At 44.9% G+C, this 1,153,433-nt stretch overlaps 1 protein-coding gene across 4 annotated transcripts; it reads right to left on the reverse strand.

Annotated features, from left to right (window-relative positions):
* Positions 1-152,061: 152,061 nt before the first annotated feature.
* LOC138566346 (uncharacterized) lies at positions 152,062-651,575 on the reverse strand. 4 transcript variants are annotated; one of them, XM_069643490.1, is made up of 6 exons: positions 651,339-651,575; positions 576,191-576,355; positions 460,531-460,698; positions 285,922-285,985; positions 284,276-284,433; positions 152,062-152,450 (listed from the first exon to the last, which is right to left on the reverse strand). In XM_069643490.1, the coding sequence occupies exons 1-6, from the start codon at positions 651,387-651,389 to the stop codon at positions 152,421-152,423; spliced, it is 636 nt and encodes a 211-aa protein (XP_069499591.1). In that variant the 5' UTR covers positions 651,390-651,575; the 3' UTR covers positions 152,062-152,420. The 4 variants fall into 4 exon arrangements, with proteins under 4 accessions (XP_069499591.1, XP_069499593.1, XP_069499594.1 ...); XM_069643489.1 differs by lacking the exon at positions 152,062-152,450 and having other exon boundaries at positions 283,366-284,433; XM_069643492.1 differs by lacking the exons at positions 152,062-152,450; positions 576,191-576,355 and having other exon boundaries at positions 283,347-284,433.
* Positions 651,576-1,153,433: the final 501,858 nt, after the last annotated feature.

Below are 1,153,433 nucleotides of genomic sequence, written 5' to 3' on the forward strand. Positions count from 1 at the left end.
TTAGCCAAGGATTCTATTTAGTGGTTGTTAATGGTACAGAAGCAATATGCATTTAAATGGCACTAAACTCGACTTCAGTTTGAATTCTTGCTCTGAATACAAAAATGCATTGGGCTATAAGGAAATTGCTTCTCACTTTGTACTCCATGGTTTTGTCTTGTGACTTTCAATAACACAGGTTGAAACAGGATTGAAGTAGAACAATCTTCCATGAACACAATAACCAAGCCTAGCTCATGGACAGAATTCTCATGACTGCACTAGGGAACTTGAAGAGACATGAACTCTAGGACAGTTTACATTTCACCCAACATCCAACCTTGATATTCGAACAAGACATATAAATCAGAGCGTTTTTTGAAGTGAAGTAAAATATGGTAAAATCAAAGGGTATTCCAAATGTACAGTTGCATACCACTTTTCTCCCTTTTTAATAGGCCTGAAACAATGTTCTTGAGGCCTTTCCTGTGCATTTTTCTCCATATCCTGATATATTGATTTTTTGACAATGGAATCCTTTTCATCAAGGGAGTATGGCATAATCAAGTGTGCTTCTCTCACTCTTTCAGAAAATCCTTTCTCAGTTAACTTTATTTATGGCATTTATCCTTTTTGCGGTATTTACCCCGGACAGGTACCACCTCCCAGAAAATGAAGTCTCCAGTTGAGGATCTGATTAACAGCATTTCAATGGTAGCAGCCTGCTCCCCTTTTGGAATGCATCTTTTGTAGATACTGGGAGCAAATTTATCAATGATCTCATATGATCCCTTCCAACTTTTAAGCACCTTACATTCCTTGGACTGGTTTTCATTGGAAATTGTAAAGATACACTCTATCAACTAACTCATACTCCTTTTTAGAAATCTGCTGGTTTTGGCACTTAGCACAGCTTTTCCAACATAAGCAAAGCATGTTGGATGTGCTTTTGCAGGTTATCCACAAATTCATGAGATGGCGAGGTATTGATCATTGTCTGTTCTTGTGCTTGGTATACAGATGTTGAGGCAAGTTTCCTGCCAGTCATGAGTACAAATGGGGACATTTTGGTTGCAGAATTGGGTGTAGAGCGATCAGGACTGGTGTTAATCGTAAGTCCCGATTTTTTGCACAATCTACTAAGAACTTCTTTAAGGTTCATCCTATTGTCTTGCTATTTTTTGTATTTTTTTATTACTGGCATATGGTTTGTTACAAACCTTTGCCAACAATTAAATACAACTGGTGCTTTAAAATGTTGCAATGTGCAGTTATAGCATTTACAGTACATCTTTACCAATGTCAAAATGTCTCTCGCGATCTCTTTCACATAGTTTAAAAGAAGAAAAAAAAAGAAATGTAAGTGAATTGTGCATCTGTCGCTTTCTCACCCATTAACATTAATTTGGAAATCATTGTGTCCCATGTATCATTATGGAAAACGTTGTGCAGCATTTTACCCAGGGCAAAGATTATTTTGTGGTTTACGGTTTCGCCCAAATTAAGCCACCACATGGCTACATCTTTTAAACAATATTCCTTTACAACCTGTCCAAGACACTTTTTCCTCATGGGTTCCAGCTTATTGCACGATAGAATAACGTGTTTGAGAGATTCTCTTTGCCTCTTACATAATCAACATAGTTGGTTCTTTGCATGAATCTGCTTCCTTGAAGCTAGTATTTCTTTTGTTCTAAACAAGTTCAAACTAAAGCACATACATGTCGCTCTATAGACTGCACTAGGGAACTTGGTAGTTTATTCAAGGCTTTTACTTCTTTAGTAGCAGAGGAATGTAGTGTATATTTTGTTCTAGCATCTTCTGTTCAAATCCATTCGTAATTCCAGCATGTTTTCTTTGCTGCATCTGGGTTATTAATAAGTAGTTCTTCTGTGATGCTTGCATTTATCATGAGAGTGGTGTAACATTTGGACCAAGTTTGTATGACATGGTCAGTTTGTATACCAGCGTCACATTTTAGGATTTGATATTGTATGGTCGAGTCGTTGAGTAAAGTTTTCCAAAACAGAGACAAAACATTACATTCGACTGCTGCTAAAAGAGATTGTAAGCCCAATTCATGACAAATGAGTTCACTGGGACACACTCGGCAGATTTAAGATTCTTTTCCAACAATAACCCTCTATTTTTGGCCAGATTTCATGCGTTAAACAGAGAGCGGTTTCTACACCATAGATGACCATCGGACAAACCTTCTACTTATAAAAGCTGAGTACTGGTATTAGAGAAAATTTGCCAGATTTACGATGTATTATTTGACCTTGGGTTGTTAAAGTCCGGATCTTTGCTTTAATCATCGTGTACTGGTAGACATCATTTTTACTTGAGTTAATAACAACGCCTCAATATTTGTCTATTGGAGTTAGCAGCAAGGGTTGTTTTGTGAGGTGCCATTTAAAATGTCTCTTTTCAGATCTTCCTTTCATGGATTCAAAGACTAGGATTGTTGTCTTATCAGTATTGATTTTAAGCCCATTCTGTTCTGTATAGATGTTTAATAGATTTAGTTTCCTTTGCAGGCCAATTTTTGTTTGGTCTAATAGAATTAGATTGTCTGCATAAAGTAGTCTTCTGATTCTTTGCTCATTGATCTTTGGTGAGAATGTTGTTTCTTCTCGTAATTGTGAGTGGCATATCCGATATTAACAGATTGGAGAGTTTGGAGGCCAGGGGGCAACCTTGCTTAATGCCTTCAGTTGTTTTTGTATGTTTTGTCACCTTTATAAAGGGCTCTTATCTTCAAGATGTTGAAGATGAACAGATTTAAGGCACATCCCACTCCTCTTACCAATCTACATTGTCGCACGTCAGTGTGGCCTGAGGTTTTACTCCAACCTTTAAAGCGATCTAGTAACACTGAAGCATATATTTTGACTAGCATGTCTAAAAGTTCGATATGACGATAGTTCTTTGGGTTGTCTCTGGATCCTTTTTTAAAGATTGGGATTATTACTAAATTTTTCCAAGATGGAGGAAGATCTTTAGATGTTGTTTTATATTGAAAAGAGCATGACAGAAGGTTGACCCCTCTTCGGCTGTCTTTTTTAATATGAAATTATTGAGCACATCCAGGCCAGGAGCTTGTGATGTACTTTATTTCATGATGAGGGCCAAAATTACGGTTTTAGTTGTTTTTAGATCCCAGGCTTGCGTCATGGTCTCTGTTTCTTTTCTTCCTTTTTCTTTCATTGTTTTGCTCCACTGATGTGTTATGTTGTTGTGCATTAATGCCATTGTATAAAACTAAATAGAACCCAATCCAGACCTTTTCTGAAATTGGATTGATTGTGAATGCTTGGTTGGCAGTGGTGGTCTCATTTAATATCAACCATAGATTCTTTGTGTTTTTGTTTACAATTACTTTCATCATTTTCTCAGCATCTTGTTGAAATTGAACGTTTTTGCGTGATTTTAACCAATTTTTTGAATTTATGCTTTTTCCTTTGAGATGAAGATGTATTTTAAACTGGTGTTTTTTTCCTGTATCTTTCGAATTTTGTGTCTTAAAGTATGTTTCTTTTGTTGAACAAGTGTATATGCAACCTATTTATGTTTGTAAGTAGAATGTATGTGCTTATTCACTTTTTGTTTAAACATTTGTAGAAGTGGTATGTAGTTGCATCTGACACTCTTGTCTGTTACTTTGCACACAATTGGTTTAGTCCTTCACGTGTGATGGATAGTCGATTCCTGCCGGCATTGAGATCCAACTGATATTGATAGCTCTTCTTTGAATTAATATGGGTCTAATTCAATGTGAGTGTGTATATGTTGTGATCACTCTTGGTTGTTTTAGAGATTTCCAGATGTTCTACCCGATCTGCTAGGTTGCTCATTGTAAAAAAGTAATCAATTGTAGAGGTTGCCAGGCCATGTGGTCGCCGCTGGGGGATATCCCCCCACACTATCATTTAACATGTGCTGTTCCATAAAAGGGAGCCAACTGAAGAAAGAGATTGGTCACCGGCACTCTCTTTAGCGAAACGCTTTACATAAAGATAGTTGGTGCCAGAGGAGCATAGATGTCTAGAGGAAGAGTATTTAGTAAGAGAAAGTTGCAGATAGCGTGGTCCCTGGCCCCAGACAGCCTTGTGGATGAAGCAGAGGGATTTGAACTTAATCCATCCAGCAACCGGGAGACAATGAAGGGGTTTTAGGACAGGAGAGATGCAGTCTCTGGGCTTGAGGCCAATGATAAGTCTTGTTGTCCTGTTCTGGTTTAGCTGGAGGGGTTTTAAATTGGAAGAGGGTAGATTCAGGAGAATGCTATTGCAGAAATCAAGCCTAGGTAGGACATGGGCTTGAGTAGCATTGAGCTTCTGGGGGAAAGTAAGAAAAGGGATAATTCCTTTGAGAAGGAACAGTTGAAAGGGGGACTTCAGGGCAACACCCTGAGTGTGAGGGAGGAAGGGGAGAGAGGAGTTGAAGATGACTCCAATGTTTCTGGCCTCAAATAAAGGAACAGGGCTAGAGCCCATAGAGTATGGCCAGAGTGAGGGGAAGAAAGAGGGAGCAGGGGTCCCAATAGGAAGTATTTCAGTCTTGTTGGCACTGAGGCATAGATTGTTGGTAGTACACCACGACTGGATGACAGATAGGCACTGCAGGATGATGGAAGATGCAAGAGGATCAGCAAGAAGTTTGAAAAAGAGTTGTGTGTCATCTGCGTAACATTGGAAGTTGGGGGAGAAGGAGGAAATGAGAAGTGCCAGCTGAGCAAGGTAAGTGTTAAAGAGCTAGGGGGAGAGGTTAGAGCCATGGGGAACACCACAAGTGGAGAAGGAGGTAGGTGAGGAAAAGGTGTCCAGAATGACCTGGGATGAATGGTCAGTTAGGAAGGAGGTCAGCCAGTTTAGTGCCTGCTTCGAGATACCACTGGTATCATGGAGACAATTTATGAGGGAGTGGTTGACTGTGTCAAAGGCAGAGGAGAGATTGAGTAAGATGAGGACCACTGGAGAGTTAGAGTCCAGAGATGTAGCAGTTTTTCATAGGTGTTCAGAAGAGCAGTTTCCATGCCTCTGGATGGTAGGAATCCAGATTGATGGTCGTGGAGACCGCAAACAAGTTCAGTGTGTGAGGAAAGTTGTGGAAAGGCCAGCTTCTCCAGCAGTTTCCCAAGAAAGGGGTGATAGAGATAGGGCGGTAGTTGGCTGGCCAGGTATGGTCTGCTGAAGGTTTTTTCAGAAGCGGGCACACATGGGAGTGCTTGAGGGAGGAGCAGAAAGATCCAGTAGCAAAAGGCTGGTTTAAAAAATCAGCGAGTGCAGGGGCAAGAGAGCCAATGTTGCCCTTGATGGTTCTGGAGGAGCAAGGGGAAACATTTTTGGATGAAACCTTCAAGGAGAGGACCACTCTGGTGACTTAATCAGGTGTGACTGGGGAGAAGGAAGAGAGAGAGAAAGAAGGAGGGTGGGTGACCATAGGAGGCAAGGGAGTGAGGGAGGTGTTGTGGGAGATGGTAGCAAGGGTGATCAGGATGTCCAGGGTTTTAGTGGGAAGTGTGTGGCCAGTGCATTGCAGAGGGCCTGTGATGGAAGAGAGGAGGAGACTGCGGAAGGGTTGGCTAGTTCCCTGCAGATTTGAACGAGTTCAGCCGTGTTGTTGGATGCACCTTTCCCCTTTAATATTACACACACATCTGTCAGTGCATGCTTTCATGTGCATTTTGTCCCATATCCTGCTATACTGATCAGGCAATCAGGCATTAACTTTTGAAAGGAAAGGAACCCATTTTCTATAGGAAACAACTGCACTCCAAAGTTTTGGGCATTGCTTTTTTAAAATATTTGTCACAGTTTCAACTTTTCTGCCTCGTTCTGCATGTACTTAGCATCATCTAGACAACACCTAAGTTCAATGCAACATCCTTGGAAATGGTTGCACAAGTTTGTACACTGTTAAAGAATGTTCTTAAGCTCTTAATCACATGCTCATTTGCATTACACATGTTGTGGCAGAGGCGTCCTTTTCTTCATGATAGCAAGCACAAGGCAGACATGTGCACCAAATGCCATAATTTGCTAATGGGGCCTCTTCCACTCTTCCAGAAAGGCTTTCTCAGTCCATTATATTTCTGGCCATTATCCTTTGCCGTATTTTCCCCACACAGTCCAATTCCCTTCTGCCAAACTTAGGTCAAAGTCTCACGGAAGCCTCACTTGGACATGGTCTCATTCCATCAGCAGCCTCATTTCAAACAAACATTGTAATTCTGTGTATTTATTTATTTATTTTTATTTGTTTGTTTGTAGGGCGCTGGATCCCACAGGCATCAGGACGCTGTGACATGAACACTGCGGACAACAAGGGAAAATGGGACAGAGCCTCTAGAAAAGACACGAATCCTAGAGTGACCTATTTAAATAGTCGAGTTTTTAATTGCTTACGGCATTTTTTGCAGTCATTTTGTTGTCGTAGCCCTAGTGGTAAGGTGTTCCACAACGTAGCCAATGCGATCCGGAATCCCCTCATCCTATCACTGATTTTGAGGGTTGCATCTGCCTTTGCAGGTACAGAAAACTGAGTACAGTCTTTGAAAATGATAAAGGGCAGAATATAAGGCCTCATTATGACTATGGCAGTGCAGCAAACAGTAGCAGTAAAGTTGTTGTAATCTGTTAGTTCCACTTTGACACTTTATTACTGCCCCGCCATACTGTGAGCTTAAGTATTGGTTATGTGGTGCATATGTAGTTATTTGGAACTATGAGATACCAATGGATGCCTGATAACAAAGCTTTAACTTTATTTTCATCTCCGTTATCACTCTGATTGTGAGCAATAGTAGAATTCATGTCTGTCCACTGCTGTTTGCACAATGTTAAACAAAGAAACTCTGTTGATGTACACACTAGTTCATATATTCAATCACAACCACCAAATCTCATATACCCACAAGAAATAAGGACAGTGCATGAAATCCATTGTTCGTATTTTCAGGTTGTCAGAAACACTGCTTCAGATTTGTAAATGTTAATAGGTGATAAATATTGGTAAATTAAGAAGTGACAGGTGGGATAAGAACATCTTTATTGATGATGCCAATACTAATACTACTACTACTACTAATAATAAAAATAATATTAATGATGATGATAGTAATAATAATAATAATAATAATAATGAGAATAATAATAATACAGTATTATGTAGTGCTCTATGCCAGATTAGTATTGCTTCTAATATAAACACTGTAATGATAGGTGTTCTTTTAACCCAATTTACCGGTGCTCATAAAGAGAATACAGGGGGTGACTTCTGAACACATATCTGGTCACCTAAATGTTATCAGGTACAATTGCCTCTACGCTTGTGGCTAACACAACAATTTGCTTAAACTACTCCAATGCGTTTTTAGAGACCACTATGCTTACTCCCTTCTGTAGGATCACATTGATTTGCTTTGGCTATTAGGTGTGTGCTTGAGTGCCAACTACATGCAAAACTATTGCACTGCTTTACAGGCAGGATAGAGATGGGCTACGAGTAGGGACACATAGGATGCGGTTGATATGTGATATGTTTACACATAAACTAATCACCTAATGCCTTGATAATGCCTGTGGCCATTCTCACCCACTACCGGCCAACCCCTCACCCACAAAACATCTTCCAGGGATCACTTTGAACTATTTCTATCATGCAGCAACATGAACCCTTGCACTGTATGGTGACCTGTTTAACAAAATGACTATTGCTCTGCAGGCATACGGGCTAAGTCATGGTTTCATTTTGTTCTCAGCCCCACACTACTGCTAAACCAGCAGCCATTCAGGTAGACCTCCTTTGTCTTCTATGGTGATGTAGCCCGAGGGCAGGCTTTGCGCTCATGAGTGGACAAATGTGATAATAGTAGCAACCCAAACAGTAATAGTTCAAAGATTCCACTATAATAGAACTTTCAATAAAGGTTCTATAACAATATATGCTCTGATTCAGGGAATTATTTGCATGTAAAACGGTGATTTGTGTGCTATTCTGTCTGCAAATCCCCATTCGTCAAACTGGGATTTGCAGGCAGAATAGCACGCAAATCTGTGTTTTACACGCAAATAATTTCATGAATCGGGGCCATAGACTTTGAATTAAACAATCAAAAATACCCACTTCTGTAGAGCAAATGCAGAAAATACAGAACTAGTGTAAAAAAGCACTCTGGTTATTTGAGCTTGGGTGATCAGGCAAACAACTGGTCCCAAAAGTGGACGTGGGGAAAGCACCTTGTTCATCTTCCTGGCCATAGGGAATTTAACAGCATCAAACTTTGCTTCTTGGTGGTTTACTTGTGGTTAAACCGGGTTCAAGATGCATCAAGTCACGTTGATCCACGTAGCAAGTCGGTGTCAGCATGAGATTTTGTGCGGTTTAAGTCAGCATGCAGTGCACCATGGTTTGAAGGGTCCAACAGGTTCAGATCAGTGGTTGAGTTGGTTTGAGACAATGTACATCGGTGTTCTTGTTTTGTCCAGATGAGGTTCTGTTCATTTGATGTGATGCCTCTGAATGGAGTTAGTCGAAGGCTTCCCCTGCGTGGAGCCTATGTACAGAGTTTCAATGAGTCCTGTCCACTCAAAGGGCATCAAATGTTGTCCGAAACTGTTCAAACAGGATTCCATCTGCTCTTGTACTTTTTGTTGCTAGTAGTGCAAATCCAAGGGCATCAGGACAAGCTGGGGCTTTCTTGCTCTGCTCGCCACATCCAGAGAGCCAGGCTGGCACCTGCAGGGATTTCTTCTCCAACATTGAGGATCCTGGTTCCAGAACAGCTGGCAGAGTGGCAGTCCTTGTTCCAAGAGTTTGTCTCCACTACCTTTCCCTGGGGATGGTTAGTTTACAGAGCTGTACTCTGTCTTAGATGAATTCACTCACAACATAGTCGTCTTGAAAGTCAACAAGGAATCAATAAATAAGTGGGAAAACCCTTTCTGTGTAAAGGAAAATTGTCGCTGGGGATTGAACAAACGGAAGTATAGAGTTGGTGTTTTTTAATGAATGGGGAATCTGTTTAGCAAACTCCGAATTATCTGCATAATTTTAACTATTGAAAATGCCAGTGATTTCACACCACCACCAGATGGCATTCTTTCACAGCCTGCCAGTTTTATTTCTAAGTGGCTTTGTGGGAGTTAATGACTTAATTTGGCTGTATAAGAGCCCCAGTGGTAATACACATTTTCTTACAAAGTGTGCCGTTAAACATTTGATTTTTAAGCAATATGATTGTACTGACATCTGTTATTTGCACTGGAGTCCTGTTAAAAAGAAACATCAGCAAGGCTATCAGTTCTGGTGCTTATAGATTTTGCATTGGCATTTGACAGACACTGGCATCATTATGCCCAGGTCCTCAAATTGCTGCTATTTTATGGCCAGGCAGTTTGCTTGTATCAGTGCCTGGTGAATGTCTACCCCATGCCTAGACAAAAGCCAAAACCTTTGCCAATCCTCCTTTTTATAGATATGTATCATCATAAAATGTTCCATGAAGATACATGCATGGTTCACCAGAGAACAACAATCACTCTCAATAACTTTCAGTGCAACACATGACAATACAAGAACACATTATTTTAGATAATTGCAGGCCTATCAATACAATCCAGATCACGGACAAAGAAAGAATATCAACATTAAAAAAAAACACACACATTCTGGTAAAATATTAGCAAACACAATCAATATCTATTAAACAACAAAGTGCAATTTACTCAATAAATACCATCAAAGTTAAGAACTAAAATTAATAAATGAACATCTAATCAGTTATAAATTGGGTCTAAAAACATCAGAGAGCTCAAAATAAGCGATCTGTTATTGAAATTAAATTTCTCTCTGGATTAAAGTTTTCGTGAGAAATGTAGATGCTGCCTGTTGGACATCTTAATCTAAGACCCCAAGTAAACATAAGAAGGCCATGTGGCATTGTCTTAGGTTTCGTTTTCACAACACTGGACATAAAACGTTCTTTTGCAAGTGCCTGTACATCAGACAAAAAAAAAAAAGCAAAAGGTGGAAGGGGTTTTCTGATTACACAGACAAAATGGACACGTCCAGGGCCATGTCCAGTACTGTCACTCTAAACTGGAAAACATTTAAGAGCAGATAGTTGAAGAGAAGCCTCATGATAAAAGGTCTGTTTTTTTTATTAAAAAAAAGGGCATTGTGTCAAATACTATTGAGCACCTTTCGCAGGTCAAACAAATACAATAGCAAAATGTAGTGGTTTATTCAGCTCGAAAGCTTTCCACACCATATCAAGCATACTCGCAAATTCAAAATGACTTTGATTAATATCGAATCCATATTGTAGCTGATTACTGACTCGCTGTAAACTTGTGCTTAGGCTGGCTTAAGGTGGCCGAATCTGAACCAGGGTATTTCCAGCCCATTTTCCATGTTGAGTATATTTGTTACGAGTAGTTTAGACAGCTTAGCTTGGGTATTTGATACCTCTCTGTGCATAGCAAATGTTGGAGCAGATTTCGGTAAAGATAGCAACTATTTCCAAAAACAGCTTTGTGTTTGCTGTAGCTCATCAGCCCTTTGGTGTCCTCAAACTCCCAAGCCATATAATGTTACGGATCTTGCCTTGGCTTCATAAAATCAAAACATCAACTTCAGGCGTTGTGCTTTGTATGTTTTGCAAAAGAAAAGATCACTCCTATGGCTTGCTGCATTTTGATATTTTGTTTCTCTACATGGGAGAAATTAGTCAGGATTTCTGAGAAACGTTCCCTCAGGTGCTTTCACTCTCTCCATCATGATTCCATTAACGTTAAACCTTCAGATGTTATCTAGTATTTTCCTCCCAAAAACCAGTACAAAGTTTAAAATTACAGGTTACAAATCTTGCAAAATGCAGCTTCCTGCTTACGGGATGGGCTACCAAAGTTTGACCAAGTCACCCCCATGCTGCATAGACTTCATTGGGTTCTACTTGAGAGTAGGATTACGCTGAAAGCTCTCCACCTGATACATCAAGCTTTTTATCGACAGGTGGATGACTTTCTTAGCAATAAGATCACCCTTTACACACCCACAAGGAATCTCCAGTCCTCAAGTCTTCATCTTTTGTGTATCTGCCAGTTTTGGAAGGTAACTGTAGGTGGCAAAACGCCTTCGGTTCCTTTTTCTATAATTCAGAATACCCTTCCTTTATCTTTGAGGTGGACTGAAAATCACTCCAAGTCCTGGAAAGTTCTGGAACGTTTTAAAGATCTTCCTTTAACCTGGATAACTGAAATTCTTCTGGTATTGTTCTATGATGTGCATGCCCTCCCTTTTTCCTTTCAATGCTGGGGGTCCCAAAAAATAATGCCAGGCTACCTCTGGGTCACAGTGCACTCTACAAGTACTCATTTATATAACATAGCAATACTTCTTATTTTGCAGGATTTACTGCCAGGCGCCCCTCCTTCATGTATATGACATATGCATTAATCAATTTTCCGAGTGCGTTGGGGTTTTGCGTCGGAAGGTGTTGTCCTCTGCAGATACTACTGGGATTTTTGTGTCTCTAAAATGTGGGACGGCAGTGTTTGTCCAGCTTAATATTGAGTATAACGAGTTAGTGAATTGATTAAAAAGTGGGGGGGGGGGGTAAGGCACAACCTTGTCTTACCCCATTCGTCACTTGTATAGGGTTAGTCAGACTGCCGTCTCTACTATACCTGACTACCCCACTGCTTTGATCATGGTGAACCCACGGACCTGGGTCCTTTAAGACGAAGTAGCAATACTTAGAGATGGACAGGGATGCAGAACTTACTCATACATCAATAATCAAACTGACTCAGGAAGATGGCAAAACTTAGTACTGTTTTATTAGTAGTTGTCTAAAACAGGGAGTTAAAACGGACATCAACAGACGTTGCAAAGATTGATCTCAGTGAATTTCATAAAAAAACACAACTCTTATAGTCAAAATTGATCATCACTGATATCACAATATGTGGCAAACTACAAAAACTTACTTGGGGATGTGATAGGCTTACAGGGAACATCTAGGTACACGTTCCGTACTGACGGGATTGCGATTGGGTCTCTAACATCAGGTGGACAACTAAGCCCTCATCTATTGCAAGTCATCTTCATCATCATAAAATACATGATGATCCATTGGTTACACAGACTATAGGGATCTCTGTTACATGGCCCTCTATAATTGGTTGGCACGCTTGCACCCTTCTGGAATATTCCAAATGCTAGGCTGGTTTTGACCATACCTTCCCATCCAATTAGCCTGACATCTATTATCACTCTTGCGGTCTTCCATTCAATTAAGGCTTTGAACTTGGCCTTGCTGAAGCTCTCTGTGCCTGAGAATAAAAGGGAGTGTGGCATGGTTTCATCTTCTGGTTTTGGTGTAGCTCGACCCAAAGTCTATTTCAATCCGACCATGTGACTGGAGACCACGTTTTCGAGCTCTTTGCTGCATATAATACTATTAAATGAGGAACTTGTGATGCCTTCAGTGTTTTTTCATTCCACCTCAAACATAAATTAGTTTCTTTCTCACTTTCATGTAGCTACTTGACAGACAACCAGACTCACAGTGGCCTCAACTCTTGGTGCTGTGCTAGCTAGACTTTCTAGGATTCTCCTTCGCCATTAGCTGTTATCCACTGCGCCACATTGAAACCCATTCCATTGATGGGGTTCAAGCTTCGCCAAAGTGCATCGTGGGACATACTGGTTCTATACATTCCTATGTATAAAAAATGGTGCATCGCCGCAATCTATTCACTATGTAGCCAGCCTCAAGATTACTTTGCCTACTTGCGTTACAGCATCTGTACACGTGTACAATTACTTTGCATTTTCTTCAGTGTTTCTTTACATGAGCATCTTCATTTCGAGCCCGAAATGTTGTGCATCGTCTTTAACTCCTCATGTTCTTTTGTCTTGTGCATCTTGTCAGGGTGCGTCAGTTCCGCTCTGCATGACGTCACCAGTCTTCTTTCTCGCTCACTTTCACACTTCTTTCGGGACCCTGTCCAGAAGACCATCACATCATTGTGAATGCATACAGGTTTTTCTCAGTGGATACCTTCTTTCAAGAATCCTTATTGGTACAGGCATCCTCACTGGTACTGCATGTGTCGCAATTTCCAGTTTCCAACATATAGGCAACATTGGGGCGTAACTTTTGGTAGGGCTTTCGACTCTTCTTCTAAAATGGGATTTATTAACATGTGTAGAAAGTCATCAGGTCACACCCATTTCTGCCAGTGTCGTCTGCAGACAGGCCTGATCTATACTAGCTAGTGTTGTGGCCAGGTCAATGAAATCTACATACAGGTTCTCCCCTTTTATTAATATTGAGTTTGCTGCCAATAAATATAAATGAAGTGTGAGTAATGGTCAGAATGTAATTTGTGTCAACACAATTTTGTAATCTTTCCAGAAAGACTTTACCAAAGATTTTAAACACATTATACCATCACTTTTCAGGACTGGCAGAGAACATGTTTGTCAGTGGGGGTTACCTCCAGCCAAGAGCTGTAAGGAAATCAGGCCTCCACCATCAAAAAATAGACAGTATTTCTGGCACCGGGTTTACTGGTGCCGGAAATACTGGCAATTACCCCCATGGAGTCCTAGAGGACTCCTTGGAATGGGGAATGACCACCATTGCTGGCACCTGTAATGTCCCAGTAATAAAGGAGTATCAGGCCCTGGTAACGGTAGGTCTATTTCCCAGTATTCTGCCAGAATTAACGGCTCAATACCGGGACACTTCGAGTGACCCCCATTATCTAGTAAAGATATGGGCCTATTGTTAGGAAAGATTTAATATTTGAATGTAATTTTCCCTCCATGTGTCAATCCCCAAACTTTTTGCTGCTGTTTTTACACCCTGATCTAACCTTTGCCAGAGAAGCGCAGCCCTCAGCCGCACTCCTCTGAGCTTTCGCTCACTTCTTATGGGGAAAATGACATGCCCTTAAGACAGTCAGTACTGGGAGACTTTGTTTCCCTTAGACCTTTCCTCAAGTTGCAGCTTTTGTGCAACATGTAACAAGAGTGCAATGTAACTTACTTTAACGCACCCTTGGGTCTCTAGTCATTCCAAAGGCCCTAGAAACTCTCGCTGGACTTATTATGAACTGTGCAGGTGTGTCATGGACAGGACTGGTGGCAGCTATCGTTTATCTTATGTTTTGAACCCTTTTTTGCCATGTTATCTGCGCTTACCGCGTTTGGCACAAATGGGTGGCCTGGCTCCAAAATGGCCATCCCGCGAGGTTCTTTGTCCTGTCCTTTGGCCATCTTGCCCCTTCACCTTCCCCAGGTCGAGTCGACCCGGGTAAATCCTTATTTGGTCAAGTACTTTTCCACAAAACCCCATGCTTTCGCGGGCTTCTGCATGCCTGGTGTGTGTGCCTCCAGGATGTGGGCTGGGATGTCTGTTCCCAATACACATCCTGGGTGCCAGAGAGTCTAGAGTGTCTTGAATGCCTGGGACCACTGTGGTCTGTGATTGGTCCACATATGGAGTGAGTGTTTGTGAGCAGATCTCCCATTGGGTCCTCTCCGTTTTGGCGCGAAGGGAACTTTGGATAAGAGGAGGCCGAAAACACCACTACCATGTCGATCTCATGAGTTCACACGAACAAAGGATAAGGAGCCAAGTATCCTGCAACAAGAAGCCTAGTCGAGGAACTGCTGGTGACCCGCTGGAAGTTTTGTCACCCTGAGCCCGCTGTCGTCCTGCGAGACCCCTCTGCATCTGATCATCCTAGAAGGTCTGCGACGGCGCTTCCACCCATTGGAATAGTGGGACCAACTATTCTCGGCACCTTCATCAAACCCTGCAAGTAAGCCTCTTCAGAAGTGTCCCTGGGCCAACCAGTGGACTGACCAGCTTAAGCAGGATGTTTGCTCTGTCATCGCTGCGGTTTCGAGGAAGGCCCTCGAAATTTGATATACTGCTTGCTCTGTGTCCACGGCACTCTCACAACGAATTTCGTACACTCGGCATTCCCAGGTCTGAAGTGAGACGAGTGCGCACGGACCGGAGTAATCACGGTTACCGTGTTGCCCTGCTGTGGCAACGACCTGTGCAAGTTCGCTGCAATTGTGACCCTCTTGACCCTGAAGCCTGCTACCGCGGAAACTACACAGTGTCGAGATGTCCTGATTGTCGCATTCGAACCTGCCAGCGAAGTGGACTGAACTGGCAAAGTCTGGGTCTGCCTGCGTCGGGGACGGGTGAGTAGTCCATACCCCAACCGGTGGCCCCTAGTGCAGGACCCCATTTCTTTTCTACCGCTGTTGCGAAATAGCAACTCTTTCCCGCACTCTCAACCTGCCTCTTCCCGCAAGTGGAGGTCCTGCTTGAACAGTGGGGACTTGTTCTTCATCGACGGCATCCACCTTCCTGAGCTGCTAGTGACCCTTGAAGAGACCCTATTTTGTCCAGTGGCACAAGCGTGTGCATGTACTATTGAGTATAAGGCCCCTCTCTTCGTAGGGCTTGGACTGCCTCTTGGTTAGGTGTATTCTTGATGTGGAACTGGGTCTAAAGATTAATTGCACTGCCTGTTTTCCTCCCCATCTAGGTGGTCTACATATTTTGTGCTTCTTAATCCGTTAGACCCCTCTGGTCTTGTATATATATTGGGCCTCATTACACAGAAGCTGCCCCTCTGACTGCTCTCACTACTCCAAAGAAACCCAAGAAGGTAACTTGGACTGAAGAGTGTGAGAAGGCCTTCAATGGCTTAAATTTCATCAGGAGTGCACGCCCATTCGCGCACGCGCATTCGAGCAAGGGCTTCGATAAAGGGCTGTTATTGCTGTTGCTGGATGTGATTCTTTGTTGCTGTTTGCTTCGTTTGCTACTTTTGGACCAGGATCACCGTATTGACTTTGTCACTTTGAACTCCTGAAGACTGTTACAACTGCTAAATATTAGTGGACTTTAAACACCTAAACATCTAGATGTTGGCTTATTTGTTCCCTTTCTTTCATTTTGTAGTGACGCTAAGTGACTCCACCTCCCCCATCCAGCAGCCCTATTTCATCAGGAGCGCATGCGCATTCGCGCACGTGCCTTCGAGCAAGGGCTTCGATAAAGGGCTGTTATTGCTGTTGTGGCTGGAGGGCGTGGAGGTGGAGACCAGGTTATTTATCGTTTTGTGTGAAAGAAATGTATGTTTACTTCTAGTGAACAAGTTAAAAGACAAAGATTTACATTTTACATCTTGTATTTGTCAATTATACTTTGTTAGTGCTAATTTCCTGCTCATTTAAGTTTATTATCTGCAAAACCGTATGGTAAAGTTATACACCCTCATGTCTGGCATGCCGCCACCTGAGAAGGTTGCTACAGCTTTATTTTCAAATAAGGACATATTAAAACATCTGGCTTGACCACATTTAACCATATCAACAGGACGTGCTAAATCAACATCCTGCCTAACTGATATACGTAAGTTCTATCCAGATAAAACACAAGTAAAAGCAAAAAAATGTGCCTGAAAATGCTGCATCTGCCACTGTGTCTTTACCAATTTCAACTCTGCTTCCCACGGAAATAGCAGAAACTCCTCAGATTGATCTATGTACCCCGTCGGATTCCTTGCTAGCAGCGTTCTCTGAAACAAATCTATTGGGAGATTTTGCACTGCCATCTACGTGCAGACCCGTAACGCTACCTCGAATTCATGAAAAATCCATCAATGAACAAATAAATTTAATGACGCCGGACGACCACCACACAAGTACTGCCGCAGATGAACCAATGGAAATTCCTATCAGCACCCCAGTCACAGCCAATGCTACTGAATTACCTCCAACCCCACCTAAAGTAATAAGTGAGACGCAAGATTATGAGCATTTATCTCAATCGCCTGTAATGTTCACTCATTCACCTAATGAGTCTTCTGTTTTGTCTATCTCTTATACTCAACCTACTCCTAGACAATCCAAAACCTTTCCGTCACATTTTCAACCTACGGTTTCTCCAAGTGCCGTCTTTTCTTCTGAATTAACATTACAAGCCCTGAATACTGCTCTTTTTTCCTTGGCAAACTTTATGAAACCTTGGACTCACGTCTTACTGATCAGAACTATCTCCTCAAGGAGATACTTGATACTAAAAGACATACTCCTGTTTCGACAGAAGCAACCACAATGACGCAACAGCCGTCATCATCTGTGCAAGTAAATGGAATTTGTGAGAATGCACTCGATTTGCATATGAAACAACTCACTAAGCAAAGCAAAGAGAATCTTGAAGATACTCATTTGGGTGAAACAAAGAGTGAAACTGTATTAAAGTCAGTGGACATTCATAACTCACGCAGAGTCAACTCATCAAATAAACCAATGAATACAGGCTGTGTCTATAATAAAGAAATAGAAGTTGAAGTAACTCAATCACTTGAGTTCACATCTCCCAAGGACAATGAAAAACAATTATCAACTTTTTTAGATCAAAAAACAATGAACAAGTTCCCTTTCAATATTTTTGTTCCCCAAGGTGAATGCAAATGCACCTTGACGAGTGAAAAACAGCTTAAAAAAACAAAAATCAAAAAATCATGAAGGCCCAGAAGAAAAATAGCACTCGCCAATTTATCAAATCAATCTCTAACCCTGACAGAAGAGTCAAGGAAAGAGGAGCTGCTATAACAAGAAAATATGCGGCAATATCTAAACTTAAAGCTTCCTTATCGAAATTGAACTCAAATAGTACGATCATCAGTGCTATGACTGACGTGGACCTCACATACTCTCCACTAGACAATCTGATTACTGAAGCACGACAACAGAACCTCTCATCAGGTGTGCCTATGCATGTAAACACATCCAATTCTCATCATATATTGGAACTGCCGCAAACCTTGACTATGAAACAATCTGATGATACACCTTTAACAACACTAGAAAAAAGAAGAGAAGAAATTCAGAAATCTCTCAATATAATCATGTCATGTCCAGTACAACCTATCAAACATCACATACAGTCGACAGATGATTTACATCCCTCTCGACTTAATGTGAACATGAATAAACGTGTGTGTGTCTTTTCAACAGAATTCCAATGAAAACTTGTCAAAAAACACAGTGACTAGTTTGGGCAAAAATCCACCTCAAGCAAATCATACAAATAATACCAAGATGAATGCCTCACGAAGCAGAAATGAAAATGTAGCTTGCTTCAGCCTAATACTTCAGAGATGCAGAAGCGATTACAAAAGATATGATCTTAACAGGGCAACAGTTCTAAATCTCATGAATAACATAACCAGTCTACAAGATGTCACCTCAACTGATATATCCCAAGTAGAGTTCATTCATCCTCACGACACGTCTGTAGTTAAATTATGGATGTCATCAGGCCTGGTCAGAAACACCATATGGCAGGTATACATTTTATCAATTGGGTTTTCAGTGACTGAATACAAATGACAAATCTTCAGAGATTCTCCAGACCTCATTCAAGACCAGCGATCAAAACTTAGAAAAGCCCTGGCAATCCACAGCCATGATGATATCGTGTTCCTCCACAAATCAGAATGAAATGCGAACAGTATCTTTTTCAAATAAACAGCCAATGAAGGAACAAAAATAACAATCCGAACATAATTTCCAACATGTTTTGATCTTGGCTTCATGGAACACTCATGGAAACAAGCATCTCGCAACATCTTCGATGAGCTTATTGGCGAAATATGACATTGTGTTCCTTCGAGAAGTATGGTTAACCACTCCTCCAGAGTGGAATGGGTATCAGTTAGTGTTAAATCCAGCCACCAATCTGCTGAAAGGAAGACCCATGGCTGGGCTCTTAATAGCAATAAAGACCAATAACAATTCAGCAGTCACACCCTGGGCAACTCTGAACTCGTACATACAGCTAGTTCGCATTACTATCCCTCCCTTTGTTTACATTTTTACTGGAAGCATGTGGCCATAGAAGACAAATAGTTCTTTCAAGAGATGCAGACATGCCTGAACATCATTGTGGCAGACCCTCAAATAGATCATACTATTGTTGTAGGTGACTTAAACATGAATTGTGTTGGAAAAACAGGAAATAAACATCAAAATTCAATAAGAACCTGGAAGCATCTAATGAAAGAAAGAGGCCTGTTCATGGTAAACGGATCCCTATCATTTCCATTTCCCAAGCCCACCTGGAAAAGAGGCAATCAAACCTCTTTAATATATTATATATATGTTGACTCCAATCTCCATACATGTGTGAGTTCATTCAATATAATTGAACAAGATATTAGTGACCATGACGTTCCGGAGATGACTTGGTCTTGGCGACTCACTCCCTCAACATCCATAAGTGAAACGTACAACACTCAGCTAGCCGTCGCACCCACAAGTACTAAATATAAATGGACTTCGGCAAAACTTGAAGTCATATCGTATCCTTCTGATGTTCTGTGTCTGGATATTCCTATCAGAGATGGAATGTACGTTCCAGTTTTACAAACTTTTGAACAAAAGAAAAACACACGTTTTATCTCTAATAATAAAAAAGTAGATCACAAGCATGTTTCGGATGACCTAGTCAAACACGCCAAAGCCACCATGAAGAGACAAATTTAAGGCCTACAACATCTGCCCCTCATGCAAAGAATACTCCTAGCAAAGTCACTTAAGAATAGATATGCGAACTGGCTGAAACAACATAAAGCTAGCATGCAACTGAAAGATGCTCAATTTATGTTGCGAACAATAGCCTCCAAAAGCTCAGCCATGGTTTGGGGCCTAATTAAAACTATATATACCCCCCAGAAATCTGTTATCCAACTTAATGCGGTATCCGAAGAAACATGGGTGGCATATTATAGTTCCTTCTATGCAGACTTTCCCTGGGCTAATCAACCTGTACAAATGCCATCAAATAACTTACCTGCTCTGAAAATGGACCCCATTGACATTCTAGAAAAAATAAAAAAAACTGAGTGTCTCCAGAGCTCTGGGTCCGGACGGCCTATCTAACATCATGGTAAAGGCCCATCCGGAAGCCTTGAACAACATACTAAATGTCATATTCCAGCAAGTAATTGTATCTCAACAAATTCCACATTCCTGGCAGAAATCCATAATCCTTCCTATTTACATGAAACACAACAGACAAGATCCCAAAAGCTACAGACCGATAGCTTTATTGGACTTCCCCAGGAAATTATTTGCCCGCCTCATCTTGGCTGAATGTGTAGACGCGTTGAATACATTTAACATCAATGATCCCTACCAGACAGGGTTCACTGCTGGGTTGGGAACCTCCATCAATTTACATATTTTACATGCTATAAAGCACAAAGAGTGGCAATTAAAACAACCTGTCTTCATGGCCATTATTGATCTAGAAACAGCTTTTGATTCAATATCCAGGGGATTGCTGTTTTATAAGTTAAAAAGGAGTAATTTCCCAATTCATCTTCAACATTGGATTTGTGAATTCCATACTAACAACTCAATACAAATAAGATTGTCGATGGATGGCAAACTAACCAAATGCATATATACATAACTGATATAGTAAATCATTGTATGAATATAACATCTGATTCACCTTGTTTACTTAATCACACAATCCCATACCTGCTCTATGCTGATGACCTTGTGCTATTAGGAAGACCGGCCAGGGGTCTTCAACTGTTACTAGATCAGCTAAACAACTATGTTACCATCAATAAGTTGACCATAAATTTGAAGAATTCAAAGGTCATGATCACAGCTAGCAATAGTGCTAAAAGAAGGACTTGCCAATCATGGTGCTTGCAACACATTCCATTAGAGATTGTGTCCGAGTACAAATATCTAGGTCTAAATGTTAATAATGTCATTTCTGATTAACTATATTACAATGAAATCCGAGCCAAAATGTGCACCGCCACTTCACAAGCAAGAATTTTGAATTCTAAATATGGCAAATTCACGTTAAAACCGGCGATGATTTTCTATTGTTAAAAAGTTATACCAACAATTCTATATGGTTCAGAATCAAGAGCATGGTGTGACTATTCTTTCTGGTCAGTGATAGAAGGGTCGTTTTGGAAAAAAATGTTGAATTTACCAAAATCTTTACCCATGTGTTTATTGCGGTATGAATTAGGATTAACATCTTTGCATGCCATGTATATGTGGAAAGTTTGTAGTTTCTATCGGAAATGTCTCATAAGCCCTAAAGAAGGCTCTTTACTTGATATTTTGTCTAAACATAAGGAAAAAACTGACCACAACAATGTCAAAAAATGGTGTCTTGAGACTAGGAAGTATTTACTGGAATCAGATGTTACCGAAACATTATTAATTAACAACCCTGATAAAGCTAAAGAAAAAATGATGTTATCCGATTGGATTCAGAAAGATCTCAATGTCTTAAAAATAAACATTCCGAAGTTTTTTGCACCTTGATTAAAAAACTCAGAACACCAGAGTCATATATATTGCAATTCCCAGATGCAAAGTATCGAGACCTGTTTGTAAGATTCAGGTTGAATGTTTGGCATACGAGAGCCATCAGAGCAAAATGGAAACTCATTTCTCCATCACAAAACTTCTGTTGCTTCTGCAAAAACCCTAATGAACCGGAGACTTTACCCCACCTGATCACCAACTGTCCTATTTTGTTAAATCATCATATCAAACACCTTAAAAATCATTTTGAGAGTTTTTCAATCACAACTGCTGAACAACTATGGCACATTTTGTATAATACTTCTTTGAATGCAATCAGAATTGCACTTATACATTTTCTATTAGCTCTTGACTTAGAAAACACCAACCGAGATGAATGAATAAATCACAGAGCCACAAACATACAAATGGCTCTCCTTTAAGTCACTTTGTTTGGTTGGATGTCTCTAAACTATGCTAATAATGATTATAGGTTATGTTCATTGAATGTGCTTCTCTCATTTGTAAAAATAATGTCATCATCTTGCTTCACTCAGTCTAAGTTTTGTGTTGTCTATGTTGTTTTTTCTATGATTTCTTTTTAAAGTTTATTTTTATACTGCATATTATCAAATATGAATTGTTAAAATCTGTATAATTGTATATAATACAATTGTGTGTTTTTATATTTTGAACTAAAAAAATATTGAAAAGTTTTTTTCAACTATATCAATAAAAAATAAAAAAACAGTTGCCCACACAGCCTATCAAGGACCACCACTTGTCCCCCCATGAGATAGTGACTGGTAGACATATGCAGATGCCACTGTCACCAGTGAGGAGAGGAGACTGTCTGATGCACACAGAAAGGCGACAGTGTTGGGTGAGGAATTCAAGGAGTACCTCACACAGCTCACAAGATCAGTAAGGAGCATTGCAAAACAAATTGACCCAAAATTTACAAGGGAGAGTGACACAGACACCACCACTGCTGCAGCAGACAGCCCAGCTAAGCCTTTGATGCCTGGCAAGCTAGTGTGTGTTCGCAGTTTGGTAAGCAGGTGGAACTCACCAAGATTCCACGATCCCTATGAGGTAGTATACTGTACACCTCTAGCGGTAAAGGTAAAGGGGTTAAAGTATTGGGTGCACTTATCCGATATAAGAAAAGCACACAACAGTGCAACGTCAGAGACAATGCAAGAAAATGAAAGAGATCCAGCAGTGCCTGAGAGAGAAAAGCAATAAACAGAAAAATAAACAGTACAAATGCAAATGCAAATAAACAAAGTGACATGTGTAATCAGTAATATATGATGTCATGAAGTGAAAAGTGTTCTATTTCTCTCTTATATCCCTGTCTCCATGCTTTATTCTGTTTCTCTAATACTCTCATATCTTATTCAGTCTCCAACTTTATTAACCCTGGTCCTCGTTATGTTCCTATCTATAGGTGCTACGATGTTGGAGAGAATGCCACTTACAACTCTTAGAACACAGATAGATAGCAGTAGAAATGAAATAAGTGCCTCTAGGGCATACAGTTATGAATGTTGGTTGTATTTTACAGCTGTTGTTTTCTCGACAATAATGTTAGGCTTAGGAATATATTGGAGTGTTTCTTTTATCATGGGAGACATAAAAGAAGGGGGATAAGGGGGAAAACTAATACAGGAAGGGGGACATCTCAGATGGGATGGGGTAAAACTAATATGGGATCTCAATGCAGCACCAAACCTCACTACCTTACACAAGAATTACACAAAAATAATCCCACGACCTGCGTTAGTGGTAAATAATGGAAATAAGAAAGTGACTCATGTACAGAATTATGGATTGTCCACTCCAACAATGTTTAAAATGCCACAAAATTCCCTCCCAGCCAACCGAGAAAGCGACCTCAACTGTTGATAATGTGTATATGTTTCCCACAGTTACGCCAAATGCCCTCCTAGGTTACCAATACTGGCAGCTTAACATTGACAAAAATGTAAAATATGAATGCTGGTATTTTCCCAATTTACTGCTTAAACACCATGAATGCACACAGACTCCCAGGTATTGCAGATAGACGGTACAAAAGGTCACTTGATAATGATAAATATTGACTAGTCAATAGAAGGAAAAGGCAAGTGCAACAGTACAAGTATGATGTGTAACACCGATTGGGGTTGGATAAGGTAGAATGCCTCCACCATCCGGACCAGTCTAACAAATGGTACTCTGACATGAGCTCCACTGGGAGACAGGCCACGATTGGTAGCTGTTATGTGTGCTCATTAATACATCATGTGTTAGGGATGCCTAAGGTTTTAGTGCCTCAAGAAACTCCCATAGTAGTAGCCCAATGTCTCATTCATCTCGCACTATGTAGAATCAGGAGCACCTTCCAGGCGCACACAGTAAACTACAACTGCTTCCTCCAGATGAGAAAATATGCAAGAACAAGCCTGAAAGTGCAACTTGTTTCAAGTATCAATTTTTCGCAATAAAAGGGACAATGTTCACAGAAAATAAATGGCAAGATAAACAGTCATGTCCAAAGCTGAAGCACTGTGTGGCCTATTGGATGAGGGACTGAAATGGATGCAAAACACATGTGCCCAGACCTGGACTCAACAAATCACAAAGCTGACATGGGTCACCGCACTCGAAAAGCCAATAAAGATCCAACACGAAGAAAAATATGAACTGTGCTTTCACAGGGAAGGAACAGTACCCATGGGGTCAAACACCCGGTGCAACAGAACCCTCGTCATCCCTGACATGCAAAAGGGAACTGCCGCCCAGAGGCCAGATTACAGAAACTTTGCACCAGTACAAGTGCAAAGTTGCACGATATTAGCACTAGGGCAAAGTTTGCCCTATTTTTAAAAACACTGGGACATATAAGAAAACTATTGCACCATGACAAGTACAGTTTGGCATGATATAAGCACTAGGGCAAAAATTGTCATAGTGCAAAAAAGATGCAGTATAAATGTTGTTGTTTTGCGCAAGTGCAATTTTTGCCCTGCCAAACTGTACTTTTCATGGTGCAATAGTTTTCCAATATGTCCCAGTATTTTATAAATATCAGGCAAACTTTGCCCTAGTGCTAATACCATGCAAATTTGCACTTGTACTGGTGCAAAGTTTCTGTAATCTGTCCCCTGATGGACCATTACTGGGTGTGTGGCAAACAGGCATGCTTGCACCTCCCGTCATCATAGAGGGGTTACTGTGCTCTGGCAGCGCTGCACTCTGCACAGCTGGTGATACCGGAAAAACATGTATGGGGAAAAGGTGTGCCCAACAGACAGCAATTAGCACCCCAACCAACGAATGATGGACCCCCCAGCTATGACATTCTGTCGGAAGACAAGCTGCAGGATCGAGTGTCACGCAAAAAAAAACAACATCCAACTATCTCTCTAAGGACTCTTCTGACCTCCTGGCGCAGATCCCTGACAAATATAAACAACACTGAGGAGGGATTCAACGTCACCAAGGTAGAACTTAGAGCACTGAGACTAATGACAATGCAAAACAGATATGTGATCTCCTCACAGCTATGGAGGGCAGTGTTTGCCAAAAAATCGGGAGTGCATGTTCCACCTTTATACATTCTTCAGATGCTGATAACGGAACACTTTCACACGTAATTGCAGCTGTGCACGCACTTGGAGTAAGAATGAGCCAAGTGACATTCAGCATAACGTTGATGTTCAAAGGCGATTCCTAGTAGTGCGATGATGATAGTAACATTGGTAATAAAAATAGTAATGGTAAGATGCCTCATGAGACTAGCAAAGCTCAAGTACAAACTGGTGAAAGTGCTGAGCCCAAATACCGAATGGTGGCAATATATAATACAGGGGGAGTAGTAGACAACTACTGTTACACTACTATTAAACAACCAAGAGATCTCAAGAATTATAAAGAGGTGTGGGTTGACCTAGATGGGGATGGGGACTGTATTTACATGACATGCACTCCAGAAGAGTATGCACAACATGGGGAATGTTTGTGGAACGTGTGCAGGGCATGGATGCCTTTGAAGGGTACCCCTGCCTGGGCTGAAGCAATAAGGAGGGCCTAGTTTGGTTCAGTTTATTTATTTGTAGAGCGCACCAAGCCCTGAGGCATCTGGACGATTACCTTTCATGTTACATAATTGCACACTTATTTTACAATTTACAAAGTTGCATCCATGTGGTTTAGTTTCATACAGAGACGTAGAAAAGGTATAGTAGTATTGCCCAAGCGGGCTTAACTTACATAATTACAAATTTACAAGTAGTTGGTTGTATGCGGGTCTATGAGTACCATAGTTATTGTGCCAGTGCAAGCAGATCAATGGTAGGCTGTGTTAGACAGATCTGTTACTTTCTTGCTCGAGAAGCCACAGCTTTACATTTTTCCTAAACAGATGGTAGGAAGGTTCGGATCTTAGTGCTATAGGAAGAGTGTTCCAGTTTTAGACTGTTAGTACCGGGAAGCTAATCCCTCCTGCTCTTTGTAACTTGTACCTAGGGATGTTGAGGCAATGTGCCTGAGCAGTTCTAGTAGGACGGATGGTATGCTGCTTGAGAGATTGTTTTTGAGTGTGATTCTTTGCTAGATGGATAACAAGTTCAGATTGCATCTGGTTTCAGAGATGTGTTGTGATCTCGGGATGTTAATCGCGGATCTGATGGCATTAATTTGTATAACTTGGCTCTTTTTTATGTTCCGTTGGATGGTTCCTAGATAAAAAGCGCTGCAATAGTCAAGTTTTGACAGGACTAGGGCTCTGGCTATTGTGATGCAGTTTGGTGTAAAGACAAAAGGTCTGCAGGCAGTGATTAATGTGTAGGTATATGCCGAGGAGGAGGCCTTTGTATTGGTTTGTCTTGTTAGCTAGAGAGCAGACTCGATGCAAATGCCTAACGTTTTTACATCCTTAGAGATTTTGATTATGTTCCCATCAATGTTAAAGGAGGTACATTGTTCATCTAGTTTCTTGAGGTTTGCTGGGGAGCCTAGGACAAGCAACTCTGTCTTATTATCGTTAAGAGAGAGTCCATGCTTAGCCATCCTGGCTTGTATGATGAGGTATATGACGTTAAGTGTTTTGCTGTCTGTAGCATAGTCTCCGGTGCTAGAGATGAGTATTTGGGTGTCATTGGCGTAATTACTGTAGGTGACACCCAAATAGTCAATCATCAAACAGAGGCTTTGTGAACACATTATATAGTGTTGGGGACACGCTAGATCCTTGGGAAACTCCACAGGTGACAGGTGTTAGTTCTGTGGAAGCTGATGGTCCGAAGACCCTCATAGATCTGTTGTTCAGGAAAGACTGGATCCATTTGTTAGCTTTAATGCTAGAAATGCACAGTAGATGTTAGATGGTTACAAATGATTTTGTGCTTTACTAGGTCGAACGCTGCTGACAAATGTAGAAGGAGGAGAAGGGCAAGTTTGCCTTTGTCTTTTAGGGCTTGAATTTGTGTCTTAAGGTCAATCAGAGCTGTTTCAGTCCTGTGTCTTGGTCTGAACACCGATTGTCTAAGACCAAGGAGGTTATTTGATTCTAGATGTTGTTGAATCTGCAGGTAAACTGATCAATCCAGTATTTTTTGTACAAACGTTACTGTGGTAATGGATCTATAATTGGAGGGGTTATTTGAATCTAGAGTTTGCTTTTTCAGTAGTGGAAGTACCCAGGCATCCTTTAGGTTATTGGGTATAATTCTAGATTTGAATGAAGCATTGATAAAGGATGTAATGAAGGGGCCATGTTCCTAAACTGCATCTTTTATGATAGGAGCAGGGCAGATATCACCCTGGCCTTTAGAGGGTTTTACTTTCAAGATGATGTCCTCTACTTCTTTAATAAAAAGAAGGGGCCAAGTTGAATTAGTTGTAGGTATTCCGGCCTAGTGTAGGGGGAGTTGGTGTGGAGTTTGCATTGGAGATGTGGAGTTGTTTGGATTCTATTTTATTTTGAAGCATTGAGATCTTATCTTGTAATCTTCTCTGAATATTAGTGCACCATGAGATATCTTTGGTGCAGGTTTCTGGTGGTGGGACGAGGGATTATAATTCTTTGATAATGCTGAACAGTTCCTTAGTGCTAGTTTTGGCTTTATTGATGCAGTTGTTGTAATTGTCTTTTTTGGCTTGGACAATAGCTTCTTTATAATTGAGAGATGCTAGTAAGAAGTTGTCCTTGTTGGCTGTTGAGGGGAGATTTTTCCAAAGGCCTTCTGCATTACTTTGAGTTTCCGTAGGTCTAAGGACCCTCCATAGCAGGAAGGAAGCTTCATTAAGCTCCATAGAGTTAACAATTCACTTTCAAGCCCAAAACATCAATATCATTGTCCTTTAAGGTCCATCTGCAGATGGCAAACATTTCCCATGTTCCTTATACCTCTTCTGTACCTGTTACTCTCCTTCCTGACATTGGGTAATGTTAGCTCTGTATTAAAGATACAAACAAAGCAAGCACCAGAGATGTCACCTTCCTCAGTGATTTGCTATACTTCAAAATATTCAGCAAAGCCGCCACCTATATCAAGGGCCATTGTCCCAACCTCATCTCTAGAAACAGCACTGATCTGTAAAGGGCTTTTTCTCTACCTTTTAATGGACTGCTATTGTTTAATGTACTTTGTATTTTAGTTAGTCTTATATAGCGCTTTTGTCCAAAGCGCTGCACAAAGTTAAAACCAACGGTACAAAAATAATGAACTGTAAAGTAAATCAATGATCAATTCTAAAAGCAAACAATGTATGTATGTATGTATGTATGTAATGTATGTTGAAATTAACTTCCTTTAATCACTCCTCCATCACATATGTACATGAACTCCTATCTCCACGCCAAAAGAAAAATCATTTGATGTTCTCAAAACTCCCCACTGAGTTCTGCACTAAACCTGCATCTGGGCCACTCTCAGCGACCTCGGTCCAGGGCCCAGCCACTCTCCACTTGCACTGCCTCCCTGGCTCCCCCTGCACTGTGGGACTGTCACTGTATCCCTACAGCCCCCCTTCCCAGCACTTCTCAGCACTTGCTCTGCACTTACCTTGCACTTGCCACCAGCTGGCCCTTTTTATTTATTATTTTATTACGCTACTTACCTTGTACTGCACTTCCCCCCCACCTCCTCCCCCTGCACTTTCTCCTTTTCCCCTTACCTCTGCACTTGCGCGATCTGAATGACACCTGGCCTAGTAGGATCGTTTGTCTGTTCTTCCCCTTGTTTCCCTCCCTCCCTGCCTCGTCGCGCCTTGAAACACTTGTGTATAGGCGCGTTACAAATACCATATCATATCATATCATATTACTCTCCAAAACACCTTAGATACCAAATGACTATCCATCTTCAAATCTAACACTTTGGCTCTTGTGAATACATTCGACCAGGCACAGAATCACGTGAAATTTCATGGTATGATGTGGTAGTCTTATTCGGGTACACCTTATGAAAATTCATGGTGATGAAATATTTTTGTAAAGATTGAATGGAAGACAGACCTTTCCCTGGCAGTGATATTCAAAGCAAACACAGTACAAAGTTCATGGAATAATTAGTTCAGTATCTGTCCTGCAAGGGATGCTCACAGATGTGTTTAAATGACAAATGGTTTGCAACCGGATGAATCTTTAATATAGAAATATAATTTAATCTGTTTCAAGATGACACAAAATTGTAATTTATTTTTAAAACATAATGCTAAATTCACAAAAAGTAATATAAAAATAAAAAGCATTTTTTATTTCCACTATTTTCAAAAATGTGCAACTCAACTTACTCTCTATGGTAGCCTGCAATTGCTCTTGTGGATGTGTTGCAGACAGCCACATCCACACATCCGTGTCAAGAGCAGGAGTGACACTACTTACACCCAAAGGCATCTTACTGTAGATGTATGTTGTGTGTTTTTCCATGTACAGGGCACATAAAATTGCAAATCTACAGAAATACATGATATTTCTTTACGGAACGTCAGAGACTGTGGGCCTCATTACACGGTAGGCGGTAACCATGGCGCTATTAGCGCCATGGTTGCCGCCGGTATTTTACCGTGTCCGCCTTGGTGGATGGCGGAATTACCGCCCTACTCCAAGGTGAGCGGGGACGGTAATTCCCCATTAACCAAGGCCCTTCCCCATTCCCATTTTTGCCCCCATAGGGCATAATGTGAATGGGGAAGGTGCTAATTACGGTACCGCAAATTGCGGTACCGTAATTAGCACCAAGGTCCCTTTGCGGCACCCTACTTTAACGGCTGGTAAAACCAGCCGTTAAAGTCAGGTCCCGCAAAGGGAACTCGTAGTAAGGCGGTAAGGGTTAACTGTCACCGGTAGCATTACTGGTGACCGTTAACCCTTACCGCCTTCCGTGTAATGAGGCCCTATGTCTTGAATCTATTGGCCTTTCTGAGGTCATTGACCTGAAGCCATGGACTCTCCCTATTATTAGATAAATAGACTCAGTAGCCCTCGTGGAAGCAAACTCAGCAGGAACATCGCCATGCATCCCTAATCCATGACTGACTCTTCCCTAACCTGAACATTTTTCGGAAGTCTGTCTGTTATAAATTCCCTATATTGTAATATGAAATACCTCTATTATACACAATGTTATATCCCGAACGATGATAAGCAATGAAAAGCAGAACCAGGCATACCTGCCTGGCACGTGACTGACTCTGGTGGTTTGACATCGAATCTAACAATTCACACTTTCTACTTTACTAAATTGATCAGCTTCACAAAAATGCAAGGATTGCATGTGGTCATCTCACATGAGTCATTTCATATTCAGTAATGCTTTTCTGAGGAGATACTTATTTCCATTCAAAAGGAACCAGATCGTTCTTAGAGTTGTTTTCGGAACTTGTGCATGTTTTACCATTTGCAGACTGCTTGCAATGAGACAGTGGGCCTCATTACGACCCTGGCGGAACGGGTTAACGGGTGCCGCAAAAGGATGCGGACGCGTTAAACCCGTTCCGCCACATTGCGAGGTCCCCTCGCGGGACACGGTAAGCACGCCTGGTAAACCCAGGTAGGCTAAAACCCAGGCATGCTTACCGGTCCTGCTAGGGGAAGAGGGAGCAAAGAATGTGCCACTCGTAATCGGCCCGTTGTTTGCACCCTCTCCCATTCCCATTCAGACCTATGGGGGCTGAAATGGGAATGGGGAAGGTCCGGGTCTTTGGAGGGAGGAATTACCGGGCCCTCCGAACTCGGAATGGCCCGGTAATTCCTCATTCTGGGAACCCAGACCCGGACGCGATTTCGGCGGCAGCCATGCCGCCAAAAGTGGCATGGCTATCGCCGAGGTCGTAATGAGGCCCAGTAAGTGAGAAAAGCATATGGACAATGCGAAAGAGTGAACGCATATTATTCAGTATCTGGCTTGAAAAAAACGGGCTGATTGTTTGCCGTCCACACAAGGAGAGTCCAGTGACTGTGTGCCAGGAGTTATGGAGTGCCATGCAGAGAGCGGTAATAAAGCAGGAGGGGGCAGGCTGTCAGCGGCTGCATAACTTGTTAGCACCAGTTTTATTGCTCCCTGAATCAAAGGCACACAGGACTCACAGGGGAGCCAGAGCATAGTTAATCGCTCATCCCTTGAGGGGACGAGTGGAGCAGGCGGGAAGAGGTGATAGGGCCGATTACAGACACAAGGCACGCATGACCTACAGCTAGTATCATTATTATTATCATTACATGTGGCCGCCACAGAGTGCACTATCTTTCCACTGAATCCCCTCCAGTTAAAGTCTGTGTTTCCACCATGGAGTACTATCTGTATTTTCCAGTATCATTGCATTTGCTACTGTAAACGGGTAACATCTAGTTTCCCATCAGAGGGAGGCAGAATGTGAGTGGGTAGTCATTTAATTTATAATGGACATTTTTCCCGCCAGTATTGCTGGCCAATGAATTAGAAAAGCCACGCATTCAAATTAAATAATTACATGCATACATCCTGAAGTGCTGTATTTGAAAAACATCTGTGCATTTAGCAGGTTGGCACGTCTCTCTCATGAAGGCGATCTGCCTTTGGACTGAACCCTTTAGCAAATGTTTTGCATATGTTTCTTTATAAGAACCCCCACACACATATGGGGCATAAATCACTTGACCCATCTCGGAATCCCCCTGTCCTATTAAAGGAACTGGGCCATCATACCATTGGCATAAATCTGAAAAGGAAAGACCAGGAAAGACCATGTTACTGAAGAGAGGCGTGCTTTGCACTGGCTCAGGATTCAAAACTCTCTGCCTGGTTCACAAGTGCCTTTATGGCACAGCGCCTGCCTACTTGAAAACACACATAGTGCCCTACAACCCCAGCAGAAACCTACGCTCGGGTGGAAAATGCCTCCTGCATGTGCCCAGGTTTAAGCTAAAAACAGGGCTGGGCAGATCCTTTCTTGTGCTGGCTCCTAAACTGTGGAACAACGTTCCCGAATCCCTTAGGTCCGAAGTTAATCACTCTGCTTTTAGGAAGATGCTGAAGACACACCTTTTTAGATGAGATCTAGGACGTATGACTTTTCTTGGAGACCTCGTTGTGCAATAGTATTCGTACCCATCGTCCGTATCTTACGTGTTGTTCGTCTTGTAGTACCAGTGTTTTATGTACTAGCGCCCTGATGCCCTCGGGCTACCGGCGCTATATAAAAATTAAATACATACATACATACATACATAAGGGGAGGCGGAAGTCCAAACTGTAACAAGAAAGGGTATGACTCGGAGTAATGAGAATGATCAGTAAGTAATTAAAGTATTACCTCCATGTCCCTCATTTTCATCACGGTACTTACTCATGAAGTATACAGTAGCCTGTGGCCCAAATAGGGCGTGGCCAGGGAGAGCCACAGGCATTTCCCCTAAGACACAGACACCAGTGTGTGTAAATACCAGTATAATATTTAATGCAGTGTGTGTATTTAATGTATGTATACTGTACTTTTTAAAAAATTGTTTTATTGTTCATTTATAATGTGCTTAATACCAGGAAATGCTAAGTGCGGGATCAGGATTCAAAAATGTGTTGCGGCGCATTGTCTTGTTTCCAAGACAAACACGTTACCCCTGAGCTATCCTTCCTCCCATCCTATCCTACCTATCTGGCCTGGTTCATCCAGCCCAACCTGGGGCTGGATGGAATGGTAGAGAAAAAAATTAAGAATGTGCTGGGCAGAGAGAAGAGATTCAAAACAGAAAAATCAGAAGGAAAAAGAAATGGTTGGAAAAAGAAATTGAGAGAAGGAGAAGTGAATAAGAGCACCCTGGGGGCCGGGTCCTCAAGCGGCCCACCCATGGCTAAGTGACCTTTTTTTTGGCATGGCTGTGTTTACCATGTACTGTTGTCCAGACAGACCCAATCCATAAAATCCCCCTCACAAGTCTGTGTCCGTAGGCAGCTGGGGGTAAGAAGAATGCACCACCCCACCCAAACTTTGTGGTCCGGGAAGCATGAGCCGAGCATCACGTCTGTGCCCAGTGTCAGCCAGCCTTGTGCAGAGAAATCCTCATATGCTGTTTATGCCCAGTTGTACAGGAGATGAAATGGCAGCAAAGTGATTTGGGTAATGAAGGCAAGTCTCTTTTTACACACACTCGAGAATAACGAGAACCCGCAAGGGAAATAAGCCAGGCGATAGTCTTGCAAGGATAACAAGGTTTATTTTCACAGATTGCAAGTATCAGCAAAGGACTCTGCTGCTCGAGAGCTCCCTGGCGCTTACATTCACAAACATGGGTTTATAAACACAAAAATCATCACTCATATGCAGTACAATTTGGTGCCACTGATTGGAAGCACCCTACACATGGGCCTGCTCAATAGGGGATGCCAGGCGGTAATTGGTTGGTTCTTTCCGGTCAATCTTGATCCACGTGGTTCAGCTGGGCTTATCCTCGCGGTGAAGGTCAGTGAATGCAAAGTACATTGTTCCTATCTAAACTAAACAAGCTAAGACAGAATATTCACTCATCGTGGCAGGCACATGGGCCACACCGGAAATGATGCCAGGGAGAAGGGATGGTGAAATACAGTTGTGCTGACCCATACACTCAGGGGCTTCATTGATACTGCAGCTCCCGCACCCAAGATCTCCCCCCTGGGGTTTTATCTTTGATTTACCCCTCCAGGTACCTCTTGCTACAAGGGATGTGTGCTGGTGCTAGAAAGAAATACAGTCGCGTAGGCTTAGATCTTTGATCAACACTTTATGGAGGTTAGGACCTGAGAGTCTCGAGCTTATCAAGCACGCAACGATGTGGGGTTGAGTCAGTGGTCTGAGGTCGGGTCTGGCCTGGCCTGGCTGTGTGTGGGTTAGAAGCCTGATGGCAGTTTAGTGGAGATGAATGAATTCAGCGCAGAGCCTGGTACTGTCTCTTGCTCTTTGCAGGGCGCATTCTTTGAGAAGATACTAAATATTCACAACACTGGAGGGACGAAGGTAAATCGACTTCCGTGGGAACAAGACTTGTGCGAAGCCAGGGTTTGGGCATGGGAACAGGGCCTTTGAGACCAGGGGCACAAACAATGTTATTCCTTCTGGGCCTGATACAAAATGGAGGTGCAGGCTATGAGATTTTCCAGCATCAGGCATCTACTTCTAAGCGCTGCCGGGCCTCTACATGTTAACTAGTGGTGCAGACTGCTCTCCTCATGTGCATTATGTTGCCTTATATGGGGTCCGCTTTATTTGGAAGCATCTAACACCACAAGTAGACCAGGCTCACGGAGCAGTCCACATTTCATACAGGGACAGTCTCCCACGATCTACCAAAGACAGCACTAGACATGGGCCCTCATTACGACCCTGGCGGAATTCGCGGTGCTAAATGCACCGCGGAGCACGGTTGAAAGCCGCCGATAGCGCCATGGGGGTTGGCGGATTTACCACCCCATGCCGACCTTGGCGGAGCGGTAAATCCCCAATCCCCATTTTGCCCTTCCCCATTCCCATTCTTGCCCCATAGGGTATAATGGGAGTGGGGAAGGCGTTAATTACGCCACCGTAAAGTACGGTGGCGTAATTAACAACGAGGTCCCTTAGCGCCATGGATTTCTCCGCCCGGTAAAACCAGGCGGAGAAAGGCTCCATGGCGCTACGGGAACTCGTAGTAGGGCGGACGGGTCCGCCGCGAATAACGCTGGCGGAAACCCACTCCGCCAGGGTCCTAATGAGGGCCATGGTCTGGAAAGAGGGGCTGACTGCAGCAGTCACCCCTATGTGAAATAATGTATTATATATTAGTTATGTCATTGAATGTTGTGTGTATATGTATAGATGTATTTCTTAAGCCCATGTTTATAGTTATGTTATGTTATGTTATGTTATTTTGCATTTATATAGCGCCTTATATTCCATTGGTATGGTCTGAAGGCGCTGGTAGGTTGAACGCCCTTGGGAACCGAAGTTCAGATCAGTAGAGAGAGTAGAGAGAGTCAAAAGGTTTGTGTGAGCACCGGGTATGTGTGCAGCTTGTGCGATATCCGTGTAGTAGCTGCTTCTTAGCGTTAGGTGTGGTGATTGAGGGATCAGGATAATGTGTTAATTCAGGCAGGTTTTATCCAGAACGGCTGCGGCTGCGTTAGGCCTGAGGAGAATGCCTGGCTGGGGGGTGTGAGACCTGCAGTGTCAACTTAGAGTGATGTGGAGTGAGCGGCGGTTGTTGCTATGAGAACAGTTATACCGAATGGTGTCATAGTATCTCTGTGTTCTAGTTGAGTGGTGATGTAAGGGAGAGGGTAAGCATGGTGGTGTGATATGATGAGTTATATGCTCTTTCAAGCGTTCTTTGCATTTTAAACCATACTATATACGTCACGCAGTTCTATGCGTTCCAGTCCGTACCGAGGATGGACACCTATCCGTTCTATGTATTCTAGTCTGGTTTGATGCACTCTGGTTCGCGGTCTAGTCAACTCAGCGCATGTGCTCTTGTCTGCCAACCGACTGTCCACATGTCCACCCCACGCATGCACTCTTGACAGCGCCAGGCTGCACTCTTGACAGCGCCAGGCATGCCCTCTTGACTGCTTCAGCCTCTCCATACACACAACCAATGCATACATTGATCCGTTCCATACGCCCATCCATTCCATACGCCTGTCCGCTCCATCCACTCCATCCGCTCCATACGCTCCATACGCTCCATTGCTCAATACGCTCATCTGCTCCATACACTCATCCGCTCCATACACTCATCCGAACCATACACCCACGTGCTCCATACCCCCTGCGCTCTATAAACCCCTGCGTTCCATTCCACGGTCAGCTCCAGGCACTCATCCGCTCCAGGCACTCATCCGCTCCAAGCACTCATCCACTCCCTGCACTCATCCACTCCCTGCACTCATCCACTCACTGCACTCATCCACTCCTTGCACTCATCCAATTCCTACACTCATCCACTCCCTACACTCATCCACTCATCCACTCCCTACCCTCATCCAGTCCATACCCTCATCTAGTCCATATCCTCATCCGGACCATATCTTCATCCGGACCATGCCCTAATCCGCTTCCTACACACCTTTACACCATACATTTGCCCGGTCAATACAATCGTCCGCTCAGGCGGTAAACATACTCTCCAGACTTCTGCATTTATTAGTTATCCAGACTCGTTGGCTCTACTTACTCATCTGCTCCACATACTCATCTGTTTTACATATTTATCCTGTTTTCGCTTATCTGTTTGTGCACATTCATCCGGCTTGCGCATTCTTGCCTTTTATTCGCTTCTCTGAAATTTAAGCGGCTGATCTGCGTTACGCAATCATCTCTTCTACATACTCACCTCTCTATGCACTCACCCACTCTGCGCACACCCCCATCTGCGCACATTCGCCATGACTGTAGAATCGTCCGTTCAGGCAATAAACACACTCTCCGTACTTCCGCATTCATCAGCTGTCCAGACTTGTTGGCTCTACTTTACTCATCTGGGATTTACGCGCTCATCCGTGTTACGCACTCAGCCCCTCTGCGCACACACCCCCTCTGCGCACATACCCCCTCCAACGTACTCATCCGCTCCACTAATTCATCCCTTCTCCCTACTCATCTGCTTTCATTGGGCTGTTGTTGGTCTGTTTTGGGACAGTATGGTGCGGGTTGGTTTTATGGGAAGAGCCAGGTTTTCAGCAGTTTGCGGAAATACGTTAAGTCCTCAGTTAGGCGGATGTGGGGTGGGAGTGAATTCCATAGCGTGGGGGAGAATGATGCTCTGCCTAGCCTGACTGAGTTTCTCTTTGGTATGATTAGGAGGCCTGCTGAACTCGATCTTAGGGTGCGTGGGGGGTGATAGGGTTTTAGTTTTTCTTGAAGAAATTCAGGTCCGGTTTTATGCTGTGCTCGATGGTAGATGCATAAGGTTTTGAAAGTCACCCTTCGGGCTACTGGAAGCCAGTGCAGCGTCTTAAGGGCTGGGGAGACGTGATCTCTTGGGCCAAGCGCAAGTAGTAATTTGGCTGCCGCGTTTTGTGTCCTTTGGAGTTTATTCAGTTGGTATGCGTGGATTCCAAGGTATAGGGGGTTTGCGTAGTCCAGTCTTGATATAACGATTGATTGGACGGCGGAGAGTCTGTTGGGAAAGAAGAGATATGGAAAGATGCGTCGAAGGGTTTTAAGGTGGTAGTGGCACGACTTTGAGACGTTGTTGACTTGGTGCAAGAGAGTTAGGTCGGAGTGAAGGGTGCACCCAAGATTTTTCACTGATTTGGAAACGGTCGGAGAGTTGCCCATGGCGGATGGCCATGGTAGTGGGTGCGGAAGAAGTTCGGAGGATGCCACATACCATGATTTCCATTTGGAGGGGTTTAATAGGAGGTGGCTTTGGGTCATCCAGAGTTCTATGTCGAGGAGGCAGGAGGCGCGGTCAGGTCAGAGATTGAGATTTGAGTTCATGAGTTTTAGAATGATCTGGGTGTCGTCGGCGTAGTTGCAGCACAGGATATTGTGCGAATGGATTATCGGTGGGAGGGTGGTCAGGTAGAGGTTGAACAGGAGGGTGGATACGCATGCTCCTTGTGGGACTCACGTGTCGACTGGTCAGGCTTGAGAGGTATAGGTGGAGAGTATCATTATTTGGTACCTATCTTTGAGTAATGAAGCAATCCATTTAAGGGCAGTTCCACGAATTCCTAGGGAGTGGAGGCGGTCAAGGAGGATTGAGTGATTGATTGTGTCAAAGGCGGCAGATAGGTCGAGAAGGATTGGCGCAGCGCATCCCGCGGAGTCTGCCGTCATTTTAAGGTCATCCCAGATTGAGGTTAGGGTGGTTTTGGTTCCATGACGGGCTCTGAAACCTGATTGGGCAGGGTGTAGGAGATTGTTGTCTTCGACAAAGGCATTTAGTTGGGAGTAGGCAGTTCGGTCAATGAGTTTGGCAAGGAACCTGGTGTTTGATATGATATGATATGATATGGTATTTGTAACGCGCCTATACACAAGTGTTTCAAGGCGCGACGAGGCAGGGAGGGAGGGAAACAAGGGGAAGACGGACAAACGATCCTACTAGGCCAGGTGTCATTCAGATCGTGCAAGTGCAGAGGTAAGGGGAAAAGGAGAAAGTGCAGGGGGAGGAGGTGGGGGGAAAAGTGCAGTACAAGGTAAGTGGCGTAATAAAATAATAAATGATAATAAATAAAAAGGGCCAGCTGGTGGCAAGTGCGAGGTAAGTGCAGAGCAAGTGCTGGGTAGGGGGCTGTAGGGATACAGTGACAGTCCCACAGTGCAGGGGGAGCCAGGGGGGCAGTGCAAGTGGAGAGTGGCTGGGCCCTGGACCGAGGTCGCTGAGAGTGGCCCAGATGCAGGTTAAGTGTAGAATTTAGTGGGGAGTTAAGCAGGTTTAGCAGGGGAGAGGGAGAGAGAAGGCAGAAGCGAAGAGGAAGGTTTTGAGGTGCTTCCGGAACCGGAGATGGTTCTCCTCAAGTTTCAGGGAGGCAGGCAGGCTGTTCCAGAGGGAGGCCCCTGCTGCGGAGAGAGATCTACCCCCAGCACGTTGCTTCGAGAAGCGGCTGACCATGAGGGAGTTAGAGATGGATGAGCGAAGGGCTCGTGAAGGAAGATATTTAGGAAGAGAGAGTTGAAGGTATTTAGGCCCCAGGCCCCAGAAGGCCTTGTGGACAATGCAGAGGGTTTTGAACTTAATCCTCGCAGCCACTGGGAGCCAGTGAAGAGATTTCAGTCCTGGAGAGATACGGTCCCTGGGCTTGAGGCCAAGGACAAGTCTCGCAGTTCTGTTCTGGATAAGTTGCAGAGGGCGGAGAGTGGAGGCAGGGAGATTAAGATAGAGGCTGTTACAGTAGTCCAGCCTTGAGAGAACCAGGGCTCGGGAGACAGTGAGCTTCTGGGGGAAGGAGAGGAAGGGAAGAATACCTCTGAGGAGGTGCAGCTGGTAGTGTGATTTCTTAGAGACATCAGATATATGAGGAGAGAAGGAGAGTGTGGAGTCGAAGATGACCCCGAGGTTTTTAGCCTTGCAGGTAGGGGCAGGAAGGGGGCCAAGGGAGGCCGGCCAGAGAGCTGCAGGGAAGGAGGGAGTGGGTGCGCCGATGAGTAGAATCTCAGTCTTACTGGCGTTAAGGCAGAGGTCATTGGCGGCACACCATTCCTGGATAGCAGACAGACAGTCGGAGATGAGGGAAGGAGAGGAGGAGGCCGAGGGTAGCCTGAAAATGAGCTGGGTATTGTCCGCATAGCACTGGAAGTGGGGGCAGAGGGCGGCGATGCGGTGGGCAAGGAGTGCCAGATACTGGTTGAAAAGCCAGGGAGAGAGGTTGGATCCCTGGGGGACTCCACAGGTGGAGAAAAAGATGTCAGAGAGGAAGGAGCCCATTTGGACCTGGGAGGGTCGACCGGAGAGGAAAGAGGTCAGCCATGCCAGAGCCTGACCAGTGATACCCAGGTTATCACGGAGACGGTTGAGCAGGATGGCATGGTTGACAGTGTCAAAGGCAGAGGAGAGATCGAGCAGAATGAGAACACAGGGAGTGTTGGAATCGAGGTTCAGGAGCAGGTCCTCACGGATGTTCAGGAGAGCAGTTTCCGTGCTTCTGGCCGCTCTGAAGCCGGATTGATGGTCATGAAGATTACCAACAGATTCAGCATGGAGGTTAAGCTGGGAGATGGCCAGTTTCTCCAGGAGCTTGCCCAGGAAGGGAGTAATGGAGATTGGGCGATAGTTGGCCGGGCAGGAGGGGTCGGAAGAGGGTTTCTTGAGGAGGGGGTGCACAAGGGAGTGCTTGAGGGGGGATGGGAAGACTCCAGAGGCGAATGAGTGGTTGCAAAAGTCAGCCAGGGCAGGAGCCAGGGAGACGATGTGGTCCTTGATGGTTTTGGAGGAACAGGGGTGAGATGGGGCAATAGTTTTGGGCTTGAGGGGGTCGAGCGAGGGTTTTTTAATTAGAGGTTTGACGTGAACCGTTTTGAATGCGTCGGGAAAGATACCAGAGGAAAGGGAGGCATTTATGATGGATCTTGCGTGTTCCCCTGCGCAGGTGGATGTGAACATTTCTTTGAGGGTTGTGGCTGGCCAAGTGTCGAGCGGCGATCCAGAAGGTTTGCGGGCAGATAGAAGTTTGAGAAATTGCTCTGGTGATATTGGGCTAAAGGATTCCAAAGTTGCTTGTGTAGATGTCGGAGCTGGTGGGTTGGCCATTGTGGGCGGGGAAATGCCTGGTGGATGTAAGAGAGCCAGTTTGGTGGTTAGGGTTTTTGTTCTTTCGAGAGCCGTCGTGTAAAAGTGGAGGGAGAGTGAGTCGCACAGTGATTGTGAGGCGGTCGGGACGGTTGTGGATCAGGCCGGATTGGTGAATTTGGAGATGATTTTGTGGAGTTCTTTGCTCGGGTTTTTGCAGTTTACGATTTGTGAGTTGTAGTGGGCTTTTTTTGCTTTCCGGATTTCGGCCTTGTACAGATAGAGGTGGCGGGCCAAGGTGGCCCTGTTCTCCTGGGTTTTGTCTTTCTGCCATTTGCGTTCTAGGTATTTATATAGTTGTTTAGTGATCTTCAACTCAGGAGTGAACCATTTGGGGAAGAGGCCACGGCGGGCTGATGATTTGCACAGAGGTGTGAGGCGCATTAGAGATTGGTTGAGCCATGAGTCGAAGACGTCAGGAGTAAGTTGTTTGGTGAGAGGGTTGGTAGGTGATGGAGACACCAGCTTTAGCAGTGGGGCACAGCTGTCCTGATGTTGATCCTGCTCTTTATGTCCCCCTGGATTGTGGTGAGCAGCTCACCTATGGTCTCCCAGTTGAGACGGTACACAGTAACCAACTGACTCTCAGTGAGGGACCAGTGTGCTGGCCTGACCTTGGGTATTGGTGCACTCCTTGCTTGCCCTCTCCTCCTCTTCCCCCTCTCTGCACCCTCTGCCCTTGGCTGGTTGACCTGCCTCTGTAGGTCCAGGTGCAGCATGAGCAGCTATATGTCCCATCTCACAATGTGTACTGGCAGCATGGTGTTGGGAACTGTGTTTGGGGAAGGTATGCGCCCTGTGCAGCCCTCTTGAGTGTATTGAGTACACCTGTGGCTTAATTTGTGCCACCTGTATGCATTTACCTCCGTCTGGAGGCTGGAGGAAATTGCGCCGTGTTTTTGGTGGTATTAGTGGCGTATTTCGATGCTAATTCTGCCATTCTGCCATGTTGGGATTTATGATGCACCGGGAATTGTGCTTCTTTGTACCAGTGCAGGTTCCGCCAGCTGTAATTGCGGCAAGTGCAATACAGTCGGAGGTATATGTGCCAACTAATGATCCGGCGGAGCGTTAATTGTGACAGAAAATCCATTAAAGCCAGTTTTAAGGCTTACTGCTGGGGTCGTGATGAGTCCCTATATACTTTATTTTCATTGGACAAGCTTTTCACATGACACAATCTACATAATCTTCCTCTTCTTTGTCACAGAACCTAGTTATTAATCCTACCTGCACTCCTATACCCATCTCCTCGTCCCTGTACTGAATAGTAATCTTGCCTAAATAACCCCACTAACTCTTCCTCCCTCTTCTTCATCACAGTTACCGAGTACAACCACATCACTCTTCCTCCTCAAAGTACCCCACTACCACCAACTCACATTTCCTCATCACAGTACCCCAATACAACAAACACACTCTTCCTCATCACAGTCCCACACTGCCCACACCTCATTCTTCCACATCACTGTCCTGTGCTAACACCACCTCGCTCTTCCTCATCACAGACCCCAAATGCCACCACATCACGCTTACTCGTCACAATACCCGACTACCACCAACTCACTGTTCCTCTTCACAGGTCTCCATTACCAACACATCACTCTTCTTGGTCACAGTCCCCCACCATCATCACCACAAACTCACTCTTCCTCATCACAATCCCCTACTAACATCATCTCTCTAATCCTCTTCACAGTTCCCCACTGCCACCTGGTCAATCTCCCCCATCACAGTCCACCATTACCACCAATTAACTCTTCCTCTTCACAGCCCACACTACCAACACCTCACTCTTCCTCATCACAGTCCCCAACTGCCACCACATTAGTCTTTCTCTTCACAGTACCTCACAATAAACGCATGATATGAAAGTGATGTCATATGTAATATCATCAGTGATGTCAGTTGTGACATCATCAAGGTGCATACAGGTTGCGGAATGCGGGCCTAATAGTTAAGGTAAATATAACAGAAGGAGTCCCAACAGGAAAGAACCAAAACTTGCTAGCAGTGTATAGAACCACTGTGTATGCAGAGAAATGTATATATAAAGTAATATTATTTTCCACATATTATAAGTCCCTGTGTTTGTTCTGTTTTTTATTAGAACACAGCACTTGTTGTGCTTAGTCTCCAAAATATGTATACACTTCACATTATTCAATAAAATGCAAGGTAATCTCATAGAGAACACGTACAAAAAATGGTGGTACATATAGAAATATGCTAGATGCATATGTGGCCAAAAACAACGAGAAACATCAAGGTTTAAACATGATACAAAAATCCATACAATAGATTATCACCCTTTCCTATGGGTGACATTCAGACTAAAAACATCTTCAGAAATGGCATACAAAAATGTTTACCAATAGGTTATACTTCAAGCACACATAGGCCCTCATTACGAGGTTGATGGTAGTCATGGCGCTATTTGCGCAATGACTACCACCAACAACGGTACCGTGTCCGGATTGGTGAAATGGGGACTTACCGGTCCAGTCCGACCTTGGCGAGACCGGTAAGTCCCCATTCACCAAACCATTCCCCATTCAAACCCCCATAGGGCTCAATGGGAATGGGGAGGGCGCAAATAACGGGCCGTCAGACCAGGCATTAAGGAAGGGACCCGCTAAGGGACTTCGTAGTAGGGCGGTAAGGGATTACCGGCACCAGTCTCCTCACCGGTGCCCGGTATCCCTTACTGCCCTACTCGTAATGAGGCCCATAGTTTTGTAGGTGTGTTATTTCCAAGGCACTATAAATGGACCAGCCAGTTTGAATATGCGTGTAGAATAGTTAGTGATTCTTTAGTTCAGGAGTCCACGTAGTGTCCCACTGTGCATCTTGCGTATATAAATCAGGTAAACCAGGATGCAAGGGTAATACGTTTCAGCAGTTGAAGTGATGAACCGCCTTCCTCAGGACCAATGTACTGAACTTGTGTGTTGACCCCTAAGGAGAGTAAAAACAAAGGAACGGAAAAACCTACTATTAGATAAGAGGGACCCGCCATTGAATTTTAATGCACGTGAGAGAGAAAATGACAATTAAACCTGCCCAACTGTGAGCATGGTGAATACAGTACTTGTTTGTGGGAGGTTAGAGCCCAAAAATCTTCTATACCTGTGCACTGTGTAGTGGTGAGTGTATAACGGGGTAAGGTGAAGGCACTCAGTGAGACACAGGGTTGGCAGAGATGGTGTGTGCACATACATTGAGCACGTGCTGGCATGGAAGTTAGTCGGTGCATGTGGCAGTACTAAAGTGCAGAGGCATATTGTTCTCTGTGCTAGCTAGGGCTGGCTGTAGCAAAGGCAGTGACAGAGCTGATTGTGGAAGAAGGCGTATCCATGGTTAATTCATTTATTGACATACAATAGCATGGAGAGAGATGGGCTAAAGCCAGACAGGAAGAAGGTGAAGACAAAAGGCATGCTTTTGTAAGGGTACCTCAATCCTTGCTGTAGGTATCTTTTTGGTTACAAGCATGGAAAACAGCTTTATTCAGTGCAGCCTCACCTAGGGGTCATGCCGCCCCTCGGGGTAACTATTAGCAGATGCCTGCACAGGAGAAACTGAGGTACATACGTTCAGTAAAAGAAAATAAATAAATGTATGCAGCACACGGTACAGCTGATCTAAGTGCTGCAACATGGTCTTACCTGGTGGACGCCTCGTAGCTTTGCATTGTTAATCCTGTCTGATGAATAAGCTAATCTCGGGGACGTATGTATAGGAACTTGATGAACTGCACTGTGCCTTAGGGGATCGATAAGCGAGGCGCCTGAAAATAGATAGACAGATGGTGGGGGCTAGCATTTGGATATGGCGTAGGTATCTATGCAGCACGAGCAGGTTAGGGATTGTAACCATTCAGATCCACGGTGCCATACCTTGTGGAGGGGTGGGCTGCAGCGTGAATCCAGCGGGCTATTGTGTCCGTATGGCGTGTCAGGCAGATTGTTACCAGCGTTGCCATAGGTGGCGACTGTAATGCGAGCCTCGAGTCATGCTTCGCTAGAGGTCTGGGTAAATGAATTAAGCATTACAACTTAAACAAGCGCCACAGTGGTGTCTCAGTGGTGAAAATGGGAAATGCACCTGAAATTGCTGAAGTAATATGGTGCATATGTGAGAGGCCAAGGATTGTATGGCTACGAAGGCACCATGGAGCTTGAGCCGAGTGGGGTTGTGAGGACATTCAGTATGAGCAATGCCGCTCTGCGGCACCAGGCGATGCCATGTAACTGCTGCCCCATGGCAACAGGCCCAGGAGAGGGGCAGCAGCCGTCCCCCAGGTCCCAGCTCCCCTCTCCTCCAGCAGGCAGCAGACACGCAGTCTCAGCACTACAAAAGCGCAGGAAGGGTGAGGTGTGAAAGAACACCTCACCCTTCCACAATAACAAATGGGTGCAATGCACCCAGGGGAAGCAAGGGCAGCCAGGCAGGGGATCTACAAACCCCCCCTCCCCCCAGGGGCTCAGACAGTCGGCTGCAAGGCTGGCCTGGGGGCTGGCCTCACAGCCCCCACAGATGTATGTACAACAAAGACGCAGGGGCTACTCTGGGACCTATATAATGGACTGCTTCCAGCCCAGAAGAGCACAAACTGTTTGTGGACCCTGCACCGGTACCCAAACACCTTAAGGTAGTTTGCTGTGTACTCAGCATCTTCCTACTCTCTTTTTCTTTCTTTTTCTTTCACGTTTCGCTGTGCACTCAGCGTCGTTTTCTTATCTCAGGCATTCGCTGTGCACTCAGCGTCATCTTGCTACTACAAGTGTTCATTGTACATGCAGTGTCGTTTTTTTCATGTCCGCATTTACCTGAACATTGGCCTGTTCAAGGGAACACCAGCGGGACGGCCGACAAGTTGGCATTTGTGATCGAGAAGAGCCCAGCGGGACTGCAAAACTCTTTCTGCAGCTGGGACAGGACCCGAGTGAGTCGAACGAGCGGCGTGGAGACATCTGCAAGAGGACAGCTACAGAGAGGGAACTAGGCACAGGCAGCGACTTTGCAACCTTGTTTCAAGTAAGTCAGCCACGGCGCCGGGCATTTCCCAGCCACGAGGCTCTTCAAAAGCTCCCTGGTGACGGGAAGCTGACGCTTCCTACTGAAACAAGCCGACACAAAGCACCAGTGTTTAGCCACACCACGGGGGGACGGAGAGTGACATTAAGCATTTGAAAGCATTATTATTATATAAATGAAATCAAGGGAAAACAAGTTTCCAAGAACACAAGGGTTTTATTATTAACCTACAACACACAAATGAACATGGGGGAAAAAGTTACGTTTTAAATATAACGGATAGTCGCATTTCGCGGTAAATCATTTGAAAGCAAGCCAACGCAAAGCAGTGGCTTTTAGCCACGCCGCTGGGAGAAGGAGAGTGAAATTAAGCATTTTTAAAGCAAATTGTGTTACATAAACAAATTCAAGGGAAAGCAAGTTCCCAGGAGCACGAGGTTTGTTTGAGCACAGGCACACAAGTCATGATTGCATCTACACATTACCAAGGGGATTTTAAGTCAAGCTGGCAAAAATACACTGGCATAAGCAGAATCTGGGCACAGGACACAACACAGCAGCTACCTAACGCGGGTAGCGTCAATCATTTAATATTGTGGTGTACTCACCATAGGGGACACCCAGTATTTAGGCAGCCACAACTGCAAAAGTGCCTGAAAAACAGGCCTCGCCACAGAACACAGCTAATAGGTAACAAACTTTATGTATCTTTCTCCAGAAGCATGGCACCCAAGAGAAAACCGTAGGAGCCAATAATATTGTCACAAACAAAAAGCTGCAGAAGAGGCAGCTGAGCATTTCGGATGGGACTGGGTCAGAGAACATTTGCATGGGCTACCGAAGGAGGGGTTGCCACCACCACCAGGGTTTGAGGACACCCTCCCCCCAGCTAAGTAAGCCAAGGCACCACAAGGCCCTAGAAAAGGTAACAAAAACAGCATATTGTCAAAATTATGTGAAAATGTTAAAGAGATGCAACAGATGATGCTAGAAATTAGGGACAAGCAACAGACTCCCAAAGAGCCAGAAGTGGCAACAGGCCAAAACATACCTTTAGAACCCACAATAATTATAAATCCCGGGACACCCACAGTGCCACCAACTCCAGTGGCTACACCCAAATTACCACCAACAACAGTGGCTACACCCACAGTACCAACAGCACCGGGGGTGGCTCCAACAGGGTCTGAAACAGTAGGGCCTCTGAAAGCATGGGCGACGCCCACACCAAACATCGCAGGGCCAACAGACATAAACAACAGCAGCACTACAGATATTATGATATTCAGTAGTGGCCAACTAGAGTTAAAACTGAGATCTTTTGAAACAGTAATACTTAACAGGCACAAAAAGTCCCTGGCATGGAACATAGTTATAACAATTAAAGAAGCCATTGTAACGCTCACATGATATCCACGGGGACGCCACTCATCCCTGGTTGGACCACTCGCACTCTCGAACCCTTCCCTTGGAATTTGTTCGAGGGCCTGCAATACAGGAATATCGGATTAAAACCCCAGTGTATCTTGTTGCTTGGCTCCCACCTTCCTTGAGGACCAAACCTTCCCCTTAAGCCTTCTCCTCACCTTGCTTTTTGTATGATGCGCTCTCCGTCCTGCTTCTCGGTGCAGGGGCACACAGCTGGTGTGGATGCGTCGCGACCTAGTTGCTTCACTGGGGCAGGACCTATTCTAGTCCAGACCTGCTGTGGTCTGGACTCAAATCGGACTCGAATTAAACCTTTCTGATAATACTCCACTTCCTTCAAAACTATATGGTTATCCAGTTGTTTCTCCCCCCTTTTGTGAAGGATTTCTAGATTATTTATGAGTAGTTAAAATAAACACAGGTTCGTAGTAATCATTGTGGTGATGACCTCTCAAACTCTGCTTTAATGCACCTTGACATTGAGAGCTGACCCCCTCCTGTAGACTCCATAAATGGATAAAATAAATAGATAACCCTCTGTTTTGGGTCGCTCGAGTAAAGTTTCAGCTGGAAGTGCATTTTTAGTTCAATATTTTATGTCAATTTCGATAAGTATTGGGTTGGTTACAGTAACACATTTACAGCTGGTAAAGTTATTCCCATGAATGATACCTGTACAACAGCACACAGATTAGAAAACATGGTGAGCCAGTTTATGAGGTTGTAAAAAACTCATTCATTTTATTTAGTTATTTTATTAATTCTTTATTTGTAATACACACTATATAGCACAATTGTGTTTCGATGCACATCAAGACAAGGAGGGGGGAGAAGGAAGAGGGGAAAAGAACGTACAAAATAAAAACAAAACATTCGTAAAAGTTATTGAAGCATTCTGAACATGCAAGGTAACTTAAAGGGGCGAGGTCCTCAATATTAAGCATCACTGGAGGAAGTGGTTGGGTCAGCGAGGGAAGATTGGAAAGAGGGGAGAGGGCGCTACCTCATTATCAAGTAAGTGAAGTTTGAACTTGAATTTGAAGAGATCCACAAGCTGGCTTTGATTGTTATGGGCAGCGGGTTGCAGTGGAGCGGGGAAAGTAGGGTGAAAGAGCAGAAGACGAGAGGACACACAGCAAGTTTCCAAGATGGTGTGTTAACTGAGATACAATCAGAAATGTACTGAGGAGCTGGACCATTGATAGATTTGCAGACTAGGAGAAAGAAACAACACCTAACCAAGAACTAATCTCAATAGATGCACACATTAAATCACAGACCACAGAGATAGCAGCCAAAATGCTGTCTACACACACACACACACACACACACACTACAGTGTTCAGTGTTCACCCAGCATGTTGCCAATACCTAGAAGTGGGGGATGTTCTGCTTAGCTTGTAGAAAGTTTAGGACATTGTCTAGAGGGAGGAAGGAGTAGAGAGGAAGGCCAAGGAGTAGGATTGAGAAGTAGGCAAGTTTGCTGGGTGTGAGAATGGAGATTGGAGTTTTTAAAGGGTGATTCATGAGAAAAGGATGACATTTCTGAATGTTGAGGATGTCTATACGAGAAACAGAGGCAGTGGCAGTGATGCATTGTTGCAGTCATAGGCCAATATAAAAGGGACCTCAAGATTGGGTGCCTTGGGTGAGGTAGTAAGAAGGTTAGGCACAAAGGAGAGGGGTGTTGGTTAGGAATGGCAATGGATGCTGAGACAAAGACAACTTCCTTTTTTGATTCATCATGAGGCAGTGGCGAGTCATCCAATGGGGAATTGCAGTGAGACAGTTTGTAATCTTTTCCAAAATGGCTGGGACGAAGGAGGGAAAGTGAAAGCCAAAGGATGAAATACGTATTACTAGGGGTTATGTGCAGAGGTCCATGGACTGATCTTTGAGGGATACCAAAAGGGAGATTGGTGAGGAAAGTGGTTCTTAAGTGTTTATGGCATTTTAAAGGCTCATTCTTCCTCAAATGTGTTAAACCAAAGGTCCTGGAAATTGAGGAAAAGAGATGAATGGTCAACAGTGTCAGAGGTGGCAGTTCCTGAAGATTAGAATAGAAGAGTTTGGAGTGGTGTGCATTAGGGAGAAAGTTGGAGGCATGCATTAGTGCTGTCTCATTGGAGTATTTACTATAGAATCCAGATTGAAGTAAATCTCTGTTAGGGAGAATTCTCAAAAATGTGCTAATTCCCTTCACCTTAGAGACTCCCAGCAACGTTGCTGGATTTTGAAGACTTGATTTTTTTACCTGGAGAGAGTGTGACCCTTTTTCCGACTCTCTCATGTGTTTTGCAATGTGTTTTACTCTTGTGTTTCCTTTGGCTATGGAGTCTAACCAACTACATAGGCATCATATTTTCATTTGTGTAACACAGTACCCTCAGTGCAGTGACACAGGGACACCTTTTCAGGCTTTCCCAAGGTTTAAATACCTTCTCTGGGATAAACTACTGTTTCCCAGAGTAAGTAAAGTGAAATTGACTTTACTAGTCTCTTTAAATTCCTAGATCCAGCACACCCTATCTTACAAAAGTGTGCTGGAGGGGTTACTCAGTATCCCCTGTGTCTAGATACTCATGTAGCACTGAAATGCTACCCTTTCCTCTCGAAATGGCTGGTGGCAGTGGTTTTACAACAAACTACCATGATTTTTCCCGACAGCAAACAACGGTAGCGTTAAATCACGGGAGCCATGCTTTTCAAAATGGCGTCTGAGTCCCCTTTGTTTAAACAGGTCCCGGTCTTCTTTTATTCCATTTCTTTGTGGAAAGGTTCTTCTAGAGTTTTGCACTGCGCGCCAAACCAGGTTTTGTTCCTTTGTTCATTCGCCTCTGGCGCCCCACTGTCTGGGGTGGGCAGGAAGTGACCGAGGTGCCCGAAACACCCTGTGCTTATTCTCCTAAGAGACCCAAATGCACTCTGGTATGATTGGCTGGCTGACTGTCCGGCAAGGACAGCAACCCTGCTGGGTGAGAGACAGCTAGGCTGGAATGAATGGGAGAGAACTGAATAAAAGGTGAGTCTCTTGGCTTGGAAGGCAGAGTCAACCACCAGAACGAAAGAACCAAAGACGATCTTGAAGAGGACAGCTGCTGCAACTCCTGGACCGTTGATTTTGCCCAGTGAAGCCCTGCTGCAGGTCTGAATCGCCAAGTTCAGCTCGACAGAGAAGCCCCTTCAAGGACGACATCTCCCTTTGAATTGTAAGCCAGTTGAAGATTTGAAGGGGAAAGGGGAGAGTCCTGCAGAGAGAGAGAGGATAATGACCTCCGAGAGATACAGGAAACTGATTGAGAGTAAGGATTAGATTCACAAAACATATTTTGGCACATATGAAGAGATGCAATATTGCATCTCTTCACATGCAACATAAAATGGGAGCCCAATTCATAAAGGTAATCTCAAAAAAATGTATCTTAGATGTGCTCATTGAGATGCCTGTGTTGTCCCCCTTCGTGCATTTTCACAGAGAAGGGTTAGGTTCTGCACATTGTATAGTGCAGTCTGAATTCTCAAATGGGATATGCTTTAAATGTGAAAAAACGAGGTACATCCCCCTGTACCTATTCAGAACAGGTGCAGGGGAGGCACTCACACTAGCATTTTGTCCCCCAAATGGGGATGAAAATGCTTCATTTGTTTTGTCATTTCAGTGAAATGTGCTCCCAGCACCCACGTGGTTGCTAGGAGCCTGTCATACTAGCTTCTGACACCAATGTATGCAAATGGGCTGGAAACCACATCTTTGTGCCACAGTCCAGCACCTACTGAAAAATGCAGGGTGCCTTTGAGGATAAGGTATCATGTGCCTTTCTAAATATAGCACAAATAAAATGAGCAAATGGTTTGCACACCTTTCATTTACGCTATTTGTGTGAATCTGACCCTATGTCTTTCACCATTTGAGGTGGAAACACCTGCGCTTGATGGGTTTGCAACCCAGGATGTGTGCAAATTAAATAGGAGAGGTAGGGGAGAAATAGTCAAGAGTCCAATCAGTAGGAGGGGGGTGGTAGGCAGAAGGAGGGTCCGTCCCCAACCCTCCTTCTGCCTACCACCCCCTCCTAACTATGTAACTATGAAAGTGTTACACATTTTAGAGATTTTAGAAGAAAAGTAGTGAGCAAAGGCATTAGCAGACAGCTAGTAGGCAATGGATATGGGTTGGGAGGGGTGCCAGAGGAGGATTTGTGAAATTTGGAAAAGTGCTGTCCGATGCTGAGGTTTAGGGTAGCAACAGAACTTTTGTAGGCTAGGATTAGTCTGTCATGTGTGACAAATTCAGAGTTTGTGGCACATATTTGTTTTGAGGGTCTGAATTTCAGATTTGATCCAAGGATTAGGATGAGGACAGGAAGGTGTAAGAAGAATAGTGTTCATTACATGTAGTCATAAATACTTAATGAAAATCAGAGAAAGCATGGTTAATGTAAAAGTCATGTATAGGGGAAAGAGACAGAGAGGTCCTCACTCCATCAGTGTAAGGGGCAAGCGACTCCTGTCTGTTTTTCTTTTAGTCATTGAAGAGGGTATATGATGTGGGGATGGACTGAGATAATAAACTGAACAATGGAGTGTTCTGAGGGGGAGAGGTCAATAGAGTGGTCAGAGGAGGAAAGTGAATTTGTCAGAAAGACAAGGCCAAGAGAGTTCTCACCAGAGCAGGAAGGCTGGTCATTGAGGGGGTGGCGGTAGTGGTCAGATAGCAGGGAGTTAAGTTCACGGCCTGTGCCTGGAGAGTACTTGGGGAGGTTAAAGTCCAGCGGCATGACAATGGACGTGATGCGACAAATCTGGTTTTGGTAGGATGTGACTCAAGCAGAAGTGCCAGAGCAGTGAAGAGTTAATAGGATCATCAGGTTGATAGAGATCCAGAACATCTAGGGGAGTAGGAGGCTGGAGTTGAATAGTGTTGTATTTAAAAGAGAAAGAGTTGATGTTAGATCTGGATAGAGGGGCAGTGCTGAGGGCTTTATTGATTATGAAGCCCACACTGCTGCACTTAACTGGTTGGGGGAATGGTATCAAAGTCTGCAGCCCTAGAGGGAGAGAGAGTAGGTGGGTGAGCGGAAAGAGAAGGGCTGGATGGGTGGCTGAGAAGAAGGTAGAATTATGAATTGGGGAAGAATGTGACTTTTTGTAACTAAAAGGCAGCTAAGTGCTGATGACTTTTGCTTCACTCCTTCAATGGGAAAATAGAATCTCAACTTCTTCACGATGTCCAATATCCAAGTTCTCTGAATGACATGAATGCCCTCTATCAGGTTTTTCGACAATTCCTTCAGCAGAAAAATGCAAAGCTACAGAACTCAGCTTTGATGCTTTTGTTTAAGCCACATGCCAGACCTATGTGAGCCCCCCAACTGTCCTCTCTGCACCTCCTCTGCTTGATATAAAACACCTGCACCCAATGGTTCTTCATGCTAGACACAACCCCTCCCTGTGCCCACTTGGGTGTCCTGCTCCCATGTTCTTCTGCTTGCAGTTTCTTATTTGTCTTGACTCCGCAGATGTGTAATTCACCATCTTTTAACATGTGGGCTGCCAAACCCTCTAGAGTCTGCTTAAAACTTAGATTTCCCATTAGTCCAAACGTTCTTTGTCGAATTAGTATTTTTGGTATCTTTGATATTGTGACACAATTGCATTACATAATACTTATTGGCATTTTCAATAAGAGTACATGACTTATTGCAATAAATCATACACAGTGAGTGATCAAAGACATTGCGCGTCATTCCGAGTTGTGCAGTAAGGGTTTACGGGCACCGGTAAGGATGCCGGTGCCGGTAAACCCTTACCGCCCTATTCTGAGATCCCTTCGCGGGTCCCAGCAGGAACGGCTGGTCTGACCAGCCGTTCTCTGCGGGTCCCATTAAGGGACCTTGGAGCTAATAATAATTATTATAAGCGCATTCCCCATTCCCATTGAGCCCTATGGGGGCTCAAATGGGAATGGGAAATGGTTTACTGAATGGGGACTTACCGGGTCCTCCAAGATCGGAATGACCAGGTAAGTTCCCATTCAGTCAGACCGGACCTTGTTTGGAGGCAGCCATGGTGCTAATAGCGCCATGGCTACCTCCAAACTCGTAATGACCCCCATTGTTATTGTGCAGGCTGGCCACGGAGTGCAACTAAATAAATGAGCACAGGTTAGGCTCCACAATTACCATCCTTGTGTTATAGCGACCAATGTCCGACTTTCTGTGTGCCAGCGGCATTGCTAGGAGTCAGCATGGCAGTACCATTCATGAGTCGATCAAAGCGAAAGGGCTTATCCTGAAGCAATGAGTTTAAATGTGACACATTTCATGAATGGTGTGTGGATACATTCCCAGCGTCCATAAAATCACCATGAAACTCAAATTCCGTTTGTGTTAATGATGTTTTAAAAAAATATTCAACATTTTCAAAAGTGTGAGCAGACCGAGAGGTCTCAATGCACGGGCAACCACTTGAGATGGTGGTTAGTGAAGCCCAGAAAATAACCAAATCCTAATACAGGGAAAGTCTGATTATTCTCTTAATTTCCATCTTTGCAGATGTTCCATCATTGGAGGGTTGAAGGTTATGGTTACGAGATGACTCATGCCACCAAGCACACCATGCTCCAGTCCTGGAGTTTGCCTATACTTTAGTACACAACTTTCCTTAGAAGGGATCCCATACTGCGTCTTCCAAAATGCAAATAATAGTTAAATGAAAGCACATAATTGGGACTTAATCTACCCGGTGAGATGGTGCTATCTGATAACCTTACAAAGGAGACAAACCAGAAATCCCTTGGAATCACAAAACCACAAAAAGTTTTAATACACAAAGTGGCACTGATTTCTGTGCAGGCTGAAGAAACAGCGTGATCAGAATATTTCAAGGCCTTATTTTCAGATTATCACACAAACGTTATAATGAGGTTCTCTGATGGTTTAAAGGGACACTAAGATAAACAGATCTCTTAACTTCTGAATTTCATTTCTGAGTAAATGTAGATTCCTCCAAGTAATTGAAGATTCACAGTCATTCCTGCAGAGTTATTCTTAATTGGTCCCATTCGCCGAAGCAAATTAGGTGTAGCGTCTTCTTCACTGCATGATGTATGCATCTGTACAAATAGGACACAGAATGTACAATTCTGAAAACCACTGCCATGGAAAAGCAGCGAATAACAGATGAATGCAATTAATGTGCAAACCAGGCACGGCAATATTAATGACACATGCACAGTCTCTGATTAGGGGTGAATGTTTTCCATCAAGGTCGACAGAATAATGTCCAATTAATTAGCAGCTGCTCAAAAAGGGGTTGATGATCACGAGATATTGACTGAAGAAAGGGCGAACCTGAGCGAGCGCAGGGGCATAGTCTGGGAGCTCCCCAACCCCCTCTTATTCAATTGATTCAGCAACTTCTCTAATTTGGGGAAAATGCCCCATTGATCAGCAGGTATGAGCGTCTGTGCCAGCATATTCCTGCGCATAGCAGCATATTACCCAAAGGCTAATAGTGTCCAGCCTAACAATCCCAATCTCCAGCAATGCAGAGAAGGAACAAAAGAGTACATTGGTATTAACAATGTACATGTCATGGGAGGCAGGGTTTATAACCCTAAATATTCTCAAGCAACGCATGTCGACTCAACAGATCGCGTGGCATTGCATAACTAAAGCTTAAACGTTTTATTTCGATCTGTTTGAGATAAAACATTTGCAAAGATTATTAATGAGGGTGCATCAATGGATTAACTGGGATACATCCGTATGCTAGGTTTGCAGCTGAGATCTGATTGGCAGCCACCATAATTGAGAAGGAGCAGCATCCATATGCCCAGGATCACTCATCATAAATTAGCTGCATCCTAACATTCCTGGCGATGCTAAGGTACCTGTGGCTAAGCCACATATGGCAGGTACAGGAAGGCACCTCGTAACAACCCCTAACACTGTGCAAAGACTGCCTATTCTTTTTCAGAATCACAATATTAATGGTCGACGATGAAATCCTGCCAAATCTCTAACTTGCCACCACTCCAAGGCCCACCTGAATCCCAAAGGCTCAAATGAGTGAACATACATCCACCTACCAGATTTAAAATGATACACTTCCAAGTGCCCAACACAATCTTGTCCAGCCCTGCCTTCCCTTTCATCCTTCTAGCCCCACCCTCACAGTCTGCCCTCACTTTCAGGCGAAATGCCCACGCGTGGAGGCGTCATTAGACGATAAGTCACTTGTCAGCTGACTCGAGGTCTGTGCACTATGCAGCCTTGGCTGGAAGATAGCCTCAAGGCACATGGCAGCAGTAAGGTACAACGACCAAAGACAAGGCCACTCAGTGATCTGGTGCAACCCTCTCATAAGAAACCGGTTTTCTCTGCACTTGGAGACTGTGGCGTCAGCAGCAGCAGCGCCCCCGCGTCCCTAGTCCCCCCAGCTCATGAATAACGTCAAGCCTCCAAGCTATTGTTACAGAAGGTTCTCATGAAACATGACTTTAGCATCTCCTCGTACATCTGCATCTGTAGCCTGGGTGGATGTTGAACGCCCGGTTCCGATGTTACCTCGTGCACAATAAAAGAAAATCTTATACACCATAATTACATTTCTATCCAGGTGTGGAATGCATCAAGAGCTGTTGATGCAACAGAATAGAGTTCACACTTTATTTATAAACCCTTCATAATGAAAGAAGCCCTGCTACCATTATCTCACTTTTAAATAGCATTTCATAATAGAGCAATTACATTATCCTTTCGTTTTAGCAAGCGTTCAGTACTATGCATGGATAAATTGTCTTCTTGCCGTTTGTTTTCTTTTTAATGTCTATTTCAGCAGCAGAATCTCTACACGTTGGACTAATGACGCAGTTCCTATGCCATATCAATGGATGCAGTCCCAAGGCTACCACAAGATTTATGAAATGCTCAGAGCTACATACAGTTTCCATGTCCTGAAAACGAACACACCCTGGCCCATCTATTGGAGACAGGGAAAAACACAAGCACACTAATGTGTCAAGTCTAATGAGAATTATGACCACATTGCAAGAACCAACTTCAATCCCATGCCAAACAGTAAGCAATATCCTGCCATTCTCCTATCTTTAGCAAATTCTATAACAGAGCACCTAAATTCCATGCTGTGCTCTATTGGTCTAGCTGCACTGCCCAAGGTGATCAATCAGTTAATTCAAATTTGGTTCCTCTCAGCCAGAGGTCACTTCCATGGGCCCAATGTTCACTATGAACAGTGTGTCTTTGTCAAAAGGGTTCCATAGCACTTCACAAACTATGTGTTGCATTTGTGATGTGTGTATTTGAAGACAGGACAGAGTAATACACGATACAGGGCATGTTCTGAGTTTCTGAGCTTTGAAGTGGCATCCTTTCAGCTATCAACAGATGGACAGTTCACTAACACTGCCACCCATAGGAATTGAAGACTGAGGCATTGCTGCGGGGGGCAGGGGAGAGGTGCCCGAAGGGTTTATAGCCCCTTTGGTTGTAGTCCCAGATAGTACCTCAGGGGCTACAACCAAAAGGCTAGCTAGCCCCGAGTCCTGACAGTTCAACATTAGCTTAGCCCCAGATCTTTTCCAGACCTTGCAACACCCCAGGTTGAAGATATGGGCCTCATTACAAGGTTGGAGGTGGCCTTGCCAGTATGAAAATCCAGCACCCGCAAATGGGCAATTACTGGGGTATTCCGGCCCATAGGGAATGGGAATGGGGTTGCCTGTAGCACCGGCACCATTCATAACGGTGCCGGTGCTACAGGCTTGCTGTGCTTGTGGGTGCCTTTCATTCGCCAGGGCAGACCTGGCGAAATGAAAGGCGCCCGCGGCACAACTCGGAGTTTGCCGGTCCGGATTCAATGGTACCGGTAAGCTTACTGGTACCGTTGTATCTGGACCGGCAACCTTGTAATGAGGCCTATGAGGTGCTACAGGCTTGCTGTGCTTGCGGGTGCCTTTCATTCCGCCAGGGCAGACCTGGCGAAATTAAAGGCACCTGCGGCACAACTCAGAGTTTGCCGGTCCGGATTCAACGGTACCGGTAAGCTTACCGATACCGTTGTATCCGGACCGGCAACCTTGTAATGAGGCCCAGTGTTTTTTATTAACTGTCCATGAATTCCTGATCTCCCATCATTCCCATCAAGTTAGAGGAGTCTGCACCATATTTTATAGGGAATCTCAAGGAACCCCCCCTGAAACCACTGCTGATACTGTCCCTGTCAGGAACAATAAGTGTTCTGATCTATTAAGTACACTTATTGTATGCTTTTTGAGGAGTTAAGATAAACTAAATTCATGTGCACAAATACGTTGGCAGTACAAGCTCAGGTCACATCACTTACTTGATGATCTATAGCAGGTACCATTTAAGTCTGAACATCAGAAGTTCTAACATCAGTATGATTTAACCACAATAGAAAGGTGCTTATCCATCACATTCCAAACCCTAAATAGCACCATATGGACTGAATGTGTAGGGGAGTTTAGACAATATATCGAGACCGCATTTGACTTGATAGAATCATAGTTGTGAAGCATATGTTCATAGGTGCACATATACAGAGTACTCAAACTCGAACATTTGGTGAAAAGATGTTTAGATGTTTCCACCATACCATTACACCTGCATATGCGACACACTCACTGATCCACTGATAAGTTCATCCGAGCACCCAGATCTGAAAATATGGGAAACTGGTTAATATGTAAACATTGCATCACTCTACATACTTCTGGTCTAGGACTTAATGTTTTGTACCGCTGAGGCTTCTTATACTGTTAAATGGGAAGTCATATCATGCCTCCTTTTTCATATATATTGGCCTAAACCCAGTCGCTCTGCGAAGAAAACCGCATTGCAAAGTTCCGATTTTAGATCGACTTCGCCACCATTTTAGGTTCATCCGCCATTTTGATTTCTGTTTAAAAGTAACTCTGTTTTTAAAATGGTGGACAGTGTTTCCCGCGTGTAACAGAGCCTTCCTGAACTTTGTACCGAAGTTAAGGGTTAGACTGTCCGTTGGCCGAATGTTTAGGTTGAGTAAAGAGACCTTGTCCCATGTCTGACTTTTAGTCTAAGGATTAACTGTGCCAATAAGTCTGATCCACAGACATACATCGAACGAAATGTTAAGCAAATATCGAACGTGGACACTGGCTGAACTGCATTGTAAGGGACATGTGTTAAGGCTTATTGTTAAATCTCAGAATACACTGTTGCCATTGTAACTTGTTTGCATGTAAACAGAAGATGATCCATGTGCATATTGTCGTACAAGCCATAAGTGAACTCGGCACACACTCTAGACCATGGATTATTAACTTGCATTGGGGCTGGACATTATTAAAATGTATAAAATGCACGACTGTTTGGATGTCCAGTACCTCTCACTTCTCACACCGAAAGGGCTGGTATTCGCTGTGATGTACTGAGGGCCAGATAGCTATCTGTATCTGTTTTGTTTCTTTGTAACTGCGCAGTAATAGAATAAAGATCTGTGAATCTTTATAAGCCTGTGTTTGGTGTATTTCCTTTTGGGGTACTCAGCCTCGATGTTTCCTTGCTTTTACAGATGGCACCCGAATAGGGACCCTCAAGATTGATGCCATCTCGTTGAAAGTTGATGGGGCTATCGGACCGGGATCGGACGGTCAAAAAGGGGGCCCCTTTCTTGGATGAGACGCGATACAGCAGCAGGACTGCACAACCCGATCCCTGGATGGTGAGCCTGCGGTCCGAGACGGCATCTTGACGAGGGTCCATATATCGAGGCGGGCAGATTTGCCGAAATCACCAACCACGTGGGTCCTTTGAGTCCTTAGAAATCCGATCGGACCTCCCTTAGTACTTTGATCAGGTGAGTCGTGACCTAACTCTTAAGTATCCTGATAATTTGTTTTGGCATATTGCCCTTGCAAGTACAATTATTGACCAGGTAACACCAGTAATCTGATATGCCTGGGAAATTGTCTGCCCGCTTCAGGGCGTTATTCCGCAGTGACAGACAATCTTTGGAATTTGGCCAACCGGCGCCAATGGAGGGGTCGCCGGCATGTACTATGTACTGTAAGCACGGCATTGGTAGTATAGTGTTTAATGATATTTGGCACAGACAAACTAGACATGCTTCTGAACTTCAGTGGCCAATCAATGGTAGTTTTGAAATTCCTTGCATAGAATACTTAGAATCTATATAATTAAAGAAAAAGGCTAGACCTGCAGCATTTGATGTAATACAGAATTGGAAGAAAGATGCTATGCAGCAACTTAAAAGTAGGGAAAACATGCGCGACGTCATATGACTAACTCCAAAAAAGCGTTGTTGTATGACCAAAATAAACAGTCTGAGTCAGTTAGGAGTATGGATAGGGCTTTTTCACTTGGTATCCAGAAAATGTATGCTTCTAAAGACTTTAATGTATCTGATGAGCTGATTGATACATTTCTAAATGAACAAAGGCCTGGTGCCACTGCGCCACCTCCGTATGTTCCTCTCCCTGCTGTTTTTCCTCCTCCCATAGTTGTTCCTGCTCCTCCTATCGCTCCTCTTGTTGTTCCTCTTCTTCCGGCTGTTGTTCCTCCTCCTATCGTTGCTCCTCCATTTGCTCCTACACCTTTGCCTGCTGTTACGGGTTTGATAGATTTGCCCGCTACGCCAGTGATAGCACCTTTGTTACCGAATGTACAAGATTTGCCTACTCTTCCTCTTCCATGTGGTTCTGTACCACTTGTAGTTGATCGGGGAACAGGATCAAGGATTGTAACTCGTAATACTGTATCTCCAGAGAGAAAGCATGAATTGACTGCATGCGCTAGACATTGTATGGAGAAGCTGATGTTTTTGCCATATTATCTAACTTAGTCAATTTTCCAGAGAAAAACGTTTTTATAGAAGGATTGGGAATTCATTTACGTATAATGTGAAACAGACCAGATGATATAGCTCTCCCACAAGGGTTGGGGGATCTGAATGTTTTAGCATATTCAAGAGATACTGCGGAGAAAGTACATGAGCACGTTGAGAAGGTTTTTGAGTGTACAAGGGAGTTGAAAAGGTTACGGAATGAGGATATTGATGGTGATAGTTTGGACGCTATGTTTGTACAGAAACGGTTCCTTCCTTGTCGTAAATCAATAAATGAGGAAACGCGAATTTGCACAAAGGATGCGATTAGGTGGATTTCAGACATGTCGATATCTCCCGTAGAAGTATATGACACATATAGTCAGTATACACCAGAAATGCAGAGGAAAGTGATACAGGTAATGGTAGAATACCTGCAGGATTAATGCATAAAAAGAAAGATTTGTTGTCCACAGGATTATTGAATATCTATAAGAGAGCTTTTTCGTCTAACACTCCTTCAGCTGCTTTAGTGCTCGATTTAGCTCTGCTGCTCAGTAAGCATTCAGAGTTTCCTATCTCTCAGTTGGCTATGAGAGAGATTCCACCGACATTTGTCCCAAAAGTTGAGATTCCAGCTAATGTTGCAGCAGGTACTGCTGCTCAAGAAATCCCTGCACATTATGTGTCGCAGTTTGTTAACGTCCCGTTCTCGAGACAGGAAGTGAACACCATTAAACAATCCATTCCCGATATTAGGAAGAATCCGACAGGGTTCTACAAAGAGATAGAATCTGTCTTGCAGTCATCAGTATTTACCTTGAGCGATATTGATTTGTTATTTCCCGTGCTCCTACCTATCGATTTGCGGAAACAAATTAGGACTGTAGACGATGTACAAGGGTTGGGCGATACATGAGTAAATATAGTTTGATTGGATAGAGAAAGGCCAGCTGGCAAGAGACCACCACAGGTAATACTGACTTTGCCTGATAGAATAGTCACAAAATTAAAAGCTATAATTACTGAAAGAATGATTATTTGGGACAAACTTACTGCTTGTGTCCAAGGGAAATCTGAGGGTGCTACCGAATTCTTTAATCGGTTCGAACAAGTGTTTTTGGATTACAGTGGACAAGATTTGAGCACAGAGTCTGGGAAACAATTATTCATAGACAAGTTTGTGCATGGATTGTTGCCTGACATCCAGTCGCAAATTATGTCTTCGGAGAGCGCTTGGCAAGCTAAGTCTTAGTCAGAAGTATTGCCTATGGCTCAGTACTATGAGAACCGTGTCAATAACGAAAAAGAAAGAATTGAAAGAGAAAGGGAGACCTAAAAACAAAAGTTCTAATACAACAAATTGTCAGAGGCCCTAAAGGGGGTACTTCACAATTTAGGGGTCAGTATGCTCCACAGGGAAATGCACCATTGGGTCCTGTAAACGTGAACCAATGTGCTTATTGCAGACACGAGGGTCATTGGCGTGAACAAAGCCCGATCCTCCAGCAGAGGTCGAATAACGCATTTGGTGCCATGGGTAGACGATCGAGAGGCCGCCCTGGGGCAGAAGGTCCTGGTAGAAGTCAGTTTTCACAAGATTCGCAACCTTTTTCACAGGATAATCAGGCATCGAGTGTGGATAATAGGAACATTTTTGATCATCCTTCTGCTGCTTACCTCTCTGATGAACTTCTTTTTGATGACATTCTGTTTCGTTAGGATTGCCCGAAGCAGGGTTTGGAACCAATGCCTATTCCTGTTAATCAGAAAGGTCCCTAGGTTGAGATGATAGTGGGAAATAGGAAACATCTATTCTTGATAGATACAGGAGCACAGAAGTGTTCCATTGATCATTCACGGGTTCCAAACATTCCAGTGTCAGGGCAAAGCAATGTTTCTGTAGGGTTTTCTAGTACACCAGTAGTCTGTCCGGTTTCTTCACCGGTACCGATTACATTGGGTCCATTCACGGACCACTGTCCATTTCTTTTGACTACTGTGGAGAGAATTTGTTGGGGTTGAATCTGTTGAAGGAATTAAATGCGGTAATTCATTGTTCTTCGGATGGAGTGTGTTTGACGATTTCACCACAGCAACTTTCTGTCTCTTAGTTCCTGACCAGACCTTTGCCACCAGAATTTAGTGATTGTGGGCAATTGATGATAATGATGTTGGTGTTCTACAGATTGAGCCTGTTAAGATCATTTTGAAACATGGAGTAAAGTTGCCACATATTCCTCAGTACAAGATTTCGGTCGATGGTGAGTAAGCTTTGAAATGCATAGTCTCCGATTTTGTGCATTGTGGGGTAACTGAGGAAATTGCATGTAGTTTCTGCAATAGTACGATTTTGCCCATGTACAAAAAAGGCAATAATGCGATTCCTTTTCGTTTCATTATTGATTTGCGTGCAATCAATAAGATTGTTGCTCCACAATTTCCTATTGTGCCTGATGTGACGACAATATTAACTATGATTCCGGCTTCTGCTACTCACTTTAGTGTTGTGGATCTTAAGAACGCTTTCTTTAGTATTCCCATATACAAAGATAGTAGATATCTGTTCGCGTTCACCTTAGGGGGACGCTCGTTTCCCTTTATCCGTGCGCCGCAAGGTTACATGGAGTGTCCTAGCATCTACACTAGGGCCTTGAAAGAGCAGCTTGATACACTCGAGCTGCCCACCACTTGTACACTACTTCAGTATGTAGACAATCTACTTTTAGTTGCTGACTCAGAGAGCACCTGTAGGGAGGGCACCATGTTGTTGCTTATTCACCTAGCACAACATGGACACAAAGCTTCTCTTAAAAAGTGTCAGTATTGTCAATGGAGGGAAGAAGGCTGACGCCTGAGCGATTAAAAATCATTTCTAGCATGTCTGTCCCAAATACACAGAAGGAAGTCAGAGCCTTGATAGGAATGGCTTCTTATTGTAGACAGTGGATTCCAAACATCTCGTTAACGATTAAACCAATGTTGGCTTTGACGAAGAAATCTCAGTATCTGACCTCATGGTGATTAATATCTCCGATAGTGATTCCGGATGTATGGACATTGAGACGTGGAGTTACTCGTAAAGTGACTAGAAGTAGTTTAGCGCTTGGTTTAGGCCAAAACGAGGGTTTGTTAAACGGGAAGTCATATCGTGTCTCCTTTTTCATATATATTGGCCTAAACCCAGTCACTCTGCGTAGAAAACCGCGTTGCAAAGTTCCGATTTTAGATCGACTTTGCTGCCATTTTAGGTTCCTCCGCCATTTTGATTTCTGTTTAAAAGTAACTCTGTCTTTGAAATGGTGGACAGTGTTTCCCGCGTGTAACTGAGCCTTCCCGAACTTTGTACCAAAGTTAATGATTAGACTGTCCGTTGGCCAAATGTTTAGGTTGAGTAAAGAGACATTGGGCCTCATTACAGGTCGGGCGGTCCGGAAATAACACTGGCGGTAAACCCACCGCCACTGTTAATTCCGGACCGCCCGATCCTGATTCCTGCAGGCGGGAGGTGATGTTGCCGCCAGGTCTGACCTGGCGGGTTTAACACCTCCCTCCTGCAGCTGGACGTGGAAACACCGGCACCATCACAAGATGGTGCCGGTGTTTCCACTATCCCATTCCCATTGAGTCCTATGGGATTGAATGGGAATGGGGAATTACCGAATTCCGCCTCCGGAATTCCCGGAACACCAGGGTCGTAATGCCCTGATATTTGCGGGAGTCACCGAGGCGGAATGGTAATACGAGCCTGGTAGTAACCAGGCGGTTTTACCGCCTCGGTTACCGCCGGCCTCGTAATGAGGCCCATTGTCCCATGTCTGACTTGTAGTCTAAGTAATGACTGCACCAATAAGTCTGATCCACGGACATACATCGAACACAATGTTAAGCAAAGATAACGTGGACACTGGCTGCAGTGCATTGTAAGGGACATGTATTAAGGCTTATTGTTAAATCTAAGAATACACTGTTGACTTGTTTGCATGTAAACAGAAGATGATCCATGTGCATATTGTTGTACAAGCCATAAGTGAACCCGGCACGAACTCTGGAACATGGATTATTTACTTGACGAGGGGCTGGACATTATTACCGAAAATGTATAAAATGCACGACTGTTTCAATGTCCATTACCTCTCACTTCTCACACCGAAAGATCTGGTATTTGCTGTGATGTACTGAGGGCCAGATAGCTATCTGTATCTGTTTTGTTTCTTTGTAACTGTGCAGTAATAGAATAAAGATCTGTGAATCTTTATAAGCCCGTGTTTGGTGTATTTCATTTTGGGGTACTAAGCCTTGATATTTCCTAGCTTTTACAATACTTGTGAGAAACACATGCTATGCATTTTAGACATTTTAGTGTGGAAATGTGCTCATCATTTCTGTTCCAGTCAACCAGCTCAGATTTGATTTTAAATAGGGATTTCAAAGTTGAGTACCCCGCCCCTCCCCCTTTTCCCACTTTCAGGACTTTGTTTGAGTTGATTTTAGCCTAATTACTTTGTCCACAATTGGCACCTAATATTTGGAGTATCAGACAAAGAGGCATCGTTTTGGCCTTTAGATATAATTCAACCCTTTTCCATTCCACCTGGGAAGTCAATGATATAAGACCCAGCTCCAGGCACTGAGTTTTCCATGGACACAGAAGGTATACGTTTCAGAAGCTTCCTCAAAAAGCACCCTCTATGTGGTTCAACCATCTTAGGTCTTTCATAGTCAATGCCTCTAGGCCATGTAAAATTGCTGGGCAGAAACACTGTCTACAGAGTATTAGTACCCATTCCAGTGAATAACCTGCCATTTGATGTGCAAAGCGGCTGAACAAGTGGTTCAGCAAAACCACCTTCCTCTTTTTAGTAGAGACAATCTGAGGGTAGCTATTATTTACACTCATCTCCAACCCGAGATAAGCGTAGTGATCAACATACTGAATATCCCCCAGGCTGTTGAAAACTTTCACCCAACATGACCCTCATTTAGGACAGTGCCTGTGATCCCATCCTGTTGGTGAGGAGTGAGAGGAGAATGTGGTGGTTGATGGTGTTGAATGACGCTGAGAGGTCAAGGAGGAAGAGGAGACATGATTTACCCTTATCCATGATTTGGAGGGAGTCAACCACATCTGTCTTGATGATAACCCAAATGATAGTCATTTAGGAGGTGCTTGATTCTGGCAAGGAGTTGTGTAGCAACTACATTTTTCAAGATTTTGCCAATACATAGGAGGTGTGTAATGGGCCAAAGATTGGCCAGGCCATCTGGGTTCAGGCACTAGGGTCATTATTTTCAGGTCGAATGATACCATTCTTGAGGGTGTCTGGGAATTACCCTTCTGTGATGGAGGCAATATTGATGCTGAGTAGTTAGTTGAGTACCGAGCCAATGCATTGTTTATTGATGGAGGCTTGTATGAAATTGCTGGAATGGGAAGTAGGTTTGTGGGAGTTGATTGTTTTTATTAATTCTGGGAGAGAGGGAGGAGAGAAATAAGTACACAGGGGCAGTTTATGTTCTGAGTGCACAGCGTGGTAATCCTGTGGGAGTCATTTTTGATGATTTGCCGGATTGTGTATATTATTTCAATACACATTTTGATAATTCTGTATAGATGTTTCTAAGTTGCTGGAGCCTCAGGGTCTGGTGTTGGTTTGGTACAATGCTTTACTACTTCATAGAGGGATTTGCTCCTGTTACAGGCTGCAGTGATAATGGTGGTGTAGTAAGCAGCGTTGGCCTCAATAATCAGAATCCTGTGGTTGTAAATTGAGATATGAGGTTGGAAAGATTTCCAGGTTTACAGTTGTCTGACACGATTTCTTGCCCTCAGCACACCCTCAAGCTCACCTCCAAAAAAACATTCAATCAGAATGGTTTGGTCTTACTGTGGCTGAGTTTTAAGGGGGCATGGGTTTCCACCAGTTTCATAGTAGAGTTGAATAATTCTAGGAGGAGCAAGGCCTTCGCTGTGTTAAGTAAGACAAGGCGAGTGGGACAGGGTCTGGTCAGGGGATGAGTGGGGATGATGTAAATACTAACTCTAGTGAGTTGCCTTTGTTGTTCATGGGAGAGAGCACAATTTACTTAAGATCCATAGATTCAGTCTGTGCAAAAAGAATGCTTTAAGAGTGGTTGTTGGCATGAGACTCAGGGATATAAAAATACATCTCCAAGAAAGGCGTAGTGTGTGCTAATTTGGCAATAAGTTGGAGATATCGGCAATGAAAGTGTCACTCTGATGAAGTGGTCTGCAGATGAGGAGGGAAGTGGCAGATTCCTTGTGAGATAAAGGGAACCGGCAGGCGAGTGTCTCAAATGAAATTGTCCCGGGAGAAGGGGTGATGGAGTATGGCCAATCCCTCCTTTGGATGATTGCTACTCCGCCGCCTGGAACTGCCTTGCGGTCCTTAAGTAGATGCCTGGAAGGTTTGAGGTCCTGTGGTGGGCTGAGCAGCTGATTGGTGGGGCTTTCCCCCCCCCTGCATCACTGTTGCATAGTACCAGAATGTGTTGGGAATCAAATGAATGCTAAACCATTGTTCTCTGCATTAAGGTAATTTTAAAAAGATATCGACATATTTAAGCAGATGCTATAGATATGTGTTAGAAACTTTGGACAAATTTGAAAGAAGACTTAAACAAGCCTAATACTGAGTTGGTTTGGATGATAGTAAATATTAAATTGAATTAATGATTTTCATGAAACAAGGTCTATTTTGAATGTCTATACCTTGAAAAATTGGCTCTATGCAATATGACTGTTTCCGCAAATACTGAAAAAACCCAAAACAGTGGTGAAATAACTGAGGTATCATTTTGAAAGCGTCCATATGCATACAATGAAGTAGGCAATTACATTGTTGAATAAATAAATACTGCTGCCACCTGCACAAAAGGAATTTGAACATGTTTGCAATTTCTAATGTAGAAAACGAGACAGAGCACATCCACTTACAAAATGCATCCAAAATAGAAATTAAAAAGAAAATAGCAAAAAAAAAACCTATGTCAGTGGGGGTATCATCAGGTGGAACTGTATTTAAACAAAAATGGCCAAACATGTCATTTAACATTGCAGAGTTTTGCGTTTAACTGAAAATACCACACATTGACCATTAATAGTCGTTGCAAAATTCAGCAACTACAGGTGTTCAAGAATAAAAAGTTAAAATATTAAACCAAACTTGTAAATATCCATCCAAGTGTTGCTCCATTTAGAAAAGTTACATTTTTTTCTGATTTGCAAGAAGAAATACAACAATCCAAGAACCATATCATGTAAAATCATTCAAAGATCCTGAATAAATGGACATCTAAACTGGTGTGATGTAATCCAAGTTCCCAAAAGTAATTCAATGATACAAACACAGTATCCACAGAAAATATTCCAAACTCCAAACGATTCAGGATCAAAATCTCTGAAAACGTAGTGTAATCCAATTTGCCAAAAGTAATGAAATTAAATGATATTTTATTCATATTGCACTCGTACGCAAGTGTTTCAGAGTGCGACCAGGCAAAAAGGGAGGGGAACAAGGGAGAAAAAAAAAGAAAACAGCGATCTTACTAGGACCAGTGACATTAAGAAAGCGCAAGTGCATGGAAAAGCAGAAACGGGGAAAGTGCATGGAAGGGGGGTAGTGGAAAGTGCAGAACAGAGGAGAGAACAGAATAAATATTTTTAAAAATAAATAAATAAATAAATAAATAAATAAATAAGGGTGATAAACCATGGTAGTGAAGCCTGCAAGTGGCAGGTGAAAGTTAGTCAGATAAGGTATATCCGATAAGTGCAGAGGAAAAGTGGGTGGGGACTGTATGGGTACAGATACAGAACCTTAGTGCAGGGGGTGGCCTGGAGGCAGTGCAGGAGGGTGGCAGGGTGAGCAGGTACCTGGGCCCGAATGACAGAGGGTGGCCAGGTGCACGATGCCAAGAGAAGAAACAGATCAATAGGAGAGAAAGTGGGCAAAGGCAGAGGCAAAGAGGAAGGTCTTGAGGTTTTTCTGGAACCAGAGATGGGTTTCCTCAAGTTTCAAGGTGGCAGGAGGCTGTTCCAAAGGGAGGAACCGGCTGAAGACAGAGATCTACCCCCAGCTTGTTTCTTTGAAAAACGACTAACCCTGAGGGAGTTAGAAGTACAACAGTGAAGGGCTTGAGAAGGGAGATATTTACGGAGGGATAGTTGAAGGTATTTTGGCCCCAGTCCCCTTGTGGACAATGCAGAGGGTTTTAAATGTAATCCTTGCATCCACTGGGAGCCAATGAAGCGATCAAAACCCAGTAGCCAGAAGAAGCAATCCAGAAACCTATACATCCAGGAAATAAAATCCGAAAATGTGATCTAATCCAAAAACTCTAAAAGTCACAATTGCACACCTCACCAGCCTTTTTTTTTATTGTACAGTCTCCTTTTGTTGTACAAACCTTTGTCATAAAAGTGCTTTATAAATAGAGATACATACCAACTAACTATACAAACTCTGCACATAGCTTTCAAATTACAAATCTTATGCACAAGAGATCTGTGTCCAGGATGTGTGAGGAAGAACGGAGCATGCTGGGGGAAAACATGGCCATTGAAGCAATGGAGATGTTGCTCACTCTGGGGCGATAGGTGGAGTGCATTCACATTCTTGCAGTCAGTAGGCATGCCTAAGTAAACACGTTACAAACTCCTCCACATGGTATTTGCCTGCTCCTTTCTGGAGTCCTAAAAGAAATGTGCATGCTGTCTGCTAATTATATAACAAGGTGAATAATGTACGGAAGTCTGAAGCTCTCCAAAGTGTGTAATTTTGGACTAAGGAATCATATGTTATATTACGTGCGTTCCTGACTAACCTTTGTGAATCTAACCCTTGGTGTGCACATCTCGATGAGTAAAGAATACAATTCTGAGCAGAAAATGTAACCGTAATCAACATTACTTGATGTGCCATGGAATTGACACAGTCAATATAACTCTGAAGGTCAGACTGACACTTTTCAAAGTGGAATGCTTGTGTGATGTTTTGGTCACATAATGCATTTTGGAGTGTCTCTCCAAAGCAGAAACGACAATCCTCACAGCGGGCTGCTTTTGTGATAGGTGCTGCCGCTAGGCACACACTGAAGCCGCACTATGGCCAACATTGCTTGCAGGATGTGCAGCATTTCCTCTTTGTGATGAGTGTGCTGCCTACCGATGTATTATTTACTACATCATCCTCATAAAATGAGACCTGCCCTTGCCTTTCTTGCCAAAACTTACACTTGCCTTATCACTGCCCCCGTCCCTGTCCTCTCCTCGTCCCTAAGTGTGCACCCATCTTCGACTCCTGACACCCTTAAGTGATAGTCACTTGCAAATAAATATATCCTAGCCAATGGGTTTCTGGGATCACTCTGTGCCTCTTCTATATCAATGCCAGTCTATACCTTTCTTGAATTGCAATGATTTTCAAAATGCATATATACATTGAACATTATTTTCTATATTAATAGTGCAGTTCCTCTTTTTCTAGCAAAATGCACATTCCCCATTGACTGATGCTCTTATTCACTGCACTATTTATCACTCAGGTATTATTTGTTTTGAATCCAGCTAATGATGGTTTCGATTAGAGGAATTAGCATAAAAAGAGAACAATTGTACATAAACTATATTGCAATTTATCTCAAACGTTATTTCATTTGTTTTCTTTGAAGGCTGAATCATACTTGCTAGAATGTATAATTACAATAATTCCTTTGCAATTCATGACGTCGCTGGACAAAAGCACATGACTTTGGCTGCTCATGGAGGACGCATTGAGTGATTTAGTAGGGAACGGAAATAAGAATTGTCAAAGCCAGCAGTTTTTGGCTTTTATGTGAACATGGAAAATGCATTTGACAGGGCTAGCCATATGGGTATTACCGGACAAAAGCTGGAACCTGCTGTGTGTACTTAACTATAGGCCTCACTACTTGTCGTAACTGCTGCTTTTGTCAGTGCTTTCTTAACTGGACATCAGTGCAAGGAACAGATGTGACAAATACAGCCATGGAATTAAGACACTGAAGTCACACTTCGTCAAAACATTTTATTAAGCCAGTAGCAAGCACATTTACACTTGCAACTAACTCTCATAAGACTGTTTTGAAATAGCGCTGACAGACCAGAGACAGCAGATAGTTGGATGTTACTGCTTGATAGATCTAGCTCAATTATGTGTTTTTGAAAGAGAGGGGCAGGTAGTGGGTGTGAATGGCCATATGGTTTAGTATAGGCTTGGGCAGTTAATGGGTGGGCAAATAATCATATGGGAAACCCACCAGTTGTGTGCTCCTCTTCACATAACATCTCTCTCCTCTGTGTACTCTGATGCCTTCGTTCAGTTAATAACTACATCTAAAAGGTGGTAGGTGTTTACCAGGAATCAACAGATTTTAAAAAGGCATTTGAACTGTAGTAATCATCCTACATCTTGGACGACCTAGTAACTCATAGCTAGGGATTAAAGTAAAGGAGCAGGGAGATGTATTCATGTATTCTTTGTAATTGAAAATGATATGGAAAGCAATGCATTTATGCTTACAAAACATTTGAACATTGATTTACACAGTGGAGGACCAGTGTCCTTAGCAATGGGTCAGTTGATGTGAATATTAACCCAGGTGATGCAGGGGAGGTTGAGCCATGATCCAGGGGTAAGGACAGTAGAGCATGCAATAGGAATGGGATAGTGGAGGATGTCCTAAGTTTGAGAATGAAGATGTAAGGGATGTGTGTAGTGGGTGTGTTGTAGAGAGATAGGGGCAGAGGAGAACATGGTGATGTGGTGGTGTAGAATGCTATGCAAGTGGTTCTATAGAGATGAGGAGAGCTAGCAGTTCAGATAGAGTGGGAGTTGTTAAGAGAGGGAGAGGAAGAGCATTCCAGAGTAGATTGCAAAGAGCGAGGCAGAAGAGTATGGAGTGATATGGGCTGATAGGTGGGGTTGAGCAAGCAAGCCTGTGTATAGTTTTGAAGATGATGAGAATGAGTTTATACTTTGCCTTTTGTCTCATAGATACCCAGCCTAACTGACGATGTGCTGAGGGGCGAAGGCAGGTGAAGCGGTGAACATTAAAGAGTGTATGACAGCAAACTAGAGGACTTTGTCGAGAGGTGAAAAGCCATACTTTGGAAAACAATAGAATAGCCTAGCACAGTAGTCAGATGGAGAGAGTACTAAAGAGGAGATTAGGTGCTTAGCAGTGTTGAAGGGAATATAATGTCTTATTTGTTTGATGTTGAGGAGATTAAGTCTAGCCAAAGTGGCACATTTTGAGATGAAAACCAATCCGTTGTGGGATGGGTCTAAGACAACACCATGGTTGTGAGCAGAGTACGGAAGGAAGTTAGGAGAGAATTAAAAAAGAGGTGGAGAGGAAGAGATAGCTTGTGTGGATGTGAAGAAGAGAACTTAAGTTTTGGTTGAGCATTAGTGAGTTAGATGCCATTCAGTATATGTTTGCAGAGAGACAGACCTTTTTTTTTTTTTTTTTACAACAGCTCATCATATAAGGATGGAAAGGAGAAGATGATCTGAGTGTCCTCAGAAAAGAGTTCATATGAGAAGCCATAGGAGAAGATCACGGCGCTAAGAGCAGAGGTATAGATAGTGAAGGGAAATGGTCCCAGGATTGACTCTTGGGTAATTCTAATGGTAAGGGGGTTAGCAAAGTGGTACGGCTGGCCCAGGTTAACTGGATGTGTCTGGGGATGAGATGTGAAGCAAATCAACAAGGGCCTGGTCCCTGATGCCTCAGAATCTTGAGAGAAGGCTTGAGTGGCTGATAGTATTGAGGGTAGAGGAGAGGTTGAGAAGAAGAAGAATAGAAGAACGGTTATCAAGAGGAGCGGAAGAGATTTAAATTCTGACATTGAGTAGAGCTGACTCAGTAGAGTGCAGAGGTCGTAAGACATATTGAAGAGGATCCCATAGGTTGTGTGTCAAGAAACTCAGTTAGATGAAAAATACATGCCCTAGGATTTTGGAATAGTTAGGTAGAAGAGATACAGGGCAAAGTGTTCAGGGCAGTTAAGATCTAGGTCAGGTTCCTAAGGACATGGATGCAATTTGCTTACTTGTAGGAAGATGGAAAATGGCATTGTCAAGAGAGGAGTTGAAGAGGGAAGAAAGAGATTCCATGAGCTACCAAATTCTCAAAGAGTTTTCTTAAAGGAAAATACAGTTCATGGCCAATAAATTGAAGACATTTCTAACAGTGAGTGATGCTCACTGAGGTGTTTGTCGGGAATGCCACTGTTAATTCCCAGCTAGAAGAATGGTGATTCATATCCCTTTTGTCAATAGCACAGTACCAAGTGTTACAAATGATTGTGCTATCACCATCTCCATTCAGGAGGCTCCAATGAACAATACCTAGAGGAGAAGGAAGCTATACAGTACATGGGGTAGGCATCTTGGAAAGGGTTGCTTTATAGAATGCTGTATTCCATAATGAAATGAACAGCCAGCCAAAATTACCAAAGTCAGTGCTGATCAGGATTATCATTGGCAACACTTGACACCCAGATCCATCACCATGGACCGATGTATAAAGCCATCAGTACATCCATGTTAGGGAGAGTTCTCCAGAATGTCTGATTTCCCTTACCTACTGAGTCCCTCAGCAGCTTTGCTGGATTTCTAGGATTTATTTGTCTTCACCTGGTAAGAGTGTGAGCTTTATTTCCCACTCTTACATGTGTTTTGCTGTGTGCTTCACATTTTATGTGTTCATAGACTGTAGCGCCTCACCTACTCCATAGGCATCATCGTTTTAGTGTGTGTCACACAGCACCTTTAGTGCAGTGACACAGGTTATCTTTTTCAGACTTCCCACTTTAAAATCCATTTTCTGGAACTGACTCCCAGAACATGTTAAGTTTCCATTGACTTTATTAGTCTTTTTAAATTCACAGACGCAGTACAATCTATCTTACATAGAGTACTGGAAAGGGTTAATAATTATCCATTTTTGTCTCTCTCGCATGGAACATTATTTCGTTCCCCTTTCTTTAAGATTTGCCTGGTGGCAGTGGTATCTACTATATCTTTCCTACCGCGGTCTATGAAAATAACTTGGTAGTGTTTTAGGCTATGTTAGTAGCATCAAACCTTAAACCTCTGGACCCAATTTACTTTTATTCGGTTCCGGCTGGGTTTATTCACCATTTATTTTGGTAAAGGTCTTTTTTGTGTTTTACTCTGTGCGCCAAACCAGGTTTGGTTCCTTTGTTTGCCGTCCTTTGGCAGGATTCTGCACAGAAGCCCTGCTTAGGTGCCTGAGAGTCTAGGTAGATAGGGTGTGAGGGACGGGTTTTAGGCCCCCCTCTCAGGGTCTCCTTGGAGACCCAAGTTGCACTCTTGTTTGATTGGCTAGGTGACTGTCTTGCCAGGAGAGCTACCCTTCTGGGTGATTGACAGCCCGGTTGTGTGAATGGGGGAAAACTGCATACAAAGCAGGTCTCTGTGACTTGGAAGGCAGAGTCGCCACTGGATCGAGAGAACCAAAGAGAAGCTGAAGGAAGAGGACGACTGCAACTACTGAACCTCCAGTGAAGCCCTGCTGCAGGTCCGAATCTCCTAAACTTCGAAGACAGAGAAGATCTGCAAGGAATCCTCTTCCCTTGAGCTAGTGGGACCAACCAGTTTGCCAAACTCCAAGCAAGGTCTGCCTCCCCTGGTCGAATTTGCTGTGCACTGCTGCAGTGAACCGCATAGCCAGGAGGACCGGACCCTGTTTGGGTTTTAAAGATTGCACCTTTTATTTGTTGCTTTGCTCTGCTGCTGGTTTCTTCCCTGGGCAGTGCAGGACCCTCCAGTCTTCCTCCTTCTTGTCAGTCTGACAGTCGCTTCAGGAACCCGTGAGCCTGCAGGACCTGCCAGGAACTTCTGCCTCAGCTACAGCATTCTTCTTCTTCTAAGGTACTGTTCAAACCCGGTTGTTCGTTCGTCTGACCGTGGTGAAAGTGTTTTAAATCTTTTGCTAAACCAAGGGCTTATCCTTCTCTACTCGTTTAAATAACTTTTCCTCCAACCAACTTCATTTCCATCTCTTGGCAAAGACTTAACCGTGAACTACCCTGAACTGTGTGATCCTCTGCAAAGACTCAGAACCATTAACATTGGTCCAGGCCTATTGATTTGAATCCTAGTTGTAGTAAGCCTTTTCTAGATTGCCCTGCCTACTTACTTGTTGGTGCTGTTTGATTTTGAATTACCTTGTCTTTCCCTCCCTTTTTAAATTGCTGGAGTGGCATTTTGCTCACACTTCATTTTGAGCTTAACTTGTTCAGAATTGATTTGGTGTTGTGTAGTATATTACGATTGTGATTTTCTGCTGCTTTATATTAGTCAACTGTTTTACAAATGATGGTGTAAATAAATGTATATTCTTTTACTCAGAAACCTTGAGTCAGTGCTTGTTTGCTATCCTTTGTGTCACTTCTGATACTGCTCACTTTACTCTTCAGATATGTCTGGCTGCTCAGCCATCGCTACCACTTTACTGCATAGTACAGGCGTGTACCAAAGGTGAATTTGTACTTACACTTGTAGTCTTAATTCATTGTATGTGGTGTTCCCAAAGGGTATCACATATGATTCTACCTAACAGTCCATGATGTCATGTGCCACCATGAGAAACGTGATATGTAGCAAAACCTCTTACAGAGAGAATAACTAGGTGATGCATGCATTTAGTGGAAAGTACCTGTGTAAGAGACTCCTCGCACCAGAACGTCCCGTGACAGTCAGAACTAGAGAATCAATGTGTGAAACAGTGTCTAATTGAGTGAATGCCAGTGGGAGAGTGCATGCGTTAGAACGGACATGTATGATATAATTCATGTTTTAGAGAAGGACTGCTTGAGAAGGTGAGCAACTAGTAGGGCAGGGATGTCATTTCAAGAAAATGAAGGGGTAGCGGAAGTAATATGACATGACCATTGACCTCTGATGATATCACAGGAAGTGATTCCATTTGACCCTACCACGAAGTCACCTCACAGGAAGTGATGGAACATAACCTTTCACCCCTTAACAAAACAGGAAGTGGCATCACATAACATTTTTTCTGAATACACTATGACAAATATGATTACGATATCACTGTAAAGTTTCATACAAGAATGAATGAAATACATTTCATACAAGAATGGATCACCATATGTATCATTAATATCAATGCATATAGGCCCATATTACGAAATCACTGTGAATGCAAGCAGACGTCTAAGGCCAAACGATAATAATGTATTATTATATAGCACTTACGTTTCAGCGCTTCATATAAAACAAATATACATAAACTAACACCCAACCTGTGTTGGTACTCATGTATTAACCCCAGCAGGATGACAAGCTAAGTTGACCTTGATGGGAGTCGAACCTGCAACCTGCAGATCACACACACATTGCAGCAGCCAGCACTCAACCCACTGAGCTATCTCACCGGTTATAGCCATCAGAAAATCAGCCACTCCAGAAACAAAGAGGCACATGCTGCTGGCCACATCCCATGAGCCTCAATGTAAAAAATAAATTTAAAAAAAGATGTATTTGTATTATTTTAGGGGTAGCAAGGGAGACCGCAGGGGTAGCAAGATGTTAAATGTTCAAAGACAACCAGCAGGTGTGTTGACCACTTCCTGGTCTTCCTCAGAGCAGTTCCTATTCATGTACCATTATGTCATTCAAACACCTTCACAAAGCTGTTCCAAAGTCACTCACTCGCTGTGTCTTTGCAAACTTGCTCAAATGCTTATTCATGCTTCACAATGTTACAACACTACACTGTTGTGGACTAGCTGCCTAGTTGGCTGTCTTTGAACATTAAAAAGAAAATCATTTGCTTGAATCATTTGGATATTTAAACTTTTTTATTGAAATTAACCACATTTGTGACTTTGTGAGGGAATCTGGGCGAAGGTGACCAGGCCACCATGTGATTTATTCCTGTTTGAGAAGGTGCCTATAGAAAAGAATTACTGTGATGGAGACAATTGTCTTTGTTAGGAATAAAAGTGTCTTTGGTAGAAAGTGCTTTTCAATAGTTCAGGCCTGACTCATAGATGTTGGTAGTGTTTGCTAAATAATGTGACAGATAAGAACACGTTGAACGGAATTGTAAATTGTTTTGTAATTAGGAGACGTTCAAATAGCATGTAATTATTTATTTATTTAATCATGTATATTGCACATTAGGCCCATAGGCAAACGCGGGTAGATATACACCATGCTGACCAACAAAGAAATAACCACACCAATATCAACACTCAACAAAGAAAAACACAAATCATAAGCAGAAATTGAGACTAGGAAGAGTAAGGTAGATAATGCAATAATACACAACAACAAAGCAATGATTGGAAAAAATGAGAAACACATCATTCCATAAAATTAAATAAGTCAGTTACAAGGTCAAATTGTAGGAAAGAGATGAATCCCCTGCCTCCACTAACCTTCATTGTGCAAACTGGATATAGTGCACCACACAGTTTCCAATAAAATAATATACCTGCCTCGCCAAATTAAGCTTCTGATTCATCGGCAATTACAAACCACAGAAACTTACACCATTTATGACAAAACAACATAAAAACTGTGAAACATATGAATTGGTCCCAAAGTCATTTTTCTCATAATAACATCCTCACCTAAAATTAAGGAAGCATATACCCAGTGTCAAATGTTACTGGTTCATTAACTGTTAACCAACTCTCCCTGTTTTCCCTTTGTATTTATCCTCTGCATAGTCAATCATGATTTTCAGATTAGAATGCACATTCAACAGGCTTTTGCATACGCTCAGAAAGAGGGGAAGATTACTTTTGCCACATTCCACTATTATTCAATCTCCAAGGGGTAGTGCCTTTGTCACTATTGCGCTGAGCAATTTCACAATGTGTGTTTAACTGTTACACTTGCATCGTGTGTGTCATAGGGAAGCGTGCTGTAGACTTGACATATGCAAAAGTGGCACTCATTTGTCCATCACTTTAAATGCAGGAGTGCTCTTTCTTAAACATGTGTGAACTTTTGGTCAATTTGAAAAAACGTATGTTTTCATTTGCAAACACAAAATATGTATAGGTAGGATACTTGGTTTCTTAATTCTGCTCTTTCAAATCCACAAGCAATTAACGATGCTTACCACATTCTCGATGTTTGATTTTTAAAGATCTATCCCTCTTCATATCATTACCGCTCCTACACTATTTAAATGGTTGATTTTACTACCTTCTATAGAGGCCAGAATGATGACCAAACATGTGATATTTTGTTGAACTAAAGTTTGTAAGAGAAGGGCTTTGCCAGACAGAAGTATGTGACTGCGCCTGTAATAGTCTCTGCCGAGGAATGCCTATCTGAGACAGTAGCTGTGGTAGAATGTGCTTGTTTGAGACATACAAGAACCAAGTGCATTTGGTAGAGGTTGCCAAAGCAGAAGAAAGCAGTCCCTTTGTATACCTACTGAGCATAGTGCCTGAGTACCCGAGTGCCTGATTTGGTGCATTTGTGATATCTTCAATGTGATTCCGACCTGCATGAACACTGGAGACATGGCCTTTCCTTCCACTTTGCAGGCCGAGACCTCTCATGATAATTTATGTTGTAAATCTTGTATAATGTGCCTGATTGCACACTAGTGCTCTTACAGTGCTGGTAATGTATCCAAGAATCTGGCCATGAACCAGACCCAGTCTGAGGAGGAAGGAGAACGAAACAGCGAAAAGGTGCAGAGAGGAGAGATAAGCAAGAATAGGAAAGTATCAAACAGAAACCGGACATTGGGGGGGGTGGGGTCTGATGGGGTAAAGAGATTGTAGGAGTGGGTAAAATGGTAGGAAGCAGATCATAAGTGTTCTTATCTAGGAAGCAAATTTAGACATCTTCTGCTAGTAAGCATTTTCCAGTAATCTTGGTTCTAGTACCCGGAGGAAGCGCTAGAATTGGTGAAAATATGGCTGTGTGATGTTCCTAACATGTGCTTTGGAAGCCCTTAAAATGTAGAGGTCAGACAGGCCAGGCAGAATATGCATTTGTTTATTCTAAACACCCTCTGCAAATTTGATGAATCGAATGTGGGACTTTCATGCCAACCACCAGAAGTAAGAGTTAAAGATAGGCTGCGTAAAAAAGTTGAATGCACGGTCCACAGTGGGAGAGAGGGAATGGGGCTGAGGAAGTGAAAAACATCCTGCAAGAGCTAAGTCGCCATTTAAAATATCCTTTTTTTGTTAATCTAGATATAAAACATTCCAATAGTTCCAATCATTAGATGGCAAAAAGCTCAAGTATAAAGATAATGAATTATGAAATGGCCTACCTTTTCCACAGAGTTAAATACATATTCCCCTCTCGACCATAGGATTACATTCACCAAGCTCCCTGCATAGGGTGAAACCTTTCCTTTTTGTATCTCGAAGCACACAGTCAGCCCCAGTGGAGTGTGATCCCTCCCTCCACAAACCCTAGTGTTTTCATGAGTAGCCCAATGTCTTAGTTGTGCATATTGGAATTGTTCACTTGTGTTGACATGGCATTGAGTTTTACATTCCTCAAACGTTAGAGGCCTTCCTCAGTGAGCCAGGCTACTCTCCCTCCAAACACCGAATCTTGCCCTATCCGTATCTGGCAGAAAAACCGGATTATTCCATACCAGAGTGGGTGCACCCATATGTGTTCTGATCGGCGATTTCCTAATAGCCCTTCTCTAATAGTAAACGGTTGTCACTGTTGAGGCCAGCTGTGGAAAGTCTGCTTTATATTGCTTTACATTTACATAGGGCAGATGACAAAGGGCGATCAAAGACCAAGCCTCCTCAATCTTCTTCCCCTGATGCGATCCCTCCTTCCTCCTCCAAGCATACATGTGCGAGAGTTGCACAGTGTATTATATCTGTGAACATCTGGGACCACCCAACCTTCCGGATTTTGTCCCTCTTAGCTTCACCTTCCTCGTTAGCTGGATCCTTGTGTTCCCCCAGACAAATTTCCTAATGTTTCCCTTGAGTTCCTTCAGCTTGCTATCAGGGAGCCTAACCGACAAAGCCAAGCACTGATATAATAATCAAGTGATAAAATTAATCTTGACTGCAGTTACTCTGCCGAACCATGATCTTTCTTGTTCATACCATCTATCCAGTTCATCACCCAGTTCCTTAAATAGTTGAGGGAAATGACTACAATAAACAAGCAAAATATTATTAGGGATTAATACCCACAGATAATTAATAAGCAAATGTACCCATTGAATCAGACTAAGGTTGACCCACTCCATTCAGCATTGTTTTGGAATTGATACACACATGAAGCTGGATTTGGCATAATTCACAAAGAAGCCTGATGCTCAACCAAGTTCCTTGATTTCCATCATCAGTGCCCCTAACAATGCCTCTACCTCCAATATTGTAACCATCACACCATCTGCATAGAGGGATATCTTGTACTTGGGTCCTTTATTACTCTTACTTTAACATATTTGTGCACCCTTGAACTGAAAGGTTCCATAGACAAGGCAAAGATCAGGGGCCACATGGGAGAGACCTTTCTTGTTCCCCTCAAATTCGATATCTTCGGTGTTATTACTTCATTTACCGTGAGCACTGTGGAAGGGTGCTAATAGTTTGCTAATATCAGTTTGCTAAACTGTGGCCCAAACATGTAGTTCCCGAGCACCAAATTAATGTATCATTAGTCCACCATATCAAATGCTTGATGCGTGTCTACTGATTTAACCCCCCAGTTCAATGTTTCTGCTAGTGGCAACTTCGATGATGTCCAGTAACCAAGTACATTATCTAGTGTGTTTCTATTGCTTATGAACCCCATTTGATCAGGATCAATCATGACAGTTAATGCTCCCAACAGTTTTGGGGCCAATATTTTGCAGTAGATCTTTGCGTCATTGTTCATGATCATCGTAATTGGCATGTAGGACTCGCATTGCATGAGATCTTTACCCGATTTTATTAGTATCATAACATATTCTTCCATCGATTGAGTTATAATACCCATAGCCTGAAATTGAATAAATAAGTTTGTCTTATGGTATACCATATGGGAAACTAGTCGATGTCTAAACATTTTATAAAATGGTGCCAAAAGCCCATCGGAACCAGTTGTTTCATTCTTAAGGCGTTTTATATCCCATTCTACCTCCTTAGGTATTATTGGGTCTTCTAGAGACTCCATTAACCCTGCTGGTAAACGAGAAAGGGAAACCTTGGCCATATAATCCACTTGCTGTTCTATTATATCTGGATCTCTTGGCATCAAGTTCTGAAAGTAAGTCTATATTTGATTTCGCTTTTCATCATCATCATCATACCAATGTATCCTATCCTCCCCTTTAAGTGCCTGGATATTATTCCGGGAATTAATTTTCATTAGCTCGTAAAGCAACAGTCAATTGGCTTTACTTCGATTAACATAGTAATGCTCTTTTGTCTTGGGCAATGTCTATGCCGATCTTTCTTCAATTGTGTGCCTTCAATTGAGCTCTAGCCAATTTTAATTTCCGCCATAGCATATTAGATCTAGTGGTTTCATGCCCTTCCTCTATTTCCCAATCCGAGTCTTCCAGCTGGGTTCAGTATTATTTATTAGCTCTAGTGAACGCAGTGGTGTGGGTCATAATCTGAACCCTAACTACTGCTTTCATTGCATCCCAAATAGTAGCCATGAGGCAATGCAAATCAGTTTTCTCTGCAAAGTAGTACACAATCACATCCGAGATCTCTGCATCGCTCAGGATGGTGTTGTATATTTTCAAAGAACCCTTCTGAGGGATACACTATGTATCTACCCTCAAGTGTGCCACCACTGAGATCAAACGAGGTGCAATAAATGCCCCTTCGAGGCAAATAATAACAGTATATTTATCTTAGAGTACAATTAGTATTCACATATATCTCCACATATCCACCACTCCTAACTCACACAATAAGCATGCTAACTCGAAGGAATTCTTATAGATCCTGGAAGGGGACATGGTTTTATCTTTATCCAGATCAGGAACCAGATTACAATCTTCCCCTATCTGAATGTAGCCCTCACTAAAGGAAATAGCCTGCAGGATGATTATTTTTAAAAACTGATCCTGGTTGCTTTTGGGTGCATAAACATACATACATTGTATACACGTGCCTAAACAGTAAGCCATCACAAAAATGAACCTACCCTGGAGATCCCTCCTAACTTTGATTTCAGAAATCAGAACCTCCCAACTGAGTAATATTGCCACTCTTTTTTTCTCCTGACTAGATGCAAAGTATCTCCTATCATGCAACCTATGTGATAGACGACATTCATCCTTTCTCCATAGGTGCATCACTTGTAAACACACCCTGCAGATAGATCTATCAACCTCTGAAAAATTGAATTTTTCTTCATGGGCGAGTTCAAGCCCTGTACATCCCATGTAACCATTGGAATCTCCTTTAAGCTACCCCTATCATCCCCCTTATGTTGTATTGTATTGTATTGTATTGTATTGTATTGTATGGTATTTGGTTATTTATATAGCACTCTTACCCCATTTGTATGGCCTCAATGCGTTTTTTCCAGTTGGAATGCCCTCTGTAACCGTGTTCAATGTGCTGGAAACTTCTAAGAAGTTTGGATTAGGTGATACATGTTTGAATTTTTGCTGGTCTAGGCCTTGGGTGGCTGGCTAGGCACAACTATTCAGCCCAGAAAGAGGCTAGTCACATGGGTGGGCACTGTTGGTGGTTGCAATAGAGTTCTATTGTTGAGAGAGTCGATGTGTGGCACAGCTATACCAAATTTCTTTTCGTAGATAGTAGCTCTATGCTAGTGGCCGAGGTGTTGAGGTGCGTCAGGTGTTTCAGTGTGAACAGCTATATGTGCTGCTAGACCAGAAAGCATAGCCATAGCTGCATTCTGTGGAGCATGGATGCTTGGCAAAGCCTGTGGCCTCTGTCCATAGACATTGTGTAAGGTATACATTCCGTAGTCTTCAAAGTAATACGTACCGTTGTCCTCTGAGTTGTTCGGCAGGAGTGATGTTTATCCAGTGCGGATGGCATTGTCATGTTATTCATGGTCTCTCTAGTGAAAGGGTCTGAGCATACGGTGAGCATGGGTGAGTTTTTTGTGGTGTGCCTCAGTGAAGGCTCCAGGCTTCCATGGTCTATTTGTCTCATTATACATGGTCTCTCTCGTGCAAGGGTCTGAGAGGCGGAGAGCGCGGGTGAGTTTATTGCGGTGTGCCACAGCGAAGGCTGCTGGCTTCACTGGTGTATTTGTCAGGAGGCAATGTTGTTGTGCATGGGGTGGTAGTGTGTGAGATGCGCCGCTGCAAAAGCTGGTGGCCACTATGTTATAGTTTATTTAAGGGATATTAGTTTCAACAGTTTTGTCTCAAGGTACAGGGGTTCAAGAGAATATTGGGAAAAAACAGGATTTTAGGGCATTTGTGAATTTCAGGTGGCTTTCAGTGTTGCAAATGTGTAGTGGTAGGGTATTCCAGGTGATTGGCACTTGGACAGAGATGGAGGAACCGCCGAGGCTGGAGGAGTTGTGAGATGGGATCACTAGGCAAAATGCTGTGCAAGATCTGAGATTCCTAGTGGGTTGGTAGGGAACAATTTTGTCTCAGAGGAATTCCGGTCCAGTGTTGTGGACTGTGAGGTGGGTGGTGCACATGGCTTTAAAGGTAGTGCATTGACCAATCGGGAGCAAATGGAGGATTCTTAGAGTAGGGGTGATGTGTTCTCTGGCGAGTAGGTAAATGAGCAGGCATGCTGCTATGTTTTGGATTCTTTGGAGTTTCCTTAGTTGAGATGCCGGGGCTCCTAGGTAGAGGCAGTTTGCATAGTCTAGGTGGAACAGGGTGATAGAGTTGATGGCTGAAAAACAGTGGGGATAGGTGGGGTAAGGGAACATACGCCTGAGAATCCGTAGATGGAAGAAGCAGGTTTTGGATATGATAGTTGTGTGTTGTGTGAGGGATAACTTTGAGTCCAATGTGCATCCAAGGTTTTTTACCATGTTAGAGATTGCTGGTGCTTGTCCTAGAGGATTGGGCCACATGATTGGTTTGGGGAAGAGGGCTGTTTTCCCATAAACTCGGATTTCAGTTTTCCCAGGGTTGAGGATGAGGTGGTTGGTTGTCATACAGTGGTCAATATCTGAGAGCATGACGACAGATCTGGGCGGCCAGAGCCTTGAGATTTTGGGAATTTGATGACGAACTGGGTGTCGTCTGCATAGTTGTAGCAGGTAAAATTGTACGAGCGGCTGATCGCTGTAAGAGGTTTTAGGTAGAAGTTGAAAATTTGGGGTGAAAGGGATGCTCCTTCTGGGACACCTGTACTTACTGGTCATGATGTTGATGTGAACTGGTGGAGGTGCACAATTTGTGATCGATTTGAGATAAAGGAGGAGATCCATGAGATGGCTGTGCTTCTGATTCCTAATGATTGTAGCCTGTCTAGTAAGATGGTGTGATTGATGTTATCAAAGGGTGCGGAGACGTCCACCAGGATGAGAACAGCGCAGCCCTCTGTGTTGGCTGTTCTTTTTAGGTCATTGCAGATAGACACTAGGGAATATTCTGATCCCCATAGTCGTCTGAAGCCCGATTGTGCAGGGACTAGTAGGTTGTTGGCTTTGGCAAAATGGCCAAGCTGTATGTATGCCACACAGTTCATGAGTTTGGTGATGAAACAGGTGTTGGAGAGAGGGCGGTAGCTCCGGGGGAGGAGTGGGTCGAGTGTCGGTTGTTTTTTGAGGATAGGTTTGATGTAGGATGATTTGAGTAAATATCCTAATGTGAGTGAGTGGTTAAGGAGTGTGCGTGCGACACTTCCTGCACAGGTGGAGGCTAGGATGATTTTGAGGAGTGAGGAGTGAGGGTGTGCAGAGGTCTTCAGGGGTCAATTGAGGCATATCAACAGTATCTCAATTGGGATACCACAGGACTGGACCCTTGTGCTGAAGCTGTTCATTGTATAAATGTCACTCCTGGTCAAAAGCACTGGTAGAGACAAACTGGGCATTCGTATGAAAGTCAATAAAACTCTGCCCCATCTGAAGCCCCAGTAGGCATATGCAAATCGACTGGAAGGTGCACATTTTTTGATGCAGCTCTAGAAATGGATGCATCAGAAACCGCTGAGACTAAACATGGCAAGGACTGAGATCTTGATCTTGGCTCTGGCCAGATAAACAACACTCTGACAAGGCTTGCCCCCCAACATTGTCCTTCTCCTTTCCTTACAACTAGTTTGGAACGTTGCTGTCACGTATGATGCAGATCTGTCATTGGCACCCCTAGCGAACACTGTGGCAAACAGAGCATTCCATCACCTGCGTTTGATCCAGGTGATCCTCTCCCTCTGGTTTGTCTCTAGACAGTTACACTCTTATGAACTTACTGTGTACCTCCATTCATTTAAAAAAACAATATTTCTTTACAACGAAGGATACTTTTCTACTGCCTCAACCTGGTGATGGTAGTTGTGTGACAGATACTTGTTATAGATCTGCACCCTGTGCATGTACATGCTTTCTAGAGGTTGGATTATAAAGCTACAAATTGTTTTCTTAAATTGAAAACTGAAATTGTTTTCTCAAATTGAAAACTGTGGGTGGCAACCATGGGTGTGGTATGAATGCCTCCCAATGAGGTCAACATGACTGCAAGAGGAATATCCATTAATGAAAAAAGGAAATCCCTACAGGCCAGAAGAGGAGGCATTGCACTCCCTACACTGTTATCTTTCTCTGACCTACCTTAAAAACAAAGGACAAGCCAGCAGAGTATTTCCTTATTCCAGCAGAGGGCATAATCGACGTACTGTAACATCACAGCCCCCAGACTATAATACAGTATCCTGTGAGGAAGAGAATCTCCCGCATACAAAGAGTTTTACTCGGCACATGTCCTTTTGCCAGTCCTCCGTTAAGACAACCACACAGTCAGCACCCACTCCTATTTTAGTAAAACAACAGCTCAACACTGCTTGTCTGGTCTCAAGTCACCATTACCATTAAGTGAATTGGTGGGCATTTTACAGCCCTCCATACGTGTTGGCCCACATTTCCCATCAGTCCAATACAGCTTAGTCAATGGGGAGGGATCGTGGGATTTTTGATCCAAAACCTCTAGAGGGCTGCAGCTTGCCCACAATTGATGTAGGGGAATACTTTGCATTTTGGCAGTGGATACCCTACATGGATCATACAAATGCTAGTAATGTATCATACAGAACTTAAAAAGCCCAAGCCCTTGTTCCTTGATCACAGAAGGAACAGTGTACCCAGTCTCTATACAAATTCAAGCAGCCTTCCAACATCTGCCATACAAACTAGTACAGTTTTGAGAATAAAATGTCTTTTCCACCAAATGTAAAATGCAGATGAAGACAAGACTACTCCCAAAGGCCAAAGGCCATCCGTGTTGTACCCCAAGGAGGGATTCACTGAACCCCCAGTGTTCTGAAACTCTCCCTTAATCAGAGCACAGTCTGCCACAGACAAAGGACGTGTATTACTCACCCGGGCATCTGTTACTTTGAACTCTTGTAGGATGTACTGGGGCATGTTGTATTCTGCCATGGGATTCACAACACAGTACTGATATCTTGCCGACCGCTCAGCAGGTCAGTACTAGTGACGTTTTTCTCTTCCCATATTGCCCACTCTTCTATTTCCCATCCCCATCTCAGTTCCAACGATATGCATCCATGAGACAACATAATTTCCCCAGTAGCAGTGAAATAAACGCGCAACATAACTTCTCCCTCCCTTTCCAACCCCCAGCCTTGCCCCCCGTGTTCCCCAACTCCCTCCAACAAAAGTAGGAGTCCCATTCATTAGGACTTCCCAACACGGATGAATCAGGACTGTGGTGCTGCCCCCTTAAGGGACGTGCACGCAGCAGCGTGATGTTGCATGCTGCCGCGTGCATTATAAATAAATGGGGCGTTCCTGGCCGCGACCGTGTGACCGAGGAGCCCGAACTGAACAGACGTGTGCACCTGTGTCTGTGGGGTTGGGGGCTCACGAGGAACGCTGCATGGGTCACTGAGGGACCCCCAATAGTGGCGACAAAGTTGGTGCGTTGCCCGGGTCCGGCAGTGAAGATTCTTTCAATTTTTGACATGAAACGGATAATTTTGAAGATTCGTTTCACGCTGTAGGCCATGCAGACACCACGCCGCAGGCGGCTATTTTGGATTCCTGGCAGAGGATACTCGCTGTAGGGCATGTGAGGGGCATCCATGCCTAATTTCTGAAAAATATTTTTAGCAGGCAGTTATACCTGCACACACATGCCCACATTTTTAATTTTTGTTGATTTTTGGACGAATTACATTAAGTGAATGAGAGGAAAGGGGGAAAGATGGCAAGGCCTGCTTAGCCCTTATGCCTCCCTGGCTCCATCTTTGGGACATCCACGCTGGGACACAGCACTTTGCAGCTGAGGACTCCCATTTCCATTGTCTTCTTCATCATCATGCCTAGCTGCTGTGCATGTGTGTAAGGCACACTGTTGGTCTGAAATTCTGTCAACCATCATCATCATCATCATCAGGTCTGGACCTGTGTGTTCCTGTGTGTGTCTGGACTGGTGTTAGTCAAGATCCTTGGTGGGGACTGGACTGTGGTGGTGGGTTGAGTTGCGGTCCCCAGTTTACGCTGGGGGTGCCTATGCGCTCTTACCCATGAATGTGCCTGATGACCAGGACGGTGGGCAGCCTGCGGACCTGCAGCAGCCTCAAGCCCAGCCACAGCATCAAGCTCAGCCCCAGCCTGTGGCGCTGCCTCAAGCCCAGCAGCTGCCTCAAGCTCCACCTGTAGTACAGCCCCAGCCTGTAGCGCAGTCTCAAGCACAGCTACTACCTCAAGCTCCACCTGTGGCACAACCGGTCATGCAGCAGCCCCCTCCAGTCATGGCGCAGATGCGGGCCCCGGCGGCGCTGCAGCCTATCCCGGAGTTCGATGTCTCGGGCCCGCCATCCAGCCTGGGGCCCACGTGGAAGAGGTGGGTGGACCACTTAGACATGTATTTCAGTCGACTATGGAAACGGATGATGACAGCAAGCTTGCGACCCTGCTGTATGTGGCTGGACCTGCGGTGCAAGAAATGTTTGAGTCCCTCCAACCAGCCAACGCCTCCTATGCGGCGGCAAAGACTGCTCTTCAAGATCACTTCCTGCCCCTTGCCAATGATGATTACGAGAGGTTTGTGATGCTGTCGGCACGGCAAAAGGAGGACGAGGCACTGGACACCTTCTATAGCCACCTCAGACGCCTGTCATTGGCATGTGCCTGGGATGATGCAGAGGACATGATCAGGACTATGCTTATTCAAGTTTGCTTGTCCGGTAAACTGAGACGGCAGGTGTTGAGGGAACCAGGTACCACACTTGCCTGCATCCTTGAGCTCGGGTGTTGCCATGAAGTGTCGGAGGCACGGGCGTCCAGGATGGAAGCTGGTTCGCGCCCGGTAAAGACTGAGGAGGTATGTGCCATGTGGTGGGGTGGCAGAGGTGTCAGAAGACCCGGAACCAGCCTCCGTGACAGGAGCGAGAGAGCCGGTGAGTTGTGCCAGAAGTGTGGGTATGACTTACCCCACCCTGCTGAGTGCCCCGGGGTGGGAACAACCTGCGGAAGGTGCAGTCCTGTGGATCATTACTCCCCTGTGTGCAAGGCAGCCATGCCAGTGATGGTGCCGAGAGGCCCGGTACGGTCGGGGTTCCTCCGTCAAAATCACCCCCGGAATGTGGCCCAGGTCAACTAGGGCGAGGAGGGTGCCCCCGCGGAAGAAGAGGAAGAGGTAGAGGAAGAGAACATCTTCTTCGTGTCAAGTGTGGGGGCCCTCAAGTCAAAGAACAGACGCCATCCGAGGTGTGTCGTAGAAGTGAACAAGTCACCGGTCCCGGTGCTCGTGGACACAGGGGCCTCGGTCAACGTGATGGCCCGTGGACATTATGATGCAATGAACACACCTTCCAGGCTGGTCAGTCCGAAGGCCAGGATCTTTGCCTTCGGTGGGTCGGAACCCATTCCTTTGGATGGTGCTTTTGTGGCAAAGGTGGAGCACGATGGCTCGCAGATCATGGCCCGTTTCTATGTCACACCGGTGAGCACAAACACCCTCCTGAGTTGTGCTGCGGCAGAGGCCCTAGGCATTGTCAGTTTTGCCTACTCAGTATATCTCGAGGACATTCATGATCTGCTGGACAAATATTCTGCTTTCACGCAATTCCACGGAATTGGCCAAATGGCTGGTGACCCGGTGAGGCTGCACATTGATGAATCTGTGCAGACCATTGCCCTGAAACATCAGAGGGTGCCGTTTCATTTCCGGGAGCAGGTGGACAAGGAATTGGACAATCTAGTGAATCTAGACATTATCAAGAAGGTGGAAGGTCTGACGCCTTGGGTTTCACCGATTGTGCTTGTAAGGAAACCAAAGCAACCTGACTCGTCTGCAAATGCGTCGACATGAGGCTACCTAACAAGGCCATCAAAAGGGAGAGACACCTGACCCCAACCATCAATGATATCATTGCGGAGGTACAAGGTGCTCGCTTCTTTTCGAAGTTGGACCTCCGGGCCGGCTATCACCAAGTCGTCCTGCACACAGAGTCAAGATAAATAACCACGTTCACCACTCATCGTGGACTTTACCGATACAAGAGACTCAGTGTTGGCGTGTCATCGGCAGAAGAAGTGTTTCAAAACATCATGGAGAGGCCCTCTCTGACCTGGATGGCGTCTTAAACATTAGTGACGACATCCTTGTGTTTGCCAAGACTGAGGTAGACCATCTGCGTAAACTGGCCAGGACCTTTGAGAGACTGCAATCCCTGGGCCTTACACTCCACAGGGAGAAATGTGAGTTTCTATGCCTGACCATCGAATTCTTTGGATTTGTGTTCAAGGAAGGAGGTGTGTCGCCAGATCCGAGGAAAGTGCAGGACATTAAGAAGGCCCAACCGCCTGAGTCGGTTTCGGACGTGAGTAGTTTTCTCGGGATGGTAACGTACTGCTGTCGATTCATTCAAAACCTCGCGTCGAGGTCTGAGCCCCTGAGGGCCCTCACGCAGAAGGAAACAACCTGGCATTGTGGCCCTCTCGAACAGGCCGCGTTCGAAGACATTAAGAGCGCCCTCACGGCTGAAGACACCATGGAATTTTCGACCCCACCCTGCCATCAGAAATCATCGTGGACGCCATCCCTTTTGGCCTAGGGGCCATGTTGACACAGGGTGATCGGGATGGCGGCGTCTGTCCTGTGGCTTATGCCAGTAAGGCGCTGTCCGACACTGATCAGCGATATTCAGAGACTGAGCGTGAGGCCCTAGCAGTGCTCAGGGGTTGCAGGCACTTCCGGCTCTATGTCCTGGGCCGCCCATTGACTGTCGTGATGGACCATAAACCCTTGCTGCCCATATTGGCGGGTTCCTCGTCCAAACCACCGGCGAGAATAGAACGATTGATGCTTGCCCTCCTAGAGAATGGTGTCACCCTAGTTTACAGGCCTGGTGTGAACAATGCGGCGGACTATTTGTCCAGACATCCCGGTTTGGACAGCAGAGAGGAGCAGGACACGTGTGACGAGGAAGCAGACGACCACGTTTGCATGGTGGTGGAAGCGGCAACCCCAATGCCATGCCTCTTGAAGATCTGGAGGCAGCTCAGGATGAGTGCTTCTAAATACCGAAACATGCCATGCAACAGGTCTCATGGAAGACTGTGCTAGAGTCCCTGGACGGGTGCACACAAGAAGCCAAGGTGGGGCTAGAACAACTGTGGAAGGTGAGGGAGGAGTTATCGTTCTCGCCATCCGGCCTCCTATGAAGGGGTGACCGGATAATTGTTCCCCAATCGAAGACCAAGGAGGTGATCATTCTGGCCCACCATAGACACCAAGGCACCGCCAAGACCAAGGCCCGGCTATGCCTCAAGGTGTGGTTCCGGAAGCTGGAGCGGAGGGTCGACGACTTTGTTGCTGCCTGTGCGGTGCCAGGCAGCATCCCCACTGCAAAGAGAGCCGGCCATCGAAGCAATGCCTTGGGAGACGCGGCCCTGGGAGGTGGTGCATGCAGACTTTGGATCCACCACACGGGGCACGCATTTCCTGGTGATCGTGGACGAGTACTCCTGCTATCCGGAGGTCGAGTTTGTGGACTTGGTGGCTTTTGAGCACGTGGTGGTGGCCATCGAGAAAGTGTTTGCCTCCCACGGTTTTCCCCACACCCTGATCAGACAACGGGGCACAGTTTCAAATCAAGCGTTTCTCAGAACTGATGGAGGGGTATGGGGTCCAACACAGGAAGATCACCCCACTATGGCCGCGGGCCATCGGGCAAGGCCAGGGACAGCACCTGCAGAGGGCTCTCTACCAGTTCTTGTTGGTCTATCGCACCACCCCATGCCTCCACGGGTGTTGCGCCAGCAGAGGCCCTGTTTAAACGGTGCCCCCGTGGGCTCTTGCCCGAGGTGGGGGAGAAGGAGCCCGGAGTGATCGATGATCAGCAGGTGGAACTGGATCGCAGGCTGCAGACGGAACAAGAGAACACAAGGAGAGGACTCCGCCCACAACGACTTGAGCACTTCACGTGGTGGCCGTCAAGGGGTCCGTGGTGACGGCCTTGGATGGGAGGTCGGCCGTTGTTAGGGAGAATTCTCATTTTATGTCTAATTTCCCTTGCCTAAAGAGTCCCCCAGCAGCTTTTCTGGATTTGAAGGGTTTGTTTCTTTTTACCTGCTAAGAGTGAGACTCTTTTTCCCACTCTTAGGCATTTTTGCTATGTGTGTTCTAGGCTATTTTTGCGTTTAATGCTTATGGGATCTTGTCAGCCCCATAGGAACCATCTTTATTCACATGTGTTACACAGCACCCTCAGTGCAGTGACACAGGGGTGTTGTAGCGACCTCCAAACATAGACTCCATACCCTGGGACTGACTACTGTCTCCCTGGGCAGCTAAAGTCCCCATTGACTTTACTAGTCAAATCCTATGAACTAAACCAGTACAACCCATCTTACTATGGAGGTACTGGAAGGGGTTAATAGTTTTTCCCCTATGTTCATTTTCGAGAGTGTACCCTACAGTACCTCTCTCAAACGTTTCTGGCTGGTGGCAGTGGTTACTACCATAAATATTTGACCGCAAATATTTCTCTATGGAATTTTCCCATTGTTCGAGGCTACCACTTTTTATGACAGCCTCTAACATACCGCTGGTGCATTTTAATATTAACTTTGCTCCGGTAGGTTTTATTTGCCAGAACTTTAATATAACTTCTTTCTTGGGTCTTTCTCTACAATCCTAACCCAGGTCGGGGATCCTTTGTTCGTCCGTTTGGCAGTCTTCTGCCCAGAAGCCCTCCTTCCGGTGCCTCTGAGTCTGGGGTGGGTCCATTGTGTGGGAGGGGGAGTAGGACCCCTGGACAGGGTTACCTCAGCAACCCATGTCGCACTCTATCCTGATAGGCTGGAGGGTCTCCCGCCAAGATGACCACTCCACTGTGTGAGTGACAGCTGGGCTGTATGAATGGGAATTTTTTGCATAAAAGCAGGGTCCTGAGGACTGGAAGAGCAAGACATCGCCACTAGAACTAAGAAGCCGAAGAGGAGAGAAGCCAAAGACATCTGCAAGGACTGAACCTCGGTGAAGCCCTGCTGCAGCGTCTCACCACTTCTTCTCCACACGACGAGAGAAGATCTTCATCTGCAAGAGCCTTCTTCCCTTGAGCTGGTGGGGCCAACCAGTTTGCCAATCGCCTTCCTGGACCTGCCTTGGTCAAATCTCCCGTACCTGGTACTCGGAGGACGGATAACCAGGCACCAGTCCACCCAGACCGCGATTTAATGGAGCGTACCTTTTATTCGTCGGGCAGCACCACAGCTGGTTTCATCCCTGTGTAGTGCAGTAACTCAAACCTTCCTCCACGACGAGAGCATCTCTTCCTCTGCGCGATCACCCGAACTGTCGAAACTACCAGGAACAACTGCCACAGCAGGAGCCACTTCTTCTTTTTAAGGTACATTGTTCCGACAGGCCGCTCCTTCTTCGCGGTAGTGCTAAAGGTGTTTTAAATCCTTTACCTACCTGTTGGGTTGGCCGCGCCTCTCTCTTAACATTGTCTTTTCAACCTTTGCAACCACATTTTCAATATTGTTAACCAAAGACTTGACTGCAGCTACAAGAACATTTTGCTCCTGGGCCCTTGACCTGTGTTAGGGAGAATTCTATGTTTAGGCTGAATTTCCTAACCTAGTGAGTCCCCCAGCAGCTTTGCTGGATTTCTGGAGTTTGTTTTTTTCCATCCTGCCAAGAGTGAGACTCTTTTCTCCCACTCTTGGACATGTATGTGTGTGCAATTCCTTTGAAATGTCAATGTGTTCGATGGGCTATGGGGTCTTTTACTCCATAGGGTCTCATATGTTTTTCTATGTGTGTTACACCGCACCCTACGTGCCGTAACACTGGGGCGTCCTAGCAGACCCCCACCATAGACTCCATACCCGGGGACTGACTACTGTCTCCCCGGGCATGTAAAGTCACCATTGGCTTTGCTAGACCTAAATTTAGTAACAGGACTAGTACAAACCATCTTATTGTGGACGTACCAGTAGGGGTAATTCGATTACTCCTAGACCTGTTACTCGAGGGGGCACTGTCCCGTCCCCCCTCGTCGAGTTTTGGCTGGTGGCAGTGGAAACTACTTGTTATGTTCGACCCCGAGCATAACCCTATGGGATTCGTCCCATTGTTGGAGATTGATACTTTTTCTCGTTAATCTCTAACGTACCACCAATCTACTTATCTTAAATAAGTTTATCGGATGGTATTTTCTGCCAGAACTCGGTTTATAAAATGGCGTCTGTGTTCGTCTCTGTGACTCCTAAACCAGAGGTTGAGCCCTTTGTTCCACTTTTGGCGGGCCTCTGTACAGAGACCCTCCAAAGTGGTGCCATTCTGTCTGGGTTACCTCAGGGGTGTGGGAGGGGGTTTAGGCACCCTGGACCGAGTTGCCTTGCCAACTCCGGTTGCACTCTGGAGTGATTGGCCCAGGTGGTGAGCCTTCCCACTCACCACTTAGCATGTGTTGATTGACAGCTAGGCTGAACGAATGGGGGTTTTCTGCATAAAAGCAGGGCTTTTGGGACTGGATCTTCAGAAGTCGCCACAGGACCTAAGAATCCGACGAGGGTAACGCTGAGCCGACCTACACGACGACACCTCCGGTGGAGCCCTGCGGAACCGACTCACCACTTCCCGACGACAGAGGAGATCTCCCTGCCGGAGAGTCTCTTCCCCTGGCTGGTGGGAACAACCAGTCCCCTTTGCTTTTTATTCGCCTCAGGACGCAGTGGTCGAATTGCCCGTGCAGAGCACCCCGGCAACCGGATAGCCACTACCCCTGAACCGCGACCAAAAGGTGGTGCCTTGTGACGGAGCACTCCGCGGCTGGTTTCTTCCCTGGTGGTGCACCGGACTTCATTTTCTTCGATGACGAGATCATCTCTACTCTTGGCAAAGACCCGACGTGCATCCACCACCAGGAACAACTGCCCCCGCCGGAGCTGCCCTCCACAACAAGGTACTGTGTCCGCCTGGCTTCCCTTTCGAACGGTTCGAGTGAGGTGTCTTAATCCTCTCCGTTCCGTTGGGTCGCCTCCAAGCTTTTCTCATCCTTTGTTCTAAACTGGTTCAACCTGCCGATAACAATTTGCTATACAGACTTGAATGCATCTCCACTAGAGACTTTTTGGGACATCGCGCCTTGCCTCTCTCCGAGTGGGCCTGGCCTCTGAACTTTACGATCTATTGTGATTCTTGCCTTCCTGCCTTGCATTTTATCCGCTAGGATTGAACTGTGTTGATTTCATGACCTGCCTATCTTTTGCTCTCCCGTCCTAACTAATATTCGAGTGTCATCTGGGTTGAGGTATACACCTCTGTCTGAAAATAAGTGGTACCGGTAGAACCTAGAGTTGTCAATATTGCTAGGGGGATTGATCGTCTACTTCGTAGAGTAATTGTGTTTGATTTGTTTGCCGTGATTTGCCTTAGTGTTTTTTCATAGATGTTCTGTTATAAATAAATGCCTTAATATCTTTACACTAAGCTTCGTTGCGTGTTTGCTTGTCTTGCTGTGAAGAATTGTCCTATTTTGTATACTCCACATACTGCTCAACTTTTCTTGAGAGAAGTCTGACTGCTCAGCCACAGCTACCACGTGAATCTGTGTGGTGCAGACTGCTACCAAGTGGGTTCACCGCCAACGCCTGTAGTCCTAAATCTTTTGCAGTGGTCTCAGAGGGAACTGCACAGGTTTCCGCCTAACACCCTGTAGCACTAACTCTGACACAGGCCTACTGACTCTGGTCACATTTGTTAGATCTGCCTTCTCGAGATTGATTCTCCATTCGAACTGTGTGGTGCACCCCTTTCTTATAACTCCCCTTTCTTCCCACTGCATAATCATTGTGAAATGCCATTTTGCACAGTTTTCATTTTAAGTATTGCTTACACTGATGCACTGTCTTGCTGAACTGGTTCACAACTGATGGAAATTGTTGTTAGGGTGTATAAGAACCTATTCCTGAATAACTTGTGCTTTTCCACCCTTGTGAGGAATTGTTAGAGGATCCCTCGTGTGTAGTTTTCACTGTGCCGTTTTGCTGTGTTTTCACTCTGGTTCACTTGGTCTACAATTCATATAGGGAGTGTCTATATTTTTCCTTGACTTAATTTAACTTGCTTGATACTTGTGATACATGTGTTTTATTAGAAGTGGATACAATAAATATATATCTACTTTTTAACTACAAAGCTTTGTTCAGTGTTTCCTTGTTCCCTAGTCTAATAGGCCTAATGTGTAAACCCTGAATACTGCTCATCTCCCTCTTGAGATAAGTCTGACTGCCCAGCCACAGCTACCAACTAAATCTTTGTGGTACAGACTGATACCAAAGGGGATTTATTGCTCTCACCTGTAGTCCTAATCTGGTGTAGTGCTCCCTAAGGGAACTGCACTGGATTCTGCCTAACAGCCGTCACTGAAATGTGATCTTCTTTAAGAAGCTAGGTGACCGTTGGACTGAGCCTCCCCTTGAACCGGACCGGATGGAAGTACCAGATGAGGGTGGAGGCCACTCCCCCATGCCCGCCTCCCCAGCCCGCGGAATGCCAACAGATGGACTGCCCATGCCGGCGGTAAGCGGGAGGTACCCCCAGAGGGGTGGGCGAGGGAAACCCGCTTACCTCTCAGCGATTATGTGCTGGGACATGTTTCATGATTGGCCCGTTGGCCTGTGTGGTAGTTATGCGGATCCAGGGTGGTTGTGAATAAAGGGGTGTGTGGGGAGTTGATGTTAATACGGTGTTGGTGAATGTTGTTGTTAGAAATTATTAAAAGATTGTTGTTTGTCCTCATGGAAAAGGAGAAGTGTGGTGCTGCCCCCTTAAGGGACGCGCACACGGCCGCCGCGTGCATTATAAATAAAGGGGGCTTTCCCTGCTGCAACAGTGCGACCGGGGAGCCTGAACTGAACAGACGTATGCGCCTGTGTCTGTGGGGTTGGGGGCTCACGGAGAACGCTACATGGGTCACTGAGGGACCCCCAACAAGGACCCCCATGCTATTTTACCATAGAACAATCATGTATGATAATCACAGCATGACTATAACATCCCCAAAATAAAGAACCCTTCACACCAACCAATAACTCACCCCCTCCCCAGGTACCCTACCGAGGAAGCATCAGAACCATAAGAAAAGAGGACTTGTCAATCTTACGGCGGCACATGAGTCTTGCATTGCTGCGCAAAATCTGCAATTTCACTGGAAAAACAACCTGTTCGTAGACTTAATTCACATATCGTGTGCAGCTAATACTCTGCTATTAGGGTCCTGTAAAGATCAGATCGCAATTTCAGGATTATCTACTAAAATGCAGTTTTATTACAGAGTTCAGAATTAGTCACCAGACACATACAGCAGCAAATTGCATTCGCACAGCACTAACCTCTCACGCCCATGCTGTGCTTCCATCTTGCTCTTGTACAGAAGGTTGTTTGTCTTGAATCCTGAGCAACCATTGGCCACTCCGCTGAGGCTGTCAGATAGGCTGTCAATCAGCAGTGCCATTTTTGACGGCCGTGTTTTAGATTGCTCAGAACCACACTTATAACTGGAATTGCTTTAATAATGAGTACTGAGCAAACAGCATGTTCTGATCACAGCTGGGGTCTGGCAATTTGTAAATGCTGCATGGACAGGAAAAATGTGTACGGTCACACTTTAGCACATGAGCAAAACATTAGTCAAAGTGACATTTTTTTCTTTAAAATGGGAATAATCGAAGTCGTGAAACAATTTTAAACAATATTCGGTTAATCACAGAAGAGTGATGTTTTTCTAGTTCCCGGCTATTTGTGCATTGAGACACTGAAGGTGAGGTCCTAATATTAGCACCTTTTACTTCTGACAACTATTTTAACACACATTCTCAAAGACCATGATGCATTGCGCCAGGTGTTGATGAAGAGAAACAGGCAAACAGGAGCGTCCAGGTTCTTCATCCTTCATCTCTTTCACCTGACACCCCCAAACCAAAGAATTAGACAAAAGAGAAAAATTGTCAGTGGAATGTTGTGTTTTTTTTAAAGCTTTCGGGGCGAATCCGCTGTTCATATTTTACGCTCGGTCCCCATGCAGGATAATCACTCTGGTCGCTCTATTCCTCTCCCCTGCTCCAGTGACATTGCTGAATTACCAGGCAACACACAGCTTGGGCGCATACAGCAAATCCAAACGTCCCGTAATGATTTCCATCGATCATACATCCGTGGCTATTACTGGTCCTTCCTGACGGATTCAGGGGGCCGTTGCCTGAGCCAGATGGAACACGGCATGCAGGAATGCGTGGGCTTGACAGGGCCTTGCTTCATTCATATCGCGAGGGTGCAGGTGAATTCCTTGCGCCCTTCAACTTCTCAAGGCCCAGTTTGGATCATCATCAGAATTATCACGGGAAAAGTAGGTGAAGACATTCATTATGTCCGGAAAAAAAGCCAGTTTGTGGGTAAGGGCTGAAAACTACCGGCAGGCCTGACCTGCGGAAGTTCAGGCCTTCATCGGCAAATATATGCTGAAATCACTGGCACCAGTACTACCAGTGCCAGTAATTCCGGTGGGATAGCGGAAAAACTGTAGTGAGGTCCATGCTCACTCACTTTCTTCTGCTTACAGCCTTTGTGAAATGCTTTGCAACTCTTCTGATGTCATCAAGCGGAATACTGATCATTACATAATGGATTTAGTGTCTTCTGTATTTAGTAGCTGTTGCTTGTGCCTGTTATCAATCTTTGCTTATTGTATGCAGGAGGCATGCATGGTAAATAGAGCTGTCATTATTTAATGTATTTATTACTTTGGGTATTTATTGAGTGTGGCTCTAGGTTTGAGAAGCTGTGAATCAATGAACAAATAGTGTGTTAATGGGAATGCAGGGAAAGGGGCACAGGCTAGTGTTGGGCTGTGTTACATCATAGTTCATCAATAGGACCACTATTTAGGAGTGAGGAGGCGTTGGCTGGAGGGTGGGATAAAGAGTGTCTATGGTGTGCAAGGAACTAGAAGGCTGAAGTGAGCCATAGAGCCATGTCGGTGGAATCGAAGTTGTGGAATCCCTGGCAACTCTTTACATAAATCTGCATTAAATGGCACAATTTGGGTATTTACTTTATTTTTTTATACACATAAAATTGTTGTTCTTTCCAAACTATGAGTCAAGGCACTTTTTATACCTAGTTACACTATTGATAATCCAACTCCAGAGCCAATGCTTGATTCTGCATGATGCATAGTTGAGGGTCCCAAAATTATACTATGCCTTACTTATAAAAAACACAATCAATAAATACAAATAGCTATTTTGTTAACACTTTATTTAAAATGTTTGCAAAATAGACAGATTAGAGTAAAAGAATAACCTGACCATTACAGACATTAAAGACTATACTATTGGTTAGTGCATCGTAAGTGGACAGTATGTCTGGTGCGCCTTGACGTGGCAGTCTTTTTCTCAGCAAAGCTCTGTGGGTGTGGGTACAGGCTGTTCCACCGCCCACGGTGTCGCATCAGTGCAGGCAGCCGTGCTGTGCCATGCAATGCTGGAGTACACAAGGATTTTATGCCAATTGCCCTTGTCTTTTGTATGGATGCACCAGCTCGACGCTGATACAGAAGCAGAGGGGCATAGAGTTGAGCGGAGCCTGAGTGCCACAACTGACGGAATTAAAAAGAGGCGCAGGTGAGCAAGAGAACAGGAGAACAGAGTGAGTTGTTTGCCCAGGGCACTGTCTACACATGATTCTGTACGCGGTTTTTCACACGGTTGTACTACATCATACATTGTACAAAATTGCACCCCCACCCATTAGCCTTGAGCCTTGTTATACCCTTTTCTACCAGTGTCCCTGCAGCCATCATTCAGCCAGCCTCTGTTACCCTCTCGCTAGGTGGGTGGATGACCAGAGGAGTTATCCTTAATGACCTTGTGTCATCCCCTCAAGTCTTCTTCGTGCCTTCTTGCTAAACTCTGTCCTCCTGCTCTATTAACCAAGATCTGCAGACAGCTGTTGACAGTCGTCCATTTGCTCTCACAGTGGCCAAAAGGAAAGCTACTAAATGACACCCTCTTAAGTATATCCCCCAAAAATTATTGAATCTGGGACCATTGACATTTCCTTAAACAGGTTGTAGGTGAACTCAAAGCGTGAACCCCAGCAGCAGAGATCGCTCTGTGCCGTGATATGGATGTTGACTCTCATTGAATGAAATAGAGCTCCTGGGACGCAAACAAGCCATAAGGTTGGTGGAGGAAAAAACAACAGTGATTTTAAAGCGCCTGACTGATTGTCCCAGTGCTATCGACAATAGAGTTGCAGCTGACCCAAAGGAGAACCCTACTGCAGCCAGGACCCCTGCACTTGAATCTCTATGTATGCAAAATTATCAATTTGCTCTAACAAGGTGAAGAAGCAGGCCAACGCAACTCGTCCCATTACTGGAACTATGCATCTTGGGTTAACTGAAGCTGGGTTAGTGGTAGGAAAGAAAAACACCCAGGTCAAGGATTGTGGTACACAAAGTAACACAGAATGCATGAACGTTTGTGTCCCCAGGAAAGTAAATAACCAAAACCCAAATGGCTACAAAGGAGATTTCGGAGCATCTGTGCTAGCCACCCAAAGATCTTCTTGCAGCCCTGTGATGACTGAAATCATGAGAGACGACCAAACTAACTACAAAGTATGAGGATAGTCTCAAGAAGGGAAACTTTTACTAAACCTGAAGATTGGTGGTTGTTCAAATAACCTAGTAACAACACCAGCAGAGCTATTAGCGTTGTGTAACACAGTAGGAGGCGACAACCAGGCTAATGCTATAAACAATAAACAGTAAATCTAAATCTAAACAACCAGATTCTCAGTCGAAATGAGACAGCAAGGCTGTCAAGCTTGACTTTCTTCGAGAGACAGCTTCGTTAACAATGATTACTGACCGAAATACCAGTGATCTAAATCTCTTCCAAAGAATCATCTGTTTCTCTAATAAGCAAGGTAACACAATGGATTAACACCAGTGTTAACGGTCCACTTCTGTAAATCCTCATTTAGTCCTGATGGTTAGGTGAGTGGATTGGATTGGTAAAAGTTACAAACACTTGAGGGCCATTGTATAGCTGTGTACTGAGAAACCCAGACATAACTAGTTACTTGCTTAAGTCTAATCTATCATTCGATTCTCCAGGCACTCCTTTTATTCTATCCCATTTCCTTTATCCAAGATGAGAAACTTGCTCTAGAGTTTTCAATTTTAAATGTCTTAAATGACACACTACGCACTCATCTATTTGACGAACCCACCCCACCCCATTCCAGTCACTTGAAGACCATGAGGACATGGATTGGATACCCATTGCTACGAAAGACATAATGGGCCTCATTACGACCCAGGCAGTAAGGGGTTTACGGCAGCGTAAACAGCGCCGACCCTTACCGCCTGAGTACGAGGTCCCTTAGCGCCATAGTGGATTTAACACCTGCTTTTAGCAGGTGTTAAAATCCATGGCGCTAAGGGACCATGGAGTTAATTACGCCACCATAATTTACGGTGGCGTAATTAACGCCTTCCCCACTCCCATTATGCCCTATGGGGCAAAAATGGGAATGGGGAAGGGTAAATGGGGATTGGGGACTTACTGCCCCGCCAAGGTCGGAATGGGGCGGTAAGTCCGCCAACCACCATGGCGTAAATGTAGTTTACGCCATGGTGGTAAAGTCACGGCCCAGGCGGTAACTTACCGCCTGGGTCGTAATGAGGCCCATAATGACTACTGAACTGGCTAGGTTAGAGGCATTCACCAAACTTTGATTGACCCTAGAATAGACTCAGCAGGCTTTTCTACATACAAATTAGTGTGAGAAAAAGCGTATCCTGCATTAATCACAGAGCATCTTCCTGATTCTCCAGAAAATGTGTTATTTTTTGGCAGATGTGGATCATCTACCATATATTATTTTATCATTAGTGCTGATCATTGGCATTTAATACTTATGCCCTAACCTAGTAATTCTGGCAAGATACCAGCAAATCTGCCTTACGTCTCCACCATCCGATAGCTCGGCATTACCGCAATATGACGGGTGGTGGAGACCCGATAAGTTCCCATTCCCATGGAGTCTGATAGGACTGGAGTGCCTGAATCATTGGCACATGGTCAGTACTGACGCTAGATCACTAGCAAATTGAAGTGTGCTGATCCTCGAAAAATGCTGAATCTGGAATTACTGCAATTGTTTCCAGACCGGACCACTTATAATGAGGCCTTATCTCAAGATTATACCAAGGGTGAGCAGTGACCATGCTTCTCTTCACTTGTCACTGTATAATCTCTTTGCCAATTGACTTAAGAATACCAACTGCATTATTCCAGAGAACAAGTTAACCGAGGATAAGGGGACTGCAACCCTACAGTTCTCTTATGTGGACTTATTTGACAGCACTTCGCACTCCTCCCCCGCCCCTTGCCCTTTCCCCCTTCCCTCTCCCCTGCTGTTGCGTGTTCTCAATTTCACTCGGCCTAGTAAGATCATTGTTTTGTTCTTGCAACCCTCCCTTGCCTTGTTGCGCCTTGAAACACTTGTGTATGGGTGCGGTATGAATAAAATATCATATCAAACCAACGTGGAATTTGCAGGGATAAGGTGAAAGGTGATCTCATAATGGAATGATTTATAGCTGACAATTTAACGAGAATATAGAAAGGTCTTGTAGAATCTTTCATCCTTGACAAAACGGTTCCCACTTACAATGCTCTTGAACACCATTTGGGAGAAACTTTCTCCTAAAAAAAATCACCAAAGTCACAAACCTGTGGATGATTTAATAAAGTGTGTATATTATGTACAAACAAATCTATTACAGGCAATCATGGCTTGCAATAAGAATTCAGGCACCATCCCTTTACATAGGAAACAGTATAAATCAGCGCTGAAGCACTGCAAACTAGAATAACTTGTAGGCTGGAGAAAGGCTATACTCTGTCCCATCTTCACAAAAAGGAACAAACCTGAACATCTATATGCCAATATCTTTATTAGATAATGGCCCTCATTACAAGCTGGGCGCAAAGGGATACCGGGCACCGGTAATGACACTGGTGCCGGTAATCCCTTTGCGCCCTATTCCGAGGTCCCTTTGCGGGTCCTTCCTTAACGCCTGGTTTTAGCAGGCTTTAAGGAAGGGACCCGCAAAGGGATACCGGGGTCAATAACGGTTCCGTAATTTACGGTACCTTTTTTGCCACCTTCTCCCTTCCCATTGAGCATGGGAATGGGGAATGGCTTTTCAAATGGGGACTTGCCGGTCCTGCAATGGTCAGAATAGACCGGTAAATCCCCATACCACCAAGTCGGTGGCGGTACCAGTATTGGTGCTAGTCATGGCGCTAATAGCGCCATGACTAGCACCAACCTCGGAATGAGGCCCAATGTGTTTAACATCTTTGACAAAGTCATTCACGACAGATTACAAAAGTGTGTTGTCACAAATGATATTTTGGCAATGACACTGTTATGTTTTAGGGCAGAAATGCGGACTGACTTCCAGAACCTAAATGTACACAAACTGGCAGCCAGCTCAATATGCATCAGAGGAAAGAACCTGTACGTGGCTTTTATGAACCTGGCAGCAGCATTTGCTAGTATGGACCAGGTCTGTCTGTGGAAGACACTGGCATCCTCTGCAGGTCAACAAATCTTCATGTCAACAATAGTGCAGTAGTCAGGTATAGGAAATATTGTAGCACGACTATCCCTGCATCTATGACAAGGGGGTAAGACAGGGTTGTGTCTTAGTCTCACTTTTGTTTAACTAGTTGTTTGTGTTGAACACTATGCAGGCCAAATACCAATGTCCCTCATTTTAAGGAAACAACATTCCTGATACTTTCTTATGTGGATGACAGTGTACTCCTTTCGAGGACGTCCAACTCACTCCATAAAATAATTTATATATATGCTTCATACATGAAAGAGAGGGGCTTGGCAGTAAATCCTACAAAATCAGCAGTACTAGCATTTGGGAGTAAAGGTTCGGCCAACAAATAAAGGGTTAATGTTCATGGGAATTTAATGGAGATAGGTAAAACATATGTCTACCCAGTGGTGGAAATGGAAATAATGTGGTGGGGGATCCCACAACACAAGGGCCGGGATCGGGGAGGAGCGGTGCCCGAGGGCGCGTGGTCTAGAGGGGGCGGGGCTCGTAATCTAAATAAATAAATAAAAAAGCTCCCGCGACGGCAGCATTGCCTTTTACTACCAACTTTGGCACTGGTGTGTAATGCACAATGCTCGCTGCAGGTACAACTGAAAGGAATCAGTTGTACATGTAGTGAGCATTGTGCATTACACAACAGTGCCAAAACCGCGGTAAAAGGCAATGCTGCTGTTGCGGGCGTTTTTTTGCTGTTGTTTTTTTTAAGTATTGCAGCGCGGTTCATGGGCTTGGGAGGCTGACTCTGGCCGGATCCTGAGATCCGGCTCCATATCTGGTGCCGGATCTCAGATCCGCCGAGAGCCGGCCCAATGACCAGCACTGTGTCTACCTGAGATACACATTTCAGAAAATCTCACCATTACTGCACATGTTGAAAAACAAAACATTAAAATGCAACAAGCCATTGGGGGGATCTTTTCTTTTGCAGGTAAACACAAAGCAGAGCCCTTGAAGATGCTGCTTCGAGCTTACGGTGCTAAGGAAAGAGCCGTAGCATTATATGGCATGGGAGCACTCCCACCCCCAGCAGTCAGGGGCACCTTCCAGCAGGCCCCCACTCATATCCCCCAGCACCCCACCCCCCAGCAGTCAGGGGCACCTGCCAGCAGGCCCCCACTCATGTCCCACACATGTCCTCGAGCACCCCCAGCCTCCAGCCGTCAGGGGCACCTGCCAGCAGGCCCCCACACATGTCCCACACATGTCCCCCAGCACCCCCAACCCCCAAGCAGTCAGGGGCACCTGCCAGCAGGCCCCCACTCATGTCCCACTCATGTCCCCCAGTACCCACGTCATGACAATCCTCAATCATGGGCCTCATGGCCACCCACATCACATCCCACGGCACCCCAGCCCAAAGACCCAAACAAGTATTGCATCCACCCACAGAGAAATGGCCATTACATGATACAACCCGTATGGCAAGTATGTACATGAACACATGTCTGTCACACACACACAATGGGTGCAAGTGAATGTGAAAACCCATATCATGACATGCATAAAACCAATGAGAGAATACCACACATCGAAGCATGAAACAAAAATGTATTGAACACAACATGAATGTAATGAAAAAAAAACTCAATAATGGGAATAAGAAATAAAATGCAGCATGTCCGGAAAAGAATAAACAATATGAAATCAGAATCCAAAGAAATCCAAATGAAAATTTGTCCAAAGTCTCAGTCCAACAAAGCAAATCCAAGGGAAAAAAAATATATGAAATCCATTGCGCCATGGTGAAATTAAAATAAAAACGAGAAACATCCACTGTTCAACTATATAAAAATCACCAATTCAGGGTCCATGAGCCCAACAAATTAAATTAAACCTACAAAAAACACTACCCAATAAAGAACTATATACAAAAATGTGGTGCATTGTCCAAGCGGCCCAAAATAAACAAAAACAGAAAGGAAACCTAACACTAACTAACTATTTACAAAGTCCGATGGCTCACTTTTTGATGTCCCGGGCCAGGGCATCATCAAACTCCCGCTCAATGTCCTGGGGGCGGTCCTCTTCCATGGCCCCGAGGGTTCGCAGGGACGACGACATGTTCACCTCCAACTCCCTGCGAATTGCCTCAAGGCACTCGGCCCGCCTCAGGGCCCTCCGCATGAAGTTCTTCGCCCTGACCATTGTGAGCCGTGCCTCTTCCGCCCGCTGCCGCTCCGCATCTATGGCGTGGCCCAAGCGCTGCCACACAGAAGACACTTGAAATCCGGGGTCCTCTTGCCCTATGGCCGATGCCTGCCCCTCCGATGTTAAAGGCCCAGAGCCATCATTGCTCCCACCATGTTGCTGCTGCTGTGCCTGTGCCCTGGCTCTTGCTGCCTGCATGTCCTCCTCCAGCTGGGGTGCAGTTGTCGTGGTGGCAACCCCTGCTGGACGTCCGACTCCCGACTGTGGCAGGGATGTGTCCTCCACCAGCCTGGCCGCTGGGTCAGGGGCAGCTCCACAGGGTACCCAGGTGATACATGGGTGGGAAGATGGCATGGATGACTGCATGCCATCTTCCTCCGTTGGACCCTGTGGGGTCTCAGCTGCCCCTTCTGCTGCCGAGGAGTCCACCTCCGACCTCTGCCTCTTGGACATACCCTCGGCAGCTGCGGCCTGGGATGCTGCACCAGACTCCTCACTCCCCGACGAGATGACAATCTGGGAGGGGAGCCGGGCCTTGCGTCTCCAGCTGGTGGTGCGATCCCTGCCGCTGTGCTCCACAGCACCCTCTCCACCCTCTTCATCAGTTGACGCTGCAGACAGGGAGAGATAAAACACAGACATCAGGGCACTGTACAAATGATACACACATGACAGTGAAGTGGGAGAATGGAAGACCAGGCTCCCGGCCTTCCCCTCTCGCGCTTGGCCTAAAGGATCACGGCCCAGGCACCCGCCACGAGAAGAGTTTGCCCATCTACCAGACGACCAAATACCCTGGTACAGGAACATACGGATGTGTCCATCTGCCTGCCCAGCAGCCCGCCAGGTCCATGCCGACACCTGCGGCACGGATCAACTAGACTAAAATCTACACGTCGTTAGAGATGTCATGACGACCTAGCCAACGGTCAGCACACCTGTGCAAATATACACACCGGACACTCCCGCACCAATCTACACGAAGAATATACTCAGTGCTATGACGCAGGCGACAGACATACTCACGGACGTGCATCTTTATTATTTTCCACATAGGCTCTCAAAATGCAGAAACGCAAGACGCATCATGAACCCATCTAAAGAGCTTGCTTACGCTTCTCCTAAAACCAGGTGCCATAATGAGAAATATAACGAAGACACGATACTGGTGATAAGACAATATGATACTATAACCTAAAGCGCCTGTGCACCAAACGGTTCCACCTATACACCAGGCCTAAGTAGGCCGCAAGCAAGAGCTTCCATGGACGTTAAAAGAACAAGAGTCAGGTTGCTGATCCTGCAGAATGAGCCCGGCGAAAGCAGACAGCCAAGGTCGCAATGTTGCAAACCCATATTCCGAGAGCAGACAATCAAGGGCTCGATGTTGCAACCTCGCACGCCGCACACCAACGTCAAAGTCACACCTGCAAATTAAACCAGGCACACAGTGGAAAAACAATATTAATTGTGCAGAATTCTGCCTCAAACACGGTCCCACCTCACGTGACCAAGCCGAACCTGACAGGATGCCAAGGCCAGAAAAGGCGTCTGGATCCCTTGTTACAAGACACAGGCAGATACAATTAAAAGGCTCAATGGACATCTGCGACAGTGGGAGTAGTCGGCCTTCCAGCTTATGAATAAGTCCTCACATTGTCTGCACGTACTCATAGTGAAACATTGTTACAATACAGGTGCACCGAGAGCTGGGAACAGCGATGGTCCCAGACTGGGAGGCTCTCGAGCGCACCAATCAGAGCATGGGGCTCTTATCACTGACGCCATTAACATTAACCAATCATCAGGGGTCTTCATGTAACAATTCTCATGTATCTAATTGTAGGGACAACCCAGATATATCACCTGACTAACCCTTGACCACTAACACTGTTCTCTATACGTATGCTATACTAACCCTACCACTCGAGCAACCAATTAAGAGTGGCGATAGGTTTTTTGCTAACTTTCCAAGGTGACGCAAGTAGAGCGTCATACTAAGGTAAAAAGGGCCTGTGAGCCCCACGATTGTGTGTGTGTCAGGACGGACGCGTACGATCCTTGACCCATCCCTGCCGTTTTTGTTTAATAAACAGCAGAGTCACCTTGCTTCTTGCGTGTGTCTCATATCTATCTCTTTTGGGATATACGGGAGGAGTTGGGGCCTCCCTGTCCGGAGGTCTGCGGACGGCCCGGCCGACCCCGGCAGAACTTCCCCCCGACAAGTTGGAGGCACTGCTGAGATCTGTTTAAGATCCGCATTTTTATTTTTACTTTTTCCAGGTACTCCCGTTGCGAGGAGGCCCGGCGGCGCGGCCCCCTCTGCCGTTGCCCCCTTCTGAGGACTACAGGACCATCGCGGAGCTGCGAGAAGACCGGACAGCGCAATCCGGATATTGGCCCTCGGGAGCCGGTTGAGAAGTATCCCGCCCGCGGTTGGCGAGTGTCCAGACGTGGTCCAGACGAGGGGAGGTGGCGAGCCGCTTGGAGGGGTGCACGCAGTCGAGCGGCCCCGCATCAAGAGAACTTGGTGAGCATGCCATGCACAACAAGCAATGTGAGATTGTGAGGGAGGCGGGAGGAATTAAATACGGGAGGTGGGAGGTGTTGCACAGGTGCGCGGCGAAGGTTCGGCAATTTAGTATTGGCAATGGAATGAATGGTAGCCGAACAAGTGCGAGAGCAGTCGGCTACGTTACGTGAGGGGGGGGTGGAGCACGAAAACATCACGTGCGGCCGCTCGTAGAAACTGATTGGCCTAGGTCGCGACTACGTGTAAGGGTGGGTGTGTGTGGTTTCCTACGATTTGGCATTTATTGATCAATGAGTAGATGAGGATCCCTATTGTTCGAGCAAGAAACTCAATAGGTAGATGACGTTTCCCTGTAGGCGGTAGCTAGTTAGTTGCCAAATACGGAAGATAATTGGCTGGTTAAGCCCTCCTGTCGAGGAGCGTATCACACGCGAGGCGACGCAGTGTGCGCAGTCCGATTATATTATTGATTACCTTGTTCCAGGAGTGACAGGAAGACAGCTGTAAGGTTAACGGGGGTAAATTGCAAGTGTATTTTGAACTTAAAGAATATATGAAGAACTTACCAGTAGCTCGAAGAGATCGGTGACGTCACCAGTAGGGCTTTCATAGGATATCCCGAGCACAAGGCATCTTCGTTTTTGAGAATGGTGGGGAAGAGGACTGTGGTAAGGGAGTGGAAACGGAGATAAACGGTAAATGAGTTGATCGGGGAAAGGTGAAACGGGGGAAGTGGCTGCGCACGGAGAACGCCGGCCACGGCAAGTGTAGAAGAAGGAGGAGGAGCAAGTGAAAATAGGACGACTGTATAAGAACGTCACAAGGGGTACGCAGCCGCAGGGGGCTACGTGCGCCTCGGCCACAGGGGGCCGTAAGGGTGTCGTGTAAAGGAAGAAAGACAGAAGAAAATATACAAATGTAAATACTATATTTTAATAATTTTCCTCAGCGGACTATCGCAAGTCCCCAAACTTACGGGGCCAGGTAAAGACATAAGGCTGTATATTGTAAACTGTTAGTGAGATAACCACTACCAAATAGGGGAAGGTTAACAAGTGGAGCGCTACTATGTCACACGGGACAGGATCGGGAGGGTGGGGGAACACCCTCACTACCCCACTACAACACATATGTACAACACTGTCACCCCATAGGGAGAAACTGATCAAGTATAGCATAGAATGGACACAGGGAACGTACAACAAAATGATAACACCATGGCCGCCTAATGGTAGCTTTGATCCATATGCCCAACATTCACTATTAAACCATCTGCATAATACATACAAAGGGAAGAAGTTGGCAAACCACGTGGAGGTGTTTAACTTATGGAGGATGTTCCAAGGGTCCCGACCAGGACCAAATGGAATGTTCACTGTGGGGGAAATACCGGAAGAAAAAGAGATAAAGGAGGAAGGAGAGGATGGGAAAAAGGGGAGTGAAGACCCTAAGAACACGGGGAACGGACGAGAGGGAGGAGAAAAGAATAATACATCAGATGAAATAAAAAAGGAATCGAGCAACGATATACCCCTAGCAAAGGGAGTGAAAACAGAGGGAGGGGGGTTGTACCCTTTAAGAGAATTAGGAGAAATAGAAAGAGGACAGTTAAGGGCGGCTGAGGGGTACTCGAACCCGGCATACAGCCCCCCACCATATGTGGCTCATAGGAAGATGCCAGCAGGGGAGGGGAGGACTGGAGAAGAACAAACTGTGGAAATAGGAAATGATGAGTGGGTAGCTGCACAGATACTACTAAAATTACGAGGTTCATTAACAAGAGAAGAGAAGGAGGTAGTAAGGAAAACAGGCGAGGATAATACCAGGGAGAGTGAACTGAGGGGGGAAGAGCTGTTACGACAAAAGGAAGAGATTTTGGAGAAACGACTAGCAAAGTTAAGGGATGAGCAGAATGAATTGATCAAACAGCTCGAGAGGGAAGAGAGAGAGACAGCGAGGAAAAGGAAAGAAGGTAAGGACGAATTGGAAAAAATAAGGGAACGAACTGAGGAGCAAAGGAGAGAAGCTGAAAGGGTAAAAGCAGCAGCAGAAAGGGTATCAAGAGCAGTGCTGCGAGAAAAGAAAAGGGAAGAAGAAGAAAAAGAAAGAGAAACGGCAATGTGGAAGAGGAGATTACTATCAGAAACGACTAAGAAATACGAAGAAGGGAGGGTGATAGAGAGTATAGTAGAAAGGGAAAGGGTGAAATGGGAAAGGAAGAAAGAGGATGAAAGAATATTGGAACAAATGAGTAGTGAAGTGATGGAGGAATTAAAAAGGAAAAGGGAGGAAAATAGTAGGGAGATGGAGGAGAGAAATGAAGGAGAAAGAGAAGATAGGAGGAGGGAGAGTGAAGTATGGGGGGATGTATATAGAGACACAGAAGTAGCAACAACATCAGCACAAAGGGGAGAGGTTGATAAAGGAGAAAAAGGAGAACTGGACCTAATAGACTTACAAACAGTAACAATCAAGGGGAAAAAGACCGAGTGGGGGGTGCCGTTTATGACTGACTTTTGTAGTGAGGAAGAAGAAGGAGTAGAGAAGGAAGGAAGAAAAAGTGAAAGGGAAAGCCTAGATAAACTATACATCACCCGGACCAACACAGACTCACCATGGATCCGTAGGAGAAAGGATGAGCTGGAGAGAAGTGAGCAGGGAGAGCAAGGAATAGCGGAAAGACAGACACATGAGGCCGCACCGTCCCCATCACGCCCTCCCCCATCGCACCCTACATGCTCAACCACCTCACGCTCGTTACGCACCATAAAACTCGCGCCCTTCACAGACGAACTGACACCCTATGCATGTCGGCTTAGGGACCTCCCTAGACGCAGGCAGGAAAGACGAATAGAAATGCCCACATTAAATAAAGGAAATGATGGAAGAAGGGGAAAAGATGGAGCAGAAAGGGTTACGAGCAGGGGAAATACAGACGAAATTGACGATGTAGAAGAAAGGGAAGAGGAGGAAGGGTGTGAGGACTCGATATTATGGAACACAAAGGGTAAAACGAGACATAACTTAATGCCACTTCTGGAGAGAGGAGGGGTTAGACCACAGTATGTCCCTTGGAAGCATACAGACAAAGAAAATATAAAATGCAGGCTCCCATCATTAATTGGAGGTGCGGGCAAGTGGATATATGAAATGGAAAAACACACCGCAGGACAGAAACTGGCAGTAGGAGATGTAAAGGGCCTTCTAATATCGATATTAGGGGATACAGCGGATGACATTTGGAAGAGAGCAGGATTCCCTGGGGTAACAATAACAAACACATCGCATGATGGGGCACCATTCGCAAACTGCAGACATGCACTATGGCAGGCACTGAGGGTACAGTACCCAGACACATCAGACATAGGAGCAATTACCTCCCGCAAGATGCGTGAGAACGAAGATCCTGTTGATTATATCCAGGAAATCTAAGAGAAGTGGCGCATGGAAACTAGAGAGCAATGGGATAAAACACCAGCAATATTTTATCATATACTAGTACACGGGCTCCCAGAAGGAGTTCAGAAACAACTAAAGAAAGTAGTGGGAATGGAAGCAAAACCATGGCCAGAAATACAACTGACTATAGTGCATCATTGCAGGCCTTGGCAAGGAAAAATGAAACAAAAGGAAGAGGACAGAAAAACGGAAGAGGCTAAACTAGTACAAAAAAAGCTTACTAAATACACAATGGAAGGGGCACTAATAACTACGCCTACAACAATGACCCAAAGCCCCACACAAGTAGTGGCTGCACAAGATTCCTCCCAAATACCACCTTCACAGACTATAACACAACAGGTGCCGCCACCCCAACCATACACGACCAACATGGGAGGAGGATACCGAATGCCAGGAGCTGGGTATTATAATTATAACAGGGGGAGAGGAGGAATTATGAGAGGGAGAGGATAAGGATATAACACCCAACAGCAGGTGGGAGGATTTAGAGATTCCTACCCCACAGGGCAACCAGTATACCAGGACAACACAGGGAGTTTTCCATGGCAGAGTAGGGAACCACCGGTGTGTTGGAGTTGTGGATTATTAGGGCACATGTCACGCACGTGTAGAGTTAGACCAGGAACACCATCATGGAGTGAACAGGGACAACTAAGGCCCTCACAGGAACAGCAGGGCATACAGCAACAGCAGACGTTGCAACAGGGAAATGAACAACAACAACTAATAACACAACAACAGCCACAGACATATTCACTGCCACAACAACAGGTAGCGATAACACAACAACCCCAAACACAACAAACACAACTGGGTAGGGTGACGGTCGTGGGACACAACCCTTACACAGGAAATGGCCAATCGTTGTACCCTCAATAGGACAGCCCACAGACGGCCTTGGTGTGTCCCATCCTGTCAGTAACACCTAATAGTGCGGAGGAACCACGCATAGAGGTAACGATAGGTGACAAAAAATGATCATTCCTTGTTGACACCGGGGCGACCCGGTCTTGCATAAGGGAAGGTAAATTTAAGATGTCAGGCGAAGCCATGAACACCCAAGGATTCTCTGGGGCTAGAGGGTTGGTTCCCTTTACTGATAACATTCCCTTATCTATTGGAGATTATGACCTGTCAGTTCCACTTCTATATTATAGTGCCTCACCAGTAAATATACTGGGGAGACACATAATGAACAGGTTGAATATGACGATCTCCTTTACTGAGGACGGCATAATTTGCTCTACTCCAGGGATTACCATGCTCACAGCACGACAGATTATGCAAGCATACTGCGGACAGACAGCGATTAGGGCGGAGCCAGTAGATGGCGAACTATTCCAGTACGGAACAGATATGGCATTTGCATGGATGCCAGGGATAGAAGGGAAATATGGAGGAAGCCAGCAGCCTATCTGTTCAGACCAGAAACACCTGTTAATGAACCAGAAGGAAAGGTGGTTCCAGTGGACATTGAGAGCATTATTGCAACAGCCGATTACATTGCTGTACATGCCCAAGACAGAGAAGGAAGAGCATGGAGGGCAGTACACTTCCTGCTACTAGCAAGCTGGGCAGCTACACAGAGACCCCACTACACTTACTTGCACCTCTATTACATATATCACCAGATACTATGACTAACACGCATGCATATACTGACTCCAAACACCAAGCTCTGCCAGAACCTCTAGCTTACACTTCCAAGCCTAGCTCCACCCGCGATAGAAATAGCAAACTACGCGCTAGACTTAACAAACTCCATGATACACCTAGACGACTCCTCCTTCTTACAAATTCTGATATGAAACACCAAATTGGCAATACAGGCTACGCCTCCAACCGCACCCGAGCTTCAACGCTCACCCAAATACCTGTGCCCAAGACTAAATCCAGTGCTAAAAACACTCCTAATCCTACACTTACCAAAGAGGAAACTAAGGACCATTCCTATAAAGGAGCACTTCTCAATGCCAGGTCACTAGTTGCACATGCCCTTGAGATAGCTGATTTAATCACTGAGAATAACCTGGACTTCATTGCTATAACTGAAACCTGGCTACACCAGGCAGCAGGCCCATCACTTATGTTAGCCATACCTGACGGCTACACTATATGCAGACAAGACCGAGAGGGCACCCGCGGAGGCGGAATTGCCATTATCTCTAAATCAAGCCTCTCACTAAGACTAGCCCCTGCACTAACGCTACAATCCTGTGAAGCCCTCACTGCTAAACTCCTTATAAATAATAATCAATCCCTAACTATTCACCTAATCTATAGACCTCCAGGCCCGCTTGGGACCTTCGAAGAGGATCTACACAAGTTACTAACCCTCAATACTAAAACCACCTCTCAATTGCTGGTATTAGGGGATTTTAACTTAGGATTTAACGACAAAACAGATGTGCATGCCGCGACCATCGCCCAAGCTATTAATTCCCTAGGCTTCTCCCAAAAAGTCAACAACCCTACCCATACGAAAGGTAGAATATTAGACTGGATCGCTGACTCTAACTGTACTACAGTCATCTCCTCTATCTCGCCTTTATCATGGTCTGACCACTCATTAGTGTCCTTTGACCTCCTAACCTCCCAACCATCCTCTACAGTCGTCCCCATGGCACCTTCATGCCCCACAAGAAATAAAAAGATTATGACAATACATAATGTCATACCCGCTATTCTTCCAACCTTAAACGCCTTGCCTGACAATCTAGACCCCGGCACCTTAGTTCACGAGTATAACAAAATTATGACTGATACCTTGGACAAAATTGCCCCACTTAAAATGCGCACAAGTAAACCCAAAGCCCACCTAAATAAATAGTTCACGCCCGAACTCAAGGCCTTACGCCTCACCAAGAGAAAATATGAATCCAACTGGAAAATATGTGCAACTGCTGAGAACAAGGCTAACCTAATATCTATCTCCCGTCAATACAAAAACGCAGTCTGTCTGGCTAAGAAAAACTCATACAACGATCGTATCGCCAATTCTAAATCAAGCATGAAGGAACTCTTCTCCATCCTAAAGGAACTTGAGTCACCTATTGCCATACCAGACACTTGCACTAAAGATCAGACCTGGTGTTCTGACATCCAATATGCTCTATCTAATAAAATCACTACCCTCCAAAACAAAATTCAACTGAAAAAAGACTCGCTTAAACTCCCCACACTGTCACCACCTAAGGCGATCCACATGCCTCAACATACCAAATTTTCCTTCACCAAAACTTCCACACTTGAGATTGAAAAAATTATCCTCACCCTCAAACCATCTAACTGCAAAGGTGACATCTGCCCAGCACAGCTAATAAAAGACGCTGCCAGAGACCTATCACCATTTATCTCCAAACTGGTCAATGCATCCTTCTCTACAGGCATCATCCCAGCTAATCTAAAACAATCCTGGGTGCTCCCGTTGCTTAAAAAGCAAACTCTAGATCCTCTTATCCCCACCAATTACCGCCCAATCACTACAGTTCCGTTTCTGCTAAAGATCCTGGACAAAGTGGCCTATATACAGATTCAAAACTACCTTGAACTGCACAAACTACTAGGAACTAGACAATCTGGCTTCCGCCCACTACACGGAACGGAAACAGCTCTGATTGACTTAAAGGCCCAAATAGACGAACTGAGAGATCAGGGCAAGACAGCCCTCCTCCTCCTACTAGATCTCTCAGCTGCGTTTGATCTTGTGGACCACAAAGTCCTCTGCAAACACCTGGACGTTGCCGCTCACTTCTCCACCCAAGCCATCAGTTGGATAGAATCCTTTCTAAGTGAGAGAACTATGAGAGTCTTTTCCCCTTCGGCAGCAGCTGACCCTATACCTATTACTTGTGGAGTCCCTCAGGGATCCTGCGTCTCTCCGACCCTCTACAATATATTCACCAAACCTCTGTTCGACGATCTGGACAATCTCGGTATCACCTACACTAACTATGCAGATGATACACAGATTCTCTTCCCACTTTCTGGGGATCACAGCAGGGATGGGGAGTTGGTGAATAGAGTGTATCTCATCATTCAGGCATGGATGGCCACTCACGGTCTTTGCCTGAATGATGATAAGACAGAGTTGATCATTCTGGGCACACAAGCTAATATTAACAAATTGGGCCCGGATTACTCAGCCTTCAGCATAGACGGAAATGCCATTAAAGTCTCGAGGGAAGTAAAAACACTTGGTTTCTATCTCGACTCTACCCTGTCCTTCACTAAACAGGTAAACTCCCTAGCCTCCACTACTGCCTACACTTGTAAATTGATCAGAGCAGGCAAGCCCTTCCTGTCCAATACCAGCTGCCTAATCCTGGCTAGAGCCTTAATTCTTTCCCGACTAGACTACTGTAATGCCCTATACAGTAGCGCTAATAAAGCCACCACCCTAAGACTTCAAATTCTACAAAATAATGCTCTCAGAGCTGCATTAGGAATAAAAAAGAGGGAGCATATCTCCTCGACTAGACGGCAACATAAATGGCTCTCTACGGAGAATAAAATCCAGCTAAAAATGATCTCATTAACCCATAAGGCCTTAAATAATGCAGCTCCCAGCTACTTAATGGACAAAATAAAAAGAAAAACTTCTAATAGACCCATGAGAGTCGCCAATTCCAATTGTTTGGCAGTACCTAGATTCAGACTCGCCAAAATTGGTGGCGCCTGCTTCCCTGTGAAAGCCGCTAACCTGTGGAACGCCCTGCCACCTAACCTAAGAGCTGACCAACCCTTCCCCCATTTCAGAAGGAACCTTATCAAACACATTATCGCCAACAACGACTTAACACCCGAACACTCACAAGTGTAGTTCGACCCAATGCACCCTGACGTGACATCAACCTTTATGCTTATTACCGCAAATCCTGTATATTGCTAACTGTACATTCATGTAAATACGGCAAATCTTTATCTGTACATTCTTGTAATTTGTGCAATATGGTGTAATATTGTAAATTCATTTATATAACATTGTAACATTGTAAGCTTCGCATATACTTGTTGCTGCGCCCGGTAACCTAAGGGTCTGGTGCGCAATATAAATAAATAAACAAACAACAAACAAACAGTGATAGCACTAGCAGAAGGATGTAGGCTCACCCAGGTGTCAGATGAGGAGCTGGTCTCAGAAGAAAAGGAGGAAGGTGAAATGGTGTTTATGATGAGTGTGGAAATATGGCTAAGAGTGGCTTACAAACAAGTAGCACAGAAAATTGCAATGGCACTTGAGGCACCCGCATGCACCCCAGTCCCCTTCTTTAAGGAGAATATGTCAAAGGTACCCACATCATTGTGGACTACTAGCCCCTATGACGTGGGGTGCATAAAAAGTATAGGGGAGTGAGGATAAAATTGAAAAAGGTGCAATACTCCCCAGAGTGAAACAGTACCCACTATCAAAAGAGGCAGATGAGGGCATATATGAAACCATAACGGCCCTTATAAATAATGGCATATTGGTCCCCTCAGAATCACCATGTAACACGGCTGTATACCCAGTGCGCAAGGCTAAAGGGGGGTCTTGGCGCTTCATACAGGATCTCAGGCCCTTGAACAACATAGTAGAAGCAGAATATCCCATAGCAGCAAACCCGGCCACAATATTGTGTGGCATTCCAGCAGAAGCATCACGATTTACAGTGATCGACCTTAAAAATGCTTTTTTCTCAATACCATTACACCCAGACTCACAAGATCTGACAAGCTTCACTTACAGAAACACAAAGTGGAAGCACACCATATTGCCACAAGGGTATTGCGAATCACCCTCAATTTTCAACAGAGTAATACAGATGGATTTGGGTAACATTGAAGTGGAAAGCACAGTGTTGCAGTATGTGGATGACATAATAATTTGCAGTACAAACGAAACAACATGCAGAGAGGACTCCTTAAAGATGTTGACAATATTGGCTGAGAAAGGTTACAAGGTAGACATGGAAAAGCTACAGTACTGTCAAGAACAGGTACTTTACATTGGTCAGCTTATATCCCAACATGGAAGAAAGATTGCACCACAAAGAGCACAGGCCATTTCAAACACTCCAATGCCACAAACAGTGTGGGAACTGCAGCAGTTCCTGGGGCTGTGCAACTACTGTAGAGCATGGGTATTTGATTACAGTTCGTACATAGGACCCCTGCTTGAGGCGTTAAGGGAAGCTAATAAAGGGGAGAAAAAGCTGGGGTGGACGATGGAAATGAAAGAGGCTTTTGATGAATTGAAAGATGCGATATCAACTGCTCCGGTACTGGCATCCCCACACTATGAGCGACAATTTTTTATATTTTCACATTGCGATTCAGCAGTAATGAAAGTGGTGTTGGCTCAAAAAACAAGCATGGGCTACAAACCAGTAGCATTTTACAGTGGCCACTTGGATCCTGTGATGTTAGGTCATTTCCCTTGCGAACAAGGTCTCGCCGCAGCTGCTTTTGCGGTAGAAAAAGCATCAGCAATAACCATGGGGTGCCCAACTACACTGTTTGTGGAGCATGCACTATTTGCAATATTGAATAAACCTAAGTCCACCCTAACCACGCAGAGGGCATCAGGTTATGAGATCATCCTATCCAGAGCTGAACTATCAATTGTTAGATGTAGCACGGTCAACCCTGCAAGGTTCCTGGCAGAAGTACTTGAGGAAGGAGGTTATGCCCACGATTGTACGCAAATAACTGAAATGTACTCATGTACTAGAAAGGTTGAAGAAAACGCACTAGAGGGAGGTGAGCTCCTGTTTATTGATGGGTCATCAACTATCGACCAACGGGATGGTATAAGGAGGACTGGGGCAGCAGTGGTAAAAATGATGGAATTACCGGTGTGTGTGGCAATGAAATGTGTACAATTACCACAGCATTACTCCGCTCAAGCAGCAGAATTAGTTGCACTGATCTTGGCGTTGAAGGAAAGCTTTGACAAACGAGTGACCATATACTCCGACAGCGCGTATGTTACATCCGCTGTCCACTCAGGGGTGTCGAAATGGAGAAGAAGAGGGTTTAGGAGAGCTGATGGCACTCCAGTGCAACATGCCCTCTTATTGGCTGAACTAATTGAAGTAATAAATGACCCCCAAGAATTAGCTTTAGTAAAATGCACTGCACACACCAATGGTGAAGACCACATCTCAAAGGGGAATGCAGCAGCAGACGCACATGCGAAGTATGCTGCATACTTTGGTGAGATATGGAACCTCCCAGAGTCACAGAGAGGGAGAGGGAGGGGAATGGCTAAGGAGATGTTGATAAGAGAAGGGTACACCCATCTCCCAGCCACACAGATTATGGAGCTACAAGCGGCTGCACCAATGGCCGAAAAAGAAATATGGGTAACTAAGGCGCCACAGTGACATAGGAAAGGTTGTAATACCATTGGCACTTTTGAACACCGCCCTGAGCCAACTACATTATCCAGCCCACACAGGCAAGGAAGTAATTGCAGCACGAATTAGGGAAGACTGGTTCTGCCCCGAGTTAAATTCTCATGTGTCAAATTTTATCAGCAATTGTCTCACATGTCAACAGTTTACGGCCGGCCATACTCTAAAGGTGATAAGAGGTACTATACCCCGGCCAGAGGGACCTTTCCGGCATCTCCATATTGACTATGTTGATATGATCAACATATGTCAAGGAAATAGGTATATGATTGTAGTAGTATGCCCATTCTCGAGGTGGATTGAAGCAGGGCCCTGTTCACACCCAGATGCATTTAGAGCAGCTAAATTCCTAGTGAGGGAGGTCTTCCCAAGGTGGGGAGTGTGCGAGGTGTTAAGGTCAGACAATGGCCCACATTTCGCAAACGAAATGTTCCAGCACATCACATCCTTGCTGAACATCAAGCATAAATTTGCATGTGCATACCACCCACAGGCCAACGGTGTATGTGAACGCCTGAATGGCCTATTAAAGGAGGCAATTGCAAAGATACAGCAAACAACAAAGAAGAGTTGGTTATATTGCCTTCCATTAGCCCTATTTGAGCTAAGGAATAGACCAGGGTCCGACCACCACCTCACCCCTCACGAGGTGGTTACCGGACGTCAAATGCGCCTTCCCCTAACGCCAACATCAAGAGCATTTACCGACCACGAGAGTACTGCGAGTGTTCTTGGTGATGAAATGTACCAATATGTGTCTTCTTTGATTACTAGTGTAGTGTTTGTGTCTCAACAGCTCGAGCGCACGCGGGGCGGGTCTAACAGCAATCAACAAGAAGACGTGGATAAAGAATTGGAAAAGGAAAGACTGTGTAAAGTTGCTAAAGGTGACCACGTACTACTTCGCAATTTCAACAGGCAGTGGAACAGTCCATGATTCACTGGCCCCCATCTGGTAGAGGAGGTATCAACGAGAGCAGTAAAGCTACAGGACAAGCGTGCCTGGAACCACCTACACGATGTAAAGATCTACAAACTCCAGGCCCGCCCCAGCGCCACCGACAGGTCCATTGGGAGAACAACAACAACATCACCAACGGAGGAAGAGAGTTCTACCACGGCTAACGGCCTAAGTGTTCCCATACCCTGTCACTCCCCAGATTCCCCAGAGACAATAACTGAAGAAGAAAAGGGTGATCCCCATACTGCCCACCCCATGGTCACACGCTCAAAGAGTAAATATACTTCCGCCAGTTGAGCCCCAAACCCCCTGCCCATTGACCCCTACCCCCACTGCAGTAATAACTGAACTGAAGGACATTGTCTTGCACACGTACACATGTAAACATGTGAATGCTCTCTTTTCTTTTCTCTCGCACATGCAGGAACTGCGTATTATTGTACTGCTAAGAAAATAGATAACTAACAAATTCACTGCCCAGGAGTAGATGGTACCCTCAGACGATAACTACCCAGAAGAATTGTCACACCAATTTGTATATGAAATAAAAAGGCCAACGTACCTGAAAAGAAGAAGGGTACGTGTCTACTACACAGCATTCCTCTTGGCCATAGAATATTCAATGCCCCACCTCCACCCATACTTGCCTGTCCTAAGAGATAGATCGCTTAGATTAGCGTGGGAACAGCTCTTCGCCTGGGCACTGAATGACTATTTGATAGGGAGAGCTTAAAAAACAACAACTAACATTTAATAACCAGCATATTGAGAATTTTCAGGCGGGCAACTTTAACGTCGCAAGAATACGCTGCCGGACTGCAGCAAGGTAAGAGCAAAATGCCGGTGAAATTAGCATTTGTAATAAAAATAATAGGGATTTTGATGATCATCGGGTTCTTAGCTGCCTCTGTATGGCAGTACAGCTATGCTATCAATCTTATTGCTGTACCCAAACCTAATACACCCCCATCCCCAGCTGCAACAGGTGTTACGTCAGGTGATACTAGTAAAATTGCACACAAGCAAAATAGAGTTCAACGCAGCACATACTCAGATAATAAAGGTATTGACAATTATATACAAGATTCAGCACACATCTCAAACAACATATGGTACCAACACATGACCCGCATCGGTAAGCAGACAACAGAAGACAGCTGCTACGTTTGCTCATTAATACCATACGCCATGAGCGCTTCTCGAACATTCGTTGCCACAGAAATAGATGAAAAGACAGCACGATGCATAATATACTTGGCACTGTTCCAAACGAAAGGAAGATTTCAAGGGACAGTGGTGCAACTGGTGTGGAAAACACGAGACTCATACCCATATGAAAACAACTTCCTCAAGACTTATTTGAGTTACCACAAGAGCAGTTTACATGCTGAAGCATTCAGATACATAACAAGTGGTCCTGAAAAAGGGGAAACAAAGAAAGTAACACTGCAGTATTTACCATGTGATTGGTACGCCACTGAAGTTCCTGGTAAACCAGGATGTTGGGAGAGGCCACTGGTGACGATAACGGGGAAGGTGTACATGGACAACAAATGGGAGATAGGAGTGATTGGCAGCAACATGGTAACAAAAGAAACTATTTCAACTATCGATGCACACAACCACAGATGTTGGACGACTTGGATCAAGTACGTACCCATGCTCACGTGGATAGAGACGGATGAAGACCCAATAACAATACTGCTGCTGACTGCGCCTAAAGTATGCTACCAACATAAAGGAGAGGTGGACGTAGGATACAACACCAACTGTGCAAGCGTGATGGAGTTACCTGAGGGGGGAGCAGGAACAGCAGTGATAATGGACCATTACTGGGCCTGTGGAGAAAAGGCATACCACACACTGCCCCCTCTGTGGAATGGTGTATGCACGATGGTGCACGTCAATGTACCATCACTAGTGGTACCCCAGAAACATGTGAATGTGGCGAACTTCCCCAAAATGGATGAAGGGGACAAGAGGAAGAAGAGATCTGCACAACCTCAGAAGGGGCCAGGGAACAGGAACAACGGCAATAATACTGTCCTAAATAGAAGGAAAAGACAAGGAGAACCTCTGACAGGAAATTACCTATGGGGAAGGTCGGAAACGGCACTCACTTCAATTCCGCCAGAACACAGACTATTCAGCAGAGCAGCAATGTTCTTCTCCTCAATAATCCATCCGGGACTGCAGGCTTACGCAAACGCAAAATGGCTCCAGATAACTAGATGGGAACTAATGATGACCATCAATTCTACAGTAAATGGATTTAACGCAATAAAAGAGGAGCTGCGAGCTATAAGGATGGTAGCACTTCAGAACAGATATGTATTGGACCTCCTCACAGCCATGGAAGGAGGAGTCTGCGCAAAGATAGGACAATCATGCTGCACGTTCATTCCTGCCAATGATGCTGACAATGGTACACTGACAGAAGCAGTTTCACAATTGGCCCAGATGCACTCCAAAATGATGGATGAAAGTAAAGGTGTGAAAAAGGATGAGAGTTGGTTTTCAATATTATGGTCATGGATGCCATCTTGGCTGTCAGATGGACTGAAAATTATAGTTGGTTGTACTATTTTGGCTGGAGCTACACTGATCATAATAAGATTTTGGAAGGCCCGGAAGGCACGCACCACAGACGAGTTGCTTGAAATGGCCGGTATGCACCCCTTGATGCCAGCAGATGACGGCCAACACACAGGCACGATCATACAAGAGAGAGAGAAGTTGCGCAACCAGATCATCACCAACCACCTGGACCCACCATCTGTGAAGATCGAGAACCCAAGAAACCCCAGGAGCTACATAGGAAAATGGGTATACTGTACTCCTGGCGGAACGTGTGAATATATGTATTGGTCATTTGAAGATCATGTTAACCACTATGGACATTTAGGAGGAATAACTAAAATATGGAGAGTAAGAGGAGATAACGAAAAGGATATGTTTGTGGTCGACAAGTCGACCAGAGGGGGGACTGAAGTGGGAGAATGGAAGACCAGGCTCCCGCCCTTCCCCTCTCGCGCTTGGCCTAAAGGATCACGGCCCAGGCACCCGCCACGAGAAGAGTTTGCCCATCTACCAGACGACCAAATACCCTGGTACAGGAACATACGGATGTGTCCATCTGCCTGCCCAGCAGCCCGCCCGGTCCATGCCGACACCTGCGGCACGGATCAACTAGACTAAAATCTACACGTCGTTAGAGATGTCATGACGACCTAGCCAACGGTCAGCACACCTGTGCAAATATACACACTGGACACTCCCGCACCAATCTACACGAAGAATATACTCAGTGCTATGACGTAGGCGACAGACATACTCACGGACGTGCATCTTTATTATTTTCCACATAGGCTCTCAAAATGCAGAAACGCAAGACGCATCATGAACCAATCTAAGGAGCTTGCTTACGCTTCTCCTAAAACCAGGTGCCATAATGAGAAATATAACGAAGACACGATACTGGGGATAAGACAATATGATACTATAACCTAAAGCGCCTGTGCACCAAACGGTTCCACCTATACACCAGGCCTAAGTAGGCCGCAAGCAAGAGCTTCCATGGACGTTAAAAGAACAAGAGTCAGGTTGCTGATCCTGCAGAATGAGCCCGGCGAAAGCAGACAGCCAAGCTCGCAATGTTGCAAACCCACATTCCGAGAGCAGACAATCAAGGGCTCGATGTTGCAACCTCGCACGCCGCACACCAACGTCAAAGTCACACCTGCAAATTAAACCAGGCACACAGTGGAAAAACAATATTAATTGTGCAGAATTCTGCCTCAAACACGGTCCCACCTCAAGTGACCAAGCCGAACCTGACAGGATGCCAAGGCCAGAAAAGGCGTCTGGATCCCTCGTTACAAGACACAGGCAGATACAATTAAAAGGCTCATTGGACATCTGCGACAGTGGGAGTAGTCGGCCTTCCAGCTTATGAATAAGTCCTCACATTGTCTGCACGTACTCATAGTGAAACATTGTTGCAATACAGGTGCACCGAGAGCTGGGAACAGCGATGGTCCCAGACTGGGAGGCTCGCGAGCGCACCAATCAGAGCATGGGGCTCTTATCACTGACGCCATTAACATTAACCAATCATCAGGGGTCTTCATGTAACAATTCTCATGTATCTAATTGTAGGGACAACCCAGATATATCACCTGACTAACCCTTGACCACTAACACTGTTCTCTATACGTATGCTATACTAACCCTACCACTCGAGCAACCAATTAAGAGTGGCGATAGGTTTTTTGCTAACTTTCCAAGGTGACGCAAGTAGCGCGTCATACTAAGGTAAAAAGGGCCTGTGAGCCCCACGATTGTGTGTGTGTCAGGACGGACGCGTACGATCCTTGACCCATCCCTGCCATTTTTGTTTAATAAACAGCAGAGTCACCTTGCTTCTTGCGTGTGTCTCATACTCTATCTCTTTTGGGATATACGGGAGGAGTTGGGGCCTCCCTGCCCGGAGGTCTGCGGATGGCCCGGCCGACCCCGGCAGAACTTCCCCCCGACAACAGTTGCACATGAGTGGCAGTGTCAACCTTCAGACATGGCATCACACTCCACAACACACATGTAATTTCAACTCACACACATGAGCATTTCCACAGCAATATTGCACCAGGCAGCAACATCCATACACATACAACAGCATGAACAGCCGAAGGTGAGCCTGACATCACATGAAACACAGGGAGTGCACTAGACATGCACACACGCCACCACACTTACATGCATGTCTACATCTCCTCCAACTGTCGCAGTGATGCGATCGCCATACATGTCACATCTGGCATTCAGCCTTCTACATATCAGTGTCACGTGCATCCATGTTGCATCACAGCTGCACACTTGTCAAATACACACACATGCACATATACGCAGTTCAGAAACATGCAACAGGAACCACCATGCATGTGTGACACCACAACCATGCCAACTTACATACACAGAAATTCAAACATGTGTGCTACCACACCTGCATTTGCACAGCATGCTTACCAACACATACACCATCGATGTGTCTCACACCTAAGAGGACTCACATGTGGCAGCCTCACGCCCCTGTTCATACACAGCCCTACATGACCCTACGAAAACACATGTGCAACCTGCACACTACTGGCACACGACCACATGCACAGCATCCAATCAGTATGCATGTACACTTACCGCTCGACTCCAGATGGGTCTGCCTCTCAAGGACCTGGATGTGGAGCACTTGATATATGTGTTCCAGGACCCTCATCTGGTGGTCAGACAGGTGGCCCTGGCGCCCCTTGGCATCTGCTGCCTTCAAGAGGCACCGGGCCTTGTTGAGGGTCCTGGACCTGAAGTCCTCCCAGCGCTTCTTGACATGTTATACGTCGCAGACTGCCACCCCCTCCGCGTTGATGGCAGTCATGATGTCCATCCAGATCCTGGTCCGTCCTTCATTGTCGGCGCGCGATCTTCCAAAGAAGGCATCATACTGCCCCAGGACTTGCTCCACCAGGACACCAACTTCCCTGGCACTGAAGCTGATGGCCCTCTGCCTCTCTGGCTGGGGGTTGCCAGTGGTGCCAGATGGTGTTGTGCCTGACATGGCTACCCCAGAGGTAGGAGTGGGTGGGCAACTGGGTCCTGGGGCTGGGCTGTGGAGTAATGGTATCCCAGTCGGGAGTCTTCGGTTCCAGCAGGGGTGGTCACAGCAACTGCACCCCTGGCTGACGTGCAGGCAGCAAATAGCAGGTCATGTGGGCAGCAGGCAGTCAGGCAGCAGCAGATGGCAGGTGGGAGCGTGCTCGGGGCTCTAGGGGGGCAGTAATTCGGCCTTCTGGGCAGGAGCGTGGTCTTCCGTGTGTTGTTGCGTGGCCAGCTTGATATGGAGTGATTTGTCACGTGAAAATCTTGCACGTCAGTGTGTAATTCGAGGAAAGGCCCTTCGCGTGTAAGCGCGTCAGCACACGTACACGGTTTCAGTGGACCAAAGGCCCTTAGCACGTAAGCGCTTCAGTGACGTGATTCGCGCGGGCGTTTCCCTCATGACGTGGGAATAGTGGTTCAGCGCGCGTGAAAAAACTACACATCCGCGTGTGGATGCATGTAATCCGAGCACGGGTGCATGTTCATCGTACAAGTCCAAAAACTGCACGTCCGAGTGTCAGCTCGTGTAATTGAAGGAAAGGGCCTTAGCGCGTCCACGTGTAAGTGACGCTGTACGTGTGGGCCGCTTAAAAGGTATGTGTAGGACCCCATTCCCTTGTACGTGCTTTTCGTGGAGAGCGAGTGGGTGAATTCTGTACTTCTTGTCGGTTCACACGCGATTACTTTACAGCGTTTCAAGTTCGTACTCCCTGTTGCCTCTGACAGCGTTCTTTATTTTTTTTGGGCCTGTTTCCTCAAACAGCGTTCACTTCTTCTTTTGTCCTGTCTTCTCAGACAGCGTACAGTTCTTCTTTTGGCGGGGGTGTTGCCTACGCGCAAAGCGCATTATTTTCACGTTCTTTTTCCAGGCAGACGGTGAGACGCGCAATGCATATACCAACTGTGCTTGCCCCGTGTGTTGCGTACCCCTTCAGAGGTCATTGTAGGATGCATGTAACACGCATACGCTTGTTTTTGTGTTTCTGGGTGCCACAGTGTAGTGCGGGTTCATTTTTCCACGCACATGGTCTACGAGGGGTTGCGTGCACGTTACTTTTTGTTTTTGGGGTGCCTGTGCATTACGTGACCAGTCATCTTCCCCCAGGGGTCACAGACAGCCTTGCTAGAGCACTAGGGTACGAATTCCATCTAGTACGCTACCCCTTTCACCTCCAATTGCCCAGGACAATTGTTTACTGCAACTCCCATACGCACAACAACATCAGTGCCATGGTTGGGAGGCGACCAAGCGCTAAGGGAGGCAAAGGTAGTTGACCTCCAAAAGGTGGGCGTGGTGGGTGTGGTAGGGGACGTGGCCAGGATTTGCAGGGTGCCCCTAGACCCCCATGTGTGGAGGACCAATCAGGGACACCCATGCCCCCCCCATGGTTGAGGGAAACGTGGCTGACACCATCCCAGCTCAACCCTTTTTGGACCAGCCCATTGTGGCACCTGAGCCGGCACAGGATGACTCCCAGGCTGACTCCCAGGTCAGCAAGTCTAAGCCACGTGTGCCGGTGCAAGTTGGTGTCACCAGGCCACATGGATCTGCGGCAGCGATGTCATCTGCTGCCCCAAGTAGGCAGGGTGGGGAGGCTGCAGGGGCAGCTGCAGCTCTATCCACCCCAGCTCTGAGTCTCCCAGCCGGGACAGTGTTGGGCTTGGTCCATCAAACTGACATTGCCCCTGCCAACATCACACTTCAGCCAATACCTGCACCAAGACCTATGGTCATTGTGCATTTTCACACTCCCAGTACCCAGTCCACCTGCACTTCTGCCCCTACTGACCAGAGTGGTGCAAGCCACTCAGGCTCTGCTCCACCTTTGAAGAAGAGGAAGAAGGGTACTCTGGCACTACAGGCTGAGACCCCAGACACGGCTACACAGTCCGGCACGTCAAGTAAGACTAGCTTTAATGACCCTTAACTTGATGCACGTGTGAGCCATGAGCACATAGCCTCGAAATGTTGGTGACTGCAGGGTGCAAGACCACACCTGGTCAACGTAGAGCACACTGGCAGACCATCGCGGACCGCATAAGTGCCCTTGGATTTGTGAGGCGCACAGCTGATGATTCCTACAAGCGGTGGAATGACCTGAAACGCAGAGCAAAGAACAAGCTGGCCTCAAATCATGCCGCTACTTTGGTGACTGGCGGTAGGTCTCCACAAGAGGATAACAAACTCACTGAACATGAGTCTGTTGCTGGGACCTTCGTCACAGAGGAACAGATCCCAGGTATGGGAGATCTACCTGATTACGACGCATTGCCCGGTGAGTGCCCATGCGTGTGTGTGTAATCCATGTGTATGTTGTTTGGGGGATGGGTTCTGATTGAGTGCCAGGTGAAGGTGTGTACTCCTGAGTGTTATGGGTCACCCATTTGCTTCCTCCCATACATTCACGTGCTTTGGATTTGGGTATGACTGTATCCCTTCTGCCCACACTTGGTAATTAGGGTCACAATAGTGCACTTTAACTTCAACTGTCATCTTGCAACTACATTGTTCAGATTTTGTAAGTGTTCATTCAGGCTGATTGTTTCCACTCTCCCATTTTTACTATGCATTTTTCTGCCCTATTGCAACATATGTGATATGCTTCGGTCATTGTTTACAGCCCACACTGGGCCACTATTTTTGCCTGGTTATGTTAATAATTACAACATTCAGGCCGATGGAGTATTGGGCTGCAACATTTTTTTATTAGGGCCTGTTTGCATCTGGAACATGACAGATGTTTCCTGTAATGTTAAAGTGACCAACCATTGATCAGCCCACAATGACTGCATTATTGGACACTGGATGTGTTTCAGTGTGTGGCACATGCATATTTAGCAACACTATTCAGCATTAATCTTCGCATCATGTCGATGTGACATGGATGTATGACAGTACTCATTCACTGACATATTGCTGTAGTTTTGTAATTTAACGTGGCTATGCTACATGACATCTGTGTGGTGGCATGTGTCATGTATGTGTATTGGACATGCCACTAACAGCCTGATGTGTGATGCCAGTGCTACCCAACATGCTGCAAATGTGTTGCTTTTCCATCTTGCTCTCCCCAGTGTCTGCCTTTTTGACTCCACTTCCAACTCTTTGACAGTGCATGCATGGCAGGGTTATAGTCATGTGGGACATGTGTAAATCATGTACTGGATCTTTGGCTTGTCACGGCATATGTGTGTGCTATGGTGCTCATGCCTGTTTCCATTTGTTGTCTTTCATGTTTTTGCAGGTGATGACGCATTTGATGTTGTTGAGGTTGAGGAGATGGTGCAGACCCAGGAGGAATCTCAGGCACGACCGGGCACCAGTGGGCGATGTGGTGTGGTGGTGGGTGAAAACCCAATGTTACTGCAGACCATACTGTCCAGGGGTGTCTCTGGGTGCACCTCCCCAGACCTCTATTCAGGTGCTGAATCGGATGATGAGACTTATGTGCAGTCGCAGGTAAGTGTTTCTGGCAGGGATTCTGTTCTGTCCCACTCACCTGCACCAGGGATAGAACCCTCTATGGGGATGTCAGTGTTGGTAGATCCGCCTTTGGTGGTTATGGATGCAGGGTCACACTCCAGAGCATCTGATCCTGTTCCTGGGCCAGCAGATCAGAGGGTGAATGCAGTCCTGCAGCCTCAGGCAGTGCCAGCACAGCAAGGTGCAGATCGCCTTGCCCCAAACATGTGTGGTGCCCGTTGGCGCAGCGGCCGTGTGCCACCAGGCAATACTACATGGGAAAACTCCATGTACGGTATGGCAACCCAACAGGCAGCATCAGTAGAAATGATGGCTCAGGCAATGGAGAGGATGGCCACTTTCATTATCCCCCCTGAAAGGCAGATGGAGCAACAACAGCAGGCAACAGACTCCATTTGCCAATCCCACAGGTAAGACATGTTGGCGTCCAACAGGGACCGACGGGCGGCACTGGAGACTCTGCGCAAATCCATATCAATAGAGTCCCAGGGCCACAGGGAAGCCCTGAGGGTAGAACTACATAACCTCAGGCTGACTCTGGTTGAACTCGAGGCTTCCAGTAATTTGAGGGCAGAACAGCAGCTGGAGCAGCTCACACGTTTGCTCTCAGCTGAGCTGCATGCAACACGTGAGGAGATCCGGGCATCATGCGAGGCCATGCGTGCAGAAATGCAGGCAACCCGTGAGGTGCTGCATGGGGATCTCCACACTTTAATCCTCCAGAATCAGACCTTCCAGACCCGCATGCTTGCTGCCATGGAGGACCATACCAGGGCCTTGCGTGGACTGCCTCCCATAGTGCCACAACCTCCTGATGCAGCAGCAGAGGATGAGCAGAGCGATAGCAGTTCTCCAACAATGGCATAGCCGGTCAGGCCATGAGCCCAAGGAGGTCTTTTTTTTTTCCGCAACATCCACGCAGGTGGGTGTTGGTGTGCACACTGTCTTCAAACCACTTGGGTGGCCTCCCCCACCCCCCTGTCCCCCACATGGCCATTTTGATTTTTTACGGTGTGTTGCCTTGTGTGGATCCCGTGAGCATCCACTGTATTCCGGATGGGCACATGCAGGCTTGACCTGAGTTTGGGTTAGGTGCTTGGGTTCGTAAGACACACACCCCTCCTGCTTCCCGTTTCCATGGGCTTGCAAAGGGTGTGACCAAGTGACAGTGAATTACATAGTGACATTGGGCTCCCATGAGCTGTGTGGGCAGTCTGTAGTCAATACTGTGTAGACATCCCTAGTGGGTATTGTTGTTGTATTGTACACTGCATGGTGTATTGATATGTCTTCCTCCTAATTTGCAGATTCCTTCCTCATGTCTTCACAAGGCTGTCTACTTTGCAGATGCAGTTCATGTTGTATGCAGTACATTATGACATTTGCGTGGCAGCAACGCTCTACAGTTGGAAGGGGTCGATGTGCTGGTGTATTCAGGTTGTAAGACTACCACTACTTGAACTTAGTACTGTCATGTTTTTGCATTTTTCCATGGTGTGTTGCAGCATTGTGTTTGTGGTAAGTATTTGGTAATGTGTGCTGTACATTACTGGGAGCATATTGTGTGTGGGCAGTTTCCATTAGGGACGGTGTACTTTGTGACACTTGTGTCAGGTCTTGTGCATTGCTTTGTCTGCTTTCACATTGCATGACATGCCATGGTGTGTTTGGTGGTGGAGCTGGGGAGGGGTTGGGTGACATGGCGCTGTTCTCATGTTGTATTTAGCAAGGGGTTAATGAATTTAGCAGCATAGATGTATGTCTTTTGATGACACAGCATTGGTGGTGTTTGGGTAGGTAGGGATGCACACAATGTAACACTTCTAGGTGACCAATCTCAGGCTGTTATGGTTGTGACAGTTGAGTGTCCCTTATGTCATCATCATTGATTGTCAGCTGGTATGTGCCAGGGCTGTGTGCACTCCACAGGGGTGTGATTTTATGTGAAGTAATTAGCCACCAACTGCATACGGGCTGCCTCACCATGTGCCCTTTCCCCTCCAATGCGCAGCAGGCGTGCATGTGGTTGGGGATGTGGGGGCACCACCATGTCCACCGGCAGGCCCCGGCGTGTTGCAACGTTGTGCAGGGCACATGCTGCCACTATGATCCTGCACACTACTGGGGGAGCGTATAACAGCTGCCCACCAGAATGGTCAAGGGAGCGAAAGCGTGACTTGAGTACTCCCAATGTGCGCTCCACTATGCCCCGGGTTGCAATATGGGCTGTTTAGTATCTTACCTCGGGTGGCGTGGTGGGGTTCCGAATTGGCATCATCATGTGGGTGCTCAGAGGGTAGGCACTGTCCCCTGGGGAGGTGGTGATGGGTATCATTAGTGGGGTTGTGACATTACTCAGTATCTGACATGCATGCATGTGCAGTGGCATTTATACTCACCAAGCAGCCATGTATCGCCATGCCGCCCAGCTTCTAGGTCCCGGTTTAGGGTTGACATTCTGTAAATGAAACTGTCGTGGGTGGACCCTGGATAGTTGGCATATACTGAGGTGATGATTTCCTTGGCATCACATACTACCTGCACGTTGATGGAATGCCAGTGCTTGCGGTTTCTATGGATGTGCTCAGATGCCCTGGGGGGACGTAGAGCCACATGGGTGCAATCAATGGCACCTAGAACTTTGGGGAACTGTGCCACCCCGTAGAAATCCTGGACGGCAGCCTGCCTTTCTGCAGGTGTTCTGGGCAGGTATATGTGCCTGCGGACTGATGGGCGTGCAGTCATGATGGCCAACACCTGGTGTAGGCAGCGTGACTGCGTGGCCTTTGACACCCCCCCACTATAGCACTTCTCTGCTGAAATGATCCAGTGGCCAAGAAGTGCAGTACATTGAGGACCTTCTCCAGGGGACTGAGTGCTTGGGAGCACAGGGTGGGTGATGTGAGGTCATCCTCCCACTCACTCACCAGGTCGAGTATTATGTGAGGTGGAAACCTGTACCTCCCATACACCTGGTCATCAGGCATCCCAAAAAGGCTGGTTCTGGGTGTAAAAATTCTGGGCTTAACTATCCTCCTCCTCCTCCTGCGGTATCCCACGACCACTGCTGCTAGGAACGGTATATCATCTTGGCGTCTGAGTTTGTTTGTTTTTTGTGCGCACTTTTATGCTGCGCGGGTCCACCTACGCCTGCTTCCTGCTGGCGTACGTGTTTCCGGATTAGCGCATCTTTTTTGGCGCACGCATTAGCCCCGTTCGATTCCATGAATACATGTTGTAGATGCGCGTGTGGGCGTTCTGTGTATTTGCCTCCTGTACTTCCCCCGTGACGCCCATATTTTTACGCATTGTTCCCCATTCCACGTGTTACGCCCCCTGTTCTGCCTACTTTAGTTGTGTGTGTTGCGCTATGTGCACTTTCGCTGTGCGCTTAGCGCACGCTGTTTGGAGACGTGTGCACCAGCGTGCGCCACGCAGAATTTTAGCGCACATCCAGGGATTTACACGCGCACTGACTTCCATGAATCGCTGTGCACAGATTTTGCTGCGATTTTCGCACTTGCACTGCGATTCGCACGCTTGCGCCGAAAATTTCAGCGCACATTAATTCCATGAATCGGCCTGAAAATGTGAACTTGCTCAACAGAGAGAGAAAACATATTGGTGGACAAACCACTAATTCTCACCATATTATCTGTCTCATTCCCGAAAAGGGCTCTAAGAGTATTTGAGAGATTTTTAGAAAATGAAGATTTTATCACCAGACTTCGTTTTAACTACGTGCCTCTAAATACATGCTATCCTTAACCAATAGGTACGGACAATGGCTCAACATTGAGGTTGTGCCTATTTTGTTTGGGCACACCATAACATCCTTTCCACCTCTTTTCTTTTGCAAAATGTACACGCACTTGAGAAAGGACATAGTATTCCCATTGCTGGAAAAACAAAATTTAAGAAAATGCTATCCTGCACTTTTGTGTTTCCTCTAGACCCAAGATTTCCAACGGGCAGTGTATACCATTCTCGTGAAAGTACTAACCTTAAGAGATAATGCATTACAAATACAGATTGGGTAGCTTCAGCGTAAACCGCTGTTTTTAATAATTTTTTTTTAGTTGTTTTAGCTAAAAGCTGTTGATCAAGTTGCTGCACTTTTTAGATATTAACTGATTAATGTGTACCATATAGGGTTTGCAGCATGATTTTTGGGATATTGACTACTGTTAATGTTATTTTGTACTTGTGTGTTCTTGTTTCTTGTGTGTTTTTACCTTTTTCTGTATTTCATTTGGAACTGAAGCTGCCAACAGCTCACCAAAGCGCTTTTGTTCTTCTCCTGCTGAATCCCACTACCCCCCTCAATCTCCTTTCCATTGTAGATCTGCCAGAGCATCATGAGACCACACAAGTGGCAACAGTGCACAGTAAAAGACCCATTAACATTAACGTTGTATTGATATGCTTGCAACTATCCAAGGTACAACTCTTTTGATTGATTAACTATACCGATGTAACCAACATTGCGGGAAGGTAGCCAAGAGAAAAAAGGAAAAAAACACCAAAGAAAATATCAACCACAGTGAGATTCCGTGTCAGTCTAGAAAATGTAATACATTCTTGACTGCAAGCAAGTCACACAACATAATACATTCTTTGTACTATGATTGTTTTCTATGGGTTACCCTGCAAGTGTATCTCCTTGCATTCTATAATATATGGGGTACCCAACGTTGCCTGTGTCCTGATGGAGTGGTGTCTCATGTGCCCTGGAGGATGTTGCTCTTGTCATCATGTCAGCAAGTCTTGCTTCAGTTTGATCTGGCATCTCATGTGCCTGGACAAAGTTTCTCTTGTCTTCTGGTTGGCAAGTCATGCTGCTGTTTGTTGTGTTTCGGAAGCTCTTGATATTGATTTTTGCTTTGCATCAGATGGAGCTTTTCCAAGTGGTGTTCGAAGTTTGTGCTGCATTGTTCAGTCACTCAATGACTTCATCACATTTGAGAAAATGTCCAAGAAAGATTGATTGATTGTGCTCTCTTATTGTGAATGAACTTAAGTAAACTGTATCCTTGCCATTTCCCATATATGTAGTGGTGTGATAACATTTATTTAAAATGTTTTTTTTTTAGTTCCCTTTAAAATCTGCTTTAATAAACAATTTCGAACTATGTACAGTAATAATACATTTCAAAGGAATAACCAACACATTGAACATTTTGCTTCAGACACTTCCAGTACCTACTATAGTGAATTGGGGTGAGCATCAGTAAATGAGGGTGCATACTTAGTGAACTTTTTGCATCCAAACATAAACTACAATCTTGCCCCAGACAAATGAGGAATCCATGTGAAATTTGGTAGCAGTGGGTTCAACAGTGTGGATTTGTATAGTCGGACAAACATACACACATCCCAAAAATGTTTTGCATATAAGATTTTTGCAGCCAAATATAGACTACAATCTTTCCCCAGACAAAAGAGGATTCCATGCAAAATTTGTTAGACGTGGGTTCAACGGTGTGGATTTGTATAGCCAAACAAACATACACCCATACATACATTCAGCGTTATATATAAAGGGTTCTATGCCATTTCATTGTCAGGCATTTCAAAGCCTGCAATTTAAATGTGTTTTACATTTCATCAAATTATTTTTTTTGTTGGGGGGAGGTCCCCCCACCCAATATCTCCCTTCCTGCACCTCCTGCACCTAATTGTACCGATACCCAACAGCCCCAAACACTTATCTGCCCTTTCCCAGCCCCTCCCCAAAAATTCAATGAACTGTCAAACACGTTTAAACTGCAGGTTTTGAAATGCCTGACAATGAAAGAACGTCGTACCATATAAAGACACCATGAAATGTGATCACAGTCAAGCAACAGGTTATCTTTCCGATCTGTTAATCCTGCCTCTCCAACGGCTCGGGGTTTATTGCTCGCCACAGAGGAATGTTCTAAATATGGACCAGTAATAATTATGTTGAGCTGGAGTTGTGTACTTAAGCAATATGCCCTGAGCAGCGGGGGCATTACCGACTTAACGAAGACCCCGGGGCATTACCTGAGTCGGTAATGCCCCCACCGCAATTAGTACCCTGGCCCGCAATATCTGCGTGACCGGGGCACTAAAAGCATTTGTTTCTGTCCCGAAATGCTGCAGCGTTTCAGGACAGAAAAAAAAAAGAAAGGACCAAGAAAATGGCTGCCGGGAAAGTGGCGGCTATCGGAAGCAGACGCGCTGGGAACAGAAGCATCACGCATCATGAAGTAACACCAGAAATAAACCAGACAACATGGTGCCCACATTCCTGATTATGCAGAGCGTGTTAGAGTCCTTCATTGACACTGGGACTCAAGACACTGGGCAGGAGAATATCCAGCTATGTTTCATTTAACCTGGACCAGGTCTTTCAGCATCTTGACTGTACATTAGTGTTTAGTTTTTTAGTTGTTTCATTGCTTGACCTAGGACAATGTGCTTAAGAACATTGGAGAACATTAAATGCATTTGAAAGAAGGACATGATTTTCCGGTGAGAACTCGGTCATTAAAATCACTCTGTTTTTTATCACTATGGTGAGGGACAATATTCCATGTGGTGATAACACCATGCTCTGGCATGGATATATGCATAGACACAACTGAAAAGGTGAATGAAGCAACATTTTCTACATATAACTGTACATTTTATGATGATCCTAACTATTATTAAGCTCCTTGTGTAATGATTACTTATGGCCCAGTGGCATGATGCCATATACATGTGGAAAACATCAATGACTCTATAATTAATCAATTGCATTGAAATGGTGGAGTACGTACGATCATAGGTGAGACAACCAGAGAATGCACTATTGATCTAAAACGTTGATGGATTGTAACTTGGTTTAAAACACATAAAGGATAAGATACTAATATGAATAATGTCTTAACAAGCTCTTTGGAAATGAAACATGACAATTGTTTTTTCCTTGTTTTTTTTTACATTCTTTTCTCTACTTTTACTCGTTATTAGTACCCGGTGTACGTGCGTCAATGGGATACACTTAATGTGATTGGCTCGTTTCCGAGCCATACCAAAGTGTAATCCTGTGGACACACGTACGTGCCTGCGTTTGTTCCCCGCAAGGGGCTTGGCAGCCCCTTAGCCAATGAGGAGGCTCGAAACGGGGCAATCCCCACTACAAGCCTCTCTATGGGTGGAGGCTGCCTTCGTCCCCCGCTGGGGACTCAGGTATGTTTTTTCCCTCAACCCCCCTCCCCTGCAAACTGTCCCCTCCCTGCCCTCCCAACACCAACCTTCTTTTTTCTTCTTTTCGTGGGAGCGAATGCGCGCTGGGCACAGTTCTGGTCCCAGCACGTCCGATCCTGATGGCCACCCTGGAAAGGGAAAACAGACTACATTTTCCCTTTTCCGGCCGCCATTTTATTTTACTTTTTTTTTTTTTAAACGCGCCAGCGTTTTGGAACAGAAAAAAATGCAATCAGTACCCCGGTCTAACAGGCCGGAGTACTAATGGCACTAAGCCCCTTGACAGCGGGCCAATACAGCCCGCAGTAATGCCCCTGGGGCCTCGTTAAGGCCCTTACTGCGCTTTCCCCGCAACTATGGGCCCTGGGGGAATTACCTGGGGTGTTATTGGCCCGCCGTCTCGGGGCCTTTTGCCACAATAGTCCTTCCAATGCCAGCCCTCTTTATTCCTCTGTCGATTTTTGACAACACATTGTGTTGATTTGATTTGTTTAAATATGTAATTACTAATTGTGTTCTTGTTAATACATACAACACGTGATGGACTATTAATTAAACAATGACATAAACTGCATGATATTGACTCCAGCCTAGAGAAAGACCAAGTATTGGTTAAAACACGTGCCTGCATAATGGGCAGGTGCAAATTGGCAAATTTGAACGAGGAATGCAATCACTAAATAAGCGAATTGGGAAGTAACTAATTGTTAGGGAGAATTCTCTGTTTAGGCTGAATTTCCTAACCTAGTGAGTCCCCCAGCAGCTTTGCTGGATTTCTGGAGTTTGTTTTTTCCATCCTGCCAAGAGTGAGACTCTTTTTCTCCCACTCTTGGACATGAATGTGTGTAATTCCTTTAAATGTCAATGTGTTCTATGGGCTGTGGGGTCTTTTACTCCATAGGGTCTCATATGTTTTGCTATGTGTGTTTCACCGCACCCTCCGTGCCGTAGCACTGGGGCGTCCTAGCGGACCTCCATCATAGACTCCATACCCGGGGACTGACTACTGTCTCCCCGGGCATGTAAAGTCACCATTGGCTTTACTAGACCTAAATTTACTAACAGAACTAGTACAAACCATCCTATTGTGGACGCACTAGTAGGGGTAATTCGATTACTCCTAGGTCTGTTATTCGAGGGGGCACTGTCCCGTCCCCCCTCGTCGAGTTTTGGCTGGTGGCAGTGGAAACTACTTGTTATATTCGACCCCGAATATAACCCTATGGGATTCTTCCCATTTTTGGAGATTGATACTTTTTCTCGTTAATCTCTAACATACCACCGGTCTACTTATCTTAAATAAGTCTATCAGATGGTATTTTCTGCCAGAACTCGGCTTTTTAAAATGGCGTCTGTTTTCGTCTCTGTGACTCCTAAACCAAAGGTTGAGCCCTTTGTTCCACTTTTGGCGGGATTCTGCACAGAGACCCTCCAAAGTGGTGCCATTCTGTCTGGGTTACCACAGGGGTGTGGGAGGGGATTTAGGCACCCTGGACCGAGTTGCCTTGCCAACTCCGGTCGCACTCTGGTGTGATTGGCCCAAGTGGTGAGCCTCCCCGCTCACCACTTAGCGTGTTTTGATTGACAGCTAGGCTGAATGAATGGGGGTTTTCTGCATAAAAGCAGGGCTTTTGGGACTGGATCTTCAGAAGTCGCCACAGGACCTAAGAATCCGACTAGGGTAAAGCTGAGCCGACCTGCAATGATGACACCTCCGGTGGACCCCTGCGGAATCGACTCACCACTTGCCGGAGAGTCTCTTCCCCTGACTGGTGGGAGCAACCAGTCCCCTTTGCTTTTTCTTCACTTCAGGACGCAGTGGTCGAATTTCCCGTGCAGAGCACCTCAGCAACCGGATAGCCACTACCCCTGTACCGCAACCAAAAGGTGGTACCTTGTGACGGAGCACTCCGCGGCTGGTCTCTTCCCTGGTGGTGCACCGATCTTCAGCTTTCCTTCGACGACGAGATCATCTCTTCTCTTGGCAAGACCGGACGTGCATCCACCACCAGGAACAACTGCCCCCGCCGGAGCTGTCACAATCAAGGTACTGTGTCCGCCTGGCTTCCCTTGTTGCCGGATAGAGTGAGGTGTCTTAATCCTCGCCTCTCCATAGGGTCGCCTCAAAGCTTTCTCTAGCGTGTTGTTCTGAACTGGTCCAATCTGCCGATAACAATTTGCCACAAAGACTCGAACGCATTTCCACTAAGATACTTTATTGGATTGCCCTATTTTGTATACTCCACATACTGCCTGACTCTTCTTGAGGGAAGTCTGACTGCTCAGCCACAGCTACCAAGTGAATCTGTGTGGTACAGACTGCTACCAAGTGGGTTTACTGCCAAACACCTGTAGTCCTAAATCTTTTGCAGTGGTCCCAGAGGGAACTATTTATCAGAATATGCTCCAGCTAAAAGTGCCAGCTCATTTGTTATTCGGTTATGGTATTCAACTCTCTTGAGTGATTAGAATAGTGTGACACTTTCAATGTGAGAATATAACAGATTGTATTGGCGGCATAGGCTCTACCTCATGTAGGCTTTTGTAGCGCACATTGGTCACTTCTTCTACAGCTTTAGGCTGACTTTCTCCCTCTATTTTGAGTAACATTTTCCACTCAAGGGCACTTTCTTCATTAAGTTAGCACTTACATTAAAAAAGGATGGGTAAAGTGCAGTGTGTCTTTGTTAATGAATTAATAACAAGACATTGAATCAAATATGCAGAACAAAGACATTATAAGAAGAGTGCATGAGCGTCCTGATAAAAACCCAGGTCAGGATAAAGTACACTGGTCTTTAGGTAACTGTATTAATTGTATTTTTTCTTTTTTATACCGCACATAACTCTACACTTGGTTTTAAAAAGAGTGAGAGACATCAAGGACCAAATAGACGGAGGGTATTCCAGTGACAGAAGTCAGGCTTCAAAATTCAGCCACCAAAGAGAATGCAAGGCAGAGGAAAGAGAGTCAGAAGGGGAAAGGGTGCAGCAGACATGGATTGAAGAATGGCAAATAGAGTGGAGCAAGACGATAGGCATGAAGACCAAGTAATAGGCAAGAACAATAGAATAAGTGGGAGAACACTATGTAGGAAATACATTGTTTATAATCATGAACAGTTAAGATCCGGCGAGCATTACGGATGTAGAAAAGTTGAAATCCACAAGAACAGGAGCTATAGGAAATATGGCATCAAAATGAGAGCGAGGCGTCAGAAATGTGATAAGATTGCAGGTTCGAGGCAGAGAGAGAGAGTAGAAAAGGGAGGAAAAGGGACAAAGGCTGGAGGGAGAGGGGCAGGAATAGTAGTGTCAGGAGAGAACAGTACTTATATTTTTGAATGATTAAGATGTAGATAGTGAGAAGGCATGCAAGATTGGATAGATAACATATATACTAAGAGAGAGTAGTGGATAGAGTCTGACAAGGACGAGAAAGAAATATCTGAGAATCATCTGCAAAGAGTTTGTAAGAAAAGCCAAAGGAAAAGATAACAGACCAATGGGAGCAGTGTAGAGAGAGAAGAGAAGAGGAACACGAACAGACCCTGGCGGCAAATCTAAAAAAAAGAGGGTGAAAATGGGAGCACAGACCAGCCCAAGAGAACGAAAAGGTGCAGTTAGAGAGTTAGAATTGAAATCAATTCAGAACAGAGCACCTAAACCAAGATGACAAAGATGAGAGAGCAGAATAGAGTGATCTAAAGTATCAAAGGCCACAGAGCGGACAACGAGTACCAGGAGAGAGGAACGTTTAGCATAGCATGAAGATAGATAGGAGAAACTCCAAGACCACCTGATAGGATGACAAGGATAAAACACAGATTGAAAGGGAGCCAGAAGAGAGTATTGATTGACACATGAGGAGAATTAGTAATAGATAACTTATTTCAATAGTTTAGATAAGAAGGGCAATAGTGAGACAGGGCAAAAGGTATAGGGAAGTGAAGGATCAAGTGTGTTTTAATGTGGATGGGGAGAACTGAAGTGTGTTTAAAAGAAGCAGAAAAAGAAGCAGAGGAAAGTGACAGATTGAAGAGAGCATTGAGATAGGAAAGAAGGGAAGAGTGCACTGTGGGAATGCAACAAGAATATAATAGGTCACCAGGGGCAGCAGTGAGCTGCGCCGTAGTGAGGAAGGTGAAGATATTGAAGTTAGAACGTGTTTGGGACGAATCACATCAGTATGTGGAGAAGGAAGTGGAGAAGGGGAAGATGGTGAAGAATGATTAGTGGAAGTGAGTTTGAAGACCGGAGGATGATGATTTTGGAAGAGAAATAGTTAGCAAAATCTGAAGCTGACAGTGAAGAAAGAGTGGCAAGATCCGGGGAGAAGTAGCAAGGATCCGTATTAGTTTTAGAAAAAGATGATGGGGATGAGAAGAGAGCAAGTCAAAGAGAGTATTACAGTATTGTTGTTTAGCAGAGAATAGAAAAGTATTGTAGGTTGAGTGAAGAGTAGACATGAGGTCTGCCCATTGAAGAAGTTGACGAGCAGAACAAAGGCATGAATCATCCAGGGGCTCTGATGGCCTATTAGAAGTACACAAGGGCGCAGAAGGATAAAGGAGATCAAGGGTGTTTATCAAGCTAGTAGAGAGGAGGGGTGAAGGAGAGTCGATTGAAAGGGAAGCAAATACATCAGAAGAGCAAGAAGGGAAGTAAAGGCAGTAGATAAGGATGAGCTACTAAATGTTTTAAAGTGGCAACAAAAAAAATCCATGGGAGAAGGGTGAGGAGGAGAGCGAGGAGAACGAGTGAGTGGAAAAGAAAAGGATAAGAGGAAGTTATCAGACAAAGTGAAACGTAAAGTAGAGACTGTGGAGTGGGCAGGGGTCATTGAAAAAATGTGGTGCAATAAGGATCCTGAAATGTAGGAGCAGGATGCGGGAATTGGAGATAGAAAGATTCAAGAATATGTACTAAAGGAACAGATGCATAGGTTGAGGAGAGATTAAGGTTAAATCACCTACGAGGATTGGGTCATGTTTGTCACACAAGGTGGTGACAGGGCCAGGAAGGACAGGGGTATAGGTAGGAACGGCTTCGATGGACAAGAAGTGGTAGGAATAGAAGATAGGACACCAACACCATCACCATAACCAGAAGATTAAGTGAAAAAGAGTGTTGGGAAGACAGTGCAGCAAAGTGAGCTTTATTGTTGAGTGAGCGAATACTCCAAGGCCAACATTGAAGATTTTGTGCAAGAGAGAGCAGAAAGCAGATATTGTTTGTGGAGAGGCTGATATGAGGATGCCAGCGTGTAAACTAAAAGGGACTTCCACTGAAACCAGGAGGGGGGACTTCCAAGCAGGTGGCTGTGGCTGGGGCTACTGGTTGCATAAAATTGAGTAAATCACTGAAGTAGCATTAGAAGAGGATACATGGTAAGACATAGTAATGTAATGTTATGTAACTGGAATTTATATGGTGCTTAGGCCCAAAGGCATTTAGGCACTAGAGAAGTCAAGTCGGTAGAAGAGAGTGAGAAGAAGAGAGTCATTAAGCTACCAACAGTGAACAGCAGCAACAGCTGGGACTTTGCTGGTACTTGGCCATTTTTTTTTTTGCATCTCGGGGGCAGGAGGAGGAATGAGGGCATGGTGAAACTGGAGAAAGGGGCAGAAGGAGGCAGAATGTAGTCTGACATCCATCGCCAAGCCGCACATCCATCGCCAAGCCGCACAGCAAGGCAGTTCATTAGGCCAGCTTCAGCACTCGGGAGGATAGCTAAGGGGGCAACGCGCTCGTCTTGGAAGCAAGATGATGCAGAGCAACACATGTTCGATCTCGGGTCCGTGCTTAGAAACCTCTGGGTATTAAGCCAGGAACCACAGCAGGGACAAGCACCTGCAGAGCCACCACACACCCAACACTATAGGTAGTGACTGGTCATCTTTTGTTGTGAAAAGTAAATGCAGTTCACTATTTCAACTGTTATTCTTAATTAAACTACTCATCTGGGTTATTATCCTACCAGGGGGAAATCCTACCTGGTGCCTCATTAGTAGAGTGGGAGATTAGCATGAGCATAATTAGAAAGATGACTGCCTCCTGAACTGGGTGATGCCACAACCAAACCATGTCCAGGATGTGTTGCACACCACCGCTGTTATTGTCAATGCCTTCAGTATTTCATACATGTTATACATTTACATTTAACAACTGAGACGTGCATTTAGGAGCTATTACTATGCTTTTGGATTATCCCTTACCTCTATTATTATTATTTGTATATACTCTCATTGTTTGGTTGTGGAAGTGGAAATCAGCAGTGGAATGTCTAAAATGTTACTTGTTTATTTTGTATTATTTTTCCCAGTCCTGTTTTCAAAGTACACATTGAGTGCATGCTGCATACTCTGTTGGTATATACTAAATACAATACAACACAAAATGAACAATGTACAGTCTACTTTTCAAAGCATCTTCCGGTCACTACATTATTCAAAAGCATTTTGCAGGTCAAGCTCTCCTTGCCCCCCTACACTTACCCCACCGTCCTAGCCATTGAACTGAAAGCCACCTTGCAAATAGATTGTGTAATGCACTCTGAAGGAGGCTACAATATGTGCTTGAGTGTGGCACCTTTACTGCACAGCCAGCTACAGTGAAATGTAAAAGTTCTCTTCGAAAACAAGGACATGAAAAAACCGGTCTAAGCCATAGCGCACATTTCAATAAATATGTAATTATAAATAGACCTCACTGTGATTATTACTATTTTACCCAGAAGAATAGAACAATGTTTGCTGTCAAGCTCTCCTCGCACACTTCAATACATGGTGAGACCATCCCATACTCGAAAGCCATTGCAAGGAACCCCCTCAGTCATCAAAACTGTGTTGTTCTCACAGGAGGTTGAACGTTTAGGTTTAGCTGTCTATGTTAACTTCTATGCTTAATACCACTTCCCTTCTCAATTTACATATTTTCACATTGGACCCAGCTGTTGTCGGTTGCGAACGGCTATGGGGTGGTGGAGTGGAGGGAGGGCAAAGTACAATTGTTTATGCTTTGAATTTACGAAAACAACAAAATAAAACAAAACAAATAAAATAAAAAATATCCATTAACCCAGACCATCATAGGTGAACATGATGGACAGAATGTCATACTGTAAAAATATAAAAAATACAAGGTGCATTTGATCGCAACGTGAATCTAGCACAGCCCTCGCTATGTCTTTCCATTTATCTGCATAATTAGATGCACAATGCATTCCTAACAACAACGTCTCCATGTAACAAAGTAATTTATAAATAAATAAAATAAAAATACACCGCCAATTCCAATAAGGCAGTGGGGCAGATGGGCTTTAACATGTTCCCTAGAGGCCACCAAGCATGTAGTCGGCTTGAGAAACACATTGCTTATGGGCGACATGTTTTCCAGCTAATGCCAGGCTAAGGGGAGAGTCCAGAGATGTCATCACTTTCTCGTTTGGCATAATAATGATGGAAAAAAGTACAGAAGTTCAATTACTATTTCGTTTGGGATTTTAGCAATGGAAAAAGAAAGACATTCACCAGATGCCACTTGTGTAGACAATGAGACTCACATGATTTGGCCTACATTACAAGTGTCAAGGGCATGCACTGGGGAGCAGATTCACAGTGCAGCACCTGGGAGCAAATAAACAGTGCCAATTCATCTTCAGCACCGTTTTGACTGACATCGAATACCTTTGCGACGTTTGCTCCTGCGTGCACCTTTTAAATGCCTGCTGTTTAATTTTCGTTGGTACGGCAGGTGTGATATCATTGGGGGTTGGCAGATGTGGTGTGCATTTCATGAAAAGTATCCCAATGTGCACGTATGTGCCTATAGACTGATGCCTGTGCCCTAGTCTACATGTCCATTATCATAGGTGGCTTACATAGAGGTCGTCATCAGTGCTTTTCTGATTGTCACTAAAAGTGTCTTATGAAGGTCAGGCACTGCAGCATTGGAAAATGATGTGGGTCAGAGTACCTGATATTTGGACACGTGGCTTTGACACCTACCAAAGATAATGGCAGTAGTTGATCTGCCATCGTCGTTGCTTCCCAAATGCAATAATGGATGACGTCTGGGGTACTCTGAGGTCCATTTGAAAAGTCTTGATAGAGGCTCATTTAATAAAGTCTAAAGGTGCACTGGAGGGGAGCCTAGAATACTAAGTGATGACCACGGATGGGATATAGGGTAACAGCTCAGTGCCACTTAGAGGGTGCACAGGCCATTGGGCTATGTACTGCTCACATCTAAATCAGGATGTAGTGTGACATCTACTGTCCAGCACTTCTAGGTGGACTGGGCCGGGGGGAGGTGGGATGGTACCCTGTTCAACTCAGAAGGAACAAGGATGATGCAGAGGTTCTTGGACTTGATCCTAGCAGCAAACAGGAGCCAGTAAAATGATTTTAGGACTGGAGAGATGAAGTTCCTGGGCTTGAGGCCAAGGATCCGTCTTGCAGTCCTATTCTGGATTGGTTGAAGGGGGCAACGGGAGGATACAAGGAGTTTGAGTAAGAGACAGTTGCAGTAGTCCAGCCTAGAGAGGACCAGAGCGCTGGAGACATTGGGCCTCATTCTGAATAGGGCGCAAAGGGATACCGGGCACCGTTAAGGACATTGGTGCCGGTAATCCCTTTGCGCTCTACCATGAGGTCCCTTAGCGGGTCCCGCAATGGGCACCTGGTTTTACCAGGCACCCTTAGCGGGAGCCGCTAAGGGATCAGAGAGCTAATGTCGGTACTGCAAATTGTGGTACCGTTATTAGCTACTTCCCCATTCCCATTGAGCCTTATGGGGGCTGAAATGGGAATGGGGAATGGTTTGTTCAATGGGGACTTACCGGCCCCTCCAAGATCGGAATGGACCGGTAAATCCCCATTGAACCAGGGCGGACTTGGTACCGGTATGGGAGGTAGTCATGGCGCAAATAGCGCCATGATTACCTCCATACTCAGAATGAGGCCCATTGTGTTTCTGGGGGAAGGTGAGGAAAGGGAGAATGCCTCTGAGAAATTGTAGCTGATAGTGAGCCTTATTGGCATGGTCTGTGATGGGAGGAGAAAAGGAGAGAGAGGAGTCAAAGGTGACAACAGGTTTCATGCCTCTCAAGACTGTGAGGGGAGCAGACCCATAAAGGGCAGCCAGATGTGTACATGATTTCAGTCCGGCACATACCCAAGTCACACCTAGCATGTAGTGTGCAAATGAAACCCTTATTTATTTTTATCTATAAGTATAATATTCTGAACGATATACCACTCATATCACACCCTTCTCCTGAGACCTCCCGGGTCACACTGAACCAGGAATCAGGCTAGATTGCAAAGGTAAATATTTATTTATGTATTTCGAATTGATCACAATATATTTGAATAGGAATACAACAACCGCCAATGGGGTGACAGAACACTAAGCAATGAATTTAATACACTAGGAATCAAGTTCTGAACACAAAAACAAATGCAGCACAGAAAAGAATACTTTTGTGTTGGTTTGGACAGATGGCACTATGGTTAGGGGTTCCCCCTGCAACACCCCTCAACCCACCAATAGGCAATTAAATAGATATGAGGAGAGAGCAGGTAGTCAGGAATAACACAAGTCAAACAGAATATCACTCCCACCTTCCCCCTTCAAACACAAGAGAAAAACCGAATTAACTTTGCAACTGTCAGAATGGCTTTGAAATTGTCTTTGGAATTGGCTGAGCAAAAACACCAAATGTGGTCAAAAATACTTAAATTGTTATAAATTCCTATGGGAGCCGCTTTGAACAAATGCAAACAATCACCAGCAATGATTTAGTCAGAAGAGAACATTTGAAATCTCAAAGTCCAAGTGGGAAATAATCTAAAGCTAATTCACACGTGTAAAGAATTTTCAGAATGACAAATAGCAGCAAACTTTTCCTTGTGTGCTATAATCGTTTAGGGTTCTATGGATAGCTAAGGATGTTAGGTACGAGTAGGAGTTGAAATTTCACTTCTATCATGAAAACTGAGAGAGTTATAGAGGGTTTAGTAAAAGATGTTTTTGTAAAATAGGCACGAGAATGGATAACAGAAATGTGGGTTTAAAACTCCAGATAGTTTTTCTTATACTATGTTAAGATTAAGGACTACAAAAAGAGAATGCCACAGAGGAATCAGTCATTCACGGCCTCTCATACCCATTCATGTTCGATACTCTAGTTTCAGTTGGTTTGGGAATTACTTTTCTTAATCAAATTAATAAGAAGTTAGTACCACAGATGAGAGAAAGGTCAGCACAAGGATAGTTCTAGCAATACTATGGTTCTGAATTAAAGAGGGGATGGGTTTGAGATTGTGATCATACAATGCAGATATATTTTGAGTCACTGTTTTTCTATTAATACTTACAGAATAAGTTATCAAATTGAACCATCAGTTCTGGTCATGGATTGGGTCTGTCACGGAAGGAAAGAACATCAGTTGCGGGACTGAATCAGCGAGGCCGGTCACCAGATTTGCCCAGGATCTGCCCTTCTTGTTTGTGGGTATTTCAAATCAGCTGGATAGTGAGTTCCTCAGGAAAGCCGTATGGTACCAAGCCAGAGATTCTCAGGATACTAGTTCAGAAGGCCTTCCCACACCACAGCGCTTCAGTGGGTTGTGAGAATAAGTTTGAAGATTAGGCCTTGATGAAAGTCAATAGGTCTCTCCTTCTTGGCAAGAGTCTTGGCATCTGGATCTGGAAGGATGTTAAAGGCTGGATGTAGAATGCTGGATCAGAGTGCTTCGCCGGAATCAGGAAAGTGAGTGAATCAGTGAATACCTATGTGTTGTCAGCTGTCTCTATTTATCCTTTCAAATGACATCACAAAATGGGTATATGGGCTGGCTTAACTAAGCTTGCTCCTTTGAGCTGGGATTGGATCAAGACCTCATCTCCGCCTTGCATCTGAGTGATTGGATCAAGGCCGGATGATGTCACATTTATGGTTTAGCTTTACAGTCCTTAGAAACCTCCCCTTAGCCATTAGTACCAAAAACAGATTTTATCTTATATACATATTTCTACATTGGTCACCTACACAAATCACACACAAAGATTCCATATTTTATGTAGCATCTGTTCATCAAAATCCCACAGCTGTGGGATCACCTTTCTACAGAATTTTGTCCTTTTTGCCATGAACACAATTTCCAAACTTTCTGCAAATGTTCACAAATGTGCGTGTTTAAAATAGGGATGTGTGTGTACATTGTCACAATTCTAGTATTAATACAGTTCCCATAAAACCACATATATTGCCATTGCTGTCCAGAATATGTTACACAGTTCTACTGCCTCTTAAAACGTGCAGACAAAAATTAGATTAACAACTATGTCCTTTTTATATTTTTCACCACTTTGAATCCCAAGTTATGAGTCTCTAAAAATTGTTCATTGTTCATTCTTAACAGCAAATGGTCAGTCTTTTGTCTATCTCTGGAGGCAAGGAGCAGCCCCCACCTTTTGGATTTCCTTCTGCAAGCCTAGTTTACGACCCTTTCCCACCTCCGTTTCCTGGGCTGAAGGATCCGCCATTGTTCATTCTCTTTCTGTAGACAAGAGTCTGGACTAACCCACAATTATCATCTATCAGTGAGTTTCTGCTGAGAGGATTTCCCTCCCCTTGGGAGAAACCTGTTTTTCCACTCCTTGCAGCTCAGCCAGGCTAATTTATTCTTAATTCCTTAAAGTCCCGCTGAAACCAAACTTGTTGCATCAAACATAAATACATTACTTTCTTAGCTTTACATCTGTGGGATCAAAAACACAACTGAGATCTGTATTGCTTTTAGCAACAATCCTTTTATGTTTGCTAATTTGGCAGACATTTAGTTTAGATAATTTGAAGTTTCATCAGCAGCTCATCTGACAGCTGTCATCCACAGGTGGCCCAGTGTACTGTACACCGATTTTGACAGGAGCTGTCAGTTTACAGACAATCCAGTTTGTCTGAGGAAAGGTTTTGCTCTTTACACTTTAGGACTTTGTATATTTGCCATGATTCATTAGATTACATGCATTTTAGCCGCAGGTAAGATTTTGAATGTTGAGAAGTTTTGTATATAGGCATTTTGTAGTTTTTAGCAACAAAGCAATGCCATTTATAGGCACATTTTGGGGATTTATTTGCAAAGCGCTGCTTCTCTCTCTCTCTGCGCTCTGTTTGCTGGTCCTGGAGCCCAGTGGCACATCTTCTGCAGTGTGTGCTATATCCCGCCACATATGCACCATGGGTGGCAGGTTGTGCATCCATCTTTTTGTGCGTTCACACACGCGGTTTTGGTTTTGGCGCTCACATGAGTTTTGCCACCATTGTTGCTGTTTCTTGCACCATAACTATCAGAGTGATGCCGCATAAGATAGCGGAGTGGATCAATACATCCCACAGATGGTAGGACGGAAAGAGGGATCAGGGGCCCCAATGAGCATTAAGGTAGAGAACAATGACAGTACACCATGCCTGAAGGGCAGTCAGACAGTCAGGGATGAGAGAGGAGGAAGAGGAGGCATTAGAGGGAAGCTGGAAGGAGAGCTGCATATCATCTGCATAACACTGGAAGTGAGGAGAGAAGGAAGAGATCAGGTGGGCCAGAGATGTTGAGGCGCCACGGCGAGAGGATAGAGTTGAACATGGGAAGGTCTCTGAAGCTGACATCACTATTCCTAGCGATATTCTCCGCCTATATCCATGACGCTAGTGTGTAGCATAGCCAAACACAGCCAAAACGCAGCCAACCCCTTCCTATGTTGGAGCAGGAGCTCCCCACCGTTGTCGCCGTTGTGTGCTGCACACCCAACTCAGAAGCACTGTGCAGAGGAGGTAAGCTCCAGGCATTTTAACCCACTGCCTTGAAGGCCCTCACTGTACCCCCAATCTGCACTACCAGCTTTTAGGTTTTCCCTGACATCCACAATCTTCTAGTGTTTAACAAGCTACCTTCATTGAACTGAATGCATATAACGTGTCTGTGATCCAAATCCATTAGAATCTACAAAGCAAAAAGCTTCCAAGATGGCCGCCGCCCAGATTTGAACTTTTGTTTGATCTTGTAGCACTGTGTGCCCGCCCCCCCTTGCATTGGATTGGCTGCCGCATTTCTTATTACTTTTACCCAATAGCCAGCAGGCTACTAGCCGGCCTATGAAGTAAGGCCTATGATGACAGAGCTGACAGAACGCCACAGGAGCCAGGTGCCATTATGCTGCTGTAATTCTTAGACATGGAATTACTGTCAGGTGAGCATGCTCAAACCCCCTACTAGACTCTCATACACACTATAACATTACTGTCCTGAAGCTGCAGATCACATCCTCCTAAGGCAGCCATTACCAAAGACTGTACAAACTGCCTTCCTTTGCCAAATGAGTACACCTGTTATGTTGTGGCTATTGTTTATACCCCATGCTTGGTATGGGAGAGTACCTGTATCCCATTAGCAACTAGTATTGTCTGCATTGCCCATTAAGTGTACCAACATTTTTTCACTATCACTATTGTAATACAAATGTCTGAATACACATGATTCACTTACAAATGCTATTGCTGACCATGATCCACATTGACTGCACATGTATGTGAGTGCCCAATATTGCGAGCCTGTCACTTTTTTTTAAAATCACATTTCTTGGTAGAACAAATATTAAGGATATTTTAAGTGTACTATGACTGTGATTTAAAGATTCTCTGACAGAACCATACCTAACCCATTTTATTCTTATCAATACTATACTATGCAAATGCCTTGCCTACGCCCTGTTTAGCTTGACCTCCCATTGCCTTATCCTACCTAGCATCACCAATTGCTTCTGAGATACTTACACAGTACCAGTTTATAATCCTCACTATTCTCCTTTACCTGACTGCTCTTGGGCCTACAATGTCATCTATGAGCCTACCCCTTCAAGAGATGACTACTACTAAAAGCGCCAACTGCATTTACAGACTGGATATGCTCACCCTAGGAAAAACACCTTATCCTAACCCCATTATAACCGACATTCCTTGCGACCTCAGACAAAGAAATTCCAAAATACGTGCGAGACTACCTAAAATCCACGGATTGCTAGCCAGGCACCTCAATGCCTTTAGCAGAAGTCTTCAGAAGGACAATACAAAAGAAAACCACTCCTCGCTGAATAACTCTACTAATCACAACTACAAAAGAGATAATGATCCTAAATCACAAACTAAGCCAGCCAAACAAAACAGACCTGCCACCACAACATTACCCACACCCAGTCCTACCCTTACAGGAGCACCGATTAATGCCAGGTCATTAATAGCCCATGCCACGGAAATTGCCGACATTATTCAGTCAGGCAATTTTGACTTCCTAGCCATTACTGAAACAAGGCTACACCAAGCGGCTGGCCCAGCCTTGATGCTTGCGGTACCGACCGATTACACCATTCTCAGGGAAGACAGGACTAACTCCCGGGGAGGAGGCCTAGCCATCCTCACCAAAACTAATATATCAATTCAAATAGAAACACCTATGCACACAAAATCCTGTGAGTCCCTAACCGTCAAGCTCCTAATAGCTAACTCACAATCAACTTACACCTCATCTATAGACCACCAGGACCCCTTGGGACTTTCAAGGAGACCATCTCCACTATCCTTTCAGATAACCTGAAAAACTCCTCACAAGCCCTCTTACTAGGAGATCTGAACCTAGGCTTTAACAATCAAAAAGATGTACAAGCATCAAATATCGCCAATGTCCTGTCATAGCTGGGCTTCACCCAAAGAGTGACACACCCGACCCATGAGAAAGGCCGGACACTTGACTGGGCGGCTGACCACAATTGTAACACTACCATCACCTCCGTCTGGCCACAAGCCTGGACAGACCATGCCCTTATATCCTTTACTGTAGATGTAAAAATCTTACAACCTCAAAATAATACTTTAGCACCCCCTACGCTAACAAGGAACAAAAAAAATATAACAACAGACAGGCTATTACCACTAATTCTCCCAACCCTAAACTCACTGCCGGACTCACTAGATCCCTTATCTCTAGTCAACGAATTTAACACTGTCATGACCAATGCCCTGGACACTATCGCCCCATTAAAACTAAGAAACAGCAAACCTAGTGCACACTTAAATGCCTGGTTTACCCCTTATCTAAAATCACTAAGACTACTTCCATCAGAAATGAATAAAGCCTCCATCATTAACATCTACACAAAATACAAAACAGAAATAAAGCGAGCCAAAAAAGAAAGTTTCGACAACAGAATAATGGAAGCCAAATCAGGAACTAAGGAGCTTTTCACAATCCTGAAGGAACTAGAGAACCCTATCCCAGTCCAAGATAACTGTGACAAAAATAAAACATGGTGCTCTAACATCCAGAAGGCCCTAAGTGACAAAATTGCCACACTCCAAATCAAAGTTGACAAGAAGAAACTAAACATACCCGCGACAACCATCCAAACTAACAACTCACATACCAATGCCAAACCAGAACATAACTTTAACTTCACTAAAGTCTCCATACTGGAAGTCGAAAAAATAATCCAATCTCTGAAACCATCAAATTGTTGAGGCGATAACTGCCCAGATCAAATAATAAAAGGCGCTGCTAGAGACCTATCCCCATTCATTACTAAACTTATCAACTCTTCATTCTCTTCAGGCAATATACCAAGTAACCTTAAGGCATCTTGGGTCCTGCCTCTCCTTAAGAAGCAAACACTAGACCCAGCGATACCAACAAATTACAGGCCCATCACTACGATTGCCTTTCTACTAATGATTCTAGATAGAGTGGCCTATTTACAGATCAACAAAGTCTTGGAGATGCACCATCTAATAGGCACTAGGCAATCTCGATTCAGACACCAACACAGTACTGAAACAGTACTTATCAATCTCAGAGCGTAGGCTGACGAGCAGAGAGACCAAGGAAAAACTGTCTTACTCCTCCTCTTGGATCTCTCAGCAGCATTCGACCTGGTGGATTCCAAAGTGCTCTGCAACCATCTAAAATCAGCAGCTCACTTCTCGCCACAAGCCATAGCTTGGATTAAATCATTCTTAAGTGAGAGAACAATGAGGGTCTTCTCCACCTCAGCAGTTGCTGACCCTGTGCCCATTAAATGTGGTGTGCCCCAGAGATCTTGCGTCTCCCCCACCATGTATAACATTTTTACTAAGCACCTGTTTGATGATTTATACCATCTGGGCGTCACCTACACTAACTATGCAGATGACATCCAGATTCTCATCCCACTTTCTGGGGATTACAAGCGGGATTTGGCCTTGGTGAACAAGATACACCTCATCATCCAGGCATGGATGGCATGTCATGGTCTATGCCTGAATGATGACAAAAAGTAACTCATCTTACTGGGGTCTACCCACAACATCAAGAAACTCAGTCAAGACTACACAACCTTCATCATAGGCGGCCACATAATCAAAGTTGCCAAGGAAGTAAAAACACTAGGTTTTTACCTCAACGCCAGTTTAACTTTAGCAAAAGAAGTGAACGATATGGCCTCATCGACAGCCTACACTTGTAAGTTAATCCGGTCAGCTAAAGCCTACCTCTCTACAACTAGATGCACCACACTGGCACAAGCACTTGTGCTGTCCAAACTGGATTACTTCAACGCTCTCTATCTAGGTGCGAAAAAATACATCACGCTGAAAATCCAAATACTGCAAAACAATGCCCTCAGAGCGGCACTAGGAATCTCCAAAAGAGAACAATAATCAGCAGAGAATCTAATTGGCTATCCACGACAAACAAAATTAAACTTAAAACAGCATCCCTAACATTCAAATGTCTCAATAATTTAGCACCCAGCTACTTCTCAGAGAGGTTCATAGAAAAATCACCTCTAGACCCATGATAACTGCCTACACGAACTGCCTCACAGTTCCCCCTTTCAAAATGACTACAATTGGAGGGAACAACTTCCCGGTCAAAGCTGCTCAATTGTGGAACTCCCTCCACCGACCTTAAGACTTGATCAAACATACCCACACATCAGATCAAACTGCATCAAGTGGCTCAAAGAAAACGAGCCATAGATGAGCCCACCAACCAACTGACCAATAGCCAAACCGACCTTTCCACTGTATCTATCTGCTATGTAAATGTATTACCTGCTATATTGTCATTGATCTGTACGTTTTTGTGATTGTGTAACCTTGTAATTGTAAGCCTAAAGTATTCTTATCTTCGTGCCCTGATACCTTAGGGTCCGGTGCGCATTAGAAATAAAGAAACAAACAAACACAACAAACAATCATCACCTACATCCAGACGTCAGTTGACGCAGAACCCAGAATACCAACATACATCCTTTCACAGCACATCGCGTCCCAATTCTGACAACAAAACACTATCTTTAAACGAAACTGCAACACTTTGCAATTTAGAATGTGATTTTATTTCACAATAAATGCTCCGAGAACATCCGCTGTTTTCCATATTCAAGCAAATGTTTTGTTTCTTTCTTTGTTCTTGATACACAAATGTTTATCGTGAGTCACACAGTGTTGCTTTGGGTATAAGCTCATTGGATGGAGGCACTGTCATTCACAAGTCTTCGGCATCAGCTTGTTGCTACACCACCATAAACAATGTCAAAGTACTCTTTATTGCCGGTACCACAAAAGGGCATATGGGCCCGGAGCGATCATCCCAAAACAGCATCACTGTCCTCCACCCATTGAGGTATATCATCAACTTCCGGCTGAAGAAGCCATCAATTGGTATCTGGAAATTATGACATTTGCAGTAGGGCAGGATGTGGCTGTGTAGAAAACATAACAGAAATGTGTCTCAGTAGCCGTTCTTAATTCTATTCTAATCGATCCATTACTTATGCACCGTGTGAAAAGTAACGATGAACACAAACAAGAAACAGTGCAAACACAGCGAAAATAACGTGCAATGTTGGAGTCAACAATGTGATTGAGAGGTTAGTGCTATGCAGTCTGTTTAGCTCGCAATGGGAAGCCGATGCTGAAGTTGACTGAAGAATTTGAATAACACATAGACAGCATTTTAATGTAACAGTAGCTTATAATTGGGCGTTGGTGGAACCTAGGCGAACACAGACGTGGACTCCATACATTTCGGTGCGGGACTGCCCACGTGCCATGGGACAAATACAAGTACACACCGGTTGTTTCTGAGTCTCCTCACCAATTGGCAAAACCAACAAGCCATTGCAATGTTAGCCAGGCATCCATACTGGTCATAAAATGAAACCTTGACTACTTTGTCTACAAATGTGTCTACAGTAAAACTAACATAATAATCAGCATTTCCATTCTCTTGGCGTAACACGGAGTGTCTGTTCATCATCAAATGAAATAAAATGTTACTTTGTCCAGTTTTCGAATGCTGACCCTTATCATGTATGACGTTTTTACATAACTCACGCCATTCCTTTCCTTTCCTTCCAAGGACAAAAAACAATAGGGGCTTATGCCTAGCTTGCTTTTGGTAAATGGAAGCGACACATTAGCTCAGCAGGACGCAAGGGAGTAGGCAGCTCAAGGAATTGACCTTGAGGCCCACGACATCGATTCCCGTGTGCACCACTGTAGCATTAGGAATATTTAGGGAAAACAAACAAATTGTTTGCTTGCATACAGCTATGCTACGTGAAATATCCAGAGATTTACGCATTTTATGAAGACACTCGGAATTCATAATCCATCTGTGAGAATTTTGTATTTTGGGGATCTTGTGCCTTCAGGCCCTACCCCTGTACCACCTAAAAATCACCTCCCATATGCCTAATATGGAGTGCTGAAACGGGCAACTCAAGAGGGGGCAAAGTTATAGAGGCGGCCCCAATTTTTTTTTTCCATTCTCACACCTACAGCACATACCGCTGGATGGATTTTCACCAAATTTGCGGCAGGAGCAGCAGCTTGGTCCCAAAAGCATGCTTTTGTGAATTTAGTGCATATCCGTTAAGTATTTTTTTTTTTAAAACAGGCAAAATGTAGGTCCCTAAAGAATCTGTGGTCACATTTCCTTGTTCGCTCCACCGGACAGGACTCTGATTGGGTAAAATGGTAGCGTAAAGTCTATGGACATATGACTTGCCCGCTGATTGGCTGGAGGGAAACGTGATGTGCTTCACATTTTCCTGAGGCACCCGGCATGTTGGATCCGTGGATCTCCATGGATAGCGCAGCGGCGAACAGGGCTGAAAGCCTATTTTAGGGAATCTGCTGGGGGGGAAGAGAGGCTGGAAAGGGTGGGGTAGTGAAAGATGGGTCATATGTTTAGGTGGAAGAAGACCGTGATGTGGTCACGGTGTCTACGGACACCGCAGCAGTTCACTGATAAATCCTCGGGTGACCAGCTTACGTGGTAACTGCTGGAAGGATTCATTGGGGTGGGAAGTAGAATTTAGATGATATGAGGAAGTGTATAGAAGTTTACATGGCTTCAGGTGGCTGGATTATGTGTTTGATTTGTGGCCAGTGTATAGATTGTTGGGTGCAAGAGTGTGGTATGCTGTGTTGATTGTGACAAGCTATTACAGTTTTGGGTGCATGGCTGGAGGTGATGCACCGAAGAGTCCAGTAGTGTGGCCACTCATTAAAGTACTGTATTGGTATGTGTAGAAAAGAGTGGAAGGCCTCAGTTGGCTGGCTTGTTGGACTGAAGAGTGTTCTGACTAGTTGCACGTACTGGAATGCTATGTGTACTGTAGTAGACAGGGCTTTAAGTGGCTGCCTTATGTGTTTGAGTTGTGGGCACTGGGCAGATTGTTGGGTATGTTATTATATTATGATGTATTGCTTTTGGGTAGTTAGTACAGTATTGGGTGGAGAGGCCATGCATTTAAGAGTTTGTCCATTGGCTGGAAGTACTGTGATAGTATGTCAAGTGAAGTGGAGAGGGCCTGAGGTGGCTGCGCTATGTTTGTGGGTTATGGTAAGTGGGCAGATGTTTGAATGCATGGCTGTATTATGCTGGGGTGGTTGTGGCCAGGACCTAGAGTCTTGGGTGCATGGCCGGATACAGCCTTGCATGCAAACATTTTGACAGTGGCATGTGGATCGCATAGGAGACCATGTCCGAAGAGTTTGTCCACTGGCTGCAGGTAGTGTAATAGTATTTGCACAAAAGTGGACAGGGTGTGTGGCAGGTGGTTTGTTGGACTGTCTTCATATTGTTGGGTGTATGATATTCCATGCAGTGGGAGGTGATTGTGGCCAGTTACTATAGTGTTTGGTGTATGTACCCAAGAGTCATGGAGTCTGAACACCGATTGAAGCATTGTAATGGTATGTCTAGAAAAGTGATCAGGGCCTTAGGTGGCTGGTTTATTGGAATTAAGAGTCTCTTGTGTGCTTGTCCTTGAATACTATGTGTACAGAAGTGGAGAGGTCCTCAGGTGGTTGGCTTATGTGTGTGGTTGTGGCAGTGTATAGATTGTTGAGTGCATGGCTGTGTTATGCTGTGGTGATTCTGACCAGCTACTAGACTCTTGTGTGTCTGGGTGGAGGGCATACACCTAATAGTCTGACACTGGTTGTAACTATTGTAATAGTATGTGTATAAACATGGACAGTGTGTGTGTCAGGTGGTTTGTTGGATTGTTTCAAGATTTTTGGGTGTATGATATAGTATATAGTGGGAGGTAATTGTGGCCAGCTACTATATTCTTGGGTGCATGGCTGGAGGTGATGCACTGAAGAGTTCAAGAGTGTGCCCACTGGTTGAAGTACTGTAATGGTATGTGTCAAAGAGTGTAGAGGACATCGGGTGGTTTGCTTACTGCACCCAATAGTGTGGTGCTTGGTTGCATGTATTGTAATACTATGTTTATAGAAGTGGATAGGGCCTCAGGCTGTTGCCTTATGTGTGTGGGTTGGGGCAAGTGTACAGATTGTTGGGTGCATGGCCCTATTATGGTGTGATGATTGTGTCAGCTAGTAGACCCTTGGGTGCATGGCCAGAGGCCCAAGAGTCTTTTCAGTGGCTGCAAGTAGTGTAATAGTATGTGTCCAGAAGTGGATAGGTTATGTGGCAAGTAGTTTTTTGGAGTGGCCTGCGTTTTTTGGGTGTATCATAGACTGTGCAGTGGGTGGGAGTAATGTTATAGGATGTGAAGTGAAGTTTATTTTATTTATTTATTTAATGTGATACAGTCTATTTAATAAACTTTACACATATTAATAAGTAAGCACCATATATAGATTAAACTTCCGTGAACAGAATAATAACAATATTACAATAATATAACAATATAATGATAATAAACTATTTACACATATAAAATCAGTCTCAAAGCTCAAAGCTCAGATAGCATGTGAAATAAAAAAGGTGCTAAGAGGAAGAAGAACAAAGGGCCGGGGCAGTGACAGTTATAGGTTACGAGTACTGATTTCAGATCTGAATATTCAATATTTCTTCTATCTTAATCCAGATATTAAAGAGAGCTATCATTTCTCGCATGCTCTCAGAGTTCATGCAGTGATGCCAGAATAATGACGTTCCAATTGATGCTGGATTATGGGAAAACTTTCTCAGATGACAATGGATTACATCAATCATAGTGCCACATTATGTCAAAACATGTCTTGCTGACTCTAATACTTTGTTTCCTTCACACAACCGACAGGTGCGTTGTTCCAATGGCAACTGCTGTCTTCTGCCCGTGACCAACAGAATAGGCAGTTGGTCCATCCTTAATAAAAGGATAAATCGTCGCAGTTTTTTTGAGGGGCATAGATTGAGATACTCTTGGGGTTGCAAAAATGAATACAACCTATATTGTACAAATGCGTAGCTTTTCAACGCGCTAAGGTGAGCGAAATTCTCTAGCCAGTCCCACATTTCTACCCTCTTATCAAGTGCATTTTGAACTTGCTTGGTATATGGGCCAGCTCGCCAGGTCCATCCAATGGTAGCAAGAAATTTTATCATCGTCGCAAATGGAGACTGAGGGTTTTGTTTCTTGCACAATTCTTGAAAGATGGTAAGCAGGAGAGGGTTAGCTGTTGTACTGCGCATTTTCAAAAAGTACCCCAATCTCCTTTTCATGACGATAGCCTTCATAGAGGGTAGCCCTAGTTCTAATCGGATAATTGCCATCGGGACTCCCGGGCCCAGGCCAAGTATGCAACGCCAGAACTTCCCCTCGATGATTTGAAGCCAGCTAAGATCTAAGTCTAGAAGTGAATCTAGACCATAAGTCATCATAGGGATAAATACCTGCATGTATAATTGGCGTGTACCCCAGAGCGAAAATCCTCCTTGCTGATTGGTAAAGTTGGCTATTAAAGATGTTACTTGTGCTGCTCGCATTGTACGTGAGAGCTTGAGAGCCACATAGTCCCCATTGGGCTCAAAATCAATACCTAAATAACGGTAGAGTGGGGCGTATGAAATCAAGTTGTTATTCACCCTGAGGTTCACACGGGAACCCTTTTTTGCTAGTAAATCTCAATACCTTAGTTTTGTCTAGGTTAATAATGAGACCATTAGATTCAGCGTACTCCCATAATGCAGTGGCTGATCTACGTAAGCCACTAATAGTGTGGTCAAAAATGACCAAATCATCAGCATATGCCATGACGGTACAGGCGGAGTCCCCGATTTTGGGGGGGCAATTATGAGTAGAAGTTAGAGCAAACGGGATATCATGCACATAAAGATTGTACACTAGGGGGGCAGTCACACAGCCCTGTTTGACCCCGCTATTTTGATGTACCTTGCCGGTCAGATGTCCCTCCTGGTCCAATTTTAACCTGACTGAGGTATTCTGATGTAACAATCTGAGAAAATATAGTACGCCAGCAGGGCAGCCTAGGGCAGCCAGTTTAGACCATAGGCGCTCTCTAGGTACCAGATCAAAAGCTGCTTTAAAGTCGATGTATAGTGCATACAACGGTGGCTCATCTCTTTTACGGCTCTTGATCTTAGTAGGTTCATTACCATCAAATTGTACCCGGTGGAGTAGCCTTTTCTGAAACCACATTGGAATTTGGATAATATATGGGCCTCATCTACCCATGTCTGAAGGTCCTTGAGCAACAGAGCGGCAAACAGTTTGTCTGTCGTGTCCAGCATAGAGAGGAGTCTGTAATTATTCGGGTCTAGCCGGTTTCCCTTTTTAAATACCGGGATCAACACGGCTGTTTGCCACGATTTAGGTATCACCCCTTGGCTCAGAATTTTCTCAAACATAATTGTCAACAATCCTGCCCAAAACTCAGGTTGGGCTTCGATGACTATGTTGGCTAGGCCATTAGGACCCGGAGCTCTAGAGGATTTTAGATTTTTTATCTTACAGAGTATCGCTGTGTATGACATATCAAATGATATACTAGATCTTGGAGGAAGCAAAGGAAGACTCTCCTCTGGCTGCACGATGGCGTTACGATTCAACAGGAAATCCTCCCATTCCTTTGCACCGATAGGGTTTACAAGTTGCCCCTTAGTAGTTTCTCTAGCTTCACGCAGAAGTGCCCAGATGCTACGAGTGTTTTTCGAGCAGATGGTGTGAATCAGTTTCTGATATGCCAAAGTTCTTTCGGTAAGCCGTAGCTTTTTGATATTGGTTCTGTATTTATTCTTGCATTTCCTAAGAGCCACCCTGAGATTTTCTAAAGGTTCGCTCCTTTGTTTGATCGTGCGCAGCTCCCTTCTATATTCCCTCTTAGTGTCTCTGATCTTTTTGTTAAAGGGGGGTATCCCACCCTCTGGTTTAATCATACTCCGATTAGGGGTTGAGGCATGAGTGTTAGAAAAACGACTGATCCAAGTTTCTATGGATTCTATAGACATATCGTTGAAGATGGGTAGTAGGGGCCAGTTCTCAATGTTTAATGCTTCTGAAGCCAAGTGTATGTTCTGGGCTGTCCACCTGATGCTAGAGCCCGCTTTATTTACCTGAATTGTACCCAGATTACTCTTTTCTGATTTAGTGTGGACAATATTTAATACACACTGAAGTGCAGCATGGTCACTCCATTAATTTAAAGATACCATTAGGTCCACAACACATAGCAACATTTTAGGGCACATAAATATATAGTCAATTGTACTGGAAGAAGAACCGTTAGCCCACGTTTGTTTTCCTGGATGGTCACTAACAGTGTAACCGTTCACCATCTCAAGATCCCAGTCATCAAACAAGAGACGCCATTGCGGGCCTTCAGTGTCTTTTTTGCTATGCGTAAGTAACCGCTTGTTTCTTAGCCTAGAGTTTTGTGGGTGTAGCCCTCCCTCCCCCGGTATTCGGCAATTGAAATCGCCAACTACCATTACCGCACCATTTCCCTGAGTTGCTGACCAGGATGCCAACAATTCTTGAAGGGCTGCTTGAAGTGGTTCACTTATACGGGCATAAGGAGGATTATATATATTTATCAACAGTACCTTTTCTCCTTTACCCTTAGGCCCGTATTTAACTTCCACTGCCAACAGATTATTGTCTAGGCTACAGAGTATCTGTTTCGAGATCAAACAGCTTGCCACCCCAGTAAGCAACCCGCCAAATGGTCTACCCTTCTCTCCCCTTTTCGCGAAAGACTGATAAGTCACAAAACCATCCAGTAATAATGGGTCCATCGCCCAGGTCTCTTGTAAACATATTAGCTCATGTTTGGCGACAAAGTTTGCTGACCCCTCCGAGGACAGCAGATGCGCAAAGCCTCTGCAATTCCACGAAAGTAATGACCAGGTTCAATGATTGGATAGAGCTTCATGAAGCGCTTCAGCCAACCATTTTAGCACGTGTTGTATTTCTGCCACTTCTACTTTCTTTCCCTTAGGTACAATCGGGCATACATCTAAATCAGCTGAACCACTTGTTTCGCCGTTATCAACACAGGGATCAGTTTCATCCAAGTCAGCATCTATCTCCACGTCAACTGCCCAAAGTTCGTCTCGATACTTCCTGATCAGCTGTGCGGTTGAAAGAAACTTGCAATGCAGGGCAGATACACACGAATTCCGCCCCTTCAATGGCTCCACAAACTGGAAGTCATCAGATTGCAATACCCGCAATTCCGGAACGGAGTATAATCGGGTTAAGAGTTCTGACCGAGACAGCCATCTGCGCCCGCCGTTATTATAAAGGTTCTTGATCCGACATATCCTACTGAACGGAGTGCTCGAACCCTCCTCCGTTGGTTTGCTAGGAGGATGGATGATTTTAGCCTGAGGCAGCAGAGGATGGGATGGTTTCTCCGGGGGCCCACATAACCTTTCCTCTGGCAGCTGAGTATCGACTTCAAGTTGTTCCCACTCTTCGTCCAGTGCTTCTAGGTCATCCAAAGTCAATGTACCTTTAGCCTCAATATCCTCATCCTCCCTTGCAGGCATTTGCGGCTTCTTCGACTGTTCCTTGTTCTGATCTTGGTCTGTAATCAGCCAGCTAGTCAGGCAGCCACCTCCAATGTTGTTCCTTTTCTTAGCTCGGGCAGCCCTTTTCTTTGCTTTTTTTGAGCGGCCCCCGGTTTTCACAAATTCTTCTACTGAGGGGCACTCTGACAATTTTTTCCTGTTTTGTTGAGCCTTCTTAGCCAGTTTGTGCTGTTTGCGGGAGTAAAAAACCATCTCGCTCTGGTCCATATTTGCAGATGCTTCTTTAATGGGCATAGCATTTATCTCTTCAGCTATATCAATGGCCTCCGCTAAGTTGATTTCTGCCTCATCTTCCACAGGGTTTTCATAAGTCCGGGGAGTGATCGGTGCGGAGGAATTGGCTAAGATGCGTCCGGTCATTTGGAGCAGAATTTTTAGGGCGAACTGGATAGAAGTTACAGAGGATTGTATCTCTGCTATTTCGTTTGCTCCAGGAAACGGGATAGAAGGGTCCACATCCTCATTGTCCGGGACGTCCTCCATTGATACCATTACTAGGTTGGGGGAGGCTGATAATCTGCCCCCCTGCTCAGAGTAGCCCGAAATAATGACAGGAGAAGCCGCAGGATGCGTTCCCTGTGTCAGATCTTTATCATCCTGCCTCTTGGGTATCAGGGGGGTCATCCCACGTTGTATGTTCAAGCATAGATCAAGTAGAGAATTATTATCGATGTCATCGAAGTTAGTGGTACTCATACAGTCCCCCCCACCCCCTCCAATGTATGTTGGTTCCTCTATGATCGTTGAATTACTTTCAGGTATAGAATTTGTAGGGAAGAAACCAGTGATCTTCCCTTGACCTGGGAGGGTGGTCTTTTTAAGTTTCTTCATGGAAATTTCCTTGGGACTGCCCTTCTCCTCACTCCGCAATGCCTCTGCTTCTCGGGCTTTCGGCGTCTTTCGTAGATTATATTTGTTTTGTGCTGTCTTTTGCCCCGGAGGCATTTTAAGTTGTTCAAATAAATAAATAATTAGAGGGAGGGTAGTAATACTGTTTTTTATGGAGCCACCTGTTTGTCACACCCCCAGGTAAAGTGCAAACATAAAAAGGAGGGGTTAAGTAAAGCAGGGGGGGGGTCCAATGGGCCTCTTCCACTGGGGCTACAGGGAGTACTTCCCACCCCTCTTCCAGTTCCAGCACCACCCCAACAAAGTCTTAGTGTGTCCCCTGCACCACAGGTGCAGCTTGTTGTAATGTGCCAGTGAAGTGAAGTGAAGTGGACAGGGGTTTAGGTGGATGAGTTATGTGTTTGGGTTGTGGCCATTGGGCAGATGTTTGGGTATTTCATTATATTATGCTGTACTGGTTATGGGCAGTTAGTGGAGTCTTGGGTGTGGAGCCAACAGTCTGTCCACTGGCTCGAAGTATTGTAACAGTATGTGAACTGAAGTGGATAGGGTCTCAGGTGGTTGTGTTATGTGTGTTGGTAGTGGTTAGTGGGCAGATTTTTGCATGCATAACTGCATTATGCTGTGGTAGTTTGGTGCATGGCTGGAGACTGTAGGCTGTATGCCTTACACCCAAGAGTGTAGGGCCTGGCTTCACTATCGCAGTATAACACAGGTATGTACTGAACGTTCTGATACTAGTATATGGTTTGTACAAATATGTGTACAGAATAAAATGTGTACATTAAAAAGAAGTATGACACCAATCATGGTGTACATACTGTTTGCATTGTTGAGGCTCTATGCAGTTCTTTTCAAGGTATGTGGAAATGTAGCAGAAATTGTTCTTTCATTTTCTATGATAAAAGAAAGCATAACATGATACTCATAATTAGTATTTCACAAGTGCTATGCTTCAAACAAGTGTACTGTGAAATATGCTCAGTTCCTGTGTTGGTTCGAATAATCATTGGTTCAGTTGGAAAAACAAAATCCATACAGGATTAAAAAAAACTCTCTACATGTATTTGTTGTTATGTGCAACATTCTGTTTTGGTGACATGTGCACTAATTATAGCAATGTTTAAGGTGGTCTATTGTAGTAAGAGGAATTAAAAAGGTGTATTACATTCCTTTTGGAAGTGGTGTTACTATGGTTGCAATTAGATACCATTTAGCGTATTCTAACTGTGTTTGTTTCTGCCTTTGGCCAGTATTTCATTATGCATTTGGTTGTCGTTGATGTTTTGTAAGTACTGTGGTATTGTACGGTAATGTTGCAGAATTGTGGGGGCAGTTAGGCACCTGTTGGCACATTCTGTTGATAGTTTCAAAGTTGTTGAGGGTATGTTTATATGTAGTGCTGAAGGGTTTCCTCAGAAGAACTTTCATTTTTGCTGGGGATTTCACTTTTTTGTAGAAATGGGAAGTTATGTTGTACTATTATGGTTGCAGTCAGACCCAAGTTGGTGTATTCTAACTGTTTACAGTTTTTCACTTTTGCAGGGTATGTATTCAAGCATGTTCAATCTTGTTGGCGGATGTAAATTGTTCGCTCTTGCGAAGTGCTTTTGCAGCAGTATGTGTGTAGTTAGAGTAGATATGTATTTCTTGTATTGGTATGGGCATTGTTAGATAGCTGTTGCCTTATTCTACCAGTTGGTGGTTTCAAAGGTTATTGAGGACACTTTGTAGATGCTCATACTCAGATCAGTGAGCACATTTTGGTTTCAAGAATATTAAGTACATTTGCAAGATTTGCTGGTAATCTCTGCTGTAGAGTAATGGAAGTATCATTGCATTCAAACCACCCACATTTCTTTTTAATTTATGCACTATAGTGACTTGCACTGGTTGTGGCACCCGTGTGGTAGTTTATGCCTACTGTTGTGAAGGTTTTCTTGCCAAGTGATACTTGTCCATGTGTGAAGCCAGTAAGCTTGCAGTTGTTTTTGGTACCTCCTGAATTGTATTGTAAAAGCATTACTATTACGTATTGGCTATGTGATTGTATATGTAAGGCAGATTGCTTAACGGAATTGCAAGTAGTACATAATATTCCATGGTCTGCATTGTGTATGAGCTACTGAAATGGAGTAGTTTGATAGGTATAGATACATATACAAAGTGTTCCTTAGGGATTTGGTCATGCATGACATGGCTGCACAGCGTGCATATATGTCTCCACGTGTATGAAATCTGGAAGAAATCATTTATAGGTATATTTTTGTTTTCCAGTACTTGAAGCAAGTGCATTAGAAATTCTTGTGGATCTTCTTGTGTGTTTATAGTGAATCTCACCATTCCTGCACAGTAGTCCAAATCCTGCCTTTTTCCAGAAACACTGTAAGTGTATTCAGGATTGTTTGTTGTATTTCTGTGAAGGAGTAACATTTGCAAAAACAATTGTTCTGTGCCGTTTAAGTAAATATTTTCAACAATTGGTGGCAATTGGAATGGAATATTAATTGCTACATTTGCATGGCAATATACACCAGTTGTATTGGAAAATTTGAATGGACCAGACAGTTCTGGTCTGACTCATTTGATGAAGTGCAAGTAGTTTCTTTGAAGGGGTAGTTGTCTTTGTGCAGTTGGATATGCATTTGTCTTTTCAATACATCCTTCTTTGGTTGTGGTAATTGATGAGGTACCAGCTGCTTTCAATTTCTTTGCTGGTATTGTTGTGAGATCATGTATAACTTGAGTTTGCACTAGTTTTCCGTTACAGAGGTTGCCTTTTTGAGGACCAGGGTACATCTTGAGATCGGGTGTGTAGAGTGCACATAGTCTATTGTACTCTACAATAGACCTCCTTTTAAAAAAAAGCCATACAAACCTACCTTTTTAACATGGATTCATCCTTATGACCCGTTTCTGATCCTGCTTGCTCTCTCTTGTTGTCTTGTCTATGTCTCTGTTGTTTGTGCACCCTGAGGCCTACGGGTATGCGGCGCGTTATAAGAATTAAAATAAATAAATAATATAAATGCAAGTAATGTCAGCAGTGACTTTGCGTCAAAATTGGATAGGAAAAGTCCTTCAAGTCTGCATAGGCGTGACATTGCTACGTAACCAATGCCTTCTTTAAAGACTGTGCGCCAATATCAATCAATGCTTGATCTAGGGTTAGACCTTGTGATTTATGGATGGTGATTGCATATGCTAGAGACAGAGAAAACTGTTCTCTTCGTACATACATGTCTTTGAAAAGAAGGAATCAGGATGTTGAGCATTATAATATTCTCATACAATTAAAGCTGTTAGTGACAGCATGTGATGGCATTTGGTTATTGCCAAGCTGTGTATTGTAGTACGTGCAAGCTATTGAGGGGTCTGTTGTTTTATATTTATTTTCTACTGTTAGATATAAAGCTAATTGGGACCATTGGGGTTCCTCATTGTCCTCTATTTTGTAGGCCATATGTACTATTTTTGTGCTCTTCTTTTAACTTTTGCAACATCAGACACATACTTGATCTGGTATTTCAGCAGGCGTGTTTTGAAATGTAGCTATTTATTTTTTGTATGTGCTTTCTAGTAGGTTGTTTGTGAGGCTTTCGCTAATGTTTTCTGAAGTTACAGAATTTTCTAAGTTAACTTCAGTTCCAAAATATTAACTTTGGGTGTGCTCTATTTCTCAAAGGAATTTGTTGACTGTTTCATGTAGGAGAATGTTATTTAAATGTTGCAGTTCTGGAGCAGGACATGTTGCATAGTATATAGTCTATGCACAAGATTCTGTATAGCGGAATGGTGTGTTGATAAAATGTTGATGTGGTGGAAGGTGCTTTTGCAAGCAGTTCCTGAAATGCCAGCTGATGAATGTCCTTGCAGTTCCATGTGGCTGTGCACTGGACAGGAGACTATGGCTTGAAAAGTTTTCATTCTACTTTTGTCTTTTAGTTTCACATAGTGATTGAGGAATTGTCGTAAAGATTAGAAGGATTGTTGGCATACTTTATGCATTGAGCTGCATTTTCACACTGGACGGTTTGTTTGGGTGAAAAGAAACATTTGGTTGAACATTTTTTGGGAAAGATTTTTCTATAAGAGTTTCTTTAGCCATAATGGTCTCTCCTACCATTCCATACCCTTGGCCATTACTGTTTATGGAAATCGTTTTTTTTTGTTCTTGTTTGTAAGCATCTTCATTGAAATATGGTTTTGTGCTGCTTGTGTGAATCCATTTACCTTCACAGAAGTTTGAAAAAGTTATCTATATTGACATGGGGCATGTTTAGAAGAATATTTTTTAATGTATTGATTCATTTAGTTGATGGTTTCATTCTGTTTAAAATCAATATAAAAACATTTCTTTTTAGTAGAAAGTAGAAACGTGCAGACAATTAGAGATTTGATAATTGGTCTTCTGCTGTAGTTTTAAGGGTAGATTGTGACTTTGCAGTAGTCTTTATAAGATTGTGTAGAACATGTTTTGTAAAATGTATTTTTTGGAATACTTTACTGTGTCTATCTTAACATTGATAGCTAGAATGTTAGGTTTTTTAGTAGGTTGCTTTTGTTTATACATCTTTTTTTACTTTTAGTTTTTGGAAGAGGGTCCTTACTTTGTTAAGTGGTCCTCCTTGGTTTAGTTTTGTTGAGTCAGATAACTAGCTGTTTTGTATTACTGTTTTCTATAACTTATTTGAGAGGTGGATGACTATATGGTTTGCTTTTATTCGTATCTGCTCTATTTTTCTTTGTTTTCTAAAGAGTTCTTTTTTAGAAGGCATTCTGTTCTGTCTGTTGGAAACAAAGTTTGGGTTTCAAATTTGTGGATGTTTATGTATGTATTGTGGATGCATGTGTGGGTGTAATTTTAGAGGAGAAAAGAGTGTTGTGTGATTGTGCAGTGGGATGATAGGTCAAGTTGTCAAGTTTGTACAGTGTTATGCGCATGGGTTAGTGAGTAAGGGAGTGGTGGTGTGATTGAACAAGTCGTGACATTGTGATGTTTAACCCAATTGATAACTGATTTAAAATGTTGTACCATGGATCAGACTTCAAATAGCAAGTGCTGCATTGTTAAAATATGTCCCATATAATGTTCTGCTATGAGTTCTGGAATAATCTGGGATGGTATTGGGAAGCTCATGTACCATAAATAAGATGAGGGAAATAGACTTTCAGTGGGTGTGCACTGAGTTTGTCCGGTTGCAATGTTTGTGTGATTGGTACAGTACATTTCTGGGACAGTAATTTTGAATAGAAAATTGAGCTGATCTTTTGGCCACAGTCAACATTGTTTTCACAATTTAAGAATACATTTCAAAGCATGCACATATGAAGTGAGACATATGCACAATTGACGGGACTTTAACTATCATACCTATCCAAAATGTATTACTGCTGAAAAGCCCAAATGCAATTTATGATGCATTAGCCACTATATTTTCATGCCCTTCATTTTGCTGACATGTTCTTAGATGCCATTTACCCAGTGCACTTGGCCTGGAACCCCAAAAGACTTTTGAAATACCTGGCATAGTGTCGCCATAACCTAAGTGTATAATTGCCAAACGACCCTGTAAACTGACAGGTGCAATGCATCATGGGACTAGTCATATTAAAAGCCATATTCAAACACTTCCACAACTCTGACATAATAGGCAGTTCGTAATATAGGGTCAGAGGGAAGTGTTTGATACACAGGTACAATATGTTTCAATGGTAGAGGTATGCTGCTTGTTTGATGGAAGGAGTTCCTATGCACCCTCAATCATTTGACGTCTTCCTAAGTTTGTGCATTCTGTAACAACATATGTGATCACATAGTATGGTGGTCAAGTGGGTCACTGCAATTTCAAAGCTCACAATTCCCAAGCAGATTTTGAAAGTGTCAGATATGGTTGCTCTTTATTAATTATGAATTAGTATGAACACTTTGTTGTGTCTAGCATGCAGTTTGTCTCATGTGCATGCAATGGTGCTGAAAATGATACTACTCATAGTGTTCTGCATGCAATGCATTGATGGAATATACTTTCAAATCTTTGAACGAAAGGCTAGACTCAATTTCATGTATATTGTTGGGGAAGAAAATGTGCATAGCTGAGGTACATAATACAATGATTAGATTAGAGAGCAAGTGCTGCACTTTATCAATAAGCACCTAGCCGCGGGGAATTGTCTGACTCGGTAATGCCGCTGCAGCTAGGGGATTATTGCTATTAGTACCCCAGCCCGCAAGACCAGGGTACTACTAGCATTATTTTTCTGATCCGAAAAGCAGCGTTCCAGAACAGAAAAAAAATAAATAAATGAATGCCGGGAAAGGGAAAACAGAGTCTGTTTTCCCTTTCCATGGCGGCCATCGGGAGCGCATGCACTGGGGACAGAGCGTTCTCTCCCAAAAAAGGAGAAAAAAGAAGGTAAGTGGGGTTGGGAGGTCAGGGAGGGGGGAAGAATGAAAGACTTACCTGAGTCTCCGGCAGGGGTGGATGGCAGCCTCCAGCCGTGTGGAGGCTCGGAGCAGGGATTTCCCTGTTTCAAACCTCCTCATTGGCTACGGGTCTGCCACATCCCCTTGCCCCCCGCCGGGGATGAAGATTCGAGGGATTCTGCGTGGGGTATGGCAAGGGCCAACAATCTGATTGTCTTGCAAAGCAAATGTCCAGCCTGTCAATAGGTAGGGATCAGGTTCAACTCTTTTTAAACATTCTATGAGAGACACATTGTAGAGATAGGGATAGTCCCTCTATTTGCTGTTCTTTTAGATAGGTGGCGCACCAGTTTTGACCTAGGGACAGCATCACCCTACAGGGATAGGGTGTGCTTCTGACTAGGGATAGTGTTAAAGGACTCATTTAGTGTCTTTTTGAAATACTCATGCTTGAACTGATGCATGCACCATACATGTTTGTGTGTGATATTATACTATAGTCACCAACCAGCCACTAGACATGGATTTCAACAACATACTAGCCACTGTCCATGGCCTTTGGCCACACTGACGGTATATTCTAACATATTAATGGGCCCAAGCTATGGCCCTTAGCCAGGGCCTCTGACTCCAGCTTTCACTGCTGCTCACTGTATATTTTAAAACAGTGATGGTGTACTAGGCATGGCTTTTAACCATGCACATTGGTATTTTGAAACATTAACCGACCACTAGCCATGGCCTTTGATGATAGCCAGTGACCCCAGCCTTTGTCATGGCCAAGTCCACAGCCTAAATTGTTACTAAACCAATCAATTCTTTTATGAGCTAACTTATAAATGATGTTATGTCTAATCCCATTACTGATGTAATCAGTTGTATACAATGTAATTATAATTGTCACCAGTGATGGCATCAGTGTTGTGATTTGTAATGTCATTAGTGTTCTCATACAACATGTAATTAGTGATGTCATCATTGATGTCATTTGTGATGTCATCATTGTGGTCATAGGCCGTGCAACAGGGGGTGCGAAGTTAAGGTGGCTTTAGCTGAATTTTCAGGGTTTTTTTCTGTTATGTTCTCACCTTACCGTCCCTGCAACTAATGTTCTTTCCTTGAATATATGTATATATATATACATATATATATATATATATATATATATATATATATATATATATATATATATATATATATATATATATATATATATATATTAAAAACTGAAATAAATTTAGGTAAAGGGATGTTTTGGTAAATTTGCACTATTAAATCCTATGAAATTCAATGAAAAAACATTATGGTTGCAAGTAAAACCGAACACCCCCAGACATGTGCAAGTTATGGTGAGCTAAAAAAACATAACTCATGCCACCACCGTGCACTGCTAAGACAAACACCCAGGATATGAAAGATGACATCACAAATGTCATTGATGCTAATTTTCTACAAGTTACTAATATCATACTTACCCCAATATAGCAAAATGTTTATTTGATTTAAAAAGCTTCACCTTAAAACTCTACCATTCCCACCTGGTAGCATAGTTTATAACACTTTTAGACACTTTTTGCAACTTTTTCCGCTGTTTCTGTGTTCGTCGACGTACACGAACGTCTGACAACATTGCAGACGTTCCTGACAGTGTCATGTGACTATGTGCGTGACATGATAACGTGTCCAGTAAGCGTCCACACTTCGCGAACAGGTCTGTGCTTCGTAAACAGTTCAGAACTGCATGTTCTGCTGATCTAGGAACTTTCAAGCTCAGAATGTACTCTTGCACAGCTCCTACACCTATTCTTACTCATTATACATCTACAATATAGCACACAGCACATACATGGAAGAATATGAGCTAAACTGCTATTTATCTTTAAAATGGCATCCCTCCTCCCCAAGAGCCACACCACCAACTGGAGGAACTACACAACAAAAGAAGTGCAGTACTTCAAAAAACTATGAGGACCACCAAGAAGATGAGGAAGAGAATCATGGGTGTGGCAGTTATTCACCACTGTTGCGAATATACCAAAGGCTAAAGCTACCAAAGTGAAATGCAATGAGTGCAAAGTTGTATTCAGTCGTGGAATACATGGATAGTAATCCTACGGGACCACCTCCATGCACCACCACACCAAATCCAACTACTGCAATGCTCTCAGAAATGTTGTTCCTTCTTTACGAAGTAGTAGGCTACTTCTGTGGGACATAACATTCCATCAGCTACCTTGCAAGCGATAAATGAGGCTGTTGATCCTTATTTTTCAAAGACAACAGTACTTTGTATATACTGCAACACACCAGTCTGTACAGGGGGCAATTTCGAAGTGCTTTTGAAGCTGTAATCAAGGAGCATGAGAAACACTGCTCTCTACCTTAGATGTAACACGGGCGCAACATCTTTCCCTGTCCGCCTGTCCCTCCATATTTGTGGTTGGTGCCTCTTCCCTCATGTCCCTCCCCATCTTACTTTCTGACATCTCCTGCAAACATTTAAAAAAAAAGAAAAAAAAGGTTTCCTTTAGGAACAACCTTTCACAGTAAAAAATAGAACTAAAAAAAGTATCTTATAGACTTCATATACTTTGCATTTCTCAGTAAAATAGTTTGAATCAAAATCAATAAGATTCTCCAAAATTCCCTTTAGCATTTTGTGTTATGCTAATGGGAATAATGGACAATTGGATACAATTGTATACTAGAGAAATAGATGATTAGCTGGCTCCCAGGCCCAGGGTACTAATGGATATTTGGATATTAGAGACAAATATAAAAGAACAGTAGCATACAATAAGGACCATCATCGATGGACTTTTGCAACTATCTGCAGTGTCCACAGTCCACTTTCTAGGCCATGGATCATTAAAAGACCCGGATGGCACATGCACTGCATCGCACAGGGCAGCCAATCTACCCTCAATTCCAGCTTTCAAACAGTCACACATCCAACCAGCATTCATTTAAAAAAAACGGTAATCCTATGACCATGTTAAGTGTCCACACACCATCTGCCACTTAACAATCTTTTACAAATATTTTGCATCTGCATTTCCCTTCCTTGTGCACAACAATTGTACACAGTGCTCCTATACACGGACATATGCATTGTGCAGTGATAGAAGTGCATACGTAGAAGGGGAAGTACGGATGGGCAAATGCTCCTGAGAACCCAGGAGGGGAATTCCAATTGATGCCAAGGTGGGAAGCCACTGGCTAACTACTGGAGCAGAGGAGTCTTTAACTTTGTTAAATGGATGTTATGTTTAAGATGGGATGCATCTTAAACATAACATCCATTTAACAAAGTGTTTTCTATCAAGTTAATAGGCTTTTATAAGGGAACATTTTTCATGGTGTTACATCATTGTATATTAGTTAATAATTCCTCTTTTCATATGTATTAAAGAACTATAAACCTCCTTTAAGAAATATATTTTTTGCAACACATACCTAGGTCTGTCGTTACCAGCAGTGCATGCTGGAGATTCAAATCATTGTTCAATTGCATGTGGCATAAGGCTCAACCATAACCCAGCCCAACCTAGCCACCCCTATTATTCACTGCATCTATCCTTCATCCTAGCTCAGTGTCCAGTATACCCGAACAATGTAACCAATGGCCAGTTCTCATGGCTTGCAGCTATGGCCAGTCTCCAAATCCAAGGGCTTCGGCCATGCCTCATTCCCCAATAGGTAAATCAGAGTACCCATGGCTGTTTGCCGTGGGCCAGGTCCACTACCCTGATACCAAATGTATATCACTACTTTTTCTACTTACATTCTTACACTTTGTATTTGTATGTATGATGTTTATATAGTGCTTTACTCCAAAACGCTGTAAAATTTTAACAACTGGATACATATAGCATTATAACAGTAGAAGCAATTTACAATATGAATCGGACCAACAAAATAGTAAGTAGAGCAATTAAACTGAAGATAACAGGGAAGGTAGGGCAGTAGAACTGAGAGGGAGGAGGGAGGGGTGAGGAGGAGAAGGAGGAGGGAAACAGAAGGGTGGTATAAGGGCGAGAATGGGGTGGGAGGGGGAGAAGAGGAGGGAGATGATCATGGGAAAAGATAAAAGGAGGAGATCAGGAAGGGGGAAGAGTTTCATGGTGGGGGATGGAGAAAGAGAGATTTAAGGGAGGTGCGGAAGGAGGAGAAGGTAGGTATAGAGCGGATTGAGAGAGGTAAGGAGTTCCAGTGCAGGGGGGCTAGGAGCTGGTAGGATCTGAAACGGGAGGGGGCACAAGGGGAAGGAGGAACGGTGAGAAGGAAGTGGTCAGCAGAACAAAGGGAGCAGGAGGAGTGTAGAAAGAGAAGAGGGAGGAGAGATAAGGGGGAGCAAGACCATGGAGAGATTTAAAGACTAAGCAGAGGAAATGAAATTTAAGTTGAGAGTGAAAGGGGAGCCAGTCAAGGGAAGAAAGGGAAGCGGAAATGGAGTCACGGGAGGTAAGGAGACATAGGGTACGTAGGGCAGAATGGTAGATAGATTTGAGGGGGGCGAGATAAGAAGTAGGTAGTTCAAAGAGTAAGGAGGAGCAGTAGAAGAGGCGAGAGAAGATAAGGGAGGAGATTAAAAGTTTAGTAGAATGGAAAGTGAAAGAGGGGTGGACTTTGCGAATATTAAAGAGGTGGTAGGGACAGGCATGAAAGGTGAGAGAGATATGATGGGAAAAGGAGAGAGAGGAGTCAAAGTGAATGTCTAAGTTGCGAGCGTGGGCAGAGATAGGGAGATTAGAGGGAGGAAAGTGAATGAATGGTGGAGTAGAGGGATGGGGAAGAGAGTTGGAGGGGAAGAATAAGACTTCAGTCTTATCAGTATTGAGGGAAGGAAAGCGGGAATACATCCAATTTTTAATGGCAATAAGACAGGAAGAGAGTTTAAGGTGGAGGTTGGTAGAGAAGGAAGAGAAGGAAAGGAAGAGCTGAGTGTCATCAGCATAGAAATGGCGAGAAATACCGAATTTCCAATACTTTGGAAATTAAAACACGAGACATATTTCCAAAAACATGCTTTAAGGCCCTCGCTAATGCTCATCGCGCAAGTTTGTTCTAATGAAGTCCACCACCGCAGGCTGTAACCGCAAGCAGAATATTTTTTCACATTCGAACCTACTGCTTCGCCCATGCCGCATGCCCCGAAAAGCAAATTACAGTACATATTTCTCCTTGCTGACGGCCAGGCCCATTGCCCAGACACCAATGTTATATCACTGTTTTGTATGCTTAAATGTTCACATCTTCCAAAAAATAAAATACAGGACATATTTGCAGTACCATGCTTTCAAGTTCCTGCTGACCCTCCTCGTGCATATTTCTGCAATCCCAGCCAGCATTTCAACCTGACCCACAAGCAGAGTTTTGTTTTCCCATTTAAACTTATCCCAAATTTGAAAAACTTTACCACATAGCCGGTCCCCGGCAGCAATGCCCACTTTAGCCCCACTACTAGTCCCTCGTGGTCATGTCTAGTAGAACCAAACAATATGGCACTGCCCATGGCCACAGGCTATATCCCTCAGTCACGAAAGGTAAATCAATTTTTCTCGTACCTACATTATTACACTTTTTAAAAAAAAACATGCACACATTTGCAAAACCATGCTTTCCGGACCTTGGCAATGCTACTTGCATGAGTTTGCTGCAAATCCGCCCATGTTTTATTTATCGAAAAGTGTCAACATGTACGTACATAAAGCCCCCACTTTCAAGGTAGCATCTATAATCTTTCTGAAAACGTTTCTCCAAATTTGTCAAATGGCAACAAAGTTATAAGCCATCTAAAGAATTTTGAGACCCCACCTTGACAAAATGCCACAAAACTTTGCAAAAGCATTTATATTTAGGTCTAAAATCTGTTTGCACACTTTTATCAAGATTTGTCAAATCTGGAAAGGGATGTTATAAATGTCACATCATATCATATCATATATGAAATGGCACCATATGTATAAGCCTTTAAAATATTTCTGCACCCCTCCCGTCTAATTGTGTTCTCTCTTGGCAAAACAGCACCTCACCTTGCATAACCATTCAGAGTGAGTTCTAGAATGAAATTACAACGTTTCGAGCAGTTTAATTGAGTGGCGCCAAATTTATAAGCCATCCAAAAACTACTTTTCACCAACCCTGTAGTGCATAAATAGGCATAGATGTCCTCGAACATCTCAGATGTTTGCGAACCTCACAGGACTTCCCTGGACAACAGGACTGTTCCGGATGTCGGAGTTGACAAAGCACCTGTTTTTTGGGCTTTTTAAGGCCATATCCCCTGCCGTCCTCATCACCCCTTACCTTCCCATAGATTGTTTAATTAGTTTGACAAGTGCAATGTTGTTTTTTTAATATGTTTCTACAGTGATTTTCGGGGACACTGGTGGCTGTCCACGAATCCAACATAGCGTGCGTTTACCAAAATCTGACACACCTCAGGTTTTTTTATTCACCTATCGGTGAGTGTGTCGGATGTCCTCAAACATCACGCTGCCCTCTGGGCCAATCGGAGGCCAGTCCATGGACCGAACAGGCAAGTGTGTCCACAGGCCGCACCCAGATATCACACAGTTTTTGTGACCAAAAAAAAAGATAACCAACGGGTTTACTCCAAATTTACAAAAGCATGCTTTCGGGACCAAGCCTCCACTCCTGCCACAAATTTGGTGAAAATCTGTCCAGCAGTTTGGGCTATAGGCGTGAGCAACATTTTCTTCCATTGCGTCTATGGGAAATCTACACATTTTGGGACCCCTCTATAACTTTGCCGCCCATTGAGAAAACCTCACCAGCTTTGCCGCCCATTGAAGAAACAACTCCAACTTTGCAGGGTCAATCTGACAGAGACATATACTTTTGTTGCAAAGATTTGTGAGGATTCCTCCAGGGGGGGCGAAGTTATAAGCCACCCAAAAAGCGCTCTTCCTATGGGTTGAGCAAGGTAACCATAACTAACGCAGGACCTGTAATATTGAAGAAACAGTAAAAGCACATAGACCCACATTTGGGATTGCACTCAAGGGAGCCCCACGGAATGCCTGGAATAAGGATTGCCAACAAATGAAAAAGTGGGTAAACAAATCCAGTTTATTAGTGTCACACGGACAAAAAAAAACATGATACAATGTGTTTCATAGCTTACTGGCTACTTGTTCACATGCCATATATATATACAGTGAAACACCTTTGTTAACAGGACGTTATGGTTACAAGTAAAACCAAAACACACCAGAAATTCGCCAAAACTAAATAAATAAACTAAGCAACCATAACTCGTGACATCACAAATGTCATTGATGACATCACTGATGCCATCACATATCTAGGCCACTTATTTTTGGTCACTGACATATCTAGGCCAGGTGTTTTTCTTCTCTGGCAGGCAGAATATTAAAATTGAAAAGGTGCTATATATCTAGACTTTAACCTTGTTGTTGTTTCTAAAGTACTTTCCTTAGGGTTTTGTCTCAGCTCATGGGACACATACATAGGGCAATAAGAACACCTCAAACACATAATTCATGTGTATACATAAAGATGAACTTTAATGTTATTGACATTTTCTGGTGATGTTGTTTCTTTCTTCCTTACTTTAGTTTCACTGTATGTGCCTATGATCTGCATGCATTGTGGGTCTTCACATGTATTGTTTGTACTAACACAAGTGTGTAGCAAGTCTTGAGTTGACAGGTATTTCTTTTTTTAAATTTAATTAAGTGCTTCTGGTTGCAACAGACAACCTTTTATACTTATCCATAAAATACATGTACAGAGAATTAACAATAAAGAATCATAAACACCCATCATCCACAATATATCAGGTTACAATAATTAGCCTTCCACCATGTTAAAAGAAGCCTAAAATCTCTACTAAAAAGCAAAATTCTCTAAATTCATTTCATAGTTCAAAGAAACCTAAAGTTCATTATAAAAAGCACCATTTACTGAATTAATTTCATAATTTAAAACCAATCACACCTCATCCTTCCCTTACAGCCTCAAGTCTAATCTTGACCCGCTGCCATATGTGAAAAGGCACTGCTAAATACACTAGCAACTCAGCTCCAAAGAGCATACTCCAGAACTGGTCCATGTTGGTCATCTCAACATGGAGTAGCCTTTTTCGTAATTTTCCCTGTGTGAGTCTGTGTCGAGTGGTTTCTACCTCTGCTCCATACAGGCTGCAGACCCCACCCATGCTCCTGTATTGGGTAAAACTGGCAAAATATTAAGCTGCAAATATTAAATAAAACAAATCAATGCAGGTTCAAACCGCTTGATCAAATAACTCCTGGGAATGGCTTCAAACATTCCCTGCAGTGAATAAACCACATACTTAGGGAGTTTGGCCAAGCATACAAGAGACTACACACGATCCTGGTCCCTGCTTTTTTTGCCTAACGTGTGCAGAAACAATGGCACTTTTTGTTTAGAGGAGCATCCCAAGCCAACCTCCATACAATGAGATTTGACCATTCAATAAAGGCCCTTAAACGACGTACTCCACAAGCAATGTCTGACATTAGCCTGTGTCTAACTCAAAACTGTACTCCCAACAGGGCCCCCATATTTAAGTTTTACCCAGTATTTACAAACCGAGACCACCCAAAGTGACCTCAGTGACTGCAGACCTAACTCTAATCGTCTCTAGAGGGACAGACATGGGGAGACTCAAGAGGGATCATAGGATTGTGGCTTCAATTTTAGACAGCCATTTCTCTGCAGTCTCAGGCTAAACCACCAAGGCAAATAGAATTCCTGGTATAACATATTTTATACACCATAGTTTTGGCCTCTATGGAGCGGACACTATTAGTATCAATAATCTTATGAATTGCCAACCATCTGTTCCAGGCCCATGGTGGTATAACCTCAGCCAGATAAGAAAAGGAAGCAGATGGTTTATCAAGAATGCCTCGATATGTATAACTAGAGGTCTGATCCACTTCCTAGCCACCAAATATAATAAGAAGCACCATAAGACCCTTTACCCACCGTCATTATTTTTGCCTTCATAATATTTATACTTAAATAATTTAATTCAGCATACTGGCAGATTGCACTAAGGAAGCGCTGTAATCCTATTGCAGTCCTATCTAGGATGACCATACCATCTGCATAGGTGAAACACACAATATCTTCCCTGCTAAAGTGTGGCGGGTCATTGTGTGCCCCACTGAAAAACTGTGCAAAATCAGCAGTGTACAGATTGCACAGCAGGGATGCCAGAATGCACCCCTGTTGCAGAACTACCTTTGTTGGAAAATAGGCAGGCAACCCCCCCCCCTGTGATGTTCTTACTCTCACACTTGTGTCACTATATAACATTTTTATACAATATAGAAAAGACGGGTCGATCCCCTATTTCTTTAATTTCTCCGACAATTTCATCCGATTAACACTGTCAAAAGCAGCACAGTATTCCACAAAACACAAGTACAAAGAGGACCCTGTGCAGCGATAAGTGTCCGGAATTAAAGTGAGGACAACCCAGATGGGGTGAGAGACACTAAGGGCCTTTCTAAAGCCTGTTTGGTGAATGTGCAATACATGCTTAGAGGTATACCACTCAGTGAGCATTTCTAAAAGAGGCTTGGCAAATACTTTAGCACTGCAATCAAGAATTGGCAACAATATAAAGCATTCAGGGTCAGCGTGAGATCCCTGTTTATGAACAGGGATTAAAACAGATTATTTCCATGACTCTGGGAATCTGCTGTTATTACAGATTTCCAGTTGTAGTTCTTTCAATAGGGCCGCCCTAAAATTGTGATCTTTCTTGATCAATGCAGTGCATAACCCATCCGGGCACACCGCTGTGGATGCTTTCGGATTTATAATGATACCCTCCAAATCTGCCTCTCTAAGGTGCCTCCATAATGCTGTACCCACCAGAGCCATACACCCAGAACTCAAAGGGTTTGCCTTAGGGAGCCATAATCGATCCTTTATGAAGGCTTCCCACTTTGCTTCAGGGATGGTTGATACTTCATTTGACACATGGCCGGCTGTATGGTGCTGCACCAACTTCCAACATGTGTTCATGTCATGGGTTCTAATTAAGATGTTAATACATTTTCAACTGCCTGAGCAGTCTTGCCACTTGTCTACTCTCAACCATTGTTTATATTGCTTTTTGATCTTATCAATACAGACCTTTTCTCAATAATGTCCACTGCATGACTTCTCCTAATTCTATGTAGACAACTACTTACTTCTTTTTTCCTCTTCGCAATTCCCAAGTCAAAAGCAGAACCCTGATTGCCACTATGTTTACTAACTACAAGGTGTCTGGACCCTCTGGGCTAGTATAAATCCATAATTCGCCTTAAATCCCAATGCTTTGCCCTCATTATTTCCAAGTTATTGTGACCACTAAGGACTAAAGCGAACTAAAGCTGTCAATTATAGATGTTGTCCAATTTAGCCTATTTCCTTGGGGATTTACCGTAGGATTTCACGACAAAGAAGGGGGAGCCCTCACTCTCTCAACCAAGCATCTCAATTGAAGCAAGGCATGAAAAGTAATATCAGTATCATTCAATTTAAATTCAGATGCCAATTTCCCGATAATAGAATTAACAAAATGAAATCTATAGTACTATGCTGAGCACCATTAGACCAAGTCGGTTTGCTTACAGTCGGTCCAAGTGTCAAAGCACAGAGATTGAATTTGGCCAATACTGCTACCCATTTCCATCCCTTTTTTTTGGCTAAGTTGTTGGACCCTCTACTGCTCAAGGGCCTACACACTGGAGAATAGTCTGCATTAAAATCTAGCATGAGGATTAGGCCTTTTTTCTGGGGTTATTCATACCATGGCCTTAAGGTATCCGTTACAACAGTCTTTTAACTCCTAAGAAATGGTATCCCCTGGCGGATCATATAGGGTGGCCAACGACGTGCCGCCTGTGTCCAAGGGAAAACCCGAGATCACAACAGACAAGAAATTACTATGAACCCTCACACCAGGCATGGTTAATGTAGAGGACTTTCATCTAACTCCAATGCATTGTCCCCCCTTGGGGTGACCGGCTACAGGCATTGGAGTTACGCGAAAATACAACAAGAAACCATACATGATGAAGGGCGCAGTATGCCAGGTTTCCTGTAATAGGACACATTGTGCCTGGCATAATTGCTCTGGACCCCAGCGTTCAACAAAAAAGACTGGTGGCTCCTTGAATTCCAGGAGATGAAATGCACAGATGTAAGCTGGTCCCCATTAGGGAGTCAATCCACTTAATTGCCCATTTTAGACCAATTGCCCAGTATTTTGGGTTTCTCAAAGGTGTCCCCTCGCTTTGTACCCAGCCAGCGGGGGTATGTTTTATTGTTAGCAAACTTCCATGGCCATGTTCCCCCATTGCCCCAGGCTCTGGGATGAGCCCTTCCGCCTAAACCAAAACCTATGGAGGGCAACATTGATGGCTGAAAAATACATACTTCAAATACAATCTAAGCCAAAGATTACATTGCACGTTTTTCCCAATTAATTCCGCTAACATAGGAGAAGTGCAAGTTACCAAAGCCAAATTGGTAGTGCAATGCACTGAAGGCAATTCCAATCTCACAATATAGTCAGTGGAAATAATAGAAAGATCGGGAGTATGATGAAAAAGGTCAAGCAACCTAGAGCGATTTAAAAAAGTACTAGCTGACGTAGTATTCATCTCCACAATTTTGACATATTTTGTGCAAACAGAACCATGCAAATCTCCTGCATAGCTCATCCTTGTGAAAATAGTTACTTGAGCTCGGTATGGGCAATTGTCCCACATCAGTCCATTTGGGTTTAGTATTTCTCTCGAGAAATGGGCTGGTGGAAACTTAAGGTAAGATTGGTGGGCATTTCGGAATAGTTGACGCAGCCGGATTTAAGTAAGTTCTGGAATTCACCTCCGTCCTGGGTGTATGTCGTAAATCGCTACTGGATACCAATGCTGACATGGATCCTAATTGGCGAGGCTTCTCCAATTCCAATACACCTTTAGCCTCAGTCTGAGTAGATGTAGACCGTAATTTAAGTAGAAACCCGTGCCAGCCCACACCCATTTGTCCAAAGGGCCCTGAAGAATCACCTGCCGAGAGGAACCATTTCTTAACTCATTGTTTACTGTATATTGGCCTGGCTTCACATATCGCACTGAGGGACCAGACAGATACAGTGCTTTCTTTAGATGTGATTATTTAACAGAAGCAGGCTGCTTGGCTTGATTATGCAGTTGATCTTTTCATTGGGTAGTCCTATGCTTCATCTTGCTCCTGCATTCTGGTGAGGCACGCATAGATTGTTCCATACGTAAAGCCTCCAGAGCATGCTCCTCTGAATCCGTTGTTATTTTAAGGCAAGCTTGGGAGCAGATTTCTTTCTCACATTCTGCATCCCCTACTGGTCTTCAGGAGCCACCACATTGTACATACAGGCTCATAATAGTCAACGTGCAGGGCCGCTTTGTTTGCTCACTAGAATGGGGCCTCACAGGTGAAGAGACCCTCCTGGGACCCATGTCAGCACTGTGAAATGAACTTGGTGCCGAGCCACATGTAATAACAAAATGGACCACCAGAGTCATAATGCGTTTGGTCTCCAATTGCTATTCTGCCAATTTTGTGCACAATAATAACGAAGAGTCTGTTTTTGGAGAAATTGTATCCAAAGAAGAGGCAATGGCCAACATTTCAGCACATTGGACCTACAAACAACCATTATACTGTAGTGAGGCATATTCAGGGCTGAAGCTATTATAAATGGGAAAAACTCAAAATGGGATACAAGATTTTCCAGGTCTGGCCTGGCCGATAAATTTGTTCCAATTATGTTGCTGTAAACAGGGTCAGTGGGACACAAATAATTTTGCTGCAAGTTTAAGCACAATTTAAGCAGGCAGTCATTGTTAATTACTGGAGATCCAGATAAAAGGCTTGTATCCCATTCCCTGTTGTTTCCCACCAAGGGTCCCGGAATCAAACCACAATTTCCAATGCCCGCTAGAGGTGGTGAAGGGACAGGCCAGTTATCAAAGAAACTCACACTTTTCAGATGGGTGGTGTCAGCCCGCCCTTTCTTCTCGTTTTTACTTTTTTTTTGTTTTTGTCTTGCTGTTAGAGCACATTCGACCATGAGAGGGGCTCCAAGTACATTTCCTCGAAGCGGCAGACATACTCCTCAGCCCATATTTTTAATCTGTATTTGCTTTCATTTTGTACGTCGTTCAAAAATAAAGAGCACAGCTTGGGGTAAAGCTTCAGAACGGTGCTTAGTCCTACAGAAAATTCCTCTACCTGGAGAAGGAGCGCTGCACAGGCCCTAGTAAGCAAAACCTGTGCTTACACCCTCTCCTCCCTTCAGGATATACAAGGACTCATTCCACTCTGCGTGGTCTGTCGAGACCGCACCATCAAAGATAACAGCAACAGCACGTTGCAACACGGAAAACAGAAACCACAGTATTTACAAGCACATTCACACAATCTTACCCTCACCAAGGCATCCAAGCTTCCCGTTCACTCCTGTTCCAGACTGCCCACGACTGCAGCTAACTCAGCAGAAAACTCTACTTTGCTCTGATGTACTCTGTGCCTCGTGGGTGCTTTTGTATACAACTCTTCTCCAGTCAATAAGCACCAAAGAAAGACGTCTGCTGGCCAAGACTGAAGCTAACTCTGCAAAGAACTCTGCTGTACTTCACGCCACGCTTTTGGATACAGCTCCTCTCCCTCAATATGTAGCAAAGAAAAACATCTGCTGCCCACGACTACAGCAACTCTGCAGCGTACTCCGCTGTTAGATATTTATTGAATGTTTAACATTACTCAACACTCTGATAAGTTAGCATTCATTATTGTACTATTCAGAATTACCAGATTAAAAATATTGAACTTTTATGGTGCATGCTGCAACCATTGCTCATGAGTGTGAATGAGTTGGTTCCTGTATTCACAACAACATTCCCATATAATGCTTTATTTAGATGAGTGCATTCTTTAATACATGAAGTACTTCATGATGGCTCTCCTAATCACTTCTGACATCTTGCTACCAGCACTGTAAACACAACCCCTTGTAGGAACTTTGTACCACAATTCATTTAATATGTGATGGCATCAGTGATGTCATCAATGACATTCATGTCACCCCTGCCACTCTAAAACTTGAGGAGAACCATCTCTGGTTCCGGAAGCACCTCAAGACCTTCCTATTTTCGTCTGCCTTCGCTCCCCTTTTCCCTTGCTGACCTGTTCTCTCTTGGCACCGTGCACCTGGCCACCCTCTGTCCTCCGGGCCCAGCTACCTGCTCACCCTGTCACCCTCCTGCACTGCCTGCGGCCCACCACTTGCACTGGGGTCTCTATCTGTACCCATGCAGCCCCCCCTTTTCTTTCTCCACTTATCAGACCTACCCTGTCTGCTGCCTTAAACCTAGCACTTCACAAATTGCTGGCTGCACTAAAACTGTTTGTTGGCTTTATTTTTTATTTATCGTTATTTATCTGTTTCTCCTCTGCTTCACACTTTCCACTTCTCCCCCCTCCCATGCACTTTTCCCCTCCCCCTCTCCCATGCACTTGCACGTTCTCAATGTCACTGGGCCTAGTAAGATCACTGTTTTGTTCTCCCCTGTTCCCCTCCCTTGCCTTGTCATGCTTGAAACACTTGTGTACGATGAGTGCGATAGAAATAAAATATCAAATATCAAAATATCAAATATGATGTCATCTTTGACGTCCTGTATGTTAGTGTTAGTGTTAGCAGTGCACAGAGGTGGCATGAGTTATGGTTGCTTAGCTTACCATAACTGGCAAATTTCTGGGATTTTCGTTTTTTCTAGTAACCGTAACGTCCCTTTAACAAGGTTTTTTCACTGAATTCCATAGGTTTTTATTAGTGCAACTTAACCATGACGTCCCTTTAACACAGTTTTTCCCTGAATTTCATAGGTTTTTACCAATGCACCCTGATTTGCTACAACTTTCTAATCTAATATTATACTTACCGCCCATATAGCAGCATTTTTGGGCCAATCTAGAAAGTGTCACCTTAAAACTGTGCCATTTCCCACCTTCTAGAAACATTGTTAACACCTCTATAAACTTTCTGCAACTTTTTTCACCTTTTTTTTGTTCGCAGATGTGCACGAACACGTGACTTCATGGCAGACTTTCCGGACAGTGTCACGTGATCATGCGTGCATTGTGATGACGTGTTCGCAAACGGGTACAAGCTTCGTGAACAGTTTGAAACTGCATTTTCCGCTGATCTAGGACGTTTCAAGCTGACAGTTTATCGTAGCACAACCCCTAGACCTATTCTTACTGATTTTCCATCTGAAATCCAGGAAAGAACACATGCTTCGAAAAATATTAGCACAACTGCTATTTTACTTCAAAAATCGCATCAGCCATGGCCATTCCTCCTCCCCAGGAGCCACAGCACTAACATCACCACCACCAGCTGGAGGTCCTGGATAATGGAAAAAGTGCAATGATGCAGAAAAGAATCAAGAGGTCCAGGAAGATGAGAAAATGGAAATGCCTATCTCCAGCACCCGGAGAGAATCATGGGTGTGGCAGTTATTTTTCACTTAGGGAGGTGTAACGAAGGCTAGGGCTACCAAGGTGAAATGCACTGAGTTCAACTCAGTCGTGGACAACATGGGCAGTACTCCTATGGGACCACCTCCATGCACCACCACACCAAATCCAACCACTGGTATCTTCTGAGAAAGGCTGTTCCTTTCTCAGGAAGTAGTAGGCTATCTTACTCTACGTCATCTTCCTCAATCAATAATGCCACCACAGGCTACACCTGTGGGGCACAGCATCCCACAGGCTACCTTGCAAGCCATAAAAGAGGCTGTTGATCCATATCTTTCAAAGGCAATAGTACTCTGTATATATTGCAACCCACCACTTTGCAGAGGGGAGCAGGCTTAAAGTGCTTTCGAGGCTGTATTAAAGGAGCATCAGAAACACTGCCCCTACATTAGGCTTAACACACGCCCGACATCTTCCCCTGTCAACCTGCACCTCCATGCCCATGGTTGTGCCCCTTCCGTCATATCCCTCCCCACCTTACTTCCAGGCCTCTCCTGCAAAAAATAAACCAAAATAAAAAAACACCAAAAAAAGATCTGTTTAGGAACCACCTTTCACAGAAAGAAATAGAAGTAAATTAACATAAGCTTATGCACTCCATCTAATTTACATTTTTCAGTAAAGTATTTAGACTCAATAAGATTATCCAACATTTCCTAAGCATGGTAATGGAAATAATGGACAATTGTATACTAGAGAAAAAGAAAAAAAGAAAAGTAACACGTTTCTGTCCCAAATAGTTTTCTCGAATATACAATAAGGACCATAATATATTGGTCCTCCATGACTATCTGTGGTTTCCACAGTCCCCTCTCCTGGTCATCAGTCATTACAAAACCCGGATTGCATGTGCACACCATTGCACAGCACAGCCCTTCCCCCCTTTTTACTGTTATGTTTGTAACACTCCCTCATTGCCGGCTTTAAAACAGTCACACATCTAATCTACATGAAACCCTATCAACATATTAAACTTCCACACACCAACTGCCACTTAAGAATGTTCTAGAAATCGTTTGCATCCTCATTTCCCTTGCTTATCCAAAACAATTGTAAACACTGCTGCAATAAATTTGCATATGCATTGTGCAGTAAGAGAAGTGCATGAATGGAAAGGGGAGCAGGGATTGCCAAGTGCTCATTGGCACCCAGAAGGAAAGTGCCAAAGTGGGAGGCCACTGGCTAACTTCTGGAGCAGAGGAGCCCCATGGGTGGGGAAGCTGCCAGGCGGTAGACCTGCAAGCACAGTGCTGAAGGGGGGGGGGGTGCACTGGTGTCCACTAGATATAGGGCCTGGAGCCAGTGCGGTTCATGAGGGACCAGGCACCAGTCTCAGTGGCAGTGGTTTGAGTTAGCAGGGTAGGGATTAAGTAAAACAGGAAGAGCAAAGCTGACTTTTCAGACATTTCCGGGACTTAAGGAAGACCAGCTGAAGTATAAGAGGAGCAGGAAGGCTATTCCAAAGAGATTCACCGGCTGAAGAGAGACACATGTCTCATGCTCTCAGTTTCAAAATGTGTCATCCGTGCAACCACCAGGAGCCAATATACACATTTTAGGGCTGCGGAAATATGATCCCTGGGCTTGAGGCCAAGAATAAGTCTTGCAGCTCTATTGTAGATTAGCCTAAGGGAGTGTAGACAACATAGGGGGAGGTTAAGGAAGAGGCTGTTGCAATTGTCTCGCCTAAGGAGGACTGGGGCTCTAGAGACATTGAGCTTCTGGTGGAAGGTGTGGAATGGGAGAATGCCTGTAAGGAGGAGAAGCTGAAAGTTGGCTTCATTTAGAAGTTCCAAAATATAAGGAGTAAAGGAGAGAGTATTAAAGATGACCCCAAGGTTTTTGGCCTCACAGGATGGTGAGAGTACAGGGCCCAAAGAGGGCGTCCAGACAGTAAATAAGAAATAAAGAAGATATCTCTTTTACTGGCATTGAGACAGATTACTAGCCACACAAAATGCCTCAAGTGCGGTTAAACAATTAGGGTTAAAAGTGAGAAGAAACTAGTTGTGAGAAGTTTAAAGAAAGCTGTGTGTCATGAACATAACACTGGATATGATAAAAGAAGAAGGACATCAGGTGAGACAGAGGGACGGAATATATATTTAAGAGCCACAATGATGGGATAGAACCCTGGGGTACTCTACAGGTAGACAGTGGGTGGTGGAGTAGAAATGGCCCAGTCGAAGCTGGTAGGGGCGGTAAGTGTGGAAATCAGGTCAGCCAATCCAGTGCCCGACCCATGATACTAAAGGCATAATGTAACCGTTTAATGAGGATAGAATGGTTGACCATGTGAAAGGCGGAGGAGACATCAAGGAGCACTATCCTCAATTGTCCTACTATCGTAAATACCATATACACTATAATTATATCAATTTACCATATTACAAATACTGTATACTCCCCCTACAGTACCTATAATTAATATACACATATTACTATACTATGTTTTGCCAGTGGCTAGATTATTGGGGCTATGACCCCAGGAATCTGGCCACTGGCCACAACCACCACAATATAATTAAACCATATAACAAGGATGTACAATAGGTTCAATGTCATATCATTGACACCCGTTTTTTCGACAGGTTTTTTCCCAAACAATTTGTATTGAAATAACTCATTGAAAATGTGTATTTGTTTTATTTTTTGGGGGGGTCCCCACCAGCACCACCTCCACCCCCTATATTTTACGGTTTCGGAGCACCCCAAACCTTTATATGCTATTTCCGCCCCCCCCTAAAATGTCAATGTGTTTTTTCAGCAGAAATTGTTCGGAAAAACCCCCATAAAAAATAAGATGATAGGGCGTTGTACCCTACAATACACCTTCAAATAACAGCACTCACCCAGACACTCTGCCATCCAAATGATGTCCGCAGACACTAAAATTGACTGCAGACTCAGCGGCACCTGCACACCTTTTTTCCACCTTTAAACACAACTGCATGTCATCTTTATTCCACTCCCCCATCCTTTCCAGGCTCTATTTCAGTAAGCAAATAACTCTAAATGTGTTTTCCAGGCTTTTCTCTCACTGCACTGCCCGCAAACCACTTTTTCACCTATAAAAACAGTTCCATATCAACTTTATTCCACTCCTCTAACCTTTCCACCCTCTTTGGGACACCAAATAAACCCAAATGTCTTTTACAGACTTTTGCCCCACTGCACTATACGCTGTTGTCAATGGATCTAACATGAAAACCGTTTCAAAGAATCTGACACACTTGTGCTTTTCAGCATCCAATCAGCGGACACATAAGAAGTCACACCATCCACTGATTGGCTTAGACATGTCTGTAGACTCTAAATCAGGAAACTAGTCTGTGGACTGGCCCCAGATATCACTCATTTATTTTTACCTACATTTTGGCCATTTGTAAAGAGAATACTGGACAGATTTACACCAGATTTACAAAAGCACACTTTCAGGAACAAGCCGCTGGTCCTAGCACAGATTTGGTGAAAATCCATGCAGTGGTTTGGGCTGTAGGTGCAAGCAAAAACACATTTCCATTGCATCTACCAGGATTTCTACACATTTTGGGACCCCCCTATAACTTTGCCCCCTGCACGAAACTGCACCAAACTTCGAAGAACCATTCCTAGTGGGCCAGGCCATATACATTTTTTGCAGAGTTTGGTGAGCATTTATCCATGGGGGGCAAAGTTATAAGCTGCCCAAAAAGGGTTCTTTCTATGAATTGAGCAACTTAACAAAAACTACAGGGCAGCTAATACTCTCCTAGACCGACCTTGATGCAAGTTTATAGCACTATGCACTTTTTTCAGTACTGATGCAGCCAATTGGTATCGTCCTGTAGGCCCCATACCTAAAAGCAAGAGGCAATGCCTTGCGCTTCACACTGCTTGATTTGCACGTAGAAATAAAATAGTTTACAGCTCACACACTTTGTAATTCTAACCGAACATGCAAATAACTTTTTGCAGTTTTAAATGTAAGTTTGTAAGTGATTATCTGCACCTTATATTGCTTGACTTGCACATACATTAGAGAGTAAATGATAACCGCACCATGCATTGCATGTAGAATAGCCTCAAACCAAATCACAATTGCACTAAGCAGTTTACACCTTTTTTCCACACTTAACAGTTAATAATACGCAGGTTCGAGGAACACATCCCACACTTTGGTTAGCACGTTATATCCAGACCAGAACAATGTAGCGGGTAGATAAGTAAGGCTACACAAAATCTATCACACTGCCTTTGCCGGATCATTATGCAGCATTACTATGAACTGCAGAGTTGCATGCTGCGCTGCCTTCAATTGTTCTAAATATGGCACATCGCATATTCATGATCAATATATATGCTCTCAGTGGATTGCGTTTGAAAGAATATTTTAGCCAATATTATTCATGCACCTTTCAAAATTACATTTGTTTTGAACAAGCTGTTTGACAATTCTGTGGAATTACAATAGTATGTCCCTATATATGTTTAAAAGCATACACATTCAATATGGCGGTCACACTGGGCAACACTTCAAAATTGACTAATAGTCCCAGTGTTTCCGAATGGGGAAAGTGAACGTGTGGGTGGAATCTCTGAAGCAAATGAAAACTGACATTATTTTACAATCTGACGAAGCCCTTTGGGTGAAATGCATTGTTGTGTCTTTCTCTGCTAGCAGTTGTCCACCATGTTCACAATAAAGGACGTCTGACAGAGACTTTTCTGAAATTCAGCCAAGTTGTTAGATGCCGCAGAGACGCTGGCTTGGATATGAGCTCTCTTCTTGGTGAAGACAGAGAGCCGGTATTGCCTTTGCAGCAGGCGGCAGGCCAGTTTGTCAGAGGATGAACTTTCCTCTCCGCCACATTACACCTGCGTTTTAGGGTGACGAAGTCTGAGTCATACCAGGAGTTATACCAGGAGTTACACTTGGCTTTGGGCTTCAGGCGGATTCTCATGACAGGGGCAAGGATATCAAGAGTATCAGATATAGAAGAGTGGAGCGTGGAGAGGTCTGTGTCAGGGTGAGAGTCAGCCAGAGGGGGAGGAGGTGGCAACGAAAGCCTCAACTGACACGCGTTTCATGGGTCGGATGACAGAGAAGGTGGTTGGCAGTGACAGAGGTGGCTTGGCCTGCGGGGTAGGGAGGGTGAGGTGGGAGGAAAGGAGAAAGTGATCACTCCAGGAGAGAGGAGTAGAGAGAGGGACAGAGAGGGGAAGGTCAGAAGAGATCAGAACATCAAGAGTGTGTCCTGCAGAATGAGTTGGGCCAGAGGGGACAATGGTGAGTGAGAGAGAGTCGCATAGGTCGCAAAAGAGTCCAGAGGGGGGACAGGAGACATCCAGGTGGATATTGAAGTCTCCAAGAAGGAGGAGTTGAGTGGTTGAGGCCTGGAGTGAGGAGGACAGGTCTGCCCACTCCGAGAGGAAGGAAGAAATCTGACCAGGTGGCCGATAGATAGTAGCCACGGTAAGGGAATGGCTCGGGGAGAGAGAGAGCCTGCAAACGAGGCATTCAAAAGAGGAGTAGGCCTGCGTAGGATTAACAGAGGCAGGAATCCACTCAGGGAAGATAAGGGCTACTCCCCCACCAGAGCGGTTGGGCCTGGGAACGGAGAGGATCTTGTAGCCATCAAGTAGGAGCGTGTCAAAGGAGATGAAGCTGATGACACAAAGTACAGTGTTGCAATTGAAGCACAATTATGTATCACCTCTGTACTAACGTACGAGTGCTCAAGCAGCACAATAAACAGTACAACATTGAAATTGACTGTAATATAAGAATTTACAATGTCGCAACAGGCACACATGTTAAAGTCCTCTTTCTATTATCATTCGTTGTCAAAGTACTCCAGGTGTAGGGCACCCGGGCGAACACGAAGACGCCTGCGGATTTTCATCAAACGAGGGCGCACACCTTTGAAGGTGAGTTTTCAGTCATGCTGTTGCATGAGGAAATTACAAAATGACATGTTTATTGTTTTACAACTGTGACAAGATGACCTAATACGTAGTCATAAATGAATAGAGAGTCCTGTTACACATATAAGTATAATGAATGTCACGGCAATCCGTAGAAGCACAAAGTGATAACGAATATGTTGCCTATGGCATATGTCGCGCTCTGAAACACTTGTGTATGAGCGCGATAGAAATAAAATATCAATATCAAGATATGCAAATAACTAATATGCACACCCTTGAGCATGTAAGTTACACAGAAGGACCTAGACTGTGCAAAAATATGATAATGGAACTCTAGAAAAATAGCATTTACAAAGAATTGCATGTTTCAGATTGCACTCGTGGTAGTGCTGCACATGCAACAGATTGAGAAAGTGGCATGGTCGCTATTGACAGTGAGGCGCGTGGAACAACATCTTACATCATTTTAGATACACCAAAACCTCAATAAGGTAGGTCAGGTGTGAGTCCCCCATGTCGTCCCGTCAAAAAGGATACATTTTTTGCATCTGTGTTGTGGCATTTGATTTCATTTTGAGTCAAAAATACTTTGGGAGACACCATGTACTCATGGCAGAATATTTGTATGTTCCATCACATAGGGAGCCGACGAGGAGGATGACGGTCCTGTCCTTCTGAGTTGAGATATCAACACTTTGTTTGGATACTGGAATATTCGACAAAGGCAATTCCATATTACAAAAGCTGTTGGTAGACATACTAGTAAGTATTATATATATGCATACAACTAACAACTAATTGTGATCAAGGTTAAGATGCATTGGGTAGGGTTTTAACCCATTGATCTCCCATTGTTACCGGCTCGCAGTCTGAATATCTGACAATTGATTGAGTCTGCATGGGACTATACCCATTTTGGTTGAAGTTACTCCACAAGTCATACAATGGAGGTAAGCCCAACTTTGTGAGAACATTGAAAGTTACGTATACACATAAATTGTGGTTTATAAATAAGCGAGGATGACACAGATATTTTTGAAACACGTGTCAACTTATTTTGTACACTATCTGTGGTATTCACAGAATAGTCAATCTTGTACTCAAGAAGAGGTGTTAGAACTTTGTGTTAGACGGGTTGTTTCGAGAGAGGTATATGTGTGTCAATGCCAGGTTTTGACTTAGAAAGTGAAAGCTGTGGTTGATTGTATGAATGCGTATGAGCGGTGGGGAAATTGATTGTGAGAGTGTTTAATATATACATGTAAACTGATGTGTTTTAATTTTGTGATAAAATATTGTTTGTACTTGATAAAAATAAAATTATCTGTATGAAGATTTAATTGAAGGATATTTGTTGTCATCCTTGATCAACTGGTCGATTTCTCTTTGTTCATTTTATATATACCTGGAGGATCATAGATTATTGCCAGGTACCTGTCATACTTTTGTTCATGATACTTCATATCTTTGCACAAGAAGGCCATGTGGGATGAGTATTGAGTAACGTATACGTTTTCTCCAGCCTTTCAACCACTGACAAAGGGGGCTTGTTGAGTGGTTAAAAATACCCAAAACGGCATAGTAGGTTGCTTCAAAGAGCATCTGATGAGAAAGTAGGATATTCTCATATCATGCCTTCTGTTCTCCTACCGGGATGGTACACAAAACAATGTGGGGTTTAGTCACTTCGAGCTTCTGTTTGGCCATCTTATCAGGGGTGCTCTAAGTCTGGTACGTGAAAGATGGGAGAATAATTCCAAACATTTCCCATGACACATATTGGACTATGTACTTGGCCTCAGATCCAGAATAGACAAGTACAGAGAACAGAGTACCTAGAACTTGAACGTATGTCAGAAGCTTGTGAGGTACTTTTAAGACCAGAAGCTCATTATTACTGAGTACATGCCAGGCAAAATCACCTGGATAATGGAACCAGGCATATCCAGCACCCTTTATGACAAGTGGACTGGGCCCTGTGTGGTACTGGAAAACATCAGTGGTACCAAATCCCTGAGGCAGATGATTCGGGTCTTTCATGTCAACTAGCTGAAAACCCAATTACAGCTGGGATGACTTAGTTATGGCTTTGGCCATGACTATGACCTTGAGGAGGAGACAGATTCCCTCCTAAACTTGTTGTGCACTGACTCAACTGACAGGGCTCTAGAGGGAGTACAAATCTCCCCAGACCTTATTGAGCAGCCATTGTGAGACTGCTATCAGTTGCTAGGCCAGTTCACATGTCTGTTCTTGCTGACTTCTAGGAATGAATGATTGGTGTATCCATTATATTGATGCTGGAGTCAGGAAGCTGCTGAAGACTAGAATTCATTGAATGTCGGCCAAGTCAAAGGACACTATCAAGGAGGCAGTCTATAAGATGTTGGATTTGTGGGTTATTGGGTCATCTCGCAGTCTCTGGGTAGCTGACTCCCTAAAACATCCACTAGCGGGAAAAAATTAAGTCTGATTTTGAGTGGACGGTAGAGGGCTCAATTCTGTCACCAAGACTGATTCACACCCCATACCTAGGGCACACAAACTAATTGACTGATTACATTGACAGATGCAGTCAAATTCAAGAGTACCTTTGACCTCACAGCAGGGCAAGACCAGGTCCGCCCAACTCATTAAGCTAGGACAGCATTTTCCACTCCGGAAGGACACTATAACTTCACTGTTATGCATTTTGAGTTAAATAATGACCCCAACACCTTTCCGAGAATGATAAACCAGGTACTTTCAGGACTAGATGACTTCAGCATTGCCTACTTTGATGATATTACAGTATTTAGTCATACCTGGGCAGACAGTATATTTCATCTGAAATAAGAGTTTGAAGCCATTCAGAAGGATGGCTTAACTATCAAGGCCTTCAAGTGCCGGATAGTGCAGGGAACTGTTGCTAACGTATGACACCAAGTGGGTGGCAGTAATAAACTGCCTTTCCAGCCAAAGTCCAGGCCATGATGGATTGATCAGAGCCTTCCTAGGCCTGATGGGTTACTACAGACCTTTTCAAGGGTTATGGAACACCTGCACTTCCCCTTAATGGTGCTACTTTAAAAAAGTTGCAGAAGAAGGTCTGCGGGACCCATGCCTGTCAGACATCATTTCAGAGCTTGAAGGATGGTGTGTGCAAGGCCCCAGTTCCAAAAATCCAAGAATATTGGTAGGAATTCATAATATAGACAGGCAACTGTGCTATGAATTTGCAATTGGATCAGTGCCAGTACAACTAAACTCTGAGGGGGTTAAACAACTTTGTGTACCGCTAAGTAGCTGTTTGACCAGGTTAGAGCACAAATGGGCCATAATAGCAATGTAAGCATTGGTGATGTTTTCGTTGCAATGCAATCTGAAAACTACATTTGTGTGCCTCACTTACTTTCCAAACACACCACAGACCCCTTAGGTTGCTTACGACCATGCTGCGAGAGAATACTAATATATTTCATAGGGCCAGGTCTCTACAGGAATTGTACATGGTCATCCAACACAAGCCTGGGTTGCAGCACTCCACGCGCAGTTAGATGGATTTAGTAGGTATTTTCACCAGGAGGATGAGCCACACACATAGAAGGGTGTGCCTCAAATGCTTTGGCTGCTTAAGGGAGGGAGGTGAATGTGAAGGATTTCCATCCCTAAAGGGTGTGTTTCTTTAATTTGTTCTTAATAATAAAATTATGCAGGTAATCCTGTCTCAGAAAGGTTGACCTGGTAATCAGAACCCTGTTTCATTAAATGTCATCTAGAAAGCATACTGTACACCAATCATCTGCTGTTATGTAGCCTGAACTGAATTCCCTGCTCGCTTGTGGCAACAATCAGGCTCAAAGGTCACAGTTGTTTTCTTTGACAGCTTTTGATGACCACCAAGGTACCGAAGTTCAGAGTTTGCATTTAAATGTCCAATGTCCTTATAATTATGATAAACTACCCACTTGGCATTAAACCATATCTGATTTGTAGTATACCTGAGCCATCCCTGTAGGCTCAGACAGCTTTGGCATGCTATGTAGATTTCAGGCACCTGTCTAACTGTATACCAGTGAATGGGACAAAAGGCAGGATGTATGCCTCTGTTTGACTATCTGGGAACGAAGATAACACCCCCTTGCCATTCCTTGCCTCTGTTAACGGTATATTGAGGGTGATACTGCAGAGGACTAAGTCCTTCCACTCTGAATGCAAACCTACCTATGCTGTAGCAGCAGAGATGGAAACGAGCCACCTTAGAGCCCCTGCAGTGGGTCTCACATGGGTCTCACATGATCTTGAGAGCCAGAACAGAATCCTGGTTTTCTCTGCATCAAACCGACCAAACAACATTTGAGGCTTTTTTTTATCCCAAACAAACCCGAGTGACCGGCTAGTGCTGCTTTTGTCAATCACTCGAACTTTAAACCATCAAATAATTAGTATTGGGGGAAATGACTTGCTGCTGCCTGAAACCAAGCAGAGCAAATCAACTGTTCAGCTTGAACAACCATCTTGCTTCTCCAGATGACTTCCAGCCATCTCCTCTTAGACATTACATCGGACCACTAGGATCACCACTTTGATCCACTGGACCTGGACTCAAGCTGCTGGACTCTCACGTTACTCGTCAATGCGAACTATCAGGTTACCAGCATCTGGAAGAGACTTGCGCTTCTACATGAACCTTGTCGGTCATCTGCACTGCATCACTCGAACGCTGCATCTGAATGGTACTGAGGGCCTGCTGTGGCTCAACTCACTGCAGCTCACCGGTTGAACAAGTGAGTTTGCTGCATCCGAACCTGGTTCTACCCTGATCTACAGAACCTCAAAGCCTGGTCTGAAACCGTTGAACTGCCTAACGTATGGTACTTTCAGTGATCATTTCCTCCTGGTCTACCTTTTGTGACCATCAAAACAGGCTAAGTCTCTTTTTTCCAGCAATTAAAATCCGTTTTTTATCCTTTTTTGCACACTATTGCATTTCTTGCCTGTTTGCCTCCCTGACAAAGTATATACAGAGTGCTTAGAGAGTTATGATCCACGTCTGATGTCTTCTTTTAAAGGGGTGGCTTTTTGATAGTGTTTTTAGTAGTTTATGGTATGAGTGATATGTTATATTAAAGTATATCGTTTTTTTCTTAACCTTTGATTGGACATTCCTTTATTTTGGAAATGTTAAACTATTGCTGTTTGTTTTGCTACTGTCTCACATTCACACCCCTTCTGAGAATGGTATGAAGTCCTTTCGTCGTGGGATGTTTTTTCATTGGATTTTTTACCGCAAAAAATTCGATGGGTTTTTTTGAAAAAAATCACGGTAAAAAACTCTGCGAAAAAACATCCCGCAATGAAATGACATGGAACCCTGAGAATATACTCTTCACTCAGACACACAAAAGTAGAAGGAGGTATATCTATTAGAAGTGCCTGTTTTCTATTTATTGTTGAGCTGACTGTTGGTTTGTAGGAGTGCAGAGGCTGCATAGGCGTATCAGCCACTACTCAAACTTGTACTTCTGCAGAGAAGAAATCAGTGAGTCAAGTAATCACAATTAAAAAAGTTCAAATAAAAAATAGTAATAAATAAAGCAAACATTTTCAAACAGAATAAACATATTAATCAACATTAAAAAAGTGTAAATATAGAAACAGTACAGCATTAAATATGAATATAATAATGCAGTTTTAACCCGATTTGATAATCAGTTAATATGTTTATGTTTTATTTTCTTTATTCGTGCATTTACTTTATTTACAAAAAATTTAAGCACATGCATGCAGAACAGCATTTAAAAACATTAAAATACATTTAAAATTCACATTTTCACCCTATGCAATAGAAAAATAAGCATAGATAATTAAAAAAAGTTAATTGCAGAAAAATAAAAATCAATCTACAAGTCCTGTACATTTGAAAAGTTCCTTCTTTGGTCCTTCCATACATAAATCATGCAATTAATATATATAAAACTAATTTACAAACATTTTAAAAATAGTACAATATGGTACTATTTAATGACAAAAGATAAATATGTATATACAATTACATTCATTTTTATTAGAATTAATAATCAAATTTGCTAATCAATAACAAAATAGCTATCATTAAAACTACAGACTATATAAATACAATGTCATTTTTTAAATTAAGGCAGAGGAATTAATTGAAAATTACAATGAAATATTTACAAGGTGTAAAGCTTAACAAGTATTATATATTTTGTATATTTTTAGAAACATTTACATAATTTACAGGTAACTTATTTACAGATTGTATTTATTTTATTGTGATTCAGGAAAGTTCTACATAAAAATCTACATAATATAATATTTTATAAATGATGCACAATACTCTTAAAAGTAGTTCCAAAAAAGAGCCCATCTCTATCAGCGAAGTATACTGCTGAGAAGTAACAACTTCAAAAGTTAATTTGCTGAAGTTTGAAATTTGCACTCAGAGCTGAGCAACATGGAAAAGTTTAGAAACCTCTATACGATTTTATTTTAGAGGTCCAAAGTGTGTCCCTCACTATTAGTGAAGTGGTATTGTACTGTAACATTGTGATTTAGAGAGGTTCAACATTAGTGTAAAAGCTGATTAACGTGACATGACACATGTAACTCTATAATATGACATTCTAGATGTCCAAATTTAGTCTCACGCTATCAGAGAAATGTACCACTGATGACTGAACCATTGAAATTGTAATGCAGTAATGTTCAAAATTCAAATTAAAAGCTGATTCTTGAAATTAATGTAACACAACATTTTTGAGATGTCATTATGGAGGTACAAAAGTAGTTCCCCTAATTCTCAGTAAAAATTGCCATTAAAAAACCATGGCACCATGGTCCAATGGTATTTCAACGCTACCCTCCAAAAATGTCTGGACAAATTGTTCCTGATATTGTTTAAGATCTATGAATAAAGGAACAGGACACAGAGATTTCCAGCTTCATGGAAACAATCCATTATCTTACCAGTGTTTAAAAAGGAGAAAGGCTAAATACTGTGCACTACAGACCATTGGCCTTATTAGACCCGGCAGGTAAGATCTATACGAGATTCATCTCGGGAGGATAGCTCAGCAGCAATGTGCTCCTTTGGAAGCAAGACGACACGGAGCAACACAGGTTCGATCCCCAGGTCTGCGCTTCTGGGTATTAAGCGTGTTATAAATAACCTATCATATCATATCATATTGGCCACTTTCGACAAATGGCTTAATGAAACAACCTGAGAGACCATGAACAAGCTGGTTTGATAGCAGGAGTGGGAACCACTCTGGACATTTTGATCATGCAAGCCCTTAAACATAAAGTAATTAAAGCAAAAAAGAACATATATGCAGCCTTTATTGACTACAAACAGGCTTTTGATTCTGTATCACGTACTAGACTATGGGAACAGTTGCAAGCAGCAGGATGTCCTACTTACCTAGTGAACTTAATAAAGCAGTTTGACACATTAACATCCATAAGAGTTAAATTAAACAGAGAAGGCCATCTACCTAGATCTATACCAACAAAAACTGTCCTGAAACAAGATTGTTTGCTAGCATCAACGCTTTTAAAATTTTATATTAGTGATGTGCAGCAGAATCTTGGCAAAGTAACCTTTGGGTAAGAGCTTTGGCAAGAGCTGTTTGGGCTAAGCTGGGCGGCTGTCGGCTGAACTCTTTGTTCACTTTGTGTAAGCTTTATTGCCTATTTCGTTTCTAGCTTCCATGATAACTCTGTGATAACTCAAGCTGTACCATCATGGAAGTCTGATTGTTCTTGTCACAAGCATTCTAACTATTTGAGTTTTAATGGGTTAATTTGCTTCCTTGATGCATTGTATGCAGAATAATCCTTGGTACATCTCGTACACTCTAAAGACGAATATGCCGTCGGAACTGGAAACGTTAAAACGTGTTGAACGGCTGAAACAAATTCCTTTTAAAGCCACTCAAGAATCTCACCTTCATAAAGATAGCCCCCCTCTGACCTGATCAAGAGCACACTCTACGTCAGCGGACATACGTTTGTTCTATGCATTCGAAGTATGCAACTCACGGTAAAATGATGTGTCTTGCAGTGTGTTGCCCATTCACACGTCAGGTAACACAACTATTCCAATTGTCAGTGACAGCACCATAGAATCCATTCCTGTAATGGCAAGTTTACCACAAGCAAATTGTGAAGTGGAACCTTTAAGAACTACTGGCCTTTAATCAAATCAATCATGCAGTTCTTTAACCACTGCCTTGATACATAAAATTGATTTGTCCACTGCTGTCACCAATTATGTGATTATTATCGATTCACCCACCAAAGCAAAACATTTTGACCCCTTGGCTGAGAATTCAACTTTTTAGAACATGTCAATGCAGATACTTACATCCCCCCTGTACTGACACACAGTCCTTCTGCATCCTGGCATGCCCAACACAGTCGAAATCACCACTTGAATCTGTCACAGTCTCCGATAATGTTTGGAAAAACTGCACATAATTTGTCTGCTCTATCTCTGTCCTTCTCTGGCCCCTCGCCCTTGAAGGACCCAATTCCCACTTAACTCCACCTCGCAATCTTTGTTTCTTCTACTTCAATCTACTTTAACTGCTATGAATTTGGCTCTGTCCTTTCTTTCTAAACTTTATGAAACTCTTGATGCCAGACTAAAATCCCAAACTGGTTTACTGGAAAACATACCCCAGAACAAAATGAACACAAGTTCTGTTTTGGCGACTCACCGAATGGTGATCCCAAAGCTCCCTTGTGAATGCTCACAGTGTCTGTCGGCAACCTTTGCAACTTGTACTTTGAAAAAGCCCATTATTAAAACATGCACCCTCGAGAGCTTTCACCACTTGGTGATGATTTCTGTCCCTGGTATATTCATGGTAGCCCCCAGTGTTGTGATCGATCCCGTACTAGTAGCAGGTTCTACTTCCACGGCTGTTAATGGAGCTGGTGCACTTAATCCAACAAAGGCTGGTGCAACCTCTCCTGTAAATAAGTCTAAGGCGATGCCCAAAAGAAAAATAAGCACACGCAAAAATAAGGAGGGAGAAGACATCACCATCTTCTGCAAGCCCATTTGAACTCCTGCTAGAACATTAGCTCTTCCATCACAGGCAAAGAAAAGCAAAAATATAACGACTACTTCTTTATCAGAACAAGCAGCTTCCAAAAGTTTTTAAAAAATGAACTAAACCAAAAAATCAAATGACTGACGTGATGCAATCACCAAAAAGTACAAAAATTTGGCCAGGCTCAATGTTTCCTCTAATCAGGTCAAAAGCCAATTGCTTGTCGCTCAAACTACACAAGAACCTTTAGATGAGCTCCTAAATGAGATCGAAAGTCAAAAAGCTCAATCTGCAGAACTTCCAAAGAATACATGTTTGATAGCAGTGTGCAATCACACCTCCAAACAATTTAGGTTTTGGAACATGGAATAAGTCGGTGCATCATTATTTTCCTGCTCATAAATTCTCTAGTTTAAAATCTGTACTGACTTCACAGCTGTCCAGCCATGTATAGATACAATCTTTGTAATCAATAAGATAAAGGAAAACTTAAGGAAGAAAATACAGCTACTAAAGATATCAGTGGACCTAATTGTGGCCCAAATGTTCACACAATTATAATGCAGTGTAGACTGGGACCCTATGATGTTTACGATCTTAACTGAACTTCCATACTTAACATCTTCTCTGATATACTGAGCCTGAAGGACTTATCATCCTCTGATATAGATCATGTAGAATTTATCCATGGGTCAAATCTCTCTTGCGCTAGATTTTGGATTCAGTCTGGTGTCGTCCTTAATCTAATATGGCAGGCCAGACAATATCTTTTTGATAAGGATTCAGCCACTCTTATGAATCATTTCAGAAAAGGAAGGTCGCTATGAAGAAACAAACTGTATACCAAAAATCTCCATCCTGTAGGTCAAATCTTGGATTCTAGAATAGCTTGTACTTTAAATCCTGCTTATGAAGGCTCTGAAATGAACGCTATTGCTAATAGAAGAGATCACTGCAGATGATTCACCTCTGCCTCATAACCATTACAAACTGATCTCTCTTGTAGATTGAAACTAATTAGCTGGAATACTCGTGGCCATGGCCGTTTAATTAACAACGAACTTCATGACCTTGGTCAATTTAACATCATAGATTTGCAGAAAACTTGGTTAGTGGACATCCCAGTTTGAAATGATTACAGCATTCTAACCATACCAACAGTACACCAATCCAAGGGAAGACCAATGGTACGCCTACTTGTGGCTTCTAAAATCTCATCCGGCCTACGGTTGGCCAGATGGGCCGGACCTAACCATTACGTCCACCTAGTTTGAATCTCTATTAATTTGCCTAGTATAGCTTTAGTAAATATTTATTGGAATCACATGGCCATTTCTGATGATACCTTCATTGCGGATATTGAATTATTGCTTGATTTAATCACTTCTGATACATAGGTGACAGACATTTCTGTTGTAGGCGTTTGGAACATACACTGCCTATCTAATAAAGATCAACATGACATGAATCCACCATTTCGTCACAACGCGGGACGCGGCAACGCTATTTTCAGTTGGGATTGATCCCAGTTATTACATCTTCAGTAATGGTCACAAGAAACATTGTTGGGTATGCCCTGATTTGAGAAAGGCACCACGCCGGAACACGTGTAATCAACCCTATTTGGATTCAGCCTTATTTTTTCTCGCACAGTAATATGGTGTTGTCACAGCAGCTTCTTTTTCATGACATGATTCTAGTTCGCAGATCGACCAAGCTTATGGCGAACAGACAGTTATTAATGCTTAATGGATCATTAGAGGGGGATTTTCCTGCCAAACAGACCTGGTGTCGCCAAAACCAGTAGGCCACCATTGACTATATATGCACGTTCTTTAGCATTCAAGAACAAAGTGCCAGTGATCATGATCAATTATCCTTATCCCGGTGTTGGAACGTATCTACCTGCCTTCACCCAGATGAATGCCTGTGACTAGTGGCCGCAATCGGTTGCAGTGGTCTGCTGATCAACTCCATGATCTTTATTATTGTCTAAGATCCAAGGAACCTGAGTAGTCAGTGGTGACTGCTTCTGACGGGCTTTATGTAGTATCTCTTCAACTTTTTACTGAGGTTCAGGCAAGTTCAAACAAACTGATGTTTAAGCATAAACATCTATTTGATCAAGATCTTAAATGATAAATAACCCTCCTTTGTAAAGCGATTAGGTGCATAATAAACCTACATCCATTAGACCAACATATACGATAAGAGGATTGAAGTCTGAATACAGAAATTGGGTACAGTATAGGAAATCCTACATGTACCAACAAGACCGAGAGAATACTGTGAATAGAGTGCTGTGAGCACTTGCATCCAAGAACTCGGGAGCCAAATGGCAACTACACAATCAGACCACACCTACGTCTCAGCCCTCATTGCAAATAAATGCTGTTACTGAACAGTCCTGGATGGAGCACTTTTCAAAACTCTATCCCTGCCAGGACCAGGGTGCTGTGAAAGCTGTTGGTACATCATTGACTAAGCTTTCCCTTGATTTTGATCACAAAGACATTGAACATTACATCTCTAAATTAAGACGATCGAGAGCCCTGGGCCCCGATGGCCTCATTAATTACATCCTTAAGGCTGAATCCAAATCTTGGGAGCAGTTATTACATCTCATTTTTAGCAACGTCATTGACTCCCGGCACATCTCAGCCTCCAGGCGTAAATGAACGATAGTTCCTATATTCATTAAGGGTAATCGGCAACTTCCTGGCAGCTACCGCCCAATTGCACTGCTAGATGTTCCGGGGAAACTTTTTTCTAGACTGATCTTGAAAGATCTCAATCAGTGGATCATCCAGAACAAATTATATGTTCCGCATCAGACAGGCTTCATTCCTGGTATTGGCACAGCAATCAACTTAACCATAATAACAGAAATTCAGCAACATGTCAAAAGTTCTAATTAACCCATTTATATGGTGTATGTGGACTTTAAGTCCACCTTTGACTCTGGGACACATTTTTGCCTCGATTCCAGCAGAACCTCCCTGACTAGGTTCATATTTGGTGGCTTGGCTTCTATACAGAGATGATCTGTTCTACTGTCAAAGACACCCAAAGGTTTCCAGAGATTGCTGTCACCAAAAAAAGTTGGGGAAAACATCTAGTGTTAAATGACTTTTGGGTGGAAGAACTTTAGAAGTCATAGACGAATATAAATACTTGGGAATTGATATCAGCACCCGTCCAGCTGATCAACCATATTTAATGGAATTAGGAGCACAGATTTGTTCAACCTCATTTCAAGCTTCAATAATACAAACAAGGTTTGTGAAATTCTCCTGTTGAACTGTGATTACATTTTACATGAAAAAAGTCACAGCTATCATTTTGTATGGCACTGAAACTAAACCATTAAGAAACAAACAGTTCTGGACAAAAATAGAGGGCTACTATTGGAAGCAAGTTCTGGGCCTTCCAAAGAGTCAGCCCATGTGCATTCTAAGGTTTGAAATAGGCCTCCCGTCTCTATATGCTATGTGTACCTGGAAAGTTCTTGTTTTGAATAGAAAGCTTTGCATGGCAAGTGAGCCCAATAAGCTTGTGACTAAAATATCAAAATATATGCATGACTCTGAGCATGAATATCCACAAAAATTGAGGAATCATGTAATCTCTGTAATGGTTGCAGCTGACATCACAGAAGACTTCCTAATTTCTAATCTGACCAGAGCAAAGAGTAACCTATGGCAATCCGATTGGATAAGTACCACAGAACAGTGCAAGACCTACCAGTTATTTAAAGACAACCCATTCACAGAAAAGAGGCTTCAAATTGTTGAACTCTATTTGCTTAAATTCCCCAATCCTACATTTTGAAATATTTTATTGCAATATCACTTAAACCTGTTTAAAACCAAAGAGATGTCTCTCCAAAGGCCTCCTCAACGAGCAGACCTCAAACTCGCCATAAGACTCTTCAGCAACGTCGTATGCTGAACCCCTGGACTGCCATCCCTCAAAAGAGCACTGCAGGCAATAAGGTAAGCAAGCAGGTAGTTACCTTAATGCCACCTGCTGCCCCAATTCAGATCACTGCTCAAGTGCACCAAGCTGTCCCCCATGCCACCCCCAACCCTCTCAGCTTATATCTTTAAATGCAGCTGACCCTTCAACCAGCACCCAGTGTGTCGCGCTACCTGAAAATCCAACGAGACCGCTTGCGCTGCTTTCACTTGCTAATCTAACTCTGGTGCTGCCAGTGGAGAACGACACGGCAGAAGTTCCATTGCCAAGGCAAACTGCCTCTCCTGATATTTACTTTTTCGCCGTTTGATTTAACTGATGCGGAAATTATTAGCGCCGACTGCAGTACAGGAGAAATGTACTGTAGTTCTGTCCGTTTCAGCTGAAAAAATCTATGATAATGCATGTGTGGGTGAATGCTCAGCTAACACAGTGCCTGCATGTATTAGTTTGATCTCCCTGTCAAAATCCAGCTGCCAACCTGAAAGCGACCACGACTTGCTTAGCCTGACACCTCAAATACCTGTCAGTAGGTCGCCAACAACGCCGAAAATCTTTCTGCCATCGTCGCCGCATACGTCCATTCATGACTTGCGGCTACCATTGAACTCTCTGTTAAACTGCACGCCGTGGACAGCAGAGCCCTCACCTTAAAAAAGGCATGCATTTTACAACTTGACTCTGTCCCTGCACCTGGCGTTCGGAAGATTGTCTGTGTTCCTCCTAAGTTAGCAAATGGCTCCTCGACTTCCACCTTTGAGGCGCCTTTGCAACCACAATTACAAAATGACATATTCAATGTACCAACGCAGCAGCCATTCCAGAATAATGAGAGGCCGCAATTAAAACGACCCCAATTCACTTTGAATCAGCGGAACTCGGACTTATCTAATATCACATTGATGGCCCCATTAACTTTGACGCCTCAGCCTTTGCTGCAATGTGGACAACAAGACAGATCATCAAAAACGTTGTCTGCAGCCAAACATTCGGAAGGTCGCTTCAGTTCGAAAAGAACAAATGTATCTGCGACCTCAGCGACTCCGCCGAAGTTCCCTACCTCTAACAAGGAGCCAGCAAGCACCCTAAGCCCAGGAAATGAATGCTTGAAGATGCCAAACTCAAAATCCAGTCTTTCAGTTGCCACTGCAATTCAGATACACAATAATGTGCTTGCGACATCGTCCCAAGCAATGATTCCTTTCGTGAAATTGTACGAGGCAATGAACGAAACTATTCGTGATCAAGGGGCACTGCTAATGAATCTATCCACAAAATTGGAAAAAATTGACAATTTTACCAAGTTCATACACCAACACATGCAAGCAGAAACAGACACAAGCTTTGTTAGGCGGAAACCTGTGCAGTTCCCTCTGGGACCACTGCAAAAGATTTAGGACTACAGGTGTTTGGCGGTGAACCCACTTGGTAGCAGTCCGTACCACACAGATTCACTTGGTAGCTGTGGCTGAGCAGTCAGACTTCCCTCAAGAAGAGTTGAGCAGTATGTGGAGTATACAAAATAGGGCAATTCTTCACAGCAAGACAAGCAAACACGCAACGAGGCTTAGTGTAAAGATATTAAGGTATTTATTTATAACAAAACATCTATCAAAAACACTATGGCACTTTCACGGCAAACAAATAAAACACAATTACTCTACTAAGAAGAAACGATCAATCCCCCTAGCAATATTTCGACAAGTCTAGGTTCTACCGGCACCACTTATTTACAGACAGAGGTGTATACCTCAACCTAGATGGCACTCTAATATTAGTTAGGACGGGAGAGAAAAAGATAGGCAGGTTACGAAATCAACACAGTTCAATACTTCACGGATAAAATGCAAGGCAGGAAGGCAAGAATCACAATAGATCGTAAAGTTCAGAGGCCAGGCCCACTCGGAGAGAGGCAAGGCGATATGTCCCAAAAAGTCTCTAGTGGAGATGCATTCAAGTCCTTGTAGCAAATTGTTATTGGCAGATTGAACCAGTTCAGAACAATAAATGAGAAAAGCTTGGAGGCGACCCAACGGAAAGGAGAGGATTAAGACACCTCACTCGAACCGATCGAAAGGGAAGCTAGGCGGACACGGTACCTTGTTGTGGAGGGCAGCTCTGGTGGGGGCAGTTGACCCTGGTGGTGGATGCACGTCGGGTCTTTGCCAAGAGTAGAGATGATCTCGTCGTCGAAGAAAAGTGAAGTCCGGTGCACCACCAAGGAAGAGACCAGCCGCGGAGTGCTCCGTCACAAGGCACCACCTTTTGGTCGCGGTACAGGGGTAGTGGCTATCCGGTTGCCGAGGTGCCCTGCATAGGCAATTCGACCACTGCGTCCTGAGGTGATTAAAAAGCAAAGGGGACTGGTTGTTCCCACCAGTCAGGGGAAGAGACTCTCCGGCAGGGAGATCTCCTCTGTCGTCGGGAAGTGGTGAGTCGGTTCCGCAGGGCTCCACCGGAGGTGTCGTCGTTGCAGGTCGGCTCAGCGTTACCCTTGTAGGATTCTTAGGTCCTGTGGCGACTTCTGAAGATCCAGTCCCAAAAGCCCTGCTTTTATGCAGAAAAACCCCATTCATTCAGCCTAGTTGTCAATCAACACATGCTAAGTGGTGAGCGGGAAGGCTCACTACTTGGGCCAATCACTCCAGAGTGCGACCGGAGTTGGCAAGGCAACTCGGTCCAGGGTGCCTAAACCCCCTTCCACACCCCTGTGGTAACCCAGACAGAATGGCACCACTTTGGAGGGTCTCTGTACGTACAGAGCCCGCCAAAAGTGGAACAAAGGGCTCCACCTTTGGTTTAGGAGTCACAGAGACTAACACAGACGCCATTTTACAAACCGAGTTCTGGCAGAAAATACCATCCGATAAACTTATTTAAGATAAGTAGATCGGTGGTACGTTAGAGATAAACGAGAAAAAGTATCAATCTCCAACAATGGGACGAATCCCATAGGGTTATGTTCGGGGTCGAACATAACAAGTAGTTTCCACTGCCACCAGCCAAAACTCGACGAGGGGGGACGGGACAGTGCCCCCTCGAGTAACAGATCCAGGAGTAATCGAATTACCCCTACTAGTACGTCCACAATAAGATGGTTTGTACTAGTTCTGTTAGTAAATTTAGGTCCAGTAAAGCCAATGGTGACTTTACATGCCCGGGGAGACAGTAGTCAGTCCCCGGGTATGGAGTCTATGGTGGAGGTCCGCTAGGACGCCCCAGTGTTACGGCACATAGGGTGCGGTGTAACACACATAGAAAAACATATGAGACCCTATGGAGTAAAAGACCCCATAGCCCATAGAACACATTGCCATTCAAAGGAATTACACACATTCATGTCCAAGAGTGGGAGGAAAAGAGTCTCACTCTTGGCAGGATGGCAAAACAAACTCCAGAAATCCAGCAAAGCTGCTGGGGGACTCACTAGGTTAGGAAATTCAGCCTAAACAGAGAATTCTCCCTAACACTCGCCCCCCCCCCCCAGACTAAGGGACAGGAGGATTTAATCCACTCCTGGATGAATCTCATACCTCTAGTCGATGACATACATCCTAGAGAGACCATCAGCATTTTGGTGGTGACACCCTGACCTGTGCTCAATGGTGAAATCAAACCCTTGCAGGCAGAGCGACCATCTCAATAATTTTGGGTTTTCCCCTTTCATTTGCATTAACCATCTGAAGGGTTGGTGGTCAGTCTGAATGACAAAAGTAGAACCATACAAGTATGGCCTAAACTTCTTCAGAGCCCACACGATAGCAAAGCACTCTCTTTCGATTGTTGCCCACCTTGTTTCAGGATCCTTCAGCTTGCGGCTGATGAAGCAAACGGGGTCCTCCCTACCTTTCCCATCCAGTTGACTGAATACGGCACCTATTCCTACATTTGAAGCATCTGTCTGCACAATAAAGTGTTGGCGGTAATCAGGAGCTCTGAGTACTGGGGCTTGGCAAAGAGCCTTTTTCAGGTTTTCAAAAGCCTGATTGCACTCCTCGTTCCATTTAACCTTTTTAGGAAATGTGGGCGAGGAGATGACATTCAGTGGATAAGCTATGGTCCCATAGTTCTCTATGAAATTCCTGTAATACCCAGTGAGGCCTAGGAAGGCTCTCACCTGGGTTTGAGTAGTCGGTGTTGTCCAATTGTGCACAGCTTCAATTTTAATGAGCAAAGGCCTTATTTCTCCACCTCCTACCTCCTGTCCAAGATAGACTACCTTACTCTGTCCAATTTGGCATTTGCTCGCCTTTATGGTCAGATTGGCTCGTCCAAGAGCCTGCAAATCATCTCTCAGGTGGGTTACATGTTCTTCCCAGGAATTGCTGAACACTGCGATGTCATCCAAGTATGCCATGCAGAAGTCCTCCATCCCATTCAGAACCTGGTTTACCATCCGTTGAAACGTAGCAGGTGCATTCTTCAGTCCGAAAGGCATTACCTTAAACTGGTATAAGCCAACAGGGGTAGAAAATGCAGTTTTCTCCTTGGCATGGTCTGTCAGGGCTATTTGCCAATAGCCTGACGTGAAGTCAAATGTGCTGAGGAACTTGGCGGCGCCAAGTTTATCCACGAACTCATCTGTTCTTGGCAAAGGGTGGGCATCAGTCTTGGTGACTGCATTAAGAGCTCTATAATCCACGCAGAATCTAAGTTCTTTAGATCCGGCCTTTGGTACTAACACAACTGGGCTAGACCATGGACTAGTAGAGGGCTCTATTACCCCGAGATCGAGCATCTTGCTGACCTCACCTTTGATGTGGGTTTGTACGTTTTCTGACATTCTGTATCCTCTGCTTTTGACCGGCAGACAGTCACCAGTGAGTATGTCGTGCTGGCCCCAAGGGGTCAAGCCTGGTGAAAGCGAGAACAGAGAGGCAAACTGATTCAACATAGATTTGCACTCTTCTTGTTGCTCGGGTGTCAGATTGGAGGAGAGATTTACTCCTTCAATTTTTTCGTCTAAAGGTAAGCCTCTGAGGAGATCCGGAAGAGCTTCACTCTCTTCTTCTTCCTCGGATGACGCTAGAAGCAACGCTCCTACATCAGGTCGTGAGACATACACTTTAAGTCGGTTGGTGTGAAAGACTGTCGGAGCCTCCTTGGGATTGCCCAAGTCCACCAGATAGTTAACCTCTCCGAGTTTACCCACAACTCGGAAGGGTCCCATTCACTTATCCTGCAAGGCCCTCTGCCTTGTTGGGATCATAACGAGAACGAGCTGGTCTTGAGCGAACTCAACCATGTTAGCCTTTTGATCGTGCCAGTGCTTGACCAATGCTTGTCCAGCTTTCAAGTTATCGCTTGCTTCCGTCATCATGTGTGACATTCTCCTCCGGAGACCTATCACGTAGTCAGTCACTCTGACTGGCTTGGGGGAAGGAGCACTCTCCAACCCCTCCTTAATCAGGGCCAATGGACCTCTGACGGGATGACCATAGAGTAGTTTGAAGGGCGAGTAACCTACTCCCTCCTGAGGGACTTCTCTATAAGCGAAGAGAAGGCATGGCAATAGAAGGTCCCACTTACGCTTAAGGGGTTCCTCTAAAGCACCTATCATGCTCTTCATGGTTCAGTTGAACCGTTGTACCAACCCATTGGTTTGGGGGTGGTACGCTGTTGAGAACTTGTAAGTAACTCCACAGGTTTTCCACATGGCTTTCATGTAGTTGGACATAAAGTTTGACCCCCTGTCAGAGATGACTTCCTTAGGAAACACGACCCAAGTAAAAATACCAAGGAGCCGGGGCTGTAACAGCCCTCATAGGAATTGCCTCAGGATACCTAGTAGCATGGTGTACTACAACAAGTATAAACCTGTTGCCTGAGGAGGTTGGAGGATCAAGGGGACCAATGATGTCAATCCCTACTCTCTCAAATGGGACTCCCACAACTGGGAGAGGCACTAAAGGTGCCACATTCTTGGAGCCAACCTTACCAGAGGTCTGGCAGGTGTGGCAGCTCCTGCAGTGTTTTTCTACTTCGGCCCCCATCTTTGGCCAATAGAAGTAGAGAGAGAGCCTTTCCTTAGTCTTCTTGAAACTCAAGTGGCCAGCCAAAGGAATCTCATGGGCTAACTGCAAGAACTGTGGTCTGTTCTCTTGGGGCACTACAAGTCGTTTGTAGTCTCCAGGTGCAGACTCGGTCGGTTCACTGTAGAAGAGGCCATCTTCCCAGTGCAACCTGTATTTCCCAGGCTCTTGCCCTTCAGCCTAGGCTTCGGCCTGGTGGCGAAGACCTTCCAGAGTTGGACATTCCCTCTGTCCCTTATTGAAGTCTGCCCTGCTGGGTCCACCTTCTGCCAGTAAAGACTGCAGCTCAGGATGGTCAACAGGATCCAGATCTCCAATGAGTTCCTGGCCTTCCATTGGCTCTTCCTGAGAGTCTAATTCTACCACACAGGGTTGTACCTCCCTCTCAGCCTCGGCTGGAGGTGGAGTTACGGGTGTACTTTTGGACAACCGCGGGGAAGTCCGTGTTGACTGCACTGGAATGCTGGCTGCGGGTTTCGGGATAGAAGTCTTAGGTTTCCCTTTCGCTTCTGATTTCTTGGAGACAGCGGCCGACAATCCCAGTGGAGCAGGAGTGATTTCTTTCTTCACCATCTCCTGGAGAGTACCGCGCATGGTCCTCTCTCTTGCAGGTCTGGTTAGCTCCTGTAACCGTTTACTCCGAGAGTTTTCAAATTGTTACCCAACAGTACGCGTCCTTGTACCTCACTCTGTATGCTGACAGGTATCTTCACAGTCATGTCGTTACACTGGATGAGAACTGGTAATTGGGGAAGCATCTGCACAGGCCCTCCAGCTAACTTGGTGAGGCGTTTGGGTGCCTTAGCAACATCCTCAGCCTGAAAAAATGATTTATCCACCACAGTTATGCTGGCCCCAGTGTCCCTAATGGCAGGAGTCTCCTGACCATTCACCTGGACACTGTCCTTATAATACTCTTTAGTATTATCGGGGAAAGAATTATAGACATCTAAATTCTGTTGTTCCCACAACCCCAGAGATACTAAAGAAACGCTGGCTGAGACTCCAATGGGTTCGTCAGCTAGCAGTAGAATGTTTCCACTTGCCATTTGGACTTCCTCCTCTGGAGTGAAGGCTAAGGAGACAAGCTGGACCCCTGAAGGTTTACCCTTACATCTGGGATCTCCTTTCACGTGGTCAGTCGAGCCACAAACAAAGCATTTTCCGAATGCTTTCTGGAATGGTGGCTTGTTCTGACCTTCTTCCGGTTTGGCACCACAAGACGCACTATTCTGCTGTGGTTTTCCTTGTGGCTTACCCTTCTGATTTTGTTTGGGGCCCTCTTTGGAATGTGAGTTATTAGATTTCTCTTTTGAGTCTTTTTTAGGCTGTTTTCCCTCATCCTTTTTCTGAGTTGCCCCAGAATCCTTATGAGTAGCCCGGTTGGCAACCCATAAGTCAGCAGCCTTAGCTAGCTTCCGGGAATCCAATTCCTTCGAATCAGCCAAGTGCTGTCTGAGCTCAGGAGAACAGGCATCATAAATAGACTCCAACATAAAAAGATTCCTCATACCCTCATAAGTGTTCACGTTCTAACCCTTAATCCATCCCTCTAAGTTTTTCAACCCTTCACTCACCCAGGTAGCCCAAGGGGTACCATCATGCTTTTTGAGGGTTGTAAACCTGTTAAGATACTGGGAAGGGGTCTTCCCGAATCTAGCTATTAAAGCTAGTTTCACACTTTCGTAATCCGTCTTATCCGCCTCCCCCAACTCCATTACCACATCAGTCGCAACAGGAGGGAGCCTAGAGAACAACCAGGGAAGCAAAGCATTCCTGGTGATGTCCTGGAGCCCATGATTGTATTCAAACAGTTTCAACCAATCCAACACATCCAATCTCGGTTCATACGTACCCACTAATTCCTTCGGCATCCGGGGTCTTTTGGGACTGGAGCTCCTAGAGGAACCAGAGGAGAGAGAAGCATTTTCCATAGACAACTTTGTCATCTCTAACTCGTGATTAAGTTCTATTTCCCTGAGTCTTAACTCAGCTTGCTTCTGCTCAGCCTGGGCATTCATCCGTCTGAACTCAAGCTCTTGGTTTCGTTCGGATTGAGCCAAGAACCGTTTGTATTCTAATTCGAGCTTCATTTTTTCAAGTTCAAAATAAGCAGGGTTACTTGTGGGACCGGTATGGGCCCCGTAGGCACAGCTGGTAAGGCAGGTAGAGGAGCAGGGGAGACAGTTTTGTTAGCCTCTCCGTCCTCATCAGCCTCTTCATCGCTATCATCAGAATTACGATTCAGATCAACACCATCACTGTTATCTACATTTGCTGGAGAGATTGGTTCCTCTGAACCAGTACCCAGACTTTGGTTCGCCAGCAATCTCTCTATTAGTTCTAACTTCTTGCCTCTTACAGAAAGATTCTCTTGCCTACAGAGAGCTCGCAAACTCTCAGTATTTTCACCTGACAAGGACTATTGACTGTAAGTTTCCATCGTAGACATGTTTTTTTTTTAAAGTTGCTTTTTGTGCTAAGTTTTGTGGTTAGTTATCCCACAGTGTAGAAAAGCACTCTAAACTGTATACTCGATACAAATCCCACCACTGTACACCAGTGTTAGGCGGAAACCTATGCAGTTCCCTCTGGGACCACTGCAAAAGATTTAGGACTACAGGTGTTTGGCGGTGAACCCACTTGGTAGAAGTCTGTACCACACAGATTCACTTGGTAGCTGTGGCTGAGCAGTCAGACTTCCCTCAAGAAGAGTTGAGCAGTATGTGGAGTATACAAAATAGGGCAATTCTTCACAGCAAGACAAGCAAACACGCAACAAGGCTTAGTGTAAAGATATTAAGGTATTTATTTATAACGAAACATCTATCAAAAACACTATGGCACTTTCTCGGCAAACAAATCATACACAATTACCTTACGAAGAAGAAACGATCAATCCCCCTAGCAATATTTCGACAAGTCTAGGTTCTACCGGCACCACTTATTTACAGACAGAGGTGTATACCTCAACCTAGATGGCACTCTAATATTAGTTAGGACGGGAGAGAAAAAGATACGCAGGTTACGAAATCAACACAGTTCAACACTTCACGGATAAAATGCAAGGCAGGAAGGCAAGAATCACAATAGATCGTAAAGTTCAGAGGCCAGGCCCACTCGGAGAGAGGCAAGGCGATATGTCCCAAAAAGTCTCTAGTGGAGATGCATTCAAGTCCTTGTAGCAAATTGTTATCGGCAGATTGAACCAGTACAGAACAATAAATGAGAAAAGCTTGGAGGCGACCCAACGGAAAGGAGAGGATTAAGACACCTCACTCAAACCGATCGAGAGGGAAGCCAGGCGGACACAGTAACTTGTTGTGGAGGGCAGCTCCGGCGGGGGCAGTTGTTCCTGGTGGTGGATGCACGTTGGGTCTTTGCCAAGAGTAGAGATGATCTCGTCGTCGAAGAAAAGTGAAGTCCGGTGCACCACCAGGGAAGAGACCAGCCGCAGAGTGCTCCGTCACAAGGCACCACCTTTTGGTCACGGTACAGGGGTAGTGGCTATCCGGTTGCCGAGGTGCCAAAGGGGATTGGTTGTTCCCACCAGTCAGGGGAAGAGACTCTCCGGCAGGGAGATCTCCTCTGTCGTGGGGAAGTGGTGAGTCGGTTCCGCAGGGCTCCACCGGAGGTGTCGTCGTTGCAGGTCGGCTCAGCGTTACCCTCATCGGATTCTTAGGTCCTGTGGCGACTTCTGAAGATCCAGTCCCAAAAGCCCTGCTTTTATGCAGAAAACCCCCATTCATTCAGCATAGCTGTCAATCAACACATGCTAAGTGGTGAGCGGGAAGGCTCACCACTTGGGTCAATCACTCCAGAGTGCGACCGGAGTTGGCAAGGCAACTCAGTCCAGGGTGCCTAAACCCCCTCCCACACCCCTGTGGTAACCCAGACAGAATGGCACCACTTTGGAGGGTCTCTGTACAGAGCCCGCCAAAAGTGGAACAAAGGGCTGGACCTTTGGTTTAGGAGTCACAGAGACGAACACAGACGGCATTTTACAAACCGAGTTCTGGCAGAAAATACCATCCGATAAACTTATTTAAGATAAGTAGATCGGTGTTACGTTAGAGATAAACAAGAAAAAGTATCAATCTCCAACAATGGGACGAATCCCATAGGGTTATGTTCGGGGTCGAACATAACAAGTAGTTTCCACTGCCACCAGCCATAACTCGACGAGGGGGGACGGGACAGTGCCCCCTCGAGTAACAGATCCAGGATTAATCAAATTACCCCTACTAGTCTGTCCACAATAAGATGGTTTGTACTAGTTCTGTTAGTAAATTTAGGTCCAGTAAAGCCAATGGTGACTTTACATGCCCGGGGAGACAGTAGTCAGTCCCCGGGCATGGAGTCTATGGTGGAGGTCCGCTAGGACGCCCCAGTGTTACGGCACGTAGGGTGCGGTGTAACACACATAGAAAAACATATGAGACCCTATGGAGTTAAAGACCCCATAGCCCATAGAACACATTGCCATTCAAAGGAATTACACACATTCATGTCCAAGAGTGGGAGGAAAAGAGTCTCACTCTTGGCAGGATTGAAAATCAAACTCCAGAAATCCAGCAAAGCTGCTGGCGGACTCACTAGGTTAGGAAATTCAGCCTAAACAGAGAATTCTCCCTAACAAGCTTGCATTGGCAATCACGCCTAAGTGACTCCATCACAATCCAGCAGGGGAGACATGAGCACCTGATAAAAGGTCTCCTGGATGTGTTAAAAGAGCTGGCGCAAAAGTCTAATTCAGCCTGCAGCCCAAAAAACTCTAATGCGGCCAAGTCAATCTCTGCTACATTGCCAAGCTCAATATCCACGCCTCCTGCCATAAACTCAAGAGCAGAGATCTCTGACCTAAAATACACGCACAAAGGTTGCTTAGCAGATCCATCCCATGCAACCTCAAGCGCCAAGAATCTGCAGAGGCATCTTCACAATCTTCATCTGATGCTGCCCATTTGCAAGCCTCTTCAGAAAATAATCTGTCTGCTGCGTCTGATGATGCCCCTACAAATGATGAGGGGTCAATACCACAAGCCGCACCACAAATTGATTTACCGGGAAATCCATTTTCCTCATTTGGCATCTTTTCAGGCCCATACTTGGTGGATCTTCCCATCCATCTTGAGCAGGCTCATTGTTTTCCGCCTAAAATAAACCAGATCTCTGTAAGATACATTGCTTACGCGGATGATCTGGTTTTGATGGACAGAACTCAAATCGGCCTACAACGTATAACTGAAGTCCTCAAGGTTAGCTCTTCAAGCTGCAAAACTAAATAAAAGTTTTGGTAAATTTTCTCTAGCACCAATCCTAATGTTCTACTTTCAAAATGTAGTGTTAATATTAACGTTTGGCGCAGAAGCAAGCTGGAACATTAATGAGCAAACATGGCACCAACTTGAAGGCTACTTTTGGAGACGTGCCCTCAACCTTCTGCAATGTGTCTCAATTATATCTATACGCCATGAATTATCATTGAACTCTCTGTTTAGTCACGTGATCTGGAAATCCAACTTGCTCATGCGAAAGATGAGAGTGGATAGCAGAGCATCAGCCTACCACATATTCACAAACAATCACAAGTTAAAAAACGGCTGCCTGCTGGATCAATGGCGGTCAAGAGTGCAAGAATGGGTCGATGCTGCAGCATTTAGTAATTTCGACCTGTTCTCTTGGCCACAACATGCTAAAAGAAAATTTGAAGTCTGGGCATGGATTGTCAACCTAGAAAAATGTGAAAAGCTGGCCTCATCCAACTGGCTACGCAATGAACAAAAAATAAAAAATGTTCAGCCTTTTTATCTGACACAATGTTATTCTCGACACTATCGTGAGCAATTCCTTAAACATCCTGAAATCTAAGGAAATTCTATGGCAAAGAAAAAATTCTTTGACAATTAACAATCAATGCCGCTTTTGCTTTGATTCAGTTGAATCATTGAAACATTTAATTTTGGACTGCCAGGCAATTTATGACTTACGCTCTTTACATCTGGGTCAATTTGCACCCCTAGATGGGGACATGGCGGCCTGGTGGTGTATGATTTCCTCTGGCAACAACATCAAACATGTTTGTGCCATTGTAAATTATTTGAATGCGCTTTTGAAATTCCCTCTCTAATTTGATTCCCACAAAGTAGATAACTTGTGGGCTCACCAAGTGGGTGGAATTAATTCTACACCCACTTGTTGTGTCAATGTTGGCTATCTGGATAACTGTTTGATATTCTTTTCTTTTCTTTCTTCCTTCTGTCTTGTTTCTTTTGTTTGGGTTTTCTTCTTTCTTTTTCCCTTCCTCCGCTCTCAGAAGTATGTTTGGTTTGATTGCCCTCCGGACATCAGATCGATGAAAGTCTGAGACAAGGTCCTAATTACCTATTTCGTCCTTTGTGATGCTTCAGAAGTGTGAATTGTATGCTAACTATTGTATATGTAATGAAGGAATGGAGATTTGAAACAAAAGCTTTTTCTTTATGTAAAAACTGTAGTCTTTTTCAAATAATAATTAAAAAAATTCAAGCTTGGTATCATCAAATTACTGAGCGTGAGAACTTCTGTAGGTTTTGCTGCAACCTAGACCAACATGAAACCTTACAGCATTTGTTAACTGAGTGCCCCCACTCTATCAAACCAGCGAAACATGCTATTTAAGGCTAATTTTGAACATGTTAAGACTCTAACTTCCGAAGAACTGTGGAAGATTCTCTTTCAGACTAAGCTACTGATAGGACAAGTTGCAATGGTGAAATGTATAATCCTCTTAAAATTAGAAATTTGATGACTATTAGAAACACTGAATTGCAATATATACACATTGATCTAATTTTATATTTTTTTTGTATTATTGTTGTATAGGATATTATATTTTATAATGAAGGAAGCATTTTTTATTGAAAGGTTGATTTTCAACTATAACAATAAATTAAAAAAATAAAATAAATTAAAAAAAATAAATTGCTAAATGCCCAATCTTTGTAGTGTGTCCCTAATTAGAGAACACGGTGTTAAAAAAGTAGAAAAACACAAGTAATTCATACATGGCCCAGAGTATCCTAAAAGGCAAAGAAAAACATGTGTTACTCAAGGAAAGTCCACCACCACACCTACATTGCATGGCAAGCAAATGAAAGTACCTGGATACTAGTAGTAATTAAATTACTGTATAAGGGTTTCAGGCTGATCACCACTAGTGAAGATCCACAACAGATTCAAATAATCAGCCAATTGCAGAGCATTAAAGGCTATGCACACAAAGAAAGATATAGCGTCCATTAATTTATTTATTTGTTTAATGTGATTTAGTCTGAGAAAAACTCAAACTTTTCCTTTACACATATTATAGAGAAAGATACAAAAAGACTATTCAATATATTTTGCAATTACATAAACAAATATGATAAAACAATAATTCACATAATATTTAAAACAATTACATTGAATCAGTGATTCACATAATACTTAAAAAAAGGAACAAAAGATTAATATCCTACATCTGCTAAGTGGCCACTTATCTTCACACTCGACCACCTACCTATAAACACAAAGCAGCTCACACAACTTCCCAATTCCAACTCACTTCCCCTAGACTAATCAAATTTGTCTCCTTCTTATCAATAGCCAAGTTTAATTCCTTCTTTTCAATACCTCATTTAGCATTTCTACCTTGAGTTCCACCTTTAGCCATACATTATAAAGGGCAATTAATAGACTCATATTCCCCGAGTCTGTACAATAACACCAAAAGGGCAGATCTTTCAAGGATTCCAGATTATGGGCATATTTCCCAAGTAACAAATGAATAGTATTGACCATTTCTTGGCAATCGGTTAATACATGTCTGGCTTTCTCCAATTTGTCTATTTGTTTGCAGAGGCGGCAGAAACGATCCTTAGTAGGGATCTTGAATCTACCTCCCAAGATCATCATGGTTGGTAACTTTTCCATTCTAAGAAGAATGATAAATCGTCTGAGACTTTTAGCTGGGCAAAGGTTCAAATAGGTCTGTGGTAGCATAAAAGTATAATTTCTATTTTGGACAAATTGGTATCTCTTTAATGAGCTTAAATGGGCAAAATTCTCAAGCCAATCCCACAAGGCAATTTTCTTTCCAAGAGTATTAATAACTGGCTTTGAGAAATTGGCTCATCTATGGTTCCAGCCTATCTCTGCTAAGAATTTCATCATGGGTTTAAATAATTTACCAATGATATAACTTTTGTTTAACTCCTGATGGACTGCAATTAGTAGGGAATTAGAGGTAGAGCTCATCATTCTTAGGAAGAACACAGCACGCTTTTTTAGCACAACTGCTTTTAAAGAGGGAAGTCCTAGTTCTAACCTTATAAGAGCCATTGGCACTCCCAGAGGCAATCCCAACATCCGTCGCCAGAATTTACCTTCAATGACTTGTAACCAAGTCAAATCGAAGGTTATCAGAGACTCCAGTCCATAAGTAATCATAGGAATGAACACTTGAACCTACAATTGTCGTGTTGCCCACAGCGTAAAGCTTTCCTGCTTATGAGTGAAATTGGTCATAAGGGCCGTAACTTGGGCAGCTCTGGTGGTACGTGTTTGCCTGCATATTTTGTAGTCCCAGTGAGGTTCAAATTCTACCCCTAGATAACAGTACGAAGGAGTGTACAAAATGGTGGTATTGCCCACCACGAGTTTGATCCGAGTGGCTCTCTTATGGGTATATCTCAGTACTTTAGATTTCTCTAAATTAATGGTCAGGCCATTGTTGCTGACATATTCCCATAATGCCATGGCCGACATTCGTAGTCCGCCTATGGTGTTATCTAATATAACCAGGTCGTCTGCATAGGCTAAGACCACACAGGGGGATTCTCCAACTTTAGGGGGACAGTTTTCCACAGTAGTTAGGACAATAGGTATGTCGTAAACGTACACATTGTAAACTAATGGTGCCGTGACGCACCCCTGCTTCACCCCCCTGTTCTGCATCACCCTATTGGTCAGATGTCCTTCCTGATCTAATTTAAGTTGGACTGAAGTATTTAGGTGCAACAGTCTAAGGTAGTAAAGTAGACATTCAGGGCAGCCCATGGTTTCAAGTTTTGCCCATAAACGATCTCTAGGAATAGAGTCAAATGCCGCCTTAAAGTAAATATATAATGCATAAAGTGGCGGCTGCCCCTTGATACTTGCTCTAGTGCGTAGGATGTCCTTAACTAACAGATTGTGAGTAGTGGAATAGTCCCATCGGAATCCACTCTGGAATTTACATAAGATGTTAGTTTCATCTACCCACTTCTGGATTTCGCTGAGTAATAATGAAACAAATAGTTTACCAGTAATATCTAGCATAGACAGTAACCTATAGTTACTAGGGTCTAGTCGATTTCTCTTTTTGAAAATAGGGATCAGGATCGCTGATTGCCAAGAGTGGGGTATTTTCCCTATAGCCAAGATCTTCTTGAATAAAATGGTGAACGGCCTAGCCCAAAAGTCAGAATGGTTCTTAATAACAGCATTTGACAAACCATTAGGGCCAGGAGCTCAATAGACTTTCGACTCTTTGATTTTACTAAGTATCATCTCATGCGATACCTCAAAAGGAGATTCAGATGGGATCCTTCTTACTGGCATGCATTCGTCTTCCTGATTTTTTAAATTACGGGTTTCCAATAATTTTACCCATACTGCTGCACTTATAGGAGTAATTAGTTGGCATTTACTCTTAGCCTTGGTCTTGCTTAAAAGCGCCCAAATGCTACGCGAGTGTCTGCACCCAATCGTCTGAATCATTCGTTGGTATGCGCAAATGTTCTCAGCCTTTTTGATGTTCTTAATAGTTATCCTGTATCTGTTTTTTAATTTTCCTAGACAATTCACCATATTGTGGTTTAGGTAATTTCATGGCCTTGGTTCTTCAAAGCTCAGCTCTGAGCTCCCTCTTAGCGTCCCTTATTTCCTTATTGAAGGGTCGCGTGTTACCTTCTGTTCTTAACATTACTCCCATGTGGCTATTAGCATATATACCGGAAAAGGCCACAATCCAATTTTCAATAGCATTGATGGACAAGTCCAAGGAATTCAGGGTGTTAAGGTGGATTAGAGATTCAGTTGCTAGTCTTATGTTCTTATCTGACCAGCTAATTCGTGTTCCAGCATTATTTACCTTAATTTTTCACATATTGGCCTTTGTAATAGTATCCCTAGGTATGATGAGTACGCACCGGAGGATTGCATGATCGCTCCAATTATTGTTGATCACTTCCATATCTATCACCTGTTCTAACAGCATTGGGCTCATAAAAATGTAGTCCAACATGCTCTTTGAAGCACCATTGGACCAAGTGTGTTTACCTGGTGAGTCGCTGACCATACGACCACTAATCATTTCTAGTTCCCAACAGTCAGACAGGCGAGCCCAACAATCTCCCTCGGCACACTTTTTCGCATGTATCATATTACATTTCTCCTTTAATTTGGGATACTGCCTTACACCTCCCTCGCCCTTCACATGGCAATTAAAGTCACCCAAGACAATTACCGCTAAGTTCCCTGCTTTTAGCGTCCAGGTTGTCATCAGCTCATTGAGCGCATCTTGTATTTGATCCCTAAATGCGGCACCCGGAGGGTTATAAAGACTTATGAGTAGAAATCTTTCAAGGCTACTCTCTTTCCCCAACTCAATTTCGACTGCCATAAGGTACTCATCTAAGTGCCCATAGAGCCGTTTGGAAACCAATGCATTTGCCACCCCTATAAGTAGTCCACCATAAGGACGACCTCGTATGCCCCTTTTTGCGAAAGCTTGGTAAACAACAAAACCATCTAGTACCAAATGGTCAACTGCCCATGTCTCTTGTAGGCAAAAACAGCTATAATTAGCCAGTATAGCAGTAGATCCCTCAGGTCTTAATAGATGCGTAAAGCTGCGAAAATTCCAAGACAAAACAGTAAAATCTCAATGGTTCACTAAAACCTCCGGCAGGGACTCCAACAGCCATTTTAAAACTTGCTGTGCATCGGCAAGATCACGTTTTTTTCGTTCCATGTCCTTAGCGCTACCTATTTCTCATTCTATGAGCATAGGTTTTTCTTGAACAGCATTCGGGTCTCTATCATTCAAGTCCACATCAATATCGATGTCCACTGTTCTCAAATCTTCTTTATATTGTCTAATAAGCTTTGCTGTTGCTAAAAATGTACAGTGTAGTGCAGAGACATTGGGGTTAGGGCCATTTAATGGCTCGACAAACAGGACGTCTTTAGATGTAAGCACTCGAAGTTGGGGGACATAATTGAGCCTTGTTAATAGTTCCAAGCGTATTAACCATTTATTTTCACCACTTTGGTATAAGTTCTTTATCAGGCACACCCTGTTGCCTGAAAGATCTTCCGGATCATCAGCCGACTTTGGCGGTGTTCTCATTGCTTTTCCATTCTCATGTGAAGGTTTCACGGATTGATCAAGCGACTCCATTTCCCCAATTTCTTCTTCCTGTTCAGCAATCACCAAGACTTCCTCTCCTTCATCCTCCGCTTTCGTCATTTCTTGGTCTTTAAGTAGCCAACTAGTTAGTTGACCTTTAGCTTGTAAGTTCTTATTCCTGGCTTTAGCTGCTCTTTTCCTAGCTTTTTTGAGCGCATCTCGGAGATAGACGAGTCTTCTACCAGAACAGGTTGATTATTTAATTTAATGAGCTTTTGGGCTTTCTTTGCCAATCTCCGCTGTTTCCGTGAATAAAAGACATGCAGGCTGTAGTCAAGGTGTGACTCCATCTCTTTATCTAGGTGTTCCTCCTGCTCTTCAGGAATTATTATCTCCATCTCTTTGTCTGGTTGTTCTTCATGTTCTTTGGCAATCTGTATTGCTTCCGTAAGGTTGGCTTCGATCTCTTCTCTTTCTTTTACATTAAGCTCTTGTGTCGCAATCAGAGTGTTAGTATTAGCCAAAATATGACCCGACATTTGTAAAAGAATCTTTGAGTGCAAATTGCAGTGCCGCTACTGAGGACTGAAGCTCAGCAATTTCATTTGTCATATTTATATGGCAGTTTAGATCTTCTGTCTCTTTATCTGGCGCATCTTCCATGTAGGTCATCACGAGATTCAGGGAAGCGGATAGTCTCCCTGAACTCTCTGTGAGTATAGGTAGGCCCGGTGACAAGCACGAGGAGCTTGCTGGCTGATGTAGGCCTCCATTTTCTGCTGTCAATCGGGTTTGTGAGGACATCTCCTTTTGTATGCTTAAGCACAATATCCTCACAGTTAAATGAACTCATTAGCATGCTGCTTCTTGATTCAGACACCACATCTTCCTCAATTATAGTTAGATTGATATCAACTGGAGGATTAGGAGGAAAAAAGCCTGTTATTGTGCCTTGACCTGCTACCACAGGATTCCTATTTTTCTTTTTAGTCTTAGGCTTGTTTACCATGTTTGTCTGTTCCACTCTCTCCTTCACAAGCTGAGTTCTTGGGTTACGGAGACAGTATCTGTTCTTAGCATCCCCTCTACCCAGTGGCATTTCAATCCCGACTGCTGTCAAATGGACTAGATAAGGTTTGGCTTTCCACCGATGCTTATGGTAACAGCCGCCGCTCACCACTGCTCCAGTTGCTATCCCAAATTAGATGTTCACAAGGTAATAAAATGTAGAGCAGCAAAAGCCACTCCTAGTAGTTATCTCTGATTAGTTAATGAGTAAAAACAATGGGTCGCACGCACGGGATCAAAGGCACCTAGCCCACAGTCTCCCGGTCTCCCAAACGATTTCCCAAATATTTCCTTAACTCCATCAATGCAAATCCGCCTGGCTGGTGCTTAATACACCAACACAAGCTTGCTTCTGTTTACTTCAGCTCTAAAATATCTCTGAGATAGCTAAAGGTCAGTAATGGACAATTCCTATTAGCTAGCTCTTTTCTGAGCATTAGAGGTGCTCACCCTAGTGCTTCCTTGGCAGCACGTAACTGAGCCACTAAATGGTGGAGGAGGAGGGGCAGTTAGCTGACACGGCTGGCACAGGTGGATATGCTGTCAGCTATTCACCAATTTTATTATTTATAGTGCCCCAGGCCACCACTCATACCTTCCTCATATGCGACGGTCTCTCACCTTAGGCGTATGCAATCCGCCCGCTCTCCCCGGCTAACAGTCGCAGAGGCGTCCCAGCCTCACCCAGCACCACTCTGGGGTCAAAAAGCTGCTAGGCTCAGAGGCCTCATAGCCCGGTCAGCGAGCCGCAACAGCGCCCGTCGCACACCCGCTCCTACGGGCTCCTACGAGCGTGCCCTTGCTCCACACGGCGTCCGAGGCAAGGCTAGCTCTCTCTCCTTCGGCGTTCCGAGCCTCCGTACCTTCTGAGGAAAGGACTCAGCATCATCTGCATCTGGTCGTCAAGCCGCACCAGCCCTGAGTTGCGTGATGACACGCTCCGTACTGGACGCCTCCGACAACCGCCTGGACAATAGCGTCCATTAAGTAATCCTGTTCTAAAGCAAAATGTCATAGTAACAACTTGTAGTGTGCCGCTTTTCTTACTTCTCTGACTGCAAAGTGCAATTGTTCTAAAAAACGCCACAACATTGATTGCCAGGCAGAATTTTTGTAAAAGCACGGCTCGGAAACCAGGAAGTGGTGATTACGTCCGGTGCGTGAAGTAAGCAAAGCTTATGGAGACAGGCCTGTCATATTGGAGAAGTGGGCACTGCCTATGTTTGAAGGCAAGTAGTTTACTATTGCAATAGGAGTAAAAGAGAGTATTGATATTGATATTTTATTTCTAGCGCGCTCTTACACAAGTGTTTCAGAGCGTGACAAGGCAAGGGAGGGGAACAGGGGAGAACAAAACAACAATCTTACTAGGCCCAGTAACATTGAGAATGCGCAAGTGTGAGGGGGAGGGGAAAAGTGCATAGAATGGGGAGAAGTGGAGAGTGCGGAGCAAAGGAGAAACAGATAAATAATAATACATTAATAAATAATAAAGGCAACAAACAGTGGTAGTGAAGCCAGCAATTGGCAAGTGCTGGGTTTAAGGCAGCAGGCAGGGTAGGTCTGATAAGTGCAGGAAGAAAAAGGGGGGACTGTATGGGTACAGATACAGACCCCAATTCAAGGGAGGGCCAGGAGGCAGTGCGGGAGAGTGGCAGGGTGAGCAGGTACATGGGCCTGGAGGACAGACGGTGGCCAGGTGCACAGTGCCAAGAGAGTAAGATTTTAGGAAAGGATACGTGTGGGGAGATCTAGTAAATGATAGGGGATGTCCCCTTGTGAAAGTCTGTACAGCAAAAGGTAATGAACAAAGACATTCAAGATAAAGATAACAACAACAAAAAACGAATAATGTTACTTGTGCTTGTGTGCACAAATTATCAGGATCACAAGTAAATAAAGAAAATAAGTAAACTGATAGAGATAGTAAGAAAAAGACAATTAGTAATAGAAAAGGTGTGCTATGAATGCTAGGCCCTCAGGCGTCCATACGGTGTAAGGCCTTGGCCACACCGATAATGGAAAGCCTACATTTCTGTGTGTAGAAGTAAGCCCCTCATGGAGAGGAGAGACACTGTTAGGAGAAGGGTTTCACTGAACAGGAATACTATTGTTAAGGATGTCAGGGGGCTGGAAGGGCTAAAGTAATCTATAAAGGACCAAGTCACAAGGGAAAAGATCTTTTCTAATTTCGAAATAATAAAGATAAAGGACCCTGCCAAAGCAATGTAAGTAATCTCTGTGGCTTAAAGAGTATCTCCAGGAAGGTAAATCTAACAAGCAAAATAAAAATACCCAGTTAGCACAGTGAAGGGGTCATTAGAAATAGGTTAATAGAGGAGGGTGACACGCAATGACCCATGTAGCTCGATAAGGTGAAGTGATATTATGGTGAAGAGGTCTCCCCAGTGAAGTGAGGGAAAGTTGGAGTGCTGGAAGTAGAGCCTAGGAACTGTCAGGGCAGTGAAACACTAAGATTAAGTAAGACAGGAACTTAATGGTGATTTATATAAAGCAATTAGAACCCACCACGAACCGTACAAAGGGGAAAATTGACCCAAAATATGTCCACCAACACCAACATCGTCTCACGAAAAGCGTCAAAGACACCGGAAGACGGAAAGAGCCCACAAACCCAACTGTCCAGAAAGATCCTCCGAAACTACCCATTAAACAAACTGGCTACTTGCTTCCATCAGGCGACCATCCCCAGAAAACAAAGCTCTCCTCAGCACCCCAAAGAAATAACCAGGAACAACGGCAAACGACAGACTCAAGGAAAATTCAAAGGAAGGTTCAAAACGAGACCTACTCAAACGTGGTCAAAACCACGCCAGCCTCCACCCTTGAGATTATGTGGTCATGGCTGGCTAAGGCCTTGAAGTCCCAGCGTCAAAAATAGCCATCAACGTACCATACCAACTGCGACATGTCCAAGGACCCACACAGTCGGACTCACAACCGAATAAAACTATGCTCATGGAACACTAGAGGCTTCCACCACCTAACCACCCCGAGCTCTATTGACTGGAACGAATACGACATCATTTGCCTCCAAGAGACCTGGCTCCTTCAACCTCCGATCATCGATGGGTACGTGACCAACATAGTCGCAGCCAAAAAAGGCTTAACAGGTAGACCAACTGCCGGCCTACTTGTTGCGATTCGAAGCGGTCGAGGTCTAACGAACATAGAAAAACTGAAAGAGACCCACGACACGCTGATGATAAAGCTAAACTAGTCGTTTGCCACAGAGAACACCTTAGTCCACTCAAAGTCGATGGTTATCATCACTATATACTGGAACCCGGCCACGACAAACACTTCAAAATTCATCAAAGAAATGGAACAAGACATCGACTGGATTCACTTAAACCATCAAGTCGACCACATACTCATATGTGGGGACCTCAACATCAAGTGTCACAACCCTGACAACCCTCCTCCTGCCAAATCGAAAGACCTTCCTACTGATCAAAGGGCATCTAGATGGCTAAAGCTAATGGAATCTAGAGCATTCCTTAACCTCGACCATACCTTCCTCGACTCAAAGAGGCTCCCAACTTGGGAAAGAGCTAACTCCAAATCCACAATAGATCACATCTTCGTCTCTCGGCCACTACTAAACTTGGTAACTTCATTTAATGTGAAAAGAACAGAGGAGAGTGACCATAACCTCCTAGAAACCACCCGGATCTCGGTGGTGCCAAACAAGATCACGATGCCAAACAACATCGACCTAACATCGCAAGGCACAAGGTTGAAAATGACGGAAAAAGCTGTAAACTCATTAACAACAGCTTACAAAGACCTTACCTCACGAAACCAGCTGTCACCGGCTGATTACACTCCTCTGTTGACAGCCTTCAGAATCCCACGTGGAAGAACAGGGAAAACCGTCCACAGCGGACGCACACATTCGATAAACTAATCCAAGAGAAAAAGAGAGAGTTAAGGAGAACTAAAAGACTCGCTCTGACACTGAATCAACCTTCAGCAGCATCTGCCGTCTCAACAGCAGTAAAAACTTACAAAAACTGGCTGAGAGGCTATCGACATAACCTTCTCCAACAAGATGCCGAAAACATCCTCAGGGCAATAAACGGCAATCACGTCAGAGACTTCTGGACTCTCATTCATTCGGCTACTCCAGGAGCCCCTCCTGACCAACTAAACGGAATCGCGGCCGCAGTATGGGAGGCCCACTTTGAAAACTTATTCAAAGAACCGAAGTTCACCGAGAGTAAAACACTCGAAACCACCTCCGCATGGATTAACATCACCGACCAGGATGACATTCTAACACAGATAAGAAAACTAAAACCGTCCCGCGCACCAGGCCCGGATGGGATAACAAACGTCAATCTCAAAACCCACCCTGAAGCGTGGTCCCATCTTTTGAGTATTATTTTTGCTCGCTGCGCAGCTTCCAGATCAATACCGCCATCATGGACCCGTGCGAACATAGTTCCAATTTACAAAAAGGGTAACAGAGCCGACCCAACAAACTTTCGCCCTATAGCCCTTTTGGACTCAATAGGCAAACTATTTGGATCCCTCCTCCTGCAACATTTCCTTAGGTGGGCAACCAACGCCCCCTGTCAAGATAACCTCCAAACAGGATTCAAGAAGAACCTGGGTACGAACGCTAATATCCTGATATTGAACACACTGAAAAACAAGATCCTCGAAGGCAAACCTAACCTATATATCACGTTCATTGACCTAACACAGGCCTTCGATAAAGTGAACCGTACTAGACTATGGCAGAAACTAACAAACTGGAAATGCCCAGCCGAGATCTTGAACCCGATCAAAGCCTTATACTCAGGCACGTCAATGAGAGTAAGGTTAAATCAGCAAGGGTCCCTTTCGGGAGAGATAAAAACATCCAGAGGTGTCAAGCAAGGCTGTCCACTCGCCCCCGCGCTGTTCTGGACTTACCTTGGGGACTTCCAAGACTCCGAAAAACTAATCCGCTCTTTCCCACCAAAACTGGGAGGAGCCCAGATCAGCCGCCTATTGTACGCCGACGACTTGATCCTACTGGACCATACTCCCATTGGACTCCAACAACAACTAAATAACCTCCAAAGGTACATGGACGAAAACAACTTAGAAATCAATGAGTTCAAAACCAAAACGATGAGGCTCCAAAAAACATCAAAGAGAGCGGAAAAGATCAATCTTCGTCTCGGCGCCACTCAAATTGAAACAGTCAACAGTTTTAAGTACCTGGGAGTCACGCTAGACAGCTCTGCGAAAGACAAAGCAATGCAAGAAACCCTCATCGACAAAGTTAAGAACCTATCGATCCATGGAAAGGCAATCGACCTTAAATTTGGCCGTTACTCTTTAATCCCAGTAAGGGACTTTTACAAAAAGAAGGTGATCCCCGCGGTAACCTACGGAGCAGACGCCATGCCCAACCTTCCGGCAGAGCTATGGCCTAAATTGGAAGCTCTATTCTGGAGGAAAATCCTTGGCCTCCCGAAATCGACACCGATAGCACCGCTTAGGAGAGAACTCGGTCTTTTATCTCTGGGAACCTTGGTCGCGTTGAACAGTGTCCTACTTTACAGGAAATGCATTATGCCAGGGACCCCATATGCCTATCGCCTGATAAACCAGGAACTCGAATTGAAATCATGCAACTCACTCTTGAAATGGGAATCAAACATGCTTGCCCTCCTACATTCAGCCGAAAGCTGTAAGGAAGAGCTGATAATCAACCCAGTAAAAACTTCCAAAAAAATTAAAGAGTGGGATTGGATTCAAACCACAGAAACAGCAAACAAATACAAACTTACCAGTCACCTTCCGCCTTTCTTTAAGAAACAGGATACATTGCAAACATACCTCAAACTTTTCCCAAGTAGAGCAGCCCGTCTCTACTTTCTGAAAATTCGCCTAAATCTCTTAGAGACAAACGAAATCCTGGCAATTAGAGGACTATCGAATACAAATCAATGACGTTACTGCAAATCCCCTACTGAAAAAGAAACGATTCGCCATCTTCTGCTGAACTGCCCCAAGACACGAGAAATCCGTCGTACCTACTTGAAGAACAACATCTCCGACTTCTCATCGTTAGACGAGGAAAATTGTTGGAACAAGTTGATTGCAGGCGGCAAGCCTGGCTGGGCCCTAGCCACGGTAAACATTATGCAACACATCATCAACTTGAAGCGTCCCTTAGAGGCATAGCCGACCGTTGCTCTCCTGTCGATCTTTCCAACAAAGGGCCGATACAAGTTAGGCCTCTTTACACCCGGTTCTCTTGCCGGCCCAGAGCCGCTCGCCGGGACGCCATACGCTCCAACAGCAGTCGTTTTTTTTTTTTCGAGAACCTGCACCTACTTGAACCAGACACTGAATTTGAAATTATTCAAACAGGATCTTCAGTCATTTTCGCTTTGTAAAAAAATCCGAAGTGATTAAACACAAAAAAAAAAAAAAAAAAAAAAAAGCAATTCTAATCAAAATCCATGTTCATTCCTTTAGGGTGAAGGGTGGAGAGTTTATCAATTCCATTTGACAACATCATACCATGTGTTAAATTTGCAGGGCATTGACGTCTGATTTGGGGTGTCATGCTCAGCACTTATGAGGTTGAATAATGCCCTCTCCCAAGAAGTTACTATTGCTCTAGTCTAGTAACACTCTTGATTGCAGGGACTACCATGACTATTACTTGAACCTCTTACATTTACAAGGTGTAGCAGAGGTAAGCACTTGCTCCCTGCTAAAATGCTGCATCTGTCAAGTTACTCAAGGACAAGCGGGTAGCCAATTAGGCCAGCAAAACTAGGGCTCTTCTCCTAGGCTACCACCTTTGATCCTCTTTGCTTTTATGGGGGCCCATCAAAATCAGTCCCTTGTGCATGATACGCTTTCACATTAGATCTGAAATTAGGTTTGCAAACCAAAAACTAATGCTCTGCTCAAAACAAAATCCACCTTCCTGTCAATATGAATCTGTCCTTGCAATCATCGCTTTCTACCAAAGATCTGGTGATTACCAATAAAATCATGATGTGATAACGAAAAGAGCTGCAGTAGCAAGAAGGGTTTCTAAAGAAAGTTTGGCAACTAGTATGTTTCTTGCAGTATACATGGCTTGTCCAGGATTTGAGGAGGATAAGCCGAGCAATCTGGCGTTATTCTAGTGCTTATTTTTCAGATTTCGATAATATGGGTCGAGATGATTCACAGCTCAGTGAATTCTGTAATTTGTATGCAATTGGTTTATCCTCTGTAAACCAGTGATGCAAGGCAGGGGAGAGGATGCAGCGTTATGGATTGTTATATGCATATCAGACAGAGCGGGTGCCAAAGCAGAGGCTATCTTCATACACTGATCGCATGAATGTTGATTTTTTTTTGCACCGGTCTTGGTTGGAGGGTACAGAAAGTCTATCCCGCAACCCCATCCATACCACCCAGTTCACCCAGGTTTCTGAATACAGAGCCTCCCAGGCCTCTGCAAAGACCTGAAGCCTGCGCCCTACAGGCCTGACATCAGGACATCTACACACGCACGGGGGAAGGTGCTCTACCTGGTTTCTGCTGTTTTGCTTTTCCACAGCTTTTCCAAAAACCTAGACTAGACCGATGGGTTCTGCCTTATCTCTTCAACTCCCCTCAAGACCTAGATTTGACCTCAGGTTCCTTGGTCAATTTGCACTCCTGCTTACTGGCCTTGAAGATCTTATGGACATTGTCCTCCAACTCGTCTCCAAACAACATTTTCCCCTTGAGAGACATCATTGTTGCCATAGAGTTTTGAGGTGACTCGCTATACCAGTCCCAAACATGCATGTGGCACCGACATGCAACAACTGCCCCCATGGAGATGGCAGATTCCTTCACTTTGTTATATCCCATTTCCAAAAGAAACTCGATTTGCCCTCTTAAGTCCTGCAAAATTGGAGCATAATCTGTGCCTTCCTCCCAGCTGTGTTCCAGGGTCCACACCGATCCCAAGGCTGTTTCTGTTGTGTAGGAGGTACAGGAGGCCAAACAGATATTCGTCAAACAGGAGAGCAACTCTCTATCCATTTCTGGAGGGATGGATAATTTTCCCAGCAGACTTTGAATGATGTTATCCACAGTCATGACCTGTGGGAGCGCCTTTTCCTCTCCATGCAGAGGGTAAAGCTTTTACAGGAACTGGGGAAACAGGCTTTTTCCGGGACCTTCCATTCCCTTAAGATGTCTTCCTTCACTTCCATCAAGAGAGGGATGCATGTCTTCAATGTGTGTTTGAAACTGCGGATGGGGAGTGGGTTTCACAGGTCTACCACCCTCCCAAGAACTGGGAATCCCCTGTGCTCAGCCACCGGACCATGACCACAGTCACAGATTCCTTGACCAGGTACTTTCCCCTGTGATCCTTCTACTACGGATGAGATTCCGAAGAGAACAAGGACCATGGGGATGAAGAAGATATGAATGAAGTAGAGGCTTTCTGTCTTCCTCTTCCTGTTACCCTCTGCTTGCAGAGCACTCTTAAAAATACGGATCATCCACTTTTCAGAAATGTCCGTAGAGGCCTTCTTGTGATGACTTCTTGACAGGGGAGGATGAGCTGCAGGAGGAGTATTGTTCCACATGCTTACCATTCTCCTTTCGCTTGCTGCTCACCTAGTCGAGCACTGAGCAGTTTCTTCAGTATATAACACATGCCAGGACAGCCACAAGTTTAGAGCCACAGTAAGTGCCTCTTAGCAACAATGGGGTGTGCCACAACACCTCGCACACTGGCCGCCCTGTACCGCAGTACATGACATGCTGGGACCGGCAGCACTCAGCGTCCGGTGCGTATCCAGGCAACCAGACAGTGTGACTACATCCTTGCGCTACAGCTATCGCCCAGCACAACATGGCCTCCACGTCACGCCATTGCCCTCCTTAGCTACCATGTCCTAGATGCAGGGATTACAGGCCATGGGCCAGGCGAAAAAGCTGCAGACTACTAGGTTTGCACCGCAGAAGTGCACACAACCTCTTGGCGCCCTCTGCCCAGCAAGGTCCCTTTGGGAAACTCCAACATCAATGGTCCTGCCCAGCACGGACCCTCCGCACCAACCAGGGCCCCTCAACCAGCATGGGCCCCTAGAACTGCTCAACCCATATACATAATTACTTATATTTTCTTTTAAAAGCAGTCACTGTATGTACTTCCTTTTTGACGAGGCCTGTGCCCCTTCTGGACAACCTTGGGACCCACTAGGTGGTCTGCCCAAAGTTTGAAGATCACGCCTTTAAGTCCAGAAGAGAGAGGATCGTTATGGTAAGCAGCACAACTACCCACCAGAATCCCACCAGGATCCCTTCCTTCAGGTCGGAACTTTAAAACACGAGGGCAAGGAAAGAAAGAAGACAAGAAGCAATGGTTGCTGTCATGGAGGCTGGTGCCTCATAAGTAAGTCCTGAGACGATGATAACTAAAATGGCCACTAAATTAAATGTTTAATGATCCCCACATAAATGAGAAATGTATGACCACATTTCAAAAATAGAGTCGCCAATCATCACTGGATATTGTTGTGACCAAAAATAGCACAATTTTCCGTAGAAAAATCGGGAGTCTCACGCCCAAATCGTGAGGGTTGGCATGCATTTTATCTATTTAATTGATTTTTTATAATGCGCCTAATACCGGACCAATAAACTCGGTTATTAAGCGCAGATTCGGGGATTCAAACCTCCGCTGTTCTGCGTCCTCTTGCTTGCACTGCCCCTGTGCCATCCTCCGTCCACCAGTATATAGGGCATACATTTTATTACCACAACTCATCATGTACCATTCATTTGTGGATATGAGTTCAGAGAAGCCGGGAAATCCCCTCCACTAACTGCACGAGGAATGAGCAGGGAATCCCAGACGTGCAGAGCCCAGTTTATAACCTACCCCAAGTCGTACGTCGTCAGATTCCAGCACGCCGCCTGGACAGAGCAGGGAGCTATGGTCGCTGCGTCTCAGACTCTAGGGAAATATTTTATAAGGCCCAGCTCGCCTGCGGCTCCTCAGCAGCCGTTTTCAGCAGCTGCAGCCGCAGTCCCGCGGCAGACAAGCGACAGAGATGTATCGTAAATAAAGGGGCCTAAATAATTAACCCCATTAGCGAGTCGCAGACGGCAACTTAATAAAGTGTTTCCCGGGGCCGTACTGACATTGAATAATGCCGACTGTCACCAGGGCCTACGTGGCCCACAGACATATTCTCCCGCCATTTCGTAGGCGCACTTAACCCGCGCTTTGCCGTACTCTATGCGCATACTCTGAAATTCCATGCAGTTTCCCACATGGCAGAGCCAATATCGTGTCCCTTTCCAAAGAAGAAAACCGCAGTACGGTATTTACTCAGTTAAATCATATTGCGCCAGAGTTACACCGTCTGCAAATAGTATGCAACTGAAATACATCTGCATTTAAAAAGAACTAGGTTACAGTTTAGGCTAGAGCTTGTCAAATCACTGTAGTGTAAAATACCAAATACTGTCGGGTTTTCGGAATGATCAAAAAAATGCAAATAATCTGCTCTGGAATTAATTATATTTAAATTGTTCCCATACATATTCATTGCGCTCATTCACAATATCGGATTCAATTGTGTTGTTCAGAAGGGAGATAAGTCAGTAGGGGATGGGGAGCAAATATCTTAATATTCACTGAAAAATAACATAGTTAAGGTGCAGTAAAGTTGTGTGGATTGAACGCAACAAAACCCTTGAAAATCAGTGAATATGTCATGGCCAGCCTAACTCGGCACGCTGCAGTTGATGGCCCCCATAATGCCATTCCCTTCTCTTATAATATGTTGGTGCTCATGGGCTTGGCTGCGGGAAGGCCCCGAGTTAAACTGGCCATGACTTCCCACATCTGCTGAATTTCAAGGGTTTTGTTGTGTTAAATCTGCACAACTTAACTGCACCTTAACTAAGGTTTATTCAGTGAATTTCAAGGGTTTTGTGTTGTCTCTTGTGTTCCTTGCCTTGGTCCTACATGAAAGCTTGCTTCAGAGAATGCCTGGTGGAATGTATGCCTGTGAAATATTGTGGTGTGAGTGCCCCTGTAAGTTCCATGATTGTCAGTTGGAGTGAAGCAGCCTGTGAGAGTGGAGGCCAGTGGATGTCTCCTGTGTATGTTCCTACTTACTTACCCTTGGACTCACATGATGCCACACTTTGTCACTGGGACTTAGTAAAGAAGTTCACTTTCCTCACCTGCAGTATCAAACTTTAATTAATTTCACCCTGTAACACTGGCGACGAGCTGGCTTGAGGGACGTGCCTGGTTCCTGCAGCTGTCCAGAGTGAGCAACGCCTCGAATCAAGGAAGGAAGCCATTGAGACCATAGAAGGCGACATCAACCGGCTTCTTGGCCCCCAAGGATGAGCTGACCCCTGTCACTTAGCCCAACAGCCATTGCACGGCAGGAAGGGGGCAAATGGGGGCGGGAGTTAACTTCTAATAACACAGCACCAGTTACCAGTAACCAGAGGGGCCACCTAGCAGTATTTGCAAGGTACCTCACGCTTTGGGGTGCAGGCAGCTAGCATAAGCAGATCATGTGGGCCTTGCAGCGGCTTGCTTGGAGAGTCTCTGCACCAGGTATTCAGGTGCTGTGTTGTCGAGGCAGTGGTGGGTGATGGTAAGGATTTTAAACCTGATTTGTTCTTGGACTGGGAGCCAGTGTTCATCTCTCCTTGCTGCAGTGATGTGGTCCTGCTTACTTAGCCCAAGGGGAGCTCTCAAAGCATTTTTCTGGATGGTTTGTAACTTGTTCAGGTTACGTTCTGAGGTGCATCCAAGGAGGGCATTGCAGTAGTCTAATATTGAGCCAATTGTACTATTTTTCTGGTTTTGTATGTGGCATCGATTTTTGGGAGTCCAGGAGGTAATCACCAGTGACGGGTATGAGGATCTGGGTATTGTCGGTATAATGTGTATATTTAATGTTGAGAGAGCCAAAGAGGTCCAAGAGGGGTCAGTGTATACATTGCAGAGGGTAGGGGAAATTCAGGATCCTTTGGGCAGACCACAGGTGATTGCTGTGGAGGTGGAACAGTGGTTGTCCACAAAGACTCTCAAGGTGTGGTCCGCCAAGAAGGATGCACTCTATTTTGTAGCATCTGGAGAAAAGGAAACGGTGGTGGTTAGATGGTGGCAGATGATGGCATGATCGACCAGGTCAAAAGCTGCAGAAAGGTCCAACAGCATGAGGAGTGAAATATTTCCTGAGTCTCTGGCATTGTCCAGCTGGTTCTTGAGGTCAAGTGGCGTGGATTCTGTACCATGGCCAGGGAGGATGCCAGATTGATATGGTTTAAGGATGTGATGCTGTTCCAGGTCTTGCTGCATCTGGAGGTACGATGTTCAAAAGAAAAGGAACTGTGTGGATAGGGCTGGTAGTTGGTGGGGATGGAGAGGTTGAGTGATGGATTCTTGAGTATGGCTGATATCCAAGATTCTTTTAGTGAAATGGGGATCGAGCAGGAGGCAAATGAGGCATTGTTGATGTCCATGATTTGTAGCAATAGAAAGTCTGTGCTCTCTTTGATAAGGGGCACAAGGCAATTGTCTGCTTTATAAGGTTTAAGGCACTTTAGGATGTCAGGGACTTGTTGGACAGTGTAAGGAAGGCATGTTATCAAAGCAAGACAGACATGAATGATCACAGTTAAAGGCTCTTTATTAAACAGTAAAGTGGGTGAGATAAACGCCTAATCTAAACCTAAATCTAAGATGGGAGCAAGCTCTGACCATCAAATAATAATAATACAGTCCTAATGGAGTCTAGTTAAATAAAAAGTGCCTGTACTAAGAACACCTAGCCAATCCTTACCGCTATGCTACAATATAGTGTGGGATAATGCTCACATGAAAAGAAAGAAGTGTTCACAAAATGATAAGTCAGGATGTTATGGCTAGGGTCCCCCTTCCCTACTTTTTTAAGCAGGGGACAAGGCGGGACTCTCTGTTTGTTTGTTTGTTTGTTTATTTATTTGATAATGCGCACCAAGCCCTTGGGCAGCTGGGTGCAACAGTACAAGTAGACTCAAAGCTTAGTTACAATGATTGACACAGGCTATTACATACAAGATAAATTCAATAAATAGTACAGTACAGAACAGTTGCCAAGGTTAGCAATAGTGGGCGAACTTAACATATTCATAGCAGGATCAGGGGAAGTTACAAATCGTTAGTGTGAAGCCATTTTCAAGCATTACTTCTGAATCTGGTATAGGGTAATGGGCGTCTGAGGTCAAGTGGGAGAGTATTCCATGATTGTGCAGCTTTGACCGGGAAGCTAGATCCTCCCGCCGTGGTTAGTTTAAATCTGGGGATTTTGAGTAAGAAGGTGTTGGCGGATCTTGTAGGTCAGTCAGGTTGTGGATCTCCTGTTGATTTTTTCAGATAGGTGCGGAGGTGCTAGATTATTTAGACATTTAGCTGTGAGAGAGATGGTTTTAAGGAGGATTCTGTCTTTTATCTTTAGCCAGTGGGCCTCAGTCCGGTATTTAGAGATATGCTCTCTGCGTGGGATATTTAACGCTGCTCTTAGTGCATTATTTTGCAGTCTCTGTAGTTTGTCAATGACTGACTTGTTGGCTCCTGAGTATAGGGCATTACAATAGTCTAGTCTAGCCAAGGTGAGACAGCTGGCACTGGAAAGGAATGGTCTGGCAGCTCAGATAAGTTTGCAGGTGTAGGTTGTTGTGGAGGCGAGGGAGTTCACTTGCTTTTTGAGGGTGAGAGCAGAGTCGAGGTAGAATCCTAGCGTTTTAACCTCTGGCATAGCCTTGATAATATTGTTGTCAATATTAAAGGATGCATAGTCCGGGGTATGTTTTTTTAGGTTATGGTCTGATCCGTGGAGCCCGATTTCACTTTTATCTCTTGAGCACAGCACACTCCTGGCCTTCTCTGGCACATGCTTACAGTTCCTTTTCTCTATATCATGGCCTTCTGTGCCCAAGTGTCTTCTCGTGCAATGTGTGCTCCTTCAGTGGGCCTGATATGTCAAAACAAACCAAACAAATGTTCCTTCTATCAAACTTCACGTCGGGTGATTACTCTTCACCCTTGGGTCCCCCTCAGCCGGGTTCCAATCCTTCTCTCAGTCGTCAGCCTCCCTTAGTCGGGCTCAGATCAACCACTCACAGTGGACATCACTCAGTCGGGTTCATACTTGTCGTCACAATGTAGTTCACTTAGCTTCTTCACAGTTGGGATTCACTTCCCTATCCTTTTCTCTGCATGTCCCTCCTTCGAGTTCACTACCACCTTTAAATCATCTCTTCATTTGTAATATTCAAACATTCTTAATATCTTTTTAAACAATCGCGCACTGTTCACGTTAGATCTCCCTCATCCGGGCTCAGACCTCCCAAAGCATTTGTCAATTTTAAACAGAGACTTCCGAAAGGCAATCACGTCTCGCGCGGTCACGCTATTAGCCCATGGCAAATGCAAGCTTTACAGAATCACAGTTCAATCGGAGTTGCCCTCAGCTGGGTCCAACTATCTGTTTACAATTACCCCTATCAGGTTCACAATTTCACTGTCATTCAAACTTCTGCAATGTGTCAAGGACTTTCGATTGAACAAGGGGTTTGGCGTGACCCTTGTGTGACCACCTTGACACCTCACACTGGCCTTCCCTATGGCCTCTTGAAAGTTGTGGTTTTCAATATTTTTATATTTCAACATATTCTTTGTATTCAGGAGAGGAGTATCAGCCAGAGACCTTCCGATGAGCACCCATGAGGAACCGAGTCACTCTTTCTCTGGTAACAAGTCTGTCACAGCACAAACCTCTGTCTACTTATTTTCTTAATGTTGCCACTGCAACCTTGAGCCCAACACAGTCCGGTCCACTATCTCGTTCTTCCTACTCACCCGCTGTGCTAAACTCGTCAGTGTTTCTTTTGCTGAGGGAGTCAAGGACGGTACCTTGATGGCCACTGCATCTCCCCGCCCAGCCTATCAGTGCGGGAGTGTTCGATGTACCACTGAGATCTGTCACACCATTCACCAGCTGCAATTCTTGGTGTTATGTTTCCTTTGCTGGAGGCTTCGCGGGTCTGGGTAGAAAAGGGCAAGGGCAACTTCCTCCTTGACATCCTATCTGGTCTCACCAACTTTCTCCTCCGTTTGAACTGTCATCCTGAAATAGATGCTTCCTCGTCTATTCGGCCTTGCTTAGAGTGTGCTCTTGTGCTTCGCCTTTTATCCCTAACGGGAAGGGAAAGGCAGTCAGGTGTCTATATCTGTCAATAATTGCCTGACTTTGCCTGACCCTTGTGTTGGGACATGTCAGGTTAACGACTCTGGTATTAGTCCGTTGTTGCTCAGAGTGAGAGAACCTGTTTGTGTAGGAAAAGGAGGAGGGGTAGAGTTTCTATATAACCTATTTGGCAGGATGGGGAAAAGGTGTTATAAGGAAGGGGATTTTTTCAAAATGTCCAGCCTATGGAGGCCCATGACAAACATTCTGTTTGTAAAGTATCAGCCACATCTGTCATGCGAATCAAACGTTATTAGCAATTACATTTTCAGGTTCCCTATGGAACTACTCAACTTAACTATAGAGAGCCGAATGCTGCACTATACTATTTTTCTGCATTTACTGCAAATCCATGTATACACCAAAGCAGAGCACAACATTCTGAACAAAACCATTGTAAACTGCAACAATTCAGTTTAATATCAAAAGATGAATTCAAAACAGGAAATACTATACAAAGAACAAGCATTGGCAAATCCAACAGTTTTGGCTTTAAATGTAGACGTATTCCAGGCACTACCATGATGGTGCTATCGGGCCATAAAATGGCAACAGCTAGCAAATTGTGTTAGTGCCTGTGTATATTATGACAGTGTCATGAAAATGCCTATCTAACACCACTACATGACCTACAACTATTGGATTGCAGGTGTAAATAAGACATGTTGATATTCTATCGGTTATGGCTTATTTATTGAGAAACAAAGAGATGATTGCTTAATAAATACATACATACACTCAATTAAATGTAACAAAAAGCTACTCATGAGCATTTAAAAATGAAAACATGTTCTTTTGCCCAGAAAGCATGCATGGTTCAGAACAGTTTAATGTGTAGAATACACCTTATATTTGAGTCAAATTAAATCACATTGACTTTGAGCAGAGAGCTTGGAAACAATACAAGCAGACCAATGTTTGATGTTACTGATCAGGAAAGCTGAAAGAGATTCCAGGGGCATGTATTATTTTTTTTTTTTGCTTTGGGCGGGGAAGGGAAGGTACTGGTGCTGAAATAGCCATAGAAATTAGTAAGGGCATGTGCAGTCAATGAGTGGGTGAATAACCAGACAACAATAACAAGCTGTTTGTCCCACCTCTCATTCCATGTCCCTCCTAGCTGTGCTAAAATGCAGTAGCTTTGGCTTATCCATGATGCTGACGAGCAGTCTATTAACCAAAACTAAAATGTTAGGCATATTAGAGGCTAAGTGAAGACAAGAGTACCAGTAGGAGAATTGAATGAAGGGAGAGACTATACTCTCGCAATGGTGATACTCGAGGCACTTGTTCCAAACCAAGGGTGAGAGCACAACATGTATTTGTATTTATTTTGAAGAACAAGGATGCCAAGTTTGATCAGAAATGACTTGCATTAGCACATTTACAGATGGCAATGTAATTCCCAGAAAGGGTACCGAAACAATAGCACACAGATGAGAACAAGTGTTGAGTCTGTAAGTAAAGGGGTAAACAAACTGTGACACGACAAATAGACACAAAAAAGTGTGTTAGGACTATGAGATCCGGTTACCTAATCAGGTATTCAGGATATAGACATGCGGTTTGCAACATTTGGCACTACAGAATTTAGGACTACAGCTAGCATCAGCTCTTCCTAGTATAGGCAGTGGTGAAGGTTCATGGAGTGGTACTCCCAAACATCTGGATAATCAGGTTGCTGACACCTGATGAAGATCATGTATGAAGACAATTGACCTATGATGGTCTTCCAGGGTGATATTCAGGTGCAATGTCTTGGTGATTCTGAATACCCATGTGTATGTGACAATTCCCTGTGTTGACAACCCCTGCTGTATCTATGTACAATACATTTGTGGAGCAATATGGTACTGTATACATATAAATAGCCCCATTGTTGGGTGTGTCATCCAATCAGGTTGCTCCAAGCCTTGCTGAATCTTACAATTCAAGCTTGTGTTTGGAGCAACCTCAGTGCTTGGCACACCCACCCTACACACAGCGCCTCTTTCCCCCATTCCTTACCTGCCTCTCACCCTAACTCAATCACCTCAACATCCCTCACCCTCTATCCTTAATTTAATACGGCCTCCGCCAGGACCACACCATTCAGCTTCCTCCTTCAGTCATGAAGATGGAAGAGGCCTGTGAGCGAAGCCTCGCTTTCCATTTCCATGACAACCATCTCCCCGGCCAGGATGAACGAAACAGCACCGTTGTTTTAAAAAAAATGTGTTATTGCTTTTAGAATTCGAGGGATTGCCTTAGGCTGCTAATAGCATTACTCACCCAATTTGTGGGCTTCACCTGCCAAGTAACAGCACTGTATGGTAGTGACATGCAGCTAAGACTGGAATGGAAAAATAGGGTTCTGTAAATTGACCACTTCTCACCTATTGATAGTTAAGGTTAAAGAATAGGCAACACTCTCAGGAGTAGACTGAAGTGCAGCAACATCATTCTTAAGCATTTGTATTGATGCAATGGAAAAAAGTACTTTACCATACAGTATTGTACAAAGGGCATAGTGAAATCAGGAGCAGTGCCATTAATGAGTTATTTATAACAATTTAAAAAAGTCATGACATAGTAGTTCATGCATTAAGCGGAATAGTCGTGGGAACAGAGCTGCAAAGAATTGCAGAATAAACAATACACATATTAGATGCATTGTCAGTCTTTACAGAATGTACAGATGCAGATATCCAATCTAGTGATGGAGATGGTTGGTTAGTTTCCTTGGAGAGATGTTGGTTCTTAAGGGCAATTTTGAAGCTAGATCTAGTGAAATATCCTTTATTTCACATAGTTGAGAGCCTCACTGGGGGGTGGTTGGACAAAGAAGGAGCCAAAATAGAAAAGAGTACTGGATGGGTGAGGAATGGTTGAGGAAAGCTTGAACATGTATATACAGAGGGTTGAGAGGTAGATCGGGGAGACTGGCAGGGGGTGGCTAGCTGATGATTGATATAGAGCAGATCAAACAGAATGCAGAGCAATTGTGCATGATCAGCAACACCACATGAAGGAATTGAATAAAATATTAAGTTGTGAGAGGACTGTGCAAGGTTGCAGAGAGTATAGGACACACATTTGAATAACGTTTTGGGAGAACCACAAGGAGGCTGGAACAGTAATGCATACTGCTGTGTATTTATGTCTATGTATGTATGTATGTATGTATCTAGATATTTGTTACCTGCCAAAAGTCTGGAGGCATCATATTGCGGATGGAAAAACAAACAGAACAAAAAAACGGCATGGAGAGCCTTAACAAGAAAGTAACGTTTTCAGTTTTTTCCTAAAGATGGATAGGTTTTCCTCAAGACAAAGGCTTGTTGGAAGCTTATTCCATGCCAAATCGACCATCACAGGAAAGGAGCTATCCTTGCCCCTCCTGCATTTGCTTCTTCACCATATCAACACCATCAAATCCATTGATCTAGTAACTTTTGCCAGGCATTGGATAGCAATTCGATATTGCAAATACCTGTGACCTGTGTGCATGTCCGTACAGACGATTGTGCATCATGATGTTGACCTTCAAATGTAGTGTAGCCTCTATAGGAAGCCAGTGCAACTCTTTTCTGTAGAAAGAAATGGGGTTGCAAATGGGGATGTTTTTTAGCATCATTGTGCAGAATCAGCAATTTCCTGATACAGGCCTTACTTGCAATGCACATCCGGACATTAGAGTAATGTAATCTTGGTAGAATCAGAGCTCTAACAAGGCAACACAATTCTCCTCAGAGATATAAGGCTTAACTAATCATATTAGCCTCATATAATACTGGGAATATTTGACTACACTCATAGGGCCTCATTACAAATCAGGCGGTCCGGAAATAACGGTGGCGGTAAACCTGCCGCCACCGTTGTTTCCGGTCCGCCTGATCCCGACTCCTGCAGGCGGTAGGTGATGTTCCCGCCAGGTTTGACCTGGCGGGTTTAACACCGCCCGCCTGCAGGCTGACGAAGCTGTTTCCATGATCCCTATTCCCATTGAGTCCCATAGGACTCAATGGGAATGCGGATTAACACCATTCCGCCTCCGTGATTCTCTGGAAACCGGGGTTGTAAGCCTCGGTTACCGCCGGACTCGTAATGGGGCCCGTAGTCTGCGGTGCGCGTTCAATGAAGCTTCAAAAATTGCTCCCGGAATGTTGACCGTTTTGTAGCTGCTTTTATGATGTGTTTATCTATACAGACATTTGAGTATGAGGCATTTAGTTTCCTTGTACTTGGGCTTACCCAAACACCAGAAACTGTCTTTTAACAATTAAGATACAAACCAATAAGCCATCCAAATTTGAATTGCTTGATATATAAGTGAAATGTACTCAGCATCTTTATGATAGTTACCACTCAGCTCAAGGATGAGCTGAGTATCATCTGCATAATAGGTGAAATACATACCCAGAGAATCCAAAAGATCACATAGCGCACAAGAACAAAACATTAAAAAGAGTGGGGGACAAACAAGCTACTTGCGGTACTCCGCATGTAATAGCTTCTGGTCTAGATGAAGCACTTCCCCAAACAATCTTTGCCACCCTGTTACTAAGAAAAGCCTTGAACCAATCAGCCGCTCCAGAAGAACATGAGCCGATTTCTAGCAGCTATCCACCAATTTCTCATGTTCCACAAGGTCTAATGCTGCCGAGAGGTTCAAAAGCATCAGCAGGCCTGACTTGCTTTCAGCCATTATGTTTAACATTTCTGTCTGGAAGTCGAGCAGCGCAGTCTCTGCACCATGAAATAACCTAAAGCCGGATTGTCAAGGATGTACAATATTCTCAAAGTGTTTTTTTAAACTGAATAGTAGCAACCTTGTCCAAGAATTTCAGCAAAAAAGGGATGTTTGTAAATGGGTCTAAGGTTTGAATAAACTCTAGGATCTAAGTTTAGTTTTTTAATTAAGGGGTTAACCGTCACTCTTTTGTAAGATCTGGTATAGTGTTATCGGAAAAGGATTCATTAAGAAAGAAAGGGTTAAGAAAGGAACAAACATTTCTGGATGTTCCAAAACAATGCTTGACGGAATGATATCTGTCTGGAACATGCATTTTCTTCAAGGTTTTTAAGATAAAGTCCACAGAGATAGTTTCAAAGAAGAAGAATGTCTTTGTGTGACCCATTTGCTCATCCACCTTAGTTTGGGCGCCAGTTAGACTGTTATCAATACTGTGGACTAAGTCACTGTGAATTAATTTGTTCAAACCCTGAATCATCAGGATTTTAATTGTATTTGGCCAATTTGGTTTCAGATTAACTTTTAAGGGGCTCGGTTGACAAGAGTTGGGTTAAGCTTATGACAAATCATGCTGATTAATTGTTTTGGGAAACATCTGGTTGAAGAAGTTATGCCTTTTTCTGCAAGCACATTTTCATAGCAAATAAGGTTTGAAGGTAATAGAACAGGTCATAATAGTTCAGCAACCTTCCGCCAGGGAGGCTTAAACAAAGTGTACACAAGGTTAATGGTTTGCACCTAAGAATTTCTTTAATATTGAAATCAAAATTAACTATTTGTTTACTTTGATGCTGGCAAAAAAAAGCAACACAAAACAGTGAAGAGGATTCTTTTCTGATTGTGTTACTATGAAAAATTTACATGTCCACTGACGAGGGATCGGCACATTCACACCTTCTTACCCCTCCTATAAGATACATGATGCCAAAGAAGACTAGGAGACATTGTTAATGCCTATACTATTTTGGACCAATTCCCAGTGCTACAATGATCGATAAGTATGTTGATAGATACCCACTCAGCCAGACCTACAGACCCGGTGCAGTAAAAGCCTTACCCAGAGTGGGCAAGGAGTCTCAGGATGCAACTAAAGAGACCTCAATTGATTAAAGCACCAAGAAGCCAAAGCCACTGACATTGTTAGAGACACCACAACTTAGCAGCATTACACAGGACGCACACATGCCATCTGCACAACGGGACACACACCTCGAATACATACATTACAGGAGTGTACAGTTATATAGTTAGAGGGGAGATACATATAAATACTGTTTTTGATTTAATTATTTTGTCATTAGCTTAATGAAGCAACACAGAAACTGCAAGAAGCAAGAGATCCTGAACAACGCTTGCAGATGTTGACATGCAATTATCCTTATGGAACTGCAGGAGCACCTGTGGGACCTGCAGAGCCAGGTGTCTCTAACATATGGAGACTATAGAATAGCACAAACATGTAGAAGCCATATTATTGCTTAGGAAAATTACAGCAGGCCACAAGCCTCTCATCAAGAGATTCAGGCTGAACAGAGAGCAAATGTGTGAGACAGGACCCGCTGCCAAGGCCACTTCATACAAACAGCATTCCATTCCCTGAATGACAGTAACACCAGCTGTAATAAATGTGAATAATTCCTCATAATTCGGAGCTGCAGAAGCTGACTCAGATGATGAATCGAAACCAGAGCTGGGAAAGAGAGTCAACCTCACACTGCCAGACAGAGGCTTGCAACAAAGATGTTGCAACGCAAGACAAGTGTTGCTTGAGATGAACTAGCACTATCATAGTCTAAGGTGAGGCTCATAAGTTAAAATGTAGACACATAGTTATGAGATGATATGATATGAGATGGCATTTATAACGTGTCTATACACAAGTGTTTCAAGACGCGACGAGGCAGGAAGGGGGGACAAAGAGAAGACAGACAGCGATCTTACTAGGCCAGGTGTCATTCAGATTGCGCAAGTGCATGGGAAGAGAGGAAGGGAAAGTGCAAGGGGAAAGAGAGAGGGGAAAGTGCAGTACAGGGGTAGTAGAATAATAAGATAAATAATAAGGGCCAGCTGGTGGCAAGAGCAAGGTAAGTGCAGACAAGTGCTGGGAGGGGGGCTGTAGGGATACAGAGACAGCCCTGCAGTGCAGGAGTTGCCAAGGTGGCTGAGCAGGGGGCAAGTGGCTGGGCCAGGGACCGAGAACAGTGAGAGTGGACCAGTGCAGATTCAATGCAGTTTCAATCAGGAATTTAGCAGGGGAGATCGGGAGAGAAAGCAGAAGCAAAGAGGAAGGTTTTGAGGTGCTTCTGCAACCGGTGATGGTTCTCCTCAAGTTTCAGGGAGGCAGGAAGGCTGTTCCAGAGGGAGGCCCCAGCCGAGGAGAGAGATCTACCCCCAACTCGTTGCTTGGAGAAGTGGCTGACCCTGAGGGAGTTGGAGGCGGATGAGTGAAGAGCTCGAGGAGGAAGATATTTAGGAAGAGAGAGTTGAAGGTATTTCGGCCCCAGAAGGCCTTGTGGACAATGCAGAGGGCTTTGAACTTAATCCTCGTAGCCACTGGGAGCCAGTGCAGAGATTTCAGTCCTGGAGAGATACGGTCCCTGGTTTTGAGGCCAAGGACAAGTCTAGCAGTCCTATTCTGGATGAGTTGCAGAGGGCGGAGAGTAGAGGCAGGCAGATTCAGATAGAGGCTGTTACAGTAGTCCAGCTTAGAGAGAACCAGGGCTCTGGAGACAGTGAGCTTCTGGGGGAAGCAGAGGAAAGGAAGGATACCTCTGAGGAGGTGCAGCTTGTAGTGTGACTTCTTTGAGACGTCAGAAATATGAGGAGAAAAGGAGAGTGTGGAGTCGAAGATGACCCTGAGGTTTTTTGCCTTGCAGGTAGGAGCAGGAAGAGGGCCAAGAGAGGCCGGCCAGAGAGCTGCAGGGAAGGAGGGAGTTGGTGTGCCGATGAGTAGAATCTCGGTCTTACTGGCATTAAGGCAGAGGTCATTGGCGGCACACCACTCCTGGATAGCAGACAGACAGTCAGAGATCAGGGAGGGAGAGGAGGAGGCCGAGGGTAGCCTGAAAATTAGCTGGGTATCATCCGCATAGCACTGAAAGTTGGGACAGAGAGCGGCAATGCGGTGGGCAAGGAGTGCCATATATTGGTTGAACAGCCTGGGAGAGAGGTTAGATCCCTTGGGACACCACAGGTAGAGAAAACAATGTCAGAGTGGAAGGACCCAAGTTGGACCTGGGAGGGTCGATTGGAGAGGAAAGAAGTTAGCCATGCCAGAGCCAGACCAGTGATACCCAGGTTATCACGGAGACGGTTGAGCAGGATGGCATGGTTGACAGTATCAAAGGCAGAAGAGAGAGCAAGCAAGATGAAAACACATGGAATGTTAGAGTCAATGTTGGAGAGCAGGTCATCACGTATGTTCAGGATAGCAGTTTCTGTGCTTCTGGCAGCTTGAAGCCAGACTGATGGTCATGAAGTCAACCCACTGATTCAGCACAGAGATTAAGCTGGAAGATGGCTATTAGGAAGAATTCTTGTTTATGGCTAATTTCCCTCACTTAATGAGTCCCCCAGCAGCTTTGCTGGACTTCTGGAGTTTATTTTTTCCACTTGGTAAGAGTGAGAGCTTTTCCCCCACTCTTGCCTGTGTTTTGCTATGTGTTTCTACCTGTTTTTGTGATTGTAAACACTGAAGTACACCACTTCAGTAGACCCCTTCTTTGTGTGTGTCTCACAGCACCTTCAGTGCCGTGGCACAGGGTTGTCTTTGAGACTTCCCTCAACTCCATTTCTGAGGTGACTACCGTCCCCAGAAAAGTGTAAAGTTACCATTAACTTTACTTAGTCAATCTACCACAGATCCAGTACACCCCATCTTCCATGGAGTACTGGAAAGGGTTAATTTGTTTCCCTTTTTATCTGTACCTTCTAGAGCATTGTTTTGCTCTTTTAACATTTAGACTTGGCTGGTGGCAGTGGTATCTACCCTAACTTTTTCTAGCGCGATTATATTAGATAAACGTGGTACTGTTCTTGGCTATTATATTAGGCTCGAACATAAACCCGCTTGACCAAATAGTCTTTCTTTTGGCTCTGGTTGGGTTTATTCGCCATTTCTTTTTGTTAAAGTCCTTCCTGTGTTTTACAAACTAGGTTCGCCTTCTTTGTTCACTGTCTTTTGGCGGGCTTCTGCTCAGAAACCCTCCTCAAGGCACCTGGGTGTCTAGGTGGGCTGAATGTGAGGAGGGGTGTAGTCACCCCCTGCACAGGGTATCCTAGGAAACCCAAGTCGCACTTTGTCATGATTGGCCAGGGTAGTTGTCCGGGCTGCGCAACCCCCCTGCTGGGTGATTGACATCCAGGCTGTGTGAATGGGGGTTTTTCGCATAAAAGGCAGGTCTCTTGGGCTAGAAGTCAGAGAGTCGCCACTGGAACTACAAGGAATCGAAGAGAAGCGGAGAGAATGACGGGTGCTGCAACTACCCTGTCCCGATGAAGCCCTGTTGCAGTCCTGAGCTATCTGCCCTTCAACGACTTAGAGAAGATCCAGTCCGGAGTCTTCTTCCCTTGAGCTTGGTGGGGATAACCAGCTCATCTTCTCCAGCCAGAGGATACTCTTCCTTGGTCGAAATCGCTGCGCGCTGCTTTAGTGGTCCGGATAGCCACCTGAAGAGCCTCTTCTGTTTTTAAGGAGCGCACCTTCTTTTTTCCTTGTCGCTGCTGCCGGCTTCATCCCTGTGTTGTGCAGACCCCCTTCACACGTCCTCCTTCACAACGAAGCTCCAGGAATTGTGGGTCTGCGGGAAACCAACAGGAACAACTGCCAGGGCACCAGCTACACCGTTGAAACAAGGTACTGTGTTCTGCTGAGGAAACTGGGTGAATCCCTTTTTCTTCATTTCCAAGGCTTGCCCTTGTCTTCCCTCCTTCTTATAACTTTTGCTTCCGAACATTGACAATATTGAAGTACTTTTGGCTATGTTGAATCGTGAACTGTCTGACTGTGTGATCTTCGGCAACAGGCCCTTTGACTTTTGAACTCCTGTCTCTGAGTGTTTCTCGATTCTGTCTGCCTAACCAAAATATTATTTGTGATTTTTGCCTCCAACTCCCTCTGGGTATCTCAGGTGCTAAGTGTGTTTTTGCCCCGGTAGCATTTCATGTCACGGATACGTGTTTATTTAGTAGACCGAACTGTCAAAAAGTGATCGCAATTGTGTTTGTGGTAACATGTTTTGTGCCTAACACTAGTTCATTCAAACACAGGGTACTTACCTTGAGACATACTGTACAAAGTGAATTGGTTAGTTGTAGTATATTTATCGTGTGGTTTTTGTTTGAGTTTAATAGAAGTGTTGTGTTTATAACGAATGGTTTAAAAATAAATGTACTTATATGTTCGTACCTGAAATCTTGAGTCAGTGTTTGCTTGAGTCACAGTAATTGTGGTCCCTTTCTGTAATCTCTGCTACTGCTCATAAACTCTTGAGATAAGCCTGGCTGCTTTGCCACTGCTACCACTCTGACATAGTAGTACAGGCTTGTACCAAAGGTAAAACTTGTATTGCCACCTCTAGTCTTAATTGTGTGTAGTGGTCCCTAGGGACACTGCACAGGATTCTGCCTAACAATGGCCAGTTTCTCCAGGAGCTTGCCCAGGAAGGGAGTGATGGAGATAGGGTGATAGTTAGCCGGGCAGGAGGGGTCGGGAGAGGGTTTCTTAAGAAGAGCGTGCACATGGGAGTGCTTAGGGGGGGAAGGGAAGACTCCAGTGGCGAAGGAGTGATTGCAGAAGTCAGCAGGGGCAAGGAGCCAGGGAGTCGATGTGGTTCTTGATAGTTTTGGAGGAACAGGGGGGAACCTGTTTCGACGAGACTTTCATAGATCGGACTTGTCTGGAAACCTTGTCAGCAGAGAAAAGGGTAAAGTTACCATTAACTTTACTTAGTCAATCTACCACAGATCCAGTACACCCCATCTTCCATGGAGTACTGGAAAGGGTTAATTTGTATCCCTTTTTATCTGTACCTCCTAGAGCATTGTTTTGCTCTTTTAACATTTAGACTTGACTGGTGGCAGTGGTATCTACCCTAACTTTTCTAGCACGATTATATAAGCTAAACGTGGTACTGTTCTTGGCTATTATATTAGCCTCGAACATAAACCCGCTTGACCAAATAGTCTTTCTTTTGGCTCTGGTTGGGTTTATTCGCCATTTCTTTTTGTTAAAGTCCTTCTTGTGTTTTACTTTGCGCGGCAAACTAGGTTTGCCTTCTTTGTTCACTGTCTTTTGGCGGGATTCTGCTCAGAAACCCTCCTCAAGGCACCTGGGTGTCTAGGTGGGCTGAATGTGAGGAGGGGTGTAGTCACCCCCTGCACAGGGTATCCTAGGAAACCCAAGTCGCACTTTGTCATGATTGGCCAGGGTAGTTGTCCAGGCTGCGCAACCCCCCTGCTGGGTGATTGACATCCAGGCTGTGTGAATGGGGATTTTTCGCATAAAAGGCAGGTCTCTTGGGCTAGAAGTCAGAGAGTCGCCACTGGAACTACAAGGAATCGAAGGGAAGCGGAGAGAATGACAGCTGCTGCAACTACCCCGTCCCGATGAAGCCCTGCTGCAGTCCTGAGCTATCTGCCCTTCAACGACTTAGAGAAGATCCAGTCCGGAGTCTTCTTCCCTTGAGCTTGGTGGGGATAACCAGCTCATCTTCTCCAGCCAGAGGATCCTCTTCCTTGTTCGAAATCGCTGCGCGCTGCTTTAGTGGTCCGGATAGCCACCTGAAGAGCCTCTTCTGTTTTTAAGGAGCGCACCTTCTTTTTTCCTTGTCGCTGCTGCCGGCTTCATCCCTGTGTTGTGCAGACCCCCTTCACACGTCCTCCTTCACAACGAAGCTCCAGAAATTGTGGGTCTGCGGGAAACCAACAGGAACAACTGCCAGGGCACCAGCTACACCATTGGAACAAGGTACTGTGTTCTGCTGAGGAAACTGGGTGAATCCCTTTTTCTTCATTTCCAAGGCTTGCCCTTGTCTTCCCTCCTTCTTATAACTTTTGCTTCCGAACATTGACAATATTGAAGTACTTTTGGCTACGTTGAATCGTGAAATGTCTGACTGTGTGATCTTCGGCAACAGGCCCTTTGACTTTTGAACTCCTGTCTCTGAGTGTTTCTCGATTCTGTCTGCCTAACCAAAATATTATTTGTGATTTTTGCCTCCAACTCCCTCTGGGTATCTCAGGTGCTAAGTGTGTTTTTGCCCCGGTAGCATTTCATGTCACGGATACGCGTTTATTTAGTAGACCGAACTGTCAAAAAGTGATCGCAATTGTGTTTGTGGTAACATGTTTTGTGCCTAACACTGGTTCATTCAAACACAGGGTACTTACCTTGAGACATACTGTACAAAGTGAATTGGTTAGTTGTAGTATATTTATCGTGTGGTTTTTGTTTGAGTTTAATAGAAGTGTTGTGTTTATAACGAATGGTTTAAAAATAAATGTACTTATATGTTCGTACCTGAAATCTTGAGTCAGTGTTTGCTTGAGTCACAGTAATTGTGGTCCCTTTTTGTAATCTCTGCTACTGCTCATATACTCTTGAGATAAGCCTGGCTGCTTTGCCACTGCTACCACTCTGACATAGTAGTACAGGCTTGTACCAAAGGTAAAACTTGTATTGCCACCTCTAGTCTTAATTGTGTGTAGTGGTCCCTAGGGAAACTGCACAGGATTCTGCCTAACAATGGCCAGTTTCTCCAGGAGCTTTCCCAGGAAGGGAGTGATGGAGATAGGGCGATAGTTAGCCGGGCAGGAGGGGTCGGGAGAGGGTTTCTTAAGAAGAGCGTGCACATGGGAGTGCTTAGGGGGGGAAGGGAAGACTCCAGTGGCGAAGGAGTGATTGCAGAAGTCAGCAGGGGCAAGGAGCCAGGGAGTCGATGTGGTTCTTGATAGTTTTGGAGGAACAGGGGGGAACCTGTTTCGACGAGACTTTCATAGATCGGACTTGTCTGGAAACCTTGTCAGCAGAGAAAAGAGGAAAGGCAGAGAAGGAGGGAGGAGGGGTGGCTGTAGAAGGGCCAGAGGAAGAGCAGGGAATGGAAGGAGGGAGGTGATAGGAGGAGAGTGAGGACAGGATGTCCTGAGTTTTTGAATTGATGTGAGAAGCCAGTGCCGTGCATAGGGCCTTGGAGGGGACAGGAGAGGTAGAGACTGCGGCAGGATTGGCCAGTTCCTTCCAGATTTTAAAGAGTTCAGCCGAGTTGTTAGATGCCGCAGAGATGCAGACTTGGATATGGGCTCTCTTCTTGGTGAGAACAGAGAGCCGGTATTGCCTTTGCAGCAGGCGGCAGGCCAGTTTGTTGGAGGATGAACATGAAGCACGCCATTTCCTCTCAGCCACCATGCACTTGCGTTTTAGGGTGACGAGATCTGAGTCATACCAGGAGTTACACTTGGCCTTGGGCTTCAGGCGGATTCTCATGACAGGGGCAACGATATCAAGAGTATCAGATATAGCAGAGTGGAGAGTGGAGAGGGCTCTGTCAGGGTGAGAGTCAGCCGAAGGGGGAGGGGGGGAGGAGAGGTGGCGGCGAAAGCCTCAACTGACACGCGCTTCATGGGTCGGATGACCGAGAAGGAGGGTGGTAGTGATGAAGGTGGCTTGGCCTGAGGGGTAGGGAGGGTGAGGTGGGAGGATAGGAGAAAGTGATCACTCCAGGAGAGAGGAGTGGAGAGAGGGACAGATAGGGGAAGGTCAGAGGAGATCAGAGCATTGGGAGTGTGCCCTTCAGAATGAGTCGGGCCAGACGGGAGAATGGAGAGTGAGAGAGAGTCACAGAGGTCGCAAAAGTGTCTGGAGTGGGTACAGGAGGCATCCAGGTGGATGTTGAAGTCTCCAAAAAAGAGGAGTTGAGTGGTTGAGGCCAAGAGTGAGGAGGAGAGGTCCGCCCACTCGGAGAGGAAGGAAAAAATCTGACCAGGTGGCCGATAGATAGTAGCCACAGTAAGGGAATGGCTGGGAGAGAGAGAGAGAGTCGGCAGACAAGGCATTCAAAAGAGGAGTAGGTCTGCGTAGGAGTGACAGAGGCAGGAATTCACTCAGGGAAGATAAGGGCAACACCCCCACCAGAGCGGTTGCGCCTGGTTACAGAGAGGATCTTGTAGTCGTCCGGTAGGAGTATGTCAAAGCTGGTGATAGAGTTGGCCGTGAACCATGTCTCAGTGAGACCGAGGACATCGAGGTCCAGTTCCTCAAGAAGGCGGCAGATATCAGAGGAATGTTTGACAGCAGAGCGAGAGTTAAGAGTGGCAATGTGAAGAAGGTAGCCGTCCTTGAAGGACTTCCGTGGAGGGGTACAGTTCAGGGATATGCCCTGCAGAGGTGTAGAAGGAGCATGAGAGTTGGCAGAGATGGAGGGAGGAGGCAAGGTAGCTGAGGACAGAGGAGGGGGGACAGCAGGAGAAGAAAGAAAGTTGATGAGGCACGGGAAGCGTCTATCAAAGAGGTGAAGGTTGGCCTGAGGGCCTTGGACCAAGACAGTCCCATTAGAGTAGACATTAATGATGGCCTTATAGGATTGGAAGGAGGCCAAGAGGAAATCCCAGTGAATGCCACCATTAATGGGAGAAGAGGAGTAAGGAGCGAGCACAGAGACCATATGAAGAGTCCATAGGTCAGGTGAAGCCACGACAAAGAGGATGTCAGTGAGAGTTTCTTTGGAGGAGGCACTGGTGTACGTGTCAACGATAGGGAGGCCTGGGTTGGAGACCAGGATGTCCTTTTTAAACTTTTTCCTACCAGAATTAGTGAGGAGAGCAGGATAGTCAATGTAGAAGCAGTTAGAGAAGATAGTGGAGATAGAGAGCACCATGGAATAGGTAGGAGAGGAGGGGAGAAGGGAGGGAGGGGGGAAGACAGAAGAGAGCAAACGGACAAGATAGCAATCAGCAATCCAGTTGTGCAATAGGACAGAGTCTCAGGGAATAAGTTGTTCTTATTACCTTGAGAAGGTACACCAAGAACTGAGAACCACTTCAGATCCCAGGCCTGGGGACATCCGTTCTAGCCAACCACATTTCAATATCATAGGGTTGGGTAGCAACGGTCAAGAACCAATGGTAAGACCCTCACACGGCAACATTGTTTAGAGATAGTAATTATTGGATGGTTCACGCCAGCCACCTGATATGCAAGAGTCAGTAGAGTAACTCATATATAGGATTATATAGGTTATTAGGCTCCCGACGACCAATCTAGTAGGCCTTGTAGAAGGGCCCAGGTTGTGACGCCACTATGATGCAATCAGGATACAAAACTGGCCTGTGAGTCAGGTGACGTTGAGATGTCTGTGGATTTCTTTGATCCTGGTACTGATCCCTGTTGGTATTGGCTGTAATAAACCACAGTTTGAACTTGCTGTCTGACTGCGCCTACCTTCGTTCTGGGGGAAGGTGTTGTGCCATCCGAGTGTCTGAAAACTACTAATAGCCCCTCAAACCTACCTGAGAGTTTGTCCCCATCAAGTTGGTAACAGAGGATCATTGGCTGCACAAGCTTGGCACCAAGTTGACTCTTTCGTCGCCGAACCTGAGAGGCTGCGGGACCCTCGCATATTTCTAGAGAGACAGGAACATGCGTGCCGATTTATTGGTTATCAGGAGCCGTTTGGAGATGATCTTGCCTGAGATCAGTGAGTTGTCCAGGCATACTAGGATGGGGAGGCGAGTGCTTTGAAGGGGAGCCGGCAACCGAGCAGTGCCAGCACAACAAGGAACGTAAGTATTTTTCCAGACCGGCAGCAACTGTGGGTGTGAGGGAGGGTATTGAGTATTGTGGAGTATCGTTTAGTATTGTTGAGTATTGTTTAAGTAGTGTCATAGCATTGTCTAACACTGTTGCAGGGAGTAGGGACAGGAGCAGAGTACCTTTTCTATGTTTAGGGCACATTCGGCTTTCGAGGTAAAAGGTGCTGGTGAATAACCTAGACTACTGACTTAAAGGCTTGGATGACAAATGTTTTGTAAATAAGGTATTCCTGTGGGCTGGGCGTTTTAGCTCAGGTTATAGATGATGGTATGCCCATAAGGTTTTGTAAGGGAGTTAGCCTAGATTGTGGAAGGTGAGTCAACTGGTTAAGTTTCCTGGAAAGAGGCATTTCACCCATTAGGCAATGCAGTGGGTGCAGTTTGATCACAAAAGAATATTGGTATACTCTGCCTGGACAGCAGGAAGACAGCTGTGGGGTTTTGTGTGGGGTAGGGAGTAACAGGCTATTATTGGGTGCGTGCGATATTCAATTTACCTATATTGTGTTGATAGCTTGGTGAGTCAACTTAGGTTTGCATATAGGACACAGAGAGCTTGAGACAGTGAGGAGTTAGTATTGAGAACTTGGGACGGGCAGAGAAGATGAACAAGTGGCAGTGTGCGGAAGGTGCATGTACAGGATTGTGGTTGTGTGCCTGAATGATTGTGAAGGAGGGGCGGTGCACAGAGCACGGTTGATAAGGTGTAGAGCCAGAGAGGCTCATAGAAACTGGAAAGTATTATGATTGTATTATGACTTTTATACCTGAACACCGGATTATCGAAAGCCTTGACTCGAGGTCAGTTATGAGGTATTGAAATGTATCAAGGTAATGGTGGGGGGTGGGGTTACCTCCCTTAAGCATTTGTGTAAGACACTTCCACCTTACAAGGAGAAAATATGCAAATATAGCATAGAATGGTGCAAAAATACAGAGCGCGAAGGAGAGGGGAGAGACAGGGAGCGGAGAAGCGAAGAAGAGAAAAACATTTGGAAAGGGAATGAGAAGAAAGGATAGAAAGGGATCTGAATGAAAAGGAAGAGAGTGGAAAGTGAGATGAGGGAGAAAAGAGAGAGAGAACTGGAGAAGGCAGAGAGGCAAGGAGATATAGCAGAGCAAGTAAACCACAAGTTAGCAGGGAGGGGACTGAGGAAGTTGCAGTTGGACAGACTACCAAGAGAACGAGCGCGTAGCGAGGAAGACAAACTAGCAATAAGGGCAGTGAGGATGCAGGCAGTGATGGATAGGGAAGATAATTGGTATTAGGAGGATAGACTAGCTGGGAAGATAGCACAAATTGACAAGCAGGAGCATGGCAGAAGGATGTGGAGCATGCCTAGGGGCATGGGCAGGGGGCAGCATGTATGATTTAGTACACATCGATTTTAGCATGAAACCTGACACAGACTTCACATCGAGGAGACTACATTTTGCTGATTATTTCTGTAGCAACATGGACACAGGATTTGACAAGGATGACAAACACAGTGGAGACGAGAGGGGGGAGCACAGCCGGTCACAGTCCATGGGGACAGACAAGTGGGCGTCATAGGAATTTAGGTTCCATGGACAAGGAGACAGAGGGGACGATGCAGAAGAGCAAGCACAGCAGACCAACGACATGTGCACCTCACACAACACATAAGGTCACAGACTAAGGGATCTCCAAGGACGTAGGAGGGAGGAGACTGTGATAGCTCGTTCGAGAGGACAATTGTCTAGAGCTTACGATGATGACAGAAGAGTACCCATATTCGAACTAGCATATATACACAAAGATATTGAGGCCTAGAGAGGGCCTCTACAAATTAGATTGTACCAAAGGATACTGGAAGAGAGAATGGCATATTTACAGATGCCTTTATTAGAGAGAGGAGGGGCGAGACTTCAGTATGTGCCATGGAAGCACGCAGACAAGGAGAATGTGAAAAGTGGTTTACCATCATTGAGTGCAAGAGCGGGGAAATGGATTTATGAGATGAAGAAAATGACAGCCGGTCACAGATTAGCAGTAGCTGATGTAAAGGGACTATTAGTATCGATACTAGGCGGCAGCCGGGCCAGCCGCAATGTGAGGCGGTGGAGATCTTTGAGAGTTCCCTGCATGATTTGGTATAATGGAATCCTGTACAAGACAGAGTGATCTGCCCGAGGCGGTATATATTTCTAAAGAATCTAGAACTTCTGAGGTGTCTGTTGCGCTGACTATTGCAAAAAAAGAAGATGCATATCCAAAGAATGCTACCGCAACGGCTGCAGAAGTGGAGCCCCGAAAATGGAATCTAAACTTCCTGAGCAGTAGTGAATACGCACAAGCTCTGGTCTGCTGCTGGGAGAACCTGACAACCCCATGATAGGTCTCTGAGTGTCGGGGAGTGATGCCTGCAGACGCGAAGGCAAGCAGTCAGGCTTACATAGCCACAGCGGCTAAAGTGAAGAATTTAAAAAAGACAAAGCTGGAAATACAGGGAGACCGGGGGCAGAAAGGCAACATAGAACATAGCAGTCCCAGTGAGCCATGAGACACAGAGAAGCAGGAGTCAGTAGCGGAAGGGATCCGGGAAGCAGATATCCCCCCACACATGCATTTAAGCGAAGCGAGCCCAAAAAGAATACGGAGACCAGCAGCTCCACAAATGCAACAAAACACATGGCAGCCTGATACTGGACCAGCATTGGGACACAGTGGCTCCCTCAGACCCCCCAGAAGCACACACTGTGAGGAAGAGCCCAGATCATGCAGGGGAAACCCCACAATATACTTCATACTCTGCTTACAGAAAAGTGGGAGGAAGGTCTGACAGGACACAGAACCCCAGAGATCCCGGGAAGGACAGAGAAAAGGAAAAAGACTGAGAACCACAGAGAGCAGTTGGCCAGCATTGACTGCGATGCAAAGAAGTCAGAACCCTGCGCAGCTCGATGGACACTGGGCAATAGTGCCCACGGGGCACCCCAGGAGCACACGCAGCAAGGAGAAAAGAGCCTGAAGCATGCGTGGGTAACCCCCACAATATACTTCATACTTCACCCACTGAAGGGTGGGAAGAAGATCTAACAGGGCACAGAACCCAAGATATTGCAGGCAGGTCAGAGAAAGAGAACCAGACCAAGAGTCAAGCGGGAACATGAACCAGCAATGACTGCGCTATGAGGAAGCCAGAACCCTCTGAATCCCAGTGAGCACCAGTAACAGGGGGTAATAAACACTGCACCCATGGTGGCACCATTACACCCACCTACATGACCACCAGAAAGGGATGACACAGTGAAAGTACACACCAAGGGACTCCAGGTGGAAAGAGATGAGAGGAGGAGGCAATCAACACCAGATGACACACAAAAGCACATAGGTGTCCCACAAGGATACTGAACCATGACTGGAAATAAAAGCTGTAGAGTCGCCTGGTCTCAAGCCAAAAATCTAATAGGGCACAAGTGGGGCAATCTAATCCCAGCACCTCCTGAATTACTAAGGGATACACAACCCACCACCAACTGACCAACAAGGAACTCCTCCAGCAGAGGACCAACCAAGAACAGAGACTCGATAATCATGTGACAGCCATAGGGAGCTTAGACACCCCTCAGGAGAAACCACAGCTGGAACAAGTAGACTCAAGTAGCTCAAAGACAAAATGGCACAGGCAACTATCCCAAATGTCGGATGGGAGGACAGCCTAAGCCAGCGACAATTGATATGTATGCAAAGAAAAATGAATCAAAGATGGATTCCACGCACCCGGGAGAGCATCCAGGCAGCAGCGAACCAGACCCCCAACACATGGCTGATAGAAACAAGATCCTGGAACCAATAGCGGCCATTCGCTCATCCATGGAGACCCACATAGGAGAGATAAAATGCGATGTGAGTCTATTATGCCAGGACGTGCAGATCCTCGCCAGGAGAGTGGGTGAAACAGAGCAGTAGCTGGATGAGACGGCATCCACGACCAAAGAACTGCAAGTGACGGTCAAGGAATTAACAATAAGAGTTTGTAGGCTGCAGGAGAGAGCAGAAGATGCAGAAGGAAGGGGTGCGGAGGAATAATATAAGGATCCTGGGATTTCCTGAAGGCAAAGAAGATAGAGACGCCCACAAACTTCATTGAAAACCTACTCCTCCGAGAGATAGGACCTGTTATCTTGTTACAGGGATTCACAGTTGAAAGAGCCCACCAGGCCATCAGAAAGAAACCCCCCCAGAACCCTCCCCACGACCAGTCATTGCAAAAATCCTCAACTATAGAGACAAAGAGAAATCTTAGCCCACTCAAGAACAAGTGGAGTGATCCAGAGAGACTCAGCAACTCTGGCAATATATCCAGATTGCACAATTCAGGTCTAAAGAAGAAGAGCTCAATATGTACCCACCAAAGAATGGCTCAGGCATCAAAACATCAAATACATGCTTCTCCATACTGCTAAACTAAAAATACTGTAAACAGGGAAATCACTGTTCTTTGAGATGCCGGAAGCATTCAATGAATGGAAGGACGAACGGAACCTGGGACAGACACCAGAATCACAGTAGGATACAACCCGCCACAGCAAATGATACAATCAAATAAAATTACCATAATCATGACACTGTCGACACAATGGAAAGGAGGACACATAAGCAGGAACTCCATACCCCAGGTCTACAGCACTCACAAGGAAAAACCCCAGGCCGGCGCCAGGACCACAAACACAGGAAACATACTCCAACCCTTCCTTTTTGATTCCCCAGGTCATCTGGCCCAGCCACCCAACCCCACACCCACACTCAAATAGACATAGAGTAGTACTCAGCACCAACCTTTTGAGATGTATCGGGAAACACTGGTGGTAACGCCTCTATGGAACTACACCGGTGGGCATCAAGATGACTGTTATATTAGAGTTCAGTTGTTAACAACACAGTTAAAAACACACCACGACTGGAGCAGTCGTAGGAAACACAACCTACAAAAAGTCCAAGGGTCAAGGTCACAATGGAGGACAATTGGGAAGATTTCAGAACGAATAAGGAACACAAGATAAAGAGAATAGAGTAAACATAAGGAATTGCAAGGAGATCAGGAATGCAGACTGGAGAAGACAACAATGGTCCAAATGAATGCAAAGCCAAATGGAGAGAAACCCATCCTTTTGGAACGAAGACATAGAGCCAATAATACATCCCAGATGCAGGCAACCCTGAAAATTGCCATGTGGAATCTACATGGCCTCAACAACTACATCAAAAGGATGAGAGTGATGACATATTTATGTCTAAAAGCCATCCACATAGCCCTGCTCCAAGAAACACACTTTACACCTAACATGCAGACATGTGTGTTTAATAGATGGAAAGGTAGAGGATACATCTCAGCATATTCTAATTATGCCAGAGGGGTACTCATATGGATTGGCCCAAGAATACTGCTCCAAATTTGAACACACACTCAGACCTAGAGGGGAGAGTATATTAATGCACAGATACTTAGCTAGGAAAGACATTTGCATAATCAATACAAATGTGCCCAATCAGAATGCTGCAAAATTCTTCCGCTCACTACACGTCATCCTGACCCCCTTTAAAGGTATTGTGATGCAAAGCAATTAGAGCTGTGGAGTCCACTTTTTTAGGGGGCTGTGTGGCTGAGGACTACTACAAACACATGGGTGAAGAGAATGCCACAAAAACAGCTACCCGCCTACGCACGTACTAGGTGTGACTGGTTGCAGACTGTGCTAACTTTCATGCCGGTTGAATAATTACAACAGAAGTAATACAGATATCCATCTTTTAATTTATAGAAAACACTCAATAAGATTTATATTAAAAATTAGACAAAAATGCATTTTGTTTGTACATAACTTCACGTAAAAAACATTTAGTGGAAATCAATATTGTTAAGCAAAAACAATTTTTTTGAACTTGACACAATCATTGTGTACTGGTGATGTTGTGAGGTTAGTAAAATTGTGAGGTGAACATTTTGTTGTTAAATGAAACCTCGAAAAACAATTTGTTTGTCCTTGACTCTGTCGACACCAGAGAGTGTGTTTCTGGGTCCTAGCAGAAATTAATTAGACAAAAGAACAGGCTCTGTAGCTGGTTTTTAAAGATACTATCAGGCGTGTGCTGGACCCGTCTTCAGGACTTTATATGCAAATGTTCAAAATTGGATGTCAAAAATGGTCCATTGGTTGATTCCCTTCACAAATGGCAATCTAAAAACCAAAACGAAAACAGCCGTATTGGTAACAGGATAAAGGTACAACAGGAGTGTATTATCTCTATTGGTGTGCACAAGCAACTGGTTCCACTAACCTTTTAACAGCTTGGTTAACATGTGTGGCCTTGAATTAGATATAAATATGGACGAAATTCAATGGTCCAAACTGTGATTCTTCACAATCATTAGAACTGAAAGAAACAAATAAACTTTGAAGATATTTGTTTCCAATTTTTTAACTAAATTCATTTTATGCAGAATGTTGATTTATCTATACATTCTCTATTTGTCATATGGAAAACCTCAACAGAGGGGCACAGAAAACATATTTGATTTGAACAAAATATCGATTGTCTCAAGTGGCACAACTGCTGTCTGAAACTGCATCATCTAGAGTACATTTTATCCGTGTTGTTTTTTAAGTGAATGCATACCTTTCAAACCGAGCAAAATGTGCTAGTATTCAGCTTCAGTGGACTGCAGGCACGGTTTTACGTGTCCTGTCCCATCGTGTCTGAGTATGGTGGTCGCCTGATCTGTTAATGTAAATACAGAGGTATAACAACCCGTAGTTGTAAAAAAGGGGCTGCCTATCAAAGTTTACACTGTAAATACCTTTGCGCAGGGCAAAGCGCTCTCACTCTTAAACGCTGTTCGTGCTTGGCTGGAGTCCCATCCGGTGACTGCCGAGTATCTGTGCGCTCGCGTGTCGTTATACTAGACCCACGTTGTTCATGAAAAAAAAAAAGGTTAAGAGCCTCCGCCATCTTGGAATAAAAAATGGTGGGCGCAACCAACCAAACAAAGGCTGGCCAGCAGAGAAGCTGATACATTATGTCTGCCATATTAAGACAAACAAAAATGTGTTCAAGGTACGAAGGAAAAGGTGATTTAATTGTCATCTGTAGTTTGTTATAATTTGCCAATTTACTGAATAGATGGTGAAAGGCTGACTAACATCTATGCATCTTTTGTTCAAATGGACGATTAAATTCACTGTTGCAAACATATCGCAACATTTCCATATAGCAAGTGAAGTTGTTAAAAAAGCGAAAATATTCAGACATATGCCGAATGTGTATTTTTTCTTTGCTTAACATGTAGTTCTAAATACAAATATGTTAAGCCCGACACTCCTGTTGTACCTTTATCCTTTTAACAGTACGGCTGTTTTCGTTATGGTTTTTAGATTGCCACTTGTGAAGGGAATCAACCAATGGAACATTTTTGACATCCAATTTTGAACATTTGCATATAAAGTCCTGAAGACGGGTCCAGCACACGCCTGATAGCATCTTTAAAAACCAGCTACAGAGCCTGTTCTTTTGTCTAATTAATTTCCGCTAGGACCCAGAAACACACTCTCTGGTGTCGACAGAGTCAAGGACAAACAAATTGTTTTTCGAGGTTTCATTTAACAACAAAATGTTCACCTCATAGTTTTACTAACCTCACAACATCACCAGTACACGATGATTGTGTCAAGTTCAAAAAAATTGTTTTTGGTTAAAAATATTTATTTCCACTATATGTTTTTTATGTGAAGTTATGTACAAACAAAATGCATTTTTGTCTAATTTTTAATATAAATCTTATTGAGTGTTTTCTATAAATTAAAAGATGTATATCTCTATTACTTCTGTCGTAATTATTCAACCGACATGAAAGGTAGCACAGTTTGCAACCAGTCACACCTAGTATGTGTGTAGGCGGGTAGCTGTTTTTGTGGCATTCTCTTCACCCCTTTAAAGGTATGCAACGGATCTGGGGAGGGGATTTTAATTGTGTATTAGATCCAATCCTGGATAGATCAAAGAGCTCAACTCCACCACTCCCCCCTCCGTCCCGAGCACTGGAAACATTAGTATGAGATATTGTATGTGATTTCAATCCGGCACACACCCAAGTCAACGCCTAGCATGTAGTGCACAACTGAAATCCTTATTTATTTTTTTTATCTAAAAGTTTGTTATTCTGAACGATATACCACTCATATCACAACCTTCTCCTGGAACCCCCCGGTCACACTGCACTAGGAATCAGGCTGGTTTGCAAAGGTAAATATTTATTTATGCATTTAAACTGTAATCACAATATGTCTTAAGAGGTACACAACAATCACCAATGGGGTGAGGTAACACTGAATAATCTCTTTAATACACAAGGAGTAAGTAGTGAGCAAAACACTTCAGCACAGAAATACTTTTGTGTGGGTTCAGATTAGATACCACTGTGGTTAGAGGTTCCCCATGCACACCCCTCAACCCTCAATAGGCAATGTAAAGAGATAGGAGGAGAGAGCAGGTATTCAGGAATGGCAGAATTCAAATAGAATATCAATCCCACGTCCCCCCTTTCAAACACAAGAGAAAACGGAATTGACTGTCAAGCTGTCAGAATGGTTTTTAAAGTTATCTTTAGGATGGACTGGTCTAAAACACCAAATATGGTCAAAATTGCAGAAATTATTATTATTATTATTATTATTATTTTTTGATTGATGATTTAGTTTATTTGTAAACTTTTTCATCATTTTCTTTGTGATCTGTGAATGGTAAGAGCTAATGATTTAGAATTGATCTCACGATAATATTTTCTTCAGTTCCAAGATGGTGCATAGGAAAAGAGTGATTGTGTAAGTGTTTTTATTGTTATGTCCACTAAGTAGGGCGGTCCATCTTTCTTGAGTGTTCATTTGTTGTTCTGAGAGTTGGAAGAACGCTCCAAATTGTTTACGTTGAGAAGAAAGTGCTTGACATTCCATAACGAGATGGAATATAGTTTCTGGGATGGCTTGATCCTTGCAAAATCGACAGTAGTTGTTTGTGACATTGATCTGTCTTGTTGTTGATAGGTATGAGTTTGTGGGTAGAATGTTCAGGCGCACTCTTCAGAATGTTGTTCTAATGCTCTGGTCTGGAAAGATTTGAAGGTATTGTGGTAGTTCATGGATTTTCCTGTTGTCTTTTGTGCATTGAAGATTCTGTTTGTAGGCGTTCTTCTTTTGAATAGTTCTTATCCAGTCGTTCTGAAGAACTTTTATTTTTGCATGTTGTGGGCGGAGAGTTAGCTGTTCTTCTGTGATGTCTTCATTTTCCATTTCCTTCCTAATTGAATGTTTCCATTTTTGTAATACCTTGTTGTTGAAGGTATTAGCCTGGGCTCGGAGGATTTGGATAGCTGAGGTTTTTTGGTCGGTGAGTTTTTTTCGGAAGATATCTAATCTTTTCCATAGTACAATGGATTCAATTGACTGCGTTGCCATTTCATAGCGGATTCTTGGCATAGGATATGACTGTGGTAAGTGGAGAATTTTACGCCAGAAAATTGTTTCAAATTTCATCCAGTTTATTGTGTGAGCGTTCAGCATTGATTCTGTTCCATATGTTAGTATCGGCATGTACTTCTGTCTGTAGTAGGCAATGATAGGTTTGAATGAAAACTGGCAGTATTTCCTGTGAAGTATACATCCTTGTCTTGCTAGAGTTTGTGCGGTTTGTTCGATTTTGTCAATCCATTGCTCCTCCGATTTTGATTGGTTAATTAGGACACCAAGATATTTCAAAGTTGCCACATTTTCTATTTGGTTCCCATTGATGCTGAATCTCGACTTGTGTGGTTTTTTTGTGAATTATTTGGTTAAGGTCATTGTCTTGGTTTTCCCGATGTTGATCGTTAGTTTGTTTTTGTCCATATAGCTACTCAGGGCTTTCAGAGGTGCTTGTAGTCCAGTTTGTGTTTTGTCCAACAAAACAATATCATCTGCATATGCCATCGCAGAGACTGGTGTAGAGTTTATTTTTGGTGGATTAGTTTTGTTGGATCTTAGGTGTTCCTCAATGTCCGCCGTGAACAGGTTGTAGAGAGTTGCTGCCAAGGGGCAGCCTTGCTTTAGGCCATTTACTGTTGAAATTGCGTTGGTGGTGGCTCCTTGTTTTGATAATCTCACTTTTATGGTGGTTTCTGAATAGAGGAGAATGATTCGTTCAAGGATGTTCGATGGACAGTTCCATGCTCTGAGTTTTGACCATAGTTTTTGGCATGAAATCGCATTGAAGGCCATCTTTAAATCAATGAATGCTGCGTGTAATGTAGTGTGAGAGTTGATGGCTTCATGCTTTATTAGTTGGAGTAGTATGAGATTAAGATTTTTTTCCGACATTGGCTGTGAAACCCGTTTGCCTTACTGAGAATTTGTTGTTTTCGAGTGCCCACGCAGTTAGTTGTTTCAGAAGTATTGAGGCCAATAGCTTCCCAAGCGGGTCTAGTAAGGCAATTGGGTGGAAATTTTGTGGTTCTTCTCTTGGTCCTTGCTTATGAATTGGAACAATTATTGCCGACCTCCAAGAGTTTGGTATTCGGTTGAGTGTGTTTACCAAAGTTGTGATATGGTACATGAAGTTCACCCAGGCAGGCGGGTCTTGCTTAATGACAGCATTAGACAGTCCGTCAGGGCCAGGCGCTCTAGACGTGTTCAGGTTTTTGATGAGCTGCATGAAGTCTTCAAATTCTGCATTTACATGCCATTTCAGTTCGTTTGTGGGCATTTGGATTTGGGGTTGCGTTGTAGAGTGATCAGTTTTAAGTTCTTTGTTGAAGGATCTGGCGTATAGTAGGAGTCGTCTGAATCGTATTTGAAGCGTGTTGGGAAGGTTTGTTTGTCAGTATAGTCGGATTGAGGTTCTGTTTTCACAGGTAATGTTTGGGTATCGTGTGTGATACACGGAGTCGATGTTACTTGGAGTTGATGTATTTCTGGTCGGTTGCCAAAAATGTCCTTTCTTTTTTCAATGCTTGTCAGTATTGACTCAATTTCAGTAATGTCCATTGATAATCTTGCTGCTTTGGTTTTTATTTTGATACCAGCAGCGTCTGAAGGTTGTGCGAGTTTGATGGAGTTGTGAGTTTGTAGCCACGCCAATTTTGCTAGCCTTGCTTTTTATTTCTTTGTTTTTTGGGGTGACGTCCATGGTGGTTTTTGAGGATGTAGGTCGTCTCTGAGTTCACTTGGTTGGTGTATTGGGGTGTCTTTGCCAGGAATGTGGTTTGATTGGTCTTTTGTTGTCGAATTGTTGGTGGTTTCTTGTGTTACGGGGCTAGGTGTGGAGAGTAGAGTGTTTTTTTGATCACTTGTTGTTTGAACTTCTTTTTTTGCTGTCTTGGTGTTGCCGCTAGAGCAGTTCAGGTTGTTATTTGGAGGTTCAATGTGATCAGATGTCGTTGTTCTGGGTTGCTGAGTGTAGGTATTGATGTTGTGACTTGTGTTTTGTTACACTGAGGACTGATCTTTGTAGGTCGATCGTTTGCGGTAGATTGGGCGAGAATATCAATTTCCTGGTTGCTGTGGGGTGACACAGGAGTGTAAATGATTGGGGATGATGAGTCTTCCTGTTGATTTACAGTACAAGGATTGTGGACTTGTGCTTTGATTTGAGCAAGTATTAGTTCTTCAGCAGGTTGGTTCTCAAATTCAGATTGAATGTTTTCGTGGAGAGTAGTGCCAATGTTGGGAGGGTCTTCTATTACGAGATAGGCTTCTTGTTTAGCTTCAGAGTTCTTTGATAAGGTTTTTTGGTTTCCTTTGGGATTTGGTGCTCTTTGAAAAGATTGTTCCATGGTTAGTTATGACGAGTCTTGATCAGACGAGCCAACAGTGACAAGTTTAGTTCTTTGTCTAGTCTTTGGCCGTTGGATGCTTTGTTGTTTAGTGATTCGATTTGTAGACATTTTTCGTGGATTGGTGCGTTTCCTGTTAGGATCCAAGGGACGAGCCCTTTCGGTCTCCTAGCAGTACTTAAGGGTAAGTTGTGCTTGGTATTGTGTTCAGGATCCAAGGGTCGTGCCCTTTCGGTCTCCTGAGCGGTGGTAGATCCAAGTCTCTAATATAACTAGAACATTGATTGATGTGTCTTTCTTGTTGAGATCTGGAGGACTAGTCTTTTCAGTGTCTTGTTGATGTTGAGCTTTCTGTTGCGGTGGATGTGTGGCGTAGGATCCAAGGGGCGGGCCCTTTCGGTCTCCTGTAGGTAGCCGGCACAGATCTCCTGTATGTTGCTGGCCCTAGTGTCTGCCAGAGGAGTCGGGTATGCTGTTAGACTTCTTTACTGGGATCCAAGGGTCAAGTCCTTTCGGTCTCCCAAAACGCTAGTGTCTGCCAGAGGAGTCAGGTATGGTGTTAGAATTCTTTGTTGGGATCCAAGGATCAAGTCCTTTCAGTCTCCCAGTCCGGGGATGTTTCGTTGATTTATGCCTGTTTTGCAGAGATAGATGCAGTGAGCCAAAGATGGAGGGGGACAAAAGAATGCTTCTTGATTCCGTTGTGGGTTGATATCTTTTGGGCTTGTTTTTAACTTTGTTTTGTGCTGTGGAGGGATGTGTAGGTGTGATTGTGAGGAAAAAGCAGGATTTAGAGGAGAGTTCCTTTGGTGTCGTGATAGGAGTCCAGTAATTTTCTTCACAGGTGGTATGGATTCCTGTAGCTATGGGGGTAGGGAAAAGGCAGGATTTTGAGAGAAGAGTTCCTTTGGTGTTTTAATGGAAATCCAATGAGGGTGTGTCAGTGAGCAGTGCTGGGATGCGACTCCTGTGTCGTTTCTTAGATGTCGGTGTGGTGTGGCTACTGGTCGCTCGTGCCATGACTGAAGTGTGTACCTGCTCAACGTCTTTCAAACTATTCAGGACTCTGCGGGAGACCACAGGCTGTTCATGCAGTTTCCTCGTGGTCTGTAATTGGCTGGCAGGGTGAAGGGGGGCGCTGTGCTGGTTTCGAGATCCTAAGTCTCGTAGGTATCCTGGCAGTGGTGACGTCGGGGGTTGCGGGCTCCTCCAGGAAGTGAACGAGCCGTTCTGCAAGGAAACGGCTGCCTGCTGGAAAATGTGCTTCTATGCGAGGGCGCTGGCGTGGGAAGCCGCTGACCTCTCTGTGTGGCGAGAAAGCTTCCGTGAGATCTGGAGACGATCGCTGGTGTCTCGGGGGCGATGATGCCGCGAGCTGCAGGCTAGTACAAGGAGCGAGGGAGGCGCCATCGGAGGCTCGCGTTTCTCTGCTGGAAGTATGTAGTCTGGTCTGCAAGCGCCGCCGAGTAGAGTCGCGGCCTCCCTTGGGGATGAGGTCGGCGCGGAGACCCACGTTGAACCGGTGTCATGGGAGTCATGGGAGAGCAGGCGGGTCAGAGCCCGCAGAGCCAGAAGACCCAAAGGCCCTCATTACGAGTTCGGCGGTAACCATGCCGCTATTGCCGGCATGGCTGCCGCCGAAATCGCTTTGGGGTCCGGGTCCTCGGAATGAGGATTTACTGGGCCATTCCGAGTTCGGAAGGCCCGGTAATTCCTCCCTCCAAGGACCCGGACACGGTCCTTCCCCATTCCCATTTCAGCCCCTTTAGGGCTGAATGGGAATGAGAGAGGGAGCAAACAACAGGCCATTACTAGATGGCCCGTTGTTTGCTCCCTCTTCCCCTCGCGGGACCCGGTAAGTACGCCTAGTTTTCCCAGGTTTGCATATCAAGCATTGTGGTTACCAAGACCTAAATACACACCCCCTCCCAAACCCTGGGGTACTATGCCTAGGGAATCCCTTCCAGGTTCACCAAGATCTTTAAGACTGGGTTCATCGGGAAGGTAAAAAGTGTACTTGTTCACAAAAGGGATAGGACCTAGAAGCAGTTGAAGAAAGTCCAAGAGAAAGGCATACCCATTTACCTAGTTCACTCATAATCGTTGGTGCAAGCATGGTTGTATCAGAAACATGCGAAAAGCCCTCCTGAGCTTCCATCGGTCTGCAATTACAGTCATGTACCTGGGGGTAATCATAAGCTATCTGCCCGTCATTCTCGTTGGCATCTTGTTTGCTTGTTTGTTTGTTTATTTTATTTATATAGCGCTCCGGACCCGGGAGTAAATGGGCGCTGGTACAGGTTACAAAGCACAATACATGGATATTGACATATTATATACATTATATACAGAGAGTACGGGCAATGGCAATGAAGATATAGGGTGTTGGAAGATCTAGTAGTTCTGATGGACTGCTTCCAGGTGAATTTATTGGTAAGGTAGGGGGGGGCTAAGTGGTTGAGAGCTTTGTATGTGAGGCACAGAGCTTTTAGGTCAATTTTTTGTTGGTGGTGAGCCATTTGCATCTAATTCTAGTGTCAGAGATATGCTCTCGCCTAGGAATGTTTAGTGCTACTCGTAGCGCATTATTTTGAATGACTTGGAGTTTACTAATTATAGCTTGGTTAGCACCTAGGTAGAGGCTGTTGCAGTAGTCTAGCTTTGACTGTATGAGGGCTCTCGCTAGTGTAAGGCAACTATTAGTAGAGAGAAAAGGTCTACAGGCCCGAATTAGTTTTCCTGTATAGGCGGTTGAGTTGACTTGCTTAGTGAGATTGATATTGGCATCAAGATAGAAGTCAAGAGTTTTCACATTTTTGGCGACAGGGATGGTGTTGCCATCGATGATGATTTTGGAGTAGTTCGGCCTCAGCTTTTGTAGGTTGTTAGGTGAACCCACAATGAGCAACTCGGTCTTCTCGTCATTCAGGCAGAGGCCATGTGTGGCCATCCATGCCTGAATGACAGAGAAAATGTCATTGATCCTGGTGACATCAGTGTTGTAATTGCCAGATATGGTGAGGAGTATCTGGGTGTCATCCGGATAATTTGTATAGGTGACACCCAGACGATCCAATTTATCAAAGAGAGGCTTTGTAAAGATATTATAAAGGGTGGGGGAAACACATGAGCCTTGTGGGACACCACAAGTAATGGGGATGGGGTCTGCTGCTGCCACAGGGGAAAAGACCCTCATGGTTCTGTTGGCCAGGAAGGACTGTATCCACGTGACAGCAGAAGGGGAGAAATGAGCGGCGGAAGAGAGGTGGTTACAGAGTATTTTATGGTCGACCAAGTCGAAGGCTGCTGAGAGGTCTAGGAGGAGTAGGATAGCAGCCTTGCCCTTGTCTTTAATATCATCAATCTGACTTTTGAGATCAACAAGGGCAGTTTCTGTTCCATGCTGAGGTCGAAAGCCAGATTGACGTAGTTCCAGTAATTGGTTGGACTCTAGATAATTCTGGATTTGCAAGTAAGCAACTCTATCCAGGATTTTTAGCAGGAAGGGAACGGTGGTGATAGGCCTATAATTAGTAGGTATGGCTGGGTCCAAGGTCTGTTTTTTTAGAAGAGGGAGGACCCATGACTGTTTCAAATTGTTGGGTACTGAGTTAGTAGAGAATGATACGTTTATAAGTTTAGAGATAAATAGGGAGAGGTCTCTTGCTGCATCTTTTATAATCTGTGCGGAACAGCTGTCCCCTTTACAGTTTGATGGTTTGAGAGAAGTTATAATTTTTTGCACTTCTAGTACTGTTACCTTTTTGAAGGTGAAGCCGGTGATTTTATTCGCAAGGGTGTTTTGGATGCTGGTGCACCATAATTGGTCCTTCACGGACATGTCCATAGGTGGATTGGGGTTTTCTAGCTCCTTCAAGATAGTAAATAATTCTTTAGTACTGGAACTAGCATTGTTTATTCTTACATTGTAAGCTTCCTTTTTGGTGCAAAATATTTCTTTTTTATAGAGGGAGGATGCATTGGTGAGATTGATTTTGTGTTCCTCAGAAGGATTCATTTTCCAAAGGATTTCCATTTTGGTTTTCTTATTTGTTAGTATTTTAAGTTCCGGTGTGTACCAAGAGTTAAGATGGGCTCTAGGTTTGCCTTTACGTATTAAGGGGGCAATGATGTCAATGGCTCTGGACATGGTGTCATTGTAAGTATCTACAAGTAGTTTGAGGTCCGATGTGTCAGGGATCGTGTTAAGGGTAGGTAGAACCAGTGGAATGAGGGTTGTCTACGGTAATGTTACGCTTATTTCTAGTCAGACATGCTGGTGCCGGGGGGCACTGTATGTGGTTCGGGTTGTTGGTGCTAATGTCGAATGGAAGAAGGAGATGGTCAGTCCATATGAGAGGTAGGGGGTCCTTACAGGTGATGTTGCAATTGTGGGCAGCGAGCCAGTCTAAGTTTCTGCCCTTCTGATGTGTGGCTAAGGTGATAAGTTGAGTGTAGTTGTGTTCACAGAGGGCATTGGCAAGGGAGGATGCAGAGGTATCGTGAGGATCATTGTAACCCAGGTTAAAGTCACCTAGGATAATATTCTGTGAGTGAGGTTTAGATTTCTCTGCTATGAGGGAAGTTATATCTTCCTCAAAGGTCCCTGTTGGGCCAGGGGGCCTGTATATTAGTTCCAAGGTGATAGTGGTCTTAGGTGTAGTTTGTATTTTAATGGAGAGGTGTTCACATGAATTTAGTATAGGGGCGGTGACAGATCTAATATCGAGCGAGGATTTGAATATGAACATGATGAGGATAAGCCAGGCTGGCATAATTCAAGGCGATGGAAGGGCGTGAGTACAGTAGCTAGATACGAATTATGTGTAAACTGGCAGAGTCACTAGTAAATGGAGCAAACACCAAGCTGGTTAGGGTAGCAGAGAAAGAGAATGATGGTTGGTTCTGGAATAGAGGTACCACCTTTACCAGAACCTCCATTCCAGGAGCCGGACATGTCAGTGAGGGTAAACAGGAGCCCCCTCTTGGTCACGGGTACCTCAGATGTAGATATAGACATTGAAAGTAATAATTTTTTACTGGGAGGTAACAGGGGTAAAGTGCTGTGAAGCAGTTTGTTCACTGAGCTCTTCACGGAGGCCTTAGATGAATTGCCAGCCTTGTTACCACTTCTTAGTGCACGGCTCATGATCTGCTTCAAGACAGCAAGTGTTACCAAAGAGGTTTACACAAAGACAACCGCCAACCCACAAAGGCTGACACAAGTAAAGCTGTGCACTAGTACTGCATAAGCAAAGACAGCCACCCTTCAACAAATGCAACCACAAGCCAGCTTTCCAAGTTTCAAAAAATCCCCACCCCAACAACCTCACTCCCAATTTCTGTGGACTATAAGTAGTAGCAAGGAAACAGCACAAAGTGCAACAGTCACAGCAAGGGGGTTAATCTGTGCATATCAAAAAGGCTCAATAACCCCCATTCTTCTTTTGACTCATTTGTGATTATAGGAGTGAAGGCAATCAACGCATGTATACCTTAATAACATGCGCCCACACATCTCGTTTTCAAGACAAATAGACTTTGTTAGATATGTGCATGATGGTAGCACTCCAGGGTTCAAAGGTCTAAAGGGCCCGCAGTCACCCTCTATGCAGAATGTCAATTCCAGCACTCAGCAGTTCCTATGCATCAATCATGCGTATGGTGGCCTACCCCCTAGTGTTCAAAGGCGTAAGGCCCACAGTCACCCTAAATAACGGAGCTCTAAGTCACATGCTCATAACAACACCTGGCTTGTCGGCACACAACCCAACCGTCACCCACTGCCCGAAGTACTTAATTCAAGCACATGAGGACAAGTAAGCACCAGTCAGGGTTCAAAGGCCTAGGGCCTGCAGTCACCCTTTGTGAGAAGTCTTTAATTCTCACACTGTTCCAGAACCCAGGGTTCAAAGGCTCAACGCCCACAGTCACCCTCTATCTGGAATATGCAATCAAGCGCTTGGAGAAAGATATGTACTAGCCATGTGAGCCCAAGCTACCCTTCCGGGTTCAAAGACCTATCGGCCCGCAGTCACCCTCTGGGCAGTTCTAATTCATACATACTGTGAGCCAAGTTGGCTGAGGCGAGAACTCAATATCAATGTTCGTGGGTTCAAAATCCCGATTTTCCCACAGACATTCTATTCGGGGGTGGGCTGGATAAACACCAGAAACACAGGTTCATTAACCACCAGAATAAACCCTGCCTTCCGTGATACCAGGGCTCAATTGCCTGGTGTCACCCTCAAGACACAAGAAGGAATCAAAATGTGCACTGGGGTGTGATTGATTAGGTCAGGTCGTAGTGCATGGGAGTTCAGGAGAGCCTGCTCCAACGGCTACCTTGACCCAAAGTGGCAACCCAGCACAGTGAGTGGTGACCCCTGTGTGTCCTCCTGCATACTACAACCTCAAGTACTAGTACCCCGATATACACAGAGACAACTTCAAAACAGAGTGCACAGAGCACAAAGCAGAAACATAATAAAAAAGCGTCTTTTAGGCACGACAAAGATACTAGTCCAGGATGACGCCTCATGTAAAAGTACACTCAGTTCCCAGGGCTCCAAAAGGGTCAACAGCATTCGAGAAAGAAAAAGAGAAAGAATTAAAGCGAACTGTGTTGTGCCAGTACTGGCTCCAATCCTAGTAGTTCCTCAGCTTGGAGCAACAGATTAGTTCCATTAACAATTGGTTTAAAACATAGCAAAACACAGGAGACAGCAAATTGCAACGTTCGTAGTAGAGGACAAATGAGAAGAAGCCAGGTCAGTTTTCCATCTTAAGTCAGCATGTGTCTTACTGATGATCCAAGAGAGGCCTCATAGCACCACTGCTCCACCAAACACCTAACACACTGCTGGGCACACCGCACAGTGCTCCGCGCATGCGCAGTGATTATGTAGGTTGTGACACAAGACTGGAGGCGGGCTGCAGGCAGTTCACAGTAACAACGAAAGGACAAGCAAAATGCTCCCCCAGGTCCACGGAGCACGGAGCAAGTTGGGGCAGCACCTTCACCAAGTAACACCTAACACACTGCTGGGAATTCTGCGCATGCGCAGTGATTATGTAGGTTGTGACACAAGTCTGGAGGCAGTCTGGAGGCGGGCTGCAGGCAGTTCACAGTAACACAGAAAGGACAAACAAAATGCTCTCCCAGGTCCACGGAGCATGGAGCAAGTTGGGGCAGCACCATCACCAAGTAATACCTAACACACTGCTGGGCACACCGCGCAGCGCTCCGCGCATGCGCAGTGATTATGTAGGTCATGACACAAGTCTGGATGCGGGCTGGAGGCGGACTGCCGGCAGTTCACAGTAATAAAGAAGGGACAAGCAAAATGCTCTCCCAGGTCCACAGAGCACGGAGCAAGTTGGCGCAGCACCTTCACCAAGTAACACCTAAGACACTGCTGGGCACACCGCAGTGTGTTGGGTGTTATTGCCCTCTTGTAGAATGCAAACATAGTCAAACAATACATTGCAGACAATTCCACTGCTGTTCCAAGATATGTCACAGCCTATCTCACCAAAGCTGAGAAAACAGACATAAAAGACCTCGGGATGACATATCATCTGACATAACACTATCATAAATAATGTACAACTTTGGTATAAACATTTTCTCCCTTAGAGAATGAGGGTGCTACGAAGCTGCAGACCATTTAACAGGTACAGCCTTATATGGCAAATCTGAACACATTGTCTGGTTGAACCTTGGACCAGTTTCATCCTGAAAAAGAGTACTAAAATCCTACCAAGAGATAGAAAACATAGCCACAAATTATCCCAACAGCCATGACAGTTTAAAAAACAATGTAATTGACACATACTACCCAAACAGACATATTGCTTTGTAAAACGTGTCTTTACGACTTTGCCCAAAAGCATACCTACAAAAACAATGTCACACAAAATGACAGAACTGGCAAATATTCAAACTCTACTTGTGAAGGAAGCCTAGTGAAACTCAGCAAACCCAGTCTGATTAATCATATAAAGTTATAATTTAAATCGCCACAAAATAGATAGCTGTATTATATTGCCCTACTCCAACCTTTTAAACCTTTGAGTAAAGAAAATAATTTTTAGGTGACTATGACTCATTTGAAGCTGAATTCAAAGCAAATGCAAGCAGTAAAACAAATGACAATTTCAAACAATACGAACACATTTTGGACAATGAACACCAACAAGAGTAAGAAATTGAAGCTCAACTAGACAAAGACACTCCTGAGGGCAGTCAACCTTACCTTACAGGAAGCCAAGAACCACTTGGAGAACCACTCATTCTAAATGAAGCAGAAATAGCCATGACTGAGGTAGAAAATACCATATATCAACATAAACAATCTGAGGAAGACTTGTCAGTACTCGAATCAAAGCTAAATGATGAACAACTCACCATTTATCTAGAAGTCACTCAAGAAATGAAACATGGTTTTAAGCATGACACTAAAACCTGTAGCTGTATAAATGATAAACCTCTGCTTCTGTGTATAAGTGGTGAAGCTGGTTCTGGCAAAACAATCTTAATTAAAATGATCAGCACATTTCTACAAAACCTAACAAACAAAAACCTTTCGGCTGTAGTAACAGCCCCCACAGGTTTAGCTTCCTACAACATACGAGGTGTAACTTTACATCGACTACTGCTCCTCCACGTAGAACACCAAAACAAATTAAAATACTGCACATTTTCAACAGAAGCTGCTACCAAATTATGCCGAATTCTAAAACAAATGAAAGTGCTCCTGATAGATGACGTAAGCATGGTTTCCAACCTTATGTTGACTTTAATTAATCTCTGTATGCAAGAAGTCCTAAAAAATAACTACAAGGTACTGTATGACGGAAAACATGTTATTGTTTTTGGAGACCTCCTACAGTTAACACCAGTGAAAGGTCAACATATTTTCAAAACATTGGGACACAAACAATGCTGCAATACCCTCGGCAGCATTGGAAATGTAAATCTCTGTCAACATTTTCACAACAGAGAACTAACTCAAAACATGTGTCAGTCTGTAGATCTCACATATGCTAAAATTATTAGAACGCATTAGAACTGGTCTGCTTAGTAAAGATTCAAAATCTGTCATAAATAGTAGACAAATCCATGAGGTACTTGGACTAAACACATCTGCTCCTGATGTCATGGAACAATTAACTCATCAACATCTCAAATGTATTTCTTTAATGCCAACCCTTGCAAGCGTCAATTCAACGATACAATGTTGAAAAAAATAAAATGCACCCCATACTGCATATCAGCTCCACAGACAAACAAGAAGTGCATGGCATGATTAAATAGCTTAGAAAAATGTATCTCCAACTCAACTGGATTGTACAAAACATTGACTTTGTGTCTAAAATGCAGAGTCATTCTAAAACATAACCTTGACGTAGAACAAGGTTCAGTCAATGGAGCAATTGGTACAGTTGTTGGCTTCCAAACATATCGACATGACAATAACATTCAGTTTGTCAACATCCACTTTGAAAATGTTGCAGAAGTTAAATGAATAGGCTGGACAATAGCATGTTTCCTTCCTTTGAAAGACATGCACATACAGAGACAATGCTTTTCTCTATTTCTTGCATATGCTGCCACTATTAACAAATCACAAGGTCTAGCCCTCGTTAACTTTGATGCAAACAAAGTCAATGTTGACATTCCTTGCGTCCTGGAATACAACAGGCGATGGGCACTATACACCCACATCTAGATATGTACCCTGTACCTCAAAAAAAGAAACATTTTAAAACACAAGAAAAACAAACAGAAGCTATAGCAGATCTCCCAACAATACAGCTAAAAAAACACAACCAACTCCAATACAACCACAAAACTGTCTTGTACAAAGTCAACTGCACGTTCATCAGAAAAGAAATACACAAATGTTTCTTCGCCAGAAAGATCTGCAGGCCCTTAAAATGATCCAACACAACTGGGGTAAATTGTTATGCCGATGTGACATTGAATCTTCTCTTTCAATTGCCACCAATTCTTCACAACATTTACTTAAACATCTCGGACCAGTTGTGTTTGAGAATGCTCCTCCTTCATAAAAATCCCACAAATAATCCTTATAGCACTTATATTGTCTCAGGTATAAAGCAAGAATTGGATTACTGTGCAGGAATGGTAACATTTACCATAAACATCAGGAAAATCCACAATAATTCCTCATGTACTTACTACATGTACTGAACACAAAAAACATTCCTATCAATGAAATATTCCTGATTTCATACATGTGGAAACAAATGCACTCTCTGCAAGCATGTTTCACAAGACCACATCCCTACTGAATGATTTGTATATGGATCCATACCAAATTCTGCATCCATTCCATTTCACCAGCTTCTGCAGAATGCACATCATGGCATATTATGCCCTTTTTGCAATTCATATAATCATTCTACCATACAAATAAACTCACATAGCCAATTTGTCATACTAATGTGTCTCAGGTACAATGTAGATGGCACCAAAATTAACTGTAAGCATACATGCTTCACGCACGGCCAAGTGTCTCTTGAAAAGAAAACCTTTACTATAGTGGGCCTAGTGGTTCCCATCTCCGATTAACCATAAAAGAGGAAGAGATGGCTATTACCAAGCAACTCCCTAATCGAGCCCCTGGACCAGACGGCATCCCTGCGGATATTTTCTGTAATGATCTGGACCTAAGGGCCCGAATGTTGACCAAGTGTTTCAATGCATTTCTGGAGCTTGGCACCTAACCGGTAACATGGAGGCAGGCAATAATTTTACCTATTTTTAAGAAGGGTGACCCTAGTAGCCCCCTTTCTTATAGACCTATCTCTTTGCTTGACACCTCCTTTGAAATCTTCGGCAGTGCTGTTTTCGCACGGCTGGAACAATGGATCTCTGACTCTGGGTTTCTCACAGAGACTCAATATGGTTTTCGCCCGGGCCTAGGAACTAGGGACCAGGCTTTGAACCTGTATTTGGTGGGAGCTATGTCCATATATGTGAGGGGTGAGCCTTTGTACCTAGCATTCATGGACCTGAGCACAACAAAGTAGACAGGGCTATGCTCTGGGCGGTGCTCAGGACCATGGGTTGCCCGGAGGATTTGGTCAAGGTCCTCCAGATAATCCACGAACATACATCAGCTTTTGTCAGATTTGGGGAACAGGGACAGTGCAGAGCTTTTTTTTTTAGACCTTTTTGGGCGTCCACCATGGCTGTGTTGTGGCCCCGTTATTGTTTGCTCTTTACATAAATGGTGTTTTCCTGGCATTAGTCAACTCATGCACCGACTTCATTACAGTGGGCGGCATTCCCCTCAAAGTCTTAGGCTATGCTAAAGCACTGTGGCGTATGGAAAGGATTCCAAAAATCGAAAATGTAGAGAATTCCTTTCTTAAAAAACTGCTTGGGCTACCACAGTATGCTCCAAATGATGGGATACATTTGGAATTGGGATGTCCCCATATTGCCGACGAGTGGTTATTGACCACAGTCTCACACTGGTTGGCACTATGGGCTAACCAGAATGCCACTCTCTCACATAAGATCATAAGAGCCCTGGTGAGTGGCTCAGCTGTAAAGAAAATTCCTTGGCTTATGTACATCCAGAAATACATTAGACAGTTAAACTCTGCTAATATTGTTTGCCCATCAATCTTCTTGACCCCGTGTGCAGTCGGGGCATCAAGCAAATGTTTAAATCCATTTTGGTGGCAAATAGGGAGTCCGCCGCCCTGGGCATTCTTGCAAATATAAGATATATTGTGTTAACATCTGCGTACGCTATTCAGCCGTACCTGCTCCACAGTGATAATCATGCAGATCGCTGGGCCTTGACTCGAGCCCGGTTTGATTGCTTATGGCTAGGGGCTCGAACAAAAAGCTGAACTCATAATGTGCAACCTATAGCCTGCTCCTGCTGTCAGTTGCTGGTGGAGGACCTTCTACATTTTGTGTTGTTCTGCACACACTACACAGACCGAAGACGGAAAACACTTTTGCCCCTACTTAGGTCCGCTGGCATGTCTCAGGCTAGGCCTGCTTTATGTTATCTGCTTTCAGCTGCTACGATGCCAGGAGCCTGGGGCACAGTGGATTACTTGAGAAGGGTCTGGTATCGGAGAACTAAATCCACTGCCCAAAATATGATTGAACTCTGAAATCTTATCGAACTGTCTGGACGCCCCAGTGGATTTTATCTTGATCTACACATATGCACATTTTTAATCCTTTTATACGTAATGTTTGTAAGTTTATACCATGGATTTTTTTAAGCCATGCTGAATTGGATTGTGTACTACTATGTAGTTTTATTTGGTTTATGTTTTATGAATAATCTATTTCCGAATAAACTTAATATGAATGAAAACCTTTACAAGGGTAGGTGTAGTATACCACACTGGTGCCACTACTACTTCAGGGCACTACAGTGCATATATGTCAAAAAAAGAAATGGTTGGTTTGAATGTAACAATACCTCCATTACTCCAAAACATAGGTTACCAGCAAATTTAACAAATGCCTTCTTAATAATCCTTCAACGCAAATGGAGTCACTAAATTATAGAACAACTAACAGTTAGAATACACCAGCAGGCATATAACTACATCCATGATACTACAATAGTACCTTTTAAAGTCAATCTAGTTAGAATACACCAATAGGTACCTAATTGCTTGAAAGATACCTGTCATTCCAAAACACTTCAAATATGTCATCTCAATTCTTATACGACAAAACATCTTCTAACTTCTAATGTAGTTAGAATATGCCAAAAGGTATCAAACTACTTCAAGCATTCCCTTAATCACAACATACTTCAAACAAACATTCCATTACCCTTACACTCACATAACTGTATTCTGGGTTTTTTCATCCAGTACAGATTTTTTTTTTTCCACAATGACCGAATGATTATTTAATGTGAAAACAACAGCAGTTTGTCATACACTAATGTTGTACCAAACATAATTATACAACATAAAGTACTGTTTATGAGGATCTAAAAAAATGTATATGGAAAAGTGTATACAACTACAGCTTTTAAACTATCCTGCTTAACATATTGTACTGTTTTTTTCCAGCTTCATAACGCTATAAAACTAAGTAACCATAGCAATTATAATCAAATACATATTCTTTGAGCACTATCCTCAATTGTACTACACTCATAAGTACCATATAGAGTTCAATTAGTTAATTCCTACATATTACAAACACGTTGTACTCCCACTACATTAACTATAATTACTATACACCATTATTGTTGGGGTCATGGCCTGCAGGCATGCCCCACAGGATCTGGCCACTAGTCTCAACCATCACAATACAATTAACTATGCAAGAAGTAGATACCATACACCATCAAACTCACTCTGAGCCCCTGCAAAAAAAAGATGTCCCCGACACCGAAATTGACCGCAGTCTCGGCAGCATTTCCAAACCCTTTTTTCACCATTAAAAACAGTGCCACAGTACCTTCATTCCACTTCCCTACCATTTCTATGCCCTCTTTAAGCAATTAAATAATGGCAAATGTCTTTCCAAAGCTGTCCGTTCATAGCACTGGCCGCAAACTACAGCGTTGTCCGGTGGTCTGCAGACAGCTACACCTGCCCGGCCTTTTCACACCTACAAAAATTGCCCCATATCATCTTTTCTCCACTCCTCCACCCTTCCCAGCCCCTCTTTCCACCACCAAATAACCCAAAATATGTTTTATAGACTATTTCACAAGCACCATGTCCGCGGACACCGGCGACTGTCCATGCATCTAACATGGCAGGCATTTCCAAAAATATAATGCACCTTGCGCTTTTTACCATCCAATCAGTGGGTGAATCTGATGTCTGCGGACATCACTACATCCTATGGACCAATCGGAGGCCAGTCTGCAGGCCGAACAGGGAAATGAGCCTGCAGATTGAACACAGATATGAATAACTTATTTTTACCTATTTTTTGGTTGTTTTAACAATAAAATACTGGACGGATTAACCCCAACTTTACAAAAACACACTTTCTGGACCAAGCTGCCACTCCTGCTGCATATTTGGTGAAAATCCATCCAGTCGTAGGCAAGAGCAAAATAATTTTTCCATTGCATCTATGGGAAAAACTACACAATTTGGGACCACCTATAACTTTGCCCCCCTGCACAAACCCTCACCAAACTTCGCAGAATCAATCTGACATGGCCATATATGTTTTTGCAAAGTTCCATGAGGATTCATCACTGGCAGGCGAATGTACATGGCCTGCAGTTGCAGCTGTGTAGTTATGGTTAAGTTGCTCCACTCATAGGAATTTTTGGTTAGCTTAAAACATTTACCCCCCTGGACAAATCCTCCCGAAACGTTGCATAAAATAGGTGGTTTTTCATCTCTGATGTCTTCAACCTATTTGGGAACAGCCCTGTAATGTTCACAAACTCAGATGTTGGGGGGCATCCATACATATTTTTGTATTACAGGGTAGTTTTTGACTGGTGTATAATTTTGGCGCCATTCATTGAAGCTACATGACATTTTTTGATATTATTCTAGATAAACCCTTGAATGGCGCGGTTTGGTGCTGTTTTGCAATGAGGGAACAAACTAGAGAGTGGTTCCAAAAATATTTGAAAGGCTTATACATTTGTTGCCTTTTCACGAATCTGCACAACATTTTGCTAAAAGATTTAAGACCCAGATTTTAATGTGTTTGAAGAGGGAGCAATATTAGAGGGGGGGGTTAACATTTTTAGATGGGTTATACCTTTGTTGCCATTGGACAAATGTGCACACAAGATTTTAGAAAAATCATAGAACAAACCTTGAATTTTGCTGCAAAGTCTGAATGGATTTTGTCAACTGGGAGCTAAATTATATGATTATTTTATGTGCGTATATTTTTACACTTTTCAAAAAATAAAACATGGGTGGACTTTCACAAAAGTTGTCCAAGGAGCAATGGCAGGGACTTGAAAGCATGGTTTTACAAATGTGTCTGTCTCTTATTTTTTGAAAAAGTGTCATAATGTAGGTAAAAATAGAGATATACCATGGAGACTGAGGTATAGCCTGTGGCCATGGGCAGTGGCTAGATTGTCCTAGTCATGGCCAGAAGCAAGATTATTCATGGCCAGAAGCCGGATACTCTGGCTGCAGGCCAAGACCACAAGAGATTGGCAATATGGTTAATGTGGGCATGGCCACCAGCGGCTTGCTATGTGGTGAAGTATTTCAAAATAGGGATAGGTTTGAATGGGAAAATAAATTCTGCTAGTGGCAAACATTTGGTCTGTGGCTACAGCCCGAAGTGCTGCACAGGATTGCATCAAAAGATTGCTGTGACTATCACTGCATAGGCTCTGAGACAATGCTAATCAGCAGATAATTACCAAGCAAGCCGAACCATGTACCCACATGGTCACCAGGCCACCCTTTGAAATCATTAGCCTCCCTTATTTGAGAACATAGTGGAACAAGATATTGGGATTGGATGCTGGACTCATTTCCAAAACCTCACAGCAATGAATGGCCTGCAATCCAAATTTGTTGAGAAAGACTCTAGAGAGTTCAATTATAAATAATGAGATAACTTTTCTGCAGTGGGCAGTGGCAAGAAAATAGTGCATGGACAATGGGCCTACCTTGATTTAATTATTGGTGCATGCAGCATGGCCAGATCTGTAGGTTTAAATGGGGAAACAAAATCAGCTTGCGACTGCAGCCCGGATGCTGGACAGGATTGCAACAAGGTTGTGGGCATGCAGCATAGCCAAAGCTGTAGGTATGAAATGGAAAACCAAATCTGCTTGTGGCTGCAGCCCAGAGTGCTGGATGGGATTGCAGCAAAGTTGTGCAAGGACCATCAGCAAGGACCTGAAAGTATGCTAAGGGGCTGGCCTTCGGCAAGGACAAATCTCTACTCTGATTTGCCTATTGGGGTATGTTCTGCTGGTAATAACTCACATAAGAATGCTTTGCAAAAAATATGTTTGTTAAGAAGGTTTATAGTTCTTTCGTATATGTTAAAAGAGAAATTATGAATAACTTATATACCGTGATGTAACATTTTTAAACATTTTCCCTTATAGAAACCTCTTCAATTGACAGAATAAACTCTATTAACGGGATGTTATGGTTGAGATGTACCCCACCCTTGGGACTCCTCTACCCCAGCAGTTGGCCAGTGACCTCCCACCTTGGGATCCTTTGGCACTGCCCTCCTGGGCTCCCATGATCACTTGTCCATCCGTACGGCCCCTCTTATTTATGCACTCTGTCACTGCACAATGCATATGTGGATTTATAGAAGCAATATGTATAATTTGTTGGTATACATATGGAAATATAGATGCAAAAGATTTGTAGAACATTGTCAAGTGGCAGTTGGTGGGCGGAAGTTTAATATGTTGATAGGCTCTATGTTGCGATTTTTTAAGTGATTGGTGGATATATTTATTAATGGCTTAAAGCATGTAATGAGCGAGTGTTACAAACATAACAGTAAAAAGAGTAGAAGGGCTGGTTTGTGTGATGGTGCTCATGTGCAATTTGGGTTTTCTAATAAGGCATGGGCTAGACAGGGTAATGCAGAGTCTTTGGATAGTTATAAACGGCAATGGATTATGGTGTTTATTGTTTACTAGAGAGAAGAATTTCAGACAGAAATGTGTGTCTGTGCTTTTTTCTTTTTCTCTAGTATATCATTGTCTATTATTGTCATTAGCATATTAGAACATGCTAATGGGAATGTTGGAGAATCTTATTGAATCGAACTACTTTACTAAAAAATGTAAAGTAGATGGAGCCTATAAGCTTATTTTTTAGTGCTATTTTTCACTTGTGAAATGGGGTTTTTATGTTTTTTTTTTAAATATGTTGTTTTGCAGGTAATGCCAGAAAGTAAGTTGGCGGGGGATGGGTGAGGCAAGGGGCACCAATCACACCTTTGGAGGGCAGGTGGACAGGGAACGATGTTGTGCATGTGTTAAATCTAACGTAGAGTGCTCCTTGATTACAGCTTCAAAAGCACTTAGAAAGTGTTCCCCCCTGCAGAGTGGTGTGTTGCAGTATATACAGAGTACTTGGTTTTGAAACATATGAATCAACATCTTCTTTTATTGCTTGCAAGGTAGCTGGTGGAAGTTTGTATCCCACAGACGTAGGCTATGTGGTTACAGCATTGGTTGAGGAAGATGAGGTAGAGAAACACAGCCTACTACTTTCTAAGAAAGGGACAGCCTTTCTCAGAGAATTGTGGTGGTTGGATTTGGTGTGGCACCGCATGGAGGTGGTCCTGTAGGAGTACTGCCTAGTTTTTCCATAACTGAGTAGAACATTACACCCAGTGCATTTCACTTTAACAACGTTAGCCTTTGGTACATTTCCAACAGTGGTAAAAAACTACCACACCCATGATTCTCTCTGGGTGTTAGAAGTAGGTACTTCTTGTACCTCAGCTTCCTGGTCTTCTTGATTTTCTTTTGAAGTATTGTGCTTCTTTCATTGTGTGGCTTCTCCAGCCGGTGGTGGTGGCTCTTGGGGAGGAAGGATGGCAATAGATGATGCCATTTTTAGGATAAATAGCAGTTTTCCTAATAATGTTCCGAGAATAAAGGGCGGTGCTTGTTCACTTTCCTCAGCTGGGTCCCTCCTACGGAACAGCCTACCCCTCCCTCTGCGGCTTGAGCAAGATCTTCTTAAATTCCATAAGCTTCTTAAGACTCTCCTCTTTACCTCCTCCTTCCCTTATTCTCTCCCCAGCTAATCCTACAGTTGCTGCGATTGGTGTCCTGGGCTCTGATGAATCCTCGGGGCCCTCACCTCTCGCACCTAAATGGCCCATCTCCTGTCTATTTGCACTTGAACTTACACCCTATGCCTGATTTGGCTCACATTTACACCCCTCATTGTTCCATGCCATGTAGCACTCAACAATCCTAGCACTTCATCTGTGGCTCGCCCATGAGCTCAGACTCCACAGCACTGACCCCCTGCCTTCTTCCTTGTTGCACTTGCATGTTCTGAATACTCACAAGACATAGTAGGTTTGTCATCTTCCCCCACTGCACTTATGTAATGTACTTTAAGGTATTTCCCACTCCTGCTCCCTCCCTTGCCCCGTGGGCGCTTTGCAACATTATTTTTTTACTGTACAAGCGCCAAATAAGCAAACAATAAAAAAAAGAAAAATAAAACAAATAAATGTGCTATGTACTAAACTATTGATGTATAATGAGTAAAAATAGGTGTAGGGGCTTCAACGTTTCTAGATCAGCTGAAAATGCAGTACCAAACTGTTCACAAAGTCAGACATGTTTGCGAAGTGCGGATGCATTTGCAGACACGTCATCATGCCGCGAGCGAGCACTTTTTTCCCGTGACACTTTCAGAAAAGTCAGCGATGACGTCACACATTTGCAAATGTCAACAAATACAAAAACAATGGAAAAAGTTGCAAAAAGTGTATAGAAGTGGTAAAAATGATGATAGAAGGTGGGGAATGGCAGAGTATTAAGGTGAAAAGTTATACATTGGAGAAAAATGTTGCTATATTGGGGTAAGTATATCAGTAAGTTGTAGAAATTTAGGGTGCACTGATAAAAAATCATTGAAAATACTTTGTTAAAGGGATGTTATGGTTAAGCTGCACTAATTAAAAGCTATGAAATTCAATGAAAAAACTTTGTTAACGGGATGTTATGGTTACATGGAAAACCGAAACCCCCCAGAAATTCGCCAGTTATGGTAGGTAAGAGCAACGAAAACTCACGGCACCACCATGAACTGCTAAGACCCCAGTACGTGAAAGATGACATCACAAGTGTCATTGATGACAGATCTGTTGAGCTCCCTTAGCAGATCTAGAGATGGTGCAGCTTCAATATGGACTTGGCAAACATTACAACCATCACTGCACAGTCATTCTCTTTACCGTGCTGATTACAGCAACCCTCTACAATGTGGCCGGTTCCGTTGCTCCCCAAAAGGTTTGGGGCTCTTCCCAGAAAATTGTGAATTTCTTTTATCAGATTGTAAGCATCACCCATTAGTATAGTAGGGCTACGAGCCTTCGTCTCAATGCCACCTGGGTCGGATTTTAGAGTCGACAATTCCTGCAGTCTTCCTTTAACCGTATGCATTTTTCTCCTAGGTGTGAAGGACAACGGGGGGGTGGGGGGAGGGCTTGTTGGTGGTAGTAATGAGCAGAGATTGACTACCTGCTCCATATCGGCTGTTGCCATTGCCATGTGCATGCGAATGAAAGGAGGGGGAAGAAAAGTAGGGGGAGAATGCAGCCAGTAGACATGCAGGGGCAAGTAAAAGAATCAAATAAGCCCTAACCCCTTTTCAGAATCCTCACCTTCCTGATGCACAATGTTTCCTTTTGGATAGCAGAGGGTTACAGTGACAAGGTGGCCCCTTCGGTCACTGAACACCCCTGCAGCAGCTCAACACCCATGCCCTTTTGTCAGTGGCAAGCTTCGGCCCTGGTGGGGTCTGCAACTGGTGAAGTAGGGGAGGAGACGGGCCTGTAGCCTGGTGCAGCAAGGTATGGAGGCCTTCCTGAGCCAAAAAGAAGCTGGAGCTTGGCATCCTGCACCCTTGGTCCCAGCAGGCTTATTGAAATGTAAACAGGTGATTTGGTTTTAGCTGAAAGAAGAATTTATAAAATGAACAATATGTTGTTTACAATTAATCCAATTACTGGGGAACACTGACGTGTTCCTATGAGATCAGTTGAAAAGGGGAATCTGATTTGGATAGATGTGAAAGTCCCTCATCTCTATAACAAATTGGCGGTTGTAGATTGAATTGCCTTTATTTGGAATTTTCAAATAATTTATTTTCATGAAATGAGGGCAATGTACCCTATTATTCTTCAAGGTTACCTGAACTGCTGTAATTCTGTGATGCTAAAGTGCCCAATCAGCTGTCACACTCCTACAAATCAAGAGTCAGCACAATCATAGAGGTATAACAGGTACAGTTAAGAGATATAGGGCCTCATCACGATTTGGGTGGTAGCCCTTAACTGCGGCAGTAACAGGGTCCGGCGCAACACACTGGACAAATTTCCATTTTCGGTGCAATTCCCGCCGGCTGTATTACCACACTGTAATTGCACCGAAAATGGGGAATGGGGAGTAATGTTTAGTGCCCAACCCGTGATCCATCGGTAATACCACTAGACTTGTGGGAGCTAATACAATAAAGTCAGGATACCACCCAACTCACGATGAAGCCAATACCTTCTTCACCTTTTGTCTTGTTGTGGGTCAAGGGAAGACTATACTCTCAAAAGTGTTGTCAATTTGTTTCAATTGCAACAGAAACAACAATGTATAACACTCCAAAATAAATGTTCAAAGAAGGTGCTATAAAAATATATATACTTTAATCAAATACACTATGGACAGTATTAACTAACTAGAAACCACTACAAAAAACCCACCCCTGCAGAATGAACCAAGAATAGCACATACAACATTTTGGGTAATGAGACAGGGGGTTGAAAGCCAATTTAAGACCACAATGTTCAAAAAGGATATTTTCTTGGTTGCTAAAGGAATACATATGACCTAACCAATCTCAGGGAACCACACATTGACCAAGGGAGGCAGTTATTACTCAATAGTACCTTTTTACGAGTCTTGGTGGTCTTGCAGCGCTGAATTAGACTTCTTGGTGTTATGCAAGCAATGCAAAGATTGGAAGAGTGCACTAGGGGGTCCTGCTGATTTAAATGTGTCAATAGGTTATTGAAACATGGCTCCAAGCAGTATAACAGCAAAGAACACCAGTCTGCAGGCTGTCTTGGCACACAGGGACCTGTTAGTCCCAATATTCAGGGACACAGGAACAACATTAGCACTTTTCTTGTGCTCCCAAACACGCAGAGTCTGGCACACAACTGAAGGGGTCCTTCAACATGGTGAGGTCCTGGCTACCGCTGTGGCTAGCTGAGAGGCATGCCTTGCTCCAGCAAAGGGTCACTTCTGAAGGCATGCCCACAAACGCTTAAACCAGAAAAAAATAGAACCCGCTAGGGAAAAAAGGCCAAGAGATTCTTGCAAGTTCTAATCACACAAAAAATAAGTATGCCAGTAAATAACTCTGTGGCTCAAGGTGTCTTATGCCATGGATGGCCCCTATGATGCATCACCCGGTCCCACTGCTGTTGAAGAGTCCACTGCCAGCCCCACATCCTTGGACTTACAGGCACACGCGATGGTACATACACCACCTCAGCCATATCACTCGCCGAAGATGAGCTGTCACGGGGAAGTGGCTGGGTCTGGTGCTTATGTCTGGTGGAGTGATCCCTTCTTCCCTGCTCCACAGCACCGCTTCCGCCCTCTTCATCAGCTACAGCATCTTTGGTAAAGGAGACACAGAACAACAACATCAGTGTACTGCAGGCAGTCCACACCACATAGGACCCCCCGTCACCCGTGACCAGACCCCAGAGGCAGCCCACACCACATGGGAGCCCCCATCACCCGTGACCACAGCCCGCAGGCTGCCCACACTTCATGGGTCCCCCATTACCTGTGATCACACCCCGCAGGCAGCCCACACCACATGGGACACCCCCAGCCCCTGTCACCCATGACCACACCCGCAGGCAGTCCACATCACATAGGCCCCCCTAAAACCCGTCACCCGTGATCACACCCCACAGGCAGCCTACACTACATGGGACCCCCCCGTGACCCGTGACCACAACCCGCAGGCAGCCCACACCACATGGGACCCCCCTTTTGGGACCCCCCCAATCATCCATCACGGTAACCTGCTGGCAGGCCCTGTGTCATGGGACAGCCCCACCCCCATCAGCCATTACGGCAACCTACAGGTAGGCCCTGTGTCATGGAACACCCCAACCCCCATCAGCTGTCACAGCAACCTGCAGGCAAGCCCCCAGTGTCATGAGACACCCCCCATCAGCCTGACAGCCTGTTGCTAGCCATCTTTCCTCTCTGTGTTGTGACAGGAGGGGTTCTTGTCAATTAATATATCACATGTTTGCATCAATACACCCCCCCATCAGCCTGACAGCCTGTTGCTAGCCATCTTTCCTCTTTTTGTTGAGACAGGAGAGGTTCTTGTCAATGAATATATCACATGTTTGCATCAATACGCCATCACTGACACACAATTATAGCCGATGGTCACCTGGTTTGATAACATTCCAGCAGGGAGAGTTTGATATTCCAGGCCAGAAGGCAATAAGAAAGCACAATGATCTCGCACCTTATTCACACCCATACTGGACACCATCTGCATGCCGGATGATGACATAGTGACACACGTTCACTCCATCTATGGCATGCTCACAACCTTGCATGCAGTGTAGTGGCACCCTTACCCCCATGCACACAAAACACACAGCAAACAACTAAAAAACCTTACACTTGGCCCACAAGCTACAGCGTCACAGCTGATCACACGCAATTGCTGACTGCAACCATATCCCAAAATACACATTCCAAAAGTGTATGGCAAAGCGAGGCTCTGCATGCCATGTGACCAAGTAATGTCAAAATACCACATGTACAAATACTCACAGCATGAGAAAAATGAAAAGCACCCTCAATTTGTGTCACATAAAGAGAGATTGGCCTGGTGTATCACAGCATGAGCCTCAATGAGCACAAAACACCTGAACATATCACCCCATAAACACACGATTGACCCTCCCATGTGTGAAGGACATGACATGACATGCTGTCAAATCCCATGATATTCAGAATGCACATGTACACAAGTGTACAAAGGTCCAAAACTCCCGGGAGGGGGAACTGAGTGAAGACAGAAACAAGAAACTTGTCAGGGCAGCTGACATTGAGATGGTGTACATGCCTGGGAAGTGGTGATAGATGAAATGTGGTTGTGGAGGTGGCAGTCCTGCACATGTGAAGGATATCTGAAGAAAAAAACACAAAACGACAACAAAGATAATATGCCCATCTGGTGTCAATTCAAAGCCTTAGTGCAGATAGGAGTTGCAAACTGTCGGTAGGTGTCTGTTGGCATACATAAACACAGTCTACAGATGGTTAATGCCAAATAGTCAGTGCAGGTGTGCAACCGGCGTTTGAGAGGACCTCATGACAAGTACATAGCTGGCCATAGCAGAATTGCACAGGACGTCATCAGGGCAGAGGAGTACCAGAAGCACAAGCACAGAGGAATGACTCAAGTCATGATTGTGTACATGGCAATCATACCGTTCCTAAACAACAAATAGTGCAGCATTGGACTGTCCATGTGTAAAACCATAGCAATTGAAATATATGAATTGCGAAGCAGGATGTCAAAGAACATGAGAGACAAATACATTATCACAAATACATGGCTGCAAAGGCCCTTACACTGCATCAAGGTAATCCTGTGACAAAATTGAAAACATTTCACACTACCATCACTCACCAAACCCCCCACACCCCAACACACTGAGGACCAATACACAATTATACTGCACATGTGAAATGAAATGCACCTTACCATCCATCCATTGGTCATGCAAACTGTTAGGAAAGATTCTCTTTACTGCACCTTTCCTTCCATCTTTATGGAACCCCCAAACTTTTTGCTTTTATTTTTAAATCTGACCTGTACTTTTTGCAGTACAGTGAAGCACTAAGCTTTACTGTACTGGCCTTTGCTCACATGTTATGAGGAAACTGATATGTCCTTAAGCCTATCAGTACTGGGAAACAGTGTTTCCCTTAGTCGTGTTACTATGTTGCTACTTGTGGTTACCTTTGTATCACTTGTGGTATCTTTTTATCATTGCACAAAACAGCTTAAACTTCAGTGCAATGGGGTGCATTTTTGTTTTGGCCTAGACTAACACTCAAAGGATTTTTTGGTTCTTCTAGATGTGCTTAAAAGATGGGCTTGTGGCAGCAGTGACTTTTCCCCACTTTTTGGGGAATTTCGTTTTAGCTTTACCACGCTTACTGCGTTTGGCTACTGACTGTGGCTACTGGTAAAACCATGGCCGTTCCGTGAGGTTTTTCACCCATTCTTTGTTGTTGAGCCTTCTTCCTGGCACCAGAGTCCAGGTAGATCCTTATAAGGACTTCCAGTGCCCGGGAAAGCAGGACCTTTTGGCGGGCTACTGGAGGGCTTTGTGTGTTTGACAGGCAGGATGTGGGCTGGGTTGTCTGACCCTACTCCACATACTGGTTTCTGTGTGTCTAAGTGGTATGCATGAGTGTACCCGCCAGTGGTCCTGAATGGACCACTGTGGGGTGTGTGTGTGGGCTAGTTATGCTATTGGCTAGTGGGCGTTTCGACTCCTACCTGGCTTTTAGGATAAGAGGAACCCTGTATGCATTTTTGACAGATCCTGGAAGAACCTGAAGGAGCCAAGTATCCTGTCCAGCGGAGAAGACCCGCAAAGAAACCTGAAACTTGACTGAAGGAGGCCTGGCAACCAACTTCCATTGCAATCCCAGAGGAGCCCTGTCTGTCTCGTAATCTTCAGTAGGCCTGCGAAGGTGCTACAACCCCAGGAGTGGAGGGACCAGCCAGTCCCGAAGCCTACTCAGTGCCCAGCACAAAAACCACCTTGGGAAGTGCCCATGAATTGTCCTATGGCGGACCAGCTTCGTTTTAGGTCTACAGGGATAACTTTGATGCCGTTCGGAATTTCCACGTGAAACTTGGCACACCCTCAGCTGCCGCTGCAGCAGCACCATCTGCATAATTCTGGCATCCTAGCACCAAGGGGACCTGAGAAAGACCCGGAAAGTCTGACCACAGCTACTGAGTTCTGCTGCATCGCTGTGCGGAGCATGTACTGTCTGAAATCTGCTTTTCCCACGCAAGTCCAGTCTCGAGAGGAGTGCTGCATCATTGGTTTTTGCATTTCTTCACCGAGAGTCCTTGCACCAGCAAAAGATCCCAACCGGAGAATCACTCAAACCTGCAACCCCATAAAATCGAGGACCGCAGATTTTAGCAGGAAAAGCAAGCCAGGTCACCCTTCCTTTGTTCCACAAAGGCTTGGGAAGATTCAGAGTAAGGGGGGGGGGTAAGTTACAGAGATTTTAACTTACCCCTATAGTCCGATTAGAGGTCAAAGGGCTTATAATAATCCTATTACTTACACTATTGGCTTTGCCATTACTTGCCTAGGCAAGACTTTTGACTGTTGGGGGTAATTTTGGGCACTCGTCTACATTGAACCCTGACTCTAATAATCCATCACTTGACCCCAGAGACCCTACCTACATTTCTTTCTGCATCCTAAGTTCTGTGCAACAGTACCCAGACAATTTAGGGTTGGACAATTTTAGCTGGGGATCATCTCGGTGGACCTTTTTGTGTATGATACTGTGATGCTGGTTAGGCGTCGGAGGGACAGGGCCTCCATATCCTTGTCCTTTACTGCCTTTTATCATGTGTTCTGTCATGTTTTCCACGCAGGAGTTCAGATGGGACTCTTGGTGGTGCAGCTCTCTCTTTTGGTTTTGGTGAACGGACCCCTTGGGATACCCTTATGGCACCCATGGGTGGCCATAGAGCAGGGTACGGGCTGGTGGTAGCTCCGTGCTGAATTGACCGGTGCCCTGAACGTCCTCCATTTTGGATGCCAAGGCCCTGTCATTGGAATCGGTAGATTCCTGATGGAGACAAGATGGCACCCATGGCCTCTTGCCCTCCATCGCCTGTTACCTTGATCTTCCCGAAGTCCCGGGAAGCCCTGACTCTGTCCCTTACCCCTGACTGGCTGTTGGGTGGAAGTTCCATATATGGTAGCGTGGGGAAGTGCTGACCAGACTGGCTGGAGCCTTCTCAATGACCGTATGTTGTGGGTACACCTGTGGGTGGGACCTGGGTGAATGGAGTGTGTGACGAATACCCATTCTGTGTTGTGGGTATTTAGTATCTGGTGTTTGACACAATGAATGAGACAGTCCTGCCCGAAACTGGCATGAATGCAGTGTGGAGTGTTGAATGGCTGGGTACTTGCCCCAATACACATAACTTGTTGTGAGTGTCTGGAGAGAAGTGAATAACCTGAATGCACAGCATGCCTGATTGGCTGCCTGCCTGCATGAATGCCCTTCGCCGTGATTGGATGCTTGAGTATGACCAAGCAGAATGAATGGGAGATCAATAGTATATCTGGGGACCTCTCACTGCTAGGAATCATGTTCAGAAGCTGAAGTCCACTACGACAAGTTACTGGAGTGAAACTGAAGCTTGACCTTGAAGCCCTGCTGGACGAGAAGAATTTCTGTTGCTCTCCTTCACAATCTGGCAGCTGCTCTGTCTCCAAGGACTGACCCAGAGAGGACCTGGTAAGGCACCCTCTTTCCGAGCTACGAGGGACCATCGTGCACCAGCTGGTCTTTGCCAAAGCTCCCTGTTAGACAGACCTTCGACAGGCTGCCGACCCGAGACGGGGACTGCCGCAGAATCCCAAGGAGAAGCACGCATCCGCTGGTGGGTTTCTTGCCACCCAAAGACCACAGAGGCGCCGACGACTCAACGCCCTTGCCGGGCCACAGTTCATGAAACTCTTTGCGGTCCAGAACTGTCAACACCGAGGTGCCCCGCACACCTCTTCCTTGCAGGACGTTTACGCATCCCCAGCTATGAGCACCGCTAGGAACGAAGCTGCCACTTCATCGCCGTAGTTCACCCGGTTCTCCATCGGACGTTCAATGACCCGTGACTCCTGCCTTAAAGGGAGGACACTGAAGAAGGGCCGTCGATTCCCCGACGAGGAACGCTACAACGCCAGGTACTTTGGGGTTGCAGAACTATTGGGAAGTCTCTTGTGAACAATATATGGACTGGGCTTGTATCTTTATTCTACAGGTTGCCCAGGTGGGGGGATCTCCACACAGAACTGTGTTTAACGGTAGTGACCAGCATTTCTGCCAATTGTTCTTACCAACTGCTTTCCTCTTACCTCTATGGTTGGTCTCCTTTACCAACTGATTTGTGTGCCATTTAACCGTACAGTTGATGCACTTTAAAGAGATCTAATAGTAACTGTGGTACCACGTAGAACTGTATATATTTGCCAGTATTGATAACCGAGTAGAAAGAGAGTTATCGTGATATTGTACATAACCTTGAATATTAATTATATAAAGACTGCGTTGTACGTGTTTCAGTGTGTGGACATTCCTTTGTGGGTGTTTGGAGACTACAATGTACCTAAGAACCAGCCTGCATCACCTCCTGAGAATCTAGGCCTTGTTTGCTCGACCACGTACCAATAATAGAGAATCTTGGCTGGGGTCCTCTGTGCCTCTCCTCTACCATATAGAGAGCAGAAGTACAGACACCCCCCTCCGGTCTTTACAGATAATTACCTATTCATTCCTTTGCAGGAGTATTTTGATTTGTATTGTGCACTTGAACCTGTGACTGTATATATGTATTTTAGTTTGATGGTATTGGTTGCTAAGTCTACCTGCTTGTATTCATTTTCTTGTAGTGTGTTTTGGCCATAATTAAATAACTGTATTTTTATACATCCTGTCTAATTTGTGAGTCCCATTGTGTGACCTCATTGTGGAACCTTTACACTCTCACCCCTCTGAAGAACTTAGCCTAGACCGCCTGTTACTGCTACAGCTTCCCAGAGTTTTCCCTGTCACAATATAGGTTGGCCTTCTATACATCTGTCCACCAGGCCACAGTATAGAAAATCAGTCCTAACACACACCAGAACATGCCCATGAACATGGATGTCAAACATGACACATGCATGCATGTGAGCACACACATGAACAGCATTGGTGATCAACAGGGACACAGAACAGAGTAAGGAAGAGTCAAACTTGAAAAAAAACAATTAGACCAAACATCCTTTTGAGTAACAATTTAAAAAATATATTAAAAACCAGTATTGAAGTCATACTTATTCAAGTAAAAGTGCATGAAATAAAAGATTTGCAAAATGAAAAAACATTGTACAACAATTTAAAAAATAAAAGTGAAAAATGAGGTCCATGTGCATAAATGGTTATCCAAATGAAAACAAACATTTCAAGAAAACCATTCCTTCATGTTGAACACAAAAGGATCCAAAAAAATGTAAACTATTCACTAATATGAGAGGTTCACTGTCCCAAACGTATGATGAAAACATGAAAAATCAATCCTGAAAAATTGATTAAAACAACGATATACAAAAAATGGAGCACAGTTTAAAAACTCCCAAAAAAAGGGACAAACAAATGAAATGCATACCTAAATAACTATATACAATGGCAGCGGGCTAGTCCTTCTCCTCAGCATGCTCCCCCGTAATCTCAGCCAGGGCATCATCGAATACTGTATCCACTTCCACTAGGTGGGCTTCTGCTTCCCCCTGAAGGGCTTGCAGGGACTCCAACATGCTCCTCTCAAACTCTCTGCAAGTCTCCTCGAGGACCTCAGCCCACCTCTCTGCCCGACGCAGTGAAATCTCCACCCTGGCCATCGTGAGTTTAGCCTCCCGTGCCCGCTGCCACTCTGCCCCGATCTGCTGGCCCAAATGCTCCAACACGGAAAACATCTTTGTTGTAAGGTCCACGGTTGCCTCCTGCCTGATGGCCGATACCTGCCTCTCTGCCATTGAAAGCCCTGAGTCCTGTAGCCTCCTACTCCGAGCCTGCTGCTGCCAAATAGCCCAGTGTCTGTGCCTCAAGGACAGCCTCCGGGATGTTGTCAACCCCCGGGGCTGTCATGCACATGCCCTGCTCCTTGGGGCCTGCTCTTCCTCCATTGCCAAAGCTCCTGATGCTGGCTGGATCTGCATGGTGACCACCTCGGCTGATCCAACTTCGACTCCCAACTCTGGCAGGGATGTGATCTCCACCAGACTGGAAGCCGGTGTTGGGACAGGTACACAGGGGGCCATGGTGGTATCTGGGCAGGAAGAAGGCAGGGTGGACAACGGTGCACAGAGGTGGTAGACGAGGAGGGGGTCACATAAGAGATGGCAGACCTCATCGCGATGACATGCAAGGCCCTGATTGGCAGCCTGCACATTGTCACGAATGGTGCCTGTCCGCCTCATGACACCGGCTAGCACAGGATCCACCCTGTCCCGAGTGGCGACATCCGCAGGTATTGGTGTTTCCATTTGCGTGGAAACATCCGCCACCTGCGGATGGGTCCAGCATGAGGCATGCCCGCAAGTGCATACTGATGCAGTCGCAGTCCCAGGGGCAGGAATAGGCACAGGCCCCTCCACGGTGACCTGCACTGCCTCCTGAGCCTGGACCTCAGCAGTCACACCCACATCATCACCTACGCCGGGCCCCATGGGCTGGGCTGATGCAGCCTCCTCCTCCTCGCCAGCCAACCTGGATGCCTCTCCACCGTCTTCCGCAGTGTCTTTCCCCTGTGCGGGCTCACCTGTCCCTCCCACTGCCGAGGCGTCCCCGACCACTTTCGCCCTCTTGGATCTACCCTCAGCAGCTGGGAACATTGGCTCGAATGTGGCACAAGTCTCCTCGCTCCCTGAAGATGGCAGTACATGGTAGCATGACTGGGCCTTGCGTCTGTGCCTGGTGGAGGCATCCCTGCTGCCTTGCTCAACAGCGCCTTCTCTGCCCTCTTCTTCCATCGTTGTTGTGAATAGGGAGACATTGAACACAAGCATCAGGGTACTGAACATATGTCTGTTTGTCACAAAGCAAATGTACATGAGTGGCACCGTTAAAGTTCTCAACCATCATCACCCTGCATGACACACAGGTCAGTGTAATCAACACACATGCACAATCATGCCTGTCATTCACAAAAGAGTATCGTATCCTCGCACAAGCCACCATTTGCACCTCAAAATTGTGTGTTCACCTCACATGCCTCATGGCACATACCCATCTCACTCACAGACATCAGCTGACAGTCATGACACAGGCCATGGAGCTAGCATGTCAGAGTGCACAAGAGGTCAATTTGGCAGCATGACTCAATCACACTATCTAATGCTCAAGCGACATCCATCCTGGAGTGTTGGCCAGTCTCACACTCAATCTTCAGACACATGCACCTTTACACTATGCATGTCCATGGTGTTGCCAAAAGCACACGTGTGACACATCTCACATGGCTAAGTCCAGACACATGAAATCAACCATGTGCATGTTGTTACATGCTGCCGCATTTCACACATTGCTACTCAATCACTGTTGTTGTCACACATGCTTGAATGGACTCACATGCAGCACTGTCTGGGACATGCACATAGACATCTGTACAAGAGACATACTAGACATAAGGCCAAGGTGCAAACTCCAACCATACATCAATATGCACATGCACTATGGTGGACAAGTACACATGGACACTTACCAGTCGACTCCAGATGGAGTTCCAATTCCCTGACCTGGGCATACAGCAATGGGTAGAACTGCTCCAGGACCTGCTTGTTGTCGGTGATCAACCAGCCCTGGTGCCCCTCTTGGTCCATGCCAGCCTTGGCGAGGCACCGGGACTTGTTGCGGGTCCTGGCTTTGAGTGACTCTGCATATGCGGAAACAGCGTGTTAGCGTGGATTAAGAGGAAAGGGCTTACGTGCGTAAGTTACCTGACACATGCTGGACGTTGGGCGTTAGCGTACAGTATCGGGATAAATCAGTGCTTAGGATACCATCACACGCTTGTGCTAACGATAGCAGAAGGACGTGTGGACTTCTACGGTTCTAGCTTTTCCAAGCGATCTCTACCCTACAGTGAGAGTGCGAGAGATTCTATCGTTTCCATGCAATCTCTACCCTACATCGAGAGTGCAAGCTTTTTCTTTTGGGCAGGGATTTGCCTCTGCGCACATGCGCGTGCATTTTGATTTTAGTTTTTGAGGCTGACGGTGTGTCGCGTACGCATTTTGCATACTGTGGGTTCCCCTGTCTCACATACCCCCATTTTCAAGGTCATACTACCCTACGTGTCCTTCGCGTATGTGATTTTTTGTGTTGGTGGGTGCCACAGCGTACTGTGTTAGGTTTTTACTTCACACTTGAGTTAACGAGGTTTTGCATACATGTAATTTTCGTTTGCCTGTGTGTTACGCGGCCTGTTTATTTTTCCCAAACAGTTACATTGAGCATTGCACTGGTACGCTTAACATCAAGTAGACTGCTCCCTCACTAAAATTTCCCAGGACAATTGATATCTGCACCTCCCATTGCCATTTCCATCAGTGTCATGAGTTGGAAGGCAACAAGTGGGAAGGATGGCCAAGGCGGACATGGCCAACGTGGCCAATGTGGCCTGGGACATTCAGGGAGAGCTGTGCCCACCACCCAACAGGCTCAGGGAGATGCAGCTGATGCTGACGTCCCCAGCACCCAGGGTCCTGGGGCAGCTGTGTCATCTGCTGTCCCTTCCAGCCAGGGTCAGGAAGCTGCAGGGGCATCTGCAGCACCCGCCACCCAGGCTCAGGGTCGCACAGCGAGCCCTGTTGTGGTCCAGGCACAGGTCCACACAGACCCAGGTGCAGTAGTCCCTGTCTCCAAGGGGAAGGGACGTGTTGGGAAAGTGGCAGCCACCAGCACCAGGGGTACCAGAGCAGCAAGTTCATCTGCTGTCCCTACAAGCCAGGGTCAGGAAACTGCAGGGGCAGCTGCAGCACCCGCCACCCAGGCTCAGGGTCACACACAGGGATGTCATTCAGGGGTCGCTAGAGGTCGCAACTGCAACCTCTGAGGTCTCCTTTGCGACCTCTGTGGTCTCCCCTGCGACCTCTAAATAAAAAAGCAAAAACTTTTTTTTTTTACATTTTTTTTGTAATGCAAGCTCCTGGGCATTGCCAGAACCATGTGGCTCTTTAGTTCTGGGGTGGCTAGATTTCTTGTTTAGGCCCCTTAAAAAAAAACGTAGGGCCACATGGGTGCAATCAATGGCACCAAGCACTTTTTGGAAGTGCGCCACCAAGTAAAAGTCCTGCACCACAGCCTGCCTTTCTGCAGGTGTTCTTAGTATGTATATGTGCCTGTGGACTGAGGGTTGTGCAGTCATGATAGCCAACACCTGCTGTAGGTAGCGTGACTGTGTGGCCTGGCTTGAGAGATGCCCCCGACAATGGTAGTTGTCAGCTGAAATGACCCAGTGGCCAAAAAAAAACAGTACCTTCTCCAAGGGGCTTAGTGCTTGGAAGCACAGGGTGGGTGATGTGATGTCATCTTCCCACTCCGTGACCAGGTCTACTATGATATGAGGTGGAAACCTACACCTGGCATAGACCTGGTCATCAGGCATCCCAAATAGGCTGGTCCTTGGTAAAAATGTGCATGCCATGGCAATGCTCCTGCGATGTCCCACGATCACAGCTGCGAATAATAGTACATTCATTGTAGCTATATACGCGCATTGGCTTTTGCGGACAATTTTTATCCATTGTTTTAGTGCGCAGTGACTCTTATGCCAGCTTTCGTGTGGCGGACGTGTTTTGGATTAGCATGTCTTTTTCCACACGTCAGAGAGTGCTGTTCGATTCCATGAATACTTATTGTTAGCGCGCATGTGAGTGTTGTAAGTATTTTACTGTGGTACTTCCCAAGTAACGCCCACATTTACGCTTGTTGTTCCCCATTCCACATGTTCTTCCCCCTTTTAGGTGACTGCGCTAGACGGTATGCGCCTTCGCTGGCCGGCACACGCAAGGCGTTCATGGTATCGCAGTGACGTGTTGAACCCGCGTGGATTCAGCACAACTCTCGGATAAGCCACGCGTCATGTGTTCCATGAATCAACAAACGGGCGCTTGTGTGCAAGCGCACATTTTTCTATGCAATTTTATTCCATGAAACAGGTCAATAATATAGCTTTATAGAACTGCAGCAAGGCCCGTACCGGGCGTTATGGGCCCTAAAGACCGAGTTAATGAAGTATGAGGGACCATAACGCCAGGAACGGCCCGAGCTACTGGTCTATAAAGCTATTAGAACACCCTCAGTGTTTAATTAAAGTACAATAAATTGGAAAATGGTACATAAATGTTGCAGACATTAAGTATTTATTTGGAAAAGGGTTACAAGTTGGAAAGTGCAGGTTCCAAAATAAATGTTTCTATTCATGTTTAAGTGTGTGGTGTCATAGAAAATAAGGATGCAATTGATACATTGATACATTGTCCATGTGGAACAAGACTGGAGACTCCACTTTTGCTTATATTTGGGGTTGGAGTGGTAGACAGGAAATTATTGCCAGATGATGTGCTTGGTAGTACATCTGGAACATTTTGTTCTGCCTCTTTGCTTCTTTTCTGGGATAGTTTAAGATATGTATCATTGTTGTTGCCTGCAGCAGTGCATATGATGGTACCAATTACAGTATTCGCCTTTGATGATGTTCTTGGACATTGATCTGATAATGTTATTGCAGTTGGTTTTTCACTGTTTTCCGTCACTGCGGCATATTGTCATTTTATGCTTGTTGTCGAAGTGTCAGTGTCCATTTTTATTGTAGAATTGGCAGTTGCAGTTTTGTCGTTTTTCTTTCCTACATTGTGTATAAGTCCTGACCAGTCTGTTCTCTCACAGTACTGCAGGGTCCAGTAGCTTTTAATTGAGGACTAATTTCTGTGGCCAGTTACCAACATTATTTGCTGTGTTTCCAACCTCAAGTCTGTACAGTTGTAACACACAAAGAGTGGTTTGTGTAAATGGTACTTAACTTTGCTTTTTTTGCTGATTGTCTGCATCATTTAGCCCAGTGTGTTTCTTTCCAAGTGGTCGAGAGGTATACCAAGTAGGGTTCAGTTTGTTTTCAGCAATTGTCATTTGTTTTGGGTAGGACAAAAATACATGGTGCATTCTGGGGAATTTTTGTATATACAATGCCAATGATTTAATCGGACTGTCCTCCTCATTAGGAACTTCATACATTGCTCCTTGTAGGCTATCTCAGTTTTTCTCATTTACGGACTGGTGATTTTTAGTGGTTTCATTAAATGATAATGTTGCATACTTCCGCCCACTCTCGTCTGTGCAAATACAAAAAGCATCACTTGGTAGAGCACGCTGTCCTTCCCTTCCTCGTTATGCCAAGTGAAGTTGTACTTTACTTTATATTGTAGCGTTACTCGATGGCCTACAATGCAAATTCCACTTTTCTTCAGTATGTGCAGATTGTTCCCGCTAATGCATGGTTTGTGTGTTGTATGATCTTGGTACTCACGCCTTGCTTTTTTAATAATGGCAGTAAAAATATTGTTGGCCCTCTGGAACATGCATCAAGTTCACATTTTGCGAAAATGGCGGGTTGTTTAGATATCTATTGAGGCCAGCACAGATTGAAATTATGCTTGCTGGCTGATATTTACCACCAGATGAAGTATGTACCTCTGTGTAGAATTTTACACAGCGAAGAAGGTTTGCACAGCGCAAGCCAGGTTTTAAGAATGTCAGTTGCCCACTTAGTAGCATTTTGGGTGTTGGCTTCACACCTATTAATCTCCAGGGTATTCAAATCTGCATCAGACACACAATTGTGTTTTTTACGCTTTTCCGCAATTTCTTCGCTATCTTCTTTCAGCCACTCTTCAAGGGTTTTGTTTTCCAAGAGGCTAACTGATATCACTGCCATTGCTATGAAACAGCACGGTGAAGCACACCAAATTACCAGTTACTATACTGCAGCCATTCACTTGGATGAGGGTGGGAGGAGTATGATTCTAAAGTGGAATCAGGTGTGGGTAAGCCTGCCCCATGTTCTAAGTACATTTATTTAAGGTGTACTTTGCCCCCCGCCCACTACACAAATGTTAGGTACTAATTACTCCACACAAACAAGCTGCATCTGTACATACATTCAATTAACAGGCAATTCACTTACCTTTCTGTGCCCTTCATCTCCATTGCCATTTGAATGCTCCACTGAAAATCTGCAGGTGTGCACAAAATTGAATCCCATTTTTTTGCCAAAAACAAACTTTTCACATGTTCCCCGTAACGCTGCAGTGCAGCTCATGTCAGCCCTTTTTTACTCATGGAAACGCTAGGAAAGCGTTTCCTTCCCTTTGTTTTCCTGGTTCCACTCCGTGGGCTCGCCTACATGGACACGTTGGTCTTGCAATGTGTATTCTGGAACGGAAAGTTAACTCTTTCTGTTCCGAACGTACACGCAGACCAACGTGTCCACTTTTGCAGGCTTCCCTACCCACCAACAGTTCTGCGGGATAATGTGAGTAATTGAAGCCCGAACTACGGGCTGTAATCAATCTGTGGGCTGTAATCAATCTGCGGGCTATACCAGTGTGTATAGCCCACTGATTGACCAATCTGCATCGCGTAACACCCACTAGGGTGTTTTAATATCACTTATCGTGTTTGCTTAACTATTGATGCACAGTAAAAAAATAAATGCCATGCCACATTAAGAAAGGGCCTGAAATGCCAGTCTGGCAAAGTTTATTTATTGGGTATTTATAATGTGCTTATGCACAATGAGTTTGGAGGTGCAACAGGACAAGAGGCTAGGGCAACAGAGAGAACAATAAAAAACGATCCTACTAGGGCTACTAGGGCTTTTGACATTTGGATCATGCAAGTACAGTAACAATAAGTGCAGGGGAGAGGGGAAGGAATTGCCGGTCATGGCGGAAGGGCCAGTGAGAAAAAGCAAGTGCCAATAGAGGCCAGGTGGACGGAGCCAGGGAAAGCAGATAGAGCAAGGGAAGGTAGGTCCACAAGCTAATTGCGAGGTAAGGGGTTGGAAGGAATATGAGGTTTCAGGCCTGATGCCCTGTAATACTCTGAAGGAACCAAGCAGCCAGTCAAGAGGCAGACAGGGACATTAGCAGGGGAGGGGGAGAGGGAAGGAAGACAAAGAAGGAAGGTCTTGAGAAGATTCCAGAACTTAAGGAGATCTGGCTCAAGGGTGAGAGGAGCAGGGAGGCCATTCCAGAGAGAGGCACTAGCAGAGAAGAGAGATCTACTCCCCACGCTCTGCTTGGAAAAGCAGCTGATCTGAAGACAGTTAGAGCTAAATGACCAAAGGTCTTTAGCAGGGAGGTATTTAGGGAGAGAGAGTTGAATGTAGTTTAGAGGGAACCCAGTCCAAATAAGGCCTTGTGGATGCAAAGGGTTTTGAACTTGATCCTCGCAGCAACCGGGAGCCAGTGGATAGATTATAGGGCTGGAAAGATGCAGTCTCTGGGCTTGAGGCCAAGGATAAGTCTTGCAGTCCTGTTCTTGATTATTTGAAGGGGGCAAAGTGAGGAGTTAGGCAGATTGAGGAAGAGGCTGTTGCAGTAGTCCAGCCTGGATAGGTTCAGAGCCCTGGAGACATTGAGTTTCTGGGGGAAGTTGAGGAAAGGGGGAATGCCTCTGAGGGTGTGCAGCTGAAAATGTGCCTTTTGGGCAAGATCCATGATGTGAGGAGAGAAGGAGCAAGAGGAGTCAAAGATGACACCAATATGTTTTGCCTCACAAGAGGGTGAAGGGAGAAGGCCCATGGAGAGCAGCCAGAGTGTGGGAGGGAAAGAGGGGGAAGGGGTCCCAGTGAGAAGGACTCTGTCTTACTGTCATTAGCAGTGCACCATAGCTGAATAGCAGACAGGCAGTCAGGAATGAGAGAGGTGGAGGAGGAGGTAGCTGATGTGCTTCCTATCTTTGTTTGTACATGCAGGGAGGTGCAGGTGCACAGCACCCCCTTGAACATTAGAATGTGCCGTACCCCAACCTGCATTCCTAATTTGGCCACGCAAGGCTGGGGAAGTGAAACACCCTGGCCTTGCATGGCCCTTTGGACATGTGCAGCTTGGTTACAAATGGCCCAAGGGAAACTGTGCTTCCCTTCGACAGTACCAGCTAGCCCAGGCGGGCTGACTCAGCTTCAATAAGGAGCTGCGGGAAAGTCCTGGGCTGGCATGGCTCCTGCATAATGGATGAAAGTTCTGGTGTGTTGGCGCCCCCACACTGATTCCGGAAACGCCAGCCCAAGCCTCAACCTATCTATGCCACAAATGGTCACTTTAAATCATATGCATGATGGCTGCAGCACTTCATGCATATGACTTAACGTGAACGTTGCTGGCATAAATGGGACCGTTATTGGCATAGATGGGAACATCTAACTACGACACTAATGGTCATTTTAAATAAAATACAAGAAGGCTGAAGTGTTTCATGCATAGGATTTAAAGTGATCATTAGTGGCATAGATAGGACAACCTATCTGTGTCAGTCATGGTCACTTTAAATCATATGCATGAAGCTGGTGCCACACCTAATCTATGCCAGTGATGGTTACTTTAAACCACATGCATGAATGCTGAAGCACTTCATGCATGTGAATTAAATCGGCCATTACTGGCATGGATAGGTTGTGGCAACAGCTTCATGCAAGTGATTTACTTAGAGTGACAATTACTGGCACAGAAAGTTTGTCAAAACCTATCTATGTGAAACGTGTGTGAGGTAGGAGAGACATTATGTGAGCAGCTAGACCGAATTTGATTGTTGGGGATAGCAGAATTCAAATGGTTGAGGTGATTACCATGGTGCAATATAGTATAACACAGCAACAGTGCACTGGGGTTTGGAGGAAGATGTAACAGCACCTTTCCTGGTTGACAGAGAATTCCAGCAATGATGTGTTTTAGCCCCCCTGTTGTTTTGCATTTTCATCAACGCAGTGACAGATGAACTAACCCACCAAAACGTTGATGCTCCGCAACTGGGAATGACAAATTCCAGGCATTACTATTTGCAGACGGTGCAATCCTTTTATCCACAACACCTTCAGGATGGAGAGGATGCCAAGCATGTTTTGCAAAGAAATGCATCAAAATGGGTTTAGACCTAAATGTTGAAAAAACAAAATCCATGATCTTTTCCCCCAAGAATACAATATCTAAACCCCTGCATCTGGAAGTGGGTATCTTAAAAGTAGAGCAAGTCACATGGTATGACTACGTGGGTATCCATTTCACCAGTGACTTTGGATGGGCCCCACAGTTAATTAAATCCAACATTATCCGTGGCAAATATCGCAAAGCTGTGATTTCCATATTGAACATGGAAGGGGAGGAATTTAATGTAGTTTTCATATGTCAAAAATCTCCTAACCACAGTGGATCTTACATCTTATTGGACCACTCTGAACACCATCTTAAAAGATAGACTTACCAGAGCAAAGAAAACATGGGCAGAGCTCAGGTCATGAAAGATGCATGTCTTGTTCTACCTCATGGCATGGATTTTGTGTTTTCCAAAATGTAATTTGGTTACGAACCCCACATGGATATAATGAATCCAAACTATTGCAACCACAGCTCAGACTAGCTAGCCAGAGAACCACTGCCCCACTGATTACACATCACCGGACCCTTGACCGCCACTTCAATGACCGCCACCCGCTGTCTCGAAACACTGCAGCGTCACTTGCCGACCTACTGGACGGTTCCTTTTTCACCTGTGGGGGTGGCTTTTGGACAGTGTGACTGACGCAAAGGAAGTCCAGGCGAGAATTTTCAGAATGTCTCTTTTGGCCTTAAAAGATCCCTGAGGAACTGAGGGCATTTTGCTGAAGGTGTGCAAGACTCCTTCTTTTAAAGGCACAAGTCCCCAGGTGATTGGTCTAAATCTAGCCTGTTTTAGGGGACTAATCCCTGTTCCTGGCTGGGGTGGACTTCACCCTATTGATCTTGCACCCAAAGTGCTTTGCTCCAGAGGAAGTGGAAGAGAAAGGAAAGGGAAAAAGAGACAGTGAGAAACAAGAGGGTGGAAGGTTTCTTCCAGTGCCCAGAACACTCCCGCCTATCCCACCCCAACCCTTTCCTTCCTACTGACTCCAAAAACCCCTGGATATGCAGCAACCTGGTGTGTGGGTACTGCTCCTGAAGGGGTGTGCTCCTTTGATAGCAGGGCCAGGACTGCTGCCTACTGTGCAGCTGTCTCTGGAGGAGGGGGTTACCGGCCCTCTCAAAGAGAATCAAAGATAGGCTTTGTCCACTGGGCTTCTGTCCTGCCGTGTGTCAGTATCGACCCATGTAACCCAGATATACATTCCCTTCCACAGCAGAGCTGACTCGCAATAGCTGGCACATGTTCAATATCAAATGAGATGTAGGGCATGATCATAGGTACCACCATGCAATATGCCTAGACTCAGGCATACCGTATTCTTAGAGATTACCCTGCCACAAGCATGGGGTACCCATGATGATCATAGTTTGGGCACAGGCGGCATATCGTAAATTTCACCTCTGTGCTGCAGGGACTTTGCTGTTGCTGTTGCGATCGAGTGGGCATTGTGTGACTTTTGAACCTGCTATGCGCCACAGGCAGAGCGGGTGCTGCAGATCAGCCTATTGATGCATCAGGGCACAAGGGCACTATGCTTTTGGCATGCAGTTGCAGCAAAGGGGGATCTGGTTGGAAGACTACCCCTTTGGGGAAGGAATCACCATCATCCTTTTATAAACTCACAAAAATTAAAAAAAAGCCATGGCCTCACCTTTGCCAGATGGCAATTACTCATCGTGGGCCTTACACTTAGAAGGGTAATTCTCAACTTTATGGGCTGTGGAGCATGTAACGGATTGTCATTTGGCAAGGGTGTGCAAGCACAGGATTTTTTATTTCTATTAATACATAAAATGATGCAGGTAATTCCATCTCCAAAGGGCCCAGGCAGGCTAGCTGTAGGCCAATCACCTGGAAGACTTTTGCCTTAAAAGAGGGGTCTTCCACCCCTTCAGGAGATGTGCCATCCAAATTCTCCTTTTCGTTAACTCCATGCCAAAAGCATAGTGCACTTTTGTCCTGCCATGTCAACAGCCTGATCAGCGGTACCCGCTTTTCTCATGGCACAAGGCCTGTTCAAAGTTCACAAGGTACCCACTTGACAGCCACAGAGACATCCAAGTCCAGACAGAACAGGGGTGGCATTAAGATATGCCCCTCTTTGCCCAAAGCTGTGATGATCAAGAGTCGCCCATGCTGGGGACAGGGTAAACTCTCATTAAAAGCTATGCCTACAGTTATGTATAGTTCATGGTGCTGCATATGATTACATCTGGCACAATCACTTTGATAGTGCACATGTGTCAGCTCCTGTGACAAGACAAAAGTCAGCAATGGAAAGTGATGTGTATTCTGGTCAGCCTGGTGTAGCTATCAAATGGCAGGACTGGAACCTGAAAAGCCGGGCCTTGTCTTATATCTCATTCTGAGTGCTGGTAAAAACCACCACCCGAGACAGCCACACAGCAGGCAGCTGTACCAGGCCCGGGCATCAATGAGTACACCCATTTCAAAGAAGTAGCCTCACACCAGGGTGCTGCATATCTAAAGGCCTTTGTTCCCAGTGAGCTGGTCAAGGTGTAGGAACATGATAGGCAGAAGGGCTGTGATCAAGGGAAGAAGGCTTCCACCATATTCAATCTTGCTGTCTCACATTCTCTTTCTCTTTCGGTTTCTCTTTCACTTTCTGTTTCTGTTTCTCTTTCTATTTCTCTTTCTCTTTCTCTTTCTCTCTTTCCTGACCCCTCCACTTCCTCAGGAACAAAGTACTTTGGGTGTGACATCAACAGGGAAAAGTCCACTCCATCTCGTAGCAGGGATTGGGCCACCAAGGCAGGCTAGCTGAAGGCCAATCACCTGGAGGACTTTTGCCTTAAAAAGGGGGATTTCCACCCCTTCCGAAGATTTGCTCAGTTACTCGAGGATCCCTTGTTGGGCAGAATTATATGCAGTATCCTTTGGGAACACCACACACAATTAGGACTACAAGTGACAGTACAAATTCACCTTTGGTACACGTCTGTCCTACACAATAAAATGGTAGCGATGGCTGAGCAGCCAGACTTATCTCAAGAGTAAAGTGAGCAGTATCAATAGTTACACAAAGGACAGCAATTACTATGATTCAAACAAACACTGACTCAATGCTTCTGAGTAAAAGAATTTACATTTATTTACACATCAGTTATTAAACATTTCACTATTATCAAGCAGTTGAAAAATCACGTTACTAATACACTACACCGCACCCAATAAATTCTGGACAAGTAAGGCTCAAAATGAAGCGTGAGCAAAATGGCACTTCAGCAATTTAAAAGGGAGGGAAAGACAAAGTTAGACACAAATTGAGCAGCACCAACAAGTAAGTAAGCAGGGCAATCTAGTAAAAGAACTACAGTGTGGAAATCAAATTAAAAGGGCCTGGCTTAAAGTCAATGGAACAAATCTTTGCAGAGGATCACACAGTTCAGAGTAGTTTGTGGTTCAGTCTTTGCCAAGAGTTCAGAATAAAGTTGGTGAGACGAAAAGTTACTTTAAAGAATGGAGAAGGACAAGCCCTCGGATTGGTGAAAGATTTCACGCATGTTCACCGCGGCTGGACGAAACAAATAACCGGGTTAGCACAGTACCTTTAAAGCAGAAGAATGCTGTAGCTGAGGCAGAAGTTCCTGGCAGGTCCTGCAGGCTCACGGTTCCTGAAGCGACTGTCGTACTGTTCAGAAGGAGGAAGACTGCAGGGTCCTGCACTGTCCAGGGAAGAAACCAGCAGCAGAGCAAAGCAACAAATAAATGGTGCGCTCCTTAAAACGCAAGCAGGGTCCGTTCCTCCTGGCAATCCGGTTCTCTGTAGCTCTGTAGAACAAATTCGACCAGAGAAGGGAAGCCTGACGAGCAGTTTGGTGAACTGGTTGTTCCCACCAGCTCAAGGGGAGAAGATTCCTTGCAGATCTTCCCTGTCGTCGAAGTTTGAACCCGCAGCAGGGCTTCACCGGGAGGTTCAGTCATGGTAGAGGTCCTCTTCTGTAAGCTTCTCGTCGGCTCTCTTTCTCCAGTGATGACTCTGCCTTTCAGCCCCAGAGACCAGCTTTTTATGCAGTTTTCCCCCATTCACACAGCCTGGCTGTCAATCACACAGCAGGGTGGCTGTCCCGCCGGGACAGTCACCACAGCCAATCAGATCAGAGTGTGACATGGGTATCCAAGGAGACCATGTGCAGGGAGTCCTAAATCCCTCCCTCACATCCTGTCCCCCTCAGACATACAGGCGCCTAAGGAGGGCTTCTGTGCAGAAGCCTACGAAAGGACAGTGAACAAAGGAACCAAACCTGGTTTGGCACGCAGAGTAAAACACAGGAAGACTTTTATAAAAAGAAATGGCAAATAAACCCAGCCGGAACTGTATAAAAACATATATGGTCCAGCAGGTTTGAGTTTGAGGCTACCAAGATAGCCTAAAACAATACCAGGGCTATTTAAGATAACCGCAGTAGGAAAAATAGGGTAGTTACCACTGCCACCAGCCAAGTCTTAATGAAAAGGGAACAAAACAATGTTCCAAGAGAAACCAACAAAAAGGGATACGTATTAACCCTTTCCAGAACTCCATGTAAAATGGTTTGTACTGGGTCTGTGGTTTTATAGAAGCTAATAAAGTTAATTCAACTTTATAAGAAATACTTTAACAAAATGAAATGCCAAAAAAACCCAGCCGGAACAGTATAAAAAAACGTAATGGTCCAACGGGTTTAAGTTCAAGGCTACCAAGATAGCCGAAAACAATACCAGGGATATTTAACATAACTGTGGTAGGCAAAATAGGGTAGTTACCAGTGCCACCAGCCAAGTCTGAAAAGGGAATGAAACAATGTTCCAAGAGAAACAGACAAAAAGGGATACGTATTAACCCTTTCCAGAACTCTACGTAAGATAGTTTGTACAGGGTATGTGAGTTTTAAAAGAGACTAATAAAGTCAATGGCAACTTTTCATGCTCTGGGAGACAGTAGTAAGTCCCAGAGAAATGGAGTCAGAGTTGGGACGTCTGAAAAAGACAACCCTGTGTCACTGCACTGAAGGTGCTTTGTAAAACACAGTAAACATATGATGCCTTTGGACTAGGTGAGGCTCCACAGTCTATGAACACAAAAATGTTAAACACACACAGCAAAACACATGTAAGAGTGGGAAAAAAGGCTCACACTCTTACCAGGTGAAAAAAAATAATCCTAGAAATCCAGCAAAGCTGCTGAGGGACTCAGAGGGTAAGGGAAATAAGCCATTCTGGAGATTTATCCCTAACACTCGTGCCCCCATACTAAGGGACAGGAGGATTTAATCCACTCTTGGATGAATCTCTTCCACTAGTCGGTTAAAAGCATCCTAGAGAGACCATCAACATTTTGGTAGTGACATCCTGCTCTAGGCTCAATGGTGAAATCAAACCCTTGCAGGCAGATTGGCCATCTTAGAAGTTTTGGTTTCTACCCTTTCATTTGCATTAACCATCTCAAGGGTTGGTGGTCAGTTTGAATCACAAAAGTAGATCCATACAAGTATGGTATGAACTTCTTCAAAGACCACACAATCGCAAAACATTCACGCTCTATGGTTGCCCACCTTGTTTCTGGTTCCTTCAGTTTTCTACTGATGAAGCAAATGGGGGTCTCCCTACCTTTCTCATCCAGTTGACTAAGGACTGCACCTATACCTGTATTGGATGCATCTGTCTGCACAATGAAAGGTTGGTGATAATCAGGAGATCTAAGGACTAAAGCTTGACAAAGGTCTTTCTTCAGGTTTCCAAAGGCTTGAGTGCACTCCTCATTCCATCTAACCTTTTTAGGGCATTTTGGAGAGGAGATCAAATTCAAGGGAGCAGCTATGGTCCCATAGTTCTCTATGAAATTCCTGTAGTACCCAGTGAGACCTAGGAAGGATCTCACTTGGGTTTGAGTAGTAGGGGTGGTCCAGTTTTGTACAGCTTGTACATTGCTAGGCAATGGCCTTATTTTACCTCCTCCTACCTCATGACCAAGGTAGACCACTTTGCTCTGACCAATTTGACATTTGCTTGCCTTTATCGTCAGATGGGCCTGCTCAAGAACCTGAAAAATATATCCTAAGTGATCAACATGTTCTTTCCATGTAGGGCTGAACACTGCAATGCCATCCAGGTATATCATGCAGAAGTCCTCCATCCCATTGAGAACTTGATTGACCATCCTTTGGAATGTAGCAGGTGCATTCTTTAGTCCAAAAGGCATAACCTTAAACAGGTAGAGGCCCACTGGAGTGGAGAATGCAGTTTTCTCCTTGGCATGGTCTCTCAGGTCTATTTGCCAATAGCCTGATGTCAGATCAAATGTACTGAGGTACTTGGCTGAACCAAGTCTATCCACCAGTTCATCTGTCCTTTGCAAAGGATGAGCATCAGTCTTTGTGACTGCATTTAGAGCTCTGTAGTCCACACATAATCTCAACTCCTTGGATCCTGCCTTTGGTACTAGAACAACTGGACAAGACCATGGACTTGTAGATGGCTCTATAATCCCAAGAACAAGCATCTTGTTGACCTATCCTTTGATGTGGTATCTCACATGTTCTGACATTCTGTAACCTCTGCTTTTCACAGGTAGACAGTCACCAGTGAGAATATCATGCTGGCCCCAAGGGGTCAAGCCTGGTGAAAGTGAAAACAGGGAGGCAAACTGATTTAACAGAACTTTGCACTCTTCCTGTTGTTCAGATGTCAGTTGAGAAGAGAGATTGACTCTTTCTATGTTCTCATCCAAAGGTTGGCTTCTGAGGAGGTCAGGTAGAGGTTCACTCTCCTCCTCCTCTTGAGCTGAAGCTAGAAGCAAAGCTCCCATTTCTGGTCTCGAGGCATGTTTTCAAACGGTTGGTGTGAAAGACTCTGGGAGACTCCTTAGGTCTGCCTAAGTCCACCAAATAGTATGCCCACAACCTTGAAGGGTCCTATCCATTTGTCCTGGAAGGCCCTCTACCTTGTTGGCACCATAACTAATACAAGCTGGTCTTGAATAAACTCAACCATGCTGGCCTTCTGGTCATGCCAATGTTTGACCAAAGCATGACCTGCTTTTAAGTTATCACTAGCTTCTGCCATTGTGTGTGACATTCTACTTCAGAGACCTATCACATAATCAGTCACTATGACTGGCTTGGGAAAAGTAGCACTCTCTAACCCCTCATTAATCAGGGCCAATGGACCTCGGACTGGATGGCCATAGAGAAGTTCAAAGGGACTGTAACCAACTCCCTCCTGAGGGACTTCTCTATAATCAAAGAGAAGGCATGGCAGTAGAAGGTCCCACTTTCTTTTAAGGGGTTCCTCTAAAGCACCTATCATGCTCTTCATAGTTCGATAAAACCTCTCTGCCAGTCCATTTGTCTGTGTATGGTAGGCTGTAGAGAACTTGTAAGTGACACCACAGTTTTTCCACATGGCTTACTTGTAGTGGGACATAAAATTAGATCCCATGTCGGATATCACTTCCTTAGGAAACCCTACTCTGCTAAAAATACCAGGTAGGGCCTTAGCCACAGCCTGAGCCGTAACAGTTCGCATAGGTATTGCTTCTGGGTATCTTGTAGCATGGTCTACTACAACCAGGATAAATCTGCTCCCTGAAGATGTGGGAGGGTCAAAGGGATCAATAATGTCGATGCCCACCCTCTCAAAAGGAACTCCCACCACTGGGAGAGGCACCAGGGGTGACACATTCTTGGCTCCACTCTTGCCAGAGGTTTGGCAAGTGTGTAAGCTCCTACAGAATGTGTCACTTCTGAATCCATTTTAGGCCCGTAGAAGTATAAGGCGAGCCTTTCCTTGGTCTTTATGAAACTCAAATGACCAGCCAAAGGTATCTCATGGGCCAACTGTAGAAACTGGAGTCTGTTTGCTAGAGGCACTACAATTCCTTTGTAGTCACCAGGGATACACTCAGTCGGTTCACTGTAGAAGAGGCCATCTTCACAGCTCAATCTTTGCTTTCCAACTTACTTCCCATCAAGTTGAGAAGCAGCCTGTTGTAGAAGACCTTCGAGAGTAGGACACGCTCTTTGTCCTCTGCTGAAGTCTGCCCTGTTGGGTCCACCTGCCAGTAAAGACCGCAGCTCAGAATGGTCAACAGGGTCAAGATCTCCAACCAAAACAGTGTCTTCCTCCAGATCTGACTCTTCAGAAACTGGATCAACCACACATGGTTGTACCTCACACTCTGCCTCAGCAGGTGGAGGAGTCACAGGTGTGACTTTAGACATTCTTGGGGATGTACTTGTTGGTAGCACAGGAGTGCTGTCTTTTTCTTTCTATGAGGTCTTGGGTTTCCCCTTTGCCTCTTTCTTTCCAGAAATAGCAGTGAGCAATTCCTGTGGAGTGGGAGTGATAGTTTCCTCTATCAACCCCTCTGGAGAGACTCTTAAGGTCCTCTCCCTTTCAGGCCTAGTGAGCTCCTGATTCCTTTTACTGGGAGGCCTGGGTGTACTAGACACAACTCCAAGAGTTTTCAGGTCATTACTGAGGACTCTCTCAGACACTTCACTCTACACACTAACAGGTATCTCGACAGTAATATCATTACACTGGATGAGAGCTGGTAACTGGGGAAGCATTTGCACAGTGCCTCCAGCTAACTTGGTGAGGTGTTTGGGTGCCTTAACAACATCCTCCACCTTGAAAAAGTATTCATCCACCACAGTTATGCTGGCTCCAGTGTCTCTGATGGCAGGAGTCTCCTGGCCATTCACAAGAACACTATTTTTTATAATAATCGTTAGGATTATCTGGGATGGAATTATAGACATCTAAATTCTGTTGTTCCCTCAAGCCCAGGGACACTAAAGAAACACTGGCTGAGACTCTAAGCGGTTAATCGGCCAGTAGGTGAAAGTTTCCACTTGCCAAAGGCACTTTTTCCTCTGGGTAGAAGGCTAAGGAGACAGTGTGGATCCCTGAAGGTTTACCCTTACATCTGGGATCCCCTTTTGCATGGTCAGTTGACCCACACACATAACATTTCCCAAATGTCTTGATGAATGGGGGTTTGTTCTGACCTCCATCTGGTTTGGGGCCAGATGGTGCACTAGCCTGATTCGGTTTCCCTTGTGGTTTACCCTTATGTTTCCGTTTGTGTCCCTCTTTTGGATTGGAGGTATTAGAATTCTCCTTGTTATCTTTCTTTGGCTGCTTTTCCCCATCCTTCTTCTGAGCGGCCCAGAATCCTTGTGAGTAGCCCTGTTGGTCACCCACAAGTCAGCAGCCTTAGATAACTTCTTTGGATCTATCTCCTTAGAATCAGCCAAGTGCTGTCTGAGCTCAGGAGAGCAGGCATCATAAATTAACTCCATCATAACAAGATTTTTCTACCTTCATAAGTGTTTACTCCTTAACCCTTAACCCAACCATCAAAGTTTTGCGAACATTCACATACCCAGGTAGCCCAAGGGAAACCATCATGTTTTTGAGGGTCCTAAACCTCTTAAGGTACTGGGAAGGGGTCTTCCCAAATCTAGCAATTAAAGCTAGCTTCACACACTCATAATCCAGCCTATCCACCTCCCTCAACTCCATCCCAACATCAGATGCAACAGCGGGTAGCCTAGAGAAGAGCCAAGGAAGCAACTGATTCCCTGTAATGGCTTTAATCCCATGGTTATATTCAAACATTGCCAACCAATCCAAAATATCAAGCTTAACTCATACATACCCATAATTTAATTAGGCATACAGGGTCTCTTAGGACTGGAAGACCTAGAAGACTCTGGGAGAGAAGCATTTTCAATAGATATCTTTATCATTCTAAGGCATGATTCATCTCCATTCTCTGAGGTTAAGTTCTTGATGCTTGTGTTCAGTTTGAGAATTTAAACGTTTAAATTCCAATTCAAGCCTCATCTTTACTAGAGCAATGAATTCAGGACTGAGTGTGGGACCTGTAGGGGACCCAGTGGACAGAGGCTGAGGCTGCTGAGCAGTTAAGGGAGCAGTGAGACCTACATTATGAGAAACCAGTGAATCTTCTAACTCATCAATAATAGACACATTATCATCCTCATTATTTTCGACATTTGCTGAGGGGTCAGGTATTTCAGACCCACCCTCCAGACTTTGTTTCTCTAACAACCTTTCAATCATTTCAGACGTTTTGCCTTTAACAGAGAGATTCCTTTCTCTACACAGATTTTTCAAATAATCCACAATGTAACTAAGGAGGGTCTCCTGACTGTAGCTTTACATATCAGACATGATCAATATTGCTTTTTAGCGATGTTTAGCCTTGTGGTTAGTTGATCCAAGGTAATAGCAGCACTCTAAGTGTAATCACTATACTTGATCCTCACCGCTGTAAACAGGTGTCAGGCAGAATTATATGCAGTACCCTTTGGGAACACCACACACAATTAGGACTACACATGACAGTACACATTCACCTTTGGTACAAGCCTGTACTACACAGTAAAGTGGTAGCGATGGCTGAGCCGCCAGACTTATCTCAAGAGTAAAGTGAGCAGTATCAATAGTTACACAAAGGACAGCAATTACTATGATTCGAACAAACACTGACTCAAGGTTTCTGAGTAAAAGAATATACATTTATTTACACATCAGTTATTAAACATTTCACTATTATCAAGCAGTTGAAAAATCACATTACTAATAAACTACACCGCACCCAATAGATTCTGGACAAGTAAGGCTCAAAATGACGCATGAGCAAAATGGCACTCCAGCAATTTAAAAAGGGAGGGAAAGATAAAGTTAGACAGAAATTGAGCAGCACCAACAAGTAAATAAGCAGGGCAATCTAGAAAAAGGAACTGCAGAGAGCAAATCAAATTAAAGGGGCCTAGCCCAAAGTCAATGGACCAAAGTCTTTGCAGAGGATCACACAGTTCAGTGTAGTTTGCGGTTAAGTCCTTGCCAAGAATTCAGAACGAAGTTGGTCGGAAGAAAAGTTACTTTCAAGAACAGAGAAGGACAAGCCCTCGGATTGGCAAAAGATTTCAAACACTTTCACCGCAGTCGTACAGAACGAACAACCGGGTTAGCACAGTACCTTTAAAGCAGAAGAAGGCTGTAGCTGAGGCAGAAGTTCCTGGCAGGTCCTGCAGGCTCACAGTTCCTGAAGCGACTGTCGGACTGATAAGAAGGAGGAAAACTGGAGGGTACTGCACTGCCCAGGGAAGAAACCAGTAGCAGAGCAAAGCGACAAATAAAAGGTGCGCTCCTTAAAATACAAGCAGGGTCCGTTCCTCCTGGCTATTCGGTTCACTGTGGCTCAGTACAGCAAATTCGACCAAAGAAGGGAGGCCTGACGAGCAGTTTGGTGAACTGGTTGTTCCCACCAGCTCAAGGGGAGAAGATTCCTTGCAGATCTTCCCTGTCGTTGAAGTTTGAAGATTCATTCCTGCAGCAGGCCTTCACCGGAGGTTCAGTCATGGTAGAGGTCCTCTTCTGTCAGCTTCTCGTCAGTTCCTTCGATACAGTGGCGACTCTGCCTTTCCAACCCCATACATCTGCTTTTTATGCAGTTTTCCCCCATTCACACGGACTGGTTGTCAATCACACAGCAGGGTGGCTGTTCTGCCGGGACAGTCACCACAGCCAATCAGATGAGAGTGTGACATGGGTCTCCAAGGAGACCCTGTGCAGGGAGTCTTAAACCCCTCCCTCACATCCTGTGCCCCTCAGACATATAGGCGCCTAAGGGAGGTTTCTGTGCACCTGGTTTGGTGCACAGATTAAAACACGAGAAAGACTTTTACAAAAAGAAATGGCCAATAAACCCAGCTGGAACTGTATAAAAATGTAATGGTCCAGCGGGATTAAGTTCAAGGCTACACGATAGCCTAAAACAATACCAGCATTATTTAAGATAACCGTGGTAGGAAAAATAGGGTAGTTACCACTGCCACCAGCCAAGTCTTAATGAAAAGGGCATGGAACAATGTTCCAAAAGAAACAGACAAAAATGGATAAGTATTAACCCTTTCCAGAAGTCTACGTAAGATAGTTTATACTGGGTCTTTGAGTTTTAAAAGAGACTAATAAAGTCAATGGCAATTTAACATGCTCTGGGAGACAGTAGTCAGTCCCAGAGAAATGGAGTCGGAGTTGGGAAGTCTGAAAAAGACAACCCTGTGTCACTGCACTGAAGGTCCTGTGTAACGCACCGTACAAAGATGATCCCTATGGAGTAGGCGAGGCTCCACAATCTCTGAACACAAACATGTTAAACACACACAGCAAAACACATGTAAGAGTGGGAAAAAAGGCTCATACTCTTACCAGGTTTAAAAAAGAAATCCTCGAAATCCAGCAAAGCTGCTGAGAGAATCAGTTTGTGAGGGAAATTAGCAATTCTGGAGAATTCTCCCTAACATCCCTTAAGGCTGAATAGTTGCTCTGAAGAACTCACTGGACTTCCTTTGGGTGGGTCATACCCTCCAAAGCCCTCAGCCTGAGGTGAAGAACGTTCATCCAAGACAGAAGGAAGATCTGTCTCCTAATCTCTCGCAGGGCGCATCAGCAGTGACTTGTGATGTGGACCACGACCAACCACTCTGCAAGTATCCTATCCTCTGGTCCTCTGTGAAGGCCTCACAGCAACTTGACGGCCAGACCAGCCAAAGGTCCCTGTTCTCCAGCTTTGAACTGGTCACTCCATGTTCACTGCATCTTGAACAAGAGGGCCTGGTGTCTGTGTTCCTCCAACCAGCTAAACCGTTGCTTTCTTTTCCATGAGAAACAGACGAAAAGGGATGACTATTAACCCTTACCAGAACTCTATGTTAGATAGTTTGTACTGGGTTTGTGAATTTAAAAAGACTAATAAAGTCAAGGGCAACTTTACATTTTCTGGGAGACAGTGGTCAGTCCCAGAAAATGGAGTTTAAAGTGGGAAGTGTGAAAAAGACAACCCTGTGTCACTGCACTAAAGGTGCTGTGTAAAACACAGTGGGCCTCATTACGACCCTGGCGGAGTGGGTTTACGCCAGCGGTATTCGCGGCGGACCCGTCCGCCCTACTACGAGTTCCCGTAGCGCCATGGAGCGTTTTCCGCCTGGTTTTTCCGGGCGGAGAAATCCATGGCGCTACGGGACCTTGTTGTTAATTACGCCACCGTATTTTACGGTGGCGTAATTAACGCCTTCCCCACTCCCATTATACCCTATGGGGCAAAAATGGGAATGGGGAAGGGTAAAATGGGGAATGGGGATTTACCGCCCCGCCAAGGTCGGAATGGGGCGGTAAATCCGCCAACCCCCATGGCGCTATCGGCAGCTTTCCGCCGTGCTCCATGGTGCATTTTGCGCCACGATTTCCGCCAGGGTCGTAATGAGGGCCAGTAAAAAGATGATGCCTTTGGAGTAGGTGACTCTCCACAGTTTATGAACACAAAAATGTTAAACACACAGCAAAACACATGTAAGAGTGGGAAAGAAAGGCTCACATACTTACGGGTGGAAAAAAAAAATCCTAGAAATACAACAAAGCTGCTGAGGGACTCAGTAGGTAAGGGAAATTAGCCATTATGGAGAGTTCTCCTAACAGGGTCCGCATAAACAAGTTTGGCAAATTCTGCCCTAGCATGTTTGGTCCTAACCTCTGTGGAGGGCATCACATACACTTTACTTTAATCATGTAATGAACTTCTGCTGAACACTTTACAAAAACACTCACTCTGGATTTCCTTTGCATCCTGTGTTATTCACTGTGATTTACAGCACAGGGAGCCGTTGAGCCTGATTCCTCTATTTACGCTCTGAGGATTTTCTGAAAGCAGGGGTAACCACTTTGTACTTTTTTTTATCGAGGCTCGGGCTGAGCGGTATTGAGAGGAAATGGGGGACAGCTACAGTCTGGCGTGACAAGCGCTCTCCAAAGACTTTATGTCTTCCTTCAGGAAGGATGAGGTGTTGAAGTACCTTATCCCGCTCTGAATATGCTGCAGCGGTTGCTATGGTAACCAGAACAGCACCTTGTTCAGAATGATGTGAAGTAAAATGCTACATGAAGCTGCAGGTTTTGCAATGGCGCTTACAGCGTCTGACTACATGTATTGCCTACGTGCTTCCTACTTTTCTATCACTCATTTCAAACCAGTTTTGCATCACAGAAGAGAGATATGAGATGCACAGTAAATGTGGTCAGGATTTGACTAATACTTGGAGTCTGTAGTACAAGGTGGGAACTCTGTCCATATGGAAGCATTAAACACAACGTGTGACGAGAAAGGCGCATTGTCAACGCAAACAGTGTTAGATTTTCTGCAGTGAAAGATGATCAGCGTCTGACTACATGTATTGCCTACGTGCTTCCTACTTTTCTATCACTCATTTCAAACCAGTTTTGCATCACAGAAGAGAGATATGAGATGCACAGTAAATGTGGTCAGGATTTGACTAATACTTGGAGTCTGTAGTACAAGGTGGGAACTCTGTCCATATGGAAGCATTAAACACAACGTGTGACGAGAAAGGCGCATTGTCAACGCAAACAGTGTTAGATTTTCTGCAGTGAAAGATGATCTGTGTTAGTACTGAGGAATGAGGCGCAGAGGGACAGAGATATTAAACGTGGATTTTGGGATGTGGCAATAGTAAAATAATGGTAGGACAAAATGAGATCAGTTTGATTGGCAAAGACAGAGTAACGGGGGCTGTTGGCTCAGGGACGCAGAGTAATGAAAAGGAAAAAGGCAAGACTGAGAGAGAAAATTATGGGGAGGGGAGAAATGGGGCAAAGAATACACATTTGCCTAATATATGTTGGGGTCCTCTGAGGGTCCATTGACAGATACCTTTGTAGTATGTGTGAATCCTGTCTCAGGGGCCATCGGCTGACAGACTGGGGAGGAGGAGAGGACATTTATGTTTAGAATGATTTTCTGAACATAAATCCGAATAAGTGCACTAAAGAAATAGGAGACAAGACAAGACATAGCTTTTGCTAAGCAGTAGCAGCTCAGGCAACCTGGAGTTGTTGTATTACAATGCAGCAAATTGATCTGTCAGCAAGACCCATTTCTTGCATCCCCAGTTTAAGGTTATATCATTACTTTCATTTGGTATCAGGGAGAGCCGAGCCATGTTGGAAATGCTGAATTGTTATGGAAGGATTCACACTGAGGCCATGGCTTGCTTTCTTTAATTACCAGGCACAGGATAGTCATCTTGTGCTACTAATGACTTGCTTGAGGCAGCAAGGAGACCTCTGCCAACTTTGAACAATTGGATTGGGGAAATGGGATGCGCCCTCTCACCTGGACTTGCTACTTGATTTCTCTGAGTTTAAAGGGAATCCTTATGAGCAACTGCTTAGCATTGCATTGACAGTCTGGGTAGAGCAGATGCACGTTGTGGTTCAAAAATGTTGCTTGAAGGAGTAGCAAGGAAGATACTGGTTACTGAATACAGTGTTCAATGATCGGTGTCCAAAGGTGTCCTCAGGGTTTCTTTGATGTAAATTGGAAACAATGATGGCGGTTCGACGACAGTCGCTTGTGTTGGCTACAATGAATATATTCTGGTTGTAGTTTAGGCAACAACAAGGTCAGCTGGTGCCGTGTGGCAGCGTACTTTTTCAAATATGTGGTAATGTGGTTCAAGTAACTAGAGTGCCATAAGCAGCTCTGGAGGTGCCTGTAGGTTTGAAGGCATCAAAAGGGATTGAATCATGGCTCAAGGTAGTTGGACTGGAGAGCAAAGGTTTGAAATAGCTAAGATGAAATATTCTCCAGTAAGAGGTACATAGTTGGAGAGTCCTCCTATTCCGTATTACACTTGACTCTGACTATTGAAAGACAAGGCAATGCAGTGGATGGCACTTTGCACAGTTATTAATAAATACGCTTGTTTCAGTATGCATGTCTTTGCTCAAACATCTGGTGTATTACTATGGCTTCCACAGGCTGCATTACATGCGTGATATCTCTCTATATGACGGTATGTTGCAACACTATCATGACCAAAAGGACCCTATGCCCATTTAAACCAATACTTGTAATTCAAATAATATGTAACTCTTCAATGGCGATTCCACATTATGGTGACACCAAAATGTATTCAGTTTTCGATTTCGTTTTTTATACACAGTGTGTTATTCTTTAGTGAGATGTGGTGATTCCGTAATATTTATTACATTCCAAAAGTTATTATCTTGTTATATAGTCAACATTCTCAACATTGCTTCTGAGTCCTGTTGAATCACCAAGTCAATCATCATGAATCACCAAGTCAATCATCATGAATCACCAAGTCAGTCATCATGAATCACCAAGTCAATCATCATGAATCACCAAGTCAGTCAAAAATCATATAATCATATGATTTCAGCCACTTTTTTTTAAATGCTTGTTTAAACTTGGCTTTCCTTTTCTGGGACACTATATCCACCTTTTTAGTCAGTATACATACACTACTACACAGATCGTTTTATTTCTTATGGATTGTCTGGTCAAAATATGTTAATGAGGTGTGGGAGTAATTTTATATTGGAATTAATTTGTGTCGCCGTTGAAGTGACAAATTGCACCAGGGATTCAGAAAAACCTGCAAGGTTACATACTACCTGCTTTAGTTTATAATCCAGTTTAGCATTACATGTTACTACCACATCATTGGACCAACCCAATGCATTAAGAACTTTATTAACTATTACAACATTAGATATTTCACCCAATATATTGATTTGTATTTTCCATTCAATAGTTAACTGTAGTATTACTTGATTACTTAGAGATGTAATATCACTCAAACATGATTTACATTTATTAAAGGTAATCGCCTGCAAAAAAATGTAGTCCAGTGCTGGAAAGGGAAAAGCTCACTTTCATTACAGCCGAGAATGTATGTCCCATTCAACATTATCGTTAACTTCCTGTACAAAAGATGTAGTAAACGTTTACATCGAACTAGGACCTATGTTGATGTTTTCTATAGATTGTTAAGATTACCCAAATTCAAACCATTACTTGTACAATGGAAATCTCCAGCTGACAGCATATTCCTTGAAAGATACTCTTCATACCAATATATTAAAATCTTCATACAAATAAAAAAAAAAAATCAAATTCGAGTCTTTTTATAGGGAAAACATGTATTAACAATGACATTCATATTCAGAGTCATCATAATGATATCACCAAAATATTGTTAACTATAGTTGGCCATTTTTCACAAGTCATTTGCATATCAATTCTGACAACTGTCCAAAGAGCCCCATAAGGGTGTTTTTTATTTTTTACTTTTAAAGCCGGTTCGGGGAAAACCTCATATGCATCAAATAGAGATTTTCCTTGCAACCATATTTCTGAGAACAACACAATATTAGAGAAGCGGAGAAGGGCCCCAGGAGGCAAACTAAGGGAGAGCTTGAACTTGGGGTAAACAACACTATGGAACTGAAGGAGCGCAGTTGCGCTTCTCATAACATTCTGTTGAGAAGTTTGACCTGCCCAACTGCAGGAAGGGATGGGGCCCCTGTGAGTTATTGATTATTGTAATCTATGTTCCACCCTATGAAGTAAATGTTGGAAAGACCACTGGGCCAATTCTCCTCTATGGGGACTTTAATGCTACCATACCGCTTATTGACATCATTCCAGAGGGAGACTTGCAGGCAGGATAGCAGGTTTTTTATTTTTATTTTATTTGCATTTATAAAGCGCACAAAACGGCCCTGGGGCATTGTGGCGCTGTTACAGCGAGCCTGAACTTCGTATAGGTAATATGAAACAGAGTCGGTTGCAGTAATGTACACAAGATTAAATACTTTGAGTGCAGTAGTAGAGACAGGAATGACATGTTGTAGGAGAAAGATACAAGTCAAGTATTATGCTTTTGCTATGGTTACAGTGCAATAGCATAACTATGCAGGCTAGTTTTATACATTAGCAGAACAGTAAGGTTTTTATGTTTTTGCGTGAGGTGGTGTATGATTTTTCATTCCTTAATGAGGTTGGCAAGGCATTCCAGTTTTTGGGTGCGAGGTGTTGCAAGCTAGATCCTCCAGCTTTGGTTCTTTTGAATGTAGGTACATAGATCTGTTTTGTGCGGTGGGATCTAGTGGGTCTGTTAGAGGAATTGAGGGTGATTCTTTCAGGACGGTAGGGTGGGGCATCTGATGATAGACATCTGTGTGTGATGGCCATGGCTCTAAAGAGTATATGTTCCTTTACCGGTAGCCAATGGGCTTCTTTCCTTGCTTGAGAGATGTGATCCCTTTTGGCAATGGTGAGTGCTGACCGGAGTGCGTTGTTTTGTGTGACATGGAGCTTTTTTATTTTTGGCAGAGGTGCTTAGGAATAAGGCATTGCAGTAATCTAATTTAGTGCCTACTGTGGCTCTGGCGATGGATAGGCAGCTTTTGGTGGAGAGAAAGGGCTTGACTACGTTCATCACCTTGGTGGTGAGCGCTGCAGAGGAGGCTATGGCGTTGACCTGGCGGGACATGAATAATGATGCGTGTAAGTATACAACTAGGGTTTTGACAGTCTTGGAAACTGTGATGGTGGAGTTGTTGATGTTGAAGGTTTTATATTGCGGGGGGAGTTTATTGAGTGTTTCGCTAGTACCTACTAGGAGGATCTCTGCTTTGTCCCTGTTTAGGCAGAAGCCATTGGCAGCCATCCAGGATTGGATAGCTGTGTAGATTTTGGTTAGGGCTGTCGCAACGACTTCATAGTTAGTGGGTGTAGTACCTGCGTGTTGTCAGCACAGTTGGTGTACGCTATGTTGCGACAGTCGAGATCATTGAAGAGCGGAAGGGTGAATATATTGTAGAGTGTGGGGGCAGTGCAGGAGCCCTGAGGAACGCCGCAGTGGATGATGGTAGGGGATGCAGATGCTGTGTCAGAGAAGACTTTCATAAGTCTTCCATTTAGGAAGGAGGCCACCCAGGCGATAGCTTCAGGGGAAAAGTGAGCTTCATTTTTTAGGTGCATGCCTAAAATATCATGGTTGACAGGGTCAAAGGCGGCAGACAGATCCAGTAGGAGAAGAAGTGCCGGTTTGCCTCTATCCTTGAATTCCCCAAGTTGTATTTTTAAGTCGAGTAGGGCTGACTCAGTCCTATGTCCTGGTCGGAAGCCTGGCAGTCTTTTGCCTAGGATGTGGTAGTTTACCCATGTTGAGAACGCATCGTTGGGGTCTAAGATTGGCTAACCTGCTATCTAGATATGGATTTGTAGTACAAAATGTAGTTTGCCCATCTGATAACCCATTTACATTGTATGTGGTTGGGCAATGGTAGCAGCAGGATTTTAGACTATATGTTCATAGCTAGTAGGCCCTCACTAATACTTGACCTGTGTGTTCATCCATGTAGAGAAAGCAATCATTAACCGTTCATTGCTCACCTGGGACCAACAGAGGGAGCTACAGGAGTATTAAACATCAATAGGGCCCAGAACCGTATTTCCTGGAAGGATGTTAATCTAACCTGGGCCATTCCTGTGGCCCATAATTATCTGCTTGAGTTCATTAAAGCAGAAGGAAATAATTCCTTATCGCTGGCGTCTCTGTTTGAGAAAACCTTGAGCAATATTCGGGAGTGTTCCTTAACTAAAAATAGAACTCTGGGGAGGGAACGCTTTGGGAGGACAGCTATCCACACTAATAAATTTGACAGTGCCATACCAAAAAGAAAAAGGGAGCTGAGAGGAGAATTGTGGCTAATTGCAAAATCTGTAACCTCCCCGGCCTCACACATTGTAGAGCCCAAAGCCGCTAAAACAAGGTACCTAAAATGGATAAAGAGTCACAAATACTCCAAAGATTGTCAACTATGACGTGCATTAGTTCTGTCCTCGTTAACAAATGACACAAAAAACGTTTGGCAAATAGTAAATGCCAGAGATCATAGTCGGGAAGTACTCAATGCTGTATCTAAGCAGGTGTGGATAGGCCAAATTATTCAGGTTCTGGGCTCAGATTTCTCTGCCGATGTAGGGTGGAAAACACTGGCAGTCCATGGTCATATGGCGTGGAACCCTATGACATATTGAGGTTGATTATGAACAGTAAGGCCTCCAGAGCGCGCGGTCCTGACTGGATGTGCAGTTTCCTGGCAAAATCTGATCCAGACCCCTGGTCCCTTTCATTGCACTGCCTGCTCAAAAGCATAGAGATGCTCCTGATGACACCCAGTTCATGGCATGACAGTATAATTGTCCCCATATTAAAAAAGGGAAGGCATGAGGATCCTCAAAATTATCGCCTCCTTACAATGCTTTATGTGTGTGTGCAGATACTATTAAAATAACTCGATGTATGGGCAGAGTGGGCTAACATCATACCCCTAAATCAAACTGGTTTACGTAAAAAATTGAATATGAATATTTACATTCCTGCCTTAACTACCATTATTCAGCAGGCGGAAATCAGATAACCCACGGTTTATACGGCGTTCATTGATTTTTTGGGCCTGAAACAGGGATGCAATTTGGCCCTCATGTGCTTCAACTTATATCTGTCCGATATAAGGAATGCATTAAGCAATCTGTTCGCAATCCCACCCAAATTAGGATCTGTTCTGATCCGGTGGTTGGGATATGCAGACAACCTGGTAATCTTATAAGTGACACCAGGTGGCATAAAAGCCTCATTGAATAAACTAGCAGTCTATGCAGAAGAAAATTCCCTGGTGATAAACATCTCAAAAACCAAAATAATGATAATTGATTCAGGGAAAAGGAAACGAAAATCACATACTTGGGAGCTTAAGAAAGCCGCTGAGTGTGGTTGATTCTTAAAAATAGTTAGGACTGCATTTGAATAGTAGGTTAAGTAGTACCATCCATTTTGAGGAAATCAGACTTAAAAGTAATGCCACATTGGGGCCCTTTGTTCTTTTGCACAGATGGGTGGGGGTACTCGATTGGTACACTGATTTAGTTGTACTACTCCCAGATCACTTTACTGGTACTGTATGGTGCTGAAGTTTGGGCACCCTCCATGCTAGAATTGTTCGGCACATTGGAAAGATTTCTGATAAAAAGCATATTGTGGCTCCCAAGGTACATCTCTCACTAAGCCACCAGGGTAATAATCAGCTGTGTAACAAATTGGTGGAAACTCTACAATTCACCATCAGATACTCTATTGGCAATGCCGGATGATGCCTTTTTCACGTGCAACTCTGATTAAAACCAGCAATGTGGGAAGAATTTGCTATTTGGCCAAGAAGTGGTTAATTTGGGGACCAGAACATTCATTAAACATGCCCCAGCACTTATTAAAAAAAAAAAAAAAAAACATGAATGGCATACTAGTAAGGCATGACCTTGAACAGGCCATGGTCAACCTGTACGTAAAAAATACTGTCAAATAATTTCTGAGGTACATATTCCTTAGGAGGGAAATAGGTACTCAAGTTGATTCATTTGTCGGAAAATATTGATCCTCCTGGAAATTAACATCTCTCACTAAGCCACCAGGGTAATAATCAGCTGTTAACAAATTGGTGGAAACTCTACAATTCACCATCAGATACTCTATTGGCAATGCCGGATGATGCCTTTTTCACGTGCAAATCTGATTAAAACCAGCAATAATTTCTGAGGTACATATTCCTTAGGAGGGAAATAGGCACTTAAGTTGATTCATTTGTCAGAAAATATTTAATCTGATACTATTTGCAACAAAAAATATAATTTTGCCAAAACTGGGGAAATCCAGGGTGCCTGGCATCAGTCCTCCTGGGCTAATAGGGACTGCCAATCATGTGGGACAAGACTTGAAATGGTCAGGCATTTGCTATGCGAATGTTATTTACTGAATAATCTAAAGTGGAAGCGACGAAAGCAGCCAGGATGGCGGGCAATATGTTGGGAAATATACTTTGGAATGAATTTATGAGAGGCAATAATATAGCTTTACAGACCTGCAGTGATGGCCGTACAGGGCCTTATGGGCCCTGAAGAGCATGTTAGTTTAACGAGGTATAAGGGACAGCGGGGTTAGCAAACAGAGGGGGCAAAGGAGGGGTACAAATATACCCGGTGGCGGGGAGGAGACGAGCGGGCGGCATCTCGCGAGTCAGGTGGTGCGAGGGTCGATGTGATGGCCTAGGTGCTGAGGAAAAGAGACTGCTTGAAGAGGTGGATCTTGAATTCTTGTCTGAATTGTAGGAGTGTGGGTATACATAGATGCATGACCTATGCCAGCAGGCTGATCAGATGAATCCAGAATGCGGCATGATTTTATAAGTATAGGTGTAGGCTGATAGGAGAAAGCTGAAAGGGTAGAAGGAGGCAAACTTTAATTTAAAAACAATGAAGGTGACTTGTAAAGCGAGTTATTAGAATCTCAAGACACAAAAGAAGGATCTCGACATAGATCTTTATCTGATAATTTTGCCATTTGTACTTGCACATTTCCACTTTAAGAAACATAATATAACTCTGTTTTCTTACTTGTCAAAGAGGTTATATGGTAAATTGGAGGGTTTCAACCCCAGATGGAATTGCTCAGTTCTAAAAATGTCTGTTCAGCAACATGGATGTGAATTTTTTGTTCCTCCTGGCAATATCAACACTCTCCACAGTTTGGGGCTCCATCCCCAGCTGGGCAATAAAACCCCAGATGCTATTGGTCAGTTCAAAAAATGTCCATGCAGCAACAAGGAAGTGGAGGTTTTGTATCTCCTGCCAGTACTTGCACTCTCCACTGCATGCCCCACATCGCACAGTGTGTGGTAGTCAGCTGCCGGCTGTGCTTTTAAACCTCAGATGTAATTGTTCTCCTGCCAATAACTACACTCTCTGCTGCACTCTCGCTTACTTTCCACGTATATCCCTTCCACAAAAAGCATTAAAAACAGTGTATCAAATCTGTAGCTCCAGTCCTGGATATCCTGCATTTTCCCAATGTTAAGGAATGGTGGATCATGATTTTTAAAATGAACATCTATCCAAGAAGACAATCACATCAGTTGAATGATTTTACAAAGGTAGCGGGCGCCCCTCTCTCGCAAGAACAGACATGATAACCTGTTCAGTGGTTATTAACCACTTGAGAGTTCGCAGCCACTGCTTTTACTCACTGTGCCTTTCACAGATGGAAAATATCCATTTGCATATCAGTCTTTGTCCTGCCCAGGGGCAGTCCAGCACCGAAATACAATGGCAATTCCAATCTGAACGAGAGTACCACCAGCAACCCCATACACGTGTTTCACCCTTGTTGGGGATCATCAGTGAGGTGAAGCTGATGCCTCTCTAAGCACAGTGAGAGGGAGACCACGTCTGGTTGCCCCCAGGAGACCTAGGGTTACCAATCCCAGGTTCCTTAAAAATAATTTTACAAAGGTAGCGGGCGCCCCTCTCTCGCAAGAACAGACATGATAACCTGTTCAGTGGTTATTAACCACTTGAGAGTTCGCAGCCACTGCTTTTACTCACTGTGCCTTTCACAGATGGAAAATATCCATTTGCATATCAGTCTTTGTCCTGCCCAGGGGCAGTCCAGCACCGAAATACAATGGCAATTCCAATCTGAACGAGAGTACCACCAGCAACCCCATACACGTGTTTCACCCTTGTTGGGGATCATCAGTGAGGTGAAGCTGATGCCTCTCTAAGCACAGTGAGAGGGAGACCACGTCTGGTTGCCCCCAGGAGACCTAGGGTTACCAATCCCAGGTTCCTTAAAAATAATTTTACAAAGGTAGCGGGCGCCCCTCTCTCGCAAGAACAGACATGATAACCTGTTCAGTGGTTATTAACCACTTGAGAGTTCGCAGCCACTGCTTTTACTCACTGTGCCTTTCACAGATGGAAAATATCCATTTGCATATCAGTCTTTGTCCTGCCCAGGGGGAAGTCCAGCACCGAAATACAATGGCAATTCCAATCTGAACGAGAGTACCACCAGCAACCCCATACACGTGTTTCACCCTTGTTGGGGATCATCAGTGAGGTGAAGCTGATGCCTCTCTAAGCACAGTGAGAGGGAGACCACATCTGGTTGCCCCCAGGAGACCTAGCGTTACCAATCCCAGGTTCCTTAAAAATAATTTTACAAAGGTAGCGGGCGCCCCTCTCTCGCAAGAACAGACATGATAACCTGTTCAGTGGTTATTAACCACTTGAGAGTTCGCAGCCACTGCTTTTACTCACTGTGCCTTTCACAGATGGAAAATATCCATTTGCATATCAGTCTTTGTCCTGCCCAGGGGCAGTCCAGCACCGAAATACAATGGCAATTCCAATCTGAACGAGAGTACCACCAGCAACCCCATACACGTGTTTCACCCTTGTTGGGGATCATCAGTGAGGTGAAGCTGATGCCTCTCTAAGCACAGTGGAATTGTCATTGTATTTCGGTGCTGGACTGCCCCTGGGCAGGACAAAGACTGATGTGCAAATGGATATTTCCCATCTGTGAAAGGCACAGTGAGTAAAAGCAGTGGCTGCGAACTCTCAAGTGGTTAATAACCACTGAACAGGTTATCATGTCTGTTCTTGCGAGAGAGGGGCGCCCGCTACCTTTGTAAAACTATTTTTTAAGGAACCTGGGATTGGTAACCCTAGGTCTCCTGGGGGCAACCAGACGTGGTCTCCCTCTCACTGTGCTTAGAGAGGCATCAGCTTCACCTCACTGATGATCCCCAACAAGGGTGAAACACGTGTATGGGGTTGCTGGTGGTACTCTCGTTCAGATTGGAATTGTCATTGTATTTCGGTGCTGGACTGCCCCTGGGCAGGACAAAGACTGATGTGCAAATGGATATTTCCCATCTGTGAAAGGCACAGTGAGTAAAAGCAGTGGCTGCGAACTCTCAAGTGGTTAATAACCACTGAACAGGTTATCATGTCTGTTCTTGCGAGAGAGGGGCGCCCGCTACCTTTGTAAAACTATTTTTTAAGGAACCTGGGATTGGTAACCCTAGGTCTCCTGGGGGCAACCAGACGTGGTCTCCCTCTCACTGTGCTTAGAGAGGCATCAGCTTCACCTCACTGATGATCCCCAACAAGGGTGAAACACGTGTATGGGGTTGCTGGTGGTACTCTCGTTCAGATTGGAATTGTCATTGTATTTCGGTGCTGGACTGCCCCTGGGCAGGACAAAGACTGATGTGCAAATGGATATTTCCCATCTGTGAAAGGCACAGTGAGTAAAAGCAGTGGCTGCGAACTCTCAAGTGGTTAATAACCACTGAACAGGTTATCATGTCTGTTCTTGCGAGAGAGGGGCGCCCGCTACCTTTGTAAAACTATTTTTTAAGGAACCTGGGATTGGTAACCCTAGGTCTCCTGGGGGCAACCAGACGTGGTCTCCCTCTCACTGTGCTTAGAGAGGCATCAGCTTCACCTCACTGATGATCCCCAACAAGGGTGAAACACGTGTATGGGGTTGCTGGTGGTACTCTCGTTCAGATTGGAATTGTCATTGTATTTCGGTGCTGGACTGCCCCTGGGCAGGACAAAGACTGATGTGCAAATGGATATTTCCCATCTGTGAAAGGCACAGTGAGTAAAAGCAGTGGCTGCGAACTCTCAAGTGGTTAATAACCACTGAACAGGTTATCATGTCTGTTCTTGCGAGAGAGGGGCGCCCGCTACCTTTGTAAAACTATTTTTTAAGGAACCTGGGATTGGTAACCCTAGGTCTCCTGGGGGCAACCAGACGTGGTCTCCCTCTCACTGTGCTTAGAGAGGCATCAGCTTCACCTCACTGATGATCCCCAACAAGGGTGAAACACGTGTATGGGGTTGCTGGTGGTACTCTCGTTCAGATTGGAATTGTCATTGTATTTCGGTGCTGGACTGCCCCTGGGCAGGACAAAGACTGATGTGCAAATGGATATTTCCCATCTGTGAAAGGCACAGTGAGTAAAAGCAGTGGCTGCGAACTCTCAAGTGGTTAATAACCACTGAACAGGTTATCATGTCTGTTCTTGCGAGAGAGGGGCGCCCGCTACCTTTGTAAAACTATTTTTTAAGGAACCTGGGATTGGTAACCCTAGGTCTCCTGGGGGCAACCAGACGTGGTCTCCCTCTCACTGTGCTTAGAGAGGCATCAGCTTCACCTCACTGATGATCCCCAACAAGGGTGAAACACGTGTATGGGGTTGCTGGTGGTACTCTCGTTCAGATTGGAATTGTCATTGTATTTCGGTGCTGGACTGCCCCTGGGCAGGACAAAGACTGATGTGCAAATGGATATTTCCCATCTGTGAAAGGCACAGTGAGTAAAAGCAGTGGCTGCGAACTCTCAAGTGGTTAATAACCACTGAACAGGTTATCATGTCTGTTCTTGCGAGAGAGGGGCGCCCGCTACCTTTGTAAAACACATCAGTTGAATGATTGACTGTCATAGGAAAGGCAAAAAAAATATGCATTCTCATTTTCAGTTTTTATATTAGCGGATATTATTCAATCTGGATTAACTTGGCTCTATCGATTCAGGAATCTGTTCCCCAAAAACAGAACAATACACACTGACTGCTTAAACATTAGGTCCTCCCCCAACAATTAGCACAGCAGGCTACAAATAGATCTTCTCCTAATTTACAACTTTTGAATATAAGGACCATATGGCAAAGCAAACAGAAAGTGTCCGTCCAAGAGCAATATTTTACCGCCTTTCCTGGATGCATCAATGATTGTGATGTTTGTGCCAAACTAACCCCCCTTTCTACCCCCTCTTCTCCCTGCTCAATTCTCAAATGGAAAAGTTAAATTTTTTAGATAACCTCTCGAGGGCAAACCCAGATGGTGATGATCCAAAAAAGCGCATACTACCGAATTTTCAGAGCAAGACCAAGACACCTAACACCATGCTATCAGTGTTATGTTACCATATATTAAACCATAATCAACATCTTCAAGATGATTCACGAGAAGAATCTTGTCATGCTAGGGGTATCTGAGACATGGGTCTTTACCCACTATAACACAATATTAGATAGTATACTCACACAGGATACAGAATCTTCAAAATAAATATGGAAAGCATAACAGATTGATGGTCAGATATCAGAAACAGTTAGCTGCATCATAGTTGAGACAGCCCAACCTAATCATTTGATTCTGTCAACAACACATTCCACCTAACTGCTAACACACATATAACATTCCATGCATATCTCATTTATGGTCAGGCTATAAACTGATGATACCAACTTTCCTTCTTTCTCCCCATAACTAGAAAATCTCCAAAGTATTGAACTGGCATCTGTTATACCTCAGAGATTTATAATAAACATCACTTTGGAAGTTTTCTCAAGACACCATTAAAGAACCCTCACTTCCCCAATTAATACGGCTTGCCAGTGCATCAGAACTTAATTCCTTTAAGAATGAAATTGTGAGAATACTAAATATCTTGACATTGACAACATTGAAGAAACACAACATCTAACCAACAATGTGTACAATAAATTGGTACAATAAAGCTTGAGCTCTAATGAAAAGAAAAGGCAAGCGATTTGAGTATCAATCGTTAAAAAACAACTCCCCTCCCCCATATCCATGTTACAGCCTACAAAAGCCAAGGTTGAGGTGTAATGACTGGGAAATCATTAAAGATAGAAACTTTCTATGCCAAATGTGTTTTGAGACTCCAAAAATCGAACTATGTCAAGAGAGCTCAATAGCCAAGAAAACATTATATGTCTGTGATCCTTCCTTCCAATGTACTCATTGCTAATTTGAAGTTGAACTTGTTCTTTGCCGGGAAAATCCCCCCCCCCAAAACATAGAATTGAATAAGGCTACCGTCGTATAATACCCACCTATAAACGCAGCTACACGTACATTTTATCAGATATGCTGAAAAACACATATTACAAATAATTGAAAATAAACTCACACTACCCTTCAGTTAAACAGAAACAAATCTATGCAAAAACATCCATAATATAATATAATCACTACACCAAAATACAGCAGGTGTAGCCGCTGGCACAACCGATGGGCTCATGTCCACTACTAACAAAGCCCGCCACAAAGTATGATATACGATTGGCAAATTTGAAGCCGCGGGTCTAGTAAACCGTCTGTAGTCGTGGCTACCAGTAACATTATGACATGTTCAATAAGACCTATTCCTCAATGTATTAATTGAAACAACACAAAGCTGCACATAAGGAGAATCATAAACACATTTGAAACTGTCTGCTGCAAAATCAATGCAACAACATGATCAATGCACAGTAATTAGAATCGCTATACCCGCGGCTACAGCGATAGTCATAGGCGTGGCTACACCTACCAAAATTGCACAACGTCCCATTGCCTTTCTCACGGCGCGGGCTATAACCCATCATACGATTGGTACCCACGGGTACAAAACACCTGACAGGATACAATGCTATTATTTAAAAACAGACTTCAAAAGGTATTTTCTTTTTCCAAAATACTTAAAAAGTATCTAGGTGGCTCTTAAAAGAGCTTTGTGTTATTTTACCAACATATCACGAAAAAATATATTTCCAATCAGAAAAAATACTCTCTATGATGATGCTAATAATTTCAAATAACTTCTTTATGTTTTTAAGATGATTAATCAATGTCCTTTTCCCAAAGAGAAAAAAAAATCCTGTGCTCCCTATCAAAAAGATTTCTCTACAATGACAGTATATACCTCTCATTTCAAACACTCCATCTAAAACAATATTGTAAATCCAAAAAACCTTGTAAACCAATTTTTAGAACAACTCTTAATATAATAATACAATATAATCTACAGTTGTATTGGCATATATAATCAATCACTCAATAAAACACATACAACATTCAACAATATCTCATGTACTTGACATCCTATTGGCAACCACCCACCACAAGACAAACAACCAATCAGAGAGTGAAAACAAGAAAGTCCACCTTCTCCCCTAATGTAATCTTCCTCAATTGCTAATTCTAATATCTGAGGTGACAATAAGTATTTTTCTCTATCACTGTGCAATGGAAAATTACATAGAAAGTGCTTGAGGAAAACTATCCAACAGAGGAAGAATAAAAAAAAAGATGCTCTAGAAAAGGAAGCAGAATACAATTAATCACATTCAGGATACTGTGAATACATTTTTTATTTGTATGTACAATTAGAGAAGCAGCAATATGTTATTGAAAAAACATCAGTCACCAAACAGATATAGAGTATCTATAAACATTTAAATGTCTATGTAACCAACACAAATATCTTTAAAGTGTATTATATCTTCAATTGTTTAAAAGTATTGCAAATATCTTCAAACCGATGAAGAAGTCATTCAAGTATCAAGAATACGTACTAGGAGAACAAGTGAATATAGGCTAGAATAAATAAACTTGGAGAACCAGCCATCAAACAAGCATAGTCTATCAAACTACTTTTTTAAAACTTTTTCATTTTTGGCAGCATTGGCTTTTTCATGTTGTCATTTTCAAGGTTGTAATTGTTGCTCCCTGCTATAACATTCCAAGGTGTCTGCACATAGGCGCACAAGTACTTACAACATCATCATTGGACCTACAATCCACATGAATGAAAAAAAACAGCAGACGGTTGGCGCTTCTTCAAAGTCAAGAAAAACTGGGCAAAAAACAATGCAGGTGAGGTACTCTCCACCTTCTACAAGAAAACTCTGCACCGTGGACCTTCTAATGTTCCATCGCAAAGTCTAGGAACATTGATATTAATTAATACATCAACAAAGAAAATGCATGGGTCCCGTTCTTTACATAGGCAGAGATCAGCACCACCTGCAGCCCCTCCATCCAAAAATCTGACAACGTCAACACTGGTATCAAATGCACAAACTCCTCTTTTACCAGCTTCCCTCCTCACTGGAGCTGTGAGCAGTGGTTGTACAAAATCAACCACCACACTTTGAAGGTACTGCCACCAAAATCCAGAGTCTTAAAATATCTGAACCACTGCATTTAAAGAATCATCCAAAATGCTAGAAAGGTCACAAAGGAGGCTTTTCATGAACAGTCTACAGATGTGCTGCTCGCATCTCTGACAGTATCAAGTTTTGAACATAGATTGATCTTTCATGGGAGTTAACTGTATGACTTCTAGTGCACATCCGCTGGGATGCTGATATAATAATGCAGCTACAAGAACATACAAAAATGAACACATTACAAAAATGAACTTGCACAACAACACCCATTAAATTACCTCATAAAACACTTGAAAGACCAACAAGTATTGTATCGCTCAAATAGATTACAATTTCAAGAGGTACAATCAAAGAAACCATCAGCCGTAATAACAAATACAAAAGCCACATTTCCACTTTTTTAAAACACGGCAAATTAATATAATAATAATGAATGTCTGATAGCAATGGTCACTACAACTAACACACAGAACACTGCAAATAAACCTTCAAATAAGTAAATACACAGTAACGCTTACTTTCACATGAGCCACGCTCCTGCCATGTGCACAGTCAAAATTTAGGAATCAAAAAGACAAAACTGCAGAAAATAGTGGCTTTTATACTTTCCAAAAAGAAACACCAAAAAAAGAGGACTATGTACCAATAAAAGTAATAACATGTCTGACAGATTTTCAGCACAACCTATCACTAAACCCTACACAAATGCAAAAGTAACAAAAAACTAAATTAAACAATGAAACTGACAGAACGCTTTTTTTCTCAACACCTACCTTCTTTCTTAGCTGCAACTATTCGATGCGGCTAAATATCTTGGTTTATACTCGCGGCTACACAAACATTCTTCTGCAAACTCAAAATCAAAACAGCCTTCAAACCTTCAAATGAAATAAGTGAACAACTGAGTACATAAAATAACCTATAAAATGAAACATCTATACTGTATTATCCACAGTAACATATGATTATTGCGCACAAAATGTATGTTTATAAATGCGGCCACAAATATAGCCATGGCTACCACTAGTCCACAAAGCACAAGAATCAAGCCAGCGGATATACAAGCAAGTACACTGAAAGGAGCACAATCCCACCAGCGGTGTCGGGAACGGACCCTCAAACAACCCCTCAGATCACTGCACATGAATCACAACAGTATTTTTTAAATAAATTTCTTTATTAGATTAGAAAGATTAAAATAATTATTAAATAAGTTAGAGTTCATACATGAATAAGAGTAAATATATGACATACAATTATAAACACAAATAAAGTGCATAATGTGAAGCAAATACTAATTTCCAAAAAAGACTGCTAAGAACCCAATGCCAAATCACAAATTGGAGAGCGATCACAATCATCCCCAAATATATCTGGATCAGTACCAGTGAATTGGACACACTCGGGAGAAGGGACTCTCTCGAGTGAGAAAGTCCTGGTCAACTGAACAAGACTGAATGATTTAGAAATACATTTGTAGGCTGGTTAAATCCTAAAAATGGCAGGAAGTCCACATAAACGTGCCATTTGTCCTAATATAGACGCAGCTACAGAGGGGCGCTGTGGATGTCTACCAGCGAATAGCAATGTGGCAAATAATAATAACAGCACCATCAACCAATTAGAAACTACAACACACACACACTCATCATATATAACCCACTCATACAAACTACTTGAAATTCAATGTGGAAATCTTTTTCCTGGAAACAGAGAAACACTGCAGATATCATGACTGGTTTGAAAACTATGTGACTGATTGGAGATCAAGGTATAGTACAGCAGTTCATGGGGGACTGTTTTCGCAATGGTATAGGACCAAGTAATTTATTCACCCTCCATGAGTTGTGCTGAACTGTACCATAGATATGGATTTCTTTTTTTTTAAAAGAGAGATGAAACAACAGAACCTCTCTCGAGTGGGTGTTTACCATTGCTGCTTGATGTATCGATTGTACTTTTTACATCAGCCTCATAAAATCACAATAACCAATATTGCATTTCTCAAGTGGTGTTTCAAATGGGCATGCTCAATGCACCTAAGACCTTCTATCGTGTCATATAGGTACTGGTCAATAATGGTAATGTATTTAGTATGTGTGTGTCTCTCACGGAGGGAGAATAAATTACTTGGTCCTATACCCTGCAAAAAAGTCCCACGTGAACTGCTGTAGTATAACGTGATCTAATGTGTGGGAATAGTTATCCCACACTGTATTTTGACTAACAACAACACCCTCATTGTAGTCTTAGGGTAAGACTCTCCTTCCTACCCCTTTTAGATAGGCGGCGCAACAGCATAACCTAAGGTGAGAACATCACGTAGGGACAGAGTGCTCTTCCGACCAGGGTGACATGCCGGGAACACAATAACAGTTGTAACAAAATTGTGAAAATTTTGCTCCGTACCTGTCCTGTTTAGCATAGATTTGTACATGTGTTTCTGTTTGGATGCTCTCACCTGAAGGCTAATGTGAATTGATTTTGAAATCTTTGTAATATGTATTTTTGAGTGTGTTTGAAAAATGTATGTGTAACTGTGTCTATAGGTGGGTTTTCATTGTGTAACCAGGGTTATAATCACAGTTTTGTTATTTGGAAAAATTTGGAAAAAATACAAGATGTATTTTAATGTAGTGTGTACATATTGTATGAAGTATTCTTTGACGGATTGTGTTGGGGTTTATTGATTGATATAGCTTGATATAAAAATGTGTTTGCCATTTTACTGTTTGCTTTCTACAGTCCTCTTTTTGTGCTATTGAATTGTGAAAGCTATCAAAGTGACATTTATTTGAACTTTTGACTGATCTGATCGAGAACTCAGAGTATGCACATGTTCTGTGTTTGGATATGGTAACGATCTATTAATTATTTGGAACAGCTTAAGGTGGGTGATGTGTTTTTATATATTTTTTGTACAGTTTGAAGTATTGTTTGCAAAGTAGGGTTTTCTATATTTTACTTCAGTGTTTTTAGGAGAGTGATGATGCAGTATGACATGGTATGCTATGCTTATGTGTGACAGAAAATATATTTGCAAACACAGGTTTCTCAGTGACATTGGAGGATTTGATATGAATAAGGGCGCATAAGAAAATCCTAATGTGAACCAAGCAGTATAACTCTACCTTTGACAAATATTGTGGCTGTGTGCGTGCTTTGTAGTTGGATATTACGCTGTTTTTTGTTACCCTATATTGGTGATGTTCTACAGTCTTAGAATTGTGGAAGTGTGAAATTACGAAGTGAAGAAGGTGAATTTATAGTGGCTAAGTGTGTAAGGTTTGATTGTGTAAGGGATATTTAGTTATCTATCAGGATTTCCTCTGTCATGTAATTGTTCGTAGTAATTTAGAAATAATAATGAACAATCATATTTGGCATTTTTCCAATTTTCTTGCAAATGGTGTGCTTTGGAAGAACAGGAATCTCCTTGGGTTCCATGCTATTGAAGGCGGCCATTCCCCAAAAGGACAATTATAAATTCATAATAAAAGGACCCACCCCATTAGAGAATGATTTATAGAAATAATGAATGCAAAGGACTCTGCTGCCTTCGAGAGCACTCTGCCCAACAATACAAAAACAGTACATTATACGCTTTAGAAACCTCACTAGTGACATTTCCCTATAGGTACATCAACTTAAGTTGGGATCGGTGAAATACATTGATATTTTATAGTAGTGTAGGGACCGGCTCCACAGGATTGGCTGTCAGCTTGGAGGTCCTGTAGGCATCACATGGGCCATTTGAGCTCATCCTTGTGAGATGAAGGTCAGGCCGGGTCATCAAGAGGAGAATGTTCTGTCTAAACAAAGCTATACAACATCTCCTGACATGCAGTGAATAATGCAAAACATAAACCATATACTAGAATGTGGGGATACCTATAAATTGCAGACACTTATTTACATATTCCCACCTTGTGCCTTTGTTGAAGTAAAGGGTACAAGGGTCTTGCACTACAGGTGCTTTATCAGTGGGCTTGATCTAGGATTGCTTTGCCATGGTGCTCCAGAGCTTGAGGGAAAGGATTGATAGGTGTTCCTTTTAGGCGGAATACATGATGACATGAAACTAGTTATATTGGAGACACTCTAGGGTGGTCAGTGGGGAAGGGTCACACTTCTGCTACATCAAAGAACGAATGGAGCGGCAAAAGGTTGTGCAGGCAATAACTCCCAAAGGAGGGGGTGAGAGGAGCACGAGTAGGTTTGTGGAGACGGATGGGCCACAAGTTGAGATTTGTCCCGGTCACACACAGGGCAGTGATCTTAGAGGAAGGAAAAAGAATACACTGTTTACTTGTAACAATTCCCACCAGAGAATCTGTGAGAAATGAGCTTAGGTGGCACAGACACAGGAAGAGGAGGTGGGGGCTGTCAGTGTTCACTGTGGATGGCGCTGCAAATGGGAGAGAACACTTCTTAGTTATCAGGATGCAGCCTAGTCAAAAAATGGAGCCTGGAGGTGCACAACATGGAGTCTGAATGTGTCTTGCAATAGCCCCTCGTCCGCTGTTGTCAGTGAAGGGCAATGCACGACAATACCCCACTATTGCACAAGCATCAGGTTTCATTTGTGCCGAATGTACGGGGGCAAAACAACCCTTCCTCTCTTACATTCCCCCCTTCCGTTACATCTAAAGTAACTAATTGCTTTTATTATTATTACCACTCCTGCGGTGCTCAGCCTCTTTTACCGCTTCATCCCAGGCAGGGGTTCCTTTTATGGGCATCCAGCTCTGCATATACCTCTTAAACTCTGATCCAGTCTGGCGTACTCATCAGGACAATACATCATATATATACCCCCATCCCCATCTAGGTCCACCCACACCTCCCTGTACCATTGTAGTTCCTGAGGTTCCTTGATAGTTCTGTGGCATAAGTTGTCCACTCTATCCCCTGTATTGCGATATACTGCTGTCATGTGAAATGTGGTTTCTGTGTTATCTCCTATCTGTATTTGCGTGTCTTTCTTTGTCTGCACCTTTACTGGACTGCCCATTGTAACCATCATCATTGCATTACTAGGCATGGATTTTGCAAATCATCGAACGCCTACATAGCACACACAAAAAATCAGCAACAAAAACACTATAGCAGGGACGAGTTTTTTCATAGTGGTTCCCAACCAGGAAGGGATCCAGTCAAAAAATGGTGTCGGACCAGTCTCTTGTATGTACCCCACCTTCTTTCTTCATTCTTTCTCTGAGGTTGTGGACTGCAGTTATCACGTGTGATAGGGTCCCATTGTCGGTGTCAGCAGAAGGCACGAATGTGCAACATGCACTACCGATTTTTCAGCAAACACCACCATCCATTGCTGTGAGGGGTTCCAGGACGTAGCGGTTTTGCATGGTCATCAACCGCAGGGCTCCAAGTTCCACTTTGATGATGTTGAACCCCTCTTCAGTGTTGTTTGCCAACTGGATTATCTCTCACCTTACTATTTGGAGCCATTTGGCATTTGCTCGTGCCTGGATGCTTGGTATGAGTGATGCAAAACATTTCTCTGCTGTATTGAAGAGTTTATACTGGTCAGATATTTGTGCAAAAAGTCCTGAGGATTCTCTGGAAATGTAATTCCATGCTCTGTTTTTGCGAGACACTTTGTCCTGCAGTTCATCCTCCGTCAGCATGTCATATGTGGGGGGTTCTTCGGATGTTGACTGGTGTGCAGGAAGAGTTCTGGCAATTCTTGATTTCATGTGCGCCCCCAAATCTCCTATACTGATCTCCACTCCCTGCCCTCTTGCCTGGTCTGATCATTTCCTTATTCAGTTTTCCCTCTCTCACCATTCTCCTATTTCCCTGGTATGCAAACCTGCTTCTTTTAGTTGCAACTGGCGCAAAGTATCCAAACCTGTGCATACTACTGCCCTTTTGGAACAGCTCTCTTCTGCCAGTTCCCTTACCCTGACCTCAATGGAAAATATTTTTGCTGAAGTGGCCAATGACAGGGCTCCTCTTAGACTGTGCAAAGGAACTAAACATCGCTCTGAGCCATGGTTCTCTTAAGAACTCAAGCTCAAGAAGCTGTACTGTACAGGCCAAAAGGAGTTGGAGAACACACTATCTGCCATCAGATAAGCTTAGTTTCCGTAATCTGCTGTCTGACTACCATAAGGCCATTATTCTACCAAAGAAGTCCTTTTTTGGCTCTAAGGTAGGAGCGGCCATTAACAAACCTAAGATCCTCTTTGAATTAGTCAGCTCTCTCTCGGCGCCCACACAAACAGGCTTGGCGGTGACTCCATCCCAAGCCCTGTGTGATTCACTATCCTCCTTTGTTTCCGCAAAAATTGAAGCTATCCGTGCTGACATTGCTAAAGTAACCCTGGCTACGGACGACTGTTCCTGGCTCCCCAGGATGCCTGCGCCCACTGATCAGTGGTCCTCTTTTCCTGTGTTTTCTAATCTTGAGGCACATAAGGCCTTTCAGGGTCTTAAATCCGCTTCTCCTGCTGATGCGATTCCGCTTGCTTGAGTAAAGATACTACCAATGAACTACTTCCCTATATTACCGCTGCCATTAATGACTCTTTTCAAACTGGCCCTATCCCCAAGCCAACTGAAACATGCTTTTGTGCTTCCTTTGCTGAAACAGCCATCTCTGGATCCTGAAGTAATGACTAATTTTTGGCATATTTCTCTGCTCCCTTTTTATATGAATGTTCTTGAGGCTCTGATCTCCCCTGCCCTTTCGTCGTTTCTGGAGTCTTCCAGGTTTTTCGACCCTTTTCAATCTGGTTTCTGCCCCGGAAGAACAACCAAAACTGTCCTTAACTCTGTGATGGACAATCTCTCTTGGCTAGATGATCACGGTGGGGTTGGAGCTGTGTTGGTGTTAGATTTGTCAGCCGTGTTTGACACGGTTGACCACCCCACCCTCCTGACCCGTCTGTCTGATGGCATTTCAGGCCAAATCCTTGATTGCTTTGAAGCCTTTCTCTCCAACCAGACTCAGTCAGTATCTCTGCCCCCGTTCTGTTCCTTCCTGGCTCAATCTCCTGTGCAGTTCCTCAGGGATCTGCTCTTTCCCCCATCCTACTTAGTATATATATCTGTCCCTTCCTGCTTCTTATTCTGTCGCATGGGTTCAGATTTTATTCCTACGCCGACGACACCCAGATTCTTGTCAGACTCGACCTCATCAGAGCAGACACTGTGACTCGGTTAAGGAGCTGCCTGGAAGATCTTGGCGCTTGGATGGCTGCTAACTGGCTGAAGCTCAACGGGTCCAAGATGGAGGTGTTAGTGGTTGTTACCTCCTGCTCCCTCTGAAACCTGAGTTCTGGCCTATTTCTCTAGGCACCTGCCCTTCACTTGCAGCAACAGTAAAAAATCTGGGTGTGATATTGTCATCTTCTTTATCCGTGGCACCCCAGGTGGGGGCCGTATTCAAGTCTGGTCACTTCAAACTGTGTATACTGCGCAAAGTGCTCCCCTTTGTGCCAACTGAATACCATGCACCAGTGGTAGCTGCTTTAGTGCTGAGCACTTCGTACTATTGCAACTCCCTATACTTGGATCAGCCAGGCTACCTTATCAACAGCCTCCAGCTGCTGCAAAATGCAGCTATTCGAGAGATCACTCGACTCCTTTTGGATCTCACATTATCCTGCTCCTCAGGCAACTGCACTGGCTGCGCATCGAGAAGCGCATCCTCTTTAAGTCAATGTGCATTGTGCACCCTGATTTTTATAAGCAGGGCGCTGAATACATCCAATCAAAATTTCCCTGCTATGTGCCATCCCGTCCTTTGCGCTCCCAGTCTGCTCTTCTGATTTTCATTCCTCAAGTCAGACTCTCTCCTGTTGGGGGCCGGGCTTTCTCTGTCACTGCCGCAAAAACCTGGAACAGTCTCCCACTGCCTCTTCGCTTTGAATTGTTGATAACAATCAGTTTTTTCGTTGTGCTCTTAAGACCTATCTGTATTAGGCTCCTCTGTACTTCTGCTGTCTCTGTATGACTTAGCATCAAGATACCTTCGGGTGTGTGTGCGCTTTAGAAATGTATATAACATAACATAACACCCTCTCCCCCATTAAATGAATCACAATTAGGGCCGAATGCAATGTGGCCAGGGCACATGTACCTCACCATGACGGTGGGAGGTGCAGGTGCTCTTGTTTACCGCATACCCATTAAGTGTCCATTAACGCTGCTGTGCCTTTCTTCATGTCAGGGAGCATAAGTGTTTTATTGTAGTGTTTGTTTGATCCCATGGGCACTTTTCCTTCTCCGTGACAGCAAAGTTCATATTGTACTTCTCATTGGATCTTGATGGGTTTTTCAAGAGCTTTTACCCATGTCAGTTTGGCGATGTGCTGAGACCAAGTTGTAGTGCATGTTTTTTCGACCCATTGACATTTTTCCTCGGACAGTCCTTGCAGTGCTTCTGCTTTGCACATTACTGGTTCTTCTCGCCACTGATTCTCTGCAAACATTGTCCCTTTTATAACAAAAATTGTCTCCTTCACACAGAATACCCCTTGAGGCTTGCTATGACAAGTTTTGTCATTCTGCAGCAGTTGTACCGTATTGTGTATGCCTGGAAGGTACTTCGAATTCTACAAAGTGCTAGATGAACAAAACATTGGGCAATCGCCAAAGGCATTTCCTAGGGATTGAGGACATTTGGCGTTCCAGATGCGTGTGGTATTAAAGAACAGACATAGCAAATTTAGTTTGTTGCCTGTTTAGGCAAGGTACTCATATCAGAGTACCATTTATTAGACTGATCAGGGTGGTCTTCTACTGCTTCTAATCACAGGCCATGATAACCCCCTTTTTCCGCCTTCTGTTCCCCATAAAATCATTGTGTAACTTCAATAACCATTGATAACGTGTGGGAAAAATGCCTGACCATGTTTCATCATTATGTTCAATAGTGCTCTGCCAAGGCAGTGGGATTGAATACATTTGCAGGGTTTGGGACATAAAGTGCTTGTACTCACCATTTGAGTTAAGTTCATCGGGTGTTTGCATGTGTACATGTGGCGGTACTGATACATCAAAAATGTAATTGTCAACATTGTAATCATTCAAGACAATGGGCCTCATTAGAAGTTTGACGGTAGCCTTGTCGGTAAAACCAGCAGGCTGCAGCCAAATGTCTGAAAATTTACGGCACCCGTGATTGGGAAATTACGGGTCAATACGGCCCTGCCGGACCCAGTAATTGCCCATTTGCGGGCGCTGGAAAAAAGATGCTTCCCTTTCCCATTCAGCCCTATGGGTCGGACCTGGCGGACAGAAAGGCACCCGCGAGCACAGCATGTCGGATGCACCGGCACCATTATAAACGGTGCAGATGCATCCATCTCTCCATTCCCATTCAGGGAAGCAAAAGAGAAAGGGAGAGACAGAGAGAGAGAGAGAGAGAGAGAGCGAGAGAGAGAGAGAGAGAGAGAGAAAAAAGAGAGAAAGAGAGAGAGGTCTGTATTTTATCACTCTTCTACTTTGTATACTTAAGAATCTGTACATTGTAATCATATTTACATGTTTCTTCTATTACTGATATTCACATCTATGCCTATTTTGTTAGCATTGTCTCATCATGGTACAGCCATTTCTTGCTCTTGTGGCTGTTCAGTTGCGGGCACTGTGCTGCCATGTGCTTTCGTGACATCAGAGAGGTATATCCAATATTTCAGGCCCTTAAAATTTTAACGCAGAAGGTGTACAGTATATAACTTCATAAGGGCCATGAAATCTTGGAGAGTTCCATCTCCGCACATAGCTGCGCACATACACACATTCCCTGGGCATTTACTGAGAGGTGGGACTGTCTGTTGCTGGGGTGTTCGTGTCTGTCTCTCCTTCCCATGTGAATGCAGGGACTATCTGTTTAGCTATACTTCTCACTGCTCTTGTGAGTTGTGTCAGATATTCCTTAAACTTGTCCCGCAGCACTGTGGCAGCTCGGTGAGCATCAGATGCTCTTCTTACTGAATAAATCTCCCTGTTACGATTTTGTGCAAGGACAAATGAAGGTCCTTGCTGGGCTGAGTTCTCAGGTGGAACAGAGCTAGGGGCAGGCAATACACACAATTCTTTTTCAGGGTGTGACATAGTTTGGACAGTCTTCTTTTGAGGAGGCCGTTCATTTTCTCAACCAAATCCGTTCGCTTGCAAGTGGTAAATCAAACATAATTTGTGTTTTACCACTTACAAGGATGTTACTTCTTTGAACAGATCATATACAAAATGGGTCCCATTATCCAACCGTGTAATCACAAATGCCCCACCATGGGAACACTTCTCTGACTAAACATTTTGTGGCATATTTTGCGTCTGGGTATGCACAAGGACCTGCTTCCACCCATTGAATGTGATGCAAGGGCATTTCGCTTGCGAACATGCTCACGCAGAAGCCACCTTTGCGATTGAAAAAAGCCCTACCAGTCCGAATGGTTGCTGTTTAAATCATGTCTTTTATTGTGTAAAATGCTGTGATCATCTCTTGGGTCCATGCTATTCCTGTATTCTTCTTTTGTGCCTCTTTGAGTGCCTTCAGTAGGGGGCGTATGTAGGCTGAATAATCGGCTATCCATGCTCGGCAATAATTACAAATGCCAAGAGATTTGTGCATGTCCTTTACTGTTTTGTGCATTATTGTTGTACATATTGCAGCTGTTCTGTCTGGAATTATTTGTTTACCATTCTTTGATATGAATGGCCCCAAATATAGTACTTCTGCTAGGCAGTACAGCAATTTTCCTTTGTCCACCTTGTATACCTTTTGTGCCAATAAGTTCAACAATGTTATAGAGTCTGCTCTACAGTGCTCTTCAGTCTCACTGCAAATCAGAAGTTCATTTACATATTGAATTACTGTGCTTTTTACATCAATGTTGCCAAGATCTTCGTGCAAAATTCTGTTGAATATTGCTTCAACTTTTGCAATATCGCTGGGGCAATCTGCAATGTTCGTATCTGTTCTCCACTAGGGTACATGCTGTCAGATATTGGGAACTGGGGTCAAGTGGTACTGAGAAAAAAACATTTTTCAAGTCCACCACTTTGATGTACATGGCTGCTTTTGGAATACTGCATAAGATGGATGCAGGGTTTGGGACAAGGGGCAACTCCTTCTGTATGACGTCATTAAGTGGGCATAGGTCCTGTATCATCCTCCAAGCCCCGCCCCTCACTTTTCTAATCAGATAAATCGCCGTATTACAGGGTGAGTTTGATGGTACAATGATACCTTGCTGCAGTAGTGCATGTATGTTTTCTTTTATTCCTTCCTCGGCTTTCCTGGACAGGTGGTATTGTTTTACCTGGGGCAATATTACACCTGGTTTGAGTTTTATTTTTACTGGTGTTACTTCCTGAAGGAGATTTACAGGCTTATGGGTACCTGTTGCATATCTACATCAAAGATTGATGGTGGTGCACTGACAATGGCCATGAGGGGGATTGTCACTCGTCTATTTTTAAACATTATGTCACATGGCATACAAATGTCCATTATGATCTCCCCATCATTGACATTGTCAGTGAACAGCTCCTCATCAGTTAAATTGTGCAGCGCTACTTTTGGGTCTATGCATAACACTGTTCTCCATTCACATCCATGTGTGTCCAGTCCTATTGCCACAATGCGTTCAGCTGATACTTGCACCCCCTGTAGATCCAAAGAGAGGAAGGTACCTGGTACAATCTATGGGCCCGCAACTGGGAGGAAAACAAAATCAGAGGGTATTCTCCATTCTTTCTGTGTTATTTCTGGCACAACTCTGCTAGAACCTGTATTCCATAGACAAACATGTCTGCATTCGTGGGCACCCCCCTTACCGCTACTTCATTTGTTATCATGTTAATCATTAGCATTCCCCTCAGTCAGCTTACCCCCGGAGTTGAGCATACCACACCCCTTTCGGTAAAAGAAATGGTCATATTGAGCTTACTAGTGAGGTCCCTCCTTAGCAGATTTATCAGCGAGTCTTCATGATATACTAGCAGTGCTTGCACTGTTTTCACTCCTACTGTTAATCCAAATCTTTAGTGTAGGGAACCTTTAAAATTGCCCCAGATAATCCCTGCATTTCCAAATGTTTGCCTGACAGCGGAAACAATCCTTCCATGAGGCACCGTTTTTCGGCCCTGAGTCCACCATAAAGATGAACTGCTTGTTTCCTATCTCCGCCCCCACCAGCAGTTCCTCGTCTGGACGTAGGGTAGTTTATATGACTGGACACCCAAGTGTTCTCTGTGGGCTGTCCTAATCTGCATGGGTATTAGTACCTGGAATGGAGAAAATGCTTTCCCCGACCATGGCTGTTCTGTGAAACGGAGCTGGTACGCCATTTGCTATAGTGGCTAAAGGATTTGTTTGTGTGTTCCCCATTATTTTTTGGCACGTTAACCGCTGTTGTATCCCTGGTTGTGGTGCTTGGGGTCCTTGCTGTGATGTTTGAGTCCCTTGTTGATAATTGTTATCATATTGCTCCCCCAGCCGTAGCCTCCCATTTGCAATCTATACCGGCTGCCTGAGTGGGGGTGACGAAATGCTACTCATTGCCAAAGTGTTGTGCATTTTGGTAGTACCCCATGGGTCGAGTGCGACATTCCCTTGAAAAATTGCCACACTTCCCACAGGTCCAACATGTGCCTTGTCCCCCACCTCCAGGCCCTTGTCCTCCATATCCTTCTCTCTGTCCCCTGTACCCATCTCTTCCTCTCCCAGGCCTTCCCTGCCAGTGGGGCCCCTCATACTGTTCCTCTCCAGCCCATTGCTCCTGTCTGTTTGCTGACCATGTTGCTGTAAAACTGCTGACCCCTCCTCCCTGTCCCCCTGCCCCTTAGAGGGGAGGGTGGCAGTTACTTATTCTGCACTAGCTTTGCTTCATCCGCCAACCTACTCTGTGCAATATTTTTTCCCTTTCTTTGATCCTCCTACAGTGGTGTACTATGATACTCTGTATTTCAGGTTAGCCCTTGGCATCTATCCAGGCAATTCTATCAAGGGCCTACTGTATCTCCTTCGGGAGGACTCTTTTGATAATGAAGTAAAAAAGGGAAGTTGACTGGTCCCACACGGTGCCTATCTCCGCTCTCCACATATCCTGCACCCGAAGAATGTACTGTGCAGTATCTTCCTCGCCCCACATTGTGCATTGAGTGTAAATCAGGAGTGTCAGGGAAGGTCCTCCACAGCACATCCCATACTTTGGGCCTTATGTTATTAAAGGATGGTCCATCATGAAGGTCACAATCAAGCATCACTCCGGGGAACCCAGCCTTCACCCAGACCCCGTCTGCTTGGTCACCCACGGCGGACACTAGCAGGCTTTTAACATCCCCTATGGGCAGTGGGACTCCTGCATTGTTTTTCTCAAAGACATATATCCACTTCCCCACTCCTCGCAAAAGCAGAGGCAATGCTTTTAACAAATTAGTTTCGTCCATCAGCACCCAACGTACATAGTGAGGCCTTCCTCCTCCTTTGTGAATGAGGGGCTTCTGTGACTTTGTTTTCCGCTTTGTCTTACTTACCTTTACTCCTTTCTTTTTTGTCAGTGCCATGTTCCCTAGCCTGCTCCTGAGCATTCCCTGCCAACTTTCCCTCATCAGCTCCCCTTCTTCTGGTGTTATTTGCTGCTGCAGTGGTAGGCCTGCTGCCGATGCTCCTTCTTCATATACATCTAAATTGCTCCAACATTCTTCTATTTACCTGTCCGATGCTACACTGCCTTGTTCATCACTTGCTTGGTCACTCCCTTGCTCTACTCAAAGTACTTTTATTTGGGTGTTATTAAGGTGAAAGAAAATTATCCAGACTTCCACTCATTCTCTGTTAAACTGGAGGGGTTCTTTGATGGAGACGTTGATGGGGTCTGCCCGCCCACTGGCAACATTTGGCTCCTATCACACAGTGTTCTCAGCCGGGTTAATTTTGCTTGTGTGGTGGTCAGTTTTGCTTCTAAATCATTAGTTAGGCGTGCTAAGTTTACTGGTGATGCGTATGTGGGAGTGTCCAAACCTCTGGGAATGTAAGGGGGTGGGGGTGACATGAAACCTGTTATATTGCAAGCACTCGATGGTAGTCAGTGGGGAAGGGTCACACTTCTGCTACATCAAAGAACAAATGGTCGGGCAAAAGGTTGTGCAGGCAATAACTCCAAAGGAGGGGATGAGAGGAGCAGGAGCAGGTTTGTAGAGACGGATGGGCCACAAGTCGAGATTTGCCCCGGTCACACACAGGGCAGTGATCTCAGAGGAAGGAAAAGAATACACTTTTTACTTGTAACAATTTGCGCCAGAGCATCTGTGAGAAATTAGCTTGGGCGGCACAGACATGGGAAGAGGCGGTGGGGGCTGTCAGTGTTCACTGTACGCAGTGCTGCAAAGGGGAGAAAAGGCTTCTTAGTAAGCAGGATGCGACCAATGGGGGGCATAGTGGGTTGGGGAAAAAGTACTATGGATGAGGTTTGCTAACATGGTCTTCTGGGTCTGCTTAGGTCACATGCCCATTGCAAGTTTAGTGGAGCGGGGATGGGCATTGAAGGGAGGACATACATGTTGATTTGTTTTGGTGATTAGTAGTAGTAATGATTAGTTTGTAGGAGAATTGTAGGATAGTGGGTCTGGCTGTTGGGCCAATGATAGTTGAATAGATAGAAACAGGTGAGACGTTTGACTTTACATGTCATTGATTGAGGATGACTAAGAAGGACTGATTATGGGTGAAATGGGTGTTATGAGGATGAAGGTTCTGACAGAGCACAGTTATGTGAGTAGCAGTAGACTGAATGCTATTTATCTGGAGTTAACCTACAGTCCTTAAGGAGAGGGTTGTGAGGTGTGAAAACTGGAGCTGGGTGGAGTAACTCAGTGCCAGTACATTGTTTTGCAGCTTTTGTCTCTTGATACCTTTGCCATAAATGATTTATGTATATATTATGTGTATTATGTGTATGCTTTATTAAGAATTGTTATATTATGTAAGAGATGAGTAGTGTGGTGTATACAAATAGCTCACTTTTCATTTAGGTTTAATCTTGAAAATGTATGGTCCCAAGCAAAGATATATTAGAAGTTGGAAAACTTAATGGCCAGTTAATGATAGTCTACTTTTTGTAAGTTGTGTATGGTATATGTGCTATTCAGTTGTATTCCATATTATTTAAGCAGTTCCAGGTGAGGTGTAGATGGGGCATTTCTTTGTACTGCAGGATTGTTGGCAGGAGTGATGGCTGATGACTTTGTAAAGGTGTGGGGAAAAAGTGTGAATCTCTGAATTTGTGAGCATGTACATCCTCCACAATGGGGTCCGAAGGTTCTCCCTAGGAGAACAGTGTAGAAAAATCAAGTCTAATGTGTGTAATATGTAGCATCATTTCACAAAAGAAGTACCATAAGAGCATTTGGTTTTTGATGCAATAGAGTATTTTAAAGTAAAGCAAGTTGCACTGCATATAGTTTTTAACAAACCTCTTTATACTGTACTTGTCAATGTGGAACATGGGTGCGTTCGATGGGCATAGAGGCTTTAACCATGTCATCCTAAATAGAGCTTGTTTAATGCACACTTGCTAATCACAGACACCTAAGCAGTGCATCCTGAAAAATGGATGCCTTTCCCTGGCTGGTATTATTGATGGATTGAATTCCTATTCTGGCTCCCCTCTGAGGTGTTTACTTCAGCATATGTGCTGGTTCTGCTGGTAAGAGCATTACTGGAAGCAACAATACATTACTGGTTTTCCCAGATGCAATTTTGTTGTGTTTTTACATCCAGTATTTACTGTTAATGCATGTGTGGCAGCAAAGGTCTAATCATCCAGTATAACTCTCTTTACCACACATGGTATCAGAATTTACCACATTGATTTTCTCTACACATTTTATCACCATCATCTTCGAATAAAGCACTGACTACATTATTTTCACCTGTCTTCATGAACAGTTGACACAATTCCTGAGAATAATACCACCATAGATGAATGAGGATAAGCAGTCAGAAGTCTCCTTGCACTACCCAGAGCTGTGCTGCCCTAGCTGCACTTACTCAGAGCATATGTGCCCTGTTTTTCCCTCCCCTCTCCCTTGCACTTCCTCCTTCCCTTTCCCTTTTCACTTCTCATTCTTTATGAATGACACAGGCCTAGTAAGATCGATGGTCTTGTACATCCCTCGGTCTTCTCTCCCTTGTCTTGTCACGCCTAGAAACACCTGTGTATCGGCGCATTATAAATGACATCATATATCATTTGGTATTTTTTGGGGATATATTTTATATTTGTAGGTCATATGATAACTCTCCACCTCCTATCAGACTCGCCCAATCAGCCCCGGTCTCACAGGCACTCCCACTTCAACTCCTTTACCTCAGGTGGGCACTCACTCTTTGATCCCTCAGTCACTCCCTTGTCAAATTACATGTTTCACTTTCCAAGGAGACATGCCAGTTGTCCCATGTGTGTGGCCATTAATACATCCAGGATACTGTTTCACAGTACCATGAAGTCATCTGTGGACATAGGGATCCTGGTGAAACAGCATGTGGATGTCATGTCTGCATCACATGTCATCTGCACATTTAGTGTTTGCTATTGTTTACAGTTGTGGAAGACATGCTTCCTCCCAATGGGTGACGCACATGGCATATCACACATGCATGCAGTTCAGGAAACCTTGGTGTTTGGGAACTGGTCAATTATGTAAAATCATCTTTTTATATCAACTGTTGCCCCAGGGATTTTGGTAGACATGTGTGCTGTTGCATGGTGAACGGGAGCTATTAACATCTTTGTGAGTATGTGTGGAACTGTTGGCTGTATCAGGTCATGAACCATGCCAAATGTGCATTGGGAGGAGCCTGTTTCAAAACAATGGCATGTAGCTACTAACGTCAAATGGTGTGACATTGCAGTCTGTATGTTTCCTTTGCATTCAATGTATCTCTCAATGAGCTGATGTATGTAGATGATGGTGGGCTGGTGCAGCTAATACGGTCTCCTGATTTTTTACTTTGGCCCAATGGCGACAGTCTGACCATGGGTAAGTGTGGACATCATGTTCTCCACTTTACTTGCAGGACCATCTGTTGCATGAATGTTATCATGCCTTTAATCAGTAAGGACAGCTCTGCAAGATACAGTAGGAGGGTTCCACCAGATTGCCTGGTACTCTGAGTCTTGTCTGAGGTGCAAGTAAGCTTGTCATGTCCACAGCGAGTCAAGTGGATGCACCTCTGCTTCCTTTCAGAACATGTGGCAGTCATGACTACCTCATTTGTGTTAGAGGGTATTTTGGTGGTTTAATGTGCTATATTTGGCATTGCAGGTAGACCGAATGGCTGATTTTGCAGCATCTGTTATGTCAGGTTATCTACATCCTTTTTTCCAAATCATGTTTCCTCTGTTATGGCATGTATTGGGTTTCAACATATCACACCATTTTTTACGGATGTGGTGTGGATGTCGAATTATTATGGTATGTATGAAAGGCATGAAATGGGGAATGTGGTGTATAAGATGTCAAATCAATGGGGGTGCATAGTGGGTTGGGGAAAACAGTATTATTGATGAAGTTTGTTAAGAAAGTTTTCTGGGGCTGCTTATGGTCCACGGCCATTGAAACTTTAGTAAAGTGGGGATGGACAGTGAAGGGAGGACATATATGCTGATATATTTTTGTGTATTAGCAGTAGTAGTTATTATTTTGTAGGTGAAAGGCAGGATGGTGGATTAGGCTATTGTGTTATTATGTTGACATGGGTGGAATCAGGTAAGGTAGTTAATTGTGCATGCTTTTTGTTGAGGATGGCTAAGGAGGAGTAATTAAATGTGTGCTGGGAGACGCAAGTGTGTGGTAGTGCCTAGGCATGTGAACACAAATATACATAATGCTGTGTCTCTGGAATTGTTATTTAGCTGTTAAGCAGAATCTTTTGAGGTGTGAAAACAGGAGCCGGGTGGACCAACTAAGTGGCAGTGCATTATCTTGGTGCTATGATCTCTTATCATGTTATTTCTGAATTGACAACATAACATAGATGAATTAATAGTTGGCTGGTATATGAAAGCAAATATGTGTTACATATTATTTTGGAACACTTTTATGAATGCAGATGAAGAAATGTCATTTTGTTCCGAATTAATGTTTCTTCTATTTGGAATTTGTTTGTGAATTGTATTCTGAAGTTATGTGCAGAGTATGTGAACTATTATTTCAGAAGTGTATAGTGATATGGGGATTACAGTGTGCTTGATACGGTTTGGTAGGGTAGTTTTATGATGCTGTTAGGGGACTTAGCCATGCAAACTGTAGTGATAGAGGGTATGGGTAATGGAGGGATGATGGACATGCTGACATGCTGATATGGGTTTCTGAGTAGTAGTAGTCATTTTAGTTTAAAGGCTCCTTTTTTAATTATGGTGGCCAATTTGGAATAGTGTTTTTATGTTTGCTGTCATCTGAAAAGGGAACACGTCTCTTTTTGATTTTAATCATTGTGGTATATATTTGTTTCTTATGAGACACATACTCTGCTTCAGAATATATCTCGTTAGCAATAAAAAACAAGAACATTATCTGCACCCAGGAAAATCCCAGGGTGTGAATAACTATTACACTTGGGCGGCTGGGCAGAAACAGGCTTTTATGTTCTTCAGGTTTGAGTGAGTTACTTGCTTCACTTGGCCCTACAAACTCTTGGTTGGAGGACCGTTAAACTCCATCTCCACATCTCAGCCTGGGCTTGAAAGTGATATTTTATATTGAAAATATAAAGAAACACAATGCATGAACTTAATCATTTCATTTATTTTTTTTATACAGGTTTTTTGTAAGATGCCACCAAGCAAACAACAACGAGATATAAGAAAGGGTCATCTGCAGGTAAGTAGACCTAAGCAGTATCATTTTTTTAAAGTAGTTTTTTTAAAATCTATAGATTCAAATTCAGTAGATAATGCAACAATTGCTAGTGTTAAGGATAGTTTTAAAAATGTTGAAGTTGAAATAAGAGACATGCCAACACACAGTAAAAAAAAGAATGGTTTTTAGAACAAATGTAGAAAATGTGCTATCAATTTGAAACAGAGTTATACAGATATATATAGTACAATGTATCCTTCCTGAGTTTCTAAAAATATGTGTAAAACCAAAATCTAGATATGTGATAAAAAACGATTTTTGCAAAAGAAAAAAGTAGAAGTAATCATTAAGAAAGTTTTTGATATGAAAAGAAAATTGTTCATTTTCGTATAAAATAAACTTAAGAAATTGCTTAAGGTGACTACAACACTCTATACAAATATAGAAACTGTTCATTTGCTTACATGTGACAACTATTGTGACGTCTTTGGTGGAGAGTGGAAACACACTTCTCATACTAAAGATTTTTTTACGAAGAGAGTTACATTCAAGGAAAGAATGTTGCACCAGCTTTGATGAGCGTGGACGTAGCTATGAAGTCTGAAATGGCGTAATTTATACAAAAGAAGAAATTATACAGTGTAATAATATGGAAATGGAAACTTTAGGTCAGTCAAAAATTAAACGAAAGAAGGATTGTGAGGCATGGAGTTGCAATATTTTGTGCAATATTGATTCTTTTTCTTGAGATTTTTGAACGTTTTACACCAGAATGATAATGTTCAAAGACAGATCAAGATGCTACAAAGAATGACTGTGAAAAAAAACAGGACTTTTGGGTCACTCTATGGCTTGTCTTGATAAAAGTAGATGTAAGAGTCGGTTTCATCATATACAGATGCTGGCTGCACCTCGTACTAAAATGAGATACCTTTTAGTTAAACTATATGAGTGCAAAATACCAAGAATGTCTCTTGCAGTTTCAAATGAAATACTTTAGACTAAAACTATAGAACGTTTAGTTTTGACAATGCATATGGAAAATATGATTCTATGCTTTCAAAGGAGCAGATTTTCAACAGTATAAAAGAAGTATGGCAAGGTTTAAGTTGTCTTCTACAGAAGGACCTGACATTGCGTGTGTATCTTGTCGACACACTTTTTATAAGTCTCAAGTGCAACTAGTGTATGTGGAGAACACAATTAAACACACATTGTTTACAAAACCGTATCTGTATTTGTAGAAGAATAATTTGACACAAGTTAGGTACTTTATGTTTGTAGACACTGTATTGGATTTTATAATCAAACAAGTATTCTGCCAAGAAGTGTCTTAAACAACATGGTAGTGCCTTATTTTCCTGTTGTTCTTTAGAGATGTTACATGTTTGAAGCGATTGCATTGCAAACTGTTCTTCCTTTCCAAGTTATTGTTAGATTGCAAACAAAAATGTAAAATCTGCCGAAGAAGTCATTAGTGCAAGGTGTGAGAGGCAAAGTTGTGTATTTACCCAATAATTTGGAAAAACATGTTAATACTCTAGGAGTGACATTGCAGGTTCTTTGTTTTAGTAAATGGCGTTGCAATTAAAGATAAGAGCATTTAGCAACAGCTTATCGATACTGGAAAGGGAAAAATACATTGGTGTTTCTATTAGAGCGCAAAGATTTATACAATAGCAGTCTGACTGGACCAGACGTGTCAATGCTTGATGTTGAATGAACAAACAAAAGCAGAGAAGGTCAATTTCAGCGTCTATCTGTTACAGAAGGAAATAGTGTCTATGAACATAACACTATTCATCCTCTGCACTCTGAAGTTATGGGTGACAGTTTAGAATTGTATTAAATGAAAGGTGCACCAATTTGTATCTGGCAAAATACATTAGTAGACCATTGTTACCCTATGCTTTTTCCAACTGGTAATGGAGGGAGATTGGGTGATCGGATGGTGCAAATCTCTGCTTCAGAATATCGTTGTACAAGAATGTATTCAGAAGATTCACGACTCAGCACCAATGTTGAATATTTTTTTTCACTTATTGTAGGAAAGTGAAGTTTCAACATTATGTTATGCTGTTGCTCATACACTTCAAACCGGAATTAGATTTCAAAATCTTTCTGCATGTGAGCTGCTGCAATAGGTGAAAGCAAAACATTAGGGTTTAGAGGGCACCCACATGAATATTCTTGCTACAATGAGAAGAACTAAAGAATGTTGGTATAGAAGAAACTCCAAGGTGAGATGCATAATCAGAAACTGTGCATTTCCAATCTGATTTGTGACTTTATGTTGTGCCGGGTTGTGCCGAGTGTGGTTGCGATGATTTGCAGAGTGGATTTGGGAAACTAATCCAGATAAAGCAACATAGAACACATGACACACGGAGACTTGTGTTCTATGGACCTCGTAAATGTATAGCAGTTTTTCCTTCACCAATTTTTAGCCATGTTACTCATTATATGTAATAAAGGAAATGGTCCCCTAGGCTCTGTGGAACATTTCTTTTAGAGAAAAGAGTTCCAAGCACATGGGGCTCCACATATACATATGCTGTTGTGGATTAAAGATGCCACTTAGTATGGTAAGGAAAGTGATGGCTGTGTGATGAAGTCAATTGAAAAATATGTTACTGTTCTATTCCAGCTCAGCACGTGAATGCTGATCTACAGAACAAGGTGGAAAGGTTTCAAAAGCATTTATATGGAAAGTACTATCAAAGAAAATACAAAAGTAAAGACAAATACTACACTCAGTGCAGATTTGACTTTCCAAACCCTGTTACAGCAGTTGGTCGAGTGAATAGTTTAATGTCATCTGTTCGACACCAAGTTACTGGTAAGTCACAAAAAATACCTATAATTTAAAAAGAAATAAGGAATGTCAATTAATTAATGATTACAGTACTGTCATTGCTCAGCTACGGAATGCAAATACTAATGTGCAGTTTATTGCTGATGATTCAACAGCTGTTGCTCGTTATGTTACAGCATATATGACAAAAGCAGAAAAGAGCAATGCAGCTGAAGTAGGGGCAGATTTATGATCAGATAAAAGTCTCAGACAGAAACTAAGCTTTGGTTTGAAGATGCTTTCACATAGAGAGAGTGGTAGCTGTAAAGCTGCAGATTGGCTAACTAGTTTGCCTCTGTATGGACGTAGCATTAATGCAGTTTGGTTAAGTCTTTGACCAGCTAGTACTAGAAAATGGGTATTAAAGACTTTGACTGAAATTGAGCAGTTAGCTGAAGCAGCACCTGACAGTACAGAGATTTTGAGAACCAACTTGATTGATACATATTATCCAAATTGTTCTGAAATTTTAGAGGATCTTTGTTATATGAAGTAGCACAACGCTACTTATATCGAAATATTGAAGCAAACAGTGACAGAGGATGGTGTAAAGTAAATGGATGTAGTGGTTGTCTAGTGAGACATGAAATGGCAATTCTCATTAACTAGATGAAACTGTCATGCCAAACTGCAGAGAAAAAGGAATTATTGTATTTTTGCGTTTTGCAGTTGTTCTTCCCATAGCGTGAAGAGAGTGATTTAATTGGAAGTTTTGAAACTTTTGAAAAATCCTTTGTTTGCAAGAAAATGCTTAAGTACATATCCAAAATTTGAGCAGTAATTGTAGTTACTGGAGAAAGGAAAAAAAACAAGAAGAACTTTCAGGCAGCTGGAATTGCAAAAGAGACTCTGGAGGGGATTCAAGAATCTGCAGCAGCAGTCAAAATGTTCTTGGTGAGACAATTATTCAAATTGATGTTGAGCTTGCTATGAAGGAAGTAGAAATTGCAATACAACAAAGTAAAGTTGGAGATGTGAATTGTGATGAAATTGTTAGTAAACATAATATAGAGCAAAAATAAATTCACTATAAAATTAAAGATAGGGACTTACATGGTTTACTGCATGACAAGCATACATGCTCTTGTGTGCAATACAAACCTGTATTGTTGTATGTCAATGTACGAGCAGGAAGAGGTACATCTATTTTAATAAATGCAATACGAGCTTTGATTCAAAATGTAACAGATTCCTCTTTGTCATATATTTTAGCTGTTCCAACAGGTTCAACAGCATTTAATATAAAATGTGAGTGTCAGAAACTTGTATCAAGTGCAGCATATGAAGTAGGAAGTATTCTTAGAAAATGAAATACTGTGTTTGTAGATGAAGGAAGTATGGTGTCTAACTTGATGCAAGCTTTCATTCACTTGCAAATGCAAGAGGTTTTGAAGACTTACTACAATATGTTTGAAGGTAAACATGTACTTGTTTTTGCATACTTATTACAATTAACTCCTGTGAAAGTTCAACCAGTTTTCAGAATGCTGAACAAGGTATAGGAAGCATTGGTCATTTTAACCTTTGGATATGTTTTGAATTCCAAGAATTTACCATTTATATGATGCAAACTGGTATGAAGAAATGCTTAATAAGATTTGTGTAGGTGTTCTTGAGGAAAATGTGAAAGCAGTCTGAAAGTGAAGACTGATTTCTAACATGTTTCATGCAGATTGCAGTCCTTCTGATGTGATGTTGACTCTTAAGGAAAGAAAACAATGTTATGGCGCTTTGATGTGCACACTTGCAGAGTGTAACAAGTTTAACTCTACAATCGTACTGTCAGAGGAGCAAAATATTGTAGAGATTAAATCATATGATGTTTTAGATGGTCATGTTATGCCTTTAGAGTTGGATAGGAGAACAAAAACTTGATTAGGTGAACGAGCAAATTCCATTTCTAAAACAGCAGGTCTGGAACGAGTTTCAAAACTGTGCATCAATGCAAAAGTAATGTTAAAGAGGAACGTGAATGTAGAAATCAGTCTAGTCAATGGAGCGATGGGAAGAGTGATTGCATTTCATACTTTTCCTCACAGTACAAATATGGAACATGTTTAAGTTAAGTTTTGATAGGGAACCTATTTGATTTCTCGGAGCTCTGCACGTGTCATGCTTTTTAAGGATACCTTTGTGAAAAGAGCACAGTTTCCATTGTATTCTGCTTATGCAATAACTATTCACAAATCACAGGGGTTTACTTTAGAAGCAACACTTATTGACATTGGTCATACATTGTTCAAAGAAGGAATGTCATATGTATCTTTGTCACATGTAAAAATTATGATTTTTAATAAACTTTGATGAAAGGAAAGTGACAGCTGACATTTCTTGCGTTGAACAATATAATAGGGTGTGTGTACTGCATGCTCCTCACATGACCTTTAGACCTGTACCTGTGACTCACTCATCCAGGAAACGTAAGTTTTCAGTGAAAGCACATTCAAATTAAATCAGTCCTTGTAAAACTAAAAAAAAACAATGGTATTTAATAGAGTTGGAAAGCCGTACAACTATAACATACTCTTAATGCAGCTTTAGTAATGAAACTGGAGTTAAAGGATATTGTAATGCAGCTTTATGTATGTTGTTTCAAATTAATCCATCGATGCAAGAAATAGCTTCTACAGCAGAGAACAAGCTATGTGTTGAACTTTCATTTCTTAAAAATATCTGTAGATGAAAAATCAAACAGTCCACATTCAGCATTGTCAATCTGAAAATGTAGTAGCTGTTGCAAGTGGAAAACAACAATTTTCTCAAAATACACAGGAAGATAGTCAAGATTTTTGTGAAGGAAACTGTTATCATATATTGGTATGTAGGAATTAGTTACGACTGGTATTATGTGTCCAACATGTAAGAAAGGTTATTCTATTCCAGAGCTATATGAAAGATTTGTGTATCTGCATCAGCTTTATCAGAAAAGTGTAACATTTTCTGATCGTGTAACTATAGCATTCCATGAGATGCAGTGCAGTGACTGTGGTTGTAATTTACAATCAACACTGCAAAATCTAGTTTTTAATGAATTATAAAAAAACACATGAATAATGCATGTTGTAAATAGTCAAGTTTCTGTTAGTAAGAAAACTTTAAAAACATGCAAAATTATTTTTCATGAGGGAGTATCCATTGAATCTGGACATTTCATGACATTGGTGCGTACAGAAGACGATTAGCTTGTTTGTAATTACTCTATAGTCACACACCAAGGTAGATTGCAAAGGGTTTAAATAATGCTTACTTAATGTTGTTAGAATCACAATTCTCATATATTTGTGTAATATTCTTTTTGAATATAACCATGCAAAATACACATTTTAAATATAAAAAATAGGCTAATAAGTGTTCTATGTAAAGTAGGACATGGATTGTTACTATGATGTTTTTTAAAAACAGTACTAAATAAATGTTCAGATAGTATTGTGAAGGTTATATAATTTAGAAGACAAAAATAGCATTCTACAATCTTTTACTTCTTTTTCATTGTGTAAAACACTGTATATTTTAATTTGTACAAGTGGTTGCTATAAGTGTGAGGTTACACAAATGATTCCATGGACATTATTTTGAGGGTGAGAGCGTGCAGTAGCTCATGACTGTTTACATATGAAACAAGTAAACAGTAGGTTGTAGATACAAAACCATTCAGTTGAAATAAAATACAAAATCAAAATAACTTACTGAAAAGGTTAGTTTGTTAAATGTAGAAAGATGTTTTTATGTGCAATGTGGAGTTTTTAGAAAAGTCAGAGAATCTATTCAGTCAGTAAACTTTCATTTTGTATTGTAGGTTTAAGATAATTGTGATTAGGGTCTAAAGTCTGCAGGTGGCCAGAAAAAGGACACAGACCAAATTATGAAAGAAGTTCTGAAACAGCAATGTAGATAGAAGTTTTATAATTTAGAATACATTTTGATATAGTAAAAAAAGGTATTCCACATTGTGTAGCAGTATCAGTGCTAACAGAAGTTTTTATAATAATATGTCGTTTTTTTTTTATATGATGTGTATAATATGAAATGTCATTATGAACTTCTCATGTGTGTCGGTGGCCGAACAAAGGATGCACACAGATTGTATAAGAAGTAGGGAAATTATATTTTTTATGTTATTAGTGTTGTTTTTATGTTGTTTAATATGCTTATTCACAGCATGTCTACCTATTATTTATAATATAGATATGACTATAGTTTAAAAAGATCATTACTGAAAATAATATTACAGTGTTGCCATGCCTTTATGTAAAACTGAATGCATAGTTCTGTTATATGTCTTGATTTCCTGGTGAAGGTTGCATACAGTAATCTGTAAATGAGTTATCATGTAGCATAAAGTAATCTTTGTATAGTATTGTAACATCTGTGCATTGTAGTGAAATGCATTTATTGGTGTACGAACTATGAATGTTGTAAGCAATTATTTTATGACTTTGCTGATGCACAAACTAGTTTGTAATGTTCATTCTTCCTCTCACCACCCGGAGTCAAGTGGATAAGGGCGTCCTGCCTCCTGATCATCCCTGATGCCTCGATGCCTGCCTGCCTGCCTTTTACTCCATCCATTTATCACATGCGGTAGCAGCGTACTTTTAGAAAAAAGACAAATCACGGAAATTCGGATTTGTAATAAAGCACTTTTCATTTTTTACAAAAGCCCATTCATAAGCGCGGACCACAGCATGCATCTTATGTGCACTTCACTGCCCATCAGCACTCTTTGGCAGTGTGCACTGGGGTAGAGGGTTGATATTGCAATTGTGTGCCTCTTGTTACCTGCACCTTGTGGCATTTCCAAGATGGCAGCCACCTTCTTCACAGTATAGAAGGCCCCTTGGAGTCCTCCTCACTTGAGACCACTCATCCTGATTGGCTGTCTCCATTTATTTTTAACCTATTGGGGAACCGGCAGGCCCCCTCTTCAAAGGCTGACATCTGTCTGTTCCTGTCAGTGCCTGGCCATGCTCTGGGCCTCCTTTCTGACACTGACAGTCAAAAATAAAAACAATGCTCCTTAATGATGGATATACATTCAACGGTCCTCTTGACTGTGACTTCCCTATTCGTGCCTTCATCTGAGTACTGTTACTTAGTGGCTGCCTCAGCTCCACTGAACTCACTTCCTCTGCTTCTCAGTCATCCACCTTACAGATGCCCCATGCACTACAGTGACTCTTCACTCTGCCTTCACTCACTGTGACTCATTCTCACTGACACCAACTACAGTATTGCCGTGCTGCATTTCCTGTGCCATTACACTTGTTTGTGTGAAAATAATTTTAGCTCTGCCTCCATCCTACAGTGAAACTGCGTGGTTGTGTGAGTATCATGTTTAGCTGTGCCTACATCCTGCGTTGAAACTGCCTGTTTGTGTGAAAAATATTTTTAGCTGTGCCTCGATCCTGTGTTGAAACTGCCTGTTTGTGTGAAATTCATTTTTAGCTGTGCCTCCATCCTGCGTTGAAATTACCTGTTTGTGTGAAAATTGTTTTTAGCTGTGCCACCATCCTGCATTGAAACTGTGTGTTTGTGTGAAATTCGTTTTTTAGCTGTGCCTATATCCTGCTTTGTAACTTCCTGTTTGTGTGAAATTTGTTTTAGATGCGTCTCCATCCTACTTGTTTATTTTATACACCTAATACCCATTTGGCCTACTGTGCAAAGTGGATCAGGTTCAGAATTGTGCTCTCTCTGTCTCCCCTATCTATTCCAACTGCTGCACCATCACCTATCCTCCCCCTCTCACTAAATCTGCTCAGAAAAAGCATTGCTGCTAACCCTGGCCTCCCAATTACAGACACCTATGCCAGTGCATCCTCACTGTCCCATCTCCTGACCTCACCTTACTGCCACTCTCCCACTTTATTCTTCAACTTCCATTAATGGCGGCACCAAGTTGGAAGTCGACCTTGCGGGCTTCTTCTCATCTCGCTGCTGTATTAAGGTTTACACCACGGGCACAGTCCCGGTTCAAGGCCCTCAGACCAACCTCCTCCTATTTGACCGGCTCCTGCCTTCTCTCATCAATTTCCTTCCTTCCCCGGCCTATTCCCCTTCTAGCCCCTCTACGCCACCACTCCAGACGGATGCCTCATGTCCCAACACTCTGCCTCAAAAAACCTTCAATGGAAGCAATGGTCTCCATCAACCCTCAACTCATGCTCAGCCATCAAACACTCTGCTGACATCTGTCTTCCCTTGAAGACACTGACCTGGGCATACTTCCACTCAGGGAAACTTGGTTCAATTCCAGCTCAGTTACTTCCTTTGACTCACTCCTCCCGGATGGCTTTAATATCACCTCTAAACCTCGACCCCACTGTGCTGGTGGTGGAGTTGCCTTAATCTTCCCAGAGTGGATTCCTTCTACCATCCTTCCCACTCAGCACTATTTGTCCTTTGAGAGCATATTGTGCAAATTGGTGTTCTCTTTTTCCTCCACCTACCAGCCCCCTGGCACTTCCTCTCTATTCCTATCTGAGTGGGCAGACTTCTGTTCCTCTCTTCTCTCTAACACCTCCAACCTGCTACTACTAGGTGACTTCAACATCCACCTAGACTCCCCTTGCACAACAACCTCACTCTTCACTGACCTCTGCTCCTCCCTACCCTCTCCATTCTTCCCTCTGACCCTACCCACTCTGCTGGAAACACATTAGATGCCATCATAAACCTCACTCTATCATCCCCCCTGGTTACCCCTCTCTCTTGATCAGACCACTCTCTCATTACCTCCCTCTTGGGTCCTTTTGGCCCTGCCAACCTCGTTCATGAACATCTGCCCCATGAAATGAGTGTATGCTGCCACCTTCTCTTCCACCTTCATTCCCCTCTGCCTACTCAACTCAAATGCTACAGCTGATTTTGCCCTCAGTAACCTCTATCTGTCCATTGCCAACACTCTTGACATCCTTGCCTCAGTCATGAGGATCCACCTGAAACCTGCCTCCAAGCGTAACACCTGGTACGACACAGATCTTGCAGACCTAAAACATAAGTGCAGGGCTTCTGAATGGAAATGGCATACTTCAGGCTCACCTTCTGACAAAATGGCCTGCCGCCTGATCCAGAGACACTATAGACTCTCCATCCACATTCAGGTGCAGGTGTCCAATTCATCCAACAATCCCGCTGAGCTCTTCAAAATCTGCAGAAAACTTGCCAACCCATCCACAGTATCTTCTGCCCTACTCCCTCCCAGGCCCTCTGCAATCTACTCACCCTCTTCCTTCATCCTTCTCATCCTTCATTCCTGTCTCTCCTGAAGAAGTAATCGAGTTGTCAATGCCATCAAAGTCTCTTCCAAACAGGTCGCCCCTTGCTCTTCCAGAACCATCAAGTACAATATTACCTCTCTGGCCCCTGCCCATGCTGACCTATGCAACCACTCCTTTGCAACTGGCTCTTTTCCATATTCCCTCAAGCACTTCCTTGTGCGCCCCCTCCTTAAAAGTATCTCTGCAGACCCTTCCTGCCCAGACAACTACCGCCCCACTTCCATCACTCCCTTCCTGGGAAAACTGCTTGAGAAGCTAGCCCTCTCCCAACTCAACTCTCATACCAAAACATCAGTCTGGATTCCAAGCATCCAGAGGTTCAGAAACTGCTCTTCTGAAGAACTGCTTGAATTGATTGACTCCAACTCCTGCGCTGTCCTCATCCTTATTGATCTCCCTTCTGCATTTGACACAGTGAACCATTCCATCAATAAAATGGCTCCATGAAATCCTTGGCATCTTGGAGTGGGCACTGGACTGGCTTACCTCCTTCCTAACTAACAGTTCCTACAAAACCATTCTATGCCATTTCTCTTCCCCTACTTCCTCCTCCTCCTGTCGTGTCCAACATGGCTCCATTCTTTCACCCTGGCTCTTTAACATATACATTTCTCTGCTGGCATGACTCATTTCCTCCTTTTCATCCAACTTCCAGTGTTATGTTGACAAATCTCAACTCTTCTTCAAACTTCCCACTGATGCCATGCACCCTCCTTCATCCGGGACTGCCTCTGTGCCATCCAGGCCTGGTGCACTGCTAATCACCTCTGCCTCAATGCCAGCAAAATATGGATTCTCCCTATTGGGTCCCCTGCATGCTACTTCATCCCTGATCTCTTTCCTTCCTCCATGGCCTCACTCTATCCCCTCCTCTGAAGTCACGAAACTCAGAGTAATCTTCGATTCTTCCCTTTCCTTCATCCCTCATATTCAGGACATTGTCAAGAAGTCCCACTTTCAACTCTTCCTTCTCTATCTAATTTAGCTGCTACTCAAAACTAGGTGCAACGCATCGCCTCCAAACCACACTGCTCTACCTTTAACCTAGGTGTCACTCACTGCATTTGTAGCTACATCGTAGCTAATTGGGGTTAACCAAGTCTATACCCCGGCCTCCCACCACTCCTGCCACAGCTATTTAGTATGTGTCCATTCACTACCAACCTACTTGCATGCCTCTTGATCATCTTAAACACTGCAACACAGCTCAAGATGGCTCCACACTTACCCAACACACCATCCCTAACTGGACCTAACAACCAGGAACCACACAGAGACATAAACATCCTTCAGCCACTGCCACCCACTAGCCTCCCTCGTGCTACCATAGAAAGGAACCTAGGACTCAGGGCCAGACTAGCCAAAATTTATGAGCCCTTTGCCCGCTCACTGCCCACCATACAGAATTCCAGAGCGCCGCCGCCTAAACCTTATTCCTCTACAAAAACCACCAACTCACCTCAAAGCCTCAACCCTAGACCATCTCACAACTCCCCCATTCATGCCACTCATGAATCAATACATGACAAGCGCCATACTAGTACTCCTAAAAACACAGATAGCCCCAAAATTAAGGGAGCCTTGATCAACGCCAGGTCGCTAGTAGCTCATGCTACAGAAATAGCAGACTTAATCCTTAAAGAAGACCTTGACTTCTCGCTGTTACTGAGACCTGGCTACACCCAGCAGCAGGCCCCATGCTTATGCTGGCGGTCCCAGATAACTACTCTATCCTGAGACAAGATCGCCCCAATTCCAGAGGAGGGGGTGTCACCATTATCCATAAGTGCAGTCTTACCATGAGACTAGCAACTTCTTCCAGTGTCCCCTCGTGCGAAACACTATCAGTCAAACTTCCACTTACCAATACCCAAACTCTTAATATCTATCTGATCTACCGGCCGCCAGGTCCCATCGGCACCTTTGATGAAGATCTCAACTCTATTCTATCCAGCAATCTTAAAAGCTCTACTCAAGTTCTCACCCTGGGAGACTTTAATCTGGGCTATAATGACCCGGAAGACCATACCACCAGTACTATAGTTAACACCCTCACTGAGCTAGGCTTTGCGCAAAGATGCACGGCACTCACTCATTGAAAAGGTAGAATACTTGACTGGGTAACCGATCACAACTGCCAAGTGAATATCACAAATATCTCACCCCTAGCTTGGACTGATCACCATCTGGTATCATTCACGCTTTCTACTGACAGACCTCCACCTCCGCCTACCATCATGACCCCACCTACTCTCACTAGAAACAAGAAGAATATGACAGTAGAAAGACTCTTCCCAAACCTACTCCCCACACTCAACATACTCCCTGACAACCTTGACCCCGACACCTTAGTCGAAGAATACAACAAGATAATGTCCACCTCGCTAGACCTTATCGCCCCCATTAAACTAGACCAAGCAAACCACCAAAAACACACCTCAACAAATGGTACACACTATTCCTTCAAAACCTTAGGCAGCAGAAAAGAAACTGCGAGGCCACTAGGAAAAAAAAACCCTCAGTCGCAAACAAACTCAAACTTTCCAAACTAACCGCACTCTACAAAAAAAAATGTATATGGCTAAACGAACCTCCTTTGACTCTCGCATATCCCAAGCAAAATCCAACATGAAAGAACTCTTCTCTATCCTCAAAGAAGTAGAAACTCCCATAGTATCCCCTGACACCTGTACTAAAGATAAAAACTAGTGTTCAGAAATTCAAAGTGCCCTAGCGAATAAGATCACAACCTCCAAAGTAAAATCTTCAGCAAAAAAGCCTCCCTCAATGTCACTCTCCCTCCGAAAATTCCGGACAAGCTCACGCCTACAGATATCACCCGCTTCAAGTTCTCCAAAGTCAACACACTTGAAGTTGAAAAAATCATCCTGTCCTTGAAACCATCCAATTGCCAGGGAGACCTGTGCCCAGCACAGGTCATCAAAGATGCTGCCCGTGACCTCTCCCCTTTCATAACGAAACTGATCAACGCCTCCTTCGCCACTGGCTCCATCCCCACCAATCTAAAACAATCTTGGGTATGTCCACTACTGAAGAAACCCACACTTGACCCAGCCATACCCACAAATTACCGACCCATAACGACCGTTCCCTTCCTACTAAAAATGTTGGACAAGGTTGCCTATGTACAAATACAGAAGCACCTGGAAGATCACCACCTCTTAGGATCCAGACAATCAGGGTTCCGTCCTCAACACGGGACTGAAACCGCACTCATTGACTTAAAAGCCCAGATCGACACGCTCAGAGACAATGGACAAACTGCCCTACTCCTCCTCGACTTATCTGCAGCTTTCGATTTGGTCGATCACTCTGTCCTATGTAAACACCTCCACTCTTCAGCACACTTCTCTACTGAGGCCATCACCTGGATCACATCATTCCTTAATGGCAGAACCATGAGGGTTTTCTCTCCCACTGCTGCAGCAGACCCTGTACCGATCACCTGTGGGGTACCACAGGACTCATGTGTCTCCCCCACATTGTATAACATATTTACCAAGCTCCTTTTCGATGATTTGGATCATCTCGGTATCACCTACACTAACTATGCAGATGATACCCAGATCCTCCTTCCACTTTCTGGAGATTATGGAAAGGATTTGGCCTTGCTAAATAGGGTATACAGGCATGGATGGCCACTCATGGACTATGCCTGAATGATGATAAAACAGAGCTCATCATCCTAGGTACCTCATCCAGCCTAAGGAAACTGGGCCTGGCCTACAATTCTTTTATCATTGACGGGAACAACATCACAGTCGGACAGAAGGTCAAAACACTGGGATTCTACTTAGATTCCAACTTTTCCTTCAAAAGACAAGTGAGCTCCCTAGCATCCTCCACGGCATACACATGCTAATTAATCCGAGCAGCCAAACCATTTCTGTCAGACACTAGTTGCCTTACACTCGCTAGAGCCCTCATACTGTCCCGCCTTGACTACTGCAACACCCTTTACCTGGGACCGTACAAGGCCACCACCAGCAAGATACAAACCCTCCAGAACAGTGCTCTCAGAGCAGCCTTGGGCATCTCTAGAAGAGAACATATCACAGGAATCAGCCAACAGAACAACTGGCTCTCCACTAAAGATAAAATTCTCTTAAAAACGGCATCACTCACCCACAAATCTCTTAACAATGCCGCCCCAACATACCTTATCAATAGATTCCACAGACAGACCTCTCTAAGACCCGTTACAACAGCATATAAAGACTGCCTATCCATCCCCAACTACAAACGCGCCACCATAGGAGGAAACAGCTTCCCGGTGAAAGCAGCCAAACTATGGAACTCCTTGCCTCCAAACCTTAGAATGGACTTACCCTACCAGAACTTCCGCTCCAAGGTAGTCTCATGGCTTCAATCGGAGGCCCACTAGGGTTACTAAATGCCGCGCTACCCGCACACACTGTAACCACGTGTGCTTACCTGTTTACATGTATATAATTCCTATCTGACTCACTGCTGCTTTGTATATAACATTGGTTTACCTCATTGTCTGTATGTATATTTTATGATGACTGCAACTAAGCTTCGAAAATTCTTGTAAATGCTGCGCCCTGATACCCTTGGGTATTCTCGCACATTATAAATAATAAACATAACATAACATATCCTTCCTCACCTTCTCTCAGAGACTCAATGTTACCCGTGCTCTGGTTCTCTCCAGGCTAGACTACTACAATAGCCTCCTCCTTAATCTTCCTGTGTCCACCCTGTGAACCCTCCAGCTAACTCAGAATAGGGTAGCAAGACTTATCCTTGGCTTCAAGCCCAGTGACCACATCTCTCCTGCCCTTCAAAGCCTTCATTGGCTCCTGGTCTCAGCACAGATTAAATTCAAATACCTCAGTATCATCCACAAGGCTATCTGGGGCTGGAGACCCCTCTATCTTCAATGCTTCCTGACCAAATACTCCCCTCTAGACGCCTTCATTCCTCTGGCCCCAATTCCCAGCGTGTTAAGCAAAGCAGTTTGCTAAACAGAGAGCTGGTGGGTGATCTCTGCCCTTGGCTGGCTCCCTCCTGTAGAATAGACTCTTCTCCCTCTGCATCTTGAGACTCCTCAAGTTCCGAAAAAGCCTCAAACTTTCCTCTTTGCATCTTCATTCTCCTCCTCCCTTCCCTGCTAATCTAACAGTAGTGTGACTGATGTACATGGCCATTATGTGTCCTCGGGCGCTGACCACCCACATCTGTCATCCCAGCTGCTATCGTTATACAGCACTTACTTAGGCTCACCCTACCCATGGGTAGTTGCACTTACGTTCATCTCCTCTTAGCACTTATCCTTTACACTTCTCCATGAGCACCATATCACCTATTCCTCAGCCCCTTCCCCTGAGCACTTCTCCATGAGTGTCATAGCACCTATCCCTCACCCCCCCCACCTGCACCTGCACGTTCTGAACACTCACAATGCACAGTAGGTTTGTCTGCCCTCCATTTTTACAGTCATTACTGTGTATGTATTATTAATTATTCCTTCTCCTGTCCCCACCCTGTTTTACCTGTGTGCGCTTTGAAACAGTTTTGCTAATTCTATAAGCGCCTGACAAGTGACCAATAAATAAATGACTTAAATGTTAAATATTTAAATAACAGAACAAAGTTTTTTTTCTTTCCAATGAGAAGTTTTTTCCTCTATAGCATGATTAATGAACACAACTTGGTAATGGTTGTGTATTGGGAATGCTATCCATATTCTTTTAGTATCATTATGAGAAAAAACATGAATCATTTTGTATTTATGTTGTTATGATGTACACCATAGGACCAATCCGGTGGTGATAGTGCGAGGTATAAATGGCCTTTTAGCATTAATATTAAGTACATTTTATGGAAGAATGAAGCTTGCATGTATAACAGTATTTGATAAACTATATATTTGTAATGTATATATGCACATGCAATTAATAGTTTTTTTTTAAATAATATTATTTTTAGCCATGGTTACATTATTAGCCAATGAATAGTGGGATTGTGTTTGCACAGCTAAGGTAAGCAACGACTGGAGTGCTTTTATTTGTGGCTAAACGCCTCTGTTAACCACAGCTACAGTCAACAATTGGGAATTGTGAGTACTGAAACTGCATAAAATAAATTACAATGGAAATTGTGATATATTTTTGCAGTCTGTGTTTAATTTTAATTGTATCTGTTTTTGTAACATAAAAGGTGGCCCTTAAAAGGGCCATTTTCGGGCATGGAAAGAGGGGGGAGGAATAGGGGAGGTAAATACATAATGATGAAACATATAACAAAGGGTATTAAAATGAAATCCAACATATGTTTTTTTTTAGTATTATTATTATTTTTTTATAATGGGGAGAATTGACACTTAAAAAAAAAATGCCCAGCATAATAGATAATCTGATGTTCAGCGATTAACTTCAGCCATTGCTCAGTTGCAGCATCTCCCTTGACTACCCATTGGCAGCATCCTTACACATAATTTGCATCCTGGAAAGGTTGAGAGTCAGTTTAGTTGATACCACTGCTGATGTGGAGGCTTCATTTTCACTTCAATTGCGCCTATCTGGTGAGTAGATCTCGGATTTATGACCATCCGACCTCCATTTTCAGCTTTTTAGCCCTAAGGACTCTTTCATCTTCCCTCAAACAGCCCCTGCTCCCCTCCAGGCTTCCTGGTTACTCCTAGTCCTGCCCACCCGCCCCCTGATTGGCCAAGCACTCGTATGTGTTTTGTTGCCATCCACAGCACCTCAAGGGTTTTTCCCACTTCCATTGCGCCTGTCTGGTGAGTAGATCTCGTGTTTCTGACCATCCGACCTCCATTTTCAGCTTTTTTGGCCTAAGGACTGCCTCATCTTCCCTCCCGCAGCCCCTGCTCCCCTCCATGCTTCCTGGTTCCTCCTAGTAGCATCCACCCACCCACCCCCTGTTTGACCCAGCACTTGTGTGTGTTTTGTTGCCATCCACAGCACCTCAAGCGTTTATCCCACTTCCATTGCACCCATCTGTTGAGTAGATCTCGGATTTCTGACCATCCAACCTCCATTTTCAGCTTTTTGGCCTAAAGACTTCTTCATCTTCCCTCAAACAGCCCCTGCTCCCCTCCAGGCTTCCTGGTTACTCCTAGTCCTGCCCACCCGCCCCCTAATTGGCCCAGCACTCGTATGTGTTTTGTTGCCATCCACAGCACCTCGAGCATTTTTCCCACTTCCATTGCGCCCATCTGGTGAGTAGATCTCAGATTTCTGACCATCCAACCTCCATTTTCAGCTTTTTTGGCCTAAGGACTCCTTCATCTGCCCTCCTACAGCCCCTGCTCCCCTCCAGGCTTCCTGGTTCCTCCTACTCCTGCCCAGCCGCCCCCTGATTGGCCCAGCACTCGTGTGTGTTTGTTGCCATTCACAGCACCTCGAGCATTTTTCCCACTTCCATTGCGCCCATCTGGAGTAGATCTCGGATTTCTGACCATGCAATCTCCATTTTCAGCTTTTTTGGCCTAAGGACTCCTTCATCTTCCCTCCCGCAGCCCCTGCCCCCCTCCAGGCATCCTGGTTCCTCCTAGTCCTGCCCACCCGACCCCTGTTTGGCCCAGCACTCGTGTGTGTTTTGTTGCCATCCACCGCACCTGGAGCGTTTTTCCCACTTCTATTGCGCCCATCTGGTGAGTAGATCTCGGCCTCGTCCCGCCCACCCCCATCCCATTGGCTTTCCCTACTGGTCTTAACTGGCCCTTCAAGGGCAGCCCTCTGCCTGGCAGCCTCTCGGCCAAGGACCCCAAGGCAAAGGACGAATCCAAAGAGACGGCTCCTGATCGTATCTGCAGGTATCGGCAGGAGAAGCAGGAAGCCAACACCCACCAAAAAGTAAGTGTAGCATGGGTGTGGACTGAAGCAATTACTTAATTCCTGCCAACCCTACCACTCAAACCTACAAGCCCTACTTTTGTAATTTCCTGCACCTAGACTGTACTCCCAACAACATGGAGCACACCTGACTAGTTCATGCGAGCTGATTCTCACACCTATATTGTCTGCACAAATCTCACAAACTCAGAAGTATCCCTAATAGCCTAACTGTGGTCTAGTTCAACTTAGAAAGTGCATCTATTAACCTCACTGTGTCAAAGTGAATTTAGAAGTGTTCCTAATAGAGTAACTGTGTCTAGCTCAATTTAGAAAGTGTTTCTAATAACATCACTGTGTCAAAGTGAATTTAGAAGTGTCCCTAATAGAGTAACTGTATCTAGTTCAATTTAGAAAGTGTGTCTAATAACCTCATTGTGCCAAAGCGGAATTAGGAATGTGTGCCAGTAGCATAGCTATGGGCTGGTTCAATTTAGAAAGTGTGTCTAATAACCTCATTGTGCCAAAGTTGAATTTAGAAAGTGTGTCTAATAACCTCATAGTATCAACATTGAATTTAGAAAGTGTGCCAGTAGCATAGCTGTGGGCTAGTTCAATTTAGAAAGTGTGTCTAATAACCTCACTGTGTCAAAATTGAATTCAGAAATGTCCCTAATAGCATAACTGTGGTCTACTTCAAGTCTGTGTCAAAGTTGAATTTAGAAAGTGTGCCAGTAGCATAGCTGTGGGCTAGTTCAATTTAGAAAGTGTTTCTAATAACCTCACTGTGTCAAAACTGAATTTAGAAGTGTACCTAATAGCGTAATTGTGGTCTAGTTCATGTTTGGCCAAAGTTGAATTTAGAAAGTGTGCCAGTAGCATAGATGTGGGCTTGTTCAATTTAGGAAAGTGTGTCTAATTGCCTCACTGTGTCAAAACTCAATTTAGAAGTGTTCCTAATAGCGTAACTGTGGTCTACTTCAATTTAGAGAGTACACCTAATTGCATAACTGTGATCTAGTTCAATTTAGAGAGTGTACCTAAAGCATAACTGTGGACTAGCTCAATTTAGAAAGTGAGTCTAATAACCTCACTGTGTCAAAGTTGAATTTAGAAGTGTTCCTAATAGCGTAACTGTGGTCTAGTTCAATTTAGAGAATGTACCCAACAGCATAACTATAGTCTAGTTTTATTTAGAGACTGTTATAAATAGCATAACTATGGTCTAGCTCATTTAGAAACTACATTGTGCCTAAGTTGATTCTAGAAGTATATCTAAAATAGCTTAACTGTGGTCAATCTGAATTAGAGAGTGTGTCTAACAACCTCATTATGTCAAAGTTGAATTTAGAAGTATGCCAGTAGCGTAACTGTGGTCTAGGTCAATTTAGAGAGTGTACCCAAAGGCATAACTGTGGTCTAGATCAATTCATAAAGTGTCACTAATAACCTCAGTGTATCAAAGTTGAATTTAGAATTCTGCCTAATAGCGTAACTGTGATCTAGTTCAATTTAGAAAGTGTACCTAATAACGTAACAATGGTCTAATTCAATTTAGAATGTGTGAATAACCTGTGGTCCAGTTCAATTTAGAGAGTGTACCTAACAGCATAACTGTGGTCTAGTTCAATTTCTAAAGTGTGACTAAAAACCTCAATATATCAAAGTTGAATTTAGAATTCTGTCCAATAGCATAACTGTGGTCTAGTTTGATTTAGAAAGTGTACCTAATAGAACAATTGTACTCTAATTCAATTCAGAACGTGTGAATAAAGTGTGAACAACCCTACTGTTATGCACCAACCCTGGAAGATATGGTATCGATGGAAATACACCTAACATGGATGCCATTATTTGTGCTACGGTCTAGTCTTCTACCAAGATGGTGTCCAAAACGTATATGCATCACACGCACCGTAACATCGGTGCGTTGTATCATCATTTACTCAGACCTTTGGTCACTCCCTTGTTGCTCGTATTTGCTGTTTAACAGAAGCCTTATCTTCTACCTTGCCCTTCGCTTTTTCCTTCTGCAGTCACTCGTGGTGCTGTATTCTTACAGGTTTTTTCTTTTTGTTTAGCGGTGTCTATCTGGTAAGATCACAGAGGTATTCTACTAACTCCTCATTTGGTACCTTTCCATCTTCTTTCTGTTCTACTAGTGTCTTTTTCCTGTCTTTCGAGTCTACGCCTTTCATTCTTCTTCTCGTTTCTAATTTCTGACTGACCTATTCCTTCTCTATCATTTTTACGTTTCTTTTTCTATCTTCCGTGTCTCTGTAGCACTTACCTTCTGTTCAGGCTCTCTGACCAGTATTTCTTCTGGTTGCCTCCTGCCGAACCTTCGGTACCGAATTCCCTCGGTGCCGCCAGCCTTACGGTGTCGCAGAACCTACCATACCGACTGTTCCTCCGGTGCATGCTGTATCCTGCAGTCCCCGCCAATACCATTAACACTGTTCTTCCTTCTGGTTCTCATCCTGCCGAGCCTTCGGTATCGACTTCCTTCGGTGCCATCAGCCTTACGGTGTCACAGAACCTGGATTCTGCAGTTCCACCAATACCACTAAGACTGTTCTAGTCTTCACATATCCATCATACCCTTCCAGCAGAACTACAAGCTCCCAGAATCCTTTTCATCTCAAGCTGGAACTATTCATTCACAAGCAGAGCTACGTTTATTAGATCGATTCCTACTGGTACTTACTCTCAAGGTACCATTCGGCTAAATCAAGATACACAGGGTTTTTTCAGCCTACGGCTTTTTCCCTGGAGTTTGGGACTGGCTCCTGGGAGATCCCCGGATTTGGTACCCATCCGGTCACGGTGGCCTCCGAGGAGCCACGTCCTTATTTACGTCAAAAGAAGTCCAAAAAGAAGAAGTAATCAATGAAATACAGAAGGAGACAAGATTGGGCCACTTCTACAAGCTGAACAGGAGATTCAAATGAGGAGGAGTTGGGTGAAGTTAAAGGGGAAGTTGGGAGTTTTGACACCCACTCTATGGTATAGTTTAACCTAGAAAGTGTGAATAATATCATCCTGTGGTACAAGCTGATCCTTAATGTGTGAATAATATCTTCAAGTGCTACTGACGAATTAGAATGTGCACCTAACTGTGGTATAGGTAAACTCAGAAAGTGTGAATAATATCTTTCTGGAGTTCAGTTGAACTTAGAAACTGTCCCTAACTATGGTATAGATAAATCTAGAGAGTGTGGATAATATCTTCCGGTAGCTCAGTTGAACTTAGAAACTGTCCAAAACTGTGGTACAGGTAAACTTACAAATAGTGAATAATATCTTGCTGTGGTTTACATTGAACCTAGAATCTATCCCTAAACTGTAGTACAGGTAACCATAGAAAGTGTGAACAATTAACATCCGATGGTATAGTTGAACTTGGAATGTGTGAACAAAATCATCCTATGCCAACTGTAACACAGTTCAAACTTACCAACGCCATGAGTCCAACCAACCCACCAAGGTCCGCTGAAAGAGAACTGCTTGTACCCACCGCCTTTCCCTCTCGTCATCCTTCCCATCCCCCCTCCCCAAACCATCCCGTCCTCCACCACATCCTCAGGCCACTCCCATTCCAACTCCCAAGACAGAAGAACCAACTCATCTCAAATCAGCCCACCCACCACCACAATCTCAGCCCACTCACCGCCCAACCCTCAAGCCAGAAGAACCATCCCATCCCAATCCAGCCCAGCCTCCCCCTAACCCCCACCCCATCCCGTATCCAAACACCAAGCCAGAGGAGCCCGATGGTGAGCTGACCACCCTAAGACCCCTGTTCCTCGCATCCCCTCCACCCAACCGCCCTCCATCATCATACCCACACCCCCGGCCCCTTCAACTATCGGCCTGCACAGCCTCCCAGGAACACCCAGCCCCGCAACCACCCCCCAGCCCTTCCCCTCATCAACTCCCACCAACATCCTCCTCTGACACCACTCTTTCCCCTCCCTAAAAACTGCACGTCTTGCCCTGGCAAGAACAGTAGCCGCATCCCTTTCACCATCCGACCCCCCTACCCTCTCTCACATACCAACTGCAACAAAAGCCCTGAAGAGAAAATGTACCTGGTATCCCTCAATTGCTCAGTACTCCTCACCACTCCTGCCATGCCCCACCACCTCATTCTCTCAGCCTCGATCAGCACCACCCTCCCCCCTGCCTCACCTTGCCTGAAACCCCTCTCACTTGAATTCTCACCAACCACAACTGAAACCCCTAACCCCCTACACCCCACCTTCAAGTCACCTGACTCAAATCCAACCAACCCCACACACCAACAGCCCCCCCACACCCACCACCTCATCCGCCCTCCTACTCTTCCCATTGACCACTGACCACTGACCACCTCCTCCTACCCCAGCTTCCACTCTCTCCCCTCACTCACCTCCACCCACCGCCCCCACCACCCCTCCCACCCACTGCCTCTCCCCTCCCATCCTCCAGCTCCACAAAACCCACATCACCCTCCTGCACTGAAGTAAGATGCATCCTTTTTAATGCCCAATCTGTAGCAAAAAACAGACACAGCATCTTTGACCTCCTCGCCTCTGACAAACCAGACCTGGTTTTCATCATGGAAACCTGGTTCTCCGACGACTTTGCCCCAATCGCGATTGAAGCCTACCCCCTAGACTACTCCCTCATCCCAGTAAACCGACCATCTAGAGGAGGAGGAGTAGCAATCGCCTTCAAGTCACACTCTCCACCTTAATCATCAACAGCCAACCAACCATCCCTTCCTGCGAATCGCTTCTTGTAAAACTATCCCTCCCCCCTTCGTTCTCCCACAGCTTCCTAATCATCTACAGACCTCCTGGCCACGACAGACAATTCTCAGACAACCTCTGCGGCTCGATAGCCACCATCCAACTAAACCATCCACACCCTCACCCTTCTAGGAGATTTCAATATCTGGCTTGACATCCCCACCAACTCTATGACCCACTCTCTGGTCGACTGCCTAGACGCGATTAACCTCCATACCCACATAAACGGGCCAACTCACTATAAAGGACACACCCTTGATGCCATCTTCAGCTACCACGACCAGCTACATCTAAACCCCCCAACCCCTATCATCTGGTCCAACCTGCACGTACCTGAACCAGAACCTTCACATCTACGCAAATATTGGAAGAAACTGAAAATCCTTAACGACCTAGCTGACAAGCTCTTTCAGTCTCCTCCCCCTACCTGCCCATGCAATGAACCCTTAACCTCCGACGCCTTTGACTCATGGCTCAATACCTCATAAATCCTGCTCACCCGCACTTGCAAATCATCTGCTTGCCATGGCCCTTTTCCTAGATGGTTTACACCAGAACTGAAAACCGCAAAACAACTATATAAATCTCTTGAACGCAAATGGCGAAAACACAGAACCACCCTGAGCAGATCCACCATGGCCCAGCACCATCGCCACTACAAAGCCGAAAGCTGGAAAGCAAAAAAAGCCCATTACAACGGCCGAATCCTGAACTGTGAAAACCCCAGCAAAGAACTCCACAAAATCATCTATGAATTCACCAAACCATCATGTACCGCCACCCAATTGAGCCCCTCTCAATCACTGTGCGACTCAGTCTCTCTCCACCTCCACACCACTGCTCTCGAAAAAACAAATTCTCTAATCAACAAACTGTTCCTCTTGCACCCACCACACAATCCACCCACTCCACCTGTCAACCCACCACCTGCAACTGCAACCCACCCGACTTTCGACTCTTTTACACCAATATCAACTGACCAATTTCTCAAACGTCTCTCCGCCCACAAACCATCCGGCTCCCCTCTAGACCCCTGCCCAGCTACAACCCTCAAAGAAATATTTGCATCTACCTGTGCAGTAGAACACGCAAGAACCATCATAAATGACTCCCTTTCCACAGGAATTTTTCCCAACGCGTTCAAAACCGCTGATGTCAAGCCTCTCCTAAAAAAAACTTCCCTCGACCCTCACGATCCAAAAAACTACTGCCCCATCTCAAACACCAGGTTCCGAACCGCTTACTCCCAACTAAATGTCTTTGTCGAAGCCAACAATCTCCTAGACCCTGCTCAATCTGGTTTCAGACCCTGACACGGAACCGAAACCAACCTCGCTTCAATCTGGGATGACCTTAAAAACGCTGCAGACTCTGCAATATGTGCTGCACTAATCCTTCTTGACCTATCCGCCGCATTTGACACAATCAACCACTCAATCCTCCTCGACCGCCTCCACTCCCTTGGAATCCGTGGAAACGCACTCAAGTGGATAGCATCCTTCCTCAACAATAGGAACCATATAACCCTACTCTCCTCCTTTACTTCCACTGCCCGACCAGTCAATACCAGAGTTCCACAAGGAGCTTGCCTATCAGCCCTCCTTTTCAACCTCTATATGTCCACTCTCCCACGAATAATCCGCTCGCACAATATCCTGTGCTACAACTACGCTGACGACACCCAACTAATCCTAAAACTCCTTAACTCAAAATCCAGCTGCCAAACCGACATTGCTGCCTGCCTCCTTGACATTGACTACTGGATGACCACAAACCGTCTCCTTTTAAACCCCTCAAAAACCAAAATCATGGTGTGTGGCAACACCAAACTTCTTCCGCACCCTCTACCCTGGTCACCCACCATGGGCAATTCCCCGACAACCTCAGTAAAAAACCTTGGCTGCACTCTCGACTCTGACCTAACCCTCTCGCTCCAAGTCAACAACATCTCTAAGGCCTGCCACTACCACCCCAAAATTCATAGACGCATTTTTCCATACCTCTCCTTTCCCAACAGACTCAATGCAGTCCAATCGACTGTAGTGTGAAGAGTAGACTATGCTAACTCCCTCTACCTTGGTGTCCATGCGTACCACCTGACTTAACTACAAAGAGCACAAAATGCTGCAGCCAAACTCCTACTAGCACTTGGCCCAAGCGATCACACCTGCCCAGCTCTCAAAACTCTGCACTGGCTTCTGGTCGGCTGAAGGGTGACCTTCAAAACCTTATGCATCTTGCACGAGCAATGCATAAAACCGGAACACAATATCTACAGGACAAACTAAGACCCTACCATCCACCACGCACTTTAAGATCAAGCTCTGCCCGCCTCCTAAAGATCCCAAAAACCAACTCAGTTAGGTTAGGTGGATCATCATTCTCAGCCCTGGCCCCCACTCTGTGGAACTCACTTCCACCCCACATCTGACTCACCGAAGACCTCATGTCTTTCTGTGAATTACTGAAAACGTGGCTCTTCCCCTAAAACTCAACTCTTAACACAAACAGTATAAACAGCAACAATAAACAGTAACCAGAAGTTGCTGAATCAAAAAAGCATTGAGACCCGATGGAAAACTAAAACTGCCAGTGTAAATTAAAACGGATAAACTAAACAGAATCAAATGAAGTGGATGAAAGAAATGAAATGGATGAAACTAATAAAACGGATGCAATGGGTGAAACAGATGCAGTGGATGAAACGGATGAAATGGATGCAGTGGATGAAACGGGTGAAGCGGATTAATCAGATGCAGCAGGTATAATGGAAGAAGCAGTTGAAAGGGACGAAGTGGATGAAACGGATGAAATGAATGGAACGGATGAAGTAGATGGAATGGATGAAGTGGGTGGAATGGATGGAGAGGATGGAACGGATAGAGTGGATGGAACAGATAGAGCAAATGGAATGGATAGAGCGGATGGAACGGACAGAGCAGATGGAACCTACAGAGTGGATGGAACGGATGAAGTGGATGGAACGGATGAAGGGGACGTCACGGATGAAGGGGACGGAATGGATGAAGTGGACGGAACCGATGAAGTTAATGGAATGGATGCAATGGATGGAACGGATGGAACGGATGGAATGGATGAAGTGGATGGAACGGGTAGACGGAACAGATGAAACAAATGAAGTGGATGGAAGCGATGAAGTGGATGGAAGGGATGGAGTGGATGGAAGGGATGAACTGGATGGAAGGGATGAAGTGGATGGAAGGGGATGGAAGTTGATGGAAGGAATGGAACGGGTGGATGATGTCCTTGGAACAGATGAAGCAGATAGAGCGAACAAACCAAATGGATAAAACGGATGCAATGGATATAACAGATACAGTAGACATTGCGGTTGGAGTTGATGAAACAAATTGGGCGGGGGGAACAGATGAGTGGATCTATCTGATAGAGTAGATGGAACAGATGAAGTGAGTGGAACAGGGAGAGTGGATGAAACAGGTAGAGTGGAAGAAACAGGTAGAGTGGACGAAACAGGTAGAATGGACGGAACAGATGGAGTGAATGGAACTGGCGGAGTGGATGGAACTGATCGAGTAGATGGAACTGATGGAGTGGATCAAACAGATGGAGTGGATGGAACGGATGGAGTGGGTAGAACTGATGTAGAGGATGGAACGGATGAAGTGGATGGAACGGATGAAGTGCATGAGATGGATGGAAGGGATGAAGTGGATGGAAGGGATGGAGTGGACGGAAGGGATGGAGTGGACGGAAGTGATGGAGTGGACGGAAGGGATGAAGTGGATGGAAGGGATCAAGTGGATGGAAGGGATGAAGTAGATAGAAGTGGATAGAAGTGGATGGAAGGATAGAAGTGATGGAATGGGTGGATGAAGTGGGTGGAAAGGATGAAGCAGATGGAACGAACAAACCAAATGGATAGAATGGATGCAATGGATATTAAAAATACAGTAGACAGTACAGTTGGAGTTGATGAAATAAATGGGGCGGAGGGAACAGATGGAGTAGATCTATCTGATGGACTAGTAGGAACAGATTAAGTGGCTGGAACAAGTAGAGTGAAGGAAACAGGTGGAGTGGATGGAACAGATGGTGTGGATTGAACAGATGGAGTGGATGAACAGATGGAGTGGATGAATATATGGAATGGATGAACTGATCGAGTGGATGGAACCGATGGTGGGGATGGAACTGATGGAGTGGATGGAACTGATGGAGTGGATGGAACTGCTAGAGTGGATGGAACTGATGGAGTGGATGGAATCTGATGGTGTGGATGGAACTGATGGAGTGGATGGAACTGATGGGGTGGATAGAAGTGATGGAGTGGATGGAACTGAATGAGTGGATGGAACTGATGGAGTGGAAGAACAGATGGAGTGGAGGAACAGACGGAGTGGATGAACAGATGGAATGGATGGAACCGAAGGAGTGGATGGAACCGAAGGAGTAGATGGAACAGAAGGAGTGGATGGAACAGAACAAGTTGAACGAAAAATTTAAATGATAGAACGGATAGAGCAGATGGAACAAATGCAGCAGATTGAAATAGATGGAACAGATATAGTAGATGGAGTAAATGGATCAGGTGAAGTGGATAAGAACAGATGGAACAAATGTCATCTTTGATGTCCTGGGTGTTAGTTTTAGCAGTGCACGGCGGTGGTGCGAGTTATGGTTGCTTAGCTTACCACAACTGGCGGTTTCAGGGGTTTTTCAATTATACTTGTAACCATAACATCCTTTTAACAACATTTTTTTACTGAATTTCATAGGTTTTTAGTAGCGCAACTTAATCATAACGTCCCTTTAACAAAGTTTTTTTCATTGAATTTCATAGGTTTTTATTACTGCAACTTAAGGATAACATCCCTTTAACAAAGATTTTTCAGTGAATTTCAAAGGTTTTTATTTTGCAACTTAACCATAACGTCCCTTTATCAAAGTTTTTTCATTTTATTTCATAGGTTTTTATGAGTGCAACTTAACCATCAAGTCCCTTTAACAAAGTTTTTTCATTGAATTTCATGGGTTTTTACCAGTGCATGCTATTTTTCTACAATTTACTAATATCATACTTACCCAATATAGCAATATTTGTGTCCAATTTACAAAGTGTCACCTTAAAACTCTGCCATTTTCCACCTTCTAGAATCATTTTTAACACTTCTATACACTTTTTGCAACTATTTCAACTAGTTTTGCATCCGGGGACGTCTATGAAGATCTGACTTCATTGCAGACCTTCCAGACAGTGCCATATGACCATATGCTGGCGCGCGGCATGATGACGTGTCCAAGAACCCGTCCGCACTTCACGATAAGATACGTACTACGCGGAGAGTTCAGAACTGTATTTTCTACTGATCTAGGAACTTTCAACTTCAAATTTTCCCTTGCACAGCTCCAATACCTATTCCTACTCATTATCCGTTAACAATCTAGTATACAGTACATACCTTTAGCAAAACTGCTATTTATCTTAAAATGGCTTCAGCTTTTGCCATCCCTCCTCCCCAAGAGCCACCACCACTGCTTTAATCAAGGAGCATGAGAAACACTGCCCCCTACCTTAGAAATAATACACACCCAACATTTTCCCCTGTCCACGTACCCCTCCATATTAGAGTTTGGTGCCTCTTCCCTCTTCCCCCCCCCCACATTTCTTTCTTAGCTCTCCTGCCAAAAAAACATACATCCAAAAACAACAAAAGAAATCTTCCTTTGGGAACCACCTTTCACAGTTAAAAAATAGAACTAAAAAAATACATATAGACTCCATCTACTTTATATTTCTCAGTAAAGTACATAGACTCAATAATATTTTCCAACATTTCCATTTGCATTTTGTGTTATGCTAATGCAATAGTGTGGCGTTCATTCTCCGTTCCAGGGCGGCAACGGTGGATACCGGCCAGGCAGCCCAAATTATCAGCCCAAGCCAAGCAAGGGTATGTAAAGAGGTCTCGGGAGCATTATCCCCCCATTCCAGCCCCTATAATGGGGGATGAAGGCCATTAGCACCCTAGGTTCCCAAAGTGGGAACCCGGTGTGCTGAAAAAAAGGATTTTTCTTCCTACACCTGTGGCGTCCCAGTGTAGGAAGGAAAATCCTTATCCAAGATGGCCACCATTGAAAGGGAAGGCGGGGTTCCATAAAGGACCCCTCTTCGCTTTCCATGGAAGCCTGTTTCCAAGATGGCCACCATGGAAATTGAAGGCAGGGTTCCATACAGGGCTCCTCTTCGCTAACCATGGAAGCCTGTAGAAGGTGAAAAGAGAACCCTATGACCTTATTACCACGAGCACATTTTTCTTCCCTTTCAAATCTATCCCAATTTCGATAACTTCACCACAAAGCGAGTCCTAGGTGGACATGGCCACTTTAACCCCATATGTTGTCCCTCGTGATCATCGCCAGTAGTCAGATTGTCCGGATCATGACCTTATTCCATGACCTGGACAATCTGGCCACTGCCCATGGCCACAGGCTACAACTCAGTCACCAAAGATATATCACTATTTTTTGTTCCTACATTATGACACTTGTCAAAAAATAAAACACGGGCACATTTGCAAAACCATGCTTTCAGGTCCTTGCCAATGCTCCTTACACACGTTTGCTGGAAATCCATCCAGGTTTTATTTTTTCAAAAGTGTCAAATGTATGCACATACAATCTTCTTATAACCTAGCCCCCACTTGACAAAATCCATTCAGACTTTACAAAAACATTTAAATCTAGATCTATAATCTGTTTGCAAACCTTTATATAGATTTGTGAAATGGTACCACATTTATAAGCCTTTACAATATTTTGCGACCCCCCCTCTAATTCTGCTAGCTCTTGACAAAATACTACCAAACTACGCAAAAACATTTATATCTAGATCTATTATCAGTTTGCCAAATTAAGTGCAGATTCAGCAAATGACAGCTCATTTATAAGCCTTTACATTATTTTGGGTAACCACAGTTGTCCGCGGACATACTAAACACTGGGCAAACTACTGGCTATTTTACTTTACTATGATGTTGGTTTTGGGTTGTTAGTAGAGCATTGGGTGAAGAGGGTATGTAATGAAGAGTTTGTGCCTTGGTTGTAATTATTGTTTTAGAATGTTAATTGAAGTGGATAGGTTTTGAGGTGGTTGTATTATGTTTTAGGGTTGTGGTCATTTGGCAGGTGTTTGCCTGCACGGGTGTGCTATGCTGCGGTGGTTGTGGCCAGGGCCTAGAATCTTGGGTGCATGGCCGAAGAAAGGCCTTCAGCCATGCACCCAAGACTCTAGGCCCTGGCCACTTTCACTGCAGCATAACACACCCATGCTAGCAAACATTTTGACTGTGGTATGTTGGCAGCTTAGGGGATTTGTTTTCAAAAGCTTGTGTACTAATTGGTAGTAGTTTAGTAGTGTTTATAGGATAGTGAGATGATGTGTGCTATTTTGCTTGTTGGATTGGGTTGTATTTATTGGTTAGGTGTTCGTTTGCATGGGTGTGTTATGTTGCGGTGTTTGTGAGTCTAATCATTACATACTTACTGTTTCCTTTGTTTAGGTTGTATGTAGAGTTGTGGCCAGGGCCTGCAGTCAAGATTGTAGGGTTTGGCAACTAGCACTGCAGCATAAGATACCAATGAAAGGAAACATATTTGATTGTGGTCTAAGGTCAGGTGTTTGCTTGAATGGGTGTGTTATGCTCTGGTGTTTGTGAGTCCAATCATTAAATACTTACTGGTTGACTTGTTGTGGTTTTAAGCAGTTTTTTCATGACATCAGTAATTGGAGCAGACTTTCTTTTTCAATCTCTGTGATAAAAGAAAAGACCTCAATACCTATAGGTAGCTACCTATAGGTAGTTTAAAATGAGTTATTGCATTGCATAGTAGACATGTCTGTATTTTGTCGACCCTCATAGTTAGTACTTTAGAAGTACTATAGTTCAAACCAGTGTACTGTGCAATTTGCTCAGTTCCTGTATTTGTTCATTAAATCATTTGGCCTGTGGGAAAAAAATCCATGCTGGATTAAAAAAAAACCTTTCTTTATTATGGTACAATATATTTCTTTGGTTGATTTCAATAAGAGGAATTGAATAGGTGTATGGTCTATGATTTGGTATTGGTGGTAGTATTGTTGCAATTAGATACCAGTTGGTATATTCTAATTATTTCTTGTTCCATTTTAGTGGTATTCATCTATCTGTTTGCTTGTTGCAGAATTTTGGGGCAGTTAGGTACCTTCTGGTGTCTTCTGTTTCTTTTTTGTTGCTTTTTAGCAGTGTTCTTTTATGTGTTTGCTTGTTGCAGAATTTTGGGGCAATTAGATACCTACTGGCGTATTCTAACTGTTTATTTCTTGTTTCATGTTAGTGGTAGTCATTTATCTGTTTGCTTGTTGCAAAAATCTTGAAGCAGTTAGATACCTGTTGCCGTATTCTAACTGTTCATAGTTTTGAAGTTGAAGTTTTTTTGATGTTCATACACAGATTAGTTATTACATTTTGGTTTTAAGAATATTTACTAAGCGTTTACAAGATTTGCTGCTAATAGGTTTTTGGAGTAATGGTAGTATCATTAAATTCGAACCATCCACAATTCTTTTTTATATTTGCAGTGTAGTGACCTGCATTGGTTGTGGCATTGGTTGTGGCTCCTGGATGGTTGATTAAACCTATTGTTGTGAAGGTTTTCTTAGCAAGTGATACTTGACTATTTGTGAATCCAGTCAGCTTGCAGTTGTTTTTGGTACCATTTGCATTGTAATGTAAAAGCATTACTATTATGTATTTACTATGTGTCTGTATTTGTAAGGTGGTGCGATTAGCTGAATTGCGGGTAGTACATAATCTGCCATGGTTTGCATTTTGTACAGGTTGCTCAAATGGAATGGATTCACAGTGAGGTATGGATACATACACAACGCGTTCATTAGGGACTTGTTCTTGTGCCACATGGCTGCAAAGAGTGCATGTTTGTTTCCACATGTATGAAATCTGGAAGATTTCATTTATAGGTATGTTTATGTTTATGTTTGTTTTGTGTGGATTGTCTTTTGTGTTTATAGTGAATTTGACTATTCCAACAGTAGTCCAATTCCTGCCTTATTCCAGAAACACTGTCCCTTGTAAGTAAATGTTGTCAATAATTGGTGGCAATTGGAATAGAATATTGATTGCTACATTTGCATAGCAATTTACACTAGTTGTTTTTGAAAATTTGAATGGACCTGACAGTTCTGTGTCAATGTCATTTGTTCATAGTGCGTGTTGTTTCTTTAAAGAGGTAGTTGACTTTGTTTTTGTACTAGATCCTTCTTTGGTTGTGGTCCTTGATGAAGTATTAGCTTCTTTAAATTTCTTTGGAGGAATTGCTGTGAGATCCTGCATAATTTGAGTCTGAAGTAGTATTCTTTTACAAACTTTTGCTTTTTGAGGAACAGGACAGATTTTTAGATGAGGGCATAGAGTGAACACAGTCTTTTGTATATTCTAGAATGCAAGGAATATCAGCGTTTACTTTACTTGCATCAAAGTTGATTAGAAATAGTCCATCAAGTGTACGCAAGCGTGATAGTCCTACATAGCTCATGCCTTCTTTAAACACTGTGCTACCAATATCTATCAATGCTTTATCTAGGGTAAGACCATGTGATTTGTGAATGGTGACTTTGTATGCTAGAGTTAAGAAATTGTTCTGTGCGTATATACATGTGTTTGAAAAGAAGGAAGTGGGTTGTTGGCCGTCCTATCCTTTTAACTTCTGACAGTTTGTCAAAGAGAATATTGACAAACTGAATGTTGTTGTCACGTGGGTATGTTCAAAAGCCAATAACTGTACCAAGTGCTCCATTATCTAGTCCATGGTCAACGTCAAGGTTACGTTTAAGCATTACTCTACAGTTTAATGATAATTTTAATATTTTTTCCAAACCAACTGTGTTAGAGATAGAGTTTTCTAAGGTTTTTAGCCTTGTTGTTGCTTGTTGACACATGGGTAGTATCATACCATGCACGCCCAGTTTGTCTGTGGAGCACATTTGAACTATTGTTTGCATTTCTTTTTTTAACATTGTTTCATTGAATTGTGAACAGCTTGCAAGAGTTGGAATCAAGAACATACAGTTTATATTTTTTTGTGCTTATTGTTCCATGACATCAGTAGCAGATACCTTATGGCCATAGAGTGCATGGATGTGCCTGGTTGTTAATATAGATTGTGCTTCTTGAGATAGTAGACCAATTCTAATACTTTTTAAAATGTTGGCGTGTGTGAGGTTTGCACATTGAAGCATGTTTTCAGTTAATTCTTTGTATTGGAAATGTCGCCAAAGGTTGACATATCCTATGCTGCCAATAGTATTACGGCATAGTTTGTGCCATAAGGTTTTAAAAATAGGTTCACCTTTAACTAGTGTTTATTGAAGAAGATCTCCGAAAACCATAATGTGTTTTCCTCCAAAGAGTTCTTCTTAGTCTGTTTTCAGGACCTCTTGTAATCTGAGGTGAATGAAGGCTTTTATTAGATTGGGAACCATGCTTAACTCATCTATTAGCAGCATTTTCATTTGTTTGAAAACTCTACGTAGTTCCAATGCAGCTTCTGGAGAAAGTTTGTAATAGTCTAACTTGTTTTGGTGTTCTACTGGAAGGAGTAGTAATCAGTGTAAAGTGACACTGCCTATGTTGTAGGCAGCTAAAACTGTGGGGGCAGTTACAACAGCTGACAGTTTGTTGTTTGTCAGTTGTTGGAGGAACTTGCTGATGATTTTGATTAAGAATGTTTTGCCTGAACGAGCTTGACCATTCACGTATACCAGGATAGGTTTGTAGTTTTGGCAGGTACAATTTTTAGTTTCATGCTGCACAGCATATTCAATTTATTTTGTTATTTCTTGGAAAATGCTACACTGCTCATTGTTTAATTGTGATTTTAGTAGAGCAAAGTCTTCTGTAGATTGTTCATACTGACACATGGTGTTTTCTACTTCAGTCATGGCTAATTCTGCCTCATTTGCTATTAGTGGCTGTCCAAGTGATTCTTACCTTCCTCTTACAGAAGGTTGACTACTGTCAGGAGTGTCCACAAATCGTTGCGCCTGGAGTTCTTCTTCTAGTTGCTGTTCATTGTTCAACATTGTTTTGTACTGTGTAAAGTTTACGTCTGTTATAGTGCTTTCATTTGCTTTGAAAGCGTCTTCATAGGAGTCATTGATATCTAGTAAATCTTCTTTTCTCCATGGTTTAAAAAGTTGTAGCAGGGACATGTAATACGGTTGTTTATGTTGAGGAGTTTTTAATGACAATTTGATATGACTAATTAAGCTTCGTTTGGTAAGTTTCACTAAGCTGCCCTCACAATTTTCCACTCTGTATCTACCTTTCTTCTCATCTGGTTTAATATTATTTTTGTATGTGAAGGTTTGGGCTATGTGGTATAGACACATGGGCCCTCATTACAACACCGGCGCTAAACCATGGTGCTATTAGCACCATGGTTGGTGCCGGTGTTGTAACGGGTCCGCCATGGTTCAATGGGGAATTACCACCCCGTTCAAAGGTTGGCGGGGCGGTAATTCCCCATTGAACCATGGCCCTTCCCCATTCCCATTTTCGCCCCATAGGGCTCTATGGGAATGGGGAAGACGCTAAGTACGGTACCGCAAATTGCGGTACTGTACTTAGCACCAAGGTCCCTTTGCGGGTCCCTACTTTAACGGCTGGTGTAGACCAGCCGTTAAGGTCAGGTCCCGCAAAGGGACCTCGTAATCAGGCGCTAATGGGTTAACAGCGCTGCAGCCTTTTACGGCGCCGTAAACCCATTAGCGCCAGGGTCGTAATGAGTCCCATGGTTTTGAAAGTGGTACTTCTGTTTGGGTAGTATGTGTCTAGTAAGTCATTTTTCAAAATGTCTTGGCTGTTGGGATCATTTTTGGCTATTGTTTCTGTGGGGGTCATTACGAGGTAGGAGGTAACCATGCTGCTATTAGCAGCATGGCTACCCCCTTATCGGGTTCCGGGTCCGGGTTCCATGAATAAGGAATTACCGGGCCATTCCGACCTTGGAGGGCCTGTTAATTCCTCATTCAAGGAACCCAGACCCTGAACATCCCCATTCCCATTCGAGCCCCATTAGGGCTCAATGGGAATTGGGAGCATGCTAACAACGGGCCCGTTAATAACGTGCCCATTGTTAGCATACTGGGCTGCTCACTGGTAAAACCAGGCATCCTTAGCGGGTCCCGCGAGCAGAACTCGTAATGAGGCGGTATGGGGTTGACAGCTCTGCACCTTTACTGGTGCCTACCAGCCCCTCCGCGCTCTTCTACCCACGTGACAGCAACCTGATGTGTAAAAGCATATTGGCTTGATTATATTAGCTAATCTGCCTCAAATCTGTTTGTTGCCAATAACCTGTGTCTCGAGTGCATTTCAATCATGATCCCAGTGCCTAAACATGGGATTCACTGCCTTAAGATGTCTGCCACCTCGAGTGCACCCTGTGCCTGACCCTATCCACATTGGCTACCTGACTTCCCTGCCTGCACCTACCTGCTGATTGGTCCCCTACGCCTATCTAAACTAATCACAGTCACCGGCAGGCGAGAGCCGGCCCTTCAAAGTAAGGCCATTGAAAGAAGGCTCCCTGTTGACTGATGGAGCTGACCGAGTGCAACCGGCGCCTTGGCGACGTCCTTTTTTTATTTCTTTTTTAAACAATTTTATAAATTTTGTTCAAACAATAACAAACCCGACTCAACTTACAGTGGTTACATATCTTGCTCATAAATGCACATACATTGTTACTTTTCCACCCACTGTATTTCCCGTCCCACCCCCCTCCCAAGCCTACTTTCTCTCATTGTCAGTCTCCACCTCTTGTGGTGGGGAGACCACTTCAGCCACACTTATTGGATCATCATCACTTGGTCCATCATACGAGGGCCCGAATAGCTCTGCTATTAATTGTCCCCAACCCACTAGGGCTCCGGGTTCACCCTCTATGTCCCCTTTACACATTTCCTGCCATGCCGCTGTTTCTGCCTCCGCCCATTTCTGCAAGTCCCTCCACCACGTCTCCACCTTGGGCTTGTGGCACGCTTTCCATCCCATTGCAATCCTTCTCTTCGCCAGTACATATGCCAGATCTTTCAATTTACTCACATGTTTAAGCTTCTGCGGTCTGGGGAACTCTCCCAACAGGCAAGCCCACACCGTATCCACCTTCATGCGGATTCCCTTGTCCTCCATTTTCTGTGCTATATCTCTCCAATATTTCGCTATCAGTGGACATGCCCAGAACATATGCACCATCCCTGCATTTTCCTCATTGCATTTGGGACACACTTGGTTTCCCACGTTCTTAAACTTGGCTATCTTAAGTGGCGTCAGATATGCTCTATGAGTTATATACAACTGTATTTGTTGCAGCCTAGCATTTCTCGATACTTTTTTATGATACCCCTGAGCCCTTTCCCACATCCCATCACTCATCATATCCCCTACTTCCTCCTCCCAGTCCAGTCTAAGTTGCACCACTTGCTTGCCTACTTGAGTCATCATCATCTCGTACACTCTAGACGTTTCATGCCCTCCTTCTGCTATATCATATATCACATCTCGTGTGGTGTCCGGTTCCTCTGCAAGTTCCACCTCAGACCAGGTATCTTTAATTTGTTGCACCATCCCATGATACGTAATATATTGCCCAGCACTCAACCCCGTTTGTTCCACCAGCTCCTCAAATTTGAATATTTTCCCCTCTTGCTACACATCTCCCAATGTTGCTATTCCTACCGGTTCCCAATACTTCCTAATCATTAACCTTAGTTGCTTTTCTGTCCCCATCATTGCCACCAGTGGGATTTGCGGAGAGCACAGGGCAGGCTTGTCCATCAACCGGCACGGCCTCTGCCACATCCCCCACCCCAGACCCAACATCCCCGGACGACATCTTAGCTCCAGTTTGGGTAACCATATCATTTCTCTCAAAAAGTAGGGGGCGCCATCACCTTCATGCAGCCTATGTTCTAAGGTAGGCTCCGCAGAGTGTTGCAACTGGCTCGCTACATAATATACTTCCCAGTTATATCATCTAATGCCCCCTTTCTCATGCAGGTTTTGGAGTTTCCACAGGGCTAACCTGTTCCTCATCCCGTGCTATAGGAATTCCCTGCATATTCTGTCGAACTTAAGAATTGCCGGGGTATAGAGTATGGGATGTTCACGAAGCAGTGCAACAGTCTAGGCAATGACACCATCTTGAACATCGCCCCACGTCCCATCATTGCTAAGGGGAGTTTCGCCCAGAACTTCATGCTGTTCTCCAGTTTCCGAACCGTTCTTTCTGTTTTATGCCTATGTTCGGCTTCTGCTGTATGATATATGTCTATCCCAAGATACCTAAAGGTTGTGGCCTTCCACGGTATCTGGAGTACCGGCAAGTTCTCTTCCAAGAGCGCTCTATATCTGCCCAGCGGGAACATACAGGATTTACTTGGGTTCACGGATATACCTGAGAGTTCCGCAAACATCCCCACCACTTCCAACACATACTGCAGATTCTCCTCTGGGTAGCGCAGATACAATAGCATATCGTCTGCGTATAGTGAAATTAAATGTGATGTTTCCCCAACGACAATGCCTATTGCATCATATTGCTGCCTTAAATAAATCGCCAGAGGCTCCAAGGCCAGAATGTACAACATGGGGGACCAGGGGCACCCCTGTCTAGTCCCTCTCCCAAGTTGCCACCTTTCAGGGATCACAGATCCTGTCTTCACTCTCGCTAATGGCTCACCATATAGGAGTTCTACCCAGTGAAGATATCCTGGTCCCATACCGTAGTTGGCTACGACCGCCTTCAGCCAGGGCCATCTGACGGAGTCAAATGCCTTGACCGCATCCAGCGACACTATTGCCATTTCCCTAGTGTCCCCTTCAGTATGTTCAATCACTCGATGGAGTTGCCTCAAATTATTCGAAATATTCCTATTTGGGAAATATCCTGTTTGATCAGGATGAATCAGTTTGTTTATGACCTTCTTTAATCTGTTTTCTAGAACCGCTGTTAAAATCTTACTATCTTGGTTTAACATCGATAGGGGCCTATAGGAACCGCAGTCACTACCAGGCCTGTTGGGCTTGGGGAGTGGTATAATAACCGCTTCGCGCAGTGATTCCGGTAATCTCCCAACTTCATATGCTTTGTTAAGCATTTCCAGCAGTGGGGGGAGAATCTCTGCTTTATATGCCTTATAAAATTTGCTTGGGAGTCCATCAGTTCCCGGGGTTTCACACGTGGGGAGCTGCCTCACCACTTCTTCTAGCTCTTCTAGAGTGATCGGGGCGTCTAGCTCCTCCCTTTCTTCCACACTAATTTGGGGTAGCCCAATGTCTTCCAGTATGTCTCCTATCTCCCCTCTTCTGCTTCCCGTCTCGTCTCCGTACAAGCGTCTATAATAGTCTGCAAATTCTTGATTAACCCCCTCTGGTGTATCCACTACGTCGCCATTGTCTTTCACTATTGTTCTAATTGGGGGCCTTGGAGTCTCATTTTTGTAAAGCCACGCAAGGAGTCTTCCTGGTTTGTCGCCTCCAGCATGTTGCCTTTCTATGTACTTTTTATAATTAAGATTACATAATCTCTCCCAGTATCCTGCACATTTCTGCTGCAGGCCCAGTGCCATTTCTGTATCTGCCTTAGTGTTGCTGCCCCGTACCAATACCCTCTCCAATTCCTTTTCAGAGTCCTGTAATGCAGTCAGGATTTTTCCTGCAGTCCTTTAGACTTGGCTATGGCAATTCCTCTCACTACCACTTTAAAGGCTTCCCAAAGTGTGCCTGCTGTCTTGACACTGCCAGTATTTACCTCGAAATAACATATTATTTCCTCTCGCATATCCTCCCTGAATACACTGTCTTTAAGCGCTTCTGCGCGCAATCACCATGTGGATACCCTTCCCCTAGGGGGGCGGTATTGCCATGTTAGCAGCAGTGGCGAGTGGTCTGAGAGGACTCTAGCTTTGTACTCCGCCTGCAGTATTTCGGTCAGTAACTCCTGCGTGACAAATACATAGTCCAGTCTTGTGTATAGGCCCTGTGGGGCTGCATAGTGTGAATATTGTCTATCCTGCGGGTGACGTGTTCTCCATGCATCTGTCAGCCCAAAAACCGCCAATAGAGCATGTAGTGCCTTTGCAGCCAGGGCGGGTCTAACTATTTTATCATCTGATCTATCTATGATGGGGTTCAACACACAATTGAAGTCTCCCCCCCACAATATAGCTCCCCCCACACTGCCACTGAGTGTACTATACAGGGTCCTAAAATACGCAGCTATATCTTGGTTCGGGGCATAAGTATTTACGATGCAAATCTCTCTATTTTCCACCATCCATCTCATGATCACGATCCTGCCATCCGCCTCTACCTGCGGGCTCAGCAACTGAAACGGAACATGTGGGGCCACCCATGTGATTACCCCTCTTGCATAGGCAGAGTATGTTTCCCCCACCACTGTCCCTCTCCATTTCTTCCGTACCACTTCTAGTTTGTCTTTCGTTAAATGAGTTTCTTGTAACAGGGCTATATCCACGTTCTGTCTGCGTAGGTACATCATTACCTTGTTCCGCTTCAGATAACTATTGAACCCCCTAACGTTCCAAGTGACTATCTTAAGGTCTCCCATGGTTCATCTCGTCTCAGTCTACCTAGGCTAGCTCCCCAGTTCAAGTTTTCTAAAACTACAAAAACTACCAACTTTCCATCCCTCCTCCCCCCCGCTACCCTTTCCCCAACTTCAACAAACCACAGCACACAACCCTCTCCCTCCCCCTCCTCGCCCTACCCCAAGAAATGCCCAGCTCCATCCCTGTATCTCAGGCTCCGCCACGTTTGGGCCTACCCTGGAACCCCAGGCCAAGACCCCAGCAGGGTGTCACCACACTATTGGCAACCTATAGTCAAGTCCCATAGTCCCAAACCACACCTCCATCTAGCGTTCCCGCTGCACATTACTTATCTCTTCCATCTCCTCCTTTCGTCTGGGTGTCCGACTCCTGGGGGCAGCCCTGCGTGTCGAGCCATCCCATGGCATCCTCCGGAGTTTCAAAAAAGAAGGTTTTGTTTTTGTGTAGGACTTTCAATTTCACCGGATAGAGCAACATATACTTATGACCCGCTTCCCTCAATCTCCTCTTGACAGCCCCAAAGTTCATACGGCTCCGCTGCACCATCAGGGTATAGTACGGGTAGGCTGTTATGTGTGCCACCCCCTTTGAATTGTTCCTCCTTTACGGAAGTACTCCAGTATCCTTTCTCGATCTCGGTAGTTAAGGATTTTAGCCATCACCGGCCTAGGTGGGCCACCCGGCGGCGGCTTCCTCATCAAGGCCCTATGCGCCCTTTCTACCGCGAACCCTTGAGACAAGGCCCCTCTGGGTATCTCATGCAGCAGCATGGATTCAATAAATTCCGTGAGGTTGTGGCCCTCTGCACCCTCCGGCAGGCCCACAATGCGGATGGTATTTCGTCGGGCACGTCCTTCCGCTTTGTTCTCCAGATTGCCCACTCGCTGCACTAGGGCGTGTAGTTCTGATTTATGTGAAGAGCAATCCGCCGTATTCGGGCTCACCTCTTTCTCGAGGTTCTCAGTGCGCTCGGCCAGCGACCTTACGTCCTGCCGTAGAAGGTTCACCTCTTCCTGCACCTCTCCGACCTTACGGTCCAGTGCCGTTTTCAGATCAGCCACGGCCAGTTCAAGCTTGGTCTCCCACGCCAGCTTCAGATCTGCGATTGCGGCTAGGACCTCTTGGTTCGTGCCCATGACAGCAATGCTGCCTGCTTGGCGCCTGTCCTTGCTCCTGGCACCTTCCGGATTGGGCGGTGTCCTGGCGCATTCATCTAACGTAAGCTGCTTCCCTTTGAGCCTCGGAGGTTTGTTGAACATGGCTCCACAGTTATAGGTCGTGGATCAGGGTTCACCCCTTGTGACTTGCAGTTCTTGCGGGGGCGACCCGTAGCAGTCTTTGCCTTCAAGGGGGCTGCCTCAGAAGTGTTCCAGGTCCAGTCTTTATTCACTGCAGTGGTTCCTGTGCTTACACGTGATCATATGGGTCCTCACTTTGCTCCCTCTATGCGTTTGCTGTGGTGGCCTATGGTTCTCGTCCGGAGCACCGGTGAGTGACCGCCACCATTTAAGGCTCTGATTTCAGCTGCTAGGCCACACCCTTGGGCCCCGCCGTCTCCAGCGGCACCCTGGATCCACATAGCACTCGGCCTGCTGGTCGACCAGCCCGCCTCTCTTTATTTCGGGCGGGGGGGACTCACTCCTTGTCCCAGTGTCGTCGGTGTCTTCCAGGTTTGGGAGCCCCCACACTGCAGCGGCTTGACCGGCCTCCTCCTCAACCAGTCATGGGAGGCTTACGGTGATCTATCAGTCTGCTCCTTCCCTTCTTTACTGCTTTTGGGGCAGTGCTAGTATGCAAGTGGTGGTCATGTACTTTATCAGATCGCTTCTGGAAGTGCCTTGGTTATGCTGGGAAATGTCATGCCTCAATGTTGTGTGCTGTCTAGGTCCCCTTTGGAATCTGTCATGCACATTGCTGTCACTTTTACAATATTTGGCGTGGCTCGGGCATCTCGCTCCTCGTCTGGGGGTTGCCTCGCATCAGCATCAGCTGTTCGAGGAGCCGATGCACTTCTTTTGGCCTCTGAACTTTTACCCTAGTATCCTGTGGCTCCAATGCAGTAGAGCCTCTTTGTTACAACATGTGTGCGCGCAGAACACCAGCTGTTCGCCTTCTCTTTTGGGCTCCCTCTCAGCACCGCCACTCGGGTCGCGGCTGGCAAGTATGTAGCCTGGCTGCCTCTCTCGTAATCCTACTGATGAACACTGCTGGGTAGGAATCACTTTTTTTTTTTTTCCCTCGCATGCATGGATTTCACTGTCTTTGTTGTTTCCATGGGCTACGCGCCCATCGGAAACATAGTATCCTCTGGGCACCTCTCTGGTTTCCCGATTATCGTTCCGCTTCGTGGTAGCTCTGTCACCATCCAGTTTGTGCGAGCTGGTGCCGTGGTCTCCACTCGCCGCTGTCGCAGCGGCTCGCAGGCTGCTGCTGCCGCACGCCAGGGGAACTTCTGCTCGTATGCCAGCTCCCCACCCAGCTTACTCTTGAAGTTCGGGCGTGCTAATTATTTCAAGGGGCTCTGCATATAGCACAACCAGAATTCGTTTCGAGTCCTTGCGGCCATCTCGCTGTCCCGCGGCCGTCTGGGTTCTTTGTCTTGGTCTTCAGTCGGCCATTTTGCTTCCTCCTTTCGTCCAGCTCTGGCACACTTATTGCATGGATAACTCTGTCACGGCTCTTCTGTTGGACTTATAAAGTATAGCGGGCACGGCCGCCCAATTCATACGCCTGCATGTAAAATTTCAGCGATCGTGGGCATCCGTTAACGCACTATTTAACAGGATTGTTGCAGGATCTCCGGAGCCTCGTCAGAACACGTCCTCCTACATGGCCCTCTTGGCCACGCCCCCCGCCTTGGCGACATCCTTATGTCCATTTTGCTTCAGGCCATTACGATCACTATTGCCCCGTCCCGCCTACTGAACCAGTGGTGCAACTCTCCTGCGCAAGGTAACCTATGCTATCCTGATCCCAGCCTCAAGGTACATTACCACCATTCTGACCCCTACCGCATACCACCCCACCATCCGCCTCCTTCAAAGACCCAAGGACTTACTTCACTGGTCTTGCATTGCACGGCATTACCCACTGCACTATCCAATGTGTCCTGCACCTGCATCTGAATTCACTCTGTGTGCCTTGCATTGCTTAGCCTAGTGGCACCAGGCACCTACATTCGAATTTAGCCTGTGTGCCTGCATTGACTAGCCTTATGTGCCATGCACCAACTCTTGAATTTAACCTGTGGCCCTGCATTGACTAACCTATGTGCCCTGCACCAACTCTTGAATTTAGCCTGTGTGCCCTGCATTGACTAGCCTTATGTGCCCTTCACCAACTCTTGAATTTAGCCTGTGTGCCCTGCATTGACTAGCCTTTATGTGCCCCACATCTACATTCAAATTTAGCCTGCGTGCCTGCATTGTCTAGCCTTTGTGTGCCCTGCACCAAATCTTGAATTTAGCCTCTGTACCTGCATTGACTAGCCTTATGTGCCCTGCACCAACTCTTGAATGTAGCCTGTGTGCCCTGCATTGACTAGCCTGTATGTGCTCCACATCTACATTCAAATTTTAAATGACGTGCGTGCTTCCTGGAGCGACCACGCACATCATCACAAAGAGATGTGTGCCAACGTGACCCAGTTGGGAGTGTCATTAATATAACTGCCTTTTCTTCTTATGTCATATTATATAATATATCAGTTGTTCCATTGATCGTTTTTTCTAACACTCTGGACAATTTTTGTATATTCCATGAATTTATTGCTTATCCCCAAAATGGTATAAACGATTTTGCAATATCTTCTGCAATTAATCCTGTATCATCCTATTGTGGCCTGGATCATAATAACTTCGATATGTCTGATGTTTTGGAAAGGAACACACCAGGAAAAAGGATTCCTAAATAACACGTCCCTCCCCAATTTCTAGGCAACCAAGGATAAGCTTGTTCTCCACATATAAAATAAACGGGATCGCCTACATATATTGGTTCTTCTTCTTTCTCAAGAATTGCTATATTCATGCATCTAGTGAACGTTCCTACCGAATAAGAACCCTTTTTCCGTAAGAAAAATGGGACAGTACGTGGACTGTAATTGATAGAATAGGAGGGGGGGGGCACAACGTCTTGTTCCCTACTGGATTCATGTGGAAAGTGATTACAGATGATTTATATGGCACAAAGAGTCTATCTACTGGTCTTGCCATTGGTTTTATTACTTTAGCCCTGTTAAATATGGAGCAACCAACTGGTTCCATTATTACCCTTTCAAACTCATCCATATTGGCTCCATCCAATTGACCCAAACCACTTTTATTCCACTTCCCAAAAAATAGTGCACTCAATGATGCATAACATGCCGCATTAAGGGGTAATGGTTGTACCTACCAACCCATTCCGTTTCCATCATGCTTGGGTAAATGAGAGCCAACCAAACAATTCATTCTATTAAGGATAGCGTGAGTCATATTCATTATCAAAAGCAATGTATTATTGTCATACACTTTTCTGTGCCTCTCCTCTAATGGAGGGAGCGTGTAGGAGAGCACATGGACCGGACTGTCCGTGGCAGGATTATTGGTAGCAGACAAAAGGGAACTTAATGGGTGCACAGTTTCCAGATACCATAATGTCGGGACCAGTGCAATCAGAATGCAGAGTAGTGTTATGATCATCAACATACATTTCTTACAACTTCTATATATTCCCTCAGTCTCTATTTCTGTGGTATCATCAGCATCATCAGCATTGGTGCAGGAGGGAGCGGGAGTTAGTATGGGCATTGTCTGCAATGTCTGTTGCAACAATGTTCCTCGTGAAGACCTTCTTTACAGCAGCACTCGTAAAACATCAGAGCGTTCAAATAGCAGCACAGCGTTCAGGCCAGTTCTGGGTGGCCTGCTTGATAAAAATGATCAGCAGGCCTATGTACAGTGCTCCAAAACGTTGGAGCTTGCATCAGTTCTGTCGTTACCATATGCCCCCGCTTGTCCATGCTAGGTTGCAATGGTCACTTCTTTCAAAGGTAGCACTGGGAAGCTGTGTTTCAGAGGTGTCAATTTGGCGCAGATTGATACAGCCCCCACGCTCCACTTCCCTAGGCCTCCGATTCCCACTTCATCCTTGTTGGGAACAGAGGCAAAACATGTATGCAGGTCAGCTCACTTCTGTGTTTGAGAACGTAGGTTGTACCTTATCGCTCCAGGTACAGTGTGATCAATGAATAGTTCATTTTTTTCCCCAGAGGCAGGCTTAGTGTCAGCATGTGATGCAACGCGTGGTGATGCTGCAACTCTCTGACAAGTCTGAGGTACCTCCTGTCCTTTGATCCTTGCTGTTATCTCCCCGGCCCTTTCTTGGGCTTAGGAGACACTTCTGGCAGAGAACTGGCGATTGTGTCTTTGCGAACAAGTGTAGCTGTTGCTTTTTCAGCTTCCGGGTCAGGTGGCTCTTCCAGAGGGAATGGAATTTTCTTCATATGAGTGGTATGAACCCATGCCTTCCGACTGTCCACTCGAACTGCAGTCTGTGTCGCTAGAAGGATCTGGTAGGGGCCCTTCCACCTCAGTGCAAGTGAAGATTTTCGCTCGAAATATTTTTTCATTAGCACCCAGTCTCCTGGCTGTAGACAATGCCCCATGCCTGCATATCTGGCCGGAAGAGCCTCCTGCACCTGCTGATGAATCAAACGTAATTTCTGCATTAATAGTTTACAATAAGTGCTTAGCAACGGATATTCAATTTCACTCAGCCATTTAGGCTGTGGTGTGCTCCAAACATCCGCTAGTTTCCCCATTATAATTTCATAGGGGGAGAGCCCAGTCCTTGCCTGCACAGATGTCCTCATACACATCAAAGCCAATGGCAGTGCATCAGGCCACTTCAACTGGCTCCCTGAACACATTTTGCTAATTTTGCTTTTCAAAATGCCGTTCTGGCACTCAACAAGGCCGGCACTCATCGGGTGTCTGCCCGAAAGGAATCTTTTATTAATCTGGAGGCATGCACAAATTTGTAGTATCACGGCCGCAGCAAAATGTGGCCCGTTATCTGACCATATTACCCGGGCCAGGCCAAATCGGGAAAAGTACTCTTTTAGCATCACTTTTGCTGTGCTCATCGCTGTGCAGTCTTTGAGGGAATATACCTCCACCCATTTACTGAATGCACAGACCACTACAAGGATGTACTTGAGATTTTGACACCTTTCCATTTCTATAAAATCAAAATGGATTACTTCAAAGGTCATAGGGGGGGCAAAACGTCCTACTGGAGTCGTCGTTCCCTTTCTAATGTTATGTTGCAAACAAGTCAAGCAGTTTTGGACTAGTCTCTCAGCATTTTTCCTAATGAGCGGGTTCTGCCATACTACGTCTAAATGCTCAATCATTTTCTTATCACATATGTGTGTAGGGTTATGGGCCATGGTGACCATCAATGTTAAATATGCATTAAGCAGCATGCATTTTCTACACTTTTTGTCCACCCAGCAACCCTCCACATGCAATTCTGCAGTTCTGCTGTACCCTTCAACCAAGCTTTTATTTCATCTGCAGTTGCTTCCGTTTGCAGCTCTTTAATTGTGGCAATTCCATTTTCTACCATGTAGGAAATCTCTTTTGATCTTTCATTGCACATTTTTGTATGTAAATCAGTGGCTGTTTGTTTTGCAGTTTTGTCTGTAAATGCGTTTCCTTTTCCGAGATTACATGTTACCTTTTTGTGAGCTTCGCATTTCATTCTTGCTAATCGTTTGGGAAGTTCAAGAGCAGACAACAATCTTACCATCAGAGTGCCATGTTGGATCTTGGTTCCATGTGGGGTCGAAAAACCCCTCTCAGCCCATAGCTGACCAAAATTGTGTACCACCCCAAATGCATAGTGACTGTCAGTGTATATGTTTACATTTCGGTTTTCAGAAATCTCACATGCTCTGGTTAACGCTATTATCTCTGCGGCTTGAGCAGAATTGTATGGGATTCTTTTGCTCGCAACAATACTCTTTAGTGCTCTGATGGCATATGCAGCGGTTGATGTACCATCAGGTAATTTGAAACAATAACCGTCACAAAACAGTTCTCCATCTGGCTCTTTCTGTGGGGTATCAGTTAAATCAATTCTTCCTTTTGTTTCTTGTTCAGTAACCATTATACAATCATGGGGAAGTTCATTTTCACCCGTTTTTTCACTGGGAGGAGGCATTAACTCGGCCGGATTCAAAGCGCAACACCTCATAATTTGAATATGCGGTGCAAACAGGACAATTTCGTATTTCGTCAGCCTAGCTGATGTGAGGTGTTGCGTCTATGTTCTATTTAGAAGAACATCTACTGCGTGAGTCACCATTATGGTTAAGGCGTGACCCAATACCATCCCCTCGGTTTAATATAGTGACGCGGCAGCCGCAGCGACAGCTCGCAAACAGTGTGGCAAAGCACATGCAACAGGATCCAGTGCAGAAGAAAAATAACAGCATGGTCTATTTCTCCCTCCTTGTTCCTGCGTCAAATCAGCGAAAGCACAACCATTGTTTTCATGCACAAATAGCTTGAAATTCTTTTCATAATTTGGTGTGCCCAAAACTGGAGCTGAGCACAATGCAGCTTTGAGCAAGTCAAATGCTTCTTGACATTCATTGCTTCATGGCAAAGGCAGAGCAACATCCTTCTTTGTCAATGCCACCACTGGTTTCACAATCATGGCAAAATTCACAATCCACTGCCTACAATATGAAGCCATGCCTATTATAGCTGTGACTTCCTTCTGCGTTTTTGGAATAGGCATACCAGAGATGCTTTCTATCCTTTCTGGTGTCTGTCTCCTTCCCTCCTTCGAAAGTAGGTAGCCCAAATAGGCCACCTCCTTTCAACAATACTGGAATTTCTTTAATGATGCCTTGTGTCCATGCGCTGCTAAATATGTCAGTAATGTAGCTGTACTCTCTTTACAAACGTCTTATGTGTCTGCTGCAATTAATAGGTCATCAATGTATTGCAATAATACACAACCTGTTGGTAGCTCCAGCATGTCTAGTTGTTCCTTCAATGCTCTACTATAAATACTCAGGCTTTCAGTGTAACCTTGTGGAATTCATGTGAATGAACGTCCTCCTAGAGTAAAAGCAAATAAATATCTGCTATCTGGATGTACCGGAATGCTGAAGAATGCATTCTTCAAATCTACAACACTAAAATATAATGCAGATGCTGGAATCATAGTCAAAATGGTAGTCACATCCGGGACCAATGGAAATTGGGGATCAATTACTTTATCCAATCCACGCAAATCAATTATGAAATGACATAGTATTTCATTACATCCTTTCTTATAAACTGGCAGAATTGGACTGTTGTAAGTGCTACCAGTAATCTCTTCAATCATGTTCCGTTTAATTAAATCAGAAACAATGCATTTCAATGCTCTCTCTCCTTCCACTGAAATTTTATATTGTGGAATGCGTGGTAATGTAATTCCTTCTTTCAGAGCACTCTTTACTGGCTCTATTTTTAAATAGCCAACATCATTATCATTTATCGCCCATATACATGTTGGTACTCTACCTTTTTGTGGTGATATAGTTAAATACACTCCATCAGGAGAACAATGAATTACCACACTCAATTTTTTCAACAAATTTACACCCAATACATTTTCGGCGCAGTTTTGTGTCAAAAGAAATGGGCAAGAATCCGTGAAAGGACCTAGTGTTATAGGTACTGATTGTGACACAGGACTAATTACTGGTATACCTGCGAACCCTACTGAGACATTATTCTGCCCTGACAGTGGTATATCTGGAACCAGGTGGTGGTCAATTGAACATTTCTGTGCACCTGTGTTCACTAGAAAAGTGTGCTCCCTATTCCAAACCTTCATTTCTACGTAGGGCCCTTTCTGGTCTACGGGAATAGACACTGGTTCCAACCCCTGACTTGGGCTGTCCAAGTAAAATATTACATCATCAGATGTATAGTCGCCAGAATAGTATGCATTGGCCTGATTTTCGAAAACATTTCCATCTCCCGTACTATTCTGCTGCTTCTGGTTCTGGTTCCGATTACGATTCCCCTGTTTATTCTGGGTTTTTTGCAATGTCATATTTCTATTCTGTCCTTGTGCTCCAGGGCAACCTCTATTCTGTCTTCTCATAAAACCCCCAATCCTATTTTGCATCTGGGGGCACTGTGTTCACCAATGGCCTTCTTGTCTACAGTAGGCACATTGATTAAGTCCAATCAGACCCATGTGCATGTAGGAGAAGTTAGATCTTGTTTGTGCGTTCCCCCCACCTCTGTTATTATTTGCTACTTGCTATATCAATACCCTTGTTTTCAGATTCCCTCTGTCCCTTATTTCTTTTTCCTTCTCTGTATTCTCTCTATTCTCATAATATTGGGCCATGTGTAATACTTCGCTTTGTGATTTTGCCTGCCATGCACATTTGGATGTCATTATTAAATTCTGAATTTTTGGTAACAGCCCTTGTACATACTTATCGACAAACAACCTCTTCCCTGGTTCAGTACTCAAATCTTGACCACTGAAATCTGTAAAAACTTGTTCAAATCGATTAAAATAATCTGTCGCAGCCTCATCTTTACCCTGCACGCAAGCCGTTAACTTGTTTGTTTGTTTGTTTTATTTATTTGTATAGCGCTCCAGTCCCAGGGGTATATGGGCACTCAAGGATATGGTTACAGGCAGGGTAAATACATTAGAATATATGTACAAGATTTATACAGTTGCAGCAGTACAGTTAATGCAGATGGCAAAGAGACAGAATGTAAGGTAAGCTTTTCATAGTTACACAGAGTTATAGGGCTATGGAAGCTAATATCGCTGTAAGCTTTTTGCTTAAGTGTGCTATGTACAAGGTGTCCCATACAATCCTTCTCTCAGGTACTAATATTTTCAATTTCTGTACTATCCGGGCTGGTAAGGCTAACATGACTGGTGGTGGTTTTTCGCCAGCTTTTCTATCCGCATCACCTATATCAGATTTTGCTATGTATCACCCAAAATATCCATGTCATCTGTATTCCTAATCTGTTTCCATATGTCAACAGGAAGGATCACGGGAAATAATAAGTCAATATCACTCATTGTGAAAACAGATGAATTCAAAACAGATTCAATTTCCTTATAACACCCTGAAGGATTTTACTTAAGTTCAGGGATCGATTGCTTTATGTTATTTACCTCCTGTCTCGAAAAAGGGACATGCACAAATTGTGCAGTATAGTGGGCTTCTATTACCTGCAGTGGATTTCCATTAGCAGCGGCTATCTCTACTTTCGGGACAAACGTAGGGGGCACTTCTCTCATGGGCAATTGTAAACTAGTGGCTTCCTCAGTTGTTTGCTTGCTAAGTAATAGGGCTAAATCAAGAGAGAGAGCGGCCTTTCCAGTTTCTAGCAAAAATGCTCTTTTGTATATCGTCATTAAATCAGGGGGGGCAACATAAATTCTTCCTCAAATACTCATCTTGCAAATACTCAACCATTACCTGTAATACCTTTCTTTGCATCTCTAGTGTATACTCGCTAAACGTTTCATGCACTTCCATAGAGGTAATGGTGGCATCCGTAATCCATCTAAGCGCCTCACGCGTACAAATTTTCATCTATTCACTAACAGGTTTTAATGACGGTAAAAATCACTGCTGGACATATGGAATTACCTGTTGTTTACCTTTCTTTAGTTCTTCAGTTAATAGATCCAGCTCACCTCTAAACACAAATAGTCGGCCCACATGTTCTCGTACCTCCAACACATCATTCCGTATTCGGGAAAAAACATTTAAATCACGCAACTCCTGCGGTAGTATTGTACCAGTCAATTTCTTCCATTCTTTTACAAGATACTCCCCCATGCATTCTAACAGTACCTGTTGTTCGCCAAGCTTCTTAAAGTCAGACATGGAACTCTGCATGGATCCCTCATCACCGCCTTCCATATACGTCTCTGCCCACTCTCTCAGTTCTTCTTTCCTCTCTGGAATAACCGTACTATGTATTACACTTGTGCTCCCTTTCACCACAGGCCCACCTCTGCAGAACTGCCTCCTGCAGCTGCTGATAACTCATGCTCTGTAGGTAATGGAGGAAATTGTGTCACGTGTACAGGGGGAGCTGGTGCAGACAGAATAACAGGAATGGGTGGTATCAATGAAGGTGGAGGGGCAATGTGTAAAGGTGCAATGGGTTCGATGCTATCGTGAGGACGTTCATTCCTTCGTTCATTTAAAATTGTATTTATTAGTTCATCTGAAGTGTGCAAATCTTGTTGTGGATATAATTTTTGTATGCCTAACTGAAAGTTCCTGTCCTGTCTCCTGATATCCTCCGTCACTCTGCGCTCATCTAGTTCTAGCACTTTTTCTGTGTTTGATTTAAACCTTTGTGCATGTTTCTCCCAACTTCTTAAACAGAGATGAGCTGCCGTCCGCCAGTCTCTCATAAAATCGAATGCCGCTAGGCGTGCTTTCTTGCGTATCAATACTGATTCTAAGTGGTCTATACGAGTCCATTCAAAAGTCCCATCATTAGGCCACTGCAAGTCTTCTACATGTCTGGTCTGCTTATGTCAAACTGCATTACACATTATTGGCCCTACTCCATACTTCACATACATCTCAAACGCTGGCGACCCCACGGGCGGTGCAACTTGGCCAGTTTCCAAAGATTGTCTACTGCAGCGGAAAAATCCCACTAGACAGGAAGACAATTTCCCAGGCATGATTGATCTTGACCTCATACCTTACCCTGGGCGTTTGAACTTGCAAGAACAACAAACGATCAATTGCAGGGCAATTAAGTATCGGGGGCACAACTCACCTGATCAATCAGTTTGTCACTCCTGAAAGGAGGGCAGATAGCTATGGCTGTGACTTAAAGAAGGCAGGTTGTCTGGATTTTGGGAGACTCGTGGATAAACTGGTTGGAGTTGCATGCAGATCGCTGTGGAGTGGCTGCACATCTTGGATTCCCTCATGTGAAAGTGCACTGGCATGGAGTGCGTGGAATGAAGTGGCTGGATTTGGTACCTTTTTGTGCTACTTTGGTGACACAGCGTCATGCAGACATTATTATTATTCATTGTGGAGGGAACAGTTTAGGACAAGTCTCTGGAATCTCTTTGCAATTTGCAATGAAAGAAGGACTTGGGAAAGTCATGGACATGTTTCCAAACTCCCGAGTAATTTTTTCTCGTATAGCCCAGAGACAAATGTGGGTGCGTTCTTCTTTATTTTTCCACAAATGGAGAAAGCGAGGCTCAATGTCAACAAGGCTGTTTGTGCCTTTTTGAGAGATGTTGGCATGTTCTCTTTTCACAATGAAAATATTATGTTTGGTAGTACACACATTTTTCGGAGCCACCAATTCCTCCCGGAGAAGAGGGCAATGGTTTTGAAAGCGCAGCACCCCAAAAATGTATGTTCCCGACTCGCCGCGGACTTCTGAAAATGCACAGGTCCCTTTAGCATTTCATTGGCACTTCTATTTTTGAGCTGTGAAAGGCGGCTCTGAAAGGAGCCTTTTTTCTTTTTGTTTTTTGTTGTTTTGTATTTTGTTTGGTTTTTCAGACATGATACATAAGGAAAGCAAGGGAAGGGGGAGGGTAGGGAAGGGGCACCAACCACAGGGATTAGAAAGGGCAGGTGGAGAGAGGAAGATGTAGGGTGGGCCTTAATCAGGTAGGTGGCAGTCCTGCTCATGCTCCCAGACTGCAGCCTCAAAAGCACTTCGAATGCCCCCCACCCCTGCAGAGTACTGCATCACAGTACATACACAATACTGTGATGCTTGAAAGGTAAGGGTCTACAGCAGCACGTATGGCCTGCGAGGCAGCTGGAGGAAAGCGCTGCCCCACAGGAGTGCCTCTTGTGGTGGCAGGAGCAGAAACAGAGGATGCTGCAGAGGAACTCAACCTACTACGTTTATCACAGTGTATAACCGTAAAAACAGCCCCACCATGGAACGACCTTAGGTGTCACTTCATTGAGGTAGTAACCTAGCTGTACAAACCTGGTTTGCCATGACTGAGCACAAACTGGCACTCAGAGCAGTGCACCTTGTTTGCAAGAGCTTTTGGTACTCCATCAATAGTGGCAAACAACATCCACACCCAAGATTCACAGTGAGTGCTAGTAGTAGGGACTTCCACATCTTATCCTCGTCATGCTCTTCATCCTCCTCTGCATCCTCACACCTGATCCCCTCTCCGGGCCCTTGGGGAGGTGGTGGTGGTGGAGGGGTTGGAGGTGGTGCTGAGGCAGAAGTAGCACCAGCCGGAGCAGTAGCAGCCATGTTTGCCATTTTCAATCGTGTCAGGAGGTACAGCAAAGGCAGCAATTTGCAGGATATGACATTCAGCAGTGTCTGTCCTGGAATTCCAAAAACAGAATGAGAAGCAGCTCTGGGGTGTGGCCTTTCATAGGGGTGCTGGTGCGTGCTTCGCGGCCAACCGCACTGTCAGCGAACACTGTGAACACCAAAAAGGATTAAAAAAGTTCCAAATAGTATGCAGTTCGCTAGGGACTTGGTCTAAATCATGTGCAAGGGTGAAGTGTCACAGGAAAATACCTTGGATTGCTTAAGAAAGCATATTTTTGGTGTTCAGGGGCCTGGACTGTGTACACGAACAAGGACCCACACTTAGCATGGGTGCGGTCAGATGATGATGTTGTGGATACGTTTGCGAATGAGACGGGTGTCTGTAGGACACCAAATGCACGGAGTCAGGATGCATGCGGGTGTTCTACGGACAGTGTTCGTATACACAAACTAATTAAAAGTGTGCCACATGAGCGGCGGTCAGTTATGGACAGGTGCGACGTTTATAGGGCCCAAGGGTGAGATGAGCATGCGTGCAGGAGTTCTACAGACAGTGTTCAGGTCCCCGAACTAATTAAATGTGCGTCACAACTTTGCGGACAGGCGGACAGGCTATGTGTTCTACGGACATATTCATTCTCATTGCGGACAATGCGACAGATTTTGTGTCCTGTGGACACCTCCATTTTGATTGTGAACAGTGCGGACAGGTATAGTGTCCTTAGGACACACCCATTTTGGTTAATTGCAGACATCCCTGACAGTCGTGCTGTCTGCAGACACCCTAACAGCTTTATAAAAAAGAACACAGAGGAATATAGTAACAGCATACATAAAAAAAATGTATTGTATAAAAATACAAAATTATGAAAGAGAGGGGGAAGCAGAAATTGATAAAATTACAAGGGAATTAGGGGTTTCCATATGTTGGAATGTAGGGGAGGAAGGGACTGAAGTCTCATCATAATGTTTTTCGTGATGCAGATTTTTTGGGGATGGTTGGCTGGGACATGGAGAAGGGGTACAGGTACATGTGGGACAGTGATATAAATGTTTTTCCATGATATGTCCTCTACAAAGTTTTTCAAAATAAAGAAATTGCTCATTAATTGATAACTTTTTTGCTCTAAACGCACCTGATGATTTTCCAAAGTGTCTGTTTCAGTATTATTCTTATTTCTTATATAGAAAAGTGTTGTGTCTACCATTAGTATCACTGTTCTCACTCATTTCGTCCTGAGGAAAATTTTCTTCTAGCCATTCCAAAGTACTAGACATGTCTGTGTAAAAAAAAAGAACATTATGTTTCAGTGTATCCTACTATGAAAGTATATAAAGATAGGAATTAATGTAGTGTACTTACCAGTTTGTTTTTTAGTTTTCCTGTTACTGCTATGTAGGTGTTCTGTTGATATTTGTTGTGCAGGTTCTGTATAAAGCATCAGTGAGGTAATTCTGTTGGAGGCATATGTTTTTTTTTGTTCCATTATGTTTCATATGCTATGTAATTGGACTGTTGGTGTCTTACATATTCAGTCTGCATTTCTTATTTTTTTAATGTAATTCATTTATATGCTGTTCTTTGAACATGCTCAGTGTGTTTATTGCATGATACAACAATGTAAGATACCCCCTGAGTTTTTGGATAGTGTTGATGTTGGCCGAGTCCATCCGCGGACATGCGCACAGTCCGCGGACATCAAAACCACTAGCGTAGGACAGGAGGTTCAACATGTTGTATGGTACATGTATATAAACTAAGGGAATCCTACAAAAAAATCTATATTCAGTGAAAACATCTGAAGATGTTATGGTTAAGTTGCGCTACTAAATACCTATGCAATTCAGTGAACTTTGTTAAAGGGCCCTTATGGTTAAGTTGTGCTACTAAAAACCTATGCAATTCAGTGAAAAAACATTGTTAAAGGGACATTATGGTTAAGTTGTGCTAATAAAAACCTATGAAATTCAGTGAAAAAAACTTTGTTAAATGGACGTTATGGTTTGAAGTAAAACCAAAAAAGCACAGGACCCTGGAGGCACAGGACCCTGGAGGTGCAGGAGCACCCACCACTGCTGGAGCAGTGGATCAGCAGCCCTGATGATCTTACCCTGACAGAGGTAGGCACCCTGCCTAACTTCTAACCTTCTAATCTATTTTACAGACGAATTCCGGAGTGCGCTTAATTGTACTCCATAATTTCTGATCAGCAAGGATAAAATCCTTCCTGGCTCCAACTCGAGCTCAAAGCCTCTTTCCAGCCACTATCTCGGCCTCCTTTGGAACCCACAAGGGGCTCCCAATCCAAAATGGCCACCGGCACCTTTTCGGCGTCCACCTGACACCAGCAAGCAAATCCATTGGCCAGTCCCTGCCTATCTAGCCCAATCACGCACCGGCAGGCGAGCGCCGGCTCCACCACCTAAGGATCCTCAACACAAGGATCCACACCTGTCTGGAGCCTGTCCGGAGCATTCCGCAGCCTGAGCCACAGACCCTGTGCCTTTCCTGGTAAGACTCTCCTGACATTGCAAATTACCCGACCTTGTAAGAACTTCATCCTCCACCCGTCATATCCTATGCAGCGACCTACCTCAGTCATATAAGACTTTTATTTGTACTATGACTAGCACGTTGTATACGATTTTACTATTAAGGTTGCCTCGCCTTGCAATGCCTTGTAATGCCTGCTTTTGCACGCACACATATGGCACGCTATCACCTGCATATGACGCCATAACTGTCTAGTCTGTGTTGAGCCATGCAGTCACGGCTCACCTAGCTACCATTGTATATACAATACATCTGTATTGCTACTATCGCCATTACTGTGATTGACAGGCACATTTATCTCTCATTGGAGCTTGTCCTACCGTATTGGTTTCAAATATAGACTTGCAATCAGCCCAAGCCATACATCTGCCAAGCTTTCCATGGTTGTCTGTCAAAGATTGTCATAGTTACTATATTGCCCCACTTATAGCAATTAGTGTCTCTTGTTTGCCCCACTCTTTATCCCATTGCCACCATTGCTCTATCTCTGGCCCTTGCTAGCTGTTATAACGTCTAATGCCAATTTCCTTACCTGTTTTGCTAAGTGCTGATAATTGGGATATTGCTAATTTCGATAGCGCCTGTCATTGGCCGCCCTGAGTTCAGCCTGCCTCATGCTTTGCCTAATTATTGCTGTTGACCGGTCCACGCCAGTCACTCTCTAGTCGTACTTACCACTTTGTGTCAGTCAGCTGCAATTGAGCCACATATGTGCTATACCCTGCTTGATTTTGGATTTAGAAGGATGTTAAACCAAATAATACTGATCTGCATTATGGCTGTTATCATGCATGTGAACCCTAGATGCCAAGTACACATTGCCCAGTCACGAGTACCTCTCCTAGACCCCAGTCTGCCAACTCCTACTAATACTGTGCCCACACACCTATCCTTACACGACAGAGCCATTGAGGCAGTACCTACGCCTCCCTACCATGTGCCACGTCCAATAGAAATGACAGACTTTGTGCCAGATTAACCAAATTATACGAACCTTTGCGAATATCATTACCTACTAATCTTAAAACTAACTGTAAGCCCAGCCTGAGACCTAGACACCCAAAGCTGTCTCCTCCCACGGCTATTTTGAATCTGAACATCCATCAGCTTAACAACCATAAACCTAAGTCTGGTAAAAATAATTCCTACAAACCTATCCCAGTCAAAAACGCATCTGAGTCTCCCCCCCTCAAAGGAGCACTTCTCAATACAAGATCGCTTGTTGCCCATGCTACCGATATTGGTAACCTAATTTCTGAAAGTAACTTGGACTTCCTCGCAATTACGGAAACATGGCTCCATGATGCAGCAGGACCCTCACTTATGCTAGCTATCCCTGAAGGCTATACTATAGTCAGACAAGACCGAGACAACGCCCGAGGTGGCGGTATTGCCATTATTGCTAAAACTACCCTGGGACTTAGACTAGCACCCACCCATCTATCTCAATCGTGTGAAGTTCTTACTGCCAAATTGCAGATAAATAATTCACAAACACTTACGATTCACCTAATATACAGACCGCCTGGCCCTCTTAGTTCCTCCGAGGATGATCTGCATAACATAATCTCGAACAACCTTAAACCTACCTTGCAACTAATCCTACTAGGAGACTTTAATTTAGGCTTTAACGACCTAACAGATAAAAATGCAACAGAAATAGTCAATACTATTAACGCACTAGGCCTTTCCCAAAAAGTCATCAAACCTACCCACCTAAAAGGAAGAATACTGGACTGGATTGTAGACTTTAACTGCTCCGCTACTATTTCCTCCATCCTGCCGCTATCGTGGACAGACCATTTTCTAGTATCATTCCACCTCTCTACGATAAGACCCATTCCAATAGTTCAGCCATTAGCGCCACCATGCTCCACCAGAAATAAAAAAAGCATCACCGTAGAGAAAGTGATCCATGCCATCTTGCCCTCAATTAATTGCCAGAAAATCTTGATCCAAGTATCCTAGTTCAGGAATTTAATAATATTATACTCACCACATTGGACAAAATAGCTCCTGCCAAACTCAGACCTAGTAAACCATTAGCCCATTTAAACAAATGGTTCACACCTCAAATCAAAGATCTCCGTATCTTAAAGAAGAAAAGTGAAACCAATCGGAGACTATGCCCCTCTAGTGAGAACAAAGCCAAAGTAACATCACTTTCCTCACACTATAAGAAGGAAATTTGTCAGGCAAAGCACAATTCCTACGACGAGCGTATCGCCAATTCTAATTCTAGCATGAAAGAACTCTTTTCCATACTCAAGGAACTAGAGTACCCAACTGCTGTTCCTGATGTCTGCACTAAGGACAAATCCTGGTGTACAGACATCCAACATTACCTAGCCAATAAAATTAACACACTCCAAAATAAAATTCAACAAAAAAAGGAAGTACTGAATTTACAGCACTCATCCAACACTCATCTGCCTAATGTTTCACCACCGGTGCACAATACGACTTTCCATTTCTCTAAAATGTCCACTTTGGAGGTAGAAAAAATGGTCCTGTCATTGAAACCTTCAAACTGCAAAGGTGATATTTGCCCAGCATAATTAATAAAAGATGCTGCCAGAGAACTATCACCTTTTATTACAAAACTGATAAACGCATCATTTGCTACAAGCACCATCCCTGCCAACCTTAAACAATCTTGGGTGCTCCCCCTCCTCAAGAAACAGTCATTAGATCCTCTTATCCCTACTAATTACCGGCCTATCACTACAGTCCCATTTTTACTCAAAATACTGGATAAAGCTGCTTATATCCAAATTCAAAAACACCTTGAATTGCACAAACTCCTAGGCAATAGACAATCTGGTTTCCGGCCACTACACGGAACAGAAACAGCCTTGATTGATCTAAAGTCCCAAATAGACGAGCAGAGAGACAAAGGGAGGACAGTTCTCTTGCTCCTACTTGATCTCTCTGCCGCATTTGATCTGGTCAATCATAAGGTCTTATGTCGTCACCTTGATTCTGCGGCCCATTTCTCCTCTGGAGCCATTAAATGGATTGAGTCCTTCTTGAGTGAGAGAACCATGAGAATCTTCTTCCCGTCGGCAGCCGCTGACCCAACACCCATTTTATGCAGTGTCCCTCAAGGCTCCTGCGTCTCGCTAACCCTTTACAATATTTTCACTAAGCCACTGTTTGACGATCTGGACCATCTGGGTATCATCTACACTAACTACTCAGATGATACTCAGATTCTCCTCCCGCTTTCTGGGGATTACACTACAGACACTGGATTAGTGAACAAAGTTTACCTTATCAACCAAGCATGGATGGCTACTCATGGCCTGTGCTTGAACGATGATAAGACTGAGCTAATAATTCTGGGCTCACAGGCCAACATCAAAAAACTAGGCCAAGAATTGTCCTCTTTTAACATTGATGGGAACACCATTAAATTCTCGAAGGATGTAAAAACCCTTGGATTCTACTTGGATTCCACATTATCCATTGATAAATAGATTAAATCCCTTACCTCCTCTACTGCTTACACTTGCAAGCTACTCAATGCTGGTAAGCCTTTCCTTTCCGACAATAGTTGTCTGATCCTGGCCAGAGCCCTAATACTCTCCAGAATCGACTACTGTAATGCCCTATACAGTGGTGCAAATAAATCCACTATCCAAAAGCTCCAAACATTACAGAAGAGTGCCCTAAGAGCAGCCTTAGGCATGAATAAAAACTCACATCTCCGCTGTGAGACGCCAGCATAAATGGTTATTCACATCCAATAAATAAAATACAATTAAAAACCCTCTCCTTGACCTACAAAGCCCTCAATAACACATCCCCCAGCTACCTCATTGATAAACTCCAGAGAAGAACCTCTCTCAGACCTACCAGATCTGGGAATGCTAATTGTCTGACCATACCTAAATACAAGCTTACTACTATCGGTGGTAACAGCTTTACGGTAAAGGCCGCAAAATTCTGGAACTCAATGCCCCAAGATCTGAGAGTTGACCAACCTTACCTACATTTCAGAAACAATGTTATAAAACACATTATCGCTACTGACCCCTAGCACATGTTGCGAGTCAGCCTTTCCCTGAAGAGATCTTTCATTAACAGTGTATTACGATGCCACCTTCAAAAACCATGTGCTTTCTAGTCCTCCTGTGCACGATCTAGTCTACCTGTGAGACTAATTGATACATGAAGGGCTTCACTCTTGTAATATATATTTCTGTACACTGTTTAGTGTTTATCTCTGAATTATTTAAGCCATGTTTATTCACTGCTATTATTCTTGCACATTGTGAATATCCTGTAAGTATGTAAATATTGTATCCTGTATTCATGTCGCAACTTTGTAAGCTTTGCATCTCCATACTGCTGCGCCCTTTTACTTACGAGTCTGGTGCACCTAACAAATGAATAAACAAATAACAAACAACAACAAAAAAAAACCCTTGAAATTCTCCAGTTATGGTAAGCTAAGCAACCATAACTTGCGCCACCACCATGCGCTGCTAAGACTAATACCCATAAAATTACATGCACCCTTGTTTTGGTACACACACAGTCATGTGTGGTGCCCTGTAATGTGGTTGGGTATAGGGCATGCATGCGGGAAGGGCTTGTGCTTGTTTTTTGCAACATTCACTAAGTGGGGGCTATGGGAGTGCTGATTCAGGTCGGGGTGATATGGCCAATGATATGGCCATCTATGTGCAGTGGTGGTACAGGGGTGGCAGGGTGGGCAGGTGTGAGCATGATAATGGTGCAGTTTCTGTACTTACCAGCCTCAACATGTCCCCCAGCTCCTGCCTCTGCTTCACTGACTCTCTCAATGCCCTCCAAATGTAGCAGCACACTGCAGGGCAGCAGCTTGATGGGTGAGGGTGGTCTGTCACCTGTAGCTGCGCAATGCCTGCAGTGTGCAGCAAGAAGGTTGCGCACCCTCAGGTGAAGGTCGTCCCCACCACTTATGGCAATCTTTAACACTGTGTGGTGTCACCCCCACAGCAGTCATCTTCCGGGCAGATTCCACCCAGATTGCCTTCCTCCGGAGCTGCGTGCATTAGTGCCGGTCCATTAACAAAAGCTTCCCGGCATTATCAGCAATGTGATCGACCAGCATGCTCAGCTCAGCCTCACCGAAGCGTGGCTTTCGCTGGCGGTTTTGGGGAATTCTAGATGACATATCACTAGATCTCTTCAGGCACTCAGAAGGGCTGTATGGCTTCAGGCAAATGTAGATTGCAGTGGATTGTGATTTTTGTAACGGCAGCCATGCTCTTTCCGGTCCCGGAGATCACGTTATTTCTGGTTCTGGTGTTTCCGGCTCCATGTCCGCGGTGCTGCTACATCCAGCGTGGATGCACTGCAACATTGGTGTCGGTACATCCATCTCCCGGTGGCAACGATTACGTAGATAGGGGATGCGCACGGCCGACAAGGTGGAATCCTACCTTGTTTTCGGTGCCCAGCGGTGGCAGAACCGGTGTGCCATCATGGTAACACCAGATTTTCTCTGCCTCACTCGGAATGATGTCCATTGTACATTACATTTCTGAGATTTGTGACCACTTTGCATGGTTCTGGTCCGTTTTCCTATTCAGTAGGCCATGGCTGAGGCTGAGAAGGTGTTATGTTTTTACAATGGGATATGTACAACTCTCCTTTAACCCTCCTTAATCCACAAATTAAGTCATCAGTTGCTTAAGGATCCACCATTCAATAGCAACCATTTGAAATTACATTTTGCTATTTCATCCATCAGTTTTCTTTTTTTATATGAAAGCTTTCCCTGGGAATTGTGCCTTTCTTTTCTCGAATTCCTTCCAGATAATTTGCATTGTTTGGCAATAGGGAAGTACCATAGTAAGTAACACAACTCAGTTTGACATATGCAAATGGAGGTGATGCCCAAGAGATTGCTTTCTCGGTGCAGTTTATTTTGTTGCTCATGTGAATACAAGAAATGTTCTCTCTTCTACAGAGCCGTTTTCGAATCTAAGCATTCTGCATTCGTAATTCTGAAAATGTCAGCCAGGATTGTACTCACTGCCGGGATTTACCATTCCACTGAAGAAAGTGTTCATTGTAGCTAAGACAAAAAAAAAAGTTGTTCAAGGAGCTTTTGTGATAGTTTGCAAAGCCCTACAGTACACAAAGTCTTCCTTCAAGAAGATGTGTGGCTGGGTTTGAATGTGCCCATAACTGATATTCCCCAGGCTTGCGTTGTTGTTACAAAGCAATGTGTTGCATATTAGCTTGAAAACATTTTCAAATTATCGATGACCCCGAGAAACCCTAGAGTCATGTCTTCAAAGACAAGAACGTGAGTTCTTCACTCATGAGCCCTGATATCAGTGATCTGCCAGCTACTCCAGAACCCTGTATATCTTGGGCTTGACCTTTAACCTGCTACAATGTTCTGTACTTCTGTGACCCCTCGTCTCATACAATCTCCTTCCTCCCATCTCTCTGCCTTTCCCATTCTCCCATCTCCATGGTCCTCGCATTTTCATGTACCTAAGCCAAGGACGTCATTTACGGGTTGGGAGGGATCGCAACTTAGACCCCTGGGGGCTCACTTGCGACCTCTGACACTGCCTCTGCGACCACTCGTGAAGGATTGCAGAGGCAGTGTAAAAAACGAAAATAAGAGGGTTCTTATTCTAGTGCTCTGTTTAATTTCGGAAATGAGGTTGTGGTGTCTGTTTTTCACTAATATGCTATATAGGCAAAGCTCAGCAGTGGCCGACTAGGCTGGGGGACAAAGGGGCAGAAGCTCCGGGGCTTCTGGAGCTGTTGCTCCCATGGCTGAAATAGTTGGAGCATGCTACAAAAAAAAGTTTTGCTCCACCCGAGTAGGCAGAGCGATCAGGGAAATGCTGTAAGGTTGTCTTGGCTTTTCATGCTGCACTCCAGTGGGCTGGTTGCAACAATTTTTTTTCTCAGCCCAGTGACCTTTACGATATTACCCAAATTGACCTTTCTTTTTTTTTTTTTTTTTATTTATTGAAATATAGCTGAATTCAATCAACTTTTTTCAACAAGCATTTCATAACTTTCCATAGAAACCCATGGTACAGAATTGCTGATTTGCATGGTTACAATTATAGAATTTGCAAAAAGAAAATTAAAATTAAAATTACAAAACTATAATAAAGAATACAACATAAACATTAACATGATTAGTGAAATCGCCTCACTGTGTAACCCGCCTAATCTGTAACATGGGAAGAATATGAGCCACATTTGTCATATATTTGTGCATTTCATTTCATCGATATATACATAGGATTCGGATACATTATTCACTTCATATCCTACATCCTTCGGTCTAAGATATCACCTGGCATCAAATGTAATGCATTTAAAAAATTAACCATAGCAATTTTTAAGCTCATTTTTGCACGATTGATTAAGAAACACCATCTAAATTCCGGAGGTACACTTGCCACCACCAACATTTGACTTCCGAAACATTTTAGTCTTAATGAAGTTAGCGCTAAACATTCAATGACCAGATGTTCTAAGGTTTCCTTGATTGTTCGATCATTACAAAATCTACAAAAATTTTCATTTTTAGTTATTTGTTTGCGCAAACAAAGTAAATCTCTAGTGTGCCATAAATTTAAACGTATTCTTGTAATAGAGCGGCGCAATTGTGGGGAAGGAGCTTTAAGTAAATATTGTTCTGTCACTCCCATTTTCTTTTCCATCAAGTAAGCCGTGTTAATGAATTTATAACGCACACATTTAGCACGCGTTTCAATACAATCATGTAACATTATTTTTTATTTCGCTCTTGCTGGATTCATAATCAAAGTTTCTAAGTTGACATCCTCTAAAGCCATAATGTTGTATATATATTTAGTCCATTTAATAGTGAATAGATGTGTGGAAGTGAACATATAGGATGATAAAACGGCAAGCAGACAATTTTCGTTGGAGTTGGCCAGACATTTGCGTAGCAGAGCACACATTTGCCAATGATATTTGGCACTCAGGGATGTTAGACCCAGCTCATATCTTAATATAGGGCCTGGAATGGCCTGAGGCACTTGAAGTATCTGTCTCCAAAAGGTGGCTTCGATTTTATCCAGGCTATAAGTTGAGATACTAACTTTTGTTTCTAGTCCATAAAGCAATACCGGTGTAATTTTTTGTAGCCAGAAATGGAGTGCCGGCAGAATAGAAAACTTGCCAAATTTGTGGAGAATTAGTTTTGATTGTGAAATAGCAGATGTTAGTTTGCTTCGCAGCGTGTCTGCTTGTAATATTCCCGCGTATTTCTCCTCAAACGGTATTCCTAGATATTTATAACTTGGCACAATTTCAAGGGGAATGTCTTTGACTCTCCATACGAATTTATTTCTTTTGGAAACTTTGAGTGTTTGAGCAACTATTTGTGATTTATTGACATTCATTGTCAGTTCATTTTTGTCAAAATAAGTGACAAGAGTGGATAGTAGCTTTTGTAGCCCAGTTGGTGTTTTGGATATTAAAACCAAGTCATCAGCATACCATAACGCTTGAATTATGGACATATTCATTTTTGGTGAATCAGATTGAATGTCACGAAAAATTTCTCTTACATCATGAATGAAGAAGTTGAACAGGGCGGAGGCAAGAATACAGCCCTGTTTCAACCCCCGCGATGTTTTAATGATCGTAGAGAGCAGCCCCATGCTCGTTAAGCGCACTCGTATAGATGTTGATGAGTGTAGTTTATATATGATGTCAATCAAGCTTTCAGGGCATCCGGCTTGCTGCAGCTTTTCAATCAACTTCACTCGTGATACCGAGTCAAAAGCGGCATTTAAATCAATGAACGCAAAGTACAGAGAGGATTTTGTGTAATGTGCTTGTTCTTTAAGGGCATTAAGTATTAGCAGATTGACCGTTGTGCCCATGCCTGCCACAAATCCCGTCTGATTTTGGTCCCGATGGTTGGAAGTTTGGGTCCATTGATTAAGGTCGCGCAACACCAAGAGTGCAAAATGCAAAAATTTTGCCTGGTGAGTCTAATAGCGCAATTGGCCTATAATTAGAAGGTATGCCGCGGTCGCCCTTCTTGAATATGGGGACTATAAGCGATGTTTGCCAAGATTTTGGTATTTTTTGCGAGTTGAGGATGTCTTGAAAAATGGTATTAAGGATAAGAGCCCACTGTTTTGGATGTTGCTTAAACATGAAATTCGTAATACCGTCTGGACCTGCCGCTCTTGACGATGATGATGTTAGGATGAACTCTTCTATTATTTGTGTCGAACAAGTTAAGGTCCATGGTTGGTTTATTGGTGTGACATACTGGAAGTTATCAAATGCTTTATCTTCATAGAGAATGGAAAAGTGGGTTATCCATTGATGCTCTGGAACTCCATTCAGTTGGGAAATGAACTGATCACTTGCTATATTGGTGTTCAAAAGTTGCCAAATCTGAGGAGCATTTTTATTCATGGCAGCCATCAGAGAATTTTCTCCATCTTGCTGAAATAGTTTGGCTTTATATGATCGAACCCAGTTTCTGAAGCGAGTTTTAATCTGTTTCCGTGCTACTATCTTCTCGCAAGATGAGAGTTGATTAATAACTCTAAGTTCTTTGCGATAACGTTTTTTTGCTTGTTGTATAGTGACATCAAAGGAGTGTCTATGTTTCTTCTGAGATGGAATGTAGAAGCTCCGATAAGAGGTTAAGGCATCAAGATAGGAGCCAGACTGATACATACTTGATTGTCTGATCAATGTGTGATTGAGGGCTGCCAGTTTATTCGGTGTCCACTTAAAACGGGATTTGGCATTATTGAGCTTTAGTCCTTCAGGCATCCAATGTCTTTCTTGGTTGTTATTAAGAGACAGTCTTGGCCATACAAGCTTAAGCATCTGATGGTCACTGGTTTGTTGAATGATGACATTAAAGCTTGTTGCAACCATAAAAAGGGAGGAGGAGGCAAAGACATAATCAATGGTGCTATAGGATACACCTCTTTTCCACGTTGGTTGTCCCGGAATATCACCTGGCAGAGACCCATTTGCCATTCTCATGTTGTTGTTTTTCATAAAGGTGTTCAATTTATGAATCTGTTGTCGAGACTTTTTTCCATTTGAATTGTTCATACAGTCGAGGTTAAAATCACCTGCCACTACGATGTCTGTTATTTCATTACTCTCCGATATAATTTCAAATAACATAGCAAGATCTTTATAGAAGATATTATCCATGATTGCCGCAGGATTTCTATAGATGTTAATAATTGCAATATGTTGTTCGCTAACTGAGATTTTAACGAGTTGGGTGTAATTATTTGGCGATGCCCATTGCACCAGCTTAAAGTCTTTACAATTGCAACCAGGAGGCCCGACATAGGACGGCCTTTCTGATTAGCAATCGCTGGTACAAAAGCAATTTCATGGTTATCCCATGTTGGAGGGGCAGTCATCCATGTTTCCTGCAGAAGCACTATGTCTGCTTCAATAAGATGCATATTGAGCTCTTGTTGGAGATGGGAATGGCCTCTTGAATTCCAGCTACTAAGAACTAACGAATCATTTAATTTAGTCTGTTTGTTTAAATTTCGCAATAATGGTTACGCTTGGTTAGTCATTTGAATTCTTGCAAATTTGGATTGTTCAACGGCACAAAATGTGCATTGACATTCAGGAACATCACTGGATTTTATTGAACAAACTTCTACATCACTTTCTTGTTGTTTCCGTTCAGGGTCTTGAGTTAATAAAAAGCCCATTCGGAAGAGATTCATCTTTGCCTTCCATAGAGTGTTCATCACTAAACCTGATTTCATCCAAAGACGTACTATTGATAGATTTGCATCACAGATGAACTCCACTTGAGCGAGATCAGTCGATGTTATGTCTTCCAGTTCTGGAATGTCGTTTAGGATATTTAGAACACTTGTCCTTGATAGATCATATTTTACATACGGTGCCTCACGACATTTCAGAATCAACGTATGGAAGTCATTAAATTTATTTCTCTTTTGTTCAGTTGGCTTTTGTTTTATAGGGATCTGTTCTTTTCTGGTTAGAGCATTTAATGCATGTATTGAATTCCTCTTTTGAGGGTCGTTGGCCACTAACATTACATTTTTTTGACAAGTGACTGGGAAGTGGAGTCTGGCCTCACAAAGGGCCTGAGAAGGTGACTCTTTGCTCACTTCTTTTCGTGGCATATTAGCGTATTGGCAATGTTGTATAAGGTAGGAGTCGATTAATTCCTTAATTGAATCATTCGATTCATGTCCATCACAGCACGCTTTTTTGTTTATGGATGTAGTACACACAGTGGATGTAGTTCCGCTATGAATCTCTTTCAGACTTAGATCTTGATGGTTCTGATGTGCGGGGAAGGAACTTAATTTTGTTCCCTGACTCATTTTGGGAGCAATTTGGTGCGTCTCTGTTGGACTATTCTCTTGATAAGGGTGTTTTGCACTTAAATTCATGCCATGCATATTCTCTACCGAACTCTCGGCATCGCTCTGTTTTGATGCGCCCGCTACTTTCCACTCCGCTGCCCTTTTTGAAAAGAATGCATTGACTGCCTTCTGAATCGAATCCTCCTGTACCCCAACAACTTGTGACACTGGCATTAATTGACTATGAGCCATAGCGGGAGACGGTGCAGAGATCTCCATGTTGTTTTGTAATTTATTTCTCCCCTGATGTACTTCAGTATTTGCCTCTAGAGCTGAAATTAATTCATTTAGAGGGGAGTGGTTATTTAGCGGGACTTCCTGATTTATAGGTTCACAAGTATCCTTTATAAGATCAACCACTCTGTTTTCGATATTGTGCTGAACAGCAGCTTTTGATTGAGTTTCCAATGGAAGGGTACTTGCTCCAACACTTGTAGACTTATGTTTAGAGATGGCCAAGTATTTGCGCGTTATTGCTGCGCTCTTATCTTGTGCTCTGTTATCGGCTACCGTTAGCAATCTAATTAACTGTCTTGAATTTGTATTTGTATTTTTCTTTAATTTACTAATTTTTTGGTTTTTAAACTTTTTTACTGAAATTGATTCTTTGGCACATTTCTCCTTTGTGCTGTATGCATGGAAAGTATTGAACATTGAGTAATCCTGTAATTGAGGTAATATCACTGGGGCTTGATTGATATCATTTCCCGGTGCCACTACTATTGGTTGTTCAATTATTTCCAAGTCAATACTTGTTGAAGCAACACAGCCTTGTTTTCCTTTTTTTTTTGGCTTTTCAATTATGGGATTTGTTTGAGTTTCTTTATTCTTTTTAATACCATTATTTGTTTTTTCAGTTGCAATAGCCAGTTCAGGCAAGGAATTATTTTTTTGGCAACATATGCATATGGTTTTTACCACTGACAAGGTTATTTCAGCTGTTATTAGATCTTTATCTGTAGGAAGACGGGTGTTGGAGTTTTCTAATAGTTCGCGTAACAGAAAATTCTGGTCCATTAAGCGGGAATCCAAGGTTTCGTATAATTTAGTCAATGAAAATACTGATGTATTTAATGCTTGTAAAATCAATGCCGTAGGAGCCATTTTAGAAGGCGCTGGTTTGTTCGCTGGTATTGTGTGGTTGTCAGCTCGATGTCGCGGAGTTGACTGTGTAAAAGATATTGACAATGTTGATGAGACCTGTGAAGATTCGGGAAATAACACTGGAGATTGGGAAAGTTGTTCCTCATTTGGCTGCATTGTTATGTCTTGGTTTAATTTGGGCATTGTTGGCGCATCAATTGGGAATATTCTCACTTCGTCGATTGCAGCATTGTTTGCACCGTCTGCATTTATTGTTGATTGAAACAGACTTAGATTTTTATGAATTAACGCATTTACCACCACTTTTGAATGGACAGGAGAGGTGTAATCATCTAGAAGAACTGGTTCCATGAAAGCTGCTAATAACGAGTCAGAAGGGGGAGCAATTAATATTGGGTCAGAAGGAATAGAATGGACGACTGGTTCAGTTGATTCAGCTTCCCTTGGTGCTACAGCCAGGGTCTCAAATGGTGCTGTACTGTTTGATTTTGGAGAACAGCGGTCGACTAGCTCATTTATTTCACCTTCCTTTAGTGCCAAAGCCGAAGCTTCAGAAAGTACAAGGCTATCTAGATTTAGGACGCTATCAGCTTCCTTTCGTGCTAGGACCGGTGTCTCAGAAGACACAGGGCTAGGTGATTTTCGAATGTCATCACTAAAGGGCAAGTTCACCACGGGAGCCAATGGAGCTGTCAGCGTGCTTTGAGGATAAAATTTTCGAATATCACAAGTATGCGATATTGACCTACACCGCGCTGGGACTCGCATTGGTGCATTAGTTTCGGGCCGTTTAGGAGTAGTATGAAAATCATATGCTGTATTAGCTAACGTATTCACTGGTGGCATACCTGTGCGTAAACCAAATGGTTTTATCATATTATAAAACACACTCTATAAATAATTAATATGAGTATGAAGCGAGAGGATTTAAAAGAAAAGAAAAGGAAAAAAAAAAAAAAAAAAAGAAAAAGAGAAAGGGAAAATATGAAGTTAAAGAAAACCTATGATCCCTGCTGAAATTGGTGTATGTACAACTCTCCACAGAACTTAATACCGTATTAATTAAAATGATAACATTAGTGAGAACTATTTGTGCAAGGCCACCCTCCACACTCACCAGCACAAGCAACAATGTCAGCCCTTACGCGAGCTGCGCATGCAGCGAGCTGTAATAGGGTTTGCTGGGAAAGGGGGGCAGCGTCTGCTCACACGTGGTACTGAAGGTCCAAACCAAACTCCTCTTACACCACAGCGCCCAACAGCCGCTTAACAGCCTTAGGTCTTTACCCTCTCGGGCTTAACGCCGCAAGGGTGGTAGCCTGTGTCTTATAAGTCGTGCCGAAGTCACGTGATCAGGGCACGTGTCGAGCGTGGCCCCGCCTCCTCCAGGAAGCGTCGGGCAACAGTGAACTCGGCAAGAGTCGAGGAGCGGCTCGCAGTGCCGTGTAGAGAATTGAAATGCCAGAAAGTAAAATCGCCGCTTTTTCCAATAGTGACACACAGAGCGGGAGGCAGCCTGTGTCTTATAAGTCGTGCCGAAGTCACGTGATCAGGGCACGTGTCGAGCGTGGCCCCGCCTCCTCCAGGAAGCGTCGGGCAACAGTGAACTCGGCAAGAGTCGAGGAGCGGCTCGCAGTGCCGTGTAGAGAATTGAAATGCCAGAAAGTAAAATCGCCGCTTTTTCCAATAGTGACACACAGAGCGGGAGGCAGCCTGTGTCTTATAAGTCGTGCCGAAGTCACGTGATCAGGGCACGTGTCGAGCGTGGCCCCGCCTCCTCCAGGAAGCGTCGGGCAACAGTGAACTCGGCAAGAGTCGAGGAGCGGCTCGCAGTGCCGTGTAGAGAATTGAAATGCCAGAAAGTAAAATCGCCGCTTTTTCCAATAGTGACACACAGAGCGGGAGGCAGCCTGTGTCTTATAAGTCGTGCCGAAGTCACGTGATCAGGGCACGTGTCGAGCATGGCCCCGCCTCCTCCAGGAAGCGTCGGGCAACAGTGAACTCGGCAAGAGTCGAGGAGCGGCTCGCAGTGCCGTGTAGAGAATTGAAATGCCAGAAAGTAAAATCGCCGCTTTTTCCAATAGTGACACACCAAATTGACCTTTTACAATTGACCTTTTGTCCTAATTGACCTAACAATAGTGGTCCTAATTGACCTTCTGCACAATTGACCTTTACCATTATTTTACTTTTTATATATATGTGTGGTGCGTGTTTGGAGTAATTAACATAATGGGATTGGGTAGGGGTTTGGGGGGGGTTTGGAATGAGCGGGGGGTTTCCCCTGCCATACATGTCCTACATGTCCATACACGTCCTAATTAACCTTCACGATCAATTATGCAGAAGGACAATTATCCCGCGATCAATTGTGAAAAGGTCAATTATTATACATCCACCTTTCCACCTGCACCTCTAAAGTGAAGAGACCGGGCAGAAAACATATCCTTCATATCGCGCACAGCAGAGACTGGAGCCAGGGAATGAACTTAATTTTCCGAAGTCACATCAGATAATCTAATCAGGAAGCACAGACACTGTCAGGGAGTGAGTATGCACCCTTGCGGTACCACTCTGAGGCTGGGTGTTGCGCCACCCGCCCAAGCAATGACTGGAGGCCCACACAGAATTAACTAGTCTAAATTTCTTCTTTATTCCCCACTTCCGGTCTCACCCTTGCACTTCCCATATCCCACTCTACCCTAGCCCCTCCTTCCACGTAACATTGTGGACTAAACATGAACATGACAACCTTCCCCATTTTAAAATACATAGTCAGGTGTTAGCCCATTTCATCAATGAGCCTCGTGGTTTTAGTCTTTGCTCTGACTGGATGCCCTTCCCTAGTCGGTTTGGGGTTGCAGTGAGGCGACACGCCTGGTGCTTCCATGCCATTGTCACCTGAGGCTTCTTTGTCCCCCCATTATGAGTCGTTCAAGTCCTCCCTGACCCAGCTGTCATCAGGGCCCTCTGGGTCGTCCCACAAGGCTTCCCAAGAGGTCTGCTGCGGTGACCATTGTGCCTTTTACCATTGTAATAATGATGTGACTAGGAGCATACCAGGAGTTTTTCTTCCTCCTTTGAGTCTGGTTTACTATTCATCGGTCCTCCTCCTCAAAGCTGTGTTTTCACTCCCTTCTCCGCTCCTCTGATGCAATCTTTATTTTCTCTTCTGCATCTCTGGCCCAGATTTCCTTGTCATCGGGCATAGTGTGTCCTTCCGGGGGCCCTTGCAGCGGTCGTGCCCGTAGCCTGCGGTCAAATAGGAGGTCAGTCGGTTACTTGCCAGTGGTGCTGTGGGGAGTGTAGCGGTAGTCCCTCAAGAGTTTGTATAATGTTTGTTTGAAAGGTTTGTGAGATAGCTGGGCCACTTGCAGTGCCCTCTTGAGGTTTCCCATAAAGCGCTCAACCATCCCATTGACTTGAGGCCTGAGGTGCGTGATTTTCTGATGCTTGAACCCCATATATTGAGCAAAGTTGGCGAAATCTATGCTGGTAAATGGTGGTCAGTTGTCGGACTTGATGACCTGGTGAACACTATAATCCAAGAGTATATGGTCCTGGACAGGAATGACTGCTGTTGCTGCTGTGGATGGCACAATCTGTACTTCCGGATACCTTGAATATTCATTGAAGACAACCAAGGCATAGATGCCATCCCGAAGGGGTCCAAAGAAATCCACTGCTAGTTCTTCCCATACTCTGCCTGTGAGTGGCGACATCAGCAGCAGGTTTCGGTGCCTCTTTCTCTCCATTCTGTTTCACAAACATTTTTGGTGTGGTAATGGATAGCATTTTGTAGGTTTTATGACAATGGCATATCACCTGCACGCCTATTTATTAAATATCCTTTTAGAGCTTTTAGATTTTCACCCAATGGAGGGTCCATGTAATTTACAAATAGGGCAATCCTTGATCTATGAATGAGATTGTAAGGAACGGCAATTTAATTGAACTTTTCTCTTCTTTTTTTCTTCCTTGTTTTTGCTCCTCAGGGGTCAACCAAATAACTTGATTTTGGTCCTGAGGCAGGCGGAATAATCTGCTCACTGCCACCGAAACATACTCAGCCCTGTGTGCACATATCAGACACGCAGAAAACAGGCTTCTCAAATTCAAACATTTAGAATATGAGTTGTACGTAGACCCCTGCACCCATGAACTGTTATATGGTCAGGTATTTTCGCAGGTCAAGATGAGTCTGAGTGCAATTTCATCAGTTAACACTGTCACTGTTTTTGTTTACGCCACGTGTTTGGTTCTTGTTCTTTTTTATTGATTTGTTTTTCATAATGCCAATTCTTGGTAAGTTTTATGAAAAAGGTGGGGCCTAACTATATTGTCACTCACATATTAGGCTACATTCAGATATGTGTGCGCTAAGTCTATGACTTGCTGGTGCGATGATTTGGGCAGGACAATCCTGCAGCCCTAGATGACAATTTGATCCTCTGTGGTACTGAGCTCATCCTAGGGAGCTCGTCCTGTATCAATGCAGTGGCTCATCGATGTGTCTGACCCTCTCTTTTGCATGTCTCATTTTTTCTTGGTTGATAAACTGTGCTACAATCACCAGTATCGGGTTGACCGTGACTCCTGTTGAAGTGTCTTCCACGCCACCGGGAAAGGCTTCATTTGGTGGATTACATATCCATCCGTGATTGAGTGCTCGGGTTCTGGGGGTCCTTGGGACGGCAAGAGAGATAGCCGGCCGGGTTCTTGTCCTTACCTGGTCTGTGGCGGATGGTGAGATTGTAGTCTTGGAGACGATGTCCCCATCTTTCAATTTGTGGTTTCATCCAGGCTTGTGGGTTTCCAAAGATGGGAGGAGAGCTTGGTGGTTGGTGACCACTGTAAAGGCTTTCTCAAATAGAAACAGGTCGAAGTTTAGGCAAGCCCAGAAGAATGCCTGGCTCTCCTTTTCAGCCTGAAAATCCCTGTTTGTTGGTTGTCAGACTGCGGCTTGCATAGGAAACGACATTCTTGATGTGTGGGGTCTAGGGCCATATTTTGCAAGTATAGCGATGAGCCCTACCGGGCTCGCATCCACTGTCACTTCAGTGTCTTTGGCAGTGCTGAAGTACACCATTTCAGTCAGTGGCTGCGGCAATGTGTGCTCGGATTTTGGCGGCTTTGCATTCTGCTGTCCAGACAAAGTCTTGATTGTCTTTGGTTAGTTGAAATTCTCAAGATAATTGGAGCAGTAACCTGCAAGCCCCTGAAATGACTTGAGGTCTGAAACGTTCACTGGGTGGGGGCTTCCTGTGGTGCATTAACCTTATCTGGGTTGGGATGCTTTCCTTGGTCCAACAATATGTGCCCAAAGAACTTGAGCGTCTGTTTGCCGAACTCACATTTGTTGTTGTTTAGAGTTACATGGGCTGCTTCCAGGGCCATGCCCATACTTTGTAGGGTGTCATCATGAACCTCAGCCGTTTTACCGAACAACAGGATGTCATTGCTGTAGTTCAGGCACTCTGTGATGTGCTTGATCACATGGTGTATTTCCTCATCGAGAATTCTGGCTGCTGAGGATATGACAAAATATAGGCACTTGTAGTGAAATAGCCCCATGTCGGTCACAAAGGTGGTAATACATCGTGGCTCCTGAGCTAGCTCTAGCTGGTTATAGTCATTATTCAATTCAAGTTTTGAGGATTTGATCGCTCTATTGAAGAGGTGGTTCATGTACGTTAATCTTGGGTCTTCGTGTCGCTCTCGATGGATGGTCATTTTGGGGCGGCGCATGTCTACGCAAAGGCAGATGTATCCTTCTACCGATTTATTGTGGACCGGTACAATTGGGGAGACCCACCGCTGGCTCTTTCATGTGGAGTAGGCATCTTATTTCCTCCTCCACCTGCTTTTGTATGTTTATCAGGTTTGACATCTGGGTCAGGGTTGTAGGTCAAAGAATCGACAACCAAAGGATCAAATGGTCAAAGGACTGAAAACAAAAGGATCGAATTTTTTATTTTTTTGGGGGGAGGGGGTCCCCTCAACCCCCATTTTTTGGGGGGAAAAAACACTTTTTTCCCATAAACGAAAACCCCCAACAAAAATGTAATTTAGACATTTTTTTTGATCCTTCTATTTTCGGTCCTTTGGTGTCGATCCTTTGACCATTCGACCCTTTGTAGTCGACCCTTTGACCGGACACCCTGGGTCAGTATGGAGCCTCACTTTACAGTTTTGCAACTTGCACAGTCCTTTTAAAAGGTTCAGTAGTACTATTGTGACATCCCCTTCTAAGGCTAGTTATTTGTGGGCCATCATGCGGTAGAGAATGTGGACGAGTCCCATGTCCACAGCCATTTTAAAACCTAAGATAGATCCACTATTGGCTTCAGGGAAGAGTACATGTAATTGGATGCAGGATGTGTGAGATTTGTGGGCACAGATCATTGTGAAGTTGCCCTCACACAGCGAAGGCATGTTTGAGCCATAGGGAAAATGTCCACCTTTGAGGGCCACAGTTTAGGCGGGTGGGGTAGTCGATTTTAGGCTTCCTCACTCAGAACATTCACTGTTTCCCTGCTTTCAATTTGGAACTCTGTTGGTGTGTTGTAAACTTGAAGTGTCAATATGGGGCTGTGTTCATTCACCATCTCATTCCACAGCACCCACACATATCCCTTCTTCCTCTGATTATCCTGGGAAGAGGATGATTCACTTCCCGACGGTGAGCATATTTCCACATATCGCACAATTCTGGCCTGTGTGTACTCTTCCTGTCTAGAGCCCTGTGTGACCATCTGGACTGGTGCTGGCCACTTTCGACATTCGCAGGATGTTACCAGGCCTTCTCTCACCAGGTCAGTAATAGGGATAGAACCTGCTTTTCTTTCGGGAGGCAGCCTGTGTGAATGGTGCGCGGGCGTTCCTGCAGACAGCCCTGAAATGGTTATCTCCACTGCATGTTGCACACTTCTGGCCCAGCGCTAGGCATGTGTATTCATGGGGGAATATGTAGCCGCACCTGTAGCATGACCTTTCATAGTGACTGGCCTTGTTTGTTGGTGCTGGTGTCAGCTTCTTGATGTCCTCTTGGTCTCTGGGGTCTGATGATATCTTTTCTCATTGCAGGCGGACCACTTGTCGTGACACTGCTGAGTCAGTGCGGCCCATGGCCACAATTTCATCCAGAGATTGTTGTTTTTGGAGGAGTTTCCATTTAAATTCAGCAGACTTGCATCCCACACTCACTTGGGAGTGCAGTGCTTCATCATTTGAGTAGCGATGGAACGTGCAATGTTTCATGCGAATGCAGAGTCTCATGACGTAATTGTCCATGCTCTCGTCCCTCTCCTGCATGGTGTTGTGAAATATAGGTCTCTCGTAGTACACATTGCTGTCAGGGGAAAACTATGTGACAAGTGCTTCTCTAATCTCTTGAAACTTTGCTTTCTCCTCATCAACCAACCCATATAGGATGTCTCGTACTGCTGGTCCCACATCCAAGATCAATATATTCTTCTTACGTTCATCATCCATGGGGCTCATTGCTCCTACATATACTCTAAAGTTCTTCATCCATCTGACCCACCGGGGACCTGCTAGGCCCCCCATCTGAGGGCCTAGCAGGTACAGGGGCAGGAATGTCCTCCTCAGACATCTTGCCTGCCTTAGCCCTGTGCTATGTTCCTTTCTGGCTCTCCTCACCTCTGAAATGCTGGGTGCTTCTTCTGGCCCTGGTAGACCTCCGGCAGCTGACACTGTTAAGCCGTCAGGCACCTCTTGAACTGCCTGCAGTCTGGTGCAAGGCCACTAGGGGAACGAGAGCACCAAAGATCATGCTTCGTTTCACCACTGCGGCCCGGGCTGTAGTCCTGACATGCGCGCTGCTTATCACTGCGGCCCTGTCTGGAGTGGGATCTGTGCCGTTACTAGGGCTCACACGACAACCTGATCTGGGTCGGGCCGGATGTCTGGCATGGGCCTTTCCCACGGAAAGCTTTTACAGCGTGTGCGGTGTCGGGACCTCGCCGGGTCCAATCTCGTCGCCAATGTCAGGGAGTGAATACACACCCTTGCGGTACCACTCTGAGGCTGGGTGTTATGTTGAACGGCCAAGCAATGACTGGAGGCCCACACAGTATTAACTTGTCTCAACTTCGTCTTTATTCAAACGGATTCCATTTCCCTGCGTCCTGTCCCACCATTGCACTTCCCATAGCCTACCCTACCATAGCCCTGCCTTCCACATAATGATGTGGACTAAGCACTTGAATATGACAGACACCACTCACCTAATAGCCTCACGGTTCTTTTCAGGAGGCTGGCCTGACCCATACTGCTCCGGACCACAAATTAGAAGACGAATTTGAGAAATAAAGTGCACAATAAACGATTGATGGGAAGGCCCTTTGCTGCTTGAATCCTGCAGCATATTCGACTCTAGAGAGTAAAGGCAAGTGAAAAGACCTTTTCTGAGGCACCATGGATGTTCCTCACACAACAGAGTCTCTGGAGCAATAACATAACACATCCAGTCAGGCCCCAACTCTTCCTTGCAACGTCTGCATGTCCCAGGACTGCAGGGTCTCCAATTATTCTGCCAGATCTCTCCTAACAAGTCAGCAACGTGTTCCTGCTACGGGCTTTTAGTGTCCTGGGTACATTCTTTTCCGAGCTTTAACCAGGACTCTGGCTGACATCTGGTTGCGTCCAGGTCTGAAGCGTCACCGGACTTGGGGAGCCCTCCCTCACCCCAAATGTACAAGGGTAAATTTACGCGCGAGACGTCCCATGGTTGGCCCGTCTAAAACAGAAGGTCCTACTGCATGGCATTTTAATCTTGTCTGCTGAAATACGTATTGCATTTTATTATTTACTTTGTTCTTTTACAATTTATGATTTCTTTGTGTTCAAAAGATTTTAAGTGGCCTGACACTGCTTCTGCAATGCAGTGTTAAAAATGGCAATTTGATTAGAAAAAGAGCTACTTGTAGCTATGTATGTGTGACTTTCTTGCAATCACGTAGGTCTCAGGCCTTTTCATGTCACAGGTTACATGTGAGAAACTCCTACCGTTGTATATGTTCCCTTTGCATCCTGGTACTTGCAGTATTGCATTTCCCACTCTATATGCATGAATACAATTCCCAGAATGCAAAGTAAAAACCATGACTTGCTAAACTCACAAATGAAATGGAAAAATTAGAGAGCAAGTTCATTATACAATGCCAGAAGCATACTCACATCCTCATTTTATATCATACAATGCCTGCATTTGGATAATGATTGTATACCAATCTACTAGCCTTGTCATTGTCTGACCAGTGTGATTTTTGTTTCCTTATAAGAAGTGCTAATTTACCTAAAGATCAGGTGCCTTAAAATCAGTGCTTGATTTGTAAAAAAATAAGTGCCAGGGCCCAAAAAATCTTGGCCCAATAATGCCGGCCCCGGGGCTGGCGGCCCACGCCCGCAGTGCGGGCGCCACGGCCCGGGTCATTTCAGTGCTAGACCTAGATCGACCCACCACCAGCCCATCACACTGCTGCTGCTCCATGTCACATGTTTGGTGCTGCAGCAACTGCTGGTACAGGCTAGTAGTGGGATGGATGGGGAAAGCATCGGCTGAGGCACAGGATACAGACCCCTGCACTACAGTGGCCTTCAGTCTGAGTACATGATAGATTCCATAATATCATGGACAGCCGTGTGATACGGGAAGGTGGAGATCATTCTCAGGTCCGTGAAGGCCAATCGTCCAGCTGTAAAGGGTGTTTCAGCAGCCAATGAGTGTTAAGCAGCAACGTTCTGCGATATGCATGTAACACACACAGCACTTGCATAGTTGTACTTCAATAACCCATACCACCTTGCAGCATGGCCTAGATAAACACTTGGCGCATGTATTCGATCACTGTTAAAAGAAGTGACACTTGTTCATGACACACCCTTATGCGCGGTTATGCTATGATTCATTGCTTTACTTAGTTGTGTTATTTTATGAAATGTATTATGGTATGTTCATTAGCCTTGTGCTGTACTATGTAAGTATGCTGTGCTATGGTACTCTATGCTATTCTTCTTTTATTACACTATGGCATGCTGTGCTGGGTCAAGTTATGTTTTGCTATGCTATGCTATTGCTAGGTGACGTTATGGAATTTGCTTTGGTGTGAACAATACACTTGTGAGCAATCTACTGAATTAATTTCTTAACTTCAAAAAGCTGAACTAGCTTGTCAGATAGCACAGCAAGTTGAGTGCTCATTCTGACATCTATACACAGCTTGCTGATGCCGGTTCAAATCCTGTCAGGGCCCACTCAGTCCTTTATCCTTTTGAGGTCGAAGAATTGAGTACCACGCAGTGGGATAATAATATCAATTTAGATACCTGAGAGTTTGTAGTGCTAAATAAAACTATATATTATTAGATAATAAAGGCGCCCGCCGCCCTGACACTGAACTTGGTGTCCCAACCTGCTGCTATGGGGACACCAAGAATCTGGCCACACCACACGTATGTGCATTTTCGGTTCTTTAGCCTGAGGGCGCGCTGAAAAATGTAATCAACTGCAATGGGTGTTATGTACTTGTGCGCTGCAATACAAGCATGCCAAGCAACAATCACGTCAAGATGGCTTACCATTTTATTTATTTATTGTTTGCTTGTTAGGCGAACAATACATTAATCAATAAAATGGCCTGCCCTGTGCTGCCTCGCCGCTCGGGAACATCTGCAGGCCCTACGTCAGGATTTCTCTAGCTGCCTGCTCATGCCCAGTGTCATCCTTGTACGTATGTTTTACTCCGTGGGGAACATTATGAGTATGGTGGTAATGGTAAAAAAAAAGTGATATTGTAAATACCACCTGTTTTTTAAATAAGACCTAAATTATGAGTTGGGGTCAAAAGTGATATTTCCTGCCTGGGGTACATAGAAAAGTACTGCATGGGGCTAATATAACACATATTACCCCATACAGTACTTTATATGAACCCCTTGCCTGCAAAAAATACTCCATACAATCCCAACTCATAATTAGGCAGTATTTTAAAAATAGACGGTGCTGGAACTGACACAGAGTATTACTGGTAACACTACACTCTGACTCATGAGCTCCTGTGTGATTATCAAGACTACATGGCCTGGTCCTTCTAATTGACCTGCTGCACCCCAGCATTGTATTACTTCTGTAGGGTTGCAAATGGTTGGGAGGGAAATCCGTCCTCTTAGGAGAAGCTCTATGCTGCATTTGCGGTAGCTGCTGTGCAGGGCCCAAGCCCCCACAGAGAATACATTGAAATTCACTCTCTTTGTATTGTGGCCACAACCCCATGATAATATAGCGCAGCTCCCAGTGCTACTGCCAATGTTCTCACAGTGCAGCTCAAAAACAAGGAATGATAACAAACAACATATTGCAGCTCACGCAACCAACCAATATTGACATAGTTGCCAACATGTTCCATTCCAATCTGGTGCTTATCATGTCTAGGTCTTTTCTTTGCATTCTGGGACTTGTAGTTCTGCTTATCTCTTTATAAAACTCAGACTACACGTCCCCAAATTTTAAGAAAAAACACAGACTGCAATCACCCACAGAGACAGAGTGGAATGGATCATGTTGGCAAATGTATGTTCAGAGCATTGTGGCATCCAGCAAGTACAAATGAGTTCCACCCCCAGCACACACCAACCAATGTTCGCAGTACTGATCACCCAAACCAACCAACATCCAAACTCATTGTGTGTCCAAAAAGTGGTAATCCTTTTTTGAAAAACATACAGCTGGACTCCCAATCCATGCCGCCTGAATTCCCTGGGACACAGATGGAAGGGAAACCGAGGACAACCTAATGAGCCCCCTACGTAGCGGCGACCCTTTGGTTACATATAATGGGACTACATGATGGGTGACGCTGTGCCATCCCAATCCCTGGATCCATACTACAAAGACTAGCAAAGACTAAAGAATACACGGCACGCACGTCAAAGCAAAGATTGGAGCGCCTCCCACCAACACCATAGGCAGCGCATTAAAAACCCATGCGAGCATTGTATTCAGGATGATAAAGGGTCGGGAAACACCTGCGTAGGCAGAGCGCCCCCTAACAGCCTGATAAACAAACATGAGTTTCACGGTACCCTATCATAATATAGTCCGAAAACATCTGGGGTACTCACTTTGACGACAGAAAAACATTTCGGAACTGGAAGAGCCTGTGCTGTGCACAGTAAAAATCAACATAACAGCACTGAAAACAGCACTCCTGGAGGGCACAATACTGGCCTCATACCTACACCATCCTGAATTCCGAAGGGGGAAACTGCGAGTTGGGGGACAAGAGCCACATAGTACTGGCAGCAAACACCTGGTGCGCATTAAAACACACATCATACACAGTGACAGATAGATGAGGTACAGTAGAGGCTGGTGAATTTCTGAACTGAAGAGGCTTAAATGTTTGCACCAATTATGCAGGATCGACAGAGCACAGTAAGGGAAAACAAACCAACCAAGGGGCGCTTGAGGGGGTTTGTCACTCCCCCGAAAATGTTTGGAACATTGGGTTAAAAAGATGCATTTTACAGCACTTTCTTTGCAAATTGGATAGCAATCCATACAGTTTGCAATTGGTTTTGTATGATAGCACATGAAACAACTTAATAGTTGCAAGTCACCAACCTTTGCCCACAACATATGCCAGTATAAAAATATATTCATACTGGTTGTTCCAATGTATGTGCATGCAGGCTGCACCAATATATGCCAGTATTACCATACAAGGACTCTCAGCCAGTTAAAATGCAATGCCGCAGAAAGCATGTCCAGGCTGGCTGTGCACCGTAAGTGTTATTACTGGCTAGACTTGCCTACATTCAATGTGGTCCAGTTTAGCCCCGCCTCAACACTTATGTTTGCTTTGGTCATGTCTTAACTTCTGGGCTCAGCTTTTAGATGGCCCACGCCTCCAGTGATTAGCATAGCATTATGAAATTAAATAGCCACTGAATTGGGGTGGTACGGCTAATGACCAAATGGAATACGAAACCGCTATTCAGCTTCCTTTAGGGCTCAGGGAATTGGGAGGGAAGTGGAAGCAGGACTGGATGAAGATGTGTCAGGGCTGGTGGGAGCCCATTTCATCTTGATGTTGGGGGGGGCACCTCTTCCCTTACTGTTTGGGAAATAGGCCAAGGCACCTATTAAATCAAAAGAATGCAGAAAGGTGGTTAAAAGCTGCAGACTATAAGTATGTTTCTGTGTCATAAGTCTGCCAATATGGGGCAGCTGCTTGAGGGACCCTGTCAACTGTAAAAGCTGAAAGGCCCAGACACCATCCCTCAGTGGAGAGTCCAACAGCGCAATTATTTTATTGACGCCACTCACTAGCCGCTTTCAAAACTGTCATCTAGCTCCCAAAATGTTGAGGCTGGCAGCACCCCTGCCTGGCTGACGTACAGAGCCATAGCGGATGGAACAGGACACAGACATTAAATGGTACCTGGGCTTTACTGTTAATAAAGGTCTTTCAATTAATAAAACATTTCACTTTTAGCACCTGCATTCATATGCATACATTTTTAGGCAATTCCAATCATGATGTGCGGTTAGAACTTGCATGCAATTGGAGTGATATGAAGGCAAGTGGGGACACGGGACATAAGACAGCTCATTTTCACACCAGTCCATAAGTGTGACATTTCAGAAATGAAGGAGAGGGTTAACTGCTTGTAACATTGATGCATCACCAGAATAGTCTCATTTGAATGCACAATTTAGTTAGATGCCCCCACACAAGTAAGTTAGCCTCTGCCCCATAGCCTCTGAAGTTAGCGCCTCTCCCAACATTTAGGTCTGAGATACTCCCCCTGAAATTGTATCCTAGGTCCAACCCTGATGCCATGCCCCCACTCCTAAATTTAGTGGCCTGTTGGCCGATAAATGTAGGAGTTGGGGCTGGCCCACACACTCACATACAGCATTTTTACATATGCATTCATCCACCAGTCACACAACTCTGCATGCACGCATACATAAAAACAAACAGCATTGATACAAACAAACACCAACATACAGGGTCAGACTGGAATAAAAAATCTACCCGGGCACCAAACATAAGTGTCCCACATTTCCCAAGAGGTCCAGAGGCCCTCAAAAAGGTTCCATGTAATAATGTCCCCTCAGAAATATCGCCATGCAAAGAAATCACCGAAAAATGCCCGTTTTTTGTGGGGACATTATTACATGGAACATGCGGGGGACACCCCTGCAACCCCCAAATCCTTTTCTCTTCTTCATGGGGTGCGGGGGACACCCCCTGCAATCCCTCTGCCCCTGTCCCTATATATATGGTCACCTATATAATATTGCCACAACCTTTTCCCATCGATATTATATACGGCGACCATATATATAGCGATAATATTACCTGATACCCTCAAGAAGACATGCTAACAAAGTACTGAGGATAAAGTTTCAGGAAAGCTTCATGACAACAGGTCACCACTTTCCAGTCCTGGGCTTCCTTTTTTGCAAATCACATGAATTGGCTACTTATGTCTAAAGTTAAAAGACTACAGCTCCCAGAATACATTGTTATTTCATGGAAGCCCAGGACTGGGAAATGGTGTGCGTAGACTTTGGAGTCATTTTATCCCGCCAAACTGATGGATGGATGGCCACAGTCTGAACCCTACAAGTGCACTTCAAAATGGAAAGTTGATCAACTGAATACCCAATTTGATAGGTTATTATCATCCACTTTATTGTCTAAATATTATTTCCATAACTTAGGTCCATGTTACAACTTATTTTTACAGGGCTCAGAAGTGAGAAGAATAAACAAACAAAAAGGCAAATCTGTCAAGCAATCCTGGGACGTGAAAATACATGGTTAAAAATGGAATCCATTTCTCTTTAACACTTCACATTACAGCAGCTGTCACAAGCACTATTTGAAAATGCAAAATGCAGCTAGAGGACGGGAAATGTTGAAGTAAAACAAACTTTTATTTCCTAGTTCAACAGACAGCCGAAAGGTGGAGAGAGACTAGCGTTTTAACTCTTCATTGCAAGTTGCCTACAGTATCAATAATGCATGCATGGGCTGCATCTCAGCTCTCATAGAGCAGCTGTTTGTAGAGCTTATACAATTTGAAAAATTCTCTTATGTGTATATAAACTCTTACACCTTTTAAGGTTTGCTTACCTTCAGTTTCCCAACTTTTAGTCATTTTTATGTGCTGAGGCTCCAGTGTCTGTCAGAAGCAGGGTTTGGTGAGGGGCAGGCCTCGCCTGTGACAGGAATCACAACACATTTGAGGGCCCGGGAACTTGATTAATGGCTCGTTGCCATGCAACCTAGGCTGGAGCAGGCCTGTATCACTTCTTGAACTCTTAAATGGCACCATGTTTCTTGCAGAGCTGACACGATAGGCGCAGCTCAGCAAGAAATTAACAAAAGTAAAACTTTAATGAAAGGCAGCTCGAGGAAAATCGGCCCACACACATTAGGAGATAAAATCGTCCCATTTATGGCCAAATTGATTTCGTGAAACGTCCATGGCCTGCAATGATTTATGATGGAAGAGGTGCAGAAGAAGAACAAACAAAACAATTTAAATTGCACTTGAGAGCTGGCCCCATGATGTTCCGGTGCCCAAAAAAGACTGCCGGTGTTGCCCACGGGCAAACACTGGCACACATTAAGCACTGCTTAAAATGGACCCATAGATACATTAGCGTGGGAAGCCCAGGCTTTCTTCGAAAAGGGGCATTGCTTTGTTGCAATATTTGCTCAGTGGTTTGCACGCTTTGTTGGTGGGGTGTCCCCACTTCAAATCTTCTGAATGTGCAGCTGGAAATAAAAACATTTCTCTTTCGTTGACTAGATATGTCTTTCCTGCCAAATCCGTTGTGAGTATAAGGAAGGTCGTGCCCACTGCTCATTTTCTAGAGTTTTGATGCAAAGGGAGCTTGTTCAGACGTTGCTAGCACTTTTGCTATTTTGCAGTATGTGAAGAAAGTCTGATTTGCACATTCTGCATGTGGGTGAAGCATGCACTCTCTCCGGCCACGCTGTACCTGTTTTATATGCCAGTGAATTTTACAATGCCCCTACTGGCGTGCTTTGTATATGAAGGAGATTTGCCATGCTGTACCTGTTGCATATGCGAGGGAAGCTCTTACTGCCCTTGCAGTACCTGTGTTCTATGCGAGGGAAGCTCGCTGCCCCTGCCTTGTAATGCCGCTGGCTGACATTTAGCTACTCTAACTGCTGTACCTCCTCAATCTTGAAGGACTCTTGACGAAGCTCTAATGGAACTGTCCATGATGTAACTATTCTCTTGTGTGAGGCAAGTATGCAACAGTGCGGCTGTTGATGCTGTGCCCGTTCGGTGTTAATAAGAAATGAGCTTTTCTATAGCTCTCAACTCACCCGCTTTTGGCGGGTGTCACCCGCCTTGCAAAGGGCTGACTCACCCGCCAAGCCTCCTGCACGCCCATTCATTCCAATGGGCGTCTCACCGCCAAAAACAAAATCGGGTGATTTCACCCGCCTTTGCAAGACAAATGGTTGAGAGCTATGGCTTTTCAAATGCTCTTTTTCATGGCATATGTACAATTCTCTCCATGGAGTGCCTTGTCAGTGTGTGATGGATGCTTTCAGTATCTAGTCCAAGTGATACCTGCTCTTCCTTTAAGTAAAGCTTGAAAAAGCTTTTACTGGCCAATCTCCTATGGACCTGCGGTGTGTGTGCAACCCAAATGTGGAGGTTCCACTCTGTACTTTACTTGCTCACTCAGGGGATGACCAAGCCCCCAAAGCGGGTGCTAGAGGGACAGCCCGCATAGTGAACGCCACTCTGGCCACCCCCTCCCTGGCCACCCCCTCCCCTCTGCAGCATCTCCCACCTTTCCTCCGGGAGGAAGAGGCGTCACCCAATGCTGTACTACTTCTCTCTGAGGTAAGCTTGAGACACACATGCATTGGTTTTACCCACATCGCCCCAGTTTTGTCAGTTAGGCACCCTGCTGTGCTTGCACAGTACCAGTACTAAGAGTGACGCTTACAGTGTGGCTGCTGCGGCTGCCGACAGTGTAACAGTTTTGCAGGTTTCACAAAGTGTATCTCCAGCTAGGGAGGCACACATTTGTGCACTGGTGCTGAGTGCAGGTATTAGAACCCGTGACTCGAAGATTCCACACACACTTTAGCAGCAGACACCGAACCCACTGAGCAATATATCTGACTAGCTTTGTGAGAATGTGCCAAAAACTGCTTTTTGTTGTTGCTTCACTATTTCTGAAAATGAGTTAGAATAATTGGCATTTGCATAGACGTCCTGTGTCGGTAATATGGGGAAGAGGTGTTAGGCATCGGTGCACGTTTTGAGTGCATGGGTGGAAGGTTGTGTGGTTGGAGTATGCACAACGTGCGTGGATGTTATGTGTCATGAGTAAGGATCAGAGATGAACTCGTAATATTGTGCGTGTGCTACACCAGTCATTTAGGTGTGCTTAATAACGTCCAGGTGCCATGTGAAGGATACTCATGGAAATGCCTCAGAAATATGATTTATAAATTGAGTAATCTGGCTTTACCACAACATTTATCTTGTTCCATTAGGTTCTTAGTATATGTATCATAAGCAAAGATTGGCCGTGTGGTGAATGTTTTGCAGGGACATGTGGTAGGGTACCATGATGGATTAATGTGCAACTATCCCCTATACTCACTGTATGCTTGTCTTGTTTGTGTGTGTGTGTGTGTGTGTGTGTTTGTATGTGTGTGCGCACATGGATGCAGACCTTTGGGATAATACTGAAAATGTCATTAATTAGAGAAGAGTATGCCTTTCATATTTCTGAATGTATTATTGATGATGCCATTGAGCTCTGCAATATCAATATTGGCTATTGGGGCTGCAGGTTGGATGATTTAGAACCAAAGTAGTATTATTATTAATTATGGTATTTACTGAGCGCAGCATTGGCTTTGAGAAGCAACTGCACACTTAGCAGCGGTAGACAACAATTCAGATACATAAAAGAGCATAACAGAGCACTTTACAGAGGTCTACCACAGTACACATGATTAACGTTGCGCTTTCCGTAGGTAACAATAGAACAGATTTGCAGTGGGGGTGGAATATAGAGCGGCACAGAGGAGGGCTGCACCTGTACCAGGTGGCGGTGAGGAGAGGGTCGGGCAGCGTCTAGCGAGTCAGCTGGTATGAGGGGCAATGTGATGGCCTAGGTGTTGAGGCAGAGAGATTCCTTGAAAATGTGGGTCTTGTTCTTTTCTAAATTGTACGAACGTGGGGGCAAGAGATGCTGATGGGGAGGAATTTCATAACTTGGGGCGTAGGCAGAGAAGGCTTGTTTTCTGGTCCTTTCCTTTTTGCAGCCGTGGATTTCGAGTCTGCACATGTCCTGGCTTCTGGATATGTGCTGTCCGACAGAGTTGCTGATTTTCTCTGCAAGGTAGCTGGGTGACTTGAGAGCAACTTCCTTAAAAATGATGCAGCAAGACTTGAAGGTGATTTGTGCATGCTGTGGGAGCCAGTGAAGGTTGATGAAGGCTGGGTTGATGTGGTCGTATCTTTGTAGACCCTTGATGAGGCATGCGTCCGTGTGTAGAACACTTCTTTGCATTGCCTCCATCCAGGTTGGATAGGATCAGTACTTGAACAGTGGGTATAAAGCTCTCCGGAGCGAGGAAGGGCTTGACTTGTCACATGAGGGAGAGTTGATACCAAGCCGTCTGAGATTTTATAGCTATGTGTGTCTTGAAGGAGAGGGGTTTGTCGCTGTGGAACCCGAGGGACTTGGCACAGGATGTGAGCTCAGATGTGAAGCCCTCAGAGTTCATGGTTGATAGCCAGGTCTGCATGTATGGGTGTTTGGTGTTGTTAATGAGGAGTAGGAATTTGGTCTTGGAAGGGGTGAGCTTGAAGTATGCACTGGACTGGATCAGTGAGAGGCAGATTTTGAGCCAATGGATGTCCTTGATGGTGTCGATCTTGAGGTGTAGCTGTGAGTTATTGGTGGATGTTTGGAATGTAATTATATTTTATTTATGGATGTTGTGTGTGGTTAGGAAGGTTTCCAGCACAGCAAGGTATAGTTGGATCACTGGGCAGAGGATGGGACCCTGGGGGATTTCACACGTGACGGGTAGCATTGTCAATCTGGAGGAGTCCATCTGAACAAACTGCTGGCGGTTGGTGGGGTTGGAATTGAACCAGTCTAGGACAAGGTTGCTGATCCCCATGCGCCGATGTAAGGTGTCTGTAAGAGCAAGGGTGGGCGTCATCTAGCATGTTCATGGCGTTGACGACCGCTGCACGGTTGTGATATTGATGCTGCATAATGGGTCTGTATGTCAATGTTTTGCTGCAGTTGTGCAGCTACCACTTTCTCGATGATCTTACATAGGAAGGGAAGATGGGTGATAGGGCGATAGTTAGCTAGGTTGTCAGGATCCAGAGTGGGTTTCTTTAGCAGAGGGAGGATTTGTCCTGTTTTTAGATTGGATGGGAAGGTGGCTTGAGTTAGGGAGTTAGGGAGCTGGTGTGGATCTCCAGGTAGGGAAGGAGAGCTTCTGCAGGGAGGGTCTTGAGGATGGATGCTGGGAGAATGTCATCTGTTTCTGATGTGGCTTTGTGGGCAGCCAGGTTTTCTGCCTGGTCCTCTGTCAAGCATGTCTTGAATGTTGTCCAGGGTGTGGAGATTTCACAAGGAGGGACATGAGGTGGGTCTGTGGGTGCAAAGCTGGTGTCTATGTGCTTGCATATATTGCTAATTTTGTTGATGAGGAAGGTGGTGATATTACAATATATGTCACTATGACTGTTATAATAAAAACATCCCCCAATTCCCCCAATTCAAATAGGGGGCAAACTGCATGAGACACAGATATCTTCAAAAGTTACCGAAAATGGGGATCATATTTGCAATATCCAAATACACTGAAAAAACAAAGCTTTCACATCAGTATTCCAGGGTTACTCTTGCAAAAGTCTGAAGATCTAGGAACACTCAGTACCCCAGAGCATTATTTCTCTGCAGCTGAATGAATGTATGTGCATTTGGATTTTTTTTGCGCATCAGAAAATTGTGCTGCCCACATTATGTTAAACTGCAGTAAATTACTTTTTTCCTTGTTTAATTTGCAAGTATTTTTGAAAATTACATATACAATTTAATGGTGTTAATGGTGGTTTGGGGCCCCCGCACTGTTGGCTGGGGCAACCACACCGTGGGCCACTATGTTGTAGTTGCCCCCATGCCAAAAGTTGTCAGTCCTCCCAGAGCTAGAGAGGTTCCATGTGTTAATTCCACCGCAAAAATATTGTGATGCAAAAATATTGCCATATTTATGCGGTGAAATTCACACATGGACCTGCGCGGGACAACCCCGCAATCCCCACATCATCTCCCACAAAATATCCCCAACAAAACTATCACCTATGGAGAACCAAACAGCCATATCTAAGGCGATATTTTTGTTGGGGATATTATGTACTGATACCGCTGGAGATTAATATTTCTCTCTATATGCCAGGAAGACTGGATGCCCCATATCCAGAGCTTACAATTTAGTCAACTTTAAAGTTGTATGTTTCTGAGGCCTATCATTTTGTACAAATGCACTCCAAGTTGTCATGTTACTATGGCATAGATTTGTGTCTGTATTAAGGTAAAATAGTTGTTATTATATCATATTTGTATGTAAAGTGCTTCATGGCCTGTTCCAAACTCCTCCTGAGTATAATCACTGTATAAATGGGTGTTATTACTATTAAATGAAGTATTACTTAATTTATCAACCTCAGAAGGATGAAGGGCTTAATCAGCCATTGTGAAATATGAACTTGGTAAGTGCAGGATGTCAACTGTCAGAGTTGAACAAAAACCTGCTGAGATATCCAATTGTGAGACAGCATGCTGCTTAATCAACTGTGCAGTTAAAAAAAAAAAAAAACATTTCTTAGGATATCTTCCCACCACCTACTCCTGTCTCCCACGAAGCCTTTATAAAACAAAAAAAATAACACTAGTATTATCAGGTTTACTAGTGGGTCTTGACATAATCCTCCTGCTTCTAAGCACCCTAACAAGAAAGGGAACCCCAGAAGAGCCATGGCATTGCCACATGATGTGGTACACACAGTCAAGGAGAAATGTCTGAAGGATAGGTCAGTGGGTTAAGTGCTCAGTTTTGGGATCTTTGTGGTCTGCAGGTCGCAGGTTTGAATCCCAGCAACGTCTGCTCATCGTAACCTTCTGACTTTGACAAATTATCTTCCATTTTAGCTGCTGGTTAAACTAATGTTATATAAGCATGTTGTATGTAAAGTGCTTTGGAGAAAGTGCTATAGAAGTAGTGGATTATTATAAATCATCATAAATCTAAGCATGTGCTCAGAATAATGGGTTTCTTTAGAGTAAGTGATGAGGTGTGCCAGTGCATCTCATCATTTGTGCCAAAAAAGGTGCAGCCCAATCCACAAAGGACATTGCGGTGAGCGCATGTCAGACAACCTTATTCAGATACCCGTTTTCAGCCCGTTGCACATTTGTGCAAATCAGAGGTCCCATCTGTGCATTTAAAGGTGCATCCAGAGGCACAGGGAAGACGCAAATCATGACAGCGTCATTTCTGACCTGGACATGAATTTTTCTTTGTGTGACAACTATGGTTTAAACCGTGACCATCACACTTGCATTTCCATCTTCCAAATCAGGATCAAAAAGCTTTTTTTCTGATTGTTTCACGAAGATGGGCCCTTAACCCATTAAATGCCAAGGACAAGCATGCTTGTCCTTTTTGCATAGACATGCATAATAGCATGGCACTTAGGCACATGATACAATCAATTACACGTGAGGCGCCACATATAGTACCTCATATCATGCATCTGAGGATTAGAAACTGAAAAGATAGTTCAGTAGGTTGAGCGTTCATGGTGTGATCTGCAGGTCCCAAGTTCGAATCCTGGCAGGCCAATTCAGCCTTTCATCCATCCAAGGTTGATCAATGAGTACCAAATTCAGCTCAGTCATAATGGTATGTAAATATGTTCTCTGTACTGTGCTTTAGCGAAAGCGCTATCTAAATATCAAATAATTATCACTCAGCACAAGATAGAAATAATCGGATGCATAAAGTTGTATCTAATATATTTTGACTGTACCTAAACTGTAAGGCTAAAACAGACATATTATGTTTGCCTCCTGAAATAGAGGCTACATCTGGAACACTGCATTGTGGCAACGCCAGGGAACGTAGGGGTTTACTTGGCACATGATTACAAGACTAGAAATGTGCAGATATAATTGCTATAAGATAACAGTAAATAGCCATATAAGCCTTTAGTGTCATAAGCATGGCAATGCCCCTGGCCTATGTTGGTTTGAATGGGGCTACTCTTGCCATAACATGACACCGCCATGGCAAATTAAGGCAGCAGCCTTGTTACAATGTGGTTGGTATATAAAAAGATCGTATTCCTTCATTGGTATAGATTTGGTATTTTATGAAATCTAAGCTATGATTTTTACACTTATCAGTCACTTCAGGAGATGCAATTGGGGGGAAAATATTATCTGATGTTATTTCATATGACGTAGTCAGGGGCAAATGTCATACAACATCTCTTCCTGTGATGTCATTGGATGTGTGTTGTCATGTCGTTTACCCCTGGCATTTCGGTGAATTGACATCCCTGGTATCAGCCCCTCTGTCTGTATGTCTTATGCCCTCCTTTTCACGCTATCATTGCAAGTTAATTTGTTCATCATTCCAATGCACCCATATAGGAATACTATTGGGATGTTATCATCTGCCACCTTCTCTACATGAAACCTGACTCGTGCCTCGGAAAGATCCTTGCATTCCGTCCCTTCCTCTGCTCTCAGAGCTGTATTCGGGCAGGGGAAATGATGATGAGTTGCCTGCTTTTCTTAAGGCATGACTTAGGACAAGTCCCAATTTCTTTGGGTGACTATTACCCATGTTAAACATAGCCATGCAACGTTATTCCTCGTTCTTTAGCACTAGTGAGCCATTGGGCCTCATTACAATACTGGCAGTTGCTGTGCCGGCGCCCGTGAATGGGCAATTACCGGGTCATTATGGCCTTGCCAGACCTGTTAATTGCCCATTCACGGCCGCCGGAAAAAAATGCTCCCCATTCCCACTTGAGCCCCAAAGGGCTCAATGGAAATGGGGAGGTCGGATGCAAGGACACCATTCGTGAATGGTGCCGGTGCATCCGACATGCTCTGCTCGCGGGTGCCGGTATGCCCTCCAGGTCAGACTTGGTGGGTGGGAAGGCACCCGCAAACAGAACTCGTAGTTTGCCGGTCCGGTAACAACGGTACCTGTAAACTTATAATGAGGCCCATTGTGTTTTGCCTCATGCATATGCATTGTATACTGTAATCACTCTGTGTTTAAGCCATTCTCTATTTGTGCTCAGCACCATCTGTTAATCCCACAATGGCAGTGGGCATTTGCAGTAGCAGCTCTATGCTTTTGCCTCTCTGCTTTCATGTTTTGCAGAGCTCTGGTGTGTTGTATTGGTTTCTGCCCCGCAAGACTACTAGGCTGAGCAGTGGCTAAAGCACCTACTCAGCCCAAATTGCTAAAAACAAGAGTGATGCCAATAATAAAGTAAATATAGGCACGGTTAAGAAATATACCTCCTTCACCATTTATGGTAATGTGGGGTGAGGGACGGCTTTACGCTCAAGAAGGGTGCAAATGCAATTCAGCAGCAAACTAAACAGTGAATATTAATGGTCCAAAATAAAAGAACGTCCAATCAAGATTCTATAAAAATATATATCATTTAATTAAACACGCCATTTGCATGAATATCTAAATAGAAAATCCTCACAGAAAACCCACCCCTGCCAGAGGAAAGAACAGAGAATATGCAAAGATAGCAAGATGTAGCACTCTGGGTAATGGATCAGGGGTGAAAAGCTAATATATCTACATTGTTTTTAAAATGGATAATTCATCGTCTAAAATTGATTAAGTGGCTTAAACAATTTACTAAAAGTGTTCAGAGGCTGCAGTTATTGAATATTACTTTTCTGCAGTTCTTGGCAGTGCTGTGCGAGTCGATCAAGACAAGTTTGTGTTTGACAGACTGTGTAACCCCAATGTAGGTTGGATGGCTCACCAGTCAGTTCAAAGATGGGTCTAGTCCAAGTTGTGATTACTGCTGGTAACGGTTGGCGTGTGACATTCCAGAGGTTCAAGACAAGGTAGTTGATGGTTCGAAACTGTGAACCTGATGATCTAGGTGAGGGTCGATGAAGCAGCAACTCGAGTTTAAGCTGGTTTGAGTAATTTGTTAACCACTGGATACGTGATGAAATGCTTCCACTGGTTCAATTCGAGATATCAGACACATTAGAGGCTCGGCTAGGGATGCAATGGCATCAAACTGGAACTTGCTGCGGGTTTGCAGGGATGCTCTATGAAGTGTTCATTGGGTGTGTCACCAGGGTCGGTTCAACTGCCGGTTTGATGGTGAAGATACTGGTGACTGGATGCACAGTTTGAATCAGAACATTTTGTGGTGTGTTCGAAAGTCGCAGTTCAATGAACTAGAGTCTGGTCAGCTGTCTATGAAGACCAGCAATGAAGATTCTGGTGGTCCGAAGAGCAGGTGAAACGGTGCATACGGAGCAATGGCTTCAAGTGTGGTGTGGTGGTTAACTGGTTTGAAAGGTACAACACAGAGATTTGTAGATCAGGGCAGTGCCATAGGCAGCAACAGTGGTCCTGTTGGATCAACTGGGTACAACGTGCTTGGATAAAAGTTCTAATCATCTTGTCACTGATCTGGGTTGTCTTGACTCTCTAGTTGCTGTGATTCCCAATCCACAGACTCAATGATAACAAGTAGTCCTTGTTCCATGAGTTCCTATGCACATGGGAGGCTGGCCCACAACTTCAGAGGTCCTTGAGCATGGTGAAATCTTGCGTACTGTTGTGGCTGGCAGAAAGACCAGTCTTGCTCCAGCAGAAGGTCATCCCCAATATGTCCCGGAGAGGGTTAGGTAGGAAATTGCTTGACTCTGCCTTAAAAACCCAATATTCACCTCCGTTTTAGGGCTGTGAGACCTTTAGGAAGGAGTGAGTTCCCAAAAGAGGTCCAATTAATTCTTCCTCAGGTTTTTGTTCAGGAGTGATTCAAAGAAGGAGTGGATACCCCTTCTTTTCAAAGGCAAAAGTCTACAGCTGCTTGAATGATCCAGTCCGATCCAATCCAAGGGCCTTCTGAGATCACACCCAAAGTGTTGTGTGTTACATGAAGTGGGGGTGATCTAAGGACAATATACCTGTTCGTACTGTTCATAATTAAAATGGAGGCATCCTTAGAACACACAAGATGTATGCCTATCAGCTATCACCCACAATTGGGGTGTCCTAAGAACACCCGCCTGTTCGTAATGTCCGCAACCAGAATTAATATATCCGTAGAACAAGTATCGTGTCCGCCTGTACGCACAGTTTTGATGCACATTTATTTTATTCAGGGACTTGAACACTGTTCGAAAGAACACCTGCGCACATGCGCATCACACACCTGGTTCCTATAAACATTGCGCCTGTCCACAACAGTCCACTGCACGTGTGTTGCACTTTTAATTAGTTTGAGGACATGAACACTGTCCATAGAACACCCACGCCCATGCGCACTACCGTCCCTGCGCATTTGATGTCCTGTGGACAGCCGTCCCATTTGTGAATGTGTCTGCAACCTCATCATGTGACCGCATCCACGCTGAGCGTGTGTCCTTATTTGCAGACAATGTCCGGACCCCCGACTATTTCAAAAGTGCTTTTTTGAGCAATCCAAGGTATTTTACAGTAAAAGTACACCATTGCACATGTCCCAGACAATGTCCCTGTCCATCTACACACTTTTTGGACATTTTTGAGAACTTTCTTGGTGTTTGATGTGTCTGCGACAGCACAGGTGTCCTTGAAGCATGCACCTGCACCCCTATAAAAGGCCACACCCCAGAGCTGATCCTCATTCTGCTTTTGGGTTTCCAAGATTTACAACAGGACAATTGTGCAGGTTGCTGTTCTTGGTTCCTGGTTATTAACCTTCCAGATGGCATCCCAAATTGCTTCTGCTGCTACTGCCAATCTGCATCAGCACCCCCACCCCCTCCATGACCACCACATACCCAAGGGCCTCCAGAGGGGAACAGGCGTGAGGATGCAGAGGAGAGGGATGAAAAGGATGAAGAGGATAAGGTAGTGGAAGTCCCAACTACTAGCACTCATTGTGAGTCTTGGTTGTGGCGGTTATTTACCACCGTTGATGGAAAGGCAAAAGCTGATGTGAACAAGGTGATTTGCACTCAGTGCCACATGGTGCTGAGTCGTGGCAAGCCTGGTTCATATAGCTATGGTACTGCATCAATGAAGCAACACCTAAATTCATTCCATAATGGGGCTATTCGTAAGGTTGTACCTTGCAATAAACGTAGTAGGTTGAGTTCCTCTGCAGCATCCTCCGTTCCCGCTCCTGTCACCACAAAAGACACTCCTGCGGGACAGCGCATCGCTCTGGCTGCCTCGCAGGCCATCCGTGATGCTGTTGACCCTTACCTTTCGAAGGTCTCAATATTGTGCATGTACTGCAACGTATTACTCTGCAGAGGGGAGAACCTTCGGAGTGCTTTCGAGACTGCGGTCAAGGAACATGAGATGGTCTGCGACCTACCTCAATAAGGCGCACCCTACATCTTCCTTTCTCCACCTGCCCTTTTTATCCCTGTGGTTGGTGTCCCTTTATTCCACTCCTTTCCCTTCATTGTGTGTTGTGCTTAAAAAACCAACAATATATAAAACAACAAAAAAAAGCCTCTTTTCAGAGCCGCCTTTCACGGTTTAAAAATATAAGTGACAAATAAATAGTGCAGAGGCCTTTGCATTTTTTAAAAGTCTGCAGACAGTCGGCAGACATTTATTTTTTGCGGGTGCTGCCCTATCAGAACCATTGTACTTTTCTATGGGAGGAAGTGGTGGCTCAGAAAAGAGCCTTTTTGTAGTGTTTTTTTGTGTTTCAAAAACTTCAAATGGTCAACACCATCTGCAAAATGGATTGCTGTAATTCCAAAAAAGGATGCAATGCATTTTGTATATTTCGCAGAAAAATGTGATTGCCAGCATAAGTAAGATGTACACCATCTCTGCGAAAAATGTGTGTGCTACAAAACATAATGTTTTCATTCTGAAAAGAAGACATAGCAACATCTCTCAAAAAGACACAAACAGCCTTGTCAACATTGCACCTTGCTTTCTCCACTGTGGACCAAATGAAAAAGAACGCAACCACATTTGTCTCTGCGCAATCAGGGGAACAAATTACTCTGGAGTTAGGATACATGTCCATGACTTTCCCAAGTCCTTCCTTCATTGCAAGTAGCAAAGAGATTCCAGACACATGCCCTAAACTGTTCCTTCCACAATGAATAATTAATAATGTATTGATGACGCTTTGTCACCAAAGACGCACAGAGAGGTACCAAATCCAGCCACTTCATTCCACACACTCTATGCCAGTGCACTCCCACATGAGAGAATCCAAGAAGTGCAGCCACTCCACAGCGATCTGCATGCACCTCCAACCAATGTATCCACAAATCTCCCAAAATCCACCCAATCTGCTTCTGAAACACACATCCATAGCTATCTGCTCTCCTCTCAGGAAAAAGATTTTCTGACAAAGTCTCTCTTTACACATCACACCAAGTAAACCTTATTGACCAATCCCTTGCTCTGCTCAGTCTCATTTGCATGCCTCTCAACCCCAAAATGCCTTATGTAATACACGTTGTCCACGAACAACCACGGTTTCTGCTGACAAATCGAAAAATCTGAATGTGGGGAATGAAAATTTAAATAGCGTGCCCCATTTCCCCTTTGAGGTTGGCTCTGAAAAGAGCCTTTTTTTAGATTTTTTTGCAGATGCTTCTGAAACACCTATTATTTTGTATTTTCTTTTGTTTTTTTCTTCTTATTTTCCTCCACAAATCTTCCCATTAGCTTCTCCAAAGCAACCCTTATGTTCCAAAACAGCATGGCATTTCATATAAAAAATAAAGAAATGCCATCTTCTTTAAAATAATCAACATTACCAGAATCAATGTTCTCATTATTACAAAAGAACATACCAGCTCTAAGCATGAAAGCAAACATGCCTCGGTTGATTGCACATCTAGCAATATTTTGCTGAGGACAAACAACAAAACTATTGTCCCATATTGCCTTAGGTACTAAATCAGAAAAAATAACCTTGGCATTTGGAAGTATTTTACTTACTGCCTGAACCAAGTGTTCCAAATCTACCAACAAAGTAGGGCACTGACATAGCCCAAATGCAACGCACCACAGTGCAAAACAACTACATGTGGACTGTTCACCCTGCCCATATCTCCACAAACTTGTGCAATTCCCTGCACATTGAAACCAGGCACAGTGCTCCACACCACCTCCACTCCTTTAACATCAACATTGTTTGCCACATTCCTGCATTTAGCATACTGCTCTACACCTTGCACAAACATTTCTCCAACCACCAACACCCTGACTTTCTCCGCCTCTGCCATCTTCACTACACACAGCCTCTTTCAACACAAACCACAACCTCAACATCTGATTGGCTGATCCCTACAGTCCATTTTCCATGCTGGATTTGCTTAGAAACCCCGGATGTGGCACGCCCTGTCCGTGGACAGCTGCGGTGACCGCAGAGCGCCTAACACTGAGGCAGCCCTTCTACCCTTTCCACTTCACTCTCTGCACCATTTCCTCATTGACTACTGTTAAGCAGTCACACCCTCATCCACAAATCACATCCAAGAACTCTACATCTAACTCTATCATCACAGATCAGCACTTTAGATGTACTATTGATCACTCTCAGTACAAATTGGCTGTGACTGCAAAAGACCTACAGCAACAACTACTATAAAACTCCCCGAGATTTCTACTTGCAGATTCATGCACATCCACATGCATGAACACAGACTACAGGTATGAATATTTTCTACACGGTACATGTACAGCTCTTCTAGGAATGCAATACATCATGGGAGCATAGCTCAGCGGCAACGTGCGCGCCTTGCAAGCAAGATGACACAAAGCAATACAGTTTGGATCCCCGGGTGAGTGCTTAGAAACCTCTGGGTGTTTAAGCGTGTTATAAATATGCAACTAAGACAAAATAATTACGCAACTAAAAAACAAACAATTGCTGTAACAGCACCTCGAATCCCGCGGGCTGTGTGAGCGCTTTAAAAATGTAAAATAAAATAAATAAAAATATAAACAGTGTAACTGCCACTTACCCTGTCTAAACTGTAAAATGAACTTACAGTTCATTTTACAGTTCATTTCATTTCATGAACAGTTCAGTTCATTTTATTTATGTCATTTCTCCATCTGCTATGATGAAGTGTCAACTGCAAACCTTTCTGCTCTCCAAATGTTTGTTTACACACATGCATATCTAAAAAAATATTATTTCATATTAAAAGATGGGAGAAATAACAGTATAATTATGAAAAAGGCTGTCCAGTGTGTTATAAAATTACATGCAGCTAGAATGAGTACATGCATCTTCATTCAAGCACACACACAGACAATATCATTAGAAAGGCTCCTAGCTCAAACAACACCACTGCCTCTATATGAAATCCTTCTGCTTTATTTCCCACACCTTCACAAATGCATACATTGCATGCTTTTCTGTACAATCTCTGCCATTTACATATAAATAAATATAGCAAAAAATGCATAGGATTATTTCTTCTATCTCTTAACATCCAATAACATAACATTAAAAAAACAAGTGTGCTCTATATGTTTACTATTATACTCATTTGTAAAACATATTCAACTAACAGATTCTAAATAAAATATGCAGGATGCACATAGCAAAGGAAAGTGCATGTGCATACTATGCTCAGTTGTAAGAAAACACTACTACTACAAAAAAAAACAATGACTACATTAACAAAAGTGCTATAAACACACATATTCACTAACTTCTTTCTTTTATAATTGCAGTGAAGACCACTCTCCTGAAAAGCAGCAGCCTCGGAAGTACGAACAAGGATTTAGAAGAAACCTACTCTTTCCATACAAAAAAGTAAGTACAATACTAACATAATGTTCCAACTGTTACTCAAACACACTAGCATGTTAGTATTGTAGAACAAACACGTGTATTAACCCTTTACCATTAGATGCAGTATTAGTGCTTCCCCTTACCAGTTGCATACTTTATTTTGTCATCTGAAGCCCAGTATAGTAACACACAAATACAAAAATAGCCTCCCCAACTTGATATAGCTCACCTCCACAATCATCCTTACCATCATGCTCAGACACTCATGCTTAAAGCATGCATACACTCCACAACAGCCCATCGCACACTTTCTTTTTTTCTCCAACAGACTCCAAGGAATGCCTACCAAAAAGCAACTCCCTAGAAAGCAACACAGAAGTAGAGCAAATCAAAATAAAAATGTCCAAAATAAGCATCCATCTCTAGCAGATTTTGTACAAAAAGTTCAAACAAAACAGCTAATACAGTCATAAGTGAAACAAAACAAGCTTCCAGTACAGAAACTTTGCCTCCTCTATCAAAAGGTAAAACGAAACAGTAAGTGATAAACAAGACTTCAGCTACCACTACTGCTAACGCTGCACCTATAAATCTTATTGTAGTGGCAAGTAACCATACAAAAAAAATTATTTTACAAAAAATGTTCCGCCACATAGTCCTTCAGAACCATATAAAAACAGGAGAGAAATCATGCACAACCCTTAAACCCTACCATAGAAAATTAATCCTAGAAGATCTCATGGACAGTGCAATCCTTCTCAAAAGTAAGTTATTTATTTTAGTTTTAAACAGAATGAAACCACTAACAAAACTAACTACTAAACTCCAAAGAAGACTTTTCAATAAACAGAATATCAACAAAAATAGCTTCTTAAAGATCTGTGGAGGTAAATGGAGTCACACCACGAGCACAGAACAATATTTTAATGAATAAGCATATAATCAAAAGCAAACAAACCAAATTGCCATACATAGCAGTGGACGAGGGTATGAACAACTTAACACCATTATGGAACAAGAATCTCTGCTCACAAAAATATCTCCAGAAAACTCAGAATCACCTCTCCATTCTATTGAACCAAAACGTCCAGTCTACAAATGGCCGTGCACATCAATGTGTAACATGGCCAAAAAATCTTTCAAATCTTTACGCCAGTTCCTCAATCAGTATGTAAAAAGCCAAGACACATTCAAAATGAAACTACTACAAAATATGGATGCTTGTCCAGTGAGCAAATACACAGGACTACAAGGACAGTCATTAGCCTGCATTTCAGAACCTATTTGCAAAAGCACCTTCCATCATATCAAAATGATATCAACACATCATTCAACTATAAGAAATCTGGTCCATAAACTCTACTATGCTAAAAGTCCCGCTTTAGCACTAGCCAATTTAAATAACAATCTTCTATATGGTACAGCCAAACAACTACTCGAAGAAATAGAGCATATCCAGAGAAAATATTTTGGAAGTGAAAGCCACTTACAAAATGCAATAGCTTTACAACAAACTAGCAACTACTGTACAAATAGCAACCTTCTATTAAACACATACAAAAAAGAAATACTAAAGTTTAAAAGTACCTCCGCTGAAGTACCAAACCATGTGTGTGTTGCCACAGGACTTTTTATAAAAGTTGCACAAAAACTGTAGACATAACTTACAAAATATAAGACAATAAAGATTCCAAATGGTTCCAATTAGCTCTCGACCTTATAGCAGAAAACAAATATGAAATTACTGACCCCTTAATACTTTGCAATTACTGCACTGCAAAACTTGACAACAACCAAACACCTTAATTTGCTATAACAAATAACTTGGAATTATTCCCACTACCAACACCCCTGCAACAACTAAATGTATATGAGAGCATCATAATTCAAACAGTGCACCCATTTCAAGCAATAATACACCTTTAATCAAAAACAGCAAAATGACCTGCCTCTGAATTAGTGAAAGGCATTTGTGGCAAAGTAGTTTATTTACCATTAGATCTCAAAGAAAATGTACACACTCCAGGAGTGTGTACATTTTCAATCTTTAATTGTCTTAGTAAATGGCATACCTACAAAAGACTAAACAATTTGGCAACAACTCGTGGACTTACATAAAGTTAGACAAGCCCTGCAATATCTAAAAAACAACAATGAAAACTACAAATAAATTAATATTTAAGAAAACCTGAGAGAAACCATTGAAATAATTCAAGAGTCACTAGAAACTGGTAAATTTCAACTTCTAAATCCTGCTACAGAATCCAATATTTTAGACCATTATACAATTCATCCATTACACTCTTAAGACACTATAGATGATGCACTGGAAATGTACCAAATGCGACAAGCCAAAGGATCTCCAATCAGCACATGGGAAAACAGTATAGAAGCACGGGCATTTCCTCTACTCTTTCCTACTGGAAAAGGAGGAAGGTATGATGATAGACCCACACAGATAACAGCATCAGAATATCTCTCTTTACAAATGTATTCTGATAACTCCAGATTCAGACAAAATGTGGAATACATATTCCACCTTCTCTTTGAAAGTGAAATAGCAACTCTATGCTACGGAGTTGCACACACATTAAAATCAGGTACCCATTTTCAAAATATGTCAGCTAAGCAATTATTACAAAAAGTTCAAGAAAAAGATGACGTTTTACAGTCAAGTATTATAAATCTTTTAGCAAACATGCATGGTACAAAAGAATACTGGTTCCAATGTCACAGAGATTTATGCTATATGATAAGACACCTTGACCCACCCACTTGGTTTGTTAAACTAAGTTGTGCAGAATATGCATGGGAAGATTTACACAATTTCCTATGCATAGCAAACAAAAACAAAACCAACACTGGAAACGTACCAAATGCAACAAGCCAAAGGATCTCCAAACAGCACATGTGAAAAAGTATAGAAGTACAGGCCTTTCCTCTACTCTTTCCTACTGGAAAAGGAGGAAGGTACGAAGATAGACCCACACAGATAACAGCATCAGAATATTGCTCTTTACGAATGTATTCTGACGACCCAGATTCAGACAAAATGTGGAATACATATTCCACATTTTCTTTGAAAGTAAATTAGCAACTCTATGCTACGGAGTTGCACACACATTAAAATCAGGTACCCATTTTTAAAATATGTCAGCTATGCAATTATTACAAAAAGTGCAAGAAAAAAATGAGGTTTTACAGTCAAGTATTACATATCTTTTAGCAAATATGCGTAGTACAAAAGAATACTGGTTCCGACGTCACAGAGATGTACGCTGCATGATAAGAAACCTTGGCCCACCCACTTGGTTTGCTACATTAAGTTGTGCAGAATATGCATGGGAAGATGTACACAATTTCCTACGCATAGCAAACAAAAACAAAACAAATATAGATATAAAAACACCAGGAGAACTCTGCTCTCTAGATCCTGTAAATGTATCAAGATATTCCATCATTGCTTCATTGCTATGCTACACTTTATTTGTAATAAGACTGTTCCTCACCTCTGAGAAATTCCACACTTCTTTTTGAGAAAGGAATACCAAGCCAGGGGAGCACTACACATCCACATGCTATTATGGATTAAAGATTCTCCTAAATTTGGTCAGGACAGTGATGCCACTGTTTTGCAGTTCATCCAAAAATATGTCACTTGTGAGATCCCTTCAGAAACAACAAATAGTGACCTTCATGCACAAATTTTACAATTTCAAAGACACAAATGTGGGAAATATTATCGTCACAAATATAAAAAAAAGGGAAATACTACACCAAACACCGCTTTGGTTTCCCTAGACAAGTTTCAGCAACAGGTCAAGTAAACAACTTCATGTCTTCAGTCAGACATAGTGTCAAAGGTAAATAACCTGAGAAAACATATTACATAAAAAATACAGAAGAATCAAAATACATCAATGATTACAAAGCAATCATTGCCCTCCTATGGAATGCAAACATAGATGTGCAGTACATTGCAGACAATTCCAATGCAGTTACATGATATGTCACAGCCTACTTATCGAAAGGAGAGAAAACAAAGCTTCAGGACCTCTGGGATGAAATATCATCTGACAAAACACTATCACAGAAATTGTACAGCTTAGGCATAAACATGCTCTCTCATAAAGAATGTGGCTGCTATGAAGCTGCAGACTGTTTAACCGGTACTGCCTTGTATGTAAAATATGACACTATAGTATGTCTTGGTCCTGCTAAATCTAGAAAAAGAGTTCTCAAATCATTTGAGGACATAGAAACAATAGCCAAAAAAGATCCAAACAGCCAAGACATTTTGAAAAACAATTTACTAGACACATACTACCCAAACAGGAGTACCACTTTGGAAACCATGTGTCTCTACCACGTAGCCCAAAAATTCATGCACAAAATAAAATTAAACCAGATGAAAAGAAAGGTAGATACATAGTTGTAAATTGTGAAGGGAGATTAGTGAAACTTACCAAACACAGCTTAATTAATCATATTAAATTGTCATTAAAAACTTCTCAACATGAAGAACTGTATTACATGTACCTGCTACAACTTTTTAAACCATGGAGAAAAGAAGAAGAGTTACTGGATACATATGACTCATATGAAGAAGCTTTCAAAGCAAATGAAAGCACTATAACAGACGTAAACTTTACACAGTACCAAACAATGTTGCGCAATGAACATAAACATGAAGAAGAACTCCAGGCTCAACTACAAGTGGACACTCCCGACAGTAGTCAACCTTCTGTAACAGGAAGCCAAGAACCACTTGGACAGCCACTAGTAGCAAATTAGGCAGAATTGGCCATGGCAGAAGTAGAAAACACCATGTGTCAGTATGAACAAGCTATAGAAGACTTTGCTTTACTGAAATCCCAACTGAACAATGAGCAGAGTAGCATTTTCCAAGAAATAACAAAACAAATTGAACATGGTGTGCAACATGAAAATAAAATCTGTACCTGCCAAGACTACAAACCTATATTGCTATACGTGAGTGGTGAAGCTGGTTCAGGCAAAAAATTATTAATCAAATTATCAACAAGTTCCTCCAACAATTGAAAAACAACAAACTGTCAGCTGTTGTAACGGCCCCTACAGTTTTAGCTGCCCACAACATAGGGGGTGTCACCTTACACCGATTTCTAGTCCTTATATTAGAACACCAAAACAAATTAGACTTTTACAAACTTTCCACAGAAGCTGCAATGGAACAACGCAGAGTTTTCAAACAAATGAAAATGCTGCTAATAGATGACGTGAGCATGGTCTCCAACCTTATGTTGGCTTTGATTCGCCTCAGATTACAAGAGGTCCTCAAAACAGACTACGAAGAGCTCTTTGGAGGAAAACACATTATTATTTTTGGAGATCTTCTTCAATTGACACAAGTGAAAAGTGAACCTATTCTTAAAACCTTAAGGCACAAACTGTGCCATAAAACTTGTGGTAGCATAGGAAATGTCAACCTTTGACAACATTTCCAATACAAAGAATTAACAGCAAACATGGGCCACTCTGCAGACATCACATACGCCAACATTTTAAAAAGTATTAGATTTGGTGAACTATCTTAAGAACCACAATCATTATTAAAATCTAGGCACATCCATGCACTCTATGGCCACTACTCATGTGCTACTGATGTCATGGAACAATTATTACACAAAAATGTCAATTGTATGTCCTTGATTCCAACTCTTGCAAGCTGTTCAAAATTCAATGAAACAATGTTGAAAAGAGAAATGCAACCAATAATTTAAATTTGCTCCATAGATAAACTGGATGTACATGGTATGACACTATCTATGTGTCAACAAGCCACAACAAGACTAAGATAGAAAACTCTATCTCCAACACAGCTGGTTTGGTGAAAATATTAAAATTACCTTTAAACTGTAGAGTAATGCTTAAACGTAACTTTGACGTGGGCAAGGACTAGTTAATGGAGCACTTGGTACATTTTCTGGCTTTAAAACATACCCAAGTGACAACAACATTCTATTTGTCAATATTCTCTTTGACAAACTATCAGAAGTTAAAAGGATATGACGCTCAACAGCTTGCTTCCTTCTTTTGAAAGACATGTATGTACGCAGAGAACAGTTTTCACTAACTCCAGCATATGCAGTTACCATTCACAAATCGCAAGGTCTTACCCTAGATAAAGCATTGATAGATATTGGTAGCACAGTCTTTAAAGAAGGCATGAGCTATGTAGCACTATCATGCTTACGTACACTTGACGGGCTATTTCTAATCAACTTTGATGCAAGTAAAGTAAATGCTGATATTCCTTGCATTCTAGAATACAATAGACTGCGTTCACAAAAAGCAAAATGTTGTAAAAGAAAACTACTTCATACTGGAACAATACAGGATCTCACTGCAATTCCTCCTAAGTAAAAAAAAAATAAACTAATACTTCCACAACCAAAGAAGAATCTACTGGTCAAAGTAACTCAACTACTTCTTCAAAGAACAATACACACTCTGTACAAATGACTTCGACACACAACTGTCAGGTCCATTCAAATTTTCAAACCCAACTGGTGTAAATTGCTACGCAAATGTAGCAATAAATATTCTATTCCAATTGCCACCAATTATTGACAACATTTACTTACACGGTACAGACCAATTGTGTTTGCAAATGTTAGTCCGTTATAGAAATGCAACCAACAATCCTGACAACACTTACAGTGTTCATGGAATAAGACACAAATTGGACTACTGTGCTCGAATGGTCAAATTCACTATAAACTCACAAGAAGATCCACAAGAATTTCTAATGTACTTACTACAAGTACTGGAAAACAAAAAAATACCTATACATGAAATCTACCAGATTTTATACATGTGGAAACATACATGCACTCTCTGAAGCCATGTGGCACAGGAACAAATCCCTAATGAACGCTTTGTGTATGTATCCATACCTAACTGTGAATCCATTCCATTTCAGCAACTTGTACAAAATGCAGAGCATGGCAGATTATGTGCTACCTGCAATTCAGATAATCGCTCCACCTTACAAATACAGACACATAGTAAATACCTAATAGTAATGCTTTTACGTTACAATGCAAATGGTACCAAAAACAACTGTAAACTGACTGGATTCACACATGGTCAAGTATCACTTGGTAAGAAAACCTTCACAACAATAGGTATAATCTACCACGCAGGAGCCACAACCAATGCAGGTCACCACAATGCATATACAAAAAAGAATTGTGGATGGTGCAAATGTAATGATAGTACCATTACTCTAAAGCAGAGATTACCAGCAAATCTTGTAAACGCTTACTTAATATTCTTGAACCAAAATTGAATACGTAATCTGTGTATGAACATAAGCAAAATGTGTACTTCAAAACTGTGCACAATTAGAGTACGTCAACATGTATCTAACTGCCCCAAGATTCTGCAACAAGCAAACAGATAAATAAATACCACTAAAATATAACAAGAAATATACAGTTAGAGTATGCCAACACGTATCGAACTGCCCCAAGATTCTGCAAAAAGCAAACAGATAAATAAATACCACTACAATCAAACAAGAAATATAGAGTTAGAATACGCCAACAGGTATCTAACTGCCCCAAAAAATCTGCAACAACCCAACAGATAGAAGGTTGGCAAGAAACAAGAAATAAGCAGTAAAACAATGAAAGAAATATATTGTACCACAACATAGAAGTTTTTTTTATCCAGCATAGATTTTTTTTTCCCACAGACCCAATGATTTAGAAAACAAACACAGAAACTGAGCAAATTGCGCAGTACACTGGTTTGAACTATAGTACTTCTAAAGTACTAAATATGAGGGTACAAATATACAGAAATGTTTATTATGCAATGCCATAACTCATTATGTACTACCTACTCTAACATATGATCTTTTCTTTTATTACGGAGATCGAAAAAGTATGTCTGGTCCAATTATCCATGTCATGAAAAAACAGCCAAAAATACACATGTGGGACTGTTAGGGGAATCGGTCTGAAGACCTCCCTATACACCATTGCAACACATACGGATCTTCAGTTTTTATTAAATGTCAAAATTTCTATTGGCATAGAATGTTGCCCTAGTGTAACTTTCCCTTCAACCATGCTAAAATATACCCTTATGAATTACTACCCCTAGGATGCGCTGATTGCTCCGCTTATCTAGGGTTAGGGATAGTCAAGAAGGAAACTTGCCCTATTGCTAACCTTCTAACACAATCAAAAAGGAACAATCTATTTGTTCAAAACAAATGGTTAATAGGCACATGCCAAACATTCTATGCAGGCCTCATCTGCCTTGCAAATGAAAATCATTTTTGATTTATTGCTTATCTTTGTTTGGCAGATATGTTAATAAGTCTGACCGATTGATTTACACAAAACATTTTTCTTTACATGTAAAAACACAGGGTATCTTTCCCTTAGTTTACAAAAATGAAACTGCTCAGTTTAAATCCCAATATGTACTAAGGGATATTTGACTGAGCTGGTCCCCTGTCAGGTAATTACTGACAGGATTATAATTTGTCAATATTGCTACAATCCCGTGAGATCCATAGTCTGGTTGTACTTTCTTGTGCTCAGACTATGGTTTAATCTGATGCTTTTCTTAGTTTGATGGAAGCATCTGTGTATGTTTTTTTTCCCTAACTCATTGGTACATTTTTCAATGGACTGAGAAAATCACGCCGCTTTCTCCAGGGCTAATACATTCGCATCATTTTACCAGTGTTAATCATTTAAAATTAGAGCGCCACGTCTAGCATGGTTCTAATTGTTCAAAGAACATTACTGAACATTACTGAAGAGATCGGTGACAACAGATCTGATGTGTGTACTCACACTGTGCTGTGGCACTGATCATGTGAGTCAGTCCGCTAGGACATATGGATTTTGAATTGAGAATCCTAGATATATGCGGTAAAGTCATAGTATGGCTGGTGGGTGGTTCAACTTCGTGACAGCTAGCGTCCGTGCACCTGTGCGGATTTTACTGGAGTCGGAGTCTACCGCAAACGAGTTCTCACCGTGTCCCGATCATTTACTATTTCTTACATGCACACATGCGCCGCATCGGGTCACTTGCATTGTAGTGCTCATGCCCGGCAGTGCTCCACTGGAAAGTGCTGCGGCGCATGCGCCCGTGGCGGAGTCTCCCGTTGTCATGACAAACAGAGTGAGACAAACCCAAACCCGCCCATATGGTGCTGCTGCTGTTGTTCATGCGCTGCATTTGGACATTGTGATGGAGGAATCAATGTGTCCGTGTCTGCCTGCACCTGTCTGCCATGTGTGACAGATAGTGCGAACTTAGTTCAGGAATCTGTGCATAAATGATGTGTGATATGGGAGATTTCTAAAAATCAAGAATAAATTGGTTTGACATGGGAGAGGAATTTTTACAATATGTAAGCAAATCAAAGAAAGCGCATAAGAAAACACATTGAAGAGCATAGAAGAACAGAGGTCCAATTAAATAGCATATGCAACAGAATGGCATGTACCAAAAAAAAAATATGCCTCCAACAGAATTACCTCACAGAAACTGCACAGCAAAAAGCAACAGAAGACCTACCCAGCAGTAACAGCAACACTTAACAAGAAACTAGTAAGTACACTACATTTATTTTATATATTTATAAACTTTCTGTATTAGGTACACTAAAAGTATTTTTTTTTTTTTTTTTTTTACACAGAAAAGTCTAGTACTTTGGAATGGCTGGAAGAAAATTTACCTCAGGATGAAATGAGTGAAGACAGTGATACTAATGGTAGAGAATACACTTTTCTATATAACCCAATTAATAACCATTACTTTATGTGTACTTAACAATTTTATTTTTAACAGACCACACAGACATTAAAAATAATATACCACGAGAGACATTTATACTTTTATACAATAATAGAATATTAAGTGTGTTGTTAGTATATTCCTCTGTATCTTATTTCTTTTTAAAAGGCAGGTAGGGTGTCTGCGGTCAGCGCGGCTGTCCAGGATGTCCTTAATTAACCAACATGGGGGTGTCCTAAGGACACTATACCTGTTCGCAATCAAAATGGAGGTGTCCTTAGGACACACAAGATGTCTGTCTGTCCGCAATTAACAAAAATGGGGGTGTCCTAAGGACACTATACCTGTTCGCACTGTTTGCAATCAAAATGGAGGTGTCCTTAGGACACACAAGATGTCCGCTTGTCCGTAATTAACCTAAATAGGGGTGTCCTAAGGACACTATACCTTTTCATACTGTGAACACTAAAGACGTCTGCATGTTTGTAACTATGCAAATTAAGGTGTCCTAAAAACATTCCCCTTGTTCGCATTGTCCGCAACCAGAATGAATATGTTATTGGAACACATCTTCTGTCCGCATGTCTGTAAAGTTGTGACACACATTTATTTTCTTCGGGGACCTGAACACGGTCCGCAGGACACCTGCGTGTATGCGTATCGCACTCTTGGGTCCTACGTGCATCGCGGCTGTCCGTAAATGTCCATCGCACTTTTAATTAGTTCGGGGACTGGAACACTGTCCCTAGAACAACCGCACGCATGCTTAGACCCAACCCTGTGCATTTGGTGTCCTATGGACAGCAGTCCCATTCGCGAATGTGTCCCCGACATCATCATGTTACCGAACCTGCGCTAAGCATAACAAACACTGTCCGGGCCCATGGACACCTAAAACGTGATTTTCGTGCAATCCAAGGCATTTTTCTGGGAAAGTTCACCCTTGCACATTTCCCAGACCATGTCCTTGGTGATATGCATAATTTTTGGAGCTTTTTAAACCCTTTTTTAGTGTTCGAAGTGTCTGCGGACAGCGTGGGTGTCCGCGAAGTGCGCCCCAGCACCAGCATCCCTATAAAAGCCCATACCCCAGAACTGCTCCTCATTTTGTTTTTGGAGTTCCATGACAGACACTGCTGAATTTTAAATTCTGCTAATTGCTGCCTTTGCTGTGCCTCCGGAAACCATTGAAGATGGCAACCATGGTTTCTGCTGTTACTGCTGGTGCTACTACTGCCTCAGCACTACCCCCACCCCATCCACCACCACCTCCCCAAGGGCCTGCAGAGGGGAACAGGCATGAAGATGCAGAGGAGAATGATGAAGAGGATGAGGTAGTGGACGTCCCTACTACTAGCATGCTGCACTTAGTCCCAGATGGTGCTGAGTCGTGGCAAGCCTGGTTGTATAGCTATGGTACTACATCAATGAAGCGACACCTAAGGTCATTTCACGGTGGGGCTATTTGTAAGGTTGTACCTTACAATAAACCTAGTAGGTTGAGTTTCCATGCAGCATCCTCTGTTTCTGCTCCTGCCACCACAAGAGACACTCCTGTGGGACAGCGCATCCCTCCAGCTGCCTCGCAGGCCATACGTTATACTGTTGACCCTTACCTTTTGAGGGTCACAGCATTGTGCATGTACTGCAACGCAGTACTCTGCAAAGTGCTTTTGAGGCTGCGGTGAAGGAGCAAGAGAAGGACTGCCAACTACCTGAATAAGGCCCACCCTACATCTTCTTCTCTCCACGTGCCCTTTCTTATCCCCATGGTTGGTGTCCCTTCCTTACCCTCCTTTCCCCTCCTTTCCTTGTGTGTCATGATAAAAAAATAAAAAAAACAAAAAAAACACAAAAAAAGGATCTTTTCAGAGCCGCCTTCCCCTTTGTCTCCATCTTCCACCTTGCGTGTAAAAAGTGTCCAGCACCCTCAGAGGCCACCTTGACTTGCAAAAACACCAAATCAAAGAGAACTCAAAGTAGGCCAACACATAAGCCAAGCAAAAAAGCCTGCAGGCAGCAAAACAAACCAGAAGAGCCTCCAGTAGATGACTTGAAGTAGCAGTACGTCACAAAGCCCAAGTACTAGCACAATGATGGAACAACCAAGGTAGCACAGTAAAACAATGTCACAACAGGATGTGTACCATGTGTGGTACATAATATCGAATGATGCACCACGAACTGATATGTACTGTCACAGCTCCCGTGTACAGGCGCAGGAGTGGAAAGAACCAACCACCCCCACCGTGGTCTAGGTGCCTGCAAGGTCAAACTCACACAGGCCTCTGACACCCTGGTGGGGAAAGAGGGTCAGGGATATGCAGTTGGGACAGGCATTGGCATATTGGATAACCGGAATGAGGGGCAGGAGAGGGGAGTAGGATTGACAAGGGAAAGTAGGGAATGCACAAAAACATAATAATCACATTAACACATACACAATCAGACCAAACGTGTACATCATGCACATAGTACCAAATTACTCAAATTGAAGTCAAAGAGAAACTTATCTCTGAGTTGAGTGCTGGCCTCCTGCCTGCGCACTCTAAGGTCTGGTAACATGAGCAGTTCAATGCTGCAAATAGAGCCAGAGTCACTAATCTACGCATGCCCATAACACACACACACACCACCACGCATGCCCCAAAGTAACAAGATACTTTACAAACTATCTGGTGTGGTGCTTCTTACCCATATGTAAGATTCCCCCTGTGATGGTTCATACACAGTCAATGTAGAAAGTAATGCGCCGGTGGGTGCGTGGCAAATGTAAGACCAATATGTCAAGATTCACACAACATCCAATGTTCCCTGGGTAAGCATCCAGACGCATTTAGCAAGGTACGACTTCAGTACAAGTTGTGTTCCAGCATAACCTAAATAAAGTAGGTAGTGCATGTGGCAATTCAAACCTGTAAATGAAATGCACTGCACACGAGTATGTCCCTCGCCGTCTGTCCCTGTGAGCTGCTTCTTTCCCTGTCTTGGAATGCTACATGGCTAATACAACTGCCTCAATGGACCATGTTGGACCGGAGGATATGTGCCACTGCCCCTGCATGGGCCCCTGACAACTTTCCCATCAACTACCCATTACTCCAACAACGCATCTTAGCTGTACTGTGTGCTTCAACACCAATATCTGTCCAAGCTCACCGTCAGTGGTTCTACTTAGCATGCATGTGCAACTGTCCTGGTGGACGGTTGGCTGCGGTGTGGCTCACTTGTGCTGCTCACCTTGCCTGGAGTTCGTTGAAACAGGTCAGCTTCTGTATGATGTATGAGCGCAATCCCTGTGGCTCTGCCTGTGCACACATGTGCATGTCTGCACCACAAAACGTGGCCAGCTTCCAGACATCCAATGGGCCACGTCTGCTGGGAAAGGTGGTCTGGAGGATCATCCGCCTGCAAAAAGGGCAGAAAACACATGATTAATGCATCAAATTTCCCTGTGTGTGTCTCCTCAGGCATGTCATGAGTGGACCATGTCAGAGTCGTACATCTGAAATCAGTGCAACTTTCCCAGCCAAAGTGTGTCAGCCACTGTTTACAGCATGAATTGCATGAAGCACATGTACAGCAAAGATAAGAAATACACTACACAATGTATAGCAATGAATGCACACATTAATCATGAAACCACTCATCTAGCATAGGAAGAACTGTGGTCAAAATCTCCCCTATCATCCCCACTAGGCTGTCAACACAGGTAGTACAGCAGCAGACATGTCACAGATATGACAGTCCAAAGCCCTTGTGTAATAGGCTGTAACACCGAACCATCCTTGAGAGCCCATGGATAAGGGAAGCAGGAGTGGCATATGTGAGTCAGGACCCCAAGCTGCAAACACATACACAAGACAAGCTTGAAGGGACCAGCTGAAACAGACAGTGGATGCTTTCAAAAGCCACAAAGCACCACACCATCACATGAAAGCTGTAGGGTATTTTGTGGAGATTTGGGGCCTGACAGTATTTTCTTACCGCCGAAAAATAACTTAGCAACAATCACTCCTTGTATTCAGATTGGGCCATGTACAACAATAATACAGTGGACATGCATTATTTCAGCACCCAGACATGCATATTTGGTATGCGTGGTTGGTATGCGTGGTTGGTGGTATTTTGTGAGCATAATTCCCTTGCTTTATTTGTGGCCCCAATGTCCAGAATCCCTTATCTTTGCTTAGATTTTTCGTGTAATCACTAGAGAGACCTCAGACCTACATTTCAGGAATACCACATTTTCAGTGTTAGTGTTAGTGTGCCACCATGGTCGATCTCACTGACTTATTTACGACAGAGAGCTATATGTGGTAATTTTGTGGTAATTTCCACTACCTTATATATGGTAGGGAACTATGTCCAGAGAGTCCCTCTTCCCGTTGGCTCATGTACCTCCAACGAGCTATGCTACAAACAGTCACTCACAACTGACCATACTGAATATGATCATGCACACATCTGTCTTAAAATGACGATTGCACTGTTTAAAAATCTCCCCACATCATCAGCACTGTATTGGTAAATATAAAACACACCACCCGTCTGCTTTCAAATATTTTTCTGTATTATAAAAGTTGCATTTAAACACTATCTCACTCTTTACAGAAATAAATAAAATAGCACAGTAATAGCATTGTCTGTGATACACTGAAAAGAGAGTGGCGGAGAAAAGAACTCAATTGGCAACATTAACATGTGATTAAGGCACAGGAATCTCCTTTCCTACACTGACTGAATATTCTCGTACACACTCAGCTCCCACACTTATGTAATTACCTTATCTGTTCAGCCCGAGTTTTCTTCAGCTGTTCTCTTTCTGAATGTGGCTCCCTTGAAGATTAACCCCAGTGAAAACGAGCGCCTTTCGTTCTCAAACCGGGGTCATTGCCTGGAACTCTCAGCTTTTTCAGCAGAAATGCACCAACCAGGAAAAAAACAGGTCCTTCTCCCAGCTCTCCAAATCTCCACTGTTCTCCCTCTCTCTTCAAACTCCCCCCAGCAAAACCCTAATCACTGCCTCTAGCATGATACTTGCTATGACGCTGCTCCAATCAGAATCAATCATGCCATCTCCTCCCTCTCTACACAATGGCTCATTTTTATAGTAATACTTTGTAACCAACTGATTTCCTGTTCTTTCGAGCCCTTTTGCTTCCTGTAGTTATGTGGACAGAGCAGCAGAGAAAACGAAAAAAAAATGAATGTGCGTTTAAAAGTTCACTTTCAGAGTAGGCCTATTTCTGCAGGGGAGACACATTTTTATTAGTGGGTTATGTTAAATTCAGTTTTATTAGTCAGGTTATTTATGAGTAATGTTAGTTATTAATTTTCAAATGTGTCTCTTGCACCATAGGCATTTCTGGTGAAAAATAGTGTGCATTTTTGAATGTGCAAGTGTGCTTTTAACTGTAAAAATAGATTTGCATCTTATATGTTAAAATCGTTTTTGACTGAATAGCCTGTCTTTCCTTGTTAATCTGGTAACACATATAGCAATGCACCGCACCCTTGTGGTGGTGCTGCATAAAAAAAATTGCTACCTGTGCAGTAGTGCTGTACTCTGTGCTGTAACACGCCAAATATCCTTACAAAGCACAACAGACAAGCAATTTTAACCTATATTAACTAATTACACTAACTATCAAAAACCTACATTACCTAATTAAACTAACTATCAAATAGAAACTTCACTAACTAAACTAAAAGAAAATTAAAAAATGGCCACATACGACCCAGGGGGGAGGCACCCAGGAGAGGGGAGGTACAGGGTGCTGCTCAACACCCACATGCGATGATGTTGAGGAAAAAAAAAACCTCTATGGGCTCAACGCCTGCACAGCCCGACCTATGTGGGAGATACCTCGTCGTCCGAGTCTGGCTCTTCCTGGAAAGGAGGACGTGTCACAGGAGCCTGACCATGCCTAGACGCAGCTTGCCCCTCGTCCGAAGCAAGTCTGACGGACGGGTGAGCCTGGTTCTGTGCGGCGATGACATGTAGGTCTGCATGCAGAACCTCACGTGATACGCGTGCTTCCTCTTGCAAGGTAGCACATGTAACACGGAGTTCCTCCTGCAAGGCCTGGCTGGACAACTGATGCACCTCCCGGCAAGCATGTAGCTCAGCTGAGATGGTACGCTCAAGCTGTGCAAGCCTCTCCTCTGACCGCTCCCTCTGGGACATCAGAAGGACACCCAGAGTGGATCTGAGGGAAGCATACTCCTCCCTCAGGGCCTCCATGTGTGCCTCTGCGTGAGCAGCAATTGCTTCACTCAGAGACAACATTTCAGCCTGGCGTGCCCTGTCTGTGGCCGCCATGCCAAGCCTGAGTGGAGCGGGCCGTGGACTGTGCCGTCTGCTGCTGGAGAAGCACCTGCCTAGCAGGGGGGAGCACGGATTGGGCCACACGCTCCATGCTCACAGCGATGTTCTCCATTGCAGCCCCCTGGCGTTCAGAATTGGCAGTCATGTTTTGCTCCCACTCAGTATACAGCGGTTGCGCACAGCGACCGTGTTGCTGGGCTTGACACCTGCGGGACCCAAGGACCGGGTGTCCTCATTGTGTTGGCACCGCCCGCGGCTGCACGACTACATGCCCCCGTCGACGTGATGACCCAGGCACATCAGTGACTGGTGTGGAGGGTGACCCTGCATCCCGATCCACCACAGGCGGAGGTTCCAAGACTGTCTGACCCCTCAGTGCAGGTGTCACGGACAGAGGAGTGCCCACATCAGAATCCCTCACCCCTGACATATGGACCTGATGCACATCCAACTCGACATGGACGTCAGAGTGGTCATTAGGGCTGGACTCATTGCCAGCCAAAGACAAGATGGACTGTAGCACTTGTGGGTTTTAGTGGCCTACCACCCCACAACCCCCACTTGTGCCGGGTTGCTGTAGTGATAACAACCCTGTGCCTGGCATGACAACACCATCCTCTGGCTCCATTGCGTCATCATCTGAAAAGTAGAGAGAAAAAAGGTCACTACACAAGTTAGAAGCACACAACACATACACACATAGACATCACACAGACACCAAACACATGAAGCAGACATGACACACACAAAAGAGAACCTGCCATGCATGCTGGGTCAACTTGACATTGCTTCTGTGATTAGGCATTTAGAAGGGTGTTATATCGCTCTGAAGTGGGTCGATGCAGTGCAGCACATTTGTACGTTACTCACTATCCACATGTACAAGTACTTCATGATGTGTATCAGAAAATGTGAAGGCAGTGCAAGGTCAACTTCAGCCATCACGTGCAATGTGCATGCAATGGATAGCATGGCTACGAGCAAACCACCCCTCCCCCAAGTGCAAATGCAGGGATGCCTTGCATGGCATCAAAAGGATGACCATAGACCTGTGTATTGACAGACAGTGTTGACTAGCATCAATTGCATCATGTGAGTCAAGTGACAACACAGCAGATGATGATAGGACAGTAAGCAGGACACATGATGAAACCTCTGGAGTACACCCATGTGTGAAGAAGACACTACACCAGTTGGACAGAGTCATTGGCCATGAAACAGGCTGAGGCCTGTGACCCACACAGACTGTCACACCCTAAACATGTGTGCGACACAGGACTGAGCCACAGTGGCCATGGGAAGGCTGATGAAATGCCATGCAATGTAGGTCACTCTGGACACGTACTACAATGATCATCCAGTCAAGGACACATAGGGGCATGCATGGAATCCACATGGAGTATGAATGAGCACTCATGTCCCTGCGGGACATGAGTGCGCTGGAAGATGGAAGATGCCCCTCTGGTCCATGTTCCAGTGAGCTGGAACATGGACCAGAGGGGCATCCTGGTGACTAGCATGTGAGTAGGGTGCAATAGTGGTGATGCGGACATTCCCCGTCCACTCCACATGTCCACCATCCTGCAGAGCAGCCATGCATCAGTGAAGCATTGCATTACTTGCACATCAGAACCATGTACACATGGCATGTAGTGGCAGTCATGCACAACACATCACACAAGTAAAACACACATGTCCTCAACAAACACGCAGCAGCACTCACTGGACTGGGCATCAAAGTACGGCATCTCTCCCACTCCTTTGACCGATTAAGGTGGTATGAAATCCGCAACGAGTGACTCGTGCGGAGTGTGGTCTTCCTCCTGAGGTACAGGCCCACTGCCAGTCACCAGAGTCAAGTTGTAATTTGAGGCACGCTTAGCCTTAGCGCTGCGTTTGAGGTCATTTCAATGCTTTTTGCACTTTTGCGCAGTGCGCACCTCATGGCCGAATGCACTCACATGTTTCTGCAACTTGCTTCCAGTGGGTATCACGGTGGGCAGCCGTAGTCTGACAATTAGGCCCACTAGCATGTCATGGCTGTGGTCCCGCACGTAGTCCATGAGGAAGTCCAGTTCCTGGTTGCAGAAAGGCTTCTTTCTCTACATGTAGGAGGTTGTGGCTGTGTGTCAGGTCCCAGCCTGTGCTGCAGGTGCCACCTTCCTCCTCTTGGATTGTGGCGCAGACCCTGGCTGGCAAATGCCGCCCTGATCAGTATGGCCAGTAGCACCGGTGGATTGAGCCAAGGGAGTGGCAGGTGGAGGGACGACCAAAGGCCTGACTTGCGTCAGTGGCAGCTGGGTGCCCTCTAATGGACCCTGCACACCAACATCCGATGTGGCAGGATCATTGACTGCGACTGTCCTGGTTGGCAGACTCACAACCGCGGTGTTGTTGGCTGCATCTGCCCCTGCACTTGCCAACACCCGGCTGGTTGGGGCAGCAGATGACATTACTGACCCAGGGACACGTGTCTCGGTCAGGGCAGCCCTGCGAGCACCTACGGTTTGCCTCCTGCCCTGTTGGAAATCTTCTAAGGACTCTTCAAGTGCCAACGCAGCCTGCGCTGGCAGACCCTGAGCCTGGGTGGTGGTGTTCACAGCTGCACCTGCAGCTACCACTACCCTTGGGCCCGTGGCAGTCGATGAAACGGACTGCCGGGTCACACGGGCGCCAGTGCCAGATGTAGAAGCTGCATCTCCCTGAACCACAGGGGTGGTGGCAAGACTGCACCGACACATGGCACAACATTGTGCACAAGTGGCGCACCCCTGCCTCTTCCCCCTCTGCGGCCAACCTGGACAACCTGGAGTTCCCCTACTCCCTGGTCACCCCGGCCACGTCCATGATCATGCCCCCCCACGAGGAGTACACCCAGCTGAGGCGCCCCTCACCTTTGGTGGCCTTCCAACCATGGCACAGATGGAGTAGTGCCGGCACAGATGGAGGAGTGCCAATGGGAGGTGTACACCTAAATTGTCCTGGGCAATTGGGGTGAAGAGGGTGGGATGCAAGATGTTAACAGCACCACTGCACCTGGAAGGCTGTATGTGACCCCAGTGATGTAGTGACGGGTCGCGCAATGCACAGGCACCCCAAAACTGCAGCAAAACTGTGCACGCAACCCATGCAGCCTACGTGCATGGAATTAACTTCCCGCAGTATGCAGTGGCACCCAGGAACAGGCTACTATGTCCTCAGAAACGGGTACGCGATACACAGGGACACCCGCAGTGGGAAAGATAGCATGCGCGACTCACCGTCAGACTAGCGCAATGATGAAAAACACGCGTAGCCAATACCCCCGCCAAAAGAAGAGATATGTCCTTGAGCCACTGTGAAGTTGTGATGGCGCGCGAAACAACACGAAGTAGCAACACACACGTCGGTCTCCACGAAAGGCACGTACAGCGAACTGCTGGCCCCGCTCACCTTTAACCTGTGCCGAGGGAAACACCCGCACGCGTCGCGTCACTTACGCGCTTAGGGCCTTTCCTCGAATTACACGCATTCACTCATGGACGTGTGGTTTTTTCACGTGCTGATCCACTATGCACCCGTGTTGAGGGAAACGCTGTGCGTGCTACATCCTAGACGCACTTACGCGCTAAGGGCCTTTCCTTGAATTACACGGTGACATGCAATTTTTTCACGTGCCAAATCACTCTGTATCAAGCTGGCCACGCAACAACACACGGAAGACCACACTCCTGCCCAAAAGCCATATTCCTGCCCCCCAGAACCCCGAGCATGTTCCCACCTGCCATCTGCTGCTGCCTGCCTGCCTGCTTCCCACGTGCCCTGCTATTTGGTACCTGCATGTCAGCCAGGGGTGCAGTTGCTGTGACTACCCCTGCTGGAACTGAAGACTCCCGACTGGGATACCATCGCTCCACAGCCCAGCTCTAGGGCCCAGTTGCCCACCCACACCTGCCTCTGGGGTTGCCATGTCGGTCACTACACCATCTGGCACCAATGGCAACCCCCAGGCAGAGAGGCAGTATGATGCCCTCTTTGGAAGTTTGCGCGCCGACAATGAAGGACGGAAGAGGATCTGGATGGACATCGTGACTGCCATCAATGAGGAGGGGGTGTCAATACGCGACATCAAACATGTCCAGAAGCGCTGGGAGGACTTCAGGTCCAGGACCCTCAACAAGGCCCGGCGCCTCTTGAAGGCAGCAGATGCCAAGGAGTGCCGGGTCCACCTGACCAACAACCAGATGAGGGTCCTGGAACGCATACGCCCAGCGCTCCACGTCCAGGTCCTTGAGGAGCAGACCCGTCTGGAGTCGAGCGGTAAGTGTACATGCATACTGATCGGATGCTGTGCGTGTTGTGGTGTGCCAGGAGTGTGCAGGTTGCACATATGTCTTTGTAGGGACATGTATGGCTTTGTATGTACGAGACGTGAACCTGCCACATGTGATTCCTATCAAGTGTGATACACATCGATGGTGTATGTGTTGGTAAGCATGCTGTGCAAATGTATGTGTGGTAATGAATTATGAGTATGTATTGTGGCATGGTTGTGGTGTCACACATGGATGCTGGTTCATGCTGCTTGTATCTGCACTATGCACATGTGCATGTGGGTGTATTTGACAAGTGTGTAACTGTGATGTAACATGGATGCATGTGACACTGACATGTAGAAGGCTGAATGCGAGATGTGACATGGATGGCGATCTCATCAATGCGACAGTTGGTGGAGATGTACACATGCATGTAAGTCTAGTGGCGTGTGTGCATCTGTTGTACACTCCCCATGTTTCATGTGACGTCAGGCTCACTTTCGGCTGCTCGTGCTGTTGTTTGTATATGGACGGTGCTGCCTGGTGCAACATTCCTTCTGATTTGCTCATGTGTGGGAGTTGAAATGACATGTGTGTTGGGGAGTGTGATGCCATGTCTGTAGTTTTACACTTCCACTCATGTGCAACTGTCATGTGTGTATCAGTCCATTGTACATTGCCTCGATGCCTGTGTTCTATCTCTCCCTGTCTGCAGCATCAACTGATGAAGAGGGTGGAGAGGGTGCTGTGGAGCAAAGAGGCACGGATCGCACCACCAGCCGGAGACGCAAGGCCCGGCTCCCCTCCCACGTTGTCATCTCGTCGGGGAGTGAGGAGTCTGGTGCCGCTTCCCAGGCCGCAGCTGCCGAGAGTATGTCCAAGAGGTGGAGGTGGGAGGTGGACTCCTCGGCAGCAGAAGGGGCAGCTGAGACCCCACAGTGTCCGACGGAGGAAGATGGCATGGAGTCATCCAGGTTGGTGGGGGGTTTGGAGGAGGAGGAGGCCGTGGAAGGGACACACACGGGGTCTGGAGGTGGGGATTCCACTGTTGCTAGTGGTGCAGTGCAGGGACAGGAGGCAGCACAGGCTGCCGTAGAGGTGCCTGTGTGTAATCCTGTCCCCGATCCTGTGACTGCATCATCCTGCACCAGCAGGGATGCCTACGTCCAGACCGGTTTTCATGGAGGGGATGAGCGCACAACAACTGGCCTTCCTCTCCCTGCGGACGTGGTAATCCGGGACCGGGTTGGGCCTGTCCTGGCTGGGATGGCGTTGCATTAACGGGGCATGCGAGGTGACCTGCAGTGTTTTCGTGAAGACACTGCACGTCATCTCGGATGCCTCGTTGACCGTGTTGACCTACTGGGACGGGTCACCAGGGCTGGATTCCTCCGTATGCTGGACCTTATTCCGACCCCATCCTCACCTGAACCCCCTATGCGCCAGTCCTCCATGCCATCTTCCCACCCATGTATCACCTGGGTACTATGTGGAGCTGCCTCTGACCTAGCGGCCAGGCTGGTGGAGGACACATCCCTGCCACAGTCGGGAGTCGAACGTCCAGCAGGGGTGGCCACCACGACAACTGCACCCCAGCCGGAGGAGGACGTGCAGGCAACAAGAGCCAGGGCACAGGCACAGCAGCAGCAGCAGCAACAAGGTGGAGCGATGATGGCTCGGGGTCAGGCATTGGCCACAGGGCAGGAGGACCCAGGATTGGAAGTGTCTTCCGTGTGGCAGCGGTTGGGCCAGGCCATAGGTGCGGAGCGGCGGCGGGTAGAAGAGGCATGCCTCACAATGGTCAGGGCAAGAGCTCCATGCAGAGGGCACTGAGGCGGGCCGAGTGCCTCGAGGCTATTCGCAGGGAGTTGGAGTCCAACATGGCATCGTCCTGCAAACCCTCAGGGCCATGGAAGAGGACCACCTCCAGGACATTGAGCAGGAGTTCGATGATGCCCTGGCCTGGGATATCGGAAAGTGAGTCGTCGGACTAGCCCGCCGCCATTGTAAATAGTTTTTAGTGTTAGGTTTCATTCTTTTCTTAGGTAGTTTTTTGGATAGGCTTCATTTCTTTCGTTGGGCTCATGGACCCTGGATGAACTCAGTGTACATAGTTGAACAGTGGATCATGTGAGGATTTTATTTTATTAATCACCATGGCTCAATGGATTTTTCAATTTACTTTTCCTTTGGATTTCATTTGGTGGACCGTGAGATTGGACACATGTTTTTTTTTTCATCACTTTGGATTGGTTCTTCATATGTTTTTTTATTCTGTTTCGGACATACATTTCATTTCATCATTTGAAATATGTTTTATGCTTTCATTTCATTTCATTCATTTTGTAAATAATACATTTTTTTCTTACTTCCATGTCTGGTATTCGCTCATTGGGTTACTGCATGTGAAAAAGTGGATTTAGACAATCACTTGCACCCAGTGTGTGTGTGTGTGAGGGACATGTTTTGATGTACATAGTTCACTTTCGTTTTGTGTCATGGAATAGCCATTTCAGTGTGGGGTGGATTGGGGACTTGATTGCCTCTAAAGACTGGGCGGCGCGCTGTGGGATTTTGATGCACATGATTGTGCATCTTTATGACGTGTTGGGGGGACATGAGTCGGGGCCTGCTGGCAGGTGCCCGTCAATGCTGGGTGGGTGGGGGTGCTGAGGGACATGAGTCGGGGCATGCTGGCAGGTGCCCGTCAATGCTGGGTGGGTGGGGGTGCTGAAGGACATGAATCGCGGCCTGATGGCAGGTGCCTGTCAATGCTGGATGGGTGGGGGTGCTGAGGGACAAGAGTCGGGCCCTGCAGGCAGGTGCCAATCAATGCTGGGTGGGTGGGGGTGCTGAGGGACATGAGTCGGGGACTGCTGGCAGGTGCCCCTCAATGCTGGGTGGGTGGGGGTGCTGAGGGACATGAGTCGGTGATCACTAGAACAAGGTGACATGTGGGCTGGCTGGGGGGCATGCTCATGGAGGATGGGCTGCCTGCGGGACATGACCAGGGGTGCAGGGTAGTCCCCTGTGGTGTGGGCTGCCTGCACGGGCCGGGGAGGGGGTCGAGGGCACACCTGGGAGGACCCACACTGGCAATTCACGTGTGTAACACCCTGCGCACCCCACTGGATACACGTACCCCACTCAGACAGCGAAATCGCGTGTGAAAGTTCCTGCGCACCCCCGAAATACACGTACCCCGCTTGCACAGGGCCAATCGCGTGTGAAAGTTCCTGCGCTTCCCCGAAATACATGTACCCCGCTCGCACAGGGCCAATCGCATGTGAAACTTCCCACGCACCCCAGAAATACATATACCCCACTCGCACAGGGCCAATCGCGTGTGAAACTTCCCACGCACCCCCAAAATACACATACCCTGCTCGCACAGGGCCAATCGCGTGTGAAACCTCCCGCGCACCACAGAAATACACGTACCCCGCTCGCACAGGGCCAATCGCGTGTGAAAGTTCCCACGCACCCCAGAAATACAAGTACCCCACTCGCACAGGGCCAATCGCATGTGAAACTTCCCACGCACCCCAGAAATACATTTACCCCACTCGCACAGGGCCAATCGCGAGTGAAATTTCCCACGCACCCCCAAAATACACATACCCCGCTCGCACAGGGCCAATCGCGTGTGAAACTTCCCGCACACCCCAGAAATACACGTACCCTGCTCGCACAGGGCCAATCGCGTGTGAAAGTTCCCGCACACCCCAGAAATACAAGTACCCCGCTCGCACAGGGCCAATCGCGTGTGAAACTTCCCACGCACCCCAGAAATACACATACCCCGCTCACACAGGGCCAATCGCGTTTGAAACTTCCCGCGCACCCCAGAAATACACGTACCCCGCTCGCACAGGGCCAATCGCGTGTGAAACTTCCCACGCACCCCCGAAATACACATACCCCGCTCACAAAGGGCCAATCGCGTGTGAAACTTCCCACGCACTCCCGAAATATACGTACCCCGTTCGCACAGGGCCAATCGCGTGTGAAACTTCCTGCGCACCCCAGAAATACACGTATCCCGCTCGCACAGGGCCAATCGCGTGTGAAACCTTCCCCACACAGCGGGGTACGTGTATTCGGAGGGGTGAGCGGGGAGTTTTACAGATGTTTTTGTGGTTGGGGGCTGTATGCTGGTCCACTGGCCTGTGCGCCGTGTACGGGATTTGTGCACTGTTCATGGCGCAGAGATTTGGGGCATAACTGGCGCTGCTGCAGGGTCGCTGAGCTACTCTGCGCCACGGCTGGTTATGGATGTTTGTTAAAATCCATGAATACGCTGTGCGCGGAAATTGATTTTGGCGCACGCGGCTGGCGCAGACTGTCGCACACGCACACTGTGCGCCAGCCGCGTGTGTCACTTGTGCACTGAATTCTACGAATTACCCCCATGTGTCAGTATGAGCAATCTACAGAAGATTTTGCTGTACTGAAATCACAACTAAACAATGAGCAGCGTAGCATTTTTCAAGAAGTAACAAAACAAATTGAACATGGTGTGCAACATGAAAGTAAAAACTGTACCTGCCAAGACTACAATCCTATACTACTATACTTGAGTGGTCAAGCTGGTACAGGCAAAACATTCTTAATAAAACTCATCAGCAAGTTCCTCCAACAATTGACAAACAACAAACTGTCAGATATTGTAACTGCTCCCACAAGTTTAGCTGCCTACAACATAGGCGGTGTCACTTTACACTGATTACTACTCCTTTCAGTAGAACACCAAAACAAATTAGACTACTACAAACTTTCTCCAGAAGCTGCAATGGAACTACGTAGAGTTTTCAAACAAATTAAAATGCTGCTAATAGATGAGGTTAGCATGGTCTCCAACCTAATGTTGGCTTTGATTCACCTTGATTACAAGAGATCCTCAAAACAGACTACGAAGAGCTCTTTGGAGGAAAAACACATTATTGTTTTCAGAGATCTTCTTCAATTAACACCAGTGAAAGGTGAACCTATTTATAAAACCTTAGGGCACAAACTGTGCTGTAAAACTCTTGGCAGCATAGGAAATGTCAACCTTGGGTAACATTTCCAATACAGAGAATTAACTGAAAAAATGCGTCAGTCTGCAGACGTCACATACACCAACATTTTAAAAAGTATTAGAGTTAGTTTTACTATCTCAAGAAGCACAAACTATATTAAAAACCAGGCACACCCATGCACTCTATGGACATAACTCATGTGCTACTGATGTCATGAACAATTAGCACACAGAAATGTCAATTGTATGTCCTTGATGCCAACTCTTGCAAGCTGTTAACAATTTAATGAAACAATGTTAAAAAAAGAAATGCAACCAATAGTTCAAATTGGCTCCACAGACAAACTGGAGGCACATGGTATGACACTACCCATGTGTCAACAGGCCACAACAAGGCTAAACACCTTGGAAAACTCTGTCTATAACACAGCTGGTTTGGAGAAAATATTAAAATTATCTTTAAACTGTAGAGACATGCTTAAACGTAACCTTGACGTGGAGCAAGGACTTGTTTATGGAGCACTTGGTACAGTTGTTGGCTTTCAAACATACCCACGTGACAACAACATTCAATTTGTCAATATTCTCTTTGACAAACTATCCAAAGTTAAAAGAATAGGACACTCAACAGCCCACTTCCTTCTTATCAAAGATATGTATGTATGCAGAGAACAATTTTCTCTAACTCTAGCATATGCATTCACCATTCACAAATCACAAGTCCTTACCCTAGATAAAGCATTGATAGATATTGGTAGCACAGTCTTTAAAGAAGCCATGAGCTATGTAGCACTATCACGCTTACGTACACTTGACAGACTATTTCTAATCAACTTTGATGCAAGTAAAGTAAATGTTGATATTCCTTGCATTCTAGAATACAATAGACTTCGTTGACTCCATACCCCCATCTAAAAACCTATCCTGTTCCGCAAAAAGCCAAACGTTGTAAAAGAAAACTACTTCAGATTCAAACTATGAAAGATCTCACAGCAATTCCTCCAAAGAAAGTGAAAGAAGCTAATACTTCATCAAGGACCACAACCAAAGAAGGATTTACTGCTGAAAATAACTCAACTACCTTTTCAAAGAAGCAATACACACTCCAAACAAATGACTTGGACACAGAACTGACAGGTCCATTCAAATTTTCAAATACAACTGGTGTAAATTGCTACGCAAATGTAGCAATAAATATTCTATTCCATTTGCCACCAATTATTGACAACATTTACTTACACGGTACAGACCAATTGTGTTTGCAAATGTTACTCCTTCATAGAAATAATAAAATAAATAATAATAATGGAACCAACAATCCTGACAACACTTATGGTGTTCATGGAATAAGACAGGAATTTGACTACTGTGCTGGATTGGTCAAATTCACTATAAGCTCACAAGAAGATCTACAAGAACTTCTAATGTACTTGCTACAAATACTAGAAAACAAAAACACACCAATAAATGAAATCGTCCAGATTTCATACATGTGGAAACATACATGCACTCTTTCCAGGCATGCAGTACAAGAAGAAATTCCTAATGAGCGCTTCGTATATGTATCTATACCTAACTGTGAATCCATTCCATTTTAGCAACTTGTACAAAATGCAGAGCATAGCAGATCATTTACTACCTGCAATTCAGATTATCGCCCCACCTTACAAATACAGTCACATAGTGAATATGTAATAATAATGCTTTTACGTTACAATGCAAATGGAACCAAAAACAAATGCAAGCTGACTGGATTCACACATGGGTAAGTATCACTTGGTAAGAAAACCTTCACAACAATAGGAATAATCTACCATGCAGGAGCCACAACCAATGCAGGTCACTACACTGCATATATAAAAAAGAAATGTGGATGGTTTGAATGTAATTATACCAACATTACTCTAAAACAGAGATTACCAGCAAATCTTGTAAACGCTTATTTAATATTCTTAAAACCAAAATGTAATAACTAATCTGTGCATGAACATTAACAAAACTTCCACGTCAAAACTGTGAACAGTTACAATACACCAACAGGTATCTAACTGCCCCAAGATTCTGCAACAAGTAAACAGATTAAATGATAACCACTAAAATATGAATGAAATAAACAGTTAGAATACACCAACAGGTATCTAACTGTCTAAACAACCTGCAACAAGACAACATATAGATGAATAGCATAAAACAAGAAATACAGTTATAATACGCCGACAGGTATCTAACTGCCCCAAAAATCTGCATCAAACCAACAGATAGATGAACCACTAAAATGGAAAAAGAAATAAACAAATATAATACACCAACTACTATCTACTTACAACAATACTACCACCACTTCCAAATCAAAACCATACACCTATTCAATTTCTCCTACAGAAATCAATGAAATAAATATATTGTACCACTGTCATGATGCCTACCCCAGGGGATACAGACCAGGTCCAGCAACCCCAGATGCAGGCATCAGGTTATTTTGGGCAAGCCCAAAAACCCCTGCTAGGGGCTGTTTGGGTGCGGTCCTGGCGCCTATGGCGCCAGGCTCATATGGAGAGTCAGTCCTGGCGCCATAGGCGCCAGACTCATAGAGTAGAACTTACCTGATGCAGACCATGCTGCAAGCTTACCTGATGCAGACCATGCTGCATGAACTCCAAGTCAAATGAGGCTTGGAAGGGACTATTTTACCTAGGGACTATTTTTTACTCGGGCGGGACTGGGGAGGAATACTTACCTGGGACTACTTTGGAGGCTATTTAAACCACACCCTAAGAGCAGCACATGCTTTGTGTTATTCTGCATCCAGCAGCGTAATGCTCACCGTGCCTGCAAGTCTGCATCCAGCCTTCTGACACGCCCGCCTCGAGTTTGGAGCTCCTAGAAAAAGGGAGAAAGAAGGAGAAAAGGTTAGAACAAGAGCAATACCTTTGATGCGTACCTGAATTCCCGATCCATTGCGCCTTTGAGCTGGAAGAAAGAAGTTATTTTATGCGCGTCACCTCACCTGCTGCAGCGCCGCGCTGAACTCACCGGCCTTCGCAGCATCTTCACATTCCACCGCATCCTCCTGCATGTTCCCGCCGCATTCCGACACCTAAGGAGTAGACAAGAACAGCAAGGTGAGCCAAGGGAATACACAGAGGAATATTAGTAACCCCCCCATAGACTTACCTGATTTTACCACTGGGGGTACTATTCCTCTTCACTGGTCGGCACAGCTTCCACTGCATCTTCGCCGAACCCCGGCCCCTAAGGGGAAACAAAAGGACAGCAAGGTGAAACAAAGGGACTATCAAGGGGAACCCTCCTCACCACATTAGACTTACCTGATTTTACCGCCGGAGGTATTATTCCCAGAGACTTCATACTTTCTCTCAGTGCCTGAATAAGGGAGAAAGCAACAGGTTACATATTGACATTATTTATCGAACTGTGTTGGAAATACAAATCCTTACCAGAATATTACCGGTTGCCACGAGGAACTCTTCACTAGGGTCAAGCTGCAATCTGCAAGGAATAGGACAAGAGTGAAAGTCAGGCATTTGAATCTTATGAACTACATACTTTTTGGAGTCAATATTGTTCTGGAACTCACCAATTCCTTCGAGCCAGTGAAGCAACTGGTTATCAACGCACCCCTGCGCTCAATGCAGGATGGAGAGATCATCTTTTCAAACCATCAGGTGAGACTATAAGAGGGGACATCAAAGGTGAAGCCCGCTCAGGAGTAAAGGGCACGACTGTTTCTGCTGTTTCCGGCTGGTCCCGGCGGTTCGCGGGTAAGTCCTTGAAATACATAACCAATAACTTGTTTGCTGTTCATCTGCACAAAATTAAATAAGGAGAGTGGTCTGGCAAACCGCCCTTGTATCCATCTTTAAACTAAAGCCAGACAAATCAAAAACTAAAATTAACCACTAACTACCATGAAAAAACTAGTGACGGCTAATCAGAGCGTCAAGGATAGCGGGCCGCTCCCAGGAGTCCCCCATCAAACACCATCAAGGAATCGGGACGTATATTAAGAAGCGGCCTCCTAACAACAAAAAACTCATCTGAAATGATCATCACACACCCCATATCGACATTGTCACCCCAATCCCTCCTCTCCGATCCCCCCACAGATACAATTGACCTACTTGTGACGTTGCACGCCCATTGGAAGCGCCTGGTGCTGCTTGCCTTTCTGGGGAGCTAGACGGGAGCACATCCGGCTGCAGAGGTGCCTCGCCAGCGGCTGCCGATGGGGGGGCAGGTGGAGAGAGCACAAAACTGGTATTGGGGAGGCAACAGGGGGCGAGGGGGAGACAATGCAAGCGGAGGGGATCACGCAGACCCCCGGCTTGAGCTCGTCTGTGGACCCAGAAGAGGCATGACGAGACAAGACGGTGGAGGTGAAAGAGGAAATACCTACCGAGTTCGCCAGAGCTCGACAGATAACGAATTCTGCATCTGCCACCACAAAGAATCACGAGACAGAGGCCGGCGAAAAATACAGCTGGACGACTGAAGACTCGGCACAGAAAAAATACAATACCACGAATACAGTGAATGCATCACAACAAATCTTTTTTTACAGAAGAAGGCTCAACAAACCCATTAGACCACACCTCTTCAAAAAATCAAAAAGAGAACAACATATGTCCACTTAGTCTCAAACGACTGATTCAAACAGAGATACATCCAGTGACAGCCAGGGCAGATCTATCAAGCCCCGAATTGAATTTAATTGATGTGAGAGAAAATTACTCACTGAATGGAACCATACCTTACTTGACAGATCAGGATGGACAAGAAATAGACGATATCAACATTCTGAGAGAACATAACTGGGTCCAACTACAAACATACTCAGCTAAGGACCCAAACAGCAAGAACTTGTCCCAAAAAGATTTGAACTCCTCATCTCTCGATCAAAATGACAATACGGAAAAAGAAAATACTCAGGAATTAAAAATCAAAGAACCTGAAAACAATCGAAACTCAAAAAAACTAGAAGTCAGTATCCCTGACTCGACCTTTTCATCAACTCCAATCCCCAAACTGCAGTTGAAACTACATAAAAAAAACAAGGCAAAACGATGCCTCAGACTAATAACCCAATCGGAAGATTTTTTGAGAAGTTAGGGAAAACTCCCATTACAAATCGATTTGAACTTTCTGACATGGAAATACTTGAGGGAATTCCTCCATCCCCTCAAAGAATCCCATTCAAACAACTATCAGCAATGCACCCCCTTGAAATAGGAGCTTTGACACCCCGATTACGGTGGCACTTTGGCCAAAATGAGACCCCTCAAGGTAAACTGGAAAAACCAAAACTCAACACTGAAAGTTGTACGAGTTCAAAGAAATCGACTCAAAATAAGGAACAAAAAAGCATTTTGGAAAACAAAGTGTCATTTAAAGAAAATGAAAACAATCAGAAACCGAGACAAAACCCAAAAATCCAATGCTTGAACAATAAGGAGGAAGTTACATTGACAGAAGAGCTTTCAAAAGAGAAAACTATATTCAGACAAAAAAATGTGATTGAAGAAACGAGAAAACCAAACCCAGAAACAATTATAATTGAGGCAAAAAAGAGCCATGAAATCATACAGAAACCTAATATCATCTGTGCAAGAAACCAAGAAGAAATACAACTGGCAGAGGCTTTATTAAATTACAAAAACATGATTAGGCGTAGAGAATTGAACCCAGACTTGAAATCTACTTGCCAGCAAAGAAAGGACGACACCTTGCTGGATGCTTTGCGACCACTTTTTTTGACTCCAAACAAAACTAAACTGGGACAAGAAACCATAAAAACAAAAGAAAAAAATTCACCTGGAAAAAAAACGGATTTACAACTTGTCATGTCAGCAGTGACAGTTGGCTTAGCACCATTCGGAAAATTATATGAAACCGTTAACGACACATTAAAGGACCATACCTCAATATTAGCATCTGTAAATTCGAAGCTGACTCACTTGGAAGGATACATTTTGGCCCTGGAATCATGGAAGGCAAATATAAGAAACCAAGGAACACAAAAGGATACAACAGAACCAGAAAAAACCTACCCAGACCGAGGAAAGAACGATGTGTTTCAATTTAAGAAAAAATCAATGGATACTAGCTATTCAGGTGAAAATACATGAGCACAGCAACGAAAAAGTACCATTAGAAGCACTAGAAAAACACATCGAGAGATTAGCACCAAAGTGCAACAAAGATAAACCTGAGGGGGACACAAGAGAAACAACCAGTACAAAAAACACATGAACCCAAGAGACGAGCTGAGCGAAACCGAGACATCGATAAAAAGCAAAACGAAAGACGATCACTCAAAAATACCACAAGAATCGGAAAATCTCAACATGTAACAGGTTCAGAAGAAAGTGGAAAAAACTGCTAAAACAAATGAACTAATGACAAAATGGATAACTGTCACAGACAAAAAACCAACTAAGAAAGAGAAGAGCAACATCCAGAAGAATCAAATAGAATCTTATCCGGAGCTAGATGAGAGTATGATTGACATATCTAACATCAGCACTTATTCTATTGAAAACTCTGAGTCTGAAATAACTCGACCAATGGCAAAAACAAAAAGGTGATCCGTGGGGAGAACAGCAGGGGTGTGGGGAGATTAACACTCAACTCCACGGGTGGTTAATTCCCTTTCTCCATTTGCAGAAGAATATTCCTACAGGCCAAGCAAACAAAGCTAGGTGGGCCAGTCCAGTCTGTCATCTCGGCCCTATGGGTCACATTGGTGGAGACCGCAGCTGTCCAGTTCAGATCGACGCCTCTGTGGGAGCCAGGTGAGCGTAACAACCACAATGTAGAAAGGTTTTTATTTTAATCCTGCATGGATTTTTTTTTCCCCACAGACCCATTGATTTAATAAACAAACACAGGTATTTAGCAAATTGCACAGTACACTGGCTTGAACTATAGTACTTCTAAAAGACTAACTATGAGGGTCAACAAAATACAGAAATGTCTATTATGCAATGTAATAACTCCTTATGAACAACCTATACTAACATATGATCTTTTTTTTTATCACAGAAATTGAAAAAGAATGTCTAATCCAAATATCCATGTCATGAAAGTACTGCATAAAACCACAAAAAGTCAAACAGTAAGTATATTGTGAATGGACTCACAAACACCACAGCATAACACACTGATTCAAGCAAACATCTAACCATAGACCACAATCCAAAATGTTTGCTTCCATGGGTATCTTATGCTGCAGTGCTTGTTGCCAAACTCTACAATCTTGACTTCATGGCCTGGGCAAAACTCTACATAGAGCCTCAACAAATGAAACAGTACACCAACTTTTGAAAACATATATCCCTTAAGCAGCCCACATACCACATTCAAAATTTTTGGTAGCATGGGTGTGTTATGCTGCGGTGTTTGTGGCCAGGGCCTTGAGTCTTGGGTGCATGTCCTACAGCCTACGGCCCTTCAGCCATGTACCCAAGACTCTAGGCTCTGGCCACAACCACCAAAGAATAACACACCCATAGAATCAAACACCTACCCAATATCCACAACCCAAAAACATAACACATCCACCTCAAAACCTATCCACTTCAATTAACATTCTAAAAATAATTACAATCAATGCTCTACTAACAACCCAAAACCAACATCATACTAAAGTAAAATAGCAAGTAGGGCACCCAGTATTTAGTATGTTCGCGGACAACCACAGTGACCGCGGACACCGCAAACACATCAAGGCCTCCTGCCACCTAAACACATACAGCATTTGACCCATCTCTTACTCCCCCACCCTCTCCAAACACTCCTGCACAACAACACACTCCCCAAAATTGGATTTATACTCACTTCCACGCCGCGCTGTCCACTATGTCCAATATGGAGGGCGCATTGAAACAATGTGACGCACCTCACGCTTCATCCCAGCCAATCAGAGAACACGTTGCGTGCCCACGGACATGACGCAAGCCAATTATCCAATCAGTGTCCTGTCCGCGGAGAGAACAGGGAAGTGTGTCCACAGAGTGGATATAGATACACATTTTTTTTAGACCTACTTTTTGGTTGTTTTAATAAAAACTACTGGACGGATTTTCACCAAATTTACAAAAGCATGCTTTTGAGACCAAGCCGCCGCTCCTTTCACACATTTGGCGAAAATCTATCCAGCGGTTTGGGCTGTAGGCATGACAGAAATTTGTTCTCCATTCAGTTTATGGGAAAAAAATACATTTTGGGACCCCCTATAACTCCCCCCCCCCGGTAATAGACCTCACCAAACTCTGAGTGGCCCATATACTTTTTTTGCAAAGGATGGTGAGGATTTTTCCAGGGGGAGCGATGTTATAAGCTGCCCAAAAAGTTCACTTCCTATGGGTTTAGCAACTTAACCATTACTAAACGGCCAATACCGTGGGCTGTTTCCAAAGGAAGAGAACTTTTTGGGTGGCTTATAACGTCGCTCCCCCTCGACGAATCCTTACCAAACTTTGCAAAAAAAGTATATGGCCCACTCTGAATTCTTTTGTAACGTTTGGTGAGGTTTGGTCCAGGGGGGGAAAAGTAATAGGGGGTGGGGTTCCCAAAACGTCTTTTTTCCCATAGACTGAAAGGGGGAAAAACTTTGCGCATGCCTACAGGCCAAACCGCTGGACGGATTTTCACCAAATTTGAGGCAGGAGGAGGAGCTTGGTCCAGAAAGCGTGCTTTTGTAAATTTGGTGCCAAACCGTATAGTAGTTTTCTTTAAAATGACCAAAAAGTATGTCTAGAAAAATTAGTGATATTTATGTCCGCTCCGTGGTCACACTTCCCTGTTCACTCCGCGGACAAGATACTGATTGGCTAATCCGTAGCGCCATGTCCACGGACATGTGATACATTCACTGATTGGATGTTGAACAGCGTGAAGTGCGTCAGATTGTTTCCCTGCGCCCGCCATCTTTCATTCGTGTTTTGGTGTATGCGGACATCGCTGCTAACACATATAAAATAACACAACATTGCACTTGTTAAACCTATGAAATACTGTCGGAATGTGAGGGTTAATGAGGCTGGGATGGGATGTGGCCGCAGGAAGTCAAAAAGTGGTGTTTTCTTGTCACCGAAGTCATACAGCAAATTGGAAGTTGCTGCTGAATATAGTGTCCGTTAAGTACAGGCTAAGAATTACTGTGTCTGTGTTACAATGTATTTAAAATAATATTGCAGTAAGACTGGCATCCTAGAGTTTGAAATCTGAGGCAGCCACCTGCACTGTTTGATGGAAACAGCGGGTCTGCAAGTGTATGGGAGTACCAGTTCTCATGAATGCATTGAGACATGTTGTTGCAAAGTCAGAATGTATTTGCTTTCAGAGTGAAGGTCACTTGCTTTGCTTTTTTGGTTGCGAGCTCAGTAGGCCCACACATCCGACTGAACCCATAAGGGTCAATTGTTTTTTGACCTTGAGCGAAAGGGAAAATTCAGTAAGAATGCAGGTAGTGAAAGTTTGCAAAAAATACCTTTGATGAGGTTATGTATTCAAACCGTTTGTAAGGCACATTTAATATCAGTACAAGAAGATTCTTTGGTGCAAGTACATTGCTGTCTGAGTTTCAGGAAGACAATGGAGACCATACATATCGTGTAAGTTTACTTTTGACGACTCTACACCGGAACATGATTTAATTTTTTCTTACCAGAGCATTCATTTTAGCAATGTAACTGAAGTACTATCTTTCTGTGTAGTTGTCATTTTTTTTTACTTATCGAGAGTGCAGATTCTCGGCGTTTGTAAGCTATCACTAGATTCACCCATGTTCAACGCTAATATTTCTTTAAAATGTCATGTATGACCACATCGATTTGTGTATCAGTTTCCACATTCTTTTTGTCTTTTTTGAAATTGTTTGCTAAAGGTTGTGTATTGATACGTATTTTCTGTTATGTTTTCCGAACAGCTATATCCTGCCTTATTGTGATTGCCATGGATTCCATATGCCAAGTGATGGATTTTTTTCACGCCAGATGCACATACTCATGACCGGCTGCCTAACCGGCACTGTTTTGTGGGACGATCGCGCAGGACCATTTGTCTGTACGCTGCAGAGGCCATTAGGAGTAACATAACATCTTTTATGGTGGTGTAGGCCGAAGTTCATGCCGACTTCTTGGAAATCACTGTGCGTCCGAAGCGGTTGCTTTATTGAAAATGAATACTTTGTGTATGGGAAAAGAACAACGTGTGCTTCACGATTAACATTTTCGATGACGACCAAAGAAACAAAGTTACTATTTGATTGAAAATGGGAATAGTCTGATGGTCTCGGACAGTTTATTGTGAAATAAAAGTACTTTACAAATTCTAAAAATGTTAATGTTTTCTTTTAAAAAAACAGTTTATTATTTCAAAATGTGACGTGCTACGTTGTACGTCGCTGTGTGTTCATTTTCAGGTTCTGCGTCATGGTACGTAGGTGTTCATGGGCACATTTCGCTACGCTGGAGAGGAACGTCAACCAAAAAAGGTGTAGAATAGCATTCGGTTTGGTTATGTGACGAGATGTGGGAGTGTATTCGTATTAGACAAGTGTTGTAATGTAGTTAAAAAACATAGCGGTATACGTTTACTGACTGAGGTGTAGGCTGTAGCCATGGGGAGTGGGCAGAATGTCGGGGTCATGGTATAAGATCATGATCTGCACAATGTGGCTACTGGCCATGACCAGAAGGGAGAAAGATAGGATTACTGTGGCCATGTCCACCTGGGACTGGTTTAGTGGTAAAGTTGTTCGACGTGGAAGCGGGGGTAATGATCCAGAGATCGCGTTATGCACTTTCGCTTAGATTGGGCTAATAACTTGGTCTGCTGGCCCTTTATTCACCGTTCCAGTTTTTTAGAAGGACAGCTAAGAAGGAAAGTTGCGGACGGAAATGAGCAAAGAGGCACCAAACAGTAATATGGAGGGGTAGGTGGACGGGAGAAAATGTTGTGCGTGTGTTATTTGTAAGGTAGGGGCAGTGTTTCTCATGCTCCTTCATTACAGCAGTGGTGCTGTTTCTTGGGGAGGAGGGATGGCCTTAGCTCAAGTCGTTTTCAGATAAATAGTACATTTTCTAAAAGTATGTACTGTGTACTACATTGTTAATGGCTGAGTACGAACGAGTGTTGGAGCTGTGCAATGGAAATGTTGAAGTTGCAAGTTTCAACATCAGTAAAAAATGTTCTTCCACACTGTCCACGAGGCATAGATCTTATTGTTAAGTGTGTACGGATTCTCCGACACGTCACCGTGCTGTGCAGCAGCATATGGTCATGTGGCATTCTCCGGAAGGTGTGCAATGAAGTCAGATATTAGTTTAAATTATGGTTACTTGCCACTACTAGAAACCTATGAATTTCAGTAAAAAAACTTTGTTACGGGATGTTATAGTTAAGTTTCGCTACTAAAAACCTATCAAATTCAGTAAAAAAAACTTTGTTAAAGGGACGTTATGGTTAAGTTGCGCTACTAAAAACCTATGAAATTCACTAAAAAAAACGTTGTTAACGGGACGTTATGGTTCGAAGTAAAACTGAAAAATCTTGAAATTCGGCAGTTATGGTAAGCTAAGCAACCATAACTCGTGACGCCACTTTGCACTGCTAAGACTAGCACCCAGGACATCAAAGATGACATCACAAATGTCATTGATGATATCACTGATGACATCACATGTACATTTATTTTTCATGAAAACTCTGTAGAAGGTATTCTTATTATAATGTTGACCAAAAAGTGTCAAGGATCATTGGAATAAATATCAAGTGCTAATTAGTGCATTAAGGAAAGCGTTGATATAAATAGCATTCTATTATGAAGTTCTATCCAGTATACTAAGGTACTCATGTAGAAACATAGGCATTGGGTGCAGCATACATGATGGAGGTGCAATATTCATAAACTTGCCATGTAGAATAATGAAATGATAACTGTTTTCTTATTAGAGTTTTGCGTACTGTGAAACATGTGATAAGTAGGTAATAAAACCCACTTACTACATAATTGCATTATTACAGACAAAACACAAAGAGACAACAGCACATACAAATATGAGTATATACAAGGAAATTGAAGTAAGGAAAAAAGCAGCAGCAGTAGCAGAAAGTGTTCATAACCTAACTGATTACGTTTATGCAGAGACATGATTGCTCTGTTTCAAAGGTGCTACTTACCCTATGCATATGTGCATATGTATCACATGATTTGACTGGACCCTAAGGGAATTACTGTAAGAACATACTTGAAGGATAAGTCTATAAATATAGTACCTTTTCAATTTTTAATTCCTCACTGTTACTGAAGAATACCATGTGGCCTAGATATGTCAGCAAAGGAAAAAAGGGGGAGCAGACATGTGATGTCATCAGTGATGTCATCAATGACATTTGTGATGTCATGTTTGATGTCCTGGGTGTTAGTCTTAGCAGTGCACAGTGGTGGCGAGAGTTATGGTTGCTTAGCATACCATAACTGGTGAATTACAAGGGTTTTTCGGTTTTACTTTGAACCATAACGTCCGGTTAACACATTTATTTTTAGTGAATTTCATCGGTTTTTAGTAGCACAACTTAACAATAACGTCCATTTAACAATGTTTTTGTTAGTGATATACATATATATACATATGTAACAAAAACGTTGTTAAAGGTACGTTGTGGTTAAGTTGCACTAGCAAAAACCTATTAAATTCAATGGTAAAACATTGTTACAGGGACGTTATGGTTTTATGGCTACAGGTAAAAGCGAAAAAACCCAGAAATTCAACAGTTATGGTAAGCTAAGCAACCATAACTCGCGCCGCCAGTGCGCACTGCAGGACTAACACCCATGACATCAAAGATGCAATTACAAAGCTCATGCATGACCTCACTGATGACATCACATGTGTGGCTCCCTCTGATTTGTTCACTACCATAAGTAGGCCAGGTGCTTTTCTTCACTAACAGTCAGGAAATCACAATTGAAAAGGTTCTTCATTTGTGTAGAGCACCCTTCTCATATGTTCTTACACTACTTTAGTAACGGTTCACTCACATCATAAGATACATACACATATAGGGGAAGAGAAAAGCGTAAAACACAGTTCTTGTTTCTCTGCATGAAGATAATGAGTTATGTTATGAACAATTTCTGGTAATACTGCTCCTTTTTAGCTAACTTCTATTCCCTTGTATATGATCATGTTTGTATGCATTGTAGTGTCTTTATGGTTTCTGTGCAGTAGTGCAATTATGTAGTTATAAAGGCAATGGTAGCTACTTCTTACATGTTCCACAGTACCCAACACTCTAAAATGAATGCATTCATGATTTTACTATGTAACATGGAAAGATTTTGAAGGTTACACTTCCATGGGGCATGGTGCAGACAATGGCTACGTTTGCACATTAATTCCTTCATGTACAGTGAAGAAGTGTGTAATACAATGGCGTGTATAGCAATGCATTTCTCCATTACCTACATATCTCATGATAGTTCTTCCAATAATTGTTCATAGTTTTCTGTCACCATTACAATAACAATCCCTTGTGGAGGCTTCCTATTAAAACTACATGCACATGTGATGTCATCAGTAATGTCATGAATGAAATTTTGATGGCATCTTTGACATCATGGGTGTTAGTCCTTGCAGTGCACACTGGCGGCACGAGTTATGGTTGCTTAACTTACCATAACTGTCGAATTTCGGGGGGGGGTTGGTTTTACCTGTAACCATAACATCCCTGTAACAACTTTTTCCATTGAATTTCATAGGTTTTTGCTAGTGCACCTTAACCATAACATCCCTTTAACAAAGTTTCTGTTAGTGAATATATATATATATATATATATATATATATATATATATATATATTTGGGCTCAGATGCCCAAGATGTTTATTAGCGATATCAGGACATTTGATGGATTTCTCCTCCTTCCGAAGGCCTGATATGTTCAGAAAAACAAAAATAAAAGTTCCTTTCTTATGACAATTAGGGCGATGGTTCCTTACAACCGAATCCCCTTCTTCCGGGTGCAGACCCTTCTCAAATCTCCTTGGGTTCACTATGGTTTATTCACACAACGTGGTCTGTTACCTTCATAGGTCAATGGGGTTTTAGGTTTTCATCCTTGTATCCTCCGCTTCCATGCTTAGACCCTTCTCAACGGTTTGCCTTCCTCTGTCAGATTCACTATGGCTTTTCACAGAACACCAGAACACTTTCAATTGCTGCATTCTCAAGTCGTAATGTCCTTTTTGAAACAACACACTGTGGCCATCCCCCCCATCGGGTTCACTCTTATCACAATCTTCTTTATGGCATCATGCTTAGCCCCTTCCTGTCAGAATCCTACTGTCGGGTTCACTCTTGCCAAACACACAGAGTTCCTTCTCCATTCTCACTAAGTGTGATTCACCTCCCTTAAGTTTCCCAATGGTTTATTGGTCAAAGACATTCAAAAGAACAGAGGATTTTGCTAGACCCCTGTATGACCACTTTGATCTCCTTTTTGCACCTCTCCTAAGGCCTTCTGGTATCTGTAGTTTTTAACACATGCGGGATCAACCAGAGTCTCTTGAGTGAGCACCCACGTGTTGCCAGACCCTTCTGCAGCTGATTTTCCCTTAATGTTAATAATTCTTTGAACTTCACTTCTTTTGCCACTTTGTAACTTGTATTCAGCAGAGTTTGGTTTCTTATCGACTCTCCCCTTGACTCACCGGATGTGATGCACTTTGTCTTTCTTGTATCTGGAGTCAAGGATGGTACCATGGCATCAGGCATCTCTCGCTGTCCTGCTTATCAGCATAGGCATGCCCCGTGTACCATTGACATCTGCTGCAACACACGCTGTCTATTATTTGCGGTCTTGCGATTCCTTTCATGGAGGTTTTGCAGGTCGGGATCGGAAAGGGCAAGGTTGCGTATCTCCTTGTCACCCCTTTGGTTGTCACTGCCTTTCTCTCCCTCTTGAATTGCCGTACTGGGATAGCTGTCTCGTCGTGCGGTCTGCCTTGCTTTTTGTGTTCCCTTCTGCCCCACCTTTTATCCCTGTGGGGAAGGGAAAGTGCCATCAGGTGTGTGCGATTCTGGTCAATTGCCTGACTTTTTCTGACCTTTGTGTTGGGTTGTGTCAGATAAACAGCTCAGGTGTTAGTCCACTGTCTTGCATGGTATGCGAAAGTGTTTGTGTCGGAAAAGGGGGAGGTAGAGTTTCTGAGTATCCTACGTGGTAGGATGGGGGAAAAGGTGTCGGAAAAAGGGGATACTGAGTCTCACCTGTTGGTTTCCCACTTTGACTCAAAGAGGACCCCATCCAGGTGATCCTCCCTCACTAGTCCACCCCCAGGAACTGGATTCAATAGTGATTGGCGTGTCCTGGCCACCTGGATGACATACCCTGGGTCTGGTCAGGGAGACACCTTCGGGTTTCTCACAGTCATCATATGTATTGTTTTGTACTAACACAAGTATGTAGTAAGTCTTGAATTATTAGCTAAGTATTCCATGTTTAATATTACTCAAAACTCTGATAAGATAGTATTTATTATTTTACTATCCAAAATGACCAGCCATTGTCTATGTGTATGTATGATTAGGTTCCCGTATTAACAACAACACTCCAATGTAATGTTTTGTTTAGATTAGTACTTTCTTCATTATATTAAGTAGTTCATGATAGGTCTCTTGATCACCCCTAACATCTTGTTACCAACATTATAAACACAACCCCTTGTAGGGACTTTTCATCAAAATTAATTTCATATGTGATGTCATCAGTGATGACATCAATGACATTTGTGATGTCATCTTTGATGTCCTGGGTGTTAGTCTTAGCAGTGCATTGCGGTAGAGTTAGTTATGTTTGCTTAGCTTTCCATAATTGGTGAATTTCTGTTTTTTTCGTTTTCTTCTTGTAACCATAACATCCCTTTAACAACATTTTTCACTGCATTTCATAATTTTGGATTAGTGCAACGTAACCATAATGTGCCTTTAACAAAGTGTTTTCTGTGAATTTCATAGGTTTTTATGAGTGAAAACATTTCATAATGTTACATCACTGTATATAAGTTATTAATAATTCTTCTTTTAATATATTTGAAAGAACTGTAAACCTCCTTTAACAAACATATTTTTTGCAACACATATTGTTGAGTGTTGTTATCAGCAGTGCATGCTGGGGATGCAAGTTATGGTTGAATTGCCTAAGGCATGAGGCTCAACCATGACCCCATCCCCACCCGCGTTATCCACTGCACCTTGTTCAGTGTCCACTATACTCTCATAATGTGACCAATGGCAATGCTCAAAGCTTGCATGGCCAGTCTCCATAACGAATGGGGCATGTGCTTCGGCTATGCCACATTTCCGAATACGCAAATCAGAGTAGACATGTGTCCTTACATTGGGCCAGGGCCACTGTCAAGGCAGCAAAGTTACATCACTATTTTTTGTACTTACTTTTTGACACTTTCAAAAAAGTAAAACACAGGACAGATTTGCAAAAGCAGGCTTTCAGGTCCTTGCTGATGCTCCTCGCTCATGTTTGCTGCAATCCTGTCCAGCACTCCTGGCTGCAGCCGCAAGCATTTATTTTTCCCATTTAAACATAGAGATTGGCCCTGCTGCATGCCCCAATAAGTAAATCAGAGCATGCATGTGTCCTTGCCGAGGGCCAGGCCCACTGTCCATGCACCAAAGTTATATTACTATTTTTTGTACTTACAATTGGACAATTTCAAAAAATAAAACACAAGATAGATTTGCAAAAGCATACTTTGAGGTCATTGCTGAAGCTCCTTGCACAGGTGTGTTGTAATCCAGTCCAGGACTTCAGGCTGTAGCCGCAAGCAGAATATTTCTTCTCATTCAAACCTAGGGCTTTGGCCATGCAGCATGACCCAATAAGCAAATCAAGAGAACACCTTTGTCCTTGCTCAGGGTCATGCCCATTGCCCAGGCACCAATGTTATATCACAATGTTTTGTACTTACATTTTGACACAACACAGGACAGATTTGCAAAAACCATGGTTTGAAGTCCTTGCTGATGCCCCCCGCAAATGCTTGCTGCAATACTGTACAGCATTTCGGGCTGTAGCCACGAGCAGAATTTCACATTCAAACCTAACCCGATTTCGAAAAACTTTACCTCATAGCCTGTCCCTGGTGGCCATGCCGACTTTAATCTCGTTGCTGGACCCTCTTGTTTATGAACCCCTGTCGATGTTCCCCAAATGAAGTGTCAACCAGATACTAAAGCCTATCGATTCATAGAGTTGGTATGTTAATTATAAACACCTGTGTTAGGGAAGGGATACATGTTCATAAGTATTGGTAAAGTAAGAATGACCTCAGCCCGTGTAAGATACCATGTGCCTAGAAGACCCAATGAAAGGGCTTGATACAGCCCACCTAGTGCTCACTAACGAATGCTGCTAAGTACAAAGGAAGGCGGAAAAAACATTACCGAGAATATGTGTGTGTTGTGCAGTGGGACACATTTAAATGCATGAACAAGAATGCAAATGTACTACCACCCTTTTGAACGTATTGCTTTTATGCTCCTGAGTACACCACCAAACCTAATGCTACCTCATATGTTATCCAATTGCTACCGTGTGTGTTTGCTAAAATGTAGTCCTCCGATGGTCAGTAATGTATGAAACACTGACAAACTTTCATAGTCCTTTATTAAATAGTACATGAATGTATATGCATTAGAAATGTGTAATCACTCTAATATTACTAACTTTATTAACCATCGCTGTGTTCTGCATAGAGTGCATCCCGGGCACAGAGAACTGCTCACACACACAACGCCATCTCCCCCTCCTCCCGCCAAGGGCCGCCAGGACGAGCTGGTGCGCGGGCAGCACAGACTCACCTCCCCTCATTCAGTTGGACCCGCTTCAAGCATTCACCTCCCCCATATCCAAGGCCGCCATGGTCGGCCGAATGAAGTATTTACAACTTGGTCCTAAACCCCACCGCCTCAAGGGGCCAAAGGTGCACCTTCACTGATCCACTAGTACTCTGGCTCACACCAAGTTAATGGGCCTTGGAGAATAGACATTCAACCCTGTACTAACATAACATAAAGTAATTCTTCACTACATCTAACGAGACCAGAATGACAGGACAGCTCACCCAGTGCCCTCAGATTAGACACACAAGTTTATGACACCCAGTCAACAGGTCAGAAGTAACAGTGCCATGATGTATTGGTAAAGCTTCACATTGCATGTGTTTCTCCAGTATCCTATTATCCCTTAGAGTAACACGTTGCAGGATTTACAGGACAACTGCAATTGTCTAAACTGATGAGTGTTTGTGTGTGTGGCCACAAGGGCTGAATGTTAGGGCAACCATCTATCAACGACACTGACCACGCCTGGCCTGGCAGCCCCACCCTGAGGAGCCCAGCTGTCTCATCCGCCCCAGTTGGCACCACGCTGATGTCCACCAATCCTGGAGCTGCTCATCACTGCTGCGCCTATAGTAAGTCGACGCCACCCAATCCCCAGGACTATGTGCCCCCTATAGTGTGTAGGACTCATGACAAAGTTTTGTAATAAATAAGACTGTCTTTGCTATTGTCAGACAGAGTGCTCTCGGAGCTTGCAGAGACCTTTGCATGCCCTATTTGACTAGATAAAAAAGCCTTTTACATTTACCCGCACTTGGTCCTTGTCTCATTCCCTCATGGGGTGTGTCCTTTACTGCCTCTCATTGTGGAGAGGGTAATGCCTTTTGTGGACGCTTGCCTTCAGATCCCAGCCCCTCCTAAGCGATTCTGATTCTGGAAAGTGTACTAATATGCAGGAAATATACATAATCAAGTACATGGAGGACAGGGAGACTTACAGTTATAGATGAATGCACAGTATCTGTTTATTACAGACAAAAAACGAACACGCTTCATAGAATGCTAGGTGGATAAATTGCATGCACAACACATGCAGATGGAATGGAACTTTGACACTATATTCAGCGGTAGGTCTGAATCCTAGCAGGGGCAGTTTGGCACACAAAACATTGCAGGTAAATAGGTCTCACCCACCCCTGGTGAGGAACATCCAAACATACATACAGATACACTTTGTTTGAGCTTTGCAATATGAGAAAGGAATGCGAGTGGCCAACCACAAGTAAGGGCTGTGGCCGGTTGTGAAGGACAAACCCATGGCAGCTAGGGCAGAGGTCCTGAGCTGTCAAAACACAAGCAGAGATTTTGGGCACTAGCGCAACCTACGATAATGGCCATCATATTTCAACTACCCGATGCCCATGAGCAAAACCCCTAACCCCTTCACTATTTGGACTGTTTAGTGGGACCTGCAGAAAACAAAGGCCTGATCAGCAAGAGCGGAAGCTGATAAGGGGGGAGCAGAGGACAGCACAGTCCATTATTTGTACTGGGGAGAGCTAAGGGTGATGCCAATTTTTGTAAGATTACAGAGGGGAGGCATGATGGGGTCCCTGTGTGTCTGTGATGCGAAAAGGGATGCTCTATTTGCAAGGACCAGTCTGACTTGAAGTTAACTACTGAACTCAAATTGCCGGCCAGGTTCACATCATGTGATTAAGCCTTAGGGTAGGGCTTTGTTCCCAGAAATATAACCAATCATTTTACAGTGATCCAAGGTGAAGAGATTGTTACCCACGTATGAAGATGTTGGAGTAGAAGAAGATACTGCCAATGAACTCATGGTCTATGCATGACTATTAGCATATAAATAGGCAGTAGCCAATGAGGGTGGGGGGTGAATACTGTATTTTTAACACATCATAAATGAATCTTTTTGTAGTTAAATGGTACTGTTTCTTTGAAGAAGACAGAGAGAGCTCTACGGCAGTGGACTTACAATGTCCTGTTGAGACTTTTCTTTTTTGTATACAAAATAAAGCTCTTGTTCTTCTCACAAACCCACGCTTGACTTAATCCTCTTTTCCCTGTCCTGTAATTTGTTCCATGTGTCCATTTATTTTTTTAATTGTTTTAAAAAAACATGTTTCATTTTATGTGGCATTGTCTTTTTAGTCTTGTAATTTTTGTTGTTTTGTATTTTCCTCCCGTGTTAGACATTTAGAAGCAGTGATGATAATCTTGTGTAGGTCCACAATCCATCTCCACCCCAGAGGAAAACAACTGGAAAACCACTACAGACAGTTGGTGATATTTCAAGGCGAAAGAACACTGTTCTAAAAAAGAGGTGGAGGACATCCAATGCACATTGTGCAAGAAACCACAGAGACATGGACCTCCAAATGTTCCCCCTCAAAGCCTGGGAACATCAGTCCTAAAAGATCATCTGGTGCGAGTCCACTGGGACAATGTGGATGATGCCTATCAGAAATCACATGAGCACCACACAATTAAAATGCAGGGGCCTCATGCATTACATGTCTGAAAATCAGCACCACCTACAGCACCTCCATCCAACACTGGGACAGCACCAATAGACAATCAACCCTCAACTTCTACGGCTATTTCAAATTCACCTGCTGCTATATTACTGGCATCCAATGTATCAGTTATGCATGTAATGTGCTGCCTATGCCACAATTGGGATGCATCAGGAGGTGCCACAACAACAGATTGGGATAGGTTTATATCTGAACACCAGGTTACTTGTCAACCCTATTTTTTTTAAGTGGCAATTTTTTTCCACCTTTAATAAGAAAAGAAAATATAAAACAAAAAAGAAACATATACATGTTCCTTTTTATTTTAATTCCCTTTGTTATATGTTTCATCCTTATGTGCTTTCCTTCCCTGCCCCCCCTTCAATCCTCTAAAACAGCCCTTTTAAGGGCCACTTTTTACATTATAAAAATAGATGAAATTAAACATGGACTGCAAAAATATATTACAATATGTATGGTAATCTATTTTATGCAGTTTGAGTGACTAAAATCCATTCCCCAAAATGTTCACTTGGAACTGTGGTTATAATGTGACTCAATACGGTTCTATAGCCGCAAATAGGATCTCCCCAGTCTTGCTGACCTTAGAAGTGTGTTCAAATACCTCTGCCTCATTGGCCGGTGTGGTAGCCACAGCTACCTATTTATATTTTTTATATTAGAATTTGAGCTGTGAACTTGGCCATAGCATAGGCTCTGGTCACTGCCATAACAAAAGCTAGTGGTCAGTTAGTATTTCAAAATACCAATGTGCATTCTTAAAAGCCATACCTAATAGCCCATTACTGATTTGAGCAACATTTAAAGCTTTAGTCAGTGTCCATGGCTAAAGGCCACAGCTAGTGCCCATTACAATGTTAGAATATAGTCAGCACTGCCAAAGTCCATGGTTAATGACTGGTTAGTGTTGAAATGTATACAGTTTGTATGATTGAAATCGATGCACACTGGCCAAGTCTATAAGACATGGCAAATGGAATGTTAGAATTTTAAAATATACAATGGGCACGGCCCAATGTCAAAGACCATGACTAATGGGTAGAAATTATTGAATAATATACAGAGGGCACAGCCAAAGGCCATAGCTTATAGAACATTAGTATTTTAAAATGTACAGTCTGCATAGCTGAAAGATATACACACTAGGTATGGTCAAATGCTACGGCCAGTGTCCCAAGTATATGTTAGAATATATATTGGGCATGGCCAAAGGCTGTGGGCCTGGCTAGTATTGTCTTAAATGTCATGGCTCATAGCTGGTTACTGTATATAATACACAGTGGACATGGCTGAAGGCTGTAGTCACGGGTGAAAGCCAAAGTCTATGGTTTGTGGCCTGTTAGTTTTTTAAAATAAACAGTGCACATGGCTGAAGACTGTGACCAGTCTCCATAACGGAAGGGCATGATTACTGCCCTTTAATGTGTTCATATATGTTTCTCCATGCACACTGACCATGGCGGAAGGTTCCACTTAATGGTGGTTACTGTTGTAAAGTAATTAGTGATGTCATCAGTGATGTAATCTGTGATGTCATCATTGTGCTCATAGGCTGTGCAATACGGGGCATGACATTAAGGTGCCTTTAGCTGAATTTCCCAGGTTCTGTTGTGTTAAATTCTCACCTTAACATCCCTGCAACTAAAGTTTTTTTCTTTCAATTTCAAGGTTTTGTTATTCCATAGATTATTTTCCTGTTACACTAGCCTCAATAGGAAATATACATGACATGCACCCATCTTCACTATATTTTTAGAACACTGCCACTATACTACTACAATACTACTGAAATAATCCAATACATAACAAATATACATGTGATGTCTTAAATAATATTAGTACCCTAGTACCCGGCACGTAAAAAAAAAGAAAATAACTTAACTATGGTTGGCTGGATTCCGAGCCTAACCTGATGGTAATCCCAATCACGCAACTGCCTACAGCTTGCTCCCATCTCCGACAGCATTTTCGTTCCGGAATGGCCACCATGGAAAGGAAGAAGGGACTTTTTGTAGTACCTTCCACCTTTCCATGAGGGCCAATTTTTGTGTTTACTTTTTTTTCAACTTACTTCAATGGCTGGCATTGAAAGGGAGAAGGGACTACACGTTGTCCCTTCTCCCCTCCCATGCCGGCCATTTTCTTTGTTTACTATGACCGCCACGAAAAGAGAAAACAGACTACGTCTTCTGTCTCGAAGCCGGGAAAAAAAAAACATTAGTACGCCGGTCTAACAGGCTGATGTACTAATGGCACGGAGTGCAGCCTACAGTAATGCCCCGTGACCTCCATCTCGGGCCTTATTGCCACATTATCTTTGTATGTGTGATCTTCTGTGTTAAATGTCTGCAACATTTCTGAAACAGAATACAATTTATTTTATAAAGGAAATAAAAAGAAGAATGTTGATGCTTTTTTCATAATGGTCCTAAGTGAATACTGAATGTATTCCTAGCACTCAAGCAGTAAAGGTTGATTGCATTAATCATGATACAGAGGAAAACATCTTCTTATTGGAAAGAAAGAAGACCTCTACTCACCTATGTAAAATAGTGAACAATACATTTTAATATTCTATATAACGTTCTACAAGTATCTCTACATGAGAGGCATACTAAGAATCTTAACAATTGTATACATGAACATTATGTCAAAAGAATCAAAAGAAACATTAAAAGAATAACACTTTCAAAAAGAAACAGTATCTGGAGTGTACTATAGATACAACAAACAGTGCATGGTTACCTCAACTACACTAACAAATTAGGTAACTAAGAACTTGCTTTTGCATCAGCAGATTCTAAATATAATTGCCCACAAGGTCAATACTGTGTGCTCCTGTAAAAGTGAAAAACTCTTGTCACCCCATTATTTTAAATAATAGGTAGACAATAAAAATTCTGTGTGTGTAAATGTATTAACACTTACTGCAAGCTACACTCAGAATCTAACAAATGTCCTTCCAATACTTCTTGTGAAATCTGTGTGATTCCTTGGTTTGGTCACATACAAACATGAGAAGTTAATATGACTTTTGTTAATCTACACATCATTTTTGGAATATTTAAATGGGAATTGTTATTTAAAATGTCTACTTGTACAGATAGTAGTGTGCAGTGTGGAATACCTTTTTTCTGTGAAGTCGAAGTTCATTTTAAAATATAATAATTATCTCTATATTGTCATTAGAATACTCTTTTTCAAATTGATGTGCGTTCCTCTTCCGGCCATCTGCGCACATAGGAAACTAATGACAATGTTCATCAACCTACTGCAAAAAGACACAGTGTAATGACCCAGTACATTGAAGGACCTGTGTGAAAATATCCACACTGGAAGTTCTTTAAACATTGAACAAACTAACACTCTTTTTATTGAATTGGAATACTTCTTGAAAACGTTGTGTGCGTCCTTATTTTGGCCACTGTGAGAATCTGGAGGGTGTTCTCCTTTGTATTAAAGCTCTCACGCACAGATACCGACCCTGGGGGTGGATGAGCGAGGGAGGATCATCTGGGCAGGGGATCCTTGGGGACTGGGGAAGGAACGCCCTTGGGCGCGACACGGTATTCCTCTCTTTCCGACACACCCCTACCCAACATCCCACAGCCTTTATGGGATACTGCCACCAAAATCCACTTCTATCCCACCACTTTCCCGTAAAGAAATAAAAGTGAATATCTCATGGGAAAACAAACCACTGCACCTCCCATAATGCTCCTTGCCCATTTAACTACCCTAGGTTTCCCCTGGAGCACACTGCCATACATAGGGAATACATAATCCAAAGGAATGTCTATTTAAGTCTAAATTCCTTTCAGAGGAATGACCAGGCATGTCACAAAGATACGTTAATTGAAGATCAGGCAATTACTGCTGACAACTTACACCTGACTCCCATTAGACTTCCATACAAGGATAAAAGGCAGATCACGAAAGCACATGAATAACGGGCAGGGACGGTTGTCTGGGGCAGAGAAGCCGATAAGCTGGGCGCTGTGAGAGGAGGACCTCGTGCTGCTGGGCTGGTCTGATGTGTGAAACGCACTGCTGCAGGTTGGGAAGCCGCACCGCCCACAAGTGGGTCAGGTGCAACCAGAACCCTGCTGTCGTTCACAAGACAATTGCTCATTTCCTTGGGGCCAATGCCAACCCCAATGGTGTCTGAGGGGCAGAGGGAGAGGATCTGACCTCATTTTCTTGCTGCCATGGATAACCGCTACATTGTAGCACTACCCAGTGAGCATGATGAGAGGAAGAGACACTCTGGGTAAACATGCGAGCCAAAGCCAAGTGCGTGAGGCAGGCACCACCATGTAGAGCCAGAAATTGGAAAATGGACAGAAGAAAACAAAGTAGAGCGCGAGAGCGCACAGAAGGAAGCAAGGAAAAGTTGAAAGGTGCAACAGTACATTAAAGCGGGCAAGTGGCCCAGACAAGAATGGAAATGTGCGAGAAGCACTGAAGCGAAGTGGAGAAAGTATAAAAAGGATAGCCAGGGGCTGGTGTGTCAGAGTGGTCGTGCAGGAGGGGAAAAGATATCCTTCATTTTCAAAATTCTCTGTCAGTGCCCTACTAGCAAGGAACTATATATGTTCTATGAAGTTGAACTTCAGAAGCAAAACTTGGGGAACAGAACCACTTGAAGTTGCAACTAAGAAACCATTGTGAGCCTTTTTTGGAAAGAAACCTGAGCTTGGGGAGACTAACCCCTGAGCTATTTGAGTTTGCGGCTAAGACATTTCTTTGAACTTGGGGAAGTGAGCCTCAGAGAAGTCTAAGGATGCGCCCTAAAGAACTTTTGATTTTGGTACTGTTTGAACATTGTATCTGAGGTGGGAGGAAACAGAGATACCTACAGTGAACTATTGTGGTCACCTATTCCTGCCCAGAAGTTGGAAAGCTAAGGCAAGACTATTTGTGTGGCCAAGGAGCCTACTGCTAGCTGGGACAAAGGAAACCCAGCATAAGGGGATACGGGGTAAAGACGTTGAACATTGTATCGAACGAGGATCTGAGCCCGGCTGAGGGAGATCCAAGGTGAACCGTGAATCGCCCGAGCAATTGGATGCATGAATATCCTAAGAGCATTGAATTAAGAAGATTGAAGCCCGGCTAAGGAGATCCAAGGTGAAAAGTGAATCGCCTGAGAAATTGAGTACTTGTGAAATCATAAGAGGAAAATAACGTATTGTTTGTTTGTCGCATTAGGCCCTCTGAAAGAAGAAACTTTGAATGAGAAGAGACTAGGGCACTGAATGCCCTGATGCTAATGATTGAACTGCATCCTTGTGCTAGAGAAGCCAGAGACAGTGCTAAGCATGAGTGTACCGTCTTGTCACATGCTTAAAAAGTGGGGAAGGGAGGCCAACGGCCTGAACATCTTGACTTATCATTTCGTGAACACTTCTATCTTTTTCATAACACTGTTTCCCACATTATTTGTATTTAGAGGTAAGGATCGACAGTAGGTTTATTAGTATCGGCCCTTTTATTTTGACAAAACACCACTAGGACTGCATTATTATTATTTGATGACCATAGCTTGCTCCCATCTTTAGATTTAGGATTAGATAGGCATTTTTTAAACCTGTTTTGAAGTACAATAAACACCCTTGAACTGTGTTCACTTGTGTTTGTCTTACTGTTGATACCATGCCTACCTTCCACTACCTACACACATAAGAAGTAGGATAGAATATATCTAAATATGTCCCTAAAACTCTCATTACTAGTTAGATGTTATTTATTTGATAAATAGTATACTTTACTTATTTTTTTGCCTCCATCCTGCTGTTTAGTACTGTACTTCTACACTCCCTAACATTCAAAATAATGTACATGGAACCAGTTATGTGCACTGTGAGAAACCTGAAGTTGTCCCACTTGCTAGTCCCTGGGGATCTGTCACCCAGGTGGTCAGGATACAGCCTTCATTCACTATTGGAACCAGTTCCTGGTGAGTGGACCAGTGCGAGTGGATCACCTGAATGGGGGTCTTCAGGGAGTGGAAGTGGAATATCGAATGGCAAGATGCAGTATCCCCTTCCTTAGAAAACCCTTTCCGCATTCTACCAGGTAGGTTACCTAGACACTCAACTCCGCCCCCCTCTTTTGCACTCCAGCGTCAGGAGATTTCTGCTAATTACTCACACCTGACTTCATCACACTTCCCCACATGGATAGAAGGAGGATCAAAAAAGCACAATCTGAGCGAAGACAAACACACGAAGAAGCAGCTATTCCTAGATGGCAGTTTAAATCAAGGAGAAAGGCGGTGAAACCACAAAAGTGCCGAAGGAGGGACTTGCCCTTGCCCTTTTCAAGAAAGGATCCCAACTTTCAGGAAACCTCAATGAAAAGAAACATAAGACCAGAAATACCAGCCAACGAGCAATGCAGCATTTGTCGAAGGTACACAGGGTCCTTCCCCAATGATGGCCAAGGCAGAGAGAAGATATTGCCCCTTTTGTACCGTCCTTGACTCTGACAACAAAGCGACAACAAGCTCAGCACAGCCTGTGAGTCAGGAGAAGCTGATAACCAGCCGGGCTGTGTGATGCTCAAGGTTGCAAGTGGCATCATTGTATGAACACAGAAGTTGTGTACAATGGAACTTTAAGAAAGCAAGAATGGTACCAGAAACAGAGTGGTCTGGCTCCACGTGAGTGCTCACTCGAAGGTCTCTGTTTTGGAATCCCAGAGTGTGTAAAAAGAGTACTGTAAGGTGAATGGCAGTGGTCCAGCAATAGGTTGAGTGTAATCCTGTACACATTCGAAAGTCTTCAATCGCCTGTATGTGGAAATTGGTCTCAGCCCTGCTGAGGGGGACTCGTTGTAAAAAGGGGGTCTGAGCCTGGCTAAGGGGGAACCTCGGGTAAATAGCAAAAAAACACTGAGGAAGAAATTGTGAATTTATCTGTCTGACCCCAGATGAGGGGTACAAATTTTGAATGTTCGGGATCTGAACCCGGAAGAGGGGGATCCTAGGTGAGGAGTAAATCACCTTGCGTGAAATCCAAGGAAGGAACTTTTGCTCTTTATCGTTTAGGGAACTTCAGGCCCTCTGAGGCAAGAGACTTTGCACCCTAAAATATTGGGGCACATAAAGTCCCTGGTGTAGGAAAAAGGAACTGCCACCTCATGTTGTAGAAGCCCAGGAGAGTGCCGTGCTCAAGTGATCCACCTAGTCCTATGCTAAAAACATGGGGAAGGAAAGTCCCGGCCTACACATCCTGAACATCATCCCACACAATTTTGTAGCATCGTTGTAAGGATTGGCAATAGATTCCTTTTATATTATGGACCCTTTTATTTGACTAGACTTCACAAGTATTGTATTCTTATTACTTGATGGTTGTAGCTTGCTCCCATCGTAGATTTAGGGTTAGATAACCATTTTTTACACCCCTAATAAAAGTTCAGTAAACACACTTGTACTGTGATCACTTGTGTCTGCCTTACTTTGATACCATGCCTTCCTTACAGCACCTAGAACTTATAGGAAAAACCTGTATATATTAAAGAATACACTATTTTACACAATAAAAAAGAAGTAGAAGATTGAAGAATGGTGTTTTTCTTCTAATTAAAATTATCTTGAGAATCATATCTATACATTTATTTCATAGTAAATAAATATTATATCCTAATAATAATCTATCTTCTACTTTATATAAAACTCTGATTAAACTATTCTTGCATTTCAGTCTTTAATGTTTAATGTTTATATTCACGAAGAATGGTGAAGGTATTGTAGAGGGTGGGGTGCGATGCAGGACCCTTGTGAATATGGGATGTGCATTAAAATGTGTTGGAATGCACATGGTAAGAAAGGGCCATCTTGATCTTTGAACAGAAAGCAGATGTCTTTGCTGCTATCGATGGAGATGCACTAGGGCATCCCATTTATCACATCAATACAAGCTTAAAGAAGCTTCACTCCACAATGGAAAAGGAGTCTTCTGTAATTTGCCGATTCCCTCTAACATTCCACTAGTACCTGCACACAACCGAGCCAATATGGAAAACTATAGACTTGTGCCTTAGACTCAAAAAAGGCAAGCATAATGAAAATCAATCAGCCTTCTAGGTGCCAGATTATCAGTGTTTGCACTGGTGCATAAAAGTGGAGAAAATTAATTTGGCACCACTTTTACTGCTTAGATCGTTGGGAATGGAGCAAACAGATTTAGCCCCATTTGTATTATTTACAAATGTTTTCACAAGAGCAAAAAGGTAATAGACAGTTGCATTTGCTATATTTGATGAGTAACATGAAATGAAATGTAGCAGAGAGATTTCTTGTTATGTTATGCAGCAAACATAGTACAAAAGAACACTATGATTTAGTTTTGCTGCAGTGTAAATGCTGTAGGATGATATGGATTGTGACCTATTTGCTCCATTCAATATTATCAAAGCATTTGCTAATTTTTCCGAACTTGCGCAAATGTTAGATAATCTGGCCACAGGATTTAAATTTGCCCATCTGAGTAAAATTTCAACAAATGCAATCATTAATATAATTAAAGAATATGTCCAATCTAGCTTCAACATACTAGCAAAAATCAATGTGTTATTGCAAAATGCATCTTCCATGCACATTTACAAAATACACATGGACATTAGATGTTTGAACATATTTGAAAGAGTATATTTAGCGGTGTATTCATTAACTTCCTCACTCGTTCCTCCTGCAACTATTTCCAAGCTTTTAACACAACCCATCAGTGTATTACCACAACCTATGGGGGCTTGCATTCATAGGCTAAGAAGACTTTTTGCTATATTCATTAACACCTAAAGAGACACACTACACCTAACTTGAGTGTGTATGATGCAAAAGGTTTCTTTCAGGAAAGTCTAAGAGGTATGATATAGGTATGTTGACTTGTGAGCCATAGATGTCACTGGAATTCCTGACTGTGGACTGCAATAAATGGCCTCTTCTTTCCCCAGTCAGTCCTAGGAAGGTGGCTCTGGAAAAAGGAAGAGATCTGTGGAACTGTCTTTGGAGCTGTTATTAATGTTTAGTGGAGTGCTGCCTAATCACCCTCATTTATATGTGTCGTTTGTCTTACCGCAAATTCAGCCTTTGCATCAGACCATCACATTTTCTGGGTGGGAGGTAGTTTGTGGTGTGTAAGGTACTTTGTAGCAGGTTTTTACGTTATATATCTAATTTAGTCACAGTGAAGTTGAGGACCCCGGGGATGCAGATCTTACTCATAAATTAATAATCAGACCGACTCAGGAAGTTGGCAAAATCAAGGCTGTTTTAATAACAAGTCTTTAAAACGGGGAGTACAACGGACATCAACGGACGCTGTACAGCTCGCTCAACGAGTTCTCAAAACATATAATAAAAAACATCATTTTATAATAAAAATGTTGTCATACGGGACTTCATGCTATGTGGCAAATAAGAAAACCTACTAGGGGTTGTGGTTGGTCTATGGGGAACATCTACATATACTTTCTATGGGATACAGGGACGTGATTGAGTCTCTAAGATCAGATGGACACTTAAACCCACCACAAGTGCAAATCATCTTCCATGTCAGACTAAAACACAACATAGTATTAGCTCCTCAAACTATATGGCTCCTTAATACATGGCCCTCTATAATTGGTTGGCACCCTTATACCCTTCTGGAATATTCCACTTGCTAGCAGCATGCAAGCTGGTACCCCAGGTCCTGGGGGTTTGGACTGGTCCTGCCTCCCCACCCAATTAGCCCAACATCCATCATCAGTCCTGCGGTCTGCGATTCAATTAGTTCTTTGAACTCGGCCTTACAGAGGCTCACTGTGCCTGAGAAAAAAAGTGAGTATGGCATGGCCTTATCTTCTGGTCTCGGTGTAGCTCGCTCCAACGTCTATTTTCATCTGACCATGTCACTGGAGACCACGTTTTTGAGCTCTTTGTGATACTTAATACTATTAAATGAAGAAATCTTGGCACCCTCAGTGGTTTTCATTATACCTCAAACAGGCTGAGAGGGGACAAGGGAGAATACAGTGACGTCCTTACAAGTCCTTGATACATTCAGAATGTGAAAATTAGCTGTCATAATCAGCCCAGCGACATTTCATATAGTGCAAGTGCTAATGACAATGATGAGGAGGGGAGGGGGTAGGGGTACAGGAGGAAGTAGAAGAACAAAACAAACTACTATCATACTAGGCCTGATGACATTTCAGATAGTGTTGGAGGGGGAGAGGGAGGAGAAAACAAATAAGGGAGCGGGGGAGGGACACACAAGCTACTATGAATCAGGTCAGGAGACATTAGTTATAGAGTAAGAGCTATTGACAGTGATAAGGATGGGAGGAGGGGTGGGCAGGAGAATGAGACAGACAAGCGGCTACCTTACTATGCCTGATGACTATTGAGGTAGTAACGGAATTTAACAAGAGGTAGGGGGGTAAGGGTTGGGTTTGGTGGGTGGGGATAGAGGGGTAAGCAGAAGGACAAAACAAACAACTATCGTACTAGGGGGAGACAAACAAGCAGCTATCATACAGCTCGGGCGACATTTCTGAATAGCATAAGTGCTAAGGATACAGTGAGGGGATGGGGAAGATGGGAGAGGGTGGGACAGCAAGAAGGGGATTCAAGTAGGACATCACAAGCCTACGGGGGACCAGTGGAATGGGCGGAAAGGAGTGGAGAAACAAGAGGGGAGAGTGAATACAGTTACATGGGTCAGAAATAACACATAATGTTGCAAGAAAAACAATCATGTGCAAACTAGGATTCATGATGAGGAAGGTCACAGCATGTTTCAGGGCCTCCAGATATGTTTCAATGCTTTATGTGGACGTTTCCCTTGAGGTCAGAATGGCGTGGGTTACTCCCATGCCCAAGCAAAGCATCCAGCAAGATTGCAGTCCAAGTGTCCCCCATGCAGTTAAGAAAGTAGCCAAAAGAGTGGCCAGCTACAAGAACGCAGCACACATACTGAGAAACCAAGAATGCAATTCGTTTATATAATCCGAAAAGACTCAGCAACGTCATGCATGCATTATTATCTATGTTTCAATTATCTTTCAGCTAACGCTGCCTTTCCATCAACTGTTGCATTTGCATGTTTAAAGAAAGTGAATGCAATCAATTTACTGTCTAAGATCTACTATATATGATCCTCAGTTAATTTCAGCAATGATTGCCTTGACAATGGATTATTTTGAGTTCTTAGAAAATGCTGTATTCCCTTCCTTCCATTTTGACGGATGTGCTGTATCCATCATTCAGACCCACAGAACTAACAACAGACCTTTGCAGCAGTGCATAGAAATCCCACCTCATTGTCGGGGATATAATTTACTCGAACAACAAATGTGAAGGGAACATTGGTAAAACCCATGTTTTAGATGTTTGAGTAGAAGGACGGATTATAGAGATCATGTAAATGGCAATTTCCTTTTGCAAAAATCTAAACTACAGTGAAAATGCAGTCTGCGGGAATGTCTTTGAGAAAACACAGCGGCAAACCTCATTTTCCTCCGCAAATGTTTCCAAAACCATTGTGCCAGTACAACAGGAATGATAAGTAACATTTAAAGGGAATAAAGAGCCAGCCTCAAGAGTGACAACTGTTAACAGTGGGGGACTTTGTTTCTGCACAAATTGCCCACCATCACACATACCGTGTCCTTGTATTCTCTGCGGATCCAACGGGCATGTACAAATAACACCCACAGAGATGCACAGCACACACAGACTTGCAGCAATATATGAAATATTAAGATGAGCTCTAATCAGAACGACACCATGTTAGCTATCCTTTAAAGCATGGCAGAAGGGCTGCATTTAGAAAGTGTTTTCTTATAGGTCCAATAACTTTATATGTTACATTTTCGATCACTTTGCGGGCCGCGTCTCTGTTTTACCCTCAAGTCACTATCTGATCCCAACCAATTCCTTATGATATTCCAATATCAACAGGCAAACTCACTGCACGTTGTACTCATCCATATTTGGAGATCTGAAGGGGCCTGCTTGTTATGTAGTCCAGTATAAACCCCAAATATAGCAATCATTTAAGCCCAGATTGAATTGATTGAATTCAAAACACTCACCATCACACACCAATGTGTCTACAAGGTTGCTCCACAGTACCTCATCAAATCTATCACCCACATCTCCCCTGCACACAAACTTAGATCCAATGATAGCATCTCAATAGTCACACTGTGCTTTAAGAGGAAAAGAGCAGGTGGAACTAGCTTTTGTGTAATGTTGAGCCATCTCTGGAACGCTTCACCTGCCCACATTCGCAATGAACAATCATGCCCTGTGTTAGGCACAATCATATACAGTACGCTTTGGGAACACCACACACAATTCAGACTACAAGTGACAATAGAAATTCACCTTTGGTACAAGCCTGTACTACACAGTAAAGTGGTAGCGATGGCTGAGCAGCCAGACTTATCTCAAGAGTAAAGTGAGCAGTAGCAGAAGTTACACAAAGGTCAGCAATTACTATGTTTCAAACAAATACTGACTCAAGGTTTCTGAGTAAAAGAATATACATTTATTTACACATCATTTGTAAAACAATTCACTAAAGTAAAGTAGTAGGAAAATCACACTCTTAATATTAATATACTAATCACCACCCAATAGATTCTGGACAAGTTAAGCTCAAAATGAAGTGTGAGCAAAATGGCACTCCAGCAATTTAAAAAGGCAGGGAAAGACAAGTTTAGACAAAAATTAAGCAGCACCAACAAGTAAGTAAGCAGGTCAATCTAGAAAAGGCTACTACGGTGGGGAAATCAAACCAAAGTCAATGGACCAAAGTCTTTGCAGAGGTCACACAGTTCAGAGTAGTTTGCGGTTTAGTCTTTGCCAAGAGTTCGGAATGAAGTTGGTCGGAAGAAAAGTTACTTTAAAGAATAGAGAAGGACAAGCCCTCAGATTGGCGAAAAATTTCAAACACTTTCACAGCGGTCGGACGGAACAAACAACCGGGTTTGCCCATTACCTTTAGAGCAGAAGAATACTGTAGCTGAGGCAGACATTCCTGGCAGGTCCTGCAGGCTCACGGTTCCTGATGCAACTGTCGCTCTGACAAGAAGGAGGAAGACTGGAGGGTCCTGCACTGCCCACGGAAGAAACCAGCAGTGGAGCAAAGCGACAAATAGAAAGTGCGCTCCTTAAAACCCAAGCAGGGTCCGGTCCTCCTTGCTATCGGGTTCACTGTAGCTGTGCACAGCAAATTCGACCAGAGGAGGGATGGTCCCACCAGCTCAAAGGGAGAAGATTCCTTTCAGATCTTCCCTGTCGTCGAAGTTTGGAGATTCGGACCCGCAGCAGGCCCTCACCGGGAGGTTCAGTCGTGGTAGTGGTCCTCTTCCTTCAGCTTCTCTTTGGTTCTCTCGATCCAGTGACGACTCTGCCTTCCAAGTCCCAGAGACCTGCGTTTTATGGAGGGACAGTCACCACAGCCAATCATATAGAGTACAACATGGGTCTCCAAGGAGACCCTGTGTGGGGAGTCTCAAACCCTTCCCTCACATCCTGTCCCCCTCAGACATTCACACACCCAAGGAGAGCTTCTATGCAGAAGCCGGCCAAAGGACGGCAAACAAAGGAACCAAACAAGTGGTGCACAGAGTAAAACACGAGAAAGACCTTTACAAAAAGAAATGGTGAATAAACCCAGCCGGAACTGAAATAAAATAAAAGGGGTCCAGCGGGTTTGAAGTTCGAGGCTACTAACTTAGCCTAAAACAGTACCAGGGCTATTTTAATAGTCCGCGGTAGGAAAAGAATGATAGATACCACTGCCACCAGCCAAATCTTAAAGAAAGGGGAACAAAATAATGTTCCATGAGAAACAGACTAAAAAGGATAACTATTAACCTTTCCAGTACTCTATGGAAGGTAGTTTGTACTAGGTCTGTGGATTTAAAAAGACTAATAAAGTCAATAGCAACTTTACATGTTCTGAGGGACAGTAGTCAGCCCCAGAAAATGGAGTTTAGAGTGGGAAGTCTGAAAACAACAACCCCTTGTCACTGCACTAAAGGTGCTGTGTGACACACAGTAAAAAGATGATGCCTATGGAGTAGGTGTTGCTCCACAGTCCATGAACACATACAATGTACAACACATAGCCAAAACCACATTTAAGAATGGGAAAAAAGGCTCACACTCTTACTAGGTGGAAAAATAAATCCCAGAAATCCAGCAAAGCTGCTGAGGGACTCAGTAGGTAAGGGAAATTAGCCATTCTGGAGAATTCTCCCTAACACCCTGCTTTAAAAAAATGGATCAAAACCTGGCTGTTCATCAAATATCAGTAACACCTATGTTCTCTGTATCTGCTTCTGTCTCGACATGACCATAACTGCTTACTCTACTATTAGTCTGTACTTCTAACGCTGTGATACCCGCAGGTTTGGGCGTTGTCATTAATGCAAAAATAAATAAAATATATAAATAAAACCAACCCAACTCCAATCCAGAGATTACAGGAATATCTTTCCTCATCCATGTTTGCATTCTTCCACCCTTCTACCCATTAGCCATCTGTCCATCCACCCAAGTACCATCATCCATCCGCTCAGATTGGAAATCACAGAGCGAGCAATCCCAATCTGTCAACAAGTTCTTGCCGATTTTCCTAAGTAGAACTGTCAGAGAAAGAGAATTATTTAAAGACACTCCAGGTCACCTTCAGATAATTGGACCAGGATTGCAAAAATATATAAAGGACAAAGGGTCACAGCAGATGGGCACTATTGGAATGCCCCTGTACCAGGGGAATACATTATGGGTACAGAAACACATGATGCTTAAAGTACACAAGTTTCAATATGGATTTACTCATATGATAGCTGAAATATTACACATTAAATCATCTTACCACAATATTTATCTTTCGGTTAAATATAAGTCTGAATATATTAAACATGATCAGATGCAAGTTGCATTTTTATTTTCTGTTGATTTAAGTTGATTTAATGTGGTCGCTAGATCCTGCAGATTAGGAGGTGTTACCCTGTTGGCTTCTCGAGCCCTGGGCAACGGCCTCATTATGGTGCCGTAACCATATAAGCATCCGGGGAAGAACAGTACATCACGTCTTAAAGTGTGCACTTGTACTCGTGCTTCGCTCCCGACTCTGTCTATTTCCTTGTTGCCTTGTGCTCTCCAGCTCTTTGTTGCTTGAGCCTTTCAGCTTCCTCTGCTGCTTGGGTCCTGGCCCCCTGCCTGGTCCTTGTTGCCTGCTCCTGCTCCGTCTCAATTCTCCTGTGGCCTGCCCTCTTTTCCTTGTGTGATGCCTGCTCCTTTCCCCCTATTTGCCTTTTCGCTTTCCTTGTGCTGATGATGGGGATCCAGTGCCCTCTGGCTACTGACTGCTGCACTCCTACCAGAACATTCGAATTCAAAACATTCAGATCTGTGATTCCCTAGTCCGACCAGACCCCTGGAATCATCCTTTGGACAACATCATTAGCCTTCCCTGCCAGTGCTTGCACTGTACCTAAACCACCTCAATCTGGGAAGTGCTGTCCCATGGCATGGGGAACTGATCCAGGATTCCCTAGTCTCATTCTGGTTGGTCTTGGGTTGGTTTCTCGCATCACCTTGTCTACAAATTCCGAAGCAGTCTGGTGTCAACGCCACCATCACCAGGAACAACAGGTACTAAGCACCAGTGCGATGCCCTGCTTAACAGTAGGACATCATTACAATCACACCTTACAGAGAAAACCACGTATAGAACAAGAACAGCAGCACCAAATAAAATATGCTAATAACAAAGATTTCCCAAAGGGTGCGGTTTTGTCATGGAGGGATGTGGAATGGGAGGAATGTCACATAATCATTATCATGGTGATGGGCATGAAAGGTGTGGACACTACAGGAACCTCCTTGCATGTCATCACCCACCTATCTTCCCTTCATGAAGCAGGTTTTTGGTTTATAGGTGGTTGTGTACTCACAGCAGGGAACCAAAATAATGATGGTCATGCCTGTTATGTATTGGATTCTGTCTCTCAGGAGTACAAGGATGAGTAGTAGTAAAAAGGCCCACTCAGCAATCATAAAGGTAAAACAGGCACAATCAAGAGATATACCTCCTTCGCCTTTTGTGTTAACACGGGGTGAGGGAAGGCTATTCTCTCAAGCGGGGTGTGAAAATGAACTAGTAGTCACCCGAACAACACAACAATAAAGGGCATGTCTAATCAAGGTTTCTACACAAATGTAAACACTTAAATAAAAACAGACCATCTGAAAGTAGAACGAAAAGAGATTACTATTCAAAACCCATCCCCTAAGGAAAGAACAGAAGAGATGTGACAGGCTGGAGAAGGTAGCATTCTGAGTGTATATCCAGGGGTGGTAGGTCAGATACTACCAAAAAGGATATGTTTTCAAAAGCAGGAGCGATCAGGACCTAACCAGTCTTTAGAGTTCCAGAGTACCCTGGGGGCTGATAAGTGTCAAAGTACCTGATTTCGGATGTGGGGGGGCCTGACATATCAGACTCGGGATCAAACAAGGATGCAAGCTGATCAGGGTCAGTTGCAGGTAGGATCATAGAGGCATTTGCAGCAAGCGGACGTTGAGCAGGTTTGAATGCGAGTGCTCTGTGTGCGGTCAAACAGCGGCGGTTCAAGTGATGCAGATCGGGGTGTCCCAAGAACGATTCAACATTGGCCACTCTGAGTCAGGCTTTATCCACTGGAAGAGGTTGGCGAGTTTTGTTCCAGCGATTCGAATTAGTGGGCAATGGTCATGAATTGGTGATCAAGGGTGTGTCAAAGTTCTATCGATGAGGTGGCAGTTCTTTGGCTAGCAGGTCGAGCCGTGGTTGTAACACTCAGATGGTATCGGTGGGTGACCATCCAGTGATCCGGATCGGGTTTGGGCGTTTGAGCAGATGTTTAGTTGGGTAGCAGATTTCCCCTTTAGAGAAGGAATCACCAGCATCATGTTATGTACTAAAAATCAAAAAAGACAGGGCTTTACACCCTTGCCAGATGGCAATTCCTCACAATGCCTAAATGAAGTGTTTTCAGATTCACTCACATATCCTTACAATAGAATTGGCCATTTATGGATCCTGGGCCTTTAGTTAAATAATATTTACAAACTTCTGGCCTGTAAATTCAAAGTGCCCTTATTGGGCACTTCAGGTAAGTGCTCTCTGCTGTTACAGACACATTCGAATGTACCATGTAACCTGTCTGCAACTCGTTGCATAATCCATATTAGCTGGATCAATATTCACTTAAACTATCACCACCATTATCGCTCCCCCTTTTAAGCTGCTTCAACTCTGCTTGTATCCCAGTTTGTGTTGTCTTTCTCCTCTTCCACCTGCATCTACATATCTATAATTAGTATTTTTACTCCACAGACTTCAGTCTGCATAACCCAGGTAGGGTCACAAAACATGAATTTGCAGACCACCCTCAGTGCACTGAGGTGGATACACTATGGTGGAAGGTTTGAACAGAATACACCGTGTTTTCTGCAACTTAATAACACATCATATTTTTTCAGTTTGTGTTGGTAAGTTAAACATACTTTTCCTGCAAAGCCCTGGCAAGCCTCAACCTTGTAGGGGAGAACCATTGGCAAATAAAGAGGCTTGCAACAGCTGGATTCATATGTAGAACAAGTACAGAGAAATGTTATGGGCACTTGCACATTTACCTTTAAAAAATGCAGATTAACTACCATAATATGTTGATAACCTTTAAACATCCCAAATTTACTAGGGGGACAATAAATATTATGTGATTTCTATTGGCCATCTGACTCTATTAAACTAATCATATAACATTAGAACAAATACAGTATGATGGTCTATAAGTTAAACCATCCATGCCATTGTATTTAAAGAGCACAGCTTCATGTTAAATCTTACTGTTAATTCTTCAAATTAGAGGCTAGATTAATATAAATAAATATGAGATGCATGCTGTGGAAGACGGAGAAATATAGTAACAACCAAACTCAAATTTGCTGTTCCAAAGTTTATTTGGAAATTTTGCCTCCCATTTCTTGGGTGCTCATATTGTATTGTATTTCTATTTATTTGTATTTATAATGCAGTTTACACCAAAGCGTGAAACACATATAAAATGGTAAAACAAATGTGGATAATGAGAAAATACAAAATAGACCAGAAGATAGTGTTCGAGGTGAGAGCCGAAAAGAGGGTAAGAAGGAAGAGAGAGAAGATGAAGTGGAAGCGCATTCAAGTGTAGCGGGCCAACAAGACAAAACAATGGGAACACGATTGAGCACACGGACGCGGAAAGACAATAAGATGAAATTGGGAGTGTGAATGGAGAGGTTGACGAGGGGAGTAGAAAGACACAAGGGAAGATAAATATGGTGGGGAGAGATTTTGGAGAAACTTAAAGACTAGAAAGAGGACGTTGACTTTAAAGCGAGAATGGAAAGGAAGCCAATGCAGAGAGGGAAGAGCGGGAGAAGTGGAGTCAGGAGGAGAGAGAGAGAATAATACATTAATAGATGAGAGTTACATAGATTTAAGAGGACTTAGTGTGGAACAGTAAGAACAGAAAGAAGATAGGAACATTAAAAAATGGTGACAGAAGCTTATTGAGGATAGCAGTTTAGAAATGTGAAAAGAAAGAAATGGACAAGCTTTACAAATGTTATAGAGATTTGTGCGACAGGAATGGTATGTAGAAGAAATGCAGTGTGCAAAATTGAGTGAAGAAGTCTGATAGAAACCAAGATTTCGAGCCATAGAGGAAAAACCAAGAGAAGAGAGAGAGGAAAGCAGAAAAGAGTGGTCAACAGTGTTAACACTGCTGACAGATAAAGAATTATTAAAAGAGAAGAGTGCTTATCGTAGCGAGCGAATAGTGGACACAAGAAGAAGAGCAGTCTCTTTAGAAGGGTGGGATAGAAAACCAGATTGGAAACGGGGAAGCAAATAGTTGGAAGTGATGCAATAGAGACTTGAGAATAAGCAGCAGATGAAAAAGACATGTATGTATTCAATTTCCCACTTCTCATTTATAATTATATGGCCCAACTACTCCTAATAAACCCATAGTTATCTCCAAGTGACAAAATAACATTTTACCTACCTGGCACATGGCTGAGTTCTCAGGAAATAACTGAGCATTGCAGATTTTGTATTTGTATTTTTTTTTTTAGAACACTTTAAGCAAAAACAATGTACAATGATTAGGATGGTACAATACAAATATAAAGGCACACTTTTAGAGAATGGATTAAAATAGGCAGGAGAGGAAAGCAACAATTACTTTAGTTGAAAATGAAACTGCAGTGAATTGGAGCACAAATAGAGAGATGGAGAGTGTTCCAATGTTTGACAGAGCATAAAGCAAAAGAGCGCTTACTCTAATGAGTGACAAGGGCCTTTGCAACAGAGAGAAGGGGTTGCATTGGCAATTCAGGAAATATTAGGAGGAGCAAGCACATTGACAGGTAGGGATCAGAATGTGATAGAGAAGGTGAGATATTTCAGGATAGCGAGTGTAGGGATACAGAAATTTAGGAGGGAGGCAAAAGAGGATTTGAATAGCAAAATCACAGATCAAGCGTAGAGGAGAAAGTTGGTAGGCAGTGTGAGAAACCTGGGGGTTTTCTTCCAAGCAGACCTCGAGAATCACGTATTCAGGTGGCCAGGGGAGGGCTGGCACTCTCAGATCCCAACCCTGGGGGTGGACGGGCGAGGGAGAATCGCCTGCGTAGGGGAGCCCAAGGTTATGTTCATGGGAATGCCCAAAGGGAGAAGCATTATTATACCGAGGAGGAAGGTGAGGGGGACAAAGTCCCTGAGGTTTTCCTCAGTTATTCCACATTTACCTCCATTCAACCCAAAGAAGATCCCTTAACAAAATCCTACCACCCTGTTACCCTAAAAACCCACAACTCCCAAAATCCTTGTTTTCCTGGTTTCCACCCAATTACTCCCCATCCTTCGTTTCCACGTCCCTCTGGTTATTGTTTTACGCGCACCAAATCTACTAGGACAGACTACCGGTCCCACAATCCCCCTTGTTAATTTCAGGATAGTAATCCCAGTCATTCCAATTTACTTCACAAACTTTACCAATCTCACCCTTCTGAATTTCCCAAACCCCTATAAAGAAGAATATAATTTTGCATGACAAATCCCACCCTTTTGACACAAAAAAGTTCTCATCCCGTGGAAGACAGCAGACTAACTCTAGAGCTGTGTACCCGACATGTCCGAATCAAACTGCCAGGTAGAGTCAGGTAATTAATCAGAGTCACACTCACCTGACGGCCCTTTCCCTTTCGCCACATGGCTAAAAGGTGGAGCACGACAGCACACTACAAGCAAGGCAGATTGCACAACGTGAGAGCTAACTCAGCAGGCAGTTCAAGGGAAGGCGAAAGATGGCGCAAGTCGAGAGGATATCAAGGGGAGAAGTGACTTGGCCCCCATCGATCGAGACCCGTGAAGCCTCAAAAGAAGGAATTGTAAAACTTCAGACAATAGCCAGTGTGTGTTGCAGCAGGTGTCAACGGTACTCGGGCGCCGCCTCCATTGACAGCCAAGCCAAGGAGACATGCATGGCCCAAGGGTACCGGCCTTGACTCTACAGACAAGAGAAAGCAAAGCATTTCATCACAGCCGCTCGAGGGGAGAGCTGATAAAGAAACTGAACTGTGATGAAGGACAGTAGCAAGTGGATAATTGAAATTTGTATGAACAAATAACTTGTGATATAAGGAAAGGGGAAAGCCAGCATAACAGAATCAAACACCATGTGGGTGGTCACTTGAGAAATGATAAGTGATTACACTGCTGTTGAACTGCTGTAACCAAAAGGCCAATGGAAAAGGTGGAAGGCGGTCAAAGTGGTCCTACAGAGGTCTTGTCAACTCCTCCTTACAGTCGAAAGTCTTTGACCAACAGATGATTGTGAAGAAGGGGAAGTGAATCCCACAAGGTGAAGATTAGCAAGAGTGAACCTGGAAGAGGGATGCTAATGAAAAGGGGTGACGTCTAAAAGTCATGTGAGGAATTGTTGGTAAAAGTCAGCGAGAGTGAACATGTCAGAGGGAAGCCGACAATCAAGGGAAAAGTCCCATAATGAACTGTGTTTCTTAAACTTAGCAAGAGTGAACCCGGCAGAGGGATGCTAACAAAAAGCGACAAGGCCTAAAGTCCCTATGAACAGTGTGTTGACAGAGGTGAATCAAATCAAGGAAAATTCACATTGCATTGTTTGAAAAGACATTAAGAATTGTGGAAGCAGGAAATAATGCAAGACTGGGGGAAGTGAAGTGTTCCCCTTGTCTTTTGGGGTCTGTGGCCAGCCGAGGGCGATCCAGGGGTGGAAAGACATCACCCAGAGGTCGCTGAGAAAGATACTGTTTGATTAATTTGTTGAATCGAATTATGAGGGGTCTGCGCCCAGAAGATGCGCCCAGAAGATGGGGACCCAAGGTAGAAGCCATCACCAAAAGTATTTGTGGAATAGAACTTTATATTTCTTTTTTGAGAACATCAGGCCTGGAAGCTGGAGACTTTGATTGAAAAGAGACTTAACCGTCGAAGGACCTGATAGCTGATACGGAACAGTTAGTTTGTGCTGACAGGGCTCGAGTGTGTGCTGTGCTCTAAGGTCCAACCTTCTCCCGTGCTGAAAACGTGGGGAAGGAAGACCCCTGGCAATCACATCCTGACTTATTATTTGTGTACACTTCTTTCTTTATTGAAAACCTTTTCCCACACTCTTTCTCTAATTAGTTGTAAGGAATTGGCAATAGTTCTTTTTAGTATAGCCTTTTTATTTTGACACAACTCCACAAGGACAGCCTTATTTTCATTTCATGTTGCAGCAGGTGTCAACGGTACTCGGGTGCCGCCTCCATTGACAGCCAAGCCAAGGAGACATGCATGGCCCAAGGGTACCGGCCTTGACTCTACAGACAAGAGAAAGCAAAGCATTTCATCATAGGACGCTTGTCCTATCTTAGATTTTGGTTTAGGGTAGGTGATTTTCCACCCGCCATTTACAGTTTACTAAACACCCTTGAACTGTGATCATTTGTGTCTGTCTTTACTGTTGCCACCATGAGTTCCTTACATATGGTGTCAGAGGGGGGATTTGATCCAATTGATGATAGTTGGAGAACACGTTACATGTAGAGAATCCAACCCCTTTTTCCCTCAATAGTGAGAAATCGATGGAGAGCGTGACACATCCCTTCGAGCCAGTACAACAGAAAATGGGAATCCAATTTTTCCCTTTGACCTCTCAAGCTATTCCCAAACCGAAAAACAATAGAACGGAAATAGCTATTAGCTCGGATGTCCCTACAACAATCATATACCAGGGAGAGATAATATTGTAGTCTCTCTAGACTTACAGATAATCTGCACTACCACCTCAGCCATCTATGTGATTCCCCACATGAAAATAAATGGGTACTGAAATATCTCTCCTTTTATCTTGCAGAGATGAGTTGAAATTTGCTGTCCTTAATTTCTCTCATGCTCCCAAGGATATCCAGTTAGGGGATATCCTGGGGACACTGATTTATGAGAGCCTGTGGTACTCTGCATCTAAAGAAAACACTAAAGATCCAGGGAGGTTTGATGAACCTCAAATAAATTGTCCCTTCCTCTCCTCAGAAAACCCCCATCCTGTAACACAAGAACTAAAAACCTTAATAACTCACCATCTCCCCAGGCCTAGGAAGCATAAAATCCCCTCACTAGAAAAATTACTTGTGAACGCTTTCCAAGCGAAAACAAAAAGATACACCAGCTCCGAACAGCTTAAAAGCTATGGATGAGGGAAGGAGGGGAAGTTTAGAAAACAAAATACCCACAGAGAACCCAATATATTACAACTTGGGGAGAGATCTTAAAACACCTTCTACAGAGAACGCCATCTTTACTATTCAGAGGGGAAAATAGAGGGTGAACAAATAAGAGAAGAAAAACCTGAAGGACCATAACACCCTGGACATTTATTTTAGCCCCTGAATAAGAACAGGAGAGGGTCAACATCTATGGTATCTTTAGATGAGTCAGAAACCTCTCATTTCGAAACAGTGCCTATTCTGTGGAGAATGGGGCCACACTATGGATTTCTGCCCTGTCAATCTTCAGGAGGACATAATGGAAGCTCAAGAAAGGGAAAGAAAAGCAAAGAAAGAAAGAGAGGTGAAAGATCTCTTGAACCCATCTTCTTGGGAAGCCCTGATGGACCAGGAAGGGGTTAAACGTCCTAACGGTAACCATCCTGGTTACATGCTGAAATGCTTGGACCAGCAGTCGGGATGTTCCATGGTGGAATCTCCACAAGAAGCACTGCAGTGCAACCAGCATGGGGGAAGGGTATGTAGGAATCCTGAGGGTATTCTCCCAAGCAGACCTGGAGAATCCCTTGTTCAGGTGGCAGGGGAGGGCTGGCGCTCTCAGATTCCAACCCTGGGGGTGGACGAGTGAGGGAGAATCAATTGGGTAGGGGAGCCCAGGGTTATGTTCAGGGGAATCCCCTAAGGGAGAAGCAGTATTATACTGAGGAGGAAGGTGAGAGGGACGAAGTCAATGAGGTTTTCCTCTGTTATTCCACCTCTACCTCTGTTCCACCAAAAGAATCTCACTTAACAAAATCCTCCCACCCTTTACCCTCAAAACCCACAATTCCCAGAATCCTTGTTTTCCCAGTTTCCATCCGAATACTCGTCATCTTTCGTTTCCACGTCCCTCTGGTTATTCTTGTGCTTGAAAACACACAATGCCCTTTTATGTTCTGCTACGTTTAAATATTGTAGATACACGCAGGAGCTGGTAACATCACAATGTCTCCTTCTCTAAACATAGATGCAAACCATGTTTTCTCAACGGTCTTTGGGGAAAACAGATTATACCACCTGGACCACATCCCTCAGTGATAGCATCCTGTCGGTGACTTTAGCAGATTTACTGGCTTGGTAAGAGCATTGGATGGCCCCATTTATTTTCAGGCGAACTGTGCTAGAACACTCAGCATTGTAAAGTCCAAGGGCATTGCCACCAGCACTCCTCGTACCTAGCATGTAAACATTTCATCCGGAACAATGTGAGTATGTCTTGAGAGAGTGAGCCACACTCCGAGTCCTGATTGATTCACCCTATTCTTCATGCAAGCAGGTGCCTTTTGAGCCTCAGGCAACTTGTGGCATGAAAATGCCTAGACAAACAAAAAAGTGATAGCTGGAAGGTTTAGGATTAAGTGTAAACTCTGTCAGAGCTCTGGGCAATCCCGCAAACCATTGATCTTTAGCCTGACAATCCATTACAGAAAGGGAAAAGGGGAAGGACCATATGCAAATCAGGCTTGGTCCCACCCTATACAGTCCAGGCAGCCCTGGTTAACAGATCATCCATGTGTAATGGGCATGCTCATTGTTTTTTAATCAAATTGTTCTTTAGCTCTATTGATGTGCTGATATTGTTTGTTTGACCAAGTCTGCAGTAGGTATTGATGCCAAAACAATGGCATGTTTAGCATACACATTTTCGCTTCGTTTTTGATATTGATATTGATTTATTATTTCTATCGCGCTCGTACACAACTGTTTCAGAGCGCTACACGCCAAGGGAAGGGAACAGGGGAGAACAAAACAGCGATCTTATTAGGCCCATTGAGAACGCACAAGTGCATGGGAGAGGGGGAGGGGAAAAGTGCATGGAAGGGGGGAGAAGTGGAAAGTGCGAAGCAGAGGAGAAACAGATAAATAACAATAAATAAATAATAAAGGCAAGGAACAGTGGTAGTGCAGCCAGAAATTTGCAAGTGCTAGGTTTAAGGCAGCAGACAGGGTAGCTCTGATAAGTGCAGGAAGAAAAAGGGGGGTGGCTGTATGGGTACAGATACAGGCCCCAGTGCAAGGGGTGACCCACAGGCAGTGCGGGAGGGTGGCAGGGTGAGCAGGTACCTGGGCCCGGAGGACAGAGGGTGGCCAGGTGCATAGTGTCAAGAGAGAACAGATCAGCAGAGGAGAGGGGGAGAGAAGGCAGAAGAAAAGAGGAAGGTCTTGAGGTGCTTCCTGAACCGGAGATGGTTCTCCTCAAGTTTTAGAGTGGCAGGGAGGCTTTTCCAAACTCGTTGAGTTTGACCCTAAAACATCACACAACAAAAAGGGCTAATCTGTGACGCACAGCACTTTCAAGAATGCTTCACATATTTGAGAGTGATTTTATTGTGTTTTGCTCATTATGCTTCCATATTTTTCATAGAGTATCAGAGTGATTTGGTATTTTCCTATGTAAGATGTAAAGGGCAGGCATAGCAGAAGAGCAACAATGTACTTAGCAAGTCAGAGTGTTGATCTGCAAATTCAGATTCATTTAATACAGTTGAAAAACAACTCTTCCCAAAGGCTTTTTATGTTGGGGTGAAGCTAAATATGGGATGGGAGAAGATGTGGTATACTGACTAAGCAGAAAACTATGTATCCAGGAAAACCTGCTTGAAATCTTCTCTCCCCAATTAACCAAATTGTATGATCACTGGCAAGTCACTACTTAACTCAGCGCTTTGATGCCTCCGGGTTTAGAGCACCTTAATAAATGCAAAAAGAGAGATATATACTGAGCATTAAGTTGCTTAACACACACATTTGTAATCATCTAGCCAGGATGCAATTCAGCTTGAGCAGTAGAGGAAAGTCCCATTGATACAAGGCTAATAGAATGACGTGAAGTTCCATAAATCAACACAACAGTCCGAATTGTTTTTTAGATCACTAATAGCAACATGTGAGACATGGACCTATCCTCACACAAAAGATAACGTGTATTATACATCACATTTAATGTCAGGATAAAAACAGACAAATATTGAGTAAGTAGTTTATAGACACAACAAACTGAATGTTCGCTATATTCGTGAAAGAAATGTATTGATTTTACCCAAATCAATGCACACACTTGAATGATATTGACAGTGCATGCAAGTAAAGTGTGCAGGCATACTGGGCTGGAAAACATGGCAATGAATAAGGTGGGGAGAGGGCTAGGCATCATTTTGAAATGGTCTCATTCTCACCTTCAGACGCCCCTGAATTCACGACTCAAAATGCTTTCAACAATAGCTCGCCTCAACATACCAACGGCATGCCCTATTTAGGCTATGCATGATTTAGAAAATATGACATTGACAGGGTAATTCATAGAATTTCGCACAAAAGTAGCGCACGCGGCTGGCGCACAGTGTCCCCGTGCGATACACTGCTCCAGCCGCGTGCGATAAAATCCTTTTCATCGCACAGTGTATTCATGGATTTTAGCCTCCAAAACCAGCCGTGGCGCAGAGTGGTGCAGCGACCCTGCAGCAGCGCCAGTTACGCCCCCAAGAACGCCCTCGCGCAAGGAAAAGCCATCAAAATTCCCAATTCATCGCAAAGGGCTGCGCTAACCCTGGACCAGTTCACAGGGCTGCCAAACAGCAAACGCCAAGCGGGGAACATGTATTTCAGTGGTTCGCGGGAAGTTTCACACGCGATTGTCCTGGCTACGTGTACATCCGGGGTGCGCGTGAAGTAACACACGCAATTCCATCAGGGCACGTGTATTCCAGGGGTGTGCGGGAAGTATCACATGCAAAATCAGCAGGGTACGTGTATTTCAGGGGTGCGCGGGAAGTATCACACGTGATTCCATCAGGGTACGTGTATTCCAAGGTGCGCGGGAAGTTCCACACGCGATTGCCCTGGGCACGTGTATTTCGGGGTGCGCGGGAAGTTCCACACACAATTTTCCGTGGTGTGTGTATTTCGGGTTGCGCGTGAAGTTTCACACGAGATTTCAGCAGGGTACGTGTATTCCAAGGTGCAAGGGAAATTCCACACGCGTATCCAGCAGCCTACGTGCATTCCGGGGGTGCCGGGCAGTCCTACACATGAATCAGCCGTGTGGGTCCTCCCAGCTGTTCACTCGACACCCTCCACGGCCCCTGCAGGCGGTCCACACCACAGGGGACTTCCCTGCACATGTCCCGCAGGCAGCCCATCCACCATGCCCATGCCCCCCAACCAACCCACATGTCACCTTGCACTACTGCCCACCAACGCATGTCCCCCTGCACCCCCACCCCCCAGCATCCAGAGGCACCCTCCACCAGGCCCCCACTCATGTCCCCCTGCACCCCCACCCCCCAGCACTGTGGGCCACCCTCCACCAGGCCCCCACTCATGTCCCCCTGCACCCCCGCCCCCCAGCACTGTGGGGCACCCTCCACCAGGCCCCCACACATGTCTCCCAGCACCCCCACCCCCCAGCACTGTGGGGCATCCTCCTCCAGGCCCCCACTCATGTCCAACTCATGTCCCCCTGCACCCCCACCCCCCAGTACTGTGGGCCACCCTCCACCAGGCCCCCCCTCATGTCCAGCTCATGTCTCCCAGCACCCCCACCCCCCAGCACTGTGGGCCACCCACCACCAGGCCCCCACTCATGTCCCCCTGCACCCCCACCCCCCAGCACTGTGGGGCACCCTCCACCAGGCCCCCACTCATGTCCAACTCATGTCCCCCTGCACCCCCACCCCCCAGTACTGTGGGCCACCCTCCACCAGGCCCCCCCTCATGTCCAGCTCATGTCTCCCAGCACCCCCACCCCCCAGCACTGTGGGCCACCCACCACCAGGCCCCCACTCATGTCCCCCTGCACCCCCACCCCCCAGCACTGTGGGGCACCCTCCACCAGGCCCCCACTCATGTCCAACTCATGTCCCCCTGCACCCCCACCCCCAAGCACTGTGGGCCACCCTCCACCAGGCCCCCACTCATGTCCAACTCATGTCTCCCAGCACCCCCACCCCCCAGCACTGTGGGGCACCCTCCACCAGGCCCCCACTCATGTTCAACTCATGTCCCCCTGCACCCCCACCCCCCAACACTGTGGGGCACCCTCCACCAAGCCCACACTCATGTCTCCCAGCATCCCCACCATCCAGGGGCACCCTACACCAGGCCCCCACTCCTTTCTACCACCCCACCCACCCCCCAGCAGTGAGATTCGCCTGTGTACGTGTATATCAGGGTTGCGCGTGTAGTCTGACACGCAAATTCATCAGGGTACGTGTATTATGGGTCCGCGTGAACTTCCACACGCGATATCAGCAGGGTACGTGTATTACGGGGTTCGAGGGAAGTTCCACATGCGATTGCCCTGGGTACGTGTATTTCGGGGTGCGCGGGAAGTTCCACACGCGATTTCAGCAGGGTACGTGTATTCCAAGGAGCGCGGGAAGTACCACACGCGATTGGCCTGGGCACGTGTATTTCGGGGTGCGCGGGAAGTTCCACACGCAAATTCAGCAGGGTACGTGTATTCCAAGGTGCGCGGGAAGTTCCACACAAAAAAATAGAAAATCCAACAGTCAACTATATACAGATAAACAATCCAGGATCCATGATCCCAACAGAAGAAACGAAACCTATCTAATAACACTACCTAATAAAAAAAACTATATACAAAAATGTGGCCCATTGTCCAAAAGGTCCAAAATAAAATGCAAAACCAAAGGAAACCTAACACTAACTACAGAACTATTTACAAGGGCAGCGGGCCAGTCTGATGGCTCACTTCGGGATGTTCCGGGCCAGGGCATCATCGAACTCCAGCTCAATGTCGCAGAGGCGGTCCTCTTCCATGGCCCGAGGGTCCGCAGGGCCGTCGACATGTTCACCTCCAACTCCCTGCGGATTGCCTTGAGGCACTCGGCCCGCCTCAGGGCCCTCGGCGTGGAGTTCTCCGCCCTGACCATCATGAGCCGTGCCTCTTCTGCCCGCAGCCGCTCCGCATCTATGGCGTGGCCCAACCGCTGCCACACGGAAGACACTTCCCGTCCTGGGTCCTCCTGCCCTCCGGCCGATGCCTGCTCCTCCGATGTCGAAGGCCCCGAGCCATCATGGCTCCCACCTCGTTGCTGCTGCTGCTGTGCTTGTGCCCGTGCCCTGGCTCCTGCTGCCTGCACATCCTCCACCGGCTGGGGTGCAGTTGTTGATGTGGCCACCCCTGCTGGACGTCCGACTCCCGACTGTGGCAGGGATGCCTCCTCCACCAGCCTGGCTGCACCGTCAGAGGCAGCTCCACAGGGCACCCAGGTGACTAATGGGTGGGAAGATGGCACGGAGGACGACTAGGGGGTTCAGTTGAGGAGAGGGTCTGAACAAGCCCCATCAAACGGAGGAATCCGGCCTGGATGACCTGTCCCAGTAGGCCGACGCGGTCAACGAGCCATTCAAGATGACGTGCAGTCTCCTCATGAAAAGACTGCAGGTCACCTCGCATGGCCCATTGACGCAACGCTACACCAGTCAGGCCAGGCTCAACCCGGACCCGGATAGCCACGTCCGCAGGCAGAGGAAGGCCAGTTGTTGTGAGCTCATCCCCTGCCTGAAAACGGGTCTGGACATAGGCATCGCTGCTGGTGCAAGATGATGCAGTGACAGGATCAGGGACAGGATTGCACACAGGCACCTCATTGGCGGCCTGTGCTGCCTCCTGTCCCTGGTCCTGCACTGCACCACTAGCACCAGTGGAATCCCCACCTCCGACCCCGTCTCTGTTGCTTGCACGGCCTCCTCCTCCACCAAACCCCCCACCAACCTGGATGACTCTGTGCCATCTTCCCCCGTTGGGCCCTGTGGGGTCCCAGCTGCCCCTTCTGCTGCCGAGGAGTCCAGCTCCGACCTCTGCCTCTTGGACCTCCCCCCGGCAGCTGCGGCCTGGGACGCGGCACCGGACTCCTCACTCCCCGATGAGATCACAACCTGGAAGGGGAGCCGGGCCTTGCGTCTCCGGCTGGCGGTGCGATCCCCGCCGCTGTGCTCCACAGCATCTTCTCCGCCCTCTTCATCAGTTGACGCTGAAGACAGGGAGAAATAAAACACAGGCATCAGGGCACTGTTCAATGGATACATACACACATGACAGTTGTACATGAGTGGCATTGGCAAACCTCAGACATGGCATCACAATCGCCAACACACATGTCATTTCAACTTGCACACATGAGCCATACCACAGCCATATCACAACTGCCAGCACCAACCATACACATACAACAGCATGAGCAGGCAAAGGTGAGCCAGACATTTCATGCAACACAGGGAGTGCACTACACATGTACACACACCACCACACTTGCATGCATGTGTACACCTCTGCCAACTGTCGCAGTGTTCAGATCGGCATCCATGTCACATCTGCCAATCAGGCTTCCACATCCCGCTGTCACATGCATCCATGTTGCATCACTGTTGCACCCTTGTCAAATACACACACATGCACATGTACACAGTGCTGATACATGCAGCTGAAAACAACATCCATGTGTGACATCACGAACATGCCTACTTTCATACACATTCATCCAAACATGTGTGCCCACACAACTGCATTTGGCATGCAAGCCTACACACACAAGCACCATCAATGTCTCACACATGACAGCCCTCGCATGTGTTAGCCTCACGGCCCTGTACACCCCCACCCATACTTGGCCCCATACAAACACATGTGCAACCTGCACACTACTGGCACATCACCACACGCACAGCTTACAATCATGATGCATGTACACTTACCGCTCGACTCCAGACGGGTCTGCCTCTCAAGGACCTGGACGTGGAGCGCTGGGGATATGCGTTCCAGGACCCTCATCTGATCGTTCGACAAGTGGCCCCGGCACCCATTAGCATCCGCTGCCTTCAAGAGGCGCCGGGCCTTGTTGAGGGTCCTGGACCTGAAGTCCTCCCAGTGCTTCTTGACTTGATGGAATAGTTGGACTGCCACCTCCTCCGCGTTGATGGCAGTCACGATGTCCGTCCAGATCCGAGTCCGTCCTTCCTTGTCGGTGTGCAAACTTCCGAAGAGGGCATCATACTGCCCCAGGACTTTCTCCACCAGGACACCAACTTCGGTGGCAGTGAAGTTGGTGCCCCTCTGCCTCTCTGGCCGGGGGTTGTCAGTGGTGCCAGATGTTGCAGTGCCCGACATGACAACCCCAGAGGCAGGAGTCCGTGGGCAACTGGGTCCTGGGGCTGGGCTGTGGAGCGATGGAATCCCAGTCGGGAGTCTTCGGTTCCAGCCGGGGTGGTCACAGCAACAGCAACCCTGGCTGATGTGCAGGCAGCAAATGGCAGGGCATGTGGGCAGCAGGCAATCAGGCAGCAGCAGATGGCAGGTGGGAGCGTGCTTGGGGCTCTGGGGGGCAATAATTCGGCCTTCTGGGCAGGAGCGTGGTCTTCCGTGTGCTTACGCGTGGCCAGCTTTGGCACGTGAAAATCCAGCATGCCTGCGTGTAATTCGAGGAAAGGGCCTTAGCGCGTAAGCGCGTCAGCACACGTACGCAAATTCATTGGTCCAAAGGCCACCAGCGCGTATGCGCGTCTGTGACATGCGTGCGTGGGCGTTTCCCTGTACACGGGTGCATGTTACACATCCAATGACTGCACGTCAGAGTGTCCGCTCGTGTAATTGGAGGATGGGGCCTTAGAGCGTACACGCGGAAGTGATGCTGGACGTGTGGGCATGTTTAAAAGGTACGTGTAGAACGCCATTTCCTTGTACGTGCTTTTCGTGGAGAGCGAGTGGGTGAAATCTGTACTTCTTGTCGATTCACACGCGATTTACTTCACGGCGTTCCAAGTTCGTACTCCCTGTTACCTCTGACAGCTTTTTGTCTTCTTGTCTTTTTCCTGGGCCTGTTTCCTCAAACAGCGTTCACTTCTCCTGTTGTCCTGTCTCCTCAGACAGCGTACAATTCTTCTTTTGGCGGGGGTGTTGCCAACGCGCACACGCGCATATTTTTCACGCGATTTTTTCTGGCAGACGGTGAGTCGCGCACGTATTTGACATCTGTGCTTGCCCCGTGTGTTGCCTACCCCTTCAGAGGTCAGTCTAGGCTGCGTGTGACACGCTTACGTTCATTTTTGTGTTTCTGGGTGCCACAGCGTAGTGCAGGTTTTTTTTTCCACGCACGTGGTCTAGGAGGGGTTGCGTGCACATTATCTCCCTTTTTCGGAGTGCTTGTGCGTTGCGTGACCCGTCATCTTCCCCCAGGGGTCACATACAGCCTTGCTAGAGCACTAGGGTACGAATTCCATCTAGTACCCTACCCCTTTGACCCCCAATTGCCCAGGACAATAGTTTACTGCAACTCCCAGGCGCACAACAACATCAGTGCCATGGTTGGGAGGCGAGCATGCGGTAACGGTGGCAAAGGTGGGAGAGCCACAAGAGGTGGCCATGGTGGATACGGTAGGGGACGTGGCCAGGAATTGCAGGGTGCCCCTAGCCCCCCATGTGTGGGTGACCAGTCAGGGACACCCATGCCCCCCCCTGGTTGAAGGTAACGTGGCTGACACCATCCCTGCTCAGCCCTTGTTGGACCAGCCCATTGTGGCATCAGACCTGGCACTGGGTGACTCCATGGCTGACTTCCAGGTCAGCAGGTCTAGGCCAAGTGTGGCGGTGCACGTTGGTGTCACCAGCCCACGTGGATCAGGGGCAGCTATGTCATCTGTTGCCCCGAGTAGGCAGGGTGGGCAGGCTGCAGGGGCAGCTGCGGCTCCATCCACCCCAGCTCTGAGTGTCCCAGCCAGGACAGTGTCGGTCCTAGTCCATCCTGCTGACGTTCCCCTGACTACATCACACTTCAGCTAATGCCTGCACCAAGTCCCATGGTGAGTGTTCATTCCCACACTGCTAGTCCACAGTCCACCGGGGCTCCTGCCCCTAGTGTCCAGAGCGGCGTAGGACACTCAGTATCACCACCACCTTCCAAGCGGAAGAGGAAGAGTGCTCATCCAGTACAGGCTGATGCCCCAGACACGGCTACACAGTCCGGCCCACCAAGGAAGCCCAGCTTCAATCAGGCCAAACTTGATGCACTTGTGGAGTATGTGTCCGCACATGACAGCAAAATGGTGATTACTGCAGGATGCAAGACCAAACCTGCACAACTTCAGGCACACTGGCAGACCATTGCAGAACTCATAAGTGCCCTTGGATTTGTGAGGTGCACAGCTAATGATTGCTACAAGCGCTGGAATTACCTTAAGCGCAGGGCAAAGAAAAAGCTGGCCTCAAGTCATGCCGCAACTCTAGTGACTGGAGGTGGGTCTCCAGCAGAGGACATAGAACTCACTCCACATGAGTATGTTGCTGGGACCTATGTCACGGAGGAACAGATCCAAGGCGTGGGAGACCTGCCAGATTACGAGGCATTGTCCGGTGAGTGCACATGCATGTGTGTGTCATCCATGTGCATTGTGTGTGTGTGAGTGCTTCTGATTTAGTGCCAGGTGAGGGGGTGTGTGCCTGAGTGGTTTGGGTCACCTATGTGCTTCATCCAATACATTCTGCGCACCAGGATTTGGGTGTTGCAGTATCCCTTCTGGCAACAGTAGACATTCAGCCCAACCTCACGCCAGTTGCCCTTGAATTGTCATCTTGCCACAACATAGTTGCATGTTATTCTGTGTTCATTCAGGCTGATTGTCTGCATTCCACCACTTTCACTAGGCATTTATCAGTCCTATTGTCACATGTGTGACATGGCTAGGGTACATGCCATCTGTGTGATGGCATGTGTCATGTATGTGTATTGGACATGCCAATCACAGGCCAATGTGTGATGGCACTGCTAGGCAGCATGCAGCAAATTTGTTGGTCTTCCATCTTGGTGTCATCAATGTGTGCCATTTGCCTCCCCTTCATACGCAGTGACAGTGCATGCATGGGAGGGTTATAGTCATGTGGTACATGTGTCAATGAAGTACTGTTTCTGTTGCTTCTCAGCCCTAATTGTGTTCCATGTTGCTAATGCCTGTTCCCATTTCTTTTCTCTCATGTCTTTGCAGGGGATGACGCACTTGATACTGCTGGGGTTGTGGAGAAGGTGCAGACCCAGGAGGGGTCTCAGGCAGACCAGAAACCAGTGAGGGACGTGGTATGGTGGTGGGTTAGAACCCACACTTGCTGCAGGCCGTCATCTCAAGGGGTGTCTCTGGGTGCACCTCCCCCGAGCTCTATTCAGGTGTCAATTCGGATGATGAGACCTATGTGCCATCGCAGGTAAGTGTTTCTGGGAGGGATTCTGTACTGTCCAACCCACCTGCACCAGGGGTAGAACCCTCAATGGAGATGTCAGTGTTGGTAGGTCCGCCTTTGGTGGTTACGGATGCAGGGTCACACTCCGCTACATCTGATCCTGTTCCTGGGCCAGCAGATCAGAGGGGGAATACAGTCCTGCAGCCTCAGGCAGTGCTGGCACAGCAAGGCGCAGTTCGCCTTGCCTCAGACAGGTGTGGTGCCCGCCGACGCGGTGGCCATACGCCACCTGGCAATCCATATACGGTATGGCAAACCAAAAGGCAACATCAACTGAGATGATGGCTCAGGACATGGATAGGGTGGCCACTTCCATTGTCCCCCAAGAAAGGCTAATTGAACAACTACAGCAGACAACAGACTCCATTAGCCAGTCACACAGGGAGGACATGTTGGCGTCCAACAGGGACAGGCGGGCGGCACTGGAGACTCTGCGGGAAGCCATTTCTATTGAGTCCCATGGCCAACTCTGGTTGAGCTTGAGGCTTCAGCTAACACGAAAACAGAACAGCAGCTGGAGCGGCTCACATGTACGCTCTCAGCTGAGATGCAGGCAACTGGGGCGGAGGTCCGGGCATCCCGTGAGTTGTTGCATGGGGACCTCTGCACAATTATCCTCCAGAACCAGACCTTCCACACCCGCATGCTTTCTGCCATGGAGGACATGACTAGGACTTTGCGTGGGCTGCCTCCCATAGTGCCACCACCTCCTGATGCAGCTGCAGAGGGTGAGGAGAGCGACAGCAGCGATTCTCCCACAATAGGGTAGACGTGCAGGCCATGAGCCCATGGAGGTGTTTTTTTTTTGCAAGATCCACACAGGTGGGTTTTGGTGTGCACCCTGTCCTCGGACTTCCTGGGTGGCCTCCCCCACCCACCCGGGCCCATTCATGGCCATTTTTGATTTTTGATTTTTGTTTTTTGTTTGGTTTTTTTTTTGATTTTTGAATCTTGATTTTTGTTGACAGTGTGTTGCCTTATGTGGCTCCCGTGGGCATACGCTGTATTGTGGCTGGGCACATGCAGGCTTGTCCTGAATTTGGGTCAGATGCTTGGGTTTGTGTTAGGTGGAAACCTGTGCAGTTCCCTCTGGGACCACTGCAAAAGATTTAGGACTACAGGTGTTTGTTGGTAAACCCACTTGGTAGCAGTCTGTACCACACAGATTCACTTGGTAGCTGTGGCTGAGTAGTCAGACTTCCCTCAAGAAGAGTTAGGCAGTATGTGGAGTATACAATATAGGGCAATCCGCACAGTAGAACAAGCAAACACGGAACAAGGCTTCGGTGTAAAGAGATAAAGGTATTTATTTATAACAACACATCTAAGGAAAACACTCTGGCACTAATACGGCAAACGACTTCAATCACAATTACTATACGAAGAAAAAGATCAATCCCCCTAACAATAGTTTGACAAGTTTAGGTTCACCTGCATCACTTATTTGCAGACAGAGGTGCATGCTTTAACCTAGATGGTACTCTAGTATTCGTTAGGACGGGAGAGAAAAATAAGGCAGGTTATGAAGTCAACTCGGTACCAATACTTTTCGGACAAATGCAAGGCAAGTAAGGCAGGGTCTACTGCAGATCACAAAGTTCAGAGGCCTTACCCACTCGGCGAGAGGCAAGGCGATATGTCCCAAAAAGTGTCTCAGTGGAAATGCGCTTCGAGTCTTTATCGCAAAATTGTTATGGAAAGATTGGACCAGTTCAGAACAACACGTTAAAGAAAGCTTGGAGGTGACCCAATGGAAAGGCGAGGATTAAGACACCTCACTCGATCCGGCAAAAAGGGAAGCCAGGCGGACACGGTACCTTGTTTGTGGAGAGACAGCTCCGGCTGGGGCAGTTGTTCCTGGTGGTGGATGCACGTCGGGTCTTTGCCAAGAGTAGAGATGATATCGTCGTCGAAGAAAAGTGAAGTCCGGTGCACCACCAGGGAAGAGACCAGCCGCGGAGTGCTCCATCACAAGACACCACCTTTTGGTCGCGGTACAGGGGTAGTGGCTATCCGGTTGCCGAGGTGCTCTGCACGGGCAATTTGACCACTGCGTCCTGGAGCGAAGAAAAAGCAAAGGGGACTGGTTGTTCCCACCAGTCAGGGGAAGAGACTCTCCGGCAGCGAGATCTCCTCTGTCGTCGGGAAGTGGTGAGTCGGTTCCACAGGGCTTCACCAGAGGTGTCGTTGTTGCAGGTCGGCTCAGCTTTACCCTCGTCGGATTCTTAGGTCCTGTGGCGACTTCTGAAGATCCAGTCCCAAAAGCCCTGCTTTTATGCAGAAAACCCCCATTCATTCAGCCTAGCTGTCAATCAAAACACGATAAGTGGTGAGCGGGGTGGCTCACCACTTGGGCCAATCACACCAGAGTGCGACTGGAGTTGGCAAGGCAACTCAGTCCAGGGTGCCTAAACCCCCTCCCACACCCCTGTGGTAACCCAGACAGAATGGCACCACTTTGAAGGGTCTCTGTACAGAAGCCCGCCAAAAGTGGAACAAAGGACTCAACCTTTGATTTAGGAGTCACAGAGACGAACACAGACGCCATTTTAAAAACCGAGTTCTCGCAGAAAATACCATCCGATAGACTTATTTAAGATAAGTAGACCGGTGGTATGTTAGAGATTAACGAGGAAAAGTATCAATCTCCAACAATGGGAAGAATCCCATAGGGTTATATTCGGGCTCGAACATAACAAGTAGTTTCCACTGCCACCAGCCAAAACTCGACGAGGGGGGACGGGACAGTGCCCCCTCGAATAACAGACCCAGGAGTAATCGAATTACCCCTACTAGTACGTCCACAATAGGATGGTTTGTACTAGTTCTGTTAGTAAATTTAGGTCTAGTAAAGCCAATGGTGACTTTACATGCCCAGGGAGACAGTAGTCAGTCCCCGGGTATGGAGTCTATGATGGAGGTCTGCTAGGACGCCCCAGTGCTACGGCACGGAGGGTGCAGTGTAACACACATAGAAAAACATATGAGACCATATGGAGTGAAAGACCCCATAGCCCATAGAACACATTGACATTCAAAGGAATTACACACATTCATGTCCAAGAGTGGGAGAAAAAGAGTCTCACTCTTGGCAGGATGGAAAAAACAAACTCCAGAAATCCAGCAAAGCTGCTGGGGGACTCACTAGGTTAGGAAATTCAGCCTAAACAGAGAATTCTACCTAACACTCGCCCCCCCCCCCAGACTAAGGGACAGGAGGATTTAATCCACTCCTGGATGAATCTCATACCTCTAGTCGATGACATACATCCTAGAGAGACTATCAGCATTTTGGTGGTGACACCTTGACCTATGTTCTATGGCCCAAGCAAAGGTTTTCCTTTGTAAGCTATATGACCTACAAACCCTTTGAGGAACATCCGTCTTTTTAAAGTCAGAGGGGACCTGGTTGACCAGTCCCTCAGAAGTGGTTACAACTTCTGAACCTGTGTTAGGCTTTTTGAAGGGGTCCTTATAAAGGATTCCCTTAGATCTAGAGGGGCCTCCAAGGTTCCTCACCACCTCTCTTGTGGGAGCAGGTTGGGTCTTAGGCCTCTTGGTTGGAGGGGTTGGGGTTAGGCAATGTACCTGCTTCCCCTTCCTCTTAGATCTAACCTTACCTACTTTAGGAGTTTCCCCCCTAATACTAGGATTTGAGTTGGAGTCTTCAGTAGAAGGTCCAACAGTCTGAGGGTTTGTGGCCTTAGACTTTTCTTTCCTGGTTTTCCACCAGCATTGAGAATTACCAGTTCTCTTAGGCCTAGTTAGGGTTCCAGTAGGTCTATCCACCTCTTCCTCAGAAGCAGGGGGAGTTACAGACTCTATAACTGGGGGAACAATGATGGAGCTTGGTTGGGGCTCCCCTTTCCTTAACATGTTAGCCTGAAATTTGCCTGGGTCAGAGGTCAACTTACCAACACCAGGGCTTGTAGTGGGGTTCTCAGTAGAGGTTCCCACAGGCGTAGAGTGGTTCCTTAAGGTGGCCTCCCTAGCCAATTTGGTTTGGTTCTGTTTATCCATACTGGGAGGCCTGGGGGTACTGGATACTACTCCTAGAGTTTTTAGATCATTCCCCAACAGGACTCTCCCAGGCACTTCAGTCTGAACACTGACAGGAATCAACACTGTCATGTCATTACACTGAATGAGGGCTGGTAGAATTGAAACCATTTGGACAGGGCCACCAGACATCTTAGCGGGACCTTTGGGTGCCTTAGCAACATCCTCAGGCCTGAAAAAGCTTTCGTCCACTACTGTTCTGCTGGCCCCAGAGTCTCACCTGGCAGGGGTATCCTGGCCATTGACAAGAACACTGTCCACATAATAACATTTAGAGTTTTCTGGTATAGAGTCATACACACTCCTATTCTGATTACTAACCAGGTCCATCGACTCTACTGATACACTTGCTTGAAGAACCCAAGGTTCTTCAGCAAAGACTTCAAAGTGAGCACTAGTCATTTGGACTTCCTCCTCAGGAGTGAAGGCCAAGGAGACTTTGCTGATCCCAGTAGGTTTACCCTTACATTTTGGATCTCCTTTGATATGGTCAGTTGCCCCACAGAGATAGCATGTTCCAAATGCTCTCTGGAATGGTGGCTTGTTCTGACCTCCTTCTGGTTTGTGGCCAGAAGGTACACTATTCGATTGTGGTTTTCCCTGGGGTTTACCCTGGTTATTTTGTTTGGGGCCCTCTGGGGAATTTGAGTTATTCGAATTTTCTTTTGAGTCTTTTTTTGGCTGTTTTCCCTCATCCTTCTTCTGAGTTGCCCCAGAATCCTTATGAGTAGCCCTGTTGGCAACCCATAAGTCAGCAGCCTTAGCTAGCTTCCGGGAATCCAATTCCTTCGAATCAGCCAAGTGCTGTCTGAGCTCAGGAGAACAGGCATCATAAATAGACTCCAACATAAAAAGATTCTTCATACCCTCATAAGTGTTCACTTTGTAACCCTTAAGCCATCCCTGTAAGTTTTTCAACCCTTCACTCACCCAGGTAGCCCAAGGGGTACCATCATGCTTTTTGAGGGTTCTAAACCTCTTAAGATACTGGTAAGGGGTCTTCCCAAATCTAGCTATCAAAGCTAGTTTCACACTTTCGTAATCCGTCTTATCCGCCTCCCCCAACTCCATTACCACATCAGTCGCAACAGGGGGGAGCCTAGAGAACAACCAGGGAAGTAAATCATTCCCGGTGATGTCCTGGAGCCCATGATTGTACTCAAACAGTTTTAACCAATCTAACACATCCAATCTCGGTTCATACATACCCACTAATTCCTTCGGCATCCAGGGTCTTTTGGGACTGGAGCTCCTAGAGGAACCAGAGGAGAGAGAAGCATTTTCTATAGACAACTTTTTCATCTCTAATTCGTGATTAAGTTCTATTTCCCTGAGCCTTAACTCAGCTTGCTTCTGCTCAGCCTGGGCATTCATCCGTCTGAACTCAAGCTCTTGGTTTCTTTCAGATTGAGCCAAGAACCGTTGGTATTCTAATTCAAGCTTCATTTTTTCAAGTTCAAAATAAGCAGGGTTACATGTGGGACCTGGTATGGGCCCCGTAGGTACAGCTGGTAAGGCAGGTAGAGGAGCAGGGGAGACAGTTTCGTTTGCCTCTCCTTCCTCTTCAGCCTCTTCATCACTATCATCAGAATTATGATTTAGATCAACACCATCACTGTTATCTACATTTGCTGGAGAAGTTGGTTCCTCTGAACCAGTACCCAGACGTTGGTTTTCCAGCAATCTCGCTATCAGTTCTAACTTCTTGCCTCTTACAGAAAGATTCTCTTGCCTACAGAGAGCTCGTAAACTCTCAGTAGTTTCACCTGACAAAGACTCTTGACTGTAAGCTTCCATAGTAGACATGTTTTTGAAAGTTGCTTTTTAGTGCTAAGCTTTGTGTTTAGTTATCCTAAAGTGTCGAAGAGCACTCTAAACTGTATACTCGATACAAATCTCACCGCTGTACACCAGTGTTAGGCGGAAACCTGTGCAGTTCCCTCTGGGACCACTGCAAAAGATTTAGGACTAAAGGTGTTTGGCAGTAAACCCACTTGGTAGCAGTCTGTACCACACCGATTCACTTGGTAGCTGTGGCTGAGCAGTCAGACTTCACTCAAGAAGAGTTAGGCAGTATGTGGAGTATACAATATAGGGCAATCCGCACAGTAGAACAAGCAAACACGGAACAAGGCTTCGGTGTAAAGAGATAAAGGTATTTATTTATAACAACACATCTAAGGAAAACACTCTGGCACTAATACGGCAAACAACTTCAATCACAATTACTATACGAAGAAAAAGATCAATCCCCCTAACAATAGTTTGACAAGTCTAGGTTCACCGGCATCACTTATTTGCAGACAGAGGTGTATGCTTTAACCTAGATGGTACTCTAGTACTCGTTAGGACGGGAGAGAAAAATAAGGCAGGTTATGAAGTCAACTCGGTACCAATACTTTTCGGACAAATGCAAGGCAAGTACCGCAGGGTCTACTGCAGATCACAAAGTTCAGAGGCCAGGCCCACTCGGCGAGAGGCAAGGCGATATGTCCCAAAAAGTGTCTCAGTGGAAATGCGCTTCGAGTCTTTATCGCAAAATTGTTATGGAAAGATTGGACCAGTTCAGAACAACACGTTAAAGAAAGCTTGGAGGCGTCCCAATGGAAAGGCGAGGATTAAGAAGACCTCACTCGATCCGGCAGAAAGGGAAGCCAGGTGGACACGGTACCTTGTTTGTGGAGAGACAGCTCCGGCGGGGGCAGTTGTTCCTGGTGGTGGATGCACGTCGGGTCTTTGCCGAGAGTAGAGATGATCTCGTCGTCGAAGAAAAGTGAAGTCCGGTGCACCACCAGGGAAGAGACCAGCCGCGGAGTGCTCCGTCACAAGACACCACCTTTTGGTCGCGGTACAGGGGTAGTGGTTATCCAGTTGCCAAGGTGCTATGCACGGGCAATTCGACCACTGCGTCTTGGAGCGAAGAAAAAGCAAAGGGGACTGGTTGTTCCCACCAGTCAGGGGAAGAGACTCTCCGGCAGGGAGATCTCCTCTGTCGTCGGGAAGTGGTGAGTCGGTTCCGCAGGGCTCCACCGGAGGTGTCGTCGTTGCAGGTCGGCTCAGCTTTACCCTCGTCGGATTCTTAGGTCCTGTGGCGACTTCTGAAGATCCAGTCCCAAAAGCCCGGCTTTTATGCAGAAACCCCCCATTCATTCAGCCTAGCTGTCAATCAAAACACGCTAAGTGGTGAGCGGGTTGGCTCACCACTTGGGCCAATCACACCAGAGTGCGACTGGAGTTGGCAAGGCAACTCAGTCCAGGGTGCCTAAACCCCCTCCCACACCCCTGTGGTAACCCAGACAGAATGGCACCACTTTGGAGGGTCTCTGTACAAAAGCCCGCCAAAAGTGGAACAAAGGGCACAACCTTTGGTTTAGGAGTCACAGACGAACACAGACGCCATTTTAAAAACCGAGTTCTGGCAGAAAATACCATCTGATAGACTTATTTAAGATAAGTAAACCGGTGGTATGTTAGAGATTAACGAGGAAAAGTATCAATCTCCAACAATGGGAAGAATCCCATAGGGTTATATTCGGGGTCGAACATAATAAGTAGTTTCCACTGCCACCAGCCAAAACTCAACGAGGGGGGACGGGACAGTGCCCCCTCGAATAACAGACCCAGGAGTAATCGAATTACCCCTACTAGTACGTCCACAATAGGATGGTTTGTACTAGTTCTAGTATTTTAGGTCTAGTAAAGCCAATGGTGACTTTACATGCCCGGGGAGACAGTAGTCAGTCCCCGGGTATGGAGTCTATTATGGAGGTCCGCTAGGACGCCCCAGTGCTACGGCACGGAGGGTGCAGTGTAACACACATAGAAAAACATATGAGACCCTATGGAGTAAAAGACCCCATAGCCCATAGAACACATTGACATTCAAACGAATTACACACATTCATGTCCTAGAGTGGGAGAAAAAGAGTCTCACTCTTGGCAGGATGGAAAAAACAAACTCCAGAAATCCAGCAAAGCTGCTGGGGGACTCACTAGGTTAGGAAATTCAGCCTAAACAGAGAATTCTCCATAACAGTTTGTGTGACACACACCCCTCCTGCTTCCCGTTTCCATGGGCTTGCAAAGGGTGTGCCCAAGTGGCATTGACTTCCACGTTGACGTTGGACTCCCATTTGATGTGTGGGCAGTCTGTAGTCAATACTGTGTATACATTCCTAGTGCATATTGTTGTTGTATTGTACACTGCATGGTGTATTGATATGTGACTCTGCATCCATCTCATCCTCCTAATTTGCAGGTCCATTTCTCATGTCTTCACAAGGTGGTCTACTTTGGAACTGGAGTCCATGCTGTAAGCAGTGCACCTACACTCTTGAGTGGCGCTAACACTGTATAGTTGGAAGTGTTCGAAGTGCTGGCATTATCAGGTAGTGAGGCTACCAATTTTTTAAGTCCGTACTGTCATGTTTATGGTAGGTTGGAGGTTGTGTAGGTGATTGGTATTATTGGTAAGTATTTGGTAATGTGTGTTGTTGGTCCTGCATTATTGTGAGCATTTCATGTGTGGCCAGTTTCCAGTAGGGACACTGTAGTTGGTGACACTTGGGGCATGTTGTGGGGATTAATTTGTTTGCTCTCACATTGCATGACATGCCATGGTGTGTTGTGTGGCCGTGCCGGGGAGGGGTTGGGTGACATGGCATTGTTCTCATGTTGAATTTTGCAAGTGGGTATTCATTTTTGCTACATGGAAGTGTGTCTTTTGATGACACTGCATTGGTGGTGTTTGTGTAGGTATGGATGCACACATTGTGACACTTCCAGATGAACAATCTCAGGCTGCTATGGTTCTGACAGTTGACTGTCCCTTAAATCATCAGAATTGTCAGATTGAGTCATCATTGATTGTCAGATGGTATGTGCCAGGGCTGTGTGCACTCCACAGGGGTGTGCTTTCTATGTGAAGTAATTAGCCACCAGCTGCGTACAGGCTGCCTCACCCCGTGCACTTTCCCCTCCCATGCGCAGCGGGCGTGAATGTGGTTGGGGATGTGGGGGCACCACCATGTCCACTGCCAGGCCACGGCGTGTTGCAACATTGTGCAGGACACATGCTGCCACTATGTTCCTGCACACTACTGGGGGAGCGTATAACAGCTGCCCACCAGAACGGTCAAGGGAGTGAAAGCGTGACTTGAGCACTTCGAATGTGCACTCCACTATGCCCCGTGTTGCAATATGGGCTGTGTTGTATCTTACCTCGGGAGGCGTGATGGGGTACCGAATTGGCGTCATCATGTGTGTGCTCAGAGGGTAGGCACTGTCCCCTGGGGAGGTGGTGATGGGGATCATTAGTGGGGTATTGGCATTACTCTGTATCTGTCATGCATGCGTGTGCTGTGGCATTTCTACTCACCAAGCAGCCATGTATCGCCATGCCGCCCAGCTTCCATGTCCCGGTTTACGGTTGACATCCTGTAAATGAAGCTGTCGTGGGTGGACCCTGGATAGTTGGCATATACTGAGGTGATGATTCCCTTGGCATCACATACTACCTGGACGTTGATGGAATGCCAGTGCTTGCGGTTTCTATAGATGTGCTCAGATGCCCTGGGGGGATGTAGAGCCACATGGGTGCAATCATTGGCACCTAGCACTTTGGGGAATTGTGCCACCCTGTAGAAATCCTGGCTGACAGGCTGCCTTTCTGCAGGTGTTCTGGGCAGGTATATGTGCCTGCGGACTGATGGGCGTGCAGTGATGATGGCCAACACCTGTTGTAGGCACCGTGACTGCGTGGCCTGTGACACCCCCCCCACTATGGCACTTGTCCGCTGAAATGATCCGGTAGCCAAGAAGTGCAGTACATTGAGGACCTTCTCCAGGGGGCTGAGTGCTTGGGAGCACAGGGTGGGTGATGTGAGGTCATCCTCCCACTTACTGACCAAGTCGAGTATTATGTGTGATGGAAACCTGTACCTCCCATACACCTGGCCATCAGGCATACCAAATAGGCTGGTTCTGGGTGTGAAGATTCTGGCCCTGACTATCCTTCTCCTCCTCCTGCGGTATCCCACGGCCACTGCTGCTAGGAACGGTATATTCATCCTGGCGTCTGAGCTTGTTTGTTGTTTGCACACTCTTTTATGCTGCGCGGGACATGAGCCTTCTTCATGCTGGCGTACGTGTTTCAGGATTGGACCTCTTATTTTTTGGCGCGTTGTAGGCGACCGTGTAAATCTTCCCGCCCACCCCAGGAATACACGTAACACGCTCTCCCAGGCCCAGTCGCGTGTGTAACTTCCTGCGCACCCCGAAATACACGTACCCAGGGCAATCGCGTGTGGAACTTCCCGCGAACCCTGTAATACACGTACCCTGCTGGTATCGCGTGTGGAAGTTCACGTGGACCCATGATACACGTACCCTGATGGAATCGCGTGTGAGACTACCCGCGCACCCCTGGAATACGTGTACCCAGACAAATCGTACAGCTGGGGGGTGGGGGTGCAGGGAGACAGGAGTGGGGGCCTGGTGGAGGGTGCCCCTGGATGCAGGGGGGTGGGGGTGCAGGGGGACAGGAGTGGTGGCCTGGTGGAGGGTGCCCTACAGTGCTGGGTGGTGGAGGTGCAGGGGGACAGGATTGGGGGCCTGGTGGAGGGTGCCCTACAGTGCTGGGGGGTGGGGGTCCAGGGGGACATGAGTGGGGGCCTGGTGGAGGGTACCCCTGGATGCAGGGGGGTGGGGGTGCAGGGAGACAGGAGTGGGGGCCTGGTGGAGGGTGCCCCTGGATGCAGGGGGTGGGGGTGCTGGGAGACATGAGTGTGGGCCTGCTGGAGGGTGCCTCTGGATGCTGGGGGGTGGGGGTGCTGGGAGACATGCGTTGGTGGGCAGTAGTGCAAGGTGACATGTGGGTTGGCTGGGGGCATGGCCATGGTGGATGGGCTGCCTGCGGGACATTTGCAGGGGTGCAGGGTAGTCCCCTGTGGTGTGGGCCGCCTGCAGGGGCCGTGGAGGGTGTAGAGGGAACAGCTGGGAGGACCCACACGGCCAATTCACGTGTGGGACTCCCCGGCGCACCCGGAGTACACATACCCTGCTGAAATTGCGTGTGGAACTTCCCGCGAACCCCGTAATACACGTACCCTGCTGGTATCGCGTGTGGAAGTTCACGCGGACCCATGATACACGTACCCTGATGGAATCGCATGTGAGACTACCCGCGCACCCCTGGAATACACGTACCCAGGCAAATCGCACGGCTGGGGGGTGGGGGTGCAGGGAGACAGGAGTGGGGGCCTGGTGGAGGGTGCCCCTGGATGCAGGGGGGTGGGGGTAAAGGAGGACATGAGTGGGGGCCTGGTGGAGGGTGCCCTACAGTGCTGGGGGTGGGGGTGCAGGGGGACATGAGTGGGGGCCTGGTGGAGGGTGCCCCTGGATGCAGGGGGCTGGGGGTGCTGGGAGACATGAGTGGGGGCCTGGTGGAGGGTGCCCTACAGTGCTGGGGGGTGGGGGTGCAGGGGGACATGAGTGGGGGCCTGGTGGAGGGTGCCCCTGGATGCAGGGGGGTGGGGGTGCAGGGGGACAGGAGTGGGGGCCTGGTGGAGGGTGCCCCTGGATGCAGGGGGTGGGGGTGCAGGGGGACAGGAGTGGGGGCCTGGTGGAGGGTGCCCCTGGATGCAGGGGGGTGGGGGTGCTGGGAGACATGAATGGGGACCTGGTGGAGGGTGCCCTACAGTGCTGGGGGTGGGGGTCCAGGGGGACAGGATTGGGGGCCTGGTGGAGGGTGCCCTACAGTGCTGGGGCGTGGGGGTGCAGGGGGACATGAGTGGGGGCCTGGTGGAGGGTGCCCCTGGATGCAGGGGGGTGGGGGTGCAGGGAGACAGGAGTGGGGGCCTGGTGGAGGGTGCCCCTGGTTGCAGGGGGTGGGGGTGCAGGGAGACAGGAGTGGGGGCCTGGTGGAGGGTGCCCCTGGATGCAGCGGGTGTGGGTGCAGGGGGACAGGAGTGGGGGCCTGGTGGAGGATGCACCTGGATGCAGGGGGGTGGGGATGCAGGGGGACAGGAGTGGGGGCCTGGTGGAGGGTGCCCCTGGATGCAGGGGCGTGGGGGTGCAGGGAGACAGGAGTGGGGGCCTGGAGGAGGGTGTCCCTGGATGCAGGGGGTGGGGGTGCTGGGAGACATGAGTGGGGGCCTGGTGGAGGGTGCCCTACAGTGCTGGGGGGTGGGGGTGCAGGGGGACAGGAGTGGGGGCCTTTTGGAGGGTGCCCTACAGTGCTGGGGGGTGGGGGTGCAGGGGGACATGAGTGGGGGCCTGGTGGAGGGTGCCCCTGGATGCAGGAGGGTGGGGGTGCAGGGAGACAGGAGTGGGGGCCTGGTGGAGGGTGCCCCTGGTTGCAGGGGGTGGGGGTGCAGGGAGACAGGAGTGGGGGCCTGGTGGAGGGTGCCCCTGGATGCAGCGGGTGTGGGTGCAGGGGGACAGGAGTGGGGGCCTGGTGGAGGATGCACCTGGATGCAGGGGGGTGGGGATGCAGGGGGACAGGAGTGGGGGCCTGGTGGAGGGTGCCCCTGGATGCAGGGGCGTGGGGGTGCAGGGAGACAGGAGTGGGGGCCTGGAGGAGGGTGTCCCTGGATGCAGGGGGTGGGGGTGCTGGGAGACATGAGTGGGGGCCTGGTGGAGGGTGCCCTACAGTGCTGGGGGGTGGGGGTGCAGGGGGACAGGAGTGGGGGCCTTTTGGAGGGTGCCCTACAGTGCTGGGGGGTGGGGGTGCAGGGGGACATGAGTGGGGGCCTGGTGGAGGGTGCCCCTGGATGCAGGAGGGTGGGGGTGCAGGGAGATAGGAGTGGGTGCCTGGTGGAGGGTGCCCCTGGATGCAGGGGGGTGGGGGTGCAGGGAGACAGGAGTGGGGGCCTGGTGGAGGGTGCCCCTGGATGCATGGGGTTGGGGATGCTGGGAGACATGAGTGGAGGCCTGGTGGAGGGTGCCCCTGGATGCAGGGGGGTGGGGTGCAGGGAGACAGGAGTGGTGGCCTGGTGGAGGGTGCCCTACAGTGCTGGGGGGTGGGGGTGCAGGGAGACAGGAGTGGGGGCCTGGTGGAGGGTGCCCCTGGATGCAGGGGGGTGGGGGTGCAGGGGGACAGGAGTGGTGGCCTAGTGGAGTATGCTCTACAGTGCTGGGGGGTGGGGGTGCAGGGGGACATGAGTGGGGGCCTGGTGGAGGGTGCCCCTGGATGCAGGGGGTGGGGGTGCAGGGGGACAGGAGTGGGGGCCTGGTGGAGGGTGCCCCTGGATGCAGGGGGTGGGGGTGCAGTGAGACAGGAGGGGGGGCCTGGTGGAGGGTGCCCCTGGATGCAGGGGGGTGGGGGTGCTGGGAGACATGAGTGGGGGCCTGGTGGAGGGTGCCCCTATATGCTGGGGGGTGGGGGTGCTGGGAGAAATGTGTTGGTGGGCAGTAGTGCAAGGTGAAATGTGGGTTGGCTGGGGGGCATGGCCATGGTGGATGGGCTGCCTGCGGGACATGTGCAGGGGTGCAGGGTAGTCCCCTGTGGTGTGGGCCGCCTGCAGGGGCCGTGGAGGGTGTAGAGGGAACAGCTGGGGAGACTCACACGGCCAATTCACGTGTGGGACTCCCCGGTACCCCCGAAATACACGTAGGCTGCTGGATTCGCGTGTGGAATTTGCCGCGCACCCGGAGTACACGTACCCTGCTGAAATTGCGTGTGGAACTTCACGCGCACACCGAAATACACGTACCCTGCAAATTCGCGTGTGAAACTTCCCGCGCACCCCGGAATATACGTGCCCAGGCCAATCGCGTGTGGAACTTCCCGCAAACCCCGTAATACACGCACATGCTATTTTTCATACAGCGGGTGTCCGTGTTTGTCAGTACCCCTTTGCACCTCATTTGTCCTAGAGGGCCACTGTATGGATCAATCATCATAGCTGTATATGTGTGCTTTTTGTTAGCGCACATTTTGGCGCACATTTATTTCAGGCGCAGGGACGCTACCGCCTGCTTTCTTCTGGCGTACTTGTTTGGCCCTGTGCACGTCTTTGCCCGTGCGCTGGTTTGCCCTATTCGATTCCATGAATACGAGTTGTAGGCGAGCGTGTGGGCGTTCCGCGCACTTGCCTCCTGTACTTCCCCCGTGATGCCCATATTTTCACGCGTTGTTCCCCATTCCGAGTGTTACGCCCCGTGTTCCGCCTACTTTTGTAATGTGCGCCGCGCTATGTGCGATTTCGCAGCGGCCGTGGCGCACGCCATTGGATGACCTGTGCACCGCGCACTTTTTCAGCGCACATCCAATATTTTTCTCGCGCACGGACTTCCATGAATCGATGTGCGCTGGTTTCCCTGCGATTTTCGCAGTTGCACTGCGATTTTCGCACTTTTACTGCGAATCGCACGTTTTGGCACCTCTGCGCGGGAATTTTCGGCGCACATTAATTCCATGAATCGGCTTGTGAATGTTGAATAACCAATATCTTCTAAGCACGGTATTGACTTGTGTTTAGAGATGTCCTCAGCAAAATGTTTTAAATCATTATATTGGTAGGAGCCTGTACCCCTCTGGTTACATACACTGCCATGCAGCAGACACATTTGGTAGCCTGTTGCACCCCTACAAGATACAGAGAGTTTTATTTGTGTATTTTCAGCAATGTATTTCTTTATCACTTTATCATGGACAGCAGAGGAAATATGGTTTAAACTCTCTGCTCACATGCTTTGCTTTTGGGAAATTGATTGGCTTGAAGACAGCACATGTGGGGTTGGCGGCTTCTGGGGAGAAACCAGTAGCATGCCAGAACTGCTTGATTTCCTAGAGGGCTCTGATGTGCTGACTCTTCCAGAGCGGTGCTTGTCTATCCCAGCAGTCTTATAGGAATGACATACGAATGCCCTTTATTAAGTCCTACCAGCCTGTCATAAACTCCCCTAACCTCCCCATAGTTCTGCCAGACCCTACCATTAGATGGACGGTGGATGTTATGTTAGTTTTGCTGATTTATTGGGAACCGTGCCCTGCATAGCTTATGTGTACAAGCAACATATTGAGCCTTTATTAGGTGGGTGATTGTGGGTACCATATGGAGATGTTCATTAACAGAAAACTGCAGCAATCTGACTAGAAGTATCGTTGCAAGTGTAATAAGATAGCAGGCTGGTGCACCAGCTGCGGAGAACTTAACTCGGAGCCAAAACTACCTTCCATCTTCTTCAGGCTGTTTATGTAACAACATTTGCGTAATTGTAACATCTGCTGTTATCTGTGCTTCTTGACATCGGCAATGCAGAATTACTGTGTACTCTAGTTGCTTAATAATCTCTGATTTTTGTTATCATTATCACTTCCACCATGACAAGATGTTTCATTGTCTGCATTAGGAGCAACTTCAAAGCAATGTTCTGATTGGATTATCCATCGAGGAGTTTTGTAACCTACATGTCATTTCTATTTAGCTCCACATTTTGACCCCTAGAATGGAATAATACTCGAATTTACTTTTCCTCTTGCTTATAAATCCCCATTTCCCAAAACCATAATTTATGACATGCATCTATATTTTTCTAAAGCTGTACATTTGATGGGTATCTCTGGCAATGGTAATCCAACTAGAAATGCTTTACCTGCTTCCTGTATAAGGCTGCTTCCTGTACAAGGCTGATAAAATCAATTTCTATCACTTCATAAGGTAGCGAGTGACCATTGGTAAGATCACTCATGATATTGGCAGATATTCTGAAAAATTCCGTAAGCCACTTAACCTAATTTTGGAACAAGTGACCAAGCACTGACAGACATTGAGGCTCATTATAACCTTGCTGGTATCCTGGCGGCAAATCAGCTAGAATGCCGGCAAATGGAATTACCATTACCTGCACTAGATCCGGCGGTATTACTGACGGATTAAGAGTGCCGGTATGCAAAGATAGTCCCCATTCCATAGAGTCCCACAGGACTCCATGGGGGACTTTTCCAATGTTAAAGTTGTCAGTATTACCGGTGGCTGTAATACCAGCAATTTTAGCCGGTAAAGTGGCAGATTTACCTCCAGCTAGAGATAAATCATCAATTCCACTGGCTAACTTGTAGTTGACTGGTGTGGAAATGTTCCGGTATACGTTAATACTAGTATGTCAATTCCGCACCCGCAACTTGTAATGAGGTCTTGCCTCCAATAATCAACCTTGTCACCCACTAAACACCCAGAGCACTCCCTTTTTCCACATTCAACAGCCCTTTCACGTATTCTACAATATTCACCTTGTCAATCATACTAGTAGGACTCAACCTCTTTTCACACCTATGTGAAGAGTTAGTACATAACAGAGCATAATAATCCCTGATGTCCATATGACAACACAAAAACTATAATCCGCAATAACAAAAATTATCACAAGCACGCACATAACGAGTACCTCCTATTTACAACCATCAGGAACTCTGATGTTGCATCTTATCTGTCTTTCTGTTACGACAAACTCCAACCCCTACTGTAGAATGTAGTGACATGAAACCACCAGTAAGAAAAGTCATGATATACAAGTCACCATTGGATGCAATTTGTGGAAAATGGAAAAAGGAAGTCTTCTTTCATTGACAATTCTTCACATAGGATTCAAAATAAATGTCTGTTCTTCCTACCCACTTTAATAATATCTATACCCTGGAATTGTATTATGTCAAATACGTTTTTGCCATATACTTATTGGGCATACTTCTATAAGAGATCACACTAGATCAGCAAATCCCTCAGGTTTATGCACTTCTATAGAAAAGAGTAATGCACAGGGATGTCTATTCACCAAAATGCCAGGGGTAGCAGAAGCGACATCACATATCTGATGGCATCACAGGAAGGTCACTTGACCTTTGACTCATATGGCAGTCGTTCCACTTTAATCCTAGGAACTTTTAGTGGCACACTGGCGTAAAAAAAGGACATACATGTAAACATTTTCAAATACCAAAATACATACTGAAGCAAGCAGGAATATTTTAGATACTCACCACACACATTTTAACAAGGTCACTACCTTCATATGCCGTGGAAGGGGTCATGATATGATAGGGTTATACCCAATAATACAACATACGCCAAGGTAATATTGGTTCTACCATCGGGTTCGCTATTTGAAGATTTGAATATATGTTTAAGCAATAATTATGACAATACATTGAGCAATTTTGGGGAGTGCTGTGACCCGATGATTGCTGAAATGGACTCAGACAAACTTACATTGATTGAAAGTCGGGTGAAGATGTACAAAACAATGAAAATTAGAAAATTGTCAAAGCTATACAGAGAATGTCATTGGATACACTACAATGGGAGTTAACCACACATCTGAGGAAATATAAGGAGATATAGGGCCTCAAGATGAGAAGGGCGGTAAGGGGTTAATGGTGCCTGTAAAGGTGCCGGAGCTATTAACCCCTTACCGCCCTATTACGAGGTCTGCTCGCGGGACCCGCTCAGGACGCGTGGTTTTACCAGGCATCCTGAGCGGGTCCCACGAGCAGCCCAGCACGCTAACAACGGGCCCATCATTAACTGGCCCGTTGTTAGCATGCTTTCCATTCCCATTGAGCCCTATGGTGGCTCAAAAGGGAATGGGGATGGACCAGGTCTGGGTTCCCTGAATGGGGAAATACCGGGCCCTCCAAGGTCGGAATGGCCCGGTATTTCCCCATTCAGAGAACCTGGACCCGAGTTTGGAGGCAGTCATGCCCTTATTATGGGCATGGCTACCTCCAAACTCGTAATGAGGCCCCTAGGCCTCTGTAACTGTCCCCATTGATGCAATATCGTTACATTCATATGCGCTTTTGTCTTAACTTACTAGGGTCCCTACACTGGTGGGGTCGCATAAGAGGGATCCCTTGGCAAGAAAAAAATTGTCAGCTCTGTAAAACGCTGGGGGCGGCAGAAACACTAAAACATTGGCCGATTGGCTGTAGCACAAAACTAGGGAGCAAGGAAAATGCGGTTGGTGAAGGTTCATAAGGAGATTAGAGATTTTAACAGTGAATGTATGTGGGCTGGGCACTTGTATGGCTACTCCATCTCAATGGCCATTGCTTTAGTGAATATTTTAATAGTGATACACAATAGTTTTGGGGAAAATGTTTTTTCTGGATTAGTTCACCATAATGAAGAAGTGAATGGAGAATTTGTCAGATAGGTGGAAAATATGATCTTGGGGGTGAGAAAGGGAGGCACCGATAGGTTTATAGTATATGGCACTATATTGTAGTGTGTTGAATGAATGAATGTCTGTGTTTTTAAGAATGCTGTCTCTAAAGTAATTTATTGCTATTTGTTTGAAGTATACCTTTTTTAATAACCTATAAACACAACAAAACATTAGGCTGAGCCACTTCCATAGATATGCCAGTTCAGCATTGTCTGGTAAGTTACTTACAGATTATGACAATTATGGATGCATATCGGGTATTGTCACTATATCAAAAGTAGATCCCCTACATTGCCAGTTGCTGCGATAATAGAGTATCCATAAATCCAATAGATGCATGTCAATTTCAATGCACAAGAGCATTAATGCTTTAATTCATTTGTTATGTATATAGAGCTTTGCCAAAGCACTGTACATAGCACATGTTGACATACTGTTATCATCCCAACCAAAGTTGACACTCATTTATCAACTAACTTCAGTAGAATGAAAGGCTGATTTGGCCTTGCCAGGATTTGAACCTGCGACCTGACGATCAACCACAGATTGCAATGAGTGCTCAAACCGCTGTGCTATCTTATAGCTTTGTTATTAAATATGCATTGCCACCAAAAGAGAGCATGTCAAAACTGCCTGCACAATGTAGCCCAGGCACATCATAAAACCTATCGTGTTTTCTGTAGCCTTAATGATGTACAGTCAAAAAGTTATCATGATTACTTTATAAGAGTAGCCCAGTACAAAATGTCAAGCTACAGTAAGACATGGCTAGTCTAGCTGCAGCAAAATGCTAGTCTAGACACGTAAATAACACTTATCATGCTTACTTCATTATAGATGCACAGAAATAAATATGCCATTGTTAGGAAAGATTTATTGAAGTGCAATGTTCCCTCCATATTATGGACCCCTAAGTTTTTTGCTTTTGTTTGACTGGCCTTACCTGACGTTTTCCCGTGGAGCCCAGCCTTCAGCTGTACTGCCCTGGGCTTTTGCTCATTTGTGATAGGGAAACTATGTTTCCCTTAGTCTTTGACTATGTTGCCAATTCCTGATAACTTGTTATCTGTGCATCAAGTACCTTACTGTACCACGCACATGGGTCTTTTAATTTATATGGCCCTAGACAGCCTCTAAGGATTTTTGGTGGTTATACAAGTGTGCCTAGGATGAACTGTTAGCAGCAATTTACTTTGCTGGTATTATTACTTATTGTTATTATACCATACCATGTTTATTAGGTTTGGTCACTGATGGTGGTTAGTGCCGAAAATGGCTGTGCCGCAAACTTTTGTTCTGTCCTTTGGCCATCTTGTACTTAGCCTTCACCCAGGTCAAGCTGACCCAGGACTTCCAAATTTACAACTTTCATGGGCTTCTGCATGTCACGTGTGCTGGTGCCCAGGAAGAGGAACTGGGACTATCTGGTGCAGATCCACACTATTGGTGCCAGGATGTCTGGCGTGCCTGAATGACTGAGACCACCATGGGCCATGGTTAGCCCAAGCCTGGTGTGCAGGAAAGAGAGAAGATTTTCCAATGGTTATCCCAGATTTGAGCGTAAAACAAATCTTGGATAAGAGAAGGGGCTCTGCATCCATTCCAGGTCGATATACTGAAGTTCAATCCGAACTGCAGAATGTACCAAGTATCCTGAAATGCTGAAGCAGACCTGTGGAACCTCCGGAGACAGACTGGAAGGTTTGACACCCTGAGCCTGCTGTGGTCCCATTGGACACCTGCATTCGTCATCTTTCTTAGAAGGCCTGCAAGGGCTCTTCGACCCTTTGGAGTAGTGGGAACAAATCCTTCTCAGAAGTGTTCCTGGGTGTCCAGTGAACTGACCAGCTCTACCAGGGTATTGCAAAGGAGCGCCGCCATCCCTAGTTGACACTCGAGGCTTAGGGAACTGCTAGCTTGTGCTCCTAGGCCCTCTCCTGTCAGATTTTGTAGTCCGAGCTCCTCGATCTAGAAGAGTGCACCATGCTGCAAGCCTTACTGAGTCTTGCATCACTACGTCATGGTGATGGTCACTGCAGGTGTTTTGCCTATCCGCCCTTCTGTCCGTGGAAGCCTGCTGCAGCAGAATTGTCTTCCTCTCTTCTTCGTGAGCTGAGAAAAGGCTATTGTTCCATCACCGAAAATCTTCTTGTCCCCCTGCCACTGAAATTCAGATCAGAAGAAACTATAGGGCTCGAACCTACAAGCACCCTCGAAGAAAATGGTACTCTTCATCACCTCCAGCCCCTTCCTGAACTGCTACAGCCCCCTGAAGAGGTACCGTTTTCCTATTTGACCAAGACCGTGCATTGTAAAAGCACTGCTGTACTTTTGAGCGCAAGGCTCCCCACTTCGTATGGTTGGACTGCTTAAGTTAGGGTTTGGATTACGAAGATCACCCAATGAAATAATTGTGTTAAACCCCCTATTACTACAGGTTGTGGATGTGTTTCCCCCCATCTTGCATTAGGCTAAAAGCAATTGTATATATGTGACATAGTGATATGGTTGTGTTGTAATAGTTTCTTATAACTATGGTTATTTGTGTTTTATTATAAGGCCTATGTTGAATGTATATTTAATGTACACCTGTCTAAGAGCATTCCATGGCTCATTACTGTGTGTGCTGATTGTGTGGTTGTATGTGCTGATTGTGGGATTCTGATCACTCTCACCCTTCTGCGACTTAGTCTTGATCGCCGCCAAGCTACCTTGATTGGTCTGGCTTGTTCAGAAGGTTCCCCTGTTCCACTAACTAGGGTGGCCACCTCAACTTAGAAATCCTTCTTTACAGCCATGACACAGTCAGAATGTAATACACTGGCTGCACTCAAATGCCAATCTAGACAGATATAACACTTATCATGATTACTTTATGATATATGGCCTGTACGAACGTCATGCACATTAAGAAATGACTAGACTTGCTGTACCAAAATGTGAGTCTAGACACTAATAACACATATCCTACCTGCTTCATCATGGATGCCTAATATGTAATAGCGCACCTTCCCCTTTCCCCATCCTCCTGACACAGCCCTTCCCCCTCCCCTCCTGCAACTTCAAAATAAGCACCTTGGCCCAGCATTACCTCTACGTCCCTCCTCCTCGTCCCGGTACTTAGGTATGGGTGAAGGTGCTTCATGGGCAAGTACGTGGACGAGCATTAGGACTAGGAGTAATTAAGATTTCCAGTAAGTAATCTAGGTATTGAACACAACCACATCATCCAAATACCCATTTACACTGCACAAATCCACCATTCAATCATATAGACTCACACACTCAGCCATCCATACATCATGCACTCACATTACATAATATACATATACATACAAACACTTTCATGCACGCACACACACACACATTTACAAAAAATAAACATGGTCATACCTTTTCTCAAAATCTATTGCTGCTCCAAGCACAGGCTGGCCTCTCTGTCTCCAATGCTCCAGGCATGCAAGGACTTTTTTTCACAGAGAATGGGAGCCTGAGCCTTCCATGTCCTGGGGGCGAGGTACTTTTTGAAGCCATTCTAACTTCCAAAATAAATTATTTCCATTTTGGAAATAGTCACCCGGGGGTTGGACAGGAGTTGCTAGGGGTCACAGTTGTGACCCCGGGCAGCCCCCAATTGATCATACATAATTCACTTCTAAGTTCAGACAATTAAACAGAAATATTTATCCCTGGCCAAAAAAAATGTCAATGTACTATCAGGACAGTTATCAAAATCATTGTCTTCTTGCAGGATTTGGAGCCCTCAAACAAGGAATATGTCAGGATCCATCCACATGTCATTAACCCATCTAACCAAACCTTTGACTGAAATGCTCACTCTCAAAGACAGACCTACTGTTCTTTGCTCAATCCTTGCAAGTAATGTTTATTCTACCTAACCTAATGCTATATAATGACCAATCCACAGCCAGAATTTGTGAAAGAGTGTGTCAAGACTATATGCACTGGCACTGAACTTTGACTGCAAATAAAATGAGGATACTTACTGGCATTGACGGCATAAACCACTGCCAGTAGGATGGTCTCCAGGTGCTCATGAGGCTCTGAAAGGGAGGGGGGATTGTTAAGTAGGGAAACAGAAAAATGCAGTTGGCTTTGCGGTGATGTTGATATGTGCAGACTGGAAGCACCTTGAGATCTATGAGTCGATCTGTTTCTTGGTGCAAATTTTCGAGAGCATAGGACACTTCTGAGATTGTGGTCCTAAAATTCCTTTGCCGTGGGTTGTACGTTCATTGTAGAGTTTGAGTGTTCTGTTGTTTGAAGTCTGCTTGGTGGAGTGTAAGGGTTGTTGGGTGCTGGTGGAGTGATTGGTATGCATAAAGTGTGTTAGAGCAAAGGAGATTGACTATGTTAATGAAGAAATAGAAGAAACATAGGCAGATTGAAAGTTTACCACGTGTGCTGGTTGGAGATTGCTGAGATGGTGCGATGGCTAAATCAGTTTCTTAAAGAGACAAGTCCTCATGGCATCCCTGGTCGTCAACTTATCTTTAATTGTATGTCAATTCTTATTGGAGGAATTCAAGAGTGCAGTTCCCCTTATTCTCTTTTTGGCACATGACTTACTTTCAAAAGAATGTTGTTTCTGCATCTCAGTGTTTTTCGTAGTTAGTAAGGGGTGACCTTTCCTTGTATGAATTTGTCTATGTGGTTCCGAAGGACTCAGTGGGTGATGCAGACTACTTTGAAATTCATCTATGTCTTGGGAGGAAGCCTCTAAATTCATCCTTCAACTGGCTTAGTGTGTACTCTTCTTTGAGAATAAGCAGAAGTCTTACCACTATTTTCTAGATCCAATGAAGTTTCCTGGCATGGCGAGGTGTATGCTTTTTGCATAGTTGATCTTATAAAGTACCAACAAAGTGATTGCAATAGTCCTGTTAGGGAAGGAGAGGAAAGGTATTGCTTGATCAAGTGAAGGTGATAAACCATTTGTTTACAAAAGCATTGATTTCAGGTGCTAAAGTCCACAGTCCATAACAATCATAAGGTTCTTGATCACCTTTGAGGTTATATGGCAAGTTTCCATGTTTTGCCTTTTGTGGTGCATTTGCGTAAGGAACGATCATGATTTCTGTCTAGTCCGCTTTTAGGTTTGCATTATTGCATGTCATTGGGACACTCAATGGAGCTCAAGTGTTAATGATTCATACACATATACTCCAAACATTCTAGCATAATTGTCATAAACTGAGAGTGTAGTTCATCTTGCTGTACCAAAATACAAACCTAAAATAACTGCAGGGTAGGCTAGATGCAGAATATAGACAGGATACGAGACATAGGCACAATGCAAACCTAAAATAGCTGCAGGGTAGGCTAGATGCAGAACACAATCAGAATGCAGGACATAGGCAACTTGCAAACCTAAAATATCTGCAGGGTAGGCTAGCTGCCGAAGAAGAAAGACAAGGTTTAAAATTCACCAGCTATACTGAGGTTTTTAGACATATGCTAAGAACGTACCTAGCGGGGATGGTGACTGAACGCAAGGGGTCCCTGTGGGCTAGGATGAGGAATACAGTAAAGATAACAAAAGTCCCAATGTGTCCCCCAGTATCGTCAAGAATTTTATGTAACGCCTACGGTCTCTGTGGGCTAGGCACTGGTACAGAGTTCACAGCGGTAAAGTGCTACAAGCAGAGTTCGAATGGGGATGGCTGGGCAAGTAGGTCTCGTGGGCAGCGACTGATGAGCTAGTAGTTTAGGCCTGGTTACAGGCAGCTCTCAAGAGTCTGCTGAATGAGTGGTGCGTACAGTCTGATCTTAGTTTGAAGAAGGAGGCAAACTCTGGCAGCGATTGCGTAGGTGGCCTCAATATACAGGTCATTGATTAAGTGATTGCGGCGGTGCCCAGGTGGCAGGCAAGTTGTGGGCAGAAGGAGCGGCAGTGCACATATTAAGCAGAGAATGCTGAGATACTCAGGAAGTGCAGCGCTTAGCTTTGGAATGACGTATGCAGCACAGGGGGCCCACAAGCCGCTCAGTACCGAACCGGAGCAAACAGAGCGTTATGCTGCAGGCCTTGCATGGCTGGGCCGGCTTCAGCCTGCCGTCATGAGGTATTGGCTTACAAGCTGATGACTCTTGCAGTTGCTAGACGACCAAATAAACAATAATACCGGGTCAGCTGTGCAGGCCGGCGAGCTGATTTCCATGAGACAATGGCGGCTTCCAGGTTCCAAGAGATCATCTGCAGGATGCTAGATAGATGATGAGGGTATCGTCGTGGCTGCTAGTAGTGGATGTGGTCAGCTTACTTGATTAGCTGCACAGATGATGTGAGGCTCACTCCTTGTGTCCCTGCGTCGGGAGTGATAAGACACAGGGATCCTTAGCTCTTTACCAAAGGGACTAAGTGTGGGGGTGCAGGGCTCCTGCCCTGGAGGTGGAATTGAATAACATTTGCAAATCCCTCCCACGTCATCTGGTGAGGTCTCTTATACGATATGATATGATATGATATGATGTGATAGGTTATTTCTAATGTGCTTAATACCTAGAGGTTTCTAAGCGTGGACCCGGGGATCGAACCTGTGTTCCTCCATGCCGTCTTTCTTCCAAGTCAAGCATGTTGCCGCTGAGCAATCCTCCCGAGACATCGATGGCTCTGCTCTGTGTGAGCCTCAACAGGCTTCCCCTGCTCTTCCTGAAATTTCAAGGACAACATTGCCTCTGTTGACTCTGCCTTGGTGGATTCCTTGCCACTGGATCCCTTCACTTCTCCTCTAGCACTACCTTGTGCACCCTCTCCTCTAACTGCAAGTGAACCTGTCCACTTGCACTTATGTTCCCTTTTCCACCCTCCCTCCTGTGATTCTTCCTTCCTTCCCGTCCCGCACTCTTCTCTTCTCCTCTCCACCCACTCTGTTACTGTGCTTGCATGCTTCAAATTGTCTCTTGAGCTAGTAGGAACATTATCGTCTGTCTTCTCCCATGTCCCCCCACACCCTCCTCTATCTTCACTGCCCCTTCCCAGTTCTCTTGGCACAGCACTAGCATGTTCCGAATTGTCTCACGGCCTAGTAGGAATGATATTGTTTGTCATCTCCTGCATCCTTCTCCTCCCCTCCTCAACCCCTCCCCTCTTTCTTGCTACAGCACTTGCACATTCCAAATTGTCTCAAGACCTCGTAGGAATTATAATGTTTGTTATCTTCCCTCGTCCACCTTCCTTCTCCTCACCTCCTCACCCCTCCCATCTTACTTGTTACATCACTTGCATGATCTGAATTGTCTCACAACCTAGTAGCAACGTTACTGTTGGTCTTCTTCCCTTCACATCCCCTCACTTCTCCATTTTTCTTCCCTTTTTCTTCTTATGGCACTTGCACCATCCGAATGTCGCAGGACCTAGTAGAAACGTTTTGTTGTTCTTCTGTGTGCTGCCCCCTCCCTTGTCTTGATGCGCCTTGAAACACATTTTGGCTGTATAGGCGCATTATAACTACCCAATCAATAAATAGATGAATAAATAACTACTGAGTTTCCAAATGTGTCCAGGTTGTTTCCCTAACCTATTGAAAAGTTGTAGGAAATGTTATACTGAATAGGACAGTTCAATGTTACATCCATCCCATTATAAGGGGAATGTCCACTTGCACTTTTTGTAAAGCTATTTCCTGTTAAATGTCTAAAGCCTTCTGTACGTTGATTGAAATAAGTAACTTTAAAGTTGGAATTTAGGAAACCTCCTGGCTAAACATGGTGTTATCCTTCTATACATCCAAATTCTTATCACACAGATATAAAAGATGCTAAATAGTTATATTATGCAGAAACAATTCACCTGTCTGCCAATGCTGTCAAAAAATGTTTTTGAAAGTCATAGATCTTATTTCTCCTAAACGTTCACCTTCTATTACGGCTTTGCAGGCTCTATGCGACAATCTGTCTGATTTCTTTGTTCATAAGATTGAGACCATTAGGTCTAACAATGCTCATTATGATTTCACTGTAGCTGCCTCTGAATCCTTGTTGCTATCTTTGGTTGCTAACTAAGACTTTCCTTCTTTAATTTCATTTCAACCTACTGATCGCCTGGCAGTTGCCAAGGCTGCTTTGTGCCTCAAATCTTCTTCTCCTTTGGATCCTGTTCCACCTCATTGTCTTAACCTCATTGTCTTAAATCTGTTGTCACCCATATCAGTTTTATTTTTCTGATGTTATCAATTCCTCAATGCCTGGTTTTAGTAAACATTTGATTGATGCCTCTGTTTTTTCCAATTATCAGCCTATTCCTTTTCTCCTCTTCCTGATGATGTTACTGAAGGCTCTGGTTACACCTCAGTTAAGGTCGTTCATTGAATCTGCCAACATCTTTGACTCTTTCCAACTTGGCTTCCATCCCCTAATGTGTACAGAAATAGTCCTAGTGTCTGTGGTCGATGCTTTGACACTCATTTGTGATCAGTGTGGCATGGAGTGCCTAAATTTATTGGACCTTTCTGCCACCTTTGATACCATGGAGAAAACCATACTTTTGGCTAAGATAAAGTAAGTTGCTATCTCAGACCCCATACTTGATTGGTTCAGGGATTTTCTTTCTTCTCGATCACATTCTGTTTGGCTGTTTCCTTCTAAATTACCTCCTGTGTCTATTTCTTGTGGGGTCCTTCAGGGATCGGCCCTCTCCCCATTGCTATTTGCATGGCTTCTGTTTTTACTCTTACACTGATGATACGCAGCAGCTTTCTCAGCTGGATCCCGAGCGCGAGGGCACTGCTGCTCATCTAAGACCTCGCCTCGAGGCAGTTGGTGAGTGGATGGGTCTACATTGTATTAAGCTGAAGGGGGATAGGATGGAGGTGCTGGTGGTTGGTCCTCCTTCCTCTTTTTTTTGATAGATTTTCTGGTTTCTGACAGTCAACCTTAGCCCAGGCTCCAGTGCTAGTTAATTCTGTAAAGAATCTTTGTATTAAGATCCCAGCCTCATTATCTGTTGATTTGCAGGTCAGTACAACCTGTGGAGCTGGCTTCTTTAAACTTAAGCAGTTAAAGAAATTGCTGCCTTTAATTCTCCTGTAAGTGCGACAGAATGCTGCTGTCTGCTCAGTGGCATGTTTACCGTATGGCCAGCCAGTGTCCCCGGCCCGCCACAAGCTTCATTGACTTCCAGTAGCAACACGCATTCAGTCTAAATCCTGTGTATGGTAGCGCGGTGTGCTAAGCAGTGTGTTCAGTGATCGGAGGTGACTGGAGGTACAGGAAGTTTTACTGAAGCTCCTTGTGTCTGAAGTGGCTGTAGACCAATGCTGTAGCCCTCTTTCTATTTCTGTGAATCCGGACTTCATCTGCAAATACACACTGTGCATGCGTGGAGTGCTGTGCGGTGTGTTAAGCAGTGTGTTCGGTGTTTGGTTTGGATGCCGGGAGCCGTGTGCGTCTGCGACATAATATGACTCTGATTAGCGGTGAGGCAAGTCGCATGCTGCTGCTTACTCGGTAAGCCTATTCTTACGTAAGTTTGAACCTGAATCTAAAAGGAGCCTCGTGTGATATTGTTAAGCAACACGTTGCTCTCTTTCATTGAGGAGCTCACACTCCACTGTTTGTCGAACTGAGAACGTACGCTAAGAGCTAAATACTGCAAGCATCATTAACTCTGATATGCTGCACACTATGTGTGGTGCCCTTGTTGATTTTTGTCACTAAGCCTTATCCAGCTGTTGACTGTGGATTAGAATATCTTTGAGCCAGCTGGAGTGGCGGGGATATGCGGCTCTGATATAGATTTGTTTCTCTGTGTTATTTGATATCAAGTCTCGGCTGCTGGACTTCTACCTAGCCAGTGACTGTGGATTTGTTCTATCTTTAAGCCAGCTGGAGTGGAGGGGTCCTACGGCTGCTAGACAGCACTGTTTTATGTATTAACTGCTGCTTAGCTTATGCTGATATGGTGCCCTCAATCTCTGTAAGATCTGGAGTGGAGGGACTATACGGGTTAAGATAACATTGCTCTCTAGTGGGGAGCCTTAAAGTATACTCACGGCTAGACTCTGGTACTACACATACTTCGCCAGCGGATTTGCCCTTTGAGCCAGGGGTGATATTGTCGGGCCTGCTATTCTACTGTTGCTTACTAACTATAATGAAGCACAGGAGTAAACTAAAAGGTACCAAAATGACCCGGAGTAACATGACAGATGCATATAAGGCTGAAATAAGTACTCAGACTATTACGCTTAAAGAAAAGAAGATCACAAACTGCTGTTGTGGAGATCCATACAGAACCAGTGGATGGGGGCCTTCCCTTCAATGAGGCTACCTGCACCTCTGTAGAATTTGATAATAATAACTTGTTATTAAACTTGTGCTACAGCCTTGAAGGTCAAATATCTAATTTAGAGGGGATGAATACTCAAGGGCATGCATTGGAATCTGGCAATACTGCTGTCTCTGACACATGTGTTGTGCATGTAACACCTAGTATCCCACATAAATTGGCTACGGATAGACTTTCATGTTCACCGCGCCTCACTGGTCTTGTGGATGGGACAAAATAAGATGGACGGTGAAACACAAGATAATGGGCCTCATTCCGAGTATGGCGGTAAGGGATAGCGGCCACCGGTAACGAGACCGGTGGCGGTATTCCCTTACCGCCATACTCCGAGTTCCCTCTGCGCCCTCGCCTTTAACGCCTGCTTTGAGCAGGTGTTAAAGTCGAGGGCGCAAAGGGGCCTCTAAGCCAATAACGGTGACCGTAATGAACGGCCACCGTTATTTGCATCTTCCCCATTCCCATTGAGCCCTATGGGGGCTCATTTGGGAATGGGGAAGAGCCTTGGTGAATGGGGAATTACCGCCCCGCCAACCTTGGAATGGGGCGGTGATTCCGCCATCCACCAAGGCGCTGCCGTTCCGGGTACGGCGTCAACCAAGGCGTTAATAGCGCCATTGGTTAGCGCCGTACTCGGAATGAGGCCCAATGTACCAGTGAACCCTAGCCAGGAATGTGTTAAGTGTAACATTGAATGTAAGCTTAAAGAATTGGGCACCCATAATACATCAACTAGTTTTGCAGTGAAAATTCTGGTAAGATTATGTTACACTATTGTCTCCCAAGTCAGAAATAATGCAGACATACTCAAAGATATGGCTAAGGCAAACGCAACTGTAGACCCGGGGGTCTCAAATATACTGAATGAAGGCCTGCCAGTGAGAGCTGTTACTGTTAATTTGTGTAATGAGAACTCAGAATCCACCTTAGTGGAAATCATGGCGGGTAGCGATTGTGAGAGTGTGGAAGGATGTTGCCTATCTGAAAGAGAGAGGAGAAGAAAGCAAAAATTGACATGAAAGTCTATGCAGTTTAGGGCTGAAGAAGAGATAATAATTGAGGAGAAGGGCGACCCCTTAGGGAAAAAAACAATCTCCAAAAGAGAAAGAGAGCAGCAAGGAAAGCTAAAGGGTGTGCTCATACAATGGGGAACTTAACGACATGGCGGATAGGCTCTGTTAAGAATGAAGCTAAGGCCATGAATCCATCCTCCTGCTCCTCCTGAGGCTGAAGGGATATCGGATGGAACCAATTATATCTCTCTGGATACAACTGATACCTCTGTTGATAGCAGTGATGACAGTAGTATTGAATCTGTGGAAACCCAGGTCCCCAAAAAGAAGCCTAAGGTCAGGTTTTCTAGCATAGCTACTGGACTGTCCATGTCTACACCTAAGAATGCTAAGAAATCATTGGTGAGGCATGTTCCTGCTGTTAATCAGAATGAGTGTCTCCTAAGTACACAGTTCACTATCTCAGCTCTTGCACAGAAAAATAGAAAGCCTATCAATAGAAATAAACTGCTGGAAATCCTCAATTCCCAACTCCCATTGAGGATCCTAAAAGCCGGATACACTGTTTTTCTGAAGCAGTGGTCTGCCTTGTTAGAGATCAGAAAGCAGAATTAAAAAGGAGTGGATATTTGCTGGATGCTATTGATGAGAGTGAAAAAGTGGATGAGCGGTATAAAACCAAGGGAAAGCCTGATTGTGCTGGAAGTAGTGATCAGGGAAAGAGTCCTAAGGTGGGTAATGATGTAATTAAATCACATTGGGAATTGCTATGTTCCTTGTTACCACCTGTTGATAACAGTAAATGAGCTGAATTTACTAATATATCTTGGAACACTTTAGGGCATCACCATCTCTTTGCTGAAACAGGCTCTTATAACCTCTATGATAATGCACAAATCGTCTTCTTACAAGAGACTTGGCTTATGCAAACTGCTGATTTTTATGGGTATACAGCATATCACAATCTAGCCAAAAGAGGAGATAAGGGCAGGCCCTACGGGGGCCTAACCATTTTTGGTGTCAAATGTCTTTTACTCCCATGAATGTACACTAGTATCTATAAATTCTAATATACAAATGGATGAAGTATATGTGAACAAGGACAGTCAAATTATGCTGGTTAATATCTATGATCCTACTGGAAATGATTCTACTTCCGCCATTCAACAGGATATATATGAGTGTCTGTCTGATAAATGTATCTCACGGGGGGAGATGAATATTAAACTGGGAGGTGATCTTAACTCCAATAAACTACTATCGAATATTGCTGATATGAGAAAAGCAAATAGGTGGAAAACCTTGATTACGGACATTGAACTACTGGTGGGGAATGGGTGTGCGTGTGATAAGTCCAAAACTATTAGCACATGAACTAATGGCCTGTATACATCAACACTCGATTATATATGAGTGACAATCTGAACATCTAATTTGTTTTGCGACTTTGAAGAATGTATCCAGTGATCATTCCTTGTTGATGTGTACTGTTATCCTGGAAAAAAAACAGTAGATACTGATGCTATAGGGAAAATAAATAGTTCCTGCAAAGGCAACAGACTCAGGTGGTCTGATGCCAATTTAGTCAAGACAAAAATATGGTGTAGTGGTATATCGATAGAGCAACAGGCAACTCAATCAGCAGATACAATAGTGAGCTGGCTGTCTGATCATTTACATGGTCTGATGCCTACAGGTGGGAAGATGAGACCCCATAAGAATGGCCAAGGAAATATTAGAGTGAATGACAAGGTTACAAGGAGTATGAAAAGTGTGATGCGTAGTAAGCGGCGGGTATGTGATCGTAGCGCCCTTAGTCCTGTGTTGTTTACTAGGGCTAAGCGGCAGATAAGGAACACATACTGAAATGAGATAAGATGTTATTGGGCTTCTGATGATAACAATTGGCAACGCATGGTGTGGCTGCTTATCGATGGCGATACTAGGACATTTTGGGCCAGCTTTAAATCCATTACTAATGCTGGTAAGCATGAGCTCTTAATTCCTATTGATAGCTTTACTTGGACCAGGTTCCTCACTGATAAACTAGTAAGCTGGATAGAAAACCTATTCCTAACATGATCACATGTAGGGAGGGCATTATACTGGTGATTAAGAACTTAAAATCCTCAAGAGCTCCAGGACCCGATGGGCTTTGTAATATCATAATCAAAGATAATTCAGAAGTATGGGCAAATATATTGGCTGTTATATTCCAAAAGGTGATAGATACGGGACCTATGCCTCACTCCTGGAAGATGTATAATATAATTTTGGTCTAAAGAACAGACCATGTAACCTTCCAGAGAGTTATAGGCTTTTGGCACTTATTGATGTACCTAGTAAGATCTTCTGTACTCTAATACTAACAGTGAAAACATACTAGATAAGGCTCAAACTGGCTTCCGCAAAAGCTGCTCTACAAATGACAATATTTTTATTGTGAACACACTAATTGAGCAGGCCCATGGTGCAGATAAACTGCCATTTAATATGCTATTTGTCGACTTTTCCACAGAGTTTGACTTTCGTATGGACGAAACTTGAATCCTTTTGTGGGCCCAAACATATTCTGTACTTCTGCATGAAGATCTATGATGAAAGTATGGCCAGGATTTGACTTGACAACATGGGGGAGATGTCTGAACCCATATTTATTGAAAAGGGTGTAAGGCAGGGCTGTGCATTAGCACCCACGCAGTATAACTTGTTTAGGGCTGACTTCTGTGAAATCTTTAAGGAAAAAATGAATGCCTTTCCCAGAATTGGATCCAGTAAAATATGATGGATTAGTTATGCAGATGACATTATTATCTTTGATAATACTTATATTGGAATCTGCAATAGTGCCAGAGCCACTTGTGAATTTGCTTTGATTAATGGCTTAAAAATGAATCTGTCCGAAACTCAATTTATGGCAATGGCGGTGGGCCATACCTGCTGTAATCATGCTGGTATCTCTTGCTCGTTGGGTGTGATAAAGAAAGTTAACTGCTATAAATATCTTGGTCATGAGGTGTGTGGAGAACGGAAACAAAATGAACTCTATGGTTCAACAAAGTAAAATCTCCAAAGTAATGTCCACCTTAACTGTAGTCATGTCCTTCTCAAAGAAAACCACTGGCTACAGCCTGTTAGGTATCATCAATATATACAAACAGAAGCTGGCTGCAATATTCCTGTATGCTCTGGAGACCTCTATCTCAGACTGGTCAGACTGGGCAAGTGTGACTGAAGGCATGATATGGAGAAGATTAGTAGGACTCGGTAACTATACCACGGTCCAGGCGGTTCACCTTGAACTGGGGCTTATCTCCTTGTCTGCACCCATGGAGCACAATGTAGCTCTATGTCAAGATTAAATTTGCTCGCCTGGAAACTTTGCTGTTTATACTGCAGGAAGGTCTGGAGGGTCTGGAGGGTGGCAAAATGGATGCATTGAACACATTTCAGGAGATAAATCTTCAACTCTTTGATAGAATTGGATGGTCTCCCAAATGGGAAGATGGGGAAGGAGCTGTGTTAAAATCTCTCAAGGACTCTTTAGAGAAGAGGGTCTGGGCTTCCAGCCAGGATAAGGTATCAACTATGAGTTCTTTGTGCACGTTTGCCAAGATGCCTTTCCTGTATAAAAATCCACATTACCTGAAACTGATGCCTTCTCACGCGACCCGTACAATATTCCTAGATATCAGATTTAACTGTCTTAATGTCTTAGGGGTAATGAGAGCGTTGGCTGATATTCCAGTTGCAAGGTGGACCTGCAGACTATTTTTAGTTGATACAGAGGTTGAAAATGCTAGACACATACTCACCTGCTGCCTGATGATGAGATCGATTTATGATAAATACTATTCTAAATTTGAATTTGAAGAGGAATATATTGAGAGTGAAATCTTCTGGTTGAGATGCTTATCTGGGTTTAATACAAGTCTGGCCATTGCTATCACCCAGATTTGGAAGTTGGCTAATGAACGCCTGCGATAATATTAGGAGGAGGTTAAACTGCTGGCAGATCTGGATATCTAGCTCTGAACTGATGCTGCAAATGGTCACTATGTTTCTTTATTTGACATCTCTGGAGAGATGATATTAGATGTCTTGATCAATCAGTGCCATGCCTTCTGCTATTAATATACCATCTGTCGTGATATCTCTTTCTGGGTTTTCATTGTCTAACCACTTGTTGTGTAAGTCTGTTGTGTTTGCCATATAGTCTGCTCTTTGTTTTAATCCTTCTTTAGTGTTTCTATCTTCTTTTAATATATGGCCTTATGTTTATTTCTAAATTGCAACTTTTATTTTAAAGCTATGAATTGTAATTCTGTTTGATTTGTTGCAATTCATGTATAAATTTGTGAAAAGTTCAATGAACTAAAATGCAATAAAAAATGCTTAACATTGCAGGAGAAGATCTCTCCCTTTTGCCCTGCATGCCCATTACCCTCTGCGTTCTCAGCTCTTTTTGTTGTTCTCCATTATCAGTAGGAATGATGCAGAATGATGTGGTGGCCGTGCTTTCTCTGCTGCTGGCCTCAAGCTTTGGAACTCACTCATAGTTTCTTGCAGATTATCTCTGACTTCAATTAATTTAAGTCCCAAGACCTATCTTTTAGTTTAAATGTTTGTTTCTCTATTTTTCATTTTATTAGAGCCATGATGTCTGTGTTGTTGAACGTATTGCACTCTATATGATCTGAATGGAATACATAAATATATAGACCAACGAGAGATAGATAGATAGATAGATAGATAGATAGATAGATAGATAGATAGATGTGTAAGGCCTTCTATAAGCTGACTGAAATAATTATCTTTAAACTAGTAGTTTAGGATACTTCCTGGGTAAGCATAGTGTTTAATCCTCTATACATTGCAATTCCCCAACAAAATTACATGGCAAATTTTCAATGCACGTTGAACCAACCAAAATCTAATAAACTTAATCTCATTCAAATATTTTAGAATTGTGCAACTGATATACAAGATAATGGGCCTCATTCCGAGTAGGGCGGTAATGGTTAACGGTCACCGGTAACGAGACCAGTGCCGTTAAACCCTTACCACCCTACTACGAGTTCCCTTTGCGGGTCCTTCCTTAACGCATGCTTTTAGCAGGCGTTAAGGACAGGACCTGCAAAGGGACTCCGGGGTCAATAACGGTACCGTAATTTACGGTACCGTTATTGCCGCCTTTCCCCTTCCCATTGAACCCTATAGGGGCTCAAATGGAAATGGGGAATGGTCCTGGTGAAGGGGTAATTACTGGTCCCTCCGACCTCGGAATGGACCGGTAATTACTCCATTCACCAGGCCGGAGTTTGGACGAGTTCGGAGGCAGCCATGCCGCAAATAGCGGCGTGGTTACCTCCGAACTCGGAATGAGGCCCAATGTCTAGATGTAGCAAAATAGGTGAAATCATGAGACCTACCACACAACTGGAATGACTCCTACTTTCTAACAACCGCTGACCATAGTGGAATCAAAAACATGGAGGCCTTGCTTCTCCCAATTGAAGCATCTGCCTGCAATGTCTCTTTGTATGTCTATGATTGTGAAATTCAGAGTTTAGTTATTTTCAGTGAAAACCTAAGCCCTGTTACAGTGGTAGCATGAGGAGCAAACCCCACCCTTACTATACTAAGACACACTCTAACATTCTAGCAACAGCTCAGCTGTGTTCAGACTAGTTGATGGCATTGCACATATCATCTTCTGAGCTTTTATTTGCATCATCTATGCAGATTGTAGAACTCTTTCATGTGATGAAAGGGGGCTGTGGATTATCTCTGTAAGTAAAATATGGCGGCTTCATAAAATATGGTTAGGCAAGTACACTTGTGTACTCTTCCAAATCATCACTGTAGTAGTTTCAGAGTGCCTATGGTATCTGTGGAGTGAGACGCTTTGACACCATTCAGCGAGTCCGGACCTTAGTCTGCTGCAGGAAAGAACATGAGCAGGGGAACGAACATAAGAAGATAGAAAAGTTGGAGATAGATTCTACAAACCAAGGAAGGGAGGGCTGCAGAATGTTTTGATTCAGTATGGGTGCATTTCAGATTTAGTTCCTTTAAGTAGACCATCATTCTGCCAAAGAGAGGCATAGGCAATGTCTGTCTTCAGTGTTGCTGGAATTGGGTTGAATTTTCAAGGCAGATTTGGAGAATTATAAATGAATACACAATGGGGGTCATCACGAGTTTGGAGGTAGCCATGGCGCTATTAGCGCCATGGCTGCCTCCAAACCCGGGTCCAGGTCCGGTCTGGCTGAATGGGGACTTACCGGGACATTCCTACCTATGCGGACCTGGTAAGTCCGCATTCAGTTTATCATTCCCCATTCCCATTTGAGCCCCCATAGGGCTCAATGGGAATGGGGAAGGCGCTAATCCCGGGCTGGCAAATTGCGGGCCCGTTATTAGCTCCAATGTACCCGCAGAGAACTGCTGGTCAGACCAGCCGTTCCTGCTGGGACCTGCTAAGGGACCTTCGGAATAGGGCGGTAAGGGTTTTCCTGCACCAGCATCATTACCGGTGACCGTTAACCCTTACCACCCATCTCGTAATGACCCCCAATGTCATTTTGAATTCATGAGATCAGACTTAGGAAATCGTCGAAATGTACCAGAAGTCAAACTCCAATTTCTTTTTTATTTTGACAATTGTCAAGTATGAGCCAAAAGTGGCATAGTAAAGAATACTGTTGATAAATGTGAATGGCACTGGTTAAAAAAGAGAAAAGAAATAGGTAAGGAGTGGTCAAACTCATATAGTAAAATTGAAAACAGCCTCCCACTTTGATGACAAAAAGTTGATTACGAGTTTTTCCTCTGTCATGTTATGATAGGCATTAAACATAGGGCAGTATGACTCCATACTCGAATTCCATATCATTCTTTAATCTCTAAGTATCAATCAACACATGCCTGTGGTGGTAAATATACACGGGACGCCAATGCGGCTCAGAGTCCTACATTAAAACAGGGACTCCAACGTTTTCTTGCAACAGCAATGTCAATATAGGTACTGCTCAGAGCTACTTTATCAAATACTCACAGGGGATCTTCCCCGTAGATGTTCTCTTCGGAAACATGCCCATGCTTGAGAAAGACTTGGACAAGGTTCAAACAAGTGTTGGCACTTGTGTTAGTTGATACTTTCAGATTAAATACTACTATGTAATTCGAGTATGGAGGGATTCTCATCAATGAGAGGATACATACATTTATTGAAACTACAAGCTCTCACCACAAACGGAGCCTTTGGACTAGCGCCAGTAGGAGGTGCCATATTGCTCTATGTTTAAGGATCATAAAATGTGGGGATACCTTTAAGCACCAACTAGACACACGAATCCCTAAGCGCAGTGGAACCTAGCATACCCCACTGTTTTAGTATACTATGATAGACTTTATATTGGTTCATGGTGAGACCCTGGGCCTCATTCTGAGTATGGCGGTAGGGGGTTAACGGCACCAGTAAGGATGCCGGTGCCGTTAACCCCCTACCGCCACATTCCGAGGTCCCTTAGCGGGTCCCACCAGGAACGGCTGGTCTGCCCCGCCGTTCTTAGCGGGACCTGTTAAGGGACCTTGGAACTAATTGCGGGCCCGTTATTAGCTCCTTCCCCATTCCCAGTGAGCCCTATGGGGGCTCAAATGGGAAGGGGGAATGGTTTTCTGAATGGGGACTTACCGGGTCCTCCAAGGTTGGAATGACCCGGTAAGTCCCCATTCAGAGACACCGGACCCGGACCCGGGTTTGGAGATAGCCATAGTGCTAAAAGAACCATGGCTGCCTCCAAACTCGTAATGACCCCAGCCATGTTGAAGTATAGTAATTCTAGTAAGAAAGTATACTTTCAGCTCCGTAAGTAGGCTTTGCTCATTATACTGTGTGAAAGGTGGGTGTGGATATTCAACAAACATGACAGGTAAGTCGTGTAGGTCAAGATGCCTGCCCGTCTGTTTGCACTGACTGTCTGGCACCTGTATGTCTTTGGCTCAGCGGTGATCAGGCTTTTAAACTTTCCCCAATGCCATGGTGCCAATGTATTTACACTTAGTGCGGTGCATCTTAAGCGCTGCCTATTCGTTCCTGACATAATGCATATGTCGCCCTAAGTCACTGTCTGTGTTTCCCAGAAGTCGTTCTTAATGTTTCAATACTTTTATCACTTATAATGTTATTATCAGTTTCACTATTGTGTACATTTAGTGTCACACTGTGTGAATGGTTTTTGTATGACCAATCATGTCAATTTGTAATAGCCTCTAAGGTATATGGTTATTTCTGCTAATGGTCATTTTCTTTGACATTATCAACATTTTATTTTGGAATAATCTGTTTTCCTGCAGAATGTGCTTTTATTGTGAATGAAGTAGATGTATGATAAAAGTGAACTGTGGTATTTTGACATCACTGTATTTGGAATGTGCATAATTAACAATGTTTACATGCTGATAACTAGTGTGTGGCCGAAGAGAAAACATATGCCTATTTGTGTAAGCATATATGTGTGTTTGTACATATATGTAAATGTAATGTTCACATTCTGGCAGGATGCTCTAAGGTTGAATGTGTCATTCAACCTCACATATTAATTATAATGGGCAACAGTTAGTTTGAGCATAGCATCATCCATCAATTTACAATGTGAAGAAGGTGGCCTATAAAAGCTTAAACTTCAGACGGGTTGGAAACGCCGATAAAAGGAAACACTTCAATTGCAAGTATCTCCCTCGGATTATGCGGTCAATGTCCTAGTCCAGTGTGCACACCCTGGCTTCATCACTGGCACCTTATGTGATTGGTCCTTGTGGTCAAATGCGGTATCTGGCATTCGAATCCAGGACTTCAGGCATGTTTCCAAGTTTCAAAGCCAGAGACGTAACCACTAGATCCCATCTATTCCAGCCTATGTGTCCTTTCTAATAATAGTGATGGCGCATCGATCAAAAATGCTTGTCCAGCTTTCTCTAGGGATTTCGGACTGGTCTTTTTTTGGTAGCTCACGCGTCATGAGCGTCTGGAAAAAGAATTCAGGTAATGCTTAGCCTTTGGGGAAAACAAGCAAAAGCAGGTGATAAATCATGGGTGTCTGTGGAAGACACTGAAATCAGAACACAAACAAAAGTCAATCAACTCCGTTTTCGACCATTCCTTTTCATCTGCAGCATCCTGAAATAAAACACACTTTATACAAAGTCACCCACACCAGTGGCGAACAAGAAGCAGTGCACATAAAACTGGTGGGCAATATGAATGAGAATGTAGAATAGCAATAAAAAAATCTATCATTGCAGATACAGAGCACACGTCTAATATTTAGGACACAATACCAGATTTAGGGCCTAATTCATAGAAAAAGTGCTATGTATTCGCAAACTACTTAGCACCATAAACACCATTGGGCATTCTTTGCCATTCCTACACATTTCGCGCAGTCTGCAGATTCATGGATTCTCTAGTTCAAAGTTACTTACAGAGTTGCAAATGGAACGCACACAAAACACCCTGCATGCAAATAAAATCTAGCACCGACAAACAACCTTTATGCCTGCCTTTGCACCACCATCCAGCACACAGTCAAAACTGCATACAGTTTCTCATATCATAAGGCAGCACCCTGGAGCAACCCCATACTATTCCCCCGTAACTCAAGGCAGCAGCCGGACAAATCTACATATCATACGCTGTAACTATCACCTTTAGGTTCAACTAGCACCAAAACGATGTACCGTCACCCCCTAAATTCAAGCAGCTCCCATCACCCCCAATGACCTTTGCCCCAAACCCCTGGCAGCCCTACTCTCACTACTTCCACTGATCGCCACCCATCACTGCTGGTAGGCCCCTGCATTTCCACCCTCCACCCACCACCCCTACTCACCTCTGCCCCAACCCCAGGCAGCCCCTTGCTAGTCTGGCCTACTCTCACCACCCCCACTCATCTCTGCCCCAACCCTAGGCAGCCCCCTGATAGTCTGGCCTTCTCCCACAACCCCACTCACCCCGGTAGCTCCCTACTAAACTCTCTACCCACAATCACCTCTGCCCATCACCACAGGCAGACCCCTGCTAGTCCACCCTCCACCCACTACCCTCACTCACCTCCGTCCATCAGCCCAGGCAGACCGCTGCTAGTCCACACTCCTCCCACTACCCCCGCTCACCTCCACCCCATTTCCCAGGCAGGCAGCCCCCTTCTAGTCCAGCTTCTCCCACTACTGCCACTCACCTCTGCCCCCCCCTGAGGCAGACCCCTGCTAGTCTAGCCTACTCCCACCACCTCACTCACCTCCGCCCATCACCCCTGGCAGCCCCCTTCTAGTCCACCCTCTTCCCACTGCCCCCACTCACCTTCGCCCCAACCCCCAGGCAGCCCCTCACTAGTCTGGTCCTACTCCCACTGGCTGCACTCAACTCTGCCCATCAGCCCAGGCAGGCCCCTGCAAGTCCACTATCCTTCCCGCCGCCCCCACTCATCTCTACTCTACTTACTGTCCCTCGTAACTCAAAGCAGCACCCCAGGAAAGCTGCATACGTTCCCCCGTAACTCAAAGCCACACCCAGACGAATCTGCGCACAATCCCACGTTGCTCAAGGCTGCAACCTGGAAAAACTGTGTTCTGTCCCCCATAACATAAGCATCTCCCTGGCAAAACTGAGAACTGTCCCATCAAAACTCAAGGAAGCAACTGGGTGAAACTGTGTACTGTCCACAGTAACTTAAGGCAGCACCCTGGTGAAACTGCTGACCATCAACCCTAAGTTCAAGCACCAGCCAAACTACATACCGCCATATAAGTCCAAGCAGCATACCAGCAAAACTGCAGCCAGTCACCCTTAAGTCATAGAAGCTCCCTCAAGTCCTCACAACGCCCACCACACCCACTGACTGCTGCTCAAACCTCCAGGCACCACACTGCTAGCTGGCCTACTCCCACCAACACTCACTCAACTCTGCCCCAGCTCCCAGGCAACTTACTGCTAGTCCAGGCTACTCCCACCTGCCCCACTCACCACCGTCCCATCACCCCTGGCAGCACCCTGTTAGTTTGCTTCCCAACTAGTGCATTCTGTAGCAACAACCTACCTTGACTCACAGGCCTGGTTCCACCATGAAGTAAACATGCCACATATCCTCCTCCAGCATGATCAACTGGGAACACTGCAGTAGAGTCCAGGGCCGAAGCTTCCCCCATTACTTGCTTGTAGACCACATGCAGCTGCATGCCAACTGAAGACCATCTGGTGCACAAAATACACTTTGACAACTCCATGTACATTTGAGATACCAACACAATCTTGTGCAATGTGCCATTTGTATTGTGCCTTTTTGAAACCGAGATTTCCTCAAAGCGCTGAATTCAAATGCCATTGGAGGACCAAGAAAGTTTGAGGAATCATGAATTCCTACAACTGATTTACAATGCGTGTGCGCATTTAATCCTGTACAAAGGTAGGTACGTATGGGTTGCAAATTACCTGTTAGCGACTCAAGTAGAACAGGCTTGTGGTTCGGTGATGTAAAGGTTCTCAGAGAGTGTGTGAGTCAAGCAGATTGATAATGTGTTCAGCTAGAATGAGGATTCAATCATGGGATACAGCTCATTCCGCTTGCAGAGGCGATGGACGATATGAGAGTAGGTGGTGGCTGATTGCAGATGTGTGGGGATGGATGGCTGTATCTTGAGAGGGGCACAGCAATCTACAATTGAGTGCACAATTAAAGAGTGCAGCTTACTCATCCACAGTGAGACCACATCCTTACTCAATACCCACAATGCCAAATACCCACAGCAGTGAATGATGTGTGGCCACGTATACATTGACAAGCAAGTGCCAAAGGAACACCTAAACATTGTGGACCAGGAAGGAAATCAACGTACAATCAAGTCCACCTCCAGTAGTGAATGTGCAGAGGAAAATGAGATGACAACAGATACAACACACAAAACAAAACCATTTGGAACATGTTTCAATCCATATAAACAAGTGAGTATCCATCCCCTATGAGACTACAAACACCATCATGAGACATCTCAGACATCACCACAACCATACCCGTATGTACACCATTACACACTGTGAGGAATCTGAGGGTTTCATCACCTCTTTTCCCCATGTAATGTAGCCTCCTCCCAGGGGGCCAGGGAAAGGCCATCACTTTTGGATCCTGACCCTGGGGTGGATATGCAAGGGGGGATCACCTGGGTGTAGGAGACTTGGGGAGTGGGGATGAGGCACCCTTGGGTGAGATGTGGTATCCTACATTTCCCTTTCAAAATGGTCCATCAATTCCCCTAACCTTTTGTTAGGTATTGTAGGTCAGCCCCATAGTATCCCAGAGACATTCATACATACACCCACCACTCTGGTACTGAGACGAAGAAGAGGACTAAAGAGGTATGCAGGAGGAACAATCAGGCAAGTCAACCTAATAGCTTTGGACAGAGTCAGGCACTTGGAATTAATGACCAACACGTGAGGTCACTTAACTCTCCCAACGGATATAAGAGGCTTCCCCCACCTAAATCAGAGAGGAGGAAGGAGCTGGGAGAATGAGCTGGCGAGGGGATGGCTGACAAGGAGGGCGCTGTGAGAAACCAGTCAGTAATGAAAGGTGCGCCAAGATGCTGACTTCGGTGCTGGTTGGGTCGGGTTAGGTCCTGTGAGTGGCGCTGGAGCGGGAGCTCCGTTATGCAGAGTTGGTGAAGCAGGAAGGAGGGCTGAATAGAGCCATCCCATTGATCCCCACAAAGAGTGCTCTTTACCTCCAGGCGCTGCGGAAACGCCAGCGTGTGTACGGGGCAGGCTAAAGAACCCCCAAAGGTGGAAGAAGAGTGCAGGAAGGTACGCATAGACCTGAAAGGCAAGCGCCAGCACCAGTGAGTTTCACTGACATAAGAAACACAGAGTGGGCTTTCACGCAAACACAAGTAAATGAGACATTGTTGAACACATTTGCAAGACAAAAGGAACTCACACGTAAATGCAATTAAATGAAATTAAATGATATTTTATTTATATTGCGCTCGTACACAAGTGCTTCAGAGCGCGACACAGCAAAGGGAGGTGAACAGGGGAGAACAAAAACAACTATTTTACTAGGCCCAGTGACATTGGGAACGTGCAAGTGCATGGTGTCAAGGGTTTTGACCCATGATGAACCAATAGACTGGGTAGATGTGGGGATGAGCTGTCGCCGCCCATCATTCCATCCCAGAGTCCAGGAGAACTGCGCAGTTGTGCGCACACCAAAATAATCGGCTGACCTGCCACCCACCAGTGCAAGCATGCTGGGTCAGAAGAGCCATGGGTGAAATGGGGTGCCAAAGAGAAAAACAGCAGTGCCCGTTAGCTAAAAATCACTTTAAAAATCACCCTTTGTTTCTGTGAATGCAAGCTCAAAATGCCCATTTCGAACATTGCGAGATATCCAAAAATCTCACTGAACACCAGCAGACATATGGCAGAATGAATTCTTGCGTGCATACGAAATCTGGAAAGATGAAGAGCCCAAAACAATGTTTATAACAAAACTGGCTGAGCTGTGGATGTCAGCAGCTTAATTGAAATTGGATTTAAAACCACTAAAATCGAAATGTTTAAATTAAATGAGTGACCTACTTTTGAGTGTCACATAGTTTGCAACTGTTAAATGTCATGGTTTTGAACTTACAATCAGCATTCTAGCTGCATGTGTAAAAAATGTAAGTTTGATTTAAATTGGGAACAAACAGGACATTTAGCTGAAGATTGGCTTAAAGAAATTGAATTCTGCCTGACAACTACCCCCGACAGGAGTTGAACTGGCTCAACAACTCTTCCCAGGCCTGGCTGCATCCTGCTGCCCCCACCAAAAGGAGATCACACCTTTCTGATTGAATTAAGGGAGGGGTACCTGCAGACTGCAGGAAGTTGAACAAAGCCCTGTCCTGGACTCAGGCAAATGTTATATTGGGGGGGGGTCGTAAAATGGCTTCCTCTTGTGGGACGTGGATAAACCAGTTATTCCACCATGTGATGTGGGAAGCCAAACCCCTTTTTGACCAGGGCATAATTTAAAAAAGATAGATAACTCATAGTGCGGACTGGTCTAAATTATATAAATAATATAATTATTTTTGGGATTTTTTTGTGCACGTTTTAAGAGGTGTTAGGACCCTGTGGTGTATTCCGGGGGGTTGCTAGCGGAAAATAGGGTCTTACTACAAATGTCTGCATGTTAAAAATCGGACACTTCATCAATTAATGTCCATACTCCTTGCACACATTTGTGTAATTTTTGGTAAATGTCCGATATTGGTAAACCGACCAAAAAGCGTGCAATTTTGTCATTTCTGAATCCCAGCTCGCAGGAACATGGGGCTTGAACAGAGACCTGTCTTAATTCATCTGTAATATGTACATGTAATGTCAACCACTTGTGTATCTGGGAAATATGTATTTGAATCAAATATAGATTTGTGGGCAAATTGACCAGGGGAGGATCCTCTGACCCATAAACAGACCTCATCATAATGACAATCCATTTCCTTCCCCCAATCAAGGGAGAGAGGAAAGCTTGGCCAATGATAAGTGACAGGGGCAGGCTTATCTAGGCCCAGGCACACACCCATTTTCAAAACCCATAAAAGGAACATTGAAAGCCAGGTAGGGACATTCACTTTCCACTTTCTTGCAGGACGCTTTGCCGGGAGACTTCAGACTTCACATCCAGAGATCCAGACTTCAAATCCGATCTCCAGAGACCAGAAATTAACTCCAGAATTTGTAGCAGAGAGGCCTGAATCCACAAGCTGAATCCTCTTCAGCAGGCCTCAAAACCAACCAAACTATTCAACAGCCGGGCGAGCTGTTTGAATTCTTTGCCAAGAACTTTTGCAAGAACCTGTAGAAGTATCCAGAAAGCAGTGCTGTATCCGGAACCAGAGAGAACCAGAGACCAGACGCTGTGAGCAGAAAAGCCAGAAGTCCCGTTCAACCTGTTGACCAGATCCGTGAGGAGGCCCATTCCTGTCCAAAATCTAGTGTGAGTACCCAGCTCGCACTGTGCCAAAACCAATTTCTTAGTTTAAAATAATCTAATTAAAACTATTTTAACCTATTTAGAACTACCTCATAGGAATTGTGTGTGTCATTCTGTCCTTTTTAAAGCTGAAAACTGTCACCTGTCATTTTGAACTTTTAAATTTCAAATCCGAAAAACTACCTTCACAAAATCGTCCGTATCTCCAGAACCGTTTGTGCTAGAAGCAAAATGTATCTTAAAGCTAAGATTCTAGGCTTTCCAACAAACCTAGAACCGACTTGCTACTCCTTATCGGGCCTCCGTAATTACGCTTGACGCATGCGATTACATTTGCCGCGATTTGACTTTTTGCACAATTTCAGCAACTTGTAAAAATCAGCATCTCCTTGCTATCCTTTGCTAAAATTCATTTTAACCTGCTAATCATTCATAGAGCATTGCTAAAGTGTGCCTGAACTAATATAAACTAGATACCACCCACCCTGAACCCCCTGTAGGGAATTAAAAGCCTTTTTAGCATATTTTTCACTTAATTGCAACCACATTAAAAGTATCTTGCCTGTGTTAAAACTCATATCTGTTTTCCTCTAAGCTTGCTAGGGGGGAACTGAATTATATTTGATTGCATTCCTGAGAACTCTGTGTCTTCTTTCCATCTCCTTATATTGCATAAAGGGGGGGAGTGAATTGTCAAGGAAAAGTGATTACATTGTCTTTGTCTTTTGTAGAAGCCATATCAAGTTATTTTCTGTACTGCATTTCATTCATCATTGTGTTTCCTTGAACCATATAAAGCATTCTTTCCCACCTTATTCTTCTGTTCCTATTCATAAGTAACTGTGCTACTGTAGGATTACCTATTGCTGATTACTGCTCATATTCACAAGTGTACTATCCATTATCAATTTATTTATAGAAGTGTGAGATATATATATATATATACATATATATATATATATATATTGTTTAATTTTTCAAATAAACCTTTTAAATTTGCAAAACAAGCCAACACTCAGTGGGGTCAAGGGAGATTCTAAGAGAGGGGTGTTATACAAGGGTTCATCATCCAGATTATAACTTGCCATCAAAATACATAAATAAGGGCTTCCCTTGGGCATCCCAGACAAGGCACTGACTTAGTGGGATTGCTTGATTGGAGTCACTTACAATGGGAAGGGGAAAAGGGGTAAGTGCATGGAAGGAAAAGTGGAAAGTGCGGAACAGAGGAGAGAACAGGTTAAATAAATAAAAATAAATAATTAAAGGTAGTAGTGCAGCCAGCAAGTGGCAAGTGCTAGGTAAGCAGATAGGGTATATCTGATAAGTGCAGAAGAGAAGTGGGTGGGGGACTGTATGGGTACAGATACAGACCCCAAGGCAGGGGGTGGCCAGGAGGCAAGGCAGGGGGTGGCAGGGTGAGCAGGTACCTGTGCCTGAAGGACTGAGAGTGGTCAGGTGAATGGTGCAGAGAGAGAAGAAAAAGATCAGCAGGGGAGAAGAGGGGAAAAGACAGAAGCGAAGAAGCAAAAAAGTAAAGTGGCAACACATTGTTAAACGCCTCTGTGGTAGAAAGACAGCTTGCGAGCGAACCGTTCCATTACAATAAGACTGAATCTTTGATGCCGGCATTTTTGGGAAGTAAAAGGAAGGAAAGAGTGGTATGCTTATTCTCTAACAGCCCAGAGACCATTATGTGTTGTCTAAGGAGAGGTTGGGGGAATGTAACGTGCACGTTACCAACGTGGACAACTTAAACCTGCATTGCGAAAGCTATAAGAGTGTGAAAACTATTCATTTTTGCCATTACAAAAGTGTTATTGAAAGTGAAACCTAAATTGGCAAGAGCCATTGGAAACTGTGTGAAACGTGTATTGGCAAGAGCCATTTGAGATGTGTTCATTAATAAACCAAAGATTGGCAAGCGCCATAGAAGTGTATGAAGTGGCAACAAATGAGAAGTGGCCAAACAAGCAAAGGTAAAGACAAAACAAGGAAGGTGCATCTGTTGCATGACCTGTAATGGGTTGACCGTGTGCTCCAACAACTGTGCCTAGACCGAGGACACCCACCAATTGAAAAGCCTTATAAAATACTTGCTGGGAAACCTGTGAAGCATTGAGGAAATCTAGGTGTGAAACCTATGGACAATTACCAAACCACAGGATTTCGGAAGTGTCCCTGGAAATTGTATTGTGAAGGAGAACCAGGAAGCTAGGGGATGGGAACCCCCTGGCACTGTGAACAGCCTTGAGACTTGGGGAAGAGAACTCCTTGGCAAGCCAGGAGCTAGAAGAAGCTAAGAACTTTACTCTGGAGTTAATAGACGCTCAGAACGTTTACTTTAAACACTTATTCTTTTGACATTGAGAATCCCAAACAGTGTATGTAAATAGAGGTTAGGGAAAGTGCAGAATCTGCATACAGTTCATTGTTTTCTTTGGACTTCCTGACGCAGACTATCCTTAAATTCCACCTGAGCAAAGGGCAAGATAGGCCTTTCTCCAACCCTTTTTACGTTAAATAAAAGTTTGTATCCGAACCTTCATTTCCGTTGTCTTTATCTACTTCATGATGCCTTCTCAACACACCACAAAATACTTCACTCCAACAACACCAACACACTGACACCAAGGACGCAGTGCCCACCTACACAGAATGGAAATGTATAAACATCCAGTGCCCCCTCAAGCTGTCTGATGGCTTGATACATGTCAAGCACATGTGCACACCTCCCCCAGAAAACATCACAGTAACAACATGACACACAGAGTGACTCCCCAATCCACATGACTAACAAAGTACATATGCATTGGGAGAACATGGAAAAAGCAGATATGCACATAGAAAAAAGAGACTGCAAGAAGTGTGGAATGAGCAGCAAATAAAAACATGAACAATTAACTATTTACAATACAATGATGGGAAGGTTAAAACTGTCCAGGGATTGAAAAAAAGGAAACATCCCAAATGAAACCTAAACCTTTGTAACTATATCCAATGTCAGTGGGCTACTCCTCTCCACTTCCTGACTGTCTCCACCAGGGCTGGGTCACAATCCACATCCTCTTCCTGTTGGTGCCTGGAGGGTTTGCAGGGTGGCCATCATCTACCTCTCCGACTCATCTGCTGACCTGCAAGCATCCTCCAGGATGGCTGTCCGCCTCCCCACCGCCTTTGCGTACCTTCTGCCTCACTTGTGCCAAATGCCTCCTCGTAGTGTTAACTCCTGTTAAAAACTGTCTACTCATGGACGTCATCTGCTGCTGCCGGACAGAGTGCAAGCCCTCTGACGTGATGACCATCATTATTGGAGTACAGCACCAGCACTGCCCTGAAGTGCCAGCTGTCCCTGCACTGCCTGTTCCTGTGTTGGTGCCTGGGCAGGCACAGTGACCACCTCATCTGAATCTCAGGGACTCCCACCTTGGGTAGGGACGAAGGTACAATCAGACGGGCCGGTGGTGGTGTGACTAGTGCACAGGGGGATGTGATGGTATGTGGACTATAAGGGTCCCTGAGGATGACTGGGTCACAGAGGAGGAAGTTGAAGAAGGGGCCATTGCACAGGACAGCCAAGAGAGCCCCCACTGAGAGCAGTGCCGTTGCCAGCTGGCCCAGGAAGCTGCACACCTCATTATGATGCTGTACAAGCTTCTGACGAGAAACTTGTACAGCATTCCAAATGTATGCAGTCCACCTCATAAGGCTAGCCAGCTGGGGCAGCACCGGATTCCCGGATGGACACATCGCCGCAAGTGGGGTACTAGTCTGGGTGAAGGCATCCTGGAAAGTAGTCACTGCCGCAGCAGATGGCCCAGGGACAGGAGGTTGTGCAGAACCTGCCATGGTGGACTGCACATCCTCATGTTCCTGGTTTCAGGGGTGCAGCCTGAACACCCTCCTCAATGCTCCCACCTAACCACATGAGCTGGGGTGCAGTGGCCTATTTCTCCTCATCCACCTTCACCTCAACCACCACCTCCATCTTCCACCCTTGAAGGCCCCTGTTTGGCAGCAGCCTTTCCAATCTCTGCTGTGGTTGTCACCACCCACAATCACCTCCTGGGACTTACCCCAAGCAGCCTCGCCCAATGGTATAGGTGCTCCCACAGCCACATCGCTCTCGGAAGAGGAGGAGTTACCAGTGACTGGCTGGGGTCTGCACCTTGGTCTGGGAGCACGGTCCCTGCATCTCTGATCCACAGCACTGCTTCTGCCCTCTCCACCAGCTGCATCAACTGTGGAAAATTGGAAAAAGACTATTGACATCAGTCAACAGTGAGAAAACATGTGTGGCATACACAACATAAACAGTAACAGGTAGTCAGCATGGGTCAACCAGCAACAGCTACACACATACACCCATGCGATTGCCATGAATTCTGACACACAAATGTAGTCACAATGATGACTCACAGTCATGACACATGCACATGTCAATATAGCACATTGACGTCTGGCTACAGACACATTGTAAGAAGTAAGAAACATGGCATGGCACAATACCAATGCCAAAGTGATCCTACTATTACCTGCAGCCAGGCCTTGGGTCAAAATTAGGAGTCATCGACCAGGAGTAAAATGCATCTCCTGGGTTTCATGCATCACACGTTACACAGGAAAAAGTACACCATCCAGAGAAAATCCAACTTTTGTGAAGATGCAAACCCTAACTTTATACAGATCATATCTTATTCACTGATCTCTAAATGTTACTTACTTTTGTTCTACAATCTCTATCATTCACATTCCCAGAACCCGGGCTTAATATCATATAGCTATGTCTGCATGTCACCCCTTGCCTGAGAATCGATCGAAGCTCATGGTAGTTGCTGGTTGCAAGCTAACCATGCTCCCCTTGGCCTTTACCTAGAGCTAACTAGCTCACGGCACCTGGCAATTCTGAATCCTGTAGGCCCATGGGAAGTGCACCCTGTGAACATGTCTCATTAACACCCTTTAATGTGTTGCATGATCACCTTGTCTGCATGCATACACATGCAGTGTAGGAAAGGCCACAAACAGGCCTTTCCATGTGTGACACATGGGACAGGGAAACCTACCTTCCATGCCCTACACAGTGGCTCACAAGTGTGTGGCCACAATGTGCACAACTGGGGCTATGCCATTAATGCAGCATATCAAAACCCCCTGGAGAGGGTCGGGGACCCCAACTTCCTAATGGAGCCACACTAGAACTTCCCCGTGCCACCTACTGGGACCTGTATCCATCCTGGATCTTCAACTGCTGGTCTTGCTCTGCCACTCCCACAGACTCCAGGCCTGTAGTCACACACCTTCTCTGGTGGACTAGTACTAGCAAGGAAGAGCTCCTCAAGCTCTCATGTCACATATCAATCACACAGGGAAACACCTAGCACAGAGTACAATGCATGCAAAAAGTGGGGTCTATGGAGGCCGGCTGCAGACAGATGTGGGCCAAGCTGGGCCAGCTGCCAATCAAGCCATCAGGATGGCCTGATCCAGCCACATGGGAAGTTGTGCATGGGCAAAGTAACTGGCCGAAAGAACAGATGGATGTGTGGCCATGAGGTAGTGCCAGCAATAACACCACCATCCAGAGTCTGGCCTTCAGTCACTAACACTGAGTGGGGGTCTGCCATTGGCAGAACAGTGTCTATCGGTTGAGCCCCATCAAAATGATTTGTGACCTCTGAGCGGTGCTGGAAACACTTGTGTATAGGCACGTTATAAATGCCATATAATATCATATCATATCATGCTCCATGTCTGCAGTTGTATGAAAAAATGGCACAGTGCACTGTGGACTTCCCACATTCCTCAATGTGACTGAGGGACTCCTGGATATGTATTTAGGATCCACACACATAAAATCCCCTAATGTTACATTCCGCCACTTCTGATCTGAGTAACAGCTGCCCCGTGGCTGTCCTGGAATGAGAGACACACCTTTGGGACTTTCGGTGTGACCTCAGTGTCAGTGGATGGGCCAATACTAAAGGGTGCTTGTCCCTGCTGGTCATGCATGCACCAACAGCCCAGCTGGATGGGTGTAAGGAAGAGCCTGGGCCCAAGCACTAATTTGGCAAAAGGGAGTGGCTGCCACACATGCCCACACCACTGTTGTGGTGAAGGGTGGCCTTCAACCCTGTGGAACTGTTGTCACTTCAGAATGCAGTTGACAAACAAGCTCAGCTGAGAAGTGCAAGCCCACTGGACCCACAACCAATATTTGTAAGCCAGGCCCTGCGTTCATGTCACCATCACTGTACTCTAACATGACCACTAGTGAACTGCTGGCCTACTCTGCTGCAGCACTGCTTGGAGGGGAGAGACACCCATGAAAGGTAGCAACACCTGAGTGGGTACGCTATCCAGTAAACACTGTCACAATGCAGATAGAGGTAATAGGTGGGTAGGGCATAGACTGGAGTGGTGGGTGCCACAGCCTAATAGGTTTGGGGATTAATGACCCAAGTCTCTTTCTGAGTTGCATGCCGTGGTGCATTGACAATGTGGCTTAGGGGAATGTGAACCTGAGGAGTTCTCTTTAGCAGGTGGCCTTTCTTTCCCAGTCTGCCCTTCATACCCCCCCTTATTGTCCTCCTTCACCCCAACCAGTGCTATTTTTCCATCAGTGTGCCTATGGGCCTCTATATCACAGCTTTCCTTTTTTCCTCTCCTTCTGTCTCTTTCTTCCTCTCTTGCCCCCTTCTCCCTGACCTCACCTACTCTAACAGCCCCCTTCTCTCCCCTTATCACCCCACCAGCAGAGCTCTGCCTTGCTCCCCACTGCCACTATCTCTCTCTGCTACCCAGCTGCACATGCTTCCCTCTGTCTCCTCTATCCCCAATCCCTCTTGCCCTCTTTCATCCTCCCCATCAGCTGCCCAATTTTACTTTTATTCCACAGCCCTGCCACTCCCCCTTGGTATTCCTTTCCCTCCCCTGCATCCAAGGGTACCCCTCAGACCCCTGTGCAACCTGACAGTGGGTGTGCCTAACTTGTATGCCTGCCACCGATGCTCCGCCTTGTGCCTGCATTGAAGGGCAGACTAACCTATGTGCCCAGAGTGCAGAATGTACTCTGGTTGCAACTTATTTACTTCACTGCCAGTGATGTCTCTGTTCCTGAGCTCTGATTTTGGTGTATTTATTGGTGCTCACATTCTTTGATGTGACCTTACAGTTGTTGCCATAGAGGGTACATGGTCCATCTGTGCATGCAATGCACCCTAAACATGTTGGTTTATCCCTGGTCCAGAACTGTGGCTCTGCCTGGGTGCACCCACAAAGCCTTCCCCCTTCTGGTGTGCCTCCCACATTCAAGGCTGCAATTTTAGGAAGTGAATTCCACCCACCTTGGGGGTTTGTCAAGTTATGCCCCCTCGGGTGAGCCTTCTTAGTTGGGTGTCTTCCCCCCACAGGCAGAGAAGAGGCTGCGTATACTGGAATCTCACTCGTGGCCAGTTCATAGTGGACAGGTTTGGATGTTGTTTTCCCTAGTGAGTGCACTCTAGGCCGTGCTGTTCATACTTCACCACCGAGAACGTATGCACAGAAGTTCAGAACAACCGTTCTGTGGTGTGCCAACCCCTGCCCTGTCACCACACTGGTGGTGGTGCATGGCGTGACCCCTCCTACTTTCATTTGTGCCTGTGGCCATTCTCTCCCCTTCCACCGCCACCCTGGTGCAGGCTGGACTGCTGGTGCAATTTGGGTTGAACTGTCCACCCCTTGGGGCTTTACATGCTCTCTTGCTTCTGTCCCAAAGAAGAACCAGAAGGCATGCAGATCAGCCTGAGGTGGGTCCAAGGCACTCCCATTGCTGCTCTCAGGCAGGTGCAGCTCCTGTGTGTATCCAGCCAGTGGCATTTGCTTGTCTTAATTAGTGAGCCATACATGTGTGTGTACACATGGCTTGCATGGTGACAATGCAAATGGCTCATTGCGTTAGTGATGTCCCTTCTGATGGCTGGCTCAGTTACTTTGGTTTCCGTGGTGGATGTACAGCTAATAGATGACAGCAGACGCTGATCTATGGGGATGTTTGCATTAATCATACCTAAAGCTGTATGGCATATCATGGCCCCCTCAGTGCATGTAGCTACACTTGGTCAGTTTTAACCTTGCCATGAAAACAAACATACATATTGATGTCTTGTAAGTCAGCTTCCTGTGCCTACAATGGTGCTCACAGGTTAGGGTGAATCATGTTTCAATTCAAGTAAGTGAGCCTGACAAACAGCCAACACATCCAAGGAAGGCAGCAGGCATGCTAATTTGACATTCCTAATTTGGGGAGGTAGTGACTTGAATCGATGTCGCTGGATTCTTTCATTTCCCTGTGAATAGAATCTGTTCAGTTCACAGCTTTTAATGGGAAATCATTGAGACGCTAGTCTGGTGGCAGCAGTCATTGTGAGTCCAGGTCCAGTTGCATATGTTAAAGTTACTGCACTTGTAATTGGCCGTAGTTGTATCTTGTGATGGGACTGGTGGTCTTGCACAAGGCACACAAATGCCTGCTCAAATCTCACCATCAGGGCAGGATGTCTGTCGCTGCCCCCACCCTGCCTCTGCTGCACCAGCAGATACTGGCCAACATCTGAATGGATGTAAGTTGTCTGTGACTCTTGTTGGTGGTTGGTGGATCACTCAGCTCACGCGTCAATGAAAATATGCAGCTCGGTGCAAATGAATATGTGATCTGTATAACACATTGATCATAGTCACTTCAATTTCACCTTGCAACTTTGTGTTCCTTAGAGGCTTTGCTGGTCTGGGTTTCACTTTGACATCAGTTGTTCCAAGGCACTCCCCAGGGTGAAACTTTGCCTGTCACAGAGACCCCATTGCCTTGGTCCACCTAATCTCAGACCTAGATCAGTATGATTACTGGACCCATGAACCAGGTGCAGTTAATTGTTTGCCGGACCTCCTGGCCTCACTGTTTCACTCCTTCTCGGGTCAGGGAGGCACGTCCACAGCTGGAAACCCACAACGCACATTCCCCTACCAAAGGGCAGCTGGTTGTGCCACATGTGGCAGTCTTTGGTGTTCCACATATGCCAGCATGGGACAGGTTTGGGAAGCAGACCTCGCAGCCACGTCCATCGGGCAGGCACTCCCAAGGTTATGTTTGTTGCAGATCAGGACAGAACACACCTGACAACGCAATAAGTACCATGCTGGGGAAACACCCGGACAGGGCTGGGATCAAGCACAGCTACCCAGGTTTTATGCTCACCCAGTAGTGCCTCAGAAAATATTTGGGTAGATGCGGAATGTGACCATCTCGCTAAGCAGGGATCGAGTAACTGACCAGGATTCCCTCAGTAACAGCACATGGGGAGGGAAGAGACCAGCACTGCAAACATGTCCAGCAGTGTGTGCAGGGAATATGTTGTGCAGATGACCGACTCCAGAGCATCATTCAGCGAGCCAAGTCCTTCTGTTCTGGGCACACCACATGGATGGTGTTAGGCTGGTAGTGTCCACCGGCACAGTGTTTTCACCACAAAGAACAGGTAGGGCAGGAATCACCAATTGGGGCCCAGACAGGTTCCTTGCACACTGTGTGCAGTAATACAGAGGAAGGGGAGTGAGGTTTCTTGTATCATGTGTGCTCTGGGTGACAGAGGGGAGTTCTGGACACACACTGAAATTGAATTCTTCATTTGTCAGCCATCTAGACTTCCATATGAGGCCAGCCATCTGGTAGTGCAATACATTTGAATAGTGCTGGTCTGGAAGGTTCATGTAGCCATCCTGGCCAAGGGACAACAGGACACGCTGGTCAGGGGCCACAGTGGACCTGTATGTGATCCAGGCGCACAAAGGTCAGGGGAGAGGCGGTTATGCAGTGGTGCTCTGGCCATGGTGCATTTGTGCATTTCCCTCCAGTGAGGGACAGTGGCCCCAGCAGTATGGCGCAGGTTCACTGCTGGCCAGGCAAATGGTCGACCCATGTTCGAGGCAGGTTCTCAGGGGAAGGGGTGGCACAACCAGCCATCACGGAGCTCTCACCAGGATGCAAGATAGCTCTTTGAATGAGCCTGATAAGCAGGCACAGTCCCTAACCTCCTGGCACATAACAATCACCTCTACGTTGCCTCACAAGTGAACACCCAGGTGGTTTTATGGTGCAGGAGCATGGCAGCGGTTACCTTGGCAGGGAATGCAGCTGCTAAACACATTGTAGCCTTGCAGGGCCAGAGGCATGCCTGTAAACCATTGCTGTCAGGTTTCACAGTTCCATGTAGGATTCATTGTCAAAGTCCTTATTTTATTCTTCAATAATGCAGACAAGGAGGTTTGACAGGCTTTTAAACAACCCACTTTTTCACTATCCCAATCTCTGTACTAGACATGACAAAAAGTCATCCTCCATCCGTCCTATCACATGGCCGGAAAACCTTCTCCCGCCAAAAACTAATTCGCAAATATAGATAATTATTTGCCCCCTTCTTGATCAGATTTGTGAACGCTCCCGTCAAAGACTGTTTGTTCCCTGATTCAATCAAGGCAGAGACAGTTACTCCGCTCACCAAGAAGCCTAGCCTATATCCAAAGGAACCAAGCAATCCTAGACATACTACAAACTGTAATTTCCTTCTTAAGATTCTTGATAAGTTTGCCACTTCAAAACTTCAAAACTATGTGGAACTTAATGGTATCCTCCAGAACAGAAAATCAGGCTGCCGTCCCTCATACAGTACAGAAACAGCCCTTATAGATCTATAGTCCCACATTTTAAAAATCATAGATGAGGGAAAAGCTGAGTTGTTGTTTCTGCCTGAATATGATTTAGTAGATCACAACTGCCTCCTGCACTCCCTACACCACCTTGGACACTGTTCTGAAGAAGCCGTCGGTTGGTTTAGCTCTTTTCTAACAAATCGGGAGTCAAGAATTCAGTGGGGTGCAGCTTCCTCCCCAACAGCACCTATCCTGTGTGGAGCACTCTAGGGGGCATGCCTATTGCCTGTTTTGTTCAACCCATATATCAGCTTCTAGATAACTTGGGGGTATTTTTCACAAACTGCGCCAATGACACCCAGCTAGTTTGGGAAATTAGTGGAGTCTACATCCATGATTTTGCTGCTTTAGCCAATGTTTACGACCAAATTGAGGTATGGATGTCTGAAAACTGTCTATGCCTGATTGGCAGCAAAACAAAGCTCTTCTCTTTTGGATCCTGACAGGCCCTGACTACACTAGGCACAGTATATAAAAACGTCCAAATTGGGAAAAGCACCATCCAAGTGCAAAACAAGGTCAAAACCTTGGGCTTTCAGTTGGAGGCTTCACTGAATGCAGATGCCTATATTAACCAGGTGAGCCAGAATTGCAACTAACATCTTTGCCTGCTTCAAAACATCTGCCCCTACATCACAGACAATAACTGCTCAATTATTGCCCGAGCAACCATTCTGTCGAGGGTCGACTACTGTAGCTCACTACTTCTCTGAGCCTCACTTTCCAACTTGAAAACATTTTGAATCCTTCAGAACGACGCTGTGCGCATTGTCAAAAAAATCACAAGAATGGTCAACATATAAGATCACACATAGCTCTCAACTCACACGCTTTTGATGGGTGTCACCCGCCTTGTAAACAGCTGACTCACTCGCCAAGCCTCCTGCACGCCCATTCGTTTCAATGGGCCTTTCACCCTCCAAAAATAAATTCAGGTCTTTTCACCCGCCTTTATGACACAAATGGTTGAGAGCTATGGATCACAGGAGGGATTTCTTTCGATACAGGAACACCTACATTTCAAAGTATGTTCCCTGGTCCTCTTGTGCATTTTCAGAACAGAACCTTTGTACCTAAAATCATGGATTCCCCAATATTCCAACCAGAGCGCTACGCTTCTCCAACCAGTTGCAAACACTCCAAAGACCTAGGAAGATCCTTTCCAATAAAAGTGGCCAATCTCTGGAACACACTGCCTCCTGCACTTAGACTAGAGGTGGATTTAAAGTCTTTCTGAAAAGTACTAAACACTCTCCTATTTAAGTAACCTGATACATTTTCTCCTGGCCTCTCCTCTTTTGGATCTGTCTGTCCTTTCTCTTATGCTTGTTTTGAGTGTGTGTTTTGCGCCCTGATGCCTGTGGGCATTCGGTGCATTACAAATGAATAAATACATTTAAATAAAATGTCCAGGCCTATCCAGATGGCATGTTTCAGACGTGTCTCAGCCATGCTATGGCCATCCAGGGGTGAGAAACTAGCCGTTGTGCACCTGCCACCGATTCAGTGTGCCAGCAACATTACTCTGCAGTGTTCCTTACAGGGCACCCAGCCCACTCTGGTGGGAAACGCTCAGAGGCATCGAGGGCAAATTCCCGAATGGCCAGGGGTGAATACCCACCCTTTGGTGCTACTGGGTAGACCATAGCTGGCAAGTTACCTTGTTCCATACCGCACACCTCAAGTCTGTCCAGTTGGTTTACTTTCATGCACTGCATGTCTATGCAAGCTGAGAAGGTGATTTTGGGTAAAAATGTGGAAAAGAGCCGATTGTGTTCTTTGTGCTTGTTGGTTCATGGCACACAGGGGAGCACAGGGTATGTTGACATTGGTGCAAGGGGTGTGTTAATTCACTGTGTGGGGTGTATTTATGTTTATTGTTCTGAGGTGAGCAGGTCCAGCTGCATGGGTGCAGACGTAGACATAGAGGTGGGTGGTTGGCAAGTTGCAGTTGTTGCATAGCACTCAGGGAGGCTCACAGTGGAGGTGTTCTGGGTGAGGTGGTGTCACTGTGTGGGGTGTTTTTCAATGCATCAGCCTGAGGTGAGCAGGTCCAGCTGCACAGGTGCAATAAGGAGACATGGAGATGGAAGGCTGGTGAGTCATTGCTTGCATTTGTTTCAAAACACTGAGAGGGCCTCACAGTGGTGGTGTTGTGGCCAGGGATGGTGTCACTGTGTGGGGTATTTTTCAGTGTGTTGGCTTGATTTGAGCAGGATCAGCTGCATGGGTGCAGAGTCATGGAGATGTGAGGCTGGTGAGTCATTGCTTGTAGTTGTTGCATGGTACTCAGGAGCGCACACAGCGCTGGTGTGGGTGGGGATGGTGTCACTGTATTTATTTATGTATTCTTATCTTCTTTTTTTGGTCACAATGCTTATCTAGCACTTTTATCCAAAGATCTGAAAACAATGACTATCACTACTGTTAGGCAGAATCCTGTGCAGTTCCCTTAGGGAGCACTACAGAAGATTAAGACTACAGGTATGAGCAATAAATCCCCTTTGGTATCAGTCCGTACCACAAAGATTTAGTTGGTAGCTGTGGCTAAGCAGTCAGACTTATCTCAAGAGGGAGATGAGCAGTATTCAGGGTTTACATAATAGGACTACAATATTCAGGGTTTACATAATAGGACTACAATACCAGGGTACAAGGAAACACCGACCAAAGCTTGGTATTAAAAAGAATATACATATATATATATTGAACAAGCCACAGGATTGTGGTGAAAAGCGTTAGTCAGCCTCCTTGCGACTGGGAAGCCGTTTTTTATTGTTAGCTTTATCTAAATAAAACTTGAACTTTTTAAAAGCCAAACTGATTGCTGTGTAGCTGTCCTCTGTTGGATCCCTAGGAGTGAACTGTTCTGGTGAGCAATTGTTGCTGGACATTTTGGATATTCGTCTGTTGATGGGAGTGCAGCTTACAAAAGTAAACAAGACTTTGCGGTCTTGATTCGCTTTCATTTGCATGGATTTCACGCTGAGGACATCACAGTGTTAAGCTGCACTGGTGGACAATTAACGTTACCACGCTCGGCAGCCTCCTTGATGTCGCTGATATCCCTGTGTGTCAATTAAAGGCTCCCTAGAAGCGGTGTAGAAATATGCTTTGGAGGATTTCCTTGGACCTCACTCAACACTTGTGTGTTCCGGGCGGAGGCCTGCTGCTCGATACAGTGAGAACTGAACGTGTCGGAGGACGCGGCCGTAGATTACCGCGGGTGTAAGTGTTTCCGCTCGTTCACTGAGTGCTTTCGACTTAAAGTCTAGATGTGAGGTGTGAACACTGATTCATATGCTAACAAAGTGACTATCACACGCACGGGCGTGCGTTTCTTTTGGACGAAATCCAGCATAGATAATAATCTTTTGCACCGTGTGTGCTTTGGGATCACGGCAGCTGTGCAACTATAAAGATTTATAGCTTCCCAGGCCAGCATCGAGGCCAGCCTGTTTAATGAAACTCTCCCCGTAGCAAGAGGGAAGGATGGGGCAAGAACTGATAAAGTGAAAGACAATATTGAAATTGCATTATTAAAAGACTTAGAAAAGTTGAAGAAGAAGGAAACAAGCAAGTGGTGGGAAGAATATTCCCTACAGAATTATTTGGATGTGGATCGAATCCCTCGTGGACTTAGAATTGTGACAATCCCCTCCTTTGAAGAACAGGACCCCTTGATGCTTAGATAATGGGGGGGTGCCTCCAACCAATGTTCTAAGACCTTCCTGTGTATCTTGGTAAAATATGCAGGGAGTAATCGGATAAAAATATTGGCACAAATAAAAGAAATTGAAGAAAAACTTAAAGATACAAAAGAAAGTGAGGAGGGGAAAAAACTCAAAATTAATATAGAAAATGGACTCAAAATACATGAAGAGGACATCAAAATGAGAAAACAGCATAAGTTCCTACGTGACAAAGGAGATTATGAACCGGGCAGAGTGTACACGTTTGCACATCGTTTTGACCAAATGAGGCAAAAGGTGAGAGTAACGGCTGCATCCACAGAATCAACAAATGAGGCTAACCTCGGGTCCGTCGCATCTAATTCTGAGTCGGATGTCACTGAAGGTGAGGATGAAGAACCAGCAGTCCGCCTAAATTTTTTTGAAGAAATGAGGCTGTTATGCCAAGATGGCCGTTCAAACCCCAACAACAAAAAAACACGAGGCAGTGGGGCAACCCCAAGAGGAAAAGGAAGGGGAGGCAAAAAGCCACGAGGAGGGGGCAGAGGAGCAAAAAATACAAGCAGCAATCTACCTCCAAGATCTCTGCGCTCTGGCGACTAAATAGTGATATTGAGCCTAGTCTACCTAAACAACAGATCATCAATTTATCTAACCACATTTTGACAACAGAAGAAATTAAATTATTTGAATTGGGACTTAACTTCTGCCCCATGGCGGGGTTTGACTACGTACAAACAAGATTGGACCTAGACAGTTTTTTGTCCGCAAGTTGCGGTTAAAAATGTTCTTTGTTTCCAACACGTATAAAAAGGAACCAAAACCACCGTTGGAAGGACAAACGGATGTCATTATCTCCGATATGGACACTCTCACCACCTTGGCTACTCTCCAATATGAAAGCGAACAGGCACCAGTGGAGAATTCTTCTAACCTGGATAGACCAGTCATGGAACAATTGGGAATTTGTACTGACTGGCCTTCAAAAAGTAAACTTAAATTGAAATCCAAGTTAAGTTCCAATCCTCTTAGTGCCCAGAATGTACACATTGAAGCTTTCGCCAATGTGGTTATTGATGACCTCAAACTGGAAAGGAGAAAAAACAACAAATACATCAAAAGTAACTTTTCCCGGCAACAACGCAAAGTCCTGTCAAATATCTGCAAAATAGATGGATGTATAATCAAACCAGAGGATAAAGGCTGTAATGTTGTTTTAATGAATAAGGTAGACTACATCAAAGAAGCTCACAGACAACTTAAGGATCCCAGATGCTATGAGAGACTTGAAAAAAATCCAATAGAACAGATGGAACAACTTGGGAATTCCTAGCCAGATGGGAAAACGCAGGAATCTTAGATGAGGACATGGTTAAATTTCTATTCACCCCACATTGTACCATTCCCACAATCTACTTCCTCCCCAAAATTCAGAAAAATGCTTCCAAACCTCCTGGCAGACCAATAGTCACATTGTGTGACTCACTACTTGAAAATATGTCAAAATTTGTGGACGAGACCTTGTGTTCATTCGTGTCCACTCTTCCCTCTTATATAAGAGACACTACTGACTTTCTTTGTAAAATTGATGATCTTCCGTGGGAACCAACATACCTAATTGCCACCATGGATGTGGTATCATTATACACTTCCATACAACATGAGGATGGCATCAAGGCATGCAAAACATTTTTGGAAACACACTCTCTTAACTATCTCGACCACTCTACAATGATTCTAGAAATGGTAAGACTTTGCTTAGAGAGCAATGTTTTCCTCTTTAATAATGAATTGTATCACCAAATCCAGGGAACTGCAATGGGCACCACATTTGCCCCAGCATATGCAAATCTCTTTATGGGACAATGGGAGAAAACTGTGGTATGGGCCAAAGGAAATGAGACCTTTACTGATAAAATTATTTTGTGGTTACGCTATATAGACGACCTATTCATTGTATGGAACGGTACAGCTAAATCATGGAAAGAGTTTGTCAAATTCCTCAATGTTAATGAATTGAATCTTCAATTCACCGAACAGCATAGCAAGCAATCAATCGTCTTTCTGGATGTGAAGGTCAAGATCATCGACCAAAAAATTGGGTGTGAGTTACATTGTAAAACCACTGGTGCTAATATTCCACTCCACGCAACAGTGCACACCCAAAGAGTCTTCTATGGAGTATACCATATGGAGAGTTTATCCGTATTAGAAGAAACTGCAGTGATGTAAAGGACTATGACATAGCCAGTAAAATTACGGCCCAGAAATTTTTGAAACAAAAGTATCCCAAACAGGTGATTGAAAGATCTTACCTAAAGGTCAGAGATATGAATCGACAAACCTTACTAACGACATCTCAAACGAATCTCCAAGACAGCACTGTCACAGACACCACCAGGCTAATATTGACATTTGGAAGCCATTCATCTATCATAAGAAACATTGTAACCAAGTAGTGGAAGGTTCTAAAGGTGGACAAAGATCTAGGTAAGATGCTAAATGCATGTCCAGACATTACCTTTCGTAAAAGCTTGGCCATAAAGGACTTGGTGGTTCAAAGCTATATGGCCCCTGAGGAGGCTTCCTCAGCCCGAAACTGGCTCTCAGGTGGACAAAAGGGTTTTTGTAAGTGTTGCAAATGCAAAGCATGCAAATATGCATTTAATTGCAACAGTTACACCCATCCTATTTTGAGAACCCAAATACAAATTGAAAGCAGAATCACCTGCGAGTCAGAATTCGTGGTCTATGTCCTGGAGTGCCCATGCCTGAAATGGTATGTGGGCAGTACTAAGTGCAAATTGAAGATACAAATTTTGCAACACATCAGAGCTATCGTCAATTAGGACCTTGCATATCCCATGGCAAACCATTTTTTGGAGTTTCATGATGGGGATCCAAGTACTCTTAGGTTCTTTGGTGTCCATAAAATGACCAACAGCCCAAGAGGAGGCGATAAGGAGAAACTTTTACGACAGGAAGAGACTAGATAAATCATAGACTTTGAGAGCAAAAACGCGCTGGGCCATAATATCGATGAAGAGCTGTACACCTTCTTGGGAATATAACATGAGTTAATTTGTCTCCCATATTGACATTTAGGGTGTTTATTATGTATAACAGCTCTGTTAAATATGGATGCCGAAATAAGCCCTCAGACTTGCCCGAGCAGTATTTTGCTTGTTTAAATTACTAGGAAAAATCTTCAGCCTCCTCCTTGAATTTTCATATTGATGATGATTTTTTCTTCTCTCATTATATATATTCTTTTCACTCTTTTTTATTTTTTTATTTTTTTTGGCCCTCCCTTCCTTCTTGGTACTATGTGGGAGATTTTCAGTCTTTTTAAACTCTTTATTCCTTTTCCCTATATAACACTGATTTGTATGGGTTATAACTGAACATCAAAATGGAGATGTGCTCCTATATTGCGCATTGTGCCACTTAGAATTGCAGCTATTTTTGTAACATGGAGTCCTGACTATTGCCAAGCAAGCCCAATTCTAAACATGAATAGACCTATGTGATGCTGTGATATGGAGGGACAGTGGTTTTAGAGAAGCACTTGCACTTTATTAATGATGAATAATCATCATAATCTGCTGCTATGATGTTTTGCACTATGCATTAGCACTTTATTATGTTGATATTAAGCATTAGCACTTGATTGCAAAATTGTCCCTACATACACAGAACTGCAAAACTGTTATATCATTGCTTGATGTTATCAAATTGAGGTCGGATTTAGAATCAGACAAAATTTAATCCTATTTATGCGTATATATTTTCTGCATATAGCGTCACTAAGACGCTGATTCTATGCTCATTGCCGGAATGGACATTGTTGGCAACATTGTAATTGTTAAAATACAACAAAATACACTTTGAGAATATATATCCTCTTTCATTATTGAAATGTAACAGATGTGGGAACGACTGAGTATGCAGACATATACTTTTATATATATGCACTTTGCACTTTATAAGATGGCCGAACGCAAATGTAGAGGCAGTGCATCTCTGTGAGTTACTTTGTTGATGTTTACTAATGTGTTCTGGGTTAAAGGTTAAAAATTGTTCTCTGCGTACATACATCTCTTTGAAGAGAAGGAATCGAGCTGTTGAGCGTCCTATTCTTTTTACTTCTGAAAGTTTGTCAAAGAGAATATTGACAAACTGAATTTTGTTGTCACGTGGGTATGTTTGAAAGCCAACAACTGTACCCAGCGCTTCATTAACTAGTCCTTGGTCCATGTCAAGGTTACGTTTCAGCATTACTATGCAATTCAAGGCTAATGTTAATATCTTTTCCAAACCTGCTGTGTTTGAGATTGATTTTTCTAAACTATTTAGTCTTGTTGTGGCTTGGACACACATGGGATATGTCATTCCATGTACATCTAGTTTGTCTATGGCGCTAATTTCCATTATTGGTTGCATTTCTTTACTTAACATTATTTCATTGAATTTGAAACAGCTTGCAAGAGTTGGCATTAAGGCCATACAATTGACATTTTTGTGGGCTAATTGTTCCATTACATCTGTAGCACATGCATTATCACCATAAAGTGCATGAATGTGCCGGGTTTTCAATATTGCTTCTGCTTCTTTAGAAAGTATACTAACTCTGATACTTTTTAAGATGTTGGCATAAGTGAGATCTGCAGATTGGCGCATGTTTTCTGTTAATTCTCTGTATTGGAAATGTTGCCAAAGGTTGACATTTCCTATGCTGCCAACAGTTTTACGGCAGAGTTTGTGTCCTAATGTTTTAAAAATAGGCTCACCTTTTACTGGTGTCAATTGAAGAAGATCTCTGAAAACAATAATGTGTTTTCCTGCAAAGAACTCTTCATAGTTTGTGTTGAGTATTTCAGGTGAATCAAAGCCAACATTAGGTTGGACACCATGCTCACTTCATCTATTAGTATCATTTTCATTTGTTTCAATACTCTGTGTAGTTCCATTGCAGCTTCTGCAGAAAGTTTGTAATAATCTAATTTGTTTTGGTGTTCTACTGGCAGGAATAGTAATCGGTGTAAAGTGACCCCACCTATGTTGTAGGCAGCTAAACCTGTGGGGGTAGTGACAACAGCTGACAGTTTGTTGTTTGTCAATTGTTGAAGGAACTTACTGATGATTTTGATTAGGAATGTTTTGCCAGAACCAGCTTCACCACTGACATACAATAGTATAGGTTTGTAATTTTGACAGGTGCATTCTTTGTTTTCATGTTGCACACCATGTGCAATTTCTTTTGTTACTTCTTGAAAAATGCTACGTTGCTCATTGTTTAGGTTTGATTGTAGTATAGTTAAGTCTTCTTTATCTTCATACTGACACATGGTGTTTTCTACTTCTATCATAGCTACTTCTGCCTCATTTGTTATTTGTGGGTCTCCCAGTGGTTCTTGGCTTCCCGTGACAGAAGGCTGACTACTGTCAGGAGTGTCCTTATCTAGTTAGGCCTGGAGTTCTTCTTTGTGTTGCTGTTCATTGTGCAACATTGTTTTGTACTGTGCAAAGTTTACATCAGTTATACTGCTTTCATTTGCTTTGAAAGCGTCTTCATATGAGTCCTAGTTATCTAGTATTTCTTCTTCTTTTCTCCATGGTTTAAAGAGTTGTAGCAGGGACATGTAATATTCTGCTTTATGTTGAGGAGCCTTTAATGACAATTTGATATGATTAATTAAATTTGGTTTGGTGAGTTTTACTAAGCTGCCTTCACAGTTTGTCACTTTGTATTTACAGTTTTGTTCATCAGGTTTTATATTATTTTTGTATGTGTAGTTTTGGGCTATGTGGTATAGACACATGGTTTCCAAAGTGGTACTCCTGTTTGGGTAGTATGTGTCCAACACATTGGCCCTCATTACGACCCTGGCGGATTTTTTCCGCCATCGACGGACTTTCCGGCCATGGCGCAAAGTCCCTTTACGCCATGGCGGATGGCGGACTTACCGCCCCATTCCGAGGTCGGCGGGGCGGTAAGTCCCCATTGACCCATTTACCCTTCCCCATTCCCATTTCGGCCCCATAGGGCTCAATGGGAGTGGGGAAGGAGTTAATTACGCCACCGTAAAATACGGTGGCGTAATTAACACCAAGGTCCCAGAGCGCCATGGATTTTTCCGCCCGCAAAAAGCGGGCGGAAAAATGACCATGGCGCTCCAGGAACTCGTAGTTGGCGGTAAGGGGTCCGCGCAGCTAACGCTGGCGCAGACCCCTTAGCGCCAGGGTCGTAATGAGGCCCATTGTATTTTAAAATGTCTTGGCTGTTGGGATCATGTTTGGCTATTGTTTCTATATCTTCGTATGATTTTAGAACTCTTTTTCTAGATTTAGATGGACCGAGACTTAGCCATACTATATTTGCAGATTTACCATACAATGCAGTACCAGTTAATCGATCAACTGCTTCATAGGATCCACATTCGCTATGGGACTGCATTTTTATGCCCAAGCTGTATAATTTCTGAGACACTGTTTTATCTGATGACATGTCTTTCCAGAGGTCTTGGAGCTCTGTCTTTTCTGATTTGGTTAAGTATGCTGTGACATATCGAGCAACTGCAGTAGAATTGTCTGCAATGTACTGCACATCTATGTTTGCATTCCATAAGTGGGCAATGATTGCATTGTAATCATTGATATATTTTTCTTCTTCTTTTCTTTTTATGCAATATGTATTTTTAGGTGAATTACCTTTAACACTATGTCTAACTGAAGACATGAGGTTGTTCACTTGACCTGTATTTGTAACTGGTCTAGGGAAATCAAATTGGCATTTGGTGTAGTATTTCCCTTTTGTTTTTGTATTTGTGACGACAATATTTGCCACATTTGTGTCTTTGGAATTGTACAATTTTTGCATGAAGATCACTTATTGAATATTCTGATGGAATTTCACAAGTTACATATTTTTAAATAAACTGTAAAACAGTGGCATCACTGTCTTGACCAAATTTAGGAGCATCTTTAATCCATAAAAGCATGTGGACATGTGGTGCTCCCCTGGCTTGGTATTCTTTTCTCCAAAAGAAGGGTTGCACTTCTTCAAGGGGAGGAACAGTTTTATTACAAATAAAATGTAGCATAGCAATGAAGCGATGGTGAAAATATCTTGAAACATTAACAGGATCCTGAGAACAAAGTTCTCCAGGTGTTAGTATATCTATGTTTGTTTTGTTTTTGTTTGATATGCGTAGGAAAGCATGTAAATCTTCCCATGCATATTCTGCACAACTTAATGTAACAAACCAAGTGGATGGGCCAAGGTTTCTGATCATACAACGTACATCTCCATGATGTCGAAACCAGTACTCTTTAGTACCACGCATATTTGCTTACAGAATTGTAAGATTTGCTTGTAAAACCTCATCTTTTTGTTGAACTTTTTGTAATAATTTTGTAGCTGTCATATTTTGAAAGTGTGATCATGATTTTAATATGTGTGCAACTCCGTAACATAAAATTGCTAGTTCACATTCAAAGAGTAGGTGGAATATGTATTCCACATTTTGTCGAAATCTGGGATCTTCAGAATACATTCGTAATGAGCGATATTCTGATGCTGATATTTGAATAGGTCTATCATCGTATCTTCCTCCTTTGCCAGTCGGAAAGAGTAGAGGAAAAGCACATGCTTCTATACTTTTCTCCCATATGCGGATTGGTGCTCCTTTTGTTTGCCGCATTTGGTACATTTCCAGTGCATCTTTTATGGTGTCATTAGAGTGCAATGGATGAATTGTATAATGTTCTAAAGTGTTTGATATTGTAGCAGGATCTAGGAGCTCAAATTGACCAGCTTCTTGTGTCTCTTGAATTATTTCAGTTGTATCTTTCAAGTTTTCTTCAATATTAATTTCTTTGTAATATTCATTATTCTCTTTAAGATATTGCAGGGCTTCTCTAACTTTATGTAAATCTACCAGTTGCCAAATTTTTTTGTCTTTTGTAGGTACTCCATTTACCAAGATAATTAAAGATTGTTGCATTGGACGTTGCACTCCTAGAGTGTGCACATTTTCTTGTAGATCTAATGGTAAATACCCTACTTTTCCACGAATACCTTTCACTAATTCAGAGGGAGGTAATTTTGCAGTTTATGGTTGAAGGCGTATTATTGCTTGAAATGGGTGCACTGTTTGAATTATGATGCTCTCATACAAATTAAGTTGTTGAAGGGGTTTTGGTAGTGGACATAATTAAAAGTTATTTGTGATAGAACGTGAAGGAGTTTGGTTGTTGTCAAGTTTTGTAGTGCAGTAACTGCAAAGTATTATGGGCTTAGTTATTTCGTATTTGTTTTCTGCTATAAGGTAGAGCGCTAATTCAAACCATTTAGATTCTTCATTGTCTTCTATTTTGTATGATAGGTCTACAGTTTTTGTGTTACTTTTATAAAAAGTTCTGCGGCAACATACACACACGTGGTTTGGTACTTCAGCTGAAGTACTTTCAAATTTTAGTATTTCTTTTTTGTATGTGTGTAGTGAAAGGTTGCCATTTGCAGAATTGTTACGAAGTTGGTTTACAGCTAATTCATCTTGTAAGTGGGTTTCACTTCCAAAATATTTTGTCTGGATATAGTCGATTTCTTTTAGTAGGTCTTTTGCTGTACCATGTAGAAGAATGTTATTTAAATTGGCTAGTGCTAAAGCAGGACTTTTAGCATAGTACAGTTTATAAACTAGATTTCTTATACTTGCATTGTGTTGATATCCTTTTGATATCATGGAAGGTTGTTTTGCAAGTAGGTCCTGTAATGCAGGCCAATGAATGTCCTTGTAGTCCTGTGTACTTGCGTATTGGACAAGCATCCATATTTTGCAGTAGTTTAATTTTGATTTTGTCTTTGCTTTTCCTATATTCATTGAGGAATTGGCGTAAAGACTTGAACATTTTTTTTGGGAATGTTACACATTGACGTGCATGGCCATTTGTACACTCTATGTCCTGATTCAGTTGAATGGAGGGGTAAATCTACGTTTTCAGGGCATATTTTTGTAAGGAGTACTTCTTGTTCCATTATGGTATTATTAACTTTTTCATAACCTCAACCACTACTATGTATGGCAATTGTATTTGTTTGCTTTTGTTTGTACGCTTCTTCATTAAAGTATGGTTCTGTGCTTGTAGTGTGACTCCATTCACCTCCACAGATATTTAAGAAGTTATTTCTGTTGACATTTCGTTTATTGAGAAGTCTTTTTTGTAATTTAGTTATTTGTTTTGTTAGTGGTTTTATTCTGTTTAACACTAAAATAAATAACTTTCTTTTGAGAAGAATTGCATTGTCTATCAACGCTTCTAAGATAACTTTTCTACGATAGGTTTTAAGTGTTGAACCTGGTTTCTCTCCTGTTTTCATAAGATTTTGAAGGACTTTGTGATGGAACATTTTGGCTAAAATACTTTTCTTGGTATGCTTACTTTGTAATACATCAGGATTTATAGAAGAAGTTTTATTTGTAGTGATGGTTGATTTTTTGTTAATTGTTTTTTGGTTTGTTTTACTTTTTGATAGAGGAGGCAAAGTTTTTGTACTAGAAACTTCTTCTGTTTCACTACATGAATATATTAGCTGTTGTGTTTCAACATTTTTTTTTTTTACAAATTCTGCTATAGATGGATGTTTATGTTGGAGAGTTTTCTTTTCATGTCCTCTACTTCTGCGTTCCTTTCTACAGAGTTGCTTTTTGGTAGGCATTCTTTAGGTTCTGTTGAAAGAAAATACAGAAGGTTTGGGTTGGGGTGTTCTGGAATGCATGTGTGTTGTGTGCATGAGTGTTTGAGTAAGATGATAAAGATGTATGTAATGGTGTGTGTTTGTGCTTTGGGAAGTACAACTACGAGGGATCGGTATTCTTGAATTAATGTGTTACTAAACTGGGGTTCAGATGACAGAAAAAAGTAAGCCAGTGGTTTGGAGAAGTATAAATAGTATATCTAAAGCTATACAATTAAAACAGTTGTTTGTTCTACAACATATAAATTCTAGCGGCTGAGTTGGGTAATTTGTGTGTCGAAAAATAGAAAGTTATGGGCCATTCTGCCAGTAAATCACTGTTTAAGACGGTCAGAATGGTGCAGAATCTCTATTTTTAGGCACAGAAATAGCATGAATTAACCTTACAGTGTGTTTGAGTAATAATTCAAATATTATGGTAACATTTTACTTACTTTTTTTCTAAAATGAGCAGTTTACTTCTTAGTTGTTCTTTGTACTTCAAATTCGGCTGCTTCTTTTCTGGAGAATGGTCTTCACTGCAATTGTAAAAGAAAGAAATTCATAATTTGGTTTGTATATAGCACTGTTTTTAATTTAGACATAGATTTTTTTTAAATTGAAATGCTCAGCGCCTTTCTCAAAACCATTAAAACTATCTTATGACTAACTGTTGGAATGAAAATATCTTTACTATAGCTTGTGAAATTCATAATGTACCACTGTATACCACTATTCCTCTAACTAAGCTTTTCCACGTAATAGTGAGTCAATGTATATATATATATATATATATATATGTACAAATATTATTGTCTGAGATTTGATCATAGAGTGTGCATGTACTTTTGTTTGATTATATATAGTCTATATATTATTTGCGTGTGTGTATGAAGAAAATAAACGGTATAAAGGTTTGTAAGGTTTGGTTTGTAAGTCACAGTTCATTTTAGGACAATAAAAAAATGATCGTAGATTCATTTTACAGATTATACAAGGTAAAAGTTGGTTAGAAAATGTGTTCATGTACTGTATAGAAAATATGCATACCTGTAGTTTGAGATTGAATGTAGCAAGGGATTGATTAGTAAAGTTTAGTGAGTGTGTTGTGCTAGGAGAGGTTTTCTCAGATATTCTTTTTGCTGAGAGAAGAACAGATATGGCTGAGTGTTTCAAAAAACAGATTGTGTGGATTTTGGGAGACTCATGGATACATTGGTTGAAGGTGCATGCAGAAAGCTGTGGAGTATCTATAGATCTTGGATTCCCATATGTGGAAGTGTACTGACATGGAGTACGTGGAATGAAGTGGTTGGACTTGCTACCTCTCTGTGCAACTTTGAAGATAGAGGAACATCCAGACATAATTGTATTTCATTGTGGAGGGAACAGTTTAGGACATGCGTCTGGAATTTCTTTGCAATTTGCAATGAAAGAAGGACTTCAGAAGATCATGGACATGTTTCCAAACTCCAAAGTAATTTTTTCACGGATTGCGCAGAGACAAATGTGGCTTCGTTCTTTCTCATGTGGTCCACAAATGGAGAAAGCAAGGCGTAATGTCAATAAGGCCGTTTGTGCCTTCCTAAGAGATTTTGGCATGTCGTCTTTTCACAATGAAAATATTATGTTTCGTAGTACATACATTTTTCGCAGAGATGGAGTCCATGTTACTTATGCTGGCAATCAGATTTTTCTGAGAAATGTACAAAATGCATTGCAACCTTTTTTAGAAATACAGCATCCATTTTGAAGTAGGTGTTAAGTATTTATAATTTTTGACATACAAACACCTCCCAAAGGCTCTTTTCAGAGCCAACACTTGCTCCCAGAGAAAAATGTAATGGTTACAATAGGGTAGCAGACTTTTAAGGTATACAAAGGGCCCTGCTTTATTTATCTTCACTTCTATTTTTTAACTGTGAAAGGCGGCTCTGAAAAGAGCCTTATTTTTTTGGGATTTTTGTTATTTTGTATTTTTTTTGGTTTTTTATACTCGACACACTAGGAGAGGAGGGGAAAGGAGGGGAAAGGGGCGACACCAACCACAGGGATAAGAATGGGCGAGCTGAGAGAGGAAGATGTAGAGTGGGTTTTATTTGGGTAGTGAGCAGGCCTTCTCGTGCTCTGAGACGATAGCCTCAAAAGCACTCCGAAGTCGCTCCCCCCTGCAGAGTACTGTGACACAGTACATACATACAACTGTGACCCTCAAAAGGTAAGGGTTATCAGAATTCTGTATGGCCTGTGAGGCTGCTTGTGGAAGACGCTGTCCCACAGAGGTGTTCCTTGTGGTGACAGGATCAGAAACGGAGGATGAAGTAGAGGCAATCAACCTACTACGCTCTTCGCAAGGTACAACCTGGCGAATGGCCCCAGTGTGGAATGAGTTCAGGTGTCGTTTCATGGTCGTGGTCCCAAAGCTGTACGCACAATGCCTCCCAGGACTCAGTACCATTTTGCACTCATTGCAGGTGACACAGTTCGCACGAGCCTTAGGAACATTCCCATGAATGGTAAACAACCGCCACACCCAAGAATCACGCCGAGGGTGGGTAGTAGGGATTTTCTCTACCTCATTCTCATCATCCTCTTCTTCCTCCTCTGTATCCTCACTCCTGTTCCCCTCTTCAGGCCCTTGGGCAGATGGTGGTGGTGGAGGGGGTGGGGTGGTGCTGAGGCATATGTAGCACCAGGTGGCAATAGTGGAGCCATGGATGTCATCGTCTTGGAGATGGAAATCTCAAAATCTGCAAAGTATGCAGCGAAATGCAGTGTGCTCTGTGGAATAGTCAGAAACACAATGAGAATGAACTCTAGGGCGTGGTGTTTTATAGGGGTGCTTGTACACGGTTCGCGGACATGCACGCCGTCCACAAGACAGATCAAACACCAAAAAAGGTTCAAAAAGTCACAAAAACTATGTGGAAACTTAGGATTAGTATGTGGGATTCGTGGTATGGTGAGTTTTTAATGAGAAATATTGTGGATTACTTCGAAATGTACTTTTAAACTGTTCGGGGATATGAACAGTGTCCGCATTCAAAACACGCGATCAGCGTGGGCGCGGTGACATGATTGCTTCGTGAGCATGTTCGCTAAGGAAGCGGCCGTCCGCAGGACACCCAATGTACGGACATTGTTTTGCACATGCGTGTATATGTTCTACGTACAGTGTTCGGGTCCTGAACTAATTAAAAGTGTGTCACACGTAAAACAGTTACGGACAGCCGTTTTTTCTCAACACAGTTTAACTTACTTGCGAACAATATGGACAGACATAGCGTCCCCAGCACACCTCCATTTTCGTTTATTTACGAACAATACAGGACACCAGGTGTGTTCTTAGAACAGTTTCAACTTGCTAGCGAACACTATGCACAGGCATCGTGTTCTTAAGGACACCTCCATTTTCGTTTATTTACGAACATTTCAGGACAGTACGAGTGTTCTTAGAACAGTTTCAACTTGCATGAGAACATTACGGACAGATATAGTGTCCTCAGGACACCTACATTTTCGTTTATTTACGAACATTTCCGAACCGCCGCGCTGTCCGTGGACACCAAAATTGGTTTTAACACAAAGAACTGAAAGTAATTACAAAACAATATAAAAAAGTAACTTTATTTGAAATATATAAAAATGTATATGTTAAATGTATACAAAATAATATGTATTAATTGGTTTATATAGTAAAGTGTGTACCATTAGGTGCACTATCTTCTGAGGTTTCGTCTTGTGGGAAATGCTCCTCTAGCCACTCCAGAGTAGTACACATTTTTGTGAGAAAACAAAAAAGTAATATTTTTTTTATCTAATACAGAACGTTTATAAATATATGAGTAAAATGAAGTGCACTTACTATTTCTGGAAAGTACGTGATGAGTAGTCTGTACGTCTGGTCTTGCTCTTAGTTGTGGAGTGTCTGTGAGGTAATTATGTTGCAAGCCACTTTATCTTCTTTTGGTATATTCCATTTTAGAACATATTGTATTTAAATGAATTGTTAGTGTGTTACATATATGGGTTACATTTCTTAAGTATTACTACATATACTTTGTATGTGTGCTGCTTTGTGAATTTATTAAGTGTTCCTATATTATGATATAACAATTACACATACCCCCCCAGAGTTTTTAGGTGGTGGTACTGTTGTTCGAACATGTCCGCGGACAGTCAAATTCAGTAGAACGGGTTCAGTATGTTCCATATTACATGTACATAAAGCCAAAGTTATTATTGTTAAGTTGTGCTACTAAAAAACTATGAAATTCAGTAAAACAACTTTGTTAAAGGGACATTATGGTTCAGTTGCGCTACGAAAAACCTATGAAATTCAGTAAAACAACTTTGTTAAAGGGACGTTATGGTTAAGTTGCGCTAATAAAAACTATGAAATTCAATGAAAAAACTTTGTTAAAATGTTTCAATGACATTTGTGATGTCATCTGTGATGTCCTGGGTGTTAGTGTTAGCAGTGCACGGTGGCGCGAGTTATGGTTGCTTATCTTACCATAACAGCCAAATTTCAGGGGTTTTTCGGTTTTACTTTGAACCATAACGTCCCTTTAACAAAGTTTTTTTTACTGAATTTGATAGGTTTTTAGTAGCGCAGCTTAACCATAACGTCCCTTTTAACAAAGTTTTTTCATTGAATATATATATATATATATATATATATATATATATATATATATATATTATATATATATTTTTATTACACACTTCCAGTTCAACACATTAATCACAGTTATAAAAGCAAGTTAAAATCAGTCAAGAAAAGTATACACAACTCCCTAGTTAAATTGTAGACAAGTTTGAGCAAAATTGAAAACTGAGCAAAACGGCAGAGTGAAAACCAAACACAAATGGCACTCTATCAATTTCTCACAAGGGAGTTATACAGAAATATCGTCTTACACACCCTAACAACACTTTCCATAAGTTTGTGAACAAGTTTAGGCAAAGCAGCACTTTAGTTGGTATAATACTAAAATGAAAACTGAGCAAAATGGCACTTCACAAGTTTAAAAAATGGGAAGGAAAAGGTGGTTATAACTATTAGGTTCATCAATACAGTTCTAGTTGAGAAGCAATCTACAGAAGGCAGTTCTAACAAATTAAGCCAGAGTCAATAGGCCTGTGCCAGAGTCAGTGGTACAGGGCAAATGGCCCAGGAGTAAAATGTTCTTGTAGCTGCAGTCAAGTCTTTGTTAACCGATTCGAAAAGGGGGATGCAGAAGGTGAAAGACAATGTTCGGAGATAGGGGCGGCCAACCCATCAGGTAGGTAAAGGATTTAAAAGACCTTTAGGGCTGCCAACGAAAAAGGGCGGCCTGGCAGAACAAAGTATCTTAAAATGAAGAAGAGGCTCCTGCAGTAGCGGTTGTTCCTGGCAGATCCTGCAGTTCGGGTGATCCAGCAGAGGAAGAGAGGCTCTAGTCGTGGAGGAAGGTTCGAGTTACTGCACTGCCCAGGGATGAAACCAGCCACGGTGCTGCCCAACGAATAAAAGGTACGCTCCTTCAAATCGCAGTCCGGGTAGACGAGTGCCTGGCTATCTGGTCTCTGAGTACAGGGTACTGGCGATTCGACCAAGGCAGGTCCAGGAAGGTGATTGGCAAACTGGTTGGCCCCACCGGCTCAAAGGAAGAAGGCTCTTGCAGATGAAGATCTTCTCTCGTCGTGTGGAGAAAAGTGGTGAGACGCTGCAGCAGGGCTTCACCGGTGGTTCAGTTGTTGCAGATGTCTTTGGCTTCTCTCCTCTTCGGCTTCTTAGTTCCAGTGGCGACATCTTGCTCTTCCAGTCCTCAGGACCCTGCTTTTATGCGAAAAGATCCCCATTCATACAGCCTAGCTGTCACTCACACAGTGGAGTGGTCATCCTGGCAGGACACCCTCCAGCCTATCAGGGCAGAGTGCAACATGGGTTGCTGAGGCAACCCTGTCCAGGGGTCCTACTCCCCCTCCCACACAATGGATCCTCCCCAGACCCAGTGGCACCAAAAGGAGGGCTTCTTGGCAGAAGCCCACCAAAAGGACAAACAAAGGATCCCCAACCTGGGTTAGGAGTTTAGAGAAAGACACGAGAAAGAATTTATATAAAAGTATTGGCAAATAAAACCTACCGGAGTAGTTATTATAAAAATAAACCGGCGGTATGGTAGAGGCTGTCAGTAAATGTTGTAGCCTTGAACAATGGGAAAATCCCATAGGGAAATATTTGCGGTCGAATATTTTTGGTAGTAACCACTGCCACCAGCCAGAAAACTTTGAGAGAGGGACTGTACTGTACCCTCTCGAAAATGAACAGAAGGGAAAACCTATTAACCCTTGCCAGTACCTCCATAGTAAGATGGGTTGTACTGGTTTTGTTCATAAAGATTGACTAGTAAAGTCAATGGGGACTTTACATGCCATGGGAGACAGTAGTCAGTCTCAGGGTATGGAGTCTATGTTTGGGGGTCTCTACGACACCCCTGTGTCACTGCACGGAGGGTGCTGTGTAACACATGTGTATAAAGATGGTTCCTATGGGGGTGAGATAAACCCCATAGACATTAAACACACAAAAATAGCCTAGAACACACATATCAAATATGCCTAAGAGTGGGAAAAAGAGTCACACTCTTAGCAGGAGAAGAAAACAAACCCTTCAAATCCAGCAGAGCTGCTGGGGGACTCTATAGGTAAGACAAAATTAGCCATCAAATGAGAATTCTCCCTAACAACTACAAAAGATGCAAAAAGGAAAAGCAAAAGCCAGTTATTGCCAAGCCATATAGGACCAGACTTCAAGGTCAAAGAAAATTACAAAGGCACATTAAATGGGGTTTAAGACACTTCTAACATTGATTGAGAGTAGGACAGGAACACATATCAATGAGTAAGTCATTCCAAAGGCAGGGCCATGAGTATGAAAGAGCAAAAAAGAGAAGAAGCACAGGGAGGGTGAAGAACAGAAAGAAGAAATTGAGAAGAATATCAGAGCTCATAAACGGGATGGTACAGAGCAATCAAGGAAGAAAGATAAGGTGGTGCAAAAGCATCAATACTCTTAAAAACATAAAAGCATTGTTTAATTGGAAGCCAATACAGATGGATCAAATAAGCAGAAATGCTTGAAGACAAGGAACAGTTTAACATTATTCTAACAGCAGAATGTAGGATTGAATGCAAAGGAAGGATAACAAAATTAGGAAGACCAATATAACCAATATAATAAAGAGCATCTTAAGTTAAAACATGAAATAATAATTGTTTGGAGAAGCAATTTAGTTGGTGCAACGGTTAGAAGAAGACACATTTTTTCTAATCATTTTTTTTTAAATTGTATATCTAGTTTATTAAAACCTTTACACACAAAAATGAAACCAAGATTACAAGCTTGATTGTCATTAGGAAGTTCAAGAGGGGAAAGAGATAGTGAAAGAAGGAGAAATGGAACGAAAAGTAGGAACTAACACAATGTCAGGATTAAGACAGAGAAACTGGGAAGTCTCCATGATTTAACAGTAGCGAGACAAGAGGTGAACCACTGATGGACAGAATCATCAAAGGAAGGAAAAGAGGTAAAGATGTGTGTGTTGTTGGTGTGCAGGTGCACCTGGAATCCAAAAGCAAGAATAAGGGATGCCAAGGGGAATGTGTATAGAGAAAAAAAGAAGAGGACCAAGGACAGAAACCTGAATCCTGAGGAACACCATAAGAAAGGGAATGGATCTTAGAGGGGGACCCCTACCAAGTACCTTTGAATGAACGATCAAAAAGACAGAAAGGGAACCAAAGAAGAGTAGTGGCAGAAAACCGTAGAGATGGAAGTTATACCTTTGTAAGTGCTTTAGAGGTCCTTCTCCATCTTACCACTTAAATCACTAGATTTCCACTGGGCACATTTAAAAGGTGATTACATGAAAATGGTTTATAGATAGTCCGCCAAATCTCAGATTAACCAAAGCTAATAAGTATGTTCTTTAGTTAGTGACAAATATTTCACATACATAATTTCTGACAAACGGGCAGTGCAACACCTGATTCATCAATACTTGGAGGTTCCCAGGAAGGATTCCTACACCAAAACGTTACTGCCTATGGCCTGTTAAGGGTAGTTGTAGATATAGGACTTCCCACCTGTTAAATCCATAAGGGAACAAGGGGGCTTCAACAGTGGTATTCAATCTCATCCCTTGAAGTCTGACTTTAAGAGAAGTAACTTCCATTGGAGACAACTGATCAAGTCTTTTGCCCAGTTGCAGGAGTTCTAGGGGTTGCATGTGAAGTGGTTATTTTCAATATCCAGGTGAAGCCCAACCGGCAGCATTTGCGGTCTCTCACATGAGTAAGCCATCAAGTGAACCACCATTGGGACAGGACAGATGATGGTGAGGTATGACTGCTTAAACTCCAAATGATGTCGGGAGCAGGCAGGGCACTTCAAGCACAGTGATTTGATTTTGTTTCCCCTCACTGAGTCAGGCATGCTCCAGGTTTCAGAGTAGTAAATCACGATCTCCAGAAAGCACCTTCTTCACAATGGAGAGCAACACCTTTAGGGGACCAGGATTGTGTCCCATATCAGATGGATCTGCATAGTGTCAGGCTACAGGCAACACAGTGTTCAAGGTCCAGGAAGGGCCCTCTTCACAATGGAGAGCGTCAGCATTGGGGCAGGGGGTGGCGGGCCTGAGTGCGTTATACAGCAGATGGATATGCAGAGTTCCAGGCCTCCAGTCACCACAGCGTGGGCACCACAGCAGTGTCCCTTCTTCGGATGGCCAAGGTATTGGGGAATTCTAGTAACACTTCCAAGGTCTTGAAGAGGCAGGATGGCTGTACAGTTCTTCATAGAAGTGAAGCTCACCTCTCTAAGGCAGATAGATACCCAATGAGGGTCTCTACATGGTTCAAGATGATGGTCCAGAGGTTCTGCGGTGGATGACTTTGACAATGCTGGTCCAGAGTTGTACTTCTCAGGCATTCCTGTGTGATGCCTTATGTCTTAGAATGCTTGACTCCAGTTTCAGATATACTTAATGACTCCAGACTCTGTTTTAGCATCCCAAATCACAGCTAGGAGTGACCCAGTCCTGCACTAGTAAGGTTATGCACCGCTCAAACAGGAAGGAGCTGTCCAATCATGTGCAACCTCCACCTCTGCCCTGCAACTGGCAGCTGTCATGCTAGAATATTGATTGAGACCAGACATCTCCAAGACCCAGTTCCAAATTATGCCAGCAAACACACACAACCCACACAGATGTGCACGCACGTGAATGTACATACTTACCTACGCACACAGACACGCAAAGATGCCCACACACACACTAAAAGCACCACCCGGATCCCATGGCCGGATCAATCAAAAATTGCATGGCCAAATATGGCTATTTCCATTCAGAAAGCTCAGGAAAATTGTCAAATACCAATATTGCCCGAATACCATATTCGTTCAGTAATCTGCCACCACACTGTTGTATGCACACCAGAAACAGAAACAGAATGTTCCCAAAAAACAAAGACAACCAAGCGCCCCTCCAGCAGTATGGGATGTGCTGAATTATAACTGTTACAACTCTCCACCCACTGGACAGTAATGTCATTATAATAATAATGGGAGATGCTCTCCCTCCACTTGAAGTCTAAACAACAGAAATTAGTACATCAGGTGAGGCTAACACGTCCTCATTCACAACAAAACCAAGCCACGTTCTCAGTCCATAAATGGTCTGCCGGAGGCAGCCGCATCAGCAAAGGGGATTGTGGGAAATGCGCAAAAGTTGAGAATTTCTCTAACAATATGTGTCGAGGAATGATGTTTGCAACGAATTATAGGGTTTTGTAGCAGCTTTGTCACATGGAATCAAGTTTCTTTTGGCAAAAGCAGACACTCCACGTATTTGTACTCACCAGTGGTAATTTCGCCCAGTACTACCGACATCAGCCTGTTTTCTACACAGTAAATTAGCCCAGTCCATGCTCAGTACATTAAAAAGACTCATCACCAGACATGTCATCGTGACAATCACTGTCTATCCCTCCCCCCCCCCCGCAAATAACACATGACATGCAGCATGTGCAACCAGTGAACAGAAGAGAATACAGGCAGGACAGTGTGCAGCCATGGAAGAAATACAGACATGTAATCCGGGAAGGTCATGAGAACTGGCATAAGACATCACTACCCTAATAGACTGCTCCCCAACCAAGCTTATACACATGCTTATACAAGCACACATATCCACAGACGCACAACTAGGTGAAAGGAGATCCAAATACGCCATCCTCGAGAAATGGCCGGAGGGTTTTCCACATTCAAGAAAGTGCATCTAGGAGAATTACTACAGTCATCATCCAACAGAATCAATTCAAAAAATGGGCTCCTGGTTATGGACCTATTCTACCCAGGAGGGTTACTTTAAGACAAAAATTACAATTGAATAGGTACAAAGAAGAGTGCTCTAATGAAAACACACTGTTTCACCCCTTATTACCCTCTGCATTAAAGGAGAAAAAGAAAGAAACTCACTTTCTTTGTTGTTTGGAGAAAATAATAGTTTGTTTATCTATGCAGTTGAAAAAATCAACATAGAGTGAACAGTTCTCCAAACAGCATAACATCACACGGTTTAATGAAACCAACCGTACAGGCTTATAGGATATATTTACAAACACATGGGGTCACATAGTTTGACACAACAGTCGTGTAGGTAACGCAAACTCAATCAAAATACATAGTTTGTTATGGTGATTCATATACTTCAGTATAAAACAACACAATTAGACAAAGTAAGCAACAACAGAAAAAAAAGGGGTTCGTGAATTGACAATTGGTAGTGGACAGTGACAATGCACTGTTGTTCGGGGTGCGTCTACACCAAGGTGTTTCGGCCGTTTAGGTGGACCAATTATGTCCCAGCATATGTACGGCCTTCATCAGGACGAAGTGCTGCACGGGGTGGAATAGGTGCTGCAGGGGAAAGGGAAAAACTCGTCAGGGGAGTGTGTTCGAGCGTGTATCATTTAAACAAAGGAATAAATCCAATACTGGGAGGCCCCAGCTTACCTGTGGATAATTATTTCCACTGGCACGAATTTCTAGTATTACGCCAGGCGTGGGAAGGATCTTAGTGTAATCCTATTAAAAAGCAAAGAAGGGCACTCAATAGTGATCTGGTGTCTTACAGATACTTAAATAACAAATGAGTTATAGGTCAACCAATCTTACCTCACTTGTGAGGATCTTGGAGTGGGATGGACTCTGATTTTAAATATGCGGTCCTCGCGCGGAAACCTGAACACCTAAATGAATAAGGGGCATATTAGTGGGGGTTCCACTCAGGGAACAAAATGCCTGACCTAATGGTGGTGTGTCTACAAAGATCTTACCTTTGTTCATGAATCACGAATAGCGGGCCAGTGGAGAGCGCTGTAGAAATGTGCTGACTCACTCCGGGGCTCGAAAGGGGCCTGGCGGCATAGCGTTAGTAACGCTGTTACTAGGAGCCTTTTCTATTTATACGGCGGCCATTTTGGATCGAGTGCGTCCGAAAATGACAATTAAACCGTGTGATGTTATGCTGTTTGGAGAACTGTTCACTCTATGTTGATTTTTTCAACTGCATAGATAAACAAACTATTATTTTCTCCAAACAACAAAGAAAGTGAGTTTCTTTCTTTTTCTCCTTTAATGCAGAGGGTAATAAGGGGTGAAACAGTGTGTTTTCATTAGAGCACTCTTCTTTGTACCTATTCAATTGTAATTATCATCCAACAGAATCAATCTATATAAATACAAGTCTAAATGTGCCTGTGGGTTTGTGGTGGGATTTGTGAGTTTGTGTGTTTATGGCTTGGCCAATCTGCACCAACATTTGTATAGTTACCTGTTAGGACCCTTCAGACCTTACTGGCTGCATAACATTTTTCGACACCCCACACCTTTCCCCGGATTTCAACAAAAACTAAAATGTGTGGGTTTATAGCCTGCTGACAAAACTGTAAACCATGTTCACCGGGAAGGGAAACAAAAAATGAATGGGAGGCGAATGGACCTGAGAGGCAAAGGGGAAGGCAGTTATCATTCCAGAAGTTTCCACATTTTTTCTGCATCAGGTGAAATTACTTCTCAGAGGATTTTTTGAGTGATGGTGCCTGCCGACAAAGTCGAAACCACGTTCACTGGGAAGGGAAATAAACAATGTTGTTTCTAAACAAGCTTTCAAGCACGTAAACCATGTTCACCTGGAAGGGAAACAAACTTTTTTGCTGCATCAGGTGAAATTACTTTTCCAGAGGATTTTTGCGAGAAGGTGCCTGCCGACAAAGACGTGAACAATGTTCACTGGGTAGGGAAACAAAAATGTTTCTCAACCGTTCCCCACACAAGGAACAAAACTCACCACTTTTCAAGTCCCTTAGATGAGTGGTTTCTGATATTTGTATTACAATGCATCGAACCACACCATGCCAGGGTGACGCCGTACAGAGAGCTACAATATCTTTCATTTTCAACAATTGATGTGAGTTTTATCATATCTGTCGACAAAACCCGTTCAGAGAATGGGTACTTCTGCTAGTATAGTTCTAAAAGCCAATACCCCTCAGAATTACGTAAAGCAAAGACAGTGCAAAGGTCTCCACCGCCACCAGAGCGTATCAAAAAGAGTCATTCCTGTGCACATCATACATTCATACACGAGACAAGGGAACACATACATCCAACCTGTCAACACTTCACAGTTACAAACATTGCGCATCTCACAGCCCACAGCAAGCGTGGCTGAGGCACAAGACCTCTTATCGCACAGCACTCTTGGAAGACATTCCACCTCCTACTGATATCCATTTTCCTGCGATCTCCTGCCTTCCACTAAAACTTACAGCTATGAAGACACAAAAGAGGATGCAAGTATCGACACACCCACTGGTGCTGGGGAAGTGATCTGACCTGATCACTGTAGAGCAACCTACACACCCCAGAATGCAGAGCTCATATTTCTACTACTGCAACACACAAATGGAGCATGGAGAATGTCTCAACAGTGGACACCATCCATAGGATAACCCACAAATAGCATGCAACATTGTGGTGATAGCCCGCTGGAAAACATGTGCACCAAGAGGTGCTTATACCAGCAGGTGTGTATTTCATACATGTTCATGCTGCATGATAAGGCAGGGTATATGTAGTTGGAGAACACAGTAAAACTGCTTGCGATTGCCCGATTGTTATTATAATTTTTAGTAGTAGTATTGTTGTTAATATTTGTGTCTGCTTGATCAGGACTGAGATGGGTTCCCTACTCTATAACTCGATATAGGTCAATAAAAATAGTAGTGAATGTCATTATGATAATGATGATGGTGATACTACGAGCATCGTTATTATTACTAGTATGACTTAATAATAGTGATAATAATAATAATAATGTTTCACGACTACCAATTTACACTGAACTTGTAATTTGTACCGTTGAATTTACATGGTTAATTGTCAATTCCTCTCCATTTTCCACTTCCTCTTATCCATACTGATGAACTGCCATCCTCTTCCAATGCATTCTCTCTGTGATTAGCTCAGCATGTTTAAATGTTTAGCGAATAATATTAATACGGAAACCATCCTCATTATAATAGCTCACCAAGGGGGAAAGCAATCCGAGCAGTGACTCTATATTTTTCATCTATCTTGGCTTCATATCCTTGCATAAATCTGTCCTGAGGGTATATTTATATTTTAAGTCTGTTCCAATTGCGGCATTGTGTCACAATCGGAAGAAACAGGGTCAAACATACTCATTAGCAAAAGACAATATTGTTTGAAATGGAATTAATAAGGATGTATTTTATTTAGCTAATTAGGCTTGACATGCACCTTTTGCAGCTAACATGCGGATAACAATACAATGGTATTTTGGTGGATAAAAGGCAGTTTGTTATCCCAGGCATTCCTCCGCTTTAAAGTATGTTGATATTCCTTAACCCACTCTTGGTCTGATCTCATTGTGCCAGGTCAGTCAGTGTGAACAGTGAAAGAAGTATTTGGATAATTTTCCAGACATTCCAGTTCCCACATTTTCAATTAAATGAGGAAGGGAAAACATTGTCACCTCTTTTTTGGAAGAATGCTTTGTGTCATTGCAGTGTCTGCGGTGACAACAGTAGCTGGTATTATCGGTCTGTACTGAGTTATGGACCCAGGAGGGTAAGAGACCATAAGAACTGTTAAAACTCTTGGCCCACTGGACAATATTGCCATTATAATATGCGTATGAAGATGTCGCCATTTTGATATGTGAAAATTGAGGAAATCCATCTCCGGTTCCGGAAGCACCTCAAGACCTTCCTCTTTGCTTCTGCTTTCTCTCCTCCTCTCCCCTGCTGAACTCCTGGCTGAAATTGCAATGGTTAGCTGGCTACCCTCTGTTCTTGGGCCCAGGTCCCCGCCCCACAAGTTGCACACCTGCAATGCCTCCCTGGCAACCCCTGCACTGGATCCCTGGGGCTGTTTCTGTATCCCTACAGCACTTACCAGCATGTGACACCTGATGTTCTGCACTTACCCTGCATTTGCCACCTGCTGGCCGCACTTCTAATGTATTGTTCTTATTTAATGCGCTTATGTATTTGCTGTTATCCTATGTACTGCACTTCCACCTCCCCTTTCCCATTGCAATTCTCCCCCCTACCCTGCGCTTGCACGATCTCAATGTCACCTGGCCTAGCAAGATCATTGTCTTTATCTTTCCTTCGTTCCCCTCCCTTGCCACGTTGCGCTTTCAAACACTTGTGTATAGGCGCGTTATAAATGCCATATCATATTATCATATCATATCAAGACCTCGGAGGAGATGATATGATATGATATGATATGGCATTTGTAATGCGCCTGGCATTTGTAATGTGCCAATAACACAAGTGTTTCAAGGCGCGACTAGACAGGGAGGGGGGAACCAAGGGAAGACAGACAACGATCCTACTAGGCCAGGTGTCATTCAGATTGCTCAAGTGCAAGGGTAGAGGGGAAGGGAAAGTGCAAGGGGAAAGGGAGAGGGGAAAGTGCAGTACAGGGGTAGAAGAATAACAAGATAAATAATAAGGGTCAGCTGGTGGCAAGTGCAAATTATGTGCAGACAAGTGCTGGAAAGGGGGGCTGTAGGGATACAGAGACAGTCCCGCAGTGAATGGGTTGCCAGGGAGGCAGTGCAAGGGGAAGAGTGGCTGGGCCAAGGACCGAGATCGATGAGAGTGGCCCAGTTTCAGAATCAGTGCTGTTTCAGTAAGGAATTTAGCAGGGGAGAAGGGGAGAGAAAGCAGAAGCAAAGAGGAAGGTTTTGAGGTGCTTCCGGAACCGGAGATGGTTCTCCTCAAGTTTCAGGGATGCAGGAAGGCTTTTCTAGAGGGAGGCCCCTGCCGCAGAGAGAGATCTACCCCCAACTCGTTGCTTGGAGAAGCGGCTGACCCTGAGGGAGTTGGAGGCGGATGAGTGAAGAGCTTGAGAAGGATGATATTTAGGAAGAGAGAGTTGAAGGTATTTTGGACCCAGGCCCCAGAAGGCCTTGTGGATAATGCAAAGGGTTTTGAACTTAATCCTCGCAGCCACTGGGAGCCAGTGTAGATATGTCAGTCCTGGAGAGATACGGTCCCTGGGCTTGAGACGCCAGATATGTGAGGAGAGAAGGAGAGTGTGGAGTCGAAGATGACCCCGATGTTTTTTTGACTTGCAGGTAGGAGCAGGAAGAGGGCCAAGAGAGGCCGGCCAGAGAGCTGCAGGGAAGGAGGGAGTGGGTGTGCCAATGAGTAGAATCTCAGTCTTACTGGTATTAAGGCAGAGGTCATTGGCGGCACACCATTCCTGGATAGCAGACAGTCAGAGATAAGGGAAGGAGAGGAAGAGGCCGAGGGTAGCCTGAAAATGAGCTGGGTATCATCCGCATAGCACTGAAAGTTGGGGCAGAGAGCAGCCATGCTGTGGGCAATGAGTGCCAGATACTGGTTGAACAGCCAGGGAGAGAGGGTAGATCCATGGGGGACACCACAGGTAGAGAAAAAGATGTCAGAGAGGAAGGACCCCAGTTGGACCTGGGAAGGTTGATTGGAGAGGAAAGAGGTCAGCCACACCAGAGCCTGACCAGTGATACCCAGGTTTTCACGGATGCGGTTGAGCAGGATGGCAAGGATAAGGTACATGTTCCACACAGTGCGGCTCATCACGAATTTGATCGTATCTCAGCGGTAATACCACTGAGATACCACCAAATGGTAACACTGTTACCGCCACTTGGTCTAGCCATATAACCAGTGGAAGTATTACCTCGGCAGCTGGATTACAAGTGGCGGTTTGGTGGGGTAAATCTCCATTTTATGGAGTAGGACTCCACTGGGGTTTTTGCCAGCATTACCTCAGACGGAATTACTGGATGGTAATACCGTCAATTTATTTAGGTATCACCATCTGGTAATTCCGCCAGAGATAATACTGGCTAAAATAGTAATTTGGTGGTGTGGGAAAAAAGGAGGTAAATGGAATGATCTCCATTTTTGTCCTGCACTGCCAAACTTGTATTGAGCACCAGTGTCTGGGCTGACAAGCATCAGTTGAGAAAAGACATTTTGAGGAGTCGCTTAGAACCTTAGGCTGGTGCATTGCCAAGATGGAATAATAGAAAAAAAAGAGATTGGGCTTTCATGGTTCAGAAACAGCACTAGTGCCAGGACATGCAACAGGAGCGAGACACGGGGCATGAGTGGGGGTTGGGGGGAACGGGAGGAAGTCACGGGGAATGAGCGGGGGTGGGAGGGACAGGAGGGAGACACGGGACATGCGCGGGGTTGGGGGGATGGGAGAAAGACACAGGGCATGAGCGGGGGTGGGGGAAACGGGAGGAAGACACGGGGCATGAGCAGGGGGTGGGGGGACGGGAGAAAGACACAGGGCATGAACAGGGGTTGGGGGAACTGGAGGAAGACACAGGGCATGAGCGGGGGTGGGGGGTACAGGAGGGAGACACAGGGCATGAATTGGGTGTGGGGGGAACAAGAGGTAGACATGGGGCATGAGCGGGGGTTGGGGGGACGGGAGAAAGACATTGGGCATGAGCGGGGGTGGGGGGGAACAGGGGAGACACGGGGCATGAGCAGGGGTTTGGGGGCACAGGAGGGAGACATGGGGAATGAGCGGGGGGTGGGAGAGACAGGAGGGAGACACGGGGCATGAGCAGGGAGGTGGGGGGACAGGAGGGAGACACGGGCCATGAGCAGGCATTGGGGACATGAGGGAGACACGGGGCATGAGCGGGGGTAGGGGGACAAGAGGGAGACACGGGGCATGAGCGGGGGGTGTGGGGGACAAGAGGGAGACACGGGAGATGGGGGGACAGGAGGGAGACACGGGGCATGAGCGGGGGGTGGGGGGAACAAGAGGTAGACACGGGGCATGAGCGGGGTTTGGGGGGACGGGAGAAAGACACGGGGCATGAGCGGGGGGTACAGGAGGGAGACACGGGGCATGAGTGGGGAGGGGGGATGGGAGAAAGACACGGGGAATGAGCGGGGGGTGGGAGGGACAGGAGGGAGACACGGGGCATGAGCGGGGGGTGGGGGGATGGGAGAAAGACACAGGGCATGAGCTGGGGGTGGGAGGGACCGGAGGGAGACACGGGACATGAGCAGGGGGTGGGGGGATTGGTCGGAAGACACGGGGCATGAGCGGATGGTGGGGGAGACACAAGCACAACACGGGGCATGAGCAGGTGGTGGGGGGACACAGGCACAACACGGGGCATGAGCAGGGGGTGGGGGACATGGGCACAACACGGGGCATGAGAGGGGGTGGGGTGGGCACAGGCACAACACGGGGCATCAGCGGGGGGTGGGGGAGAACATGAGCACAACAAGGGGCATGAGCGTGGGGTGGGAGGGACACGAGCACAACACGGGGCATGAGCAGGGGGTGGGGGGGACACGGGCACAACAAGGGGCATGAGTGGGGGTGAGGGGGACACAAGCACAACACGGGGCAAGAGCAGGGGATGGAGGAGGACACGGGCACAACACAGGGCATAAGCGGGGGTGGGGGGACACAAGCACAACAAGGTGCATGAGCAGGGAGTGGGGGGACACGAGCAGAACACGGGGCATGAGGGGCGGTGGGGGGTACATGAGCACAACACGGGTCATGAGCGGGGGGTGGGAGGGACACAGGCACAACACGGGGCATGAGCGGGGGGTGGGGGAGGACACAAACACAACACGGGGCATGAGCGGGGGGTGGGGGGGCATGAGCACAACAAGGGGCAGGGGAGCACGAGCACAAATGGGGCATGAGCAGGGGGTGGGGGAGGACACGGGCACAACAAGGGGCATGAGCGGGATGTGGGGAGGACATAAGCACAACACGGGGCATGAGCGGAGGGTGGTGGAGGACACAAGCACAACACGGGGCATGAGCGGAGGGTGGGGAGGACACAAGCAGAAAACGGGGCATGAGAGGGGGGTTGGGGAGGACATGGGCACAACACGGGTCATGAGCGGGGGGGTGGGGGGGACACAAGCAGAAAACGGGGCATGAGAGGGGGGTTGGGGAGGACACGGGCACAACACGGGGCAAGAGTGGGGGTTGGGGAGGACACGGGCACCACACAGGGCATGAGCGGAGGGTGGGCGAGGACACGAGCACAACACGGGGCATGAGCGGGGGGTGGCAGGGACACGAGCACAAACGGGGCATGAGCAGGGGGTGGGGAGACACGAGCATAAAACGGGGCATGAGCGGGGGGTCGGGGAGGACACGGGCACAACACGGGGCATGAGCGGGGCATGTGGGAGGACACGGGCACAACACGGGGCATGAGCAGGGGGTGGGGGAGGACACGGGCACAACACAGGGCATGAGCGGGGGAGGACACGGGCACAACAAGGTGCATGAGCGGGGAGTGGGGGGGACACAAGCACAACACAGGGAAAGAACAGGGGGTGGGGGAGGACACGGGCACAACACGGGGCAAGAGCGGGGGGTGGGGGAGGACACAGGCACAACACGGGGCATGAGCGGGGGGTGGGGGAGGACAAGGGCACAATACGGGGCATAAGCGGGGGTGGGGGAGGACATGAGCACAAACAGGGCATGAGCAGGGGGTGGGGGGGACACGAGCATAAAACGAGGCATGAGCGGGGGGTGGGGGGCACACAAGCATAAAACCGGGCATGAGCGGGGGTGGGGGAGGACACGGGCACAACACGGGGTATGAGCGGGGGGTGGGGGGGACACGAGCACAAACGGGGCATGAGCAGGGAGTGGGGGACAGGAGGGAGACACGCAAGGCTGCTGGTGTCTTACTGTGCAGGCCGCAGATCCCCCTCTTCGGCCCTCCGCAGGCCTGATGCAAAGATAAACTAAGATGGCGGGCGTCTCTGAAAATAGACGCACTGCACGCTTCACCGCAGCCAATGGAAGAGCACATCAGATGTCCGCGGACATCACGCAAGCCGCTTGCCCAATCCCGGTCCTGTCCGCAGATATAACTCATTTTTTTCACTTACATTTTTGTCATTTTTTTAAAAACTACTGGACGGATTTACACCAAATAAAAAAAAAGCATGCTTTCGGGACCAAGCTGCCGCTCCTGCTGCAGATTTGGTGTTAATCCGTCCAGCGGTTTGGGCTGTAGGCGTGAGCAAAGTTTTTTCCCATTATGTCTATGGGAAAAAAAAAGTTGTGGCACCACCCCTATAACTTTGCCCCCCCTTGACCAAACCTCACCAAACGTTGCAAAGAAATTCAGAGTGGGCCATATACTTTTTTATGCAAAGTTTGGTGAGGATTCGTCCAGGGGGAGCGAAGTTATAAGCCGCCCAAAAAGTGCTCTTCCTATAGAAACAGCAACTTAACCATAACTCCATGGCCACTACCGTGGCCATGTAATATATATATAGAGCTGTGTTTCACATCAGGGAGTTGGTAGGTTGGGAGTGATGCCGAAAATACACGTGCAGAGAGGTCGTTTTTCGAGGGAACTTGGGTCAGTACACCTATATCAGTAGGTAAAAGGGGAGGTAGGTGGAGCTTGGTAGGTTGAACTGTATTATGTAGCAGTGCCAATTGGTGTCCAGTCATTTGGTCGACTGAAAACTGGTCGAATGACATTTGGTCAACGCAATTTGGCCGAAAACCAAATGGTCGAATTATTTTTTTTATTTATATATTTATTTTTCGTGTTTTCGTTTTTTAAAAAAAGGGGGTTTTAGAGAAAAAAAGACGGTTGGGGGGGACCCGCCCACAAAAATAAAAAAAGGGGTGAAAATAATAAAAAAGAAAAATTCGACCATTTGGTTTTCGACCAAATTGGTTCGACCATTTGTCTGGTCGACCAATTTTTTTCGACCAAATGTCTGGTAACCGTGCCAATTGCTGCAAGGAGCAGGAAGACGGCCATATTGGGTCCAGTTAGTGTTGAAAGTTGCAGAGCATCATGGTTTAACTAAAGGCCACAATATGTGCTTAATTTTATTTTATTTTCACTGCTGGGCAGAGGAACTTATTGAGCGAAATTCCGGATGGAAAGAGATGCCAAACAGAGTCCAATTAATTGTTACAAGGAGTATTTGTTATGGGCATGACATTGATCTCCAGACAGCAGGTATCTTCCCAGACAATAAACTAATGAATAGACAGTGATTGCGAAGAACACAGTATGACGCACGAGGGGCTCAGATCATGGAAATGCCAAAGTGTAGAACTAGGATTGGAGCAACAGCACCACCAATGACCACAGGGCATTTGGATTGGAAATTCAAGTGTGTGGTAGAACAAATAAATATAGGAATTCATTTCTAGCAACAGGGCTACACACACTTTTTTTCCTCCATGCTGCTTTTCAGCGTGAAAAGATAACTAGAAGGTTGGGTCCAGAGTTGCTAACATGTATCGGCATGGCAGGTAGGGAGCAAGCAGGGGGTGAGGGGCGAAAGAAGCCAATCAGTGCTCGGGGATTTTAGTGTTCTGGGGAAGGTAACTAAGTTTTGCCCTCGCCGATTTCCACTAATAAGATCATTGATCCTTCTCGTGGGATGCTATGGTCTGACGATATCTCCAACATAACTGCCCAATCAGCACCTAGCATTCTATCAGCTTGCACTACGAACAATTTGTGCTGAATACTACACTAGGTAATGTTCCTGGGATGGTATGTTCACTTGTCATAAGAAAGGAAACCACAAATTTAGATTTGTTAATATTTAGCAATCTTTAGGGGCCTGATTTCGAGCGACCAATCAACATGTTGCAATTAAATTAATTGTTGCAATTATTTTCTTTAAAAGGTGTAGCTGGGAAGTATAATGATGAGAAAATGGTTTCTAGTTCAGTTCCATGCAGCTGTCTGTATTCCTCCAAGTGTTTTTGTGTTTTTTGTGTTTGCGCCTTTACAGTTATGACATCTGAAGGGCAAAGACGGCTCTGTTCAAGAGCAAGGATTAGACCACAAAGACAGCCTAGCTTTTGTCCACACCTGAGGAATTGTGCCAACAAAGCTTTCTCCCAACACTTCTTCAGATATTCTCCAGACTCCAGATCCTTTTGGAACCTCTCAAGACGTACAGATTTGCTGGAGAAGAACTCATTTGAAGTCCATTGTAAATTGTGCTTTCCAAAGCCCCCAGCCTGATGTGAAGAAAGAGCTATCCAAGGCAAAAGCAAGATCTGTCCCTTACCCACTGCCAGAGCACATTTAGAGTGACCTCTGCTGTGGAATAGGACCTACCACTCTGTACTGGAATTGCCTAAAGCTGGGAGCGTAGACCCTGACAGAACCATCCTACTCTCGAGTCCACCCTGAGTGGGCCTCACAGCAACGGGAGACCCACACCGCACAGAACGGGTCGCTCCATGTTCATCATACCTTGAACAAGAGATAAGGTGCTGGCACTGGTTTCTGTGGTCCTCCACCAATTGAACTATTGCTGACATTTCGAACCAGCTTGCTTCTGCATTGTGCCCTAGCTAAGCCTTTCCCCTCTTAGGTCCGAAGTGATTGTTCAATGCCTGGGCAAGAACCAAAACATTGATGCATCACATGGCAACTCTGACCGGAGGTTATAACAAAAGCTCCACCCAGCTAACCCTTGGACGGCCACCTCATCTAAGCGCTGATCAAGGCACACACGATCACCACTTCAACGACTGTCGCCAACTGACTTGAACCACTGGATCATCACACATTGACCCTTTCTGCCAGCTAAATCCTGACTTCAACTGGCCAACTGTGAATTGATGCTGGGATCTACCCGACCTGCATCTTTTAGAGCATCCCTTTAGCAATATAGAAGGACCACATTTGTTCCGCTTGGCCCAGCATAACCCAATATGCTGGAAAGGAGCGTTATCTGCTTGCATGAACATTCAATACCGGGTCTTAGTCTATCAACCTCCCAACAACTAAATCCAGGTACTGTTAGACCTAAACTGCCCCCTTGGTTCACTTGGGCCCAATAGATGGTTATGTTACGATACCTCCTGTTTTCTCTAAACAACATATCTTTTTGTGGCTATTAATTTACCAACTACCCCTGGAACTACTCTCAGAGTGCGACTTTCCCCATTCTGTCACATCTTCTCTGTTCTTCCTTTGGGGTAGGTTTTTGTGCAGTGTGTTCTTTTCTCACAGATGGCGTGTTTGATTCAAATATATAGTTTTATAGAACATTGATTGGACATTTGCTTGATTTGGACTGTGATACTGTGTTGTTTGGGTCACTACTTTTTCACCTACGCACCCCTCTTAAGATCATAGTCTTCCCATGTTACCAAAACAGGTGAAGGAGGTATATCTCTTAACTGTCACTGTTTTACCTTTATGATTGCATTGTGCTTTGGTTTGTAGAAGTGTGAGGGCTGGTTACCCCTAACCATCCTTGCACTCCTTCATAGTAGAATCCAATTAATCACAACCTGGCACTAAGCAATGAGGCAATCCAAAACCAAATCCAACCTTATCAGGGACACAGGTTCCCCTAGGCTCTACATTAAGGGAGGTTAAATAAGAGTACAAAGGCATCCCTAGACAGTCCCCAGGTGTGGAGTGTTCATATGGGAGCTGCAGAAGAGTGTTTGGTGGAATTTGGAGAGGGAAGGTGGAGCTTAGTTTAGCCCCTTATTCTGTTGGAATAAGCAAGTTCCAGCAGTCATTAGTGGTGAGAATGGGACATGTTTGTGTGTCATCACTGAGAGGGGGCAAATCTATGTTAACCTATTGCATGTGGGGTGATCTCTTGGAAAATTCCCCAAGAGCAGGGCCTAACCACCATCTCCACTGTCCCAGTAGCCATTTTCTGCTAATTAGCTTCACCAGCTGCCCATACCGGTTGAAAAGAGCTCTATTAAGGTGCTTGTTGATGAAATATCCAACAAAACATCAGATTGAAAAACTTTTTTGAGATATACCTACCAGAACACCAGACCGCATTGAATTAGGTTGACTGTGTGGAAGGCAGTGAGTGTGAAAATAAGAACCAAAATCAATCTTTATTCACCCGCCCCATACCATAACGTGTGAGTTTGACACTTTTTTTTCTCACAAAAGTATACTTGAAGATATGAAGAAAAAGAATTATTATCAAGACAATCTAGACAAAGAAGAAAGAACAGCACTCGTAACACTAAACAGAGACAAATCAATCACCATAAAACCTGCAGACTAAGGTGGTGGGATTGTCCTCAATAAAACCAGACTCATGTCACAGTATATTCTGTCTTAAACTAACATGTGTCACTCCACCCCCTTCCTGCTCTGATGTGCCATTCCTGAAAACTATCAATCCAGAACCCCACAGGTTACCTCAGGGGCAAGACCCCCACACCATTCACCTCGCTAGTAACCCAAGGTGGGAGAGTGCAAACACACTTGTACAATTTATGTGCCTTGAATATATACTTTAAAGGTATAGTGATGATCATTATTTACTGCTTGTCTAGGCTAAGTGTGTAGATTAGTTTAGCCAGATCCAGCCGCCTCTCCAGGCTTAACCCAACCTTCACCTTGCATGGACTGGCCTAGCTGAACCACGTGATGTCCACCCTCCCGCCAAGTCATCAGCCAATCCAGTGGAGCCGGCCCTTACAGAACTATATGTGCACCACCTCCCTAACCAATGGAAAAGTAATGTATAGACTGTATAGACATTGCCACTGATGACTCTGTAACCCTTTAAAAAGTATTGTTTTTATATTGTTTGCCAGAGTGCTCTCATGGCAGCAGAGTTCTCTGATGCTGAATTTTACATAAACCTTTGCAGAATCTCTATACCAATCTCTTGGTCTCATTCCCTACTGGGATGTGTCCTGTATTCTGAATGTGTATTTAAATGTGGGGAGTAAGCACTTTCACGTGTCGAACTTATGACATGGTAAGATCAGTGACCTATTTTCTGTGAGAAATAGCACTCTTCTTTGTTCTAATGAATCAGCATTAACTGCCTTCTATAAATAATACCATCAATAACTGAACTAATATAAACTTTAAACCACACGTTGCTTGTCATTTTCCGACAGAGACCAGTAGGACACCTCCTTTTCAACTGTTTTTCCAGTCCTGATGAAGGCCAACCACTTACCAGCTTTATGGATCACCTGATGAATGGCTGAAACACAGTAGTGTTGACTCCACCCTCTTTCCACCAGTGTATTTTGTCAATACTGTAATTATTTGTACTGTTTTGTATTACGTTCACATGTTATTTTTTCACCAAAATCCCTAAAATTCTGGAATGGATGATACATGTTCATTTGCACATAGATTCAGCGAACTTAACTGGATAGAATACTAATGTTTTGCTGACAGACATAGTTCTTTGTTTTAATTTGTGTCCTGCTCGAAGGAACAACTTTGAAAATTATATTGTATATATTAAAATAATTGGGCAAAAAGCCAAATTGTTCACACCTCAATCTAGAGCAATATTTTTCTTTGTGTAGGGTTATTTGTGTAACTGTACAAAAGTTCAGTCACTTCAACCATTTATTTGTATAAAGCCAGGAGCCCTCTGTTTTTTCTATGTGGTGGGAGAGGCATATTTGAGCTAAATGTGCATTCTAGGTTTTTGACTGATGGGGGATGCAGTGGGTGGGTCCTAAGGCAAGGGGCAAAGGGGTTTGTTGGGGAAAGAGCTGTATTTCTGCAGATTACGATTTTGGTTTTCCCTGGGTTGAGGAGGAGGTAGTTGCTTGCCATACAGAAGTAAATGTCTGAGAGTCAAGCTGCCAGATCTGGGACTGGTAAAGACGGGGAAATGGGAATCATGAGGATGATCTGAGTGTCATCGGTTTGGTTGTAACAGGTGAGATTGTGGGAGCCGATGAGCAGGTAGGGGACAAAAGGTAGAGTTTGAAGAGGAGAAGGAAGAGAGAAGCTCCTCTGGATGACTTGGTAGGGGACAGAGGAGAAAGGAGAGAAAATTGTTCTTTGGGAGCAGTCAGAGATGAAAGAGGCAATCCATCAGGGGTTGGAGTCACTGATGGCTAAGTCAAAGTGTCCGTTTGTGTGGATGGTTGATCATGTTGAAAGCTGCTGAGAGGTCAAAGAGGATGGGTTTGTCGCAGCTCACAGAATCGGCAGAACTTTTCATATCATCCCAGATTGAGACAAGGGAAGATTCAGTTCTGTGTAGGGGTCTGAAGTCAGACTGGGCCGTGTCAAGAAGGCTTTGGGATTTTGCAAAGAGGTTCAGCTGGGAATAGGCTGTGTGATCTATCAGTTTGGCTATAAAGTGATATTTGGAAATGGGCCGGTAATTGGAAGGGACAATGAGGTAAAGAGAGGCCTTTTTCAGTAGCGGTTCTACGAGAGAGGTTTTGTATTCTGCTTGGATGATCCCTGGTGTTAGTGAGTGGTTGATAATGGATCTGGCGAGGATGCCTGGTCAGGTGGAGGACAGAATATTTTTAAGGAGGGCTGGCAGGCAAGGGTCTCGTAGAGCTGCTGAGGAATGACTATTAGAGAGAATCCTTAACAATTAAGGGCGGGAGAATGCTGAAAAGAAGTTGTAGAGAGTCCATGTCAGGTGCTGGGGATGGATGGTGGCCAGTCGCGGGAGGGGTGAAAGTTTGGTGATGGTGGCGAGGTTAATTTCAATGCCTATGTTGAAGTAATGGTCAGGAAGAGAGCCTAACAGTGTTTGGGACATGGGGGAGGGAGAGGAGGAGCAGAAAAGTGGTCTTGAACTCAGAGATAATCTTGTGGAGTTATTTGCAGGAGTTGGTTGAATTGGCAATGCGGGAGCTGTAGAATGCATGTTTGGCTTTGCTGATTTCTAATCTATAGGCTCTCATCTGTCTAGCAAGGGTGGCTTTGTTTTGGGCAGAAGGGTTGGTATCCGAAAGGAATTTTAGGCAACGGTTGAGGGGTTTGAGGGATTTGAGGGAAGGGCCGAACCACCTCAGTCAATGTCCCGTATGGTGGGAGGGGGATCTGGATGGGGCTAGGGGGGTAAGAGCATTGAAGAGCAATTGGTCGATGTTACGCTCACCTGGACCCCACAGGGGTGTCGATCAGACCCGGACAGCTGCGGTCTCCTTCAACGTGATGCGTAGTGCAGAGATGACTGTCTGGACTGGCCCGCCTAGTCTTGTCTGCTGGACCCGAAGAAGTATTTTCCTGCAAGTGGAGACAGGGATTAACCACCTGTGGGTTTTAGTGATGGCCTCCCAACTGTTCTCGCTCTCCCCCACTAATCACCTCCGATATCCCCTTAGTAACCTCACCTTATGTTCGTAAAAGATGAGCTCTCCATCCTGCGTGTCTTGCAGGGGTGCGTAGATACCAGTTACTTCACTGGTTTGAAGGCGTTAGGAGAGTTCCGGTAAGTATTGACTCTGAAGTCCCTGGCGGGATTGGTAAGTATCAAGTTCAAAGAGTTCAATGTGCCCGATGTTCACTCTTGTCCCCTTCCTTCCTTAAATTGCAACTGAGTTTGTGAGAAGAAGGTCTCGTAGCTGCTGCTGGCATTCAAGGTAAGAGTCTGTGTTACCCAACGCTGTCCGGTAACTATTGCATGCGTTAACGTGTTGTTTTTCTCCCTCTTTACAGATGTGGCATATGAAAATGTGGAGAGTTATGGAATAATACCGCCGGTGGTAAGTCTATGGTGTTAAGAGGTTGTATTTGTTGATTCCCTTGGCTCACCTTGTTTTTTCTTGTGTCCCCTAGGGGCCGGATTACGGGGAAGAAATGATGCAGACAGTGCCTGATCGAAAGATGCTGTGAGAACTGGTGAGTATGGCGCCGTGCTGGAGCTGGCGAAGCGACGCGTGCAGGACTGATGTACTTTCCAGGTCCAGAGATGAAATGGTTCCGGAATTAGGTGAGGAATTTGAAATAAGTTTGTTTTCTAACCTTGTCCTTTTCTTCTTCTTTATTCTAGGAGCTCCGGATTCGAGGCGGGCATGGCACAAGACTGGATGCTGGCTGCAGGCACGCGGGCGTGGCAGAAGACTGGATGCTGGCTGCAGGCACGGTGAGCGTCACGCTGCTGGATGCAGAATAACGCGAACCATGTGCTGCTGTTCAGGTGTGGTTTAAATAGCCTCCAAAGTAGTTCCAGGTAAGAAGTTCCCTAGAGCCACGGCCGAGTAAAAAATAGTCCCTGTAACAAAATAGTCCCATCCAGGCCTCATGTAGGCTTGGACTCTTTTGGAGCATGGTCTGCATCAGGTAAGTAAAGTCTATGAGCCTGGCGCCTATGGCGCCAGGACTGAACCCAGACAGCCCCTAGCCGGGGCTGCTGAGGTTTAAACAAATGTCTGGATGCCTGCTCCTGGAGCTGAGGGCCTTGGTCCTGATGCCGGGCGTAGGCATCATGACAGTCGAACATGTCTGGGGAGTGTGTTCCTCCTTGGGGGGAGAGATTGGGAAGGGAGGTGAGAAGGAGGAGCATACATCCAGGAGATAGTTACCTTGTTACAGAGCGAGATACTCAGGGGTCAGCTAGGGTCTGACGCAGGGAGGGGGAGCAGGTGCACAAGCCAAAGCTGAGAAAAAGATGTCAGAATGGTCAGTCCAGATGAGGGGGATGGTGAGAGGGGATGGGATCAGGTTGGACGAGGTGAACACTACATCTAGGATAGGTGCAGCAATGTAAGTGGGGCATGATATGAGTTGGGTTACATTGAGGGCTTCTAAATTGTCAATGAGATTGCGGGTCACAGGTTTGGCAGTGGGTGTCCAGCTAGATTTTCAGATCACCTAGGAGGGTAGGTGTGGGATGGGAGGTCATCATGGCTGCTACAGAGTTGCTCAGAGAGTCTGTGAACATTCTGTTGTAGCCCAGGGGTCTGTAGAGGAGGAGGAATCTGAAGGACTATTTATAAGATGGGCAGTGGCCAACTGCATATGTAAATCGGAACGTACTGTAAGGAATGACAGCTATTTAATATAGCAACATAATGATTATTGGATACTAATGCATTTTACTAAAGAAGGAAACAGTTTAAGTGGTCCAAATTCAGATTAACCAAAGTTGCTAACATCCAAAAAGTATGTATTAACTATATCAGGATATTCAGACACCTAATGGAGTGTTACACACAACGTTACTAACACACAATTGGCTGTGATTTGGAACATGGTATTTTGTATTTATTGTTGTCTAATTATTGCTATGCCTCGATAAAGCCTGCACCAGGGTGAAACAATATCATGTGCCACCATTTGATTAACGTTGGCTTAGGAAGGCTTAAATATAACCTATAATGAACTAGATTGTTCCTAAGGACCATTCAGTTTTTTTTTAAAATTAAGAATAAAACATCTAATTGGTCATATCCACTTGTTTTGATGCCTATTTGTCATGGCACCAAACTATACCTAAATAACATGCAGTCCTCTTTTTCCTCTTTGACTGATTAGGTGGATATCAGTCATATTTAGGTTCTTGCAGCCGGCATACATTTGACAATTATGTACTTAACGACAGAAAGGTGCAGACATAGTATTCACCCTACCTTTTGAACCTGAGGGTTTCTAAGTTGTCAATGAGATGGTGGGTCACGGGGTTGGAGGGGGTGTCGAACCAGATGTTCAGATCACCTAGGAGGGCATATGTGGGATGAGAGATCATGATGGCTGCTACAGAGCTGCTCAGAGAGTCTGCAAATGTTCTGTTCAAGCATGGGGGTCTGGAGCAGAGGAGGAAGCTGAGGGAGAAAGAGGGTGATTGTTGGAATTCGACTAGCAGGGATTTGCAGTTGCCACTGCAGGATTGTTTCTCAACATGTAAGGGTGTGAGGTGCCTTTCATGGAAGATGGCTATTCCACCCACTCTACTAGCTCTGTTGTGTGTGTTCAGAGAGTAGCCGGGGTGGGAGGGGGTCATCAGAGAACCAGGTTTCGGTGATGCAGAAGATGTCTGGGTTTTCGTCAGAGATAAGGTCATAGAGCATGTGTTTGTTTCTGGTGACTGATCTGGTGTTGAAAAGGATGTAAGAGAGAGGGGATTTAGGACAATGTCCAGACAAGGTTGGGGGGACTCATAGTAGGAGATGCTGCAGGTAGGGAGGGAGGATGGGGGAACGGTAAGAGTAGGGAGGGAGAGAGAGAGAGATGATGGGGAGGATGGGAGAGGGGAACGGGGGAGTGTGGATGCTTGCAGAATGGGGTGGACAGACAGGGTTGGGCAGAGAGGGAGGGGAGTAGGATAATGGGAAAAGATGGTGTCATGAGTGTATGAGGGGGAGGTGTGCAGCTTGGGGCTGCACCTAGATGGCCTTCTGTGCATGGGCTAATGTGGTGGTGCCTGTGGTGTGTGGGTAAGGGTGGGGGGGTCTGCTGATTGGGCAGTTTTGGCCAAGGCTGCACAGGCTTTGCTTAGGGAGCTGAATATTGAGTGACCTGCAGTTGGGGTTTGGACCAGGAGAAAGGGGTGATTGCATGAGGATATGAGGGTGGATAGAGGAGGGGGAGGGGAAGGCTGTTGCCATTATCAGGGGAGAAGAAGGGAGATGTACAAGTTTGGGATAGTGCCAAAGAATGGAGGACTGCGAGGAGAGATCAGGGAGGAGGGGGCACTTGAGAGGGCGAGGGGATGGGAGGTGTGGAGGAGGTCAACTGTGGTGCACTATGGTAAGTGGGAGGAAAGGAAGGAGGTGTGGTGAATGGGAGGTCTTCTGTTTCTGGTACGCCAGAGGGCTCATCTGGCTTTGGAAATGTTTGACACGGTGGAGGAGTAGGTTTGGAGCACAGGAGGATGTAAGGGGGGGAAGAGGAGTGACCAAAGCGATATAGGATTAATGAGTGTCCAGGTGCTGGAGAAGTGGGATCAGTCACAATATGAACAGCCTAAATGGGACACAATTGTAATTGGTTATTTATAATGCACTTAATAACCAGAGGCTTCTAAGCATGGATCTGGGTATCGAACCTGCGTTAATCCATGTTGTTTTGCTCCAAGTGAGCATGTTGCCCCTGAGCTAGCCTCCCAATCACAATGTGAACAGTATTTTTGAACAACCCTTAGAAGGTGCGCATGGTAAATAGTAAAGAGGCAAACACAGTGTGAGCAAGGCTTGTCATGAGTGATACGTTACAGTGTGAAAATAGGAATGACTCACGGTCATAATCAGGGGTTGCTAGGACTGGTGCCGTGGAGATGAGTTCTTTCAATGTGTCGAAGGCTGTGTTTATTTCGGGGGTCCACACGATCCCTGAACTCTCCTTCTACGCTTCCTTTAGTGCCTGAAGCAGTGGTCTGGTGTATACTGCTGTCATGATCTCTGCTTCCAAAAGGTCTGGGTTTTCCCAACTCCCTTGGAAGCAGATCCATAACCCAGGTTCCGAGTGCCAACCAGTCCCAATTGGGACCTTTTGGACCCAGTCCTGGCGCCAGTGGCACCAGGCTCATAAATATGCCCAGTCCCAGCGCTGGAAGCGCCGGGCTCATAATGCTTGGGTGGACTTACCTTCAGCAGACCATGCTGCTTACTTGCCTGCCAGTTGAGCCTCTGATCCTCTTCTGTTTGGAACTACTTTTCCTGTTGGGTGGGGCTGGAGCCACTCCCTAGATTCAGAACACTGGAACTCTTCTGGAAGGCAGGAACTCTTTTCTTACCAGGAACTCTTTTCTTACTTAGGCGTGGCTGTGGAAGGAGACACCTAAGCACTACAGGAGGCTATTTAAACCACACCCGGTGGATGAATCTTGCTTTGCGTTATTCTGCAACCTCTGCAGCAGAACGCTCATCGTGTCTTCTGCATCCGGTCCTGGGCCTAAGGAAAAAGGCTTACCATCCTGAATCCAGTCTTCAGCAACACCTATAAAGACAAGAAAGAACAGGTTAGCATTCCGGCATCTGAAAGGCAAAGGCTTACCATCCTGAATCCAGTCTTCAGCAACACCTATAAAGACAAGAAAGAACAGGTTAGCATTTCGGCATCTGAAAGGCAAAGGCTTACCTACTCTTCGTGCGCTCCGGAGGTCTTCACACTGCATTCCGGCATCTGAAAGACAAAAGTTTACCAACTCTTCGCACGCTCCGGAGGCCTTCGGCGCTGCATTCCGCATCTGAAAGACAAAACAAGGTGCGTTTAAAGACATTGGGGAACTTTAATACTCGCGTGCCATTACTCCTTTCCACATCTAATCCAGTGGGTATTCCGGCACCCTGCAGCCGCTCCGAACTTGTACCTGCAAAATAAAAAGACAGTTAGAGCGCATAGTGAAGCAGGCAACAAGCGCTTACTTACGTGCTTCCAGGCGCTTCTATTCATCACACGGGCTCCATCTTCAACTCACTTCTGCCCGTCATCCGCCATCGCCGGAACCCTGCAAAACAAGAGACATCATTACTAAAGACTTTAAAGACATTTGAATGACTCGAAACTTACCGTTCGTGCAGTAAACGACAGACAGCAGTCCTCTGAAGTCAAGAGGCCTGAGCTACCTATCCAGTGAAGAAACTGGTTACAGCACCCTGCCCCGAGGCAGATGGAGAGCTCGGCATTCACTTACCTAAGGTGAGAGCGTTAACCTTTGGGGTCTACAGGAGAGGAGAAGAGGAAAGAGATAGGGACACCCCAATAACCCCAGTTCATTAACCCCATATTTTCTATCTGCAGACATCTTACTCTACACGTCAGGCATACAGTGCACAGAGGTCCAGCCCAAAGAGCCAACCGGGTGCTACACATCACCTTTGAAGATACGGTAGTCGCCCAGTCAAGACCGGCGCCTCTGCGAGAATCAGGTGAGCGTTACAGAACGCAAAGCCTACCCCAAAACTCTCGCCCAGGCGCTATGGAAACCTCGGATACTGACCCCCTAGCCCGGTTACTTGGGGAACTAAGGGCAGAAGTGCATGCAGCTCGTCAGGAAACGAATGCTCTAAGAAGGGAACTAATTATTTCCAAGGAGAGACCAGACAATCTTGCTAGACAAGTGCTACAGTCACAAGCCGGACAGACCCCGTTACCCGCATCAGGGGCAAATCTTCCTTCAACATCCTCTATGAATCCAGTGCAGATCAACCTACCTGGGAATGTACCTCTGGCTCCGCCCGAACGATTTTCTGGTGACCCAAAGAGGGTTGCAGTATTTATCAATCAGTGCCGGGACACTTCTTATGCCGGCCAGCAGCCTTTCCAACTGATCAAGCAAAAGTAGCTTTTGTACTTTCGTACCTTAGTGGCAATGCGGCAGACTGGTCGATCCCTCTAGTAAATCAAGATGATCCGGTTCTCCATGATTTTCAAGCCTTTCAGCTTAGTATGGAAAAACTGTTCGCAAGACATTCACAGGGGCAGGCCTTGGACAATGAGCTTCTTTCGTTGCGACAGGGTAATCAAGACCTTTTGGCTTATATTGCATCTTTCAATAGACTAATAGTGGAAACTCAATGGCCTGAGGACAAAAGGATTACGCTGTTTTATAGAGGTCTACGTGGAGAGCTCAAAGACATTTTAGCCCAAGTAGTGAATCCCCCACAAGACTGTTCGGATTATATAGACTTGGTCGTTCAAATAGATCACAGGCTGCAGAACAGGAAGGCCGATCGTTCCAAGTTTGATGCTCGAGTATTTTCCAAACCGCCAACTCCTTCCAAAGGAGTAGACTCCGGGGAACCCATGCAAATAGGGGGTCTGAAAGGTCTTCTAACACAAAGGGAGCGGGAAAGGAGGAAACAGTTGCAATTATGCCTATATTGCGGAAACTCAGGGCACTTTCTTCGAGACTGTCCGGTGAAACCTGCCAAGAAGGCAGTAGGAGCTGCAGTTACCAAAGTTACAAACTCTGAGCAGGGAAACGACCTCGCCCGACAAGAATAGAGGTCCTCTTGCCGAGCGTGAAAACCAGTTCCGTGACCTCGCATTTCGTGATACCTATGGTCCTCATTAGCCCTGATAATCCGGATCGATTACATGCAATTGAAGCTTACGTCGATAGCGGTGCCATCGGCAATTATGTGGATCATGAAATGGTTTTGAGGATGAATCTAACTCTTTGTCCCAAGGCTGTAAAGGACGTCATTACTACGGTGGATGGTACAGAGATAGCCTCCGGGCCAGTAACGCATACCACTCAAGAGATGACACTAGTAAGTCAAGATGGACACCATGAGAAGATCGTGTTCGATGTGATCAAGGCCCCTCAGTTTCAGATTATTCTAGGAATACCTTGGTTAGAGAAACACAATCCTCTGATCGATTGGCGAGCAAGAACGGTCCAGTTTCCAGAATGTGTCTCTACTTGTCACCCTCCACCTGGTGTTGCACTGGCCGCAATTTCTTCAGAGACTCCCCAGTTACCTCCCGAATACCTAGAATACCAAGATGTTTTCCGGAAGGATCAGGCTAACTCTCTACTTCCTCATAGGTCTTATGACTGCCAGATAGACCTTATACCTGGATCTACTCCTCCTTGTAGTAGAATTTATGCCCTCACCGAGCCTGAGAACCTTCACCTTCGACAATACCTGGATCAATACCTGGCAAATGGGTTTATTCGTCCTTCCAAGTCCCCTGCTTCTTCAGCTTTGTTCTTCGTTCCAAAAAAGGAAGGAGACCTTAGAACTTGTATCGATTATCGCTCCCTGAACCAGATCACCGTTAAGAATAGATATCCGTTACCTTTGATCCCTGAACTCCTGGACCAAGTCAGAAAAGCATGCATATATACAAAGCTGGATCTTAGAGGAGCTTACCACTTGGTACGAGTAAAAGAGGGCGATGAATGGAAGACGGCCTTCCGCACCAAGTATGGGCTATTTGAATATCAGGTCATGCCCTTCGGACTTTGCAATGCCCCGGCCGCCTTTCAATATTTTATGAACGATGTCCTCAGAGAGCTCATAGATGTAGGTGTTGTTGTTTACATTGACGACATCCTCGTTTATTCTTAATCGGAATCTGAACATCGGAAACACGTGAAAATGGTCCTCGAAAGATTGCGTCAACACAAACTTTTCGCTAAGTTGGAAAAATGTGTTTTCAACGTGACTGAAGTTGAATTCTTGGGATTCATATTATCACCTGGCGGAGTGCGTATGGATTCAAAGAAGGTTGATGCAGTTCTCAAATGGCCATCACCATCCTCCGTAAAAGGTGTGCAAAGCATGTTAGGCTTCGCTAACTTTTACCGCAGGTTTATCCCCGAATTCTCTCGAATAGTCCAGCCCATCACTGCCTTGTTAAAGAAAAACAAACGTTTTGAATGGTCTACCGAGGCGGAACAAGCTTTCCAGGATTTGAAGACTAAATTTATCTCTGCACCAATCTTAAAACACCCTCGCCCCGAACTCCCCTACATCGTGGAAACTGATGCTTCAAGCCTTGCCATGGGGGCAGTTCTATCACAAAAGGACCCGGTAACCAATCAGTTGCATCCCGTGGCATTTTGGTCCCGCAAATTCTCGCCTCCTGAAATCAATTACACGATTACTGACAAGGAACTTCTGGCTATCAAGTCTGCCTTTAAGGCTTGGCGGCATTATCTGCTGGGGGCCCGACACACCGTTACTGTGATTACGGATCACCGAAACCTGCAATATTTGAAGACCGCAAAAGCCCAATCCTCTAGACAACTCCGTTGGGCATTATTCTTTGCCGAGTTTGACTTCATAATTACCTATCGACCTGGTACAAAGAACGGTAAAGCCGATGCCCTTTCTCGGATGGGAGTGGAAGAACACTTGGTCAACCCTAAACCTGTACCAATCATTCCCGAACAAAGAATTCTGGGTGTAATCGCCACAGAATCCATAGAGGAAGTTAAGGATAAAGCCAGGCAACTTGTAACTCCAGCAGACATACAGAATTGGCATCTGCAGGGAAAGGACTTTGCAGTAAAGGACAACTTATTGTATTTCCAAGAACGATTATACCTACCCAGCACAGATTTACAGAAAAAAGTAATCTCTTGTTATCACGACTCTTTAATGGAAGGTCATCCCGGTATAGCCAAGACCTCAGAAAAGATCAAGCGCTACTTCTGGTGGCCGTCTTGGAAAAAAGATATCAGAGACTTTATAATGTCCTGTGGAGTATGCGCCCAAAACAAGAGTCAAAAGGAAAGACCTGCAGGCCTCTTACGCCCTATTGACATCCCACCTCGCCCTTGGCATACGCTTTCTATGGACTTCATCAACGATCTACCTCCATGCTCCGGATACAATACGATTCTAGTAATCGTGGACTTATTCTCCAAGATGGCGCATTTCATTCCGCTCAAAGGCTTGCCAACAGCAGCAACTCTGGCCCGAGAATTTCTCGAAAACATCGTCCGACTGCACGGTTTTCCTTCGGTTCTAATTTCGGATCGAGGTAGTCAATTTATTTCTCATTTTTGGCGAAGTTGCTGTCGGTCGGCTCAAATTGATGTGAGACTATCGACCAGTCACCACCCTCAGACCGACGGACAAACCGAGAGGACCAATCAAACTCTGGAACAGTATTTACGCTGCATGCTGCAACAAACTGAAAAAACTTGGAAAGATATCCTTTGGATAGCCGAGTATGCCTACAATAACTCTGTCCATTCGGGAACTGGGAAAACCCCGTTTTTTCTTTTGTACGGCAGTCACCCTCGAACCTCGGAGTTGGATCCCCTCCAAGATCTTGAAACACCAGCAATAGACTACCTGCATTCTACAATCACCCAAGCCTTTAAGGAAGCTGTTTCTCACCTTCAAAGGGCTAAAGAACAATACAAGAAAGGAGCAGATCAACATCGGAAGGAAGCCCCTCACTATCAAGTAGGGGATCAAGTCTGGTTATCCACCAAATATCTATCTCTAAAAGGGCCACGCACATTCAACCCAAGATACCTTGGTCCCTATTCCATCACTACCATAGTAAACCCAGTAGCGGTCAAGTTGGACTTGCCCCCGCACATGAAGATACATCCGGTCTTCCACGTCTCTCTATTAAAACCCGTGCAACCTCAAACCCGACTAACCAAATCTCCAAAACCTATCCTAGTGGATGGAGAACTCGAGTTTGAAGTCAAAAGCATTCTGGACTCCAAGATCTCCAAATCTAAACTATTCTACCTAATTGACTGGAAAGGCTACGGCCCCCAAGAGAGATCCTGGGAACCTGCTGAATATGTCCACGCTCCTCGCCTAATCAAAAGATTTCACCGAACATTTCCTGACAAGCCAAAACCCCCGGAGAAGCCCGGTTTGGGAGGGGCCTTGAGGGGGGGTACTGTCATGATCTCTGCTTCCAAAAGGTCAGGGTTTTCCCAACTCCCTTGGAAGCAGATCCATAACCCAGGTTCCGAGTGCCAACCAGTCCCAATTGGGACCTTTTGGACCCAGTCCTGGCGCCAGTGGCACCAGGCTCATAAATATGCCCAGTCCCAGCGCTGGAAGCGCCGGGCTCATAATGCTTGGGTGGACTTACCTTCAGCAGACCATGCTGCTTACTTGCCTGCCAGTTGAGCCTCTGATCCTCTTCTGTTTGGAACTACTTTTCCTGTTGGGTGGGGCTGGAGCCACTCCCTAGATTCAGAACACTGGAACTCTTCTGGAAGGCAGGAACTCTTTTCTTACCAGGAACTCTTTTCTTACTTAGGCGTGGCTGTGGAAGGAGACACCTAAGCACTACAGGAGGCTATTTAAACCACACCCGGTGGATGAATCTTGCTTTGCGTTATTCTGCAACCTCTGCAGCAGAACGCTCATCGTGTCTTCTGCATCCGGTCCTGGGCCTAAGGAAAAAGGCTTACCATCCTGAATCCAGTCTTCAGCAACACCTATAAAGACAAGAAAGAACAGGTTAGCATTCCGGCATCTGAAAGGCAAAGGCTTACCATCCTGAATCCAGTCTTCAGCAACACCTATAAAGACAAGAAAGAACAGGTTAGCATTCCGGCATCTGAAAGGCAAAGGCTTACCTACTCTTCGTGCGCTCCGGAGGTCTTCACACTGCATTCCGGCATCTGAAAGACAAAAGTTTACCAACTCTTCGCACGCTCCGGAGGCCTTCGGCGCTGCATTCCGCATCTGAAAGACAAAACAAGGTGCGTTTAAAGACATTGGGGAACTTTAATACTCGCGTGCCATTACTCCTTTCCACATCTAATCCAGTGGGTATTCCGGCACCCTGCAGCCGCTCCGAACTCGTACCTGCAAAATAAAAAGACAGTTAGAGCGCATAGTGAAGCAGGCAACAAGCGCTTACTTACGTGCTTCCAGGCGCTTCTATTCATCACACGGGCTCCATCTTCAACTCACTTCTGCCCGTCATCCGCCATCGCCGGAACCCTGCAAAACAAGAGACATCATTACTAAAGACTTTAAAGACATTTGAATGACTCGAAACTTACTGTTCGTGCAGTAAACGACGGACAGCAGTCCTCTGAAGTCAAGAGGCCTGCGCTACCTATCCAGTGAAGAAACTGGTTACAGCACCCTGCCCCGAGACAGATGGAGAGCTCGGCATTCACTTACCTAAGGTGAGAGCGTTAACCTTTGGGGTCTACAGGAGAGGAGAAGAGGAAAGAGATAGGGACACCCCAATAACCCCAGTTCATTAACCCCATATTTTCTATCTGCAGACATCTTACTCTACACGTCAGGCATACAGTGCACAGAGGTCCAGCCCAAAGAGCCAACCGGGTGCTACACATCACCTTTGAAGATACGGTAGTCGCCCAGTCAAGACCGGCGCCTCTGCGAGAATCAGGTGAGCGTTACAACTGCATAGTCATATAATCCATGTTGAGCAGTAATTACATATGCAAGAAACTTCTGCATGCCCTCCACTTTGTGGGGCCTGATGGTGGCACGTACTGCTGCTGCCTTGTGTGGGAGTATCCATTTACCATCTTTTGATTTCAGATGTCCCAAATACAGCACTTCTCCTAGGCAGTACTGTCATTTATGTCTGTCTACCTTGTACCTCTTGTAGGCCAGTACATTTAGTGATGTGATTGAGTCTGTCCTGCACTGTTCCTCGTTTTCACTGTATATTAAGATCGTCTATATACTGATTGATAATTGTGTTCTTTTTTTCAATGTTACCAAGGTCTTCTTGTAGAATACTATTGAAAATGCTTGGGCACTCACAATATCCTTGGGGCAATCTGCAATGCTCATATCTTTTTTCCCCCAGGGTAAAGACAGTCAGGTATTCTGGGTCCAGAGGTACTGAGAAGGATGTATTTTTGAAATCTACCACTGTGAAACAGGTTGCCGATTTAGGGATGCTGCACAAAATTGATGCAGGGTTTGGGACAAGTGGAAATTCCTTTCGTATGAGGTCATTAATTGGGCATAGGTCCTGTATCATCCTCTAAGCCCCACCCTTCGCTTTTTTATTTGGGTAAATTGCTGTATTGCAAGGTGAATTTGATGGCACGATTATCCCTTGTTCTAGTAGGGCGTGTATAGTCTACTTTATTCCCTCCTTTGCCTCCCTTAACAAGGGGTATTGTTTTACTCGGGGCAATACTACACCAGGCTTGAGCTTTATTTTAACAGGCGTTACTCCTTGCAGGAGCCCTATGTCATGGGGATTTGTCGTCCATAATGTGGTTGGCACTTGTGGCATGTCTTCGTTGAAAAATGTGGGAGGTGCACTGACAATGGCCATGAGGTGGATCGTCACTTGTCTATTTTGAATCATTATGTTGCAAGGGATACAAATTTCCATTATGATTTCCCCATCAGTGTCACTATCAGTGAATCATTCCTCATCTGTTAGATTACGCAGCGCTATGTTGGGGTCTATGCATAGCACTTTTCTCCACTCACACCCATGTGTGTCCAACTCTATCACTGCTATTCGCTGTGCGGATACTTGCACATCATGTAAATCTAGGGACAATATCGACCCTCGGGTGCAGTCACGGGTCGAAACACAAAATCAGAAGTACAATCCACTCTTGTCGTGTTATTTCAAAGCACTGCTTTTGCTAACACTTGTATCCTTTGGCACTCCCCAAACCAGTATTTCATTAGCAATTGTGTTAATCAGCAACATTGCTCTCATTGCACATATGAATGGTGTAGAGCACACTATTCCCCTTTCTCTGAAGGAGATGGTCATGTTAAGCTTACTAAGGATATCCCTCCCTAGCAAATTTATTGGTGAGTCTTCGTGGTACAATAGGGGTGAACGCACTGTTTTCCCCCCACTGTTACGTCCAAATCTTTAGTGTAAGGAACTGTGACCACTGCCCCAGAAAATCCCTGCATTTCCAATTTTCCTTTACACATGATTTTTCCACCCCTGAATCCACTTAAAAGTGCTTAAAAGACATGCCCTGAACAAATAGCAATCCTGCCCTTCGGCCTCTACTCGTGACTCCTACCTCTCAATTGCTAAGAGACTCCATCGCCACAGCAAAGGCCGCTGCCTACAACACTAGAATTGACAATGCTAAATCCCAATCCAAAGAACTGTTCACCATCTTCAATGATCTGGTCGTTCCCCCAACATCCAAACATCAAACCGTTAAGGATGAGAATGGTGCAACGACATCCAACATGCTATGTTGGTCAAGATCAACCTACTCCAACCTGCCAAAGGTCACCCGCACAACACACACTTCCTCTAAACCAAATCCCCCTATCCTTCTTGACGCCAAGTCCACACCGCTGTTTACCTTCAGAAAAGTAACCATTCCAAGAAGTCATATTAATCATGAAACAAATAAAACCTTCACTATGCAAAGGTGACATCTGTCCAGCAAACATAATCAAAGAATGCTCTGAAGCACTGGCACCCTTCATTACAACCTTTATTAATGCATCATTCGCCTCTGGATCAGTACCCTCCTCCCTCAAGGAAGCATGGGTTCGGCCACTACTAAAAAAGCCCACTCTAGATCCTGACTCCCAAACAACTATAGGCCCATTACCAATGTTCCATTTCTGTTGAAAATTCTGGACAAGACTGCGTATTTACAGATCCAAACCTACCTGGAATTACACAACAACTTTGGAAAGAGACAATCTGGTTTTCGTCCACGGCATGGCACTGAATCAGCCCTGCTCAACTTGAAAAAAAAGCTTCTAGGAAATATGGACAAGGGCAAATCTGAAAGTCTTCTAATCCTTGACCTTTCCACAGTGTTTGACCTGTTGGGCCACAAGGTCTTAAAGAAACACCTCACAGACACTGCCTACTTCACTCCTGAGTCTACCACCTGGATTACATCCTTCCTGGAGGGCAGAGCCATGAGGGTCTTCTCAGACCAGGCATCAACCACTCCATCCCCCATTAGCTGTGGTGTACCACAAGGCTCTTGCACCTCCCCTACACTCTATAACCTGTTTACCCTACCACTCTTTAATGACCTAGAGGAGTTTGACATAACGTTCACCAATTATGCCGAAGATACACAAATTCTTCTCCCACTATCTGGTGATTACGAGCAGGACCTAAAAACCCTACACACCACATATGCTATCTTCCAGGCTTGGATGGCAGCAAATGGCCTCTGTCTTAATAGGGACAAGACATAGATCTTAATGGTTGGCCCCAAGGATATTCTCAAAAAATTAGACAACAAATGCTGCAACTTCAAAATAGAGAACACTGTAATCACAGTCTCTACTTCTGTAAAAACCTTGGGAGTTTTTCTGGACTCAACCCTGTCTATGGATAGACAAGTGAGCTATATCTCCTCTGCAGCAGCTCTCACGACCAAAATGATCAATGCGGTAAAACCCCACCTCTCTGCTGTAAACTGCCTCAACATTGCCAGGGCCACTATAGGTGCAACACTGGACTATTGCAATGTCCTCCTACTGGGTACCTCCACCAAAAACAACAGATTACGAATTGCACAAAACAATACACTGAGGATAGCTCTCAGCATTCCCAGGAGGGAGCACATCTCCCAAGCAAGACAAAAGGCCTACTGTGTAACGCTCACCTGATTCCCACAGAGGCGCCGGTCTTGGCAGGATGGTGTCTGTGACTCGAAAAGTGAAGTGCAGGACTCGATTGGCTTCCGGGGCTGAGCCTCTTCGCACTGTGTGTCTAACTCGAAGAGTGAGATATCTGCAGGTGAAAGAATATGGGGTTAATGATCTGGGGTTGTCGGGTATCTCTCTCCCTTTCCCTTCCTCGCTTTTCCGTGGAGCCCCAAGGTCAACGTGCTCACCTTAGATAGGTGAATGTTGGGCTCTCCATCTGCGTCTGGTGCAGGGTGCCGTTGCCAGTTCCTTCACTGGGTGAAACGTAGGCCTCTTGACCTCAGAGGATTGCTACCGTCGTTAACTGCACGAACGGTGAGTTTTCCGGACACCTTTTAAGTCCTTACAGTCTTTAGGTGCGTGGGCACGTTAATGTGGAACAGGGCTCTGTATAATGCTTTTTCTATTTGTCTTGCAGGGCTCTTGAGGTAGAAGATGGTGTGAAGAAAGACGAAGTTCGAGCCAGAGTCTTGGAATGACGCGCTTGGAAATGCGTAAGTAAATGCCGGTTGCCTGCTTTTCAAAAGCTCTCTAACTGTCTCTTTTCCCTTGCAGTTGTGAGTTCGGGTGTTGAAGAGACGCTGGAAACACCAGAGTATTTGCAGGCGCCCTATTGTGGCGGGCGCGATGGCGCGTAAGTAAAATACCTGTCTAATGTCTCTTCTTTTGTCTTTCAGGTCCGGTATTGCAGCGTTGAAGAAAACCGGAATTCGCGGAGTGCCGGTAAGTAATTCCACACAGGAAAAACTATGCTTTTGTCTTCACAGGCGGAGGAGCAGCGTGAAGAGATGGTAGCTGCCGATGGATCAGGTGAGGAAAGCGCTGCGCGTGAAGGTTGCCGTGCTAACCTGTTGTTTCTTGTCTTTGCAGGTGCTACTGAAGGCTGGATACAGGAATGGTAAGCGTTTGTTCTTGCAGGTTCAGGATCGGAAAGAAGAAAACTGGAACAGACACGGTGAGCGTTCTGCTGCGGATGCAGAATAACGCGAAGCACGTTTCATCAATCGGGTGTGGTTTAAATAGCCTTGGAGTGATGAGGCGTCTTCCTCCACGGCCTCGCCTAGGTAAGAAAAGAGTTCCTGTTCAAGAAGAGTTCCAGTGTTGTATCCTGGGAGTGGAGCTTGCCCCACCCAGGTAAGAAAGTAGTCCCGGCTCACAGAGGATTCCTATGTGGCTGGTAAGTAAGCAGCATGGTCTGCTGCAGGTAAGTCCACCCAAGCATCTTCATACAAATTATGAGCCCGGCGCTTCCAGTGCCGGGACCAGTGACTTTGATGAGCCTGGTGCCACCGGCGCCAGGACAAGGTCCAAAAGGTCCCAGTGGGGACCGGCTGGTGCCTAGGATGAAGGTTAGGGGTCTGCTTCCAAGGACGTTGGGCTGGTCCTAGCTCCTTGGAAGCAGTGATCATGACATACTGGCTCCCGGTCAAAGAGTGCATATTGTTCAAGACACTCACAATCAACCACAGATGTCCATCCCAATCTGCACCCACCTACCTAATCGAACGAATACACCAAGTCCAAATAAAAGGGGATGGGAGCTCCCAAATATGGCCAGAAAGGAGGGTAATTTGACAAGTTAGTACTGGGCCTCGTTGCAACATATTTGTCAATTAAATAAAAAGTTAAACAGCTCTAAAAGAGGAGAGAGGTGTTAGATTTGTTGAGACTGTTTCAGGAGGTGCCCCAGGTTAAAAATAACAACAAGGAACACCCTCCCAAAGCAGCGAGGATAAGGGAGAAGGGGGGAGAAGAAACAGAGGAGGGGAAAGAACCCAAAAAACTGTATCCATTATTAAACAAACCTGTCGAGGGATACAGTGACCCTATGTATTTGCCCAAGCCAAGTGCTACCCCCACACCGGCAGCAGCATTGCTTTCCCCTTATTACCTTAAAGGTTCATATGGGCCCACGTGTGCACCACAATGAATTTAGAGCACTTGACACAAGATTTGGAAAGTCAGATAACTATGGCACAGGCTGAGCTAGGACGGTTAAGAGATCTATGCGAAAGAAGTAAACTTTTGACTGGGGGTGAACAAACTCTGCCATCCCCACACTAAACTCCCCCCCCCCCACAATCACAGCTGAAGACGAGTGGAAGTCAGGAGACTTCCTATTCCGCATAGACAACACACCCGTTAAGGTAATACGAGTAGGGGAAGGAGAAGAACAGGTGAGTACGGGACCGGGGAGTGTAACATCCAAAAGGGAGGAAGAATGTTGGAGTGACCTGGATGAATATGAGGAGGGAGCAAGGGCAGCAGGGGTGTCCCTACCTAGGAGAACAGTATTGAGTGATGAGGGAGAAGAGGAGGGGTGGCACACCGGAAGACTAAGGAGTAGAATTGGGAGAATGCCCCCCAATTTTTATTTGTATTTGCTATATCAGACCAGCCCATTGATTTCAACTGCATGTACCTATATGTGACTAGCCAATTGAGCATTCTGTATCAGCCCTCACCAGACTAGACTATTATAACTAACATACCTGACTAACCTATGCCTGACTAGCCTACGCCACGACCTTCCGAAGGGCCTGGACAAGGGAACAGGCATGGTGATGTAGATAGAGATCAAGAGGAGAGCGAGGATGAAGTAAAGCAATTCCCTGTTGCCTGCTGCCAGCATGAATCCTGGGTGTGGAAACTATTTATCACCGTAGAAGACGTGCCGAAATCTTGTGTGAACCAGGTGAGATGCACTGAGCAACACCTCAAATTAAACCACAAGGCAGCAGTTCGGAGGGAAGTCCCTTTCAAAGAAAGCAGTAGGTTAATTTCCTCTACACCATCCACCGCATCTGCGCCTGCCACCACTAGGGACACTCCTTTGGGGCAGCGTATCCTTAGACCAGCCTTGCAGGCCATACGCAATGCAGCAGACCCTTTCAAAGGGCACTGTATTGTGTATGTAGTGCAACGTGGTATTCTGCAGGGGGGAGCAACTTCAAAGTGCTTTCAAGCCTTTGGTCCGGGAGCATGGGAGTAAGGGCCACCCAACATCTTCCTCTCTACACTTGCCCTTTCTTATCACTGTGGTTGGTGACCTTTCCCTAACCTCCCTTCCCTTCCTTTCCTTCTGTGTCATGTGTTACAAGAACACAAAAAATACAAAACAACTAACAATAAAAAAAGTTTAAAAAGGCTCATTTCAGAGCCACCTTTCAGAGTTCAAAAATAGAATTGCCAATAAAAGGATGCAGGCCCCCGTGCAGCCTATATGCTCTGCGGACATCACAGTAAATAATGCGAGGTGTGGCTCCGTCAAAAACATTGTACTCCTTTGTGGGAGAAGCTTTTTTGTGGTGTTTGTTTATTTTTGGAAGGTTTCAAATGGCCAACACCTACTAGAAAAATGCTTGCTGTACTTGCAAAATGGGCTGCAATGTATTTTGGATATTTTGCTGAAAAAACTGATTGCCAGCATCAGTAAGTTGGACGCCTTCTGTACGGAAAATCTTTAATTCTTTGTGCGACGAAACATAATATTTTCAGTGTGGAAGGAGGGCATGCCAACATCTGTGAAAAGATGCAAACAGCCTTGCTGACATTGTGCCTCACTTTCTCCATTTGCAGACCAAAGGAAGAAGAACGCAGCCACATCTGTCTGTGTGCAATGTGAGAAAAAAGTACTTTTGGAGTTTGGAAACATGTCCATGACTTGCCCAAGTGCTTCCTTCATCACAAATTGCAGAGAAATTCTAGAACATGTCCTAAACTGTTTCTGCCACAATGAATAATACGAATGTCTGGGTGATGGAGCGTCACCAAAGTGGCATAAAGAGGAACCAAATTCAGCCACTTCTTTCCACATCTCAGTGGGCATCCACATGAAAGAATCCAGATGTGCAGCCACTCCACAGTGCTCTGCATGCACTTCCAACCAATGTATGCAGGAGTCCCCAAAATCCATACACTCTGCCTCCTGAATGACACAGCCATAACCATAGGCATCTGCACTCCTCTATGCAAACAGACCTTCTGCCACAGTCTCTCCCTACGCACCACACCCAGAAACCTTATTTACCAATCCCCTAGACTCGACAGTCCGAATTCCATGCCTGCCCGGAGGTGGCACATGCAATCCTCAAACTACTGCGGTGTCCGCGGACATATCATGCTTTGTAAAGGGGTGGGGGAACACATTTCAACCAGGTTAGGGGATTTCCTCATCAGTGGTGGCTCTGAAAAGAGCATTTTATTTTTGTAGGTGCTTGTAAACAAACACCTTTTATATTTTTGGGGGGAGGGTTCTCTTTTCTTCTCCTTCTTACATTCTTACACGATCCTCTTCAAAGCATCTTTCATATTGTAAAACAAAATAGCATTTCCAATGCTGGACAAAGAAATGCCATCTGCACTGAAATAATGCACATTATGAGAATTAAGGATGTCATTGTCACAGGAGAACATCCCAGCAGTGTACAAAAATTGAGACATGCTTCTGTTGACAAGACACCTTCTGACCTTTGGCTGGGGACAAAGTACATCAGGATTGTTCCATACCTTTCTAGGTGGTATGCATGAGAAAACCACCTTGGCAATGGGAAAAATGTGCATCACTGCTTTTACCAAGTTCTTCAGTTCAAGGAGCAAACGTTGACAAGTGATGTAACCGAAATGCAGAGCTCCATAGTGCACTACTAAAACATCAACAGTAGTGAGAGTTGCCACATGTCTGCAAAGTGCAACCACAGCGTGGAAACTGCACACAGGCACACTGAACCACAAAGCCTCCGCTCCTTCAAAATAAAAATAAAAATTGCCAGCAATGCCTCTTTCCTCTGCATACCTCTGCAGATCATCGACAAAGGAATCACCCACGATCAACACTGTGACTCTCTCCATCTCTGCCATGCGACTAGACAGAGCAATGAAAAGAAACATTACCACCACTTCATGTTAAGCACAACCTCAACACCTGATTGATTGGATAATCCCGACAGTCCAATTTCCATGCCAGGCATGCTGAGAAGGGCAGTTTGTGGCACATGCGCTTCCCCAACTACCACAAGGGCCGCACCACAGTGAAGCAGGGGCATTCCTTCTTCCCTTTCCATTACTCTTTTTCCAGCACTCCCTCATTTGGCACTGTTAAACAGTCGCACACACATCCACCAATCACATCAAAGACCTCTGCACCTAACACTGTCATCTCTGTGCAGCACTGCATAGGTGCCGTTAAGCACTCAGACTACAAGTCTCCTGTCATTCAAAAGCACCGTCACTAGAAAGTACTATAAAACTATCCAAGATTTCTTCATCCAGATTTATCCACATCGCCACCCATCACCACAAAGTGCAGGTATCAATATTTTTTATACACTACTTTTGCAACTCTGTTATAAGTGCCTCTGAACAGGGTAAATGCGGCTAAACCTCTGTAACATACTCAAAAAACACACTGTCATTTCTCCCATCACCTACCATCAAATGGCACCTGCAATGGTATGTGTTTTTAAAGTTTTAGTTTGCTTATATCAGCTATTGTAATATCCAAATGTTTACTCTCTTCTTTCCTTCTGTCAATTGTACAACATTTTCATGCACTAACGCACCTCCGATATAAAATTTTTAAAATTATCACAACAAAGAAAAGGATCACTAAATGTACCCTACCAACCTTAATCAAGAACATACATTGCATGCATGACAACAGAGTGCCAGCCACTTACCTTGCACACTTCACAGAGCGCATCATTACTTAAAAAGGCCAAATAATGTATATGTGCATTTACAACCGTACCATTGATAATTGTGGATAAAGAAATCCAACAACTTAAATGATTGCTTTACTCATCCAGGAAGCGTATACCTGCAGAGAAGTTAATGGAACTGCACACTCAACATTTTCCTTTCCAAGTGGTATATCTTTCTGAACCTTTTTCTCACCCTTCTACATATAGAGCTAACCCATTTGCAAACTAAATAGTCCTACAACAATACACACACTTGGTAAAGTGCATGTCATACTGAACACTTACAAATAAACCACTTACTTCCTTACCAACAATACTGATCCTTCCAAGTCCCCATTGATATACAAAGCCATCCAATTACACACACATACACTAAGTCTTCCTGCCAAGACATCCCCCTACCCTTTTAGGTAATGTATTATTCAAATGCAATCAGTATGCCATTAATAAACACATGTTCTTACTAGCTTATTTCACAGTTGCAGTAACCACCTCTGTCCTGAAAGCCAGTTGCTTGTTAACTTGAAAATACAAACTAGAATACGCCTACTCTCGACAGCCAACAGAGTAAGTGCAATACTATTGTGGAGTTTCACCTCTTACTGAGACAGTTCAGTGTTTGTGTATTTTAAGATAGACAATTCCATTAACCCACTGGTATTTGCTTCATTCTTACTCCCTGCACCTCAACAGTGGCTCACTTTGTGTTATCAGCTCGCCGCCATTATAGTAACTCCCAGAAAGCTATACAGCGTACCCACCATCTATCTATATTCCTACCCTCATATTCATTAATTCATGCACGGCTGCAGACATATACATTACAAAATCTGCACACCCACACTTTCCTTTTTTCTCCACCAGCTACTACAAAATGCCTACCAAAAAGCAACTCTGTAGAAAACAACGCAGAAATAGAGCAGCTCAACCTAAAAGCATAGAAAGTAGCCATCCACCCTTAGTAGATTTTCTACAGAAAGCTGAAAGAGAATAGCTAATACAGTCACTAACGAAAACAAAAGCACTTACCAGTAAGGACAATATAATTCTGCTGTCAAGATGTAGAAATGAAAAGAAAGGTAGTAGAAAGAGTGCCACTCTCACTACGTTAATAGAGCATTTACAAATGCTAAAGTCACCACAAGGAAGCATTCCAAAAAAGTTATTTTACAAAATAAATCCACCACAGAGCCCTTCAGAACCTTATAAGAAGAGGGGTGAAATCATGCCGAACCCTTAACAGTTACCACAGAAATGTAATCCTGGAAGCTCTTATATGCAGTGGAATGCTCCTGAAACAACAATTATTTGTATTAATTCAAATCAGAATGACAACACTAAGAAAATTAATTTGTAAACTGCAACCACTACTTGATATGATACAAAACAAATGCAATGTCAGCATAGATACCTTTGGCAACATCTGTACATGTGAGTGCACTCACACCACCAACACAGAGCCATACATCACTTAAGAATCATACAAACAGCAAACAAACCAAATTGCCATACCTACCATTGGACGAGGGTATGAAAAGGCAGACAATACCATAATGGAAGAAGACACACTGCTTTCACAAATATCCCCATCAAACTTAGATTCCATTCCCCACTGCACCGAACCAACACCCGATCTACAAATGGTCTTGCACAGCAATGTGTAACGTTTGCCAAAACTCTATCAAATCTTGGCAGCAGTTTCTCAATCACTATGTGAAAGGCAACAACAAAGGAAAAATTAAAATACTACAACCTATGCACTCCTGTCCAGTGCACAAATACACAGGACTTCAAGGACATTCCTTAGCCTGCATTTCTGGACCTGCTTGCAAAAGCACCTTCCACCATAGCAACATTTTAGCAACACACCATTGTACTGTAAGAAATGTCATTTACAAACTGTACTATGCAAAAACTCCAGCTTCAGCACTGGAACATTTAAATGATATTCTCCTACACAGTAGAGCTAAACAGCTGCTCAAAGAAAGAGAGCACATCAAAAGAAAATATTTGGAACTGAAGAGCACTTACAGACTCCAGTACTTTCAGAAAACAGCAACAACTTTGCAGAGGACAACTTTCTGTTTCACACATACAAAAAAGAAATACAAAAGTTTGAAAGCACATCTGCTGAAGTGCCAAACCAAGTATGTGTGTGTTGTCACAGAACTTTCTATACAAAGAACACGAAAACTATAGTTGTAATGCAGAAAATAGAAGACAATGATAAATCCCAATGGTTTCAAATAGCTCTCTACCTTATAGCAGGAAACAAATACGAAATTACTAACACCTACATATTGTGCACATCGTGCACTGCAAAACTTGACAATAACCAAATGCCTTCACAGGCTATCAGGAATAATTTGTAAATATTCCCACTGCCAAACGCACTCCAACAGCTTAATTTGTATGAAAGCATTGTAATCCAAACAGTACACCCATTGAAAGCAATAATGTGACTTCAACCAAAAACTGCAAAATTTGCTGTAATGGAGTTGCACACACATTGAAAACAGGTTCCCATTTTCAAAACATGTGCACTACACAGCTTCTTCAAAAGGTGCAAGACAAAGATAAAGTTTTGCAGTCAAGTATTACAAACCTCTTGGCAAACATGCGTGGTACAAAAGAATACTGGTTTCATGGCACACAAATGTACGGTGTATGCTATGGAACCTTAGACCACCACATAGTTTGTCACTTTAAGTTGTGCATAGAATGCATGGGAAGACTTGAACACTTTCCTACACATAGCAAATAAAACCAAAACAGGTATAGACATTAAAACATCATGAGAACTGTGCTCTCTTTATCCTGTAAATGTATGAAGGTACTTCATTGTCATGCTGCACTTTAGTTGCAGTAAAGCACTTCCTCCCCTCAGAGAGGAGGAACACTTCTTTTGGAGAAAAGAATATCATGCCAGAGGAGCACCACACAGCCACATGCTTTTGTAAATTGCAAATGCTCCTAAATGTGGTCAGGAAAGTGATGCAACTGTTTTGCAGTTCATTCACAAATATGTCACTTTCAAAATCCCTTCAGAAAGTACACATAGTGACTTACATGCACACATTTTACAGTTTCCAAGACACAAGTGTGGCAAGTATTGTCGGCGGAAATATAAAAACAAAGGCAAATACTGCACCAAATGCCACTTTGGATCCCGAAACCAGTTTCAGCAACAGGGCAAGTAAACTGCTTCATGTCTTCGGTTAGACACAGTGTGAAAGGAAAACCCCCTAAGAACACATACTGCATAAAAAGAACCAAAGCAATCATTGCCCTCCTATGGAATGCAAATGTAGATGTGCAGTATATTGCAGACAATTCCACTGCAGGTGCATGATATGTAACAGCCTACATAACCAAAGCAGAGAAAACAGATCTCAAACACCTGTGGGTTGACATATCATCGGACAACACCCTGTTACAGAAATTGTACAGCTTTGGCATAAAAATGCTGTCCCATAGACAATGTGGCTGCTACAAAGCCGCAGACAGTTTAACCGGCACCACAATGTATGGGAAATCTGAAAACATAGTACTACATGGCCCTACTACATCTTTTTGCACCATGGAGAAAAGAAGATGTATTATACACCGATGGCTCCTATGAAGAAACTTTCAAAGCAAGTGAAAGGATCATAATAGATATAACATTTACGCGGTACAAAAACATATTGCACAATGAACGCTAACAAGAAGAAGAACTTCAAGCACAACTAAATGTAGACACTACTGAGAGCAGTGTACCTTCTGTCACAGGAAGCCAATAACCACTTGGAAAGCCATTCATAGCAAATGAGGCAGAATTAGCCATGACGGAAGTAGAGAACACCCTGTGTCAGTATGAGCAATTTGCAGAAGACTTTGCTGTACTAAAATCACAACTAAACAATGAGCAGGGTACCATTTTCTTAGAAGTAAGTAAAATAATTGAACATGATTACAGCACGGAACTAAAACTTGTACCTGTGAACACTACAAACCTGTACTGGGATACGTAAGTAATCAAGCTGGCTCAGGCAAAACATTCTTAATAAAAACCATTAGTAAAATCCTCCAACAATTAACAAACAACTAGCTTTCAGCTGTTGTAGCCACCCCCACAGGTTTAGCTGCCTAGAACATAGGTGCTGTCACTTTTCACTGATTGCTAGTGGAACTCCAAAACATTTTTAGACAACTACAAACTGTCAACAGAATGTGCTATGGAGCTAGGCAGCAGAGTGTTGAAACAAATGAAAATGCTCCTAATAGATGAAATGAGCATGGTCGAAAATGTAATGTTAGCTTTGAATCACTTCAGATTGCAAGAGGTCTTCAAAACAGACTACAAACACCTCTTTGGAGGAAAACATGTTGTTGATTTTGGAGATCTCCTTCAATTAACACCAGTTAAAGGTGAACCCATCTTTAAAAACTTGGGACACAAACTGTGCCGTAACACCCTCGGAAGCCTAGGGAATGCAATCTCTGGCAACATGTCCAATACAGAGAAGCAACATGTGTCAGTCTACAGACCTCACCTACGTCAACATTTTGAAAAACATTTGGATTGGTGTACTATCTAAATAAGCGCAGTGTACCCTAAATACGAGATACACCCATGAGCTATACGGCCATAACACATCTGCTACTGATGTCATTGAACAAATAGCACACCAAAATGTCAACTGTATGGCCTTAAGCCAACTCTATCAAGCTGTACAGCATTCAATGAAACTAGGCTGAAAAAATAATGCAACCACTGGTTCAAAATGATTCCACAGACAAATTGAATGTACACAGTATGACAATACCTATGTGTCAACAAGCCACAGAACAACTAAATACCTTAATAAAACTCTTTGTCTAACACAGCTGGTTTGGAGAAAATGTTAACATTGTGTTTAAACTGTAGAGTAATGCTTAAATGTAACCTTGAAGTATAGCAAGGTTTACTTAATAGAACACTTGGGAAAGGTGTTAGGTTCCACACGCACCCACATGACAACAGCATTCAGTTTGCAACAGCCGCTTTGACAAACTGTCAGAAGTTAAAAAGATAGGACATGCAACAGCCCTATTCCTTCTTTTCAAAGACATATATGTACGCAGAGAACAGTTTTCTTTATAACTAGCATACACAGTCACTATTCATAAATCGTAAGGTCAAACCTTAGAGCAAGAATTAATTAATATTGGTAGCACAGTCTTCAAATAAGTCATGAGTTACATAGCACTGTTACATGTACATACAGTGGAAGGACTATATCTAGTCAATTCTGAAGCAAGGGCAGTCAGGGGAGACATTCCTTGAATCGTAAAGTACAACAGACTATGTGCACTCTACACACCCCATCTCAAAATATACTGTGTTCCTCAAAAACACAAAGGTTTTAAAAGAAAAGTAATGCAATCAGAAGTTCTAAATGATCTCCCAACAGAATCTTCAAAGAAATTGAAATCATCACATACTCCATCAACTACCAAAACACAAAAGAATGGACAGAAAAAAACTATTCATATCCAACTGCAAACACAAAGAGAACTTCCTCTTTGAAAGAAGCCATGCACACTTCCATCAAAGTACACCGACACAAAACTGGCTGGCCTATTCAAATTTTCCAATACAAGTGGTGTAAATTGCTGTGCAAATTTTGCAATCAATATTCTATTGCAAATGCCAGCAATTGTTGGAAACATTTATTTAAGCAGCTCAGACCAAATGTGTTTACAAATGGTATTCCTTCACAGAAATGCAGGACAACAGTCCTGAAAACAATTACAGTGTCTCAGGAATAAGACAAAAAAATAGGACTATGTTGCTGGAATGGTGAAATTCATGTTAAACAGACAAGAAGATCCACAGGAATTTCAAATGTACTTACAGCAAGTAGTGGAAAGTAAAAACATACCCATGAATAAAATCTTTCAGATTTCCTACTTGTGGAAACAAACATGCACTCTCTGCAATCATGTCATTCAGGAAGAAGTGCCTAATGAACGCTTTTGCTATGTATCTATACCTAACTGTGATTCCATTCCATTTTCAGCAACTGGTACACAGTGCACACCATACCCTATTGTGTAGCTCTGACAATTCTGATAATTGTTCTACCTCACATATACAATCACATAGTCAATACCTAATATTAAAGCTTTTAAGATACAAGGCAGATGGAACCAAAAATAACTGCAAGCTTTCTACCTTCACACACAGACAGGTATCACTTGGCAATAAAACCTTCACAACAGTAGCCATAATGTACCACACAGGCAACTCAACCAGTTCAGGTCACTATACTGCATACATTAGAAACCAATACTGTTCAATGTTCTGGAAAAACAGATAATGCATTGTCCTGCAATCAGAGTGGTCCCCTAAGAGGATATTTTTTGTTGTATATGTGTTTGGGCACACACAAAGAGGATGTGTTGTGGGTCTGACGACACTTGCTGGCACTGTTATCTGTTATAAAAACCAAACATATCACATTTATGTAGCCTTGGAAGGAGAGTGGCAGATTTAAAACAGACAGAACACATGTCGGTGAACATCCGACAGTACTCAATAACTTTAGTTCATCCTAAGGTCCATGACCCGGCCATCTAGGGCCCTTTCTGACACCCTTCCATCACCCTGATTTTATTAAATACCAAGAAGCACTCACCTATGTGTTGTCAATAAGAGGAGGATCTAAAATTCCCTGTTTCACACATGTCAAAATATGGCTTTTAGAAATTGGGCTTTATTGGGAAGAACCGTTGCTAATTACAAGTGAGCTCAAATACAGAGAAAGAATGACATACCATATTTATAAGACAAGTAAGATGGCAACTAAGTGTGTTGCGTTGGCTTACGGGCCAGATACCCGAACATTAAAAATATGATGGTCGTGAGAATTACCTAGATGTAATTACACCAGCCTTTATTCTAGTTTCATATATTAAATTCTGCATTGGCTTTCTACATCTATGGTCTTTCTCAAGTCGTTGGGAGAGACCTATGGGTGTTTCTCTCTTTCATGTGGTGCAGAGGTAGAAAGCATCCTCCGTTTTGTGCTTTTCTGTGAAAGATCCTAATACCTCCGAATTAGATACCTTAAACCGTTGTTTATTTTGCACATGTCATAAACCAATCCTAGGATAGGTACATTACCCACCTGATTTCAAAAAGATACAAGTTGAAGGTCAGACCTCAAAAGGGATACGTGATGAAGATATCCAATTCTGTGGATAGCTGAGCCCAGGAGCTGAGATTCTACTACGAAGGGACTTGATCTATGGTAGACCTTCCAACTGATAAAGCCGTCTGTCTGATATTACAACAGGCAGAGTGAGTGATCAATGGAAAGGGCAAGGAACAGGAGCATTCACCAAGCTGTGAGCAAACAAAAAGAAAACACTATGAGTATGAGGTGTGAATAGTTCAACCCTAAATACCCCCTTTGAACCCACACTAACCTGTTGAAGTAGTCCAGATATCCTCTAGGTTTAATTCCAATAATTCCTTATGGAAACAATGACAATGAAGGGAAGGTTAGTATGGGAGCTAACCCGAACGGCATGAGGGCCGCATTAGTGTCAGGTTGGTGCACTCTTGGATAGCGTTCCAAATGTCCTGTGCACTATTTGTACAGCAAAAAAAGTCCAGATTGGAATGAACTAATCCTCCCTTGGTTTATAGTTTCTTAATAGGAAGTCCAATGCTCTTGAAGAAATTAATCCAATATCAAAATATATTAGGCACAACCCCAATACTGCTTGAGGATTATTGCCAAAAGGGATGACAAATGAACAGTATAAATCCTGCACAACCACAATACTGCTTGAGGAAACTGCTGATGGAAAAAGCCAATAATGTGCAACGAATACTTTTGGCTCTGTCTCCAACTGAAACAGAATAGCGAGCACGAGTAATTAAGCCGACCACAGGTTACTTACTTGGTGATTCTGATCGGAAAGCAGCGCACAGAACACTGCTGGGAAGGACATGGGCAGGAACCTCTAGCTGGAGCTGGAAACAGAGCAGGATTTCCACCGCGCCCAATTCCACGAAAGCTAGAGGAAACAACCAGGAGATGACTCTTTGAGTCGAGGCTTCAAGGTGTACCCGAACGAACAACAATCAGAAGCAGTGAACGGCCGTAGCTGAACGCCTAAATATGTGCGACGAGGTGACGTGATCGGAATCGGTGTCATGTGACCTTAGCAACGTATCCACTGCTGCCGCCTACCCGGAAGTGCGTTGGAGAGACAACAGCAGGTGTAGAACGGTCTAGCCGTTTTATGTGCTACGCACCTACTTTGATGACATGTAGGCGCTGGAGCTGCACGAACACTGGTACGAATGGGCACAGATGTGACAGCACGGCATAATGACCCGAGAGGTTAGGAACCTCTGTAAATCAACTCCAAATTTGGATGTGTTTTATGTCTCCAAGTATGTTTATCGGACGTGGCTCAAGACGGAAATTACTTTGGTAAATGTAGTATGACACAGTGGTTTGACCTTTTTTTAGTACCACCTGTATCTCATGATGGCAACTTAAGTGTTTTAATAGCAGAGTACGTGTTTTTTACTGTGACTGGCTTTTTTAATTATGTGATTGTTCTGGATTTTTATTTAAAAAATGTATAAATCAATTGTATCATTTGTACTATTGTTGACCTATGATGTGTTGGTACCTATTGACTCTTTGTCGAATAAAGGATAGGAACTGCATTTTAGCTTTCAGCTTTAACTTTGAATGTTCCCCAACTGCAATGTCCACATATGCATTGAAGTGGCCTTTGTTTGAAATGCAGGGTGAAACAAAATTCCAATAAAAGTGCTCCTAAGAAATCACAGAACGATCACATAATGCAGAACTTCCTGTTAGATTGCAGAACGCTCACATAAAAGGAAAGGCATTGCCCTCTAATGCAAGTTACTGCAATTATATCCGAGTATTGCAATCAAAACGCATAAGCTTTCATCAGGTGCAAAGTATTATGATTACATTTCCAGGGAATCTCTTTTGATGCAGAATATTACCATCAAAGTACATGTACATTGCATTCCAAGTAGCAAAGTGAAATAGGTGGTGTAAACTCTTGGAATTTCATTGAAATAAAGACATCATTCGGATTTATTTGCATAGGATCTACCCTATTGGAGAAAGAACTGTGTGTGACATAAGGACTTCAGTACTATCACAAAGGAAATGAAACACTGAACATAATTCATAAAACCATAATACTTATTCTAAATCACTCCACTTTCAAATATTACGCCGTAAAGAGGGATCAATGTTTAGGATTTGGTAGAGATACAATATGCTATATTACAATAATAATTGATAATGTTTCATTCAAAATGTGTGTGGTGCTTATTTTGTGTTTTAAAATGTACTCAATAAGAAAGATTGAACAGGCCAATATTAATGTGTCACTTATACTGGGGACTGTTGGACACACTATCTGTTTCGTTATGTGAGGTGTCTCCTTTTAAATGATAACAAACGCACGAAGCATAAGTATTGCTTAAACCCAATTTTATTATGATTTTCTATTTTCGTGATAATATCCACAGCACCACCACTTGAATAATGACAATTTCACTGTCAAGATAATTGGTGTATCCTAAATAGAATACCAGCTAAGCCGTTAGACTTTGGAATTGCACCATTAATATAAAAGAATGCATTGGGCACACTGTGCTTTAAAATTGACCTATTGTACGGACACATGTGGTAATCATTCATGTGTAGAGCTAAATGCCCTTTTAAGAACTGATGGTTGGTAATAGATAAGTGAAGAGCTTGAACCAAAGATTTCATGATTTCATCGGTTCAAATGTGCATACATTGAATTTGCATTGAGATTACCCATTGGAAATATTATGATATATATATATATATATATATTTCTTTTTTTATATAGCGCACCTTGAGAGTTACACAAATGACAGAGAAAGCAGCTCCTTTCGTAGTTACCAATATTTACATATCAGGCATAGGGACATCCATTACATAGTTATGACAAATAATTACAAAGCAGGTAAATGGATAACAGTATGGACAGGTGAGTGCGGTCAGGGGCCCCATTATCGCTCTTGTGTAAAGATCCAGGTTTACAAGTTTTTTTTCTAAAGTTTCAGAAGGAGGGTTGGCATGGAGTGCCATAGTTTATCGGCTAGAACCGGGAAACTGTTGCCCCCATCTTTTTGCAACTTGAATCTTGGAATCTGTAGGCAGTGTGTATGTGTGGTCAAGGTAGGTCAGTCAGAGTGATTTCAGGTGAATTTGTTCACTAGGTATGTTGGAGCTGAGTTGGAGAGACACTTGTGTGTAAGTGCTAACGTTTTAAACGTGTTTCTGTCTCGAACAGGAAGTCAGTGGGCGTTTTGTCTAGCTGATGAGATGTGGTTGGCTTTTGGGATGTTAAGAGTCGCTCTCAATGCATTATTTGTACTACTTGTAGTTTATTCAGATTGCGTTTGCTTGTTCGTAGATACAGGGCTCTCGCCAGGGTAATACAACTGTCGTGTGACAGGAATGGTCTACAGGCATTAATTGGGTCTTAATATTAGGTTTTGATATACATCTTACTTGTAAAATGAATACAGTCCTGAAATGTCTTTCATCATTCATAACGTGCCTGTACACAAGTGTTTCTAGGCGCGAACAGACAAGGGAGGGAAGACAGAGGGAGGACTAGACAAATGATCTTGCTAGGCCTTGTGTCATTCAGATCGTGGGAAAACAGGGCAAAATGCCCTGAGTATGTGCTGCCAGGGCAGCAAGGCTCTGAGTAGTGCAGGGAGAACAAGGGACTGTAGGGTTACAGTTACAGCCCTAACTGCGTGGTAGGCAGGAGGTAGTGCAAGGGTTACTTATCAAGAAACAGCCTGTTACCCAGTGAGACTTTGACGGTAGCCAGGCAACCAGTCGGTACAGCCGACCGGAAGGTCAGCAGGGGAGGGAGAGAGAGAAAGCAGAGGAGAAGAGGAAAGTTTTGAGCTGCTTCCGTAACTACAGGTGGTCTGGCTTAAGTTTGAGAGGGGCAGGGAGGGCATTCCCGAGGGAGGTACCTGCAGAGAAGAGAGTTCCACAATCTCTGACTGAAGAAGCGTCTAACCCTTAGAGTGTTGGAGGTAGCTGAGCAAAGAGCACGAGCAGATAGGTATTTTGGAGGAAAGCAGTGGATTTAGTGCAGGCTCCTGCCCCAGAAATCTTTGTAGACAATGCAAATGGTCTTGAACTTGATCCTTGCAGGCATCGGGAGCTAGTGGAGAGATGTCAGTGCAGGAGAGATACCATCCCTGGGCTTGAAGTCAAGGATAAGTCTTGCCGTCCTGTTCTGGATTAGTTGCAGAGGGTGGAGTGTAGAGCAAGGCAGATTGAGAAAGAGGCTTTTGCAGCAGTCCAGCCTATAGGGAACAAGTGCTCTGGAGACAGTAAGATTCTGGGGAAGTGAGGAAGGGAAAAGTCCCTTTGAGGAGATCCAGCAGGTAGTGGGGCTTCTTGGCGTCATCCGAGATGTGAGGAGAGAAAGAGTCGAAGATGACACAAAGGTTTGCATCAAGGAAGGCAAAGGAAGAGGGCCCAAGGTGGGCCGCCAGAGTGAGAGAGGGAAAGCAGGTGCAGGGTTCCCAATGAGAAGGATCTCTGTTTTACGGGCATTAAGGCAGAGATCGCTAGAGGCACACCAATCCCAAATTGTGGATAGACAGTCAGGAATGAGCAAAAGAGGAGAAGAGGCTGAGGAGAGCCTGAGGGAAAGCTGAATGTCATCCGCATAACACTGAAAGTACAAAAGAAGCTAGACATCAGGTAGGCACAGGGGGCCAAGTAGAGGTTGACAAACCAGGTTGAGATTATAGAGCCCTGGGGAATGCCACAGGTAGAGTGAGAGTTGGTGGAGAAAGGGACCAAGTTGGACCTGGGAGGGGCAGTCCAAGAGGAAGGAGGCCAGCCACTCCAGGGCCTGATCCGTGATGCCCAGGTTCTCATGGAGTCGATTCATGAGGCTGGCGTGGTTGATCGTCTTGAAAGCAGAGGAAAGATCAAGGAGGATGAGGTCAGAAGGAATAGTCAAATCAAGGTTAGAGATCAGTTCTTCAAGGGTGTTCAAGAGAGCAGTTTCTTTGCCTCTGGCAGCTCTGAAGCCAGACAGATGGTCATGGAGACAACCAACAGATTCAGTGTGGAGAGTAAGCCGGGAGATGGCTAGCTTAGTTTGCCAGGCAGGAAGGATTGGCAGATAGCTTCTTGAGGAGGGGGTGCACAAGGTCCACTCAGCCACCTATCCTCTCTTGCTCATTCCGGATTGTCTATCTGTGATTCAGGATTGGCACCTCCATTGTTCTCTGCATTAATGCCAGTAAGACAGAGATCCTTCTCATTGGGACCCCTACTCCTGCTTTACCTCTCTCACTCTGGCCACCCTCCTTGGGCCCTCTTCCTTCACCTTCCTGTGAGGCAAACAAGCTTTGTGTCAGCAGAGGCTTGGACATCTGCACATTGCTATCATTTGCTTAGATGCTCCGTGAGTTTGAAACTTTCCCACAGCCTTTTTATTTGCTGTCTCTTCCCTTCAAGTCTAAATGCTGTACTAACTTTCTCTCTACTACACAGAGGTCAGCATCACCTCAGTCATTGCACAGCCTCTGCATACTACCCAGGCCCTCCTGAACCCTCAAAATGGTACGCTGCACTTTGAGCTCTTACCTAAATATCGTTCTCCCTTTAGTGAGAATAACGTCCTCTCTCCTCTCGTCCCTGCAGCACGACTTCTTCCGTCATTCTGCTACTTTGCCAGCCCTCTATTTTACATTGCATTCAGACGTTCTGATTAGCAGGATGCATTTCCACAAGAAACCTAAGCTACTAAAGAAGACTTCTCATAATGACCTTGTCAGGGTTTTTTTTTCCGCAGAGGGTTTTCCTGGGGCTTTTATTGCTCAGTTCTGTCTATCCCTTTTTCTGCACGCTGTTGCATCATTCTGAACAGGTTAGTCACTTATTATTGCTTGGTTGTTGTTGTGGGTGCATATCTTTTTGTACAGTCACCCACACATGGGGTATAGTGTGATAGGAATTAGCACTGACGTAGGTGTCAGCAATATGCGAGCCAGGATTAGAGGCCCAAAGATCTTTTTTGAGCTTTTTTCTTCCAGACATTGTGAGAGAGGTGGTATAGGTGATAGAGTAACAGAATAACAGGGGGAGATAGGTAGTGTCATTGAGGTGGAAGAAAGAGGGAGAGATGGACAGCACGAACAATACAGAAACAAACTCACCAAGCGACCCAGCAACCGAGGGGGGCAGGAGGATGCACAGATGTAAAGCACACCTACATTTGAATTATTCCAAAAAAGCAACAGTGCAGCACAAAATGGAGGTTGCACAGATGTAAAACACACGTAAATTTGAATTATCCCAAACACATAATACAGAACAACATGGATGGTGCAGAAATGTAAAGCACACCAAAATTCAAATTATTTCAAAAGTGCAGGAATGCAGCACACAATGGATGATTCACAGATTTAAAGCAAACCTAAATTCGAATTATCCCAAAAGCACAACAATGCTGCACAAAATGGAGGTTCCACAGGTGTAAGGCACACCTACAATTGAATTTTAAGCACAGTGTTAGGAAACAGCAAAGCATTCAGTTTGAGGCACAGCAAGCAACATGTTTCGATGGGTGCAGAACTTAGAATGTACAGTTAAGCTAGTGGGGAAAAGGAAGCAGTCAATGGTAGATGGTCAAGGGAGGTGTGAAGGCCAGGCCGATGCATTGCAGAAGCAGGTTTTTTCATGTTCAGAGCATATAGGGGTCACTACCAGTTTAATTTTTGGGAGCATTGCCTGCAGGCAGCGTGATGGAGTAGCAGCATGGGGAGGGGCACCCTCCAGATCTCGACAGGGACAGGCAGAGGGCCTTAGGGAGGGCATTGGCAGGGGCTCGGCTTACGTCTGTCAGCTTCCTGATTGGATCTTCTATAATGCACAGTCCAATCAGTGAGGTGGCACCGGTGGGTAGGACAGGCTCTCTGACGCATATTCAGTCGGCTGACATGTTGGACGGCATAGACCAGGCCTTGAAGTAAGCAGCTCAGCTCAGATGTGGAAAAAAAGTTAGAAAAGGTTGGCCCCGTCAGCAGTGAACGCGGCAGAGAATGAAAAGAACTGAGCAGTTTGTATGGAGTTATTTAGAGCGCTAGTCTCTCAGTTCTAGTAGAATGTGCTGCATTAACACACAATGACCAACGTACTTACCTCAAATGGTGTGAGGGGTGGACCTCCTCCTGCAACCATGTGGTTAAGATCTGCCTCAAGATGCTTATCTGGTCTGGCCGAGGATGGAAGTTACATTTGTTGGGCAAAGATACATTTATTGATACAGAAGTCTATGATCTTTGAACCACGTACAGGCACTGTTTTGAACATATGTCCCACTATTGTTACAGGTTCTTTTTCAAGTAAAAACTCCCATGCAACCTCATTCAAGTCAGAGTCAGCAAGAGAAGGAGATGCTTCTATCAGTGTTTTTTCTACGTAGGTTATACATTTCAAATGCATAAGCAAAATAGTGAAAGTATACAGTATATGATGTCTACTGTGTAAAGTACTTTAATAAATGGGATGTCACTGTAAGGTAAGTTCCTTTCCTGGGATAAGCGCAGCCCACTTTGTTCAATTGCATGCAACTGCACTCAGAGGCACTCAGTTCAGCACTCTGCGCCTTGGTAGCTTTCTACAATCCACTGGGTGTGTGACAGCCAAACATGCCTGTATAGAAACTACAGCCAATAGAGCCAATGCAACTGCAACCTTGAGGCCCTCTTCTCGTTGCCCCGTGCCTTGGTAGCGTTATTTAATCCATGTGGTGTTCGATCTACAAACAGGTCCATGTAGCCAACAGAACAAGTGCCAATGAACTCTGAGGCACTCCGTGACACTCTGCTCCTCAGTTTGCATTCCCATTAGACAAAGTGCAAAAGGAAGGCGTCATAGCAAGTTTGCTTAATTTTTACTCTTTGCTTGTCCACTTTACTTCGTAGACATTTAAAACTGCATTCAAAGGAACCCATACCACGCAAGTGCTTACATTGAGGGTTCTCCCCTCCCCCTGTGACTTTCCTCTGCCTGTGCCTATTGGTTGGGTGCACCCCTTTTTCCCTGATCGCTTCCTCCTCTGTTAACCTTGTTCCCAACCCGTGTGTTCCTCCACACTCTTCCACTGCGTTCCACACCCTCGCCCCTTCCATCCTTAGGCTATGCTGGTGCCCGCGCCACCTCTGCCTGTGCGGTTCATTTGCAATTCTTGAACGCGTGTGCTCCATGCCCTCCCTTCCTTGGCTGCACTCGCGCTTGCGCGTCCTCTGCCCGAGTGGTTCATTTGCAATCTTTGATCGCGTGTGCTCTGCACCCTCCCTTCCTTGGCTGCGCTTGCACCTGCATGTCATCTGCCCACATGGTTCATTCGCAATCCTTGATTGTGTGTGCTCTTCGTCCTTCCAACCTTGGCTGTGTTTGCACCTGCACATCTTCTGCCCATGTGGTTCTTTCGCAATTCTTGTTCACACGCGCTCCACGCCCTTTCATCCTTGGCTGCGTTCACGCCTGTGTGAGCTCTGCTTGCGTGGTTCATTTGCAATCCTTGATCACGTGTGCTCCGCACCCTTCCATCCTTGGCTGCATTAGTGCCTGCGTGTCCTCTGCCCACGTGGTTCACTCGCAATCTTTCATTGTGTGTGCTCCGCGCCCCTTCAAACCTTGGCGCTGTTCACGCCCGCGTGCCCATTGCAGCATGGTTCATTCCCAATGCTTGATCACATGTGCACTGCTCCCCTTTCATCCTTGCCTGCGCGGTGCCCATGCGCCCTCTGCCTGCATGGTTAGTTTGCAATCTTTGATCATGTTTGCTCTGCACCCCTTCCATCCTTGGCTGTACTTGCGCCTTCACATCCTGTGGGCATCTCTGCTCCCCCTGCAGGCCCCTACCTTCCTTCTCCCTGCCCTTTTCCCCTTCCCTGTCCCTTCCCTTACCTCTTTTGTGTTTTCTCTGTTCTCTGCTGCTTTCTTCTCTTGGCCCCTATTTGCTTGACTGCTCTGTTCCTGTGTCTGCTATCTTTGACTGCTTTATACTGTATTGCATACTTCTGGATGTTTCTCACTCTCCTTTAGGTACCCTTGATCATTGTTCTGTTACTTAGCCCTCTCCCTGCGGGGTCTTTCCCTCACATTGTACTGCAACCACCCCTGCTGTGTTACTTTTCTTTCAAGTTGCCTGGGCGTTTCTTGCTCTTCTAACTGGTTTGTTACTCACATCTACAAGAGTGCTCTTCTTTCTTGTCTCATCAAGCATATTGTCAATTGAAATTAATGTGTTCTTGTTTTGTTCTTGTCTTGTTCTTGTCTCATCTTGTCTGCTTACACCCCTCTCTTGTGCCTACCTCCTAGTGTCTCCTCCCCCACCTTTGGTTCCCCAACCCTTATTCCCCCTCTCTCTCTCCCTTTCCCACCTCTCCCCTCCCTCTGCAGCCTGTATGGTGCTCTCTGTCTCTCCTATCTTCTCTAACTTCTTCTTTACTGACTAGCCTGTCCTACTTACTAAGTCTGGGAGGAAGAAGTTCAAAAGGGATATCCTGGTCTCCAATTCAGGCCTCCCTATTGCTGATACCTACACCAGTGCTTCCTCCAGACAGACACTCACCGACATCCTCGTTGTTGTTCCTTCGCCAGACCTATGGACACCACATATGGTCTCTGTGCTCTCTACTTTTTCCTTTTGTCACATTAATGGTGGCACCTGGTGGGAGGCCCTCCTGGCCCCCTTCCACTCCTCTAAGACCATTATTAATGTTTACCTAAACTGCACCGTCTTGGTCCAAGGCCCTCAGGCCAACCTCCTCTTCTTTGATAGATGCTTCCCAGGCCTTATCAATTTGCTTTCTTCTCCTGCTGTCCTTTCTTTCCCCTCTCCAGCTCCTCTGCCTCAACCCTCTGCCACCTCTTTGGATTCCTTTACTTCTTCTCTGGCTGCCTTGTTGCCTTCATCCTCTGTCACCTCTCTGGCCTCTACACCCTCCTACTTGGCTACCTTGCCCTTTCCTCCTTCCTCCCTTCCCCCACCCTCTGGCTCCTTCTGCACTTCCACAGGGCATACCTCTAACCTATAAGCCTCCACGGAAGTCTTTCAAGGGTGGCAACCTTATCCACATTTCTACTCTCAACTCTGGCTCAGCTGTCAAACACTTCTCTGACATCTGCCATCTCCTGGAAGAACTCGACTTTGATGTTCTCGGTCTGACGGAGATGTGGTTAATGGCCAGATCTGTCACAAGTTTTTATACTCTTCTGCCTGATGGCTACAAGATCCTCTCTGCACCCAGATCCAACCGTCCCGGTGGGGGTGTAGCCATGATCTTGCCGGAGTGGATACCTGCCTTTATCATTCCTATACAGGTCCTTTCCTCCTTTGAAGGCCTGATCTGCAGGCTCTCTCTCTCTCCAGGCTGCTCTCCTACTGTGGCTACTATCTACCGGCTGTCTGGCCAGGTTACCGCCTTCCTCTCGGAGTGGGCTGACCTCTCCTCCTCTCGCTGTGTCTCTACCATTCAACTCCTACTCCTTGGAGACCCTAACATCCATCTGGATGCTTCCTGTCATTCCTCTGGACTCTTTTGCGACCCCTGCAATTCTCTTTCTCTATTCATCCCTATGGCCGGAATCACTCTGCAGAGCACACCTTGGAAGCTGTGATCTCCTCAGAGCTCACCCTCTCTAGCCCTCTCACCATTCCTCTCTCCTGGAGTAACCACCTTCTCCTTTTCTTTCATCTCTCACTCTCTACTCCTCAGGCTGAGCCAACTCCAGCTCTGACACCCACCTTCTCGGTCGTCCATCCCATGAAGGATGTGACTATTGAAGCTTTAGTCACCACTTGCTCTCCTCCTCTTGCACCTTTGGCTGACTCACATCCTGACACAGCCCCCTCCAACATCCATTCTTCTATTTCTGACACTCTTGATGTACTTGCCCCTGTCATGAGGATCCGCTGGAAGCCCAAAGCCAAGTGCAACTCTTGATTTGCCTCCTGCCTTGTCACCCTTAAACAAAAGTGTACAGTGGCTGAGAGGAAATGGTGGGGATCTTGTGCACCCTTTGACAAACTGGCATACCACCTGCTCCTAAGGTAGTACCGAATTTCTGTCCATACTAAGAAGAGAACTCACATCCAACCCTGTGTTTCTGTGGCATCTAACAACTTGGTTGAACTCTTCAAACTCTGCAAGGAGCTGACCAATCCTGCTGCAGCCTCTATCTCCCCTGTTCCCTCCCAGGCCCTCTGCACAGCCATGACTTCACATTTCATCAATAAAACCCAGGGCATCCTGTCCTCCCTCTCTCCCTCTCCCCCTTCTTCCTTTACTCTTTCCTCTACCTCTGGCCTTCATGTGGCTGCCTCTCCTCCTCCCTTCTCTTCCTTTCCTTTGTTCACTCCTGACAAGTTTTCTAGACAAGTCCGATCTATGAAAGTTTCATCAAAACAGGTTCTTCTCTGTTCATCCAAAACCATCAAGGACCATATTGACACATTCGCTCCAGCCTTGGCTGACTTCTGCAACCACTCTTTTGCTACTGGAACCTTCCCTTCCCCCTGAAGCACTCCCTTGTGCACCCTCTTCTTAAGAAACCCTAAGCCGCCCCTCCTGTCCTGCCAATTATCACCCCATCTCCATCACACCTTTTTTGGGAAAACTCTTGGAAAAGCTGGCCATCTCCGACCTTAACCTTCACACTGAATCTGTTGGTTGTCTCCATGACCATCAGTCTGGCTTCAGAGCAGTCAGAGCATAGAAACTTCTCTCCTGAACATCTGTGAAGATCTGCTCTCAAACGTTGACACTAACCATCCCTCTGTCCTCATTCTCCTCGATCTCTCGTCTGCTTTTGATACTGTCAGCCACGCCATCCTGCTCAACCGGCTCTGGGATAATCTGGGTATCACTGAAACGGCCCTGGCCTGGCTGACCTCATTTCTATCTGACCGACCCTTCCAGGTCCAACTTGGGTCCTTCATCTTCTCTATCTCTCTCTCTCTCTACCTGTCGTATTTCACAGGGGTCTAATCTTTCTGCTTGGCTATTCAATCAATACCTGGCACCTCTTGCCCGCTGCATAGCTGCTTTCTGCTCCGCCTTTTAGTGCTATGTGGATGACTCTCAGCTCGCTTTCAGGCTCCCCTCAGACACCTGTCCTCCCTCTCTCATCCCCGATTGTCTGTCCACAATCCAGGCATGTTGTGCCACCAATGATCTCTGCGTTAATGCCAGTAAAATGGAGATCCTCCTCATCGGTTCACCTGCACCTTCCTTTACACTCACTCTCTGGCTGCCCACCCTCCGCCCTCTTCCTACTCTACCTGTGAGGCTTAGAACATCTGTGTCATCTTTGACCTCACACTCTCCTTCTCTCCTCACATCTCTGACGTCTCTAAGAAGTCAAACAACCAGCTGAACCTCCTTAGAGGTATTCTTGCCTTCCTCACTTTCTTCTAGAAGCTCACTGTCTCCAGAGCTCTGGTTCTCCCTAGGCTGGACTATTGCAACAGCCTCTTTCCAAATCTACCTACCTCTACTCTCTGTCCTCTACAACTCATCCAAAAGAGGACCGTGAGACTTGTTTTTGGCCTCAAGCTTCAGGGATTGTATCTCTCCAGCACTGACATCTCTTCACTGGCTCCGAGCGGCAGCAAGGATAAAGTTCAAGAACCTCTGCATCGTCCACAAGGCTTTCTGGGGCCTGGGACCGCAATACCTCCAACTCTCTCTTCCGAAATATCTTCCTACTCAAGCTCTTCACTCTTCCACCTCAAACTCCTTGAGGGTCAGTCACTTCTCCAAGCAATGAGTTGCAGACAGATCTCTCTCTTCGGCTGGTGCCTCCCTCTGGAACAGCCTCCCTACCTCTCTGAAACTTGAGCAGAACCATCCACGGTTACAGAAGCACCTCAAGTCCTCTTTGCTTCTGCCTTCTCTCTTCCTCTCCCCTGCTGATCTCCTGACTCTTTCACGTACTGGTCACCTCCCAACCCTCAGGTCCCTGCCTGTCCAGCTGCATACCTGCACTGCCTCTCGGCAGCCCCCAGACTTGTGGTCTGTATTTGTAACCCTACAGTCCCCTCTCCTGCACTTATCAGACACTCGTCTGCACTCTTAACACTGACACTTGCCACATGTTGGCTGCATTACTTGTTGTTTTCCTGTTTTTCATTGTGCTGCACTTGTCCATCCTTCCACACCCCCCTGCACTTCTCCACTGCCCCATGCACTTTTGTGATCAGAATGTCACCAGGCCTAGTAAGATGGCTGTTTTTTGTCCTCCCTGTGTTTCTTCTCCCTTGCCTTGTCAAACCTTGAAACATTTGTGTATAGGCGCGCTATAAATGCCATATCATATCATATCCCCTGAATGTCATTTACGCTTATTAGAAAATACGGGTTACGCTTTTCTGGAAAATATCAGTAATGTACTGTAAGAGGTCATTAATCAAACATATGAAATGCATGCACATTCCACAGATGAACATATTACTATCTACCAACAATAGAGCTGTTAAGAAGGGACCATCCTCCTTCCTTGCTTCATCCTGCTTTTAACTGTACATAACCCCCAATGACAGAACATTCCCAATGCATTCAGTGCTCTTAACATTATTCTGTGATTGATAGAGCAACCAAAAGTATATGACCCGCTGTGAACTTGTCTCCGATATTCTGTAGTGGCATCAAACACACTCAATAGCAGTCCAGCTTCACCAGTGATTCATTCTATTTCATCTGAGCTCTGAAATGTAAATGCAATTAATTGCACATTGCATGTGCAATAATAAACTATTGTATGCACTGCGCGTATATTCTATCACTGGGTTTCTGATGCAAAAGGCCTAGTGCATGGTTTCAGATATAAGAATGTTATGCGAATTGATCACTGCGTGTACATTCATGTATGGAGTCCTCCAACGCATGCACACACTGTCCGAGTTGCTAATTTAACGAGCAAGCACTCGCCTCTGACATGAGGACAACATGCACTTTATATTTTCCGAGTCAAATCAGGGACACGCAACATATCATTCTGTTAGGGATGATACATTCATAGATACAACATAATGTAATGGCCCTCGTTCCAAGGTTGGTGCTAGTCATGGAGCTAATGGGGACTTACCGATCTATTCCGATCTTCAAGGGACCGGTAAGTCCCCATTTGAAAAGCCATTCCCCATTGGGAAGGGGGAAGGTGTCAATAATGGTACCGCAAATTGCGGTACTGTTATTGACCCCAGTATCCATTTGTGGGTCCCCTTCATAACGCCTGGTAAAACCAGGACCTGCAAAGGGACCTCGGAATAGGGCGCAAAGGGATTACCGGCACCGATGTCATTATCCCTTTGCTCCCAGGTCGTGACCCCCAATGTAATCATTATGCTATGTATGCTGTATGAGAGATGTGCAAACAAGTGATCTTGTACATTTTGAGAAACATTGTAATGTGAACAGAAATGTGTGCAGCGAGAGAGTTCATATACATTAAAATACAGCAATGAATGTACATGAAAATGCTTGCAGTCTTCCATTACGTGCTCTTTCGCGTTTATGTCTGTCATGCAGGACTCTGACACTTTGATGCACATGTCCCACCGTCATGTATTCTTACAGAGTGATATATAATGGGTGATCTATAGGAACATGTGCGATCAAGATATTCTGCCATGCAGGGCACTGATGCTATTGTCCTATGTATAGACTGGAATGTACAGCAGGGTTGTTCCACCACCAAATGTTCCTACACTATTATATAGACTCACTAATGTATTGGAAAGTATATAGTCAAGGAGTTCTGGCAAAGAACTGCATGTTGATGGGCAAAGAAGAAGGGTCCTCAATCTCTGGCTTTCCAGATGTTCCGGACTATGGGCCTCATTCCGGGGTTGGAGCTAACCATGGAGTAATTAGCTCCATGGTTGCCTCCGAAACCGTCCCAAATCCGGCATGGTGAATGTAGTAATTACCGGTCCATTCCAAGGTTGGAGGGACCGGTAATTCCCCATTCACCTTTTGCCCTTCCCCATTTCTGCACCATAGAGCTCAATGGGAATGGGGAAGGAGGTAATTACGGACCTCGGAATACGGAGTTAAGGGATTACTGGCATCGCCACCCTTACCGGTGCCGGTAATTCCTTACCTCCAACCTCGGAATGACCCCCCTATGACTCTTATGATCCCTCACCATTGCCTATGCTAGCTGGGGCTGTTGGGAGCTGAAGTAAACACAGCTGGTGAGCCAAAGGTGGCACACCCCTAAAATAATGCACAGGTATGGAAGCACACTCAGGGTGTGATTGCATGAACCACTATTTAACAGTGATATATTAAGAGTGATATCTAGGAACATGTATAATCACAACATGTAGCCATACTGTGCCTTTATACTATTCTGTAAATAGAATGATGATTAGATAAAGACCTACAGCAAGTATGTTCTGTCATCAAGTGTTCTGATACATTATTCCAGTAAATAATGTACAAGAGCATATTGTCGGGATTTATTAGGTGGTCACTTTCAACTCAGGGAGTTATTCCGCCCCCCGCCCCCCGAGCAAGGTGGCGCGCACCCAAAGCACTCATACAGATTCAACTTTAGTGAGGCCTCCAACCTATTTCACACCACCCCAGCAAATACCCTCTGTACCACCAATGAGCTAGGAACCAGGCAGGCGTATAGTAAGAATATATATTTATTTAAGGTTTGACAAATAATAATATCAACCAAAACATCAAACACCAACGCTGTGGTGCAACACAATGTCACAATTTCAATTTGCTTGAACTAATTGACTAACATAGATTTAAAGCACTTCCAGTTGCTATAAGACACAGCTAATATTTTGAAGTTTGCAGTCACAATTTATATCACATTTATTGCAAATGAATAGGAAAATACAAAACACACAGTGATTGCTTAGTTTGGCACCATACTCCATTCTCCCAAAAAAGTCCACCCTCCAGGCATCAATTAGATATGACCCCTCCGATTCGAAGGCATGGTACAGGGAGTGGGACTACAATGGAAACATCTCTATCACTCCCTCCCTGGGCAAGCTCCTGGAGAAACTAGCCATCTCCCAGCTTAATCTCCATGCTGAATCTGTTGGTAGTCTTCATGACCATCAGTCTGGCTTCAGAGCCGCCAAAAGCACGGAAACTGCTCTCCTGAACATCCGTGAGGACCTGCTCTCAAATCTTGACTCTAACACTCCATGTGTTCTCATTTTGCTTGATCTCTCTTCTGCCTTTGACACCGTCAACCATACCACCCTGCTCAACCGTCTCCGTGATAACCTGGGTATCACTGGTCAGGCTCTGGCGTGGCTGTCCTCTTTCCTCTCCAATCGACCCTCCCAGGTCCAACTGGGGTGTTTCCTCTCTGACATATTTTTCTCTACATGTGGTGTCCTCCAGGGATCTAACCTCTCTCCTTGGCTGTTTAACCGTATCTGGCACTCCTCGCCCACCACATCGCCCCTCGCTGCCCCAACTTTCAGTGCGATGCGGATGACACCCAGCTCATTTTCAGACTACCCTCGGCCTCCTCTTCTCCTTCCCTCATCTCTGACTATCTTTCTGCTATCCAGAGATGGTGTGCCACCAATGACCTCTGCCTTAATGCCAGTAAGACTGAGATTCTACTCATCGGCACACCCACGCCCTCCTTCCCTGCAGCTCTCTGGCCGGCCTCTCTTGGCCCTCTTCCTGCTCCTACCTATCTTCGACTCCACACTCTCCTTCTCTCCTTACATATCCGACGTCTCTAAGAAGTCACACTACCAGCTCCACCTCCTCCGTTGTATCCTTCCTTTCCTCTCCTTCCCCCAGAAGCTCACTGTCTCTAGAGCCCTGGTTCTCTGGAAGCTGGACTACTGTAACAGCCTCTATCTAAATCTGCCTGCCTCTACTCTCCGCCCTTTGCAACTCATCCAGAACAGGACTGCGAGACTTGTCCTTGGCCTCAAGCCCAGGGACCATATCTCTCCAGGACTGAAATCACTACACTGGCTCCCAGTGACTGCGAGGATCAAGTTCAAAACCCTCTGCATTGTCCACAAGGCCTTCTGGGGCCTTGGGCCAAAATACCTTCAACTCTCTCTTCCTAAATATCTTCCTTCTCAAGCTCTTCGCTCATCTGCCTCCAACTCCCTCAGGGTCAGCCGCTTCTAAAAACAACGAGTTGGGGGCAGATCTCTCTCCGCTGCAGGGGCCTCCCTCTGGAACAGCCTTCCTGCCTTCCTGAAACTCGAGGAGAACCATCTCCGGTTCCGGAAGCACCTCAAAACCTTCCTCTTTGCCTCTGACTTCTCTCCCCCTCTCCACTGCTAAACTTACTGCACTGAATCTGCAACTGGGCCACTCACCGCTCTCGGTCCTTGGCCCAGCCACTCTCCCCTGCACTGCCTCCCTGGCAACCCCCTGCACCACGGGACTGTGTCTGTATCCCTACAGCCCCCCTTCCCAGCACTTTTCTGCACTTATATCGCACTTGCCTCTAGCTGGCCCTTGTTATTTATCCTGCATGCTCTTAACCCTGTATTGCACTCTCCCCTCTCCAACTCCCTTTTGCACTTTCCCTTCCCCTTTACCCTTGCACTTGCGTGATCAGAATGACACCTGGCCTAGTAGGATCGTTGTCTGTCTCCCCTTGTTTCCCACCCCGCCTCGTGGCGCCTTGAAACACTTGTGTATAGGCACGTTACAAATGCCATATCATATCATATCATATCATTGCTTGGCTTTTTATTTCAAAGGCAGGGTTTGACAAATAGGCACAATTAAAACAAATAGTTTTGGGTTTTTTAATTGAAAGGCAAGGTCAGTAAAGGAACTCCATGGGAAAATCGTTTTGGGCTTTTTATTTCCATGAAATGCAGCGCCTTGGGAAATCGTTTTGGGATGCAAGTAAATAAATGGGAAGTTTTGTTTTGCACACTTTACATTCACTTGAATGGAAGTGTATTAAGTTTCCTTATTTTGGGATTATGGACACCCCCGGTTTCAGAAATGGAGAGTCACCCAAGTACGTTTTTGCTATACCGGCTCAAACACACTGTCCATGAGCATTGCTAGTTTTGAACTCTAACAACACTGATCCCAATATTATCCATATGGGAATAATTTGATGTAACTTCAATTCAATAAGCTAAGGATCAACACAGCTTCCCCTCTCCCCACAAGGGGAGAACACTACACACAATTAAGACTACAGGTGTAAGCAAATCTCACCTTTGGTGTAAGTTTGTACTACACAGTTTTGTGGCAGCAGGGCTGAGCAGCCAGGTTTATCTCAAGAGAGATGTGAGCAGTACAAGGTGTTACACAACGGACTTGCAATCACAGTGGTTCAAACACAAACTTACTCAAGGTTTCTTGATAAAGCAATATTCATTTCTTTACATAGTCATTTAGAAAACATTCCACTAGCCATAAGCAGCTCAATATCGCACTATAATACACTACAGTACCAAACCAATACGTTTCTGAACAAGTTTGGCTCCCCAGAAGTGGGAGCAAAATGGTACTTCAGCAACTTTAAATTACAGTAAAAGTATAAGAATTAAACATACATACTTTCTTAGGCAGGGCAAATAGTTTCAGTTCACTATTAAAGGCAGTTCAATTCAATAGGCCTGGGCCAAAGTCAATGGACCAGTGTCTTGGATAGGATAGCACTGTTCTGGTAGTAAACGGTTAAGTCTTTGCCAATGTTCTCAGAAGTAGAGTTATATGTCGGATTAGGAGCGAACAAGACTCCAAAGTTGGTAAGGTTTCTCGGACTTTCACCACGGCAGAGAGGATTTCTCAACCGCGTTCGCACAGTACCTTGATAATAAAGAAAAGCTGTAGCTGAGGCAATTGTTCCTGGCAGTTCCTGCAGAGCTTGCTGTTCCTGGGTCTCAGTCATGGGGACAAGAGGGTGGAGGTCAGGAGGTTCCTGTGCTGCATGGGGAGGGATACACAAGCTTGGCAAAACTTATGTTTAAGGTGTGAGTGTCTTAAAGTCCACAAGCTGGTATCCTTCTCACTGACTATCCGGTTTTCAACAGCAATCTGAAGAAAATTCGACCAGTACGGAGATGGTTTCCAGGTGGCTTGCGAGTTGGTTGTTCCCACCAGCTTAAGGGAAGAAGTCGTCCTTGAAGGGGCTTCTCTGTCGAGGGAGTTTCAGGCTATTCAGACCTGCAGCAGGGCTTCACCGGGAAAACAAACGGTCCAGGAGTTCCAGCAGTCGTCTTCCTTCAGCTCGTCTTCGGTACTTTCATTCCAGTGGTAGACTCTGTTAGGGAGATTTATCATTCAAGTGCTTAAATTTTTCTACCTTAGAGCCCCCCAGCTCTTTTGCTATATTTTAGGACTTTGAACCTTACATTTTGATGTGTGTTTGACTTTTGTGTTCTTTGGATATGGAGTTTTAAAACAACTCCACAGGCATCATCTTTTTCTGTGTGTCACACAGCACCTTCAGTGCAGTGACACATGGTTGTCTTTCAGACTTCCCAAAGTTTAAATACCATCTCTGGGACTGACTACCGTCTCCCAAAGCATGTAAAGTTAAATTGCCTTTACTAGTTTTTTCAATTTACTGACCCAGCACACAATATCTTCCTATATAGTGCTGGAGTGGTTGCCTAGTTTCCCCTGAGTCAAAACACTTATTTAAAAGTCAAATATTACCCCTTCCTACTTAAAATGGCTCGTGGCAGTGGTTTAGATCAAACTACTTGGATTTTTCCCGATAAGCTAACAACGGTAGCTAAAAATAAGGTCAGCCATTTTTTTGTATATGGCACCCCAGACCTATATGTAAAAACAGAGTCCGGTCATCTTTTTTCGCCATTTCTTTTAGAATAGGTCCTTCTAGAGTTTGTCTCTGCACGCCAAATCAGGTTTGGTCCCTTTGTTCATTGGCCTTTGGCAGACTTATGTGCTGAAGCCCTCCTCTGGCACCTGAGTGTCTGGGGTGGATAGGATGTGAGGGAGGTGTCCGAAACTCCCTGTGCTTAGTTTCCTAGGATGACCTGAATGCACTCTGGCGTGATTGGCTGGCTGACTGTCCGGCAAGGACAGCCACCCTGCCGTGTGAGTGACAGCCAGGCTGGAATGAATGGGGGAAAACTGTTTAAAAGCAGGTCTCTCGGACTTGGAAAGCAGAGTCGACCACTAGAATGAAAGAACCGAAGATGAGCTGAATGAAGAGGACTGCTGCAACTCCTGGACGACCGGTGAAGCCCTGCTGCAGATCCGAATTGCCTGAAACTCCAATTGACAGAGAAGCCCTTCAGGGTAATTTCTTCCTTTGAGTTTGGTGGGAACAACCAACTCGTAAGCCACCTGGACACCATCCCCATCTGGTCGAATTTTCATCAGAGTGCTGTTGAAAACCAATAGCCAGAGGGAAGGAAACCAGCTTGTGTACTTTAAGGCACTCACACCTTAAACCAACGTCTTGCTAAGCTTTTGCCCTCATCCCTGGGCAGTGCAAGAACCTCCTGACGTCCTCCTTCTTGTCCCCATGACTGAAGCTCAGGAACAGCGAGATCTGCTCGAACTGCCAGGAACAACTGCCTCAGCTACAGCTCTTCTTCACTAACAAGGTACTGTGCAAGCACGGTCCAGAAATCTTTTCGGCCATCGAGAAAGTGCATGAAACTTTCCTCAACTTTGTAGGCTTGTCCTTCCCTAAACATTCGTGAAACTTTTCGCCTAGGCAAATTCTTCTAAACTCTGTGGCAGAGACTTTACTGTTACTACCAGAACTGTGCTATCCAATACAAAGACTCTGAACCATTGACTTTGGCCTAAGCCTATGAGATGAATTGCTGGTTGTAGTTTACTGAAACCCTTTGCCCTACCCATGAATGCATTTGTGCTGTTGATTCTTATATCCTTGTCTTTATACTCCTTTTAAAAGTATATGAAGTGCCATTTTGCTCCCACTTCAGGAGAGCTAAACTTGTTCATTTACCTATCGGTTGTGTATTTGTGGTTTATTAGTGTGTGATATTGAGCTGCTCTTGCTAGTGTAATGTTTTCAAACTGATTAAGTAAATAAATGTATATTCTTTTACCAAGAAACTTTGAGTAAGTGTTTGTTTGAATCACTGTATTAGTTGGTCCTTTGTGTAACTTGTTCTACTGCTCACTTAAACTCTTAATAGAGATAAGTGTGGCTGCTCAGCCATCGCTACCAATTTACTGTGCAGTACAGGCTTATACCAAAGGTGAAATTGTGCTTACACTTGTAGTCCTAAGTGCATGCAGTGTTCCGAAAGGGCACTGCATGTGATTCTGCCTAACACACTCTGCCTTCCGAGTCCCAGAGATCTGCCTTTTAAACAGTTTTCTCCCTTTCATACCAGCCTAGCTGCCACTCACCCAGCAGGGTGGCTGTCCTTGCCAGACAGTCAGCCAGACAATCATGCCAAAGTGCATTCAAGTCTCCAAGGAGACTAAGCACGGGGAGTTTCAGGCACCTCCTGAGGCGCGCAGAGACAAACACTACAAGGACCTTTCCAAAAAGAAATGGCAAAAAAAGTCGATTGAAACCTGTTTTTACAGAGGGGGCTTAGACGCCATCTTGCAAAACATGGCTCCGGTGGATTTTAGCTACCGGAGCATTTAAACAGGCCACGGTCAGGAAAATCATGGTGATACCACTGCTACCAGCCATTCTGACAGGAAAGGGTAGCATCTGAGTGCTACATGAGTTTTCTAGGCATAGGGAATACTAGGTATTCTCTCCAGCACTCTGGTGGAAGGCAGTGTGTGCTAGGTCTAGCAATTTAAAAATACTAGCACAGTCAATTTAACTTTACATTCACTGGGAGACATTAGTCAGTCCCAGAGAAGGTATTTAAACCTTGGGAAGTCTGAAAGACATCCCTGTGCCACTGAATTGTGGGTGGGTGCTGTGTGACACATGAAAAGATGATCCCTGTGGAGTTGTCTAAAACTCCATATCCAAAGAACACAAAAGTAAAACACACATCAAAATACATGAAAGAGTGGGAAAAAAGGCTCACACCCTTTCCAGGTAGCAATTAAAGTCCTAGAAATCCACCAAAGTTGCTGGGGGTCTCAAAAGGTAAGGGAAATTAGCACATTTATGAGAATGCTCCCTAACAGTTCCCAATACAATTCACAACACAATTTGATTATCTATGGTGGAATTAATGAGTTGAATTTAATAAAATTTGCCACAGGTCTCCTCCAGTTCCACCCTCCTAACCGTTATGTGAGGTCAAGATTAAGGCTGGCAGATTACCCCCACACTTTTGTTAGCATTTGGACTAATCTACTTACATGTGAGGCCTTGGTTATTGGGCATCCAGGGAAAAAGCAGGGCTCCTCTGATGACAGGACACATCAGGTCAAAGGCTTCTGTCAATGGTCATCTCCAGCACCCAGACTTCCTTTGGCTCCTCAAATGGCAGGCCCAGCTAGCTTCTAGATATCCCAGTCTCTGCTTCCCACGCAATGCTTAAGGCCTTGGTACCTCTCTAGATCTCTCTGCTAGTTCTTGCAAGAGTTCAGAAGCAGACTACCACCAGAATTAGAGTGGAAAAATTCAAGGGAAAATCAAATGTCCAAAGAAAGATCCCAAGAGTCGAAAAGTCAAAGAAAGAAAGCCATCCAGTCCCTCTTAGATTGAAAACTGTTCTCTTATCGGGCTGGTGACACTCTATTATCATACTTTCCATGCTACAGATTAGCCAGCTCTCTCCCACTCGCTCCCTCCAATACACCCACTACCTTCCAATAGGACAAAGAGTTAGGGGGTGTGAATGATGGAGGTTGTGGGAGGAGAAAGATTCATCATCCTAAAACAAGTGGTTTTAACTTTTTCAGTGACCTTCAAATCTAACAACATGGCAGTTACCATAATTGTTCAGTTAACTGGAGGCACATATACATTTTTGAGTTCTAGATTTTAGGGCAAGTTGGAAAATACAATCATATCTCTGCATGCCCTTGCTCGGCAGACCTACTGTTTTTTGTGATTTTCTGCTGTGTCGAAATAGTTACAAATCAGATGCTTTGCCCTTTCAACATGAATCTCTCAGTCTATCACCTCACCAATTTTCCAGTTCCTCAGACTTATGAAAATGCCAAAATCATAATTATTCTCATAACTCAAGTTGTATCCATGACCCAAAGTTCTGTTTTACATGGTCCCAACGGTATTCTGGTCCTCTTTGATATGAACCTGGGATGAGCTCAGTGGGATATACAATACACTTTTTATTCAAGAAAATGTATTCAATGTAAGTCAATAGCAAGGCACCACAGGTGTTCCTGAATTTCACACCAGCCCTCACCATTTCTTAGGTTTAATTTCTCTTCTGTGACCTGATTAGGACATCTGGCTGGCCCATGTGATCATGCCCTCCACTCCTGGGCTTCAAAGGATTTTTAGTTTGAAGCCCACACACAGTTAATGCGGAGACTTGACCTTAAGGTCACTTCTGGTTGGTTTATCTGCCACCTCCACAATTCTGATCTACTCTGCTGTATTTTTTAGCATGTAAACTGAAAACCAGACCTTCTTCTACTAGAGGTCTTCAGAAAAAGGTCTTGAGGTCAAAGTTTCAGAGGCCCAGATCTTCCAGTTCAATGGGGAAAAACAAGCTATATACATAATTCTAAAATAATATCATTTTACATTGACACAATGTGCTCACTATTTAACATTTTGTATTACACCTAGGCCTGCTGCTCATAAATACAATCTTTCTTCTCTACTATATTAGAACAGAGGTAGATTCATTATTACTTTTATGCACACAGATAGGCTGCAGTTAACATACGAAACCAGTGTTCACTTTTACCAAAAAGAAATGTCCTTTCTTTTTACATGTTGTGATTTTATATGATGAAAACTAATTCTCTTTATCCTGATGAACGCAATCTGTCACATTACTTTATTTCTTAAATGTCAGGCATCATTCCTCCTTTTTATCTTCCAAATGTGCAGTGTTTCAAATGTATCTTTTCTTTCCACACGCACTGCTGCATTTGTACGTTAATAAAGTTGAAATAGGCCCATGCTTGTTCATTTACTAGGCCTTATATCGGAAAACAATATTTTGAACTGGCCTGCATTTTCCAAAGGGTGTTACACAAGCCAGCTTCGCTCTCATAGTAGGGGCCCAGCACGGCCTCTCAATCTCAGCCACTCTGGGGCTGTTGTTTCACCCAGGGCTCAAGTCAAGGGTACACGCTGGGGGACTCAGTCCCCCCCCAGCTAAAATGAGAAACATTGAATGTTCTCTTTGAATTTATAAATTAAAGTGAACCTCAGGGATCGAACTGCAATTGTCAGGTTTGCAGGCCAGACACTTGATCATTGCACTATATAACATGATGAAAAATTAAGAACTAAAGGTGAAATGTCCCATTTCAATACTGCAAGTTCCAAGGTAAACATTGCTATTGGTTCTTGGAGTTTAAAACATGCAAACCTTATACAGGGTAATTCATGGAATAAATGTGCGCCGAAAAGGGGAGCGCAAGCGTGAAAAATGCAGCGCACGCGTGCTAAAGCCACGCACAGAGCCGTTCATCGATTCATGGAATGCGCTGCGTGTGTAAAACCTGGGATGTGCGCCAAATCTGTGGGTGGCACAAACGGGCGCACACATCACTAAACGGCATGTGCGATGCACACAGGGAAAGCGCACATCGTGTAGCACACACAAGAAAAGTGGGCGGAACACTGGGCGTAATACGTGGAATGGGGAACAAAGAGTGAAAATGTGGGTGTTACGGGGGAAGTACGGGAGGTAAATGTTCGCAACCCCCACACACGCTCTAACAACACGTATTCATGGAGTCTAACAGGGGAAACCCGTGCGCCAAAAAAGACACGCTAATCCGGAAACATGTACGCCAGCAGGAAGCAGGCGTAAGCAGCCCAGCGCAGCATAAAAGTGCACGCAAACAACAAACAAGCTCATACGCTACGATGAATATACCGTTCCTCGCAGCAGTGGTCTTGGGACACCGCAGGAGGAGGAGGATAGACAGGCCCTGCATTTTTTTACCCAGGTCCAGCCTTTTTGGGATGCCTGATGACCAGGTGTATGGGAGGTACAGGTTTCCACCTCTAATAACCCGAGAACTGGTCAGGGAGTGGGATGATGACCTCACATCACCCACCCTGTGTTCCCAAGCACTGAGCCCCTTGGAAAAGGAGCTCAATGTACTGCACTTCTTGGCTACAGGGTCATTTCAGCAGACAAGTGTCTCACAGGCCACACAGTCACGCTGCCTACACCAGGTGTTGGCCATCATGACTGCACGCCCCTCAGTCCGCAGGCACATATACATGCCCAGAACACCTGCAGAAAGGCAGGTGGTCGTCCTGGACTTTTACAGGGTGGCACACTTCCCCAAAGTGCTAGGTGCCATTGATTGCACCCATGTGGCTCTACGTCTTCCCAGGGCTACTGAGTACATCTATTGAAACCGCAAGCACTGGCATTCCATCAACGTGCAGGTTGTATGTGATGCCAAAGGAATCATCACCTCAGTATATGCCAACTGTCCGGGTCCAGCCATGATAATTTCATATTCAGAATGTCACACCTGGACCTGGAAGCTGGGCGGCATGGCGACACATGGCTAATTGGTGAGTATAAATGCCTCTGCACATGCATGCATGTCAGACACAGAGAAATGTGAAAACCCCACTAATGACAACCATGATCAACTCCCCAGGGGACAGAGCCTACCCTCTGAGCACCTACATGATGACGCCAATAAGGAACCCCACCACACCAACCGAGGTAAGATACAACACAGCCCATATTGCAACCCGGAGCATAGTGGAGCGCACATTTGGAGTGCTGAAGTCACACTTTCGCTCCCTTGACCGCTCTGGTGGGCAGCTGCTATATGCACACCAAGTAGTGTGCAGGATCATAGTGGCGGCATGTGTCCTGCACAATGTTGCAACCCGGCAATTCGTGCCGGTGGTCATGGTGGTGCCCCCACACCCCCAACCACATGCACGGCCGCTGCGCATGGGAGATGAAAGGGCATGTGGTGAGGCAGCCCGTACCCAGCTTGTGGCAAATTACTTCACCTAAAATCCCACCCCTGCGGAGTGCGCAGAGGCCTGGCATATACCAGCTGACAATTTATGATGATGACAAAAGGCACAGTCAACTGTCACAACCATACCACCCTGAAATTGTTTACCTGGAAGTGCTACATTGTGTACATCTCTAGCTACTTAAACACACCCAATGTTGTGTCAGTAAAAGGCACACATTCATGCAGCATGAAGGACTACCCCCTTACAAAACACTACAAAAAATAGTGGCATGTCACCCAACCCCTCCCTAACCACATCTCAGCTACCCAACACACCATGGCATGGCATGCAATGTGAAAGGAACCAAATGAATGCACATCACATGACACAAGTGTCACAAAGTGCACCGCCCCAAATGGAAACAGGCCACAGACAATTGCCTCTCACCAATGAAAAAAAAAACAGCACACATTAACAAATACTTACCAGCAAGACAAAACATCAGTACAGGATCCAACAGTGGCAACATATGACAGTAAAAAATTAAAGTAGTGCAAGTGTCACAACCTCACTAAGGCAGCACATCGACCCCTTTCAACTGCAGAGTGTTGCTGGTAGGCAAATGTGTCAGTGTACTGCATACAACATGAACTGCATCTGCAAAGGAGACAGGCTCGTAAAGACATGAAGGAGCTACATGTATATAAGCAAAACGTCCTGTATGTAAAACCATATAGAAATCCACCATGCAGTGGAGAAATGAACAACAATCCCCACTAGGGATGTATACACAGTTTGGACCACAGACTTCCCACACAACTTATGGGAGCCCAATGCCTCTGTGTAAGTTACTGTCACTTGGTCACACCATTTGCAAGCCCATGGAAAGGGGAAGCAGGTGGGGTATGTGTGTCAGGAACCCAAGTTTCTAACCCAAAGACAGGACAAGCCTGCATGTGCCCAGCTGGAATACACAGTGGATGCCTACGGGAGCCACACCAAGCAACATATTGTAACATTTATTCACAATCTGAAAGAAAATGTTTATGAACAAAAGTGTAAATGCAAATGAAAGATAGAAAAAGCAAAAGTAAATGTATTGTAAAATAAACAAATTAAATAATAAATTAAAAATCAGAAGCATTACCAAATAAAAATAAATGTATGAAAATCAAAATAAGAAATCAAAAATAAAAAGAAAATAATAAATAGAAAAAAGAAGAAGAAATAAAGATAACAAATGAATTAAATACTATTTTCATTTAGCAACTCGGAATGAAATGTGAAAAATAAAATAAAAAATACATTAAAAAAAATAAAAAATGGCCATATGTGGACCGGGGTGGGGGGGAGTCCACCCAGGAGGGACGAGGTACAAGGTGCACCCCAACACCCACATGCGTGGAAGTTAAGAAAAAAAAAACCTCCATGGGCTAATGGCCTGCACGGCTACCCTACAGTGGGAGAACTGCCGTTGCTGTCATCACCCTCTGGTGGTAAATCAGAAGGTGGGCGTGATATGGGAGGAAGACTACGCAAAGCCCTGGCATGCTCCTCCATGGCAGCAAGCATGTGGGTCTGAAAGGTTTGGTTCTGCAGGATGATGGTACGGAGATCCCCATGCAGCACTTCACGGGTAGCACGCATTTCTGCCTGCAAGGCCTTGCGTGATGCCCGGATCTCCTCACGGGTTGCATGGAACTCAGCTGAGAGTGTGCTTGTCAGCTGCTCCAGCTGCTGTTCTGACCTTGTACTCCTGGACACCTCAAGTTCACCCAGAGTATCTCTGAGGGACCTGTGTTCTAACCTCAGGGCATCCCTGTGGGCCTGTGACTCTGCAGATATGGCACAGGTCTGCAGTCCAGCCTGTTTGTCCCGGGTGGACTCCACCATGTCCTCCCTGTGTGAGTGGCAAATTGCCTGCTGCTGGAGCTCCACCTGCCTTTCAGGGGGGAGAATGGAAGTGGCCACCCTATCCACGGCCTGAGCCATCATCTCACACGATGCCCCCTGTTGTGCTGCTATAGTGTACATGGAGTTCTCCCACACAGTATTGCCTGATGGCGCACGGCCACCGCGTTGGCGGGCACCACACCTGTTTGGGGCAAGGTGATGTGCACCTTGCTGTGCTGGCACTGCCTGAGGCTGCAGGACGGCATTCCTCCTTTTATCTGCTGGCCCAGGAACAGGAGCAAATATTTTGGATTGTGACCCTGCATCCGTAACTGCCACAGGTGGACTTTCCAACACTGAATGCCCCATAGAGGGGTCTACCCCCAGTGCAGGTGGGTTGGACAGAACAGCATCCCTGCCAGAAACACTCACCTGCGACGGGACATATATCTCAATGTCAGATTCAGCACCTGATTCATAGAGGTCTCTGGAGGTGTATCCAGAGACACCCATGGACAGTATGGTCTGTAGGAGTAATGGGTTTTCACCCACCACCACCCCACATCCTCCACTGGTGCCTGGTTGTGGCTATAAGTACTCCTGCCTCTGTACCATCTCCTCCTCCGCAACAGCATCTAGTGTATCATCACCTGCAAAAACATAAAAGAAAAGTAACGAAAACAGGCATGAGCACCATAGCCCACACACAGAGGCATGACGAGGCTAACATCCAGTACATAAATGACACATGTCACACATGACAATAACTCTGGCATGCATGCACTGGCAATGAGTTGGAAGGGGAGCAAAAAGCAGACACTGAGGACTCCAACATGGAAAAGCAACACACATGCTGCATGCTGGATAGCACTGGCATCACACATTAGCATGTTAGTGGCATGGACAATCCACATACATGACACATGCCAGCTCACAGATGGCACATAGCATAGCCATGGCAGATTTGACAAGGACACCCAGATGGTAGCATATCAGTACTGTCACCCATCCATGTGAGAGGGACATCATGAAATAGAACATGCAAAATAGTGTGACAAAACATGCATGTGCCACACACTGCAACAAAGCCAGTGTTCACTAATGCATTGAAGGCAGGTACATGGATACATCAATGGTTGGTCACTTCGACATGACAGAAGACAATTGTCATGTTCAACATTTAAACAGGGCCCCTAAGTGATTGTGTGCAGGCCATGTGTAGGTGCACATTACTCAGTCAGCCTGATTGATTAAATCATTCCCATAATAAGAAAACATAAGTGGGCCATTGTGGGGTGTAATCTATGTCAGAAGTATGTTACATTTGGGGCAGAAGGGCACAAGAATGTGTGATAAACATGCAAAGGATTTCATCAATCAGGCAGAATGAACAATGTTGTGGCAAGATGACCATTGAAGGGCAAGTGCAGTAATCAGGTGCAAATTGTCAACTGCGGTCTGAAGGGGTACTTGAAAATCCAAACCCAAGGCCGAGCTATGGTTTGGACGCACCACATGGCTGACCCATAGCAGTCATAACTATACAGCCTCACTTGGCACTCAATCAGAGCCCATCACCCAAGCAACATACACATGGTTTTCACACACATGCCTGGCTACTTACCGGACATTGCCTCATGATCTGGTAGGTCTCTCATGCCTTGGATCTGATCCTCTGTGATGAAGGCTCCAGCGATAGACTTATGTTCTGTGAGTACTTCCTCCACTGGTGGAGACCCACTGCTAGTCACCAGAGTAGAGGCATTGGAAGCCAGCTTGTTCTTTGCTCTGCGTTTGAGGTCATTTCACCGACCGCTTATAGCAATCATCAGCTATGTGCCTGACAAATTCAAGGACACTAATCCGGTCCATGAAGCACTGCCAGCGGGCCCTACGTTGAGCAGTCGTTGAGCAGTCGTAGTCTTGTACCCTGCAGTCACCAGCATTTTGCGGCCATTGGCCGACACGTAGCCCACAAGTGCGTCTAGTTCCACATCATTGAAACAACGCTTCCTTGACGTGCCGGAGGGGGGAGCCGTGTCTGGGGTCCCAGCCTGTACCGCAAGAGCACCCTTCTTCCTCTTGGGAGGTGGTGCCGACCCTGAGTGGCTTATGCCGCTCTGGTTGGTAGGGTCTGAAGCGCAGGTGGACTGGGCACTGGAAGTAGCCAAAGGCACGATGACCAAAGGTTTCACTGCAGGCATTGGCTGCTGGGTGATGTTGGCAGGACCAACTCGATGTGATAGACTTGGACCAACACTGTCCCGGCTGGGAGAATCGGAGCTGGGGTGGATTGAGCTGCAGCTGCCACTGCAGCCTCCTCACCCTGCCTATTTGGGGCAGCAGATGACATTGCTGCCCCAGATCCACAGGGCCTGGTGACAGCAACTTTCACCGCCACACGTGGCTTTGACTTGGTTAGCCTGGGAGTCATCCTTTGCTGTTTCGGTTGTCAATATGGGCCGGGTTAACAAGGCCTGAGCTGGGATGGTGTCATCTACATCTCTCCGACCCATTGGGGGGGCATAGTTGTCCCTGATTGGTACTCCACACATTGGCCTCTTGGGCCATCCTGCACATCCTGGCCACGTCCCCTACGGGGCCCACCTCTTGGAGGTCGGCCACCTTTGCCTCCCTTACCGCTTGGTCGCCTCCCAACCATGGCACTGATGTTCTTGTGCGAATGGGAGGTGCAGTAAACAATTGTCCTGGGCAATTGCGGTGAAAGGGGCAGGGTACTAGATGGAATACGTACCTTAGTGCTCTAGCAAGGCTGTCTGTGACCCCTGGGGGAAGATGACGGGTCACGCAACGCTCAGGCACCCGAAAACAAAATGTAACATGCACGCAACCCCTGGTAGCCCACGTGCGTGGAATAAAGAAACCGCACTATGCTGTGGCACTCAGAAACACAAAAAGAAGCGTACGCGTGGTACGTGCAGGCTACAATGACCTCTGAATGGGTACACGACACACGGGGCAAATACAGTTGAAAAATATGTGCACGACTCACCGTCTGCCTGGAAAAAGAACGTGAAAAATATGCACATGTGCGCGTTTGCAACACCCACCCCAAAAGGAGAAGTGAACGCTGTCTGAGTATACAAGAAGTACGAACTGGAATCACCCGCTCACTATCCACAAAAAGCACGTACAAGAAAATGGCGTCCTACGCGTACCTTTTAACCCAGCCCACACGTGCAACGTCACTTACGCGTGTACGCGCTAAGGGCCTTTCCTTCAATTACACGCAGTGACCCCCGGATGTGCAGTTTTTTATGCACTAAGGGTCTCTCCTCGAATTACACGCTGACGTGCACTTTTGTTCACGTGCCAAATCACTCTGTATCAAGCTGGCCATGCAACAACACACGGAAGACCGCACTCCTTCCCAGAAGGCCATTTTCCTGCCCCCCATAGCCCCGAGCACACTTCCACCTGCCATCTGCTGCTGCTTGCCTGCCTGCTAGCCACGTGCCCTGCTGTTTGGTGCCTGCACGTCAGCAATCTGCAGGGGTCCAGTTGCTGTGACCACCCCTGCTGGAACAGAAGACTCCCGACTGGCATTCCATCGCTCCACAGTCCAGCCCAAGGACCCATTTGCCCACCCACACCTGCCTTGGGGGTTGCAATGTCCAACACAAAACCATCTGGCACCAGTGGCAACCCCACAGAAGAGAGGCAGAGGGCTGCCAGCTTCAGTGCCAATTAAGTTGTCATCCTGGTGGAGCAAGTCCTAATGCCCTCTTTGGAAGTTCACACGCCGACAATGAAGGATTGAAGAGGATCTGGAAGGACATCATGGCTGCCATCAACGAGGAGGGAGTGGCAGCCCGTGACATGCAACACGTCCGGAAGCGCTGGGAGGACTTCAGGTCCAGGACCCTCAGCAAGGCCAGGCCCCTCTTGAAGGCAGCGCATACAGAGGGGTGCCGGGTCCGCCTTACCAACATCCAGATGAGGGTCCTGGAATGCATACACCCAATGCTCCACCTCAAGGTCCTTCAGAGGCAGACCCGTCCGGAGTCGAGCGGTAAGTGTCCATGCGTACTGATTGGATGCAGTGCATGTTGAGGTGTGCCAGGAGTGTGCAGGTTGAATCTATGTCTTGAATGGCCCATGTATGGATGTGTATGTACAGGGACATGAGCCTGCCGCATGTGAGTCCAGTCATGTGTGAGGCACATCAATGGTGTATGTGTTCAAATGCATGATGCCCAAATGCATGGGTGGATGCACACATGTATACATATCTGTGTATGTACTGTGGCATGCTTGTGGTGTGACACATGGATGCTGATTCCACCTTCATATATGTGCACAATGTACATGTGCGTGTGTGTGTATTTGACATGTGTGCCACTGTGATACACCATGGATGCATGTGACACCGACATGTAGGAGGCTGATTGGCAGATGCGACATGGATGCCGATGATTTCACTGCGTCAGGTGGTGGAGATGTACAGATGCATGTATGTCTGGTGGCATGTGTGCATGTGTTCAGCACTCCCCGTGTTGCATGTGATGTCAGGCTAACCTTCAGATGCTCATGCTGTTGTATGTGTATGGATGGTGCTGCCTGCTGCAACATTCCTGTTAATTTGCACATGTGTGTGGGTTGAAATGATAGGTGTGTTGGGGAGTGTGATGCCATGTGTGAAGTTTCACACTGCCACTCATGTGCAACTGTCACGTGTGTATCAGACCATTGTACAGTGCCCTGATGCCTGTGTCTGCAGTGTCAACTGATGAAGAGGGCCGAGACCGTGCTGTGGAGCAAAACGACAGGGATCGCACCGCCAGCCGGAGACGCAAAGCCCAGCTCCCCTCCTAGGTTGTCATCTTGTCCGGGAGTAAGGAGTCTGGTGCCGTGTCTGTGGCCACAGCTGCCGAGGGTAGGTTCAAGAGGCGGAGGTCAGAGGTGGGCTCCTAAGCAGCAGAAGGGGCAGCTGAGACCCCACAGGGACCTATGGAGGAAGATGGCACAGAGTCATCCAGGTTTGTGGGGGGTTTGGTTGAGGAGGAGGCCGTGGAAGGGCCACAAACGGGGACTGGAGGGGGGATTCCACTGGTGCTAGTGGTTCAGTCCAGGGGCAGCACAGGAGGCCGCAGAGGTGCCTGTGTGTAATTCTGTCCCCGATCCTGTGACTGCATCATCCCGCACCAGCAGGGATGCCTTCGTCCAGACCCGTTCTCAGAGAGGGGATGCGTGAACAACAACTGGCCTTCCTCTCCCTGCGGACGTGGCAATCCGGGAACGTGTTGAGCCTGTCCTGGCTGGGGTGGCGTTGCATCAACGTGTCATCCGGGATGACGTGCAGGGTTTTCGTGAGGACTCTGCACATTATTTGGGATGCCTCATTGACCGCGTCGACCTACTAGGACGGGTCACCAGTGCTGGGTTCCTCCGTCTGCTGGACCTTGTACCGACCCCCTCCTCAACTGAAACCCCTATGCACCAGTTGTCCTCCGTGCCATCCTCCGGCCCAAGTATCTCCTGGGCACCCTGTGGAGCTGCCTCTGACCCAGCGTCCAGGCTGGTGGAGGACACATCCTTGCCACAGCCGGGAGTCAGAGGACCAGCAGGGGTGGCTAACCCAACAACTGGACCCCAGCAGGAGGAGGATGTGCAGGCATCAACAGGCAGGGCACATGCACGGCAGCAGCAGCCTCAAGGTGGGAGCAATGATGGCTCGGGGCCATCAACATCAAAGGGGCAGGCATCGGCCGGAAGGCAGGAGAACCCTGGATTGGGAGTGTCTTCCGTGTGGCAGTGGGTGGGCCAGCAAACAGGCGGCGGGTGGTAGAGGCATGGCTCACAATGGTCAGGGAGGAGAACTCCATGCGCCGGGCGCTGAGGCAGTCTGAGTGCCTTGAGGAAATTCGCAGGGAGTTGGAGGTGGACATGGCGTTATCCCTGCGAGACCTCGGGGCCAGGGAACAGGCCCACCTCCAGGACGTTGAACAGGAGTTTGATGATGCCCTGCATTTGACTTCATTGATTTTTTTTTTACCCATGGAGGAATGGTTTTCTATTTTGTTTACCTTCAGATTCGGTTTGATTGACGAACGCTTTGGAGCCTTTTTAATTTGGATTTATTCTGAATCAGCATTCTTATTTTTTCATTCATTTTGAACATGCAGCCTTTTGTGTATTATTTCTTTTATTGTGTGATTTTCTTTCATTCCCTTGCTTTTGTATTTAATGAATTTTGGTTTCAATCTTCCTTTGTGTGGTATTCTCTCATTGGTTTCATGCATGTCACGATGTGGGTTTTCTCATTCACTTGCACCGATTGTGTGTGTGTGTGTGTGACGGAATATATTGATGTGCATACTTGTCATTTGGGATCTATCATAACATGGGGATTTTAATGTGGGGTGGATGGAACACTTGGTTGGGTGTTTGGACTGGGGTGGCGTGGGGTGGGATTTGGGTGGCCTTAAGGGCCATGAGTGTGGATCGTGATGACGTGTTGGGGGGGACATGAGTTGGGGCCTGCTGGCAGGTGCCTGACAATGGTGGGTGAGTGAGTGGGTGGGGGGACATGAGTCAGGCCTGCTGGCAGGTGCCCGTCACTGCTGGGTGGGTGGGGGGTGCAGGGGGACATGAGTCAGGGCCTGCTGACAGGTGCCCCTCAATGGTGGGTGAGTGGGTGGGGGGACATGAGTCGGGCCTGCTGGCAGGTGCCCCTCAATGGTGGGTGGGTGAGTGGGTGGGGGGACATGAGTCGGGGCCTGCTGGTAGGTGCCCGTCACTGCTGGGCGGGTGGGGGTGCGGGGGACATGAGTCAGGGCTTGCTGACAGGTGCCCCTCAATGGTGGGTGGGTAGGTGGGTGGGGGGACATGAGTCAGGCCTGCTGGCAGGTGCCCGTCAATGGTGGGTGGGTGAGTGGGTGGGGGACATGAGTCTGGGCCTGCTGGCAGGTGCTGTTAGGCAGAATCCTGTGCAGTGCCCGTAGGGACCACTACACACAATTAAGAGTACCGGTGGCAATACAAGTTTTACCTTTGCTACAAGCCTGTACTACTATGTCAGAGTGGTAACAGTGGTGGAGCATCCAGGCTTATCTCAAGAGAATATGAGCAGTAGCAGAGATTACACAAAGGGACCACAATTACTGTGACTCAAGCAAACACTGACTCAAGGTTTCAGGTAGAAAAATATAAGTATATTTATTTTTAAACCATTCGTTATAAACACAACACTCCTATTAAACGTAAACAAAAACCACACGTTAAATATACTACAACTAACCAATTGACTTTGTACATTATGTCTCAAGGTAAGTACCCTGTGTTTGAATGAACCGGTGTTATGCACAAAACACGTTACCACGAATATGATTGCGATCTCTTTTTGACAGTTCGGTCTACTAACTAAACGTGTATCCGTGACATGAAATGCTACCGGGGCAAAAACACACTTAGCACCTGAGATACTCAGAAGCAGTTGGAGGCAAACAGCACAGGCAATATTTTGGTTAGACAGACAGAATCGAGAAACACTCATAGACAAGAGTTCAAAAGTCAAAGGGCCGGAGCCAGGGTCAAGTGACACTGGGACCTGTTGCCGAAGATCACACAGTCAGATAGTTCACGATTCAACGTAGCCAAGAGTACTTCGATATTGTCAATGTTCGGAAGCAAAAGTTATAAAAAGGAGGGAAGACAAGGGCAAGCCTTGGAAATGAAGAAAAGGGGTTCACCCTGTTTCCTCAAGCAGAACACAGTACCTTATTCCAATGGTGCAGCTGGTGCCCTGGCAGTTGTTCCTGTTGGTTTCCCGCAGACCCACGATTCCTGGAGCTTCGTTGTGAAGGAGGACATCTGAAGGGGGCTGCACCACTCAGGGATGAAGACGGCAACAGGGACAACGAATAAAAGGTGCACTCCTTAAAAACACAGGAGAGGCTCTTCAAATGGCTATCCGGACCACTACAGCTGTGTGCTGCGATTTCGACCAAGGAAGAGGATACTCGCTGGTTAGCCCCACCAGGCTCAAGGGAAGAAAACTCCGGACTGAATCTCCTCTTAGCCGCTGAAGGGCAGATAGCTCAGGACGGCAGCAGGGCTTCACCGAGACGGGGTAGTTGCAGCAGCCGTCGTTCTCTACGCTTCTCTTCGGTTCCTTGTAGTTCCAGTGGCGACTCTCTGACTTCTAGCCCAAGACACCTGCCTTTTATGCGAAAAAAAACCCATTCACACAGCCTGGCTGTCAATCACCCAGCAGGGGGGTTGTCCAGCCTGGACAACTACCCTGGCCAATCATGACAAAGTACGACTTGGATTTCTTAGGATACCCTGTGCAGGGGGTGACTACACCCCTCCCTCACATTCAGCCCACCTAGACAGCCAGGAGCCTTCAGGAGGGCTTCTGAGCAGAAGCCAGCTAAAAGACAGTGAACAAAGAAGGCAAACCTAGTTTTCCGCGCAAAGTAAAACACAAGAAGGAATTTAACGAAAATACATGGCGAATAAACCCAACCGGAGCCAAAAGAAAGCCGATTTGGTCAAGCAGGTTTTATGTTCGAGGCTAATTTAATAGCCAAGAACAATACCACGTTTATCTAATATAATCGCGGTAGAAAAGTTAGGATAGATGCCACCAGCCATGTCCAAATGTTAAAAGAGCGAAACAATGCTCTAAGAGTTACAGATGAAAAGAGTTAAGAGTTAACCCTTCCAGTACTCCATGTAAAAATGGGGTGTACTGGATCTGTGGTAGATTGACTAAGTAAGTTTAATGGCAACTTTACCCTTTTCTGTGGGGCTGTAGTCAGCCTCAGAAATGGAGTCGGGGGAAGTCTCAAAGACAACCCTGTGCCACGGCACTGAAGGTGCTGTGTGACACACACAAAGAAGGGGGCTACTGAAGTGTTGTACTCCAGAGCCCACAATCCCAAAAACAGGTAAAAACACATAGCAAAATACAAGTAATAGTGGTGAAAAGCTCACACTCTTACCAAGTGGAAAAGAAACAACTCCAGGGAACCAGCAAAGCTGCTGAGGGACTCACTAGGTAAGGGAAATTAGCCATGAAATGAGAATTCTCCCTAACACGTGCACATCACTGGGGGTGGGTGGATGGGTGGGGGACATGAGTCGGGGCTCACAAGTGTGCTCACAAGTGCATGGTGCCATGCGGGCTGCCTGCAGGGCATGGTGAGGGTTGTAGGGTAGTCCCCTGTGGTGTGGGCTGCCTGCAGGGCATGGGGAGGGGTTAAACTTCCCGCACACCCCCGAAATACACGTACCCCACTTGCACGAACCCTATCGCATGTGAAACTTCCTGCGCATCCCCCAAATACATGTACCCCGCTCGCAAAAGGCCTATCTCGTGTGAAAATTCCTGCATACCCCTGAAATACACATACCCCACTCGCACAAGGCCTATCGTGTGTGAAACTTCCTGTGCACCCCCTAAATACAAGTACCCCGCTCGCACAAGCCCTATCGCGTGTGAAACTTCCCGCGCACCCCCTGAATACACATACCCCGCTCGCACAAGGCCTATCGCATGTGAAACTTCCCGTACACCCCCCAAATACACGTCCCCGCTCGTACAAGGCCTATCACGTGTTAAATTTCCCGCGCACCCCCGAAATGCACGTACCCAGCTCACACAAGGCCTATCGCACGTGAAACTGACCGTATACCCCCAAATACACGTACCCCACTCTCGCCTGGAGTATCGCGTGTGAAACTTCCCATGCACCCCCAAAATACACATAGCCTGCTCTCGCCCAAGGTCTATCGTGTGTGAAACTCCCCGCGTACCCCCGAAATACACGCAGGCAACCCATCCACCCTGGGCATGCCCCGCAGGCAGCCCCCGCCACAGGGGGGGTGCTTTTGCTACGCAATTTACCTGGCACGAGCGGGGTACGTGTATTCCGAGGGTTGCACCAGTACATTTTCACGCTTTTGGGTGCCATGAGCGGGGTGCGTGTAGTATTTTCACGCAATTACAGTGATCCGGCCCTGTAAGCTGGTGCAGGTTTGGCACTGCCCTTTGCGCTGCATTGGGGATTTCAATGCCTTTTCCTTGCGCAAGGGGCGTTCTTGGGGGCATAACTGGCGCTGCGGGATGTTCTCTGCGCCAGCGCTCCAAATGGCTTGGGAATTCCATGATTACGAGGTGCGCCAGAATGCTGTTTAGCGCACACGGCTGGCGCATGTTCCCTCTCTGCGCTGCTCGCTTGCACTGCCTCTGCGCTGACATCTATGAATTACCACCCTAATGTTTTCAAAAACACTATTAGAAGAAAATGTTCTTTCTTGGTTTTCTGTGTGTGTTGATTTTATGAAAGTCAAATGCCATTCGTCCTGTGCAATTTGGGTGGTTATTCAAAGCCAATTCAATGATATGTGCAAATTTCACCTTAATATGATATTTCTGGCGACGTCACATCCCATTGCGTTTGTTGATGAGTCCCCCTACTTTAATTTTTTGGACTTGACCCCTGGTTTCACCCCACAATATATAGTCAGGTGTTTGTGCCATGCAAGGTTCTGGTATTTTGAGACCTACAGAATAATACATATGAAATCATATGAAGTGAGGAAGCTCTCCCTTATATGTTAATATTTGTTGATTTATAGAGAGCAGTGTATAGGGAACTGTGCAGACTGCTTACTCTGCCAAAGTGTGCTGTGATCGTTTTAGTTATATTCCATAATATACAGGAAAGATTCTGCATCCAGGACATAATGCCATCAAGTGCTCTTTTTCAGAGATATCTAAATGAATATTGCATCGGAAATTCTACAGTCACGGTGGATAGACACACAGAGTTGAGGTACTGTACTGCTTATAGAATTATATAGAGGAAAAAGTGTATAGTAAGGTATTTTTGCCATGAACTGTTCTTCCTTAATGATAGATAACTTTACATGCGCTTACATATACATTGATGTGATCCTATGTAATAATAAGACTCATGTTTATGAAATAAGTTACAACGTTCTGCCTACTATTGCTCTCATAGAGTGACATCAAAAGAACACTGTGCAGCAAAGCATGTTCATTGGATATATTCTATCATGCAGGCTTCTGGTATATCGCATGCTGTATAGGAGAAGGCGTGGGTAATTATATTTATACAACGTTACAAAAGGGGGTGCAGTGAAGTGTGCACAGCCGCCTTCAGGCCTGCTGCACACATCTCGTCTCTTGCCTGCAGCCATATGACTTTGACTGCATGGTGCACAATTCCAGAAAGCCAATTTAGAGTGGTTTTTGTTTGAACAAACGTGATAAGGGAATTTACTTTTTATTCACGCGTGAAAATCTGGCAGGCTCTTTAACTGCAGCCAATGAGCACGCGTTCTGGCTGTGCTTTGATTTTGGGGCCGTAACGCGATTAGCCCTCAGCCTTTTCACGGAGCCGACATGTCCTGACCCCCGTCTGCCTCGCTTTCTCTCTGGTATTTAAAAATAGGACCCGGAGCCCTTGTTCTCTGGAAACCTTTTGTTCCGCTAGAATATGAATTCGAAAGGTCTGTCTGTCGTGGGCGGACATCAACATGAGCCCTGTGTGTGGAATCCCGAGACACGGGTGCCGACACGTCTTGGAAACGGAAATATGACATTTGAACTCGCTGTGAACAGTTTGGTTAGTCTGCTTTTCAAGAGGCTGCGGAGTCATGACACGTTTCCCAGCTGTAAGGGGACTGTCATACATTTAAGGGCATTTAGACGTGAACACTACATCTTATCACAGACTGGGTTTTGTTAATGCCCCCCCTGGCAGGGTCTATTTTTCATAATGTTTGTAAACGTTCCAGCGGATGGAATTTCGCACCTATTAGGAAAGAAGTCTCGCCAATAAACCTGCTCCTTCATTCAATTGGAGGAAATCCACTTTATTCCTTTTCCTCTTTTATTTATCTTGTTTTTTTTTCTTTAGAATCTCTAAATACTCTCATAGCCTCCCCTACCATTCGACAAACCCTCTTCAAAATGGCCGACCCTGCTATTTGTCACTTGCTCATGCTTCCAAGTCTTGCTCTTTCCCCTCTTTGCACTTATCCATTTCATGTGCCACCCTTCTTGTCATTATCTTGAATTTCCCCTCTGGCATACATCCCAGTACCTCCATATAGCTACATTTCATCCATCTTGACATCCAAAAACTTTCTTACAATTGAACATTTATCAACACACATTTTCTTTTCTGTCACTCTCCCAGCATGCAACTAAAGTCTGCAAACATGGTATTCTGCATCCCTGCCACACTGGACACAGAGACCTTTGAGGTAACCATTCCACCATGTTTTTCATCAAGTAGCTATAAATGACTCAAAAAACAGGAGGAACACCCAGTCCCAGTTAAACTCAACGATATGTCCTCATGTTTATCTACGCCTATGTCTCCCAGAAACCTAACATCTGCAATTCCCAGGTGTAAACATTGTATTATATGCCTATATGATCAACTATAAACTCCAGACCACACCACATTAGCCTGCATCCACATATGAAACATTCTTGTTAACTTTGACAGAGATACATTTCACAAATGTGAATTACAACTATAGACGTTACCAGCCTTCTATTCTCAAGCACAATTGAAAATATACAGTACACAACAGAAACTGCTCATAATGCATTATGAGGTTAATGTGTTCAATGGAAAACACACAAGCTGAGTGCATTAGGAACATGGGGGCTAAAGTAAGCCACATTTACCCATTTATTTTCAAAATATATCTTAGATCTTTGGCTGCAGTCCACTTTTAAGGTGGTTCTTAATTAACTATCTACAGAGGCCATGGGCTTTTTTGGCTGGGTTTTTAATCCTTTTTCACCTAATAGGTTATTCAGAGATTGGTTTGCATTACCTCACATGTACACTGGCTTGCTTATGTTTTACTGGGCAAAAATATATGCTGAAACATTGGTGAGGAATTCTTAGTTTTAACATTTCATAACAGTAGGATGATGCGTATGTACACCACTGTTGTATTGCGATTATAACCAACTGTATATTGCTTGATTATTCAATGTTAATGCTCAAATGTTATCTCCACAAGATAATGAATATGCATAAATGCTAAAGAAGAGAGTGAGAACATGACTACTTTGTTTATATTTATGAATACAGACTATAATATATTACAAGCCAAGTGCCCGTGAGTGCTGTTATGGGAGAAGACTTCCTCTACCTTCCCAAGCCCATACTGTTGTATATCTGGTCAGAAAAAGAAAGTACACGTTGGAATAGGGCCAACATTGTCAATCATCGGATACATAAAAGCATAGTTGCGAAGGTGCAATGGCTGCCTATAAATTGACATTGGCGATGCCAGTGAAAGCAACCACTATTACAACCCCAGGTAATTGTTCACAAGAGCGTAATGTAAACCTGCCTCTAGGGTTTATTGGAGCGGTAACCAAATGCTCAATTCACACAAGCAGTGACATTAGGAGATTCTGCCAATTAACTTACACTGTTCAAATAACATCTAGTGGTTCAGATTTAGCACCGCAGCATAGAAAGAATGAAATAAACCGCCAGCATGAAAGTATAGACTCTCAAGTGGCCGATTTAGGAACTGCAGGGCATATCTCGCAGCCCACAGACTTAGATGTCCTTGCGTGTCTTACACCGGTAACACTGGATAACGAGCACAAGTTCTTTTTAAAACAGAATTTGATGCCGTGCAGATCCAAAAGGGAGAAATGTTATGACGTATCTAAGTGATGAATATGATTCCCGTCCCATATTGTACTTGTAAGTACTCCGAACTAAGGAGCTTACTAATAGCACTGGAGAACCTTCCCTTGCACCCATAAGGTCATAAAGGCCCGAGCCCCCAGAGCAACTAGATAGATATATAGGAAATATCACTGCACACCCCACCTAGATATATGGTAGAAGTTACTCAGGTGGAACCTAATGCAGTCCAAAGTCAGTTTGAACGTCAATCAAAAAAAGATATTCCTCCATCACAATCCATGTATGATGTTTATACTGTCTCACTGGTGCAATGATAAAGCTAGGCATGAATCGGCTCATCTATAAGAACAAAAGCGGACTGGCCCTCACTAGTCCGATCCCCAATTCATCAAACTCACCAATTCTGGTAACAGATACTGCAAATAGAGTAAACTCCTCCTTTTCATCAAATTCATCGGCTGGTTCATTTATTAGGCCCACTCCAAGACCATCCTTTGGACTTGCACACTTTGCAAACCTAATGATAGAAACTACTCTATGTGCAATTAACACTAAGCTGTATGCCTGGCAAAAATTCATGGAACCTTAGACACAAAGAATTGATAAGAACTGTGAAGCTCTCAAATTAATTATGGCAAAATAGACTGTTTGGCGGCAGAGATGACTCACCATAGTGAGAGCGTCTCGGAATGCCCACAAGTTTAGTGTGCTCCAATAAGGAGTCTACACCATGGACATGTCGCAATGGAGACCTCTGACAGTGTTGTAGAGATCATAGAAGAAAATGTAGAGATTATAGAAGGAATTGTTGTGCCATCTTCTGACTCTCCCCAGCCTGAGGATAATTCTAACTTGGCAATACCTGAGCCGACGACCGAAGCGACTTATCATTTATTTCAACCACTGCAAGCGTAAATCCAAAAAACGTGTTGATAGAACACAAGTCATAATTCCAAAGAAACCAAAAAATCAACCACTCCCAAAAAAATCAACTAAATCCAAATGAAGAAATGTATTGATAATTTGACAATTCCACCGTTGGTTGTTTCAGAGGACCAGCCACCACCAAATTCGGGATCAGAGTCCTATGAGACAGCCACAAATGGCTTCACCACTGAAGCAGGTAACCAGGCGTCAGGTCAAGGTATAAACCAAACTAGTCAGTTTGACATCCCTCAGGCTGCAAAGGGATCAGTGAATGTTGGAATTATTGTGACTAATGCAAATGCGGGTGAGGTGAGGGAGCCTAATGATCTTATGAACCTCTCCACGTACTCAACATCTTCATTACCCCAACTTGAAACAGATGCGGAAAGCCTGCATTATTCTCTAGCAGCAGCCAGTGTCCCCACCGCTGCTTGCAGTAACATTTCTGATGCATTTCCCGCTTTTCAAACAATGGAACAGAAGAGGGCATACCAAATGCAGAAAAGAGACCTGAATCAGCCATTGAGAAGGGAGACCTTGCAATCACTCCGTTGCACATATTTAACTAAAGGGCTCCATGAATCTCCAGTACGGCCAAAGCTGACAAGTAGGATACAGTAGAATGCAAAAACGGAGACAATCTTATATGACACTCTCACCATCAAGATGAGAGATAAACAGGCAAATGACCCTTTCCCCGAATCACACGACTATCTTAATTACATTTCACTTAATTCCGCAATTGATTCATTTCAAATTGCTTGGATTCCGGCTGTGAAACAAGCGAAAGGACGTCCCTCAGTAGGCTTACTAATTGCGGCCAAAATTGAATCAGAATTAAACATTCACCCTTGGGCTACAACCCATCCATGGATACAATTTGTTAGGTTAACATATGATAAAGTTGACTCACCATCCAGTCCCCAAGCAGCAATGATACATATTTACTGGAATCCAACTGCTACTGCTGATGCAAGTTTGATGAATCATGCAGAGCAAATGATGGATTTGATTGAGATGGGTGGTCACTCAACGGTAACCTTAATAACAGGGGACTTCAATATGAATTATTTCCCTACTAGTGACAAGCCACTCTCAACTTGTTTAACGACCTGGCTAACTTTGAATTGTTGAAAGCTAAGTATGCTGAATTTCCCTGTTAAGGGAAATGTCCCACCTATGCCCACCTGGGAAAGAGGGATGTCTAAATTAATGCTAGACTACACTTTTATCTCCACAAGTGCAATCAGTCGAGCTCCCTCCTTTTGCATGATTCCAAATCATTTAAGTGATCATAATCTTTTGGAAATAGAATGGGGTGTAACTTTGTATAAAACATGCTCCTATTATAGTGTCCCAGTAGCACTTAATAACGTTAGAAACAGAATGAAATGGTCGATACCCAGAACTGAGTATTTAAAAACCCAGTATCAAAATCTCTTTGGAAATTCCAGCTTTAGTGATTATACTGACTCCCTTATCTTGATTAGAGAAATTAATACCAAAATAAGCCATCCATCATTTATACATAAACATCAGTATAATTCATCTATCAAAACTCTCAAAGTACAGCTAAATAAAGATCTACATACATTCTCACGACTGAAACAGGAAGATGAAAAAAGAAAAGCATGGTCTCAATATATAAATGCTATAATGCAGCTGCTAGCTCTTAGACAACAACAAGCGGGAGAATCCATGCTGGCAGCTATTGAGAGCAAATCGACGGCTCAAATTTGGGTCTTATTCAACAACGCCCCAACGTGTGCAAACTCTACTGTTTTGGTCAGCGCATTTAGCAAGCAACTATGGGTCTCCCATTTCTCCAAATTATTTCAGAAATCTGACAATCAGCCATCAGCTCCTCATTTACCTGCCTCAAATTTAGCCTCACTCACCTTTGACCAAGATGACATTTTAACACTGAATAATAAATTAAGTTCATCAAGGGCACCAGGATCCAGATAAAGCCAAAAATAAATTATGGGCATGGGATTGGTGTAATACGTGTGAAAAATGCCAAACATACGTTCCATTTCAGGAAGGAAATTTACAACTAAAATCATGTAACCACTGAGCCCGCTACCTAGTTAAATTCCCAGACTTAAGATACACAACAACATTGTTGAGACTACGATTCAATCTGTTCCCAACTAAGATCCAAAAGGTGACAGGGGCAAAGGAAAGTGATGTGGATACTTCTTGTAGATTTTGCAAAGATCAAACAAAAAAAGAATCCTTGATACATCTATTTGTAGAATGCTCTAGCTTGGCCTCCAAGAGATATCAATTATTCTATAAATGCGAAAAATACAAGTACTAGAATCCTTAGAGACACTAAAGTTAATTAACTTGTTACACCTGAAAAGGAAATGAAGACACGCCTGAAAAAGAAAAGAAACACAGCCTCACTGAAGATTGATGGAGACATGAAAACGTGCGTTTGGAGGAGAAGTCAATGCAGGAAAACTTGACTGGCAACAGAGTGCGTGGCCTGTCACTATTTCTTAACAATTATTCTATAAGCACCTATGTCAATTTAGGATACTAACAGAAGATCTTATGTGGGCAAGCATAATTAATGCATCTTCAATAGCCTTGAACATTGATACTGTAAAATACATTTTAGCATTAAATCTTCAGGACTTTACAATTCCTTAACAAAACCTAGGGGACATTAACTTTGTATGTCAAAGCCTATACTAGTAGTCTCTGGGTTAGCATTATAGCAAAGTCCATACTAGCAGTGTGTGCACCAGCATTGTAAATTTAAAAGGTGACAAGCACACAAGTAGTACATTCCTATAATAAAAGGAAAAATAAGAGTATAACAAATACATTTAAAATTCACAATTAGTTAGAATGGCAGCGACTGAATGTAAAATGGATATGTGATTCATATTGTAAAGGCGTGTCCTATGTTTTATGTTATGTTTTATGCAAGTACTCATATAGGCTTGTCCTATTCTTTTTATGTTATGTTTTATGCAAGGATGTTATCTGTGTCATAGCATAAAAAGACATTTTTTATGTGGATATGAAAAATTGCACTGATGTCTTTTATGTCATGTTTGAGAAGAACATTTTATTTCATGGTTATCTTCGTTTTTTATGTATCTTGAGTAATTTTCATAGTGTATGGAATTTGTGATATGATGGACTACTGGGTTTTTACCCTCATTTTTTCTGTTTGTCGTAAGAAATTCACTTTAGTTATCCTATGGCACATTTAAGCACCGGTATCTCGCATTCTCACAATTGCAAAATCTACAAGCAGGGACAATAACTGAAGGGATAATAGCTGTATAGATACTAGTTGCTATATCCAAAGTTGCATTTTAATTGATATTTAGTTCTGATTTGTTTAATGTCGAACATATGTAATTGCACAATTATGTAAGTGGAAATGTTTTGAAATATTGTGAGCAAAAGTTGTTATTTAATAACTCAAACAAATAAAGCATTAACAAATATATATTACAAGTACAAATACTAAAACTGTGTAGGGAAGATATTGATACCATCTAATGTTATCATTCTCACACGGATAATACGCATTGATACACAGATGCACCCAGAATTTGGAAAACCCACAACAATATTTCTCTCCAATAGTAATCCTTACAGGTGCTTGGGTGTAATAGTTGTTCTTGCATTAATATACTGAGATCCAATTTTATACAGAGCCTTTCTTCTTGTACATCACATGTGTATTCTGAAAAAGCTGTCACATCCGCAGGTGGGCATTGATACTGCCTTTGGGGTGGAGGTGTGTCTGAGACATGCCGGGTATGATGTGAACATGGCGTAGTTCCCCAATAGCACCACAAAACCATTTCTCTTCTGGTCCATCTTGCATATCCATCACCCCCAGACTTGGCAGCAGACGTTTGCTTTATACTAATCAAGTCCCTGATTGCTCCTCTGAAAAGCATGCTTCTAAACTTGAATTACACACCAAACATTTCTCCCACACCCCATTTTATCCCAGGCACATTCCCCTAAAATTCAGAACATGCCAGCCCATATCCATCCCTGTCAATGCTGCCCATCAAACTTCCACTAGTGCTTCTAGGCCTCTCATCTTAATGCTCCTAGATATCTCATCGGAACTGATGTTGGTGCAATTTCCAGAGCTAATCTAAAGAAGCCTCTCCTTGGTTAAGAAGACAGGGATATGCTTTGAGCTTAACACCATCTTTAGTGTTAAACACAGAAAAATATTCTTCTCATCAGCCACAACGGTCGCATTTTATTTTCCCATTCCAACTTGCTACATTATTGTCCAATATGAAGTTCACTTTTTGCTCTGCAGCTCCTCACCCCATACATAGAGAACCACTAATATTGTGAAAAATTGCAGCTAGTCTATGCTATGCTCCATTGGGTGCCATGAATCAGGCCACTGTCTGCACATGGTTCCCTTTTGAGTAAATCACCAGCCTGGTCTTACCTTCAGCACCTGAGAATGCCTGGCCTTAGAGTGGATAGGATCTTCTGGCAGTCATACTGAGACTCTGTTACATTTATCTGAACTGTAGGAGCAGCTGCATGCCTCTGCAGGAAACCTTGCTCCCTACCTCCCATATGTTGGAGACCTGAGTTCGAGCTGTGTTTGACACCTCCAGTTGTGCCAATACTGCAGTGTGTGTTTGAGAGAACATACCCATTGAGACAACACTACCAAATGTATCCCCGAAGGGCTGACAACTTGAGGGAGGATCTCCCTGAGAGGATATGAGAAGTAGCAGAGAAAAGAAGCCAGTGACGTCTGTAAAAAAGTATGTACAATGTCCTGAGATACTGGCTGAAGGAGATGTATAGATTCCGAAGAGCCTAATGGCAAAGTAAAGAATCAAGTGAACTTTTAAATGTGAAAAACCAGGTTACACATGCATGAAGTGCTGCAGAAAATCAACGGTTCAATAATTGTACAGATGCTGAAACGCAAGTAGACTAAGTCATTATAGAAGCAGGCTGTATGTAGTGAATAGAGTACAGGCAAAGCTGCCATTGTATAGAAGCTGGACATCGGTATCATGAATTTAGGAAGCCAGGCCCCATAAAGAGGGAGGGGAAGACTGTGTCACAGCAAGAATAAGCTGAATCGCGGAGCTGCATGGTGAGTTTGTCTGGCCTAAAGTCAAGACTGAGCAGCCAAGGTCAGCTATCTATTCTGAAAAGGAGCAAACGTGTGAAGGATGAATCATCCCTTTTTAAGGTGCATAGAAAGAACACCAAGTGTGCCAAGTTTAATTCATTTAAAGCATTTAAAACCTGCAAAATGGACCAAATCATTGGCTCCCGTCATGTGAGCCAAGGATGAAAATAGAGTTTGGACTTGGAGTCCCAGAACACGATAGTGAGTGTTCTCACTCCCATGTATTGTAAAGACAAGGATACATTTGCAAGGCCAAGTTAAAAGACAATCATCATGGCAGAAGGCATGGGCGGTGAGAGTTGCTGGGCTCATTGGGTAGAGAGGTAGTTTCATGTCCCATCTCCTTGCATCTGGGTCTGGGCTTACATGCTCCTAAGTGAACCAAATGTTCCAGACCTGGTGCAAGCACGCCAACCAATTGTAGTGGTCCATATAACGAATGACCTTGGAGTTTGAAAACCAAGGAGAAACCATGTATCTAATGTTTCTAAAGATTGCATGTTTTGGAGGTAGGCATATGTTGTCCACCTGACAGTGGACAGACAATCGCAATCCTAGTTCATATATAAGATATACTTAGATGTTCCCCTTAAGCCAATCCCGACCCTTAGTAGGTTTTTCATTATTGCCAAGAATTGATGTAATCTCTGACGTATTTCTTTATATAAGAGCTATGAGTTGTGTGAAGATCTCTGAGACAACCTGAGCATACGTGCGTTGATGTTTGTTGTAAGCTCCCTGTTTTAGATAATTGTTAATAAAACAGTACTTTGCCATCTTCCTGAGTTGGTTTGGTTATTTGGTTTGAGAGTTATTCTGTGTGATGCCATCCATTACATGCAGGTTCCTTAAGAACATTGACACCACACACATGTTGGTATTCTCATATCCAGGCTTTAATCCAAGTTTGAAATTGAAACTTCATGCAAATGACATTGCCAATATCCTTTCCCTAAAAATATTCTCATCTGCGCCACTACCTTTCATACCAAGTTAAGGTATGCCAACAGTTGGTGCACCTTCTGTACATAACATCTGTTTGATGACTGCACCTCACCCAGGGACGTCTACATCTCCACCTCATATCCTTTAACAGCAGTGACTCCATAGCTACATAATATAGCACTGGCTTTACAAATGTCAGCACTACAGCTAGTTTTTCCATCATGACAAATATTAGCATTGCAGCTGGTTTTTCCATCACGTTTTTACATTTAAAAATGTTTAATTATGTACTTCAGACAACCTGCACACCCACCCGGTTACCTAGTATCTAAGGATAAACAACCTGTTTGTGCCAATGCCAGAGTATGTGATTTTTTTTTTTTCGTTTTATTGTTCAAAGCCTCATATAGAGTGCTGTGGATACTGTTGGGTATTTTGTGTAGATTTGGGGCCTGGCGGTATTTTCTTACCACCAAAAATAATTTAGCAACAATCACTCCTTGTATTCAGATTGGGTTATGTATAATAACATTACAGTGGATATGCATTATTTCAGTACACAGACATGCGTGGTTGGTATGCGTGGTTGGTATGCGTGGTTGGTGGTATTTTGGTGAGCATAATTCCCTTGTTTTATTTGTGGACCCAATATCCAGAACCCCTTATTTTTGTTTAGATTTTTCGTGTAATCACCATAGAGACCTCAGGCTTGCATTTCAGGAACACCACATTTTCACTTTTAGTGTGCCACCATGGGCAATTTCTCGCTGTCTTATCTACGGCAGCGAGCTATCATGTGGTATTTTTCACTAACTTATATAGGTTAGTGAACTATGTCCCGGGTCTCTATTTTTGCTGACTCATTTACCTTCAGCAAAAAGGCTATAACACACACAGTTATTTATAATTGCTCATACTGCATGACATTTGCTTATACTGAATGGCTGCAGCCAAATCTTATTTTTAGCTACCTTGAAAATGACAATTGCACTGTCTAAACATCTCCCCACATCATCAGCACTGTATTGGTAAATATAAAACACACCACCCGTCTGCTTTCAGATATTTTTGTGTATTATAAAAGTTGCATTTAAACACGATCTCACTCTTTACAGAAATAAATGAAATAGCACAGTAACAGCATTATTTGTGATACACTGAAAAGAGAGTGGCGGAGACAAGAATTCAATTTGTAACATTAAACACGTGGGTAAAGCACAGGAATCTCCTTTCCTACACTGACTGAATATTTTCGTACACACTCAGCCCCCACACCTCAGCGAGATAATTACCAGTCTTATTCAGTATGTAATTTCTTTGGCTGGTCGCCTTCTGGAGGGATTCACCCAGCAAGGACAAGCATCTGCTGTTACTCAAACTGCGACTTGTTGACTGGAAAAGCCAGTCTCTGCAACCAAGTTGAATCTGCTTTAGGAATCAGGCATCCCCAGCTGTCAACCCCGTCCTTCTTCGAGCTGTGTCCAGATCGTCTCCCTCTCCCACTTTTCAAGATTCTACAGGAAAACTTGGTTACCAAATGCTTGTCCAATAAGATTCTATCATGTCATCTCCACCCTCACTACACAATGGCTTATTTTTTTTACAGTTGCAGCTGTAACAAACTGATTTCCTGCTTATTCGAAGTCTTTGCTTCCTGCAGTTACTGTGGACAGAGCACAGAAAGGCAAAAGAAAAAAAAAACTTGAATGTGTGTTTAAAACTGATGTTCAGAGTAGGCCTTATTTTGCAGTGAAGACACTTTTATTAATGAGTTATAATTATTAGTCTTGTTAGTGAGATTAGTTTGTTAATTAACAAATGTGTCTCTTGTAACATAGGCATTTCAGGTGAGAAATGGTGTGTATTTTGAAGGTACAGATGTGTGCTTTTAATTGTGAAAAATGTATTTGCATTTTATATGTAAAAATCGTTTTTGACTGAATAACCTGCCCTTACTTATATGTCCATGTTACACGGGCAACACATAGCTTGAAACAACTGCATCATAGCAATGCACCAAACCCATGCAGTGGTGCTGCATAAAAATGCTCAATAACACATGTCTTGCTGTACCACATTATATGAATGCACCACACCCATGCAGTGGCGCTGCACTTCAAAAAAAAACATGCTATACATTGATCCTGTGCAGTGGTGCTGTACTCTGTGCTCCCAAAACACGCTAAACAATCCTACATATACCCTCCTTTTTTTTAATTTGGCTAATCCGAGCCACAATTGGAAAAATCCAACTTGTTCCTTTTCTTCTTTCAAAAATGTAACAATCCAATACAATTAACATTCTTGTTGTGAAGATGAAAATTGAAAGTCGCTGTTCAATCAATATAATATTAAAATTCATCTGAATTTATCAATTCTTATAAAATGTTCTACATTTGCCTTCCCAATGGAAGTGTCCAGCCCAGTATTTCAATTTTATACTTGAAGTCAATTGAAAATAATAAAATAAAACAACTTACTAAAACAAATAATTAACATAACAGATTAAAACAATTAATTAAAATAATAAATACGTGGAACTCCATATGTCAGGACTCTTGTCTGCCTCTTTTGGTTCATTCGGGTACTCTTTCATCTTGGTACTCTTGGATCCTTCTCTATAGAAGTCATCTTTTCTGAGGCATTCCGGCTATTTTGTCTTCACTTCCACCCGGAGGCAGGCATCTTTTGGTCTTCATCCAGGGGACTCCATATTCCATCGTCTCCCGTGACCTCCTATATAAATAGTTAATGTTCTAAACCAAAATAGAAAAGAAACAGATTAAGTATATAGCACAATACCAACTTCACCCTTTTGCCAAAAATAAAACATGCTTGGTAAAAACATTTCGCTTTTTTTTTTTTCTTCTGAAATTAAACACAAGCATACATAAAACAACATTTAACATTCAATCCATTTTCATTCTGCATACTAATCCTATAAACTCCTTTTTTAAAAAATGTATTTATTTATTTATTAGTTAATATATGTGTTTGCATTATCTATATTTTATATTTATATACATATATTACAGTGTTTATGTGCTATTATAACAATCAACTTTTTAACTTCTCTGTCACTGCCTCCTGACTGTACCCATTTATTATATCTTTTTTGTGTTTAAGGGACTTTGGGGCCGATTCATGGAACAAACGTGCGCCGAAAATCCATGCGCAAGCAGGCGCAAGGGAGCGCAAGCGTGAGAAACGCAGCGCACGCGCATGCATGCGATTCAAGGAAGACGCTGCGCGTGTTTCCCACTGTCCGTGCACCCAATCCAGCCATAGCGCACGCAGGCATACACGACGTGCGCCACGCGCACAGCAAAAGCGCACATAGCGCGGCGCACACATCCAAAGTGGGCGGAACAGTGGGTGTAACACGCGGAATGGGGAACAACACGTGAAAAAGAAGGCGTAATGGGGAAGTACTGCAGGGAACCACACGGAACGCCCACACGCATGCGAACAACCTGTATTCATGGATCCGAATACGGGAAACCCGCGCACGGCAAAAGACACGCACAGGCATCAACGCGTCCGCCACACGAAGGCAGGCGGAAGCACCCCCACGCACAGTACAAAAGTGCGCGCAAACAACAAACACGTATATACAGCTACGATGAATGCCCCATTTGTCGCAGCATTGATCGTGGGACACCGCAGGAGGAGGAGAATAGCCAGGGCACGCATTTTCGCACCACGGACAAGCCTTTTTGGGATGCCTGACCACCAGGTCTATGGCAGGTATAGGTTTCCACCCCATATCATCCTAGACCTGGTCAGCGAGTGGGAAGATGACCTTACATCCCCCACCCTTTGCTCCCAAGCATTGAGCCCCTTGGAGAAGCTGCTCATTGTGCTGCATTTTTTGGCCACTGGGTCATTTCAGCGGACTACTGCCATAGTGGGGGGGGGGTCTCACAGGCCACGCAGTCACGCTGCCTACACCAGGTACTGGCAATCATGACAGCGCGCCCCTCAGTCCGCAGGCACATATACATGCCCAGAACACCCGCAGAAAGGCAGGCCATTGTCCTGGATTTTTTCAGGGTGGCACACTTCCCCAAACTGCTCGGTGCCATAGATTGCACCCATGTGGCCCTACGTCCACCTAGGGCCACTGAGCACATCTACCGAAACCGCAAGCACTGGCATTCCATCAACGTACAGGTGGTATGCGATGCAAAGGGAATCATCACCTCTGTCTATGCAAACTACCCTGGCTCCACCCATGACAGTTTCATATACAGAATGTCCGCCCTGAGCCGGGCCCTGGAAGCTGGGCAGCATGGCGACACATGGCTCCTAGGTGAGTACAAATGCCCTTGCACATGCATGCAAGTCACACACAGACAAATACCCAAACCCTAATAATCTCAACTATTATCACCTCCCCAGGGGACAGTGCCTACCCTCTGAGCAACCACATGATGACGCCAATCCGGAACCCCACCACACCACCCCAGGTAAGATACAACGCCGCCCATATTGCAACCAGGGCCATAGTGGAGCGCACATTCAGAGTGCTCAAGTCATGTTTTTTGCTCCCTTGACCGCTCTGGCGGGCAACTACTCTATGCACCCCCAGTAGTGTGCAGGATCATTGTGGCAGCATGTGTCCTGCACAATGTTTCAACATGGCAGGGCGTCCCGGTGGACATGGTGGTGCCCCCACATCCCCAACCACAGGCACAGGTGCTGCCCATGGGAGGGGACAGGGCACGTGGCGAGGAAGCCCGGACCCAGCTTGTGGCCACATTTTTCACCTAAACTCCCACCCCTGCGGAGTGCACACAGGCCTGGCACATACCAGGTGACAATCGATGATGACAAAGAGACAGTCAACTGTCACAACCCTACCACCCTGAGATAGTTGCCATGGAAGTGCCACATCGTCTGCATCACTAGCTACTTAAACACAAGCTATCCTGTGTGAGCAAAAGGCACACATATGACATTTGACATGATATGGCCTATACACAAGTATTTCAAGGTGCGATGAGGCAGGGAGGGGGGAACAAGGGAAGACAGACAACGGTACTACTAGGCCAGGTGTCATTTAGATTGTGCAAGTGCAGGGGTAGGGGGAAGGGAGAAGCGCAAGGGGAATGGGGGGGAGTGCAGTACAGGGGAAGTAGACCAAAAAAAAAATACATAGGTCGGGTGGTGGCAACTGCAAAGGTAAGTGCAGACAAGTGCTGGGAAGGGGGGGCTGCAGGGATAGAGAGACAGCCCCGCAGTGCAGGGGTTGCCAGGGAGGCAGTGCAAGTGGAGAGTGGCTGGGCCAGGGACCGAGGTCGGTGAGAGTGGCCCAGTTGCAGCTCCAGTGCAGTTCCTTTGAAGAATTCCGCAAGGGAGAGGCAGAGAGAAAGCAGAAGCAAAGAGGAAGGTCTTGAGGTGCTTCCTGAACCGGAGATGGTTCCCCTCAAGTTCAAGTGAGGCAGGAAGGCTGTTGCAGAGGGAGGGCCCTGCCGCGGAGAGAGATCTACCCCCAGCTAGTTGCTCTGAGAAGTGGATGACCCTGACATGCAAGGTGTGCATCACACACACCTGCAAAACAGGCCATGGCCATCACTGTCATGTCACTCAAACCCTCCCAAACCACAACATGACATGGCAAGCAATACCCATACACCAACACAGTAACGATAAGGTACACATTGCCATGTCCAAAATCTACAGTGGCATCAGACAATGATGCCTGACCTGGAATCAGATGAAATGACAGACCAACAACCTCCCACCCAAAATAAGACATTTCCAAATGCATTACACGAGTTGTAGACGTAACATAACCATGAATGCCTGTCTGCATGCACATTGTGCATTGCAAAATCAACACTGCAGCTTCTGTGTGCTGTGTCCTACTCCTGCAACACACTGCTCAGCGCACAGCACAGTGAACAGCCATTGTGTGTGATGCACACCCTGAGCATCACATCTAAGTGACAGACCACATCAAAAAGCAAATTATGCATGTACAGGATCCATAATTGGTCACAGAACATGTGCTGCAGGGACACAGTGGCCACAAGAAGGCAAACAGTGTACACGTGGATATGCAAGGGTGGGAGTACATGTAGTGCATCAGAGTGCAAGTGTGTGGTTCTGCAAGGACATGCACTCCACATATGCATGTGCACTCAAGTGACCATCAGTGTTCTCTACACATCACATGTGAACATTCACCATGTGTACACCCCGCCATGTCAAACCACAATGATCCCCTCGCACCTGAAAGGTAAACACAACACATGAACAGGCATTGATCAGCAGAACACAACATGTACATAGGATACCACCATTACAATGTCAGTGTTCCCATCACACTGTAGGCAACTATCAACAACAACCCCCCCTCCCTCACAAATGACCATGACCCACTGAACAACTGCACCTGGGTCATGGAGCCTTCAACCCTCAATTCCACCTGGCCACAGGATCACCTTTACCCTTTACCCTTCGTCACCATCTCCCACCTTGTGTGTAAAAATGTGCTTGCACCGTCATAATCCACACTCATTTCCAAAATCACAAAATCCAAGCCAGAAAAACGAACCAGAACACCCTGCAGTAGATGACTTGACGTAGCAGTACCTCACAAAGGCCAAGTACTACCACAATGATGCAACAACCAAGGTAGCACAGTAAAACAATGTCACAACAGGATGTGAACCATGTGTGGTACATGACATAGGATGATGCACCATGAACGGATGTGTACTGTCACAGGTCCCGTGTACAGGCGCGGGAGTGTCACGAAACAACCACTCCCACCGTGTCCCGGGTGCCTGCAAGGTCAAACTCACACAGGCCCCTGAGACCCTGGAGGAGGTTAAAAAATATGCAGTCGGGGCATGTGTTGACACACTGGATGACTGGAATGAGTGGCAGGAAAGGGGAGGAGGAATGACACATGAAACTAGGGAATGCACGAAAATGTACTACCTGCATGAACACATACACAATCCAATCAAACTTGGACAACATTGTCATGGCCTTCTGTAGTCCAGGCTTAGGAGTGGTACGAACCAACCACCCCCTCTAGGGTTTTGGCGCCTGCAAGTTCGGGGCTTAAACAGGCATCCGCAACCCCAGCGGGGAAAGAGGGTTAGGGAACGTTGCTTAGATAGGTACGGGAAGCAGGAACACCAGGTAGAGGGTACAGGGTTCAAAATTGCATAGGATTCCGGGTGATTAGGGGGAAAAAACATACCAAATTGAACCACACATACATCCATGCATTAGTACACTCCCCAGCAAGCCTATGCAGAGCAGTTTGAAAGAAATACAACAAGACACTTAGCTCTGGTTTTGAGTGCTGGCCTCCTGCATGCGCACTCTCAGGTCCGGTTACAGGAGCACTGCAATGCTGCAAAGAGAGCAACAGTCAACAACCTGTACGTGCCAATTACACAAAAACACAACACCAAACATGCCCCATAACAACAAACTACTCTCCAAACAGACAATCTGGTGTAGATGCTTAGTACCCATATATAACATTACCCCTGTGACGGGTCATGCACAGTCAATGCAGTAAGTCAGCTGCCGGTGGGTGTGTGGCAAATGGAACACCAATGTGTCACAATTCACACAACATGCAATGTTCCCTGGGTAAGCAGACAGACCCATTTAGCAAGCCATGGCTTCTGAGCAAGTTGCGTACCACCATGACCGAAACAACGTTGGCAGTGCATTTATCATAAAGTACATGGAAATGATATGCACTGCTCCCGAGTATGTCCCTTGCTGTATGTCCCTGTGAGCTGCCTCTTTCCATGTCTCGGAAGGCTACATGGTTGATACAAGTGCCTCAATGGACCTTGGTGTACCGGAGGGTATGTGCGACTGCCCCTGCACGTGTCACAGACAACCTTACAATCAACAGCCATCAGTCCACCAACACATGTGAGCTGCATTGTGTGCTTCAACACCAATATTCGTCTAAGCTCACCCTCAGTGCTGTGACTAAGCCTGCATGTGCAACTCGCCTGGTGTAAGCTTTGCTGTGTTGTGGCCCCCCTGTGCTGTTCACCTTGCCTGGAGTTCCTTGGAACACGTCAGCAGTTCTAGGATGTAGGTCTGCAATCCCTGTGCCTCTTCTTGTGCACACATGTGCATGTGGGCACCAAGAAACGTGTCCAGAATTCCGTCGTCCTATGGGCCATGTCTGCTGGCAAAGGTGCTCTGGAGGCTCATCCCCCTGCAGAAAGGGCATGAAACATATGATTAATGCTTCAAAGTCATCTGTGTGTGTCTCATCAGGCATCTCATTACTTGACCATGTCAGAGAGTCACATCATAAATCACACCATCAGTCCATCTTTCACATCCAAAGTGTGGAACACTATCTACAGCATGAATTGCAACAAGCACGTGTACAGTAAAGATAAGAAACATACTACACAATGCATAGCAATTAATGTACACATTAATCATGACACACCCCATCTAGCAAAAGCTGAACAGTGGACAATAACACCAAAATCATCCCCGCTAGGCGTGTAAACACAAGTCACACAGCACCAGACATGCGACAGATATGACAGTCCAAAGCCCTTGTGTAAAAGTCTGTGACACCGAACCATCCTTGCGAGCCCATGGATAAGGGAGGCAGGAGTGGCATATGTGAGTCAAGGACCCCAAGCAGCAAACACATACACAAGACAAGCCTGAAGGGCCCAGCTGGAACAGAGAGTGGATGCCTTCAAAGCCACAAAGCACCGCACCGTCACATGAAAGCACAATAGACAAGCAATTTTAAACTAAATCAACTATTAACTAATTACACTAACAATGGAAAACCTACATTACCTAATTAAACTAACTATCAAACATAAACTTAACTAACTAAACTAAAAGAAAAATCAAAAATGGCACATACGACCCAGGGGGGAGGGGAGGCACCCAGGAGGGGGGAGGTACAGGGTGCTGCTCAACATCCACATGCGATGATGCTGAGCCAAAAAAAAAACCTCCATGGGCTCAACGCCTGCACAGCCCGACCTATGTGGAAGATAGATGGTCGTCTGAGTCTGGCTCATCCTGGAAAGGAGGATGTGGCACAGTAGCCTGGCCACGCCTAGCCGCAGCTTGCCCCTCGTCGGCAGCAAGTCTGCCGGACGGGTGAGCCTGGTTCTGTGTGGCGATGTGACATAGATCTGCATGCAGAACCTCACGTGATAAACGTGCTTCCTCTTGCAAGGTAGCATGTGTAACACGGAGTTCCTCCTGCAAGGCCTGGCTGGACAACCGCTGCACCTCCCGGCAAGCCTGTAGCTCAGCCAAGATGGTACGCTCAAGCTGTGCAAACCTCTCCTCTGCCTGCTGCCTCTGGGACATCATAAGGACACCCAGAGTGGATCTGAGGGAAGCATACTCCTCCCTCAGGGCATCCATGTGCGCCTCTGCGTGAGCAGCAATTGCTTGACGAGCCTGAGCGAGCGGGCCGTGGACCGTGCCGCCTGCTGCTGGAGAAGCACCTGCCTAGCATGGGGGAGCACAGATCGGGCCACACGCTCCATGCTCTCAGCGATGTTCTCCATTGCTGCCCCCTGCCGTTCAGAATTGGCAGTCATGTCTTGCTCCCACTCAGTATACTGCGGTTACGCGCGGCGACCGCGTTGCTGGGCTTGACCCCTGCGGGACCCAAGGACCGGGGGTCCTCGCTGTGTTGGCACCGCCCGCGGCTGCACGACTACATGCCCCGGTCGACGTGATGTCCCAGGCACATCAGTGACTGGTGTGGAGGGTGACCCTGCGTCCCGATCCACCACGGGCGGAGGAACCAAGACTGTCTGATCCCTCAGTGCAGGGGTCGCAGACAGAGGAGTGTCCACATCAGAATCACTCACCCCTGACACATGGACTTGATGCTCATCCAACTCAACATGGACGTCAGAGTCGTCATCAAGGCTGAACTCATAGGCAGCCAGAGACAAGATGGACTACCACCCACTAGTGCCGGGTTGATGTGGTGGTAACAACCCTGTGTCTGGCATGACAACACCATCCTCCGCCTCCATTGCGTCATCACCTGAAAAATAGAGAGAAAAAAGGTCACTACACATGTCAGAAGCACACAACACACACACACCGACAGCCAACGCATCCGGCAGAATTGTGACACACAACATATAACCTGGCAGGCATGCTGGGTGAACTTTGAATAGCTTCTGTGATCAGACCTGTTGAAAGGTGGCAGTTTCCATGGAAGTGGGTCTATGCAGTGCAGAAAATGTGTACGCCACTCACTACCTACATGTACAAGGACTCCATGGTTTGTGCCAGGAAATGTGAAGGCAGTGCAATGTCAAATTCAGACATCACATGCATTGTGCATTCAATGTGTACCATATCTAGAAGCCAAGCACCCCTCCACCCCAGTACCAAAGCAGGGATGCCTAGCATGGTATCATACACCTGTGTATTGACAGACAGTGTTGACTGGCATCAACAGCTAAATGTGATTCAAGTGACAACACTGCAAATGATGCTGGGACAGTAAGCAGGACACATGATGAAAACTCTGGATTCCGCCCATGTGTGACGAAGACACAACAACAGTTGGACAGAGTCATTGGGCATTGAACAGGCTGAGGCCTGTAAGCCACACAGATTGTCAGACCCTAAACATGTGTGCAATGCAGGACTGAGCCACAGTTGACATGGGAAGGCTGATGAGATGCCAGGCAATGTATGTAACCAAGGACTTGTATTACAGTGATCATCCAGTCAAGGACACATAGGGGCATGCGTGCAATGCACATGGAACATGAATGGGCACTCATGTCCCTGCGGGATATCTGACCTATGCACAGTACAAGTGAGATACCCTGCATCGAGTACTAAGGCTGTACCACACGGCATATGTCTGGCAGATTATACGCTGGAAGTTAGCATCTACACAGGACACATGAACAAGAAAGTACACATTGGCAAGATTGAAGCAGACCAGTGCAAAGGTGGAACTGGGGTGCAGAGTGGCGGAGGAGGGGCAAGGGAGCATGCCTACATGGAGTCCCCGCATGCAGGCAGAGGAGACATGCATGACGGAAGCATTGCATTACTTACACATCAGAACCATGTACACGTCACATGTAGCGGCAATCATGCACAACACATCCCACAAGTGAAACACACACGTCCTCAACAAACACGCATCAACACTCACTGGACTGCGCATCAGAGTCCAGCATCTCTCCCACTCCTTCGACCAATTCAGGTGGCATGAACTCCGCAACGAGAGCCTCATGCGGAGTGAGCTCTTCCTCCTCTGGTGCAGGCCCACCGCCAGTCACCAGAGTCAAGTTGTAATTAGAGGCACGCTTAGCCTTAGTGCTGCGTTTGATGTAATTCCAATGCTTTTTGCACTCTTGCGCCGTGCGCACCTCATGGCCGAATGAACTGACATTTTCCGCAACATGCTTCCAGTGGGTGTCACGTTGGGCAGCCTTAGTCTGACTATTGGCACCCACTAGCATGTCACGGCTGTGGCCCTGCACGTAGTCCACGAGGAAGTCCAGTTCCTGCTTACAGAAAGGCTTCTTCCTCGATGTGCAGGAGGTCGTGGCTGTGTGTGGGGTCCCAGCCTGTGCTGCAGGTGCTAGAGACACACGGGGAATGAGCGGGGGTGGGGGGAGGGAGAGAGACACACACGGCATGAGCGGGGGATGAGCAGGAGGGAGATAGACACACGGGGCATGAGCTGGCGTGGGGGGGAGGGAGAGAGACACACTGGGCATGAGCGGTGGTGGGGGGGAGAGACACACGGGGAATGAGCGGTGGTGGGGGGAGGGGGAGAGACACACGGGGCATGAGCGGGGGTGTGGGGGAGTGAGAGGGGCACACGGGGCATGAGCGGGGGTTGGGGGGAGGGAGAGAGACACACGGGGCATGAGCGGGGGTGGGGGGGAGGGAGAGAGACACACGGGGCGTGAGCGGTGGTGGGGGGGAGGGAGAGAGACACACGGGGCATGAGCGGGGGATGGGCAGGAGGGAGAGAGACACACGGGGCATGAGCGGGGGTGGGGGAGAGGGAGAGAGACACACGTGGCATGAGCGGGGGGGTGGGTGGCAGGGATAGAGACACAGAGGGCATGAGCGGGGGGTGGGTGGGAGGGATAGAGACACACGGGGCATGAGCAGGAGGGTGGGTGGGAGGGATAGAGACACCCGGGGCATGAGCGGGGGGTGGGTGGGAGGGATAAAGACACACGGGGCATGAGCGGTTGGGAGGGCTAGGGGCTTGAGCGGGGGGTGGGTGGTCGGGCTAGAGACACACGGGGCATGAGTAGGGGGTGAGGGGAGAGACACACGGGACATGAGCAGGGGGTGGGGGGGAGGAGAGACACGAGGCATGAGCGGGGGCTGGGTGGGAGGGATAGAGACACACGGGGCATGAGCGGGAGTTGGGTGGGACGGATAGAGACACATGGGGCATGAGCGGGGGGTAGGGGGGAGGGCTAGAGACACACGGGGCGTGAGCGGGGGTGGGGGGAGGGAGAGAGACACACGCGGCATGAGCGGGGGGTGAGCAGGAGGGAGATAGACACATGGGGCATGAGCTGGCGTGGGGGGGAGAGAGACACACTGGGCATGAGCAGGGGTGGGGGGGAGAGAGACACACGGGGCATGAGCGGTGGTGGGGGGGAGGGGGAGAGACACACGGGGCATGAGCGGGGGTGTGGGGGAGTGAGAGGGGCACACGGGGCATGAGCGGGAGGTGGGGGGAGGGAGAGAGACACACGGGGCATGAGCGGGGGTGGGGGGAGGGAGAGAGACACACAGGGCATGAGCGGTGGTGGGGGGAGGGATAGAGACACACAGGGCACGAGCGGGGGGTGAGTGGGAGGGATAGAGACAAACGGGGCATGAGCGGGGGGTGGGTGGGAGGGATAAAGACACACGGGGCATGAGCGGGTGGGAGGGCTAGGGGCTTGAGCGGGGGGTGCGTGGTCGGGCTAGAGACACATGGGGCATGAGTAGGGGGTGAGGGGAGAGACACACGGGGCATGAGCAGGGGGTGGGGGGAGGAGAGACACGAGGCATGAGCGGGGGCTGGGTGGGAGGGATAGAGACACACGGGGCATGAGCAGGGGTTGGGTGGGACGGATAGAGAGACACGGGGCATGAGCGGGGGTAGGTGGGAGGGCTAGAGACACACAGGGCGTGAGCGGGGAGGTGGGTGGTAGGGATAGAGACACTCGGGGCATGAGCGGGGGGGGGGGAGAGATAGAGACACACAGGGAATGAGCGGGGGGGTGGGTGGGAGGGCTAGAGACACACGGGGCGTGAGCGGGGAGGTGGGTGGTAGGGATAGAGACACACGGGGCATGAGTAGGGGGTCAGGGGAGAGACACACGGGGCAGGGGGTGGGGGGAGAGAGAGGCACACACAGGGCATGAGCGGGGGGTGGGCGGGAGGGATAGAGACCCACGGGGCATGAGCGGGGGTGGGGGGAGATACACACGGGGCATGAGCGGGGGGTGGGTGGGAGGGATAGAGACAAATGGGGCATGGGCGGGGGGTGGGTGGGAGGGATAGAGACACACGGGGCATGAGCAAGGGGTGGGTGGGAGTGACAGAGACACGCGGGGGTGGGTCGGAGGAATAGAGACAACGGGGCATGAGCGGGGGGTGGGTGGGAGGGCTAGGGGTATGAGCGGGGGGGGTGGGAGGCCTACAGACACACGGGGCATGAGTAGGGGGTGAGGGGAGAGACACACGGGGCATGAGCGGGGGTGGGATGGAGGGAGAGACACACACTGGGCATGAGCGGGGGTGGGGGGAGGGCTAGGGGCATGAGCGGGTCATGGGTGGGAGGGCTAATGCATGAGCGGGGGTGGGGGGAGGGAGAGAGACACACGGGGCATGAGTAGGGGCTGAGGGGAGAGACACACGGGGCATGAGCAGGGGGTTAGGGGGAGGGAGAGACACACATGGGGCATGAGCGGGTGTGGGGGGTAGGTAGAGAGACACACGGGGCAAGAGCGGTGGTGGGGGGAGGGAGAGAGACACACGGGGCATGAGAGGGTGGTGTGCGGGATGGATAGAGACACATGGGGCATGAGCGGGGGTGGGGAGGAGGGAGAGAGACACACGGGGCATGAGCAGGGGGTGGGTGGGAGGGATAGAGACACACGGGCATGAGCGGAGGGTGGGTGGGGGGGCTAGGGGCATGAGCGGGGGGTCGGTGGGAGGGCTAGAGACACATGGGGCATGAGTAGGGGGTGAGGGGAGAGACACACAAGGGGCATGAGCGGGGGGTGGGTGGGAGGGCTTGAGACACACGGGGCAGGGCTAGAGAACCACAGGGCATGAGCAGGGGGTTGGTGGGAGCACTAGAGACACACGGGGCATGGACGGGGGTGGGGAGGAGGGAGAGAGACACACAGGGCTTGAGCAGGGGTGGGGGGGAGAGAGAGAGACACACAGGGCATGAGCGGGGGGTGGGCGGGTCGGATAGAGACACACGGGGTATGAGCAGGGGTGGGGGGAGGGAGAGACACACACAGGGCATGAGCGGGGGGTGGGTGGGAGGGGTAGAGAGACACGGGGCATGAGCGGGGGGTGGGCGGGAGGGATAGAGACACACGGGGCATGAGCAAGGGGGTGGGCGGGAGGGATAGAGACATGCGGGGCATGAGCGGGGGATGGGCGGGAGGGATAGAGACACACGGGGCTTGAGCGGGGGGTGGGCGGGAGGTATAGAGACACACGGGGCATGAGCGGGGGGTGGGCGGGAGATATAGAGACACACAGGGCATGAGCGGGGGTGGGGAGGAGGGAGAGAGAAACACGGGGCATGAGCGGGGGTGGGAGGGCTAGAGACACACGGGGCATGAGCGGGGGGTGGGTGGGAGGCTAGAGACACACGGGGCATGAGCGGGGGGTGGGTGGGAGGAGGGCTAGAGACACACGGGGCATGAGTAGGGGGTGGGAGGGCTAGAGACACACGGGGCATGAGCGGGGGTGGGGGGGCCAGAGACACACGGGGCATGAGCGGGGGGTGGGCGAGAGGGATTAGAGACACACAGGGCATGAGCAGGGGTGGGGGGGACAAACAAAAACACGGACATGCCACACGGACATGAGTTTGTGCGGCAGATCCCGCTTCTCGGCCCTCCGCTGGCCACCGTGTGCGATGGCGTGAGCGGGGGGCTGGAGGAACAGGGGATACATGGAGCATGAGTGGGGGTGGGGCGACAGGGATAGAGACACACGGGGCATGAGCGGGGGATGGGTGGGAGGGCTAGGGGCATGAGCGGGGGTGGGTGGGAGGGCTAGAGACACACAGGGCATGAGTAGGGGTGAGGGCAGAGAAACACGGGGCATGAGCAGGGGATGGGGGAGGGAGAGACACACATGGGGCATGAACGGGGGGTGGGTGGGAGGGCTAGAGACACACGGGGCATGAGCGGGGGGTGGGTAGGAGGGCTAGAGACACACGGGGCATGAGCGGGGGTGGGGGGCAGGGAGAGAGACACACGGGGCATGAGCGGGAGTGGGGGGAGGGAGAGAGACACACGGGGCGTGAGCGGGGGGTGGGTGGTAGGGGAGAGACAAACGGGGCATGAGCGGGGTGTGGGTGGGAGGGCTACGGGCATGAGCGGGGGATGGGTGGGTGGGCTAGAGACACACGGGGCATGAGTAGGGGGTGAGGGGAGAGACACACGGGGCATCAGCGGGGGGTGGGTGGGAGGGATAGAGACACACAGGGCATGAGCGGGGGGTGGGTGGGAGGGATAGAGACACACGGGGCATGAGCGTGTGTGTCTCTCCACTCACCCCCTACTCATGCCCTGTGTGTCTCTCCCCTCCCCCTACACTCTGCTCATGCCCCGTGTGTCTCTATTTCTCCACCCACCGCCCGCTCATGCCCCGTGTGTCTCTCTCTCCCCCCCACCCCCGCTCATGCCCCGTGTGTCTCTCTCCCTCCCCCACCCCTGCTCATGCCCCGTGTGTCTCTCCCCTCAAACCCTACTCATGCCCCGTGTGTCTCTCTCCCTCCCCCCCGCTCATGCCCCATGTGTCTCTCTCCCTCCCCCCCGCTCATGCCCCGTGTGTCTCTCTCCCTCCCTCCCACCCCCGCTCATGCCCCGTGTGTCTCTAGCCCTCCCGCTCACCCCCGCTCATGCCCCATGTCTCTCTAGCCCTCCGACCCCCGCTGATGCCCCATGTGTCTCTAGCCCTCCCAGCCCCTGCTCATGCCCCGTGTGTCTCTATCCCTCCCACCCACTCCCCGCTCATGCCCCGTGTGTCTCTCCCCTCACCCCCTACTCATGCCCCGTGTGTCTCTATCCCTCCCACCCACCCCCCTCTCATGCCCCGTGTGCCTCTATACCCCGCTCATGCCCCGAGTGTCTCTATCCCTCCCACCCACCCCCCTCTCATGCCCCGTGTGCCTCTATCCCTCTCCCCCACCCACGCTCATTCTACGTGTGTCTCTCACCCTCCCCCCCACCCCCGCTCATGCCCTGTGTGTCTCTATATCTTCCGCACACCCAAAGCTCATGCCCTGTGTGTCTCTCCCCTCCCCCCCACACCCTGCTCATGCCCCGTGTGTCTCTATATCTCCCAGCCACCCCCTGCTCATGCCCCGTGTGTCTCTCTCGCTCCCCCCACCCCGCTCATGCCCCGTGTGTCTCTCTCCCTCCCCCACACCTCCGCTCATGCCCCGTGTGTCTCTCTCCCTACCCCCACCCGCACTCATGCCCCGTGTGTCTCTCTCCCTCCTCCCCACCCCTGCTCATGCCCCGTGTGTCTCTCCCCTCACCCCCTACTCATGCCCCGTGTGTCTCTCTCCCTCCCCCCCACTCATGCCCCATGTGTCTCTCTCCCTCCCCCCCACCCCCTGCTCATGCCCCGTTTGTCTCTCTCCCTCCCGCCCAGCCCCGCTCATGCCCCATGTGTCTCTCACCCTCCTGCCCACCCCCCGCTCATGCCCGTGTGTGTCTCTCCCTCCCCCCAACCCCGCTCATGCCACGTGTGTCTCTATCCCTCCTCCCCCGCTCATGCCCTGTGTGTCTCTAGCCCTCCCGCCCATCCACCGCTCATGCCCCGTATGTATCTAGCCCTCTGACCCCCCGCACATGTCCCGTGTGTCTCTAGCCCTCCCAGGCCCCGCTCATGCCCCGTGTGTCTCTAGCCCTCCCACCCACCCCCCGTTCATGCCCCGTGTGTGTCTCTCCCTCCCCCCCACCCCCTGCTCATGCCACGTGTGTCTCTCCCTTCACCCCTACTTATGCCCTGTGTGTCTCTAGCCCTCCCACCCACCCCCCGCTCATGCCCCATTTGTCTCTCCCCTCACACCCACCCCCCGCTCATGCCCAGTGTGTCTCTATCCCTCCCACCCACCCCCCGCTCATGCCCCATGTGTCTCTATCCCTCCCACCCACCCCCCACTCATGCCCCGTGTGTGTTTCTATCCCTCCCACCCACCCCCCCTCATGCCCCGTGTTTCTCTCCCCTCACCCCCTACTCATGCCCCGTGTGTCTACAGAGCCCCCCCATCCACCCCCGCTCATGCCCCTAGCCCTCCTGCCCACCCCCCGCTCATGCCCCATTTGTCTCTCCCCTCACACCCACCCCCCGCTCATGCCCCATGTGTCTCTATCCCTCCCACCCACCCCCTGCTCATGCCCCGTGTGTCTCTATCCCTCATACCCACCCCCCGCTCATGCCCCGTGTGTCTCTATCACTCCCACCCACCCCCCGCTCATGCCCCGAGTGTCTCTATCCCTACCACCCACCCCCCGCTCATGCCCCATGTGTCTCTCTCCCCCCCACCCCCGCTCATGCCCCGTGTGTCTCTTCCCTCCCCCCCACACTCAGCTCATGCCCCGTGTGTCTCTATCTCTCCCACCCACCGCCCGCTCATGCCCCGTGTGTCTGTCTCGCTCCCCCCACCCCTGCTCATGCCCCGTGTGTCTCTCTCCTTCCCCCCACCCCTGCTCATGCCCCGTGTGTCTCTCCCCTCAGCCCCTACTCATGCCCAGTGTGTCTCTCTCCCTCCCCCCGCTCATGCCCCATGTGTCTCTCTCCTCCCCCCCACCACCGCTCATGCCCCGTGTGTCTCTCTCCCTCCCCCCACCCCCGCTCATGCCCCGTGTGTCTCTCTCCCTCCCCCCCACCCCGTTCATGCCCCGTGTGTCTCTAGCCCTCCCGCCCACCCCCCGCTCATGCCCCGTGTGTCTCTAGCCCTCCGACCCCCCGCTCATGCCCCGTGTGTCTCGAGCCCTCCCAGCACCCACTCATGCCGTGTGTCTCTAGCCCTCCCACCCACCCCCCGCTCATGCCCCGTGTGTCTCTCCCCTCAGCCCCTACTCATGCCCTGTGTGTCTCTAGCCCTCCCACTCACCCCCCGTTCATGCCCCTAGCCCTCCCACCCACCCCCCGCTTATGTCCCCTTTGTCTCTCCCCTCCCACCCACCCCCCGCTCATGCCCCGTGTGTCTCTATCCCTCCCACCCACCCCCCGCTCATGCCTCTTGTGTCTCTATACCTCCCACCCCCCGCTCATGCCTCGTGTGTCTCTATCCCTCCCGCCCACCCCACCCCCCGCTCATGCCCCGTGTGTCTCTATCCCTCCCGCCCACCCACCGCTCATGCCCCGTGTGTCTCTATCCCTCCCGCCCACCCCCTGCCCCATGTGTCTCTATCCCTCCCGCCCACCCCCTGCCCCATGTGTCTCTATCCCTCCCACCCACCCCCCGCTCATGCCCCGTGTGTGTCTCTATCCCTCCCACCCACCCCCCGCTCATGCCCCATGTGTGTCTCTATCCCTCCCGCCCACCCCCTGCTCATGCCCCGTGTGTCTCTCCCCCCCACTTCCGCTCATGCCCGTGTGTCTCTCTCCCTCCCCCCACCCCCGATCATGCCCCGTTTTCTCTCTCCCTCCTCCACACCCCCGCTCATGCCCCGTGTGTCTCTAGGCTTCCCACCCACCCCCTGCTCATGCCCCGTGTGTCTCTAGCCCTCCCACCCCCCGCTCATGCCCCGTGTGTCTCTAGCCCTCCCACCCACCCCCCGCTCATGCCCCGTGTGTGTCTCTCCACTCACCCCCCTACTCATGCCCCGTGTGTCTCTAGTCCTCCCACCCACCCCCGCTCATGCCCCTATGCCCTCCCACCCACCCCCGCTCATGCCCCGTGTGTCTCTATCCTTCCCACCCACCCCCTGCTCATGCCCCGTGTGTGTCTATGACTCCCACCCACCCCCTGCTCATGCCCCGTGTGTCTCTATCCTTCCCACCCACCCCCTGCTCATGCCCCGTGTGTGTCTATGACTCCCACCCACCCCCTGCTCATGCCCCGTGTGTCTCTCCCCTCACCCCCTACTCATGCCCTGTGTGACTACAGCCCTCCGACCCACCCCCCCTCATGCCCCTAGCCCTCCCACCCACCCCCCGCTCATGACCTGTTTGTCTCTCCCCTCCCACTCACCCCCCACTCCTGCCCCCCTCCCACCCACCCCCCCTCATGCCCCTAGCCCTCCCACCCACCCCCCGCTCATGACCTGTTTGTCTCTCCCCTCCCACTCACCCCCCACTCCTGCCCCGTGTGTCTCTAAAACCTCCCACCCACCCCCCGCTCATGCCCCGAGTCTCTCTATCCCTCCCACCCACCCCCTGCTCATGCCCCGTGTGTCTCTCTCCCTCTTCCCCACCCCCGCTCATTCCCCGTGTGTCTCTCGCCCCCCCACCCCCCTCATGACCTGTGTGTCTCTATATCTTCCACCCACCCCCTGCTCATGCCCCGTGTGTCTCTCTCGCTCCCCCCACCCCGCTCATGCCCCGTGTGTCTCTCTCCCTCCCCCCACCCCCGCTCATTCCCTGTGTGCCTCTCACCCTCCCCTCCTCCCCCGCTCATGCCCTGTGTGTCTCTAGCCCTCCCGCCCACCCCCTGCTCATGCCCCGTGTGTCTCTCCCCTCCCTCCCACACCCTGCTCATGCCCCGTGTGTCTCTATATCCCCCACCCACCCCCTGCTCATGCCCCATGTGTCTCTCTCGCTCCCCCCACCCCGCTCATGCCCCCTGTGTCTCTCTCCCTCCCACACACCCCCGCTCATGCCCCGTGTGTCTCTATCCCTCCCGCCCACCCCCGCTCATGCCTCGTGTGTATCTCTCCCTCCCCCCACCCCCACTCATGCCCCGTGTGTCTCTCTCCCTCCTCCCCACCCCTGCTCATGCCCCGTGTGTCTCTCCCCTCACCCCCTACTCATGCCCCGTGTGTCTCTCTCCCTCCCCCCGCTCATGCCCCATGTGTCTCTCTGCCCCCCACCCCCTGCTCATGCCACGTGTGTCTCTATCCCTCCCGCCCACCCTCCGCTCATGCCCAATGTGTCTCTCTCCCTCCCCCCACCCCCACTCATGCCCCATGTGTCTCTCTCCCCTCCACCCCCGCTCATGCCCCGTGTGTTTCTCTCCTTCCCCCCCACCCCCGCTCATGCCCCGTGTGTCTCTCTCTCTCCTCCCCACCCCCGCTCATTCCCCATGTGTCTCTAGCTCTCCCACCCACCCCCTGCTCATGCCCCGTGTGTCTCTAGCCCTGGGTGGGAGATATAGAGACACACGGGGCATGAGCGGGGTGGGGGGAGGGCGAGAGACACATGGGGAATGAGCAGGGGTGGGGGGAGGGAGAGAGACACACGGGGCATGAGCAGGGGGTGCGCGGGAGGGATAGAGACACGGGGGGCATGAGCGGGGGGTGGGTGGGAGGGATATAGGAACATGGGGCATGAGAGGGGGGTGGGTGGGAGGGATAGAGACACACGGGGCATGAGCGGGGGGTGGGTGGGAGGGATAGAGACACACGGGGCAGGAGTGGGGGGTGGGTGGGAGGGGAGAGAAAAACAGGTCATGAGCGGGGGGTGGGTGGGAGGGATAGGGGCATGAGCGGGTGGTGGGTGGGAGCACTGTAGTCACACGGGGCATGAGTAGGGGGTGAGGGGAGAGGCACACGGGGAATGAGCGGGGGGTGGGTGGGAGGGATAGACACACACGGGGCATGAGCGGGGGGGTGGGTGGGAAGGATAGAGACACACGGGGCATGAGCGGGGGTGGGTGGGAGGGCTAGGGGCATGAGCGGGGGTGGGTGGGAGTTCTAGAGACACACGGGGCATGAGTAGGCGGGTGAGTGGAGAGACACACACGGGGCATGAGAGGGGGGTGGGTGGGAGGGCTAGAGACACACGGTGCATGAGCGGGGGGGTGGGAGGGCTAGAGACACACGGGGCATGAGCGGGGGTGGGAGGGCTAGAGACACACGGGACATGAGCGGGGGTGGGGAGGAGGGAGAGAGACACACGGGGCATGATCGGGGGTAGTGGGGAGGGAGAGAGACACACGGGGCATGAGCGGGGGTGGGGGGAGAGACACACTGGGCATGAGTGGGGTTGGGCGGGAGGGATAGAGACACACGGGGCATGAGCGGAGGGTGGGCGGGAGGGGTAGAGACACATGGGGCATGAGTGGGAGGTGGGCGGGAGGGATAGAGACACACGGGGCATGACCAGGGGGTGGGTGGGAGAGATAGAGACACACGGGGCATGAGCGGGGGGTGGGTGGGAGGGATAGAGACACATGGGGCAGGGGGTGGGCGGGAGGGATAGAGACACATGGGGCATGAGTGGGAGGTGGGCGGTAGGGATAGAGACACACGGGGCATGACCAGGGGGTGGGTGGGAGAGATAGAGACACACGGGGCATGAGCGGGGGCTGGGTGGGAGGGTAGAGAAAGCGGGGGGTGGGTGGGAGGGCTAGGGGCATGAATGGGGGTGAGTGGGAGGGCTAGAGACACACAGGGCATGAGTAGGGGTTGAGGGGAGAGACACACGGGGCATGAGCGGGGGGTGGGTGGGAGGGATAGACACACACGGGGCTTTAGCGGGGGGTGGGTGGGAGGGATAGAGACACAAGGGGCATGAGCGGGGGGTGGTTGGTAGGGATAGAGACACACAGGGCTTGGGCGGGGGTGGGTGAGAGGGCTAGGGGCATGGGCGGGGGGTGGGTGGGAGGGCTATGGGCATGAGCGGGGGGTGGGTGGGAGGGCTAGAGACACACGGGGCATGAGTAGGGGGTGAGGGGAGAGACACACATGGGGCATGAGCAGGGGGTGATTGGGAGGGCTAGAGACACACGGGGCATGAGCGGGGGGTGGGAGGGCTAGAGACACACGGGGCATGAGTGGGGGGTGGGAGGGCTAGAGACACACGGGGCATGAGCGGGGGGTGGGTGGGAGGGCTAGAGACACACGGGGATTGAGTGGGATCTAGAGACACACAGGGCATGAGCCGGGGTGGGCGGGAGGTATAGAGACACACGGGGAATGAGCGGGGGTGGGGGGGTGGGTGAGATACACACGGGGCAAGAGAGGGGGGTGTGGGAGGGATAGAGACACATGGGGCATGAGCGGGGGGTTGGGGGACAAACAAAAACACGGCATGCCGCACGGACATGAGTTTGTGCGGCTGATCCCGCTCCTCGGCCCTCCGCTGGCCACCGTGTGCGATGGCGTAAGCGGGGGGCAGGAGGAACAGGGGACACACGGAGCATGAGTAGGGTTGGGGGGGGACAGGAAGGACACATGGGGAATGAGCGGGGGGGGCAAGAGACAGACATGCTCCTGCTGACCTGACAAAGCCTCTCATGTGGCAAAGAAAGATGGCGGGCGTCTCTGAAGCCAGACGCACTGCACACTTTCACCGCATCCAATGAGAGAGCACGTCAGATGTCCGCGGACATCATGCAAGCTGCTGGCCCAATCACCGTCCTGTCCACGGAGCAAACAGGGAAGTATGTCCGCGAAGCGAACACAGATATCACTAATTTTTTTTTAACCTACTTTTTGGTCATATTAAAAGAAACTGCTGGACGGATTTTCACAAAATTTGCAAAAGCACGCTTTCGGGACCAAGCCGCTGCTCCTGGTCTAAATTTGGTGAAAATCCGTCCAGCGGTTTGGGCTGTAGACGCGAGCAAAAATGTTTTCCCATTCAGTCTATGGGAAAAAAAAAAGTTTTGGGTCCCCACCTATAACTTTGCCCCCCCTAGACGAATCCTCACCAAACTTTGCAAAAATATTCAGAGTGACCCAAACACTTTTTTTGCAGAGTTTGGTGAGGAGTCGTCCAGGGAGAGTGAAGTTATAAGCCGCCCAAAAAGTGCTCTTCCTATGGAAAAAGCAACTTAACCATAACTACATGGCCACTAGCGTGGCCATGAAATATATTACCAGGGGCTTGTTCCCAAAAGCCGGCTTTTGTAAATTTTGTGACAATCCATTCAGTATTTTTCGTTAAAATTACTAAAAAGTAGGTCTCAAAAAATTAGTGATATCTATGCCCGCTCCGCGGTCACACTTCCCTGTTCGCTCCGCGGACAAGATACCTGTTAGGGAGAATTCTCTGTTTAGGCTGAATTTCCTAACCTAGTGAGTCCCCCAGCAGCTTTGCTGGATTTCTGGAGTTTGTTTTTTCCATCCTGCCAAGAGTGAGACTCTTTTCCTCCCACTCTTGGACATGAATGTGTTTAATTCCTTTGAATGTCAATGTGTTCTATGGGCTATGGGGTCTTTTACTCCATAGGGTCTCATATGTTTTTCTATGTGTATTACACCGCACCCTACGTGGCGTAACACTGGGGGCATCCTAGCGGACCTCCACCATAGACTCCATACCCGGGGACTGACTACTGTCTCCCCAGGCATGTAAAGTCACCATTGGCTTTACTAGACCTAAATTTACTAACAGAACTAGTACAAACCATCTTATTGTGGACGTACTAGCAGGGGTAATTCGATTACTCCTAGGTCTTTTACTCGAGGGTGCACTGTCCCGTCCCCCCTCGTCGAGTTTTGGCTGGTGGCAGTGGAAACTACTTGTTATGTTCGACCCCGAACATAACCCTATGGGATTCATCCCATTGTAAGAGATTGATACTTTTCCTCATTAATCTCTAACGTACCACCGGTCTACCTATCTTAAATAAGTTTATCGGATGGTATTTTCTGCCAGAACTCGGTTTTTAAAATGCCGTCTGTGTTCGTCTCTGTGACTCCTAAACCAAAGGTTGAGCCCTTTGTTCCACTTTTGGCGGGCCTCTGTCCAGAGACCCTCCAAAGTGGTGCCATTCTGTCTGGGTTACCACAGGGGTGTGGGAGGGGGTTTAGGCACCCTGGACCGAGTTGCCTTGCCAACTCCGGTCGCACTCTGGTGTGATTGGCCGAAGTGGTGAGCCTCCCCGCTCACCACTTAGCGTGTGTTGATTGACAGCTAGGCTGAATGAATGGGGGTTTTCTGCATAAAAGCAGGGCTTTTGGGACTGGATCTTCAGAAGTCGCCACAGGACCTAAGAATCCGACGAGGGTAACGCTGAGCCGACCTGCACGACGACACCTCCGGCGGAGCCCTGCAGAACCGACTCACCACTTCCCGACGACAGAGGAGATCTCCCTGCCAGAGAGTCTCTTCCCCTGACTGGTGGGGACAACCAGTCCCCTTTGCTTTTTCTTCGCCTCAGGACGCAGTGGTCAAATTGCCCGTGCAGAGCACCTCGGCAACCGGATAGCTACTACCCCTGTACCGCGACCAAAAGGTGGTGCCTTGTGACGGAGCACTCCGCGGCTGGTCTCTTCCCTGGTGGTGCACCGGACTTCACTTTCCTTCGACGACGAGATCATCTCTACTCTTGGCAAAGACCCGACGTGCATCCCCCACCAGGAACAACTTCCCCTGCCGGAGCTGTCTCTCCACAAACAAGGTACCGTGTCCGCCTGGCTTCCCTTTCGATCAGATCGAGTGAGGTGTCTTAATCCTCTCCTTTCCGTTGGGTCGCCTCCAAGCTTTCTCACGTATTGTTCTGAACTGGTTCAATCTGCCGATAACAATTTGCTACAAAGACTCAAACGCATTTCCACTAAGAGACTTTTTGGGACATATCGCCTTGCCTCTCTCCGAGTGGGCCTGGCCTCTGAACTTTATGATCTATTGTGGTTCTTGCCTTCTTGCCTTGCATTTTCCTGTGAAGTATTGAACTGTGTTGATTTCGTAACCTGCTTATTTTTCTCTCCCGTTCTAACTGATATTAGAGTGCCATCTAGGTTGAAGCATGCACCTCTGTCTGCATATAAGTGATGCTGGTAGAACCTAGACTTGTCGAAATATTGTTAGGGGGACTGATCGTTTCTTCTTCGTAGAGTAATTGTGATTGACTTGTTTGCCGTGATAGTGCCATAGTGTTTTCCATAGATGTTCCGTTATAAATAAATACCTTAATATCTTTACACTGAGCCTCGTTGCGTGTTTGATTGTCTTACTGTGAAGAATTGCCCTATATTGTATACTCCACATACTGCTTAACTCTTCTTGAGGGAAGTCTGACTGCTCAGCCACAACTACCAAGTGAATCTGTGTGGTGCAGACGGCTACCAAGTGGGTTTACTGCCAAAAACCCGTAGTCCTAAATCTTTTGCAGTGGTCCCAGAGGGAACTGCACAGGTTTCCGGCTAACACTGGTGTACAGTGGTGGGATTTGTATCGAGTATACAGTTTAGAGTGCTTTTTGACACTTTAGGATAACTAACCACGAAGCTTAGCACTAAAAAGCAACTTTCAAAAACATGTCTACGATGGAAACTTACAGTCAAGAATCCTTGTCAGGTGAAAATACTGAGAGTTTGCGAGCTCTCTGTAGACAAGAGAATCTTCCTGTAAGAGGCAAGAAGTTAGAACTAATAGAGAGATTGCTGGCGAACCAAAGTCTGGGTACTGGTTCAGAGGAACCAAATTCTCCAGCAACTGTAGAGAACAGTGATGGTGTTGATCTAAATCGTAATTCTGATGATAGCGATGAAAAGGCTGACGAGGACGGAGAGGCTAACGAAACTGTCTCCCCTGCTCCTCTACTTGCCTTACCAGCTGTGCCTACGGGGCCCATACCAGGTCCCACAAGTAACCCTGCTTATTTTGAACTTGAAAAAATGAAGCTCGAATTAGAATACAAACGGTTCTTGGCTCAATCTGAACGAAACCAAGACCTTGAGTTCAGACGGATGAATGCCCAGGCTGAGCAGAAGCAAGCTGAGTTAAGACTCTGAGAAATAGAACTTAATCACGAGTTAGAGATGAAAAAGTTGTCTATAGAAAATGCTTCTCTCTCCTCTGGTTCCTCTAGGAGCTCCAGTCCCAAAAGACCCCGGATACCGAAGGAATTAGTGGGTATGTATGAACCGAGATTGGATGTGTTGGATTGGTTAAAACTGTTTGAGTACAATCATGGGCTCCAGGACATCACCGGGAATGATTTACATCCCTGGTTGTTCTCTAGGCTCCCTCCTGTTGCGACTGATGTGGTATTGGGGTTGGTGGAGGCGGATAAGACGGATTACGAAAGTGTGAAACTAGCTTTGATAGCTAGATTCGGGAAGACCCCTTCCCAGGATCTTAAGAGGTTTAGAACCCTAAAAAAGCATGATGGTACCCCTTGGGCTACCTGGGTGAGTGAAGGGTTGAAAAACTTAGAGGGATGGATTAAGGGTTACAAAGTGAACACTTATGAGGGTATGAATAATCTTTTTATGTTGGAGTCTATTTATGATGCCTGTTCTCCTGAGCTCAGACATCACTTGGCTGATTCGAAGGAATTGGATTCCCGGAAGCTAGCTAAGGCTGCTGATTTACTCAAATTCCAAAGAGGGCCCCAAACAAAACCAGAAGGGTAAACCACCGGGAAAACCACAGCAGAATAGTGTGTCTTCTGGTGCCAAACCTGAAGGAGGTCAGAACAAGCCACCATTCCAAAAAGCATTCGGTAAATGCTTTGTTTGTGGCTTGACTGACCACGTGAAAGGAGATCCCAGATGTAAGGGTAAACCTTCAGGGGTCCAGCTTGTCTCCTTAGCCTTCGCTCCAGAGGAGGAAGTCCAAATGGCAAGTGGAAACTTTCTACTGCTAGCTGACGAACCCATTGGAGTCTCATCCAGCGTTTCTTTAGTATCTCTGGGGTTGTGGGAACAACAGAATTTAGATGTCTATAATTCTATCCCCGATAATACTAAAGAGTATTATAAGGACAGTGTCCAGGTGAATGGTCAGGAGACTCCTGCCATTAGGGACACTGGGGCCAGCATAACTGTGGTGGATAAATCATTTTTTCAGGCTGAGGATGTTGCTAAGGCACCCAAATGCCTCACCAAGTTAGCTGGAGGGCCTGTGCAGATGCTTCCCCAATTACCAGTTCTCATCCAGTGTAACGACATGACTGTGAAGATACCTGTCAGCATACAGAGTGAGGTACCAGGACGCGTACTGTTGGGTAACGATTTGAAAACTCTCGGAGTTGTATCGCATACTCCCAGACCTCCTAGTAAACGGTTACAGGAGCTAACCAGACCCGCAAGAGAGAGGACCATGCGCGGTACTCTCCAGGAGATGATGAAGAAAGAAATCACTCCTGCTCCACTGGAATTGTTGGCAGCTGTCTCCAAGAAATCAGAAGCGAAAGGGAAACCTAAGACTTCTATCCCGAAACCAGCAGCCAGCATTTTAGTGCAGCCAACACAGACTTCCCCGCGGTTGTCCAAAGTTACACCCGTAACTCCACCTCCAGCTGAGGCTGAGAGGGAGGTACAACCCTGTGTGGTAGAATTAGACCCTGAAGAAGAGCTAATGGAAGGCCAGGAACTCATTGGAGATCTGGATCCTGTTGACCATCCTGAGCTGCAGTCTTTACTGGCAGAAGGTGGACCCAGCAGGGCAGACTTCAGTAAGGGACAGAGAGAGTCCAACTCTGGAAGGTCTTCGCCACCAGGCAGAAGCTCAGGCTGAAGGGCAAGAGCCTGGGAAATACAGGTTGCACTGGGAAGATGGCTTCTTCTACAGTGAACCGACCGAGTCTGCACCTGGAGACTACAAACAAGTTGTAGTACCCCAAGAGAACAGACCACAGTTCTTGCAGTTAGCCCACGAGATTCCTTTGGCTGGTCACTTGAGTTTCAAGAAGACTAAGGAAAGGCTCTCTCTCTACTTCTATTGGCCAAAGATGGGGGCCGAAGTGGAAAAACACTGCAGGAGCTGCCACACCTGCCCGACCTCTGGTAAGGTTGGCTCCAAGAATGTGGCACCTTTAGTGCCTCTCCCAGTTGTGGGAGTCCCATTTGAGAGAGTAGGGATTGACATTGTTGGTCCCCTTGATCCTCCAACCTCCTCAGGCAACAGGTTTATACTTGTTGTAGTAGACCATGCTACTAGGTATCCTGAGGCAATTCCTATGAGGACTGTTATGGCTCCGGCTGTGGCTAAGGCCCTCCTTGGTATTTTTACTAGGGTCGGGTTTCCTAAGGAAGTATTCTCTGACAGGGGGTCAAACTTTATGTCCCACTACATGAAAGCCATGTGGAAAACCTGTCGAGTTACTTACAAGCTCTCAACAGCTTACCAACCACAAACTAATGGGTTGGTAGAACGGTTCAACTGAACCATGAAGAGCATGATAGGTGCTTTAGAAGAACCCCTTAAGCGTAAGTGGGACCTTCTACTGCCATGCCTTCTCTTTGCTTATAGAGAAGTCCCTCAGGAGGGAGTAGGTTACTCTCCCTTCGAACTTCTCTATGGTCATCCATTCAGAGGTCCATTGGCCCTGATTAAGGAGGGGTTGGAGAGTACTCCTTCCCCCAAGCCAGTCAGAGTGACTGACTACGTGATAGGTCTCCGGAGGAGAATGTCGCACATGATGACGGAAGCAAGCGATAACTTGAAAGCTGGACAAGCATTGGTCAAGCACTGGCACGATCAACAGGCTAACATGGTTGAGTTCGCTCACGACCAGCTTGTTCTCGTTATGATCCCAACAAGGCAGAGGGCCTTGCAAGATAAGTGGATGGGACCCTTCCGAGTTGTGGGTAAACTCGGAGAGGTTAACTATCTGGTGGACTTGGGCAATCCCAAGGAGGCTCCAACAGTCTTTCACACCAACCGACTCAAAGCGTATGTCTCAAGACCCGATGTAGGAGCGTTGCTTCTAGCATCATCCGAGGAAGAAGAAGAGAGTGAAGCTCTTCCGGATCTCCTCCGAGGCTTACCTTTGGACGAAAAAATTGAAGGAGTAAATCTCTCCTCCAATCTGACACCCGAGCAACAAGAAGAGTGTAAATCCATGTTGAATCAGTTTGCCTCTCTGTTCTCGCTTTCGCCTTGCTTGACCCTGTGGGGCCAGCACGACATACTCACTGGTGACTGTCTGCCAGTCAAAAGCAGGGATACAGAATGTCAGAAAACATACAAACCCACATCAAAGGTGAGCTCAGCAAGATGCTTGATCTCGGGGTAATAGAGCCCTCTACTAGTCCATGGTCTAGCCCAGTTGTATTAGTACCAAAGGCCGGATCTAAAGAACTTAGATTCTGCGTGGATTATAGAGCTCTTAATGCAGTCACCAAGACTGATGCCCACCCTTTGCCAAGAACAGATGAGTTGGTGGATAAACTTGGCGCCACCAAGTTCCTCTGCACATTTGACTTGACGTCAGGCTATTGGCAAATAGCCCTGACAGACCATGCCAAGGAGAAAACTGCATTTTCTACCCCCGTTGGCTTATGCCAGTTTAAGGTAATGCCTTTCGGATTGAAGAATGCACCTGCTACGTTTCAACGGATGGTAAACCAGGTTCTGAATGGGATGGAGGACTTCTGCATGGCATACTTGGATGACATCGCAGTATTCAGCAATTCCTGGGAAGAACATGTAACCCACCTGAGAGATGTTTTGCAGGCTCTTGGACGAGCCAATCTGACCATAAAGGCGAGTAAATGCCAAATTGGACAGAGTAAGGTAGTCTACCTTGGACATGAGGTAGGAGGTGGAGAAATAAGGCCTTTGCTCAGTAAGATTGAAGCTGTGCAAAATTGGACAACACCTACTACTCAAACCCCAGTGAGAGCCTTCCTAGGCCTCACTGGGTATTACAGGAATTTCATAGAGAACTATGGGACCATAGATTCTCCACTGAATGCCATCTCCTCGCCCAAATTTCCTAAAAAGGTTAAATGGAACGAGGAGTGCAATTAGGCTTTTGAAAACCTGAAAAAGGCTTTTTGCCAAGCCCCAGTACTCAGAGCTCCTGATTACCGCCAACACTTCATTGTGCAGACAGATGCTTCAAATGTAGGGATAGGTGCCGTACTCAGACAACTGGATGGGAAAGGTAGGGAGCACCCCGTTAGCTTCATCAGCCGCAAGCTGAAGGATCCTGAAACAAGGTGGGGAACAATTATTTTTCTCTCCAGTCCTAACTGATATTAGAGTGCCATCTAGGTTGAGGCATATACCTCTGTCTGCAAATAAGTGATGCTGGTAGAACCTAGACTTGTCGAAATATTGTTAAGGGGATTGATCGTTTCTTCTTCGTAGAGTAATTGTGATTGACTTGTTTGCCGTGATAGTGCCATAGTGTTTTCCATAGATGTTCCGTTATAAATAAATACCTTAATATCTTTACACTGAGCCTTGTTGCGTGTTTGCTTGTCTTACTGTGAAGAATTGCCCTATATTGTATACTTCACATACTGCTTAACTTTTCTTGAGGGAAGTCTGACTGCTCAGCCACAGCTACCAAGTGAATCTGTGTGGTACAGACTGCTACCAAGTGGGTTTACTGCCAAACACCTGTAGTCCTAAATCTTTTGCAGTGGTCCCAGAGGGAACTGCACAGGATTCCGCCTAACAATACCGATTGGCTAAAGGGCTGGCGTCATGACCGCAGACACGCGATGTCTCCACCGATTGGCTGCAGTGAGCCGTGATGTGCGTCAGATTGTTTGGATGCGCCCGGCATCTTGGATCCGCTGAGAGAGCGGCGGTGACCCGAGGCGAAATGCTGTTTCAGAAACTGTTTTGGTGTGTCAGAGTGCTTGGGGAGGTTCAGAGAGTAAGAGATGGGTGAAATACTGTATTTGTTTAGGCGGCAGGTGTTACTGATGTATTCCATATGCCCGCCTTGTCTGGGATGTTTGTAAGTACTGAAAATGAAGGGTATCTTAAGGATAGTACTTCAGTCCGTGGTGTGCGCAGGCAACTTGAAACTGCTCTAAGGACACTCGTGGTGTTAGTGAATATTAAAATTGAGTACATGCCGTAGCTACATTTTTTGTTTCTATGGGTGTGCTATTGATTTATAAGGCGCCATGGCTGTGATATGCTGCTGTGGTTGTGGCCAGGGCCTAGAGTCTTGGGTGCATGGCCATAGGCTGTAGGTCATAGGCCGTATGCCGTAGGCCATACTCCCAAGACGCTAGGCCCTGGCCACAACCACCACAGCATATCAAAGCTATAGATACACCAGTAGTATTGCATATTGATCAGGTGGTTGTGGGGAGGGCCTAGAGTCTTGGTTGCATGGCTGCATGCCGTAGGCCATATACCCAAGAGTGTAGACCCTGCCCACAACCACTGCAGCATATCACATTCATACATCACACCCATACAACTGATTATGTATCTGGTAGGAGTGGGCAGGGCCTAGAATCCTGGGTGCAAATTGAGTACATGCTACAGTTAAAATGTTTCATTCTATGGGTGTGCTAATGATTTATAAGCCACCATGGGTGTAATATACTGCGGTGGTTGTGGCCAGGGCCTAGAGTCTTGGGTGCATGGCCGTAGGACGTAGGCCATAGGACATACTCCTAAGATACTCGGACCTGGCCACAACCACCGCAAAATATCACAACTATAGATACACTCGTCGTATCGCATATTGATCAGGTGGTTGTGGAGAGGGCCTAGAGTCTTGGTTTCATGGCCAAAGGCCATGCACCCAAGATCAAATTTATACGTAGAGAAATTATAAGCCACTATGGGTGCGATATGCTGTGGTAGTTGGCCATGCACCCAAGACCAAAGTTGTAAGCACTGCAGTTATAAGTTACCATGGGTTTTATATAGTGCAGTGGTTGTGGGCAGGACGTAGAGTTTTGGGTGCATGGCTGCAGGCCATAGGCCATACACCCAAGAGTGTAGACCCTGCCCAGAACCACTGCAGCGTATCACATTGTATCTGGTAGGTGTGGGCAGGGCTTAGAGTCCTGGGTGCAAATTGAGTACATACTACAGTTAAAATGTTTCATTCTATGGGTGTGCTAATGATTTATGAGCCACCATGGGTGTAATATGCTGTGGTGGTTGTGGCCAGAGCCTAGAGTCTTGGGTGCATGGCCGTAGGCCATACTCCCAAGACTCTTGGCCCTGGCAACAACCACTGCAGCATATCACAGCAATAGATACACCAGTGGTATTGCATATCGATCAGGTGGTTGTGGGGAGGGCTAGAGTCTTGGGTCCATGGCCGAAGGTCACGCACGCAAGACCAAATTTATATGTAGTGAAGTTTTAAGCCACAATGGGTGTTATATGCTGCAGTGGTTGTGGGCAGGACCTAGAGTCTTGGGTGCATGACCAAAGGCCATTTTGCTTTTTTATTTTAGGCGTATTATTGCTTGAAATGGGTGAACTGTTAGAATTATGATGCTCTCATACAAATTGAGTTGTTGCAGGGTTTTGATAGTGGGAATAATTCCAAGTTATTTGTGATAGCACGTGAAGGAGTTTGGTTGTTGTCCAGTTTTGTAGTGCAGTAACTGGAACATATTAGGGGTTCACTTATTTGGTATTTGTTCACTGCTAAAAGGTAGAGAGCTAATTCAAACCATTTGGAATCTTCATTGTCTTCTATTTTGTATGTTACGTCTATAGTTTTTGTGTTCCTTTTGTAAAACATTCCGCAGCAACACACACACACATGGTTTGGTACTTCAGCTGATGTATTTAGTTTTTCTTTTTTGTATGTGTGTAATAGAAGGTTGCTATGTGCAGAATTGTTGCTAGTCTGTTCTGAAATTATTGCTTTTTGTAAGTGGCTTTCACTTCCAAAATACCATGTAGAAAAGTGTTATTTAAATTGTCGATTTCTAAAGCTGGACTTTTAGAATGGTACAGTTTATACACTAGATTCCTGAAGAACAAAGCACACAAGTGAATAGGTTCAAGAACACTATTGCTCATACACGCAAAATCCCACAATTTTTTGTGTAAACTCTGCCGTTTCTTCAATGAGACAATACTCATAGAGGTTATATCGTAGAGAAAAAAAAAAAAGATTATATCGTAGAGAAAAAAAAAATCTCTCAGACACAATTATTTTATATTGGAACTGTGTGAGTGGTATACATAAAAGCACAATCAGGGAGAAACAGACATCCAAATGGTTTCTTGGACCACAACAGATCAAACAAGAATCTGTTTTCAACACACTGTATCAAGGCGTTTTTCAGGCAAAAATAAAGACATTGTGTGTATAACAAACCCAATCTGTATGGGGGTTTGTCAAAAATGCACAATTCAATGGTGTGAAGTTAAGAAATAAGGTTCTTAAAACAACATAAAACATTTACAAGGACACAAAAGAGAAATTTGCATGTGTGGACATCAATATATGTGCTGTAGTTGCAGGGAAATAGTGCGTCTACACCAGGTGTTTTGCCATTTGGAGTTGAGCTAGATGAGCCTCATCATTCATATGGCCATCATCAGGATGGGTTCTGTGTGAAATGACGTCTGTGCTGCAGGGGAGGGAGACCACAATCAGACGGGTGTATGAGCAAAATAATTTAAAAAGAATAAATCAGAGGTATTGGGCCTCATTACAACTCAGGCGGTAAGGGTTTTACGGCGGCGTAAACAGCGCCGACCCTTACCGCCTGAGTACGAGGTCCCTTAGCGCCATGGCGGACTTAACACCTGCTTTTAGCAGGTGTTAAAATCCATGGCGCTAAGGGACCATGGAGTTAATTACGCCACCGTAATTTACGGTGGCGTAATTAACGCCTTCCCCACTCCCATTATGCCCTATGGGGCAAAATGGGAATGGGGAAGGGTAAATGGGAAAATGGGGATTTACCGCCCCGCCAAGGTTGGAATGGGGCGGTAAATCCGCCAAACGTAGTTTACGCCATGGTGGTAAAGTCACGGCCCAGGCGGTAACTTACCGCCTGGGTCGTAATGAGGCCCATTGTGTAATCAATGTGATTAGAAAACACACAGCTTACCTATGGGGTAAATTCACAGGCACTGTATAAGAGATCCGCTAGCCGCGTTGGCTGGTCTCTAGGTAATCCTGTTATACAAAACAGAACAAGTACTATTGGTGGGGAGTTGAAAAACCCTCCCGTGTCATCTACATAATAGTTATAAAAGTACATGCTTTGTTGAGTGTAAATGAGTCTTACCTCTCACCGGCAAAATCCAGGTAAGAAGGTCAAGGAGTGCTCTCTCAAAACAACAATCTGCCGTTGGGTGCACCACTAAAAGATAAATATAAAGTAACAATGAGAATCCAGAACTACAGGATCCTCATTTTAGTCTAAGCTGGGGACCGTAGAAGTAGAATTACCTTGGATCGTGTATCAGGCAGAACTGGTAGTCTGCAGGAAAAAGACAGCGGGCAGCGTCTCCTCAAGCTGTTGAGTCACTGGGGAGAGCTGGCAGCAAAGTGTTAGTAACACTGTTGCCAGGACAGAGAGGCTGTTTTATATGGCAGCCATCTTAGAGTCAGGCTAGGATCGAGTGCCCCCAGAAATTGGTGTACAGCACTTGATCCAGATTAGTATGATTGCACTAAAACAAAAACGAGTGTGCCTAATGTTCAAGTGATTATGAAAAAGCAATTTAGGGGCTATTTCAGATTCCTTACATTTGAATGATGTATTGATATTGTTTTGATATCATGGAAGGTGCTTTTGCAAAAAGGTTCTGAAATGCAGGCTAATGAATGTCCTTGCAGTCCTGTGTATTTACGCACTGAACAGATATCCATATTTTGCAGCACTTTCATTTTGATTTTGTCTTTACCTTTCACATACTGATTAAGGAACTGACGTAAAGATTTAAACGATTTGTTAGGAATGTTACACATTGATGTGCACGGCCATTTGTATACTGGACGGTCTGGTTCAGTCAAATGGAGAGGTAATTCTGAGCTTCAAGGGTATACTTTTGTAAGCAGTGTTTCTTGTTCCATGATGGTATTATTGATTTTTTCATACCCTCGTCCACTGCTATGGATGGCAATTGTGTTTGTTCAATTTTGTTTGTATGCTTCTTCATTAAAATATGGTTCTGTGGTTGTTGTGTGACTCACCTCCACAAATATTTAAGACGTTATTTTTGTTGACATTCCGTTTATTGAGAAGTTTCTTTTGTAGTTTAGTACTTAGTTTTGTTAGTGGTTTCATCCTATTTAAAACTAAAATAAATAACTTCCTTTTGAGAAGGATTGCACTGTCTACAAGAGCTTGTAGGATTAATTTTCTATGGTAGGTTGTAAGGGTTGAGGATGATTTTGCCCCTCTTCTTATTAGATTCTGAAGGACTCTGTGGTGAAACATTTTTGCTAAAATCCTTTTATTACTATGGGTTCTTGTTACTATATCAGGATTCATAGGAGCATTGTTAGCAATACTGGTAGCCAATTTTTTGTAAAGCGTTTTCTGTTTCGTGCCACATTTTGATAGAGGAGCCAAAGTTTCGGTAGTTGAAGCTTCCTTTGTTTCGCTAAGTGACTGTATTAGCTGTTTTGTTCCAACGTTCTCTAAAAACTCTGCTAGAGATGGATGCTTACTTTGGACACTTTTACTTTAATTTGCTCTATTTCTGCGTTCCTTTCTATGGACTTGCTTTTTGGTAGGCATTCTTTAGGGTCTGTTGCAAAAAAAAGAAGACATGGTTTGGTCTGTTGTACAATGTATGTGTGCTGTGTGCATGCGTGCATGAGTTTGATGGGGAAGCTCTTTGTGTGTGAATGTGCATTGGGAAATTATAATGACTTGGGAAGGCTATTTATCTGTTTGTACATTACTACACTGTGCTTTAGATGAGAGTAGAAAGTGAGCTAGTGGTGAGGAGAAGCATTAATAGTAAACATAATGGTATAAAATTAAAACAGCTATTTGTTTTGTAGTATTAACATTCTAAGGCTTCTGTATGTTATTTGTGTTCCAAAAACACAGGGATTTGTGCGCCATTCTGCCTGTTATTTTTTGATTAATACATGGGGATTTGTGGGTAGAATGGTTCAGAAATAAATGTTGTTTTGGTGCGCAAATTACATAAATGACCCCCACAGTCTCTTTGAGGAACAGTAAGAATATAAAGGTAGTACAATACTTACATTTTTTGGTGGAATGACACGGTTTTTTCGGATATGTTGTTTTCAGTGTAGTTGCTGTTGATTTTCAGGAGAGTAGTCTTCACTGCAATTGTAAAAGGAAGAAGTTAGTAACTTGGTGTGTTTAAAGCAGTGATGTTAATGTACACATTCATTTTGCATCTTTCGTCGGAGTATTCACTTTTGATATCTCAATACAGTGCATGTGTGCATTTCATTTCACTATGTGCAGCCTTTATATGTTATTTGCAGTATGTTAGTTGAACCTGCTTCGCAAATGAGAACAATTTTCAGTTCATGAAAATCACTTGTTTTTTTTAAGCTGTGTTGTCCATGGCAGAGAGGTTTGTAAGTAATAGGTCATTATAGTAGATGGGAAAAATGTGACTACTTTCATATTATAAGTACGAATGTGAAAAATCGGGAGACCCTCAGAGGGAGATGTCACCACAGCAATCGGGAACGTTTATTTTTCTCATACGATCTCATTGGAAGTAGCATTGATTTAGGCGGTAGACAGTAAAAAATGGTGACATTTTCTAATGGAAAATCTTGAATTGTGCCTAAATCCGGAGGGTTGTTACGTATGTCTAGGTTATGCGGCAAACAGTAAGAAGTAGTGCGGTTTGTCAATGAAAAATCAGAAGTCTTGCACTTAAAGGGGAAGCATTGGTATGTATTGGCTATGCAGATTTAGTGGCATTCATTTGTTTAAATGAAATCATAAGGGTTGCACATGTTCTCTGAATAAAATATGCATACCTGTACTTTTTACTCATGCATGTGCGTATGCATGGAGCTGTAAGTAGAAATCCGCAACACTTGCACACTAATTTTTGAAGCAGGTGATTGCAATGATATGAGACTTGTATTTAGAGTGATCAACAGTACATTTGAAGTGCGGAACTCTGAAGACGGAGTTAGAAGTAGAGATCTTGAATGTGATTGGTGGATGGTTGTGTGACTGCTTAGCTGTGTCCAATGAGGGAATGGATTCGTGAGCGATGTGAAAAGGGTAGAAGGACTGGCTAAGAGTTACATGCTGCACGTCGACCGCACTTGTCCGCGGGTAGGGCGTGGCACATACAGAGTTCTGCAGCAAATCTAGCATGGAAAGGGGACTGTAGGCATCAGCCAATCAGATGTTCACATTGTTCATTTGTGTCAAAAGACAGTGCGTGTAGTGAAGATGGCAGAGGTGGAGACAGTCAGGGTGTTGGTGCTCAAAGATATTTTTGTCCATGGTTTATAGCACTATTCCGAAAGTAGGCATGCGGCACACAATTTCGATGTCAGAGGAGTGGAGGTGGTGTGGAGCGCTTTGACTGATTGCAATGTTGCAGCAATTCTCCAAGTTTGCAGAAATATGCGTAGGGTGACCAGTCCCCATGTGGTAGTTTTGCACTGCGGTGCTTGCCATTTGGGCTACGTGACTTCACCTACTTTGTTGGAAGATTTGGAACAGTTGGTGCAAGCAGTCACTAATATCTTTCCAACTGCAAAAAGTAATTTTTTCTGGCTTACTCTCTAGAGGAAAATGGGACACCAGTTCTGTTTTTTGTCCTGATCAAAGTATTGGGAGGTGTACCATCAATCGCGGCATGCATGCTTTCATGTTACAAACTGGTATGTTTTTCGGCAGGCACGAGAACATTGTTTCCAGTAATGCGGCTTATTTCGAAGCAGATGATATTTTGTTATCTTTTTTTGGGAAATGCCACGTTCTTTTGGAATGTAAGGCTTGCTTTGGAGAATGTTCTGTAATGATTGTAGGAGTAAAGTAAGATGAATAAAATGAAACAAATACAAAATAACTGGTTTCTGTCAGGCATCTGCCCAAAAAACAAAAAACAACGACTCTTTTCAGAGCCCACCTTAAAGGGGAAAAGGGGAATACCATTTAAATGTACATGCTCAGATCCTGTACGTGTCCACGGACATGGCAGTAGTCTGCAGGCAGCGCGTATTACCAACGGGGTTTCTGGGGTGTCAACGCATGCAAATGAGAATGTGCGTAGCTAGGGATTGGTCAGTAAAGTTCAGTGGGAGTGTTCTGAACGGTGAGATTTAGTGAGAACGTCTATTTCCTGACAAGAGACCAGACAGCTATGGCTCTGTATGCTCCAAAAGAGATTATCTGGATTTTGGACTTCCTCGCTCTCTACATTCTCACGCCTATTTCCCTCTGCAGGCCTTTGGGGAGGTGGTGGCCATGGAGGGTTTGGGGTTGGTGCTGAGGCTAATGAAGCAACAGCAGCCATGGATTCCATTAGGATTGTTCGGCTAATGTTCGCTACAGCAGTAAAGGCAGTACAACGCAATCTGCTATACCCAGAAGTACATTGAAGATGAACTCGGGGATGTGGCCTTTTATAGGGGTGGAGGGGTGCACCTCGAGACCATATCGAACACTCAAAAGCGTTGCAAAAATTTAAACAATACATTGAAAGGTAGGCCCATTGTATGGGACATGTGAAATGGTGATTTTATACTGTAAAATAATTTCCCATGTCTGTATAAGTTTGTTTGAAATGTTGTGGAACCACACAACTGCGCAAATTAGGCCACATGCTCAGCCTGGGTGCGGTCACATGATGACGTTGTGAACACATCCACGTAGGAAATGGGTCCTGCTGGACACCAAATGCAGAGTAACGGATGTGCGCATGCGTGCGGGTGTTCTACAGACAGTGTTCGGGTCCTGAAACTAATTAAAAGTGCAACACAAGTGAGATGGACAGTTACAGACAGGCACGATGTTCGCAGTACTTATGGGTGTGGTGCGCATGTGCGTAGATGTTCTGCTGACTGTACGGCTAGGTACAGTGTCCTTAGGACACCTCCATTTTGTTTAACTACGGACATGCCGGACACCGCGCCTGTTCTACGGACAGTTCCATTTTGCTGCTGACTGTACGGACAGGCATAGTGTCCTTAGGACACTCCCATTTTGTTCATTTACAGACATCCCAGACACCTGCTGTGTTCTAAGAACATGTTTTATCTTGGTTGTGACCAGTACGGAGAGGTATAATGTCCTTAGGATGCCCCCATTTTGTTAATTTACGGACAACTTGGACACCTGGTGCGTTGTAAGATTAGTTCCATGTTGGTTGCGAATGGTACGGGTAGGTGTATTGCCCTTAGACCATCCATATTTTATTGATTATGGCCAGCCCGAACAGGTGCGCTGTCCGCGGACATTTTAACTTTAAAAAAAAGTTTGATCCAAATAATTTCACTACAACTAACATAAAAAAATGTTCAATACACACACAAGCATCAATCAAGAGAAATACTGGGGTAAGCAGATACTGAAACGAATATAGGGGAATTAGGGTTTAATACAAGCTGCTTGTGAGGGATGAAGGGATGGATGTTTCGTCAAAACGTTTATGTTCCTCTTGAGAGTTTGGGGATGGTTCACTAGGAAATAGAGAAGGGGGACAGGTACAGGTGGAGCAGTGTTATCTTATTTTTCCTCTCACGTATTCCTCCACAAATTGCCTGAAACTGTTAAAATTCTCATTTAATATGTCAATTTTTCCTTCTATCTGTTCCAGGCTGTCTTGCTCTGTGTCCTTTGGTGGACTTTCTTCTTTTTTTACCTGGTCTTTTAAAAATAAATATATATATATGTTAAATGCCCATAAAATACTGAATATCAATGTTCTTATGCAGAGAAGGTGCACCATTATTATCGCTATCTTCCAACATTTCCCCATGCAGAAAATGGTCCTCCAGCCACTCCAGAGTACTGCACATTTATGTGTCAAAAACAACAGAAATACATTATTTTTTTTTCATACAAAAAAGTATATTCACATATAAGAAAAATGAAGCACACTTACTGTTTTCTTGTAATTTGTCTTCGTTGTACTTTGTGCATCCACTATTGCTCCTGGCTGCACAGTTTCTGTGAGGTAATTACGTTGTAGGCATATCTTTTTTTGTTATGGTATAATCCATTTCATTCTACATGGTAATTAAATGCATGGTTAATGTTTGCGACGTGTAGGTTCAATTGGTTACTTATTAGTACTTATAATGTGTTTATTTGTTCTTTTTTAAACTTGTGTATTTCTCATATGGCACAATAGTACAATTTCAAATACCCCCTGCCTGTTTGGGTAGTGTTGATCTCGTCCGCGTCCGTCCACAGACAGGCGCTCAGTCCGTGCGTTTCAAATATCATTAGCGAGGGGGTTCAGTTTGTTCTATGTTACATGTATATAAAGTAAGGGAATTATAGTACATATCTCCAAAAATCACATGATGAAAGTGTATATTCAGTAAAAAAACTTTGTTAACGGGATGTTATGGTTAAGTTGCCCTACTAAAAACCTGTAAAATTCTCTAAAAAAACCTTGTTATGGGGACGTTATGGTTAAGTTACACTACTAAAAACCTGTGAACTTCACCAAAAACAACTTTCTAAACGTGACATTATGGTTCGAAGTAAAACCGAAAAACCCCTGAAATTCACCAGTTTGTGATGTCATCTTTGATGTCCTGGTGTTAGTGATAGCAGTGCACAGTGGTGTGGGCAGTTATGGCTGCTTAGCCTACCATAACTGGCGAATTTCAGGGGTTTTCCGGAGTTACTTCGAACCATAATGTCACGTTTAGAAAGTTGTTTTTGGTGAAGTTCACGGGTTATTAGTAGCGCAACTTAACCATAATGTCCCCTTAACAAAGTTTTTTTAGTGACTATATATATATATTTATATATATATATATATATATATATATATATATATATTGCTGCTTGCCACAATCTATTCACTATAAAGCTATAAAGCTAGCCTCCAGATTACTTTGTATACTTGTGTTTCTTTTGCATCTGTACACGTGTAACACAGCTTGATGTCTTCATCTGTTTCTGTGGCATAAGCTTCTTCAACTTGGTCCCAAGATGTCAATTATCCTTGATGCTTTTTTGATCCCTCATAGAATATCTGCATTCTCTGGGCTCTGCATCTCTTCTAGGTACATCAGTTCAGCTCTGTGTTATCTTTACTTGGTGATGGTTGGTGATGTCACCATTCTTCCTTACCATTTATTTGCTCTGCTTCTTCAGGACTCTTATTTAAACAACAATCATATTTCCTTGTATGCAGGTATGATTTCCTCAACTGGAAGCTTGCCTCAGGGATTTCTTTTGGCCTTTGTTATTTCAACTGCTCCGTGTATGTCACAAACACTGGTTTCCAATATACAGGTAAAAGGGGCGGAACGGTTGAGGTGGGGGTACTTGGCTCCTCCTCTACATTTTTCTTCTAGAGAACCAACAGCAGTGACTCATCCAAGCTAGTATTCCAAAATATTTCTAGACAATACAAATCTTCCCTAATCAAAGCGAAAGCCTCCTCTTTCTACCATATGATAGCTAACGCCAAATCGACACCAAGAATATTTTTGCCATTTTTAGGGTGCGCGAAACACCCACACCCCCCCACCCACTTTGACAAAGGATCAAGACTGTTGCAACAGCATACAATCTGCCATGCTAGATAAACTCAACACCCTTCAAAGTAAACTCCTTTCCCACCAGCAGTCCCTCAACAACCTAATAGTGAACCAGCAGACCGACACCTCATTTGATGTTAGTGAACAGGAAGTCCTTTCCCTACTTAAATCTATCAAGCCCTCGAACTGTAAAGCAGACGCCTGCCCAGCTCAACTCATCAAACAGTGCCCATCTACCCTTGCACCCTTTCTAACAGCCTTTATCAACGCCTCCTTTGCCACTGGCCATGTCCCGACTTATCTCAAGGAAGCATGGGTATGCCCCCTCCTAAAGAAACCAATGCTCGACCCAACCAACCCGGGGAACTACAGACCCATCACCACAGTCCCCTTTCTTTTTAAAATCCTGGACAAGGCAGCATATTTGCAAGTACAAAAATTCCTCGAGGGCAATAACCTTTCCGGTCTTCAGCAATCAGGCTTCCGCCCTGGCCACGGTACCAAAACTGCTCTATTGGACCTCAAAAATCAAAGAGACAACATTGTGGGATGTTTTACCCATGCATCCGAGCCCTACCACAAAAACTGTGCAGTACTGGCATTGAAAACATCATGATAGCCAGAGCTTCCCAGAAAATGCCCAGGGAAATGCATGAAGAATAGGCTGCCACCCATTTTTGCCGATGTTATGGGCACAGAAGGGCACTGCCTAAAACCACCATTGGACTACCCACACAGTAGCCTGAAACCATTGGGAATGGCAATGCTGATTGCCAAAAGCAACCTAGAACTGTGGGGAATTCATTTTCTTAAATCCCCAAAATGGTTGCATTACCAGTACTCACCACTATCAGAAAGCCAGCGTTTTAAAACCACCAGACTTTTGTGTAAAACTGAATAAATGAACCCAAAGCAGGCCAAAGAAAGACTTACTGAGAGGTGGATACAATGTAAAGTTATATTCTGAAGTGACTTGAATGTTCATAACAAGACTGGCTGAGCTCTGCAGGTCTGCAGCAGCCTAACTGAAACTGGATTTAAAACTACCAAAAATCGAAAATGTTTAAATTAACTGAGTGACATACTTTTGAGTGTCACATAGTTTGTCACTGTTGAAATGTCATAGTTTTGAACTTAGAATCAGCATTCTAGCTGCATATGTAAAAATTGTCTTGACTTAAACTGGGGAACAAAAAGTGACATTTTATCTGAAACCTGGCTTAATGAAACTGAATTCTGCCCACCAGCTACCCCCGACAGGAGTTGAGACTTGCACAACAGCTGTGTTCCCAGGCCTAGCTGCCTTTTGCTGTTCCCACCAAAAGGGATATGACACTTCTCTGATTGAATTACCTGGGCTCTGCAGGAAATTGAACAAAGCCCTGTCCTGACTCAGGCAAATGTTTTATTGGGGGGGATCGTAAAAGTGGCTTCCTCCTGGAAGGAAAGGGGAGGAGCACTGCCTGTGAGAGCAAGCTGGCTTGGCAGAAATGGAAAAACCAGAAATTCAACCTTGTGCTGGGGGAAACCACACCCCTTTGGGGCCAGAACATAAATCTAAAAAGATGGATCATTCATAGAGCGGACTTGTGAAAATTCTACAAGTGATATCATTATTCTTGTGATTTTTCTGTGCACATTTGAAGACGTGTTAGGACCCGGTGGTATGTTCAGGGGGGTTTTTAGCGGAAAAGAGGATATTACTCTAAATGTATGTATGTTAAAAATCTGACACTCCACCACCTAATGCCCACATGCTTTGCGAACATTTGTGTAAATGCGGGGACAAATCCAATATTGGTAACCCGACCAAAAAGTGAAATATGTTGCCATTTTTGAACCCAAGTTCCTAGAAACGACAGAATTGGAACAGGGGCTGCCATCAGTAAATGCATGATGCGTGTATGCAATGCCAAACAACTGTCTATCTATGAAATATGTCTATTAGGATCAGATATAGATTGTGTGTAAAGTTGACAGGGGTGGGTTCTCTGTATCATAAACAGACCTCATCATGATGACACTTCATTTCATTCCCCCAATCAAGGGGAAGAGGAGGAAGTGGCCAATGACAAGTGGAGAGGGGTAGCGCCTAGAAAGCTAGCCTCTCCACCAACTTTCAAAACACATAAAAGCAGACAGTTAGGACATATAGGGACATTCTATTCCATCTGCTGCGGGACGCTCTGCCGGGAAAATCCATACTTTACCTCCATCAACCTCCAGAGAGCCAACATAGAGACTTCAATCTATCCACCTTCAGAGACCAAGACTTTACTTCAGAATTTGTAGCAGAGAGGTCAACTACAAGCTAAATCCCTCTTTAGCAGGCCTCAAATCATTGCCACTATTCACAGCCAGGCGAGCTGTTTGAATTCTTTGCAAGAACTCTTGCCATTTGCCAGAGAGCAGTGTTGTATCCAGAGATCCAGAGTGACCCATACTGCTGTTAGCAGAACCAGAGATCTGACCCAGATCACTGTGAAGTGTCGAGACCAGAACCGGAGTCCAGTCCGAAAACCTGACCAGATCTGTGGCGAGGCCTAATTCAAAAATATATTGTGAGTACCTAGCAGAACTGTGCAGAACCAATCTCTTAGTTAAAATAATATAATTCAATCTATTTTAATCTAACCAGAACTGCCTCCTAACTCTCACCTGTCATTTGCAAAGCTGTCACCTGTCATTTTCTATCTGCAAGCTGTAACCTGTCGCTTTGAACTTTTAAAATTTCAATTCCGAAAAACTACCTTTATTGAATCGTTCATATCTCTGGAACCGTTTGGGCTAGGAACTTGGTTTAGGCCTAGAAACGACTTCCTACTCCTCATACTTTTGCCGTAATCACGATTTTCGCACTCGCGAATTTTACCGCGATTTGCGATTTGGTTAAAAATCCAGCCACGTGTGAAAACAGCAGCTTCCTTGCTTTCCTTGCTAAAAATTTGTTTGCCTCTTAAGAACCATCCCTGGATCATTGCTAGAGTGAGCCTGGACTAATATTAACTAGATACCACTCACCCTGAACCTCTAGAGGGAATTAAAAGCATTTTAGCCTATTTTTCACTTCATTGCCAGCACATATAAAAGCATTTTGGGCCTGTGTTTCAAACTTCTGTAGTCTAAGCTTGCTGGGGTGAACTGAATTACATTTGATTGCATTTCTGAGAACTGTGTGCTTTCCTTCCATTTCCTTGCATTGCATAAAGGGGGGAGTGGATTGCCAGAGAAAAGTGATTACATTGTTTTGTTGAGTATTTCTGTACTGCAATTTCATTCCACCTTGCATCCATTTGAAACCATAAAAGTATTGTTGCTATCTTATCCATCCTATAACCACTCATCATTGATTATAAAGAAGTGTGCTAGTGCCGGACTATCCATTATTGATTACTGCTCAGATTAAGTGTGGTATTCAATTATTAATTTATTATAAAGTGTGATATATATATATATATATATATTGTTTAAATTATCAAATAAACCGTTTAAACTTGCAAAACAGAACCACTTCTTGGCTCAGTGGGGTCAGGGGGATTCTAAGAGATGGGTGTTATACAGGGGTAGTCATCCAGAACTTATGAACTGGCCGTAAAGATATATCAATAAGGGTTTCATTCAGTATTCTAGACTAGGCATTGACTTAGCTGTAGTGTTGAATTGAATCCTCTTACAAATTGGGGGCTCGAGCCGGACGTTGGGGTTAGATCTATCACTTGTGCAGATTAATACAGTGTGCCAGCTGACCAGATACACATATCCGGTCGGATCACCACGCTGTGTTACGCTGTAAAGCACTCCTCAAAGGAACGCTCTAAGGAAAAGGTCTGTTTTGCAAAAATAAAATATAAACTTCTGTAAGTCAGGAAGGAACTCAAATTCCAGAATGACGACCTTGGTAGATATGAAATAGCCAGAGAGCACTTCTTACATAAGCTATTTGTGAGAGGTGAATGGACTCATCAGGACCAGACGGTCTGTTTGCAGGCAATCGCACCCCAGATCACTGAAACAGGGTCAGATATATGGAGAGATCAGGGTCCCTTACATGTGGCCCTGAGTGAACTATACATGGCTCCTAAAGCTAAGGATGAACAAGACAAGATGGTTAGGATAGCGGCATACTTGTACCTATATATGGGAGACATGCAGGATAAATGTACTGAGAGCCAAGATCTGGCGAATAAGCGACAGATGGCGTTAGAGAAGGTCCAATCTGACCTGGTCTCTTCTGAGCAGAGGCTGCAGGGGATCCAGGAGTCAGAAAATGATAGTAGGCAGTATATCATTAAAATAAAAGAGGACATGGATATACTGCAACAGGAAAAGACAGACCAGGATACCAGAATTCTGGCTTTGCAGAAGGAACGCCAAGACAGTTTGGACTCCCTACTGCAGAGCCAGAAAAAGCTGGAGCAACAGATCAATTTCAACAGGGCATGCACAGAGCAGGTAGCCACCCTGCAAATCCAACTAGACAGAGAGAAAGAGGAGAGCAATAAACTGATCCTGAAAGACCTGGATACCCAGGCAGAGTTTGATCAGGAGCGCCAGAAAGCTGGTGCCTTCCAAAGGCAAAGGGACGACCTGGCGTCACAAATTCAAGCTCTTGGTCAGGAAAGGGACACCTTAGGCCATGAAGTCTGCCACTTAAGAAGATAAATGGAAGAAAATCACCTGGCCAACCAGGGACTGGGTGTCCTCCAAAAAGATCACAATGACTTGCGAGAGCACACCAGGAGGGTGGAGGAGGCTCTGGCAAGACAGGAGCAGGCCAATAGGGACACAGCTCAGGAGGTAACCCTCCTGCAGCAAAGACTGGCCCAGTGCTCCAGGACCAATCAGGAAACGCAGAGAGAGAATGAGGCTCTCTGCCAGCACAACGATAGGCTCCAACAACAGGTAGCGATGCAGGAGAGACTGATAGAGTCTAGTAAGGCCTTAACTGAGGAACTGAAGGCGCAGGCTCTTGCATTGCAACAGGTAGCAGGGGCGGATAGAGACCAGGTGCGCTGGGAAAGGGAAACTCCTGAGCATAACCTCAGGAACCCTAGTACCAGAGGCCTTTATCTCTCTCAGTCCCTGGACTCTGCCACCCCCATGTCCCCTGGCGCACATGAGCACCGGGCCACAGGGATGGCAGATTACTATCCAGCCAGAAGCATGGGGCTCATAGGCCAGTACCTCCCAGGAATGGATGGGCGGGCATCCGGGTATGGGCACCCAAGCACAGTGCAATTTAGTGGGGAACCCCAGGAGAATAGGCCCATTAAGGGCATCCTGAAAACTTCTGCCCAGTTAGGTCAGTGGGGGGGGGTACCCATCAAATCCTGGCAGCAAAGAGGAATCTGAAGACTGCTCTGAACGGCGCAGGGCACAGGAGACCAGGTCCCCACATTCTGCCAGCCATTCCCAGGCTCGCAGAATACGGGAAAACCTGGAAGATCAGACAGGAACCTCTGGGAGCAGTGCCTCTGAGTCAGAGGATGAATGGACATGGGTTACCCGAACCAAAAAGGCCAATAAGGCAAAAAGGGCCTTGCTTAAGGACCCATTGAAGCAAATAAAGGCAATAAGGAGTGTTATCACGCCTTATCATAAGAACGCCAAGTATTCCGTATGGGAACACTTGGAGCTCTATGAGCAAATGATGGAGACGTTCCATTTGAAGGACAGCAGTAGCTGCATCCAGTACGTCAAATGGACATTCTCCCCAGAATACTCCAGTTTCTTTGCGTGGCTGGAGGACGAAAATCATTTAAGATGGTCCACCTATAAGGCGGCCATCTTGAAACATTTTTCTCTTCACAGAAATCCTCAAGAGGCTCGCAAGGCAGCCTACAATTTGCAATGTGGGGAGGATCAGGCCCCACAAGAATTCGTGCAAGAACTGAAACGTGCCTTTGCGCAGACCACCAGAAGGGTGCGCACAGACAGCAGAGAATTTGTCAATACATTTTTCCATGCCTTGCCCAAATATATAATGACCCAGCTTGTGAGAGATTTTCATGAGAAAAGATCTTTAGACTGGGTCATTGAACAGGCTACCCGGATCTATGAGGTGCAGAAGCCCATAGAAAATAAAAGCAATACCCAGAAAAATCCCAAAACCAACAGCACCCCTGCTGCTGCCAAGGTGGCAGAGGTAAAGGTCACCCCCGTTTTGGATTTGGAGATGGGGGGGCCTAAAAACCTACCTGCACCTAATAATCCTAAGCCCATAAATCCCTCGGGCCAGTCACAGACAGGGAGTCGAGGAGGTAGTCCCACAAATAAGGGTCCCCCGCTCCCCTGACTATGTAAGTCCCTGCTATAAGGGAAACCGACCAATCCTGGGTTATGTGTGGACTCCTCCAGCCCAAGGGGGGGGATCCGGCCAAGCACCTAACCCAGGGAACTTCCCGCCTAACTTCCCCCAGGAGGGCAGAAATTCTCCAACTCCTGGGCAGAACTTTTTCCCCAGGTATCCACCCAATTTCCAGCCCCAAAATCATCCATCCTTCTTTCCCCAATTCCCTGAGCCCAGACAACCTAATCCGGGAGAGGGGAGGCCAAGGGTGGAGGGGTACCAAAATCTTCCCAACCCGGGGTACTACCAGAGAAGGGATAGCTACCCTTCCCGAGATCAGCCCAGGGGAGAAAATAGAGCCCCGTATCAGCCTGAGCGGGTTTCCCAGTTAGAGCGCCAGGTCCAAAATATGGCACGGGATCTGGGTCACATACTGAGGGCTCAACAGAACCCTCAGATGAGCGTGCCACGGCAGAATGCCCCAAACTCTGGACCTGGTACTCCAGAACAATGACGGGGGCAGCACCCCGATAACCCAGCGGTTCCCAGGGAGGAGGCACAAGGGGAAGGGGGGTGTAAAGCCTTGGAGGAAGCTTCCTTCCCAACTTGTAAACAGCCCTTGGAAAACCAGGAACAGGAAACAAAATCTCCTGCCCCTGAAAGCCTGCCTCCCAAGGAGCAGAGGGGGGGTAGGAGAAACAAAGGACCCAAACAGACCCACTTTGTGGAGGAGGTACAGGTCTCCCAATTTGAGGGAGACGGATCCTCAGAGGATCCTGGGAAAAGGACCTTCTCCTTCAGAGATGGGGGAACTCCTCCCAAGGAAAAATGGGTCCCAAGGGATGCCAATTCAGACTGGGGAGATATGGAGACTGAGCTACCGCCGCCCATCATCTCATCCCAGAACCCACAATACCAAAATCCCCTGGTTCAAACCCATCCTGATGACTGCCTCCAAAAAGGGGGGGGCGGCCCAGAACCGGAACCAGGGGAACCCACAATGGCTCTGATCTCCAGTTGCCAACTTTTTCTTTCAGATTCCCAAGGCTCTCCACAGAATTCTGCCCAAATTTCTTCTCTTGCAATGTCCAAAACCAGAAAGTTAGCCCACCAGTTGTCCAGAAATGTGCATTACCTGTGCCCCCTTGAGGAGAAGGGGGGAAGATATTATGCCCCGGTACAAGTACAGGGGCAGGGTACGATTTCAGCGCTGGTGGACACGGGATCTCAAGCTACCCTTCTGTCCAGAAGGGCCCTTGATGAACTGAATGCAACCAAATTCCTCTCACCTCACTTCCTGGACAACTCCAGAACTTTGACGGGAAGGAAATTCCCGTCGAGGGGACGGCAGATTTGGACATTAAAATTGGGCGACACAAGTTGAAACACCCGGTCATAGTTGTGACTCCAGAGGGCACCCCTTGTTTACTAGGGAATGACCTCCTGAGAAGGTTGTCACCCCTAATAGATTGCGTAAACAAGGTCCTCTGGACCCAGTCTAGCCGACCCATAAAATTAAAACAGAGTGTCAACCATGTTAGTTTAAACGGCACATGCCACATGGTTGAACAAAAATCTGACCAAGTAGAATTCCACTTCCAGAATAACCAAATTCCAGACGTGACAGTAATAGCAGTAGGACAACAGACTGGTGATGGGGGGTCCTCTCTATTTCTGAAAATCAACCTTTCTTCCAGTCTAAAGTGGTATTCCACGCTGGAAGAAAACACTCTGAAATTCTATACTAATCCACAATCAGAAACTCCCCCTCCTATAGTCCAGAAAGATGTGAAATCAGCTCAGAGCCTGGCTGATATTCAGCAAATTGGAGAGCAGTTGTTCATCCCTGTTCAGTTAAATGATGGGAAGGACTCTGTTCTCGCTCGAGTGTGTGTGAACAACGGTAAGAGCTTCATCAGCGAAGCCATGTTCCGCCAACTCCCAAAAGATTCAGCCATTCCCACATTCAATCTGATAGACAAATGGGAAATGGACCTGGAAGCACCCAATTCCAAACATCTCCTGCCAAGCAGGTGTATGCTCAAAATCTCCATTGGCAACAAGAGCATAGTCCACAATTGTTGGGTCGTGCGAGACGTCACTGCCGCTTTTTACTTAGGCAGTGACATTCTCAATCGCTTTGCCATTAGTTTGGACCTAATAAACTTCAAAGCTGGGTCCCGATTAGCGGATAATCCCATGGGCTTTGATGATTCAGAAAAAGCATTTAGGTCAGCTCAATTGCTACCTTATGCAGTTGAAATTCAGATCAAAGAGGAAGTCACCATCCCAGAAAGGACCCGACAATTCTCCCTGGAAGTGAAAGCTAAAAGAGGACAACATTTGAAAAACCCTGATGCTTACATACATCTAAACGCTTCTCTCCAACAGCAAGGATTGGGGGTAAACCCAACTCCATTAGTCAACATAGAACATGACACCATTCTAATAGAGGTGGATAACAGCGACTTAAAGAGTATTACTCTAGCCGCAGGCACCATTATTGGAATGGCGGTTGATGACCGACATTTTTCCATCGATTTAGGTAATGAACTGTTAGGGCCAATCCCCAAGGACTGCTTTGACAGTGACAGTGATGACAATACAACACCAGACAGGATTTTTACCCGGCATGGGGGGAACTTCCTGGTGTACACTTCTTGCCCTTATGGTAAGGAAGATGTGACTTGTGACTTACGGAGGGATGAGGTGATTTTCCAGGTCCATGAGGGCTGCCTTTCCCACCTGAAGCCTCCAGTCCAAATCAGCACTCTGACCAGGGACTTCTCCACCCAGCTGGAGGAGGCCGCTGAGATAGCCAAAGCAGAAGTCTTTCCAGGCTTCAGGCAGATGGTGGAAGAGAGAGTCAACCTAGCTGATGCCTGTGTGACTCTGGAACAAAAGCAAAAGTTGAAACAAGTTTTCTTGGATTTCCAAGATCTCTTTGCGGTAGACTCATATGACTGTGGCCGCACCGACATCCACACAACAACAATCCCCATGGACCCTGGCATGACTCCAGTGTTTGTGAAGCAATATCGTTTGCCTCTCCCATCCATGGAGTCCCTTACTGAAATAATTAAGAACCTTGAGTCCCGGGGAATAATCCGTCCAGTTCACAGCACCTTCAATAATCCGGTGCTGGGAATATTGAAGGCAAACGGCCAGTGGAGACTCTGCGCCGACCTCAGGGAGCTCAACAAACGGGTCCATACTTCCCAATGGCCTCTGCCCTACATTGACCAAGGGCTGGCCCAGATCCAGGGGTCACAGGTATTCACTGCAATAGACCTGACCAATGGATACTGGACTGTGCCTGTCAGTAGGGAGGACCAATACAAGCTGGCTTTTACCTTTGGGGGCCAGCAGTACACATGGACCCGGACTCCCTTCGGATACCTCAACTCCGGCAATGAATTCAACATTTTCCTACACAAGGCCATGCCCGACCTGGGTGCAAGGGGTAACCTTTCTTATGTAGATGATGTCCTCATCAAAAGTTCATCTGTGGAGGAACACATAGCGGAGATTCGTTATGTTCTGACGCAGTTGAGGGCCGCCGGAGCAAAACTTTCCTTTCAGAAAGCACAGTGGTGTAGAACCCGTGTTAATTTCTTGGGGCATGAGATTACTCCTCACGGTCTCTGTCCCCAGGAAAAGAAAGTGGAAGCACTTCAGAAACTGAAAGACCCCACAACTTTGCGGGAACTAAGGAGCCTCCTTGGACTGACTAATTACAGCAGAAAGTTCATTGAGGGCTACGCAGAGATCACTAGACCCCTGATTCATCTCCTGAAGGGGGGGTCAAGTGGGAATGGGGTCCAGAACAAGCCGAGGCGGTAAAACAACTCAAGAGAAGCCTCTCACAAGCGCCTTGCCTAGCTTACCCTGTCAGAAACAAGGAGTTCTTCCTGGAGACGGGGTTCTCTAATACGTGCTGGACAGCGGTATTATACCAAAAGCATGACAAGGTCAATAAAGTAATCTCCTATGCGAACAAAACTTTATCCTCTGTGGAGGAAAAATTCAACGATTGTGAGAAGGCACTCCTGGCAACGGTGTGGGCATTGAAGAATTACCGCCCGTTTATCCAGGGGGAACACATCATAGTGGAGACTCCACACCAGCCTCTGCAATATCTCCAAAGTGAAAGAATCCAGGCCGGAAATGTGAGTAATTCCCGAATTACTTCCTGGATTCTGTCAATGCAAGGCTTTCCTGTGGAGGTCATATATGGCTAAAACAAGAAGAGTCCCCTCGCGCAAGGTCTGGCTGACTTGCATGATTGTGCCAGAGAAAACTGTCTCGAGGACGAAAGTCTAAAGATCAAGGACAACACGGAGGCATACCTTAATTCCCCACACAAAGTCTTTGAAGAAGACAAGTGTGAGGGAATGCCCACTGTCTATGTGGAGGGATGCTCTTACCATGTTGACAACGAAGGGGAGAAAGAACTGGTGGCTGGCGTAGGGAATGCATGGGTGAAGGAGTTTCCAGAACCCTCTGCTGTTTAGAAAAATTGGTCCCCGAAGTAGTCAGGTGGCAGAATTGATGGCTGTGCATCAAGCCATCCTCACTGCTGTCCAACATCAACTCCACGAACTGGTCATAATCAAAGATTCTGATTATGTACGGAACGGGTTCGTGGAGCACCTGGTTAATTGGAAAACCAGAGGCATGTTATGTGCTAACATCAAACCCTTGAAACATGGGAAGTTGATCCAAAACATTGACGATCTGGTCACCTCGAATGAGATGACCATCTATTGGAAAAAGATCAAGGGTCATTCCAAAGTAGAGGGACCAGACAAAACTGGAAATGACTTAGCTGATCAGCTGGCCAAAACCGGGGCCATCCAAGGGGATCTAATTGAGATTGAGTCCCTGTTGGGGGAAATCCAGGTCACTGCTATCACTAGGTCCCAGACAAATGCTCACAATGATCTTTCAATTGCACAATGGAGTAAGGAGACCCCTGATGCTGATTTGATTACAGCTCAGAAGGTAGATCCAATTATTGGTAAGTTTTACCAACACCTTGAGGACCCTGAGAACTTTCCCCTGATTGATACCGATTACATTGGGAAAGAGGACCTAAGAGTGTTGATGAAATGTCCAAAAATGTTCCGAATCCAAGAGGGCTTGCTGGTAAGGAAATCCAAAGCTGGCCACGATCAGCGGGTGGTTCCTACCTCATTCCGAAGCCTGATGTTAAGTCACACCCATGATGCGGCCACCGCCGGTCATAGGGGGTTTCACACAACACTGGAAATCTTAAGAGAGGTTGCATACTGGCCACACATGGGGCAGGACCTTGACCAATACTTGAAGGGGTGTCTTGTGTGTGCACAATTTCAGCCATCATCCCTCACGCACCGTGCACCCCTACAAAAGAGGGGGATGACACTGCCATGGTCAGATTTGCAAATCGACTTTGTAGGCCCCGTGATTCGCTCTGCTAGGGGGAATAAGTACATGTTGACTGTGACATGCTTGTTTACCAAGTGGGTGGAATGTCTCCCAGCCCCAAACTGCAAGGCAGAAACGGCAGCTGCCTTGATGATTAACCACATTTTTTCCCGTTTTGGTCTACCTCAAAGGATTGAGTCAGACAGAGGTAGCCACTTCACCAGTGAAGTGATGACAAAGATGTGGGAAATACTGGGGGTCAAAAGGAAGTTGCATATTGCTTACCGGCCAGCTTCTTCTGGGGCAGTAGAGAGATATAACCGAACCATTGTGAGCATCTTAAAAAAGTTTGTGGCAGATTCTGGTCCAAGTTGGGATATCCGATTACCTCTGGTCCTAATGGCCATCAGATCTACCCCTTAATCTGCAACCAAAATGTCACCATTTGAGTTGATGACTGGATGCAAGATGGTGCTTCCTCAGCATTTGCTCTACAGAACCCAAGAGCAAACCTTGATAAATGCCTCCACAACTCATGAGTATGTGGAGAATTTAAGGAAACACCTTCAGCATGCTTTTGCTTATGCTCAGCGGAATCTAGAAAGATCAGCTGAGAGTATGAAGACCCACTATGACATGAAAACTTCCAGGAAGGAATATCAGGCGGGGGACCTGGTCTATCTATACAATTTCCAAAGGAACCAGGCCAAGCAGCAAAAATGTTTGCCTACATGGAAGGGACCCTGTGAGATTATAGACAAGATCTCCCCTGTGGCCTACAAGATCCGCATCCCCAAAGGCGGTTTGCCAGAGGGGGAAGACAAGTGGGTCCATATAAACCAGTTGAAGTGTTGCCATCCCAGGCACACTTTGCAGCAACTGGAGGAGTCCTCGGTAAACCTAGAGGGTACTGTCTCTGATTAATTCAGTTCTAACTTAAAATATCCTACATATCGCCTAACAAATTCTGAGTTTCTCAATGTGGGTGTTTTCCTTTTTGGATGCAAAAAGAAATGTGCATGTTCATATGTTTTGACTATAAATTTATATGCCACCCCACTATATCATGGTGGGGGAAAAATGTCTATGAATAGGTATTGCCGCTCTTCCTTTGTCGTCCTAGGAGAAAGAAAACCTTGAGACTGGCCAGGGAGGACGGTCCGGAGACCGGGCGCAGAGACGCAAGGGGCCCGGGGTACCGCCCAATCTTCCCATCAGGACCGGCGAGGAGAACCGATCGATCCGAACGGATGGAGAAAAAGATGCTGAACTGTGCCATCTATTGGAAGAAGATGAGGAAACATCCCAGATCTTGCGAGTTCCATCAGTGAAACAGAATGGCCATCGCAAGAAGGGGGCTTGTGGGATGTTTTTACCCATGCATCCGAGCCCTACCACAAAAACTGTGCAGTACTGGCATTGAAAACATCATGATAGCCAGAGCTTCCCAGAAAATGCCCAGGGAAATGCATGAAGAATAGGCTGCCACCCATTTTTGCCAATGTTATGGGCACAGAAGGGCACTGCCTAAAACCACCATTGGACTACCCACACAGTAGCCTGAAACCATTGGGAATGGCAATGCTGATTGCCAAAAGCAACCTAGAACTGTGGGGAATTCATTTTCTTAAATCCCCAAAATGGTTGCATTACCAGTACTCACCACTATCAGAAAGCCGGCGTTTTAAAACCACCAGACTTTTGTGTAAAACTGAATAAATGAACCCAAAGCAGGCCAAAGAAAGACTTACTGAGAGGTGGATACAATGTAAAGTTATATTCTGAAGTGACTTGAATGTTCATAACAAGACTGGCTGAGCTCTGCAGGTCTGCAGCAGCCTAACTGAAACTGGATTTAAAACTACCAAAAATCAAAAATGTTTAAATTAACTGAGTGACCTACTTTTGAGTGTCACATAGTTTGTCACTGTTGAAATGTCATAGTTTTGAACTTAGAATCAGCATTCTAGCTGCATATGTAAAAATTGTCTTGACTTAAACTGGGGAACAAAAATTGACATTTTATCTGAAACCTGGCTTAATGAAACTGAATTCTGCCCACCAGCTACCCCCGACAGGAGTTGAGACTTGCACAACAGCTGTGTTCCCAGGCCTAGCTGCCTTTTGCTGTTCCCACCAAAAGGGATATGACACTTCTCTGATTGAATTACCTGGGCTCTGCAGGAAATTGAACAAAGCCCTGTCCTGACTCAGGCAAATGTTTTATTGGGGGGGATCGTAAATGTGGCTTCCTCCTGGAAGGAAAGGGGAGGAGCACTGCCTGTGAGAGCAAGCTGGCTTGGCAGAACTGGAAAAAACAGAAATTCAACCTTGTGCTGGGGGAAAGCACACCCCTTTGGGGCCAGAACATTAATCTAAAAAGATGGATCATTCATAGAGCGGACTTGTGAAAATTTTATAAGTGATATCATTATTCTTGTGATTTTTCTGTGCACATTTGAAGACGTGTTAGGACCCGGTGGTATGTTCAGGGGGGTTTTTAGCGGAAAAGAGGATATTACTCTAAATGTATGTATGTTAAAAATCTGACACTCCACCACCTAATGCTCACATGCTTTGCGAACATTTGTGTAAATGCGGGGACAAATCCAATATTGGTAACCCGACCAAAAAGTGAAATATGTTGCCATTTTTGAACCCAAGCTCCTAGAAACGACAGAATTGGAACAGGGGCTACCATCAGTAAATGCATAATGCGTGTATGCAATGCCAAACAACTGTCTATCTATGAAATATGTTTATTAGGATCAGATATAGATTGTGTGTAAAGTTGACAGGGGTGGGTTCTCTGTATCATAAACAGACCTCATCATGATGACACTTCATTTCATTCCCCCAATCAAGGGTAAGAGGAGGAAGTGGCCAATGACAAGTGGAGAGGGGTAGGGCCTAGAAAGCTAGCCTCTCCACCAACTTTCAAAACACATAAAAGCAGACAGTCAGGACAGATAGGGACATTCTATTCCATCTGCTGCGGGACGCTCTGCCGGGAAAATCCATACTTTACCTCCATCAACCTCCAGAGAGCCAACATAGAGACTTCAATCTATCCACCTTCAGAGACCAAGACTTTACTTCAGAATTTGTAGCAGAGAGGTCAACTACAAGCTAAATCCCTCTTTAGCAGGCCTCAAATCATTGCCACTATTCACAGCCAGGCGAGCTGTCTGAATTCTTTGCAAGAACTCTTGCCATTTGCCAGAGAGCAGTGTTGTATCCAGAGATCCAGAGTGACCCAGACCGCTGTTAGCAGAACCAGAGATCTGACCCAGATCACTGTGAAGTGCCGAGACCAGAACCGGAGTCCAGTCCGAAAACCTGACCAGATCCGTGGCGAGGCCTAATTCAAAAATATATTGTGAGTACCTAGCAGAACTGTGCAGAACCAATCTCTTAGTTAAAATAATATAATTCAATCTATTTTAATCTAACCAGAACTGCCTCCTAACTCTCACCTGTCATTTGCAAAGCTGTCACCTGTCATTTTCTATCTGCAAGCTGTAACCTGTCGCTTTGAACTTTTAAAATTTCAAATCCGAAAAACTACCTTTATTTAATCGTTCGTATCTCTGGAACCGTTTGGGCTAGGAACTTGGTTTAACTTTCCTCTGAAAGCTTAGAATCTCACCTTTTCAACAGAAACGACTTCCTACTCCTCATACTTTTGCCGTAATCACGATTCTCACACTCGCGAATTTTACCACGATTTGCGATTTGGTTAAAAATCCAGCCACGTGTGAAAACATCAGCTTCCTTGCTTTCCTTGCTAAAAATTTGTTTGCCTCTTAAGAACCATCCCTGAATCATGGCTAGAGTGAGCCTGGACTAATATTAACTAGATACCACTCACCCTGAACCTCTAGAGGGAATTAAAAGCATTTTAGCATATTTTTCACTTCATTGCCAGCACATATAAAAGCATTTTGGGCCTCTGTTTCAAACTTCTGTAGTCTAAGCTTGCTGGGGTGAACTGAATTACATTTGATTGCATTTCTGAGAACTGTGTGCTTTCCTTCCATTTCCTTGCATTGCATAAAGGGGGGGAGAAGATTGCCAGAGAAAAGTGATTACATTGTTTTGTTGAAATCATATTGAGTATTTCTGTACTGAAATTTCATTCCACCTTGCATCCATTTGAAACCATAAAAGTATTGTTGCTATCTTATCCATCCTATAACCACTCATCATTGATTATAAAGAAGTGTGCTAGTGCCGGACTATCCATTATTGATTACTGCTCAGATTAAGTGCGATATTCAATTATTAATTTATTATAAAGTGTGATATATATATATATTGTTTAAATTATCAAATAAACCGTTTAAACTTGCAAAACAGAACCACTTCTTGGCTCAGTGGGGTCAGGGGGATTCTAAGAGAGGGGTGTTATACAGGGGTAGTCATCCAGAACTTATGAACTGGGCGTAAAGATATATCAATAAGGGTTTCATTCAGTATTCTAGACTAGGCGTTGACTTAGCTGTAGTGTTGAATTGAATCCTCTTACAACATCATAGACTCGGGCAAACCAGCTCTCTGCTGCTCCTGGACCTATTAACGGCTTTTGAATTGGTGGACCATAAAACCCTTTGCCATCATCTCTCCTCCACTGTGTACTTCTCCCCCAAGGCCACTGCTTGGATCACCTCCTTTCTTCACGAAAGAGTTATGAAAGTCTTTTCTGATCTAGCGTGAGCCCATCCAAGCCTCAATAAAAATGTGGAGTCCTACATGGCTCGTGCATCTCCCTCGCCCTGTACAACCTGTTCATGAGACAATTTTTCAACATCCTTGACTCGCTTGGCATCACATTTGCCAATTGTGCTGATGACACGCAGGTCCTCATCCCCCTAACTGTCAACTATGAGTTGGACAAAAAAACTCTCACCTTCATCTATTCCACTATCCAAACATGGATGGCAGAAAATTGGCTGTGCCTTAACGGAGAGAAGCCCAAACTGCTAATCGAATCCCCTGTTGCCCTAAATAAACTGGACAAACAGTATAACACCTTTAATATTGACAACATTCCTATCGTAGTCTCCCAAGCAGTCAAAACCCTTAGAATCTACCTAGACTCCAACCTCTCTATGACCAAAAAGGTTAATGACATAGAATCTGCAGCGGCCTACCACTCTAAGTTGCTCAACGCAGCTAGATCCTTCCTCTCTGAGCTCAACTGTCTCACCAAAGCTAGAGCCATAATAGGATCTCGACTTGACTATTGTAACATTTTCCTAGTAGGCACCTCTGCAAAAAACATCATCTAACTCCAGACTGTCCAGAACAATGCCTGCTGGTCTGCCATCTACATTTCCAAAAGGGACCACATCTCGGAGGCCAGGAAACAAGCTCACTGGCTTCCCATCAAAGAGCGAATCATCTTTAAAACTCTCACCCTCACTCACAAATGTATCCACAACACTGCCCCTGTGTACCTGTCACAAGTATAACCAAACCCATCACATCCAGACCCACCAGGACCTCAACGCCAAAGACACTCAGAGCTCGAGCAGGTGGATCCAGCTTCCCTTTTATGGCAGCTACCCACTGGAACTCTCTTCCACCCCACATCAGGAGCATAGAGTCACACCAAGCATTCAGTAAGGCTGTTATAACCCTACTGTTTGTATGAAAATGCCATTGCTTTCACCTGCTATAGATGATACTATATACTGTAACCAAATGAAGACAATTTGCAAGTATCCTGGATCGTGCGCTCCAATCTAATTTATTTGAGGTGTTCAATTAAATACAATTCTGTGATACTCATATTTGTTGCAATTCAAATATTTTTTCTCTATGATGGTTCATGCATTTATTCAATCAACGATTCATCTCATTTATAAATGCAATTTTGCCTTTGAATAAAGTTGTCCTAATGCCAGTGTTTTGTTATTGTCATGAATAGTATTCAAGTATGCCTTTATATATATTTCCTCATATATATATTCCCTCAACAGGTGTTTCCCCATTATTTTTAATGGTTATTCAGGAGGGGTTTCAAAGTTGTAATCTAAACGTTTGGAACAAGAGACATAAAATAAACATGTTGGTCTGGTATGCTTCGTATATATTTTTATATTATCTGGTTAGTACGGTGTGCTCATCTTTCAAACAAAATATATGTTACTATGGATTGTGCAGAATAAACTTGAAAAAGCTCAGTTGTTTGCTCCTTGTACATTTTGTGGACGGAGCTTTAGATTTCGGCTTGTGACAATTTTTATATTATAATTGTTTTTTTCCGAGCTCGTACCTAGTATGAAATAAGGAAATGTATATTTTTGAGGTCTAATCTGTCTCTTGGTTTCGCTTTCTATATAGCTATGCTCTACTAGAATTCTCTTAGCTTTCTTTATTGTGAACGTGGTATTTTCATCCTTTCTGTTCTGATCCTGTAACCACCTTATGTATCGTCTATAAATCGAAACTGTAACTTATTACTTTACGCTCACTGTAACCCTGAGCAAATATTGTCATTCTAACTAAGTCACTCTCATGCAACAGCGCCTCGATGGCTCTGGGCTGCTAGTGTGCTTCACAGATGTAAAAAAGAAAACAATATATATAATAAAATGCAGGTGTGGAAAGCAATTAAAAACACAATGTTCATAAAAGGATATGTGTTTGCAAGCCAAAGTGACCTGGTCAGTCTTTAGGGTCCAAGGTTAGACCAGGAGGGCAGTTAGGAGTCAATAATAGCTTCTAGGAGTCAGGAGTAGCTTCTTGATGTTCTTGATTGTTTGACAATTCCGAACCAAGCTTCTTGGAGCTGTGTGAATGGTTTGAAGATCAGGAGAGGACCAACAGCAGCAGCACCAAAGGAACTGTGTGGCTCAAATGTGTTGAACGGTGCTTCAAACATGTCTCTAAGTGGTTTGACGGCGTAAACACAGGAATCCTGGCTGACCTGGATCTCAGGTTCTTGTGAGCCCCATTCAAGGGCTCAGTGACAAGATAGGTACCAGTTTTCATTATTTAAAGAAAAAACAGATGAGGCTGGGAAACACCCGCAGGAGTCTTTCACCACCTATGAGGTAGTGGTTAGTGATGTAGCTGGCAGAGAGGCAATTCCTGCTCCAGCAGAAGGTCACCCACAATGTACCCTTGGGATGGTGAGGTAACAGAGCTTTTCTCTGCATTAGGACATCTGTCTTCACCTCACAACTTGGTTGCTTTGCAAAGAAATTATCTAACACTTATCAAACACATTCTTCTTGAAGTGTTGAAGTCTAGAGATGAATCAAAGATGGGGTGGCAGACCCCCTCATTTATAGGCAAACATCAACAGGTGATTGGAATGAAAGCAAACCTGCTTTAATGGATCCAGTGCCTGTCCTGTGACAGGTGGTCTTTCCCTTCTTGCATCATAATCAAAGTGCGTGGCGCTAAAGTAAGTGAAGGAGACTGGAGGAAAGGAGAGGTACAGAGATAAACAAGATGGTGCATCCCTTCAATTCTTGTGCTGAAGTCTGCATGGCTACATTAACTCTGTCCCATTTTCGGACCCACAGCATCAAAGGCTATTTTGTATGCAATATACTGGCGTGAGGCTGGTCATTTGGGCATGCCCTTTGATTCCGGTTTCTCATGACAGCACATGCCGGGAAGCTGTGCTGCAGTAGAGCAGTGGTAGCAGTCCTCACAAAGGAGCAAATGAGTGGCACAATCTTTCAGTTTCTTGCCATGCATCATTGTAATGTATTGGTTTATAATGGAAGTGTGTATTATGTGTCCTGAAATATGTTGTAAATGATAACTGTAATATGTAAATATATGATCTGAACAGATGTGCTTTCATGGTTTTTGTTAGACATAAAGCTGAACTGAACTGAAAGGAATAATTAATATTAAAAAACAGGGCTTCCAAGCCCTTGCTAGGTGTCTGTCCCTTACAGATAGCATGTCCCACTGGACATTCATGGCATTGAACAGTAAAACATTAGCAGATCAAAGAGGAATTTGCGTGTGATATCCATCTAAATCCAGGGTATGCAAACTGCTGCACTCTAGTTGTTTTGACTACAACACCCATGAGTCCACACTATTCTGGATAGTGCTGACAGAAGCTGCAGTCCAGAATATGTGGAGAGCCAACGCTGTACACCCTTGACCTGTATCATAGTTTTCTGGGCAATAAAAAAAAGAACAGTAAAAGATGAACTTTCATTTTTGGGAACCTTGTATGTAGTCTATTATGTGAAAATGGCGCGTACAAACTATAAACCATACAGGTTTTTATATAAAACAGAGAACAATCTAATCAAAAATCTCATCTCCCTTGCAGAAGTCTTCCCCTTTGACCCCAGTCGACGCACACAATATTACAGCCAGGGGGTTCCAATTATTGAGTATCGCAATATTCTAAAAGACACGTCTGTGAAGCAGAGAGTATGCACACTACCTATCTAATTTCTCCATGCAGACAATATGATTGCCAGAGGGGATCAAGTCATTGATTACTATATATAGATATATCTTCTGAAAGAGACATGACTGTAACACATAGAATATGCATATGTGCAATAACTGAAATCAGTCAGGTGAACAGACAGGTCTAACATTGTACTGGAGGCCACCTAGTTCTAATTTCTGTTGTTTGCATATGTTTGCATATGGTAGATAGTTTGAGTGGGGACGTAGAGATATGCACATACCCTAATGACAATGCCAACATCTAGGATTTTGTTAGTGATTGAAGAATGTTTGTGCTTATAAGACTAGGGTGGCAGATTATCTGCCAGTAAATAAAGATCCGTGTGATGTTAGGGCAATTTCTGTGTGGAGCTGGGCGCCAGAGCCTATGGACGGTATTTGCATCCACATCCGCTGTGTGCAGAACATGCTTCTCCATACACAACGATTTTACTGTGTCTGGCGATGCTGACAATCGTAAGGAATTCTGTCTTGTTTGCGTAATACCTTGGTCGCGGTTATCGTAAATGCACAGACATTGGCAGGTGTCTTTTGAAAATGTTTTCGATCTTGTAAAAAAAACGCATGAAAACCTGCTTTTACTCAGATGTAGTTGTCGCATTTACACCCACGCACAAATGCAATCAAAAATGTCTGGAGATAATGGCTTACATGTAAGTGTAAATGTAAGCGGTCCTTTCCATGCACTTTACACCATTTTTTGTTTTGTTTTAATAAGCCCATGAATAACAAATCTTGAAATGGACTGTGTTTGAATGAACATAATAAAAATAATGATAATATATTGTGTTTAGAGAGGTTTTTTAATACTGTATTTCGCATACTTCCAAGCAATGTATTTAAGTGGTATTGTTCACCAATTTTATGGTTCTCAGTACATCGGCAAAGGTAATGGGTGGAAGATTTTGAATCAATCATATAACATCTGGCAAAGCTCTATGCAAACCTCCACACCAGCCTGCTGAGCTATTACACAAGAGGCAATAATATATGCAAATCAGACTTGGACCTACCCAAGGGGGGGGAGATGTCTAGTCCAAACTGCTAGGTCGCATCCCTTCTGCACAAGACCACAAGCATCCCTAGGCGTTTTTGGCCTCATCAGTGAGAAGAAGCTTGGGTCTTTCGGCCCAGCAGGTGAGGGAGCCACCTCTGGGCATACCCGTCCCACTCAGGGTGACTTTAGCAAACATGTTAGCAAGACATGTTTCAGCCTCATTGGCTATCACCATTAAGGAGTAGCGTGTCTGTAGGCCTTGCAGGCTCAGGACCCACGTCGGGGCATACACAATCCCGCTCTGGGTGACTTTTGTAAAAACCAAAAGATGATGGCTGGAAGGTTTCATAACCACTGACACAGCTCTGGCACAGCTCTGACCATTACTCCAGACCATTGTTTTTCATCTTGTAAGCAATTGCAGAAGGGGAAATACCAAATTCAATCAGGCTTTGTGCCACCCCGAGGGAGACGGCCAGTCCAAATGTACACCTGCATGAGACCACAAGTATCCCCAGACCATTTTTCGGTCTGATTCAGCATCATCAATGAGAATACCTTGCTTGTTCCATCATAGAGAACCAAGCTGCACCTCTCTGATGAAGACTAATAAAGGCGAAACATGCCTGGGATTGCTTTTGCTTTTGTGCAGAGGTCACCTGGCCTAGCAGTTCGGTTTGGGCTGCTCCCATTGGTGGAAATACCTGACTGATTTGAATATGGCTGGCCTCCTTTTGCAATGGCACAGACAGGCTAAAAACATTGATGTGGAAGGTTGCCCAGAGCAGTACCAGTGGTTCAGATGTATCAACTTTTTGGTCGCAGTACATCTCCCTCAGAATGAAAACAAAAGGACTGACTTGTGCCTGTCCGGTTTCAGAACCGTCAAATTAGTATTTCTTGAAGTTGGGAATAGAAACTGAAGTGGTTCTACAAAGTATGAACATACAGAATTTGCTCATGCCTTGAATTTAATTTTACCACCAGGCTAGGATTTATTGTCTTCCCTGCACTTTTAATTGTATTTTTCTTTGCTCCTCTGATGGCATTAATTATGGCATGCTTTGCCTTCTCCCTGAGTAGATGGTTGGGTTAGTAGCATGACAAAATACCTCACCTGATTCAATGGATTCCCCAAAATTGATCCATATGTCTCTTGATGTCTTTGTCTGTTGCCTCTGGACCTGCTGCTAACACATCAAATGGTTCTATGCCATTTTCTCAACAGGAATTCCACCAAAAAACCTAATTGATTTTGTTATGGTTTTGTTTGTTTTAATTGTGGGGGTTTATATTCCAATCCACCTATCCCTATGCTAGTCCCCCTACCCTAAGCCCTCCCACCCCTTTTAACCCGTTACCATCACCCCCTTGATGGGGTTTGTCTGGAATTCCGGCAAAGTAAAATACTTCAGCAGAATTCCTGTGGCAAAACTCTGGGATACCCATCAAATGTTTCTATACTTCCTGCAATTGGTTCTTTTCTTCCCTGGTGCCCTGTTTCCTGCCTAAGGAAACAGTGTTTTGTGTGTTTTGTGTGAGTTGCTACATGTCAGTAGCAACTCCCCACCGCTCTCACCACTTCCTCCCCAATGTATCCCCCAGTTATGCAATGTAATTACGTTTTTATACTGCTTCAATCAGGGGTGTTGCTAGGTCTGGAAAAGACCTGGGGCTACGCTGATGTCGAAACTGTCGGAATTGGGGGCTAGCTATCCTTTTTGGCTGTAGCTCCTGAAATTCTATCCGGGGCAACAGTCAAAAGACATGGGGCTATAGCCCCCCACCCCCTAGCAACGCCTCTGGCTTCAATCAACACTGTAGTATCTTACAGTTCTACTATCTTGTCCGAGAAATTGGCATATGGTTCCCCTTCCTGGAGTAGTCAGATCTTCGTCTATGGAGGAAATGAACAAGATAGCAAGTTGCAACATGCTTAGTCCTATGTTGCTTTACTACGGGCCTCATTACAAGTTTGCCGGTCCGGTAACTACGGTACTGGTAAGCTTGTCGGTACCGTAGTTACCGGACTGGCAAACTACGAGTTCTGCTCGCAAGTGCATTTATACCTGCTAGGTCGAACCTGGCGGGCGTACCGGCACCCCACGAGCAGAGCATGTCAGATGCACCTGTACCATTCTGAATGGTGCCGGTGCATCCAGCTTCCCCTTTCCCATTGTGCCCTATGGGGCTCAAATGGGGAGTAAAGGTTTCTGGCCCCTTGCAATAGGTTAATACAGGGTCTGCCAGGGTTGTAATGGCCCTGTATTTCCCCATTGCCAGGGACCAGAAAAATGTGCAAGTTTGACGGCAGCCTGCAGTTTTACCGGCAAAGCTACCGCAATACTTGTAATGAGGCCCTATGTGTCTGACGATGTTTTACCTCCTATTTCATCAACGCCTTTTCATTCCTTACGAGAGGTGCGATCCGATAGAGAAATAAGGACAATATTGGTAGATTATATCACGAGAAAGTGGTCGGACCTATTTTAGGTGTCTATTGTATTGTCTATTGTGTGTCTTTACACAAGAGGTCTATTGAAAATGGTCAAATCAATAATGTGGCACTAACATGATTTTCTACGGCATGCTTATGAAGCCTATGGCAGAGCCTATGGCAGAAGGTATTATATCCACAAATGATATATTCCGGCTCTGATGCGTGGGTGTTAGTCCTGTTTTACATTTGTGAGTTTACTCAAAGTCTCCCCCTCTATTCTTTCCGTACTGCAGAGCAGTTACGCAGAACACATCAAGTGCTTCGACATGGATAAATACAAGAAGCGAGGGAAAGGTCAGAGCTGGTATATTTGCGCAAGGCAATTCCCAATGCCAGCGCTTCATTTACATGCCTTCGCCTGACATTTACAAAAGATAATAGCTCTGATTCCGCCTGGAAAACAAATCCTGGTGTTAGCCTAAAAGGGGAACTAGTTAGCACTGTGACCTACCTTCAATGGTACCCGCATTATCAGGAGCGGAGACAGTTAGCAGGGAGAAAGGCTTCCGTTTGCTAATGCCCGCTGAAGAGCCAATGTAAACGGGGCTCCAGCACCCGTCCAGCCGAGATCCCGTACCCAAGCTATCCTCCTTTCTGAATGGGCAGTAGGAGAGAGAACGTTTTTATCCATAAATGCTGAAGGATATTTTCATCATACCTCTCAAAGTGTGTGACGCCTGGGGGGTGAAAACACCTATTCTTTTTTTTTTTGGTCATTTGAAAGCCCATTGGCTTATATGGACGTGCATTGGGCTTGATGGGTGAGAGAGCAGCTTACATGTGGGGTGACAACCACCAAAAGCGTGAGAGTTGAAAGGTATGTTTCTTTCATTCGGATGTGGTAGAATGTCTACGTGTATGACCGACCCGTGATCTCTTGCCACCATTCAGGGATAGATATTGTCCCTGACTGACCTGACATCAGGGATTGGTTGTCATCAGGACCACGTGTCCTGTTAGTAGGTCTGAAAAATAGACCCAGGGAAAGATTAGGTTAGTAGCCCAGGTTTAACTAAGGATAACCATTCAGGGCATTTTTTTTCTCGTTTTTTGCATGACCTTAAACAGAGGAGCCAGTTCATAATATAATCTTTAAACCACCATTTAATTCAAAAGAAAATATACATGTAGGTCAATAGTATGCCTTTTCAAGATGTATATACGTTGTGTTAAAGATTTACTTTCAATCCATAAATATATGGTCTTTGATATGATATGATAGGATATGTCAAGTCATTTATAATGCGCCTGTACACAAGTGTTTCTAGGCGCGACAAGACAAGGAAGGGTAGACAGAGGGAGGACAAAACAATCAATCTTAATAGGCCTTGTGTCATTCAGATCGTGCAAGTGGGAGAACAAGAAGTGCAAGGTGAAAGGAAGAGGGAAAGTGCAAAGGAGAGGGGAGGGGAAAATAGGGCAGCTATGCTCTGAGTAAGTGCAGCCAGGGAGTACAGTTACAGCTCTTAAGTGCATGGTTGGCCCGGATGCAGTGCAAGGGTGACTGATAAAGAAATAGCCTGTTACCCAGTGAGACTCCAGGGGTAGCAAAGCAACCAGTCGGTACAGCGGACAGGTAGGTCAGCAGGGGAGGGAGAGAGAGAAAGCAGATGAGAAGAGGAACGTTTTGATCTGTTTCTGGAACTTCAGGTGTTCAGTATCAAGTTTGAGAGGGGCAGGGAGGCCATTCCAGTGGGAGGCACATGCAGAGGAGAGAGATCTACCCTCCCACCCACTGCCTTGGGAAGAGTCTAACCCTTGTTGGAGCTGGAGGTAGCATACCGAAAGGCTCAAGAAGGAAGCTATTTTATAAGAGACCGTTGGAAGTAGTGCAGGCCCCGGCCCAGAAAGCCTTGTGGACAATGCAAAGGGTCTTGAACTCCATCCTTTCAGCCACCGGAAGCCAGTGGAAAGATTTCAAGGCTGGAGAGACACAGTCCCTGGGCTTGAGACCAAGGATAAGTCTTGCAGTTCTGTTCTGAATTAGTTGCAGAGGGCAGAGAGTAGAGTAAGGAAGATTGAGAAAGAGGTTCTTGCAGTAGTCCAGCCTATTGAGAACCAGGGCTCTGGAGACAGTGAGCTTCTGGGGAAAAGTGAGAAAAGGAAGAGTCCCTTTGAGCAGGCGCAGCTGGTAGTGGGACATCTTGGTGACATCGAGATGTGAGGAGAGAAAGAGGAGTCGAAGATGACACCAAGGTTCTTTGCCACGCTGGACGGTGAAGGAAGCAGGCCCAAGGTGGGCAGCCAGATTGAAAGAGGGAAAACAGGGGCAGGGGTCTCAATATGAAGGACCTCCGCCTTACTGGCATTAAGGCAGAGATTGTTGGGGGTGCACCAAACCTGAATCGTGGATAGACAGTCAGAGAGTCAGAGAGTCTGAAGGAAAGCTGAGTGTCATCTGCATAACACCGAAAGTTAGAGGAGAAGGTAGAGGTCGTGTGGGCCAAAGGGGCTAAGGTGAGGTTGAAAAACCAGGGTGAGAGGATAGAGCCCTGGGAAACGCCACAGGTAGAGAGAGAGGTGGCAGAGAGAAAGGACCAAGTTGGACCTGGGTGGGGCGGTCCAAGAGGAAGGAAGTCATCCACTCCAGGGCCTGATCTGTGATGCCCAGGTTCTCAGAGAGTCGATTGATCAGGATGGGGTGGTTGACTGTGTCAAAAGCAGAGGAAAGATCAAGGAGGATGAGGATAGAAGCAATACTGGAATCAAGGTTACATAGCAGATCTTCACGGGGGTCCAGGAGAGCAGTTTCCATGCCTCTCTGAAGCCAGACTGATGGCCATGGAGACAACCAACAGCTTCAGTGTGGAGTGTAAACTGGGAGATGGCAAGCTTTTCCAAGAGTATGCCCAGGAAAAGGGTAAGACATTGGATGATAGTTTGGCGGGCAGGTAGGATCAGCAGACAGCTTCTTGAGGAGGGGTCGCACAACAGAGTACTTAAGGGGAGAGTGGAAAGTTCCAGTGGAAAAGGAGTGATTACAGAATTCGGCCAGGCAGGAACAAGGGTGTGAATGTGGTCCTTGATGGTTCTGGGTGAGCAGGGGAGATCCTGCTTTGACAACACTTTTATTGATCGGACTTGTCTAGAAACATTGTCTGGAGTGTACAAAGGAAAGGAGGAGAAAGAAGGAGGAGAGACGGCCACCGGCAGGCCATGAGTGGAGGAGGAGGAGGAGGTAGAGGCAGAAAGGATGTAGAGGATTTTCTGAGTTTTAGTGATGAAATGAGAAGCCAACACCATGCAGAGGGCCTGGGAGGGAACATGAGAGGTAGAGACTGCAGCAGGATTGGTCAATTCCTTGCAGATTATGAAGCATTTGGCTGATTGGTTAGATTCAACAGAGACGTGTGCCTTGATTTAGGCTCTCAGCGAGGACAGAGATTCTGTTTTACCTTTGGAGCAGGCAGCAGGCCAGTCTGTCAGAGGGTGCCCCTGAGGATACACTTCCTCTCTGCTACCCTGCACTTGCGTTTAAGGGTGACTAGGTCAGAATCGTACCAAGATTTGCACATGGATTTGGGTTTCAAATGGATCCTCATGACAGGGGCATGGACATCACGAGTGCTAGAGATAGAGAGATGAAGGTTAGATAGGCATGTGTCAGGGTGAGAGTCAGCCAAAGGTGCAGAAGGAGGAGATGCAGCAACCAGGTGGATTTTCAGGTCTCCGAGGAGGAGCAGTTGGGAGGTAGAGGTAATGAGGGAGGAGTAGAGGTCAGTCACTAAGAGAGAGAGGGGGCAACCTGGCTAGGCAGCCTGTAGTTAGTGGCCACAGTGAGAGAAAGGCCAGGAGAGATAGAGAGCCTGCAGGCAAAGCATTCAAAGAAGGAGTAGTCCTGCCTAGGAATGGTAGAAGCATGGATCCACTCCGGGAAGATCAAGGCTAAACCCCCACCGGGACGGTTGGTTCTGGGTTCAGAAAGGATCTAGTAGCCAGCAGGTAGGAGAGTGTCAAAGCTTGTGACAGAGCTGACTGTGAACTAAGTCTTGGTGAGACCGAGTTCCTACAAATCAAGTTCTTCCAGGAGACGGCAGATGTCAGAGGAGTGTTTGCCATGCCCCAAGTAGCCAAGAGCTGAGATCTGAGGAGTGAAGCATACAATGTTCTTAGAATAACAATATTCTGCTACTACATTCACCTGATAGTTCCACAGTGCTTTCTTCACAATGGACAAGATATCCAAACATTTTAGGAGAACTCAAATCGAAGCTTGAGTCCAACAATCTTCTGGGAGGACTCAGTATTCCAATGCTGGATTTGGTTATAGCTACTGGCTGCCATCATGGTTCCCATGGTAAGAAAATCTGCAAGTACGCAATTGTAACCCTAGCCAAAAGAAATTCTTTCTGGTGAGGGTCCAAGCAGTGTGGGGCAATCCAGCCCCTTCTCAATGTGAGTATGGATTTTGTGAAAGTCATTGAGCAAAGTGTGGCCCATGGAAAAAGCATTGAAAGAGGCTCCTACAGACAGATGAATGGCTGCATAGTTATTATGCAAGTCACTGTCCACCTTCTTATTGTTGGCATTGCACACTACTGTTTCCTCCATTGACATAGAGTACCCAAAAAGGCTCAAGAGTAGTGTTGGACTTCCATGATAGTGTGCCTGGATTGTTCCATTCCCATGTGGGGTTTAGTTTCCACATAATCCTGCTAACAGCGATGCAGTCTACCTCCTTAACCATGTGGAGGATGTTATCCTTGATATTGATGATCGGAGGGAGGTCCTTACTCAAGCTCTTTTTTAACTAACACACTAGAGGCTTTATGTTACAATTCCGGGGCCTCATTATCTGTGAACTGCATCAGGACCACGTCCATGACCTCTTGGTCAAGATACATGACCTTTCAATCACCATTGGTCTCATCCCCTGAGAAGGATATGGAATAACAGATAACAAAGAGGATGAAAAGCATGAGGAAGGGGAGTACGGGCGGTCTCTGAACGTAACATGCTCTCGACCTGATTTAACACACCCTGTTCCTCTTGAAATGTTTACCCTATCAGTGTTATTCATTTGAGCATTTAAGAAATAAGTGTGGTTCTTCTTTCTGGCAGAGGCAGGGTCACAGGGGTAGCAGGAGAAGCCGAAGAGGAAGGCTCCCTTTGCTTTTCCATATTCTCTGCAGCACACAAACACACTCCCCAGTATTTGCCTTTTGCCGAATGGTGCTCATTCACCATTGTGCTATGCAGAAGTGAAGCAAAGGGCTCACAGTATGACAGCGACATTCCCAACCCTACCAGAGTTTGTTGTCAAGGTGATTTTGGAGCTGCAATGCACAAGACTGCAGTGGGGTCACCATCCTGTGATCTTGAGAGGAATTCCATTCTGAGGTATCAGTTGGTAAGCCTCGCCCATGCAGATCCCACCACAGACTATGCACAGGTTTGCAGACTACCCGAATCCACAGTGCAGCATGCAGTTCAGGGCCCTGAATGTCCCCAAGATGAATCCACCAAATACATTTAACAAGCTATGGAGGAGTACAAATGTCCTATCAGGGAGACATTACATTATCCTTGCAAAATAGTGGAATCAAAAGCATTACAGGGAAGTGGTGACCAAATATCCTGGGTAGGGTAAAGCAGGATAGCTGGAACAGAGTATAGGTCTAGACGTCTGTTAAATATCATTTATTTAAGTACAACTCTTAGTTGACACAAAGTAATGAGGGGAAGGCTTTTAGTAATGAATAAATCATATATAAATAATTAGTGTAGAGGCCTGTGTACACGGGCCAAAGTGCAGGTTTTTTTTGATACAGTAGGACCACTACATATCCTAAGGCAACAGCTCCCTCCAGCAGTGACAACAGGCAAAGCTATACGAATTGACATTGTCCATATGTATCATAAGGCAACAGCTTCCTCTAGCGGTGACAAAAGCCAAAGCTGCTGCATCAGACAAACATACAGGGACACACTTACATCTTGCCTTTTATTAAATTGTAAGATTATATAATGCAGTATAATGCTTCACAACTCAGGAAGTGTAAGTGCCCACCTACATAGCCACAATGGCATATGATGACCAGAAAGCAAGCATGTATCAAAAGGAAACACTTAGGATAGGGCGGCGGGCATAACTCAACATATCCACCAAGAACAACCAGTTGAAAAGAAGTTGATATGACGAAAAAAGTCCACTGGTGACAAAAGCAGTCAGAGCATCAGTCCAGGCAGTGTCCACTGCTTATCACCTGTAAAGTATAAAATCCTATTTCCTGTACACATGCACATTCACTCTGTGCAGGCACCATGCAATTGCACAGTCACTACAGGAAGACAATATATCAGTATGCTAGAGTTGAATGCAAAATACATGTGGTTATCCAAAGGACTAAATCATGACATTGTTTAGGGATCCACAATGTATCTGCTGTTTGAGGCAGTTCACAGATCAGGGAAGGTTTCACATCACAGTGAGAGGACATTCACCTGGAGCTTGAATTACATGAGTTGAAGGCATGCTTCGATTTCCAGCTGTTGAGCATCTAATGTTGTACTCTTTGCATGTCCAACAGGAGGCCCTGAGACCAAATCTAATGAGAGGATCTCTGTCCAAACCTTTAGGTGCCACTGTACTCTAGTCAGCATGTTTGCCTCCACTGCCACCACTAGTACAGACTCAGGCTGAACACTGGCAACTCCAGAAGTTTGCAGAAGCTCACATTTAGTGCACTGCCATGGAGGAGAAATACCTCAAAACACATACACTACCGCCTTTCACTCAACCTTTTGCTGATGCTGCATCTAATGATATCACTATACTCGACATTGTTCTGTGCATCTTTGAGCCAGGTTAGGCCATAAACATATGCAGGAGGAGGAATTTGTAGACAATACTACGCCAGTTGTTGGGGATCCATGTGAGCCTCTCCTTCCTCATCATATGCTGGTTCTTATTATGACAAGGGAGACACCCAGGTGCCGCTCCCAAACCCAGGCACTCCCACTTCCAACAAGCACCACACTCAGCAGTATACACAGACCCAGAACTTGGGACTGGAGCAGGATTCTGAGAGTAAATGCCCTTTCAGAGTCATGACTGAATGCCATGGAGAGGAGGCAGGTAGAACTTCAACCCGATCTAGACAGTGACATTCAGCTTTACACAGAGACATTAGGAGTCTTCAGGCTCTACTACTAAAACCACCCAGGTGGTTTTGATCATCAGAGGCCACTCCACAACTCTACTAGGGATTTTGGAATCCCCTCCTTCTTTAAATGGCCAGCAAAGAGAGGGGGAAGGAAGTGGGGCACTGAGGGAGTCACAATGTTTTCTGAAGGAAATTGGACATGCAAGGTTATGGGATGTGCAATAAATCTTGGAATGTATATAATGTCGTATGAGTGACGGACGTGGTAAGACTTGCCATTAGATCTAGGTTTGGGCACACATTGGTGGTGTTAGTAGCAGGAGGCAGGGTGTGCTATTAAGGCACACATATGTATAATGTGGTTTTGGGCTAGGAAGGGATGTTGAGGGTCTTAAATTATGCATAGGAGTGCGCTTCATCACAGGTCTGGTGGTATCCCGACAGTAGTACCGCCAGGGTACCGCCACTGCAAATAGTGATACCACTACTTGCTCTGGTGCTATTAGCGCTGGGTCATGAGTAGGCGCTATTAGCGCCGGAGCAATTAGCACTGCAGTTATAGCACCCAAAACAGACGGAATGTGAGATTTTACCTCCAACAAAAAGCTGGAGGTAAAACTACATACATTCCACCCAAACCATAATAGGGCCAGACCTTAAATGCAGCGGTTATAGCGTTACCATCACCTTTAGGGCTACTACCGAACTCGTGTTCATTCCTCTGGGCTGCTTCAATTTCCATGCATGTATGTTATGTTGCATGCCATATTGCTGATTACTGCTGAGGTTATTAGAGTGCATGCTCTAATGTGCATGTACTCTCTACAGGTAATGTGTACTTCACATGCATTGTGTATGACAAGTCCTTGGTGCATATCATAATTGCTATCTGTGCTGTTCTGTTTTCCTGACTTTGTAACAGGTACCCGTAACACAGGTGTTGTTTTGTATTTCATTTCATATAATGTCTTTAAGACCTCCTTGGGACAGCAGACCTGACTTCACCCTCCTGACGGCTCATTAACAGTGGCTTCATGTGGTCATAAAACCTCTTAATGTGTCCACATGTCCTGACATTTTCTGCATTAGGCTGTTGTTCCTATTGGCCTCATGAGTCCTGGATGGTACTGATTGCGCATGGCACAAGAGGGTTTTCTGAATGAGTTGTATTAGACATGCACGAAATTTGCTCTACTGGCTTAGACACATGTTACACTGTTCTTGCCCTAATGTAATGGAGCACTTTGGGTTGTAACCTTTGCCCTCTTCATCATGAGGTGATCCTTTGTACATATGAACCCACAAAAGGAGCGTAAATAGTGTTGATTGTTCTTTGTGAAGGTTTCTATCTCACCTCCAACCCACAAATGCAGTAATGCGGTATGTCTGCAGGTATCCTTTCTTTCTATTTGGTGTATTCCTTTGATTTGATTGAATACTACAACTCTACTGAGTGGGAAACTTACTATCGAGTCCATTGCAACACAGACTCATCCCGTTGCCTTAGAGGTGGGGCAATATGTGGGGCCCTCAGGTGGTTTGGGGTACAGAGTGGAAATAGGGATGTTGTATTTCTGCTTGGTAAGGTCAGAGGTTGAGTACAGCGGACATGATGTAGTGAAACAAAACTTAGCTTGTGGGAACAAAGGAAAGCTCAAGCACAACTCCCTCATCTTGGGAACAGGATAATTGCATGTATCAATGGCTTGATACACTAGATGAGTTGACTAAAGCCATCTTCAACCGCCCGGGGCACCACATTAAGTACCATATTGGAGGTTATAATAATGGCAATAAGTCATGGGTTAGAACGAATTCAAAAACTGGTTAGCTGCTTTATATAAAAGATCTACATTATTATTATTATTATTATTATTATTATTATTATTATTATTATTATTATTATTATTATTTATTATTATTATTATTATTATTATTATTATTATTATTATTATTAATATTAGCCACATTCTTCTGTGCTTGTATTTCTCCATGACACTTCACTGGTTTTATAAAGCAGTACCGTGTCATCAGTACTATATTCAGGTAAACTTGTAAAGAGCCTGTATGGTGCAATGTGTCTGTAATGTTGTCCTAAATGTGTGATCAGCTTTTGGTCAAAGAGGGTCATGGTGAGAGTGTTGGCATTAGTACATGCTCAGTGGGTCATGTATCCTCTTGCTCTGTTGGTACTTTTAGCAAGCCCTTTTCAGCTTACACCCAGATATGGCTATCAACTACACTACGAACTTTGAGGGCTTCACACCCAAGCTGACCACCTGCACCAAGTTTCCTGGATTCAAAATCAAAAGACAACTCTCATTCAAGGTGCACATATAAAGGGAGACCCAAAGGACTTGGCACCAGCTCTATTCCACAGCAAATCAAGCTCTTCATCTCAGCAACAATCTTCAGATCTGCTGTCCATGCCTTCGTCCTCATCAGGCTTGATACATTTCCTTAAGGCCTTTTTGTGGCCACCAACACCTCTGCTACATGCTGCAGCATGACTCATCTAAGGACTACATGGAGGGTTGCAAGATGGTGGCTCGCGAAGACGTGTACGTGTAAAATGTCCTCATCCCCACCAGGCTGCCCCATCAGAAGCTTTCATCGATCGACCTGTGAAATAGAAGCCAAAAGGACCTGACAATGGTCCAGGTCCCCAGCCTGATGTGGTAAATGGAAGGTGGCATCGGTTGAGAATGAGTAATCAAGGAACCACTGTGAGAAGGTTGCATCAGAGTGGCTGCCAGTCTGAAGGGTGGGGCTCGGCCCTGCTTTCCCCATGGATGTAAGAGGGGCAGCGGTGGAGCGCCAGGAGGGCTGGAGGCAAAGAGCACAGGAGGACTAGCCCTCTTAGGTGAGACCTCTTGGCCCATTGAGGAGAGTCTGGAGAAACTTTCTGTGGAAGCTTAAGTCAGGGGTGGGCCAGAGCGCAAAGGTCCCAAGCTGTTTGGCGGGCAACCAAGAATTGGAGAGAGGGCTCTGAGAGAAGACCGTAGTTCAGGCGATGGTGGAACTCAGTTCCTCAGAATCTTTGGAGTATCAGCCTGTTGGTCATCCACTCTGGGGTAGAGCATTAAAGTTGCAGGCTGGAGCTGTAACAGGGGTAGACCTGGAGACTACCAGTTGCAGTGGCGTGGAGGAAAAAGAAGGCTACCCCGCATACATGGCCAAACGAACTTCCTTTGACTCTCGTATATCATCTGCCAAGTCCAATATGAAAGAACTCTTTTCCATTCTCAAAGAAGTTGAAACCCCTATACTACCCCTTGACACCTGCACCAAAGATAAAAACTGGTGCTCAGAAATTCAGAATGCCCTGGCCAATAAGATCAAGACCCTCCAAACTAAAATCTCTAGCAAAAAAGCGACCTTAAAAGACTTTCCCCCCTCCAGAAGACCAGACAAGTGCGTAACCACAGACCCCACCCGTTTCAAATTTTCAAAAGTCAATACCCTCGACGTAGAAAAAATTATCTTGTCCTTGAAACCCTCTAACTGCCAGGGAGACCTTTGCCCAGCACAGCTTATCAAAGACGCTGCTCGCGATCTTTCACCCTTCATTACGAAACTGATCAACGCCTCTTTCACCACTGGCTCCATCCCCACGAATCTAAAACAATCCTGGGTACTTCCATTACTAAAAAAACCTACTCTTGACCCAGCCATACCTACCAATTACCGACCCATAACAACTGTTCCCTTTTTACTAAAAATCCTAGACAAGGTCGCCTACGTTCAAATACAGAGGCACCTGGAAGAACACCACCTCCTGGGATCCAGACAATCAGGATTCCGCCCTCAACATGGGACTGAGACTGCACTCATCGACCTGAAAGTTCAGATTGACACACTCAGGGACAAAGGACAAGTTGCCTTGCTCCTCCTCCTTGACCTTTCTGCTGCTTTCGATCTGGTCGACCACTCTGTCCTATGCTCACATCTCCACACAGCAGCACACTTCTCGCCTGAGGCCATCTTTTGGATCACCTCATTCCTTAACGGTAGAACTATGAGGGTCTTCTCGCCCACAGCTGCAGCAGATCCCATACCCATCACCTGTGGTGTACCACAGGGCTCCTGCGTCTCCCCTACACTGTACAACATATTTACCAAGCCCCTTTTCGATGATCTGGATCATCTTGGTATCACCTACACTAATTATGCAGATGATACTCAGATCCTCCTTCCGCTTTCTGGAGATTATGGAAAGGATTTGGCCTTGCTAAATAGGGTGTACATCATCATCCAGGCATGGATGGCCACTCACGGACTATGCCTGAATGATGAGAAAACAGAGCTTATAATCATGGGCACAACACACAGTCTAAGGAAACTTAGCCCGGCCTACAACTCTTTCAAGATAGATGGGAACAACATTAAAGTTGGACAGGAGGTTAAAACTTTGGGCTTCTACTTAGACTCTAACCTCTCCTTCAAAAGACAACTGAGTTCACTGGCATCCTCATCTGCATACACGTGCAAACTTATCCGCTCAGCTAAACCATTTCTGTCAGATACCAGCTGTCTTACAATCGCCAGAGCCCTTATACTATCCCGCCTTGCCTACTGTAATGCCCTTTACCTAGGATCCTCCAAGGCTACCACTAGCAAGATACAAACTCTCCAGAATAACGCCCTGAGAGCAGCCCTAGGGATCCCCAGAAGAGAGCATATATCAGGACTCAGTCAACAGAACAATTGGCTCTCCACCAGAGATAAAATTCTCCTAAAAACGGCTTCACTCACCTACAAACCCTTAACAATGCCGCCCCGATCTACCTGATTAACAGGTTCCATAGACAAGTTTCCGCGAGACCCCTCAGAACGGCTTACAAAGACTGCCTCTCTGTCCCAAATTACAAACTCGCCACCATAGGAGGTAACAGCTTCCCGGTAAAAGCAGCCAAACTCTGGAACTCTTTGCCCCCTAACCTTAGAGCAGACATGCCCTACCTGAATTTCCGCTCTAAGGTCATCTCTTGGCTGAAACTGAAGGACCTCCCAGACAATTAAATGCCAAGGTTATTCCTCATGTGATCCGTACTAGTATGCATGCCACCTCTATTGTGTATATATTGTATATATTGCTTGCTTTCTCTGCTGTTCTGTACATTCTCCCTACGCCAATTTGTACTTTTACACCTTGTAACCAAGTTTCGCATATTCTTGTACATGCTGCGCCCTGATACCCCTGGGTATAACTGCGCATTATAAATAATAAACTAAACTAAACTAAACTAAACATACAGCAGGGTCCTGGCATAAAATAGGTAACAATACATACTGCTATACTAATGTGGTCACAACGGTGGCCATAAGCGATTCCCATCAAGGAGCCCCTATGATTAGTGCCTGAGGGTGCTTAGAGTAAACCTGCATAGTAAATAAGCCTCCTCATCACCTGAAGTCATCGTCCTGGGGTGAAAAGTAGAAACAACTCTCCGTTCAGCAAGTTGTTGCTTCAGTCAGGTGTGAGGAAGAGCCCTGCATACTCAGCACCTCGGTACCTCACACTGACCACTTGAGCCCCATATCCAAGGCTAGAGGTAAAACAGCATCAGCAGGCCTTGAATCTCTCACAAAGCACCAGGATGGCAGTTTGGCAAATTATGGGCCCAGGAGGCTACGGCTCAGATTGAAGAAGTCTGGGTGAGATTGATATGGCAAGGAGGGGGTATGAGGAACTTAGGGGAATCAACTATGTTGGCCCACAGAGAAGATATACCACAATGGTTCAAAGAGTTCCAGTTCCAATGTATGTCCTCTTTTCAAACCCAATTTACTCAATTGAAGGCAGAGATGAAGCAATCCATTCAGGAATTAAATTAAAGGCTGATGTAGTGAAGCGTGAGAAGAGAGCATACACTACCAAGCAAGCCTAACAGAAACTGTTGGAGGATGCTTAAACGTCAGAGGAGACTGACTCGCAACTGGAGAACAGGCCTAGGTGATCAAACATTCAGATTAAGGCAATTGTGGAATCGGTGGAAGACAAGGATTTGAGAACTACAGTGCACCAGGTCTTTGCTGACCTTCTGACAAGTGAGGGAGGGGGCTTAATCGGTTTTGATTGCATACATAGGGCCTCATTACACGGTAGGTGGTAAGGTTTACCGGTACCGGTAAGGGCACCGGTACCGGTAAACCCTTACCACCTTACTAGGAGGTCCCTTTGTGGGACCCGACCTTAACGGCTGGTGTAAACCAGCCGTTAAAGTTGGGACCCGCAAAGAGACCTTGGTGCTAATTACGGTACTGCAATTTGCTGTACCGTATTTAGCTCCTTCCCCATTCCCATTGAGCCCTATGGGGCAAAAATGGGAATGGGGAAGGGCCATGGAGGAAGGGGGAATTACCGCCCCACCAACCTTGGAATGGGGTGGTAATTCCCCTTTCCTCCATGGTGGTACCGGTATGGTACCAGCGGCTACCATGGTGCTAATAGCACCATGGTGTACTGCCCACCGTGTAATGAGGCCCATAGAGTTGGCCCACAACCTGATGAACCCAGGTGAGGCCGAGAGACATATTGGCGGATGTGACTTCTTATGCAGATAAAGAGAGGATATGTATGGCAGCGCGAACCTCAGGCCCTATAATGATCAACGGCCAGGATAGTCAGTTATTCCAAGACTTGGCACAAAGTACTTTACAAAAACAGAAGGCGATGGGCCTAATGGTTAGATTCCTGGCACAGAAGAAAGTAAGGTATAAGTGGACATTCCAATTTGGCCTACTGTTCACATTGGATGACCAACCGCATAAGATAACCACATGCGATGAGGGAATGCACATATTGAATCTTCAGGAGAAAACCAAGGATGATGGCACCAAGAGAAAGAAGATGGCCAGGCCAAATCGCAGGCCATGGGGATGGAAAACATTGACGGAATTTCCAGGCTGAGGGGGAAGACCAATTGAGAGGACTCCATGGAAGGTATAAGTTATCAGGGGACCATGGGAAAGGAGTAGGAACTCAGACTTGGGGGACTTTCCCCAGACAATTGCCTGAAATGAGTTGCAGGTTGATAGAAGGAGCGGTGGGTGGCATAAACAGTGGGAAGTTGCCATGAAATCCTTAGTGGGGTGTAGGATTCCCTACAAGGTGTCCTGGGTTAGGTTGAAGGCCAAGAGCAAGTTGCTGTATGTCCTAGCACCCTAGACTTTGGCTCTCCTTAGGCTCTCCTCAGGAAAGGGGAGGTTGTCAGTGGAGGGAAGTAGAAGGAATATGGGGATAAGATAGACAGAAAGGGGGGCATGAAGAGGGGTTCGGGGAAGGGGAACAGCTGGAGAGGTCATGTGGGAGAGGTCAGGAGGCCGGGACTTTGGCAAAGGAACCACTACTGAATTTAGATGCCTAGGCTAACTATTTTGATTTACAAAATAAGGGGTATGAATAGCCCAGTTAAGAATAGAAAGCTGGAGGCATTCCTATGGGTTGAGAAACCAGATTTAGTGATGTTTCAAGAAACCCACATAGGGTAAAGGGATAAATTGAAGCTGAAAATAAGAACATATGGTCCACTTTATCAGGCGAATGTGTTGGGAAGAACAGCGGGGGTATTAATAGCTATAAAAGATGGCCTGACAGTTCAGGTGCATCATACTCAGGATTACCCAGAAGGGAGATGTTTCTTTATAATGTATGCATAAATGACTGTCAGTACAAATTACCTACAATGTATGCTCCCAATGTGGGTCAAGGTGGGTTCTTGAGGGATGTGCTACTACACCTGGAGGGGGAAGTAGTATTGAAAGGGGATTTCAATATGACATGGGTGCCCCACGATGATAGAAGCTCACACATGGCCCACCATGTACAAGCTCCCTCAAAAACTCTTGAGCAATTAATTACGACATTGGCGCAACATGATACATGAGGGTAACAAATGGCCAAACGAGGGGGTTCACATATTACTCACATGTTCATTCCTCGTACTCAAGGATAGAATACATTTGGGTTTTCATGCGCCTAGTAGGGAGAATAAAAGAGCGTGAGCTGAGGACTATTGCATTATCAGATCACACTCCGACGTTAGCTAATGAAGTGCAAGGGAAAGCAGGTGGGCTAAAGAAATGGACATTTTTTCAGGAGCCTAGAAAAACCCTTATATTCCAGACTTTCCACTTGATCTTATTTCAGGAAACATGGCTTACTTGCACACTAGGGGTTGATCGCTTTTCTACATATCAGCAATTGGCACTGGGGTCTGAAGGTGGTAGACCAATGGCGGGTCTGTTTAATGCCTGTAATAATGAAGCCTTTTATGTCTCAAAAATACTGTCTAATGAAAAGCAAGGTATCTTGATAGTAAGAGCAGAGAGAAGAGGACTTACATCCGGCCAGAGTTGGATTGTTGATAATTTGCATTGGAACCCCCGGGTCCTCTCTCTGAATGAGTTCTTACACTATCTATCTGACTGTTTGGTTCAGTGTCCTTTCCAATATCCGTTAGATGAAATAATACTAGCGGGAGATTTGAACTCGCAAAGTATTGTCATAAAAGAACGTGGTTTGGGAAATACTCGACCTAAACCCAGTAACAGAACAGTGTGGATTTACTTGATGAGGGACTGGGACTTAAGGATGTTTAATGGAAATGTATGGGGGGATATCCCGATTGCCCTGATGTGGCAAAGGGCTACCTCCTTTTCAACCATTGATTATGTCAATGCCTCGAGAAAAATCTTTGAGATCTGTAAAATATTTCGGCTCGGGGTTGGTAACACTGATGATCATGCCATGTTAGATGTAACTTTGGCCACTGAATGTGATTATGCTGTCTCTCTTTATACACACAAACTCCTTGTTAATTGGGCAGGTAAAAGAATTAGGAAGTTTGAAAAAGGGTTGAGAACACTGACTAAAAAAATGAGTGATATGGTTGAGCAATCATCCGAGTTGCAACTGTTGGGTTATTGTGACCCATTGAGCTTTCCTGCCCTTTTATTAAACTTAAATCCTCCTATTTCTCAGGCTCTGAAGCCCCACATGATATTTAAAAATACCTTTAATGCTCAAGTTTTAGAGAAAAGAAATGTATAAGGCAACAAAGGGTCTCCTTAAGAAAATTAAATCTTGCTGAAAAAACCCATAAAGATGCATTGAGAGTTGTCAACAATAACCACAGAGACTGGATCTGGTCTAACAGGCACAATATATTACAACAAGATGAGGGGAAAACGCTCCACACACTAAGCCTGAGGAATTCCAGAAATGTCTGGACTATTGTTGAATCTAATCATGGAATTGCCTTACATAAACAAGAAACCATCATACAAGAACAGACCTGGGTGGAATAATTTTCAGGGGTCTACGGGGGCCATAGAACAATCACTCCGAGAAATAGAAGTGATTGACAAATTGTCTCTAGTATTCACCTATACCGATATTGAAATTCTAATAAAGAAATCCTCCTCCTCCAGGGTGGTGGGCCCAAATGGCCTCAGTAATACGATTTTAAAAATGAATCCAGCAATGTGGTTGAGGGTCCTAATCGTTATTGAACAATATAATCTTGTCTAAAAATCTTCCGGATTCATGGAAACAGTCCGTGGTCATTCCAATCTAAAAAAAACGATTGATTATTGGCATCAAACTATTGTCCGATCTGACACCTCGATGCCGACAGTAAATTCTTTGTGGACTTAATACTGGGGGAGATGGAGACTTGGGCTAAATCCAAAGGAATAATTCCTAAGCAACACACAGCCTTTAGGAAGGGCCTATCTACATCATTGAATGGCCTAGTCCTGAGCTGTTTGAGTGCGGACTCCTTTCAGAAGAGAGGCGCTCCTCTTTTTGGGGCTTGGATCGACCTGTCCCAGGCGTTCAACACTATCAACAGGAATCTCCTGTGGAAGAAATTGGACACGTAGGGTGTCCCTCCTAATTTACTTTCCATCGTAATGTAACTTCATCTGAATACAACAATGCGAGTTAGATTAACTAGATCAGGGTTAAGATCAATAGAGGGGTGCGTCAGGGATGCTCAATAGCACCTCTTCTTTTCATTCTTTTTATGGCTGATTTGTATGTCTGTATAAAATAGGTTTAATAACACCACTGTTAGGGAGAATTCTCCTTCTAGGGCTAATTTCTCTCACCTAGGGAGTCCCACAGCAGCTTTGCTGGATTTCTGGAGTTTATTTTTCCACCTGGTAAAAGTGTACATCCTTTTTCCACTCTTACATGTGTTTTGGCATATGTGTTTGTACTCATTGTGTGATCTTGGGCACTGGAGCACACCACTCCAAGTGCCCCTGTTCTTGAATGGGTTACACAGCACCTTCAGTGTAGTAACCCAGGGTTGTCGTTTAGACTTCCCTCTGACTCCATTTCCCTGGGGCTGACTACTGTCCCCCAGAGAAAGGTAAAGTTGCCATTTACTTTACATAATAATTCTTAACACAGACCCAGTACACCCCATCTTACATGGAGTACTGGAAAGGGCTAATCTGTACCCCTTTCCTGTCTGTACCTCCCTGAGCATTGTTTCACTCTTTTAACAATTAGACTTGGCTGGTGGCAGTGGTATCTACCCTAACTTTTCTACCGCGATTATATTAGATAAACGGGGTACTGTTCTTGGCTATTATATTAGCCTTGAACATAAACCCGCTTGACCAAATCATCTTTTTTTTGGCTCCGGTTGGGTTTATTCGCCATTTCTTTTTGTTAAAGTCCTTCTTGTGTTTTACTTTGGCGGCAAACTAGGTTTGCCTTCTTTGTTCACCGTCTTTTGGCAGGCTTCTGCAGAGAAGCCCTTCTCTTGGCGCCTGGGTGTCTAGGTAGACTGAATGTGGGGAAGGGGTGTAGTCACCCCCTGCACAGGGTATCCTTGGAAACCCGAGTCACACTTTGCCACGATTGGCTGAGTTGGTTGTCCCGGCTGGACAACCCCCCTGCTACGTGATTGACAGCCAGGCTGTGTGAATGGCGGATTTGCGCATAACATAAAAGGCAGGTCTCTTGGGCTAGAAGTCAGAGTAGCCTCTGGAACTACAAGGAACCGAAGAGAAGCGGAAAGAATGACAGCTGCTGCAACTACCCCGTCCTGGTGAAGCCCTGCTGCAGTCCTGAGCTATCTGCCCTTCAACGACTAAGAGGAGATCCAGTCCGGAGTCTTCTTCCCTTGAGCCTGGTGGGGATAACCAGCTCACCTTCTTCAGCCAGAGATCTCCGCCGTGGTCAAAATCGCTGCACACCACTGTAGTTGTCCGGATAGCCACCTGCTGAGCCTCTCCTGTTTTTAAGGAGCACACCTTTCGTTGTCACTGCTGCCGGCTTCAGCCCTGTGTGGTGCAGACTCCCTTCAGATGTCCTTCGTCACAACGAAGCTCCAGGAATCGTGGGTCTGCGGGAAACCAACAGGAACAACTGCCAGGGCACAAGCTGCATTGTTGGAATAAGGTACTGTGTTCTACTCGAGGAAACTGGGTGAAACCGTTTTCTTCATCTTCAAGGCTCGTCCTTGTCTTCCCTCCTTCTTATAACTTTTGCTTCCGAACATTGACAATATCCAAGTACTTTTTGGCTACACTGAATCGTGAACTGTCTAACGGTGTGATCTTCGGCACAGGTCTCCGGCGTCACCTAACCCTAGCTCTGACCCTTTGACTTTTGAACTCCTGTTTCTGAGTGTTTCTCGATACTGTCTGCCTAACCTAAATATTGCCTGTGATTTTTGCCTCCAACTCCCTCTGGGTATCTCAGGTGCTAAGTGTGTTTTTGCCCCGGTAGCATTTCATGTCATGGATACGCGTTTATTTAGTAGACCAAACTGTCAAAAAGTGATCGCAACCGTATCTGCGGTATCGTGTTTTGTTCATAACACCGGTTCATTCCAACACAGGGTACTTACCTTGAGACTTACTGTACAAAGTGAATTGGTTGGTTGTAGTATATTTAACATGTTTTTTTCTTTAAAGTTTAATAGAGGTGTTGTGTTTGTAATTGATGGTTTAAAAATAAATGTACTTATATTTTTTTACCTGAAACCTTGAGTCAGTGTTTGCTTGAGTAAAAGTAATTGTGGTCCCTTTGTGCAATCTCTGCTACTGCTCATATACTCTTGAGATAAGCCTGACTGCTCTGCTACTGCTACCACTATAACTTAGTAGTACGGGCTTGTACCAAAGGTAAAACTTGTATTGCCACCTATAGTCTTAATCAGGTGTAGTGGTCCCTAAGGGCACTGCACAGGATTCTGCCTAAAACTGGTGTACAGCGAAGAGGATCTGGAAGTAGAGTGGTTACACTTAGAGTGCTGCTATTGCTTGGGTTCAACTAGCCACAAGGCTAACACCACTAAATCTATTTAACTGAGAAATCATGTCAAGTATGGAAAACTACACTGAAGAGGGTATTTTACTCTATACTGCTGAGGTTCTTAGAACCATGTGTAGAGAAAATAATCTCTCTGGTAAAGGAAAAAAGTCTGAACTGGTTGCAAAGTTAATGGGGAAAAATCTGGAGAGTGGGTCAGAAGGGCCTACCACTCCAGCCAATGTGGATTTTGATGTTTCTGATTCTGAGAGTGTTAATTTAGAGGAAGTAGATGAGTCCTTGCTAGGAAACCCTACAACTCCTTTGCCTGCTCAGAATGCACAACCTCTGTCCACAGGGACCCCCACAGGTCCTACACTTACTCCTGAATTTAATGCACTTGAGATAATGAGACTTGAATTAGAAGCAAAACGTATTGATGCACAAACTGCAATGAAACATCAAGAGTTAAAGCTCAGAGAAATGGTGCTGAATCATGAAATAGAAATGAAGAAACTGTCTCTAGAAAATGCTTCTCCCCTAGAGTCTTCTAGGTCTTTCAGCCCTAAGAGACCCCGTATGCCAAAGGAAATGATTGGTATGTTTGAGACTAAACTTGATGTTTTGGATTGGTTAGCACTGTTTGAGTACAATCATGGGATTCAAGGTATCTCATGGAATCAGTTGATTCCCTGGCTGTTCTCTAAGCTTCCCCCTGTTGCAAGTGATGCTGTAATGGAGTTGGGAGAGGAGGATAAGCAGGATTATGGGCCTCATTACGACCCGGGCGATAAGTACCGGTCATTACCGGCATGGAGCAACTACCGTGTCCGTGCTGCCAATAGACCGCTAAAAGCGGCCTATTACGAGTACGCGGGCACAAGCTTTGCGCCATGCCGGTAATGACCCCACCGCCATGCCGTAAAAGGGCGAAAAATCTCCCTTTCCGGCATTGTACGAAGTGCAACTAGCCCCACCGGCATCCAAGCCATCAGCATTAGCGGTGACCGCTGTTAGCGGTCACTGCTAATAAGCGGAAAAAAGAAGAAGCGTCATCGCACAGGAACAGGAAAGAGCACGGTGGCCATCTTTAAAAAACACAATCCATTGCCATCCACCACAACCAGGAGCCATCTGACCCCCAGAACTCTAACGCACCTCCACCACTACTTGCTGCATCTCACCATGCCGAAAGCTGTTAAACAAAGCACAGATCACCTGCGTAAGGAGCGCTTCTCCCAAGAGGAGTTGACCATGCTTGAGGAGACGCTGCAGGAACATGCAGATGTTGTCTTCTCCACCGACATGTCCCGCCCTGCAGTGCAGCACAAGAAACAGATATGGGCGGAGGTTGCCCAGAAAGTAAGTGCCGTTGGCACCACACCCCAGACTCTCAAAGATGTCCATAAGCGCTGGGACGATCTGCGTTTACGCGTGCATAGCATTCTCTCTGCCAACCGCAACCTGGGGATGGCGACAGGCGGAGGTGTGGACTCCCCCATCAAGTTGCAACCATGGGAGGAGATCTCCACCAACACCATAGGGATGGAGGCAATTGAGGGACTGGGGGACATAGAGCGAGGAGCCCCGTCATCGGCCGATGCAGGTAGGTGTCCCAAATGAAACAATGCTAATACCAACACGATGGTGTCCACCTCAACTGACAGTGCAATGATGTAGAGCAGGGTCCACCAGACACATATGTACAAGACTGCCTACAGACAGTGCACAGCATCATCTTGTCCACATGCATAATGCACCTCATATGTGTTTCAACCCAGAAGCTTCCATGCATCACCCACCCAAAGCCAAGAAACCCGTATGTCACTCTCACAATGTTAATCAACTGCCATTCCATATGAATGCAGCCACCCCAATGCATGCCTGATGCCTGTAGACCCATCACTAACGCTCTCCCTCTATTGGTCCCCCACAGGCACGCATTCAGACAGTGGTGACGAGGACACTAGGGAGGATGATGCCACACCACAAAAGAAGGCCAGGGGCGAGGAGGAAGAACACCGCCCCTCGACTTCAAGGGGTAGAGCCCAACCTGCACCACTGTGGAAGGCCAAGAAAACCCCAGAGGCCACAACACCAATGTGCACTACGGCCCCCACAACAGCACCCACACCAGCCACCAGCAACCAGGAGCCAGTGGCAGAAGGCACTGCATCGGCTGCCAGCAGCACATTGGGTGAGACAGCTGCCACAGCAGCCGTGTCGGACAGTGAGGCAGATGCTCAGCTGCATGGCGCAACTACCGACACAGGCCCCCTGCATTCATCACAACTCTCCCCATGCAGCTTGCTCAACAGCAGCATGCACGGGCTGTCTCCTGGTGATTCATGGCCCGCAAGTTCCAGCCCCACGCCAACTGTGCATGAGGAACAAAGTGTGTTGGAAACCCCTCACACATCCACCACAGTTCCAACCAGCCAAGAGGGGATCAGGGCTATTCAGAAGCGCCAGGAGGAGCTCACAGGGCTGTTCACACAGCATATAACGGAATGTGGCCGGGCAAGGGATGACATTAGGGAATGTGCTGCATCCCTGAAAATAGCAATCGAGACCACCTCAAAGGACATTTGTGGCAAATTGGCTGCAGTGCGGCAGGTCCTCTCCGAAATGGTGGCAGCAATTCAGCCCATGCGTCCATCACAGTTGCCAGAACAACCTGGGACATCTTCCAATGGAAGCTCAACCAGGACCAGCCCCGTGCGTAGGTCTGGCCGGAACCTGTGCATATCGGACATGGGTGCACCTGGTGCTGGAAGAGGGGGAGGGCTGTAGGTACAGCCAGGCATACTGGTGCCATGTGGACTAATGCTGCATGCTACTGCACACCATGTGTGGGGGAGTTGAGGGGGGAGGGGGAGAGGGTGTGTGGGGGAGTTGAGTCAGAGGGGGGAGAGGGTATTTGGGGGAGTTGAGGGGGGAGGGGGGAGAGGGTGTGTGGGGGAGTTGAGCGGGGAGGGGGGAGAGGGTGTGTGGGGTGGAGGGCTTGTGCACTTTGTTATATTTCTTTAATACACCTGTTGGGAAATCATAATTCACATGTGCGGACATTGCTTATTGTGTACGTGTGCTTTATTGGTGAACAGTCTACAGTGTCCATGTCCCTGAAACACTCAGTGCCCTGAGTGCCACCTCCATGTCACACTCCCGTCCATGTGTGCTAGAAACATTGGTTGATCAGAGTCTGACGCATGGCATGCCCCTCCTGTGCATCGCTACCTCCCTGAAGTGCAGCCCCATCTCCACCCTCCTCATCCTCATCGTCAGGTGGTTGCAGTTCAGCGTCAGGGGCAGTGGCACATTCCCTCTGATGCACATATTGTGTAGCATGACACATGCCATGACGATCTTGGCCACCTTCTCATGGCCATACAGGAGTGCCCCACCAGACCTGCTGAGGCAGCGAAACTGTTCCTTCAAGAGGCCAAATGTCTGCTCAATCATCACACGTGTACGTGTATGCGCACAATTGTAGTCCTCCTCGTGCCTGTTCTGCGGGTTCAGGACTGGGGTAAGGAGCCACATCTTCAAGGGATAGCCTGCAACATCTGCATGTGGGTAACAATGTATATGTGTAAGTCATCACATCATATGGGAACTGTATCAATGACACCATAGCATGCATTTTTTTCCTGATTGCAACCACATTTCCATGCATCAATGGAGACACACGATGTGACTGCTATGTGTGTATTCCTCTTAAGGACAGGTGTGCGTACCATCGTCTAGTGGGCTCAAAGTGGTCCTGTCCCTTGTGAGTACTGTGTTAGTCCACGCCGGTTGTTTCCATGATCTGGCTGATGTGCAGTCATTTGTATGCTTTCATCCTGTCACCATTGATGTCAGCCTCATGATGATCTCACTATGCACAACAAATGGTGAGATGCAGTTTTGTTGGACCTTTGTGTCAGTGTAGTGGTGTATTAATGTATTTGGCCCTCATGTGACTCCTTTGTACGCAGCACCGGAGGACTTTCCTTTCTGTTGATGGTATATGGTGCTGTGTATTGGCCATGCTAATTGCTTGTAGCTGCATTGTGTTGCGGGGGATACGGTCTGATTGAGTACAGTGCACATGTAGATGGCTATGGAATGGTTGTGACACTGCATCATTTACATGGTAGGGCAGCTTACATCTTGCATTATGTGGTCAGGTGTCAGGTCCGGTCTGGCCTGCTTTGGGGTATGAGCATTGGCCATTCTCTCAGGCACTCGCAGCCAGGTGAAGTTTGCATCTTTCCCTCCCATCTCAGCCAGGTCAAGTATGCATCTATCCACCCCCCATCTCACCCAGGTGAAGTATGCATCTCCCCCCCATCTCAGCCAGATGAAGTATGCATCTCTCCCACCCCATCTCAGCCAGATGAAGCATGCATCTCCCCCCCCCATCTCAGCCAGGTGAAGTATGCATCTCTCCCCCCCCATCTCAGCCAGGTGAAGTATGCATCTCTCCCCCCTTACCCCCATCTCAGCCAGGTGAAGTATGCATCTCCCCCCCCATCTCAGCCAGGTGAAGTATGCATCTCTCTCCCAATCACCTACCCACATCGCATTTCCATAAGCCTAACATGCAACTCACCGAGAAGCCAGGATCTCTGCCCTGCATGTCGCTCCATGTAGCGTGGTATCTTGGAGTGCCACAGGACCATTGAATCATGGGTTGATCCGGGGAATCAGGCACAACAATGTGTGATGATCTTGTTTGAGTCACATACCATTTGCACGTTGATGGAGTGGTATAATTTACGGTTGCGGTACGCTACCTCCATGGCATGTGGGACCACCAATTCCACATGGGTGCAGGCAATGGCGTCAATGCAACCAGGGATGCCGGCCAGTGAATGGAAACCAACTTTGGTGTTTGAGATCTCCTGGGCAGTCCGTGGTAAGTAAATGTGGTCGCCTGTGTGCTTCAGGAGGGCATCAAGCAATTGGTTCAGTGTACGTGAGAATAATGGTTGTGATATGCCATGCATGTGCCCCACTGTGTGCTGGTAGGTGCCTGTGGCCAGGAATTGGAGCACAAACACTACCTTCAGTAGGGGTGGTATGGCGGTGCATGTTTCAATCAGGCTAACAATGTCGTCATGTATCATGTCCACAATGGTGGTGATGGTGTCCTGGTCCAGATGGTACAGAGTGTGGATCTGCTCAGGGGTTAGGTTGTATGGACTGGCTTTGATGCGATGGATTGGGGGCTGCCTGCGTGGTACCACTGGATGCACTGGTGGGGCATGCTGGGCCTGCCTAACCATCATTCTCCTCCTGCGTCTCCTCTGTGCTGCCTGTTCTTGTTGTTGTTGTTGTTTTTGTTGTTGTTGTTGTTGTAGCTGGATTTCCACTGCAATCATGTCCTCCAGCCCCAGCATTGCTAGTAGTATGGGAATCATTTTGGTGTGTGACTGGGTGTGGGAAGGGGTGGGGTGTGCTCCTTTTGTGGTGGCCCAGTCTATATTTCCTCCACCTGTGCTGGTTGTGTGCACCTGTGGCAGTTGGGAGCACTGCATATGGCCGTTTACGGGTTGTCCGCGATGCCGGTATTTTCTCCATGCCGGTGAGGTACTTTTCAGCCTTCAGTAGGCCTTATTTGCATGGCCGCCTGACTTTTGTTGTTCTCCTTTTTACGCCATGCCGGTATTGCCGACATGAGGGGTCGCATGCCCGCGCCCATGACGCTGTTAGAGGCACCAGCTAATAGCGGACTGGCGGGTCATGATCTTCCGGAGCGGTAAGCGATGCCGGTAATCCTTTACCGGCATCGTTGTTCCCTTACCGCCCAGGTCGTAATGAGGCCCAATGAGTGTGTGAAACTAGCATTAATAGCTAAGTTTGGGAAGACCCCTTCCCAGTATCTTAAGAGGTTTCGAACCCTCAAAAAGCATGATGGTACCCCTGGGGCTATCTGGGTGTGTGACTGTTTGAAAAATGTAGATGGTTGGGTTAAGGGTTACAAAGTGAACACTTATAAAGGTTTGAGGAATCTTGTAATGTTGGAGTCTATTTTTGATGCCTGCTCTCCTGAGCTTAGACAGCACTTGGCTGATTCAAAGCAGATAGATCCTAAGAAGTTAGCTAAGGTTGCTGACTTGTGGGTTACCAACAGGGCTACTCACAAGGATTCAGGGGAAACTCAGAAGAAGGAAGAGGGAAAACAGTCCAAGAAAGACCACAAGGAGAATTCCAATAATTCCAATCCAAAAGAGGGCCACAAACATAACCAGGGTAAGCCACAAGGTAAACCGAATCAGGCTAGTTTACCACCTGGTTCCACACCAGATAGAGGTCAGAGCAAGCCCCCATTCCAGAGAGCATTTGGGAAATACTTTGTTTGTGGATTGCCTGGCCATGTGAAAGGCGATCCCAAGTGTAAGGGTAAACCTTCAGGGATCAGCACTGTCTCCTTAGCCTTCTCCCAGGTGGATGAAGTACCTATGACAAGTGGAAACTTTCAGCTACTAGCTGATGAGCCCATGAGAGTCTCAGTTAGTGTTTCTTTAGTGCCCTTGGGTGTTTGGGAACAACAGAACTTAGATGTCTACAACTCAATCCCAGATAAAACTAAAGAGTATTACAAAGATAGTGTTCTTTTGAATGGTCAGGAGACCCCTGCCATCAGAGACACTGGAGCCAGCATAACTGTGGCTGATTAATGTTTTTTCAAGGTGGAGGATGTTGCTAAGGCACCCAAACACCGAACCATGTTAGCTGGAGGCCCTGTGCAAATGGTTCCCCAGTTACCAGCTCTCATCCAGTGTAATGACATGACTGTCAGGATACCTGCAAGTGTGCAAAATAACATACCTGGGAGGGTCCTGTTGGGTAATGACCTTAAAACTCTTGGAGTTGTGTCTAGTACCCCCAGGCCCTGCAGCAAAAGGAAGCAGGAGCTCACAAGGTCTGCAAGGGAGAGAACCTTAAGAGGCTCTCCTGGGGACATGATAGGGGATGCTATCACCCCAAGTCCACAGGACTTACTTACTGCCATTGCAGGGCAAGAAAAGACAAAAGGGAAACCTAAGTCTACCAGCAAGAAACAAGCAAGCACACCTGTGCCCAGAAGGACATCTCCGAGACTGTCCACAGTCACACCTGTGACTCCCACACCAGCTGAGGCTGAGTGTGAGGTTCAAACCTGTTTGGTCAAGCTAGATACTGAGGAATCAGATCTAGAAGAGGATATTACCTTGGTAGGAGATCTTGACCCTGTTAACCATCCTGAGCTGCAGTCTTTACAGAAGGTGGACCCAACAGGGAGGATTTCAGCACGGGACAAAGAGAGTGTCCTACCTTGGAAGGTCTTCGCCAACAGGCCACTTCTCATCTCAATGGGACTGAGCCTGGGAAGTATAGGTTGCACTGGGAAGATGGCCTCTTCTACAGTAAACCAACTGAGTCAAACCCTGGAGACTACAAAAGACTTGTAGTACCGCTAGTTAACTGACTCCAGTTTCTGCAGTTAGCCCATGAGGTACCTTTGGCTGGTCACTTACGTTTTAATAAGACCAAAGAAAGGCTATCTCTGCACTTCTTGTGGCCTAAGATGGGTACAGAATTAGACAAATTCTGCAGAATCTGCCACACTTGCCAAACCTCTGGCAAGAGTGGGCCCAAGAATGTGGCACCCTTAGTGCCTCTCCCAGTGGTGGGAATTCCTTTTGAGAGCGTGGGGATTGACATTGTTGGTCCTCTTGACCCTCCCACAACTTCAGGCAACAGGTTTATCCTGGTTGAAGTGGACCAAGCCACTAGATTTCCTGAAGCTATACCTATGAAGGCTGTTACGGCTCCGGCTGTGGCTAAGGCCCTACTTGGTATTTTTACCAGAGTAGGTTTTCCTAAGGAGGTGATATCTGAAATGGGATCACATTTTATGTCCCCCTACATGCAAACCATGTGGAAAACCTGTGGAGTTACCTACAAGTTCTCAACTGCCTCTCACCCCCCAGACCAATGGATTGGTAGAGAGGTTTAACATAACTATGAAGAGCATGATAGGTGCTTTAGAAGAACCCCTTAGAAGAAAGTGGGACCTTCTACTGCCATGCCTTCTCTTTGCTTATAGAGAAGTCCCTCAGGTGGGAGTAGGATTTAGTCCCTACGAACTTCTCTATGGCAATCCAGTCAAAGGTCCATTGGCCCTCATTAAGGAGGGGTTGGAGAGTGCTCCTTCCCCCAAGCCAGTCAGAGTGACTGACTATGTGATAGGTCTCCGGAGGAGAATGTCACACATGATGGCAGAGGCAAGTGATAACTTGAGGGCTGGTAAAGCTCTGGTCAAGCATTGGCATGACCAGAAGGCTAACATGGTTGAGTTTACTCAAGACCAGCTTGTTATGGTCCCCACAAGGCAGAGGGCCTTGCAGGACAAATGGATAGGACCCTTCAAGGTTGTGGGTAAACTTGGAGAGGTGAACTATCTGGTGGACTTAGGCAACCCTAAGGAGGCTCCCAGAGTCTTGCACACCAACCGCTTGAAGGCTTATGTCTTTAGACCCCTTGGGGCCAGCATGACATACACACTGGTGACTGTTTGCCTGTCAAAAGCAGGGGGTACAGAATGTCAGACCATATCAGATCCCACATAAGGAATGAGGTCAACAAGATGCTTGAACTCGGGGTTACAGAGCCCTCTGTTAGCCCGTGGTCTAGCCCAGTTGTGCTTGTACCAAAGGCAGGATCCAAAGAGTTGAGATTCTGCGTGGACTATAGAGCTCTAAATGCAGTCACCGTGACTGATGCCCATCCATTGCCTAGGACAGATGAGTTGGTGAATAAACCTGGTGCAGCCAAGTATCACAGCACATTTGACCTAACGTCAGGCTATTGGGAAATAGCCCTGACAGACCATGCCAAGGAGAAAACTGCATTCTCCACTCCAGCTGGCCTCTTCCAATTCAAGATCATGCCTTTTGGATTAAAGAATGCACCTGCTACATTTCAGAGGATGGTCAATCAAGTTCTGAATGGGATGGAGGACTTCTGCATGGCATACTTGGATGACATTGCAGTGTTCAGCCCTACATGGAAATACCATGTTGAACACCTAGGTTATGTATTGCAGGCTATGGAACAGGCCCATCTGACTATAAAGGCAAGCACATGTTAAATTGGTCAGAGTTCATTGGTCTACCTTGGGAATGAGGTAGGAGGAGGTGAAATAAGGCCATTGCATAGCAAAGTACAAGCTGTACAAAACTGGGCCACCCCTACTACTCAAACCCAAGTGAGAGCATTCTTAGGTCTCACTGGGTATTACAGGGACTTCATAGAGAACTATGGGACCATAGCTTCTCCCTTGAATGTCATCTCTTCTCCCAAATTTCCTAAAAAGGTCAGGTGGATTAAGGAGTGCAATCAAGCCTTTGAAGGTCTAAAGAAAGCCCTTTGTGAAGCTCCAGTCCTAAGAGCTCCTGACTATCACCAACCCTTCATTGTACAAACTGATGCTTCCAATGTAGGTATAGGTGCAGTCCTTAGTCAACTGGATGAGAAAGGTAGGGAACACCCCATTTGTTTCATCAGCAGGAAGTTAAAGGATCCTGAAACAAGGTGGGCAACAATGGAAAGAGAATGCTTTGCTATTGTGTGGTCACTGAAGAGGTTTAGACCATACTTGTATGGATCTACCTTCAACATTCAGACTGGCCACCAACCCTTGAGATGGCTGATGCAAATGAAAGGGGAAAACCCAAAATTACTCAGATGGTCAATATGCCTGCAAGGATTTGATTTTTCCATTGTGCACAGAGCAGGAAGTCACCATCAAAATGCTGATGGTCTCTCTAGGATGTTTGTAACCGACTAGAGGTATGATGTCTACCCAGGAGTGGAATAAATCCTCTTGTCCCTTAGTCTGGGGGGAGGGGGCTGTGTTAGGGAGTATTCTCCTTCTAGGGCTAATTTCCCTCACCTAGTGAGTCCCCCAGCAGCTTTGCTGGATTTCTGGAGTTTATTTTTCCACCTGGTAAGAGTGTACATCCTTTTTCCACTCTTACATGTGTTTTGGCCTATGTGTTTTTACTCAGTGTGTGATCTTGGGCAGTGGAGCACACCACTCCAAGTGCCCCTGTTCTTGTATGGGTTACACAGCACCTTCAGTGTAGTAACGCAGGGTTGTCTATTAGACTTCCCTCTGACTCCATTTCCCTGGGACTGACTACTGTCCCCCAGAGAAAGGTAAAGTTGCCATTTACATTACATAGTCATTCTTAACACAGACCCAGTATACCCCATCTTACATGGAGTACTGGAAATGGCTAATCTGTACCCCTTTTCTGTCTGTACCTCCCTGAGCATTGTTTCACTCTTTTAACAATTAGACTTGGCTGGTGGCCTTGGTATCTACCCTAACTTTTCTACCGTGATTATATTAGATAAACGTGGTACTGTTCTTGGCTATTATATTAGCCTCGAACATAAACCTGCTTGACCAAATTGTCTTTCTTTTGGCTCCGGTTGGGTTTATTCACCATTTCTTTTTGTTAAAGTCCTTCTTGTCTTTTACTTTGGCGGCAAATTAGGTTTGCCTTCTTTGTTCACTGTCTTTTGGCACCTGGGTGTCTAGGTAGACTGAATGTGGGGAAGGGGGGTAGTCACCCCCTGCACAGGTCATCCTTGGAAACCCGAGTCACACTTTGCCACGATTGGCTGAGGTGGTTGTCCCGGCTGGACAACCCCCCTGCTGCGTGATTGACAGCCAGGCTGTGTGAATGAATGAGGGTTTTGCGCATAAAAGGCAGATCTCTTGGGTTAGAAGTCAGAGTCGCCTCTGGAACTACAAGGAACCGAAGAGAAGCGGAAAGAATGACGGCTGCAGCAACTACCCCATCCTGGTGAAGCCCTGCCGCAGTCCTGAGCTATCTTTCCTTCAACGACTAAGAGGAGATCCAGTCCGGAGTCTTCTTCCCTTGAGCCTGGTGGGGATAACCAGCTCACCTTCTTCAGCCAGAGATCTCCGCCGTGGTCGAAATTGCTGCACACTGCTGTAGTGGTCCGGATAGTCACCTGCTGAGCCTCTCCTGTTTTTAAGGCGCACACCTTTTTGTTGTCATTGCTGCCGGCTTCAGCCCTGTGTGGTGCAGACCCCCTTCAGACGTCCTTCGTCACAACCAAGCTCAAGGAATCGTGGGTCTGCGGGAAACCAACAGGAACAACTGCCAGGGCACCAGCTGCATCGTTGGAATAACGTACTGTGTTCTACTCGAGTAAACTGGGTGAATCCCTTTTCTTCATCTTCAAGGCTCGTCCTTGTCTTCCCTACTTCTTATAACTTTTGCTTCCGAACATTGAGAATATCCAAGTACTTTTTGGCTACACTGAATCATGAACTGTCTAACGGTGTGATCTTCGGCACAGATCTCCGGCGTCACCTAACCCTGGCTCCGTACCTTTGACTTTTGAACTCCTGTTTCTGAGTGTTTCTCGATACTGTCTGTCTAATCTAAATATTGCGTGTGATTTTTGCCGCCAACTCCCTTTGTGTATCTCAGGTGCGTTTTTGCCCCGGTAGCATTTCATGTCACGGATACGCGTTTATTTAGTAGACCGAACTGTGAAAAAGTGATCGCAACTGTATCCCCGGTATCATGTTTTGTTCATAACACCGGTTCATTCCAACACAGGGTACTTACCTTGAGACTTACTGTACAAAGTGGATTGGTTTGTTGTAGTATATTTAACGTGTGGTTTTGTTTAAAGTTTAATAGAAGTGTTGTGTTTGTAACTGATGGTTTAAAAATAAATGTACTTATATTTTTTTACCTGAAACCCTGAGTGAGTGTTTACTTGAGTCAAAGTAATTGTGGTCCCTTTGTGTAATCTCTGCAACTGCTCATATACTTTTGAGATAAGCCTGCCTGCTCTGCTACTGCTACCACTATAACTTAGTAGTACGGGCTTGTACCAAAGGTACAACGTGTATTGCCACCTGTAGTCTTAATCAGGTGTAGTGGTCCCTAAGGGCATTGCACAGGATTCTGCCTAACAACCACGAATTGGAAACACTAAAATTAATGGGTTGCCATATGCTGACGCCGTTGTGATCCTAGATCATTTCCAGGTTGGGCTGCAACGGTTACTGTCCTCATTGGAGGAATATGCTCGTAACAACAATCTAACTATTAACCCAAAAGTCCAAGGTACTGATATTTAAACATCCAAAGAAGGGAGTTAAAACCTACAATAGGGTATTAGACCAACTCCCAATAGAAATTGTATCTCAGTTGACATACCTGTGGGCCACAATTAGATCTTTTCCAACGAAAAGCCATTTTCTCTCAGCCATCAATCTAATAGCCATAAAGTTGGGATCTCAAATCAAACGAATCAGATGTAGATTTTGCAAATTTTCCGTACTTCTGCTGGTGAAGATCTATATAGGTAAGGTGTTCCCAATTGTTCTTTTTGGCTTGGACTGAAACCCAATATCGATGGATGTGGAATGGGATGTAATAGAGGCGAAACTATGGAAGAAAACCTTGGACTTACCCAATTGTGTTCCAATAGTTTGCCCTAGATAAGAACTGGGCCTCTCTTCCTTAAGATGTTGGCTGAAGTGGAGGTGTATTTCCTAGTATAGGTTAATCTTAGACCCCCCAAGAACTCTCTTTATGAGGATGTGGCAGTTTCTATGCAGTGCGCAGATAATGGGTTTCTTGTGAAGTTGAAAATGAAATGCTGTGAAATATTAGCTGGTGCTGACTGTACAATTGACCTCCTTCTCCAGAACCTCTCTAAAATGAAAGAACGTTTTAAACGATGGGATTGGATACAGACAGGGCAGGAAATGAGGAAGGCTAAGCTGTCAGCATCATTCTCAGTAATGGACAAACAAAGGTCGGTTCTGTCTTCCTATCTAAACAAATCGCCATACACACTAGCAAGAGCACTTTTTCTGAGGTTTAGATTAAACTTGCTCCAAACCCTCGAGATTAAGGCCATAAGGGATAAAGATAGGGGTACCGATGACATATGTGAGAAATGCGATGAAAAAGATTGTCAGTCAATTAAGCATCTGTTATCTAATTGTCCTAGTACTTGGGATTTGAGAATGGCCGGATTTCAGAGATTAGTCCACAATGTTTGCTGGTTAAACACTAATGAATTCTGGCATAGACTCTCTTCAGGAAATGAAACCTTTCTGACTGCTGAAGTGGTCAGAATCCTGAAGGATTTAAGTCTGGTTGATAACAGAGAAACTTAATATGGGAAGATGCGAAATTGAAGTTCACTTTTATGCTAGATTATGTATTCTTCCTTTTCTCTGTCAGATATTTCTGCTTACTTTTCTTAATAATGGAAGAACTATGTAAAGCGAATGTTTTATGTCTGAGTTGTAAGCTTGTAATTTTTGCTAAAAGTCAAAATCTTGGCTAACGCACAATAATAATAATAATAAAAAAAAAATAGGAAATGGACATTTTCAACAGAATAATTACAGGACTCCCTGGTGGTGGATTTGATAAAAGAGAAGATTTACTCCTATTTTGTTGAAAGTGAGACTCCGGGTTGGCTGTGGCATACATTTTGGACACCTTTAAAGGAGTGTTAAGGGGGCATCTTATAGTAATGAAAGCCGGGAGCCACAAGCAAAAATGCCAGTTGGGAAGAGAACTTGAGACCCAGGTGTGGGACATCTCGCAGGAATTAGAGAAGGGTCCAAATAGGAGGGTTCAGTGATCCCTGAGACATGCCCAGCTGGACCTGTTACGTACAAGTGCTCTATTGTTTACAAAACAAGGCTTTTATATGAGTGCTAATAAAGTGGATAGACTGTTGGCTAGACAGTTGAAGAATAAGACCCTGTCCCATACTATGCTGAAGATGAAGGATAAGAAAGGGGGTACGATCATGACTATGGAGTCAATTGTGGCAGCATTTGAAGATTTGTATGCAAGACTACATGCCTCAGAGGCACCCGAGGAGGACAGGCAAAGAGCTTATTTAGATACTGTCCTGTTTTTAAAACGTTCACTTAGAGAGGGATAGCCTTGAGGGAGATATACAGGAAAGCAAAGTATTAGCAGTAATTAAAGATCTTCCAGCTAACAAAGTTCCAGGCCCGGATGGATATACAGCAAACCTTTATAAAAAAATGTCAGGGCACATTGACACTGCGGCTTACAAAGCTTTATAACTCCTTTGAACAAATAGGGAACATATCAGGCTCTATGAAGGAGGCTAAGATGGTGGTAAAGATTTGCCCCTTCCGGGCTCCTACAGACCTATTGCACTGATTGATTTAGATGCTCAGATTTATACAAAAAATCGGGCGAAAAGGCTCTGCCATCTTTTGTCCAAACTAATAGGCCATCCAGTTTATACCGCTAAGACAAACGCATGATAAAGTGCATAGAGTTTGTCATTTAATAGGAAAAACAGAAATAAAACAACTGCCAGCACGCCTCATTGCCTTGAATGTGGAGAAGGCCTTCGACAGGTTCGAATGGACCTTCCTGTTTCATACTTTTGAAAAAATTGAGTGTGGTTTAACATTTCTTGGTAGAGTATGGGCGAATGATCAGACCCCCTCGATTTGGCTGGCAATAAACTGCGGCTTATCCAGAGCAATTAACATATGAAGAGGTACCAAACAGGGTTGTCTGCTCTCCCCATTATTATATGCCATATCCTTGAAGCCCTTGCTGCTTAAACTTCATTCTTTGGAAGATATTCAAGGGATTGAGATGGCAGGGGAAAATCATAAGGTGATAGCTTTTGCCGACGATATGTTGATGGCATTTTCAGACCCAGAGGAGTCGATCCCAGAGCTAATGGCAGAGTTGGAAGAGTTTGCGGGGATAGCAGGTTTAAAAATTAACACGCACAAGTCAGAAATCTTAAGCCTAACTGCCCACTCTGATATCCTAAATCGGGTAAAAGGATCCACGCAGCTAAGGGAAGTGAACTTGGGAGTCACTTATCTAGGGATGGCACTAGCTAACACTATGAGGGTCATGTATGAGGCTAACTACCCCCCTCTTCTGTGGAAAATACAATTAGATCTACAAAGGTGGAGTTCCTTATCGATCTCCTGGCTGGGGAGGATCACAGTTGTAAAAATGGTGGTTTTACCGAACATTTTGTATTACTTTCAAGCTCTCCCCATCCCAGTCCCGAAGTTCTTTTTTAGGGTTCTTAATAAAATGGTGTCTTCTTATATATGGCAGAAAAAATCTCCCCCGGGTGGCCATTAATATTTTGACGGCGTCCAGGAATAGGGGCGGCTTGGGACTTCCTCATTTCCAGAAGTACTATGTAGCCACACAGCTTAGAGTAATGAGGGAATGGTTTTCTGGAGATATGCGGAAAACTTGGGTTTGACAAGATAGGGTTGTAGCGGGTACTTCCCTGTTGGGTCTACTGTTGATAAAGAAGGAACATAGGCTGCTGAATTTAGGGAGAAGTGTGGTAGTGGGTCTGGCGGTGAAGGTATGGGATAAGACTTGTACTAAAGGTATGCTGTCAACCTCCCCTTCCACATTTATGCTGCTGTGCTAGAATTTTCTATTTCCACCGGAAATGGCATGGGGGACTTTGAAGGCCTGGGAAGAGGCAGGATGCCTGAAGCTGAGGGTCATGTTTCATGGGCAGGAAGTAAGGTTGTTTGAATCAGAAAAATACCTCTGGATTTGACTGGATTTGACAGGTTGCAATATTTTCAGCTGCCCCATTGATTGGCAGATCTGACCATTAGGAGTTAACGCGCCAGTTAACTCCCTTTGAGCTTTATATTACAAACCACTAAGGGTCGAGAAAGTGGCAATTTCAGGAGAAGAGGGAGGTTACTTTGGGTATTACCATAGGGGGAGACATTTGGGAGCGGTTGTGGGGGAATATACCAAAATTAGCGCGCTCAATATAGGTGCAGGAAATGTGGTATAAAATGATGTACCAATGGCATTATACCCTGGCCAGGCTTCATATGATGTTCCCCTCGACTCAACAAACTTGCTGGAGGGGTTGTAACTCTAAGGGAGATTGGAGGCATATTTGGTCGGAATGTCCGGTTCTCTATCTTTTTGGGAGCAAAAATGCATCTGAAGGGTATGTTTCCCGGGGTGGACATCTTCAACGGGAAGGTGGGGATTTGGGGTCTGTGGGATCTCTGTATTAACGAATGTCCAGGCTCCCCAACCATTTCTCCCGCTCTAATCCTCTTCCTTTGCTCAGTTCCTGCCAAATCTGTTTCCATATATGCTAATACATTATACAGTTGTGTGTTTTACTTTTAATAAATAATCCTACCTCACAACAAATATGATGTAACTATGTGACACTTTCATTATTAACTATGTAACACACTACAACTCAGAATGTTGGCCTGGATTGGGCTTTAACAATGTGTCATGTGCAGGGGCTTGTCTGCACTTGCAGTTTTTGATGGTCCATGGTGCTTAGGTGTGTTCATTTTCCTTCTGCTTCCCTTTTGAAGCTACTTGTTGTATTTGTATATGTGACATTACCTATGATATTAGTGTAAAAATATATTTTTCTAAGGTGTATGATGGAGTCACTGCTGCTCCCACCCCCACGCCCACCAGCACAGTATTGTCTTGTGACTTGTTTCATTAGTGCTACATATTTTAGATGACTTTGGATTTTAGGAGGTTTCGAATAATATAGTAAGTCAGTATTTAACACTGATGGCATTTCATGAAAACCAACACAATTGCAGTATTTGTAGGAGTTCTAGAGTTTTCTGGTCCCAGTTCTGGTGCTGCTGGCAATGCACTTGTGTTCCCCTGCTCCTCTCCATGACCCTTCTGTTGTGTGGGGGTACATCCACAGACACCAAGTGTCATCTCTCATCCCTGCTATCCTCACTTCCACTCTTTTCTTGTACAGGTGCGTCCTCCTCAACCGCTTATCTTTGTTATGCACCATTAACTCTGTTTAAGAGCCCACCCTCTTCCTTCCTGTCCCCCATGCCCATCACTATATTCAACGCTGCCTCCCCCACCTGTCACACTCCTAAACCTCTCACTGCTCCGGAGTTCCATGCCAACCTCTACTTGTACTCCCCTTTCAATGTAAGAGGCATGTTATGTTATGTTAGCAAGATTTGTAAAGCGCTCATCCACCCAAGGGCATCTTGGCGCTAGAAAACACAACACAGGACTGAGGACAAGACGAGTCCTAAAATAGTGTTTTCAATAGCCGGTAAATTCCAAGTGTTTCTGGGTGAGTCTACATATATGGCTATTAGACATAGCCAGGGGCTGGGCGTTCTACAATTTTCATGTGGGAATTGAAAAGGCATGGCTCTCAACCCTAGATAAACAGAATCTGGGGCCTGAAACCAAGCATACATTGCCAGAGTGAAGCGGATGCCCAGGCAGATAAGGAAGAAACTTGTCTTGCAGATATTCAGCTCCCTGGTGGTAGTATGCCAGGTGGACCGAACATAGAGACTTAAACTCGATCCTCTTGGCAACCAGGAGACAGTAAAGTGCTTGGAGCGCAGGAGAAATATGTGCTCCATAAGGAGTACCTGTGGCCACCAGGCCAGCCAGATTTAGTAAAAGCTGCAGCCCGTGAGTAGGACCTATAGGTTGGCCCAGAAACAGGGTGTTACAATAGTCAGTGTGATTTAGGACTAGTGAGGTGACTGCCAGGGGTCACAAATGACTCAGTAAGAAGGGCTGCTCCTTGCGGAGAACCTTAAGGTAGAAGGTAACAGTCTTGCTGACAGAACTCACTTAAAAGGCCATAGAGAGTGAAGCAGACAGAGAGATGCCCAGGTTCTTAACCACTGTCACTGGAACAGGAAAGTCCCCCAAAACTGAATTAATAAAGTGGGATTAGGAGGAGAATCTAGCACCAGAACCTCCCTTTTATCCCCATTTACCTTAAGCCAGTTGTTGTTCATCCCCCCATGCATAGCCACCAAGCATTCACGCAGGCACAATGACACACCGGCATGGTTGCGATCGAAATAAACCAAAATCTGTATGTCATCGGTACAGAAGTAGCACTAGAGGCAAAAACATGAAACCAAATTGGTCACTGTGAATTGGGTTAATTTCAGGGGCTGATTATATGAATAATAGCATTCGGGTGTCCTGTCGAGTATATTCTGGTTAAACACCAAAATGGTATTTTAGATAAAGTACTACATAATAATGAAATTGTGCTTTGGTGCGCAACAGGCCCAGTTGTTGGCTTACCACTCATGATCCCAACACAAGAATAAAACCAGGTGGTCCTATATCTTTGGAGTTCGAAAAAAAAATAATAACACTGCAAAATACCTTAACAGTTGTTAGTTAATGCTGCTGTGTTTGTTCAGTTTTGGTGTACTATGTTTTCACATCGACTATGCAGCACTGATTCAAAACAAAGTTACCAGGAACAACTATGAATTTCATCTATTTCGAGAATATTTGGTTGCAATGAAGTTACCAATAGTAGTTTTGCCATCCTCCAACATTGATTTACAGGAGTAAGTCAGAGTAAACACCAGTAATATCTTTGTGAGTCACCTTCTGAATTTTGAGGTGGAAGCTAAGGCTTCCTGTGGTTACCTATCAAAATAAGATTGCATGTACAGCTGTTATTTCAACGTATACGTTTTAAACTTTGTTCTTCAGTAGAACACTTCATTTGTAATCTTGCTACGCTGGTATTTCTTCCACATTTCACCTATGACACCTCAGTATTTTGTCTGCACTTCACGGGTTTCAATTCATTTATCATCTTTCTCTCACAGTCTGTTGATGACCAACAATAATCTGACACTTAATCCAGAGAAGAGAAAGGCCTGATTTCCCTTGCAAGCGCCACCCAGAAGTACAAGGGCCGGCAGAGACGGGCAAATGGCCGAAGACATAAAAAGTGGTCAAGAACATAACACATAATATGGAAAGAGGACTAACTGCTGTTATTAAGATTTTTGTCCCCCCCTGTATGCTAAAAAAGGCACATAATGGCCCTACCCACTTCCTACAAAGGACCCTTATGGTCAGAACGTGGGTTCTATGAATAACTGATTATGTCAAAAAGATATAATTTGTCATTGCAGATAATCCAGTAAGACAAAATGCACACATCCAGAACACAGCCACAATATTGTTAATACAACTTATCAGGAGATACAACATCATACCAATACTACACGTTAACCACTGCCTACCAGTTAAGAAAATAAAATGTGTGTCACCTGCCACACCCTTTTGGATCATGCTGCATTGATCTGAAGAAAAGCATTTCGGACCATACAAGGAGGCCAATAAAATCAAGCACTGACATACTCCTAACAATGCTCCAATACATTCAATAGAGGCCTGGGCATGAGCATTTCCCAAAGTTCCTTCCAAAATCTGGAATTATCTTCCAGTGGGAATTAGCACAATCCAGGCACCAGAAATAACTAAATACCTGAATGTTCAAGAAATCATAACTAATGCCCATCAAAGATATCAAACTTTTGTCATTGGAATCAAACCAAAAGGAACCCACTGATATAGACCAAGGCTACCATCAACAATGCTAAATCCAGCACGGCTCAACGCATGTATTCAAAACAGGCCAACAAACCAACAACACTAATGGAATCACCTTGGGTTTCTAATATCATGCCAGACCTCCTGACTTGATTGGCAGTTTATGTACAGAGCAGCTCAATTGTGACCAAAACATAAAAGAACTACCACATCCAAATAAAAATCAAACAACCATCACTAAACCTTGCCATCCACCACATCTCCACTCCCCTTCTAGATTCTAGTTAGTCACCATTATAACTCTTGGGGGGGTGTTTGTCTGAGACATACTGCAAGATGTCAACCCAGGTAAAACCCATCGTATTTGGCCACAGACATCCAGAATTGGATATTTGATGCTTCCAAAGTAGTGGACCCATAGTTATACCACTGTTACATACTCCTAGGTGGTCCACTGTTGCCTAGCAACTAGATGCCAACCGTTGCCTGCCTTGGGTTTGTCCACACTTTTAAGTTTCCACAGTGACTTTACTCTAGACCTTCCCCTTTGATACCTGCTCACACGTATAACACATTGTGATTTTGCTTCACTATGATTTCCGACAGTTTTCCTCTGAATCACTTAGGCCTCTATTCTCCTCCACTATTTACCCAATATTGGCTATTATGCTGTATCACCTCATCACTGCTACTTTGGGTCTACTGTGAGCTGGTCCCCAGTGTTGTCTGCTCCTGGACACCTTCTCTGTTTGCTCCAGAGTGATTTAGGATCAGATAGTGCACACTATTTTCTGTTAGAATACTAATCGGTTCTAACGAGTTCCAGGATTTATCTCCACAATTTCCTCACCCTGCGGTGGACCACTACCAGGAATTCGGCTCAGCTTTACTGGGTAAAATGCACCACATGCTCGTTGATGTCTCCACTGACTGCCCCTGCACTAATATTCTCAACCCTACTTTCCAACACGTAATACATGTACCAAGTAAACAACCCTCACCCAGATATTCTGAAGCTACTCTCAATGCACATCAAACCTCATAACTCCACATGTCTCAAATAAACTTTTATTTCACAGTCTGTATCAATTCAGCCTTATATCAGACCTCCCTCTGGATACAGACACCAAAATTGTTCTTCACACAAAACACCAAGGAACAGATGCACCCGGACAGAGCTATGGTACCTGCAAACTGCTCAAATCAATATAGCAACAAACCTATCTTGCATTTACACTTTGTACCCAATTACCAAAACAGCCTACCTCTTCTTCAGGTCTGTTAGCACCAAGAGACTGTGCAAATGGAATGAGGAACTGTATAAAAGCCAACCACATAACAAAACATTAATCAAATTTGCTTGACAAAAAAAAATGACTTGGAAAAGACTCTGCAGCTGAAATATATAAAATACATTTACTGTGGTTATCAGAGTCCAGTTACGGGAAAATGAAGATATTGGAATATGACAAAACACACAGACATTTTTTCTGGTAGGGAAAAGACCAAGGGCCTCATTACACGGAAGGCGGTAATGTTTAACGGCAACCGTTAATGGTAACGGTGACCGTTAACCATTACCGCCTTACTACGAGGTCCCTTAGCGGGTTGGTGCTTTAACGCCTGCTTCCTGCAGGCATTAAAAACCAACCCGCTAAGGGACCTCGGAGCTAATTACGGCACCGCAAAATTGCGGTGCCGTAATTAGCGCCTTCCCCATTCCCATAGAGCCCTATGGGGCAGAAATGGGAATGGGGAAGGGCAATGGCGGAAGGGGGATTTACCGCCCCACCAACCTTGGAATGGGTCGGTAAATCCCCTTTCCGCCAAGGCGGTGCCGGTATTTTACCGGCATGAGCCATGGCGCTAATAGCGCCATGGCTCACCGCCTTCCGTGTAATGAGGCCCCAAGTTTAAAGTGTGGCTGGAATAATTCGGGGGCCATTAACTAGCTAATGACTGCCTGAGAAGTCAAAATTTGTGAGCAAAACTGATTGCTCAGCAAATGTTGGTATTTTAATTTCAGTTTAGAGGTCACAAATACTTATTGTATTCGCAGGATGAGATTTGTACTACAAAACTGACAGATACACCTCAAAAAGGATAGGTTGAGACCACAGATTTAAGGAATGCTCGTTTATGTAAGGCTTTGTTTATGACTGCTTCAAAGGTGCTATGGACATCCACCTGCTCAACACATTCAAATCCTGATGACATAGAGTGGAAATAAACTAGTATACACAAATAACAAAGGTTCATTAGAAGTCTATTAGCAGAAAAGTACCCGAACACAAGTCCGTAAGCAGGGAGAAAAATCAACGGTTCCCAACTCAAAACACACTACGCATGATGGCATTCGGAAATAGAACGTAAGATGTCATCACACACCCAATGAGAGAAAAGGCTTACAGCCTTTAGATGCGACATATGATTCCTCTTACACTTTAAAGATACATACTTGTGAAAAAACAAGCATTAATAAGCGAGGATAATACAGACTAACATGAAGAATACACATTTGACATGACAAAATCATTGAATTTCGTGGTAACTTCCTTGTCCTACCAAATACAGCACACGAGTTGGCCTCCCTCTTCCTTGGGCCCCTTCCTAGGAGCACTTAATTTCCACTCACCGCTTCAGTCAAAGACCCCTCCCAGCTTCACACAATCCCATAACACAGGGTGATGTCTGAATATTTTCAACACTGGAACTAATTTCAACACCATCATGGGGATCTTCGTACCATTCAACCCCATCATCCTCCTCATCATGCGCATATTTCCCATTGTCCACAGTACCATGACTTCTGGACCATGATGAAGGTCTATTCAGTCCATACTATAATGCCTCGAATCACTAGTCACCACATTTGTTTTTTCATACCCTTATAACTTTGATGGGCTCTAAATAGCACAAACATCCTTTCGGGAAACTAAATGGTTTGTTTATGCGTACCATGTCTCCCACACACAAAAGTCTCCTGAAAATGGGTGCAATTGCATACTCATTCTTCTTGTCCTCTTCTAACTATTGAACACATTTTCCTATCCCACATTTTCTCAAATGGTGACATTCCTGTCTGTAAGCCCATTTGGCGTGTCCCTTTAAGCTTTCATCATTTCCTGCGTTCACTCCTGCCAATCTAAACCATTTGAAAATGCCAATTGAATTATCTCCTTGATAATACCATTTACTTGTTCAACCAAACCATTGGATTTTGGATTGTAAAGTGCCTTACAGCGGTTCTCTATTTGGTGAGTTTCCAAATACTCACACATCTCCAATGAAACAAGCTGTACACCATTGTCTGAAATAATTATTCTGGAATATCCCTCTATAGAGAACAATCTTTCCATGAAATCAATAACAGACTTGGTGGAGATGGTTTCCACAAATTCCACCACAAACCACCTAGAGGTATAATCCACAAGAATGATAGCAAATCTATGTTCAGGTCTCATAATGCTCATCGAGCCCATACAATCCACGGAAACGTTTTCCCATGCTCGCTCAGTGAGATCAACACTCCCTGTCTCAAGTTCTTGTGTCTTCAATGACTTATCACTGGCACTACATGGTGCAAAAAACCCCACCTCCTGATCAACCATGCTACCCATCCCTGTCCACCAAAACCTCGATCTCAATCTGCGTTTTGTTATGCTCTTACCCAAATGGCCGCCATGTGTCCAATTGACAAGCTCACTGTGAAAAGCCAATGGAGGAATGAACCTCTTGCCTCTTGCCAGACCCCACACCAAACTACTTAATTCATCCTTAATTTTGAAGAAAGGTGACCTCCCTTTTCAATTCCACATCTTCAAAATTCCCTCCAACCAAATGTCTTTTGAAAAGACAGCATCCACTGTATTCCCAACCTGGGCAATCCATTTGTCACAGACTCCTTCCTCCACAGTAACATCTTCCTTAAGAGACATCGACAGACAATCAACTACATAATTTCTGTGACCTGGTAAAAATTCCACCACAAAGTTAAACCCTTTAAAACTACACAACCATCTGGCAATTCTGGGGGTAGCTAAACCAGAAGCCTTGGTGGTAAATAAATGTGGTAAAGGATTATGATCACTCCTAATAATGTATTGTATACCCCATACATACGTCTTAAAGGAGTTTGATGCCCAGTAGCATGCCAGTCTCTCCTTCTCAATAGTGGAATACCTTGACTCTGACGATGATAACGCTCTTGAAGCAAATGCCACAGGAACCTCAATACCTTGTTTGCACAGAGATAGTACAGCACCCACTACCTTCAGAACATGCATCTACAGTAATAATCATCTCATCCACAAGATCAAACCTATGTAACATTAGAGCATTAGCCAGTTCCTCTTTTATCTTTATAAAGACCTCTTCCTCCCTCCTACCCCATACAAATTCTACTCTCCCCTTCAAAAGATTTCTGAGAATCACACATTTAGCAGAAAGATTCTCTGCAAATTTGGATAGAATTCCACCATTCCCAAGAATGATCTTAATTCATCCCTGTTTGATGGAGACTTTATTTTTAGAATAACTTCCACCATCTCGGGACAAGTCTCCAAACAATTGTTAATCAAAGTGTGGCCCAAAAACAACACCTGATGAACTATGAATTGACATTTTTTCTTTAGTCAGTCCTGATGTCGCAAGTCTCCTTATCATGCTCTACCTCATTCTTTGGCCCCACCAAAATATTGTCTTGGAGACACAGAACACCTGGTATGCCCCTTAACAGGCCTTCCATGATCTTTTCAAAGTCAGACGATGTGAAGCCAATCCAAATGGTAATCTCTTAAATTGGCACACCATCTGGGTGTAATGAATGCTGCAAGTGCCCTGGATGACTGGCCTAGGTCTACCTGATGGTAGGCAGACGATAGATCAAGGGTGGACTACTACTCAGCCTCCTCCATAGTGGTAAGCATTTGATTCACTTTAGGTAGAGGTTGCCTATTCACAAAAAATGTTTTGTTTGAATCTACACACAACCTGATCCTTTCATCCGGACATTGTGTCACAACTATGGAGAACGCCACACACTGCTCTAAATAGGTTCAATGACCCCCTGTTTAGATACATTATGTAACTCCATCATGTTCCTTTCCCTCACACCTAAAGGGAGGTTCCTCACCTCATGCACACTTGGCATAGCATTGTTTATCAACTGGATTTTAGGTGTGTAACCCTTTAATCTCCTGAATTCTTTACAGAATACTTTACTGAAACCTATGCCAACCTCATCTAGACATTTCTAAGATATATCCTTCGCAACAGTTCACACCTGCAACTCCACTCCTGGATGTAATTCAAGGCCAAGATTTCCCTGATGTTTTCAACCCAATAAGCAATCACCTTTGGCAGGAGCATAAGCCTTAGCATGAACATATTTACCTCCATATGCCAGATTGCACCACACAAATCCCCTAATGTCAATCGTTCCCCCACCATATGCCTTAGGCTGGATGTCAGTGTTGTGAAATGTGTGTTTCTTGTCACCTCAAATCTCCTTATAATTTGCCTCAGGTATGAAGACATAATGTGACCCAGACGACGGCAACACTTTAATGGCACACCCAGTCACCACAATTTCCATTTCTGGAGGAATATATTCCCCTTCTTCATCATACCCTACCTCCCCCACAAAGTGGACAACTTTGCTGTACCACTCTTATTTCTCATCAGATCACATCTCACACTCATCTCGCAAACATTGGATCTAATGTTAACTTTACAAAATCTAGCACAATTGCCAATAATGCTACATTTACTGGATTTCTCACTCATTGCTGGACACTCCCTGGGGCCATTTTATTAACACTCATACAAATTAAGCCCCCACGTTACACATGAGAGTTGAAATTGCCATATCATCAGAAGACCTTTCAAAACTTGATGCTACGAAGTAATACTTGAATACATCTGTCCAGTCTCACCATGGAATAGGAGGTTCCCCAGGGGTTGCTGCCAAAAAATTCAGAGGTGGATTTTTCATGTTGGAGAACTGAAAGAACACTAATAACAAAAAATGCAATATAATCAATCCAGTTAACCAACCCAAAGTGACAACAACCAAATAATGTCAATTAAAGAGCAAATTCTCACTGACACATGCAACAAATTGGAAATAGTATCAGTTAAATGACCACCTAAACTGATCACAACCAAATTACATCCATGCAGGAGAAGCCTCCCACTACCACAAACATTGCAAATATTAGAGGAACAGTGCTGGTCGGTAAAGAACGATCAATGTTGTTACAGAGATGCAGGCCAAATATTGTACTGCTACCGGCCTGAAGCCTCACACACACTGTACGAGATGAGAAAAAAAGGCAGTATAAAGGAAGAACGCTACCTCTAAATCTGCACACTTCCCCTTGAATGACAACTTCCGTTGGGTTCCGCTCACTCGTCACCGACCATAACATCCATAAAGATATGCCAGCAGCGCTAAATTAAAAATCCAACAAGTGCTATGGTGGCAACAGAGGATTTACATGTGCTGGTCCAGTCCATGTGCGTTCCTAATCTCCCAGAAATGTGCGCTCCACCAGTCGGCAACCTGCTCTCCTTCCTCACAAGCCCAGGCACGGTAAGTGGTGGGCTGATGACCATGTTTCAATTACTATCTTCCTTGCTTCCTGTGCCGAAACCAGCACTGTGTCCCTCATTCAGTGGCAATGCTCCCTGCACCGAGGCTACCACTGCACTCTACATACGGCGGCAACCAACCGGCCCGCCTCACAAGCCACATAAATATCCACAATGATGAAAGGGTCTCCTCAAATGCGAAGCGGAAACTTACAAATAGGCCTTGACTTGGACACTGAGGGTACTGACTGATGGCTCACGTACCGGCGAGCATCCCCCCGTTCCTCGACCTGGTCCCCTATGAAGGGTAAACAGAAGACTGGGGCACCACTCATACTCTCCAGCCTAGTCCCGAGAGAACTAAAGAAGTTTGCTCCCTTAACATGCACCTCCTCGGATTCTTGTACATCCGTGTTGAGGTCTTCCTTTTTCCACACCAATCCTCGCCGCCATAAAAATATTGCAATAAGCTCTTACCCACAAATAACAGAGGTTCATTAGTAGTTTATTAGCAGGAAAGACCCCTAACACAAGTCTGTCTGCAGGGAGCAAAATCAACAGTTAAACGGTTCCTAACTTAAAACACTCTGCGCACGATGGCATTCGAAAATGGAACGTAGGATGCCATTGCAAGCCCAATGAGAGAAAAGGCTGACCAGCCCTTAGATATGACACAAAGACCCACCAGTTCTAACACCTGTTGCATTTCAGATGTTCCATCTACAGTAGAATAGCGATCAACGCGTCTTAATTGACTCTTGACTCTTATTGTAACCCCTTATAAAGGAAAGCAGCCTTCCCATTGTTTTTGTTACCACATTTTCCCATATTCCCAAATGAACGCTCAGATCATGCATGATTGTTGTTAACAATCACTTCTATGCCAGATATTTCAAAGTCGTGTTTCTGGGTCTTCCATAATACTTGCTAGTGCTCATCCAGTTAATCCAGAATGTGTTGGCACATCTTTTGGCACATGCTACAAGAAATAATTACATACCTCCTAAATTGAACACCCTGCACGTGTTTGCTGTGGTACATAGAGCTAGATTGAAAACATTATGCAGTGTACACCATCAGCTGAAATCATAGTTTCCTCACTTTCCTAATTTCCATGTTCTAGGTGTATGTTCAAGCTCACATCCATCACCTTAGGTTACACAGAAGTATATTAAGTGCTTTGCAACGCAGATTAGTTGGCACAAAATGTCCTGGGCAAGTCAGGAAGCTTCCTTCTGCTATAAAACCATTGGAAATAAAACCGCTTATAGCAAAACAACGTCTCCATGAACATAAAGAAACAGTCCAGTAACTGTCCACAGTCGTTCATTCCTGGAGAATGAACATTGTTCTGAAAGTCAGTTTGACATTTCTAGGTGCAGGAAATAATGATGCCGCATCTGGGCATTTGGACGAAAGTGTACATGCTACCTAAGGAAATCAACGAATGTGGCTGTAACTCTGGGGTGCACACATCATCCATTTTCAGACTCAATAACCGACTCACTGACTTTAGAAACATGAATGCATGTATAGGAATGTATTTAGCATAATTAGAACTTGCAAGCAATAGGGCACTCTTCAATGGGACAGAAACATAATGTTAGTTGGAGGTGAGTTTCAGGAGGTTTTGGACTCAGTAAAGCATTGGGCCTCATTATAAGGTTGCCGGTCCGTTAACAACGGTACAGCTAAGTTTGCCGGTACCGTTCTTACCAGACCGGCAAACTACGAAGTCTGCTCGCTGGTTCCTTTACGCCCGGCAGGTCCGACCAGGAGGGCGGACCGGCACCCCCAAGCAGACCATGTCGGATGCACAGGCACCATTCTCGAATGGTGCTGGTGGGGCTCAATGGGAATGGGGAGCATTTTTTTTTCAGCGCCCGAGAATGGGCAATTACCGGGTCTGCCGGGGCTGTAATGCACCAGTAATTGCCCATTCCGGGTGGCGGAAAAAAAATTACTCTGGCGGCAGCTGTGCGAGTTTTACCGGCACGGCTCCCGCCGGAGTCATAATGAGACCCATTGTGTGAAGACTACATTTCAGATTTGTCCTGAACTGTGGAATGGAGGAACCCTGCCTGATGCTGCTGGTAAAGTTGTTCCAGCCTTTGAAATAGTCCTGCTTTGTGTTCAATTTAACTCTGGAATTCTTAATTTCAAGCATGAAGGTGACATGTCTTTGGTATTTTTTTGAGAATTTAATACGCTGAGGTTCCTAGTCACGTAGAATGGGGTATTGCAGTGTTTGCTTCGAAGGAGTGGCAAACTGCTAAAAATACATATGTTAGTTTGCATCTAGCATCACATTCGCTGTTCTGTGTCAGTAGTAAGCCGCGTAGGTGTTGGGTGGAAGCCTTTTCAGATGTGCCCTGTTAGCAGGGGAGGCACTCGGATGCCTTTATGAATTTGTAGGTAGGGAGGGAATGGTTGGCTCTGCAAAGACGTGACAGCCTGTGCTAGTTTCAGTTGTATTCATTACACGCATTTTAGATGGGAGGCTCCTGATCATGTTGAAACCAAGAGACGTTCCATGTGATGCCAGCATGGTCATGGATATGTCTAGTTGTATTTCTAGCTAGCTGCCTCGGGACCTGTGCATACTCCGCATTGTAACTGTGAAGGGTACATTTAGTTGTTGCTACTTTCATATTCACATAAGCACTTGACATTAAAAAAGTCCCATATTACCAAGTCTGATGGAGAACATTACACACATTAACTACTTTCATCATATTGAATCTCCACAAGGGCAACTTTCGTAGTTTGTTTCCTAATACACCTTTTCAATTTAGCAGTTTTACAATACTCTGAGCACATATTCATACATATGCATTCTAATGCAAAAATGATGCAGCTGCAGACTTGGGAATGCATTTTGGGAATGCATTTAAGAGACAAAATAAAGCATCCCTCTATGGATCCGCACATGAACTCCAAGTAATGATGTCCATATTTCCACATGTCCAAAAGGCATTTGCTGCACACATAAAATATCTGTCAACCTCGAATGATATTGCAATAGTATTATATTTAGGCCATAACTGGCCCATGTGCATCCCTTAGGCACTAGAATCCCTCACCAGATATAGTCCTATTGGGCACTATCAATCGTTCTCCTCCTTCATTACCGAGATACAGGCACTATCGAATTTAACAGTGCCTACAAAAATACTGTAGCACCATTGAGGTTCAGAACATGTTCAATGTCACTTCTTTCCATAATTTTGCATAGGTAAAATTTACAATAAACAAAGGATACCAACTTGATTTTCTCTCTCTCTTTCCTACACTTATGAAAATGTAGTCAATCTTCATGATTAATCCAGCCAACCCCTGGATAGTGCTGTTCAAGCACTTCTGGTCAACTCATCCAGACTTCACATATAAGCCCCCCATAGAATAACAGATGAAGTGGTCTCTCCAACCAACATGTGTAATCACTTAATTGCAAAAGTATAAAGAGCGATCAATGGGTAACTATGTATTACAGGGATATATTCAGTCAAGCGGTGGCATCTGATAGGCAATGACAGTGAAGCTCTAGTTGTCTATGATGTCACGCAGAACCCTACAGTGAAATGCACCCTGTTGTTGAACGTTATTCATCTAGAATTGTTGATTGTGCATGGGCCCTATTTATCGCTGTGTCTCTGAGTACCAGAATTGTGAGGCGTTAGAGCGGAAGCGTGGGGCAGCTATTCACAACATAACAATGTCCGATTCCAACTCCCCTAAATCTACAATTACTCTATAAGGACATTTAAAAAACACATATTTGCAAAGTAAATGTTGTATTTCCCTACCCTGATTGTATAGCAGTTAATTATACATTCCGCAATCTATGTGAACTAAATACATCATTGTTATTTCTCATGTAGTGTCAGTTGAACCTTCTTGTAATCATGTCTCTTCATCGGAAAGTGCTTCATCAGGCTATCCAAACATCTGGTTGAAGTATGCCATGTAGTATATTTTTTGAGGAATAGAATTGAAAACCATGAAAACAACCAACAAGCAAGCCATAAAAAAACAACATAGTCCACACAAGGCGAGACCATTAGCCATCATACTATTTCTGGTCAACTCAAATGCTTAAGACTGTAATTACACAGTGAATACAGGTGAAACACATGGATCCTGTCCAGATCAGCACTGCACCTGCTGCTTGAAACTTCTTGAAACTGTATCCATGCTGGTGCCAGGTTTGTATGTTCATGCTTAGGCATTTCAATATTTCAGGGGATGTACCTCTGGGGCCAGAAGGTTCACCGAGAATGTCAAACACTGTAAATGACATAATTAGGTTTTTATTCATTATGAATTGTCAGGCTACTTATGTCTCCTTTTTTGTGCAGATGTGCAGATGTGCAGATGTACGAGTATTCGTTCCTTGATTCAACTGTCCTACTTTCGGTATTCACAGCGCCATCTGGACAGATATGGGTGAGCGCACTTGCTGGAGGGAAAAAATCAGGGGGAACACATCTCCAGCAAAAAGACTAGTGCACAACCATAACAGCAATAACCATGGAAGCAAAGAAGAGAACAATCTGCAATGCATAGTCCTTCATGTTAGCAGCTTTATCGATAGGAAACACATATCCACAAGGAAGCTTTTGGGAACTGCTAACCAAGAACGTGAAAGAAATAGAATGCTAGAAACTATTAAACACTTATTAGATTGACAAAGAAACTTTCCCCAAAGTAAGGCCATTGATCATAGCTGTTATTGAAGATGGCAGCTCCTGACGTGTAATCCAATACTGTGATCCCCAGAAACATATATTTTAAACCCTAGAATATAAGTTAAGTCATATGGCTGTTTTTTTATCCCACTGTAATCAGGATCTTGGCCTCTCCAATGATGCAGGATGGCATGAGGATAATGCTGCGTGGCAAATGTTAATGAAATGACACCACTAGCGGAGTGGGTGCCCCTGCTACCACAGCAGTGCAGGGAGACCCTGCACATCAGGTGGGGGGATGGGAGGGCTCTGCCCAGTTCTCACCCATTAGGGTGAAGGCCCGGGACAGGGCTTTCAGCACGTGAAGGATTTATTGTGCCTTTGTAAGCCGCTTATACATCAAACAATTGTGTTTCAAAGCACCCACACCACAGAGGGGAGGGAACATGTGAAGAGACAAATAGATTGATCTGATTAACAGGAAAGTGGAAGTTCTACCTGGCCTTTTTAGCATCCAGAATGTGCAAGAGCAGGGAGAGAGAGAAGGGACAGGGAGGTGGTAAGTGCAAGGTGTTCCACAGAGGGAAGTGCCAAGGAGTCAGTTGTTTGTAACAGTAAGCGTTGGTACAGAGCGATCACCTGCCAATAATAAGTGCAGGCCTGTGAGAACACAAGCCAGTATGTGCCAGAAGGCAAGTGCTGGGATGAGGCAGAAGGTTGAGGGCGATTGGTGGGGAAGTCCGGGACCCAGAAAGACACATAAGGTCCCAGGCCAACAATCTCAGTGACCGTGGGGTATTAGCATGGAAGGGAGAGGGGGAAGGAGGAGGTGAAGAGGAAAGTCTTGAGGAGCTTCTGGAATTTGAGGAGATCCAGCTCAAGATGGAGAGGAAGGGAGAGGCTGTTCCAGAGGTGGGGGCCAGCTGAGGAGAGGGATCAGCCACCAGATTGCTGCTTAGATAAGCACACAGAGTTGGAGCCAGAGGAGCATAAAGATATGGAAGGAAAGTATATGGTGAGAACAAAATGTAGCTAGATTGGTCGGCCCCAGGTGATGGAGAGATATTTTGCTCAGAAGGGGTTGGAGCTGACCATGACATGTGGCTCTATGAGTTTCCTGGTTTCTGTTTGTGAGCTGCACAGAGGAGCCAAGGGTGGCCTGGAGTGTTGGACCGAACTGGAAAAACAGGTAAGAAGGATTTAAAATGTGATGTGTATTTTGCATGTGTTAAGTGCATGTCAGATGTTTGTATGTCCTGTGTGTCAATGAGAAGAAATGTGATGATGTGTTTTTAAATATTCTGAGTGGGTGGGTGGTAGTGTGCCTGTAAAGTGAATGAAGTGAGAGTGGATGTAAGAGAATGTGTATGAGTAGGAGAGTGATAGTGTGTTTTCAATGTTCTTGGTAGTTGTGTGCCTGTGCCGAGAATGTAGTGAGAGTGAGTGTAAGAGAAGGTGTATGAGTGAGTGACTGGAGGGTGAATGCGTATTCATATGATTGTGTATGTTTGAATGTTCTGGGGGTAGAGTGCGGGTGTGCCTGTGTAGAGAATGCAGTGAGATTGGATGTAAGAGAAGGCGTAGAGTGAGTGATTGGTGAGTGAATGAGTAGGAATGTGATAGTGTGCTTTTGAATGTTCTGGGTGTGTGGGTGTGTGCCTGTGTTGTGAATGCTGTGAGAAAGGATGTAACAGAAGGTCTATAAGTGAGTGACCAGTGAGTGAAAGAATTTGGAAAGTGATAGTGTGTTTTTGAATGTTCTGGGTAGTTGTGTGTCTGTGTTGAGAATGCACTGAGAGTGGGTGTGTGAGTGAATGACTGGTTGATGAATGAGCAGGGATGTGAGGGAGGGATTTTGAATGTTCTCAGTGGGTAGGTGTTGGTGTGCCAAATATAGAGAATGCAGTGAGAGTGGATGTAAGAGATGTGTCTTAGTGAGTGACGGGTGGGTGAATGATTTGGAATGTGATAGTGTATTTTTGAATGTTATGGGTGGGTGGCTGGGGTGTGTGCCTGTGCAGAGAATGCAGTGATTGTGGATGTAAGAAAATGTTTATGAGTGAGTGACTTGTGGGTGAATGAATAGGAATGTGATCGTGTGTTTTTGAATGTTATGGGTGGGTGGGTATCTGGTGTGTGTGTCTGTGAAGAGAATGCAGTGAGAGTGGATGTAAGAGAAGGTACATGGTTGACTGACTAGTGGGTGAATGAGTATGAATATGATAGTGTGTATTTGAATGTTCAAGTGGGTTGGTGGGTCTGTGCCTGTGTAGAGAATGCTGTGAGAATGGATGTAAGAGAAGGTGTATGAGTGAGTGAACAGAGGGTGAATAAGTAGGAATGTGATAGTGTGTGTTTGAATGTTCTGGGTGGGTGTGAGTGGAGGCGTGCCTGTGTAGAGAATGCATTGAGAGCGGATGTCAGAGATGGTATATGCATGAGTGATTGGTGGGTGAATGAGTATGAATGTGATAGTGTGCTTTTGAATGTTCTGGATTGGTGGATGTGTGCCTGTGTAGACAATGCAGTGAGAGAGGATTTAACAGATGGCCAATGATTGAGTGACTGATGGGTGAATGAGTATGAATGTGATATTGTGTGAATGTTCTGGGTGTGTGGGTGGGTGTCTGCCTGTATGGAGAATGCAGTGAGAGTGTAAGTAAGACAAGGTGTATGAGTGAGTGAATGGTGGGTGAATGAGTAGCAATTTGATGGTGAGTTTTTGAACGCTCTTGGTGTGTGGGTTTCTGTCTGTATAGAGAAAACTATGAGAGTGGATGCAAGAGAAGGTATATATATTTATATATATATTTATTGGTTAGAAAACAAATCCAGTTTAACCTTTAACAAATAAAACTGAATAGAAATACAACATAAAATAGAGACAAACAAGAAAAGGAACCCTAAGAATAACAAACTTTCTCCAATAAATATCATCAAATGAACGTTCAATCAATACATTAATGAAGAATCTGAATAAAAAGCAGAAAGGAAGAACAATAAAATAAAATAAACACGGTAAAACCATCAGTCAATTAATTAATATTATTCACAATATATCCCCACTAATAAGCTCACTCGATGAGGTCAATCCCAGGTAGTCTTCTAAATTTAGCCTTGTAAAATAACAAGTAAAAGCAATAATTGTAGAGGTGGTATGACTGGAAAGGCATTCTGTCCAAACCTGTTCACCAACCCCTTCTCCAGTGCACTTCCAAAGTTTACCAGTTGATTCCATCTCATTCCCTGAGTCGTGCACAGTCTATCAATAGGGGTCTAATGGTTTCTGCCTCCCCTTGCCCCATTTCAAAAGGGAAACATGACTGATTGGCTTTCAATCCCCCATCAAATCAAATCAAATCAAATCAAATCAAAACCTGCCTGGTCAAACATAGGTTCCAACAAACGCGCAAAAATGTAGACCTCAGCACTTTAGATGGATACATTGGCAAGAAGGGCGCTAAGGTAACTTGCTTTTTATGATCTGCCCTAAGGTGTTGCATGAAGAGGTACTCATGCCTTTTCTCAATTGTAGTTACCCAATCACTACTAAAAAGCATCCTCTTTACTCTGCGTGCATCACCTTTGAGATCTTCAAAAGCAGATCATATTTTGGATGTCAAATGCTCACAATAAACATGCATTTCATTTAGTTGGCTGTATTTCCCCGAAAACAGAATCATGTTCAGATCTTCAAACAAGGAATTAGATTCTGGGCAAAACATTCTTCTGGTTAGAGCCAATTTTTTCCATTGTGCGCCTGCATGAAGGGATATCAGACAGAGCTCATACCGGATTAGATCTAGAGGGACTGCTTTAGGAACCTGCAGTAAGTTGTGCCCAATGTGGGCTTCCATAAATGGCAATATCTCCCGAAGCTGCAGTGGGTATATATCCAACTCATGCAACATGTTTGGAATGATTTTCCCCTCTTAATATTTTACTGCTTTTTTGATGGAGCATGTCCTGTATCTTGCATTGACATTCTTCAGTTGGTAGGTTAGTGGCAGTGTTTTATTTTTCCTTCAACCAAGTTGTTGGCCTGTATAGTGATGGATTTGCAAGGATGGGAAAACCCAAATATACTACAGAGTCCACCATCATAACTGGTTCTGAGCTGATATGCCAATTAAACAAATCTTTCGTACGGCCCCTTGCAAACTGCAAGATGCAGGTCTTTTTTGTGTTGATCAGTAATTAATGGTTACTCATGTATACTGTAAAGATGTCCAACAACCTCTGTAGACCTATCGGAGTACATTCGAAGATAACAACATCGTCTGCATATGACATCCATACAGACTGAGTATTATGTATAGAGAAAGTATATAATAGTAATAATGTAATAATATTTTAGCATTTATATAGCACTACAAACCCTCCGGTATCTGAGCGCTGCTTATTGTTACCCACAGTGTGTGGTGTTCAGGTCGTATGAGTGAGTGAATGTTGAGTAGATGAGTAAGGATGTGATACTGTGTGTTTCAATGTTCTGAATGAGTAGGAATATGATGGCGAGCTTTGTGTAATGCTCTGTGTGGGTGGGTGTGTGTCTGTGTGAAGAATGCAGTGAGAGTGGATGCAAGAGAATGTATATGAGTGAGTGACTGTTAGTTGGATAAAGGAGTAAACATGTGATAGTGTGTGTTTGAATGTTCTGGGCGTGTGGGTGGGTGTGTGCCTGTATGGAGAATGCAGTGAGAGTGGATGAAAGAGATGGTGTATGTGTCCGTGACAGGTGGGTGAATGAGTAGGAATGTGATAGTGTGTTTCTGAATGTTCTGCGTGGGGGCGGGGGGTGCCTGTATGGAGAATGCATTGATTTGGGATGAAGAAGGTGATTAAGTGAGTGACTGGTGGGTGAATGAGTAGGAATGTGACAGTGTGTTTTTGAATGTTCTGGGTGGGTGGGTGGATGTGTGCCTGTGTAAAGAATACAGTGAGAGTGGATGCACGAGAAGGTGTATAGACGAGTGACTGGTGGGTGAATGAGTATGCATGTGATAGTGGGTGTTTGAGTGTTTTGGGTGTATGGGTGAGTGTGTGAGTGTGTTCCTGTATACATAATGCAATGATGGTTGATGTAAGAGAAGGTGTATGAGTGAGTGACTGCTGAGTGAATTAGTAGGAATGTTATATTGTGTTTAAGAATGTTCTGAGTGGGTGGGGGAGTGTCTGTGTAGTCTATGGAGTGAGAATGTTTGTAAGAGAAGGCGCATGAGTGAGTGACTGGTGGGTGAATGAGTATGAATGTGATAGTTTGCGTTTGAATGTACTTGGTGAGTGTGTGGATGTGTGCCTTGTGGAGAATTTAGTGTGATTGACGTTGGAGAGGGTGTATGAGTGAGTGATTGGTTGATGAAAGAGTAGGAACCTGATAGTGTGTGTTTGAATGTTTTGGGTGGTTGAGCGTGTACCTTTGTGGAGAATGCAGTGTAAGTAGATGTTGGAGAAGGTGTATGAGTGACTGTGACTGGTGGGTGAATGAGTACGAACGTGACAGTGTGTGGGAGGTTGCATGCCTGTGTGGAGTGGATGCGAGAGAAGGTGTATAAGTGTGAATGAGAAGGAATGTGACAGTGTGTGTTTGAATGTTCTGGTTGGCACTTTAATGTGTGGATAATGCAATGTAAGTGTATATGAGAAGGTGTATGTGTCAGTGAGTGGTGGGTGAATGAGCAGATATGTGATAGTGTGTGTTTGAATGTTCAGGGTGGGTGAGTGAGTGGGTTCCTGTGTCGGAAATGCAGTGCAAGTGGTCATGAGAGGTTTATGGGTAAGTGAATGATGGGTCAGTGAGTAGGAATGTGAGAGTGTGTGTGAATGTGAATGCTCTGCGTGGGTGGGTGCCAGTGTGAGTTTATGTGAGAGAAGGTACATGGATGAGCAACTGGTGGGTGAATGGATTTGAAAGTGATTGTACGTGTGAATGTTCTAGGTGGGTGGGTTCATATCTGTGTGGTGAATGCAGTGGGAATGAATGTGATGAGAGATTTATGGGTAAGTGATCGTGGGTGAAATGTGATGCACACATGCGTGTGTGTGTGTGTGTGTTTAAGGCCCTGGAGACTGGGAGTCAATAGAGCGTTTTTGACACATCCTTTATTGACTTTGTATGTTACACTGGTATTTTCGGGCAAAGCGAAGTCCCTGTGTATCATTAATGGCTAGACTGGCATTTTAGTTCAGCCAGTCTAGGCCTTCCTTACCGGGGCATGACATGTATTACTCTGCATCTTTAATAAAGCAACCATGATAAGTAGTTTTACCTCGCTAGACTGACATTTTGGTGTAGCAGTCTGTAAATGTCTTACTGTAGCATGACTCTTAATTAACTGAGCATCTATGAGGAAGGAAGCATGACAAGTGTTCTAATGGGGTCTAGACTGACTAAGATAGAAACCAGTGTCAACGTGTGTTTTACACAGGAGTCCTGGCATATAATGGCAGAGACAGCTTTCTGCCCCGTGCCAGTAATGACTCAATAAAAAACATCTCAAAGCGAAAATGAAAATGTTCTTATATGGGAATGAAATGAAATGATATTTTATTTATATCGTGCTCATACCAAGTGGTTCAGTGCGTGACAAGATAAAGGGAGGGGAACAAGGGAGAACAAAAACAACATTCTTACTAGGCCCAGTGACATTAAGAGCATGCAAGTGCATTGGAAAGGGTAAAGTGGGAAAGTGCATGGAAGGGGGAGAAGTGGAAAGTTCAGAACAGCGGACAGAACAGAATAAATACAAAGTAAAGTAAATAAATAAAGGCAATAAACAGTGATAGTGCAGCCAGCGAGTAGCAGGTGCTAGATTAGTCAGATAGGGTATATTTGATAAGTGCAAAAGAAAAATGGGAGGGGACTGTATCGGTGAGATACAGACCCCAGTGCAAGGGGTGGCCCGGGTGCAGTGCAGGAGGGTGGAAGGGTGAGCACGTACCTGGACCCAAATGTCAGAGGGTGGCCAGGTACATGGTGCCAGAGAGAAAACTGTTCAGCGGGGAGAAGAGGGGAAAAAGCAGAAGTGGAGAGGAAGGGCTTGAGGTGCTTCCGGAACCGTAGTTGGTTCTCCTCAAGTTTCAAGGTGGCCGGGAGGATGTTCCAAAGGGAGGCCCCAACCAAAGACAGAGATCTACCCCCAGCTTGTTTCATTGAAAAACGACTGACCCTGAGGCAGTTAGAGGTAGAGGAGCAAAGAGCTCGAGGGGGGAGCTATTTACGGACGGAAAGTTGAAGGTATTTTGGACACAGGCCCCAGAAAGCTTTGTGGACAATGCAGAGTGTTACTAGGAGAATACCTATCATATGTTGGTGGAGCCAGCATGGAAATGCTTGGGCACAGCCAGCATGAATGATTTTTTTTTTTTTTTATAAGGGCATATATTGCATGGTTCGGCATGACAATGCATTGGGAAATGCACCTGTGCACTTTGGTGACTTGGTTCTATGGTACTATTTTTCATGAGTTACCTTACACCCTACAAAACCGAGTGCAAACGGTCTAGACTTTTGCCTAAATGTTCACAGAAAGTGTGCTGTGTAATGCACCATTGAAACTCATCATTCAAAACATTTTCTCTGGAGAGTAGGAAGAATCCCCCCCCCCCCGACCCTCCCCAAATGCATTTTTGTTAGTTCGGGGTCCCTCGATACGCTTGGTCGCAAACGCATGCTTGTGGCAAATATTGACACCCTCCAATAAAACAACTTACCAGCCACCACTGGTGGCTGCTATAGTTGGGGACCAGACACAGCCCCCTTCTTTCTAAGCTAGGTGAGTAATGTATGCTTTCATTAAAAAACATACTTACCTTCACTCTGAGCGTTGCATTCCCCTGCAGCGGCATAAACATTATAGACACTGTGCACACGTGCTACTCCAACCGGCCGTGGGCTGGCATGACCTGTGCTTTGTTAAGGAGCTTGAGGGGGGCGGGCTTAGCATGCTGTGCTATGCCACTGTATTATTTCACACTTACTGAGTTACAGATAATACCAAGTTCCACATGCATGTATGGACAGTTTCTACGTATTCAGTTAGTCATGTACAGGACTCACATGCCCACTAACGAGCCAAGTCAGTTCTCACTCCCCAGTACGCGTTTTGGTAAGTACTGAAATACCTAGTAGCGGGTCTGAAAAGTGCTCACATGCACAGTCCAGTAACAGGTAGCTCCCATTCCTCCAATATATATATATATAATTTTTTTTTTATTTGATATGGTTAAAAATTTCAACCTTTCAAATTTCAGAGTATCACAAGTTGACCACACTTTAAACATTAAATTATACAAAGCATAGCAAAGTTACAACTATATGTCTATCAGCTTATCTTCAAATCCATATGTTACCTCTGTAAGCATAGAAGGCATAATAATTTCATTACATTCTGTTACAATTTTATAAAAGGTTTCTCAACATTCTTTCTAAAATTAAAGGATTATTGTATTTAAGAAAGTTTAAAACTAATCAATATAAAAACACTTCGACATCAATTGACATCATCCTTAAACATCATCCTTAACAGTATATGGTAATACTGTTTGGACAAATTGAGTTAAAGCAATGTGTATTACTGTTCTATTGCTCGTGATCAAGGCAATCCATATTTCATAATGTGAGCGCGAGCAAGAAAATTGCATTACATTTTTGAAATATTGTTCTCTCAATCCAGATAAAGCCAAACACTCTACAATTACGTGGCTTAACGTCTCAATTTGATTCATATTCGTACAAAACCGACAAAAGGCTTCACTTTTGGGAATGATTCCACGTCTTGCTAAGATTTGATTGGTTGAGCACAAGTTCAGTCGTATTCTTAACATAGTGGCACGAACCACTATAGACGGACATTTAACCAAGTAATCACTCATCTGTCTAATTTTTTTATGAGGGAAAACATTAATGTCAAAGTCAACATAGCCAGAGCACACCTGTTGGGTTATGATCCAATCATGACGATATAGACTTATTTTGGCTTTACTCGGATTAGAGAGCAGCATCTCTATAGAAATATCTGCATCCACAAGAGCATTTAGCACAAACTGCCTCCAATTCTTAAAAAATGTATCTAATGAAGAACACATATGGTGTCCGACGAGACCTAGAATGTTACCTGATTGTAATCCCAGTAAAAGTTTACGATAAAAATTGCAAAATTTCCACAACACCTGTACATACATTGAGATCAAGCCCAATTCATATCTTATTAACCATATTGGGGTACAAGACGGTAGGCAAAAAACTGACTTCCAAAACTTTCCTTCATAATGATCCCAGTATCGTCTTTCCCTGGGCGGGAGAGTTTCAGCTCCATAGGACAGGATTGGGACAACTTTCTGCATATAGAAATTCTTAACATGACTTGTGGTAAATTTCCCATACTTAAACAAGATGATTTTGGCTTGTGATGTCAAAGCCATACTTTTAGCTTTGATGGTGTCCTCAAGGATCGAGTTTGTTCGTGTCCCTGAAAATGGAAGGCCCAAATATTTGTAATGCAATACTTTCTTCAAGGACAGAGTGGACACCTTCCATTGATAGTTCAGCATTTTTGGATTAGCTTTCCTAGAACAAGATACAATTTGCGTTTTATTTGTGTTAATTATTAGATTATTCTTAATCGTGTAATCCGCTAATTGATTCAACAATTCTTGTAGCCCATTTGGGGTAAGGGATACCAACACTAAATCGTCCGCATACAGGAGCCACATGATCTTTTGGGTGCCTAATTTAGGTGCATCTGCCATGCTTACCTGTAGATTTATACCCAAATCTAGCAAAAACAAATTAAACAGGGTTGATGCCAGGATACAACCTTGTCTTAGACCTCTAAATGTTCTAATCTCAGACGATAGTAGCCCTTCAAGTGACAATTTTATTTGTATGCTCGTATTTGTGTGGAGTTTTTTAATCACAGTAAGCAGAGAAGAGGGGCACCCATATTTATGCAATTTCTGAAACAATAGGCTACGGTCTATTGAGTCGAATGCGTTTCGAAAATCAACAAAAGCCATGTAAAGTGGTTGTCCAAGCTTATGATATTTTGACTTTAACAAGTTTAATGTTGTTAAATTTAAGCCAGTTCCCATTCCTGCCACAAAACCCGATTGGAATGGATCTCTTTTGCCCTGTTGGATAGCCCAGGTATTTAATTCTTGTAAAATTATTCGACTATATAACTTTCCAGGGGCATCCAACAGGGCAATCGGTCTATAGTTATTTGGTATTCGCCGATCCCCGTTCTTATGTATAGGCACTATTATGGATCGTCTCCATGAATCTGGGATGAGTTGTGTCACGTTGATTTGTTCAAAAATTTGGCATAAAATCTCGGCCCAAGCCTCGGGCTGTTGCTTGAATAGATGGTTGGACAAACCGTCTGGTCCCGGAGCTCTTGACTTACTGATTTTGTTTATAAAATATAATATGTCTGATTTCACGATGTTTATATGAAAAGGCTCATAATTTCCCTCTAGCCCCATGGACCTAGTTTCAGTTGGGCTTGCATACAACTTTGCATAATGTTTTACCCACTCAGCTTCAGACACAGTGTGGACTTGAAGTGCTATTTGTAATGGCGCAAGTGCTGTATTTAATAATTTCCAAACACGGGCCGTGTTGTGTCCATACAAAGCTTTAAGCATATATTCTCCATCTATTTGTAGCAATTTAATTCTGTGCCAGCGACACCAATTCCTGTATGTTGTTTTAGCCTTTTTTAAAGCAGATGCTTGCTCATCTAATGGCAGTTTCATAGCCATACGCTTCTCGGAACGAAATAACGTTTTCCTAGTTCTTACATCCTCGTTAAATATATGACGGTTTTGTGCAACTCGGTGGTTGTTTGAGCTACGAGGGGCAAAGTATTGCATAAGATCGTAATAGGCAACACTGCTAACATGACTATGATTTTTTGAGGGCAGAAAGGCTGATTGCAACATTCGGTCGAATTGATGCACATTAGCTTCGGTCCATTTTATTCGATTCAAACTATTGTTCACTACTATGATCCCTTTATCAGGAGGTGAGGATACGACCTCTACATTATCTGATTCGAACCATTCTAGGGTTAACATACAGTGATCACTATCAGGATGCGGACTAATCACAAATGTTTTTATTTTTGACAACAGTTTATCGTCTACATAAATGTAGTCGATTGTAGCCGTGTATTGCCCCTGTCGCCACGTATATTGTGTGCAACTGTGATCAACCTGACTCCCATTTAGCATATTCAAACTTCTTGAGGCCATAAGTTGTTCCCATAAAGTTATGCATGTGTTTTCTACTTTGTGATCTTGTGGTCCACAATGTAAATTCAAATCTCCCGCTACAATTGTGTGGCAGATCTCAGGGACCTGAGCAATAAAATCCAATACAGTTGAAATTTCAGAAAGAAATTTCTCTTCTTCGTAGCTCTTATGATTCCAATATAAATTAACCACCGCATAAAGAATCGAGTAAATCGATAGAACTGTTAATTGCACATATGAATTCAAAGCCAATGCATGCACAATGTTGGCTTTCGAGCTGAGTTTTGCGGCCGTTAACAGACCTGCCATCGGTCGTCCCTTAGATTTTTTCAAAGCTGCTGTGAAATATATCTCATGGTTGTCCCAAGACGGTTTATTAGACATCCATGTTTCTTGCAGCAAAACAAGATCAAAGTTATTCAAAGTATTGGCTTTATTGTTTATTAAATGCCTAAAGCCACGCGTATTCCATGATACTAAGGAAAATACGCTTTTAGTCTTTATCTTACTGAGTGGTTAACTGTTATAGTCACAAGAGCAACGACATTTGGATTTTGTGTCTGAATCAATGTTTCTAGGATTAGTGAACCCAATGGCAGGAGTTATAGGGGTTACCTCCAATTTTGCATTAGTGCTCGCGGGCCCAGATAATAATATGAATCCCATAGACGCTAATTGATCTTTGGCCTCCCAAATTAAATTTCTAACGATTTTTGATCGCAACCATAAACAAACCATACTCAGTGAATCCTTATTAAAGAATTCCACTTGTTCAATGTCTGAGGATTCAACTTCTTCCAGAGCTGTGATGTCTGAAAATAATTCCAAAATGCTCTGCCGGTTCAAAAGAAATTGTTGATAAGGCGGGGGACGGCAGCTTAAAACTAAAGCAAAGGTTTGTTTATCTCGACTTATAGGGATGCTAATTAGCTTCTTATTCTTGTTTTTAATAGTCTTCTTCGCAACAGATTGTACGTCTGTATGCGAAGGGGCATAAAGAGTTTGAAGCACTTTAGTTAAGTCCGCTTCATGTGCAGCAAATTCGTTAGTTTCAGTTTCGTTTATTGTGTTTTTGTCATCCGCGAATCTCACTTTTGGCTTTGAAGCCAGACACGATTTTATGGGAGGCTGTACTTGCGGACAACTCATCCTTAAACCTGCATCGCCCCTCTCGGCAGCTTTTATATCTGCTGCTCTTGGAGCAAATTCGGGCACAATAGGGCATAGTGATGGAGCCTGTAAGCTTGGCAAAGGCATAAAACTATCTATATATGCATCAACAGCTTTCCTGATCTCTAGTCTTCTTAATAGTAGCTCAGATTGTTGCTTATCTGGGCTACAAGTTAGGCTATTTGTCAGCCCTAGAAGCGCTTTGGTGTTATTGGGTCCTGACACCTTCAGCTCTGCTAAGGCACCCTGAGATGTCTTAGAAGCCTGATCAATTTTTAGCTTAGAGACTGCAGCCGGATTCCTCTTGCCTTCATGTTCTTTCACCGCTGCAACTAACTCATCTAACGGTTCATAAGCCATTTGCAAGGCAGCAACTCTTTGTTTTTTCGCAGCTTTCACATTGCGTTGTTGGTTCAATAACGCATATTTTTTTGAAACAGCGTTTGAGGTTATTAATGCATTTTTCATAGGTAAATTGATGTTTTGAATAAATCGCTTCGAAGCCGCTGTAGCCGTTACTTTAGGTAAGAGCATATTTTTAGTTTTTTTCTCATCTAGGAGTTGTACTTTAGAACGAGATATGTTTCCTTTTTTATCAAAGATAGTGTACAATTTAGAAGAGGATTGGATGTTTTCATCTACCAGTTCGTCTATAACATGTACCGCTTCTTCACCACTATGTTTATTAGTTAATGTATTCTCTGTTATTATTGTCGGAAAACAGGGTAAAACCTGCGGGGCAAAAGTGTTTGCGACCAACTGAATTGAGTTCCTCGACAGTATCTTAGCCTTAGGATCAGGTACCAGCTTAATAGTGTCAATATTTGTGGCTCTGTCTGCTGGCTCAAGCGTTGGAGATAGCTTCTGATCCTCCATCGCAGGAAAACTTTCTTTCGGTGGCCGTTTATGGCAACAAGTGGAATAAGTCTGGCTAGCCTGCCAATTCAACACAGCAGATAGTTGCACACTTTGTGAGTCCATTTTGGCACTAAGTAAATTAAATAATTGCATCAGTGTCTGCAAGGTTAGATTCATGGCTTCCAAAGTTAGTTCACTGAATTTAGGTGATTTTTGTGACTTTTGTAATATTGAGACTTTTTCAATGCCTAGACTCCTACGAGGAGTAGGAGCTAGGAATGAAGATGATTGATTCGATTGTGATGAATCAATACTAGACAACATCTGGGGGGAATAGGACAAATTTTCAAAATTTTCTTGTATGGTAAAATTTGATTCCGCTACAGATAGATCAATAATAGCTACATCATCTAAGTTTATATCTGAGATCGTGTCAAGCACGATCTCACCAGTGCCAACCGCTCGCTCTGGACACAGGGCCACTGAGAGTGGTACAACATCAACTTCCGGAGCCACTTTCACGGAAGATAATACATTAATACAAACAGCATCAGCACTCTTGGTGCTCTCAATGGTTAAACTCCGTTCCTGGTCAACCTGAGCAACCTTGGGGTTTTCCCATTGTTTCGCACGAGAGTCTGGAAAAAAGCATCTAATGTCACCCACCACACCAATTGGTTTTACAACCTTAGATCTAGAACTTGAGGTTGGTGACTTTTGTAAAGGACACATCCTTGCTTTAAGCAAAGGATGAATCGGGGTGGAAACACACATCAAGTTTTGTGTTGAATTAGTGGGACCTGATGCAATTTGGCAATCTAGCTGAGGCATGCCCGTTCGCAGGGTGTACAGATTGCGGCTCATATCGCCCAAAACAAATACAAGCTGAGGCTTGTTATGTTATTATTAGTCGCCTCACACCCTCCTATATGCTGTAAAAACCAGTAATATTATTAATTACCTTTTTAATTGTTAAAACAGCTTAAAGCTTAAAAACCCGCCTTTATAGAAATACCCGCTCCGCTCGGCTCGGGCGATCGGCGAAGCAGCAAAGCGGGACTTCCACGGGTACGCGCGCGCGGTGCGCGCGCGTTCCAGCTTATATAGGCCCGCCTTCTCACAAAGCAAGGAGCCTCCTGGGATTATGAGTTCAAATCCAAATCCAAATGCACGCCGTGACGAAAGAAAAAGTGTCCAGGAACAGCAGGGACAGCGTCTCCAGGCAAAGCGGGACTTCGACGGGACTTCCACGGGTACGCGCCTCCAATATATAACAATTAACATGGCATGTAGAATAAATTTGCAATTTCCACATGCAATCTGCATCCATCAGGAGTGGAGAGTGGAGGCACGCTTAAAAGCACATTTAATTGCTGTTTTAGGGGAATGTGTTAGTATATGTTTATATTTTAACCTATTAGCACTAGCAGAACAAAAATACAGTAACACAGGAGTGGAATGCTGCCTTTACAGGGCACTTTATAATAGTTGGCAATCGTTGAATGGTGACCAGCATTTTAGCCAGGTGCTGGAGCGGCTAGATGTACAGTTGTGTGCAAGGTTTGGGATTATGGGTTAAGATGCTTCTACTGTATGTCTCAAGATCCCGTTCCCTCGATAGGAATTCGTTATTATAGCAGTCTTGCAGGTCTGGATGGTGGCTATGTTCTTAACATCAGAAGGTAGGGCCTAGGGAGCTAACATCATGAAGGAATGAGACAAGAAGAGGTGAATGGTGGGAGGAAAACGTAGAATGTTTCGTTCTTTAGACTTCAAAGAGCAGCGTTTTAACGCAACCTAACCCCCAGCATGTTCTTTCTTTGATTACGCGTTGTGGCCAAAGCATTTGACCCTTATTTGCTTCATCAACTTCAGTGCAGTGCCAAAAATGAAATGACAAGACGGTTCCCTTTTCCCAGGTTAATGATAGGCAGTGCAAGCCACCAAACCGTCTCCACTTACATCTGTGCAGCCCTCTAATGTCACAGCACACCAAAGGGAGAACGCTTTACTGAAACCTTCCACTAGTTTGCAAGCATCTCTCCTATAATGCTACTCTGGCTCGTTTTCTCAATTTGTGTGTATGTTTTTCCATGCACTTGTTGTTCTACCTACCTACTAAGGATTCAATATTCAAAAAAATATGTACACGCACATACATAGGAGTAAGGCATTACTATCGGAACGTTTACTCCTCGATATAGTAACACAGCTATATTTCAGTTGTCCATTTGAGGTGAAAACCATGAACAAAAGCTAATGAACAATGTTAACTCACATAATAAAAACACTAAATGGGTCATCAAAAGTTGGGCGGAGGGGGAAAATGCAGCAGCACCACACACCGTGGGTAATAATAAGCAGCGCTCAGATACCTGAGGGTTTGTAGCGCTATATAAAAGCCTAATTATTATTTACCGCTCTGCCCAATCCCGTGTTCGGGGCACTTACCTTCAGCTCTGAGCAGGATGTGAATGCACAGGCTTTAAGGTCAATTTTCAGTGTTATTACTGCTGGCGCTATTACCACTGGCAGTAAAACAAAAAAAAAAAAACATTTCGGGATCCAGCGTGAATTGCGCCGGACTGAGTTGTGGCAGACATGTGTTTTAGACATCTAAACTTCAATCAGGTTGTACCTCCAATTTCAATCCGTTAAAATTTTTATTAAAAACTACCTGATAACAATCAAAGTTGGACAACCTACCAACTTACTGGCCCTCATTACGACCCTGGCGGAATTCGGAAAACGATGGCGGAAATGCAATACCGCCATCGAATAGCGCTCGGTGCGACTATGACCCGTCACCGCAAAGTACGAAGCCATTAGCGACACCGTAGTGAACGCCAACGCTAACTGCACCAAGCACGCGCGCGCGCGCCATGCCAAACCGTAAACACCACCATGGCGCAAGGGTACGCTAATTCCGACCCTAGCGGACATGTACCTAACGCCATCAAGCATGGCGGAATGTACCATTCCGCCATGGTGAGAAGTACGGCATCGCGAATCAACCGTAAACAGCCCCACTGAGTGCCTGTACACCGCTCCCTGCCCACAAAGTACAACTCCCCGTAGGTGCAATGAAGTCACAATGCAACCATTGAAATGTACAAGTCACCCATGCATGCCAACGAACAAATGAAACACAAGAGGGGCCAATGGGAGCTGCAGGGCACAGATGGCACGAATACAGAAGCCCTCCCAATGGACATGACCACAGTCCCCCACCAAGAAACGCACGCAAACACAGGCACCTGTGACCAGCAATATTCCGAAAATCACATCATTCCACCAGTCCACCTGGCTGACCGGCATCTGTTACACAAAACCCAATCCCCCACCCCTGAGCATGACAACATTCAAACAGTCATATTGGCAGCCCCCATCCCTGACCTCACGGGCTTCGTAGGCAAACGCGCCCAGTACAGTACCACGCAACTAAACTCCGAAGCTGGAACCCAATGCAGATCTCCTCACAATACATCGCTCCCCAAATAGGAATATGCCACATCACTTGCAAAGAAGAACGCTACACGGGCCAAATCAGAATAGAAATTTAATGCACAACAAAATCACCAAGCCCATACAGCCATCAGGCCATGAACTCCAAAACACATTTCACCATTGTGGGCTGCATCCGCAAGAAATGACCAGCCACTACTTGTGTGACGCCCTGTTCCATCATGGTACACAGAGCCACATTCACGTACGAAAAGGCAACATGGAAGCGCACAGAACCGCAGGGCCGTCCCAATGGGGAGGCACTAGTCCAGCTGAAAGGCCGAAATGTTGCTCCGAGCCACCAGTACTGCGTAAGGGCATGTGGCCCATTGGCGATCGTCCCATAAGATCGTAATGCTGCTCCACTGATTAACACGAAGCAGCAGGTGTCGGGAGTAAAAGCCATCTGCAGGAGTGGCATACAGATGGCAGTGGCAAAAGGGGAGGAGATACCTGTCAACCAAAAGAAAAGAAAAAGAACAGAATGGCCATCAGAACTACATTCGAACAACTCACTTCAATGATCACACTAAATCCACAGCCATATGCATGCTAGCCCACTCCAAAGGTTCATCACCACCCAAAAACCACTTGCGACTCATAACTATCTATATCGAGGTGTAAACACCATCACAAACGAGTGTACCTGTGCATGCGTCTGTGAAAACAGAATCCATCAGATGGGATTGGTAACGTGCATGGACACAAGTGTCTGAGGGCGCGTCGAGACAGGGAGGGCTCAACAAGGCCAGATAGACGATGGTCCCACTATGGCAGCCCTGCATCACATAGCGTAGGGGAGGCGGATAGATTCCAAGAAGCCCTGTACATGGCAAACTCTGTATCAAATCACCTGCCCATGCATCCATTCATCATTCCCTCATCCCGGGATTAAAACGCCTGAATATTTACTCACATAACATTAGAAATATCCATTGAGTCTGCGCGTTATGCAGCCTGCAAAATCCACAGTGCCCCAGCCCGTAATTCCAGTGTAGTGAAGTAACATGTATTTGGGAACGTCCGGCCTCATCGCCCACGTCGCTATTGCGCATCCCAAACCATTCATATCAATCATTGCATCCTCGCCATGGCCCCTGTCCCAAGGACATTGAACAATAGTACGTTATATTTGCAGTCAGGCCTGTGGGCATTTCCTCGCCGCTAGCTGAAAACCGAAAGCGCCGCCCTTCGAATTCCTCATTTGCAACATCACGTCGAAGAGGCATCTGTGGCCGTTTGAAATCACTAATTAATCCATCGAGTGCGGCTGTGTGTGAAAATGGCAACTGCCTTCACCCACAAATGGTACGCCCCGCCCGTCGTTGCAACTCGGTACAGTGATGCATGAGGGTCCACCGTTACTCGAGTACTACGTTCCACTGACCCTTCACAAGTCTGTTCGCGACTGCACAGATAGTATGTGAAACAATGGGACCACAGCAGAATGAACATATCAACCAATGTTACACGGCCATCGGGTACAAATACATGATTGCAATAGCAAGATGCCATTCCCCGAATTGCAGCGTTGTGTGCGGGACGTGCTCGGCCAAAGGGGAGAGCAGTTTGCACAGGTGGAATGAATCACCACAGGTGGAGGCCATACAGCCTGAAAACACATAAATTGCACACCCAGTCTCCTCCCACAACCACACCGAAATGCTACCGGCAAGACTCGCGATGTTGGCCCTGGGGGACATGATAGCACTGCAAGTACTCCAACTCCAAGAAGAAGACGAACACCAACTACAACCGGCCGCACGGAGGAGACGCAGGAGGAGGAGGAGGGCAAGGCAGGGCCAGCAAGGGCCGCCAGCACAGCCACTACCACCACGCAGGCAGCCCGCAATCCCACGCCTCCGAGCACATCCGTTCAACCTCACTGATGAGCAGATCCACACCCTCTACCGTCTGGACCGGGACACCATAGCCGCCATTGTGGACATGACACAGGCTGACCTTGTCAGCATGATAGATAGCCCAACCGCCATCCCACCCCTACTGAAGGTGGTGTCTGTACTACACTTCCTGGCCACAGGCACCTACCAGCACACAGTCGGACAGTTGCATGGCATTTCTCAGCCACTGTTCTCACGGACACTATTGCAAGTGCTCGATGCCCTCCTGCAGCACGCAGACGACTACATCTCCCTACCACGCTCGGAGCAGGAAATTACCAACACAAAAGTGGGATTCCATGCACTTGCCGGCATACCGGGTTGCATTGGTGCCATCGACTGCACCCATGTGGAATTGGTCGTCCCACATGCCATGGAGGCCCAGTACCGCAACCGAAAACAATTTCATTCTCTGAATGTACAAATGGTGTGTGACTCCAACAGGATCATTACACATTGTTGTGCCAGATTCCCTGGATCAACCCATGATTCTATGGTCTTGAGGAACTCTACAATACCACGCTACATGGAGCGACACGCAGGGAACAGATCCTGGCTACTCGGTGAGTCTCATTACATGCATGATAATGTGGGGTATGTGATTCGGCAATGACCTGGCAGGAAGGGGGGGGGGTGTGCGTACGTAGCAATGGCATTCCACATCATACGTTTATCGTCCACATACAGGTGATGCTGGATATCCACTGAAGAGATGGCTCCTCACACCAGTCCGGAACCCACGGGACCAGCATGAGGAGGACTACAACCATGCCCACTCACGTACCCGTGTAGTCATTGAACAGGCATTCGGCCTACTGAAGGGTCGTTTCCGCTGCCTCAGCAGGTCTGGCGGGGCACTCCTGTACCGCCATGTGAAGGTTGCAAAGATGGTGATGGCATGTGTCATGCTCCACAACATGTGCGTACGTAGAAATGTGCCCATGCCCCCTGACGCAGAACTGCAAGCACCTGATGATGGTCATGATGAGGGTGGGGATGTGGCAGCACCTCAAGGAGTCTGCGAGGCACCGGAGGGCCGTGACATTCGTCAGCATCTCATTGATGTATGCTTCTAGCACTCACGCCTGGTGGCTGATACATGGACACGGGACTCGTGCGTGTGTGTCTGGGACATGCACAATATGGACTGTACGCCTATGATGGCCTAGTACACAAAGATCAATGTCCACACATCTCATTGGTTGATCGTGCACTGTTTATGGCATATGTGATATCATGTTGTACACCCTATCGACCCGCCACCCAAGTGAGCCCAACACACCCCCTCCACCCTCCTACCTCCCCCCCGAACACCAGTGTCCACAGATGCTCATTGTCAGTGGGCAGTCGCTATTGCAAGCCCCCTCTGCGGGTATCAGGGGCACCCCTGCCTGTGGAGCGCAGGTTCCTCCCAGATCTACGTTGGGGGCTGCCCTGGACGGAACTTGCAACGGATGATGTCTCTGCCTGCTCACGTCCATGCATGTCCCTAAGGGTTTGCGAGAGCTCAGTGAGCACACGGCGCACTGCGGCAAGTTCGGCACATACGTCCTTGGACGTCGCATGCAGTTCCCCCCTCAGGCTCTCGGTGCTTCTCTCCATTTGGACTCCCAGGCTCTCGGTGCTTCTCTCCATTTGTGCCCTTAGTGTCTCTGTACCTCTCTCCATTTCTGCCCTGAGTGTCTCAGTTGATGTTTCTATGTCTGCCTTAGTGCCCCCACATTCATCGGCATGGTCCTTGAGGAGCGTGGCCAGTTGCTGCTGTTGCACGATTAACTGGTCGAGGGACTGTTGCCTCTGCTGGGCCATGGCCATTTGCGGGGGTGTCACAGAGGGGCTGTTGACCTCATGTTGCCTTGCCACAGGGCTTGTGGGGGATGGCCAGTCGTCGTCTTGTGGGTGCCCCTGCGTGGTATCCTCATGTTGTACGGGATGGGACAGACAGGGGGATTGGGACAGGTCATGGATGGATCTGACTTCGACATCCCCGTCTTCTGTGTCGGAGCATGCTGCCATCAATGGGGTGTCACCTATGGTGCTGCTGCCACCAGAGGCAGTGCCTTCTGTGGCATCCGTTGGGGGGACCTGTGGTGGTGGTGGTGTGGGCATGCTGGCTGCTGGGGTGCCTGTTGATGTTCCCTCCTCTGTGCTGCCACCTGATTTGTGCTGCTGCCGTGTCTTGATGCGTGCAGCTGAGGTGGAGGGTCTTTGGCCGTTGGTCTTGGCCCTCTTTGCAGGTGTGCTGGTAGGGGTGTCCTGAAGCTCGTCGTTTGGATCGGACCCTGTGGTGGAGTAAAGGAGGGCGAGGGTTATTGATGGGTCTGTGGGAATTGGAATGGCATTGTATCACATGCATTGGGGTGGTACCTGAGGGTGATTTGGGTCGGGGCCTTGGAGGTGCTTTCATTTGTGTGTGGAGTGAGGGTGCAGTTGTTTGGCAGCCTGCAGTTAGGGTGTGCCTGCTGCACGTGTAGTGCGTGTTTTAGGGGTTTTTAATTATTTATGTATTTATTGTGGGTTTTAACGTGCGCTATCAGGCCGATGTGTGTGGACGTTCTCCTGGACATGTGTTTCTGTTGCACTATGTGGACACATGGTACTTCACATGGATGGACTTTGTGGATTTGGCATTGTTTTATCTGGCCCACCTACCTGAATCTTCGGATGTCTGCACTCCTTTCTCCATCCCTCCGACTCCCTCTATGCTCTCCATTCCGATGGTGGAGGCACAGATTTCTTCCCAGGGGGTCAACTTGATGGGTGATTCAGGACCTCCCCCGGTGGCTGTGGCAATGTTGCGGTTGGCAGAGAGTATGCTGCGGACGCGTATCCGCAGGTCGTCCCATCGCTTTCGGCATTGCTGTGGGGTGCGGGGTGCGGTCCCCACCGCACTTACCCGCTGTGCCACCAGAGCCCATATGGCCTTCTTGTTTGCAAGTGCCGTCCTGGTCATTTGCGTGCAGAAGACGACGGCAGCATTCTCCTGGAGGGTCTCTGTTAGCACGGTGAGTTCCTCACGGGAGAAGTGGACCTGCCGCTTGCGGTCGCACGCTTTCTTCGCTACTTTTCCCATTTTTCTTGGTTTCGCTAGGGTGGATGACAGGTTGGGGTGTGTCTCAGGGTAGTGTTTTTAGTGGTTGTGTGGTTTTAGTGGTTTTATAGGTGTACGGCGGGATGTTTCCCGTTCCGGGCCCATGTTTTTACTTCCGTTTCCGTATATTTCCGGTCACCGTACTTTCCGGTAGGCGCACACTGCGGTGTCCGCTGTGATGGGTGGCGGTATTGCACCTAGGGCGCCGTACGGCGGCGGTGTGGGCCGTTTTGGGGTCATTTCCGCCATCGCGGACTTTGCACTTCCGCCATGCCGTGGTGCTCGTGCCCGATGGGTCGGAATGGGCCGCACTTTGCTCCTTCGTGCAATGGCGGAAACGCTATTTACGCTGTGGCGGTCCGGTCAGTCACTTTCCGCCAGGGTCGTAATGAGGGCCACTGTCTTTCAATAAAACAAAATAGCTATGACAGAGGTCCTTGCCTCAATGTGGGCCTGCAATAATAGTGTGTGACGCTAGAAGAACATTGACCGCATCTTGCGTGTGACGAATCAACTTCCGGGGCACCACTGTCCAAGGGATGAATATCGGTTCCTAAACCATCGATCAGCTTTACACCTCTAGTACACCAGAAAGGATCTGAACCGATTGGAAACAAAAGCAAATTATAAACCTCCAATTTTGGTAACGTGGATGGAACAGGAGACTTAACTTTGCAGGGTCATGGATCCTTGGTTAGTTGCAACACAGCAACATAACAATTATTAGCCAATGATAAAAGGGACTGTCCAGTCAATGTTGTGTGAAAGAATCAACTTTATTATTATCATAACAAACATGTCTAGCACACTATATAATACAATCCACCCTGTAAAGGACAGACAGTTTCAAAGAAGGAATAGGGATGCACTCTGGATACTGACAAGAGGGTAGTCGGAATAGTAATTAATCACAATAGTTCAAGAATATTTGGTTTCAACACAAAGGGAGCAATGGGTCATAAAATGTCACTAGGGGCCTTCAGAGAAATACCAGGGGGACAGAACCACAATGTATCTTGTGCTTGTAGAAGGTTTTGGTGCTTGACAGTGTGAAGTTGGTTTCAGGGCACTTTGCAGCTTTTGCTACATAGTTCAAGACAGCTGCAGGTATTAGTCAGCAGTCAGTTCGGTGAGTGAGGCTTCACGGACGGCTGCAAGTTGGCCTATACGTTGGCTTGGGGTAGAAATCATTGTCTCAGTGCTGGTCGGCGATTCTGAAGCACTGTTTGAGGTATCTTGGACGGCATCAGTGAGATGGTGGCCTAACAACGGTCAGCGGTGCAGTCGGTTGCAGCTGAACGTTGTAGTAATATTTATAGCGCTTTATAATATTTACAGCGCTTTAGAGCATATAGCGCTTCAATAAATGTGATGGCATTTTGTTGCCAGCAATAATGTGGTACACATATATAGTTATTTTTTGTTGGCAGTATAACATGTGAATATGTTGCTGGTGGCATGCACGGTATAGAATTCATAATGCAGCAAAAGCCCAATGTGAAACTGCAGAGAGTAAAAGTGCATTTTTCTTGAATACCTCATGCATAGAAGACTACATTATTGAACATTATTTATATAACTGACTGACTTTGCTAACTCCTTAACATTATAATGTAGTACCATGGACAAAATGAGGTGAAAATACATATTCTGAAATTCGTTTTTCAAATGTGCACTGGAGTTTTTTTTCTTTCTCTTTCTGTGTTTGCCAAAAGCAGAAAGTATGCGCGAAAGGAAAAAAATAATTGAAACAGTTGCTCAGTGAGCAAAGATCCCATTGTGCAAAAGTGAAGGGTGATGCTGCCTTTTAACCTGATTGGAGGAAAGTGTCTGCAGATATATCACATAGGCAAAGTGGGTAGGTGCAGAGCTCTGCTAATGGAAAAACTGACAGAGAGAAGTTAGTTCGGGATGACTGGGCTCTGAGACAGATGTGGCTGGTCTCACTCAGTGCTGGCTGGGGAACCCTCTGTTCTCACTGCACATTCCAAACATCCAAGATTAACAGGAGCGGTTCGTTGGCTGGGGCTGCTCTTCTGAGTGGAGCAAGGACAAGGTTGTGTGGGAGCGATTCAAACAAATATTTTCGGTAAGCAGACACAGTTTAAGTGAGGTCACTGTGCGCTGTTGGATGAATGACCGATATAAAAATGTCATGTAGGAAGATTATCAAATGAAATCCCATGCATTTTAATTTGTCATGTTTATAATGCCAAAAAGTAATGCCTGTTGTTTTTTAAAAGGCTTATTTGCGCTGTATCTTTTGTTTTTTTCTCTTCTCATTTTATTACAGATAATGGTAAAATGTATATGGTAAGATTTGTATTGTGAATTGTACTTGTCCGCAATATAACCAATATGTAAAAACAGATTATTTAGAGGTTTTTTTTATTGCTTTGGGGATTGCACATGTGGACACGGGGGGGATTCACTTTCTTTGGTAATACATTTGTCAATTTGCCCAGAATAACAAACAGAATAAGCAGTGATAACATAGGTGTGTGTGTGTCCTCCGTGCATGTTATTTGGAGGGTATCTAATATAATATATAGATTACTGGGGGTCTATGAACCAGTAATGATGCCTATGGGCACATAGGTAACTGCTGTAGATAAGCCTGTGATACCAGCCACAGGTTGTAGGTGGCACTCTACATAAAAGTTTTAGGCTTCCTTGGGTGTATAGGTCCAAGGCTCTCTATAGATCACTAGGAGGTATTCCCATAGAAAGGAAGGTTTTGTTTATGATGGGGTTATGATGTAAGGAAGGAAACTATGCTCACCACTAAATACCGCAAACCATATGAACCATATGCTACCATAAATACTGTAAGTAATACATATTACTAGGTTCTCCAATATAATGTAACAAGGTATTGTCACTAAAATGGTATGATGCCAAACCCAATCTAAATGCAAGGATAAGTAATCACCAAACTACCGCTCATTTTTGGCGGCAAGAAAATACTGCCAAACCCCAAATTTACACAAAATATCCTACATACATGGTTCGTTGGCCGGGAAATTGGCTGTAGAGTACCTACTGTGCGTGGCAAGTGTGTCTCACACTACCATACTGTCATGCTCACCTGGTCTCCACGGGGGTGTAGCACATAGCCACACGAATGATGTCTGCACTGACGTGGCACAGCTTGAGTGATGATGCCTGCCCGCATCTTCTCCCTTGATATCACCCCAGGAGGCATTTGCCTGCAATGTCGAAACAAGATATTAGAAAACTGAGTGGAGCTGAGTGATTGGTTCCACCTCCTTTAACCTTCTGATGCCCCTTCTCCTCTTCTGTCTCATCTTGGAGTTCTTAATGGTAGGCTCTCCGTCCTGCAATCTCTAGCAGGGGCACGGTATGCACGGTATTTCTCAGGACCAAGTTACTTCATTGATCCTGCAGGGCTGTTGCAGAGTTTTTGAATAGCTGGATTAAGCAGGGAAGTCTCTATGCCAATGAATGCTTGGAAAAGGTGCTTAATGTCCTTATTGTCCAAGTTTTAACCTGTGTTTCTCTTTTCTTTCAGGCGCGGTCTTGAGTGGTTTTCGGATGAAGATTAGACTCTTCCTAAAATGCTGAGCAGATTTCCTGCAGGTGAGTATTAGCGTGGGTGAGTGGCACTGAATGTATAGCGGTTTCTTTTCCGTGCGCGACTAACCTGCTGTTTCTGTTCCTTTTCTGCAGGCGCGGCTCCAAGACGGCGATGGGAAGAACTGCTTCAATGAAATTCCTGAATAATGCAGACCCCAGGTGAGTATTGGGTGTCCGTGCAGATACCTTCTTCTCTGCAGGTGCTGCGGCCCGGAGAGCAGCTGAAGGTGCGGCCGATTGGATGGAAAACTGCAGGTGAGGCCTTTGCTGCTGTACTAACTCCTGTTCTCTTCTTTCCTTCTCTCAGGTGCCGCTGAATCGGGATCTCAGGAAGGGCGTGGCTGTAGAAGTTCGAGTACTGAGCAGACACGGTGAGAGTTAAGCTGCAGGAGTGCAGAATAACGCAAAGTGTGTTCTGCCTGAAGGGTGTGGCTTAAAAAGCCTTGTAAGCAGTTCCAGGTAAAAGTCCCTCAGCCACACCCTGCAATCTCAGGTAAAATAGTCCCTCAGCCACACCCAGGTTATGCAGATAAGCTCAGCCCTATTAAGCTGTGAATGTAGTCCCATGCAATTAGCACATGTTATGAGCCTGGCGCCAATGGCACCCAGGACTGAGTCCAGGAAATCCTAGGACACACTTTTGGGGCTTGATAAGCCCCTAAGGGTGCCAGTGACTGGGGTAGGCCCATAAACTCCAGAAGTTTGGGAGTTTGTACCATGACACATACGTGCATTAGAGGGAACCCAATTCATATGATAGCAGTGTGACACTAATAGTGAATTTTAGAATGTCTCAAATGGAGGCCGCATTCCCAGAGCTAGTGCAATATCTAGAGGCAAAGCTATATGCACATGGGACATGTTTATAAAATAATGCCACAGAATGGCATTTCCGCATCTATGGTGAAGTACAGAAAGAACCATTAGACAGCATTTTTGCAGAAGGCAGGACAATTCAGGTCTGCCTTTTGAGACTAATAAATGCAGTTGATAAACATGCAGAGAAAGATTGTCTGATACGGCTATGTGCCAAGACATGGTTTATACTAAATAGATCCTTGCAAATGCAAGAAAATGATACCAAGCTGATTAGCAGGTTAAAAGCTGATCTGGATGGAGCAAGTGAAAAAGAGGAAATGTTAAGAGCAAAATTGGAGGTATGCCAAAAGACATGCTGTCAAAATATAGAGATCTTGACACTCAATTGTCTCATAGCAAGAAGCAGTTTGAGGATAGTGAACAAGAATTGAAACACTTGAAAGCGTTGGTAGACCATAGTAGACATGACAAAGATGAGGTTGTTTTGGAAATGCAGGTTTTTCAAAAAGAACATTTTGAGAAAGAAAGCGATCTCCAAAATACTGAACAGGAAATGGTTAAAATGTTTCAAGAAAGAGACAAGAAAAACAAAGAATTCAGTGAATGCCAAATGCAAATGGGCGATATGCAAGAGATAACTAATAAGATGGGTGATGAAAACAATTATTTACAAAAGGAGGCAGATAGGCTCCTTAGAAAGTGCAAGGATTTGGAACAGCAAATATGCACTTCCAGGTCCCAGGATAAACGGCAGAGCACCACATTCAATGGAGTTGAGGTGAATCCTATTTCTCTGCAGAGAACTAGTGCCTCAGTGATTGGGCTGGTGACTGAACTTGGTTGTAGCGCTCTTGGGGGATTTGATATACTCATTGGGGGCCGCCACCAATCTCATACACCTGAAACCAGGGTTGAATCACAAAGTAGTGCGATTCCATGCATAGCAACGAGTAGCCGAATAAAAATAATTAAATCAATCAAACCTCTGATCAAAGCATTTAAAAAAGGAGGGGAGTACTGTATAGATGACCACTTAGAAGTGGTTCATGATATATTCAAAGCCCTCCAGATACCTAAGGAACAATAAAGGCAATATTTTCACTTAACTCTGGATGCCCCCACAGCCAGTATTATTAGAGGGTTAAATGAACAGCAAAACATCACATGGGCAGAGTTTGAAAAAGAGATTAGACATAATTTTTCTCCTTTCCAGTCATTGCAAGAGGCAAAAAAGGTTGCATACACGATTAAGGCTGGGCCTCACACGTCACCTCGCCAGTTTTTACAAGACTTAAAATGAGCTTTTTCTCATTTTGATTTATCTTTTGACCCCAATTCCAATGAGTTTAAAACTGCATACTTCTATGGGTTACAGAAAGACATCATATCACAGTTAGTGCGTGAATTTGACTGTGACAAGTCCCTTGAATGGATTGCACACCAAAGTACAAAACTATATGAAGTACTCTATTGTCCTGGTAGAGAAAATGACAACATGAAAGACACTAGACCAAAATCTAAAGAACCCTCAGCAACAGTGATGGAGATCAGGTCAGCCAAAATGTCCCTTGATTCTGCTCAAAGTCCACGTAAAAACAATTTGGCACCTGAACAAAGGGATAATCAACAAAGGTTGTCACTCCCTGCACCAATGTTTCAATCACATGATCCTAGTTATAGGGAGAGCTACATTAGCCCAAGGCACTTAGGAGACAGGCCTCGGGCAGGATATCAGCCTGATATGTCAGCTATGAACAATAATCAGAGAAAAAGTCAGGATCAAAGAAATAATAGTCCCTACCAGACATTTGGGACACAAAGCAGATTTGACCCTAACACCATGATTTATGGTAATCGGGAGAGACCCTGATATGTGGATCGATTTACTGAAAATGGGAATCAGCATAGGGGACAATAGTCACAAAATGGGAGACAGGACATGAGACAGAATATGAATTATGCTCCACGTCAATACAATGAATCACCACCACCAGGGGAATACAATCAAAGGATGGGTGCACCCCGCTCCTCTCCACATATGAATCAAGAGTTCAGAAGCAATCCCAATAGAAATAATTCTCCTGAGAGATATCAGAATAGATTCAATCAGGGGGAAAACAACCAATATCGATCTAGGCCACCGAGAGAAGATTCTAGGGAGATGGAAAGATTCTAGTGTCTCGAGGCCGAAGTGAAAATGTTGGCTGAGCAAATAGGAAAGCTCTGTACAGCACAAAAACAGTCATCAAAGGAGGGGCCAGAAAGCCAAAGCAATGACCAGGTGGTTTCTGGTAAGTGACTCACAGGGTAATTCATAGAATTTTGCAGAAAAGTGTCGCAAGCGGCTGGCGCAGAGTGTCCGCATGCGATTGTGTGCGCCAGGCACGTGCGCTAAAACCGATTTCCGCGCACAGCGTATTCATGGATTCCATGCTCCCAAACCAGCCGTGGCGCAGAGAATCGCAGCGACCCTGCAGCAGCGCCAGTAACGCCCCCAAGAACGCCCTCGCGCAAGGAAAAGCCATCAACATCGCTAAATCATCGCAAAGGGCTGCGCTAACCCTGGACCAGTTTACAGGGCTGCCAAACAAGGAACGCAAAGCGGGCAACCTTCATATCAGGAGTACGCGGGAAGTTTTACACGCGATTAGCCAGGGTACGTGTATTACAGGGGTACGCGGGAAGTTCAACACGCGATTGTCCAGGGAACGTGTATTACAGGGGTACGCGGGAAGTTCAACACGCGATTGTCCAGGGAACGTGTATTACAGGGGTACGCGGGAAGTCTTACATGCGATTAGCCAGGGCACGAGTAATACAGGGGTACGCGGGAATTATCACACGCGATTTGGCAGGGTACGTGAATTACAGGGGTGCGTGGGAATTATCACACGCCATTTTGCTGGGTATGTGTATTACAGGGGTGCGTGGGAATTATCACACGCGATTAGGCTGGGTGGGTCCTCACAGGTGGTCCCTGTACACCCTCCACGGCCCCTGCAGGAAGCCCACAAAACAGGGGACTACCCTGCACACCTGCTCATGTCCCCCTGCACCCCCACCCCCCAGCCACCAGGGGCACCCACCACCAGGCCCCCACCCATGTCTCCCACCACCCCCACCCCCCAGCACTGTGGGGCACCTGCCAGCAGGCCCCCACCCATGTCTCCCACCACCCCCACCCCCCAGCAGTGCAGGGGCAGCCTCCACCAGGCCCCCACTCATGTCTCCCACCACCCCCACCCCCCAGCAGTGCAGGGGCATCCTCCACCAGGCCCACACCCATGTCTCCCACCACCCCCACCCCCCAGCAGTGCAGGGGCAGCCTCCACCAGGCCCACACTCATGTCCCCTATCACCCCCACCCCCCAGCAGTGCAGGGGCATCCTCCACCAGGCCCCCACCCATGTCTCCCACCACCCCCACCCCCCAGCAGTGCAGGGGCAGCCTCCACCAGGCCCCCACTCATGTCTCCCACCACCCCCACCCCCCAGCAGTGCAGGGGCAGCCTCCACCAGGCCCCCACTCATGTCTCCCACCACCCCCACCCCCCAGCAGTGCAGGGGCATCCTCCACCAGGCCCACACCCATGTCTCCCACCACCCCCACCCCCCAGCCACCAGGGGCATCCTCCACCAGGCCCCCACCCATGTCTCCCACCACCCCCACCCCCCAGGGGCACCCTCCACCAGGCCCCCGCTCATGCCCGACTCATGTCTCCCACCACCCCCACCCCCCAGCCACCAGGGGCATCCTCCACCAGGCCCCCACCCATGTCTCCCACCACCCCCACCCCCAGCCACCAGGGGCACCCTCCACCAGGCCCCCACCCATGTCTCCCACCACCCCCACCCCCCAGCACCCAGGGGCAGCCTCCACCAGGCCCCCACCCATGTCTCCCACCACCCCCACCCCCCAGCAGTGCAGGGGCATCCTCCACCAGGCCCCCACCCATGTCTCCCACCACCCCCACCCCCCAGCAGTGCAGGGGCAGCCTCCACCAGGCCCCCACCCATGTCACCCACCACCCCCACCCCCCAGCAGTGCAGGGGCGGCCTCCACCAGGCCCACACTCATGTCCCCTATCACCCCCACCCCCCCGCCACCAGAGGCACCCTCCACCAGGCCCCCACTCATGTCTCCCAGCGTGCTACGTGTATTTCAGGGGTGCGCGGGAAGTTCCACACGCGAATAGCCTGGGCGCGTGTATTTCAGGGGTGCGCGGGAAGTTCCACACGCGAATAGCCTGGGCGCATGCATTTCAGGGGTGCGCAGGAAGTTTTACACGCGATTTCAGCAGGGTACGTGTATTTCAGGGGTGCGCGGGAATTCTCACACGCGATTAGGCTGGGTGGGTCCTCACAGGTGTTCCCTGTACACCCTCCACGGCCCCTGCAGGCAGCCCACAAAACAGGGGACTACCCTGCACACCTGCTCATGTCCCCCTGCACCCCCACCCCCCAGCAGTGCAGGGGCAGCCTCCACCAGGCCCCCACCCATGTCTCCCACCACCCCCACCCCCCAGCAGTGCAGGGGCAGCCTCCACCAGGCCCCCACCCATGTCTCCCACCACCCCCACCCCCCAGCAGTGCAGGGGCATCCTCCACCAGGCCCCCACCCATGTCTCCCACCACCCCCACCCCCCAGCAGTGCAGGGGCAGCCTCCACCAGGCCCCCACTCATGTCTCCCACCACCCCCACCCCCCAGCCACCAGGGGCAGCCTCCACCAGGCCCCCACCCATGTCTCCCACCACCCCCACCCCCCAGCACTGTGGGGCACCTGCCAGCAGGCCCCCACCCATGTCACCCACCACCCCCACCCCCCAGCAGTGCAGGGGAATCCTCCACCAGGCCCCCACCCATGTCTCCCACCACCCCCACCCCCCAGCAGTGCAGGGGCAGCCTCCACCAGGCCCCCACTCATGTCTCCCACCACCCCCACCCCCCAGCCACCAGGGGCAGCCTCCACCAGGCCCCCACTCATGTCTCCCACCACCCCCACCCCCCAGCCACCAGGGGCAGCCTCCACCAGGCCCCCACTCATGTCTCCCACCACCCCCACCCCCCAGCACTGTGGGGCACCTGCCAGCAGGCCCCCACCCATGTCACCCACCACCCCCACCCCCCAGCAGTGCAGGGGCATCCTCCACCAGGCCCCCACCCATGTCTCCCACCACCCCCACCCCCCAGCAGTGCAGGGGCAGCCTCCAACAGGCCCCCACTCATGTCTCCCACCACCCCCACCCCCCAGCCACCAGGGGCAGCCTCCACCAGTCCCCCACTCATGTCACCCCCCAGCCACCAGAGGCAGCCTCCACCAGGCCCCCACTCATGTCTCCCACCACCCCCACCCCCCAGCACTGTGGGGCACCTGCCAGCAGGCCCCCACCCATGTCACCCACCACCCCCACCCCCCAGCAGTGCAGGGGCATCCTCCACCAGGCCCCCACCCATGTCTCCCACCACCCCCACCCCCCAGCAGTGCAGGGGCATCCTCCACCAGGCCCCCACTCATGTCCCCTATCACCCCCAACCCCCCCGCCACCAGGGGAACCCTCCACCAGGCCCCCACCCATGTCTCCCACCACCCCCACCCCCCAGCAGTGCAGGGGCAGCCTCCACCAGGCCCCCACCCATGTCTCCCACCACCCCCACCCCCATGCAGTGCAGGGGCATCCTCCACCAAGCCCCCACCCATGTCTCCCACCACCCCCACCCCCCAGCAGTGCAGGGGCAGCCTCCACCAGGCCCCCACTCATGTCTCCCACCACCCCCACCCCCCAGCCACCAGGGGCAGCCTCCACCAGGCCCCCACCCATGTCTCCCACCACCCCCACCCCGCAGCACTGTGGGGCACCTGCCAGCAGGCCCCCACCCATGTCACCCACCACCCCCACCCCCCAGCAGTGCAGGGGCAGCCTCCACCAGGCCCCCACTCATGTCTCCCACCACCCCCACCCCCCAGCCACCAGGGGCAGCCTCCACCAGGCCCCCACTCATGTCTCCCACCACCCCCACCCCCCAGCACTGTGGGGCACCTGCCAGCAGGCCCCCACCCATGTCACCCACCACCCCCACCCCCCAGCAGTGCAGGGGCATCCTCCACCAGGCCCCCACCCATGTCTCCCACCACCCCCACCCCCCAGCCACCAGGGGCAGCCTCCACCAGGCCCCCACTCATGTCTCCCACCACCCCCACCCCCCAGCCACCAGGGGCAGCCTCCACCAGGCCCCCACTCATGTCTCCCACCACCCCACCCCCCAGCACTGTGGGGCACCTGCCAGCAGGCCCCCACCCATGTCACCCACCACCCCCACCCCCCAGCAGTGCAGGGGCATCCTCCACCAGGCCCCCACCCATGTCTCCCACCACCCCCACCCCCCAGCAGTGCAGGGGCAGCCTCCACCAGGCCCCCACTCATGTCTCCCACCACCCCCACCCCCCAGCCACCAGGGGCAGCCTCCACCAGGCCCCCACTCATGTCTCCCACCACCCCCACCCCCCAGCACTGTGGGGCACCTTCCAGCAGGCCCCCACCCATGTCACCCACCACCCCCACCCCCCAGCAGTGCAGGGGCATCCTCCACCAGGCCCCCACCCATGTCTCCCACCACCCCCACCCCCCAGCAGTGCAGGGGCATCCTCCACCAGGCCCCCACTCATGTCCCCTATCACCCCCAACCCCCCCGCCACCAGATGCACCCTCCACCAGGCCCCCACCCATGTCTCCCACCACCCCCACCCCCCAGCAGTGCAGGGGCAGCCTCCACCAGGCCCCCACCCATGTCTCCCACCACCCCCACCCCCCAGCAGTGCAGGGGCATCCTCCACCAGGCCCCCACCCATGTCTCCCACAACCCCCACCCCCCAGCAGTGCAGGGGCAGCCTCCACCAGGCCCCCACTCATGTCTCCCACCACCCCCACCCCCCAGCCACCAGGGGCAGCCTCCACCAGGCCCCCACCCATGTCTCCCACCACCCCCACCCCGCAGCACTGTGGGGCACCTGCCAGCAGGCCCCCACCCATGTCACCCACCACCCCCACCCCCCAGCAGTGCAGGGGCAGCCTCCACCAGGCCCCCACTCATGTCTCCCACCACCCCCACCCCCCAGCCACCAGGGGCAGCCTCCACCAGGCCTCCACTCATGTCTCCCACCACCCCCACCCCCCAGCACTTTGGGGCACCTGCCAGCAGGCCCCCACCCATGTCACCCACCACCCCCACCCCCCAGCAGTGCAGGGGCATCCTCCACCAGGCCCCCACCCATGTCTCCCACCACCCCCACCCCCCAGCAGTGCAGGGGCATCCTCCACCAGGCCCCCACTCATGTCCCCTATCACCCTCACCCTCCCCCGCCACCAGGGGCACCCTCCACCAGGCCCCCACCCATGTCTCCCACCACCCCCACCCCCCAGCAGTGCAGGGGCAGCAGGCAGTCAGGCAGCAGCAGGTGGGAGCGTGCTCGGGGCTCTGGGGGGCAGTAGTTCGGCCTTCCGGGCAGGAGCGTGGTATTCCGTGTGCGTACACGTGGCCAGCTTGGTACGGAGTGATTTGGCACGTGAAAATCCTGCACGTCAGCGTGAAAACCGAGGAAAGGCCCTCAGCGCGTAAGCGCGTCTGTGACGTGACCCGCACAGGTGTTTCCCACACAGCACGTGATGACAGAGCACACGTGGAAAGACTGCACGTCAGAGTGTAATCGCGTGTGATTGGTGGAAATGGCCCTACACGCAGAAGTGACAAAGCGTGTGATTGGTGGAAATGGCCCTACACGCAGAAGTGACAAAGCGTGTAATTGGTGGAAATGGCCCTAGCGCGTACACGCCGCGTAAGTGACGCTGGACGTGTGGGCCTGTATAAAAGGTACGTGTAGAACACGTTTTCCTTGTACGTGCTTTTCGTGGAGAGCGAGTGGGTGAATTCTGTACTTCTTGTCGTTTCACACGCGATTTACTTCACGGCGTTTCAAGTTCGTATTCCCTGTTACCTCTGACAGCTTTTTCTCTTTTTTCTCTTTTACTGGTTTACCTGGGCCTGTTCCCTCAAACAGTGTTCCCTTCTACTGTTGTCCTGTCTCCTCAGACAGCGTACAAATCTTCTTTTGGCGGGGGTGTTGCCAACCAAACGTGCTCCTTTTACACGCTCGTTTACCTGGCAGACGGTGAGTCACGCACGTATCTAACATCTGTGCTTGCCCCGTGTGTAGCCTACCCCTTCAGAGGTCATTCTAGGCTGTGTGTGACACGCATACGTTCATTCTTGTGTTACTGGGTGCCACAGCGTAGTGCAGGTTTTTCTTTCTGCACACGTGGTCTAGGAGGGGTTGCGTGCACGTCATCTCCCTTTTTTGGGCCTCCTGTGCGTTGCGTGACCCATCATCTTTCCCCAGGGGTTACATTCAGCCTTGCTAGAGCACTAGGGTACAATTACCATCTGGTACCCAACCCCTTTGACCCCCAATTGCCCAGGACAATAGTCTGCATCCACTCCCATACGCACATTAACATCAGTGCCATGGCTGGGAGGCGAGGATTCCGTAAGGGTGGCAAAGGTGGAAGAGCCACAAGTGGTGGCCGTGGTGGATCCGGTAGGGGACGTGGTCGTAACTTGCAGGGTGAGCCTGTCCCCCCATGTGTGGAGGACCAGTCACGGGCACCCATAACCCCCCCCCCTCCCCCCTCCCGTTGAGGCTGATGTGGCTGACACCATCCATGCTCAGCCCTTGTTGGACCAGCCCATTGTGGCACCAGACCTGGCTGACTCCATGGCTGACTTCCAGGTCAGCAGGGCTACGACACGTGCGCTGGTGCACGTTGATGCCATCATGCCACGTGGATCTGGGGCAGCAAGGTCATCTGCTGCACCAAGGAGGCAGGGCGGAGAGGCTGCAGGGGCAGCTGCGGCTCCATCCACCCCAGCCCTCACACACCAAGCCAGGACAGTGTCGGTCCTAGTCCATGCTGCTGACATTCCCCCTGACACCATCACACTAGAGCCAATGCCTGCACCAACTCCCATGCTGAGTGTGCAATCCCACACTCCTGATACAGAGTCCACCAGGGCTCCTGCCCCTAGTGTCCAGAGCGGCGCAGGACACTCAGGATCACCACCACCTTCCAAGCGGAAGAGGAAGAGTGCTCGTCCGGCACAGGCTGATGCCCCAGACATGGCTACACAGTCCGGCCCGTCCAGTAAGCCCAGCTTCACGTATGACGAACTGAATGCACTTGTCGAGTATGTGTCCGGACATGACAACGAGATGGTCATTGTTGCAGGATCCAAGACCACACCTGCACAACGCCAGGCACACTGGCAGACCGTTGCGGACATCGTAAGTGCCCTTGGAATCGTGAGGCGCACAGCCAATGATTGCTATAAGCGCTGGAATGACCTAAAGCGCAGGGCAAAGAGTAAGCTGGCCTCAAGTCATGCCGCAACTCTAGTGACTGGAGGTGGGTCTCCAGTAGTAGACATGGAACTCACTCCACATGAGTCAGTCGCTGGGACCTACGTCACGGAGGAACAGATCCAAGGCGTGGGAGATCTGGCTGATTACGAGGCATTGTCCGGTGAGTGCACATGCATGTGTGTGTCATCCATGTGCATGGTGTGTGTGTGAGGGCTTCTGTTTGTGTGCCAGTTGAGAGTGTGTGCGCCTGAGTCGTATGGGTCAGCCATGTGCTTCATGCAATACTTCCTGCGCAGCTGCATTTGGCCATAGCAGTATCCCTTCTGCCAACAGTAGACATCTAGCCCAACTGCACGCCAGTTGCCCTTGAAGTGTCATCTTGCCACAACATTGTTGCTTATTTTTCACTGTTCATTCAGTCAGATTGTTTGCATTCCCCCACTTTTACTAGCCATGTTGCTGTCCACTAGTCACATGTCTGACATGGCTATGGTAAAGTGGAGTGACTTTGTTACCTGGATATCATTTGTACACACATGTCCCTGTGCAATTGGACCATTTCAGACTGGCAGCTCCAGGTGAAAAATCTGACCTGTTAGAATTAGAAAAGCAATTACATGCGGGAACTGGACTGAATGAATAGGTGCTGCCCTCCTCTCCATCTTCACTCAATAGCAATGGTACATGCCATCTGTGTGATGGCATGTGTGTTTCACCTGGCAATCACAGGCCAATGTGTGATGCCACTGCCAGGCAGCATGCAGAAAATGTGTTCATTTTCCATCTTGGTGTCATCAGTGTGTGCCATTTGCCTGCACTTCATACGCAGTGAGGGTGCATGCATGGGAGGGTTTTAGTCATGTGGGACATGTGTCAATCAAGTACTGGTTCTCTTGCTTCTCAGCCCTCATTGTGTGCCATGGTGCTAATGCCTGTTTCCATTTCTTTGTTTTTATGTCTTTGCAGGGGAAGACGCACCTGATACTGCTGGGGTTGTGGAGATGGTGCAGAACCAGGAGGGGTCCGAGGGCCGACCAACCACCAGTGAGGGACGTGGTGTGGTGGTGGGGGAGAACCCACAAGTGCTGCAGGTCGTGCTCTCAAGGGGTGTCTCTGGCTGCACCTCCCCCGAGCTGTACTCAGGTGTTGATTCGGATGAGACCTACGTGCCGTCGCAGGTGAGTGTTCCAGGGAGGGATTCTGTTCTGTCTCACCCACCTGCACCAGGGTCAGAACCCTCCATGGGGATGTCAGTGTTGGCAGCTACGCCTTTGGTGGTTACGGATGCAGGGTCACACTCCGCGACATCTGATCCTGTTCCTGGGCCAGCAGATCAGAGGGGGAATGCAGTCCTGCAGCCTCAGGCAGTGCCGGCACAGCAAGGCGCAGTTCGCCTTGCCCCAGACAGGTGTGGTGCCCGCCGACGTGGTGGCCGTACGCCACCTGGCAATACCGCATGGGAGCAATCCATTTACGGTATGGCAACCCAACAGGCTGCATCATCCGAGATGATGGCTCAGGCCATGGATAGGGTGGCCACTTCCATTGTCCCCCCAGAAAGGCTGATGGAGCGACTAGAGCAGGCAACCGACTCCATCTGCCAGTCACACAGGGAGGACATGTTGGGGTCCAACAGGGACAGGCGGGCGGCACTGGCGACTCTGCAGGAGGCCATCTCCATTGAGTCCCAGGGCCACAGGGAAGCCCTGAGGCAGGAGCTCCTTCACCTCAGGATGACTCTTGTTGAGCTTGAGGCTTCAACACACCAAAGGACAGAACAGCAGCTGGAGCGTCTCACCCGTACGCTCTCAGCTGAGATGCAGGCAACGAGGGCGGAGGTCCGGGCATCCCGTGAGTTGTTGCATGGGGACCTGCGCACACTCATCCTCCAGAACCAGACCTACCACACCCGCATGCTTGCAGCCATGGAGGAGCAGACTAGGGCCTTGCGTGGGCTGCCTCCCATAGTGCAACCACCTCCGGATGCAGCTGCACAGGGTGATAATAGCGACAGCAGTGATACTCCCACAACAGGGTAGCCGTGTGGGCCATGAGCCCATGGAGGTGTTTTATTTTCCCAGGATCCACGCAGGTGGGTTCTGGTGTGCATCCTGTCCTCGGACCTCCTGGGTGGCCTCCCCAACCCCCCCGGGCCCATCAATGGCCATTTTTGATTGTTTCTTATTTTTATTTTTATTTTTATTTATTTTATTCCCTATTTTTTTGGGACGATTTGTTGGCTTCCGTGGTTCCTGTGGTCATACGCTGCATTGTGGCTGGGCACATGCAGGCTTGTAATGTATTTGGTTCAGATGCTTGGGTTTGAGTCACACACACCCCTCCTGCTTCCCGTTTCCATGGGCTTGCAAAGGGTGTGCCCAAGTGACAGTGAATTACACAGTGACGTTGGACTCCCATGAGCTGTGTGGGCAGTCTGTAGTCAATACTGTGTATACATTCCTAGTGCATATTGCTGTTGTGTTGTACACTGCATGTTGCATTGATGTGTAACTCATCTTCTGTGTCTACCTCCCAATTTGCAGGTCCCTTCCTCATGTCTACACAAGGACCTCTAGTCTGGAGATGGGGTCCATGTTGGCAGCAGTGCACCTACAACTCTACATGGCGCCAACACTGCACAGTTGGTGGTGGTGGGAGTGCAGGCATTTCCAGGTGGTGAGACTACTAATATGTAAAATTTGTGATGTCATGTTAATGGTAGTACGTGCTCAAGTATGTTGTTGGTCCGGCATTGCTGTGAGCATTTCAGGTGTTGCAGGTTTCTAATAGGGACACCGTACATAGTGACACTAGTGTCATGTTGTGGGGATTACTTTGTTTACCTGCAAATAGCATGACATGGCACGGTGTGTCCTGTGGCGGTGCTGGGGTTGGGTTGGCTGACATGGCACTGTCCTCTTGTTGCATTTTGCAAGTGGGTATTCTTTTTAGCTGCTTGAATGTGTAACTCCACAAAACTGCATTGGTGGTGTCTGTGTGGGTAGGGATGCACACATTGTGACACTTCCAGGTGAACAATCTCAGGCTGATATGGTATTCACGGTTCATTCTCCAGACATTCAGGATCAGTGTCAGGTTGAGTCATCATTGATTGTCAGATGGAATGTGCCAGGGCAGTGTGCACTCCACAGGGGTGTGATTTCTATGTGAAGTAATTAGCCACTAGCTGTGTACGGGCTGACTCCCCACGTGCCCTTTCCCCTCCCATGCGCAGCGGCTGTGCATGTGGTTGGGGATGTGGGGCCACCACCATGTCCACGGCCAGGCCCCGGCGTGTTGCAACGTTGTGCAGGACACATGCTGCCACTATGATCCTGCACACTACTGGGGGAGCGTATAACAACTGGCCGCCAGAACGGTCAAGGGAGCGAAAGCGTGACTTTAGCACTCCGAATGTGCGCTCCACTATGCCCCGGGTCGTAATGTGGGCTGTGTTATATCTTACCTCGGGTGGCGTGGTGGGGTTCCGAATTGGCGTCATCATGTGGGGGCTGAGACGGTAGGCACTGTCCCCTGTGGAGGTGGTGATTGGTATCATTGGTGGGGTTGTGACCTTGCTCAGTATCCAACATGCATGCATGTGCAGTGGCATACATACTCACCAAGCAGCCATGTATCGCCATGCCGCCCAGCTTCTAGGTCCCGGCTTAGGGTGGACATTCGGTAAATGAAGCTGTCGTGGGTGGACCCGGGATAGTTGGCATATACTGAGGTGATGATTCCCTTGGCATTACATGCTACCTGCACGTTGATGGAATGCCAGTGCTTGCGGTTCCTATAGATGTGCTCAGATGCCCTGGGGGGACGTAGAGCCACATGGGTGCAGTCGATGGCACCTAGCACTTTGGGGAATCATGTCTCACCGTAAAAATCCAGGGCGGCAGCATGCCTTTCTGCAGGGGTTCTGGGCAGGTATATGTGCCTGCGGACTGATGGGCGTGCAGTGATGATGTTCAAGACCTGGTGTAGGCAGCGTGACTGGGTGGCCTGTGACATCCCACCCACTATGGCACTTGTCCGCTGAAATGATCCAGTGGCTAAGAAGTGCAGTACATTGAGGACCTTCTCCAGGGGGCTGAGTGCTTGGGAGCACAGGGTGGGTGATGTGAGGTCATCCTCCCAATCACTCACCAGGTCCAGTATTATGTGTGGTGGAAACCTGTACCTCCCATACACCTGGTCATCAGGCATCCCGAAAAGGCTGGTTCTGGGTGTGAATATTCTGGCCCTGACTATCCTCCTCCTCCTCCTTTGGTAGCCCACTGCCACTGCTGCTAGGAACGGTATGTTCATCCTGGCTCTGAGCTTGTTATTGTCAAAGTGCGCAAATTTATGCTTTGCGCGTGTTCTAGGTGAGCGTGTGACCCGCGCACCCCTGGAATCCAGTTCCCAGTCCAATAGCGTGTGGAAATTCCCACGCACCACGGGATACAGGTGCGCTGACGTACTTGCGTGTGTAAGTGCCCGCGCACCCATGAAATACACGTACATAGGCCAATCGCGTGTACGCGCACTTTTGTCCAATTGCACGCTGACGTGCAGTATTTCCACGTGTGCTCCGTCATCACGTGCTGAGTGGGGAACACCCGTGCGGGTCACGTCACAGACGCGCTTACGCGCTGAGGGACTCTGGTCCAATAGAATCGCGTATGAGTGCTGACGCGCTTACGCGCTAAGGGCCTTTCCTCGGATTTCACGCTGACGTGCAGGATTTTCACGTGCCAAATCACTCCGTATCAAGCTGGCCACGCGAAAACACACGGAAGACCACGCTCCTGCCCAGAAGGCCGAGTTACTGCCCCCCCAGTGCCCCGAGCAGCCTCCCACGTGCCATCTGCTGCTGCCTGCCTGCCTGCCTGCCTGCTGCCACCGTGCCCTGCCATTTGGTGCCTGCACATCAGCCATCTGCAGGGGTCCAGTTGCTGTGTCCACCCCTGCTGGAACTGAAGACTCCCGACTGGGATAACATCGCTCCACAGCCCAGCCCCAGGACCCAGTTGCCCACCCACACCTGCCTCTGGGGATGCCATGTCGGGCACTTCCACATCTGGCACCAGTGGCAACCCAGGCCAGAGGGGCAGAGGGGCACCAGCTTCACTGCCACCGAAGTTGGTGTCCTGGTGGAGCATGTCCTGGGGCAGTATGATGCCCTCTTTGGATCGTCCCGCGCCAGCAAGGAAGGACGGGAGAGGATCTGGGCCGACTGTGTGGTTGCCATCAACGCGGAGGGGGTGGCAACCCGCAACGTCCTGAAGATCAAGAAGCGCTGGGAGGACTTGAGGTCCAAGACCCTTGTGAAGGCCCGGCGCCTTGTGGAGGGGGGCCGGGGCCGCATGAGTTCCATCCAGATGAGGGTCCTGGAACGCGTACGCCCAGCGCTCCACGCCCAGATCCTTGAGAGGGAGGCCCGTCTGGAGTTGAGCGGTAAGTGTCCAAGCATTACTGTGTGAGACAGGGCATGTTGCGGTGTGCTGGTTCTATGATACTTGCCTGTATGTGTGCCATAGGCCATGTATGCATGTATGTGTGCAGGGACATCATAGTAATGCATGTGCGACCAGTGATGTGTGACCCACATGGTTGTTGCATGTGTTCAAATGCCGCATGGGGAGCCCTATGCAGATTTTGAACATGAGAGCATGCCAGTCTCTGTACCTGGACATGGGTGGGGGTGAGGGATGGGTGCTGATGCCAGGTACATATATGGTAGCCATGTCTGTGTGCCTGACCTGCGTGTCTGTGACTTGTGCATGCCATGGATGCATGACACATGTGTGTGACAATGCAGAGATTCAGTGAAGCAGCCAAATTACCCTTGTATCCGCTGTGTTTGGTGTGTTTGGGGCCAGATGGATGTGACTGAGGTGAAGTGTGTGCATGTGATCGGCATGAGCCATGATGCATGTGAGTTCCATATCATTGAATGTTTCAAGAGTCCATTGGACATGCATGGAAATGTCCATGGCATGCACCATGCCTGTTACTGTGTGTGTTTTGCCAGGACTGACCCATGTGTTGTGGAGGGACATGATGGAAGTGTACTTTGACAGTGGTGCTCATCTGTTATTGCTTCCTGTCTAGGGGACCATTGTACAGTACCCTGATGCTTGTGTTCTTTGTCTCCCTCTACGCAGCGGCTAGTGAAGAAGAGGGCGGAGACGGCGCTGTGGAGCAAGGCGGCGGGGATGCCCCCACGGCTGCAGCGGAAGGGGTGGGTGAGCCCCCACAGGGGCCTGCTACGGTGGGAGACGGTGAGGAGCCATCCAGGTTGGTGGTTTGCACAGAGGAGGAGGAGGCTGCCACTGGGGCACACATGGGGCCTGGTGGGGGCATCCCTGCTGGTGCAAGTGGTGCAGTCCAGGGCCAGGGGCAGGAGGCAGCACAGGTCACCGTGGAGGGGCCTGTGCATGTCGCTGTCCCTGACCCTGTGAGTGCACCACCATGCACCAGCAGGGATGCCCCGTCCCAGGCCCGTCCGCAGGTAGAGGGGATGTCCATGTCACCTGACTCCCCTCCACCTGCGGACGTGGGAACCCCTGGCCGTGCGGAGAAGGTCCTGATTGGGGTCGCGATGCGCACGGCTGTGATTCGTGATGCCGTGCATGCTTCCCGGGAGGAGCACGCACGTCATCACGAAGTGCACCGTGCCGACGTGGCCCAATTGGGATCGGCCATGTTCGGGGGTTTGCTGCATGTGTTGGCCAATCTGGCGGCCCTCTCCTCCTCTGTGCAGGCTATACACCAGTCGTTCTCCTTGCCGTCTTCCGGCCCAGATGCCACCAGGGCCCCCTGTGGACCTGCCCCGACCAATGCAGCCAGCTCGGTGGGGATCCCATCCCTGCCACAGTTGGGAGTCGGAGGTCCAGCAGGGGTGGACAACACAGCAACTGGACCCCAGCAGATGGAAGATGTGACAGCATCATCGGGCAGGGCACGTGCACGACGGCGTCGGTGGTTTCCATCAGCCTGGATGCCGTCGTGCTGGCAGAGGCAGTGGCGTCGGAGGCAGCAGCAGGCTCGACGTGGGAGGCATCATGGCTCGGGGCCATCAAGATCAGAGGGGCAGGCATCGGCCGGAGGGCAGGGCAACCCTGGGATGGTGGTGTCTTCCGTGTGGGAGCAGTTGGTCCAGCGGATAGGTGCGGAGCGGCAGCGGGCGGAAGAGGAGCGGCTCACCATGGTCAGGGCGGAGTTCTCCATGAGTCGGGCGTTGAGGCGGGCTGAGTGCCTCGAGGAAGCTCGCAGGGAGTTTGAGCTGAACATGGGGTTATCCCTGCGAGACCTCAGGGCCAGGACAGAGTCCCGCCTCCAGGACATCGACATGGAGTTCGATGATGCCCTGGCCAGCAACATCACCGAGTGAGCCGCAGGACTTGCCCGCTGCCTTTGTATATAGTTATTTAGTTAGTTAGTGTTAGGTTTCCTTTCTTTATTTTTATTTTTTTGGACCGCTCGGACAATGGCCACTTTTTTTTATATATTTTTTTCATTAGGTAGTAGTAGGTTTCATTTATGGTGTTGGGCTCATGGACCCTGGAACATTCGTGTATATAGTTTGCTTTTTGAAGAAACATTTTTTTTATTGATTATTGTGTTCACCATGAGGAAATGGTTTTTCATTATTTTCCTTCCACATGACATTGCTTTGGACGACATTTGTTTTTGGATTACTTTGTTTTTTTTATTTTTACATTTGTTCTCGGACATGGACCATTTATTTAGTTATCCCCATTGTTGTATGTTTGATTTGTTTACTTATTTTTCATCTTTAATACATGTTTTTTTAACTTTCACTTGTGGTATTTTCTCATTGGTTTCAACATGTCACGATATGGGTTTTGACATTCACTTGCACCCGTTGTGTATGTGTGTGTGACGGACATGTGTTCATTTACATACTTGCCATTGGGGTTGTATCATGTAATTGCATTCACTATGTGGGTGGATGCAATCCTTGCCTGGGTGTTTGTGCTGGGTATGCTGCCCATTACTGCCATGATTGAGTATCGTCAGGACCTGGGGGCAGGGGGACATGTGTGGGTGCCTGGTGGAGGATGCCCCTGCACTGCTGGGGGGTGGGGGTGGTGGGAGACATGAGTGGGGGCCTGGTGGAGGGTGCCCATGGTGGCAGGGGGGTGGGGGTGGTGGGAGACATGAGTGGGGGCCTGGTGGAGGGTGCCCCTGGTGACTGGGGGGTGGGGGTGGTGGGAGACATGAGTGGGGTCCTGGTGGAGGGTGCCCATGGTGGCAGGGGGGTGGGGGTGGTGGGAGACATGAGTGGGGGCCTGGTGGGGGCTGCCCCTGCACTGCTGGGGGGTGTGGGTGGTGGGAGACATGAGTGGGGGCCTGGTGGAGGGTGCCCCTGGTGACTGGGGGGGTGGGAGTGGTGGGAGACATGAGTGGGGGCCTGGTGGGGGCTGCCCCTGCACTGCTGGGGGGTGGGGGTGGTGGGAGACATGAGTGGGGGCCTGGTGGAGGGTGCCCATGGTGGCAGGGGGGTGGGGGTGGTGGGAGACATGAGTGGGGGCCTGGTGGAGGGTGCCCCTGCACTGCTGGGGGGTGGGGGTGGTGGGAGACATGAGTGGGGGCCTGGTGGAGGGTGCCCCTGGTGACTGGGGGGGTGGGGGTGGTGGGAGACATGTGTGGGGGCCTGGTGGGGGCTGCCGCTGCACTGCTGGGGGGTGGTGGTGGTGGGAGACATGAGTGGGGGCCTGGTGGAGGGTGCCCCTGGTGACTGGGGGGGTGGGGGTGGTGGGAGACATGAGTGGGGGCCTGGTGGGGGCTGCCCCTGCACTGCTGGGGGGTGGTGGTGGTGGGAGACATGAGTGGGGGCCTGGTGGAAGGTGCCCCAGGTGACTGGGGGGGTGGGGGTGGTGGGAGACATGAGTGGGGGCCTGGTGGGGGCTGCCCCTGCACTGCTGGGGGGTGGGGGTGGTGGGAGACATAAGTGGGGGCCTGGTGGAGGGTACCCATGGTGGCAGGGGGGTGGGGGTGGTGGGAGACATGAGTGGGGGCCTGGTGGAGGGTGCCCCTGCACTGCTGGGGGGTGGGGGTGGTGGGAGACATGAGTGGGGGCCTGGTGGAGGGTGCCCCTGGTGACTGGGGGGGTGGGGGTGGTGGGAGACATGAGTGGGGGCCTGGTGGAGGGTGCCCATGGTGGCAGGGGGGTGGGGGTGGTGGGAGACATGAGTGGGAACCTGGTGGGGGCTGCCCCTGCACTGCTGGGGGGTGGTGGTGGTGGGAGACATGAGTGGGGGCCTGGTGGAGGGTGCCCCTGGTGACTGGGGGGGTGGGGGTGGTGGGAGACATGAGTGGGGGCCTGGTGGAGGGTGCCCCTGGTGACTGGGGGGGTGGGCGTGGTGGGAGACATGAGTGGGGGCCTGGTGGAGGGTGCCCATGGTGGCAGGGGGTGGGGTGGTGGGAGACATGAGTGGGGGCCTGGTGGGGGCTGCCCCTGCACTGCTGGGGGGTGGGGGTGGTGGGAGACATGAGTAGGGGCCTGATGGAGGGTGCCCCTGGTGACTGGGGGGGTGGGGGTGGTGGGAGACATGAGTGGGGGCCTGGTGGGGGCTGCCCCTGCACTGCTGGGGGGTGGGGGTGGTGGGAGACATGAGTGGGGGCCTGGTGGAGGGTGCCCCTGGTGACTGGGGGGGTGGGGGTGGTGGGAGACATGAGTGGGGGCCTGGTGGAGAGTGCCCATGGTGGCAGGGGGGTGGGGGTGGTGGGAGACATGAGTGGGGGCCTGGTGGAGGGTGCCCCTGGTGACTGGGGGGGTGGGGGTGGTGGGAGACATGAGTGGGGGCCTGGTGGAGGGTGCCCCTGGTGACTGGGGGGGTGGGGGTGGTGGGAGACATGAGTGGGGGCCTGGTGGAGGGTGCCCCTGGTGACTGGGGGGGTGGTGGTGGTGGGAGACATGGATGGGGGCCTGGTGGAGGGTGCCCCTGGTGGCTGGGGGGTGGGAGTGATAGGGGACATGGGTGGGTGCCTGGTGGAGGGTGCCCCTGCACTGCTGGGGGGTGGGGGTGGTGGGAGACATGAGTGGGGGCCTGGTGGAGGGCGCCCCTGGTGACTGGGGGGGTGGGGGTGGTGGGAGACATGAGTGGGGGCCTGGTGGAGGGTGCCCATGGTGGCAGGGGGGTGGGGGTGGTGGGAGACATGAGTGGGGGCCTGTTGGAGGGTGCCCCTGGTGACTGGGGGGGTGGGGGTGGTGGGAGACATGAGTGGGGGCCTGGTGGAGAGTGCCCATGGTGGCAGGGGGGTGGGGGTGGTGGGAGACATGAGTGGGGGCCTGTTGGAGGGTGCCCCTGGTGACTGGGGGGGTGGGGGTGGTGGGAGACATGAGTGGGGGCCTGGTGGAGGGTGCCCCTGGTGACTGGGTTGTGGGGGAGGTGGGAGACATGAGTGGGGGCCTGGTGGAGGGTGCCCATGGTGGCAGGGGGGTGGGGGTGGTGGGAGACATGAGTGGGGGCCTGGTGGGGGCTGCCCCTGCACTGCTGGGGGGTGGGGGTGGTGGGAGACATGTGTGGGGGCCTGGTGGAGGGTGCCCCTGGTGACTGGGGGGGTGGGGGTGGTGGGAGACATGAGTGGGGGCCTGGTGGGGGCTGCCCCTGCACTGCTGGGGGGTGGGGGTGGTGGGAGACATGAGTGGGGGCCTGGTGGAGGGTGCCCCTGGTGACTGGGGGGGTGGGGGTGGTGGGAGACATGAGTGGGGGCCTGGTGGAGGGTGCCCATGGTGGCAGGGGGGTGGGGGTGGTGGGAGACATGAGTGGGGGCCTGGTGGAGGGTGCCCCTGGTGACTGGGGGGGTGGGGGTGGTGGGAGACATGAGTGGGGGCCTGGTGGAGGGTGCCCCTGGTGACTGGGGGGGTGGTGGTGGTGGGAGACATGGATGGGGGCCTGGTGGAGGGTGCCCCTGGTGGCTGGGGGGTGGGAGTGATAGGGGACATGGGTGGGTGCCTGGTGGAGGGTGCCCCTGCACTGCTGGGGGGTGGGGGTGGTGGGAGACATGAGTGGGGGCCTGGTGGAGGGTGCCCCTGGTGACTGGGGGGGTGGGGGTGGTGGGAGACATAAGTGGGGGCCTGGTGGAGGGTGCCCATGGTGGCAGGGGGGTGGGGGTGGTGGGAGACATGAGTGGGGGCCTGTTGGAGGGTGCCCCTGGTGACTGGGGGGGTGGGGGTGGTGGGAGACATGAGTGGGGGCCTGGTGGAGGGTGCCCCTGGTGACTGGGGGGGTGGGGGTGGTGGGAGACATGAGTGGGGGCCTGGTGGAGGGTGCCCCTGGTGACTGGGGGGGTGGGGGTGGTGGGAGACATGGATGGGGGCCTGGTGGAGGGTGCCCCTGGTGGCTGGGGGGTGGGGGTGATAGGGGACATGGGTGGGTGCCTGGTGGAGGGTGCCCCTGCACTGCTGGGGGGTGGGGGTGGTGGGAGACATGAGTGGGGGCCTGGTGGAGGGTGCCCCTGGTGACTGGGGGGGTGGGGGTGGTGGGAGACATGAGTGGGGGCCTGGTGGGAGCTGCCCCTGCACTGCTGGGGGGTGGGGGTGTTGGGAGACATGAGTGGGGGCCTGGTGGAGGGTGCCCATGGTGGCAGGGGGGTGGGGGTGGTGGGAGACATGAGTGGGGGCCTGGTGGAGGGTGCCCCTGCACTGCTGGGGGGTGGGGGTGGTGGGAGACATGCGTGGGGGCCTGGTGGAGGGTGCCCCTGGTGGCTGGGGGGGTGGGGGTGGTGGGAGACATGAGTGGGGGCCTGGTGGGGGCTGCCCCTGCACTGCTGGGGGGTGGTGGTGGTGGGAGACATGAGTGGGGGCCTGGTGGAGGGTGCCCATGGTGGCAGGGGGGTGGGGGTGGTGGGAGACATGAGTGGGGGCCTGGTGGAGGGTGCCCCTGCACTGCTGGGGGGTGGGGGTGGTGGGAGACATGAGTGGGGGCCTGGTGGAGGGTGCCTCTGGTGACTGGGGGGGTGGGGGTGGTGGGAGACATGAGTGGGGGCCTGGTGGAGGGTGCCCATGGTGGCAGGGGGGTGGGGGTGGTGGGAGACATGAGTGGGGGCCTGGTGGGGGCTGCCCCTGCACTGCTGCGGGGTGGTGGTGGTGGGAGACATGAGTGGGGGCCTGGTGGAGGGTGCCCCTGGTGACTGGGGGGGTGGGGGTGGTGGGAGACATGAGTGGGGGCCTGGTGGGGGCTGCCCCTGCACTGCTGGGGGGTGGGTGTGGTGGGAGACATGAGTGGGGGCCTGGTGGAGGGTGCCCCTGGTGACTGGGGGGGTGGGGGTGGTGGGAGACATGAGTGGGGGCCTGGTGGAGGGTGCCCATGGTGGCAGGGGGGTGGGGGTGGTGGGAGACATGAGTGGGGGCCTGGTGGAGGGTGCCCCTGGTGACTGGGGGGGTGGGGGTGGTGGGAGACATGAGTGGGGGCCTGGTGGAGGGTGCCCCTGGTGACTGGGGGGGTGGGGGTGGTGGGAGACATGTGTGGGGGCCTGGTGGAGGGTGCCCCTGGTGACTGGGGGGGTGGGGGTGGTGGGAGACATGATTGGGGGCCTGGTGGAGGGTGCCCATGGTGGCAGGGGGGTGGGGGTGGTGGGAGACATGAGTGGGGGCCTGGTGGGGGCTGCCCCTGCACTGCTGGGGGGTAGTGGTGGTGGGAGACATGAGTGGGGGCCTGGTGGAGGGTGCCCCTGGTGACTGGGGGGGTGGGGGTGGTGGGAGACATGAGTGGGGGCCTGGTGGGGGCTGCCCCTGCACTTCTGGGGGGTGGGGGTGGTGGGAGACATGAGTGGGGGCCTGGTGGAGGGTGCCCCTGGTGACTGGGGGGGTGGGGGTGGTGGGAGACATGAGTGGGGGCCTGGTGGAGGGTGCCCATGGTGGCAGGGGGGTGGGGGTGGTGGGAGACATGAGTGGGGGCCTGTTGGAGGGTGCCCCTGGTGACTGGGGGGTGGGGGTGGTGGGAGACATGAGTGGGGGCCTGGTGGAGGGTGCCCCTGGTGACTGGGGGGGTGGGGGTGGTGGGAGACATGAGTGGGGGCCTGGTGGAGGGTGCCCCTGGTGACTGGGGGGGTGGGGGTGGTGGGAGACATGGATGGGGGCCTGGTGGAGGGTGCCCCTGGTGGCTGGGGGGTGGGGGTGATAGGGGACATGGGTGGGTGCCTGGTGGAGGGTGCCCCTGCACTACTGGGGGGTGGGGGTGGTGGGAGACATGAGTGGGGGCCTGGTGGAGGGTGCCCCTGCACTACTGGGGGGTGGGGGTGGTGGGAGACATGAGTGGGGGCCTGGTGGGGGCTGTCCCTGCACTGCTGGGGGGTGGGGGTGGTGGGAGACATGAGTGGGGGCCTGGTGGAGGGTGCCCATGGTGGCAGGGGGGTGGGGGTGGTGGGAGACATGAGTGGGGGCCTGGTGGGGGCTGTCCCTGCACTGCTGGGGGGTGGGGGTGGTGGGAGACATGAGTGGGGGCCTGGTGGAGGGTGCCCCTGGTTACTGGGGGGGTGGGGGTGGTGGGAGACATGAGTGGGGGCCTGGTGGGGGCTGCCCCTGCACTGCTGGGGGGTGGTGGTGGTGGGAGACATGAGTGGGGGCCTGGTGGAGGGTGCCCCTGGTGACTGGGGGTTGGGGGTGGTGGGAGACATGAGTGGGGGCCTGGTGGGGGCTGCCCCTGCACTGCTGGGGGGTGGGGGTGGTGGGAGACATGAGTGGGGGCCTGGTGGAGGGTGCCCATGGTGGCAGGGGGGTGGGGGTGGTGGGAGACATGAGTGGGGGCCTGGTGGAGGGTGCCCCTGCACTGCTGGGGGGTGGGGGTGGTGGGAGACATGAGTGGGGGCCTGGTGGAGGGTGCCCCTGGTGACTGGGGGGGTGGGGGTGGTAGGAGACATGAGTGGGGGCCTGGTGGGGGCTGCCCCTGCACTGCTGGGGGGTGGTGGTGGTGGGAGACATGAGTGGGGGCCTGGTGGAGGGTGCCCATGGTGGCAGGGGGGTGGGGGTGGTGGGAGACATGAGTGGGGGCCTGGTGGAGGGTGCCCCTGGATGGTGGGGGGTGTGGGTGGTGGGAGACATGAGCAGGTGTGCAGGGTAGTCCCCTGTTTTGTGGGCTGCCTGCAGGGGCCGTGGAGGGTGTACAGGGAACACCTGTGAGGACCCACCCAGCCTAATCGCGTGTGTAACTTCCCACGCACCCCTGTAATACACGTACCAAGCCAAATCGCGTGTGATAATTCCCGCGCACCCCTGAAATACACGCGCCCAGGCTATTCGCGTGTGGAAATTCCCGCGCACCCCTGAAATACACGCGCCCAGGCTATTCGCGTGTGGAACTTCCCGCGCACCCCTGAAATACACGCGCCCAGGCTATTCGCGTGTGGAACTTCCCGCGCACCCCTGAAATACACGTACCCTGCTGTAATCGCGTGTGGGACTTCCCGCGCACCCCTGAAATACACGCGCCTAGGCTATTCGCGTGTGGAACTTCCCGCGCACCCCTGAAATACACGCGCCCAGGCTATTCGCGTGTGGAACTTCCCGCGCACCCCTGAAATACACGCGCCCAGGCTATTCGCGTGTGGAACTTCCCGCGCACCCCTGAAATACACGTACCCTGCTGTAATCGCGTGTGGAACTTCCCGCGCACCCCTGAAATACACGCGCCCAGGCTATTTGCATGTGGAACTTCCCGCGCACCCCTGAAATACACGCGCCCAGGCTATTTGTGTGTGGAACTTCCCGCGCACCCCTGAAATACACGCGCCCAGGCTATTCGCGTGTGGAACTTCCCGCGCACCCCTGAAATACACGCGCCCTGCTGTAATCGCGTGTGGGACTTCCCGCGCACCCCTGAAATACACGTACCCTGATGGAATCGCGTGTGGGACTTCCCGCGCACCCCTGAAATACACGTACCCTGATGGAATCGCGTGTGGAACTTCCCGCGCACCCCTGAAATACACCTACCCGGCCAAATCGCGTGTGAGACTTCCCGCGCACCCCGGTATACACGCACACGTATTTTTTGTCAGCGTGTCCGTGTTTGTGGGTACCCCTTTGCACGTCATTTGTCCTGGAGGGCCACAGTATAGGACATTCATCATGGCAGTATATGGGTGCTATTTGTTGGCGCACCTTTTGGCGCACATTTCTTACAGCCGCAGAGACGCTACCGCCTGCTTTCTTGTGGCGGTCGTGTTTGTGCCTGTGCGCTGGTTTGAGCGTGCGCTTTTTTGCCCTATTCTATTCCATGAATACGTGTTGTAGGCGAGCGTGTGGGCGTTCCGCGCACTTGTGCCCTGTACTTCCCCCGTGACGCCCACGTTTTTGCAAGTTGTTCCCCATTCCGAGTGTTACGCCCGTGTTCCGCCTACTTTTGTTGCGTGCGCCGCGCTATGTGCGAATTTCGCTGTGGCCTGTGCGATTTTCGCTGTGACCTGGCGCACGCTGTTAGATGGCCTGTGCGCCAACGTGCGCGGCGCACTTTTTATCGCACATCCGCTGGTTTTCTCGCGCACGGACTTCCATGAATCGACGTGCGCTGCTTTTCGTGCGATTTTCGCACTTGCACTGCGATTTTCGCTATTCCACTGCGATTCGAACGTTTTTGCCCACTTGCGCCGCGCTAATTATTCCATGAATCGGCCTGTCAATGTTAATGATACCTGCAATACTAAGAAAACAGATTGTCATGATTTGGTTTTGCAAAATGATTCTGAGATACCTAATGATTTAAAAATGAAAATACCAGCAAATTAACATTTGACAGAAATTGCAAATACATATAAAAAAGAAGTTTGGTTTAACCTAGAGCTAAACCAAACATTGGAGATTTGTACAAATGAAAAAGGAAAACCTGAAGTTCCAAAAGAATAAAGAGACAGATTTAGACAGATTTATGAAAAATAACTCATGCATGGGGAATAAAAGTGAACAGGGAGTAAGTGGGGATGCTAGAACTCCTTCCCTGGGCAATCAAAACAATAACCAAACACAGGCAGAAAGAAAAGATACTCAAAAGGAGGGTACAGATCAATCACCTGAAGTGCTCTTTGAGCCACAGATTTTTGAAGAAGTTAAAAAGGCTGGTACCATACTAAATAACCACAAATGCACAGAATTAGAAAATGGCAATTTATCAAGTGATGTTTTTACACATGTTCAGTTGGAGGATTATAGTGTGGCCTCTGATGATCCACGGATGGATGGGCGAACGGTGGCCACACTCCAAAAGACCTCTGAATATGGGGAAATGAATAAAATCTCTCACACAGAAATGGACAGAAAGGAGGGAAAAATGTCTTTCTGTTTACCAATGTGCTTAGCCAAAAGCGAAAAAGGCATGAGAAAGGTGAGTCCTGAAATCAGTAAGAATTCACACTTTTTATGTGTATTAGAGGAAGTTAAAGACAGGTATTATGCTCCCATCACTGTGGAAGGGAAATGCAATACATTTGCGATGATTGACACCGGCACACAGGCCACAATTATGTCCAAAGAATTGGTAAAATGTATCAATGAAGGGAGATCTCCACAGAATCAGATCACAGTGAGGCAATGTGAGGGTCCAGTGCATAATTTAACGGTGAGGAGGTGCCTATTATAGGTGTTACCGAAGTTGACATAAAGATAGGAAAACACAGAATGAAACAGGAAGTAATGATCACGTCTATTTGTGAAATTCTATTTTTGATGGGGTTAGATTGCCTGAAAAGATTATCTCCTCTCATAGATGGGGTGGATGGAGTAGTGTGTTCCTTAACCAAAAATCCTTTGAGACTTAAGAGAATAAAATCACAAAACAGCGTATAAATGAATGCCACACCGTTGCCAAAACGAATGATGGAGTGGAGGTATACCTCCAGAATAGCTGTATACCTAGCCTTACTGTAATTTTGATGTGTCAAGATAAAATGGAAAGTGAAATAGAATCTGTGCAGATTTATTTAGATCCTAGAAAAAGATGGCAATCTGAAGTAGATGAACACACATTGCGCTTCTATTTAAAAGAGAAGAAATGCAAACAGAATACTACTCCTGAAACAGACACAGAAAAACACATTACACATGGAAGATGAGCAACCATGGGTTCACCTTGGTATAAATGACCATTCTAAAGTGATAAAAGCCACCTTAGCGCTTGAACAGGAAAGGAGCTTTATTAATGAGAAATTACTGCAGAAAATAATGGAGAGGGAGGAGATCCCCAAGTTTAGAATTAAAAAACAATATTTCTCTGGTTTGGACAATCCAGACTTTGAAAACCGAATTGCAGAGAGATGCATGCTGAAGATTAATATTGGGCAGAAAACAATTTACCATAATGTGTGGATAGTGAGTGGAACACAAAATGATTTTTACATGGGCAATGATATTGTGCACAGACTGTGTATGGTGTTAGATTTCCTTAATCAAAAAATATGGTCACGGCTAGGTGGGCCTGCACCTGAATTTGTAGACAAAAGAAAGGCTCGTTGTTGCACACAACTGGTCCCATATGCAATTGAATTACAGGTGAGGAAGGATACAACTATTCCTGCATTCACCAAGCAGGTTGCAATAACGCTAAAGTGCAAGAATGGACAGAAAATGAAAGATTCAGATGCATTTGTGTGTTTAAATGAGTCCAAGAGGCAACAAGGCCTGGATTATGAATCAACCCCATTGATAGATAATGGAGAAGGAGCCGTCAAAATTATGGTGAATAATAAAGGACATCAGGATATTAATCATTAGGGATGGCCATACAAAAATCCCATTATACTGCAGATTTCAATAATATGGTAATTGGAAATATTCCTGAAAGATATGTAGATGCAGGGGGTGTATTGCCAGAATATCTGGATTCTCAGCCCAAAGGGATCTTTAAAATTCAATCTGTGTACCCTTATGATTCAAATGAGACAGTGTGCTGTCACCAAGAGGATTATATAGTATTTGACTTGAATGAAAATGAAACAGGAAATCCTTGAAGTGGAGGCTAATAAGCCAAAATATTTAAGAGTGGCAGCTTAACAGAGAGGCACAGTCACACAGTTAGAAGAAATCACAGAGATTCCTCCACTGGATGATTTCCCAGAAATTTCAAAAATGGTAGAGGAGCAGATTTTATTGGCAGATGCATGTGATAGCGATGAAGATAAAAATGAATTGAGGAACATATTTATGGAATTTAAAGATGTGTTTGCTAAAGATGCATATGATTGTGGCCTAACTAACTGATATGTTGCCACATTACCAGAAGGGTGTAGTAGAAATCCAGTATTTGTGTGCAGTACTGCTTACACTGGCATGTTTAGAGTCACAGGCAGAAATCATTAAAAACTTGGAGTCTCAGGGAATTATCAGGTCCATTCATAGCACATCCAACACTCCTGTGTTGGGTGTGTTAAAGCCAAATGGTCAATGGCGTCTGTGTGCAGATTTGAGAGAATTAAATAAAAGAGTGCCAGTGTCCAGATGGCCACTGCCATGCATTGATCAAGGCCTTGCTCAGGTGCATGGCTCAAAGGTGTTTACTACATTAGATCTCACATCTGGATATTGGTGTGTGCCATTGGCAGAGGATATTCAGAATTTGTTTTCATTTTCATTTGATAAGACCCAATATGCATGGGTTAGGACACCATTCGGGTATGTCAATAGTGGGAGTGAATTTGGCATATTTTTGAGAAAGGCTATGCCTGATGCAGCGGAAAGAGGAATTAAAGTTTATGTGGATGATGTCCTGATAAAAAATTAAAGCTTAAAAGACCATTTTGATGAAATTAGGCCAAAGTATCTTTACAGAAAGCTCAATGGTGCAAGAAAAAGATGAATTTTCTAGGCCATGAAGTGACTGAACATGGACTAAACCCACAAAAGAAAAAGGTAGCGGCCATACAGAAATTAAAATACCCTAGAAATGTGAAAGGTTTAAAAAGTTTATTAGGAATGACGGGATATAACAGGAAATTTATTGAAAATGATGCTGAAATTACTCAACCATTAACTAAACTACTGAAACCGAATACACCCTGGAAATGGGAAAGCGAGCAATCCGAGGCAGTGACCAAATTAAAGGAATTTCTTGTAAAGGCACCATGTTTAGCATATCCCATAAAGAACAGGGATTTCTTTATAGAAATAGGTTTCTCTGAACATTGTATGTCATCAGTGTTATCTCAAAAACATGATTTGAATCACAAAACCATTGCTTATGCAAGTAAGGCATTTTCTCAAGTTGAAATTAAATTCTGTGAATGTGAAAAGGCCCTTTTGACCACTGTGTGGGCGTTACAGCATTTCCGCCCCATTATTCAGGGAGAAAGTTAATCATTGAAACAAATCATCAGCCATTGCAATTTTTAGAGAGTAAAAGTATTAGGTCAGGCAACCTAGCACAGTCCAGAATTACTTCTTGGACATCAGCATTGCAAGGTTTTCTGTAGAAGTGATGTATGTCCAAAATAAGAAAAGCCCAGTTGCTCAAAGATTGGCAGATTTACATGACTGTGCAGCAGAACATATATCAAATGAAGTAGAGGTGGAGCCTAGCCTGCAGGAGTATGAACAATCACCACACAAAGCTTTAGATGAAAAGACATGCAAGGATTTGCCAACTGTATATGTTCATGGTTGTGCCTTTCACATTGAATATGACAGTAATAAACAATTGGTATCAGGAATAGGAAATGTCTGGTTGAAATGTAAAGACATTCCAAATATAGGGATGAGAATTGGGGCTAGGAGCAGTCAGGTAGCAGAATTGGCAGCCATTTATAAAGCAATTACTACTGCAGTTGATAATACATTTTATGAAATTGTCCTGGTGACTGATTCTGATTATGCACGAAATAGCTTTGTAGAATATTTGCCTGGCTAGAAAGCAAGAGGCTTGATTACGTACAATAAAAATCCCCTCAAACATGGAAAAATGATACAGGCCATAGACAAATTAATGCCAGAGAATGATTTAACAATATACTGTAGGAACATTTGTGGACATTTAAAAACTCCAGGAGAAGATAAGGAGGGAAATGATAAAGCAGATCATTTAGCCAAAATTGGGGCTGTGATGGGAGAGTTGCTACCTATTGAAGACTTACTTGGTGAAATACAGATTGATGCAGTTACACACTCTAAGGCTCCAAAAGAGGTAGAACAACCAGTAGTGTAATGGAGTTATGATACACCAGATCAAGACCTGAATAAGGCACAAAAAGATGATTCCATTTTGGGAATCTATTATAACCATTTGATAGACCTCGAACAAAATTATTTAACTGACAATGATTGTACAGGAAAAGAAGAGCTGAGTGTGCTATTAAAGAATAAAAAACAAATCAGACTACAGGATGGACTTATGATCAGGGAATCCATAACAGGATAAATACAGTGGGTGGTACCCTTTTCATTTAGAGGGCTAATGTTACACCATGCACATGATGCAATAACTGCAGGACACAGAGGTTCACAAAAAACATTAGAGATACTGACATTTTATGCTTACTGGCCACATATGTCCCAAATGGATAGAGTGTATCCCTGCACCAGATTGTAGTGCACACACAGCAGCTACATTACTGGTAAATCATATATTTTCAAGATTTGGGTTACCACAAAGAATAGAATCAAACAGAGGAAGTCATTTCACAAGCGCTTTAATGAGTAAAGTGTGGCAAATACTGGTGGTGAAAAGAAAACTGCATATTGCATACAGACCCGCCTCTTCTGGGGGTGTTGAACGTTACGTTGTGGACATATTAAAGACGTTTGTAGCAGAGGCAGGTTCCAGCTGGGATTTACGTTTACCTCTGGTTTCTATGGCAATCAGATCAACTCCTGCCAAAGCAACAGGTATCAGCCCTCATGAGGTATTGACAGGTAGGAAAATTGTATTACCACAACATTTGTTATACAGGACACATGAACAGACACTTGTAAGCGCATCTACAGTTCACGAATATATGGAAGAACTGAGGAAGCATTTACAACATGCATTTGCTTTTGTGCAGTGGAATTTGGAAAGGGCTGCTGACAGTGCAAAGTCATATTATGATAAAAAGACATCTGTGAAAGAGCATAGTGTAGGGGATCAGGTATATAAATTTCATTTTGGAAAAGGTAAACAGAACAATTCTAAATTTCTGATGGCCTGGCAGGGGCCGTTTCAAATTATAGATAAGGTGTCTCTAGTGGTATATAAAATATTAAGAACAGAGGGTGAAACAGTAACAGAGCAATTTGTTCATGTTAACCAAATTAAGCCCTGTCATCCCAAACATGAGGTCAGGAGACTTGAGCAAGTAGAAACAGCTTAAGTATCCCCAAATACATTAAAAAAACACATAGTTCTCTTCATAGTGCCCAATACCAGAGAAATAAAATAGATGTGATTCTTGTTGTGAAATAGATGTAAATAAAAAATACCATAGGTGGTAAACATTGACAAAAGGGGGCTGAAGCAGATGGTATTATTTTATTACAAGGTTGAAATATGTTTAATGTATAATGATGTTTTGTTTATATGTTTGTTTTCTCTTTAACATGTGCTTAATTTCAGAAATCAAAAGAAAAAGGATGAAATGTTTTGGACTATATATTTTATTTTTGGTAAACTGGTATTGTGGTATGTACTTAACCTGTCTCTTTTCTATTTGATTTAGAATAATTAACGTATGTTTTGAGGTCGGAGGTCACAGGACTGCGGGACACGGGAGAGGATGGACTCCCTCAATTCGTGAGGAGAAATTCCAAAAAAGCCCCAGGCGGGGGCGAAGGCCAAGCCTGTAAAACAGATGTCATTGATGATGGCCCCAGCGGCATGGATGACAATATTGATGATTGTAGGGGATCTGAAAACTATGGAAGCACAGGTTATCATTGAGCCCGGACCAGCATCTGGCATTGCGGTGGAAGAAGCGCCTGGGTTCATTATGGGAAAGGAAGGATGATCTTTCAGAATATATATGTACCCATGAATCCTGATAATTTGTTGGAAAAACATTTCAACAACACTGGTATCATTACCAATCAGACTTAAGAGTGGCTAGAATTGAGAAAACAGGATGCCAAGCAGTCAATAAGAGATATGCTGATGCAATTAGAAAAAGACATTTGTGAATTCAGCGGATATAAAGAAAAGGAGGGGAAAAAGAGGAGCAGTAATGCTTTTGGTCTCCTTGGTAATGTCTATTATTGGAGCTATAATAGGTACTACAATGTCAACAGCCAATGACATTTCAGTAGGGACACTGAGTACTAAAGCACGGCAGTTTAGTTATGATTTGGAAATGATCCAAAAGACTTTGGATGGAATTAGAGGTGGATTGGATGAACAAGTGAAGTTTATTAATGAAACTGCAGTAATACTAAATGAACAGGCTGAAATTGTACAGCATAGTACAAAACTGATAATTAAGCATGACTGAATATTGAATTAAATACTAAATGTGATAAATCCTGTTGATAGATTGTTGACAAATTACATGAGGGAAGTCCAAACTGCGATTTCCCAATTAATTCGAGGACAGCCTTCATTGACTTAAATACCCAAATAGATCAACTGGGAGATCAAAGAAAGACAGCACTTCTACTTGATATCTCAGCTGCATTCGATCTTGTGGACCACAAGGTACTGTGCAGACATTTGGACTCTGCTGCTCACTTCTCCACCCAGGCTATCAGATGGATAGAATCCTTTCTGAGCGAGAGAACTATGTTTTTTCCCCTTCGGCAGCAGCACACCCACACCGATCACATGCGGAGTCCCCCAGGGCTCTTGTGTCTCCCCAACCTTATACAATATATTCACCAAACCTCTTTTCGATGATTTGGACCATCTAGGGATAACCTACACTAACTATGCAGATGATACACAGATTCTCCTCTCGCTTTCTTGGGGATCATGGTACAGACAGGAAGTTGGTGAATAGAGTGTATCTCATCATTCAAGCGTGGATGGCATCTCTTGGTTTATGCCTGAATGATGATAAGACAGAGCTGTTCATCCTGGGCACAAAGGCCAATATCAACAAATTAGGCCCAGACTACTCAGCGTTCAGTATAGACGGCAATGTCCTCAAGTTCTCTAGGGAAGTAAAAACGCTTAGTTTTTACCTTGATTCTACTATGTCATTCAATAAACAGGTCAAATGCTTAACATCAACTACAGCCTATACCTGTAAATTAATAAGAGCAGGTAAACCTTTCCTATCCAATGATAATAAGAGCAGGTAAACCTTTCCTATCCAATGATAGCTGTATGATCCTAGCGAGAGCCTTAATACTCTCTCGACTCGACTACTGTAATGCCCTTTACAGTGGTGCCAACAAAGCCACTACCCAAAGGCTTCAAACTCTACCAAACGATGCCCTTAGAGCTGCGCTTGGCATAAATAAATTAGACGCCAATATAAATGGCTTTCTACTGATGCCAAAATCTATCTAAAAATGATCTCCCTGACCTACAAAGCCCTTGATAATGTGGCTCCTAGCTACTTGACGGACAAAATAAAGAGAAAAATATCCAGCAGACTGACAAGAACTGTCAACTCCAACTGTCTGGTAGTACCAAGATTTAAACTTGCCAAAATTGGCAGCACTAGTTTCCCTGTGATAGCTGCCAAATTGTGGAATGCTTTGCCACATAACCTGAGAGCAAACCAACCATTCTCACACTTTAGAAGGAACTTTATCAAGCACATCAACTCTAATAACTTGTAGTCACCCCCTTAGATCCATAGCATAACTGGACTATATATATATATATATATATATATATATATATATATATATATATATATATATATATATATATATATATATTACATGGCCACGATAGTGGCCATGTAGTTATGGTTAAGTTGGTGTTTCCATAGGAAGAGCACTTGTTGGGCGGCTTATAACTTCGCTCTCCCTGGACGAATCCTCACAAAACTTTGCAAAGAAAGTATTTGGGTCACTCTGAATATTTTTGTAAAGTTTGGTGAGGATTCGTCTAGGGGGGACAAAGTTATAGGGGGGGGTCCCAAAACTTTTTTTTTCCCATAGACATAATGGGAAAAAACTTTGCTCACGCCTACAGCCGAAACCGCTGGACGGATTTACACCAAATTTGCGGCAGGAGCGAAAATGTAAGTGAAAAGAATTTTTGACATCTGTGTTCGCTTCGCGGACACACTTCCCTGTTCGCTCCCCGGACAGGACGGTGATTGGGCAAGCAGCTTGCGTGATGTCCACGGACATCTGACGTGCTCTCTCATTGGATGCGGTGAAAGCGTGCAGTGCGTCTGGCTTCAGAGACACCCGCCATTATGTTCCTCGCCGCCTGCACAGTAAGTATTGTGTCTGTCTCCTGTTCTTCCCACCCCCGCTCATGGCCCGTGTGTCCTTCTTGTCCCCCCACCCCCACTCATGCTCCGTGTCTCCCCTGTTCCTCCAGCCCCCCGCTCACGTCATTGGCACACGGTGGCCAGCGGAGGGCCGAGGAGCGGGATCTGCCGCCTGCACATGAACGCTGTGTGTCTCTCTCCCCTTCCCCTCACCCCCTGCTCATGCCCCGTGTGTCTCTCTCCCTCCCCCCCACCCTCACTCATGCCCCATGTCTCTCTCCCTCCCCTCCACTCCCGCTCATGCCCTTTGTGTCTCTCTTCCTTCCCCCCAGACCCCACTCATGCCCCGTGTGTCTCTCTCCCCTTCCCCCCACCCACCGCTCATGCCCCGTGTGTCTCTCTCCCTCCCCTCCACTCCCACTCATGCCCACTGTGTCTCTCTACCTCCCCCCACCCCTGCTCATGCCCCGTATGTCTCTCTCCCTCCTGCTACCCCCCGCTCATGCCCTGTGTGTCTCTTTCCCCTTCCCCCCACCCCCCGCTCAAGCCCGTGTGTCTCTCTACCTCCCCCACTCCTGCTCATGTCCCATATGTCTCTCTCCCTCCACCTACCGCCCGCTCATGCCCTGTGTGTCTCTTTCCCCTTCCCCCCACCCCCCGCTCATGCCCCGTGTGTCTCTCTCCCTCCCCCACCCCCGCTCATGCCCCGTGTGTCTCTCTCCCTCCCCCCCACCCCCGCTCATGCCCCGTGTCTCTCTCCCCTTCCCCCACCCATGCCTTGTGTGTCTCTCTCCCTCCCCCTCACCCCCGCTCATGCCCTGTGTGTCTCTCTCCCTCCCCCCACCCCCGTTCATGCCCGTGTGTCTCTCTCCCTCCCCTCCAACTCAGCCCATGCCCTTTGTGTCTCTCTCCCCCCCACCCCCGCTCATGCCCGTGTGTCTCTCTCCCCTTCCTCCCAACCCCCGCTCATGTGCCCTGTGGGTCTCTCTCCCTCCCCTCCACCCCTGCTCATGCCCCGTGTGTCTCGCTCCCCCCCCCACCCCCGCTCATGCTCCGTGTGTCTCTCTCCCTCCCCCACCCCCGCTCATGCCCTGTGTGTCTCTCTCCCCTTCCCCCCACCCCCCGCTCATGCCCCGTGTGTCTCTCTCCCTCCCCCCACCCCCGCTCATGCCCCGTGTGTCTCTCAACCACCACCCCACCCAGGCTCATGCCCTGTGTGTCTTTCTCCCTCCCCCCACCCCCCGCTCATGCCCTGTGTGTCTCTCCCCCTCCCGCCCACCCCCCGCTCTTGCCCCGTGTGTCTCTCCCCCTCCCACCCACCCCTCGCTCATGCCCCGTGTGTCTCTTCCCCACCCCCGCTCATGTCCCGTGTGTCTCTCCCCCTCCCGCCCACACCCCCCGCTACAGCCCCGTGTGTCTCTCCCCCTCCAGCCCACCCCCGCCCATGCCCCGTGTGTCTCTCCCCCTCCCGCCCACCCCTGCTCATGCCCCGTGTGTCTCTCTCCCTCCCCACACCCCCCGCACATGCCCCGTGTGTCTCTCTCCCTCCCCCCACCCCCGCTCCTGCCTTGTGTGTCTCTCCCCCTCCCGCCCACTCCCCGCTCATGCCCCGTGTCTCTCTCCCCTTCCCCCCACCCCCTCTCATGCCCCGTGTGTCTCTCTCCCTCCCCCCCACCCCTGCTCATGCCCCGTGTGTCTCTCTCCCTCCCCCCCACCCCCGCTCATGCCCTGTGTGTCTCTCACCCTCTCCCCACCCCCGCTCAGCCCCGTGTGTCTCTCCCCCTCCCGCCCACCCCCCGCTCATGCCCCGTGTGTCTCTCCAAATCCCACCCACCCCCACTAATGCCCCGTGTGTCTCTCTCCCCTTCCCCCACCCCTCGCTCATGCCCCGTGTGTCTCTTCCCCTCCCCCACCCCCGCTCATGCCCCGTGTGTCTCTCCCCCTCCCGCCCACACCCCCGCTAATGCCCCGTGTGTCTCTCCCCCTCCAGCCCACCCCCGCTCATGCCCCGTGTGTCTCTCCCCCTCCCGCCCACCCCCTGCTCATGCCCCGTGTGTCTCTCTCCCTCCCCACACCCCCCGCACATGCCCCGTGTGTCTCTCTCCCTCTCCCCACCCCCGCTCATGCCCCGTGTGTCTCTCCCCCTCCCGCCCACTCCCCGTTCATGCCCCATGTCTCTCTCCCCTTCCCCCACCCCCTCTCATGCCCCGTGTGTCTCTCTCCCTCCCCCCCACCCCCGCTCATGCCCCGTGTGTCTCTCTCCCCCCCACCCCTGCTCATGCCCCGTGTGTCTCTCTCCCTCCCCCCACCACCTCTCATGCCCCGTGTGTCTCTCTCCCTCCCTCCCACCAAGCTCATGCCCCATGCGTCTCTCCCCCTCCCGCCCACCCCCTGCTCATGCCCCATGTGTCTCTCTCCCTCACCCCACACCCTGCTCATGCCCCGTATGTCTCTCTCCCTCCCCCCACCCCCCGCTCATGCCCCGTGTGTCTCTCCCCCTCCCGCCCACCCCCGCTCATGCCCCGTGTGTCTCTCAATCTCCCGCCCACCCCGAGCTCATGCACCGCGTGTCTCTCTCCCTCCCCCCACCCCCTGCTCAAGCCCCGTGTGTCTCTTTCCCTCCCCCCCACCCCCCGCTCACACCCCGTGTGTCTCTCCCCCTTCCCCCAACCCCACGCTCATGCCCCGTGTGTCTCTCTCCCTACCGCCCACCCCCCGCTCATGCCCCGTGTCTGTCTTCTGTTCCCCCCGCTCATGCCCCGTGTCTGTCTCCTGTCCTCCCCATCCCCCGCTCATGCTCCATATCTGTCTCCTGTTCCCCTCATGTGCCGTGTCTGTCTACTGTTGCCCCCCACACCCCCCGCTCATGCCCGTGTCTGTCTCCTGTTCTCCCCACCCTCCGCTCATGCCCCGTGTCTGTGTCCAGTTCCCCCACCCCCTGCTCATGCCCCGTGTCTGTCTCCTGTTGCCCCTCAACCCCCTGCTCATGCCCCATGTCTGTCTCCTGTTCCCCCCACCCACTCATGCCCCGTGTCTGTCTCCTGTTGCCCCCACCAATGCCCTGTGTCTGTCTGCTGTTGCCCCCCACCCCCCGCTCATGCCCCGCATCTGTCTCCTGTTGCCCCCCACCCCCCGCTCATGCCCCGTGTCTGTCTCCTGTACCCCCCCAGCCCCGCTCATGCCCCGTGTCTGTCTCCTGTTGCCCCCACCAATGCCCCGTGTCTGTCTCCTGTACCCCCCACTCCATGCTCATGCTCTGTGTCTGTCTCCTGTTGCCCCCCCACCCCCCGCTCATGCCCCATGTCTGTCTCCTGTACCCCCCCACCCCCGCTCATGCCCCGTGTCTGTCTCCTGTACCCCCCCACCCCGGCTCATGCCCCGTGTCTGTCTCCTGTACCCCCCACCCCCGTTCATGCCCCGTGTCTGTCTCCTGTTGCCCCCCCGCTCATGCCCCGTGTCTGTCTCCTGTTCCCCCCACCCGCTCATGCCCCGTGTCTCTCTCCTGTTGCCCCCCGCTCCTGCCCCGTGTCTGTCTCCTGTAATAGATTCTTGAAACGGGGGATGCAAAGGTGCATGTCTGAGTTGGATGTCAGTGTTCTGGTTGTGATTTTGCGTGTTAGGCAGTGATTGAGGTAGCTGGGTGCAGAGCCAGATACACATTTATGTGCTATGGTGAGGGTTTTATGTAGTATCCTAGCTTGAATGGGAAGCCAATGGGCCTCTCTCCTATGTTGTGAGATATGCTCTCTCTGTTTTATGCCTAACGCATCTGAGTGCTTTGTTCTGGAGAAGTTGCATTTTGTTTATTTTTTTGTTAGGTCCCTAGAAGGAGAATGTTGCAGTAGTCGATCTTGGTCAGGATGCGGGCTCTGGCGATCATAATGCAGTTTTGGGGCGTGAGGAAGGGTTTGCTTAGGGATATTAGTTTGGGGGACAGGCAGAAACCTTGGAGGACACCCAGTGGGATTGTTATTGGGTCTGCTGCTACATCGCGTATCGCTACTCTCGATGTGTGGTCTGCAAGAAATTATTTGATCCAGGCGGTGGTGTCCTTTGAGAATTGGAAGTTCTTCGTTATGTCAGACAGAGTTTATTATGGTCTGCTAGGTCGAAGGCTGCGGATAAATCGAGTAAAAGTAGAATACACAGTTTCCCTGAGTCCCTAATAGCATCCATTTGGTTTTTTAGATCTAGTTGAGGTGTCTCTGTACTGTGTCTCGGTCGGAAGCCTGATTGTTTTTCCCCAGCAGCTGGTTATTTTCGAGATGTGATTGGACTTGTGTATTTGCAATTTTATCTATGATTTTGAGAAGGAAAATAACTGTGGTGATGGGCCCGTAATTAGTGGGGGTGGTGGGGTCTAAAGATGGTTTTTTGAGGAGGAGTGGAACCCAAGTTTCTTTGATGTTGGCTGGTATGTTGTTGGTCTTAAATGAGGCATTGACGAATTTGGTGATGATGGGTGCAAGTATGGGAGCGCCAGCCTTAACTAGTTTGGCGGGGAAACTGTCTCCCTTACAGTTTGACGGTTTGAGAGAGGCTATAGTTTTGAGCACCAGGTCTGTGTTCACTGGCAGAATATGGAACTCTGGGATGTTAGTTTTGGTGTAAGTCGAAGCTAAAGTGATTGCCTCTGTAGTGGGTGTTAAATGTTTTCTGTGCATCGCTATTTTGTTTTGAAGTGTATTTATCTTAGAGGCTAGTGCGTCCTGGATGGTGGTGCACCATTCCTTGTTCCCATTAGCTAGGCTAGGAGGGGGGATAGGGGTTTCTAATTCTCTGATTATGGAGATTAGTTCTTTGCTGTTTGAGAAGGCATTAGTTATGCCTGAGTTCAGTGTTTTGGCTTTCTAGGTAAATACTTCGATGTTGTAGGCTATGGCAATTAGTTGAAGTTCTTTTTTGGACTCGCTTTTAGGATTTTTCCTGAAGAGGTGTTCTAGTGCCCTTTTTTCCTTCTAAGTTTGATGAGGTTATCATTGAACCATGAGTTGCTGCGTTTTAGCTTGGGGAGTTTGGGTCTAAGAGGAGCTATTTCATCTATAGCTGATTTAAGACAGGTATGGTAGTGCAGAGCGATGTTGTCTGGGTTGGTGTCCACCAGGGGGTGCGCATTAAGTAGCTTATTTAGCACAGGGGATAGGTTTTCGGGCGTGAGTTTTTGTGCATTTCTCGCACGGATGGGTACGGGTGGGGTAGTGGGTGGACTAGGGTCTTTGGTTAGACTGATGTTGAATTTAATGAGGGAGTGATCTGTCCAGGACATTTCAAGGATCTCTTCTAAGTGGACTGTGGTATTCAGTGTAAGACTCCAATCTAGGATTTGTCCTTTACAATGGGTGGGGGAGTTGACAATTTGTGAGAATTGTATTTCTGAGAATGCATTGTGGAAGGCTGTGGCTTTATGGTCAGATATATCATTGTACCCTAAGTTGATGTCTCCTAGGAGTATGAATTTGATGTTGGGCTTTAGGTGCAGGGTAATGAGGAGTGGTAGTTCAGTGTCTGGGTTACTGGTTGAGCTAGGGGATCTATTATATTTTTTTTGGTTTTGGGACTTGTGGCTAATTTGAGTGCTAGGAGTGTGTACCCCGTTATTGTCTCTGTTTTACATTCTCAGAATTTAAGAGAGGTTTTGGAAATGATAGCACTCCTCTGCCAGTAGTATCAAGGCGGTCAGCTCTTAGTAATGTGTAGTCTGGAGGTATGGCGATTGTGATTAATGGGCCTGATGCTGCATGGAACCAAGTTTCTGTTAGGGCTAGGAAGTCCAATTTGTATTCTACGATGATGTCATGTATATCGATGGCATGTGCTCCTAATGATCTTACATTGAGCAGGGCTCCTTTTAAGGGTGTTATGTATGAGGCGGGTGGAGGTTTTAAGATTATGGGTGTTGGTGTCGATATACAAGTGCTAGTGGTTTTGTGGTTGCTGATGGCTTGGTGTCTGTCTGCATTGTTGGAGGCGTTGGGGCAGGTGATGATCTTGTGTGGTCTGGAAGAAAGTCTTATTTTTCTCATAGAGCCTAGTAGGGGTTTAGTGAGTGCACAGGAGCTGTGTATTCTGGATGAGAGTCTGGGGAGGTGTGATATGCCTAGGATAGGCGTGGTGGGGGGTCCCATGGGGCTCATCGTAGGTACTGTGGCAAAGGCTAATGTGTTTGGCAAGAAAGGGGTGGGGCAAGGTAGGGGGTGGTGTCTAGGGCAGTGTAATCGTGCTAGTCCTCTGCCTAGTTGGATGTAGGATCCTCTGGTGCATGGGGTTGTGTTGGTGGTATTAGGGGCCATTGTGTTGGACAGGGTGAGTGGGTGAGGATGCTGGTAATGTTGATGAACAGGACTCGTTAGTGTTACTAGGGTCACCAATATGCCTAGCGTAGCGACTGTTTGGTTGCACGACCTGGTATGCATTTGGCAGGTATCACATTATGCATTATAGCAGTTGAGGAATGCAGGCACTCCATGGTATGCTAGGAATTCTAACGTTTCTGTCATTTATATTTGGATAAAGTGTTGTTTTTTAGAGGTGACGAAGCACGTAACAATTAAGCAATATGACCTGAGCGGCGGGGGCATTACCGACTCAGGTAATGCCCCGCCGCGAGGGTCATATTGCTCTTAGTACCCCGGCCCGCATTATATGCATGACTGGGGCACTAAAAGCATTTTTTTCTGTCCCGAAAAGCCGCAGCGTTTCGGGACAAAAAAAAAAAAAAAAAAACGACCAAGAAAATGGCCGCCGGGAAAGGGAAAACGGGAGTCCATTTTCTCTTTCCATGGCAGCCTTCGGGAGCGGACGCGCTGGGAACACAAGTGTTCCCAGCGTGTCCACTCCAGAAAAAAAGAAGCAGAAGGTAAGTGGGGTTGAGAGGGCGGGGGGGAGAAAAAAATAAAATTAAAAAAAAAAGAAACGTACCTTCGTCCCTGCCAGGGGACAATAGAAGCCTCCAGCTGTGTGGAGGCACAGAGTCTCCACACTGCTGGAGGCTGCCATCGTCCCCCACCTTGGACGCAGGAGCAAGAAGGTAAGTGGGGTGGGGTAGGGAGGAGGGAGGGAAAGGAAGGGAAGGGAAAAAAAAAAAAGCTTACCCGAGTCCCCAGCGGGGGGCGGAGGCAGCCTCTCAGCCGTGGGGAGGCTCGGAGCAGGGATGGCCCGCTTCGAGCCTCCTCATTGGCTGAGGGGCTGCCACGCCCCCCCGCCGAGGACAAGGCAGCTGGAGTCCCGGCAGAGAATCGAAGGATTCTCGGCAGGGTAAGGACCAGGCGAGAGCCAATCAGAATGCGTGTTGCATTCTGCTTGACTCTCGCCGGGTACTAATTAACGTTATTACATTCAGGAAAGAAAGATATGAATGTAAATTCTGAATCACGTTTGTTGTCTGTGAACTTGTTATCCATTTGCGATTGCAAAGCAGATACGAAAATAATGTTTCTAAAGAATAAATAAACTATGCAAATAGCATAGATGTTTTTTTCTGCTTTAGAGGCAGGGTTGAGCTTAGAAATGACTTAAAATAATGTCATTTAAATACAGGCATGTATTGTACTTTTAAATTTCAAAATTGTAGGACACTCCGGGTAATTGCCATATTTAGAGAAAAAAGGTACCTGCATCTCTCCCACCCTGGACTCATTAAGAATATGCATCATATATTCCATTTCATAAATCCCCCTGACTTTCTGTAGCCATTCCTTCTCAGTGGGGGAGCTGTCCCATTTCCAGAATAGTGCCACATAACACCGAGCTGCAACCAACAGTGTGCGGATGATGTGATTTTCCTGGTCTTCCCCCTTATCCTCCTCCCACACCCTGAACAAAAGCCCCCACAGTGACAGACTTCGAGAAATTCCATTGATCCCTTTAATCCATGAAACGACCTCTCCCCAATAAGTTTGTATGTGGGTGCATCCCCAACACATGTAGTAATCTGCACCAGGACTTGGGCACCTTCAGCATCTTGAGTCTACCCCTGAGTACATCTTGGCTAAGAGGGCGGGGGCGATGCCAGCAGTGTAAGATCTTGATCACCTGTATTCTATATTGGAGGGAGGCTGTGGATTGGTGACCCTTCTGCACATAGTAAACCATAAGTCATCCAATATTTCCTGCTGCAAGTCCTTGGCCCACCGCTCCCTAGCCTTTTGCCATTGGCATGCTTTGACTTCCGGAGCACTTTACATAGTCTTGCTATATGGCCTGTGTGTCCCTGCTCGGAAAAAGCAACAACTTGAATGTTGTAAAGTCTCTTTGTAGATTTTCCCCCCATCACAAGTCATTGAGAGCTCACTTTAGCTGCAAATAGCGAAACAGAGAGAGTTGACCAATTTAGAGGCACTCCTCCAATGTTTCCATGGATAGGAATGTCCCCTTATCCCACATCTGCCCTGCTCTAATGGGGCCTGCCTCATACCATTCCTGAAACTGCAGGGGGTCTTCAATTAAATTCCTTAACAGGGGCCCATATACAGTTTAGGGAGGAGTGCCAGGTCGTAATACACAACATACTACCCCCTTCTTTCCAGGTCATACATAGCTCTTCTAACAGGATGCTACACTAGATCCCCTTCTGGGGCACACATAGCCATTCACCCAGAGGGAACTTGCTTAGGATTGAGTTTTCTATTGCCACCCATTGTTTCTCAGATTGCAGTGGTCTATTAACACACGTAACTAGGCCGCTTTATAATAACTCTCTAAATCTGGGAGCCATAATGCTATTCTGTATCTCTTCCCACCCCACAGACATTTCAGAAGCCTACGTTTAACCATCCCTAAAAAAGCTGAAGGAACTACTACCGGGGGCATCTAAAATAAAAATGTCAATGTAGGGAGGATCACCATTTTAACACGCCTGGCCATCCAGGACAGGTTAAGCCTTGTCCAGCGGTCTAGATCTACTTTAACTTTTCCCCACAGTGGGGGTGGAGGGGTTACTGAACAGAGTACCAACATTTCTCGGAATCTCCACCCCTAGGTAGCGGAACCCAACATCCCAAACATTAAACCTAGTCCCTTGACATAATCTCTGATCTGGTCTCTGTCCGGTCCCACTGGGTGAGCCACTGATTTACTATGATTCACCTCGAACCCTGATAGTTGTCTGTACCTTCCCAACCTTTCCAATAGTGTCAGGAGGGATACTTGTGGTTGAGTTATGTATAAGAGGGCATTGTCCACAAATCGGCTGAATTTGTACTCACCTCCCCCTCCCGGAACCTCGGATTTGATCTTTCGCCCTAATATCTATCACCATGGTTCCATCACTAGGGCATATAGGAGGGGGCGACAGGGGGCAGCTCTGCCTAGATCCCCTCCCTAGCCCAAAGGAGCATGACTCCTCCCCATTTACTACCACTTTTGAACTGGCTCTTGAATACAGGGCTGATACCCAGCTCGCCAATTTCTCTCCCATTCCCACCTATGCCAGGACTCCCTGCAGAAAAGACCAATGGACACTGTCAAAGGCCTTTTCAGTGTCGAGAGAGAGGATCAGAGCCCATCGTTCTTTGGCTGTGGGCGAATGTAGCACATGGATGTTTTTATGGAGGTTGTCTGCCCCCTGCCTATTCCTAACAAAACCTGTCTGATTGGGATGGATCAGTCTCGGGAGGTATCTCTCCAACCTGTTTGCCAATACACTGCGTAGGGTCTTTCACTGGTTTTGGTGTCACTACTATTCTTACCTCCAGGAAGGAGGGGGGCACTTTGCCTGTGTCACTAATGGTGTTAAAGACCCCCACCAGCGGTCCTGCCAGCAGCTCTTGAAATTGATTATAAAAATAGGCGGTGTACCCATCATCCCCTGGAGCTTTCCTGTCATTCAATTTCTCTATTGATATCACTACCTCCTCCGCTATGACATTGGCTTCCAAGACTGCAATTTCCTCTGGGGTGATCTTTGGGATTGACAGGCTCTCCATATATGTTCTAACCTTGTTATCCCCTGGTTCTGGCGCCCTACTATATAGCGCTTTGTAGTTGTCTGCAAAACATCCAGGGATCCCTTCCTGTGGACCAACCAGCCCCCATCTTTGTCCCTAATTTTTCAATCCACCTGTCCCCTCTACTACTCGAGACCCTGTTAGCCAGCAGCAACCCCACCTGATCCCCATTCTCATAATACCGTTGTTAAGTATACCTCATTTTTATGACTACCTCACCTATTAGTATAACATCTAGACCATTTCTCTTGTCCGGGATAGCATGCAGAAGACCCGCCCCGTACCCAGCTCCCCAATTCAGCTTCGCCCTGAGCCTTCGTATTTCCTCTCGTATTCTGTTCTCAATGAGCCCTTTCTCCTGCTTTTTCCGTGCCCCACTCTGCTATCAGCAGACACTGTATTGTGGCTTTGGCAGTGTCCCAAAACATCTTAGGGTGGACTTGCCCTGTATAGTTGACCTCAAAGAATGAGTGGATCTCCATCCCCAAGAAGTCTCTAAAGACTAGGTCCCTAAGCAAGACATCACTACAATGCCATCCAGGGGCGACCCTTCTTTTTGCCTCAAATTACCAAGATGTTGTGACCAACTGGTGGTCCGACCACATGACCGCCTCTACCTCAGGGGAGGTGATGTCATTTGTCTGCTCCCTCAGACCAATAGGAGGGCTATCCTAGTATAGGTTAAGTGGGGGGCGAAAAGAAAGTATAGCCGCCCACTTGAGGGTATGAGGCCCTCCAAACATCAACTCAAAAGTGATCCTCCAGGAGGCTAGAAAAACCTCCATTCTCTTTCCCCATTTGCTTGTTCGCGCCTCCTCTTACTGACCACCAGGCCAGCCCTGGCTCATCCACCAGCTTTAAAGACCACCCATACTAGCATGTGTTCCGCCCCCTATTCCTCTAGTGCCACAAAGATCTTTTTCAAAAAAGAGAACAGGCCCACGTTGGGTGTGTACACAGTTTTGAACGGAAGCTAGCACAGGTGCAACGCACTGGTCTTGGGATCAAGACTACGCAGAGCAACATAGGTTTGAATCCTGGATCCGCGCTTAGAAGCCAAACCCAGGTACGGTATGTGGCACGTTATAAAAGAACAAAAAAATTCAAAATTAAAAAAATAGCTAGGGTAAACATTACTACATACACTTGACCCTTAAGCACCAGGAATATCCCCCCAAATCCCCTTTTGACCTGGAGGTCTTTCACATGGAAGGATCTTGCCAACCAATTCCCAGCCCTTCCTTTTTATGGTCCAGAACATTTGCCCCACCACCCCCTTCCGCAATGGTCATTCCATTCCCTGTTTAAAATGTGTTTCTTGTAAAAACAGAATGTATAGCTGAAGGGTCCAGAACATATTGGGCCTCATTCTGAGGTGAGCGGTAAGGGGTTAACGGCACCAGTAAGGGTGCCAGTGCCATAAACCCCTTACCACCGCATTACAAGGTCCTTTAGCGGGTCCCGCTAAGGGTGGCTGGTTTTACCAGGTGCCATTACTGGGAGCCGCTAAAGGACCAGCAGGCTAATAATGGGCCCGTTATTAACGGGCCCGTTATTATCATGCTCCCCATTCCCATTGAGCTCTATGGGGGCTCGAATGGGAATGGGGAGGTACCCGGTCCGGGTTCCTTGATTGAGGAATTACCGGGTCCTCCAAGGTTGGAATGGCCCGCTAATTCCTCATTCGAGGAACCCGGACCCAGACCCGGTATGCGGTAAAGTGTACAAAAGGTAGTGCTCATATTGGTATTTAGGGTTCGCCGCCATGATCTAGTCTTGGAAATACAACATTCCCTCCAAGGATTATACATAAAACGTAGGATTCCCTTTAAGAACATGTATTCAATTTTTAAATGTGTTAAAGCCATGGCCACAGTATGTCTGAAGAATAAGATTATTCTTAGATTCTATGTAAACTTTTCCATCATCCCATAAACCGCTTCTAGTTGTTCTATGAGAACTCTTTGATTAATCTCATCAGGCAACTCTAGGTCTTGCCATGTTTAGGTGGCACTCTTGAGGATGTAGCATGTTTTCTGTTCAAGCAAGCCACTTGTGAAATACCTTACCTACTAATATTAGGGGAAATTAAGCCTTCTATCCGTTTGACGAGTCTTGAACATATTACCCTTCAATTGATGCCGGGCAACCTTTTGAATATCTATTAGGTTTGTTGTCTTGTTCAGATTTGAGCTCCAAGAAGCAATTGAGTTTGCAGTGTGCACTTTACCAATGGATATGAAATGGTAAACGAAATTAAATGCTCAGATTAGTGCAGAGTAGGCTATCAATTTCTTTATAAAGCACAAAATCAGTTTCTTTCTTATACAATTCCACAGACCTTCCAGGATTTTGCGGCATGAAATGGCAAATTTTGTACACAAAACTTTATTTATTGCAACATTTTTGCTAGACATTTTGTATTAACTGGAGGGTGTAAGATTGCCACATTGCAGGAAATAGGCAGAGTGCAAGGCTACAAGAGAGCCAGGGTATCATTATGCATCTTTTTTATTAATTTAATAGGAAGAGTCGCAGATGTCTCTGGCTTGGCAGAACAGTTTTTGATTTGGCTACATTTCTGGTTTAATGTTCATGCCTATTTAATAGTGTTAACTAAATTGATCATTATAAGTTGTAATGCTGAAAATATTCCCCGTCTGTGTTCTCCAATCCCCAAAACATCCACACACCTCTCTCACCAACACACATCTCACCAACTCTTCATCACAACTTGCATTCCTTAACCTCTCACTCTGTCATACAAATACTCATGTGCTATGTCACACGGTCAAGTCACAATTTGCACTGCCCAGCCCCTGCCAAACTCCAAATCATACTCCCAACTCACACCTTACACTCTACAATTCCTCCCCCAATATACAGTCCTTCGTTCTTTTGTACTGCTTCTGCATCTTGCATCCTTTCTCCCATTCTATCGCACTCTTCCCTCATCCTTTTTCCCAATCTGCAGCTCACTGCCTCTTTCTGGCCAACCGCTTCCTCTCTGCTTTCTGGCTCACTGACCACAGGCTCCCTCTACTTTCTGTGCCTCTGCTCGTTCTCAGATTTCTGGGCCACCGCATCACTGCTTTCTCTGCTCTCTTGTGCAGCGCTTCCTCCTCTGACCCACTGCTCTCCCTCTGCTTTCTTGCCTATCACTTTACATCTCACCCATCATTCCCCCTCTCTCTCATAGTGTAACCATTTTATTTTATTTTTTTAATGTAGATTTTGACCTAGTTCCTCAAACAATGGGGCATTTAAAAAAAGAACAGAGGATATGCTATTTTTAGACAACCCATTTCTGGAAATGAGCAGGTCACCTGATTCTCAAAGGTGACCGGCACATTTCCACAGGCTTGACCTGTAGCGCAAATTGTGCGCTGGCCAGCTGCCTTGAATGGTGTTCTGGGTTGTTTGACTGAAGTGTAATTATTTGCAGCGGAATTGACTGTGGTCAATTTCGCTGCAAATTGATTTGCACTTCAGCGAAACAACCCTTAATGTACCTTTCACCACCACCCCACCGCCTCCCCTACTTAACTGCTTGGTCGCTGCCGCTTCCCCTGCAACCCTGCGGTGCCAGATCAGTCCCTCTAATGCTGGTCGGATACGACTCTGCAGGGTCCTTTTTTCATTATTTTCTTTTTTTTCTGTCCCCGCCTCCAATTTTGAGGAAAAAGGGGAAAACACTTCTGCAACCACCCTAGACCAAAAATACTGAACATGGGGAGCAGGTGACTGTGATGCTGGAAATGCATCGGAGGGACAGGGCCTCCGTATCGTTGTCCTTTACTGCTTTTTATCATGTGTTCTGTCGTGTTTTCCGCGCAGGAGTTCATGTGGGACTCCTGGCAGTGCAGCTCTCTCTCTTTTGGTTTGGTGAACGGACCCGTGGAATACCCTTATGCCACCCATGGGTGGGGGTACAACCCTGTGCCCCTAGTGTAGGTTTCTGGGCACCTGTGGGTGGCCCACATAGCAGGGTATGGGCTGGTGGCAGCTCCATGCTGAATTTGACAGGTGCGCAGAGTATCCTGCATTTTGGGATACCCCGGCCCTGCCATTGGGATCAGTTGATTCCTGACGGAAAACAAGATGGCCCCTGTGGCCTCTTGCTTTCTATTACCCATTACCTTGTTTTCCCAAAGTCCTGGGAAGCCCTGACTCTGTCCCTTCCCCCTGACTGGCTGTTGGATGGAAGTGCCATATATGGTGTTGTTGTGAAGACCCGGCCAGACTATCTGGAGCCTTCCCGGTGATGTATGTTGTGGGTACCTCCTGTGGGTGGGACCTGGGTGAATACCAGTGTGTGACGAATATGCATTCTGTGTTATGAGTGTCTAGTATCTGGTGGTTGACAAAATGACTGAGACAACCCTGCCCGAAACTGGTATGAATGCAGCTTGGAGTGTTGAATGGCTCGGTACTTGTCCCAATACACATAACTTGTTGTGAGTGTCTGGAGAGAAGTGAATGGCCTGAATACCTTGTGTGCCTGATTGGCTGCCTGCCTGCATGAATGCCCGTAGTCATGATTGGATGCTTGAGTGTGACCCAGCGGAATGAATGGGAGATCAACAGTATATCTGGGGACCTCTCACTGCTAGGAATCGTGTTCAGAAGCTGAAGTCCACTACGACGAGTAACTGGAGTAACTGACACTTGACCTTGAAGCCCTGCTGGATGAGAAGAATTGCTGTTGCTCTCCTTCACAATCTGAAAGTTGTTGTGCCTCCAAGGACTGACCCAGAGAGGACCTGGTAAGGCGCCCTCTTCCCGAGCTATGAGGGACCATCGTGCACAGCTAATCTTTGCCAACGCTCCCTGGTGGATAGACCTTCGACAGGCTGCCGACCCAATACGGGGATTGCTGCAGAACTCCAAGGAGAAGCACTCGGACTGTTGTCCGCCACTGTCGACGACCGCCGTCGCCGACCGGAGCCGCCGTGCTCCCGTTTGCCTACGAACTTCAATTGATCATCGGACGCTCTCACCTGCATTGTCATCTGCTTGTTTCCCGCTGGAGAAGGCCCGACCGTCGACGTGCCGAGGAGCATCCACCGGTGGGTTTCCCGCCACCTAAGGTCCACCGAGACGCCGACGACTCGACGCCCTTGCTGGGCCACAGTTCTTCATCATCTCTTTGCGGTCCAGAACTATTGTCACCGAGGTGCCCCGCACGCCTCTTCCTTGCAGGACGCCAACGCTCTGTCGTCGATGAGCACCGCTAGGAACGAAGCTGTCACTTCCCTGTCGTAGTTCCACCTGTTCACCATCGGATGTTCGCCGACCCGTGACTCCCGCCTTAAAGGGAGGGCACTCAAGAAGGGCCGTCGATTCCCCGACACCGAACGCCAAGTTCCCCGACACTTCTCGACGATCCGTGGCTCGCGCCTGAAAGGGAGGCACTCAAGAAGGATCGGTCGACGAATCGTCGGAGAACTCTACTCCACCAGGTACATTGGGGGGGTAAAACCTTAATAGGAGGAAGTAACACTATTGGACAATATATGGACTGGGCTTGTGCTATATATCTTTATTTTAAAGGTTGCCCAGGTGGGGGGATCTCCACACAGAACTTTGCCTAGTGGTAGGGGTCAGCATTCTGCCTATTGTTTCAACCATCTTACGTTCCTGCCTATCTCTATTGCTGGTTTCCTCGTTATTAATCTGTGTGACATTTTAACCGTACAGTTGATGCACTTTAATGAGATTGGATAACATTAGGGGTACAACTTTAGAATTGTATATATTTATCATTATTGACTTCCAAGTACAAAGTGCGTTATTGTGATCGTGTTCATACCTTTGAATATTAATTATATAAAGACTGTGATTTCAGTAATACAGTGTGTGGACATTCCTTTGTGGGGGCTCGGGGACTACACTGTACTTAAGAACCAGCCTGCATCACCTCCTGAGAAGCTAGGCCTTGATTGCTCGTCCATTGCTATCTTATAGAGAATCTTGGCTGGGGTCCACTGTGCCTCTCCTCTACCATATAGAGAGTGGAAGTACAGACACCTCTACCAGTCTTTACAGTGACACCCCCGCAACACATGTTCAGTATTTATAAAAATCGATCGAATAGTACTGTACGAAATAGGTCAAATTGTAACATTTGATTGGTTTTTGTCATCCAAATGGGCAGTACTTTGAATAGAATCGCCCTCCCGACAGTGTTCTGCAAGCTCCCAGCGACTTTCCCAGGGACAGGCCCTCCAGGTGCCTGCCACTGTAAAATGCGACCCAAAAAATGCATTTTCATCCTGTTTGAGGAACAGAAATGCAAGCAACACAGCAGCGGTTCATACCTTAAAAGAAATGCATGAAAGGGGCAGGGAAGACCGTGTCATGCAGTGGCAGCCCCACATCCCGTGGGCGTAGGGTTGCCAACAATGTCTGCACATTTAAAAGTGCATCTTGCTTGGAAATGAGGGATGTGCTTTTAAATTGACAGAAACGCCACTTTATTTGATCAAGGAGGTGAAAAATGCCATCTGAATGGGCGCGCATATAAAATGTGCCCAATCATGTGTCCCTTGTGGATTGGGCTGCACTTTTTTGGGGCGCAAGTGATGAGATGTGTTAAGCGCATTTCATTTCTTGTGTAAAAAAAGTAGAGAACCCGGCACCCTGAGTATTATTTTTTTTAAAACAGTAATTTTTGCAGATTACTTTAAAAAAAATGGAAAAAAATAATTTTTTTTTTTTAAAGATGCTGTTTTTGCACGAAACGGCAGTTTTTGCAGCATTTTGCGCAAAACGGCCATTTTCGCGGCATTTTGCGGGATCGCAAAATCGCTATAAACTGGAGGGTCTGATTCCACACTGTTCAACCAGTCTGCACCACATTCTGCACAGTTACCTGTTAGGAGCCTCTGAACATGGCCACATGCCATTTGGACACCCCACCCCTTCCCTTGATTTCAGCCCCTTAAACCATGAGAAGGCTGCCTCAAATCGGAGAAAAAACAATGTGGTTGTATAAGGCCTGGACAAAGCTCATTTTAAGGGTCTTTATGCAAGGAACAAAACAAAAAGGTCTCGACCTTGAAAACCACGTTTCAAGACCCAAGGATGCACTGTTTGTGAGATATTTGCACCTCAATGCAACACAATGCATTGTAAATAGAGAGACCCACATTGCTAGCTCCCAGAGAAACTATCCTTTGTTCAATAACTGTTGCTAATACTTGTTATCCCAAAAGGAATGTCCCCTGCAAGGCCAAGAAACAGTACCAGATGCCTCACAGTGTACGTTTATCACAGCCATACCAAAAGCATACCTCCAACCCCCACCCAGCCCACCATAAGCTATGGCACTCACAACTGTCCCAGTCCAAGACCCCTTGAATTCTGCGATAGTAGGTGACCCCAGACCACTAACCATAAACCCAAAGGTCATAAAAGATCTAACAGAACACAACCACTCCACCTTATTTCATAATGACAAACTTTGTAATACGAGGTACAGGTTAGAATAAATTATAGTCCAAAGTGAGGGATGAAGCCTTCAGTGTGGATAGTGCGATAACTGAATGAGTGAGGAATGTCTGGCTCAGCGTGTTCCTAGGCCTCCCTTGTGCCAGTCGCTGAACCTCCCAGGTGCACACCATAATGATAGAGTAGCATTGTCTTGCATAAGTAAGTAATTGTAAACTCAACCTTGGTTCCCTAGAGATGATGAGCCCAGCAGAACCCAAATGATGGAAGACGGACGGACGGGGCTGAGACCAATATAGCAGCCTGGAATCCCCTATGGAGCAGGCCACCATGTATTGGGTCTCACCAACCAGCCACGCAGGTTTTTTACTGTATATGTATACTTCATTGATGACAATGTTTTTCTTACAACATTCTGCTTGCACCATTCTTCGGCAGAACGTTCTTTAGCGACAGTTCTTTGCTGGCATACTTATTTTTGGTGTGATTAACACGTGTTATCCTTGATTAAAATGGGTTATCCTTGCAAGATTCTCTTGGCCTTTTTTCCCTGGCATGAGCGTTTGTGGGTGGGCCTTCCCAACTCTTGCATCCCGTCCATGTCTCCTTGTCTGATCTGGGGTATACAAGGCAGCCACACGCACCCATTCTCTGTGCAATTTACTTCCTACTGCAAAGCACACCAGGCAATAAGCGACTTGGAACAGCGACCTACACGATCATTTATTTATTTACCTATTTATTTTCATTTGTTATGCACCTATCTAAACAGGTTTTGAGGCACAGCAAGGCAGGAGGGGGGAACAAGAAGGAGAAAGATTGTGATCCTAAAAGGCCTTGCGAAATTCAGATCGTGAAAGTGCATGGGGGTGTGGACACGGGGAAGGGCTGGGGCTGGGAGAAAGCACCCTTGAGAAGGAGCGTGCAAGAGAGTGCCACTTGCATTATTGATTTTCAACAATTGATGAGAGTGGTATGTCTGTCTACAGAACACGTGCAGGGTATGGGTACTTTTTGCTAGTTACAACTAAAACTACAATTACCTCATAGTATTGCATCACTTTGCTGCCTTATGAATGCCAGTGCTAAAAAACATTGTAAGTTTGCACCCTTGTAAGAGGGTTAAGGCTCAAGGCTAAAGTTCATATGGGGCTAGCGCTAAGTGATAATGCTGGTGTATGAATTTAGACTTCACAAACCACCCTTATCACTTAGAGCTAACCCTATTTACCCCCATTTTACAGCTACTGCATGTCAATAGGGAGCTCCTTATGGGTGTATTACAAATATTTATGTGTGATTTATAACAAGAAACATAACATGGTAACCAACCAAGTTCAAGTGTGATCATTTTGGATGTGACCAACTGAAACATGGACTTTCCTATCCCCTTAATGCGGAGATGTACAGGAGGAAGCCATATCAGGATAAACATCAGGGTCACATGCAATGCACAGTTAGGGGCACCAATGTGGTGGAGCAGTATGCACTAAGTCATTGAGGCACTAACAGCAAGCCTTCCTGTTAACTAATGGTGGCAACAGCCTCCACCTGTTCCCCCCTTGTCCATGATCAAGTGACCATCCTAGAAGGGCAAATACCCATCAATGTCTTCTGAGATGTTCATGGTCTTGTGCTGGTGAAGGGTCCTCACTATCATTCAACATCTGGTAGCACCGAACTGGAGCCCTACTAATTTACCACCATACAATATGGCAGTAGAGCTTCGATAAGCAGTGCATCTGCAGTGCTATACCACCACCTGTACTGTACAACCTGTAAAACAGACGCTCATTTTTTATTGTTTTTTTAAAAGCTTATATTAACAACAGGGAGTACACCCAAGGCATATTCACTTCCTAACACTCAATTCCAGCACATCAGGAAAGAGGGAAGTAAGTATTATAGAAATTTTTTCACATTACAATATTACAGTGTATGCAGGCAGTCAAGACATGTATGTATCATGTTGGGAGCTGGTGGGTGGAGAACCAGTCCATACTTAGACTGTGTTATGACCCTCCTCTGCCAATATTTGTATCACTCATTCAATCAATAAATTCATCAGCATTACTTTAATTTGGGTGTGAATCCATAAAGTGCTTACAAACATAACAAAATATGTATAAAAGCAAAGCATAATATTATCACAATAATTCCATCTTAAACTAAGAAATAACACATATATTTAAACTCACATTAATGTAAATGTCATGGGACAGTTATGAACATATTCATAAACTGTAATAGCACTTAAAGCTTGAAATAGAAATAAAAAAATCAAATTTACATATAAGATGGCCAAAATCACATGAAATCGAGATTTAAACGTGTAAATATGTGTAAAGCTTCCAGAGAAGCCACTAGTTGGGTCAGATCCTTTCTCATTGAGAGATCCTCTAGGATTTTTGATGGCTCTGAAGCAACTGACCCTATCCCTGTACCGTATGGTGTCCCACAAGGTTCATGTCTACACCCCTCACTCTACATTATGTACACTAAGCCCCTCTTCGACCACCACGACAATCTTGACATTCCTACACAAACTTTGCAGATGATATGCACATCTTATTGAAACTCACAGGAAATTGACTCTGCCAATATTAATCAAGTCTACAATATTATTAAAGCATGGATGGCAGACCACCATCTTTGCCTGAATGATGATAAACCAGAGTGCCTCATTATAGGGTCCCCACACGGACTAAAATGTATGGACCCGGCCTTTTTCTCCATTGACACCAACATCACTGCTGTCTCCAGCCATGTGAAAACATTGAGGACAATGCTGAACTCTCTATGCAGAAACATGTTAAGGCCCTTGCCTCATCAGCAGCCTACACAATCAAGCTCATTAACCTTAGCAGAAAAATGTGTGTCCCCTGATAACTGCTTCTCGCTAGCCAGAGCCATCATCAGTAGCAAACTGTATTATAGTAATGCCATCCTCTCTGGAACATCGACTAAAATATTCACACACTTAAACTGATCCAAAACAACGCCCTGCGTGCGAGTGAGGCGTGAGGCTCACTAGCTGCTTATCAAAGGCTGCATAGAGTTCAAAATCGTATGGCCTACTCATTGGTGCATACCCAACACTGTACCTTCCTTCCTCAACCAGAGCATTTCCACAAGAGCAGGACCACGCTGCCTAGGCTCCTCCGCCACCACGGCTCTTGCCACACCAAGATTTCCCATAAAAAAGATCTGGCAGAGCTTTGTTTACTGTCATAGCACCCACTCTCTGGAACACCATACGCCCTTGCATCCAAGAAGAGCCCGTCTGCTCAATTTAGAAAAAATAAGAAAAATGTGATGTTTCACAAATATGTATACGAAGTCTTATGCATTTCTGCCTACTGTGTCCTTAATGTGCTTTTGATCTAACTATGTACTAGTGTCGTCGTGATACCTCTGGGTCTGGGCGTTATCCACAAATTCAATAAATAAATAAATGCTCCGCACGCAAGGGCAATTACACTTACAAGACCAATTTAGGCTTTTTGTTGAAGGTAATTTGTGTATCTAGATGGGGTCATTTCCTTAATCATATTTTAGTGCGTACAATGGCATTCTTTCTCCCCTTCAGTGTGAACAGCGGCAGCACAGATCCTGGTGCAGTGTGTGTCTCATGTTTCTAGATAGACTCTCTATGAGCCTTGTAGGGCGGAACAGTTTACTGAGGGTTACATTACTCCTCTTCATTTAGCAGCAAAAAATTACCTTTAAATGAAGATGCTTGCATTCAATTTCACCTTAATGAAAGCATCTTTATCATCCCACGGCTGGGCAATCAATATTTGACAAAGATAAAAGGTTGCACCCCGGCAGGGAGTCTTTCCTCACGTCAGTGATTGCAAATGAATGCAAATTGTGAATTAAAGCCGTAGGATTCCTTTCCCCGCTCTTTAAAGAGATGAAATACCGGGGACGTCCGAGGAAAAGGATAGCGACAGAAGGGCTCACTGCAAATGCTTCATTATTTAATTCGTTTTTTTTAATTTTAATAAAGCTCTGTGGTAGTTGCATCCAAGAGTCAAATATATTTGATATTGTCATAGCAGTTATTGTAGCCAAAATATAATTCTCCAAAGCCTGGCACAGAGCAATCTGTCGTTCTCAATGACAGGATGGGAACTGCCATTGTTGCAATGATGGTGCTACAAGTGCTGATCTACACTGTGTGCAAGTGAACATGGCGGAGATCACACGGGAATAACAGCTTGCATAAAGTGAAGGGCATAGGAAACTCTGCAGATCAAACTCTGACATTTTCAGAACTTCCATCCAAAGGTCATCCATGGTAAAGCATCAGACTAAAATTAACCCACACTTAGAATCTTATAATAGAGCATCTGATTCTCATCGACGTGCCTCGGGGAGGAGGACACGTTGCAAACATCATAAGGAGGAGCTACGATGCTTTGTTGTAACATTAATTGGAGAAGGGACACAGGCAGAGGAAATAACACAAACCAGGCCATAGTTTTGCCAAGTGCTGTAGGATGTCAAACTCAAGTTTGATTGCATGAATTGGCTTTACATCACTGACACATGTTGAAAGCTTTGTGAGCAATGTAGGTGGAGTCTATTAGGAGGGTGATATGGGGGGCACCTTCAACACTGAGTCAGGCCTCTTGAGTGCATCAACAAGACAGACCGTAGACCACCAGTTGCACAGATTCTTGACGCTTATCTAATGGGCAATTCACACGTGGGAAGTGATGATGACACATTACAGCAGTGGTATAACAAGTTTTCTATCTTGTGTGAATTGCTGATGAATGATACTCCTCCACAATGTGAAGTTTGTGATTTGTGTTCGTGGTGTTGGGCTTTTGTCTCTAATCACAGGGGAAACTGCACAGTACCACATGTTCAGAAATGTACATTTAGAAACATGACCAGCCAAGTCATTGTGGAAAATGATGTAATGATATCTAGCCATACCTAACACAAAAGCTTGTATAATGATAATGTTTGTATTGTGTATATATTTTAGTTATAGATCACTTTACGCCAAAGCGTTGTACATGTCAGATCAAGCAGATTACAACAGAATCTTTATGATATCATGTAATCATTGCAAAATATGAGATTTGAGGGCAGTACAAAAAAGAGAATATGTAAATAAGGAGCAAAGAGAGAGAGGGAATACATTCCAGTGCAATGGAGCTAGAAGGGAAAAAGAAAAAAGTGGAATTGAGTACATGGAGGATGAGGACCAACTAATAAGTAAAGCAACTGAGATCAAAGTGATCGAGAAGGAACATAAAAAGAGTAAAAAGAGGAAAGATAAGATGGAGCCAGATTATGAAAAGATATAAAAAATTACAACGAAAGTTGAATTTCAAGTGAGCATGAAAAGAAAGGCAACCACACGATGATAGTGAGGAAGAAATAGAATCACATGAAGAAAGACAAGAAGATGAACAGAAGAATAGAAAACTGATTTAAGTGGAGCCAACCAAGAAACCGTAAGAATAAAGAGAATGCATGAACAATACAATAAACAAGAGAAAACGAGGGAAGAAATTAGTTGCATGGAAATTAAGGAAATAACGAGCCATGCATACATTGAAAAGGTGAAAACGACAGGACGCTGAAAGTAGAGAAATGTGAGGAACAATTGAGAGGTCAGAGTCCAGATAGAGACCCAGGTCCCGAGTAGACAAAGTAATATATAGTAGAGCAGGGGGAAATGAAATATAGGCAGGAGGAAGAGGAGGGGGGATAGTATTAGCAGGAAAAAAGAAAACGTCTGTCTTAGTGGCATTGCAAACAAGCTAGTCATGCACCATAGATGATGTAATAGCCATCTGGCAGGATAATAAGGTATCATGGATAGAGGATGTAAAAGAAGTGAAAGAAAGAACAAGTTGAGGGTCGTCAGCATAGAAATTGTGAGACAGTCCAAAAGAGGCAATTGGAGATGCAAGGCAAGCTATAGAGAGAGAATAACAATGGGCCATTGACAAATCCCTGGGGGACACCACAAAGCAGAGAAGAAGAATTGCTGGCCCAAAACACTCAATAAGAATAATCAGATTAGTAAGAACAAAACCATGCAAGAACAGAACTGGAGACCTCGAAAGAGAAAAGAAAAGAAAAGAACAAATCGTGGTCAATGCTATCAATACCAGCGGACAGATCAAGTAGTACTAAAAAAGAACATTGCTTTGCATACCTTGTCAAAAAAAAGAATTGCAGACCGAAATAATAGCAGTTTCAGTTGACTGAGATGAATTAAATCCAGATTGAAAATGAGGAAAGTTAGAGTGAGCAGAAAAAAAGGAAATTCAAAGAGAGAAAGGGATCTAAGGAAGGCTTCTTTACAAAAAAAACTATAGAGGCATGCTTAGATAGCAGAGAAGGTTGAAGAAAGAAGAGAAATACTAAAAAGTGAAGTTAAGTAAGAAATCAAAGAAGGATAGATGAAAGGCATAAGTGATGAAGCAATCAGGTCAGCAGGTGCCGGTGTAGTATGAACAAGTGCAAGCAGAAGGGAAGTGTCAGAGGTAAATATAACAGTCGTGTGATTATATAGAAAGTGGCAAGGTGGAATACAGGAAGTTAAAATAGAACGGCAAAGAGAAACAACCTTTGATATGAAAAAATAATGTATGATTTGTTACCCGGAACATAGCAGATACTGAAACATGCAGCAGGTTTGTTTTGTGGTGCATGTGGTTTGGAAACAGATAGTTGTAGTGTGAATGAAAGAGCCTGACAAGTTCCTGTCTTACACATGAAGATGCATATTCTATGAGTAATGCTTTGAAAACCTGTATTGTCTTATAATCGCCATTGTTAAACATCCTCATGATCTCTCACAGGGTGCAACAACGCTTTAAGGTTCTCTGGGTTTTGCACAGGGCACATCCACCCCTTATGTTCCTCTTGTTTACCCCGATTTTCAGACAGGCCGCATCCATTATTTAATGTTCATATGTTCTCTCAAAGGGTGCAGACACCCACTGGCGATCTTTTGTTCACCCACAGTGCACAGCCAGCTACTAACAATCGTTAGTTATATAACCGGATGCAGCACTCTTTAAGTTACTCAGTTTCTCCCACAGTGTGAAGCCACTCCCAAGAATATTGTCAAGAACATTTCCCAGTACTCCTCAGGAATAACAGTTTGAGAAGTTTGAAGTTAGAACTGATTAAGTCTCTGATGCAAATATATACTGACTACATTACTCCTAGTCCATAGTCCCATTTCAGCCGTAGTATTGTGACCATCCGCCCCCAGGGTATGATACCATAGACATTTTTATGCAGAAATTGTAGCTTGGAGTCAACCCAGCATATGCATGCAATCATCCCCCACCGGGCACCTGCACAGCCTCATCCTGCCAGTACCTATGCATTCGCCTAGGCAATACCTGACTGATTCACTGGGAAAGTTGGGAGGGCATATGGACGAAGTTTCAGAGTGTACATTTTACTTACTCTTCCTTCAAGTCCTCTTTCTCCATACTCTTAGGAGACTTAGGAGCAATTTGCACTGCAGGGGTGTAGGCCCTAGCCAGATATAGCTACACAACATCTGAAGCAAAGCACATAATAGTCATTTTTTGCTCCTGTATGTTGCAAACAAATCGATTGAGGGAATCCCTCAATCATGAAAGAAGAAGTCCACCAACTGACGGTGGAGCTCCCACTCAAGGGTATAATAAGCTCTCTCGCTCAGGGAATCTACCTCCTAATGTTTCTTCCTAGAGTAGCGTAATGCCAGAGGAGTGATGTGATTCTACAGGTCCTACTCCTACATTTCCATTGAGCAGAGACCTAACTGCATTGACCGTTCTCCTGCCTGTTTGTTTAAAGAAAACATTGCAGTCATATTTCTATTAAGAGCTGCACGATCTGGCCTTCAATGTTCAGGAGGAAGGCTCCAAGGCATAGTAGATCTCCTAGAGCTGCAGGGGATTCATCTATCATAGCATATGAACCCTGATCCACAACTCATGAATTTAAATCCTGTTTAAGGATCCCCTCAGTTGTGAAAAATATTTTGTAATCATTGAGGAGGGTCCACAGATTGCACCCTTCATTGATATTCAAAGGGCTGTCACACAATCAGACTGTTTGGAACTGCAAGTATGACGTTGTGGGAATAGTGTGACTTTATTATATGCTAAATATACATGCCTCTCTCTTATTTTCATCTTGACATAAGACACCCAAAGCATGCATGATGCATGAGGCCAAACAGGCACTGCAACCACCAACTAGTTGCCTGTTTGTGGATGAGAAAAAGGGAGCAAGTGTGATGTGTGATGGAGCTTGTGGATATTCCCCTAGTTTGGACAAATCATGTATATATCTGGGCTCTTTCCATGTCCCACAGGAAACCAATAAGGCTGCACACAACCATAACAAATGATTTCCTGGGTTTGGACACAAACCTGAGGTTGCAAAGATGAGGCCTTCACCAACCAATCATCTCATTAGGGGTAGATGTGGATCCACTGGTGACAAAGGTGGGTGGCCACTGCTACAATAAGCAATGTGAACACTCTGTGTACCAAGATCAGCCCAAGGGCAAAGGGCAGCACCTGGAACTGCAAACTACTCAATCCCAGGTAAAAGCTCAAGAACATCAGATGTGGCTCTAATATAAAGATGTTGCGATATTTATCCTGAAGATCCACTGTGCAGAGCCATTCTCCTTAAAAGGGGGCTGACATGATCTGTGTTATCATGATCATCTCTCAAAAGGAAGAAAGAGGTTAAGTGAGAAAGATGACCCTCAAATATGCCACATGGAGGCCTACTCTGGCCCCCGCTGTTGTGACGACATAAGGAGGAACCAACCCATCATTGTTTTGGCTTTGCTTCAGTTGAGTCAGAGGAAGAGTCTTCAAAAAACCTAATAGTTGCACAGTAGTGTGCTTTCTGGATTGCCCAGAAAGAGACCTATCCTGCTGGTGAGCCACCTGTTCTTGAAAAAATGTCACTCCCACCCCCTGAGATTGTGATCATTGGTTCTCCTCAGAGGTCAGAAGGGCTCATGCTGCTGCATGCATGAAGGTACTACACCTATTTGGCATCCTATCTGATGTTGATCTTGAGCCACACCTCATAATTATTTACTGCATCAAACAACTCAGCCACATATAATGGAAGATCCAGGATCTTTTCCTGCATGTTTGGGTTGAATTTATTTGGCCTCATGTACACCTTCCACACAATATATGTGCTAATTAGATTATCCCTTGTTGCTGTATAAATGTGGTCAATGACTACATAAGGTCTTATACCACCCTGGGGACTTTTTACAGCTCAGCTGTAAATAAGTCTTGCTTTTCCTGGAAAAGGAATTGCTCTAATTTTGTGAGATCCTTTCATAACCTTTGATTTGCAGCCCGCAGCAGAATATCTTCTATTTCTTGCCACGGGTAAAGAGCAATATTTTGAAAGGCTCTCTTGCTATCTGCTCATGCAATGTGACCTGCTTCCTTAGCATGTAGAAAGAAAATTGACCAGGAGTTGCCTTGTAGTAGTGAGTGGCTGGCATTACCACTGTGGAGTGAGGCTGGATGCACAAAGCAAGACAGGCTTTCTCTAAAGGGAATGGCCTGTACCTCACATTCACCATCCGAGTGACCACCTAAGTATAGGGAATGTGTGCATCAAATAACACGTCTCTGCATTGGGATACCTGTCCACTCCTGCTCCCTAGAAGCGAGCACCACTGACAGGAACCCAGTTTCATTTGTGAGGTCTCAAAAAAGGAGTATGTCAAGGAATTTTCAGAGGCTGGTCACACTTCCATGAGAGGCACTAGCTGCTGAAGGAAGTGAATTCCTTAAATCCGTGAAATCATCTTTTGTATCATCTTGAACAGCCAGATCAGGGTCCACGAAAGGCAGTGTGTGGGTTTGTTGAGCCGAGGATGGCAGAGCTGCTGGAGTTGAAGATGAAGATGGTGTATTCGAAAAGATGGCCTTGGAGCCGGACGCTATGGAGCACAATAAATTGAAACTGGAGGTAGGACTAGGCCAGTCACCGAAATGTGCAAAGTTCCCAGATCGCAGTAGGTCCCTTGAGCTAGAAGAGGGAGATATGGATCCCAAATGATATCTCGAAAATATACTTTCATTGTTTCCACTGCATTATCGCTTGAAACTTTTCCAAGGAAGAATCCTCAGCTAGGAGGCTGAGGTGGCTGATTGTTTCGGTTTGGCATTCAAACCCATAAAGCTACTGACACTGGGACCATGGTTGGCCCATGCATGAGCCAAGGCTTGGAGAAGACCAAGGTGACGGAAGTCTGCAGCAGGACCACAGTGGAGGCAAGGACATCCTTTTTGGAGATGACAATTGAACGAAGGGGAAAAGCTGTCCTACCCAGGTTTTCACTTCAATCTACTGGGGCTTTCATGTGTGCTAAAGCCAAAGACACTGTAGCAGCAGTTGCTGTACTTTTCTGTTCTTTAAAAGACTTATCCACAATTATGAAACAATGTGGAGTGGAGGAAATTAACAAATCAGATTGCCGCTCTTTTGGCACGTTGTCCTTAATCCTGTGAGGAGGCCTTGATGAGGCGCCAGACTTGTCTTTGTGCACTTGGGGTCTGCACTCTTCCGTAAGAACATGAAATGACGTTTTATTAAACTTAGCCCATTTACTGTGAACTTCAATTTTCTGCTCAGTGTTAGCCCTTACACACAGATCCTCTGGTGTCAATCTGGAATAAGCCCCCTGTCTGGGATCCTCAAATGACCATTTAGTGTTTCCCCTTTCTTGTGGGTCTACATGCCCAGACATGGGCATACTGGTATTATGGCATGGTATGGTAATGTTCAGGTGTAAAGCACCTATACTCAAGACAAGTCTTTTAAATTGCTCAAGGAGGGAGGGAACAGGGGAGGAAAACAACTGTCGTTCAGAGCCCTTGAATTTTTGAACAATACAAATCTGCACAGTTAACAGTGTAGCTGGGTCTGACAATGATTCTGCAGTTTTTCCAAGTGCATTTAGGTGCCACAATGCAAGGAGGGGAGACAGGGAGGATCGATAGACGATCTTCAAGGCATTGTACATCCAGATTGTGTAAGTGCACAGACTGTACAGGGGAGGGAGGGGGAGAGAATGATTGCAGTGGGGGAGAGTGCGCCCAGTCAGTCAGAAGCTGGGGTAAGTGATGAGAGATGCCACTCTCATGGGCCCCTGGCCAAGTTCAGTAGTGGCGAGTCAAGTGCAGGCACGGAGGCAAGTGCGAGAGGACTGGCAAGGGTGCCAGGGACCTGTGAGCTTCTGAGGTACACCAGGCAGCCAGTCAGCAGGCTGTGTGGAAGAGGATGGGGCGAGGGATAGAGCAGAGAAGAGGTTAGTGGGGTAGAGGGAGAGAGAAGGAAGAGGAGAAAAGGAATGTCTTGAGGAGTTCCTGGAACTTAAAGAGATCTGGCTCAAGACAGAGGGTAAAAGAGAGGCTATTCCAGAGGGAGGGCCCTGCTGAGGATAAAGATCTCCCTCCAAACCTCTGCTTGAAGAACAGGTTCCTTTCCAGAGGGTCGAATGTAGATGAGCAGAGGGCCTGTGAAGGACAATATTTAGATAGGAATCATTGCAGATAGGTAGGTCCATGTCCCCAGAAAACCGTGTGGACAATGCAGAGGATCTTGAACTTGATCCTTGCAGCCACAGGGAGCCAGTAAGGGGATTACAGCACCAGAGAGATGCAGTCCCTGAGCTTGAGGCCAAGGATAAGTCTTGTGGTTCTGTTCTGTATAAGCTGCAAAGGGCACAAACCAGAGACAGTGAGGTTGGGAAAGAAGCTGTTGCAGTAGTCCAGCCTAGGAAGAACCAGGGCTCTGGAGAAAGTGAGCCACTAGGGCAAGGTGAGAAAATGAAGAGTACATCTGAGGAGGTGCAGCTGGTAGTTGGACTTTTTAGATATGTCTGAAATGTGAGTGGAGAAGGATAGAGTGGAGTCGAAGATGACCCCAAGGTTGTAGTGCCACAAGGTGTTCCTCATGGCTTTAAACTCTGAGCTAGGAACTTTACAGACAGCACCAGAACCATGAGGATCATTAGGATCTCTCCCAGAACACGAGAAATAAGTCTCCCAGCCATGGCTCTCCAAGGAAGGAAGGCCACATACCCATCACCAGCATTTCAAAGTAACAATTCCTGGAGATGCTGTAGACGAAGCCTGGAGAACTCTTATTCCAGCCTCTTAAGCAACTGCTCAGCGACCTCTCAGCACTACTACAAGCTCAAAACCATTTGCAATTAAGTGTGGGCCCCAGATACTCTATGCAGAAGGAGGTGGCATCATTTGAAGGTATCTGCAAGTATCTGCTTATGCTAGCCCAAAGCTGGTTTTATTCGACAGGACAAAAAAGTAGGATACAATGAACTAGAAGTAAAGAAAAAGCACAACATTTCAAACAAATTTGTAATATGAGGAACAAAAAACTAAAATTTTGGCGTAAAAGCCATGTTGCACTTGAGGCTGAAGTCCATGTGCCATGGAGAAAGGGAATGATGGGGCAAGATCAGGTTTGGTTCAAGGAGTGGCATGGTCATGTTTATGCATGCATGCACTGTGCAACTACACATGAAAACTAAATACAAGGAAGATGCTGCTGGAAAATAGCTCAAGTCCCCCCCACCAGAAATGGGACCTATGATATGATATGATATGGTATAACGCACCTGTGCACAAGTATTTCTAGGAGCGACAAGGCAAGGAGGGGGAAACAAGGGAGAACAAAATAACAATCTTTCTAGGCCTTGTGTCATTCAGATCGTGCAAGTGCAGGTAAGAGGGAAGGGGAGAAGTGCCATGGGGGAGGGGAAGGGATGATTGCATTTACACCACAAGTGCAGCCAGCAGGTGGCTCAGAAGTGTAGAGAGAAGAGACTGTAGGTTTGCAGATACAGACCCTTAAGTGCTGGGGAGCCCAGAGGCAGTATGAGGGCAACTGGACATGCAGGAGCCTGGGCCCGAGTTCAGAGAGTGACTAGGTGACCTGTGCATGGAGCAGTCAGGTGCATCAGCAGGGAAGAGGAAGAGAGAAAGCGGAAGAGAAAAGGAAGGTCTTGAGTTGCGTCTGGTAGCGGAGATGGTTCTGCTCAAGTTTGATAGAGGCAGGGAGGTTGTTACAGAGGGAGGCCCCATCAGAGGAGATAGATATTCCCCCAACTCTCTGCTTGGAGAAGCTTTTGACCCTCAGATAGTTGGAGGTGGATGAAAGGGGAGCTCGAGAAGGAAGATGTTTTGGAAAACAAAGTTCGAGGTAGAGCGGTCCCAGGCGCCAGCAAGCCTTGTGGACAATGCAGAGGGACTTGAAGTTGTTCCTTGCAGCCGCAGGGAGCCAGTGAAGATATTTCAGAGCTGGAGAGATACGATTGTGGACTTGAGGCCAAGGACAAGTCACACAGTCCTGTTCTGGATGCGTAGTAAAGGTCGAATAGTAAAGGCAGGAACATTTAGAAAGAGGCTGTTGCAATAGTCCAGCCTAGAGAGTGCCATAGGTTTGGAGACAGTGGGGTTTTGGGGGAAAGTGAGAAAAGGAATAACTCTGAGGAGGTGCAGGTGATAGTTTGACTTCTTAGAGACATCTGAGATGTGAGGAGAGAAGGAGAGGGTGCAGTCGAAGAAGATTTGAAGAAGACACCAAGTTTCTTAGCCTAACAGGAAGGTATAGGAAGAGGGCCCAGGGTGGGCGGCCAGAGAGAGAGAGAGGAAAGGAGGGTGCAGGTGTCCCAATGAGGAGGATCTGAGTCTTACTGGCATTAGGCAGAGAACATTAGCGGATCACCATTCCTGAATTGTGGCCGGCCAGTCTGGTATGAGGGAAGAAGCAGAGGTGGCTGAGGGGAGCCTGAAAGAGAGCTGAGTGTCATCTGCATAACATTGACCATTGGAGCAGAAAGTAGCTATGCAGTGGGTAAGAGGTGCCAGGTAGTATTTGAAGAGCCAGGGATAGAAGTTAGACCCCCGAGAAACACCACAAGTAGAGAGAGAGATAGAAGAGAGGAAGTACCCCTGTTGGACTTGAGAGGGTCGTCAGTGAGAAAGGTTGTCCCAGAGACGATTGAGCAGGATGGCATGGTTGACTCTGTCAAAAGCAGATGATAGATCAAAGTGAAAGAGGACAGAAGGGAGATTAGAGTCAATATTGGAGAGCAAGTCTTCATCAGTGTTCAGGAGAGCCGTTTCTGTGCTTTTGGGAGCTCTGAAGCCAGACTAGTGGTCATTGAGGCAACCAACAAATTCAATATGTAGATTGAGCTGGGAGATGGCCAGCTTTTCCAAGAGTTTTCCCAGGACAGGGGTGACGGAGATCGGGCGATAGTTAGCTGGAGAGGAAGGAACGGCCAAGGGCTTCTTTAGAAGGGGGTGCACAAGAGATTGCTTAAGGGGAGGGGAAAGTTCCAGTGACAAATGAGAGATTGCGGAAATCGTCTAAGGCTGGAGCAAGGATGTCGATGTGGTCCTTGATAGTTCTGGATGAGCAGGCGGGAACCTGCAATGATGAAACTTTCATAGATCCGTTAAGGGTACAGAGGAAGGGTGATGGAACATATTGTGATGAAGTCAGCTCAAATTGTTTTGATTACTTGAGTTTACAACAAATTGTGTACTTGTATGAAGAGCTACCTTAGGATGTTTTTTTGATAAAATATGTAGTATATACTGAGCAAAACAAAAAGAAAGAGGTGATGGCTGGAAAGTTTAGAATAAATCTTAACCTCTGGCATTCCTCTAAACCATTGTTCTTTGCCTGCCAAGCCATTACAGAAGGGGAAAGACAATATCAAATCAGACTTGGTTCCACCCCAACAGGAGCAGTCTAGCCCAAAGTGATAGGTCACATTCCTTCTTCACGGCACAACAAGCATCCCCAAACATGTTTCCGCCTGGTTGGGTCTCCTCAGTGAGGAGTAGCTCAGGTCTCTAGACCCAGCAAGTACAGGACCCACATCTAGGCACACCCGTCCCACTCAGGTTGACGAAACAAAAACAAAGAGGTGATGGCTGGAAGGTTTAGAATGAATCTTAACCTCTGGTATTGTTCTGCGCAGCCCTCCAGACCATCGTTCGTCATCTGCCAAGTCATTACAGAATTGGAAAGACCATATGCAAATCAGACTTGGTCAGACACCAAAAGGGGCAGTGCAGTCTGAGCTGCTAGGTCACATCTCTTCTGCACAAGACCATTATCATTCCCAGACATGTTTTGGCCTTGTTGGGCATCATCAGAGACGAGTAACTTGGGTCTCTAGGCCCAGCAGGCCTTGGAGCCACATCTAGGCATACCTGCCTCACTCGAGGTGACAAAACAAAAACAAAGAGGTGATGGGTGGAAGTTCTAGAATTAATCTTAACCTCTGGCATAGCTCTGGCAACCATCCCACCATTGTTCTTTGCCTGCCAATCCATTTAAGAAGGGGAATGACCATAAGGCAAATCAGGCTTGGTCCAACCCCAAAAGGGGCAGTCCAGAAGAACTGCTAGATCACATCCCTTCTGCATGATGCCACAAGCATCCCCAGACATGTTTCGGCCTTGTTGGGCCTCATCAGTAAGGAGTAGCTTGGGTCTCTAAATATCATTATCTATGTGGTATTTATTAATGATTTGAAGTTAAGGTCTCAAAAACCATGCATAGCATTGAATCAATTCAACTATTGTGATTGTTACGCAATCAGTTGCTGTTGCAATACTCAATATTCAACTTGTACAGACTTTCTCCCAGGCAAACTCTCAGGATGTGGATTCATTTAATTCTACTTGCATCCCACCCACTCTGTTTATAACTTATCGTTGATCATTCTACTTCTGCAATTCCATGCAGGGTAAAATCTTAATGTATGTGGTCACATCCATGTCCCACATATTCACCCACAAGAATAATGTGAAGCTTCTATACTCTGAAGTACTCCCTAAAAATATCAAAAACACTCTCATCTGTCACACTCAGCAGGCTTCAGTGATAACTCTAGAAAGAAATGGGGTTCATGATGATAGTTGGCCCATGGGAACATCTGGTCCTCTAGCAAACAACAACTACGTGTATCGGCCTTCCAGTAAATTATGTCTCCCTTAAAACAGTGCAATTTGTAAATATTAATACAAATGTCTACTTAAACACATGCCTTAACAACATGTCAAAGGTAGAGAAACTATCAGTAAAAAAACATATTTAAAAAAAAAATACTTGTTACATTACAAAATAAACCCTCACCACAAATCTTTTCTGAATATATACCTTCTGCCTACATAGAAACAAGAAAGCACACATGAAAGTAGATCCTTTCAATTTACTACATTTTGAAAATAGTTCATACATTTATCCACATTGTAACAGTTCTGGTTCAGTTACGCATTATTTCCTCAGAAGTGAATCATTTGGTGACCCAAAAATAGTCATTTAGTATGACAAGTTCCATTTATTATGTGCAAGGGGGAACTTCTTCTTGTGGCTACATAGCAGATTCACTGAAAGAACTTTGTTAAAGGGACGTTATGGTTAAATTCCACTAATAAAAACCTGTGAAATTCGATGAAAAAACTTTGTTAAAAGGATGTTTTGGTTAGAAGTAAAACTGAAAAAACATCAGAAATTCACAAGTTATGTTAAGCTAAGCAACCATAACTCGTGCCACCACTGTGCAGTGCTACGACTAACACTCAAGACATCAAAGATGACATCACAAATCTCATTGATAACATCACTGATGACATTGCATATGCAATTAATTTTGATGAAATGTCCCTACAAATGGCTGTGTTTATAATGTTGGCAACAAGATGTCAGGGGTGATCGGGAGACCTATCATGAACTACTTAATCTATTACTTAATCTAGTACTCATCTAAACAAAACATTATATTGGAGTGTTGTTGTTAATACAGGAACCTAATCATATGTGAAAACAAACACGTTTTTTTTAACATGCACCTCTTCAATGGATTCCATACATTATAAAGGAAAATTGCATTTCCAATATGTGTGAAGTGAATTCCATGTCCACAAAAAAATTCACGCCCTGAGAATTGATATTCTCATTCTCAAAAGATGACATTCCTGAAGGATACAACATGCAGACACACATTTATCTACAATCTGTCTCGATTGTTCATTTTGAGGACTGAAAAACTGTGTTGGACATGTGTGTCTATGATTTATTTCCGAACAAATCATCTGAGAAGCAGGAAACAGTTGCATTAGCCTTTTTAAAAAATCCTCAACGCCTCGTCCAAAGACACTGGAGTCACAAACCGCAAACTGTCCCCTCCACAATGAACAATCACAATATCTGAATATTTAAAGTGAGCCACAGTCTCACAAAATGAAAGCAAACTTGCCCAGTTTGAAAAAAGGAAACATCCACTTTTGCCATTCCAATATTTCCAAGGATATCCTCATTATCTGCATATATCTTCAATGACTGAATGAAAGAGTTTTCTTGAACTTTTTCACAGATTAAAATGTTCTGCATTTCATAATGTTTAATTTTACAAGCATTTTCCTCAAAGTCAAAAATGCATATGTGCATGTAAAGCAGCACTGTATCACTTTTCCATAAAGCAAGGGAACACCAAATAAAATACACCTGTAAACCATTTTCAAATGCCACTTAGTGTCTCACAGTTTAATATCTTGCCAGCGAATGCATACATCCCAATATAGCCCATTCCAATGTATAGTTGTTGCTTTATTCTTTCTTTTTTCCTTTGCATTCTGTCAAATCCAATTCACTTCTTCATTATAAAGTTGCAACTACAAGTCCCAGAATGCAAAGTAAAAAACCACCACTAAACATCACAATTTCAAACTGTGACATGTATCCCAAATAAACATATGTAATGCTGTCCTTTTCTAAATATTTCTTGGGAAGATTTTGAAGGCACCAACCTCTAAACACGTGTTCCAATAATCATGCACCCCATCAGGGAATAAGACCAACAGATATCTTGCAAGGATAACAACGTTTTTATAATATTACATGCCAGCAAAGAACTCTGCTGCCTGTGAGCAATCTGCCAGAAATTACACGAGCAGCAAATTAAAAAGGGTAAATACATTATCAGTGACGACATTGTATAGGGCAACAAGTCATGTTGATGGTTGGTGGGAACATATGGCTGAGCATGCTCCATAGGGGATGCCAGGCTGCTCCATAGGGGGTTGGCTGCTGCTGCCCAGTCGAACTTGGTGCACATGGGTCAGCTTGACTCATCTTGTGGTGAAGGGCAGGTCATGCAGGTGAAACATTCTATCTAGTCTAAGCTAAACAATAAGAATCGGTAACTCATGAGCAATGGCAGGCATCTGAACATCATACGAAAGGGGTACCTTTGAGAAGTGAGAATAAATAAAATATAGACATGCCAATGCTTTGTTGATAACGCAGCTCCCGTGCTCAAGTTTCTCCCCCAGGGGCTGGATCTTTTGTCTACATTCCATGGTGCATCATGATAATTTATATAGCGTCTTTATCCAAAGCGCTTTACAGAGCACATATTTACATATAATATCACCCAACCGAAATCGGTACTCATTTATCAACCTCAGAAGGATGAAAGGCTGAGTTGGCCTTGCCAGAATTCAAACCTGCGACCTGCAGATCGTGCTCAGATTGCAGCAGCGCACGCTCAAACCACTGAGCTATCTTACCGGCTTATGATACAAGCAGATGTGTATTGCTGTTGGGAAGAAATACTGCTGCACAGGCTTAGATCTGTGGTGGGCAATCTGAAATTTTCAAGACGAGGGGGTTAGATGTTTATTGTCATGGAAGGGGTTGAGTGGTCGGGAATGGGAGGTATGGTGGGCTCTGGCCTGGCGGGTGTGGGAGTCAGGGGTGTGCTGGCAATTTAGTGGAGATGGATGGACACGGTGCTGGGGCCTGGCACTGTCTCACACTCCTCCAGCATATTTTTGAAAAACAATACTCGGTATTTGTAACATTGAGAGGACAAGGAACGGATGGACTTCTGTGGGAACAAGACTTGTGTGGGGCTGACTTGGTGTGTTGATGGCTTGGTCCCCCTGTGTGAGAGACTGGAGATGGGAGTGCTGCAGCCTCACAGCCTCACAGAGTGGCAGTTTTTAGGCCTAGTAAAAAATTGTGTATAGGCCTAGTACAAAATGGAGTCTTAATGCTGAGACATGGGTGGTGTTATTCATCTAATTTTCTATGTTATAGGGCTCTTTACACGTACCGTGGAGTTGTTTTTTTTATCCCCTTGGCTTCAATGGAGTTTACTCATGTTGGCTGTGGCTAGGGAGGTGGGATAGGACCATTTCCTTTCCAACATTCCCCCTTTCGTTACTCCTACAGTAACAAATACCCTCCCCCAGTATTTCTACACTCATTAGCCCTCCTTTCTGCTTCCTCCCATACAGGGCTACCTTTTATGGGCATCCATGCTCGGCACACCCTTCTCAAACTTTCCCCATGTTGTGAATATTGTTCAGCGGTACAGGTAATACATATACATCCCTCATCACCTGCCAGGTCTACCCATACTTCACTGTAGTTTTCGAGGTCTGGTGGCTGTGTAATAGTTGTGTGATAACAAGTGCCCACCTCATCCCCAGTGTGGTATATAGCTACCATGCACTATTTTGGACCGTCACTCTCTCCTGTCTGTACTTGTGCTTCCTGTGTAGCATGAGGCACCTTTTTACCATTTCTATTCCCAATCGTCACCATCATCATTGCACTATTAGGTACAGCATCATAGACCCAACTGGCACACACAAAAAAATGAGCAGGATGAATACGATGATGGGGATCAGCATCTTCATAGTTGTTCCAAGCCATGAGGACACCCAGCCAAATGCCACGTTGACCAAGTCGTCTTCCTGTATTCCTGGTTGCTTTTTCATTTTGACACCCAATTCGTGTACAGCTGCTATCATGTGTGATAGTGTACCATTTTCAGCGCCTGTAGAAGGTATGAATGTGCAACATGAACTACCAATCTTTTTGCAAACCCGCCCTCCATAGCTGTGAGGAGGTTGAGTACATACCTATTTTGCATCGTCATGCATCTGAGTGCTCTTAGTTCCACCTTGATGACGTTCAACCGTTCCTATGTGTCATTTGTCAACTGGATCAGTTCACATCTGCTGATTTGGAGCCACTTGGCATTTGCTCTTGTTTGGATGCTGGGTGTGAGTGATGCGAAAAATATCTCTGCTGAGTTGAAAAGTTTGTATTCATTTGGGATCTGTGCAAGTAGATCTGACAATTCTTGAGACAGATAGTTTGAGGAGCGTTTTCTCCGGAACAGGCGATCATGCCGCTCTTCTTCTGAAAGTATACGAAAGATGGGGGATGGCTATGTGGGTGGTTTCTCTGTTGATTTTGCTGCCATTTGTCCATCTGTAGGCACAGCTCCTCCCTTTAGCTACTCTTTGGGTACGACCAACAGTGCTGAATGGAGGGTTGCAAGTGCACAATAGCCCCTCCAACATGACGGTAGGTGCAAGTATGCCTTTTTGCCACAGACCCAATAATAGTACATCAGTGCTGCAGTTCCTTTCCGAAGGTCTGGAATGATGAGTGTTCTGTTGCAGTGATTGTTAGAGCCCATAGGTACTTTTCCCTCACCATAGGAGCACAGTTTGTAACTCTCTTCTTGCTGCACCTTCATAGGTTTTCGAGAGCGGTGACTGAAGTTAGCTTTGTAATATGCTCTGTTCATATATGTACATGTGTTGTTTCTACAAATTTCAATTTTTCATCTGAAAGGCCACGGAGCCCCTGTGCTTTGCACATAATGGTCCATTCTTGCCACTTATTTTCTGTGAAACTTGTGCTATCGATAGCCAGGAACGGTTCTTTGAAGCATTTAGTGTCTTTTGATCCCATTTTACATTTCCTGTCATCTGGTGGGAGGTATTTCAGTTTGACTGTGCGTGCCTGAAAGGTGCCCTTTATTATCCTACATAGTGCAAGGTGGATGAGACATTGTGACTCTGCTAGGGGTACCTCTTGAGGTACTAAAACCTTGGGCACCCCAGATGCATGTGGTATTAAGGAACACAAGTAGTAACTCCCATTTGTTGTTAGCCTTCCCATTGAACTAATGTCCGAGTACCAACTGTTAGATTGCCCAGGATGGCGAATGTCCTCCACTTTGTCTAATCCTAAGCCATGGTAAGCATTATATTTATACTGGCAGGCATTTTCCTTCTACTATTATTCAAGAGAGATTGCTGCTTTCCTGCCACGCTTCTAAATGATCTGTCATTGTTACATAGTGCCATTTTGTACAGATGGTGGTAATAGCTGGACCACTAGGCTCCTGCACAGTGTGGATTGGGAGTCGCTATACCTGGTATTAGTGGTGGTAGACATTATAGGTTGTTGAATGTACATTGGGGAAATATTCATATTTGCATTTCCTTGCTCATACACCATTGTCCGGAAAAAGGACCCTATTTCCGTATGAGAGGCTGTGGTAGACAATTCATTTAAAATTGAGGTAGACATCATATTAGGTTGTGAGGTAACTTTATTAGTTGGAAACATTTAGCGGGGTGGTACCGTGACATTCGGTCCATTGTTAGCAAGTATACAAACATCTGGGGTTAGTTTTGTTGCATTTTTATGTAAACTTGTTAAATTCAATTTATATTGCTGTTCCACATCCATTTAACCCTGTCGCCCCCTTCTCTTATATGGGACACCCAGGTAAAAGATTCCCCCAATAAATCCCCCAAAATAAACATTAGTATTGTAAAAAATATACCACTAAAGTGCAACCCACAGTGATGGCTATATGCTCGGGTTAGACTTATCTTATTCCTTCTGCTATCCAACTGAACAGTGTAATTGAGTGGGGTCAACTCGAGCATCGTGCACCTATAGAAAGGGATAAAACAGGGTGGGCTTTAATAGAAATTTAGATGGGACCTAAAGAGGACGGATAGCGACAGAGAATGTGAGAGAGAAATAGAAAGAGAGCGAAAGAGAGAGAGAGAATTACAAAATTTGATACATTTAACATTTGCTTATTTCTCTCTCAAAACATATTTTTGGCAGTAGTGAAAGCATCATTCATTGTCCTTTCTTAAGGACCAATACAGCAGTTTATTACTTCATATGGACCATGGAACCTTGGGGTGTTCCATTTCCGGACTAAGCTTCGGACATATACCAACTCTCCTGGCAGTAAAGGTTGTACAAGGCTGTTCCCTGCTGGCACTTCTGTGGTTGTTTCACCCTCTGCAGTGAATGGGGGTGCAATTTGTTTCGATATGCATATTATTGCCCGGGTGAGTTGTGTGAGAAACGCCTTGAATTCTTCCCCGATTACTATTGCTGTTCATGAGCATGAGAGGCCCTTCTCACTGGCGACAATGGTGTTTGCATGCATTGACCAGTTACTATTTCATTGTGGGCATGTGGTTGTCCTTGCTAGGCTGTGTGAACAATTGGAACTGTGCCAAGGGCAGGCTGTCACGGAATTCCCCCTTTCTCACCTGGGAGCGATCCTTCTAGGATTTCTTTGGCGGTGTCTTCTTATGCACGGACCTGGTCTTGTATAAGCCCACGCGAGCCTCTTCTGGCTCCAGCATGCGTTCAGAGCTCCAGGATTCAGACACTTCGGGATCCAGGAACCGAGAGGGTAAGCACACAGCAGATGAGTCCGGGAAACAAGGAGGAAGGAAGAGGGTAATGGGAATGCAATTAGAAGGTCCAGGAACAAGGACAACAATGTAGCGAACTACAGAGCACACGGCTAGTCGCTGCTTGCGGGGGTGTGCATATTTGTAAATATACTACGTCTGACGTAAGGACAAGGAAGATGTTGCATGTTAGATGCCCATGTTGGGAGTATCAAGGAGTGCAAGCCCCGTTGTGACAAGGACCATGAGGTCCAAAAGGGGCGTGTTCTGCGGATCATGACAGCATGCCCCCTCCGAAGACTCGTTCCACCGGGTTTGCCCGGGTGTATGAGATGGTATCTTCTGAGCAATCGAGGGGTAGTCAGGTCAGAAGCTGGTTCCCAGGTTCTTTCACTTGGAGGATATCCTTTCCATTCAACCAGGTATTGAAACTGACCCCGTTTATACCTGGAATCGCAAATTTGGGACACTTCATATTCCACTTGGTCGTTCACCACCACCAGAGGGGGTCTGAAAGATTTCCGGGAAGATCGGATGTAGGGTTTTAATAAAGAAGTGTGAAAAACTGGGTGAATCTTCTTCCAGGAGTCGGGTAGCTTGAGTCGGTATGAGACAGGATTTATGATTTCCTTGACGGGAAATGGACCATAGTACCGGGGGCCCAGTTTTTTTGGCCATAAGTGACGGGGTAGTAGCTTCGAGGACAACCAGACTTGATCACCAACTGCATACGAAGGCCCTGGTCTTCTTTTAGAATCAGCATTTTGTTTAGTTCGTATTCTGGCCTTCTCTAAGTGTTCCTTGGCTTCCTTGTGTACATTGATGAGTGTTTCCATCCAGGAGTCAAGAGTCAACGGTAGGAACAGGTGTGGGATGTGGAAGAACAGAGGGTAACACTGATGGATGGAATCCTTGACTGCAATAAAAGGGGCTGGTGTTGATTGCCGAACGATCGGAATTGTTGTACGTAAACTCAGCCACGGGTATTAGGAGTGACCAGTCATCCTGAACCATAGTGGCAAAACAACTAAGGTATTGTTCCAGGGTCTGGTTTACAGGTTCCGTAGCTCCATTGGTTTGTGGATGATAACCTGATGAGAGAGCGCGTTGGATTCCCAGAATGCGACAGAGATGTTTCCAGAATTGTGAGACGTATTGAGGTCCTCGGTCTGATATGATCTTGGAAGGAAGTCCATGTAGGCGGAAAATGTGTTCCAGCTAGCTCTGATGAGGACAGTAGTTTATGCAGGGGTGTAAAGTGAGTCATGTGAGTGAACTAGTCAATGGTAACCATGATAGTCGTGTATCCCCTGGAAGGTGGCAATTCCACAATGAAGTCTGTAGCGATGAATTCCCATGGTCTTGTTGACAGAGTAGGTTGTAGAAGGAGACCTGCTGGTCTCTTGCTATCATGTTTGTTCTGACTACAAATAGAACAGGCTTGGATGTACAGTTGTACGTCTGTCTTCATTCTAGGCCACCAAAATTGTCTTTGTATAAGACGGAGGGTGTTGGTGATGCCACGATGTCCAGAATGAAGGGTATCGTGGAAGAGGTTGATTATCCTTTGTTGTAATTTCTGTATGGGGATGACTAGAGCATTATCCTTGAACAAGTATCCTTCCCTGATTCTTAGATTCCATTGATTCTTCCTTGAAATATCCTTCCAGAGTTCAGAGCATTGGGTTTGTATCCAAATTTCTTCGAGGAGACTGACTGCTTGGGCTACAAAAATTGTGTGGGGAAACATCTTGGGAAAGGTCCGGTCTCCAATTGTTTCGTAGTCAGGACGTCGAGATAAGGCATCAGCAATTATGTTCTGTGATCCGGGGACATGGTGGAAGTGGAACTGGTACTGGGCAAAGAAGAAGGCCCAAGGGCCTGACGACTGCTCCTACACTCCAAGGATTGTAGAACTTGAAGATTCCGATGGTCCGTGCGGACCTGGACTGGATGTCTCACTCCCAGGAGTAGGTGTCGCCATTCGGTGAAGGCTTGACGGATGGCTAATAGTTCTTTTCCAGGACAGAGTAATGTGTCTCACTGGGAGTCAGAGTTCTTGAAAGATAAGCCATGGGGTGTTCCATGTTGTCCTCAAACTCTTGCTTCAGCACTGCTCCTATGGCGTAGTTAGAGGCATCCGTCTCCACTATGAATGGTCGATTTATGTCGGGTTGTGCTAGGATGGGGGCTTGAGTAAACTCTATCTTTAAACGTTGGAATGCCTTGTCTTGAGGTGTAGACCAGAGAAAGGGAGTGTCTTTCTTCAAGAGTGCAATGATCGGCTGAACAATCTCAGAAAAGTTGGGTATGAACTTCCGGTAGAAATTGGCTAGCCCCAGGAAGGATTGAACTTGCTTCACAGAAGTGGGAGCCGGCCAGGATAATATGGCTTTTACCTTTGACTGATCCATACCAATTCCTTCTGGACTAAGGACAAATCCTAGGTAATGAACAGAGGTCACATTAAATAGGCATTTCTCGGGTTTGGCTAGGAGTCTATGTTCACATAGTCATTGTAAGACAGCCTTAACATGTTCTTCATGCCTTAGAAGGTCCTTGGAATAGATCAGGATAACATCCAGGTAGGCAATGATGAAGATGAACAGCATATCGGAGAACACCCTATCCATGAAACGTTGAAAGACGGCAGCGGCATTAGCAAGTCCAAAGGGCATTACCAGATATTCGAAGTGTCCAAAGCGTGTTTGAAAGGCTGTTTTCCATTCGTCTCCTTCCCTGATATGGATCAGATGATAGGCACCCCTGAGATCCAGTTTCGTGAAGATTACAGCTCCTCTCACCGCTTCCAGGATATCCGAGATCAAGGGTAAAGGGTAGCGGTCCTTGAGGGTGCATTGATTTAATCCACGATAATCGAGGGAAGGTCTAAGTTCCTTGGTGTCCTTCTTGGGAACAAAAAACAGTGAGGCTCCAGCTGGGGATTTCGATGGTTTTATGGTGCCATTTTCAAGGTTGGTATCCAAGTATTCTTGTAGGGCTCTCTTTTCATGTTCGGATAGGATGAACATTCTCCCAAAGGGAATCACTGCTGAGGGTTCTGTGTCTATGGCACAGTCTTCAGGTCTGTGAGGGGGTAGAGCCTGAACTATGGCAGTTGAGAAAACATCAGCATAACTCTGATAGCCCTTTGGAACTGATACGATATTGGAAACCATGAGTGGAATTTGCTGATCTATTGATGGTTCTTTGGAAGGTATCACAGATGATTCCAGGAATAGACAGTGAGACATACAAAACTCAGATCCAAGAAATAAGATCCTGCTGCCCAGTTGATATAAGGATTATTCTTCTGTAACCAGGGCATACCCAGGACCATGGGATAATGAGCAGACTTAATGATGTCAAATCTGATCAGCTCTTGGTGATGGTTTATTGAAAGTTGGATCTCTTTAGTCTGCAGGCTTATAGGACCTGAAGTGAGGGGTCTTCATCGATCGCTTCCACCGGTTGCATGGTACTTCGTGTCTCGTATGGAATGTGGTGACACGAAACCCAATCTTGATCAATGAATACTCCCATAGCTCCGGAGTCAACCAAGGCCAAAATGGAGTAGGTCTTATTCTTGGATGGCGATAGAAGGGCCTGTACAATCAATAGGCTGTTTTGTCCAGGAGAGTTCAAGGATGGAATAGACGAGGAGCAAACATCTCTCTCCCGAAGCCTTGCTCCATCTAGGATCGGGAGCTGGCGTTTCCCGAACGCTGAGGAAGGGCTATAGAGCATTCAAAACCAGGTGTTTATCCGAGGCACAGTACATGCATAGCCCCGTATGAATCCTTCTCATCCTTTCTTGCAGGGATATGGGTCCACGGAAGGCTCCTATCTGCATAGGTTCTGGTTCAGTAGCGGACCCTGGATTTGTGTCAGTCTTGGAGGTAATCTCGAAGGATGCCTTCGGGGGGGGTTACTTTGGATTTCCTTTTTTCTGCCTTTCTTTCCTAGATACGAAAATCTATTTGCATGGCAAGGCTCAAAAGGGCCTGTAACGAGCTTGTGCGAGCCACTCTGGCCAATTCATCTTTGATCTCCTCATTCAGCCCCCTTCTGAAAAGTGTAAAACTTGCTTCAGGAGACCAGTCAGCTTCCGTGGTCAATTGCTTGAATCGGGTTACATACGTAAGCATATCTTGGGATCCTTGATGAAAGTCTAGCAGGCGCTCCTGGGCACTATAGACCTGCTCAGGGCGGTCAAACATGTTTTTAAGGGCTTGAAACCATCGTAATCATCCAGGAGGGCATCACCAGAATTGACTAAGGGCGTAGCCCAAGTTAGAGCATATCCGGAAAGGTGTGAAATTATGAAGCCAACCTTAGCCCTAGGGGTTGAAAAGTAGTAGGGCTTAAAAGTAAAGTGAACCAAACAAGAATCAAGGAATCCACGAAGGGTTTTCGCCGACCCATCGTATTTGTCAACAATGCCGCCCAGCAATATGCTTTCCTTTGTGGCAGAATCACGGTATAGAACTAATTGTTTGAGAGCAGCGTTTTCTGCCTTTACATTTTGTACCTCGGTCGTTTGTTCTTGCATGCCACGCATGAGATCCTGAACATCCGCTTCCATGTCGGCTTCAACTTCGGTCGTTTGGCGTCTCAAACTGTCACGGAATTCCCCCTTTCTCACCTGGGAGCGATCCTTGTAGGATTTCTTGGGCAGTGTCTTCTTACGCACGGACCTGGTCTTGTATAAGCCCACGCAAGCCTCTTCTGGCTCCAGCGTGCGTTCAGAGCTCCAGGATTCAGACACTCTGGGAGCCAGGAACCAAGAGGGTAAGCACACAGCACACAAGTCTGGGAAACAAGAAGGAAGGAAAAGGGTAATGGGGATGGAATTAGGAGGTCCAGGAACAAGGACAACAGTGTAGCGAACTACAGAGCACACGTCTAGTCGCTGCTTGCAGTAGCATTGAGACGCGCGGGCCCGCGGGGGCGACGCCTATTTGTAAATACGCTACGTCTGACGTAAGGACAAGGAAGATGTTGCACGTTAGACGGCCATGTCGGGAGTATCAAGGAGAGCAAGCCCCGTCGTGACAAGGACCGTGAGGTCCAAAAGGGGCGTGTTCTGCGGATCATGATACAGGCAGTACAACCAATTTTTCTTTCGGGAGTTACACAGTTTTGACAACCTTCTTTTGAGCAGGCCCTTTATTTTACTGACCACTCCATTTGCTTGCAGGTGGTAAATCGAGGACTTTTTGTGTTTTGCATCAGGGTGGGCACAGCGCCCTGCTTCCACCCATGGAGATAAGGGACACACCACCACAATGAAATATCTGGCCAGTTACATCTTTCTCACATTTCTGCGTAGTCGATTTGCAGCTCACAAATGAGGCCCACAGGGCAGTTCAAAGTGCTCTATAAGATTCCTAGAGTCATCCCGCTGCTGAACACTTGGCATGTGGTGCACTGGACCACCATTTTGTTGCGGTACTCCTGCATGTTTGGATGGACCAATCTTCATGGAGATCAAGAGCTATGTGTTGTTTCGAACTGTGAGCTGGAAAGTGTAGTTGTTTGAATGCAATATACAATAACTTAACCAGCATGACCACCTTCCCTGTCATATCTTGTCTCCATAGCTGACCAGTGGGTGATTGGGAACAACCATGTGTAAGCCATAGCTCTTGTTCTGCTGTTGGTGCTCTGCTTTGCAGCTCTATCACTTATGGGTAGGGCATTGTAGGCATCTGTTTTGGACATTTCTCCTTTGCTCGTTATGATGCATTCTGTGCTCATGGTTACTGGGAGATACGTTGCTTCTTTAAATGCCGCAGCTGCGGCTGCATACCCCAAAGCTATTTCATCTGTATTCTGTGTGTGTATTTGACATTTTTCTATCGCCACTAGAAAGGGTTCTGGGAGGACCGCAATCAATTTATTTAGCAATTCTGCATGTTGGACTGGGGGCCCATCAGCTCTTCTAAATCCCCATCCTTCTACATCTCGATAGCCCAGTGTGTACCGTCCTGGTTATGCTGAATCATGATAAATTGTCACAGAGAATCCTTTCACTACATGAAGTGTTTCAATCAGTGCTATGAGTTCTGATGCTTTATGCAGTATAGTGCATGGGCAGGTATTTTTTAATCAGTATTTCATATTCTATTTCTTCCATCCTCACTACTGCAGCCCCTACATGTTTTTCACCCATTTCTTAGTCAATGGATGCTGACCCATCAACAAAGTACTGTACTGTGCATGGTTTTGTAAAGAATGTTTACTGTCTTCCACCATACCACATGCATATTTGGGCTGGACAGAATAATTTCATGAGCTGATGCACTTTGTGTAGTGATGGTGGATTTTGATTGTTCCAATATTGCAAACAGTGAGTGTTCAACGTAGAAAGTGACGGAGCACCCCATGACAATAGTTTAGCTTTTCTCAATGGCAAAGGCAGCCACTTTGAGTGCCTGTTCGCACACAAATTGACCTTGCAACACTGGGTTGCTAATTACTTGGTCGTAATGGTCAATAGGCAAGTGGTTTGTGCCCCCATGGAACTTTTCTGCGTCAATACAGCTGTCATGAGGGTGCCATTAGAGTGTGAAAAAAGAATTTCTGATAATAATCGGGGGATGCTAGTACTGGGGCTGTTGAAATTGAACCCTTTAGATCATTGAATGCTGTATCATTTCTGCTGTCCATGTAAAACCTGTCTTTTCTTTATGGGCTTCCTTCAAGTCTTGCAAACGAGGACTTGTGTAAACTGCATAATCCAGGATCCAGGCCCACAGTAATTGCAGAGGCCTAGTAACTTTTGCATTTATTTTATTTTGGTTGGTTTGTCAGTGGCTCGTACTGTAGCTGCAATGTCAGGAATTATTCCTTTGCCATCTTTTAAAATCAGTTGGCTTAAATACAGGACCTCTGGCAAACAGTACTGCAGTTTGTTCTTATCTACCTTGTACCCCGTTTGAGCTAAGAGTTGGAAGAGGGCAATAGAATCTCACTGCAGACCAGTAAGTCATCTTCATACTGAATGATGGTGCTCAGAACTTGAATATTGCCAAGATCTTTGTAGAATATTCTATTGAATATGCTGGGGCTCTCACAATACACTTGCGGGAGGCAACGGTGTTCATATCTCCTCCCTCCTGGAATAAATGCTGTGAGATACTGTGACTCCGGGTCGAGAGGCACTGAGAAAAATGTGTGTTTCAAATGTGCATTCCTTCCTGGTAAATTCAGTTACTGCTCTGGCTAGCACTGTAATCCCATACACAAACATGTCAGGATTCACTAGTATCCTCTCACTTTTATTTAATTTGCCCAAGCATGGATTATCAGCATTGTTCGAAGGGAGCATATACCGGGGGTGGAACAAACAATCTCTTTTTCAGTGAACGATATGGTCATGTTTAACTTGCTGAGCAAGTCTCTTCCCAGTAAATTGATGGGGGAATTTTCAAAAAACAGTAGAGCCTTTCGCACTACCTTTCCCCCTATCTTAACATCCAAAAGTTCTATATAAGGAACCGTGACCACAGCCCCAGAGAACCCTTGCATATCAACAGTTTAGCCAGATAACGGAAAGCCAGCTTCGCAGATACATGACTTTTCCGGCCTCAAATACACCATGAAGAAGAACTGTGTGTTTCCTATCTCTGCCCCCACCAGTGGTTCCTCTTCTGGGTGCAAGGCAGTAGATAGTACTGGAAATGGAAGTGCTCTCTGTGGGCTGTTTGTAGGGATATGTAATAAGTGGAATGTTTCTATATTAGAATGGATCTCTGCCCCGCAACCTTGTTCTGCTTCGATTGCGGCGGGTCGCGGGGCAGAGAGCAGACCGTTAAGGTATACGAAATGAGGCAGAGCTCCGAGCAGGCCTGCTTGAATAAAAGTACACACTTACCCATCGCCTCCAGTGTTATTTCCTACAGTGGTGATGAGGATGGGATGCAGTGTGTAAGCTGAAGGCCTGCTGGTAGAGGAGCGTTGTGGGAGCTCCTCATCTGGTCTCTGCCTCCCTCCCAACCCCAGAGCACAGAGAGGTTCCAGCTGACCCACACAGACATCGCAGCAGAAGTTTGAGGGACCTCGAGTTTACAGCTGTGTGTAAGCGTCGGCGGAGCAGAGCCTGAGACCGCGACTCCCTGCAGCGAAGTATCACGCAGGGCCAGCACCCAGTGTGCTGTGATTGCATGCCCCTCGTCTCATCCACCATCTATGTATTCATTGGAGGTGAGGAGGCGGGGGGAGGACACGTAAACGTGCTGCAGCCAGTATCCCTGCACGGACTAATAGGAAGTTGTGCAACGACAGGGACCAGGCTGATTGAGGACAAGAGAAGCCAATTAGCACAATAGTGTGCCTGCAATTGAAGTGGATCAGCAAAGGGGGATTACAAACCTGTTGTGGCATTTAAAAGACTTCTGATATAATAACATTACTGGGGGAAAAAGGGGAAAAGAGTAGGAACACAACCAAATTGTTTCGGTTTATGGAATGAACCAAACCATAAGGCCAGCTGGAAATATAATCAGCAAAAGATAACAGAAAATATAAAGAAAAGGGGGTATCATTGGTGATATTGCGCCACATTTGTAATTGAAATAGCAATTACAATCAACAGAACTCGCACAACAGGCGCAAGCCCCACAGGGGGGCTGTTAAAATGGCAAGTTTGGTACAACCCCACCTTTCTTATCAGAAGCAGGCACACCTACCATCAGGTGGGATAGGTGGAAACAACTTTTTGACACGTACCTTGTTGCAATAGGGGGAGAAGAATTTGCCTCTGCCAGAAAAGAAGCGATCCTGCTGCACAATTTGGGTGCTGAGGGCCGCAGTGTTTATGATGGGTTGCAGAACCACCACAGGAAGGTCAAGGTGAATTTGACCCGTACGGTACAGCTGAAAGGAAACTGGTGATTCATTTTGAGCCTAAAAAGAACACTACCTTTGAGAGACATACAATTTTTCAGAGAGTACAGGAGCCACAGGAACCAGTGGAAAATGTCATAGCTGCTTTGAGGATGCTGAGCCACACCTGTGAGTTTGGTCAACTCACTGACTCACTCATACGTGATCAATTAGTTTGATGCACCAATAGTGCTAAAGTGCAGGAGAGATTGCTATTCAAGGACCTTCCGTTAGAATTAGCGGTGGAAACGGCAAGCAGTATGGAACAGACAAGCAAATACATGTCGACTATGAGAGAAGAAAGTCAGGGGGCGAAGTTGCAGCACACAGGAATATGAAAAAAAACTGTGTCTTCAAGGAAGTCAAGTGCTTTAAATGTGGTAGCAATCGCCACATTTCTTCAAGTATGTTTTGCCCTGCCAGAAACATAAATTGCCTGAAGTGTAAGAAAAGAGGACACTTCGCAAGAGTCTGCAAGGAGCTAGGGCAAGTGAATAGTGTGGAGATTGGAGTTCCTGAGCAAGAAGAAATTCAGGTAGTTTCTCATCAAAGAAAACATGTATTGGAAGTTGCTGATATGTTTCCCAAAGGGAATGGACCAACAGATGTCTTCCTGATTGAAGGAAGAGTGGTGACTATGAAGGTTGACAGCTGCTCACCGTGGACCTTTATCTCAAGGAAAACATTTGAAGGGTGTGTGCAAGGAAAGGTTGAACAATTGAGCTAACACATGATTGAACCATATGCATATGGCAACGTAAGAATCAAGATCTTAGGGAAGTTCCAGGCTTCAATAAAGTATAAGGGTCACAGCTGTGAAGCGGATGTATATGTAACCCAGGAAGGGTCCTCCTTGTTGGGGTGGGCTGAGCAACAGAAACTTGGCATAAGGATACAAGCAAGTGTTCAATATCCCATCACGGTTGCAGAGGTAACAGATAAATGGGAACAGGAGTTTCCTAAAGTATTCACGGAGGATTTGGGAATGTTGAAAGGTTTCGAAAACGAGATTGTCCTCAAAAGTGGAGCTGTTCCCAAGGTGAATATTGTCAGGCCAGTACCGCACCACTTGAATAATAAAGTGAAACATGAGATACAGAAACTGTTACAAGGAGGTGTTATTGAAAGAATAGTGATCCCCGAGTGGTTGTCACCGGTGGTGGTAGCGGCTAAATCCGATGGAGAGATAAGACTATGGGCCTGATCACGACTTTGGCAGTAACGCCGGCGGTATTAGCCCTACCGCCGAGCTCCCCGGCGATAATAGCGCCGGATCACAAGTTTGGCGGTAATGTTAATCCCGATTCACCATTGAGCCCATTCGGGAATGCCCCATTCCCCATTGGGCTCAATGGGGAATTTTTGCACTCTTACCGCCGGCAGATTTCCCGCCGGTGGTAATAGTGTGAATTTTCGGCAGATTTCCCCCCAGCTCAGAGCTGGGGCAAAATCCACTGAAGTCCTGATTTGGCGGACCCTAAAATCCAGCGGTAATAGCGCTACCGCCGGATTTAAGGATTACCGCCAAAGTCGTGATCAGGCCCTATGTGTAGACCTGAGAGATTTGAATAGGAAAATCCTAATCGATAGACATCCCCTTCCCATAATTGGAGAAAAACTGACAACACTGAATGGGGCAAAAATGTTCTTGGTGATAGACTTGTCTCAAGCATACCACCATGTTCCCTTGACAGAAGCTTGTCAACACTTGACTGTATTTGTGACCTCGTTGGGAACTTTTAAGTACTGCAGGATGCCGTTTGGGCTGGCATCAGCAGCTGCTGTCTTCCAAAGGGTGATGGAGACTATAATGGAGGGGTTACAAAATATAGTGATCTTCTAGGATGATATATTAGTTCATGCCAATTCGGAAGAAGAACATGATATGATCCTTAAACAAGTGTTAAACAGATTGAATGAGGCTGGATTGACGGTGCAAAGGAACAAATGCAAAATCAAAGTTAAAAGAGTGGAGTTTTTGGGGCATGTGGTGGACAGGTAGGGAGTGAAACCTAAGGAACGTTTGATAGAGGCTATCAAAGGTGCACCACAACCAGAGGACAAGGACCAAGTAAGGTCATTCCTTGGGTTGTCTGAGTACTATCACAAATTTGTGAGGGATTTTGCAGGCATTTCTACACCTTTGAGGAGCTTACTCGCGAGGAGGCATTTAGGAGGATTAAAGAAGTAATAATGAGTGCATCCTCAATTCAGAAGTTTATTGCGTGCGACAAATGTGTTTTGGGGGTGGATGCCAGTATTTTAGGACGGGGTGCAACTTTGGTGCAGTATGATAAGAACAATGTCGAAAGAGTAATAGCTTTTTCTTTGTTTCCTTTGAGAGGTGCAGAGGGGAATTACTCTGTTATCGAGCGAGAAACCCTAGCAATGTTTTGGGCGATTCATCATTTTAAATATTTCTTGTGGGGGAGAAAATTTGTGGTAAGGTAGGACCATAAGCCGATGGTACAACTATTTGAGAGTGCCAGGTGGGCTTTGAGTTCCCCGAGGATCAGCAGATGGGGTTTGGGATGACAGATGTACAATTTTGAAGTGAGTTTCGTACCTGGTAAAAAGAATGTCGTGGCAGATTGGCTATCCAGATTACCTGTGGTAAGGGAGGAAGAGTGGGAGATGGAGGAGTTGGACGAAGGTGTGGTGGCTGAAGTGGAAAGTGTGGTAGGACATGAAATGTGGTTGCAAGAAGAACAGAGGAATGAAGATTTGATGTTGATAAAACAGTGGACAGTGAAGGGGTGGCCGGAGAAGAGAGTGTTGGACAATAGGTTCAGAGTGTGGTGGGAAGTCAAGGAGAAGTTGAGTTTGGTTAATGGAAGGTTGAGGAGGGGTCAATTTTGGGTGCCCCAGAGGGCATCAGGGCCGTGTTAGTAGAGTTGGCACATCAAGGGCATCCTGGTGAGGGAGCTACAACACAGAACTGAAACCGCCCTTGTTGATCTCAAAAGCCAGATTGATGAAATTAAAGACAAAGGCAATGCCGCAATTCTACTCCTACTAGACCTCTCAGCGGCCTTTGACCTGGTCAGCCACGAACTCCTCTGTAATCACCTTGCCACCGCAGCCCACTTCTCCTCCTCTGCCATCACATGGATACAATCCTTCCTGGAAAACAGAACCATGCAAGTCCTTATCACTACAGCTGCAGCAGACCCCATCCCCATCACATGCGGGGTCCCCCACTTTGTACAACATATTTACAAAGCCTCTATTTGACCAACTGGACCGTCTGAGTGTCACCTACACAAACTACGCAGATGACACCCAGATACTCCTCACCATCTCTGGTAATTACCAAGAAGACTCCGCCCGGATCAACAAAATATTCTCCATCATTCAGGAATGGATGGCCTCCCATGGCCTCTGCCTGAATGATGAGAAGACAGAGCTCCTAATCGTCGGTTCCCCCAACACTCTAACTAAACTCGACCCTAGCTATAACAACATCACCATAGATGGCCATGCTATCGCCATTGCCAAAAGCGTAAAAACCCTTGGTTTCTATCTAGATGCCAACACCAACCTTAGCAAACACACCAATATGACCGCCTCAGCCGCTGCCTATACCAGCAAGATCATTAGGGCCAGCAGACCTTTCCTATCACCCAATAGCTGCCTCACCCTTGCCAGGGCCCTAATACAATCCAAACTCGATTACTGTAACAGCCTATACCTAGGTGCTAATCAATCCGTACTCAACAAGCTGCAGGTAATACAAAACAACGCCTTGCGTGCAGCCCTCAACATTCCCAGACAAGAGCATATCTCCGCTACTAGGAAAGCCTGCAAATGGCTATCCATACGCCAAATAATTGATCTAAAAACCATCTGCCTCACGTACAAATCCCTCAATCACCTAGCACCACCATATCTAGCTAATAAATTCACCCTGAAACCCGCCACCAGATCCACCAGATCCTCCAACACTCTTTGCTTATCAGTGCCCAGGTTCCACCTAAAAAGAGCTGGAGGGGTAAGCTTCACAGTGCTTGCTCCCAACTCTGGAACTCCCTACCGCTTAACATTGGCTTAGACACTGTATTTATATTGAAAACTGTATATTGTACGCATTTGCTCTTGTTTACTGATCACTGTATATATATGTACATATTATAAACTTGTACGAAGTATGCAAAACTAAGATACTTCTCAACGATGTAACCAAATTCTTAAGCGCCCTTCTACCTCTGGGTTTGGAGCGCCATACAAATATAATAAACAAACAAACAAAACAAAAGGAAGTTGAGTCAAAGTTATTGGTGGCCAGGAATAGATAAGATGGCTGAGAGGTGGTTAAAAACTGTGTGCCATGTCAGTCCAGTGACAAAAGTTCAGTGGTACGTGAAACATCCATGATTCCTACCACCATTCCAGATCAACCGTGAGTAAAGTTGGCAGTGGATATAATGGGCCCCATTGCAGGACTAGGGGAAGGTTTCAAGTATCTGTTGGTGCTAGTTGATTTCTATTCCAAGTGGGTGGAGTGGGAAGCTGTTGGAGAGGTGACTGCAAAAGAATTGATCCAGTTTTTGGAGAGAGTTTTTCTGAAGGAAGGCGTCCCCTCTGACTTTGTATCGGACAATGGGGTGCAATTTGTGTCGGAAATTATGAGAAGATTCTTAGTGGGTTATGGCATTGTGCACACAAGGACAGCATTGTACCATCCTAGGGCAAATGATTTAGTAGAAAGAGTGAACAGGTATTTAAAGGGAGGAATCCAAATGGCGTTGTGCATGGGGCAATTATGAAGAGAAGTTTTAAACCACGTGACTTGGAGCTATGTGACAGCGCCACACTCAATTGCTGAGTGTCTACATTTGTGTCCCTTAAAGGGGGGGAACCTAGTACAAAACCTTGCCCAGGATGGTTTGGAATGGCGAAAGCCGTTACAGTGGATAGGAAGGAGATAATGAGGCTAATCAGAGAGGGGCAGGAAAAGAATAAAGAACATTTGGATAGGAGGGAGAATGTGAAGATGCGCAAGTGGTGTGTAGGTGAGCAGGTATCTATCGAGAATCCTAGGTCTGTGAACAAATGTATTGAAAGTAGATTTCTCAGACCTAAGAAAATTGCTGCAGTTAGGAATGGTGTTGTTATTCTTGAGGGGGTGAAGTATGGCCCAAGGGTAGGTTGGCTAAGGCCACTGAGGTGCAGGGAATGTGAGAGGAAGGGCAGCAAATAGCAAGCAGTATGCCTAATCATGATGTCAGTCAGGATGGTGTTGATCAGGAGGCTGGTACGAGTGACATGGGTGTTACCACAAGAAGGAGAGTTACCAAAGAGCCAGCATGGTTGGGAGATTATGTACGTTAGATTTACGTTTTACCACAATTATTTTTTTATATTTGTATTTTTATTGTTAAGTGGTTCCATAGGTCATTTTAATTTGTTATGTTTTAAGGGGGGAGATATGTAAGGATATGTAATAAGTGGAATGTTTCTACATTAGAATGGATCTCCGCCCCGCAACATTGTTGTGCTTTGATTGCGGTGGGTCGCGAGGCAGAGAGCAAACCATTAAGGTATACGATGTGAGACAGAGCTCCGAGCGGGCCTGCTTGAATAAAAGTACACGCTTACCCATCACCTCCAGCGTTATTTCCTACACTGTCCGATTCAGGATAGGTATCTGTCCCTGGGCAAGAAAAGGTGTCTCCCCCCAGCATACAGGCAAATTGGTACGGTGCTGGTGCTCCGTTCGAGGCGGTGGCAAATGGGTTGTTGTTCCTAATCACTTGTTGTATTGGGCGGTTCTGGGGCTATTGCATCATATGAGGGGGGTGACAGGGTGTACTATTTCCAGGCATCGGAGGAGGTGACTATGTATACTGTACCAGTCCCTGTGGACTACCCAGTTGGGGGTTCCCATAGTGTTGCTGGTGGTAGTAAGGTTGGTTGTATTGTTAGTTCCCTCCCCGTCTGCTGCAGCATTCCTGTGCAAAGTGCCCACACCTGCCGCAGGACCAACACTGCCCTTGGCTCCCCCCTTTAGGGCCTTGTCCTCCGAATCCTCCTCACCTCTCTCCCCGGTACCCACCTCATTCTCTCACCATTCTTCCTTGCCAGTGTGGTCCCATTGATCTCCTCCCCGCTGCTCCTGCCCGTTGTCTACCCACACTGCAGCCATCCTTGCCTGTGTTGCGACAGAGACATCCCCTCTTCTCCCATCTGCTTAGGGGGTGGTGCTGCTGTTACGGCAGCCACCTTCACTATTTTTGTTTGAACAAGTTTTGCTTCCTCTGCTTGCCTCCTTTAAATAGTTTCCTTTTCTCTCTCTTTGATCCTCCTACATTGATACACTATTAAGCTTTCTATCTCAGGCCAACCTTTTGCCTCTATCCCAGCTATCGTATCCAAGACCTTTTGTATTTCCCTTGGGAGTCCCTGCTTTATAATGAAATAACACAAGGATGTTGACTGATCCTACTCATGTCTGTTTCCACCCTCCACATCACTTGGACCCGATGAATGAACTGCGCAGTGTCTTCCTCATCTCCCATAGTTCATTGGATTATGGAATGTATGTTGGGAGTATCAGGGAAGGCCCTCCGCAGTGCATCCCACACCCGTGTCCGAACATTGTTAAATGACGCCCCATCATGGGTGTTGTTACTTATGGTCCCTCCTGGGCACCCTGCTTTCACCCACACTGATTCTGCTTAATCACACACTGCAGACACTAATAGGCTTTTGATATCTCCTAATACAAGGGGCACCTCTGCCGTGTTTTTCTCAAAGGCATATATTCATATTCCCGCACCTGCTGTGAGTGGGGGGTGGGATTTAAGGATGTGGTTCTTATCCATTTGTTCCCAAGGGACATAATAATGCCACCAAGCTCCCTTGTGGACGATGGGAATCTGTAGTTCTGATTTCCCCTTTGCCCCTTTTACTCCTGTTTCTTTCTTTTTTGCTAGGGTCATCTTCCCAAGTCTGTTTCTCAACCTCCCTTCCCATGTATCCTCCACTCTGGGAGTAGACCACTGTAGCTGTTGTACTCCTCCTACTGCGCCCTCATCTACTTCATTTAAACCACTCCAGTACTCTTCATCCCTCACTGACCCCACATTCTCATAACCCAAACTATCAGTTTCTCCTTCCTGTTCTACCTCACGGCACGTATGGGCACTCTGTCAATCCTGAAGAGAAAGTCTCCTGGCTCCCATTCATCTTCCCGTGGGGTAGGGGTGGCACTTGAGGGTCAGGACACACTTTCTGGCCTTCTCGGTGCCTCACATGCTGCTTGTAATCAAGCCAATTCCGTGCAGGTGAAAGTTAATGCCACCTCAATGTCCCTTGCAAACACCCCTATGTGGGTTGGGGGAGGTGGTGGTTGATGGGTCATATGGCAGGGGTGGGGCTGTACTTGGCATTTCTTGAGCAACACCCCCTGACACATAAGTTAAGTTTGAGTCCACTCTGCTGGTCGTGTGAGCAATGGATAAATTTACTTTGGTTCCCTCTCCCCTTTAGCAATTAATCCGATGTTGCTCCCCATCACTGTTAGCGTTTCTGGTGCTGTTTCCCTTTTCTGTGTGGCGAGGGTTTCTTAAAACATCCGCCACAAAGCTAAGATTGCTCTCATATTTTGTAGTTGTTTCCCCTTATATTTGGCCGTCAAGTTGGGGGACCGGTCGTCTAACATTCCCTTATCAAAAGACCCATCCTCCGGCCAAGCGTGTAGCAGTCCCTCCCCCTTTGTCTCCATCACCCACTGTCCATGATACTTTTTAATGTTTTCACTAGGTGTTTACATATGTGGGATAGTGGGGTATCTATCCCCAGGGCTAGTCACTTTTATCTCAGACGTGGGTTCCAATGGAAACAATCGTAGGGACTTTTTCCTTTTCTCCCCTCTAAGCCCCTTCCCATCTGTACCCTTGGGGCCTACATTTGTCAGTTAAAAAATACATTTCACATATATCTCATTCTTGTTCGACAAGTGGTCAAACATACATAAACATGGAACAGTTTTTTTTAACAAAAAACAAAGACACATAAGACAGAACATACATGTAATACCCCCATTTTCCTCGCCCACTCACTCTTCACTCACATCATACATGCCTCTCCTGGGCCTCAACCCTACATGTGAAAAAGACACTGAAAATAACAATCTAATATAATGAGTTAAAATAATAACCACTACTTGCTCCCAAGCCCTCTAATTATACAGGGCTCCTACTTTTTATGGACAATCTTTGTTCTCTGCACTGGTCGAGGTTCCTGTATCTACTCTTTTATAATCTCCTCATTACTTAAATAAAAAAAATAATAATAAATGGCCATAAAAATTCTTCACTTCAACAAACCACCTTGTTCTTTCAAATCAACCACTGCATGTCTCCTTCAATCACATTGCTCTATCCCAAAAACCCCACTGTTTGTTTCTCCTTGCAATTTATACTCACGTGCCTGTGTTCTTCCAAAAGCCTCTGTTTGCTGATAATCCACAACTCTCCCTGGGCCGCACCTGGCTGCAATGAGCAGAAGGGTATTTGCAAAGCCAAGACCCATAAGAACCGCTTCTGCGGATCTACCATGGATCTCGCCGCAGGTACGGGGGGGCTAAGGAAATCACGTCAAAGGGGTCACCAAATGAAGGCACCGACCTCTGAACTCATGTCCCAATAATCATGCACCCCGTCAGGGAATAAGACCAAGAGATATTTTGCAAGGATAACAAAGTTCATATAATATTATATGCCAGCAAAGAACTCTGATGCCCGAGAGTTGTTTGCCAAAAATTACACGAGCAGTGCATTAAAACGGTCAAACACATCATCAGTGATGACATTTTATATGGCAAAAAGTCATGTTGCTGGTTGGTGGGAACATATGGCTGAGCCTGCTCCATAGGGGAAGCCAAGCGCTAATTGGCCGCTGCTTCCCAGTCGATCTTGGTGCACGTGGGTCAGTTGGGCTCATCTTGCGGTGAAGGTCGGGTCATGCAGACGAAATATTCTATCTAATCTAAGCTAAACAATAAGAATTGGTAATTCATGAGCAATGGCAGGCACCTGAACATCATACGAAAGGGGTACCTCTGAGAAGAGAGAAAAATATATAGACATGCCAACCCCCACATTCAGGGCTTCGTTGATACTGCAGTTCCTACACCCAAGTTTTCCCTCAGGGGTTTGGTATATCGTCTACCTTCCCTGGTGCTTCATGAGACGAGCAGATGTGTGCTGCTATTGGGAAGAAATGCTGCTGCAAAGGCTTAGATCTGTGGTGAAAAATCTGAAATGGTCAAGCCGAGGGGGTTAGATGTTTATCGGTATGGAAGGGTTTGAGGGGTCTGGACTGGGAGGTTTGGTGGGCTCTGGCCCGGCGGGGGTGGGGGTTAAGGGTGGATTGGCAGTTTAGTGGAGATGGATGGACACCGTGCTGCGGCCTGGTACTGTCTCACGCTTATTGCAGAGCACATTCTTGAAAAATGATAGTAGGTATTTGCAACATTGAGAGGACAGGGAATGGATGGACTTCCGTGGGAACAAGGTTCATGCGAGGCTGGCCTGGTGTGTTGATGGCTTGGTCCCTCTGTGTGAGAGACTGGAGATGCGAGTGCTGCAGCCTCACAGAGTGCCGGTTTTTGGGCCTAGTAAAACACGGTGTGTAGTCATAGTACAACATGGAGTCTTAGCGCTGAAACATAGGTGGTTTTATTCATCTAATGTTCTATACTATAGGGCTCTTTACACATATCGTGGATGTGGTGGACAGCATCCAATGGTTAGACCAGACCACATGGACAAATTCGGAAAAAGAGATACAATTAAAATGAAGGTTGTACTACATGAAGCTGCACATGAATAAAGCACAACCGCAGTACACGGCGATCCATCAACACGTAGTTTGGCAGATGCACCGCCTATGTCCCCGCCATTCAGTATTACATGAAACCTCGCCACCCATAATAATTGCCTGGTTGGACTGAGGAGGAAGACGGCTAGATGGAAGGCGAATCACGCATCTAGAAACACAGTGGCCGCAGGAATTATCTCCATGTTGGTCAACATTTACACAGACTGCAGTATTCCCTTGGACTCTGTCTTCATGCACAAATGTGCAGTCTCTGAAGAAGTCTCAGACTCACTCTTAGTCACACGGCATGATCTACACCACAGGCAGTGAGGCAACACTTTCACGTCTCCCGTCCTGATGAAGGCTGGCACAATTGGAGCTAATAGTATTCCATAGACTGAAACACTGTTGTGTCGACTTGTATTGTGTTGAAGTGTGCCAAAAAATAGACAAAAAATAGACAATTGTTGCATTGTATATTTTACCATTGACAAACCTTGACAACACAAGGTCCGTTTGTATTGTTGAGATGTTTTTTTTGTATGTTATAAACTGTGTCAAATTTGTATGTTTTGCAAGGGAAGGTGTGAGACTCTCGACACCAAGATGGTGAAGGTAATTATTATTGTAAAAATATCTATATAAAAATCATGCAATTTGATTGTGACAAAAACAAGTATGTGAATAGATGAATTTTGCTACACGTTTGTTCAAACCAGGTACGCCCTGATCAATTGTGTTATATACATTTTATAATACTTTGAGTTATCAGGAAGAGGTCATGTGCCCCCGTTTGTGTTGTAGTGTTAGTGCAGAGATATGGGTAGTGTTATTCATGTAATATTCTATGTTATAGGGCCCTTAACACGTACCGTGGAGGTGTTTTTTTTTTCTCCCCTTGGCTTTGATGGAGTTTACTCATGTTGGCTGTTGCTAGGGGGCTGGTATAGGACCATTTTCTTCCCAACAACTTTTTAACATAGTTAAAACAAATGTATGTCTCCATTTCCAGCAGCAGTGTGTCAATTTTGCATAAAACACAGCACCAGCAGGAAAAATTCATTTGCACACCATTTGAAATTGGCGCTCAGTGTGTGTCAGTTTAATATATTAACAGTACATGTATACTTCCTAACAGAACCCATTTCATTCTCAGGCTGCATATGCAGTCCTACTTTTTTCTCTACATTATGTGACTTGTACTCCAATGTTTATAATGGCAAAAGTGCAACTACAAGTCCCCATATGCAAACGAAAATTCTATAGCTACATAATCCACTTCAGATTATAATGCATCATGTTGGAAAGTATTCATGTACTCCTAACAAATTAAGCATATACACAATAACTGGCATTTAAGCTGTACTGCAAATATTTTCCATCAATGTTTCTTCGCTTTTACAAATTGTTACAACGCTTCTGCAAATTCACACAAACACATTTCTTAAATTTCCCGAAAATGCTTCTACAAACAACCACGTTTAACCGTCCACCAATTTTATTAACTTTTTCCCACCCCTTCAATTAAAAATATAACTCTTCCTTCCTAACAGTACATCACCATTACTAAATATGCCCACTAACTTTCTTTTACAATTACAGGCAAGAAACACATCACTGCAATCAAGAACCGAAAAATGAATACCCTTCACATTCGACAAAGTAAGTACATTAATTGACCAGTTATATGTGTGTTATTATAGCAACACACTGCCACTATATATATATTACCCCAGACTACCTTTCTCAAACCAACATTTATTTCACGCTAGCCCATTATATTCCACCATACACACTCCAGCTATTTCCATCTAGAGACCACCATTGCAACACCCACTCTGTTCCTCAAAACCGCACAATCACCATATAAATTCCATCATACTACCACTGCCTTCCTCACTAAGTCATCACCATCACCTCTCTGTACATTCGTATTCCCGCAACCTTTCCAAACGCACCTAATATACCATCTCACAATTAAACAGTACTCTATTCATCTGTACAATCACACCCATGCACCAAACATGCATACACATTGCACAACTCCCCAATACCACCTTTCTCTTTTCCCAACGAACACAACAAAATGCCTACCAAACAGCAACTCTGTAGACAAGAAAGAAAAAATAGAGTAGCTAAGACTAAAAGTGCATCACATAGTGCCTCATTCCGAGGTGGGCGGTAAGGGGTTAACAGCGCCGGTAAGGGTGCCGGTGCTGTTAACCTCTTACCGCCGCATTACGAGGTCCTTTAGCGGGTCCCGCTAAGGGCAGCTGTTTTTACCAGGTGCCCTTAGTGGGAGCCGCTAAAGGAACAGCATGCTAACAACGGGCCCGTTATTAACGGGCCCGTTGTTAGCATGGTCCCCAATCCCATTGAGCCCTATGGGGGCTCGAATGGGAATGGGGATGGGTTCCCTGAATGGGGAAATACCGGATCCTCCAAGGTTGGAAAGGCCCGGTAATTCCACATATAGGGAAACCGGACCCGGTATGCGGTAAGGGGGTAGCCATGGTGCTGATAGCACCATGGCTACCTCCAACCTTGGAATGAGGCCCATAGTCTTACATCTCTAAAAAATGTTTATAGAAAACCTTAAAACAAAAAAGCTAGTACCCTCATTCAATAAAAGCAAACAAACCATGACTAAAAAAGGCAAGACCCCTCTTCCAAAAACAAAAACTAAAAGATTATGTACAAATAAAAGCACACCTACTAACAAACCCAATGCTCTATTTACCAGTGTTAACACAGTCACAGTATAGCAATCCAAAAAAATGATGTTACAACATTTTTTCCACCATAGTGTTCTTAACAATCTTATAAAAACATCTGAAAAGCTACGATGGTCCGTAAAAAACAATCACGTGAGACTAGTCCTGCAAGCTCTCATCAACAGCGCTTTTCTACTAAAGCAAACATGATTTGTATCGTTTTAAACAGAATGAAACCACTAATTAAATGAATCAATATATTACAACAACTACTCCTAAACATGTGCAGTGTCAATATATAGACCTTTTCAAACTTCTGTGATGGTGAATGGATGCAGTATAGAACCATACTTCAATTAAGAAGCTTATAAACAAGAACAATAAAAACAAATGCCATAGACAATAATGGTTGAGGATATGAAATGGTGGATCAAACCATTATGGCAAAAGAAACCCTCATCAAAAAAAATACCCAACAAACTTTAAACCAAATAAATGGCCCAGGGTACAAATGGACATGCAGCTCAATGCAGCTCAATGTGTAATGTACACCAACAATCCTTTAAATCTATACGACAATTCCTCAATCACTATGTTAAACTAAAAGACAAAAGTAAAATCAAAACTTTACAAACCATCGACTCCTGCACAGCCACACTGGTCTGCGAGGACATTTATTAGCCTGCATTTAAGGAACTGCTTGCAAAAGCACTTTCCACCACATCAAAATGTTAGCGACACGCCATTCTGCTATACTGAATCTTGTGTATCGACTATACTATGCAAAAGGTCCTGCTCTAGAACACCAAAATGCAAATAACATTCTCCTACATGGAACAGCCGAAGAACTCCTTGAAGAAATAGAGCAATTAAAACTTAAACACTTTGGAACTGAAGGTGACTTAGAAAATGTGGTACCATCAGAAAACATTTCAGAGAATCTCATAAACACCAACCTCCTAATAAAGACATACACAAAAGAAATAGCTAAGTTTCAAAACACATCTGTTGAAATACCAGACCAAATCTTTCTGTTGCTGCAAAACTTGTTATGAAAATAGCACAAAAGTAGCAGATGTGGCCTACAAAATAGAAGATAATGAAGTACCCCTATTGTTCCAGTTAGCTTTATATCTAACAGCAAAAGCTAAATACAAAATAACGAACCCCTCGAAAGCGGGCACGTACTGCAACACAAAGCTTGATAATGACCAAATGCCAATCACGTGCTATCACTAATATTCTCACTTCCAAAAGCTCTCCAACATTTTAACTTTGTATTTGAGCCTTATAATACAAACAGTGCACCCATTTCAGGCTATAATACGCCTTAAACCAAAATCAGTCAAATTACCTCCTTCCGAGCTACTAAAGGGCATCCGTGGCAACATATTATATTTATCATTGGATCTAAAAGAACATGTTCAAACTCTCGGACTACAACGGCCAATGGATCAAACTTTATTTATTATTATTTTTGTTTTAATTGTTTTATGGGTTAAACAGTTAAACCTTTAACAATTTTCCATTTAATTTAATTTCCCACTCTCGCCATCTCCTTCCATCTCCATACCTAGTTTCAAGGATTCTACAAATTTTATTCCAGGTTTTTTTTTTTATTTCATCCCATTTCCACATTATTCTTGTTCAGAGATATTCCTTCATTCTGAAATATCTTATTTTTGGAATCGTTGTAGCATAGTTGAAATTCATGAATGTGGTCTTCCTAGTAAATGTATTTACCTGATGGTGTCATTGCTGTAGCAGCCAATGTCCCCAATGCCGAGATCATCTGCTATTTTTTTATAACATGTTTTTATTTAGTTTCTGTTACCATAACAACATATAGAAAACAAATAGCAAGAAAAGAAACCATCCCCCCCACCCCGAGCTTCCTATCTCAGTCTGTATTCATTGTTTAACGGAAGATCATTTCTCATTCACGTAAATAAGTCCAATATCCTTATATTGTGAGGGCACCATTGTTCTTTATATTCCTTTTGAAGAAATTCCAGTACCTTTCCCCAGTCCTCTCTGAAGTTCCCATGATCCCCTTGGATGTTATAAGTTATTAGCTCAAGAGCCAGATGTGACCACACCCTTCATGACCAATCTATCGCCAATGGTGGTGAATCGTGCTTCCAGTTTTTAGCGATTTCCAGCCATGCTCCTATTAGGAGGCCCATAAAATTTCTTTTCTGGAGAGTGTTTAGCGTTTTGTCTTGCGGATCCCAGAAGCCCCATAGCCATATTTCCTCTCCCAAATGCTCTGTTCCCGAGAACATTCCAATCATTTGAGTTTTAATCTCCCCCCAGTATGGGCGTATCTTAGGGCAATCCCACCAGATATGTATCCAATCTCCCCGCCCACCACATTTTCTCCAACAGATGTTCGGGGAGGCTGCAAACATTGTGTTCAGTCTCTCCGGTGTGTAGTGCCATTGCACCATCATCTTCACCCACATTTCTCTCATTTGGATGGCTCTTGTCAGTTTTGGCATCATGCCCCATAGGTATTCCCACCTCTCTTTGGAGAGTGCGTAGCCTAGAGTTTTCTCCCATTTTTTCATGTATTGCCAAGTGGTAGGTTCCTTTAGGGCATTAATAAATTTGTACGTGGTGGAAACACATTTTTTAGATCCAGAATGCGTCATGATGTAGTTCTCAAAGGGGGTCAAGTCCCTGGTCATCGCTTCTTTCATGCGTGGAGTGCTGAGCCAGTGATGTATCTGTTCGTACTTGTATCGATCTTTCGGTGTTAAATTCAAAAGTGTTTTGCAGTCTTCGAATGTTCTGATCTGTTGGCTCTGTTGCATATCCCCCACCATCTTGCACCCCCCTTCCTCCCATTTGCTGAATGCACCCTTGTCCAATCCCGGGGGGAATTCGGGATTTCCAAACATTGGCATGAACGGGGCGTTTGGCATGAACGGGGCCAAACATTGGCATGAACGGGGCGTTTGTCGTGGCTGCGTCCCATATCTCCAATGCCGACTTCATTATTACGCTAATGTTGGTGTTTGCGTGTCGGAATCGTTTGTTGAGCCATAGCATGTGCCTGGTGGATGTAGTCGCCACCGCTCTGTCCTGTTTTTCCCAAATGTTCTCCCCCTGTTCAAATATCCAATCCCTCATGACCCAGAGTTGGGCCGCTTCGTAATATTTTTTGAAATGTGGCATGGCACATCCCCCCTCCGTTCTCTGAGCTGTTAATACCACATTTGAAATTCTTGGAGCCTTGTTTTGCCAGACCGCCTTCCTTAGTGCTTTGAAGAAGGCCTGGGGGGTCTTATCGGGAGCGCCTGGAATAGGTACATTAACTTGGGGAGAATTGTCATTTTCACAGCCGTAATTCTACCCCACCAGGAGATCGCTAGCGGGTTCCATTTTAACAGGTCCTTCCTAACCCTTTCTAGAGTTTGCGGATAATTGTGGGAATATAATTTATTTACATGGTCTGTGAGGGTAATTCCTAAATAACTGACGCCCGCGGAGGCAATTTTCAATTGACGGTCTGTAGCCACTAAGCCGATTCTTTCTCCATTCCCGGCCAGTATCAGCACCTCCGATTTTTGCCTATTTATTTTTAACCCTGAAATCTCTCCAAATCGTTCCATTATTCCCATTAGATGTGGGAGGGACTTCTCTGGGTCTCCTAAGGCTACTAAAATGTCGTCAGCATAGGCCACCGCCTTATGAGCCTGCCTCGCCATCTCTATTCCCTGCACCGCTGACGAGTCCCTTATTCTTGCTAAAAGAGGTTCCAGGTATATGGCATATAGAAGGGGGGAAAGCGGGCACCCTTGCTTCGGCCCTCTCCGTAGGTAAACTACCTCCGATATCCCACCGTTCACTGCTATTCTCATAGACGGGGAGATATAATTGGCTCTACCTTATCTATAAAACTTTTGCCCATCCCCATCTTCTGGAGAACCCGGAATAGAAAAGACCACTTAACTCGGTCAAATGCCTTTTCGGCGTCTAGAGCTACCAATGCAGCGGGGGTTTGTTTGATGCCTATCTTTTCAACGAGATGTAGGACTCTTCTAATATTATCATGAGTCTGGCCGTTTGGTACAAATCCTGACTGGTCTTGGTAGATTATCCTGTGAAGTACTGGGCCCAATCTAGTCGCCAAGATCTTCGTGTACAATTTAGCATCCAGATTGATTAAGGCTATCGGGCGATATGAGGCGGGGAGTTGCTCATCCTTTCCCTTTTTATGGAAGACCAGGAGTTTGGCCTCGTTCATAGACCGTGTCAGATCCCCCTTCTCCCCAAATGTATTAAACAGAGATGTAAGTATAGGGGCTAGTATATCCTTATATGTCTTATAATAAATGGCGGTGTATCCGTCCGGGCCCGGGGCTTTATTATTCGGAAGGGATTGTATTGCTGCATAGACTTCTTCTATGTCCCTATCTAAGGCCTATCTATCTACTTCCGTCAATCCGGGTAGGTGAACCCCAGCCAAGAAGGCATCTTGCTGGTCCTCCCTCAGAGAGTCAGAGGAGTATAGCGTCTGGAAGTATCTGCCCAGAATTCTTCCTATCTCTTCCGTTTGTGTTCTAAGTTGGCCTGATTCCTCTTTTAGAGCTTGTATTGTCTGAGCCTGCTGTTTCCCACTAAGTTGTCTTGCCAGGAGTCTATCTGCTTTGTTGGCCTTAACATAGTACCAGTGTTTCGTGTAGAGTAGTGCCCTTTCTGCTCTTTTCGTTCTGAGTGTTTCCAGTTGCCCCTGGACATGTCTCATCGTTCGCATGAGTTTCCTGGTGGGCGTCTGAATCAGCTCAGTTTGAATCACCCCGATTTGCCTTTCTAGTTCTTTTTCCCACTGGCGGTGCGCCTTCTCTTTCTGTGATTTAAGCGCAATGAGGTGTCCCCTAATGACCGCCTTATGGGCGTCCCACAGTGTGTTCATATTCTTTCCGGGGAGATTATTAATGGCCATGTATTCTAGGATGTGTTCTCTTAACATCTGGCTCATCACCGGATCTCTAATGATGTCCTCTGGGAGGCGCCAGTTCCATAACCGGTGGCCATGTCTTGACCAGACAATATCTGCCCACAGCGGACCGTGGTCCGAGAGTGTGATGGGTTCCATCTCAATTCGTTTTATCCTACCCAGAAGCCCGGCCGAGACCCATAGGTAATCTATTCTAGAAGCGGTGCCGTGTACATGTGAATAATAAGAGAAGGTTTTCTGCGTGGGGTTGCCGTTCCTCCATGCGTCTGTCAGCCCTAGACTTGTAAATTTCTGCTTCAAATTTTTGGATGGGGTGCCTTGATCTCGCTGTCTGGGTCCCGATCTATCTAAGGATGGGTCCCACGCCATGTTGAAATCCCCGCCCACAATGATGTCCCCTTCCGCTAGCTGTTCTATTCTGTTCAGGATGTCACTCAGGTAGCCCTCCTGACCTGTGTTTGGTACGTATACTGAGGCCAAAGTGAGGGGTCTGCCTTCGATCGTTAGGGTTAATATTAGGCATCTTCCCTGTTTGTCTCTCCATGAAGACTTAACCTGTGCATGTAGGGAGTTTTTGATCGCTATAAGAACTCCTGCTTTCCTATCCTGTGCGTTCGCCTGAAATATTTGATTGAAGCCCTTGAAACGCACCTTCTGCTTGTCCCGATCTCTAATATGTGTTTCCTGGAGCATTACTACATCATATGCGCCTTGCCTAATGGAGTGTTCCAATTTTTTTCGCTTAACTGGGTAATTGAGGCCTCTGACGTTGTGTGTCAAGATCTTTATCCCCATTGATATATGCGGGATATCTGGCATATCCTATGCTCCCTTCTCCTGTTCATTATATTTGAGTTATGCTCGGTTTTCCCCCAGTCCCCAACGCCCCTCCTCCCCCCAAAACTTCCGCAAACCCCAACTGGCACGTTTCCCTCCTCCCTCCCCCAACAGCCCTGAGGATGGCATGATTTCTATTTTCTAAATCTTCGCATTGAATCTCAAGATTATGCGTCAGACGGGTCAGTTGTTTCTGCAATTCTGCCACTTGTTGGGATTCTTCCTCCATGTTCTGCACCACCCCCTCCAGGGTGTCCGTGCTCTCACCCAGTCCATCAACCTCTGTTCTTAATTCCTGGAGGGCTGATTTGAATTTGTTCTTCATGGTATCCAGATGCGTGTTCATGGAGTCCATAAATTCCAGCTGAAATTCCCCAAACCACGATTTCAAGTCCTCCTTCGTGGCCATCTCACCGTGGGGAATGTCTGTTTCCTTGGTGCCCTTCAAAGTCTTGTGCGGTGTGGCCTTGTCCGGGTTCGCCTTGTCCCCCCCCCAAAGGTGGACCAGATTCTGGTCCTGCTTCTGCGTATGGGACGAGGGGGTCGTCTGTTTGAGCTTCCCTCTTGTCTGTGACATCTGGGACGTAGCGATTTTACGCTGTTGGGTTGCCTCGTGTTAGATTAAGTTGCTTGCCGTGTGGGCTTAGATTATGTTGGGAAGGCTCTCTCCCCCCTACCGTTTCGGCCGTATCCTAGGCCGTTGAGTTGGCCGACCCCTGTAGTGTGGGGGGGTGCTGGAGAAAGCGATGCAGGCCCGCCGTGTCCGCGGGCCCAAGAGTAGTACGGGAGCCTCTCGAGAATTCGTGACTCACCCGCTTGGGCCGGCGATCCTTCACACTGTTGGCTATCCCTCGCCCCTGACTGGCTGCTTCTTGCGGCGAGAGGTGCCCTCTGTCCCGATCCCTGCCTCTGCTCCAATCGCGGTGTATAGGCCGCGTGGGTGCGCAAACCCGCCCCAGCCGATGGTGCTCCCAGAGCCCTTGACTGCGCCTCCGCTATATTTCTTCCCGGTCGGCTCGAGCGGATCGCGCCCCCTGAGCAGCACCGGGTCCGCTCTTCTGTGGCGGGGGGGCGCCCCGTCCTTGCCTCTGCCTGGCTCAAGCTTACGATGCTCCCCGAGCCACAGTTCCTCCACCAGGGGGGGTAGATCCTCTCCCGGGTCCTGCTTCTGCGGGATGCGTCGCTGGTCACCGCCGGCGCCCCGGGTCCGTAAACCGTCTCCGACGGCAAATGTGTCTTTGGGGGAGGAGGACTCCCACCTGGTTCGATTGGCGCCTTCCGAGGATGTACCGGGTGGAGTTCTCAACCGTAGGCCTCCTGCATTTTATTGTGTCCGCCCTCGGTGTGATGCGCCCGGGGAGGGCTGAGAGGGGTGCCGCTCGGCTCCTGCCTCGATGAGGGCCCTGCGAGTGCAGTAGGGGGCCAAACTCGAACCTCATGTGAGTCGGATGCTTCCAGCTGCTACTGTGGCGCGGGAGGGGAGACGGAGCTCAGCTCACGCACGTCCTCCCTCCACGGCGGCCATCTTGAAAATCCGGATTCCACACATTTTAGAGCATCAATTGTTCTGCCCACCTTTTCACATGTCAATAGTCTCTCCCAATAATCTTCCTCCATATCTGGAGAAATTTTGGCCATGTAACTCCCCATATCCGTCAAACGTTTCGATGCCAGGGCCGGGCAATTTAGCATAACATGTCTGATGGACTCCAGGTGTTCTTTGTTTTCAGAGAACCTAGAGTACGCATTTGACTTTTCCATTAACTTTCTCCTCCATTTTACTTCTCTAGAGGCCCAGATATTCAGTCTGCATCTCAGCAACAGGTCACTATAATGATTTGATGGAAACTTCTTCAGGTAAGGTGGGAGGGTATTCAGTGTTTTTCACTCCCGTATGATAATTTGGCACATATTTTCCGCCAGTTTCTTCTCCTGAGTTTCTTCCCAGTCTTTTTCCTGGATAGTTCTTTTTGCCTTGTCGGGATTGTATTTCAGGGTATCCTCCGAGATATTAAACTGTTCCAAGGTGTTATTACATAAGGTCTTCCAGCTTTGAAGTATCAGATCTCTATTTTTTGTGCTAGGATTTTGTAAGGTTGTAGTAGTTTATCAAGAATACATTTTCGGTAAAGAGATAACGTTTTCCATATTACTATAGACGCCAGGGATTGGAGCCTTAATTCGCTTCTTATGAGCTCCACAGGCAGCGAGTTAGGAAGCTTCAAGATGTTCTGCCAAAAATATGACTCACATAGGCTCCAGACTTCCCACCACAGAGCTAACAAGGCCTCTGCACCATAGGTAATTACGGCTACTACCTTTTGTTTGTAAAAGTTGAGGATGGGCGTCAAGGATAACTTTCCATATCTTTAATTTATAACTAGCTCCTGATTAGTCAAAGTCGTTAGTTTTCCCCTTATCAGTGTATTTTGGCCTTCTTCATTTCAATTTTTGTTTATCCTCACTCCAAGATATAGAGTAGTATCAACCACCTCCAATTTTTTGTTTTCTAGCAACCAGACAGGGCATTTCCTTGCAGTTGTTTTTCCACGACTTGACTCCATTATGAATATCATGGATTTCTTGATGTTTATTTTCATTTCATTTTCTGTTAGAAACTCATTGAAGGCCTCTATCCTTCGCTGAAGACTGATGGGCGTTTGGTTGAGAAATACTGCATCATCAGCATACAGCATCCACCGCACTTCGATTCCATCGATCTTAGGGGTGAAGGCGCGGGGCTGGTCTTGTAAGATCTTCATGTCAGCCATATAAATGACAAAGAGGAAGGGTGCTAAAGCACATCCCTGTTTTATCACACGGGACGTTTCGATCTTTCTGGTAACCCCACCATTTGCTGTTGTTTGGACCTGTATCGTAGTGTTGGTATACAGGGCTTGGATGGCTTCTAAAAGATCTGCTGGGCATCCCCATCTTTTCATCTTTAGCCACAAGCGGTCGCGGTTTATCCTGTCGAACGCCTGTTCGAGATCGATAAATGCTAAATAAATGGCTTTTTTTCCTTCCAGGACCTTTGCTTTCATAAGATTGATTAGGAACAAATTTAACGATGTTCCCACTCCACTGATGAAAAATGTTTGCCTCTCATCCATGATTTTGGCCTGTGCTGCCATTTTCTTAGGTCTCTTAGCAGAATAGACACAAATAGTTTGCCTATTGAGTCCAGCAACGCTATCGGCCTATAATTTCTGTTATTACCTCTCTCCCCTTTTTTATAGATTGGTACGATGTCTGTCTCTCTCCAAGAGGTGGGTATTTGTCTTGATCGTCTTATTTGTTGGAACAATGCGTAGATTAGATCTGTCTAATCTTCACAATTGTCCTTAAGCATCTTATTCGAGATGCCAGCAGGCCCAACTGCCCTAGAGGCACTTAATTTTTTTATCATCCCTACGTTGTCATCTCTGTCAAATTCAATTGACCAGGGATTGTCTTCATGGTCCTTCTCTGTATCCATTTTCTTATTTTTCCCCTCATATAGGGTGGTGTAATGATTGAACCAATTTTCCTCCGAAACTTGGTTTACTCCTATTGCAGATTGGCATAGCTCCCTGCTGTTAATTATATCCCAAGTGCTGCTTGCATTGTTTGTTGATACTGCGTCTAGCATTTTATCCGCATCACCTTGTGCTCTCAGATATCGCGTGGAGCGTTCCCACTTTTTTTATGTTTGCTAACACTTCCTCCATTTTTCATCTTTTTCTAAAGAATGTCTCTTTTTTATACATGCCAACTCAGCTCTGTATTCTTTCCTTTTGTCAACTAAGAGTTCATCATATATGTGCTTCCTTTTAATTGTTTAACTCTGTTTGGATCGTACTTGACCTCAAAGGCTTCCAACAGCCATCTGTATTCAACCTCATCTTTACCATCCCCTGTGGCGTTGTTGTGTTTTTCCACCAGCTTTGGTATAGACTGTTTTTTTATCCTTAACCAATTTCTTCCCCAGGACACTTCCGTTTCCATCACTCCTGTTCTAATGGATGGTTTTCTTATTTTCCAAGAGAGTTCTATTTCCAATAAACTGTGGTCACTGTTTGCTTGCTTCTTTCTTGTAAAGGAGTTTACCCATTCAAGGGTATTACCACCTACAAAACAATAGTCCAAACATGCTCCAGACTTTCCACTGTGCCATGTATTGGCGCCCATCAGATCTCCTCTCGTCTGGCTATTTAACATCTTCATGTCTCGAATTCGCATTTCCTCCATCCATTTTTGTTCTTTCCCTACCAGTTGTTCTGCCACTTTGATTTGACCCTCTTTATCCAGTAGTTTAATATTTAAGTCACCACTCAGTAGAATCAATTGGTCTTTATCCACCGTCATTGACTTGTCGATGGCATTCAGGATGGCTTTTAGGTAACTTTCAACTTTTGTCATATTTTCACTCCAGTAGGTATTTATCAATGTCAATTTGGATGGACCTTCACTCTCCTCTGGTTGAAGTATTGTTTTTAATATTTGCACAAAAGGATTTGGTATGTGATGTTCCAAGACTTGTAGATGGCTGTCTAGTTTTTTTAAGATCATCAGACCCGCAAATGGTCTCCCTTTTGGTCCTTTTCTATCCGGGTTTGTGCACACTTTATACCCCTAACATACTGGTTTTTCTTGCAGCCAAGATTGCTGTATACATATGAGGTCGTATTTTCCAAAGAAATTGCTATCGTCAGTAAACAAATGTTTAAAGCCTCTGGTGTTCCATGAGGCACAATAGACATTTCTTTGGGACTCCTTCTCAATCTATTGTTTTTTCTTAGTGTTTAAGGCTTTGGCCATCCATGTCCAGTCATTAGTCTTCTGTTTCCCTTCATTAGCATTTCTTTTGCTCTTATTCATATTTCCTGAGTTATCCACTGAGAACATCAACATCATCATTCGCTCGGGACTTTTTTCTATTTTAGGTGATCGTTCCCTTTGGGTTTTAGATAAAACTGTTGGGTTTTTTCTTAAGTTGTTTTTAGTTTCACTCTCTAGGATCAGTCTAGATTTTTCACTATTTTCATTTTCGGTGTGTTTTGTCACTCTATGTATTTTCTTCTCCCCCTTGATCTCTTTTTCTTCCCTGTTTGTTTCTTATGTACTACCATATTCGGGTTTTTCTTCCAAGGTTTCTAATCGAAATCCCTTTTTTTAAGGATGTTGCTGGCCTTCAGCAAATTTTGCTTTGTCTTTTTTGAATTTAGATGTAATATGACCTGATCCATCTGCTTTTCTGTTACAAATTCAACAATTTTTATGTCCTTCGTTGTTATCTTGTATAGAATTGATACTTGATTGAGGAGTGTCATCACATAACTCCTATTTAGCACAACCCTTTTAGGACCTTTTGATGTTGTTTCTAATTGTAGGTACCAACCTTTAGGTGTCCTGGCTTTCCTGACACTTCGAGAAGGAGAGACTTCTCTCTGATCTTTTTCACTCCCGTCCCGCCATTTTTTTGGATTTTTGTTTTTTGCGGGGGCTTCCCCCAGTGAATTTGAATTTTCTTTTCTTCAATATCCTGCTGTTTTCTTTTTTGTTCAGTGTTTTGAACGGGGTAATGGCTCGATGTTTTTCACGGATGGGGGTCCTCTTTGATGGATCTGTCCTTAAATCCTGCTTCGAATCTCCTGTTGTCAATTTGTCTCTTTGGGTTTTCCACTTTCTTTGGTTTTTAGATTGCACTCCCTGATGGGTAGTTTCCCAGTTGTCTATGGTCTGCCAATCAGATAAACTGATATTTTCCCATTCTTCTTCTTCCCTGTTTTTGTCCATTATTTCAATAAGATCACTTAGATCTGCAGTTTGCTCCCGCTCAAATTCATCCTTGTCTATTTCTAAGGTCTTTACAGTTCCGTATACCCTGAGTTCCTCTGGAGGGACTGGCTCTCTAAGTGTCATTTCCCTTCTGGGCTTCTTTGCGCATTGCAGGATTTTTCTTTTTGGGGGTGTTCTCATATTTCTCAAGAAAGCTCTGGAGCCATTTACTTTCCGTTTTAGAGTTGCATTCTTCGATTGTTTTTCTTTTCCAATTTTTGGGTACCCGTTTCTCCCGTGCGGGTCCTAGGCATTTAAAGTAGCACCTGCAAAGATTGCAAAGTTAGACTGGTTTGGGATGGATGCGGAGCCTCCTCTTTTAACTGCCTGCTTTCGTGGAGAGATTAGGATCATATCGTCAGGGTTTCGACCTATTTGTTTTAGTTGAACATCTTCTCCTTCTTTCAATTTCATTGGGCCCTTTCAGGCCTTTATATTATCTCTCAACATGTCCGGCTCATTTTCCTTTTTGTATATATTTCTCATCCATTTGCAGTCCTCCAGGACTGCCTCTATCAGTAATGATTTATCATTTACGTCTTTTCTCGCTAAATCACTAAGACCGATTTGCCAAATTTGCGTTTGCTCAGATTCCTTGTCCATTCTTATATCTAATCTCTTCAGGGAGGATTCCATTTGCAAGTTTGCCTCTTTAATTGTACATTGGTGCAAGCTACTTCTTGTAAAGAGTCCCTTATTACCTCATAAAGCTTTAGTAATGGAGTAATCGTTATGTTTAGGGATGCCATGATCACATTTTGGATGTGCGCAGTATCCTTTAACCATTCAGTTTTACAGGCCTCACTAATTGATCGTGAGGTTGTTTCTTTGGACATCCCATCTTGGGTCGGCCTTTCTTTTACAAGAGCCGATGTTTGAGTCGTTTTAGTCGACATTTGTTTCTCGTAGGGATTGGTCGAATTTTTATCATGGTCTTCATCTCCCAAACACCCCATTTTGGCTTGCTCTTTATGTAATGCTGCGATCTTCTCATTTATAAAGGAGAAGTTTTTCTCTTCTCTCTTTCTATTTTCCCCTTCAAGATCGAGATATCTTGCATGATTTTTTTTGACCGCCTTGAGTTGCTCAGATTTGCTGCAGGTGTATTTGTGCTTTCGCTTCCACTTAGACTCCCAGATGGTTTGGGTCTCTCCACCGGCGTCCTGGTTTGGACTTTATTCCACCCATCCATAGTCAATTCTGTCCCTCTTTTATAAAAGGGGTTCAGATTTTCCCTCCCTTTATCCCTTCCAGTTTTTTCATCCGTTACCCTCTCTTCAATTTGTTGGTTTCTCAATTGTGGGGAAGATTTGTGTCCTTGATTTGGGTTTTCTCCCATATCTGACGTTATCATTTTGTTTCTTGTGGGTTCTGCCCCTACAGCTTCCATTTGATGGGATTTTATTACTTTTGAGATAGTGGGTTCCTGCAGGGCTTCTTCCAAATAGCCTAGGTCTGCAAGATCCCAAGGACCTGCATTTTCCTATGCAGCCTCCGAAGAGGCAGTTCGATTTGGGGTTTTGTTAACAAGGTCCTTTATGCATTAGCTGCCACCAGTGGGTGAATTTGACACCTTCCCTGTAGATCTTTCAATCACATTTCCCACTAGATGGCCAGTATTCTCTTTTGCTGGAGGGACCCTCCCCTCCTGGTCTGCGGTGGTCTGGTCCAAGTCAATCAAAGCTTTTGATTTTTGCTCCGAATTCTGATCACATTTCCCCCTCTCAGTGGTTTGCGGCACTCCGCAGGGCTAGTAGTTGGAGGAAACTCCTTCTCCAATTATAGATTTTTCATGTAGCTCTCGGTTTCCCACCACTTTTTAATTTGACGGCCTATCCTGAGCTTTATCAGAGGTCTCAGATGATTCCTCATTTGTTTGTATCATACAATCTTCGTGCTCTTTAGGAAGGGTGGAACTTTCCGCCAAGTCATTTACCCCTGAATGGCTATTGCAGTGGTCTCCCCGTTTCCGCTCTACCCTCCGTTCCTCCATGCTCTGGTTCATTCCCAAATCTGTTAATGGGTGATTTCTGGTTTCATCTAGTATTGGGATGGGAAGGGCATTTTGGGGGTCATTGGGCTTGAGGATTTTGTCTAAATATCCTTCAGTTTCCAAGGGTAGCATTATGTTGATTTCAGCGATCATTATGGCCCCCACAGAGAGGCTCTTTCTCTTCTTTGTATTAAATGGTAGACGTGTCTGTTTTAGCACGGGCAGATCTTTTTGCACCACTTTAGTTGTTTGTCCAGACCTTCCCTCTGCTTCTGGGAGGGAAGTGAATCTTTGTCTTACCTGAAGGTGAGTTCTTAATCCCGGAGTCAGTGTTTCCACGGCTGCCAGCTTCATTTTTGTAGTGCAGCTCCTCTTATAGGTTACCACGCCATTGAGTTGTCAATGCCAGGGGGCCTCCAACTATCCACCGTTGTGGAGTTTGATGCCTGCCTCAGCAAGCAGCCAAACAGCGAAACAGAAGTTGTATAAACACTGCAACAAGCCCTTTGCAAGCAAGGGTTTAGCGCTGCAAGGGTGCCTGAGAGCCTGTTTTAACGGCTCACTTCCTGCTTGGGGTGGGTCCAGGTGCAGGTGGGTGGGGCCTGATAGCGCGATGGCGCTCCCCTCTCCCTTCAACTCGTCCTTGGGTCCTTTGGTGCTCTGATGCACTGAAGCTGCTTTGGAGGCACAGGGATAGCAGCCACAGCGAAACAGCAGTTGTATAAACACTGCAACAAGACCTTTCCAAATAAGGGCTTAGCTACAATGTTTAATTGTATTAGTAAATTGTGCGCAACAAAAGACAAAAAAAAAAATGGCAACAACTAGTAGACTTAACTTAAACAAAGTTAGATGGGCACTGCAATATCTAAAAGAAAACAATGAGTACTACAAAGATATAAACATAGAGGAAAAGATAAAAGAAACAACCCACATTATTCAAGACTCACCAGAAAGTGGCCAATTTTAACTTGTCAATCTTGTTACAGCAGCCAATATTTTAGACCAGTAAACCATTCACCCACTGCACCCCAAAGACACAATTGATGATGCATTAGAAACCTATCAAATGGATCAAGCCAAAGGATCCCCAATAAGCATATCTGAAAAAAGTGTAGAAGCACGTTCTTTTCCTCTACTCTTTCCTACAGGAAAAGGAGGACGATATGATGAAAGGTCCTCCGCATCAGAATATCGCTCTTTACAAATGTATTCTAAAGACCTCAGATTCAGGCAAAATGTTGAATATATTTTCCACCTCCTCTTCGAAAATGAACTAGCAACTCTATGTTATGGAGTTGCACGCACAGTAAAGACAGGCTCTAACTATTTAAACATATTCGCTACCCAATTACTTCAAAAATAAAAGACAATTGGCCTCATTACACGGTAGGCGGTAAACCATGGCGCTATTAGCGCCATGGTTCATGCCGGTAATTTACCTGTACCGCCTTGGAGGAAAGGGGAATTATCGCCCTATTCCAAGGTTGGGAAGGCGGTAATTCCTCCTTCCTCCATTGCCCTTCCCCATTCCCATTTTTGCCCCATAGGGCATAATGGGAATGGGGAAGGCGCTAATTACGGTACCGCAAATTGCAGTACCGTAGTTAGCACCACGGTCCCTTTGCGGGTTTGTTTTTTAACGCCTGCAAAAAGCAGGGGTTAAATTCCCCAACCCGCAAAGGGACCTCGTAGTAAGGCGGTAAGGGATTACCGGTACCGGTAAACCCTTACCGCCCACAGTGTAATGAGGCCCAAAGACACAAAAACAAAGTTTTGTAGTTAAGTATCACAAATCTCTTGGCAAACATGTGTGCGGTACAAAAGAATACTGGTTCCGGCGTCACGCTGATGTACGTTGTATACTAAGGAATCTAGGCCCACCCACATGGTTTGTTACGTTAAGTTGTGCAGAGAACACATGAGATGTCTTGCACAACCTCTTATGAACTGCAAACCAAAAAAGAAAGACTAACTAGCCATAAAAACACCAGGAGAACTCTGTTATCTTGACCCTGTAAATGTGTCAAGATAATTTCACCATCGCTTCATAGCCATGTTGCATTTTATCTGCAATAAAAGTACCCTTCCGCTCGGAGAAGTGCAATACTTCTTTTGGAGAAAAGAATATCAATCCATGCTTTTGTGGCTAATGATGCTCCAAAATTGGGCAATGATTCTGAAGACACTGATTTACAATTTATTGAAAAATACATTACCTGCGACATCCCTTCAGCAACCACACCAAGTGACCTACATACACAAGTGTTACACTTCCAAAAACATAAATGTGGCGCATACTGCCAACTTAGATATAAAAACAAAGGGAAATACTATACCAAATGTTGCTTTGGCTTACCTAGACCAGTTTGCAAAAAAGGACACATAAACACCTCAATGTCTTCTGTAAGACACAGCGTAAAAAATGCAAATCCCGTAAAAATATCTACAATGGTTGGTTTGAATGTAATGATACCTCTGTTACCCCAAAACATAGGTTCCCAGCAAATTTAACAAATGCCTACTTAATTTTCCTTCAACCAAAATGTAGTCACTAAACTATAGCACAATTAACAGTTAGAATACACCAGCAGGTATAGTTAGACTATGCCAACAGGTATCTAACTATTTCATGCATTCACTCCATTACAACAAACATACTATCACCCTTACCCTCACATAACTGTAAACTGTAAAAAGTTTTTTTTTGTTTTTTCCAGTATGGACTTTTTTCTCCCAATGATTATATAAAGTAATAACAATTAACTGAGTCGGTAATGCCCCCGCCGCTCGGGTCATATTGCTTAAATATTTGTTGAGAAAGGAGTTATATAACAGTTGTGCATATTCGATCAAATGCTTTGAATTGCTTCTGTCTTTAACGTTGGGTGAATGGTGCAGTACGTTTCTGACGTCATATGCAGCTTCTCTGATCACAGACATAGGTACTCATTTTGAATTTCGATTTGCATGCTCAACGACTCACTGACTACATCCGTGCATTGTGCCACTTGTAAATGAAAAGTTTTGTTCAAATTTTGTTAGGAATAAGTTCACTGTGATCTGCCACCAAAGCCTATATCATTGCCGAACCACAGTCCAGACACAAACAACACAAGTACAGTCCGGTTGAGTAGAAAAGGCAAAAAGTGAGGGACAGAAAAATGAATTGCAGAGAAAAATATATATAAAAGAAAAGGAATATGAAGAAAGACCTAGACGAGGGACAAGGGCAAAAGAGAGGGTGTAAGCAAGTGGGACTGAAAATAAAACAGAAATAGGGAAAGTGAAAACGAGTAAAGAAACGTAGTGGTAATTGAGAAAGAAGTAGGGAGGAAGTCAGAGGAACGTGAGGTGAGGAAGAGAGGAAGAGAGGCAAATGTAGACGAGAAAGACAGAAGGCAGACAGAAGAAAGGGAGATGAAAAGGTGATTTATTCAGCTATATCAATAACAAAAACAATAAGAAAGGGAGATTGGAAGGAAGAAGAAAGAAAGAAAGAAAGAAAGAAAGAAAGAAAGAAAGAAAGAAAGAAAGAAAGAAAGAAAGAAAGAAAGAAAGAAAGAAAGAGAAAGAAAGAAAGAAAGAAAGAAAGAAAGAAAGAAGGAAGGAAGGAAGGAAGGAAGGAAGGAAGGAAGGAAGGAAGGAAGGAAGGAAGGAAGGAAGGAAGGAAGGAAGGAAGGAAGGAAGGATCGATCCTAGGAAATAAGATAGCAAGAAAGAAAGAAAGAAAGAAAGAAAGCAAGAAAGCAAGAAAGAAGGAAAGAAAGGAGGGAAGGAAGGAAGGAAGGAAGGAAGGAAGGAAGGAAGGAAGGAAGGAAGGAAGGGAGGAAGGGAGGGAGGGAGGGAGGGAGGGAGGAAGGAAGGAAGGAAGGAAGGAAGGAAGGAAGGAAGGAAGGAAGGAAGGAAGGGAGGAAGAAAGAAAGAAAGAAAGAAAGAAAGAAAGAAAGAAAGAAAGAAAGAAAGAAAGAAAGAAAGAAAGAAAGAAAGAAAGAAAGAAAGAAAGAAAGGAAGAAAGGAAGAAAGAAAGAGATCCTGCTGCAGTGGCTTGCTTGTGCCTGTATGTCAGCCATAGCACTTCTTCCTCCATCTAATATGTCCATCCCTTTCTGACACTTGTTGCTAATAAAACCAAGAACCAGATCTACATTTTATTGTATCCCAGTGAAGAATACGTTTAGCTATATGTTATTTGTCTCAAATGTTCAATGGATTTGAATCTTTTGTATACAAACAAGAAATTATTATGAAAAATAGAAATATTCGCTTGGAGGTCCTTTATTCATTTTGAAGTTTGTAAATAGTATGACATACAGTACTATTTCATTGGCACCCACCCCTGCATGAACCTTCTGCTGTTATTATGCATATAATGTGACGGGCTATCACACAGAGCTCACCAACTAGTAAAGGGTTCAAGCAAGTACCAGAGGTCAAAGAGTCCAATCGGTGTGCAACTCGCCTCAATAAAGCGGTGCCTCTGGGCAGATAAAATCCTTAATTCGACCTCGGCTTGATGAAAATGATTACTGGAGCCACTAACAGTGCACACACATTGGAGGAGAGGCATCAAGTATGTAACCTGTTCCACATTCAGGTCAACCTTGAAAGTGAATGGCACCCCCTGAACACTATGAGGCAATTGAAGCGAAGACCATAGTCTGGTTATTTTTGTCTACAGGCATTGTTGAGCTTCACTGGTTTCCGTCCTCTCCCCATAGACCCATTCACCTTCAGCTGCTGAAACCTACTGTTTTCGTTTTTCATCTTTGCCTTCCTTTCATGGTATTGTCAAAATTAATTTCTTCTCTCTCTCCTGCTGTGATTATTTCATTCTCCACAGACTTTTAGGCCATTCAGAATTTCAAATGAAGTCATCTTGTTGGGGACATCTTAACCTGTTATATTTCAATGTACTTTAATCAACTCTGCTGTCTGCTTGGATGGATCCTCGGGAGAATGGCGTTCCACTTTCTTTGCATATCAAGGCTTCAGTAATTTTCAAGGGGCTGAGATCAATCCAGCCCTCTTCTTTCACTGATTGCTGATTTTCCTGCTGTCTTGTAAAAGGCAATGGACATGATTGATGGGTAGTGAGATGCGCAAAACGTTCAATACCTATCTGAGCCCCTGTTTGTCAGAGATGGGGAGAAATTGTACGTGTTGTCCCAACAGAAAAAAACAGTTAAAGTGACAGAAGTATCATGTCAGCAGTACAACCTAACCTATCATGAAGAGTGATGTTACAACGACATTGGCTAGAGCATTAGAAGAACTACATCATAGGACTCACATGGAAAATAACTCCAAAGTTCAAGATCACACGATTATCTAATTTTTTCAATGATTGTTTACTCTCACTTTGGGAGACACCATAGCATCTCCCTAAGCAATGCACATGTTGAACGTCATGATTGTTTGGGTCTGCCTTTCTGTTGTTTCCTGAGTTGTCCATGTCTCCCTATGATGCCTGAGTGAGGTCATCTGTGAAATTTATGGATGAGATTTGGAATGTTGTGGTATGATTTAGGTCCTTAGAGTTCCACCTGAAGCAATTGCTTTGATGTGGCCTGAGTGGTGGGAGCCAGTGGGCTCCCTTCACCAGCTTCCTAATATATCTTTTAATGAGCATACCTGATGACATCTGATCCTGAAGCTATAGAATAAAGAAGCTTGTCTAACCTACCGGTTGCTTCCTGAGTGACTTTACTACGTAAAAATTGGTGATGAGCTGGTCTTGGGATGGAACCAGGAAGAAGAAGTGGAAGAAGAGCCAGGTACCTGAGTGAGTGAGAAAGGATATATTAGAGCGCTGTAGGCGGTTGCAGGAGGAAGGAGCTGAATGAGAGTGAAGGAAGAGGGAGTCCCACTGGACGACTATAGATGTGTCCCACCACCAAGAAGAAGGTTGGTAGAGGAGATGCAGCTAGCTGATCTAATTTTGCAGAGTGCCTCAATAATGGGGAAGAGTATCTCTTGCGATGAGGTAAGAGGCGCACGACCCTCGCCGAAAACCCCCTCTGGCAAACCCATTGGCCAGGTGGAGTCAGGACTCGGGCCTCTAGTGCCTGGCATCCTCTTCAAAAGCCCTCATGGGGGCAGTCCTGGCGCCTATGGCGCCAGGCTTATACACCATGAAAAACAATGTGCTTGGGAACTACTTTATTGTATTGTCAGCCAACATGGAGGCATCCACATAGCTTGGTTCCTAAGAACCAAGCTATGCGGTCTAGTGTTTTGGGTGTGGCAGCCTAGGGACTACTTTACCTGGACTATTTTGTTGGGACTATTTAAACCACACCCAAGCAAGACAACACGCTTCGCGTACTTTGCATCTTGCAACGTGACGCTCACCGTGTCCAGCTATTCCCTCGAACCTCGGAGAAGCAGAACCTGCAAGGAGACAAAAGGAACATCATTAGCAGCAGCATTTTACCTGCAGTCTTCAGCTTTAAATACTCACAGCTACTGAGAACAACTTCCTCGAATCTGCACACCTCCCGGACAGAACAACCTGAAAGAGGAAGATAGAGGCAACATTCAAGAAAGTAGGAGAGACATTTACAAATTACGAACTGCTCAAAAGGCTTACCTGGCTGGTCGACTCTCGGCTGGCACCACTCCGGACATTCCACTCGTGCTGAAGAACACCGCGACCTACAAGAGAGGAAAACACAGGTTAGCAAAGGCAAGACTTCGCAGCACTGCGTATAGCGCTTACTTACCGCATGATAGTGCTCTTAATGCACCATCATTTACCATGGGGCTCAACCAAGCCAGTTTACCGCGCTGAAGCTCTGCATACCTAAGAGAGAAAAATAGAGACATTTTTAACAAAGAAAGGCATGCAGGATAGCAACAAAACTAAAGAACAGCAATAAGACCTACCTGAACAATATCAAACGGGCCGGCGTCAGTGAAGTAACTGGACCGCACTCGCCCATGAAAGACAACGCGCCCCTGCAAAGAAAGCAGGACGGAGAGCACGCCTAATTCTACCACAAGTTGAGGAGAGGGCACCAGAGGGACTGAAATCATACGGGGGTTGAGGGAGGATACTTACCCCAGTCAGTCAGTCTTGAACACAGTCCTCCTGTATTTTCAGGCAGAACCTTCCCCGCAGACCACATCAGGGCAAAGCTGAGAAGCATAACAGCGAGTAACCCGGCTGGGTGGCGTCCCTGTGGATACCAGGTGAGCGTAACAGAATGCGAAGCCTACCAAAACAAATCCACCTGGGTGCCATGGAGACATCAGAAATGGACCAATCGGCCTAATTACTAGGAGCGGTTCATGCTGAGGTTCTTTCTGCCCAACAAGAGACTAATGCCCTCTGGAGAGACCTAATAGTGATGGAGACATCAGAAATGGACCAATCGGCCTAATTACTAGGAGCGGTTCATGCTGAGGTTCTTTCTGCCCAACAAGAGACTAATGCCCTCTGGAGAGACCTAATAGTGACCAAAGAACGCACTGAAGAGATTAGCAGACAAAACTTGCAATCACAGGCAGGACAGACGCCTCTAACTTGAAGCAATCCAATGATGCAAAACCCCGCCATACCAACCACTCCAGTACAGATCCCGTTACCTGGAACAGTGCCCCTGGCACCACCAGTAAGGTTCTCAGGCGACTCACGGAAGTATGCGGCATTCATCAATCAGTGCCACCTTCATTTTGTTTGTAGGCCTGGAGCATTTCCAAACGACCAAGCTCGGGTAGCTTTTGTCTTATCATACCTGAGTGGTAATGCAGCAGATTGGTCGGTGCCGTTGGTAACCCATGATGATCCTCTATTACATGACTTTGGGGGGTTCCAGAGAGAAATGGAAACACTTTTTGCTCGCCATACCCAGGAATAAGCAGTAGAAAATGAACTCTTGTCCCTCCGACAGGGGAATCAGGACTTGTTAACGTACATTGCTACCTTCAACAGATTGGTTGCCGAAGCTAGGTGGCCAGAAAACAAAAGAACCACGTTATTCCATCGAGGCTTACGAGACGAATTAAAGGACGTCTTAGCCCAGGTTGTTGATCCACCCAGAGACTGTGCAGAATTCATAAATAAGGTCATGCAGCTAAACCACTAGTTGCAAGGCCGAAAGGCAGACCGGTCTAAGACGGACCCTCGGACTGTGTATGTTCGACCAAGGGAAAACACACCCTGTGTACCTGAAAATGCTGTAGAACCCATGCAGATTGGAGGGATACGGCCTCCATTAACAAAACAAGAGCGGGACAAAAGAAGACAACAGCAGCTTTGTTTGTATTGTGGGAAACCAGGACATTTCCTGAAGGACTGTCCAGTAAAACCCCCAAGAACAGTCGGGCCACAGAGAAGGATGAAGCTAAGGAATCGGAAAACTACCAAGCTCGACAAACGTAGAGGTCAGTTTGTCGAGTGAGAAGAAAGAGTTGCTGACCTCGCACCTTGCAATACCAGTGATCTTAATTAACCACCAACAGTCGTCAAGAATGCATGCCGTTGAAGCATACATTGATAGCGGAGCAGTTGGAAATTATATTGATCAAGAACTGCCAGCAGAGATGGGGCTTCCTTTGTGTTCTTAGCCAACTATGGACAAGGTAACCACCGTGGATGGGACAGAAATCGCTTCCGGACCAGTAACCCAGTGCACAGCTAGGGTAACCTTGCTGGGCCAGGACGGACATCGAGAGTCTATTTCATTTGATCTCATCAAGGCACCTCATTTCAGTCTAATACTGGGGATGCCATGGTTGGTTGCTCACAACCCTTTGATAAACTGGCGGGCACGAGAATTAACCTTCCCCGGTGACTGCGGCCTTGCCTGCTATTACCAAGAGGAGAAACCCAACGTCTGTATCCCCAAGACTCCCGGAGCAACAGTATCAACCCTGGGAGCAACTAATACCTTGCCAAGTGAATACCATGATTTCCAGGATGTTTTCCGAAAGGACCAAGCCAATAGATTGCCGCCGCACAGGCTCTATGACTGTCAGATCGACCTTGTTCCTGGTGCACAAATCCCTTGCGGCAGGATCTACGCTCTCACACAACCAGAAAACCTTCATTTGAAATCCTATTTAGACCAGTACCTTGCAAACGGATTTATCCATCCTTCGAAAGTCCCCCGCAGCCAGTCCTTTTTTCTTCGTACCGAAAAAGGAAGGAGACTTGAGAACCTGCATTGACTACCGTGCATTGAACCAGATCACTGTGAAGAACCGCTACCCCTTGCCACTGATCCCTGAGATGCTAGACCAAGTTAAAGATGCCCAGATTTATACCAAATTGGAAATTCGAGGAGCACACCACCTGGTCCGAGTCAGAAAAGGAGATGAATGGAAAACCTCCTTCCGTACTAAGTACAGCTTTTTTGAATATCAAGTCATGCCCTTCGGGTTATGCAATGCTCCTGCGGCACTCCAATTTTTCATGAATGACGTCTTAAGGGAGTTAATTGATGTGTGCGCCTTAGTGTACATAGACGACATCTTAGTATACTTAGCCTCGGAACAAGATCATGTCAGGCACGTTTGTTCAGTCCTCACCAAGCTTCGTCAACATCACTTGTTTGCAAAGCTTGAAACATGCTTTTTTCAGGTCAACAAAGTAGAATTTCTTGGTTTTATCCTTACTCCAGGAGGCATCAGAATGGATGTACACAATGTAGATGCCATTCTGAAATGGCCTTCACCGACGTCTCTGAAAAGGGTACAAAGCATGCTGGGCTTTGCGAACTTCTACTGCCGGTTCATCCCAGACTTCTCTCAGTTTGTGCACCCAATCACAGTACTTTTACGAAAAAACAATAAAAAGTTTGCTTGGACCGAAGAAGCAGAAGAAGCCTTTCAGGAACTTAAACAAAGGTTTACCTCCGCTGCAATCCTGCGACATCCTCGTCCAGACCTCCCTTATGTCGTTGAAACTGATGCGTCCAGTCTCGCAATGGGGGCTGTCCTTTCACAGAAAAACCCGGAAACCGGCCAGCTACATCCTGTGGCCTTCTGGTTGAAAATGTTCTCACCTCCAGAGATTAATTATGCCATCACAGACAAGGAACTCCTGGCTATCAAATCCGCCTTTAAAGCCTGGAGGCACTACCTTCTGGGGGCCAGACACACCATTACAGTCATCACAGACCACCGAAACCTGCAATATCTCAAAACAGCCAAGGCCCAGTCCTCGCGCCAATTACGGTGGGCCCTTTTCTTCGCCAAATATGATAATGTAATCACATTTCGACCAGGAGTCAGAAACGCAAAGGCGGATTCCTTATCTCGCATGGGCATAGATGAAATAGTATATACAACTCCAGACCCAGTATCTATTATACCTGAAGACAAACTCCTGGGTATCACGAGAGCCTTAACACAAGCAGAACTATGAAAAGAAATCCAATGGACAATGAATCCTGATGCCTACCTTGCATGGCAAACTCAAGGAGAACAATATACCATCAAGGACCATCTACCCTTTTTTAGGGATCGCCTATATGTACCCAAGAAGGAATTACAACAGCATATTATTTCAAACTATCATGATTCACTGATCGATGGGCATCCTGGGATCGCCAAAACCCTAGCTAAGGTGAAAGAGAACTTTTGGTGGCCTACCTGGCGTAAGGACAGCATTCAGTATATTCAGTCCCGCGGTGTCTGCACACAAAATAAATCACAGAAACAAAAACCATCTGGTCTCCTACAACCATTGGACATTCCTCCAGTTCCATGGCACACTCTTTCCCTTGACTTCATCACTGATCTACCTCCAAGCCAAGGGTTCAACACCATCCTTGTAGTTGTGGACTTATTCTCGAAGATGGCCCATTTTATTCCTCTCAAAGGCCTCCCAGACGCAGCCAATTTAGCAAAAGTGTTCCTGGAGGGCGTGGTTAAGCTACATGGCTTCCCTTCGGTTCTGGTCTCTGATCAAGGCAGCCAGTTTGTTTCAAACTTCTGGAAAAAATGTTGTTCAATGGCGCAGATCGACGTTCGGCTATCTACCAGTCACCATCCCCAAATGGACGGCCAAACCGAGAGAACCAATCAGACACTCGAGCAATATTTATGGTGCATGCTGCACTACAAACAAAGGAATTGGAAAGACCTACTATGGATAGCCGAATATGCATATAACAATTCTTTGCATTCAAGCACAGGACAAACGCCCTTCTATACCCTTTATGGCAGACATCCATGTACCTCTGAACTAGACCTTCCAGCCAGCTTGGAAATGCCAGCGGTAAAGACTCTACACACAACCATTACTCAGGCTTTCAAAAGGGCAAAGGAACACCTTATTCATGCCAAAGAAAAACAAAAGAGATTTGCCGACCAACACTGGAAAAAGGCCCCTGATTATCAAGTAGGAGGCAAAGTTTGGTTAACCGCTAAATTCTTACCCATTAAGGGAACCCGGACCTTTCATCCCAGATTCTTAGGACCCTATACCATTAAGGCAATTATCAACCCAGCATCCGTGAAACTGGATTTACCACCTAATCTACACATCCACCCGGTATTCCATGTGTCCCACCTGAAACCAATGCAACCCGGCTCACGGATTGGGACACCACCTAAGCCCATACTTGTTGACGGAGAACCAGAATTCAAAGTCAAAGATATCTTGGACTCTAAATACTCTAGGACTGTCATGATCTCTGCTTCCAAAAGATCAGGACTTGCCCAACTCCCTTGGAAGCAGACCCATAACCCCGGTTCTGAGTGCCAGCCAGTCCCAATTGGGACCTTTTGGACCCTGTCCTGGCGCCAGTGGCACCAGGCTCATAAAGATGCCCAGTCCCAGCGCTGGAAGCGCCGGGCTCATAATGCTTGGGTGGACTTACCTGCAGCAGACCATGCTGCTTACTTACCTGCCAGTTGAACCCCTGATGCTCTTCTGTTTGGGACTACTTTTCCTGTTGGGTGGGGCAGGAGCCACTCCCTAGGTTCAGAACACTGGAACTCTTCTGGAAAGCAGGAACTCTTTTCTTACCTAGGCGTGGCTGTGGAAGGAGACACCTAAGCACTACACACCCGATGGATGAATCTTGCTTTGCGTTATTCTGCATTCTCTGCAGCAGAACGCTCATCGTGTCTTCTGCTTCTGATCCTGGGCCTAAGGGAACAAAGGCTTACCATCCTGGAATCCAGTCTTCAGCAGCACCTGTAAAGACAAAGAAAGAACAGGTTAGCACTACGGTCTTCAGTGGCAGCGCATCTCTTACCTGGTCCATCGGCTGTCACCAACGCCTCGCGCTGCATTCCGGCATCTGAAAGACGAAGGCTTACCTACTCTTCGCATGCTCTGGAGGTCTTCGCACTGCATTCCGGCATCTGAAAGACAAAAGCTTACCAGCTCTTCGCACGCTCCGGAGGCCTTCGGCGCTGCATCCTGAATCTGAAAGACAAAAGAAGGTGCGTTTAAAGACATTGGGCAACTTTATTACTCACGTGCCATTACTCCTTCCCACGCCGAATCCAGTGGGTATTCCAGCACCCTTCAGCTTCTCTAAAGCTCCGAACTTGTACCTGCAAGATAAAAGGGACAGTTAGTGCACATCGTGAAGCAGGCTACAAGCGCTTACTTACGTGCTTCCAGGCGCTTCTATTCCTCACGCGGGTTCGAACCTCAACTCTCATCAGCCCCCCCATCCGCCATCGCCGGAACCCTGCAAAACAAGAGATATCATTACAAAAGACTTTTAAGACATTTGAAGTGCCCAGAACTTACCGTTCGTGCAGTTAACGACGGACAGCAGTCCTCTGAGGTCAAGACGCCTGCACCCTTATCCAGTGAAGAAACTGGTTACGGCACCCTGCCCCGAGGCAGATGGAGAGCTCGGCGTTCACTTACCTAAGGTGAGGGTGTTAACCTTTGGGGTTCTACAGGAGAAGAGAAAGGGAAGAGGAGAGAGGCACCCAATAACCCCAGTTCATTAATCCCATATTTTCTATCTGCAGACATCTTACTCTTCGAGTCAGACATACAGTGCACAGAGGTCCAGCCCAAAGAGCCAACCGTGTGTTACACATCACCTTTGAAGATACGCATTCACCCAGTCAAGACCGGCGCCTCTGCGGGAATCAGGTGAGCGTTACAAGGACCAAGCTATATTATCTCATTGATTGGAAAGGATTTGGACCACAAGATAGATCCTGGGAGCCCAGTGAGAATATCCACGCACCATGTCTAATCAGGAATTTCCATCGGAACTTCCCAACCAAACCTGGGCCAGACAGAAGGAACACCATGGGAGGGGCCTTAGGGGGAAGTGCTGTCACAACCCTCGCCCAAAACCCCCTCTGGCAAACCCATTGGCCAGGTGGAGTCAGGACTCAGGCCGCTAGAGCCTGGTATCCTCTTCAAAAGCCCTCATGGGGCTCATACACCATGAAAAAGAATGTGCTTTGGAACTACTTTATTGTATTGTCAGCTAACATGGAGGCATCCACATAGCTTGGTACCTAAGAACCAAGCTACGCAGTCTAGTGTTTTGGGTGTGGCAGCCTAGGTACTACTTTACCTGGACTATTTTGTTGGGGCTATTTAAACCACACCCGAGCAAGACAACACGCTTCGCGTTACTTTGCAGCTTGCAATGTGACGCTCACCGTGTCCAGCTATTCCCTCGAACCTCGAAGAAGCAGAACCTGCAAGGAGACAAAAGGAACATCATTAGCAGCATCTTACCTGCAGTCTTCATCTTTAAACACTCACAGCTACTGAGAACAGCTTCCTCGAATCTGCACGCCTCCTGGACAGGACAACCTGAAAGAGAAAGATAGAGGCAACATTCAAGAAAGTAGGAGAGACATTTACAAATTACGAACTGCTCAAAAGGCTTACCTGGCTGGTCGCCCCTCGGCTGGCACCACTCCGGACATTCCACTCACGCTGAAGAACACCGCAACCTACAAGGGAGGAAAACACAGGTTAGCTAAGGCAATACTTTGTAGCGCTGCATATAGCACTTACTTACCGCATGATAGTGCTCTTAATGCGCCATCATTTACCAGTGGGGCTCAACCAAGCCAGTTCGCCATGCTGAAGCTCTGCATACCTAAGGGAGAAAAAAGAGACATTTTAAACAAAGAAAGGCATGCAGGATAGCAACAAAACTAAAGAACAGCAATAAGACCTACCTGAACAATATTAAACAGGCCGGTGTCAGTGAAGTAACTGGACCGCACTCACCCATGAAAGACAACGCGCCCCTGCAAAGAAAGCAGGACGGAGAGCATGCCTAATTCTAACACAAGGTGGGGAGAGGGCGCCAGAGGGACTGAAATCATACGGGGGTGGAGGGAGGATACTTACCCCTGTTGGTCAATCTTGAACACAGTCCTCCTGTATTTTCAGGCAGAACCTTCCCCGCAGACCACATCAGGGCAAAGCTGAGAAGCATAACAGCGAGTAACCCGGCTGGGTGGCGTCCCTGTGGATACCAGGTGAGCGTAACAGAATGCGAAGCCTACCAAAACAAATCCACCTGGGTGCCATGGAGACATCAGAAATGGACCAATCGGCCTAATTACTAGGAGCGGTTCATGCTGAGGTTCTTTCTGCCCAACAAGAGACTAATGCCCTCTGGAGAGACCTAATAGTGATGGAGACATCAGAAATGGACCAATCGGCCTAATTACTAGGAGCGGTTCATGCTGAGGTTCTTTCTGCCCAACAAGAGACTAATGCCCTCTGGAGAGACCTAATAGTGACCAAAGAACGCACTGAAGAGATTAGCAGACAAAACTTGCAATCACAGGCAGGACAGACGCCTCTAACTTGAAGCAATCCAATGATGCAAAACCCCGCCATACCAACCACTCCAGTACAGATCCCGTTACCTGGAACAGTGCCCCTGGCACCACCAGTAAGGTTCTCAGGCGACTCACGGAAGTATGCGGCATTCATCAATCAGTGCCACCTTCATTTTGTTTGTAGGCCTGGAGCATTTCCAAACGACCAAGCTCGGGTAGCTTTTGTCTTATCATACCTGAGTGGTAATGCAGCAGATTGGTCGGTGCCGTTGGTAACCCATGATGATCCTCTATTACATGACTTTGGGGGGTTCCAGAGAGAAATGGAAACACTTTTTGCTCGCCATACCCAGGAATAAGCAGTAGAAAATGAACTCTTGTCCCTCCGACAGGGGAATCAGGACTTGTTAACGTACATTGCTACCTTCAACAGATTGGTTGCCGAAGCTAGGTGGCCAGAAAACAAAAGAACCACGTTATTCCATCGAGGCTTACGAGACGAATTAAAGGACGTCTTAGCCCAGGTTGTTGATCCACCCAGAGACTGTGCAGAATTCATAAATAAGGTCATGCAGCTAAACCACTAGTTGCAAGGCCGAAAGGCAGACCGGTCTAAGACGGACCCTCGGACTGTGTATGTTCGACCAAGGGAAAACACACCCTGTGTACCTGAAAATGCTGTAGAACCCATGCAGATTGGAGGGATACGGCCTCCATTAACAAAACAAGAGCGGGACAAAAGAAGACAACAGCAGCTTTGTTTGTATTGTGGGAAACCAGGACATTTCCTGAAGGACTGTCCAGTAAAACCCCCAAGAACAGTCGGGCCACAGAGAAGGATGAAGCTAAGGAATCGGAAAACTACCAAGCTCGACAAACGTAGAGGTCAGTTTGTCGAGTGAGAAGAAAGAGTTGCTGACCTCGCACCTTGCAATACCAGTGATCTTAATTAACCACCAACAGTCATCAAGAATGCATGCCGTTGAAGCATACATTGATAGCGGAGCAGTTGGAAATTATATTGATCAAGAACTGCCAGCAGAGATGGGGCTTCCTTTGTGTTCTTAGCCAACTATGGACAAGGTAACCACCGTGGATGGGACAGAAATCGCTTCCGGACCAGTAACCCAGTGCACAGCTAGGGTAACCTTGCTGGGCCAGGACGGACATCGAGAGTCTATTTCATTTGATCTCATCAAGGCACCTCATTTCAGTCTAATACTGGGGATGCCATGGTTGGTTGCTCACAACCCTTTGATAAACTGGCGGGCACGAAAATTAACCTTCCCCGGTGACTGCGGCCTTGCCTGCTATTACCAAGAGGAGAAACCCAACGTCTGTATCCCCAAGACTCCCGGAGCAACAGTATCAACCCTGGGAGCAACTAATACCTTGCCAAGTGAATACCATGATTTCCAGGATGTTTTCCGAAAGGACCAAGCCAATAGATTGCCGCCGCACAGGCTCTATGACTGTCAGATCGACCTTGTTCCTGGTGCACAAATCCCTTGCGGCAGGATCTACGCTCTCACACAACCAGAAAACCTTCATTTGAAATCCTATTTAGACCAGTACCTTGCAAACGGATTTATCCATCCTTCGAAAGTCCCCCGCAGCCAGTCCTTTGTTCTTCGTACCGAAAAAGGAAGGAGACTTGAGAACCTGCATTGACTACCGTGCATTGAACCAGATCACTGTGAAGAACCGCTACCCCTTGCCACTGATCCCTGAGATGCTAGACCAAGTTAAAGATGCCCAGATTTATACCAAATTGGAAATTCGAGGAGCACACCACCTGGTCCGAGTCAGAAAAGGAGATGAATGGAAAACCTCCTTCCGTACTAAGTACAGCTTTTTTGAATATCAAGTCATGCCCTTCGGGTTATGCAATGCTCCTGCGGCACTCCAATTTTTCATGAATGACGTCTTAAGGGAGTTAATTGATGTGTGCGCCTTAGTGTACATAGACGACATCTTAGTATACTTAGCCTCGGAACAAGATCATGTCAGGCACGTTTGTTCAGTCCTCACCAAGCTTCGTCAACATCACTTGTTTGCAAAGCTTGAAAAATGCTTTTTTCAGGTCAACAAAGTAGAATTTCTTGGTTTTATCCTTACTCCAGGAGGCATCAGAATGGATGTACACAATGTAGATGCCATTCTGAAATGGCCTTCACCGACGTCTCTGAAAAGGGTACAAAGCATGCTGGGCTTTGCGAACTTCTACTGCCGGTTCATCCCAGACTTCTCTCAGTTTGTGCACCCAATCACAGTACTTTTACGAAAAAACAATAAAAAGTTTGCTTGGACCGAAGAAGCAGAAGAAGCCTTTCAGGGACTTAAACAAAGGTTTACCTCCGCTGCAATCCTGCGACATCCTCGTCCAGACCTCCCTTATGTCGTTGAAACTGATGCGTCCAGTCTCGCAATGGGGGCTGTCCTTTCACAGAAAAACCCGGAAACCGGCCAGCTACATCCTGTGGCCTTCTGGTTGAAAATGTTCTCACCTCCAGAGATTAATTATGCCATCACAGACAAGGAACTCCTGGCTATCAAATCCGCCTTTAAAGCCTGGAGGCACTAACTTCTGGGGGCCAGACACACCATTACAGTCATCACAGACCACCGAAACCTGCAATATCTCAAAACAGCCAAGGCCCAGTCCTCGCGCCAATTACGGTGGGCCCTTTTCTTCGCCAAATATGATAATGTAATCACATTTCGACCAGGAGTCAGAAACGCAAAGGCGGATTCCTTATCTCGCATGGGCATAGATGAAATAGTATATACAACTCCAGACCCAGTATCTATTATACCTGAAGACAAACTCCTGGGTATCACGAGAGCCTTAACACAAGCAGAACTATGAAAAGAAATCCAATGGACAATGAATCCTGATGCCTACCTTGCATGGCAAACTCAAGGAGAACAATATACCATCAAGGACCATCTACCCTTTTTTAGGGATCGCCTATATGTACCCAAGAAGGAATTACAACAGCATATTATTTCAAACTATCATGATTCACTGATCGATGGGCATCCTGGGATCGCCAAAACCCTAGCTAAGGTGAAAGAGAACTTTTGGTGGCCTACCTGGCGTAAGGACAGCATTCAGTATATTCAGTCCCGCGGTGTCTGCACACAAAATAAATCACAGAAACAAAAACCATCTGGTCTCCTACAACCATTGGACATTCCTCCAGTTCCATGGCACACTCTTTCCCTTGACTTCATCACTGATCTACCTCCAAGCCAAGGGTTCAACACCATCCTTGTAGTTGTGGACTTATTCTCGAAGATGGCCCATTTTATTCCTCTCAAAGGCCTCCCAGACGCAGCCAATTTAGCAAAAGTGTTCCTGGAGGGCGTGGTTAAGCTACATGGCTTCCTTCGGTTCTGGTCTCTGATCAAGGCAGCCAGTTTGTTTCAAACTTCTGGAAAAAATGTTGTTCAATGGCGCAGATTGACGTTCGGCTATCTACCAGTCACCATCCCCAAATGGACGGCCAAACCGAGAGAACCAATCAGACACTCGAGCAATATTTATGGTGCATGCTGCACTACAAACAAAGGAATTGGAAAGACCTACTATGGATAGCCGAATATGCATATAACAATTCTTTGCATTCAAGCACAGGACAAACGCCCTTCTATACCCTTTATGGCAGACATCCATGTACCTCTGAACTAGACCTTCCAGCCAGCTTGGAAATGCCAGCGGTAAAGACTCTACACACAACCATTACTCAGGCTTTCAAAAGGGCAAAGGAACACCTTATTCATGCCAAAGAAAAACAAAAGAGATTTGCCGACCAACACTGGAAAAAGGCCCCTGATTATCAAGTAGGAGGCAAAGTTTGGTTAACCGGTAAATTCTTACCCATTAAGGGAACCCGGACCTTTCATCCCAGATTCTTAGGACCCTATACCATTAAGGCAATTATCAACCCAGCATCCGTGAAACTGGATTTACCACCTAATCTACACATCCACCCGGTATTCCATGTGTCCCTCCTGAAACCAATGCAACCCGGCTCACGGATTGGGACACCACCTAAGCCCATACTTGTTGACGGAGAACCAGAATTCAAAGTCAAAGATATCTTGGACTCTAAATACTCTAGGACTGTCATGATCTCTGCTTCCAAAAGATCAGGACTTGCCCAACTCCCTTGGAAGCAGACCCATAACCCCGGTTCTGAGTGCCAGCCAGTCCCAATTGGGACCTTTTGGACCCTGTCCTGGCGCCAGTGGCACCAGGCTCATAAAGATGCCCAGTCCCAGCGCTGGAAGCGCCGGGCTCATAATGCTTGGGTGGACTTACCTGCAGCAGACCATGCTGCTTACTTACCTGCCAGTTGAACCCCTGATGCTCTTCTGTTTGGGACTACTTTTCCTGTTGGGTGGGGCAGGAGCCACTCCCTAGGTTCAGAACACTGGAACTCTTCTGGAAAGCAGGAACTCTTTTCTTACCTAGGCGTGGCTGTGGAAGGAGACACCTAAGCACTACACACCCGATGGATGAATCTTGCTTTGCGTTATTCTGCATTCTCTGCAGCAGAACGCTCATCGTGTCTTCTGCTTCTGATCCTGGGCCTAAGGGAACAAAGGCTTACCATCCTGGAATCCAGTCTTCAGCAGCACCTGTAAAGACAAAGAAAGAACAGGTTAGCACTACGGTCTTCAGTGGCAGCGCATCTCTTACCTGGTCCATCGGCTGTCACCAACGCCTCGCGCTGCATTCCGGCATCTGAAAGACGAAGGCTTACCTACTCTTCGCATGCTCTGGAGGTCTTCGCACTGCATTCCGGCATCTGAAAGACAAAAGCTTACCAGCTCTTCGCACGCTCCGGAGGCCTTCGGCGCTGCATCCTGAATCTGAAAGACAAAAGAAGGTGCGTTTAAAGACATTGGGCAACTTTATTACTCACGTGCCATTACTCCTTCCCACGCCGAATCCAGTGGGTATTCCAGCACCCTTCAGCTTCTCTAAAGCTCCGAACTTGTACCTGCAAGATAAAAGGGACAGTTAGTGCACATCGTGAAGCAGGCTACAAGCGCTTACTTACGTGCTTCCAGGCGCTTCTATTCCTCACGCGGGTTCGAACCTCAACTCTCATCAGCCCCTCCATCCGCCATCGCCGGAACCCTGCAAAACAAGAGATATCATTACAAAAGACTTTTAAGACATTTGAAGTGCCCAGAACGTACCGTTCGTGCAGTTAACGACGGACAGCAGTCCTCTGAGGTCAAGACGCCTGCACCCTTATCCAGTGAAGAAACTGGTTACGGCACCCTGCCCCGAGGCAGATGGAGAGCTCGGCGTTCACTTACCTAAGGTGAGGGTGTTAACCTTTGGGGTTCTACAGGAGAAGAGAAAGGGAAGAGGAGAGAGGCACCCAATAACCCCAGTTCATTAATCCCATATTTTCTATCTGCAGACATCTTACTCTTCGAGTCAGACATACAGTGCACAGAGGTCCAGCCCAAAGAGCCAACCGTGTGTTACACATCACCTTTGAAGATACGGCATTCACCCAGTCAAGACCGGCGCCTCTGCGGGAATCAGGTGAGCGTTACAAGGACCAAGCTATATTATCTCATCGATTGGAAAGGATTTGGACCACAAGATAGATCCTGGGAGCCCAGTGAGAATATCCACGCACCACGTCTAATCAGGAATTTCCATCGGAACTTCCCAACCAAACCTGGGCCAGACAGAAGGAACACCATGGGAGGGGCCTTAGGGGGAAGTGCTGTCACAACCCTCGCCCAAAACCCCCTCTGGCAAACCCATTGGCCAGGTGGAGTCAGGACTCAGGCCGCTAGAGCCTGGTATCCTCTTCAAAAGCCCTCATGGGGCTCATACACCATGAAAAAGAATGTGCTTTGGAACTACTTTATTGTATTGTCAGCTAACATGGAGGCATCCACATAGCTTGGTACCTAAGAACCAAGCTACGCAGTCTAGTGTTTTGGGTGTGGCAGCCTAGGTACTACTTTACCTGGACTATTTTGTTGGGGCTATTTAAACCACACCCGAGCAAGACAACACGCTTCGCGTTACTTTGCAGCTTGCAATGTGACGCTCACCGTGTCCAGCTATTCCCTCGAACCTCGAAGAAGCAGAACCTGCAAGGAGACAAAAGGAACATCATTAGCAGCATCTTACCTGCAGTCTTCATCTTTAAACACTCACAGCTACTGAGAACAGCTTCCTCGAATCTGCACGCCTCCTGGACAGGACAACCTGAAAGAGAAAGATAGAGGCAACATTCAAGAAAGCAGTAGAGACATTTACAAATTACGGACTGCTCAAAAGGCTTACCTGGCTGGTCGCCCCTCAGCTGGCACCACTCCGGACATTCCACTCACGCTGAAGAACACCGCAACCTACAAGGGAGGAAAACACAGGTTAGCTAAGGCAATACTTTGTAGCGCTGCATATAGCACTTACTTACCGCATCATAGCGCTCTTAATGCGCCATCATTTACCAGTGGGGCACAACCAAGCCAGTTCGCCATGCTGAAGCTCTGCATACCTAAGGGAGAAAAAAGAGACATTTTAAACAAAGAAAGGCATGTAGGATAGCAACAAAACTAAAGAACAGCAATAAGACCTACCTGAACAATATTAAACAGGCCGGTGTCAGTGAAGTAACTGGACCGCACTCACCCATGAAAGACAACGCGCCACTGCAAAGAAGGCAGGATGGAGAGCATGCCTAATTCTACCACAAGGTGGGGAGAGGGCGCCAGAGGGACTGAAATCATACGGGGGTGGAGGGAGGATACTTACCCCTGTTGGTCAATCTTGAACACAGTCCTCCTGTATTTTCAGGCAGAACCTTCCCCGCAGACCTCATCAGGGCAAAGCTGAGAAGCATACCAGCGAGTAACCCGGCTGGGTGACATCCCTGTGGATACCAGGTGAGCGTAACAAGAGGCACCAGTAGAGTACTCATTGAGGCCACTGACAAGGTAGTGGTGAACAGAGAAAGTGGAGGGGTGCTTACATCGCCTACGTCCATGTGACAGCACCCGGGATGCTGGAAAAGGAGAGTCAAGGTGCAGCCTGCCGTCTACTGTCTTGCCAGTTGATCTGCCACAACGCTGGAGCCTCCACAGCGTTATAGAGCTTAGGATTTGTTTCACACCTGTTGTTTCATCAGAAACATTGCTAGGAAGTGTTGTCTGGAGGTTTTGCTGTATCCACTGCTTTAAGCCTGGTGGGATGATAATGCTGTACATTGTGGTTGAAAGCTTGCCCAGGAAGTGCTTTGGGTATAGCCAAAAGCATCTGCGAGGAGTGTACTCCAGGTTACCTGTAGAGCAAACTTGGGGCCGACCGTTCGAGCAGATAAAATATTGGAGATCGGTTTACCTCAGAATTGTAATTGCCACTAATGACATCATCCTAGTGTTGTGGAGTGATGGTGAGAGGTAAGAAGGCTGTGTTCTGAGGATTGCCTCTGTTGCCGGGATGACAACGGAGAAGAACACACAGGAATGCTTCTACACCGTGATGACAAAATGGGCCTGGGTGAAGGCGTGCTGGGACCGTCAGAAGTGTGTGTTTGGTCTCTCTATGACACATGATTCTTCAGTCTAGTAATGACAAAGGAGGCAGTTTGGTTTTATAGCTCAATGTGCAGTTTAGGATTGGACTGGTAGCACAGTATTTCAGATGTAATGTGCCAGTTGTTTTAAGTGGTTTTGAGTATACTATGCACTTTAAGAAAGAGAATGTACATCCTCAATTAAAGTGACTACAGGGACTAAAAGAGGAGTGTATTTGTTCAAGTCTCTAAAATCCACAGTCATGCTCCAGTTCACATCCCCCTTTTTTGGGCCAGACAGGGTTATTCCAAGTGTCAGTAACTGGATGCAACATTCCTGTTTCTACATATCCATTAATGGTGTCTGCAATGTCCTTATTTGCCCCCCCGGGAATGCAGTATTGCTTCATAGATACACACTTAGTGGCCAAAGGCACGTGCACTGGAGCAATTGTCAATGTGCCTACAATAACTGGTGCACAAGTCAATGCGTTTACTCCAAATGTATATGTTTTTCCTCCTAGTCCCAAAGTCAACCCCTCCAAAATGTCAAAACTAATTATATACCCAGGTATATAATTAGGGAGACGTGTGTCACCCTGTCATTCAAACATGTGGCGTCCCCCAGGGGTCTTGCCTGTTGCCCACCCTACGTATACATCAGATCCCTGCTCAACTTCTTGGATGTCCTGGGTGTACAGTATACAAATTATGCTGATGACACTCATGTCATCTTTGAGCTGAGCGGGAAATATGAGCAGGATCTGGCTGCCATAAACAAAATCTATATTGCAGTCCAGGCATGGATGGCAAGCAACTCACTCGCTTTGAACTCTAACAAAACTGTTCGGGCCATCCATGGTATGTACAAATGCGCTCATGTATCCGACATCAGAATGACTTTACATTGGTTGCCAGTTCAACACAGGATCATCCTCAAGATCCTGACACTGTCATTTAAATGCTGCACCAATGCTTGTCCAACATATCTAATTGATCGAGTGAACGCCTACGCATCAGTTAGACAGCTCTGTTCTTCCGCCTACCCCACCCTCGTACAGCCCAGATACAAGCTGGCGTGCTTTCGGGAGACATCATTTCACACCCAGACACTGTTGCAATGGAATTCACTTCTCAGTTTTATACGCCTGGCTAACAACCTGGCCCCATTTAAGAAGCAAATTAGAACCTACCTGTTCAACCTTAACCCAGGCTGAACTCGGTACCCCCGCACATACCCCCCCGATCACCGATTTGCTGATGCCTAACCCCTGTTTGTCTTCTATGTGCGCTCTGAGACCCATGTGCATGTGGTGCTTTGCAAAAATTAAAATAAATATAAAATAAGTATTGGGACAATCAACACTTGATATTTCTGCTTTGACAAACTGCCTATCTTCGTCTCCACTCCTGTCTGTACTGCAGTGTGTTTCCTTTCCCCCAAGCCCAGTAATGGTAATGTTTTGACCTTTAAATCTTGAAGGATTTCCATGAATCAATAAGGCCTTCGCCCCAGTATTTCTCAAAGCTCAGACCTCTTGTGTGTTTCCAGGCTTCCAAAATATCTTATCATTAACATGAGGTTGTCTGTCAACTTTCATACAAGAGGACAGAAAAGTGGAAAGAGTGTATCCGGATTCAGACTCTAACATTGCACTCACCACTTTTCTCAAATCAGCATATGTTGGCTGGTACGAGGAACAGGTCCCCATAGACTGTTCTTCCTGTTCCTCCTCAGGAGGAGCCGAAGGTGCATTGTCACTTTTCGGCTTAGTCACTTACTGCCTCTTAACATGTTTATAGTGCTCCTTCCCAAGAAGCCCTCTCTTTTTGTATAACTCATACATCTCCGTGGTTTCAAAACCATCAATCTACTGCTGTGGTACACCATTGTTCAACAATGCCAAAACATGTCCTTTCTTGACAAACCAGAGTCTCTACTATCCTGTGTCCTGCCCCACGTTCTTCTCTCAGTACACCCTTCTCTCTCTCGCTATCCTCTACTTTGCAGCATTCAGTCAGGTCTCACAGTTGCCAAATTGCATCAGCCATCTCCTCAGTTGGTTTTCCAGTCAAAATGACACATTTATATGCAGGTTCTTATAACCATTTTATTTATTGACACAGATAGTGGCATCACCCACATATGAACCGTTTCTTCGACATGAATTGCTTCCTTCATGGCATGGTCCATGATTTTCAGAGTTGCCTCTTTCAACGTGTACTACTTCCTTCTTTTTTCTTTTCTTTCCTTCTTCCTTCTTTGGAAGTGCCACTGTGCCAGTCAGTGATGATAGGATGCTTACAGTTACACTCTTGGGCCGCTAGGTGCAACAGAGACACCTGCAAAGCTTGGCCATTTGCGTATGGAGTAGGCCCTGTCCTCAATATGTCTTGTATATAGCGTCATTGGAAAGAGGCAGGAAGCATGGGGAATCTGTGGAGTCTACCAACAGGCCCTCGACACTCCCATCAAACATTCACACCATCCATATAAGCAAAGGCTTGTATCACATGTTCTCTGCTTCAACCGATTAATAATCTCCCCAACCTCTTGTGTGTAATCTTCTAGCATAGTCAAATCCAAAACTCACCCTACCGGGTTATGGGTGAGGGGGCCAGCCCTATGCCTTTTTACTGGTTTGGCAGTTACTTTCTTTTTAGCTTTTGATTTAGATTTTGCATCCACCTCTAGTCTACACTCCGAGTCAGTGAAATTCCAAATATCACCATCCCACTAATTGGGATCCCAATCCACCACTGGTGTGGCAATTACAGCTGCCACCTTCCTTTTGTTTATATTAACTCATCGTTTTTTAATTCTATATCGGGCAACCCTGATAGATGCCCGTTCAGCCACTGCCTGGTATTCATCTGCTGTTCCGTGCCAAAGTTTCATTTGTAATTCCTGCATTAGTGAGATGTGCTACTCAGCAGCTAAATCTTTCGCTAAACACAACATATGTTCATCCAGCGCAACATTTCTAAGGTGCATTTTTCTGTAGGCATGCAATAGAATCGACCCCCGCCTCCCAAGCATGGCAAATTCCTTTCCCTTTTCCACTGAAACCTTATGTAAACAAAACACCACCTCCGAGGGTCCAGTCCGCCTATATGTCTATCCCACTGTTCACTCAATCATGCGCTGCATGTCCATTCCTAGGCCAGTTTATCATATGGGCTCTGTCTTTGCTCACCCTGGGATCATAACACTAAGGCAGTCTCCGCCAGTAGAGGACCACTTATCTTTTTTCTTAAACAGTGTTCATATTTACAATAAATTGCAATGAACTATCTACAATAACTTATTCACTGCAACCTGAATGCAGTCACACAAAACACACACTCAACCTAAATATGCAAAAGTCTTTCTATTCTCAAGGAAGCAGCGAAATCAACTACATAACTTCTCCTTGGCTTTAGCAAATTCCATGATAATGTTATTAAGCACCAGCCAGCACCTGGCTCATTCTATCCTATGCGTGTATCTTCTTTCCAATGTGTCCTTGGAGCAATGCGGAATAACATAAACAATAGGCAGCACTGAAATTATGTTTACCAGTGGAATAATACAAGAAGAGTTCACATCAAGTGTAGCTTCCACTAAGGCCTAGGGCAAATGTCCATAATGGCACTGAGCACAGCCAAAATGCACTGCATACAGGCACCATGTTTTAGTCAAAAGCATAACACTTCTTAAACTTCGTAGTATTTCCAATAATGAACATACCTGATGCCATCTGATCATGAAGATATATAATAAAGAAGCTTATCTAACTTACCTGCTGTCTCCTGAGTGACTTCACTATGTAACAATTTTATCACATGCTTTCTTGCTTGCATTATTTCATTCTACCTCTCCTTCACTACTAAAGCAGCAAGAGTCCTTCATAAAATGAAAGTTTGAGACACATTTTTCTGTGCAAACAACAAACAGCTGATATATCACTGCCTGTTTCTGTTCAATCATGCTGGCTACGCCCCATTGATACCTGTGCTGGTTGTTCCTTAATGATGTTAAACCATTTCAAACATGAGACAGTCATCCTTAACTTCCCAAACTCACATTTTAATAGCTTTGCAAGATGGCAACATCCCAAACATACCGTAACTGCAATTGCCATGCACCTTTGTCCATTCTTTTTATCCTGGATATAATGACTTGGTTCTCTCCTTCATTTGATTATATCAAAATATCGAAATTAGCAAGAAACGACACAACAAAACAAGATATGGCAACAAGTAGGAACCATTGCGTTAACCCTGTCTCTGCCGAGGTCTTTGCACATCACTGTTCCAGAGGTTCCAATTGAAATATCCTAAAAACATATTATAATTTATGACATAGTAATACATAAACTGGCATTTTAAATGTGCTCAAGCTGTCGTAATACTACATTGTTATTCATGAGGTTAAAACCATCATTTTATTAAGCTCTAAACTAAGCCATTCTAAACAGATAATATGTAAATATCCATTAACTAAACCCACTGTTAATATTGTTTTCACCTGTTTCTATGGGAAATACCCAAATTCATGATCATTATATTTCATCTCACTCCAGAATATATAAACCTTTACTTTATGGCTGTTGAAAATACCTTGTTCTTTGGTATATTGCAAAGTTTAAACCTAGACTAACATATAGATTTGGTCTTACCATAACCGAGCGGGTTAATATACTTATTGTACCGAAAGTCGTGATTTTATCAAAGACATGGAATCTCATGTTTCTGAACATAAGGACCACTCGAGGTGTGAGGTGTTCATAATTTGGTACACGACTGTTTAATCTCGCTTCTCCTGAAACATGACCCATCCAAGAGACGGGTGCTTGCTTGCCAGTTGCAACCAAGATTTCACTGCATTCCCCAGTACTGAGTGACTCAAAGCCTGTACCTGGGCTTTTATGATACAAAAGGAACTTTATTTAATGTTCTGAAGGTTTACGTTAATGAAACATGCATTCAAAACATATTGATTGACCTAGTCGTCTGTTTTGATCCCATGGACTTTGCCATTAAAGGTACTACAGCCCATAGCATGGCTAAAAAACAATAGTCTTCTTTCTGCCTAATTGTAAGCCACCCTTCAAACAAGACTAAGGGCCTCATTACACTGTAGGCGGTAAGGGTTTACTGGTACCGGTAAGGGCACCGGTACCGGTAAACCCTTACCGCCTTACTACGAGCTCCCTTTGCGGAACTCGACCTTAACGGCTGGTGTAGACCAGCCGTTAAAGTTGGGACCCGCAAAGGGACCTTGGTGCTAATTACGGTACCACAATTTGAGGTACCGTAATTAGCTCCTTCTCCATTCCCATTGAGCCCTATGGGGCAAAAATGGGAATGGGGAAGGGCCATGGAGAAAGGGGGAATTACTGCCCCGCCAACCTTGGAATGGGGTGGTAATTCCCCTTTTCTCCATGGTGGTACCGGTATGGTACCGGCGGCAACCATGGTGCTAATAGCACCATGGTTTACCGCATAACGTGTAATGAGGCCCTAAATCATGTGTTAAAATGTCTCGAGTGAACGTGAAAGAGGAAACAACTGCATTTGTGTGTACATATTCAATACGTGCTTAGGATACAACTGCATTTGAGTGTACATATTCAATACGTGCTTTCCTCCAATACAGGAGCTCATCCATCTCCTCGTCCAGAGTTCCACCCAGCAGTTATCCCAAGTATGCAAACAAAGATCTGTGACCGAGAACACTCCTTGCAGTTTTTGGATTGGTATTTTCTATTCATTGACAGTTCGGGTGTCATTAGGACCAGAAATGACATACATAGGAAATGGCATAGGAGACAGAGGCAGTCCTGTGATCGGGTGCCTTTACAAAATATAGAAACTATCTGGCAATGAGTAGTTGCTGTTTGAGGAGTATAGGTAATGGGATACAGAAAACTTAGACATGGATAATGTAACCAATGTAGCTGAATGCTTAATATATGCCGGTCGGTTGACACAGTATACATACTTATACTCATTCCCCATTTACAGCTAACCATAGAATGGGTTATTGTGGCTGGAATGCACTGAAGATAGTTTGGAAGGTTAGGGGTAGCCCCTTCTCAGGGCAAAAGAAGAAGCTACAGTCTTGTATTGAAGCAATCAAGAGATGGGATAGTCTTAATATCTTGGATAAGTGACTTCCAATTGAGTGATTCTAGTAAGGAGAACCAGGTTCAAAGAGGTTAAAGAGGGAGAAGAGTATGAGGATTGTTAGTGATTTTGCTTTGGGAACCTTTGAGAACCCGTCGACATGATGGAAGTGTGCATAGCTAGGGGGAGTAAAGGGGTATGTTTTAGAGGGTGTGAGTAGCAATGTATAGAACTTTGTTAAGGGGCTAGAGTAGCAAAGGCAGAAAACAAAGAGTACGTTTTAGCAGTAATCAAGATTACTGGACACAAAAGAAGAGAGTATTTTTTTTTTAATGGTATGTTTGGTAATCCAAACTTTTCATTATATTTGTCTTTCAAAGAATCGTTAGGATAATTACTAAAACACGATTTACTTTTTATTTTTTTTTCGTGATCTTTTCAGTCTCGATCCAAAATTTAATGGCCGTTAGAATTAGATGTTTGTTGTTGCCTTTTAGAAGATGGTTCCAGCATTCTTTTGTAGTCATCTGTTTTTTTGATATTCTAAAGAAGTCCTTGAATAGATTTCTTTTTTCTTGTAGGCCAGGACAAATCATGATGATATGGAACAATGTCTCTTTGGTTCCGTTGCTCTGGCAGAAGCGACAGTCTGAGGATTTGATTTCTGTCTGTTGGGTGATATTCCGATAGTCTTGGGTTGGTAAGATGTTCAATCGGAACCTTAAGAAGAAACCTCGGGTATGTCGATCTGGAAAACAGGTCAAGTATGGTGGAAGTTCATGAAGGGCTCTTATGGCTATTTCACATACTTGATGGCGTTTATATTTAGTCTGATCTTCGAGAGTTTTTATCCAGTCGCTCCTTTGTAGTGTTAGCTTTGCGTGTTGTGGCCTGTTCATTAACGTTTCTTCGGTGATGCCTTCAGCTTCCATTTGAGTCTTGACCTTGTTGGTCCATTGTTGGAGAATCGTTGCGTTTGTAGCATTTTTCTTGCTTTTCAATATTTCTATGGCTGGGATCTTTTTGTGGCTTATTATTTTCCTGTAGAGATCCATCTGTTTCCATGATATTATGGATTGTAATGATTCCAACGCTAGTTCGAAATGGATCCTTGTCATGGGGAAGTTTTTTAGTAGTGCTAGTGTTTTCCTCCAGAATATTGCTTCGTAGAGGTGCCATTTCAGTCCTTGGTTGTTTGCCAGGGTTTCGCCAGCGTAGGTCAATATGGGAACAACTTTTTGTTTATAGAAGATGATTGTTGATTTAAAGGAATATGTCCCGAATTTGCAGTGATAGAACCAACCTAGTCTGGCAAGGGATTTGGCTTTGTCTTCGATGTGCATTTTCCACTGTTGTTCTGTGGATGACGCATTGACCATTACCCCTAGATATTTGATGGATTTTGTTGTTTCAATTTCTTTGCTTTCAAGACAGTGTAACGCTCACCTGATTCCCGTAGAGGCGCCGGTCTTGACTGGGCGTATACCGTATCTTCAAAGGTGATGTGTAACACACAGCTGGCTCTTTGGGCTGGACCTCTGTGCACTGTATGTCTGACTTGAAGGGTAAGATGTCTGCAGATAGAACATATGGGATTAAGGAACTGGGTTATTGAATGTCTCTCTCTTCTTCCCTTTCTCTTCTCCTGTAGAACCCCAAAGGTTAACGCTCTCACCTTAGGTAAGTGAACGCTGTGCTCTCCATCTGCCTCGGGGCAGGGTGCTGTAACCAGTTTCTTCACTGGATAAGGGGAGCAGGCCTCTTGACTTCAGAGGACTGCTGTCCGTCGTTTACTGCACGAACAGTAAGTTTCGAGTAATTCTAATGTCTTTAAAGTCTTTAGTAATGATGTTTCTTGTTTTGCAGGGTTCCGGCGATGGCGGATGACGGGCTGAAGTGAGTTGAAGATGGAGCCCGTGTGATGAATAGAAGTGCCTGGAAGCAAGTAAGTAAGCGCTTGTTGCCTGCTTCACGATGCGCTCTAACTGTCTTTTTATTTTGCAGGTACAAGTTCGGAGCGGCTGCAGGGTGCCGGAATACCCACTGGGTTAGATGTGGAAAGGAGTAATGGCACGTGAGTATTAAAGTTCCCCAATGTCTTTAAACGCACCTTGTTTTGTCTTTCAGATGCGGGATGCAGCGCCGAAGGCCTGCGGAGCGTGCGAAGAGTTGGTAAGCTTTTGTCTTTCAGATGCCGGAATGCAGTGTGAAGACCTCCGGAGCGCACGAAGAGTAGGTAAGCCTTTGTCTTTCAGATGCCGGAATGCAGCGCGAGGCGTTGGTGACAGCCGATGGACCAGGTAAGTGAAGAGCTGTCACTGAAGACCGTAATGCTAACCTGTTCTTTCTTGTCTTTATAGGTGTTGCTGAAGACTGGATTCAGGATGGTAAGCCTTTTTCCTTAGGCCCAGGATCAGATGCAGAAGACACGATGAGCGTTCTGCTGCAGAGGATGCAGAATAACGCAAAGCAAGATTCATCCATCGGGTGTGGTTTAAATAGCCTCCTGTAGTGCTTAGGTGTCTCCTTCCACAGCCACGCCTAGGTAAGAAAAGAGTTCCTGCTTTCCAGAAGAGTTCCAGTGTTCTGAATCTAGGGAGTGGCTCCTGCCCCACCCAACAGGAAAAGCAGTTCCAAACAGAAGAGGATCAGAGGCTCAACTGGCAGGCAAGTAAGCAGCATGGTCTGCTGCAGGTAAGTCCACCCAAGCATTATGAGCCCGGCGCTTCCAGCGCTGGGACTGGGCATATTTATGAGCCTGGTGCCACTGGCGCCAGGACTGGGTCCAAAAGGTCCCAATTGGGACTGGTTGGCACTCGGAACCTGGGTTATGGATCTGCTTCCAAGGGAGTTGGGAAAACCCTGACCTTTTGGAAGCAGAGATCATGACAGTACCCCCCCTCAAGGCCCCTCCCAAACTGGGCTTCTCCGGGGGTTTTGGCTTGTCAGGAAATGTTCGGTGAAATCTTTTGATTAGGCGAGGAGCGTGGACATATTCAGCAGGTTCCCAGGATCTCTCTTGGGGGCCGTAGCCTTTCCAGTCAATTAGGTAAAATAGTTTAGATTTGGAGATCTTGGAGTCCAGAATGCTTTTGACTTCAAACTCGAGTTCTCCATCAACTAGGATAGGTTTTGGAGATTTAGTTAGTCGGGTTTGAGGTTGCACGGGTTTTAATAGAGAGACGTGGAAGACCGGATGTATCTTCATGTGCGGGGGCAAGTCCAACTTGACCGCTACTGGGTTTACTATGGTAGTGATGGAATAGGGACCAAGGTATCTTGGGTTGAATGTGCGTGGCCCTTTTAGAGGTAGATATTTGGTGGATAACCAGACTTGATCCCCTACTTGATATTGAGGGGCTTCCTTCCGATGTTGATCTGCTCCTTTCTTGTATTGTTCTTTAGCCCTTTGAAGGTGAGAAACAGCTTCCTTAAAGGCTTGGGTGATTGTAGAATGCAGGTAGTCTACTGCTGGTGTTTCAAGATCTTGGAGGGGATCCAACTCCGAGGTTCGAGGGTGACTGCCGTACAAAAGAAAAAACAGGGTTTTCCCAGTTCCCGAATGGACAGAGTTATTGTAGGCATATTCGGCTATCCAAAGGATGTCTTTCCAAGTTTTTTCAGTTTGTTGCAGCATGCAGCGTAAATACTGTTCCAGAGTTTGATTGGTCCTCTCGGTTTGTCCGTCGGTCTGAGGGTGGTGACTGGTCGATAGTCTCACATCAATTTGAGCCGACCGACAGCAACTTCGCCAAAAATGAGAAATAAATTGACTACCTCGATCCGAAATTAGAACCGAAGGAAAACCGTGCAGTCGGACGATGTTTTCGAGAAATTCTCGGGCCAGAGTTGCTGCTGGTGGCAAGCCTTTGAGCGGAATGAAATGCGCCATCTTGGAGAATAAGTCCACGATTACTAGAATCGTATTGTATCCGGAGCATGGAGGTAGATCGGTGATGAAGTCCATAGAAAGCGTATGCCAAGGGCGAGGTAGGATGTCAATAGGGCGTAAGAGGCCTGCTGGTCTTTCCTTTTGACTCTTGTTTTGGGCGCATACTCCACAGGACATTATAAAGTCTCTGATATCTTTTTTCCAAGACGGCCACCAGAAGTAGCGCTTGATCTTTTCTGAGGTCTTGGCCATACCGGGATGTCCTTCCATTAAAGAATCGTGATAACAAGAGATTACTTTTTTCTGTAAATCTGTGCTGGGTAGGTATAATCGTTCTTGGAAATACAATAAGTTGTCCTTTACTGCAAAGTCCTTTCCCTGCAGATGCCAATTCTGTATGTCTGCTGGAGTTACAAGTTGCCTGGCTTTATCCTTAACTTCCTCTATGGATTCTGTGGCGATTACACCCAGAATTCTTTGTTCGGGAATGATTGGTACAGGTTTAGGGTTGATCAAGTGTTCTTCCACTCCCATCCGAGAAAGGGCATCAGCTTTACAGTTCTTTGTACCAGGTCGATAGGTAATTATGAAGTCAAACTCGGCAAAGAATAATGCCCAACGGAGTTGTCTAGAGGATTGGGCTTTTGCGGTTTTCAAATATTGCAGGTTTCAGTGATCCGTAATCACAGTAACGGTGTGTCGGGCCCCCAGCAGATAATGCCGCCAAGCCTTAAAGGCAGACTTGATAGCCAGAAGTTCCTTGTCAGTAATCGTGTAATTGATTTCAGGAGGCGAGAATTTGCGGGACCAAAATGCCACGGGATGCAACTGATTGGTTACCGGGTCCTTTTGTGATAGAACTGCCCCCATGGCAAGGCTTGAAGCATCAGTTTCCACGATGTAGGGGAGTTCGGGGCGAGGGTGTTTTAAGATTGGTGCAGAGATAAATTTAGTCTTCAAATCCTGGAATGCTTGTTCCGCCTCGGTAGACCATTCAAAACGTTTGTTTTTCTTTAACAAGGCAGTGATGGGCTGGACTATTCGAGAGAATTCGGGGATAAACCTGCGGTAAAAATTAGCGAAGCCTAACATGCTTTGCACACCTTTTACGGAGGATGGTGATGGCCATTTGAGAACTGCATCGACCTTCTTTGAATCCATACGCACTCCGCCAGGTGATAATATGAATCCCAAGAATTCAACTTCAGTCACGTTGAAAACACATTTTTCCAACTTAGCGAAAAGTTTGTGTTGACGCAATCTTTCGAGGACCATTTTCACGTGTTTCCGATGTTCAGATTCCGATGAAGAATAAACGAGGATGTCGTCAATGTAAACAACAACACACACATCTATGAGCTCTCTGAGGACATCGTTCATAAAATATTGAAAGGCGGCCGGGGCATTGCAAAGTCCGAAGGGCATGACCTGATATTCAAATAGCCCATACTTGGTGCGGAAGGCCGTCTTCCATTCATCGCCCTCTTTTACTCGTACCAAGTGGTAAGCTCCTCTAAGATCCAGCTTTGTATATATGCATGCTTTTCTGACTTGGTCCAGGAGTTCAGGGATCAAAGGTAACGGATATCTATTCTTAACGGTGATCTGGTTCAGGGAACGATAATCTATACAAGTTCTAAGGTCTCCTTCCTTTTTTGGAACGAAGAACAAAGCTGAAGAAGCAGGGGACTTGGAAGGACGAATAAACCCATTTGCCAGGTATTGATCCAGGTATTGTCGAAGGTGAAGGTTCTCAGGCTCGGTGAGGGCATAAATTCTACTACAAGGAGGAGTAGATCCAGGTATCAGGTCTATCTGGCAGTCATAAGACCTATGAGGAGGTAGAGAGTTAGCCTGATCCTTCCGGAAAACATCTTGGTATTCTAGGTATTCGGGAGGTAACTGGGGAGTCTCTGAAGAAATTGCTGCCAGTGCAACACCAGGTGGAGGGTGACAAGTAGAGACACATTCTGGAAACTGGACCGTTCTTGCTCGCCAATCGATCAGAGGATTGTGTTTCTCTAACCAAGGTATTCCTAGAATAATCTGAAACTAAGGGGCCTTGATCACATCGAACACGATCTTCTCATGGTGTCCAACTTGACTTACTAGCGTCACCTCTTGAGTGGTATGCGTTACTGGCCAGGAGGCTATCTCCGTACCATCCACCGTAGTAATGACGTCCTTTACAGCCTTGGGACAAAGAGTTAGATTCAACCTCAAAACCATTTCATGATCCACATAATTGCCGATGGCACCGCTGTCGACGTAAGCTTCAATTGCATGTAATCGATCCGGATTATCAGGGCTAATGAGGACCATAGGTATCACGAAATGCGAGGTCACAGAACTGGTTTTCAGGCTCGGCAAGAGGACCTCTATTCTTGTCGGGCGAGGTCGTTTCCCTGCTCAGAGTTTGTAACTTTGGTAACTGCAGCTCCTACTGCCTTCTTGGCAGGTTTCACCGGACAGTCTCGAAGAAAGTGCCCTGGGTTTCCGCAATAGAGGCATAATTGCAACTGTTTTCTCCTTTCCCGCTCCTTTTGTGTTAGAGGACCTTTCAGACCCCCTATTTGCATGGCTTCCCCGGAGTCTACTCCTTTGGAAGGAATTGGCGGTTTGGAAAATACTCGAGCATCAAACTTGGAACGATCGGCCTTCCTGTTCTGCAGTCTGTGATCTATTTGAACGACTAAGTCTATATAGTCCGAACAATCTTGTGGGGGATTCACTACTTGGGCTAACACATCTTTGAGCTCTCCACGTAGACCTCTATAAAACAGCGTGATCCTTTTGTCCTCAGGCCATTGAGTTTCCACTATCAGTCTGTTGAAAGACGCAATATAAGCCAAAAGGTCTTGATTACCTTGTCGCAACGAAAGAAGCTCATTGTCCAAGGCCTGCCCCTGTGAATGTCTTGCGAACAGTTTTTCCATACTGAGCTGAAAAGCTTGAAAATCATGGAGGACCGGATCATCTTGATTTACTAGAGGGATCGACCAGTCTGCCGCATTGCCACTAAGGTACGAAAGCACGAAAGCTACTTTAGCTTGATCAGTTGGAAAGGCTGCTGGCCGGCATAAGAAATGCAACCGGCACTGATTGATAAATACTGCAAACCTCTTTGGGTCACCAGAAAATCGTTCGGGCGGAGCCAGAGGTACATTCCCAGGTAGGTTGATCTGCACTGGATTCATAGAGGATGTAGAAGGAAGATTTCCCCCAGATGCGAGTAAGGGGGTCTGTCCGGCTTGTGACTGTAGCAATTGTCTAGCGAGATCATCTGTTCGCTCCTTGGAAATAATCAGTTCCCTTCTTAGAGCGTTCGTTTCCTGACGGGCTGCATGCACTTCTGCCCTTAGTTCCCCAAGTAACTGGGCTAGCTGGTCGGTATCCGAGGTTTCCATAGCGCCTGGACGGGAGTTTTGTGGTAGGCTTTGCGTTCTGTAACGCTCACCTGATTCCCGTAGAGGCGCCGGTCTTGACTGGGCGTATACCGTAACTTCAAAGGTGATGTGTAACACACGGCTGGCTCTTTGGGCTGGACCTCTGTGCACTGTATGTCTGACTCGAAGGGTAAGATGTCTGCAGATAGAACATATGGGATTAAGGAACTGGGTTATTGAATGTCTCTCTCTTCTTCCCTTTCTCTTCTCCTGTAGAACCCCAAAGGTTAACGCTTTCACCTTAGGTAAGTGAACGCCGTGCTCTCCATCTGCCTCAGGGCAGGGTGCTGTAACCAGTTTCTTCACTGGATAAGGGGAGCAGGCCTCTTGACTTCAGAGGACTGCTGTCCGTCGTTTACTGCACGAACGGTAAGTTTCGAGTAATTCTAATGTCTTTAAAGTCTTTAGTAATGATGTTTCTTGTTTTGCAGGGTTCCGGCGATGGTGGATGACGGGCTGAAGTGAGTTGAAGATGGAGCCTGTGTGATGAATAGAAGCGCCTGGAAGCACGTAAGTAAGCGCTTGTTGCCTGCTTCACGATGCGCTCTAACTGTCTTTTTATTTTGCAGGTACAAGTTCGGAGCGGCTGCAGGGTGCCTGAATACCCACTGGGTTAGATGTGGAAAGGAGTAATGGCACGTGAGTATTAAAGTTCCCCAATGTCTTTAAACGCACCTTGTTTTGTCTTTCAGATGCGGGATGCAGTGCCGAAGGCCTCCGGAGCGTGCGAAGAGTTGGTAAGCTTTTGTCTTTCAGATGCCGGAATGCAGTGTGAAGACCTCCGGAGCGCACGAAGAGTAGGTAAGCCTTTGTCTTTCAGATGCCGGAATGCAGCGCGAGGCGTTGGTAACAGCCTATGGACCAGGTAAGTGAAGAGCTGTCACTGAAGACCGTAATGCTAACCTGTTCTTTCTTGTCTTTATAGGTTTTGCTGAAGACTGGATTCAGGATGGTAAGCCTTTTTCCTTAGGCCCAGGATCAGATGCAGAAGACACGATGAGCGTTCTGCTGCAGAGGATGCAGAATAACGCAAAGCAAGATTCATCCATCGGGTGTGGTTTAAATAGCCTCCTGTAGTGCTTAGGTGTCTCCTTCCACAGCCACGCCTAGGTAAGAAAAGAGTTCCTGCTTTCCAGAAGAGTTCCAGTGTTCTGAATCTAGGGAGTGGCTCCTGCCCCATCCAACAGGAAAAGTAGTTCCAAACAGAAGAGGATCAGAGGTTCAACTGGCAGGCAAGTAAGCAGCATGGTCTGCTGCAGGTAAGTCCACCCAAGCATTATGAGCCCGGCGCTTCCAGCGCTGGGACTGGGCATATTTATGAGCCTGGTGCCACTGGCGCCAGGACTGGGTCCAAAAGGTCCCAATTGGGACTGGTTGGCACTCGGAACCTGGGTTATGGATCTGCTTCCAACGGAGTTGGGAAAACCCTGACCTTTTGGAAGCAGAGATCATGACAGACAGAACTTTGAGGTTTTTCGGTTCTTCTTTGTTTTTTGGGTTGTTAGGTTCATTACTTTGGTTTTGTTTATGTTGATCTGAAGTTCGTTGGCTGTCATGTAGGTTGCTACTTTGTCCAGAGTTTTTTGTAGACCCGATGGGGTTTTGTCCATGACTGTGATGTCATCAGCGTATATTAATGATAGAACTGATTCATTATTTAGTTCCGGAGGATTTGAGAGTGGATCTTTGATTGAGTTGACAAAGTCATAGGTGTATAAATTGTAGAGGCAGGCGGCTAAGGGACATCCTTGCTTGAGACCGTTGGAGGTATTGATCGGTTGTGTGACTTTACCCTGTTTTGTTAGCCTTACTCGGACTGAGGTATTAGTGTATAATTGCTTGATTGGATGAAGGATTGCTGGTGGACAACCCCATGTTGTCAGTTTGGTCCATAGTTTGGTTCTGTTTACTGAATCGAATGCCATTTTTAGGTCGATGAAAACTGCATAAACCTGTTGATTTCTTAGTGCCGCCTCGTATTTGAGGAGGTTCAGTATTATCAAGTTGACGGTGGTTCCAATTTTGCCTATGAATCCTGTTTGCCTTTTTTCAACTTTTCCATTGTTTGTTGCCCAATCAGTACGTTTTTTCAGTAGAAAGTTCGCAAAAAGTTTTCCTAACAGGTCGAGTAAAGCTATGGGTCTGTAGTTATGTGGGTTCTTTCTGTCACCAGTTTTTTAGATAGGGATCAAGATGGCTAGTGTCCAGCTATGTGGGATTCGTTGGGTTTTTTCAATGATAAGGAGCAGGTGGGAGAAGAGGCTAGCCCAATTTTCCGGTGCAGCCTTCATGATTGCGCTTGATGATCCATCTGGACCTGGCACTCTTGATGGATTTAGAGTTCTAATGGTTTGAATGATGTCCTCAGTATCCCATTTCAGATTCCATGTCGGGCAGGTGGATTCTTGTCGTGTAGATTGAGATGGAAGAGATCTCACAGTATTCATCTATTATGATCATTGAGTCTTCTTGGGGGTCATGTTCTCTGTTGCTAGTTTGAAATGAAGACGTAATCAACGTTGCATTTTGTGTATCTACTGCCGTTGGTGTTTTAGGCTCGGTGTCGTGGTCAATGGCATCCAGTAATGCATCTAACGGTTCTTGTTCTTCGATTGAGATCAATTCTCCTTGTGGTTTGGGTGTCCGTTTTTTGTTATTCTTTGTATTAGTCTTTGTCGTTTCTTTGGTCAATGGATTAGTACTAGTTTCATTTTTGTTGTTGATGGGATTCTTTGTTGTTGAGGGGTGGGGTTTCGACTTGTGCTCTTGGTTGAGTTGCAATTTTCGGAGAAAGGCTTGTGATCCTGTTTGACTTTTTTTTTTGGGTTGGTCCTTTTGTAGTTGTTGCTTTACCCGGCTGATTGTGTTCGGTTAGATCAAAAATGTCAAACGGGGTGCATGCTGGAGGTTCTATACTGGCGATATCGAGATGAGTTGGTGGGTTGTGCATTTGAAATTCATATTGGGTTGTTTGGTCTTTTTTTGATTCACCTTTTGGTAAGGAATTTTCTGTATGAGAGTACCTTGTACCTTGATCTTGGGGCCTGAACGGTTGGACGTGTCCTTTGGCTTTGTCGTTCATTATTTTGGTGGCAAATGTTGTCAGTGTTTCTATGAGAGTTTGCTTGTCTAGTCGATCAGTACTTGCTATTTCGGCTAGGCGATTCTGCCATATTCTTTTAGATTCTGCTTCATGATTCAGTCGGTCTTGTATTGAGGTTATGAAGCAGTCTAATTCTGTTTGTTTTGTTAGGATCGTTGCAAGTAGAGTGGCTTGGTCTTTGGTGGCATCAACTGTTGCTTCTTGGATTGTTAAGAAGGGGAGCATCGCTACTGATAGGACAGCCACTAGCGTATTTTGGAGATCCAGCATGGTCGTTGGAATTCTTTTACTGGATTCTGGAGTATTGGGTGTTTTGTCAGCATTTTGTAGAGGGTAATTTGACTCTTTTTGCTTTAGGGCAGCCTTCGTTGCATTCAATTGGTTCTCTTCCGGGAATGTTTTAGGGAAGAACAAGTTAGCTTTGGTGGGAAGTGGTGTCGATGTACTACATATCACATTCGTGTTTCCCTTGTGTTTGTCTGTTAGGGCTTTTGTGTTCTTCTGTTCTTGGAAGTCCATGATGGCATCTATTTCTGTGATGTCGATTGAAGGTCGAGATGCTCGGTTTGAAGGTTTGGAGAAGTTGTCTTGGGGGGAGTCTGTGAGGTGGTAAGTTGACTGCCACTGTTGTTTTGCTATGAGTGCTCTTTGTCGCAGTGTTAGGTTCAGCGTTGGATCTTTTGATTTTTTGGTTACAGGAGTCTGGAACTGGAGATCAGATTGGAGTGCAGGTGGGAAGCCTCTTTTTCCACAGACTAGTAGGGATGATTTGGAAGTCGTTTCTGGTGTTTGGTTGGTAATAGTGTTTTGACTTTTGTCGTTCTTCGGTGTTTTAACTGCAGTTGAGGGTTTTTGGCGCTTCAGTTCTTCGTCAGGATGGTTGGAAGAGCATGGTGAATTGCTTGGTAGCTCAGTGGTAGGGGTAAGTGACGGTTCTTGGTTCGTAGGACCGAGAGATACTGGTTTTTCTTTGTTGTTGTTGAGGATTTGTGGCGGACTAAGGGTAAGAGGCTTTGTTTTGCTTGTGGTATTGCTGGATTCTTTGAGTGCAGTGGGTTGTGAGTTCAGTGTTGAAGTATGTTTTGAAAAGTTAGGGACAGTTTCTTCTAATTTCTCTTGGAGGCGTGTTCTGGGTTTGGTGTTCTCCATATCTGTTTTTGTCCTTTTGAATGTGTAGGGACGTATAGGGTGCAGGCTCTCTCTTAGTTACTGCATATCCAGCATAAACAGCGGGAAAAAGCAGACAACAACGCCCTTGTCACCGCAACAGGCTTAGCACTGCAAGGGCGGCTGGGTGTTTCTTTTAAGCCTGCTTCCTAGGGGCGGGGCTTCAGTTCGCTCACGTGACTCGAATCACGTGCCCTGACGAAAAAAGAAAGGAAAAGTTCAGCAAACACTGCGCTCGCTTCAAACTGCTGTGCAGGAGGCACAGGCTTACGCGAATCGGAGCGGGATGTATTCAGGAAGGTGAAAAGCCAATTTCTTCAGTTTGCAGCTCACAACTGGTGCCTTGATTAACACAGCGGGAAACAGCGGGAAACAGCAGACAACGACACCCTTGTCACCGCGACGGGCTTAGCGCCGCAAGGGCAGCTGGGTGTTTCTTTTAAGCCCGCTTCCTGGGGGCGGGGCTTCAGGTCGCTCACGTGACTCAAATCACGTGACCGAAATTACATTCGGAAGAATCACAGGTTAATCCCTGTTAGAGCGCTGCAGCCTTGTTTACTCGCGTCGGCACTGGTACACTGAAAAAAAAGAAGAGACTCTTATTTTGGCTGACTGATAAGTGAGGTTGGTGCACATTTTCCTGATGTTGAGGAGGTTTTATTCTCCCAGCAGCAACCGTCTCTGTAATGTACATTTCTTCGTTAAGGTTGCTGACAAAGAGAAACCCAGTGTTGCAAGCTTTGGATGAGGGGGCGGATTTATGGTGACTGTGAGGAATTTGACCATCCGCACAGTGGGCTTTTTTGCAATTTTAAATGAAATTGTATGATGGTAGATCAACCTCCAGAAAATGTGTGGGGCTATTCCACACACATTTGCCTATGCTCACCACATGACATTCACATGTACTGGGGAGACACAGCCAACAGGCACCGTTCCCCCTGTCATATTTAGTTGGGAAATGACAGCCAGGAGTATATCAAGGCATCTCAGAAGGAGGAGGGCAAAACCTTCCTCCTGTCATGGCCAGCCTAATTAACTAACAAAAGATCCATGGATCTGCCCTTTCCCTTTGTCTAAGCTCTGCTGCTAGTGGCAGCTTTGCATACTAATCAAACTTTAAATCAACAGGCTCACGTGGGGCCTGGCTGCAGAGGCTAAACGCAGGACACAGGAAACCCCAACATCCTTTTCATATGCACTGTGTCAACCTGAAGCTAGCTCCCACCCTAAAGTATTAATGCCAATTAGCTGTTATGTCTGGGCCTAGGGGTTTAAAGTATGCAACCCTGCAGGGGGATCCCATTCAGAAAGTACAAGAATGTGGTTTGGAGGAGGCAAAACATCTGTTCTCGCGGCTGCTTTAAGGGAGACTTTCCACTTTAATCAGCAACCACAGAGAGTTCAAATAACCAGAGATACTCTTTGATCCACAACAGACAAGAAGATGGGTGGGCACTTAGTATTACATGTGTTCACACCTTTACCTTTTCTGTTGAACTCTGGTAATGACCTCTTGCATACAGGAGATTGTTGTTGGGGACCCAGGATAGGGTCATTAAGTTAGGCTTAGCCTACACCAATCTCTGTGGCCCATTTGGCTTTAAAAGCGGGCCGAGCCCCTCTTTTGGGCAGATCATCTGAAGATGTTGCATGGAGTAATAAGGATAACTCATTTGGACCCTGGATCTAGGTACAGTTTGCCTTACAGCTTCTGTCTGTGAAGGAACACCAGGATTTCCAAAGAGGAAAGCAAGATGCCTCCCCTAAACATCTCTTAGTGAACAGAAGGAGATAATGAATCCAGAGGACCCTTCAGCAGCTCCACAACCATGCCCAGCCAGCACACAGCGGGCCCTGCTCTGCAAGGAAGCATACTATGTGGGAATTAGCACAAAGTCTCTGACCCAAACCGAGGACAGGGCTGTTGCCTGCAATACTCTCCTCAGCTTTGGCCCATCCACCTTTAAGGACGTCACAAGCCCAGTGAAGAAGCTAGGTGGAGTGCATCGACAAGCATCAACCAGCGTCCACTATAAAGGACATATACAAGCGAGTTGTCCCCTTGAGCTGCAACCGACTGGACTGCTGACTATTATCATTCTGCAGTCACTCATGCCATCCGAGATGCTTCGACCAGTGCTTCAGACCCACCAACCAGTACAGAGACAACGATTCCTGGCTCTAAACTACCGTGTAGCCTGCAGCTTACCATCCAGCATTGTTCACCATACTGCCTGCTGCCTCTCTGACCCAAACCGAGGACAGGGCTGTTGCCTGCAATACTCTCCTCAGCTTTGGCCCATCCACCTTTAAGGACGTCACAAGCCCAGTGAAGAAGCTAGGTGGAGTGCATCGACAAGCATCAACCAGCATCCACTATAAAGGACATATACAAGCGAGTTGTCCCCTCGAGCTGCAACCGACTGGACTGCTGACTATTATCATTCTGCAGTCACTCATGCCATCCGAGATGCTTCGACCAGTGCTTCAGACCCACCAACCAGTACAGAGACAACGATTCCTGGCTCTAAACTACCGTGTAGCCTGCAGCTTACCATCCAGCATTGTTCACCATACTGCCTGCTGCTGGTCCTTCTCCGAAGGTCCCTAGTGACAATGTTCAACCCATTGCTCCTTTTGTGCTAAAACCAAGAATACTAGAACTATTGAGATGAATTACTTTACTGACTACCCTCCTGTCAGTATTGAAAGTGCATCCCTTTTCCTTCTTGAAACTGTCTGCTCTCTAGATTCTTTTACCTGGTGGGTTGTATTTTGGAGTGTGTTAGAATTGTCTGTTATGATAATAATAAAGTAGATATTTTTTATACAACCTTAACTGGACAGTCTCTTTTATCGTTGGGTAATAATTGTATTTGCATTGTGATGCAACTAACCAATGATCCACGTCCTTGCAGAGATAAGCCTGTCATTCTGTCCACGTTAACAAAATTGGACAAGGAAGTTTATAATTTGCGTGTGTATCCAATCTGTTCCGATCCCTTCTAGTGTACTAGAAGTGTTGGGCTGATTGATGGTTTAGAAACCGATATTCATCCCTCAACCACTGGTACTCTGGAAGTTGATTCATCACAGTGACAATTAGGCTGTGAGGCTGTTGGTGATGTTGTGAGTGATCACAGGGGTAAAGGTTGGGAAGGAGAAGATCGGGTGATTATTGGCAAAGAGGTCTTAAGGTGGAGATGAGCTTATCCAGGGAGGTGATGCAGGATGAGAACAAAGTGGACCAGAACAAATCCATGGGGTACCTACAGGAAGAGGAGTATATCTCGGACCAGATCAGATTTGAGGGTCTCCAATTTAACAAGTTCATCAGGATCTTAGTAGAGCACCCTACACAAGTACTACTTGAGATCAAACATTGAAGCACTCTAGACAAATACACAAATCTGATCTTCAGACAAACTCTATATGGCACACATTACGTGTGTCATTTCATATTGCAAGAGTGAACAACATAGTCCTGTGTGCATCACATACATACTCACACTACTACTAACAGGAGGAAAAAAGACTCTTGCAGCAAATATAAGGCCCCACTTTCCTCCTAGTGACACACATTCCTCCACCATATGAACCTCTCCCTCAAAGTACATTTGATACACTTTGCTGTGTATCCCCACACATATCCTGTAGTAAGTGCACAGCTACCGACTACCTAATATTTGCACAGGCATTTGTAATGGAGGAGGTGGTAAGTTCTAAAGCAGCTACAAGCCCCAATTTACTATTTGCTTTCCTTGGCAAACTGAGCAGTTTCTAAAGAGAGGTCACAGCCTAAGGCAGTATCATATTAGGCAAGCATCTACGTGTTACACAATGGTATATCAACGAAAAGCACCAACATTCTTTATATAAAATTATGCTAAATTTGTTTTGAAACGTTATTATTATTGTCCCCAGCTGCCATGGAAAATCACATCTACATGTTCATTTTACCTTAATTTGGAAGCCTCAGACATTTTGTGTTAGGTAATTTCCTGGTGTGCAGGTCATGAGTTATGTAAATTGGGATAAAAATGGTCATGGCAGCATTATGGGCATTGCAAGCACTTTCTAACTCTACTGAGATTGTTCAAATGTGTAAATACTTATATAATATGAGAGACCACCAGGGAGCACAGAGACATTGCTCCCCTAGTGTGAGTGCTCGAGTCCATCACCCTCTATTGATGGAATATTTCCATTTCTTTACAGAGTCAAGGGTAATCTCTGCCGCTGTCTATACTTTATGGAAATGTATTTGAACTAAAGAGTGTGGTAGCCAAGGCGGGCCTGTCCCCAAGGGTCACCTCATCCTCAGCTTGCAACAATAAGGAGACTAGACACCAGACTGATGGAAAAACCAAGCTTCTTGTCTTAGATAGAAAATAAAAAACATACAGAGAAACGATCAGCTGATAATCAGGGAAAATACAGAATGACAAGTGGCAGGCAGTTGTCACTCGGTACTCTGAGGGGACTGCCCTCAGAGCACAGATTATATAGTATGTCATAAGGAAATCACTAATATATTACAGAATATTCACAATGGTGAGTGGTACTTGGCATGACATTGCAGCCATTTGGTAATCACTGTTAACATCTAGCATGTCACCTTGTGATGAACCTGTAGGATATTTTGTGTAGATTTGGGATCTGGTGGTATTTTCTTACCGCCAAACTAGAGTGGTAATTTGGTGATGACTTATCCTTGCATTTAGATTGGTTTGGCCTTATTTCCTTTCAGTGACCATGTCTTATTACACTATATGGGATAATTTAGGAGTATATACTATCGGTGGTATTTTCTGGTGGTAAATTACTTAGTGGTGAGCATAATTTTCCTTCCCTACATTATAGCCCCATCATACACAAACCCATCCTTATTCTTATAATGTCTTGTGATCTATAGAGAGCCTTGGACCTACATTCAGAAACACCACATTTTCATATAGAGCATTATCAATAACCTGTGGCGTTATCACTGTTTATCTACATCAGTGAACTATGCTTCCATAGGCCTCATTACTGATTCATTACTGGTTCATGAACCCCCAGTAATCTATATTGTGTATTAGATTTCACCCAAACACCATGCACTGGGTGAACACACGCACACAAATATTTATCACTGCTAATTCTATCTATTCCATCTGCATAGGAAACATGACAAACGTACTACCTAAAAGAAATCTTCCCTGTGTCATACAGTATTATTCCAAAGGCATCAACAAAAGAGAAAAACAAAACTCTATACACGTTCTGCTTTTATATTGTGTGTATTATAAATAATTGCAATTCAAAATAAACATCTTACCATTTGATATTACCGCATTGTCTGTAACAAAAAGAAGAGAGAGAAAATACAGCGACAGAACAAAATTCACTTGGTAACATTATAACATGGCAATTAAATGCAGGGGATTCCCTTTGGCTACTCTGCCTGCCTGATATTTTTAGAAAGTCATTTGTACAACAGCACACAATAACCTCAATTCAACTTTGGATATTTACCAAAGATTTGTAGTTCTCTCCCACACATGACCTCACTTCACTCGCCTCCGAAGAACGGGCCCCGACAGCAGGGGTTGCCTGTGTAATCTTGAAGGTTTGAAGTGCACAGCGAGAACATGGAGTTCTCAAGCCGGTGCTAATTGAGACTAGGCACGTCTGTCTCACAGCCCAATCATCCAGATTATCCGTCTCAGGAGCCCAGCAAAAGCTATCTGAACTTTTTCTGTCAGACTTTCCCCAGCAGAACTCTGCACCGTCCCACTCTGCTTACGTGGGGCCACTGCAAATACTTTGCACCAATCAAATTAAAAAGACCGCATCACCCTTCCTTCCACACAATAGCCCATTTTTAAAGTAAGAAACTGTAACTAAAATCATTTCCTGGCATGCAGATTCTGCTTGCCGCAAACACAGTGAACAGAAAGAGAAAAGAAAATATCCTAGTGCCGTTTGAAAACGAATTTCTGAACATGTACTTCCACCTCACTTTTCACATAGAGATTACATTATAAAAACTTAATGAGCTAGCACTAGTGATTAGTATTTGATAATTAAGTCAGGTAGTTAGGTAAATAATGTAGTCTCCTGTGTATGAGGCATTTCAATGAAAATAAAAGAAGAAAAAAATAATGCACACTTGCTCTCTGTAGCTTTATATTGGGCTTTCTGGCTGCATTACGAATTCCATACCTTGCATGCCTCCAGCCATATATTCACCTGTTATATTGGCAACATAAAGATGACTATATGTGTGTGCCACATTATTGCTGGAAATAAAATGCTATCACATTCAGTGAGGCGCTATACTTCAAGGCACTATACTAAAAAGCACTATAAATTATACTACAAACCCTTGCGGGTACATGGGCTGGGTACATTGTGTTGTAATATGGATATGCAGCATTTGTAGAAACACTACAGTTATTTATTTATTCATTTATTTATATTTTTATAGTGTGCCAAAGCCCACAGGCATTAGAGTGCAGTACACAAACACAAAGAGACTTTAAAAACAGGACAAAGAAACATGACCAAGACCTCTTCTAACAGTCATATTCAGACAACCAGGTTTTCAATTCTTTCTTAAATTGATAAAGTACTATTCTCATCAAAGGGTTCCTGGTAGAGAGTTCCAGGCAGATGCTGCACCCACCACAAAGGAGCGACCGAGTCCCTTGGAATCTTTAAACCTATGTAATGCTAATTGGCCTAGAGAACTAGACTGCAGCAACCTTGGTGGAATATAGAGAGGAATTTGTTTTTTAGATAAGCCGGCACACATCCAAAGGTGCCCTACTGCGCTATTGAGAGGGCTCTAAACTTCACTCTCGTGGCTATTGGAAGCCAATGCAAATTTCTTCTTGCTGGAGTTATATGTTCTTTCCTTGGAATATCACAGATGCTCCTGACAGCCTCATTCTGGAGAACTTGAAGTTCAGCTATACATTGTTTGCTAGCACCTAGCAGTGAAGTGCTGCAGTAGTCAATGTGAGCTGCAATGACATCCCAAACCAAAATCACCCGATTTTTCGTGACAAGAGAGGCTTAGCTTGTCTCAATCCTTGAGATGGTACTTGGGGTTCCTAACTATAGCATCCACCTGTGATTTTGATTTTATGGATGCTTCTAGATATACTCCTATGTTTTCTTTTTACCTGGTAACTAATAGTGATGTTACAACCTTCCAAATTCATAAAGTCATATTCTGGGCCGAGTTTGGCTCTTGGTTGTAGATTTCCAAAGATCATGAGCTCTGTTTTAGATGGATTGAGACAGAGCCAGTTGTTAGATATCCATCCCTTAATCAGTTTGTACACTAAACATAATCTAGCCTGATCAGATGCATAATTCCCGCCCAGCTCTAATACCAGCTGAGTGTCATCTGCGTAGTTGACAAAATAGATCTCCTGAGCGTCAAGCAAGTCTGTCTAACATATTGTCCTAATGCTCCATGTGTAGAAAGGAAACGGAAGAGAAGGTCTGACATGTCCCTTTGCCTTGTTACGGGGTCTTGGTCTTATCTGATCCAGGTGGGGTTGGGCATGTCAGAGGAGTGCAGAGAGAGGCCTCAGGCAAAGGCAACATGGAGGATCTGAGGCCTAAATGTAGGAGAGAACATAATGTAGTTTACCATAGCATAACAATCCTGCCAACCTCTGAGACAGGGTGTAGACCACAGGGAACAGGATTGGTGCATAGCATCAATCAAAGATACCCATGAACACGGTTGACATAGGAATAGGATGGAATGACACAGGGATTGCCACAGAAAGGATGTTGTTTTAGAGACAGAGATTGTGGGCCTATAAGGTCTCAATTCAAAAATGCTTACAATTCGGCATTGGACATTTTTCTTAACAGATCTACCGTTTCCTGTTCATTGGGGGCGTCATCTATAATTTTCGATGTCACTGTATATAAGTGTGAGTATGTCTACCTCTTCATTTATAGACCAGTTAGATGTAGTCTCTGGGCTTCATTACGAGGTGGGCGGTAAGGGATTACTGGCACCGGTAAGGGCACCGGTGCCGGTAATCCCTTACCGCCCTACTACGAGTTCCCTTTGCGGGTCCTCCCTTAACGCCTGGTTTTTCCAGCCGTAAAAGACGGGACCCGCAAAGGGACTCTGGAGCTAATAACGGTACCACAATTTGTGGTACCGTTATTAGCGCCTTCCCCATTCCCATTAAGCCCTATGGGAGCTCAAATGGGAATGCGGAATGGCCCTGGTGAATGGTGAATTAATGGTCCCGCCAACCTTGAAATGGACCGGTAATTGCTCCATTCACCAGGGCAAAGTCGGAAGGGTTTTGGAGGTAGCCATGGCGCTAATAGCACCATGGCTACCTCCAACCTCGTAATGAGGCCCTCTGTCTCTATTTTTGATAGCTCCACACTAGATGTTTCTATACTGTGGTCATTGCTAGAGCTGTGAATCGAACAATATTTTCTTCGACAATTCTGGGCCATTTATGTGCATTTGTGCCAGTTTCTGTTAGATTTTAGGGCCAACAATTTTGAGCAAGATGCATTAGGTAAAGTAAGGTAAAGTTATTCTTGATGCCTTTGTGAACCATGTAGTACTGATCCTTATTGGTGTACTCTTCCTTTTTTCCTTTCCTAGAAACTCAGATAAATCTACATAGTATCGAAGTATCATCACTAGCCGCCACCTCCCAGAGAGAGAGAGAGATGCATACATGTATATTTGGGGCACATAGTATATTATTAAATAACTTCAATCCTATTTGCTTTCATATAACGAGTCAATATGGGAACAAAATGTCTAAAAAGGGAACTTGAATAGAGACAGTAAACTAAAGATTGTTATGTTACCCGTGCAGAGTCAAGCTGCTCAGTACTCCTCTAGGGTAATAATGATCATCATTTTTGGAATGAACTCATCCTTGCACGTCATGTACTAACTATTCAGGGCAGCTCACTTTTTATCCATCATCATGCATCATAATAGCAGATTACGACAGAAGTCAGCGGATAAGAAAAAACTATCATTGCAAAGGAAACAATTATAACAGAAATGATTAAAATACCATGCAGAATGGAAGATCCTAGTTTTCCAAAAGTGTTTTGAATTAAAGTTAATAGTGAGCCGGCATAACCTTTGTTTTTTCGTGTAAAGTGGTACCAATCGATTGGAGGTTTTTTATGATGTCATCAACCTGGGAAGAGTTATCAGGTGCCCAGGTGTTACATTCTTGTCCGATAATTATACAGGTTCCCCCTTGGCCAGCTAGTAGATAGTGGAGCACCATTCTATTCTGGTGGACCATAGTTCTGAGTTCAACTTGTTTGCTTTTAAATATCTGTTTTACTTTTGCAATGTTGTTCGCTACCTGTTCAAGGAGGAGTGATAGGGAATGAAGATCGGCCCTGTTGATTGCAGTGCCAATGTTCAGAACCAGGAACCCTAGGAGCCCTTTGTACTATGTCCAGGTGTTGCATTTGGATCATCATGGGTGGGTAGTGAGCTTCTGGAAAAAGGGACACATGGCAGATCGCTGGGCGAATGAACCCAATGGTGCACTGACCAGCCCACTTAGCTGGAAGCCATTGGTAGGAGCAAGCCCCACAAAGGAAATATAACCCCTTGTGGGTGTAGAGTGCTATTGCGGTGCTGGGTGTGCCATCATTGTGAAATTGTCCTATTCTACCTACAGCTGAGTGGTTACAGGTGTGTTGGTAGCACTTTTGGTTAAGGACATAGGAATCTGGTGTTTTACAAATCGAAGGTGGAGTGCCTATCAAAGTGAATGGGATAAGAGCATGCATAACAAATGTGGTTGGTATTTTGGGAGGTAAAGGTTGGCATTGCTGGGGTAGATGAATCCCTGAGAGAAGGGATGGCTCAAATTGGGACAAGAAGAATCATTGATCAGGAAGTCATAATGCCCTTCAGCGAGATTAAATGGTATGGAGGTGAAGGGAATCCCCCCACTGGTGTACATAGGCGTGGGTGAGCATACATAGCCATTGGAGAAATTAATTAGGTCAGCATAGGCCCAATAGCAGATGAGGACGGTGTTGGTATCTGGGTGTAGTATAGTGAATGCAGGGTGAGGCAGAGACAATACCATGGTAAGGAACAGCAACATGTTACAAACAATTCAGACAGTCAATGATGAATGCATCAATAATGCGATTGCAGATTTAGTCCTAGCTTTAGCAGCCCAACCCTACGGAGATTGGGGCTGTGTGCCCAAAACTTACAAAAGGTGTCAGTCGTTACAGGACTTGGTAGACAAGAGAGAGGATGATGCACAATGTCAGGATCCCAGCAAGAATAAAGCATAGAGCTGGAGGAAATCAGGCTGTTGTTCTAATATTCTAGCCTGCTGAGCTGCAAGTCAAAGACAGAGGGGGGCATACCAAACTGTACCTGACAAGTGACTAAGGCAACTAATGTAAATCCGGCACACCTCTCAGCTAGAAAGAGACCCAGAGGCTACACATGGGTGTGGTGTGGATGGCATGTGCAGAGATCAATATCTACAGAACAAATCCTTCAGCTGATCATGCTAATGAAATCTATTTGGAGATTTACAAAGGGGCCATAAGGCACTTCATGTGCCCCTTGAGTGGTTTTCACATGTTTTCCAGGGTTGAACGTGAGACTTGTTGGACAGTGAGCACAGTATTTCTGAGCAATGGAAATAAATTTAGGAGCAAACCTATGTTTCTAGACCTCTGAGGTCATCTTTCCGTTGCTCGAATGAGACACAGAATGAGCAACACGTGCTATATACAGTAATAACGACAGTGGGTGCACTAACCGGCCAGTGTCATCAGGCCACAGGCAATCCGAGCAACTAACACAACCTTTACATTCCCAGCCCAGTTTCTCAACCTGGGGGGGCGCTACTTGGAGGTTTGTCAGGACAAAGATATGATAGGGGTCCTCAAATGAGAGTAGTAACAGTGGCACATAATCAGGAGCCTGAGGGCTATGCAGGGACACATTATATGCATGGCAGTCTGCCAATGCATTTTCCTGCAAAACGCTCTCAGAAAACTGGCGCTAAGCAGTGCTTCAACATAAGGAGCATTAAGAATGGTAGTACCTTGGCCATTCAGGCAACCTCTCTGTTTCTAGAGGGTCCCGTAGTCGTGTGAGATACCGAAGGCATAACGTGAATCAGTGTATATAGTGGCTGTGCATTGTGTGGCGATCGTGCAAGCCCGTCTGAGGGCAATACATTCAGCAACTTGTGCTGATCATTTTGCAAATGGCAAAACCTGCCTGGAGAACACCTGCAGAATCTCCAAGGCAAGAACAATCAACAAAGAGGATCAGATCTGCATTGGGAAGGGGGATATCATTGAGGTCGATTCTTGGTGATGATACAACATCAACCACTGCAAGGCAGTCATGTGAATGACCGTCATCAGGTGTGCATAGGATGTAGGCATGGTTGAGTAGGGCACATCCAATGAGAGTGATGTTGTGGAAGAGAGGAGCAGTTTTTCATATTTGGTGAGATGTGCAACAGATAGGTGTTGTGTATTACCCCTGAGGATGAGTGCTAATACAGAGTGTGCTACTGCTACATTTATGTGTCATGCTAGGGCAATGTTGTCAGCTTTTGTAAGTAGAAGGGCAGCAGCAGCTACCACTCTAAGACATCTGGGGAAAGCAGAAGCAACAGGGTCTCACTATGAGCTAAAATAAGTTACTTGGCCTTGTAAGTCTGCATGCTTCTGTGTGAGTACGCGTAAGGCATTCCCCTCTTTTTCATGATTTGGAGTAATCAGGAAGGGTGACAGTGGGGGAAATGGAACGTGTCTACAGGTGGCACTGTAAGTGCTTCTGAAGGGGTACCTTTGCCGGTGTCTGCAGAAACACTTAGGTAGAGGACTTTTTTGAGAGTGTATTTACTGTTTGGCTGGCCCGATTTGGAGGGATGCTTGTATTGTTCTAATTCCTTCTCCAGCTCAGCCTTAGACTTTCTTTGTTCCAAAGCCTCATGCAAGACAACAAGATAATCCATATGAAATGAGTCTCAAGTGGCCACTGAAATTCCTTTTGAAACCAAGTATAAAATTCCAACCTTTCAAATATTTAAAGGTGAACGCCCCATACGTTGAAAACATGAAGAAGGCATTGTCCTTATAGCAGGTGTAAGTGGTGTTTTGGATAGCTCAGAACTTGTGGCTAAGTCTAGGAATTAAAAGAGCGGCGAGACACAAATGGAGATAGGCCTGCAGGAAGTGCAGGTCAAGAGGGGTGGTGCAAACAACCTAACGATAATTAATATTTACTGTTGGTGAAAGCCGAAAGACAATCAAGTGAGGTGGCACAGAAGGTGAGACAGGAGCGAGTAAGGTCTGATATAGGTTGCTGAATCTAAACATAAAGTAATACACAAGATGGACTTGAGGAATCGCTTTAGGTTTAGCCCAGAAAAAACATTTGGCCCTTAACTTCTGAATGGCCGAGCGCCATCGGCATTGCCTCTTTGGTGTAAATGAGAACAGAGATAGAGACCACAAGATGTTGAGCGTTGAAGTAGATAAAGTAATTAAGGGCGGCCAATAACAAATATTTGGTTATAATTAAATGTTTTTCTTTTTGTCAATCAAGGCCACCCATGAGCATGGTAGCAAAGCATGTAGGTATGTCTTTGCACTAAATTGTCTGTACCATAGAAAGGGTGCTGGCGAATAGTGGCACAAAATCTTGACAAAGGCCACAATAAATCAAGAATTAAAACACAAAGTCAATTCATCAACCAAAAATGACAATGACAAGTAACCCCATGGGAACATGGAAATTCCCTAAACAAAGTAGGCCTGCAGGCAGCAATTGAAAGACATCCGGTGTAGGCCAAGGATATGTGTGGTAATGGTGTACCAGGGTGACCTTCTGATTGAGTGGCAAAGGCAAGTCACGGTGTGGATGGAGGAAGCCAAAATGAACTCAGTGAGAGAGAATAATCACAAGGTCACTCAATCTTCTGTGCCCATAAAAACGACAGCCTAAAGAATGCACCACAATGCTACAGTGACAGTGTGCTGACACACAACTCTTAATAACCAGTGAAGGACATATGCATTGAAATCTGGGCACAATCCTGCCCATGTGAGAAAAATCATGTACTCCCAATGATAACACCAATCAAGTTCCAGAATCGTGGTACATGCGGTGGTAATGAATTACAAACTCTGTCCATCTGTGCGCAGCAACATGTTCCCTATCTTTGCAAACACCAGAAATAGTCTGTGGCCCCATTGACGTCACACGGTGGCCGTACGCCTGAATCAAAAGAAAAATGCAACGAGCATCAAAACTTCAACTACAAACAATGTAAGAAGCAAAACAAGCAGCAACATAAATGGTTAAACATAACATGACAAATAAGAATCAAAACATCACCGGCAAAAGTGTGAGAATAAAATGAAACAACAGCAGAAGCAGCTTTAACAGAACCGGACAAATAGACAGTAATGACATGTACACGTTAGACAAGTGCTTCACAAAAAAGGCCCTTTAAATTGCACAGATCTTTATTGAGGGAAAAGAGTAAGCCGTGGGCTATGGCAAGCACCCCGCCGGTGCTTCTGCGTCTCTAGGGTGCTGCTGTGATAATATACCATGAGAAATCTGTTTGTTATTTACTTGTCTGCCAAGATTACTGTACTCATAATTGTAACCCAAGAGGTCTCTCAATGGTGGTACCAAAAATAACAATGCACAGGGAAGCCTGAGGCACTAATTCAATCGTGGGCACTCAATTTGAACATATATCTCTACACTGGAGCCATCAAACAGCACATATCACAATGACCACGAGAAGCATGGCAGACACGATGAATGCGACACACAGAGCGAAAGACATCTATGGTGCAGCTATCTACTTAGGTACAGATGAATGCAAACAAATACCAGGGGGTGTGGATAGCGAAACAGCAAACGAATAAAAAATTCCAAATCAACATCTAGTCACAGAGCAGTGGCTCAACGTGCTTGGTAGGAAGGAGAATGACAATATGAAAAATTCAGTACACTGCTTAAACAAATGAAGTGACAGAAAATAAGAGGAAGGACGGTTGTTTTTACCGATCAGACAGAGGGGAATAGGTTAACAGCCATGCACTGCACTGGAGATCCTGTGTGGCCCACCTCTTGGAACATACCACAGATTTTGGCAACTTCAAAGTCAACAAGTGTGCCACGCTTATAGAAGCGAGCTCTGATATGGTGAGGACCTTGTGTACTCGGCCTTGCGGTCGTGGTCAAGGGCAGTCCGCAGAGATCTCCTGCTCAGTTAGGCAAGAAACACTGTTGATGGGCTTTAGTGTGCTCCGAACATTTTAGAAGGATGAGGCATGTGGATGGAGATGAGGTCTCTACAATATGTGCAGGATTTATGGTGAATAATGAGACATCATTTCAAAGGGTGTTAATGCACGTTTCTGTTGATGGGGTTACATGAGGATGATCTGTGAAAGCTCTGTCCTCCTTACGCAGGTTGATGATGAAAATACACAGACTAATTAATATACCAGCATTAAGCTGGTATGGTGGGTGTTAGAACAAAGTGAAGGTTGCAGGAAGAAAGAAAGAAAGAAAGAAAGAAAGAAAGAAAGAAAGAAAGAAAGAAAGAAAGAAAGAAAGAAAGAAAGAAAGAAAGAAAGAAAGAAAGAAAGAAAGAAACTGACCTGATGGCAGATGGTAAACCTTTGCATAGAACTGGAGTAAGTGGAACGTGACTGAGACACTAGGCTCAGTTAAGTAAGATTAAGACCATCGGACTAAGGATCTTCAACAGCATGATATGATAGGTTATTTATAATGCGCTTAATACCCAGAGGTTTTTAAGCGCAGACCCGGGTATCGAACCTGTGTTGTTCTGTGTCATTTTGTTTCCAAGATGAGCACGTTGCCGCAGAGCTATCTTCCCAAAGTGGGTGAGTAAACGTCAGGATACATTATTGAAGCCACTACCACCACAGAGGGAAATCTGTACCTGGCAAGTGAGGTTCCAGTTCAAATGAGTGTGGAGTGACGGGACCAAATAGGAATTGGGCAGGAAATAATAAGTATAGCACTTATATGGTTCGGTGCTAACTGTAAGATTGATCCAGGTTCCCTCAATTCCCTCAATTCGCTCACTGATCTATCTAAAGGCCTCACACATCACCTACCCAAACCTGCCATACGTAGATGTATATGCCTTTTGCTACTAAGCCTCTTACTGGGTGCCTAAACCAGGATGTGCTTTCACAGCATTCATAATACTAGCATGTCCACTCCTTGATGGAATTGTGAGTGTTAGCATGTCCACTCTTAGATGGAATTGTGAATGTTAGCATGTCCACTCTTAGATGGAATTGTGAATGTTAGCATGTCCACTCCTTGATGGAATTGTGAGTGTTAGCATGTCCACTCTTAGATGGAATTATGAATGTTAGCATGTCCACTCTTAGATGGAATTGTGAATGTTAGCATGTCCACTCTTAGATGGAATTATGAATGTTAGCATGTCCACTCTTAGATGGAATTGTGAATGTTAGCATGTCCACTCCTCGATGGAATTGTGAGTGTTAGCATGTCCACTCTTAGATGGAATTGTGAATGTTAGCATGTCCACTCCTCAATGGAATTGTGAGTGCTAGCATGTCCACTCTTAGATGGAATTGTGAATGTTAGCATGTTCCACTCTTAGATGGAATTGTGAATGTTAGCATGTCCACTCTTAGATGGAATTGTGAATGTTAGCATGTCCACTCCTTGATGGAATTGTGAGTGTTAGCATGTCCACTCTTAGATGGAATTATGAATGTTAGCATGTCCACTCTTAGATGGAATTGTGAATGTTAGCATGTCCACTCTTAGATGGAATTGTGAATGTTAGCATGTCCACTCCTTGATGGAATTGTGAATGTTAGCATGTCCACTCCTTGATGGAATTGTGAATGTTAGCATGTTCTTAGATGGAATTGTGAATGTTAGCATGTCCACTCTTAGATGGAATTGTGAATGTTAGCATGTCCACTCCTTGATGGAATTGTGAGTGTTAGCATGTCCACTCTTAGATGGAATTATGAATGTTAGCATGTCCACTCTTAGATGGAATTGTGAATGTTAGCATGTCCACTCTTAGATGGAATTGTGAATGTTAGCATGTCCACTCCTTGATGGAATTGTGAATGTTAGCATGTCCACTCCTTGATGGAATTGTGAATGTTAGCATGTTCTTAGATGGAATTGTGAATGTTAGCATGTCCACTCTTAGATGGAATTGTGAATGTTAGCATGTCCACTCTTAGATGGAATTGTGAATGTTAGCATGTCCACTCCTTGATGGAATTGTGAATGTTAGCATGTCCACTCCTTGATGGAATTGTGAATGTTAGCATGTTCTTAGATGGAATTGTGAATGTTAGCATGTCCACTCTTAGATGGAATTGTGAATGTTAGCATGTCCACTCTTAGATGGAATTGTGAATGTTAGCATGTCCACTCCTTGATGGAATTGTGAGTGTTAGCATGTCCACTCTTAGATGGAATTATGAATGTTAGCATGTCCACTCTTAGATGGAATTGTGAATGTTAGCATGTCCACTCTTAGATGGAATTGTGAATGTTAGCATGTCCACTCCTTGATGGAATTGTGAATGTTAGCATGTCCACTCCTTGATGGAATTGTGAATGTTAGCATGTTCTTAGATGGAATTGTGAATGTTAGCATGTCCACTCTTAGATGGAATTGTGAATGTTAGCATGTCCACTCCTTGATGGAATTGTGAGTGTTAGCATGTCCACTCTTAGATGGAATTATGAATGTTAGCATGTCCACTCTTAGATGGAATTGTGAATGTTAGCATGTCCACTCTTAGATGGAATTGTGAATGTTAGCATGTCCACTCCTTGATGGAATTGTGAATGTTAGCATGTCCACTCCTTGATGGAATTGTGAATGTTAGCATGTTCTTAGATGGAATTGTGAATGTTAGCATGTCCACTCTTAGATGGAATTGTGAATGTTAGCATGTCCACTCTTAGATGGAATTGTGAATGTTAGCATGTCCACTCCTTGATGGAATTGTGAATGTTAGCATGTCCACTCCTTGATGGAATTGTGAATGTTAGCATGTTCTTAGATGGAATTGTGAATGTTAGCATGTCCACTCTTAGATGGAATTGTGAATGTTAGCATGTCCACTCTTAGATGGAATTGTGAATGTTAGCATTTAGAAGTACGCCGGATAGCCCTCTGAGATAGATACACTAGAATTTGCATTTAGAAGCTGTCCCCAATTAGCCTCTCTGTGAAAGTTGAATTTAAAATTGTTCCCACCTGCATTTAGAAGTGTACTCAGTTGCATTCAGAGGCTGCGCCCGATAGCCTCTCTGTGAAAGTTGAATTTAGATCTGTCACCACCTGCATTAGAACTGCTCCCACCTCCATCTAGAAGTGTACCCAATTGCAGTTGAAGTTGCGCCGGATAGCCTCTCTGAGAAAGTTGAATTAGAATTGTTCCCTCTTGCATGTAGAAGTGTACCCAACGGCATTTAGAAGTGTACCCAATTGCATTTAGAAGCTGCACCCAATAGCCTCTCTGAGAAAGTCGAATTTAGAAATGTCCTCACCTGCATTAGAATTGTACCCAATTGCATTTAGAAGCTGCGCCCAATAGCCTTTCTGCGAAAGTTGAATTTAAATCCGTTACCACCCGCATTAGAACTGCTCCCACCTGCTCCTGGAAGTGTATCCAATTAGAGTTGGAAGTTGCGCCGGTTAGCCTCTATGAGAAAGTTGATTTAGAACTGTTCTCTCTTACATGTAGAAATGTACCCAACAGCATTTAGAAGTGTACCCAATTGCATTCAGAAGCTGCACCCAATAGCCTCTCTGTGAAAGCTGAAATTTAGAACTGTTCCCACTTGCATTTAGAAGTGTACCCAGTTGCACCTGAAAGTTTGCACCCAATAGCCTCTCTGTGAAAGTTGAATAAAGAACTGTTCCCACTCGCAACTAGAACTGTACCCCGCACCTCCTCAGAGAAAGTTGAATTAGAATTGTACCCTCTAGCAATTAGAAGTGTATCCAACAGCATTTTAGAAATATACCCAATTGCATTTAGAAGCTGCACCCAAAAGCCTATCTGATAGCTGATTGTAAAACGGTTCCCACCTTAATTTAGAAGTGTACCCAATAGCATTTTAGAAGTGTACCCAGTTACACTTGAAAGTTGCACCCAATAGCCTCTCTGTGAAAGTTGAATTCAGAACTGTTCCCAGCAGCGTTTAGAAGTGTACGAGGGTGTGAACTAGACGATGATAATGACTGAACGAATGTGTGGAGCGGACGAATATGAGGAACGGACGAATTTGTACAACAGACGATGCTTAATATGCTTTGGAATGAAGGAAACACTTGAAAACATACATCATACCACACCCCACGCTTACTCTCCCTCTTACACCACCACTCATCTAGAACACAGAGATACTATGACACCATTCGGTATAACTGTTCTCATATCCACATCTCCCTCTTACTCCACATCACTCTAAGTAATCATTGCTGGATTCACACTCCCCAGCCAGGCGTTCTCCTCAGGCCTAACGCACCCACACTCGTTCTGGGTAAAACCGACCAGAGCAAACACATACTCCTGACCTCTCAACCACCACACGTACAACTAAAAAGCAGCTACCACTCGATTTCCACACCAGCTGCACACATACCTAGTGCGCACACGCACTTTTGGACTCCCTCTACTCTCTATACTGACATGAACTTCGGTTCCCAAGGGCGTTCAACCTACCAGCGCCTTCAGACCATACCAATGGTATATAAGGCGCTATATTAATGCAAAATAACAATAACAATAACAATTGTCAAGAGCATTGTCAACACATTTACAGGCATGAGCTTTTCAGATTAACACAAGGCTTCACAGTACTCCTTGTTCTGCTGTATCAAGAAAGTACCCAAATGCCAATGGTACGAATGTGTGAGACAGAAAGAGACTGGAAAACTTAGATTATTTTACAAGGCTGATACTAGTTTTCCCCATAGATGCCAACAGCAAACATTATTTATCAAGAAATCATTATCTGTATAAAAGTAAACGTTTAATTTTATCTGCTCAAAAACTAGAGTGTTAAATGTAGGCTTCTGAGCGAATCATATAAACTCTGACATTACTCTGTTCAGCTTTTCAAAGAACTGTTTTATTCAGACAGCTATGTCATTACAAGTGTAAACCAGGCTTGCACCTATGCCAACAGGAGAAGTCTAGCCTGAAAGTTTGTCATATGCCTTCGGCATCAGATCACAAGCAACCCTATGTAAACTCTAGACACAGTAAAATATTGAACTGAATAATTTGCACTGCAGTGGGTGTTGTGGACAATGCATGCCACTCAGCAGTCCAGGCTGATTGACCTCTTTGGGCTCAGTCATAGACTAATTTGCATGTGGCTGACTTTCCCCTTCCGGTGAGCTGAAAAAAATGGTCTTGAAAGAGGCCAGAAAACTTTCCAATGTTTATTAACGTGATCGTGAAACACGGTCAAAAGGTTAATGGACATAATCATTGTACTGAGTCCTGTCTTTGTTAAGAGTAGAGTGAATATAAAACACACAGCCATCCCCATCAGCAGGCTAAACACAGGATGAATGCAGCACTTAACAAATGCAGCATAACATCACTGTACTCTTACTCTGGTACTTATAAAGAACTGAAATGATGTGAGCATAATACAATGTTTGCACTATGTTAGGAACTTTAAACTAAGCATCATACAAAGCTTCGATTGATATGAGAATTGATTTTACTGAGCACTGTTTTATGCCGGTACTGTATTGAGAACTTAACCAGAGTCTAGAGTGAATTAACAGCTGAGGGAATGTCTCCACAATAGGGAGTCCAGACCTCCGTGAATGTCTTCATTATACTTAGTATGGGCTTTATTTGAAACAGATTGATTGTGGTCATTATGCTGACTCTAGACAAAGCTGGCTGACTGTAGGCAATACTTTATCGAGCGTGAATTCTGTGTGGAAATTACACTAACTGTCTTAATACAAGCACAGCAGTAGCAGTAATGTACAGCTGTATCCCAAATTGGTGGCCAGTTAGATGCAAAACCTCCAGCACTTGTGTGACAAATTGGATTCTGCTCTGCAGCAGTGCAAGGATTAGTAGGAGTGAAATAACCCACCGAGCCCTCACACTTCTACAAATCAAAACACAACGTAATCATAAAGGTAAAACTCGACAGTTAAGAGATATAACTCCATTATCTTTTGTGCTAATGTCAACCGGTGGAAGGCTATGCTCTCACGAGGGGTGTGAAGGTGAACAAATAGTGACCCAAATAGCACAATATCACAGTCCAAATTAAAGGAAATGCCCAATCAAGGTTCTATGAAAAACATATATACTCTAATCTAAAACACCATCTACTTGTAGAAGGAATGGAGAATACAGTACAAAGCCTGGCCCTAAGGAAGAACAGAGAAGGTGCAACAGACTGGAAAAAAGGAGCACTCTGAGTGTAGTTATACGGGTGGTAGGTAATTCACAAGCCATAAAAAGGATATCCCTTGTATGAAAACGGGAGCAATTGTGACCTAACCAGTCTCTATTATTCCTGTCGACCGAGGGTGTTGTGCAGAGTCAACAGTACCTGGATTTAATTATTGGTGGGCTGACGGTTTCAAATATAGATGAGAGCGGATCAAGGGCAGTTCAGGGCACGTTGGATTAAGTGGGCCCAAGCAGCAAGTGGGCATCGAGTAGGGGCAAATGCCTTCACTCTGTGTGCTAGAAGGGCGGTTCTCAAGAATGCTGATTGGAGTGGATCCAGTAGCGATTTGCTGTAGGCCAGGTCGAGTCAGGCTTTAGGTGCCAGGAGGGGATTTTGAGTGATGCTCCATCTGTTCAAGCTGGCAGGCCGTGGTCATCACATTGGTGATCTTTGGTGTGTTGATGTGCAATTGATGAGACAGTAGTTCAACAGTTAGCTGGGTTGAGCCGTGTTTGTAACTCCCGGTCAGAGTCGGCAAATGACTCTACAGTGATTCGGTTCGGGTTCTGGCATTGAGCAGTCTCTTCGGTCTTAGCAGATAACAGGCTTTAGCTAGGACATAATACAGTGCCAAGTTGATTCAAAGTGCAAGCATGGATAAAGTGCTGGAGAAATGCAACAACCAGCACCATCAACTTCCCTCTTCCTCCAGGGTGTTTTGAACATGGAGAGAAGAGTTTGGTGAAGTAGAACAAGGCGTTTCGGCTGGTCTGGCCTCTGGTTGCTGCGAGGCCAACTGAAGGAGACTTAAGGATAGGATAGTTCTGTTCAGGGTATGCTCTCCCAGCTCAAGAGATTCCAGTGTAGAGTGGTAGGTTCTGATCCACAACAGAGGTCACCTTTGGTGCACCCTGGGAGTGGGTAGGGAACAGATCTTCCTTCTGTCTTGGATGATTTCTTCTTCACCTTAGGCTGAGGGCTTTGGAACGTACAGCGTTCCCAAAGGAAGTCCACTGAGATCTTCAGAGCAATTCTGGGACCTTAGAGGATCCATGAGGATCTAAGAGAATCTGAGGAAGGTGTGGGAGACCACTTCTTTTGAAGGCACACATCCCCAGGTGATTAGACTAAAGGTAGCCTGATTTAGTTGTCCAATCCCTACACTTGAACGGAGTGGACATTGCCTTTCTAATGTCATAACCAAAGTACTTTCCTCCAGATGAAGTGAAGGGGGCTAGGAAAGAGTGCGAGAATCAGCAAGAACCAACATAGTGGAAGTCTCCTTCTATTGACCAGAGCCCTACTTCTTATCATAATCCCATCCCTTCCATTCACAGAACAAAGGCCCTTAAAGATGCAGTGTCCTGATATGGGCTACTCCTTTTGAAAGGGTGTGCTCCTTTGAGGCCAGGAGTGAGGAATTTGATCATACACATGGTGGGCATGCACTTGACTGTTTTATAAAAAATAAATGTTTAAATAAATGGAATGATGGTAGACCAACCTCAGGAAAATGTATGGGGCACATCTACATACATTTTCCCATACTCACACCACAAAAAACATAGACCTGTGTACTCTGGGGCGCCGCCTATAGTCACAGTCAGCTTTGTCATATTTAGTTGTAATGTGACAGCAGAGGAGGGCACAGTGTCATTCCAGGTGGGAGCACAAAACTTCCCACTGCCACGCGCAGCCTGATTAACTGACAAAGGATCCATGGAACCAATGTGCTCTTTTGTTAGGCCCTTCATCTAGTGGCAGTGATTAACATACCAACAGAGGACACTGCAGAGGATAACAAAAGAGACAGGAAACCCAACAAACTTTCATATATAACTGTGTCAACCTGAATCCAGCTTCCGTCGTCAGTATCAATGACAGTGAACTGATATGTCTTGGTCTTTTGTTTTAGTAGGCCACCCCTGCTTGTGGGACCACATTCATAAGATACTGTACTGTGGTTTGCAGAGATCCATTAACCAGAGAGACTCCTTAATCACAGCAGACAGGAAGAAGGGAGAGACAAGGGAGTGAGACCAGAGCCCTTTCTGTTGGGAGGAGGCTTCTGCCATATTGGTTCTGGGACACCCCGTGTAAGACCCCCTTACCTTTTTCTGTTGCAAAGCACTCAGTGTATGACCTCACACATATAGAAATGTGCTGGTAGGGACGCCAGGATTGGTTCACTAAGGGAGGCTTAGCCTACACCAATCTCTGTGGCCAATTGGCTTTAAAAGAGATTTGGACCCCCTCATTTGGCAAATGACTTCACAAGAAGTAAGTAAGAAAGAATAACTTATCCTTGACACCTAGCTAACAGTACAGTCTTCCTTAAAGTTTTGTCCAATGAAGGGATACGCAAGATCCCTCCCCTTTACTTCTCCCAGGGAACAGAGGGAGATAAGAACTCAGAGGACCCGCCATCTGCTCCAGAACCAGTACCCAGTCAGCAAACAGCGTGCCGTGCTACGCTATGAAGCAAGCTTCCTGGGTAGGGTATGCCCGAAGGTCTCTGAAGCCAAAGGAAAGAACACAGCCGCTGCCTGAAACACACTCTGAAGCTCTGTGCTGTCTGCCTTAAAGGATGACACATGCCCTTTGAAGAAGATGGAAGAAGTGCAATGACAAGCATCTCCTGCTGTCTGCCTTAAAGAAACATGAGACATCTTGATCAGTATTCAGAACCGCTGATCAGCACTGAGATGATTCCTGACCCTGAGCAGGCATGTAGGCCATCCTGCAGCTGTTTGTCCAGCTTTGCTTGCCAAAACGCCTTGCCGCCTGAAACCCGACCCTGACTGCTGTCTCGAAGTGCTATCAAAGAATGCTGCGTAGCACCCTGAAGACGACTTGACCCTGTTGAGCACCAAGAACATCTACAGCAAAAGGTATGTTGTGGTTCTGTTCCCCTGGTCCTTCCCAGAAGGACTCTAGAGACATTTTAAGGCACTTTCTCAATTTTACTGATACCAAGAACCTGTTACAAATTATTGTGGTTGTTAACCATACCATATACCCTCCTGCCAGTATCTAGAGTGCATCCCTTTTCCTTCATAGAAACGGTCTGTCCTCTGCATTCCTTTACAGGGTGTGTTGTTATTTAGTAATGTTGTTAGACAGTCTGCTGTGATAATAATAAAGTTGTTATTTGTATACAACCTTGACTGGACACTCCTTTTATCATTGGGTAATAATTTATTTTCACTGTGTTGCAACTAGCCAACAATCCATGACCTTTAGGGAAGATAAGTCACCTGTTCCGTCCACGTTACCAAAATTGGACAAGGAGGTTTATAATTTGAATTGTATTCTTGCTTAATACAACCTGTTTGGATACATTCTGGTGTATTAGGGGTGTGGGGCTGTTTGATGGTTTAGAAACCGACATTCACCCTATTACCACTGTTATCCCGGAATTTGATTTGTCATACATGGATCCAGGACAGCTGCATGCTGTCCTGGATCTATTCTATTCTACTATTCTTTTGCCATGAAGCTTATGAAAGAGAATTGGGATCAGCAATTTAAATTTTCAGAGATGGAATTACATATATCATTTTATTATTTTATACACATTTAAAAAAAAAACAGGGCTTTTCACCCTGGTCAGGGCGTCAATCCTCAAATGACCCACCCCGCCAGACAGCCAACAATACTGAGATTCACCCTTCTAAAGATATGGATCATCCTCCTGGGGAAAGTATTAACTGAGGTCATCTGCAATGGAGTACTGCGACCCAGGATTGTGTTGGACTTCCATGTCCAATCCCTGAAGGGATATGTCTGAAATCTGTGACTTGGGGTTCTCTTCCTGGATGGCCATAAGCCACCTTGGAGGTCTGTGGTCGGTTTGGACAGTGAAGGGAGACCCAAATGTGTAGCATTTCAACTTGCATACTACCCATGTACCACAAATTCCTCCATCACATTGGGGGTCCTGTTGTGCTCTTGCTTGGGCAAACGCTTACTTAGGCACGCACAGGGTTATGATAACCCTTCATAGTTCAGTTGCTCTAATACTGCACCAATGCTAAATTTGCAAGCGTCTTTCTGGCTGATGAACTCTGGGATCTTCAGAACTGGGGCCTGGCACAGGCCATAATTCAAGCTCTGGAAGGAAGACAGACCATCAATGGTCCAAGTGACATTACTCAGCAGTTTCTTTAATGTGGTGTCATTAAGGGTAAGTTAATAAAAGGCCAGAAATAACCAGTGAGGCCTAGGAAGGCCCTCACTTGAGTCTTGGTAATATGAATGTCCCAATCCTTCTCTGCCTGGACTTTGGCCTAGAGAGGCGGCTTCTTACTGCGAACTTCCTTGTGGACTAAGGAAGTCACAGACCCTGCGCTATCAGGCACTTGTACACCTTTCTAGTCAGACCCGTCTTCCACATGACTTGAACCACCTATTCCAGATGGAATAGAAGGTCTTCCCGGGTGTTTCTAAATAAAATACCATTGTCTAGGTAGGCAACACTGATGTCTTCCAGGCCCATTGGGACCTGGATCACCATCCTCTGGAAAGTGGCAGAGACACTCTTTAATGAAGATGGCATACCTGATAATGCCCATCCAGAGTGGAGAATGCAAACTCTTTAATTTGAGCGGTCATGCAATCTGCCAGTACCCTGCCAGGTGGTCAAAGGTACTCATGAACTTGGCACTGCCTAATCGGTCAATTAGTTCATCTGCCCGAAGGAGGAGGTGTACATTTGTCTTTGTGACAGAGTTGAGCATCCGGTGTCTGCGCAAAAGCAGACCTTGGTTCTTCCAATACTGGACTTCTTAGGGAACAACACCACTGGGCTATCTCAAGGGCTTTGATATGGCTCCATAACTCCCAATGCCAACATCTTGGCAATGTCCTCCTTGATGGTGTCTTTGACCTTTGTTGGATATCTGGTGAATCCAACTTTTCACCAGTTTACTGTCTCCAGTGTCGATATCATGGACGCACCAAACAATCTTCACAGAAGTCAGCAAGAGCAGTCCTGCAAAGTGATTCAGCAACTGCTGACAGTTCTGATCTTGCTGTTTGTATGTATGTATGTATTTGTATGTATTTATGCTTATAAAGCACCGGTAGCCCGCAGGCATCAGGGCGTTTGGACGATACAACACAAATAGGCCAGGCATAGGACCTGGCTCCTTCCTAAACCAGACTGTAACCCGAAATAGCTTGGAAATCTAAGTTCCTTATCTGAATAGGTGAGTTCTAAGCTGTTTCCTGAATGCCAGGTGGTTGTTTTCTGACCTTAATGCTTCAGGGAGGTTATTCCACAGTTGGGGAGCCAGCACCAAGAAAGATCTGCCCAACCCAGATTTCAATTTGAACTTGGGGACAGCTAAACGACTCTTGCCTTCGGATCATAATCGCCTCAGGGGAGCATATGGCACTAAACTGTTATTTAGATAACCTGGGGCTTTGCCGTAGAGGCACCTGTGCACCAATGAGAGGACTTTAAACTTTATTTGTTCCTCAACTCTGAGCCAATGGAGTGACACTCGTTCACCCGTGACATGATCTCTCTTTTTCAAGTTTCTGACTAGCCTGACCGCGTCATTCTGAATCACTTGGCATCTGGCTATATCCTTGACGTATGCCCCTATCAGAAGAGCATTACCATAGTCTAGCCTTGACAGCACAATGGCTCTGGCTATGGTGGCCAAGTTACCTTCATTTAAAAATGGCTTAATGAATTTCAGTAACCTGAGGTAGTAAGCCGTGTTTTTCTGAAGATAGTTGGTCTGGGCGTCCGAATTAACCGCTGAGTTAACCATCATGCCCAGAGTTTTAATTTGTGTAACCACTTGAATTTTGGCGTCTTTGATCTGAAAAGATTTATATTCCACCCCGAGATTAGCTAATTGGCGACTGGATCGGAACAGCATCAGTTCAGTCTTAATGTCGTTCAGACACATCCAATTCGCCTGCATCCATTCGTCTATTATCTTATAGACTTTTCATATAATAGCACTGTCTGCGGCATGATGACTGACTTCCCTCCAGCTCCAAGATGAGCTGTGTGTCATCCGTGTAGTTTGTAAAAGACACCCCGGCCTTGACTAAAATGCTACACAATGTGCACATATAAATGTTGAACAGCATAGGCGGCAGACTCGCGCCCTGTGGAACCCCAAAGAGAAAAGGACAAGAGTCGGAGAAACTGTTTACCCAGTGCACTCTAGCTTGGCGCTCTGATAGAAACGACACCAGCCACTCTATTGCCCCTTCAAAACACCCTACATTTTCCCTGAGCGCTTTGATAAGGAGTTGATGGTCCACCAGATCGAAGGCCGCACTTAGATCCAGGAGCATCAACATCCCTACTTTATTCTTGTCCACCATGCTCAGCATCTGGTTCTGAAGATGCTCTAAAGCCCAATTGTTGCTGATGTAGAGCCGAGTGATTCTCTACATAGCATTGTAATTGCTGTGTGGCTAATTTGTCCAGGATTTTAAGGACAAAATTAGAATTTGTTATGGGATGAAGGTTTGCCGGGTCCTTAGGATCCAAGCCTGCCTTTTAGTGGGGTGATCGTGACCTTTTTCAGCACCTTCGTCACTGAGCCCTCTTTAAAAGAGGCAGTCACAATTTTCAAGAGGACGGGTGCAAAGATTTCCTTATGTTGCAGAATAATGCTAGATGGTAAACATTTTCTGCGCAAGTTGTGGGTTTCATATGGCCCAGTACCTCTAACAGCTCCACTTCCATAATGGTCTCAAATTGGAAGGGCTGTTCTCTAGTACCAACCTCGACTTCTAATGGTGGCATAGTCTGCTTCAAGGTCGCTCTAGCTTTGTTTAGATACTTCAACCTTTTTTGGCTTATAGTCCTTTCAAGGGCGATTCTACTGTGCCAATGATATTCTTTGTGCTCGGATCTGCACTACAAATGACTCTATTGGGGCTGAAACAATAATGTCTAGATATTTTTCTTCATATGTTGTCACATGTGATTTGTGCAACTCCTGCACCAGATTTGATACAATGGACTCTTAGTTATTTAAATCATGAATGGTTTTATTTTTCATGTATTATTTTCATAATTCCAGTCATCTAAGTTTACATGAATAAACTTTTTTGTCTCCCACACTTTTATTCTCCCAACACATGTTTCACCACAGCTTTTAGCCGTGGTTCCTCAGGAGAGATTATGCACACAAAAAAATAATAATAATTTAGAGTACTTTTAACAGAATTATTGAAAACTGAGCTCAACCTAACAATGATTAATGATCATATCACCTTTAACACTTTGTAAATGCATTCTCTTGAGCTTTTGTATCATCTCTGTTTAGGAGAAGACTAAAGAAGAGGAACACTATTGTATTGAATTAAGTATTTAGATTAACTCACCCTTGCCCTACCGGAAAGAGGTGGTGATAGAGAACTTCTACTACGAAAAAGAGAATCAAAATGGATCTGCATTTTGGACACATGCTCCATCCAATCAAGCTGATTCCCCTGTGGGGTAGTAGGTTCCTCATTTCTAACCTGGAAATCAAGATTGTTGAGAGCTTTTTCCAATGCGGTAGCTCCCTTATCTTTCTTGTTCCCACGCCAAAGGTTAAGGTCACCTACAATCACTGTGGATACATTAGTGGATCTTAATGTAGTCAAGTGTGAGCAAAGTTCCAAAGTCAAGTCCGATACCAATGCAGTTGGTCTATAGATAACTATTAGATTGAGACAATTATTGGGCAAGAAGACTAGTTTCAGGTGCATAACCTCACACCCACTGCAGCAGATATTCACCTTAAATAATTTAAGGTTATCCTTTGCAATGATTGCCACCCCACCACCCTGTCCCTGCTGTCTATTTTCTGTATGGATGGTATAACCTTCTGGTACAGCCTGCTCACATGTCGGCCGAACAGGGTCTTTGAGCCAGGTTTCTGTCACACAGAAGATATCAAAGTTATTATTAGTTATCATATCTTTGACATTTATGGCATGTTTAATCATGGAGCGTGTGTTTAGCAGGCCCACATTTAAACTGAGATATCGCTCGCTGGGCTCCTGAGACGGGTCAACTTTTATGTTTTCATTGTTTTTGTAAATTTTAACCCCCTCCGACGACCCTTTGCCCCTTTTTCCATTTGAAGGCGGCATGTGGCTAGAGCAAGCTTACCTACTACCAAAGAAGTTTGGTGAGGACTGGAGAGATATGAATCCCTCAAGAGAACTGTCAGTTGGCTCTGAGTGCATCATATAGGGTAGGGGGTCAGTCTCCCCCTTTGTCTCATCATCCATGACCAGAGCCATAACTAAGTCATCTCAGCTGTAATGGAGTTAGAGCCAGTTAGTATGGATGTGTAGGACCCGATGCACTGGGCTTGACTGGTTCCTTGATGCAACCCATATGGCCTGGCATGTATTCTGTCACAATGTCTTCTGGTCAAACCAGTGCTTCTCAAGCTCCTGGCTTGCCTTCTGGTTCCAGTTGCTCTTCTTCCCTGTACTGAACCATCTTGAATTGGAGGCTAAGAACATAGTCCACTATGTTGTTGGAAGGAGAAACAATCCACTTTGAAACCAAGAAATTCAGGGACGTTTGCATGTTTGAACTGTGGTCATTGTAATAACATAATGAGAGGTACACATGTGAGACATCTATATAATGGAACCAAAATCAAGCTAAGAGACTATGCCACATGTGACACTAAGCCGGTGATCTATGGATTGAGATTCCCTTGTGGCATCTTTTATGTAGGACAGACAAACAGAAAAGTCAAAGAAAGATGGCATGAACATAAAAGTAACATCAGAACCAAAAACACAAGGTCACCAGTGGCACGTCATTTTGACGAGAAGAAACACAGTGTAGCTCAATTGAAGGTAATAGTCCTAGAAGTAGTCAAAAAAGCAACAAGGGGAGGGAATCATACCAAAAGGTTGAACCAGAGAGAAATCTATTGGGTTGACAGGCTGAGTAGCTTAGCCCCTAGGGGCATGAACGAAGACTACAACCTGGGAGTATTTTTGTGAATATTGTTGTGAAATGTTGTGTATGAATCTTCTAAGCACAGTATTGAATTCAGTTGGAAGAGGGATGCAACATGCAATGCATAAATAACATTAAGAGAAATAAGAATGTGAGCACACCTTTTCATCCTATAATTACCTACACATTAAATATATGAACTACGAAGGTACAAGATCAGGGTACTGCACAGTACAAAAAGATTTCATGAATCAGGAGATGAGTATATAGTTGGACATTAGAGAATTTAAGACTAAAGTACATTAATATATATCACCTAACACCTAGTGGAATCTTCTATGTTTCGTCCCGACAAACGGCGAGATTAGACACAATTTTAATTTTTTAATTCAGATCATATTGACAGTGAATAATCATGATCTAGACATCCATAGTCATTATCACCTCTATAAGATGGTGACACATATGAATATCAACTTGTTGATACTTATCTAGACTACACGAGCATGACGTCACCACGCCACCGCGTGATGTCATCACGCAAACGCGTCATCACCGTGACGCTTACATAAACAAAAGCGGCCATTTTGCGGATCTCTTCTATCAAGGCAGTTTAGCAAGACCAGGAGAACGAACTGAGGTAAGAAATTAAAACGACCTAAAACCATGGGGAATTCAGATCCATATGCACATAACCATTGAGGACTTAATAGACTGGAGCACGAGTTCTAAACTCAATATTAATTCTCTACAGATTCACCATCGGGTGTAAAGTTAACCCACTCAACTAGGAGGACAATTTGAATACCCCTTACTGGAACCAGGACATATATCATCGGATTATGGTACCGGTTGATCTCCTGAAATAAAATCTTCTCTTTAGAACATTGATCGAAGAATACTGACGTAGGAGAGAGGCATCTGAGCACCCATTGGTGCATCAGCTGAGGACAGCAAACAGGTAACTCTTGAACCATTGGTATTACACCATGACTCTTATTATCCACATATGGGTTTTTATCACAAGGACCTTTCTGAAAGTGTAAATAATAGTAGGTTCATCCTTATATTTATTCTTTTAACCTGACAGGCCGATTTCACTAGCATAAAAGAAATGGTTGCTATAAGAAAGAACACAGGTAATTGTGAGATGAAAATGAATGACAGATATAAAACAAGAAAATGTAAATGTAACAGATGAGTGACAATACTCTATTTACTTATTTGTTGTAGATGTGATAACTGCACATGAACAAGGATAGACAACTCCTGAAGAAGGGGATAGAATACCCAAAACGCTTAGAGAAACATAATCTAATATTGGATGTTCAATAAGAAGTATTATTGAAAGGAATGAAAAACTATCTGATATTAATGATTCGAATTTGTTTATCCATACAATGTTGAAACAAAACATAAGTCAGAAGCTAATACTAATTTCGAAATGCACTTTGTTTGAATAGTAATGAAGATTGGAAAAGAATGTTCTTTTTACTATAAATTGATTGATGAAATACATCATAAGATTGTTTGATACAGGAAGAGATCCACAAGGTTGTGGACATCTGTTGTATTGTATCTTGAATCCAACAGTGTTCTGTGGCACCTTCTGTTGGAAAACAGGAGGCATGGCAGGAGAATTTCTCACTTTCTCCATGAGCTCTCTTTCAAGCTGCCTATCATGTACTTAAGGAAATTACTTCCTTAAGGAATCTCACACAAGAAAATGTCCTGATGAAAGCCTTTGCTACCATGGGCACTTTCATGATTCTCAAAAGGATAGCCTCACAGTACTGGCTGGCATTATCCACCATGACCAAAATGTAACGGTTGCATGAAGAGACTTGGAGATCCAAAGGACCCAAATGCCCATATCTATCTTCTCGAAAGGCTGCCTGACATGGGTAGTGGAATTATGGGGTCTTTGTTGTGCCCCCAGTCTAGCCATATCCTTGACAAGTGTGGCAGCACCAGAGACATTCTCTTATCTCTGACCCCCATCTGAGGCCAGTAAAAACATGCAGACAGCCTATTGGTTCACTTTTACATTCTGCAATTACCTCTCTCTCTCTCTCTCTCTCTCTCTCTCTCTCTCTCTCTCTCTCTCTCTCTCTCTCTCTCTCTCTCTCTCTCTCTCTCTCTCTTTCTCTCCTCTCTCTCTCTCTCCCTCCACTTTCTTCGGAGCAAAACACTTTGGTTGAGACATTAGAAGGACATAGTCCACTCAATTGGCCTTTGAAAAAAGGGGTCTCCCAAGGAATTTCATGAGTCAAGTTCATAAGGAACCTTATGTGGCACTGAGGGACCACCAAACGATGACTGGGCACTGCATTAGGGTTCTTGGGCTCATTGTATGGGAGACTGTTCTCCCAATACACCATCAGCATCCAAGGAGCTTGCTTACCTCTGGTCCTGCTTGTCTGCCTGCTCACGCAATCTGCCAAGTTGGACAGTCTGCCTGACCCAGGGACCCAGATAAGGACAAAACACATAACTTGAGGAGAGCCTTACGGTCTGAAACCACTGTGTTATTTCCCTCAGGTTCAGGATATATGCCTGTAGGCAGTCCTGAGGTCACTGAGTTGGGTGACGCTGCAGCAAGCACTTCAGTGGCAACTAGACCTTCTCGAGCAGGAGACTGGGTAGAACTGGTGGAGACAGTCTTGAGATGTCCTCATCCGGAAGAACCCCTGGCCCAATGACCACCAGGGCTGATTCCCAATCTGCTTCCTTTGCCTAAGATCATGTGGCCGCAGCGACAATTTAGGCACCAGGTATATCGATTCCCAACAGACAATCTACCAGAATGGCATCTGTAACAGCAATGTGGAGCTACTAGGTGTCTCCCTTTACTGAACTCCATGATAGCCATTGATCATTGAGTGAGCCCTTTGAATCAGTTAACTAGCTTGGGAAGACATGGGATGAACTGGTACTCTCACAACCACTGTCGTTGGACAGTTGTGAAACTCATAGAAGTATCACAAAGGTGCCTAACTCATCCTGCCCACTTTGTTTATTACTGCTGCTCACATTGTGAATTAGCCTAGGTGCCTCACTCGCATCGACCTACTATGCTTTTACTACTGGACTACTGTGATCTGGCCCAAACGTCTAGTTGCCCACATGCACTGGCGTACTTGTGCTGCTTATTTGCTAATTGCTAATGGTAATCTCGCCCATATGCTTCATGTACCTACGTACAGCGGGTCTATGTACCAAACTCATATTGCCCTCTTTTGCTTACTAATGTTGCCCATACTGTGGTTCGGCCTAGGTGCCCCACTTGTACTGACCCATTTTGTTTGTTACCGTCCATGCCCCTAGTTGCATTACATGCACTTTCGTATTTGTGCTGTTTAATTACTAATTGCTAATTGCCCTATCACCCAGATGCCTCACTAGCACTGCTTCATTTCTGCTGCTTAACTGTGAACAGGCCCAGGTGACTAGTTGCCTATTCGGCACTGCCATATTTATGCTGTTTAGCTGTTTCCCTGCCTAGGTGCCTCTACGTGCAACACCATATTCCTATCACTCAATTGGGAAAGATGATAATTCTAACAATTCTGTTCTGCACAATGGCTGCCTCTATACAAGCTGGTACTAGAAACCAAGTATACTTCGCTCAGCTCCCTCTAGCACCTATCCTAGATCCTAGCTTATCTAAACTGATAAATATAGATATGAATAACGCCACTACTATCCAACCTATATAAAACAGTGCCTCAGGGACAGCAACTTATGCTTCTCTACCTTGTGTCAAGTCCAAGAGAAACTTTAGACTCTGTGCCAGATCAACTAAACTACAAGATCCCTACCGCCTACCAACCTGAAAACTAACTATCAGCTTAACTTGAAACCTAGTCACATTAATCTGTCACCTCCACTTTCTATTTCTAATACAAATGCCCCCCCCAGACTAATACTCACAAGCGCAAGCTAATTGATAACATCACAGCCAAACCTATCCAAGTCAAAGCTGTAATTGAGGCCTCCACCCTCAAAGGAGCACTTCTCAATGCGAGATCGCTCGTCGCCCACGCCTCCGATATTGCTGGCCTAATCACAGAAGGTAATCAGGATTTCCTTGCGATTACAGAGACATGGCTACATAATGCAGCAGGACCGTCACTCATGTTAGCTATCCCAGGTGGCTACACAATAGCCAGACAAGACCGAGATGGTGCCCGAGGAGGTGGTATCGCCATCATCTCTAAAACATGTCATTCCCTAAGACTAGCCCCAATCCAAATGTCACAATTGTGTGAAATTTTATCTGCTAAATTGCAGATAAACAATTCACAATCACTTACCATTCACCTAATATATAGACCGCCTGGTCCTCTTGGCAACTTCGAGGAGGATCTGCATAACATACTCACCAATAACCTTAAACCATCTTCTCAGCTACTCCTATTAGGGGACTTCAACATAGGCTTTAATGACCTAATGGATAAAAACGCCACAGATATAGCTTATACAATCAACTCACTAGGTCTGTCTCAAAAAGTCATTTAGCCTACCCACTTAAAAGGGAGAACATTGGATTGGATAGAGGACTATAACTGTACAGCTACTATCTCGTCCATCCTGCCTCTGTCCTGGACAGACCACTCACTGGTGTCCTTCTATTTATCCACCACCAGACCCACTCCAAGGGATCCTCCATTAGCGCCACCATGTCTAACCAGAAATAAAATAATTATCACAGTACATAAAGTAATCCCTACGATCATTCCCACTCTAAATGCATTACCTGAAAATCTCCATCCTGGTATTCTGGTCCATGAATTCAACAATATTATGCTCAATACACTGGATAAAATTGCCCCTCTCAAACTAAGATCTAGCAAACCAATAGGCCATTTAAATAAATGGTTTACACCACAACTTAGAGACCTTCGCCTCTTGAAAAGAAAAAGTGAAACCAATTGGAGACTTTGCCCTTCCAATGATAACAAAGCTAAACTAACCTTACTCTCCTCGCATTACAAGAATGAAGTCTGCCGGGCAAAACGTAACTCTTATGACGAGCGTATTGCCAAATCCAATTCTAGTATAAATGAATTCTTCTCCATACTAAAAGAACTATAGTCACCAATAGCTATACCCGATATCTGTACCAAAAACACATCTTGGTGCAGAGACATCCAACATGCACTAGCTAACAAAATCAACATGCTCCAAAATAAAATTCAGGAAAAAAAAGAAGTGCTGAACCTACAGAATAAGCCTAAAAACCCTCCACCCATTGATCCACCTGCGGCATACAATAATATATTCCACTTTAACAAAATGACCACCTTGGAAGTAGAAAAAATGATCCTATCACTGAAGCCATCCAATTGCAAAGGAGACATCTGCCCAGCACAACTAATAAAAGATGCTGCCAGAGAACTATCTCCATTCATCGACAAATTGATTAATGCCTCTTTTGCCTCAGGCACTATCCCTGCTAACCTTAAACAATCTTTGGTGCTCCCTCTCCTCAAGAAACAGACACTAGATCCTCTCATCCCTACTAACCACCGTCCTATTACCACAGTACCATTTTTACTCAAAATATTGGATAAAGCTGCATACAACCAAATTCAAAAACACCTCGAACTGCATAAACTCTTAGGAGACAGACAATCTGGCTTCCACCCATTACACAGAACGGAAACAGCCTTAATCAATTTAAAATCCCAAATTGACGAGCTGAGAGACAAAGGTAAGACAGTACTTCTGCTCCTACTTGATCTCTCAGCTGCATTTGATTGAGTCGACCATAAGGTCCTGTGCAGACACCTTGACTCTGCGCTCACTTCTCCCCTGAGCCCATCAGATGTATTGAATCTTTCCTGAGTGAGAGAACTATGAGAGTTTTCTCTTCTTCGGCAGCGGCAGACCCGACTCTTTCCTCCTGCTTTCTGGGGATCACAGCAAGGACACGGAGTTGGTGAATAAGGTATATCTTATCATCCAGGCATGGATGGCAACTCATGGCCTATGTTTGAACGATGATTATACTGAGTTGATAATCATGGGTACACAGACTAACATTAAAAAACTAGGCCAGGAATGTTCTTCATTCAATATCGATGGGAATACCATCAGAGTCTCCAAAGAAGTAAAAACCCCTGGTTTCTACTTGGATTCCACACTGTCCTTTGATAAACAGATAAAATCCCTGGCCTCCACCATGACCTACACCTGCAAGTTGTTAAGAGCTGGTAAGCCATTCCTCCCTGACGACAGCTGCTTGATCCTGGCCAGAGCCTTAATTCTATCTAGAATTGATTATTGTAATGCCTTATATAGCGGTGCTAATAAAATTACCATCCGGTATTGGGCACTTAGTTCACCATGCATGGTATTGAGCATTGGGCACCATGCTAAGCAACACGGCCACCTTTCCGCATCATACATGAAATATAAATGCACTTGCCTTGATAAAGACCCCCAAGTAGTCGAAACACGTGTCACTACCTTTTGGTAACATTAAAAAACTATTGGCACAATTGAATCTACAAGCTCTCCCCATTTATTGGATTGTGACCATACAAAGCTAAGTTAATTCATTCTTAACATATGTACTATGTATGCAGCGCCAACTTCGTAAGAATCCCAACCATTTTGCAACATCTCATCGGGGGCATTGAGCACTGCCCCATTGGGTTCTTACAAAACGCTAATAAATATTCACCTGGCTCAAGAAAACAAGCTTAAGCGCGGTAGCCACACCTTCCCGATGCTTCCACCTCCCCCCTCTTGATACAGAGAGAGCTATACCTCATTCTCCTTTTTGGTAATTTGGACCGAGAGAAGACTATGCATTTAAGACGGGTGAGAAGCTGAACCTGTAGCGACACAAATTATATCAGTCTAAAATAAAGGGAATTTCCAATCAAGGTTCCACAAAAATATATATTCTTTAATTGAAAACATCATCTGCATCTAGAAAATAATAAAGAATACTGTACACAAACCTACCTCAAAGGAAGAACAGACAAGATGCAACAGAATTGAGAAAGTAGCACTCTGCACGTAGTTCTAGGTGTGGTAGGTAAATCACTAGCCACAAAAAGGATATCCCCTAGATGCAAACAGGAGTGATTGTGACCTAACTAGTCACAAGGGTCCAAGTACCCCAAAGGGGCAGGTCAGAGTCAACAGTACTTGGTTTCAGTTCATGGTGGGCTGACAAAGACAGACCCAGTTTCGAACGTAGATGCAAGCAGATCAACCTCATTTGGGGCACATTGGATCATGTGGGACCTAGAAGCAAGTGCTCATTGAGTAGGAGTTAATGCAGTCGCTCAGTGCCATAGAAGGGTGGCTCTCAAGCGTGCAGGTAAGGGCAGTCTGAGGAACGGTTCGCAGCCGACAGGTGTGATCGGGCTTTAGCCACCAGGAGGGGTCTATGAGTGATGCTCTAGCAGTTCGAGTCGGTAAGCGACAGTCTTTAGTCTTCTAAAAGTGGTAGCACTGGGTGTCCATCAAAGTATGATTGGTGAGATGGCAGTTGAAGAGCTAGCTTGGTGGCGCTGTGGTTGATAGAGTCGGAAAGTGAATTGCCAGTGATTCGGTCAGGGTCCCAGCGTTTAGCAGTCTGTGCATGCCTAGCAGGTGACAAGCTTTAGCTAGGATACAATACATTGCTGAGCTGGGTTAAAGTGCAAGCAAGTTCAAAGTGGTGGAGGAGCACTGCAACTAGTTCTGGCAACTTGCCTCTTTTTCCAGGTGTGGTGAATGTGGAGCAACTGAAGTAGACCATCGCGTTTCAGCTGGTATGGCTCTCTGGTTGACAGAGGGACTCAAGGATACGGTGGTTCCACTCAAGGCCTGCTCTCCAGACTCAGGAGATTCTAGTACAGAGTGGTAGGTCCAGATCCACAGCAGAGGTCATTCCCGGTGTACAGTGAGAGAGAGAGAGAAAGAGAGATAGAGAGATAACTGATATGGTGGCAGTCTCCTTCCATTGACCAGGGACACCCCTGCCAATCATAATCCCACCCCTTCCCTTCTCTCTAACAAATGCCTTTTAGAGATGCAGACCTTGTGTGAGGATACTCCTTTTGAATGGTTGTGATCCTCTGATGCCTGGGCCCAGGACAGCTGCCTGCTACGTGGCTGTTTTGTGCAGAGGGTGGTAGCTGCCCTCGCAAACAGATCAAAGAGGAGACTTGGCCCTCCAGGTTCCTGTGTTACCATTTGCCAGTCTAAACCTGGCTGACCACAATACACATCACGTTCCACAGCATAGCTGACTCACAGGAACTGACACGAGTTCTATATAAATTGGGATGTGCCCGTCATGATCATAAGTAATACCACGCATTATGCGTAAATGCAGGCATACTTTCATTATAGAGATTATTTTGCCACCATCGTGGTTTACTTAAAACCATTGTAGTTTTGGCACAGGGATGCATACCTTCAGTGCTGCACCTGCTGTCAGTGGGGCATCTGCGATCTCTGACCCTTCTCTGTGCCACAGGTAGAGCAAGCACTGCGGAGCAGAATCCTGAGGCAGCAGGATGCACATACATACTATGATTTTGGCATGGAGTTTATGAAAGGGAAATCTGATCAGCAGATTACCATTTCAGAAAGTGAATTATCTCCATCATCATTTTTAATAAAAATCAAAAAAGCCATGGGCTTTGCACCCTTGTAAGATCGCAATTCTTCACAACTTGACTGGAGGGTTTTCCTGCAGAGGAATGGAGGATATAACAGTGTTTTTTAACGTTGATAATAATTCCTCCAAACCTCAACGAGGAATAACATTGCCTCTCCAGATTAATTGCCACGTTACAGCCGGTAGAATGCATAATATTAAAAAACAATGTTTTTGACATCATATAATCAGATTATTTCTTGGATGTAAATTGAGCCCATGATACTGCCCCAGGCATGCACTGCTAATATGGCATTCACACTTGCAAGTTCATAGAAGAAGCATACCCAACCAATGAAAACAAACTTGCTAATCTGATTGATCACCAAAACCTCAGCAGGTTTCACTCCTTTTAATTCGACTGGCCTGAAGCATGCATGATTTAACATCACAAACGATATTTGGTGTCGCTAGGTTTAACAGGTGCGTATCTAGGGATCTCCACCGTGATATCTGGATCTCCCTTTCAAACAGAGGCGCAGCCAGGATTGGGTACCAAGTGAGATAATGTTTTAGGGCCCACCCTAAGGGGGGGCCTGAAGAGGGTACTGAATGTGTTCTGACCCCAACTACATGTAAAGGAGCGGCCGGGTTTTGTGAGGGAGCACAAACCAATCTAGGAGGGATCAGAGGCATTCTCTGCTGAGAACATTTCTTTTTAAATGGTTTAAAACTTTGCATTTTACAGTATGTGCTTTCTGTGAAAAATTAGGTATAGGCCGCACAGTTTGCAATACTTTTTTTAGGGTAAGACATAACAACAAAAAAATGATATACCAAGTCAACAACAATGCACATGAGCGTGTTCCAATGTATTTTCATATTACGTGTATCCAGGATATGCCAGTACTCTCTAAGTGTAAAAAAGAATTCATAAGGATTGGGCCCATACATGTCTACTCTGGTGCACATATGTATGCCAACATTCCCACATATGAAAATACACATGTTTGCTTTTCCTAAATATCAGCAAACACATCCATGACATAGTTAGAAAGCATGCTGGCTACACAAATTCCACCCCAACATAAAAATACTCATCATGTTGTATTATTTGCCCCCTACCACCAGTAACAATGGCATGCAACAGTAAGAACACATTGCCTTGCAGGTGGCACAATTGCCACCCGCCCCTCCCCCCGACCCGATGTAAGAACATTTATTTGCCTTTTATCTTAACATCAGTACAAAATGTCATGCCACGGTAAGTAATCATGACCTTCTTTTCCTAATGTAAGAAACGCCAACATGTTGTTGTCCTTAATGTGAGTCATACATTCCACTCCATAGTGCTATCCAGGAAGCCCCATTGTAGTACACTTATCCCCTGACCCTTCTTTCAAAAACCATCACTCACCCTGGCTTTGCTTGGCCCATAAACACCAATAAAACATGCCATGCCCTGTCAAAACATGTTCATGCTTCAAGTCACCTTCCCAGGTCATAGCCTTGCTGACACAGTCAAACATGTACCTACACACAGATACACACACACACACAGTGACACACACACACACACACACACTGACGCACACCCAGACACAAACACAGAGACACACACAGACAGACAGACAAACACACCCAGACAGACAGACACACACACACACACAGACATACACACACACTCAGTCAGACACACATGCACAAATACTGATAGACAAAGGCACTCACAGACACAAACACCAAGCACACACACATACACAAACACGTAGACACACTCATATCCAGAAACACAAATAATCAGGCACCCACACACTGACCCACACAAGGACACACATGCATATACAGCTTCTATGTCATTCACACAAGCACCCAGAAAATCCACACTGCCTTCTTAATCACACATGCATTCATACCTATATACACCAAAGTGCATTCACTCATATCTGTGTTTGTTTGTTTGTTTGTTTGTTTTATTCACTTTTTATGCGCGCCAGACCCAGGGGTAACAGGGCGCAGTGGCAAGGAAATACGAAACTTACAGGTTACATCATGGCAAAATGTACATTAAAATTACATTGGGTTAGACAGATCAGGCATACAGTAATTACAGCAAGTATACAAGTTCAAGGGGGTCAAGATGCTCGTAGGAAGTAGGAGCCCCCGGTCAGCAAAGGTCAGTCGAGGTGAGGAGTTGAATAACTTTTTTCCTGAAGCAACGGTAGGGCATGTCTGCTCTCAGGTCTTGTGGTAGAGAATTCCAAGTTTTAGCCGCCTTTACTGGGAAACTGTTTCCTCCGATAGCGTTCAGTCTAAAGTTCGGTATTGTCAAACAGTTGAAGTTACCAGCTCTGGTGGGTCTGGAAGATGTTCTCCTATGGAGTTTGTCAGACAAGTAACTAGGGGCAGAGTTATTGAGGGCTTTGTGGGTCAAGGATAGCATCTTGAGTTTTATTTTGTTCTCTGTAGACAGCCAGTTGTGATGTCGTCTGGTGGACGAGATATGGGACTGTTTGTTAATGCCTAGTGCCGCTCTCAAGGCATTATTTTGTAATGTTTGTAGTCTCTGGGTTATTTTTTTATTAGCTCCAGAGTATAGGGCATTACAATAATCTACTCTGGAAAGAATTAAGGCTCTGGCCAGGATTAGACAACTCTTGTTGGAGAGGAAAGGTTTACTGGCTCTAATCAGTTTGCACGTGTAGGCCGTGGAGGAGGCAAGGGATTTTAGCTGTTTGTCAAAAGATAGGGTAGAATCAAGATAGAATCCCAGGGTTTTAACATCCTTGGATACTTGGATGATGTTCCCGTCTATGTTGAAGGAGGCAAATTCCTGTCCTAGTTTTTTGATATTGGCTCGGGTACCTAAGATGATCAACTCTGTCTTATCATCGTTTAGACAAAGGCCGTGAGTGGCCATCCATGCCTGGATGATAAGGTATACCTTGTTCACCAATTCCGTGTCCTTAGCATGATCCCCAGAAAGCGGGAGGAGGATCTGTGTATCATCTGCGTAGTTAGTATAGGTGATACCAAGATGATCCAGATCGTCGAACAATGGCTTGGTGAAAATGTTGTATAGAGTTGGGGATACGCAGGAGCCCTGAGGGACACCACACGAGATCGGGGTGGGATCTGCCTCCGCGGAGGGAGAGAAGACTCGCATCGTTCTCTCGCTCAGGAAGGACTTGATCCATCCAATAGCTTCTGCCGAGAATTTACAGACATCACTGTGCTTACATACATACCTACATTCATGTGAACACACCTTTGCACGCATGCACACATACATTTATACATGCAATCCTCACACCTAAACATACACACAAAACCCCATTTCTTTCCTAACCTGTTTCTCTCCAAATTCACTATGACTTCACCTCCTCAGCTTCCGCATAGGCCTCCACCACCTGCAGAGACAGGAACCAGGCAGCATATTCCCTCATAAGAAAATAATCATGGTTGTGTTGCCCATAATGCCAGTAATCATACTATAACAAAACATGTTCATGCTGTCTCTGCCAATTTATAGGAATAAGAACAAACTCCTGTTGGCTTTGCCTAATACCAGTAACAAAGCCATGCCATAGTAAGAAAACATGTCCTTGCTGGCTACACCAGTTCAACCCCAATATAAAATACTCATCATGTGGTATATGACCACAGCATATTAATGCTAGTAGAACATGGCATGCCACAGTCAAAAACTTTGCCTTGCAGGCTACACAAATGATCTTAGAAATGTAAGGCTGTTGTTGGCATAGGATGGCAGCAATCTAACATATGAGGCCGCAGCATGTATTTGAGGAACTAACTGATTTCTTCGGCCTTTTGGGCTACCTTAGTCATATGGAAGAAGTAAATGAGCATGCAAGGCTGCACATTACATATGCTGACTAGCATGCATTTGACGCCTTAATCAGTATTGTATGGACCCTCCGGGGCATTTGAGGTTGCAGGCGGCATATGATGACAGCCACTTGATGTGTGAGGCATCACCTTGCAAGTGGTAGCTGCATAATGAATATGGGTCATTACATGGGGTTGAACCACATTCCTAGAACAATTCAGACAGGGCTTGCAGTTTGATTGCAGAAATAGGCCATTTACAACTGTATGTTTACTATTATTGCTATGCCTGTCTTGTGAGTTTATGGCAGCCATAGGTTATCAACCTCCGCATGTAGGAGGGTACATTTGGTATATTTGGGATATTATGGCATTTGGGATATTATGGCAACACTTGGTAGTGTGAATCTGTATTTAGTGTGTAATGAAAACATGTGTTTATTTTAATTTTAATTTTTTATTGTAAACGCTGACCTAGCTTGAGAGCAGAAGAGTGCTGTACAGAGTGTGGGGCTGGCATTTGAGCTGGCATCTTTTAACAGTGCACAGTACTGTGAGGTCTGTGCGTTGATATGTTTATCCATTGGAATTAGTCCTTGGTCAGGTGTTGTTGAAAGAGCCATGTTTTTGATGCATTTATGTAACTGGAGAATTGTGAGGGCATTCCGAACAAACATTGGAATCAAGCTCCAGAGGGTAGTTGCATGACAATAGAAGGAATGTGTGTGGGTCCTCTATTTGTGGACAAATGGGATTCAAGCTGGTTGGTCAATTTACTGCATAAGGAGCTTGGGCCACCAAATATGTGGAGATTAGCCTCTAGGTCCGCTGGTGTGCTCCTTGTGACTGCTTTGTAGATGATACATGCAGTCTTGAACAGTCTTTGGCCTGTTTTGGAGTGAAAGCCAATGTAGTTCTCATAAGGGGGGGGTCATTTGGTCAAATGTATTTTCTTCCATAGTAGAAGTGCGGCAAGGAGCTGGAAATCCTGCTCCAGTTTCAATCCCTCCTGTTCCCTCACAGGCCCTTTGCATGGCTCTGGCATCTCATTTCACCACTAAAACTCAAGACATCATGTCCACTCTCCCCTCTTCCTCTACCTCCTCTTCCTCTCCCTCTACCATTCCAGGCCCTTCTTTGGCTGCCTCTCCTCCTCATTTCTCCTCCTTCTCCTTGTTCATGCATTATGTTGTTTCTTGACAAGTTTGATCTATGAAAGCCATGTCAAAGCAGGTGCTGCCCTGCTCCTCGAGAGTCATCAAGGAACACATTGACACCCTCGCACCACCTTGGCCAATTTCTGCAATCACTTTTTTGCCACTGAAAGCTTCCACCCCCCACCCTTAAATACTTCCTTGTGCACCCCATCCTTAAGAAGCCCTCTGCTGATCCTTCCTCTTTGGCAAACTACAGTCTGATCTCCATCACTCCTTTTCTGGGCAATTTCCTGGAAAAGCTGGCCATCTACCAGTTTAATCTTCATACTGAATCTGTTGGTTGTCTCCACGACCGCCAGTCTGGCATCAGAGCAGCTACAAGCACAGAAACTGCTCTCCTGAACACCCTTGAACAACACTTGTTCTCTAATCTCGACTCTAACCTTCATTCTGTCCTTATTCTCCTTGATTTATCAACTGCTTTCAATACAGTCAACCACGCTATCCTGCTCAATCATCTCCATGACAACCTGAGAATGGCCTAGCTTGGTTGACCTCCTTTCTCTCTGATTGACCCTCCCAATCCAACTGGGTGCTTTCTCTCTACCACCTCTCTCTCTACATGTGGTGATCCCCAGGGGTCTAGCTTCTCTCCCTGGCTCTTCAACCACTACCTGGCACTTCTGGCTCACTGCATCTCTAAAATCTGTTCTAACTTTCATTGATATGCAGATGACACTCAGCTCTCCTTCAGGCTCCCCTCAGCCTTGTCTCCTCTCTAGCTCATACCTGATTGTCTGTCCGCAATTAAGGAATGGTGTGCCTCCAACGATCTTTGCCTTGATGCCAGTAAGACTTGTGGAAGTACTGTGAAGTACTGCTTAGCTGCTGGAATCCCTTGTGGAACCTTGTTGCCTGAACTCTTCACTTTGGTGGTACACTGAAGCCACGTATAACAGAAAAGTGTACATTATATGGACGTTTAACTCTACAGATTTAACGTGGGGATTAATGTGAATTCATTTAATTTCTGTTTCCTTTAGATTGCTATTAAGTAATAGCTCAATTGTGGGATACAATCTTAAGCCCCGCCCCCAGTTTCCCAGCTTCCATATCCACAAGCGTGCACATGCACCAGCGCGCGTGCACTCGTGAAAGTACCGTGAAGTACTGCTTAGCCGCTTGGCTGTGTGACAAGCGGAAAGCGGCACTTCCACAAACTCCCTTCAGCGATTTGCAAGAACGACAGGCAAGTTCTACTGTTGGTGTTTTTGTTTACAAAAATCTCCACAAACAATAATTTTGTCAGTTAGTCTCAAAACTAAAAAATGCATGTACCTTGAAGACGAACATGCCGTCTATATCTTAAACATCTTAAGTAAACTTGCAATTGAGATGTACACCTCAAAGACAAGGACACAGCCCTATAATGGCAAAATAATTGTCTAAAACTATCTCGCCGGTACAACGGAAAAAAAACAGCTATAACTGACATTCGAAAATGTTGCCACCCAGGAGGGGGGGATGCTACACAAGGTAAGACAATTCAAATGATCGCCTTGCAACTGCCCTTATCTGGCCTTGCTCCTGAAAACGAGGAAGTATTCTCTAGTACAATACCAGACTCCCTCATTGCGGCCGGATTCACGGCTACACTGGTAGACCTCTCACAGAAGTCGGATATTGCTTTAGATGATTCAAATTCCGCAATTTATATTTAAAAGCCGACATTTATCAATGTGGAAGACGCAGCTATTGAATCCTCGCCTTAGAAATAGAGTCCTCAACTCCAAACCTGATGACAGGTGACAATGAATCAGAGCAACAAACAACAAAAGAAAAATTAGACCAAGTCCCGCTTAATATATCTATTCAACCAAATTTAGAAATTAATGCCATTCATACAGAGACCTAAGTCCGGAAATCTGTGAAATGTTTTATGCCACGTACACTAACACAAAACACTAGCCTGTCACAATCTCCTATAATGTTGAAGCATTCCCCTCATAATTCACCAGCTCTCTCCATATCATTTATGCATCCTACTTCACACAAAGTAAATAACACTCCCCACCTACCATTTGTGCATCAAAGTGCTATAGCCCCCTCACCACTGTTAGATATAACTGTGTAGAGTGACCCTATGCACTTCATCAGCTTTGAGATCTGTAGACTCTGGCACTGGAAACTGGCCAAGTATTTGTATTTGTATTTACTGCCCTTACTTATTACAATCAGAGAGCAGTGGCAGTATTGGTGTACGGTACGGAAACGAAAAGAAAATACCAACAAACATTCTTGCAAAAAATTGAAGGCACATTCTGGCAACGAGTATTACATCTTTCTGATCGTGTACCAGTAGCTATGATCCGTTTCGAGATGTGACTAATCTCATTATATAGTAGATATATGCATGGAAGCTATGTGTCTTATTAAGAAAATGCATCCTAGCGCCCAAAACAAATACATTGTTCAGTATCTTAGCCCAGTAAATGTTTAAAACAACTAACACATGTGTAACCTTGTGGAACTATACAATTTTAAATATCTTAGTGGCGGCTGCCATAACATCAGACCTTTTGTTGAATAACCCAACACATGCTAAGGTTAAAACTATACAAAGCTGATTGGATTACAACACAGCAAACCTGATTACATTTTAGGAATTACAAGAATAATCTATTTGGAAATAAAAATTACAGTATATTGGCATGTTACTAAGCAACATGTCCATCACCTGTACATAGGACGCATACCTCCGATTTAGATTCAACTTGTGGTAGACGAAGAGTTATTAACAAAACGGAAAGCAACTGTCAATTCGTAAAATTGTAAATCAACAAGAAACATTAAGACATCTAATTACTGAATGCTCAATGCTTAATGAGACACGTAATCATTAGCTTAAAAAGTGTTTCATGCATTTCCGAATTATCTGCCCAGAAACCCTTTGGCACTATGGGGGTAATTCATAGAATTTAGCGCACAAGTGGCGCACGCGGCTGGCGCACAGTGTGCGCGTGCGAATCTCTGCGCCAGCCGCGTGCGCTAAAATCCATTTCCGCGCACAGCGTATTCATGGATTTCAGCTACCAAAACCAGCCGTGGCGCACAGTGGTGCAGCGACCCTGCAGCACCGCCAGTTACGCCCCCAAGAACGCCCCTCGCGCAGGGAAAAGCCATCAAAATCCCCAATCCAGCGCAAAGGGCTGCGCTAACCCTGTACCAGCATGGCAAGCGGGGTACGTGTATTTCAGGGGTGCGCGGGAAGTTTCACATGCGATTTCAGCAGTGTACATGTATTTCAGGGGTGCGCGGGAAGTTTCACACGCAATTTCAGCAGGGTACGTGTATTTCAGGGGTGCGCGGGAAGTTTCACACGCGATTTCAGCAGGGTACGTGTATTTCAGGGGTGCGCGGGTAGTATCACACGCGATTTCAGCAGGGTATGTTTATTTCAGGGGTGCGCAGGAAGTTTCACACGCAATTTCAGCAGGGTACGTGTATTTCAGGGGTGCGCGGGTAGTATCACACGCGATTTCAGCAGGGTATGTTTATTTCAGGGGTGCGCAGGAAGTTTCACACGCAATTTCAGCAGGGTACGTGTATTTCAGGGGTGCATGGGAAGTTTCACACGCGATTTCAGCAGGGTTCGTGTATTTCGGGGGTGCCGGGGTGTCCTACACATGATTTGGCAGTGTGGGTCCTCCCAGGCATTCCCTGTGCACCCTCCACGGCCCCCGCAGGCAGCCCACACCACAGGGGACTACCCTGCACCCCTGGTCATGTCCCGCAGGCAGCCCACCCAACATGGGCATGGCCCCCAGCAAAGGCACATGTCTCCTTGCACTACTGATCACCAACTCATGTCCCCTTGCATCCCCACCCCCCAGCAGTGCAGGGCACCTACCAGCAGGCCCCCACTCATGTCCCACTCATGTCCCCTTGTACTCCCACCCCCCAGCAGGGGGGGCACCTGCCAGCAGGCTCCCACTCATGTCCCCTTGCACCCCCACTCCCCAGCAGTGTGGGGCACCTGCCAGCAGGCCCCCACTCATGTCCCCTTGCACCCCCACCCCCCAGCAGTGTGGGGCACCTGCCAGCAGGCCCCCACACATGTCCCCCAAACACCACGCCATGACTATACAGACCCATGGTCCTAATGCCAACCCAAATCCCACCCCTCCACCCCCCAGTGCAAACACCCAACGAACCACTACATCCACTCCCTAGTAAATCACCCATTCCATGATAGTCTGAAAAGAACCAGCATGCCCATCAGCAAATGTCCTACAGAGCCACACAGTTGCAACACATGACTGTGCCAATGCTCATGGAGACATGCACCAAAATCATCACTGTACACCACACCAATAATGTTGAATAAAGAAATGTATTAAAAAGTATAACAAAATGAAAAGCACACATGCAAATGAAGAAATCATTTTTGAAATAAGAAAAGGAAAGTCAAATCCAAGCAAGAAAAGAAATCCAAAACATGAAAAAATATAAGTGGTGCATCCCTGAAGTCCATAGAACGAAATCCAAAGATGGAAAGCATAAAAAAACATTACTCCATGTGAATATGAATAAAAGAAAGTATATACATGTCCTGAAAATTGAAAACGAAAGTCTGAAGGGTCCATTATCCTAAAAGCAAATGAAACCTACCAAGAACCCTATCTAAAATACAACTATATACAAAAAGTGGAGCAAAGTCCGTGGACTCCAAATCATAATAATAAAGAAATGAAACCTAAACCTAAATAACTATATATAAAGGCGGCGGGCTAGTCCGACGGCTCACTGGTTGATGTCATGGGCCGGGGCACCATCGAACTCCTGTTCAATGGCTTGGAGGCGGGCATGTTCCCTGGCCCCGAGGTCTCGCAAGGATAATGCGGTGTCCAGCTCCAATTCCCTGCAAATACCCTCGAGGCACTCAGCCCGCCTCAGCGCCCTCTGCATGGAGTTCTCCGCCCTGACCATTGTGAGCCGTTCCTCCTCCGCCCGCCGCTGCTCCGCACCTATCTGCTGGTCCAACTGCTCCCACAAGGAAGACACTCCCATTCCAGGGTTCTCCTGCCCTCCGGCTGATGCCTGCCCCCCTGATGTTGATGGCCCCGAGCCATGATGCCTCCCACGTCGAGCCTGCTGCTGCCTCCGACGCAACTGCCTCTGCCAGCACGATGGCATCCAGGCTGATGAAATCCACCGACGCCATCGTGCCTGTGCCCTGCCCGATGATGCCGTCACATTCTCCATCTGATGGGGTCCAGTTGCTGGTGTGTCCACCCCTGCTGGACCTCCGACTCCCGACTGTGGCAGGGATGGGATCCCCACCGAGTTGGCTGTGTTGGTCGGGGCAGGTCCACAGGGGGCCCTGGTGGCATCTGGGCCGGAAGACGGCATGGAGAACGACTGGCGCATAGCCTCCACAGAGGAGGAGAGGGTCGCCAGAGTGGCCGACACATGTATGAAACCCCCAACCATGGCCGCTCCCAACTGGGCTACGTTGGCACGGTGCTCTTCGTGATGACGTGCGTGCTCCCCCCGGGAAGCACGCACGTCATCACGAATGACACCCGTGCGCAACGCGACACCAATCAGGACCTTCTCCATACGGCCAGGGGTCCCCTTGTCCGCAGGTGGGGGGGAGTCAGAAGACATGGACATCCCCCCTACCTGCGGACGGGCCTGGGATGGGGCATCCCTGCTGGTGCATGGTGGTGCAGTCACAGTGTCAGGGACAGTGACATGCACAGGCCCCTCCACGGCAACCTGTGCTGCCTCCTGCCCCTGCCCCTGGACTGCACCACTTGCACCAGCAGGGATGCCCCCACCAGGCCCCATGTGTGGCTCAGTAGCTGCCTCCTCCTCCTCTGTGGAAACCACCAACCTGGATGGCTCCACACCGTCTTCTGCCGTTGCAAGCCCCTGTGGGGGCTCACCCACCCCTTCCACTGCAGCCTTGGGGGCATCCCCGCCACTTTGCTCCACAGCGCCGTCTCCCCCCTCTTCTTCACTTGGCGCTGTGTAGAGGGAGACATAGAACACAAGCATCAGGGTACTGTACAATGGTCCCCTAGACAGGAAGCAATAGCAGATGAGTGGCACTGTCAAAGATCATTTCCATCATGTCCATCCACAACACATGGGTCAGTGCAGGCAAAACACATGCAGTAACAGGCATGGCGCATGCTATGGACATTAGCATACATGTCCAAGGGACTCTTGAAACATACAATGTTGTTTTGGAACTCATATGCATCATGGGTCATGCCTATCACATGCACACACTTCACCGTAGTTTCATCCATCTGGCCTCGTACACCCCAGACACAGTGGATGCAAGGATAACTAGGCTGCATCAGTGAATTTGAACATTGTCACAGACATGTGTCATGCATCCATGGCATTCACAAGTCACAGACACGCAGGTCAGACACACAGACATGGACACCATACATGTACATGGCATCAGCACCCATCCCTCACCCCCACCCATGTCCAGGAACAGAGACTGGCATGCTCTCATGTGTCCATTCCGCATAGGGCTCCCCATGTTGCATTTAAACACATGCACCAACCGTGTGGTTCACACATTACTGGTCTCACATGCATGACCATGATGTCCCTGCACACACACATGCATACATGGCCTATGTCACACATACAGGCAAGTATCAGACAACCATCACACTGCAACATGCCCTGTCTCACACAGCAATGCTTGGCCACTTACCGCTCGACTCCAGACGGGTCTGCCTCTCAAGGATCTGGGCATGGAGCGCTGGGCGTACGTGTTCCAGGACCCTCATTTGGATGATACTCATGCTGCCCCGGCCCCCCTCTACAAGGCGCCGGGCATTTATGCGGGTCCTGGACCTCAAGTCCTCCCAGCGCTTCTTGACTTGCTTGATGTTGCGGGTTGCCACCCCCTCCGCGTTGATGGCAACCACAAAGTCGTCCCAGATCCTGTCCCGTCCTTCCTTGTCGGCGCGTGATGATCCGAAGAGGGCATCATAATACCCCAGGACAAGCTCCACCAGGACACCAACTTCCTTCTGACTGAAGCTGGTGGCCCTCTGCCCCTCTGGCTGGGGGTCGCCAGTGGTCTCAGATGGTGTTTGCCCCGACATGGCGACCCCGAGGCAGGCGTGGGTGGGCAACTGGGTCCTGGGGCTGGGCTGTGGAGTGATGGTATCCCAGTTGGGAGTCTTCTGTTCCAGCAGGGGTGGGCACCGCAACTGGACCCCTGCAGATGGCTGATGTGCAGGCACCAAATGGCAGGGCACGAGTGCAGCAGGCAGTCAGGCAGCAGCAGATGGCAGGTGGGAGCGTGCTCGGGGCTCTGGGGGCAGTGATTTGGCCTTTTGGGCAGGAGCGTGGTTTTCCGTGTGTTTTCGCATGGCCAGCTTGATATGGAGTGATTTGGCACGTGAAAAAATTGCACGTCAGCGTGTAATTCAAGGAATGGCCCTTAGCACGTAAGCGCGTCTACACGCATACGCGATTTCATTGGACCAAAGGCCCTTAGCGCGTAAGCGCGTCTGTGATGTATCGCGCACGGGTGTTGCCCTGGCAGGGCTTGAAGATCCCACGTGGATTTCCATTGCTCTGTACGTGCTTTCCGTGGGGTGTGGTGTGTGCGTTTTCCAGGCATTGGGGTTCACACACTATTACTTCACAGCGGGTGGGTGTTGGCTACGTGTTCTTCTACACGCAGACGGTGAGTCATACCCCGCTCGCCCAAGGCCTATCGCGTGTGAAACTTCCCACGCACCCCCGAAATACACGTACCCCGCTCAATCACGTGTGAAACTTCCCGCGCACCCCGAAATACACGTACCCCGCTCAATCGCGTGTGAAACTTCCTGCACACCCCCGAAATACACGTGCCCCGCTCGCACAGGCCCAATCGCAGTATGGGACATTCATCATTGCTGTATATTGCCACTTTTGTAATGCGCAGGGACGCTACCGCCTGCCTTCGTGTGGCGGACGTGTTTCGGCTTGTGCTTGTCTTTGGCTGTGAACGGTTTTGCCCTATTCAATTCCATGAATACTTGTGGTTCGAGTGCGTGTGGGTGTTCCGTCTGCTTCCCTGCAGGTCATCCCCAGTTACGCCCTTATTTTCGCGCGTTGTTCCCCATTCTGCGCGTTACGCCCCGTGTTCCGCCCACTTTCTGGTGTATGCGCCGAGGTTGTGCGCTTTCACTGTGCGCGTCGCACATGCCATTCGGGATGTTGCAATGACGTGTGCGCCATGCACGGGTTTGGCGCACATCCCGAGGAAAACACGCGCAGGGACTTCCATGAATCGCCAGTTTTTTTGCGCATGCGTGCGCCTTCTTGTGCCTGCTTGCGCCTGCTTGCGCCAAGATTTTCGGTGCACGTTTGTTCCATGAATCGGCCCCTAAATCTTCTGTACTCCCTATACATCTGTTAGGATTGCAACAATAAGGTTTATAGAAGCCCTACAACTAAGTAGCAACATGGAATAATTATACAGACAATCATTTCTGATTCAATGCTGGTGAGAACCCAAGAGAAAGGGATTGTGTACTTGTTAAATCCTGTACTAATAACCATGTCCGTGTAATTCTTTTCTTTTCTTAGGTGGGGTTAAGTCTTCCGTCCTAATTATACATCTAATAAAGTGAGTTAAATGTTAATCACATGTACATGTGTGCTTTTGCTTCTAATCAGTAACGTGGATGTCTTGACAATCATGATATATATCAGTGATATGAAGACTTGAAAAGGATTGAATAAGTAATCATGGATTCATATTTTAAATTTTGATTGTTATTTCTTTTATTATATTAATGGTTTATCATGTAAACTTTTGATTTGAAAGCTTGAATTGTATCAGCCAAGTCACATAAAAAAAAATGCCAGTAACACTGAGATCCTTCTGATTGGGACACCTGCTCCTGCGTTCCCTCTTTCCCTCTGGCCACCCTCCCTGGGACGGCTACCAGCACCTTCCTGTGAGGCAAAGAACCTTAGTGTCATCTTTGACTCCACCCTCTCATTCTCTCCTCACATCTCTGAGAAGTCACACTATCAGTTGCACCTCCTCAGAGGTATTCTACCTTTTCCCCCAGAATCTCACTGCCTCTACTCTCCACCCTTTTCAACTAATCCAGAACAGGACTGCAAGAACTGTGATTGGACTCAAGCCCAGGGATCGTATATCGACAGCCCTGAAATCTCTCCACTGGCTCCCTGTGGCTTCAATGATCAAGCTCAAGACCCTCTGCATCGTCCACAAGGCTTTCTGGGGCCTGGGGACCACACTACATGCAACTCTCTCTTCCTAAGCATCTTCCTTTTCGAGCCATCCACTCCTCCACCTCCAACTCTCTGAGGCTCAGACGCTTCTCCAGGCAGAGCATGGGGGGTTGATCTCTGTCCTTGGCTGGGGCCTCCCTCTAGAACATCCTACGTGCCTCTCTCAAACTTGAGCAGGACCACCTAAGGTAGCAGAAGGAACTCAATACCTTCCTTTTCACTTCCGTTTTCTCTCTCCATCTCCCCTGCTGATGCTCCTGTCTGCTGTGCTAACTGGTTATTTGGCCACTCCCTGAACCTACGGGATCAGGCTTCAGCATGACCAGTTGCCCCTTGCACTGCCTCTGGGCCCCTCAACCACTTAGGAATTGTATCTGCAACCCTAAATTGCTCTGACTCCCTGCATTTATTGATCCATCTACATCTGCACTTACAGCATTACCACCGCACTCCCACCCCTACTTCCTTCCCTGGCACTACTCCTCCTCCCTCCCCCTCGCACTTGCGTGATCTGTATGACACAAGGCCTAGTAAAATAGTGTGTTTGTCCTCATTCTGTCTTCCCTTCTTTGTCTTGTCATGCCTAGAACACTTATGTACAGGCACATTATAAATGACTTATCATATCATATCATGGAAGACTGCTTTTAGGTGAGCCATGTGAGCAGTAGGGAGCCCTATCAGGAGTGCATTTCCCCCATCGATGTGCATTCCACAAGGGCCTGCACTACGGTCCAGAAGTCCTGCAGTCGGATGAAGGGTTTGGCGCATGTGGCTTTTGAGGGATTTCAGGCACTTCCAGAGTTGCTGACCTGTGAAGTACCATAGGGTGCTTGTCTCTCTCCAACCTTTTTCAATCCCTATACCCAACCACTCTTCGACCTTCTGGATGGCGCTGGTGTTACATATATCAACTACACAGATGACATGCAAGTGGTCTTTGAGCTGTTGAGTGTCTACGAGAGGGATACCCAGTTGATCAATCAAATATATGATATGATCCAAGGATTGATGAATGCCAACTCCTTGACTTTAAATAACAGTAAGACAAAATTTTTACTGATTGGTTCAAGTCAATGTTTGGGTGAGATGGAGGCTAGATACGGTCAATTCGCAGTAGCAGACTTTGCTATTCATGTGATCCACTGGGTGAAAATGCTTGGGGTGCATATGGATCACAATTTGAACATGAATAATCATGTAATACAGATGAACGCCTCTTGACCATATACAATAAAGTTTATTGGACAAATCAAACCCTACTTCTCCCATAATAATGTCACTATGCTGGCCACAGCTCTCGTCAACTCAAGAATAGACTATTGTAACAGTCTGCCTTGTAAGCGATATTCAATCAACACTACAGCCAAGTCAATGCCTAGTCTGGGATGCTGAGGAAAACCCTTATTAATGTATTTTTATGTCTAGTTCAGTACTCTGGATGACCACCCTTGTATAACACCCCCCTCTTAGAATCCCCCTTACCCCACCGAGCCAAGAAGTAGGTTTGTTTTGCAAATTAAAAGGTTTATTTGAGAATTTAAACAATATATATATATCACACTTTATAATAAATTAATATCTGATAGTACACTTAGACATATGATGTTGATCAACAATGGGTAATCTGGCACTAGCACACTTCTTTACAATCAATGAGGAGTTAGTATAGGATGGATAAAGTAGCACAAACACTTGTATGATTTCAAGGGAAAAGCAATGAGGAATAAATGCAGTACAGAAATACTTGATATGATTTTAGCAAAAGATAAGATAATCACTTTTTCTCTGGCAATTCACCCCCCTCCCCTATGCAATGTAAGAAATGGAAGGAGATGGAAAGAGGACCACACAGTTCTCAGGAATGCAATCAAATACAATACGAAATCCAGTTCCCCCCCAGCAAGCTTAGAGGAAACAGGTAGGAGTTTGAAACACAGGCCCAAAAGGTTTTTTAAATGTGATGGCAATGGATGGGAAAATGTGCCAACTGATTTTAATTCCCTCTAGAGATTCAGGGTGAGTGGGAGATGCGTGTTGTTATTAGTTCAGGCTCACTTTAGCAATGCTCTATGAGTTATTACCAAGTTGCAACGGATTTTAACAAAAGAAAGAATGGAGCTGCTATTTTGACAAGTGGAGAAATTGAGCCAAAATCGCAAATCGCGGTAAATTTCGTGAGTGCGTAAATCGTGATTCCGGAAAAACTATAAGGAATAGTAGGATGTCTAGTTTTGTTGGAAAGCTTAGATTCTAAGCATTCAGAGGAAAGTTAAATCTCGTTCCTAGCCCAAACGGTTCCAGAGATACGAACAATTAAATAAAGGTAGTTTTTCAGATTTAAAGTAAACTCAAAATGACAGGTGACAGCTTGCAGCTGCAGAATTGACAGGTGACAGTTGTGCAGCTTTAAAAATGACAGATGACACAATTTCTAGGTGGCTGTTCTACTTAGGTTAAAATAGTTTGGATTATATTATTTTAACTACGAGATTGGTTCTGCACAGTTCTACTAGGTACTCACAATATAAATTTGAAATAGGCCTTGCCACGGATCTGGTCAGGTTTTGGACTGGACTCCGGTTCTTGTCTCAGCACTTCACAGTGATCTGGGTGAGCTCTCTGGTTCTGCTCACAGCGGTCTGGGTCACTCTGGATCTCTGGTCTGGTCTCTGGCAATTGTTCTTGGCAAAAGAATTCAAACAGCTCGCCCGGCTGTGGAATAGTTTGCAACTGATTTTAAGGATGCTGAGGCCTGCTGAGAAGAGTTCTCAGTTTGTGGGTTTAGGCCCTTGCTTTAAGTTCTGAAGTAAAGTTCTGGTCTTTGGAGATTGATGGATTTGAAGTCTGGATCTCTGGATGTGAAGTCGTCGGTCAGCATGCTCCGCAGCAAATGGAATTGAATGTCTCTACCTGTCCCAGCAGTCTCTTTTTATGTGTTTTGAAAATGGGTGTGTGCCTGGGCCTAGCTAAGCCTGCCCCTTTCTACTTGTCATTGGCCCAATTCTCCCCTCTCCCATGATTGGGGGAAGGAAATGGATTGTCATCATGATGAGGTCTGTTTATGGGTCAGAGGATCCTCCCCTGGTCAGTTTGCCCACAAATCTATATTTGATTCAAATACATCTTTCCCAGATATACAATTTGTTGAAATTACATGTCCACATTATATATTCCTTATGGTCCATGCTTGTCCACCTCTGATTTTCCTAGGGGCTTGCATTAAAAAATGACAACATTTTGCGCTTTTTAACTGGTTTTGCAATATCGGACATTTACCCAAAATTACACACATGTGCGCAAGGAGTATGGACATTAATTGATGAAGTGTCAGATTTTTAACATGCATACATTTGGAGTGAGACCCTATTTTCCGCTAGCAACCCCCCAGAATACACCACAGGGTCCTAACGCCTCTCAAAATGTTCACAGAAAAATCACAAAAATAATGATATTACTTATATAATTCTGACAAGTCCGCACTATGAGTTATCTATCTTTTTAAAATTATGCCCTGGTCAAAAAGGGGTGTGGCTTCCCACATCACAGGGTGGAATAACTGGTTTGTCCACTTCCCCCAAGCTCAGCTGCTAGCAGAGGCACTGCCCCTCCCAGTTTGCCCTGAGAGGAAGCCACTTTACGACGCCCCAATATAACATTTGCCTGAGTCAAAGGAGTTGCATTGTTCTGTTCCTTCCAGTTCCCAGGTGCTCCACCCCTAATCTAATCAGAGAGGTGACAACTCCTTTTGGCAAGGGGCAGCAGGATGCAGCTAGGACTGGGAAGAGTGGCTGAACAGGTTTCTCCTGTCGGGGGTAGTTGTCAGGCAGAATCCAGTTTCACTACCAGGTTTCAGCTAAATGTCACTTTTTGTTCCCAGGTTTCTACATTCAAATCAAACTGACAATTTGTACCTATACATTAAATAATTACTTCCTTCAAGTCATTTCAGAATATGGTTTTACATTGTATCCACCTCTTAGCAAGTCTTTCCTTGGTCTGGTTTTGTTTCATTTGTTCAGTTTTACACAAAAGTCTGGTGGTTTTAAAACGCCGGCTTTCTGATACTGGTGAGTACTGGTAATGCAACCATTTTTGGGATTAAGAAAATGAATTCCCCACAGTTTCTGAGTTGCTTTTTTAGCAATCAGCATTGCCATTCCCAATGGTTTCAGGCTACTGTGTGTGTAGCCCAATGGTGGTTTTAGGCAGTGCCCTCCTGTGCTCACAACATAGGCAAAAATGGGTGGCAGCCTATTCTTCATGTTTTCCCTGTGCACTCTCTGGGGAGTTCTGGCCATCATGATGTTTTCCATGCCAGTACTGCACAGTTTTATGCTAGGGCTTGTATGCATGGGTAAAACATCCCACAGCCTAACGGAACCTCCAAAAACAACCTGAAAACCTTACAGGTGGCACAAAATGGTACAGCAAGAGCTGTCTGTTGACTGGCAAGAATTGGTCATGTCATCCAGCCCCGGAGATCCCTCCATTGGCTACGAGTTCACCACTACAAAATCCTTACATTGACATACAAATGCTGGGCAGGAAAAGCTCCATCCTATTTAGTGAAGAGGCTGAAGAAGGTCCCTGCTACATGCTATTTACGTTCTAGTGATCTTGACCTTCAACATATTCCTAGACATAAACCTAAGCACTTTGGTGGCATGAGCTTTGATGCCCGTTCCCCAGGTCTTTGGAATTCTATTCCACTGTAACTGAGAAATAATAAAACATAGAGGAAACCTGGGCTGAAACCATAGATTGTGTCTAGCCCCCACATACATAAAAGAAATGGACAACAACCTCATCTGCATGCCTTGTTAGGTTTAGGACATAGATTTAAGGTCTGTTCAACGTCTGAGGTTGCTTGCCTTATGCTTTCAGGAGTACGATATGGAATCTGTGAAGTGGAAGATTGAAAATATTATTAGAAATATTGCAGACTTGTTACACTTTGAACATCAGTTGAGAGATTGTGTATGCAGTACATTCTAGAGAAGATCACCAGGTGTCACTTAAAGGATTAATTTAAATGTAGTGGACGTTGAACTTGGATTATGTCGCGCTAAGCCCTGTTGAAAACCTAAGCTTGTTAAGGCCAAAACACATGTTGGCAAGACCGAGAACATTATGAAAATACCATTATAATATATTAAATACAGAGTATGATGAATCAATGAGTTACATTAATTGTTTGTGTTAGAGCTTGAGTGGAAGGCGCAATGACATCTAATTAGTTACACATGTCAGGCTCATAGGGGACTTAGAGTCTGTTGTCGTTGGTGTTACAATTGATCAAGATCTTTCCGTGTTGACTAGATTACCACTCAGTGTTTTGCTGCAACAACATAAACAAAGTAGGTCCTACCTTGTCTTCAGAATCGGTTTGAAGCTAGGGAGACTTCACCTGTCTCACCCTCTCTTCACCTCTGACACGGCAAACAGAGGATGTGGCAGGGAAACCCTTGAAAGGGAAAAAAACCCTGTGTCGCTTGTGAACATAGGCTAGCAGGTCGTGGACTGGATTCCTCTGAAGGGCAAAGACGTGTAGACTAGCTGCGTGCCGGTTCTGCCAGAGGGGCTCTTTCCGGATAGCGGATGTTGATGTTAAAGAAATCCGGTAGCGCAAACCTGGATGGGTCGGCGGCTTGAGCGAGCTCTGAGAGTAGAAAGGCAAAAGGTCAGTGTTTGTATATACGAGAGGATGGTAAGTCATAGATGAAGGGTAGTTGAGACTTCCACCTACCAGGCCAGGGTATGGTGCGGACCAAGATAGAAGAATAATTCCGGAAATGTAAGCTGGGCGTCGTAGTCCGGGAACCGACAGTCACCTGAATATGACAGCAAGGAAAGGTGTAAGTATAAAGACAACGTCTTCCTACCAATAGAAGAAAGTCTGACAGAGAATGGAGAAAAATGTGACCTACTAAGTCGTAAGCGTGACTGGTCACCAATTCTGTAACTGAAACGATCGTTGGCTCGTTGGAGTGGGATCGGAAGGCTGGAGTTGGTCTAGGAGAAAAGAGAGGTTTTGAGAGAAAGAATTAGTAAGAGGAACTGCAGAGGCAAGAAATAAGATATCGGGTAATGATACCAGGTACTTCCTAAGCGATAATTTACGGAGCATAACCACTATAAGCAGTAGCAACGCACTGCAATTTCAGCTCTGGTTGCTTATGTACCGTGACCAGGTTAGGGGGAGGAGTCTTCCCAAGTAACAGTGAGCACTCTGGACTGTCAGCATGAGCGTGCGCTGCCCTCTTGGGAGTAATGTTATGAAGTGAAGGCATAAAGCGCCATTGGCGCAGAAAAGACCACCTTTGTACACCATTCGTAACAGTTGGTCCATGCTGCTACACCACACTAATCTAATGAGTATTAGAATTACTGTGTAAGTACCTAATTTATTGATTAGTAGTTTGCGCAGAGGAGTAAAAGTCCCACGTAAGTACTTGCTTTTTGCATGCGCAAATACATTACACTGCTGCAAGTCATTAAAGTGCCAGGTACTCATACACACCTAACATGGACTGCAGTGAAAGTTGGAATCCATGTTTCCTTCAGGTAAGTAATAATATTTTGTCAAGGTCAGTGATGTCAAACTAATACATTAGGGAGAATTCTAATTTCTGTACTAATTCCCTTCAAACTTAGAGACCCCCAACTCTTTTGTTGGACTTTAGGAGTTTTGATTTTTATCCTGCAGTAAGTGAGACCCTTTTCCCACTCTCTCATGTATTGTCTTGATTGAACTCTGTGGTTCTGTAACTTTGGAGTCTGACACACTCTGTAAGCGTCAACTTTTGTATTGTGACACACAGCACCTTCAGTGCAGTGACACTGAGAAGTCCTTTGGATTTCTCACAAGGTTTAAAAAACTTCTCTTGGGTAAACTACTGTTTCCAAGAGTAGTAAAGTGAAATTGGCTTTACTTACCTATTTTTCCTATGTAGGTCCAGTACAACCCATCCTATGTGGAAGTACTGGGGGGTTACTTAGTAGTCCCTTTCCCTACTTTCTCATGTAAGATGTTGTTTTATGTTACATTCCCTGCATTTAATGGCTGGTGGCAGTGGTTTAATTTTCATAACATTGTGCGTTTTTACCGCAGGCTGAATCCACACACCAGGTTTAACCCTTTTGTTAATTTTGTCTTTGACGGGCTTCAATGCTGAAACCCGCCTCTAGCTCCAGTGTGTTTGGCAGTGCAGGAAGCGAGGAAGGTGCCAAATCTCCCTGTCCTTAGTCTACTTGGTTTCCTGAATACACCCAGTGCTGATTGGCTGGCTCGCCTTAGAGGACAGCCACCCTGCTGTGTGAGTGATAGTTGGGCTGTGCTTGAATGGGGGAAACCTGCATAAAAATTGAGGTCTCTTGAATAGAGGGCAGAGTCGACCACTGTAAAAAACATCCAACAAAATAAACTGGAAAAGAAGCTTGCTGAACCCTGCTGCAGTACTGAAGGTCCAATTTCGTATCAACTGGAGAAGCCTGGAATGGACAACTTCTTCCCTTGGGTTGGTGGGACCAACTGACCCCAAGACGAACTTTGCTCGAACGCCTCTGCCTTCTGGCTGTACTTCCTTGCTGCTGCTGGAAACAAGTGCGAGGGGTCAGGAAACCCAGAGATGAGCACTTCATCTTTAAGCCAAACCTGAGCCCCTCAGGGCCCTCCCGAAGCAGGACGACCCAAGCCTGAGCCCCCTCAACAGAGTGCTGGAGCCCATCAAGTGTCCAAGAACCGCGGTGGTGCTATTGACCAGTAGCTAAAACCGTGAAGTGCTGCTGATTTGGAAAGAGCCTGTAGCTGCCACCAACCTTCGAACTGCAGTACAGGAGTCCTCCAGATGTCTTCCCTCTTGTCCCCACAACTGAGGCCCAGGAACTCAGGACATGCTGGACTGCAACCTGAACAGAAGCCAGTTGGATCATCTTCTTCCAACATAAGGTACTGTCTTGACTAAAGGGGTACTTACCTTTTTGGTCTGTACCTTGTTTGTTCTCACTGGAGACTTACAATAGATACTTTTTCTGCAGAGTTGCTTTCAGCTTTGCCCCTCACAAGCCAAACAGCTTGTGGCCCTACAGTGATTCTTTTTCTACAAACGCTCTTAAAACATTGTGCAAGACTTTGAAGAAGGATCTCAGCTCCCTAGACATTGCACAAAGTGACTTTGGCTGACCTCGCTCCCTGCAGACTCTTCTGACCCATTGATCTTGGCTTTAACTCTCCCTCATAGGTGGTGCATACGTTTAACTTATATTGCTGGGAAAGGTCTAACCTAGATTTCATTGGGAAGATTGGAAAGTATTCACGTGTTCTGAGATCCTGTTAACCTTTTTCTTTTCCACAACCACATATACCATAAACCACAATCATTGGCACTCAATCAATGTTCAGGTTGTCTGACATGCAAAGGGCATCATGACTGAAGTGTATGCCAACTATCCAGGAAGCACACACAATAGTTATATATTCCGGATGTCACCACTACACCAGAATCTGCTAGCTTGCAAGCATGAGAATGCATGGCTCATTGGTAAGTATGAACGGACACGCACATGTATGCACTTTGCACACTTACCAATAGACACTGGCAACAAATAATAATGACAACCTTGTATACATTTACAGGGGACAGTGCCTACCCGCTGAGCACATTCATGGTGACGCCTGTATGGTATCAGACAACACCACCTGAGGTAAGGTGAAATACTGCTCATGTAGCGACTAGGGGCATAGTTGAATGCACATTTGGAGTGCTTAAGTCACATTTCCACTCCCTTGACCACTCTGGTGGTGTGTTGCTATATGCACCACCAGTTGTGTGCGGGATCATTGTGGCAGCATGTGTTCTGCACAATGTCGCCACACAGCGTGGTGGCCCAGTGGACATGGTGGTGGGCCATCGCCCGCACCCACAGGCATGACCCTTACACATGGCTGGCAAAAGTGCATATGGATAGGCTGCAAGTACCCAGCTGTTGCAATGCTACTTTACCTAAAATCCTGCCCCTGTGAGTGCACACAATACAGCCACATCCCAGATGCCATTGAATGATGATGATGGGCCAATCCTCCGGGCACACAAAATCACCCTGAGAATGTGCCCTAGGAGGGCGAACTTGTGTGCATCCATTAGACATAAACCAATATGCACAAAGTGTTGCCAAATGAAAGACACGTAAATGGGAGTACACCACCACCACCATGGTAAGCATGGAGTGAAACCAATTCTGAGGCACAAAAACACCACTAATGTCCAAGAAATGATCACCCAGAATATGTGTTGCAACAGATAAATTCATCAACCTGCCAAATATCAATTATGAGCAGCCAGGCATTCATAGACTACAAAAGTTTAATTTACACCAATCCTCATCATGTCAATACAATAGGGTTGCACACCTGTGTGAGAATATGCATGCCAAGCACAAATGTCTTCTTGTTGCTTTGAGCGCAAAAACAGTGTTGTCTGTATCCACAGGTGACATACATGCAGCCAATATGGAGACAAAGCACCCCATATCAAAAAACACACTGAACAGGACGCAATTGACAATTGAGAAAAAGTGATTGACATACCCAAATGAATAAAAACACAGATGCAGCAAGTAACGTAGACATTCCATAGCAAAATCAATAGTGAGTCATGACCATAAGCAGCATTGCATTGCACCATTCACCAACACAGTCACAACAACTGCAAATAACAGTGTACATGTAGTACACCAAAAACAATGCATCACAATGGACGAACTGAAGACTGTCACATGGACAACTGTACTGCATGCAGACACCAAACCTCACACATGGGACCATGAGTAATAAGGCATAGTACTGGAATCTGGAAGCCAATTAACCCATGCAAGGACAGCTCTGGACCCACAATGCTTGCTACACAACAAAAACACGTACACTAGCCAATGTTCAGTGTTATGCTGATGACACTTAGATCTCTCAGGTCCAACTGGGTTATTTCCTCTCTTCTATCTCTCTCTATACTTGTGGTGTCCCTCAGGGGTCTAACCTTTCACCCTGGCTCTTCAAACACTACCTGGCACCTCTTACCCACTGCATCGCCAATTTCTGCTTCAACTTTCAGTGTTACACAGATGACACCCAGCTCTCCTTCAGGCTCCCTTCAGCCGCTTCTCATTCTTCTCTCATAAAAGACTGTTTGGCCACAATTCAGTAATGGTGCGCCACCAATGATCTCTGCCAGTAAGACCGAGATCCTCCTCATAGGAACACTGGCTCTCTCCTTTCATCTCAGTCTCTGGCCACCCACTCTGGGCCCTCTTCCTGCTTCTACCTCATATCATAACCCATTCCTTGACCACAACAATGCACACAATACTCAGTGACATCAAAGTAGTAATTTTCAATGTTAATAACCAAAGAGCAACAAACGTTCACCGCAAGAGATATGCACTTCTTACCTGTTTCGTGTGCATGCATACAACTGCAATGATCATCTCAATCCCATCATCCATCAAATCACGACAAATGGATCTGCAGAGAAAGACAAATGAATGTGAGCACAGCCAACATATCCTTTCACCCAAACTCACAGCAATACATACTCCCCTGAGTGACATGCAAAAAATGCAAACAACTCACATGTCGTCGATCAACATGTGTCCTGGCACACATGCAGACAGTTCTGCACACTGCATGAAAATTAAACACACACAACACACATACTGACAAACACCCACCCACAACCCACACACTGCCTGAACCCCCAAGTGCCATAGTGAACATCCATGTCACACCTACTACATTATCAAGCTGATGGCACATACTCAACACACACACACATCTGGCAACAGTCAGCATGACAATGATCAGACCCACAAAAAGTACAACACTGAGATCAATTAAAGGTTTGGATCACCCTGGTAGTATTAGCCATGCCCTGACATTGTATGCCATCATTAGCGTACCACAGGGATATTGCACTGAACACTGGCTTGGGCGCCGATGATGCAAAGCCCAAGAATGACTGAACCCAAATTCTCACCAATTGCACTGAAGATAGGATCTTGCAGAAGGCAGTACTACACAGAGGAAGATGTCAGACAGGAAGGCTGGGGTAACTGGCATTAAACACAATAGCAGACATGACAAAGAATTGAGAAACAGAGACAAATGTAAAAAGCACACAAAATGGAGCCGCCAACTCGAAAGTACAAGGTTATACAGACTTCACTGCGACTCAATTGCGTTGGGTCAAATGTGCATTGAATCGAAGGTAGCATTGACATGTACCCAGCAGCTGTCAACAGGCCAATGTAATCCCAAGGATGCACCATGCATGGCACATGCATGGAAAATATCTAACCCTGCTCCATGTAGTGTGCCTGGTGTCTGTTTACAACATAGAATCCCAAACATGCGCATCAATGGTGTCCTGTGTGTGGATCATTCTTAGGACTGCCCAAAAAGAATGGTGAACCCTGTCAAAGAAATGCCAAATAGTGTCTTCCATGTACATTAATCAATATTAGTGAATCTTTGTATGGGATGCCATGTGTCAGGCAATACACATGTGAAATATGCAAAAGCATACACAACACCACAAACATGCATCACAACCCACAAATAGCTGGCCCTGCCACAATCCTGACAACTCAACAAGAAAGGCCCTACAGAGATCCCCCCCACAACTATGAATCCACAACCTCTGCCACCATCATATGAGTGTGAAAACAGCATGCACAGACACATAACCATAAGAACACCATGTGACAAATGCACTCACACACTTAGACCTGTGCTCCACAAAACAAGTTAAACAAATGCCCAGAGTGCCAGAATCCCTCCTAAACACCAGACAACAAGTGACACCCTGAGTGTCCTTCTCTTACCTGCACAGGGTACACACCTGGCATGCGTGCACCACATCCTCGAGTTGTAAAGACATGCATTGCAACAACTTAATGACTTTGGAGATACATGAGAACCATTTAGGGAATCAGAAAACAGGCACAGACCACCCAGTGCAGAAGGAACACAGGATGCAAGAGGGAGCCAGGAAACAGATTGATAATTGCTTAGGAGTGGAGAGTTACACAACAGAAACTGAGAGAGTGAAAGAGAAAGAGAGAAATAGAGAGAGCGAGGGACAAGTGAAAATCATTGCAAGTACACTGTCTGGAGTGGAGACGGGGATGGACATGCCAAACAACAATGATGGTGAGGGCATATAGAAGTTGACCTAGGGAGCTTGATAGTCATATCAATACCTCTGAATGTACCTTCATGGTATGAGTTCACAGAAAGCACATAGAAAGAAAATATCCACATGGTGAGGCCATGAAGGACAAAACCGGTGGGCTTTGAAGGACAGAGAGGCAAATATTAGGCACTTGTGTAGGGTTAATCAGTATCCCTATCTCATACAAACCATTGCAAAACCCACCATGGCATGCATTATACAACACAACGCATGTACCCCACGTCCACGCAACTTAGGCACTGAATACATATAGCGCTACCCTACATCAGTCAACATATACCCCTGTTGGACAACACAGTCAATGGACATGCAGCTGTACTTTCACCCTCAAAACACCACACCCCTGAGTGAGACAGCAACACTAAGGGCCTCATTACACGGACGGCGGTAAGGGTTAACGGTCACCGTTAATGGCAACGGTGACCGTTAACCCTTACCGCCGTACTACGAGGTCCCTTTGCGGGTTGGAGGAATCAACGCCTGCTTCTTGCAGGCATTAAGTACCAACCCGCTAAGGGACCTCGGAGCTAATTACGGCACCGCAAAATTGCGGTGCCGTAATTAGCGCCTTCCCCATTCCCATAGAGCCCTATGGGGCAGAAATGGGAATGGGGAAGGGCAATGGCGGAAGGGGGATTTACCGCCCCTCCAACCTTGGAATGGGGCGGTAAATCCCCTTTCCGCCAAGGCGGTGCCGGTAATTTACCGGCATGGTCCAGGGTGCTAATAGCACCCTGGATTACCGCCTTCCGTGTAATGAGGCCCTAAGTGTCCAGATAAAGGCAAGTGTTGGGAAGTGCAGTATGACAGACATGCATGCAACTACATGTGTGAATGCAATGTGCACCCACAGACTGTCACAGTAAACATAAAGTAGAATGTAAAAACAGAAAACATGTAATACACACCAATGATGAAAACCAACAGTACAGAAACATGTACAAAAAGTCACCATACTGGGTAACACAGAAGCAGTCAATCTGAGAAACACATGAGGAACACATGTGCATATCTGTCAAAACCAACATGCATCATGTCCTGTGGAGTCAATGCACACAAATGTACACAACGAAGTCACCAGAGCCCATGTCATGAAGCGCTGCACTATATGTTTTGCATACATGCCTATCAATTTGAATGGGACATGCAGACAGTTGGCCTTGCAGGGCGGGACATTTAAGCAGAGAAGAAAATGGATTTGGGATTGGCAACCGTCAAAGAGTAGGGTGCAGAGGGAGAAAACATGCAGGGCACGGTATGCAACTTAAGACCTGGGGGAGTAGAAGGGTGGCAGTAAGGAGCCATCACCATGGTCAGTGTACCAAGTGTCGGAGAACATAAACCATCAGGGTCCAGAATCACCAACAATGCCTGTGGCCCAGCAGTATGTGCATCTGCATATAGCAAAACACTGACAATGAGGAATGTGACAATAGTGCTGCACAACCACTTCCAAACATGCAGTCAACATCATGACATAAACAAGCCACTGGCATAGAAGTGGAAATGCACATACACACACCTGCATGCTTACAGAAATACATCAGCATAGACATTCACCGTGACACAAGACGAACACCGGCAGCTGATCAAAATGTGTACTGCATGCAGAAACAATGGGGAACAATTACACTGGCATTACATGCAAGACAGTGCACGTGGTAACCTGCTGACTGAGCCATCATGATGTGATTCCCACATCACATCCACCAGCAACTGTGCCTCCAAATGCATGTCAGGAGGTTCAGTGCCTGGCAGAGGGGATGGGGAGTTGGGATGTCAAAGGGTGCAGGGTGTCCTCCCTGAGAATTCAGTCGCCACCTCATTCCGGAGCACTTTAATAACATACAAAGCATTATAACAGATTTAGAACACGGTTCCTAGTGATTGTTTTGAATGGCAAAGTTTCGAATGGCAGTTTAGAAAAAAAAATGCATCGAAAAAATGATTTTTTTGTAATGGAGGTCCCACCAACCCCTGTTTTTTTTAACCCCTTAACACCCATTTTAGTAAAAAAAACCTTTACCTACAAAAAAATGCATTTTTCTGATGCATTTCTTTTTTAAACATTGGCATTCGAAACTATGGGCCTCATTCCGAGATTGGAGGTAGCCATAGCGCTATTTGCGCCATGACTGCCTCCAATACCGGGTCGGGCACCGGTCTGGTTGAATGGGGACTTACCGGGTCATTCTGATCCTTGAGGACCCGGTACGTCCCCATTCACCAAACCATTCCCCATTCCCATTGAGCCCTAATAGGGCTCAATGTGAATGGAGAAGACGCTAATAATGGGCCCGCGAATAGCAGGCCCGTTATTAGCGGCCTTGTCCGTTTGTGGGACCCGTAAAGGATGTGTGGTCAGACCACACGTCCTTTACGGTGCCCACTAAGGGACCTCAGAATTGGGCGGTAAGGGATTACCGGCACCAGTCTCCTTACCGGTGTCTGGTATCCCTTACCACCCACCTCAGAATGAGGCCCTATATATTCAAAACAATGCCTGGGCCAATGCCATCGATGCGCAATGGACACTACGTAATCCGATGCAATGTGCAGTTTAGTCCGTCTCCACTGTTCACTCCAGTAGCTGCAGCCATGGATTAAACATTGTAGGATGTGCTAAGGAACACTGCACCCATGCAATCAACCATCTATGCAATGCTGACGTACTACAAACAGAAGCGATCAATGTGAAACCTACTTCCAACCACGGCACATAGTTGTCGCTGCAAGGCCTCCATCCTTGCAACACATCACAGTACACAGTATCTTATAATGTGCAAGTCATGTGCAATGCAGAACACCCACCAGTCACCGCTGAAATAGGTCTCTGATGAGACCTGTGATTTGGCGCTGTATGCAAGAACACTGCAGGCACATCAACATCTTCCTCCACCTAGTGACATATATCTGATAATTCACTACTCACTTCACCACCCTTTCCATCCCTTTTTCCCACCACCACATGGCGTAATATATGTTTTGCAATGCACTCCCCGTCTGCTATTCAGGTACCACCAGGCAGCACGTTAAGAGGTCCCAGCACAAGCTATTTTGCCGTAATGAAGGCTGCCTGTATTCACCACCACTCTGTGCAATGGACACGATGCAACTCGATTCAATATGCAGTTTAGTCCATCTCCACTGATCACTTCACTAGCTGCACCCATGGCTTAAACACTGTAGTATGAGGAGCACTGCACACATGCAATCACCCGTCTATGCAACATTGTCGTACCACACACAGAAGGGAACAATGTGAAATGTACTTTGAACCATAGCACATAGTTATCGCTGCAAGACATCCATCCTTGCAACACACAGCAGTACACGGTATCTTATAATGGGCATGTCATGTGCAATGCACTCCACTTCTGCAATTTAGCACCCACCAGTCACCACGGAAATAGGTCTCAGCACCAGCTATCATGCCGTAACGACGCCAGCCCGCATGCAGCACACATGGGAATAGCAGGCCCATTATTAGCGGCCTTGTCCGTTAGCAGGACCCGTAAAGGATGTGTGGTCAGACCACGCGTCCTTTACGGTGCCCACTAAGGGACCTCGGAATTGGGCGGTAAGGGATTACTGGCACCGGTCTCCTTACCGGTGTCTGGTATACCTTACCACCCACCTCGGAATGAGGCCCTATATATTCGAAACAATGCCTGGATACCCAAAGTATTATGTCACTGGCAACCAAACCACACAATCCTCACAACTTCAGGCCTACTCCCAGGAAGCTGCACAAACCAGAATGTCTAAGCACATTCACTTCAACCCTACCTTCTTGTATACTGACAGTGTTCCAACACTGCATCCAGTGGGCACATTGCAAGACTATTCATTGCGCAATCTCCAGCCATACACCGAATCCAACAATGACAGCACCAATGGAACAAACAGTGTATGCATGTCAGCGCACCTCTGGTGCTCTATGAAGAGTAAAATGTTTTCCACAACCATTCTGTGAAGATGACCACCCTCTGAGAGATGAAGTCAAAACTGCATTGCTGCAGTGGGTGTGGTGAAGACCTTGGCTTTAGGGTGCATGGCCTACGGCCTACGTCCTTTGGCCATGCACCCAATAGTCTAGTCTTAGCCACACCCACTGCAACATAATGCAGCCATGCATGGCAACATGTCATCAAGTACCACAATCCACACACATACCAGAGCCACCGGCACACCTACCCAAGCTTGGCACCGTCATACGGCTGTGCATAGAAAGATTCACCTTTTCCCAGAATCTACAAACTTAACACATCCTCCGGCGCCCCTACCCACTTTCATTCACATGCAATGGTGTTACTGCCAACCCAACCAACCAACAGTATTTACATGTCAGCTGACTTCTGGTGATCTATCAAGGGTACATTGTGCTCCATGACCATTCTGTAAAGGTGAGGAGACTGTGACAGTAGCAGTGTAAACTGCATTTCTGCTAGGGGTGTGGGCAAAGCCTAGACTAATGGCTGCATGGCATATGGCCTTTGGCCATGCACCAAATAGTCTAGGCTTTGCCCACACCCACTGCAACATAATGAAGGCATGCATACCCTCATGTGCTCACGTACCACACTACACACACGTACTACAGCCACTGCCACTACTACCAAACCTCCACAACGTAATACTGCTATTCATGGAAACATAACACAGCCTCCGGCACCCATATCCACTTTCATTCACGTAGTACGTCTCCCAGCTCTCTATTCAGTACAGAAAAGCATTATGTCATGCTGCAGTACAGAAGTCACCGCTGCGCAATGGACACTACGTAATCCGATGCAATGTGCAGTTTAGTCCATCTCCACTGTTCACTCCAGTAGCTGCAGCCATGGATTAAACATTGTAAGATGTGCTAAGTAACACTGCACCCATGCAATCAACCATCTATGCAATGCTGACGTACTACAAACAGAAGCGAACAATGTGAAACCTACTTCCAACCATGGCACATAATTGTCGCTGCAAGGCCTCCATCCTTACAACACATCACAGAACACAGTATCTTATAATGTGCATGTCATGTGCAATGCAGAGCAACCACCAGTCACCGCTGAAATAGGTCTCTGATAAGACCCGTGAGTTGGCGCTGTATGCAAGAACACTGCAGGCACATCAACATCTTCCTCCACCTAGTGACATATATCTGATAATTCACTATTCACTTCACCACCCTTTCCATCCCTTTTTCCCACCACCACATGGCGTAATATATGTTTTGCAATGCACTCCCCGTCTGCTATTCAGGTACCACCAGGCAGCACGTTAAGAGGTCCCAGCACAAGCTATTTTGCCGTAATGAAGGCTGCCTGTATTCACCACCACTCTGTGCAATGGACACGATGCAACTCGATTCAATATGCAGTTTAGTCCATCTCCACTGATCACTTCACTAGCTGGACCCATGGCTTAAACACTGTAGTATGAGGAGCACTGCACCCATGCAATCACCCGTCTATGCAACATTGACGTACCACACACAGAAGGGAACAATGTGAAATGTACTTCGAACCATAGCACATAGTTATCGCTGCAAGGCATCCATCCTTGCAACACACAGCAGTACACGGTATCTTATAATGGGCATGTCATGTGCAATGCACTCCACTTATGCAATTTAGCACCCACCAGTCACCACGGAAATAGGTCTCAGCACCAGCTATCATGCTGTAACAACGCCAGCCCTCATGCAGCACACATGGGAGGTATCTGTGCAGAGACCCGCGATTTGGCGATGTATGCAAGGACACTGCAGGCACATCAACATCTCTGTCCACCTAGTGACATATCGCAGATGATTCATTTCTCACTCTACCCTTTCCATCCCTTCTTCCCACCACCACATTGCGTAATATATGTTTTGCAATGCACTTACCGTCTAATATTCAGGTACCACCAGGCAGCACAGTAAGAGGTTGTGGCATAAGCTATTGTGCCGTAATGAAGACTTCTTGCATTCATCACACATGGTTGGGGCCTGTGCAGGGACCAGTGAATTGGCGCAGTACGCACAGCTACTGCAGGCACACCACCGTCTTCGTCCACCTAATAATCGCATATCTCTGATGAACCACTCCTCTCTTCCCCAACCTTTCTAACCCTTCTTGCCACCACCACATGCCGTACATTATGATTGTCAGGCCCTTTCGGCGGTACACTGTCCTCCGATACACCATGGCAGCGCTTCTCAAAAACTTTGCTTCCCTGCAGCCAACCACTCGCTGCATCCAAAGTTTGTCGACAGCACGGCATAGTGCAAGCCAATGAGCCTGCTGTCTGTGGAGCGAACAGGGAAATGGGATTGCGGAGCAGAGCCAGATATCACACATTTTGTGTGTATATTTCCACCAAACACAAAAAAGTATGCTTTCTGACGCAAGCCCCCGCTCCTGCCGCAAATCTGGTACAAATTTGTCCAGCTGTTTGGCCTGTAGCCACTTTCCCCATTCGGTCTATGGAAAAATAAAAAATGGGGACTCCCCTATAACTCCCCCCCCCTGCATGAAACCTCACCAAACGTGCCGTAAAAATTCAGAGTGGGCCATATACATTTTTTGCAAAGTTTGTGATGATTCCTTGGGGGGGAGCAAAGATATAAGCTGCCAAAAAAGTGGTCTTCCTATGAGGCTGTGGGCCGTGTAATATGAACCTCAGAAATTCACCAGTTATGGTAAGCTAAGCAACCATAACTCGCGCTACCACCGTACAATGCTAAGACTAACACCCAGGACATCAAAGATGACATCACAAATGTCATTGATTTCATAGGTTTTTACCAGTGCACCGTTAATTTGCTACAAGTTCCTTATATTATACTCAACCCCAATGTAGCAGCTCGAGAGTCCGCAGACATTACAAATATCCATAGACATCAGGTAGCATTCACAAAGCCCAGAAGCACAGGGGACAACAAAAAAACGTTCTACCCTTCAACCAATAAACACATATACATAAAACAACATTGTGTTCTATTTGCTACACCCAAATATACCTTTTTGTACAAAATCATCATTTTAAAATGTCCACATTTGTTTTTAATTTCGCACACAATATAATGGAATGCACCAAGCACAAACCATAAATTTACACCTCATATTATCACTTCAGTACAACTCTTAATACAGACTCACATACACCAGGCACTCACTCCAAAACAACCTCTTACCAAATACTAAGTACACTGTATTCATTTCTATACTATTACCATTCATTATATAAATATTACTTATAAGCAAAAAACACAATTTTCTTTATTTTCACAGATATGGCAAATACACTTGAGTGGTTGGAAGAAAACTTAATAAAAATAAGTCATGCAATTTATACAGAGCTGAGCGAAATATGAATTTCTTCTTTTCTTATAACACATACTTTACATGAAGTATCAATACCCCAATTTAATTTTGAAGAATCACAAAAATCACAAAGACAATCTGTGTCCCCAAATGTACATAATGAATTCCTGATCTTGTCTGCAAAATTGGATGAACTTAGTAATGGCTTTAAGGAACTTTTAAATTATGTTAAAAATCATGTTATTAGAAATGTTGATTATGACTACTCTTCTTGTATCTGACCCCCAGCAATCACCCCCTTCAAGTTCCCAAAGTATAAATGAAAGAGGTTTCGATGAAACTTCACTCGCTCCCTCCTCTCATGCTCATTGTATAGAAATTGCAAATTCTCCCATGTGTGTTTCCCGTTTCGATACCCCATCCCTTTTATAAATACATTTATACTATAAATATCTTGTATATTGTTCTGACATAAAACATTTTATTTAAAAACTCCATTTAATAGTCTGTGGACTATACGACTGTTTGGAGTGTCTGTTCATGAAATGGGGTGTCCATGAACATCGCGCCGTGTTCGGACATGTCCGGTCTGGCATGATGTTCTTTTAATTAGGCCGCGGACAGCGTACCCATTTGTGGACATCCATGTGCATGCGCCCTGAGGCTCCCTCCGGATGGGTGTCTGTGGACTACCACCATTGCTGCGGATGTCCGGGGATATCATCAGGTGAACCCACCCGTTCGGCGTGACGGCAGTTCCACAGACAACATGCTTCACTGCGGACAGTTTAGAAATGGATTTTCTGGGCAATCTAGGATGTTTCAAGTTGAACGTGTATACTTCTAGAGCTCCTAGAGCTCCTAGAGCCATTATTAATTGATCTGGCAACTTTTTACATCTTTACAAGGCCTATTTTCCACTCAGTGGTTGGTAGACAGTTGCACAGTGCGTGGAAGGTTCCTCTGATGTGACCAACCCATTACTCCTCATTCTCAATCTGGCAGTCCAGGAGACAGCATCTGTTGATAGCTACTTGCTGCAGCAGACCTACAATGTCATCTGTCACAGCCATCCATCCTCCCAAGCCACCACAACCATCACCACAGCAACCTGGAGTGCCTGGAGAGGGGAATAAACACAGAGATGTAGAAGAGGATGTAGAGGAAGAGTAAGATGAAATAGAGGAAGTGCCTACCTTCAGCGCCCGGAGTGAGTCATGGATGTGGGGATTTTTCACCACCGTGGGGGGTGTACCGAAGGCTTGGGCTGCCAAGGTGAGATGCACTGAGTGCAGGGTCATACTCAGTTGCAGAGAACCTGGCCTGTACTCCTACAGTAACACCGCCATGTGCTGCCATACCAGATCCAACCACCCGGGTGCTCTGAGAAATGCTGTTCCTTTATCCGGGAAAAGCAGCTTGACGGCCTCTACCCCATCTTCCTCGACTGCACCTGCCACCACTAAGGCTACTCCTATTGGGCATAGCATCCTGAATGCTTCCTCTCAGGCTCTACATAACTCTGTTGGCCTTACTTTTGAGGGTCTCTTAACTAAGTTTTTAGTGCGACAAACCAATCTGCAGGAGGATGCAATTTCGAGGCAGAGGTCAAGGCTCACAAGATACAATGTACCTACCTTAAATGTAAGGCCCACCCAGCATCTTACCATGTCCAGCTCCAGCAGCCCTCCAACACTGTGGTTGGTGCCCCTTCTCTCCCTTCCCTCTCCTACCCTACCTTGCAACTCCTGCATAAAACAAAAAACAAAATACAAATTTACAAAATACAACCTTTCACAGTTAAAAAATAGAACTTAAATAAATAAATCACAGGATCACAGGACCATTTGCAGCCTGCACAGTCTGTGGACAGTGTGGTAGTCCGCGGACACCTGGAAAATTCCAGGCGTGGCGTGGGGGAATGAAAATCATTTTATTTGATTTATGATCAAAAAGTGGTGGCTCTTAAAATAATCTTGTTTTCTCTGTCTATGATATATATGTTTTGATTATTTTTTTATATACTGAACTATCAAATGTTCTACTGAAATTAATTATTTTTTCAAACTTTCAGTGCCTCTCATTTTTCTTCTGTTCTTCCTTTTCGTTTACTTCAACTACTAAATAATACTTGAATCCATATGTTATGTTCTCACAAAAAACAGCTTCAATGCATTTTGAATGTTTTAAAAAAGAACACCCACATCAGTCAGATGCACACCATCTCTTTAAAAAATATAGACAATTACGAATGTGATAGTTTCATTATGAAAAGTTGTCATGGCAACATCCCGACAAAAAGCATGTACACATTTGCTCACATTGTGCCTTGCTTTCTGAATTGATGTTCAAAATAAATTCAAACGCATCCACATTTGTCTCTCAGCTATCAGAGAAAAAATATATTAGAATGTGGAAACAGTTCCATCAACTTTCCAAATGTATCCTTTGTGGCAAACTCTAATACAATTCTGGTAACATAGCCTAAACTGTTGCCTCCACAGTGTACTGCAATGATGCCTGGATGCTTCAAGTTAACCATATTCTCACAAAATGGGAGGACTCTGCCTGCTTCATAACTCAAACTCAATACCATAAAACTTGAAATTCATCAAAGCCAAGAATCTCAGACAATTCACACTTCTCAAAATACACCTTCAGCCAATGAACCCAAGAATTGCCCATGATCTAGACACTCTGCTTCCTCAAAGCCATAGCTATCTTAACTGGACATAACAACGATACATCCTGCTACCCAGTGTTCCTGCACACCACACACATAAAACCTGATTGGCTGATCCCCGATGTCCGTGGACATCACGACTGTCTGCGGTTTCTGCAGTCTCCTTTCCATACTAGGAATCCTTAATGGACCTGTATGGCACATGTGGTGTCCGTGGACTACTGTTTTGTCCGTGGACACCTTGGCACAGGGCAGCTCTGTTACCCTGTTTACTTTTATATGTTTAACACTCCCTCAATGGTTACTTTTAAACAGTTACAAATCCATCCACCAAAGAAATCCAAAAACTCAACATGTAACCCTGTCATCTCTGTTCAACCTTTCAGATGTGCTCTTGAACTCTCAGACTATATGTCTCCTGTTACTCATAGCTACATGTAAAACTCTCCAAGATTTCTATTTGCAGATTTAACATCTGCATCTAACAAGACGTAGTGCAGGTGTGCTTATATTTTTCAACTCTTTTACACATCTATAATTACAGGGTTCCTGCCACTTAACCTTTAATAAGCTTCTCAATAAGTATACTCTCTTTTTTAAACACTCTAGTAAATGCCATTTATTGCAGCAATCAGCACCTGCTCATATCAAGTGACAGTTACTTACAGTGGTGTGCATTTAAAAAGGTTCCTTTTTAGGAGCAGTTTCATGAAAGTTAAACCTTGGTCCACCTCCATCCCGATAAAGAGTACTAAAATCCTACCAAAAGATAGAAACAATGGGCACAAATGATCGCAACAGCCAGGGCATTTTAAAAAACAATTAAATTGTCACATACTGCCCAAACAGAAGTACTGCTTTAGAAAACATGTGCTTATATGAAATAGCTCAAAACTACTCGTATAAAAAAATGTCACACCATATGAGACAACTGTCAAATATTCAGTCTCAACTTGTGAAGGAAGCCTAGTGAAACTAAGCAAATTCAGCCTTATTAACCATTTAAAGTTATCATTTAAATGAGGGATAGCTCAGTGGCAATGCATTTGACTTGGAAGCAGGCTAACGCTGCACAACAAAGGTTAGAGTCCCGATCCCGTGCTTAGAAACCAAATATCTCTGGTATAAAATGCATTAGAAAAGAACAAAAATAATAATAATTATTATAGAGAACTTTATTACATGGCCCTACTACAACATTTTAAATCTTGGAGAAAAGAAGAATTATTAGGTGACCATGATTCATTTGAGGCTGCATTCAAAGCAAATGAAAGCAGTATAACAAATGTCAATTTTAAACAATTCAAAGAAATTAAAGCTCTACTAGGTAAAGACACTTCTGATGGCAGTCAACCTTCCCTTACAGGAAGCCAAGAACCACTCGGAGAACCACTCATTCTAAATGAAGCAGACATAGCCATGAGTGTGGTAGAAAATACCATCTCACAATTTATCTGAAGAAAACTTGCCAGTGCCCAAATCACAGCTAAATGAAAAACAACTCACCATTTATCTAGAAGTCAATGAAGAAATTGAACATGGTTTTTCAACATGAAACTAAAACTTGCAGCATTAAAAAATATAAACCTATGCTCCTGTATGTAAGTGGTAAAGCTGGTTCTGGTAAAATGTTCTTAATTAAAATAATCAGCACATTTCTACAAGACTTAATGAATAACAACCGTTCATCTGTTCTAACAGCCCCCACAGGTTTAGCTGCCTAAAACATAGGAGATGTAACTTTACACCGACTACTACTTCTTCCAGTAGAAGTATGCAGAATTCTGAAACAAATGAAAGTGCTTGAGATAGATGAAGCAAGCATGGTTTGCAACCTCATGTTGGCTTTAATTCTTCTCAGAATGCAAGCAGTCCTAAAAACCGACTGTTTGAAGGAAAACTTGTTATTGTTTTCGGAGCCCTGCTACAGTTAACACCAGTAAACGGTGAACCAATTTTCAAAACATTAGGACACAAACAATGGCGTAATACACTTGGCATCATTGAAATGTATATCTCTGTCAATAATTTGCCTACAGAGAACTAACTCAAAACATGTGTCAGTCTGCAGAACTCACCCATGCTAACATTTTTAAAAAGCATTAGAACTGTTCTGCTTACTAAAGTTGCAAAATCCATCCTAAATACTACACTAATCCATGAGTTATATGGACAAAAGATATCTTCCCCTGATTTCATGGAACAACTAACTCAACAAAATATAAAATGCATGTTCCTAATTCCAACACTTGCAAGCTGTAGTCAATTCGATGATTAAATATTGACAAAATAAATTCAATCTATAATGCATATCAGCTACTCAGACAAATTAGAAATGCATGGCATGCCACTCTGTATGTGTCAACAAGCACCAGCACAACTAAATAGCTTAGAAAAATGAATCTCCAACACAGCTGGATTCGAACAACCATTAACTGTGTTTCTAGACAGCACAGTAATTCTAAAACATAGCCTTGATGAAGAACAAGGTTTAGTGAATAAAGATAATTGGTACAGTTCCACGTGACAAAAACATTCAGTTTGTCAACATGCACCTCGGCAAACTTGCAGAAGTTAAAAGAATAGGCCGCACAATAGCATGTTTCCTTCTTTTCAAAGAGATGTACGTACGCAGAGAACAATTCTCTCTATTTCTTGTTTCTTGCATATGCTGTCGCTCTTCACATATCGCAAAGTCTAACTCTAGATTTGTATTTGTATTTTATATTATATTATTTATATATAGCGCTTTAATCCAAAGCGATTCACAGTTTAACAACACAGGAACCTTAAACATGTAACATAGAAGCAATAATAGTATATTTGAGACAAACTAGAAAAACAGCATGTGGAACAATTTGCATTTGAGGAGGAAGAAGAATGGAGGGGAGGGGATGACAAAAAGGGAAAAAGCATAGGGAGTGGTGGGAGTTAGGAGGGAAGACAGAGATCCTGGGGAGACTGGGAAGATAGAGGGATGAGGAAGAGGGTATTGAAAGGAGAGAGAAAAGGTGTCAGGGAGTAGAGTGGAGAAGGAGTGCTTTCAAGGAGGAACGGAAGGAGGAATAGGTGGAAGTGGAGTGGATAGCGAAAGGAAGGGAGTTCCAATGTAGGGGGGCAAGGAGCTGAAAGAAGCGGAAACGAGAGGAGGCGCAAGGTGGTGGGGTGGAAAGTAAGAAGAGATCTGCAGAACGAAGGGAGAAAGAGGCGGTATAGAATGAGAGAAGAGAGGAGAGGTAAGGAGGGGCAAGGTCAAGAAGAGATTTAAAGACAAGACAAAGGAAGTGAAATTTAAGTTGAGAATGGAAAGGAAGCCAACCAAGGTTGGAAAGTGAGTTTGAGATGGAATCATGGGGAGACAGAGGGTATGGATGGCAGAGTGGTAGAGGGATTTAAGGGGAGCAAGACGGGAGGCAGGGAGACCGAAAAAGAGAGAAGAACAGTAGAAAATGCGAGAAAAGATAAGGGAGGAGATTAAGAGCTTGGTAGCATGGAAGGTGAGAGAAGGACAGACTTTACGGATATTGAAGGGGTGGCAGAAACAAGAGCGAGACGTAAGGGAAATATGGTGACTAAAGGACAGAGATGAGTCAAAGTAGATTCCTAGATTTCGGGCATGAGGGGAAATCGGAAGATTAGAAGGGGGACAATGAATAGAGGGAGGCGGAGTGGGAGGAGGAATTGTGTTAGAAGGGAAGAATAAGACCTCTCTTGTCAGTATTAAGAGAGAGATAGTAAGAGGACATCCAATTTTTAATGTCAGTGAGACAGGAGGAGAGATTTAGATGTAGATCAGGAGAGAAGGAAGAAAAGGAGAGGAAAAGGCTTAGTATCATCAGCGTAGAAATGGTGAGAAATACTGAATGATGAGATGAGAGGAGCGAGAAGTGAAGTATAGAGAGAATAAGAAGGGTCTGAGGAGGGTAAAATCATGCATTGATTTGGATTGGCAGCACAGTCTTCAAAGAAGGTATAAGTTACATAGCATGTTCACGTCTCTGTACACTTAGTGACTTTTCCTAGTTACCTTTGATGACATTTTAAAAAGAAAACTAATACACACAAAAACTATACTAGATCTCCTTGAAATACCTCTACAAAACATAGGACAACTGATGCTCCATCAAATAATACAACCACAAAACACTCTAGTCCAAAATCAACTGCATGCCCATCAGAAGACAAAGATACAGATGTCTCATCTCAAAAAACAACTGCAGGGCCATAAAAGAATGTAGAGGCACAACTCTCTGATCCATTTAAATTCAGCAACACAACTGGAGTAAATTGCTATGCAAATGTAGCTATCAATCTTCTCTTCCAATTGCCACCAATTTACTTAAACGTCTCGGACCAGATGTGTTTGCAAATTCTTGTCCTTCACAGAAATAGTAAAAATAATATTGACAGCACTTACAGTGTCTCAGGTTGAAGGCAAGAATGTAACTACTTTACAGGAATGGTAACATTTGCCAAAAACAAACAGGAAGATCCACAAGAATTCCTAATACACTTAACACAAGTACTAGAAACTAAATACATTCTTATAAATGAAATCTTACAGATTTCATACACGTGGAAACATACATGCACTCTTTGCAACGATGTTTCAAAAGAGCACATCTCTAATGAACAATGTGTCTATGCATCTGTATGAAATTATGAATCCATTCTATTTCACCAGCTTCTGCAGAATGCAAATCATGGCACATTATGCCCTTTTTGCAATTCAGACACTTGTTCCAGCATACAAATATACTCTCTTGGCCAATATGTCATACTAATGTGGAAACACTGAGCGGAAAAGTGGTTTGGAAAGACGTTTGTGGACGAGTATTTTTTTTCGGTGCTTACTGGTGGAGGCCTGCCTAGTCCTTTACTGTTGCTGACAAAGCCTACAAGAACTCAGTATCCCCTGGAAACGTGGAGCAGAAAAGTGGTACGGAAAATGGTCTGTTGGTGGTCAGCGGGGGCGCACAGGCAGTAGTGAAGTAGGCTTTTGCCTTCATCACCCATATGTATTCTTTTGAGTAATACTACGCAGCCTGCAAGACTGCAAGATGGTATCGCATTAAGCCGTAACGGGACAGTCAGGTAAACCTGCCTTTGGGGTGCATGGGGAAAAACCTACAAACTGTAAAAGATCAAATTGCATGAGCATGAGTAACAAACGAAATGGATTTTAGTACCTAACTCCAACCGAGCAGCCAGAAAGCAACTAAAGGAGGCAAAGGAAACTAGTCGCAAAGTTTTAATAATACAGCATACGCTGGTACGCTGGTACTCTCACACAAGCAGATTACTACATGCTTGTTACTGAAATCTATTCCTTAAGTGGATCAAATCAGCGTTACTTGCTATACTTGTATACCATGCACATTTGTGCAGGAGGAGGATCTTACAGGTGTCCTCGCAAGATGGGGACAGAGATCAAGGAGAATGGACTAGCAGTTTAAGCTTTTTGAACTGAGCATGTGTAACATGTTTTTATTATAACTTGAGATTTGAGATTGCTTGTGGACACGGTGACTGTGGGGTGGCAGTCCTTTGACCAGTATGTGTCGGCCTTTGTACATAGTGACTGCGGGGCATTAGCCATTTGAGCCATGAGTGCTAGCCTCTTTACACAGAGACGGTGGGGTATTAGCCCTTTGAGTCATGAGTGTCAGCTTTTGTACGTGGTGACTGCAGGCCATTAGCTCTTTGAGCCGTCAGCCTGTGTACATGGTGACAGCGGAGCATTAGACCTTTGAGCCGTGTGTTTTAGTTCTTTCACACAGTGACTGCTGGGCATTAGCCCTTTGGGCCGTGAGGGTCTACTAAGGGATTGATATTATTTATACTGTCAATTAGGAAGTTACACCTGGAGCTAGGAGGCTTTTCCTTCTTTTTTATTTTTTATTCATCTATCATCTTTCGTATATTTATAAAAAATTATATGTATTTATTTTTATTACTGTCTTAATTCTGTAAACCAAAAATGGTAAAATGGCTATGCAAGCAGGCCTCAGTAGTCCGACTAGAGTGTATATGCTGGAATTAGCCGATGTCGCTACAAAAATTAATGATCCTTTCATAGGCGGAGGCCCGGTCAAATTTCCCATCGACATGAGTATACAACTTGGAGAAACTGAAATGGTGGAAATTTTGATTAACAATTTGGGAGACAATCGCCCAAGTATGCTTGCCACAGGGATTAAAAATGTGAAACAAGTGGAAAAGGTGGTGCGTAAGGGTGTGTTGTCCCAATATGGAAGAACAGCAAACAAGTCATTGAAACCATTTCTGGGACACAGCTCATCGACACATCCTATTATGTGCCCGATAGCGGGAAAACAATTACTCATTATTTTAAATCAATTGATGCATTGAGGCCTGATCTGAAAGCCACTGCTGCCATTGATGGCTCACAAATGCATGATTTTCAGGATCTCAGTTTGATCGAGCATGTGGACTCAATGACGGTGAACAGGAAATGTTTAAATGATAATAATATAACTCAACATAGATGTGACCCTTCCATGCAGGGCTCACCAACTGATCTTACAAATCTGATTGATTAAAGTGATGTTATTAGTATAGATTCAAATTGCCCAATGGTGGAAGATGGTTTAACAGAAAATAATATCCATCATACACTTAGAGAGGTGGACAAACGTATTCGCTTTACCTCTCCAATGTTGTCTGCCCTTAATACGGTTCTAAGCTCTTTCATAATACTCTATGACACCATATGGGATGAGGTGAGATCACACACTTCTTTGCTTGCTAATATGAATGTTAAGCTGGAGCACTTTTATACATTGGTCAGACAACAATAAGGTTTACCATAAGGTTGGAGAAATTACGAATTCTAACCATGCATTTAATCCAGTGGTAATTACTTTGGAATCAGCTGGGGAAGTAGATGTACCCGACAGGGATATTGAAAAGGGGAAAAAATCAGAGGTTGAAGAAGTGACATTGGAGGAGAAAACTCATTCCCCTATAGCCAACAGAGAAATACAATTCCAAAGAAAAATAAAAAAAGTCTGGACTCCGTGGTTTAAGGGATTTAGGTTTAGTTACCCTAGGTTTCCTAGGATCATCCAAATATGGACCCCTTGCTCACTGTACTCAGAGAGACACAGCTCCACCTCACTGACAAGGCCCAAAAGGCTGAAACATGTGTTGGGGTTGCTGTTGGTACTCTTGCTCAGAAGAGAATTGCCATAGCATTTTGGTGCTGGATTGCCCAGGTGGACAAACACAGAATGATATGCAAATGGTTATTTCCCTTTTGCAAAAGGTACAGTGAGCTTAAGTGTGGCTGCGTTCTCACAAAGTGGGTACCGTCCAAAAGAACAGGTAATTTAGCCGTGTTTGTTCTTGCAGAGGGGTGCCCATGACTATTTTCTGATTATTTAAGAAATTTAGGTTTAGTCACCCAAAGTTTCCTAGGTCATCGAGATGTGGAACCCTGCTTATTGCGCTCACAGGGACAGAGCTCCACCTCGTTGATGAGGTCCAACAAGGCTCAAACGCGTGTTTGTGGTTGCTGTTGGTGTTCTTTTTCAGACGAGATTTGCCATAGCATTTTGGTGCTGCACTGCCCATGTGGGCTGTACTAAAGACTGATATGCAAATGGATCTTTCCCTTCTGTGAAAGTTACAGTGAGCTAAAGTGTGGCTGTGGACTCTCAAGTGCAGGTCATTTAGCTGTGTTCATTCTCGCAGAGTGGCGCCCATTACTATTTTCTGGATATTGGGAAACCAGCTCCGAAAAATTCATGCGAAGTATGGAAGATTTTCACTTAAGAGGCACTTTATTATTATGAGGTCGAGATGATACCCAAATTTATGTACGGAATGGACCTATGGTTTGATAGTGTAGTCTCCACTCTCAATTCCATTAAAGCATGGATTTGGAGGAAATATTCTGAGGGGCCCTAGTGCGATTCTGGTGGTGACCCTCCGATTTCAATTCGGTATGATCTCAATACGACTATGAATACTGTGGAAATGATTTTCCTTGCATAGAAGTATCTCTAGCCCCATAAAGAAAACACTATATTCAGAATTGTTAAAAAATGTGGATATACACAGTGGCATGGGCACTGGAAAATGTTTGGATTCTTTTAAGGTGCAATGTACTTTGATACAAAATGAACTTGATTTTGAAACTGAGGATTTAATTATGTGACTCAATCAAGTTAAGCGAGCCTTGTACGATGCAGATTGGATCATCATGACTACGGAGAGTGTACATAATTATGACTCTCTATGTCACTTGCGTCATGAGCATAAGAAAAGAGGCTGCCTTTTTGAAGATATTTGCTAATAGTACTACCACACAATATATTTAGGGTTTCGCTGTAAGTTGATTCCAATGAGAAGTTTGCAACTAAGTAGAGGACAAAAAAAGAAGGAGGATTCGACAAAACACCTACTTCTGTACTTTGTGCAAATGAGGATAATCTATGGAAATGTTGCCTCGGGGGCTCCGTGAGTACGGATAGATTAGAAATAGCAGCCTTTCTGAATGCTGTTAAATTTAAAAAGGTGACAAACTATTGAAGTATTAGTAAAGACATACAATTAATGTTATAAATATTTTAATTGAGTATAAGTAAGGACATATAATGAATTTTACAACAAATTTGACAATGTTTAACGCTGGTTCTTTTTGGAGGTGTTGGTTTTAGAATTTTGTTTACATTTTTATGATATGTGATTGATGAATTCACAGTACTGATGAATTATATGTTTATCTATGATATATAAGGTTTATGATATGTGATTGATGAATTAACTGTACTGGTGAATTGTTTGTTTATTGTTATATAAAAATGTAAAAAATAAAACATACAATGCAGATTGTTAAAAAAAAACAACTTTCCTAACAGCAGGCATAACTACCACACTGATGGCAATAACCACTTCAGGTCAAAAAGAAGTGGCTGGTTTGAATGTAACAACACTTCTATTACTCCAAAGCATAGGTTACCAGCAAATCTAAAAATAAGCCTACTTAATATTCCTTCAACCTAAATGGACTCACTAAAGTATAGTACAATACACAGTTAGAATATGCCAACGGGTATCTAACTACTTTAAGCATAACCTTCATGATAATACACTTCAAACATTCAAACATGCCATCACAGTTATACTTACAAAATGCATCCATCGTACTACAATAGTACTTGTAAAATCCAAGAGAGTTAGAATATGCCAACTGGCATTTAACTAATTAAAAAATATCCATGATTATAATATACTTCAAATATGCCATAAAAGTTATTTTTGCACTACACATCCGTAATATTACAATGCTTCTTGTAAATTCCAACCTAGTTACAATTCGACAATGTGTATCTAATTATGATAAAACATACCCTTTAATACAACTCACTTGAAACAAACGTCCTATCACATTTACACTCACATAATAGTTCCATGCTAACACACACATGTTTTCTTTAACATGTATATTCTTTCAAACCATGCAAATGCCAAAAACTGCCACTCTGGAATTTTTTTCCCTTATAACGCAATGGTTACTTCATGTTAATACAACAACAGTGTATCACACACGAATGCTGTACCAAACATAGTACACCCACTGTACTATTTATCAGGGTAACAAAAAAGTAAATCTATATGTGTTATTGGGTGCAATTATAGGTTTTAAAATAGTTTGTTTAACAAATGATACTACTTTTCTTTGACAGAAAAACAAAGAGAGATTTCTGACTTATTCATATATGCATACCCCGTATTGTAAAAAAGAAATTCTTCACAAAGAAACAACTACAGTTTCCATAGCCACAATTGTACTACAATCATAAATACCATATACACTTCAAATATATCATTCCAACACATTACAAATAATGTAAACTCCCCCTACAATACCTATAATTACTGTACACATATTATGTGACCAGTGGCCAGATTCTTGGGGGCATGGTTGTAGAATCGGGCCACTGGCCACAATCACAACAATAGAATTAAAGCATTTATTAAGTAAGTAGAGTACACTTTCAAACAACAAGACTTACCCAGATCCCCACCAATTCCATTGACGTTCGTGGACATATAATTGTGTCCACAAATAGGCTTATTTAAATATAAAAACAGCTCCATCTTAACTCTTTTCCACTCACGCATTCCTGCTAGAGACTCTTTCATGAACATCTGCCCCAAATGTATTTTTCAGAGTTTTCTCTCACATCGCTGTCTGCGTACAACGGCTGTGGTCCAGAGGCGTCTACAGACACTGAAAAAGGAAATGAGTCAGCGGATCAGATGCAGATATCACAAATGTGTTTTTCACCTACTTTTTGGCAATTTTTTTTAAAAGAAACTACTGGATGGATTTACACCAAATTTGCAAAAGTATGCTTTTAGGACCAAGCCAGAGTTCCTTGCGCATGTTTGGTGAAAAGCTGTCCATCCTTTTTAGCTGTAGGCGTGAGCAAAACTTTGTTTCCATTATGTCTATGAGCAAGACGTGTATTATCTCACCAGAGTTATAAAACATCTCTCTCCTTCCCACATTTCAACTGTCACCACCCAATCCTCTCTTCAATTTCAGCCACCCTGCACAAGTTCCACATCTGAACCTCTCACACTCTCATAGCTTATCTCAATGTTTTCTCAACCCGCACAGGGTCACTTGACAGTAAATCCCCCTTCCTTCCACACATATCTTGATAAACGTTTGACCTCTCATCTCATTGATTTTTGATATTACCTTTTTCTTTAGGTCGTCTCTCATCATCACTTCTTCCAACCGAATACTTGATGCTCTACTCCTTCCGAGCCATGCTGGACATTAGTATTCCCTTTTCTTCCTCTCACCAGCTCAAAATGCGTCACAGCATCAAAGAATGAGGCAACATTCTCAACGCATACACCATATCTCAAATGCACTCCTTCCCATTCCTCCCGCACCCCAAGCGTATTGCTGCCATAATGAACCTATTGTCTCTCTCATCCATCCCATTACTGTAGTGAAGGTATAGGGCAGTCATTTTGTGTGTGAATCCACATTTTCCCAAAAATGGCTCCATATTCCTTCCCACAAATTGTGTTCTGTTATCCATCAGTACATGGGTACTCTTCTCTTTCAAATAGCTCCTCCAAGAAACCTATCACACTCCCTTACAATCTTAAACTCTATCTGATGAATCCTCTGTGTCCACCTCTAGCATCCCTCTCCTTTTCTTCCTCTTCTCTGAGGTTCACCCTAAGTTTCTCTAAGCCTCCCTCTGCTTCACATAGACTAAGTTATGTAGCTCCCTCACGTTATGACTTATATATAACTGTGCATGCCCGCATGTGATTCTATGACAGGTGCACTATTACACTTCTATGGCCAACTTTACCTTAGATATATATTTAGTACTTCATACTTGAGCGCGCCAGTACATACTCTTTGTCCAGAGCAATGCTCTGACTTTGGATGGGAGCCTCCTTTTACCCCGCGGCACCACAATCATGTCTGTGCTATTTCCTGTGCCCTTCATTGCCATGCCACAATGCCAAGGACATCTCCTTGCAGCAAGTAATGGAGGAAGAGATCTTCACTTCTGCACGCTTTGCAAAAGTGGTAGCGTCGCTACCCGCGCACCATTGGCAACCAGCTTTGGATGCATTGCTTGCGACGCCCATAGCAACCAGCTTCGGAAGCGTTATACACTGCGCCCTTAGTAATCAACCAACATTTGATTTGAATAAATGTGACAATTTAGCAAACTTGCAGCCTACTTGGCAACATACCTCCTCTACCATAAATCCACATCAATCCACACGCTGGGTGCTGCTAGTCACCATATGTTCTGCTCCTTGCTGCAGTCTGCAGCCCGTCTCTCTTGATGTGGTGTTACCTCACACTCCAATCCTCCAAACTTGAAACCAGTCATTTGTCAAACAGCTGCTGGGGGTTGTCTCAACGCACATAGCTTGTTGCCAGTGAAATAAAGCTACCATGAGACCAGAAAGCTTTATAAATCAACCTTGTTTATTTCTATTAAAACAGATTATCCCATCCTCCAGCACACCTTGTGTTCTTCGCCTTTCCTCAGCCATCTGATGGTCTCTGGATCCTCCAGGTTCTCCATCATCATCATTTGTTTGCACACCAAATTCCACATTCTAGTTCCATGTACATATATCACCAGCGATTTAACCATTTTCCACTGTGATAATGTTTTATTTTTACTCACTGCAGACTCTGTTATCATGTTATATGGTAATGAAGGTCTCTGTCCATAATGGCAGTCAATGTCTGAGCAAATTCTGCTGTGCTTTCTTTCTGTGTGCCCCAGAGATTGAGGCAATCACTCCTGCACCTGTTGCTACTCTCTACATTCCGTTTCAGAACTGGGCTGTCTGTGGTCACTGCTACTCCAGCGGTCTGAGAAGGCAAACTTTAGTGTAAAGTGATATCTCTTGTCATGGGTCTTTCCAAGTTGTCACAGGGTTGTGGGTGGTACTCTATTGTTTCTGTACTCCATGTTAGCAAGCATCTCATTGCCCAAGCTCACCCTTCCCTTCACTGTGTTTATTCCCCCTATGATTGTAAATCACCCTGTTGCTTCCTGAAGCTAGGTCCACACTCAATAAGTACCCTAATATGGTGGAAGTCTCAGTGAAGTCATAGGCAGTTTGACAGTTCAGTGGAGAGGGGGAGAACAATCTGGCCACTAATCTTGCCTTCTTTCATCTCATCTCACAACTTTTGATCAACAACTCCCAATGTCTCGTACCCTGCTATTGTTGGCTGTGCAGAATGCTGGAGAGTGTAAACACAACTTGCAGTTTGTAGTCGCAGGATTGGTGGCTGCCTTCTCCTCCTCAAAGTAAGTGCCTCTTTGGAATTGACTGCCCTCCTGTTTAAAGGGACTGCTAAGACTGAGTTTCTCTGACCCTATAATGCCTGGAAAACATAGAAGAAAGGGCTACAACCTGAGCAATGATAATAAGATGCTGGTGTCCACACTAAGTAACATCTTAGTGACACTGAAGGCAGTAGCAAGCATGGCAGAAAGGCCACCCTCTTTTAATTTACCAGCAAATTGGAAAGTTACAACATATTTTAAAGGTGCTACTGAAGGCATTGTTGACAACTTGATCCCATGTAGCCCTGAGGCTATTGTCAGTGCATAAGCAAGTACTTTGGTTAAAATAGACAATAACAACTCACTTTTAAATGTATTCAGTCAGAGGTGTTGCAGCGGAAAGACTTCAGAAGATAGGCCAATGCTCTCCAGAAGCATTTCTCTGGCTTAAATCATTTCTTGGTCCTAGGAGTGCCTGTGTTGCTAAGGGACTGTGAAAATCCTTGAAAGTTCTGGTAACATGTGGTGTCCCTCAGGGATCATCCCTATCCCCATTACTCTTTAATATCTATATCAAATGTTTATGTGACCTATTAAAATCTATGGGCATACAATTTGTAAATTATGCTGATAACATCCAGATAGTTGTTAAACTATCTGGGATCTACAAAGATGATCTGGTTACTATAAATGAAATGTATGATGCAATCCAGAAGTGGATGGCTCTAAATTATCTTGCCCTTATTGACAAAAAAACAAAACTGCTGGTTATCAGCACACCTCATAGGATAAAAAAACATGGATGCCTGTTATAAGGCCTTTGAAATAGGTGGCAGCAATATCTTAGTATCTGAATATGTGAAGACCCTGGGAGTGTTCTTTGATGCCATCTGACATTTCAGAAACATGTGTCCTATCTTAAGTCGTCATGCAGCTTCTTTACCCATTTTTTATGGCAGATACGCCTGTATCTGTCAGAATTAAATAGAGCATCTATTGCAGCAGCGATAGTTAACACTAAATTGGACTACTGCAATACTCTTTTGATAGGAACCTCCAAACGGAACATCAGGTGTCTCCAAACCATTCAGAATGGAGCAGTGCGGGCTGTTTTTGGTTTGAACCGCCAAACTCACATTACAGAACATCGAAAAAAATTACATTGGCTCCCCGTTGAGCAACGGCTGAAATTCAAAGGACTAGTAATAGTCTTTAAACGCCTCTCAGGCAAGGCCCCACAGACCTGAAGTCTAGGATCCACATGATTACACCAAAGCCTGCATTACGATCTAACAGCCTGATGCTATTGGCACAACCAGGCATTGTTCTTAGGAAATTGGGTGGAGCAGGTTTTGATGCCTGGGCTCCGGAAAGCTGGAATAAAATACCACTCTACCTTAAACAAAGTACCAGGTTACAGCAGTTTAGAAAACATCTTAAGGCATTTCTTTTCGATGCCTAAATTTACTTAATAGTACAGGACTATCTGCTACCCTGAGGACTCTGCTAGTCGCTATGTCTAGTGACTTTCTTCTCTTCTAAACCCTGAGACTATCTGTTTTTTGTCTTGTTTCCGTCTCTGTAAGTGCCCTGAGACCTTTAGGGTTAGTGTTGCGCTATATAAATACTTAGTTAGTTAGTTAGTTAGCTTGAAGTACCCATCAAAGTGCAGGTGGAAATGTCATCTGTAATTGAAAGAACAGTGTCTGCGATTCTTGAATATTCTAATCCATTAGCAGGATGGCTTTCTAATTCACCTCACCTAACCGGTCTTGTTGATGACGTAGAACCGACCAATACTTCTATGAATGTCATTAATCATGAGAACTCTGATCAGACCTCTTTGGACACTTTAAATAGTGTGGCCTACAGTTCTATGAATGTTCATTGGGTGGCAACAAGTTTGCTTTGAAAATTTTGTTGAAACTGTGACAAAATATACAGTATTCATTATTAAAACAATGCTGTGGATTTGGATGAGCTGTTAAAAATAAAATCTTGTGTTAAGTGTAGTAGCAGTCCAGAAAATTATGCTCGCAAGTTTGCCCCTCCGTTAGGCAGTGTGGCACCTGGTAATGAGTTGCTATTACGTGATATTCCAGTTGCCCCATATGAAGATGTTTTGGAGTCAACAAAAGTGGAAGATGGTTGAGAGGTATTGGAGGGAGTAGATGTCTCTATCCTACCTAGGAAAAAAAGGTGAGAATTAAAGAAGGCGACCTTGCAGCGGCTGGTTGTGATACAAATGTCTAATAATGGTGGTAATGGTGTTGTTTATGGGGCTGAGCTCAATGTATAAACACAGGATGGCTGTAAGAAAGCAAGGAAAAAAGCAGCCAAGCATGCTAAAAGGGCAATTAATAAAACAGGAAATTTAACCTGCTGGCTGCTTGCAGAAAAGAAAAGTATCCCTGTTAATAATCAACTGCGAGCGTGTAATAACGCAATTTCAGAGTTGGATGAGAGTGTTGATGATGAATCTTCAATTGATACTTCAGTTATTTCTGTGAAAAGTCATGATATTGACACGCCTGTTGTGTAAATCGGAATGGCTCTGATGAATCCAAGATCTGACAGGGCGTATGTGCATAGCCAGTGACCGCATTTGCAACTTGAAATCTTTTTGAAGAGGGGGAGAGCTGCCTGTTAAATGTCTTTGACCACCTACCAGCCTTAAAAGTGTTAAAAAGGGAAGATATCGACTATGTCCAACACACTGAGTGTCAGACAGCTCCTCTAACTAGATTACATATTGGATCTTCTGAGGGGGGCACTCTGGTCGGGGCAAAGGCTGGATCCCTCCTTAACAGGGGCTATGACCTGGATTATGCAGTTGTTGATTCAGGAGGCAGTAGTTTGGTGGGCACTGGGAAGATGGCTGGTCCCGTGAAGTGTGTTCAGACTAAGAAAGTCACAAAAGTTGGGGATGGGGTAAACACACTGGGAATTGACAGCTCTCCTTTTAAACCCAAAGGGCTCTTCATCCTTGATCTTGTATGACCTTTAAAACTTGGAATACAAGGGCCACTCCCATCTATCTAGGGAAGATGGCTCAAGGAAAGTATTAGTAGCAGCAGATATTATGTTACTGCAAGATACATGGCTTTTGGGAGAGGCCCCATTTGATGGGTATACTTGTTATTCTATGAAAGCAAAAAGGGCTGAGAAGAGACAGCCAAATGGTGGACTGGTCACATTAATATTGAATGCCCTTGGATCTAGAGAAATTAAGCTTCATCCTGAGAACTTGAATCTCCTGAAGGTGGAAGTACCTATTTCTCTAAACAACATCTTGGTTGTGAATATCTATGATCTTCCACGGGTACTTGGACAGATGGCATACAATATAGTATCTATGAAATCATGTGTGACAGAGCCTCTCAGTGCAATAATGATAGAATTGTGATTCATGGAGACATGAATGCTAGCTGTATACATTGTCCAACGAGGTGTGCTGACTCAAAAATTGGTAAAATGAGTGGTTTACTATAGCAGTTGAGGCTGATGTCCCTGCATCAGACACATGGAAGTGCAGTTCAAAAACTTCTATCATTGATTCATTTTTTAGCTGTGATAACTTCCAACAAAGTGTGCATAAGATGAGTGTTTGTTGTTGTTGTTAGCGATTACGCTATTCTCACTGTATGCTGGGAGATGAGAGCAGTGAGATGTAGAAAATATGACAAGTCGGCTCAGTGTCAGTCAACAATAGTGGAAACAGACTGGGGTAGTCCAATAAGAATCTTGATGCGATTAACAACTTTATGCAGACAGTTCAGGATAACTACTATGTGTTTGGAACTACCAATTAGATAATTGAATGGATATCTTGAATAGCATTCAAATCTTTTCCTATGGGTAGTTGTGGTTTCTTTAAATAAATGAAGTATTAGAAACACTTGTGTATAGGCGCGTTATAAATGACATATCATATCATATCAAGTATATGGGTTGTATATATGATAAAAAGATGAATCAAGCAAAGAAGGTCATGAGACAGGACATACAAGGAATAAGGATATCTAATATGAAAGAGTGATAAGAAGGTGGTAAAACAGTGATTTTCAAAAGGCTAAGAATAGTGTTATGAATTGGTTGAAGAGGTAAAACTCCTCTGCCTATAATATAGGCTGGCAAATTATTCTGGAAAATATAAAATTTGGTAATAGCAAGAAGCTTTGGACACCGTAAAAGACAATTACAAAAGAAATCCAACAGAGCTGGTTTATTGTATTAATGAGGCTACTTGGAATAGATTTTTAACCAAGACATTTGCCTCAGACGATCATCCCGCTCTCATTTCAGCAAGTGTTGATCTTCTTAAATTTGATCAAGCTAGTCTGATGGATAATATAAGGATCCTTAAACGTTCTTCGGCACCTGGGACAGATGTTATTTGTAAGGTGGTAATGAAATAAAATCCTACCATCTAGTCCAAGATATCGGGTGCATTGTTTAGTAAAATTATGGAAACTGGCGATGTCCCGGACTCCTGGAGAATATCACACCTTATCCGTGTCTATGAAAGAGATAGAAGAGAGGACCTGGAGAGTTACCAGCTGTTAGCATTGACTGATGTAGCAAGGAGAATCTTTTCATCCTGTCTGTTGAAAGAGAAAAATAGGTGGTTTGAATCCAGTTCAGTTATATGTGGCCTACGGACTGGTTTTAGAAAAGTGTTATCGATCAATATCAACATATTTATTGTTAATGTTTGTATTGAAAAACGAATCAGAGAGATGCATTCCCCATATATGTGGTCTATGTAGCCTTTTTAGTGGCATTTAATGTTGTTGATAGGATGGAATTATGGTCAAAGTTGAAAAGTATGGGGTTGACTGAATGCTTGCTTCTTGCTTGCCAACTTTTGTATCATGATAAGATGGTATGTGTCGGACTGAAGGGACAGTGACACATTTCTGCTCTGATTCCAATGGTGTGTGCTGGCACCCCTCCTTTTTAGTCGGCATGTGTCTAACCCGGGGTGCTTTATAGGGGATGTGAATAATGCACCACCTAGATATGGGAATTAATCGTACCCATGGCATCTTGCTGTATGCAGAAAATAATGGACTCACTGTGAACATGCAAAAAATTCAATTTATGGCAATTGGTAAGAAGTTTACAAGCCTCATCACATCACTGTACGGAAGGGGTTATCGGATGACTAACCAATTATTGGTAACTGGGCTATGAGATCGAGTCTGCTGGCACTACAGAACACTTCTTTGAAAGAAGCAAACTAAAGCCTTGGCTATAATGTCGGCAATCAGGCAATTATGTTGGTGCAATGCAGAGTACACTCTCAAATTATGTTTTACGTGTTCATAGACAGAAACTTATCTCTAGTATTTTCTATGCCCCAGAAACCTCATATAAAGTTCAAACGGCCTGGGTCCATTGAAATATATGCGTGTTGTGTCGAAGAGTTTTCGGTTTAACTAACTCAACCCCTATTGAGGTTGTGCAATTGGAATTGGATCTGATCTCTCTGGTGACCCTGATTAAGATCAACTGTGGGAATCTATATGTTGAGATAATGAGCTTGGCTGAAGTCTCTTTTTTCGGCTATTGTGAAGACTGCCCTTGATGTCCTGTAAATGTACTGTATTGAACTCTTTTGAAAGGCGAAATGAGGATTTCTTTCTATTTATTGGGTGGAAACCTGATTGGGATTATGGTACTGGTGCTCTGCTAAATCTGTACTGTAACAGGGCTTAAAAAGGGGACTGAATCATTGGTTAGGAAAAAGAGGCAAAATATGGTCTCTTTCTACTTTTGCTCAAATGACCTTTTATATAAGAAACCACAACATTATATCAGTATTTTCCCATCTCCTGTAATGCGAAGACCATTCCTACTACTAAATTTGACCAGGTTGGTGTTCCTGGCTAATGCTGGTGCGCTGCATGGTATTTTGAAGTGTAATCATACATGTGGGGTTTTGCATGGATTCTGATCAAGTTGAAACCATGAGACATGTGATAACACTGTGCCCAGCTATGTATAGGACGTATCTTCTCTATTATTGTAAACATCTTGAGAAAATAAAAATAAGACAAAGTGAGCCATTCTGGCTGAGTTGTATATTAGGTCTTAGTTTGGGTATGTGTGAGGAATTCGACCATCCATGCGCTCGCCTGGGCTTTTTTGAAATTTTAAATTAAATTGAATGATGGTAGATCAACCTCTTGAAAATGTGTGGGGATAATCTGCACACATTTTCCTATGCTCACCGCGTGAGACATGCATAGACCCGCAAACTCTGGTTGGATACAGCCTACATGAACAGTCCCCCTGTCATATTTAGTTGGGATATGACAGGAGAGGTACACAATGCAAGAAGGGGGAGGGCCAAACCTTCCCCCTGCCATTGCCAGACTAATTAACTAACGAAGCCTCCAAGGTTCTGCCCTATCCTTTTGTTGGGCCCTGTAGCTGGTGCTAGCAATTTGCATACTAATCAGAGAGTAATTCAAACAGGCCTACATGGGGCCTGGCTTCAGAGGCTGACAAAGGAGACAGGAAACCCCAACACCATTTCATATGCATTGTGTAAACCTGAAGACAGCTCCTACCCTCAGTAATTATTGACAGTGAAATGTCATGTCTGGGACTGCCTGTTTACAGTAGTCATCCCCAAAGGGGGTCCCCATTCAGAAGGAACCACAGAGAGCTCCATTAACCAGAGGGACACTTTGATCCACAACAGATAGGAAGATCGGTGGGACTTAGTATTGCATCTGTTCACCCCTTTCCCTTTTCTGTTGACCTCACACATAAAGGAGATAGTTGGGAGGGACCAAGGATTGGTTCATTAGGGTAGGCTTAGCCGAAACCAATCCCTGTGATCAGGTTGGCTTTAAAAAATGGCTCTGACCCTCTTTTGGTCGATCGTATGAAGGCTTCAACAGAAGCAGAAAGAAGAACTCATCATAGGACCCTGGCTGAATGTCCAGTCTGCCTTACATCTTCCTCCAGTGAAGGAAGGCCAGGACCTCCAAGTGGGAAACATGATCCCTCCCCTAAAACACTCAAGGGAACAGAGGCAGATACCGAATCTAGAGGACTCTTCTTCAGCTCCAGAATTGGTACCCAAATAACACACAGCTTGCCCTGTTAGGCTCTGCAGAAAGCTTCCTAGGAGGGGAGTGCCAGAGAGCCTCTGAACCCAAAACCAAGGACAAGGCAGGTGCCTGCAATGCACTCACCAACTTTGGGCCATCTGCCTTAAAGGAGACACAAGCCTATTATGGAGAATTGTCATTTCTATGCAAATTATCTGCAACCTTAGAGACTCCCAGCTCTTTTGCTGGCCTTCAGGACTTTTTAATTTTAACCGTGGAGTGAGTGAGCCCTTTTGATCACTCTCTCATTTGTTTTGACCTGATTTGGACTGTATGTTTCCACTGTTTTTGGAGTCTGACAAACTCCATAGGCATCTACCTTTTTGTATGGTGACGCACAGCACCTTCAGTGCATTGTCACAGAGAAATCATTTTAGATTTCTCATAAGGTTAAAGTACCTTTTCTTGTGTAAACTACTGTTCCCAAGTATAGTAAAGTGAAATTGACTTTACTTACCTTTTCTCTTTGTAGGTCCAGCACACACCGTCTTACGTGGTGTGCTGGGGGGTTATGTAGTAGCCCCTTATCCTACATTCTCATGTAACACTTTTTATGTAACACTCACTACCTAACACTGGTGGCAGCAGCGGGACTGGCGTAGAGTGGTTACATTGGCTATTTGCTGTAGTTGTGCCCAAATAAACCAGCCACAAGGCTAAGCTCCACCAAAAAGTTAAGCAATTGTAACATGCCAAATATGGATAACTTTAATGAGGCATCCTGGTAGTAGATCAACTGAAAGACGTGTAAATCCAAGACCCTTACTCTGAAAGGAATACAATGTGAATTGATTACAAGGTTGTTGAATCACCAAAGCTTGGGTAGTACCCCTGTGACCCCTACTCGCACACATAATGTGGAAGATAATGATGAGGATGCTAGTTTGGAGTAATTCTCCAATTTGCAAGAGTAGTCACAACCATGGCTTTCCCCCTCCCCCCATCAAGGGGAAGATTTGTGCTATGGAGGGAGTTGTTTCCAGTCACCTGCCAGCAAAATCCAGTGCGAAAAATACAAGTACCAGAATCCTCAGAGCTAATTAACTTGTCACACCTGAAAAAGAAATGCAGACCTGCCTGAAAAAACAAAGAAACTCAGCCTCCCTGAAGATTGATGAAGTCATGAAAACGTGCGTTAGGAGGAGAAGCTAAAAACTGGTAACAGAGCGCCTGCCTTCACATCTTTAAACAGTGTTTCAGGAGTCCCGGGCTCACAAGGCAGTGCAGCAGGGCCATCATGCCTTACATTGGAGAGCCACAACCATGGCTTTCCCCCTCCCCCCATCAAAGGGAAGATTTGTGCTATTGAGGGAGTTGTTTCCAGTCACCTGCCAGCAAAATCCAGTGCGAAAAATACAAGTACCAGAATCGTCAGAGCTAATTAACTTGTCACACCTGAAAAAGAAATGCAGACCCGCCTGAAAAAACAAAGAAACTCAGCCTCCCTGAAGATTGATGAAGTCATGAAAACGTGCGTTAGGAGGAGAAGCTAAAGACTGGTAACAGAGCGCCTGCCTTCACATCTTTAAACAGTGTTCCAGGAGTCCCGGGCTCACAAGACAGTGCAGCAGGGCCATCATGCCTTACATTGGAGAGCCACAACCATGGCTTTCTCCCTACCCCCATCAAGGGGAAGTTTTGTGCTATGGAGGGAGTTGTTGCCAGTCACCTACCAGCAAAATCCAGTGCGAAAAATACAAGTACCAGAATCCTCAGAGCTAATTAACTTGTCACACCTGAAACAGAAATGCAGACCCGCCTGAAAAAACAAAGAAACTCAGCCTCCCTGAAGATTGATGAAGTCATGAAAACGTGCATTAGGAGGAGAAGCTAAAGACTGGTAAAAGAGCGCCTGCCTTCACATCTTTAAACAGTGTTCCAGGAGTCCCGGACTCACAAGGCAGTGCAGCAGGGCCATCATGCCTTATATTGGAGAGCCACAACCATGGCTTTCCCCCTCGACCCCATCAAGGGGAAGCTTTGTGCTATGGAGGGAGTTGTTTCCAGTCACCTGCCAGCAAAATCCAGTGCGAAAAATACAAGTACCAGAATCCTCAGAGCTAATTAACTTGTCACACCTGAAACAGAAATGCAGACCCACCTGAAAAAACAAAGAAACTCAGCCTCCCTGAAGATTGATGAAATCATGAAAACGTGCGTTAGGAGGAGAAGCTAAAGACTGGTAACAGAGCGCCTGCCTTCACATCTTTAAACAGTGTTCCAGGAGTCCCGGGCTCACAAGGCAGTGCAGCAGGGCCATCATGCCTTACATTTGAGAGCCACAACCATGGCTTTCTCCCTCCCCCCATCAAGGGGAAGATTTGTGCTATGGAGGGAGTTGTTTCCAGTCACCTGCCAGCAAAATCCAGTGCGAAAAATACAAGTACCAGAATCCTCAGAGCTAATTAACTTGTCACACCTGAAACAGAAATGCAGACCGTCTGAAAAAACAAAGAAACTCAGCCTTCCTGAAGATTGATGAAGTCATGAAAACGTGTGTTAGGAGGAGAAGCTAAAGACTGGTAACAGAGCGCCTGCCTTCACATCTTTAAACAGTACTCCTGCACCTTAGTCACTTCCCATTGGGAACCCACAAGGTCCACACTTAAGCCCAGAATATATTTCTCTTGAAAGACTAAGATTAGAGTTGGAGTTCAAGAATCTAAATGTCCAAACTGAAGCCAAACATCAAGAGGTGAAACTAAGAGAAAGAGAGATGCAACATGAAATGGATTTGAGAAAAATATCCTTAGATTCTGCTTCCCTTTCACGGTGTTCTAGGTCTGCTAGTGCCAATAGGCCTCACCTGCCTTAAGAAGCAGTGAGTATGTACAAACCTAAACTTGATATTTTGGATAGGCTGGGTTTGTTTCAATACACCTATGGTCTTCAAGGAAAAAGTGAGAATGATTTAATTCCATGGCCCATGTCTAGGCTCCCCCTGAATGGCTGTGATGCTGTGATGGAATTGGGTACCAGTAAGAGAAAGGATTATGAATCAGTGAAACTGGCATTAATAGCATGATTTGTGAAAACTCCTTTGTAGTGCCTTTAGAGATTTAGGACCCTCAAAAAGACTGATTGTACCCCTTGGGCTACCTGGGTATGTGAATATGTGAAAAACGTAGACGGTTGGGTTAAGGGGTACAGAATACAAACCTTTGAAGGAATGAGAAATCATTTTTGCTAGAATCTATTTTTGGTGTCTTATCTCCTGAGCTGAGACAGCACTTGGCAGACCCAAAACAAATTGATCCTAAAAAGCTAGCAGCGGCTGCTGACTTAAGGATAGCCAACAGGCCCACTCACAAGGACTCTCAGGCCACTCATAAAAAGGAAGAAGGGAAGCAGCACAAGATAGAGCTCTTAATGCAGTCACCATGACTGATGCCCATCCTTTATGCAGGACAGATGAGCTGGTGGACAAACTTGGTTACGCCTAGTTCCTTGGTACATTTGACTCAGGCTATTGGTAAATAGTTCTGACAGAACATGCCAAGAAAAAAACTGCATTTTCAATCCCAGGAGAACTCTATCAATTTAAGGTTATGCCTTTTGGACTCAAAAATGCACGTGCTACATTTCAAAGGATGGCAAATCAAGTTCTGAATGGGTTAGAGGACTTCTGATGGCATACTTGGATGACATTGCAGTGCACAGCCCCACTTGGGAAGAGCATCTTCACCGCCTAGGATATGTTTTGCAGTACCTGGAACAGGCCCATCTGACCATAATGGCAAGTAAATGTCAAATTGGTCAGAGTAAAGTGGTCTACCTTGGACACAAGGTAGGATGAGGTGAAATAAGGCCATTCCCTAGCAAGGTAAAGCTGTACAAGACTGGGCCAACCCTCTTACTTAAACCCAAGTGGGAACCTTCAGAGGTCTCACTGGGTATTAGAGGAACTTCATTGAGAACTATGGGACCATAGCTTCTCCCTTGAATGAAATCTCCTCACCCACATTCCCCAAGAAGGTCAGATGGAATGAGGAGTGCACTAAGGCTTTTGAAGGACTAAAGAAAGCCCTTTGTCAATCTCCATTCTTGAGAGCTCCAGAATATAACCAATCCTTCATTGTACAAATAGATGCGTCTAACACAGGTATAGGGGCAGTTTTGAGCCAACTGGATGAGAAAGGCAGGGAACACCATATCTGCTTCATCAGTAGGAAACTGAAGGACCGTGAGACAAGATGGGCAACTATAGAATGTAAATGTTTAACCTTCTGCGGTCTCTGAAGACATTCAGGCCATACTTGTATGGTTCTACTTTCATTATTGAGTCAGACCACCAACACTTGAGATGGTTCACAGAGATGAATGGGGAGAATCCAAAATGGTTGAGGTGGTGAATTAGCTTCCAAGGGTTTGATTTTACCATAGAACACAGGTCAGGGTGTAACCACCAAAATGCTGATGGTCTCTCCCAAAATATGACCAACTGGATTAGAAGATTTATCCAGGACTAGATTAAATCCTGCTGGCCCTTAGTCTGGGTGGGGGGTGCGAGTGTTAGGGAGAATTGTCATTTCTGTGCTAATTCCCTTCAACCTCAGAGACCCCCTCGTCTTTTGCTTTTGCTGGACTATAGGACTTTTTAATTTTAACCCTGGAGTGGGTGAGACCTTTTTCTCACTCTCTCATGTGGTTTGCCCTGATTTGGATTGTATGTTTCCACTTTTGTTGGAGTCTGACAAACTCCATAGGCATCTACTTTTTGTATGGTGACAAACAGCACCTTCAATGCAGTGTCACAGGGAAATCCATTTAGATTTCTCATAAGGTTGTTTAAGTACATTTTCTTGTGTGAACTACTGTCCCTAAGAATAGTAAAGTGAAATTGACTTTACTAACCTTTTGTCTTTGTAGGTCCAGCGCATCATCTAATGTGGAGTGCTGGGGGTTACCTGGTAGCCTCTTATCATATATTCTCATGTAACATTTTTTATGTAACACCCACTTCTTTAAATGGGTGGTTTCAGTGATTTAATGTTCCTACAATTGTGCTTTTCTACCGCAGGCTGAATCCTCAGCAGCAGTATAGCACCCATGGGTGACCATTTTTCTCAAAATGGCCCCAGTCTTCTTTTTTCACCATTTTCTATTTTTGAGGTCTTTCTTGGGTTTTACTCTGCGTGCAAAACCATGTTTGAGCCCTTTGTCCTTTTTGCCTTTGGCGGGCTTCAGCCCTGAAGCCGCCCCTTGTTGCAGTGTGTCTGGAAAGACAGGATGTGAGGGAGGTTCCTGAAACTACCCTGTCCTTTGTCTCGAGGAGTGCATGAATGCAACCAGTCCTGATTTTATGGCTGGCTGTCCTTTCCGGACAACCACCCTGATGTGTGATTGACAGCCTAGGCTGTGCATAAATGGGAGAAACCTGATTAAAAGGTGAGGGTTTTTGGGACTAGGGGCAGAGTCGACTACTGGGAGAAACGCCAAACAAAGAAACCATGAACTAAGATTGCTGCATCCTGCTGGACCTTTGAATTGCCCGGTGAAGCCCTGCTGCTGTGCTGAAATTCCTTTTTCTGATCGACAAGAGAAGCTACGGAAGGGACCACTTCTTCCCTTGGGTTAGTGGGACCAACTAACTCCGGGATGAACACCACTGGACCATCTTCCCAGATTGGCTGTAATTCTTCCCTGCCGCAAGAACCGAGTGCCAGGGCTGGAGCAATCCGTTGTCGAGTGCAACATCTGAAATCTAGGCAGAAGCTCCAGGAGTCTCCACAGGACCCTCCAGAAGCAGGACGACCAGAGCCCGAGTACCCTCACCAGAGTGCAGGACTCAAGGAGTGAAGGAAGCCCAACCGGTATCTGAGAGCCGCGGTGGTGCTGTTTACCGAGCGCTGAAATCGCAAAGTGCTGCTGATCCGAAAAGAGCCTGTAGCTGCCGACAATCTCCAAATTGCTGCTGCAGGAGTCCTCCAGACATCCTCCCTCTTAACCCACCGACTGAGGCTCAGGAACCCAGGATCTGCATCGCTGCAACAGGACAGAATCCAGCTGTACCACTCTTCTTCAAACCAGAGATACTGTTTAGATTTGGGGTACTTACCTCCTTGTCTTGAGCTTTGCTTTTCTCAATTGAGACTGGCAGTAGCTTAACCTTCGAGTTGATTCCAACTCTGCTTTTCACAGGCTTAACAATTTGTGACCCTACAAGTAATTTCAACAAAACTCTCAACTTGTGTGCAAGACCTTTATTAACTAAGAAGTGACTCTGCTTCATAGACTGGGCGCCAATTGACTTTGGCTGTCCTGGCTCCTTCCAGACTCTTCTAGTCCATTGACTTTGATATTTTTGTCACTCACAAGTGGTAACTTGTTTTTAGACTGTTATTGATGGGAAAGGCTTGTCTAGACTTCATTGGAAGATTTAAGTATACTCACATGCCATGAGAACCTGTTTAACCTTTTTCCTTCCTTTAACCTTTCCTTTCTTATACCTCAGAATCTGAAAAGCATAATGAGCAATATATAAATGCCATTACCCTCTATGTGAATGAAGTCACTTCCGGGTGTAGGGAGTGTGTAATAAACATCTCGAAAGAGTATCCACTATCTTGTGCTGATTCTTGAAAAAACATTTTAAAGTATATTTGATTGTTACATATCTTGTCCTTTTTAAAGAACAAGCTGCAACTTACTCTTACATTGACAATTGTCAAGCAACCGTCTCTTAAAGATATCCAAGACTTCTCGACGAGTGCTTTCTCGAACCGCTGACCAGCACTGAGACAGCGTTTCCTGACCCTGAGCTGCCACGTAACAGTCTAGCTTCATCATAACATCTTGCCTCAAGATACCTGCAGCTGACTCTCGTCTTGAACTAAGTCACAAATGCCTGTAAGGCATCTTGAAGTCAACTCAACCCTGTCGAGCATCAAGAACACCTACAGCACAAGTTGCATTGTGGTTCTGTTCTCTTGGTCTTTCCAGAAGGCCTCTATAGACATTTTAAGAGCCCTTCCTCCCGTTGTGCTAAATGTAAGAAACCTTAAAACTATTGAGGTTATTAACCATACTGACTACCGTCCTGTCAGTATCCAGAGTGCATCCATTTTCCTTCTTTGAAACTGTCTGTGTCCTGTATTCCTCTACAGGGTGGGTTGTATTTCGTTATATTACCAGCACTGTCTGTTGTGTTAATAATAAAGTAGATATTTCTGTACAACCTTGACTGGACAGTCACTTTTATCATTGGGTAAAAATTGTATTTTCGCTGTATTGCAACTAACCAACAATCCACAAACTTTTGGAGATAAGCCTGCTGTTCCATCCATGTTACCAAAAGGGGACTAGTCGGTTTATAATGTGCTTGTTATTCCAATCTGGTCATATCCCTTCTTTGATTCATCTATATCATAACACAGATCCAAGACATTATTTCTGGCTTCTAGGAGCACCTCGGCTCTCGATCTGGTCTTTAATTTTTGGCATATTTGCATTGAACTCAAGTGAAACGCCTACAGTGAAAACCTCTGGTACCAAATTATCTCTTATACAGGGAGCTGAGTGTGAACATCCCTCTCTGCCTCCCCTTCACTTTGATATATTACCAAGGTCTGTGTACTACCATTTGTCTCTCCCAGACATACAGCGGGAGAGTCATTCAGATATGCCCTGTCTGGGCATTTATCTTTGTGTTCTGAGAAGACGCGTGTGTTTCTTTCTTCCTTTCTTTGTTTTTTTATTATTCTTTGTCTCCTGTATTTTTGAACAACTGGCACTTAGAATTTGTCTCATATGAGATGGTTGTACTTTGTAAAAATCAACTCCTGCTCAAACCACCAGCTCTTGATCATCCTGATTTTAGAGTCCATTTTGGTCGGGACCCACTGGGGTCTCTGAAACAAGAACACCCATTGAGTGTGCCACTTACAAGATTTCAGCTGGATCATTCAAAAGAGGTTTTGACTTTAGATTCTGGTTAAATTCCTGATTCTGGGTAACCCCAGCAGATGTTAATAGCGGTTTGACAGTACCTGATTGTGTCATTTATTTATTCTTAACGTGAGCCAAACAGTTTAATCTGATCACCTGAGTCTCACCACAATCTTCAACAGATCTTAATGAGTGGTTGGTGGTGACTCTTTGAGCTTTGATAGCTTCCTTTTCTTTATTATCTGCTGCGTTTTCTAGCAAAAATAGGGCTATTTTTATTCCGCTGAGTTGGTGAGTGTTTGCTGAAAGTTTTACTTTTATATTTTCATACAAACTTACAAATTAACTTAATAGCATGTTAAGGGCTGAAATGGATGCAGCAGTTAGTTTCACCCTGTTGTCCATTTCACAAAGTTTCATGTAAGCCTAAACCTTGCTCTGGGATAAAACATGGGGAGGGAATGGAGCTTTGTGACAGGTGTTCTGTAAGTATTGAGACAGGTCCATCCGAGACAACCTCTATACCTTCCACACTTGCCTGAGCATCTGCTGATTTACCATTTAGTTCTTGGGGGATCGTTTATTCCTTGTCACCTCCCTCAGTAAATTGGGTAATTGGCTCCAGTATGCTTCCTTCAGTGTTACATTGCACTTCCAACTCTCCACAGTAGAACGTCTAGAGTCCGAACTGGGACTAACAATTTGATAGAAGTCTTTTACTGCTCGTTATTTACTAATAATTGCTGGGTCAGGAAACAGACGGCTTACACTACCTCAACAAAAGCAATCCTTACATATTCCTTGCTTAATTCAATTATGAACATCAGATATAAAATCATCCACAGTTCTTCACTCCCAGTTTCTGCTTTCTTTGATTGCAAATAATGAGGGGAGAAACAGGATACTGAAAGATAAAAACTGTTCGTTAAAGGTGGTTGGTACGAAGGCCTTCGTCCACTGTCACAGGCTGACAGAGAATCAAGAATTAATTTACTGCGTCTTCCGGTATTACTGATGTTTTCATGGGGAACCTCACCCGGCCCGGACGCAGAAAGGATTGACAGATTGATAGCTCTTTCTCGATTCTGTGGGTGGTGGTGCATGGTCGTTCTTAGTTGGTGGAGTGATTTGTCTGGTTAATTCCAATAACGAACGAGACTCCTCCATGCTAACTAGTTACACGACCCCCAGCGCCTGATCTCGTCTGATTTCAGAAGCTAAGCAGTGCCGGGGCTAGTTAGTGCCTGGATAGGAGACCGCCTGGGAATACCAGGTGCTGTAGGTTTTTAGGCGCACGGCACCCAAAACGCTCGAAAGTTCCTATGATGACGTGCACTGCCGTGGGGGTTCGTTTTCCATAATGCTTACTCCCATTTAGACAATCCGTGCCTTGTTTGCTCCGGCACCGAATTTACAAATTAAGTTCCCACACCCCACCAGTGACCCCAGCGTTTATGTGGCACGCTGTTAAGGTTGCGCCATTGTAAAGAGCATTCTTATTTTGAATTGCCTTAACGCTATTCAACAGACCATCCGAGAACTGATATTCTTGACTACAGCTAATCAGGGATCTGAAATAGCAATACTCTGACCTACTTAACCACTGAGATCCACAAACGGCTTCTGAAGAAGAGGACTGTCCTCGAAACGCATCAAGCCAACTAAAGTGGATTTTCTGTTCAATATGATAAAGTAGACAATGTATTGCTATCCTGATTGCTCACGCTTCAACCTTTGTGTATGAATACATGGGAGATCTTTCTCCCTTTTTACATCTATAATAGCATTGCTTCTTGATTCCAATAAGGAACATTTTGGTTCAATTCATTACCTCATAAATACCACCGATATATCGTTGCAATCCTTACTTAAAAAGAAACTACGCCCTGTTGCGTAGCCCCAGGGTGTGCAGGGGACAGGAGGACTCCTACTTTGAATCCTCTTTCCTTGTTTCTGTATACCATAGGGTTTTTGTGCCAAAACCCTCCTTTCCTCCCCTGTCCCTCCTGAAATATGTATAACAACAACACCTTATTGGTGTTTTCATTATAGATATTCCCTTGAAATATACCCTAACTTGGTGTGCACCCTATTCCCTCTTCCAGTATACCCAAAAAGCCAAATGTTTACGATAAGTATTTTAGCTATTTCAACTGTTTCAGATTGTATTTTGGTACCTTAAATACATATGAGGCAGATATTCTTAATCAAATTATACTGTAGATTGTATTGTAAATGAATACTGATTTAGCTTATCATTTAATAGACTCTTGTCAATGTCAATGATAATCATAGATGTTGTCAGCCTACTTTTTGTACCTTGTTCTTAAATGTATTATTTGTTTCATGTTTATCGATATACATCTTCATCCACTCATATTTGTCACCCCACCTCCTTCATCATGCTCACCTATACCATTCCCTGGCCGACCTGGTCCATAAACTCCTCCCTATTTTCTCTCTTTTTTAGTGGGTGGGCTCCTCATATCTGCCCTTTCCATAATAATTTGGGACCAGCCCCCTCTCTAACCACATGGCCCTTTTCCTCTCTCTTTTGAAGGTATCCCTCTTCCACACCCCAACTCTCTTCTAATCTTGTTTTCTCCCACATCTTCCCCCCACACCATTCCTCACCCCCCGGTCCTTACCCTTCTCCTCCCCAGATGTTATCCCCCTCCTTCCACTCTCCAACAATATATCTTCAACTCATCTCACTCCTTCCTCAGCAATGCAATACTTCATGCCACCTTCATTAGAACAATAGGATTCACTGTCTCCCTTACACAAATGTCTCTCTCATGTACAGTGGTCCTTATCTCCTGCCTCCATATGTTATTTCTCATGTTCCTCTCCAAGGTTGTACTCCTCTATTGCTGCTCTCAAACATTCATTCTCTTTATCTCGGGGAGGCTAGCTCAGGAGGAACATGCTCACCTTGGAAGCAAGACAACACAGAGTAACACAGGTTTGATCCCCAGGTCTGTGCTTACAAACCTCTGGGTATTAAGCACATTATAAATAACCTATCATATCATATATCTGTCTCCAACACCCCCTCCTTCTCCAACTCAGTATCTCTCTCCACATCTTTAACTTCCTCAAAAGTACCCACCTTGTAAAATACAAGCGATTCTCTCTTCTCCAAACAAAACTTTCCTCATGCTTCGCTTACCTTACCACACACCAGTATCTCCTCCAAATTTTCCAAATGCAGGGCTTCACAGTTGGGGACTTCCAGTGTCAGCTGCCTTCCTCCTTCCTGCTCTCCCAGGAACTGACAATGTCTGACTGTGCTGTCAGCCTTTTAAAGGATGAACTCTCCAATGTGCTTTGTAAAATTATGTCTGGTGTCGCTCTGAGGCTGCTGTTGGAAGTGGCTGCTTTTCAGTGTTGGTTTGACGACATTTGACATTGTTCAAAGATTTTCTCTAGTGAATTCCTGACATTCTTGGCGGGAATTCAACAATACCTGCTGCTGCTGCGGTAGGCACTGCTGGCTGAATCAGCCGAAGCCGAGGCAAGGCCTGCGTGGCCGCAAGACCTTACAAGCCATGGGGTTAGGCTAGCTAGAGAAGAGCAGTGGCATATGCCCTGTATACCACTGATCATACTGGTGGTGAGTGCATGCACCTCCCTGCAGTGGGGGCAAGGCAGGGAGGAGGTGTTGGGAAAGTCTAAGAAGACCAGATGGGGATTCCCTATGACCCTCTACCCTGCACAGTAGAGCAAGGGGAATTCTCCGCCGGTGGCACATTGTGTGGCAAGGAGATCTACCTGTGTTGCTGGGTATAGGTATTGGCTCCGGCCCACGCTTTTGACAAACATTCTATAAGTGTATTACACATTGGCAGTTTTGTGGTGAGGCTGAGTCAGTGAGGAAGCTGCCTCATTATTTTGGGCTTCTCATATAGACTTGTGTAGCCGGCTTTAATTGTCGAGCTGTTGCACAGCACTTTCTATCGAAGAGTTAACATGCCAGGACGTGAAAAGTTTGAGGCAATTCATTATAATGTTTGTCCGAGGCAAAACAGGGCAGGTAAAAAGGCTGTTAGTGATGAAACCAGTGAAACCAGATTGACAGAGGTTAACAATCAACTGGCCGGGGTAATGGTACCCACTACAGCGCCTGACCGCATTGGTGAAATTGCGAACTTGTTGCAAGTTGAAGTACTTGCAAAACCCGGGGATCCAATACTGTCTATATAAATGGAAGAGAATGAAAATATTCAATTGCAGTCATTGGAAATTGACAACAATAAACAATTGCTGGAGTTTTGCTATTTGTTACAAAGAGGCATTAATGGGCAGCCCCGACCCGGTGGTTGAAGTTTCCAACCATGATCAAATTATAATGAACATTGCCACTCGGCCCAACAGGTTCCATTGACTCATCTTTCAGCTTTGCTAAAGTTCTTCGAGGATAAGTCTGACCCTGAGGCTGAGTCTAATGATGCTGATTGCTCATACACTGACAGCACAGCATTTCACATCACACAGTACAGATTAAAATCCGTCTGCAGTAAAATGCACACAAACATTAATATGCAGGGGCTCGTCATAGCACACATTGAAAGTTGGCTCCACTGCTTGGATCAGGAAAATAAAAATAAGGACATGCAGCCAAAGGATGGGGACTGATAAATTCCCATAGATTAATCCAGCTATTAACACATTTATAGCATCACTGGACGATAGTGACCAATAATGCGCAAATACACAAAATGGGCCAAAGCAGGCATTGTCTAATCTTGAAACCTCTAAGGATAGTGAAAACTGCATACATTTCTCACGGAAGGAGATTAGACGGCTCAAAAGGCTAGCTGCCCTGAAATCTGAACGTTCTTAGCATGATAAAATTGCTATCGAACTTAGCTATGAAATCCCTTAACCTGAAAATAAGGTCCCTGTTAACACAAAACAGGCTCGGAAAGGTGCCAGCAGGAAAACAAAAAAGAGCCAATAAAAAGAATAGTCTGCTTAATAGCTGGCTAATTAGGTCACCCAATAATAAAATAGAGACGTTGAGGGAACTAAATAGCGCTGATGATCTATCCATTATAGTGGAAGATGGTCCGACCTTAGGTTCTAAGGACTCATCTACACAAAGGTTTGAGGGTCTGTTCACATGTCCATGGAAGAAATGTAACATCTCCAATCTATTCCCCAGTGGCAATGACAAATGGTTAAACATGGGTCTTGTTCTGAGAATATTTAATTCCATCCCACAGCTGTGTGTTCTGTGGTCTGGCGATATTTAATATCTGGAGCTTGTCCAAGACGCTAAGGTTCTACTCTCTATAGTCCAATGTTATTCACAGGACACAGTGGAATTAATTGGCCACTACACATTTCACCTATTGAAGATGGGTTATGATTTTGAAGTTGTCAAGCAAATACCAGCAGTTCCACACATCACTCAAGATGAGAAAGTTTTATAGAGGTGCCACTAAGGAAATAGTAGCATGGGGGACGTTTCCCTCGAAACTGAAGCACCTAGAAGTGGGGGATATTTGAAGGGTTACAGAGGACATGCCTGACCATTACCACCACTGGTCAGGGAAGAAGAGTTAGAGCAGGAAATGGCATTGGAAAAAAGGTTGCACCCCGCTAGAGTGGTCCTGGATTAATGTTTATTTACCTGTTTACACCACCCATGATTATTAAAGTTCATGTCATGTAAAACTCGTGGTCACCGCACTTTATGGATGTTACTGCAGGCCTTAAACGTATTTATGATTATGAAATATTTGTATTACAAGAGACCTGGCATATGCAGGAAGTATTTTTTTTATTTTTTATTTTTTTTATATTTGAAGAATTGTTTTAGTTGAATTAACAACTTTCTCAAATATTTAAATTATGATTATCATTTGAAATTCATTTGTTTTTGGCTTTCACAACAATTTTCAAGTGGTCATATATTTGCGTTATTGAGTGTCAATATGATTGTTGTCACTGATACAAAAATATTTGTTTTAGCTTTGTTAGTTATTCAAAAATGCCATCACTCTTAAATCAACAAGGCACTTATTAACAATTTCAGTCAATTGCATATTCAAATTAAGATAAGATAATGAGAGACACAAGCGTCTTAATGATCATACACAGTTTGACAATAAAGAAACAAGCTAGAGTAGAAAAAGCAATATCCAAAACATTGCTTGTCTCTATTATTAGAGTAATCTACTGGAACAAAATTAAGTTTAATTCTCTCAAAAATTGTACAATGTCAATGATAAGTGAAATCTTGGAGGCATTAAATATTGCAAACTATAAGTCATCTTTGGTTAGTAATGTGAGATGACGAAAATGTTTGTGAAGGTAACGAGGTCTCATGTCCACTAAATCTGAGCAATCTATCATTAGGTGTCTTGTGGTTTCAATAGAATCAACAAGTTTGCAATAACCACAAGACCTAGATGAATTTGGAAGTTTGTTGTATGATGCGAGTTTCTCCCTTGTGGGGAGTAGATTGAATCGAAAGCAGAAAAAGGCATCTGCATATTTTTGATCTGGGAACTTCATTAGGTAATGTGGTAGTACATTAACAGCTCATAATTGAAATGAGCCCTTTTTGACAGCTTGATATGGATTAATTTTGTCATAAGTACTAATCCAATCTTGTCTCCACAGTTTAGTCTTTGCTTTGTCAGGAGACTCAAGTAATAACGATACAGAGATGTCAGCCTCTTGAGGATTAGAAGATACAACTTTTTCTATTCGTGCAACGGTTTGTATTTTGGTGTCTATATGGTCTTTTTCAAGATAGGAAACAAGTTTGCTGATGAATCAGAGGAGATGAGGCATTTTCTGTATGTTGCTAACATTAGCCAAGAAACCGATGCGTTGAGAGATACAAGACCAAGCTCATATCTAATAATTCTGATAGGGGTACATGTAGGAACCAGAAGAATATGCTTCCAGTAAATTCCCTCTACAATATCCCACCTCACAGATTTTGGGATTGCCTTGGTTTTGCTTCCATTGTGCTTATTGGAATAACTTTATGTGTATAGAATATTTGCAGGTAGAATGGAAAATGTTCCATAGTTTAACTGAAGCGCTTTACCTTGTATTGCTAATAATCTCATGCTGGAAGTAATTTCACACTTGTAAGGTTGGTCTGAGGGGTGCGTATTTATGTTTATGCCAAGATATTTCATGTATTTGAGATAATGAACACTTGCCCAATTTCCAATTGAATTTATAATTTGACAAGTGTAGCTGGTGCTGGATAATGAGAATGTTAGTCTTGAGTGAATTAATTACTAGATCATTCTTTTGGGCATAATCAAACAAGGCAGTAAGTTTCCTCTGCAGGCCAATGGGGGGACTGTCCAGTAACATAAGAAAATCAGTGTATAGCAAATAAGATATTTCACGGTCACCCAATTTGGGCGAGAATGAATGTGCAGAATTAAAAGCAAGATGCATGTCATTGATATAAAAATTAAAAAGGATAGAGGTGAACAGACAACCTTGTTTTAGGCCAGAGTCGGTTTGAATTGGCTGGGAAAAAAGACCATTGGTTGTCAGTTTGACTCTTATTGAAATATCAGAGTAAAATGTGTAGATTAAAAACCTAATATATAAAGGACAATTTGCATTTAAAAGTTTGCACCATAGTATCTGCCTCGATACTGAGTCGAAAGCTTGCTTAAAATCTATAAAAGCTACAAAAACAGGAAGCTTGGTTAAGATGGCTGGTTGTTTTATAGTGGACAAAATTAAAAGATTTAGTGCTGTACCAATGCCAAATACAAATCTGCATTGGTTTATGTCCATAAGTTGATTTTCTACAAGCCATTTTGTAAAATCCTGTAAAACAAGTCTCGCAAAGATGTTACCAGTAGAATCTAATAAATCTATAGGTCTATAGTTATTTGGATTAGACCTATCTCTTTTTTTGAAAATAGGAATGATAATAGACTGTTGCCAAGACAGGGAAATTTGAGTTGTTTCTATCATCTCATAAATACAATTTCCAAAAGCGCAGCCCATTTCTCTGGATTGGTTTTTAATATTGCGTTTGTTAATTTATCAGGACCGGAAGCTCTTGATGAGCTTAATTTTTTTATTATGATGAGGATGTCTAGATTGTCGAACTTAAGTTCAGCTAAAACAAGATTATCTATGAAATGTACACTTTGTTGCAGATGAGATTTTAACAGAAGTGCTTGGTAATGTGAAGTCCACGTTGTCTCTGCAATGGGTTTCAAAAGAACAGATGTATGAGCATTAGAGGGCACGTTGTTAATTACTTTCCATATTTCGCCAGATGACTTGGAGACAGGGGCTTTCAGCATGAGTTCAGCTTTCTCTTGTTTGTGAAGGAGTAGAAATTGTTTTATTCTGTTTTTGAACTTTATGTTTATTTGAGATCTTAAGTTTTTGCACAATTTAGTGGCAGATGTTCTTAATGCACGCTTCATTTCTTGTTTAAGGCTAGAAATGGCTGGTATACAAGGGTATTTATGAATAAATATCTGTTGGGTTGAACCACAGGTCTCTTGTTTTAGCCACATGATGCAATCATTATAAAAGATTTGCGAAGATGATGACTTTGAGTCAGTTTGTAAGATCCTCTTGTGGAGTGTCAATATGTGACCAGGGAACCATTTGAGACGATGTCGTGCATTGTTTACATCGACATGAGAGGTAAAATAAACAGCATTTTGCACACTGTGAGGAACCCAGCGGACTTTAAGGATGTTATGGTCACTGGATTTGGTGGGTAAAACCTGGAATGACGCTATCAATTTGTTTGAATCAGCAGAGATGTACACATAATCTAGAATGGGTTTGCTCAGACTTCTAGTCCAAGTAGGATTCGGAGGAGAGTCTTCAGGAATGGAACCATTTAGCATGAAAAACTTCCTTGCATTCATTAAATTCAACCATTTTGAAGCTCTTAAATTAAGACCAGTGTTGGGGTTAGAGAGGCAATTGATATTAAAATCTCCTGCAATTATCGTGGTCTTAATGTCAAGTTCAAGTAAAGTTTGATTCAAGATGTTTTCAATTTTGTCAATGAACTGGGGTTGAGTAGGGGAGATCGGATTCCAATAAATATTTATTAGAAGACAACTTGGGAACAGAGGGTGGTATGTATTAGTAGTAGACAGCTTCACATGCCACAAGAGAGAGCTGAGAGTTGTTACGAATTGCAACTAATAACCCTGCAGCTGGGCGCCCTCTAGCAGGTTTTTAAGCTTGTACAATTTTAATTCGATTCTTTTCCCATATTGGGGCTGTCCGCATCCAAGTTTCTTGTAAAGCTACTATATCGAAACTATTTAGGTCAGAGGTTTCAGTAAAAAGTAAATGGGAAAAACCCCTGGTGTTCCAGGTTGCTAGGGAGCAAGTGTGGTTTGAGTCCAAGAGGATATCCTAGTGGGCTGTCATATGTAAATTGTTTTTCATATCATTTTTGATCCCGTCCCATTTGGATGGAGAGGGTTTATTGCTTGGTTTAATGTCGGTCATACATCTACAACAAGGTGCTTCGTTATTGCCATGGAAGGTTATGGGTTTTGAATTTATGATTGATTGCATCGAACTCAAAGGAAGAGCTCATTGCTCGAGGGAAAAGGCATAAAAGCTTCAAGACGCATTCCTTTGGAGAATAATAGTTGTCTTTCGCTCCACACTAGATTTTTAACAATTTGTGAGCGGATGGTAATCACAGTGATGTCTTGCTGAGCCAGAATTGGGTATCTCACTGATTCGATATCACTAGAATGTATCTGTTTCAGTAAGGTGATGGAATTAAACACCACAAGGATTGTTGTGCGATTTGGGAATGGATCAGAATATAACCTGTCGAGCATTGTGAAACGAATGCTCTCGTCTTTCAAGACTAAGGGATTCGGATAATAAATGGCAGGTCTGAGTTCATCTTGTATTATATCTTAAGGCATTTGAGGAGAGAATCTAACCGAAGGGCCTATCTTTGAGGAAGAAGTTGAATCCGTGCCATCAATTGTCGGCACATGCTGTTCCAGAAGGTTTTGAGCCAACCTCGGAGGAAGGCTAGGCAAACTTGAGGATGGTGGGATTGATGAAGGAGTACTCTCTGTTTGATTAAATATGCTCATGGGCAATTCATTGCACTTTTTATCTAAAGTTTTGAAGGAACAGAAATCCATGTGAAAGTTTACATGGAAAGTTGGTAGCAACTGGTGTTTATTACGTGTGGAATCGTGCAAACCATGGTGAACATCCTCCACAATGGAGTTATTGTTATTTGGGCACACTGATAAATTCATAAATTGATCATGCGTGTTATTCAAATTGCACTGATTAAGATCCCCGCAGTGTGTCAAAGATGCATTAGATACAGGATTTACAATATCAGGGATCTTACCTTTGGAGATACCAGAAACTGAATCAGTATGCTTGGTTGGAGCAGAAGATGCCACTGGCATGTTAGACACATGAGTTTTGTGCTGCACATCAGTCTCGTTAGGTGCATACTGAGGGGCCAAAATATTTGCAACACATTTTTTAGTTTTTGATTTAGAGTTTTTATTTTTTGTTGGCGAAGTAATATTTTTAGATTTTTTGTTTTTTCTTTGATAAATTTTCTGGTTATGGTTAGAATCATTGAAACTTTGGGAAATGCGTTTTCTGTTTCATTTTCTCCTCCGCCTTCTAATGTGTGATGGCCTAGAGAAAACATCATAGATGGGGTTTTTCTATAATTTGGATATCAGGCGAGCCACATTCAATATCATCAGTATGAGGCGTCATTGAGGAGTGAGATTTGAGTTGAATTTCAATGCCTACCTCAATCAATCTGTGGTATTTCCAAAGGTATTACAATCTGATGTTCTGAAGTCGGACGAAAAGCACTTGACAAGTTCAACTCAGGAATGAAGATGTTTGGTTTATTTGCAGCAAGCCAGTCAAGTTTGTTATGAAGGAGTACCAAAGACTCATGTGGCATGGCTGATCTAAGGTCTAACACTTCGAACAATTTGGTTAAAGTGAAAATGCTTGTATTGATCGCTGTTAGAGCAGTTTCCAGAGCAGGATTAGAGACCGAATGAAATCCAAAAGATGGACGTGGAAAAGGCTTAGAAAATGTGGCTACTAAAGACGATTCCGAGTCACCAGATGAAATGATGTCTTCGGGAGCGTTGGTGGGGTATAACTCAGGAGTTTTGGAAAGAGCTGAGTGGTTTGCATAGTTTTTATAGGAGTTTTGTAGAGAAACTGGGCATGAAGCTACAGGATCTGTCGTTTGGTTGGAATAAGAAACTGGTAAGGAAAGAGGAAGAGTTAGGTTATGGTGATTAGATAGAGGGTGGGCAGAATGATGGTAAATTTCATTTTTATCATATGTCGGTCTCGCAACCTGCAAATGTAAAATAATCGGGGGGAGGGTTTAAGGAGGTTGTGTGGGGTTGATGACTTGAGGTTCCATTGAAAACTCTGGAAGATAACTTGGAGTGTGAAACGTATCAGTACTAGAAGGGCTAGTTGAGGCTGAGGTGCAGTGGAGTAACTTTGCTGAAAATGTTGGGGGGGACATGACATCTGAAGAAAAGGTGCCCCAGCCAAATGAATGGGGATAAAATGGTGTGCCATGAAAGTTGGGGGGGGACAAACACCCCCATCCCTCCCTAAAATTACGCCCATGCTGAGGTGCAACGTTGCATTATTGCATCGGAAAGCAGGGACGGCAAGTTTGCCACAGTTGAAGAACCAGGTTGAACAGAGGCACATTGATGAGTTGAAATGTTGGTGACAATGTTCAACGTCTGTGTATTTGAAGGTACAATACCAGCAGTCTCAACATTCACAAGAAAATTTCGAATGTTGGGTGAAAACCCAATGTTTTTCTTGGAGGAATCACCAGGCTTAGACGAGCCCGAGTTTATTCAGGATTTTACCAAAAGCTGGCGTTGCATTAAATGGCTCGGAATGCGGGGCATACCAGCTGTGAGCCGATTCATTTTAATAAGAGTTAAGCAGTTTGAAGGAAAAATAATAGAAAATAACAGGGCCAGCAAAATGTCGGCTTCGAAAACTTATGTGAGCAGACTAATCGAGGTCCACTTCACAGGAACAATTGAGGCTCACCACAAGCCAAAAGGAATCAAATGGCAACCATGAAAAGCTTGTTACCCAGCCAAGAGAGTAACATGCTGACTAGCTGCACCGCGGCTCAGCGGTCAGCAGTCAGGACTCTGTGGGTACTCGTCTGGGTGCGCGTGCGCTGGTGCTAGCAGGAGCTGGATAAATAGTTGAAGGGGGCGTGGTTACAAATCTAAATGCAATGAAGAGATTATATACATTAATTGAAGGACACAGTAATATTAAATGATAATTTAGATAAAGTGATAGTCCAGTAAGTACCCAGCAGGTGAAAAAGTCAGGTTAGGTTGCAGTTGAAGCGTGAGACCACAGAAAGGAATTGAGCGTGATGCAAAAGGGAGCTGTGCAGACGTGCAGTCAGTACTCTGCAGGTACTCGGCTGGGTGTGCCCATGCTGGTGCGTGCAGGAGCTGGATAAATAGTTGAATGAGGCGTGGTTCCAAATCCAGCAGGTCCAAAAATCTGGTTAGGTTGCAGTTGAAACGTGAGTCCACAGAAAGGAATCAAGCACGATGCAGCAGGGAGCTGTGAAGACGTTCAGTCAGTACTCTGTGGGTACTCGTATTTATTGATGGCTACATTATTTTCCAGACGCTTGCCACGAAGGGTGCCCATGTAACACCCAACGGTGGGCCTGATTGTTCGGGTGCCTAAAGACATTGCTACCATGGTCTATGTGGTGAACAACAATTCAAATAGTGTCTTTGCAACTGAAGTTACATTCTGTGAGGGGCATTGTGTGTAAAGGTTATTATTGATAAATGTACACATACCGCCGTGTAGTATGTTATCCCTTGATGTTCTCAACACCATAGGTTCAATAATAGCAGTATGGATGACTGAAAGCAGGGAGTCTATAGTAACGATAGGCAGTGACCTCAAAGCACATTGCATGGATGAGCAAATCATTGCCCCTACTAAAGAGGTCAGTGAGAATTGTTGAATGGGAATGTTATAGTCTTGCTTCATTAAGGAGTGGGATTTAGTAATGCTTAATGGGCATACATGGGGTGATTTACTCGGGACATATACGTGGTAGGGATGCCACAGACAGGCCACACTAGATTATTTCATCATTAGATGTGACAAGATTGGTAGGATCATCACTCCATTGGGCAATTATGCTATGTCGTCACTTGCCCTGCGCTGCCCCACTCAGTAGGAACATCAGGTGATGTTGACGTGAATACACGTAAAAACAGAATCACATGGCCAAATAAAAGTTAAGGAGCATTTGGCCAATCTGCTACAATCTGATAAATGATAAGTCCCTGAGAGCATGGCCTATGATAACATTGTATAATTCAAGCAACTATATCAACGCTATAACTATAGGCAATAGATTTATACTCAGTAGTGGGGAAGACCAATTAGACGATATGACCCTGTAATTAGAGAAGCCAAATGTCAGCTAAGGAAGACCATTAGAATAATATGAAGACAGTATAGGAACTGGCTAAAAAGATGGTGATACAGCAGGCCAACTAAAAAAGCTGGTGGTGGGTCCTGAATGATGTTAAAGGTGGTAAGAACAGCACAGTAGATAACCCTATTTTTGTGCAGACATGGATTGACCATATAAAAAGTGTATATGGAGCATGCAATCGTAAATGTATCATGACCTTTGCTGTTGGTGAGAATCCCTACAGTATTATCTTTGATAAATTAGAGATTATTATAAAAAAGAAACAAATTAAAGAGCTCTCAGGCAGCGGGCCAAATATGGTCTTTAAAAGTGAGCTGGAGACCTGGGGTAACATGTTCATGACCTAATTCACAAGTATAAGTAAGGAGGGGAGAATCCCAGACATCTGGAGGAAAGCTATCATCGTTGAAGTTTACAAGAAACATTGTTGCAATGAACCAGCTAACTACCAATTACTATCAATGTTAGACACCTCTGGCACATAATTTGCTTTCCTGGTATTGGAGCGGCTGAGGAACTGGGTTGATCACAAAAATAAATAATGGGTTGGTTCCAAACGGGCTTCAGAGCTGGGTCCACTTCCATACATAACCCGTTCCTTTTAAGCATTATTAAAAATAAGGCTCAGAAGAAGCACAATCCCCCTTTCTATTTAATGTACATTGATTTTTAATCTACTTTTGATACTGTTGATCGAAAGAACTTATGGGGAAAGTTGGAGAGCTGGGTATCATGAAAGACCTGTTGTGCCTACTGAGGGATTTTCACACAGGTAAATGTGTGCAGGTTAGGTTGGATAGCATGGGTGTGTGTACTAAAGAAATTCAAACAACTAAAGGACTGAAACAAGGTTTTGGGCTGGTGCCCATATTATTCAGTATATATATGGCCAGTTTACCTAGTTATCTGTCTGGGATCAGAAATGTTCCTGAAGCTTGGTGAGCAATGAGTATACTGGGTCTCGTAGGCAGGCAATGTGGTACTCCTAGACCACATATTGGTGGGACTGACTCAGTCGGCTAAGGAGAATGCTACTGAGAATGATCTTATTTTAAATTGCAATAAGACCAACTACATGTGTTTCAGTCATGCTAAGAGATTCTCTTGTAATATGTATGTAGAAAATGCTGAAGATTACAAATATCTCAGTGTTCACCTAAGCACTGATGCAAAACAGTATGAATTCCAGAAAATAAGACACAATACGGCTTATGCTTACCACATTTTCTGACTGACTGGATTCACTTGGACCACCCCTGCACTTGCCCCCCTCCACTCTCCTTTACTGTCTGTACACTTGCACTATCAGAACGTACCATGACTTGAAGATTGTCTATCTATCTTCCCTGCCTCAGCTCCTTGCATGGTGGCGCCTCAATGCACTTGAAAAAAACTGCAAAATCAATGTCAGACCTATTTGCTGTTATCTACAACGTTAATTGTATTATATGAATGTACTCTTCCTGTGCAGACTTGTATCGTTCAGAAAATTAAGGGCTTTGAATGACTGTTGTTTTTCCCCTTGTTCCCTCCATCCATGAGCGCTTTGAACCCTTGCCTTGTTTATATGCGCTTTACAAATAAACATTAGCATACCATACCTTTCCCTGCTACTATTAAAAATTGTGCTGACTCTACAGAATGATATAGCTTAAAGGGGCATAATTATGGTATATAGACAAAGTATAGTACCCACAATAATTTACATCCATGAGGCAATGTACGAATAGAAATTAGATTGGTTAAATCTGATAAGGCTGATTTGGAGATGATTATTAGGGCGCGCACAATGAGAGCTCATTCAGGCACTCAGGTTAGAACTCAGATTAATCTCCTTATATGCTCAAGCACCATCACTCTCCCTGGACGAGTCCTCACCAAACTTTGCAAAAAAAGTATATAGCCCACTCTGAATTTAGTGGGGGTCCCAAAATGTCTTTTTTTCCCATAGACTGAATGGGGAAAAAAAATTGCTCACGCCTACAGCTCAAACCGCTGGATGGATTTTCACCAAATTTGGACCAGGAGCAGCGGCTTGGTCCCGAAAGCGTGCTTTTGCAAATTTGGTGAAAATCCGTAGGTCACAAAACATTAGTGATATCTATGTTCGGTCCGCGAACACACTTCCCTGTTCGATCCGCGGACAGTGTTCTGATTGGCCAATCGGCTTACGTCATGTCCACGGACAGGCGACGTGTTCGCTGATTGGATGGTGAAGAGCGTGAAGTGCATCAGATTTTTGGAAACGTCCGTCATCTTGGATTCGTGGACTTCACCGCTGTCCGCGGACATCACGTTAAAAACATGTTAAAAAACTCAACATTGCAGTTGTCAAACATATGAAATAATCTCTGGGGAGTTGAGGGGTGATGAGGATGAGATGGGATATGGCTGCAAGAAGCAAAAAAACAGGTGTTTTTTTGACGTGAAAGTCAGCAAACAGTTTGGATATTCGCAAACAGTCCTGTGAAAGTTTGCAGACACCTTTACAGGGTTGGGGAAATGCAATTCTTGGATGGCTTATAACTTTGGCTCCCCTAATGGAACTGCATGAAATTTTGCATGTATATTCTTGACCTGATTCTGAGTGAGTGTGCAAAGATTGGTGGGATTCTGTCATGAGGGGGCACAATTAGAGGGGGGTCCCAAAATAATGTAAAGGTTTATAAATGAGGTGCCATTGGACGAATCTACACTACATTTGGCAAACTGATAATATATCTAGATATACATGTTTTTGCGAAGTATGGTGGGATTCTGTCAAGAGGGAGCAAAATAAGAGGGGGGTCCCATATATTGTAAAGGCTTATAAATGTGGTGTCATTTGACAAATCTACACAAAGGTTTGCAAAACGAATATAGATCTAAATATAGATGTTTTCGTAAAGTCTGAATGGATTTTGTCAAGTGGGGGCTAGGTTATATGACGATTGTCTGTGCATACATTTGACACTTTTGAAAAAATAAAAAATGGGTGGATTTCCAGCAAACTTTCGTAAGGAGCATTGGCAAGGACCTACAAGCATGGTTTTGCAAATGTGCCAGTGTTTTATTATTTGCCAAGTGTCATACTGTAGCTACAAAAAATAGCGGTATACCTTTAGTGACTGAGGGGTAGCCTGTGGCCATGGGCAGTGGCCAGATTGTCCGGGTCATCGAATAAGGTCATGATCCAGACAATCTGGCTACTGGACATGACCACAAGGGACAGAACATAGGATACAAGTGGCCATGTCCACCAGGGACTGGCTTTGTGGTAAAGTTATTCAAAATTAGGATAGATTTGAAAGGGGAGAAAAATGTGCTTGTGGCAATATGTTCATAGGGTTCGCTTTTTTCCTTCTGCAGGCCGCAAAGGAAAGCGAAGAGGGGCCTGTATGGAACCCTCGCCCTCCCTTTCTATGGTGGACATCTTGGAAAAGGATTTTCCTTCCTACACCGGGACGCCGCAGGCCGCAGGCGTCCCGGTGTAGGAAGAAAAATCCTCTTTTTTAGCACCCCGTGTACCCGCTTTGGGAACCCGGGGTGCTAATGGCCTTAATCCCCCATTTCAGGGGCTGGAATGGGGGGATAATGCTCCTGAGACCTCGTTAACCACCCTCGCTTCCTTGGGCTGATTACTTGGGCTGCTGGGCCGGTATCCACCAATCCAGTGTCTGGAGCAGAGGACGAATGCCACAATATTCCCATTAGCAATACACAAAATGCAAATGGGAATGTTGGAAAATCTTAGTGATTCTATGTACTTTACTGAGAAATATAAAGTAGATGGACTCTATACATGTTTTTTTTTAGTTCTATTTTTTAACTCTGAAAGGTGGTTCCTAAAGGAATATGTCTTTTGTTGTTTTTGGATGTATTTTTTTTGGCAGGAGAGCTGAGAACGAAAGATGGGGAGGGAAATGAGGGAAGAGGAACCAAACACTAATATGGAGGGGAAGTGGACAAGGGAAAATGTTGCGCGTGTGTTATTTCTAAGGTAGGGGGCAGTGTTTCTCATGCTCCTTGATTACAGCAGTGGTGGTGGCTCTTGGGGAGGAGGGATGGCATTAGCTGATGCCATTTTAAGATAAATAGCAGTTTTGCTAAAAGTATGTACTGTGTACTAGATTGTTAATGGATAATGAGTAAAAATGCAGTTCCGAACTGTCCGCCAAGCAGAGATCTTATCGTGAAGTGTGGACGGGTGCGCTAGCGTATGGTCATGTGGAACTGTCCAGAAGGTCCGCTATGAAGTCAGATGTTCATAGACGTTTACGAATGCAAAACTAGTTGAATTAGTTGCAAAAAGTGTATAGAAGTGTTAAAAATGATTCCGGAAGGTGAGAAATGGCAGAGTTTTAAGGTGACACTTTGTAAATGGGACACAAATATTGGGTAAGTATGATTTTACTAAGTTGTAGGAAAATAGCATGCACTGGTAAAAACCCATGAAATTCATGAGAATGATGTGTTGCAAACAACAAACTAATATAAAAGGAGATTTCTAAGATAACAGTAAGGATACTTGTCAGTCGATATACTGGCATATTGTACGTATGAATGAGAAAAGGTGAAGTAAACTGGAATGTGCCTTTTGTTTTTGTTCTCTACAGGCTTATTGTATGAGCTATCCAATGAGGCTGGGCGCATTTATTTCTCCTCTCTTATAAAGCATAGATAAATATGTTTGACACAGAAGCCCTTCAGCTGAGTATCCAGAAGTACACATTGTGTTATTATTCATAATTGAACAATTACCACCTCCACGCGGTGACATGGGCAGCGTTTGACAAGCCCGCTCACTCCTTGCAGCGCGCGCTGATATGTCAGGGCGAAGGCAAATTACATTTGATGGTAGTTGTGACTCTGTCTGGCAACAGCAATGTCACTACGATCAATACAAAGGGAACACAATCAAATCTTAATAAAGGAGCATTCAGCCTTGCCCAAGCTCTGCATGGGATACAGATGCGCGCTGCCCTTTCACTGAGGACACTGGCAGCAACAGCACTGGCTTTTCTCATCTGAATTCATCCTGAGGGTCAATCCCTCCGCGCTGCCCCTCTCTCGCCTCAACCAAATGTCTAATTTTCCGAGGAGACACGCGCCACTGACTCGAAGGCGGCATTAAGTCTGGGGGCCTTTGGAGTCCTTTGAAAAGTTAATTTAATTTTCCTTCTTTTTTTTTATAGATCGTCTTTGGTAAACAGTCCACCCCTATGGGGACATCTTTGTTGAGGTGTTCAGTGCACCTTTCTCTTTGCTTAAAATGCGGGATGCTTTGAAACACACACACATGTCCAAACTATGCTTTTTAAGCCCACAAGGAAGGCTAGTGCTGGGGAAGGGTGAGGCAAATGGGGTAGTACATAACTGTGCTTATATTATTTCCATTCTAAGACTTTTCAAATAAAAATGCCACCTTTTGTTCCATACTGTGCTCACCCATCACCACAAACAGACCAACTTAAACATGTCAAAATATAGCTTTCACTGTCGGAATATTTGTGTTTTTAAATGTTTAAATACATTACACGGAAGGCGGTAATGGTTAACGGCCACCGTTAATGGTAACGGTGGCCGTTAACCATTACCGCCTTACTACGAGGTCCGTTAGCGGGTTGGTGTTTTAACGCCTGCTTTTTGCAGGCGTTAAAAACCAACCCGCTAAGGGACCTCGGAGCTAATTACGGCACCGCAAAATTGCGGTGCCGTAATTAGCGCCTTCCCCATTCCCATAGAGCCCTATGGGGCAGAAATGGGAATGGGGAAGGGCAATGGCGGAAGGGGGATTTACCGCCCCACCAACCTTGGAATGGGGCGGTAAATCCCCTTTCCGCCAAGGCGGTGCCGGTATTTTACCGGCATGAGCCATGGCGCTAATAGCGCCATGGCTCACCGCCTTCCGTGTAATGAGGCCCTAAATGTCCACTTTAGGGTGACACAACTAATTTAATGTCCCTGATAGACAGTCCCACCCACACACCCAGTGTATAACAACAGCTGAAATATTTAAGAGAGTTTTTGGCTCACTATTGTGAACGCTGAGCAGGTGCTTTTTCAGAAAATGGCAAATGCACTTTGAGGGACGATTTGCCATCTGGCGAAGGTGTAGAAGCCCTGACACGTTTGATTCTATCTTGGTGAAATGGCAATCTGCTGATCAGATCTCCTTTTCATAAACTGCACACCACACGCATAATGGATGCCTCTGCCCTGCTGCATCAGTATCCTGATTTGCAGAGCCTAGTCTCCAGTGGTGCAGGGCAGGTTTAGGGCACACAGGTGCCATTTGGCAGTTACAGTGACAGCCAAGTCCCTGCAGTGGGCGTCTGGTATCTCTCAAAATTATCCAAGCCACACACTCTATTCCAAGAGCACAGTGTACACCTGTGCACTGGATCAGTGTCATGATCTGTAGCAAATGCTCTACAGGGGCACAGTGCAGGTTCTGGGGTCGCAGGTGCCCATTTCACAGTTGCTCTTACAGCCAAGTGACTGCAGCGCAAGGGCTACATTTAAGACATGCACACCCATTCCAAGATCTACAAAACTCTGAGAGTTATAGTCATGGCTAGTATCGCTCATCATTGTGCAAGCCACATCAATTTGATACCACACATTTGTCGGTCCTGTCAGCCCAATTTACCTGTAGGAGGATTATGTGCATTCCCCCAGCCAGGTTGACTTTGCTGCACCCAGCAAGCATGTAGCTCTGAGGTCTGACTCTCTTTATTCCTTTTTGAGGGCAAGCAACACCCTCTACAGACAGACATTTCACAGGGATCTTTCCTGGGACTTGGAATCAAAGGACCAACCCATTTGCAAAGGGAATAACTTCAGGCCAGGGTGCTTGAGACCAAAAGGACTTCTCATTCTATTGAGAAATGAAGGGGTGGGGTTTGTGTAGACAGAGAGAGCTCCTTAGAGGAAGGTCCCACCATCTTATTTCCTTCTGCCTTTGTCTTTCCGACACTTCCTGTAGCACAGAGCACTTGGGAGGGTCATTAGAAGGCACATTACACTTACTCCAAGGACAAGGATTGAACCCCTAAAGCAGGCTTCCCTTTGTGCAATCACCTGTAGTTTTGTCTTTAAAAGAAGGGGTCTCACAGTCTTTCTCAGATTCAAATTTGAACAACAACCTGAGGAATAAATCATTGTATCGCCCTCTGTCTGAGATGAAGATTAAGAATCCAAAGCAGATGCAATCTCTGCTCCCTAAAAAGGCCCAGGGCACTTTGGAGGTGAGCTGCTGCAGGAGCAAGACCTGCAACTCTGCTAGACTCATTACTGTCCAGAACCTCACTGTGGTTTAGGACGCCAGAAGGTGAGTGCCAGGCTCCCCGGTGGTGGGAGCCTATGAACACGGACTGAATCTTATCCTTGAGTCCCTGGATTGAACTTCACTGCAATCTGTGAGTATAGACAACCAGGAGCCCTGTATTATTTTGTTGTCACACAACTTCAAACTGTGATTCGAGATCGTTCAACCCAGTAGAACTACCTGGTCCAAGCAGTGCTGCCTTTAGCACCGGACCGATCTGCATGCAGCTGTTCTTCAATCATGAGCCAGCTGAGCGCGTTGCTGGTCCCTCTCAAAGTTGAATCTCATAACTGCATCTGTCACCTTCGAACCGCCAGCAAACTTGGCTGCTGATCTTCATCAACAGTCATCCAGACCCTGGGGGAATCTTCAACGTGCAACATCTGAATGCCGCACCAGGCTGCCTGTTTCCTCACCAGCATCTTTGCCATCAAAAGCAACTGCCAAACCGAATTTAGTAGCTACCAAAATCTGCACTTCACTGAGGCCGACTTTCGAGCCAGCTTTCGAACTACCAGCATCTTTGCTGCCAATCTTCATTGCCAGTAGAACTGACCCTGAAGGCCTTATTGAACCGCAACCCTCGACATTGCATCTGAACACCCATCTTGACTGCATATCCAGTCACTAGCATCTTCGCCATCAAACCGCCTGTCAAACCAACCCTGGTGGCCCTTATGACTGCATTTCTTTGAACAACAATAAACTTCACCTGAACCCCAGATAGACACCTGCTACCCTTCTGGAAACATGTGACCGATACATTTGAGCCTGTTTTAAGCTGCATCAAAAGTACCAAGAAGCCTGGTTTGATGCCATCGAACCGCCAACCACTGCAGAATGTATTAGTGATATATAACTGCCCTCTTTGTCCTTCTTCTGGTTAGGTCTCTTTAATCCCTTTTGTGCTGTGAAGGTAACACTGTTTGGCTTCTACAGCACCCTTCAGCATCCATATTGGTGAACTGTCCTGGGCAATCCTCGATGATGTTGCTGATGTTGCTTAAGCAATTTTTGTGCCTTTTGTGTAGATTAGCAGTCAGATAAAGCAGCTCTAGCATTGACTTTTCTGATCTAGATTGTCTAGCCTTGCCTGAGCCTCTCAAACGACATGTGATTATTACCTAAGAGGCTAAAGGGTGTCACACAGAGACACATGTAAGCCCTTAATAGGGTCTCCAATCGGAGACCCACCCAGCAATAGTAGAAAGAGGATGTATTTCCATAAAGCTGTGCAAAAATGGAGTGAGAAACCGACAGAGTATCCATGTTCCAAAATAGTAGCCCCTGACCTCACAATCCCTGAGGATTTCTATAGGGCTTGACGTAAAGGGGTAAAATCAGCAATGTGCATTCAATTGGTCACATCAACATTGAACTTCCTCACAAACCTTTTTGAGCTTTGACACACAGTTTTACAGCCCACACCAGGGCATTTACTTAATCTCTGTTAAATGTCCAGTGTGGTGGGTGGGATGGGAGAAGGTGGTCATGCCTAATATTTATCAAAGATAACTAGTTTTTGACGCAAAGTGAAGTCTAGTGGCAATGTTGCTTTTAATCTTGCCTCACATATCACGCATAGAGTCTTCCAGTTCACTATAAGCCATGTCAAGAGAAACTAATGGGAAACGGGAAAGCAAAGTTCATATGCACTCGGTTTTGGGTTGGGAAAGAAAGAACAGATCACTAATCCTATGTATTTCTGTTTCAAATTCACAAAACACATTAATTGACGTTCTTTCAAAGATAAGTCACCTCTGCTCGTGTCCCCATTCTATACAAGGCTGGAGAGAGAGAATACAGATTTTTAGGGAGGGAGCAACCCTTTGCTGTCTTGTGACTGACATCTTTGTTAACAACCCTTATTACCCTGACATAATGTTGTGCATTGTTGGGAAACTTCTCACAAAGGGAATGTGAACCCGCCAATTAACTCATCAGATGACACATGCCTGCCCTATATTCTAAAGCAGGTGGCGTGCTAGGTCTAGACCGGCAGTGCTAAATAGTACCCAGTCCTCAGTGTAAAAGACATCAGAAAGAGACACCTTCCCTACTCAGCGTTTCTGGAAAGCAGGGCTGTTTGATTTTATACATTATGTTACATTTAAAGAAACAAGGGCAGACTACAACGTACTGTGTAAATATGAACTATGCACGTATATTGTGAGTGACAAAGCAGCAATGCCATATTTCAAAATGTAATGAATCAAACCAGTAATTTCAGTAAAATCATGTATGATGTCATTAGTGATGCCTTCAGTAATGTCATCAGTGAAGTCATCATAGTAGCCATACACTGTGCAACAAAGGGTGCAAAGATAAGGGTGATTTGCTTCAAATGTGAGTGCTGAATTTCAGGGTTTTGTTGCTTTAAATATGATCACCTTAACTCTATCTTAAACAAGGTTTTTACACTGAATTTCAAAGGTTCTGTTGCTATGTTTTTTTCACGATAAATCTGATCACATTAACTCTCCCTTAACTCCATGTTTTCACTGAATTTAAAGGGTTTTGTTACACTATAGTTTCTTTGGGGCCCACCAGCCATATTTATCTGCCTTGGCCACTGTACATGTTACACCAATACGTTTCTACAGAACCCACCAGCCATGGCCTTTGTTCAATGTACATATTGCACCGCTAGGTTGCTTTGGGCCCACTAGACATAGCTTTTGGCCTTGGCCTCTGTACTTGTTTCACTAATAGATTTCTTAGGGACCCACTAGCCATGGCCTTTGACCTTGGCCACTGTACGTTTTGCACCTTAAGTTTATTTGAGGCCGACTAGCCATAGCCTAGGTTCGTTAGGGTCCACTAGCCATAGACTTCAGCCATGCCTTGGTCACTGTACATGTTGAACCATTATGTTTCTTTGGTGCCCACTTGCCATAGCTTTTGGCCTTGACCACTGTACATGTTGCATCAATAGGTTTCTCTGCGGCACCCTAGCCATGGCTTTTGGCCAGGCCCATAGCTACACCCTTCGACTGTGTCTCATGTACATATTGCTACAATATGTTTATTTGTGGCTCACTAGCCATGGTCTTTGGTCTATGATTGAGTTGCTCAACTCATAGAACAAACACTTTTTGGGTGGCTTATAACTTTGCCCCCACTGGATGAATCCTTCCCATACATTAAATGGCCTCCTCGGAATGATTTTGTGAAGATTGGTGTGGTTTCATCCAGGGGGGGGGCAAAGTTATAAGGGGGTCGCAACTTGTCTGAAATCCTAATAGATGGATTGTCAACAAACATGCTTTTGTAAATTTGGTGTAAATCTGTTTAGTAGTATTTTTAAAAGGGCCCGAAAAGTAGGGGGTTCGGTCAGCGGACTCATTTCCTAATTCAGAGTCTGAGTGCGTCTCTGGACCAATCAAGGACTGGCATGACATCCTACATGTCCGCCGATTGTTTTGAAAAACGTGAACTATGTCAGATTTTTTTAAATGATCAGCATGTTGGATTTGCGGTAATCCGCCGCCGACAGCAGACACTGCAGTGAGCAAAAAGTCTGGAAGCACTTTTTGTGAAAGTTAGAAAACATAATGAAGTCCAGTAGACCATGCGTTACTTAAGTATATAAAACCAACTAATAAACAAATATCTAGAAGTCAGAAAGTAAAAAAATAAATAATTTAAGAGCCAGAATTTTTGAAAAAAAAAGTTAATTGGTTTTAATTTACCTTCCCCGCGCCTGTAATTATTCTGGTGTCTGCACACTATAACACTGTCTGTGGACCATACTGGCAGAAAAAGGGCCTGTGATTTTTTTGTTGTTCTATTTTTTAACTGTGAATGGTGTCTTCAAATAGGAACCTTTTTTGTTTCTCTTCCTGGCTTTAATGTTTTTTTTATATTGTTTATTTTTGTCAGAGAGGTGAGGAGGCAAAGTGGGAGAGGAAAGTGAGGATAGGGAAGGAATGGGTAAAAACCACAGATGGACAGGTTTCTACCCTGAAGGGGCAGGTGAACAGGGGAAGATGTTGGGCGGGTCTTAAATATAAGGTAGGGGGCAGTGCTTCTCATTTTCCATGACTGAAGCTTTGAAAGCAATTTAAAACTGCTCCCCCTGAAGAGAGGTGTGTTGCAGTATATGTAGAGAATGGTGACCCTCAAAAGGTAAGGATTGAGAGCCTCCTGTATGGCCTGCAAGGGAGCTGGTGGGATCCTCTGCTTCACAGGAGTACCTTGTTTGTTGGCAGAAGGGGTTGAGGAAGATGGAGTAGAGGAAGTTAACTGCTTCTCTATGACAAAGGAACAGATTTTCTCAAAGCACCCATGTGGTTAGTATTGGTGGGTCAGCGCATGGAGGTGGTGCTGAAGGAGTACCGCTGAGGTTGTTTGAAAGTAAGTATGACCCCGCACTGAATGCATTTGACCTGGGCAGCCTGAGCCTTTGGTACTACCCCAATGGTGATAAAAATCCACCACACCCAAGACTCTCTCTGGGCACTGGAAAAAGGCACTGCCTCTACCTACTTTTCCTGTTTCTTGTTATCCTCTTCCCCATCACTGCGGCTGTTACTGTGCCCAGGCCTTTCACTTGGTGGTTGTGATGGTGATTGTGGCCCCTTGGAAGGAGGTATGTTCATGAGAGATGCCATTGTTAAACATCTGGATATCTGTTGGAAGTTGCTCTCTTGAAAAGTGCTGTCTTCTGGTGTGCCAGATTATAAATGAATAAAAGTAGTGGGTGTGTCCCTTTAGAGGAACTGTCCGCAGACTACTGAGCCAAAAGTTGTAAAAAGTTGACAAATCAAGTAAGAATGGGTCTAGGAAGGGTACACTTTGAATTTGAAATATTGCTAATTGGCTGAAAATGCAGTTTCAAGCTGTGCGCAGTGATGGACACTGTCTGTGTACACTGTGTCATGCTGCATGGGTGCGGATACATGATGACGACTGGAGATGTGTGCGGTGGCAGGTATTTACAGACCACGTTGAGTGGGAGACACTGGTTGTTCATGAAATAACCAAAAATAACAAAACAAAAGGAGAAATGACCACATTTTTTGTTTGAAAAACAAAAATTACTTTCAGCCTTTTGCACTTTCTTTGATGATGCCCCCACAACTCCTTCTCACCCCCTTACCTTAACTAATATCCTTACCCTTACCCCACATAATATTTATTTTAAAAAAATACCGAAATTTTATCAAAAACATTTGGTCATTTCTACCTTATTTTGTATTTGTATGCGGTCATTTCTATGGGTACCGGAGACGCCGGGTGCATGCACATGAATATCCAGAAATGGGTGCGCTGCCCATGGAATTATAAGAAATGCGTTATGTGAGACCGGATATGTGCCGAAACGGAGCAATGTGTGCAAACACTATTTCGTAAACGGACACTCAAATAGTCATATAGAATAATATAGAAGATATTTATAGTATAAAAAATACATTTATTAATCAAAGTGATGGGGTATCAGAATTAGAAAAATCAATGAGAGGATTTGGAATTCATATAAAGTGATGAGCGGGTGAGGAAGGGATGTTTATAAAATGAATGATAATAATATTATTGGATAAGTTGCTGAATGTATAGAAAGAGGCAGCTTATAGCTTTGGCACAGTTCAAGGAATGGTCACCAAACTTTGTAGAAATGTGCACGCTCATTGGATGTTTGAAAATGTGAAGTGCGTCATCATTTTTTAACAGTGGCCATCTCGGATGGGCGGATAATGTCCTTTGTCCACAGACAATGTGGTGAGGAAAAAGAGTGTGGAAAATATATTTGGTATTATTTTGTGGATGAAAGAAGGCCTAGAAAGGATGGAGAAGTGGCAAAAAGTTTGTATAGAGCTCTTTATATAGGTGAAAAAAGTTATGTAGGTGCTGGTGTGTGTTCTGCAAATTTTTCAGTTTGTGAACATTATAGGGATTGGGTTTGTTGGGTGAGTATTGTTATTTCAAGGAGTATTGTTATATGGTTTCATTCTATTGTGGTGGTTGTGGCCACATGCACTATAGTAATATGTTTATATATAGTATAGGTACTATAAGGGGAGTATAACATATTTGTGATATGGTGGAACAATATAATTGAAGTGTATATCGGATTTATGTTTGTAGTACAATCGAGGACAGTGATTGTCAATCTTTGCTTCGCCTTTGACAGCGTCAACCATTCTTTCGTTATTTAATGGCTCCATGATACCTTTGACTTTAAGGACCGGGCACTAGACTGGCTGGCCTCTCCCGCCATTAACCGCCTTTCTCAGCTGCGACTGGGCCGTGTCTCCTCCACCACTTCACTCTGTACTGCAGTGTTTCCCAGGGTTCTATTGTGGACTACTGCAACATTATCCTCCTTAAACTCCCCCTTCATTCCCTACACCCACTTCAGCTAATCCAGAATAGGACAGCAAGAATTATTCTTGGACTGAAGCCCAGGAATCATATCTGTGCAGCCCTAAAATCTCTACACTGGCTCCTAGTGGCCACAAGGATGGAATTGAAGACCCTGTGCTTTATCCAGAAGGATTTTTGGGGCCTGGGACCACGCTATTTAAACATTGCCTCCCTAATTGCACCACTGCTAGAGCCCTCCGCTCCTGTAACTTGAATTCTATGCTTGTTAAATGCTTGTTGAAAAAGAGCGGGAGGCAGGTCTCCCTGTTCGGATAGTGCCGCTCTTTGGAAAAGGCATCTGCCCCTCTTAGACTTGAGCCGGACTTCCTTAAATTCCGGAAACTTCTCACAACATTGCTTTTCTCTTCCTCTTTGCCTCTCTCCCTTCCCTATAACCTCATGCTACTGCCATTGAAACTGTAGGCCTGGTCCCTTATAAATCTGACAGGTTGCAGGCCCTATACCTAGACATTAGAACCCCACCCTTTCTTCAGCACTGTGCTTGTGAACCCACTGCCTGACGGGTGTGTACCCCAATCTCGGTAATGCTCTCCCCCAGGTCTTAGTTAGTGGTCTCTGACTTTGGTACTCCTTGGGACTTCCTTCCCAGGCTCCCTTCAACACTTGCGCATGCATACTCCCCCTTCTAATAATGCACTTTTCTCACTGCAAAATGCATATGTGCATTTATAGCAGCACTATGTAAAATTATTTTGTGTACATAAGGGAAATGATGTAGGAGCAGGTGGACTGGGGAAGATGTTGTGTGTGCCTTCAATGTCAGGTACGGGGCAGTGTTTCTCATGCTCCTTAGATTGCAGATTCGAAAGCACTAAAAATCTGGTTCCCCCTGCATAGTGGTGTGTTGCAGTATATACAGAGATCTGTTGTCTTGGAAAGATATGGATCAACAGCCTCTTTTAGGGCTTGCAAGGTAGCTGGTGGGATTGTCTGCCTGTCATGAGTAGTCTGTGTGGTGGCAATATTGGATGAGGAAGATGAGGTAGAGGAAGACAGCCCACTAAATCCTGAGAAAAGAACAGCCTTTCTCAGAGCATCCCGGTGGTTGGATTTCGTGCAGCAGTGCATGGAGGAGGTCCCATACGAATACTGCCCAGGTTGACTGGGAGTACAATGTTGCATTCAGATCACTTCACCTTGGAAGCCTTAGCCTTCGGTATACCCCAAACGGTTGTAAAGAACCACCAAACGATGATTCTCTCTGTGTGCTTGAGGTAGGCATTTCCTCTATCTCATATTTTCTGCGTCATTGTGCTTTTTTCTGTTTTCCAGGCCTTGAAGCTGGTAGCATTGGTGGTGTTGGTGGTGGCTTCTCCTGGGGAGGAGGCATAGCCATGGTTTATGCTATTTCAAAAGTTAAATACCAGTTGTACATATATTCTTTAAAGCATGTGCTCTGTCCTGGATTGCAGATGGAAAGCCAGAAATAATGTGTCTGGGAGCAGTGCAAAGGTGCATTTTAAGCTTGAAAGTTCCTAGATCAGCTGAAATTGAGTTTTGAACTGTTCGTGAAGCACCCGTTCCCAAAGTGCAGAGCTGTTCGCACAAACGTCATCATGCCACGCGGGCTTGTGGTCATGTGACACTGCACAGAAAGTCTGCGGTGACGTCGGACATTCACGAACAAGTTGCAGAAAATTAATAAAAGTGTTAAAATGTTGGTAGGAGGTGGAGAATGGCACAGTCTTAAGGTGAAACTTTCTAGATCAGCCGAAAAAATGCTGCTATATTAGGGGTAAATATGATATTAGGAGGTTGTAGCAAATTAGGTTCCAATGGTAAAAACCCATGACATTCAGTGAAAATACTTTGTTAAAGGAACGCTATGGTTACTTTGTACAAAAAAAAAATAAAACTATGAAATTCAGTATAAACTTTGTTAAAGTGACGTTATGGTTGCAAGTAAAGACAAATAGAAAACAGAAATTTGCCAGTTACGGTAATCTAAGCAACCATAACCCATCAATCAATCACATTTCGGATGTCATTTTTGAGGTCCTGGGTCTTAGACTTAGCAGTGCACAGTGGTGGCGTGAGTTATGGTTGCTTGGCTTACCATATCTGGTGAATTTCAATGGTTTTTCGGATTTACTTGTAAGCATAATGTCCCTTTTTTTTATTATTGTTGAGTTTAATCAAAAATTGATTTTTTTACAACATCTTCGATTTAGTTTCATAGTGAATTAAACATAGTGGGACTTATCTCTGAAAGGGTCGATGAGGAAACAAAAGGAGGCTTTGCGTTAAATTCCAGATTTGTCGTTAATTGTTTAAAAATTTTAAAAGCCGATATCCGCCATGAGGTTCTATCCCCACAGATCATTCTTACCCACCATGTTTCTTCCTCTGTCATTGACGATTGGATAAGTAGGTGTTTCATGTAAGGGAGCCTAATATCCACCGTACCGGGACAGAATAGTAGTGAATGGCGAATTGTCCTTGCTACAAAATCTGCAGTTGTTGGTCAGCTGAAGTCCTCTGATTTGACATATTTCGTTAGTGGCAAGGAGATTCAGTCTGGCTCTCATTATGGTGTTTTGATCTGATCGACTAGGGAACTTTTTAATATAGCTCTGGAGTGAATTCAGTTTGTTCTATGTTGACAGGAGGTGAGATGTAAGTTTGCTGCTGTTTGTTGCAGTTAGAGTACAAATCCAGTCCAGCTCTTTTATTTTTTTGGTTACCCTTGTGGGATTGTACTTTAGATCGTCCTCTGAGCACTCTACACTTTTTAGAAGCGCTAGGTTTTCGTCTCTCCATGATTTGAGCATTTTACAGTTTGATTCACTTATGTCTTTGATGACCAATCTGTGGAGAAAGGTACAGTTCGGGATAACACATTTCCTGTACAACATGAGTGTATTACACTCAATGGTGCCCTGCAGGGAGAGTAGACTTAGCCAGTGTCTGATCAGAGAAGCTGGTGTATCAGAGAAGCTGGTGTTGAGTTTGGCAGCCCAAAAACCGTTCTCCAAAAGAGGGCCTCCAGTTTTGGCAAAATTGTTTTGGGTAGATATGGCATAGCCTCAGAACCGTAGGTCACTTTTGGAACACCCTTTGATTTGTAAAAGTTTAGTACTGGGATTGTAGAAAAGTGTCAAAATGTTCTGTCTATAGCCGTTCCTTGTGTCGCCAAGTTTCTGATCTTCGTAAGGAGAGCTTCTTGCATGGCAAGTTCTTTTTTTGAGTTGTCAAGAACCACTCCCAAGTATTTAAACTTTTAAACTTTGTCGACATCTATCCTGTTGAGAGACCAGTTTTGTTTTTCCATTTTCTTAGTCGAACATTCTACAATCATTATTTTCGTTCTTTCAATGTTTATTTCTAAGTTGTTTCGGTAGTGAATCTGAGTAGATTGGCAAGTTGGCGCTTTAAACCAATGGGGGTCTGATCTATTAAAATTAGATTGTCTGCGTATAGTAGTCTGCTGATTTTGACTTGGGCTAATTTCAGTGGAAACGATCTGATGGCCTCCTATATGTATAGATAGTCCCCCATGTAGGCTAGGAAAAGGTCCGGGGCCAAAGGACAACCATGTTTGACTCCTACTTTTGTCTCAATGGGAGCGGATATACATCCATGCTGGTTCAGACGAACTTTGATGTTGGTATATGTGTGTAAAGCTTTGATGGGTTTGAGGATGTCATTTGGACATTCCCAGGCTTCCAATTTTTCCCAGAGACCAGCTCGATCAACCCTGTCGAAGGCCTGGGAGAAGTCTATGAATGCGGTAAACAGCCCTCCATTACTTTTCTTTTCAGAATAGACAATAGGAAGATGTTTATCGCTGTTCCTAGGGTTTTTTAAAACCCATTTGAAAGTTGTTGTTGCATGGTTCTTGAGATGCCCATTTTTGAATTTTTTTTTAGCAGTAGTGATCCGTAGACTTTCCCTATCAGATCCAGGAGAACGATTGGGTGATAGTTTGCGGGATCTTGATTGTCTCCTTTTTTGTATGTCCCTTTAATAATGTTTGTTCACTGAAATTCATGGGTTTTTATTAATGCAACTTTACCATACCGTCCATTTAACAATGTTTCTTACCGAATTTCATAGGTTTTCACCAGTGTGAATAATTTGCTACAAACCTATTTTTAATGAGTACACCTAAAAATCACACTCTCCCACAATATAGCTGCTTGAGAGTCCACTGACAGACCAAAAGTCTGTGGGCAACAGGTAGAACCAACAAAACTCAGAAGCACAGGGATCAACAGAAAATGTTGTACCATTGAACCCACAGACACACATACATAAAACAACATTATTTATATTTACTACACCCAAATAGACCTTTTAGTACAATTCAACATTTCAAAAATGTGAAAGCTATTTTTTCATTAAGCACAGAATATTATGGAATGCACCAAACACAACCATAACTGTACACCTCAAATTACCAGTTCATTACAACTCTTCATACAGATTGAGATAGACCAGCAACTCATTCCAAAACAAACTCTCACCAAATATTAAGTACAGTGCATTTATGTTTATATTATTACCATTCATGATATAAACATTTGTCATAAGCAAATATTACCATTTTTTGTTGTTGACAGAAATGGCTAGCACACTTCAGTTGCTCGAGGTAAACGTTCTGAAAGAAAAACATTTGTGATGATACAATGTCTAATGGTAAACAATAGATCTTTCAATATAAACAAATAATGTAATGTATACACAGCTCATGGAAATAATAATGCCTTCCTTTCTTATAGTACATACTTTACTTGAAGAAAGTGCACCACCACCAATTATGAAGAATCACAACAATTCAAAAGGTTATCCCAATCCCCAACTGTACCTAAAGAAATAGTGATATTGGGCCTCATTACAAGTATGGAGGTAGCCATGCCGCTATTAGTGGCATGGCTATCCCCATACCGGGTACCGGGTCCGGGTACATCCCCATTCCCATTCGAGCCCGCATAGGGCTCAACGAGAATGGGGATGATGCAAATAACGGGCCCATTAATGACAGGCTCATTGTTTGCATCCTGGTCTGCTCGCGGGACCCGATAAGGATGCCCGGTAAAACCAAGCATCCTTATTGGATCCCGGAAGAGGACCTCGTAATGGGGCGGTAGAGGGAAAATGGTGCTGGCATCTCTAACAGCCCTGTTATCCCTCTACCGCATATCTCGTAATGAGGCTCATTGTCTGCACAATTGGATACACTTATTAACAACTTCAAAAAACGTTTAAATTACATAAAAAATCATGTTATTAGAAATGCAAGTTAACACTCACCCACTTGCACCTGTCCTTAATTCCCCCAGCAATTACCCCAATTACCCCAATCAGATTCATAAGATGTGTAGGAAAGATGGTTTGTTGAACCATCTCTCCCTTCTTCCCCGATCATGACTTCACAGAAATTCCAATTTTTCACTTTTATGTTTCCCTTTCATGAATATTTATTTTTTCTACTACTATACATGGTAGAGAAAGTGCCTAACTGCAGCACTCGGAATTAGTTATGGGTGTGCCAGTTTGTCACCACCGCTGGGGGTGTACCGTAAGACTTGGGCAGCCAAGGTGAGATGCACTGAGTCCGAGTTCATACTCAGTCATGGAAAACCTGGGCTGTACTCCCACAGGACCACCTTCATGCTTACCCCACCCAGTCCAACCACCTGGGTGCTTTGAGAAAGGCAGTTACATTCTCAGGGAGAAGCAGTTTGACAAGGTCTACCTCATCTTCCTCAACTTCTCCTTCCACCACACAGACTTCGCTTGTGGGACAGAAGATCCCACTGTCTGCCTCACAGGGTAAACATAACACTGTGGACCCTTACCTTTCGAGGGTTGCACTACTATGTTTTTACTGTGACACACCTATCTGCAGGGGGGAGCAGTATCAAAGTGCTTTTGAGGCCATGGTCAAGGAGCACAAGAAATACTGCCTCCTACCTTAAATGTAAGTCGCGCCTAACACCTTCCCCTGTCCACTTGCCCCTGTGTATCTCTGGTGGGTGCCCCTTCCCTCCTTTTCCTGCCCCACCTTACCTTGTCTCTCCTATAAAAATCAAAAAAAGCCAGACAAAATACAAAATCAAAAAACGTAAAAAAGGCTACTTTGGGAGTCACCTTCCACAGTTAAAATAATAGTACTAAAAATAAAAATCACAGGACCTTTTGCAGTCTGCACAGTCCACAAACAGTACAAAAGTCTGCAAACACCTGGAAAATTCCTGGGGTGGGGTGGAGGAATTCAAATAAATGTACTTGTTTTTTTGTTAAAAGATGGTGGCTCTGAAAAGAACCATTTTACATTATTGGGGGGTTTCACATACTGAACAAATGTTCTATTGAATGCAATTCTTTTTTCTAACTTTCACTAAAATGGCTACCATTTTTTTCTGTTTTTGTTTTTTATTTACTACAACTACTAAAAAAACACTTGCTAACATATTTCACAAATTCACAAAAAATGTTCAGTGCATTTTGGATATTGAAAAGAAATAACTGATTCCCAAAATCAGTCAAATGTGCTCCATCTCCTAAAAATATATTCACAATATCAAACTTGATATTTTTATTATGAAAATATATCATTCCAAAATCCTGCAAACACAAATATGCAGCTTAGTTCACATTGCACCTTGCTTTCTTGATTAGTGGACACAAGAAATTAGAACACATCCACATTTGTCTCTGAGGTATCCGAGAAAAAACTATCTTGGAATGTGTGAACAGTTCCATTAACTTTGCAAATGCATCCTTCATGGAAAACTGTAAAGAAATTCTGGTGTCATAGTCCAAACTGTTTCCTCCACAATGAACAATAATTTCCAGATGCTTGAAAGTAACCATTTCCTCTAAACGGGAGCAGTCCCTCCCACTTAATTACTTGAACTACAAACGCTAACCTTCAAATTCTTCTAATCCATAATTCTCAGACAATCCAAACTGCTCAAAATACCCCTTTAGCCAATGGGCCCAAGAATCGGCCATGAACCAGATACCCTGCTTCTTCAAAGCCATAGCCATAGCCATCTTCACTGCACACACCAAAGATAGCTCTTCATACCCAGTCTTCCTGTACACCAGACCAACGAAACCTGATTGGCTAATCCCCGATGTCTGCGTACATCCAGGGATGTCTGCAGTCTCCGCAGTCTATTTTTCATGCCTGGCATGATTAAAGGACCCGGATGTCACGTGCGCTGACCGCATACTACTGCAGTGTCTGTGGACGCTGTAGCACAGAGCAGCCCTTCAACCCTTTTCACCTTTATGTTTGTAACACTCCTTTATTGGCTGCTTTCAAACAGGCACACATCCATCCACCAATCACATACAAAAACTCTACATGTAACCCTGAAATCTAAGTTCAACACTGCAGATGTGCCCTTGAACTCTCAGAGTACATGTCTCCTGTTAGTCACAGCTACCTGCATCAGAAACTACTGTGAAACTCTCCAAGATTTCTATTTGCAGATTCAACAATACCTACACCTAACAAAACATAGTATAGGTAATCTCATATTTTGAAAAGTATTTTTTTTGCAACAACCTTCATAAATATATACACAGGGGTGCTGCTACTTACCCTGTAATAAGCCTCTCAATAAGCATATTCTCTTTTTTAATCATACTACCAAATGCCATATATTGCAGCATTCAGCACATGCTCACATCAAGTGGCATTTACTTACAATGCTGTGCATTTAAAAATGTTCTTTTTAGAGGCATTTTGATGTTTGTTAAAAAAGGCATATGCACATGTATAGCAGCAATGTGTAATTGATTCTAGAAGAAAGGTAAAGCAGATGGAAAGGATTTGTAGTATGTTTTAGTGCCACTTGGTGTGTGGAAGTTTAATATATTGGCAACACATGCATACTTGCCAATATGACCCATTCCAATCTATAGGTCCTTATACAGTTCTTGATTTTTTTTCTGCATTCTGGAACATGTAGTCACAGTTTTATAATGGAAAAAGTCCCAGAATGTGTATACTGCCAAAGTATAAATGCAACACTTCACCTTACATATAAAGTACTGTTCTTTCCCAACCTCTACTATAGGACGCCAAACACTGCTTCAACAACAATCTGCCATTGCATTAGCACCAGGCCACAGTTGCCCAATTCTTTAAAAACACATTACAAATACATTGCACCACAAACAGAGCAATTCTTTTAATTATGATCACCAGCACAACAATAACCTAGATATGCATCTTTTTTATACCGCCATTTTGCCCTGTTCACTGTAATGTTCCAAACAACACTACTCATACTCCATTGTTGTAACAACATAGTTAGCATACTTAACTACACCACCAATAACACAACGTTATTACCTATTTTTCCCAACAACTCCTCCTACCTTCATAAATAACAACTTTTCTTACTAAAAGTACTTCACCATTACCACAAATACCCACTTAGTTTATTTTACAATTGCAGGAAAAGAGAAAGATTGCCAAAGACAGCTACCAAAAAAGAACACTCTTTACATCCTACAAAGTAAGTACACAAATAGTGCATGTATATCTCTGTAATTTTAACAATGTACTATCACTATATATTAGCCTAGATTGTTCTTTTCAAGTCAACAACATGCATTTCGCTTTTATTCATCATATTACAACATTCACACCCTTTCTATTCCCATCTAAACATTGCTGTTTATTCAATATACCACCCATTCCTTACATGCTGACAACACATCCATCCCTCATCAACTTCTATTCCACAATTTTACTCCTTACTATTCCATTACCCTGTCCACATGAGGTCCTAATTCCAACCCAACATGTTTCACACTCATTGCATTCTAAATCACTATCACACATTACCTCATATATACACATTTCATCACCCATTTTCCATTACACCCACACAACTCTCATACCTATGCACTAAATCACACCATTGTAACAACCAGTTTTCCTCAAAACATCATAATTTCCCTACTTATTCAAGCACACCACTACACCCTTGCTTAGTAAACCCAAGCCCATCACACCTGTAAAGACTCTTACTGTAACAACCTTCGTAACCACACCTATCTTCCAACTACACAATCAGACAGCACTCATTCATCTCTACAATCACACCCACATACCCATGAACAATACATGCATATACATTCCACAACTTCCAAACCCAAACTTTCTTTTTTTCCCCAACAGACACAACACAATGATCTCCCATAAAGAAGGTTGTATGTGATTTTACCGACCACAATTACAGAGTGGTACATTTCATTGCAGTCAAAACACAGAAAAACACAACTTTAAAATAAAAATGTGGATGGTCCCTCCCAAAGCCACCAGATTTTCCAGACTTATAACACCACCCCACCCCCAACGTCCAATATTTCACAAAAAAGTAGTGCACAATGGCACTTTCGGTTTTAATACATGTGTTATGTTACAAGAGATGAATTATTTTTCAATGTTATGGATTTCATCTGTATATTCATTATATTGTGTCTTTGTATGTGCATACATGTATATTAAATATGTGGTTTAGAACTTTAGAGGTGGAGTAATACTTTCCAGTTCTCTTAAATGTGGCTTATATGTACAGTTTTCCTACTGTTAGTTTTATATTGTGTACTCCATAAGGTAGGAAGACTTATTCCCCTTGGTGGGGTAGTCATTTTTGTTTATTAGTGTCCTTCTTTTCAAAGAGATGTACGTACATAGAGAACACTTCTCTCTATGTTTTGCATATGCTGTCACTATTCACAAATCACAAGCGTTAACCCTACATCAGGATTTGATTGACATTGGCAGCACAGGCTTTAAAGGAGGTATGAGTTATCTAGCACTTTCACATCTGAGTACACTTGCTGGTCTATTCCCAGTTAACTTTGATGCCAACAAGGTGCACGCTGACATTCCTTCCATCCTAGAATACAACAGACTCTCTATATGATACCTCTCCCCTTACGCGCTCTGTTTGTGGCTGGATTGGTATCTAGTCAGCTTTACTATTGCAACTCTCTTTATCTTGCACAGCCTAAGGGTTTGTTACGCCAATTGCAAGGCCTTCAGAACTTTGCAGTGTGGGTGGCGACACAGTCACCTTATGGTGCCCATATTTCTCCGGTCCTGCACCGCTTGCATTGGCTGCCGGTTGCCCAATGCATCAAATTTAAGGCACTCTGTATGGTGCATCACGCCCTGCATGATCAGGGGGCAGAGTATCTTCATATTAAATTCACATGCCATCTTCCGAAGGGTTCTCTAAGATCTGAGTTGGCTGGTTTGCTTTGCATACCGCCCTTCCGCCTTTCCCAGATTGGGGGATGTGCTGTCTCTATTTCTGTGGCAGAGTTATGGTACAAGTTACCTATCATATTGAAAAAAATGTCTAACCATCTGGCCTTTAGGAAGGCTCTTAAACACACCATTTTTAGCCTCACTGGCTAATGGCCGATGGCCGTTCTGCTGGCTTCTTCTCTTCCTCTCCAGCAACATGATCCCTTCAGGCGACCGTGCGCCATATAAGAAGTCTTAACATAACATACATACATTGTGTAGCCCATCTAGATATGTACCCTGTACCTCAAAAATTAAAATGTTTAAAAATTAAACTAATTCAAAAAGAACCTATTGCAGGTACCCCAACAATACAACTAAAGAAACAAAGAACAACTGCTGCTCCCTCAAATAATACAAGCACAAAGCTGTCTTGTCCAAAATTAACTTTACATACATCAGAAGACAAAGAGACAAATGTCTCCTCTCAAAAAAGATCTGCAGGCCAATCAACGGCTACAGAGGCACACGTCTCTGGCCCATTTAATTCAGCGACTGAACTGGAGTAAATTGCTATGCAAATGTAGCAATCAATCTTCTCTACCAAATGCCACCAATTGTTCACAACATTTACTTAAAGGGCTCAGACCAGTTGTGTTTGCAAATGCTTGTCCTTCATAAAAATGCCACAAATAATCTTTACAACACTTACAGTGTCTCCGGTATATGGCACAAATTGGACAACTGTGCAGGAATTGTACAATTCACCATAAACATACTGGAAGATCCACAAGAATTCCTAATGCACTTACTACAAGTATTGGAAACCAAAAACATGCCAATGAATGCAATCTTACAGATTTCATACATGTGGAAACATACATGCACTCGCTACAACCATTTCACAAGAGCACATTCCTAATGAATGATTTTTATATGTATCCATATCAAATTGACAAACCATTTCATTTCACCAGCTTCTGCAGAATGCATTTCATAGCATATTATTCCATTTTCTTAATTCAGACAATTGTTACAACATACAAATAAACTCACATGGCCAATATGTGATACTAATACTTCTAAGGTACAATGCAGATGGTACCAAAACACCTTAAACTTACTAGCTTCACACACAGCCAAGTATCGCTTGCTAAGAAATCCTTCACAACTGTGGGCATAATCTACCACACTGGTGCTACAACCACTTCAGGCCACTATACTGCAAATGTCAAAAAAAGAAGTGGTTGGTTTGAATGTAACAACACCTCTGTTACTCCAAAACATAGGCTACCAGCAAATCATCCAGACATAATTATAATTCACTGTGGAGGGAACAGTTTAGAACATGTGTCTGGAATTTCTTTGCAATTTGCAATGAAAGAAGGACTTGGGAAGGTCATGGACATGTTTCCAAATTCCCAAGTGATTTTTTCTCGTATTGCGCAAAGACAAATGTGGCTGCGTTCTTCTTCATTTGGTCCACCAATGTAGAAAGTGAGGCGCAATGTCAATAAGGCTGTTTGTGCCTTTCTAAGAGATGTTGGCATGTCCTCTTTTCACAATGAAAATATTATGTTTCGTAGAACATACATTTTTCGCAGAGATGGAGTCCATCTTACCTGTGCTGGCACTCAGATTTTTCTGAGAAATGTAGAAAATGCATTGCAACTTTTTTGGAATTACAGTCATCTATTTTGCTGTAGATGGAGATGATTTAACTTTTTCAAACACACAAAAACACCACCAAAAAGCTCTTTTCAGAGCCACCACTTCCTCCCAGAGAAAAGTGCATTGGTTTTGTTAGGGCAGCACCCTAAACCTTTTTATGTCCTAGGACTGTCCGTGGACTTCCAAAAATGCACAAGGCCCTGCACTGTTTATTTTCCACTTTCATTTTTAAACTGTGAAAGGCGGCTCTGAAAAGAGCCTTTTCTTTGGATTTTTGTTGTTTTATATTTGTTTTGTTTTTTTACACACGACACACTAGGAGAGGAGGGGAAAGGAGGGTAAGGAATGGACACCAACCACAGGGATAAGAAAGGGCAGGTGGAGAGAGGACGATGTAGGGTGGGCCTTATTCAGGTAGTGGGCAGACCTTCTCGTGCTCCATGACCGTAGTCTCGAAAGCACTCCAAAGATTCTCCCCCCTGCAGAGTACTGCGTCGCAGTACATAAACAATATTGTGACCCTCGAAAGGTAAGGGTCAACAGCATTGCAAAAGGCCTGTGAAGCAGCTGGAGGGATGCGCTCTCCCACGGGAGTGTCTCTTGTGGTGAGAGGAGCGTAAACGGAGGATGCTGTAGAGTAACTCAACCTACTATGTTTATCACAAGGTACAACCTTGCAAATGACCCCACTGTGGAACGACGTTAAGTGTCGCTTCATGGATGTCGTACCAAAGCTGTACGAACCAGGTCTCCCACGACTCAGCCCCATTTTGTCAGCCCCAGTCACATGATGATGTCGGGAACACGTCTGCGAAGGTAACGGGTGTCCGCAGGACACTAAATGCATGGGAACGGTTGTGCGCATGCGCGTGGGTGTTCTACAGACAGTGTTCGGGTCCTCAAACAAATTGAAAGTGCGACACAAGTGAGACGGAAAGTTACGGACAGGCGCGATGTTTGCAGGATTTACGGGTGTGGTGCGCATGTGCGTAGATTTTCTGCAGACTGTATGGATGGTTATAGTGTCCTTAGGACACCTCCATTTTGTTTGACTATGGACATCCCGGACACCGCACGTGTTCTAAGGACAGTAGGACAGCTTCAACTTGGCTGCGGACGATACGGACAGGTATAGTGTCCTTAGGATTCTTCCATTTTGTTCAGTTACGGACATCCCAGACACCGGGTGTGTTCTGGTTGCAAACTGTACGGACAGGTATAGTGTCCTTAGGACACCCCCATTTTGTAAATTTACGGACATTCCGGATACCGGGTGTGTTCTAAGAACAGTTCCATCTTTGCTTGAAAATGGTACGGACAGGTGTAGTGTCCTTAGGACATCCCCATTTTGTTAATTACGGACATTCCGGACAGGTGCACTGTCCGCAGACATTTTAAATGCTTTTTAAAAAAAATAAGACACAAAGGATTTCATTGAAAGAAACATAACATTTTTTTTTATTATATGCATATACACATATACATAGACTCGGGGGAAGCAGAAACTTACACAAATATAGGGGAATTAGGGGTTTGGAGAGGATGGATGGGAGGGGATGAAGGGATGGAATGTTCTGTTCCATGCGCTGCAGAGTATTTTCCAATGTGTCTTTTGGTGTATTATTTTCAATGTTTGTTTGGTCTGTTAAAAATATATATATATATATATATATATATATATATATATATATATATATATATATATATATATATATATATATGTTAAGTGCACATAAAGTAATGATTATTAATTTGCTTATAAAGATATAAAGAGAAGTGTCTACCATTAATATTACTGTCTTCAGACATTTCCTATCATGGGAAATTTTCCTCAAGCCATTCCAGTTTAGAAATATAAAAGCCAACCAGAAAAATGGCGCCTCTATCAAAGACACTACCACCTCCTCAACTACTCTAAAAAGACCCAAAAGTGACTCACCACCTCCAATTGGAATCTCAGACCCAGCTATTGAAGCTATTCTAGCTGAAATCAGGGCACTCAAACCCTTCATTGAAACCACAAATATTAAGTTACAGCAACTAGATGAAAGGTGGATGGGAGTTAACAACAGAGTAGAAGAGGCAGAGAAAAGAATTGGTGCGCTTGAAGATTTATCGCCTAAGGTAGCACAAATGGAGAAATCCATTAAAGAACTTCAAAATCATAATGAAGATTTGGAAAATCGTAGTAGGCGCAATAACCTACGCATCTCTGGCCTTCCTGAAGGAGCTGAAGGCACGGACCCCATTGTCTTCCTACAAAAATTCTTACCGGCCATACTACATTTGCCTTTGGATACTATTTTTAATATACAAAGAGCCCATAGGATTGGCCAAACCTCAGCCTCTCCCTCATTTCGTCAGTCACCAAGAACGCTCATATTTTACCTTTTGGAATACTCCCAACTGCAACTTATTATCTCCACAGTTAAAGAACGTAAATCTCTAATTTGACATGGCAGTAAGTTATATATCTCACAGGATGTGGCTAGAAGTACAGCGCAAAGAAGAAAAGTCTTTTTGGCATTCCGGCCTGCTCTTAAACAACTTAATGTCCGATATGGCTTATTCCATCCTTGCTCCTTTAAAGTTACATACGAAGGACGCTCTGCAGTCTTTGATGATCCCGCTGACCTAAGGCTCTTCATACAATCCATCAAAAATGAAAATATGGACACCTCTTCTCCAACGGCGGCCTCAACTTCACCTACTACCTGAAACCGGATCTCCATCACATGACCACATGACTTTTATACTCATAAGTATCTAATTACCTAATGCTATGATCATACATTGATATTTACTATGTGGGGTGGGTGCTCTTTTGGGTTCATCTTCCACAGGTAGCCGCTTTTTTCTAGTTAGCGACTCGGTAGGCGTTTCCTATCCCCAATATATATCTCCCTTTAACTCCTTTTTCCCATGTCCTGTTTGATCTCTAAAATCATCTATTCGTCATGGTATACTACCTGTCAAGGAGTGATCAAACTCCTCTCTCCCCTCCCTGACCCCCAATGTTCCTTCCTTCTGTACAAATATTGGTGTAAACATAATTTCAATCAAATAACAATGATATATGCTTCATTACTGTACGATAGCTGTAAGGTGTATGAATATCAAATCTCCTCCAGCTAAATGATCTTTAAATGTATAACATGGAATATTAAGGGTTGCAAGAATCCAATGAAAAGATGTAAAGTATTATCTCACTTGAATAAATTTAAACCAACAGTAGCTTGTCTACAAGAGACACACTTATCCCTTAAAGAAACAATGAATCTCAAGTCCCTTTGGGTGAAGGAGGTTGTTGCTAGTCCAGCTTTATCCAAGAAAAATGGTGTTGCAATACTTATTAATAAAAAACAACCCTACAAAATCCTTGCCAAAGATGCAGATACAAATGGCAGATGGGTTTGTGTAAAACTGCAAATTGACACGACACAAGTATCAATTCTCAATATTTACGGACCTACACTACCAGATCCCTCCTTTTGGAATAATATCAAACAAATGATTTTCAAAAATGACTTCACCAATTTGATAATGTGTGGTGATGTCAATCAGGTTCTTGACCCTTTTTTGGATCGAAAATCCAGCTGCATATTTAAACCCAACAAAACTCACAAATCCTTTATAAAATGTCTAGGAGAGACAGGACTAATTGATTCACGGAGGATATCTCATCCTTCACATTTGGATTATACCTTCCATTCCCCCCCACATAACACATTATCACGTATTGACTATATTTTTGCTACAAAAACTCCCTCTTGATCCATTATAGACTCCAAGATATCCAATATAATTATTTCTGACCACGCTCCAGTCATCACTTCCTTCTCCCTTACAGATATGAACAAAGGTGCTTCCAGATGGAAACTCAACAATTTTCTTTTAAATGATCCTAAATCAATTCAATCCATCAATACTTTCATTCAACAATACTTTAACGAAAACCAAGATCAAGATACCTCCACTGTCAATAATTGGGATGCATTCAAAGCAGCCCTTCGAGGTCACACAATGGCCCTTTCAGGCAAGAATAAAAAAATCTGAAAAAAACATCTTGATGATCTTTATTCTAAACTCACTATTGCAGAACAACACTACTATACTGACACTAACTCAGCTAACCTACCACAAGTCATTAAGATACGCTTTGAAATAAATAAAGAAATCACTGAGTTAGCTGCAGGTACCATTCTCAAATATAAAACAAAGATCTATCAAACCTCTAATAAAGCAGGTAAAATGCTAGCTTCTTATTTAAAAACCAAAAAAGAAAAAGTTCTAGTCTCTCACATTCAAGATAAATCGGGCAAAATGCTCTATAGGTCTGATGAAATATTGGAATGCTTTAGAAAATTTTATACGGATCTATATATTCCAGAATGTGCCATTCCCAGAGAAAATATTGATTCCTTTTTGAACAACATCAGTAGAACCACCTACCCTGAAATTGATCTATCTCATCTAGAAAAGGACATCACCTCTATCGAGATTACCAAAGCCATCCATGGCCTCGGAAAAGGTAAAGCACCCGGCCCTGATGGACTATCCACAGAATTCTACAACACATTTTCTCATTTCTTAACACCTAAGCGTAAAAAACTTTTTTCATATTTCATCTCTCAAAAATGCTCCTCCGGTTCCTTTTCTGAAGCTTTACTTATCATTTTTCCAAAACCTGAGAAGGACCCTACTCTTCCTAGCAACTATCGACCCATTTCCCTTATCAATATTGAAAGCAAAATTTTTGCCAAAATACTTGCCAATAGAATCGAATCCTCACTCCCAAGTCTAGTTAAACCAGACCAAACAGGTTATGTAAAAGGACGTAATATATCCTCAAACGCAAGACTCCTACTAAACGCCATCAACCTTGCAGCCAATGACAAAAAAGACACTCAAGGCTATGCGGCCATTGCATTAGATGCGGAAAAAGTTTTCGATCGTGTTGACTGGAATTTTATGTTTCAAACTCTACGATGGCATGGGTGTGGGGAAAAATGTATTACACTGGTTAAACTTCTTTATTCTGCCCCCAAATCTGCTATTTACTTAAATGGTCAAACTTCTTCCTCTTTTCCCTTACTAAGAGGAACGCGTCAAGGTTGCCCCTTCTCACCATTATTATATATCCTCTCTCTTGAACCACTACTAGAATTAAGATCTAACAAAAACATCCCGGGAATTCAAGTCGGTGCTTCAATAAATAAAATAGCTGCATATGCAGATGATATTCTTATATTAATTAAAAAACCCAAACTTCACATTCTGTATTATCGCAATTTGGTCAGGTCTCAGGATATAAATTAAATACATAGAAATCAGAAATTATGCCACTAAATCCATACTGCCTTAAACACGATATTGTCACTTTTGGCCTCAAATGGTGCAGTAGCTCTGTTAAATATTTATGTCTTCGCTTTGCCCCAACTATCCCAAATATGATCAAACTCAATACTGAAACACTACTGGGCACCCTCAAGGATCTAACATCCAAATGGTCTCCACTATACCTCTCCTGGTGGGGGCGCTTAGATACTATCAAGATGATGCTTACTCCCATAATTCTATACCATTTGCAACTTCTCTCCGTCCCACTATCCCTTTCCTTTTTCAAATCCATTTACTCTATACTACTTCATTTTCTTTGGGGTAAAGGAAAAAGTAAAATAATTGCTCTGACGAAGTTGAAAGCCCCCTATGATATGGGAGGAGTTAGATTCCCTGACTTTAAGTCATATCACTTTGCATTTCTTGTAAAACAATCTCGTCAATGGTTCATGGATCCTATATCCGCTGATATCCCGACCTGGTGTACATTAGAAAAACAAGTTGTTCTTCAACTTGCACACGACATCACGGACTATATATACATATTTAAACATTCGTCTAAAAAGATTTTAGACCCTATTAAAGCTTCAATCTCAGCTCTACAAACCTTTCTTTTTCCCCACACTATAACCCCCAATAAGCATCTCTCCCCACTATTATGGCATAATAAGAACATAGTTATTAATAATAAGATCCTAAACCGCAAAACATGGATTCAAAAAGGTATCAGATTTATCCAACGCATAATAGATGACCCGTATATCCTCTCCTTCCAGCAACTCTCTATCACATTTAACATTCCTAATCAGGACTTTCAATTTTATAACAACTTAATTAATTCCTGACTTGATGCACTTACCCAATTTTCCAATGAAATTCTTACTCCAGATGCTCTTAGACTAATACACCTTACCACAGTTAGTGAAGTTCGTGCCTCCAAAATATACAATATGCTCACCTCAACTTTTAAGATTTGCCCTATACGTCTGAAATGGGAACTTGATTTGGGCTTCATGTTTGAAGATGAAATTTGGCATCGTCTGTTTGCTAAAATCAAACAAATATCGGTATCAGCAAATATTTCACAACACTATTATTTCTTCATGCATAGAGCATTCATTACTCCGGCCAAATTGGCTAAGTCCAATCTGAATTATAATGCAAAATGTTGGTCATGTGGCATATCTCCCGCCACATATATGCATATGTTTTTTGAATGTTCATATATTGTGAAATTTTGGCAGGAAATTTGGAAGCTTCTTAAGTATATCTTCTGTGTTGATGTGCCCTTTTCCTCTGTTAATATATTTTTGGGAAGTATAGCCATTACAACTTATTTTCCATCTGACTCTGCTAGACTTTATGATCTATTCATCTGTATAGCTTTAAAATGCATCACTGCTAACTGGAAAGACTCTAGTTTGCTTTCTACCAAAATCTGGTGGAATACCATTTGTAACACTCATAAACTGGAAATGTTCATGGTCAATAATCATAGCACAATTCCTAAATATAATGCTAAATGGTATTATTTCACCAGGTATCTTAACTGTTTTAATGCAACTGCTCATGGTACATGAATCTACACCCTTATATTTTCATCATTATCCTTTTTTCCATACTCATATTGAAATGCTTGAACTTAACATTGATTGAAATGATTAGTTTATTTTGATGAAATAATCCAATATACCCATTCTCCCGCCCTATCCTTTACCCTCCTAATTCTTATATGTCTCTTGTCTGTATCCCTGTACGTCTCCCCCCTAATCTCTATATTCACTACATATAAGTCACTCTTTGCAGACTAGTGCTAATATTAGTTGTATACTATTTGTTATATTAATGCAGTTTATATCTACTATAGTTCATATTATATTCATAAGTGATTTCAACAAATGATTTAGCTGTATAGAAATACTATTACAAGTGACCAGAACCATTTTCTATGTCATTTCTTTATGGTTATTGTTTTATTCAAAGTCTGTAACTTGTTGATATCTGTATCAAACTCAATATTTAAACAATAAAAATCATTAAAATAAAAAAAAAGTAAAAAAAATAAATAAATTAAAAAAAAAAGAAATATATAAGAAAAATGAAGTTTACTTACTAGTTTCTGGTAAGTTGTGTTCTTACTGTTGTGTAGGTCTGCTGTTGCTCCCAGCTGTGCAGTTTCTTTGAGGTAATTATGTTGGAGGCATATCTTTTTTGTTTTGGTATATTCCATTTTAGTACATATGGTATTTAAATGGATGGTTGATGTGTTAGATATATAGGTTCCACTTCTTATTTATTATTACATATAATGTGTTTATGTGCTGCTCTTTGAACTTGTGCAGTGTTTATATGGCATGATAGAAAAATTTAAGATACCCCCTGAGTGTTTAGGTAGTATTGATGTTGACCGTGCCCGTTCGCGGACATACGCACAGTCCGCGGACATCAAAATCATTAGCAGGAGGTTCAGTATGTTCTATGCTACATGTATATAAAGTAAGGGAATCCTAGTAAACATCTATCAAATTCACACTGTGAAAATGTATATTCAGTAAAAAAAACTTTGATAAAGGGAGGTTATGGTTAAGTTGCGCTACTAAAAACCTATGAAATTCAGTAACAAAAACTTTGTTAAAGGGACATTATGGTTAAGTTGCGCTTCCAAAAACCTATGAAATTCAGTAAAAAAACGTTGTTAAAGGGATGTCATTGTATGTAATAATGACATTATATAGGAAGTGGGTTTCATACCTACTTATAACATGTTGCACAGTACACAAAACTCTAATAAGAAAGCATTTACCATTTCACTATTTAACATGGGAAGTTTATGAATATTGCACCTCCATCCTGTATGCTGCACACAATGCTTATGTTTATACATGAGTAGATTATTATACTTTAAAGAACTTCATAATACAATGCAACCTTATAAATAACAAATGCACAATATTTTAGCACTGGCCACCCACCCCCCCATATCACTGTTTGATGCGTCTTTCCTCATTTCCGTTCGCAAAATGCCATATTAGCTGTCATACCAAAAAACAAACCCATCCGTTAGCAAAGTAAACGTTGCATTAAAAAATATCTTTCGCAATGTAAATGTATTAAAAAAAAATCGCATTCACTCCATGTACTTTACATTTCTCAGCAAAGGATATAGACGCTATAAGATTTATCAGTAATAGTATAGATGTGCAAAGAAGTAACGTATACTACGGAAAAATAAGATTTCTGGTTATAATCATTACAAAACAAAATCCTTTTTTAAGGTTGCCATCATCGAAAGGAAAGGCGGTTGTTGCATACATGGCACGTCTTCATTTTCCATGGCAGCAAGCTAAAAGCTAAAGTATGTGGCTAGATGCAGAACCTGTACATAAATATACATCGATTACAAATCAAAATCCTTTTTCAAAATGGCCACCATAGAAAGGGAAAGCGGTTCTTGCATACATTGCCCCTCTTCGCTTTCCATGACAGCCTCCAAAAAAACAACAGTACGTGCCGTGACGCAGAACCTGTAAATAAGTTGGTTGTTGCATACATGGCCCGTCTTCATTTTCCATGGCAGCAAGCTAAAAGCTAAAGTATGTGGCTAGACGCAGAACCTGTACATAAATATACAGCGATTACAAATCAAAATCCTTTTTCAAAATGGCCACCGTAGAAAGGGAAAGCGGTTCTTGCATACATTGCCCCTCTTCGCTTTCCATGACAGCCTCCAAAAAAACAACAGTACGTGCCTTGATGCAGAACCTGTAAATAAGTCAGTTGTTGCATACATAGCCGGTCTTCATTTTCCATGGCAGCAAGCTAAAAGCAAAAGTATGTGCTGAGACGCAGAACCTGTACATAAACATACAGCGATTACAAAACAAAATCCTTTTTGAAGATGGCCACCATAGAAAGGGAATGTATGTATGATTATATACATTGCCCCTCTTCGCTTTCCATGACAACCTCCAAAAAGCAACAGTACATACCGCGACGCAGAACCTGTAAATAAACATACAGCGACGCATAATGTGGTATCTTACATTTCAAAATAATAAACAGGATTTTAAAAGAAAACGTTAACATTTAAGAATTTCCTAAAGTACTTTTATTTAACAAACAACTGTCAGAGCCCAACGGACTAATCCCATTTCCAAATACATTGTAACAATGGTTCTAAGGGCAACATTGACAATGTTTATGGTGAGGCATGCGCTGTTCTTTTTGCATAGACAAAGTATGCATTTTTGTTAAAGCAACCACTTTGTTTGCAAAGGTATTTGCAATACGGCGCCATGACTGTTGCCTTACACCATCATAAATGATGTTATGTCACTCCTAACAGCTAGTTCAGCGTAGGGACAGAGGGGGCCAGGCCTGTCATCCCATAACATTATGATGGACAGGAAACCGGTCACAAGCAGTTGCATCTGGCGTGGAAAGAAGCCTTCACTTGGTATCTGGAAACCAAGGCACGCACAGTACAGCAATATGTAGCTAGGTGGAAAACGTAAGAGAAAATCTGTGCCAATACCCAACCTTTAGGAAACCATTTCAAAACAGACGCAAAGATTGTGGAAAGTAGTACACAAATGGAAGTGGACAAACATGACATTTTAAGGAATTATTGGCGTTGACCATGGGTACATATAGTGCAAGCCTACAAAGGCCGCGAAACAGCAGTCGCCGTAAGGGTTAAAAAAATGCCATCTACACAGTGAGAGGGTAATTCAGTTATGAAGCCAACATGAATGGGCAAGCAAGAAAAAATGACATGTCTTGATGTTACACAAGACCAAAAAAACCTGCAAACTGATAGACCAAGCTATGTGGGCAAGCATAACATTTGAAAAAAGAACAAATAACAGTCAACAAGGGAGACTCTAACCTTCAAACGCTAACAATGTGCACTCTCTGTTATTGAAGGAAAAATATAACTGCGCAAAAAAATAATACTTCAGTTACATTGTCACAATTAGTGTTGGGTAATATAAAATTAAAACGCGGGTCGGTGTATAGTCGTCAAAATTAAACTTACATGATCTTGACAGCCTCCTTTGCTTTTCGCAAAGTGAGACAGCAATGTGGTCCAAAGGCAGCAAAGAATCTTTGTGAACTGATATTTCATGTTTCTTACAAACGATTTTAAAACATAACCTTATCAAATGATATGTTTTTCCAAGCTCGCATTCCCTGCATAGCTTTTGAAGTTTCCCTACGCTCAAAGTAAAAAAAAAATAGCCCCTTATGGATTGACTTGGATGCGTGGACCTACTGAACTCGCAACGAAAAAAGAAAATGAACTGATCTTTACTCAGAAGGCAAATACATTCTCACTTTGCAACAACATATGACAATCCAATTATGAGAACCGCTACTCCCATACGACTCCAGGTGGTGGGCTCAGAATTCAAAATGTAGGACGCCAGTCCGACTTCAATATTAATCTGAAAACATTGTAACACAGACGCAGGCATTGGGCGCCGTACATTGAGCACCAACTTTCACTTTACCGTATGAATTTGGTGGCAAGAAAACACCACTTTTTGAGTTTGCGCTGCCACATTCCATCCCAAGCTAATTAAAGCTCATCTTCGAAAACAGTGTTTCATAAGTATAACAAGTCCATAGGTGTCTTGTTTTGTATGTGTTACAGGCGATGTCCGTGTACACAAAAACATGAACGGAAGATGGCGGGGCAGCGAAGAAATGTGACGCACTTCACACTGTTCCACAGCCAATCAGTGAAAACGCCACATGTCCGCGGACATGACGCTACAGATTAGCCAATCGATTTCTTGTCCGCGGAGCGAACAGGGAAGTGTGACCGCGGAGCGGACATAGATATCACTAAATTTGTCTGACCTACTTTTTGATCATTGACGGATTTTCACCAAATTTACAAAAGCACACTTTCAGGACCAGGCCGCTGCCCCTGCCGCAAATTTTGGGAAAATCCGTCCAGCGGTTTGGCCTATAGGCATGCACAAAGTTTTTCCCCCATTCAGTCTATGGAAAAAATAAGACGTTTTGGGACCCCCCCTATAACTTTTCCCCCCCTGGACCAAACATCACCAAACTTTGACCCATATACTGTGGCCCATATACTTTTTTTGCAAAGTTTGGTGAGGATTCATCCAGGGGGCCGCTCAAAAAGTGCTCTTCCTATGGAAACAGCAACTTAACCATAACTACACAGCCACTAAAGTGGCTGTGTAATATATATATATATAAAGTACGAGTGAGAAATGAAGTAATGAAGTATCCACCACGCATAATAGCAGAACCAGACCTAAAGAAGGAAGAAAGACGTTCTTTTCCAAGTGTGTTGCTGTAAGAAAATATGTGAAATTCAGATGAGTTTCAGAAAGGTGAGGTTGAACGAGCAAAGCAGTCAAGGTCATTTCCGACTGGAAGGAACAGGAATTAGTTGCAATGTATGAAGGAATTAACCACCTGTTCTGAAGGCGAGGATAAGAACAAAGAAGATGTCAGAGACTCAGTGGAAAATAGTTTTTTTAATATGCCTTAGCTCAATTTTGTGGTCTTCAGTCACATGGGGAGAAGGAGTTGGACGAGCAGGATGATCACACCTATGTATGAGGACAGAGCGTGCCTCTACTCCCCTGTATCTTCCAGAGCAAAAGAACCTTTTCAAGGACAAGTTCAAAATGCCTTATTAACATCATACCACTGAGGTGATGATGGATGATGTTCTAATTGGTGAGAAGCTATGGTCATGACCAGCTCGCCAAGAACCTGGCAGTCTGGACTGTGTGCTACTAGCGTGGGTGGAAGAGGGCTGATGGAAGGTTGGAAATCAGCCAATGATAAAGGGCTGCTTGATTAGGAGCCCTATAGTTAAGTTGCCAATAGGACGTTGTGTATTTTAGTAACGTTCAAAGTGACCTGTTTTGAGGGAAGGGCTTAGTTGCCCCACCTGATGTTAAGAAACCAATCGCCTCCTTTACGCCCATTAGACTAGTATGGATTATATAGTTAGAAGTACCCTTAGACCTATTCACACTTTCTAATAGGTTTTGTAATTTGTCACTTAGGATGATGTTAGTAATACACAGGTTGTATGTCACCTATGACGAGATTTTCGTATAATAGAATGCTTTTTTGTGAAGTTCATTGAGACCTTGCTATGACACGTCCGAATGACGTTCGTTGTACTCCATGTTTTAGATAATTGACATTAAAACAGTTATCTTTTTTTCTACTTCCTGAGTCATTTAGATTATTGATGTTTTGAGTAATCTCTGCATCCCCATTCATCACAGAGTATTACCTTGTCTTAAAGGGCTGGAAGATCTCAGATTATTATTATTATTATTATTATTATTATTATTATTATTATTATTATTATTATTATAATTATTAGGAGTCGGTGCAGAGTCTCATGAGTCTCTGACACACTGCTTACCTGGAGTTCCTGCTAGTGGAGTCTGGGTCCTTCTTCTATCTCCACTATTCTGCAAGGGGTGTGGACCATAAAAACCCCTGCTACCCGCGGAGCGGCGCAGAGTCGGTGCAGAGTCTCGTAAGTCTCTGGAGGCTCACAAGGCTTCTGAGGCACCCTTTTATATACTCAGCGTGCGTTCAGCATGAACCATGACAATCGTGAGAAGTATCCTCAACATACAATCTACCACCCACTAACACGATTACAGCTGCGACGCACGGCGAGGGGAGAGTCCATGATGATGCCTGACACCATGAGCACCATGAGCCAGCCAGAAGCGGCCTCTGCGGCTCTACAAGTAAGAAAAGCAGGTGGATTCTCCTACCCTGCCCCTCACATAATTTCTTTACCAAGACATTTAGCAATTAACCCCACTGTAAATGACTCGAACATGTTTGCAAATGTCAATGTGAGTGAGACTGTTCACATGACTGTACATATGTCTCACTCAACTGCTGCCTTACCCCAAACTCACCCTATGCAAAGAAACTGCTTGTCTATGCTCTCTAATGAGCTCTTACCTGTGGGGACAGGGGCTATAATAATAATAATAATAATAATAATAATAATAATAATAATAATAATAATAATAATAATAATAATAAGTGCTGCAGAAGGGTGTGTTGCTGCCGCGACCGGCTGCTGGTGTCCTGGAGAGGAGGCCGAGTTTGTTGTTTCAGCTGGCCACAATCCAAATGTTCAATGTGAGCTGACCGAGCGGGAGAGGGCTGATGGTCCCCCTGTGGCTGTTGAGGGAGACGCCTCCGTGATAGCTCCACCGCAGCTGCGAGTGCTGGCCATGCGCGCTGCACAGGCTGGAAGGCAGACTGTGGGGGCGGTGCCTGAGATGTCAGTGCCAAGAGAGCGGCGTTTGACCTCAGAGCACAGGTGCCTGGCTAGAGTGCGTGATGGCTTATCCAAGAGTGCTCACAAATGGTTATGGGATAGACACCACCCCTCCTATGCATATTTCAGAATTAGTGCAAAACAACAAGGATATGCCTGAGACATTTGAAAACAGCAAAGAGACCATTGAAGATCAATTAATACTGGAAGCAGCAGATATAAACTATGAAATCAGTAAAGCATTCATTGGCAAACTGGTAAACCACAATGACGCCTCACGCCAAGATGAGGCGGTGAGTTTTACCTCACAAGAGAATGTAGATCCATCATCCTCCTAAAGACCAACACACCGAGAGAAATTTCACAATCTCCCGCCAAAAGGCGAAACTCACTAGCCATTGTGAACAAATTGCTGTTGGATTTGACAGAACTGAATGGATCCCTAATCTCTAAACCACCTGCCTCCGATGAGTTGAAATCTAACCTGGAGATGCCCACAAATGAACCCTGGAGATCACAACCAACACCATTGTTTCTGGCGAAAGAATCCACTCTGTGGAATTACCGGCCAATGAGTGCCAGAAAAAGAAGACGTATGGCATCAAGTTTGTCACCCCCCTTCGAATGCTCACAGAACAGAGCCAGGCCAAGTAACAAGAAATCACCCCCAAAATATAATTTCAACAACCAGGGGAGAAGTATTCCATCTAAGGATACTCTCAATTTGAGTACAGAGGAGAGGTCAGAATCATCTAGCAATGACGAATCTATCTCAAATTCACCAGAGAAAACACGGAACAATTCAAAAATGAAACGTACTGTTAATAGAGCCCTTCCAAACCAAATTATGAGAGACGCTCATGTTCAGAAATTAATCAAGGATGCGTTAAACGATTTAAGACCCTTTGTCATGTCCTCGCTGACAATAGCAATGGCACCCATGCTCACGATGTTTGAGCAAATCAACGAAAATATAAAAGACCTGTCAATCTTGTCTGCCCTGATGAATTCAAAAATGTTGTTGATTGAGTCACAAGGAGCCTTGGCAACGGCCAAATTATGGGGAAACATCCAAAGAGTAGACAAGTCTTTGAAGGACTTAGCAGACCAAAATAAAAGGCAATACCGAGGAAAAGAGATTGCTAGCTGAGGTGACAAGAGAAGCGTTGGGACTATTGAAACAAAGTAAAAAAATAAGAAGGGACGAAGCAGAAGTAGCTGCGATGTCAATCTCGCATCCGCTACTGAAGTCAGCACGAATCCAAAAGCCAGTCATTGATGGTCTGACTCAACAATCTGTGAGACTTACAGCTAGCCCAACACCATCACCACCTAGGCAAACTGGCAATTAAGTGGCGCAAGTCCAGCCAGAGGAAATGGCATCAAATGACCTGCCCAATGTAAGAGATCCATTTCCCACTCTGACTCACTGCCCACCACCTTCGTGCTTACTTTCCACCTCTGTGAATGACCTCCATACAGATCATCCGGTTGTCTGTACACTTCTATAATCTGGAAAAGAAGAAGAATGCAGCTGACTTATGCAGTACACTTCCAATTGAGGCGCTTCCATCCACATCTGCCAATGCCGACGGCATTATAGGGTCGGTGATGCCTTTTCGCAGGGCCCACATGCCAGCCTAAATCCTCCTGATCAAGGCGAAAAGGAAAAGACTGTGAGCGCCCCCAAAGTTACAACTGGGATCGACACGCATCCTCCACCCTTGATAAATGGAGTCAGCTGTCTCAGCTCAATCTGTGGAAACTTACCTGACCAAATCCAAAAAAAGGACAAAATATATGACATTTTTCAAAAGCCAAACCCGGTCATCCCAAATCAAACTTTGGAGGAAAAAAAAAAAAATGTAAAAGAAAATGAAACAACTTGGGTTCAAGGAAATTCCTTAGAAACCTGAAAGCAGTGAATGTATTCGTAAACACAGAACAGACGAGTGAAAATCATGAAAAGGCTCTGTCAAATTCTAAAGCAAATGAAAAGACAATTAGCGAAGAAACAATAATCGTGGATGAAACTGAGGAAAGTTTACAAAATTAGCTTCTCAACATATCCACATATGAAGACGAATCCTTTTATGAAGAAATTGACGAGCCAGCTGTTGAGAATTGTGCAAAACCACCAGGAGCACATCCAGTCAATAATCCAACGATAAAACCAATACAAGAATCGGCAAAATGTGGAAGAATCTGCCAACTAATACTCCCCATGAATGACTCTAAATCCCCAAAGAAAATACAACAAGAGGTTAAGTTCGAGACTATGGATGTGAAAAGAAAGCGGCAAGGAGCACTAAGTGCAGCGGATAAATCCCCACACGACAGAAACCCCTCCCGGCACTTATTGGTAGACCGACCCCAAGGGAAAGATGTCATTGGAACTCACAGGTTCCATATACCAGCTTGTGAATCCTCAAATAAATTTTGCCCGAGGGATCTCCCAATAAAAACAACTATCAACAGAAATGATTGAACTCTGAGAAACACTAGCCAAAAAATTAGTCTCCGAACTGAGAAATACAAAAAACCTGGAATGTATGTTTTGATTCTAGAACGAATCCTGGACACAAAGGATGGCCTAACATTAAATAGAAACAATGTACTACGCCTATTGCACCATGTGCCTGGCCTTCGCTCGATTGAATCAAATGATATTCAAACTGTAGAATTTGTCAATGACCAACAAAATGACAAAGTCCGGCTTCACATCGACTCGAGATTAATATGTGACTTACTTACTAATGCTATCCACTTCTTGTTGTCCTTGGGGTTTGACATTCATGAAGAAGGCACCGCTCCTGAGACAGATGTAACCTCTGAAGATACATCGAGAGGAGGCGCAGAAGCAGATAAAAGTCAAGCAAAAAACGTTGAGAAAATCGTTGCTGCACAAGTATCAACGATGACGAGGCAAGCCAATAAGTGGCCTGAAAGCCTTCAGTCTGAAAATGAGAATAGTGTTAAAACTCAAACACGATTCACACCTGGAGAACAAATCAAAATTACAATAAATGCCAATGCCAATATTCCAAGAAATCAAAATAATTAAATACAAGAAATAGAGAATCCAAACAAGAACACAAATTGGAATTGGTTGGCTGGTGTTTTCGGAGGTAAATCAAGCTAATGCCAACAAGGGCCATCTGGCCCTACTACAAACATCCTATCTTGGAATACGAGAGGTTTCGTACATTTATTCAACGACACCAAAAACTGGAGTGACGATTTAACCGCTTTTGCTTTTGAGCTTGCAATAAATCCTGCCATAACACGACCCAAGGGACGCCCTTCGGCTGGGCTCTTGACCATGATCAGAAAAAATTCTGGCTGGAAATTAGAAAATTCAGTAAACTTGTCTCCGTTCATACAATACTCTGTGATCGCTGCAAGGAATGAGATTAATAACATCATAAATCAAATTCATATCATCAATATGTATTGGCACCACAAAAACACAGGAACATACAAATTCATAAAAATGGTGTGCGAGATAATCGATGAAATAAACAGTGTTCATCAAAGTCCGATTATCATCTGTTGTGGTGATCTCAACCTAGACTGTGTGAATGAGTCAAAGACCGTTGGACCTAAAGACCCATTACAAAAAAATGTTGTACTGATCTCTTGGAAAGAAACGTCACTATTCTAAACAGAAATATTACGGGTGATATTCCCCAGAGAAAATGTGGAGAAGTATGAATCATACTTCCACTATAGACTATTTCTTCATATCGGACAGTCTGCAACAAAGAGCGATGTCATTGAAAATTACAGCTGACTCAAACAGTGACCACAGCCAACTAAAACTATAGCTAAAGATGGCAAACACTAAGAAGCCTCAACAATGGCTCAACCATGTTACCGTTGAACCTAATAGATCGCGACTAAGAATAAAACCCCAAGAAGTCAAGATCCTCACAGACTCTTATGATAAGCATGTGACTAATGCTATAGAAATGAGAGTTGAATACAACTGCCGCTTAGAGCAATTTATGACCGTTGATAACAGAATGAGAAGACCATCCTTTCAACCGAACCATCATTTCGACAAACAAGGACTCGAAAGAAAGCAACAACTTTGAAAACAATTGAGGCAACACAGAAACCTCAAAGCTGAACAACAAAAGAAGGTGAACAAAATCAGCAAACAAAAATATAAAAACTGGCAAATCTCGCACAAAACAATTATGCTCCAAAAGGACAGCAAATCAATGCTTGCTAGTTTTAATAATAAAAACTCTTCTGAGTTCTGGAAATTAATAAATAGCATTGATTGTAAGCAAGATGCAATTCAACTAAGCATGGTGCGTGAAAAAGACTGGATAACACACTATAATAAAGTGTATGAGAAAAAAAGTAACACCTCACTGAAACATTCCTTTTGGTCCAAGGTTTTGCGATTACCTCCTGGCGTACCAACTGCCTGCATAAGATCTGAGCTTAGTCTCCTATCTATTAATGGAATGATTACGTGGAATACGCTAAATGAGTTTCGCAAAGCATCTGCAGAAAAGCCTACCCCACAATACAACATCTTAAAAAATTGAACCAAAGAACATGGCAACAATGTACTCTCATTGTGGGTCCAGCGCTCTCAGTGACATAGGAGCAGACAAAAGTCTACTACTAGAAAATCCAAATTAGGTCAAATCATTGCTCTGGATCCAAGATTGGATCGACACTGGAGACACGTGCAGAAAACATAGAATAATGAAGCTGAGGCCAAGTGGAGAGAGAAAATTGAATGAGACTCAGCCATACTTACTCAAATTCCCAGATAAAAATTGTAGAGCGATCTTTATGAAATACCGTCTCAATCAATTTCCCACCCGAGAAAATCTGATCATACAGGACGTTGTTGGGCAAAGCTCCTTAACGTGTCGACTTTGTGGAGAAGACAATTAAACTTAAATCATGCTCCAATCTGACACAAGAACGCACAAAGCACTTCGGAAGGTTTATATTAGCAAAACCATTGCTGTCAGTTCAAGATTGGTGGAGACAACCCTCACAAGATTCGAATCATAGTCTAACAATTGAACTAACCTTCTTCTTAGAATTAATGGTGGAAACATTAATAAAGGCAGAAGCAAACTTAGAACCCAAACACCCAAAACTACTAAAGGTGGCTGGATAAAGGTGCATTTGCAGAAGCAATTTGCCTCCTCTGCCGGTTTGGAATAATTTGTCATGCACCTTTTCTGAAGTCCTTGGTGGAAGGCCTAACCACCCAAAAACTATATGTTAGACATTTGTACGTTAAAAGATGGCTCAATGATCGTTTCTGCTTTTTTTCCGTTCTTCTTCTCTCTTTTTTTTCCATTCTTCTTTCTGTTCTACTTCTGTATCTTTTTTAAAGGTTTGTAACAAACCAATAAAAAAAAAAAAATATATATATATATATATATATATATATATATATATATATATATATATATATATATATATATATATATATATATATATATGTATATATATATATATATTATTTATTTATTGCTTTTTTGTGCAACACGCCTGAAGGCCTCAGTGCGCATGAAGAAAATGAAAACAAGTCCTGGTCAGAGAGAGAAAGGTGGTCAGAGCCGTGGGTTAACTGGACAGAGCGAAAGAACTAATCATTAGAATTAAAGAGACGTGTTTTAAGGGCTCTCTTAAAACTAGAGATCCAGGGGACGGAAATTCCACGCATTTTGGGGTGAATACTTGAAAAAGGTGCAACCAAAATTCTTCAAATTGTGTCTTGGTACAAAGATTTTGTTGGTCCTACTAGAGCGAAGAATGTGCCCAGTTCTTGCCTTACCCAACTGGTTCTTAAGGTACCTAGGAGCCTTGTCCGTCATACATTTGTATGTTTGAGTAAGGATTTTACGTGAGATACGTTGGCTAACTGGAAGCCAATGCAGCGCTCTCCTTGAATCCGAGGCATGGTTTTGTGGTCCAGGATTGCAGATAATTCTTACAGGCTCATTCTGGGCTGTTTGAAGACTTTTCAAATTATGTTTGAATGTACCTGCAAGGAGACTATTACAATAGTCAAGCCGTGATTTAAAAAAACACTGTAGTCAAGGAAGAAAGATGTTCAGAGGACAGGTACAGACCAATCTGCCTAAGCAATTTGATAACGTAGGCACAGGACATCATAACATGGCTTACATTTCGCTTCGTTGTCAATCCAGAATCGAGGATAGGGCCTAATGTTTTCACAAATGCACTTACTGGAATAACACATGCAGATATGGTGAAATGGCTGTATGTTGGATCTAACTTTTTTATCCTTTGACTGGAACTTAAAATCATAACCTCTGTCTGTTCTTTCATCAGTACCAATGAGTTGACTAATATCCAATCCTTGATCATGTTGTAAGTGTCATTAATAAGAATGGAATCTGTATCAAAATCACTGGGGAGCTCAAAGACCAGCTCGTTATATTTGATACTGAACGCTGTCCAGCGGGTCAAAGAGAGGATGCATGTAAACATTAAACCGCAAGGGCAACAGACAGGCACCCTGTGGGATGTTGCAAGATAGCAGTTCTGGATGTGCCTGAAAGCAACCCATTGCCACTCTTGCTGATCTCAGGCCCAGGAATGAATAGAACCATTAAATGGTTTGCTCAGAGCAGTTAACAATCTTACGCAGCCTTTCTAGCAATAAAGCATTGTCCACAAAGTCAAATGCGGCAAAAAGGTTGAGCAACATAAGGAGTGCAACCTTACTGTTGTCGACCATTTCCGTCAAATTTTCTCGCAGGTCGAGCATTGTTGTTTCTGTCCCATGCATTGCATGATAGCCGGACTGACGTGTTCCAAGCAGATTGCTATTTTCCACATTCCCTTGAAGTTGTAAGTAAGCAACTTTGTCTTGAATTTTCAACAAGTAAGGAACATTGGTAATTGGTCTGTACCTACCCACAGCCTCTGGATCTAGAGAAGTTTTTTTCAAGACCGAGGTAATCCAGACGTCTTTAAGACTAACAGGGATACACAAGTTAGTTATAGACAAGTTGACAATTGATTAATGGAGAGAGATATGTGATAGAATCCTTGATAATTATTGCATATATCAACAGCACATGTAGTGGGTTTAAGCCCATTCACAATATCAGTCAGGGACTTTTGAGTAACAGAGCTCAGACTGAATTCTGGAACAGAGTTACTGAGAGTGATTATTGGAGCCCTATTCTTAGAGATACTTTCAGTACTATGGACTATTGCTACACTATGGCTGTCGATGGGGGACTGGTGAATCTTTATTTTGGCAGAAAAGCTGTCTTGGATTTCTTGACACCAAGAATTACTAAGAGGGACTTTGTTGGTGGTGCTTTTTTTCCCATCCAATTAATGCAAAATGCAGAACAGTTCTTTTTTGTCTGATTTAGCATTGCTGATTCTGGTATGTGAGAATCCTGAAGGGTCTTACCTGCCAGTCCTCGGGGATCTGTCATTCAGTTGACCAGGACATGGCCATTGTTTTTGGATACAGTTCCTGATGGTGGACCAGTGCGGGAGGATCACCTGTACAAGTGGTCTTCGGGGAGTGGAAGCGGGACACCAGATGGAGATATGCTGTATCCCCTTCCCTGTAAAACCTGTACCCAATCCGACCCAGTAAAATATTTCAGAATTCAACCACTCATCCTTTTCCAACACAAACACTTTCTGTGGACAGATTACCATGAAAGAACATGGACTTACACCTGAGCCGTATACCTAAAGTGTCCCACTACAATGGTCAGCCAGAGTCAGGCAATTACTGATGATTACACACACCTGAAAGCCATCACACTTCCCCACATGGATAAAAGGCGGAGCACGGAAGCACACTCTGTGCGAGGCAAAGCACACAAGGAAACATCAGTTCCAAGATTGGAGTTTAATACAAGACGGAAAACGGCAAGACTGTAGAGGATTGCAAGGAGGGAAGTGCCCTTGACATTTTCACTGAAATCCTGTATCTTTCCTGAGCCTTCGAGAATAGGAAATGTAAGAACTGAAATCAAAGCTGAAGAATCCTGTATTGTGTGTTAGAGGCTCTCCCACATCGGCAGTCAAGGCAGGTAGAATCAATTGCTGCTGTGGTACTGTCCTTGGCTCTTACAACAAAGCAGCACCAGTAAAGCCAGCATAGCTGGTGATTTGGGGAGATTGATACCAAACCAGTCTGTGTGGAAAACAAGGTTGCAAGCAGCAACATTGTTTAAAGAATATTGAAGAGAACAGTGCATGAAATGTATGTGTCAAGCGACAGGAATATCATTAAAAAAGCAGTTGAGTAATGGAACTTTGAAGCTAAGATATGATACCATAGACAGAGTGGTGCGGCACCACGTGCATGCTCATTCAAAAGTCTATGTCAGGTATCCAATGAAAAGATGACAAAGGTTAAGACAAGAGGAATTGTGAAATCGAAGTGGTCCTGCACTGTGTCAAGCCAAAGCCCATGCACATTCGAATGCCTTTGATATTTCATGTAAAAATATATTTGTCCGATCCTGGCTGAAGGAGACTAATTGTATGAAGAAAGGGATATGAGCCCAGCTGAGTGGGAATTCTCTGA

The sequence above is a fragment of the Ambystoma mexicanum genome, chromosome 2p (genome assembly GCF_040938575.1).
Source record: "Ambystoma mexicanum isolate Mex_15411 chromosome 2p, UKY_AmexF1_1, whole genome shotgun sequence".
Lineage (NCBI taxonomy): Eukaryota > Metazoa > Chordata > Amphibia > Caudata > Ambystomatidae > Ambystoma > Ambystoma mexicanum.

Coding starts and splice junctions, on each gene's coding strand:
- LOC138566346 (XM_069643489.1), bottom strand. CDS start 651,389: ATGTCCTTCCCAGCAGTGTTCTGTGCGCTGCTTTCCGATCAGAATCAC. Junction 460,699..576,190: donor ATTGGGCGAGGCTGCTTGGG/GTAAGTCCCAGG, acceptor CCCTTTTTGCAG/GCGGATGATCCTCCAGACCA. Junction 284,434..285,921: donor CATCTATCACCACTTCCCAG/GCATGTACACCA, acceptor CCTTTACCAAAG/ATGCTGTAGCTGATGAAGAG.